We start from the raw sequence: 952,063 nt of genomic DNA, 5'->3' as shown, positions 1-952,063 counted from the left end.
CATTCCTCCAGGACCGAGGGTGCTACATGGACAGCATAAACTACACAGTTGTACATGACATAAACTGCATAAGAAGGGCAATAAACGCAGGTTACAGTGTAGTAGAAGAATGATAAATAATGGGCATTTTTCTAGCAGCAAATTGAAGTCGTGCAAAGAATTTCAGATGGGAAAGAGTCCGATTAAACTATGTCAAGGAGCCTGATGGCTTGGGGGAAGAAACTGTTGCACAATCTGATTGACATTTCAAGTGGACTCTCACAGGGGATTGTGCTTGGGTCTTAGCTTTGTACAATTTACATCAATGACTTAGCACAGTCTCAGACAGCACAAAGATGGGCAAGAAAGTTTGTTGTGAAAAGGTCAAGGAGTTTGGAAATAGATGTATTGGATGAGTGGGCAAAAAATCTGGCAGATGAAATGTGGGAAAATGTGAAGCTGTTTACTTGGACAGAGTATTACTTAACTGGAGAATGACTGCTGAAATCTGAGGTGCAGAGGGACTTAGATGTTCTAAAAGTCACTAAAAGTTAGCATGCAGATGCAGCACATAATCAAGAAATGATAATGACATGGTCTCCTTTATTTTAAGAGGAATTGAACAAAAAAAAGCATGTAATACTTCAGTTATATCAGGACATTGGTGAGAGCGCACCTCAAATATTACATGCGGTTTGTCTCATTGTTTAAGGAAGGATGTAATCATATTGGATGTGATTCAGATGGGGTTTATTAGTTCGAAACCTGGAATGAGCAGGTTTTCTCAAGAGGAAAGATTGAACAGAAATGATTTGTTTCCACCATGGTTTAGAAGTGTAAGGAGTGATTCAATTGAAGTACATAAGATCCGGAATTGTGTTGACAAAGTGGATGTGAGAAGGATGTTACCTCTTGTGGATCAGTCCAGGACTAGGAACATTATTTTGAAATTAGGGGTTGCCCTTTTAAACAGATATGAGGAGCTTTTCTTTCTCAGACGATTGTGCTTCTTTCGATCTCTCTGTCCCAGATCATGGTGGAAGCAAGATTATTGAATATTTGTAAAGTAAAGGTAGATAGAATTGTTGGGCAAAGGAATCAAAGTGTATTGGAGGTAGTTGGAAATGTGGAATTCAAAACACAAACAGATCAATCATGATCTTATAGAATGGTAGAATGTGGTCCAAGGGGCCAAAAGATCTACTTCTGCTCCTATTTGAAAAGTTGTATGTTTATATGAACTGATATAAATTCAAAATTGGACCAGCTCATGTAACTTATCAGTGACCAGCAGGCAATTGCACCCATCAACCTGCTGACTGTGATACTTAATGCCCTTTTTATTGATACTAGCATTTTCACATTAGCTTTGGCTATACTTTCTTATTTCCCTTCCTAAACTTCCCTGCATTTTGACTTCTCTTTTCACTTTAAATAAGAACTTCTATAAGGATAAGTGCATTATTGATTGTCAATAGATTAAAATACACTTCAGAAAAACTCAGGTTTATGAGACAGGCCTATAGCACAGCATGGGGTTTGGGAAGGGTGTTGGAGAGTGTGAAGAAGGAATTTCAGTTGTGGAATAACCTCATGTAGAGACCTTTCTGCCTCATGAGACAATAGTTTGTGCCTTGGTGGTTGACTATATATTAAGTAAAGTCTAGTCTGGCTGACAAAACGCCACACTAGCATTGCAGTTGTTGTGGTTTTGTTCGCCAAGCTGGGAATTTGTGTTGCAGACATTTCGTCCCCTGTCTAGGTGACATCCTCAGTGCTTGGGAGCCTCCTGTGAAGCACTTCTGTGTTGTTTCCTCTGGCATTTATAGTGGTTTGTCTCTGCCACTTCCGGTTGTCTGTTCCAGCTGTCCGCTGCAGTGGCTGGTACATTGGGTCCAGGTCGATGTGTTTGTTGATAGAATCTGTGGATAAGTGCCATGCCTCTAGGAATTCCCTGGCTGTTCTCTGTTTGGCTTGTCCTAAATAGTAGTGTTGTCCCAGTCGAACTCATGTGGCTTGTCATCTGCGTGTGTGGCTACTAAGGATAGCTGGTCATGCTGTTTCATGGCTAGTTGGTGTTCATGGATACGGATCGTTAGCTGTCTTCCTGTTTGTCCTATGTAGTGTTTTGTGCAGTCCTTGCATGGGATTTTTGTACACTACGTTGAAAACAACACAGAAGCGCTTCACAGGAGGCTCCCAAGCACTGAGGATGTCACCTAGACAGGGGATGAAATGTCTGCAATACAAATTCCCAGTTCAGCGACTAGAAGCACAACAACAAGCACCCGAGCTACAAATCTTCTCACAAACTTTGAGCATAGCAGTCTCTATGACATTTTTTGCAGATAAAGACTGTGGACTAAGGAGATGCAGGATTTTCTCATGTCTCTTTACTCTAGACCCTCTTCTTAGCTAGCTGAATTTCACTTTTGCTTTGCCTCTTTTAGGCAGGCAGTCTTCCAAGATCACAACATTGGCAATTGTCTTCTGTTTTCTGTGCCAAGGTCCATATTTAAGTATAGCAACTTGTGGCCAACGGTTGGTTCACCACTCTGAAGGTTTAGAGCCAATCTGCCACAGATTCTGTTGGCTTAGCAATGCTGTAATGAATGCACTCCAAGTTGATGACTTTATCCTGTCAAGAGATGTCAAGAATATGGCTAAGGCCGTAAAGCTATAATGTGTTCAACCTTTCCATCTGCTTGGCACGTGATGTTTTGGCTACACTATTGTAAGGGAGGAAACCAAGGACATAAGCTTCATAGAGCCATCAATTAATGAGAAATATATCTAAGAAGACCTGAAAAACTGAGTTAAATGAAACAGTCATTGGACTGAAAACTTTAATATTGTCTGTGTGCTTGCCTGCCTGTCTGTCTGTCTGTCTGTCTCTCTCTCTCTCTCTTTCTGTGTCTCTCTCTCTCCACTGATGCTGACAGACCTGCTGAGTTACCCCTGTCTTTGTTTCAGCACTTTGGTATTAATTGCTTTAAAGTAGTTCTGAATTAAAATTATTTATTTATATATTAAAGTCTGGTAGCCTTGTGCAGTTTTATTCACACAGCTGGAAAGGGAGTTATTATAAAAATAATCAATGTGTAGACCAAGGCCTATAATTAGACTATTTCAATGAACTGAAAATGATTTTTAAAACCCTGTACAGAACCACTTCTGAGTTTTTGAGCATTCAATAGTCAGTTTCATTGAAAATGTTAAAAGAAGTTTGAGGCTTTTAAAATACTGACTATTAGTGGCCCTGAACCAAAAATAAAGGTTATTTATAAAAACCCTCTCCTTGAAGGGTTGTAATCGGCACAATTAGTGGGACTTCAATATGATGTTTAATTCATTCTGGAACATGGTAGCTTTGTGTGTGAGGTGGACATCTAGCACAATGCTTTTTTTCAACCAGCACAAAGAATTTCAAAAATGTAATTAGTCCTTAAATATTTATTATAGTTTGATGCTAGTGTTTCTGATTAGAGTAAACTACGCTTAAAAGGAAATTCAAGCCAATAGGAGCACACAGCCTTTATTCTATTAACCCTAAGCAAGTCATTTAAAAGATTTCATGTAAATAATGACAAATGAAATAACTAGATCCTGTACAACAATTGTCTGTATTGTTTCCAATGATTAACAAATGACAAAAGTATGTATTTGGCAACAAGATGGAAGTATTGTTTGTTTTGTGTTGTTGAAACTGCGTTGTTAAGATGCAATATCATTACAGCCAGGGCAAGATGGTTCTAGCTACAATGCACTGAGTCACACTTGCCTACATTAGAGCTGATTTGTCAGCTCATGTACATAAATATACAAGAACATTGTCACGGGAAACCAACAAGTACACATAGATTATATAGTGTTAAGATTGCTGAGAATGAGTGCAAGAACATGTGAACTAGGAGCAGGAATAAGCAATTCAGCCACTCGAGCATGTTCCACTATTCAATACTAATCATGGCTGATCTCATCTCAACCTAAACTACACTTTCCTGCCCTTTCCCCTTAACCCTTTACTAATTAAAAATCAACTATCTCCTCTTTACATTTACTAAATTCCCTGGCATCTATCACACTTTGGGGGAGTGAATTCCACAGATTCACAACTCTTTGAGAGAAGTATTTTCCCTTCATCTCTGTTTTAAATCTGCAACCCACCTCTGTACCCTAAAAGTATGACCTCTCATTCTGGATTGCCCAGATGAAGAAACATCTTTTCTATTTCTACTTTGTCAATACCCTTTAACATCATATATGCCACGTATTTGATATATTATATATTGTGATATATAGTCATAGAGATGTACAGCATGTAAATAGATCCTCGGTCCAACTCGTCTACATTAACCAGATATCCCAATCTGACCTAGTCCTATGTGCCAGCATTTGGCCTGTATCCCTCTAAACCCTTCCTATACATATACCCATTCAGATGCCTTTTAAATATTGTAATTGTACCAGCCTCCACCACTTCCTCTGGCAAGTCATTCCACATGTGGATCACCCTCTGCATGAACAGGTTGCCCTTAGATCTTTTTAAAATCTTTTCCCTCTCACCTTAAACCTATGGCCTCTAATTTTGGACTCCCCCACCCTGGAAGACGACCTTGGCTATTCACCCTTTCCATGCCCCTCAAGATTTAATAAACCTCTATAAGGCCACCCCTCAGTCTCCGACGCTCCAGGGAAAATAGCCCCAGCTTATTCAGCCTCTCCCTACAGCTCAAACCCTCCAAACTCTGGCAACATCCTTGTAAATCTTTTCTGACCCTTTCAGGTTTAACAACATCTTTCCAATAGGAGGGACACTAGAATTGAACGCAATTTCCAAAAGTGACCTAACCACTGTCCTCTACAGCTGCAACATGACCGCCCAAGTCTTATACTCAATGCAATGACCAATAAAGGCAAGCATACCAAACAGCTTCTTCAGACCTGTCAATCTGTGGCTCTACTTGCAAAGAATTATGAACCTGCACTCCAGGGTCTCTTTGTTTGGCAAAACTCCCCAGGACGTTACCATTGAGTGTATAAGTCCTGTCCTGATTTGCTCTACCAAAATACAGCACGTCACATTTATCTAGGTTAAACTCTATCTGATTCTCCTCAGTCCATTGGCCCATCTGATCAAGATCCTGTTGTACACTGAGGTAACCTTCTTCACTGTCCACTACACCCTAATTTGTAAATTTCTTTTTGTCCTTCCTTTTAAGCTGTGTTCATGTGTAGAATCAAGCTCATTGCTATAATTTGTTTCAATAATATATATCTTTATGACAAACTAAAAGTATTGGTTGGTCTTTGTCTGGATAGTCATAATTATAGTTCATAGTATTTTCTTCCAAGTGGGTTTTGTAAGGAATGTAATGCTTATTTCTTTTTTCTAACTTATACCTCAAATTTTATACCAAACATGTTGTTGAAAATGGTGACTTTGTTCACTTCTTGCTGTACTCATGTATCCCTGTACTTGAGAACATATGACAATAAACCTGATGCTAATTCTAAACAAATTGTTGTCCCTTTTGCCAGTCATGGGATGCGGTAATGTTGATATCAGTCTTGACTTTGTGGTGGCCTTCTTACCTCTTAAAATAATGATGCATAATGAAGCCATGTGGCAATTTTATTCACAGAAAGGGTTAGAACTGATGGCCAGACCTTGGTTCTTCCAGAAGGCCTCACTATGAATATTGAGGGTAAGAAGAGCTTAACAACAAAGGACTGGACTGAAGGCCCAGAGAACTGAAGTCATCCTTCTAACCAGGTCACCTAGACCCATGGCCACACTGTACTGCTTCAGAGGTGTGGCAGACTCAAATCTTGCTCACCCACTTCTCTCAGTGCTGAAAATTCTGTGGGAATGGGAGGAGAGGACACGTCTGGGATCAAAAAGTTGGGAATTCACTGGACTAACAGATCCTAAATTAAAGTGAAAGCTCTAGAGGACAGTTGGGTGTGAGGAACTCAGGTAGAGCTTTAACAGCAGCATAGATTCTATACAAATTAGGTACATTTCTATATTGGGTACAATTCTCAAATCATAACTGAATACAGAAAATATATTATGGCCACAGATGAAAAAAAATATTTTTCAAGGTGATATTAATGATGTAACCTTGATGCCATAATAGATAAGCAATAAGGAAACATGCAAAATAAAAAAAAATGTTAATTTGAATGTAAAGTATTTCGAAGCATCCTGAATCTCTGAAGGTACTATATAAAACAAATTATTTATTATTTTAAACAGCTGAGAATAAAGGATTTTTTTGGGGAAGGAATATGAACAAAAGTAATAAGAGTCATTTATAGTTAACAACTCAAAATTTAAGTATTGTTGCAAATCTATACATTTTATTGAGGCTTTTCATTTTGCAGTAATCAGGACAATTTATAAGAAATAATATCTTTGCAAAATAATCTTAAATGTACAAAGAATTATGCTGACAACCCATCTTAGGATGGGCAGTTCACTGTCAATCATCATTAATTTATGCATTCTCTATGGCAACTCTGTCACCGAGCAAAGTCTACTTGCCAATCAATCAACTTTCTTCTCTCTCTAATAGTTGTAAATGTTGCTTTCTCTTTACCTTGTTATTTCTTGCAAATTGTCCTGATGAGTGCAAGATGAAGAACTTCAATAAATTTTGTCTTTTTTCTGCAATACTCAGACAAAATCAGAAATTGGCTATCCAAAAGATGACAGAGGATGGTGGTTGATAGGAAATGTTCATTCTGGAGTTCAGTTACTAGTGGTGTACCGCAAGAATCTGTTTTGGGTCCACTGCTGTTAGTCATTTTTATAAATGACCTGGATGAGGGTGTAGAAGGATGGGATAGTAAAATTACAGATGACACTAAGGTCAATAGAGTTGTGGATACTGCAAAAGGTTGGTTACAGAGGGACATGGATAAGCAGCATAGCTGGGCTGAGAAATGGAGTTTAATGTAGAAAAATGTGAGGTGATTCACTTTGGAAGGAGTAACAGGAATGCAGAGTACTGGGCTAATGGTAAGATTCTTGGTACTGTAGATGTGTAGAAAGATCTCAGTGTCCATGTACATAGATCCTGGAAAGTTGCCACCCAGATTGATAGGGTTGGTAAGACGGTATACGGTCTGTTAGCTTTTATTAGTAGAGGGATTGAGTTTCAGAACCATGCAGTCATGCTAGGCTGTACAAAACTATGGTGCGGCCGCACTTGACGTATTGTATACAGTTCAGGTCACTGCATTATAGGAAGAATGTGAAAGCTTTGGAAGGATTCAGAGGAGATTTAATAGGATGTTGCCTAGTATGGGAGGAAGGTCTTACGAGGAAAGGTTGATGGACTTGAGGATGTTTCCGTTAGAGACAGGAAAGTTAAGAGGTGACTTAGTTGAGACATACAAGATAATCAGAGGGTAAGCTAGGGTGGACAGTGAAAGCCTTTTTCCTTGGATATATCTTTAAATTGGGTGATAGATGTAAGAGGTAGTTTCTTTACTCAGAGAGTAGTAGGGGCGTGGAACATACTGCTTGCAACAATTGTAGACTTGCCAACTTTAAGGGCATTTAAATGGCCATTGAATAAACCTATGGATGAAAATGGAGTAGTGTAGGATAAATGAGCATCAGATTGGTTTCACAGGTCAACACAACATCGAGGGCCGAAGGGCGTCTAATGTGCAGTAATGATCTATGCTCTATGTTAAAATGATTGCAGTTTGACCAAATTTTATGAGGTTGAGGGGAACTAGTACTACAATGATTATATCTGTGAATCTCTCAATCTTTTGCTATCAGTAGCACATCAATAATTTTATCTTGACAGCTGTGTGATGTCTTGTTTCAGTAATTTAGCTATATTGGTGTGAGAATTAAACTGCTGTTGTATTTAAGATGCAGTGAAAGAAGAGGATCTATACTCCAACCCTGAATTAGTCTGCAGATGAAGTGAATTTATATTTTAGTTGGTGGAAGTTTTAAGGTTTGCGTTAACCATGGAGTTCTGGTTTGTGTACACTTATAGTTAAATTGAACATTAAATGTTAGGAGGCAGTAACTCTCGTGCCAGATTCAGATATCATCATAAAGCTCAGTGGAGATGCTTTGATGATTTATGAATGTAATATGAACCCTAAGATGGAATTACTACCTTTAATTCATTTCCTGGTATTTGGACCAGTGTAAGATATGCATAATTTACTCATTTGATTTTCCTCACATAATGTTTTAACAGTAAACAGATGTGATATTATTAAAATTTTTAACAACAGATAATGCTGCAAACAGACAGATTAGGCAGCTTTTCAGATTGGCCCAAAAAATTCTGCCCCAATAATGATTGAATTCAGGCACAGAACCCTGAAACATTTTAAGATTTGATATCACCATAATCCTAATGAATACGAATAAACTTTACTTGGCATTAAGCAATATGTAAAAATAAATACGTCCTGGTATCCTGTTTATTTAGTTCATGATAAAAGTAAAAGAACTTAAACTTGTGCTATTTAAATCAGTATCAAGGCAGCGTTCAGAGTTGGTATTAGCAAAAAGACCTAATCAATGTTCTTCTTGGAATAACCATCAATAAGGATTCCAATGTTTATTCAAATAGTTTAATACTGTTTAAGCAATAGTAGAAATAATGGAAATATAAAATCAAGCAGTGAATTTGGCGTCTCCAACTGTCTCTCAATGATCACTTGATAGACATCATTTCTGCAGGACCTATGATATTTTATTTCAAATCATCGAACTTGCAGTAAGATAATATTTGTTAGATCTGAGTCATATCACGAGAGTATTCAAGTATCATCTGGACAGGGCATAGAAAGAAATGTCAGGCTTGGGGGGATTACACACACAAAACAGAGCCCACCCAGATTTCCTTCCATTAAAATTATTGTTAAAAACTCAAAGCAGTCTTTGAAATAGTCATAAAACTCTTATCATTCAGTTTTCTTCATTATGTTTTGGCAAGGTGATCCTTTCTCAGCCAGGTAGCTGTAACAAAAATCTATTTTCATAACACTGAAATGTGACAGGCACTGTATACTATTACTTCAGTTTGAATTACAGCAGCACACTATTACTGAAATGACCTTACCACTCTAAGTATTTATTTTCACAATAGATTTCCCCATAAAGTTTAAAGAGATAGGAATTAGTTAAATTTTCATATGTTATGAGGTGAATCATTTTACCAAATGCGTTTATATCCCATTGTTTGTATGGACATTCATGAATGTCTCCATCTTCTATTTTCATGGATTGAAAATATCATCTCAACCCCTCAATATGCATTTCATATTTAAAACCTTATTAGAGAATATAGCCAAATATGTGATGCCACCTCAGTTACTGTCACACAGACTTTACAGTAGAAATTTACAAATGCTAATGCTTAGTAATCTGCCTTATTGAAAAGTAACTGATCCATTCAAATATAAATGGCACATTATAAACGTTGCAGAACGTAAGTCTGTTATTCAGATTGTCCAGATGATTTTGAGCAGACCCAAGCAATACATGGTACTACTTTAGTGCAGTACATTGGAAGTGGAAACATGGATGATATAGTATTTGGATGAGTAAAGTTGTCCAGTAACCAGAGTTGTGTTGAAATTGTTTTTAATTGCCATAATCTTATGAGTGGTGGAATGGACTTGAGAGAATGAGTGGTCTTTTCCTGATTATTCTTCTTTTTTTTTCATTAACCCATTTTCTAATCAACCTGTTCAGAGATGTTATTACACATCTCTGGAGCAGATGGGAATTGAACTCAAGCCTCCTGATCCAAAGGCAGGGACACTACTGCTGCACCATAAAACCATTGCTGACACTCATTTCTAAATCTACGTCACTATTTTATGCTTCAGGTAAATACATATTTTTATGATGTTTGTCCTTTGGCAGTCCAATGCCATTGTATAATCAATAAAAGGAGAAAGTGAGGACTGCAGGTGCTGGAGACCAGAGTCGAGAGGGTGGTGCTGGAAAAGCATAGCAGATCAGGCAGCATCCAAGAAGCTGTAGAATCAACATTTCAGGCATTAGCCAATCTCCAGCATCTGCAGTCCTAAGAGTGACTGATGATATTTCTTGCTATGGAGAGGTCTTGTGTATTTTTCTTTATAGTTCGGTTGCCATGGATTGTTACCTGGAAACTATGTAGTGTGGTTGAATTGTGGTATGGTTTCAGCATGGAAGAAGTCCATTCAACCTTTTGTATCTGTACTAGCTCTCTGCAAAAGCAAATCAATTAATCCACTTCATTGACGTAAACCCTGCAACCCTTCCCTACTGTGAATGGCTCCTATGCACTGAGAACAGCAGCAATTCAATGTTGCAGCTCTACACAACCTTCTTCAGAATAATCAGAAATGAATAATAAATGCTGGAATAGACAGCAACATCAAAATCCAATTGTGAACAAAATTTTAAAAATACACTCTGGTGTGCTGCCACTAATTTAATTATTAATTTTTAATAGAAATATTTAAGTAGGATGAATCATTCAGTATATAGCATATAAATTGTGAAGTTAATTTTCAATATTTAGTTGCATTCTTTCACAAGCTTGATACATTTTAAGAGTTATCAACAACTTAATATAAGTACACAAATATTTGTTCATGACTTATAGGATTGTCACTAAAGTTGATAAAATACCTTTCAAATTGATCAGCCGCACATTTCATGTAAAGTCAGTGTGAGCTTTGTTTTCCAAACTCAGGAATAAGCAAATATTTGCATAATTGCGAAATGCAAATCTGATCTGACAAATATGGTTACACAAAGAAAAATTAACAATCAAACATCAAAGTGCCAGCTGTCCTGTCTCAATTCCCACCTCCAATGTTAATCCTGTTACAAAACATCCATTTTTAATATCCCATTGATGGATTAATAACAAATTCGGAAGCCAGTCTTATAATTTGCATGTGCTTATTCAAAGTAGTAATTGGAAAGCTACTTGTTTTGCATCAGAGTTACAGAAACTGAGTTGTCCTCTGGGACTATGGTGACTTTACTTTTGCCTTCATAATCAAAACAGATGTAAACATTGTACAAAACAGTTTATAACCAGCATGCTGATTTCAATTACTAACCTATTTAATTAATATTCTTACATTACTTCCTTAATAATCAGGATATTAGATATATAACTTACCATCATGTTTATGATCAAAACTTAATGTTTTAGAACATTATATGTATGCAAAATTGAAATAGTTATCTTTACTTTTGTATAACTGCTTTGTAAAGTGTGGTCAGAAGGATATGAAGTAGCACAATTAATCAGTAAAAATAGGCTCAGTGAAACTAGAACAAAGCAACAATCAGGCTGGGAGATATTGTCAATTGGATCAGAAATCAAGGTGTTTCGTGGCAGTGTGATAAAAATAAAAATTGCTGGAAATACTCTGCAGTAGCAATTGGCAATTGAGGAGGTAGAAACACAACTAATAAGTGGAGTTCAATGGCCTCCCTGGTGTGACTTTAGTTGCATGGGAGTCTTTAACAGGACAGAAGGGTGTGGGTGAGGATCCTGTTACTTCCTTAGATTAGATGTGAGACAGGACCTGATTAGATGTGAGGCATGAGCTTTCCTGACCCACTACAATAAATGGGATATCATCCTGCGACCACTGGTATCCGATCAATGACAATGGTGGACTTGTCATACAGGAAGCCTGAAAAGCTGTAGGCACTGGAGGAATTCTTTCAGATGAAAATCAGTAAAGTAGCATTGAATGAAAATTCCAGTAGGTCGGATGAAATGACTACCTCTGTCTCAGAGCTCAATGCTGAGGCAACCATATCAAAAAAGGTGCTTGCAGTATTCCAAACAGTTTGATTTTGATAGACACCAGTTACTCTCAATTTGATAAAAAAAAAGTGTGATTGAATCATGAATCTTTTATGAAAGGACAGATTCTTTGAGATATTATGACATCTTTTGTTTGATGACCAAGCCCTCTGTCAGTCACCATATAGCTTGAAGAAAGCATAGAACTGAATGTAAGGGTGCTCAATTGGGATTACCGGGATGGTAGCAAACTGAAAATATGTCTGGCCATTAATGACTCCATTTTCATAATCTTTCAAAATCTTGAGATGGGGTGCTGGAGTGTTTGCCTAGGCTACTTGGAGCAATCACTTTGGCTCCTATGATGTACGTAACTCAACCTTGGGTATCCATTAACAGGAGCAATATTATATTCAACCATTTGTAACTCATGGCCCACTTAAACCCTACTCAAACATTATTTTCAAGCCAGGGCATCAACCTTGGTTCAATGAAAAATGCAGGAGGGTATATGTGGAGCAGTACCTGGCATACATAAAAATGAGGAGTCAACACGATGAAGCCACCAAACAGGAATCGTTGCATGTCAAACAGTAGAAGCAGCGAGTGATAGAAAGTACAAAGTGATCCATATCACTGGATCAGATCTAGCTCTGCAGTCCAGTCATATCCATTTGTGAGTAGTAGTGGACAGCGAAACAATTAATGGGAAGCAGAGGTTTCACAACTATCCCAGTCCTCAGTGATGGGGGTAACCAGCGTATTAGGACAAAAAGCCTTAGTGAAGCATTTGCACCCACTTTCAGCCTAAAGGGTTGAAAGAATAATCCATCTCAAGCTTTGCCTGAGGTCCTCAATGTCACAGATGACAGACAGCCTTCAACCAATTTGATTCATTCCACATAATGGTAAATAAATGGCTGAATTCAATCATTACAGCAAAAGCTGTGGACCCTGACATCATTTCCAGTAATAGTACTGAAGGATGCTGTAGAACTAACTGCAGCTCAAGTCAGACTGTCCAGCCTGACATCTAGGAGGCTGGAAGAACACTTCAAAATGGACATTCTTTGAAGAGTCTTCGCAGTGATACAAACTCTTCAAGTCTCGCCAAAGGATGCCCAGTCTGACATCTAGCTTACAATGTGAAAAACTGCCTGTGTATTTTCTGTCCACATAAAGCAAGAGAAATCCAACACAGTCAGTTACTGCCACAATAATCCACCTTCGATTATCAGCAAAGTGTTTGGAGGAGCTGTCACACTGACCATCAAGACGCACTTGCTCAGAAATAAATAATCTGCTCATTGATACTCAGTTTGAGCTTGAAATTCAGCTCCTGAATTTATTACAGGCTTTGTCCTAACAAAGAAAAAATATTTGAACTCCGGAGGCAAGTGACTACCCTCGACATCAAAGCAGACCATGAGTATTTTGGACATGAAGGAACACAGCAAGAATGGAGTCAAAGGAATTCAGAGGGAAATCTTTGCTGGTTGGCATCATACTCGAAGCATAGGGAAATGGTTGTGGTTGTCAGAGAACAAACATCTCTATTCCAGGATATCATTGGAAGAGTTCCTCAGAGTAGTGTCTTAGGCCTAAAAATCTTCAGCTTGTTTTATCAATGACCTTCCCTCTAACACAAGATGAGAAGAGGGAGTGTTCCCTGATGATTGCTCTATTCAATACTGTTCACAAATCATCTAATACTGAAGCACTCTATGTTCATATATTGCAAGAACTTGACAAAAATCATTCAGTTTCGACTGAAAAGTAACATTTGCTTATTGACATTTATAGCATAGAAGGAGGTCATTCAGCCCATTGTGTCCTTGTTGATCAACAAAAGTCTGACCATACTACACTAATTCCATTTTCCTGAAGTCTATGGTAATATCAGTGAATGTCTAAGACTGTTTAAATGTTACAAGAGTTTTTGATTCAATTACCCTTCCAAGCAGTGAATTCCAGACTCCCAACCCTTCTGGGTGAAAATAATCTCCTCAGCTCTCCTTTTAGCTTCTAACTCTTATCCTAAACTCATACCTCACTTATTGACCCCTTTACAAATAGAAAGAGTGCTGTTCTATCCATTTGATCAATGCTCCTCATAATGTTCCACACCTCTGCCAGGTCCCCTCCCAACCTTCGTTCTCCCAAGACAATAACCCCGTCTTCATATCTCAGGCCCACCAGCCCAAGCTACATCCTGGTAAAGTGTCTCTGTGCCCTCTTTGGTATAATCACATTCTTCATGTAACTGTGTTCCTAATTAACCTGTTCAGAGATAGAACAAAGAACAAATAAAATTACAGCACAGGAACAGGTCCTTCGCACCTCCAAGCCTGCTTCAATCCAGATCCTCTATCTAAACTTGTCGCCTATTTTCTAAGAGTCTGTATCTCTTTGATCCCTGCCCATTCACTTTCTGTCTAGATACATCTTAAATGACACTATCGTGTCTGCCTCCACTTGCAATGCATTCCAGGCACCCACCACCTTCTGCATGAAGAACTTTCCATGCATATCTTTCCCCTAAATCTTTCCCTTCTCACTTTGAACTCATGATCCCTAGTAATTGAGTCCCCAAACTCTGGGAAAAATCTTCTTGCTATCCACCCTGTCCATACCTCTCATGATTTTGTAGACCTCAATCAGGTCCCCGCTCAATCTTCATCTTTCTAATGAAAATAATCCTATTCCAGATATTATAACACACCTCTGGAGCAAGGGACATGATGGCCTAGTGGTATTATTACTCGACTATTAGACCAGAATAATGTTCTGGGGACCTGGGTTCAAATCCCACCAAGGCAGATGGTGGAATTTGAATTCAATAAGTAAAAGTCTGGAATTAAGAGTCAACTGCAATTGTTGGAAAAACCCATCTGGTTCACTCATGTCCTTTAAGGAAGGAAACTGTCATCCTTACCTGTTCTGGCCTACATGTGACTCCAGAGCCACAGCAATGTGGTTGACTCTCACCTGCAGTCTGTATCGGCTGAGCAAGCCACTCAGTTGTATCAATCGCTGGAAAGTCACAACAAAGAAATGAAACCAGACGGACTACTTGGCATCGACCTTGAAACCAGAAAAGACAACGGTAAAAACACAAACAGCCCTCCTCTCAACCATGTGAAGATCTCCTTGGGCGGCACGGTGGCACAGTGGTGGGCGGCACGGTGGCACAGTTTGGGCGGCACGGTGGCACAGTGGTTAGCACTGCTGCCTCACAGTGCCTGAGGTCCGGGTTCAATTCCCGACTCAGGCGACAGACTGTGTGGAGTTTGCACGTTCTCCCCGTGTCTGCGTGGGTTTCCTCCGGGTGCTCCGGTTTCCTCCCACAGTCCAAAGATGTGCGGGTCAGGTGAATTGGCCATGCTAAATTGCCCGTAGTGTTAGGTAAGGGGTAAATGTAGGGGTATGGGTGGGTTTCGCTTCGGCGGGTCGGTGTGGACTTGTTGGGCCGAAGGGCCTGTTTCCACACTGTAAGTCTAATCTAAAAAAAACATCTGGGGGCTAGTGCCGAAATTGGGAGAGCTCTCTTACAGACTAGTCAAACAGCAGCCTGATATAGTAATTCTTACAGAATCATACAGATAACACCATTATCATCCATGGATATGGCCTGTCCCACAGGCAGGACAGACCCAGCAGACGTGGTGGCACAGTGATATACAGTTGGGAGGGAGTTGCCCTCAGAGTCCTTGACATCGACTCCAGACCCCATGAAGTCTCATGGCCTCAGCTTAAACATGGGCAAGGAAACCTCTTACTGATTACCACGTACTTGGCTGATGTTAAACAACACTTGGAGGAAGCACTGAGGGTGGCAAGAATGTAAAATGTACTCTAGGTGGGGTATTTCAATGTCCACCCCAAGAGTGGCTCAGCAGCAGCATTACTGATCGAGCTGGGTGGGGTCCTAAAGGACATAATTGCTGGACTGGGTCTACAGCAGGTGGTGAAGGAACCAACAAGAGGAAAAAGATACTTGACCTCATCCTTACTAATCTTTCAGCTACGGAAGCATCTGTCCATGACAGTATAGGTAAAAGTGATCACCGCACTGTCCTTGAGACAAGGTCCCACCTCCACATTGAGAGTACCCTCCATCGTGTTGTGTGGCACTATCACCATGTTAAATGGGACAGACTTCAATCCAATCTAGCAGCTCAAGACTGGGCATCCATGAGGCACTGTGGGCCATCAACAGCAGCAGAATTGTACTCCAGTACAATCTACAACCTCATGGCTTGGCATATCCCCCCATCAACCATTACCATCAAGCGAGGGGATCAACCTTGGTTCAATGGAGAGTGCAGGAGGGCATGCAGCATCAGGCATATCTAAAAATGAGCTGACAGCCTGGTGAAGCTACCAAACAGAACTACTTGCATGTCACACATCATAAGAGGCAAGTGATAGAGCTAAGCGATTCCACAACCAATGCATCACGTCTAAGCTCTGCAGTCCTTCCACATCCAGTCATGAATGTTGGTGGACAATTCACCAATTCTCTGGAGGAGGAGCCTCCACAAATATCCCCAACCTCAATGATGGAGGAGCCCAGCATATCAGTGCAAAAGATAAAGCTGATGCATTCACAACAATCTTTAGTCAACAAAGCTGAGTGGATGATCCATCTGGGGCTTCTCCAGTGATCCCCAGCATCAAAGATATCTGTCTCCAGCCAATTTGATTCACTCCATGTGATAACAAGAAACGGCTCGAGGAACTGAATACTACAAAGGTAACGGGCCCTGATAACATTCCAGCAATAATACTAAAGATATGTGCTCCAGAACTTGCCTTTCCCCTAGCCAAGCTCTTCCAGTATAGTTATAACACTGGCATCTACCCAACAATGTGGAAAACTGCCCAGGTATGTCCTGTATACAAAAAGCAGGACAAATCCAACCTGGCCAATTATCACCCAATCAGTCTACTCTCCAACATCGGTAACGTGATAGAAGTGGTCATCAACAGTGCCTCCAAGTAGCACCTGGTCAGCAACAACCTGCTTAGTGATGCCAGTTTGGGTTTTGCTAGGGTCACTCAGCTCCTGATCTCATTACAACATGGACAAAAAGGCTGAATTCCACAGGTGAGGTGAGAGTGACAGCCTTTGATATCAAGGCCGTACTTGACTGAGTATGGCATCAAGGAGCCCTGACAAAACTAGAATCAATGGGTATCAGGGGGCAAACATCTGTGTCATATCAAACACAAAGAAAGATGGTTGTGGTTGTGAAGACTCAGTCATCTCAGCTCCAGGACATCTCTACAGGAATCCCTTAGGGTGTCCTAGGCCCATCAATCTTCAGCTGCTTCATCAATGACCTTCTCTCTGTCATAAGATCAGAAGTGGGAATATTCGCCGATGATTGCACAGTGTTCAGCATGATTAGCAACTCCTCAGATACTGAAGCAGTCTGTGCTCAAATGCAACAAGATCTGGACAATATCCAGGCTTGGGCCAACAAGTGGCAAGTAACATTTATGCCACATAACTGCCAGACAATGGCCATCACCAATAGAAGACATTCTAACCACTGCCCTTTGCCATTCAATGGTATTACCATCACTGAATTTCCCCACTGTCAACATCCTTGGGGTTACTATTGACCAGAAACTCTGGACTCACCACATAAACACAGTGCCTACAAGAAGAGGTCAGAGACTAGGGATACTGCAACGAGTAAATCACCTCCTGACACCCCAAATTCTATCCACCATCTACAAGGCACAAGTCAGGAGTGTGATGGAATATTTCCTACTTGCCTGGGTGGGTGCAGCTCCAACAACACTCAAGAAGCTTGACACCATCCAGGACAAAGCAACCCACTTGAGTGGCACTACATCTACAAACATTCAATCCCTCCACCACCAACGCTCAGTAGCAGCAGTGTGTAATGTCTACAAGGTGCACTGTAGAAATTCACCAAAGATCCTTAGACAGCACCTTCCAAATCCATGACCACTTCTATCTAGGAGGACAAGAGCAGCAGGTACTTGAGAACACCACAAGTTGAGAACCTGCAAGTTCTCCTCCAAGTCACTCACCACCCTGACTTGGAAATGTATTTTAGTTCCTTCACAGCTGTTGGGTCAAAATCCTGGAATTCCCTCCCTACAGTCATTGTGGGTTAACCCACACAAAGTAGACTGCAGTGTTTCAAGAAAGCAGCTCACCACCACCTTCTCAGGGGCAAATAGGGATGGGCTATCAATGCTGGCCAGCCAGTGAGGTCCAAGTCCCACAAATGAATTTTAAAAAACTTGAACAAGGGTGTCTTGGTTCAGGAGTAGGAACACTACCACTGCATCACAAGAGAACCCCACATCCTTCATAGAATGTGGTAACCAGAACTACATGCAGCTGTGTCCTACCTCACATTTTATAAAGTTCCAGCATAACCTCCCTGCTCTTGTATGCTATGCCTTTACAAATAAAAACATGTATCCCATATTTCTTCTTAACCAGCTTATCTACCTACCCTGTTACCTTCAGGGATTTGTGAAACGCATACCAAAAATGCTTCTGATCTTCAGTACTCCATTTACAGTGTAATCCCTTGCCTTGTCTCCTCAAGTGCATTATCTTGCCCATTTCTGATTGAATTCCATTTGTCACTGCTCTGCCTACCTGATCACTCCATCGATATCTTGCAGTTTATGTCAATTGTCCTAATTTCCACTCAACCAATCTTTGTGTCAGCCACAAACTTCTTGATCATATTCCCTATATAGAGTCATAGAGTCATAGAGATGTACAACATGGAAACAGAACTTTCAGTTCAACTCATCCATGCCGATCAGCTATCCCAACCCAATCTAGTCCCACTTGCCAGCACCCAGCCCATATCCCTCCAAAGCCTTCCTAAGTCTACATCCCAGGGTACTGAAGGAGGTGGCTCGAAAAATCATGGATGCGTTGGTGATTATTTTCCAGAGTTCGATAGATTTGGAGTCAGTTCCTGCGGATTGGAGGGTGGCTAATGTTGTTCCACTTTTTAAGAAAGGTGGGAGAGAGAAAACAGGAAATTATAGACCAGTTAGTCTGACCTCGGTGGTGGGAAAGATGCTGGAGTCTATTATAAAGGATGAAATTACGACACATCAGTAACAGGATAGGTCAGAGTCAGCATGGATTTATGAAGGGGAAATCATGCTTGACTAATCGTTTTTGAGGATGTAACTCTGAAGATGGACAAGGGAGATCCAGTAGATGTAGTGTACCTAGACTTTCAGAAAGCTTTTGATAAAGTTCCACATAGGCGGTTAATCAGCAAAATTAGGGTGCATGGTATTGGGGGCAAAGTACTAACTTGGATTGAAAGTTGGTTGGCTGATAGGAAACAAAGAGTAGTGATAAACGGCTCCATTTCGGAATGGCAGGCAGTAACCAGTGGGGTACCGCAGGGATCCGTACTGGGACCGCAGCTTTTTGCAATATATGTTAATGATATAGAAGATGGTATTAGCAATAACATTAGCAAATTTGCTGATGATACTAAGCTGGGTGGCAGGGTGAAATGTGATGAGGATGTTAGGAGATTACAGGGTGACCTGGACAGGTTAGGTGAATGGTCAGATGCATGGCAGATGCAGTTTAATGTGGATAAATGTATGGTTATCCACTTTGGTGGCAAGAACAGGAAGGCAGACTACTACCTAAATGGAATCAATTTAGGTAAAGGGGCAGTACAATGAGATCTGGGTGTTCTTGTACACCAGTCAATGCAGGTAAGCATGCAGGTACAGCAGGTAGTGAAGAAGGCTAATAGCATGCTGGCCTTCATAACAAGAGGGATTGAGTATAGAAGCAAAGAAGTTCTTCTGCAGCTGTATAGGGCCCTGGTGAGACCACACCTGCAGTACTCTGTGCAGGTCTGGTCTCCAAATTTGAGGAAAGACATTCTGGCTATTGAGAGAATGCAGCGTAGGTTCACGAGGTCGATTCCTGGAATGGCGGGACTACCTTACGCTGAAAGATTGGAGTGACTGGGCTTGTATACCCTTGAGTTTAGAAGACTGAGAGGGGATCTGACTGAGACATATAAGATTATTAAAGGATTGGACACTCTGGAGGCAGGAAACATGTTTCCGCTGATGGGTGAGTGCTGAACCAGAGGACACAGCTTAAAAATACGGGGTAGACCATTTAGGATAGAGATGATGAGAAACTTCTTCACCCAGAGAGTGGTGGGTGTGTGGAATGCTCTGCCCCAGAGGGCAGTGGAGGCCCAGTCTCTGGATTCATTTAAGAAAGAGTTGGATAGAGCTCTCAAGGATAGTGGAATAAAGGATTCTGGAGATAAGGCAGGAACAGGATACTGATTAAGGATGATCAGCCATGATCATATTGAATGGTGGTGCAGGCTCGAAGGGCAGAATGGCCTACTCCTGTACCTATTGTCTATTGTCTATTCATAAACCTATCAAAGCATCATCGAGGTCCAAATTATTGTTCTACATCATAAATAGCAGTAGCACTGACATCTGAGCTACCTCACAACAGACTTTCAATCACAAAACTATCCCTCTGCTTCCTATCTCTCAGCCAATTTTGGATCAAATGTGCCACTTTGCCTTGGATCCCATGTGCTCTTAATTTCTTGACCAGTTGGCCCTTACCAAAAGTCTTGTTAAAGTCCATTTAGAATGATATCAAATGCATTACTATTATCACCAATCCTGCTTACTTCATCAAAAAAAAGATCAAATTAATCAAATATGACCTTCCCTTAACAAATCTATGCTGACTGTCCCTGATTATTCTTGGCTCTTCAAATGCAGTCATATTCTGTCCCTTAAAAATCCTTTGAATAACCTTCCCACTACTGAGTTAGACACACAGGAACCTGCAAGTTCCCCTCCAAGCCACTCGCCATCCTGACTTGGGAAATAAAAATCACCATTCTTTCACTGTCACTGTGGAAACTCCTGGAACTCTCTTCTTTATGGAATTACGGGTCAACCCACAACAGATGGACTATGGCAGTTCAAGAAGGCTGCTCACCAACACCTTCTCAGGAGTAACTAGGGACAGGCAGTAAATGCTGGCCAGTCAGTGACGCCCTCATCCCATGAATAAATATATCAAAGAATTATGGGCAATGAACTGTAGTGGCTTGCCATTTCCTTCTGCTGGCTGCCTGACCTGTTCTCATTGACTGCCATTAGGTGTTTTGGAATGGGTTGAGAGGGTTTTGGGGCAGAGTTTGTAATTTACAACTATGCCATAAGATCTTCTACGGGATTTGTTACATGCTTCCAATTCTGACCCTTTCCATATCTCTTCTTTGCCTTTCACTCTACTGTCGGCTGCTATACTTTCTAATGCCTAAATTCCAGAACTTCCTCCCTAAACGTTTGCTTTCTCTCTTCTTTTTACATCAGTTCTTAAAACCTTTGATCAAGCATTTGATCAGCTCCTAATTTTTATTAATGCTGAATCTGTGGACACCCAGAACATCAATTCCAGAGATGAAAGGCTTGTCTTATAAAGAGAGATTGAGCAGCTCAGGGCTATACTCAGTGGAGTTATAAGGATGAGAGAAGATCTAGTGGAAGTATAGAAGATTCTAAAGGGGATCGATAAAGAGAACATGGAATGGATGTTTCCCCTTGTATGTCAGTCTAGAATAAGAAGTCATAGCTTTAGGCTAAACGGTGACAGAGATGAAAAGGAATTATTTTTATCAAGGCATTGTGAGTCTGTGAAACTCACTACCCCAGAATACAGTGGACACTAGGACACTGAATTAACTTAAGGAGGAGAGAGATAGACAGATTTTCCAACAATCTTTAAATGCTTCATTATTGACCTTCCTTTCATCTTAAGGTTAGGACAGGGATTATTCACCCATATTTGCATAGTGTTCAGCGTCATCTCAACTCCTTAGATACCAAAGCAACCCATGCCCATATGCAGCACGACCTGGACAATATTTAGGCTTGAACTGAGAAGTGGTGAGTAACATTTGCACTGCACAAGTATGAGATACCACCAAATGCAAGTTCCTTTCCTCGCCACTCATCATCCTGACTTGGAGATACATCGCTGTTCCTCCACTGTTATTGGGTCAAAATCCTGGAATTCCCTCCCTAACAGCATTGTGGATTAGCAGTTCAAGGAAGCACCACCTTCTGAAGAGGGACTAGGGGCAGTCAATAAACGCTGGCCCAGATAGCAACTAGCACATCCCATGTGAGAATAAAAAGAAAGAAGTTTTAAAATTCCTTCACTGCATCAAAATCCTGCAATTTCCTTCCTTACAGCACTGTAGGTATATTTATGTTGGGCGGATTTGTATAGAATGTGAATGTGGCTCACCACCACTTTCTCAAGGGCAGTTGGGGATGGGCAATGCTTCTTAGACTTTGCAGCAACACTCAAATCCCATTAAATAGAAAATAAAAAATTCTGATCCATCAGCAAATGTGACTATGGCACTTTATTTATGAGGCATCATCTTATTAACAAAAAGACCTTATAACAAAGCCTCTAGGGAAGCTACTTAAGCAGAATTGAATCCAATCCAAAGTTGGTCACTTGTTATACAATTTCCACTATTTTCTCACTATTTATGTGTATCATGTACAACTTGAGAACATTACACATGGATATTGCTTTGTCATTTCCTTAATTGATATGAACATTAAGTAAGTTAGTTCTTGTTATTAACACTTAGCTTATTTCTGTCTGCTCTGAGTATAAGCCGAGCTCACTAATTTGTATGGGGTAATCATCCTTTAAGTAATTGATTAAGGCCAATAGAACACATAAATTCAAGATTGCATTTTGTACCACTAAGCGCACTGAAGCTATTTGTTTTATAGTTATTTTTATTCTCATTCCTGATCATAATAAAAGAAATTGCATCAGTAAATCTTATTTCCTTTCCTTTAACAGGCGGCATCACTGCCCACATATGCCAACAGGATTCCACGACAAAACTCTGCAGCCTTGTCTGCTGACTGAATACAATGAAAAATACCCTTTATATGGAGATATCAAGCCCAGGGAAAACTACAAACCAAAACCTGAAACTTTGTCTAAACGTGGCAAAATGGACGGAACATCAACATTTAGGTAAATGTCTTTAGACAATGGCTAAGTGGAAGACATTCATTAATAGATCAATGAAGCTGTTTATTTAATCAGATTAAAAGCACAAATTATATCACTGCTGTTTATGTACATTATATTTATGGCATTTCATGCTTTATTCTTGGCACTGTGATATTAAGTTGAAATTAAGTTTATTGAGCCAATTTTTAAACGTACGCAAGAAATGTCCCCGGAGGATAGCATTTTTACCAGTGCTAAAATATAACCAATGAAATAGGGCATTCATAGTGTCCACTCATTTTGTGAATACTCATATTGTGGTTTTGTCAATCTAAATGCAAGACTTCTCACAGATTTGAATTTAGAAGGATACAAGTTTATTTTGTGCTAAATTATTTCAAAATTTAAATCTATAAAATATAAAGTATAAATTAATTACCTTGACAGTGTAAATTAAATTTAAGAAAGCGAAATGGCTCCAGAGTGCAAGCAAGTCTCAACCGAGTTCAATGGTGCTCTGAAAATGGATTGGTAAACACTGGCAAAATCCATGAGAAAGAGGCCTATTTTATTTCTTAAAACTTCATTACAAATTATTAGTGATGAACTTGTGTCGCACATTACAACTATGCAATTAACTCAAAGGAAATACATCTGATGATGGAGGTGGGAATGCAAAAAGTTTAAAATCTTTGGATTTATTTGAAATTTGCAGTGCTGTCAGAATGTTGCACTGTTTTGATTAGATTAGATTACTTACAGTGTGGAAACAGGCCCTTCGGCCCAACAAGTCCACACTGACCCGCCGAAGCGCAACCCACCCATACCCCTACCCCTACATTATCCCTTAGCCCTTACCCCTTACCACTATGGGCAATTTAGAATGGCCAATTCACCTGACCCACACATCTTTGGACTGTGGGAGGAAACCGGAGCACCCGGAGGAAACCCACGCAGACACGGGGAGAACGTGCAAACTCCACACAGTCAGTCGCCTGAGTCGGGAATTGAACCAGTGTCTCCAGGCGCTGTGAGGCAGCAGTGCTAACCACTGTGCCACCGTGCCGCCCATGGCCTTTTTGCAGGTAAGGATGGCTTTAAGTCGTGACCTCACACACTCCTCTTCTAAGGCTAAGGTCACCATTGTAAACCCTTTCTGGAAATGTTAATCTTCTCTCTTCATGCTATTTTAATGTGAGTTTGAAAAGTCCTATGAATAACTGTCCCAATGGGCAGTTGGTGCCAGCTGAGGAGCAGCATGCCAGCTGAGGAGTCAGGAACAGTTAAGTATCAAATGTTTTGACAAATTTGATTGTCATTATTTGTTGTTGTATTGTATTGTATTGTGGACAATGTTATAACAGCAGTGGTTCACCAAAGGGTTCTGCCATTACATTTACCATAATTATTTAGGTTTTATGATACATGACGTTTCTTACTTCTGGTGGGAGGGGTGAGTTTTATTGGGCAGAGAAGAGGTAGGCTGCAGTCCTTGAGAATATCCAATCTCTACTCAATCTAGTTTCCTCAATTTCTCCTCATAAAACAATCCTGTCATCCAAAGGATTAATCTGGTGAATTCTAATGTTTCTCCCTTGAGGGCAATTATATCCTCCCTTTGATACACAATACCCCAAATGAGATCATAGAGTCATAGAGATGAACAGCAGGGAAGCAGACGTTTCGGTCCAACTCATCCATGATAGCTATCCTAAATTAATCTTGTCCTATTTGCCAGCACTTGGCCCAAAACCTTCTATACCCTTCCTATTCATGTGCTCATCCAGATGTCTTTCAAATGTCGTAATTGCACCAGCCTCCGCCACTTCCTCTGGCAGCTCATTCCATACATACAGCACCCTTTGTGGGAAAATGTTGCCCCTTAGATTGCTTTTAAATCTTTCTCATCTCATCCTAAACCATGCCCTCTAGTTCTGGACTCGCCCAACCCAGGGAAAAGAGCTTGTCTATTCACACTATCCACTATCACTCATGATTTTATAAACCTCTGTAAGGTCACCCATCAGCCTTCAATACTCCAGGGAAAACAGCCTCAGCTTATTCAGTCCCTCCCTGTAGTTCAAACCCTCCAACCCTGACAACATCCTTTTAAATCTTTTCTGAACTCTTTAAAGTTTCACAAGATCGTTCCTCTAGGAGAGAAACCAGAATTGCACACAATATTCCAAAAGTGGCCTAACCAATGTATCATACAGCTGCAACCTCCCAACTCCTGTACTCAATCCTCTGACCAATAAAGGAAAGCATACTAAATGTCTTCTTCACTATCCTATCTGCCTGAGACTCCACTTTCAGGGAACTACGAACTTGCACCGCTGCAAATATGTTGCTGGTCAAAGCACAGCAGGCCAGGCAGCATCTCAGGAATAGAGAATTCGACGTTTCGAGCATAAGCCCTTCATCAGGAATAAGAGAGAGAGAGCCAAGCAGGCTAAGATAAAAGGTAAGGAGGAGGGACTAGGGGGAGGGGCGATGGAGGTGGGATAGGTGGAAGGAGGTCAAGGTGAGGGTGATAGGCCGGAGTGGGGTGGGGGCGGAGAGGTCAGGAAGAGGATTGCAGGTTAGGAGGGCGGTGCTGAGTTGAGGGAACCGACTGAGACAAGGTGGGGGGAGGGGAAATGAGGAAACTGGAGAAATCTGAATTCATACCTTGTGGTTGGAGGGTTCCCAGGCGGAAGATGAGGCGCCATGGGCACCCGCATGGGCCCCAGCTATGCCTGCCTCTTCGTAGGATATGTGGAACAGTCCATCTTCCGCAACTACACTGGCACCACCCCCCACCTTTTCCTCCGCTACATCGATGACTGTATCGGCGCTGCCTCGTGCTCCCACGAGGAGGTTGAACAGTTCATCAACTTTACTAACACCTTCCACCCCGACCTGAAATTCACCTGGACTGTCTCAGACTCCTCCCTCCCCTTCCTAGACTTTTCCATTTCTATCTCGGGCGACCGACTCAACACAGACATCTATTATAAACCGACTGACTCCCACAGCTACCTGGACTACACCTCCTCCCACCCTGCCCCCTGTAAAAACGCCATCCCATATTCCCAATTCCTTCGTCTCCGCCGCATCTGCTCCCAGGAGGACCAATTCCAACACCGCACAGCCCAGATGGCCTCCTTCTTCAAGGACCGCAGATTCCCCCCAGACGTGATCGACGATGCCCTCCACCGCATCTCCTCCACTTCCCGCTCCTCCGCCCTTGAGCCCCGCTCCTCCAACCGCCACCAAGACAGAACCCCACTGGTTCTCACCTACCACCCCACCAACCTCCGCATACAACGTATCATCCACCGCCATTTCCGCCACCTCCAAACGGACCCCACCACCAAGGATATATTTCCCTCCCCTCCCCTATCAGCGTTCCGCAAGGACCACTCCCTTCGTGACTCCCTCGTCAGATCCACACCCCCCACCAACCCAACCTCCACCCCCGGCACCTTCCCCTGCAACCGCAGGAAATGTAAAACTTGCGCCCACACCTCCACACTCACTTCCCTCCAAGGCCCCAAGGGATCCTTCCATATCCACCACAAGTTCACCTGTACCTCCACACACATCATCTATTGCATCCGCTGCACCCGATGTGGCCTCCTCTATATTGGTGAGACAGGCTGCTTACTTGCGGAACGCTTCAGAGAACACCTCCGGGCCGCCCGAACCAACCAACCCAATCACCCCGTGGCTCAACACTTTAACTCTCCCTCCCACTCCACCGAGGACATGCAGGTCCTTGGACTCCTCCACCGGCAGAACACAACTACACGACGGCTGGAGGAGGAGCGCCTCATCTTCCACCTGGGAACCCTCCAACCACAAGGTATGAATTCAGATTTCTCCAGTTTCCTCATTTCCCCTCCCCCCACCTTGCCTCAGTCGGTTCCCTCAACTCAGCACCGCCCTCCTAACCTGCAATCCTCTTCCTGACCTCTCCGCCCCCACCCCACTCCGGCCTATCATCCTCACCTTGACCTCCTTCCACCTATCCCACCTCCATCGCCCCTCCCCCTAGTCCCTCCTCCCTACCTTTTATCTTAGCCTGCTTGGCTCTCTCTCTCTTATTCCTGATGAAGGGCTTATGCTCGAAACGTCGAATTCTCTATTCCTGAGATGCTGCCTGGCCTGCTGTGCTTTGACCAGCAACACATTTGCAGCTGTGATCTCCAGCATCTGCAGACCTTATTTTTTACTATGAACTTGCACCCACAGGTCTCTGTTCAGCAAACCTCCCCAGGACCTTACTGTTAAATGAGATCTCGCCAAGTCTCTATTCAATTGCAGAAAATCATCTTTACTCCAGGATTTAAATCCCTTTGCCATGCAGTGCAATATAACAATTGTCTGCCTAATTGCTTGATGCATCTGCATGCTGACTTTTAGTGACTCATGAACAAGGATACCCTTTGAAAACGTGCACTTCCCAATCTCTCGCTATTAAAGAAATATTCTGTTGTTCTTTTTTCTCTAGCCAAGTAAATAACTCAAGTATTTAACCACATTATATTCCATTTGCTATGTTCTAGCCTATTCACTTAGCCTTTGTAAGACCTCTTGAACCTTCCTTGCATTTTCCTTACAACATATACAATATTCTCATCCGGTTTTGATGTCTTTGATGAATTCGGAAATATTATAATTGGACCAAACATTCAAATCAATTAATGGATTGTAAACAGCTGTAAACATAGCACTGGCCCTTATAGCATCCATGAGAAAAAGCCACCCATTCTGAAAATGATCCACTTATTAATACTTTCTGTCTTTAACCAATTGCACCTAATCCCATACAATCTCATTATTTGATACCTTCATGTGTAGGGACCTATCAATAACCTTCTAAAAATCTGAATGCACCACTGGTTCTCCTTTATCTGTGCTATAATCACCATCCTCAAAAACTCTAGCAAGTTGTCAAACATGACTTCTATTTCACTAATCCATACTAATTCAACCAAAGTTTGCCAGTTTCTGCTAATTGTTCAATCATCATATTGTCTATATATGTCAATCTTTTCTATATTACTGTAGTTTTCTATTTTCCCTCACCCTTCCTGCTTAACTAGCAGAATTACATTAACTACTTTACAGTCTGCAAGAACTTTTCCAGGATTCATAGAACTATGAAAGATACCACTAATGCATCCACAATCTCTTGACCCAATTCTGCCATCACGCTGGGGTGAAGCTCATCTTCTCCATCAATCTTCAATTCAGTTAACCTTTGAAGCACCAGCTCCACACTAATTATGTTTAGTACCTCAGTTTCCCAAGAACTTTGGATTTTTTGGGAGATTTTCTATATCACTTTCTGTGAAGACAGTGATTGTTCAGTTTCTCAGCCATTCTCAGCCACCCAGTCTTTCATTATAAATTTTCTGGCCTGCACCTTTAATGGGCCATATTTATCCTTCCTGATGAAGGGCTTATGCCCGAAACGTCGAATTTCCTATTCCTTGGATGCTGCCTGACCTGCTGTGCTTTAACCAGCAACGCATTTTCAACTGTGATCTCCAGCATCTGCAGACCTCATTTTTTACCCATATTTATCCAGAATAATCTTTTTCTTTTGTAGTCTGCTTTTGTAGTTCACTCTTATGATTCTCTCTGGTTTGCATTCATGTTCATGTTTATTAAAGTTATGTTTATGTTTATTAAAGTCCTCTCAGATCCACTTCTTTCTCCCTCAAACTGAATGTAAATTTAATAATTTTATCTTTACTACCTTAAGGTTCCTTTAGTTTGAGATCATAAATTAGTACTTTCTCATTGCACAATAACCTGCAATTGTGTTAGTTTCAAAATATGTTGTTTTAAGAGATCATCCCAAAAACATTCTTTGAACTCCTTACCTGGCTATCTTTGCCTGTCTGACTTTTCCAGTCTATGTAAATTAAAAGCCCTCCTTCCATGAATAGTTTCCAATACCATGGTGCCATGGCCAATTAGTTCATCCATCTCAAACTGTCATTCAAACAAGCTGAAAGAAACCTGTTGTTACAAAATCTGAGGCTGCTGTGTTCCTACCATTTAGGTCCCCAAACCTGAGTCACATAGGCATAATCTGCTATACACTGACAAAATCAGAAGGTCCTGTTCTAAGAGATGAGACTGCCTCGCTACAAATAAGTAACAGTAATACACAACACTGAATTGATATGATCAAGGCAAATTCCTGTCTTGTAAGGATACAATGCTAAAGATCATATACATTTGTGGGGTGAAATAAAATCTACAGGTGCAATGCAAGTGCTGAGAGGAGGTCAGCCACGTGTAGGAACAATAGAAAGGTAAAGAAACTGATTTGATAAAACTACAATTCAGCCTCTGACATGTGGCTAGCAATTAGCACATCTGATGCTGAATTTAGGGTTTGAAGGAATTTAAGGGTTTTAAAAGAAAAGTGAGTCAGAAAAAGAAGCATTTATTTGAATAACAATATTAGATAAACTCAAATGGACAATCTGTATTAGCTATTCTCAGTAGAAGATAACAGAGGCAATGAGGATATTCCATAAGGGCCTAGTGGATGATAAAGACTGGACCGCTGATCATCCTTATGATCAGGCCTTCAATGCAAAAAAATGATGAAGACAAATAATTTAGTTTCACACTGAGTATAGATTACTGTTGGGGACAGGGAGATGAAAATAACTTGTATATGTTACACTGTAGATTAATCATTTACATTTGTGATGACGCCTGATGAACCAGTATTCATGATAGGAGTGTGCTGTAGGACTCGGTGCATTCGTCCTCTGACTTATATCACTATTCTCCAAAACTAGGTCAAACAGCCCATATATGTATTGAATCTATTAACGCTTCATAGTAGCCCTAGAATTCATCTCAAGAAGAAAATGATCATATTCATCAAATGGGATGTTTGGTGGGATTCTGATGCATACATAAGTTGATCTGGTCTCAGAAGGTTCTGCTGAAAGTAAGTAAGGATATTGCAGCAGACTACCTTTTAGGTAATTCAGTGGCTAGGATTTTCTCTTGTTTCTCTTCTCTGTCTGTCATATGTGCTTGCTTTCTAAGGAGGCTGCACTGATCTTTCAGTTGGTTGTGCCAGATGCAGAGCTCTCAGGACACAAAATTGATACCAGTGTCGAGAGTGTGGTGCTGGAAAAGCACAGCAAGTGAGGCAGCATCCTGAGGAAGGGCTAATGCCCAAAACGTCGATTCTCCTACTCTTCGGATGCTGCCTGACCTGCTGTGCTTTTCCAGCACCACACTCTCCACTCTGATCTCCAGCATCTGCAGTCCTCACTTTCCTCTATGAAATTGATACCAAACCTGCTAATTGAAACCTTCAGAATGATTTAAAGCCCTTCTTTGACTGTCAAGATAGCGTACCACTGATTCAGGCTCTCCATAGCAAGCAAATGTCAATCATTCTGGCTGCAAAACCAAACCCATTCAGTTATGATTCTGGTTCTGTTTCTACAGATGCTGCCAGACCTGCTGAGTTTCCCTGGCGCTTTGTGTTTTTATTCCCAGTTTCCAGAATCTGCAGTACTTTGCTTTTATTTCAGTGTTTAATTCATTGCCACTTCTCTTCCAGGTATGTCCATCATGAAGAAGTTCTGAGCTTCTCTCCAATGGGATTACTATTGAATCTTTCAGCTTGGCTCTCCTTCATTGCTTTTTATTTCCCTCCTAATGCTTGATAAAGTGTTTACCAAAACTTATTTTCACACCAACATCTCCTCCCTCGTTGACTGTCTTCAGCTCCAACATAACCCATATGGATTGCAACTGAAGTTCCATCCTTCATGTTTTGAATTCACCCAGGATTACAGGTATCTCCAAGTTCATGTACTATTCTTTAGACAACTGTTCTTGCCACACCCTGAGATCCAAAGTCAGTGCTATGCATTACCACATGCACACTTTTCATAAGATGGTAAGATCACAAAATGAAGAAGCAGAAGTAAGCCATTCAGCCCAGCAAGACTACTCTGCCATTCAATGAAGTCATGGTTGATCTGACAAGCCTCAACTCCATTTTCCCTCTCTTTCCATACAGGCCTTAATTCACTAACTGTTTAAATATCTGCCTATATCAGCCTTGAATACATTTAATGCCTAGCCATTACAGCCCTCTGCTGTAAATGATTCCACAGATTTAATACCCTCTCAGAGAGAAAGATTCTCCACTCTTAAAGGTGAAGTCCCAATTTCTGAGATTATGCCCTCTGGTCCTAGACTATTGCATGAGGAGAAACACCCATCTGTGTCTACCCTTCCAAGTCTCCTAAGAATCTTGTGTGCTTCAATAAAGTCCCCTCTGATTCTTTTAAATCCAATGAGCACAACCACAAACTATTCAACCACTCCTGATAACACAGTCCCTCCGTTCTTGCTATCAGTCTAGTGAACCGTCTCTTGTTTGACTCCAAAGCCAGTCTATCTTTCCTGAGATAAAGGGCCCAAAAATTGTTCACATAATGCCAGCTATAGTCTGACAAATGTCTTGTATAGTTTTATCAAAACCTTCCTATTTTTATACTGCATTCCATTTGAAATACAGGCTAACATTTTATTTGCCTTGTCTATTACCTGATGCATTTAGATACTAGTTTTTTGTGGATTAATGGATGAGGACACCCAAATCCTTCTCTTCTGTAGCCTTCTGTCATCTTCTCTGGTCTTTCTCTATTGAAACAATACTCAGCTCCTCTATTCTTCCTGAAAAGTGGCAGGCCATCAAGTTGGCATTGCCATTAATGAGATTATGGTTGATCTGATAATCCTCAAGCCCAGGTTGTCTTGAGTTCTTTCTTCATCAGAAATGCCTCATATAACCACAAAGCTGTCCTGGTCCCTAGTTCCATGTCATTGTTCATCAAATTTGGTGCCTTAATAAGAAACATTGTCTCTTTGTGTCTGGTGTAAAAAATTGCAAACTCCAGCAACTCACTGGTACCAACACCCCTCTGTGTCATTTGTCTATGCCCATTCCCACTGACTCAATCCTTTCTTCTAATGCACATCTTGTCATGTATTTACTATACCCTCCGACCTTCTGCTGTCTGATGTTGAGCAATCTGTGATCAGTAAAGGTAGAGGGCATAGGTTTAGGCGGGAGGGAATGATTTAAAAGGGAACAGAGGGGCAACGTTTACACACAGAGGGTGGTGCATGTATGGAATGAACTGCTAGAGAAAGTGGTAAAGCTGGGTACAATTACAACACCTAAAATACATTTGGGCAGGTGCAGGAGGGATCTAGGCTAAACTCAGGCAAGTGGGACTAGCTCAGTTTAAAATACCTGGTCAGCATGGATGAGTTGGACTGAAGGACCTATTTTTCCGTGGTGTATGAATCTTTGACTTTAGCACTCTGTTTTATTCCTTTATTCCCTCACTTTATTGCATAATCAGGCACGAAATATCATTGAACATTACTTTAATTGCTTTGGCATCTGTGCCCACATCTTAGACAGGGGTTCTCTGTCTGCTCTACTGACCTTTTCATCCACCTCCAATACTTTTCCTCCACCTGGGCCCTCCCTTTGCTATCGTACCTGACTTTGATTTCTTCATCTGTGGCATCAGTCTCCTTAGTTTCTGTGCTGTCCTCACCCACTCTAACCTGTCTCTCTCTGAATTTGTTGCACTCTGTTCTCTCAGGTCTAAGCCTGACTTTGTTCTCAAGCCTGCTAACGGTGATGGTGGTGGTGGGGTGGGCGGGGGGTGGGGGGGGGGGTGCAGGTTGCTGTTGTCACCTGGTGTACCCAACTGGGTTCTAATGCCTGTCTGTCTCTGTGGGGAGTGGCAAACATTACTGTTTCAGTCTGACTTGGACCCCTTCCGATTACCTCTTCTTCTGATATAATGATGATATCATCATTACTGCTTCGTGCTCTCCTCTAGAACAGGAAAAATTAATCAATTTAGCTTTCAATTTTCATTCTTCTCTCACCTTCATCTGGTCCATCTCTGACTCTTCCATTCCCTTCTTTGTTCTCACATTCTGGGATAGGCTTTCCAGCAAGTTCCAATACAAACCCAACAACTCCAACAGTTACCTTGACTGTACTTCCTAACATCCTTTTTCCTGAAAAGATTCCATTCCATTATCTCAGTTCCTCTATTTCCATTGTATTTATTCCAATGGTGTCACCTCTCATAGGGGTGCTTCTGACATGTCCTCCTTCAACCTCAACCCAGGATTCTTCCCCTCCTCACTGTTGTGGGGGCCCTGCGCTGTGTCCAAACCATTTCCACACTTCTTCCCTCATCTATTATTTTCCTTCGCAGAAGAATGATAGGGTTCTCATGTCCTTACATTCCACCCATCAGTGCCTGCATTGAAAGGATCCTCCACCAATTCCTCCACCTGCAGCAGGATGCCAATACCAAACACATCTTCCCTTCCCTCCTCTTCCATGTCAACACTCTCAGGAAATGTTCACCCTGCAATGTTTACTCCTCTGTCACTTTGTATACCTCTTCATCATCCCCCTCCCCCATCCCTCCTCACCAGAGCTCCTTCCCATGCAAATGCCATTTTACCTCCTCCATCTTCACTATCCAAGACCTCCAAACGCTATTTACATAATCTTGCTGTGGACCAGGCTAAATCCCCTCAAAATATTTCAAGCAGGTAGCCTAGACCCTAAGATTTTCTTATTTTGAAGGTGGATGTGAAGTGGATGTTCCAGTTGTGATGCAGCTGGTCAAACCACTTGGCTTTAAACAAAACAGAACGTGTTAAAACATGAACAAAGGAAAACAGAATTTAGAATAACAACTATTTGAAAACTCAATCGACTTCATATCGCAACTTAACTAAGGAGTTGTTCCAATCCCTAAACATTCCACAACCACACTCCTTGCAAAAGGTAAATTCAGGCACAGCTTCTTACAGGCAGGGAGATTTCAGAGAGAGAAGCCAGTCAAGAACCACCTGCTGAAGGATGGAATCTTTTTTGCACTGCAGAAGCTTCTGACTGCCTGCTAAAACAAGCAAGAAAATCCTGAACTGGGATAACTAACCACTCCCCTGCTGTTTTTAAAGTAGACATTTCGGCACCTCTGCCATTAAGATGTCTTTGAAGAAATGGACAAAATAACCTTAACAGCATTGTCACATACCCATTCCTGATGAAGGGTTTTACCCGAAACGTCAATTTTCCTGCTTCTCGGATGTCGCCTGACCTGCTGTGTTTTTCCAGTACCACTCTGATCTTGACTCTAATCTCCAGTATCTGCAGTACACACGTTCGCCTACATACTTCCAACAGTCTAGTCTACTCTATTCACTGCCCATTATATATTCTCCTATACACCATGGAGACCAAACTAGACTGGGTCACCACATCCACTCTGTCCATAAGTATGACCCCAACTTTCTAGTTGCTTGCAATTTTATTCACCATTTTGCTCTCATGCTAACACTTGATGCTGACCTGCTGTAACATTTCAGTGATGCCAACATAAGAGGAAGAAACAGTACCTTACTTTCTCCTTGGGCAGTCTGCACCTTTAAAGACTCAAAATTGAATTCAAAAACATTTTTATAAAATTCATTCCCTAATTGCTGCTTGAACTGATCAGCTTGAAAGGACCATTTCAGAAGGCAGTTAATTAAGAGTCAACCACATTGCTGTGTGTCTGGAGCCATGTGTCTGCCAGACCAAGAAAGGACAGCAGATTTCGGTCACAAATAAAAACATTAACGATTCAGGTCTGTCTTTACAATAATCAACAATGGTTACACGGTTGCCAGTTTGGTAGCTTTCAATTCCAGATTATAATTGACTCAAATTTTGCCACGTGTCATGATAGGATTCGAATCCAGAGCATTAGAATGAATCTCTGCATTACTAGTCCAGTCACAATACCAAAAAGTCACCACCCCTACTTTATTCAGACCATGAACTCTTTCCTTTATTTTGATTACATTCTGTTCTCTGCACCCCTGTACCTTGCTTCAATGGGTTTGCTCTCAGCAGAGTTCATTTATTCTTGCAATTAACACCTATTAACAACTATTCTCCATTTATGTCTCCCTTCTACTACCGTTAGCACTCACTTGCTTAAGCTCTAAGCACACTCATTTGCTGTTCCATTTGCTTTGCCTCCCCTTTCTCAACAACTAAAAACAAACATTGCTTTCCAACACCTTTCATTTCTAAAAAAGAGTAAAAAGCTGAAAATGTGTTGCTGGTCAAAGCACAGCAGGCCAGGCAGCATCTCAGGAATAGAGAATTCGACGTTTCGAGCATAAGCCCTTCATCAGGAATCAAGAGCCATACTGGATTCAAAATGTTAACTCTATTTCTCTATTCATAGATGCTTGAAAATTTAATGAACTTTGCCAGCATTTTCTGTTTTCATTTCAGTTGTGATTGTTTCAGTCTTGTTTGGGTGGTTAGCTCAGGTCACCACCTCATTGTTTGGTATTCTGTCTGCCATCTGATCATCAGAGACTTCCAAAGGCAGCTCACATGAAAGCGGGTGATTATTTTGGCTTGAGGCTGGTATTTATTTCATGTGTAGAACAGATTGGGAAGAAATAATGTCCAGTTTGATGCACATCTTTCAAATGTTCCAAAGACGATAATTGCTTTGGTAATTCTCACCATCTCTCTCTCACCATCAATTTATACGGCTTTAGTGGCATGTGTAGCTCTTCAGTGCTGACAGTAAAATTCAGTATTCACAATAAGGAGGCTAAAAACTGCTACATTTTTCTGAGGACCATTGTTGAGAGAACACTTGATCAATGATATGCAGATCATAGGTGACAAAGGGCCAAATGTAAAGGCATAGGAAGGATGTGTCTCATTAGAATAACTAGGAAAAGGTGGGTGATTCAAAAGTATGAACAGGTAAATGCAAAGTAACTTGGTCTTGCAAATACTGTTATCCAAGTATAACCTTGCAGAGAGAGCTCTAGCATAGGGACAGTCACCACAGGTGAAGTATCTGTCAACAGTGCTACCACTGCTGTTGGGTGGTGTGAACCAAAACCTAATGTGCAATTAAGGTTAGCTTTGACTTAGAAGCACAATTGAGACCACTAGCACTGTGTAATTTACCTAAATCTATTCAGGGATATTGGTCATCTTCTGAAATCCACTAGCTGCAGAGAGAAAGGCATAATCAGATGGTGGATGGTGACTCACTAATGTTAGCAGATCTAAAAGGTTTTTCAGATTAACGCTAGCATGCATCTACGATTCTTCTTTGGAATTACCGAAAAAGACAAGAACTATTCTATTTTCGAATGCTGTTTTACTTGTTTATCCATCAGATTTTCACAAGATGCCACCAGATTGATCAATTCTCTCAAGCAGTAGAAAATACAATATAAAAAGCCATTACTAAAGATATTGGACAGAATAATTATTTATAAGTAAAATTATCCATAAAAGCATTTTGCCTGATGGAAGGGGCAACACTCCAAAAGCTTGTGATTTCAACTAAACCTGTGGGACTATAATCTAGAAAGGATTGCAAGGGTGATTCTGGATAGGAACAAGAGTAACAGGATATTGTTATGTGGGACTTTAACTTTCCAAATATTGATTGGAAACACTATAGTACAAGTACCATAGATGGGTCAGTTTTGGCCAATGTGCGCAGGGTTTCCTGACACAGCACGTAGACAGGCCAACAAGGGGCGAGGCCACATCGGATTTGATACTGGGTGATAAAACAGACCAGGTGTTAGATTTGGAGGTAGGTGAACACTTTGATGATAGTGACCACAATTCGATTGTGTTTACTTTAGTGATGGAAAGGGATACGTATATACCGCAGGGCAAGAGTTATAGCTGGGGGAAAGGCAATTATGATGCAATTAGGCAAGATTTAGGATGCATAGGATGAGGAAGGAATCTGCAGGGGATGGACAGAATTGAAATGTGGAGCTTATTCGAGGAACAGCTACTGCGTGTCCTTGATAAGTATGTACTTGTCAAGCAGAGAGGAAGTGGTCGAGTGAAGGAACCATGGTTTACTAAAGAAGTTCAATCTCTTGTCAAGAGAAGGAAGGAGGCATATATAAAGATGAGATGTGAAGGTTCAGTTACAGTACTTGAGTGTTACAAGTTAGCCAGGAAGGATGTAAAGAGAGAGCTAAAAAGAGCCAGGAGGGGACATGAGAAGTTGTTGCCACATAGGATCAAGGAAAACCCTAAAGCTTTCTACAGCTATGTCAGGAATAAAAGAATGACTAAAGTAAGATTAGGGCCTGTCAGGGACAGTAGTGGGAAGTTGTGCATGGAGTCCGAAGAGATAGGAGAGGTGCTAAACGAATATTTTTGTCAGTATTAACCTTTTTCTTTCTAATGAAAACAGCCTCACGTCACTCACAAAGGAAAAAGACAATGTTTTCAAGAAGAATACTGAGATACAGGCTATTAGACTAGATGGGATTGAGATTCATAAGGAGGAGGTGTTAGCAATTCTGGAAAGTATGAAAATAATTAAGACCCCTGGGCTGGATGGGATTTATCCTAGGATTCTCTGGGAAGCCAGAGAGGAGGTTGCAGAGCCTTTAGCTTTGACATTTATATCGTCACTGTCTACTGGAATATTGCCAGAAGACTGGAGGATGGAAAATGTTGCTCCCTTGTTCAGGAAAGGGAGAAGAGACAACCCTGGTAATTATACACCAGTGAGCCTTACTTTGGTTGTGAGTAAAGGATTATAAGAGATAAAATTTTTAATCATCTAGAATGGAATAATTTGATTAGTGACAGTCAACACAGCTTTGTGAAGGGTAGTTAGTGCCTCACAAACCTTACTGAGTTCTTTGAGAAGGTGATCAAACAGGTGGATGAGGGTAAAGCAGTTGTTGTGGTGTATTTGGATTTCAGTAAAGCCAATCATAAGGTTCCCCATGGTAGGCTATTGCAGAAAGTACGGAGGCATGGGATTGAGGTTGACTTTAGCGGTATGGATCAGGAATTGGCTAGCTGAAGGAAGACAGAGGATAATGGTTGATGGGAAATGTTCATTCTGGAGTTCAGTTACTAGTAGTGTCCTGCAAGGATCTGTTTTGGGGCCACTGCTGTTTGTCATTTTTATAAATGACCTGGATGAAGACATAGAAAGATGGGTTAATAAGTTTGCAGATGACACTAAAGTTGGTGGAGTTGTGGACAGTGCGGAAGGATGTTGTAGGTTACAGAGAGACATAAATAAGCTGCAGAGCTGGGCTGAGAGGTGGCAAATGGAGTTTAGTGCAGAAAAGTGTGAGGTGATTCACTTTGGAAGGACGAACAGGAATACAGAGTATTCAGCTAATGGTAAGATTCTTGGTAGTGTAGATAAGCAGGAGATCTCAGTGTCCATGTGCATAGATCCCTGAAAGTTGCCACCCTGACTTCTGACCTTAACCATAAGAACAGAAAGAGATGCATGTTTCTCGGCCGTGCCTTCCTGACATAATGTATGTGAACTGAAACCACAAAGCTTTAATAATAACTATGCAGGTCGTTCTGCTATAACACATATTTCGTTAACACAAATTCACTGTCACATGATTGGTGAATTGGGGGCAAACTTTCTCAAGTGGCAACTTTTGTAATGTGTGTTGGCTGTAATGCAATTTCTTCACCAAAACTTTAAGCACTGTTTCTAAAGCACAGTCATTCAAACAATTCAGGGTTGCACAAGATTGCAACCATCATGTTATAGGAGAACCACCTGTATGTTATTCTGATGAAGTCACAGATCTGAACTGGGATGATTCACGAAATCTTTAAAACTGACAAATGGGCTTGAGGTACAGTAGTCACACCTCCATTTTTGGCATATTCCATTTTGTTTAGGCAGGGAGAAGAGGGTGGATGTGAATCACACAGGAATAAAGCCCAAAATCTGTGAGGCCATTTGATTTGACTACTGAGGAAAAAGATACTCGATGTTGTTGTTCCAGCCTTAATCCACAATGTGGGAACCGTAATTTTATAGGGAAGGTATAAACATTTGCAAAGGGCTTGGGAAGTTTGGATTTAAAATCCCTAACCCTTTAAATTCCCTTCAGAAGTGCGTTGATTGACAAACTATCTGGTGCAGCTCAGAAAAATTCCATTAGCCACCTGCTTTTACAATTTCAATAGGCTCCAGTGTTTAAATATGAATACAGGTATAACATTGAAAAGATTTTTGATAAGCACGTGAATAAGAACTGTTTGGAGGGATATGGACGAAGTGCACACAGATGGGACTAGTCTAGTTTGAGATTTTAGTTGGCATGAACTGGTTGGACCGAAGGGTCTCCGCGCTGTATGACTCTATTACTCTCTGACTATGAGGGGATGTGCGGATATGAGAGTAATGAAGATGGCATGAGGGCATGGGGGTACATGGGGGCAGGAAGGATGCACAAGAAACATGGAGGGATGAAAGTAAACGCACTATTGCTGCAATCAGAAGCTGGCACATGTGTTTCTCAGAACCACTAGAGGGAGAGGTGGCTGCTGCCAACAATGCTGCAACCAGAGGCCCAAGATCAATGAGGAATTCTGGCTACAAGTGAGTGATGGTAGGGTCAAGGTTGCAGGATGCAACCATGGTGGACAGGGGCTCAATGGCAAAGGCTCTCAGTAGTCAACCCCCTTGCTGATTCTAGGTCCATCGATGAGCAAGTGTTCCTCAACATCTACAATCCATCTTGATTGGATTAACTTAATGTGTTTCCCACATGGAGAGCCCCCCCCCCCCCCCGCCTGCCATTGAGAGCAGAGGATTTTAAATTTCACCTGCAAAAGGGCAAATCTTCATTAGGACTGAACCAATATTTGTTTTGCACGAGGCCAGACCACTCAAAACATTCTTAAGCAGGCAGCCCATACCATAACTTTGCTATTTGTTTTGGTAAGTGTATGGTGAAAATTGCCTAGAGTAAGTTAGCGAGTTTGACTGCCAGGTTTTCAAACAGACAAAACTTTATTCACAAAATTACGGAATGAAACACAAAAAACAGAATATAGATTACCCACAGAATTCAGTCCATCCAAACTAGACTTAATTATGTTGTTCTGAATATACACAACAGTCCCAATAAACAAACCCCTTAAACTTAGAGTAAAACTGAAACAGAGGTTTACAGGTCGAAGTTAGAAGGGCAGAAGGAGAGAGAGTTCAGTGGCATGTTTCATACATCCCCTGCTGCAACTGAACTGACTAACAACAAGAATTTAGCTTCCAGTACTGACCACTCCCCTTTCATTATACAAGTTACTTCTAAAACATGAAAGCTGTGGCCTAAAAGTCTCATCATATAAACAAAAAGGTCTCCCAATACCCTTTTCCTCTCTGTGTCAACCCGGCCAATTTGGAGCCTGGACTGTTTTATGATCCCTCTGAAAACATCAAGGACACAGTATCCTTGCGAAAAGGAACAGCTTTTAGAAAAAGGACCAGTTTTGTAACATATTCACATTTGAATTCTTTGAAAACCATACTGTCAATCACTTTCAAAACATGAAAATAGTCCCTTGCATGTAGATCATCCAGAATCTCAAACCCCTGCTAAAGCCACCTCCTCTGTGCAACACAATTAAAACAATACAGTTAACTTACTTCAGTTTCAGACCTGCAATCTTACAAAATGAATGGATTTCCTTGCCTGTATTTTGACAAAGAGTGAGAACAAGGAGGGAAATAAAAATTTTAATCATAGTTACTTCAAACCCAACTGATTGGCAAAAAATCCAGTTCTCATCAATTTCATCTGCAGAAAGTATCCCATATCTTACACAAACCAACATTCACATTGCTTTCAACCTGGAAAACATGGAATGTTTTAACTGCAAAGAAAATTAGTCTCCTGAACATTTCACAGGAACCTCCATAAACACGTAGCTTTGGTCACATGCCATCCACATGTCCATGTAGCATGAACTTTTTTCAATTGATTAAAGGGAGAGAAATGCCTATAAAAACATCATGAGTTATTTCACTGCAATCAGTAGAGGCCGGTAATAGAAATGTGGCACATTTAAAACAAATTGAGTCTGCCTTGCGATGTGTCTCTACATTCCGTCATACTTTGTGCATCAGCTGCATGTTGAAACGGACCATATGTTACCCCTGTACTGTACTTGTAAACTGCATTCTAAATTACTCCAATGATGTGTCCTACTGCATGTAAGAATTCAGTGGTGTAAACTTTTAATGCACTTTTCATTGATCTTCCAGTGCTTTGTGCTAGATGTTACACCTTGACCACACAGGTGGAATTCCAAAGAATGTCCCATTATTTCAGAGTATACTTTGTATGCAACCTTGAGGCTACTGTGCAGAATAACTATGCATGAAAAGCCTTCAATTCCATGTTCAATCTTCTGACAACTGATGGCTGCTTTCACTGTTCAATACTTGGTTTTCAAGCAGTCATCTTAGTGCCATAATCTTGATAAAATCCCTTGTGCCTGGACTGAAAACAATCAGAAAACAAGCCCTTCATCAAGAATAGAGGCAGGGTACCTGCAGAGTGGAGAGATAAATGAGAGGGGGATTGGAGGTGGGGAGAAAGTAGCATAGAGTATAATAGGTGAATGGGAGTGGGGATGGAGGTGATAGGTCAGAGAGGAGGGTGGAGGAAGGTAGCAAAGAATACAATGGGTGAATGGGGGTGGGGATGAAGGTGATAGGTCAAAGACGAGGGTGGAGTGGATAGGTGGAAAGGAAGACAGGCAGGTAGGATAGGTCATGGGGACAATGTTGGAACTGGGGTGAGGTGGGGCAAGGGGAAATGAGGAAACTGGTGAAGTCCACATTGATACCCTGGGGTTTAAGTGTTCCAAGGCAGAAGATGAGGCGCTCTTCCTCCAGGCATCAGGTGGTGAGGGAGCAGCGGTGGAGGAGGCCCAGGACCTGCATGTCCTCGGCAGAGTGGGAGGGGGATTTGACACGTTGGGCCACAGAGCAGTGGGGTTGGTTGGTGTGGGTGTCCCGGAGATGTTCCCTAAAGCACTCTGCTACGAGGCGTCCAGTCGCCCCAATGTAGAGGAGGCCGCATCGGGAGCAACGGATACAATAAATGATATTGGATATGCAGGTAAAACTTTGACGGATGTGGAAGGCTCCTTTGGGGCCTTGGATGGCGGTGAGGGAAGAGGTGTGGGTACAGGTTTTGCAATTCCTACGATGGCAGGGGAGGGTGCCAGGAAGGGAGGGTGGGTTGTTGGTGGGGGGGGGTATGGACCTGAGCAGGTAGTCACGGAGGGAACGGTCTTTGCAGAAAGTGGAAAGGGGTGGGGAGGGAAATATATACCTGGTGGTGGGGTCCGTTTGTAGGTGGCAGAAATGTTGTTGGATGATGTGGTTTATGTGAAGGTTGGTAGGGTGGAAGGTGAGCACCAGGGAGGTTCTGTCCTTGTTGCGGTTGGAGGGGTGGGGTCTGAGGGCGGAGGTGCGGGATGTGGACGAGATGCATTGGAGGGCATTTTTAACCACGTGGGAAGGGAAATTGTGGTCTCTAAAGAAGGAGGCCCTCTGGTGTGTTCTGTGGTGGAACTGGTCCTCCTGGGAGCAGACACGGCGGAGGCAGAGGAATTGGGAATATGGGATGGCATTTTTGCAGGAAGTAGGGTGGGAGAGGTGAAACATGGCTTTGAAGGACCCATTGACACACTCTTTACCTTCTCTCATGTCAGCTATGAATAATAATAGAACAAAGGCACAGGCAAGGTTCATAGAGCTTCTGGGATGGCTGTCAGCCATACCAGACATTTTGCAGCAACATTTCCAGATCAAGACAACAAATCTTCAACAATATTAATCTGCCATGGTTTTGAAGAGGCTGGAAAGGAGGTAACCTTCCTCCCCATCCCCTGACTCCCTTTCCAGGCCTCCCCCTGCTTCCACTCCTCCCTGCCACTAATCGGATTAATTCCTCCTATTGACCAATCAGGTCGTACCCTCTACCTGTTTTCACCTCACCCCATTTCACCACCTGCAACTGTCACCCCCTTTACCTGCAGCTCCCCCACACCCACACCCAGTCCTGAAGAAGGGTTACACCTGAAACTTCGACTTCTCCACCTTCTGACGCTGCCTGGCTTGCTATGTTCATCCAGTCTCCTGCCTGTCTTCTTTGGATTCCGGCATCAGTAGTTTTTTTGTCTCTAACCATAGATTTGAAGAGCTTCACAACTTTGTCATCAAATGTCAGCTGGGAATAAACCAGATTGAGGAACAGTGAATTTATTCACACCTTAAAACAGACCAAGACTGTAGACAGAAGATATCTACACTGAGATGAGTTTCAAACAACTAGAGCTAAATGGCTTTTTTTTTAACACAGGGAATGTGTAGCTAAGTACCACAATAGCCTGAAGTGCTCTGCTGAAGAGTCATCTAGACTCAAAGCATTAACTTGGTCTGTCTCTCCACAGATGCTGCCTGACCTGCAATGATCTCCATAATTTTTTGTTTTCACTCCAAATTCCAGGATCTGTAATAATTTGGTCCAGCTGCCACATCAGCTGAACAGCACGGGAGTACACTTTGTACATTCCCAAAGCATTCTCATCAACATTATCCTCAACACCAAATCAACTCAGATATCAATTCATTCATCTACTGATGACATAATCATTTAGAAAGAAACTGTCCATATGTAGTTTGAAGAGAAAGGGAGGTCTGCAGATGCTGGAGATCAGAGCTGAAAATGTGTTGCTGGAAAAGCGCAGCAGGTCAGGCAGCATCCAAGGAGCAGATATGTAGTTTGAATACAATATAACTAATTTAATTAGAATATTTAGTTAAAGGTTATCCACAAGACTTTCCCTTTATGTTGATATTTGTTTATGTTATGTTGAAAAACATCTAAGAACCATAAACAAAAAAACCCCAAGAATTGCAGATCTGGAAATCAGAAACAGAAACATAAATTGCTGGAAAAACGTTGCATGTCTGACAGCAGCTGTGGAGAAAAGGAAGAGTTAACAATAATATTTCTGTTTTTGTTTCTAAAAGCAGTATTAGTGACAAGAGTATGTCATGTTCCTGCTTGTATGTTGTAAATCCCTTTTAGGATCCAGTTAACTCTGCAACTGGCACCCTGACATCTGTTGCTGATTCTTTGAGTTTGGTTATAGAAACGAAGAGGAATAAATGTTATAATCTAGTTGCAAGGCAGCCTTTTAAATTTGGAGGTTATATAGTTAGTAATGTGTCATATAATGTGCTCATGCGTGTGTATGAGTAGCAAAGAATAATAGGAAAAGGACTGTCCCCAGCCCCTTAACCTTTTCAGAATGCTCCAGTCACACTTGTCCATTGTTCCCCGTCCCTGGCAAGAAGTCCTGAAAGTATTAAGAGGAAAATAGGTTATTTATCCTTGCTAGCTTTTTTATTATACTTTAAGCATTACAGCAATAGTGTCTCAACAACTAGAGGGATAGAGTCATAGTCACACAGCATTGAAACAGATCCTTCGATCCAACTCATCCATGCTGACCAGTAATCTCAAACTGAACTAGTCCCATTTTCCTGAACTATTTGTCTGAAAAAAACATATTATATTTTCCCAGCTCATTTGAATCATCAAAAATCCAAATTGTCTTTTATCAAATTAATTTACAGGATGTTAACATCGTTGGCTGTGGCAGTATTTATTATCTATCCCTTTTTGCCCTTGAGAGGGTGGTGTTGAGCTGCCTTCTTGAACCACTCCATTTTGAGAGGTTGACTCACAATGTTGTTAGGGAGGGTGTTCCAATATTTTGACTCAGCCACAGTAAAGGAACAGTGATATATTTCCAAGTCAAGATGGTTAGTGGTTTGTATATCATAGTGTTCTCATGTGTATGCTGCCCTTGTCCTTCTGGACAGTAATGGTTTGGAAGGTTCTGTCTAAGTATTTCTGCAGTGCATCTTGTAGATAGTACACACTTCTGCTTCTGAGCAAGATTGTGAAGGGAGTGAGTATTTGTGGGTGTGGTGCCAAGCAAACCGCTGCTGGTCCTGGATGGTGTCCAGCTTGTTGAGTGTTGATGTAGCTGCACTCAATCAGGCAAATAGAGTCTGCTATCACACTCCTAACTTCTAGTTAGTAAATGGTGGACAGACCTTTGGGAGAAAAGAGGCAACTTACTCACCTATTCCTAGCCTCTGACCTGCTCTTGTAACCACAGTATTTATTAGATTAGATTACGTACAGTGCGGAAGCAAATCCACACCGACCCTTCGAAGAGCAACCCACCCAGACCCAATCTCCTATATTTACCCTTTCACCTAACACTATGGTGTAGTTTAGCATGGCCAATTCACCTAACCTGCACATTCTTTTTGGATTGTGGGAGGAAACCAGAGCACTCGGAGGAAACCCCCACACAGACATGAGGAGAATGTGCAAACTCCACACAGTTGCCTGAGGTGGGAATTGAACCCGGGTCTTTGGCGCTGTGAGGCAGCAGTGCTGACCACTGTGCCACCGTGCCACCCCTTTTTTTAAGAGTTAACTTTAAAGTTAGCCCCATGTTCACGAGGTTTCCTACTGTGACTGTGACTATATGACTGTCCATTTCAGTTTCTGCTTAATGCTAAAGACCAGGATGTTAATAGTGGGAGTTTCAACAATGGCAATGCTAAGAATCTCAATGGGTGATAGTTAGATTTTTCTCTTAGAGATGACTATTGCCTGCATGAATGTTAAATATCACTTATCAGTCCAAACCTGGGCTTTCAAGAATGGGAGTTTTTTTTTACATAATGAAGGCTGTAACAGATATCTAAAATGAATTTTGTTTCACCTTAAAGAATGAGTTGATATGGAGTACGTCAGGGAAAAATATTGGTGGGTTGGCACGTTAAGTTAACGTGAGATGTAAGGGGCCATGGGATGAGTTTGAGGAAGGTGGAAGGTATGAGGAGCCATTGGGAATGGATGGAGCAGCATGAGCCAACATAGTGGGTATAAAGGACCATATTGTTTTATGGAGGACATGAGTTGGCATTGGTTGACATGGATTAGGTATGGGGATTGGGCAGAGGTTGTGTGGTATTGAGTACCTAAGGATGACCCTAAAGAAAAGGTCCTTGTAAACTGAGGTGGGCCTTTTAACTAACCTGCCTTGGCACTCAGCAGCCTCAGTTGTCACCTCCAATCTGTGTCTCGGGTGATCGGTTCAATTTCACTCCTATCAGGAAAGGAGATCCTACAATGTGAAGGGAGTTTGCCAGATGTATGTGGTGACAGGGGAAACTTTTATGCTGCTGTCTTGCAAATGATGATCCAGGACATTATTTTCTCCCCAGACCTCTACTTTAAACCTACAAAGTACTTTTTTGGACCAATACAAAAGAGGAAGATATGAGATAGGATTTAATCATTCTTTTTGCTTGTTTCTTGTTGTTCCTGAAATACATGTAAACTTGAAAGCCAGAGCCAAGAGAATGTTTTTTTTCAAAAGGAAGAATAACTCATTTGATTAATAAACAAATTAACCTTAAAGTGTTAAAATGAGTGAATTTGCCAGAATTTTAAAGTATTTTTAGGGTAGCGTGGATAGATTCTTAGTTAGCACAGGGATGAAAGATCATTAGAGGATGTGGGAATATGGACTTGAGGTTATAGTCAGATCAACTATGAACTTAGTAAATGGCAGGGCAAGATCAAGGGGCCAAATGACCTATTCCTGCTCCTTGTTCACATGTTCATATGTCACACCCTCCTTCTCTCTTGCCTTCAGATGTTTCCTTCTCAACCCAATGTCTCCTGTCTTTCTTCAATGTCTCACTCTCGCTTTCATCTCCTCCATCCCTCTCACATTCCATCTCTCTCACAGATGTCGCTGGAGCCACTTGTATTTCACCTGCTGCCATCTTGACCTACCTCTCTAAACCTGTTGATGGCAGTGTCAGCCTAGTTCGCTTCCGTTCTTTGTTTTTCACATTAAAGTAAGAGATTTGCTGAAGCTGAGAGAGAGGTGACACTACAGAGAGACTGAATGTTTAAAAATAATTTTAAAGAAACACATCTCAGTGCGTCCTCTGCTGACCACCAGAGAAACCATTCTGTTTTCGGTAAACAACCATGCCCCAGCATGGATTTCTTTGGATATCTCCTCTCCTTTCTGTTAGGCTTTTCATTAAAAAAGCTTATTAAAAAGTTGATTAATTGCTGGGAAAGTGTGAAATAAATGCAGAAACCATGACCTGAGGGAGGTCACAGAATTTAGGAAATATGGACCCAGTTTGAAGGACATAAGTTAATGCATTTGGATTGCCAAGTGTTATTCAATTTCAATATTTTCTCTTAAATGAGGCAATATTTATCAAGGTGAATTTGTGCATCATATTCTCTGTCCATCATGTATAAAATCATTTGTATATCTTGTTATTTTCATTTTAAATGATTTCGTAGCATTTCTTTGTGTAATTACAAAGCATAAGGCATTTGTATAATTTCCTGTCATCCAAATTTACAATTTATTATGCTGATATATATTATAGCATAATAAATAAGTCAAGGTTGTACAAGTCCTTGCATTTTTACTAATTAATCATCTTGGTTTTTTTTCCTGAGCATCCTACCGCATCCTCTGTGTAGTAGAGGCGAGTGTTGGTAGATTCTGCCGTGCATAGCAATGTAAAATGGCTTATTTTGCTTGACTTCCTCTGCAATTTTGAAAGTGCCAGGCATTTCAATTCTTTTGCTGAAGAAATAATCAAGAGATTAATACAATAAAGATACTATTTTAAAGTGACATTTGATTTTTCCTTCCCTATCTGCAGAACAGATTATATACCTCATGAAATTACACAGCGACCACAGCCAATGCAGCATGACTACAGACCAAAATCTGGTGAGATGGATCACCATACAACCTATAAGGTAGACTTCAGTCCTCACAAGATTAAACCTGCAAAAAGTATGCGTCCTCCACCACCAAAACCTGGGAAAGGAGGAAGAATAGACACTGTACCAACATACAAAGGTGAACTATAAAATTTTTGAAAGTGTTATGTTTAATTGCATTCATAGTGTCTGCAGCTCAAAACAACAGTAAGTCAAAAAGATAGAGATGTACAGGATGGGGACACAGCCTTGGCCTATTCAGCCTCCCCCTATAGCTCAAACCCTCCAACCCTGGCAACATGCTTGTAAATTTTCTCTGAACCCGTTCACGTTTCACAATATCCTTCCAAAAGGAGGGGGACCAGAATTGCACTCAATATTCCAAAAGTAGCCAAACCAATGTCCTGTACAGCTGCAAGATGACCTCCCAACTCCTAAACTCAATGCTCTGACTAATAAAGGAAAGCATACCGCACGTCTCCTTCACTTTCCTAACTACCTGCGACTCCACTTTCAAGGAGCTATGAACCTGCACTCCAAGGTCTCTTCATTCAACAACACTCCCCAGGACCTTACCATTAAGTGTATAAGTCCTGCTCTGATTTGACTTTCCAAAATGCAGCACCTCACATGTATCTAAATTAAACTCCATCTGCCACTCCTTGGCCCTTTGGTCCATCTGGTCAACATCCCTTCGTACTCAGGTAACCTTCTTTGCTGTCCACTACACCTCCAATTTTGGTGACATCTGCAAACTTACTAACTGAACCTCCTATATTTACATCCAAAGCATCCATATAAATGACAAAAAAAGTAGTGGACGCAGCATTGATCCTTGTGACACAGGCCTTCAGTCTGAATAGCAACCCTCCACTATCAACCTCTATCTTTGAGCCAGCTCTGTATCAAATGGCTAGTTCTCCCTGTATCCCATGTGATCTAACCTTACTAATCAGTCTACAATGAGGAAGCTTGTTGAACGCCTTACTAAATGTAAAAGGTATATAAAAATATAGCAAACAGACAAATATGTTGTACAGTGTATGTAACTTGATTCAAAGGTAAAGTTAGAAATATGATCATCTCAAAGTTGTCTTGCTTTTATGAATGAATTTGCCACTACTACTGTACGTATAGCAGTTATAGTAATGAAAGTTGGATGCTTTATATTTCTGACTTTACCTTTGAATCAAGTTACATTAACTGTCTGTTTGCCATATATTTATATACCTTTTACATTCAGACTGCTCCCTGTGATAATGTAAAGTAGATAACTCTTCAGCATTGTGATCAAGTAAGCCATTTCTGCCCCTTTAGTTTCTTTCAACAATGGTACAAAAATATTGGGATGTGTATATCATTTTTATTTTTCTCAGAGTTACAGTAATGCCACATCCAATAGCTTAAAAGAATTGTGCAATATATTTATGAAGCCAAAGACTAATATACTAGTGCTTTTTTTCTCAAAAAAGATGATTACCGACTCTGGGACATTCCCAAAAGGAAGCCTAAAGCTGCAGAACCTTACTGCCCACCTACATCACGGTTTGGAAATCCATCTACATTTCAAGATGACTTTGGTCCCAAAGGATATGCACTAAGGGAGAGTTTCAAACCACCTGATGCACCTAGGGTATCTGATGTTCCCTTTGATGGTCTAACAAATCACAAAATTGCTTATATTCCTCATCCACTGGGGGATCGATACATTAAGCCACCAGATGAATACAAACCAAGTGATATACCTTTTGACAGCATCACCACTCACCGTCGTGATTTTAGGGGATTGCATGGAGATCCAACTAAAAGCTTCAAACCTGATCCTGGAAAGATAGGATCAGATGCTCCCTTTGATGGCAACTCAGAATTCCATGATCGTTTTCAGGCATGGCCTATCACCTTGCCATATGTCCACAAGCATCCAGATTATGTGCAACCAGAAGGTCCAATGGATTTGAATAGCACTTCCCACCTTGATTATGTTGGGCATAAAGTCAAGCCACCAGCTCCATTTAAACCTGCATTGACAAGAAGGGTCCATGCTCCCTTCCAAGGGAGTACCACAATGAAAGATGACTTCAAAACATGGGATATAAAGAAGCCAGAGATAATCAAAAGGGTTGAAGAAATGGGAATACCAGATGCAAAATTTGATGGATTAACAACCTTTAAAGCTAATTATGTTCCTCATCCAATTAAACCAACTCATAGCTTCAAACCATCAGATACCCCTCTACATAGCTCAATACCATTCGACGCTGGAACCTTGTATCGTACTGAGTATACACCAAAGAGGCTAGAAATCTGTCCTGCCAGCTATCCAACTCCACCAGGTTATGTCTATGAAAGCACTGATGCACGTGGTCATAAATTCTTCCACAAGATGACCCCATCAGAAGAAAAGCTGGCAGTGCCAAATGAAATGCATCTTCCAAAGGAAGTAGCTGTAGCATCCTAAAATCTTCAGATGTAACTTCTGATCTTAAATTACGTTGTTTTCCTAAGTTAGTTCCAAACATTTTACTCATTGTGTAATACAAATTGCAATTCCTTTGTGTTACTCTGAAAAAAAGCAGTGACATTGAATTTTGTCACCCTCTAATCACAACTCATTATGTTAACAGCTTGGCTTATTATTACATTTATAAACATTATCAATGAAAGAAGTTTACACTAAAAATATCAGAAGCAACATCTTTCTCACCTCAAATATTGCTGGAAAAATTGGATTATTAGTGTGTATAAAACAGCTTCAAGGTGTCTCAGATGTGGCTGATTTTGTACAATGTCTGTCATTGAGTATATTTCATTATACTATCCATTCAGTGTCAGAACCACCAAGCACCTATTTTAGAATTCTGAAAATTGCCTTGTTTATACCTAGGTAAATTAGGAATTTTGTAACTTTATAATGAACAAATTAAGGCTCCTCTCATTAGTACAGAACTCATAATGAAAAATCTAATCGAAATATAGTACATCCCAGAACACTCTGTGCAGTAATCATCAACTTAATGTTTTAGATGCTTCATATTAATCTCAGCACACTCTTTTGAATTTCCACGAATTCTTAGTCTAATTAACATCAACTAAAATGACTTTGTGCCTTCCTGCATTATTCACAGTGAAAAATGAATTTCATGCTTTCAGATAATTATTGGAAAGCATTATAATCGATCCACCTTTTTAATCTTTTATCAAATCCGAAGTTTTACTCTTTATGATACCACATAATTTTCTAGGCAGAATAATATTCAAAATTTTATCTTTGTATTTGCACTTAAAATGCACTAACATGAAAATATGTTAGTAAATGACATAATGATTCTGTATCATTTTCCAAATTGGTCAGGATTTTCTTGTTTATTAAAGTGCTGTGAGTATTTTCTGTGTTATTTTTAATAGGCATTTTTTTTAAATACAAAATGCTATGTTGGATGTAATGACCAGGGACTGTACTTTGATTGACTATTTTACATACATCTGGAGTCATCAGTGATGGTACTATTACCTTTCCTCTCTTCACTTAAATCTCCTCAGGGAAGGATGTTGTTGAGATAATGAAAAAACCTTGTTCCAGGTACATCTTTAGGAGAACAGTTTAGAATGTGATTTTACCTTTCCCCTCCCCCCAGTTGTCATCCTCCCCTTAATCAATAACTTGCAAAACAGTAAACCATACTGAGTGAGAATGTTTTGCTTTGTGTTGGAAGTCAAATGATAAGTGATGGCGTGTAGAAAACACCAAAAGTTTCATCGATCCTGTTCAGCCCATTCAAAAAAAAGTCATTGCAAAAAACTATAAATAGTATGAAATTGAACTATATTTAGAGATAAACAGAATAGAGTGTATGCTAATCCACATGTGCTAGTGTAATAAAGAGCTTAAACAGAAAATAGCCAATTTTCCTTCCCTGGATAAACTAATCTAATTTTCACAAGGAGGATTACAGACAGAATAGGAAGTATAACTGTTCTGTACATGGTCATAATGTTCTATATCAATACTTAACAAAATACATTTAATTATATAATCATGCCTAAACCTAATCATCAACAGAATACATCATAGGAATTAGAAACCATTAAGTTGTCCCTGCTAATTGATTAAAGTGGGCACCGCAATTTCCCTTCCCACGTGGTTAAAGATGCCCTCCAAAGCATCTCGTCCACATCCCGTACCTCCGCCCTCAGACCCCACCCCTCCAACCGTAACGAGGACAGAACGCCCTGGTGCTCACCATCCACCCTACAACCTTCGCATAAACCAAATCATCCGCCAACATTTCCAAAAAGAACCCACCACCAGGGATATATTTCCCTCCCCATCCCTTTCCGCCTTCAGCAAAGACTGTTCCCTCCGTGACTACCTGGTCAGGTCCACGCCCCCTCCCCCCCCCCCCCCCCCCCCCCCCCCCCCCCCCCCACATCCCACCCTCCCATCCAGGCACCTTACCTTGCCACCGCAGGAACTGCAAAACCTGCGCCCTCACCTCCATCCAAGGCCCGAAAGGAGTTTTCCACATCCATCAAAGTTTTATTTGCACATCCACTAATATCATTTATTGTATCCATTGCTCCCGATGTGGTCTCCTGTACATTGCGGAGACTGAGCACCTCCTAGCAGAGAGCTTTAGGGAACATCTCCGGGACACCCACACCAATCAACCACACCACCCCATGGCTCAACATTTCAACTCCCCCTCCCACTCTGCCGAGGACATGGAGGTCCTGGGCCTCCTTCACCGCCACTCCCTCACCACCAGACGCCTGGAGGAAGAACGCCTCATCTTTTGCCTCGGAATACTTCAACCCCAGGGCACCAATGTGGACAGGTTTCTCATTTCCCCTTCCCCCACCTCACCCTAGTTCCAAACTTCCAGGTCAGCTCTGTCCCCATGACTAGTCCGGACTTGTCCTACCTGCCTATCTCCTTTTCCACCTATCCACTCCACCCTCTCCTCCCTGACCTATCACCTTCATCCACTCCCCCACTTACCTATTGTACTCTATGCTAATTTCTCCCACCCCACCTCCCTCTAGCTTATCTCTCCACGCTTCAGGCTCTCTGCCCCTATTCCTGATGAAGGGCTTTTGCCCGAAACGTCGATTTCGCTGCTCCTTGGATGCTGCCTGAACTGCTGTGCTCTCCCAGCACCACTAATCCAGAATCTGGTTTCCAGCATCTGCAGTCATTGTTTTTACCTTATTTCACCAATCTTGTTTATGTCTCCTCTGCTGTCCAAATAATTGTACTTAATCAAAGGAAGATTTGTAATAATTAACAACTCCATACACATTAGTTGTGTTGCTAAACATTTTTATTCAAACATAATCCCTGGAGAGTGGCATGGGAAGAGTAGACCTATAACTGTTTTGCTGTTCCACAAGCCATTACAAAATGTTTAAATGTATAAAATTTCAATCAGACTACCAAAATAATTATTTTGTCAGACTGACTAGGGAAGTGATTGCTGGGCCTCTTGCTGAGATATTTGTATCATCGACAGTCATAGGTGAGGTGCCAGAAGACTGGAGGTTGGCTAATGTGGTGCCACTGTTTAAGAAGGATGGTAACGACAAGCCAGAGAACTATAGATCAGTGAGCCTGACATTGGTGGTGGACAAGTTGTTGGAGGGAATCCTGAGGGACAGGGGAACCTCAATTACCCTAACGAGATGGGTGGGCACTATTTCGTTCAGATAATTGATTATTCGGTTAATCGATTCAATGCCTTTCCTCTGGGGTTCGGAGTTTTCCATTAAGTCTGCTCTCCCATTCAGGAGACTAGCAGCAGCAGAGCGCACACGAGACCTTGCCCACGACCCCCCCCAAATCCACCCCCAAACCCCATCCCCCGCCTGCTCCCAAACCCCGTCCAAATACCACCCTCTGCCTGCCCCCAAATCCCATCCAAAATCGCCCCACTGCCCGGTCCCAAAATCCGTCCAATACTGCCCCATCGCCCTTGCCTCCAAATGTCATCCAACACCACTCCTGTCCGCCCACCATACCCATCCAAACCCTCCCCCACCTGTGCCCCCAAACCCTATCCAACACCGTTCCCCCATCCGCCCCCAACCCCACTCCCCTCATGACCCCAATCCACCCTCACCCTGACCCCCTTCCGCAACCCCCCCACCCCTCTCCGGAACAGCTGGACTGAACATCAACAATAAGATTGCTGCTGCTGCTGTCTTTTGGGAGTGAGTCTCCAAAGAGCGCGCACACACACACACACACACACACACACATAACTTTTTACTGCAACTTTTTGACAGGTTCCACCCTTGCCCTGTACAGGATAATGTTAGATTAACTGAAGTGGGGTTTAGTGTACACACCTGTTTGGAACTCCACCGAAAGTGTGGGAAGAGAGAGAGAGAGGGTGGGAGGTCAGTCATTTAGAGACAGTGCCTGTGCTCCCATCAGTCCAGGACTGTTCTTGGCAGCACTCTTTAATCACTGAACAAAACATGTGATCAGTGTTTTACACACATCTTTGATGTAATGTTTCTGTCGAGACTTCAAGATCTCCTTCAGATAATCCAATTTTTGGATAATTGGTATTTGGATAATTGAGGTTCCTCTGTATTTGGAAAGGCAAGAACTAATTAGGGATAGTCAACACGGCTTTGTGCATGGGAAATCATGTCTCACAAACTGAGTTTTTTGAAGAAGCAACAAAGAGGATTGATGAGGGCATACCGGTAGACATGATCTATATGGACTTCAGTAAGACATTCGACAAGGTTCCCCATGGGTTAGCAAGGTTAGATTTCACAGAATACAGGGAAAACAAGCCATTTGGATACAGAGCTGGCTCAAAGGTACAAGACAGAGGATGGTGGTGGAGAGATGTTTTTCAGACTGGAGGCTTGTGACGAGTGGAGTGCCACAAGGATCGGTGCTGGGTCCTCTACTTTTCATCATTTTTATAAATGATTTGGATATGAGCATAAGAGGTACAGTTAGTAAGTTTGCAGATGACACCAAAATTGGAGATGTAGTGGACAGCAAAGAAGATTACCTCAGATTATAACAGGATCTTAATCAGATGGGCCAATGGGCTGAGGAGGGGCAGATGTAGTTAATCTAGATAAATGCAAGGTGATGTATTTTGGGAAAGAAAATCTTAGCAGGACTTACACACTTAATGGTAAGGTCCTAGGGAGTGTTACTAAACAAAGAGACCTTGGAATGCAAGTTCATAACTCTTTGAAAGTGGAGTCGCGGGTAGATAGGATAGTGAAGAAGGTGTTTGGTATGCTTTCCTTTATTAGTCAAAGTATTGAGTACAGGAGTTGGGAGGTCATGTTGCAGCTGTACAGGACACTGGTTAGGCCACTGTTGGAATACTGCATGCAATTTTGGTCTCCTTCCTATCGGAAAGGTGTTGTGAAACTTGAAAGGGTTCAGAAAAGATTTACAAGGATGTTGCCAGGGTTGGACGGTTTGAGCTATAGGGAGAGGCTGAATAGGCTGGGTCTGTTTTCCCTGGAGCATCAGAGGTTGAGGGATGACCTTCTGGAGGTTTATAAATGATGGGCATGGATAGGGTAAACAGACATGGTCTTTTCCCTGGGGTGGGGAGTACAGAACTAGAGGGCATAGGTTTAGGGTGAGAGTGGAAAGATTTAAAAGAGACCTAAGGGCAACTTATTCGTGCAGAGGTTGATCCACTTGTGGAATGACCTGCCAGAGGAAGTGGTGAAGGCTGGTACAATTACAATATTAAAAGGCATTTGGATGGGTATATGAATAGGACAGGTTTGGAGGAATATGTTCTATGTAAAAAATGAGGTCTGCAGATGCTGGAGATCACAGTTGAAATTCCTGATGAAGGGCTTATGCCCGAAACGTCGAATTTCCTATTCCTTGGATGCTGCCTAACCTGCTGTGCTTTAACCAGCAACACATTTTCAACTATGTTCTATGTACTCAGGCCAAGAGCAACTCACATCAGGTTTCATCAGTAACAGAAAAGAAACTCCTATTTATTGTAACACATTTAACCTTAACAAAAATAGACAAAATAATAGATTTCTGTTCTATGACAATGCAACGTGCACAATTTCCTTCAAATCACAAATACACACTCAATCACAAATAAGACACTATCGAACAATTCATCAGTAACAGAAATTAACTATTTATTTTAACACAACTTTAACATGAGAAGAAAAAAGGAAGAATTTCTAATATATGATTCTCATCTATATTTCTTCAAAACCCAAATACACATACACAATTCAAATTAAGACAAAAGTCAAATGGTTTAACCCATAAGCTATGGATGAAATAAGAATACTGATAGGGGAAACAAAAATTCCAAAGATCAAAAGTTTAGACAATAAAGTGAGAAATTATTTTCTCACAGTACTTTTACATTTGCAGTTATGACATAACATTGCCTGTACAATACTGTTTATTCTTCAGTGCAATGATTTTTCAGGTAGACCACCACATGATCTTTATTTCTATAAATAATTTTTTAGTTTCCTTGTTTTTCTAGTACTTTCCCCTGAGGAAGATAGATGGAGAGAGGGAGAGATAGATGCTTTTTGTCTGCAGACTCGAGATGTTTGTTCTATTCTGCTATTCTGGGCTCTTATCACCTTATTTACAGGCTGCATTCTAACTATTCAGAGAGCTATTATCCGTGTTTCTTCAACTCCATCAACTCTCAGTATCGCTCAGTCTCGAATACTCCCCCTTACTGCTTCAAAAAGCAACATTTCATTGTATTGATCAACAATTAGCAGTAGTTGATTTTCCAGATGCAAAATTCTCATTCCTTTTCAGTTCTTGCAGTCCAATTTACATTTCAGTTTAAAAAGAAAATATATGGTTTCTTACAATAGCAACAAAACCATCCCCCAACATTTAGTTTAAGTAGACTTTATACAGATTGGGAGTTTTAAATATCTACTCAATAGGAAATAGAGCATACAAACATCAAAAATATGCTCTTTCTACCTTCTGGTTGTCATTTTGTTTCAGATTTCTATGGCTGTTAAATAAATCAGCCCTCACACTACACCATGGTGAGATTGACAATCTTTGTTAGCCTTCTTTAAGATTTTCCATACCAATCTGTGAGAATCCAGATCATTTTGAAACAGATGTCTCATAATATGCCTTGTTAGATATTTTTCCTGCACCTTTCAGCTCAAACATTTTGCCTTCCAACTGGTTTGAAATAAGGCTGGTGAATAATGGGACAACTCCCTATCAATGAGACCAATGAGATTTAAAGGTTGGAAAGAGACAGACAGAACAAGAGAAACTCCTATTTATTGTAACACATAAAGAGAAATAGAAAATGAAGAAAGACTGGTGAGGCAGAGAAAGAGATAGAGGAAAGAAGCAAAGTAAACAACATATAGAAATTAACACTTTAACTATTTTGAACTGTTTGTTAATAAGACTCAACAGTTCAAAGTGGTCTATTTCTGCACTGAGAAGGCTGTTTGCCATTTCAATAACAATTATCACATTATTACAAATGCACTTATTCTATTAATAATCACTTCTGAGGAAACTGATAATAAAGTAGGGTTAATTGACCTACAAGCTCTGGAAATCCACAATTCACAAATGCATGTGTTAATTCCCTGAAATTGCAGATTAATTTGTCATTAATAATGGTGTTTTTTTTTCAAGGAACAAATTATCCATTTTTTTAACATTTAATATATTTTTAAAAACTTTTTTTAACATTACCCTACAAATATATCTTTTTCATGTTGCATCCAATTCCCTTTGCAGTCAACTGGATCTGCTTCCACCACACTTCCAGACAGCACATAATTAGTAACAAGTTACTGCATGAAAATGAAGTGTTCTTTCTGCCAATTGCCTTCAATCCATGCCTGGTTATTGACCCTTCTGCACGTGAAAACAGTTTCACTCTTTGTGCTCAGTCAAAACCACTGGGATACAATAGATAAGTTCTAATTTTAACACTTATCTTGCAAAAATGAAAACCCATTTACTTTCAGCAAATGCACCAGACACTTGGACATTAGTAGCAATGCTAATATTATTGACGATGCTGGATGTCGTTCCTGATAGTTTTAATATGAATGAGTGTCTTCATAGGCCTCTTCAGATGAAAATTACTACTCAATCTTGCTGGAAAGAACAACATTTTTGTCTAAAAAGAACCACTTCTTAAAATGACAATTTGACACCTGTATGATTACTTCCACTGATAGTGAAATCTTTTTCAATTTCCAGATTTTTAATAACCTCAGTTCAAATCCTCAACTGTCATGGCATGGTTTGAAATGGGATGGTGATGCCGTTACATCATACAATATGGAAACAATATTGTAACAATAACATTGGAAAGCTTGGAAGCAATTAAATTTCTTCAATAGATTTGAAATTGCTAAGACCAGAAAGGAAAGCATTTTGCAATCGTGCAAAATTACTTAATCAATCTTTCTTCAAAGAATGTTTTCTTTTAAACTCAGTCAGTCGCAGTAGTTTATCAAAGAATGAAGTTATATAGTACTTGTGGTAAAATATTACATATCTTTACATTTTATTCATCCCAGCACTATGAAATCTATGTGACAGTACTACACAAAGATATGCAAATGCACTTTTACCCAACGATAATAAAGTTGTAAGCCTAGTGTTTGGACGTACAGAGTTGTGAAACTTTCAGAATGCCACAGTCATAGCTGTGAGCAAACCAGGCGGAATAAAAGAAAATTGGTGCTTTAAAATAAAATGTGTGTGTATTATAGGATCACAGACTCCCTACAGTGGGAAGCAGGCCATTCAGCCCATTGAGCCCATACCAACCCTCTGAAGAGCATCCAATCCAAACTCACAACCTTGCATTTCCCAAGCCTAACCCACCTAGCCTGCACATCCCTGGACAATATGGGCAATTTAGCATGGCCAATCTACCTAACCTGAACATCTTTGGACTTCAGGAGGAAATTGGAGCACATGGAGGAAAACCACACAGACATCGGCAGAATGAGCAAAGTTCACACAGACAGTTGCTCAGGTTCACGATGCTGTGAGGCAGCAGTGTTAACCACTGAGTCACTGTGTTGTTTTAAAAAATAAATCTTCCACTTTTTATTCTAAATATATTAAAATTAAGATGAAGGACTGTTTGACTGGACAAATGATAAACTTGGTGGCAAGAGGGGAGGTGCCAGAGGAGGGGGACACCTGAGATGGTTCCACTTTTCAAGAAGGGCAATAGAGATAAACCAAGGGTTAATGGATGAGTAGGTGCCACATCAGTGGTAGGGAAATGATTGGAGAAAATTTGGAAGGAAAGAATTAATTGCCACTTGTAGAGATAAAGTTTGGTCAGGGATAGTTAGCATGGTTTTATCAGAGGGAGGTCATGCCTAACAAATTTGATTGAATGTTTTGTGAAGGTGACCAGGTGTAGAGATAAGTTAGTGTATATGATATAGATTTCAGCAAAGCCTTTGACATGGGAGGCTGATAAAGAAGGTAAAACCACATAGGACCCAGGGCAAGTTGGATCCAAAATTGGCTTAGTGGCAGGAGACAGAGGTTGGTGGTCAAAGACTACTTTTGTGATTGGAGTCTGATGTCCAATGGTGTACCACAGGGATTAGTGCTGGGCCATTTATTGCTCTTGATGTATACATAAACACTATAGCTAAAATGTAGTAAGATGATAAGTAAGTTTACAGATGACACCAAGAATGGTTAGGCAGTTGACAGTGAGGAAGAAGGTCTTAGGTTTCAGGAAGCTGTAGACGAACTGGTCAGATGGACAGATCAGCAGCAGATGGAATTTAACTCTGAAAAGTGTGAGGTATTGCACTTTGGGAGAGGTAACAAGACATGGGAGTGCTCAATGAATGGCAGGACACTAGAAAGTTCAAAGCTAAAAAAGGATCCTGGTGTGGTTGTCCACAAATCTCTGAAGGTAGGAGGAGAGGTCAATAGGTAGTTAAAAAGGTATATGAGACAGTAGCCTTTTTCAGCCATGGCACTGATTATGAAATGAGAAAGATTATATTGGAACTTTGGTTAGGCCACCACTGGATTTTTGTGTGCAGTTCTGGTCACCACAGTATAGAAAGGATGTGATTGCACTAGAGGGGCTGCAATGGAAATTCACCAGGATGTTGCCTGGTATAGAGCAATTTACCTATGAGGAGAGACTGGAAAAGCTCAGATTGTTTTCTTTAGAGACGAAAAGGCTGATGAGATCTGATTGAGGTGTATACAATTCTGAAGGGCATGACAAACTGGATAGAGAGCAGCTATTCTCCTTAGTTTAAGGGTCAACAATAAAGGGAATAATTTTAAAGTGAAACAAGAAGTAACAAGAGTAACAAGAAGATGGGGGACTGGGCTAATGGTTGGATACTTCGTAGTGTGGATGAGCAGAGGGATCTTGGTGTCCATATACACAGATCTCTGAAAGTTGCCACCCAGGTGAATGGTGCTGTGAAGAAGACATATGGTGTACTGGCTTTTATTGGTAGAGGAATTGAGTTCCGGAGTCCTGAGGTCATGTTGCAGTTGTATAAGACTCTGGTGCGGCCGCATCTGGAGTATTGTGTGCAGTTTTGGTCGCCATACTATAGGAAGGTTGTGGAGGCACTGGAACGGGTGCAGAGGAGGTTTACCAGGATGTTGCCCGGTATGGTAGGAAGATCATATGAGGAAAGGCTGAGGCACTTGGGGCTGTTTTCATTGGAGAAAAGAAGGTTTAGGAGTGACTTGATAGAGGTGTACAAGATGATTAGGGGTTTAGATAGGGTTGACCATGAGAACCTTTTTCCACGTATGGAGTCAGCTATTACGAGGGGGCATAGTTTTAAATTAAGGGGAGGTAGGTATAGGACAGATGTTAGGGGTAGATTCTTTACTCAGCGAGTCGTGATTTCATGGAATGCCCTGCCAGTAGCAGTGGTGGACTCTCCCTCTTTATGGGCATTTCAACAGGCATTGGATAGGCATATGGAGGATAGTGGGCTAGTGTAGGTTAGGTGGGCTTGGATCGGCTTGGAGGGTAGTGGGAATCTGGAATTAACTCGCAACCTGTAAAAAGTACTAGAATGAGCACTTGAAAAGTCATAACATTCAAGACTATGGGCCAACTGCTGCAAGTGTAGATTTAGAATATAAAACAGAAATTGCTGCCAAAACTCAACACAGAAGAACGTGTTTAGGCTCTAAATTTATTGAACTCGATGTTGAGACCTGGAGGCTGCGGAGTCGCCAAGTGGAAGATGAGATGTTCTTCGAGCTTGTGCTGAGGCTCACTGGAATACTGCAACAGACCTGAGACAGACATGTTGGCATGGGAACATAATGTTGTGTTGATGTCGCAGGCAATTGAAAGCTCGGGGTCAATTCTGTGGGCAGCACATAAGTGTTGTGCAAAGCAATCACCCAGTCTGCATTTCATCTGAATGAACCAGCAACAGAGATGTCGAGGAAGGGAAGGAAGGAGTCAGAGATGGACCAGGTGAAGGTGAGAATAAAGTAGAAATTGGAATCAAAATTTATAAATTTTTCCGATGCTGAATGAAAGAGGGAAGCAGCACCGATGATGTCATCCATGTAATGGAGAAAGATTTGTGAGGAGGGACCTGAGCAGGACAAAGAATATTGTCCTACATGTACCCCACAAAGGGACAGGCATAATTCGGACCTTGTAGGTACCAACAGCTATTCATTTAACCTGAAGAAAATGAGAGGAGTTAAAGGAAAAGTTGTTCTGTGTTGAGTAGAAAAGTAGAAAGAAATAAGTTCCATGGAGTAGGAACTGACAGAAAGAATGGATCTGCCTGGGCAGTCCTGTTTGTGGATATTAGGGAGATGGTAGAGGTGGGCTGAACTGGTTTGGGAGCCTATGAGCTGGGAAGCTGTCAGGGGGAGATCCTCAGACAAGATGGTATTGATGACATTCGTGGACACAATGGCCTGATGCTCAATGGTCATGGTCCAGGGGAGTTAGGAGGAGGTATCTGAGAGCTGGTGCTCAGTCTCGACAATGTAGAGGTCAGTACACCAAACAACAACAGCACCTTGTCAGTAGCCTAGATGACAAAGTCAGGATTGGCTCTGAGATCATGGAGTGCTCTCAGTTCAGAGACCGCTATGTTTGAATGGTGAGGGGGGAGCAGAGAAATTAAGGTAACTGATGTCATGTCAACAGTTCTTACTGAACAAGTAAATGATCAAAGAGAGATTTCCAGATGGAGGGAGAGTGTTTGAAATGGTGAAGCTGTCTATGGGATGGGCAGAGGACCCCTATCCAAAGAAATGTGCATGGAGATTGAGGTAATGGAAAAAATATTCATTGAGATGGGGGTGCACAGGAATAAAACGAAGTCACTAGTCTTGGAATATTAACTCTGCTTTCTTCCCACACATGCTGCTAGACCTGCTGTGCTTCTCTAGCAATTTCTGTTTTTGTTTCAGATCTCCATCATCCACAGTTATTTGTTTTATTCTAGTGTAGATTTATAATAGTTTCTGAAGATGGAGCTGACCTTCATGACTCTGCTGCTGGGCAGTACTTTGCTTTAGTCATCTTCGTCTGAATGCATCCACTATTTTTTTTATTTCAAAAATACACTTTATTCATAAAATTATTTTGATATCTATACAATTGGTCATGTCATACATACGTTTACACTCCATTTCTTTACATACAGAGATCGGAATTAATCATTCGTATATACAGGTCTGTACATTTACCATCCATATATTTAGCAGAGGCTTCAGCGGAGCCCACTTACTGCGTGGGCCCCCTGTTCTTCTTTGGCAGCAGACGTTACATGGTGGTCTTTCCCCACCGCGCCTTGGCGGCAGCTTACCCAAGCTTGATCGTGTCCCTCAACACATAGTCCTGGACCTTGGAATATGCCAGTCTGCAACACTCAGTCGGGGTCAGCTCCTTCAGCTGGAAGATCAACAGGTTTTGGACAGATCAAAGAGCGTCTTTTACCAAATTGATGATCCTCCAGGCACAGTTGATGTTGGTCTCGGTTGCGTCCCGGGGAACAGACCGTAGAGCACGGAGTCCTGTGTCACGGAGCTGCTCAGGACGAACTTCGACAAACACCACTGCATTCCTCTCCAGACTTCCTTCGTGTAGGCACATTCCAGAAGGAGGTGTGTGACAGTTGCGACCCCCCACGCAGCCGCTTCGAGGGCAGCGTGCGGTGCGGCAGAGAGTCCGACGTGTATAAAGGATCTCATTTGCAGAGCCCTCCTCACTACCAGCCAAGCCCTGTCTTGGTGCTTGTTGGAAAGTTCTGGCAATGAGGCATCCTGCCAAATGGCTTTGACAGTCTGCTCAAAGGATAGGATCCGCCCTCTCCTTTTCATGAAGTGCTGACCACTTCCGGATGGACTTGTGGTCAAAGGTGTTTTTCTGAATGCATCCACATTTTTTTTTAATTTCAAAAATATACTTTATTCATAAAATAATTTGATGGTCTGTACAGTTGGTCATGCCATACATATGTAAACATTTACATACAGAGATCAGAATTTATTTTTATATACAGGTCTGTACATTTATCAATCATATGCCCATATATTTAGCTGAGGCTTCAGCAGAGCCCAAATGACTGCGTGGGTCCCCTGTTCTTCTTAGACAGGCAGATGTTAAACGGTGGTCTTTCCCCACCGCGCCTTGGCGGCAGCTGCCCCAAGCTTCAGCGCGTCCCTCAATACGTAGTCCTGGACCTTGGAATGTGCCAGTCTGCAACACTCAGTCGGGGTCAACTCCTTCAGCTGGAAGATCAACAGTTTTTGGACCACCCAGAGAGCATCCTTCACTGAGTTGATGATCCTCCAGGCGCAGTTGATTCTCGTATTGGTGTGTGTCCCAGGGAACAGGCCAGCGTCATGGTGCTGCTTGGGACGAACCTCGAGAAACACTATTGCATTCCCCTCCAGACTTCTGCGTAGGCACATTCCAGAAGGAGGTGTGTGACAGTCTCAGCAGCCCCCACAGCCGCTTCGAGGGCAGCGTGCGGTGCGGCTGTGAGTCTGGGTGTGCATAAAGGATCTCACAGGTAGAGCCCTTCTCACCACCAGCCAAGCCATGCCCACTAGCTTGTGACAGACAAAAGGTTGCTGTTTTCCTTATAAAAAGTCTCTGACTTATCAGATAAAAGTCATAGCTTACTTTTATTAGATAAAAGTCATAGTTTTATTCAAACTGACTGCAAAGAATGATAAGATTGCTCCTGTGCTGGGAAAAGTACTGAACACTTCTCTCTCTCCCTTTGTAACTTGTTCCCAGCTCCAAGTTGTTCAGTTCTTTGAGAACCAAGTCATAGTTGTTGGCAAGTCTCATCAGGAACTAGTCATTACCAGTCGGCCAATCAACTTCTTGTTGTCAGCAGAAGTCACATTTGCATACTCGTTTGACTATAAAATCATTTACAATCAAAACCCATTCCTTCTCATTCAAATAGTTTACACAATACCTGCAACAGGACCTCCAACCAGCACTATACACCAGATATATTGCTGACATTTTCTACATCTGGACCCATGGCAAGGAGTCACTGAAACAACTACACAGTGATATCAACAAGTTCCATCCCACCATCAGACTTACGATGAACAACGCTGTCTCATTCTTGGACACACTCATCTCCATCAAAGACGGGCACCTCAGTAGCTCACTCTACCACAAGCCCACGGATAACCTCACAATGCTGCACTTCTCCAGCTTCCACCCTACACATATTAAACCATCCCCTACGGACAGGCCCTATGTATTATAGTGGAATATGAAAAGACTTCAGTTCATTTTTGTATCTTCTGCATGGTGTCTTGAACAAAAGTGTTTCTATTGGATAAATCTAACACATTTATGACATTTTGAGATCAATTTATGGGAATTTTCTTTTTTAGTAATAGAATAATTATAAAACTCCGACATGTTTGTTTTAGTTAATTTGAATTTTGATCTCCTTCTTCACTTTATAGTTTATTAGTATTGGGAAAGTTCTCATTTGCATGGTTAACATATGCCACATAATCATCAATTTTCTCTTAATTTTGTCATAATGCGCATCATGTTTCCTTATCTGTTTTATGAGTAGTTAAATATCGTGCCATTAAGATGTTATGGTACATTATGGCATAACTTGCAATATAACAGATATTTCAAATTCCTTGTAAGTTTTTTTTGGGTTGTTGCAAACTGATATTTCTGCTACACTCACAAGGTCAGGCCGTTAACTCCTTACAGCAGCTGATGCAGTACAGAGTAGGGAACTGGGTAAGGGTGAACTATCCAAAATCATTTTAACTGTTCAACACAATTCTCCTGACAAAATGATCGATAATTTGCTTTTCAAATTGGACAAATTAAATCGCATCTTGCATACGTTTTAATTTCTTTGGCTGATGTAAAATTTGAATTTAGTCTATTTAATGGCACAAGATATTGGCATTTTAACAATTTACAAACACACAAGTTGGAATTGTACAAATAAAATAATTCTAATCTTTTCAAAGAATAGTTTGCACTTTGACTAGCCTTCAGATTAAGTAACTTCCTTCTAATATTTTGACAACTGGAATCTATCCTTACAGGCAACACAGGAAGCTGCATTTCTGGTTATTTCTTTACAAATGCTGATCTTGTATGTTGTCAGAAAGTGGCGATTCCGTGATATTAACTAAAACTCTTTAACCTGCAGTTCATATGAACACAACCTCCCACTGTAATCACGGACTCACATCTTTAATTCAGAAGACTTTGCAAATTGTCAAATTGGCTCAGTGATGACCAGTTAGTATGACATTTAAACTTGAGAAAATTCTGGAAAATATCTTATGAGATAACATCAAAGTGTGTTGAGATCATAAGGGAAAGACAGAGGTATACGCCGCACATGACGATTATGCTTGAAATATATAGAGGATGAGAAATATCGAATAGGTTTAATCTTCATGGGCTTTCAGAACCTTTTTATGATGGTCTGCACTGTGATTTTTTAAATGCATTGCATCACTGATAAAAGAACTGGATAATTAGTAGACTGGCTAAGCCTCAAAAGCAGGATAAGCTGATGAATGGAGAGAGTTTGTAAGGAGTTTCTCAAATGACCTGTTTTAGTCCTGTTTCCATATTATAAAGTGAGGGAGATTCCAGAAATAACACAACCATGTATGTAGTCAGGTTCCTATTGTACAGAATATGGAAAATATGGAACTTGCTGGGTAAATGAAATTTTAAAGTGCACCCTATCACTAGAAAGTGTTTAAATATCCAACAATTTATGGTGAGAAAGAGATAAGTTGTGTGTTTCAAACTGCAAAACATTTCTGGATGAGTTGTGAAGTTAGCCTTGCAAAAACAGCAGTACATCTTCAGCCTCCCCATAAGTTTCAGACAATTGCTGCATTATTCGTTGGAATGAATTAAACTCACTGCAGAAAATTAGGATTTATGCTTAATGATCCATAGAGCATACTCCTGTTTGAAATGTCACTCAACAGCTCCAGCTCAGAAATGTTACATTGAAAATGTGGAGTCTCATTCCTGTTGGAAATAAACTGTCCCTTGAGGCGTTTAAACTGTGAAGACCTAATTGCTTCGTTTTGATTGCTTTCTTTTTTGGTGCAATGTACCCAAACTTGCAAACGTTTTAGCATAAATCACTTTCAGCACAATTTGAATTTCCATGATCTCTGCTCCACTTTGAGAAAATCGTTGTAAGATGCAGAACCCGCCCACAAAACTGGCTGTACCCCTTAGTGAACAGATCATCTCCCATGTGTCCATTAAATGTACTGGTTTGCAGGTGTTCAAGGGGGCTCCAGAATTTAAGTTAGAATTCTTGGGCAGTGACATCAATGGCTACATATTAAAAGCTTCTGAATTTAAATTCACTATGAAAGTGACTACGCTTCTCCAAAGCACAAGCAAATACAGTAAATTTTGTTTTAACTGTCACCGCATGAACTGGCATTCTTGGTAAACTGGGAAAAATTATATACCACAAATACTGTGAAATTTACTGTATTATTCCGCATAACTATTATAGTTTTAAAAACTTTTTTACTTCTGTGAAAATATACTTGCTGTTCAATTGAATGGCCACATGAACTATCAACAGTTGATTCAATTTCAAGTCAATTTCTCCTCAAATACTGTGAGCTACCAAGAGGTCCGAGGGGTCAGTTGAGAGTGTGAATAAGAAGGCTCTCTGCTGGTAAGTTTCATTGAAAACAAAGTTGTTTTATTATTTCAGTGATTTATGCCATAAATAAAGTATAACAGTGATGTGTATACGCTTTGCATTATATTTCTATTACTTAGTGTGTGTTTTTACATTGATTATGTAGATCGTTTGATTAGAGTCAGACAGTCATAGAGTCCTACAGCATGTAGACATGTCCTTTGGCCCAAACTGGTCCATGACGACCAAAATGTCCACCCGCATTAACCCCATTTCCCTGCAAATGGCCCACATCCTTTTAATCCTTTCCTATCCATGTATTTGTCGAAATGCCTTTTAAATGTTGTTAACGTACCTACTTCAACCACTTCTGCTGGCAGCTCATTCATATCTATACCACCCTCTGTGTGAAGAAGTTGCCCTTCAGGTTCCCTTTTATTCTTTCCTCTCTAACCTTAACCTTTTGTCCTTGATTCCCCCAACCCCAGGAAAGAGACTGAGTGCATTCACCCAATCCATGCCTCACATGATCTTATTTAACTATGTAAGGTCCCCCCTCAGTCTCCTATGCTCTAAAGAAAAAAGCCCTACCTTGTCCAATGCATCCCTATAACTCAGACCATTGAGTCCTGGCAACATCCTTATAAATGTCTTCTGCACTCGTTCCAGTTTAATAGCATCCTCCCTATAACAAGGTGACCGAACTGAACACATTACTCTAAGTGTGGTCTCACCAATGTCCTGTGTAACTGCAACTTAACTTCCTAACTTCTATATTCAATGCCCTGACCGACGAAGACAAGCGTGTCAAAGCCTTCTTAACTGCACCGGGCAGAAGTGGTTACTGCAGATGCTGGAGATCAGAGTCAAGATTAGTGTGGTGCTGGAAAAGCACAGCAAGTCAGGCAGCACCCAAGGAGCAGGAAATTTGACATTTCGGGCAAAAACCCTTCATCAGGAAATGAAGGGCTTTTGCCTGAGGAAGAGCTTTTGCCCGAAACGTCAATTTTCCTGCTTCTCAGATGCTGCCTGGCCTGCTGTGCTTTTCCAATATCACTCTAATCTTGACTTCTTAACCACACCGTCTACCTGTGGCTCCACTTTCAGAGAACTGTGAACCTGAACTCCAAGATCCCCTGTCCCACTACACTCCTTCAGGTCCTACCATTCACCATGAAACTCTTACTTTGATTTGACTTCCCAAAATGCAAGATCTCACACTTAACTATATTAAACTCCATTTGCCACTTCTCAGCCCACTTTCCCAACTGATCAAGGTCCTGCTGCAATTCCTGATACCCTTCCTCACTGTCCATGATATCTCCTATTTTAGTGTCATCTGCAAACTTATTAATCATGCCTTGTACATTCTCATCCAAATCATTGATATAGAAAACAAACAGTAATGGGCCCAGCACCGACCCCTGAGGTACTCCACTGGTACAGGCCTCCAGTCCGACAAGTATCCCTCCACAATTATCCTCTGCTTCCTACCATCAAGTCAATTTTGTATCCAATTTGCCAGCTCCCCCTGAATTCCATGCAATCTAACCTTCCAGAGCAGCGTACCATGTGGAACCTTATCAAAGGCCTTACTGAAATCCATATAGACAACATCTACCATCCTGCCCTCATCAACCTTCCTGATCACTTCTTAAAAGAACTCTAACACAAGTGTGAGGCACAACCTCCCACTCACAAAGCCATGCTAACTGCTCTTAATCAAACCCTGTCTTTCCAAATGTGTGTATATCTTATCCTTCAGAATCCTCTCAAGTAACAACCATCACAGATGTTGGGCTTACTGGTATACAGTTCCCAGGTTTTTCTTTTCAGTCCTTCTTGAATAATGGCACAACATTGGCTGCCCTCCAGTCTTCCAGGATCTCACCATGGTTAATGATGATGAAAACCTATCAGCCAATTATCAGGAATATCTGATCAATCAGCACATTCCTGGTCCCATAGATGCCAGATAATAAAATTTACTGTAGTCCATATAATTCTTTAAAAGACATTTTCAATTACGTTTGGAGCCTGAATGGATCTATCTTTGATTCATCTTAATTTCCAACATATATGCTGTCACTCAGCAATGTCATCAGAAAGCACAGGGTTATTTCACACATATTGACAACACACAGTTCAACAGCACCTCAGCAGACTCAGCCACTGTCTCAGAATTGTCAGATTGTTTTTTTTTAATATCCAATACCAATTGAGCAGGCATTTCCTCCAAACAGATGTTGGGAAGCTGCCTCAAGCTGCTTTCATGAATTACCGTCTCTACCCCACTCCTTGACAAATTGTTGACGATAAGCTGAACTGTTTGCAGTGTTGTGTCACACTTGTCCCCAAGGTAGGCATCTGATTACATATTCATGCCATTAAATATTTCCATCCTCATGGCATTGCCATTGCTTGGCCCACTTCCCCAGCTGATCAAGGTTCTGCTGCAATTTCTGATAACTTTCCTCACTGTCCGTGATACCACCTATTTTAGTGTCGTCTGCAAACTTACTAGTCATGCCTTGCACATTCTAATTCAAATCATAGATGTAGATGACAAATAGTAATGGGTCCAACATTGATCCTTGAGGCACTCCACTACTACAGGCCTCCAGTCTGCCTCAGCTGTCAAAGTATAGTTTTGTACCTTTATGGATTTGAGACCTGATGATTCCAATATAATGCTGGCCAGTCCTCCATGTTCTAATCACCGTAAATCCGAAGTCACCCAAAACACTCCACCCCATGTACAAGCTTTGTTAGATCATAATGACCTCAAACCCCTTTTCTTACTGACCTACCTTAGTTCCTAGTTAAACAATATCTCAATTTGAATAGTTTCACCCTCACTTTCAAAACCGTCTATGGCCTTGCTCTTCCCCATCCCTGTAATCTCCTCCAACCCCACAGACCTCTGAGATACAACAGATTCTCCAATTCTGAGGCATCCTAGTTTTACTCATTCTACCACTGGTGTCTTTGCTTTCAAGTGAAATACCCTTCCTCAGCATTTCTGACCCGATAAGAAGGCTCTTAAAAATGTCTCCTTTGTCCAAACTCTTGGTCAGCTGTCTTAATATTTCCTTCTCTGATTTGCTGTTAAAAATGTATTAACTGGTAATGCCACCTTTACATCGCTTGGGGCGTTCTGTTATAATAAAGTTCAACATACATGCAACTTGTGTTGCACTGTTGATTAGTTTCATAGCCAAAGCAATGAATGTGATTCTGTCCTTAATGAAGCAACTCAGGTGCCATAATGCACCTTATTCCATATCAACAGGAGATATTTAACTTTCCACACCTTATCAATTTTGGTTACCTTATACTCAGTTTAAGTGGTTAAAACTCTATCTAAATAGCTGAGCAAGAAAGTATCAGATGAGCTCAGCACAAACTCACTATCATTGAGACGTTTGCTCAATCTGTCCATTTTGTTCACATTAAACTGTTGAAAGTAAAGGTTTCTCTCAGCAAACTGATGTTTAGCCACAGCTGGTAAGGCTGCAATGCCTAAAAATTATAAAATGAGTTGTGTAAAATTAGAAAATAACATGAACATGAAAACAGAATGATGATTACAATGTAGCGAAAAAAAACCCTAAAATATAATTAGAATCTAAATATCGCTAGGAAATACTTGCAGTAAAAGCAATGCTATGGAACACTTTTAAATAAGAAAGCAATCTCTTAACCTGTGAAGATTTAATGTCTGGATGTAAAATATTGAAACATCTGATGCATTACCATCAGTAGGTACTGCAAGATGCAGGCTATATCTTTTATAAATCACAGTCCCATTGTTTGTTTAGATACCTGTGATGAGCTTGATTAGTATTTGTCTTTTTGATAATTTGTTATTCATCTTTTGGTTACTGCTGCCATGAAAACAAAGAAAACCAAAAATGGAAAAACTCTAATAAAAGATATAACAAATATGCATGGAATTACCCTCAAGAATTTCATATTTAGTGTTCTATATCATTGAATTAATAGTATAATTTAAGTTACTATGTTTCTATGCACATTTGGTGTAATTTGCTATCTATGGGACCTTACTATGTGATCATTGATATTCTTCATTATTTATGAACAAAGGCCAAAATGATTGGTTTTGAAGCTGTTTGGAATGTGCTGTGAAAATTAAATATTCTGCACAAATACAATTTCTTTCTTAACTTTCTTAACTTTCTTAACTCTATCAAAGCTCTTGCACACAATAATGAATAGACTATCTGATCTGATACATTACTTTGGGCTAACAAGTTAATTTCATAATGAGTTTTGAGAAGATTTGTAGCTCAGGTTGGGGTTTTGGATGTAGGTTTGCTCACTGACCCACAAGGTTAATCTCCAGATGTTTCGTTACCTTACTAGGTAACATCTTCAGTGGGCCTCAGGTGAAGCAATGCTGACAATTTCTGCTTTCTATTTATATGTTTGGGTTTCTTTGAGTTGGTGATGTCATCTCCTGTTCTTTTTCTCAGGGTGTGGTAGATGGGGTCTAACTCGATGTGTTTGTTGATATCAGGTCACAATACAAAAGTATAGCAGGAAAAGGTGATGCTGATTGGTTATACTGTGGTTACATTTATTCACACACAGGGCCCTCTTCTTTGCATGCAAAAGTAATGTGTGCACACATTGGGGGAAAGGCTTGCGAAGACAGCCAATTCCTGCTCCATTCCCATGACAACATCCTGAGCAGAGTCAGCCACCTGGTTTGAATTTAATCAGTTCACAGTTCCTGTTGTATCTCCAAGCCAAACACATTCCAACCAGTATATCAGTATTTGTTAATCTCTGCAAAACTCTCGAAAAGTGTGTCATTATGGTTAGTCAAATCATTGCTTATTTTTCCCAAACATTTGACACATTTGTTCATTAATGCTATCTTGAAAAGCTGTATGATGTTATAAATAAAAGTCAAATAACAAATGGATCAACATCCTGGTTTATATTTCAAAGTGATCATTCATTCTTACAACAAAGATCAGATTTTGGATGAGATGCTCAAATTCATGAAGCGTTTTGATAGACTTAATAAGGAGAACTGTAATAGTGACAGAGGGACCAGGAACCAGAGGACACAGATTTAAGGTAATTGGCAAAGGAACCAGAAGGGTGCACTTGAAATTATTCTTTACATCGCAAGCTGTCATGCTATGCAATGCACTGAGAGGTTGCTGGAAGCAGATCCAATGGTAACAATCTGAAATAATTGGATAAATATTTTAAGGAATTGAAAAAAACACAGGCTGTAAGGAAATGTTATGGGAATGGGATTAGTTTGATAACCCAGCAAAGAACAGGCAGAGTCAAAATGGGCCAAATGATTCTGACACAAGAGACACAAGTTTGCGTGAGAGATGCTGGATTCCAGCTGTAACACCAGAGGGGGCTGTTGGGCAGAATGTGAGACTGTATCAAGAAGAATCATCTTGGGGTTTCTCCAACTCACCACAGCCGTAATGAGCAAAAGCTGGGAACAGGACTGATTGTTTATTAGCCCCAGTACAGATGAGAAGCAGAGAAGAAAAGGAAAATGACAAGGTTTATTAATTATGCTGAGAAGTATTCATCAATTTTGACAGTGAGACAGATTAATCTCAATTAGAAATACAGAATTGTCAAAGCTGGTTAGACTTAGTCCTCGAGGCTTCATCACATGACATTAAATCACTGTGACATTGTCAAGACTCTCTCCTGAAGATCAGATACTTACAATGGGTGGTGTCTACAGAAACATTTCCCTGGCCCGGTATCAGAGGAAATGTCAGTGCCAAGGGAACTATACCCCATAGAGTCAGTGTCAAGGGAACTATACCCCACAGAGTCAGTGTCAAGGGAACTATACCCCATAGAGTCAGTGTCAAGGGAACTAAACCCCATAGAGTCAGTGTCAAGGGAACTATACCCCACAGAGACAGTGCCAGGGAACTAAACTCCATAGAGTCAATGCCAAAGGAACTATAACCCCATAGAGTCAGTGTCAAGGGAACTAAACCTCATAGAGTCAGTGTCAAGGGAACTATACCCCACAGAGACTGTGCCAAGGGAACTATACTACACTTATAGAGTCTCTACCAGAAACAAATATACCTGATTTTGAGGGGATGAAGTGGAAGTTCACAAAGTTGATACCAGGGATGGCAGGACTGTCCTATGAGGGGAGATTAGTTTGACTGGGTCTGCCTTCTGATTGAAATGCATGACATTCCAATAGGGCTGACAGATTAGATGCAGGAAGGATGTTTTCCATGTTTGGGCAGTCTAGAATCAGGAGTCATAATCTCAGAATGGGAGTAGGCCATTTCTGAACGGGATGATGAAAAATTCCTTTATTCAAAAGGTGGTGTGCCTGTAGAATGCTCTACTCCAGGAGGCTGTGGCAGCCAAGTAACTGAATATATTTAAGATGTTCAGTTTTTTAGATATTAAAAACTTCATGAAGCATAGAGAAAGGGGCAGCATGTTGGCTCAGTGGTTAGCACTGCTGCCTCACTGATAAGGACTTGGGTTTAATTCCAGCCTTGGGCAACTGTCTGTCATAAACCCAAACCAAACTGGTCCCACCTGCCTGTTCCTGGCCCATATCCCTCCAAACCTTTCCTATTCATGTATCCATCTAAATGTCTTTTAAATGTTGTAATTGGACCTGCATCCACCACTTCTTCATTCCACACACGAACCACCCACTGTGTAAAACATTTGCCTCATGCCATTTTTACACTTCTCTCCTCTCACCTTAAAAATGTGCTCCCTTGTCTTAAAATTCCTCATCTTAGGAGAAAGACAACTACCATTAACCTTATCTATACCTCATTATTTTAAAAACTTCTATCAGGTCTCCTGTCAACCTCCTAAGCTCCAGTTGAAAAAGTCCAAGCCTATTTTTATAACTCAGACCTTCCATACCAGGCAATATCCTGGTGAATATCTTCTGAACCCTCTACAACTTAATAATATCCTTCCTATAACAGGGCGACCAGAACTGGACACAGAACACCAGAACAGGCCTCACCAATGTCCTGTATAATCTCAACATAATGTCCCAACTCCTATACTCAAAGAACTGAGCAATGAAGGCAAGCATGCCAAATGCCTTTTACCTTGCATTTACCTGGATTGCACTCCATCTAAAAATTTTCATTCCACTGACCCATTTGATGAAGATGCTTTGTAATCTGAGGAAACCTTTTTCATGTTCTACTATAGCAGGGCAGAGTTAAAGGGTACACTGCCTGATCTTGCTCCTAGTTTTAAATTTTTTTTACACTAAGCAAAGTTAAGGAAGGCAGATAAACAAACTTCAGCACCCTGAGAGAAGCAGGGTCCATGCATCAGCTGGAACATCCACTTCTGGCTGAAAGTGTGTGAAGAGGACAGGCCAAGACATGATATTCACAGGATTCCAGTCAAATTCTCAGGCCCTTTACAGTATTCCTGTGTATAGACCTACACAGGAGAATCTGTAGATTTTAAGCACACAAATGTCTGTGACTAGCAGGAATGCTTCCATACTTTGTGAATCTTACTTCGAGGTGCTGTAAAGGAATGTTCAAACATCATTAGACAATGAGTTGATTTCTGCTTTACCTTTATGTCTACTCCAGCCCATTAACTCCATTTCTCATCAAATCTGGGACTCTGGAGCAGCTCTAATATTAAATTGTTCCACAATTGGTGGCTCTGCTTTTAGCTTCCTCAGTCCCAAAGGCCTGGACTTTCCTCCTTTAAGTTAGTCTCTAAAACCTAACCCTTTGACCAAACATTTATCTCTAGGTTTCGTGGTGTTGTATTTTGACTAGCATGTGAGCACATTGGGATGTTTTATGATAGTAAAATGGTTATAATTTATTGTTTGCTTGGAGCTGAATTAAAAATCTGACCTTACGTTACAGCAAATTGCATGATAATAAACTTCTCAATCTATCCCTTAGGCCTGGATTCAGGTGAAAATGTTACTGCACCAGAGGCTCCAGGCTAATGCTCTGAGGACATGGGTTTAAAACCCACCAAAACAATTGGTAGAATTTTGTGCTGCAGAATTATTAATTTGATTTTAGTACAGACACTCATAAAGATGCTGTTAAAATTTAACCAAGTTCACAAATATCCTTTAGGGAAGGAAATCTACTATCTTTACCTTGTCTTGCCTACATGTGACTCTAGAAAATGTACAATAAATGCCGACTTTGCCATCATTGCCACGTCCCACGAAAGAAAAATATCTAGTATTATCAGCTCTGATGGGACATTTTCTTGGAAGTGGTATTAATGTTCCTACCTCGAAGCCAGGAGGCCTAAAGTCAAGTCCCATCTGCTCCAGAGGTGCGTAATAACATCTCTGAACAGATCGATTAAAAAATATATGAAACTTGCGGCATCCATGAAGATGGTTGGGGCATGGCTGACCAATGATAAATCCACTGATATGGAGTAAGATCTACCAATAAGAATTCTTCAGGATTCATGAAAACGATTTAATTATGAGGGGGTACCATGCATTGAAATGTGTGAGCAATGTCCATCATGTCTAAAGGAATAAAACTTCACCACCGAAAATAACATTTTTGAAATTAACTAGGAATTGATATTTGTGGTTAAAAATTCAATTTTATTAAACTGCAGTTAAAAAAAATCACACAACAAATTTGGATAACATACACAGCACAAATATTGTTTTCATGATTATATATCTGCAATACAATGTGGGTTTATTGAAATTCTTTAAGCAGAGGCAAGTTTAACAAAATATATGAATATTGCCTCTGGCATCACAACAAACTGTAAGGGGCTGTGCAATGTTGGAAACATTAGACACAAACCACCAAAAGTTGCTCCATGTTATTACCAGGGGTGTCCAAACATCTCGTCATTTATACTGTGAAGCTTTGAAGCTAAACATTTGAGTCCACCAGGAGGCACTGGCTTAAAATTAGAGACTGCCATTTTACAACACAGATGAGGGGCAATATTTTTTCTTTCAAAGGCTTGTGTGACATTGGAACTCTCTGTAGCTGAAGGCAGTGGAAGTGGAGTGACATTTAAGGCAGAGGTAGACAAAAAATAATCGAAGTTATCTGGAAAGGTGGAATTTAAGATACAATCAAATCAGCCATGATTGTACTACTTTGGATGTAATTTTGTATGTTTGCACATAAAATAACAAAATAGCTTGCATTGATATAGTGCCTTTGAAGTGGAAAGGTGAGTTGTAGAGGTGTAGCAAAAACAGGATGGACAAAGTAAGGTTCTTAACACAAGGAAGAACATCTAAATTTGTGCACTAGGAATCAGTGAAGAGCAGAAGAATATGTGCAGCCGTGTCAAGAGCAGAGACTGTCAGATGGGGGTGTCCTAATCCAGAACTATTACATCTCTAGATCTAATCATTTTCAAATCCCCAGGACCACAGAATTCTAACCAGATAAACTTACAAGTAAGATATATAAGTGCAAATAGAACTGAGTCAACTAGTCTTTGCAGGCCTGTTTTCCAATACAGTTTGGACACCCCTACATTATAGCGCAACTATAAGTAAATAGGCATAAAGCCTGATCTTGGGATAATTCAAGCAACATGCATTTCTATGTCTGAAGGAGGAGGAAGCAACTTAGACAAAATTGGCAAGTGCTTGATGAAGCTATAAGCATTTTAAGTATAAATAGAAAGTGAAAAGCAATTCATAACCAAAGTTTGGTCGTAAAAAATAAAAGTCCCAACAAAAATATTCTTTATGACACACAATATACAGCATTCAGTATTGCACTTGACAGGAAATAAATATGTACAAGTAAATATGTTACAATTATTTTTCTTTAATTTACGCACAACCTTTTGCAAAAGGCCAAGACCCATTAATGATCAGACAATGTAAAATTAGAGGCTATCACTCCAGGTACTGAGTATCATATTTATGATAAAGACCAACTTAAAACAGCTGTATACAGGAACATAGTTGGAGCACTCATCAATGCACAACAGCATGCGAACAGACAATAAATGTTTTCCATCGCCTATAATACTGTTAAAATCAACACAAAGATATGTTATTGCTGAACACATACTTTAATTATTTGTTACTGTTACAGGAATCTTTCAGTACTGACATTCTAATTTATCATAAATGTTTAAATTAACACCCTTTATGATTACTTTGTAACCATGCATTTACTACATAGTAATGTAAATCCCTTTTTATATATTTCCTCCCCACTTATGCAGATTTTACATTATTTTAGTAACTAACAACAAAATCCCAAATTGTACAAACCTATTTTGGAATATTGCGATAATTACTGCTTTATAAATTGGAAAATCCAGATTTGGGATTATGCTTCAAATTTTATTCATAATAGTAAATGGGACTTCTTACAAGACTCAGAAATTACTCCTGACATCCTGGTTTTGCAAAGCCTTCATGATAGTAACGCTATGCGATATTGAAATGTATACATGGCTCTTCAAGACTGACTACTAATATTAGGAAACATAAGTCTAGCAATATTTTACGCTGCTACGTTATTTAAAAATTTCCATTTCACACTTGACTCGAATGGAGAATAAAAATAAATATTCTGTCATCTTTATTGTAGCCAGAGTAGGCATTTTAATAAAGCCCCAACAGCTGCACATGAGCTGTATATGAATCAATGCTCAGGGCTTAAATTAAGGAGCATATAGTCTTATTATTAATGATACAAATGTACTTGACTATTTCAGCTCTATATTATGCACAACGACACACAGCATTGGTGCACCAATATGTGCTAAAGAGATAAGGGAGATCAGAACCTGTACTTCATGCAGCAAGTATCTGAACACTCAAATCAAAGCAAAACGCAGTGGATGCTGGAAACTGAAAGAAAAACAAAAAATGGAGATACTCAGCGAATCTGGCAGCATCTGTGGAAACAGACTGAACAGTTATGACCCTTTTTCGGAACTGACTCTGAAGAAGTCATATTTGACTCAAAACATTAACCTTGTTTCTCTCTTCAAAGATGCTGTCAGACCTGCTGAGTTTCTCCAGTACTTTCTGTAAGCATCCGAGCATTGCTAGGTGGCGGTGGCAGGCTGACAGATGAGGAGTGAAATTCCAAAAATTATCAGGAAAGACCAAAGAATAACAGAATATTTCTTAGAAAAGCAAAATACTGTGGATGCTGGAAATCTGAAATAAAAATACAGAATGCTGGAGAAACTCAGCAGGTCTGCCGCATCTGTGGGGACAGAAACAGAGTTATCATTTTATGAATTCTTCAGAAATTCATGTTGGACCTTCATTTCACTTTTGAGAATTGCTCCCTTAACTGAAGAATTGTTCTGAACTAAGAAAGCTTTTGAAAACAGAAGATGAAAATGCTTGAAAATTGGGATATGGAAAGTGAAAAAAGTTACAGACCATTGCAAATATCACTGTAATTTGAACTTTTTTGAGAGTTCATCACTCATGCTGTTGCCAAAAACTATTTTCAGCAATACTCGAAGGACAAATGGGTAAGGTGACAGAAATTCCATCTATTTAAAATGGTAATTTATGAAGAGTTAATAAGAAATCTCAATTGCTTTTTCAGGTGATCCCTGAATTTTAACTGTAATACAGACAGAAACTGAAGTGTCTGAGTACAATGAATTCAATCATATTAGTCACTTCTTCAGGAGACTTTGGAAAGTAGGAACACAGCATTTTTGGTTACTATTTGGAGCTTACAATGAATGAGTCACTGTATAGTAACTTTTTATATGTAAATACTCATCATAAATATTCTATACTGAAATTGTCAGAAATACAGTGCACAGCTTGCCCTTCTAGTGACGAGAATCATTTCTGCATGTGCTTTTTATAATGAACTACCATAAAAAAATTTCCCACACACTGATTCTAACCTGTTTTAGCCCTGGGAATTATATGAATTACATATCTGTGCAAAGTGGAGGCCTCAAGTCTCTGCAGCAATATTAAGTTAACAGCAAAAGGTCAACCATTAGCAGTATATCTGAAAGTGGTTGAGACTCTCCAGAGGCAGGGAGGTTTTTGCATTTTTTGAATATTTCCTTCTATATATGAAGTGCAATGTAAAATGCACTTGTGCCACTAATTACATATTACAACTAACCATTACTAAATATTTTACTAATGGCATTTTCCTACTTTTCCATCAAAGGAGCATCTTGAGACAATGCATACCACATTATAACTCAGTCATCGCAGCAGGAGACACCTTCCAGATAAATGACTTGCCTGAAATAAGAATAGAATACTGCAGCCAAAGACACTCAGTGAGATCAGCCTTTAAGTGTATGCTCCAAGCATGCTATATCTGTAGGTGAATATGATATTTCTTTACAATGATAGAGTAAATTCTATGTTTTCATTGTGAGGAAAATGCATTCTTAAAAGGAGTAAGGATGGATAAACTATAACATGATAAGTCAATTCTCTAACTGCATTTCCAACAAGTGGGGAATTCCTGCTGGGAAGACAGTTTTCTTAATTTCCTCTAATGTTCACACAGTCAGAAATTCACTACTGATCCTAGCATCTACAAGTTAAAAGATTAAACGACTGGATACTCCATGTTTTTGTCTAAGTATCTGAGCTGCAAATAAAAACTATTTTGCCCAATGTGAATTGAAAATGAGTTACTGTAATTAAAAGGGATATACACTGATTAATAATTCACTTGGTTTGAAAGCTTTCCCTGATCTGCACTGTGAAAATGCAAAACTTCAGTTCACTCAGACATTCAGAGAAAGTTCTGGCTCCAAGTAAATAATTCCCATATTAACTCCTGTGATGTAACATAAGCAGATATCTCATAACTTGGGAGAAAAACACAAACAGTAAAACACAACAAATCCACAAAAGCAGAACTGCTGAGTAGCTCTTGCTTTAAAATTCAACCAGTACACATTTGACTAATATAACAAATATCAAGGACACACTTTGTGAATTTCTGTATGTACAAGCAGATTTACAACAATATTAAAAATATCCTTCTCGTTCAACTTGCACCATGTTCAACTGCAGTCAGTTCACCAACATGAAGTTCTGTATAAATCCCTTCACAGTCTATGACAGATTGATTATGATCCATTGGAGGGTGGTTTACATTACTTAAAGCATTCTGCAGGATTCGCAGCATCTCTGCTTGTAGGTGTTCAGATGGCACAGCCTCAGTCTTTTGACAAGTGCACAGTAGCGTGTTGTATCCAGACATCCTCCTTCTGAAGCTGCAAGCAACATATCCAAAACCAAACATTACCACGGTGAAGATTGGAAACATGATTCACTTACTCAGTTCCCACAGTTTTATCACACAAGAAATTTAGAATGCGATCCCAACAAATGTGTACCCAATGCTATTCGACGCTAAAACAGATGAGGTCTTTCTGTGAAATGCCTGAAGCGACCAAACATATTCAGGTAATAGTTGATCTCACGTACAAGTCAATCCCCTATTTTTGGCCAATTAACCTGGAATTTTCCATATATCTTGTGTAAAGGTCAACCCTAGTTCTTCACAGGTAACAGATCAACGTTTATGAGTCAGTGTGGTGGCTGTCACTTTCCACTCTAGCATTCCAGTCTGCCGGTTGTTCTACTCTGCTCCTAGTCTTCCCAATCCGCTGATTTAATCTTTTAATCTGTGCTTCAGATTTTCAGAATTACCATAATTCATGTTTTTTTTTCTCTCTTTATTCATTTAGAGATCACTTGGGCTTCTGCTAATAATACAGTATGAATTTTGATGGGCATTAATTTCAGCCCCTCAAAAGTAGTATCCATGCAATAACTTTAACCTTAAAAAGTAGCCGAAAAAAATTGGTTATTACACGAGTATATATGGTAAATTTTATTGCAAGATATTGTTTTTATTTTAAGCAGATAGAAATGTACTCACTGTCACAAGAGGTTAGATTACAACGTTGCCATGTAGTTGGTCGTTTCCTCCATCCACAATACTGATCAGCCACAGTCTCATTACTTCTCTTGTGGATGCAAGTGACACGGCGAGACTGGAAACCAATTCCACATGTTGCTGCACACTGTCTCCACGGTCCCACTCTCCACTCCACGTTGCATTTACTTGACTTACATTTTCTGGCAGAGGCAGGTCTGTGGATTGCAACACATTATTACTAATCATTGGGACAGGAATAGACAGAGAGTTGGGATCATTTGAGAAGGTGAGTGGAACCGTTTACAGGACTTCAAGACTTTGGAAGGTTTCCTCACGGTCAGTGCCATTGCTGCTTTTGTAAGAAAAGAGAGAGTTATAGTGCATGTTCTCTGCAACACCAGCAAAATTTACAAGGAAACTTGATCATCCAGGAATTCCATTAGATCAAAGAAAGTTACAGCTACAGTCGGTTCCGACATAACGCGATAGTTCTGCGTTAAAAGAAAATTGCACAATAGCAGCATCATTTAAACAAAAGGAGCTGGAATCACATTATGGCCAATAACAGTAAGGAAAGTTCTGTTCTACAAATAACAGCTTAAATTCTTCAATCGCTTTAAAGCCAAATCGCTTTGAAGAAACACGTGTTATAGCAGAACCGACCATGTTTTGTCATAAAGCCTAACCGATTAGCCAATGCAATTCTTGAATAAAAGCCCATCAAAGATCGACACAACAAAGGAGGAGATTGCTTTACTCAGTCACCATAAAAAAAAGGGGCCTGGGTTAATATCAGGGGCAAACAACAGTTTCTAAAATTATACAATCGTTCTGTTATTCTGCATGGAGACAGACTCTTTACTCCAACTTGTCCATGCCGGCCAAGCTTCCCAAATTAATGTAGTCCCACTTGCCTGCATTTTGCCCACTTTAACCTTTCCTATTCATATACCTGTCCAAATCTCTTTTAAATATTGTCACTGTTTCTGTATCTATCACTTCCTCTGGCAGTTCATTCCATATATGAATACTTTGTGTGTTAAGAAGTTTCCCCTTCGTCCCTTTTAAATCTTTCTCCTCTCACCTTCGAAACATGTCCCCTAGTTTTGCACTCCCAGATCCTGGTGAAAAGACCTTTGCTATTCACCTTATCTACACCCTTCATGATTTTATAAACCTTAATAAGGTCATTCATTAACCTCCTATGTCCCAGTATAAAATATCCCAGCCCATCCAGTCTCTCCTTATAACACAAACCCTGCATCCCTGGCAACATCTGGGTACATCGTTTCTGAACCCTCCCCAATTTAATAATAATATCCTTTCTCCCAATACCTTTAACCCAATAAACTGTCTCAAGGTTTTTCAATCAAAAATGATAACAAAGGGCTTGGTCAAAGATGTAGGTTTTAAGCCATATCTCAAAAGACAAAAGTGAAATAAAGATGCAAAAATGTGTAAACAGGGGTGCAGAGTTTAGAGCTAACAAAACTAAAAGCATGGCTACCAGTGTTGGGACAATTAAAGCTGGCGTTGCTCTAAAGACCAGAATTTGGTGAGCATAGATACCTTGCATGATTGTGAGGCTGATGAGATGGGGGAGGAGCAAGACCCTGCATGGATTTGAAAACTAAGATGAGAGCAGATCAATGCTGCAGATGGGGTCTCACCCAGGCCCTGTCGAATTGCAGCAAGACATCAGTGCTTCTGTACTTGAAACCTCTCGCTATAAGAGGCCAATATACCATTTGCTTTCTTTACTTGTATGCTTTCTTTCAAATGTCTGATGTACAAGGGCACCCCAGGTCTTGTTGCACCCCATCGTTTCCAATGAATCACCATTCAGACAACAAGCTGCCTTCCTGTTTTTGCTACCAAAGTGGCTAATCTCAGTTATCCACATTTGCCCACGCAGAAAACTTGTCTAATTTCAAAGAAGTACTGAAAATAATTTTCTACAGTTGAAACCATCAACTCAACTCCTGTAGGAAGTTCTATTTCAAATACTTCCCTGAAATTAAACTACTGGAAGTCATTACCATTCACAAATAGTTTTCAATAACCTGGTCATATAAATGATAGGATCACAAAGGTCAAAAATGAAACTTAGTTGCTTAGTACCTCTTCGCTTTGTCACAGGCAACTTCTGTGGCTGAAGCTCCATTTGTATATTGACATACAATTTGACGATGTTGTACTGCAATATTGTGACCCACACAACGACCAGAGCACTGTCAAACAAAACGAAAGTGTTTATTGCTAGTGGTATTGAAAATATTATGCGCTTAAAGAATGTGATTTTTGACAGTGTGATGAGATTCATTAATAAATTTATTAGCAGGAATAAGTATATTGATCCATAGTATTTGTGACTTAGAACATAGAACATTACAGCGCAGTACAGGCCCTTTGGCCCTCGGTGTTGCGCCAATGTGTGAAACCGATCTGAAGCTCATCTAACCTACACTATTCCATTATCATTTTTATGTTTATCCAATGGCCACTTAAATACTCTTAAAGTAGGATAGTCTACCACTGCAACAGGCAGGGCATTCCACACACTACTACTCTCTGAGTAAAAACATACCTCTGACATTTGTCCTATATCTATCACCCCTTAGTTTAAAGTTATGTCCCCTAGTGCTAGCCATCACCATCCGAGGAAAAAGGATCTCACTGTTCCACCCTATCTCAGCCTCAAGTCCCTCAGCCTTTCCTCATAAGTCCTTCCCTCCAAACCAGGCAACATCCTGGTAAATCACCTCTGCACCCTCTCCAATGCTATTATGTGGCAACCAGAACTGCATGCAATACTCCAAGTGTGTTTGTACAGCTGCACCAGAGTTTTGTTAAGCTGCAACGTGACCTCATGGCTCTGCAACTCAATCCCACTATCAATAAAAGCTAACACACAGTATGCCTTCTTAACAACTCTATCAACCTGGGTGGCAACTTTCAGGGATCTATGCACATGGACACCAATATCTCTCTGCTCATCTACTCCACCAACAATCTTACCATTAGCCCAGTACACTGTATACCTGTTGCTTCTTCCAAAATGAATCCTCACATTTTTCTGCATTAAAATCCATTTGCCACCTCTCAGCCCAGCTCTGCAGCTTATCTATGTCCCTCTGTAACCTGCAACATCCTCCTGCACTGTCCACAACTCCACCGACTTTAGTGTCATTCGCAACTTTACTAACCCATTCTTCCATGCCCTCATCCAGGTCATTTATAAAAATGAAAAACAGTAGTGGCCACAAAACAGATCCCTGCGGTACACCACTAGTAACTGAACTCCAGGATGAACATTTCCCAACAACCACCACCTTGTCTTCTTTCAGCTAGCCAATTTCTGATCCAAACCGCTAAATCACCCTCAATCCCATACCTCTGTATTTTGTGCAATAGTCTACTATGGGGAACCTTATCAAACACCTTACTGAAATCCATATACACCACATCAACAGTTTTACCCTCATCCATTGTTTGGTCACCTTCTCAAAGAACTCTAAGTTTTGTGAGGTATAACCTACCCTTCACAAGACTGTGTTGACTATCCCTAATTAACTTATTTCCCTCTAGATGATTAAAGATCCTCTTATAATCCTTTCCAACACTTTACCCACAACTGAAGGCAGGGTTGTCTCTACTCCTCTTTTTGAACAAGAGGACAACATTTCTATCTTCCAGTCTTATGGCAATTTCTAGTCGACAATGACGACATAAAGATCAAAGCCAAAGGCTCTGCAATCTCCTCCCTGGCTTCCCAGAGAATCCTAGGATAAATCCCATCTGGCCCAGGGGACTTATCTATTTTCACACTTTCCAGAATTGCTGACACCTCCTCCTAGTAAACCTCAATCCCATCTGGTCTAATAGCCTGTATCCCAGTATTCTCCTCGACAACATTGTCTTTTTTCCTATGTGAAAAATATTCATTTAGCACCTCTCCTAGCTCTTTGTGCTCAATGCACAACTTCCCACTACTGTCCCCAACAGGCCCTAATCTTACTCATCATTCTTTTATTCCTGACATAGCTGTAGAAAGCTTTAGGGTTTTCCTTGATCCTACGTGGCAACGACTTCTCATGTCCCCTTTCTGGCTCTTCTTAGCTCTCTCTTTACATCCTTCCTGGCTAACTTGCAACTCTCAAGCACCGTAACTGAGCCTTCACATCTCATCTTTACATACACGTCCTTCTTCCTCTTGACAAGAGATTGAACTTCTTTAGTAAACCACTGCTCCCTCAATTGGCCACTTCCTCCCTGCCTGACAGGTACATATGTATCAAGGACACCCAGTAGCTGTTCTTTGAATAAGCTCCACATTTCAATTGTGCCCGACCTTTGCAGTCTCCTTTCTCATCTCATGCATCCTAAATCTTGTTGAATCACATCATAATTGCCTTTCCCCCAGCTATAATTCTTGCCCTGCAATATATACCTATCCCTATCCATGGATAAAGTAAACTTAACCGAATTGTGGTCACTATCATTCTTAAATTAGAAATACCAAGCTAAAGCTTAGTAGTTTATTTGGTCACCATAAAACAGAAGCTCAGCCTATGTCAAAGGTTAACAGCTATTTCTATCATTATGGGCCTTTATTTTAATAAACTGCCCCAGGGCACTCCAATCAAAAAAGACAACCAAAATGGGGGCAATGGGGGCAGAAACAGTGGTTCTTCTTCATCATTGAATCAAAATAGGTGTAGGCTTCAGGATGTCTTTTTGACAATTTGTCAGAATTGGCATCACTCACTTCATATTTTCCAGAGATCCATTCTTTTTTCCCGTGCTTGTCGTGTATTTGTTATGTGTTCCAAAGAATTTATAGCAAGGTCTTTAAACTTTTGAGCTACCTTCAGGTCAAATATTTTTGCTAACCTCAGATCAATGCAATGCCATGAGAATGCATATCCTCTGGCAATTGAATGTCTGAGATCCGAGAAAACAGTTTGAAAAAATACGTGCAAAGATAATGCTCAGATATTGTTTGTGTGGATAAACTTTTTAATAAACAGTTCACTGCACTTAGACTAAATTCCAGTAAACTGCACTACGTAACATTTGACAATCTCAGCCCTGTTTTCACAGACAGTCATGATAGCAAGGAATTAAATGCAGCAAGGTGTTAAGCAGTCAAAACAATCAGTACCCAGTATTCTGTAGAAGAATTCTGTCGATTACCAATATTTTAATGCCCACTTATTTGCACTTTACTAATCAAATGCCAACTGCAGGAGAGTTGCACAAGCTACTGAGTGCATTAATTGATATACTGCACAGCAATGAGATTAAAGTTTGGTGCCATTTGATACCATCAGAAGATCATGTTTGATTTTAATACATTAACTGGAGAAAAACTCCCTCTTTGACCATTTTTTTGCCTATGAAATCACAGATTATGAATATAAACAGATCAGAATTTATACATTAATATTATAGACAGGCCAGTTGCTGAATTCAGAGACTCACTTTGTGGTTTTCAGCAAAATAAAGACCAGGGGGTGACATACAATCTAACACCACATCAACAATATCCCAAAGGAGATGGACTGTGTGCCTCTCATACCAATAATTTAACATTGGATATCTTAGCCAACAGCCACTTACTTTCAGCAAAATCAGAGTCAACTTATTCCCTTCTCTTACATATTTTAAAACCCTAAAGAATGCTTGTATTTCAATTCAACACCTTCCAAACCCATGACCAATGACGATGGCAGCATATTTTTGGGAAAACCACCACTTCATGATCCCCTCCAAAACACACATTATCCAGACAGGTTTATAGCCCATTCCTACTAAGGTGTTCCTACACCACGAGAAGTTAGTTAACCACCACTTTTTCAAGGACAATTAGGGATGACCAATAAATACTAAATTAATCAAATCTTTTCATACATTGGCAGGAGATTTTTTGACTTTAGTTCACTGGTAATTCTGGCTCAGCTGCCATTGGGAGAGAATCTATGCTGCCAAGTTACAATGCATTGCTGCCCAAAGGCACAATTACAACCAGAGATGATTAGTCCATAGTGGAGCAAACCCAAAGACAATTATTGGGAAAATGGCACCATTAACTGGATAATGGAATAAATTTCCAACCTCACTTTCTCAGCTGTATGCATGGCCTGTATGGACTGAAGAAGCAAAAACACGCCAGAAAGGGTTGTAGGCCATTAACAGAATCGGTTTGATTCTCCCTCTGATTAAATTAATGCACTAGCTGGGTTGTGTAACAGCTGTAAAATCGCCTCCCCTTGATAGTTTCCTGTGAATCGCTCCCAGGCTGTCTGTTACCCAGATGGTAAAGACAAAGATTGAAATGTATCTTAGAATCCCTGCAATGTGGAAGCAAACCGTTTGGCCCATCGAATCTACATCAATCCCCTGCAGAGCATCCCACTCAGATCTACTACCACCGCACCCCCGCTCCCCCACCCTATCCCTGTTACCCTGCATTTCCCATGGCCAATCCACCAAACCTACATATCTTTAGCTGGAGCATCCCGAGGAAACCCATGTAGACATGGGAACAATGTGCAAACTGCACACAGTTGCATTACGTGCAATTGATCAACTGCCGGGAGGCAGGGGCTGGAGTTTACAAACCTGCAAGCGATGCAGGAAATATGACCGAAGTTGCCTTATATTTGACCAAGATTTGTTTCGCATGGTTTAGTTAAGTCATTAAAACTACATTTAAAAAATTCCTTTGGCTTGCAGGTCTGCTATTTTTCACTCCGTGTTGAGCCATTTGAGTAAAATTCTTAGGAGAGTTTTTGTACAGGAGAGTGAAATGGGGTCAGTATAGGAATTTCACACAACAGCTTTCACAATTGTGCTAATAAATTGGCCTCAGCAAAACTCCGAACTCTTTCATTTTTCATCATGATCATCATTGCTATTGAAAAGAACTAAATAATTCTTAGCAGAGATCTATATCATTACCTGTCCCCACGCTGGACTGCTCCACCCTACACAAGGCTGCATTAAGCAATCCTCTATTTCAGCGGGCTGTTCTGTGCTGTCTGAACAATACACTGGAGATAATGTTTTTACTGTTCCAGTTGCCGTTAATTGCTCACATGTCACTCGTCGTTGGCGGATTCCTTTCCCGCACAAGACTGAACAGTCTGACGTTGTCGTCGCAACCCACCTAAAGGGCACAAAATAGCTTAATAAAGAGATAATTTTGTCTATTATGAAATGAATTCGGTTAATGCAAAATAATTTCTTTGTGATGACAAAAATGGATTAAGGAAGGCAGGGTGACTTTGCTATCATGCTAAAATTAAACATTCAGTGGGGACCATTTTTGCTGAACTCATTCATTCTGTTTACAAAGATGTTAACTTGTTTTATAAATAGGGCAGTCAGGAATATATTTTAAGTGCAGAAGATAGAGCTAGCGATACTGCTGACTCAAATTAAAATGCCATCTGCAGTGACAAGATCATATTCATCAGAGTCAATAAATCAAAACCCCATATGTAGGGAAGAGGTGTTGGAAATTCTGGAAAGGGTGAAAATAGATAAGTCCCCTGGGCCTGATGGCATTTATCCTAGGATTCTCTGGGAAGCAAGGGAGGAGATTGCACAGCCATTGGCCTTGATTTTTATGTCCTCATTGTCTACAGGAATAGTGCCAGAAGACTGGAGGATAGCAAATGTGGTTCCCTTGTTCAAGAAGGGGAGTAGGGATAACCCTAGTAACTATAGGCCGGTGAGTCTCACTTCTGTTGTGGGCAACGTCTTAGAGAGAATTGTAAGGGATAGGATTTATGAACATCTGGATAGGAATAATGTGATCAAGGATAGTCAGTATGGTTTTGTGAAGGGCAGGTCATGCCTCACAAACCTTATTGAATTCTTTGAGAAGGTGACTAAGGAGGTGGACGAGGGTAAAGCGGTAGATGAGGTGTATATGGATTTTAGTAAGGCGTTTGATAAGGTTCCCCATGGTAGGCTACTGCAAAAAATACGGAGGTATGGCATTGAGGGTGCGTTAGAGATTTGGATTAGGAATTGGCTGGCTGGAAGAAGACAGAGGGTAGTAGTTGATGGTAAAAGTTCATCTTGGAGTGCAGTTACTAGCGGTGTTCCACAAGGATCTGTTTTGGGACCATTACTATTTGTCATTTTTATAGAAGGTTGGGTGAGCAAGTTTGCGGATGATACGAAAGTCAGTGGAGTTGTTGACAGTGAGGAAGGATGTGGCAGCGGGATATAGATAAGCTGCAGATCTGGCCAGAAAGATGGCAAATGGAGTTCAATGTAGGTAAGTGCGAAGTGATTCATTTTGGTAAGAGTAACAAGAAGATGGAGTACTGGGCTAATGTTCGGATACTTGGTAATATGGATGAGCAGAGGGATTTTGGTGTCCATGTACACAGATCTCTGAAAGTTGCCACTCAGGTAAAGAAGAAGGCATATGGCGTACTGGCTTTTATTGGTAGAGGAATTGAGTTCCGGAGTCTTGAGGTCATGTTGCAGTTGTATACGACTCTAGTGCGGCCGCATCTGGAGTATTGTGTGCAGTTTTGGTCGCCATACTATAGGAAGGATGTGGAGACACTAGAACGGGTGCAGAGGAGGTTTTCCAGGATGTTGCCTGGTATGGTAGGAAGATCATATGAGGAAAGGCTGAAGCACTTGGGGCTGTTTTCATTGGAGAAAAGAAGGTTTAGGGGTGACTTGATAGAGGTGTACAAGATGATTAGGGTTTAGATAGGGGTGACAATGAGAACCTTTTTCCATGTATGGAGTCAGCTATTATGAGGGGGCATAGCTTTAAATTAAGGGGTGGTAGGTATAGGACAGATGTTAGGGGTAGATTCTTTACTCAGCGAGTCATGAGTTCATGGAATGCCCTGCCAGTAACAGTGGTGGACTCTCCCTCTTTATGGGCATTTCAACAGGCATTGGATAGGCATATGGAGGATAGTGGGCTAGTGTAGGTTAGGTGGGCTTGGGTCAGCACAAGATTGAGGGACGAAGGGCCTGTACTACGCTGTATTTTTCTATGTTCTATATTTTCATTCTGTTCATCTTCAAAAGCTCCTGCACAAACCCGTCATGGTGTCAATCAGATCAGTTTGATGGTTGAATGCAGCACATGGACATTAGGTAATGTGCTTATGGATGAAACATCCTTTGTCCGTGGGTTGTGTTGTCATGAGATACTTGGACTGGACCAAAACTTGAGGTAAGAAATCTAGGCTGATATTCCTCTGCAGTACTAAGGGAATGTGGTGCTGTGGAGGTGAGGTTGTTTGGTTCAGATGGTAAGGTAGGACTTGCATTGATATAATATACTTCATGGCCTCAGAAGGTTGCAAAATGCTGTACACCCAATGAGATGCTATTAAAGTTTAGGAGTTGTGGCAATCCAGAAAGTATGGCAGTCAATTTGTAAGCAGCAAACTACCACAAACAACAATATGATAATGACCCAACAAACTGTTTATATGATGCTGACTAAGGGACAATTATTAGTTGGGACACTAGGGATTAACTTCTCTGCTGCTCTATGAGAGAGTGTCAGATATTTTACATCCACCTGACAGAGTCTCAACTTAATCATAACATCTCATCTAAGAGGCATTACATCAGAGAGTGTGTCACTTCTCCTGTACCTCACTGGAGTGTTAACCTAGATTTTTGTGCTCAACTCCTGAAGTGGAACTTGAACCTTCAACCTTCTCACTCCTGATGTGAGAATGCTACTAACTGATATAATCTAGGCTAAATTCTCACCAGCTTCCTCAGATGGCCTTAAAAGATCAGAGTTCACTATTTGCGAGTAGAATAGGAGAATTTGCTGGTGTCTAGACCAACAACAGTTAATCCTCACTCAACACCCAAAGCAGATTATCCGTCATGATCATATCATTTCTTGTGCGGTATTGTGTGCAAATTGTCTTCCTACATTACAGTACTGCAAAAGTATTTCATTTGTAGAATGTTATGTGACATCATAAGGTTGCAAAAATCCATATATGAATGTGACTCTCTCTTCCTTCACTTTTATCATTGTCACTAAGTTTGAAATTATCATACATGATGTCAATATATAAAAAAGCTTAATGCAATCACATATTTCGACAACTAATATGAACAACTCATTTCTCAATTTTAAGGAAAGTTCATCAATCTGAAAGGTCAACTCTGCTTTTCTCTCCACTGATCCTGCCAGATCTGCTGAGTTTCTCCAACAGTTACAATTGTAAGATTTCCAGAAGCTCCAGTATTTTGCTTTTCCATTAAGTTTTCAAATTGGAAATTGACCAATGTAGAAATTGCATGGTGAAGCTTATTTTGTTCCTGACGATCATGAAAAGCAATATGGGGCCAATATTCTTCTAATGGAGGAGAAAGTGAGGTCTGCAGATGCTGGAGATCAGAGCTGAAAATGTATTGCTGGAAAAGCGCAGCAGGTCAGGCAGCATCCAAGGAAGAGGAAATTCGACGTTTCGGGCATAAGCCTGATGAAGGGCTTATGCCTGAAACATTGAATTTCCTATTCCTTGGATGCTGCCTGACCTGCTGTGCTTTTCCAGCAACACATTTTCAGCAATATTCATCTAATGCCAATGCAGAGGTAAATTGATGGATATTCATTTATTGTATTCCACATAGCCCCAAACAATGCCAGCAAGTGAGCACTGCAGATGCTGGAGTATCAGTGTTGAAAAGTATGTTCCTGATGAAGGGCTTATGCCCAAAACATCAACTCTCCTGCTCCTCAGATGCTGCCTGACCTCCTGTGCTTTTCCAGCACCACGCTTTGTAACTCCTAAACAATACAGCAGCCAGATCAGCAAATCATCGAGAAACTATTGTCATATAGCAATTCTAATGTTTATGATAAATAACTATTCAAAAATCATTGAATGTTAGGGATTATAGTTTGATAACGAGAAAACTATTGGATTTCAGGCTGGCCCATGTTTAAGGGCTGAAGCAGGTGATATTGTTTTATTAGAAATGGTTAAATGCACCAAATGTTCAGAAATTTTGCCTTAAAAACTTGATTGCACCAATTCCTGCAGCATTCAATTACATGGGAGTAAAAGGACATCAGCTTTGCAGAGCAGATATCCCTTAAAGGTGGCAGTACAGCTTCTAATGCCAAGAGGAACTGCTCTCGTTTTAACTCTGGCTCTTAGATAAAACAGCCTTGGGTTTGGACAATGAAATTGAGAATGTGAATTTCTGTTTTGTTTCTTTGCCAACTTGGCAAGCAAACAATAACTTGTTGAGATTGAGATCACTTAACAGCTTCTTGCTCTTTATTCTTTTAAACAGTTTTGACATAATTGGCAGGAGAGATTCTGGGACACAGTTATCAGAATCTGACCTTGACTCCTTATTGCAGTTGCACATGAGGTTTGTAGCTTTTTACTGATTTGGGAAACCATTTGGCAGCATTAGTTGAAATAGATGAGCAAAAGAGCAGCTGGTTACACAAAGAGTGTTTGGACAGACCAACAACCTGTGCCTTTGGGGTTAGTAATTTTTCTGGGATCCAGGTTTTCAACACGATGATCTTTCATGAGCGTGATTCTTCACTTGGCTGGTGGAGTTACTGGGGTTTAATGAAATATTTGGTACTAGATCTTCAATTTTGGGTGACAGACTTGATTTAGCAACATCCATAAAAATGAGGCATGGGACATCACCTTCGCAGAATGAGAGAGAGGTCTATCAGGTCCTTATGTTGGAAACATATTTTTGCAATCTTCCACCATTCCTTGGAGTCTATCTAATAATCCTGCAGTTTGGAATGGATCTTTGACTTTGTATCTTTGATGAACTGACAATAGAGCCTTTTCATATTGGGAATGGTTTGACAATATGTTTCTCAGTGTTTTGATTGCCTGATGTTTCTCATTTATCAACACATTTTTTTTGGCTAACAGACAACTTTTATAAAATCAGCATTCTGTGCCAACCTTTAGGAGAATGAGATTCAACTCTAACAATAAATACAACCTTTTGGTCTGTATTTGACAAAGTTTCAAACAATCACATGTTCATTAGGATGACAGAAATTATGGCTTGAATTTCTTTTTGTTTTGATTCTGAAGCATTTTGGGACAATTTTTGATGTATGAGTTGCAATATAAATGTTGTTTAGCTTACTCAATTTTTTTTAATTTGAAGGATTACTGGTTTGGCAGACATTTATTGCCCATTCCGAATTAGCCTTTGGAAGATAATAGTGAGCTGCTCTCTTCAACCATTGATGTCCACTGACAATGCTGTCAATAAAGTTTCAAATCAAAGACTTGGAGGAGAAGTTGCAGGTAGCGTTCCTATGTATTTGCCGCCTTAGTCTCTCTAGGTGAGAGAGAGCATTCTAGCATTCTCTTGCTGGAGATCATCATTCCTTGGCACTTCTGTGGCTTGAACACTATTTGACACTTGTCAGACCAAGCCCAGATGTCATACCCAACTTGATGCTGAGGAATGTGGATATCTTCAATTTCTGAGGAGCTGATTGCCTGGTTACAGAAACATTCAATACATGGTAAAATCCAAGAACTCCAGTTCTGAAGGAGGGGTCACTAGACTTGAAACGTTAACACTGCTTTCTTTCCATAGATGCTGCCAGACCTGCTGGATTTCTCCAGCAATTTCTGCTTTTGTCAATGATATCTCTTGTATATAGTTGAACGTCACTGCTGGTAGTGAAATGGAAGCTAAGAATATAGCTTGGACAATTTTGTCCTTCAACTTTAACTCGTTCAAATAAACTTAAATGCAAAAAAACGAAAACACAATAAAGGCAGAAAGAAGCAAAAATTGTCATTCATGAAGTGTCCTCTAGAATTTCCCAAATTGCTTCCTGATCAATGGAGCATTCAGAAACATTTCACAGTTTGTATAGGGACAGCCAATTTACACATAGTGAGATCCTGCAAACTCTGTGGTCTAAGTTATTCTTTAGCTCAGTTTCCTTTTCTTCTCTCATACTCTCCAAATGTCTCTTACTTGGTTTCAATCTTCCTCCATAGCTTTCTTCTGACCCTTTCTTACCCTCTCACATTTCAGACTCAATGCGCCAAAAAGTAGGAGGAAGCATTGGCCTATTGGTGTTATCACTGGACTATTAAGCCAGAGACCCGGGGGGGGGGCCTAGGTTCGAGTCCTGCCATGGTAGATGGTGGAATCTGCATTTAATTTTTTAAAAATCTGGAATTAAAATGATGACCATGAATCCATTGTTGATTGTTAGAAAAACCCATCTGCTTCACTAATGCCTTTTAGGGAAGGAAACTGCTACCTTTACCTGGTGTGGCCTACATGCGATTCCGGACCCACAGCAGTGTGGTTGGCTTTTAACTGCACTCTGGGCAATTAGGGATTGGCAATAAATGTTGGCTTAGTCAGTGGCACCCTCATCCTGTGAATGAATAATTTAAAAAAAAACCTTCCTGGCCTTCAATGCTCTGGCTGCTCACATCTGCATGGATCTGCTCATCAGAAATCCAGCAGATCAAGCATTAGTCTCAGACAGCACCAACACTCTGAGAATGTTTGCAGTTATACTTAAAGCATCTTTAAAAGAAAGTGGTTACTCTGATAACTGCAGTGTTCCACTCACTGATAAGAAAACAGAAAACAGGTAATTAAAGCTCTGAGAGTTGCAATTCTTGTAACTGAATCCACTTACATTACAGACATGTACTGCTACCAGATTTCACTTAAGAGAATCTTCATTCCATTTAAATGGCAAATTAAATGTTACAATTTTTAAAAAACACACAACCATGCAGCTTTCTGTGTTAAATAAAGCAGATGGCCTGAAATTAGGCTGCACTGCAGTAAAACCAGCAGGTTGTCAAGACGATGACATGACTTCTTCTGAGTTTCACTTCCAATTTAATTTCACTCACATCCTAAAAAGCACCCATACCATGGTGTTCATATTAGAGTCACAGCAAATTTGGAGGTTGCACTGGAAGTTTGAACCTGGGTTGGAACCAATAGCTCATTACAGCTGGAGTTCAGATTATTACACAAGGCAAGCATGAAAGAACACATTGTGCAGTAGAATCTCGAGGGGTATTCAAGGCATGCTGACAATTTAACATATTAAATTAGCACTGCAAGTGAAGTTCAGAAGAAATACACATGGGTAAAATTAGAAGCAAGTGTTTGGCATAAGAATTTATGACAGCAGAAAACCATTTTATGCAGATTCTCCAAACCCAGAGAACCAAACAGAATAAACATTTGTGAATTCTTTCTCTTCTACTTTAAAGATACATATAGTAGAAGTAATGATTTCTATGCACATTACACAGTGCTTTATCAAGTGAAAACATTGGAGGTGACAGATATTCACCGGCTGTGCAAGTTCAATTTCGAAAATATATTGCACCAAGACTGAACTTAAAATAAAATAGAATAGAATTGCTACAGTGTGGAAACAGGCCCTTCGGCCCAACAAGTCCACACCGACCCTCTGAAGAGGAAGTCACCCAGATCCATTCCCCAACCCTATTACTCTACATTTACCCCTGACTAACACACCTAACTTACATATCCCTGAACACTATGGGCAATTTAGCATGGCCAATTCACAAAAAATAGGTAACTAAAACTCTTGAGAGTTGTAATTCTTGTGACCAAGTCGACTTACTTTAGAGACATGTATTGCGACCAGATTTCACTTAAGAGAATCTTCATTCCTGCACACCTTCAAACTGTGGGAGGAATCCCACCCAGACATGGGGAGAATGTGCAAATTCCACACAGCCAGTCACCTGAGGCTGGAATCAAACCCGAGTCCCTACCGCTGGAAGGACAGCTGTGCTAACCACTGAGGCACTGCGCTCAGGACTTGAATTTGACAATACTCTACAACAAATCAATAAGATAATAAAACTGAGATCTCTCAATTCGTGGGCATCTTCTTCTTTTTGGTTTTCTACCCAAAGGCAGATCCCATTCTCAACCACACGTAGGGCAAGGAGGCAGGTCCGAAACACATACCAGCCAGAACGGGTTTGGAAAGAGGTGGCTCTGGAGATAGTGGATGCATTAATGATCATCTTTCAAAATTTATTAGATTCTGGAACGCTCTTGCAGATTAAAGGATGCAAATATTTAAGAGGGTGGGGCAGAAAACTGGAAACTGCAGGCCTCCTAGTCTTTACAACAAAAATACTGGAATCTATAAAATAAGGAGTGATAAACAGACATTTGGGTAATAATGATCCCATTGGGCATAGTCAACGTTGACTTGTGAATGGGAAATTGTGTTTGATGAAGCAGTTGAAGTTTTTTGGGAAGCTACTAACAGGATTAATTAATGGGAGTCGTGAATTTTTAGAAGGCTTTTCACAAGGAGCCTGATGGATGTTGGTTAGCAAAGTTAAAGCACATGTGATAGGAGAAACATTCTGGTATGAATGAGGAAATGGCAAACAGACAGATAGCACAGATTAATAATAAATGAGTTGATTTCATGTTGGGAGGCAGTGCTTGGTGGGGTACTGTAAGGATCAGTATTTTCACCCCAGTCATTCACAATATGAATCAACAATTTTATTGTGGGAATCAATGCAATGTAAGTTATGGTAAATGTAATAAATTAAGTTTGTAGTTGACACAAAGCTAGGTAGGAAGGTGTGGTGAGGAAGTCTTGAAGTTGTTTTTTTCAATCTATCTGGGCAGACTTTTCCAGAGGAAGCAGGAATTAGCTGTATCTCAGGTTTGAGGGAAATGGAGAAATGGCTGAAAGTGACAGTCACAGTGTTACTGCAATTATTGCCCACTTATAATTACCCTTGAAAAGGTGGTGCTGAACTGCCTTCTTGAACCACTGCAGTCTATGACGCTGCAGCTACCCCCACTAAGCTGTTTAAGTTCTGGGATTGTGATTCCCAGGGACAGTGAAGGAGCAATGGCTTAGTTTGAGGTCAAGGGAACTTGCAGATGATCGTGTTCTACCCCCTTGGGTCTTTCACAGGGTGGAGATGGGGGTTTGGAAGATGTTGTCAAAGTGGCCAAGGTGAGTTGCTGTAGTTCATGAACTATCAAACAAAAAGGTTGAGTAAATCAAAAACAAAATGCTGAATATACTCAGCAGGTCAGACATCTCCTGAGGAGAGAAACAGGTCATGATGATCGCTCTTCAAAAGGATAGACTTAGTGGCCAGCCACTTCATTGTTTTTCCCAAGACCGCAAAATAGACTGGATGTTCATTCACAATGCATAAATGAAGCTGCGAGGAACACTTAGTTGAGTATAAAGAATGAATCATATGGTTAACAGCAGTCATAAGGCACAATTGATAAACCTGGTATTCATTCGATGATCAGGCAAGTCTATTTCTTTAAATTCATTTTCAAGACCTGGGCATTACTGGAAAGACCAACGACATTTATTGCCCATGCTGAAATGCCCTTGATAAGGTGACAGACGGCCACTTTCTTCAATTACCGCAAACACCAATGGAGGTAAAGGTACTCCTAATTAGGGAAGAATTCTAGGAATGTGTGTTTTTTAGGGGAAAAAAATCACTAAACCGATGAACGCGTTTTGGGAAAATGTAATAAAATGTTAGATTCACACCTGGTCATTATGTGTGATTGCAACCTTCTGTATCGATACAGCTCCTGCTTGTCAATTTACATTGAAATTGTAGTTTTAGAGAAAAACACAGCAATCAGTCCTTTGTAACCAGCATGCTGAAACCTAAAGAGTCAATTCTAATAAGCCAAGGTGGAAGGCTTCTCTTGTATGGTTCTCTTCTTTATTTCACAGCTAACAATTCAATCACACTTCATTAATTTCCATTGCTCTGGTTGCTGGAAGTGAAGAGCCAATTATTTCATACAGTAAATTCCACTTAAGCACATATGTATTTTGACAGGTAAGAGTATGCACTCAACCTTGCCTTACTTGTGGCAGATCTATATTGAACCCTTTAATGTCACCCAGTTTACTTCATCATAAAAGGAATTTTACTGCCTCTCACTTTCACCTGATCCATCTCTGATCCTCCCTTCCCTTCCTCTCCTCGATGTGGAGGAGCCGGTGCTGGACAGATGTGACCGAAGCCACGAGAATGGGATGGAGTCTATACAGGAAGTAGGGTGTGAGCATGTACAGTGAAGGTAATTGGGAGTCAATGGGTTGGTAGTGTATATCAATGGCCAGCCTTTCTCTAGAAATGGAAACAGATGTCAAAGTGGGGTGGTCAAAGTTAAAAATCACACACCAGGTTGTAATCCTACCTGACAAATGAGCAGTGCTCTGAAAGCTTGTACTTTTAAATAAACCTGTTGGAGTATAACCTGGTGTTGTGTGATTTTTAACTTTGTCTTCCCTTCCTCGACATCTGGTTCCATTTCTAGAGATAGGCTGGCCACTGATATACACTATAAATCCATTGACTCCCAGTTACTTTGACTATACATCTTCACACCCTGCTTCTTGTATAGACTCCTCCCATTCTCATGGTTTCTGCTACATCTGTTCTGACAATACTATCTTCCGAAGGGAGGGCCCTGAGAAATGTCCACCTCTTTCCTCAACCAAAGAATCATGTTCAACCCATCTCCTGCATTTCTGCCCTCACCCCTTCCCCATCCTCCTACAACAATACCAGCGTCCCTCTGGTCCTCAGTTACCACCTCACCCGCCTCCTCATCCAAAGAATTGTAAGACACCATTTCCATCACTTCCAGCAGCGTGCCACACCCAGACACATATATTCCCCATCCCCCCTTCCTTGTCAACATTCCGCAGGGATTGTTTTCCCTTGGACACCTTGATCCACTCCACTTCCATTCCCAACATGTCCTCTGAAGGCCCCTCCCAATGTAATCGCAGAAGGCGTAACACTTTCCCATTTACTTCCTCCCTCCTCAGTGTTCAAAGCCCCAGATGTACTTCCAAGGTCACTCTAGTCTACTGTTTTGCTGCACACAATGTGATCTCCATTGCAGACTGGGTGACCACTTTGCAAAACACCTATCCTCTCTTTGGAAAAATAACCCTGAGCTTCTCGCTGCCTGCCACTTCTACACAGCACTGTGTTCCCATGGCAACATTTCTGTCTTGGGCCTGATGTAATGTTTCAGTGAGTCTTAGCGCAAGCTCAAAGAACAACATATCATTTTTCACTTGGGGAACCTGCAGCCTCTAGCACTCAGCATCAAGTTCAGTACCTTTTGAGTCGAAGTCCTTCCTTCCCTGCTTTTTCCATTAACCCCACAGCTGGTCCTGTTGTGACACTGGTTGCTTTTAGGAGGGTCACCAATTCCCACATACTCCTACGACCATTATCGCATTATATGGGTTGCATTCAGCACAGCTGACCCATTTTCTCACTCTTAGCTTTTATTATCTCTTATTCAGCTTTTCTTCTGTCCTGACCTGATTCCCTAATCTCCTTGTTTATCTTCTCTTTTCACCTCTCACTCTCTCTGGGCTCCATCTCTACCTATTCACTCACCTCTCCCTTTCTCCATTCTAGAATGGCAGAGCAGACTCAATGGACCAAATGGCCTAATTCTGTTCCTATATTTTAAGGACTTATGGCTCTAAGATGTCAGCATTTCTCCAATTCTGAAAAGTCAATTCTCTAAGTCTATAAAGAACCTAGGGATATATTATATGTTAAAGGTGCTATGTAAATCAGTTTTCACTGTTGCTGATGGTAATGCTGACTTCACATTTTGTTCTTGACTTGCTCCATATTTTTAATTTATTTCCGTCACAATATAATATAAAGACTCTGGAAGATTTAAAAATCAGCGTGGCAGTGGTTCTTGATAAGTGAAAAGGGATTCAAACTAGTCAATAAAACCAAACAGATGGAATATTTGAGAAGTCTAATGGAAAACAGGATGATAATTTGTTGAGCAATAACTGACAGCAAAAAGGAATTTACAACGCTGGCAAGATTCCACAGCTGGAAACAACAGGTTTCAGGCAGATGGCGAAGCTGATCTATGGAAGAACAGGTCTCGAGTATTACTGATAAAAGACATGGTGTGCCAATGCCTTTTATTGTGCTCAGGACAATACACAAGAACACCAATTTCAGGGGAAAACTAACATCTTCACCAACATACTGTCCAAGAGGAAAATGCTGTTTGGGTAACAAATAAACTCTGATTGGTGCATGCATTGTCCTGAAGAATGTACCAGTTAATGATGACTGGCAGTTAACTACTATGCTCTGTTTAAATTGCAAACCATGCCGGTTGATGCTAAATGGTCAAGACAACACCGTGAGAAATGCTCATCAGCCAAACATCAGGAACAAGAATAACAGAAAAGGGCAGCTTTTCAGGAGGAAAGATCCTTGCAAATAAACCTACTTGACTTCTTTGAGGATGTCTCTCATAATGTAGACAGTAGAGTTTCTTATGAACTTCAAATGATTAGAACAGCAAGACTTGAGAACAGAAATTGACCTTGAACCCTTGCAACTCACTCCACTTACCTTCCTGGATTCCCTTAAGCTAACAGAGTCTTGAAAATTTCAATATGTTTTGCAACCACCCCTGTGCCTGCAAACAAAATGCACTGTATCCACAATTGACTAAAAATCAGACACTGGGATCCTTTATAAAGACCCACTCAAATCTTTTCTTCTATTGGAGTTCTCCTCCCTTCACATGAGTTCATTCTACTGGGTGGAGAAGATCAAAATCCACCGCCTGTGCATTTTGACAAATTTAACTTGCATGTGCCATTGTGCGCATATCTCACACTAACACCTTGATGTTACATATTAGCACTTGGTGTAGCTCATCTGATTCCCTACCACTTGCTGAGCATGGACTCAGCCAAATTAATTGCAGGAAACTTATGCAGAAGTCCTTTCACCAAAGGAACAAAAAGTGACACTCTTACCTGGCTGGACAATCCTGAGTGTTGCATGGTTCAGTCAGCAAGGGAGGTTTGGGAAGTTCATAACATGCTGACTCATTCACCTCAATTCCATTTGTATTCAGGCAGAGCAGTTTCTGTTGTTGGACTCCTGCGTTGCCACAGGTTGCAGTGCAGGCACCCCAGTTGCCGAGCACCCACATGAAATCTGATTCAGAAAAGAAGTCAACAATAACTTGAGAGAATTAGAATGCTGCCACAGAAATAATAATAATAATTCCTTTGGACAGTTTCTTCTGTCTTTTGGAGCATAAAACGCTAGTTCAAAGTTAAAAATGCAAGATTATAAACACAAGATAAAAAAACAGATATTGTTGACAATGTAGAAACATAAACGTAAGTTTTATGATGTGAAACAGAGAAATGGTTCAATTCAAGGTAAACTTTATTTTGGTAAAATGTGAAAAAAATCATAAGCAAAACCTATATTCAGTGAATTTTCATAGTTTATGACTCAGAATAAGTTCAGTTGTGTTTGCATTAATCACAATAGTATCTTAAGCTGTGGGTTGTGCATGGGGAAATAGGGATGTAACCTGTAAGGTGGTTGGGTGAAAATGCCCTTCCTTGGTTTAGTTTATTAAGTAGAACCAGGTTGTTCAGCTGTCTATAAACTTGGCCCGAGTATTGATCTAAACATATATCTTCCTCAGATGGCAGGTGTTGGAATTACTGATGCGAAATGATTCTGACATTTGCTGTCCTGCAGTGTAATTAGGCTGGGAATAACAGTGAAATCGCTAAAACATTTTGTAATTTGAAACCATTCACATTGATTATGGATTCCCCTGAGACTGGGGAGAAACATATAACTTTAGAGTAGAGTTTAAGGAGTTTAGACTATTTGTGACACACTTGACATCTAGCTTGGTAACCCTCAAATATCAAAAACATCCCTAATCTGATAACCTAAAAAGTGATATAAAATGAGATGGTAAGAAACTCTGAGTGATGAGAGGAGATTTTACTGTGAGTGCAGTTAAGAGACAATAACATGGCCCTATAATATCATGGGTGATTTTCATACTTTCACCCAAAAGACTCCACAGGGTAGAGTTTTCCACCTTTACTATGTGGTCATGATGACTCTTCCAGGCACATCATAGTATGAAAGGGAAGGATCATACGTCCCTAATTGAATCAATTAAGTTCAACAAAGGGAAATTAAGTTGAGCTTTATTACTGGAGTGAAACCCTCACAGCCAATTCTTCCCTCTGTGTCACAATGCACATCATTGAGGCAGTGAAGACAAAATGTTGGCCCTTGTATCACTTTGCAAATGCAAAAAGCAAGTAGTATAGGAGTCTTAAAGGTGGCATGATAAGGTCATTTCCCTCAATGTTTGCTGTGTACAAATCTCTTGGAGCAGATATAAATTAAAGCCTCTATCTCTATTAATTGTTGATGTCTCAAGTTGCAAATAAAACTTAAAAGCTAATGTAAGTTAGTGAGTTTAATGTAACATTGATGCAAATTCACCAAGACCATCCTTTCTCAAACACAAACAAATTAAATCAACAAATAAGGTGAATCAGATGGAGCAGGTCAGAGTTGCTTGGATTTTTTGGAGAATACTACCAATACTTGAGGTAACCATCAGATCGTAAGTTGTAACTCGGTCACATTTTATGAAAGACTCATGGAATCATACAGTATTGAATCGGACCTTTCGGTCCAACTAGTCCACACTGACCAGGTTTCCCAAATTAAACTAGTCCCACTTGCCTGCAATTGGCCTATATCTCTCCAAATGAGTCCTATTCATGTACCTGTCCAAATATCTTTTGTAGCTGTACCTGCATCCACCAATTCCTCTGGCAGTTCATTCCACACGCAAACTGCTCTCTGTGTAAAGAAATTGCACCTCATGTCCTTTTAAATCTTTCTCCTCTCACCTTAAACCTGCCCCCTAGTTTTGTACTCGCCCACCTTAGGGTTAGTCCCCTTATCTATGACCCTCATGATTTGAGAAACCTTGGTAAGGTGACTGCTTGATCTGCGCTCCAGTGAAAAAACATGTGAGCCTGTCCAGCTTAACTCAAACCGCCCATTCCCAGCAACATCCTGGTAAATCTTTTCTGAACCCTCTCCAATTTACTAATATCTTTCATATAGCAGTACTCCAGGAGGGGCCTCACCAACATCCTGTACAACCTCAACATGGCCTACCAACTTCCATACGCAAGGGTCTCCAGTGTGGCAATTAGGTGTGATGTTGATTTATTTTTGTTCAAAGTCCCTGTGGCACAAAATTTTCAGAAAAATATGGCAATTTTTAGCCACTTACAGCTGTGAAAATTGTATGTGGTTACTAGAATAACTGAATGTCACTAAAGTATTTGACAGGCCATTAAAAAAAAAGCAAAAGCAGAAAAAGAGCTGCAAAGGTTCAGTCACAAAAATAATTACTTCAGCATGAGTAAGTATCACCTTCTCCTGACCCATAGTTTCCTGCTTTGGACCTTTTTATTTGGATCTGTCTTACTTAACAGAGTTAAGCATTCAATTTAGCTTGCTGATCAACTTTGGCTCAATACTTATCACCCCACAATAATACATTCCAAAGAACTGCAGATAGTAGAGATCTGAAACAAACAGAAACAGAAATTGCTGGAGAAACTCAGTAGGTCTGGCAGCATCTGTGGAGAGAAACAGTTCATGTTTCGAGTCTAGTCACCCTTCTTCAAAACGTTAACTCCCACAACTACCGTCGTAACAGCATTGGCAATATTCCAAAAGTAAATAAATTTGTTTGAAATGAAAGGATATTTCCTGAAAATATACAAAGCTCTATATCATTGGAAGTATCTTCCTTTTGGGGCGATAGCCTGATTTACATAGAATTTACCTTGCTTTCGGGATTATGATATGACTTAGATAGAATTTCATGGTATTTAATTCATAGAAACAGATTGTTTGGCTAAGCAAAACAATATCAGTTCATGCTTTATCGATCTTATTTCATCTTACTCAATCAGGATATTCTTCTCATCCTTTCTCTCCCTTGTGTGTTGACCTAGCCTGCTATTAAATGTATCTGTACTATTTACCACAATGGCTGTTTGTGGTAGCGAGCTTCACATCCCAAAATTCTTTGGGTTTTATTAGCCAGTAATTTTTCTAAGATTACTATGTGATATCAATACCTGGTGTTCCTCACAAGTGGGAACATCTTCCCTGCACTTACCTGCTCAAACCCTTTCATCACCTTAGAGACCTTGATCATCCTTCAGCCTTCATTGCTTAAAGGCAGTTTTCTTGATAGCTATAACCCCTCATTGTCTTCTATCATTCTAGTGCATCTTCAAGGTCTCGGTTTTATAATATGAACAACAGGGCTCAGCACAATGCTTCAGATATAACCTGAGCAAGATGTCTCAGATGTTTTACAAAAGTTTTCCACTTTTCAAATTCCTCCAGAAATGACCCTGATTGTTGTTTCGAATCATAGTGCCATAAAGGTGTACGACATGGACGTAGACACTTCGGTCCAACTCGTCCATGCCGACAAGATATCCTAAAATAATCTAATCCTATTTGCCAACATTTAGTCTATATCCCTTTAAACCCTTCCTATTCATGTTGCCATGCAAATGTGTTTTAAATGTTCTAATTGTATCAGCCTTTAGCATCGTCACTGGCAGCTCATTCCATACGTACACCTTCCGTGTAAAAACGCTATTCCTTAGGTCCCTTCTAAATCTCTCCTCAAATTCTGCACTCCTCTGCCTCAGGAAAAAAAGCCTTGACAATTCATTCTATCCATGCTCATGATTTTATAAACCTCTATAAGGTCATCCTTCAGCCTCTGACACTCCAGGGAAAATAGCCTCTGTCTCTCCTTATTGCCCAAACCCTCCATCCCCGGCAACATTCTTGTAAATCTTTTGTGCATCCCTTGAAGTTTAACAACATCCTTCATACAGCAGGGAGATCAGAATTGAACACAGTATTCCAAAAGTGGCCTAACCAATATCCCAACTCCTTTATGCAATGCACTGACTTCTTCACTATCCTGTCTACCTGTGACTCCATTTCAAGAAACTATGAACTTGCATCCAAGATCTCTTTGTTTGGTAATACTCCCCAGGACCTTCCCATTAAGCATATAAGTCCTGTGCTGATTTGGTCATGGATTCCTGTATAATTCAGTTCATATTTTTCAAGGAAGATGTGTCCTCCTTATTCTTTACATCACAATGCAAACCTCAGTTTATACTGAAATTAATATGCCAATTACATACTCAGAGCACAGGTCGATCAATGCCTTCTTGTATTTTAATCACAACCTTTTACTGAATAAACTGCACTACAATTTGTTGTCCTTTCCACAGTTTGAAATTGTACTTCCAATCTCACAACCCACAATGTTTATGTAAATTGCAAACCACAGTGGTTCTAGCAGAAATTCTTGTGGAGCACCACTTTCCACGTGCAGTAGCATGGGGAGTTGCCTTTATCTCACCATTTTCCCTTTTGTAGCCAGTTTAGCTTCCATTCTGTGACAAAAACAGAAGGTGCTGGAAAACCTCAGCAGGACATAGAGTCATAGAGATGTACAGCATCTGGCAGCATCCACAGAGGGAAAGCAGAGTTAATACTTCGGGTCCAGGAAGTCTTCTTCTGAATTTCCATTCTGTTAATTGTTTGCCTCCTCCACAAAATCTGACATCAATCATGAGTTTACTACATGGGACTTTGTCATGGGCTTTTTGAAAGTTCAAATGTAGCATTGCCATTTCATTACTATTGCTTAAGTTCTCTGTTAATACCTTCAGAAAAGTCAATGAGCTTAGTGAACATGATAGCACATTTCTAATGGTTAACCATTTCTGATTATACTTTCAGTTTAAGTGTCTCCGCTTCCTCTTCCTTAGCTGCCTTTAATCTGTATGGATGCTGTTTATGAAAGCTGTAGTTTTATTCCCCTAGAAGTTTGATAAATTTATCAATTACCTCCTCTCTTTCCACCTTAGATATTTTTCTTTTTTAAATGTCTTCAGCTGACATGGTACTTATTATATTAGACACACAGTAAACACTGCGGCAATCTAATGATTTAATAGTTTTGGCATGCCATTGCTATTACCAATGATTATATTATGTGTACCCTTTAGTGATCCATTTCTCATCCTGACTTTTCTTTTATTTATGTGCATGTGGAATACTTTGCTCTTTCCTTTCATGTTTGATGTTGATCTATGAACATGATATTTAATAAAGTTACTGCAGTGTCTGAAATGAGGACCAGGTGGGTCTTATTGACTTTGAGATCCTTCATTGGTGTTGTAAACCTGAGCCAATCAGGGAGCCCTGGCTGACACATATAAACAGAAGATTCAGAGAGTCTCCTCAGTCTAGGGACTAGCTCTGGCCCATGTACTGTGCACATGTACATAAAGGGTGACTTGGTGATGGGATACCGGCCTCTGTGCAGTTATTCCAGTTATGAAAAATGTAATATAAATACTGCAGAAAGTAGCATGCCCATGTCAGCCTTATTTCAAGCCAAACTTACCACAAAGCATTTACACCTATTACATTATGGAATCAGTTCAGTAGGTGCACAGTAAGATGGGTGGAGATTGACAAATATCAGGCATGATATTTGTCAACAAGATTGACATGTATCAGGCATGACCTGATTCCAGGATTCTCACATTCATTCTTGTTGTGTGGGTCTTTATATGAGCAGGATAGGAGTTTGGATAGCGAACCAGAGTACAGTAAACATGTCCTTTCCTATTCCATTGTGGGGTTGGGCAAACACCCTTGATATTTCCACACAATTGGGTCCATCTTGGGTTAAGCTGTGACTTACAGCATCTCAGAAGAGCCATTTGGGAAGCCCAGTCTGGATTCAGGAATTTATTAAAAAAGATGTTGACAAGGTGTTGATAATTTTGCCTGTTCAAATGTAATAGTGTATGTTAAGTTAAATAGAGTGATTAATCATTGGGTTTTGATCTGGCTTTGTAAGTAACTATTAAATGAACAGCATTGAAGTGTCTAGTACTAACGGGCATGCAGTTAAGGTAAGGGGGGAGCATTCAAAGGAAATGGGAGAGGCAAGCTTTTTACACAGAGTGATAGGTGCCTGGAATACACAACTCAGGATAGTGGGGAAGGCAGCTTTAATAGGGGCGTTTAGATAAGCATGTAAATAAGCAAGGAATGGAGGGATATAGACCATGGGCAGGCAGAAGGGATCAGTTTAATTTGGTATCATGTTTGGCAGAATATCATGGGCCAAAGTTTACTGGGCCAAAGTTTATCGTGTACTGTCCTAAGTCTATATTTTATTATGGAACAGTTCTGACAAATTAGAGTAGTTCATTTTATGGATTTTCCTTTACATTTAACCGGACTGACATTCACATTTTTATGTCTTAGCTTACCTCTGATTTTATATTTTCCTTAATCAGCAGTTTAACCTTTGGATCATTACAAAAGATGGCTATCTGTTCCCTTATTTCAACTGCCTTAATGTAGTTAGCTCTAGGGGTTGTTTGGCAGAGATGTGCAACAAAATCTTACTGTCAATGTTTGGCTGAGCTTTAAACTCTGTTATTGGATTCAGCTCAGCAGGAATTGCTAAACGAACTGTCAAGAAAACTGTGAACAATTTTACACAGGTTTCTTGAAGTTTAGAAAATTATGTTTTTGAAGAGGTTTTTTGGTGGCTGTTTATGCATCACGAAGACCTGCCAATCAGCCTATAGTAGATACCAATTGAATAATGACTGTACTGGGGATATGGATAGGCCATGAGGATACAAGGAGGAGATGGAGGGGGGTGAGGGTGGGATGATGGGTGAGGACCAGGATACAAGGCATACATGTGCAGAACTGTGCTGATTTCCCAGTAAATTGTGGCAGGCCTTCTTACCTGCCTGCCTCAGCATTAGCTTGAATCCATTCGTACCATGGGATCCACACCATGTAAATAGTGTGTGCAGGAGTACCTGACAGGAGGCAGGATTGTGACATTAAGAACAGTCTGACTGATAATCCATGCACCATGGATGAAAATTTGGGCTAACATCTGTGGAACGCGCAGTGAATGGGAAATGTACAAAAAAAAATGTAAACGCAAAAGACTGACTTACAAAAAGTAGACGAAAATTATAGATTGTCACTGGTGAACATAAGAAAAATAATATTGCAGCATAACTACATTGTATTACATGTAGTATCATTAATGAACACTAGAATAATCGATATATCAGGTTTGAATGCCTTCTTACATAGACTTCACCTTCATAATTCATAAAGTTTCACTTTGCTAACACAAATACTATATTAGTTGATGAATGATAAATGGTACAAAAAAGTAAATGAATTCTTGGCTTACCTATGAAGCTCACATTCACTGAGGCAGAAAGCAACTGTGTATCATTGGATGCCAGACATTTGTACTGCCCTGCCAACCTCTTAAAGGCTGTGTTCACTTCAAGGACACGCCCCCGAGCCAACACTTTATATTCAAGTCCCAGGACTGTATGAATGGATTGATTCCCAAAATACCAGCTGATGGTCATTTTGTGTTTAGCAGACACTGGACAACCTAGGAAACATATATGGAGGACTAACTTGAGACAAAAAACATACTTAGTACATCCAAAAATAGTGTGATGGTAATTCTCATGAAGGAAACTATAGCATTGTACCAAAAAAGAAAAAATAATCTTCTAACTATGAAATATAAATCTCTAATAATATTTAAATACTTAGCAATACAAGTAACATGAAAGTTAAGGTAATGAGATTGTGAATTACAAGTAATAAAGGAAAAGGTATTGTTAAAAATGGACACTACCCGGAGAAACCCTTGCAGAGATATCCCGGGGCTGAAATGATTGGTCTCCAATAACCTTAAGCATCTACTGCTCATTGAGGAATGACTCTAATCAATTTTTGTGATCAATTTGTAATGCCATACTCTGTCAAATGCTACCTTGGCGTTACTTCACACTTAGGGTTTAGCTAATTATCATTCAGCCTCAACATGCAGTGGTGCTTAGCTATTTAAAACTAATCTATATCAGAATTGGTCTTAGTGTTACAAATGGTGAAATTTTTCCAGATATTTTCAGCCATTTATTTCTAGAGAGCTATAAAGCTATAGAAGTGGGCACTTTAAAAACAGTATAATTAGTAGGCAGAAAGGCCAAATTAATTATTTCCACGTACTATTATGACAAATATAATATTTCTATGTCATTGAAAGAGGTTTAATTGTAGCCAAATATTAGTGATTTATATGCTAGAGAGAGAGAGAGAGAGAGAGAGAGCGTGAGTGCGAGAGATAGAGAGAGCGAGCGAGCGAGCGAAACTCACCTACACGGAATACATCACATACTCACCTACACGGAATACATCTCCTTGTTTAACTGTAATTGGAGAGCCAGCTTGTGATGCCATTAAGACACGCTTCCTTTCTTTAAGTTGATGGTTTGCTACAATCGGAAGAGCAGTTCTTGGCTCTAAAGGAAAACGTTGAGAAAGAACCTGTTCAGAGCTTTTTATTTTTTGCTAAATTTAATTTGCAACTCTCACTCATACCTCATGACAATTTCCACTTTTCGCATAGGTTTGTAAGAGCAATAATCTTTTGCATTGTTTATTCTTGACAACAGTTCCCTGATTGGCTCCTTGGAGGATCATATTAGCAAAAACAAAATCAAACTGTCCCAGATACTTTTCTTGGTAACTTGGATGGAAGAACGGACTTTTGCGAACTAAGTAATTTAGTAAGCCAGCTAAGAGTGGACATTGAATGAGTGGACATAGAACAAGGTGACATTAGCAAACTGAAACATGCAGTTAAGTACTCAATGTCAGCATCCAGGTTCCTTCCATTTTAGTTTTGCCATTCTGGTCTTTGTTAATTGCATGGGATATAAATGTGCAACACTCTCTGACAAGATATTCAATACAAAAAGTTAGTTCAGAATCATTTGGTCTAACAGAACAGCATGTAGTTGAACTGTAAAAACACTGAGGCCAAACAAAAGCAAAACAAAAATTGCAGATGCTGCAAATTTAAAGTAAAAATGGAAAACATTGGAGAAACTCAGCAGGTAGAGCAGCATCTCTGGAGTTAGAAACAGAATTGATGCTCTCAGTCCAACCTGCCTCTTTTCCTTAGATAATGAGGTCAATTTTCCTCATTGCAGAAAATGGACTGTACTTGTCCAATTTCTAGACAAGTAATGTTTAATGGATGAAGTCATTTTCTTGGCTTGGACATGCTCCCTTGCACAAGGCCTACAGCTGCAATCCTTTCTTACATTAGGGTTTTACGTAGCAGCTATAAGGAAAAGATGTACTTGTCTTTCACACTCTCCTGCAAGAAGGCCGTGCCCATGTAAGTTGCTACCACTACCATAGACCTCACAGATCCATCAATCTGGGAGCAGAGTAGTTGTAGGTCAGAAGCTACCTTGATTATGATGCCCTTGTGTCTGAATATGCAACTGGCAGAACCAGAGAGATCTGGAAAAGCTCATCACTAATTGCCTGGGAGAAGATGGTGATGAACTAACTTCTTGAATTGGGGGAGAAAGTGAAGACTGCAGATGCTGGAGATCAGAGCTGAAAATGTGTTGCTGGAAAAGCGCAGCAGGTCAGGCAGCATCCAAGGAGCAGGAGAATCGACGTTTCGGGCATGAGTCCATTCCTGAAGAAGGGCTCATGCCCGAAACGTCAATTCTCCTGCTCCTTGGATGCTGCCTGATCTGCTGTGCTTTTCCAGCAACACATTTTCAGCTACCTTCTTGAATTGCTCTAGTCATTAGGGAGTAGGAATGTCTTCTCATTTTAATGAGAATCCAGATCTACACAACAGGGGATAGAATCAATATCACATGAATCGTATCTGATAATAATTATGCAGTTACAAATGTTACATTGTGAATTTAGTGATTTTTTTCAGGATCAGGTAATCTAATTTTTTAAAAATTTAAGCTGTCTCCTGGATTTCTCGTTTGTTCTGCACACAGAGTCTGTGGATAAATCAGCATGTTACTGCTTCGAGTGCCAGCTCTGCCACAAGTTTCTGCAAACTACATTTCATAACCGGTTACAGTTATCTAAGATGACCCTTTGTTAAACTATATTCTTTTACTTCAAGGTAAAATAGAGTCTGTGATCTTCCATTTGCTCTACCTGACAATACGCCAATAGTTTTATTATTTAGTTTTTAAAAGGGATGTGGTGTTGCTGACTGAGCCAGCATTTACTGCTTATTCCCAATTGCATGGGAGGTGGGGGTGGTGGTCAACTGCCTTCTTGAACTGCAGCAATCCTTGGGGTATAGGGACACCCACAGTGCTACTCGGAAGGGAGTCTTTACAGAAAACTGGACTGGCTGAGCCAGATAAATATAACTGTCACATAAGCAGCTGAAGCTGGGAAGTCTGTGGTGAACTCACATCCTAATTCCCTAAAGTCTACCCACCACCAACAATGCTCAAGTCAGATTTGAAATACAACATCCTCCATTTGCCTGGATGAGTGTAGCTCCAGCAATGCTCAAAAAGCTCGATACCATCCAGGTCAAAGCAACCCACTGGATTGGCAACCAAACCACCATCTCCAACATCACTCATTCTACCACTGACTTGCAGTAGCTGTTGTGCTTACCATCCACAAGATGCATTACAACACACCAATCACACATTCTAATCCCACCTTTATTATCGAGAAGGACAAGAGCAGCAAATCAATGGGAACACCACAAGCTCACCACCAAGTCTCACACCGTCCTAGGAAACCAGATCATCGACCCTTCACAGTTGCTGGACCAAAATCTTCTCTTACTAGCAACACTGAGAGAATATGGACACCATTTAGACTGCAGCTGTTAAAGAAAACAGCTTAGCAGTAGCTTCACAAGGGCAATTATAGATGGGAAATAAATATTGGCCTAGCCAGTGCCATCTACATCTCATGAAAAAAAAACAAAATAATGGAAACAAAAGTGGGTTATTGCTGGGCAGAATGAAAGGGATATGAAATGCTAGATTTTACCTTCAATTAAAAGAACAAATAAAAATCTACAATTCTGTGGAGATGTGGTGTAACATAAATGCAGAAATGAATTTTCAGTTGTTTTGGGAAGGTAAGGGGGATATTTTTTCTGGAGTTTGTTTTCAATCTTACATGGGATATGTGTATCACTGACTAGGCAAACAGCCATCCCTAATTATTCTTGGCTTGCTCGACTTCCAGAAGACATTTTTGCTCTGGATCAGGAGTGACATGTAGCACATTAGTGAACAGAGCATAGGATTTGAAGCACAAAGCGATACCTTGGATTTGCTGGCTCAGTGACATTGCTATAATACTACTAGCTCCCCCTCTAAATATGTTTTGTGTTTTCATTACTAAACACTGTTTAGTCAATGTGGATTTCAATGCCTTTTTCAGTAACAGTCCTAAAACATGAAATCTTAGTGTATGATCCTTCGCGTCTGTGATGTTTGGGGTATGCAGACCTCTTTGTAAAGGTTATTGGTCTCTGAGGGCATCACTACCCTCTGGCTATTGTGAAGCATGTATGACTAGCATGGGGATAACTTCCCTTTCCCTTTGATCCAGTGATAATGGACACTCACTGATAATTGTTACGTAATAAATACTGCTCCTTGTAAACCATGCCACCCTGTGATAAATGACAGCATACAAGACCTACCAGCTAGTTTCAGAAACGTGGATGCAGTGGCTTGTCCAATTTCATTTGTGGCAATACAATCATAAGTTCCACGATTTGCAAGTGTCACATTCTTCAGCACCAGAGAGCCGTTCTGAAGGAGAACAGAATTGCCACCCAACAAGCCATCCCTCATTCGCCATATAACCTTTGGTTCAGGCATACCTGTTGGAAAAGGAACACATCATTGATCTGCTAAATAATCTCAATGCTGCCATGTAATATTTATTGGCCTGAAACATTGGGTGGAACTTAATGTCAGCCCTTAACCTCTGGAGGTGGGTTTGCAGGAAGTGGATGCATTGCTTTGGGGGAGAGGGTAAGGTGGGGATCCCACCATCTTCACCCCTCCGCCTGATTAAGTCTAGGGTCAGAATGCAGTTCAGCCATCAATCATGGTCCTTCAGAGGGCAATTAGGGGCCACATGGCACTTCCACTGGCATTTTAACATGCAGGCAGACGGAGGGAATTTGCCAAGCAGGAAGGGTGGGGTGAGGGGTCACAGTTGGAGGGAGGGGATGTTTGCCAGGCTGTTGAAAGTGCTCCATGGAGGGACTCACCAGCTGGAAATGGAAAGGGGTAATACTAGAAAAGACACATCTCTGCTCTTACCTTTGAACACCTTTGTGGGCGGCACGGTGGCACAGTGGTTAGCACTGCTGCCTCACAGCGCCAGAGACCCAGGTTCAATTCCCGACTCAGGTGACTGACTGTGTGGAGTTTGCACGTTCTCCCCGTGTCTGCGTGGGTTTCCTCCGGGTGCTCCGGTTTCCTCCCACAGTCCAAAGATGTGTGGGTCAGGTGAATTGGCCATGCTAAATTGCCCGTAGTGTTAGGTAAGGGATAAATGTAGGGGTAAGGGTGGGTTGCGCTTTGGCGGGTCGGTGTGGACTTGTTGGGCCGAAGGGCCTGTTTCCACACTGTAAGTCTAATCTAATCTAATCTAAAAAAAACCCTTCACTCATGTTACCCCTTCCATCTGACCCACATTCAATTTAACCTGAGATCCCTTGTTAACCCTGGGCTTCTGGAGGTGCATTACCAACAACAGCCACCATACCCAGTGGCACTATTTGTAATAACCAGCTTCCAACTTCTGTCTGCTCTGTAGTGTTTTTTGGGTGGATGGGAACGGTATTGTGGGGTGGGGTTTCTGTCCCGACACTGCTCAGTCAACTGCCTGATGGTGGGTTTTTGCCTGAGACAACACTGGATTCCATCTGCTGGCTCAGACTCTGTCGCAAAACCTAAACTCTGCTCATTAGCTTGGTTGTCTGTTTTACTTTACATAAGATTCATATTTACAAACATATGCATCAAATTTGGCACTATCATTCACATATCACATTAACAGGATGGATTATGGCATAAATTCAATTCTCGTTCTCCAATGGGCTTGGAATATTATTCAAAGCATTAAATCATAACCATATTATTTCTAGCGGTGATATTAGCAGTCTATGTCTTCATGATAATTATAGGCAAACAATGTTAATCAAACATTGTAAGCATCAAAAGCCTTGTAATTATATAGTTTTTTCACAACTTTGGGATGTCACAAAGGGAGTACATTTGAAATGAAGTCAATATTATAATCTGGGTTAATCATGAATTTTACAGATATGATAGAGTATATCACAAACATAAGGGATTTTAGAAAAAGAAATTAATAGACATCTGTCAATCTGGGAGAAGATGGTGCATGGGGTGTATGTCACTTTGAGATTTAATATCATTGTTGGGACAGTAGAGGTTATAGAGTCATAGAGATTTACAGCATGGAAACAGCCCCTTCAGTCCAACCTGTCCATGCCGATCAGATATCTCCACCCAATCTAGTCCCACCAGCCAGCACCCAGCCCATATCCCTCCAAACCCTTCTTATTCATATACCCATCCAAATGCCTTTTAAATGTTGCAATTGTACCAGCCTCCACCACATCCTCTGGCAGCTCATTCAATACACGTACCACCCTCTGCGTGAAAACGTTGCCCCTTAAGTCTCTTTTATATCTTTCCTCTCTCACCTTAAACCTATGCCCTCTAGTTCTGGACTCCCCAACCCCAGGGAAAAGACTTTGTCTATTTATCCTATCCATGCCCCTCATAATTTTGTAAACCTCTATAAGGTCACCCCTTAGCCTCCGACACTCTAGGGAAAACAGCCCCATCCTGTTCTGCCTCTCCCTGTAGCTCAGATCCTCCAACCCTGGTGACATCCTTGTAAATCTTATCTGAACCCTTTCAAGTTTCACAATATCTTTCCGGTAGGAAGGAGACCAGAATTGCACGCAATATTCCAACAGCGGCCTAACCTATGTCCTGTACAGCCGCAACATGACCTCCCAACTCCTGTACTCAATACTCTGACCAATAAAGGTAAGCATACCAAAAGCCTTCTTCACTATCCTATCTACCTGTGACTCCACTTTCAGGGAGCTATGAAACTGCACTCTAGGGCCTCTTTGCTCAGCAACACTCCCTAGGACCTTACCATTAAATGTATAAGTCCTGCTAAGATTTCCTTTCCCAAAATGCAGCACCTCGCATTTATCTGAATTAAACTTCATCTGTCCCTCCTCAGCCCATTGGCCCATCTGATCAAAATCCTATTGTAATGTGAGGTAATCTTTGCTGTCCACTACACCTCCAATTTTGACGTCATCTGCAAACTTACTAACTGTACCTTTTATGTTTTCTTCCAAATCATTTATGTAAATGACAAAAACTAGAGGGCCCAGCACTGTTCCTTGTGGCACTCCACTGGTCACAGGCCTCCAGTCTGAAAAACAACCCTCCACTACTACCCGCTGTCTTCTACCTTTGAGCCAGTTCTGTATCCAAATGGCTAGTTCGCCCTGTATTCCATGAGATCTAACCTTGCTAATCAGTCTCCCATGGGGAACCTTGTCGAACGCCTTGCGTCAGTTTTCACAGTGGAAGACATGAGTAATTTCCCAAAAATTAAAGGGAGTCACGGGGCTGAGTTCAGTATGGTTGCCATTATGAAAGAGATAGTGCTAGAAAAGTTATTAAGTCTTAAAATTGATAAATCTCCTGGCCCCGATGGGATACACCCTAGAGTTCTGAGAGAGGTGGCTGAGGAAATAGCAGACGCATTGGTTGAGATCTTTCAAGAGTCACTGGAGTCAGGAAAGGTCCCGGATGATTGGAAGATGGCTGTTGTAACCCCCTTGTTCAAGAAAGGATCAAGAGAAAAGATGGAAAATTATAGGCCAATCAGCTTAACCTCGGTTGTTGGTAAAATTCTAGAATCCATCATTAAGGATGAGGTTTCTAAATTCTTGGAAGAGCAGAGTCTGATTAGAACAAGTCAACATGGATTTAGTAAGGGGAGGTCATGCCTGAAAAACCTGTTGGAAATTTTTGAAGAGGTAACAAATAGGTTAGACCAGGGAAACCCAGTGGATGTTGTCTATCTAGACTTTCAAAAGGCTGCTTGAGCAAGGTGAGGGCCCATGGTGTTCGAGGTGAGCTGCTGGGATGGATTGAGGATTGGCTGTCTAACAGAAGGCAGAGAGTTGGGATAAAAGGTTCTTTTTCAGAATGGCAGCCGGTGACAAGCGGTGTTCCGCAGGGTTCAGTGTTGGGGCCACAGCTATTCGCATTATGTATTAATGATTTGGATGAGGGGACTGGGGGCATTCTAGTGAAGTTTGCCGATGATACAAAGTTAGGTGGACAGGCAGGTAGTACTGAGGAAGTGGGGAGGCTACAGAAGGATCTAGACAGGTTGGGAGAGTGGTCCAGGAAATGGCTGATGGAATTTAACGTGAGCAAGTGCGAGGTCTTGCACTTTGGCAAAAAGAATAAAAGCATAGACTACTTTCTAAATGGTGAGAAAATTAGTAAAGCCAAAGTACAAAGGGATCTGGGAGTGCTAGTCGAGGTTTCTCTAAAGGTAAACATGCAGGTTGAGTCCGTGATTAAGTAAGCGAATGCAATGTTGTCTCTTATCTCAAGAGTAAAAAATGAGGTCTGCAGATGCTGGAGATCACAGTTGAAAATGTGTTGCTAGTTAAAGCACAGCAGGTCAGGCAGCATCCAAGGGATAGGAAATTCGACGTTTCGGGCATAAGCCCTTCATCAGGAATGAGGAGAGGGTGCCAGGCAGGCTAAGATAAAAGGTAGGGAGGAGGGACTTGGGGGAGGGGCGATGGAGATGTGATAGGTGGAAGGAGGTCAAGGTGAGGGTGATTGGCCGGAGTGGGGTGGGGGCGGAGAGGTTAGGAAGAAGATTGCAGGTTAGGAGGGCGGTGCTGAGTTGAGGGAACCGACTGAGACATGGTGGGGGGGAGGGGAAATGAGGAAACTGGAGAAATCTGAGTTCACTCAGAACTCAGATTTCTCCAGTTTCCTCATTTCCCCTCCCCCCACCATGTCTCAGTCGGTTCCCTCAACTCAGCACCGCCCTCCTAACCTGCAATCTTCTTCCTAACCTCTCCGCCCCCACCCCACTCCGGCCTATCACCCTCACCTTGACCTCCTTCCACCTATCACATCTCCATCGCCCCTCCCCCAAGTCCCTCCTCCCTACCTTTTATCTTAGCCTGCCTGGCACCCTCTCCTCATTCCTGATGAAGGGCTTATGCCCAAAACGTCGAATTTCCTATTCCTTGGATGCTGCCTGACCTGCTGTGCTTTAACCAGCAACACATTTTCAACTCTTATCTCAAGAGGGTTGGAATATAAAAGCAGAGATGTGCTACTGAGACTTTATAAAGCTCTGGTTAGGCCCCATTTGGAGTACTGTGTCCAGTTTTGGTCCCCACACCTCAGGAAGGACATACTGGCACTGGAACGTGTCCAGCGGAGATTCACACGGATGATCCCTGGAATGGTTGGTCTAACATATGAGGAACGTCTGAGGATCCTGGGATTGTATTCGTTGGCGTTTAGAAGATTGAGGGGAGACTTAATAGGGACGTACAAGATAATACATGGCTTGGAAAGAGTGGACGCTAGGAAATTGTTTCCGTTAGGCAAGGAAACTAGGACCCGTGGACACAGCCTTAGAATTAGAGGGGGTCAATTCAGAACAGAAATGCGGAGACATTTCTTCAGCCAGAGAGTGATGGGCCTGTGGAATTCATTGCCATGGAGTGCAGTGGAGGCCGGGACGCTAAATGTCTTCAAGGCCGAGATTGATAGATTCTTGATGTCACGAGGAATTAAGGGCTACGGGGAGAACGCTGGTAAGTGGAGTTGAAATGCCCATCAGCCATGATTGAATGGCGGAGTGGACTCGATGGGCTGAATGGTCTTACTTCCACTCCTATGTCTTATGGTCTTACTGAAGTCCATATAGATCATATCTACTGCTCTGCCCTCATCAATCTTCTTTGTTATTTTTTCAAAAAACTCAATCAAGTTTGTGAGACATGATTTCCCACGCACAAAGCCATGTTGACTATCCTGAATCAGTCCTTGCCTTTCCAAATACATGTACATCCTGCCCCTCAGGATTCCCTCCAACAACTTGCCCATCATAGAGGTTGATTCATGAGTGGCTGTCCCTCCCTTAGCTAACGCTGATGATTAACATTGGCTGAGTTAGACTGTTGTTTTTACCCTTCTCCTTCCCATCAGCTAGCTAGTTATTTTGCCCTTGGCTTTTCCCATGCCCTTTCTGACTACTTGCTTCCAAGCACTCTGGCAGCAGTGAGAATTTACTATTCATCAACTCTCACTCTGGTCAATGTGAGCTCTTGCTTGCTTATAGAGGTGAGTCATCCTGATATGATAGACGTAAGTGACCCGTGGATCTTAGGTGCTCACCATGGAACATTACCCGGCCAATGGAGTTATCACTGACTCAAGAGGGTAAATGTGCTGGGCATCCTGCACACAGGCTAATCTTCATGAGTGGTAGTCGGTCTTGAAGGGAGATCCTCAATATTCATCTCAGGCAGCACAGGTGAAACAAAATGAAACAATTTCTATTGGTTGGTGAATCAATAACTAAAGGGAATAAGTTAAAATCAACCTCAGAATAACTCTTATAAGGCAGAATTAATCTTCCTCAAAGGATTGTCAGGGAGAGAGAGCCCTCTCACTTGGGGAGACCACATTCATAACAGTTGCTGAAAGGAAAGTGATTTAATATTTGAGGATTTGTTTTACATAATACTGGAATGGTGAACGATGAATTAGCTGCTTTAGAGAATTGGCACAAGGTTTAATAGTTTTCCCTCTGAGATGTAAAAGGTTTTCAATAACTGAAACATATAATGCAATGACCGCCAATAAGCTCATCTGTTTCACTCACCTACAACGGGACAAATAATGGTGATCGTTGCCCCAAGTCTGACAAATAAAGCACTCCCGACAACTGCAGTTAGATGCCATGTTGCAAGATTTGTGACATTTTTGCTAGACGATCCAATAACTGGGGCTTCTGGTAACACATCAAAAAAAAATTATCTTGTGAAAACAACAAAGCTGAAACATTATAAGTAAAGACTGTGAATATTCCCTAAATTATACATAGGGCTGAATTTAATGCAATGCTTGGTAACCATGGAAGTCAGGCCCTGTAATTAAATCTTCCTGCAGAAGGAATGATTTGGGATTCAGGCCATTGGTAGAGGGCTATCAATCGAGCTCTTTAATGACATCCATTTAACCTGAGCCACCACCATTCAGTGGTCTCTTAAGGAGCTGCATGGGTCTCTTTAGCACTCTTGGAATATTTCTCTTCTCATTGGGGCTTCCTCATGTCTTAGACACTTTGCGCCAATTGAGGGACCTGGCTTCAGGGAGGGAGGGCGGCTGCTGAAAGACCTCCTCCTTCTCCTTACTTGTTCCTCCATCAAATGACACCTCCTTCCACCTTCACTCTCCTGTGGTCTGGAATTGCTCTACGATTCCCTGAGCTGTGGCACAGGTGGGTAGCGAGGTACCAGCAGACCAGGCGTGTGCAGAGGTACCAGCAGACCAGGCGTGTGCAGAGGTACCAGCAGACACTGCTCTCACTGGTGCGAGTGGCATGAGAATGCACCAGCTTTTGAGTGGCCAGTAACTGTCGGTAGCCAGGATTTATACCAAATCCTCAATCACAGATAGCTGCTAATGAAATGGCAGAAGGACCTCCTCAGTGGAACGGATAGGATGGCCCTGCCGGTCCCCTAACCAGTGCCCAATCCCAGTCGAAATGTGGCAAGTTCAAACTTATCTAGGCTGAGTTAACTAAAAGCAGAAGGACAGGGCAAACCTTTGCAGGACAAAGGACTACTTTAAATTGCCTGGCTCTGCAGTCAAGGGTGGCCATTTGGAGAAAAATGAACCTATTTAGGAACACACAAAGAGGCTGCTACTTCTAAATGCCCATTCCTGCATTACGTTCCGAGACACTGAAGTATCACCAACAAGATGCATTCAACAAGACACCAACAAGTGTCTTCAACATGATAAAACTGCCCAGGCACTTATTAATACAGAGAATTAGTTTAGGACACCAACTAGGAGTCACATCAATGTGATGAATTGCACTGGACAAAGTAAATTGCTTTGGTGGCACGGTGGATCAGTGGTTAGCACTACTGCCTCATAATGCCAGGGACCTGGGTTCAATTCTCCCCGCGGGTGACTGTCTGTGTGGAGTTTGCATTCTCCCGTGTCTGCGTCGGTTTCTGCCGGGTGAACTGGTTTCCTCACTCAGTACTGGGATGTACAGGCCAAGTGGATGAGCCATGGTAAATGCAGGGTTACAGGGATACAGGGGTAGGTCTGGGTGGAATGTTCTTTGGAAGGATGGCATGGACTCAATGCGCTGAATGGCCTGCTTCTAAACTATGAATATTCTATAATTCAATGAAGTAAGTTGAAAGAAAATATTCCCACTTCAAAGAATTGCAAACATGAAAGCATTGAATCAAAGTAATGAGTAAAAGATATAAAAGTGATAGGAGATAAAACACTGATGAGTGGTTAGAGTTGGGTATGCACTGTCGGAGAATGTGGTGGAGGCAGGTGCAATCCAGGTACCAAAAGGGAATTATATGATTTGAAAAGGGGAGAAGGCAGGCGGATGGGATACTCATTTGGCCAGCCAGAGACCACAGACTGATCAACCACTTTCTGCACTCTAACAATTCTGTGAGTTAGTTAGTGAGCCGGTTTGATTCATTTTCTGGCGGAATGTGGATACTTTGCCACATACTGGGACTATCTGTGTTTGGCAAAACATGAAAATTCATCACAGACTGAGTCACCAAGAGTTATTGGTGATATTCTTGTAGTCACAATGGAACTAGGCATTCCAAAATACTGAACTTTTATCTTTATTTTTCCACTTAATATTAGGAAGGACTGTAATGTTAATTTTTAATTTTATTTCTTTAGCTTTCTACTTATACCAAGATCAACAGCAATGCTTTACTTTTATCTTTGTTTCTCTATTATTATTTGTAGCTAAGCTTTGGACTGAAGTATCTTCTTACCTAAGATGGCACCATGTGTGGCAATACTGTACAATTTTCACTGTACTCCTGTACTTGAATACATGGTGACCATAAAACTTAAATCAGATCAAATAAATCAAGAAATCAAAATACCAGCTCCATGCTCTGACCTTGACTGACCAGAAAGAACACTCAGAGGAGCTTGCAAATACTAATACACCAGGCCGGATAGACTTTACAAAAAGTCCTTTCTTCATATTCCAAGCTTTTCTTGTTACTAAATAAGAACTGAAGACTCCGATTTCTCTCCACAGATGCTGCAGACCTGCTGAGCTTTTCCAGCAATTTCTATCCATCATGGTGGAGACTTAAATGCTCCTCACAAAAATTCAGGCAAAAGCAAAACACTGCAAATGCTGGAAATCTGAAACCAAAGCAGAACATTTCCAATCCCCCCGAAATAGTCCAGCTCCAAGCAGAAAGCGGAAAGACCAAATATGCTGGCAAAGTTTATCAGGTCAGGTAGAATTTGTGGAAAGATGGAAAAACTGTGAACTAAACAAAATATTAATTCTGTTTCACTTTACATAGGCGTTGCTTAGTTTCCTGTGTGTTTGCAGCATTTTCTTTTATATCAGCCAACCTTGTAATGTTTTTGACACAGTCCACTTGTGAATTTTGAAATCAAATCGTGTGCAAATTGACATGCTATTGGACTAAGCCAGTCAGAGCGAAGGTGATTTTGCCAAAGGGAGACTGAGACAGAGTGAGTCAGTGGAAGTTTGAGACAAAGGATGAATTTGAGGCAGAGGAAGAAAGAGATGCCTAATTAACGTTTACTTACATAAATAAAGTCTCCTGCGGAAGAGATGAAAGGTGAAATAAGGTGCAATTGAGAAGCACTGAATCCAACAGCAGTATGACGTCACGAGTGCAGGGAAAGCAGCTGATTTGTGTTAAACCCTACTTTGGGAATCAGAGGGAGCAGCAGGTGCTGAGTTCAAAACCAAATGTAAATGAAAGAGTTCGCAAAGAAATGAAATTCATTGATTGGTAAGAAACTGCTGTTAAGGATTGCCTACAAATTGCTATAATTTAGAAGGGCATTCATTTTTAAACAGTAGCTGTACTTGGATTAAACTGAGGAAGCTAGAGCTGACAAAATAAGTAGTAAAAGTAGCATAAGGGATATTAAGCTAAAGCAAGGACTTTGCATTACAGTGGGACTGTTCAGAGTGAAGCAAAATTCGCCCATAATTCATATTCTTTCAAGGTGCAGTGCTGGGAATGCGGTCAGCCAGATGGATACCACAGAACATGAGTTCCCTGGTTGGGGTTGTCCAGTTGCAGCTTCCTGCTGGGTGGACACACTGCAGAGCATCTGTTATGCTGACATTATTGTTGACAGCACGTTCTGTGAGACAGTTACATTGCACAGAAGGACTATACAGGCAGAAAAGGATGGGTGACCACCAGGCAGAGAAGAGGAAGGCAGATAGTGCAGGCTGTGGCTGTGGCACAAAGGCAGGCAGATGAATAGCAGCACTATAGTGATAGGGGATTCAATAGTAGAGAGAATAGTCTGGACCCCTGCAGGGACAAATCGGGAAATATCACTAAAAGGGTTGACAGTGGCTTGTCACTGGTCAACATTTAAAGAATATGTGCATGAATTGCAATAATTGTTCATTCCCGACTGGCCCAAAGGCGCCTCAACCAGGGCTTATAAAAGAAATATTAGACAGTATTAGACCCAAAAAGGAGACATATAAAATCACCAGAAAAAGCTGAGGATAGGAAGCAGATTAAAATTCAGCAAAACAGACAAAAAGCTTGGTCATAAGAGAGAAAATAGAGTATGAGAGTAAAATTGCAGTCAATGTCAGAATAACTGTCAAAGCTTCCATAAACATGTGAAGAGTAAAATGTGGGTGCTTACAGTCAGAAAGCAGGGAAATCACAATGTGGAAGAAAGATGTAACAGAAGTATTGAAGACACACGTTGGTTCTCCTCAAATGTGAGCAAAAATAATCTCCCAGAAATGTTCTAGAACCAAGGGTCCAGTGAGTTGGAGGAATTGAAAGTAATCAGTATCAGTAAGATCTGGGATTAGCCTCAAATTCTTTTCCCCAGTGTGTAACATTTCCAATGCCAATATCCCTTTCTTCATTCAAGTGGAACACTCAAGTTGAAGCCAGTGTTTGTCTGTATCCTTCTGCCTTTTTCATAGCTGTGCATGTCATATATTTGCATTGGTCTTTTGACAACCAAAGGGTCAAAAAATTGTTTCGGGGTGGGAGCCAGGAATGTGAAGTTCAGACGAAGATTTCACTGCACGGTAGAGCAGGCTTAAAGGGCCAAATGGCCTACTCCTGATCCTAATATGAATGTAGGCATATCAGAATTTAGATTATGGACTTTTTTCCATTGTGATTGTGGGAAAAACTCTAGCTGCTAATGAATTTTGTTGAGTCCTCCTGTAGACAATAAATTAGATTGCGTCAGTTGGCAAGATTCCTGGTCCTATTATCCATCATCATAAGTGACATAAGATTACAATTTATTGCAGTTAATAATCCGCAGTGGGAGAACAGTTTTCTGCTATGATTGCTATCACAAACCATGCTCAAACTTTAAGCCAAGATTACGTACAGTTGTATATATAGAGCACTGCAAATATAACTGTATGCATTCTTTCCATCAACAAGACAGCTTGTTTCATCCTCAATAACAATCCCACTCTTACTGCAACACTTCTCCATGGCTTTGCTGCTATACTATTCCTATCTTCCACCTGATGGAATGCTGTGGCCTGTATTGCATGAATTGCATCCTTTCCAACACTAAGTCTCATTTCCCCATATTAAATGTTTGCACCCTGGTCTTTACTGTAACTTGATTCAACCAAGGATAAATGTCTGTATGGCTGGACATTTAATGAAGAAATACCTCCAAGAATAAATCATTCCAAAAATAATTGAACACTGTCCCTTTCAGTTGTTATATGGGTGCATTGGAAGCTACTGATGTTTAGTTTGTTCTTGATAATCTTCACTGACTTTCTGCCTGCCCATATATCAATTTCACATCTTTGGTGGGAGGGAAGGGGGGGGGGGTGTGCACAGTGGCTCAGTGGTTAGCTCTGCTGCCTTACAGCATCAAGGTTCGATTCCAGCCTCGGGCAACTCTCTGTGGGGAATTTGCATGAGTTTGCTCCAGGTGCTCTGGACCTCCCACAGTTCAAAGATGCACAGGTTAGGATGGATTGGCCATGCTAAATCACCCATAATGTCCAGCGATGTGCAGGCTAGGTGGGTTAACAGGATTACAGAGATGGGATGACTCTGGTTGGGATGCTCTTTGGATGGTTGGTGAGACTCGATGGGCCGAATGGCCTGCTTCACTCTGTAGGGATTCTAATGATTATCGTCATCTACAAGTCTCTTCCTCATTTTGTTTCACCTGAATTCTGTCAACGTATTCAGGCCTATGTTACTCTTCTCTGATTCAGGCCTTCTTTGCATCTCTAAGAACTTTACACTCTCTGTGGAGGTGGGGAGCTGAGGGGAGGGGTATCAAATTGGGCTAACCCCAGCATTAAGAAAGCTTCCCCTCACACTGCTGGGAGTCACCATCGTGTCATGCAAGGTAGTAGCAACTGCCCAGTAAAACCTAGGGGTAGCCTTGGAGCGAGGCTAGAGGCAGTGACTCATCTTTGGGTTCAATACCCTGTGACCAGAAATCCCAGACCAAAGTGCTGAATGTCACTTCACATTTAGCCACACTGTACTGCATCTGCTATGTGTTTGGCCATCCTGAATCACCTTGAGGTCCACCCTCGTCTTGTCAATACAGGCTGCCGGAACCTCTCACAGGACAAACATGCCTAACTCTGGAGACACAAAAAAAAATCCAAAGACTGCGGATGCTGGAAATCAGAAACCAAAACAGAAATTGTTGGAAAAATTCAGCAGCTCTGGCGGTATCTGTGGAGAGAAAGCAGAGTTAACATTTTGGGTCCAGCGACCCTTTTTCAGAACTGATTGGAACTGGGAAAAGGTAGGTATACATGCTGAAGGTGAGGTGTGTGGGCAGATGCAGAATGAGTAAACAAGTTGGAGATGGAGCCCAGAGAGATAGTTGGACAAACAAAGGAATGGGTAAAGCTGGGAGAATCAATAGCTGCTAATAGGGACAAATAGTAGCTGACAATGGGATGGTTGTGGTAGTGACCCATGTGATGACAAGGCCCAGTGTGGGGGTTGGGGTAAGGATGTGGGAGAAGGTGTCTCAAGCCCTAAAGGTGTTGAACTTGATATTGAGTCTAGAAGGCTCCCAAGTGAAAAAGGAGGAGCTGTTCTTCCAGTTTGTTCAGAGCTTCACTGGATCATCGCAGCACACCTGAGACAGAGATGTTGGCCAGGGAACTCAGTGGTGTGCTGAAGTGACAAGCAACAGGAAGCTCAGGGTCTTTTTGTTGAACAAAATGTAGATGTTCTTCAGAGGGACCGCTTAGTCTGCGCTTCGTCTCCCCAGCATAGGGATGACCACATTGTGAGCAGCGATACAGAAGACTAGATTAAGCGAAATGCAGGTAAATTGCTGCTTCATGTGGAAGGTGTGTGTGTGTGGGGCCTTGGTGAGGAGGGAGGATGTGAATAGGCGGGTGTTACATCTTCTGTGATTGCATGGGAGGGTGTTGCAAGTGGAGGAGAAGTGGGCAAGGGTGTCCCAGAGGAAATGGTCTATATGGAAGGCTGACAAGGGAGGGGAGGGGAATATATGCCTAGTGGTGGCATTCCACTGGAGGTGGCTGAAATGGCAGCTTACAACCCTTTGGAGTGGCTGCTTGCGGGGTGGTAAGTGAAGACCAAGGGCACCTAAACATCGCTGTGGGAGAAAAGAAGTGGATGAAGGCTGAAGTGCAGGAGATGGGTTGGACATGGTTGAGAACTCCATCAGCTACAATGATGGGGACTCCTTGGTTGAGGAAGTTGGGGAACATATAGAAGCTGGCATTTGGAACAAAAGCAGTGGAGATAGAGAAACTGAGAGAATGAAGTCTTCACAGGAAACAGGATGAGGTAACTGTGGGTGTCAGTGGCTTCATAGTGGATATTGGTGGCCAGCCTATCCCCAGAAATGGAAACAGTAATGTCAAGGAAGGGAAGGGAAGAGTCAGACATGAAGGTGAGAGTAGGGTGGAAATTGGAAGTGAAATTGTTAAACGTCTCCAATTCCAAACAAGAGGGGGAAGCAGCACTGATAACATCATCGATACACCAGAAAAGGAGTTGTGGGTGTGGGGCAGGGGAGGAGGGAGGGGGCAGTTACAGTACGACTGGAACAAGGGGAGAGTTCCATGTACCCCAAAAGGAGACAGGGCATCACTGGGACCCATGCAGGTGCCCATGGCCACATATGAAGAAAGTAGGATGAGTTAAAGGAGAAGTTGTTCAAAGTGAGGATGAGCTTGGTCAGGTGGAGGAGGGAGGTGATGGATGGGGACGGTTCAGGCCTTTATTCCAGGAAGAAGCAGAGAGCCCTTAGACCACCCTGTTAGGGTGCAATCCCTTCACACGTCCATGGTAAAGAGGAGACAGCTGGAGCACTCAAACGGGAAATTCCAAAACTGATGTAAAGCATCACAAGAACTGTGGATGTAAGTGGGCAGGGACTGAACAGGAGAGAACACAAAATGGAGTCAAGGTAGAAAATGAGGAGTTCTGTGGGGCAGTATCAGGCAGAAACAATGGGTCTGCCTGGGCGGTTCTGTTTGTGGATTTTGGGAAGGAGGTAGACACAGACTGCGTCAGGTTGTGGGATAATGCACTTGAAGGCAGTGGCGAGGGGAGAACACCAAATGAAATGAAACCAATGATTGTTGTGGACCAGCCAAATGTTACTTTGAATTAGTCATTGGGGACTCCATAGTAAGGGGAACAGATAGGAGGTTCTGTGGGAACAAGAGAGACTCACAGTTAGTGTGTTGCCTCCCAGGTGCCAGGGTGTGTAATGTCTCTGATCGTGTTTTCGGTATCCTTGAGGGGGAGGGGGAGCAGCCCCAAGTCATGGCCCACATAGGCACCAACGACATAGGTAGGAAGAGAGATGGGAATTTAAGGCCGAAATTCAGGGAGCTAGGGAGGAAGTTTAGAGCTCAAACAGAGTTGTTATCTCTGGTTTGTTGCCTGTACCACTTGCTAGCGAGGCAAGGAATAGGGAGAGGGAGGAGTTAAACATGTGACCACAGGGATGGTGCAGAAGGGAGGGTTTCAGATACCTGGATAATTGGGGCTCTTTCTGGGGTAGATGGAACCTCTACAAACAGGATGATCTTCACCTGAACCAGAGGGGTACCAATATCCTGGGGGGTGGGGGGGGGGGGTGGAGTTTGCTAATGCTCTTTGGGAGGGTTTAAACTAATTCAGCCGGGGGATGGGAACCAAACTTGTAGTTTGCGTATACAGGAGGTTTGCGTATACAGGAGGTTTGCGTATACAGGAGGTTGAGAGTAGTGGGGTCAGAATGAGGTTTTAAGGTTGCAATAGGTCTCCAGCAACCAAGAAGGTGGTTTGTAGTGTGTCTACTTCAACGCCAGGAACATCCGGAATAAGGTGGATGAACTTGCATCCCAGGTTGGTACCTGGGATTTTGATGTTGTGGCCACTTAAGAGACCTGGATAGAGCAGGGACAGGAATGGTTGTTGCAGGTTCCGGGCTTTAGATGTTTCAGGAAGAACTGGGATGTTGGTAAAAGAGAGGGGGTGCTGGTGTGGCATTGTTAGTCAAGGACAGTATTATTGTTGCAGAAAGGACTTTTGAGGACCCATCTACTGAGGCAGTATGGGTTAAGATTAGAAGCAGGAAAGGAGATGTCACACTGTTGGCGGTTTTCTATAGGCCTCTGAATTGTTCCAGAGATGTAGAGGAAAGAATAGCAAAGATGATTCTCTATAGGAGCAAGAGTGACAAGGTAGTTGTTATGGGGGACTTTAACTTCCCAATCTTGACTGGGAATACTATAGGTCAAGTACTTTAGATGGGTCAGTTTTTGTTCAATGCGTGTAGGAGGACTTCCTTACGCAGTATATAGACAGTAAAAAATGAGGTCTGCAGATGCTGGAGATCACAGCTGCAAATGTGTTGCTGGTCAAAGCACAGCAGGTTAGGCAGCATCTCAGGAATAGAGAATTCAACGTTTCGAGCATAAGCCCTTCATCAGGAATAAGAGAGAGAGAGCCAAGCAGGCTGAGATAAAAGGTAGGGAGGAGGGACTAGGGGGAGGGGCGATGGAGGTGGGATAGGTGGAAGGAGGTCAAGGTGAGGGTGATAGGCCGGAGTGGGGTGGGGGCGGAGAGGTCAGGAAGAGGATTGCAGGTTAGGAGGGCGGTGCTGAGTTGAGGGAACCGACTGAGACAAGGTGGGGGGAGGGGAAATGAGGAAGCTGGAGAAATCTGAATTCATACCTTGTGGTTGGAGGGTTCCCAGGCGGAAGATGAGGCGCTCCTCCTCCAGCCGTCGTGTAGTTGTGTTCTGCCGGTGGAGGAGTCCGAGGACCTGCATGTCCTCGGTGGAGTGGGAGGGGGAGTTAAAGTGTTGAGCCACGGGGTGATTGGGTTGGTTGGTTCGGGCGGCCCAGAGGTGTTCTCTGAAGCGTTCCGCAAGTAAGCGGCCTGTCTCACCAATATAGAGGAGGCCACATCGGGTGCAGCGGATGCAATAGATCACCAATATAGAGGAGGCCACATCGGGTGCAGCGTACCAATATAGAGGAGGCCACATCGGGTGCAGCGCACCAATATAGAGGAGGCCACATCGGGTGCAGCGCACCAATATAGAGGAGGCCCAGGCCAACAAGGGGCAAGGCCACATTAGATTTGGATATGATGAGCACTTCGGTGATAGTGACCACAATGGAACTGACAACCGGAAGCGGCAGAGACAAACCACTATAAATGCCGGAGGAAACATCACAGAAGCACTTCACAGGAGGCTCCCAAGCACCTAGACAGGGGACGAAACGTTTTGCAACACAAATTCCCAGCTCGGCGAATAGAACCACAACAATTCGGTTTTGTTCACTTTAGCGATGGAAAGGGATAGGTATATACTACAGGGTAAGAGTTATAACTGGAGGAAAGGCAATTACGATGCGATTAGGCAAGATTTAGGATGCATAGGATGGGGAAGGAAACTGAAGGGGATGGGCACTATTGAAATGTGGAGCTTATTCAAGGAACAGCTACTGCATGTCCTTGATAAGTATGTACCTGTCAGGCAGGGCAGAAGTGGTCGAGCGCGGGAAGGTGGTTTACGAAGGAAGGTGAATCTCTTGTCACGAGGAAGAAGGTGACTTATGTTAGGATGAGATGTGAAGGCTCAGTTGGGGCGCTTGAGAGTTACAAGTTAGCCAGGAAAGATCTAAAGAGAGAGCTATGAAGAGCCAGGAGGGGACATGAGAAGTCGTTGGTGGATAGGATCAAGGGAAACCCTAAGGCTTTCTATAGGTATATCAGGAATAAAAGAATGACAAGAGTGAGATTAGGGCTGAAAATGTGTTGCTGGAAAGCCGCAGCAGGTCAGGCAGCATCCAAGGAGCAGGAGAATCAATGTTTCAGGCATGATACCTTCTTCAACCCTCCAGCAACACATTTCCAGCTCTGATCTCCAACATCTGCAGTCCTCACTTTCTCCTAGAAGAGTAAGATTAGGGCCAATCAAGGATAGTAGTGGTAAGTTCTGCATGGAGTCGGAGGAGATAGGGGAAGTGCTAAATGAATATTTTTCATTAGCATTCACATTAGAAAAAGACAATGTTGTTGAGGAGAATATTGAGATATAGACAACTAGACTAGATGGGATTGACATTCAAAAGGAGGAGGTGTTAGCAATTCTGGAAAGTGTGAAAATAGCTAAGTCCCTGGGCCAGATGGGATTTATCCTAGGATTCTCCAGGAAGCCAGGGAGGAGATAGCAGAACCTTTGACTTTCATCTTTACTTCGTCATTGTCTACAGGAAGTGGGCCAGAAGACTGGAGGAAAGCAAATGTTGTTCCCTTGGTCAAGAAAGGGAGTAGAGACAACCCTGGTAAATATAGACCAGTGAGCCTTACTTCGGTTGTGGGTAAAGTGTTAGAAAAGGTTATAAGAGATAGGATTTATAATCATCTAGAAAAGAATAAGTTGTTCAGGAATAGTCAACACGGTTTTGTGAAGGGTAGGTCATGCCTCACAAACCTTATTCAGTTCTTTGAGAAGATGATCAAACAGGTTGATGAGGGTAAAGTGGTTGATGATGTGTATATGGATTTCAGCAAGATGTTTGATGAGGTTCCCCACGGTAGACTATTGCACAAAATAAGGAGGCATGTGATTGAGGGTGATTTAGTGGCTTGTATCAGTAATTGGCTAGGTGAAAGACAGCAGAGGGTGGTGGTTAATGGGAAATGTTCATCCTGGAGTTCAGTTACCAGTGGAGTACTGCAAGGATCTGTTTTGGTCCACTGCTACTTGTCATTTGTATAAATAACCTGGATGAGGGTATAGAAGGATGGGTTACTCCATTTACGAATATCATGCCGGTCGGTGGAATCATGGATTGTGCTGAAGGATGTTGCAGGTTACAAAGTGACATAGATAAGCTGCAGAGCTGAGCTGAGAGGTGGCAAATGGAGTTTAATGCAGAAATGTGTGAGGTGATTCACATTGGAAGGAGTAACAGGAATGCAGAGTAGATTAGATTCCCTACAGTGTGGAAACAGGCCCTTCGGCCCAACAAGTCCACACTGACCCTCCGAAGAGGAACCCACCCAGACCCATTTCCCTCTGACTAATGCACCTAGCACTATGGGCAATTTAGCATGGCCAATCCACCTAACCTGCACATCTTTGGACTGTGAGAGGAAACCAGAGCAGCCGGAGGAAACCCACACAGACATGGAGAGAATGTGCAAACTCCACACAGACAGTCTGCCCGAGGCTGGAATTGAACCTGGGACCCTGGTGCTGTGAGGCAGTAGTGCTAACCACTGAGCCACTGTGCCACCCCAGTGTACTGGACTTATGGTAAGATTCTTACGAGTGTAGATGAGCAGAGAGATCTCGGTGTCCATCCCTGAAAGTTGCCACCCAGGTTGATTGGGTTGTTAAGAAGGCATATGGTGTGTTAGCTTTTACTAGTAGACGGATTGTGTTTCAGAACCATTAGGTTATGCTGCAGCTGTACAAAACGCTGGTGTGGCCACACTTGGAGACTTGCATAAAGTTCTTGTCACATTATAGGAAGCATGTGGAAACTTTGGAAAGGGTGCAGAGGAGATTTACGAGAATGTTGCCTAGTATGCAGGGAAGGTCTTATGAGGAAAGGCTGAGGGACTTCATTAGAGTGAAGGTTGAGAGGTGACATATAATTGAGACATATAAGATAATCAGAGGGTTAGATATGGTGAACAGTGAGAGTCTTTTTACTCAGATTGTGATGGCTAGCACGAGGGGACATAGCCTTAAATTGAGGGGTGATAGATATAGGACAGATGTCAGAGGTAGTTTCTTTACCCATAGAGTAGTAGGGGCATGGAACGCACTGCCTGCAACAGTGGCTCGGTGATTAGCACTGCTGCCTCACAGCGCCAGAGACCCAGGTTCAATTCCAGTCTTGGGCGACTGTGTGCGCGGAGTTTGCACATTCTCCCCGTGTCTGCACGGGTTTTCTCAGAGTGCTCCGGTTTCCTCCCACAGTCCAAAGATGTGCAGCTCAGGCGAATTGGCCATGCTAAATTGCCCACAGTGTTAGGTACATTAGTCAGAGGGAAGGGGGTCTGGGTGAGTTGCTCTTATGAAGGTTGGTGTGGACTTGTTGGGCCGAAGGGCCTGTTTCCACACTGTAGGGAATCTAATCTAATTTAATCTAGCAGACTCGCTAACTTTAAATGGTCACCAGATAGGCATATGGACGAGAATAGTGTCAGTTAGATGGGCTTCAGATTGGTTTCACAGGTCGGCGCAGCATCGAGGGCCTGTACGACGCTGTAATGTTCTATGTTCAAATGTAGGCAGGATTGTCATTGACTTTCACATTGGGGACCCAGCTTCAGCATAAAATGTAACCCTTTGCTCCATTTTTGGCTACAAGTTGTTGTTAAAAGAAGTGTTCATGGCATGTGAATGTCGCTAGTGAGGCCAACATTTATTGCCCATCCTTAATTGTCCTCTGAGCAGGTGGTGATGAGTTGCCTTTCTGGGGAGGGGATACACCTGCAGTGCTGTGAGGAATGAAGCTCTGGATCAATGTCAGAAACCTGCCTCCCTCTTGTCAAAACTTTCCTTTTAAATACAGATAGTGATTCCTTTCCCAACATTCCTTTCTCTTGAAAGAACTTGGGAGATGTTCCATTCACAATTTACAAAACTAAAATACATTGAATAAGTCAGAAAAAGTGACGTGTTTTTACTAGATAAGTGATTTTTGTTTACGTCTGTACTAGTTTAAAAAAAAATCACGATTTCACTATCGCACGCAGAAAAAAAAATGAAAGTAACTACTCGTCTGATCAAGCCGCTGTAATATTAGCATATGCAAATTTTGTTTTCATGACTTAGAAACAAATTATAGAATTTCTAGTTCTGTAACATTTATTTTTAGATTGAATTTCAATTCACACCTACCTGAATACAGTAGTAACGAGGTTTCAGTATCTGTTCCAAGTTCATTGCTCACTGTACATCCATAAAGACCAGCATCCTGGCTTGTGACATTCTGGATCTGAAGTCTTCCAGAATCAAGCAGCAACGTCCTGTAAGATCATAAATGGAAGTCCAAATGATGGCGACCATTCAAGTTATTTGGCATATCCTACGAAGTTTGACATAACAGACACACAAAAAAAAATCAAATAATCTCCTCGTCCCACAGATTGTGACACATCTCACACACCTTTCTGTGAAGCTAAAGTGGTGCAATTCTGAACTATCATCCAGAAAAGCTAGTGAGTCTGTCAACAGAATTATCCAGTCACTGCCCCAAACCATTTGACCAAACTAGCACACACTTCCAAAAACCCTTCCTCACACCTATGTCACATATCCTGAAAGATGAACTTTGAAACTCTTCGTTTCACAGCATCCATCTGCCTCTCAACCGAGTTGTTGCCTTCACAATCCAAGGTAGTCCTCAATCCCTGGTCTTAATCAATCTTCCTGTTCCTTGACGGATCCAGAATTGGTTTTCAGCATTGTTATTTCTGTCGCTCTGTGGCTGAGTTGCAGTCTGACTTGAAGAATTTCACTGAAGTCTGCATTACATTTCGCAACACATATTCCACACAATTTCTCTCATTAATTCAAGTCTAAATACGTAAACATAAATTGGGCTAAAGATTTGAACTCATCCGGTCCATTAATGCCCTTCAGGGAAGGAAACTGCTACCCTTACCTAATCTGGCCTACATGTCATTCTGTTTGCCTTCATAGCAATCGGGTTGACACTTAACTGTCCTTGGGGCAATTTGGGATGGGCAATAAATACGACCTGTCCAGTGAGGCCCACATCCCCTGAATTAATTTTAAAAAACTTTTTCTGACCTTTTCTAATAATTGAATTTACCGGTGCTAGTTTTCAGCCTTGATGTGATACATGTTTAGACATGACAATTTTAAAACTGTTTTCAAAAATTTAAATAATAATTGAATATATTTATGATGTCGGTGTATGATTAACAACTGTGAAGAGATCTACAAAACTAAAACAAATATAGAGCTATGTGAGGTCACACTCAATCTGCATAAATAATGGATTTTAGTTATATTCCTGGTATGAACCTGAAAAGAAAACACGAGTGGATTTTCATTTATGGAAGCATCTGAATGCGGTGTGTCCTTATAAGGATGTGAGACTGCCCTCCAGTTGCTGATAATGCCTGAAAAAAAAATTGGGTTTTTTCTATGTTGTGCTTACATAGCTCCACTTCCTCAAGTTAGAGAGAGTCAGTTTAGGACAGAGACTAACAGAGAAGAAACACGTGGTGAAAATAAAATCAGAATAAGACCGGAGAAGAACAGGAAGTGACAGAAGCCTCTGAAAACAGAATCAGGGGAAAAGAAAACAAGAAAAAAAGGAATGTTTAATGAACAGGACTTGCAGAGTGTGGACAAACTGGTGAGGGAGTTGCAAAACAGGGAAAGGGGTGGGGAAGAGAGAGAGAGAGAGAGAGAGAGAGAGTAAATAATCAGTGAAGGATCAATAAGTGTAGGAAATTAATAACCCTGGGAGATTAAAGTTGAGAGAACAGAACCAAACCACAAATAAAATACATCCCAGATTGGATGAATTTTTCATTACCAAGGATGGGGAAAAGTTTTGGCTGTAAGAGCTGCTCCTTTTTTGAGGTATTCTAGGTGTTGGAGGCGATTTCCTTGAATTCCAGGTGCAGCAATTACTGTTTTATATCTAAGCTGTTGCGTTGTTTTGGAACTTTGGGGTAAGAAGATCACAACAGTTGCACTTTTAAAGGAGGTAGACAAAAGGCAGTGTCCATATGGTCAGTGAGGGAGAGAAAGAAACCTACACTGCTAACTGACACAGCTGTGAATCTACACAGTTACTGCCTTTGCTGTTTGAGTTCATGTATCTCTGGACATTGGAGTGCATCTAGGAAATATTAAGCAAAAAATTCACAGTTGGCCTTGGAGAAACCAGTGTGGGCAAGTGCACAGCACAGGAACAGATAAGTGCATAGTTTTTAACGTGTAACCTTGCCGTAAGTCTACAGTAGTGCATAGAGTGGATTCTTTCTTTATTATATGTTTTATTGAGATTGGTCTCTTGATTAATCTTTTTAAAATATAAACCATAAATACTAAGTTACCCTGGAGCACTGCTTTTTTAGAGCTGCATATAGTGAAGGAGTAAAAATGGCCTTTAGTGGAGTGATATGCTCTTCTTGTCAGATGTGGGAGTTTAGGGAGAGTTCCATGTTACTGATAATTATGTCTGCAGGAAGTGCCTTTGGTTGCGAATCCTATCAGATTGCATGGATCAGTTGGAGTGGCGGTTTGAGGTAATAAGGAATTTACAAGAGCTGGGGGTGTGACAGATGGCAGATATAGCAAGGGAGAAAAGCTGCAGATAGAGTCAGATAGATGAGTTAACTCCAGGAAAGGTAGGAGGGGTAGGCAGGTAACATAGGAGTCTTCTGTGGCTATCACCATTTCAAACAAATATGCTGTTTTGGAAAATGTAGGGGGTGAAAGATCTCAGGGGAATGTAGCATGAACAACCAAGTTTCTGGTATTGAGACCAGCTCTAACATAATGAGGGGTATGTTGGGTTCCAAGTAATTGTGACAGGGGACTCTCTAGCAGAAGCACAGACACACGGTTCTGCAACTAGCAGCGAAAAATCAGAATGGTGTGTTGCCTTTCTGGTGCCAGGATCAAGGATGTTTCAGAGTCGGTGCAGAATGTTTTCAAAGGGGAGAGGGACCAGCAATAGATTGTTGTACACATTGGAACCAACGACAAAGGAAGGGAAAAGGATGAGATTCTTAAGGGAGAACATAGCAAATTAGGCAGCAAATTAGAAAGCAGGTCCTCGAGAGTAGTAATAATACCTGGATTACTCCCAGTGCTACGAGCTAGTGAGGGTAGGAGTAGGATGATAGAACAGATGAATGTGTGACTCAGGAACTGGTGTATGGGAGAAGGATTCACATTTTTGGATCAATGGAATCTCTTCTGGCATAGAAGTAACCCGTACAAGAAGGATGGATTGCACCTGAATTGGAAGGGGATAAATATACTGGCAGGGAGGTTTGCTAGATTTGCTCGGGATGATTTAAACTAATAAGGTGGAGGTGTGGGACCCAGGAAAATAGTGAGGAATGAGATCAATCTGATACTGGTACAGTTGGGAAAAGTTGCGAGTCAAACAGTCAGAGCAGGTAGGAACAAAACAGAGAACAAGGTAGGATAGATAAATTAAACTGCATTTACTTCAATGCAAGAGGCCTAACAAAGAAGGCAGATCACGCCCTGAGTGTGTGACGCCCATGGGTCTGGGATATCATAACAATTACAGAAACATGGCTCAGAGACGGACAGGACTGGCAGCTTAATATTTCAGGATAGAAATACTATAGGAAGGATAGAAAGGGAGGCAAGAGAAGAGTGGAATGGCATTTTTGATAAGGGATAGCGTTACAGCTGCACTTAGGGAGGATATTCCTGGGAATACATACATACATATATGGGAATATTTGGGTTGAACTGAGAAATAGGAAAGGGATGATCACCTTATTGGGATTGTATTATAGACTCCCTAATAGCCAGCAGGAAATTGAGAAATGTGTAAGGAGATTTCAATTATCTATTTGTATCATTGATAGTCACAGGTGAGGTGCTAGAAGACTGGAGGTTGGCTAACATGGTGCCCCTGTTTAAGAAGGGTGGTAAGGACTAGCCAGGGAACTATAGACCAGTGAGCCTGACCTCAGTGGTGGGCAAGTTGTTGGAGGGAATCCTGAGGGACAGGATGTACATGCATTTGGGAAGGCAAGGACTGATTAGGGATAGTCAACATGGCTTTGTGTGTGGGAAATCATGTCTCTCAAACTTGATTGCGTTTTTTGAAGAAGTAACAAAGAGGATTGATGAGGGCAGAGCGGTAGATGTCATCTATATGGACTTCAGTTAGGCATTCGACAAGGTTCCCCATGGGAGACTGATTTGCAAGGTTAGATCTCATGGAATACAGGGAGAACTAACCATTTGGACACAGAACTGGCTCAAAGGTAGAAGACAAAGGGTGGTGGTGGAGGGTTGTTTTTCAGACTGGAGGCCTGTGACCAGCGGAGTGCCACAATGCTCGGTGCTGGGTCCTCTACATTTTGTCATTTACGTAAATGATTTGGATGTGAACATAAGAGGTACAGTTAGTAAGTTTGTAGATGACGCCAAAATTGGAGGTGTAGTGGACAGCAAAGAGGGTTACCTCAGATTACAACAGGATCTTGACCAAATGGGCTGAGAAGTGGCAAATGGAGCTTAATTCAGATAAATGCAAGGAGCTGCATTTTGGGAAAGCAAATCTTAGCAGGACTTATACACTTAATGGTAAGGTCCTAGGGAGTGTTGCTGAACAAAGAGACCTTGGGAATGCAGGTTTATAGCTCCTCGAAAGTGGAGTCACAGGTAGATAGGATAGTGAAGGCGGCGTTTGGAATGCTTTCTTTTATTGGTCAGAGTATTGAGTACAGGAGTTGGGAGGTCATGTTGTGGCTGTGCAGAACATTGGTTAGGCCACTATTGGAATATTGCGTGCAATTCTGGTCTCCTTCCCATCGGAAAGATGTTGTAAAACTTGAAAGGGTTCAGAAAAGATTTACAAGGATGTTGCCAGGATTGAAGGATTTGAGCTATAAAGAGACCTGAACAGGCTGGGGCTGTTTTCCCTGCAGTATCGGAGGCTGAGGGGTGACCTTATAGAGGTTTACAAAATTATGAGGGGCATGGATAGGGTAAATAGACAAAGTCTTTTCCCTGGGTGGGAATTTGGATGGATATATGAATAGGAAGGGTTTGGAGGGATAGGAGCTGGGTGCTTGCAGGTGGGACTAGATTGGGTTGGGATATCTGATCGGCATGGACAGGTTGGATAAAAGGGTCTGTCTCTATGTTGTACATCTCTGTGACTCTATCTGTAAGAATAGGTAGGCTGGTTGTGATAGGGGATTTTAACTTTCCAAACATAGACTGGGATTGCCATAGTCTTAAGGGTTTAGATGGAGAGAAATTTGTTAAACGGTTACAAAAAAATTTTCTGATTTAGTATGTGGATGAACCTACTAGAGAAGAAGCAAAAATTGACCTACTCTTGGGAAATAAGGCAGGGCAGGTTACTAAGATGTCCGTGCGGGAGTACTTTGAGGCCAGCGATATAATTCTATTAGTTTTAAAATAGTGATGAAAAAGGATAGACCGGATCTAAAAACTGAAGTTCTAAATTGGAAGAAGGCTAATTTTGTTGGTATTAGGCAAGAACTTCAAAAACTGATTAGAGGTAGATGTTCACAGGTAAAAGGACAGCTAGAAAATGGGAAGCCTTCAGAAATGAAATAACCAGAGTCCAGAGACAGTATAGCCCTGTTAGGGTGAAAGGAAAGGCTGGTAGGAGTAGGAAATGCTGGATGACTAGAGAAATTGAGGTTTTGATTAAGAAAAAGAAGGAAGTATATGAGATTGAGTGAATCCTAAGAGGTGTATAAAGGCAGTGGGAGTAATACTTAAGAGCGAAATCAGGACGCCAAAAAGGAGACATGAGATAGCTTAGTCACATTGGGTTAAGGCGAATCCAAAGAGATGTTATAAACACATTAAGGACAAAAGGGAACCTGGGAGAGAATATGGCCCTTCAAAGATCAGCAAGGCAACCTATGTGTTGAGCTGCAGAAGTGGGGAAGATACTAAATGAGTATTTTGCATCAATCTTTACTGTGGAGAAGGACATGGAAGATATAGAATATGGGGAAATATTTGGTGAGGGAAATATTTGGTGACATCTTGAAAAATGTCCGTATTACAGAAGAGGTGGTGCTAGATGTTTTGAAACACATAAAAGGTGGAGAAATCCCCAGGACCTGATCAAATGTTCTCTAGAAGTCTGAGAGATGTAAGGGAAGTTAATTGCTGGGCCTCTTGCTGAGATATTTGTTTCATCGATAGTTACAGGTGAGGTGCCAGAAGACTGGAGACTGGCCAATGTGCTGCCGCTATTTAAGAAAGGTGGTAAGGAAAACGAGCTATAAACCGGTGAGCCTGATGCCGGTGGTGGACAAGTTGTTGGAGGAAATCTTGAAGGATAGGATTTATACATATTTGGAAAGGCAAGGACTGATTAGGGATAGTCAGTATGGCTTTGTGCATTAGAAATCACGTCTCATAAACATGTTTGAGTTTTTTGAAGAAGTAACAAAGAGGATTGATGAGGGCAGAGCAGTGGATGTGATCTATGTGGACTTCAGTAAGGCATTTGACAAGGTTCCTCTTGGTAGACTGGTTAGAAAGGTTAGATCTCATGGAATACTGGGAGAACTAGCCATTTGGATACAGAACTGGCTCAAAGGTAGAAAACAGAGGGTGGTGGTGGAGGGTTACTTTTCAGACTGGAGGCCTGTGACCAGTGGAGTGCCACAAGGATCGGTGCTGGGTCGGCTGCTTTTTATCATTTTTAATAAATTATTTGGATGTGAACATAGGAGACATAGTAGTAAGTTTGCAGATGGCACCAAAATTGAAGGTGTAGTCAACAGCGAAATAGATTACCTCAGAGTACAACTGGATCTTGATCAGATGGCCAATGGACTGAGGAGTTTAATTAAGATAAATGCAAGGTGCTGCACTTTGGAAAAGCAAATCAGAGCAGGACATATACACTTAATGCTCAAGTCTTGCAAGTGTTGCTGAACAACGAGACTTTACAGTGCAGGTTCATAGTTCCTTGAAAGTAGAGCACAGGTAGATAGGATAGTGAAGAAGGCATTTGGCATGCTTTCCTTTATTGGTCAGAGCATTGAGTATAGGCATTGGATGGCCACTTTTGAAATACTGCGTGCAATTCTCGTCTCTTTCCTTTGGTAAGGATGTTGTGAAACTTAAAAGAGTTCAGAAAAGATTTACAAGCATGTTGCCAGGGTTGGAGGATTTGAGCTATCGGAAGAGGCTGAATAAGCTGAGAGGAGTGTTGAAGGCTGAGAGGTGACCTTATAGAGGTGTATAAAATCATGAAGGGCATGGATAAGATAAATAGACAAGGTCTTTTTCCTGGGGTGGAGGCGTCCAGAACTAGAGGGCATAGGTTTAGGATAAGAGAGGAAAGATTTAAAAGGGACCTGAGGGGCAGCTTTTTCACACAGAGGGTGGTGCGTGTATGGAATGAGCTGCCAGAGGAAATAGTGGAGGCTGGTACAATTACAACATTTAAAAGGCATCTGGATGGGTTTATGAATAGGAAGAGTTGAAAGGCATATGGACCAAGTACTGGCAGGTGGGACTAGATTGGGTTGGGATATCTGGTCAGCACGGATGAGTTGGACCTAAGGGTCTGTTTCCATGCTTACATCTCTATGACTCTAAGTGGGATACATGGTTTCAGACACTGTTCAATCATGGTGTAATTTAATTTTTTATACATTTCGTTGATTTACTTTCTGTATATATTTCAGGATTGAATTTTTTTTATTTTCTGTGTGTGTAAAAAGAGATTAAACCATTTAAAATAACATGCATTGGTTTTGCAAACACACCATTAAAGAAACCCAACTTTATTTTCAAACATAATCAGACTCCACAGTCAAGTGAATTTTTTGTGACTAAAAAAATTTCAAGGGAATCAACAACCATGGTGTTTAACTTGATTTTTCACAAAATAAACACACCTCTTATTGGTAAGAATCAAATATAAAGCTGTACTCTCAATGCTGTTCTGAAACTTCAATAAAGCCAAAATAAAATCCACATTGTTGAGTTTGGCACCTATTTGCTGGAACAGGCTCAATAATCATAACACAGATTACTATTTGCATAATACATCCACAACTAGGTTTAGGAATACAAGAATAATAAGCCTGTCAAATCAGGTCACACAGGGAACAAAAATAAGTGCAGGCATTGTGATAGAAGCAGGGACTTGTCATTTTTATAATGCAGAATCAGAGTCCCTACAGTACAGAAGCAGACCATTTGGCTCATCAAGTCTGTACCAACTATCCCAACCACGTAACCCTGCAAGTGTTTTTGTTTAAAACCATGGATAATCCACCTTGCCTACTTGTCCCTGGACACTACTGGGTTATTTTTTACCTTGGTAAATTCACTTAACCTGCACATCTTTGGACTGTGGGAAGAAACCAGAGCACCCAGAGGAATCCACGCAGACACTGGGAGAACCTGCCAACTCCACATGGACTGTTGCCCAAGGCTGGTATCATGGTGCAGTGAGGCAGCAGTGGTAACCACTGTGGCACCAAGTCATCTGCTTAACTTAATAACGTATAACTTAATATGCAAAATGTTAGATATTTCACAGAATGCTGTAGGAACACTGCTACAAAGGGCAAATTTTGCTGCATATTAATGTGAAATGCGCAGCATTAGCAGGATTTCAAAAATGCTTTACCTTAAATAGAAGTATCACATAGCTTGGTGAAATGCCAGACTGTCAGATGTGTATTTGGCTCCAGTTTGGAAGAGCAGCAATGCTTGAACAGTGTGGAAGAGCAAGAGTGAGGGCCAGAGTTTTACATTTCACTTCCTTCTGACTTGCGAAAGCACAGCATCTCAAATTGATTCACTGAAGTGTTAACGTAAACACTGTCACTCTTTTATTAATTGCTATTAACATGAAAACTTGCACCACACAGGAGCCAGGCAATGTCCATTTTGAACAAAAAGAATCCAACAATCTCCACTTGAACCTCCGTGGAATTTCCATAGCTAGCAACATTTCAATATTAATTCCCCATTATGTGGGGTTACTGCTGACCACAAACTGAACTGGACCAATCACATAAATACTGTGGGTAAGACAGGAGGTCAGAGGCTGGGAATCCTGCAGTGAGTAGGTGATGGGGGAAAAGAGTACAATTACAACATTTAAAAGGCATCTGGATGGGTTTGTGGATAAGAACGGTTTAGAGGGATAATGGCCAAATGCTGGAAAATGGGATTAGATTAGATTTGGATGTCTAGATGGTGTGGATGAATTGCACCAAAGGGTCTGTTTCCGTGCTGTACAATTCTATGAGTAATTCACTTCCAGACATCCCCCCCAAGGCCTGTCCACCATCTGCAAGGCACAAGTGTGATGGAAAACTCACCACTTTTCTGGATGAGTACAGCTCCAACTTGACAAGAAACTTGACACCAGCCCATTTGGTTACAACTCAGTCCACCAATTTGAACATTCACTCCCTCACTGCTGAAAGACAGTGGCAACTGATTTACTGTATAACAACTCACCAAGGCTCCTGGCAGCTCCTTCCTGAACTGTGACCTCTATCACTTAAAATGGCAGCAGATGCACAGTGACAGTGTTTGCTGTATTTGTTTCTGCCACTGCATGGATTTCCGAGGTCTGTGAGTGGCAGTACTTTCCAGAAGTAGAAGCTGTGCTTTGGCATGACACGGCACATGTGGAGATCCTCCTAGTGGTTACACTGCCATGAAGTGCTCCATTGGCAACAAGATCAGCTGCAAGTTCCCCTCCAAACCATTCCTCAACATCCTGACTTGGAAATGCATCACTGTTCTTTCAGTAAAACTGGTGCAAATCCTAAAATTCCCTCTGTATTGGAATTGCAAGTTCCTACACTTCAAGGGCTCCAGCACTTAAGGAGGTGCTCACTACCACATTCTTGAGGGCAACTGGGAATGAACAACAAATATTGGCTGAACCAGCCACTCCCACATCATACGGAAGGAGAAAATAAAATTTTGCACAACAATCTCATAAAATAAAATGCACACAGTTTCTAATGGATTCAAGTGGTGTAGGTTTTCAAAAAGATCTATTGGGTCTCTTGGCTTTAAAAAACTGAGAGATGTAAGTAAATTAAAGAACCAGAAATGGAAATTTTCCTTTTCTGGGATATTTTAAATCTCACTTGAGAATTTTGGTCCTTAGATTGCTGATAAAAATCCTTCTATTCGAACCAACACAAAATGCTGTTTTGGTTTTGTCTTATGCAATTTGTACTGTCCATTGTATTGAGCAGAAAGAAGTGATTTGCAGAAAAGTAACTGAGCAACAAAACTAATACTTCTCGTCTATCATTTTTCAAGGGAATCTTAACCCAATTACAGAATGGTAAAAATGATTAGTTGTTCCTGGGAATGTACTGAAATGCAAATAGTTGTTTATTAGTTTAGTAAAATGTAAATGGGTTCTGAATTAATTTAGCTTTAAACATCTCATTCAGGACAGTGAAGAAAAAAATCCTAAAATACTAAATGTTAACAGCTGCAAAGATCAGTCAACAACTGAGTCAAACAACATTCATGTCCCAAAAGTGTTTCAGTGAGAAGTAAACAAACATTTTTTATTCACTCATGGAATGTGGGCATTGGTGGCAAGGTAGACAATTGTTGTAGAGATCAGAGTGGTGCTGGAAAAGCACAGCAGGTCAGGAGCATCCAAGGAGCAGGAAAATCGACATTTCGGGCAAAAGCCTTTCATGAGGAATGGAGGACTGGAGCCTCCAGGGTGGAGAGATAAATGGTGACAAGGTAAGCAATTGTTGCCTATTTCTAATTGGCCTCGCGAGTAGCTAAGAGTCACCCACATTCTTACAGATCTGGAGACACATATAGGCCAGGCTAAGTGAGAAGGGCAAATTTCCTTCCGTAAAGGACATTAGTAAACCAGATAGACCCTACATGGTCAGCTTTCACAACTCTTTCTCCAATACATTATTGATGTTATCGGTGCTGCTTCCCTTTCTTGTCTGGAACTGGAAAAATCTACCAATTTTGCTTCCGATTTGAAATCTGCTATCATCTTCACCCGGTCCATCTCTAACTCCTCTTGCTGTCTGTGTCCACCCCATTTTCTGCACCTCTGCCCTCACCCCTTCTCTTCCCCCACACAACAACAAAAGGGCCCCCTTGGTCCTCACTTTGCACAGCACCAACATCTGGATCATAAGCTACAATTTCCACCATCTCCAGAGGGATGCCACCACCAGGCACATATTCCCCTCCCTTGTCAACCTTCTGCAAAGACTGTTGCCTCCTGGACACCTTCCACTCCCAACACCTCCTCACACTGCCATAGCACCTTCTCATCCAATCGCAGAAGGTGTAACCTGCTGGTTTGCCTTCTCCCTTCTCACAATCCAAGGTTCCAGAAACAACTTCCAAGACAAGCAGTAATTTACTTGCACTTCATTAAATCCAATCTATCGTATTCGCTGCTTACAATGTGGTCTCCACTGCACTGAGGAGACAAAAAACACACTGGGCTACTGTTTCGCAGAACACCTACATTCGGTCCACAAATATAACCCGAGCTTCAAGCTGCCTGCCATTTCAACACACCACAGTGTTTCCACGCCAACATTTCTGTCTCAGGATTGCTGCAGTGTTCCAGTGAGCCTCAGCACAAGTTGGAGGAATAATATCTCATTTTCCCCTTTGGGACCTTGCAGCCCTCAGGGCTCAACATCAAATTCAATAACTTCAGAACCTGAATATCTTCCATGTTCTTCACCCACCGCTAACCCTAGGGTCTGTCATCAAATAGGGCTACTTTCAGCACAGTCAACCTATTTTTATCTGCTTATGGTCCCCATGGCACAATGGCTCAGTGGTCAGCACTGCTGACCCACACTGCCAGTTTCGATTCCAACCTCGGGCGATTGTCTGTGTGGAGTTTGCACATTCTCCCTACGCCTGCGTGGATGTCCTTCGGGTGCTCCGGATTCCTCCCACAATCCAAAGATGTGCAGTTTAAGTGAATTGGCCATGCTAAATTGCCCATAATGATCAGGGATGTGTAGGTTCGGTGCATTAGTCGAGGTAAATGTTAAAAAAAAAGTAACAGGGTAGGGGAGCAGGTCTGGGTGGGATACTCCTCGGAGAGACACAGCGAGAACATGCAAATTCGACACAGACAATCGCCTGAAGCTGGAATTGAACCTGCGTCTCTGGTACTGTGAGGCAGCAGTGCTTACCACTGTTTTTCTCTCTCTCTGGACTCTACTTTCTCTCCACAGTTGCTGCCAGACCCACTAAGTTTCTCCAGCAATTTCTGTTTTTATTTCTGTTTTCCAGGATTCGTAGTTCTTTGTTATAGGTTTTTAAGATAATTGGCAACAGCTTAATCGTACCCATGAAACTGGTGCTTAATTACATAAACATAAAACAGTACAGCACAGTACAAGCCCTTCATTCCTCGATGTTGAGCCAACCTTTTATCCTATTCTAAGACCGGATTAACCAACATAGCCTTTGTTGTACTATCTTCCATGTGCCTATCCAAGACTTGCTTAAATGCCTCTAATGTATCTGACTCTACCACCACTGCTGGCAGTGCATTCCACTTACCACCACTTTCTGTGGAAAGAACCTACCTCTGACATTTCCCATAACCTTTCTTCAATCACCTTAAAGTTATGCGCCTCTTTTATGTCAATTTAATTTAAAACTACTGACATAGTAGGATTCAAATCCATGTTTACAGACGTCTGGATTACATGTCACTAAATACCTTTCTCCACAAGTGGGGTGAACATGAAAATTCAGAGTAAATGATAATATCAGTTGCAATTCTCTCTGCATTTCATCCCATTTATTAGTTATCTGCTTTTTAATAACCAAGTATTTTCATGAATGCACCATTTGAATCTATCGGGCAAATGCACTAGTCCCTCTCTGCCAGTGATTATCCAAGTTTAAAGGAATGGAGGTTGAGGAGAGCATGGTAGCACCAGTTCTCTGATACTTCAAACACAAGTTTCTGCAGGATCTTTACTGATATCAGTTATTACTAATGCACCTAACCCACACACTCCTGAACATTATGGGCAATTTAGCATGGCCAATTCTCATAAGCTGCACGTCTTTGGATTGTGGGAGGAAACTGGAGCACCCGGAGGAAACCCATGCTAACACAGGGAGAATGTGCAAACTGCACACAAACATACGCCTGAGGACGGAATCCTGGTGCTGTGAGGTAGCAATGCTAACCACTCCTGCCTTTTCCCCGCAACCCTTGTAACCTTACTTCTCAAGAGACTATCTATCTCTGTCTTAAAGACACTCTACAGCCTTCTACAATAATGAGTTTCACAGATTCACCACACTCTGACTGAAGAAATTTCTCTTCATCTCACTTCTAAAGGATCATCTCTACACGCTGAGGCTGTGGCCTCGGGTCCGAATTTCTCCGATGAGAGGAAATATCTTCTCCACGTCCACTCTATCCAGGGCATTCAGTATCCTTCAGTAAACTTTCATCAGATCTCCCCTCATCCTTTTGAACTCCATCGAGTACAGACCTGAAATTCTCAACTGCTCCTCATCTGACAAGCCCATAATTCCCAGGATCATTTTTGTAAACCTCCTCTGGAACCCCCTCTACAACTAGCATGTCTTTCCTTAGATACAGGGTCCAAAACTGCTCTCAATATTCCAAATGCAATCTGACCAGGAGCTTTTACAGCCTCAGCAGTATATTTCTATCTATGCTAACATTACATTTGCCTTCCCAACTACCAACTGAACCTGCATGTTAACTTTACGACATTCCTGAACTCAAGAGTCCCAAGTCCCTTTGTGCTTCAAATTTCTGAAGCCTTTCCCATTTAGAAAATAGTCTACTTCTCTATTCTTCCTCAAAGTTCACAACTTCACTTTCCTACATTGTATTCCAGCTGCCACTACTTTACCCACTCTCCTCGCCTGTCCAAGTCCTTCTGCAGCCTCCCCACGTCCTCAACCTATCTTCGAGTATTGAATCATGGAATCCCTACAGTGTGGAAGCAGGCCAGTCAGCCCATTGGGTCCACAGCAATCTTCTGAATAGTTTCCTACCCAGGTGCACCCCCTACCCTGTCCCTGTATTCCTGCATTTCTCCTGGCTAATCCACCTAACCCACATCCCTGTACACTCTGGGCCATTTAGCACGGCCAATCCACCTCATTTGCACAACTCTGGACTGTGGGAGGAAAGCAGAGCACCCGGAGGAAACCCAACAGACTCCATGCAATCATCAGAAGAAGCAATCAAACCCGATAGGTCCACAGTGCTAACCACTCTGCCGCCCCTTCAAAAGTAATTCACTTTATGTACGTTACTTTGGAATATTCTGTTTTATTACAATGAGGTAGGTCTTAATAATATTTATAATATATTGAGAAGGAAACAAACTAAAGGGGAATTTCGAGGGTCTGATCTGACTGATATTCCATTTCATTGCAGGACACAGAATTGCTGGGGAAATGACATCAAATTAAGAGTAAAACCTCCTGCTCAACTGCTACTGGGAAAAGTCAATAGTAATTATTGAGAAGTTGCAGAATCAAAAATAATGATGCAACAGAGGATATAAGATGTTTAATGAAAGTATTCAACTGTCATGCCATTTATCTATTACTAGTTACTCCTCATTAACAAGGTCAGTTACATGACAGATAATAATATCAATTGATACCAAGTAAGAGTTAGACAGTCGGATGGGGACAGACTTAGACAGATCATATTTTTTCCTATTGATTTCCTATCGTAATATTGTAGCTTTCTCAGACAATGCTTGTGTATGTACATGTCAAACGTCAAAAAGATCTAGCAATCTGCCATAACTTATCAAATGAGACCATCAGTTCACTTGAGACCTTTCAGACATTTACAACTAGTTCATTCTTTGGTCCACTGGATCAAAGTCGAGGTATTGATTTTTACAGTGAAGGGGAATTATTAGTACAATTTATCAGACGGATGTCAGAGGTCACTTGGTGGGATCATCATTCAGTGATGCTCCATTGAAAGCTGCCCTCATGATGGCCTCAGTAAAGTACAGGTCAGTTAAAAAATGCGACATGGTCCACAGATGTGACAGGTATCTCAGTTTGTTGCTGCAGTCCCATGGTGTTGTCAGATATTCATTCACCTTCTTCACCATAATCCAAGGCTGTCTGGAAGAAGATATCAAGTATGCTCCATTTTCATGAAACGATGCATTCCTTTCCCAGGTTTCTGACTTCAATAATTTCAAAATTGATTGATTTTTGCTCCCTATACCATGCCTGAACGTGGCCGAGTGGACTACTGTAATAGCTAATACCGTGCTAAGAAACTGACCCCAAAGGATTAACTTTAAATGGAGGATTAATGTATTTTATTGGTACAATCAATGTTGGAGCTCCTGGCCATTAATCTGGTGTATATCTCTCTCTCCCCTCTGTCAGGCCCCTGTACTCACACACCAAAATGATTTTGTTGTCACGTTACTGAGAATATTATGGCAACTGAATTTCAATTAACCTAATCAATTTAGGAGGTAACAATGATCATTTTCAGAAAGTGAGGACAATCATCTTGGTGTATGAGATTCCACATCAGAAAGTTCCATGAGGGCTCCTGAAAAATATGCCCCACAAAACCTGCCCACTGACAGTGAAGATATTTGAAGGAACTGATACGAAGAAACCATTTGCAAGCAAATGGGTAAAAGACAGCCTGAAATCCAACAAATTATGAGGTGGAGTTGATTTAAGGAAGTTTAAGAAAGCATCTATGGAAAGGTACTAGTCTCTTCTCAGGAAGGAGTTTTTCAACAATGAGAGAGCTAAAAAAAACTGAAACCCCGGGTCAGAGGCCTAGCTCAGGGTACATAATGAGTTACATGTCAATTTTCACAGGCTGCAGCTGTCCGAAAATATAGCTTCACTGCTGAAGGCAAAGGATCATTGTGGGAAGGTGGTGGTAGAGTGGGGATGTCACTGGGCTGGTAATCCAGAACTCCAGGCTAATGTCCTCACTCAATGGGCTCAAATCCCACCACAGCAGGATGCCACTTGAAATCAATAAAAAACATTTGGGATAAAAAGCTAGCCCTAATGGTGATTGTCAATTGAAAAAAAAACCTATCTGGCTCACTGATATACTTGAGAGAAGGGCATCTGCGGTTCTTACAAGGCCTGGCCGACATGTGACTGCAGACCCAGAGCAACGTGGTTGTCACTGATCTGCCCTATGGGCAGGCCAACTATACCCACATCCCATAAACCAGTTTATTAAAAGAAATTGTGTAGGGATGTGGGTGTGTGTGTACATCACAAATGTAATGGGACATTTTTTTCTTTATTCAATCATGGGATGGGGTAATCACTGGCTAGGCAGCATTTATTGCCCATCCCTAATTGCCTCAGGGTTTTTTTCCAACAACTGGGGACAACGGATTCGTGGTCATCATTAAACTCTTAATTCCAGATTTCCTTTTTATTAAATTCAATTCTACAATTTGCCACGGCAGGATGCGAACTCGGATCTCCAGAACATTTTCTGGGTCTCTGGATTAAAAGTTTAGCGATGATATCACAAGGCCATCACCTCTCTGCAAAGTTATGCACTCGAGAAGTGAATTGTGTCATCACTCATGTTAAATCCCATTCATTCCTTTATCTCCAAAAGTAACAGGTAGGCATACTTGGCAATGTATTACAACTCCTCTCCTACAGGTACACTGCAACTACTTTAGGCCATTCAACCCCTCAAGCCTGTTCCACCACTGAATAATCTACATCTCAACCCCATTTATCTCGCATGGCTGTGATTCCCTTCGTGTTCCTACTTAACAAAATCCTACCATCCCAACTGTGAATGTTTCAGCTAAACCCCGGTCTCCATGCACTTTGTTGTTGGGAGAAAGTTTCAGATATGCACCACTCTGTGGGAACAGATACTTGCTGACATCATTCCTGAACAATGCAGTTCTAATTCTAAGGGAAAATTATTTTGTTCAGGTCTGCCCCCTCCCAAACAAGTTTTCCATATTTTCCTTGCAAATTCTTTTTTCAAAATGACATCATCCCTCAACCTCCTGAATATCTGCATATTTTCTTTTGGATGAGATTTGTATTGAGATCCTGTCTGTCCCCTGCAGACATACGCAAACAATACAATTGTATGTTGTGGTTCTGTTCGCCGAACTGGGAGTTTTTATTGCAAACGTTTCATCCCCTTTCTAGGTGACATCTTCAGTGCTTGGGAGCCTCCTGTGAAGCGCTTCTGTGCAGATTCCTCCGGCATTTATAGTGGTTTGAATCTGCCGCTTCCGGTTGTCAGTTGCTGTCCGCTGCAGTGGCCGGTACGTAGGGTCTAAGTCGATGTGTCTGTTGATAGAATTTGTGGATGAGTGCCATGCCTCTAGGAATTCCCTGGCTGTTCTCTGTTTGGCCTGACCTATAATAGTGGTGTTGTCCCAATCGAATTCGTGTTGTTTGTCATCTGAGTGTATGGCTACTAGGGATAGCTGGTCGTGTCGTTTCGTGGCTAGTTGGTGTTCATGGATGCGGGTTGTTAGCTGTCTTCCTGTTTGTCCTATGTGGTGTTTTGTACAGTCCTTGCATGGGAATTTGTACACTACGTTGGTTTTGCTCATGCTGGGTATCGGGTCCTTTGTCCTGGTGAGTTGTTGTTCGAGAGTGGCTGTTGGTTTGTGTGCTGTTATGAGTCCTAGTGGTCGCAGCAGTCTGGCTGTCAGTTCAGAAATGCTCCTGATGTATGGGAGTGTGGCCAGTCCTTTGGGTTGTGGCATGTCCTCATTTTGTTGTCTTTCCTTTAGGCATCTGTTGATGAAATTGCGCAGATATCCGTTTTTGGTGAATACTTTGTATAGGTATAAGCGCTTCACAGGAGGCTCCCAAGCACTGAAGATGTCACCTAGAAAGGGGACAAAACGTTTGCAACAAAAACTCCCAGCTCGGTGAACAGAACCACAACAACGAGCACCCGAGCTACAAATCTTCTCACAAACTTTGAATACAATTGTATTATTTGAAAAAAAAAGCAGGGAAACTGTACCCAAAGATCTGATCAATAATTATTTCTCAAACAAGAACACAGATTTTCATTAGCACGTGGTGAGATTTGCTGTGCACAAATTGGCTGTCACCTTTCCTACAACACTGACTACCCTATAAAAAAAGTATTTAATCTTCAAAAATGAACAGTTATTGGAGAACTGCAGAGAAACACCTACAAGTAAGCAACACAAACAGACCACATACTCAACTACAGGAGCAATCATCCTAATTCCCACAAACAGAGCTGCATCAGGACATTATTTAAATGGGCCACAGCACACTGCAGCGCCTAGGAACTACAAGCAGCCGAAGAAAAATACCTATACAGGATATTCAAGAACAACGGGTATCTGATAACGGGTGCATCAATTCTCAAACAACAAATCCAAACAAGACGACACAATATGGCCAGAGACTCCAGCCACATTACCATACATCAAAGACATCTTGGAAACGACTACCAGACTAGTCTGAGCCTTGGCATCATGGGAGCACACAAACCTCCAACAACTGAAACAGCTACTGATGAACCTAAAGGACCCTATACTAACAGTCAGCAAAACAAATGTCATTTACAAAATGCCATGTGAGGACTGCAACAAACACTGCATTGGACAGACAGGCAGGAATCTAGCCACCCGGATACACAAACTCCAACTAACCACCAGAAGACATGACCAGAATTGAATTGAATTGAATTTATTGTCACGTGTACCGAAGCACAGTGAAAATCTTTGCTTGCGAGCAATACAGGCAGATCACAGAGTTAAGTAGCACAGATAAGTAAATAATAGATAAACATTGGCAAAAACACAGGTATAGGTGAATGTTAAGAATTCGAGAGTCCTTCAGTATTCTAAAAACAGTAGGGTAGAAACTGTTTCAAAACCAGCTGGTGCATGTGTTCAGGCTTCTGTACCTTCTCCCCCGATGGTAGAGGTTGTAGAAAAGCATTGCCAGAGTGGGTTGGATCTTTGACAATGCTGGTGGCCTTTCCTTGGCAGTGGGCCTGGTAGATGGATTCTATAGATAGGAAGTTGACCTTTGTAATTGTCCGGGCCGAGTTCACCACTCTCCGTAACTGTCTCCGATCTTGAATGGTACAGTTGCCATAACAGATAGTAATACATCCAGAGAGAATGCTCTCGATGGCACGCCTATAAAAGTTGGCAAGGGTATTCATCGCCATGCCAAATTTTCTCAGCTGCCCGAGGAAGAAGAGATGTTGTTGGGTCTTTGTAGCCTGCACGTCCACATGAAGCTGTGCTGTTAATATGTAGGGATGGATGGGGAGTGGTTGGGGGATGAGTAACATCCTGCCAAACGTCAATAATGAGTTCCTTGATTTTGCCAGCATTGAGAGCTAGGTTGTTCTCAGTGCACTATTTTCCCAGGTCTTCCACCTCCCGTCTGCAGTCTGTTTCATCGACATCTGAGATTCGACTGACTATGGTGGTCATCAGCAAACTTGTAATGGCATTAGTCTGGTATTTGGTGACACAGTCATGGGTATATGGTGAGTACAGTAGGGGGCCGAGTACGCTCTCCTGGGGGAGCTCCAGTGTTGAGCGTGAATAAAGATGAAATATTATCCCCAATCTTCACTGATTGTGGCCTATAGGTCAGGAAAATGAGGATCCAGTTACAGAGAGTGGGGCTTAGTCCAAGTCACTAAGTTTAGTAAACAGTCTTGTGGGGATAATAGTGATAAAAGTATCACTGGTATCCTTATACACAGATGAAGGAGGACACTGCTTCAACTGGGAAAACACATTCATCCTAGAACAGGCTAAACAGGGAAACACAAGGGATTCCTAGAGGCCTAGCATTCAAACCGGAGCTCTATCAATAATCACTTCAATTTGGACCTCATTTACCAATCTCTGAGACAAAGAACCGGACATGATATCACCCACCTTAACAGACCAAGACATATAAATAGAAAGCGAGACAGAACACCAGTGCTTTATCAGAGGCTCACTGATGAAGTTACCTAGCACGCTAATGAAACGTTTGAGAACAAACCTAATAGTTCAGCGAGCAAACGCACAACCTGAACTACAAATCTTCTCAAAAATTGCCAAGTATTTAATTGGCTGCATGGCAGCATGAGACGTCCAGTGGTTGTGAAACGCACAATTGCAAATACAAGTCTTTCTTTCCTTCTATACTTAAGGGAGTATACTGATGAAATCATCCCACTGTGAAGGACATCGACACAAATCTCAATTCACTGTGCAGCCAAATGCCATGATGTCATATTAATAAAATCCTATTTATTAACATCTATAGATACGATATATGAGCCTTGTGAAAGTCTGGTTTATGTAACCCTGAACAGAATGCTGCCACACATGACTGAACTTATAACTGAGGGCTGCAACTTGGGAATCAAATAAAATTACAAACAGTACTTACTGAACAGCAGGGCTGCTAGTGAGAAACAGAAACCAAATAAGTGTAATAAGATTAGTCAAGAAGATACTTAAAATTGAAATAAGATGCAGAGCATATCTAAAAAAATGGTAGATTTTGACTCAGTGGTGCATTTTTCAACTATATTGAAAACGTTAAAATAAGTTTGTTGAAATATGATTTATAGATTGTCATCTTGCTGAGCTTGTGCATGCTTATTCAAACAATTCCCATGGGTGGCATCGGATTGAACTTCAAATTGAAGACAGCACTTTGTTTAGTTTCTGTACTTCAGGTTATTACTGAAAATCCATAAACTAGTCATACAGTACAGCTACCCTACATATTAATCTGTTCTTTACTTCTCTAATTTAAACATATAGAATGAAGACAGAAGATACTTCAGTCAACATGTGACAAGAACATGGGTTTAAAGGCAACCATATCTGCTTCCTCCGAATGTATTAAAAAAGGCACTATTCAACAGAGTTACAATTATTATACAGAATATGATTATGAACAGAGAGTATTCTCGGTCAGCACTGAAATGAATTCTAAAAATCACTTGCATCTCATCATCTGACTTAGCTTGGTCTTTGTGAACTAATTTGCTGAACTCGCAATGTATTTGGCATTTGTTGAACTGGGACATAGAAATTAAGAGGAGAAGGACATTCGACCCTTTGAGTGCACATTGCCATTCAACATGATCCTGGCTGATGCTACACAATAGCTTTGCTGGTTTGATTTGTCCAATTTATACAGTACATAGATCAAACTCACGCATGATTATATCTGTACACTTATTGAATGCATCACTGGTTTCTTGTTTAATGCCTTCCCTTACTGTTTGTGGGTCCACAGTCAACCACAACATTTTATGCTCCATGGTGTTTCTCACCTTGACTCGCACATCATGATTTTCTGTGCCAATATCCTTCCTGATTACTGAATTTATTTACACTTTTTCTAAAGATGCTACATTACCTCCTTCACCCTTCTCCCTGTCTTTCCTGAATATCGAATACTCCTGAATGTTTGGTTTCCATCTTTGGTCAACCTGCAGCTATACATCTGTAATCATAACCATTTATATCTTTTTGCATTGCTAACTTATCTACCTCATTGGGAATGTTCAATATATTAAGATACAAAGCATTCAGGCTTGCCTTTGCAACCTTGTTTATCAGCATAACAGTATAGTCTTATTTGTTTTTCTGCCATTGAATTTTCTAAATTCCACTTTTGCTTAACTTGCCATCTTTGGTTTCTGTCCGCGTTTTTTCCTCCTCTGTTTCCCTGCTCAGGTCCCCATCCCTCTGCCAGTCTAGTTTAAAATGGCTATACCAGCAATCACCAATTGCCCTCCCCCCTCCACCCCACAAAAGGACATAGGTTGCAGTCCATTAAAGATGGAGACGGACTAGGGTTTCTGAGCCTTGTGCTAGTCCACTCTGTCCACTTCTCTTTTTCTTTCACTCTTTCCTCATTTTTTTTTTCTCTTGTATATCACGTACCTCTAGTGGAAGAGTTTGGTTGCAGCGCTGGAATCGATAGTAGTGAGTGGGCTCAGCGCAGACTTGTGGTGGTGATAGTGGAGATTTTGACGTTCCAGTGGCTTCTAGGTAGGTCCTAGTGCTGACTCATGGCTGCTGTGGAAGAGGCGAGTTGGAGTTCCCTGTGGCATCTGCATCTGGCACAGGTTCAAGGAGTTGGTGGTGCAGGTGAGTTTGGGCCCAGTACGGGACAGGGTGGTATCGGCAGCGGCTGCATTGGTGAGGTGGTGGCGGAGTTCGGGCCAGTGCTGTGCCCAGCTGGATTGGTGACAATTGGTGTCCTCACTAGGATTGATGTGATCTGAGTGAGGACACACAGTGCCGAGGACATTGTTGGAGGTGAGAGATGCCTTCTTAAAAATCGCTAAGTGATGACTTTTATTCCAGCGATGGTGGTGCAAAGAAAAGGGACCATGTCGGAGCATTTAACAAGAAGAATTGTAAAGTTGAACACTTTTTCTTTATTTTATTGTCTTTATATTCCATGTTTTGGTTGATTTTTATGTGTTTTAAGATTGTGCCAGAGAGTGGAGACACTATATAAGTATAATAAATTACATGTGACAATAACTAAATAAAATCAGGTACACCCATCATGCATGCAACAGTCCCAGTTTCCCCAGAGCTGGTCCCAATATCTTAGGCCACTGAATCCCTCCTTCCTGCACTATTTCTCCAGTCACATTTTCATCGGGAATATCCTGCTATTTCTACTCTTACGAGTTGGTGGCACTAGTAATAGTCCAGGGATTCTCTAAGGATTAGAACCTTTGAGGTCCTACCTTCTAATTTCTGTCCTAATTTCCTATATTCTGCTTGTTGGACCTCATCCCTTTTTTTAAACCTCTACCTGTTTGCCCTCCCTCTTCAGAGAGCCCTGCATCTGCCCTGAGACATCAATGACCCTGGTACCAGGAAAGCTACATACTATCCTGGAGTCTCTTTCACAGCTGCAGATACCTGGCAAAAGTCAATGCCAGGCACTGCACCAACCTTAGCTAATATTAAGGTTAATATTTCTAACAAACTTTGCACCAGTGAACTTTAGACTTGGTTTAAGAAACTGGATGTGTTAGCCGGCAGGATCTAGTGAACGAGATTCCATGTCTGATTCCTTTATCCCTCCCATCACTAGCAGGACCAGTATTTCAATTTGGAAAATCAATAAACATGGTTATCGGCATTGTATATGGATGGGGACTGCGTAAAATACAGAGTAATTAAAACAAATTGCAAATGAGAATCAAACAGTGAGCTAAACTTTGAGGTCACATCATGGGTGGGAACTGCCCAAAAATATTGTGCCACTGACCTTCTAGTCTCCTGCTGCCAGACATTTCTGCCACACAGGGTTGGAGACCTGCGTTCTTCCCAGCACCTCCATCGACAGCGAGGACATAATTAAGATGAATTAAAGGAGGCTGCCTGGGATTTTGCAGTCTCCTGGACTTCCTACACTGGTTGGTGCAATTTAGACTCCATATCGCTAGATCAAGTCTAGAGATCAACTCTTCTGCAGGAACAGCCACAGGTTGTTATGGAGGGAGGGTTCTTTTGTAACCGGAGAGGTTGAGGCTCTGTAACTATTTTTAAAGAAGATTTTAAATAGTTGGAGGGAGAGAAGCAGCTCCAAGTGGCAATGCTCCTGATGCCCATTACAGTCGGCATCTCCCCTCCTTCTGGCAAGCCCCTGATTGGCCCTGCAGCTCACCCATAACCCTTACCTGGACACAGTACCTGTTTTCACTCCAATCAAAGCTGGCACCCCTTTGAAGATCCCAATGAGTCATTGTTTCTTCATGCAGCTGGCTCAGGACCTAGAAAGAGTCCTAAATTCTGGTTCCTGCCACTAGCAAGAAAATCCAGCCCATTGTGTTAGCCTGTCTATAGGCAGGTTAATAACAGAACAGGGAGAAGCTCGTCTTAGCAATCTTGATGTACAGCGTTCTGATGCCAGTAGCACATACTTGGATTGAAGGCACCACATGCTACTGATTTTCCCCTCATTTAAAAGTGAGCTGCCTGGATTCCTGACTATCACGACGCATCACCTGATGCTCTGCAAAGAGAAAGACCTGTAATTCTCATTCCAAAGCTTTATTGTGTCTCTAGCACCTGCAAGAGATTTCTGAGGCTCCCTTCACTTTTGATTGGCATTGAATAACATAGAAGTCGCAGAGTTTGTTGTTGCATCTGTCCTTGGGATTTCTGGTGTTGTCGTTTCAGATAGGTTCGCAGTTTAGTCTGAAATTTATGACGCAAGTTTAATGAATGGGATTTTTGCTGAGATGGAACTGACATTACTGGAACAGAGCGTAACAGAAGTTGAAATGGAGTAACTCCACAATATCTACGCTGAGCTCAAGGCGGGTTGCTTATTCTGTTACATGTATTTCCAACTGGGATAAGAGTACCAGTTTCAAAAGAAGCAAAACTAAGAAAAACATCAGATCTGATGAAGAGTCAACAAACTTGAAAAGTTAACTCTGCTTTCTTCTCATGGGTGCTGTCAGACCTGTTGAGTTTCTCCAGTACTGTGCTTTTATGTTCAAAAGAAAGTTTCTCTTGCAGACTGCCTTCTCCTTCAAATTTATCAAATGTAGTTTATAGCAACCACCTAAAGCTGTTGGCACTTTTGTCATCACAAAACGGAATAAATTGGAGGAAACATACAACATTATCAACAACATTCTAACTGGCATAAATTTCATAAAAGAGAATAGCAGACTCCCCTTCCGATGTCACAGTGGAATGAACAGATAATGGAGATCTGCAGACCAGTGTCTATAGGAAAGCAACACACACAGACCGGTTACTTAACTACAGAAGCAATCATCCCAACACTCACGAACAGAGCTGCATCAGGACATTATTTAAGTGGGCCACAACACACTGCAGCATCCAGAAACTATGTGCAGCAGAAGAAAAATACCTATACAGCGCATTCAAGAAGAATGGGTACCCGATAGACACAGTCCACCAATTCTTAAACAACAAACCTAAACAAGTAGACACAACACACACAGAGACTCTAGCCACACTACCATACATCAAAAACAGCTCAGAGATGACTATGAGACTACTCCAACCCCTTGGCATCATGGTAGCCCACGTATCTACCAACATGCTGAAACAACTACTGATGAACCCAAAGGTCCCTACAATAACAACCAGCAAAACGAATGACATTTACAAAGCACCATGCAAGAACTATAACAAACACTACATCAGACAGATAGGCAGAAAACTAGCCATCAGGAACACCAACTAGCCACCAAAAAATATGACCCACTATCACTAGTACCCTTACATACAGACAAAGGAGGAAACCACTTCGACTGGGACAACACATCCATCCTACGAAAGGCTAAACAGAGACATGCATGGGAATTTCTAGAGGCCTGACACTCAAACCAGAACTCCATCAATAAACACATCAGTTTGGACCCCATTTACCAACCTCTGAATAAAAAAATCGGATATGATATCACCCACCTTAAGAGACCAAGACTCATAAATAGAAAGTGGATAGAACATCAGTGCTTCAAGCTCACTGATGATGTTATCTAGCATGGTGACACGACATGTAAGGAAAAACCTGCCAGCTCAGCGAGCAATCTTACACCTGAACCCCAACCTGAGGTACAAATCTTCTCCAAATTTGCACACAACCTAAAGCAGCAAGTTATCTGGCCTCAAAAGTTACAACAAAGTGAAATTAGATCAGATCTTCTGTTTGCTTCTTCCTTTGCCAACTTTGTAAGACCCTTTCTCAGGGCAGAGAATCCTTCAGCAGAAAAGCAGCTTCAATCATCGCAATCATCAGTGATTTCCCATTAACTGCACACACATATGCTGCCACCATGATCAAAGTGGAGCCCTGCTAACTCTCTTGGGGCCCTTCCAGCGAAATGTAGTGTCTGTACTTTGGAACCAGGAGACCTGGATTCAAGCCCACTACATCAGACAGATAGGCTCTACAGGTGTGTAACAATATTGCTGAACAGTTTGATTAGAAAAATATCCCTGCTGACTCTCTGATCGAATGATGGCTTTGCTGTTCATTCAATGAAAACCACCTGATTTCTCTTTAAGCTTTTTCTTATTAATTCACAGGATGAGGGTGTGCTGGCTCGGCCAACATTTACTGCCCATCCTTAATTATCCAACGGGCAGTCAGGCTCGACCAGATAAGGATGGCAATTTCCTTCCCTAAAGGATATTCGTGAACTGGATGGGTTTTTCTGACAATCGACAATGGATTCATGTCATTATTAGACTCTTAAGTCCAGAGTTTTTAAAAAGTGATTTCAAATTCCACCATCTGCCCAGGCAAAATTCAAACTTGGGACTTCAGAACACTAGCTGGGTCTCTGGATGAACAATTCAGTGATAATACCAAGTCATTGCCTCCTGTTAAATGCAACATTAGATTTCAGAAACATGCTAGTTCTACAATTTTATGAGGTCTATTTTATATTGACAAAACAGAGCCATGGTTATGAATGCTTCTTCCAAGAAACTGCTCCAAAAGTTGTTGGGGTGAAGCAAGGCTGAAGACTAAAACAGCTGGCCTGGCAGAAGCCAGTCTTTTTTGGTCTCTGCAGACATTTTGCTCTTTGAGGTCATCACAGCAGAAAACGGGGTGACTTCACCAACAGCATATGCTCCTTTCAGTTCTGGCTCTGTTTTACAAACACAACACGAGACTCAATTTATTCCCATTCACTTCTCTGGAAGCCTGTCTTGATAAAGAAACCATGGGACTTCCATTACATAATTCAGATCAAAAAACAAACTAGATTAATGGTCGTCTTTTGCACAATTTCGTTTCTCCTTTAAGAACTTAAAAATCTGTTCTTGCTTATCACTAAAATCCCTGACAGGGTTGTTGCTGGACTTGTTACAACATTCCCTACATCTTTAAAGTGAATGTGTTCCCACGGTGGTGTCAGGGAATTCTTGGATATTGATCCGATATGAAAGAACAGTGAGATATTTCTAAGTCAGAGTGCTAGGTTATTTGGAGTGTACTCCAGAGACAGTGATGTTTACTGGTATGAAAAGCATCTGGAAGTGCCATACCTGAGGGAGCAAGTCTATCCGAGTGCAATCAGTTCCTGCCAGTGCAAAATTTAAAGGAACGATGAACTGATTAGATAAGCGATTAAACCTTTCTTCCCTTATGAACAATGACACAATGCTGTAACTAGGTCTATAAATAAAGCACAACAATAACTGAATGTCACTGTAAAAATGTGACAGCAGTTCCATCTGTCTCCATTTGACAGAAGATTATATTGAAACCTTTGGAAAGGACAGTGTGACTTATAAAGCTGGGAGGCTATTTGAGGGTTGATAGACTTCTGTCGAGATGATGGATCAGAGGGTGAAGCCCACGAAGAAATGGGTCAGATTGTCAAGCTCCAGAGGCCCCAGAGGCTGGTGTATGGATGGGAAAGGGATGGGTCATAGTGGTAGATGGAGGAGGGGGGCGGTGGAATTTGAGGTTCGCAATGGACAGGAGGGAAATCAGGAGGGTTGGGAGGGAGGGATGCCTGATGATAGAGAGGAGGAAACAATGTAGAATGCAGCACGCAGGAGTAAAGGCATCTGCCTAACTTGTGAATTCAAATAGCTCTTTGCAGTTCATTGTTTTCACAATGTTCAGGAAACCTAACCATCCAGATTTAACTTTAAATACTCCATTTAAAAAAACGTGCACGGGTTCTTTATAATAAATTGCCAAAATGCATTCAGCTGATAGCCAACCAACTAACCAACCAAACATTCAATCTTGACCTCACCCCGGATCCCCCGCAGTCCTGTCTCACCACCATTAACACTGCAGTTATGGTGCAGTGGTAGCATCTCCACACACACATCATTTACTGCATCCGTTGCACCCGATGTGGCCTCCTCTATATTGGGGAGACAGGCCGCCTACTTGCGGAATGTTTCAGAGAACACCTCTGGGACACCCGGACCAACCAACCCAACCACCCTGTGGCTCAACACTTCAACTCCCCCTCCCACTCCACTAAGGACATGCAGGTCCTTGGACTCCTCCATCGCCAGACCAAAGCAACACAACGACTGGAAGAAGAGCGCCTCATCTTCCACCTTGGAACCCTCCAACCACAAGGGATGAACTCAGATTTCTCCAGTTTCCTCATTTCCCCTCCCCCCACCTTGAGTCAGTCCCAACCCTCGAACTCAGCACCACCTTCCTAACCTTCAATCTTCTCCCTGACCTCTCTGCCCCCACTCTGACCTATCACCCTCACCTTAACCTCCTTCCACCTATCGCATTTCCAATGCCCCTCCCCCAAGTCCCTCCTCCCTTCCTTTTATCTTAGCCTGCATGGCACACTTTCCTCATTCCTGAAGAAGGGCTCATGCCCAAAACGTCGATTCTCTTGCTCCTTGGATGCTGCCTGACCTGCTGCGCTTTTCCGGCAACACATTTTTAGCTCTGTAGCGGTAGTATCCCTACCTCTGACACAGGAGGTCCAGTTTCAAGACCCACCTACTCCAGAATTGGGCAAGGACATCTCTGAACAGGTTGATCAGAAAATAAAGCATGAAAGTGAAACCGCAATTGGGGGCATGTTCCAATGGGCTGAATTTGGGATCCTGATTTCTAACACACTGATTTCCCATCCAAACCAAACTTACCCCATTCTGAGGATTAAAACTTCTGCCTTTGTCTGTTCCAAAGTCTACCTCCATTGAAACTTACACACCTTCTTTACAGCACTCACTTTCATGGCTATTCCTTAACAGTTAGATTCTACACTACAAAGTGTCCAAATATCCTAACATCCATACAAATCATTTCAATCCCTTTTTCCCAATTTGAGGACAGGCCAACATTTGCAGAGAGACCCAAATATTCAGTGAATAATTCCCAGGATAGCGTATAAGTTACTGGTGTGTGGGCTGCGGTTTGCTGTTTTAGGCAAAAGAGCCATTGAGTGCAGCTCCCTTATTGACCTTGTCCATTGTATCACTTGGAACTATTCGGATTCAAATGAATTATGGCGGACATATAAAAGACAAGACAAATAAACATTTAAGACAAGTTTCCAAAAAAAAGTTTGAAGTCATAGTTCACGCAAATTCACATTCATAAACTAAACTTTCTGCAATCCTGTCTATGATTCATTTACTGTAGTTACAAAGGATTGATGACTCACGCGCGACACATTTTACTTTAAATGGGCAAGTTGTGAGAGTGAGTGAGAGTGTGTGTGCGTGAGAGAGAGTGTGTGTGTGTGTGTGTGCGCGTGCGTGAGAGAGAGTGAGTGAGAGTGTGTGTGTGTGTGTGTGTGTGTGTGTGTGTGTGTGTGTGTGTGTGTGTGTGAGAGAGAGAGAGAGAGAGAGAGAGAGAGAGAGAGAGAGAGAGAGAGAGAGTGTGTGTGAGTGTGAGAGAGAGAGTGAGAGCAGGGTGTGCTTGTTGTGGAACCCCATTAAATGGGTTTTAAATCCTTTAAAATGTGAAAACTTCTGATGTGGAATGTGATGCACCAAAATAATTGGCATGGCCTCTCGAGTTGATTAGGCTAATTCACATTCCGCTACCGTAACCCTCCAAACAAAGGCACAGCAAAAACTATTTAGATACAAGAATGCAGGGCTTCATTGGGGCAGCTGAAAGGGGAAAGCAATACACCAAATTGATCACCATGAGTTACTACATTATTTAGATAAATAAAAATCTAGCCACCTTAATCTGCCGAATTAAAAAGATTTTTCTTTGCTTCAATTTCCTAGCACTGCATTAGCTTTTTCATTTTTTCTTATGTGTTTTTATTTATTTTTTTCTTATTTGTGCGTTATTATTAATTTCGGCACTGTGGTAGGGCAACTTAAACACTTTTCACTTTTTTTTGTACAGGAAAGGACTAGAATAGTCATTTATTGTTAGTTTTTTTTTGTAAACCATACTTGGTACAGTGGAGAAAGTGAGGACTGCAGATGCTGGAGATCAGAGCCGAAAATGTGTTGCTGGAAAAGCGCAACAGGTCAGGCAGCATCAAAGGAGCAGGAGGATCGACGCCTCGGGCATGAGCCCTTCAGGCATTCCTAAAGAAGGGCTCATGCCTGAAACGTCGATTCTCCTACTCCTTTGATGCTGCCTGACCTACTGCACTTTTCCAGCAACACATTTTGGACATATTTGGTACAGTACCAATTATACGAATCATTTAGAGGAGCAAACATCAAACTGTTGTGAAGTTATTGAAGTGCAGAAAGTTGGGAAGGAAGCACAAACAGAAAATGCTGATGAAACTCAGCACGTCTGGCATCATTTGTGAAGAGAAAACAGAGTGAATGTTTCCAGTCCAACAACCCTTCTTCAGAACTGACAACAGCTAGGAAAAGGTAGCATTTATGCTGAGGGTGGGAGAGGAAGTGAGTGGGTAGGTAGAGAAGGAGGTCGGAGAATGAGAGAAAAGAGGGCAGGCAGACAAAGGGATTGTCAATACAAAGCCAGAGAAGAGAAGTGAAAATAAAACAAGACTGGAGATATTGGAGACCTGAATCAAAAATGGAAATTACTGGCAAGAACTCAACTCTTATTGGACGTTCTCACAAAGAGACAGCATCATTTCTGGTCTCTTTGGGCTCCCTCTCCACTTGTTCTGATGAAGAGTCACTGGACTCGAAACATTAACTCTGTTTTCTGCCCACAGATGTTGTTAGACCTGCTGAGTTTTGCCAAGTAAGAGAATACTTAAGAAATTCAGCAGGTTTGGCAGTATTGGTGGAGACAGGAACAGAATTAACATTTCAAGTCTGGTATGGCTCTCCTTCAGAACTGAAAAGGTGTTGGAACAAGTTTGTTTTAATACTTTTGGCAGAGGTGGAGGAGGAACAAGGAGGCAGATAGTAGGATGTCCAGTGCAGACAACAAAGGGGTTGTTAACCACGGAGAAAGAGGAAAATAAATGTAAAATGGGTGTGATTTCAGGTTAGAAATGAAAAGAATGTCCCTTTCTATTAAGAGTGAAATAAACAAGACAAGTGTATTGGGGTGGTGGAGGTGGGGCTGGAGATGCTGGTGTAAGAAAAATGGATAACTGACTTGTAGTCACGTAGTTAATGGAATTCAACATTGAGACCTCATGACTGTAAAGTAGCTATATGAAAAATTAACTTGCACTGTGTTTGATTGAAACATTGCAGCAGTTTCAGGACAGAAATGTGAACTTGAGAGCAAAGTGGCTTATTGAAATGATACAATGACTGAGTAAACTTTAATTGGCGTCTGGCAATAGGCCTCAATAAATCTTTAAAGATGCTTTCTCAACTACCTGTCACTTACGGATGTTCAGCTCTGTTACCTATGCTGAAAATGAGTTGCTGGAAACGCACAGCAGGTCAGGCAGCATCCAAGGAACAGGAAATTCAACGTTTCGGGCATAAGCCCTTCATCAGGAATGCCTCATTCCTGAAGAAGGGCTTATGCCCGAAACGTTGAATTTCCTGTTCCTTGGATGCTGTCTGACCTGCTGCGCTTTTCCAGCAACACATTTTCAGCTCTGATCTCCAGCATCTGCAGACCTCACTTTCTCCTCTATGTTACCTATGCACCCATCCCATCTCAGAAAACGGTCTGAGGAAGGACTGGTGCTTGCAAACTAGCAAGCCAAATGGCGGTGTAAATTGTTCTATTTGCCCACCTCCGTGTTTGCCCCCAGCAGGGCTAAAAATCTAATCCTACTGTTTACATTCTGGAATGGGCCTTGGGAACATAAAACTGGCTGTTCAGTTGAGGAGAATGCTACCAATTGTGACAAAATTATGGATGCAAATTCTTGTTGTAAGGTAATGATTCTGAAAGAGATAATGTTCAAGTTGCATTGGGTCCACCCAACCTGATGATGTCACACAATCTTTGGGTGAAGAAACAGTTAGTCTTGCATGAGGTCCTGATGGAGCTAGAAGAAATATACCTGTCTCCTGATTGTTGTAATTATGGCTTAATAGCTCATGTCAGTTGTACTATTGGTGTCATGGAATAGATATTTTCTAATCAACCGATTCAGAGATGTTACTATACACCTCTGGAGCAGATGGGACGCAGGCCTCCTGCCTCAGAGATAGGGATTCTACCACTGCATTACAAGATGTATCACAAGAGCGTCTTTTTGCTAAGACTCTCACATGGTTTATCCTCTACCAGAGATTGTCAGAGCTGAAAGGAGGGTTGGGGCATCAATCTACCCCAATTATAAGCATACAGTTGTTCGTAATCAGAGCCTAATATTATAACATTGACTGTGGGTTTTCATCACTGAAAAATGAGAATTCTTTTCCTTTTTATTTTTGATATAAGACATTAACCTGCATTCTTCAGCTGTATTGGAATTACACTGGAAACAAATTGAAGAACAGGAGCTGGGAGACGGTTATGCATTTAATTGGGGGGAATCACACATTAGGTCAACAGTACGCCAACCAGTCAAGACTGTCAGTCTCACTCCCAAAGTCAGGAACACTCCTAACTTGAGGCACATTGAATTAAGTTGGTGAGGATTAAACAAAGACATTTTTAAAAATATTGTGCTTATATTGATGGATGTTAATTATAATTTCCAGATGAATTTCTTCACAGCTGCAAACATCATACATACACATTACAGTCTTTCTATGCGAGATCTGAATGTTTACAAATAATTCTCTTATGAAATAATTTTCTTGCTCCTCATTTCTTATTAAACATTCTCACAAAGAGACACCAGATTTCTTCTTGCCTCAATTATGCAACACATTTGAAGAATCAATTTCCATTTGCCTTAAAAAAAAGTATGCCAAAGACAAAGTAACCAAAATATAGGCAATAAATGAGTAATCATTTACAACAAACAACACTTTTCCCTCACAAAACATCTGGGAAGTAGTGTAGCAAAATAAACAGTGAGATAACAGCTTGAATTATGATCTGTAAACACTGATAAAGGAACTGTGACTGTGTAACATTAGAAGCTGGGTTTCATTACATGTAGATCAGACCACTTACGAAAGGAATGCTTTATCAAGCCTCACTATTCCTCAAATAAAGTTCGCAAGAGGTTTTAAAGTAGTCTATATTTAAAAATCTAAATGTGTGCTGATTAAGCAGAATTTGTATAGGGCTTTAGCTAGACCAGACTTGGAGTAATGAATACAGTTCTGGCCACATTACAGAAAGAATTTAATAAAGTCAATAAAGATTTTCGATGTTGATCCCAGGAACAGGAGGCTGTAACTGTTCAGAAAGAGTCAAGAGGCTGCAAATGTGTTCACTTACAGAGAAGGCCGGGTGTCTTTAAAATGAAAACAGATAGTCTCTGGTAAATCCCATGAGGAACCCTGGATAAATGTGTTTACTCAGGGATTAGAAAATGGATAATAATACTTCATGGAATAGTGGAGGTGAAAAGCAAATATAGTCAATGGGAACCTCAATGAAATCAATTTGAAGAAAGCAATAGTAAGTTATACGGATAGCATTTAATGAAGTTGAATAGGAGGGGATTTCTATCCAGTATAAACACCAGCAAGGATGAGTTGCTCAAATTTTTTTTACTTTGCAATATTTTGCTATGGAATCTAGTCACACTTCATAAGAACCAGATGTTCTCCATTTTGTGTCTAAGACTTGTAGCTAGGTACTTCATACCTAAGTTGACGCTGTGTGTGGTGACATTGTAAACTTTTCACTGAACTCCTGCACTTGAGTACATGTGATAATAAACCTAATTCTAAAGTTAAGCGCTGTGTTTTTACTGAACAAACAATACATTCACTCTATCTCACATGCTAGAGTTTGCACAGTAAATAGGTAGCTCCATGACAGGATTTAGACAGTTAATAACAGGGCCCTGGAGAGTGTTGATGAACAGAGAGACCAAGGCATGCAAGTACATAGTTCCTTAAAGTGGTGTCACAGGTAAATAGGGTGTTGAAGGTGGGGTTCACTTCACCTGACAAAGGAGCAGCACTCAAAGTTTGTGATTTCAGGAAAACCTGCTGGACTATAATCTTGTGTCGTGTGACTTCTGATTTTGTTCATCCCAATTCAACATTGGCACTGCCACTTTATCAGTCACAGCATTGAAAACAAGAGTTGGAATGTCATGTTGCAGCTGCTGAAGACATTGGTAAGGCCACATTTGGTGTACTGCGCACAATACTGGTCATCCTGATGGAGGAATGAGGCTATTAAACTGCAAAGGGTGCAAAAAGAATTTTCAAGGACATTACTGAGACTGGAGGGTTTGATTTCATTAGATTCCCTTCAGTGTGGAAACAGGTCCTTTGGCCCAACAAGTCCACATCAACCCATCGAAGAGTAACCCACCCAGACCCATTTCTTTCTCGTTAATCCACCTAACACTATGGGCAATTTAGCATGGCCAATCCACCTAATCCGCACATCTTTGGACTGTGGGATGAATCGCATGCAGACATGGGGAGAACTTGCAAACTCTACACAGACAGTTGCTTGAGGCTGGAATCCAACCTGGGTCCCTGACGTTGTGAGGCAGCAGTGCTAACCACTGAGCCACTGTGCTGCCCGTTTAAGTTCGGAGAGGCTAGATAGGCTGGGACATTTTTGCCTGGAGTGTAGGAGACTGAGGTAAATGAGGGCAGAGATAAGGTGAATAGCCAAGGCTTTTTCCCCAGGGTAGTGAAGTTGGAAACTAGCCAGCATAGGTTTCGGAGTGGGGGGAGGGCACATAAAAAGGGATCTGTGTGGCAAGCTTTTTCACATAGAGGGTGGTGTGTATACGGAATGAGCTGCCACAGGAACTGGTAGAGGTGGGTACAATTACAACATTTAAAAGACATTTGAACAGGAGCACAGATAGAGGGAAATGGGCCAGAGTCAAGCATGTGGTGCTGGAAAAGCACAGTAGGTCAGGCAGCATCGGAGGAGCAGGAAAATCAACGTTTCGGGCAAAAGCCCCTTATCAGGAATGATATGGGCCAGACACAGGCAAATGAGATTGGTTCAGTATAGGAAACCTGGCTGGCATGGATAAGTTAGACTGAAGGGTCGGTTTCTGTGTTGTTTGCCTCTATGATCAAGGAGTCCTTTACAGGATAGTCTTAGACAATTCAGCTCTGGAACTCAGGCTGACAGAGAGGGGAGTGATCAGTAATATGGAGATCACCTTATCTGTGATCATTTAGCATGTGTGAATTGATTCTAAGTTAAATTCAGCCTCCAAGTGGGGAAAATGGTAGCGTAGTTGTAAAGCCACTGGACTCGTAATCCAGAACTTGAGGCTAATATTCGGGGTAAGGGCTTGAATCCCATAATGACATGTGTTGAAATTTGAATTAAAAGCCAATAATGTGGGTGACTTTTAATTGGCCAAGCAATCTATTCAGTTCCTGGCTAATTATTGATAGGCAATACAGGTTTTCCCAGACTATGACACCCATATCCTGTAAATGAATAAAAAATGTTGAAACACTTCCAATTGGAAAAACCCATCTGGTTCACTAGTGCTTAGGGAAGGAAACTGCCATTCTTATCTGGTCAGGCCTACATGTGACTCCAGACCTGCAGCAATGTGGTTGACTTTTAACTGGCCTCTGGGCAATTAGGGGTGGGCAATAAATGCTGGCCCAGCCAGTGATACCCTCATCCTGTTATCATGCTAATCACCCAGGACATAGTGCAAACACATTATTGGTGAAAGTCAACCACTTTCAAAGTTTCTCACCCAGCAAAAGGGCTTGTTGTGTACTCCTTTTTTTTGTTTTCACCAACAGCAACATTTTATAACTGGATTAAAGTTACACAGCAATCAGACACTATAGCTGATAACGCCTCTCAAATGCAACTAGGGATAGGGAACAACCACACCTCATGAACTAATTTATAACAAAAAAAGCACCTATAACGGAGGGAAATACATGAACAATGATCACAATCTGTAAAGATCACGGATGCAAAATTAGACATGGCCTGATAATGGGCAGATTTGCTAAGCAAGGTTACCTCATAGCTAGTCTTCCAGCTGTAGGCAGCACACATGTCTCATAATACTGATCATTTATTTAATCATAGTGCACAGCCTGTTTTAAATTGGCTGCTGGAAGACAACACGCCTTAACCAAGAGGAGTGCAGTTTTGAGAAGTTTGCAGGAATTACTCCATAAAGGAGAGACATTCAGGTTGATACCAGAGTTGGGAGTCATTCTACAAGATCACTCTGGCATGGAAAAGACACAGGAATACACAAAGTGGAGGTGAGCAGGCTCCAAAGTCTTTCAACACTGCACTGATGTAGGAATCGAAGAGAAGAAATGTCAGTGATCAAAAGGCAGCCAGGTAATCATTGGGACAAACTTACAAAAGGCAGTGGGAGCAGGTAATCATGGCGATCAATGCCAGCAGTCTCCTCCCAAGGATCTGGAAGCAATGCTGCAAAAACAAAATGACCTCACACAAGTAGTCAAGGTTAGTGAATTCACTGAACTGTCACATGGCAGAGTGAAGTTATATGGCTGTACCTATGCTCTGAGCCTTTTAACTTAGTGCCATACTCCTGCCTTTTCCCCATAATCCTGCACATATACTTCACATTACCAAACGGATGTGAATGCTTTGGAGAAGGTTCACCAGGATATTGCCTGGTATGGAGGGTGCTAGCCATAAAGAGACATTGAGTAGATTAGGATTATTGTTTATTAGAAGGACGGGGGGACCTGATTAAGGTCTACAAAATCATGGGAGGTATAGACAGAGTGGATAGGAAGAAGTTTTTTCGCCAGAGTGGGGGACACCGTTGTGGGTGGCACGGTGGCACAGTGGTGAGCACTGCTGCCTCACAGCGCCAGAGACCTGGGTTCAATTCCCGCCTCAGGCGACTGACTGTGGAGTTTGCACGTTCTCCCTGCATCTGCGTGGGTTTCCTCCGGGTGCTCCGGTTTCCTCCCACAGCCCAAAGGTGTGCAGGTCAGGTGAGTGGATAGGAAGAAGCTTTTTAGCATGAATTGACCATGCTAAATTGCCCGCAGTGTTAGGTAAAAGGGGTAAATGTAGGGGTATGGGTGGGTTGCGCTTCGGCGGGTCGGTGTGGACTTGTTGGGCCGAAGGGCCTGTTTCCACACTGCAAGTAATCTAATCTAATCTAATCTAATTACTAGGGACACAAGTTCAAAGTGAGAGGGGAAAAGTTTAGGGGAGATATGTGTGTAAAGTTCTTTACGCAAGGGTGCTGGGTGCCAGGTGCCTGGAACGCATTGTCCCAGGCACCCGGGGAGGTGGTAGGGGTGGACACAATGTATCTGGATTCAAGATGTATCTCGAAAGATACATGAATGGGCAGGGAGCAGAGGGATACAGATCCTTAGAAAATAGGCGACAGGTTGAGATAGAGGATCTGGATCGGGGCACATTTGGAGGTACAAAGGGCCTGTTTCTGTGCTATAATGTTCTTTGTTCTATTTCTATTTAAATAATCATCCATGGCCCTCTGGAATGCCGCAATGGAACCTGGTTTCACCACATGACTAGGATTTGCATCCCATGCGTAACTATTCATTGTATTAAAAAAGGTTTTTCCTCAGCAGACATTTGCTTCTTTCGCAAACCATTTTCAAACTGTGCCCTCTGGTTCTTGATCCAATTATGAGTTGGTATTAGTTTCTCCCTGTTCACTATGTGGTGACCCTTCCTGATTTTCAAAACTCCTATCGGGATCTTCTCTTCGAGTCTCAACTTTCTTCAAATCTATCTAAATAACTGAAGTGTCTCACCCCTGGAAAACATTCCTATAAATCTGTTTGCGCACTCTCTCCAATCAATGCACCTTTTCCTACAGCACTGTCAGCTACGTCTTTCTGTGACTGGCCAATTGTCAGTGGTCTTCAGATGCTGTCATCCATTGCAAGATGGTGAGCATCAAAATCCCGAGCTACTCAATGTATACAGTCTAACAAGACAGCAGTCTGCCCCTGTGAATATCAACAGCTTTTCCCTGGCTATTCTGCAGCTACTTTGGTAAAACTGTATTGTCACATGTGGAAAGACAAAGGCACACTGTATACAGACCCTAAGGAAATGCGTAATGGTGAGGAATTGATCTGCATATGTGAAAAAGCAGGGTTTCTTTGATAAAGTTAGTTTGGAATGCTTAATTTGCTCTGTGTAATATTTCATCCACTGTGGACAAATGTGCACTTGACTGGTCAGTACTATTGTATCCAGGGCCTGGAAAAGGGACAACATTAAAAGGGTTTTGGAGCCCTGCTGTGGTCAGGCCAGGGTCCATGCCAGGAACACTTGAGACTGTGATTTCTGTCTCTTCTTCTGGTTTATGCAGAATCCTTGGAAGAGAGAAAAGGCATTTTGTAGAGTGAGACAGCACAGAAGAGTCCCTTTGACCCATTGAATCTGCACTCATCTATCTACACTAATCATACTTTCTAGCACTTGGCCCCCAGTCTTGAATATTATGACATTTCAAGTGCTCATATATGTTACAGGTTGTGAAGATTCCTGCCTCTACTACCTTATCAGGCAGTGTATTCCAGACCCCCACCACCCTGTAGGTGAAAACCCCTTTTCCTCAAGTTCTCTCCAACCCCCTTCTCTTCACCTTAAAATTATGACCTCTCATTATTGACCCTTCAATTAAATTATTTACCATCCACCCTGTACATGCCCTTCATAACCCTATATATTTCAATCAGGTTGCCTTCAGTCTCCTCTGCTTTAAAGAAAACAACCTCAGCTTATCCAGAATCTATTCAGAGCAAAACTGTTCTATCCCAGGCAACATCCAGGTGAATCACCTCTGCATCTTATCTTTCCTACAGTGAGGTGACCAGAACAGCACACCACATTCCAGCCATGGCCTGTGCAAAGTCCTCACAAGCTCCAACATAACCTCCTTGCTCTAATAATCAATGTCATGATCGATAAAGGCCAGTGTCCCATATGTCTTCTTAACTACCTATTAACCTGTCTTGCCACCTCCAGAGATCTGTGCACAAGCACCCCGGCATCCCTCCTGTTCCTCTGAACTTTCTAGTGAGCTGCCATTCATTGAGCACTCCCTTGTCTTGTTTCTTCTTCCAAAATGCATCACCTCACACTTTTCAGGATTAAATTCCATCTGCCACTGATCTGCCTATCTGACCAACCCACCCCCCTATACCCTAAGACCTTCTTCCTCCATATTAACAACCTAGCAAGTCTTTGCATCATCTACAAACTTACTCTCATTTCATGTCCACCCCCCACAAACCTGGGTTGAGGGTATTTTTTCTGATGAGGAAAGGTTGGGAAGTTGGGAAGAATAGAATGGTTATATTGAAATGCATTGGATCCTGAGGGGATATTCTTTAACCATGGCAATGGCTGCAGGTAGCAGTTGGGTTCCTACCTTCTGCTGGATGTTCTGATATTTTATAGGTTACAGATACAAATGATTTGGAGTTGGGGATCATGTGTAGTGTATCAAAGTTTGCAGATGTCACTAAGATAAGTGGCAGAGCAAAGTGTGCAGAGGACTGTGAAACTTTAGAGAAGAACATAAATACTTTAAGTGAGTGGGCAAAGGTCTGGCAGATGGAATACAATGTTAATAAACGTGAAGTCAACCATTGTGGTAGGAGTAACATTAAAAAGGATAATTACTTGAATTTGCTGTGCAGAGGGACCTGAGTGTCTTTGTGCATGAATCACAAAAGGTTGGTCTGCAGGTACAACAAGTAATTAGGAAGAAAAATGGAATTTTGTCCTCGAGTGCGAAAGGGATTGCGTTTGAAACCAGGGAGATTCTGTTACAGCTGTACAGGGTGCTTTTGGGGTCAGAGCTGGAGTACTGTGTACAGTTTGGTCTCCTTACTTGAGAAAGGATATACTGACACTGGAGGGAGTGCAGAGGAGGTTCACTGGGCTGATTCCAGAGTTGAGGGGGTTGGCTTATGAGGAGAGGCTGAGCAGACTGGGATTATATTCATTGGAGTTTAGAAAAATGGGGGGGGGGGGGGGGGGGGGGGGGGGGAGATCTTATAGAAACACAAAATTATGAAGGGAATAGATAAAATAGAAGTAGAGAGGATGTTTCCACTGGCAGGTGGAACGAGGAAAAGAGGGTATAGCCTTAAAGTTAGGGGGAGCAGACTTAAGATTGAAATGAGAAGAAACTTTCTCACTCAAAGGGTTGTAAATCTATGGAATTCCTTGCCCAGTGAAGCAGTTGACACTAATTCAGTTAACGATTTTAAAGCAAAGATAAAGTTTCTTTAAATAAAGGGATATGGTGAGAGGACGGTTAAGTGGAGTTGAGTCCATGAAAAGATCAGCCATATTGCATGGTGAAACAGGCTCGAGGGGCCAGATGGCCGACTCCTGCTCCAAGTTCTTATGTACTTGCTGATGTTGATCTGTCTTTAGAAAGCTTTCAATGGACATTAGATTAATTTGCACTAATGCTCTCAGCAGAATGGTGGCACTGCATCTAGCACCAGAAATGTCCAATCATTCAGCAGTCGTAATTATGGAGTAAAATAGAATTCAATGTTTAGAACACTGGGCACTAAAGAACCATAATTAATGTCTTTATGAAATAAAAGAGGGCCTTAACTGGAAGGAAATAAACTTTCTCAGGTGGAGATATTAAGATAACTGCAAACAAGATTGAAACAATCTTCCAGGTTGAAAAGGATAGGAAATACATTCAAACAAATTATTTTAAATTCCAATGCATGAAAGTGGAACAGGCTGTGGTGAACTGATCAACAATGGCCACTAGAGGGTAGGCCAGTACCTTAAAGCTGTACACTTCATCTGGGAAGGCTGTCAAGCTCCTCAACCTGGATTCGAAATGGAAAGGAGTGAAATCCAGAAGGGCTGTGTACTTCACATTACTTTCTGTACAGTTTGCATTTCATTCTTTTTGAACAATAACCACTTCCTAAACAATGCTCCCCAGGGACAATTTTCTGAGTTAACAGAGTGGAGCTGAACCTTTGCAAAAATATGTCCTGCATGCATTCACGTACATGGGCTCATGGTTTGTGAGGTTCCATTGCTTTTCACAATAACCTTATAATATTTCATGAATCCAATGCAAACTGACAACTTATAAGACAGGATTAAAACAACAATAAATGCCTATAGTCTCAAAGAAGGGCTTGAAAGAAGTGGGGTGTTTATGCTGGAAAATCTAAGCATGTTTGTTTGGAGAAAATACATTCGCAAAATCTACTGATCTTGGTCTCTAACTCCAATTGTCCAAACATGCACTGATATTTACAAAGACTCCTAGTTTCCCATGACAAAATAGACTAGGAATAGCTACTTATGAGAAATCACAGCAGGACAGTGGGAAGCATTCTGAAAAATACTGAGGTTAGTATATATTCCCTTTTTGGTGAAATGTAGAAGCAACAAGCCCAGAGAACCTTGGATATCTAGGAATATTTGTCCGTATAGAGATACAGCAACTTGTCAGTGTAGCTTCGTTCTACAGTAAACTGAGCGTCATTGTGGATGGATGCATATTTTATGTTATAAATATATGCTTGTTGCCTGATATCTGCATTTGAGTCAACATTTTGCATGAATGATTGTTGGTTTTATATATATTTCAGATGTGATACCTGATTTGACATTGCTTGTTGCAACATATTAGGATTGGGATGAACACAATATCATGATATCATTCCAAATATTCATGCAAAGTTTTTAAAATCTGATGCTTTGTACTGGTTTAATTTGGGATAACTCTCTGTATTTTTGCTAATCATGCTCTTAAATCATTTGCCTCTTTCTTTCCAATAATGTACCATGTACCTGAATATCTTTGTTCTTGGCAGAGTATGGACGTTGGTTTAGAGCACCAGAAACACACATCTGGGATCGTTTCAGCTGATTGCTGGTGTATCACATGAACTCAAGCCTGTATATCCTAAAATAGACCTTCTACAAAAATTGGAAAATCTTGCCTGGGTCTTTGTGGTTATCAATTGAAATAAGGGCAGCACAGTAGCTCAACGGTTAGCCTGGCTGCATCACAGCACCAGGAACCCCAGGTTCAATTCCAGCCTCGGACGACTGTTTGTTTGGAGTTAGCACATTCTCTCATGTCTATGTGGGTTTCCTCTGGGTACTCCTGTTTCCTCCCACAATTCAAAAATATGCAGATTAGGTGAACTGGCAATGCTAAAGTGCCCATAGTGTTCGGGGATGTGTAGGTGAGGTGCATTAGTCTGGGGTAAACATAAGGTAATAGGATAGGGGAATGGGTCTGGGTGGGTTACTCTTCAGAGGGTCAGTGTGGACATGTTGAGCCGAAGGGCCTGTTTCCATAGGAATTCTATGAAATAATCATAATGCTTCATTCCCAAAGCATAAGACATCTGATTGCCAGTCTCTATTTATACACCAGCTTATAGTGGACAAAGTGAAGATTCATTCTTTGTTTAAATAATTAGAATTCTGGAAGACTATCCATGGTACCAATCCAAGTTTAGATACTTGTTTTCCATCCTTACTGTGTCACTCTACGCTCTTTAAAGATTGGAACTAAACTTGTAATGATCAGTAATTCAGCATCATAACTGTTTAACTGTGTTGGTTTCTTATTTTTTCCTCCTCCTTGTTGCCGCTTCCGAAATTAAACATTTGAAAACAAATCACAGAGCAGTGCTTTTCGGTGTTCACATCAAAAAAGCATCAAAGTGATGTTACACTTTCATGCCTTTTCTCAAGAAACAACATGGCAGGATCAATTATGACTAGGAATAGCTAAGTTTCTTTGAAGTATAAAAATATTTTCTTCCTCAGTTCTTTAGTTTGAATTTTGCTATACTTCTTAGCTGAAAGCTGCCCTTCAGCACCTTTAAAACTACCATTAAAAAAAAATCAGGTCAGCTGTGGCCTTCTGTTAAATGAGGGAAGGTACTTGCAAATGTTTCTTGCATCGGTAAAGTTGCAGCCTTCAGTCTTGGTGGTAGTTGTAACTTTGACTCTGGACTCAGACAAGTGATGGATGACTCCAAACGAAATAATAGAGTCATAGAGATTACAGCATGGAAACAGACCCTTCAGTCCAACACGTCCATGCCAACCAGATATCCCAACCCAATCTAGTCCCACCTGCCAACACCCGGCCCATATTCCTCCAAACCCTTCCTATTCATATACCCATCCAAATGCCTCTTAAATGTTGCAATTGTACCAGCCTCCATCACATCCACTGGCAGCTCATTCCATACACGTACCACCCTCTGCGTGAAAACGTTGCCCTTTAGGTCTCTTTTATATCTTTCCCCTCTCACCCTAAACCTATGCCCTCTAGTTGAGGACTCCCCGGCACCAGGGAAAAGACTTTGCCTATTTATCCTATCCACGCCCCTCATAATTGTGTAAACCTCTATAAAGTCACCCCTCAGCCTCCAATGCTCCAGGGAAAACGCCCCAGCCTATTCTGCCTCTCCCTGTAGCTCAGATCCTCCAACCCTGGCGACATCCTTGTAAATCTTTTCTGAACCCTTTCAAGTTTCACAACTTCTTTCTGATAGGAAGGAGACCAGAATTGCACACAATATTCCAACAGCGGCCTAACCAATGTCGTGTACAGTCGCAACATGACCTCCCAACCCCTGCACTCAATACCCTGACCAATAAAGGTAAGCATACCAAACGCCTCCTTCATTATGCTATCTACCTGCGACTCCACTTTCAAGGAGCTATGAACCTGCACTCCAAGGTCTCTTTGTTCAACAACACTCCCTAGGACCTTACCATTAAGTGTATAAGTACTGCTAAGATTTGCTTTCCCAAAATGCAGCACCTCGCATTTATCTGAATTAAACTCCATCTGCCAGTTCTCAGCCCATTTGCCCATCTGGTCAAGATCCTGTTGTAATCTGAGCTGTCCACTACACCTCCAATTTTGGTGTCATCTGCAAACTTAGTAACTGTACCTCTTATGCTCGCATCCAAATCATTTATGTAAATGACAAAAAGTAGAGGGCACAGCACCGATCCTGTGGCACTCCACTGGTTACAGGCCTCCAGTCTGCAAAATAACTCTACACCACCACCCTCTGTCTTCTACCTTTGAGCCAGTTTTGCATCCAAATGGCTAGTTCTCCCTGTATTCCATGAGATCTAACCTTGCCAATCAGTTTCCCATGGAGAACCTTGTCGAACGCCTTACTGAAGTCCATATAGATCACATCTACTGCTCTGCCCTCATCAATCTTTGTTACTTCTTCAAAAAACCTAATAAAGTTTGTGAGACATGATTTCAATCAGTCCTTGCCTTTCCAAATACATGTACATCCTGTCCCTCAGGATTCCCTTCAACAACTTGCCCACTACCGAGGTCAGGCTCACCGGTGTATAGTTCCCTGGCTTCTTAAACAGTGGCACCACGTTTGCCAACCTCCAGTCTTCTGCCACCTCACCTGTGACTATCGATGATACAAATATCTCAGCAAGTGGTCCAGCAATCACTTCTCTGGCTTCCCACAGGTACACCTAATCAGGTTCTGGGGATTTATCCACTTTTAACCGTTTCAAGACATCCAGCACTTCCTCCTCTGTAATCTGGACATTTTGCAAGATGTCACCATCTATTTCCCAACAGTTTATATCTTCCATATCCTTTTCCACAATAAATACTGATGCAAAATATTCATTTAGTATCTACACCATTTTCTGTGGCTCCACAAAAAGACTGCCTTGCTGATCTTTGAGGGGCCCTATTCTCTCCCGAGTTACCCTTTTGTCCTTAATATATTTGTAAAAACCATTTGGATTCTCCTTAATTCTATTTGCCAAAGCTATCTCATGTCCCCATTTTGCCCTCCTGACTTCCCTCTTAAGTATACTCCTACTTTCTTTATACTCTCCTAAGGATTCCCTCGATCTATCCTGTCTGTACCTGACATATGCTTCCTTCTTTTTCTGAACCAAACCCTCAATTTCTTTAGTCATCCAGCGTTCTCTATACCTACCAGCCTTTCCTTTCACTCTGACAGGAATATACTTTCTCTGGATTCTTGTTATCTCATTTCTGAAGGCTTCCCATTTTCCAGCCGTCCCTTTACCTGCGAACATCGTCTCTCCAATCAGCTTTCGAAAGTTCTTGGCTAATACCGTCAAAATTGGCCCTTCTCCAATTTCGAACTTCAACTTTTAGATCTGGTCTATCCTTTTCCATCACAATTTAAAATCAAATAGAATTATGGTCGCTGGCCCCAAAGTGCTCCCCCACTGACACCTCAGTCACCTGCCCTGCCTTATTTCCCAAGAGTAGGTCAGATTTTGCACCTTCTGTAGTAGGTACATCCACATACTGAATCAGAAAATTGTCTTGTATGCACTTAACAAAATCCTCTCCATCTAAACCTTTAACACTATGGCAGTCCCAGTCGATGTTTGGAAAGTTAAAATCCCCTATCATAACTACTCTATTATTCTTACAGATAGCTGAGATCTCCTTACAAGTTTGTTTCTCAATTTCCCTCTGACTATTAGAGGGTCTATAACACAATCCCAATAAGGTGATCATCCCTTTCTTATTTCTCAGTTCCACCCAAATAACTTCCCTGGATGTATTTGCGGGAATAACCACTCTCAGCACAGCTGTAATGCTATCCCTTATCAAAAATGCCACTTCCCCCTCCTCTCTTGCCTCCCTTTCTATCCTTCCTGTAGCATTTGTATCCTGGAACATTAAGCTGCCAGTCCTGCCCATCCCTGAGCCATGTTTCTGTAATTGCTATGATATCCCAGTCCCATGTTCCTAATAATGTCTCACACCTGTCACTATAGAAATCTTGCCAGCATTTTGTAACCATTTACTGTCATCAGACTCGAGTGTCCATTTGCTGCTACCATGATGCAGGGTAATGACGATGTAACATCTTAAAAATCACACAACACCAAGTTATAGTCCAACAGGTTTATTTGGAAGCACTAGTTTTTGGAGTGCTGCTCCTTCATCAGGTTGTCATGGTGTACAAGATCGTATGACTCAGAATTTACAGCAAATGTTTACATTTACACACACACGTAAGTTTGTTGGGTGAATTTGTAATTGCAGAGTTACATCTGAAATTATATATTGAAAAAGACCTAGATTGTTTGTTAAGTCTCTCATCGTTTAGAATGACCATGTTGGTTTCAATTCTTTCAAATGTAAATCCAGAACAATCTGAAGTGAACTTGAACAATAGGTGCCATGTTGGCTCAAATAATGCACTGAAGGTGTGAGGTACCCCTTTGCGAGGCTGTCTGTGTCCCAATGTTCAGGCCGATTCTAATCTAAAAAGCGATTAACTGAATCTTACATGAATTCATGCAGTTTTGAGCAAAATAAAATATAATTCTGCAAGTACAAATTCACTCCACAAACTTGTGTGTGTGCATGTGTGCCCGACTGGATAGGTGTGCACGGTGGGGGTGGGGGGATGGGTTATGAGTGTCTGTAAGAGAGTATGTGTATGACTGAGCGTCTAAAGAAGCATAAGTCTGTGAGAGGGTGTGTGCGAGTGTCGGAGTGTATGTGTAAGTGTATGAGAGAGATCTTGTGTATGAGATAGGGTCTGCAGGAGTGTGTGTGTCTGTGTATGTGTGAGAGAGAGTATGTGTGTGTGTGTGTGAGAGAGAGAGAGAATGTAATGCAGTGGGTGTGACATGAACCCAAGGTCCCTATTGAGACCACCCCCATGGGTACCAAAGTGGCTGACAGAGGCTGATAGCTGGGTTCAGTACCCATGGGAGTGGCCTCAACTGCACTGCACACTGTCTCTCTCTCTCGCACACACACATACACACCCCTACGGACCCATACACTCACAAAGACCCTCTCTCATATACAAGCTCTCTCTCTCTCTCACACACACACCCTCTCACAAACTAATAGCCCTTTACATGCACACTCCCACACAGACACACAATCTTACAGACACTGATCCCCACACCCCCACCCCGCGCGCACACACACACACACACACACACACACGTACGTTTGTTGGGTGAATTTGTAATTGCAGAGTTACATTTTATTTTGCATGAATCCATGTAAGATTCTGTGAATCCCTTTTTTAGAAATAGAATCAGTCTGAACATTGGGGCACAGACAGTCTCACACAATGCATCACCTGAGCCGACATGGCACCTATTGTTAAAGTTCACTTGAGAATGTAACTTTTTAAAAAAGTTCCGGATTTACATATGAAAGAACTGAAACCAACATGGTCATCCTAAAAGATGACAGACTTAACAAACATTCCAGGTCTTTTTTAATATATAATTTCAGTCGCATCAAACTTAATTTTTGCTATAAATTCTGTGTCTTACGATCATATACGCCACAACCACCTGTTGAAGGAGTAGTTAGGGCTTCCAAATAAACCTGTTGGACTATAACCTGGGTGTTGTGCGATTTTTAACTTTGTACACCCCAGTCCAACACCGGCATCTCCACCTCCACCAGCACCTCCACCTCCAAATCATGTAACATGTATCACTGAGATTAGGTTCTTGTGGAAACAGAGTTCTTGAAGTTTATTAACAATATTAATGGCATACAATGATACAACATTTCTGACTTAAATATATAGTCTGTGTGCACTACTCACTCAGATTACCAATACTTTATATACACAGCTGACTAGCTTTCTAAGTAATAGATATACTTCACTGAACTGTATTGACTGATCATATTAACTGCTGTAAGTTGTAGAATATTTACACTCTAGTGTCATAAGTGATGTGGTCATCTAGCTGTCTTAAAGGTACAGTACTTTGCCAGTTCTCCACAATGAAACAATAAGAATATGCACAATTCAGCTCAATAAGCTTCCACTTCCAGGATCTGGAACTACTCCAGACAATATTTTGAAATAATGCACTCTTACGGTCATGCCCACTCTTGCTCCTATTTCCTATGTTTCCTGAACAATATTCAACTGTGCCAGCATACAAAGTTAGAAATGTTATGATCCTTATAGAGATCAATAACTTTTAAAGAAGAAATTTGAGTTTCTGGTTAGTAGCTCGAAGAATGATACATCAATACTTCATGTATTAACTGTTCGCTGTAAATAAAAAGACTAATTGTCAGAGCTTAGGAGCATGAGTTGGATCCTGCATTCATTTAGAAAGTGAACATTAATTCTAAACATAAATACTTATCTTTAAAATCCTCAGAATGCAAAACTTGTTTAAATAATATATTTAATAATATTAAAAGTGCTGCATCCATCATCAACTGCATGATGGGATGAACAATTGTGATTTGCTGAACATCACTGGTAGCTAAATACAGTTTTTGTAGACAATGTATACTTCAAACCACATAGGATGGAATAACCCCCATTTTAGATTTTGCCCAACTGAAAGAAAAAACAATTCACAGTATACCTTACATTATTCTTTACACAGACATCCCAAAATTAACCCAAAGCGAGTCTTAGCTTCTGAGGACTTCTTCATTCCCCTCCCCCCACCCCCCCATCTTGGTAACTCAACATTTTTGAACTCCCTTCTTCAGTGAGATTTTCTTTTCAGAGTCAGACGGCATGGAAACAGACCCTTTGCTCCCAATAGTTCACATCGACCATGTTCCCAAACTAAACCAGTTTCACTTCCCTGCACTTAGCCCATATCCCTCTAAACCTTGCCTATCTATGTACTTATCCAAATGTCTTTTACATGTGGGCGGCACAGTGGTTAGCACTGCTGCCTCACAGCGCCAGAGACCCGGGTTCATTTCCCGACTCAGGCGACTGACTGTGTGGAGTTTGCATGTTCTCCCCGTGTCTGCGTGGGTTTCCTCCGGGTGCTCCGGTTTCCTCCCACAGTCCAAAGATGTGCGGGTCAGGTGAATTGACCATGCTAAATTGCCCGTAGTGTTAGGTAAGGGGTAAATGTAGGGGTATGGGTATGTTGCGCTTCGGCGGGTCGGTGTGGACTTGTTGGGCCGAAGGGCCTGTTTCCACACTGTAAGTAATCTAATCTAATCATGTTGTCACTGTACCTGCATCCACCACTTCCTCTGGAAATGCATTTACCCCACATCCCTGCTGCTGTGAGGAAGCAGTGCTAACTATTCCTGACACGTACTTGACATTTTCATACTGTTGTGAAGGTGTAAAGGGTACTGTAACTTTGAGAGAGTTAAAAGCTAGCAGAACTACCTGATACATCACCAAGCGTCCTGAATAAGGTAAGAATGTAACATTTGGTTGAACAGCTGGGTTGCCTGGAGACAATAAAACAAATTCAAATTCGGCCAATCGGTTTACATTATACCCCAAAATATCAACCTCGAATAAAGTTTGAATTTAGTATATTGACAATATTAAAAGCCAATGACACAATCTGATGCTTTGGGGTATAAGACCGGGAAAAATTGAACAGTTGGGAGAGAACTGCCAAGCCACCAGCGTGTACAACTGCTTGAAAAATAGCTCTCTTAAAGGTACCTTTATTGATCAGTGACCTGTAAACAGAAATCTTTAAGAAGAAGAAAATAAGACAGAAGAAGATTATAAAGAGAAGATTCGGCAGCTGGCTGGTTTTGAAATTTGAATTTTGGTTAATCTTAATCAGGGGTTTTAATTGGACAAGTATTAAAGAAGGGGAAGGTAAAAGATAGGTTAGAGGAAGGAGTTGCAAATAGTTTTAGCTAGCTAATCTCTGTTATACTTTAAGAAATAAAGTTGTTACTTTTACCTTAAATAGTTCTTGGTCTCTTGAATTTTCACAGACCAGTGCACGGGATAAATCTTTTCTGTGTTGCAAGAGGTTTTACCTGTGTCGTAACAATACTTTTGTGGGACTTTGGATAATCTCAGTCTCCACTGATAACACAAAGGCTGCTCTCATTATCTCGATGCATACATACCTTTGTACCTTTATCCCAATAAGAGATTTAAGCATTCCTTTAATCTCTACCAATCAGAATATCTGGGCTAACTATCAGGAAAACTAACTGAACTTAAAAGTAAAAGTATAGCACTGCTGCCTCACAGCTTCTGGGACCCAGGTTCAATTCCAGCCTTGGGTAACTGCCTTTGTGGAGTTTGCACATCATCCCTATGCCTCTATGGGCTTTTGCTGCATGTTCTGGTTTCCTCTCACAGTCCAAAGATTTGCAGGCTAGATGGATTAGTGATGGTAAATGTGGGGTTACGAGGGTAAGGTGGGATGATCTTCAGAGTGCCAGAGCAGATTCAATGGGCCAAATGGCCTCTCTGCACCGTAGGGAATCTATGATATAGTCCTCAAACTTAATGATATTATAAACATGTCATGATGAGATATAATTTGGACTTCTGACCTTTGATTTCCTTGATACTTAGAACTGTTATGGACTGAAATGGTTTTAAGAAAGGAACCAAAAACACTGACTTAAAATGGCCGTAGTCATCACCTGACCCACACAACTTGGCTAAGTTCAATGGAGAATGCAAGAGGACATGTTAAGTGCCACAACAGGCACATCTAAAAAAAAATGAGGTGTCAATCTGGTGAAGCTGCCAAACAGCATAAGCAGCAAGTGATACACAGACTAATGGATCAGATCTAAGCTCAGCAGTCCTTCCATATCCAGCTGTGCATGGTGGTGGGCAACTAAAAACCTCACTGGAGGGGCGGGTCCACAAATAGCCCCATCTCAGTGATGGAAAACCCCTCCACATCAACCCTAAGATAAGAAGCATTTACAGCAATCTTCAGGATCACTGAAGCCAGTCTCCAGCCATTTCAATTCAGTCCACATGATATCAAAAAATGGTTGGAAAAACTGAATAATGCATAGGCTCTGGGTCCTGATGACATTCCAGTCATAGTACTGAAGACTTGCTGCTCCCCTAGCCAAACCTTTCCAGTGCAAGTATAACACTGGCCATTCCTGAAGAAGGGCTTATGCCCGAAACGTCGAATCTCCTGTTCCTTGGATGCTGCCTGACCTGCTGCGCTTTTCCAGCAACACATTTTCAGCTCTGATCTCCAGCATCTGCAGACCTCACTTTCTCCTCCAACACTGGCATCTACCAATAATGTGGAAACTTGCTTGGGTATGTTGTGTACACAAAAACACTCTTGGTTTAAACATGGACAGAAGATCTGAATTCCCAAAGTGAGTAAGAGTGACAGCCCTCAACATTAAGACTGCATCTGATCAAATGTGGCATCAAGAAGTGCTCACCATGGTTAGCACTGCTGCCTCACAGCGCCAGAGACCTACCTCGGGCAACCGTTTGTGTGGAGTTTGTACATTTTCCCTGTGTCTGCGTGGGTTTCCTCCGGGTGCTCTGGTTTTCCCCCACAGTCCAAAAATGTGCAGGTTGGATGAATTGGTCATGCTAAATTGCCCGTAGTGTTCGGTGCATTCGTCCGAGGGAAATGGGTCTGGGTGGGTTGCTCTTCGGAGGGTCGGTGCGGACTTGTTGGGTCGAAGGACCTGTTTCCACAGTGTAAGTAAACTAATCTAATCTAATCTAATCAAAACCGGAATCACTAGGAATCAGACTGCATACTCTCCACTGGTTGGATATCTGGCACAAGATGACGGTTGTGATTGCTGGAGGTCAGTCATTTCAGTAATGTTCCTCACAGTAATGTTCTAGGTCAAACCATCTTCAGCTGCTTCATCAATAATCTTCCCTCTACCATAAGGTCAGAAATGGGAATAATCACTGATGATTACACAATGTTCAGCACCATCTGTGACTCCTCAGATACTGAACCAGTCCATGTTCAAATGCAATAAGATCTGGACAATATTCAGGCTTGGTGTGACAAGTGGCAACTAACATTCGTACTACACAATAGTCAGGGAATGACCATATCCAGTTAAAGACAATCTAACTACCGCCTTTGACATTCAATGGTGTTACCACTACTGAATCCCCCAGCCCCATCATTATCCTGGTATTATCATTGACCAGGAACTAAACTGGACTCTCCATATAAATACAATGACTACAAGAGCAGGTCAGAGTTTTGGAATACTGCAGTTAGTAACTCACCTCCCTGACTGCCCAAAGCCTGTCCAACTATCTACAAGGCATAAGTCAGGGGTGTGATGGAATCTTCCCCACTTGCTTGGATGGGTGCAGCCCAACAACACTCAAGACGCTTTACACCATCCAGGACAAAGCAGCTGATTGGATTGGCATCACATCCACAAATATTCACTGCTTCCACCACTGATACTCAGCAGCAGCACAGTGTGCACCACCTACAAGATGCATTAAAGAAATCCACCAAAGGTCCTTAGATGACAACTTCCAAATCCATGACCACTTCCATCTAGAAGGACAAGGGCAGTAGATGTATTCAAACATTACCATCATTAAGTTCCCCTCCAAGCCACTCACCATCCTGACTTGCAAATATATCATCATTCCTTCACTGTCACTGGGTCAAAATCCTGGAATTCTCTCCCTAAGGGGAGCAGATGGACTGCAGCGGTTCAAGAAGGCAGCTCAACACCACCTTCTCAAGTATAACAAGGGACAGACAAATAATTCTGGTCAGCTAGGGACAAGAGAATAACAAATGTTCAATGAACCCAACATGAAATAAAAGCAAGTCTGAACATTTTACACAAAGACACTGAAAGCTGTCAGTGACCTGTGGGAGGTGTTAAAGATCCTCAATTCCTTTGTTGGAAAAAAATCCTAACTCCTACAACAATATTCACATTTTGGAGAAGGAATCTTGCCTAGTATAATCAAACTTGAAAATATAAGTTCCACAGCTATGAAATATATAATCAGCTTATATTTCTAAGAGCTTAATAGGCAGATTAGGGGAAACAGATTTTTGACTGATGAACTGAACTTAGGTTGGGAGAAAGTGAGGACTGCAGATGCTGAAGATCAGAGTCGAGAGTGGGTGCTGGAAAAGCATAGCAAGTCAGACAGCATCCAAGAAGCAGAAGAATTGACAATGCAGGCATAAGCCCTTCATGAGTAAACATAAGTTGGAGAAGGCCGGAAAAGAATAAAAGCATACACTTACAGCTCTGACCAGAAAGAAACATCACTAAGTTGAAAACTTCAAGAGCTAACTGCAATATTCAACCATGGTCTAAGTAATCAATGAATCAGCCAAGGTGTCCCGTTCAAACCTTACACCTTAAGGACACCCAAAGGTCTCTAAAGCGTATTTCCTCCTTTGTATTGGACACCAGACAGAGAGAAAAAATGTGGGAGGCAGTGAGATTGTGAGAGTGAGACTAGAGGTATCCAGACACTTTTGCTTCCCCTCCACAAAGCAGCCCGGGAGAGGTTGAAAGGTAACTAGTTTCTGATCCCCAATTCCTCTCAAATTTTGCCAAGGTCTGTGCTAATTAAACTCAACTCAACTCCTTCACTTAAAAGGATGGAGGTATGGGTGCAGGAATGGGGTTGGCTTTCAGAGGCCATACCTCTGATTGTTCCCAGAGGCTATTAAGTGATTGTGTGCCAGTCAGTCGTTCTTTCTCTGTCTAATCACCAACCTGAAATCATAATAGTGACATGTGACATTTCACTAAATTAACAGAAAATCTTTTCAAAGCTAAAGAGACTAGTGAAAGTAATGATGAAATCTGGGCCAACTTCTCACTATCCGTTTAATTGAGGGGGTGGGAATCATGTCATCTTGTTAAATACAATTATTTAGTAGCATGGATTTTTCAGTTGAAATCCAGGTCACATTTTACTCAATAAGGTGCAATATTTTTCAAGGAATTTTACGAGAAATCTATTATCTTAAAAAAGGAAATCAACATAATATCAAAATTTTCATCAGCAGGACTTCCAACTTTTAACCCCATGGAGAGAAGCAGCTATTCACTGTGAGAAATATTTGGATTTCCATATTTGAATGCATACAAGTTCTTTCTAGATGCTGTCATAATAATAATAATAATAATAATAATGTGAGAACGGCATCACAACTTCAACATTGCATAAATCAGGCTATATTATTGGGATAGGTAAACTGCAGTCAAGGAAATGTGGCACACATCCCAAACATCACTAAAGGTGCACTGCTGCCAATGAGAAATGCCACAGAACATTGACTCATTGTCATGAATAATTCTGGGCAGTGTTGTCTATGGCTATGGAAATACTAACTAAAGTAACTCAAGCTACGCAACAATGTAAACAATGTTGTAGAATCTCACTGAAATAACTCTTAAGTGTATGTTTTTAACAGGCTATTGTTGCAAAAATATTTATAAATTTACTTATGAATAAATTGCTTATTTCATAACTGATCTCAAAATAAGCTCATCACTGGAATTCAGTTTTGTAAACAAACAAGAGGTCATATTGGAAAAATCATTTAATCTATCTGATCCAGATGAAGCACAACTTTTCAAGGGAACATTTGAATTTTCCAGATGTAGTCTAATTAGTGCATCCTATACTTTTAACAAGGTCTCAATATTGTTCACTTCATTTCCTTTGAAATGAAGGCCAGCTTTCCATTTGCCTTCCCTGCTACCTACTAAATTCAGATGCTAGCTTTCTGTGATTTATGTACAAAGACCCCCAAATCTTGCTGTGCTGCTGCTTTCTGCATCTTTCTCCATTTAGATAAAATCCAGCTCCTCTATTCTTCTTACCAAAGTGTTTAACCTCATATTGATCCACATTATACTCCATCCACCACATAATTAACTTGTTTACACTCCTTTGCAGACTCTGTCATCTTCACCACTTACCTTCCCACCTATTCGTGTCATTTGCACACTTGAATTTGATTTGTTGTTGTCAGATGTACTGAAATACAGTGAAAAGTGCTGTTTACTGTACATTAGAGGCAGATTGTACCATACAAAGTGCATTGGGATAGCAGAACAGAGTGCAGAACACAATGTTGCAGCAGCAAAGAAGGTGCAGAGAGAGAGATCAACATTAAAATTTGAAATGTTTCTTCAAAAGTTTGATAACAGTGGCGAGGAAGCTGTTCTTGAATCTGCTGGTACATGTTTTTAACCATTTGCGCCTTCTGCCCTTTGGAAAAGGGTTGAAGAGAGTATGACTGGGGAGAGAGGGGTCTCTAATTGTTTTGGTTACTTTCCCGAGGCAGAGGAAAGTATTGATAGAGTCAATGGAAGGAAGGCTAACTTTTATGACAGACAATGTAGAGTTCACAACTCTCTGTAAATCTCTATAATCCCATCAAGTCCATATCGATCCCGGAACAGCATCTCACCCAGAGATGGCTGCCTACCCTAGCCCGGCAAACACACATTTATCATGGCTAATCCACCTAGCTTGCACATCCCAAGATACTCTAGGCAATTTCTTGCGGTCTTGGGTCGAGCAGTTGCCAAACCATGCTATGAGTATCCAGACAGGATGCTTTCTATGGTGCATCTATAAAAATTACTAGGAGCTCTTGTGGACATACTGAATTTTGTCAGCCTCCTAAGGAATTAGAGACGTTGTTGTGCTTTCTTGATTGTTGCGTTGACGTGGGTGGATCAGGACAGATTGGCAGGGATCATCACTCCCAGGACGTTGAAGCTCTCATCCACCCCCACCTCAGCACCAGTGATGCAGACAGGGACATGCCCTCCATTCCTCTTCCTGAAGTTAATGACCAGCTGATGACAATGGAGAGATTGTTGTCTTTACACCATGCTGCTAAGCATTCAATCTCTTTCCTGTACATTGTCTCATTGTTCTTTGAGATCTAACCTACTATGATGGTGTTGACAGAAAACTTGTAAGTGGAGTTGGGCCACACGGACATGACTGCATGAGGCGTAAAGTAGCGGGCTGAGTATGCAGCTTTTCAGAGCACCAGAGTTAAGGATTACGGTGCAGAAGATGTCTTTTGTTACTGATTGCAGTCTATGGATCAGGAAGTTGAAGATCCAGTTACAGAGGGGGAAGCAGAGACCCAGGTCTTGCAGTTTAGAGATGAGTTTCTTTGTAATTATGGTGTTGAAGGCAGAATTGTGATCAATAAATAGGAGCCTGACAAGATATCCTTGTTATCCAGGTGCTCCAGGGAGATGATGACTGCTGTGAACCTGCTGTGCCAGTAGGTGAATTGCAAAGGATAGAAGCAATATAGCAGGAAAGAGTTGATTTGAGCTCTGACTAACCTCTCAAAGCACTTCTTTCCTCCTCCAAAGTCGCAATGTGTACTAACAATAACTGTGGTACTACAACTGATCCCTATGGTACTTCAACAGTTGCAGGTTATCATCCTGAAAATGCACCTCTCCCTTCACCCCCCAATCCCAACGTGCTGTCTCCCGTAGTTTGCCAATCCTGTCTCCATATCCTATGGCCAACACCAGGGCCTCTCTTTTTATAAAACGTGGCACCTTAAATGCTTTTTTGAATCTAAATATATGACATCTATAGTTATCCTTTGTCAATCCTGTCTATTTCCTTCTCAAAGAACTTTAATAAATTTGTCAGGCACGAATTCCCCTTTGTGATGTCTTGTTGATTTTGCTTGATTATGTGTATTTCTAAATACTCTGCTGTTACATTCTTTGAAGTAAATTTGATTGAAGCCAACTGGTCGATAATGATTTGTTTTTGTCTCCTTCCCTTTTTATATAAACATACAATAGTGGAAGTTTTCCCATCCTCTTTGATTTTTCAAGAATCTAAGGATTCTTGGAAGATTACTATCAGTAATTGACAATCTGTGTAGCTACTTCTTTCATGTCTTAGGATGAATCCCATCAGGTCCAGGGAACTTGTCAGTATTTAGCCTCATTTTTCTTGTGATAGTCATAGTATTTATATTCCTCTCTTCCTTTTGTCTTTTGATTTTTTAGTATTTGTGGAATACTAGAACTTGGTGGGTGGCACGGTGGCACAGTGGTTAGCACTGCTGCCTCACAGCCCCAGAGACACGGGTTCAATTCCCGCCTCAGGCGACTGACTGTGTGGAGTTGCACATTCTCCCCGTGTCTGCGTAGGTTTCCTCCGTGTGCTCCGGTTTCCTCCCACAGTCCAAAAATGTGCGGGTCAGGTGAATTGCCCATGCTAAATTGCCGTAGTGTTAGGCAAGGGGTAAATGTAGGGGTATAGGTGAGTTGCGCTTTGGCGGGTCAGTGTGGATTTGCCCTCCATTCCTCTTCCTGAAGTCAATGACCAGCTGGTGTCAATGGAGAGATTGTTGTCTTTACACCATGCTGCTAAGCATTCAATCTCTTTCCTGAAGGGCCTGTTTCCACATTGTAAGTAATCTAATCTAAAAAAAACTGTCTTCTAGAGTGAAGACTGATGCAAAGTACTTATTGAACTCTTCTGCCATTTGCCCAGTCACTCTTCACCAAAGGACCTCTGATAACCTTGGCCTAGAACTTTCTTTTCATATATCTAAAGAAGCTCTTCCTGTTTGTCTTGTTATAACTTGTAAATTTGCTCTCAAAGTTTACCTTCTCTCTTCATTTTTTTTTGATCATCTTTTGTGAATCTTTTTTAAAACTTCGTGAATCTTCTTACTATTAATCTTTGCCACTTTGCATGATTTTTCTTTCAATTTGATTGTATCGTTAACTTCCCTAATTAAACAATGTTGGCTTAGTCCCTTCCTAGAATTCTTTACTGAATATCTTTGTTATGAGCCAAAAACTATTTTGTTAAACATTTACTAGTGTTCCTTAACCCATCTTTGCTGTTCAACTCCTTTCCAGTCCATCCCAGATAGCTCATTCCTTTGTAATTATCCTTATTTAAGTGTAGCACAGTTGTTTTCAATCCAAATTTCTTCCTTTCGAACTGAACCCTAAATTCTACCATTTTATGGTCAGTGCTTCTCAGGGGATATTTTAGTCCGAGATCATTTATTAAAGCTACTTCATTATACAACACCAGATCCAAAATGGTCTGATCCCTGGTTTTATCTACAACACATTGTTTGGGGAAATCTTTCTGAATACATTCTATTCATTCTTCCTCATGGCTTCCTCTACCAACCTGACATTCCCAATCTACCTAAAGATTAAAGTCACCCATGATAAATCATAGAATCATAGTATCCTCACAGTGCAGAATTAGATCATTTGGCCCATTAAGTTCGAAGAGCATCCCGCTAAGACCCACCCCATTCCTATGACTCTGTATTTCCCATGGCTAGTGCACCTAGCCTGTACATCCTTGGATGCTACTTGGCAATTTACCTAACCTACACATCTTTAGGCTGTGGGAGGAAACTGGAGCATCCAGATGAAATCCATGCAAACATGGGGAGAATGTGCCAAGTTGTGGGAGAAAATACGGGCCAGGCCTCCCCATGACATGGCCACAAGACAGACAACACAAAATGTCTGCACTTAGCCACTAAGCCTACCCACAACGTCTCAAATTGGCCAAACTAGCCGCCCCAGACATCACACTGAGCTCAAAACATGACTCATCAAGCCCCAGACCAAGGGAACATACTTCTTCAGATTAACTGACAATGCACCACCCATTTCACAATAGCCCAGCACCTCTGATGTCCTGAGGGCACAGCCGCTCCCACGAGGAGTCAAATCTTCACAAAGGTGACCCAGACAAGGAAGCACCAAAGGGACTTAGTTTGCTCCCTCAACAATACAAACACATCGATACCAGAATGAAACCCACCAACACCTACTCCAGCCAAGGATCAGAGCCTCCTGAGTAGATTAAGAAAATCATAAGACACCAGACACTTGAATCTCTTCAATGAATAGACTTTATTTATCTTGGTTGTACAACTCACACCATTGTCTCATAACTACACTTCTTTGTTGTCAGGGTATAAAGCTCCACTGTATTCTCTGTTCGGGGAAGAAGCTGTGGTTCCTTCTGAACAGCCTGTCAGTGACTGGACAGTGGGCAAACGTGAGGCCTGCAGATGCTGGAAACCAGAGTTTAGATCAGGGTGGTGCTGAAAAAGCACAGCAGGTCAGGCAGCATCTGAGGAGCAGGAAAATAGACGATTCGGGCAAAAGCCATTCATCAGGAATAGAGGAGATATAAATGGTGGCACGGGTCAAGTCTCTTCTGCGATATCGCTGTTTGTTGAATATATCCTTGCCAGTTCTCAGTCCGATCTGTGTGTCTGTGATCTCCGATTAATTGGGCTAAATTCGCTGACAAACGTTCACACAGACATTTGCCTGAGGGTGGAATCGAACTCGGGTCCCTGGAGGTGTGAGGCAGCAGTAGTGCTAACCACTGAGCCACCATGAGCCAATATACTGGAGTTTTTTTTTACATGCCCTCATTATCTCTTGATTTATTTATTCTCTATCCTACAGTAAAGTTACTGTTAGGGGCCTACAGACTATTGCTTTCAGTGTCTTCTTCCCTTATTTCTTATCTCCACCCATTTGAGTTCTACATCTTCCAGTGCAAGATAGTTTCTTGATATCATACTTATTCCATTCCACACTAACAAACTTATCTCCCCACACTTCCTGCCTGTCCTTTTGAAAATCACATATCTCTGAATATTTAGTTCCCAGCTTTGATCTCCTTGGAACTATATCCCCATAATGGCTACAAAGTCATACCTATTAACCTTATTTGGCCTGATTAACTCATTTATATTATATATAAACATTGAATATTCAAGTAAAGAGCCATTAATTTTGCCTTTTCACGTTTCTCTTCCCCCTTAACCCTGTTTACTGCTTTTTTTCTAAGTTTGTACATGTTGGTTCTTCCAGTCCCACCCTGGGTTTTGTTACCCAGATAGCTGCCCTGTAATACGAGGCAAAAGTGAGGTCTGCAGATGCTGATGAAGGGCTTTTGCCCGAAACGTCAATTGTCCTGCTTGTCGGATGCTACCTGACCTGCCGTGCTTTTCCAGCACTACACTCGCTGCCCTATAATACTGTCATATCCTCTTGCTTTGGAAACCTACATTTCCCTTCTCCCAAACATTCCCACCTTAAGTTAATTTAAGTTAATTTAAAGCACTCTCTACAGCCCTAGTTATTCAAGACTCAGATCCCAGCATGAGTTACATCAAACCTGTCTCACTGGTTTAGGGGGATTCCCAGCTCGATTGAATGAAGTACATTTACCTTCCCCTCCCCCCAGTTGCTGCATCGCCTGTTTCCTGTACCACAGGATTGTATCGGCTACATGGCAAAGAGTGGATAGATTAGATTAGATTAAATTCCCTACAATATGGAAACAGGCCCTTCAGCCTAACAAGTACACATTGGCCCTCCAAAGAGTCCACGCAGACCCTGACTAATGCACCCAACACCATGGGCAATGTAACATGGCTAATTCACCTGACCCGCACATCTTTGGATGGAGAGGGGAAACCAGAGCATCCGGAGGAAACCCACGCAGACACGGGGAGAATGTACATACTCCACATAGACAGTCACCCGAGGCAGGAATCGAACCTGGATCCCTGGCACGGTGAGGCTAACCACTGAGCCACCATGCTGCCCCTAAGTGGAGAGAGTGGGAAGGATAAACATTCTTTATTTCCTCCAAGTCCCAGTAGGTTTTCCAGGTAGTATCTTGTCAGGTTGTGGAGGTTAATGTGTAATTGCTGAGATCAGGGGGTAAAGCTGCTTAAATCAGTGAAGAAACATCTCTTCATATTAATACAAACCATGAAATAGGAGAAAAATTTGAGAATTTGCAGAAAGTTTTATAACTGTTCTGATGCACCCACTGAAATTTCTCAAACAGCAAAATCATGTCCAAAGGAAGACAATCGATTGCAGAAGTTTTATATTGGCAGTCAGCTGAGAATTCAACCTTACAATGAAATTGTATGCAGCAGCTTTTCTAACGACACTTGGCAACATGCTAGAGATGTAAAACCTTTCTCAGAGAAAACCAGCTGATCCTAGTCGGACTAGACTTTAATATCTTTTGGCACTCTCAATCTTCTCCAATGTTCCACCTCACATCCGAAGTTCAAAGTATAATATCCTCCACTTGAACTCAGTGCTAACAGTTTATTAACATCAATCGGAAAAAAAACCCACAAATCTAAAAAATGATCAACAGTTGGTTGCCTTCAAATGTACAACTAAAATGATCGATGACACCTGCACCTTTGCATCAAAAACGATTCATTACTTCAGAGCAATGTTGTAAAAATTCAATCTTTAGTTTAAGCATTCCAAGTTTTCTCTGAATGGCCCCCACAAAATGCGCTAGAACAATGACTTTGCAAATACACACAGACGAGAAACAACAGGATGCTTAATCTAAAAATAGATCCTGGTACCAGTTTTGCATAAGTTGAAGATGGGAAAATAAATATTTTGTTGGTGAATTCAATACGCATTACAATATCTTTAGGAAACTTGTAGATGGGGAACTGAAATATTATAACTGAAATTTGTAAAATAAATTACTGAACAGTCTGATTCAACATTTACATCATAAGCTGTCATTTAACTAATCATCTGACCACAGAGATAATAATTTCCATCAAATTAATAAAAGCGCATTCTCGTCTGTCAGAAGAAAGAACTCGACAGCGTAATGAATGGTATGGATGGAGTACAAGGTCACCGATGAATGAAATGCATGTATGAAAACAGATGCTCACCTCTTAAAATAGAAAATACATTTTCCAAAATATTAATATCCATTTGCCATACCTTTTAGTAAATTTTACTGGTACTCCATCCTTCATCCAAGTGACCTCTGGCTCAGGAACTCCAACAGCTTCACAAACCAGTGTTACACTGGAAATATTTTCTGCCAGATATGCCAGTGTTCCGATTGCTATAGTGACATCTCTCTGAGGCAGCACAGGAGCTTGCTTCTTTCTCACAATAATAGGAGGCTTCTGTTTCTCCCTCTGTTGATGGGTATCTTTATTGATGGATGTTTCTGATGTGTTACGGGTTTTGTCTAAAAATTTTGAGTTTGTTGCATTATCATCAAGAGGTGCCTTCCATTTCTCCAGAGTTGCCTGTGGTCTGGACACCTCAGCTGCTAATTGGTACATGAGCTGTGACGCAAAAGCTTCAGGTAGTTCACCGGATTCAATCCACAGGCTTATATTTCGTAAGATCTCTTCGAACTGTGCAGTATCCATGCTGTAGGCTCCTTGGAAAATGGAACTTTCAACATGCTTATCATAAAGCTCCTGAGAATCATACAACTCCGCAAAGTTAATCTTTCCTCGAGAAATCAGATGATTTCCAAGTAGACGCAGGAAAACATTATCTTCCATTTGGCTACCATCCACATAAAATTCATTTTTTTTGCTCCAACTTCGCCACATCTTGCTCATTTGACTCCATTTATCTTCCAGTCTGTTAGATTCATTGTGATTCATCTTCTCTGGCCCAATATTTTGTCTCATTTTTGCTTTAGTGGAGGAGGGTGGTTCAACTAATCTATTGTCATTGCCAATCAACTTGAGGACAAATGTGTCTTGAATAGGCCCTGCAATACAACTGTACACGCCAATATCTCTTGCTTCAAGGTTATGAATCTTTAATGATCCTGATTTTGTGATTCCAATCCGTTTTGCATTTTGTAGACGGTATCCATCTTTTTCCCATCTGATCAATGATTTCTGGAATCTCCTTACAGGGCACCTAATCACAACTGAGGTTTTTGGAAGCAAATAGGCCCGACCACCTATAGTAAAGTGAATCCGCTTTTCTTGTCTGGTTTGAATATAGACTCTGTGCACACTGAGAATTTGAGGGTTACGGATAGCTTGCTTTGGTGGCATCTTTGTTTTTGCATTCTTTTTGAGCTCTGGAAAATACGTGAATAAACATTAACAAAATTGTGCAGAACAGGAAATAGCATCTGCTAATATTTAGGGGAGATTGTGTTGGTGTAAGGGTGTTACTGGACAAGGAATCGGGAAGCTCATATTCAAGGGATTATAAATTCAAGATCCACCACAGCAGATGGTAAACTTTGAATCCATTAAAACCTGAACTTCAAAAAAATAGACTAAAGGCAAACATGGTCAATTTTTATAAATATTCATCGGTTCACAAACCCCTTTTAGGGAAGGGAATCTGCCTTGCTTACCCAGTCTGGCCTACATGAGACTTCAGACTCACAGCAATGACTACTATTTGCCCTCTGTGCATTGATCGTAACAAGGTCAGCCAGGTGGACCTGATAGAAGACAAGTTCCTTGATTGGGGCTGTTAACCTGGTCAAATCAGGGAGCCCTGGCTGACAGGTTTAAACAGGAGTATCAGGATTTGAGTTTCCTCATTTCCCTTAAAACTGGTTGAATGGTAGGGTTTGGGGCTTGGCTTTGCTGCTCCTCGCCCTTGTAAAATTGCTGTTTTTCTGTATACAGCTGTTAATGTTAATTGTTTTGCAAACTGTGAATTGTTTAATAAAATTTTTAAAAAAAGGAGTATCAGGTGTTCTGTTCATTGTAGGAACTGGCTCTGAGCTAGCTGGGTCAGTGTCATGTACTATGCACTCATAAGTAAGGGGTGACTTGGTGGCAGGATACTGGTCTTTGTGGAGTTATCTTACTCTCAACTACAAAACGTAGTTCAATTTTATTGGCAAAAACTCATCTTGTATTAGATGAAGAATGTTGATTACCACAATTATGGATAAATTTAATGCCCACAGCCACTTTTTTGTGGCACTTTAAAGATGACTATTAGTGTAGAATATGTGGATAGTTGGCAGCACATTACTTGACCATACTCCCAACCATAACAATGGGGAAAAAAATAACAGTAGGAAGGATGGGATAAGTGGAAAATTAATCCATTTTCACTCCTGAGGAGAGAGACACAAAGAAAATTCAAGCTGGATATTGGACCAAATACAGTAGCCTTGATTCTCTGAGATGGCAGCACAGTTTGAGTTAATTTAGCATTAAAATGCATCAGCTTCTGTTGAGTTTGGCTGTGTTCAGGCAACTAATTTCATTAAGGAATAAAAGACATAGTATTACCTCTGTGATTGCTCTGGGGTCAGGTAAAAGACAGAAATGAAAATGATATTTTACCTTTTTTCTTCAAATAATAAACACTGACTAAAATTGGTATGGCAATAGCATATTTAAAAGAAAATGTTGGTACTGATAGTATAGAAAATGTGGCTGAAATTCTGACTCAACTACACATTGTGCTGGGTGGAAAATGGAGAGAAGAATGCATTTCCGGAGAATGATAAAGGTCATCTTGATAAGCACGAGTTACACGAAAAAGTTGGAAAGTATCAAATATGTATGTCTGGAATCTACACATATGAAGTTATTCATGTGTTTTTTTAAAATAATGTAAGCAATAGCTCTTAAAATCTACTGGACTTGCTTCAAGAGTTGGAGCTGCAGACGTTTGGCACATGAAAGCCGGTTATCTTCCAGGAAAATAATTGTCAAGCAACACAAGGCTGTTTTACTTAATGAAAAGAACATTTTCATAAATGTGCATGTTTTAACATCTGCACATGATTCTTATAATGAACAAATGGGGGGAAACTATGAAACAAAACCATCCTTCTCTAGGAATATGCTGAAAATGTGTTGCTGGAAAAGCCCAGCAGGTCAGGCAGCAACCAAGGAGCAGAAGAGTCGACATTTCAGGCAAGAGCCCTTCTTCAGGAACCTTCCTGAAGAAGGGCTCATGCCCGAAACGTCGATTCTCCTGCTCCTTGGATGCTGCCTGACCTGCTGCGCTTTTCCAGCAACACATTTTCAGCTCTGATCTCCAGCATCTGCAGTCCTCACTTTCTCCTTCTCTAGGAATATATCAAGCTCTAAAAGTTTTACTCCTCAGAAAAATGACATTGTTGCGATCAGAAAAGGCCAGGACCTTAGAGTGGGCCAGAACACCATAGTCACCACATCAGTTATTTCTGCTGCTTGTTTATTTGTTATACATTTCATCTACAATTCGTGCAGGGTGTTTATTTGGGCATAGATCACTTCAGTTGTCAAGTGTTAAAGTAAATCACTTACCTTTACAATTAGGCATTTTGCAGACCTGGATCACTGGTGGTTTGGAGAGACCATTGCATAAATTATGGTCCACTGTGACTAGCTGGCCAGTTGTTGACAGCTTACGACAGACCCATTCTCTGCTCTGGATTCCTTCACCACAGCTCACAGAGCACTAAAACCAAATGACAATATTCCAACAGTTTCAACTGAATTATCATTCATCTACATTTCTGCTGCCAGCAATGTCAGACAGAGTATTTAAATTATATACAACTAAACAGGGTTCAATTAATGTATAAAAGGTTAATTCAAATGAAACAGATATGCTCCTCATCATTAACTTAAAGTGTTGATCTTATGAGAGAAGTACCATACATTGATGCATCTGAATGAAGACTTTCTTTCCACTGCTTTCACAGTGTCCTCATTTCAATTCATACCAACCTTCTCCTTACCCCAGCCATGACCAAACACTGCAATCATTTTCTGGTCATCAAAAGATCCATCTCTTCCACATTTCTCACTCTATGACCAGTAAACACAAAGGGCTGAATGACCACCACCTGTGCTGTAACCATTCTACTATTGTATTAAGCCCACTCCTCTCTTGACGCATTCTTGACTGTCTCAGGTCAAATATGCTTGACCTTACTGAGAGATTTCTTCTTTCACTCACCACTCCCTGGTTAGGTGGAGGCAGTAGCGTAGTGATAATGTCACTGAATTAATATTTCAGAATCCCAGACTAATGTTCTGGGGATATGGGCTTGAATCCCACCATGTTAAGATGGTAAAATTTGAATTTAATAAAAATCTGGAATTTAAAATAAACTATCCTAATAATGAGCATGTAACTGTCATCAACTGCTGTAAAAACCTATCTGGTTCATGAATGTTCTTTAGGAAAGGAAATCTGTTACTCATATCTGGTCTGACCTACATGCGACTTTAGATCAGTGGCTGACTCTTAGTTGTTCCCTAGGTAGTTAGGAATGGACTATAATTGCTGGTTTAGCCAGCATTGTCCACATCTCATAAAAATTAAATGAGGTCTATCACCCTTTTTGTAAAAAAAATGCCAAACCAAGATCTTCATTTCCATTAAATGTTGTGAAAAACAGATGTTGGTGGTTTATGAAGCTATAGTACTATCGATACAGAAGTATCCGAAATAAGGTAGGTGAGCTTGCAGCATGGATAGGTACCTGGGACTTCGATGTTGTGGCCAATTCGGAGACATGGATAAAGCAGGGTGAGGAATGAATGTCGTAGGTTCCAGGGTTTAGATCTTTAATTAAAGACGCGGGTAAAAGAGGCGGGAGGCGTGGCCTTGTTAGTCAAAGATAGTATAACGGTGGCCAAGAGAATTTTTGATGAGGACTTGTTCACTGAGGTAGTGTGGGCAGAGGTTAGAAACAGGAGAGGAGAGGTCACACTGCTTGGAGTTTTTTTTATAGGCTTCTGCAGAGTTCCAGGGAGGTGGAAGAGAGGATTAATAAAATTATTCTGAGTAGGAGTGAAAGGAACAGGGTGGTCATTATGGGGGACTTTAACTTCCCCAACATTGACTGGAAATGTTATAGCTCTAATACATCAGATGGATCAGTTTTTGTCCAATGTGTACAGGAGGGTTTCCTCACACAGTATGTCGAAGGGCCGAAAGAAGGGAGGCCACTGGTGCTTGTTAATGAACCAGGTCAGGTGTTTGATTTAGTTGTGGGTGAACGCTTTGGAGAGAGTGACCATAATTCAGTTACATTTAGTTGAGTGATGGAAAGGGACAGGTACATGCCACATGTCAAGAGTAATCGATGAGGCAAGGGCAATTTAATGTGATTAGACAAGAATTAGGATGCGTAGAAAGGGGTAGCAAAATGCAGGGGATGCAGACAATCGAAATGTGGAGCTGGTTTAAGGAACTGATATTGCGTGACCTTGATAGGTAATTCCCTGTCAGGCAGGGAGGAAGTGATAAGATAAGGGAACCGTGATTTACTACAGAAATTGCATCTCATTAAGAAGAAGGACGCTTATGTGTTGATGAGGCAAGATGGTACAGATGAGGCAATGGAGAGTTACAGATCAGCTAGGAAGGATTTAAGGAGAGAGTTAAGAAGATCAAAGAGAAGACACGAGCAGTCTTTAGCAAATAGAATAAAGGAGAACCCTAAAGCTTTCTATCGGTAAGTGAGGAATAAAAGGATGATTAGGGTAGGAATAGGGCCAGTCAAAGACAGAAGTGGGAAGTTGAGTGTGGACCCCGTGGAGATCGTAGAGGTGCTAAATGAACATTTCTCATCAGTATTCATTTAGGGAAAAGATAATATTGTAGAGGAGAAGAATGAGGTACGAGTATTAGACTAGGAAGGATCGAGATTAGTTACACACAGATGTTATCATTTCTAGAAGGAGTGAAAGTAGACAAGTCCCCTGGGCCAGATGGGATTTATCCGAGGATTCTCTAGGAAGCTAGGGAGGAGATAGTAGAGCTGTTGGCTTTGATATTTGAGTCATCATTGTCTACAGGTTTAGTACCTGAAGACTGCAAATGTTGTGCCCTTGTTCAAGAAGGACAGCAGAGATGACCCAGGTAATTATAGACCAGTGAGCCTTACTTCTGTTGTAGGAAAGGTTTTGGAAAGTATTATAAGAGATAAGATTTATAATATCCCAGCAAGCAACAATCTGATTTCAGATAGTCAACATGGTTTTGTCAAGGGCAGGTCATGTCTTACAAACCTCACTGAGTTTTTTGAGAGGGTGACCAAGCATGTAGATGAGGGTAAGGCAGTTGACGTGGTATAAATTGACTTCAGTAAAGCTTTTGATAAGGTTCCACATGATTGGCTGATGGAGAAAATGCAGAAGCATGGAATTGAGGGTGAATTAACAGTTTGGATTAGAAACTGGCTTTCTGAAAGCGAGTGGTGGTTGATGGAAAATATTCAGTCTAGAGTCCTGTTACTAGTGGTGTGCCACAGCATCTGTTTTGGGACCACTGCCGTTTTTCATTTTTATAAATGACTTAGACGCAGGCATAGGTGGATGGATTAGTAAATTTGCAGACGACACTAAAGTCGGTGGAGTAGTGGACAGTTTGGAAAAATGTTACAGTTTGCAGGGGGACTTGGATAAACTGCAGAATTGGGCTGAAAGGTGGCAAATGGAGTTCAATGCAGCTAAATGTGAGGTGATGCACTTTGGGAAGAATGACAGGAAGGTAGAGTGCTGGGTCAATGGAGAGATTCGTGTAGTGTGGATGTGCAGAGGGATCTTGGAGTCCATGTGCATAGATCCCTGAAAGTTGCCACAGGTGGATAGTGCTGTTAAGAAGGCATACGATGTGTTAGGTCTCATTCGTAGAGGGATTGAGTTCCGGAGCCACAATATCATGCTGCAACTATACAAAACGCTGGTGTGGCCACACTTGGAATATTCTGTACAGTTCTGGTTGCCCCATTATAGAAAGGATGTAGAAGCATTGGAAAAGGAGCAGAGGAGATTTACCAGGATGTTGCCTGGTCTGGAGGAAAGGTCTTCTGAGGAAAGGCTGAGAGACTTGGGTATGTTCTCATTGGAAAGAAGGCGGCTAATGGGAGATTTGATTGAGACATACAAGATGCTCAGAGGATTAGATAGGGTAGACAGTGAAATACTTTTTACTAGGATGATGACGTCAGCATGTATGAGAGGGCATAACTACAAATTGAGGGGTGATAGATTTAAGACAGATGTCAGAGGAAAGTTCTTTACGCAGAGAGTGGTAAGGGCATGGAATGCTCTACCTGCTAATGAGTCATCTCAGCCACAATAGGGAGATTTAAACAATCCTTAGATAAGCACATGGATGATTTTGGGATAGTGTAGGGGGACGAGCTGAGAATAGTTCACAGGTCAGCGCAACATCGAGGGCCGAAGGGCCTGTTCTGCACTGTATTGTTCTATGTTCTATTAGATCAGAGGTTGGCGGCATGATTGCCAGAGTTTCTTGGTTCTAAAGTTACAGGTTGACTCTCTGATTTGAAAACTTTCTTATCTCCATGTTACCTCTCGGCAACATCAACAGTTGATGTTGAGTCAAATTCCACCCATAGCTTGATGCTGCCAGCTCAACCTTTGTTCCAAAGCCATGCCAAAGCTATTGGGATGATTTTCTGGCTGTACATCATGGATGGAATCATCGAATCCCTACAGAATGGAAACAGGCCATTTGGCTCAACATGTTCACACAGACCCTCCAAGAGTATCCCACCCTAGACCTTATTACTCTACGCTTACCCCTGACTAATGCACCTAGCCTACATATCCCTGAATACTATGTGCAATTTAGCACAGCCAATTCACCTAACCTGCACATCTTTGGACTGAGAGAAGAAACCGGAGCTCTGAAAGGAAACCCACACAGACACAGGGAGAATGTGCAAATCCCACACAGACAGTCGCCCGAGCTGGAATCAAACCCAGGTCCCTGACGCTGTGAGGCAGTGAGCCACCACTGAGCCACTGTGCCACCCAGGGATGAGTTCGACATTTCTCCATATTATAGATTAAAGCTGTCTTCTGGATTTTCTCCTGGATATTTACTCAGGCTGCATCCAATTGGACACACTTTGAACTGATAAATCCTCTTCATTACCAAAACTATCTACTTCCATATCCATAACATTACTCGTTTCTACCTCAACTCATATGGAAAATACTCAATCAAGCTAAATTGCCATTATGGATAAAGTCTTCACAGTCTCCCACATAGATCTCAGCATATCAACTTTCCCAATCCTACAATTGCCTCCCATTGCTCCCTGCTCCCCTTAGGCAAAGGTCAATGATTTCCCTTCAACTGAAGCACTGAAAGCAATACCTTCACTTTTTAAAAGAAAAGTCAATCTCTGCAGGCTCACTGCATCTCATTCTGTAAGATTCTCCAGCCTCAGGGACTAGTTACAGCCAACTTTGGCATCTCTACTGTTTCCCTCCTGGGGAGATGCCTTCAAGGCATCATGGTCCTGCTCTGCAACTTTCCCCAAAAAAGGTGTAAGTTATCTATATCACATCCCACAGTCAAAGACCTCTAAAGACAGTTTTAAGGTGGCATGGTGGGTCAGTGGTTAGCACTGCTGTCTCACAGCACCAGAATCCCAGGTTCAATTCCAGCCTTGGGTGACTGCCTGTGTGGAGTTTGCACATTCTCCCAGTGTCTGTGTGGGTTTCCTCCAGGTGCTCCAGTTTCCTCCCACACTCCAAAGACGTGCAGTGTTAGGTGCATTAGTCAGAGGGAAATGGGTCCGGGTGGGTTACCGTTCAGAGGGTTGGTGTGGACTTGTTGGGCCGAAGGGCCTGTTGTTACACTGTAGGGAATTTAATCTAAAAATCTCACCCCTTTGAATGTGGAGCCTCCAATAAATATTCTCCAAAATTTTGTTTTGCCTCGTTTATTGTATCAGACTAACTGTGTGCTAAAGAAGTTAATATTAATGCAGATTCAATAGATAAAGGCAAAATACATTTTTTCTACAATCCAAGTCGACAGCAATGGATTATAAAGATTAACAAACAGCGACACCAAGCATAAGCAGAACCCGAGCACGCTCTGTGGCAATTCATTCATTGTCACCTAGAAATATTCTGCAAGACATAAACATGCTGAACTAAGCAAGAGGTGTGAGCTCACACAAAAATCACAGGCCAAACAAAAGGCAGGTGTACATAGAGACACAATAAGCAGGCATATATCTTTGTTGAGTTACTTCAATGCTATTTACCTTGGACCATTTCCCTAATGCTAGGTGTGGTGGACAATCAGCGTTCACACAAGGCTGCTGCACCTGTGGCTTGTGATCAAGGCAGAGCTCATCGGCAACAGTAAGAAAACTACCATCAGTCAAAAGCTGTTTGCACATGACTTTACGAGATTGCACCCCTCTTCCACATATTTGTGAACACTGCAACAAAAGATTTCATAAGAGAACACAAACAAATCAGAAGGGTTGCATTAATATGTTTGAATTTGCTTGCTGTGCGTTTATACTAGGGATCTTTGAGGTCACACCTGGAGATCAGTAAATTAGACAAAGATTCATTAATTAATTTAACAGCCTGTAGTCTTACTCACAAAACTGAGATTTTCCCATCTAATAATTAATTATGACATTGTAGACTTCCAGACTGGCAAAGAGGGTGTAAATGGACTAAATATTTCATGATCTGGTCAGCTACACTATTCAATGAATCTCATGCCAAACTTGTCAACACTCAGTAAGGCATCTTACATAACTTATTCAACTCTCGTGTAGAGTATGCTGTATTGAGCACAAAAGCCTTCTGATGGCTTCAAACATTTTTTCCTGGCTTCATTTCATATCATAGTATTCACAATATTCTCTCAGGAACACTTCAGAAGTTCCACTTGCATGGTCTTTCAGGGTAATTCCTCTCTGAAATGATACCTTGTAATCAGCTTTTCGTTTTTTCCCAATTCCATTTTAAATTTATGTTCATTCTAAATCTGCAGCTGCTTCATATGTCAGTACTTACACTGGAAAGGCAGTGGACTTATTTACTCGAAGATTAGTTTGGAGTAGCTATCACCTCCTAATGCTGGCTGTGAACCAGTGTAATTTAAATCAGATTGGTGTAAACAGTCTGAATCAAATCCCGAACCATTTCTTCCCAGCAGAAAACCTCTGCATTTGCAACCTGATACAGTGTCTGGCAAATGTGCTTGGTTACAGCAGAGTTGATTGCTTATTGCAAAGATCCCGCATTCAGCTTGGATCAACTTGATCCAACTAGAAATGATCTTGTGTAAAATGGACTCTTTCTGGCACCTGAGGTTTTGGGTGTAACTGTGACTTAACTCACTTGGGGATGCTTCCTCAGAAATGGGTGGACCGTTGGTTGAAATTGTGCCCAATATTATTTTCTGTTACCTTCAATGGGGTGTAGGTTGGGAAACCAGCAGTGCAACTCGTCCCCAACTGACTCCATCAAGAGTTAGAACAATTTTAACTCAGCAACCTCTCTACTCTGTAGGCTTATTGCATAAAATACTGTCCACAGTCTGCAACTTGGGGGAGTCCAGAATCTGAGTGCTTAACTTTAGGGTGAGAGGGGTAAGGTTTAAAAGGGAACTAAGGGGCAACTTTTTCACTTAAAGGATGGTGTGTGCATGGAATGAGCTGCCAGAGGAAGTGGTGGAGGCTGATACAATTACAACATTTAAAAGGCATCGGTGTGGGTATATGAATAGGAAGGGTTGAGAGGAATATGGGTCAAGTGTGACAAATGGGACTAGATTCATTTCGGATATCTGTTCAGCATGGACAGGTTGGTCTGAAGGGTCTGTTTCTGTGCTGACATCTCTATGACTCTATGACCTGTGGAAAAAAGCTGAAAGTATTTCAATTGACTCAGAAAATGAGTTTTGTTCGAGTAGTCCAATGGAATTTCACATACCAGCTGCCATTCTCCTGTATGCCATGATGGAGGGCAGTTAAACTGGTTGCAGGCCTGTAATTCAGGTGGTTTTGGATCAGAACACTCCTCATCTGCAACTTTGATGGAGTCCTCAGTGGTGTGTGCCACCATACGTTTACAATAAACTTCTCTTGTCTGTATGCCAACTCCACAAGTGGCACTGCATTGTCTCCAGGGTCTTGTGGCCCAGCTGATGACATGAAAAAAAAAACTGCACATTAAAGGGATGGAAAAAATTTCGAAGGACATTATTTCTGGCTTTATTTGGAACATGATAGCAACACATGAATTTAGTTAATGCAGTTTCCATTTACTCTAATTTATTTTACTAAATTACCGATAATTGACGATGGAAGCTCTAATTAGCAACAGTCCTGAATGGAATGAAAATCTGGGTGGTGTTGTTGGCCATCAATCTACAAGCACTACAAACCAGAGGCCTCCGTTCCCATTCACCGATGGGGAAAAAACAAACAAAGGTCAGGTCTGACCTTACATTTGGTCATTGAAGAGCAACCCAATTCCTTTTAAAAAACAAACAACACATTTCTCATAACTTGTGAAAAGAATCTCCTGCGTGCTGTTCCAAACTGCATGCAGCTGTGCTGAGGAGGAACCAAGCAGTGTTTGAAGATATTATGAGAAAGGAGTGATATCCTGACTTCTGTGCTGTTTGTTAAGTTATTCTCAATTGTTCAGTTTTGTAAAATTTGACCCCCCCCCCCCCCCCCCCCGCCCCGACAAGATAGATTAATTAAATAAAACCAAAACATGACTATGTGCAAATCAGAGCATTACAACATCCAAATCTACTTAATCTTCTAACAATAACATTTCCTAAATATCTGGTGGTTCAAATTGCTTTATGTCAGAAAATGCTAGCTTTTAAGTACTAACCTCTCAGGGTCATTATCATCAAGCATTTTAATTGTATTATGCCTACATTTTCATCCAAAAACTTTAACATTAAAATTGATGTTGACTGCGTTTTCGAGTATACATGAACTCACACGATATATACCACAAACTGTTAGAAGGTAATGAAGCTGTGGAATTCTTTACCACAGGGGGCTGTTGAGGCTGGATCATTAACTATGTTCAAGACTGACATGAACTGAATTATTTTCACTCAGGGAATTAAGCTTTAAGCGAATAGGCAAGAAAGTGGAGTTGAGGGTTATCAGATCATCCATGATCTCATTGAATGGTGAAGCAAACTCAATGGGCTGAATGTATTGTGCACATGTGGTTGGTAAGAGCGCAGCAGAGAAGAACTGTATGGATCGGTCTCCATAAGATCTGGTAGTGGGCATAAGCCGACTATGTTACTTCATAAATTACAATAATATGTAGATTCATGTATACCTGAGTAATAGCATGTAAATTCAGCACAGCTATCTGAAAATCTTGGCAAACCTCTTTGCATTTACTGATCATGCATTTTATATTGTGCTCTGCAAGCCCATTCAACAGGGTAATGGGGAGACAAGGCAATATGTTAAATATTTAATTTCCATCATATTTTGGAATAGTGTATTAGTGTAGTGCAGACCATTGTCAGACACAGAACATGCTGAACATTGTGGCTCGTGTGTCAACAATTATTACCCTGATGGTGTCTTTTACTTGTCACACAAAAGGGAATTTTGTGAAATACTCAGTGTCAAGAATGGACTCATGTCCTTGGACATGGAAAATATCAGTCACAACCTGTCAGTGTTGAGGTTAATGGAGTAGATTGGTTGCACATGATTTGATTAGTTACTTGGCATCCTTATTAATACTGGACCAATATATGGATTCACATATCAAATCTCTAGCTCTTTTTCTGCACCTATGACCGGGATATATGTAGTCTAGCATGTCTTGACTTCAACCGTAAAGGAATTACAATGCATTTGGCTTAGAAGATTATATTCTTGAAGAGTCCCAGTTCAGCTCTAATGGCCCAGTGATGTACCAGCTCGGGGACCCATTGGATGCTTTCAGGCTACCCACTGATGATCATCTTGAGCTTTTGCAGACGATCATCATCAGACGAGTCTTGGTAAATCTGCTCCGCTTTGCTGCAACTGTCTAAGAGATCAATGTTACAGTCTGGACTCTCTGTTGCAGCAACTGGCAGATTTGTTACTTCATAAATTACAATAATATGTAGATTCATGTATCCTAGCAGACCAATAATAAGCAATGTTTCAACTATGTAAATGTATCAGGGGTCCATCCTGAAGATTTGTACTGGGAGTGGCATTCTCCATCTTAAACACATGGGATGCCATACTCATTTTAAACATCAATTGATATTCTGTCAGAACTTCAGTTATCTAAAGAAAACATCGGTCTTTCTTATGGATCAACAGATAATTGACAAGGATTGATAGGTAGTCAAACTTCTGTTTATATCATGTGGACAGGACCATGCTGTGCCAGATGAATAGAGGAATATATATTGACTATGTCAGTTTTGGTATACCGAGCATGCTGTACACTCCTTTTGGGGCATATTACTTGGATGGATATAAAAACTTTTCTGACAATATTCATGCAGCATATAACATATACTGTCTGACTGGGACCTACACGTTGTGACATTGTGGTTACTTTCTGGTCTTTGTTGACATCTTTACAAACTGTCTCTCAAACATTGGAAGCTCTTTGGCTTTGTTCCCTGATTGGCTTTTCCTCATGTGCTACATTGACTTGTACTTTGGTTTACTGTGGGCAACTGGATTTTCTACATATTTTAGCCATGCGTCCTCTTGTCGAACAGAGCTTGCATATGAGACAAAGCACTGGACTTGATGTATGTGACAAACTACATCTCATACCAGGTTAAGACAGTCCCTGAACACATTAGTGGGTTCAACAGCAAAAACAGAAACTGTTGGAAAAACTTAGCAGGGCTGGCAACATCTGCAGAGAGAAATCAGTGTTGACGTCTTGGGTACAGTGACACTTTTTTCAGAACTGATGGTTTTTATGCAAAAGATAGGATGTGGGAAGGGGGTAGGAAGTAAACGACAGATCGGGATAGAGCCCAAAGGGACAGAAAAACAGTTGCACACACAAAGGAATGGATAACTGTCAGCCTAGGAGAATAATTAGAAGCTCACAATTGATAGTGTGCAGTAGTAGACCATGTGATAACAAGGCAAAAGTGAAGACTGCAGATGCTGGAGATCAGAGTCAAAATTCGAGTGATGCTGGAAAAGCACAGCAGGTCAGGCAGCGTCAGAGAAGGAGGAAAATCAATGTTTTGGGCAAATGCCCTTTATCAGGGGCTGATAACAAGGCCTGGTGTGTTGAGGCTGGGGGTGAGGACATGGGAGAAGGCATCTCGATTCCTAAAATTATTGAACTTGATATTGAGTAAGAAAATTATAGAGTTCCCAAGTGGAAAAGGAGGTGCTGTTCATCCAGCTTGTGCTGCACTTCACTGGATCACTGCAACAAGCCTGAGGCAGAGCTGTTGGCTAGGGAACAGGGTGGGGTGTTGAAGGGGCAGACAATTGGAAGCTCAGGGTCTTTTTTGTGAAGAGATCATGGGTGTTCTGCAAAGCTATCACACAGTCTATGTTTCATTTCCCTAATGTAGAGGAGACTACATTGTGTGCAGCAAATGCAGTAAACTAGATTGCGTGAAGTGCAAGCAAAGGCATTATTTCACCTGGAAGGTGTGCCTGGGCCAGTGAATACAGAGGACGAAGGAAGTAAATGGGCAGCGTTACATCTTGTGTGGCTGCAGAGGAAGGCCCGATGGGCCTTTGGGGGTGGGGTGGGGTGGGGGGGTTCAGTGAATGAAAGGGGAGTGGACCAGGCTGTCCCAGAGGTAACAGTCTTTGTGGAAGGCTGACAAGGGAGGGAAGGGGAATACAAGTCTGTGTTGGTTCAACTGCTGTTCTGGAGTAAAGTTCCTGTAGACGCTGTTAATAATGCTTTATACCTTGCTCCTTCTTCCCACGGAGTATCAATGGTATATCCCTTTGGCTTGTCCTTTCAGAATGATTTGATAGGCGTAGAAGCAATGACAAGGTTCATAAACTTTCAGCTAAGTTTGCTTCAGTGAAATCACAGTCCGTACCTGCCTGTTAATTGGTTGATCATTTGAAACTGCTGCTGCTGGTATGAAACAAACTCATGTATATGCATCCTGAAATTCTCAAACTTAGTACTGATCTTTTAAAATTTGGAACTGTCAGGACCTTTGCAGTCATCATCAGAAGATTTTGTTCTTCATAACCCTCAGTTCAAAAAGCAGAAGTGTGACTTCCTTTCATTCACTTATCTGCTAATCCATAAGGAAAACTGGGTATTTTCTTTACATAACTGAAGTTCTGACAGAATATCAATGGATTGTCAATCCATTGTAGTTTTTTTCTTTCTAGTATCTTTTTCCCCTCCTTAAAATACCCAAGTAAGAATTTGTATTGCAGTGTATTACTTTTCGATATTGTGCTTCTGTGCTCTTTATTTTGGAAGGAGAATGTAGTGCCTTTTTTATTTCTTGTTCAATTATGTTTCGCTTGCCTTGCTTTTCTCATTTTCTGCTTTTAATTCTTTATACTTTTCCCTGGTGTTGCTCCATAAATGCAGCAGGCTGGACACTTTGCATGGTGCTGGCACCAAAAGGAGATTGCAGTGACGTTATCTGTGCCTCGATTGAAGTCCTGGTATGGTTCTTTAAAACAAAGTGGCAGAACTAAGTGATGTCTGTGCAGAGGTGGATCTGGACAGAGAGAGCAAGTACAGACCTGCCTAATTTGTGATCTGTGCGATAATTCAACACTGTTTAGTTAATTTGGGGAATCAATCACAGATATTGTGTGCTGCATTGATATGTGCGTTCAACAATACGATGTGGTTCAGTTTTATGACATTTGAAGAAAGTGTGAATACACATTTTGCTATAAAATTAATTTTATCAAGTGAAAACAGTTCAGTGATCCTAGCAATGTTAGGAATCAAAAATCAGGCAACAGAACAATTTAATCACCTTCATTTGACATTACTTTAGCTCTGTTTGATTACCCTTTGAATCATCTGATTTTCCACACTGTTTCACAAAGTCAAAATATTTCTATTTGTTTGACAACTCTTGCAACTAAAGGACATTATAAATACAGTGATTTTTTTTATGGGTAGCCATCATTTTTAGGAAATATTAGGCAACAAGCTCTTACATACAGCAATGTGATAATGAGCAGATAACCTGTTCAGAGGTTTCTAAGTGTTTGTTAAGAAATAACCACCACACCAAGGAACATAATTGTTCCTCTTCAAATACTGTCATGATCTTCCATACATGTATCCTAGGTCAGCAGGCAGCACCTCAGTTTAATGTCTCATCTGAAAGACACTCAAGCACTTTCTCAGTACTGCATCAAGTTTCAGCCGAGGTTTTATGCTCAAAAGTGTGAATGCATAACCCTCTGACTCAGAGGTGAAATTGCTTGCAATGACAGCTGACAAAAGCAGGAAAGCTATTGGCTTCAAAAATTAAATATTTCCACTTATAATGGGAGAAGCATTCCAAGTTAGATATGTCTCCAGCTGTAGGAGCATGTACTAGTTGTGGGATAAAGACTGAGGTTATATTTTCCACTTGTTATTAAGGCAAGTGGGTGCTCAATATCACCAACATGGGAGCGTACATTGAGAGCCAGACATCCCATCATTCGAACTTCATTAAAAAAAAACTAAGAAGCATTCTTGAAGCAATTTATTACACGCAAAACAGCACACAATTCCTGTGATTAATTTTCCTAATTAACTAAACATGTCAACAAAGTTCAAAAGATAATAGCAATGTTCCAGTACACAAACACTAATCAACAGTATATGTGGTAAACTTGGCACAGAATATGATCGCCATCAGAAAGCTGAAGCATTTAGTTCTACTGAAGTGATACACCCCAAACGGAATGGGCAACATGCACTATATGGTAAAATGCACTGGAGTGGACTATCTTACACAGATTGGGAATCGCATTGGTTTGGTTATAACTGTTCCAATGTGAAACCAGGCTTAGAAAGTGCACGGATATTGTTGAATTTTCTGTGCACGCTACAACTTTAAGATACTAAGATACAGGAGCAGAATTAGCCATTTGGCCCATCAAATCTGCTCTGCCATTCGATCATGGCTGATCTCAATCCCTTTCTCCTACTGTCTCCCCATAATTCTTGATTCTCTTACTAATCAAGAACTTAGTCATCTCCATCTTAAAGACATTCAATGATTGGAATCAACGATATAGGAAGGGAAAAGGTTGTGATTCTGAAGGGAGATTACAGAGGAGTTAGGCAGGAGTTTTAAAAGGACGTCCTCGAGGGTAGTAATATCTGGATTACTCCCAGTGTTACGAGCTAGTGGGGGCAGGAACAGGAGGATAGAGCAGATAAATGCATGGCTGAGGAGCTGGTGTATGGGAGAAGGATTCACATTTTTGGATCATTGGAATCGCCTTTGGGGAAGAAGTGACCTGTACAAGAAGGACGGATTGCACCTAAATTGGAAGGGGACTAATATACTGGCAGGGAGATTTGCTAGAGCAGCTCAGGAGGATTAAACTAGTAAGGTGGGGAGGGGGGGTGGGACCCAGGGAGATAGTGAGGAAAGAGACCATCAATCTGAGACTGGTACAGTTGAGAACAGAAGAGAGTCAAACAGGCAGGGACAAGGTAGGACTAATAAATTAAACTGCATTTATTTCAATGCAAGGGGACTAACGGGGAAGGCAGACGAACTCAGGGCACGGTTAGGAACATGGGACTGGGATATCATAGCAATTACAGAAACATAGCTTAGGGATGGGCAGGACTGGCAGCTTAATGTTCCAGGATACAAATGCTCCAGGAAAGATAGAAAGGGAGGCAAGAGAGGAGGGGGAGTGGCATGTTTGATAAGGGATAGCATTACAGCTGTGCTGAGGGAAGATATTCCCGCAAATACATCCAGGGAAGTCATTTGGGTGGAACTGAGAAATAAGAAAGGGATGATCACCTTATTGGGATTGTATTCTAGACCCTTTAATAGTCAGAGGGAAATTGAGAAACAAACTTGTAAGGAGATCTCAGCTATCTGCAAGAATAATAACTCTATTATTCTTACAGATAGTCGATGTTTGGAAAATTAAAATCCCCTACCATAACTACTCAGTTATGGGAGAGGATTTTAACTTTCCAAACATCGACTGAGACTGCCATAGTGTTAAAGGTTTAGATGGAGAGGAATTTGTTAAGTGCATACAAGACAATATGCTGATTCAGTATGTGGGTGTACCTACTAGAGAAGGTGCAAAATCTGACCTACTCTTGGGAAATAAGGCAGGACAGGTGACTGAGGTGTCAGTGGGGGAGCACTTTGGGGCCAGCGACCATAATTCTATTAGATTTTAAATCGAGATGGAAACGCACAGACCAGATCTAAAAGTTGAAGTTCTAAATTGGAGAAAGGCCAGTTTTTACGGTATTAGGCAAGAACTTTTGAAAGCTGATTGGGGCAGATGTTCACAAGTAAAGGGACGGCTAGAAAATGGGAAGCCTTCAGAAATGAGATAACAAGAATTCAGAGAAAGTATATTCCTGTCAGGGTGAAAGGAAAGGCTGGTAGGTATAGGGAATACTGGATGACTAAAGAAATTGAGGGTTTGGTTAAGAAAAAGAAGTTGCATATGTCAAGTATAGACAGGATAGATCGAGTGAATCCTTAGAAGAGTATAAAGGAAGTAAGAATATACTTAAGAGGGAAGTCAGGAGGGCAAAAAGGGGGCATGAGATAACTTTAGCAAATAGAATTAAGGAGAATCCAAAGGGTTTTTACAAATATATTAAGGACAAAAGGGTAACTAGGGAGAGTATAGGGCCCCACAAAGATCAGCAAGGCGGCCTTTGTGTGGAGCCACAGAAAATGGGATAGATACTAAATGAATATTTTGCATCAGTATTTACTGTGGATAAAAATATGGAAGATATAGACCGTAGGGAAATAGATGGTGCCATCTGGCAAAATGTTCAGATTAGAGGAGGAAGTGCTGGATGTCTTGAAATGCATAAAAGTGGATAAATCCCCAGAACGTGATCAGGTGTACCTTAGAACTCTGTACAAAGCTAGTGAAGTGATTGCTGGGCCGCTTGCTGAGATATTTGTATCATCGATAGTCACAGGTGAGGTGACTGAAGACTGGAGGTTGGTAAACATGGTGCCACTGTTTAAGAAGGGCGGTAAAGACAAGCCAGGGAACTATAGACCAGTGAGCCTGACCTCGGTGGTGGGCAAGTTGTTGGAGGGACTCCTGAGGGACAGGATGTACATGTATTTGGAAAGGCAAGGACTGATTCGGGATAATCAATGGCTTTATGCGTGGGAAATCATGTCTCACAAACTTGATTGAGTTTTTTGAAGAAGTAACAAAGAGGATTGATGAGGGCAGAGCAGTAGATGTGATCAATATGGACTTCAGTAAGGAGTTCAACAAGGTTCCCCATGGGAGACTGATTCGCAAGGTTAGATTTCACAGAATACAGGGAGAACTATCCATTTGGATACAGAACTGGCTCAAAGGTAGAAGACAGAGGGTGGTGGTGGAGGGTTGTCTTGCAGGCTGGAGGCCTGTGACCAGTGGAGTGCCACAAGGATTGGTGCTGGGTCCTCTACGTTTTGTCATTTATGTAAATGATTTGTATGTGAGCCTAAGAGAACAGTTAATAAGGATGCCGATTACACCAAACTTGGAGGTGTAGTGGACAGCGAAGAAGGTTCCCTCAGATTACAACGGAATCTTGACCAGGTGGGCCAATGGGCTGAGAAGTAGCAGATGGAGTTTAATTTAGATAAATGCAAAGTGCTGCATTTTGGGAAAGCAAATCTGAGCAGGACACATATACTTACTGGTAACATCCTCGGGTGTGTTGCTGAACAAAGAGACCTGGAGTGCAGATTCATAGTTCCTTGAAAGTGGAGTCGCAGCTAGATAGTATAGTGAAGGCGGTGTATGGTATGCTTTCCTTTATTGGTCAGAGTATTGAGTACAGGAGTTGGGAGGTCATGTTGCAGCTGTACAGGACATTGGTTAGGCCACTGTTGGAGTATTGTGTGCAATTCTGGTCTCCTTCCTATGGGAGGGATGTTGTGAAACTTGAAAGGGTTCAGAAATGATTTACAAGGACCTTGTCTGGGTTGGAGGATTTAAGCTACAGAGTGAGGTTGAATGGACTGGGGCTGTTTTCCCTGGAGCATTAGAGGCTGGGAGGTGACCTTATAGTGGTTTACAAAATTATGAGGGGCATGGATAGGATAAACAGACAAGGTCTTTTCCCTGGGGTGGAGGAGTCCAGAACTCAATGCCGTAGAGGTTTAGGGTGAAAGGGGAAAGATATAAAAGAGACCTAAGGGGCAACTTTTTTCCATGCAGAGCGTGGTACGTGTATGGAATGAGCTGTCAGAGAGCATGGTGGAGGCTAGAGCAATTGCAACATTTAAGAGGCATTTGGATGGGTATATGAATAGGAAGTGCTTGGAGTGATATGGGCCGGGTGCTGACAGGTGGGACTAGACTGGGTTGGGATATCTGGTTGGCATGGATGATTTGGACCGAAGGGTCTGTTTCCATGGTGTATATGACTTTTTGACTGTATGTAACATTTGTCATCCTCCAATCTGATGTACATCAATAACAACAGGGTTATAGGAAGAGATCATCATGAGCCATTCCACCTTTCCCAGACAGCAAACTTGTACATTCACGTAATTCAACCTACCAATCCAACCAGGCCCAGATTTTGTGGTAAGCAGTGAGGTTCAGATTTAAGCTTCACCTCACCATTATGCTGACCACAAAATTCATCTCATGGCCCTGGATTTTCCCTATGGGCTTCAGAAGCCTAAAATGTATAGGAGACAGTCACTTGATCTGATCATTGAAAGAAGCCAATTAAAAGCAGGCTTGCCATCCAGCTAAGGACACTGGGCAGGCTCATGTAAATAGGAGATTGTCTAATTCTCCTTTACACGTGTTGAATGAACACTTATGCATCAACCTTGCAAGGCAATGTGTTAAGGCTCTCAAACACTCCAGGGCAATTAGGGGTTAGGAATAAATGCTGGCCTAGTCAGTGACCCCCACATTCTGTAAAAACATAAATTAAAATAAATACCATGATTAAACAGTGATTAGTAATATGTGTTCATGAGGATAAATGCTGCTGAGGTTGATGGACTGCTCCTGACCAGTTGAGGTTCTGGAAACATCGATCTGAGAATTGCAATCTTCACTTTCTGGGAGGGCACTGAGAATTTTGAGAAGATTTGTAGCTCAGGTTGAGGTTCTGGATGTAGGTTTGCTCACTGAGCTGGAAGGTTCATTTTCAGATGTTTCGTCACCATACTAGGTATCATCGATGAGCCTCTGAACGAAAGCTTCGTCCGGAGGCTCATTGACGATGTTACCTAGTATGGTGACGCAACGTCTGAAAATGAACCTTCCAGCTCAGCAAGCAAACCTAGTTCCAGGGCACTGAAAATGTTTAGAGAATTATTGCTCAAGACATCAGATGAGTTGGAGAATTTCTATTGGACTCACTGTCATAAGTGACAAATAACAAAAGATCAACCTTTTCATATTATTCAAAGCAGATGACATCCTTGGAGAAGATGATCAAAAACAATGTTTGCAGATGCCTGCTACCCCCAGTGTCCCCAACCCCCCAAATGAGAGTTTGGGGCTCGGGGGTGAGGAGTTTGGAATTCAACCCAATGATTGCTTGCTGTTACCAGAAAAAAAACACATGCACCCTTTCATAAACATAAGATCGTTGCTGCGCTCTGAAGTACAGCTGAACTTTTAAATCATACAAGGTAGACATCAAAAGCGATTAAAAGTAGTGGAGGAGCTTCTGGGTTGTTGAAAAGTCAATGTGACTCGCTTTTCCGTTTTAGACTTGTCAGATTGATGTTGCTTGTTTATCTGACCTTTCAGAAGCTTTCGACAATAAGAGCTTTCATCATTTACCGAACAACCAAAGGGAACTTTGTGCTTTGAAGCTGCCTATTACTGTAAATAGAAATGACTTCATAATGAGAACAAATTTCACTTTATGAAACGATCCTGAGATTTGGATTGAGATAAACTGTGTTCTGGGACAAATGAATTTTGAATCTTGGTATCTGAAAAACTCAAGCTCTACTGAAGTCTACGAATGTTCATCAGTAACTGATTATCGGTCGAGAATGATTCAGCTAGTTTTACTAGTTGAATTAAAGGTACAAAAATGATTAATTTTGCATACAAAGCAAATTAATACAACTATTACAAATGGATACTTTCAATTCTTATTGTCCCACATTACAACAAGGTTTGCAGTTTGAAAGTACTTGATTGATTACACAGCACTTTAGGATATCATGAAATGTGCTATGTAAATGCAAGGCTTTCTTTACAATCAGATTGAACCCAACGCTGAGATTTTTAAAAATTTACACATGGGATATGGTCATTGTTGGCTATGACACCATTTATTGCTCATCTCTAACTGCCCGTAGAAAATGCAGGTGAGCTGCCTTCTTGCATTTATGCAGTCTGTGCGCTGTGGCTACATTCACAGCATTCGAAGGAGGGACGTCACGATTTTGACCCAGTGAAAATGATGCAATGGTAACATGATTCCAAATCAGGATGGAGTGTAGCTCACAGGGGCAAGTGCTGAACTACCATGTATGTACTGTCCTTTTCCATCTGGATGGTCAAGATTGCAGGTTTAGAAGGTGCTGTTGAAGGAGGTTTGGCAAGAAGTGCATCTTGTAGATGGGAGAAACTGAGGACAGCAGATGCTGGAGGTCAGAGTTAAGGGTGTGGTGCTGGAAAAGCACAGCCAGTCAGGCAGCATCTGAGGAGCAAGAGAATCAGGCATAAGCCTTTCGGGCATCAGGCATTTCCTGATGAAGGGCTTATGCCTGAAACGTTAATTCTCCTGCTCCTCAGATGCTGCCTGACTGGCTGTGCTTTTCCAGCACCACACTCTCGTACCTTGGAGAAGGTCCACACAGCTGTCACTGTGCATTGGTGGAGAAGGGAGTGAATGTTGAAGGGGTTAGTCTGTGTGCCGGTCAAGAAGGCTGCTTTGCCTTGGTGTTGTCATAAGTTCTAACTGTATCTATACAAGAGTAGAATATTCCACAACATTCCTGACTTGTGCCTTCAGACTCACTTTGAGATACTAACATCATGGGCAATGGCTGTTGTTTCTCCTGGCCTATAAGCAGTGATATAAGACAAGGGGCTTCTAAATCTGCCTAGCGCATCAATGGCTCCCCTCAAAATGTAGCTCTACATCCCAGTCTTCTACCTGAAGGCCACCTCCAGTATGCTATGCTGTTCCCCTCAGCCCTGCCACCACAAGTCTTTCTTTCTCTCTCCCAGCTACATCCAGGACAATGGTTGGGAGAGTGAGATGGAGACAGGAAATGCCTTTATTCCTGATGAAGGGCTTTTGTCCGAAACGTCGATTTCACTGCTCCTTGGATGCTGCCTGAACTGCTGTGCTCTTCCAGCACCACTAATCCAGGAAATGCAGCAGACTGACAATGTCAACCCCCACATCCGTGCTCACTGGTTCCATTCCTGGCTCATAAGACCATAAAATACAGGAGCAGGATTAGACCATTCAGCCATAGACCATTCAGATCGAGTCTGCTCCGTAACGGCTGATAGTTTCTCAACCCCTGTCTTCTTCCCATAACCCATGTTCCTCTTATCAATCAAGAGCCTATCAATCAAAAGCCTGTCTTAAATACTACAGACTTGGCCTACCCACCCTTCTGCAGCAATGAGTTCCATACAGTCACCACCCTCTGGATGAAAAAATCCCTCCTCATCTCAGTTTGAAAGGGTTGTCCCTTCACTCCGATGCTGCGCTGTCTGGTCTTGTTCTCGCCTACTAATGGAAACATCTTCTCCACATCCATTCTATCCAGGTCTCTCTGTATCCGGTGAATTTCAATCAAATCCCCTCTCATCCTTCTAAACTTCGCAGAGTACAGATCCAGAGTCCTCAACTGCTCCTCATATGACAAGCTCTTGCCTTCTGGGATCTTTCTTGCAAACCTCCTCTGGAATCCTCCAAGGCCAGCATGTCTTTCTGTAAATATGGGGTGCAAAACTGCTGCCAACATTTCAAATGGGTCTGACCATAGCCTTATGCAGCCTCAGCAGTACATTCTGCTCTTATATTTTAGCCCTGGTGAAATGAATGCAATAATTACATTTGCATTCCTAACTGTCCACTGAACCTGCATATTAACCTTGACAGAATCCTGACCTCTGACTCCTAAGTCCTTTTGTGCTACAGATTTCTGCAGTTTTCAACCATTTAGAAAATAGTCTATGCCTCTATTCTTCCTATCAAAGTGCACAAACCTAAAACTTTCCTACGTTGCATTTCATCTGTAATTTCTTGACCCACTCCTCGGTTTGTCCTAGTCCTTTGCCTTCCCACTTCCTCAATGCTACCTATCCCTTGATCTATCACCTGCAAACATAACAATAATACCTTCATTCAGATTGTTAATGTATAACAGGAATAGCTGTGGCCCCAACACAGAGTCCTGCAGAGTTCCATGAGTCGCCCGTGGACATCTTGAAAAAGACGCCATTATCCCCACTCTCTGCCTTCTCCCAGTCAGGTAATCCTCTATCCCTGCCAGTATCTTGCCCCAAACACCATGTGCTCTTATTTAGCAGCCTCCTGTGTGGCACCTTTCCCTCCTGGAAATTCTAGAACACATTCATTGGTTCTCCTTTATTGAACTTGCTCATTACTTCCACAAAGAATTCCAATAGATTTGTCAGGCATGATGAAACCATGCTGACTCAGCCCTATTTTACCACGCACATTCAAGTTCTCAGTAATCTCAACCTCTATAATGGACTCTAAAATCTTACCAATGATGCAGCGAGGACTTAACTTCCAATTTAAGATAAAATTTCCAGAAGCAAACAAAGAAAGTACAAATTTAACAAGACTAAAACAGATGGATTCTAGTGAAAAATTATTGAGGACACAAGAATGACTTAAGATTCAATCATGAGCAAAGATACCAATAACAGAAAGGAAAAGATCAACCTATAAATTCTTTCCCCCCTTTTTAAAAAGAATCCTTATTTTTGCAGTTTTAAACTTTCAAGCGGTTGTGGGTTTGTTCGCCGAGCTGTCGGGTTGTCATGCAAATGGTTTGTTGCCATGTTAGGAAACATCAGTGTGACTCCCATGAAGCATTGCTGTTCTACTCGGCTTGATATTTATATGGTCTGGTCTGTTAAGGTGCATTGCGTCATTTCTGCTTTATCGCTGCTGTGGTTTGTATATGGGGTCTACTTCTACATGCTTGTTGATGGCATTTTGGGTGGAAAACCAGGTCTCTAGGAATTCCTGTGTCTCTGGTTAGCTTGTATGATCACACTGCCCCAGTCAAATTGATGGTCCTCCTTGCCTGTGTGTACTCAGATGAGGGAGAGTTGGTCATGACATTTTGCTGCTGGTTGGTGTTAATGTATCTGGATTGTTAGTTTTCTCCCAGTCTCCTCAATGTAGTGTTTATGGCAGTTGTTAGATGGGATTTTGTATATTACGTTGGTGCTGCATGTTGTGGGGCACAGGGTCTTTTGTCATTGTGAGTAGTAGAACAACAATGCTTCGCGGGAGTTACACTGATGATGTTATCTAACATGGTGACGAAACAGCTGCATGAAAACCTGCCAGCTCAGCGAGCAAACCAATAACCGAGTCCACAGCCTGAGCTACAAACCTTCGCAAAAGCCTTGACAAACTCTCAAGGCCTGTGAAATGTAGTGTTATTAATAACAATCATAACATGTTATAGATATTAAAAACATGACCAAGCATTTTTTCCCCAGGGACATCATTGTCATTTTAAAAAGCAGGAAGCACTGGAGAATCTCAGCTACGACAGCACTGTTACAGTCCAATATAACTCTTCTGCAGAACCCATCATTCTGTCAACTGAGAAGACAGCAACTGCAACTCCCGGCAAATCCAGATGCATCACAGCATGGCTTGGCAAATGCTCTGCCCAGGACCAAAAGTACTGCAGGGAGTTGTGAACACAGCCCAGTCCATCACACAAGCCATCCTCCCATCCGTTGACTCCATCTATACTTTTCGCTGTCCTGGAAACGCAGCCAACATTATCAAAGACTACTCCCACCCTGGTTATAATCTCTTGCAACCTCTTCCATCAGGCAAAATAAACATTAGCTTATACACACGTACCAATAGGTTCAAGAGCAGCTTCTTCCCAGTTATTAGACTCCTGAATGGACTTCTCAAATTTTAAATTTAATGCTAATCTCACTTTTTGGGTATCCTTCCTGCATCTGTAACATTGTATTTCTTGCTCTGTTCTATTATCCTAATACACTTTGTATGGTCTGATCTACTTGTACTGCACGCAAAACAAAACTTTTCACTGCACCTCGGGTTCATGTGACAATAATAAATCAAATTAAATCAAAAGCAGAAAGTCTATAATTTTCAGTGAGTGTGAAGGAAATGTCTAGTATATATCAGTGTGCTTCTCTGCAAATGAGGGGTGAAGGCAGCTTGCGCAGGTTTATAATAGCTTCATGTTGTATCATTCTGTGCTCATTTCTTCTTGAACTGAGGAATCTGGTCATCTAAATAGCTACCTATGTCATCAGCAAGGTCCCAGTTCACTGAAATATTGCAAAATTTAGCTTTGATTAAACTGGTAAGTACAGAGTACCGGGATTAACAAAGGCAGTTATTCTGCTCTCAGTGAGAGGTTTCTTTCCTCCTTAGTCAGATTGACAGAGGCAGAAAGTCATCATTTTGAAACATTGGATGAAAGCACACTTTCTAATATCCCTTATACTGTACAATGGTACATCCCAAGTCATTTTAATGAATGCCATTGGTTCAATCAGCTGCATTCAATTATGTCTCATGTTGCAATCCCTGTGCCATTTACAGATTGTTTCAAGAACACAAACTGAGTGCCAATAATTTGTTACATTTGGTTGAATCAAGGACTTGGAAGTAATTGGTTACACTGTCTAAAAATTAAAAAAAAATTGAGAGAAACTTCACGGTGGCACAGTGGTTAACACTGCTGCCTCACAGCGCCAGACACCCGGGTTCAATTCCCATGTCAGACAACTGACTGTGTGGAGTTTGCACGTTCTCCCTGTGTCTGCGTGGGTTTCCTCCGGATGCTCCGGTTTCCTCCTACAGTCCAAAGATGTGCAGGTCAGGTGAATTGGCCATGCTAAATTGCTTGTAGTGTTAGGTGAAGGGGTATGGGTGGGTTTCGCTTCAGCGGGTTGGTGTGGACTTGTTGGGCCAAATGGCCTGTTTCCTCAGTGTAAGTAATCTAATCAGAAACCTGGTGCAGGTGATAGGGAAGTAGGAATATTCTTTATTACTATTTTTGATTGCCTAAATCTGGTAAACGATCGGTGTTGTGCTTGATTAGTTAAGCCTTGATTTGCACTTCGAGAAAAGTAAACAAAGCTGTAAAACCGACCTGGTAGATTGAGCTTAAATCATGAGAGCAGATATTTTGTGACTGCAGAGATTATTTCATAGCATTATACATTAAGTGTACACTTAAAAATAATGCAATCGCTGTACTGCTCTAACGGAAATCAAATGTAAAATACACAACAAACCAATAACTACTGAAAATAACAAACGCTGGAGATCACAGTGGGTCAGGCAGCATTAAATGGGGAGAGAACCAGCTAACATTTCGAGTCTAGATGACGCTCCATCAGAGCTGACATGAAGCTCCGATGAACAATCATCCTGATTCGAAACGTTAGCTTGTTCTCTCCCTGGATACTACCTGACCCGTTGTGATCTCTAGCATTAGTTGCTTTCAGAACCGATTCCCTCATCTGCAGTAATTTGCTCCTAAACCAGTAACTACTGTAGTGAGGCGAGGAGAAAAGGGAAGAAGTTTAGTTTGGGTGCTCCAACCATAGTAATAAATCAACACGTGGGTGAATGAGAGACAAACTAAAATAAAAACATTCATCAAGATCATTAAGAAAAAATCAGAATGCTATGTGCCAAATCATTAGGAAAAAATACACATTATTTGTTCTTAGATACTCGTTAACACTGACAAACTCTCACATCTCGGTTTTGCATGTGGAATGAACTTCCTGAGGAAGTGGAGGACGCGGGCAAAGCGACAACATTTAAAAGAAATTTGTGCAAGTACCTGATTGGGAAAGGTTTGAAGGGATATGGGCCAGGAGTAGGCAGGGTTGGGACTATTTTAGTTTGGGATTATGGTCGACATGGACTGTTTGAACCAAAGGATCTGTTTCTGTGCTGTATGACTTTACGAATCTATGTCTCAACACATCTCTTATTGCCCTATTAAGAGGGTTAAAGGAACCAAACTTGTCCAATGAAAAACCGAAGGAATCAGATCAGTTACAGAATTGCACTCATGTCACTGCCTGAATTAATTTCAGGGGAATACATTGATAACCAATCTGATCATGTCAGTGACTCACTGGGAGTATTGGATTAAAATTGCCCCCTAAACTCCAAAGCATGGTGTGGAACTAGAGTCACAAACAGGACAGAGTAGGGTTAGGGTTAGTCATTAATAGTTGCAGGTTCTTTATTTGTGAAGAATATCAATGGTTTCAGATTTTTAATGATTAAAAATTGGTTTATTTAAAACAATTGGCCACAGCAGGATTCGAAGTCATAACCTCTAAGTGCAACAACAATCAGGATCTAAACTGTCTATATTTTGTGATGCTTTTTACTTGGTTAAAATGGAAGCTTTGTGTTTATAAAGTGGCCTTGATGACATTGCATCCCAAGAACTCCACAACCAATGAAGTAATGTATGATATGTAGTTACTGTTGTCAGTCATTTTCAGAAGCTGCCTCCCTTTATTTCATGTTGGGACTGGAAATAATTATTTATATTTGTGACTGCATTTACCCAGCTACCTACGGCATGCAATTCAGATCTGCAAATTGGAATTTATCCATATCATTTAATTTCTTCTGGGTTATTAGACTAATTCCTCATTATATCTCTCAGTTCTTTTAACTCACGGCATATTAAATTATACCTGTATGCCTACAATTCTTATCAGCTAGATTCTCCTAAAATCTTTTTTAATCCTACATGCTGCTTGCCAAACTTTCTACTTTTGTGTTCCCATATAATTTCCAAGATTTCCCGATACCTAAATCTTCTAAGCACACCGGAACAAAAGTGCACAAGATTCTGAATTCTGGGGGGCACAGCCTCTAGCCCTTATTCAACCTGAGCAACACCAGTTTATCTTGATATTTAATATCCTGACTGACCGCTAACGTCCTGGCTACAACGTTGTGCTTTGGCTTGCACATATTTGAATTTTGCTAATATGCTTCTTGAAAAACATCTTGTTGAAAATGGATACAAACTACATCAAACACTTTTCTCGCCTCCTCGAGCAATGGAATGACAGCAGCTACTCCCCAATTAAATTGAAACAAAAATCATATATTTGTCAAGGTTTGAAAGGCAAGTGAGCTAAGACAAGTATAAGAGAATGGTGGGCTAATTAGAGTACAAAAAGGAAAACATCTGGTCAAGGCAGAGGACAAGACGGAAGCAAAATAAAATTAGTACATTTCAATGGTCTTCAGTCAAGGGTTTGGGATTATGTTTGGCATGGACTGGTCAGATTGACAGGTCTGTTTCAAGACTGGAAAACTCTATCACTTTAAGGAGAGAGTGTTGTCCATGCCACATAGGAAATGTAGAAAAGTAGTGGATGCAATGAATATAACGAGGAGACGGCTGATGGTTGGTAGCACTCAAAGTGGAAAGATCATTTACCCCTGTTAGATATGTTTTTGGCTGTTGGGGGTAGTGAAGGTGAAAACATTGGTATTATCAGCCAGAATCTTTCAATCTTCCCTTATTGTGGGACTGGTGCCAGAGGACAGAATGGTGGAAAATGTTACAGAAGTGGTGAAAGTAGTAAACTTGGTTTGTTAGCCACAGATCAGCTCTTCAGCTGTCAACCTGAACCACAAGTATTCCACCAATAATAGCGGAATAGAACCAATCAATATTATTCCACTACAAATTTAGAAAAATCACAGGAATAGTTCGGAAAGAATGGTTTCCATCTTGACACGTGCATATAATAAGTTAAAGCTATCATTAATATAGTAAAGAGATGAGTGTAATCTAAACTCCCTCCCCCGTCTTTCAGTTGCACTCCAAAAACAAGGTTTTATTTGGCTAACTGGGAACTTGATATGCATTACATAATTGTAACTATGTGTTAAATTATTAAATGAATTCCAGACGAGGGCCTGAAATCCAGTTCTTTGTGTTTACGCCAAGGATTCAAGTGAATTTATTGTTCCCCAAACAGCTCGATAGCTTCATATTAAACTACCATTGCTCTGGCATAACTTCAATACTTCAATGCACATTTACAGTAATTACACAATAATGTCTTTGCAATGTTTCCATATAGACCTGTACCTTGATGTGCAGGGATGTTTTAAATCTAATTGTTTCTCGTCTGATAACTATAATAATGATTTGGTGCTCAAATGTAAGATTGATATACAGGAGAGAAGTAGTGAGTTCATTCATTATGATGCAAAGTGGGGATTGTGCTACAGAGGGATTTCAATTGTGTTGATTTGTATCAGTGAATACTGAACAGACCTCTAAAACACTGGCTGTCAGCACAGGTTAGTGGTTGACGTATATTCAAACACTCACCTTAAATGTTATGCATGCAACAATTACATCAAAGTCACAATTTTATTACTCTATATGTATGGCTGAGAAATTAGTAAAATAGTGATGGTGTCAACAGTGTCATTCTGCCTCCCTGCAGAAATAGATAATGGGAAGTCAAAGCAATCATTTGAGATTTGGCAGAAAATGAGGGATTATAAAAATCTCTGCTTTCTTAGTCCTTTATAAAGTAACTGTACATATTGCTCAAAATATTTAGCAGATTAGAAACACTAAGACACTGACAGCAATTATTAATTATAACTTCTATGGAAAAATATGTTCAAACCGAATAGAATTATGTATTAACTTAAATTTCATAACCCTTGAAAAGTTTTGTGAAAGTTTTACACAAATTCAGAATACGCTGTGCTATAAACATTTCTGAAATATTTTATTCCTATGTTTGACTTGACTTCAATATAGAATAGGATAGAATCCCTACAGTATGGAAACAGGCTATTTGGCCCAACAACTCCACACTGACCCTGCAAAGTGGGTCCTATAAATTCAAATTAAAACAAACAACCTTCTGTCACGAGGGAGGAATTTTAACTTTACTTGCCCAGTGGAAACCCAATGTCAGCAGTTTCAGTCTGTCCAATGTTCATCTCCATTGGAGTCACTGGACACTGACATTGAGTGGAATGCAAAGCCAGCATACCATCTGTACCTGTGGGATTCCTGCCTAGCAAGCTGGGCTGCGATGCGATTATATCTTTACTACCTAGATCCTTGGTTGGTGTCCAGAAGGAAGCTAACAGCCATATTATCACGTACTTTTCCATGTCAGCATCTATACTGTTAGTTAAGGTGAATAGCAGGTGTCCTTTTCCTAGGGTTGGAGATTTCAAGACGAGGGGGCATATTTTTAAGGTGACATGAGAAAAATTTTGAAAAGACATAGAGACAACTTCTTTTTTACACAAAGAGTGGTTTGTATGTGGAAAGAACTTTCAGAAGGAAGTGGTAGATGCGGGTACAGTTAGAACATTTAAGACATTTGTACAAGTACATGAATAAAAAATATTTAGAAGAATATGGGCCAAGTGCAGGAAAGTGGGACGAGTTTAGTTTGGGATTATAGTCAGCATGGACTGGTTGCACCGATGGGTCTATTTCCATGCTGTATGATTCTATGACAACCAGCAAGATTCAAAGAGATAGAGAAAGTAATGAAAATATTTAACGAGGATGAAGCAAAAACAGCGATACCTCCAATCTTTTGTTCACAAATATTTTTGTAAATGTATATGAGGTTAAGCACCAGAGGCAAAAAAGAGGACATGCAGTAGAGGGTTAACACAATATCGCATACAAGTAACAAAGTGTGTGGTCTCAGGAGTGAGGAATCCGACTGTTAATGTCTTCACAGTATTTTATAAAGAGCAGGACAGAAAATAGCAAATGACAGACTCTTCCAAATTTACAGAATTATTACTACAGGACTCTCCCAGTTTAAATGTTCAATGTGAAATTCCTATGAAAATAAAGAATAATAAATTGAAGATAAATGTTTGTGTAAAGATTAGGTTACTCTCAGGTATCACACCTGCATTGTTTTATGAATGCCATAATTGAGCCAATGATACTACACAACTGACAAGATAGATACTAGAGAAAGCACATAGATAAAGGTGCAATGAGATAGCAAACTTGTATCAAAACAAGGAATCCAAAAAATACCACAATTAAAAACAGAAAGCTGGGGAAACTCATCAGGCCTGGCAGGATCTATGGAGAGAGAAACATAGCTAACATTGAGTTAATTGACTATTCAGATTTGTTTTAGATTTCTAATATCCACAGAATTACCAGTCAGCTGTAAAACAAAATAATCAAATTGTCAAATGTTTTTAAAATTCCTTTTAGCCATACTTTCATTTCTCATCAAACATAAAGCTTGCATGTTGGGATGGTACTAGCCAATTCAAGTATTCTTAATCTCATCACCCACAATTTTCAATAGTGTGGAGTAAAGTTATGAATAATGTGATACTAATGATGATGGTTTCATGTTTAGGGAGGAGCAGGGAGGTTACTGGTTTTTGAAGATACACAGGTCACATCTCTTCAGGCATTGTGAACAATGGGAGATTTCTTATGTCGAGTCAGGAACTACTAGATTACCAAGTTCAAAAGGTCTTTGCAACTTCATTTGTCACAAAGAAATGGTGTATGGTACATTGCATATGTTTCTTATGCAGTGACTGATGAGAGGACTTTGTTCATTAAAGGTTAGTGGACCAGTAAATTGACCAGAATTGGGAAAGTGAAAGTCTTCAGGAGCAATAGCAAATATCAAATTATATCTAAATTCAGAGTTGACGAAACTAAGGCTTTAAGTCTAAAACCTTCAATTGACTTTCAGTCATTATCTCAATGCTCGGTTAAATTGTTGAGCTCTAAATTTCATCAAAATTTTTATGTATTTAGCTCTGGAGAATATAAAATGGAGTCTCACTATGAATGCTTCAGTGAATTCCAAACTCATTAATGGATTCAGCTTAGCAAGGATTGTTGATTCAGCTACCAAAGGGGATTGTGAATTTGCTTCATGTGACAGTTTTAGGAGTTCATAGATAATGAGCTGGATTTTATGACGGGTGGGGGGGGGGGGGGGGGGGGGGGGGGGGGTTGGGGAAGAGATTCCTGGTCTGGATAGAACATTGGACAACGTGCCTCACCACCATATTGATGACTACTCCTTATTCCTTTAATAATGGAATCAGTGTTAATCACTTTCAGATAATACTTCCAAAATTACCTTGACATCAATTCCAGTCTTTGAGAACTTCTAACAATTTAGCTGGAACAACAGCCAGTCTTGATGAAGTTAATTCCAAGATGTCTGTATTGTCAGGATGGTCAAGGTCAGGGGTGGGGCTGATTTTGAGGGTCCATGAAGGACTGCAAGATTGGAAATATTAACTCAGTGTTGGTGGTGGCTTCTGATGGGTAAAGGTGTAGATAAAGGATGTACCCACTCTTCCGTGATAACAGGTTGTCTGCTTGGTACAGGTAGTCCCTGCTACAGATGAAATAGCGGTGGGGTGAGATTAATTGACCAATTAAAAGCCTCAAAATAACCAAGGATGGGTGGGCCACCTAGTGCCTCCATTGCTCCTTCATCCATCTGAATGGTTGGAGACAGGTCATCTGCTTCATGCATCTCCCCACCACCCCACTCCGACCACCACCATCTTCAAACCAGTGTGTGTGTACGTATGCATGCACATGTGTCTGTGTGTGTGCATGCGCAAGCCTGTGCCTATGTGGGGTTTTTAGTGAGCCGCTCAACATCAACAGAACTGGGTCACTGTCCCAGTCTTTCAACCTGATCACCTCACTCCTTGACCCATTTTCACCTTGGGCCTGCCTCAAGAGACAGGAAGCCAAAACTCCAACCCATCCTGGTCACCTCACCCATGCAGGTAGAACAAAATAGGAGGTAGGATTGTGATTAGGAACTGCTGACCCTCTCCTCAAAGAGGTGCCCATAATGATGCTTCCACACAAAAGGTGGTGAGAAGTTTACAGCATAGCAAGAGGTCATTTAACCTATCAGGGCTTTGCTGATCAAAGAAGAGTTATCGATCGAAATCTCACTTTCCGACTTTTAGTCTACAGCCCTGTAGTTTGGAAAACTGCAAGTACAAAGACAGTGTTTGCCAATACTATTCTTACAGGAGATGAATTCCTGATCATCACAACCTTGTGGAAGAAACAAATTCTCAATTCCTCTCCAATCCTTTGTCAATGAGCTTAATGATCTCTGATTATTAACCTCACTGTCCCTAGAGGGAAAATCCAGTTAAAAATCAGCATTACAGATATATGATGGGATGGAGCAGTACAGATTCACAAATTACTTTAAGTAGTAATGCATATTAAAAAAAATATATAAAGTACAAACAGAACACTGCAGTTCACTTCTAGAAATTCAACACCACAGATTATTGGAACCTTAGTTACATCACATTTGGAGTCCTGTATGCTGTTCTTGTCTTAATAATGCCAAACAAATATAGAAACCAGTGGCTAAGATCCAGAAAACGCTAATAAGAATGATATCAGACTCGCACTGAATGCTATTAATCAACTCTGGACATTGATTATCACAATTCAGAGTCACGAGCTGATGTCAGAAGAAAATGAGACATCCTGTGAGCTGGTGTTCATCACCATGTTGACCACTGACAAGGAAAAACATGTCTACATTGAAAGCAACAACCGACATGACACTGCCTCTTCATGTGTGCTATTTGTGGCAGAATGTCCTCGTAAGGATCAGCCCCTTTAACCATCAACAAGATGTGTGGCACAAGACGACATATCAATTCATTTGTTTGCTGAGTGGGAATCTTCTTCAGAAGATGTGAGAATTCTAGGAATCATTTTAAAATAAAAATCTAGAAAAATAATCAATGTATTTTAAAACCTTTCTAACAGTTCAGTGGTAAATGAAATGGCATTGACCTATCCAAATCACGGTCCCAGATCGTTTCGCTGATGAAGCTGTGATAGTGGTATTAAAATTTATCTTAGCACCCCTGAACTAAGGCTGGAAAGCTGAATCAGTCAAAGCTTCTCATTTCTACATAGCATCAACTGAACCTGTTACAAAGAACACAGATAGGGCTTCGCTGAAATTCTCCCATGGTTGAGAGGTCCTTGGCATTCACCACCGTGGCTCACCAATGAAGGTGAGTCAGTGCCAACACACCATGCTAAGTTCCACACCTGGGAAGACTTTGTATGGCACAATCTACCTGCAAGGCATGCAAAACACTTTTCACTGTATCTTAATGCACGTGACTACAATAAATCAAACTCAAACTCATAATTCCCCATCCATGTGGCACGTGATTCGGAGAGGATTTTGTAAATGGCAGTGTTACTTGTTTCCCTGTGCTTCCATGTGGTAGAGGCCATGGTTTTGGCAGGAGCCTTCTGTATTACTGTAGAATATAATGTAATGATCAATGAACATCCCAAACTTCTGATCTTATGACAGAAGAAAGGTCTGACTGAGATGTCATATAGCTGAAGAAGGTTTTCTGTTTACAATGAGCATGCTGACTGATAATTCTTGCAATTAAGGATGAGAAAATTGCAACGGACAACTGAATGGACCAGCTTCTGCCAAAGTCAACACAGACAGAAGTCACATCTTGTGAACACAGCACCATCCAGGACAAAGCAATCCACCTGATTAGTATCCCAACCACCACATTCAACAGGGATTCCCTTCACCTCCATGTGCACTGGAGCAGAGTGCTCTTTCTGGCTTTGTGGGTAGAAAGTGCTACAAAAATTCCAGGGAAGGACAGAATGTTATGTGGCTATGACTTTACAATGTAACAAAGACTGCCAAGAGGAAATTGAAACCGACAGTGATTACAAATATTCTTGTTGAAATTCAGTGGCAATGGATATTACTGCAAAAGTGCTACTAGATTCTGTTGTCTTTGTATCAATTCTCACATCATCCATTTCCAAACTTATAACTATCATCTGTTTCTATTTTGCTCTTCAAAAGAATTTTTTTCATGTCTCAGCATTACAATATCAATTTATCACCAGGCTACTGTACCCTGATCAAAGTTTCAGGAAAGGAAATGAAACTCTGGAAAATATTATTTGCAGAGGTGGCTGCAAATCAACAAACCAAAATCCACACTTTATCAAAGACAATCAAATACATAAAAGTTAAAGTACACATAAAGCTGGAGGGATCCAGGATTTTTCTTTGGCGCCGTAGTGGGGGGGGAGGCGTGGAGCGGGGAGGGAGGTGGAGGTGGAGTGGTTGGTGGACCTGGTCAATATGTATCCCTTGATCAATATTATTTTAAAAGATGGTATACTAGTTGTTATCACACTGCTACTTATAGGATCTTGAGTGCAATGAACTGCTCTACTTTCCACCTCATAACTATGACTACAAGTGGAAAATAGTTGGGCAGAGAGCGAGAAAGGAACTAGAGCACTGCAAGCATTTTTATTTTTCCCAAAGTGCATTCCCACTTGTTTTCATTCATTTTTATCCTCAATGCTCAATTAACAATTAACCATTCTCAAGATGAAATATGATATCCAAGGAAGCTAGCCATTTTCTGGCTATCCAAAGTTCCAACATGGATTTGAATTTCTGACATGGCAAGCTCCCAGTCAACAGAGCAAAATGGGAAAATTACGCCCTTCATCTGTTTGTTCTGCTGATTTATAGGAACATTAAAAAGATGCCATGGAATTTTTCACAAGTCAAAAGTTCACTGGTACCTGGCCAACATTTCTCCTTCAACCAACACCACAAATAAAATAGACTAATTCATTTCCAGAGGTGTTTGTGGGACATTGCTGCTGTGCTTGGCTACCCAGCAGGAATGGGAGCCTCAAAATAATTCCTTGTGTGAAGTACTCAGACACTCTAATGCAATAAGACTGTATAAGCACAATCTTTAGTTATTATAGGAATTGACAAATCTATACACAACCAAAAAAATGTTATGAGGACCACTCATGGAAGTCAAAATTACTTCCACCATGGACCAAAGGGTCTGTTTCCATGCTGTACATCTCTATGACTTGAAGTATAATTCTGTATTGCATTAGGGGTAGAAAAGATAACCTGATTAAAGTAAACGAAGGACAACCATGGAATGATGACTGTGTGCATTGAGCAGAATGCAATAAATTAAAGTTGCTGGAAAATCAATTTGTGGAAAATCAAGAAGCACTACAAAAGAGGAACAAAAGGAGGAGAGAGCGCGAAAAAAGAGCAATTTTTAAAATCATGAGGGGCATAGAAAAGTTGAATGACTGGTGTCATTTTCCTAGGGTGGGGGATTTCAAGAATGTTTTTTTTAAGGTGAGAAGAGAAAGATTTACAAAGGATATAAGGGGCAATCTTTCTTTAACACAGAGCGTGGCTCGTGTGGAATGATCTTCCAGAGGAAGTGGTGGATGCAGGTACAGTTGCAACGTTGAAAAGACATTTGAATAAGTACATGAATAAGAAAGATTTGTAGAGATATGGGCAGATACGACTAGTTTCGTTTGGAATTATGGTTGGCATTGACTGGTTTGCACCAATGGGTCTGGCTCTGTGCTGTGCGAAGCTGAGTCTGAGCAGTGAGGTAAGAGAGAAGTAAAGGTAGAAGAAGACATGAATTTGGTGAGAGGGATGTAAACTCCATTGAGCAAATATTAAAGTGCTGTGATACATGCAGAATCAATAAGCAGGCTATGCTTCCAAACAGAGGTATCAATGAGTCAGTGACAGAGGCCCTTCAGCTCATTGTCTTCATGCAAGTCATTGGGTACCTCTTCATTCTAATCCCAATTTCCACATTTGGTCTGGTACCTCATATGGTATCACATGTGAAGTGATCATCTAAATACTTATTAAATGTTGTGCTGGCTCCTACATCTACTACCATTTCAGGTAGTGAATTTGAAATCCACCATCCTAGGAGTGCAAAAAATCATCTCTAAGGCTCGACCAAACTTTCTGCCCAATACTTTCAAACTATACCCCTGGGTTAGTTTTCCTCTTCTAAGGGGAAAAGTTTATTTCCATCTATCTGTGCACTTCATAATTTTAATCAGTTTTCCCCACAACCTTATCTGCTATAAGCAAAGCAGCCCCATCCTCCTTAGTCTCTCTTCACAACAGAATCACTCCAGTGCAGGCAACATCCTGTTCAATCTACTCTCCAAAGCAATCATAATTCTCCTGTAGTGTGCAGATCAGAAGTACACACAGTACACAAGCTGCAGCTTCTACAATGGCCTGTACAGGTCAATCCTAACCTCCCAACTCTTGTATTTTATGCCTAGACGAATAAAAGCAAAGTTGCCTTAACCACTTTACCTACCTGCCCTATTGCCTTGTGAACATGCATACTAAGGTTGCTCTGGTCCTTTGGAAATATGGAAGGGCGCAACATACAGGAGATACATTTGGTGATTAGGTAGATAGTGGTGGCACAGAAGAAAAGCACCAAACAGTGAAGAACTGGATACCAAGAATGACCTAAAGATCAGAAGAAGCCATTTAGAGTCAGAGGACTGGGAGTAGGCCATTCAGCCCATTTCCAACATTATGGGCGGCACGGTGGCACAGTGGTTAGCACTGCTGCCTCACAGTGCCAGAGACCCAGGTTCAATTCCCGCCTCAGGCGACTGACTGTGTGGAGTTTGCATGTTCTCCCCGTGTCTGCGTGGGTTTCCTCCAGATGCTGTGGTTTCCTCCCACAATCCAAAGATGTGCGGGTCCATAGTGTTAGGTAAGGGGTAAATGTAGGGGTATTGTGGGTTGCGCTTCGGTGGGTTGGTGTGGACTTGTTGGGCTGAAGGACCTGTTTCCACACTGTAAGTAATCTAATCTAATCCCCATATTCCTTCATAGCAGTTTCTAGAAACGTAATTCTGTCAGAGACTGAGCTTCCACAGTCCTCTGGGCTCAAGAATTCCACAGATTCATCATGCTACGAGTAAAGGAATTCCTTCTCATCTTGGTCTTAAATAGCCTACCCATTACTCCAGGTCATGTTGCCTGGTTTAAGACTCATCAGCCAATGGAAACATCCCAACAATATCCACCCTGTCATACTTGTGAGAATACTGTAAACTTCAATGAGGCCATCTCTCACTCATCAGCAAAAGAGTAAAATAGGCCCCTTACTTTATTCACTCTTTTCAAAAGTCAAAGGTTGGTTTCACACAAAAAGAACATAATTCGATTCAAATAGCTCCAAATCTACAAAATGGTGCTTTAAAAACCACAATTGGCAGTTTAGTTTATCAGATTGGACAAAGTTGTTGCTCCATTTAATTTGCCTTATTTTTCCACTTTCCAGAGATAGATTAACCATTACACGCAACTCAAGCTCAGTTGTAATTTGTGATAGCTGTAAATAAGGCTGGTGAGTTGTTCACTTGAAAATTGTTGTCCTACACACGGGGAGGTCTTGGACGGATTGTTCTCTTAATCACAATAATCATTTGTGACTATCTAATAGTCATGCTACAGTAATTAGGCCAACAATAAATTCATAATTTAAGCACAAATACTTTTAACAATGCAATGAATTATTGTAATGACAAAGGAACTAAATGTCAACATCATAACGGAGGTTGATGACAAAATGAAACACAATCAAAGGCACCGAAATTCAACCTTCACAATCAGAGCGATTTCACACTGCAGATTCCAATACTTTAAACATGCAAGAAACTCCGAGTTCTCTGTTGTAGACTGCAAGGCCAGACAAATCTTGCAAGCTCCAGGCTCTAGTTCAGTGAAACAAAAAGTGCGATTTAACTTCCGGTTTGCTGTGTTTCGGATCCCTGCTGTCTATGTACGACCGAGTAAGTATGCATGCAAGAGAAGGAAGGTTACATGCTGCAAATAATTACCACTATGAATATATATCCCTCAACCAACATTGATAAAATCCAATTATACACTGCCTTGTGGGGTCTTGCGGTGTACAATTTGGTTGCCGTGTTTCTTACCTTAAAGCGCAGTGACTACACTTTGGAATTTCTGGAAATTTCTACCAGAGGGACATGGAGGCTTAGTTGTTTATATGCTCAAACCAGATTGATCAATATTAAAGATGTCAAGGAACATAGAACATAGAACATTACAGCGCAGTACCGGCCCATTGGCCCTCGATGTTGTGCCAACCTGTGAAACCAAACTGAAGCTCATCTAACCTCCACTGTTCCATTATCATCTATATTTTTATCCAATGACCATTTAAATGCCCTTAATGTTGGTGAGTCCACTATTGTTGCAGGCAGGACATTCCACGCGCTTACTACTCTCTGAGTAAAGAACCTATCTCTGAAATCTCTCCTACATCTAACATCCCTCAACTTAAAGCTATGTCCCTTCTTGCGAGCCATTGCCATCTGAGGAAAAGGGCTCTCACTCTCCATCCTATCTAATCCTCTTAAGTCACCTCTTAAACTTCTTCTCTCTAACGAAAAAAGCCTTAAGTCCCTCAGCCTTTCCTCATAACACCTTCCCTTCATGCCAGGCAACATCCTGATAAATCTCCTCTGAACCTTTCCAATGCTTCCACATCCGTCCTATAATGCAAACAGAACTGTACGCAATATTTCAAGTGAGGCCGCACTAGAGTTTTGTACTGCTGCAACATGATCTCATGACTCTGAAACGCAATCCCTCTACCAATAAAAGCTAACACACTGTATTTCTTCTTAACAACCCTATCAATCTGGGTAGCAGCTTTCAGGGATTTATGCAATTGAACACAGAGATCTCTCTGCTCATCTACACTACCACGAATTTTACTATTTGCCCAGTACTCTGAATCCTATTACTCCTTCCAAAGTGAACCACCTCTCATTTTTCCACATTAAGGAAATTTTGCCATCTCTCAGCCCAGCTCTGCAGCTTATCTATGTCCCTCTGTAACCTGCAGAGCCTTTAGCACTGTCCAAAGCTCCACCGACTTTAGTGCCATCTGCAAACTTATAAAACCATCCTTGTCCGCCCTCACCCAGGTCATTTATCAAAATGACAAACAGCAGTAGCCACAAAACAGATCCTTGGAGTACACTGCTAGTAACTGATGAACATTCACATCAACCACCACCTTTTGGATAGCTGTGAGAAGACAATCTCTGATCCAAATCGCTAAATCACCCTCAATCCCATGCCTTTGTATGTTCTGCAATAGCCTACCATGGGGAACCCTCTTAAACACTTTACTGAAATCCATATACACCACAACAACTGCTTTACCCTCATCCACCTGTTTGGTCACCTTCTCAAAGAACTCAATAAGGTTTGTGAGGCACAACCTACCCTTCACAAAACCGTGTTGGCTGTCCCTAATCAAATTATTCCTTTCTAGATGATTATAAATCCTATCTATTATAATCCTTTCCAAAACTTTTCCCATAACCGAAGGAAGGCTCACTGGTCTATAATTACCAGGGTTGTCTCTACTCCCTTTCTTGAACAAGGGAACAACATTTGCTATCCTCCAGTCTTCTGGCACTATTCCTGTAGACAATGACGACATAAGATAGAAGCCAAAGGTTCTGCAAATTTCCTATCTAGCTTCCCAGAGAATCCTAGGATAAATCCCATCCAGCCCAGGGCATTTATCTATTTTCACACTTTCCAGAATTGTTAACATCTCCTCCTATGAACCTTCTTATGAATACAGCAATAGAGTAGGAAAATGGTGATGAGGTGGAAGGTTAGCCATGAGGTATGAAATGTAGAAGAGACACAAGGGGCTGAATAGCCTACTCCTGCTCTTATTTTCCATGTTCCTAGATTTCTAACTGGCTCAATTTCTAATTAGGTTGATTGACTGTAATGCATTTTGTAACAACCTGAAACTATTAAGCACTGGTCCTGCCTTTTGGAGTTCCACATTTCCTCATATCAAAATGGATTGCGTCTTTCTGAGCAACACTGACAACTTTCTGCTGTAACGCAGTTGAATAATTTTTAAAATGAATGATTTTAAGAATTTTCTTTCTCAGAACTGGTTTCTGGTTGAATGTACGGACTCCAGATAAACTGTAGACAGCAGACATTGGCGCTGTCTTAACAAGACCAATATGGAATGATGTTTTCAATTATGTACTGAGCTAACGTAAATTATATATGTTGGCTGTCAATAACATAATAAAGAGAGACTACGAATCAACTTAGCAGACACAGAAAAGTCAGACTTTTGGAATTCTCTCCGTATTTTAAAAAATGTTTCCAGTAGCTCCTGTGTTTTCATGAGGTTTATTTAAGAGTTGATAATTTCTCTGTAGTATTCCCTGGATGCAATCATTGGTGAATGTTCCTTTTTTCTAGAGTGAAATGTTAATTATCCACCACAATGGCACAGACATTTTTGGCTAGTAGTGGAAGTGAGATGGCTAAAGGCAGCCCTATATTTGTCAATCAAACGATGATGTTTACCTGACTGCTGACATCTTGCTCCTGGTGGGAAAGGTCTAGAGTTTTCTATGCATTGAGTAAGAAACTGCAGTGCAAATTGGTTTCTTGAGAAGAAATAATAAAGATCTCATTGATCGGGAAGGCCATATCACATAGACTGGAGATATTTGAAAAAATATCCACTCGGAGTACATTTATTTACCAGCTAATTTACTTCAACAAAATATAGCACAAGAGGATAACATTTGTCTGGATCTTGTTGAATGCTGGAAAATGTTGGAAGAGCTGAGGGGCCTACTCTTTCCTTATTTGTATGTACATATGTCCCATCCTCTAGCATCTGCACTATCCTGATTCTGTACCACAAGTGAGAGTTAAGGCAGAGTTTATGTCACTGACAGTTAGTTGAGGAGATGAACCTCTTTAATGCTTTAAATATTCTGTCCAATTACTGAAGATAACGTTGAATCAACATTTCATTCCATGTGTTAGTGACCCAAAAACACGCTTCCCTCATTGCATTTCCTGTGTTGGCCATAAGGGATATTTATCTGAACTACAAGGAGATCATCAAACGTGGCAACACAAGTGTACAGCTGAAAATGTGTTGCTGTAAAAGTGCAGCAGGTCAGGCAGCATCCAAGGAGCAGGAGAATTGACGTTTCGGTCATGAGCTCTTCTTTAGGAATGAGGATAGTGTGTCCAGCAGGCTAAGATAAAAGGTAGGGAGGAGGGACTTGAGGGAGGGGCATTGGAAATGCGATAGGTGGAAGGAGGTCAAGGCAAGGGTGATAGGCTGGAGTGGGTATGGGGAGGCGGAGAGGTCAGGAAGAAGATTGCAGGTTAGGAAGGCGGTGCTGAGTTCGAGGGATTTGACTGAGACAAGGTGGGTGGAGGGGAAATGAGGAAACTGGAGAAATCTGAGTTCATTCCTTGTGGTTGGAGAGTTCCTAGGCAGAAGATGAGGCGCTCTTCCTCCAGCCGTCATATTAATCAGGTCCACACCCCCCACTAACCCAACAAGTGGCAGTAATGGTCACAGAAAATTGCACCAATTTAAGCATCAAGTTAAGGAGCTGCTAGAACTTGCACTGATGACGAAGAGAAAAAATGTTCTGAATAATACCTCTTCTTGGTGAAAGGTCAAATCTTACAACTCTTTAAATTGTTGGGACTGAAGTTCTATTCAAAGGCCAAAGCAGATATCAAGTCATTTGTACGGCACATTTGGGGTGCACTTGGAACAGAGAAGGGATTTCAGTGGGCGTTCTCAAAGTGCATTAAGCTGGCATTATAATGTGCAACCAAAGAGGTGGAAGGACCAGGACTGCATCAATACTTTTGTCTTCAGAAGATTCTCTGAGTCATTTTTTTTTGCAAGCTGTGGCAAAATAGATCATAAATCTGTATTTTCCCAGGCAGAAGGAAGGATAGCTGCCTTTTCCAAGAAATCACGCTGACAGTTTTCATTGAAACAAATCATTGCAATGAGGACTGTCAATTTTGCTTTGGAGTAACAGCCCAATTAAGCAGCTATCAGGACTACATCAACTGAAACTGCCAAGCAGATGATGGCACTTTTGACTGTAAAGATGGACAAAATTAAGCTCCTTAAAATTTGCACCAAGAAACTGTTTGTTAAACTTACAGATATTCAATTATATTGCATTCCTCTATCACAATGGTTCCCAACCTTCTCAGTATCAAGGCACACTTCAAACAATTCCATGGCATACCCACTTTTTAATAGGTGAACCAATTGCTCATAAACTTCACATTTCCTTGCATTCACTATGGTAACAGCCATACTGGAGAGGATTGCGTACACAATGCATACAAAAAGCCAAAGGGTCTAAAGCATTACTGTTTCAAAATACCAGGTTAAAAAAAGAATTGACGGCAAGCAGAGACATATTTTGAAACTCTGCTCAACTCAACCAACTCCAACTATTCATGAACAACGTATCAGACAAAAAGCAAAGTTGATTAAATTTCAGTTCACTGGGTTAGTGGGAAACCTGGGACTGCCAGTGTGCACAGTATGCCAAGTGAATACATGCACAGCTCTGGAAGCTTATGCAGACAGATCTCATGTCAGCAGATCCTGCCTTCAATTACAGATACCAAGACCCTGAAGATCAGAATCACAAACATCACAGTATCTATGCTCAGGGAAAGTGTCACTGCTGCCTGAAAACTTTGCACCACATTTCGCAGATTGCCGAGACACACCAGTTGAGAAAAACTGCACCATTGAACACCTTGGCCGGAATTAACCTCTCCAAGATAGAGCTGTAGCACACAAGGACCATCCTGGATTTTTAAAATAAATTAATTCATGGAATATGATATGACCATTCCTGCTAAGGCAGCATTTGTTCTCCATCGCTACACTAAGCAGTGTTTTGATAGCAGCCCATGATGGCATTCTGTATCCCACAGATGGCAGAAATTTGGGAAAGTCAGAGACAGACAAAGTTCAGGTAGGACCATGGTGAAGAATCTCATCCACAGACATACTCATTTCATCAGCTGCTAACTCATACAAGATGCAACAATGTTTGCACACATTCTCTTGACATTTGTAAAATTTTTCATCCACAGAATCAGGACATCACTTGTAAGTCCAGTTTCTACTGGCCAACCCTACGTACCATTGCATAAACTAAATGCTTAAACTTCTAATGTCCCTGTCATGCTGGGAAGGGGGTTCCAGATTTTTGACCTAGCAACACTAAAGGAACAGTGATACATTTCCAAGTCAGGATGAGGAATAGTTTGGGTAGAAATTTGCAGTTGGTGTTCCCATGTATCTGTTGCTCTTGCCCTTCTTGATGGTAGAAATTGTGGGCTTGGAAAGTGCTGTTGGAGGACACATAATGAATTACTTCAGGTGTCTCTTGTAAATGGCACACATTGCTGTTACTGTGCATCAGTAGTTAAGGGATGAAAAGTGTAGAAGATGGCGGAGACAGTGCCTATCAAGTGGGCTGCTTTTTCCTGGATGGTATCAGATTCTTGAGTGTTGTTGGAGATGCACCCATACAGGCAAACGGTTAGTATTCCACCATGCTCCTGACTTACACTTTGAGAATGGTAAACAGGATTTTCAGGGAGTCAAGAAATGAATTATTCCCTGCAGAATTTCCAGCCTTTGTTACTTTATTTTTAATGGCTGGTCCAGTTCAGTTTCTGGTCGACAGTGCACGGACACCCACCCTCACCACCCCAAAACCCCTCATTATAGATGGAGGGGGATTCAATAATTGTAATATGACAATGCCAAATGCAGATATTCATGTTCTCATTTATTATACGTCGTCATTTCTTGTGCAGTTTGAATGTTACTTGCCACCTATCAGCCTTAGCCTGAATACTCCCCAGGTCTTCTTTCATTGGAGACAGTATCTGAGGAGCAGTAGTGGTTAAAAAATAGCAGGTCAGAGGCTGGGAATTCTGCAGTGAATAATTCATTTCTTGACTCCCTGAAAAGCCTGTTCACCATTTCCAACAACACTTAAGAATCTGATACTAAGCAAGACAAAGCAGCCCACTTGATAGGCACTGTCTCCAACATCTCCTACACTTTTCATCCCTTGACCACTGAGATGGATAAATCCCCTGGGCCAGATGGGATATACCCAAGATTTCTACAGGAAGTGAGGGAAGAGATTGCAGTGCCTTTGGTAATGATCTTTGCATCCTCACTGTCCACTGGAGCAGTGCGAGATGATTGGAGGGTGGCAAATGTTATTGCTTTGTTCAAGAAAGAGAATAGGGATAATCCTGGGAATTACTGACCAGTCAGTCTTATGTCAGTGGTGGGCAAAATATTGGAAAGGATTCTGAGAGACAGGATTTATGATTACTTGGAAAACCAAGTAACCATAGTTTGAATAGATAGTCAGCATGGCTTTGGGAGGGGCAGGTCGTGCCTCACAAATCTTATTGAATTCTTTGAGGGTGTGATAAAACACATTGATGAAGGTAGAGTAGTGGATGTGGTGTACATGGATATTAGCAAGGCATTTTTTAAGGTTCCCCATGGTAGGCTCATGCAGAAAGTAAAGAGGCATGATATACAGGAAAACCTGGCTATCTGGATACAGAATTGGCTACCCCCTAGAAGATAGAGGTGGAGGTAAATGGAGCTCAGTGACCATTGATGTTCCACAGGGATCTGTTCTGGGACCTCTGCTCTTTGTAATTTTTATAAATGACTTGGATGAGGAAGTGGGAAGATTGGTTAGTAAGATGGCCAATGACACAAAGGTTAGTGGAGTTGTGGATGATGTGGAGGGCTGTTGTAGGTTGCAGTGAAACATTGACAGGATACAGGTTTGGGCTGAAAAGTAGCAGAGGGAGTTCGACCTGGAAAAGTGTGAAGTCATTCACTTTGGAAAATTGAATTTGAATACAGAACACAGGGTTAAAGGCAGGATTCTTGGCAGTGTGGGGTCCATATCCATACATCACTCAAAGTTGCCACCCATGTTGATAGGGTTGTTAAGAAGGCGTATGGTGTATTGGCCTTCATTAGCAGGGGGCTTGAGTTTAAGAGGCATGAGGTTATGTTGCAGCTGTAAAGTGCCCTTGTTAGACCACATTTGGAATATTGCATTCAATTCTAGTCATCTCATTATAAGAAAACCATGGAAGCTTTAGAGAGGATGCAGAGGAAATTTGCATGGACTGGAGGGCATGTCTTATGAAGAAAGGGTGAGGGATCTAGGGCTTTTTCTCATTGGAGCAAAGAAGGATGAAAGGTGTACAAGATGTTGAGAGGCATAGATAGAATGAATAGTCAAATACTTTTTCCCAGGGCAGTAATGTCTATCGTGAGGGGGCATAATTTTAAGGTGATTGGAGGATGGTTTAGGGGAGATTTCAAAGGTAGGTTCTTTACACAGTGTGTGCTGGGTGTGAAATGCACTACCAGCAGTGGTAGTAGCGTCAGATACATTGCGGACATTTAAGCAACTCTTGGATAAGCACATGGAAGACAGTACAATGCAGGGTATGTAGGTAATTCTGATCTTAGAGTAGGATAAAAGGCTGGCAGAACATTGAGGACTGAAGGGACTGTGCCGTACTGTACTGTTCTATGTTCCATGTTCCAGTTGCGAATTTTGTTGAATATTGTGTCAACATCAGCATATATCCCCACTTCTGACCTTACAATGGAGGAAAGGGCACTGATGAAGTAGTTGGAGAAGATTGGGTTTGGAACAGAACTCTGAGGAGCACTTGCAAAGCTGTCCTGGAGCTGAGTCTGTGTTGCAGTTCAACTACAAGCTCTTCTTTTCCATGGTATATGTCTAATTGATCACAAGGTTACATGTGGCATCATGACACACTCCCCAAACTCATGCTGTAAGTGCACCCTCAAAGTATCATATACATGAAGCCAAAATCCATTTTTTATATCCAAATACGGAAACAAGATTCTTGAACTTCCTTTCTGCATTTCACAGGAAGTAGAAATGTAGGAATCATACAAATCCAGACAGTGGCCAACATCCAAATTGCTTGGATCATTGATGCAAACTCTCATGCTCACTAGAAATTGTTTTCCTGTTTAGGCATGCTCTTTGGAACATGCCAATGACATGCATTTCCTCAGCCAAATGATGTAGGTCACAAAACACTACCTGCTGGCAGATACACAAGTATTTGCAAAGTAACCTCCTTTCACCTTACAAACATCAGAGAACATTGCATTTCTCCAAGTCTGACCACATGTCCACCTCCTTCCATCTAGCAGTTGTGCCTTCAGCTATTGAGGCTGGAATTCTCTTGTTCAAATCTGTCTGTTCACCTCCTCTGCCTTGTTTAGGATTCTGTTCAAAGCTTACCTCCTTTGACTAAACTTTACGTCCCCTGTTTTTTGATGCAGTGTCATTTGTTGCCAGGTTACCCTCCTTTTCAATGAATATAAACTGCTGCTATATTATTACAAGTTTTAGTTCACATGACTGATGCCACGAATTCAGCAGCTATGCCCACTTCCGTAACGTTTGACTCTCCTGCACTCTCTGACAGGGATTCTTCAATGTTCAAAAAATAAACAAAATGCTGCAGATGCAGGAAATCTGGAGTGTTGGAAACACTCAGCAGGTCTTGCAGCACCTGTGGACAAAGTTCACATTTCCCACCAGATTCTAATTCAATGGTGGTCAGGAATACTTCCATTTCCCAGAGTCCACCTATCAACCAATCCACATTCTTTACTCCATGAGACCATGGCATACTTGAAGAGAACTAGGCCAATCAGCCTATTACGTCTGCTCCACCATTCAATAATGGCTGATGCATTTTTGAACTCCATCCTCCTGTTTTCTCCCCATAATCTCCCTTCCAGTCAAGAACTTTTCTCTGTCTTAAAGATACTCAATGACTTGGCCTCCACAGTCCTCTACAGCAATGAGTCCCACAGATTAACCACCTACTATCTGAAGAAATGTCTAATCTCAGTTCTAAAGGGTAGTCTCTTCACTGAGGCTGTACTCTTAGGTTCAAGTCTCTCCCATTAATGGAAACATCTTCTTCAAGTCCATTCTATCTAGGCCTCTCAGGATACTATAAGTTTCAATGAGATCCCACCACATCTATAAACTCCATTAAGTACAGATCCAGAGTCCTCAACCTCTCATCATATGACAAGCCCTTCATTCCTGGGATCATTCTTCTTCACCTTCTCTAGACCCCCCTCCACAATATTCCAAATGCATCTAACCAGAGCTCTTGGTCAGCCTCAGATGCACATCCCTGCTCTTGCATTTTATTCGATCTCAAAATGAACGCTAACATTGCATTTGCTTTGCTAACTGCTAACTGAACCTGCATATCAACCTTACAAGAATCCTAAAATAGGACTTCCAAGTCCATCTGTGCTTCTTTCTCCATTTAGAAAATAGTCTACATCTCTATTCTTCCTACCAAAGTGTATAACCTTTCAGTTCCCTACATTGTGTCCCATCTGCCACTTCTTTGACCACTCTCCTGGTTGTCCAAGTGTTTCTGAGGCCTCCCTGCCTTCTCAACACCACCTGTCCCTCCACCTACCTTTGTGTCACCTGCAAAATGAACATGCCCTCACTTCCTTCAGATTGTTAATGTATAATGTGAATAGTGATAGTTCCAAACTCTGACCCTTGTGGAGCTCCATTTGTCATTGGGTGCCATCCGGAAAAAGACTTCTTTATCCCTACTCCCTGCCTTCTGCCAGATAGTCAACACTCTAATAATCCCAGTACCTTGCCCCTAACACCACAGGCTCTCATCTTATTTCACAGCCTTGTGCACGGCACCTTGTCAAAGGCCTTCTGTAACTCCAAACATCACATCCACTGGCTCTCCCTTATTGAGCTTGCTAGTTTTCTCCTCAAAGAACTCAAACAAACTTGTCGGGTACAACCTCCCTTGACAATGCTGCACTGACTCAGCCCTATTTTACCATGCACTTCCAAGTACTCTGTATTCTCATTCTTAGTAATGTACTCTGAAATCTTACCAACGACGAGATAAGGCTAACCGGCCTATAATTTCCTGTTTTCTGCATCCCTCTCTTTTTAAACAGGCCTGCTGTATTAGCTATTTTCCAGTCATCTGGGACCCTCCCTGACACAAGTGATTTTTGAAAAACCATGCAATATCAATTTTGGTTTTCCCTTTGAATTAGTATTCTTGCAAATCATCCTGACGAGTGCAAACTCCAACAAAATGTGGCTTTTCACATTTGTATCTTTCCCAATACAAAACTCTATCCAAGTTTCTCACGGAGGAAGTGTCAGAGTGAGTTAAAAAGAAGCTCATTATCAGTTACTATTGGTGAGACCTCCCTGTTTGCTCATATAATTCAAAAGTGACTCCTGAAAGTGAATTGCATTGAGATATACCAGTGTGATCAGTTGCTGCACAGATTTTATTTTAATAAACGCACAGGAGGAAAATTCCCTGCAGGACAACTGAAAATTGTAACCACAATTTCAAGAATATTTCCAACAGGTTTGCATTCCGAGGCAAATCAGTAGAAAAATTAAACAATCATAAAAATTAGTAAGAATACTGTTCTGCAGCTCATACCACAGACACGTTTCTGGTTATTTGAAAGGTTATGAAATCCCAAGAGTGTTTGTAATTTTACAGAAATGAGTTCTAAAGGAAACCAACTTCCAATTTCTTCTGTTTACTTAGTTCAACTGCACCATGGCCTCAATGATAGAGTAAGCAAGAAATCTGCTCTCAGACCCTTTATAATCCTGATATATAACGGACTAATGACTAGGAGGTACAAGAGTATTACATAGGAGAACACAACATTCCCTCAGGGAAATGGCTGGTGTGCGCACACAGGGGCTTCCCCAGGGATGGAGCAGATCCACCATTTTGGGAATTAAGGGGGTCTGGAGCTTAGGTCAATGTCTTAAATCACGTTATAACACATCAGTGAACATTCTGTGCAATCTGCAGCTCAAACCGTCTATCCCAAACTTTGGCAGGCATTTTGATAGCTCGATCTGCAACTTCCAAACATGAACAGCTGATTATTTAAGCAATTGATGAATCATGAATTTAAAGGATAGATTTATGTATTTTAATTTAAAGTCTTAGTTTTTTATAAGCATGTAGCCCAGTCACTATTTGACTAGACTAGTAACACAGAAATTCTGCATGGCTGAATTTGCCCTATATTTTACTGTATCACCCAATAATCCTGAAGGTTATGAATATGAAGTGTGACTGGTTCACCTATAAAACAGTTTTAGACTTCAAATTAGTGCTTGGAAAAGACTAGGCTGCATTTGCCTCTCGTTCTGCTGGGTCTTCTTTACCAAGCCAGGGTGGACCTCACTGAAGCTGAAATCATCCTACAGACCCCATACTTAGGTACAGAATTAGGTGGGAATGCTGCGTTGCTGTCCATCTTTGTTAAGCATAATACAGCATTTGTCCAAATAGTATGCTCAGTTGAACCATAAACAACAATCTTGCCAGACGTTAAATGCTGTACTACCTGTCATTGTCAGTTCAATGATGCTGGATGCAAAGCATTCCATCACAGTCGAGCAGAGTGTGATGTCAAGCAGAAGTTAAAGGGACAATGCAAGTCAAATTAGTGGATATTTTTAAATTGTTTTGCTACCTGGTCCTTTAAGCTACTCGAACTGCATGATTCAGAGTTCACGAGCAGCAGCAGTCACTTGGCTCCCTCATAGCGATCCTGCCACCCACTTCCCCACCTTTACCTTTTGTCATTTCTGTGATGACAAAATTTCAGACCAATAAACGAAGCAGATTAATTTGACATTGGATACATGACTGAGGTTGGCTATGCATCTGTCAGAAGGGCACTCTTACACTCTAATGTGCCAGGATGAATTGTGCAAGGAAATATCCCAGGTCAATGATTTTTGCATCACATTGACATCAGATGAATTGTAAGCTATACGGAGCTTCACAAAACATCCCCTTCCCTCCTTAAAACTACAGTTCAACACAGGAATGAAAGACATGAATAGATTTCTACACATTTCCCTTCACAACACTCTAGGCTCATCTCATTTAATTGAATATACTCCTCATTGTGATATTCAACTCATGCTGTAAATTAAAAGTGCAAAATATCTTTGAAGGCTGGTGCCCAGAAATGATACATACCTGGGAGGACAAGGGTCAGTCCCACAAGTTCGGACCATGTGTGGAGGCCGTTTGAAATTGTCACACAAAGAGTCATCCACATTTTCCTGTGTTTGTTTGTTTCGACACACAACTATAGTTTCCTGTTTCCCTGGAAGTAAAAATACACACAGAATTATCAAAGGATTTGGATACGTTGCATATATCACACTAATTTATTCATCGAAAGGCAATATTAAAAAAAATTGCTGGTGAGTACTTGTAGCGTTCTGTAAAAACTTTCAGAATACATTGAAAATACAAATCACAACCGCCACAGTAGATTCTGTAATAAACAGTGCAAAAAAATGCACCTTTGTATGCCCGTTTTATTTACTTAAACCCATGGGCACAAGTTCTGAAAAAAACTGAATTGTTTCCTATTTTAAAATCAGAAAAATGTTCTCCAATATGAGTTAACTTTTCTCCAGGATGATTTAACAAGACATAATGGGAACATGGTGTAATCAGAATGTAGAACATGCTTTATTCACGTAGCTGATAATTTTTCACCGAAGTTGGGTAGGAAACATTTCAATTGTTCTCTCATGCATGACAGCCAATGAGCAGATGAAGTTTACCACAGCAGGAAACACACATTTAAAGAAATTAATTACAAGGCAACAAATTGATAAATGAACAATTTGAGTGAGGAATCAATAAAAATAACCACAAAAATGTCAAGCAGCAGAGCTAAAAAATAAAACTTTTTTGTTTGCTGATTTGGTTAAGATGCTGAGTTAGAGAGAGAATAAGACCAGATCCAAATCCTGAACATTAGTGAAGATCATAAAATCATTGAATCCTTACTGTGTGGAAGCAGGCCACACCACCCCTCTGAACAGCATCCCACCCAGAGAAACACCCTCCATCCAATTCCTGTAATCCCACATTTCCCATGGCTAATGCACCTCCCCTGCACACCACGGGAAATTTAGCATGGCCAATCCATCTGATCTGAACTTCTTCATATCGAGGCCCCTGAGGCTGTGAGGCAACAGTGCTAACCATGGAGACACCATGGAGGGACAGAGTCGAGCTAAGGCACTGAGTTTAGCTAACTCTGGCCTTGGTTCAGCTCTGGAGGAACACACTCCGAGCTTGCCTTTGCAGAATTTTCATGCAAGTGGAATTTGGAAGTGGGCTGCCTTTCAACTTCAGTTTCATTCCGTTTCCAGCTTGCCTTAGATATAAGCTACTGGGGAAATATGGTGGTGGATGTATGTATATGTGCGCATGAGTGAGAGCGTAAGAGTGACAGATAGATAGACACATTTACCCAGCCACTCCCACACACAACCCGCTAACCTTCCTGATTCCACTTATCCTCACTGACCTAGTCACCTACATTCATTCATTCAAACACACTTACCCACCCATTCACCTCTCTCCCCCTTTCTCCCTCCCTCCCTTGCCCACACTTTACTCACCCACTCAACCTCAATACCTCACCCAGTTTCAAACACTCACCCACATTCTCACCTTCCCCAGACTTTTGCTGATTACTATCGCATAGGAGTATAGAATATCCTGGGAGCTACCAACATGTTTATGGTCTAACATGCCAGCAGGGTCTTTTCCCTCAGCAACGTTGCATTCTTTAGCAATATGTAATTATTTAGCAGCATTGCTCAGTAAACAGGTATTGAAGGTGCAACAATCAAACTTTCATAGAAGCAAAATATTGCAGATGATGGAGATGTGTAATAAAAACAGAAAATATGAGAAAAACTCAGCAGCTCTGGCAGCATTAGTGGAGTGGGGAAATAGTTAATGTTGTAGGCGAAAGTGAGGACTGCAGATTCTGGAGATTAGAGTCAAAATTAAAGAGGTGCGGGAACAGCACAGCAGGTCAGGCAGCATCCGAGGAGCAGGAAAATCGACGTTTTGGGCAGGAGCCCTTCAACAGGAAACATCCCGATGAAGGGCTCCTGCCCGAAATGTCGATTTTCCTGCTCCTCAGATGCTGTCTGACCTGCTGTGCATTTCCAGCACCACTCTAATCTTGAAACAGTTAATGCTTGGCATCTCATGACTCTTCTTCGGAATTTGGAATTAGGCTCACTAATGGAGCTAATCGATATTTCTCTGGCAGAGGCAGGGGTTCCTGTATGAGCTCCTTCCTGTGATTAACTGGTCCTGGTCTCCATGGTTCATGTTATCTCGGGCTGCATAAAATCCAGACCAATTTCCAATCCAGCTCCAAATTACAGTAAGATTGGAGCACAGTGACGTCCAAAAACAATAAGAAATGTTCTGTTAACTTGTTAATCACTGGGAAATAAAACATCTTTCAGGCGATAGTCTCTGTGGATAACATACACCATCAGATACATAGGCAAAATGTACCTACTCGTTATTTTGATATTTATGGCAGCTTGCCACCATCTTCTCCAGGGCAACTAGGGACTGGCAATAAATGCTGGCCCAGCCAGTGATGCCTATGTCCCACATGAGAATTAAAAAAAGTATCCTTAAGATGTTTTGAAACTATGTCCCAAAAAATATTACATTTGATCTTGCATTCTATTTTAATTTTTGTTAACTCATCATGAAATAGTGAGCATGTTATTCGATTTCCTTAACTAAATAAGGAACCAATATCCACAGTTCATAACAACTATTAATTTAAATAGAAAGCTAAGGGAATATGAGGACTAAAGTTTATTGTTATGGACCAGACCAAATACCCTCAGAATATATTGAGGTGGTAGCCTGGATCTTAACTTTTTCTTTTTTATAAGTGTCAGATGTTGCGATGGGCTGAATGGCCTTACTTCCACTCCTATGTCTCATGGTCTTATGGTCTGGATGCAATTCAATTGGTTAAACCACCAGATTTGAAGTAAAACACACTTTATTCGTACTCTATAGTTAAAAGACAACAAAGAAAGAAAGAAATTGGAATAATTTAACTCTATTGGAAAACTTAACAGAATAATAGTTAACTACTAAACAGTAACTGCTCCAATATTGTAACATCCCATAAACACACCCTTGACAAAGGCAAATTCAGTAATACAGATCGTCTCCCATGCAATTCTAGCAGCAGGAAGAGAACCAGTCACTTTAACTGTAACCAAGAGAGAAAAAACAGCTTCCACATCCAGCTTCAACACCCCTTACATCTCCTACTGAAAACTAAAACTAAAAAGCTCGATTCTGTGGGAGCGTTAGGCTGCTTCTAGTGTTTCAACTTTAACACGGAAACTCCCTATGTCTCAATACAGATGCACATTGCACAATTAAAAAAATTGCTGGTGATACAAAACCTGGAAATGTAGTGAACTATAGGAGGAGGATAATGGAAGTTATTTAAACAACACTGGTGAATGGAAAGATGCAGAAAAGTGTCAAGTAGCTCATTTTAGTTTTAAAAAAAGGGACAGTATAAAACAAAGGTTACAATTCTAAAGTGAATGCAGGACCAGAAGTATCTGGATGTAGGTATGCATTAATCATTGAAGGTAGGGTTTAAGACAGCATGAAAGCAAGAAAGCTATGCTAAATCTGCATTAAAATAAGATTTGGTCTAACTGGAATACGGTGTCTCATTCTGCCAAGACAATTTAGGAAGGAAGTGAAGGCATTAGATAGAATGCAGAAAATAAATCATGAGAATGGTACAAGGGATGAGGAACTTCAGTTATGAAAATAAATTGGAAAAGCTTGGGATGTACTCCTTGCAGATGAAGAAGTTGATTGAACTTTTGGTTGCGGTGTTTAAAATCAATCTGGACAATGTACAAATCACAGGATTGTCTTGCCATTCGGCCCATCAAGTTTTCACATGGCAAGAAATGGATCCTAATGGATGGATCGAGAAGAGGAGGACACAGGTTTGAGGTAATTTGCAAAAGAAGCAACAGCGGTGCGAGGAAAACTCTTTTTAACGCAGTTAAAATTTGCATTTCACTGAGTGTGATCCAGGCAGGTTCAGCAAGTTTTGAGAAGATTTATAGGTTCAGGTTCAGAAGAGGCAGGTTCAGTTGAAGCTTTCATAAGGGAATTGGATTATTCCTGAAAAGGAAAATAAAATTGCAAGGCTACAGGTGAAAAGGCAGGGAAATGGCACTAGGGAAATGTTCTATCAGAAATCAGCACATATATAATGGACTGAATACACTCTTTCATTGTAATAATTCTATGATTCTATTGTAATCATTCTTTGATTCTATGAAAGAAAATGTAGCTGGGACTCATGGTCCTAATCAATTCCTGAAAATAGACAGCTATGAAATTCAGCTTATATTGCAATACTTTTTGTAATCAAATAACTTGTTGACACTAATTTGTGTCAATGTTCCTGCCATGTAATGGAAAGACACAATAATTATGCAGCAGACTCATCTGCAAAGATCCAGAGCCAAATTCAGCTAAGGAAGTCAACTGTGTAATATCTATATAAAAAGTACCTCTTAAACAGGAAGCTGAGCATGGGGTGAAACCTTCATATTCCCAGTCAAATTGTTCTTCCATCTCATTGTCATCCCAACCATAGGAAGCCACCTCCAAATCATACGTTGCAGTACCACCTTCACATGGAGCAGAGAAACACGTTCGCTCAGTGGGTGGCTTTTCTTCTTCACATTCCTCATCGGGAAGCTCCTCCACCGTTTGGGAGAATGTAAGCAGGACACGGCACCTGACCATCCGTACTTGTTCACCAACTCCGCAAGAAGTACTGCATTGTGACCAGGGCTCAGGAATGAATCTGTGAAGAAACAAGAAAATAATGGTCAATAATATCCATAGTGCAACATAAGACTTGATAATCCAGATATGTGACTGTTACCTTCCACAAGAGGTTACCAAAATGCACAACATTTCGACAAGTAATATTCTGATGCGAGCAACGTTACTCTTTTTTTGTTGGTAGTAACAGTTCAATCACCTCATTGTACCCTTTCCGTGTTCCGAAAGGTTGCAGCTGATTCATCTTCAGCATGATAATGCCACAATTTCTGATATTCGCAATGAGTTTATTGCCTATGGTAGTCAATGTTCATCAAAGATCAGTTAAGAAATGAGAAATTAGGATCAAGTCAAACTCAAGGTAATAGCTTCAGAGTGAAGGATTTGATGAGAGGTTATGATAACAAAAACCCTCATCTGCTCTCTGCTCAATACGCAACTATTTTAGGCACAATTTCCCAGCTGTTTGCTTCACAGAACTAAAATCCCACTGAACAATCTGGTTTCTCTACTCCAGGTGATGGTGCTACTGCAACAAGGTGGCTTCCTATGATTGGGATGTTAGCGAGATGAGTCAACAATTTGTCTGGGAACATGAAGGTTTCACTCCATGCTCAGATTTTGCTGGAAAAGGAACGGTGAGATCAGCAGCCCCCATCGTTATTCAAGTACAAATCAGACAGCAACTTTTAGACAGGTGCACAGAAATCCAAAAGTTGCTATCTGAGATATCCTGCTCATCCAAAAGTTACTTGCAAAAGGCATCTCATTGACTGTCAGGTTGATGTTGGGACTCTTGCTTTTCCTGATAGATTCTTAGTGATCTGGATCTTAATGTGCAGGAGATAATTTCAAAGCTTGCAGATGACACAAAACTTGGGAGAATTATAAACTGTGGAGGAGCGTAGACTTCACAAGGCCATTGACTGGTTGATGGGGTGGGCGGATTGGTGGTAGGTGAGGCTCAATGCAGAGGAGTCTGAGGTGATGTGCCTGGGTAGGAAGAACACTGAAATACTACCCAAATTATGCGGTGCAATTCAAAAGAAAGTGAAAGATCTGAGGGACCTGGGGTATATGTGCACTGATCATTAAAGATGGCAGAACAGGTAAGCAGAACAGTTAATAAAGTATCCTTAGTTTTATTAATAGGGCCATAAAGTACAAGAACAAGGAAACAATATGCTAAATTTGTGTATGACACTTGCTAGCCCTCAGCTGGGGTACTGCGTGTAGTTGTGGATCCCACATTATAGGAAAGATGTGAATGCTTGGAGAGAAGTAATTTACAAGAATGGTACCAGGAATTAGAAGCTTCAGTTATGAGGATAGGATGAAGAAGTTGGAACTGATCTTCTTGGATAGAAGAAAGCTGAGAGGAGATCTGACAGATGTTTTCAAAAGCATGAGGGGGCCAGAAAGGAATAGATAAGGAGGGACTGTTCCGATTCGTAAAAATAAAAACTAATGATGGCGGGGGGGGGGGGGGGGGGGGGTGGTGCAGGGGCAGGGGCATAGATTTATAGTGATGCACAAACAAAGCAAAGGGCTACGTGAGAAGAAGTGTCATCACACATTAAGTAGGATCTGAAATGCATTATCCAGAATTACGGAGAAGGCAGGGTCAATTGTATACAAGAGGGCATTGGATAAGTATTTGGATATAAATAGAGTGCAGGGGTATGGGGGAGAGGCAGGAGATTGATGCTCATTTGAAGAGCCTGTACAGGCACTTTGGGCTGAATGACCTCCTTCCATGTTGCAGCACTTCTGCAATTCTGTGGTTGCCCCATCACTTATACTGAATGTTGTGAAGTCCCTGTATTAATGTCATTGATAGGGACTAAGATCACACAGAAAGTTAGACTTTGTCCATTTCAGTCTAAGTACTTGTTTAATGGCATGGCAAATCCTATTAATGTGAAACAACCGCTTTGGCATTGCAAATTAACTTTGAGAAGTGTGCAATCGCATTCCTTCAGTTTTTAGTCATTGTTGGCGATTTAACCTTCATTTAAAAAAGCAAAATATATTCTTAAACTTGCTTTTCAACTACTCTTTATCATGTTCTGTTAATCCAGTCTTTTATTATGTATTTTTTAAATTCATCACTGAATTCATTATTTTAATGCACACTTTCCAGGTCAGACTTGGTGCTATTCATGAACTGGTTCTTTAATCTACTGGTTAAAGAGGGAACAGTTTCTTGCTTTGTTCTGTGCTGTTTTAGCTTTGTGTTAGGTTGGGCCTCCCTTTAAATGTGTACTCTTGCCTCTGTGCTGACCCCTTTACAGGATAACATGCATCACTACAGTTTCCTCCATAAACTACTGAAACCTTGGAATTAAGATTCTGTTCTGCAAAAGCAAGACTTAATTCTTGAAAAGGAATTACCCAGTACGATAGGTCAAATTCACAACACATCTTCAGTCTCCAAGTCCTCCTCTATGAACAAGTTTTTTTTTTCTCTCATCACATTCAATTGTTCAACTAAAGCACATTTTTAATAAGGTGACCCATTAAGTCCAAAATGAAAATTATGAAATTCAAGTTTCTGATAGTAAAGTATCATCAATGTTCTACATGCAAATCTTCAAAATTGAGACAAATGGATCTGGATTAGCTCTGCTGCAGTTTAAACAACTCACCAAAATTCTCAGGAACGCATTCTTTATACTTCTAAGCTCAGCTCATATTAGCATCACTCACTCTTATTCATTATGGCTTTACTTCAATCCGTCAATGACTGTTCTTAATATTTAACTTACTTTGATATATGGTGAAGGTTTACTGGCACATTAAGCCCATTCACTATAAGATCTCTAGATGATGGAATAGCTATGCTACTGAACTGCTTGTCATTTCTACTGTACAGACATTATTTCCCATGGGAGTTACAAACTGATGCACAATTCAGTGCCAACTGCCTATAATAATGTTGTTAGCAGATTTTTAGACAACATTCCCATACTTAAAAAAATTAAATGCAGTGGGCCAAGATTTCCTTTCTGGATCGCTGCTGGCTACATGGAAGGAACAGTGTACGGGCAGAACCTTGCACTGGGATTGAGGTGCGCAAACATGAGGGGCCTGGAAGTGAAACTTGGAAGTTTTTATGCTGTGCCTGAGCCAAGAGACAACTACACTGGAAGCAAAGATCAAGCAAGTGTTCAAAGTCATGCTTTGACATTGAGGAGGACAAAGGTTATCAAAAAGATTGTAAATGTATTTGGTTTCAGCTGCTTAGCCATTGAACTATTTCTTTTGCCAAGACACCCTTGCATCTGGCATTGACTTTTTAATGGCCTTTATTCCACCTCAGTCAACTATCAAGAAAGAAGTGTCAGGATAACCAACTGCACTCTTGTGAGCAAGACCATCAATTATATGTCTATCTGTTTATAGAACCATTAATGAGTTTGAAGCAGGACGTTTCAAAACATGTATAGAGGATGAAATTCAGGTCTATGTAAATTCACAATGAGTATATAGAACACCCATTAACAAGATATAAATCAGAAATAATCATTTATCTCAATCTTCCTCAGCAACACCAGGCTCTCCTAATTGTGTTCCTGAGCCTTCAGTGCTGCTGGCTCTCCAACTGGGTCAACAGCATCAGGTTCCAACCTGATACTCTCAATTGGGTGGCAAGTGTAGGGGGGCTCTGCCAGGCAGATTTCACCCTTAGGCAGTCTGCAATTCGGTAACTGCCAATTAACACTTGGTGCCAACATCAGGGTCCCAAAGCTCGTGGGAAAATACAATTTAGTGTTCAGTCCTCAGCCATTAGAATCCAACTGGACAAACTGCAGACCACTAAAATGTGCTGTGCAAACTGACTCACTATTAAATAAACACTGCATGAAGCATAATGTGAAAATTAAAACCCATGAACTCACGTTGGCTCCTCAGATGCAGCTTTTGGTTCCTGCAGTTCCTGTGCTTGCTTAATCCAAGGTACCTTAGCTTCCACAGGAAGTTTTTCTGGAAATACCATACATATATCAAACCCATGGGTCCCCAGACACATTCAAAACAATAATTACATTGTACTATTCAATTAAGAATTCTTTCCTGCTGAGTTAATCATATTAGCTTCTGAACTGAAGTCCTCAAAATATTGTAGAGTATTTAAATTAAACAGATATATAATCCATGGATCTATTTTCTAGAATAATGAGGTACTATTCCCATGGCACACATATCGTCTACAGAACAAGGAGCCCTGAGACATTTTCTCTCTCCATTTGAACTTGCCATTTTTTGGAGCAGTCCTCTGGGCTCACTATTCATTATAGTCCATTCAGAGAATCTTAAAAGCAGTTCAGTAAGATACCAATGGCATATTTAGTCTGCCACACAGGTAACACCAGAGACTTTGTAAGTTCACTGCACAATTTTCATACTAATTCATTGTACAACTTATTAAATTCCTTCTTTCAGTAAAGAACAAGAATTCTGCCTTGAATATTAGAGAAGTGGGCGGCACGGTGGCACAGTGGTTAGCACTGCTGTCTCACAGCGCCTGAGACCCAGGTTCAATTCCCGACTCAGGCGACTGTGTGGAGTTTGCACGTTCTCTCCGTGTTTGCGTGGGTTTCCTCCGGGTGCTCCGGTTTCCTCCCACAGTCCAAAGATGTGTGGGTCAGGTGAATTGGCCATGCTAAATTGCCCATAGTGTTAGGTAAGGGGTAAATGCAGGGGTATGGGTGGGTTGCGCTTCGGCAGATCGGTGTGGACTTGTTGGGCCGAAGGGCCTGTTTCCACACTAAGTAATCTAATCTAATTGTGAATGTTACTTTATCACAATAAGGGGGAAGAAAACCAATGGTTGGATTATATTTCCTTCTGCCACCTCCCTACACTGTTTGCAATGTTTTCAGTGGGGGATTTCTCAGACCCATGCCTAACCTGGGCCCATGATGTGATAAATGGGTGGCAGCTGAAACTGTAATGACCCACCCACCATTGTAATGATCATTAAAACCAAATTCAGTTTTTTAATTGGATATTATGCTGACCAAAACACGTGGGCACATGGCAGACAGTGGGAGCGTTCTTTTCCTTGAAAGAAAATCTGTCGAAAAGGTGGGTATGAAGCAGTGCGCAGCATTTGGAGGGTGTTGTGTCTGCACGGGGCAATCTCTCCCCAGAAGGTGTTAAGCCCCCACACCTGGCCTCTAAAACCCAATCCCCTTCCTGCACTCTCACTGCCTGTCTCCCTGAGCTCCCAATCTCTCTACTTACAAAACCCCAGACGACTCTCTCTCCGTGCCCTCATCTTTGCTGTGCTCACTAGAGAGTTCTGGTACAGATGGGACTGCTAGAGCAACAGTTAATGTGATGATCTCCACACACTGAGAAGGCACCGGCTCCACACTCTGCTCATCAAGGTTGCCAGCAGCATGTTACAGATGCAGGGGGACATTTTTTAAAACTGTTCTGCTTGTAGCCCAGACAGATTAGCATCAATTGCAGGAACTCTACTGAAATCAATCATTAACCAGACCCCTTCCAACGTTTTTTAAAAAGGTAGCCTGCAACCTAACTTTTTCTCAGTTCAAAGGCAAATGTGAAGTGGATATTCCAGGTGTGATGCAAACCACTTGCTTTAAACAAAACAAATTTTAGATACAACTTCAGCTGAAACACACAAAAAAAGCAAAATTTAGAATAACAACTGTTGGAAAACCTAACTGACCTGATACAGTACCTATTACTAATTAACTGTTCCAATATAGTAACATCCCATAAGCATCCATTGGCAAAAATGTAGATTCAAACACAGATTCTTACAAGCAGGAGGGAATAGCATCCGGAGAGAGATTTCAGAGTACTTCAGAGCAATTCTTTACTGAAGCTTGCAATTCTCCTGGAATCTGACATCTTGTGATTGCTACAGCTTAAAACATTGGGAAAAACTGGAAATGGGAGAACTAGCCACCCCCCTTCCATTGTTCAACTATACTCTTTGGCACCTCTGCCTTTACAACCTCTCTTAAAAAAAAGGACAAAATAACTTTTTTAAAGTAACAATATTGTCAAAATAAAATAACCTACAACACGTGGACAATGATCTAATCAAAGATAGCCAGCACGGACTTCTGCAGAGTAGAAAAATCCTGATTAAATAAACTGACTCTTTAAGGAAGTCACCAGGTGTCAGAACAGTGCCTCATTATGCCTGTTTACAAAATACTGGAAATACCCAACAAGTTTAGCAGCATCTCTCAAGACAGAAACATTTGATGTTGATGACAAAGGAGGCAATAGCTTTGTGGTATTATTGCTAGACTATTAATCCAAAAAAAAACAGGTAATTTTCTGGAGATCCAAGTTTGAATCCCACTGTAACAGATGGTGGAATTTGAATTCAATAAAAATCTGAATTAAGAGTCTAATGATGAGCACAACTCCATTGTCCACATCTGGTTTATTAATGTCCTTTAGTGAAGGAGCTCTGCCATGGAAATCTGCCTAGTTTGGCCAACATGTGACTCCAGATCTGCAGCAATCTAGTTGTCTCTTAACAGCCAATTAGAGATGGGCAATAAATGATGGCCCAGCCAGTGACACCCTCATTCCGTGAATGAATAAGAAAAAGTTGTGTCAGAAATCAAACTGTGACCAGAAAGGAATAGGTTGAGTCCCAGCTTTCCAATGTTGAGACAGCGTGAATTGGTAAATCAGTAGTAGTGTAGGAGAGATTAGATTAGATTACTTACAGTGTGGAAACAGGCCCTTCGGCCCAACAAGTCCACACTGATCCACCGAAGCGCAATCCACCCATACCCCTACATTTACCCCTTACCTAACACTACGGGCAATTTATCATGGCCAATTCACCTGGCCTGCACATCTTTGGACTGTGGGAGAAAACCAGAACACCCGGAGGAAACCCACGCAGACACGGAGAGAACGTGCAAACTCCACACAGTCAGTCGTCTGAGTCAGGAATTGAACCCGGTCTCAGGCGCTGTGAGGCAGCAGTGCTAACCACTGTGCCACCGTGCCGCCCACAAATGGTAAGGTGATAATGACATGCTACGGAAGCTAACTGTATATGTGCAGAACTTGTTGCAAAGGGATGTTTGCATGTGGATAATGTCTCTGACAGCAACTCATGAATGAGATGAAGCACCAAAGGACGCAATTAACAAACAATAATAGGAGTGGAAGCAGAAAGATTATAAAAGGTGCAGTATGTTTCAGAAATTATGGTATGGACATTACTGAAAATGGATAACTAAAGCAAAATCCAAACTCCAACTCTCCTATAAACAGATCTAATAAATGCATTACTGAACCTTTAGAATTTAATTTTTGCAAGTTTGCTCTATCTTATGAATCCCAACAATAGAAGATCATTGTTTCCTTTTAGCAGATGAAGGAACAGGATTGTCATAAATTGTTATAAAATCACCTTTTGTTTTATAACATGGAATTGGCACAGTGCACTCCTCCTTTATGTGAGGTTTGAGTTGTGAACTACATCCACCAGTGTGTTGCCCTCGGTAGTCTATGCACAGCACAACTCGATATCGCAGACCTCGGCCACATGTGACAGTGCACTGTGAGAAAACAGATTCTTATTGGCTTTATGTTCAAAAAGAGCATTCATCAGTTATTCAAACAATCTAATTAATGACACTCTTACAGTTGTTCATTTACACTCCAAAAAATCAATACTAGTTTATAATCAACACTAAAACAAGTTTACATATCCTATACTTCATAATATTTATATCAACATTCTACAAAACTCATTTTATTGGCTGTCTATTCTTAAAGTTATCAAATTATTCCACGAAAATGACACTGTATCGGTTTTCATTATTCAAAGTATTTCCCTATTGAAGAGCTTTACTATTGACAGGAAACCAAGTGAAATATCACTGGCAAATACAACAGTGTGGAGCTGAGCTGTTACCTGACTTGATTATACAGGGTAACCAATTAACCATCAAAACTATAGAAGAAAGAGATTTTGTTAAAAAGGAAATAGCATGTCTCACTGGTGACCATTCCATGGCAATCCATTTCGGGCAGTCAAAAAGGTTGCAGTTCTGAATCATTACTGGTTTAAAGGCATACATGCACTTCCATTCCTCCACTGGAATAATTTCCCCATACATGTTCTCTTCGACACAAGGCACACTTCGAGTTTGTATTCCACCTCCACAGAAAACTGAACACGCAGTCCAAGGGTTGCTTTCCCAACTGGCAAAATAAAACACGGTGAGAAAAATATCACTGGAATAAATCTCTACATATTGAAAGATCTTTCCTGGTGTTGCTCACTGGGAGTGAAAACCTGGAGTTAATTTTCTGATTTTCACTGTAGACTTGGGAGAAACTGAATGCAATGGTTTAACCATTGCTTTTATAAAGCAGATTCGGTAAGACTCTTCATCATATAACTGAGAGAAGGTATTAAATATTTACTGTTCCTTAAATAGCTTGAGCTTTTTAGTGAGAATATTGGCAAAACCATTAACACTCATTAAGTCGCTTTATTTCTTCAAAGTTTCTCCAAAGATGCTGTTTCCACAAAAGCATGTTGTCCAATGGGAGTGCAAGTTATAACTATGACACTATCAGGCATTCCCTATCTCTGATCCTGTCCCTTGAAACTCTACCTTTTTGCTTATTGCTTCTTTCACAAATATACCGCAACTGATACAGGATCCATTACCTCACATTAAACAAACACTGGACTACCAGTTGGTGAACATTCTATAAGCAATGATCAACACAAGTTAAAATGATCCTCACAAAATTATTCATGGAGATAAAAGCTTAACTTAGTTTATTTCAAAAAGCTATAAAACAATATTTATTTTGTTGCACCTGTATTGAGAAGCTCCTATCCACCCTTTTACAGTGTTTTTTCATTGCTTCAGGCCAACTGGAAGTGGAAACAACGAATTACATTTGATGTGCAGTTGATGTTACCTTGTTAAACATAACAGAGCTGAAAATGTGTTGCTGGTTAAAGCGCAGCAGGTCAGGCAGCATCCAAGGAACAGGAAATTCGACGTTTCGGGCACAAGCCTAAACATAACAGCCAATGTGCTAATAGCAAAATCCCAAACATCTTTTTTCATTTCTGTGCTTTGCTAATGTGGGATGGAATGAGGAAAGAACCAGGGACTACAAGAACTACAATGACTTGAAAGCAAGAAATTTGATACGCTTTGTAAAAACTGTTGGCATAACCGTGTGTTTCAGCTAGTGATTGCAGACGAACTAGAGTCAAAGGTTGTACAGATGGGACTTTGGTTGTCAACAAACTGCAGATTGCCATTGTTCACTGGTCACTCGCAAAGGTCTTCTGCTCTTCAACAATCATGTGATTGATTCTCAGGTACTTGAACAGCTTGGGATTATGAGCAAGATATAGAGAAGCCTCTGGACATGATCAGTTTAAGAGCTCACGCTATCTGTTCTCCACAATAAGCCACTAGAAGCCTGAAGGAATCCAGTTTATCCTTCCTTCAGCAGTTAATAATAACCCATGACTTTTCATTAATAAATCAGAGATCTTTAATAAGTGAATCAAGCGTGCCTCTTGCAAACCACTGGAAGCAATGGAGAAGGACAACTGAAAAGTCATGTTCTAAACAATCCAAGAATCATCAGAATAATCTGAACAGATCATATGAACAAATATTACTGAACTGCTGTCCCAGTGTTCCCTCAGACCATAATCAATGTTTTGTTTAACTCTGTGCGCGTGTGCATGTACAGGATAGTTCGTAAGGGGATTAGAATTTTGATTGTAGCATTACATATCAAGTGTTTATCTGTAGCTAGAGGCTGAATACTTGAAATAAAAAATAGTAAATAACAATCTGGTTCATGCCTTCTGTCAGCCTGGGGTCAAGATGACAGGTAAATTAGGGAATTTCCATTTTTTTTTAACCCATACGATGATACTGCATGGTGGCTCAGTTGTTTGCATTGCTGCCTCAAAGCATTAGGGACCTGGGTTTGATTCCAGCCTCGAGCAACAGTCTGTGTGGAGTTTGCACATTCTCCCTGTGTCTGCATGGGTTTCCTCCCACAATCCAAAGATGTGCAGGTTCGGTGAACTGGCCATGCTAAATTGCCAACAGAGTTCAGGGATGTGTTGTCTAGGTATATGGGTCAGGGGTAAATACAGGATAATAGGGAATGGGAATGGGTCTGGGTGGGTTACTCTTTGGAGGGTTGGTGTGGACCTGTTGGGCTGAAGGGCCTGTTTCCATACTGTTGGGATTCTATGACTCTGGGAAAATGAGATTTCCATCGTGATACAACTATCAAGTGGATGAGCCACCACATATCTGGTCATTATTGGTGAACAAATGTTACAAGATGAAGAGCCCAAATCTCATTCTGTGGATCATCAGAGCCTGGTTGTGTATTCGGACTCCACCGAACTGCTGACACACCAAACTGTGGGATTTGCTTGGAAAGTGGCTAGTGCTACAGCCTCACAGCACTACAGACCCAGATTCAATTCCAGCTTCGGGCGAATGCCTGTGTGGAATTTGCACATTCTTCCCGTTTCTGCACAGGTTTCTTCCTGATGCTCTGTTTTCCTTCCACACTCCACAGATGTGTAGGTTAGATGGATTATCCATTGGAAGTGCAAGGTTACAGGAATAGGGTAGGGAGGAGAGTCTGGATGGGATGCTCTTTGGAGAGTTGGTGTGGACTTGTTGGGCTGAATGGCCTGTTTCCATACAGCAGGGATTCTATTTTAACTGCTCTCTGGGTAACTAGGGACAGGAAATAAATGCCTGTCTAGCCAGTGAGGCACTCATGCTGTGAATGATTTTAAAAACTTCTCCATGTGGAGAAACATCCATGTGATCACAATTTGCCAGGGGGAATAAAACTTTAATAGAATTGCATTAAGCAGTTTTATCAACGTTTCACAGGAACTCAATAAAACAGAAGAAAGATTGCTACAGTGATGCAGGCAACACAAAGAGCAAAAGCCTCTGCTGTGGAGCAGCAAGGAAAACTATATTAAATGGCAATGCTTTTAAGTCTTCAGTTACTGTACGAAAGAAATGAAACAGAATTGATGCAACTGCTCAAGACTGAGAGAACAGGGATTTGCCAAGATGTTCCTTACAGGTGACAATCAGATTTGGAAAAATTAGACATGGTGGAGCAACTGCTGATGTTGGAGCTGAAAATGTATTGCTGGAAAAGCGCAGATCAGGTCAGGCAGCATCCAAGGAGCAGGAGAATCGACATTTCGGGCATGAGCCCTTCGTCAGGAATGAGGAGTGTGCACCAAGCAGGCTAAGATAAAAGGCAGGGAGGAGAGACTTGGAGGAGGGGCGTTGGAAATGCGATAGGTGGAAGGAGGTTAAGGTGACGGTGATAAGCCAGAGTAGGGGTGGGAGCGGAGAGGTCAGGAAGAAGATTGCAGGTTAGGAAGGTGGTGCTGAGTTCGAGGGTTGGGACTGAGACAAGGTGGGGGGAGGGGAAATGAGGAAACTGGAGAAATCTGAGTTCATCCCTTGTGGTTGGAGGGTTCCTAGGCGGAAAATGAGGCGTTCTTCCTCCAGCCATCGTGTTCCTATGATCTGGCGATGGAGGAGTCCAAGGACCTGCATGTCCTTGGTGGAGTGGGAGGGGGAGTTGAAGTGTTGAGTCACAGGGTGGTTGGGTTGGTTGTCCAGGTGTCCCAGAGGTGTTCTCTGAAATATTCTGCAAGTAGGTGGCCTGTTTCCCCAATATAGAGAAGGCCCCATTGAGTGCAGCGGATGCAGTAAACGATGTGTGTGGAGGTGCAGGTGAATTTGTGGCAGATATGGAAGGATCCCTTGGGGCCTTGGAGGGAAGTAAGGGGGGAGGTGTGGGCGCAAGTTTTGCATTTCTTGCGGTTGCAGGGGAAGGTGCCGGGAGTGGAGGTTGGGTTGGTGGGGGGTGTGGACCTGACAAGGGAATCACAGAGGGAGTGGTCTTTTCGGAACATTGATAGGGGAGGGAAGGGAAATATATCCCTGGTGGTGGGGTCCGTTTGGAGGTGGCGGAAATGACGGTGGATGATATGATGTATATGGAGGTTGGTGGGGTGGTAGGTGAGGACCAGTGAGGTTCAGTCCTGGTGGCGATTGGAGGGGCGGGGCTCAGGGCAGAGGAGCAGGAAGTGGAGGAGATGCGCTGGAGAGCATCTTCAATCACGTCTGGGGGGAAATTGCGGTCTTTGAAGCAAGAGGTCATCTGGGTTGTTCAGTTTCGGAACTGGTCCTCCTGGGAGCAGATGCGGCGGAGACGAAGGAATTGGGAATATGGGATGGCATTTTTACAGGGAGCAGGGTGGGAGGAGGTATAGTCTAGGTAGCTGCGGGAGTCGGTCGGTTTATAGTAAGTGTCCGTGTTGATTCGGTCGTCTGAGATAGAAATGGAGAGATCTAGGGAGGGGGAGGGAGGAGTCTGAGACAGTCCAGGTAAATTTGAGGTCGGGGTGGAAGGTGTTAGTAAAGTGGATGAACTGTTCAACCTCCTCGTGGGAGCACGAGGCAGCGCTGATACAGTCAACAATGTAGCGGAGGAAAAGGTGGGGGGTGGTGCCAGTGTAGCTGCGGAAGATGGACTGTTCCACATATACTACGAAGAGGCAGGCATAGCTGGGGCCCATGCAGGTGCCCTTGGCTACTCAGTTGGTTTGGAGGAAGTGGGAGGATTGGAAAGAGAAGTTGTTCAGAGTGAAGACCAGTTCAGTCAGTTGAAGGAGGGTGTCAGTGGAAGGGTACTGGTTGGTACGGCGGGAAAGGAAGAAGCGGAGGGCATTGAGTCCTTCATGATGGGGAATGGAGGTGTACAGGGACTGGATGTCCATGGTGAAGATAAGGCATTGGTCCTTTCAAGTCAAGTATCTGCCAGAAGTATTGCGTACAGTATAAACCTTGTTACGGGTGTATTCGCTAGCTAACCTGTACCTTGTTTTAATTTGACATAATCAAGCAGTTTGTTAATTGACATTTGATCGATATTGATTTAGGTTGTTTGCCACAGTAAAAAAAAGATTTCAGTTATCTTTATGAATAATAGAGTGGGTTGTGGTAGGGGATTTTCCTCAACTTTCCAAATATAGACTGTGACTGCCATAGTGTTAAGGGTTTAGATGAAGAGGAATTTGATAAGTGTGTACAAGAAAATTTTCTGAGTCAGTATGTGGATGTATCTACTACAGAAGATGCAAAACTTGACCTACACTTAGGAAATAAGGCAGGGCAGGTGACCGAGGTGGCGGAGCACTTGGGGTCAGCGACCAAAGTTAAGACCATATGACATAGGAGTGGATGTAAGGCCATTTGGCCCATCGAGTCCACTCCGCCATTCAATCATGGCTGATGGGCATTTCATCTCCACTACCCGCATTCTCCCCGTAGCCCTTAATTCCTCGAGACATCAAGAATCTATCAATCTCTGCCTTGAAGACATTTAGCATCCCGGCCTCCACTGCACTCTGCGGCAATGAATTCCACAGGCCCACAACTCTCTGGCTGAAGAAATGTCTCCACATTTCTGTTCTGAATTTACCCTCTCTAATTCTAAGGCTGTGTCCACAGGTCCTAGTCTCCTCGCCTAACGGAAACAATTTCCTAGCATCCACCCTTTCCAAGCCATGTATTATCTTGTACATCGCTATTCAGTCTTCTCTTAATCTTCTAAACTCCAATGAATACAATCCCAGGATCTTCAGCCATTCCTCATATGTTAGGCCAACCATTCCAGGGATCATCCGTGTGAATCTCCACTGGACACGTTCCAGTGCCAGTATGTCCTTCTTGAGGTGTGGGGACCAAAACTGGACACAGTACTCCAAATGGGGCCTAACCAGAGCTTTATGAAGTCTCAGTAGCACAACGGTGCTTTTATATTCCAACCCTCTTGAGATAAGTGACAACATTGCATTTGCTTTCTTAATCATGGACTCAATCTGCAATCCCCTCCCCTATCAGTGTTCCGCAAAGACCACTCCCTTCGTGACTCCCTCATCAGGTCCACACCCCCCACCAACCCAACCTCCACTCCCGGTAGCTTCCCCTGCAACCGCAGGAAATGTAAAACTTGCGCCCACACCTCCTCCCTCACTTCCCTCCAAGGCCCCAAGGGATCCTTCCAAATCCGCCACAAGTTCACCTGTACCTCCACACACATCATCTATTGCATCCGCTGCACCCGATGTGGCCTCCTCTACATTGGGGAGATGGGCTGCTTACTTGCGGAACGCTTCAGAGAACACCTCAGGGACGCCCGGACCAACCAACCCAACCACCCCGTGGCTCAACACTTTAACTCTCCCTCCCACTCCACTGAGGACATGCAGGTCCTTGGACTCCTCCACCGGCAAAACATAACAACACGACGGTTGAAGGAAGAACGCCTCATCTTCCGCCTGGGAACCCTCCAACCACAAGGGATGAACTCAGATTTCTCCAGTTTCCTCATTTCCCCTCCCCCCCACCTTGTCTCAGTCGGTTCCCTCAACTCAGCACCGCCCTCCTAACCTGCAATCTTCTTCCTGACCTCTCCGCCCCCACCCCACTCCGGCCTATCACCCTCACCTTGACCTCCTTCCACCTATCACATCTCCATCGCCCCTCCCCCAAGTCCCTCCTCCCTACCTTTTATCTTAGCCTGCCTGGCACCCTCTCCTCATTCCTGATGAAGGGCTTATGCCCAAAACGTCGAATTTCCTATTCCTTGGATGCTGCCTAACCTGCTGTGCTTTAACCAGCAACACATTTTCAACTCAATCTGCATGTTTACTTTTAGAGAATCCTCGATTAGCACTCCCAGATCCTTTTGTACTTTGGCTTTACGAATTTTCTCACCATTTAGAAAGTAGTCTATGCTTTTATTCTTTTTGCCAAAGTGCAAGACCTCGCATTTGCTCACATTGAATTCCATCAGCCATTTCCTGGACCACTCTCCCAAACTGTCTAGATCCTTCTGCAGTTCTATTAGTTTTAAAATCGTGATGGAAAAGGATAGACCCGATCTAAAAGTTGAAGTTCTAAATTGGAGGAAGGCTAATTTTGATGGTATTACGCAAGAACATTCAAAAGCTGACTGGGGACAGATGTTCACAGGTAAAGTGATGGTTAGAAAATGGGAAGCCTTCAAAAATGGGATAAAAGGAGTCGAGAGACAGTATATTCCTGTTAGGGTGAAAGGCATGGTTGGTAGGTATAGGGAATACTGGATGACTACAGAAATTTAGGTTTTGGTTAAGAAAAATAAAGAACCATATGTCAGGTCCAGACAGCAGAGATAGAGTGAATCTTTAGAAGAATATAAAGGCGTAGGTGTAGATTTAAGAGGGAAATCAGGAGGGCAAAAAGGGGACATGAGATAGCTTTGGGAAATAGAGTTAAGGAAAATCCAAAGGGATTTTATAAACACATTAAGGACAAGAGGGTAACTAGGGAAAGAATAGAGCCCCTCAAAAATCAGCAAGACAGCCTACGTGTGAAGCCACAGGAGATGGGAGAGATACTAAATGAGTATTTTGCATCAGTGTTTATTGTGGAGAAGGACATGGAAGAAATAGAATGTGGGGAAATAGATGGTGACATCTTGAAAAATGTCCATATTACAGAGGTAGTGGTGCTGGATGTCTTGAAATGCATAAAAGCGGATAAATCCCCAGGACCTGATCAGGTGTACCCGAAAAGTCAATGGAAAGTGAGGGAAGTGATTGCTGGGCACTTTGCTGAGATACTTGTATCATCAATAGTCACACGTGAGGTGCCAGAAGACTGGATGCTGGCTAACATGGTGCCACCATTTAAGAAAGGTGGTAAGGAAAAGCCAGGGAACTTATAGGCCATTGAGCCAGACATCGGTGGGGAGCAAGTTGTTGGAGGGAAACCTGAGGAACAAGATGTACATGTATTTGGAAAGGCAAGGACTGATTAGGGAGAGTCAGTACGGTTTTGTGTGTGTGTGTGAAATCATATCTCACAAATTTGATTGAGTTTTTTAACGACATAACAAAGAGGAATGATGAGGGCAGAGGGGTGGATGTCATCTATGTGGACTTCAGAAAGGCATTTGACAAGGTACCTCATGGGAGACTGGTTAGCAAGGTTATATCTCATAGAATACAGGGAGAACTAGCCATTTGGATACAGAACTGACTCAAACGTAGAAGACAGAGGGTGGTGGTGGACGGTTGTTTTTCAGACTGGAGGCCTGTGACCAGTGGAGTGCCACAAAGATCGATGCTGGGTCCTCTACTTTTTGTTATTGATATGAACAATTTGGATGCGAGCATAAGAGGTACAGTTAGTACGTTTGCAGATGACACCAAAATTGGAGGTGTAGTGGACAGCGAAAGTTACCTCAGATTAAAACAGGATCTTGATCAGATGAGCCAATGAGCTGAGAAGTGGCAGATGGAGTTTAATTCAGGTAAATACAAGGTGCTGGATTTTGGGAAAGCAAATCTTAGCAGAACATATATACTTAATGATAAGGTCCTAGGGAGTGTTGCTGAACAAAGACATCTTGGAGTGCAGGTTCATAGCTCCTTGAAAGTGGAGTCACAGGTAGATGGGATCATGAAGAAGGGATTTGGTATGCTTTTTTATATTGGTCAGAGTATTGAGTACAGGAGTTGGGAAGTCATGTTGGGGTTGTACAGGACATTAGTTAGGTCACTGTTGGAATATTGTGTGCAATTCTGTTCTCCTTCCTATTGGAAAGATATTGTGAAACTTGAAAGATTCAGAAAAGATTTACAAGGATATTGCCAGGGTTGGAGGATTTGAGCTATAGGGAGAGGCAGAACCGGCTGGGGCTGTTTTCCCTGGCATGTTGGAGGCTGAGCGGTGACCTAATGATGAGGTTTGCCTAATTATGAGGAGCATGGACAGGATAAATAGATAAAGTCTTTTTCCTGGGATCAGGGAGTCTAGAACTAGAGGGCATAGATTTAGAGTGAGAGGGGAAAGATATAAAAGAGACCCAAGAGGCAACTTTTTCATGCAGAGGGTGGTATGTGTATGGAATGAGCTGCCAGAGGAAGTAGTGGAGGCTGGTACAATTGCAACATTTAAAAGGCATTTGGATGGTATATGAATAGGAAAGGTTTGGAGGGAAATGGGCTAGGTGCTGTCAGGTGGGACTAGATTGGGTTGGGATATCTAGTCGGCATGGACGAGTTGGACCAAAGGGTCTATTTCCATGCTATACATCTCTATGACTCTAAGTTAGCCCATACCCTTCGGGTTCCTTTCATATTATGTTGTGGGGATTTCTTTCTTTCAAAATGTTATCTGTATTTATGTGGACCATTATGATGTCCTTGTATATCAATTAATTAAAGTAGACAGATAAGTGCAGCAGGGCGAAAGTGAGCACTGCAGATGCTGGAGATTAGAGTCAAGTGTGTGGTGCTGGAAAAGCACAGCAGGTCAGGCAGCATCCGAGGGCAGGAAAATTGACATTTCGTGCATAAGCCTTTCATCAGGATTCCTGCTGCTCGGATGCTGCCTGACCTGCTGTACTTTTCCAGCACCACACTCTCGACAGATAAGTGCAGCAAGCCGTTGGGAAGCCAGGTGGTACACTGACCTTCATTACAAGATGCTTTGAGATCAGATGTTGGAATATCTTGCTGCAATTGTACAGGGCCTTGTGGAGACCATGTCTGGAGTTATTGCTGGCAGGTCTGGTCTCCCTATCTATGCTCTCCACAGAAGGTTCACTAGGCAGTTACCAGGGATGGTAGGACTATCCTAAGAGAAGAGATTGGTTCAACTGGGCCTGCATTCATCAGAATTTAGAAGACCGAGACGGGATATGATTGAAATGTATGAAGCTCTAATAGGGTTGGTCAGATGTGATGCAAGGAGGATGTTTTCCCTGTTTGGAGCATCTAGAACCAGCAGCCATGGTCTCAGAATATGGTATAAACCATTTAAGATTGAGATGAAGAGAAAGGTAGTGAACTGTGAAATTCTCAACCACAGAAGGCTGTGGAGAACAAGTTTCAAGTGGAGAATATATTCAAGGGACAGAGATTTATTTTTACATTTTATAGGAATCAAGGGGATCGAAAGAAAGCAGGAAAATGGCATAAGATAAAGGATGTACCGTGATCATATTGAAGAGTGGAGGAGGCACTCGTCCACATCCATAACAATGTCCAACACAGAAGTAAAGCGTAACAAATGCTTGACATTTGAAATATAAACAATGTGTAAAAGGTGTCGATTAGTAGGCAGCTGTGGGGACAGAAGCAGAGTTAACCTGTTCACCTGGTGATCTATCATCAGATTAGGAAGGTATTACAGAGGAACAGATTTTACAGAAGCACAGAGGTAGGGAAAGTGTGACGGGAGCCAAAAACAAAGCACTGTGATACCGTGGACAGGGGTAGAGACTAAATTACGAAAGAGATGGTAATCGGACAAGGAAAATATCAAACCATAATCCCAGAGCATAGGGATTGCAAAATCATTGCCAGCAGTTGCTGTCAGAAGAACTGATGGCTGTGGTTCTATTCAAAATTGTTGAACTAAACATTTAACTTGGAAGGCTGTGAAGTGTCTAACAATGAGATTCCAATGAGTTTCAATGGGCCATTATAGATGGCCAAGAACTGAGAGATCACGTCTGAAATTAAAAGGATAGAAGTGCACTGAAGCTTGGATTTACACTTGTGGATTGAGTGGAGGTGCTCAATAAAAGAGTCACCAATCTACATTTCGTCTCCCCAATACACAGATGATGTATTGAGCAGCTAAATTGAAAGATATATTAATATAAGTTGCTGCCTCACCTGGAAGAAATATTTTGGATGCCTGGAAGGAAAGGTTTTCTTGCTCAGACCTACCTGACCGGCGTGGCACAGTGGTCTCTCCTGCACCAAGGACTTTGCATTCAATTCTACCATCTGGTGACTGTGTGGAGTTTGCACATTCTCTCCATGTCTGCATGGTTTTCTCTGTGTGCTCCAGTTTTCTCCCACAGTCCTATGATGTGCAGGTTAAGTGGTTTGGCCATGCTAAATTGCCCACAGGGTTCAGGAGTGTGAAAGGCTTGGTGGATTAGCCATGGAAAATGCAGAGCTCTAAGGATAGGGTGCAATGTCTGGGTGGGGTGCTCCTCAGAGGATTGATGTGAGCTTAATGGGTCGAATGGTCTCCTATCGTACTGCAGAGATTCTAAGATTCCAACTGAACTGAGACCCAGTTGTTAGCAACTGTAATAATTAGGGAGCAGCGATCTTTAATCTTTGCAAAGTAGAGTTTTGTTTCATTATTTACAAGGAAGTCCCTTCCAATCACAATCAGTATAAATGCTTGAGACAGAACCATAAAACAAGGTGCAAATAACAAAATACAATTATTTAGTTACAACTGATCCCTTCTCATGAAACACAGTACAAAGCCAGCAAAGATTATTTGAAATAAACGTAACTGTTGATTACGAGGGTGAATATTGGTTAAAGTAGCAAGATAAATAGGTAGCAGAGTAGCTGCCTTCACTGCCATATGTTCTGAGTTTCAGCTACAGGACTGCTGCCATTTGAATGTGTCTGTCACTGTGGGGAATGTTTCTGGTTAATTTTCTGTTTGGACACTATTTGGGATGCCAAGGAACATCTGGAAACTTAACTTCACAGTCAGGGAAATCTAACATAATCATATCCTTCTGTCAGCCAATCATAGTGATACTGATATAGTCACAGCTTATAGAACCTGTGTTCCAGATTGTCTTGTCCTGTCTACTGCAGGGTTCCTCCTGTTAAAAAATGATCTTCTTAAAGTAGAGAACTTATTTAAAGCCAAAACCTTCTTGTAAACGAAAGCTATTATTTTACATCGTATTTTCCACAAAATTGTAGACTACAGTTCTGTTTTATGGTCTGGCTACGAAAACTTCCTGACCAAGATCGATTATCTGGTCGATAATTATACTGCGCTTTATAGGCCTCACTGTGCACAAATTGGTTGCTGTGCTTTTTACAATATAAACAGTGAGTACACTTCAAGTAAGTACTTCATTAGCGGTAAAGCATTTAGGAATGTCCTAAGGTCATAAACACATGCTTTCCTTTCCCTTCCTGAGCAGAATTAGAGCGTACCTTGTTTACAGATGAACAGAGACCACACAAGTCATGAAAACTATAAATATCTGAACAAACTGGAAGCAAATTCCACTCTGCAAAGTAAGCAGTTTAACACCTCAATTTTAATGGCAGAGGGAAAAAAATGTGATCCAAATAATAATGCAATCAGTATTTATAAAATCGCTCAAAGTAATTTCCAGACAATGCTCTGTATTAGGTAGGCTTGTTGCATGTTACTAATTCTTTCCTACTTTTGAGTTCAGTGAATTGGGACTCATTAACTTGCAAAAATGTTTAAACAACATTGCACAATTATTTCCTTTGTAAATGGGTTCACTTGCTTAAGTACATTTACTCACACAAACTAGCAGATTGATTCCCATCGTCACATATTTTATTACAATTTGGACTTATTACCTAACCAGCACCAATTAAAATACCAGATAAATACTTGTGCAATTTTTAAAAGGGAAAAATCCAAAGAATGCAATGAATGATAAAATCAAACACAAAATGAATATGAATGTTTCCATCAGTTGAGTAGAAATTTTATTTCAAAGATAATGGATTATAGAAATGCAAATATTTGTTTCGAGATATTTTGGTTTGGGTTAGATTGATCTGTTTTGATTCAGCCTTGGCATTAATATCAGTGAGAATGAGATGGGAAATAGAGCAAATAATGCAAGTGAGAAAAAAGCAAATGGCTTCTTCTGTTGGGGGTGGATAGATAACATTGCGGTGGAGCACACAACAGGAGCTTTCATATCAGCTAAAAACAGAAGTGCTGGAGAAATGTAGCTGGGTTAGCAGTATCAGATGACATAGAACAAAGCTAACATTTTGAATCCAGTATGGCTTCTCATGAACCACAATTTTGAAACTTAGTTCGAAGTTCAGCCAAAGGGAGACCAAATTGAACTATACAAAATGATGAGGATTCTAGATAGACTGGACAGGAATGCCCGATTCCCATTAATTGCAAGGTCAACATATTTATGATAAAAGTTAGAAGGCTTGAATAGGATTCCAGGAGAAATTCTCTCACACTAAGACTCGTTTAGTTCTGGAACTCATTGTCTTCAAGGACGGTAGAGGCAAAACAACCCTAATAATATTTCAAACATATATAGATGTGTTAAAATCAATGAGGTAAAAACAATGACTGCAGATGCTGGAAACCAGATTCTGGATTAGTGGTGCTGGAAGAGCACAGCAGTTCAGGTAGCATCCAAGATGCATACATAGATGTGTACTTTACAGTTCCATAACATACAGAACTATGCACCAAGAGCAGGAATGTATTATTGAGCTGGATGGATACTTGTTAGACCATGGGACCACAAGACATAGGAGTGGAAGAAAGGTCATTCAGCCCATCGAGTTCACTCCGCCATCTAATCATGGCTGATGGGTGTTTCAATTCCACTTACCCGCACTCTTCCAGTATTTCTTAATTCCTTGCAAGATCAAGAATTTATCAATCTCTGCCTTGAAGACACCCAACATCCCGGCCTCCACTGCACTTTGTGGCAATGAATTCCACAGGCCCACCACTCTCTGGCTAAAGAAATGTCTCCTCATTTCCATTCTAAATTGACCCCCTCTAATTTTAAGGCTATGCCCATGTCTCCCCGCATCACGGAAAAAACTTCCCAACTTCCAACCTTTCTAAGCCATGCATTACCTTGTACATTTCTATGAGATCTCCCCTCAACCTTCTAAACTCTAATTAATACAATCCCAAGATTCTCAGCCGATCATTCCAGGGATCATCCGTGAGAATCTCTGCTGGACACGCTCCAGTGCCAGTGTGTCCTTCCTACGTGTGGGACCCAAAATTGGACTAAATATTCAAAATGGGGTCTAACTAGAGTTTTATAACGTCTCAGAAGCACCTCACTGCTTTTATATTCCAACCCTCTTGAGATAAGTGACAACATTACATTTATTTTCTTCATCACGGACTCAACCTGCAAATCAACCTTTAGAGAATCCTGCACTAGCATTCCCAGATCCCTTTGTGCTTTGGCTTTCTGAATTTTCTCACCGTTTTAAAAAAAAAGTCCATGCCTGTATTCTTTTTTCCAAAGTGCAAGACCTCGCACTTGCTCAAGTTGAATTTCATCAGCCATTTCCTGGACCACTCTCCTAAACTGTCTAAATCTTTCTGCATTACCAGACCCTGGAGGAAGAACGCCTCATCTTCTGCCTCGGAACACTTCAACCCCAGGGCATCAATGTGGACCTCAACAATTTCTTCATTTCCCCTTCCCCCACCTCACCCAGTTCCAAACTTCCAGCTCAGCATTGTCCCATGATTTGTCCTACCTGCCTATCTCCTTTCCTCCCTGACCTATCACCTTCATCCTCTCCTTCCTGACCTATCACCTTCATCCACTCCCCCACTCACCTACTGTACTCTATGCTACTTTCTTCCTAACCCCACCCTCCTCTAGCTTATCTCTCCACCCTTCAGGCTCTCTGCCTTTATTCATGATGAAGGGCTTTTGCCCGAAACGTCAATTTTACTGCTCCTTGGATGCTACCTGAACTGCTGTGCTCTTGCAGCACCACTAATCCAGAATCTGGTTTCCAGCATCTGCAGTCATTGTTTTTACCTAAATCTTTCTGCAGCCTCCCCACCTCCTCAGGACTGCCTGCCTGTCTGCTCAACCTTGTATCATCGGTGAACTTCACCAGAATGCCCCCTGTCCCTTCATCCTGGTCATTAACATATAAAGTGAACAGCTGCGACCACAACACTGAACCCTGAGACACCCCACTGGTCACCAGCTGCCATTCCAAAAAAGAGCCTTTTATCCACATCTCTGCCTTCTGTCAGACAGCCAATCCCCAATCCATGCCAGTAGCTCCCCTTGAACACCATGGGCCCTCACCTTATTCAGCAGCCTCTCATGAGGCACCTTATCAAAGGTCTTTTGCAAGTCTAGATAGATGACATCCACTGGGTTTGCTAGTCTAACTTACTTGTTATCTTTTCAAAGAATTCTAACAGGTTTGTCAGACACAACTTCCCCTTATTCAATCCATGCAGACTTTTTCTCATCTGACCCTGCACTTTCAAGAATTTAGAAATTTCATCTTTAATGATGGATTCTAGAATTTGACCTACAACCGAGATTAAGCTAATCAGCCTATAATTTTCCATCTTTTGTCTTGATCCTTTCTTGAACAAAGGGGTTACAGCAGCAATTTTCAAATCATCTGGGACTTTGCCTGACTCCAGTGATTTTTGACAGATCACAGTCAGCACCTTCACTACTTCATCAGCCACCTCCCTCAGAACTCTCAACTTGTGACTAGCATGGACATGCTGAGCTGAATGGCATCCTGCCTTGCTATAAATTTCTATTATTCTCTGATAAATATTCACTGGTTGAAATAGAGTCATTCATGAACGACTCTGTTCCTGCATCTAATTATCAATTGTTTGACTGCAATATTTTAATCACACATCAAGCAGCTGCTGTTTCCACATTAATAAATGAAGAAATGGTTGAACTAACAAAAATGCAAAGGTCATAGGGTCTATTTCAATGCTGTATGACTTTTTGCTCCAAGTCATCCATACTAACCAGATATCCTAAAATAATCTAATCCCATTTGCCAGCATTTAGGCCATATGCTTGTCCACTGCCTAATGAACAATCCTCAGTATAGACCACTGTCCTGCAGTATTGCTCACAATGCCTGCTGCTACTATCCACTTTTAGGATCGGGATGTACATGAACTGATCCGGCGTGGGTGGAGGAAAACACTTGATAGTCCACCAAGAAGACAATGTTGCTTATTAGCAACTAATCACCAGTTATATTGTTATGACTAACATTGTAAAAGAGGACCTGGGTGGTAGCTCTTACTCTCTTCGAAATGTTGAGCTGTTTTCCCACCAAATCTGTACGAGCAGGGACTGGGACAGACATCATGCTGCTCTTGGCTTGGGCCCCAACTCTCAATCTAATCACAGTGGCCCCACCACAGTGAGAACAGTGGGTCCCCAAGAGCCCCAGGTCTCAGTTATTGATCCCTGATATAATGTCCCTGCTCCAGGCATTATATGACACCACAGTAGGCAGTGCTTAAAGCACTCCTTGGTATTAACCTTTTCAGAGATTTGTGACCTGAAACAACTATATAAGTCCAATTTTAAATATAAATAAAATTGAGGATTGTTAAATATTATTGAGTGTACGCCATCATTTGTTTTAATGTTAAATGATCTCACAACATTTGTGTGAGCCTAACATCAACTGATGAAAACATGAAAGTATAAAATGTTTTTACCAGCTATAACAAACGAAATACAAGACTGAAAGCCATCTGATTCCTGGGACAGCACATTAGCAATCTGCTTCATTTTTCACATACTCAAGACAGACCACAAAAAACCATTATACGGAAATAAACTCAAACCATTAGATTTGATACTGGTGAATTTGTCCAATAACTGAAGCTGTGAAGACAGGGGAATGAAGAATGCTTTCAAACATCAGATAAAAAAGAAACAAATGAAAAAGAAAGTAGTTAGCAGCACTTGAAAGGGTTTCAACCCATTGTAACAAGCATGTCAGCTCTTAGGAACTGGCAAAGTAATCACAAAGCAAACTGCCACGTTAGTTCAGGCCACTAATGAAATAAAGAAATATAAACAAATACAGCACTAAATTAACTCCTTTTTTTCTTTCTTCAATAATTCATGAGCTGTGCTATCACTGGCTTGTCTAGCAGTGATTGCCTATCCCTGATTTGATTTGAGTTATTATTGTCACATGTACCTTGGTACAGTAAAAAATATTTCACTTGCAGCACAGGCAGATGATATCATACAAAGTGCATTAGGGTAACAGAATAGAGTGAGGAATACAATGTTATGGCTGCAGAGAAGGTGCGCAGAAAGCGAGATCAACATTAAATCTAAAATCTGGGAGATCTGTTCAGAAGTCTGATAACAGTGGGGAAGAAGTTGTTCATGAATCTCTTCGTAGGTGTGTCCAAACTTTTATATCTCCTGCGCAATGGCAGAATATGGAAGAGAATATGAGGGGGTGTGAGGAGTTGCCTTCCTGAAGCAACAGAAAGTATAGGTGGAATTAATACATGGAAGGCATATTAGTTTTCCTGACAGCATTGTAGGTGTACCTGCAGTCATTCAAGAAAATGGCCCACCATCACCTTCACGTGGACAATCAACCCAGTCCACTGCAGAAAGTCGCAAACACAGCCCAGTCATAGAGTCAAAGAGATGTACAGCATGGAAACAGACCCTTCGGTCCAACCCGTCCATGCCGACCAGACATCCCAACCCAATCTATTCCCACCTGCCGGCACCCGGCCCATATCCCTCCAAACCCTTCCTATTCATATACCCATCCAAAAGTCTTTTAAATGGTGCAATTGTATCAGCCTCCACCACTTCCTCTGGCAGCTCATTCCATACACGTACCACTCCCTGTGTGAAAAAGTTGCCCCTTAGGTCTCTTTTATATCTTTCCTCTTTCACCCGACACCTATGCTCTCTAATTCTGGACTCCCCAAAGCCAGGGTAAAGACTTTGTCTATTTATCCTATCCATGCCCCTCATACCTTTGTAGACCTCTATAAGGTCATCCCTCAGCCTCCGACGCTACAGGGAAAACAGCCCCAGCCTGTTCTGCCTCTCCCTATAGCCCAAATCCTCCAACCTTGGCAACATCCGTGTAAATCTTTTCTGAACCTTTTCAGGTTTCACAACATCTTTCTGATAGGAAGGAGACTAGAATTGCTCGCAATATTCCAACAGTGGCCTAACCAATGTCCTGTACAGCCGCAACGTGACCTCCCAACTCCTGTACTCAATACTCTGACCAATAAAGGAAAGCATACCAAACACTTTCTTCACTATCCTATCTACCTGTGATTCCACTTTCAAGGAGCTATGAACCTGCACAGCAACACTACCTATGACCTTTCCACTAAGTGTATAAGTCCTGCTAAGATTTGCTGTCCCAAAATGCAGCACCTCGCATTTATCTGAATTAAACTCCATCTCCACTTCTCGGCCCATTGGCCCATCTGATCAAGATCCTGTTGTAATCTGAGGTAACCTTCTTCGCTGTCCACTACACTTCTAATTTTGGTGTCATCTGCAAATTTACTAACTGTTCCTCTTATGCTCGCATCCAAATCATTTATATAAATGACAAAAAGTAGAGGACCCAACAGAGAGAGTCCTGGTAGAAGGTAGAAAGCAGAAATCATGTACAGTGCTTCACCTGAGGCCCATTGAAGACGTTACCTAGTAGGGTGATGAAGTGTCTGAAAATGAACTGTGCAGCTCAGTGAGCAAACCTACATCCAGAACCTCAACCTGAGCTACAAATCTTCCCAAAACTCGTTAAGATCAGGGTACTGTCTAAGCATTCACTCTGAGAAACACCTTGTCTGTTAATAGTTCATGCAATGACAGGCAAGATCTGGAAAGAACAATTTCTTCACTTGTATGGAATTGGAAATAAGTGGAGGGGAAAATTTCATGTCAATCCTAAAAGCAATTCAATACTTATGATACAAGTAAGAATACTTCCAAACTAAGAAAATGCAGAACACAAACATTGCACTTCCAAATCCACAATTTTCTGCTCAATAGTTTGGCTAATGGAACAAGATTTCAATCAAATGATACTCTGAACATAAACCACAACACCTACTATACAGCCAACTGCATAGAACACCATTCAACAAACATTCCTAATTAATTGTTTGAATCATTTGGGAACTAATGTCAAGGAATTAGTGTCATTGGTGTAATAACCACAGAAATTCCAGGGCTAGAACATTTTTTGAAGCTGCTCCATCTCGGAAGATTGCCAAAGCTCCCAGTTCACATGCTCAGATGAGTTTCTGCTGCATGTGCAGTAAAGAAGAGGTTCATCACCAGCAGGAAATCCTACAGAATCAATCACCAATAATGTGCTTAAGTGTTGTCTGGCAAGCTTCTTGGTCTTTCAGGTGCCACACTGCTGAAGCCTCACTCTGCCCGAAGCTGCCCAGTCACTGGGTGCTGGAGAGCATTAATGGAGGCAGAGTCAGCACAACCACAAAGAGATGCACCAGTGTGCTTTTTTGTTGGAGATCATGGGATAGGCTGTAGTGATGAGGGGTGGGTGGGGGACAAGGGCAGGGGGGTTGGTATTTTTAGCCACCATCCTCTTCTCCCAATTATTCCTAAATTCAAAAGGATGCCCCCTAACCATATCACTTGTTTTTAGCTGTTAACAGTTCTGAAGAAGTGTCACCGGATTCAAAATGTTAACCCTGCTTTCTCCCACAGATACTACCAGACCTGCTGAGTTTCTGTTTTAGTTTCAGATCTCCAGCATTCAGTTTTAGGTGTTATTTTACTGTTTTACTTTAGTTTAATTGTCATATGGATCTTGGCTCAAATCTCATTACAGCAGATGTGGTGAAGTGAAATAAAAGTCTAATGATGACCAAGAAATCACTGCTGATTGTTGTATAACCCCAATCTGACATTTTTCTTTCCTGCTTTGTCCTACATGTGACTCAAGACCCACTCCAATGTAGTTGACTTTTAACTACCTCCTGAGCAATTGGAGAGGGAGAATAAATGCAGGCCCAGCCAGTGATACCCATATCCAATGAACAATTCTTTTTAAAAAACTGCATTGCATTCAATAAACGTATCAAAAGGTTTAGAAACAAAACACATATCTTTGCAATACTTTCTGGTAATAATAATGTAAAATATCAACTGATTTGTTTTGAGTCTGAAAATTACCAAGTTCTTTAAATTACTTGTTAACAATTGACTTGAGTGTGTTTGGTAGATTGCAATTTGATAGGAGTTGTACATACCGAGGAAGTGGCTGAAAATGGTCATAAATTGCAAGTTGCTTGAAGCCATCACTGTAGGAGAGACAGCATTAGTTTAGCTAAAAGAAATAGTGATCCCGATATTATTACATAAACAAGTTGCAAAAATAAAATTCCATATGTCAAAAAAAGACTTCGCACATACTGTTTATGGTACCCGTAACAGTCACTGTACTTGGTAGGGTAAAAGCACACTGCAACTAAGGAAATTATATCATAAAGTAGAATAAGCCAAACTGACATACAAGAGACAATACTTGCAGCATTTTGGACATCATGTACTGTGACATTACCCAATGCACTGTGATGCACATTGTATTATATCTGACATAATAATCAATTCGTAGGATAATTCTATTGTTAAAAATCACAACACCAGGTTATAGTCCAACTGGTTTATATGGAAGCACTAGCTTTCAGAGCGCTGCTCCTTCATCAGGTGGTTGTGGAGTATATCCTGATGAACCACCTGATGAAGGAGCAGCGCTCTGAAAGCTAGTGCTTCCAAATAAACCTGTTGGACTATAACCTGGCTTTTTTTTTTGCCATTTTTAACTTTGTACACCCCATTCCAAGACTTGCATCTCCAAATCATAATTATATTACGTAAGGTCATTTTAGTCTGACTTAAACCATCCTGAAAACTTGGTGGTCACCCCGATTAAACTAGGCAATGTTTCATAATTTCAGGATTTCCACTTCCACCACACTGTCTGTGACTTGAGTCCAACGATTGGTCCTATTTCTGTGAAGGAGGTACGTATCTGGTTTTACCTCGTTATAGACAAGGGCGAAAGATGAACTGAATTATTTTATTTTTCTCTGCCTCACTCTTTAAGCAGATGGTTTCAAAAAAAAATTCTTATTTCTTTTCCCTTTTGAAATGGGCTGTCTATTGCCCTCAAACTCTGAGGTTGTGAAATGCACGATAAAAATAATCCACAGAAGACATTTTAAGACTAAAATCAAAGTACAGCTCAATCATTTATTCAATTCTGGAGGGTTGTTGCTGCAATACATATACAGAAGCAGACAAAGATATCTAAAGGAGGAAAGATACTATAATTCAGAATTATTTCAAAATAAAGCTATGGACATTAATTCATGTGATTTTTGACCAAGTTCTGAAAGTCAATGTTCAGTGGATATTCTTTTCCATTGTAACGTGCCTGTAGATAGGTGCAGTTGACTGAAGGTAGAAATTCTTTTTGTTATGGTTGAAGGCATAGCAATGTCAAGTTAGTCCACTTTTTCACCAAATACAAAATTTCTTTCAAAGACCAAGTTTCATAGTGGTTCAGACTTCAGGCTTAGCTCACCCTGGAATGTGGCTGTGATGCTGGTGGGCCCTAAAATCTTAACAGACTCACGTTAACAGTTACTAAATCATTGCCAGAGTGAAGCAAGACTTCAGAAAATGTTCAATTAAACATTTCCTTTCAGATACCTGCTGTTGTGTTTATGGCTTGGGGCTCCTGGATGAATAATTTCAAATTAACAGAGACAGTTGATTGAATTTATTTAATGCCATGTGTACTTTGTTCGAAAATACAGGGAAAGGTGTTGTTTAATGTTGCCATTCTTTGGTGCCATCTTAAAACACAGAAAAATAACCCAAAACATCAAATATAAAGACAGAAGGATAAAGAAATAAAGAGGAAGTGCTCAGCTTTACAGTCCCTCTTGTTAAGTGCTCTGCAATGGGCCATGGGTCTGGTGGTTAGGATCCCTTCACCATTGGAATGAAAGTCACCCACTCTTCAGTACTGTCTGGCCGCCACTGAAGCCCTGCTGGACCTTACAAATGCAGATGCTGCCAATGCTGTTACTCAAACTCAATTCCTCTACCATCATGAGTCTGCTTCAGGCTCACTGCCGATACTCTCGGGTCTTGCACTGGAGCCCAAACTCTGCTAGACACAGACACTGCAGAAAACCAAAATTCACCTTCGCGTCGCAACCGTGAGTCAGTACTAGACCACCTTATCAGTGCAGAAGCTGCTGGGAACCCAAACTCATCTCCAATGCTACTGCCACGGGTCAGCACTGGGCCCGTTCATGTCCACGCTGAGCTCACTTGCCAGTAATGCCATTACCGTGACCAAGCTCGTCAACAGGAGGTAAGTAAAAAAAAGTGCAAAAAAAGAGAAATACAAAGAAAGGAAAAGTGGGAGGCGGCTGGAGCCCTACTCTACTGTCATCTTATCACCATTGTTTCTATGTAACAATTGTTTACAACCTCTCTGGTTGGGACCATTGTTCATTCCTGCAAAATTATGTGTAAGCCCTTTGTGCCACTCAGGCATAATGATTTTCATTAGCTCCTCTTTCTTCTGAAGTGGCTGGGGATGGCATCTCGCCTGCTGGTCTTTTTGTGTTTGTGGACAGCCAGGTCAACACCATGATAGAATGTGATATGCCAGGTGGCTGATGTCCACGTTCTGTCCTGATAACTGCTGACTGGAATCCTTCCAGAAATTTTGGTCAATTTGTATCACATGATTAGCATCCACCCTGTTTTAGTCCAGCAATGTTCATTCTAGAATCTAAACAAGCAAGTATAGCTTTTGAAACAATTTATGTTGTCTCTTCATGTCTTCTGGACAGGATGACCTTTTTGATATCTTTAAAACTATTCTGTGCCTCATAACATCTACTCTCTGGAAATAAATTTTGTCCCATTATCTTTAATTTGTGCTATAACTCTCTGCTAGCAGTGCTATCTAATGATGCAAAGCCAGGGAAATGCTCAACAGCACTTTATTGCTTTGAGAATAGTAATGCTCACCGTAATTGTAATAAATTTGACAACAGCCCTTGCAGTTTGAAAAATGTGTTGCTGGAAAACCGCAGCAGGTCAGGCAGCATCCAAGGAGCAGGAGAATCCACGTTTCGGGCATAAGCCCTTCTTCAGGCTTATGCCCGAAACGTCAATTCTCCTGCTCCTTGGATGCTGCCTGACCTGCTGCGCTTTTCCAGCAACACATTTTTCAGCTCTGATCTCCAGCATCTGCAGTCCTCACTTTCTCCTAGCCCTCGCAGTTTGCACAGTTAAGAGTAGAAATTAGGAAGTTGCTATCTAAATTACACAGCTTTACTCCATGCTGCACTATAAGATTACCCCTTCGATAGATTTGGCACTGAAATAGATGCAGGGCATGAAATTGCTCTGTGTATCTATAGTTACTCACTTGACATGGCAGGAAGTGTTATAGCTGGCACATTTTGCTGCAGTGTGTACTTGCATTTAATGCCATCTGCCATGTTGAAATTTGAATCCGTGTCACCAGAATATTAGGCAGGGATTCTGGATGACTAGTCTAAAGACATTATCACCATGCCACCAATGCTTCGGTGCAGTGATAGTGTCCTTATGTTTGGGCCAGAAGGTCCAGGGTGCAGTCCCACATGGCATGGAGGTCTGTCTTTAAATATCCAACCATTTGGAATAACTTAAAAGATAGACTAAAACCACAGTTGTTAGGTGTGGAGGCATTTGTTTATGATTTGTAACTCTACAAATAAATCCCTATAAAATGTTATTGGCTCCAATTCTACCCTCTACCATGCAATTTTCTTGAATATAACAGCAGCATCCAAGGACTATTCTATCTCACCTTAGCAGAGGTGGAGAGAGTTAATCTTCCAACGTTGTTTGACATAGCAACAGGGATTAATACTCCTGCCTGGTCAACCAGCCTTCTCCACGTCCTTCTCATCAGCACATGCATAGATATTCATGATATGTTCGAATATTACAGACCCTCATAAACAAGGCAGAGAATTTTAAATGCTTTCCTACCTGTTATCTTGGAGCTATGATTTTAGCTGAAAATGTGTTGCTGGTTAAAGCACAGCAGGTTAGGCAGCATCCAAGGAACAGGAAATTCGACGTTTTGGGCATAAGCCCTTCATCAGAAATGAGGAGAGTGTGCCAAGCAGGCTAAGATAAAAGGTAGGGAGGAGGGACTTGGGGGAGGGGCGATAGAGATGTGATAGGTGGCTGTGCAAAGGAGATGACCTGGGGGGTGCAGTGAGAGAGAGACTCACTGAAATCCTTGTAGAGGGAGGAAGAGAGCTTCTTCAAGGAAGGCAGCCTTGCAAGAGGATTCGCAGTAAGTTAAAATCTTTGGGTAAAAAATGAGGTCTGCAGATGCTGGAGATCAGAGCTGAAAATGTGTTGCTGGTTAAAGCACAGCAGGTTAGGCAGCATCCAAGGAACAGGAAATTCGACGTTTTGGGCATAAGCCCTTCATCAGGAATGAGGAGAGTGTGCCAAGCAGGCTAAGATAAAAGGTAGAGAGGAGGGACTTGGGGGAGGGGCGATAGAGATGTGATAGGTGGCTGATTTTATCTGACTGGTATCTGTCTTTTTGTTGTGATATTTGTGGTGCTATTTAAGAAGGTGGAAAGAGGTAACCTGGCCACAGCGGAAAAGGAACTCCTCGTTTGGTGTCTTGGTCTCTGCCAATTTTAAGATTGGCTCTGCTTAAGATGGGGATCGATGCCAGTGCAGCATCCATTTGCACTTACGTGATTCAGCCTCTTACACTAATGGTGGACTCATGTAGTGTTCTATTTTGTGGTGAGACAGTTTTAAAGGAATCTGATTTAGTAGTTTATAAACTAGGCGCCAGTCTCCTGGACTCTGAACTAAAATGGTACCATTATAAAAGCCAGCTTACATATGTAGAATTTTGATTTATTTTACATCGTGTGTTCCTGTACTTTATCTTGGAATTCTAAATGTACTTACTCAGCATTTCTCCGACTTGTGCCATAGCCTTCATTCTAACCTCTTGCATTTTAAACTGTCGCTAGCAATTAGAGAAATAATTTCATTCCTGGCAGGCTATAAAAGTCAGTACAGAGCAGAAACCATGAGGATCCAACACTGACAACGAGCTTTACTAGCTGTAAGCCGGGGTGCAAAATCCACTCGAGACAGAGCCATAGCTCTGACTTCAAGCTGCTTACAATGAGCAAATCTCTGCACAGTCAATACATTCTCACTCTTCCTGTCCTTAGACATAAACCCACCTGGATGGACAATCATCCATATTGCACTCCTGCAGTTTGGGCTTGGGCTTTTTATTTTCCGGATAGTAATTGCAGGAATGCTCAGGAACAACACGACCTGAACGTATGTCCACACACTCTGCAGAGCTAAGCTGATAGCCTAAAAAGAGAGAGATTTACAAACAATATGGGAAACAACACACTCAGATGGTTTCTAACTGTTAACCGAGGTTTATAATAGATTTCAAAAAGGGCGGGCCATTTATATTTTTTAAGGGAGCCATCCACCACATTCCTAGTTTGGCACAGATGGCTCAAGCAACTGAGAGCAAAAACAGTCCCAGATTCTTCAGAAAACTTTTAGATTCAGTCAACTGGTTGCACTGAGTTACCAAAACCAGTAAATGGCTGGTTACCAAACATCACATCAGCATACCTTAGTTAGGACAGGGCGATTAAGGCAGTCTCTCCATTTCTGATCATTACTCCTATTGCTGCGAGTATGTGAGAACCTGTATCTGATGTGGACAGGACCATGCGTGGCTACAGCTGAGGTAATTTTGACTTAACTTGCTGGAGTAAAATCTATTGTCACACCCAAGCCTGAAGATTTCCCAAATGACTGGTTTGGTTCAAATTGCCACCTAAATGTGCTGTCCCCTGGTCAATATGGCAGCTACAATTTACTTTCAATAAAGGGCTGTTTTTGCAATGACTAGGAGCCAAGGGCCAAAGGATCAACTTTCAGAAGAGGAAAGGCAAGAGGGATAACATCAAGGGCAACAAGGGACAGGCAATAAATGCTGGCCAGCCAGTGAAACTCAAATGCCATGAGTGATTAAATTTTTTAAAAATGTTTTAGGCACAAATTCACTTGTTTTGGGCAATAATTTCAGGGTAGATTAAATTAAAACATATATTAAAACACAGAAAATGTCTAAAATGATCTGTTACCTCCACCACACGTTGCAGTGCATGGATAGAAATCAGTCTCTCTCCATTGGTGGCTGATTGGTTGATAGAACATGAACTGGACTACACTGTCCCTCGAAGAAACATATCTGGTCTACAATAAAATTAAAGAAAGAAGGAAATGTTGGTTAACTACATTCACTCATTCAAAGCATGTCAGATACTCACCAAGTTCTTTAGACAGCAAAGGATACTTTAAAGTGATCCATCGCAGTCAGTGGTTTTGAATTCTGCAATGGGGAAGTCAGGACGTGGAGTTACTAGCTTGGTGCTTCTTTTTTTTAAAAAGAAGACAGATTTTCCAAATTATGAGGGGCATAGGTAAGATAAATAGGAGAAAGTTTTCCGCTTCAGAGAGCAATCAATAACCAGGAGCATGGATTTAAGGAAAAGGCACAAGGCTTAGAGGGATGTATGGAAGAATTCTGGAGTTTGCAGCCTGAAAGGATGGCAGAGGTGGGAACTATTTAGATGGTCACGGTAGACTACAATGTTATGCTGAAAACTAGGGAATAGGACCAGTGTAGATAGTTTGTTGACTGGCATAGGCAGAATGGGCTGAAGGACCTCATTCTGTGTTGTCAAACTCTATGACCCTAAAAATAAGCCATCAAAATGCAAAAGATTTCACACACACAAAAAATGGCCAAGTTTTCTCAATTTTTTGCTAGTTTAGAAATCATACTGACAAATGGCTCCAGCAACAAAACAGACAGCGTCTCTAGAATGAATGAATTTGGATTGGAAGGTTCTACTACTCAGAAATCCTTCAAATACATTCAAAATTAAGCTTTGTGTTAGAGGTGCAGGAAAACCAACATGAATGTTTTGCTGTTACAATTTTTTTTCAACTGAGTGGTGAATTGATTAGAATGCACCAACATAATTCATAGCTGCTTTAAATCACCATACAGAACCAATTTAATCACAAGTGTAGGATAAAAAAAGACCAGTTAAAAATAGTTAAATTTTGTGATAAACTGATTCTCAGTTAAACTAGCAAGACTGCATCAGGTTACATCTTTAAGTCAATTTCTTTTAAAAACTGGCGGCTCAATTGTGTTTGCCTATGGCAAGTTTTGGTTTTAGCAATCTCCAGCTGAATTTGAGTTGAGAGTTGAGCCAAAACAAACCTCTCTGTAAAATAGTGCAAATTTGAGCACACTGCACTCCTGCAATTGCTGATTACAACCAAATTAGAAATTAAAACCTTGGCAACTAATTCAGTAATCATTCTGTAAATGGTTCCTTCAAAACAGAGATCTGCAATTCAATAGACATCAACCTTAAATGTTAAGGTTCTCTCCATAGATGCTGCATTACCTACTGAGTATTTCTAGTATTTTCTTTGGTTTTTTTTGAATGTACACTTAACTATCCTTCATATAAATTTTCTGCGAGGGAATGGTTAAGGAACAAGTTGCTGGAATGAGAAACTCAGCTCCTCAAAAATCATTCACCATCTACAAGACACAGGTCAGGGATATGGTGAAGAGCTCTCCATTTGTCTTGGAGGGGTGCAGCCCTCACAGTATTCTATCCAGAATATCATCCAGGAGAAAGCATCCCACTGTACCGGTACTCCACTCAACATCTCAAATATTTATTCCTTCCTCCACCACCACCACTAAACAGTGGCAGCAGTGAACCATCCACGGCATCAACTTACCAAGGTTCCTTAAACCCCAGCTTCCAAACCACCTGAACAATCACCTAGAAGGATGAAGTCTATATTAGGTTAGATATTAGATTCCCTACAGTGTGGAAACAGGCCCTTCAGCCCAACCAGTCCACACCGATCCTCCGAACAGTAACCCACCCAGACCCATTTCCCTCTGACTAATGCACCTAACACTATGGGCAATTTAGCATGGCCAATTTTTGGTCTGTGGGAGGAAACCTACGCAGACACGGGGAGAATATGCAAACTCCACACAGACAGTCACCCGAGGCTGGAATTGAACCTGGGACCCTGGTGCTGTGAAGCAGCAGTGCTAACTGCTGAGCCACCTTATCTGCAGATCTATGGGAGCATCACTACCTGCACATTTCCCTTCAAGTCACACACTACCCAGAACTGGAAGTATAACACCATTCCTTCACTGTGGTTGGGGCAGATTTCTGGAATTCCCACCCTAACAACAACATGGATGTCTATACACCCCAAGGAATGCAGCAGTTCAAGGTGGTACAGTGGCTCAGTGGTTAGCAAGGTTGCCTCACAGCACCTAAGGTGACTGTTTTGAGTTTGCACATTCTCCCCATGTCTGGGTGGGTTTTTTTCCCGTGTGCTCTGGTTTCCTCCCACAGTCCAAAGATGTGCAGTTTGCGTGGATTGGCCATGCTAACTTACCCATCATGTTCAGGGATGTGCAGGCTGGAAGGATTAGCCACGGGAGACGGAGGTTGCAGGGATAGGGTAGAGCGAGTGGGTCTTGGTGGGATGCTTCCACACTGTGGGAATTCAACAATTCTATGAAGGCAGTGCTCCACCACCTTCTCAAGTGAAATGAAGATAGGCAAAAAATCAACAACACCCATATCCCCATAGAGAAAAAAAATCACCCGGCTTTACTTAGTGAACATATTGCCAAATATCGTAAATGGAAAATTCTGAAAATGATGCCTTTTAGCATCATAAGCAATATTGTTTTTGTTTCCTGTGAGGCCAGGGATATTTAAGAAAGTTTGCTTTGCCATATATCATCGACCAAAGGGATGGAGGCAAGGTCCTTTAAGATTCAGGAAAGGGTTGGCAGCTTTAGGTCTCTGACTCAAATGAAGCCAAGTACAATTAAGGATCTGAGATCTTTTAAGAGGGAAACAGTGTCAACTAATGGACCCTCTCCTCATAAAAGCAACATCAGCTATTGTTCTACTGCCCTCCCTCTTCTCGTGACCTCTGTGATCAGAGCACACACATCTAAAGGCATGTCAGGTTCCTGCTCCTACTGCCATTTTTATTAGTGGGTTGGATGCCCCTCTGGGGTAAGAAATAAAGATCACATCTAGAAAATCAGAGTGCCAAATTTTTCCTCCGTTAACCTGTCTTTCTTCAGACAGGTATAATGCAGAAAATTCGAACTCAATGAATCATCAGCTTTCCTGCTTAGTTCAACCATATACCATCGTCTTTTATATTCTCATGTTTCCATCGCTTTGATGTCAGAACCTAAAAGCTGCAGTTGATCTGAAGTATTAAGCAGCAGTATTAACTAGCAACCAGAATCAGAGGGGATTCTGGGAGATTTGCAAGCTTCCAGTATCCTTGCCATTACTTTTACCATTGTTCTTTGGCATGAAAACTGAAGGACATGAAGGCCACAGTTCGCAGGGAAGGCTTTCCCTCCAGGTTTTGGGAGCCTGACAACAGGGTCAAATGGGGGACTTGCCATGGACTATGAATGGTGAGCTAAGAGACTGCTTAAACTGACCAGTTAATAGTGGAATCGCCTGTTAATACAGGTTCACTCACCTGTAGGAGGACCTGCAGAACAGCAGCAGTCATTTGAGTTTCCAGGTAAGGAAAAGGTGCAGGTGACTCATGTTACCAAACTTTTTCCAACTTTGATAAAGAAAAGCCCCCTCAGTAGCCAGGCAACCGAATTGGAAGGATAAATCACTCCCAGAACATCCTGCAGCTGAGGTCAAGGCAGGTGGGAAAGGTTTCCAAGTTTGCCTGATGTCCTCGTCTGCAGTTGGGCAGTACGGTGCTTTCAGGCTGTCTCTGCAGCCCCTCCTGGATCTTGGAGACTGCCTGGAAAATCCCAGCAGACCTCTGGCATTAAAACTTTAAATGAGCCTACACAAGCATTATTGCAACCCCCTCCTCAAAATTGGCCACTCATGTTCTCGAGACCTACTCAGCGCCACAAAAATGGACTGGGAGTCAGACGGAGCTATAGGTAAGTCAGCAGCACTAATCACATGGGTGGGACACTGCTGCCTCACAGTGCTAGGGACCTGGGTTCAATTCTAGCCTCGCATGACTGTCTGCGTGGAGTTTGCATATTCTCCCTTGTCTGCATGGGTTCCCCCGGATGCTCTGATTTCCTCCCAGAGTTCAAAGATGTACAGGTTAGATGGATTGGCCATGTTAAATTGCCCATAGTGTCCAGGGATGCGTAGGTGTGTTACCCACGTGAAATGTGGGGTTACAGGAAAAGGGTAGCTTGTGGGTCTGGTTGGGATGCTGTTCAGAGGGTCGGTGTTGACTCGGTCAGCCAAATAACCTGTTAACACACTGTAGAGATTCTATGATTCTCTTTTTATGGAGCAAAAGTCTGACAATTGCTGGATGTCTGAAATAAAAACAGAAAATGGTGGGACTACTCAGTAGGTCAAGTTTCATCCAAAACAATGACACTGCTTCTCTCAGCAGACATTGCCTGGTCCGCTGTGTGTCTCTAGTATTTTCTGCCTTGATATATTTCACACATGCTCTGACATTTTGGGATCTACAGTATCAGACAGCAGAGCCAATCCATTTTTTGCATGTCGTGTTGCAGGTAGCAGGTGATAAGGAGGAAGAGAACAAAAAAGGGTGTGAAGTGTGCTAATGGCACCAGATATTGACATTTTGCAGCAAAAGGTATGGCAACCCATTGTGGTTAGAGGCCAAAGCATTGCATTCGCTGGAGGGTCATGTTCAGCAAGGATGCAGCTACAGAACCATGTCATTCACACTGAGCAGACCTGAAGCCAACTTTAGTTACAGCTGCCAATAGCTATTGGCCATGTGAGTGTGACCCTGAATTTTCATGCCCCTAGCTCCTTCCAAGTTAGAGCATGGAACATCAGTAAGGCTAGCCAGTTTGCTGTCCAAAATATATGGAAAAGTTGACAAATGTATTCCCAATGAACAGCAACAGAATCATAACAAGGCTGCCCAATTTCATGTGACTGTTTGATTTCCAAAATATACAGAGAGTGATTGATGTTTCTTCTACAAATGTCAGTGCCTTTAAAGCATGACACAATGGCCCACATGAACACAGCGTGGATGTGTTCAAATCCATGACTAAATCGCTATGGCTGGTGTTTTACATTCCTCTCGGGTATGGACTCAGAAACATTTTGGGAAGGTGGACAGGTTCGCAGTGTAAAATCAGTTGGGTTGGCGATAAAACCTGCTGGCTTCTCTATGGGCTCAGGGAGTGAGCTACATGTGCAGTAGCCCTGTGACTCATGGAGAATCGCCCCCAAGTCACAAAGACTATGGAAAGATGCACTTCCATCCTCATGAATGGATGCACCCACCCCCTGTATTATGGGGGAGATGTGGTTTAATGGTCAGGTTAAGGTTATCATTCAGTTTCAATTAGCAGTTAGGAAGGCAAACACATTTTGTTTCAAGAGGGCTAGAATACAAGAGCAGAGATGTACTTCTGAGACTAAATAAGGCTCTAGTCAGACCACATTTGCAATCTGCTGAGCAGCTTTGGCACCCATATCTATGGAAGGATTCCTCAAGAAGGGCTTATGCCCGAAACGTGGAATCTCCTGTTCCTTGGATGCTGCCTGACCTGCTGCGCTTTTCCAGCAACACATTTTCAGCTCTGATCTCCAGCATCTGCAGACCTCACTCTCTCCTATGGAAGGATGGGCTTGCCTTGGACAGCATCCAGATGAGATTCACAAGAATGATTCCAGGAATAAAGGGCTTGCCAATATGAAGAGTGCTTGAGAACTCTGGGTCTCCATTCGATGGAGTATAAAAGAATGTGGGGGGATCTCATTGGAATTTACTGAGACTCCTGGAGTGGACGGGGAGATGATGTTTCCCACTGGTAGTAGAAACTAGCACTCGAGGGCAAAACCTCAGAGTGAAAGGGCAACCCTTTAAAACTAAGATGAAGAGGAATTTCTTCAGCCAGAGGGTGGTGTACCCATAGAACTCAGCCTCCACAGCCCTCTGTGGCAATAATTCTTTCAGTGTCTTTATGGCAGAGATAGATAGGTCTTTTTTTAGGAAGGAGAATCATAGAATTAAAGGGAGAAGGTAGTAGAATGGGGTTGAGAAACTATCAGTCATTATCGAATGGCAGAGCAGACTCAATGAGCCAAATTGCTCAATTCTGCTCCTTTTCTTACGGTCTTGTACGTGAACAATACTTAGGGAGTAGCAGCTATTTCCAAATGATGACCTTATGAGCAATCTCAAGTTTTAAATGTAGATTTGGGTCAGCAACAAGTTACAATCTAACATTAATGACTTAGCCAAAGGGACCAACTATATTGTAGCCAAATTTTCTGGTGATACAAAGATAGATAGAAAAACAAGTTGTGAGGAAACAAAAAAGCTTCAAAGGAATATAAATAGGCGAAGCAAATTGGCAAAATGTTAGAAGATGAAACATAACGCGAGAAACAAGAGTGTCCATTTTGTTAATAAGAACAGAGCGCACGGTGGCACAGTGGTTAGCACTGCTGCCTCACAGCACCAGGAACCTGGGTTCAATTCCCGCCTCAGGCGACTGACTGTGTGGAGTTTGCACGTTCTCCCTGTGTCTGTGTGGGTTTCCTCCAGGTGCTCCGGTTTCCTCCCACAGTCCAAAGATGTGCGGGTCAGGTGAATTGGCCATGCTAAATTGCCCGTAGTATTAGGTAAGGGGTATTTGTAGGGGTATGGGTGGGTTGCGCTTCGGCGGGTCGGTGTGGACTTGTTGGGTCGAAGGGCCTGTTTCCACACTGTAAGTAATCTAAGTAATCTAATCTAATCTAATCAGAAAAAGAGTTTTATTTGGGTAGCGAGATGATAGAATACTCTGGTACAGAGGAATCTTTGTATCCTCATACGTGAAACACAAAAAGTTAGCATACAGTTACAGTAAGAAAGCAGAAATGCAAATGAACGCTATCATTATTGGAAACGTGGTGAAGTATATAAGTAAGGATGTCTTAGTAAGGTGCTGATACTAAACCTAAACCAGGTTAGGTTTATGACCTTATGAGCAATCTCAAGTTTTAAATAGGGACGTATCTGCATTGGAGGTAGTTCAGAGCAGGTTAATTTGACAGATTCTTGGGATGAAGGTTTGTCTGATAACTAACAGTTAATCAGGGTGGTTCAACATTAACTAGAGTTTAGATGAATGAGGTGATCTGATTGAAACAAATAAAGTTCAGAGGGAGTTTTAACAATGCCAAGCAAATGTCTTCCCTTGAAATGTAATCTGGAATAGGTGACATCGTTTCAGAAGAAAGGATCTCTCTCTCAGTTAAGATGAAAATGATGATGATGCATTTCTTCCTTAGAGGACAATATATTTTATTTGTTCATGGGATGTAGGTGTCACTGGCTGGGCCAGCATTTATTACCTAGTCTTAATTGCCCTTAAATGGAATGCCTTGCTCAGCCATTTCAGAGGGTAATTAAGACTCAACCAGAAACTGTGATTCTCGAGTTACATTTGGGCCAGACTGAGCAAGAACCATTAACATCCTTCACTACAGGATATTAATGCTACAGTCATAGAGATGTACAGCACGGTAACAGACCATTCGGCCCAACTCATCTATGCCAACCAGACATCCTAACCTAATGTAGTCCCATTTTCAGCACTTCACTCATATCCCTCTAAACCTTTCCTAGTCATATACCCATCCAGATGCCGTTTAAATGCTGTAATTGTACCAGCCTACACCATTTCCTCTGGCAGCTCATTCCATACATGCACCACCCTCTGTGTGAAAATGTTGTCCTTAGGTCCCCTTTATATCTTTCCCCTTCCATGCTTTTATAAAAATGATGATATGGTTCCCATTAGGCTAGGTTTTAGAATTCAGATCTTAAATGAATTCAGTTTACTATCTGACATGGTGGGAATTGAATTCATGTCCACAGAACATTAGACAAGAGGTCTGGATGACTGCTACTGTCTCACGAATTAATTGCAGCAACTCTCTTGCCCAGAGGGCACCAAAGCCTAGGCTGTTGAATATTTTCATGACAGTGAGATCATTGCAGGATAACTGAGGGTTACGAGGGCAAGCAGAAAAGTGGAGTTGAGGGCTTCATCACATCAATCATGAGCTTGCTGATGTGTGGATCAGGCTCAAGGTGCTGAAAACTCCTATTTCTTATGTTTTTGCAATAAATAATACCATAACTCATAAGTTAAAAAGTGTGGCGCTGGAAAGGCATAGCAGGTCAGGCAGCAGCTGAGGAGCAGTAGAGTCGACGTTTCGGGCATAAGCCCTTCATCAGGAATGCACCATAACTCATAAGACCAACCAGTACAGAAATTGCACAACTGCTTTTTCTGACAGTTCATTTTCCTTTATCCCTTTAAATTTAACTCATATCTAAGCAATTAACACATGAAGTGAATTTCTTATCCATTCTGCAGATAGTTGGGACATTCAATTTAAAATCATTTTCGCTCTGTCCCCTCACCCTTAAGGGCAACATGACGGGCCCTCCCTTCACTTTGCACATTCTACTTTGCTCTGCTATATCCCCACTTCAATCTCGAGTTCAGTTCAAGTTTTGCTTCATGTATATTTACATCATTGCGGATGTATATGCTAAATTCCATTTAATACCACTTTGCAACATTACTTGATTTATATCCTGTAAAATATAGCCTGATATTGTCAGGAGGGAAAATTTAAACCTGTAAGTTTAGATGCCAATTTAAAAACAGGAATGAAAGTTCACAAGAGTTTATTCAAGCAGAACTGTCCCAGCTTTGCTGTTAATGCAATTTCCTACTGGTGTTATGTTCCCAAATGTAAGCACAGGATATTTGTAACGATGGTTTTATGGCTGGATCCTGGATCAGGTTCCTTGCTTTTAGTGTGTGAATAACGATAGTGCTTGCTGCATTCATTAGAATCTTATGAGAAGCACACTTTTAAAGGGTGGGGGAACTGGCAATATTATCCATTTTAACAAATAGAATACTGAAAGAGCTTGATTGTCACAGAGATATACAGCACAGAAACAAACTCTTCGGTCCAACTCGTCCATGCCAACCAGATATCCTAATTTAATCTAGTTCCATTACCCAGCATGTGGCCACTATCCCTCTAAACCCTTCCTATTCATGTACCTGCCCAGATGCTTTTTAAGTGTTGTAATTGTACAACACTCCAACAACTCCTTTGGCATGCTTCTCTAGGATTGTACCAAACTAACAGACTGTAAAACGGTGACAGAATCCAGTTTGATGGATGATTCTCTGAAGCTGGATGAGACATAATTCTGTACAAGCTGCACTAGAAATTGTTTGACTTTTCAGCACGGCGCTAATTTGCTTTTTTTTCCCCTACTTCAAACAACTCGATTTCACCCGGTCAAAATTATTCCTTTTAACAAAAATTGTGTCTCACTAACTGAATTGAGTTTTTGAAGAGGTGACAAAGAAGATTAATGAAGACAGCAGTAAATGCTGTCCATATGGACAGCAAGGCATTCGACAAGGTTCCATGTGATGGTCTGGTTAGAAAGTTTAGATAACAGGGATCCAATGAGAACTAGCCAGTTGGGTACAAAATTGGCTTGAAAGTAGGAGACAGAGGGTGGTGGTACGGGGTTGTTTTTCAGGCTGGAGGCTTGTGACCAGTAGTGTGCCACAAGGATTGGTGCTGGGTCCACTGTTTTTTATCATTTATATAAATGATTTGTATTTGAATATAGGAGGTATAGTTAGTTTGCAGACGACACCAAAATTGGTGGTGTAGTGGACTGTAAAAAGATTATCTCAGAGTACAGTGGGATCTTGATCAGATGGGCCAATGAGCTGAGGAGTGGCAGATGGAGTTTAATTTAGATAAATGCGAGGTGCTGCATTTTGCTAAGACAAACCTGGCAGGACCTTTTGGAGTGTTGGAGATAGTGAGGGCTGCAGGTGCTGGTAGATCAGAGTTGATAATGTGTGGAGCTGGAAAAAGCACAGCAGGTCAAGCAGCATCAGAGGAGCAGGGGAATCAACAGTTCAGGTTAGAACCTTTCATCAGGCTTCGTGATGAGTTTTGATGAAAGGTTCTGATCTGAAACATTGATGCTCTTGCTCCTCTGATGCTGCTCAACAAGCTCTGCTTTTTCCAACTCCACACTTTAATCAACCCTGGGGAATGATGCCAAATAAAGAAATCTCGGGAGGCAGGTGCATAATTCCTTGAAAGTGGAGGTGCAGTTAGACAGGGTGGTGTGGAAGGTGTTTGGCATGCTTGCCTTCATTGGCAGTGCATTGAACATAGGAAATAAAAACCAAAAGAACCGCGGATGCTGTAAATCAGATACAAAAACAGAAGTTGCTGGAAAAGCTCAGTAGGTCTGGCAGCATCTGTAAATAGAAATGAGAATCAAACTTCCAGGTACAGTGACACTTCCCCAGAACCGATTTGAAACGTTAACTCTGGTTTCTCTTCACAGATGCTGCCAGACCTGCTGAGCTTTTCCAGCAATTTCTGCTCTTGTCATTTGAACATAGGTATTGGGATGTCATGTTGCGGCTGTATAGGAAATTGGTGAGGCTGCTTTGAGAATACTGCGTGCAGTTCTGGTCTTTTGGAGAATGATGCGAGTGGTGCAGCTTTCCAGCTTACTATAGACTGCTACACAGAATTACATAGTAGACAGGCATGAGGCTGGAGGAACACAACAAGCCAGGCAGCATCAGGAGGTGGAGAAGACTTCTCTGCCTCCTGATGTTGCCTGGCTTGCTACATTGCTCCAGCCTCCTGCTCATCTTCAACGCCACACTCACAGGAATCCGATTCACTAGAGGGGAAGAAAAGGACAACCAACTCCCATTCCTAGAGATGATGGTACAGAGAACATCTATCGGAGAATTCATCACAAAGGTATACAGGAAAGTCACAGACACAGACCAAGTCCTGAATTATGAAAGCAACCACCCCAACACACACAAAAGAAGTTGCATCAAGACACTATTCAAAAGGGCCACAACACACTGCAATGCACCAGAACTGCAAAAAGAGGAAGAAGAACACCTATACAATGTATTCACCAAAAACAGATACCCGCGCAATTTCATCAACAGATGCCCAAGTGAAAGACAACGGAACGAGGACATGCCGCAACCCAAAGGATTAGCCACACTACCATACATCAGGAGCATTTCCAAACTGACAGCCAGACTGCTGCGACCACTAGGACTCATAACAGCACACAAACCAACAGCCACTCTCAGACAACAACTCACCAGAACAAAAGACCCGATACCCAGCATGAGCAAAACCAATGTAGTGTATAAAATCCCATGCAAGGACTGCACAAAACACTACATAGGACAAACAGGAAGACAGCTAACGATCCGCATCCATGAACACCAACTAGCCAGGAAACGACATGACTAGCTATCCTTAGTAGCCACACACACACAGATGACAAGCAACATGAATTCGACTGGGACAACACTACTATTATAGGACAAGCCAAACAGAGAACAGCCAGGGAATTCCTAGAGGCATGGCACTCATCCACAGATTCAATCAATAAGCACATCGACCTGGACCCAATATACCGGCCACTGCAGCAGACAGCTGGAACTGACAACCGGAAGTGGCAGATTCAAACCACTACAAATGCTGGAGAAAAGATCACAGAAGTGCTTCCCAGGAGGCTCCCAAGCACTGAGGATTTCACCTAGACAAGGGACGAAACGTCTGCAACACAAATTCCCAGCTCGGCGAACAGAACCACAACAACGAGCACCCGAGCTACAAATCTTTTCACAAACTTTCCCACTATTATCCTTGATTGGCCCTAATTTAACTCTCGTTATTCTTTTATTCCTGACATACCTATGGAAAGCCTTAGGGTTAACCCTGATCTTATCTGCCAACGACTTCTCATGTCTCCTCCTTGCTCTTCTGAGCTCTTTTTTTAGGTCTTTCCTGACCTTCTTGTAACCCTCAAGCATTTTCACATTTTGTCCTAACATAAGCCGCCGCCGCCTTCTTGACCAGGGATTCTACTTCCTTAGTAAACCACAGCTTAGGCGTTCTATGTCTTCCACCCTGCCTGACAGGTACACACTTATTCCTTGAATAAGCTCCTTATTTTTAATGTGCTCATCCCCTGCAGTTTCCTTCCCCATTCTACACTTCCTAATTGCATTGTAATTTCCCTTCCCCCAGCTGTAGTTGAGGAGGTAAGCCTCATGACCTTTAAAAATTACTTGGATGAGCATTTGAAATGTTTAACATTTATGGCTATGGACCAACTACTGGATTGTGGGATTTGTGTAGATGTGTTGCTGGAAGCTCGATACACTGAACAGCCTCTCTGTGCTATATGCCACTAATGAATATATTGTATGTACAAGTGTAGGAAAAAAAATGGAACATACCAACCTTTGGAAGGAACACTGAATAGCACAGGGTCATAAAAGACTTGGAAGTATAACTGGTTATTCCAAATCACATATCAAGGAGTGCTTTTTGAGTCGATGTCCTAAAACCAAGCCATAATCCTTTATTCTTTGAAAGCTAGTTATTGAAGTCAGCAAGAGTCACTCAAAAATACCCACAAGAAACTGAAACAGTACAATTTTCTATTCATATGATCCCGACTGATATAGAAAAACATCCCTTTGAACTTCAGACTTAGAGAACAAAAGAAACTGGGGAGGTGGCTGAATCTTGGCTCAAAAATCTTTTATGCATAATGTCAAAAAGGTTGGAATGCTTATGGAAGGGCCTTCCAATGAAGAGGCTAAGGCCAGAACAGATTTGCCAGCATTTACATTTTAAAAAACAAACTGGACTAAATTTATTTCTTTAGCAATCCGGCATAATGCTGACAACATCCTGAAGCACAGCACTAAGACTTGTGATTATGATTAGTGATGTAAGCAAAGCTTTGCAGTTAAACACTTTCATTGTATTAGAGAACAACGAAGTAATTCAAAACTCTGCCATTATTGCTTTCCAATTTTCAGAGAATTCTTACATTCAAAACCTGTTAAAATCCAAGGAGGTTACAATAGTAAACATCATCACTTTGTTAACGTTCATGAAAACGTAGGGCAACACAAATCCATTGGCTTTCACAGAGACAGTATCATCAATGACATCAATGACACCAAGCTGCTGATTGTCCTCCTGTACACAACTTGTGCTCCACATACACTAAAACCTACGGCAAGTGCACCCACCCCTGTCCTTTATTTGGAATTCTACAAAAGCCCCATCAAGACACATGTTGTTATCACTTCGTGAGCAGTAATCTGTTCTATCCTTCTCTCGTCAACCTTCCCACTCAAATCACCCAGTAAGAGGTGATTCCAAAAACAAATTTAATTTCCCATTTAACACACTTTATAAATGCTCTCTATGCTTTCCTTCAGAATGTCCCTTCACTTACAAACAAGTACTTTGTTATTTCTATTCTTATTTGGACAACTGCATTGTCATGTCAGCTTTCACGGACACTTGGCTCACCAATATCAACATGCTCTCTTTTATGGAGATCTCTTCAGCTCTCATTATTTTCCAGTCATCACATTATGGCCCTTTGACTTATAGAAAAGCATTAATTCCATACTTCATCTAAAGAGTAGCACAGCAACATTAATGACTAATGTGGAAAACCATATTCCACTAAACAACTGTGGCTGAATAATCTTGTCCGATGTTTACATACTCAATTCTTCAAATACAGTTTATCATTCTTTACCCCAGTTCTTGCTGCACATTTTTTGAATCAGATGACAAAGAAATGCACAATATAATTTGACATTCAAAGCTTTTATTTATTCTATTACGTAATTGTGAATGTTGGCCATTTGAGTTGGCACAAATTAACCCACCATGTTTGTGCATGGCTTTAGATATATGGCATTGAAATTCTCACTCCCCTTGACCGATTTCTGTGTGGAAGGCGTAAGTACATTGTCTGCTGCAATTGCTATACCTTTGATTTCTCTCTGCTGTGTGTTGAGGTCCTGAACATGAACCAGCTACAAGCACAAACATGGAAGTCAACCCACACTGTGCGCTTTCAGCCAATTCCTCCCATGTTTCCTGGTGCATTTGCTGCTCCTGAAGATAGAGGACAGGATAATCACTGATTACCAAACACTAATTCAGTACGTTTTGCGCTGGTGTAAGTTATGTGCTGATGCAGTGCAATGTTGGCAATGTTGAGGTGTGCTGTCAGAACAATGTATAATGTTTAAAATATAGCTCGGGTTCTGGCACAGTGCAAACCTTTACTAAATATGGGCCACAGTCTTTGTAGAATTAATAACAGAATTACATTCCAAGCAGACTGCAATACATGTTACTGCACTGCTAATAAAAATGTTACAGTTTCCATTAAGTAAAATCTAATACTCTTGAAAATGGTTGTGTGTTAATCATTTAGCCTGTGACTTCACAAGTGTGGAAATCAAAAGGAGAAAGGGGGTTTGATTAACATAGTCAAAATAAAATATACTGGACAATTATTTAATACAACTCACACTTGTGTATACAGGAGCCAATTTACAAATGACCTTAAAATGAAATAAAGAACCACAAATACTGAAGATTTGAAACAAAGACAGAAATTGCTGAAGATTCCTGAATCCAACTCTAAAGTAGGATCACTCTGCTCAAAGTTTGACTCTGTTTTCTCTCCACAGATGCTTTCAGACCTGCTGAGTTTCTCCAGCAATTTCTCTTCTTCTTATAAATAACCTTGTTGACCGAAATACATAAAAGGTGCAAGAGCATGGAAGCTCTGCTGATTAAAGCCTACCACGCCCTCCCACAGATGATCAACAGTGCTCCTCCATGTTATAGAGTGCAGAGGGCAGCACAGACACAATATATAATGCTCACTCTGGGCAAAGGACATAATGTCATCACCAAGAGTGACTGAATCATGCTACCACTGAATGAGCCATCCAAGTACAGAAGAACAAGGCTTTCAGCTGCTTTTTAAGAATGTTGCTCTGGGAGAAGGCAAAATTCATTTTATAAAGGATAAAATATGGGACTCCAGTTGGGCAACAGAACCCAGCAACTTTTGGAAAGATGGTAAAGGTTCAATGGGCTGAAAGGCCATTTTCTGTGCTGTAAAATTGAATTATTTATTGTTATTGCTTAACTAAATTCCAGCATGCAGTCCAATATTGCTATTTGTATGTCTGTCTTGTACTGGTTGAAAACAAATCCTTCCAATTATTTATCGACTATGCCTTTGAAAACTGCCTTGTGATGCTTAGCTATGCGAACATTGCTATGTAAATACTAGTTGATAATGTAGATTTTGTCCACCAAGCCAGTCCTCCTTTGTTGGGAGAGTACTGGTAGAACACATATCCGTGATGTAGTAAAAGGACCCTTTCCTTTTACTTAGTACAGGGCAGTACACAAGTCCCTTGGGAGGATTTCATTCACTGGCCAATCTAGTCAAAACGGGTGAAGCATGTTTATTGGAAAGAATAAGTGACAAGAAGAATCAGGTGTCAGTTCTCTTTAAGGTGTGAAGCAGGCCACAACAAATAACTACTTCAGTGCAATTTAAATTGTGGTCTAAACATTACTCTGTCTCCCACCTGTGCAATATTCAGCTTCCAGCTGCTGAGGACAGAAAAGTGAAGTGATGGCTCCCTGGGCAGGATTTTCAAAATGTGTGCGTGCAGAATTTTGTGCCTCCAGCCTTGCCAATCCATTGCCACATCATCCTCCTAATCCCAAGCCACTTTCAATGAGGATGGCTCAGGAATGGAATGTCTCTTCACCATTTCCTGAAGGGTAGCCAACCACTTGTGACTACTCATCTAGACTTGGAAATACTAGCTTGCTTCACCTCCATGGATGCCACCTGACCCGCTGTGATCTCCGATATTTTTTGTTTTTAGTACAGCATCCAGCTTCTGCAGTAATTTGCTCCTACGTGTGACTATTAGATCAATTAAGGCTCAGTTCTTCAGTTTTTTCAGTTGACACTGAGGGTAGGAAACCAGCTCAGAGAGCATTGGGTTCAGAGCATGAAGAGGAATGAAAGCAAATGGGAAAGCTCCCACACCATCCATCCCAGACCCATGACAGCTACTGGGATACACCTGTGGCTCATTGGGAATCACAGCTGCTCTGGTAAAAAGAAAGTAAACTGAATGGTATTGGCCTTCTGCCTGGCAGTCACTATGCCCAGATTGGCAGCTTCATGTTTCTCCCTTTGGGATTTTTGACCAGAGTGCAGCAGGGTTTCCCACTGGGTCTCCAGCATCAACAGGCCACCAGCCATTCCTGATTCCATGCAATCCCACTTTCAGCCTTTCGCTGGCTTGAGATTTGAAATGTGCCTGTAGCAGACTATGTGGGTGTCCAGCTCCCATTCCCAGTTCATGCCCCTGATTGAATATCAACCCCTTCCCTCATGCCAGTTAAAGCTGGCTTTTCCAATCTTCATCAAAATGAGGATCTTGACCTTTCACACCTAGTGAGACACCAAACAAGGGGATCTGGAGATGAGGCAGGTGTGAAAATTTATTTTGCCTGCTAACACACTGCACCCATTTTGGGGAAGTGATGTTAATCATCAGATCAAATGGTCAAAGGCAGCCAAGTGAGGGAGGCCCAGCGGGGTGAGTCAAGCCTTTTTTTTGTCACAACCTCCTTTTCACCAATTGGAAACAAGAAGGTCACCAGGCCATAGCTCTTCTTGATGCTACAGTCCTCTACAATCTGCAGCTCCGAGGATGAAGTCTTTCGGCCCTACTTGGAAAAGGGTCTGCTCTGGGGGTGGGACAAAACCATGAACATGATCTAACCCACAAACTTTAGACACTCAGAGGCAAATGTTTGAGCACAGTTCAGGCATACTGAGTCTTTCCTGAACCTGGGCCAAGAAGGGAGAGGAATATCAAGGCCAATTTGTTTTTCTAATGTGGGCACATTAACTGATTTGAAAAATTAAATCAAGATTTGCCTTTGGGTGCAACAATTTTCCAGTAAAGTACACAGCCAAGTCTTAGCTGTTCTGAGAGGTCAACTATTCAGGTACATTGAGAACAGAATTACAGGAAAGTTTGAAAGGGGTCCAGAGAATGCAGTCATCATTCTTTTGCAAGTATTATGCTTGCCAGTGTTGCCAAATGAAACGATCAGTGTCTGGGATTTGAGAGTTCACTTCAGTTCAAATTATCATTTGACTTAACATATTTGAAACATGCCAGTCTTCTACACTGCCACACTGTTTGCCAATGGCTCAAAACCATGGCATTGTCTGAGCTTTGCATTCGGAAACTAAGTGACTGTGACCGTCCACCTGTCACTGGTACTTAGAGGAGAATATATCCTGCTATAGTTTAAAGATGCTCAGAAAGCTCACTTTCCAGTTTATCTAATGTTATTAAAGCTTATGGCAACCTATTGTACGCTAACAATTTCAAATTGAGCGTGAGTACATTTATCCTCACAGAACACATGGGTATTTTACCTACTGCCTGTTTAAAGTGTTCAAGCCGCATTAACATAATAAATTATGTACCAAACCACTTTCTACTTTCTCCCACTAGGGTCCAGTGCCCAAATCCTGACCAGCAAGGGGTATTTGATATATCCTAGTTAAATCAGAGACTCCCCCACACTGCCACTCCTCTCTCACTTTCTTTACTAATCAGGATTTGGAGAAGCCGGTGTTGGACTGGGATGGGCAAAGTTAAAAATCACACAGGACCAGGTTAAAGTCTAAAACGTTTAATAAACCTGTTAGACTATAATCAGGTGTTGTGTGATTTTTAACTTCACTAATCAGCCCAGTCCCAAATTTCCCCGATACAGATTTTCCAAATTGCAGAGTTGTGAATGCAGTCCAGTCCATTATGCAAACCCAACCTTCTCAACTCCAGCGGATATAAGCCCAGTTAAACCAACCTTTCCTCACAATACATCCGCCAACCCCACATTCCAGCCTAGCATAGCCTCTCTGAACTGTTTGCAACACATCTATATCTTTATTTGGATAAAGAGACCAATATTGTGCACAATTCTCCAAATGCGATCTTAACAGTGCCCTTTATGAGACCGTAAGGCCATAAGACATAGAAGTGGAAGCAAGGCCATTTGGCCCATCGAGTCCACTCCGCCATTTAATCACGGCTGATGGGTGTTTGAATTCCACTTACCCGCACTCTCCCCATAGCCCTTAATTCTTTGTGAAATCAAGAATTTATCAATTTCTGCCTTGAAGACACCCAACGTCCTGGCCTCCACCGCACTCTGTTGCAATGAATTCCACAGGCTCGCCACTCTCTGGCTGAAGAAATATCTTCTCATTTCTATTCTAAATTGACCCCGTTTAATTTTAGGGCTTTGCCCACGGGTCCTAGTCCCCGACCTAACAGAAACAACTTCCCCAACGTCCACCCTTTCTAAGCCTTGCATTATCTTCTAAGTTTCTATTAAATCTCCCTTCAATCTTCTAAACTCCAATGAATACAATTCCAGGATCCTCAGCCGATCATCATATTTTAGGCTTACCATTCCAGGGAACATATGGATCTCCACTGGACACACTCCAGTGCCAGGATGTCCTGCCTGAGGTGTGGGGCCCAACATTGGTCACAGTATTCTAAATGGGGCCTAACTGGAGCTTTATAAAGTCTCAGAAGCACATCGCTGCTTTTATATTCCAACCCTCTTGAGATAAATGACAACATTACATTTGCTTTCTTAATCATGAACTCAACCTGTAAATCAACCTTTCGAGAATCCTGTACTAGTATTTCCAGATTCCTTTGTACTTTGGCATCATGAATTTTCTCACTGTTTAAAAAATAGTCCATGCCTGTATTCTTTTTTCCAAAGTACAAGACCTCGCACTTGTTCACGTTGAATTTCATCAGCCATTTCCTGGACCACTCTCCTAAACTGTCTAAATCTTTCTGCAGCATCCCCACCTCCTCAGTACTAGCTGCCTATCCACCCAACACCGTATTATCGGTGAACTTCACCAGAATGCCCCCGTCCCTTCATTCAGATCATTAATGTATAAAGTGAACTGAAGCATAACCTTCCTTTTTTTGTATTCAACTTGTACTCTAGTATAACAATAACATTCCAGTAGCTTTCCTGATTAATTGTTTTACCGGCATACCCATGTTTGGTAAATTATTAAGATTCCTCTGCATTCCAGGCTCCATAATCTCTCGCCGTTAAAATAATATGTTTCATTTTATTTTGCATTCAAATGGACAGTTATAAATTTTCCACATTATACTCAATTTGCTAGATCTTTTCTTACTCACTGAACTTCTACACCCCTCTATAGTCTCTGTACATTCCCTTCACAATTTACTTTCTACCTATCTTTGTGGCATCAGCAAATTCTACAACCAAAATGTTAGTTCCTTCATCCTAGTCAATGACCAATTTATAAAAAGTTGAGGCCTTAGCACTGATCCCTCTGGTATATCACTTGTTCTGTCTTGCCAACCAGAAAACAAAAAAATCAATCTAAGTCTGTAATTTCTACTTTCTGTTTCTAGCCAATCATTTTCCTATACCAATATGTTTCCGCTTACAAAACGAACCGTTGCTTTCTGTAATAAGCTTGGTTGTGGTACCTTACCAAATATCTTGTAGAAACCCAAGTACAGTATAGCCACTTTTATCCACACCACATTTGGGCGGCACGGTGGCACAGTGGTTAGCATTGCTGCCTCACAGCGCCAGGGACCTGGGTTCAATTCCCGACTCAGGCAACTGACTGTGTGGAGTTTGCACGTTCTCCCCGTGTCTGCGTGGGTTTCCTCCGGGTGCTCCGGTTTCCTCCCACAGTCACAAAGATGTGCGGGTCAGGTGAATTGGCCATGCTAAATTGCCCATAGTGTTAGGTAAGGGGTAAATGTAGGGGTATGGGTGGATTGCGCTTCGGCGGGTCGGTGTGGACTTGTTGGGCCGAAGGGCCTGTTTCCACACTGTAAGTAATCTAATCTAATCTAATGTCACTTCCTGGAAGAATTCAATGAAATAGGTATTTCCCTTTCACATAGCCAAGTTAACAACGCTTGATTATATTGAACTTTTCCAAGTGCCTTAATGTCTTTAGTAATAGCTTCTAGCACTTTCACTCTTACATAGGGTAAGAAATGAAAAGGAGGGCTCAGAGATTGTTACCAGCACCTAAATGAGCATGGAACAGCTACTAATAAGTTCAGACTTATACGACGGGCATAAAACCTTTGTTCTAAGTTACTGGATAGCATGGTCTGTTCCTGAGCCTGGCCAGACTAGCTATAAACAGGTCCAGACAGTGAAGGGCTCATATCTTCCGACTGTCTACCCCTCTTCACGGTTACATTTGAGCCCGGGTGTCCACAAATGCTCTCACTGCCTTTAGAGAGAGATGGACACTCTGGGGAATACATTACTATTCATGACATGGATGAGGTCCTGAAGGCAGATTTCAGGGGATACAATGCTTTCTTTCACCTTCCATGTCCAATTTAATGTAGCTCCTTGTATGTCCCCATCCCCAATTCTTGATGGTTTGCATGACACATAATTGGCTTTGTCTGTAAATATTCAATTGGCTAAATGAATGTTTTTACTGATGATGGATAGTAGTTTAAAACAAAATGCAAGAAGAGTCTCGATTTTGATAGCGGGAATGTCGCTCAATTGTATGTAATTGTACTTTGGACTATTAAAGAAAGGAGAGAGAGAGAAATCGCAGCAGACCCAGAGGTAGGGCTCTTTTGGTATATTGGTAGTTCAAATACCACTTTGCTCCAAGATGTTTAAAACACCACTGAACAGGTTGATTAGATAAGAATATAAAACAGACCCAGTTGGGCATCTGTTGGAGGATAGGTGAATCTCATCGTGGGTCTGCTCCTGGGTTAGGCCAGACTGGCTAGAAACAGGTCCAGGTGAAAGCCAGGACTGCAGATGCTGGAGATTAGAGTTGAGAGCATGGTACTGGAAAAGCATAGCAGGTCAGGCAGCATCTGAGGAGCAGGACTATCAACATTTTGGACAAAAGCCCTTCAATTCCTGATGAAGGGCTTCTGCCCAAAACGTCGATTTTCCTGCTCCTCGGAAGCTGCCTGACCTGCTGTGCTTTTCCAGCACCACAGTCTTGACCATAAACAGGCCTAGGCATTGGACTGTGGAGGCGGTAATCTCTGCTGATTATCTGTCCTCTTCCATGGTTATGTACGTGCCCCGGTGTCATTGGAGAGGAAGTACACGTGTCCATCATTGCTCACAGTTCCCATCACTACTTTAGAGAATGCTTTATAGAGCTTTATTTCTCCCCAACTCAATTTGATTTAGTCCCTTTCTGCTGTCCATACCACTGTCTTCTGATGATGCACATTGTCCATAATGGGCTTTGCATGTAAATATCTAACAAGCTGCAGTTGATTACTGTTGGGGATTTGTAATTAAAAATAAAGGATTTCACAGTGATTTGGTAATGGAGGAAAAAACAGTTGCGTGTGAGTATATGTCTGGATCAGAATAAAGCAGACCCAGGGATGGGTCTATTTCACTGTCTCTCCCAGGCTAGGACTAGCTTATTTATGCCATGGGTAGTGGCTCTGTTTTGATAATCAACAATGAAGGATGTTTTTTTCTAGAGTTATTCCAAACATACCAGTGGGCGGCACGTGGCTCAGTGGTTAGCACTGCAGCCTCACAGCATCAGGGTCCCAGGTTCGATTCCAGCCCAAGGCAACTGTCTGTGTGGAGTTTGCACATTCTCCCCGTGTCTGCATGGGTTTCCTCTGGGTGCTCCGGTTTCCTCCCACAGTCCAAAGATGTGCAGGTTAGGTGAATTGGCCATGCTAAATTGCCCGTAGTGTTAGGTGCATTAGTCAGAGGGAGATGGGTTGGGGTAGTTTACTCTTCGGAGAGTCGGTGTGGACTAGTTGGACTGAAGGGCCTGTTTCCACACTGTAGGGAATCTAATCTAATATGTTGTGAACATCTTGGCCCAAATAATGTGGTAGCCCACTCATCACAGTCTGCCAACATGCAAATGACTTATTATTCCTACTCGGTTTTCTGTCTGGTTAGCCAATCCTGAATCAATCCCAAAATGTTATCTCCTATCACTTGTGCTTTATTTTTTTTTAAAACAACCTGATCACGTCGCACAAACTTGATTGAGTTTTTCGAACAAATAACAAAGAGGATTGATGAGGGCAGAACAGTGGACATGATCTATGTGGACTTCAGTAAGGCATTGGACAAATCTCCCCATGGGAGACTGGTTAGCAAAGCTAGATCTCATGCAAAACAGAACTAGCTTTTCGGATACAGAACTAGAGGGATGCTTTTCAGACTGGAGGCCTGTGACCAGTGGAGTGCCACAAGGATCAGTGCTGGGTCCACTACTTTTCGTCATTTATATACATGATTTGGATGAGAGCTTAAGCAGTATAGTTAATACGTTTGCAGATGACACCAAAATTGGAGGATGTAGTGGACAGCAAAGGAGGTTATCTCGGATTACAACAGGATCTGGACTAGATGGGCCAATGGGCGGAGAAGTGGCAGCTGGAATTTAATTCAGATAAATGCGAGGTGCTACATTTTGGGAAAGCAGATCTTAGCAGGACTTATACACTTAATGGTAAGGTCCTAGGGAGTGTTGCTGAACAAAGAGACCTTAGAGTGCAGGTTCATAGCTCCTTGAAAGTGGAGTCGCAGGTAGATAGGATAGTGTAGGCGGCGTTTGGTAGGATTTCCTTTATTGGTCAGAGTATTGAGTACAGGAGTTGGGAGGTCATGTTGCGACTGAACAAGACATTGGTTAGGCCACTGTTGGAATATTGCGTGCAATTCTGGTCTCCTCCCTATTGGAAGGATGTTGCTCATTACCAAGGGAACTCATACTCAGTGAGCACTATGAGTAGATTAATTAGTGATTCCTCATAGCCCCTATAGAGCCAATCACAACATCAATGATTTAACTGTGGGGACCAAGTGTAATATTTCCAGATTTGCCAATGAAACTATGCAAAATGGGAATCTGTGTTGTGAAGAAGATATAAAGCAACTCCAGATGGGCTTGGATAGACTTAGTGAGTGGGCAAGAACAAGACAGATTCAATATGATATGGAAAAATATGAGGCTACCCACTTTGATCAGAGACCAGATGTGCAGAAAATGTCTTAAATGATAAGATGTTGTACAGTATAGATGTACAAAGAAACCTAGATGGCCTTGACAAAAAAAATTACTGAAGGTTAACATGGAGGTGCAAAGTTCACCAGGCTTGCTCCCAACCTGGCAGCACTGTTCTATGAAGAGGAGATTGCGAAACTGAACTGTATTCCTCAGAATTTTGAAGAATGAGAGGTGGAAGCATTTGAAACTTGCAAATATTTAAAGGGATAGACAGATTAGATGTAAGAAAGATGTTTCCCCACAGAGGGGAATTTAGAACCAGGGCACAGTTTAAAAATAAGGCCAAATGTCATTTAGGTACGAGATATGGCAAAATGTGTCTTTTTGAGGCTGATGAATCTTTAGAATTCTCCATCCAAGAGGATCGTGGAAACTCTATCTTTGAATATGTTTAACATAGACATTGATAGATTTCTGGTTACCATTGGAGTAAAGGGTTATGGGGATGGTGCGAGTGTAAGAAATTGAAGCGTTTGATCAGCTACGATCATAATAATTGGAGGAGCAGGCTCAATGAACTGATGGTTTACTCCTGTCTCCATGTTCTTAACTATTTCATGAGTCATCAGGACCTGAGGACTTGTCAGCACAAAGCTCACACAATTTGCTCACTATTATATTCTTAGTGACTATTTTCTTTGGTTCCTTCCTCACTTCTATTTCCTGATTTATAGCTACTTCTGGGATATCACTTGTACCATCTACAATGCAGACTGATTTGAAGGATCTGTTTAATTCATCCCCTTATTTTCCATTACTAATTCCCTGGGCTCATTCTCTATCAGGCCAACGTTCCTTAACTTTTTAAAAACATTATCTGTCGGAACTTTTACTATTTGTTTTCATTATGCTTTATCTCACATTCTATGTTTTTTCCCCTCTTACTATTCTATTAGTCATTGTTTTTATATGCTGTTCAAACTTTTGATCTGCCACCCATCTTTGTGTAATTATCTCCTTTCTCTATGTTTGATACTATCCAACATGTTCATTGAATGATGAGTGGTAGCCTCCCCTTGGATTTGTACTCTCTCTTTGGAATGTAACTATTCATTATATTTCAAAATATCCCCTGACAAAAAGAGTGCCACTATTTCCATTGAGCACATTGTTAGGAATAAGCCTCAAACCAATTTCACTTCAAGTCAATGTGAAGATATCAATAATGAAAACTAAACATTGAAAGTTCATCAAAATATTATCACAACAGAGCGATTCATTTAACTTGCTTCAACCACTTCATTCTACAACAGTATTTAGTAACATGAATTAAAGCTTTTTAAAGTTTATAGAAGAAATAGCAAAGATCTTTTGAGCACATCATTGTCACAAATATATTATTTTTAAAATATTCACTTGGAGATTGACTCAAACATTTCATTCTCTTACTATGGGATTAGCTCTTGTTCAGTTCTGCTAAAGTACACACTAAATAATGTTTACTAGTTATGATCCAACTTTTCAAACATGAATTTATGGTATTGATAACTTCTTAGTAAATCTTGCTTGATTTTTGTTCCAACAATTCCTAGGGACCACTTTCCTCTCCAGCCAAGATTCATTCAACTTGCAGATCCCCAAAAGAATTGAGGCATCTGTTCCTGCATGCACGCATGAAAATATTTAGCTTAAATTGCTGGGAGACAATATGTAGACCAAATTTCATTTTTCGAGAGCTAATGTTAAATAAGCCACTGTCCAATATGCTGCCTACTAAATTCAAGTAGATTGCATGATTGGCACACGACCTTATAAATAAACCATTCTTGCTATTCTTTTTCAATAGATGTTGGATTCTATTATGGGCGTTATACCCTTTCATATATAAAATGCCAAAATGCAAGCAGTGAGGAATGTACAAGTCTTATTCTCTGTTGTGAAGAAGATTCATAATACATTATTATCATTTGAACCCATGGGATCCATACTGAAGCACAATGCTTAAGTGTGTTTCTATGTTATGTATGTGAAAGGAGGAATTGGTTGGGATGAAGATACGGGGCTTAATCTTGTGTTGTTTGGGCTAGGTTAGAGCTCATAGAATCCCTACAGTGTGGAAGCTGGCCATTCGGCCTATCGAGTAAAAAATTTGGTCTGCAGATGCTGGAGATCACAGTTGAAAATGTGTTGCTGGTTAAAGCACAGCAGGTTAGGCAGCATCCAAGGAATAGGAAATTCGACGTTTCGGGCATAAGCCCTTCATCACGAATGATGAAGGGCTTATGCCCGAAACGTCGAATTTCCTATTCCTTGGATGCTGCCTGACCTGCTGTGCTTTAACCAGCAACACATTTTCAACATTCGGCCTATCGAGTCCACACCAACCCTCCGAAGAGCATCCCCCGATCTTACGACTTTAACTCTGCATTTCCCATGGCCAATCCACCTAACCTGCACACCTTTGGACTGTAGGATTGCATCATGTTTTTTGAAGGGTTTCTCAACTCAAGGCTTTGTGAGTTTTCTGTCTGTAACCCACACTCCAGATTACACAGACACAGACTCCCTGACTGTAGCTCATCTCCTGAAGAGGTACTGAGTCTGCCCTGACTTACTGGGCCTGGGCTCCCTGACTGATGTGTCTCCATGGACTTCAGTGACGACTGTATCCCTAAGAGTTAGAAACATAGCTGCCTGCTTACTAAGACAATAAAAATAGGAGTAGGCTGTTTGGCTCCTCGAGTCTACTCCAACATTCAATCGGAATATTGGCTGATCCTACATTCCTCACATCTGCTTTCCTGCCTTTTCCCTGTAATGCTTCATTCCATTACTGATCAAGAATCTGTCTCATCCCTAAATATACACAAAGACTTTGTCCCCATCTCTCTGTGGCAAGGATTTCCAAAGACACTCAATCCTCTGAGAGATGAAATTCCTCATCTCAATCTTAAATTGGTGCCCCTTTATTTTCAGGCCATGCCCCCTGGTCTTTGACTCTCAGATGAAGGGAAACATCCTCTCACAGTATTTACTCTGTCAAGCCCCTTAAGAAAATCACCTCAGGGGATCTCCCATCCACCGCCTCCAACCTCATAGTCCCACAACCTCGCACCACCCGTTTCTACCTCCTGCCCAAAATCCACAAACCTGAATGCCCCGGCCGACCCATTGTCTCAGCCTGCTCCTGCCCCACCGAACTCATCTCCGCGTACCTCGACACGGTTCTGTCCCCTTTAGTCCAGGAACTCCCCACCTACGTTCGGGACACCACCCACGCCCTCCGCCTCCTCCAGGATTTTCGCTTCCCCGGTCCCCAGCGCCTTATCTTCATGATGGACATCCAGTCCCTGTACACCTCCATCTCCCATCACGAATGACTCAAAGCCCTCCGCTTCTTCCTTTCCCGCCGCACCAACCAGTACCCTTCCACTGACACCCTCCTTTGACTGACTGAACTGGTCCTCACCCTGAATAACTTCTCTTTCCAATCCTCCCACTTCCTCCAAACTAAAGGAGTTGCCATGGGCACCCGCATGGGCCCCAGCTATGCCTGTCCCTTTGTAGGATATGTGGAACAGTTCATCTTCCGCAACTAGACTGGCACCACCCCCCACCTTTTCCTCCGCTACATCGATGACTGTATCGGCGCTGCCTCGTGCTCCCACGAGGAGGTCGAACAGTTCATCAACTTTACCAACACCTTCCATCCCGACCTCAAATTCACCTGGACTGTCTCAGACTCCTCCCTCCCCTTCCTAGACCTTTCCATTTCTATCTCGACTCAACACAGACATCTACTATAAACCGACTGACTCCCACAGCTACCTGGACTACACCTCCTCCCACCCTGCCCCCTGTAAAAATTCCATCCCATATTCCCAATTACTTCGACTCCACCGCATCTGCTCCCAGGAGGACCAGTTCCAATACCGTACAGCCCAGTTGGCCTCCTCCTTCAAGGAACACAGATTTCCCCCCAGACGTGATCGACGATGCCCTCCACTGCATCTCCTCCACTTCCCGCTCCTCCGCCCTTGAGCCCCGCTCCTCCAACCGCCACCAAGACAGAACCCCACTGGTTCTCACCTACCACCCCACCAACCTCCGTATACAGCATATCATCCGCCGTCATTTCCGCCAACTCCAAACGGACCCCACCACCAGGGATATATTTCCCTCCCCTCCCCTATCAGCGTTCCGCAAAGACCACTCCCTTCGTGACTCCCTCGTCAGGTCCACACCCCCCACCAACCCAACCTCCACTCCTGGCACCTTCCCCTGCAACCGCAGGAAATGCAAAACTTGCGCCCACACCCCCTCCCTTACCTCTCTCCAAGGCCCCAAGGGATCCTTCCATATCCGCCACAAGTTCACCTGCACCTCCACACACATCATCTATTGCATCCGCTGCACCCGACGTGGCCTCCTCTATATTGGGGAGACGGGCTGCCTACTTGCGGAACGCTTCAGGGAACACCTCTGGGACGCCTGGACCAACCAACCCAACCACCACGTGGCTCAACACTTGAACTCTCCCTCCCACTCCACTGAAGACATGCAGGTCCTTGGACTTCTCCATCGCCAGAACATAACAACACGACGGTTGGAGGAAGAGCGCCTCATCTTTCGCCTGGGAACCCTCCAACCACAAGGGATGAACTCAGATTTCTCCAGTTTCCTCATTTTCCCCACCTTGTCTCAGTCGATTCCCTTGAACTCAGCACCGCCCTCCTAACCTGCAATCTTCTTCCTGACCTCTCCGCCCCCACCCCACTCCGACCTATCACCCTCACCTTGACCTCCTTCCACCTTTAACATCTCCATCGCTCCCCCCCCCAACCAAGTCCCTCCTCCCTACCTTTTATCTTAGCCTGTCTGGCACCCTCTCCTCATCCCTGGTGAAGGGCTCTGGCCCGAAACATCGAATTTCCTGTTCCTTGGATGCTGCCTGACCTGCTGTGCTTTAACCAGCAACACATTTTCAGCTGCAAGCCCCTTAAGAATCCTATATATTTCAATGAGCTCACCTCTCATTATTCTAAACTCCAGTGAGTAGAATCCCAACCTATTTAGCCTTTGCTCTAAACCAGGGATCATCCTCGGGAATCTTCTCTTAACTAACTCCAATGAAACGATATATTTCCTCAAATAAGCAGTCCAAAACTGCTCACGGTACTACAGATGTGGTCTCACCAGCACATGTACTGTTGCAATCGGACTTCTCTAATCTTATACTCTAAGCCACCTTCTTTATTATCTGCAAGCTATCTTTGTTTCATGCATAAACCCCCCAAATTGCTTTTTGTTGCAGCTTTCTCTATTTAAACAATATTTTTTGTTCCCCCTTCCAAAATTAACATTTTCCTACATTATATCCCATTTGCAAACATTTTGCTCAGCTACTTAAACTCTCAATATTTCTTTGTAAAATATGAGTCTCTCTCTTGCAACTTGCCTTTCTCCTATTTTTATGTCGTCTGCAAATTTGGTAACAGTATATTTGCTTTTTTCCTCGAAGCCATTATACTGTGAACAGTTGCAATCCCAGCACTGATCCCTGTGGTCACCCACAGGTCATGGATTGCTAACCTGAGAAAGAACCCCTTGTCCGCATTCACTGCTTTCTGCTCATTAACCAATTCTCTCTCCATACCAACATACCAGCTCCAACACTGTGCGCTCTTACTTTATGACTTAACATTTTGTGAAGTACCTTGCTGAACCCCTTCTAGAAATACAAACCGGCAACATGTCACTTGGTTCCCCATTATCCATTATGGTTGAGACTTCCTCAAAATATCTAATAAATTTGCCAGACATGATTTCCCTTTCATGAAGCCAAGCTGACTCTGCTTGATCAGATTATGATTTTCTGTATGTGCATATTATTTCCTTAATAGTCAATTACAACATTTTTCCAACAATAGGTTAATCAGTCAATAGTTATTCACTTTTTGACTAGGTGCGTCACATTAGCAGGTTTCCAATTCTCTGGTACTTCTCCAGAATCCAATCATTTTGGAAAAATTACAACTGATGCATCCGTTATCTCTGTCACTACTTCTAGGATCTAAGGATGCAAGCCATCATGGCCAACGGACTTATCTGTCTTTAGTCCCATTAGTTTGTCTAATACTATTTTCTCTAATGGTGATGGTGCTCAATTCCTCCCCCATATTCTTTAGTATCAATGAAATATTCGAAATATCTTCCAAGTAGACTGTAAAAACTGATGCAAAATATCTGTCTCACTCCTGTGCCACTTGCTTGTTTCCCATAACTATCGCCCCAGATTCACTTTTGTATGGAGCACATATTCACTGTGACCTCTCTTTTCCTTTTTATATATTTAAAGATGTTCCTACCGACGTGTATTTTCTGAGTCTGCTATTGACACATGGAGAAGGTGAGAGACTGACAGAGCAAACGATTGTATAGCAAGATGAGCTCCCCACTGTCATCATCACACCCCCTTCCCCATACCGAAGAACGCTTAGCAGCAATGCCAGCCGTTGACTGTGAGACTGCAGATAGGCACTATGGTAGAGAGTACTAAGAGAGCAGGAAAGCATCACTAAGGTACATTCTGGTCCAGTCTGTGAGCTGGGTGTCTGTCCCTGTTCCCAACATATCCCTGATGCTGCTGATTAATGTGCTGGTTGCTGGTGTATTCTACAATGCAAATTTGTGTTTCCAAAGCACACAGCTAGTACACAGAGGTGATGCCAGAATGATTGGGATGCATGGCTGGTTCCAGATGCCAATGCCCATAGAAGGGGTGTGCATTTAGCTGGTGCCCACTGTTCATGCCCCATGATATTTTTGCCCGGTGTCCAACATGAAGGTTTCTCAGCCCGAACAGCGAGCTGAATCAGCCAATACATGTTCTGGTTTCCTTGGCAGGATATCCCAGATTCCAGCTTCTCAGTGTGTTGAATAGACAGAAATAGGAATGCTGTTGAGACAAGGTGTAACACTAACAAGGTATTTAACAAACAATAATGACCATCATCTGGCACCCTGCTACTGCCTCGGGAGAATCTCACCACGCTACTTGTAAAAAGCATAAAAGATGGAGTGAGATTGTCTTGATGTAGAGATGGCCTCACTGCACTTGTCATCTGATTCTGGCACACATCCAATGATAACCCACAACACTCAGACCCATCATAAAGATTCAGTCCAAAATGTTATTTTCATTTTGAGTTTTGAGAGTGGTAGAAGGGTGCCTGGACATTTGTTCATATGCATTTCAATGTAGTTATTAAATGCTAGATGTGAACAGTTCAGTGTATTATGGAAAAATGTGTAGAAGAGAAAGAAAAACTGGTTTTGCTTCATAACAGGATTCCTGTATGACCGAACCATCTAAGAAAAGAAAAGTTCTCTCTTTTGTGCAGTTTTTAAGTTAGAGAGAACAGGTTAGTAGCAACAAATAGTTCGCTTGGCAATCACTAAAGCTGTCAGAGCTGGGAAAAAGTCATGTGGCTTAAAGGTCAGCAAGCGAAAAGCTCTAGAAATAAATTGCTGTGCTTAAAGAAACCATGTTAAGAAATATGTGAGCTGTGTTAGCAGCTTGCTTAAGAGCTTTAGGGATATACATTTAATGAATGAAGTAGCATGGGGTGGATGCAGAAACCTGCCTGGAAGAAACCAATTATAGACATGCCAACAGAAGCAGAAACTTTAATTTGGAGGTAGGACAATCAATCACTGAGTTTTGAGTACCCTGGAAGGTAGTTGTTGTGGGGTAAAATCTTTATTTCTGACTTTTCTAATAAGAGTATTTAAAATGATTCTTTTGTAGTTTAATACTTTGTGTTTCATAACCTCTTGTGAATATGTTCAGTAACTGACCTTCACAGAAGACAGAAAGCAAAATAAAACTTCTGGTCTATCAAGCCAGGTCTCACTCTGGGAATTGATTTGTCTAGTATTATCATCAGCTGGAATCATAACAATATGAGTTCATTAGAAAGTTGGCAAAGTGTGTAAAATGGTTGTGACACCGTGAAGCATTTCTAATCGCGTTGAAGAGTAGAAGCCAAGCATGACTGGTTTATCCAGACACAGGAGTCCTGAGACTGCATTTGAGCCTTCACATAAATGTAGCCAACTATTACTATATGTAACATATATTCAAAAGCGTGAGCTATTTTGAACTTTGTTGGCTGGCTGACAAAGAGGAATAGGCATCCAAAGGGTGCATGTACCAAAGGGTATTTTCTGTTTCTGAATTTATCTTTTCTTTCTGCTCCCCTAACAGAGAATCCTATCTCCACGCACCTCAAGCGTCATTTCCAAGATTCTGTTGTTGCTGTTCAAAAGTGCTGAAGAGTGATGTTTCTCATCGATTGTCCCTGCTGAAGTATTGAGAGGAAGGAATTTGATTATTGTTCAGAGTTGTGGTTGTGGGAAATTGAGTCACATGTTAAAAATTTCTTACAAACGATTTGGATTTACTGGCTGGATTTGCCCTAAGTGTCCTTGAGAAGGTGTTGGTGAGTCTTCTTCTTGATCCCATTTCTTCTGTGCAGTGTAGGTACACCCGTAATGCTGTTAGAGAGAGAGTTCCTAAGGAATCGTTTCTGATCTGTCAATCTCACCGTTCAATATTTTAAGTTAATTGCTTGGCTGTCACTGCAGGATGTTCCCTCCTCTAGACAACTGTGTCTTTTGATACATTGACTTCTCTGCGCTTCTTCCTTGATCTACATCTGAGCTATTGTCCTGTTACAGTTGCAATCTTAATTATCACAATCCAAACAACAGAGCTCCTGCGAGGCAAACTCCACACATATCAAATTCATCGCCGATGTGCTTCAAGGTTCTTTTATCATTACTAGCCTTTCTTCATCTATATTCATCTGCTCTTTCCCAATATCGAAGATAAAATGGGATCAGCTTGCATACACATGCAATATCTAGTTTTATCTCTAGAACACTGCTCTAATAAATGCTGTGCACTTGAATTTTCTGAATAATGTCAAACTATGGATAGTGCAGCAGTTTACCAGCATAACATTGGTTCAATGCTCAAAATGGATGAATATCTCTTTTAAAATAATGAAGAGAAATATTTAATATTGGCGCATGTTAATGCTCAAACAATATCACTGACAGACATTTTACCCAAGTTGCTTTTACGAACCATCTGTTGTTGAAATTCAAACTTAAGTTCTGATACAAGTATCGAGTGCTCTGCCCATCTAACTCATTCCACCACAGAACAGGTTAAGCTTATCATATTGTAGATTTTAGCCCACCCTTGTCCTCTGCTTAATTAAAGTGCTTCTTAGAATGTTCACTACATTACAACAATGATTAAATTTCTCAAGTACTTCACTGCTGTAAAGTATTTTAGGGCATCCTGAGGTCACATAAAAGGCAAACCTCATTTACTTTATAAATATTTCCTGATGTCCAAAATGGTAATAAAGGCGGCGTTTGGTCCACTGCCTTTATTGATCAGTGCATTGAGTATAGGAGTTTAGAGGTCATACTGCAGTTGTACAGGACATTGGTTCTGGTCTCCCCGCCTGAAGAAAAACGTTGCCAAACTGAAAAGGTGCAGAAAAGATTTGCAAGGATGTTGCTGGGGTTGGAGAGTTTGAGCTACAGGGAGAGGTTGAGTAAGCTGGGACTGTTTTCCCTGGAGCAGTGGAGGCACAGGGTGAGCTTATAGAGTTTTATAAAACCATGAGGGATATGGATAGGATAAATAGCCAAGGTCTTTTCCCCAGGTTTGTGGAGTCCAAAACTATAGAGCATAGGTTTAAGATGGAAGGGGAAAGATTAAAAGGGACGTAAGGGCAACTTTTTTTATTTAGAGGGTGGTGTGTATGGAATTAGGTTTCAGAGGAAATAGTGGAGGCTGGTACAGTTACAACATTTAAAAGGCATCTAGATGGGTACACAGATAGGAAGGGTTTAGAAGAATATGGGCCAAATGCTGAAAAATGAGACTGGAAAATTTTAGGATAGCTGGTTGGCATAGAAAAGTTGGTTCGAAGGGTCTGTTTCAGTGCTATACAAATCTAAGTCAGGTGAGCAAATGGTCAGAGTGTTCTTCCTTGCAGTTCACAATTTGGTTTCAGTTCACTGGTCTCCAAGGACATGATTCATTTCCCATCTGACATAATGCAGTCAGTTATGGCCAGCTATTGTTCTTTGGAGTTTCTAACTCCGTCCCATATGTCTGGAGGTTTTGTGGCACAGTGGTAGCGCTATTGCTTCTGAGGCTTAAGTTCTAAGATCAAGTCCCACTCCAGAACTGAATGCAAGAACAGTGAATTTATAATGCTGCCAACCACGTTGATCATTAACTTGTAAATGTTTCCAAAATAAACCAATAAGCAGGTTTGTTTGGGAGAGAGTCCTCATCAGCCATGAAATGGAACAAAATTGGAGTCTCTCCTGTCAATATCCTTAGCGCCAGATGATAATATAAAGCATATCTTGTCACAGGAACACAGACTCCTTTGGGGTGGAGAGGATCTGCACAATAACTGTGAAATAAACAGCTGTTTCTTGCAATCAACATTCTGAGCCCAAGTTTGTTAATCTTAATTGTGAGTTCTGATTGTAAAAAAAATTATCCTGTTTGTGTTCAGATCATCTGTTTCTCTTAGCATGCCACTGACAAATTGAGTTTTTCTTCAACTTTTCTCTCCTTTATTATGAAGGTGTGTGTGTACTGTACCTTTAAGAGAGTTAAAAGTTGGTAGAACTACCTGACGGCACCAAGTGTTCTCAATAAGACACAATGCAACACTTGGTCAAAAGCTAAATTAGCTGATTGCCTGGAAATGACAAAAGAGTTTCAAATTAGGCCAATCAGTTTAAATTATACCCTGAAAAATACCAAACTCCAATCCTGTTTGAATCTTAAAAACCAATGACACAATCCAATGCTTTGGAGGGGTATAAGACGAGAGAAGAACGAACCGTTGAGAGGAGAACTGCCAAGCCAAAGACATCTGCACACTGCCCAGAAGTAACAGATCTCTTAAAAGGTACCTTTGTCAATCAATAAATTGTGAAGCAGTATCCCCAAGGAGAACAAAAGATCAACACAGACAGAACAAAAGCTGCCAGTTTTAAGATAAGTTTTGTCTTTTGTAAATCTTAATTAGTGGTGGTGGGGGGGTTAATCGGATTAGTATTGTAGAGAGGCAATTAAAAGGTAGGTTGGAGGAAGAAACTGTAAATAGTTGTTAGTTATATATTCCCTCTTATACTTTAAGAAATAAAGCTGTTAATTTTTACTTTAAATAGTCCTTGGCGCCTCAAACATTCACAGATTACTGCATGGGATAAATCTTTTCTGTGTTCTGGCTTACATTAAGCAGGAGAGTTTACCCATGTCATAACACTTTGAACGAAAGCAATTTCAACTTGCTTTGACTCTTTGCTTTAGGCTTGAACACAAATCCTAGTCTCACATCTGTCACTATTCTGAACTCCTCAATATCCTTCTTTAGGTCAGATACCAAAACTTCTCATAAAATTCCAAATATAGTCTTATGCTTAATCAGTATGAGGACAGTAAATTTTCTTGATTCTCTTTTATGATAATAATCAAACTTTTGGTAAGTGATTAATAGTCAGAAGTAAGAGAGAGAAAGGACATTTCATGCCCTGCAACATTCTAAGATGCTTGATATTTTTGAAATTTAGTTTATGTAGATTTATAATAAATTAGCAGATAATTTCCTACTAACCAGTAATACAGGTAAATAAGGAATTAATGTTGTCATCAGAGGAATGTTGCTAAGATATTAAGTAAACTTTCAATATACCATAATATCTTTTATATCTACTGATCAAATAGACAACACTAACTGCAATTTCCCCTCCAAGCCACTTACTATCCTGACATGGAAATATAGCTCTGTTCCTTACAGTGTCAAAATCCTGGAAGTTCCTGCTTAAGGACATTGTGGGTTAACCTCCATCAAACAGATGGTCCAAGAATGCAGCTCACCACCACCTTCCCAAAGACAGCTAGCAAAGGGCAATAAATGTTGAACCAGTCAGTGTCGTCCACATCCCACAACTGAATAAAAAAAATCTTCAAGTCTCATCTGACAATGGAATGCCACTGTGGTACCTCCTACTTCAAACCACTATCAAGGCTGAAATGTTTGTGACCATCTAAATTATAGGGAACAATGCTACAACTAAGCAAGGCTGAACACAACACCACTTTCTTCTCCACCTCTACACTGTGTGAAAAGTTGTTGTGTTCTCTTCCCATGTACATTAGATTACACCAATATTATTCTAAGATTCTTCTCTCAATTCTAACTTGATTGGTCCAGATAAATCTGGAATGTTAATTATCTAATTTATTGTTGATGCCTGGCCAGTTTGATATCATCAGTAATTGATTTTGATTATTACCAGCAGTTTTCTCCCCCATATCATTTAGAAATGTTTCAACAACAGGGTATCAGGAATGAATCGCCCCACTCCCTTCAACACCTAATCACTGTCCTTCCAACAAGGCTGTGATCAAATTCCATATATTCTCTTTTCTTTTGCCAACTCAGTTTTGAATCCAGCTAACTAATTTTCCGTTAACATCACAAACTTTAGTTTTTTTGACTCACGGTCACAGAATTCTGTCAATGCCTGGTAAAACTCAATAAATTTATCAACAATATATAACCTTCAATATCTGGCTTGCTTATCTCTGGCAAGAACTGCACAATATGGGGGCATATGACCCATTCCAATTAAATCTTGCTGAGTACTCTATGATTTCTGTATTCTTTATATTGATAGTGATTACATAACTTTGAAAATAGGGTTAGTTGCATTCTTCATCATCATACATAAGTTTAAGAACAATCAAAACGTCCATAATTACCTTGATAATAAAATCAGCACCAAGTGGGCCCTGTATCTTCAGAACTTCTTTATCAGAGTTTTTCTGAAACTCAATGGTTGTATTCTCAATGACTGATGCTCCTGAAGCATTTAGTTTGTGGTCTCCTTTATGTCCTTGTAGTGTTTTTGATTCTATATCTGAAATAAATTTGATTCAGGTGGTTATACCTTTCAAACTGACAGACATTTTTTCATTTAAAAAGTACACAAATTATTTTGTGCAATAAATTCACTCCAAGCAATGTTTTTAAATGTATTCAGAGAGAAATGCATTCAGATCATCATCAAAATTGACAAAAGATCAAGTACAGCATTTGTAGAATGTTGGAATACTGACAATAGCTTTAGTTTTCTTCATTCTTTCTGTAAGATATACAGACACCTCATTTGCAATAGAAACTATAAAGTCTAAGTTTGGACTACCGTGCTGGGTCTCAATGAACTTATTTTAAAAAAGATGCAATGCACAAGTATAACTGTATTGTGTTCGTTCCCTGTTTATGTAGGACATGTAACTTTTAGAGGAGGTAGATTTGATACTTTTGAGAGAATGCTGGCACCAAGTGTCTTTGGAGTTGAAAAACAAACTTTTAGCAACAACTTTTCAAATGCTTCGAAGTAGCAGCTTATCACAAATTGGAGAAGAGAGCAGAGGGACTCAAAGCTCCAAAAACCTGCAAGCAGTGTTCTCTCTCTGCGAGTGTGGAAGAAAACCAGCACTAAAAGACTCTGAAAAGAACTACTCCAGAGTTAACAAATATCGTGACCCAACTGTCCAGCTATGAAATTGGGGAACACCAGTCACAACAAAATGATACAATTACCAGAAACCAAACAAGCAACAAGAAAGTCACCTCATTACCCCTTGTGATGTGGACCTAGTTTCCTTCTGCCTATATTTTTCCACATATTTCTGCAAAGTTTGACTCATATGCCCTATTTGAGACTGAACATGCATATGTTTCGATTTTAAAGAAGGTATTGTCTACATTTGCTTATGAATAATTCATAATTAATGGTGCTACCTGTTAAAGGACAAGTTTGCTATCATCAATAAGTTTTGTTTTCTTATTAAGAGTGAATAAAATTGCATTGTGTGCTTATTTTATCTTGGATGGAAGTCAAAATCAGTCTAATCAATCAAACCAGTGATTAATTTGACCATTTTCACATTTGTGGTGACTGTTGGAGAGGTGCAGCTTGAGGTCCCAGCTTGTGATTTTTGAAAGTTTAATTAAACAATTAAAACAATATCATTAGTTCACAAGAGGAAAGTTCTCATTCAAACACATTGTTGTTCCGAGCAATTCACTGTGTAGCTGTTCCATTTTGATTCATTTTGTGAAAGGACTCAGAATATAATTTGTAGTTTTGATCACTCAAACATTAAGAATGTGAGGGTGCTACACACAAATTAAGGGAGAACTAACTCAGAAATAAAGGATGCATGGCTAGATTGAGTGTCGGCTTTGGGTGTAGATATTTTACCATCTTTCAAGGAACATGTGCAAAAGCGACACAGTGTAAAATTCATGTGGTCTAACACATAAAAAGATCAGGTGACGCTGGTAAATCAAAGGTCTAGTTAACTCACTGCATTTCATGGTAGGAATCAAATGAAAACATGCCTCAGGGTATTCTGTAAATAGTCGAGGTTTAGAGCCCCTCTACGTTTGATTATTTGCATTGTAAGCACTGAAGAAAAAAAAAGTACTTCAAGCATATCCCCATATCCAGAATCAACTCACTGAACATTCCCTGGCCTGCCTCCAATGCCGGTATACCTTTCTTTAAACACAAAATTGGACACAATATTCCAAACGTGGAGTGCCTCTTTAGTTTTAGCCAGACCTTCCTACTTTTATACTTCATTCCCTTTAAAATGAAGACCAGCAGCACATTTGTCTCACCTGTTACTCACTGTAGGTGATTCATACATGAGGACTCCCAAATCATAATGTGTTGCAGCATTCTATAGTCTTTCCTTTTTGATTCCTCTCTTCTTTCTACCAAACTGTATACCCTCACATTTTCCCATACTAAAGTGCATCTGCCAAATTTTTACCCAGTCACTTAACCCAGTCTACATCCTTCTGAAAACCGTGTTTCACTCCCACTCCTTGCATTCTCACATTTTTTTTGTGTTATCCACAAACTTGATGATAATACATTTACGTCTCTCATCCAAGCTGTTAGTATATATTATAAATAAATGTGGCCTCAACGCAGATCCCTGTGGCACTCCATAGGTTGCTATCCTCAAAATGTTCCCTTTATCCCAAATCTGTACCTTTTATTCTTCATTCATGCCAATATACTGCCTCTAAAATCATGGGCTCTTATCTTATTGAGTAGCCTAACGTGGTACCTTATTAAATGCATATTAGCAATTTAAATATATTATGTTATGCTGCCAAACCTCAAACAGATCACTGTTCATAGCAAGCTGCCCGGCTGTCAGGACAACTCCATATAACCCTGTCATGGTAGGCGCTCCAAGACGTGTCAGAGTGTGGACATAGATACTACCATTACACGTGGGGACACCTCTCACCTTGTACATGGCAGGTACTCATGTGACTCAGCCAACGTTGTCTATCTTAGACGTTGCAGGCAAGGATGCCCTGAGGCATGGTACATTGGGGAAACTGAGCAAAAGCTACGACAACGGATGAATGGGCACCGCACAACAATCAACAGACAGGAGTGTTCCCTCCAAGTTGGGGAACACTTCAGTGGTCCAGGACATTCGACTTCGGAACCTTCGGGTAACCATCCTCCAAGGCGGACTTCGGGACAGGCTGCAGCGAAAAGTGACCGAGCAGAGGCTGATAGCTAAGTTCGGTACCCATAGGGAGGGCCTCAACCGGGACCTTGGGTTCATGTCACATTACAGGTGACCATCATTGCACTATACACACCCACACACACAGGCACTCCTACACACACGGACACACACTCTCCCACACTCACCCCCTCACAGACTGAAGACACTCTACACTCACTACACACACTCACATATACTTTCCCACACTCACAACCCCAACCCAGACAGACATACACACAGACAGACAAAGACCCACATGCACACATATATTTTGTGGGTGAATTTGTACTTGCAGGGTACACTGTACTTTACTCAAAAAATGCATGCATTCATATAGAACTCTGAGCTCAAAAACTGCATGAATTGAAGTAAAACTCCATTATCTCACTTTTTAGATTAGAATCAATCTAAACATCAGGTCATAGACAGGGAACACAGGGGGCTAACACCTTCAACATATTGTCTAGCTATCACCATTGTTAACAGCTAATCCGAGAATGCAACTTTTAAATAAAGGGTTTTGTGATTTACACATGAAAGAAGTGAAACTATCACTGTATTCTAACAGATGAAAGGCTTAACAGACCATCAATTTTTCAATGTATAATTTCAGTTACATCACACTGCAAATTTTTGCTATAAATTCTGTATGTTAGGATGAAGCCCTCCACTATCACCTGATGAAGGAGCGATGCTCCGAAAGCTAGTGTACTTCCAATTAAACCTGTTGGACTATAACTTGGTATTGTGAGATGTTTAACTTTGTACTCCCCAGTCCAATACTGGCATCTCCAAATCAATATATTAATACTCCTCATTCCCCTTTCTCGATCCCACTTGTTACCTCCTCAAAGAATATATTTGTCCAGTGTGATAAATTTGTCAGAGTGGTAATTTGGCGACCGACCTCGATCACCATCAAACCCACAGACAAGGAAGGGCTCAGTGGTAGTTTGGTGCACTGACCTCCAGTGACATGGACCACCTCAACCTGTCCACCTACTTCACCCACTCCAACTTCCTGCCCTCACAGCACACAGCCCTCCACTCCAACCCCAACCTCACCATCAAACCCGCGGGGGAGGTGGGGGAAGGGCGAGGTGGTGGGGGGGAGGTGGTGTGGTGGTAGTTTGGCACACTGACCTCCCACACTCTCAACTCTGATCTCCAGCATCTGCAGTCTTCACTTCCGCCTCCGTGATAAATTTGTCAGCCATGCTGACTCTGCTTGACATTAGGTATTTCGAAATGGTCTACTATTACATCCTTTATAATAGATTCTAACATTTCCCAATGATCACTGCTTAACTCTAGTTGTCTTATTATTACCTACATTTTGTATCTTTCCTTTTTTGAAAAATTGGCAATTTACAAGATCTGAGACTTTCCAGAATTTAGGGATTCTTGGAGGATTATTCGCGAATCCATTATCTCTGCAGCTAGTTCCTTTAAAATCCTAGGATGCAACCCAGGGAATGAAATGAATCAGACTTCAGCTCCATTAAATTTCCCTCTCAAGTGATAGTTGCTGTGTTCATTTCCTCCCACTTTATTAATTCCTCCTCAATTACTTAGTATTTTTAGAATGCTGTTAATGTCCACTACTGTGAAGATTGATGCATAGTACTTATTCAACATCTCTGTCATTTTCTGGTTCCTCATTATTATTTCCCCAACCTCATTCTCTGAGGGACTGATGTTCACTTTAGCATCTGTGTTCTTTTGGATTTTTAAAATTAAGCCCTTGTGGTTGACCTTTATATTACTTACTATTTTGCCCTCAGTTTACATTTTCCTTTTTTGGGGTCATCTTTCAATGGCTTACCAGTAACCTTTGCCAAATTTATGTTTTCTTTTCAATTTGATGCTGACCTTAACTTCATCGGTTAACCATTGTCAGCTTATCCAGTTCTTGGAATCCTTGTTTCTCATTTGGCCAGATTTTGTCTTTGAGTTTAGAACTATTTTCTTAAATGTCTGCCATTGTTCCTTAATTATCCTTTCTGCTAAAATCCTGTCCCAGTCAATTCCAGCCAAGCCTGTCCATATACTTATGTAACTGCCCTTATTTAAGTTTAGCACAGTCGTTTCTAGCCCAAATATTTCACTCTCAAACTTAATGCTAAATTATGATCACTGTTCCTTCGGACTATTTAATTCTGTGATTATTTATTAGATCTGTCTGATTACATACTATGAGATCCAAAGTAGCCTGACTCCTGGTTGGATCCACAACATAAGGTTCATGGAAACTGTCAAGCCCCAGCTATGATCTCTTCTTCTTGACCACATCTGGCAATTTCATTTTCTCATTCTATGTGAAGATTAAAGTTACCCATGATTAATGCACTGCCTTCTATTTTACATATTCTCGTTTTCTCCTGCTTTATTCTTTATTCTACTCCATAGCTTAGGTGGTTAGGTGGCCATTTTGAAATAGAGAAGGAATTCCTCCAGATTTGACTCTCTGTAAAGTGATTCATGATTGGGAACAGATTGAAACTGTATTTTTCTGGTTGTTTTAAGACTGTAACTAGACAAATTGTTTTCCTTTGTCTTTTGTGTAATAAACTTATATTCTGTTGTTAAACAAACTCTACTGTCACATGTGACTATGTTTTAGTGAATGATTACCATGTTAAATAAAACAAAATCTGTATTCTGGAATCTGACTTGTGCAGTAGTCCCATTATTTGTTTTCATAACTATGTATTTGTGGTAATTCAGATAGGTACCTTGTAAATAAATGTAAGGGTGGCCCTGTGTATATTAACTCAAGAGATAGATAATACACAAACAGAATATGCAATTACCTATAAATTTAGGGAAGGAGTTACACAAAGCAAGCATTCTACTTCTCCAATCCTCAAATGTGTGTTTAGTGATGGATTAAGCAAAAGATTATCCTTCATGGGAAATTGATATTCTAAATAGTTTTTTTTTCAGTTTCCTTTGGGAATCCTGGAGGAAAAATGCAAACGTTTTCCTTCAAGAGATTAGGTGGTGTAGAAAGACTAACTTGGTTAATTATCTTATCCCATGCCTAGTGATTAAAGTTAACCCAGCCGGCCTCATGGGAAAGGGATGGGATCAATTTGCTCCCACCATTCCTTGTACCTGTTCACTCCACCACCGTCGCCCCCGCCCCATCTTCATGTAAAATGGATGGTCAATCCTATCCTGTGTGCTTCTGATGGGGAAAGCTTAACTTAAAATTTACACCGTTTTCTTATTTTAGATCTGAATTATATATTTTTACAGAACAAAACACTCTACATGAGGTGATGGCAAAACCTCATTTCGATGTGCTCTCTCTCTCATTATGAAACACAAGATTGCACAGAAAACTTTAGGATTACCTGAGATAAGTGATAAAACCCATGAATCATGTTTGGAAGAGCAATGACTGAATTTCGAAGTCCAATTCTTTGCCCCATCAACAGCAGCAATAACTTGCTTTCTGTAGCATCCTCAACATAAAAAACAAATCAGGTTGTCCTACCGAGCGTTGGAACAACTTCTGACATAAGGGGTTTTTACAACAGTTAGCCAAAGCCTGTAGGTTTTAATGACAATCTTCAAGTGTGAAAGATGTAGAAATAGGGATAGGTTTGGGGGAAGGGAAGGTATTCTGAAATTTCAGATCCCGGTAGCTGTAGACAATGATAAATGAAAATTCTACAACCACAGAATTCCCCACAGCAGCTATTCAGCCCATTGAGTCTGCACTGACCATCTGAACAGCATCCCACCCAGACCGCAGCCTCAAAAAGCTGCATTTTTTACCATGGCTAATCCACTAAGTCTGCATATCCTTAGTCACAATGGACAATTCAACATGGATAATCTACCGCTCCACTGCGTGAAGCAGCAGTGCGAAGCACTGAGCCACCACCGTGATTTACATAATATTGTCATAATTTTGTTTTCTTTACTCATTCATGGGATGAGATTGTCGCTGACTAGGCAGTGTTTATTGCCCATCTCAGAAGGCAGTTAAGATTCACATTGTTGAAAGTCTGGAGTCACATGTAGGCCAGTTGAGGTAAGGATGGCAGTTTCATAATAAACTATATTTTTTATATACCCATTGCACACAATTGAAAATCCAGTGTAAACATTTCCTTTGGGTTTTGTAAAGTTAAAACATCTAGTAAACTGTCAGCATTCTCTATCATGCCAGTGGGTTATGCTTTGAACAGGAGATCTTTATTTATGTCAATAAGTTAGAACATAGAACAGTACAGCACAGAACAGGCCCTTCAGCCCACGATGATGTGCCAACCACTGATCTTCATGTATGCACCTCAAATTTCTGTGACCATCTGCATGTCCAGTAATCTCTTAAATGTTCCCAATGACCTTGCTTCCACAACTGCTGCTGGCAACGCATTCCATGCTCTCACAACTCTCTGTGTAAAGAACCCGTCTCTGACATCCCCTCTATACTTTACTCCAACCAACTGAAAACTATGACCCCTCGTGTTAATCATTTCTGCTCTAGGAAATAGTCTCTGGCTATTGACTTTATCTATGCCTCTCATTATCTTGTATACCTCAATTAGGTCCCCTCTCCTCCTTTTCTCCAATGAAAAAAGTCCGAGCTCAGTCAACCTCTCCTCATAAGATAAGCCCTCCAGTCCAGACAACATCCTGGTAAAACTCCTCTGAACCCTCTCCAAAGCATGCACATCTTTCCTATAATAGGGCGACCAGAACTGGACGCAGTATTCCAAGTGCGGTCTAACCAAAGTTTTATAGAGCTGCAACAAGATCTCACGACTCTTGAACTCAATCCCCTTGTTAATGAAAGCCAAAACACCATATGCTTTCTTAACAACCCTGTCCGCTTGACTGGCCATTTTAAGGGATCTATGTACCTGCACACCAAGATCCCTCTCTGTTCCTCCACACTGCCAAGAATCCTATCCTTATTCCTGTACTCATCTTTCAAATTCGACCTTCCAAAATGCATCACCTCGCATTCATCCAGGTTGAGCTCCATCTGCCACCTCTCAGCCCATCTCTGCATCCTGTCAATGTCCTGCTGCAGCCTACAACAGCCCTCTATACAGTCAACGACACCGCCAACCTTTGTGTTGTCTGCAAACTTGCTGACCCATCCTTCAATCCCCTCATCCAAGTCATGAATAAAAATTCCAAACAGTAGAGGTCCAAGGACAGAGCCCTGTGGAACACCACTCACCACAGACTTTCAGGCAGAATATTTTCCTTCTACTACTACTTGCTGTCTTCTGTTGGCCAGCCAATTCTGTATCTAGACAGCTAAGTTCCCCTGTATCCCATTCGTCCAGACCTTCTGAATGAGCCTACCATGGGGAACCTTATCAAATGCCTTGCTGAAATCCATATATACCATATCCACAGCTTGACACTCATCAATTTTTCTAGTCACATCCTCAAAGAACTCAATAACGTTTGTGAGGCATGACCTGCCCGTCACAAAGCCGTGTTGACTGCATTTAATCAAGCCACGCTCTTCCAGATGGTCATAAATCCTCTCCCTCAGAATCCTTTTCTAACACCTTGCAGACGACAGACGTGAGACTTACTGGTCTGTAATTGCCAGGGATTTCCCTATTTCCTTTCTTGAAGAGAGGAATTACATTTGCCTCTCTCCAGTCCTCAGGTACAACTCCCGTGGAGAGCGAGGATGCAAAGATCTCCGCAAATGGCGAAGCAATTGCATTTCGCGTTTTCCAAAGCAGCCGAGGACAAATCTGGTCTGGGCCTGGCGACTTGTCAATTTTAATAATTTGACAAAATTTTCAGCACATCAGCTTTCTCTATCTCTATCCATTCCAGCATGCACACTTGCTCTTCAAAGATTTCATTCACTACAAAGTTTGTTTCTTTCGTAAAGGCAGAAGCAAAAAAACTCATTTAGGGCTCCCCTACCTCCTCAGACTCCACACACAAATTGCCTATGCTATCCCTGATCGACCCTACTCTTTCTTTGACCATTCTCTTATTCCTCACATAAGTGTAAAATGCCTTTGTATTCTCCCTAATCCGTTCTGCCAAGCCTTTCTCGTGCCCCCTCCTGACTCTCCTCGGACCATTTCTGAGCTCCTTCCTCGTCTGCCTGTAATCCTCTAGAGCCGAGCTTGACCCTAGCTTCCTCCACCTTATCTCAGCTACCTTTTTCCTTTTGACGAGAAGCTCCACCGCTCTCGTCATCCAAGGTTCCTTTATCTTAGCACTTCTTGCCTGTCTCAGAGGGACATATTTATTCATCACTTGCAACAACTGTTCCTTAAACAGTCTCCACATGTCTATAGTGCCTTTACCATAGAATAATTGCTCCCAATCCATGCTTCCTAACTCATGTCTAATCGCATCATAGTTTCGTCTTCCCCAATTAAATATCCTCAGATTTTGCATAAGCTATGTAGAATGTGAGGCAGTTGTGGTCACCATCTCCAAAATGCTCTCCCACCACAAGATCTGATACCTGGCCTGGCTCGTTTCTAAGCACCAAGTCTAGAATGGCCTCTCCCCTCGTCGGCCTGTCAACATACTGAGTTAGGAAACCCTCCTGAACACACCTTACAAAAACAGGTGCATTCAAATCTTCTGCTCAAAGGAGGTTCCAAACAATATTGGGAAAGTTAAAGTCACCCATTACAACAACCCTACTACGTCCACACTTTTCCAAAATCTGCCGACCTATGCTTTCTTCTGCAGTTGTCATGCAGGTACAGGGCTAAAGTTAAGTGATCAAAAACTGCTTCCCTTAGGTACAATGTCTTTCATTTGAAGTAAAACACTTTTGCATTTTTAAGCAGTTCAAGCATTTTATTGATAACTGCCTCAGGTTTTTCATTCAACACACTTGAAGTGGCCATAGCATGGGAGAAAGTGAGGACTGGGTTTAAGCCTGAAACGTCGGTTCTTCTGCTCCTCGAATGTTGTCTGACCAGCGATGCTTTTCTCGCTCCACACTCGTAGCCATAGCGTTGCAATGGACAGCTCACTCAATGTTAGCGAAGGGGCTGATGTTTATTATTGCAGCGCTGTAGAGATGAGGTGGTAGCAGGGTGAGAATAATGCAAGGTTCTCATCATCACTTTTCACCATTACACAAGTTGCTGTCATACTAAGCCAGGTCCTGAGAATAGCAGCTGGAACACTTGCCTGTTTCAGGCAGTACACCATTTTTAACATGCAAGTTTGAGTTTAAACTACAACTTTCATTGCTGATATTGCAAGATATATTTGGTGCTCAGATCTTTTCGGCCACAGTGATTATGCGCACTTATCCAGTTTCCGGAATATTTGATCTTAGAACATAGAACCTGGGCAGCATGGTGGCTCAGTAGTTAGCACTGCTGCCTCAAAGCGCCAGGGACCTGGGTTCGATACCAGCCTCGGGTGACTGACTGTGTGGAGTTTGCACATTCTCCCCGTGTCTGCGTGGGTTTCATCCGGTGCTCCGGTTTCCTCCCACAGTCCAAAGATGTGCAGGTCAGATGAATTGGCCATGCTAAATTGCCCATAGTGTTAGGTGAAACGGATCTGGGTGGGTTACTCTTCAGAGGGTTGGTGTGGACTGGTTGGGCCGAAGGGCCTGTTTGAACATTGTAGGTGATCTAATCTAATTAAAAATTTGATTACCATCTGACCATGAAAAATGTCACAAGCAATTATGTAGCAAAAATCTCTGATTTTATTTGCCAGAACAATGCAAGAAATTTTGAATTATACACTGATAAAAGGACTGATAAAAGATCTGTTAAAAAATAATAACTCTCAAATCCAGAGTCAGCCTTACTTCCCAGATAACTTGGAGGAATTTGGAATCTCTAGGGTTTTCCCAACTAACAAATCTGTCAAATAACAAGCAACAAGCAGAAATTACAACAATGTGAAATCTCAGACAGGCAAGTGAAAGCCCCGATACAATGATTCTAATTGGTCAAAAATCACCAGCTGACGCAGAGACGATTAGCATGGCCCCTGCACAAGAAAGATATGCAAATTTATTAAACGTTCCTCTTGTGGCAGTGGTAGCATCCCTACCCCTGGAACGGGTAGAGCTCAAAGAGAAAGAAAAAGTCTGACAAAGGCATGGATAATGGTCTACCGAGGAGAATGAATAGCTGCTCATGGGGACTATTAGTAGTTAATAATCCTCAAGCATCTCCCCACCCCCCCCCCCCCCATGCTTTCCCCCACCCCCATACACCAGGCCTTGTTATCATATGACCAGGTATTACACACAACCCATTGTCAGCTACTTTTTTCTTGCACATGACTTACCAAAATGCATTGCCTCACACTTATCTGGATTAAACGCCATTTACTATTTCTCTGTCCAACTTACCAACTGATGTACATTCTGCTGCATGCTTTGATATCCTTCTCCACTATCCATAACTCCAACAATGTTCATGTCACCTCCAAACATACTGATCAGTCGACCTACATTTTTGCCCAAATCATTCGTGTAAATATTAGAAACAACAGATGCGCCATCGCTAATCCTTGCAGACCACCACTGGTCTCAGAACGCTAGTGAGGAAAACACCCCTCCACAACTACCATCTGTCAACCAGCAAACCAAGTTTGAACCCAACTTGCCCAGCTCACCATAGATTCCATACCATTTGATGTTCTGGACCAGCTTATCATGAGGGACTTTGTCAAAAACATTCGTAATGTCCACGCAGACAACATCCACTGCCTTCCCCTCATCAATCATCTTTGTCACTTCAGCAAAAAACTCAACCATGTTTGTGGAGACAAGATGTATAAAGCCCCTACCTGCCCCTAATAAGTCTATTCTTCTCCAAACACAAGTAAATCTTATCCCGAAGAATCTTCTCCAATAGTTTCCCCACCACTGATGTAAGCCTCATCAGTCCATAATTTCCTGGATTATCCCTGTTGCCCTTTTTAAATGAAGGAACAACATTTGCTGCTCTTCAGTCTTCTGGGAGCTCACTGGTGCTAAAGAAGATACAAAGATCATTATCAAAACCTTAGCAATCTTCTCCTTTGCCTCCTTCAGTCTCCTGGATAGACCCCATCACGCCCTAGGGACTTATCAATCTTTTTCACAACACTCAACACCTCCTCCTCCTTAATATCGGCATGCCACCAAGTATCAACTTCTCCCTCTCAAAACTTAGTATCAATGCCTTTCTTCTTGGTGAATGATGCTAAATATTCATTGAGGATGTCATTCTCTTCCTCTAGCTCCATGCATAAATTCCCCCTTTTGTCCTTGAATGGACCTACCCTTTCCCCGGTTCCTCTTGAGGTAATGTTGCTAGATGTGAAAGGAAGTGTACAGATATTGAATGCAGTGCATGTAACAATGTATTGAGTGAAAATAGACCTCATTTATGTCTTACCAACTGAAGAGGACAGCTCAATAATTAAACCTATGCTGCTAGGAAGGAACTTACACTAGTGAACCAGAGCAAAGCTGTTGTGCGAGTTCAGAGGGTTTCATGTCTGCTTAAAAAATTGCAAATACTAGTTATGGATCAATGGGAAGACTGAATACAAGCACCGTATTTAGGAAGTGAAAGCCCAAATCTTTTAAAGCAGAATTAAAAAAAACCTTGGTCTATTCAACATGTTTTTATCTTCTGTTCACAGCTTATCTGCCAAACAGACATTGTCAGTGATAGGATAAACAGACTTCATGTGAACTACTGTGTTTAGTTCTTCTCACTGACTAAGGAAGGAATACAATACTGCAATACAAAAACACCAAACTCTGGAAGGCACATAGGACCAAATGTAGGCCAGATGAGGCAAAAAGAAATGAAGAGAGGACAAAAAAAATTAGGCACCACATAGGGTGAAAAGGGCTTTAAATTAAGACAAAAAAAATCAACGAAAGCAGAACTTCAATCGGAATACAGGAAATTAAAACTGCAACTAGAACTTTAAAGAAGTTACAATAGAACATGGTCTATCTAAAATGCCTTTGGAATAGATTAAAAAAACAGCATTTATGTGCAAGGATTAAAGACTAATCAGAACATGATTTAAATGAGGCTTTATTTTGGGATTCTATCAATTGTGGCCGAATTTAATTTTGTGAAAAATAATTATTGAAACTGCAACTTCAACAATAATTCTTTGCATAAACATGTTCCTACAGATGCTAAGGTATGAGCAATACTATGATAGATACACACTGATTCTAATAACACAGCACTCATGGAATGAACTATAAATTTAGTGCTTTTCATTTTCTCCCCCAATGGTACAAACCCCAAAACAGTGTAAAACTTTGTTGTAAAATCTGGCAGTGCTATTTCACCCTGGCTGCATTATAAAACTCTCACCATATTTACAAACATGTTCTTGAAAAAAATTGCTTCCATACATTTTTTTGCCCACATTTGCCAGATTAAGTTGTACAAGCATGGCCAAGAAGTTACAGAAACCAGATGATTATATTATAGCATTTACAGATAGTTTGTAGAAGTCTATTAAGCAAGCGTAATATCAAAACTAGCCCTGATCTGTCTGTTTATCCAACACAATCCTATCATCTATTAGAGTTATGTGGCTAGCAATTACTCTTTGATGCTTTCCTCAAATCCTCCTCAGCACTCATAATTCTCTTTGCCTCAACATTGGTGACCATGCATTCATCTCTTTTTTATTCATTCAGAGTGGGTGGGCATCACTGGCCAGGCGAGCATTCATTGCCCACACAGAATGGGAGAGTCAAACACTTTGCTGTGGGTCTGGAGTCATGCGTAGGCCAGATCAGGTAATGATAGCAGTAGTGAAACAAATCAGTTTTTCCTGACCATCCACAATGATTTCAGTCATTATTAGACTCATAATTCCAGACTTTTTATTGAATTCAAATTACAACATTTGCTTTGGTGGAATTTGAACCCAGGTTCCCCAGAACATTACCTGGGTCCTCAGATTAGTCTCATGAGAATACCATTAGGCCATTGCCTCTCCTCATCTGCTGAAACCCTGTCTTACGGAACTTTCTCTGTAAATCTCTCCATTCATTTTTTCTACTTCTAAGTCACTCCTTTAACTTGCAGTTCTGAGATCATGCTTTAAAATCTCTTTGTGGTTCGATTTCAAACAATCTTGAGGTAACTTGGGACATCCAACTATAAGACAGGTACATGGCGTTTCGTTGCTTTCATTGGAATGCACACTCTTCTTTCACTTCCACAGTGCAGCACTCATTCCTTGCAAGAGCATCATATCTGATATATTTTTATCAACATCATGGGAACATTGTTTTAAAAATGTCCTTCTGCACCTATTTTCAATTTGCCATCGACATGCTTCCTCTGCCACTTTTTCAATCACTAATAATATTTTAAAATTCATAGCTTTGCAAGTATCATTATTGTGTAAGAGCTCAGTTCAATCTGTTTTCAATTAACTATCAGCCACCAAATTAAATATACCAATCTCAAATGAGGTTGCCCACATAATAAAAAATAATCAAATTGCATATTCAACATATCAGCTACCCATATGGTTTACCTTTTCAGTGCTACAACCATCTCAATGTATTTTACAGAGCTTCCTTCAGAAACGTTGGACTGTAGTTGGCTCTTATATGAAAATTATTCATACAATCATATCTTAATCTCAAATAAACAGTTCCAATAATACAGAGCCTTTCATGATTACAGGATGCCCAAAGTGTATTGCAGCCAATAAATCACCATTTTAGTGTCGTACATGTGGTGGCCAATGTGTGTGCAGCAAGATCCCACAAACCTGATTACAATAGTGACTTGGTAATCTGTTTTAATGTTGTTAATTGAGTGATAAGTATTAGCCAAGACAATGGAAAACTCCACTACTCTCCTTCAAATGGGTGCCACCGAATCTTTTACGAGTTGAGTGAACAAAGTCAACACACTTTCCACCTTTATTCTTCTTCTGGAGTCCTGGAGTGGGACTTGAAGCCTTAGGCAAGAATACGCACCAACTGAGTTACAGCTGACACACCAATCATGTGAAATCATTATGGCTCCCAGTCATGTTACACCCAATGTGAAATGTACATGATTCAAAAATCCCATAGATAATGGAACATATAACCTATAATTTAGGTGCATATCAATAGATCGCAAGTGAGAATAAAAATCATTAAATGTGAAAGCCAGACATTTCAATCCAGAGTCACCAAACATCGAACAACAAAAGACAGGTGGGAAACAAATAAAATTGTTCTAAATATCTTATGGAAATTGTTCTGCTAACACCTACATGGAGTGCTTGCAAAACTCAGAAAAAGTGTCAATAATCTGTAGCCTGTGTTTCCCCTCAGTGTGAAGGAATTCGTGTTAAAGAATCCAGCTCGAATAAGGCTGAAAGAGTTAACCCAACGCAACAACTACTTCATAATCTTAATTCACAGCCACTTAACTAAAGAAAACTGACCACCACAATCCGAGATACAATCTCAATGAGAGATTGCAAAGACTAGTAGGGTAGGCCTTCGAACGTGACTTTCACAGCCTGGTAACATTCAAATCCAGGAGAAAGTGAGGACTGCAAATGCTGGAGCCAGAGTTGAAAAGTGTGATGCTGGAAAAGCGCAGCAAGTCAGGCAGCATCCAAGGAGCAGGAGATCGATGTTTCGGGCATGAGCCTTCTTCAGGAATGAGGAGGGTGTGCCAAGCAGGCTAAGATAAAAGATAGGGAGGAGGGACTTGGGGGAGGGGCGTTGGAAATGCGATAGGTGGAAATAGGTTAAGGGGAGGTGATAGACCGGAGTGGGGGTGGGGGCGGAGAGGTCAGGAAGAAGATTGCAGGTTAGGAAGGTGGTGCTGAGTTTGAGGGTTGGGACTGAGACAAGGTGCAGGGAGGGGAAATGAGGAAACTGGCGAGATCGGAGTTCATCCTTTGTGGTTGGAGGGTTGTGGAGGTGCAGGTGAATTTGTGGCGGATATGGAAGGATCCCTTGGGGCCTTGGAGGGAGGGGGAGGTGGGGGAAGGAAGGTGTGGATGCAAGTTTTGCATTTCTTGCGGTTGCAGGGGATGCAGGAGTTGCGCCCACATCTCCCCCTTTACTTCCCTCCAAGGCCCCAAGGGATCCTTCCATATCCGCCACAAATTCACCTGCACCTCCACACACATCATTTACTGCATCCACTGCACCCGATGTGGCCTCCTCTATATTGGGGAGACAGGCCACCTACTTGCAGAACGTTTCAGAGAACACCTCTGGGACACCCGGACCAACCAACCCAACCACCCCGTGGCTCAACACTTTAACTCCCCCTCCCACTCCACAAAAGACATGCAGGTCCTTGGAGGATGATTGGAGGAAGAGCGCCTCATCTTCCGCCTAGGAACCCTCCAACCATAAGGGATGAACTCAGATTTCTCCAGTTTCCTCATTTCCCCTCCCCCACCTTGTCTCAGTCCCAACCCTTGAACCCAGCACCACCTTCCTAACCTGCAATCTTCTTCCTGACCTCTCACCCTCACCTTAATCTCCTTCCACCTATTGCATTTCCAACGCCCCTCCCCCAAGTCCCTCTTCCCTACCTTTTATCTTAGCCTGCTTGACACACTCTCCTCATTCCTGAAGAAGGACTTATGCCCGAAACGTTGATTCTCCTGCTCCTTGGATGCTGCCTGACCTGCTGCGCTTTTCCAGCAACACATTTTCAGCTCTGGTATATATGAGCACAAGCTAAAAGCATTCTCTAATAGAGTTGAAACTTTTTAAAAAAATTCCTGCCATTGTGTAGTCTTCTGAGAGGAAAGTACAAAATATGTCCACAGTTTGTGATGTATTCTTGCAAGATATGGTTTGCTATTGAATAGGAGATCATCAGCCACTCATTATCTTTATAGTTAAAGGGAAATCTTAGTCCTGTCTGATTTAACTTGCTTCTTCATCTCTTTGAAAAAAATGTTGTTCAATCTTTTCTTCACATCAGTGAGTATGATATTCCACAGGAGTCTGTCTCCAGACTGCAACTTAATTTACATTTATAGCCATTCTTGACTGTATCTGCCCAACTTGAAGGACACATTTTGGAAATACAAGTCATAAATGTCCACAAGATTTAAAGTTCTGATTCATGATAATGATACAGCTGTACCTACCTATGCTTCAACTTTCAAATCCCCTTTGACTTCTGAATTTTGTCACTTGTACATCATCAAATCTCCTGCAATGGTACAGCTTTGATTTCTCTGAATTTTTCCAAAGATATGTCACCCCTAGTATTCTAAACTGCAAACCGATCAGCACGAGTCACTGACTTGGAGAGAGGCCTCTGCGCCACACAAATCCCTCTCCTGTCCTGTTTGATGGTCACCTATTCTCTGACCTCCCGCACCTTTTATGGCAGTGGGGCAATATGAAACTCAGATTCCCAGACACACTGCAGCAGCTCTAGCTACTCCTCAAGCTCCATAACATACAGTCTGAGTTTGAGTGGCTTTTCATACTTCCCGTACACATGACGTACAAGGCAGAAACATTTGCTGCCTTAGTGTCTGTCATTTGACACACTGAGCCCTTGCTAACTGAAATTAGGCAGATTGCTTGTAAAGCAGGAAAAGAAAGAAAAGTACTGACATTTTTGTTTGAGTCATCATATTCATTTTCTCTATATCTTCCTCCCCAGTAAGATTCTTAATCTTCTGTTGCAGTAATTTAATCAAACAATTTACAAAATACCATGTGCTTGGGCAGTCACTATGTATCATTCGTTACCTAGAGTAGCTTTGATAGTTTAAGAGTTACACTGCAAATCACGACAAAGCAAATCTATAACATTTCTACTCAATCCAACACCTCATGAAAGTTAGTCTGAAGGAGATTGAAGAAACGCTGTAAAATGTATGTCATTTATGACCAGTTGTATTCCACAGGTAAAACTGCCTACAGAGACAGGGATTTGTTCCATCGGTATATCTATAATGTGATCTTATTTACTTAACTTTCCCAATGTGCCTGATGAGCTATTTTGTGTTCGCACAATCGCAGAACCTAGGATAATGTTGAAATAACTTGCCAAGACAAAGATTGAATTAGCTCATCACAGACATGGCTATGTGAGCCTGCTTCTCCTCAGGCTCTAATGCTTAGAAAAGGAAGCGTTTGACAATGTTTTGTAGCCAATAAAGTCTACTTTCTTGGGCATGGCTCTGATTCTCAAAATGCACAGTTGGATCTTATCCAGAAAAACAAGACTTAAAACATTTTTGTTTTGCAAAAAAATGGGTTTATTTTACAAATGTGTGGATATCCTGGGTTTTCAAAATGCTTTATGGCTGTAATATTGAAGCTTATATCACTGTTGCAATATGACAGAAGATAAGGGTAACTTTCATTTTCACTTCTGCTGAAGTGTAACCTTTACTGATTGGCTCACATACCCCTACCATACAAACTGCTCAACTTCCATGTTTATTGATTTTTAATGGAAATGATACTCTCAAGTTGTTTTAGCCATGAGAGTGTACGATCTGTTTGCTCATTTTCAAACAGTGAAGAAAAAAATTACTCTCGAAAAAGCTTTAAAAAGACATTTAAAAGTGAGAAACAGAACTGATCCGAGATGTTGTTAGACTAAAATACATCCTCTATCTTTGACATAGCTTTTCAGATTGCCACTGAGAGTTCTGATTCTCACAATTAAAATGGGAAACAATTTTGTGCCCAGCTTTTTTCACTGGGTGACCATCACCTCCAAATTGGTCGTGGGAGCAGGTCTACTCTTTAACTTCAAAGTTCATTTGTCATTTCTTTTCAAGTTCGACTTGAGAACTAGCCATTTGGATACAGAACTGGCTCAAAGGTATAAGACAGAGGGTGGTGGTGGAGGTTTGTTTTTCAGACTGGAGGCCTGTGACCAATGGAGTGCCACAAGGATCGGTGCTGGATCCTCTACTTTTTGTCATTTACATAAACGATTTGGATGCAAGCATAAGAGGTACAGTTAGTAAGTTTGCAGATGACACCAAAATTGGAGGTGTAGTGGACAGCGAAGAGGGTTACCTCAGATTATAACAGGATCTGGACCAGACGTGCCAATGGGCTGAGAAGTGGCAGATGGAGTTTAATTCAGATAAATGTGAGGTGCTGCATTTTGGGAAACCAAATCTTAGTAGGACTTATACACTTAATGGTAAGGTCCTAGGGAGTGTCGCTGAACAAAGAGACCTTGGAGTGTAGGTTCATAGCTCCTTGAAAGTGGAGTCGCAGGTTGATAGGATAGTGAAGGCAGCATTGGTATGCTTTCCTTTATTGGTCAGAATATTGAGTACAGGAGTTGAGGGGTCATGCTGCGGCTGTACAGGACATTGGTTAGGCCACTGTTGGAATATTGCATTCAATTCTGGTCTCCTTCCTATTGGAAAGATGTTGTGAAACTTGAAAGGGTTCAGAAAAGATTTACAAGGATGTTGCCAGGGTTGGAGGATCTGAGCTACAGGGAGAGGCTGCACAGGCTGGGGATGTTTTTCCTGGAGCGTCAGAGGCTGAGGGGTGACCTTATAAAGGTTTACAAAATTATAAGAGGCATGGATAGGATAAATAGACAAAGTCTTTTCCCTGGGGTCGGGCAGTCCAGAACTAGAGGGCATAGGTTTTGGGTGAGAAGGGAAAGATATAAAAGAGACCTAAGGGGCAACTTTTTCACACAGAGGGTGGTACGTGTATGGAATGAGCTGCCAGAGGATGTGATGGAGGCTGGTACAATTGCAACACTTAAGAGGCATTTGGATGGGTATAAGAATAGGAAGGGTTTGGAGGGATATTGGCCGGGCTCTGACAGGTGGGACTAGATTGGTTTGGGATATCTGGTCGGCTTGGACAAGTTGGACCGAAGGGTCAGTTTCCATGCTGTACATCTCTATGATTCTATGACTTAGATAGTCATTGGGAAATGCAGTTAATGAGAAGAAAATGTTTGAATTGAACCCAGAAAAGGCTGATATAAGCTCACAACATAACACAGCACTATCTTCTTGGATAAAATTAATATTTGGATGCGTTAATATAAAAGCACTTGCAATGCTCATTTCTTTTATGATAGAGCTTGTGTTTTCACACATAAATAAATCATATATAATGTCTCAGGTGGTGGAGGTATGTCCCATCCAGCACCTTAAATATTCAGTCTTTCCACTCAAAGATGACCAGGGAAACTTTTGAGGGTGCCCAGACCATTACTTAGCTCTCAATCGATGTTACAAAAAACAGATCACCGAGTCATTTGTTTCAATGTTTGTGCACTGAGTATATTTCTTAGAGGTATGACTAACTCTCAAAAGTACTTCACTGACTCTGATGGGGTTGGCAATGCTCTTGTGAACATCATGGTGTCAATACAAAGGTTTTGTGCTTTTAACTCGTGGATCCTACACAGAAAGAATTGTTTAAAGGAAACCTGGATAATTTTTCAGTCAAATACTTTGCAATCTTAAAACATGCACTAGAAGTGCTGCAACATCCCACATAAACCATCTGTTGTACATATCCAGCAGTGAATGCAATCTGGAAGCAAACTCATTGCTTACCCTCTGAAATCTTCAGGCATTCCAGGCTTTATAAAGGTTCCTGCAATATCAATTTCCTCAGCACAGTCAAGAGGAAAAAGACACTTGCATTTACACAGGGTCTGTCACAACCTCGAGACATCCCTAAGTGTTTTACAGCCAAAGACATACTTTTAAACTCTAGTCACTGTCAAAACATTAGAATCGGATCCATGTTTAAGAGGTTATACTTGATACAGGGGCAATGGAACTGTACCCCCAATTTACACTGAGGTCAATGCTGTGCATAATCATGTAGTGACAATGTTACCTTGATACCAAAGGCAACTTATGAATTTTTGCCACTTGGTAATTATCACCAATGATGTGTTATTAAAGCCTAGGACTAAGGAATTACTATAACTAATCACAATCAATACAGCACGCTGGAGCTGAAGTCTATCTTTCTGTTGGGAAAAGCAAAAAAATGGAATTTTCAAAGTAAGTTAGTTAGGTTCTCAACACTTACATAGATAAAATTCTGAATGGCTTTTGAATGTCACACCTCTTAAAAGCATCATATGAAATTATAAAAGATTAATCATACTGATTGACTCATGAGCTCAATGTCAGCTTGATAACTTCCATTCTCCAATGTTCCTTCAGTAGCATTTTTGAAGCCCACGACCATGACTGTCTAGAAAGACAAGGGGAATAGGTACATAGAAAAATCACCACCTGTAAATTCCCCTCCAAAACGCTCACCACCCTGACTTGGAAATATGCCACAGTTCCTTCAATGTCACTGAGTGACAACCCTGGCAGTCCCTCTCTAACAGCTTATGGATCTACCTACAAATGAAATATTTTAGTTCAAAAAGGCAGCTCACCATGACCTTTACAAGATTAACTAGAGATGGGCAATAAATGTTGGCCTAGTGAGCAATTCATAGAATTATAAAATCTCTACTGTGTTGAAACAGGCCCTTCGGCCCAACAAGTCCACACCAACCCTCCAAAGAGTAACCCACCCAGGCCCATTCCCCTACTACTCTATATTTAGTCTCAACTCTAATGTGCTAATGCACCTAACTTATACATCCCTGAACACCAAGGACAATTTAGCATGGTCAACTACCAAACTTACACATCTTTGGACTGTGGGAGGAGCCCAAAGCACCTGGAGGAAACCCATGCAGCCACAAGGAAAATGTGCAAACGGAATCGAACCCAGGTCCCTGGCGCTGTGAGACAGTAGTGCTAACCACTGAGCCAGTGTGCCACCCAAAGGCATCATCATATTCCATGAATGAATAATATTTTTCAAATCGGCTAACAGGATGGAGAACACTATGAATTAAGACATACTAATCTCACAGAATAAACTAAAGAAACTGTTTTGGTTTTCAAAGCTACCAAAGCAAACATCATGGTAGCCACACAAAAAAAACAAAGCCCTTTGGATATTAAACGAGCTTTGCAACATGCTGGATAAGCAATACTGAAATACAAAAATCTTTTCCTACCAATCAATCAATCGTGTAAAAACGTTTGATGGGAAAAATAGTAACTTCAGTTGCACGACCATAGTAAACATGAGAAAATCCTCTTCAAATGCTCACAATGCATTGGCAACATCGCATTATACCTACAAGTTTAAATATTTATTACATTACTGTAGGGAGCACATTTCAAAATTACTTAATTATATTTCAAGTACTTTGGTACTTAAGGTTGCTAAAGATGTTATGCAAGGTTAATTTTATTTAAAAATGCGTACACCATGCTACTCCTCTAAACAACAACTTGGGAGCTTCATTGTGTCTTTAATGCAATAAGACATTCAAGGTGCTTTAAGGGAGCATCAGAAAACAAGATATGATGCCAACCCATACAAGGAAACCTTAGGTCAGATGACCAAAACCAATATGAGGGATAAATGTTTTCGTAAAGGATCTTAAAGGAGGAAAGTGAGTTTAAAAAGCTGTAAGGAAGAAAATTCAGAGTTTGAAGCCAAGGCAACTGAGGACATATCCATCAATAATGGAGCAATTAAAAATGTGGATGCACACGTGATTAATTAGAAAAGTAGAGACGACTCACTACTGTGGCACCACCGAAGTTAGGGAGGGATGAGGTCAGGGACAGATTTGAAAGCAATGATGAGATTTTTGAAATTTTATAAAGCCATGATACTGCTTCATAATCTCAAAACATAAATTAAAAATCATGCAAATTGCACAACAGAATCCCACAACACAAAACAATGTCAGTCAGCCCATCATGCAAGAGTTACATTATCATTTCCGATTAGTTTATTTAGTCATATTTCCTTGTGAACTTACCCACATTGATATGAGCAAACATCTAAAGACTAAAAATGTAATTGTAATTAGGTTATGAATTAGAGAGAAGCTAAAATTCACAAACCATCACCAACTAGGCTGTGAATGCAAGGCTCTTGCACTAAGCGCATTCTATACAACTAACATTCCTAAATCAGGTAAATAAAAACAAAAGAATTTCAATTACTCAAATTCGAACACTATGTTTGAAATACTTCCAAAATTCTTCCACCTGCTTGCCTTTCAACTCCCATGTAGACCTGCACCTTTTAATGGAACCTCAGCTATGAACTCGTTTGTAACCATGGACCTTCTACTCCTGTACTTGGCATGAATGTGGAGACTCAAGCAGCTGACAATGACAAATGTCAGCTTGTACGTAGCACTCAGTTAAGATTATTGAGAGATCTATTCATCTGGTTACATCTGTCATTGTCTGAATTAACCTTCATTTTTCTGAAACTAGTGCACTTTAAATGCACTTCACATTTTAAATGTTTTTTCAAGCTCACTAAATACAGATTTTAAAACTATTTAGTGTGTCAAGCTTGAAACTTGATATTTATTAGGGTTGCCTGCAGGTGTTAGATTCAGAGCTCTGGATATCAGCTTCAGGGTAACTTGTCCACTGACAACCAATCAGTAGTTTATTGCTCACTTGTCAATTTGGATAGTCATAGTATACTACTTCGACATGGTCTGGTTCATATATTACTGGAACAGTGCCAAATGTTAAACTATAGCCATGCTTTCAAATACTTAGTTCACCTGAAGATGCTCAAAATAAACATATTGGGCTTGCATCAAACTTAAAAATTTGAATTCCCAACTTAACTCACTCAAAGCAATGAAAGTAACAAGTAGTTTTGGATTCATCAAATTTCAATTAGTGCTTCAATTAACTGTATTTATGAAAAACAATTACCGGTCTCTGTGGCTTTGTCCTGTTTTGAATCATTATATGAAAAAAAAAGCTACCTTTCAGCCAACCTTATAGCCATCGTGTGCAGCTATATAAAGATGATGTTTATTTGTTGATGGCACAAAGTTTTTGAAGAAACTCTACTTTGCCTCAATAGATTAATGCAAATTACAGCTATTTTTGATCAATCCCGGATTTGAGCTTTCACCACAAAAGGGAACTTGAACAACGAGGCTGTCTGCTGTGGAGACCCAGAGGTTGACAAATGAGTAGCATCAAGAATTGAGAGATTTCTTGGCTTGTTGTAGCATCAATTTAAAGGTTTAAATCAAACAATAGCAACTCAGGTGGGGTTTATCTCAGTGATTCTAGTGCAAAACATAAACAGCTAGGTTACATTTCTACTATGAAACAAATAATTTACATTCATTCCACAGATCTCCAAGACAGTAAGCATAGTCCAAGAGATCGTTCTATCAGGAAATTTGCCAAGCAGCACCCACTTAAAAAAAAGATCAGACAGGAAGATTAACTCATTCGGTGTATCTGATCCTTTCTTCCTACATTAATGGGGGAGGAGATATTTCAAATCGGCTAGAATGGGTAGTTTGGGAACAAATGCTGAGTTACTTTTCTGTAGGTGAGAAAGTTCTAGCTGCAATGTGCTAATTCCTGGCTTTTACTGAAGCATGTTTGGCTGCTTGCAAGAGACACGTTCTATGAAATCAACCGATTGACTGCCAGATAACGAGACATAACTTAAAGAAAGATTTGCATTTATACTTCTCAAAGGACTTCATGTGCAAAGTACCACCTTTGAAATGTAGTCACTGTTATAATGTAGGAAATGTGGAAACCAATTAGCCGATCTCAAAGTGCCTCCATTATAAAGCTAAATGATGATAAACAATATCGAGATTAATCACACTGGACTCAAAACACTAATTTTGTTTCTCTCTTTACAGATTTTTCCAGACCTGCTGAGTTTCTCCAGCCTTTTCTGTTTATCTCCTATCATCTGAAATATGCTAGTATCTGAGAATCCAATTTTACGATGTTAACTGAGGCACTAACATTGACAAGGGCACTGAGAATAATTCCCCTCCTCTTCTTCAAAATGTGTATTCTTGGAACATTTGATAGCTGCCCAAGCAGTTTAATGTCTCATCTGCAAGACAGCACTTCCAACACGCTCTGAACTGCGCTCAAGCTTCAGCCAAGATCTTGGAAACGACCTGGAAACGGATTAAATCAGAACCTTGAGACTCTGAAATGTTACCAGCTGAACAATGGCTGATAATTATTGTTAATCAACCTGCTCAGGCATATAACAATACACCTCTGGAAATCGTGACACAAATCGGGACCCTTTGGTCCAAAGGTAAGGATAGTACCATGGTCAGGATGCTAACTAAATGTAAAGTATGATCCTTTTACAGCAATTAACCTTTAGAATCAGATGGAAACAGGCCCTTCAGTCCAACTCATCCATGCTGAACAGATATCCTAAACTAAACCAGTCCCATTTGCCAGTAGTTGGCTAATATCCCTCTAAAACCTTCCTATTCATAGAGCCAGATGCTTTTCAAAAGATGTAATTGTATCAGCCTTCGTTACTTCCTTTGGCAGCTCATTCCATGCACACACTGTCCTTTGCATGAAAGGTTGCCCCCTAGGTATTTTCTCCAGATTTAAATCCTTATGCACCGGTTTCTCAGGGCTCAGAAAACTGACTGGTTTAAAAGGAAGTGAGTTTCAGCTATAAGTTGTGGGAGTCCATCAATTTTGGATAGCCTGAACTTAATGAATGCTCAGTTCTCTCTGGCAATATTTAGCATAGCGTTCACATCACTCCTACATATTTTAAGAGCATTCGAAAGGCATTCCAAGAAACAAAATTAGTCTAAGACATGGATTGTATGTTTCTGATGGTACATTACAAAAAGGAAGATAATTACAAGCCACTGTGGTGACAACATGCTGCACAAGAGGAATTGGCAAGAGAGAGGTTGTGGTCACAGGAGGTCATGTCAGTGTAACTTATTGTATGATGGGGTCTTTGCTTTCTTGACACTTTGGAAAAATGCCTCATCATAAGTAGAGATGTTCTTTTGTAATGTTTCTGTGAAATAAATCCAAATAAAGCTCCGGGTCCAGATGAAAGTCTCTCCGATTGTAAAGCTCGACACGAATGAACTGGCTCCCAGACTGACCAAATAGTCACTCAGCACTCCCGGCTTACCAGATTTAGTTGAGACAAGCTCGACTGAATAACATATTAAACAAAATGAGAAAAGACAATCAAAAAAACAACAGATCAATACATCTCACTGACCTCGTCTACAATTGCTTGAACATAGTGTCATTCCCAGGGTGGCACAATGGCTCAGTGGTTAGCACTGCTGCCTCACAGTGTCAGGGACCCGTGTTTGATTCCAGCCTCAGGCGACTGTCTGTGTGGAGTTTGCCCATTCTCCATGTCTGCGTGGGTTTCCTCTGGGTGCTCTGGTGTCCTCCCACAATTCTAAGATGAGCAGGTTAGGTGACCTGGCCATGCTAAGTTGCTCAGAGTGTTCAAGGATGTGTAGGTTAGGTGCATTAATTGGGGTAAATATAGGACAGTAAGGGAATGGGTCTGGGTGGGTTACTCTTCGGAGGATTGGTGTGGACTTGTTGGGCCGAAGGGCAAATTTCCACACTGTAGGGATTCTGTGATTGATGTCATGAAATGCTTTGAAGCTCACAGTCTCCTGATGGATAAAAACCAAAAAAAAGTTGCAGATGTTGTAAATCATAATTGCTGGAAAATTTCAGTGACTCTGGCAGCATCTGTGGAGAGAGATCAGAGTTAACATTTTAAGTGCAGTGACACTTCTTCAGAACTTAAGAAGGGTCACTGGACCTGAAACATTAACTCTGATTTCATTCCGCAGATGCCGCCAGACCTGCTACACTTTTTCAGCGATTTCCATTTTTGTTTCCTGATAGATAGTCAGTATGGTTTTCAGTCAAATGTAGCTTTTGTAGATTGTGGGTGACCTAACCTCTGGTTGTAAAAGAAATAAAATTCCTCACAGGGCAATATGAGATTCCACATAAATGCCTCATGAAAAGCTCATGCTGAAACTTTACCATGCTGGAACTGAGGGCTATTTTTAAATTTGATGCAATACTTCTTCATCAATAAGATCAAAGAGTGATACATGATAGGGAATCAACCTCCCCTAGAGATGTCTTCTCCCAGACCATCTCAGTGATCTGCACTAAGGCTTTGACAAATATTAACAACTTTTCCATCAGGTTTAATAACAGGAGTAAACATGCCATTAAGCATCAGAGACAACTCAAGGTCATATCACAGAAAGATGACCCTCTGGAGTTCCAGAAATAGGAGGGCCAATAGGTTTTCTTTGGCGTTCAATGCCAAACACATGATATGTCCTGTGTGGTATCAAAAATAAAGGAGCCACCAATAGATAGCTTTAAATTCAGTCATCAAATTGTCCAATAGGTTGATATACAAACAAAAATGGGCTTTCATCTTAAATTGAACGTTCAATGGAGGTTTCACATTCAGCAGATGACCTCCAAAGCAAACATGATTCTTGGATTTCTGAGGACGAATCCTTAGTATTACTACAAAAATATCAGAGTTGTAGCCTCCCAAATGTTTGTCCATTCATTCTTGGAACACACAGATTAGGTGTGAGATCCATATAAAGTGAGACAAACAGGAAAGATTGAAGTCACCCACAGACATGCAGCATGATTCAGTATGAATCACGATGGGAAATGACACACAACAGTGTCACAACCTTGATCAAAGATATAGACTGGAAATCACCACAGCAAAGGAGGGAAACGATATAGGGACCACATTTCTTTTTCATTTGAACTATTAGCTGGAAAATGGAAGTCAGAAACTGCCAAAAGCTAAAAGGAGTCTTTAAAGCTTGAGAGTTAAGTGGGGTTGCTTGGTGCATACTTGAGCCACACAAGACTTTGGGACTTTGTGGAGCATTGTATCAGCAATCACGTTAAAACAAAATCAAAACAACATAGAGAAATAGTCATCCCACCCTTGTGGTCTGGGCTCTTAAATGTTAGAATTTGTTTTCCCTGTCTATATTTTACATCCTAATATTTATGTCAAACCATCTGCCTGTGTGTCTCATTTCTGAATAAATGTGTATGGGGTTTTAAAGGGACATGGGGTGGAATACATTTGTCCTAAGTAACAGAACTTTAGGCAAATTGACCAAGTCATAGTTTAACTGGGTAGTTATACTTTATTGATGGCTCGTGGAATAGTGGGGGTCAATTACTGACAGTAAAAAATGAGGTCTGCAGATGCTGGAGATCACAGCTGAAAATGTGTTGCTGGTCAAAGCACAGCAGGCCAGGCAGCATCTCAGGAATAGAGAATTCGACGTTTTGAGCATAAGTCCTTCATCAGGAATGAGAGAGAGTAGCCAAGCAGGCTAAGATAAAAGGTAGGGAGGAGGGACTTGGGGGAGGGGCGATGGAGGTGGGATAGGTGGAAGGAGGTCAAGGTGAGGGTGATAGGCCGGAGTGGGGTGGGGGCGGAGAGGTCAGGAAGAGGATTGCAGGTTAGGAGGGCGGTGCTGAGTTGAGGGAACCGACTGAGACAAGGTGGGGGGAGGGGAAATGAGGAAACTGGAGAAATCTGAATTCATACCTTGTGGTTGGAGGGTTCCCAGGCGGAAGATGAGGCGCTCCTCCTCCAGCCGTCGTGTTGTTATGTTCTGCCGGTGGAGGAGTCCAAGGACCTGCATGTCCTCGGTGGAGTGGGAGGGAGAGTTAAAGTGTTGAGCCAAGGGGTGGTTGGGTTGGTTGGTCCAGGCGTCCCTGAGGTGTTCTCTGAAGCGTTCCGCAAGTAAGCGGCCTGTCTCACCAATATAGAGGAGGCCACATCGGGTGCAGCGGATGCAATAGATGATGTGTGTGGAGGTACAGGTGAACTTGTGGCGGATATGGAAGGATCCCTTGGGGCCTTGGAGGGAAGTGAGTGTGGAGGTGTGGACGCAAGTTTTACATTTCCTGAGGTTGCAGGGGAAGGTGCCGGGGGTGGAGGTTGGGTTGGTGGGGGGTGTGGATCTGACGAGGGAGTCACGAAGGGAGTGGTCCTTGCGGAACGCTGATAGGGGAGGGAAATATATCCTTGGTGGTGGGGTCCGTTTGGAGGTGGCGGAAATGACGGCGGATGATACGTTGTATGCGGAGGTTGGTGGGGTGGTAGGTGAGAACCAGTGGGGTTTTGTCTTGGTGGCGGTTGGAGGAGCGGGGCTCAAGGGCGGAGGAGCGGGAAGTGGAGGAGATGCGGTGGAGGGCATCGTCGATCACGTCTGGGGGGAATCTGCGGTCCTTGAAGAAGGAGGCCATCTGGGCTGTGCGGTGTTGGAACTGGTCCTCCTGGGAGCAGATGCGGCGGAGACGAAGGAATTGGGAATATGGGATGCCGTTTTTGCAGGGGGCAGGGTGGGAGGAGGTGTAGTCCAGGTAGCTGTGGGAGTCAGTCGGTTTATAATAGATGTCTGTGTTGAGTCGGTCGCCCGAGATAGAGATGGAAAGGTCTAGGAAGGGGAGGGAGGAGTCTGAGACAGTCCAGGGGAATTTCAGGTCGGGATGGAAGGTGTTAGTAAAGTTGATGAACTGTTCAATCTCCTCGTGGGAGCACGAGGCAGCGCCGATACAGTCATCGATGTAGCGGAGGAAAAGGTGGGGGGTGGTGCCAGTGTAGTTGCGGAAGATGGACTGTTCCACATATCCTACGAAGAGGCAGGCATAGCTGGAGCCCATGCGGGTGCCCATGGCAACTCCTTTAGTTTGGAGGAAGTGGGAGGATTGAAAAGAGAAGTTAGGAAGTGGGAGGATTGAAAATTGAGTAATAAACAGACTGACCTCGTTCTATGAGAAATGGAATTGACAGAAACAAGGAGCTGATGCCCTCCAGCAATGATAAAACATGATAATCCCAGTAGCGCAGCTGAGCAGTCTAAGGTGCTGGATTAAGACTCTGGAAAGGGTTCTTGTGGCACAGTGGGTCATGTCCCTACTCCTGGATTAGGAGGCTTGGATTCAAGTCTGACTTGCACCAGAGGTGTCTAGTAACATTGCTGAACAGGTTGATTAGAAAAATGGGTTAATTTTAAAAAAAATTATTACCCACAAACTACGAACAGCCATCTGCTTCCATGACAGTGTCAAATGTCTTTCCTTTCAGAGTCAAACCCTCAATGGAACACACTATCAAAAGAAATAATTACAGTCCCATCTCTTGGGATCTTCAAGATCCATCTTCAGTTTAATTCCATTTACAAGTATTCACTTGCGGGCCCACCATCTCAGTAGGTCAAGCCTCGTGTAGCTAGTGCTGCTTGTACAACAGCCGGGTGATGATGAGAATATGAGTTTGTGACACAAATAAAACAGAAGCAGAGCAGGGGTGCAGCCTGAGTTTGTCATTTCAGATGTCAGTGACCATCTGAAACGTCTACCTGCTCCCTGCTGGATCTGGCAGCTTTTTGTTTTAAGTGGCTGTGAAAAGTCCTCCTTTCCTTTCAACATGTGTGCTTCTGGTTCCTTCCAGGGTGCTAACAAAGACATATTGAGAATTGCTCGGTCTGCTGCACATACAAAGGCAGGTGACAACACAGGAGTTGGGAGTTCTTTTTATGAGCATTTGTTGACAAAAAACAGAATTAGTGAGCGCTCACAATCACTGCTTTGACTGGATTTCCACTCACAGGAGTTATAGGGTGCCATTGATTATACACATATGGCAATCTGAGCACCATTAATGTAATCAGGAGGTTTTAATCAACCACAAAGGATATTATTTTATCAGTGCACAGCTGGTGTGCAACCACAAGAAAAGATTCATGCAGATGTGAGCCAGATTCCCTGGGAGTTTTCCTAATGCAGCAAGCCAATGTTCCAGACCGCTTAGTTCCAAGGAACAGAGTAAGGGACCAGCTGATAGAAGATGAGGGGTGCTGTCTGCAAAATAGACATCCGAAATTCTAAAAATATATGTTTTCGGTACCTCAAAAGGTATGGAGACTCCCTTTGTTTTGTGTGTACCTTGCCTTTAAGAAAATTCATGGTATGGAGGCTCCCTCTGTTACCTTGTCTTTAGGGGAATTCAACTTTAAAGGCTCCAAATGCCATATGCAAACAATATTATGACTTTGCCTGGTGTGTGATCTGCAAGTTTCATACACAGAAATCAGCTACATGCTGTAATGCCTGCTTCATAACTTACAATGTGAGTTACTGTTGTAAATAAACTACCCCACAGAGTTAAACAACCTTGGACAAGTGACTAATTATTAGCCTATTATCAAGACATCATTATTCAATGCGCACCATGAGGGAACCAGAATTATACAATATTGTGCGGTGACATTTACAAGTGGAGGAAGATGAAGATGATCATCAATCACCTTCAGATGAGGTGGTCTTGGAGGATGAGGATAAGGACAACGGGTACTAGAAGGAGGATGATTTAAACAGGCTGGGGCGGTTTTCCCTGGAGCGTCGGGGACTGAGGGGTGACCTTATAAAGGTTTACAAAATTATGAGGGACATGGATAGGATAAATAGACAAAGTCTTTTCGCTGAGGTCGGGGAGTCCAGAACTAGAGGGCATAGGTTTAGGGTGAGAGGGGAAAGATATAAAAGAGACCAAAGGGGCAACTTTTTCACGCAGAGGGTGGTACTTGTATGGAATGAACTGCCAGAGGATGTTGAAGGCTGGTATAATTGCAACTTTTAAAAGGCATTTGGATGGGTATACGAATAGGAAGGGTTTGGAGGGATATGGGCCAGGTGCTGGCAGGTGGGACTAGATAGGGTTGGGATATCTGGATGGCATGGACAGATTGGACTGAAGGGTCTGTTTCCATGCTGTACATCTCTATGACTCTGTGAAAGATGAAGTCACGTCCTGCTGCGGTTTTTCAGCGCATCCCATACAACATCAGCACAAGTAAAGGCAGAGTGCTCTGTCCCACACTGACTTTTGGCCTAGTCCTCCAGATTTCAGACACCAAAAACTGCACCGGGTATATGAACAAGAAGGGTTTAGAGGGATACGGGTCAAGATTAGAGTGGTGCTGGAAAAGCACAGCGGGTCAGGCAGCATCCAAGGAGCAGGAAAATCGACGTTTCAGGCAAAAGCCTTTCATCAGGAATTTTGCCCGAAACGTTGATTTTCCTGCTCCTCAGATGCTGCCTGACCTGCTTTTCTTTTCCAGCACCACACTAATCTTGACTCTAATCTCCAACATCTACAGTACCCACTCTTGTCTTAGAGGGATATGGGCCAAGTGCTGACAAATGGGACTAGATGAAGTTAGGGTATCTGGTCAGCATGGATAAGTTGAACCGAAGGGTCTGTTCTGAGGTGTACATATCTATGACTCTATGGACATGTTCAGAGGCAGACTTAACCATTAAGAAACATGGCAGCAAACTAAGTCCTGGTTGAGGGTAGTAGGTGGGTCAAAGAGGTGAATAGTGGGGGTGCTTTGATTGGAATCCTCCCTTGCATTTCCATTCTGCTGTCAACCTTCTCCTGAGCCAGCACCATAGCACCTTAACCCTATCACCTTAGCCAGTCAACTAAGACGAGCTTCATAATGATCAATGACTTGTTGTTAAGACATGGAAAAGGAAGTTGCCATCCTGTTCAGATCAGTAAACCCATTGGTAGCCAAACCCTGCACTCATTTGATAGTCATGCTTTAAAGCTCTACAGAAGTGGCAGATATTAAGACAATTACCTGCACCACTTGTGTTCAATTTGCATTTCACAGCTTCCCTACCAAATGTCACCTACAAGATGCTCAGGTGCACATTCAACTGCAGAACAACCGGGGATCACTGTGGGAAGCAAACAGCCCACGCATACATAACACTCCCCTGAAAATGTCAAATGCTTAGCTCTGCATTCTCCTTAAAAGGCACCACACAGTGCCGTTGGCCAGCTGTGAGTGGTGGTTTAGACAAAATGTTTCTCTCTGGTATGGCCAAAATTATACGTAGAATGTCTGTTAGTCCTTGGCTAAGTTGCTGATGTACCTCTCAATGATGACTGCCAGGGTTTGGCTTCTGTCTCCAGCTGAGCAGATCTTGATAACAAGGCTCTTACCTTTGATCTCTCTCCATAACCCAACTCTGGGGGAATTTGCCATCACACACTTAAGGCTTCAATCCATCTTCATCCTTCATTACAAAGTGGCAAAATATTGTCTCTGCCTTCTGTTTGAATTCTACAAAAGAGGTCCATGAAATAATACTGCAAGGAAGATCTTCCAGTATTATTCCTTTCAAGATGAATACAAAATTGGCTTAACAGCAGGAGACAGAGAGTAGTAATGGAAGGTTGTTTTCAGACTGGAAGCTTGTGACTAGCAGGGCTGGGTTGGTGCTGGGTCCACGTTTATTTGTCATTTATATAAATTATTCAGATGAACATATAGAAGGCATGATTAGTAAGTTTGCAGATGACACCAGGATTTGTGGTACAGTGGACAGTGATGAAAGTTATCTAAGATTACAAAGGAATCTTGATCAATTGGGTTAATGGGCTGAAGAGCAGCAGATGGAATTAATTTGGATAAGTGTGAGGTATTACAAGGGTGGGACTTATACAATTAAAAGTACGACCTTGTGTAGTGATGTAGAAGACCAGAGAGACCTAGGGATTCAGACACATAATTCCTTGAAATTGGCATCACACATTGACAGGGTAATTAAGGAAGCAGTTAGCATGCTTGCCTTCATTGCTCAGACCTTTGAGTACAGGGCTTGAACGTTATGTTGAGGTTATACAGAATATTGGTGAGGCTTCTTCTTAAATACTGTTCAGTTTTGGTCACCCTGCCATGGGAAGGATATTATTAAACTGGAAAGGCTTCAGAAAAAAAATTATCAGAATGATACTGGGAATGGAGGGTTTGAGTTATGGGGAGGGGCTGGATAGGCTGGGACTTATTTCACTGGAGCACAGGAGGTTAAGACGTGATCTTTTAGAGAATTATAAAATCATGAGGGGCATGGGTAGAGGGAATAGCCAACATCTTTTCCCCATGGTAGGAGACTTCAAAACTAGAGGGTATAAGTATAAGTTGAAAGGGAAAAGATTTGAAAGGGATCTGACGGGCAATGTTTTCATCAATAGGTTGGTGCATGTATAGAAAGAGGTGCCAGAGGAAGTAGTGGAGGCTGGTACAATTACAACATTTAAAGGCCTCTGGATTGGGAAATGAATAGGAAGGGTTTAGAGGAATATGGGACAAATGCTGGCAATTGTGATTAGATTTGGTTAGGTTAGAGTATCTGGTTGGCATGGACGGGTTAGACTGAAGGGTCTGTTCCTGTGCTGTTTAACTCTATGACTCTGTATTAGTGTAATGATAACACTACCAGGCCATTGTCTCCCTTCCTGAACATAATCAAATAGGCTTGCAGAAGTAAGGTAATGCCTAGCTATTCTTTGGTCTTCACTCTCCACAATTTCATGGAGAATTCATCATCTCTAGCAGGTGGCTTGGTGGTTAACCTGAAAAGTTATTTTCTTCTGTGTGGTATGTCAGTATTTGTTGCACATATACTTCCCTCAACCGTTCTGTCTGACCTTGAGTCAGAGTCTGTGTGCACCCAGGTGTTAAAACTGGTACCTGACTTTCAATATATTTTGATTTGAGCTTCTATTTACATTACAAGCAGATCAGATGGGTTATCTTTAGATTAGATTAGACTTACAGTGTGGAAACAGGCCCTTCGGCCCAACAAGTCCACACTGACCCGCCGAAGCGCAACCCACCCATACCCCTACATTTACCCCTTACCTAACACTATGGGCAATTTAGCTTGGCCAATTCACCTGACCCGCACATCTTTGGACTGTGGGAGGAAACCGGAGCACCCGGAGGAAACCCACGCAGACACGGGGAGAACGTGCAAACTCCACACAGTCAGTCGCCTGAGTCGGGAATTGAACCCGGGTCTACAGGCGCTGTGAGGCAGCAGTGCTAACCACTGTGCCACCGTGCCGCCCACTAAAGACAGATTTAATTTGAGTTCACTGGCAAAAATTAATAAGTAACATCTCCCACTCTAAACCATTCCAGTTAACTTTGAATTAAAAGGAGAAAGTTTAAAATAGCTATTTTATAAAGGACCTTGCTTGTGCACATTGAAAGCAGTAATGCCATTTCAATGACACGCTGAGGAGATTTATCCATATATTTATCCAGTGAATAACTATCAAAAGAAAGGCTGGTGCACTGGATAAAGAAAGTAGCTTTCCATTCAGCCAATGCACAAAGCATTCTAAATAGTCCCATAATGGTGATTTTCTATTTTAATCAGTTTCAGATATAGAAAAATAGTGATCACAAAGTGATGCTGTGATAATGTCCTATTTACTAAGATTATAATTGGATTTAACAGGAGATTGCATCAGCCAATACTTTGCCCTAACCATGCAGCTGTCCAATATCAAGCACCAAAAATTGATGTGAAACAATATTAGACACGACAGCAGTGTCCAGATATATAATTAGAAAGAGACTGTAGAATCAACGATGAGCTCAATATCCTTATTTAGGTCAAACATGCGGATTTCTCTGTTATACTAACTTGAGCCTTATTAAAAGGATGGCATGGTGGCTCAGTGGTTAGCACTGCTGCCTCACAGCACCAGGGTCCCAGGTCCGATTCCAGCCTTGGTGACTGTCTGTGTGGAGTTTACACATTCTGTGTCTGTGTGGGTTTCTTCCGGTTGCTCCGGTTTCCTCCCACAGTCCAAAGATGCGCAGGTCAGGTAAATTGGCTATGCTAAATTGCCCATAGCGATAGGTGCATTAGTCAGAGGGTAGTGGATCTGGGTGGGTTACTCTTCAGAGGGTCAGTGTGGACTGGTTGGGCAGAAGGGTCTGTTTCCATGCTGTCGGGAATCTAATCTAAAAGATTCATATTATGACTTGAATTATTTGTGTACTTTCCTTCTATTTCTCCTGGTGTGACCTGTATTTTCCGACAGTTGAAATGTTTTCAGTCCTTTACCAGCTGGCTTACCCACTTACCGAGTTAACCTGCAGTTAACTGAAGTACCTAACAAACTGGTTAATCAGTAGTTTACTACTAAACTCAACTTCTAATCAATAATTAGCTTAAAGTCTGGTTGAAGATTTGTAGCTCGGGTGTCCATTGTTGTGGTTCTGCTTGCCGAGCTGGAAGTTTTTGCTGCAAACGTTTCGTTCCCTGGCTAGGGAACATCATCACTGCTATTGGAGCCTCCTGTGAAGCGCAGCTTTGATGTTTCTTCCGGTATTTATAGCGGTTTGTTCTTGCCGCTTCCGGGTGTCAGTTTCAGCTGTAGTAGTTTGTATGTGGGGTCCAGGTCAATGTGTCTGTTGATGGATGTTCTTGCCGCTTCCGGGTGTCAGTTTCAGCTGTAGTGGTTTGTATATGGGGTCCAGGTCCATGTGTCTGTTAATGGAGTTTGTGGATGAATGCCATGCCTCTAGGAATTCCCTGGCTGTTCTCTGTCTGGCTTGTCCTATGATGGTAGTGTTTTCCCAGTCAAATTCATGTTCCTGGTTATCTGAGTGTATGGCTACTAGGGATAGCTGGTCGTGTCGTTTTGTGGCTAGCTGATGTTCATGGATGCGGATTGTTAGCTGTCTTCCTGTTTGTCCTATATAGTGTTTTGTGCAGTCCTTGCATGGTATTTTGTAAACTACGTTAGTTTGGCTCGTGCTGGCTATTGGGTCCTTTGTTCTAGTGAGTTGTTGTCTGAGTGTGGAAGTTGGCTTGTGTGTTGTTATGAGTCCTAAGGGTCGCAGTAGTCTGGCTGTCAGTTCTGAGACGCTCCTGACGTATGGTAGTGTGGCTAGTCCTTTTGGTTGTGGCATGTCCTCGTTCCGTGGTCTATCTCTTAGGCATCTGGTGATAAAGTTGTGTGGGTATCCGTTTTTGGCGAATACCTTGTATAGGTGTTCCTCTTCCTCTTTTCGCAGTTCTGGTGTACTGCAGTGTGTTGTGGCTCTTTTGAATAGTGTCCTGATGCAGCTTCGTTTGTGTGTGTTGGATAATTAGCTATTATCCAATTTCCTGGTAAGTGTCTCTAGATAAAATTCATACTTGCCAATTTCTCATGCTGCTCATTAGCTGCCTGAATTTGGATTCCCACAAGATAGTGAACACAATACACACTCAAGGTTATGCCCACAAAATTGTCCTCATATTTAATACCATATATAGTCAGGAAAAATGCATTTGCACTAAATTATATTGAGGTTAATCAGTAGAGTTGAAATCAAAAACAGACCTTGTGAAAAGTTAGGAATGAGATGGGAGAAGAGTGAGTAGTTCAGACAGAGTGTGGCAGTACTGTATCCAATATTTCCTGATTTTACATTGAAATACTCTAATATACTCAATGTCTTGCCTGCCTTTCCCTTGAAAACATTACATATGATTCATAAATCTTCCAGCTGAAAACAGTGTTGAAGCTAAATCAAAATATACAAGCTATTCAACTCCAATGAGATTTCAGTACATCAAAAATATCATAGATGCAATAGAATAAGATGGTTAATCGTGACCTCACCTGTAGAACACGTGCCTCTGAGTGAGAAGGTGGGGAGTTCAGCTCCACATCAAAGAATTAAGCACATAATCTGGGGTAACACTCAAGGACAGGCGAGAGGTTATATTAAAGAGCTGGCAACTGTTCCAGATGAGCATAAACAATACCTTATCATTCATTCAAAGAAAAGAAAGAGGTTTATTCCCAGGGTTCTGGCTAAATCTTTCCCTCAGCCAATTCTAAAACAGATTACTTCACCATCACCACATGGCAGCTGGAAGGGCCTAGGTGTGCTCCAATTGACTGATGTATTTTCTACATCACATATGAACAAAAACCTCAAAGATACATATTCAGCGACAAAGTCTTTTGGAAGGCATTGATAAGAAAGTATGATTTAAAATAATCATGGAGTCACAGGTAAACAGGATAGTGAAGAAAGCATTTGATACATTTGCCTTCATTCTCAATACATTGAATATAGGAGTTGGGATGTCATGCTGTAGCCCTACAGGACACTGGTTAGGCCACATTTTGAACACCGCATTCAATTCTAGTCTCCCTGCTATAGGAAAGATGCTGTTAAACTTGAAAAGGTGCAGAAAAGATTTACAAAGATGTTGCCAGGGTTGGAGGTCTTGATCTGTATGGAGAGGCTGAATAGGCTAGAGCTGTTTTCCTTGGAGAAAAGGCAAAGCGAATTTATAAAACCATGAGGGGCATAGATGGAGTGAATAGCCAAGATCTTTTTCCCAGAATAGGAAAATCAAAAACTAAAGGGTATGGGTTTAACATGAGAAGGGAAGGATATAAAAGGGACCTCTCACAGATTGTGTGTTGTGTATGGAATGAGTTGCTGGAGGAAGGGGTGGAGGATAGTACAATTACTACATTCAAAAGGTTTTCTGGATGGGTACGTGAACAGGAAGGGTTTAGAGGGATTTGGGACTAGGTTAATTCAGAAAATTTGGCTGGCATGAATGTGTTGAACTGAAGCATCTGTTTTTGTGCTGCACAACTCTTTGACTTGAACATAACAGCTTTGTTTGAACTTGGAAATGATAATGCGCGCCCAATCTGACAAACTAATTCAAGAATACATCACATAATAAGATAGAAACTCATCACATTATTTCTGCTAAATGTACATGCCAAGGTAACTCAAAAAATACTATTCTTTGCCAATCGACACAGTATATGCATGGAAAGAGTAATTCCTGAACCTGCCTTTTCAATGCACTTGTTAAGAGTGAAATTCGGACTTACCCGACAGTGTCAAACTGATGGAGATATCCTCAAATGTTTGCAATATGACAAAACAAAAAAGTTACGGGTTGTTAATGTCATCTAACTTGTGAAGATAACTATGTATTGGTAAATGGCTGCTTGCTGCCACTGTCTTGTGTTGTGAACTCACTGGTGGCAATGAAGTTCAAAGCCATGAGGAGAAATAAAATACATGAAGACACCATAAAAGTGAGATACAGAGCATATGTAGAGGGAAAGAAACAGATTTGAAAGCAGAGAGTGAGGTCATTTATTTCAGATAAAGATTTGATGGAATTAAGTCAGATCAGCTGGGGTAAGAAAGGCAGGGGAAACACTTCTCACTGATTCCCAGAGGCACTTCAGTTGCCAGCAGTGTACAGGATCAGTAGTTCAAATACCCCCAGGTATGAGTCCCATCCTGCGAGAGCTGCCAGAGGTCAGCAGCTGTCCACTGCAGACAACAATTACCAGAGGTTCAGGATCAACAAGGGACCCAGACCACAGATGAGTGCAGGTGCGGTTGTGGTCTCGAGGAAGAGGGTTGACAGCAAAGGGTAGTTTGCAGCAATCCCTCCAGCCCATTATTTCATGCTACGCTCCTCAAACAGGTATTGATTGCCTGACAATGAGTTAAATTCCTCCCATTTTTCCCTCACCCCCAAAGGGGTAATGAGGCAAAGGTATAGTGGTATTGCCGCTCGACTGTTAATCCAGAGACCCACGTACGTTCTGGGGATCCAGGTTCGAATTCTGCCAGTAGCAGATGGTGGAATTTGAATTCAATAAAAAACTGGAATTAAGAGGCTAATGACGACCATAATCGATTGTCAGGAAAAACTCATCTGGTTCATTAATATTCTTTAGGGAAGGAAATGGTCACCCTTACCTGGTCTGGTCTAAATGTGGCTCCAGGCCGACAGCAATGCAGTCAACTCTTTAACTGCCATCTGGGCAATTAGGGGAGGGCAATAAATGCTGGTCCAGCCAGTGACGAACTCATCCCATGAATGATTTTTTTTTAAAAAACAGCCACAGACAAACCAGTCTGAATTTACTCTTTGGGTTTCCACCTTTGGTAAGAAGACTACCAACCTTCAGCAGGAACAGAATGAGTCCACTAAGTGACTTTGAGCTGTCCACTGACAGGCCTCAATTGGCAGAAGTCTGCAAAGGCCACGCAGAAGCGAGGGACGATGATGGCATTGTGGCACTATTACTGGATGATTAATCCAGAGACCCAAGCTATGGTTTAAGTATCACTGGCAATATAAAGCTAGTCTTAGTAATGGTGACTAAAAAACTGTCATTGATTGTTGTAAAAAAAAACCCATAAGGTTTATTAATGCCCTTCAAGAAAGAAAATCTGCTTTTTGGTCTGGCTTAACCTTAAGTCTGGATTCTCAGCAAATGTGGTTGACTCTTAACCAACCTCTGAAACAGCCTAACAAGTTACTCAGTTCAGAGACAACTGAGAATAAATAGGTTTTGCCAGTGACGTTGACATTTCATGGAAAACAAATTGAGTCTTTCTGCCCTGAACTTAATCAGGAAAGAGTCTGAAATCTTTACCGTCTTTGCTGATTAAATACCCACATCAGGGGAGGGGTATCAAACTCTTTTCGAGTCAACTTTACCAAGGTGGGAGAGGATTGGAACACCCAGAATGAAATATTTCATTCAGATTGAAGGCAACATGGCAAGGGAGAGAATTCAAAGAAGCCCATACTCAAGGCTGATACTACAACTGGGAAGGGTTATAGCAATCAGGAAGGGATGAACAGCTTGGAGTTAATTTCATCAGAATAGAGAAAGCTGAGGGATAATCTAATGAAAGTCTTTAAAATTATTGGTGAGTTGGATAGTGTAGACCTAGGGGAAATGTTTTTGCTTGTGGGAACATCAGACTAGACAGACATAACAAATCCAGGATGGAATTCAGGAGAGGCTTCTTTGGCCAAAGGGTGCAAAAATCATAAAGCACAAGTGAAGTGAGGAACGAAAGGATATGGTAGATGAAGGAGAGTGGGTGAAGGCAGGTGATGTGGAACATGAACATCAGCATAGAACAGTTGGGTCAGAATGCAAAGGGTGATTTAAAATCTATATAATTCTTTCTAAAACTTTATTAAGCACGTACGAGAGTAAAAGGCATTTTCAATGTTCACAATTAGCCTGGAATTCCTCAGATCCAGATGAGAACACCAACAAATTATACTTGCACAGCACTTTTAACTTATAGCTACATCCTAAGGGGCTTCCCAGAAATGCTGTACTAAATGCATGACACATAAGGAGATAACTTACTGTATAATTGAAAGTTCTATCAAAGATGTAGATTTTAAGAAGCTGCTTAAAGGAGGGAAGTGAGGTAGCGAGGCAGAGGGGTTCAGGAAGGGAATTTTGGGAGCAAGGATATCAAAAGAATGAGCACCAAGCAGGATTGGGCCTGTTGTTCCTGCTTGCATGATCCTAGTGAAGTTTGCAAGATAGACTGGAAAGCATTAACATGCATAAGGCAGCTAAGCACACACAACACATCCGGTCCATATTTGTGCAAGTCTCAAGTGGCCCAGAAATTTCAACCTTTACCTGCCAGTATCAAAGGTACCTAATGTCAGACACCCCCTTCAGGGCTGCAAGACGACTGGGATACTGGATTCTAATCAGCCTACCAAAATCTATTGCTACTGCAGGTACCAGTCCAGTGTAAGACTCAGAATGCCTGGAAAAGAACTCTAGCTCCACTCCTTTCTCCTTTTACATAGCTCAGGTTAAACAGAGGTTCGAACCCTTACAAGACTAGGAAGCTCTGAATAAGGCCCAGGGATTTAGCACAACCAGTCTCCTCCATTTTCTTGCATGTTTGCCAATCTCTGGTCAAAGTTGAAGTCTGTAACTGATCAGGGATTCAAGATATTTTTGTTCATTATTCTATCATCACAGATATTCAGAATGCTTTTATATTTTCCACATTAGTACTATTTGCAAAGGAAAAATATGGAATTTTCATTATACCTAAGGGAGGAACCATCAGGAAAAAGCTATATCATCCTCTTTGAAACTTACTCCATGACCAGGTTAAAATAACAGCAATTTTTTTTTTGCTCCGGTTTGACACATCCAATCCCTTTCCACATTCAGCTTAAGTGGTGGCTTCCACAAGTAACCCTCCGCTAGTTTCATTTAGCAACCTACACTAATTAACCACAATTGCCAATGATTTTCTGTATTCAATTTCTAACTACCTAATGAAAGCAAACAAAAATTTCTGACCTGATTGTGGTTAATTCCTTTTTTAAGCATATAGGTTGTTGCAAGCTGCTTTCTTTAGTTTAATTGATCCTTTCAGTAGGGCATATAACCAATGGTTTAAGAGAAAATTGTGTAATTCCCATTTGAATCATAAAAACACTTTAAGGAATCATTCACTGTACAATGATAACTGCAACACATTCTACAATTCAACAGGAGAAAGAAAAGACTTTTGATTCATTCAGATCCAGTATCCCTTCCTTCCCACGGCTGGTAATCATCTGAGTTAATCAGTAGATTAACAATTGAGAATGATTTTAGATAAATGAGATGAAAGCGCCTCCAATGGTGGTTGGCAGAATCAGGTAAGAAGATTGTAACATATGATTACTACATGTGGTACTTGACATTAATTCAAGATTAGCATCGTCTGCAGTTAATTGCCCCATGCCTATTTAGAATGTTGTCTTGCATTGTAATCTGTTGCTATGGTTGCCTAAGATAAGCATCGTATGCACATAGGCTTAGTTTGATATGATGAAACATATAACCTAGATTTTTTTTGGCTTTGTTACTTTTCTTTGCAAAGTAGTAATAAGTAATTGCTGCATTGTATTTGTTACAACTGTCAAAAATTACAAAATGAAAGTTATCAAAGTCAGAAGTACAGGGTGAACCTCAACCAAATAGAAGTCGAGGTTGTTTGTAATTTTTTTTTAAATGCCATCCCCTTCTTTCTCTGGTTCCTTATTAAAGATCATATGAAAGCCTTTTAGACAAACATGTAAAAGAGAAGCCGCATTCTCTAGGTTTCTTACTCTATTTGTAATAAAACGGCTGAATATTATTGAAAAAGAGATCAGTCGAGCTTATAATGTGGCTCATTTATGTGCAGTTGTACAGAGGTATAAACACAAGGAATATGCTCAAGCATTGCAGGCTTTTTTACATTACCACAAGGATAGAAAGCCTTTGCTTACTGTAGGGCAACACCTTGGCCAATCAGACTTGACTTGTCAACCAATTAGTACCATTCTGACCTGCAGCATAAATTGCGATCATCAGAAATTTGACATTCTTGTATTTGGCCTGATGAGCATTAAATAAAAAGTTTCAACATTCCCTTCATTGCTCGGTCCTTTGAGTATAGGTGTTGGAAAATCATGTTGAGATTGTATAGGTACAAACCCTGCAACTCCCATAGCTACCTGGATTACACCTCTTCCCACCCTACCCCCTGTAAAAATGCCATCCCATATTCCCAATTCCTCCATCTCTGCCGTTACTGCTCCCAGGGGGACCAGTTCCACCACAGAACATACCAGATGGCCTCCTTCTTTAGAAACCGCAATTTCCCTTCCCACATGGTTAAAGATGCACTTCAATGCATCTCGTCCACATCCCACACCTCCGCCCACAGACCCCACCCCTCCAACCATAACAGGGACGGAACCCCCCCCCCCCCCCCCCCCCGGTGCTCACCTTCCACACTACCAACCTTCACATAAACCAAATCATCTGCCGACATTTCCGCCACCTCCAAACAGACCCCATCATTAGGAATATATTTCCCTCCCCACCCCTTTCCGCCTTCCGCAAAGACCACTCACTCCGTGACTACATGCTCAGGTCCACAACCCCCAACAATCCACCCTCCCATCCTGGCATTGCAGGAATTGCAAAACCTGCGCCCACACCTCCTCCCTCACCTCCATTCAAGGCTCTAAAGGAGCCTTCCACATCTAAAGCTTTACCTGCACATCCACCAATATCACTTATTGTATCCTTTGCTCCCAATGCGGTCTCCTCTACATTGGGGAGACTGGACACCTCCTAGCAGAGCGCTTTAGGGAACATCTCTGGGACAACCGCACCAATCAACTACACTGCCCCGTGGCCCAACATTTCAACTCCCCCTCCCACTCATCTGAGGATATGGAGGTCCTGGGCTTCCTTCACCGCCGCTCAATCACCACCCAACGCCTGGAGGAAGAATGCCTCATCTTCTGCTTTGGAACACTTCAACTCCAGAGAATCAATGTGAACTTCACCAGTTTCCTCATTTCCTCTTTCCCCACCTCACCCTAGGTCCAAATTTCCAGCTCAGCACCATACCCCTGACCTGTCCTACCTGCCTATCTTCTTTTTCACCTATCCACTCCACACTCCACCCTCCTCCCTGACCTATCACCTCCATCCCCACCCCCACACACCTATTGTACTCTATGCTACTTTCTCCCCACCACCACCCTTCTCTCATTTACCTCTCCACCTTTCAGGCACTCTGCCTCTACTCCTGATGAAGGGCTTTTGCCCGAAACGTTGATTTTACTGCTCCTTGGATGCTGCCTGAATTGCTGTGCTTTTCCAGCACCACTCTACTCCATAACCAGGACATTGGCAAGGACTCAGCTGGAATACTGTGTCCAGTTCTGGTCACGTAGTTATATGAAGCATTTTAAGCTGGAGAGTTTTCAGAAGAGGTTTACCATGATGCTGCTGGGTATGGAAGATTTGACTTATTAAAAAAAAAGGCTGGATAAACTGGGACTTTTTTTTAAACTGGAGGGTAGGAGGTTGAAAGGAGACCTTCTAGAAGTTCATAAAATAATGAGGCTTATTTATGGGGTTAATGGTAGTTGTCATTTCCCTTGGATGGGGGATTTCGAGACAAGGGTCACAATTTTAAGGTGAGAGGAGAGAGATTTAAAAAAAAGATATGAGGGACAATTGTTTGTACACAGAGGATGGCTCATGTGTGGAATGAACGTCCTGAGGAAGTGGTAGATGTGGGTACAATTACAGCATTCAAAAAACATTTGGATAAGTGAATGAAAAGGAAAGGTTTGGAGGGAAATGATCCAGGAGCAGGGGGTGGGACTAGTTTAGTTTGGGATTATGTTCTGCACAGACCCAGTTGGATGGAAGGGTCTGTTTCCATGCTGTATGACTCTATGATTCTATTACATATTTCTCTTTTCAATATTCAAGCAACTGAAAAAACTTTTTCCAAGTTTCGTAACAATTGTGAGATTGAAATTTCAACCACAGCATTTAATCTTGAAGATGATTCTTCTGGACAATTTGAACTCCCTGCTACCCAGTTAGCTCAAGTAAACGTGGGAATGCATGTTACGTCTCCTTCAAATTGCAAATTCCTATTTTTTTTGCCTAAAATAAAAGTTTGCTGCGTACATTGGAAATCTGACTTGAAAGTCATCAGCCTGAAACATTAACTTCGTTTCTGTTTATGTCATTCCTGGCAAAACTACGGAATGGTTTCCATCCTTTTCTGCCTTGTTTTTGGCCTGTCCAGGAGAGTTGCGTAGATGGAGAAATATGTTCTGACACAATTCAGGGCTTATCTTCAACAAGCTACCATAAATGTTGCCAGGATCCTGGTGACAGGTTCCGGCAGTTGCTTTCTGAATAGTTTATGATGTGAGCCGGAAAGAATGGGGAGAAGTTTATATTGGACAGTGGTCCGAAAATTTAAAGTTCAGATCATAATGGTTGAATTCTTGACTAAATTAAACGTAAATAATTTTAGAAAGATATTTCTGCGCAAGAATTAATTTAAGTAGAAATTGCAGTTGTTGGGAATTTGGTTTTAAGGAGACAACAATCACTTTGGTGGCAAACTATTGTTTTTTCACTCATTCGGCAAAATAATATGCAATTGTGATGTTGACAATTTCTATGAGTTTTATAGGAAACTTATCAGAATGACAATGATATGACCAAAATAAAAGTGAAATTGTTAATTGTTGCTAACAGGCATCCCAGGATTAACATGTTTCAATTAATGTTAGCACCAAGTATTATTGCACTAATTTAGAGTTCAGAAAACACTGTTACATTTGATAAATACTTTGTCTAAATACTCACATGGTTTCCATTATTTGTAAAGATACAAATACCCAATTCAGTGGAAGTGAATAAAGATATTTCTTAATCAAAAATTGAGTGATAACATAAAAGTCAGCATATCTTCAGAGTTAAGAAGATGCAACGTGCAGATTTGATTTTTCTCCCTTTATACTGTATGTATTAATGAATGCTAACATTTTGTTTACATTTCTTTTTCTTAAAATGGTGAATGAAAAGCATTCTAAAATTGAGCTTACGAAGATGAGCAGGCCCTTTCACTGTGATTTTCACGTGGCGACTCCCATATGGAACTGCAATCACTGTGTCTTCCACTGAAAGGTTACAGAAACAGCAATCAATTGAGAGTCTGAAATGCACCAACTAGCAGTTAACATTTATTAAACCATTACACAGAACTTTTTTGAGCCCTGGATACTCACATGACACTTAGTTTTGCTCACGAGCTGTCAAAAGTGTCAAAAGGTTTCATTGCACACCATATGACACTGAAACAGATTCTAGCTCCTGCCCAAACTCAAGGGATCAATCTAGCCAGAGCTTGTCTGTGGCTTTGCTGTATAGTTTATGTGCCTACTGAATTCAATAGTTACTGCATGAATTGCAATTACTCATTACCAATGATTGCTTTGCCTTACGGTTAACAGATAAGGAGCATCAAAGTAAGATGACATCATGCATATGATCAGCACATTTTAACAATTACATTCAGCAATGCTCAAAGATCAAATGTTTTCCAGCTTGATTCTTAGAAAATATTGTTGTCTTCTACTTGCCAGGGTGGGATGGTAACATTTTCATGAAAACAATTTTGCCTATTTTGTTTTGGACTATAACATGTGGTAACTCGATTATGTGCTTATGATAAAATCCCAAATGCTGGAACCAGGTCAGGTAATTGCATCACTTTATTTGCTTAAATTTTGGAAAAAAACATAAATCTAGTTTTGTTTCCTACAATTTTGAACATGAAAAAATGTTGTCAAATTCTTATGGCTCCTGTTAGTTATTACCTTTGACATTAAGTGTTGAGGTTGCCATTGCTGTTTTCACTCATCGTAGCACTTAGTGAGGTTGAGATTGTGCCAAGTTCCATCCAGGAGGATGGATGCACATGGCACAATTCTATGGCAATGAAGTTTTGTTACACTGCATCGTGAAAGCAATTTAAAAAACTTTAGGGGTTTACATATCCAAAAATTCACTCTAAATGTGTTAAGATGTTTCAAAATTGTCAATTTTTGTATGATTAAAATGTATTAGAAATGAATCAAATTTCAATGCACGTTCAGATACACAGATTATAAATCATTTTATAAATGTCACTTAAACATCACACTATATTTTCATCTTAAATGTTTGCTAAAGTAATATAACACTTGTCACTGAGCCAATTAATGCGAAGGTATAGCAAAATTGCACTGGAAATTTAGAACAGCTTGAAAATCATTCTTGGGTTGGCATTTTTGGAACCAATGGTTCCTTGCTTTTGATTGCTTTCTCGTGACTGTTGAAGTAGCATTTAGGATTGAAATGGTACAACCTGTCACCTCATACAGAGTGCAAAAAGGATTGACATGACTATGATAAATGGGCAGAAATAGACTCTGCAATCTATTTACAATTATATTAGACAATCTGTGGATAAAATGAAATGTCTGAATTATCACAAACACCAGGTAGTATTTAACCAGCGGGCTCTTGTTAATCATCTGGACAGTTCCAGAAGTCAGAAAATCTATTGCAATGTTACAGCAGGATTGCCTTAGGCTAAATTTCAGCCTGATGTGGCATAAGGAGTATTTTTAGTGATCTCATGAATGAAAAATGTTGATCTTTGTCAAGACTGAAAACAGTCTTGTGTCTTCCATGCCCTTGACAACTTTCATCACGGTTCCACAATGCATGGCTCATCTGTCCACCTACACAATCAAATTGATTGGAACATTATGTCACCTGGCAGTCTTCACTTTTAGGCTACTTTTTAAAAATATATAAACAGCTCCAGTCACATCATATTTGGCTGGAAATAACACTACAGAATAACAGACACAAACACTTGCTAACTTGAAATTATTCCTCTCTCTCTCTCATTTTAGTAGAGGCAGTAAGCAGTTTTTGAACATTTGAAAAATGTTTCTCAGCATAACACGTCAAATGTTTTATCTATTTTCTTCAGAATATAATTTCAAGACTTCAACGTAGTCACTTGTGCATCTATGCTGTTTTGATATTTTCTAGTTCTAACTTTACTATAGTTCCCTTCTGAAGGCATCAGTATGTTGCTTGGTTCCAGGATTGCAGTATTTGTCCGTGTGGCTGTACATGACATTGGTTAGGCCACTGTTGGAATATTGCGTGCAATTCTGATCTCCTTCCTATCAGAAAGATGTTGTGAAACTTGAAAGGGTTCAGAAAAGATTTACAAGGATGTTGCCAGGGTTGGAGGATTTGAGCTATAGGGAGAGGCTGAACAGGCTGGGGCTGTTTGCCCTGGAGTGTCAGAGGCTGAGTGGTGACCTTATAGAGGTTTATAAAATCATGAGGAGCGTGGATAGGATAAATAGACCAAGTCTTTTCCCTGCGGTGGGAAGTCCAGAATTAGAGGGTGGGAGGTGAAAGATATAAAAGAGAACTGAGAGGCAACGTTTTCACTCAGACAGTGATGCATGTATGGAATGAGCTGCCAGAGGATGTGGTGGAGGCTGGTACAAATGCAACATTTAAGAGGCATCTGGATGGGTATATGAATAGGAAGGGTTTGGAGGGATATTGGCCGGGTGCTGGCAGGTGGGACTGGATTGGTGTGGGATATCTGGTCGGCATGGACGAGTTGGACCAAAGGGTCTGTTTCTGTGCAGTACGTCTCTATGACTTTATGACTCTGTGCACTTGCACCAGGAGGTCCTGAAGAAAGCTCAGAAGTAAACACCTTGAGTTTGTCGACATTTCCTCTGCTGTTCCTGCAAAACTTGGAAACAACAGTACATTGTACCATTAATGCTGTCAACTGAACTAAAATTCAGTAACTCAGAATAGGAATCAAACCTGGGATCTGACCAGTTTGGATAGTTCAACAACTTAACATATAAAACTGTTGTTGTAGTTGAGTCCCTTGGCCAGTATAGTTCTTTCCATGTCTGTGAGCTGTCAACCACAGGGATACCAAGACAGCAGACTTCCTAGCAGCACTAGAATGCACACTCAGGAACAATGGACTGACAGAAGAGACACAACAGTGAGACAAACGGTCATACCTATGATGATAAGAAAAAGACAAACACATAACCTCAACACCAAGGAGAGGGAAGCACTGAAAGCACTAAGAAACGATAAGAACATAATCATATTACCAGCAGATAAAGGCAGAATGACGGTCATCCTAGATAAATCAGATTACATCAAAAAAGCACAACAACTACTCGCAGATACCAACACCTACCAAATGAAGGATTCTGACCCCACACCACAACTCACCAATAGAATAAATAACACACTAAGGAATCTACAAAAAAACGGACAGATAACCAAAGCTGACCTACAAAGAATGAAACCGGAAAGCAACAACACCCCCAGATTCTATGGACTACCCAAAGTACACAAACCAGACATCCCACTCAGACCCATAGTATCACTACCAGGGACACCAGCATACAAACTGGCCAAAGAACTACAACAGAAACTGAAACACCTCGTCAGCGGATCCAAACACTCCATACAATCAACACAGGAATTCTTGGACGTCATCAGGAATACACACATAGACAAAGAAGAAACCATGATCTCATTCGATGTGACGGCACTGTTCACTTCGATTGACAAAACCCTAGCCAGAGAAACAATAGCCAACCTACTGGACATACAGAACTGAAAACAGGAGGCGGAACCTATCAACAAAGACGGCATACTTAAACTACTGGACTTATGCCTCACTACACACTTTACATTCAACAATCAGATATACGAACAAATCAACGGAACACCCATGGGATCACCAATCTCGGGACTCATAGCAGAGGCAGTTATGCAAAGGTTAGAACAAACAGCCCTACCACAAATTCAACCCAAACTCTGGGTCAGATATGTCGATGACACGTTTGTAATCGTCAAAAACACGGAAATAGAAAAAACACACCGGATCATCAACGCCACACTCACAGGAATCCGATTCACGAGAGAAGAAGAAAAGGATAGCCAACTCCCATTCCTAGACGTGATGGTACAGAGAACACCGAACGGAGAATTCACCACAAGGGTACACAGGAAAACAACACACACAGACCAAGTCCTAAACTATGAAAGTAACCACCCCAACACACACAAACGAAGCTGCATCAGGACACTATTCAAAAGAGCCACAACACACTGCAGTACACCAGAACTGCGAAAAGAGGAAGAGGAACACCTATACAAGGTATTCGCCAAAAACGGATACCCGCGCAACTTTATCAACAGATGCCTAAGAGATAGACCATGGAACGAGGACATGCCACAACCAAAAGGACTAGCCACACTACCATACATCAAAAACATTTCTGAACTGACAGCCAGACTACTGCGACCCTTAGGACTCATAACGGCACACAAACCAACAGCCACGCTCAGACAACAACTCACCAGGACAAAGGACCCGATACCCAACATGAGCAAAACTAATGTAGTTTACAAAATACAAGGACTGCACAAAACACTATATAGGACAAACTGGAAGACAGCTAACAATCCGCATCCATGAACATCAACTAGCCACGAAACGACACGACCAGCTATCCCTAGTAGCCACACACTCAGACAACAAGCAACATGAATTCGACTGGAAAACACTACTATCATAGGGCAAGCCAGACAGAGAACAGCCAGGGAATTCCTAGAGGCGTGGCATTCATCCACAAACTCCATCAACAAACACATCGACCTGGACCCAATATACCAACCACTACAGCGGACAGCTGAAACTGACACACGGAAGCGGCAAGGACAGACCACTATAAATACCGGAAGAAACATCAAAGAAGCGCTTCGCAGGAGGCTCCAGAGCACTAATGATGTCGCCTAGCCAGGGGACGAAACGTTTGCAACAAAAACTTCCAGCTTGGCGAACAGAACCACAACAACGAGCACCTGAGCTACAAATCTTCGCACAAACCTTGAAGAAGTAGGTTTGCAAGAAAGTTACAACAAGGTGACCAACTGTTCTGGATTTTTTGAGACTTTTCTGGAATTTGTCTTCCTGTCCTGCCTCCTGGCTTCCCAGGTTGATATTTGTTCTGGAATATTCTGCCTGATCATGGTTGGTGTCTGCCCATGTTCACTGTGCTGTCCAGTGGCTGGTGCAGAAAGCATGAGCAGACAGAAGCAGAAGGGAGCCGCACTGTGACAGTGACTGGCACCAATCTGCTAGGTGGAGATAATTGCCCACATCAAGCGAATTTGGAGCTGGGGAGGAGGGTTCCAGTCTGACTCTACCTGGAAATTGTCTAGGGTGACAGTGGCAGCAGTGGTACCCTTGACCACTTGGGATGGGAGGTTGATGGATGGGAGAAGTGTGTGGAGTGCTCCAAAAATTCTCCCAGGTGTGACACCAGTACTCAAGCCCAATGTGGCCCAAAATCTTCAATTCAAAGTCAAGTTGCCAGGTGTCTCTGGCTTGAATCCTTGATGTGGGGGGGGGGGGGGGGGGATCTGGTCCAAACAAGCCCAGGGAGATGTTTGACAGGCTTGAGGGCAGAGGGAATGGGTGTGGAGGGGGAAGATGCAGGCTCAAGGAGGCCCAGGGGGTCAGGAAGGGTCTGGACAGGGATAGGGATACTCTGAAGGGAGTCAACAAGCAGGCTGGTTCTCTTCTGTCTGTACTCCTCATATCTTGGCAGCACTAATCTCACCCTTCCTCAAACTACTCCTTCAGCAAAGCATCGCTCATTGTTTTGCTACCCTGAAATACTGAGAGGTACAAAAACTGCAGACTACTTGCAATGATGGTACGTTTCAGAACATAGACTGGAATAGCAATAAAGGATAGAGGGAGAAATGTTTCTGAACTGCATTCAGGATAGTTTCCTTGATAAGCATGCTTCCAGTTCAATCGGGAAATAGGCAAATTGGATCTGGTTCCAGGGAGTGATGTGGGTCAAGTGCCATTAGGAGAAAACTTAGGAAAAAGTGATCATAGTATCATATGTATTAGGTCAGCTAGAGGAAAGAAAATGTAATTCAGTATAATAACAATGAATTGATTAGCGATCAATTTTAGCTGGGTGCATGTAAAATGGAACCAAAGATTAGAAGGATCCCCTCAATGAGATCATGGATAACCTTTACAGAAGAGACGGCTTGGGCACTGTTCCAAAGTGGACTCACACCAGACAAGGAACATTAACCTGGTTTGTCTCTTCACTGGAGACTAGATAGATACGTATAATCACAGTAAACACTAAGTGAAGCTTCGAGACATCAACATCCGTCAAAAGTTCGAAGCAAAAACATCAACACATCTCGTAAAATCAATGCAAAAACACACAGTGATAGAAATGCAACACAGAGGATACACACATCACTATTATACTTTATTTATAGAATAAATACTCAAATTGTGGTAGATTGCAGTATTTGAGGTACAGCAAACTTTGTTTTAACCAGCACTCTTCATAAACCGGCAAACATTATATATTTCGACGACCACAAAGTTTACTGTTCAATTGCAATCACCACTATGTCCAAGTAGTCAGTTGAGGGTGTAAGTGAGAAGACTCTCTGCCAATAAGTTTTATTTAAGGCAAAGTTGCATGTTATTTAAATGAATTATGCTGTAAATATGATAATTATAGTGATGTGTATACACACTGCATTACCTTTCTATTACTTATGTGTATTTTTACATTGATTATGTGGATCTCTTGCTCAGCTGGAATATTTGATCCATTGGAACACTCCTGGTCCCACAGGTGCTGAATATAGTATTTGTTGGTTTATGAAGAGTGCTTGCCGAAAAGGTGCCAGTTAAAAAAAAGTTTGGTATTACACTCTTGTTTGAAAAAGTGTTTAAAGGAGCAACCCAGCAAATATGGGCCAGTCAAGACTCGCTAACTTGTCAGTTAAACTTGGCAAAGAAAGCTTGCAGAAATAATCAGTCATTCAGGACAAAACTAACATGCACTTATATAGTCACAGAGATGTATAGCAAAGAAACAGACTCTTCGGTCCAACTCTAACATATAGATTCTTTAAGGAGAGTGAGCACGGATTTGTTAACAGTAAATAATGTTTAACTAATCTGATTGAGCCTTCTTCATGAGGCATCAGAGAGATTTGATGAGGGCAATATAGTTGATGATGTGCATATATATATATATATATATATATATATAAGTGCCATGTAACAGGCTTTCCAGAAATGCTAAACACATGGAACATAAAATAAAAGTGGCAGTATGGATACAAAGTTGATCGGGTGACAAGAAACAAAATTATTAATGAATGTCTTTTTTCTCTCCAGACTGGAGGAAGATTTAAAGTGGAATTGATCAGAACCACAACTTCTCTTTATTTACATTAATGGCCCAGACTTGGAGAGTTGTGCGCACTTCCAAAATCTGTCAATTACACAAACATTTGAATAATTGCAAGGGAGGTAATGGCAAATTTCAAGAAAACACTAGATTGGAATTTAATGCAGAGAAGTATGAAGGGAAGAAAAATGGGCAGGATAATGTTAAATAAAGGATACAAAGGGAATGCATGATCAGAGGTACCTGGAGGAGAGTACACAAATCACTCAAGGTGGCAGTGGCAGGAAAGGTTGAGAAAGTAGTTAGCAAAGTATATGGGATTAGACCATAAAACATAGGAGTCAAATAGACTATTAAATGCATTGAGTCTGCTGCACCATTCAATGAGATCATGGCTGCATTGATAATCCTCAATTCCACTTTGCTGCCTTCTCCCCATAATTTCCCCTCGATTCCCCTGACAGATTAAAAATCCATCTCAGCCTTGAATATACTTGATGGCCCAGCCTCAACAGCTCTCTGTGGTAAAGAACTACTCAGATTCACCAACCTTTGAGGAAAAGAAATCCTCCTCATCTTGGTCTTAAATGTGCAACTCCTTATTCTGCAAACATAATACTAAGACCCAGAACACAAAAGGCAAGAACTAATGAAACGTTTCAAAAACCTTGGTTTGCCCACAGCTGGAGTACTGTATCCAGTTCTGGATATGGAACTTTAGGAATAATGTGAAGACTTCAGAGAAACTGTAGAAATTATTTGAGAAGAATACTTTCAGGGATGGCAGTTTTCGGAAAGTGAATAGATTAGGAGGCTGATCTAGTAGAGGTTTATAAAATCATGAGGGTAACAGATAGGGTGAATAGCAAAGATGCTTTCTCCAGGTTAGGCGAGTCCAAAACTAGAGGGCATAGGTTTAAGGCAAGAGGGGAAAGATTTAAAAAGGGATCTGAGGGGCAACCTTTGACACACAGAGGGTGGTGCATGTTTCGAACAAGCTGCTAGAAGGTGGTGGCAGAGGCAGCTACAATTACAACACATAAAAGGCATCTGGATGGGTACATGGATAGGAAGGTTTTAAAGTGAAATGGACCAAATGTTGGCAAATAGGACCAAATCAGTTTAGGATATCTAGTCAGCATGGATGAGTTGGACCGAAGGGTCTGTTTCCGTGCTGTACAACTCTATAAATCTATTAAAGAATATGGGGCTGTTCTCTTTACAGAATGTTAAACAGAGATTTGATGGAGGTGCTAAAAATCTTCAAGGTCTGGATGGAGCAGATTAAGAGAGACCGTTGCCATTAGTGAAAGGACTGAGAACCATGGGTCACCAACTTTACGTTATGCAGAGAACAATGAAAGGCAACACGAGGTATACGCTGGACAATATTAAGGTATTGTGTCCAAACGATTTGACATTAAATTCTCAGTCTGATCACTACAAAAGCATTAGTTCAGAATTTAAAACTTTCAAACTGACAAAAGTCTGATGCTGAACAGGAGCGACTGGAAATGGCTGTCTGGAAGTCTGCAATTGTAATGACACATACAGGGTCTTAGACCTAATACTTAAGAAGTGCATTTCAAAGGGAAATTGGCACATAGTATGGATAAATTTGTTAGAATTTTAAAGCTTATTTGTACTTGGCTCGCTGGATAAAACACCAGCTGTAAGGACTTTGAGATTCCCTTGTGCTAACTACACTGTTTTCCATTCTTATTTGCTTCTAATATATTGTTACTATGCCAATCTGTTGACTTGTAATTTGTTTACTTTACAGACATTATTTTTGAGTTAGTACCACACTGCAGTTTGTCTGAAGTCGGTGTGATGAACAATACAGACTGGTTTGTAATATATTTTAAAGTAATTTCCCTGGTGCCGAACATTGACATTTGGGAACTATACTGATTCTTACTTGGCCCAGATGACTTTGTGTTGATCTTTCTTCCTCCCTCTCTTCTCTTCTGCTATTTTTCTCAATTTATTTTTGTTTCCAATTTTTCCTCTTCTGCTTCTCTGTTTATTTGCCTCAAAGGGGAATATTTAAAATCCCTTACAGAGCATTGCTTTCAAGGTTGGCATCACTAATTGCCTACCTTTTTGAACCACAGCCATCTGTGTGGTGCTGGGACAACCACAGCATTGATAAGTAAGGGGACTTCCAGCATTTTGAAGAATGGCAAATTATTTCCAAGTAAAAAGTGAAGTCTGCAGATGCTGGAGATCAGAGCTGAAAATGTGTTGCTGGTTAAAGCACAGCAGGTCAGGCAGCATCCAAGGAACAGGAAATTCGACGTTTCGGGCCAGAGCCCTTCATCAGGAATTCGACGTTTCGGACCAGAGCCCTTCATCAGGATGAAGGGCTCTGGTCCGAAATGTCGAATTTCCTGTTCCTTGGATGCTGCCTGACCTGCTGTGCTTTAACCAAATTATTTCCAAGCCAGGTTGGTATGCGACCTGAAGGGGAGCTAGAAGGTGGTGGTGTTTTCATATGTCTGCCAATAGTTAAACTCAGTTTTTGGATGTGCTATCAAAGGAGCTTTCACAAGTTGCTGAAGGGCATCTTGTGGATAGTGGAAATGCAGCCATTGGTGAAGACAGGCAATATTTAACGTGGTTGATAGCGTGCCAGTGAAGGCCGGTCATCAACATCCTGTGAATCACTATTGATTATAGACATAGCTGCACCAGCAACATAAACAAAATGGCCACAACAGCAGCTCAACATAGGATGTTCTCATTGGTTAACTCAATTTCTAACTTCTGAAATCTTTTCCATCACTATTCCGGATGTCCTGATGAATGACAAAGAAACCTCAAGTTTTTTTGTGTCTACAGAGCTGATGCATGTCAATTCTTATTCCTTTTCTTATCTTATAGACACACAACATCTTTTCAAAGGAACTGATGAATAGGAAGGGACTCTGGCATGTCAAGGACAATGTAAATCGATCATTTCACACAAACCTAATCATTCCCTGCTTTCCAGAGAGATATTAATACATACATAAAACCAATATCAGGAGCTGCTATTTTGTACTGTTTAATGTTACCAGCACTCAAACCTGGTAGAATACTTGCCTGGATGAGTGCAACTCCAATCCTACTCTGGAGGTTCAACAGCATTAAGGAGAATACAGGGCTATCAAAGGCCATTCAAGATGGGCGGCACGGTGGCACAGTGGTTAGCACTGCTGCCTCACAGCGCCTGAAGACCCGGGTTCAATTCCCGACTCAGGCGACTGACTGTGTGGAGTTTGCACATTCTCCCCGTGTCTGCGTGGGTTTCCTCCGGGTGCTCCGGTTTCCTCCCACAGTCCAAAGATGTGCGGGTCAGGTGAATTGGCCATGCTAAATTGCCCGTAGTGTTAGGTAAGGGGTAAATGTAAGGGTATGGGTATGGGTGGGTTGCGCTTCGGCGGGTCGGTGTGGACTTGTTGGGCCGAAGGGCCTGTTTCCACACTGTAAGTAATCTAATCTAATCTAAGATGATTAATCAATGCTATCCTTGCCAATGACAGACATGTCCCATGAAAAATATTTAATAATGTTTTCTTTACTTCTTTCTTCTACTACTTACCTCAAAATTAAATCATCCATTCTCCCCTCCCAACCCTCCAATTCTATCTTTCTACAATTTAGAGTGGGTAGCGAGAGGCCCGAGACAGTCGCACACCCCTATATGGTTCACCTTTTTCTGTCTCTTACCTACGCTTTGTTACATTCCTGCTTTCCTCAGAGTCTCCGTTTGAAAATTTGAAGTAACTTTTGTGGAGAAATCCATTGAGAGTGGAAAGTAAAACTACCTGTACAATGTACTCTCAGCCATCTCTTTCTCTGTGCCTCAGAAATTGGAACCTTTCACAGATTAGGCAATGAGCATTCCTCTTTGGTAATACTCAGCCAAGCAAAGGTGAGTGATAGCTGTCTTCACCTGAAACACTTACTAAAGTTTATAGAAGACAAAAAACAGAACAACAGGTATGTTATCAGAAATTTGTTCTCTTTCTCTTCAATATTTAATCATAGTAAAACAAACAGACTGTGCGTGCATTTTGTCAAATCTATTCCAAGGGCAGGTTAAGAGTGCTTGAAGAGAGTGTGTTTGATGTCCTTTCCATTTAGTTCCAAATATAAAAATGCTCCAAAATATTTTGGCTTGAAAAATCATCAGAGGTAGCCCCATGCTCTCTCACTTCCCATACCCGTGTTCAAACAAACAAACAGGAGAGTCTTTAAGGATAAGAAAAGCAGTCGCTCCCAGTGTATGGAGTCCCTCCAATCTTCAGAGTGTTGTAGGAATACCTCACTCCTTACACAGCTGACAACAATTTCCTAACTAGGATTGGGACACAACATTTTCAAGTCGCAGCCTTTTTCAGAGCAGTTGCACTGGACTCCAGCCATAACTTCAGCAGGAATGCAGTGGAAATTTTGTTCCACTGTTTAGCCATTTCACTGCGGACATTTGCTAAACACTGTATGTGTATTATCTCATAAAAATGCAGGAGCTAACAAACTTTGAGCCACTGTTCCCCTTCATCTTCCCCCACAGGGACGGACTTTTCCTGGTGTCCAGTTGAATGACAAAGAAACCCCAAGGTTTCTTGCATCTACAGAGATGACGCATGTCAATTCGTCTTTATCTTTTTCTTACCTTGTAGACACACAATATCTTTTAGAAGGAACTGATGAATAGGAAGGGATTCCGGATGTCAAGGCCAATTTAATCGACTTGCCAATCACTTCACACAAACCTAATCATTCCCTCTTCCCCAGAGAGATGTTAACACACACAGAAAACCAGTATTAGGACTTTCTATTTTACTGCTTAATGTTACCCCTGTTAGCACTCTTACCCACGAGGCTTTTGGAGGGGATTGAGAGAAACCCTGAGATGCACACAAGCTGAAAGTGCACCAAAATAATTCTCTTTAAAATAAATCTCACGTTAACTGTGTTACAGAATAAATGTTCTGCTCACACACAGGTGACTTAAAAATGTTAAACAATATAAAATAGGAGACGCACATTTTTCAGGAGACACGTGTGACTTGGACTGTCCTCGTACAAGTCTGCATGTTGAACCAGTGCCTGCACAAACTCCACAGTTGTCTTCCTTGGCTTTACTCCCAAGTTGCCGATCACAGCCCACCACCTGCCAACAACAACATCACAGTCAAGAAAAGGCTGAAGCCGACAGTACACAAGCTCAGGTTTCAGCAACTCTGTTTATTTTTACGTTACCCTTTACATTTCGAAGCTGGCCTCATTCTGTCACGGCGCAGCTCACTTTATCTGACTCTTAATTTGTTTGGAATGTTTGAACTATGGTTTAATTTCTGGAGAATTTCACAGCATTACAAAAAAAGTTGAAGAATCTGTATCAAATATGTGAATTAACTTATTCTGCTGCATGGCCCTTCAAGTATGTCTTCACCTTATATTCGGTTACACATTTTTATGGTGTGGTGCAAGGCAAACCCAATTGCCAACTACTTGTAAGTCAGTTTTGATAAGTGTGATTTCCAGCCCACTTCCAGGACCTGAGCTCATAAGCTGGACTGATGTTCCAGTGCAGTACTGAGGGAGTGCTGCACTGGCAGAGGTGCCACTTACTTGGAAACATTTTCTGGATCAGTGGTGCTGGAAGACCACAGCAGTTCAGGCAGCATCCAACGAGCAGTGAAATCAATGTTTCAGGCAAAAGCCCTTCATCAGGAATAAAAATAAGCGACTAACTCAAAGCTCCCACCTGCTTACTTAGGTGGATGTGGAAGATCCCATGGTTCTATTCAAGCTAGCAGGGAGTTTCCCCAGCACTCTTGTCTGCATTCCTCCCTCAACCAAAACCAGATGAGCTGGTTATTAATCTCTGGATTTGTGTAGCACAATTTGGCTGCAGCACTTGTGGATAGAACAATTTCAAAACCCAAAGTAACTCACCTGATGCAAATGAAACACTTATGCATACTGAGGATTTCATAGTGTCCTGTAAACAAGTTTGTTCTTTATAAACTATACAGATTTAACAAAATAATGGAATGCTTTGAAGCCTTGTACAGCTCAATAAAACACTAAGCGTCATGTATAAACCCGAAAATTACTCGAAGAGACATCACAGTCTGAGCACCGAGGGTGTTTGTATGAAATTTCTTTGATGGAGGCTCTAATTCATTTTCGTTTCCCAATACAGTGGGGGAAAGAATTTAAAGCAAACATAATACCATAACATCACTTACTGCAATTTCCAGCTTTAGGTGTTAAGTGATAAGTATAACAACACTGCTCAGAGTAATTTACAAGCTATAAAAACATGGTTAACATTGCAGCTAAGACTAACAAAAATGAAGAGAGAGAGATTCTAACAAGAGCATGCTGTTACAGTTCAGGGTTTTGACAGAGACCTTATTCCTCATGTAAACAGCTTGAAAATAAATTCCAAAAGCTAACTGTCACTTACTAACATATGCATCATTTAAACACTACTGTACTGAACTAGTACAACACTGGTCCAACAAGAAACCTTTATAAAAATTACAAACTACAGCTGCATTGTTAAAGGTGTCATTTTGTCTGCCTGTCACAATGAATGCACAAAAACCCTGAATCATTACTGGAAGAAGAGTTCCCCATTCAGTAATTCAACCATTCATTGATTTACTGGTGGTGGCATATCAATGCACATACATTTGTTGCATTTTTGTCTCCACCCTGAATGCCTTTGAAGGAAATAAAATGGTCTTCAGCCTTTTTGGGAGGCTGTGATTGGATTTATTTACAACAAAACGGAAGTTTGGAAGAAAAAGCACAACACATATTATTGAACAGAACAATAAATACATGATCGCTGAGAACGAGTGGGTCAAGGTTGCTTAGTTGAGGAACTCCTGCAGTGAGTGTCAGAATGATGCATGATAACATTTTAGAAGCGTTGACCTACCTTTAACCCAGAGCTGAAAATGTGTTGCTGGAAAAGCGCAGCAGGTCAGGCAGCATCCAAGGAGCAGGAGAATCGACGTTTCGGGCATGAGCCCTTTTTCAGGAATGCCCAAAATGTCGATTCTCCTGCTCCTTGGATGCTGCCTGACCTGCTGCGCTTTTCCATAACATATTTTCAGCTCTGATCTCCAGCATCTGCAGTCCTCACTTTCTCCTCCCTACCTTTAACCCATCAAGTTTTTTTTTTAAGATTTGCATCCAAATAGCAAAACAATTACTGGTTACCGCTCTGCTTTTTGTTCTGGACTGGAAGAACATATTTTTTTCCCTCAGAGGTGTGTGTTGAGAAATGTTATTTCACCTTAACAAGTCTATCAGCATATTACCACTATTGTACAACCTCTTTAGCAATTTATCTATCGGTTTTGCAAATCTGTGGGCTGTACATCACTGGAGAGAAATAATAAATGCCGATGGCACAAAACTAGTTAAAAGATTAGCTTGTATCCAGGGGAGGCAAGATAGGCATCTGAAGTTGAAGTTAATTTGGAACATAAAATGCTGTTTTTTTTCCCCCTGTATAGCACTGACTGTAATGTTCGCACTAAAAGCCATTGACTTACTATTACTGAGCATGGCCCTTACAGTGATTATAAATTGAATCGGTTTTTTTTGTAATTTACTTGTAGGAAGTGGGCTCTCCTGGCTGGCCAGCATTTGTTGACCATCCCTAGTTGTCTTTGAGAAGGAGAGCTGCCTTCTTGAACTGCTGCAGTCTATATGCTGTCAGCTGACCCACAATGCTCTTCAGGAGTTAATTTCAGTCATTTGACCCAGCAACATTGAACGAATCGTGATGTATTTTCAAGTCAATCAAAATGATTAGTGGCTTGGATGGGAACTTGCAGGTGAATGAATTCCTATGAGTTTGCTGCCCTGAATGCTGTACAAATTTCAAAGTTGCTGTCTAAGGAACGTTGGTAAATTTCTGCAGTGCATCTTGTAGATAGTACACACTGCTGCTCCTGAGCGTCGGTGGTGTTGGAGGGAGTGGATGCTTCTGTATATGATGCCAATCAAGTGGTCTACTTTGTCCTGATTGAAGTTGAGTTTCTTGAGCAAGTGGGAAGTATTCCACTACACTCCTGACTTGTGCCTTGCAGATTTGAGGAGTCAGGAGGTGAGTTACTTACCACAGTATTCCAAGCCTCTAATCTACTCTTGTAGCCACTGTCTTTACATGGTGATTCCATTTGAGTTTCTGGTCAATGATAAATCCAAGAATACTGATAGTGGGGGATTCAGAGATAGTAACACCAGTGAATGTAAAAGACTAGTGGTTAGATTATCTCTTCTTGGAGATGGACATAGCTTGGCATTTGTGTGGCACATATGTTACTTGCCCCTTGCCAGCTCAACGAAGTAAAACAATGACTGCAGATGCTGGAAGCCAGATTCTGGATTAGTGGCGCTGGAAGAGCACAGCAGTTCAGGCAGCATCCAAAGTGCAGCAAAATCGACGTTTCGGGCAAAAGACCTTCCTGATGAAAGTCTTTGTGGGCGGCACGGTGGCACAGTGGTTAGCACTGCTGCCTCACAGCGCCAGTGACCCGGGTTCAATTCCCGACTCAGGCGACTGACTGTGTGGAGTTTGCACGTTCTCCCTGTGTCTGCGTGGGTTTCCTCCGGGTGCTCCGGTTTCCTCCCACAGTCCAAAGATGTGCGGGTCAGGTGAATTGGCCATGCTAAATTGCCCATAGTGTTAGGTAAGGGGTAAATGTAAGGGTATGGGTGGGTTGCGCTTCGGCGGGTCGGTGTGGACTTGTTGGGCCGAAGGGCCTGTTTCCACACTGTAAGTAATCTAATCTAAACTACCTCAACTACTGTGCTCTTCCAGCACCACTAATCCAGAACCTTGCCAGCTCAAGTCTGGATATTGTCCAGATCTTGTTGCATTTAAACGTGGAATGTTTCAGAATCTGAGGAGCTGTGAATAGTATTGAACAATATGGAATCATCAGCGAACATTCCCACATGAAACCTTATGATGGAGGGAAGCAGCTGACGATGGTTGGGCCTAGGACATCACCTTGAGGAACTCCTGCAGAGATGTCCTGGAGCTGAGATGACTGACCTCGAATAACCACAATCACTTCATAATATGAGTGAAGACTTTGCCCATAGATGGCAGTTTTGCTAGGTTCCTTGGTGCCACACTATTTATAATGCTTCTTGGATCTGAAACTATTTTTGTCCTGTGACTTTTGTCTGGATTGTGGAATTTGACAGTTTCACATAATCAGGTTTTACTTCCCTTAAAGAACAGCTGTGCAATTAAAATAAAGCTATCTTATATTTTTCCAAATAAAAGTTATCCTTCTCTCCCTCACTTTATTTCCCTTTCTTGAGCCTCTCTCACATGTGTAACGGCATTTTCCAAGCTGCAAGTAATCTGCGCAGATCGCCCAACAGTCTGACATGGATGGAATGCAAGACAGAACAGTATAGAAAAAAGAACAGTAAATGTCCAATATTACTGCTAGACTTGTGGATCAAACAGAATATAAATTGGACAACACCAAATTGCAAATTCTATGTAACGTAGTTGAATATTTAAATAAATCAAAACACATTAAATTCAAGATCAAGGAATATTCTGACCATATTTTGAATGCAGAATGCTAAAAGACTGAGGTACATATTCAAGTTTCATCTTCCTTTCTTACCACTGGACTTTGGGTTGAAATTTATCTGCCCAGTGAAAGCAGCGAGAGTTTGATGTAGAATGCTTATGTGTGGATTGTTTGATTTTGTAGTTGTTTACATCCCTTCAGCTAACTCAGAGACACTCAAGTGATCTTTAAAACACAGTTGAATACAGTAATCATCTTTATAATTAAGCACTACAGAAACTTTTGTTATAATGTTGACATAAATTAAAGGTGGCATGGTTTTAGGAAGGCAGAACAGCATAAACACAAGTTAGATGTCTGTGCCTTTAAGATTAGAAGACATGACTGCTCTACATTCTTGAAATGTATAGTGAGCTCATTGAAGGGATTCACAGCAAATAATAATGCTGAACTCTTTGACTGTCAGGTCAATTGAGAAAAATGGAGGCAAGTGAGGCAAAACTGGTACTTTATATTTACTGAACGACATCACAGGAGGCAAGATACTTAGGGAGCTGCAGCAATATATGCTGTGCTCATACATGCTGCAGATTATATATACAGCAGACATTAGTGGGAAGGATGGATATTAACAGACCGTCAATGAAACTCATCAAGAAAACTACTACTTTGTAAATAGTGACGTCACCCCTATGTTTCACTGTGGCAGTATTGAACCTGGCAACTAAGCATTCAAACACACACCTGGGCAGTGGTGATGTGGTGTTAATCTCTGACAAATATTCTGGTAGTTGATAGAATTTAAATTCAATTAATAAAATCTGTAATATAAGGCTGGCTTCAGTGATGGTGACCAGACAACTATTATTGTTTGTTTAAAACCCATCTGTCTCACAAACATGCTTTAGAAAAAGGAATCTGCCATCCTGAGCTTATCTGGCCGATATGTGACTCCAGATCCTAAGCAAGGTAGTTGACTCTTAACTGCCCTGTGAAAAGTCTGAGTAAGCCACACATTTTCAAGGGTAATCAGGGATGGCAGCAAACGGTGGACTTTCCAGCAATACTCTCACTCCATGCAAGAAGGAGAAAAGTTAACTCTTTATTTGCATTGTGTTGTTAGAAATGAGGGAGTAGTCACAACTTACTCAGTCTCGGTCTTGCTATTGCAATTCTGGTATTGATACTAAACCAGTTAAATTTCTACTAACTGCAACGTGGCACCTAACTTGTTCATGGTGGAAGATTCAGCAATGTTGGCCTTGTTGTGGACTGAAGAGCTAATGTGGCTTTGTCTTGATGGAGGCAAACACCTGTTAGTATGGTGCAAGTATTACTCAATGCTGTCAACAAGTCTGAATTTGTTCATTTTTACTGTAGGTTGGCATGGACTATCTTATTAAAGAAATTGCAAATGGACATGAACACTGGCCTCACAAACACATAGTTCCATTTCATTTTCCCTAATGATGGAGGTTTATTATTGGAACAGCAAAGAACGGATGAGCGAAGGCTCCTTAGTTGGGGGACTCTTACTGTGATGGCTGAGGCTGCAGTGATTAAACTCTGACAAACACAACAGCCTCCAATTTCTTTTTCAGTAGAGTTAACAGTAGTGATTAGACGGGTCTTCTTTTGAACCTCATTGATGTCAACTTTGTACATCTTCCATCAGTTCACACCTACACCAGAGGGTTACACATATATACCAGCGAGTGATGATTCAGCGCAGAACTTGGGACATGTTACTTTTGCTCTTTGAGGAGACATTTTTTCTTCACCCAGAGAGTGGTGAGCATATGGAGTTCTGTTACAGAAAGGCCAAAACATTGAATGTTTTCAATGAGTTAGATATCGTTCTTAGGATTAAAAGGGAGAAAATAAGAACAGGGCACTGAGTCACATGATTAGTCATGATCATATTGAATCATGGAGCAGACTGGAAGGGTCAAATGGCCTACTCCTGCCAATATTTTTTGCGTTTCTTATTCAGTCATGGGATGTGACTTCATTGTCTAGGCTGGTTTATTCTTCAACGATCTCAGTGCTTTGGTTTTTGTCCCGTCGTGTTGGTCTCACCGTGGATCAGCTTTGTTTGAGACCAGGGGCCTTTAAATGGACTCTGATGAACCTTGCCGCATATTTACTTAATTTTATAACTTACAATTTTACCGTGACATCAGTTATTATAGGCACCATAATATTTATTTATGACAGTAAATTCAAGATAGTTGAAAGCAGTAGCCGTGAACTGCTGCAGTCCTTGGGTGTATGGACACTCAGTACTGTTGGGTAGGGAGCTCCAGGATTTTGGCCCAATGACAGTGAAAGAGCAGGGATGTTGATCCAAGTCAGCGTGGAGTGTAGCTTGAAGCGAAGACTGGAGGTCATGGTGTCCCCTTGCATCTGCTTCCCTTAACCTCCTAGTGATTGAGGACATGGGCTTGGAAAGTACTGTTGAAGGATCCTTGCTAAGTTATTACAGTGCATCTTGTAGACCATATGCAGTCCTGTCAACTGCGCTGTTGCAGAAAGTTATATTTCAAAGTTATGACACCACAAGGTCCCACGTGCCCTCTCAGGTAGATGTAAAATATCCCTCAGCAGTACAAAGAGCAGAGCTTGTGTGTCCTGGCCAACATGTGCCTCCCAACAAATACGTAACTCCATGATCTGTTCATTTATTTTGGATCAAGAATAGCTGTTCTCATTTTCCTTTTGGCATCCTGCTTTTATGTCATGTCTGGTTTAAAGTGGTGACGAGGTATTTAGGTGAGTTATCCTGACAGAACCCAAACTCAGCATCAATAAACAGGTTATTGGTGGATAAATGTCACTGGAACACTCATCCAATTATTTGGTTGATGCTGATTCAGCCCCTCAAGCCAGTTTCACCATTCAGCTGGATCATAGCAAATTCATACCTTAAATTCATTCAATCAACTTTGCTCCATATCCTTAGCCAACATAAAAATATTGATCTCAAACTTGAACAATTCAGTCAAAACAGCATCCAGAGCTCTTTTGCGTGTGTGTGTGTTTCAGATTTTCACTGTCTTAGTTGACTTCACTATAAAATGATGTTGCTGTAATTTTTAAATTGTAATTTCCTGTTTTGGATTCTCCAATCAGGGGAAATTGTTGTTTCGTGTCCATTATTTATCATTCAAACAACTCTATTAGATCACCCCACAATCTTCCAAAAATACTGAGGATAAAAGCCAAGTTTATGACACCCTTTAAGTCCTGGTATAATTTTGCAAAATTGTTTGGTTCGGTGACTCCACCAAGGACAGTTGATGTTTTCTATTGGAGATTGACTGCTCACATCTAAAAGCATAACTCCAGATGGTGTCTGGTCAGAGCAACGTACAATTAAGACATGATTTCCCCAGTTTGAAGTGTGTCTTTTACAGTCCATGAAATCATTTATTATTCAAACACAGTAGGGCTAAGAGGCAGACGTTTGGCCTGTCACATTGTTCCACCATAACCTTGGCTGATTCTTCCCATACCCCCCTTCAAAATCCAAATCATTATCTCTTTCTTGAAACATTCATCGACTTGGCATCCACAGCCTTCTGTGGTAGAGAATTCCAGATTCACTGCTGTGATTCTTCAACACAGTCCTAAATGATCTACCCCATATCTGAGATAGTGACCCCTGGTTCTGGATGCCTCAATCAGGGAAAACACCAACCCTGCATCTAATCTGTCTAATACCATTAACATTTTTTATGCTTCAATCACTCCCCTCTCATTCTTCTACACACAAGCCCAGTCGAACCAAAGTCTCCTCAAAGGACTGATCTCTGGTATCAGTTTGATGAACCTCTGCTGCACTGCCTTTACAGCAAGTAGGAACATATTTATTGAATTGAATTGAATTTATTGTCATGTGTACAGAGGCACAGTGAAAAGCTTTGTCTTGTGAGCAAAACAGGCAGATCACATAGTTAAATAGCATAGATAAATAAATAACAGGTAAACAGCAGCAAAAGCCAAAACACAGGTACCGGCGAATGCTAAGATTTGAGTGCCCATTCAGTATTAGATTAGATTACTAACAGTGTGGAAACAGGCCCTTCGGCCCAACAAGTCCACACCGACCCTCCGAAGAGCAATCCACCCCGACCCATTCTCCTATATTTACCCCTTCACCTAACACTACCGGCAATTTAGCATGGCCAATTCACCTAACCTGCACATTTTTGGACTGTGGGAGGAAACCCTCGCAGACACAGGAGAATGTGCAAACTTCACACAGACAGTTGCCTGAGGGAGGAATTGAAACTGGGTCTCTGGCGCTGTGAGGCAGCAGTGCTAACTACTGTGCCATTGTGCCGGCCATATTCTAACAACAGTAGGGTAAGTAACTGTTTTGAAACCAGCTGGTACATGTGTTCAGGCTTCTGTACATTTAGGTAGGAAGACCAGAACTGCATGCAGTACTCCAGGTGTGGTCTCCACAAGGTCTTGTAGAACTGTACTAAGACATCTGTACTTCTGGACTCGAATCTTCTTGTAAAGAAGACACTTGCTGCATCTGCCTATCTACTTTCATTGACTGGTGTACAAGGACAACTGATCCTTTTGTATATCCACACTTCCCAATATATTACCACTTAAACAATCATCTTTTTTTTTACACTGAAGCATATAACTTCACATTTAGCCTTGTTGCACTGCATTTGCCCACACACTCAACTTGTCTACATCACCCTAAAGCCTCTGTGCATCTTCCTCTTAATTCTTAATCTCATCAGCAAACTTGGAAATGTTGCATTTGGTTCCCTCATCCAAGTCATTTATAACATATACTGTGGCCAGCTGGACCCAAGCCTTGATCCTTGTGGTTCACCCTAGTTTGTCACTTGAAAGAAATATCCATTTATTCCATATTTTTACTCTGTCAACTAATTTTCACTCCATACCAACATGCTTTAACTTTTCTCACTGACCTCGAGGTCTCTTATCAAAGAGTCGTGTGAAAATCTAAATACAAACATCCATCGGCTCTCTTTCATCTATTCTACTAGTTATATCTTCAAGAAACTCCAGTAGATTTGTTAATCATGATTGCCTTACATAAACCCACGCTGGCATTGTCTTATCCCATTAATGCTTTCTAAATATTCTGGTACCACATATTTTATAATGGACACAAGCACTTTCCACACCATGTTAGGTTAACTGATCTGTAATTCACATTATTTCCACCCCCTCACTTTTAAAATTAGTGGGGTTGTATTTTTCACCCTCCAATCTATAGGAACTGTTCCAAAGTCCACAGAACAGCACACTGTGAATGACAATTGCTCTTTGTGAAAAATGGCACCTCTCATAATGTGTATTTAGCAAAAAATACTGAATACTAAAACTATCAATTCAAACAGAATAGTTACAAAATTCATTGCAGGTTTTGAAAAGGAAGATTTGTTTCAATCAAGAAAAGCTAGAATAACAATAACAGAAATTTGTGACAATGCTGTGGCTTTAAAAGGTTATTTTGTCCAATTTTGTTTACAGAGAGGTTTTAAGACAATCTGAGCTATCTATTTGGCAAGCAAGTAACGTAACAACTTGAGAGGCCTTGGGATTTCTTCTTAAAAAAAAGGTTGGAAAAATAGAAGCAGCCTTGATAGGTGTGGCCAGCTTTCACAGACCAGAGGTTTAGCTTTAAGCTGTTGGAGTCTCAAAAGGGCAGAAGCTGCTGGGGTCTTAAACAAGCAGAAACTATCATTTCCCTCTCTTAGTTACAGCTAGAAGCTGGGGTTTCCCTTGCTGCTGGGTTATCTATGAGAGAAATCTTTTTTTCTGAATTGGCCTTCTTGCCAAATGGTGAGTTTATGGGAAGTCACTATATTGGAAGTTACTTCATTACTATTCTATTAGATTTTCCAACAGAGTTAAGTTTTTCTTTCTACAGTTGTATTTTAACTATAGTGTTCAAATAAATTATATTTTGCTTAATTTTGAGTCATTTGACCAGTCGAATTGCATCTGGAGCACAGCCCATTCCTTTTGCCTTTAAAATAAGAAAAAGTTGAAGTCTCGGCTACCTTCTTAAAATATTTTGGAGGTGGGGGGGGGGGGATATGGGCCATAATAAACTTCTAAAAAATGTGACAAGGCAATAACCAAATTATTTAGCCTTTGCCATATAAACAATTTCACAGAATCTCAAAGTTACGGTACAGAGGATGGCCAGTTGGCTCAATGTGTTTATACGAACACTCCTAAGGAGTGATTCACCCAAAGTCATTCCTGTGCCTTCTCCACATAACTCTGCACATTCTTCCTTCTCAAATAATTATCTAATACCCTACTGAATATCTCAATGGAACCTCCCTCCATGAGCGCCTTATCATGGACCTTAACCATCTGAAAACAATTCTCCTTATATCTTGTAATAATTAATTTACATTTGCACCTTTCATGTGTTTTCTCCCTGTTGAGTCCGTCTAGATCCACAGCCAATTCCAGACACTCACCACACTCTGCTTAAAAAAAAGCTTCTGCAATCTACGCTTAAATTTAAATTCTATGAAATTCCTCAACACTGGAATCTCATGAACCTCTTCTGCACTCTCTCCAAGAGCTTCACATTCTTCCTAAAGGGCAGTGCCCTGAACAGAATCCAATATTCCTGCTGAACCCGGAATATATTTCTCTCTCTTTGGTTAGAAAAACAATTAAATAACCCATCACAACCAGTTAAATTCCTTTAACTTTATTCCCTTTAATTATTAATTTTAACTTAATGATCAAAATATTAGGCCTACTAAACTTTAGTCAGTTGAGGAGTGTTCCTAATGTGATTGTTAAGTATATCCAAAATAATTTGAGCAATTGCATTTATAAAATAGGGGAGACAGGAATTTGATCAAACATTCCTACAATAAGTGGATTGGCATCTGTCTATCGCAGGAAACAACTGACTATGTACAAAGAGAATGGAGATTAGAGTGTTGCTGGAAAAGGACAGATCAAGCAGCATCCGAGGAGCAGGAAAATCAATGTTTCAGGCAGGAGCCCTTCATCAGGAATTGCCTGATGAAGGGCTCCTGCCCGAAACATCAATCTTCCTGCTCCTCAGATGTTGCCTGACCTGTGCTTTTCCAGCAATACTCTAATCTCCAGCATCTGCAGAACACACTTTCGACAGGGTGAATGAAGCTGAATCAGGAGTGGATGAGCCTTCTGTGGCTGGTACATATGAACAGTGTTATTCTGATACTGATTGATGTTTATCCCATTGGGATGGATCTCTTTTCTCCCAACTGCTCTTTACACAGAACAGTGTAGCACAGTACAAGCCTTTGGGCCACAATGCTGTGTGAGCGTTTATCTTACTCTAAGGTAACCTAACCTGCATACCCCTCAATTTACTGCCGTCCATGTCCAGCAGTCACCTAAATGTCCCTAATGTATCTGACTCTACTACCACCACTGGCAGTGCATTCCAAGTAGCCACCACTCTCTGCATAAAGAACCTACCTCTGAGATCTCTTCTAAACCTTCCTCCAGTTACCTCAATACTATGACCCCTCATGACAGCCATTTCTGCCCTGGGGAAAAGTCTCTGGCTATTTACTCTCTCTATGCTTTGTATTACCTTGTACACCTCTGTCAAGTCATCTCTCTTCATTCTTCCCTCCAGTGTGAAAAGTCCTAGCTTTAACCTCTCTTCATAACAGAAGCCCTCCAATCCAGACAGCATCCTGGTAAGTCTCCTCTGCACCCTCTCTAAAGCATCTTCACCTTTCCTATAATGGGGGGACCAGAACTGGACACAACATTCCAAGTGCGATCAAACCAGGGTTTTATAGAGCTGCAGCAAAACCTCATGACACTTAAACTCAGTTCCCCTGTTAATGAAAGGCAAAACACCATATGCCTTCTTAACAACCCTGTCAACTTGGGTGGCAGCTTTCAGGGCTCTATGTACGTGGACACCAAGATCCCACTGTTCCTCCATCAACAAACACATGGACTTGGACCCCATTTACCACCTCCTGAGAAAAAGAACAGGAAATTACATCACCGACCCAAAGAAACCCAGACATATAAATAGGAAACAGGAATCATCAGCAATGCATCATCTGGAGGCTCACTGAAGATGTTACCTAGTATGGTGATGAAACAGCTGAAAATGAACCATGCAGCTCAGTGGGCAAACCTACATCCAAAACCTCAATCTAAGCTTCAAATCTTCTCAAAATTTGCTAATCCTGTCTACATTCAACATTCAAATTCAACCTTCCAAAATGAATCACTTTGCATTTATCCAGCTTGAAAGCCATCTGCCACTTCTTAGCCCACGTCTGCATCCTGTCAATGTTTTGTGGGAGCTTGCAATAGCCCTCAGTGCTGTCTACAACACCAATGACCTTTACGTCATCGGCAAACCTACTAACCCACCCTTCCACTTCTTCGCCAGGTTATTTATAAAAATTACAAAGAACAGTGGCCCAGGAACAGATCGCTGTGGGACACGACTGGTCACCAACCTCCAAGCAGAATACTTTCCATCCACTACTACTTGCTGTCTTCTTTTGGCCAGCCAAGTCTGCATCCAGAAGCCAAATTTCCCTGTATCCCATACCTCCTAACTTTCTAAATGAGCCTACCGTGGGGAACCTTATCAAATGCTTTACTGAAATCCAGATACACCACATCCACTGCTTGACCTTTGTCAACTGGTCTTGTCACATACTCAAATAACTCAATTAGGATTGTGAGGTATGCCCTACCCCTCACAAATCAGTGCTGACCATCTTAAATTAATTTGTATTGCAGACGTTTTGTCCCGTCTAGGTGACATCCTTAGTGCTTGGGAGCCTCCTGTGATGCACTTCTGTGAGGTTTCCAGCTGTCCGCTGCAGTGGCCGGTATATTGGGTCAACAGTCAACACAGGAATTCTTGGACATCATCAGAAATATACACATAGACAAGGAAGAAACTATGGTCTCATTCGATGTAACGGCACTGTTCACCTCTACTGACAAAACAATAGCCAGAGAAACAATAGCCAACCTGCTGGACATACAGAACAATCAACAAAACGGGGAACCTATCAACAAAGACTGCATACTCAAACTACTGGACCCCCCGTGCCTCACAAACACTTTACATTCAACAACCAAATATATGAACAAATCAACAGCACACACATGGGCTCACCCATTTCTGGACTCATAACAGAAGCGGTAATGCAAAGATTAGAACAAACAGTCTTACCGCAAATTCAACCAAAACTTTGGGTCAGATATGTAGATGATACCTTTGTAATCATTAAAAACACAGAAATAGAGAACACACACCGGACCTTCAACGCCACACTCACAGGAATCTGATTCACTCGAGAGGAAGAAAAGGACAACCAACTCCCATTCCTAGACGTGATGGTACAGAGAACACCGAATGGAGAATTCACCACAAAGGTATACAGGAAAGCCACACACACAGACCAAGTCCTAAACTACGAAAGCAACCACCCCAACGCACACAAAAGAAGTTGCATCAAGACACTGTTCAAAAGGGCCACAACACACTAGAGTACACCAGAACTGCAAAAAAGAGGAAGAACACCACCTATACAACGTATTCGCTAAAAACAGATACGCCCACAATTTCATCAACAGATGCCCAAGGGAAAGACAATAGAATGAGGACATGCCACAACCCAAAGGACTAGCCACACTACCATACATCAAAAACATTTCTGAACTGACAGCCAGACTACTACGACCACTAGGACTCATAACAGCACACAAACCAACAGCTACTCTCAGACAACAACTCACCAGCACAAAGGACCCGATACCCAGCATGAGCAAAACAAATGTAGTGTACAAAATCCCTTTCAAGGATTGCACAAAACAGTACATAGGACAAACAGGAAGACAGCTAACGATCCGCATCCATGAACACCAACTAGCCACGAAACAACACGACCAGCTATCCTTACTGGCCACACACTCGGATGACAAGCAACATGAGTTCGACTGGGACAACACTACTATTACAGGACAAGCCAAACAGAGAACAGCCAGGGAATTCCTAGAGGCATGGTACTCATCCACAGATTCAAATCAATAAGCACATCGACCTGGACCCAATATACCGGCCACTGCAATGGACAGCTGGTACTGACAACCGAAAGCGGCAGATACAAATCACTATAAATGCCGGAGGAAACATCACAGAAGTGCTTCACAGGAGGCTCCCAAGCACTGAGGATGTGACCTAGACAGGGGACGAAACATCTGCAACACAAATTCCCAGCTCGGTGAACAGAACCACAACAACAACGAGCACCTGAGCTACAAATCTCCTCCCAAACTTTGAAAATCTTAAATTAAACTATGTTTTTCCAAATAGTCATAAATCCTATTGCTTAGAATCCTTTCCAGTATCTTGCTTACCATAGAGGTAAGACTGACTGGTTTGTAATTCCCAGGGACTTCCCTCTTCTCTTTCCTTGAACAAAGGAACATTTGCCTCCCTCCAATCATTTGGTACTACTTCCATGGAGAGTGACGATGCGAAGATCATCACCAGAGGCACAGCAACCTCATTCCTTGCTTCCTGTAGAAACCTTGGATAAATCTATCTTGATGCTTCCCAGATTTTCCAGCACATCTACCGCCTTAATATCAATTTGTTCAAGCCTATTAACCTCGTCCACTGTGTTCTCACTATTAATAAGGTCCCTCTCTCGTGAATGCTGAAGCAAAAACTCATTTAGGGCCTCCCCTACCTCTTCAGACTCCAAGCACAAGTCCTTCTGACCTCTGTTTTTGTCACACCCTTTCCTGACTGCTCACCACTCCAAACACTAGTCAGCAGCCTAGACTTCCTGAGCAGTGAGTCTGATCCCAGACAACGTGAGCTCTCACTTGCAAACATCTTTGTATCACAGCTATGATTCATCTGTTCATCATCTGCTGAGAGCAAACTCCCCACGGAGCATACATTTGAGGATGCGGCGATCATCATCATCATCACGTGGCTCAAGTGACTCAGCCAACAGAATCACTGCCAACTCAAGGGAGTAAATGGGCTGTAGGCCCCTGCACATTGGTGTGACTTCCAAATTCAGCCCCAGATAATGCCCAATATTCATCTGAGACAGCAGAGGTGGAAGCTGCTCAGCTTTTTTTTTGGTTTGTAGAAGTGGTTTCGCTACTGTAATGAAGGGTGCTGAGATCACAAGCCTGGTACAGATGATGCTCTGTGTTTTCTTGCTGTTTGTCTGCTCTCAATTTTGCCACAACAGCTGCAGCCTTTGGCAATCCTGGTGCTGATTTTGGCATCAAGCATCGGCTTCCTAGAATAATGCACGCTACACGTTCCAAGCTCTGGACACTCGGAAGGACAACGACAACTGAAGAAACCTGAAACACAGATCTGAACTGAACTTTAAATGTAGGCATTAACTGAGTGAGTTGTGAAGTAAATATTATTTTAAGGCATTTGAGATCCCTTAGCGCCATTTCTTGGAGTAGAATCATACTCAGGGTGACGAATATGGAAGGTTTCATTTTGCTTATGATTTTTAACCATGCCAGCAATTCTATTAATTACACAGGAATGCTCTGTTGCTGGCTAGTGGGATGCAGGCTTGTGTCTCTGATTTCTGAATCAAGACTTGTGTCTCTGATTTTTGAGACTTCCTGCTCATCCCCACTGCCTCTTGATGCTCTTACTTAGGTGTCACATGACATTGAAAATGAGCACATCCATACAGTACTAACAGACAGCTGCATTTTCAGATGGGCCATCTTTTGCGTGTGATGTTAACCCAATAGACTTTGCCATTGAAATGAAGAGTTATTGTAAACAGATGACAGAAACAAGTAATTTGATCTCTTTCCTGCTATTTATCCTATGGCAATATCTGAAAACAGGAGAGTCTTAATAGCTGCTGTTACCTGATTATGTTAGGTGGATTTAAAGTTGAAATGACTTACTGCATCTTTCATAAATCAGTCCTCACAATGGTCATTAATATACTATAAATGTCTTTGAGGCTTGATTCACTTTATTCTAATGGACTCTTTGCCAGAGACTTATGGACTTTCCAACCTGTGGCAACTGAACTGTAGGTGAAGAAATCAGGGATAAGCCCCAATTCTGCTTTAGTGGAAAACCTCACCTCTCTTTGCTCTCAACTACACTGCTAGAACCAACGTGAATATATATATAAAACAAAGTATGCAGTATATTGTTAGAACACTGGCTATGCCCTTACTGCTGGAGAATAATAAATGGAGACAAGCCAGCCTGTGTTAAATGCTGTCCAATCGATGATATGCAAGGATTGTTAAGCAAGTCTGGAAATAATTCACAAGTACACCATCTTAAGAAAGAGGGAGTCACAATAACTGGAGGCTTGAAAGAAACAATGGGCGGAGGGTATCTACTTAATTATGAACTTCTATCTGGTCTTGCTGTAGGGTTTAAATACTTACAAGCCATGGCAAAATGTCTGATGTGTCTGAAAAGGTACAAACAGATTCTGTTTAACACAGACTACATAATTATCAAACAAAAACTATTTCAACACTTAAAGTCTATTTCATTTTTGAGAAAATCCTTTTTTACAAAACAAGCTTAACATATGCTGTCGCTCAAAATAAAAGGAGCAGTTTTTGTATAACATAATATTTAGCCACTTTGCCCAACACCATCAGTTCATATCAAGAACTCCTGAAAATTGAATATTAAAACTTAAGGCTGCTTATTCTTTGAATGTCTGCCCATTTCAAAACTTTCTCAGTCCTAAAATACCTGTTTTTTTTGGTAATAAAAAGGTTTCTTTTTTTCCCCACTGGCGAGACTTCAAGGGGACAATTTTAATCTAACTCACATGCAATTCTGGTTTTACACAGTGTCCAACTTTACTTGCTATTAATACTAAAGAATAGGTACATTTTGGGGAGACAGTGGCAGAGTAGCAATGTCAGTTGATTAGTAATCCAGATTCCATGTTAATGTTCTTCCAGCATTCATACATCTGGAACTGAAAGATGGTGTCAATAATGGTTTGAAACTACTACTGACTGTAACATAAATCTATTTAATTTGCTCATGTCCTTACCTGGTCTGACCTACAGGCAACCAAGACACAATGGTGTTGACCCTTATCTACCCTCCGAAACTGCCGGGCAAATCACTGAATTCAAGGGCAATTAGGGATGGCTGGCAAGTGTTGACCTAGGCCAGTGGTACCCCCATCCCATGAAAGAATAAACAATAAAAGTACGTACATACTCACGGCATTGTATTATATCACAGTCATCAACTGACTCTTGAAGCAAAATGGTGGCATCTTCTCAGATGGGAAGGGAGGGGAAATGAAGAGGGGTAACAAGAGGGAGACTGCAAGTAGGAACAGAAGGAGGACCATTTAAATCCTATGGTGTCTAAGAAAGTAATGCTTTGTGTTTTGTAACTTTAAGTGTAATGGAGGAGGTATGGTTACAAAAGACATTGATGAATCGTTCTTATTCTGCTCTACTCTAAATATTCCATCTCATAGAATCCCTACAGTGTGGGATCAGACCATTCAGCCCATTGAGTCAACACAGACCTTCCAAAGAGTATACCACCCAGATCTTAACCTTACAACCCTGTATTTCACATAGCTAATCCACCTAACCTGCCCATCTTTGGAATGTGGGAGGAAACCAGGGCACTCAGACAGCATCTGCACAGACACAGGGAAAACGTGCAAACTCCACACAGACAGACAGTCACCCGAGGCTGGAGTCGAACTTGGAGCCTTGGTACTATGAGGTAGCAGTGCTAACCAATGAGCCACCATGCCACCCAAACAACCAAATGCAATAGTCATCCCATCCCATTAAAATAGAGACATTAGTGTTGCTATTGAACAGCATCACCTAATAAAGCAGTTAGTGACAATTTGAAAACGTAATGTACCTCCCTGAAAACCAAAAGGTCACCTTCAATAAAACTCAAGAACAGCTCTGAGAAAAATGAAAATTATTTCGACCATCTCTTTCCCCATTCTAAGCTAAGAGAGGGCCTTGAAAGGGGCACGATTTTGACAGGGTGGATAAGGTAGATATTGAGCAACTGTTTTCCCTAAGGACACTGTTTCAGGATAAGGAGCCTTTTATATTCACTCACAAGATGTTGGCAGCCCTACCTCGACCAGGCATTTACTATCCATCCCTAGGAAGATGACGTTCAGCCATCTTCTTGAATTTCCATTATTCATGCAAACTGGTGCACCCACAGTCATTGACGAAAGAGTGTTCCACAAGTTGAACCCAGCAATATCTATTTGGAACATGGTGAAGATGGACGATCTCTATTTAACTTTTATCAATTGGCATTAATATCCAAGACATTCCTGGACTAAATGTTTTTATTTTAAATAAATGATCTAAGATAATTGTCATGATCACCTGACAGTCCAGGCAAACCATACAGACTATACTATTAAAAAAAGGTTGCCTCAGAATTACCAGTTTTAATCAAAAAGTGTTGAAACACAGTGAGGTGTCAAGAAATCTGCACTTCCCGTTTTACTCACATTTGTATGTTAAATTTAAGATATTGAAAGGTAAAAAGGTTACACGCAGAGTGTTCAGTTTGGAAAAGGCATTGGAACATTCCACCTGAAATATACAAACAATCTATATTGTAGGAGATTACTTTGCAAAAAGTGAAAAAAAAATGGATTAAACACAGCAAAGATATGGAAACTCCTCACTGAAATTCAATCTCAGTAATCCTGGGCTAGTGCAAAGAAACTTGGAAAGTGGATTGAGAAATGAAAGATATCTGCAAACTCTGTCACTCCTGAAGACACAGAACATTGGCAAACCAGCTGGGACTCAAGAACTCTTAAATTTATAAAACAAACTGTCTTTACATTTCTATCTGTACCTCTCCTTCCCCACCTACTTTGTGTTTGCTGTCACATGTCTTTTTGCCAATTAAAAAGCCACTCTGTCTCAAACAAACCAGGGAATTGGTTCTCCTTCATTTTTGATCTGGTTAACTCAGTTTAATTGGAAGTGTGGCAGCAATGTGCTTAACTAGAAATTAAAAAGATTTATGTTGCAACTGATCATGATTAACTTAAAAATAAAAGAGGGGACTGTGGTAGTGCCCCTACCTCTGAGCCATGAGGCCGGTGTTTAAGTCCCACCTACTCCAGAGACGTGTAATAGCAATTCTGTACAGATTGATTCGGAAAATATCAATGGTAATTTTGGAGGTCTTATGGCACAGTGGCAGAGTCTGTAAAAACGATGAAGATGGTGAGCTCTCCTAGTCTGAGCATACCTCAGTGAAGGAACGCCAAATAGTTGCAAGTCAGGAATGTGAGACTTTCCAGGAAAATTGCATGATGTCGAGGTGCCAGGTATTGGAGTGGGGTGGATAAAGTGCAAAGCTAATTGCAGATAGTAGTGTTCCCATGCATGGGATGCCCTTGTTCTTCGACATGTTGGAGGTTGTGGTTTTCCAAGTTTATACAAAGCATGTTCCCACTTGGAATTAAGGCAGGAATGTTGCCATGGTCATACTGAATGCCAGAGCAGGATTGAAGTATCTCACAGTCTGCTCCATGTTTCACACTTTTATGCGAGGTGATGAAAGCAACGCAAACCAGCTAATAAAGATTGATGATAAACGCAAACTGGATAGCAACTTTTTGATTGAACTGCACGGGATCATCATTATTGATCCTGCTGTTTATCTAACAGGAATACTAAGATTTATCTCATAACTATTTGTGGTACATTGCAGTATATTCTCCATTACATCAATAACTACATTGCAAAAATGCTTCATTGGCTGTGAAACATTTTGGGATTTTGTGATGATTTTGTGAAATTTACCTCAGAAATTCATATCCTTCCTTTGAACAGTTGGGGGTATTTGAATGGATAGCTGATCAACAGTACAGCTTCCTCTTCCAAAATTCGGGGTTAAATATTTAGAATCTAAGATTATATACTTCAAAACATATGGACAGCATTCACTTTAATCATCCAGTCTCCAGTAAATATTTTCCAAGACACTCAGAGATTACTTTGGCAAAATTCATATTGGGCCTCTCCAGCCCCTTGGTGTTTGTCCTCACTTACCCAGATGTGTGGATTGATAGAAAGAGAGACAAAACAGAAAATTGCAGACCAAGGTGGGGCCTTGGGACTTGTACATTTTTTTTAAAAATGCATTCATAGTATGTGGGCATTAATAGCTGGGGGAAACATTTATTGCCTATCCCTAACTGCCTAGAAGGCAATTAAGGTTCAACCACATGATTGTGGATCTAGGTTCGCGTATAGGCCAAATCTGGTAAGGACATCAGGTTTCCTTCCCTAAAACCAGATAGACTTTGATGGCAATCAACGGGAATTATAAGGTTACCATTAGGCTAGCTCTTTACTCCATGTTTATATTTAGGTTTCACTGTGTCTCATGGTAGGATGTGAACTCATGTTCTAGAATACTGAAAATAAGTATGATAGATTTCTTTTACTGAATAGAAACCAGCTGGGTTTGTGAATCAAGGAGACATATCCAGGATCGTTCTGTAAATTATTGCATTTTTAACAAAATCATTCTTGAAGTGTGGGCCAGCACTTATGGTCCATCCTCAGTTGTTACTGAGAAGCTGTAAACCTTCTTCCTGAATTGTTACAGTTCATGTGATGCAAGTATTCTTAAACTGTCGTGAGGCGGAGAGCTCCAGGATATTTCACCGCAACATTGAAATATTTGTGATTTCTGCCTACATCTAGATGGTGAGAGACATGGAAAAGAACCTGATGATAGTGGTGCTCCCATATAATTACCTGGGAGGCTGAAGGGTGTTTCTAGTCCTGGGTTTGGGACATGCCAATGAAGAAGCATTGGGCAAGTTGCTTTGGTGCAACCAGTAGGTTGGATATACTGCAGCCACAGAAAATAGCAATGGAGAGAGTGAAAGCTTGATGTGTTTAAGAAGCTGCCAATCAAACAGACCAGCTCACCTGGCCATTTAGAATAACAAATAACCAATGGAGATCTCAGCTGGCAATGTGGGAAAGATGGCATTAGTGTTAGTTGGTGTAGAGTAAATGGTTAATTATATCTTTGTTCGAGAAGAGCTGATGCAAAAGAAATACAATGCCCAGAACCAGAGTCTGAACCTGAAAAGCTTCAGTTCCATTTCTTCGTTAACCATGCTTTGTAAATGTTATATTTAGTAAAGACTATTTATATTCATTCACAAGATTGTAGACTTTGATTTCCACAATCAGGAAGAGATGAGAACTTCTGGAGAAATTGAGCCAGGTAATGGAGTGTGTGATGAGAGGGGACAGTGAGCCCCAGGCAGGCCATTCAAAATAATAAACTTAAGATGGAAAATGATGAACTTATCATGAAGTTACAAAAGATGGACAATGACTAGAGCATGCTGGGAAATGGAACCCAGCCTTGACTAAAGTGACTCTACGAATAAACATACTGCAGAATCCAGACAGGCGGCAGCCACCAACAGATTGCAACAGACCTGGTAGCTACACAGACCTTACAATACACATCTGAATTTGGGTTTGAATAGAGGCAATGGACATTGTCCTCAGGGTGATCAGAAACATTGGGGTGTGTACCAGACACACCCTTATCTACGTGCACCAAGCACCTCCAGGATCGGAGGCCTAAGGACCACCATGCCATCACCATGCCGATGCCTGGTTGGGTTCAATCAATCAGGATGATTGAGCCTGATCGATCTGTTGGAGGACACTCATGAACCTTCCAAAAAGGCTGGAAGACTTTGAAATATAAAAATCACTGCTTCACCACCCTCAGGAGAAGTAACTCAAGTGGTAACTGGAGAGCAATAACTTGAGAACAACAAAAGAGAAGACACCTCTGAAACCATCGGAAGAATAGCAGGCGACATCAGCACAAGGAGCCCAGCCAAGTTCTAGCGTGGTGATGGTATGAGATCATCCAAAGTTAAGTTAAACCATAAGATAGATTGGTCGTGTTTATTGTTAGTTCATAGTGTATTTGTTGTTCTAATACTAATTATGTCAAATAAATGATTATTATTACTACTAATATTAAGAGGTAACTCTCAGTTCTTTTGCTAGATATGAGAGTTCAAACACATGTGGCAGGTGCAGCAGAGATATCAGGGCTCCTGTTTTAACTCCACATCATTGACAGATCCCCTATCTAGAACATGAAATGCATCTCACAAAATGTTGCATGGAAGGAAGAAGCCAGAAAATACAAGACTGAAGGAATAAAATAAACTTGAAAAAGGCAATTTTATGCTGGTTCGCCCTACATAGCTTACTGTCGAAGAAAGCTTACATCCACAAATATCCTGCAGAATCAAATAATACCACATGTACCTTCTAATCGGATGGGTCAGTGGCTGCAGGACATGGCACATTTGAGGCGGTCTTTACTAGAATAATAGGTTGGTCAGGGAGTGGGGATAATTAAGTCGGAATGGTTAGGTTGGGAGTGGAGAGCTATCTGATCGCAAGGAGTTGACAAGACTGTTACAGAGAATCCAGCAGGTCATCACTTTCCTTAAAGTCTTGGACTAGCCAAGACTTGAATTTGGAGTGCTTAAGTAAAGTGCTTTGGTATTGATGATGATCAGCTGAAGAGAATTTTGGATTGCATGAAGTGATGTCAGGCAAGCAGTTAGACAACCGAGTGACATGATTAATGCAGTGGCAGAGAGATGGAGCTGATGAAGATCAGCATTGAATGGATGGGGGTCTCAGAGTGTCTCTCAAAGGTTTTGCAATGGATGCTGGCTACATTCAGGAAATTTCAGACCAAACTTCAGCCAAAAAGACACACATCCATTAAGTGTCATGCTTGTGCTGTTATGATAGCAACAAGACATGGGTGAAGCCTCTTCTGGAGTACTGTGTCCAGTTCTGGTTGTCCAGTTATAGGAAGGATATTATTAATCTGAAGATGGTTCAGAAGAGATTTACCAGGATATCACTGGGTATAGAGAGTCTGACTTATAATGAATAGGCTGGGGGCGTGGGAGATTGAGAGGCGACCTTATAGAAGTTTATAAAATAATGAGTGTTAACAATATTGTCTTTTCCTTAGTATGAGGGATTTCAAGGTGAGGGAACACTTTTTAAGTTGAGACGACAAAGATTTAAAGACGACATGAAGGGCAAATCTTTTACATGGAGGGTGGTTCACGTGTGAAATGAACTTCCTGAGGAAGTGATGGATGCGGATACAATTACAATGTTTAAAAGACATTTGGATAAGTACATGAATAGAAAAGGTCTGGAGGGATACAGATGGGGAGCCCTTCCTGATGAAGGGCTTTTGCCCGAAACGTCGATTTCGTTGCTCATTGGATGCTGCCTGAACTGCTGTGCTCTTCCAGCACCACTGATCCAGAAGGTGGGGAGCAGGTAGGTGGGTCTAGTTCAGTTTGGGATTACGTTCGGCAGGGTCCATTTCCGTGCTGTTATGACTATGTAGCTGATTAGTCGCCTTGGTATTTCACACTTAGTCGCCTTGCACCATCCTTGCACATGACTGTAACTTGTTTACAGCCATCATTGAATTACACCCAAGTTGATTCCTCTTTCTGCTGTCCTCCGCTGGGCCTCAAGAAGAGATCTTTGTGGTTTTTAGTTCTGATCAAATGGACAAAATACTGGTGTCACTTTGCTCTAGAAATTTCAAGCAGGTCTTCATTTGTCTATTGGTTCACTTAGGGAGAGTTACAGAGTCCTAGATGTCTCGAGCACAAACAAAAACTGTTTGACCCATTGTATCTACACTGGTCAAAAACTACTACCTGACAATTCTAATCCCATTTTCCAACACTTGACCATTTATGACATTTTATGACTTGGAATCACAAGTGCACATCAAAATGCTTCTCAAAGGCTATGAGAGTTTCTGCCTCTACCACCCAACAGGCAGTGACTTCCAGATTCTCACCACTCTCTGATGAATATATTTTCTTCGTATCCCCTCTCGACCTCCTGATTCTTTCGTTAAATCTATGTCTCCTGGTCACTAATCCCCTCCATCAAAAGGTGAAACGTTTACCATCTACCCTATGTATGTCCCTCCTAATTGCATACACCTCAGTAAGGCCCTGGGGGCGGGGGGTTTGGGGGTGGTGGTGTTACTGAACAAAGAGACCTGAGAGTGCAGTTCCTTGAAAGTAACAGGTTGATAGGATAGTGAAGGTGGCATTTGGTATGCTTGCCTTTGCAGATCAGTGCACTGAGTAGAGGAGTTGGGAGGTCATGTTATGGCTGTATAGGACATTGGTTCAGCCACTTTCATATAATTCTGGTCTCCCTCCTATAGGAAGGATGCTGTGAAACTTATTATTTGAACCCTTTCAAGGCTGTTGCCAGGGTTGAAGAGTTTGAGCTATAGGGAGAGGCTGAATAGGTTGGGATTGTTTTCCCTGGAGCGTTGGAGGCTGAGGGGCGACTGCATAGAGATTTTTAAAAATCATGAGGGGCATGGATAGGGTGCATGGACAAGGTCTTTTCCCAGGGATGAGGGAGTTCAAACCTAGAAGGCATAGGTTTAAGATGAGGAGGAAAAGATATTAAGGGACCTAAGAGGCAATTTTTTCTCGCAGAGGGTGGTGTGCATATGGAATGAGCTGTTAGAGGAACTGGTGGAGACTGGTACAATTATAACATTTAAAAGGCATCTGGATGGGTATATGAATAGGAAGAGTTTAGAGGGAAATAGGCCAAGTACTGGCAAATGGGACTAAATTAGTTTAGGATATCTGGTTGGCATGGATGAGTTAGACCGAAGGGTCTGTTTCCATGCTGTATACCTTTATGACTTTCTGTGCCTCCCTCAGCCTTCTCTGCTCCAAGAAAAATAATTCTAGTCTGTCCAATCTTGCTTCATAACCAAAATTCTCCAGCCAAGGCAAAACCCTGGTAATTCTCCTCTGCACCCTGTCCAATGCAATCACATCCCTCTTATACTGTGGATTCCAGAACTGAATTCAATACTCTAGCTGTGACTTAACCAATGCTTTACATAGTTCCAGCATCACCTTCCTGCTTTTAAACTTAAAACTATATTTTAAGCACACACCTTTGCAGCCACAATTTGAAACTATAAAATATGCAATAAGAAATTATTGAAAATGCATGGAAATAAATTAAGTTTCCAGGGCATACCAACTTCAAATGGGTTTTCAAAGAAAGTATTTTCTTGCTCAAATCCAATGTGTTCTGATTTCTTCACTACATGAAACATTTTGTGACAGTCATTTTATTCTCCAAGAGCAATCGGTGATGATATTTCACAGAACAATGCTATTTGTCTCCTGTTTTCTGCTCAGAACAATGAAAATGTCTGGATAATTTCAGAGGTGAAAACACAATTCCTGGGAATGAGGGAGATCTAAAATCTGTACAGAACTGTGTATGCCTAACCAATAATTACCACACATATATATGCTCTGTCATTCAAATAAAATGACTCCATTCCGGAATGAAGTAACAATTGCAGGACAACATCACGATTAATGATTCCATTGCCACTTGTCAGTTACTGAATTACTGGGTCAGTGGCAGTGTTGAACAAAAGACTAAACTCTTGTCCCTTCACTTACAGCTGAATAGGGTCATTTAAATACTAAGAAGAACATCTAGCCAAATGCACGCTTAATCAAAACTAAATGTTACACTGTGGAAAAGTGTTGCCAAGTGAATGCTGAGAGTGCAAACTGGCTGCTAGCATTCAGAACAAAACATTAAATACCATGTGAAAAATGACTGTCTTCTGTCAGTAAGTTGATGACCCTTATTTTCTTATCCAAAGCTCCACCAATTAAGATAGATTCTTAGTAAAATATTATACTGAAGATTAAGATTCACACTTATACTCTCTTTCTCAAGCTGAAGCTCTACACAGGTTTAGAACAAGCCTCATGTTGAAAACAGTGTTTTAGCTTTACAGGGGAACCTCTTTTATCCAAATGAGATGGGCGGGCACTATTCGCTTGGATAATTGATTATTTGGTTAATCTATGAAATGACTTTCCTCTGGGGCTCGGAGTTTTTAAAGTCTGCTCCCTGTTCAGGAGACTGCAGAAGCACACGGCGTGTGAGCCCCCACCCCCAATACCACCCCCGCCTGCCCCTGACACCTCCCCCCTCCAACCCTGTCCAACACCGTCCCCCCTCACCCCCAGTGCTCCCCCGCCCCCATTCAACACTGTCCCCCCACCTCCCAACCCTGCCCCCTCTCCGGGTTGGGTGGGGTGGAGTGGGGATTTATGGTACACCCCTCTGTAGAACTCCAGGGAAGGTGTGGGGAGACAGAGGGTGCAGGAGGTTAGTCATTTGGAGACAGTGCCTGTTTAATCGATGTAAACAAAGCACGTGATCAGTGTTGGAAACACGTCTTTGATGTAATGTTTCTAACATGACCTCAAGATCTCCTTCGGACAATCTGATTTTCAGATAATTGATAGTGAAGAATTCAAGTTCCTCTCATGTTAAATGGATTGAATCCTCAAACTGTTAATTTTATTTTATTTATAGAGTGTTCATATTAAGCGTATATCAAAATGGAAATGGTTGGGCAAACAGTATTTTTTAAAAAAAATCTGAAGATGGAAGTGTCACTCTCCGACTGCTTTTTGGGGCAATAGCTCCTTAAAGGCAGGAACCTGGAGATAATCCATGGAATGCTTTTTCGCTCCACTAGGCTTGGGAATGTTCTGCCTTGGAGGATAATCAAAGTAAATTAAACAATGACATTCAAAAAGGAATTGGATAAAATCTATAAAAAGAAACATTTGCAGGACTTTGGAGAAAATAACAGGGAAGTGGGACTGATTGGCGATCTCTCTCATAGTGCTGGCACAGACATGATGGGCTGACTGGTCTCCTTCCATGTTGTCCATTTCTATGAACACATCACTAATTCTCATCACAATTTTATCTTTATCTTTTGTTGCCATCATGTTTTTATTGTGTTTTAATATTTTGAGTAGGATGCATCATGATCAATGTTCATAACTAACATATAATGTGGATAAACATGAGATTATCCACTTTGGTAGCAAAAACAGATAAATATCTGAGAGGTGATTGATTAGGAAAGGGGGAGATGCACCAAGATCTGGGCATCCTTATTTATCACCCACTGAAAATAAGCATGAAGGCATCCCAGGCAGGAAAGGTAGTACATGGTATGTTGGCTTGCTTAGTGAGAGATGAAGGGATGCTTTCCTGCAATTTTACAGGGCCTTGGTGAGACCATATCTGGAGTATTGTGTGCAATTTTGGTCTCCATATCTGAGGAAGGATGCTCTGGCAATGAAGGGAGTGCAGTGAAGAGTTACCAGACTGATTCCCAGAATGAGCAGGAGTGACACATAAAGAGTGTCTAGATCAGCTGAGTCGATAGTGGCTGATAGACAAATAAAATGGGTGGGACGGGGGAAGACAGGGAAAAGAGAAGGTATTTACAGGAAGCTAGTTTCCAATGATCATAGAGTCCAGAACCACAAGTCAAAGCTTAAGTTATGGAGTAGGTAATTAAGACGAAGATGAGGTGAAATTACTTTACTCAGAATGGTGAATCTATAGAATTCTCTGCCACAGAAAGTAGTTGAGGCCAAAGCATTGAATGTCCTTGAGAAGGAGATCAATATAGTTGTTGGACGAAAGGGATAAAAGGGTATGGGGTGAAAGTAGAACAGGGTAAGGAGTTGAATGGCATAATCCCCATGGCAGACCAGGCCTGAACAATCAATGATCCATTCCCGTTTCTACTTTCCATGTTTCTATGTTTATAAAGACAGTGTACCGGACAGACGATGGGTTTAGTGATCACTCTATCTGCCTGATGATGTTAACAAGAGGCCCAAGCCTTTTTCATGTAGTAAACTTGATACACCATGGAAGACTATTCTTAAGAGGAGTTTATTTTGGAGAAAGCATTGTTAACCCTTAAACCATACTTTTGGCATTGACGATAAGGATGCGTTGGCTTGGACATCTAAAAAGCTCTGATGTCAGGCAATACTAAACAAATCATTTTTGCACAGCATCCTAACAAACTTACGTTCATGGCTGTTTGGTTCTAAAATTACTCCACCTGTGCAACAGTTCAAGGCTCCTCCACTGAATCTTATTGGAGTAACTCAAGGTTTTGCTCCAGGCTAAGCTTTATTCTCTGTTCCACTGTATTCCTACAAGTTAATGGTGGCCTCCACTTAACTTCTAACTTCACCCACTCTTGTACTGATGTGCATTCTACAGTTGTCCCCTTGTTAAGACTGTGTGCCCTAAAACACAATCTTCAAATCTCTTGCAGGACAGCAGCTGAATTTCTACAGCTCTTCCATGTCCTTCAATTAAGCAAAGAAAACTTTGCTTCTTTATAGCCTACAAAGACACAAGGGTCAATTTTCCACTTGTAAGCTCCTGGCACGGCGCATTGTCCATTGGGAGCCTGCAGCAGTAAATCGTGTAGACAACCCATGATTTTACATCCATTTAAAATTATTGGAAAGAAAATTGTGAACTGTGTATGCACAATTTCCTGATTTGCATTCCCACTAGGCTTCATGCCAACGCGTGCAAATGGAAAATTTGCTTCATTTCTTCATGTTTTTCATGAGTCTAATCTAGAGGTACAGCTTCTTACCTCTTATGACTCCACCCTTAATCCTTCATTTTTCAATATTCTTGGCCTCAATGTTTACTGACCTGTGGTTTCCCTTTTTAAGCCAAACATTTTTAAACACTCAGTCACTATTTGCTCTTTATAAAACCTAAATCTATTCAAGGCTTAAGTACTGCTTCCCCTCCAAAAGGACTCTGAGTATCTCTCTCATGCTTCTAAACAAGATGAGCAATCCTTTCTTAACTAACAATCTTTTGGCTTCAAAACCATGACCTCAAATAAGCATCACTTCCTGACTCATGCAAGCATAGTTCCTATACAATGGGCTTTGATCATTCAGTTTGGCTGTATTTATAAAAAAATACAGAATTACATCCACAAATTTCCTTGAGTTATTTTTCTAAAATTAGTCACATAGGTACAATGAGCTATTGAAGAGAGACTAATCACTCTGCTGCAGAGATTAAGGGAAGAATCATGATTAAATATCCTAGACTTTGTCATATTTACACCTGGAGTATTGTAGGACATTGGTTAGGCCGCTGTTGGAATATTGCGTGCAATTCTGGTCTCCTTCCTGTCGGTAAGATATTGTGAAACTTGAAAGGGTTCAGAAAAGATTTACAAGGATGTTGCCAGGATTGGAGGATTTGAGCTATAGGGAGAGGCTGTATAGGCTGGGACTGTTTACCCTGGAGCATCAGAGGGTGAGGGGTGACCTTATAGAGGTTTACAAAATTATGAGGGGTATGGGTAGGGTAAATAGGCAAAGACTTTTTCCCTGAGGTCAGGGAGTCCAGAACTAGAGGGCATAGGTTTAGGGTGAGAGGGGCAAGATATAAAAGAGTCCCAAGGGGCATCTTTTTCACACAGAGGGTGGTACGTGTATGGAATGAGCTGCCAGAGGAAGTGGTGGAGGCTGGTATAATTGCAACATTTAAGAGGCATTTGGATGGGTATATGAATAGGAAGGATCTGGAGGGGTATGGGCCGGGTGCTGGCAGGTGGGACTAGATTGGGTTGGGATATCTGATCGGCATGGATGGGTTGGACTGAAGGGTCTGTTTCCATGCTGTACATCTCTATGACACTACAGGTTTGGTCTTCTTCCTCTCACTAGAATGCAACAAAGCATTGTTAACTAGGATGAGGGGTTGGAAGCAGAATTTGAGAAAACAAGGCCTACATTCCAAACAATTTATAAAGACTGAGAGGTGATCTTACTGAAACTTGTATAATTCTGAAGAGCCTCAATGGGGTAGATGGAAAGATGTTTCTACAGCTTGGGGATTACAGAACAGGGAGTTACTTTCTCACAATAAGTGGTTACCAGTTAAGGAGAAAATTCTTCAATCAATAAACTGTGAACCTTTCTAAATTCTCTACTCCAGGAAGCTATGGATATGGATACTCAGTCATTTGAGTTTATTCAAGATATAGAGCAAACAGACTTCGAAGTACATCAAGGGATATAGGGATAGTGCAGAATGGTGGATTTGGAGTAAAACATTATCAATGGTCTTAACCAAATGACAGAGCAAGCTTGAAAGAGTAAATGGCTGACCCCTGTTCTTATTTCTCATCTGCTTATGACCATGTAGCACTTTTGATCTAGAAATAAATTGCCGAGCTATCCCATTTGTTTTGGCAAAATGGAGGAAAAGTAACACTCAAGAACAGGCAGTGATTGTATAATAATTTAGATCATATGATCATATGTCAGAAGCTGAAACAAAGTTTTATATTGTAAAATTTCAGTGGTTTGCTATTACAGAGCTTGAGCTTTACTGAGGAAAGGCTCATACTGCAAGTTTTGTTTTAACTTTAAACTCAATGAGACAGTAAGGGTTCATTTAGGTATACTACTGAGTTTCATTTGGAGGGCCCAGCTCTCTGCAGACAAAGAAAATTTGTCGAGGAATTGTGCCTTTCAATTAAGTAAAAGGGGAGGCAATGGCCTGATGGTATTATCACTGGACTGTTAAGCCAGAGAACCAATGTTAAGGGGACGTGCCACAGCAAAGCATGCAATTTGACTTCAATAAAAACCTAAACTATCCCAATTGTTGGGAAAACCCATCTGGTTCAGTATAGTTCTTCAGGAAAGGATATAACTGCCATCATTACCTGACCTGGTCTGACCTACATGTGAGGCCAGACCCACAGCAATGTGTCTGAGTCTTAACTTTCCTTTGGGATGGGCAATAAATACTGTCCTAGCCTGTGACTACCTCATTCCACAAATTAAAGAAACGAAAGCTTGAGAAACACTGTTCCCCGATGCATTCCTCACAGCAATACTTTGCCAAACAAAGTCTTTTCTTAATACTTAAACAAAAGTTTTAGATTACTTGTCTCCTAGTGCATTTTTCATGGCAATACTTTGACCACCCAGACTTTACTTGAGAACCAATCAGCACCTTGTGCCTCATGCAGTATAAACTGTTGTTTCATTCAAGATTTGATATTCTTGCAATTGTCCTGATGAGTGTAAAAGATGGGATCTTTGACAAAATCTCTCTTCTTTCAACAATATTCTTGTAGCAATGTCTTTGAAAGCGACAGCCATTTACTCTTCATAGCAAAACACTGCTGATGCTGGAAATCTTAAACAAACATTAGAAAATGCTGGAGAAACTCAGCAAGTCTGGCAACTTCTACGGAGACAAAAACAGCTAATGTTTCAAGTCTGGTATAAAAAGTGTCTCTCCACTGCCAGATCATAGAATCCCTACAATGTGGAAGTAGGCCATTCAGCCCATCAGGTCTACACCTACCCTCCGAAGAACATCCCACTCAGACCAACCCCCTATTCTATTCCTGTAATCCTTCATTTCCAATGCTTAATCCACATAGCCTGCACATCCCTAGACACTATGGGCAATTTAGCATGGTCCTCCACCTAAGCTGCACATCTTTGGAAGGTAGGAAGAAAGCGGAACAGCCAAAAGAAACCCATGCATACACTGGGAGAACGTGCAAACTCCACATAGACAGTCGCCTGTGGCTGAATTCAAATCCAGGTGCCTGGCACTGAGATATAGCACTGCTAACCACTGAGCCATCATGCTGCCTGCTGAGTTCCTCCAGCATTGTGTGTTTGATCCACTTTTTCTCCACAGCCTTTGCTGTCGTATCCAAACATCTTGAGAATATACGAGTCGCAAGAGCATATGCTTTGCCAGAGAAATGGGTAAAGGCTGAGGAAACGCATTATTTCTACACTTACCAGGAACAAATAGTTTATTTTTAATGCACACTTTTCTCATTCTTGGCTGACCCTAATAGAAATGTACTGTGTAAGCACAGATGCACCACAGGGAATTACACAAGAGTAAGTAAAGTTACCTGGCAAATTCCACTGATGCACATGTTCAAGGATTCAGTGTTACATCGGGTACCATCCAGAACTTTTGGTGATAACTCCACAATCAAAGATGTCCCTCTAGCCTGACATTTCAGTGCACATGGAGCTTCGTGGTCATTGTAGAGGGGAATCCACTCATAATACTGTCCTTGGTATTTCACATCATTGTGCGCGGAGCACTGCTGATGTCTGAAGTCACCCGCTTCAGGGGGGCAATCCTGAAAAAGAGTTGAAACAAAACATGAAGTTGAGAAAAAAAAATCAAAGTGTTTAGGCACTGTACTTTAGTGTGTTTTTTTTACTGCATGTGAAAATAAACAAAATGTTGGCCCTGAACTGACATTGCAGGAGGTTACAGTACAAATGCTTCATGTATTATTGAGAAACCTAGGCCAAGGCCCATATTGGAACTTCCCTCTAAGTGGAGGTATACCAGAAAAGCTGTGATTTAATGGTGTATAAATAAACTAAGTATGTCGGGCAGAAACTTTCTTTATGCACAGTGCAAAAATGCAGCATTGGCAAGAACTACTGCTTTTGACAGATGTAGAATTATAGGAGGACATATTTCTGGACTGCTAAGAGACCTCACAAGCCTGTTTGAACAGTAGTATCTGCAGCTATGAAGCAACAAGCTGAGCTTCCACTATAGAACATGGATGGTAGGCACCTTCTGCTTGCAATGCAATGAATGCGGAGACATTGGTGCTACATCATAATTGGGTCTACAAGGTTTTTCATGCTGCTGGCTATCAGTTTCACATTGAAGACAATGCACTCCTAGTTCTACACAAAGTCCTGTATTAAAGTAGCGCCTTACTCCTCCCTGCTCTAAGGCAACAGCCTGAGGTCTATATGGCCTGGTCCAACATCAGTCTTTGTTGTTTCTGCTCAGAATGCCTTTCCATACCATTGCCAACACTTGCTCCAGCCAAATGATACTTTCTCCTTAAAAGCAAGCTCAGCAGTGGGCAAACTGACATCTATATTATGATTACAGGCAACAGGCCAGTGGTACCCATTGTTCACAGTGTGAAGGCCCCTCTGAAGTAAATGCAGCAGTGTCTGAACTTATAGTAGAGAGTTTAACACCAAATGATAGTGTTTCATTACTACTATTATGGCATGGAGGTGAGCCCCTCTCTGAAATAAACCAAACACCCAGGAAAGCTCACCTCGCCTCATAACTTGGTAAAATACAAGTGACAGAGAACTCACAAATTCCACTATTTAAAGAAAATAACATCAATTTATTTTTTTAACTCAAAGTGAACGTTAAACAATTATTCACAATTCTAAGTCCCCCTTTCTCTTAACTGCTTATCATCTGCCTCCAATCCTACAACAATATGCTGTCCCAATAAGACATTTATTAAAATTACATCAACTTAATTTTAAAACCATACAACCACAGTCATCTTCTGTACCTTTCTTCTGCGAATATCTCCCTGGGCCATCTTCTTTCTTTTTACTGCAAATATGTTTCATATGAAAATGTTCCTTTCATACAGAGTGTTTCCTAATTTCTGAGAGAGCAAGATGTTAGCTCTCCATACATTTCTGTCTCGATAGTTGTTGCTCTCTGATCAACTTTCAAAAGCTCTGCATTTTATAACCCCCAACCTTGGATCTTCTCATTGGTTCAATGTTGGCAAAACAGTAAATTCAAATTCTATTGGGTTTTAGTATCTTGGGGCACAATTTAAACTGATTGGTTAAATTTGAATTGTCAAAACAGCAACCAAAACTCGGGTATCCATTTCACAGCCAAATGTTACAAATTTTCAATTATCCAATACACTGAGACTGCTATCTAGGTGCTTGTAATCTCTCAGTTCAGAATAGCATTCACTCTCTCTTAAAGGTACAATACATGCCTTCAATTTGAAGACACTTGCTTTTTGCTTTTCAACCTCTGCTCCTGAACCACTGCCTGGCCAGGTGACAACTCATTGCTATCAAAAAGGAGAAAAGAATAAGGACAGGCTCAGAGAAGATGGATGAATGGGTGCAGTGGGAGAGGGGAGAGTGAGAGTGAAGAGCTAGAGAGAGAAGCTTAAGTCACCTGCATTTTAATGATCTGAGATTTCAGGATAAAGGATATGGAAGAAGAACAAGATATTAGCATGCAGCTAGCTTCAATGGTTTCAGCCCCACCACTGGCACGAACCTCTGTCATGGTTATTCCAATTACATTGCATTGCCTCGCCCAAGGAGGTAATCGCTCCAATCCCCCAGTGGGTTGGTTCTATTGCCTCTGATTGTCTGGCAAGGAGGAGGAAACTGTGCGAGTGTGGCGTGGGGTAACTGGCTTTGTGTCTACCATACGTCTGAAAAGCTGGTTTTATAACTTGCAAAATATTTCAAGCAGTCGACACAGTAAAACATTAGAGAGTCTAATTTTGTTTTAAAACTTCGTGTGGTATATCTTCGAAATTCTCGACCACAGAGGACTGAGGAATCTCAGTCTTTGAAAATATATTTAAAGTCAAAATTAGGGGGATATTTTTAAAGTGAGAGGAGAAAGATTTAAAAAGGACACGGGGACACAACCTTGGTTTTAAATACATATGGTTCTTATGTGGAATGAACTGCCACAGAAAGTGGTAGATGCAGGTACAGTTAAAACATTTAAAAAGCATCTGTGTAAGTTCATGAATAGGAAAGGCTTGGAGGCATATAGACCAAGCACAGGCAAGTGGGACTAGTTCAGTTTCAAAATATGGCATACACTGGTTGGGCCCAAGAGTCTGTTTCTGTGCTGTATGGCTCTCTGACTCTAGAGATTGAACATCAAAACTTTATCAATCACGTGAAGGGTTATGGGGATGGGGTGGATAAATTGTTTGATTAGCCATGATCATATTAAAGGGTGCAGCAGGCTCAATGGCCTACTCCTGTTCCTATATTCCTAATATACGAAAAAAGAGGGGACAGCTGAGAAGATTGCAGCAGGGTTGAGTGTGAGACAGTAAGAGGAAACACGATGTGTATCCTATTCAATCATTCGTCACAGCTGCTCATGCTCAGAATGCCTTCCCAACCACATGCAGCACTTGCTCCAGCCAGAATGCATTTCACTTTTAAGATTGTTGACCAACGATAAATTATTGTACTCTCAAATGAACTCACGACCCCATGATGAAGGATCCAGCCACTTAATAGCCTGTTTAGCATTGTGCCATATGTAGCTATCATGTTAACCAGCAGGTAGCATCAGAAGAAACAAGCTTGGGTTAATTGCCTAAACAGGGGCCTTTCCAATTTTGCCTCCAATTTGCCCAACTATTGTTGAGCAACAATCAAACACACCAAAAGTACATTGAATGTCATGGCCAAAACTGTAAAATACAATCAGAAGATTTCATGACCAAACAGCAGTGTGTTCTGGTCAGACGTTGAGAGTATTACTGGTACAAATAAGGGATGATTGTGATGTATTTACTCCAGATATGAACCAAAGGTGGTGCTCGCTAAGAACTGTACATGCTGATTTCCCAATTTAAACAGATTCATTCCTCCATACCCCTGTGAACGATGAAATTAGCCAGTGCAGAGCTCGTTAAAAAGGTTAAAAATCACGCATGTGCAATTTTTGTCCGCAGATGTTTATTTCTGTTGTTATGTACTTTATGGCATGGAAAGGAGAATTCATCATTTCACAGATGCAGACGATTTTCTGTATCCTACATTCAATCCTATCACATGGAGCCTGAAGATACCTACCAATTTATTTGCAAATAACAAAACTTACATGAACATATTGTGTATATATACATTGCTTTCTGTGGCTCTATTAGGTGTCAGTTATGATTCAGTGATTACACCCAATCACCTCTGTGATTGAGTGTGAATACCCAATACAGATGTGCAAAATCTGAGCTGACACTAAAACTCAGAAGTATGGAGTGTTGAACATTCTGGCTTGCTTCATATGGATGAAATACTGAATGCCCTCCCAGGATAACATACATGCTCTCATGGCAATACTGCAAAAGAAAACACAGGCAAATTCGCACTGATGGGCTAAACAATAGTTATCCTTCAAATATCAGGAGAAAATGTAATTTTATTTTCATTATTCTTTCATGGAACATGGTGCATTACTGGCAAGGCCAGGATTTGCCATGCATTTCCAATTGCCCTTGGACTAGATGGTTCACTAGGCCATTGTGGAGGGCAGCTAAGATCTAGGTTAATGTGGATCTGGAGGCACATGTAGAGCAGACCAGGTACGGATGTTCGATATTCTACCCTCAAGAGTAAATGGGTGTACACAACGATCAATGGCAGCTTCCTGTTACTATAACTGAGACCAGCATTCAATTCCAAATTCATTAACTAAATTCAGAATCTGCCAAAAACAGAAATTGCTGGAAAAGCTCAGTAGGTCTGGCAGCACCTGTGGAGAGAAATCAGAGTTAATGTTCCAAAACATTAACTCTGATTTTTCTCCACAGATGCTGCCAGACTTGCTGAGCTTTTCTAGCAATTCCTGTTTTGGTTTGAGTTACAGCATTCAGAGTTCTTCTGGTTGTTATTCAGAAGCTACCAGCTGCTCTGATGGGATTTCAATCCAAGGCCAAGGCATCAGCCCAGCAGATTACTGGCCTTAATGACATTGCTACTTTGTCATCCTTATCCAGCCTTCATCACCATCATTATGGAAGTTTGTGGGATCTTGCTGTGCAGAAATGGCAACCTTTGTTCCTGCATCAAAATGATATTATCATCATAAATGTACTTCACTGGCGGTAAAGTGCTTGCAATGTCTTCTAATCATGACAAGTGTCATAGAAAGACACATTTTTCCTTCTTTCTCATACTACTGGAAGGAGACAGTGCTGGATTTGATTGTGGTAATCAAAACTTGAATTTGCTAAATTAATAAATTCTTCCCCTTCATGATACAAAACAAAAATCATTAAAATTAGCCAAAGATTAATATGGTTTTTATAATTTGGTGACAAATCTCCTTGGAGGGGCAATAGAACAATGAGTTGCAGGTGCTGAATAAAATGTAAACCAACACACATAGGCTACAACACAATTGAAACAGATAAGCTGATGTCTTACAATGTGCTCTCCTGTAGTTCATTTACTGACTCCATCTGTGAAAGAAATGATTCAACGAATAATGGGCCACACTGGATCCAGAGACTATTGTTACAAACTGGTTTCGGACTGCTAAGATTTAAATATAAATCCTAACAACTCATTTGAACCACCAAACCAAACCACAAATCCCAGTTTTATAAAAAAAACACAAACTTTATTGTGCACAGAACAAACTAAACAAAGTCTAAACGATAAAGGTATTGCTTGAGTTTATAATTATCTATGTTACACTCTGAGGTTCACTTCATACTTCCTCCAAGAATTCTAATATAAGACACATTAATCTTCAAGCTATTTACTTCTGTCAGGACCAGCTGTAGGTATACCACAGCCTCCTCTTCACTCCAGCTATCCTCAGAGGTAAAACTTTCAATGTTCATGTAACGTTTCAGTTTACAAATTTTATGAATAACATATATCTTTGGAAAAAAAATTCAAATATCATCTCTTGACCTCAGTCCCTTGTTCCACTTACTTTTTAAAAATTATTTCTCAGTTAATATATTCTATAATTAACACATCAAGTATTTTTCAATTACTCTACAAGGGATAGACTGACTATTTGACTTCTTCTAGGTTAAAAAAAAAGCAAGCATTATTGCTTGACACTACTGTACAATCCAATTGCCCAATGCAAAGAGACTGCAAAACTGTAGAGAGATGTCTGTGCATTCCACCCATTTCTATTAAAAATGTCCTGTGTACAACACATGTATATTGGACAAATGTGCACATCCTATACTGTTTACGTGGTAATCTGATTATGCAGATGGAATTTTTTTTTTCAGAAAGGACACTGGTGTTGCATTAGCTCCGGAAAATACACATGAATGCCAAGTTTAAGCAAGCGTACAAGTTGTGAATCCTTGGTTTGGAAAAAGAACAATTGGCAAATGTTAAATGATTAACCACTATTTAATGTACTGTGTGCAAGAAGGAAATCCAACCCACAAACTAAGCAGCCCAAGATAGTGCATGACTTCCAATCTAGATATCATTCAACAAGAATGCATATAAAATTGGCACTAATAATATTAAAAGATTAATGTTAAATGTCGACATAGAAGTTATCTGATTGAAAGCAGCATATTGTGAACTTAAGGGAGATGTCCTACAGTTACTTGTTAAGTCAATAAATCACTCCACACAGCAATATTAATCTAATAATTTCTGTTACAATTCACTATTGTTAATGTATTTGGAGCTCACAAAGAATCAGAGGCATTTCAACCAAGTTGTCTCCAATGGAATCCCATGCTATGCTAACCACTATTTATCTATGAAAGTCTGTACATATGCATACTTTACTTGATTTCAACCAAGAATTGTCCACAGGTGCATTTTTTTCCCCTAAGTTGCAGAATGATTATATTCACTGACATTTAGGGCAGAATATAATGCTTAGACCCATAGCGCTGGGGATATTTAATCATGCAGGACAGCAGTTAGCACTGACTGCCATTGTCTCATCTCAATCCTGATTCAGCCTGTGGCAAGAAAGCTTCAGAACTGCCTTCCCAATGAATGAGGCCATTACGTGAATAATTACCCACTGAATAACCTCAGACTGCCATATTCATCCGGGTTTGCATATTTTCAGGGAAGGTGGTGGCAGAACATCAGGACAGTCCTTATTTAAAGAACATCTGGAAGAGGATCCTGTCAACTGCCACCCTTCCCTGTCCTTACTGGTGATTATCCTCATTCTCACTCACCAATGAACCCCTGGTCTGGGATGCAATAACAATACTAAATCTTTGGTAGGTGTTTCATGATAGCAGTCAAACCTCTTTGGTTCGGTGCCTTCCATAGAGCAGCCAGTCGATAGTTGCTGGGACCCTGAAGTCTTTTACCCTGGAGAACCCCTAATGTTGTTAAGTACCCAAGTGGCCCTTGATTTAGTGAAACCTTCCTTAGGAAAGCAAACATGAAGCTTTTTGCCAATTGTCCAGCCAAACGCAAGTCCCCCTCCATCTCCATTAAGGACCACCTTCTAATCAAAATTCGCACCAAACTATCATTCTCAGCAGTATTCTCCTTTTGAATGCTTGGTCACTCTTTTCATTTAGGAATAAAAAAAATCTATTCCTAGCAGTGCTTTTCTCTGTCTCTACCCATCTGCTCATTCCTTTCCCATTCACCCCATACACAGACACAGACAGACAGACGCACGCACACACGCGCTCTTTACCTAGATACTACTGTTTCTGAAGGAGGATTACTGGACCCAAAATGTTAACAGTTTCCTCTCCATATATACTGTCAGACCTGCTGAGTTTCTCCAGCAATTGATGTTTGTGTTCATAATCCAAGCAGTTCTGGTTTCAATAAGGTTACGTGAGAATCGAAGAGCTCATCCAGAATCTAGATTTTGCAATTCTGTGTGCCCAAGTCATTACAATTATTTTAACCAAAGCAGATGGCAGCCATTGCTAATTTTTGGCTTCAGTTTTATCACACGTGACAGTAAAAGGGACAGACATGACAAAGATGTTAATTCCGCTCTAACAAGTTGGAAAAATAAGGTAAAGTTTCACATAAATTTAAAGTCGAACCATGGTTCTTGGACTGTGAGTAAGTCAGTTATCTGGTTGCATCTTATATATTTGGTAAACTAAATATGTTCTGCACTGATGTTCCTCAAGGAAAGGAATCACTTCATGGCCACATCTTGAATGCTGCTCAAGAGAGTCTCTTAATATAGAATCATCCAACTTTGATCAGCTGGTTAGTAGAATGAGAGAACTTGCCATTATATTGCAACTTGCATGACTTCAGGACCGGACTTTACAGACATGTGTGATGGCCTATCACTCCTGTAATTTAGGAAAATGTGCCTGCCAATGTGCACAGCAAGCTGCCATAAACAGAATTGAAGTAATGACCATAAATTAATTGAAAGGAAGCAACTCTGACAGTGCAGGACTGCGTTGATTTATCAGTTTGTATATGTATTGAGGTCTTTGGAGTGGAACTTGAACCCTCTGACCCAAAGTTGGATGTATGATAAATTACCCCACAGCTGACTCTCCTCACAAGTAGGGAAATATGGTGACTCAGTGGTTAACACTACTGTCTCTCAGTGCCAAAAACCTGGGTTTGATTTCATCCACATGCAACTGTCTGTGTGGAGGTTGCACATTCTCCCTATGTCTGCATAGATTTCCTCCATGTGTTCTTTTCCCTCCCACATTCCAAAGATGTACAGGTTAGGTGGATTGGCCATGCTAAATTGTCCATAGTGTCCAGGGTTATGTAGGCTAGGTAGATTAGCCATGGGAAATGCAGGGTTATAGGGATAGTGTGACAGGGGTCTGGATGGGATAGTCTTTGGAGGGTAGGTGTGAACTCAAAGGGCCGAATGGACTGCTTCCATTGAGATTGTATGACTAAGTTCATAGAGTTTTGAGCCTCTCTCATTGAACTAAATGTTCCACTCTTAAATGTTCTCAATTCAATAATAAATTCAAACCCCAATAGTCTACTCAGTTGGATATAAATCCATGCAAAGCATTATTCATTTAAGAGTAGAATGAACTGGCCAATATTTTTCTCTAAACTACAACCTGATGAATTTATCACTTCATTCTCTTTTTGGCAGGTTAACTTGCTTATGTAATAATAATGACTGCATTTTGAATCTAATCCATTTTTGGGAACTTCTATTCTGTGTTGCAGTCAGTTTGAACTCTGAGGGACAGATTTTGGTTTATACGGGAAATTTGGAGAGATGAAGGGGTTCTGCTCATGTTGCTGTGCCATCACTTCCCAGATCCCTCAAAGAAGGCAGCACTCCCCTAGGTGTTTCTCTTCACTTCTTGCCCGATGAATAGGTCCCAGAAGTCAGTCAGTGAATCTTGACATTCACACATAGAAAAGTTATTTTATCCTCAATCTGAAATATTCTGTGCATAAACCTATTGCACAAAACTCCTGAAATGATAAACTGGGGTAAGAACAAATTAAGAAAATAAGATGCAGAACAGCTCAATGCTGGATCTCGACTGGGGATGTGCGGGTTAGCCATCGGAAATGCAGGATTACAGAGATAGGGCAGGACCATGGGTCTGAGTGGGCTACTCATCGAGGGTCAGTGTGGACTCATTGGGCTGAATGGCCTGATTCCAAACTGTAGGGATTCTATGATTTTCAGTTATACTTTCTCAAACCAGGCGTCAGATAAGGAGATGTAAACAATGTCAGAGACTTGACAAAAGTGTTGTAAAGGGTTAATATAATGATTTGTTTTTATAAGTGACTTGAGTCACTGACTAAGCAGCATTTATTACCAGTCTCGAGGTACCTTTGACATGATGGTGGTGGTGAGCTGCCATCTTGACCCATTCCGTATCAAGTAAACAGACCCACAATGTCCTTTGGAATAGCATTCCAGCATTTTGACCCAGTGACTGTAAAGGAATGTGAGAAAGTTTCAAGCCAGGGTGGTAAGTGGCTTGGATGGGAACTTGCAGGTAGTAGTGTTCTCATGTATCTGCTGCCCTTGTCCATCCAGATGGAAGAGTTTGCGTCTTTGGAAGGTGCTGTCTAACAATCTTTGGTGAATTTCTGCAGTTTATCTTGTAGATTGCACACAATGCCATCAGTGAACATCAGTGATGGAGGGACTGAATGTGATTTTTTTTTTAGATTAGACTTACAGTGTGGAAACAGGCCCTTCGGCCCAACAAGTCCACACCGACCCGCCGAAGCGCAACCCACCCATACCCCTACATTTACCCCTTACCTAACACTACGGGCAATTTAGCTTGGCCAATTCACCTGACCCGCACATCTTTGTGATTGTGGGAGGAAACCGGAGCACCCGGAGGAAACCCACGCAGACACGGGGAGAACGTGCAAACTCCACACAGCCAGTCGCCTGAGTCGGGAATTGAACCCGGGTCTACAGGCGCTGTGAGGCAGCAGTGCTAACCACTGTGCCACCGTGCCGCCCACAATCAAGGCAGCTGTTTTGCCCTGGGTGGTCTCAAGGTTTATTTTTGTGTTGTTGGAGCTGCATCCATCCAGGCATGTGGTGAGAATTCCATCACACTCCTGACTTGTGCCTTGTAAATGATGAATTTGAAGTGTCAACAGATGAGTTACTTGCTGTAGTATTCTCAGCCTCTGATGTGTTCTTGTACCCACTTCGGTTAGAAGATGAATCCATTTGGGTTTCTGGTCAATGATAACCCCCAGGATATTGACAATAATGGTGTTACCATCACTGTATCCTCCAAGTGTCAAGTATTGAATGGTCTGTTATTGGAGATGCTCACAGCTTGGCAGTCGTGCATCACAAACATTCCTTGCCTGCTATCAGCCCAGGCTTGGATATACATTGTCCATGTCTTACTGCATCTGGACAAGGATTCCTTCAGTATCTGAGGATTCATGAATGGTGCTGAAATTGTGCAGTAATTGATGAGCATTCCCACTCTGACTCTATGAAGGGAAGGTCATTGATGAAGCAACTGAAGATGTTTGGGCTGAGGAAACTACCCAAAGGAACCCGTGCTGAGATGCCCGAGAGGTGGCCTACAACAACTTCAACTAACTTCCTAAGTGCCAGGTATGACTCTGGTGAATAGTATGCCCTGATTTCCAGTGATTCATTTTGCTAGGGTTATTTGATGCCATACTTGATTAAGTGCAGCTTTGATGTCAAAGGCTGTTACTTTCCCCTCACTTCTGGAGCTCAGCTTTTTTTTTCCATGTTTGAACCAAGACTGTCACGGTTTCAGGAACTGAGTGACTCTGGCAGAATCCAAACTGGGCATCACTGAGCAAGTTATTGCTGAGCAGATGCTGCTTGATAGCACTGCTCATGACAACTTCCATCGTGTTACTGATGATCAAGACAAGACTGGTGAAGTAGTAATTGGCTGGGTTAGACTTGTCCTGCTTTACGTGTACAGGACATAAATGAGCCATTTTCCAGGGGGTAGCTGCCAGTGTTGTAATTGTACTGGCTCAGGGAGTGGCAAGTTCTGGAGCACAAGTCTATTGCTGGAATGTTATCAGGGTCCATAGCCTTTGCAACATCTAGAGCCTCCTACCATTTCTTGATATCTTGTGGAATGAATGAAATTAGTTGAAGACTGGTATCTGTAACGTTGGGGACCACTGGAAGACGTTGCGATCAATCATCTACTCAAGACTTCTGGCTGAGGACTGCTGTAAATGCCTCAGCCTTATCTTTTGAACTTGTGTGGTGGGCTCTTCTATATGATGGGCATATTTGTGGAGTCTTCTCCTCCAGTGAGTTGTTTAACTGTCCACCACCATTCCCAACTGGATGTGGTAAGACTGCAGAGCTTGCTGCTCATGGTGCTTGGCATGCAAGTAGTCCTTTTCCATGGGTTCACTGTCGATACCTCTTTTTTTGTTTTTAGGTATCCCTGGTACTGTTCCTGCCATGCCCCCCTGCAATCTCCATTGAACAAGCGTTGATCCCCGGGTCAGATGGTAATGTTTGAGTGGTGGATATGCTTGTTGCAGATTGGGCTGGAGTACAATTTTATCAATGGTCCACAGCTCCTCATCGATGCCCAGTCTTGCATTGCTAAATCTGTTCAAAGTCTGTCCCATTTAGCATGACGATAGTGCCACACAATATGATGGAGGGCTTTCGCAATGTGAAGCCATAACTTCATCTCCACAAGGACTGAGTGGTGGCAGCCAACAGATTGATAACAAAGAGGTCAAATTTTTTTTTCCCTCTGGTTGGTTCCCTCACCAGCTGCCCTCAACCCAGTCTAGCAGCCATTTCAGTTAGGACCTAACCACTGCCTAGACACTGTTGGTGGTGGACATTGAAATCCCCCACCCAGAGTATATTCTGTGCCCTTACCTCCGTCAGTGTTTCCTCCAAGTGTTGTTCAACATGGAGGACTACTGATTCATCAGCCGAGGGAGACAGTATGTGGTAAACAGCAGCAGGTTTTCTTGCCCCTGTTTACCTGATGCCATTAGGCTTGATGGGGTCCAGAGTCAATGTTAAGGCATTCCAGGGCAACTTACTCCCAACTGTGCTGCCACCTCTACTGGGCTTGTCCTGTCAATGGGATAGGACAGGGATGGTGATTGTGGTGTCTGTGACATTGTCGGTCAGGTAGGACTCCTTGAGTGTGACTATGTCAGGTTGTTGTCAAGAGTGTGGTACTGGAAAAGCACAGCAGGTCAGGCAGCATCCGAGGTGTAGGAGAAACGACACTTTGGGAATAAGCCCTTCACCAGGTTGCGTCAATCATTACTCTCAGCTGCAGACAGAGGTTCCAGGTTCAATTTTGTTTCTATCCTTTTCTCACCATGTAAGCAAAGACATGCTAGTACCAGACAAGGGTTTGAAATGGAAGAGACTATTATTACCTAGAAGGAGCCCAGTTTGTGTCACTGCTTACAAAGGGAACTTTATGATGTAATTTACATATATCTCAAGGTCAAATTTGTCTTGGATACAAACACATTTGTTAGAATGGAGAGATGTGGATTAATTGAATTTAGGGTCTTATCCAAAGCACTGAAGTTTTTCAGTTCCTCTAATTTCTTTTCTGATTTTCCTCCATCTATTCTTTGCTTCCTTACTCCTTCCTCTTGCATTTTGGTGGTGGGTGATGTAATTTGTCAGGCTGACAAAAGGCCATGGAGATGGTTTAAGGTGGATAAATCCCCAGACCCAATCAGGTATATCCTAGAACTTTGTAGGAAGCTGGGGAAGTGATTGCTGAGATATCTGTATCATCGATAGTCACAGGTGAGGTGTCGGAAGACTGGCCAACGGGGTGCCACTATTTAAGAAAAGTGGTAAGGAAAAGCCAGGGAACTACAGACCACTGAGCCTGACATCGATGGTGGGATGAAGGCTGACATAGGTTGTTGAAGGGGATCCTGAGGGAGAGGATTTACATGTATTTGGAAAGGCAAGGACTAATTAGTGATAGCCAACATGGTTTTGTGCATGGAAAATATAGTGTCTCAGTCAAGTGATTGAGTTTTTTGAAGAAGTAACAACAAGATTGATGAAGGCAGTGTGGTGGACATCAGCTTTATGGACTTTAGCAAGGTGTTTGATAAGGCTGTTCATGGTAGACTGGTTAGCAAGGTTAGATCACATGTAATACAGGAAGAACTAGCCATTTGTTTCACAGAATTGACTTGAAGGTAGAAGAGAGGGTAATAGTGGAGGGTTGCCTTTCAGACTGGAGACCTGTGACCAGTGGTGTGCCACAAGGATCAGTACTGGATTCACTGCTTTTTGTCATTTGTATAAATGACTTGGATGTGAACATAGTACACTTGCAGATGACACCAAAATTGGAGATGGGCCAATGGGCTGAGGTTGACAGATGGAGTTTAATTTAGGTAGGTGAGAGGTGCTGCATTTTGGAAAGGCAAATTAGGACAGGACTTACACAGTTAATGCTAAAGTCATTGAGAGTGTTACTGAACCAAGAGATTTTGGAGTGCAGGTTCATAGTTTCTTGAAAGTGGAATCACAGGTAGATAGGATAGGAAAGACAACTTTTGGTATGCTTCCTGTATTGGTTAGTGCATTGAGTATAGCAGTTGGGAGGTCATATTGCAGCTAGACAGGACGTCGGTCAGACCAATTTTGGACTACTGCATTTAATTCTGATCTCCCTATTATAGGAACAATGTTGTGAAATTTGAAAGGGTTCAGAAAAGATTTACAAGGATGTTGTTAGAGTTGGAGGGTTTGGACTATAGGGAGAAGTTGAATAGGCTGGGGATATTTTCCCTAGAGCACCAGAGACTGAGACGTGACATTACCAAAGTTTATAAAATCATGAGGGTGTAGATAGGGTGAGCTGCCAAGGTCTCTTCCCCCAGGGTAGGGGAACCCAAAACTAAAGGTCCTTTATGGTGAAAAGGGACAGATTCCAAAGCGACCTAAGTGGCAACTTTTCACGCAGCGGGTGGTACATGCATGGAACAAGCGGCCAGAGGAATTGGTGGAGGCTCGTACAATTACAGCATTTAAAAGGCATCTGGATGGGTATATGAATAGGAAGGGTTTAGAGGGATACGAACCAAATACTGGTAAATGGAACTAGATTCCTTTAGAATACCTGGTTGGTATGGATGATTTGGACCAAAGGGTCTGTTTCCATGCTGTACAGCTCTATGACTCTTTAATGGTTGAGAGGGGAACAGAGTGTGTGACTTCAACTGTGATCCAAGACTCAAGCTGAATCTTCTGCTCTCATTCTGTGGTGACTTGGGAGGCAGAAAGAGGATTTACCTGGGTGGGACAGTGGTGGATCCAAACCCGACTGCTCTTCCATCTCTGCCAAAATTAAGTTAAGGAGGTTATGGGGAAATGGCAAGAAAGTAAAGCTCAGGATTATCTGATTAACCATGACCTCATTGAATAGTGGGAAATCTCTGAAATAACTCCACACAGAGTCTCCCTTTAGTTACACATGGAAAGCCCTCGACTCTGGCATAACCTCGTTAGAGTCAGCACCCAAAGAATCTCTGGCACTCCTGTTTATATCTGTCAAAGTCAAAAATCACTCAACACCAACTGTCGACCTGATGAAAGAGCAGTGCTCCGAAAGCCAGTCCTTCTAAATAAACCTGTTGAACTATAATCTAGTGTCAAGTGATTTTTAACTTTGCCCTCCCCAGTCCAACACCGGCTCCTCCACATCATGGCTATATCTGTCAGCCAGGACTTCCTAAACTGACCAGATTAACAACTCCAATCAGGGAACTCAGTTTATGAAGTTCACCTAGCTGACCTTGTTACAATCACGGAAGACTTGATGGGTTCAGTGGCCTAATTCTGCTCCTATGTCTAATGGAGGTTTTCGGCAGGAAGTTGAACATTACCAAGGCCTCGTCCTGCTCCCACTGAGATGATCAGTGGCCAGTGGTTCTGTTGCCACAGGGAATGCATGCCAGTTGCAGCTACGTTGCCAGCTCATCACCTTCATGGAGATCCCTCAACCTGAGGTAATCTGTGCCTGGTTGAGGCAGGGGGCCTGATAAGACATATCTCATTGCCGTTGCTGCCAACCCTCTGACCCTCTGTCCTCCAACTCCCACCCCTGATGCTGTGTTTCTGGTGTCTGTCCTTCTCTCAGTCGATATGGCCTCACCCTGTGGCACTGCACAAGAGTTGCCAACCTCTGACTGGATGGCAGCTCCTGCCTTCCAACCCTGGGGTTTAGATTCCAAGAGATGATCATTTGCTCGCCAATGCAATTGCCTGATTGGCATGTTCCCTTAGACAGACCATACAGGTCCCTGGTTTGCTCTCCAGGAGGCTGAAGCCTCACAAGGCCTTAACCAGAATCTGTGCTGTCCACCAAAATAAAAACACTATACAAAGGTAAACAGCAGATTAAGAAACTTATTATCATATCATTGTGATTGGCAATGCAGTTACTGCCATTTGAATTGAGGAAACTATTAGTTGACATCTTAAATTTTCCACAACTGTAGATTAAAAGGCACTTTGCTAAGGCAGGTGCGCATCTCAACGTTTAAGTCAACTTTATAAACCAGTCCAGTATGTTTATAAGAGTGAGCAGTGTCTTGAGATGTGATGGTGGTGTCCTTACCTCGAAATCAGGAGGCCTCGGTTCAGATCCTACCTTAGAATCATAGAACCCACTACAATGTGGAAGTGGAGCATTTAACTCTGCAAGTCCATACCGACCCTCCAAAGTACATCTCGTCCAGACCCACACTCCTATCCCATCCCTGTACCCTTGCATGTCCCGTGGCTAACCCACCTAGCATGCACATCCCTGAACACTATGGGCAATTTAGCACTGCCAATCCACCTAACCTGCACATCTTTGGACACGTTCTCCACACGTATGGAATAACATTTGTGAACAGTTTGATCATGAAAAATATCCTCTAGTATAGACACAATACCATCTCTCTTGGCTAGAGGTTTGGGTCCAGGTCTCACCTGTCCTGGAGTTGCATCACAATATATTTGAACAAGTTGATTTAATTACTTGTTTTATCCCCCTGTAAGAGCAGCTACTAACTGAATTACTGCTTTGAATACAAACCAAGGTTAAATGCTGAAAATGTGTTGCTGGTTAAAGCACAGCAGGTTAGGCAACATCCAAGGAACAGGAAATTCGACGTTTCGGGCCAGAGCCCTTCATCAGGAATGAGGAGAGGGTGCCAGGCGGGCTAAGATAAAAGGTAGGGAGGAGGGACTTGGGGGAGGGGTCCGCCTGGGAACCCTCCAGCCACAAGGGATGAACTCAGATTTCTCCAGTTTCCTCATTTCCCCTCCCCCCCACCTTGTCTCAGTTGATTCCCTTGAACTCAGCACCGCCCTTCTAACCTGCAATCCTCTTCCTGACCTCTCCGCCCCCACCCCACTCCAGCCTATCACCCTCACCTTGACCTCCTTCCACCTATCACATCTCCATCGCCCCTCCCCCAAGTCCCTCCTCCCTACCTTTTATCTTAGCCTGGCTGGCACCCTCTCCTCATTCCTGATGAAGGGCTCTGGCCCGAAACGTCAAATTTCCTGTTCCTTGGATGCTGCCTAACCTGCTATGCTTTAACCAGCAACACATTTTCAGCTCTGATCTCCAGCATCTGCAGACCTCACTTTTTACTCCAAGGTTAAATGCTGTCCTTTGTATAACAGATAACTTGTATGCCATGCTCGGCAGCATGCAGAGAAATGAAAATCCAATTTGGGCATATCCTGACTGTACACTCCCACTTGGGAGCTTCAGCCTGCACCATTTATACAGCAAGCATGGATGGAAAATTTGGCAATGTTATGAGTAGTTGCTCCCCGCTTTCTGGTATACATTTTTGGTGGATAACACTTGCTGATGATCACATTGGCTAACAGTTCTTCAGATCAAACCATATGATTTAACAATGGGGGTGCCATTCATCAGTGTCAATGCAACACCCTCTGCTAGCAATTAAACAAAACTTGCCAGAAGTGGAATAAAGCAGCCACCATGAACTCCAACTGTGTATACATTACACACAAGCAAAGAAAAAAGGCAGGCTGGAGTTCACTTCTAGGGCAGACTACATCTCTGAATTCACAAGACAATGATAAACTACTTGAACTCATTTCTTTAAAGCAATGGGGTTATTTAAACATCTTGATATATTTCCACCTTATGATGCACTCCAGTCTACCTTTGTTTGATGGACAAAGTAAATTCTAGCAGACAGGCAAGGGACTCGATCTTCTCAAAAGGAAATATGTAATTCAGTCATTACACAAGCAACACAAATACATTTGCTGAACTAACTTTAGCAGCCGCACATTAGAAACTCCATGCTGCTTACATTTTGACCACACAATTACTTGTTAAGCCAACCAATCGGATCATTAATCAATCACATAATGATACATACTGCTTCAATTTCATATTAGTTATATGAAAAGAAAAATTTTGAAAGAAGACATCTTTGCATTCTAGGTTGAAAGACGTTTGTGTAACGTATAAACATATAGTCCTGATCTCTTAGGCTGAATCGTCTGTCTCCGAACATTGCTCAATGTGAATAAAAGTCCACCAGCTCTTTAGCAAAGTAAATAAAAATGGTGAATAGAGTTTGCACGTACCACAGCCTGGACCAGCGCAACAAAACAAGCTCCTCCCCTTTCTCATCCAACATGCAAAATTTGAAGGCAATTGCATTTCTGAACATGAAATTAGTTGGTGCCACAGAATGGACCCGGCATTTGGTGAAGCCTCTATGACAGATAATACCTATACACATCCTTCAAACATCATGAAAAAAACTATACGTGCAATGCAACAGCTTTCAGTAACTCTTGAAGAATGACAATCATTGGAACACTTTGCATATTCATAATCATTTAGTAGGACAAAACCTGAGCAAGCGTTTCATCTTGCATTCATCAGTTCTTCATTCCCTTCAGGTAAAATTTTTTATTAAATTTAGGAAGGTGTTATCATAGAGTCATACAATGTGGAAACAGACCCCTTGGTCCAACTCATTCATACCATCCAAGTTTCCCAAACTAAACTAGTACCACTTCCTGCATTTGTTCAGCTATGTATCAGCACAGGCTTGGTGGGGCAAACAGCCTGTTCCTCGGGAAGGCTCATCAAACCCGAAATGTCAATTCTGATTTCTCTTCACAGATGCTACCAGACCTGCTGACCTTTTCCAGCAATTCATGTTTTTCAGTCTGTTCCTGTGTTGTATTAATCTTTGTTCTTTGTTCTAACAATTCAAATTGCCCTGAGTGCAAAATTTATCATGAAAATTAGAGAGTTAAAAGTATTGTAAAGTGCTATTGGAGTTTAGGAGAATAAGAGGAGACCTCAGCGAAACAGGGAAGATTCTCAGGGAGCTTGATGAGTAGATTCTAAGAGATTGTTTCCTCATGTTGAATGGCCTCGGAACTGAGGGCACAATCTTAGAGGAAGGGATCACTGAGTTTGGGCAGAGAAAAGGAGAAGAATAATGTATCTCTGGAATTCTTTACCACAGAGGGCTTTCAAGCCTGGGTTGTTAAGTATATTTAAGGCTGAGAGTACAAATTTTTAATCAGTAATGGAATCAAAGGGTATAGGGAAAAGGCAGGAAAACAGATCTGAGGATTACAAATTTAGCCATGATCTCACCAAATGACATAGCAGACTTGATGGGCCAAATGGTCTACTTCTGATCATACACCTAACGGTCTTATAAAGTAATTAAATAGCAATCTATTAAAATACTATTTTTAAAAGTACATACTTTTCCTCTGACTAATCTGCAAAGTAGTCAAAGTTTGGAAAATAGATTTTCTGATTAGATGTGAAGCATTCAAAGCACAAATCACAACTCTCAACCTTGTGAGCTCTAAGCCAGCTCTAGTTTCCAGGCTGAGTCTCATTAAAATATCTTGGATAAGCTCGAAGTGTTATAAACGCCTTTGATTAGGAGCCTGCCTGTCGAGCAACCGGGAATACCATGCAGCTGCAGTATTATAGATGCTAAGCAGCTTTTAAAGAACCAGGCTTCGTGAGTGACCACTCTGCAGTTTAGAACAAGTGTTTTTCCAATAATGTCTATCAGAACAGCAAGAGGCCAGTGTGCTCTCTGTGACAGTTCTGGAACTGCTTCACAGCAGGCAGATCCTGTTTGGCACAAAGAATACACTTCAAGAATAGCTGCCCATAGACGCAAGAATAAATTTAACCATTCTGCATGGAACAACTGATTCCAGGAAAACATTTTAAATGTCCTTACTAGTTCAGGCAATAAATGTAAGAGACAGTCAACAATGAACCAATTGAGTTCACCCCTTACAATCAATTATTCCTCATACTCTAAGTACTTCAAATGCTTAAACTAATGCTCATAAGATAGTGTACCTTCTGTGTTTCTACCCTTCACCTGCAACAGAAAATCAGTGAAATTTCTGGGCAAAAGTCAAAGCTGATCAATCTGATTCACCTTCTACTATCCTGATAGCTGTGTAATGTACTACAATGAAAGAGTGCTATCCATGGGAGTCAACTGGAACAATGACTCGACCATAGATACACCACTTAACCAGAGTGACCTCTCACCCCACCCTCCTCCCCCTATGGACAGCTTCCGGAACCAGTACTTCAAAGTCATCCTTTTTCTCATCATGCTACACATATACCCCAATCCTGTCAAAAATATAATTTTACAGAACAAAGTTTATTTGAATTTTAGTGGATAAATGTTGCACAGTTTTAATGTCTCCCCTATAAACCTGCTCCAGAAATTAGCCATTTGTTCACTGACATTTCTTTGATAAGGCAAAATTACCTGTTAAATGCACACTTGACATCCCTTATGGGTTGCATGCTGCAGACTGTATTTTACACTACACTATGGGAAATAATGTTAACTTGCCCCATTTGCTTACTCGTGAGAATAACATACCCCTCAAATAGCTAGCATCCTTTTTTTGGATAAAGCTCTCCTTGAAGCAGAAGAGTGTTAATGTTAATGACAGGGAGGAACTTATTAACCATCATTCAAAATGGCAATAACTTGTTCATTGCCACACTTTGGGGCCAAAAGCTTTAATGATGAGGCAGGGTAGGAAAGGAAAGAGACTGAAGTAAATCCTGCTCTCGTGATCACATGACCATGTGGGACATCCTGCCCCATGTGCCCAAAGATCTGCAGATTGAGAATTGACCTAGAGGTCAATGCAAAAGTTGTGTTCCTCTGCAAACTCACAAAGATCGTGCTGTAGAAGAGCGCTAATAGAAAATTGCTACACCCATTCAGTAGAAAATTTGCATTATCCGAACAAGGTCCGCAATTCGTCAAACACGTTGTAGCCAATTCACACTTATGAAATGTGTGTTATAGCAAAATGCATTCAGTGACACGAAGACCGACAGAACAAACTCGTGATCATGAACAGGCATCAGGTACAAATCAGGTGACCCCTTACAACATTTAAACGAAGAAAAATCAATTCTGATTTTTTTGGGGGGGGGGGCAGCTGCAGGAGGGAACAGAGAAGGAAGCAGCTATGGGGAACTATAACAGCTCAACAAATCCAATATGGGTGTGTTACGTGACATTTGGATAGTACGAAATGAGAGAGGAGCAAAACAACTTGGCCTTCCTTTGCTGTGGTTCCTGGTGCTAATCTATGTCCTTTCCTTTCCCTACTCTCCGCACATTAACTGTCAAAAACCTAGATCATCTCTCCATGTCTTCCCCTGAGTCAAACTACTTGCAATTTGATATTATTTTTGATTCGATTTGAGTTTCCAACACCACACCAATGATATGTCAAAGACTACCTATTTCCAACTGTGAAACATTGCCTTACTCCACTCCTGCCTCAGCTGATCTCCTGCTGAGACCTTCATCCGAAATGGATGTGTTCTACCTCCATAGTTGGCAATCAGTGATTGGTCTTCTCCACTGAACCTATTAACTTGACACCATCCAAAATTCCAAACCTTACTTACATAGTCATTTTCTATATTGTCTCAACTACACTGGGTACACTTAAATAATTCCCTGGCTTTAAAATTCTCAAATGAATTTCAAATCCCTCCATGGCCTCACCCCTCCCTATCGATGTAACCTCCTTCTGTTAGAAAACCTTCCAAGATATAGCACTCAAATTTAAGCCTCTTCAGCATCCAGGTTTCAAATTACTCCAATATTACTGTTGCACCACAAGCCAAGGAAGAAGATACAGACCCAGAGGAAAAACAACATTCCAGCACCAGGGGACACAATCTAGGGATGGGGGTAGCCCCTTTAGAACTGAAACGAGGAAAGATTTCTTCGCCCAGAGAGATTGGTGAGTTTGTGGAATCCTCTGCCACAGAAAGTGGTTGAGGCCAAAACACTGGATGTTTTCAGGAGGAGTTAGATACAGTTATTGAGGAGAAAGGAATCAGAGTGTCTGGGGAGAAAGTGGGAACAGAGGATTCAGTTTGATGATCAGACATGACGATATTCAATACCAGAGCAGTCACAAATGGTTAAATGGCCTCCTCCTGTTCTTATATTCAGTGTTCGCGTATTTCAGACAAATACTGCGTATATCATTATCAGCTTTAGAATGGTTCCGGCTGATTGGAAGACAGGAAATGTAATGCAGCTATTCAGAAAAGGAGGAACTCAGAAAGCAGGGAACAACAGGCCAGTTAGCCTGTCAGGAAAATGCTGGAATCTATTATTATAACCTTGAAAATTGTACTATGATCAGACAGAATAAATATGGCTTTCCGAAAGAAAGATTAATGTTTAACAAATCAGTTAGAATTCTTTTAAGGGAGTATATAATTGTCACCGTCCTTTTGGCCTGTAAGACTGCTCTGAGACACATAACTGGCAGTGGTTTAATCTGTTTCTTGTCTATTAACCAATCAATGAGATGACAATAACCACAACTCCATGATCCTTTCTCTCATATTCATCTTTCATGTGGCACCTAGAATCATAGAGCAGAAATAGACTTTCAGGTCCAACTCGGGCAAGGTCGGAAGGTGAGTACAAGGGACTTTCATGGTAACTTCAGCCATAGAGTTATTGAGTCCTACTGCAGGAGACAGGCCCTTTCAACTTGTCTGTGTTGATCAAAATGCCCATCTATTCTAATGCCATTTCCCTCCACTTGGCCCATATTCTTCTAAACTTTTTTTACCCACATATTTGCCCAAATCCCCTTTAAATGTTAATATACCCCCAACTTCCACTGGCAGCTTATTCCACATACGTACTACCCTCTGTGTAAAGACATTGCCCCTCAGGTTGCCTTTTATTCTAATCTTAAACTAATGCCCTCTAGTCCTCTGTTCCCACCCTATCCATTCCCCTTATGATCTTATACACTTCTATAAAGATCCCCCCTCAGTGTCCTACACACTGAAGAAAAATGTCCTAGCTTGTCCAACCTTTCCCTTCAACTCAGACCATTGTATCCTGGCAATATCCTTATAAATGTCTTTGGCACTCTTTCTAGTTTAATAACATCCTTCCTCTAGCAAGGTGACCAAAACTGAACACAATACTTCAAGTACAGCCTCACCAACACCCTGTATAACTGCTACATACCTTCCCAACTTCTACATTGAATGCCCTGACCGATGAAGGTCAGTGTGCCAAAAGCCTTCTTCACTGCCCTGTCTACCTATGACTCCACTTTCAGAAAACTATGAACCTGAACTCCAAGGTCCCTCTACTCCACTATACTCATTAAGACCCTACCATTTACCATCAAACTCCTGCCTTGATTTGACTTGCCAAAATGCAAGACCTCACATTTAACTATATTGAATTTCATTTGTTATTTCTCAGCCCACTTCACCAGCTGATCAAGGTCCCACTGAAATTTCTGATAACCTTCCTCCTGCCCACGATATTGCCTATTTTAGTGCCATCTGCAAACTAATTAATCATGCCCTGTACATTCTCATTCAAATCATTGATATAGATAACAAACAGCAACGGACCCAGCATCAACTCCTGAGGCACTCCACTAGTCACAGACCTCTAGTCTGACAAGCATCCTTCCACTGCTTCCTACCATCAAGCAACTGTGTATCCAATTTGCCAGTTCCCCCGGATTCCATGTGATCTCACCTTCCAGAGCAGCCTACCATGTGGAACCTTATCAAAGGCCTTATTGAAATCCAAATTGACCACATCTACTGCCCCGCCCTCGCTAACCTTCCTGGTCATTTCATCAAAAAACTCTTAAGAAATTTGTGAGGTATGATCTCCCATGCACAAAGTCACGCTACTAACTACCCGTAGTCAAACCCTGTCTTTCCAAATGCATGGATACCGTATCTCTCAAAATCTTCTCAAATAACTTTGTGAGGTTTACTGGTCGATAGCACCAGGTTATTTTTTTGCAGCCCTTCTTGAATAAGAGCACAATATTCATTAACCTCTACACTTCTCGGACCTCACCTGCGGCTAACGATGACGCAAAAATTTCAGCCAGGCCCTCCGCAATTTTTTCTCGAGTCTCTTGCTGTGTTTGTAGATAAATCTGGAAAGGACCGGGAGATTTATCCACCGTCATACTTTCTAATATATCCAACACCACCCCTGCTGTGATATAGATTGTCCTCAAGATATGACCACTAACTTCGTCAAGTCTTCATGTCTTTCTCCACGGTAAACAGAGGAGAAATATTCATTGAGGACCCCACCCATCTCCTGCAATTCCACACCTACATGTCTACTTTAGTCCTTGAAGGGTCCTATTCTGTCTCAAGTTATTGTTTTTCCTTTAATATATTTTAATTCTTTTTGGATTCACCATAATCTTCTCAGCCAAGGCTATCTTGTGCCCCCTTTTCACCATCCTGATTTCCTTCTTCAGTAAACTCCTGTAACCCCTATATACTTCCAAGGGATTCCCTTGATCTGATACAGGAATTGAACCTACACTATTGGCATCACTCTGCATTGCAAACCTGCCATCCAGCCAAGTGAGGCTACTAACCCCACTTTTTAAACTTTTTTTTAAAATGATGAAAATAGTCATGTTAGTGGTGGGATGGCAAGAAACAGGTATACTTGGATCTTCTGTAGTCGAGTGGACAATGAAGGAGGTTATCTAAGACTACAACAGGATTCTCATTCACTCGACCAATGGACTGAGGAATGGTAGATAGAGTTTAATTTGGATAAATGCGAGGTATTGCATTTTAGTCGGACAAATCAGGGCAGGGATTACACAGTTAATGGCAGGGCGTATGCCAAACACAGAGATATAATGGTTCACATTTCCTAGTTGCTTGTGCATAGTTCATTGAAAGTGGCATCACAGGTAGACAGGGCAGTAAAGAAGGCATTTGGCATGCTTGCTTTCATTGGTCACAGCACCGAGTACAGGAGTTGGGACATCATGTTGCAGCTGTACCGGTCAGTGATGAGGCTGCTTTTGGAATACACTGTACAGTTCTGGAATTGGAAGGACGCTCTTCGATTGGAAAGGGAGCAGAAAAGATTTACAAGGATGGATAGCCGGAGTCATTTTGTCCCTAGAGCATAGGAGGTTGAGGGGTGACCTTATGGAAGTTTACACAATCATGAGAAGCAAAATAATGTCTTTTCCCCAGGGTAGCTAAGATCAAAACCAAAGGGTATAAGATGAGAGGAGAAAAAATTAAAAGGCACCCGAGGACCAACTGTTTCACACAGATTCTGGATGAGTGGTGCTGGAAAAGCACAGCAGTTCAGGCAGCATCCGAGGAGCATCTTCCAGCACCACTCATCCAGAATCTGGTTTCCAGCATCTGCAGTCACTGTTTTTACCCTGTTTCAAACAGAGAGTGACGTCCATATGAAATAAACTGGATGAAGTGGTAAAGACAAACACAGTTACAACATTTAAAAGAAATTTGGACAGGTACATGAATAGGAAAAGGTTTAGAGAGATTTGGGTCAAAAAGAGTAAATGGGACTAGTTTAGTTTGGACTCGTCACCATGGATGAGTTGGGCCGAAAGGACTGTTACTGTGCTTTATGATTCTGTGACTCAAAATGCCATACAAAAGATCAACGTGAGATAAAGGCTCATGGAGTTGTTGTTAGTGTAGCCTCATTGATTGGTTAATGAACAAGAAACAGTGAGTCAGGAGAAATGTGGCATCATCATCATTTTGGCCAACTATAACTAGCAGACAACAGCAAGGATCAATATGAAGACCTGAGAGATTTAAAATCTTTTTTATTGACAAAAAAAAACAAGAGTAACAAATCCAGGTTTGCTGACAATCAAAGTTGGTTGAAATGTACCTTCAGTGCACACACAAAGAGGTTAAGCAAACAGCAACCAAGTAGTCAATGAATAATAATATAAGAGAGTGTGAATTCATCTTGGGCACATGAATATGAAAAGCAAAATATTTTCCAGGAGATGCCACACTGTTCAATATTGAGCTTCAGGGAGGCTAACTGTAGAAATTGCCCATATTGTATGGTACTGAAACATGGGACAACATTAAGAAGAGGGCAACAATAACTGGATGCAAGTGGAATACCGATGTTATTGTGTGGAGTGATGAGAATGGATGCTACCAGGAGCCAACATAGCAAGAGGTCAGTCCCAAAATTACACAAGTACGCAACCATTGGGATTGGGTTGAATCTGGCAGGAGTGTTGGCTCAGTAGGGGGCCACTGATGATAGTTCAGGGGGCCAGTTATGGTCAGTCAAGTCAGGCTGGAAGTTGTGTTTCAGGGTGTTTGGGATATGACCCAACAGGGGGATGAATGTCAGCAAAGATCCGGGAATGGAGAGGAACTCCCTTCCACGTTTTTCAGAATTTGTTTCAAGCCAACTTGTTGACTTGACCAGAAAGCTATTTACATCCTTCAAAAAGTTCCAGAAACTCCAGAATTCGAACGTAAGATCGTGTGCACTTTCAAGAGGACTTGTCAGTCACATAAAGATTGCACTAATCACTCAAAAGCTGCCAGAGATTCTTAAATCAAATTGCCAAAGTGTTATGACTGGATTTCAAGAAACAGGTGCTAAAACAGTTCACCCTCAATTTTGATTGCAACGAATTTTCAGGATTGTTCCAGACAGATACACTAAAAAGAGCCAACAGTATTTTTGTGGAGAGGGGGGTACAATTAATAGTTCATATGTTGGTCAGTTATGTTCATCGAGTGAAGGTTCATGTACAAAAATAGGACAAAAAGTTGGATGCAGTATCTTCTCTTGATTTTCAGGCTAGTTTTGCTTCTCTTCCTGATCCCTTTCTCTTTCTGGGAATTTTCTCCTTAAAATATTCACAATTATGTTTCGTTTTAAGGCAACGTTGTGTACAATGCAACACTCATTGCCCTAAAGAATGAAGCAGAACTTTCCAATCAAAATGTTTTTCCAAGTTTCAATAGCTCTCACCACAAGTGAACTTGACTATCTTTGAAAGTGGATTTGACATTCCCCCATTGAATAACTGTGTTATGATCCTACAATTCTCGAAGTAAAAGTGGCATTTAATGGGAGCGATGGGCACTTTTCCCATTGCTGGGAAGAGTCTTCCATGGTCTCTTTTAGAAAAGACCCAAGGATTTTAGTGCCCCTCAGAAACTTGACAGCCAGCCATTCTCTGGAATCAAAGATGTCATGGGTGGAACTTCCTCCAATCCATAGCTTCTGGCCAATCAGTTATCAGATCTACAGCAGCACCAAGGAGTCAATGGCAACTATTATAAAAACAGAAAACGCTGGAGAAACTTAACAGGTCCAGCAGCATCTGGGAAGACAGAAACAGAATTAATGTTTTCAGTCCAATGACTCTTGTTCAGAACACTGGATCCAATCATCAACTTGGTTTCTCTCTCCACAAATGTGGAGTTTCTCTCGCACATTCTACTTTTGTTTCATATCTCCACCATCCTCAATATTTTACTTCAAGCTAGTCAGTGGCTAGTGCCTTAAACGCCTATCCAAGGCCTGATATTTTGGATAGACCTAGGGCAAAGATAAATGAATTGGCAGCGGGGGGGGGGGTTCCTAGCTTCGAGGTCCTCTTCTGTCAGGAAGATATAAAAGTGTGTATACATGTACAAACAGGTTCAGTGCTTTCCCCACTGTTATTAGATTTCTGAACTGACTTCTCATTTTTTTTTAAAAATTGAATAAAGTCTTTATAGAATTCATAGAGCATGGAAACAGGCCATTCGGCCCAAGGAGTCCACACCGACCCGCTGAAGAGTAACCAACCCAGACCCATTCTCCTACTCCATTACTCTACATTTACCCTTGCCTAATGCACCTAACCCACACATCCCTGAACATTATGAGCAATTTAGCATGGCCAATTCACCTAAACTGCACATCTTTGGATTGTGGGGGAAAACCCATGCAAACATGGGGAGAATGTGTAAACTCCACACAAACAGTCGCCCAGGGGTGGAATTGAACCCAGATCTCTGGTGTTGAGAGGCAGTAGTGCTAACCATGGAGCCACTATGCAACCCCAATTTAACGCAGGTCTGTGTGTGTGCGTGTGGGGGTGGGGGGGGGGGGGTGGGGTGGGGGCAGGGGCGTGGTGAAAGCTGGATGCAAAGAAACATTTTCAAACATTAAAAAAATCAAATTACCAAATTTAAATGACAAAAAATAAGTTTTGAAATAATTTACTCAGACATGTTATGGTGCATCTTCACAGAAGGTGGAACATTAACCCAAACCCATTCTAGACCAAGAGTTGGGAGACTACCATTGAGCCACAATGTTACACTGGCAATTTGCTCATTCTACTTGTTAAAGGGATTCAGGATAAGATGCATATATGCTTGATGAGGAGCATGAGACTGTAACAGAGAGGGTTAATGAAAAATGTGAAATCTGTAAGTAGTATTAGAGGACACTAGTGCATCCTATTGGAAGGTTTTCACTGATCTGTGATTTTAAAAAGACGACAAAAATGTTAGCATTTTACATTTTATTGACATGGTGACCAGATAACATTTAAGGACAAAAGGCTTATTATAAAATATGGAGAAAGGGATAGGCAACAGATGGGGACACCAGCACAGTTTCTGATTGATAAGGCAGGAGAGCTTTCCAGTGAAAACTTTAGAAATGAGTGAAAATGTGAACATCAACGGAAAAAAACGCTGCAGGTAAAACTCTTCAGTGACAGAAACTATGAAAGAAGTCACGTAGTAGCTGATAAGATGCTGCATAAAAGTATAAAATATTGGTAAGGTCCTCGGGAGTGTTGCTGAACAAAGAGACCTTGGAATGCAGGGTCATAGCTCCTTGAAAGTGGAGTCACAGGTAGATAGGATAGTGAAGGCGGTGTTTGGTATGCTTTCCTTTATTGGTCAGAGTCTTGAGAACAGGAGATGGGAAGTCATGTTGCAACAGTACAGGACATTGGTTAGGCCACTGTTGGAATATTGCGTGCTATTCTGGTCTCCTTCCTATCAGAAAGATGTTGTGAAACTTGAAAGGGCTCAGAAAAGATTTACAAGGATGTTGCCAGGGTTGGAGCCATAAGGAGAGGCTAAACAGGTTAGAGTTGTTTTTCCTGGAATGTCGGAGGCTGAGGGTTGACCTTATATAGGTTTACAAAATCATGAGGGTTATGGATAGGATAAATAGACAAAGTCTTTTTCTCTGGGGTGGGGGAGTCCAGAACTAGAGGGCATAGGTTCAGGGTGAGAGGGGAAAGATATAAAAGAGACCTAAGCGGCAATTTTTCACGCAGAGCGTGGTACATAAGCTGCCAGAGCAAGTGGTGAAGGCTGGTACAATTGTAACATTTAAAAGGCATTGGGATAGGCATATGAATAGAAAGGATTTGGAGGATATGGGGCGGGTGGGACTAGATTGGGTTGGGTATTCTGCTTGGCACGGATGGGCTGGACTCTATATAATCCTAATCTATTGTTTGGGACAAGTCCCAAACTGCCTTCTGTGCAGTGTGGCATTGTGTATGTTAGTCCTCCTGTTCTAGAAGGTATGACAAATAATACAATTTTTGCAGAAAGTTTGATATGCAGAAAACCATGCTTTCAAAGGCCGACGTCTTAGAAAAATTTGGAAAGCACTGGGACAATGTATGAGACCAGTGGAGACAGAATTTAATTCAGAAAGTGTCTCAGAAAAGATTGGGCTATAACAATTAGAAAATAACTGGTAAGGTAATATCTTATGATGATATGACAGGACTTACCAAATTGTTGATTAGTTCATGATCAGTCAGAATTAATGACAAAATCTAGAGCTCTGAGTAACTGACAGAAGTAAATTGATTCACTGTATTGCAAATGCTCATGTGTTTTGTGATGCAGGTCCTGAGGAACTGACAACAGTGATGTTGGATAAAATACACAGAATAATAAGTGACTAAGAAAAAGTTATGGATTGACCTCATTAGCTTGAATCAAATTCTGAACGATGCAGAAATTTCTAAAATCAAATGGAATGATACAAGTGTCTGATTTTATATATTCCTTTTTGTGAAATAAACATCATGGAACTGGGGGACATCACAACTTAATTTATTGCACCAAAAATGGAGATATTTCATTTAATTTATTTGAAATTTTGTTTGAACATTATTTTTATGTAAAGAAAGGGGAATCTTGCATCATAATTGTGTTTAATTGTTTAGAACTTATTCATCTGTGATGCTTAAATAAACATATGAAACTGTGGCTGTTGAATATGGAGATGTATGATTGCAATGTATTACTGTAAAAATAAATATTTACAAAAACAAGATGATAAAAACCATGAACCTTTTTTCCTAGAATACTATTGTGAATTATCATTTGATATTCTCACCTTTGGTTAGTGAATTGAATAAACATTCTCTTATGTCAAAGCTCAAATTACAAATCAATAGATTATTTTATTCCATGTTAAAAGACCTTAAGTAGCATTTATCCATTTCTTGTAGCCAAATGTTTTGAATGATGAGAGAACATTCACTTTACAGGAAATATATAAGAATTATCCCTCTCTAATAGTCCGACTTGATTGAAGTCCCTCACCCATTGTACAGCTTCGGTAAAATTCTTTTGCACTTTTTCGGAGGCTTCACATGTTTTTGATAAGGTAGCAAAGTGATGATGATGCAAAGTTAAAGGTGCAAAGACGGTAGTTAATCTGGATTTTTCAAAAGATCTTTGATGAGGTGCCCCACAAAATCGGTGAATGTAAAGGCAAGGAACAAGTGGATGGATTCAACAGAGGATTCAGAAGAAAACTTTTCACCCAAAGAGTGTCGAGAATAGATAATCCACTCTGACAGGGAGCAACTGAAGCAATTAGTCAAGCTACTGTCAAAGGTGCAAATATGAAGCAGAAGGTTATGATCATAGATTTAAAAAGACAGAACCCCTACAGTGTGGAAACAGACCATTTGGCCCATCCAGTCTACACGCCCTCCAAAGAGGAACCACCCTGACCCATTCCCCTATCCTATTACTCTACATTTCTCCTGACTAATGCACCTAATCTACACATCCCTGGACACTATGGGCAATTTAGCAGTCAATTCACCTAACCTGCACATCTTTGGACTATGGGAGGAAACCCACGCAAACACAGGTAGAATGTGCAAACTCCACACAGACAATCACCCGAGGCTTGAATCAAAACTGGGTCCCTGATGTTGTGAGGCAGCAATGCTTAACAGATTGAGATCGACAGAGATGAGAAGAGGGTCAAGCAGAGCATAAACTCTAGCATCGACTGGTTTAGCTGAGTGCAACGGGTTAGCACCACACTGTTTTGGAATGAAAGCTGGAAATATCAAAGTTTCGAGCAACGCATGAGGTGCAGACAGTTTACCACGTGACATTTTTGTAAATCAAAGGTCAAAAGTAAAACTATGTTCTGCTTTTTTTAAAACAGAAGGTCAAACAGCTTTTGGAAAAATAAAGCTGTTTTGAGAGAAAGATTTGTTTCTTTTTTTGGGCAAATTGGTGGAAGGAGCTTTGAACTGAAGGTCACCTAGCAACAGTTTTTGACTATTAGTTTTCTGTGGTGCCACAGACTTGGAAGTGGAGTTATCAAAAAGCGACCTCCAAAATAACAGCAACAAAGACAAGTTTCTCTCTATCTCTCTTTTCTGGAAACGAAAAACCCTTAGGAGCTGTGGAGAGGTTTGCATGGAAGCAGTGCTTGGTCTTTCTCTCCCATTCTGGCTCGCTCTTTCAGAGTGAAATTCAACAATTCTGAACAGCTCACTAAAGACCCAAGTCGAGTTAAACAACTGACCAAATTGAGGATTCTCTGTGGTCCTGCATCCAACGGTAATCTGATCTCACTAACAGAAACTGAAAGAACTGTGAGAAAGCCATTTCATGTCACCTTTATGGTCTGGACTTTTTTTTGCCTGTTATTTTTCTAACATATGTAATATTTCTGTGGAATTCTATTTCCACCTTGCTCTGTCTGTGAATGAATATGTGTATATTGGAGTTGAAAGGCTGATAGTTTAACTATGCATAATAGTAGTTAAGAACTGATTCACCACTTGTTCGAAAATAGAATTGTATGTTTATTGCTGCAACGTGGTGGGAATCTCTTTTTTTATACTCGGTAACATCCTGGTGATACAACTGGATACATAGTTCTGGCTCATCACATGGGCTCGTAGGGCTTGGTTACCAGCACACTCCTTCCATCTGAGTCATGATACTTATATCTGCATTGCATAGCTCATGAATCATGCTCCATGTAACACTGGTCTTAAAGTGTGGTATCTAGAATTGAAAGGTATCTTCAGTTTCTTGTAAATTAAGGTTTGCCACTTTGTTCTTGCTTTTGTACTCTCCACCTCTCAAATTTATAAACCTGAGAACTCTGCATGCTTTTTAAAATAGCATCAATTTGTTCTGTAGTTTTCAAGGAATTATCAGAGAATCATAGATTGTTTATAACACAGGAGGTGGCTGCTTATGCCTCATCATTTCTTAGACCTTTCCCATCAGTGAGCCTTCCTATCACTAGGCTGATCCTTGTATGTTTTTGAAGGTGGGTGCAATATTTCCAAATTCTCCAGAGTTCTAGCGTTATCATTTAATAAAGTCGAAAGGGACGCCTGAAACTTAATGGAACAATGAAAAGGATGATGAACATATTAATTAAGAATTAACTGGATAAGAATTGATTGTACAAATATGGGGAGCTATTAATCAGCAGGGTATACATTTTATGGAGTGTGCTTAACAGAAATAAAGCCTACACCAAAAGTGTAGACATGGACTCTACTTAAACAGTTATCTTCTCATATATAACATCTGATAATACCTCTATATTTATAAAGTATTGGAAAATTATGACAATTTCAACTCACACTCACCCCAGCAACCACAGCACATCCCTGCTAGTTTTGTTGACTACCAATTGCTAAATATGCGGGTAATACAAAAACAGGTAGAAAAGTATGCCATGATGATGATTTAAGGAGATTGCAGACTGAGATAGATAGGTGGAGTGAGTAGCCAAAAGTCTAGATGTTGGATAGCTTGGAGAAAACTGAAATCGTTCACTTTGGCAGAAAGAATTTTTTTTTACAAATGCAGATTATATGCAGATTATTACATAAATGGAGAATGACTGCAGAATTCCAAGATGCAGAGTGATTTAGGCATTCTACTAGGTGAGTCATAGATGAATGTACTGCAAGTGGTTAAGCAAGCTAATGGAATGTTATCTTCTAGTACTAGAGGAATTAAACATAAGACCAGACATTTTATGCTTCCATTATATAAATCATTAGGGAGACTGCATCTCAAATACTGTGTGGAATTTTGGTCATGATTTGGAGACACCGGTGTCGGACTGGGGTGTACAAAGCTAAAAATCTCAACACCAGGTTATAGTCCAGTAGGTTTAATTGGAATCTAGTGCTTCCAGTTAAACCTATGGGCTATAACCTGGTGTTGTGGGATTTTTAACTTGAAAATTTTGGTCTCCTTATTTCATTGTGGATGTAAAGATGTGAAGAGATGGTTCAGAGGAGAGTTATCAGATTGATACCTGAAAGGAGTAACTTGGCTTAGGAGGACAGGTTGGAATTACTGGACCTGCTTTCACTGTTCACCGTGAACAGTGATTTGATTGAAGTTTAAGATCCTGAATGGTACTGACAAGTTCAATGTGGAAATGGGTGAGTCCAAAACTAGGTATAGATGTATACGGTTTTAAAATTAGGGACCACCCGCTTGGAACAGAGATACAGTCATAGTGTCATGTAAATGTACAGCACAAAAACAATCAGTCTAACTCGTCCATGCCGACCAGATATCCTAAATTAATCTAGTCCCATTTGCTGGCACTTGGTCCATATCCCTCTGAACACTTCGTATTCATGAACCCTTCCAGATGCCTTTTAAATGCTGTAATTGTACCAGCCGTCACCACTTCCTCTGGCAGCTCATTCCATACATGCGCCACCCTCTGCATGAAAAAGTTACCCCTTAGGTCGCTTTTATATCCTTCCCTTCTCACCTTAAATGTATCCCCCCTAGTTTTGGACTCCCCTACACTGGGGATTCATCCTATCCATGCTTCTCAATGATTTTATTAACCTCTGTAAGAGCCTCTGATGCTCTAGATGAAAACAGCCCCAGCCTATTCAGCCTCTCCCTATAGCTCAAACACTTCAAACCCGGCAACATCCTTGTAAATTTTTTCTGAACCCTTTCAAGTTTCACAACATCCTTCCTATAGCAGGGAAACCAGGCTTAAACACAATTTTCCATAAGTGGCCTAACCAATGACCTGTACAGCAACATGACCTCTCAACCTCAAACTTAATGCATTGACCAATTGGACCTTCCTGCTACAGAACACGGTGAAGGTGGGATATTTGAAATTTTTGCAGGTGGTGGAGGCGAGGCCACACACCCTTTGGTCCACCAGTCCTTGCTGAACATAATCCCAAATTAAACCAGTCTCGCCTGCCTGCTCCTGGCCCATATCCCTCCAAACCTTTGCTATTCACGTACTTATCCAAATGTCTTTTAAATGTTTTAATTGTACCCACAGGCATCACTTTCTCAAGAAGTTCATTGCATACACGAACCATCCACTGTGTAAATATTTTGCCCCTCACGTCTCTTTCAAAGCTTTCTCCTCTCACCTTAAAAATGTAGCCCCGAGTCTTGAAATCCCAGGGAAAAGACAACTACCATTAACTCAAACTATATCCCTCATTATTTTATACGGTCACCTCTCAACCTCCTACGCTCCGGTAAAAAAAAGTCCCAACCTATCTAGCCTTTCTTTAAACATTCCACATTCGGCAACATTCTGATCAATATTTTTAAGACAGAAGTAAATTGATATTTGTTATGCAGGGGATCCAAAGGCTATTGGGAGGAGATGGATGAATGGAATTTGAAACAAAAAAAAAACCAAGATTCTGTTGAATAATAGAAAAAGCTTGAGGGGCCAAATTGCCTATTTCTGCACCTAGGTCATTTGTTAAATATAGTAATGTTCAATGTTCAACCAATCCTACGTTTAAATTACCTCATTTACTACAACATTATCCACCTTTATATTGAAAATGCTACCAATGTATTGATAATCTTTATTTCTATTCCATATGGACGAGATCCCTCTTCAATTCACTAAAATTAAACCTCCACTCGTCATGTAAATTCACCTTTAAATTGTTCATCAAGTTTTTCCATGACCTCTTTAAAACTAAATCATATTGAAAGCTCTCCCCAAACTCTCTTGCTGAAAAAATGTCTTCTGTCCTATTTTGTTCCCAGAACTAAATCCTGCTGGTTATCTCCTTATGTGGCTAGTAGCGCACTGATTAATAACATTCTCCTGTACATACTTCAGGAACTCCTTTTCACTGTTTAACCCAATATTAGGACAACTGAAGTTCTGCATTATTACTAAACTAACACCCTTCTGCTCAGCAAGAAAGAATTCTATGAATAATCTGACAAAAACACTTGATTTTAATTACATATTGATTTACCAAAGTATTTCTTCAGAGCATCAATAATGTGCTGAATTACTGTTCTGAGTGCAAGTTATATGGGCTTTGTTATAGTGGTGATAAGTTGATATCCTGAGAAACCACATAAATGTCATCACAGCTGCAGGATACAATGGTGATCACTCCCAGAGGTCACCCAGAGAATTGGGTTTCTGAATCAAAACATGCTGAAACTGGAGACTGCTGTATGAAATAAGTACTGCAGTAATCCCACCCAGGAAAGTGGCATCGTGCATGTAGTTCCATTCACAAAAGTTGCACATTGAAGGAGTGGATTGCTTTCTTGTCAGCATTCACAGTACCATTGACAAGTTCAGTACACAGAGCCAATCCATTTGCAACCTGTGACTCCCTACATCCTTTAAAATTTGCAGAGTTTACACTATATACAGTTCATTCGTAAATGATGCAAACAGTATCATGGTTTTCCATGTACCAACTGTAACAAGCTAAAGCAGGCTTCAGGTCTGGTGGTCAGTTAGATAAGATTAAAACAAGAAAATTTTATTTCGCCACAGTACAGAGACAACAAAGGCACAAGTGGAAACTGCTATCTCACTAACATTTTCTCAAAGTCAATTCTTTCCTTTCCCCAATCAAATTATTTCCCTATAACTTACAGGCTAGGTATTCCTAACTAATATCACCTTACAGTTATGCCATCTTACCTTCATCCTCTAACATTTTAAGTCATTTCTTAAATTTGGACACCCATTGCAGATTCAGAGTACTTCTAAATTTATGGTTCGTTTATCAGCCCTCTTCCATGGTGTTACATTTGCCAAGTGATATTTTCTTCTTTCAGATTGTTGATTGTCATGGTCTCCACCTCTGGCTCTCCTGTACTGCCCTTACACATTCCACACAGGTCAAATAGATCCAGCCCATGTTATCTGTCATTCATTTTCCCTCTGACATTTTCCATTGATCTTCCCTCCAATAATTGTGCCTGCCCACTCTAATGATGCGGGCAAAGTCTTGCATCTTTTCTCTCTGATGTTATGTATTAATTTCTTCCTTTCTCCAGTCATTTCTAGCATTTATTCATCAGTCTTTCCGACTACGTAAGATAGCAGAACATCCTCCTATATGCCACATCTGTTACACCAGGCAGTTAAAGCTTGCTCAATTTGTTCAGGAATCTGCCCTGGCTGTCTGGAAGATCTGAAAACATCCCTTAAAATTTAATAGGTATAAACATTTGTGCCCCTATCTGTGATTGAAGCAGGTTGTCTGTCTACTTGCCATGAATACACGTTACACAATAAAAACAAAACCGAGCTAGAAATAAAAGAGAGCATATGGTATTACTTTTATTCATTTGAACACAATCAACTTAAAATGTGCTGTTGCTTGCTGTAAATGCCAGATATGAACCAGCAAATAGAGGAAAGATCTAGTGTTTTGGAACTGCTTTTCAAATTATTTGATTATTCTAAATTTATCATGCCTAAACATCCAAATTATCACCAAATACATCAGTTTGAAATTGGAAAAATGCTTCATTCCTATTATCACAGAAATGAAACACACATCAAAGCAAACATGCCACTGAGTGCATTTTCCCATCCACAACAAAAAAGAATGTGGTAATTCATAATAATTACTAATCAGATGCATTTTATTCAGCACTTACCACATTGCTGCAGGTTTTGTATCTAATGTTCCGCCCTTCACAGCGCCTGAGAGACAGGAAATAAAAAAAAGACATAGAGAAAACAGTCTTTCAAAGCATTAAACAAACATATGTCAAGCACTTTACAAAAGCTTCCATTATAAACTAGTTTAAACGTATGCATATGACTCAACAAAGGAAGGCTCCATGGTTAAAATCCACTAATCCCTGATAATTTTTAATGCTCTACACTACTAATAAATTTGGGTCTTTAGCCAAGAACGTAAGCCTGGTGCAGCAAATGAAATCATTCTTGACAACAGCTTTTGCTCTGGTTCTGAATCAGGCTAAATTTTGCTTCACCTGTCAAAACATTAGTAGAAAATACCTGCCAGGGTTTATGTATAATGAAACCAGTCATTGACTGAAATCCCACTGAGCGTGAACAAACATAGTCAATCCTGAAAGGCTAAGCTTATAAAACATTTTTTTCAAACATTTCCTACAACTATCATGATCAAATGTTCACTGGCCAAATAAAATTCTCGTCTCTACTGACTGTTTTTTCAATAAATCTTTTATGCATAGATAACCATTATTAAGGGACATGCAACAGAATATATTAGTTTCCATTTTATCTTGTGTACCCATCACAATTATGCCTTTCAACATGAACTTGTTTTGGAAAATAATCGAAGTCTGTCCAAGATTACAGTGAATAATCAGTTTATTTCTGTCAAACAGTCTATTGTACAAGAAACTGCTGTCCTTATTATTCATTATGCGAGCAGTTTTTAATGCAAAATTATCTAAGCACATTCCCTGTTTTACAAAATTAGGTGTTGTAGAGCCAGTCATTAATGCCAACATCACAAGTACAATGATGCACTGCAAACTTACAGCCACAAATGCAAACCAACGTAAACACAGGGGCAGTTTCTTATCTAGTAATATGCTTTAAATAAAACAAAGAGGAAAGTAGCTTGTTTCATTGATGGAGGTGCCACGAGAAGAACTATCGCTAAAAGAATGTGGTGAATGTGGCACCATACTCATTCTTGGAATGAGCAACTGTCCCTCTCAATTTCTTGCATAGAGCGTGTGTAATCTGGTTGAGTTGTCAGGAGTCTTACCTGCTGATTAAAGAACCAAAGGTAGACTCCTGCTGCCTCTTTTCAGGAAGATCCCCTGACCCAGAAGCCAATCAGACAATGCCAAATCCACCAACTGGCCTTCCCCTGGAATTAAGGACTCGGGGACCGATCTCTTTCTAACCGAGATAGCCAGCAGCATTTTTTTCAATTATGCCTAGGGGAGACATAGCTGCTGCAGGAAAGAGCATGCACTAAAGTCCCAAGATGACAGGGCAACTCAGATCACAGGCAAGTATTATGGCTGGGACTATTTTTTAAAAATTTGTTCATGGAATGTGGACATTATTGACTGGGCCAGCATTTGTTGCCTTTGCTAATTTCCCAGAGTCAAGTCAGTCATGAGTTAACCACATTGCTGAGGGTCTGGAGTCACTTAAAGGCCAGACCAGGTAAGGATGGCAGATTTACTTCCCGAAAAAGGACATTGATGAAACAGATGAGTTTTCTCACGACAATCAACAGGAGTTGCAGAACTGCCATGAGGCTACTATTGTAATTCCAGATTTTGTGTTTATTATTGAAGTTAATTTCACGACCTGCAATGGTAGGATTATTTCCCCCAGGTTATTAGTCTGGCATCTTGGATTCCTACTCCATTACAGCTACACCTCTATCGCCTGCTTTGCAGGGTGTATATTGCACGGGTCAGCAACAAGAAGAGGAGTTAACTTGCAGAGAGCTCCTCATCCCCATTGCCTTTTGATTCTTTTATCTAATTTAAAGTGGTGACAACCTGGCGCAGAGGTTTACCTGTAGAGCACACCACATGGCCACAGATCCACCTGCAACTGGGCTAAACCCAGTGATGGTGGAATGGGACCTGAAGTGATCATTAATTGGATCTTATGGGGGCCTCAGTTGGTGACAGGGCAGTAAGGTGGCAGGGTCAACTCATTGGCCTTCAGACCCAGAACCTGGTGCCCGTGAACAGGTTCAGGTATGTCCACATTTTGCAGAATTAAATGTTTTTTTGTTTTCAGGTTTACCATCAGAAAGTGCAGAAAGTTCCACCACATGGGTGCTTGTCATCTTGTAAACATTGGTGGAAACCTGTAATTTTGCAGTGCGCACATATCAATGACAATCACACTTTCATATCCATGTGAAAGACAGATCCATCAAGGTGTAAACTTAAATTTTACATGCATAATCTTCTACCATAACATCTCACAAAATCAGTGTTAAAGACACATTCACACAAATATTCTGTAAATATTTAATATTTACATCATTCCATCAAAGTGGGCAGCATTAGCTCTTATAAACAATTTAACAGTTTTGGAGAGGATACCTTTCTCCCAGCTTAGCCCACCATTTTAAATCTATAATATGTCCATTTTATAGTTTAATCTTTGATATTAGAAAATTGTTTTTATAAGTTGCTTCCCTGACCAAACTTCTGCTTCCTGTTGAGATTACCCTTGGTCAAGCCCACCCCATTTAAAGCCTGGCAACACCTGATCAGTGGACATGCTCAATCTGGGACAGTGGCTGCTATGTCCCAAGGTCTCCTGATGGAGAAAGGCGAGAATGGGCTGCACAGTTATGACCTAGTAAACCTGCTAGTTTTTCACATATGTATGCCTCAACATCAATGTTAAAATTACATTCAAATTATGTTCATTTTACATATTCCCCAAAGCAATGAATTGTACATGCTTGATTAATGTTTCACACACCGTGCTTTCATTTAGCAAGTTATTTATGATGTCTGCCCTCTAATCCCATCTAGCAGGCCTTCAAAGTGATACTTCACCAGGAGGAACATGTATGTTAAGCAGCCTGTCGTTCAACAAAGATGCATGTGCCTCATACTTCCTGGTGCTCAGTCTTTACATGATCCTACAGCTGCTGACAGTTTGCTTGAAAGTTACGCTGAACTGCCTCATCTTTCTCACAATTTGCAATTGTTTCAGGTCTGATAGAGGATTCAGCTGGGATGGGCAGGTGGGGCACAAGCAGACATTTCACGCTTCTCTCTGCCAAACGTAACCCACATGTTCAGCTGTCCTGAAGCACATCTAGCTTATTGCATTGGACTGGACCACAAGATATCTGTCAACCAAATCTCAAACCTGCAATCAATGTTGTCTCATGCTGATCTATGTTAAGTGTATCAACTGTGCATTTAACAAAATCAGATACTGGATATTAATTGAGGAACTCATCTGAGATCATATAGAAACAGTGGATTTATGGTGAAGTGGCAGTGTCCCAACTCTGGACCAGGGGCCTATGTTAAAATTTCACCTTCCATTGGAGGTGGGTCATGTCTGAATAATTATGTATATTCACAGGCTGAAACTGAGGCTGCTGGATGATCTGTAAAATGCGTTGTTGTATTTAAAAACTTGTATGCACATATCGAATAAAATCCAGTTTGACCCCTCACTACCTCCCTGTCCGAGATGTAACGATAGCCCAGCAGTCTGTCTCCTGCCCAAGAGAAACTGGACAGTAGCCAATGGCTTGGTGAGTCCATTGCTCCGTAACAGAAGCCTCTTCTGGCTTCTGTGAATCTGCCTCCAGGACGTCCAGTCCAAAGTGCCTGCACACACTACACAGTGTCCTGTAGGTTTATATGTCCATTGTGCGTCAGTTATTCTGACATTGATTAAATTGATCATCTAAGACCCGTCAGAGCTTCAAGAAATGCTTTAGGCTTATTAGCAAGATCCCTTCTACAGTCACCTAGTAGATTAGCTCCATGAATTCTGCAGCAAACAAAAATATAAAGTTCTCTCTCATTTGGTTTTCTCAGCTACAGCTTCAATTTTCTCTCTTTTTGGCTTGTGCTGTGTGCATCACCTCCCCCTGTCTTCCACAGTTTTCAAATTTAACGGTTCTGTCTTTATGTTCGTAAGCTGCGACTATCACTGGCAATGTCAGCATTTGCTGTCCATCCCTCACTCCCCTCAAGTAGATGGTGATGAACTACCTCCTTGAAACACTGCAGTCTACATGGTGTAGTCAGATATGCCCATTGTACTGATGGGAGGTTTGTCTCTTTCTAAACTGGTGTGCAAGATGAAGTAAATGGCATGATTGCTTTGATTCTTTAAGATTCTGGGGAGTGTTGCTGAACAAAGAGACCTTGGAGTGCAGGTTTATAGCTCCTTGAAAGTGGAGTCGCAGGTAGATGGGATATTGAAGGCAGCGTTGATATACTTTCTTTTATTTGTCAGAGTATAGAGTACAGGAGTTGGGAGGTCATGTTGCAGCTGTGCAGGACATTGGTTAGGCCACTGTTGGAATATTGCGTGCAGTTCTGGTCTCCTTCCTATCGGAAAGATGTTGTGAAACTTGAAAAGGGTTCAGAAAAGATTTACAAGGATGTTGCCAAGGTTGGAGGATTTGAGCTTATAGGGAGAGATTAAACATGCTGGGGCTGCTTTCCCTCGAGCATTAGAGGCTGAGGGGTGACCTTATATAGGTTGATAAAATCATGAGGGGCATGGATAGGATAAACAGACAAAGTCTTTTTCTCTGGGGCAGGGGAGTCCAGAAATAGAGGGCATAGGTTTAGGGTGAGAGGGGAAAGATATAAAAGGGATCTAAGGGGCAACTTTTTCACACAGAGGATGGTACATGTATGGATTGAACTGCCAGAGGAAGTGGTGGAGGCTGGTACAATTGCAACATTTAAAAGGCATCTGAGTGGGTATAGGAATAGGAGGGGTTTGGTGGGATATGTGCCGGATGCTGGCAGGTGGCACTAGATTAGGTAGGGATATCTGGTTGGCATGGGCTGGACCAAAGGGTCTGTTTCAGTGCTGTACATCTCTATGACTCTATGACCTGGTAAGTGCCTTGCATTATATTGGCTAAGATATGAAAAGTGGTTCAATGAAGGTCAAGAGATTGTGAAAACTTAGCATGACACAATGATGAGTTGTACTCTACGCCAGAAAATTAGTGAGGTTGCAGTGCAAGCTACAAAACCAAGTGACAAATGTCACAAACTTTGCAGTCACACAGACACCAGGTTCTCCTTACCTTCTCCCTTCAGTGGACTTAAGAAGGGGTAGGGTACCAGTTGAGCAAGAGGGTAGGTGCCAGCTAAGCTTGCAGCTAAGTGGGTGAGTGCTTTAGGTAGGTCTGGGGATTGAAAGTTGGTAGGTCAAATCAAGGCAATTGGTCCATGGGATATCAGAAGCAGGAGGAGACAGCTGGTGATTGAGGGAGTATGACAGGGGACTGCTAGTGGCATGGGGTATGCGGTTTGTTTTGGGGCTGGGGGGGTGGTGTCAGGTCTCCACTGGGTTTCAAAAGGGGGAAGGATCAGTGGTCATTGAGGGAGGGGAAGTCAACTTAATAGTTAGTAACTATTGAACCAAGTCCATTCTGAACTCTCATCTCTAAGGTTTGGAAAATTTTTCAAAGGACTTCAGTGTCAGCTAATTGCCTACTGGAAATTTCAAATTACCAGACAACTCCATTGCAGCTTCAGAATTCAAATCCAGCCTTCATTGCTGTGATGACTACTTTCTGATTGTAAGATCTTAGCCATGATCCTTATGGGCAAACCATTTCTACAAACAGACACGACACATTCTCAGGAAGGATAGTGTCTGCTGTGCCAGAGACTACTGTTTATCCCACCCTGTATGGATGTAGAGTCAGAGCAGTTTTTAATTGTTGATTCCTTTGATGTCTGTCGGAACATTATTGTCCTGATATTAATCATTAAGAAAACTAGTAACATGCCAACACTGAATGGCCTGATCATGCTGTTTTTCCAGGATCAACAGCAACACTTGGCAAGTTTGAATATCACAAAAGAGCTTCACAGAACACTCGCTCGAGTAAATTCAGTTATGAGCCAAATAAGGAGATTTTAAAACTGTTCAAGAAGGTAGCTTTAAAGGAATGGCTTCAAGAAGATCAACACAGCAGAAAGACTGAGGTTTAGGAAGGTAAATGCAGACCGTGGGACCTGGCAAGCTGAAGGAACATCTGTTGATGTTGGAACAATAAAAATTGGGGCATGCATTAAACTAATTCATGCATTGAGTATAAGAGTCAGGAAGTCATGTTGCAGCTTTATAAAACTTTGGTTAGGCCGCCCTTAGAGAGTATTGCGTTCAATTCTGGTTCCCACATTAGAGAAAGGATGCAAAGGCTTTGGAGAGGGTGTGGAATAGGTTTACCAGGAGGCTGCCTGGATTAGAGGGTATGAACTATAAAAATTTGCTGGACAAATTAGAGCTGTTTTCTCTGGAGTGGCAGAGGCTAGTGGGAAACCTGAAAGAAGTTTATGAAGTTGCGAGAAGAGTAGACAGAGTTGACAGTCAGAATCTTTTTCCTAGAGTTGTAATGTCTAATACTGGAAGGCATGAGTGTAAGGTGAGAGGGAGAACGTTCAAAAGATATGTAAAGGACAACTTTTTTTTAAAAAACAGAGTGGTACGTTCCTGGAGTGCGCTGCAGGGTGGTGGTAGAGGCAGATACAATAGGGGTGTTTAAGGGACTTTTAGATAAGCACATGAATATGCAAGAACTGGAGAGACGTGGGCCATAGGCAAACAGAAGGGATTAGTTTAATTTGGCATTCTGCAGGGTTACATGGACGGGGAGAGGAATGTGTCTGGGTGGGATGCTCTTTGTAGGCTCAGCATAGACTTGCTGGGCAGAATGGCCTGTTTCCACACTGGAGGAATTCCATGGTTTGGCACAACATTGTGAGCCAAAAGGCCTGTTCCTGTGCTATTATGTTCAATCTCAAATGAAGCATGTCTGCCAGGTGGATCTGCAGAGTTAAGAAGAATAATCTGAAGCGTATGAACAAAAGTGGGGCAAAGTCTCCATAAAGCTCCATTATATAAATCATTTGAATGACTTGGAGGTGCAGAAAGATCACTAAATTGTGCTCTATGTTAGCTCATATTTCTAAATTTTTCTTGTCAGTAATTGCTTACCATTGTGTACAGTTCCACTGTTGAAATGTGAGCGAGTTTATAAGATCAACCTCTCCAAATCTGCTGTCATCGCTGCTCTCCAAACAAGCAACAAATTCTCAACCAATACAGCTAAACTCAAACAGCATGACTCTGGGATTCGGTTCAGAATCTACTGTAGTTAAACAATCAATACAAGACAAGCTTTATAAGAAAAGGTTTGAATAGATTCAAATTAATAAGGTACTCACAACACCAGGTTATAGTCCAGCAAGTTGATTTGGAAACGCAAATAAACGTGGTATTGTTTGATTTTTAACTTGCTCACTCCAGGCCAACACTGGCACCTCCAAGTCAAGTATAAGGAGCTAAGTTTTCATTGAATGTGGTACTAACAAAGCTGCCATTTATTGTTCATCTGAAACTGCAGGTTCTTTGAGCAGGTTCTGGTGAGACACAGACAAGTGGCTGGATATATCATTTCAAAGTACCACTAAAGAGTCAACAGAATTATTACAGGTTTAATATCACATGAAAACTACACAGGATGAGGATGGCAGATTTTCTTACCCCAAAGGTTTTGAAATAACGCCACAGAGACCAATATCCCAACAACAAATCACTTTTATTTACAATAGAGAGCCCAGGACACTGATCCACCTCCCTCAGAGCTAGCTCTTGAAGTGAACAGAACCTCTGACACTGTTTATTTTTTCTTAATTTTATTAATCAATACAAAACAATTAATATTAACAGCCGCATACAGAGAAACAGCAATTTTACAAGGGAGAGGAGTGGTAAAGCCAGATCCCAAACCCTCCCATTCAACCAGTTTTCAGGGAAATGAGGACAAACTTCAAATCCCACTTTCATCATCACAAAACATGAACAATACATATAAGACAGTCCAATTAGATAAAAGACTGCATAGAATACAAATGCCCCCCAGCAACCCACTCATCCCTCCCACCTTCCAGCCACTCCAAAACAGTCAGTCCTGACACCTCACCCTAACACACCTTCCGGCTACCTCTAGGACAATCCACCCCAGTGCCTGCCCGAGGTGACAGTGCTGAGGACAGTCCACTGGCCTTCCGACTCTTGGTCTGCCCCTACGTAATGTCGGGTTCTCACACACCCCAATGCGCCATCCAGCCTGTGGATTGCACTGACAGACCTTCCGGCCACCTCGAGGACACCCCATCCTGATTACCCTTTCTCAGGGGACAGTGCTTAGAACAGCCTATGCACTTTCCAGCTCTCAAGGCAACTGGCATTGGGGTGGCCTATGCACCTTCCAGTTCATTGCATGGTCTACCCACCCTCTGGGTCTCTGGGTGACAGCTTTCAGTATGACCTATGAGCCTTACCGTAAGGCCTGCCAGACCCATGGACACACAAGACAGTGCAGGTGATAAACTCAACAAGCATCTGCAGTCCTCACTTTCTCCTAAGCAACAAGACAGAGTCAATTATCAACAAACGGAGTCATTTCTAGTACATAGTCCATGATCATGAACAGTTCTGTTCAGAATTGCAGAGTCCATTCCGAGAAACAGAGTCCACTCCAGTATGCGGAACACATTGTCAGAGATAGAGACCACAACCAAAGGTAGAATCCATTCCTGAAGGCAGCAAATACACAGCCCAAAGCACACCCACAGGTGTTCAGTTTCCATAGAGGCCTGGTTTATCCATAAAGAACCAGGCCCACTCATAGGGACACAGTACACTGTGAAGGTACACTTAACTCACAGAGGTTTGGTCTACTCCTGGAGGCAGAGTCCATTCCCGAACACCAGGACTCAGCAAATACTCACCTCCCAGCACACACACAGGTGTTCAGTCTTTATAGAGGCCTAGTCCATCAAAAAAGGGCCAGGCTTACCCACAGGAACAGCTCATCTGGAAGTGTATTTTCTCACAAGGGCTCAGTCCAAACACCAAAGAAACGAAAACACGTGTAAAACAAAGAAACTAGAGTGCAAAGGCTACGGCCTGTCACAAAATCAATGTAGTCCTTTTCTCAAAGGACAAGAGAAAAGAGTAACACAGGCTGTAACCAGCCAGTGAAACAGTTCCCTCATGAGAACTGAGTTACACCTGTAACAAATTGACTGTCCTACACAGTCAACGTAAAAATCAGTCCTCAATTAAAAAAAAGGAAGACCAGTTAACAAACTGGCGATATAATTCAGCCAGTTCAGGAATCAGGTTCCCTCCCACCCCAAAAAAGGCAGAAAACCAACTGCAGCAGTAACACAATGACTGTGGCCCAGCCAGCACAGAGTCAATCCCTTAAACTAAGGACATACAAATTTTTAAAAGTTTTATTAAAACAATACACAGTTTACAAAACAATTAACATTAACAGCTGCATACAGAGAAACAGTAATTTACAAGGGAGAAGAGCAGCAAAACCAGGGGCCAAACTACCATTCAACCAGTTTTCAGGGAATGAGGACAAACCTCAAATCCTAATTCCAATCATCACAGAACCGTTTCAAATTCATATAAGATGGTCCAATTACATTTAAAAAGTGCACTCCCCACCCCCCCACCACCTCCTGCAACCTAGCAAGCCACCTGTCCCTCCCACCTTTAGTCCCCCTCTGGCCCTCTGCCTGCCCCACACCCATTCCAACCATCTCTAGGACAGCTCGCCCTGTTTTCCCAATCCCTGGAGGACAACAGCGATCAGGGCAGCCTACCCACCTTCCAACTTCCCTAACTACCCTTCCTCACCTTCGGGCCACCTCTTGGACAGCCTGACCTGGTACGTGCCCGGGGTGACAGCGCTGAGGATGGCCTACCCACCTTCTGGCTCTCGGGCTGTCCTAAGTACCATCTGACTCTCGACCACCCCAAAATGCCATCCAGCCTGTGGATTGCCCAGAAACACCTTCCGGCCCTCTCTAAGATAGCCTGCCCTAATTATCCCTTCTCAGGATGACAGTACTCAGAACAGCCTACCCACCTTCGGCTCTCAGAACAACTGGCATTGGGGTGGCCTACCCGCTATCAGGTTCACAGGACTACCTACCCATCCTGCAGCTCTCAGGTGGCAACTTTTGGGATGACTTATGAGCCTCCCAGATCCAGGGAAACTCAAGACAGTGCAGGTGATAAACCCAACAAGCAACAAGACAAGTGTCAGTTACAAACTAACAGTCCTTTCTGGTACACAGTCCATTACCATAAACAGTTCTCTTCAAAATGTAGAGTCCATTCCCAGGAATGGAGTAGAGACCAGTATACAAAGTGCATTGTCAGAAATGGAGTCCACTGCTAAAAACAGAGTCCATAACAGAGGGCAGAGTCCATTCCTGAAGACAGCAAATGCACACCCCACAGGTGTTCAGTTTTCAGAGAGTCCTAGCCCATTCATACAGAACCAGGCCCACTCACAGGAACACAGTACATTGTAAATGTGCAGTTAATTCACAGGGGTTTGTGGCTCCCGAACTCCAGGATGTAACAAATGCTCACATCCCAGCACACACAGGTGTTCAGTCTTTACAGAGGCCGAGTCCCAAGGACAGGCCTACCCACAAGTCGACTCCCACACATTTACTATAAACCAACCGACTCCCACAGCAACCTAGATTACACCTCCTCCCGCCGCGCCCCCTGTAAAAACGCCATCCCATATTCTCAATTCCTTCGCCTCCGCCGCATCTGCTCTCAGGAGGACCAATTCCAATACCGAACAACCCACATGGCCTCCTTCTTCAAAGACCGCAAATTCCCCTCAGACATGATGGACGATGCTCTCCACTGCATCTCCTACACTTCCCGCTCCTCTGCCCTTGAACCCTGCCCCTCCAATCGCCATCAGGACAGAACCTCACTGGTCCTCACCTACCATCCCACCAACCTCCACATACATCGTATCATCCTTCGTCATTTCCGCCACCTCCAAACAGACCCCACCACCAAGGATACATTTCCCTCCCCTCCCCTATCAGCGTTCCAGAAAGACCACTCCCTCTGCGACTCCCTTGTCAGGTCCATACCCCTCACCAACCCAACCTCCACTCCCGGCACCTTCCCCTGCAACCGCAAGAAATGCAAAACTTGCGCTCACCGCCGCCCCCCCACCCCCCCGCCCCTCACCCCCCCACTTCCCTCCAAGACCCCAAGGGATCCTTCCATATCTGTCACAAATTCACATGCACCTCCACACACATCATTTACTGCATCCGCTGCACCCGATGTGACCTCCTCTACATTAGGGAGATAGGCCACCTACTTGCGGAATGTTTCAGAAAACACCTCTGGGACATCCGCACCAACCGACCCAACCGCCCTGTGGCTGAACACTAACTCCCCCTCCCACTCCACCAAAGACATGCAGGTCCTTAGCCTCTTCCATCGCCAGACCATGGCAACATGACGCCTAGAGGCGGCTCATCTTCCACCTAGGAACCCTCCAACCACAAGGGATGAATGCAGATTTCTCCAGCTTCCTCATTTCCCCTCCCCCCCACCTTAACTCAGTCTCAACCTTCAGACTCAGCACCACCTTCTTGACCTGCAATCTTATTCCAGACCTCTCTGCCCCCACCCTCTCTCCGGCCTATCACCCTCACCTTAACCTCCTTCCATCTATGGAATTCCCAACGCCCCTCCCCCAAGACCCTCCTCCCTACCTTTTATCTTAGCCTGCTTGGCACACCTTCCTCATGCCCGAAACGTCGGTTCTCCTGCACCTTGGATGCTGCCTGACCTGCTGCTCTTTTCCAGCAACACATTTTTCAGCTCTGATCTGTAGTCCTCACTTCCACCTGGCTGACCTTATTACAGTCAGGACCATTGTAAAACTCATGAGTTTCACAATGATCAAGAAGTTTCAGGATTACTATTACTCATAACAGCAGTTTAATTCCAGAATTGTGTAATTAGTCTAACTCACAATTCCAGCTACCTTGTTGTGATTTGAACCATGTCTTCAGATCATTAGGCCATTGATGCGATCACAATGCTATCAAACAATATTTAGACTTTAAGTTACATTTTGCTGAATCAATCAACAAGCCAAGTTATAAAAAGTGACTTTGAATGCTTAAGCAAACTCACTTCATACAATGTTTAATACCTTTAGTTTATTGTGATGCAATGGTGGTGTTCATAACTCTGGGCCAGGAGGTCCATGTTCAAGTCCTCCCACCTGCTCCAACTATGTAATAACTACTCTAAACAGGTGGAGTAGAAAAATAAACAGGCATAAATCAGATTGCATTTATAAAGTCTCTGTTACCTCCATTTGGAGCTTAAAGACTCACATTCCAACCCAGGTTAATGGCCCACTTGTTCCAAAGGTGTAAAAGATCACACCTCTGAACAAGTTAATTAGAACAAATCTACAATTGACCGATTCAGCAAAAAGTCTGATGGCAGCCGCGGCAAGGCAGAAAGTGTTCAGGCTCTGTGCCCGTACACTCCCGCTCACCGAGCCAGCCACATTCTTCTTGGCTTTTTTTTTAAAGTTTTGTTCCTTCATTTCTCTTTTGATTCAAAGTCCAGTTTTTCTTCTTTCCTGTGGCTGTGGTGGAGGAAGGCAGTTGCGAGGACTTGCTGCAGTGGCAGCATTATGGTGAATTTGGATGTCCATTCCTCATGGCCAACCTTATTAAAGACTTCATTGTTGGTGGGTCTGGTCTGATCCTCCTGTCAGTGGTTTTAGTGGTGGTAGCCTGGGTGTTCTGGTTCATTCCTCATGGTTATGGTGACAATGTGGCGGATTCGGGCAGCGACTGAACTGGCAAAGGTTTGAGCAACAGCTTCAGCAACGGCAACTTGGTGGGTCCACTCTGTCCCTCCTTATTATGGCAGCAATGCAATGGCTGGGGGTGTTGGCTTCAGTGATGGCAGCTTGGTGGGTCCAGTCCGGGAATCCTTGCTTGGGCAACATGGGCAGCGGCATCCCATTGACAATCCAGAAACCCAGGAGCCATGAAGAGAACAAAAGGATGAACTTTGTCCTAACCTTGTCTCAATTATTTCCGTTTTTAATTTCTGTAACGAAAATGGTGCCGAATTGTGGCGACTTATGAACATCTCATTGTATCTTCATAAAAACAAGCAACAATTAATTGCAATTCTATTCTATTCTATTCTGACATATCATGCCCAGTTTATTGGTACGGTGGAGCATAGACTGGGAGTCAGGTTGGAAAAGGAAGAGAGAACCCATGATGATCAAATATTCATACATGCAGAGTTACATGGGGGCTAATGGATCTAAGTATGTCACTTTCACACCACCTTTAATATTCTTTTCTTCCGACTGGATAACTGAGAAGATGAACTGCTGTGCTGGAGCATCTGGTAGCAAGTTGACAGCATTTGTGTTCTGAACATAACAAAATGCACGAACTTAACAGACGTAAATGCTCAGTTTGGATCAAGGGTTATAGAAAATGTGAGCAATGGAACATGTATTTGGATCAGGCGTGTATTTATCTGCAGCTGATGTTAACTGAAGGCAAAATTTATAACTGCTCTAATTATTAGGTTACTTCCTTACTTTCAAGTTCAAGTATGTTTAAAAAAAAATCATTGGCTTTGGACTGGATTGATTTCTTCCTTTCTCATACTTTTGTAACACATGCCTTTTCTACCAGAATTCTGGGATTTACAACAGTTACAAATGCTTTTTCTTTGTGAAATGAAGAAATGCTGGAAATTCACAATCCCCAGATTCCATTCCATAAAAACCGACAGGTGGAAGAGATGGAACCATTTAGAACCATTGAGTTCCAATGTCATGCTGAGTTCACAATTGGATTGTACTACTTGGCAAGTCAAGTCGTACAAATATCTTGTTCAATGTTTATTGCAAGCAAAATATTAAATTCCAAAAACTGATTATAACATATACAGGCCTATAGCTTTTGGTCATTGTTGATTCTATCAGGATTAGACTTTTGGCTACGCTCCTATAATATACAATAGCAGGGGAAGGGCTGTAAAGAGTACTTTTGTTTCATCTTTGAAGCAAGCCACGTTTGAATTAAGAAACAAGGAAATAAAGACTTTCAATTATATTCTGCCTTTCACACTCTTGGAATATTCTCAATAGCAAAATGACTATTGTCGTAGGGTTTGAAGGTTAAGCAGGTAGACCTCTTCAGGTAGGCAGTGATACCGCTGTGACCTCAGTGGTGAAATGTCAGGATTCAATGAAAGCTCTTCCTCCATGGCCTGACCATTACATTCTCTCTAAACTGTGTGACCACTAGCCTCTTGGAAGTTCCATGCCCATCAATTGCATGAGGAGTGACTCCTGATCCCGGAAGCTTCTGCCACACACAGACCTCAGACATTCAAGCAATAGCAAAAACAAAATTAGAGGGAACATTGCTTACTATCACTTACAGTGCAACAATCAATGTAGATGAACACTTAGTAAGAAATCAATACCTGAAAATCCATGATCAAACAATTATTAATACATATTGGAAGCACAACTACTAAAGCAAGCCAGTGAGGTCCCATAAACAGCAAGGCCATAGTGACAAGAATGTATGGTTTAGTGATGCTTATTGAGAGGTAGCTATTGGGAAGATTGGGAATGGTGGGGTTCGAGAGTGGAATAGGAGGAGAAGGATGAGGAGAAAAAGCCTGGAGGAAATCCATGGAGACAAGGAAAGAACATGTAAACTCTATACAGGCTGTCAGCCAAGGCTGGAATCAAATCAGGGTGCCTGGTATTGTGAGGCAGCACAGTTATCTGTACATCACCGTTCCTTCAGTGTTGCTGGGTAAACTCCTGGAACTCCCTCCCTAATGGCATTGAGAGTCTACCTACAGCACATGGGCTGCAGCGATCAAGAAAGCAGCTCACTACCACCTTCTCAAGAGAAACTAGAGATGAACAATAAGTATGGGAAGGCCAGGAATGGGCACATCCAATGAGTGAATAAAAATAAGTCCTGCACGGAGGTCTGAAATCATAAAAGCACAACAGGGATCTGACTCAAACAGCAATCACTGACAAAGAGAAGGTGAGGACTGCAGATGTAATAGATCAGAGTCAGTGTGGCACTAGAAAAGCACAGCAGGTCGAGCAGCAATCAAGGAGCAGGACAGTCAACATTTTGGGCATAAGCCCATCATCAATAACGTCCTGCTCCTCGGATGCTGCCTGACCTACAGTGCATTTCCAGTGCCATACTTTTCAACAGTAATCACTGACTGTTAGTTTCAATATTATTGGGAGATTGATTTGCGCTTGTCTAGTAACTATTTCAGCCTAGATTAGATTAGATTCGATTTCCTACAGTATGGAAACAGGCCCTTCCACCGAACAAGTCTACACCAACCCTCTGAAGAGTAACCCACCCAGACCAATTCCCCTACCTTTACCCCTGACCAATGCACCTATCACTACGGGCAATTTAGCCTGGCCAATTCACCTGACTTGCATACCTTTGGATTGTGGGAGGAAACCGGATCACCCAGAGGAAACCGCAGACACAGGGAGAATGTACAAACTCCACACAGACAGTTGCCCAAGGTGGGACCCGAACCTGGGTCCCTGATGCTGTGAGGCAGCAGTGCTAACCACTGAGTCACCGTGATGCCAGCCACCCCCCCCCCCCCCCCCCCCCCAACCCCAACCCCACTTCCTCAAGTATTTTCATCTCATCTTTCAATATGGATACAAAAAACTTACAACTGGAATTTGGTGACCAGATTCATTTTACGTAATGCAATGTGTTGTCTGATACATCTGCAGCCAGGTAGAAGTGATCATGACTTGAGGACTGACCAACGAGTGAGCTGAAAGGGTCAATGTGGGGCATTGGTAGCTGAAGTTAGAGTGGAAGGCAGGTGTATGTCAATGAGGTACTTTGCTTTCCTTTGTGTTTCAAGTGGCAGTGACAGCAAGAGCGGAAATTACTGCGACAATCTGGCAGATTGGGATGTCTAATGAAGAAAATCAGAACCCAACACCAATACCATGCATTTGCACAATCTGGATTTGTATATTTTTTGTTCTAAAACTGAAACAACGGCCTGCTGAGCAGATGGGTAGAACTCAGTGAGATCTAGCAACATACTCAGATTTTGGCTTTCCTTCTCTTGGCTGATGATTAAACATCCTGATTTGCAGTCTGGTGTAACCAATCATTCTTTCCCCTTCTGAGTAAACCACAGAGTAGTCTCAGTTCATGACCTTATCCAAACAAATAAACTAGAAACATTTGCACAGTTAAAGCTACTTTGTATGCACTTTGTAAAGATTTAAACTTTTATAGGAATTCATTCTCCCAGGCCATAATCAATCAACTTGATGCTTTTCTGCAGAATCTCCTTTCACAAGCCAATAGTACAACCTTGCATTATTTTGTAGGTTTACATTGTCACATCGCACAATGATTACTATCCCTCAGGTTAAGTAGAGGTCAATAAGGAAGTAGTATGATTACTGCCGACATATCACCCATCTATAACAGAAAAACAGCAAACAGGGGTTTTGTGGTACGGTGGTACTGTTCCCACCTCTGAGCCAGGTGGTCTAGAATCAAGCCTTACCTGCCTTGGAGATGTGCTACCAAATCTCTGAACGGGTTGATTATAAAGTACTATTTTCTAAAATAATGGTAACATGGCAAAATAAGTGCAATTGTTTTAATTCATTGTTATTTCATGCACTAAGCTGGACAATTCAATTAGCAATCATGTATAAGAATGAATGCTCTCTTCAATCATGTTTTCATATATATTTATAATCTACCTGTTCAGATGTTGGAGGGCACACTTCTTGTGAAGCACATGAGACTTGAACCCAGTCCTTTGAGCCCACAGCTAGGGATGCTTCCACTGCACAACAAGAGATCCCAATAATGTTTCCAGATGAACTAGGAACAGGGAGAGGCCCCTTGAGTATGCTCCACCATTCACAATAAGGCTGGTGCTGACCTCATTATGGCCTCAATTCGACTTTCCGGCTTACCCCAACAGATTCCCTTGGACTCCACTGTAAGTAATGAATCTATGTACATCTGCTTCTGGGTCCAGGCTCTATTGCTCTTGGGGGAGGATAGTTCTACAGATATATGACCCTCAAAAGAAAAAAAAACTCATGTTTTCATTAAATGGGAGATCCTTATTTTTAAACAATTTCCTAGTTTTAGTTTCAAACACAACCTTTTAGTGTCTAGCCAATAAAGTCGCCTCAGAATTTTACATGCTTTAACTTGTCCAATCTTTCCTCACATGGTAAACTCCTCATCCCAGCTACAAGTTCAATGATAATTTTGAGTTTCAATTTATGTTCAATTAGATACTTCAATTATTCTATGTGCCACAACCTGACATTACCACACATCACTGTGCACAGACAGAAGCACAATTACTTAGTTTGAGGAAGCAACATTCTGAGAATCTTAGCACAAGGAGAAGAACAAGTGATGATGGCAGTGTGGATGTTCAGATGGTATTGTCTAAAAAGTAATTCAGTTTCTACATCATCTGAACTGAGAAATATCTGACCTACTTATAAAAACGGCTATGTTGACCAATTCCAAATGGTTATTTAGTATCACCAAAATAGAATGAAAAGCCTGGTTTGTAGAATTAAGCTGTACCCATACATCATTAGCTGTATCCATGTATCAGATCAGAAGGCTTGACCAGGTTGCTGTCAAATACCATGTTGGTGATCGCTCCAGGACACATTGTAGCCAACAGCTCCATGATAAGATTGCTTCAGAACACCAATACAATAGTGGCCCAAGTCCTCATCCGTGAGAGGCTTTATCGCCTCTTTAAAGAAAGGCACTGCTGCCTGATTTTAGCACAACTTTGAGCAGAACCTTCCAGCAACAACACACACACTTCAGTATCATCCAGATCAATTGATAAGCTGAAGGAATGTACAGAGAGAGAGCTGGAACAAGATGGAGCCACAGGATATTGCCAAATTTCAATGCAATATTGAACTTCACTAAACCAGTTAGTTTAACACTGGCCCCACGCAAAAATGACACAGTGCATTATGAAGGATATAATAGCAGAGCACCCAAAATGCAGAGTGTAATTGGTAAGAGTCAACATGCCTTCATGAAGGGGAAATCATACCTGAAAAACATATTGGATTTCTTTGAAAAGGTAACAAGCAGGATAGGTAAAGAGGAACCACTGGATACAATATACCGTGGTGCCTCAGAATCCAACTTTAATTCATTCCAGGAGGCTGTTCCGATGGCAAAATGTTTGGATTCCAAAACTACTTGCCACATAAGAAAGAATGAAAGTGAATTAATCTATTTCTGGACCCCAAAAAAACATTTTCAAGACACTTAACTGCAAATACACATGGTTAAGGTAAAATAAGATGAGTAAATGGCCTAAATATCAAGTAATAATAATAAAAACAAGAAATAAATGTACTAACATGAAAATAACTTCATTCACCTTAGTGTGGAGTGCTAATGGTGCATGTGGAAGCTGGAGAGGAGGAAGGAGGGAGAGGGTTTACTGCTTGGAAGGTGAGTAACTTTCCACAATAACATCAGGTAACTGTACTTCTGGTGTTTGCTGTCTTTGTCTCTTCATTCTCATAACACTAAGACCAGTTGTAAAGGGCTGGGGCTCACTGGACTGGCTTTCTATAGAGAACCACCTTTCCAAAGTTGTCTGGTATTGGCGACTTGCCTGAATTTTTCTGAAATGGTCAATCACATGGTCATTGAACAGGTTTATGCTCCTGCTGACCACTGCCTTGTTAGGATGCCACTTTTCAACAATGGCCTGTGTTTTAGACCACAGGAAGCACAGTTCCTTAATTTCAGCACTGGAAATGTTCCCACCAGCTCCCTCTCCCTCCTCTGAAGAAATTTCCTCTGCCACCACTTCTTGCTGCATCTTGAGAAGGTGCTGAAGTTCTTCTGTGGTGAGTTCATTCTTGTGATCCTCCACTAAATCCTCCACATCCTCTTCACTCACCTCCAAGCCCATGGACTTGCCCAGAGACACAATAACAGGCACAACAGGTGGTTCTTCGAAGCCTACAAAGTCTCTCCTTGCAACACATTTAGGCCAGAGTTTCTTCCAGGCAGAGTTTATTGTCCTCAGAGACACTTCCCTCCATGCTTTGTCTATGATTCTTAAGCAATGGAGAATATTATAATGATCTTTTCAAAACTCTGAGGGTCAGTTTGTCTCGTTTGTCACCTCAAAGCATCTCTGGAACATAGTCTTGGTGTACAGTTTTTTGAAATTTGAGATAACTTGCTGGTCCATGGGCTGGATGAGAGGAGTGGTAATTGGGGCAAGAACTTCACCTTGATGAAGCTATATTTGCCCACCAAATCTTCCATTGCCTGGAGGATGAGCAGGAGTGTTGCCCATCACAAGAGTAGCCTTCAGGGGTAGATTCTTTTCCTCAAGATAAACCTTCACACAAGAGGCAAACTCCTCATGAATCTACTCAGTGAAGAACTGCCTGGTAACTTAGGCTTTCATATTTGCCCTCCACATAACATTAAGCTTGCTCTTCATAACATTGTTCTTTTTGAATACACATGGATTCTCTGAGTGGTACACAAGCAAAGGCTTTATCTTGCAGTCTCCACTAGCATTACCACACTACAAGAGAGTAAGCCTGTCTTTCATTGGCTTATGGCCTGGTAAAGACTTCTCTTCCTTAGTTTTATAGGTCCTCCTTGGCATCTTTTTCCAGAAGAGGCCTGTCTCATCACAATTGAACACCTGTTGTGCCACATACCCCTCAGTGTTCACAAACTCACTAAATTTCTTCACAAACTTTGCCGCTGCATCCACATTCGAACTAGCAGCCTCTCCATGCATAACACTGTGGATCCCAATTCTTTTCTTAAAGTTTTCAAACCACGCCCTACTAGCCTTAAACTCACCATTATCAGCACTACTTTCAGGCATATCTTATTTTAAGGTCAGCAGACAGGACGCTGGCTCTCTCACAAAGTATGCCCTCAGAGATGAGATCACCAACCAACTGTTTTTGTTTATCCACACTAAGAGGAGTTTTTCTACCTCCTCTATAAACTTCGATCTCTTAGAGGTCAGAGTCGTAACACCTTTTGCCACATCAGCTGCTTTTATCACTTCTTTATTTTTCAGAATCGTACACAGGGTCGTTTTCGGCATCTCAAATATGCAACGAGATCAGACACACGCGTACCGCTCTCATTCTTAGCGATAAGTTCTTTCTTCAACTCAATTGTCGTTCTCACGGACTTCCTCTTACTTGCTTCACTGCTCTTCTTGAGTGCCATGGTGAATGCACAAGGGTGAAATCAAGGTGAAAACACGAGGTAAACTAGCGATGGACACACGAGAGATGCTTTCACAACTATTTCCCAGGATGAACTAAACAAACAATGTGCGACCTGAACGGTACATGGTGTTCAGATTCTGAATATGTGTTCGGATTTTAGGGCAAAATTTTCTCAAAATAACTGTCTGGATTCCAATTTGTTCGAACAATAGGGCGTTCGGATTCTGGGGTCAGCACTGTATTTAAATTTTCCTATATGGTACAGCATGTAATGCTACCTAACAAGAAAAGAACCCACCTGTTGGAGGTCACATATTAGCAGAAATAGAGGATTGGCTAACTAATAGAAGACAGAGTCAAGATAAGGGGGCATTTTTAGGATGGCAACCTGTAAATAATGAGTGTCACAAAGATCAGTGTTAGGCCCATAATTATTTGCAAGATATGTCAATGAATTGTATGGAGGAAGTGAATGTACCATCATTTAGTCACAGATAACAAAAACAAATGCAACATGAGGAAGACACTAAGTCTGTAATGAGATACAGACAGATTACACGTGGGCAAAAACGAAACAGATGGCACATAATGATGGAAAATGTGAAATTATGCAATCTGACAGGACGAATAGAAGAGATGAATATTATTTAAATGGAGAATGTGCTGCAGCTTTCAGAGGGCTTTGAGTGATTTCACTCATAAATCCAAAAAAGCTAGCTTACAAGTTCAGCAGGTAAGAAGGAAGGCAAATGGAATACTGACCTGGATTTCAAAGGGCGGAATGGAGCATAAAATAAAGGAGGTCTTGTTCAAACCATAGAAGGTACCAGTTAGACTGTACACAGAGTATGATGAATGATTTTAGTTCCCGTATCTCAGGAAAAATATACTGGCATTGCAGGCAGTCCAGACAAGATTCACCAGGTTGATCCCAATATGAAGAGGTTGAGGAGGTTGGACTTGTGGTCATCGAAGGTTTAGAGGAACAACTTTATTGAACTTTACAATATCCTTAGGGGGCTTGATAGGATGAAGATAAAAAGGTTGTTTGCCCCTGTGGGAGAGTCAAGGACCTCCTCAGGGCGTTATTTCACAGGAAGGGGTTGCCCATTTAAGACAGCTGTCAGGAGAAATTCCTCCTCTTAGATGTAGTGAACCTGTGAAACTCTACTGCAGAGGACTGTTGAGGCGAGGACATTAAGAATGTTCTAAGATAGCGATGTTTCATCAGTAAGGGAATCAACAATTATGGGATAAAGGCAGGAAAGTGGAGCTGAATACTCTCAGAGCCAATTGGCTAAGTGATCTATTCCTGCTCCTTAATCTTATGGTCTCACAAGGAATTACGAAGTCAAGAGTATAACATCATTAAGAAAAAAAAAGACATGAATCTAAAGAGATGGAATATGAAAAATTTGGAAATAGAAAGAATAGGATGAATGTTTACACCATGAATTAAACTATTATGAGCTAAGGGCTGAGTGGCCTCCATTTGAGACATAAAATTAAAAAAGGAATCAAGACTATGCCGTAAAAGTGGAGTTGGGATTATCAGATCAACCATGATCACATTGAATGGCAGAACAGACTCAATGGGCCGAATAGTCTACTTCGGCTCTACCATCTTACGGTCTTATTTTGTTGCTCTATGTCCGCCTGAGAAAGTGACAATTAAATTTTCCAGAAATCAGGTGAACGCAGCCGGCCACAGCAGCTATCCATACTCCAGAATAAATAGATGATCTCTCTCAGGAGCCTACTGCAAAGTTGGCATAGTAAGATGCAATCTAGGCTATTGTCTCTGTCCCAGGTTTTTGAAAGAGTTATCCAACTCGCCTCATATTCATACAAATATTTTCCCACTCACACATAATTCCTTTTAAAGTTACAACTGAATCACCAATTACTATCTTTTCAGTCCATCGTGTGCTATGGCCAGCCGCATTCTAGCTGGCTCCCACTGAAATCCAGTAACACAATAACATATGTATCTCACTGTGGAACCGATTTGAAGATTTCAGGTGAAGATCAAGAAGAATTACTGTATATCCTTGAACGATATTCAATCCTACATTAAAAAACGTCCCCAACATTTTGCCAAAAATCCGAACTCCTCATACCTACTTCCCACTGAAATCAAACATAGCCCTGGTGCAAGCTACCTTGGTGGAACCATAGAACAGTACACCAAGCAAAATGAACATAAAGCTCCTCATGTCTACACACGATGTCGAAGTTGCCCGATCATTGGTGCATACTGCGTTCCTAACAGTCCCACCTTCTAATAAAGTTAGATCACACAGGATTCAGAGGAAGCGTGTCAAATGCATACAAACTGGCTTGACGATAGGAGGCAGAGAGTTGTTTTTTGAACCAGAGGCCTGTGACCAGTGGTGTTCCACAGGGATCAATGCTGGGTCCATTGTTGCTTATATAAATGATTGTGATGTGTATCTTGAAAGCATGGTTTGCAAGTTTGTGGATGACACCAAAATTGGTGGTAGAGACCACAGTGAGGAAGATTATCAAAGATTACAAAGGGTCAATTGGGCCAATTGCAGAACAAGGGTAGGTCTTACACAGTTAATGGTAAGGCCCTCGTAGTGGTGTCAAACAGATCTAGGAGTTCAAGTACAAAATTAATTGAAAGCTGCCGCCCAAGTAGAGTGGTAAAAAAGACATTTGGCATGCTTGTCTTTACTGCTCAAATCATTGTGTATAGGACATGGGATGTCATGTTGTGGTTGTACAGGATATTGGTGAAGCCACTTTTGGACTACTATATACCCTTCTGGTCACCCTATTATAGGAAGTATATTATTAAACTGAAGAAGGAGCAGAAAAGATTTACAAGTTTGTTAGCCAGGACTGGAGGATGAGAGTTATAAGCAGAGGCTGGATAAACTGGGATCTTTTTCACCACAGCATAAGAGGTTGAGGGGTGACCTCATAGAGGTTTATAAAATCACGAGGGGTAAAGGTAAGATGAATAGCAAAAGTCTTTTCCCTCAGGTATGGGAGTCCAAAAGCAGAGGACCTATTTTTAAGGTAAGAGGATAAACATTTAAAAGGGACATGAAGGATAATGTTTTCACACAAACAGCAGTTGGTATTTGGAATGAACTGCCAGAGAAAGTGGTAGATACTGGTATAGTTAGAATATTTAAAAGACAGTTGAACACTATATACTAGGTGGCACTGTGTTTAGCACTGCTGTCTCACAATGCCAGAGACCTGGGTTTGATTCCAGCTTTGGTTGACTGACTGTGTGGAGTTTGCACCAAAAATGGTAATGGTATGCCATCAACGAGTTTTTAAAGCAGCTCTGTTTTTACAGTTTGAATTATACCGTAATAGTTGATGTACAGCATGGAAGGAGACTCTTCAGTCCAACTTGTCTATGCTGACCAGATATCCTAAATTAATCTACTTCCATTTGCGATCATTTGGCCCATATCCTTCGAATCCCTTCCTATTCAAATGTCCATCCAGCTGCCTTTTAAATGTTGGAATTGTAGCAGCCTCACCCACTTCCTCTGGCAGCTCATTCCATACATACGCAATCCTCTTCATCAAAAGGTTGCTCCTTAGGTCCCTTTTAAATCTTTCCCCTCTAACCTTAATCCTATGCCCGGTGGTTTCAGACATCCCCACCCTGGGGGAAAAGACCTTGACTATTTACCCTATCCATACCTAACCTGAGTTTATAAACATCTATAAAATTCCCCCTCAGCCTCCAAAGTTCCTGGGAAAATAGCCCCACTTGCAGTTTTCGGTAATGGAATCAAGGTGGTGCTAATCTTTTATGAAAGTAAGTGTTATAAAGGTTCCTAACTCAGCAACAATGGATGTATCTTTGAATTGGTTAACATTCTTGCTTCAATGAACTCTAAGATTAGGTAGTTGTTCACCAATATGCTACTTGCGGAATCTTGTGTACATTAAGTGGATGCCTATTTGCTGCAGAATGCATATTGCTTTCAAAGCAAATCAAAGCTTGAGAAACATTAAGTAATGTCTGTAAGATACATAAACTAAATTCAATTGAACAGTTTTGCACTCACCTGCCATTTAAGCACCGTCTCAAAGAGTAGGAGGCTCCCCCACCACAAGTTCTTGAACAGTCGCTCCAAGATCCCCATGCATCCCAGCCAGAATCTTTGTCTTCATCTGAACGTGTGATTCTTGACGTCTAAGGAAAAAAAAATCGAGAGTCTGAAATAACACTGAATAAGCCCTCAAACATATTCAACAAGGGGGGAATCCCTCTAGTGGTGTGTCAGGCAGCTATGAGACAACACACTCAAAATTTCATTAATTTTGCATTTTGGTTTGAAGGGTAGACCCTCCACATCTTTACCCATGTCAAGGTACTTGGCTCACAAGGGCCTGGTTTGAAAAGTTGCTGGCATGCTGCCTGCCACTTTCTGTTCCACAGTTGCAACAAGCCAGGTAACTCCCATGGGCGAGCGCTCAAACATTCCCTTATATGTCAATGCCATAAATTTTCCACTCAAACAACTTCTCAGTGAGGAATAACCTGATCCAGTTCATATGGTCTTACTCAAAATCACTGAATCCCAAAAGGTAAAACTCAAAATATCTATCCTTGCGGCCCACCTTATTCACCATTGACATTTCTAGGCTCACCATGACCAATGTTTCAAATTTTCAAATAAAGTCAGGACTGATTTTTTAGGACAGCATTGAATAATTTGAAATATAATTGTAATCAGCCTGCTGCTGATACTCTTTAAAAAGTCTAAATGATCTCAATCTCTTCAATTTGCAAGTGTACACTGAAAAATTAACACGTCATCGAAGTGAATGCTGAATTAAGTTTTACTTGCAAGTTTGGGTACATGGTTTCCTGCATGCATGCAGATTTCTCCTTTTAACACATTCATCTACAGATGCTCCCAGACCTGCTGAGTTTCTCCAGCATATTCCACTCTTGATTCAAAATTGTCATGCTGTGCAAAGCATTTATCTCTTCCTCTTACTTTCATAATCCAATCTACATTTCCTTCTCTTTAATTTGAATTCTATACTCATTCCAACAGTAAATTCACCATTCTAACTGATACCTCCTGAATCAGAGTCTGCTTTGCTCATGAATAATTCTTCAACATGATTGTTTAAAAAGATGCACTGTATATACAGCTACCAGATTTTTCATAATATGATACATGTTTTATTCAAGTTGGTGATGGTATAATGCATAGTGTCTAACGCAAATGCAACCAATGTGCCTGCCAGTTATTCAACACTTACTGGGAAATAAGTTGTTAAAATAGCAGTTACTTTCTTCAAAGCCAAGAAAAATGCTCAATGTCAGAACTTATAATTTCTTTTGTCGCTAAAACTTGCCTTTGCATATTGTCAATCATGAAATGTGTATAACTTTGTAATTCTGGGAATCAAAGTAAATTTAACACTGTCCATTACAATGTATCTACATATGAAGACCTTTTAATAATCAATGATTTGATTATTTTATTGTGTCTACAAAAGAAATACGTTTTGCCGACTGCACTTCAATAGAAACTCCCAATACAGTCAGTTCTGCTACAAGGCAGTAGGTCTATTCTCGGGCGACCCTGTGTCCTAAGAAAATCGCATAACGGCACCATTTAGATTAATGGGGCTGGAACCACATTACAACCAATACATGCTTTAAAAGTTCGCCCTTTAGAAACAGTGTCTCCAATTTGTCAATCATTTCATAGCGAATTTGCATTAACAAAACACGCACTATAGCGGAATGACCTGTATTAGCAACAAGAAGCAAAAGTCACCATAGAGCTATTGGATCGTAGGGCTGCTCCCTCAATAGAGAGAGAGATGACTAAGTGGTGATTTAAACTGAGGGTCACCATGACTCAGGTGAACAGAGAGGTTAAGAAGAAATGTCCTTCATGGTAACATCAGCTGGTACAGGAATTGAACCCATGCTGTTGGCATTAGTCTGCATCGCCAACTAGCCATACAGCAATGATAACAGTAAACATATGTTATCGACATTCAACTTCCAGCATCTGATATTAATACCTGATACTGTCATAGACTAATTTTTTTTCAAAGGGCAAATGAATACTGACCTTCAGTGGCAGCTGTGATCATCTGACCATAGACTGAGGCATGTTTAGGAAATGCATGCAGAATACACTAAACCTACCAAGTTATCTTAAATAAATTTACTTCTCCTCTTCAATTCACACTTGAACAAGGAGGTCACATATTGGGAGATAAAAGGTTGACTGGGAAGAATTTAGTTCGGAAATACAATGAAGCTAGACTTGAGAACAAACAAATGAAGCTTTTTCCAGCAGCTTGCTTGGCAGAGCACAAGAGTAGGAAAAATGGATTGATAACAACAAAACCTCTGTACTAACACAATGCCAACTGAGCCAGTTTCAAAACGGGACAATCTCTCAAGCTATTTGTGGGTGAAATAAAATAATTGTCAAAAAATCCATGAGTTCTCACTCTATGTACTTTATAAGCTAAAACTTATAAATCCAAAATGGTGAATCTCAAAAATTCAAACACCACGTTAACAGTTAAATCTTTATTAGACACTAAGCCCTCCCTCAAATTGTAGACTCAAAGCCTTGTCAAGAAAATAGTCAACAAAGCTTGTATCATCACATAGTAATATTCCTTCAGGAAAATGGCAAAAAACACTGCATGAACAGATGGTAAACCAGCTGGCTTATCAAACAACACAATCCAGTACAATAATTTCTAACAACTACAGACTCCTGCAGTATGATTGTTCTTAATTAAATTACTCCAGGGCATCTCTACAGGAGTTCTTCAGGGCAGTCTTCTAGGCCAAACCATTCACAGTTGCTTCATCAATGGCCTTCCCTCAATCGTAAAATCAGAAGTTTGCTGATCATGGCACAATGTTTAGCACCATTTAGGAAGCCTCAGATACCTAAGCAGTCTGCACCCAAATACAACAAAACCTGCTCAATATCGAAGTTTGGGTTGACAAGTGACAAGTAACATCTATGCCAGACAGCCTCAAAACATACTAAGCCTAGACCCTAAAGTTTTCATATTTCAGATGTAAACATCAGATGCTGTGTTCCAGATACAATTCGATTGGTCAAACTATCAGAACGATGTTGTGAAACTTGAAAGGATTCAGAAAAGATTTACAAGGATGTTGCTGGGGTTGGAAGATTTCAGTTACAGGGAGAGGCTGAATACGCTGGGGCTGTTTTTCCTGGAGCATCGGAGGCCAAGGGGTGACCTTATAGAGGTTTATAAAATCATGAGGGGCATGGATAGGATAAATAGACAAGGCCTTTCCCCTGGGGTGGGGGAGTCCAGAACTAGAGGGCATAGGTTTAGAGTGAGAGAGGAAAGATTTAAAAGAGATCTAAGGGGCACCTTTTTCAAGCAGAGGGTGGTGCATGTATGGAATGAGCTGCCAGAGGAAGTGGAAGAGGCTGGTACAATTACAACATTTAAAAGGCATCTGGATGTGTATAAATAGGAGGATTTAGAGGGATACGGGCCAAGTGCTGGTAAATGGGACTAGATTGGTTTGGGATATCTGATCGGCATGGGCAATTTGACCGAAGTATCTTGTTTCCTTGCTGTATATCTCTATCACTCTAAACTACTTGACGTTAAGCAAAACACAATTTACTCAAATACTATAGTTAACATACAACAAAAGAAAAAGAGGAACTTGTAATAATTTAACTCTACTGGAAAACTTAACAGAATAATAGATAATGTTACTACAAAAACACTGACTGTTCCAATGTAGTAACATCCAATAAACACACCCTTGGCAAAAGGCAAATTCAGAAATCAGAATTGTTACACATGCAATGCTAGCAGCCCATGAGTAAAAACCAGAGAAAGCAGCCAGGAGAGATGATTCATTGCCTTCCAACTCTGCTGAGCAACAACCACTGCAGCTAAACCTAAAATCCCTGGTTCTATGGTTGGGAGATTGACCTGACCCATTCAGGCTGCTTCTATTGTTCCAGCTTTAAATAGAACACCCATGGCTTCACAAGTTGTTTGCCTTCTCAAAGATTGCTCAGACTTGCCCCTCAATCTCTCTCGACAAAAACAAAAAGGACAAAATAACCTTTCAAAACCACAGCATCATCACACAGGTAATGACTATTTCCAATAAGAGAGAATCCAACCATGAACCCATTGACAGTCAATGGTATTACCATTGCTGAATTCCTAACTATCAACATCCTGAGGTACCATTAACCTGAAACTCAATTAGACTCATTGTACAAGTACAGTGGCTATAATAGCAGGCCAGAGACTAGTAATATTACATTGATTAGCTCACTTCCTGACTCCCTGAAGCCTGTCCACAAATCAGGAGTGTGATCAAATACTCCCCACTTGCCTGGATAGATGCAACCCCAACACTCAAGTAGCTTGACACAATACACTACAAAGCAGCCTTCTTGGTGATCGCCACATTCACAAACATCCCCTACCTCCCCCATCAATGATGAGTAGCAGCAGTGTCTGTATCAGTTACAAGATGAAGTGCAGAAATTCACCGTTAATTTGGTTACACCTTTCAAACCCACAAGCCCCTCCATTTAGAAGGAAGGATAACAGACATGTGGTAATATGACCAGCTACAAGTCCCCTATCCTGACTTGGAAATATATCACCATTCCTTCAGGGTCATTGGGGGAAAATCTTGGAGTTCCCTCTCCAACAGCATTGTGAGGGTACCTACAATGAAGGGACTATAGCAATTCAGGATGGCAGCTCATCACCATCTTCTCAAGGGTGAGCTGAGGATGGACAATGAATGCTGGCCTAATGACTTTCCATGGAAACATTTAAACAAATTTCAAATTATGATAATAAAATTGACCTCACTGTCCTTCAAGAGGATGCATAGCAGCTCTATGATTTACTAACGACCAGATTAAGGGCTCGTCCTTTCTGACAACACTCGGTCCAGGTTTTCCCTCATGTTCGGATCACACCACTTCCCCTTTCACTACCGGTACAAATGGGATCTTTTGGAACTGGGTCAAATAACTGCACCCAGATCCCACTTGTTCTTTATAATGGCCCATGGCCATTCCTTTGTCTTTAATCTACAAAATGGCTCCTCTAAATGTAAATTCTGTTGGAGACTCACTCACTTAAGCCTTCAATGTTTCATTAATACACAGATGACTTGCTCAAAGCCACCTTTTCAGGAGAACAAAGCTTTTCAGCAAATTACAACCTATATCCTATTTATATTAAAGAGCAGTCTCTCGGGACAGCCTTGCTGTTAAATTTATGAGACAGCATTGACAATTCCTGAGGAAGAAATATTATCTCACAACATTGCTTTGTTTATTGCCTCTAGAGAGAAAACATCACAAGGAGCAAGATAAATAGAAGTTAGCCATGATCTTTGCCAATAAAACTGCCACTCTGTTGTGTCACTGACAGACAGATTTTAGCTCACCAAGTGAAAGATTTATACTGCTGGCCAGCAAAGAGCTTCATTTGATATTACTGAAAGTCTATGTCAAGAATGGGAAAAATTATGAACTTCAATAAACTACAACAAATCCAGTGATACTGGAAGAGAAACCCTTGGTCATACTGCAGATTAGTTTCTGCATCAGAAATGAATGATCAGGCAGCAGTTGGATTTAACTCAAGCTTGTGGATAATTTCTAAATCCGTTTCAACTCTCAGAGCAAAAAAAAACACATCCCTTCCACTATTAATGGTTGAAAGAAGCTTTGCCTCAGGAAAAGGGTTGCTGTTCCTGTTAAGGTCACAAGCGTAGTCTCTCAAACTCTTGCCACGTAATTTAACTTTTGAAGACAGACGTTTGGCAATCACCGATTGCAGTCTGAAAATTAAAATCGATCACAGCTTTCCCTTCCTTCATTTCAAAATTTGCATATACGTTTGGGTGTTGACATTTTGATTTGCACAAAATCGTTAGGTTTTATAAACAGCTATAAGTCTTGAGCATTTAATTTAAAAAGCTCTCAATTCTACTGGTTGTGTTTCTCAGCAAGCCACAGCACCTGCACACCATCAAAAGGTCTCGAGAGACACCACTTTTCACAGGCGGCATGACAATCAGGACCAGCGTGCATACTGTACTGATGAAATGATGTAGGGGCTGAAACAGCTGGTAAATAAGCACTAAAATAAAATGGTTATAGCTGCAAACGTGGTGATAAATGACATGCATAGACTTTTGGTGGGAGGCAAATGTTACATTTCTAATGGAGGTTCACGTCAATTCATGATGATTTACTTTGGTTCTCCCAAATACGTAACAGTTTTAAGATCCAAGAGATCTCACTTAACAAAGATATTATTTCTGTTCATACTACTTTCTGTACTCCATTGTTCCAAGCTTTCAAATTGCAAATTACTACATACTTTACTACCTCTTTAATGACATACTAATCCCTCCATTTGTATAATACATTCCATACACAGCCTCCAGCGTTGCAGCAGGTTAAAAAAATTGCGCTTACTTACAATATACACGACATGATGAAGAAGTTGAATAAATTAGCCCTGTAATTTGCTTTCATGTTGGAGTAAGCGAAAATTAGGAATCATATACCCTGTCCCTTGCTGATGGTTTGGTTACATTGTCAAAAGCCTGAAATTATGTTCCCTGTGTTCTCAAGTTAGAGACTATTCATTGTCTTCAATGCCCAGGAAAACTAATTTTTTTTTAAAAAAAGGTGGGGGTTGAAGGTTTAAGGCTGTAAATTTCATTCTTTCAAACCTCCTTTTCTTCAACATGTCTTGTAAAGTCTTTAACTCAGGAGGCAAAATTAATAATTGGAACAGAGGAACAGCAGTAGGCCATTCAGCCTGTCAATCCTACCCCAACATTTAATATGATCATGGATAATTGAACACTTCAATACCTTTTACTCATCCCATCTCCATAACCCTGTATGCCACTGGTAACCAGAAATCTATGAACCTTGACCTTAAACATACTCAAAGGCTGAGACTCCACAGTCCTCTCTGGTAGAGAATTCTGAAGGTTCGTACCCTCTGAGTAACATTAATTTCTTCTTTGGAAATCAAACACCTTTCATGCATTTTGTGTCACCAAAGTCAAGAGCTTCCAGATGCAATGATCAGGGATAGATCATCAGTCCTGTGATGAAGTATCTGAGCTTCCAAATCCAGAAGGGCACCTTCATCAGCAGTCTCATCAACTGAAACTCAAAATTTCGCCTCGAATCATAGCCTTTGAATAAAGAGGATGAAAAAGAGGGGGGGTGGGGGGGGTGGGGGGTGAGAAAGGGTTGCTTAGTGTCAGAGATCACAGAGGGGACAGAAAGGACCAGGATAGCCATCACTAAGGGGCATTGTTGGGTCTCGGGGATGGAATTTGGGTCAGTTGGAAATGTTGGCGTAGTACGAGGTTGGTAAAAAAATATGGGTACATGAGTGCTCTGGCAAAGTGGCTGCTCACCAGTCAGAGGTCAGTGCTTTGAAATGCAGGAATTCCCAGTAACCTACAAGGGATTTTTTGATCATTCAATTAATTGCACTCAATATTCACTTATGCCAAGGTGTTTACAAATTGGACAATACATGAAGTGAGATATGAAGTGGGCAGCACGGTGGCACAGTGGTTAGCACTGTTGCCTCACAGCGCCTGAGACCCGGGTTCAATTCCCGACTCGGGCGACTGACTGTGTGGAGTTTGCACGTTCTCCCCGTGTCTGCGTGGGTTTCCTCCGGGTGCTCCGGTTTCTTCCCATAGTCCAAAGATGTGTGGGTCAGGTAAATTGGCCAAGCTAAATTGCCCGTAGTGTTAGGTAAAGGGGTAAATGCAGGGGAATGGGTCTGGGTGGGTTGCGCTTCGGCGGGTCGGTGTGGACTTGTTGGGCCGAAGGGCCTGTTTCCACACTGTATCTAATCTAATCTAATCTAAAACAAACAAGTGCAGTTCGAAGAAATTCATTGGCTGTAAAACCCTTTGAGCGTCCCCAAAGGTACAAGGTGGTGCCATACAAATACAGCCTCTCTCTTATTCATGTGTTGTACAGATCCGAACTGAAATTGCGACTAAGGATTTTTATGAATAAAGAAAGATTCTTAAATTACAAAATATGATCCTAAACCATGTCACCAAAAAAATTATTCAAATGTTCTTATTGCATGACGTTTACCAAAATTTACAAAACCCACTGCGAATCCTCTTGCAAGGATGCCTGCCTTGAAGAAGTTTTCCTCCGCTCTCGACAAGAATCTCAGGGAATCCCTCTCCCACTGCAACTCCCAGGTCATTTCCTATGCTACTCTCTCCCCACCCCCACACTCCCCTAGCTTATCTCTCCACGCTTCAGATCACTGCCTTTATTCCTGATGAAGGGCTTTTGCCCAAAACGTCAATTTCGCTGCTCGTTGGATGCTGCCTGAACTGCTGTGCTCTTCCAGCACCACTAATCCAAAATTTACAAAACAATGTGTTGCATACAGCATTCTTATGCAAAATAGATCCAGTATCATCCTTGAAGATTGAAGGTCTGCTAATTGATGCAATCAGCACAAACTCTCAAACATGATTAATCCACCATTGGTTTATACCAGTTTCTCTGGGAATAACTGAAATCTGCTGGTATAATTTCTACAACAGGACAACTTGAAGAGGGGGTCAGGACTCCACTGGGGTCCATGTGGTAGAACTTTAGGGTCATGTGCTCCAAAGCAGCAATGGACAACTCCCCTATCCCCACTATTACAATCACTTCTGAGGAAGGATCACCGAATCCAAAACATTAACTTCGATTTCTCTGCAAAGTTGCTGCCAGACCTGCTGAGCTTTTCCAACAACTTCTGTTTTTGTTTCTGATTTACATCATCAGCAGTTCTTTCAGATTTTATCCCCTATCCCCTGCTCTAATAGGGCATCTACCCCTCCCCCATCACTCACCAAGTGAATTGCAGTCACAAATGAAGAAAGGTTTGGGAAGGTCGGGCCTACCAAAACAATGAAAAGACTGTGGAAACATAAGTGGTGCTAAAAGCAATCAGAGACTAAAATTCTGCAATCTTATGAGTCCGTTATACCAATGATCGGGGAAACAGCCCCAAAACCAGGTGGAAACTCCAGGACAATTATGTTTCCTTTGCTGATTTGTATATACATATGCCTTCAAAGCCCCAGGAAACAATGAAGAGAAACCACATCCATCCCTTATTGTAACATGCTGTGTTCGCTCGTAGACTCCTGTTATCACTTTTTAACCATTCCACTTTTCAAATCACCAAACAAAAAAATAATGGATACAACACCACAATCTTTTTTATTTCTGTACTTGCTGTCAGCTGAATGCTAAAGGGACTGGGTACTCAACATTGCTTATTGGCTGCTGTTCTAAATCCTCCTTTGATTTGTTGGACTCTCCAATGCTCCCCTTCATCAAGAGGAGTAGATCTGGAAGAATTGCTGTGATTTTATGCAATGTGTTAACAATGATAAGTTCTGCCACATCAAACAAGTTTTCATTTACAAAAGCAGGAATTCCTGCAAAGACACAGCAGGTCTGCCAGCATATATGGAGAGAAATCAGAGTTAACGTTTTGGGTCCACTGACCCTTCCTCAGCTTTCATTTACATGTTATATTTTTGAGGATTGCATTTTGAAAGAAAACACCCAAGAAAATCCTTGGTTTGAATGACATAGTCAGTATTGATCTGGTATTTATATTCTTTACAGTTACTGCTATAAAATCTACTAATGACTATTGCCAATTGTTGGGAAAGCTCACTAATGTCCTTCTGGGAAAGGAAATCTCCCATCCTCACCTGGTCTGGCCTACATGTAGTTCCAGACCCACAATTTTGTGGTTGACTCTCAAACGCCCCATGAAATGGACAAGCAAGCCATCCAGTTGTACCAATTGCTACAAGGTCTCAAAGAAATCCCCTAGCATCTACCTTTGCACCAGAAGAGACAATGGCAGAAACATCACTAGGCGTACTGCAGATGCTGGAGATTAGAGCCAAGAGTGTGGTGCTGGAAAAGCACAGCCAGTCAGGCAGCATCCAAGGAAAATCAACATTTCGGACAAAAGCCCTTGATCAGGAATCCTGACGAAGGGTTTTTACCCAAAATGTTGATTTTCCTGCTCCTCGGATGCTGCCTGACTGGCTGTGCTTTTCCAGCACCACACTCTTGGCAGAAGCATCACTGTCAATCCTATAAAGTCCTCCTTACTAACATCTAGGGGCCAGTGTCAAAATTGGGAGAGCTGTCTCACAGCCTAATCAAGCAACAGCCTGACATAGTTACACTCATAGAACCATTACTGACAATGTCCCAGACACCACCATTACCATGTCTGGATATGTCCTTCCTCCAGGACAGACCCAGCAGAGGTGGTGGCACGGTGGTGTACATTTGGGAGTGAGTTGCCCCGGGAGTCCTCAACATTGGCTTCAGACCCCATGAAGTCTCAGGGCTTCAGGTTAAACAGGGGCAAGGAAACCATCTGCTGATTACCACGTACCGTCCTCCCTCAGCTGATGAATCAGTACTTCCCCATGTTGAACAACACTTAGAGGAAGCACCAAGGGTAGCAAGGCACAAACTGTGCTCCGTGTGGGGGATGTCAATGTCCACCACCAAGAGTGTAATGGCAACAGTATTACTGATTGAGCTGGTTGGGTCCTAAAGGACATTGCTGCCAGACTGGGTCAGCAGCAGGTGGTGAGGGAACAAACTAGAGGAAAACATATACTTGACCTCATCCCAACCAATTTGCCAGCTGCAGAAACGTATGTCCATGACAGTATCAGTAACAGTGATCAGCACACAGTCCCAGTGGTAAGAGTCAAGGTTAGAGTGGTACTGGAAAAGCACAGATCAGGCAGCATCTGAGGAGCAGGAAAAACAAAGTTTCGGGCAGGAGCTCTTCATCACCCGAAACATTGATTTTCCTGCTCCTCGGATGCTGCCTGACCTGCTATGTTTTTCCAGCACCACTCTAACCTTGATTCTAATCACCAGCATCTGCAGTCCTCACTTATGTCCAGTGGTAAGAGTCATACAAAGGAAGATGGTCATGGTTGTTAGAGGTCAGCCATCTCAGCTCCAGGACATCTCTCAGTGTTCGTCAGGGTAGTGCCCTTGGCCTAATCATCTCCAGCTGTTTCATCAATGACCTTCCCTCCATCATAAGGTCAGAAGTGGGATATCCATGATTGCACAATGCTTGGCACCATTCTCAACTCCTCAGAGACCAAAGCAGTCCATGTTTAAATGCAACAAGATCTGGACAATATCCATATTCTGCTGACAAATGGCATGTAACATTCACAAGTAGTACTAATGCCAGGCAATGATCATCACCAAAAACAGACAATCTAATCACCGGCCCTTGACATTCAATGGTGGTACCATCACTGAATCCCCAACCATCATCCTGGCAGTAATCATTAGTCAGAAACTCAACTGGACTCAGCACATAAGCACAGCCTCCAAGAGCAGATCAGAGGCCAGAAATACTGCTAGGAGAAAGTGAGGACTGCAGATGCTAGAGATCAAAGCTGAAAAATGCGTTGCTGGAAAAGCGCAGGCCAGGCAGCATCAAAGCAGCAGGAGAATCGATGTTTTGGGCATAAGCCCTTCTTCAGGAATGAGGAGGGTGTGCCAAGCAGGCTAAGATAAAAGGTAGGGAGGAGGGACTTGGGGGAGGGGAGTTGGGAAAGCGATAGGTGGAAGGAGGTGAAGGTGATAGGGGTAGGGGGCAGAGGGGTCAGGAAGAAGATTGCAGGTCAAGAAGGTGGTGCTGAGTCCAAGGGTTGGGACTGAGATAAGGTGGGGGGAGGGGAAATGAGGAAGCTGGAGAAATCGGAATTCATCACTTGTGGTTGGAGGGTTCCTAGGTGGAAGATGAGGCACTGTTCCTCCAGGCGTCGTGTTGCTATGTTCTGGTGATGGAGGAGGCCAAGGACCTGTATGTACTTGACAGAGTGGGAGGTGGGAGTGGGGGGGTGGGGAGTTAAAGTGTTCAGCCACGGGGCGGTTGGGTTGGTTGGTGCGGGTGTTCTCTGAAACGTTCCGCAAGTAGGCAGCCTGTCTCCCCAATGCATAGGAAGCCACATTGGGTGCAGCGGATGCAGTAAATGATGTGCGTGGGGGTGCAGGTGAATTTTTGACAGATATGGAAGGATCCCTTGGGGCCTTGGAGGGAAGTGAGGGGGGTGGTGTGGGCGCACGTTTTGCATTTCTTGCGGTTGCAGGGGAAAGTGCCGGGAGTGGAGGTCGAGTTGGTGGGGGGTGTGGACCTAACGAGGGAGTCGCGAAGGAAGTGGTCTTTCTGGAACGCTGATAGTGGAGGGGAGGGAAATATATCCCTGGTGATTGGGTCTGTTTGGAGATGGCGGCAATGACGAAGGATGATACGATGGAGTTAGTGGGGTGGTAGATCGATGACTGTATTGGCGCTACCTCGTGCTCCCACGAGGAGGTTGAACAGTTCATCCACTTTACTAACACCTTCCATCCCGACCACAAATTTACCTGGACCGTCTCAGACTCCTCCCTCCCCTTACTAGACCTCTCCATTTCTATTTCGGATGACCGACTGAACACGGACGTTTATTATAAACTGATTGACTCCCACAGCTACCTAGATTACACTTCCTCCCACCCTGCCCCCTGTCAAAACACCATATGATATTCCCAAGTCCTTTGCCTCCGCCGCATCTGCTCCCAGGAGAACCAATTCCAATACCAAACAACCCAGATGGCCTCCTTCTTCAAAGACCGCAATTTCCCTTCAGACATGGTTGATGATGCTATCCACCGCATCTCCTCCACTTCCCGCTCCTCCGCCCTTGAAACCCGCCCCTCGGACAGAACCCCACTAGTCCTCACCTACCATCCCATCAGACTCCAGATACATCGGATCATCCTCTGTCATTTCCGCCATCAATTTCCGTCACAAATTCACCTGTATCTCCACACACATCATTTACTGCATCAACTACACCCAATGTGGCCTCCTATACATTGGGGAGACAGGCCGCCTACTTGCAGAATGTTTAAGAGAAACCTCTGGGACATCATCACCAATCAATCCAACCGCCCCATGGCTGAACACTTTAACTCCCCCCTCCCCCCCCCGCCAAAGACATGCAGGTCCTTGGCGTCCGCCATCGCTAGACCATAGCAACACGGCGCCTGAAGGAACAACTCATCTCCTGCTTAGGAGCCCTCCAACCACAAGGGATGAATGCAGATTTCTCCAGCTTCCTCATTTCCCCTCCCCCCACCTTTTCTCAGTCCCATCCCTCAGACTCAGCACTGCCTTCTTGACCTGCAATCTTCTTCCCGACCTCTCCGTCCCTACCCCCTCTCCGGCTTATCACACTCACCTTAACCTCCTTTCACCTATCACATTCCCAACGCCCCTCCCCCAAGTCCCTCCTCCCTACCTTTTATCTTAGCCTGCTTGGTACACCCTCCTCATTCCTGAAGAAGGGATTATGCCTGAAACGTCGATTCTCCTGCTCCTTTGATGCTGCTAGAAATACTACAGCAAGTACCTCACCACCTGACTCCTGAACACTCCCACCATCTACCAAGCACAAGTCAGGACTGTGGTGAATACTCCATACTTGCCTGGGTGAGTGCAGTCCCAACAACACTCAAGAAGCTTGACACCAACCAGGACAAAGCAGTCCGCTTGATTGGCACTGCATCCACAAGCATTCACTCCCCTCACCATTGATGCTCAGTACTAGCAGTGTGCACTCTCTGCAAGACACACTGCAGAAATTCACCAAAGATCCTCCGACAGCATCTTCCAAACCCAAGACCACTTTCACCTAGTACAACAAGGGCAGCAGACATATGGGAACACCAACACCTTCAGGTTCTGCTCCAAGTCACTCACCATTCTGACTTGGAAATATATCACAATTGCTCCACTATCACTGGGTGAAAATGCTGGAATTCCCTCGATGGCATTGTGGGACAATCTACAGCAGGTGGATTCAGCCAATCAAGAAGGCAGCTCATCACCACCTTCTCAAGGGCAACTCGGGATAGGCAATAAAGGCTGGGCTCAGCCAGCGATGCCCACATCCCATAAAAAAACAACTTTTCACTATGTAATTCAGGCAACTTGCTTTCATTAACTATCTGTCTGAAACCATCCTTGAATTTTTCAGTGCTTAAAATAGCTCCTGCCAATAAAAGCTCCAAGTGTTTACATCATTTAAATACTCTGAATTGCATAAATATCACTTTCATCACAGCTTTCCATGGCAACTGCCCAGGACTGCTAAACATTACAGGGTATTGTGAAGACAACACAGTCCATCATGAAAACCAGCCTTCTATCTATTGACTCTGCCTACATTCCGGGAGAAAGTGAGGACTGCAGATACTGGAGCTCAGAGTCGAGAAAAGAACAACAGGTCAGGCAGCATCCGAGGAGAGTCAACATTTTGGGCATAAGTCCTTCATCAGGAATGAGACTTGTGGGTCGGGGTTGAGAGATAATTGGGAGGGGGTGGGGGGGAATGAGGAAGCTGTTGAAATCCACATTTATCCCATGTGGTTGCAGGATCCCAAGGCGGAATATGAGGTGTTCCTCCTCCAGGCGTCACATGGTAATGGTTTGGTGATGGAGGAGGCCCAGGACCTGCATGTTCTTGACAGAGTGGGAGGTGGAGTTAAAGTGTTCAGGCACAGGGAAGTGGGGTTGGTGGGATTGGATGTCCCAACGATGCTGTCTGAAATGATCCACAAGAAGGCGTCCTGTCTCCTCGATGTACAGAAGATCACACCAGTTGCAATGGATGCAGTAGGTGACATTGGTAGAGGTACAGGTAAATTTCTTACTGATGTGGAAGGATCCCTTGGGGCCTTGGACGGAGGTGAGGGGAGTGGTGTGGGCACAGGTTTTGCCCTTCCTGCAGTGGCAAGAGCGGGGTGTGGACAAATTCACCTGGACCACCTCTGAAACCTCCCTCCCCTTCCTGGACCGGTCCATCACCATCTCTGGTGACCTACTAACCACAGACATATACTACAAGCCCACCGACTCCCACAGCTACCTAGACTACACCTCCTCCCACCCTACATTCTGTAAAAACGCCATCCCTTATTCCCAATTCCTCCACCTCCATTGCATCTGTTCTCAGGATGACCAATTCCACCTCAAATTCCCAGATGGCCTCCTTCTTCCATGATCACAACTTCCGTTCCCACGTGGTTGACGATGCCCTCTAGCACATCTCCTCCATTTCACACACCACTGCTGGTGAACCCCAACTGGAAGGCCCAAACTCCCCTAGTCCTTACTTTCTACCCCACCAACTTATGTATACAACGCATCATCCTCCACCACTTCCAAACAGACCCCGATACCAGAGATACATTTCCCTCTCCACCCCATTCAGCATTCCAAAAAGACCATTCCCTCCGCAAATCCTGCATCAGGTCCACACCCCTCACCAGCCCTCAGCCCACTCCTGACACCTTTCCCTGCCACTGCAGGAAGGGCAAAACCTGCACCCACACCACTCCCCTCACCTCTGTCCAAGGCCCCAAGGGATCCTTCCACATCCATCAGAAATTTACCTGTACCTCTATCAATGTTCATCTCCTGCATCTGTTGCAGCTGATGTGGTCTCCTCTACACCAGGGTGACTGGATGCCTTCTTGCGGATCGTTTCAGAGAACAGCTCTGGGACACCCACACCTACTAACCTCAGCGGCCCGTGGCTAAACACTTCAACACCCCCTCCTACTCCATCAAAGACATGCAGGTCCTGGGCCTCCTCCACCACCAAACCATTACCACTTGATGTCTGGAGGAGGAACGCCTCATATTCCACCTTTGGACCCTGCAACTACATGGGATAAATGTCGATTTCAACAGCTTCCTCATTTCCCCTGACCCCACATTATCCCAGTCCCAAGTCTCCAACTCGGCACCGCCCTTCGGACCCATCCATCATTCCCCCCTCTGACCTATCGCCTTCTCCCTCACCTTCATCCACCTATTACTTTCTCAGTTACCTTTCCCCAACCCGACGCCCCTCCCAATTATCTCTCAGCACCAACCCACAAGCCTCATTCCCGATAAAGGGCTTATGCCCAAAATGTCGATTCTCCTGCTCCTCGGATGCTGTCTGACCTGCTGTGCTTTTCCAGCACTACACTCTCGACTCTGTCTACATTCCCACTGTCTTAGGAAAGAAGCAAACAAACAATCAAAAATCTCTCACACCCCAAAGATACTCTTTTCTACACTCTTCCATCAGGTGTTATGAAAACATACATCAACAGATTCAAAAACAGCTTTTTCCATGCTGTTATCAGATTTACGAATGGACTTCTCATATAATAGAGTTGATCTTTTGCAGCACCTTCTCTGTAGCTGTAACACTATATCCTGCATTCTGTTCTGATACCCTGATGAACTAATGTAGCATATAATTTGTTGGGATAGCATGTAAAATAGTACTTTTTACCGTAGTTTGGTACATATGACAATAATAAATCAAATTTTAAAAATTAATACTGTCTTTTTGGTTCTCTCCCTTACACTAATAATTCTTTTTCAAGACTTCAATAATTTAATCAATCCTGTGGTAATATATGAATAAAGCTGCTCTGATGGCCAGTAACCCCAATAGCCCAATCCCATTTACCTTACAGCATTTGGTTTGATGACAGACTAATCACCCTTTTCCAGATCTGGGAGACTTTATAATCCATCAAATCCTTCTATCACAAAAGCACCACTAACATTACCAGTGAACAATGAATCATGAGACCTCCAAAAGCAGGGAGAATAAATCCTGTTTACCCTGAGTTAGCATTAAAATATTAATATAAATCTTTCAGCCATGTGGTGTCCGCATTCTCGACGAGTGCAAGCGTTGCCAAAATATATTATACAACTTTTTCCTATCCACACAATAAGGTGAAGAAAAACCCAGTGGGTTACCACTAAGTCAGTACTGAAAACAGATATAATTGTCAACAATTCACATACAGTTGAAAGTAATATGTTCCAGCACTTCCTCATCTAAACAGAATTCAGTGTTGTGTCTGTCAACAATAATGTACAAGGTCCTAACATTAGTTACTCTGTGGAGAAGGGCCATCAACTACCTGGTGTTAATCATTTCATGATATTGTGAACCCCTCTCAATTGCTAATACGAGCAAAAAGGTTCCCATTGTCAGAAAATTACACCAAAAAAATGACGGTCACTTAAGATATTACTTAGTCCAAATTGAAATCAAGACAAGACAAAACATGACATACAGAAGGTTCTTTACAACTATTATTGTACAAAATGATTGCAAGTTTCAAATCAAATCTGGTCAATTTTGCCTGAAGCAAATGTTTTTCTGTAAGGAGTTTCAAATGTGAATTATTAATAAAGATAGTTATGACCAAATGTTTACAGAACAGACCCTGATCAAGTTACATGCTTATGGAAACTACAATGTGTTTTGAGAGAGTAAGGTCCACTACTATTGAAAACAAAAGGTGCTGGAAATCACAATGGGTCAGGCATCATCCATGAAGAGATAACAAGCTAACATTTGAAGTCTGGATGACTCGCTGGTGAAGAGTCATTTAGACTTGAAACGTTAGCTTGCCTTCTCTCCATGGATGCTGCCTGACCTGCTGTGATTTCCAGCACTTTTTTTGTATTCAGTAAATATTCCAGCTACTGCAGTAATTTCGTTTTGCACCATGTTTTAGTACTCTCTTGTTCATGCTCTCAAACAACTCATCTTTGTGGATTCAGAGTAATTGCCTTTTATATGGCAAACCACAGAAAAATAGATATAGTCTTTAAATTTGTTGTGATAAAATCTGTCCCTCTGCCAAGCAAGGGGAGATAACAGCCAAATGGTATTATTGCAGGACTGGTATTCCAGAGAACTGGGTTTTGCTATGGGGACCAGGGTTCAAATCCTGCCGTGGCAGATGATTGAATTTAAATTCAATATATACCTGGAATTAAGAATGTAATGATGACCATGAATCTATTGTCTATTGTCAGGAAAATTCATGTGGTTCGTTAATACTGTCATCCTTACCTGGTCTAGTCTACATATGACTTCAAACCCACAGCAATGTGGTTGACTCTCAACTGACCTCTAGGCAATTACAGATGCTAGCTGAGCTAGTGATGATCTCATCCCATAAATTAATTTTAAAAAATATAAAGACCCAGAAAGTCAAATATTTTCTAATCAACCTATTCAGATATGTATTACACACCTCTGGAATAGGTCAGGTTTGAAGCCAGGTTTCTCATCTTAGAGGCAGGACACTAACATTGAGCCACAAGAGCCTCGAAAGTCATCCTTCAGCTGATCAGCTGGAATGAAGTGCAAACGATGTGCATTAAGAAAAAGTCATCTAAAATATTGATCATTTCTGTCTCAAAACGCAGTCATTAGACAACCTGACAGGAGCAGAAAATTGATTTCCAAATGTTAATGGACAATGACATAAATTTAAAAAGGGGCGGTACGGTGGCTCAGTGGTTAGCACTGTTGCCTCACGGCTCCAGGGACCCGGGTTCGGGCGACTGTGTGGAATTTGCACATTCTCTCTGTGTCTGCATGGGTTTCCTTCAGGTGTTCCGGTTTCCTCCCACAGTCCAAAGATGGGCAGCTCAGGTGAACTGGTCATGCCAAATTGCCAAGGTGTTACATGAATTAGTCAGGGGTAAATATAGGGTAGGGGACTGGGTCTGGGTGGGTTACTTTTTGGAGGGTCGGTATGGACTTGTTAGGCTGACGGGCCTGTTTCCATACTTTAGGGAATCTAATCTAATCTAATCATGACAACTAACTGCTTAACATTATTAAACGGGAACTATAAAGAAATGTTAAGGATCCACATGTGACTCCAAAGTTTACCAACAGTGGTATTCACAGATCAGTGATTGCCATCTGTTTGGTTGCTCAGTATGCTTTTAGTCGTGCCTGTGGTGTGATTAGAGGAAAACTGAAATAAAATTGAAGCAAGAAACTGTAAATCTGAAGCATCCAATTTAACAGCATTGTGAAAAAGCTCTTGTTCAACCTGTTTATATTGATGAGAATCTTCTCCACATGCTACTTCGGCATTATAAAAAAATCACTGATGCCAAGTGTGGATAGCTGAAGACACAGAAATACCAGTGATAGCAAAAAGAAAATCAGCCAAATTGGAGGAGCGCAAAGAAATGAGGGATTGTAGGTCTGGAGGAATTTATGATGCAAGGAAGAATTCAGAAAACAATTCGGAAACTTAAATTCAAGGCATTACCAGACTAGAGGTTGATGTAGATCACTGAGTACTAAAAAGATCGCTAAAAACTGTTACCTGTTAGTTAACTATGCAAACAAACTAAACCAACCTTAGTCTCCTACAGCTTCTACTCTACAACACTGAAGTCCTGTAATTTCACACCTGAGCAAAAGAATTGTACATTATTGTTCAGGTACATTGCAGCATCTTGTCTGTATAGACAGAAACATTACCCGATTTATTTTGAGAAATGCAATGGGATATGTTAGCAATGTTTAAACTGTGTGTATTTCCTGCCCATCATATTGCATTCCCTGTGTCACCCATTTGCAGCCTAAGTCTTATACAAGCACGATGATTATGTGCAAATATCTTGCAAAAATCTTTTGAGAAATAAAGTAAAAATAATCCATTCTGTGGTACATTCCAGTCTTTAAACACAAAATATCATTTAAAATTTTTAATCAGCTGCAAATCATTTGACATATATGTTTAATAGGTCACATATGAAAGATTCTGCAACTGTACAGCCAGCCTATTGTGTATGTTATGGACTAGGCCAGGCCACTCAAAACATTCTTAAGCAGGCAGCCCCAGACCATAACTTTGCAAATTGTTTCAATGAGTGTACAGTAAAAATCACCCAGAATAAGATAGCTAGGTTGACGACTAGGTTTAAAACAGACAAAAATTTATTCACAAAATTACACAATGAAACACAAAGAACAGAATAAAGAACCCCTATAGAATTCAGTCTAGCCAAACTAGACTTAATTATGCTGTTCTGAATATACACAACATTCCCAATAAGCAAACTCCCTTTATAAACCAGAATAAATGGAACACAAGCTTCAGGTTGAAGTTAAAGGGCAGAAAAGAGAGAGAGAGAGAGAGAGTGAGTGAGTTTCCACGCAGCTCCCTGTTGAATTCCTCACCAGTTCAAGACTGAACTAAACTGCTCAACTAATGAGCTGATCCCTCCCCTTTCATTTTTCAGGTCACTTCGGAAACATGGCCACTTTGGCCTGAAGTCTCATCTGTCTACATATAAACAAAAGGCCTCTCAAAATCCTTTTCATCTCTGTACCAAACCAGATTGATTGGAGCTCAGCTCAGTTTATTACCCCTCAGAAGAAAATCAAGGACAGGGTCTCTTTGACCTAAGGAACAGCTTTCAGGTTGATAAAAAGGAACTAGCTTTGTGACATATAATTCTGACTTCACACATCATCATATATCTACCAATGCAGTTCCTTAATGGTTCAAAAAATGAAAAAAAGTTGGTTCATAAATGGGGCAGTACAGAGTTAGAAAATACAAGGGAACCTCGATTCTCCGAAGGACACGGGCAGGGAATATTTTGTTCAGATAAGTGAATGCCGGATAACATAGTTTAACCGAGCATCGGCACCTGGGGGTCTTGCCAGGTAATTCCAAATTCGGATAATCCAGTTTCCGTTGTATATGAATCAAAAATGGGGAAACTGCTAATAGTTCAGGAAAACTATCAATCCTCAATAATAAACAACTGAGAGGCACCATCAATAAAGAGAAAAACAGTAACCATTTAAATTTCTCAAGGTACTTAGAACAAAATGCAACCAATACATTACTCAGAAGCTGTCATTTCTTATGTCAAGAATAAGATTTGTAACTTAAAGGATATTTTAGGAATTGCCAGTTTCAGGGACATTACAAGGTTACCTACCTGTAAATATTTGGTATCTACCTTACTGAAATGGTTACTTCCAGTTCTGCACATTTTTGTATTGAAAGAAAACAACATTTATAGGTTTTTTAAATATCCAAGGACCAATGCAATAGCTGTTGGTAGTATGATAGACAAACTAAAACTAACATGGTCACACTCAGAGCAAGGTAATCACAATTAGATTTTGTGTCACCCCTCACTAACGTGAAAGCACCAAGACTGTTAATCATGATTGCTATTAACAACCAAGTCAGTGATACATAGTCCTGCAATCTTAGTGACCAACCGCAGTGGTAAGGCTTCAATACTTTAAGCAATTTGTCAAAACGGCACATCGATCATGTGCACGTGACACTTGTGTTAGGTGTTGTGGGACAACAGCAACCTGCAAGATTGAACGATAAAATGACGACACTCTCTGAGAAAAAAAAAGAGTTAATATGTCAACACCAAAAAAAAATGAGAAATAGTGAAAAATAATTTGATCATTGAAGTGTACCATTAATTCAATGTCAGTAAAATGGGAGTCACTATGGGATACCACTTTGAATCTTTTAGGTGATGCAGCTTTTGATGACTGGCCTTCCAAAATCTCAACTTCTTGATTTAGAATTGCATTTCCACTTGGCACATGATAGAATATTCAACTGTTTCCTTTATTGATAAAAGCTAGTTTTAGTAATTCCAAAAGAAAATTGCAAAGATCAAAGTTGGATTTTTCCACTAATCCTTGCCAAAGTTCCTTCACAATTGCATTGTACAATATCTAAACAACTTGCTCCAAAGCTTATTGATTCAAACTAGGAGAAAAATAATTTAATTGGTTCAGAATAAAAGTTTGCATTTACAGTATCAGTCATAATTTAAAGAAATAACTTACATATATACAAAGCTTGTGGCACCAAATCTGCACAGGGTATCTCTATTTAAACAGGAATTATCATTTAAAATTTTTAATCAGCTGTAAATCATTTGAAAATGGCACAATGTGTTGGAGGGCACTATATAAATGCAGCTATTTTTGTTTAGAAATCCTCTAAATTAAGCTGCAATATTCCTGCACAATAACAGTTCTAACGTACGTCATTTCGGTTTTCTAATTGTTCACCATATATCTGTAAAAATATACCATACATAAGCAGTTTTCTGGTTGTATGTCAAAACCTTATGTTACTTACACCAGCAGCTCTCCTAATCGTTCAGCCTCTCAGCTATTGGAAAGCACTTAGCCAGACAGGAAGAATTTGTATTTTTTAAATTGCCTTATCTGGTCTCTCAGGACATTCCAAAGTGCTTCATCGCCAACTCGACTGCTCTTTGAAGTGTAGTCGCTTTCATGTGGACCAACACAGCAGACAACTGGTGCTCAATACAGTGCTACAAATAGCAACAATTTCCAATTACATAGCATCTTCAACATCTCTCAAGTAACTTCACAGGATTTTCAAGATGTTTCTCAGTTCTCGTTTGCCCGTGATTGAGCTGACGTGGTGTACTTCAAGGCAGAGTTGGTCAAGGAGAAATGTGATACATGTACGATTTTAAAGACACTGCAGGAAGAGGGAGATCTGGGAGTGTTTACACACAAATAGAGTTAGAGAGTCAGATAGATGCACTGCACGGAAACAGACCCTTCGGTCCAACTCATCCATGCCAACCAGACATTCTAAATTAATCTAGTCCTATTTGCTAGCACATGGCCCATATCCCTCTAAACCCTTTTCATATACCCACGCAGGTGCCTTTTAAATTTTGTAATTGTACTAGCCTCCACCACTTCCACTGGCAGCTCATTCCATACATACACCACCCTCTGCAAGGAAATGTTGCCCTTTAGGTGCCTTGTGTATTTTTCTCCTCTCACTTTAAATCTATTCCTTCCAGCTCTGGACTCCCCCACCCGAGGAAAAGACCATGTCTCCTTACCCTATCCATATCCTTCATGATTTTATAAGCCTCTATAAGATCACCCTTCAGCCTCTGACATTCCAGATATAAGAGCCTATTCAGCCTCTCCCTATTGTTCAAACCCTCTAAACCTGGCAACATACTTGTAACTCTTTATCTGAACCCTTTCAAATTTCACAACATCCCACCTATGGGAGGGAGACCAGAATTGCACACAATATTCCAAAAGTGGCCAAACCAATGTCCTGTACAGCCACAATATGACCTCCAAATTCCTATACTCAATGCTCTGACCAATAAAGGAAAGCACACCAAAACATCATCTTCACGGTCCTATCTACCTGTGACTCCACTTCCAAGGAAATATAAACCTACACTCCAAGGTTTCTTTGTACAATCTTTAGCAAGCTAGGTTTAAAAGGCTGCTGGAACAGCCTATGACACCTTGGCCTTACTTGCAGAGGGAATGATGCTAACCTTTATGACACACTGAATAGCCTCACATCTTTGACAGATCCATGAGAAGTTGTCGAGGAGAATGGCACCAATGATACAGAACTTCAATTTTGTGGAGAAGGTTAAAATGTGATTTAATAAAGATTCTTCAAAATCTGCAACATTTCCTTGCAGAGGGTGGTGTATGTATGGAATGAGCTGCCAGTGGAAGTGGTGGAGGCTAGTACAACTACAAAATTTAAAAGGCACCTGCGTGGGTATATGAAAAGAAAGGGTTTAGAGGGATATGGGCCATGTGCTAGCAAATAGGACTAGATTAATTTAGAATGTCTGGTTGGCATGGATGAGTTGGATCGAAGGGTCTGTTTCCGTGCAGTGCATCTATCTGACTCTCTAACTCTATTTGTATGTAAACATCCCCAGATCTCCCTCTTCCTGCCGTGTCTTTAAAATTGTACATGTATCACATTTCTCCTTGACCAACTCTGCCTTGAGGTACACTACTTCAGCTCAATCACGAGCAAATGAGAACTAAGAAACACCTTGAAAATCACAAAGTGTTAATAAAAATTAAGAAAGAAAAGCCGCTCTCAATGGCAGAGGACACAGGCTTAACATGACTAGCAAAAATATCACAGTCATAGAAAGAAAATCATTTTCTTCCATAACACACTGTGACCTTCAATCTACCTTATCCCGTGAGAGTCAGAGGCTGAAGAGTGACCTATAGGAGTTTATAAAATCATGACGGGACAGACATAAGTTGAATAGCCAATGTCTTCTCCCCAGGGGAGGGGAGTCCAAAACCAGACTTGAAGGTGAGAGGGGAAGGTCTGAGGAGGGCACCTTTTTCACAAACAGGGTGACATGTGTATGGAATGAGCTGCCAGAGGTGGTCGCGGAGGCAGGTACAATAACAAAATTTCACAGAATCCAAGAGTCATATAGCATAGAAATAGACCCTTTGGTCCAGCTCATCCATGCTGACCAGGTTTCCCAAACTAAACTAGCCCCATTTGCCTGTGTTTACTCCATCTTCCTTTAAACCTTTCCTTTCCATATTTAAGACCTTTGGACAGATACAGTTCAGTTTAGGAAATTGGATCAGTATTGACGAGTTGGGCTGAAGGGCCTATTTCCATTGTTTGTATGCCTCTGCACTGCTGAAAGGATGGACAAAACAAATTCTAGAGTAACATTAAACACTTTCATGGAAAGCACCATTATAGCGTTAAGAGTAATGGATAATGGATAAGGGAGTGGAAAAGGTAGCACAGCAATAATTTTTGACAGGATGGATAATCCAGAAGCCCAGACCAATCTGAATTCAAAACCTATCTCAGCAGTTGGTTTCAAAAATACTTGAGTAAAAAGCTGGTCTCCATAAAAGCAACCATGGAGATACTAGATGATTGGATCACTAATGTCCTTGTGGGAAGGAAATCAGACAAACTTAGGGTCTGGCCAACACATGAACTGGAGCTAAAACACTGTGGTTGACTGTTAACTTCCCTCTGACATGGACTACTGAGTCACTTGGTTGATTGTATCAAACTGCTACTAAGACCTGAAATAAGAATAATCAGTACATGTGTACACACGTCTTTGAAGGTGGCATGAGAAACTGATAAGATTGCCAAAGAAAAAATAGGATCTTTGGTTTTCTAAACACACAAAATGCGTAAGTAACTACATCATGCTAAGCCTAAATGTGATGGCATCACCTTAATCATCGTGTACAAAAATGGCACATGTTGCCGATTAAACCCTGCGAATTCCTCTTCAGTAACATATGGGGACTTGTGTTAAAGCTGAGAGAGCTGACCTACTGACAGTCAAATAATAGCCTGATACCAGTCACACAAGTTAAATCAGACTGAACAACCTGAAAGCCAGACTTCTCCACTAACATCTGTGAACACATCCTGTGTCACCAACAGGACAGACCCTGTAGAAATGGCAGCACCATGGGATACAGTTGACAGGAAGTAGCTTTAAGAACCATGTCGGCTCAATGAATCATGTTAAACATAGGCAAGGGAAATATCATCTAGTGGCTTCCTTCAACTGGTGAATCTGTGCATCACCATGCTGAATACAGGAGGGGCTGAGAGTAACAAGTTCATGAAATGACTGTTTAAAAATTGTGGATAGGGTGTGATTCAGTCCCCAACATCTGTGCACAATAGCAGCAATGAATATCATCTATGAGTTGCATTGTAGCAACTCACTAAGGCTTCATCATGAACAATACTCCTGACTTCTGCCATTTAGTAGGACAGGGGCAGCAGATGGATGGAAAGTCACCATCTGCAAGTTCCCTTCTAAAGCCACACAGCATGCTGACTTGGAAATGTACCACCATTCCTTTACTGTCACTGCATCAAAATCCTCAAACTCCCCTCTTAACATGTACTCACACCATATGGACTGCAGAGATTTAAGAAGGAATCTCACCAATTACATGGCTTAGGTGGCTTCTGGAGCCTTTTGGCGTATTCCTACAGTTTTCTCTTGAGTTATTACATACACAGCATATACGGAGGTCAACTTGCATGATGTTTCAAGGAAGAGTTGGCCCTGTATATCCTTGGAGTCAGAAACGTCTAGACATGAGTATGTGCCTCAGCGCTTGCAGAAAACAATAGGTCCTTATTATTGCTTCTGGTTTAAAAAAAGCGCACAACATACCTGGGTTCAATTATTCACACAGGAACCTACGGTTAGAGGAATGTGTCCAATTAATGTATTGCGAATATAAATTGGTTCAGAGAACTAATTCTGTGGTTCAGAGAAAACAGTTGATGTTCTCTTCATAAACCTTAGAGAACTGTTAAAGTAACCAATATGAACATTAAACCATATGCAAGTTCCCAAAATTAAAGGCATATACTTCAATAATTCACCAAACAGTTGCCTAACATAACTCAGTAAAACCGTGTAAGGAAATAAAAAGCCCCTGAGAGCCAAAGCAAATGGTTGGAATCACGCAAGATTAGGTGGTAATGACTGGTTCTGGTTAACAGCGACATCCAGGAAAACAAGTGAAAGGTTTTATTGAAAAGGCAGCAGTAATCTTAGTAGGCCAAGAAGACCACAGAAAAACAGGGCTGCACCGCTGAAAACTGGAATGAGACCATTGCAGGAGAGACCCATTAGGGAACAGGCTGGACAATGGCCTGTCTGGGAAAGTACCTCTAGTTTGCTTCACTTCAGATGGAGATGGAGGGATTCCATGGCCACTGCAGCTGCTACTTATGAGATCTAAAATGGTGTATTAAGACACAAAGTGTGAGTGTTGCAACCCTGGTTACCAACTCTGCTTTGCTTTCAACAAAGCAGCAGAACAAACCCTAGTTGAGCCGAAATATTGTGTTACAAGTTTGATTATTCCTTAATATTCTGCATATAAATGATTCTGGACAATACAGTAACACAAAAACCAGAAATCGCTGGAGAAACTCAGCTAATCTGGCAGCAACTGAAGGAGGGTCACTGGACCCAAACCATTAACTCTGATTTCTCTCCACAGATGGTGAGTTTCTCCAGTAATTTATATTTTCATTTCAGACTTCTGCAGTCTTTTCTTTACAATAACTCACCAGATACAACCATTAATCATACACCTTTTAAAAATACTGGCCAGACTTTAAAATTCACTGTTCACTCGAGCTCCCGCTTCAACATAGCACCTCATTTATTACCCACCGAGGTTGTTCTGAAGGGAATATGATGGGAATTGCATCTGAGTGCTAGACATTTCACCAATGTTTCACCTAGAAGATCTGTTCATTCCGCACAGCTCACAAAACAAGGGGGGCTCCACCAACACAACTCTGGATTGGGAGAAGCATTCTCCCAATTCAATGTTGGATCCAAAACGAAACCAGTTCAGAGTTCAGAATTATCTCAAAGGCTCTGTTCGCCTTATTTATGCACAGAGATTTATTCTTAATCTTGGAAAGAAGTTAGCTAAATAGAAATGCCAGTACATAATCTTATGATAAATGTTAACACTTCTCTGACATGCTGCTATTACAGCGATCGTGTTAATCTGTAAAGTGTGGTAACCTCTCCATTATTAAAATATTTGTGTATATGTTATTCCCTTACCAAAGTAACAAAAAGTTTAGTTGCTGATTTTACCTCTATTGTGGAGCCTAATACTCTGCAAGTTATATTACTCCCACCTAAAACTGCAATCACTGGGAGGTCGATGCTTTCAGTCTGTAGCAGATATTATCTGATGCTTTCATCTCTGGAATGACTGGTCTGCAAGTATCTGTATGCAACTACAAAATTAGCTTTATAATTGTGGTAATTAATTCAATCTATATTAGGGAAATAAATGTTTCAGCAAGAAAATAATCTTTCCTCAGCAGATATGACCTACATGTAACAACTTGACACCAACTGCCTTGTGTTTGACTCTAAACTACAAATTGATCTGGCAAGCCACACAGTTCTATCAAACGGCTATCGAAATATTAGCAATGTGGGTGTACCTACAGCATATGGACAACAATTCTTCAAGAAGGTTGCTCATCACTATCTTCTCAAGGACATTAGAGTTGGGCATCAAATTCTGACAGAGCCAGCAATTTCTGTATACTACACCATAATGAATAAAAACCGGTGTCAGGCAGAATCTTCTGTTCTCTCTTGTGGCAAGCTTGGAAGTGAGAAGAGCATTTAATTACATCCATCTCTGTCCAAATTATCAGACCTGGAAAGCTAATGTTAGACATTCCTGCTCCACCAACGGAGGCAATTAATTACCATAGAAAGGCCACATTCCACCACCGCTGGCATTAACCCACACCAAATGCTGATTTATGAAAATGCACATCATGTAAAATTGTGAGACCAGTTTTTCATCTCTCGGGAAGGGGGACTGTTTCACTGAAAGGCACTCAGAGCATGACTGATGAGCTTGATGTTGGGTGGGAGTCTGCGAGCCAAGAGCTACTCACCCATCTTTTTCCTGGCTCCCCTTTACCCCTCTCAGTACAATCCCATCCCAACATCTCCTACCTGTGGTCTGATAAGTCTAACTTTGAAAGGAACAAAATAGTGATTGAAAACAAAATGGAAAAACACTACACTTGGATGAAAGCAGCAAGTTGGATATAGCTTTGAATTTTTATCAACGCATGTGGTGCTAATCGGGAAAGCTAGAAAATAACAGATATTGGCAGATGTTACAATTTAACACCAAAAGAATTTGCTTTTGCCAGCAGAACGTAATAAGCTTCCTTAACGTTGTTGAAACATATATTTCATGTACCAGCAAGTGCTACAAAACCAAACAAATCACTTTGCTTTGGCCAGATTTTCAGAGGAAAAGTTTTAGCCAAAGCTCTTTCCAAGTTTGTGGTTTCAGTTGCTAAAGCCCAAGGTTCTGGTACTTCCTCCCCAAACTTCTATGCACCCTCTACCCCCATGGCTCACTGTCAAACTGGATTCGGATACATTCCAGAATAGCACTTCAGGTGATTTATGATGATAAAGGTCCAATATAAATGCAAATTGCCATTGCTTTCTATCTTGGATACATGGTGTCGTATTTTGGTGGGTAATCACTTGCAACTTTGCAGCCAAGTGAAAGGTCCTTACAAAAGGGCAAGTATTTGTTACCAATCTAAGCTGGTACTCAGAATGATAGCCTACTATGGTCACGGTCACATAGGATCTCATTTGAGAAGATGACTAGGACCTTTCAGCACTGTGGGCAGATCCAGAAACCCAATTGGAGGGATCCAAACATGAACTGCAGAAAAGATGGCCACAAATTTCAAAAATAACAGGTTCAAGGACAGTTAAAACTGTTACACCCAACAAAGCTTTCATATTTTGTTTGGAAGTATCATCTGAAATCCATGAGATTTGTTAATTATTTCATAGGATATGGCAAAAGTCTGAAGAACCTCACCCACTCTCAATTAACTCGGAAGGTGATAGTTGAGCTTCCAAGAGGTCTACATTTCTAACTCTGACACCCATGATATAATCTGGGGGACTTTTAAACCTGTAAACGTCTATCAGAGAAAACAGCTCTGTTGAAACAAAAATGTTCTTCTTTGCAGTATCCTGCATTGCCTTTCTGGCAATGTCTTTATAACTGGATGAGATAATTTCATTTTCACAACTTTTTGGTTGCTTAGATCAAGTAATTCATTCTCCTTGATCAAGTCCCGCATCTGCAAGCATTGGGCGTAGCTCACATGGCATTGTAAGCAGTTCACCTTCCTCAATTTGTGGATCAGTTTCAATGTCTGGTTGCTTTGTGACTTTTCATGTGTAAGTAGCATCATCTCATTAGTGCAAGATAACTGTGCATTCTAAAACAGATGCCAGAGGCAAACAATTTAAAGGCAGAGTATTGCACAAATGTATTAGGAACAGGAGTAGGTCTTCAATAAAACTTTAATTGTAATATGGGCTTTTCTGGGTTGATTTCCTGCTTTAAGAATCCTGCTGTGAAGAAGGGTCATACTGGACTTAAAATATAAATTCTGTTTCTCTTTCCACAGAAGTCACACTTAAAGTCACACAGAAACATACTCCTCAGTCCAACTCGTCCGCACTGACCAGACATCCCAATCAGTTCTAGTCCCATTTGTCAGCATTTGGCCCATTCCTGATGAAGGGCTCTGGCCCGAAACGTCGAATTTCCTGTTCCTTGGATGCTGCCTAACCTGCTGTGCTTTAACCAGCAACACATTTTCACCCCATATCCCACTAAACCCTTCCTACTCATATATCCATCCAGGTGCCTTTTAAATGTCATAATTGTACCAGCCTCCATCACTTCTTCTGGCAGCGTCCAACATGCACCACCCTCTGTGTGAAAAGGTTACCCCCAAGGTCCTTTTGAAATCTTTTCTGTCTCACCTTAAATCTCATTTCTTTAGCACTCTGTGCTGGTTTCAAACTTCTGTTCCTTGACAACGGATTTCCCTGTCTTTCTTAACTCTCAAGATGGTAGATTCCTTGATTGCTCATGGTTTTCCAATGCTGCTCAGCCAAGATAGGTTACCCATTTCTTCCTAAGCAAGACAGATATTTTCCTTTCAATTTAAACAATACACACCTTCTTCTGCATAAATTTTCAAATACCTTTCTCTGGCTGCATCCCTTGTAAGTCAACCTGACAAAGTCATTTAATTTTAGAGTCCCTGTTGCTTCAAATCTTCAATACCTCCTGAATTTTCTTCTTCTGCAAGCCTTTTTTAAGTAGATTTCTCTAAATTGACTCTTTTGCAGCTGAGATAATTCACAAAGCTTTCCTGATTCTGCAACCCCGAGTGTAAATTAAATGTCTGGTCCCCACAATGACCCTTGCAGCCACGCTTCACAAAGCCTAAACTCAATGGGGGAGGAAAGCTCATTGTGACAGCTCTCTTTCACAGTCCCTTTCCTAGCCATTGCACTGCTTTTGTAAAGTTATCCCCTTTTCCATTAGGGAAATCAAACTTTATTCTTGAAGTCTTCTCTTGATATTTTCAGAGCCTTCTTCACCAAAACTTTGTTTTTTTCCTCAAAACACAGCTGGTTTTTCTCATTTTTTTTCTCTAGTCCACATTCTTCTCCCTCAGCTTCTTAGAATCCTGTTTTTACTCGGAGATGTTCCCAGGCTGCTGCAGTCCCTCTCTGCGAATAATCATGTTTCAGCTGCTGGCTATCTGTCTCTTCTTAAAATGACAATGCCTCAATGTTTTTCTTCAGTTATACTTTCTTCTGGTCCTTCAGGAGTTTTCTCCTTGAGGGGTGAGTCAGGTGTCTCTACAAGGAATTCAAATCACATGGTAGCAACCATACAGATATTTCCTGGATTCCAACCATTGGCACATGGTGAGCACAGAGCTTTTGAAGTAGCTTGCTGCCATCAATCCTCCTTGGTCTATACGTTGTTGAAGGACTATCTAAAGATTAGTAGTAGAGGATAAATCCTTGTACAGCCGGAGTTAGACATGACCATAATAGGTATAAAAACATTACCGACCAGGTATAATATCTAGGATTTTTGGTGGCTGTACAGAGTACATCTGCTCATGACAAAGGCAGGTGAAAAAGTCATTGGTTCCATCCAAAAAAAAAGAAGATATTATTAGATTAGGTGGATCTAATAGAAAATCAACATCTTTCAGCATGCAAGTTAGGATTGTATTAACTGCAATTTAGAAGGATGAAAGGGAAATCACATAGAACCCTATGAAATTCTAACAGGACCAGACAGGGTAAACACAGGAAGGATATTCCCATTGACGTGGGAGTGTAGAGCTAGGGCTCATAGTCTAAGGACATGGATAAGCCATTTAGGAACCAATGGAGGAGACATTTCTTCACCCAAAGTATGGTGAGCTTGTGGAATTTTCTGTTATAGAAAGTGGCAGAGGCCAAAACACTGAATGCTTTCAACAAGGAGATAGATATAGTTTTGAGGACTAAAGGGATCAAAGGTGAATGGAAGAAAGTGAAAACAGTACTGAGTTGGATGATTAGCCATGATCATACTGAAGGGTGGAGCAGGCTCAAAGGACCAAATGGTCTAATGCCTTCATTATTTTCTATGTTTCTATATTCCTATGATCTCATATACAGTCAGTTCTGCTATAATGTGATAATTGCATTCTCATGAAATCCCAGGTTTTATGAAAATTGTGTAATAGCAGCACCATTTAAATGAATGAGGCCGGAATCATGTTATAACCAATACATACTTTAAAAGCTCCCATTTTAGAAACAATGCCCCAATGCATTATAGTGAATTTACATTAATAAGATGCTCGTAATAGCAGAACGGTTTGTAATAGGCGTCACTGACAAAGACCAGCATTTATTTTTCCATAATAGGTATTTCAGGAGGTGGTTAAGAGCTAACCACATATTACTGCACATCTGGAGTCAAATGCAGGCCAGAAAGGAAAGGTCTCCTTCTCTACAGCATATTAGAGAATCAGATGAGGTTTTAGAAAAATTGATGATTGTTGCACAGTCACTATTGCTGATACCAGTTCAAAACCTCAGAATTATTATTTGAATTTCAATTCCATCAACTTCCACTGTTGGTATTGGACCCAAGCATTAATCCAGAGCATTAATCTGGGCCTCTGGATTACTAATCCAGTGACATCATGACTACATTCAGATCATGACCTCATTACAGCCTTGATTTAAAGATGGAAAGAAAATCTGATAGAAGGGAAGGAAATGTGACTGCCCTTGATATCAAGGCTGCATTTGACAGAGTGTGACATCAAGTCACCCAAGCAAGACTGAGTAAATAAGAATCAGTCAATAGACACTACATCTAGTCTTTCCACCACTGACAATCAGTGGCAGCAGTGCATACCATCTGCAGATGGCACTGCAGAAATGATAGATTCCTGAGACAATACCTTCCAAACCTATGACTAGTATACACGGACAAGGGCAGCAGATATATAGGAAAGCATGACTTGTAAGTGCACCTCCAAGCTACTCACCATCTTTGACTTGGAAATATGTCAGTGTTCCTTCAGTCTGGCTGGATCAAAATGCTGGAATGTGATCCCTAACAGCATTGTGGGTCTACCTGCAGCATTAGGACTACAGCAATTCAAAGATGACAGTTCACACCACCTCCTCAAGGGTAACTAAGGATGGGCAATAAATGTTGGTTCAGCCAATTATGCACATTTTCTACTCATGAATAAAAAAAACTACCACCTTTCCCTAATCACTGCTTTTCAATGACTTATCATAAACCTATTACAATTTTGTCACTAAGTCAATTAGCTCCAAAACTGCCTTTTAGTACAACAGTATCTGGAGCTTTCAGCATCTTGTTGTTTACATAAGCAAGCATGACTTCTTTGCCAATTAAATGATCAAAGATGATCTTGCAGAACATCACCAGAGTCAAAACAACACGAGAAAGACCAAGAAAAATGGAGAATTCATGACTATCAAGTACCAAACTTGGATATTAGTTGCACCCAAATCAACCATTGAGATAAAATCAGGAATAGATTACATCCTTTGTTTTGAGAGTGACAAAACTGCTTTTTGCAAGTTTCATGATAGTTTTTAAATATCCAAATTGATGGCTTTAAAAATAATCTGACATCTGATATTATTGCCTTCTGAGTGAATTGACCCTTAAACCATCAGCACAGAGTGAAAAATAATACTGCCAAATATCTTAATCACCGGTAATACCACAAGTGACATCATTGGCTTGACAAATCATCAGAGTGAGGATAGAAACTGATTTCTCAGGCTATAACACCACCTGTTCAGCACTGGATTATTTGTGGATTGAAGACTTCCTAAATATAGAATAGGAAGCACCTTTAATCCCACCTGTAGAAAACACAGTCCACAATCAGACATGGAAGACACAATCTTATGTGAACAGTTTGTGATACTGAGAGCATCACTGGGCAATCCCAGTGATTATGATTTTTGCTTTTAAACAGAGAGGGCTGAATGCAGCATGTATGCACTCTGAATAAAGAATAAATGCTTGTTAAATGACCCTCAATATCCATTACCTGGATAGGAATGTGTAAAACCACAACAAAAAGTAGAAGAAAGCCTGCTCATGAATTTAGATCTGACCAATGATCAAGATTCTATTTCGGAATATTATTGTAAATTTAATCGGCTGTAGAATTTATTGAAGGTAACGTGAGTGGACAGCCAGTGGGACTACAGCTTCGCCTACTTCAGGGAAGGCCAGGTGGATTAACGGTCATTCAGGCACAGAGGGTCAGCAGCAGGTGATCCCTGAGAGAGGGTAGGGGGTCAGTGTGAAAACTCCGCCTATTGAAAGCAGCAGGCCAGTCAGTGGCTGGCAGCTGTCCATGGCAGGCAGCAGCAATGGGATCAGCAGCAGCCTCTGGTACTGCAGCTACTCAAGGGCCCAGGATCAGTGAGGCACCCAGGCCAGAGGTGAGTGAGGGCAAGATGGACGATCAATGTCTTCCAACTTTCCAATGGTGATTTCTAATGAGACAGTGTCTGATAACAAGTAAACCTCACCCCCATGGAGCCTACAAGCAAGCCTGATGGGGCTTTTCTTTACAGACTCCCCAGAGAAATAGCTGTGGCAGTGAGAGGGGCCCTCAAATGGTAATTAATTTCAAACAGTGGGGCAGGAAGGTTGGCCAGGGCTGTTACTGAGCCTTGGACACATTTGGGGCGGAGACAGGAAGGAACTGGACTTCCCCTTCTTCCCACCTGACTTTATGCTCCCTCACCTCAAAAACCACCTTAAGAAACAGCATTAAATTCCATCCACATTCTGCTGAACGTGAGGTTCTTCAATTGGAAGGCTAACAAAGTAAAACTACTCTTAATACAATTCTCAATACCGATCAAAACTTTAATTAAACTAAGTGTTGGCAGGACAAACCAAAATATTTATTTACTTAAACATAAATTATCCTTAAGATTTTTTAAAATAAAAACTTGTCTAAACAGTGTAGAAATACATTGAAAACACTAAACATGAAGCACAGTGTGCTAAACTGGGCGATCAATTGGACCCATCAGTTTTACATTTATTATAGTGAAACCTCAGAGCCTACCCAGAGTTATTTCAGTGTTTGTGGCCTCTTCTTCCTTCTGCTTAACATAATAGACATTGCTAAGATGGAAACAGAGTTGCCAATGCACTAATGTTTGGACTGCCTATTCATTGGGCGGCACGGTGACAGTGATTAGCACTGCTGCCTCACAGCGCCAGAGACCCGGGTTCAATTCCCGCCTTAGGCGACTGACTGTGTGGAGTTTGCACATTCTCCCCGTGTCTGCATGGGTTTCCTCCAGGTGCTCCGGTTTCCTCCTGCAGTCCAAAGTCCTAGTGTTAGTTAAGGGGTAAATCTAGGGGTATGGGTGGGTTACGCTTCGGCGGGTCGGTGTGGACTTGTTGGGCCAAAGGGCCTGTTTCCACACTGTAATGTAATGTAATCTAATCTAATATGTTGATGGCATCTGTGACTCTACCTTACCACAATTAACTTCTCAATCTAAACTAACTGCAATGACCAATGACAAAGAGCAACGCCACTCACTTCTAGTGAATGCATGAAAACCACAGATAAATGCCCACGATTTTTCACAATTTACAATAGTAAGCCAGGCAAAAAGACAGCAGTACTTCAGTGGAAAACTAACAGGAAAAAAAACCTAAAAACTCGTGAATGACAGACTGATCTTGTATACCGTAATATGAAGCTTCAGCACAACCAGTACATTCTTTTCCAAGTTCACTGTCTTTCTTTTAAAAAAGTGTTTTTCCGCTCATAAATCAGATCTTTCCACCTACTATAAAAGCTACAATAGCCTGCAGAATGGACTTGCAATAATGAAAGACCAGTTGAACCAAATGATCTATTTATATGCCATTGATCCTATCACTCTTTTGTATAAAGCAGGAACAAATGAACAAGCTTCAGAAACTGACCAATTATTTGGAGCACTTCACAAAGAATGGCTTGATGGCGTTGTATAACATTCAGCGAAGTAACTACATAAATTAGCCCGATGTCACTCTTCGAGACAGTAACCCAGAATTACAGGGACATCGGGGGTTTACAGAGGACTTACACAATGTTAGCACTCTTGCTTTGTGAACAAAACCTCAAGGGTTCAAGCCCCACTCATGGGGTGAACTGAGAAAAATAATTAGAATGTATGTGTTTGCGGGTTGATCTGTGTTCTTTTCAAATCATTTGATAGCACATTTGAGAGACACTTCAGTCAAGATAGTTTTGCAGTGCTTGCCATTCCACGAAATGAAGCTTGTCCACAAGGCAAGGTCTTCTCAATGCTTATTTAGAGAAGGCTCTCAGTTTAAGTCTGCAAGGCAGCTGAGATAACAAACGGCTGCAATGCTCAGATATACAGTGAACTTAACGATCTAGCTGTAAACTCTGTCCCTATTCAGCTCCAACAAAACGTGACAAGCAGAGAAATTAGAGCATTTTAACTCCATCACACAATTTCTGTATTCTGTAGCTGATATTGTGCAGTTTCTCAATGCAAACAGCAGTAATTCTGCACCCTATATGGAATGAGTAAGAGCTGGGCTATCAGTATTAGATCACTGGATTCTCACCTCACTCTCAAACAATTCAGTGTTCCAGTCTTTCATGTTCCATGCAAAAGTTTCCCTTTGTTACTGGTCATAGAAATTGTAGAACAACAAGTTCATTATCTCTGATGTTCTGACAGCAAATGTGTTGGCTTCTCAGCCTGAGGGCCAAGCTGAACTTTGAACAGGTAAATTTTTAAATCTTGAAATTTAAGAGATCAAATATTTGGTTTACTTTGATGGTTGGGACTGCTAGATTTTGACTACAGTCATTTGACGAGCTGGCATTAGAATGTGGCAGCTTCCCAGTTGAAGGAGGAAGTAAAAGGGAAATGGAAGACTTGTTTTCCTGTTCCAGGAGTGGGCTTCCTATACCTGGCCTTATAAAAGAGTAAACGTGCAGACCCACCCAAGTACCTAATACGTGGGCAAGCCTGAGGGAACTGCTGTTGCAAGCCTCCTTTCACCAGTTCACCAGTGATACAAAGGAAAAAAGCGTCAACTGTAGGAATGTAGTCCACAGACTATATCGTCCACAGAGGCAGCACTGTGGACCACGATTCTAGGTCTACTACACATTATCCAAAAAAAGCCAGAACAAATAATCATTGCATCAAGTTGGTAACCTACAAGAGCTAAAAGCACAATTATTTTCCCTCATTAGCCAACCATCAAAGAGGCAGTTGGCTGTTCTCTAAGTCTTATATACTGGCTATTATTCAAATCTCCATCACCAAATACTCCTGTTCATTTTTGCATTGTGATGCACTCTTTTCAAACTATTCCTGTCGTGGAACCTAAGTGTTGGGGCCTGGATATGGGCTGTTAGCTTGTTCCATTTATGTGGCAGGTTTGGTAATTGTTTTTGAGTGTTGCTGACAGAAACAGAAGGAAAACATATGTCAGAGAGTTATCTGGAAGACATTCTTTCAGATGGTGATTGTTACACATCATGGTGCAAAGCTTGAATGTACTGTGCTGATTTTTAAGAAAATATTCAGATTTTCGTTTGTGGAATGTAGGCACAGCCAGCATCTACTGCCCATTTCTAAGTGCTCTTGAGAAGGTGCTGGTGAGGCACTTTCTTGCAGCAATGTTGTCCACAGCCTTTTTCATTGCTTGAAATGTGGTGGAGTTCCAGGATTTTGAGTCAACATCAGTTACAGAAAGCTAATTTGCCAAATCAGGATGGTCGGTGACTTGCAAGTGGTGGTACTCCCATGCATTTGTTGACCTTGTTCTCTGGAGGTTGCAGTTTTATCAATAAGCTCTTGTTGCACTGCTTCCTCGAAGAAGTACCCATTATTACCACTACATATCAGTAATGAAAACAGCGCATAGTGAGAAACTGGATGGTATCAAGTTTCTTGAATGCTGTTGGAACTGCAGTCAACGAGACAAGTGAAGATATTCTGTCATATTTCTGACAAATGCATTATAGATGGTGGAAAGATTTTGTAGAGTGAAACATTGGGTCACTCACCACAGAATTCTGAGACTCTGCCCTGTTCTTGTAACCACAAATATTTATACTGACAGTTTAGTTCAGTTTCTGGTTAATGGTAACCCTGGAGGATTTTGATGTTGCTGGAATGAACAATGATAAAAGTGTTGAATCAAAAGATGATGAGATTCTCAGTTGTTGTCAGGCATTCACGTGAGATGAACGGTACTCATCACTTATTAGCTCACATTGTCCAGAAATTGTTGAACATGAGAAAGGACTGCTTCAGTCTCTGGGGAGACTGAAGTGGTACTGAACATAAAGCATACATCAGGGCATATCCATAATTCTGAATTTGTGTAGGAGACAGGAGTTCTTTTTTTTTAAAAAGATGACTTACAGTGTGGAAACAGGCCCTTCGTCCCAACAAGTCCACACCGACCCGTCGAAGCGCAACCCACCCAGACCCATTCCCCTACAATTGTCCCTAACACTACGGGCAATTTAACATGGCCAATTCACCTAACCTGCACTCTTTTGGACTATGGGAGGAAACCGGAGCACCCGGAGGAAACCCACGCAGACACGGGAAGAATGTGCAAACTCCACACAGTCAGTCGTCTTATGAAGTAACTGAAGATACTTAGGCCTAGGAATAACTCTTGCAATGGTCTACTGATCCTGAAGACTAAACGAGTGAAGACAGAACTAGCTGGTTTAAATAATATTACAAAGATAGAAGGAGTAAAGAACATAGGGTTTTTAATACAGGGTGAGAATTTTAATAAACAAGACACTACTTGACTGGAAGCAATGGGGTTTAGTGAGCATATGGTCAAACACAGAAATCAAATCTGATACAATTTACAACATAGTGTGCAAAATGAAACGTGGCCGCAAGTTTATAGACTAGAGAACGTGGGAGGCCAGCCAAGGGGGCATTGGAATTGTCAAGTCGAGAAGGAATGTGGGTTTCAAAAGTGGAAGAGCTGAGGCGGGGATAATGTTCAAATAATGGAATGCGTGTGTCAATAAATGAACCTCCCTTACACGATTATATTTTATCAGAAACTCGTTTTCGTGGGCTTGTGCTTAGAAATATTAAGATAACACTCATTCCAATTGTCATTTGTTTTTTGACGATTTTTAGTGAAGAAGCCGGTATCATAAGCCCTGAGGGGACAGTAAAGTACAGTTTCAGCACCAGCCAGGGTATAAAAAGTGGAGTGTAAACTCTTATAAACTAACTATTCTAACTCTGACATGAATACCTTTTCTCATTGGTTGGTTCTGGGGAAATACCATATAGACTTGACCATGATGGATTTTCTGTCTTTCCACTGGCAAATTATACTCACAGTGAAAATATGCATATTCCAAATCAGGTAAGTAAACCTCCATGCTGTCAACTGTGAGCTCAGTGATCACTTCTTACCTTCGAATCAGAAGACTGCAAGTTCAAGACTTAGTCCTGAAACACAAGCACAAAATCTAGGCTGACACTCCAGATCACTGTTAGAGGTGGGGAGTTTTGTTGGAGTCATTAAAACCAAGACGCAATTTACCTACTGGCTGTAAATATTCCAAAAAGGAACAAGGGAAATTTCCTGACTGCCCTGTTATCCCTCAATCAACATTATTAAAACAAATCATCTGCTCATTCTCACATTGCCAACTGTCAGAGTTTAGTGTTTCTCTCAACTGGCTGCCACATTACTTTCATGACACCAGTGATTACACTTAAAAAAAAATGCTATTGGCTGTAAAATACACCGGAATGCCCAAAGGTTGTGAAAAGAGACACGTTAATGCAAGTACACTTAAGTTTTTTTTCCAAATGTAACAGTGCTCCAGTTGACAGAAAAGTGCATATCTGTTTGAGTAAATAAATGTTTTGGGGAATTTTGGCACATTTATAGCAAATGAATTAAATTTTCAAATGAAAACAAAGCATGCCCTGATTCTTCAGTCAGATCACCCATCTTGCCAACAATCAATTTTAATTTTGCTTTAATAGTGCACATCCAATTTAATATCAAGAACAATAAATTTGGACCTAATTTATGATGTCAACATGAATCTGTCTGGAAAAAGCTATACAAGTGATGTATTATACTAAACTAGTGGCACCACAGTTGAATGACCTTCAGGCGAACAAAGAGGAGGGAATCTCATCTCAATAAGAAGTTGTGTGTAACTCATGCTGAAATTTGCCTTATTGTGATTTGATGATTTTTAATGTGCTGCACTTTGCACTCAGATCCTGCACATAAAACAGCTGATTGGCATGAGACATTGATTTTTGAGGGCAAATGTGAACTTCAATCTTGTTTTTGTGACAACTCAATGCTGTGTTTTTTTCTTATTCTCTTTGACAATGTGCCTATTTTCAGGAAATATTTCACTTAAATTTTTGACACGAAGATCCATCATCAGTAAAAATTAAAATTCTGTTCATACAAACTGTATTGAAGGTTCCTTTTTGTTATTTCATAGAGGAACAGAATGAAAGAAAAAAATACAATCAACTTTATAGAATTCAGTTCAACAAGAAGGCAGTGAAAAGAACTGTCCCAATACTGTAGAACTTTAAATTTAAAGAAATGAAAAATGTAGGAGTTAGTTCATTTATCAAAGTAGGAATTTAGCCATTTAAAGTTCAGATGGTACTGTGTGACAACTTAGAGAATATACTTAGAATTTTTCCTGCTTCACAGAACCTCTACGTTAGGTTTAACATCGATTTCTACAGAAATCAATGCTTCATTTATAGACTTTTCACTTAAAGTTATGGTTTTCAGAAACACAAGTCATTCTTTAAATGAGATAACCATGTATTTCAAATTATATCTCTAGACAACTAGTACCAAAGGGATCAATGAAGTCAAACACCAGTGCAGAGATGCATCAGTTACTGAGGAACTATCCATCAAATTCAATTTCTACCCCTGCAGTTTTTGTGTCCTGCAGGTTTAACCAGAGACTAGAGCTTAATAGATGGTCTCTACTCATTAAATTATCTGTTTTCCCAGTGATGAATATATTTGGCTAGTTAAATGAGGAATGACAAGGGTTGGGTGCTATACAGGACTAGTTTATTAATGCCAATTGCTTGGGTTAAAAATAAACTTCTGAAGTGCATAAGAAGCATTTGGAAGGGGATAAGCTGAATAGGAAAGGAGGTGGTGATTTCTAAGTGATGAGACATGCTAAAGTAACAATGACATTTTTAAGGAACTCATATGGTGGGTACACAAGAAAATTTGTGAAAATGTATAGAGCCTCAGAAGCCTTTTTGTAACATGCCACATTGTTAAAAGGGTGTGTAACAGAATCAGGAAGTAGGTGCACAGATCAGGAGTTGTTGAGGCAATAAAATCAGGGAGCATGGCAAAATAAGCATTCAGGAGACTGATGGAAATTTAAAGATAACAAGTTAACACAGCATGCAGGCCGAAGACATTGCAACTTCTTCAGAAAACTGTGAATGAGTACATTTGGAGAATCTAGAACAGGAATGTGAAGAAACAAAAAGGGTCAGGAGCTCATGGATACATGAACGTTGGAACAGACAAAAAAAATTAAGGGATAAGGGTTTAGGGTTCTCTGCACAGGAATATGGAATATAAAAGCAATAAAATTGCTATTGTAAAAGAAATGCAGTGAGACAAACAATGCATACCATTGAAGAAATCACATTATTGAAAGGAGATTAAAGCAGTGGAACAGTGCATTGGAAAATCAGTTAACTTGTACAGGGGTTAGCGATGCAACTATGAGTATTTCAAAAAATTGGACTTAGTCACTAGAACAGAAAAAAGATTACAATGAAAATGCATGAGATTCTAAAAGTCAATTCAAAGTTTTGAGAAACATGAGCAGTGTAGTGATTCCATTAGTTGATAAAAGAGGAATGCATTGAGGATTCTCACTATCTGGAAAAACTAAATACGAAGTTGGAAAAAATATTGTGAACAAAGGTAATTATTAATTTTAAAATGGAGAAAGACTGAAGAAAGCTACATCATGGAGAAATGAGATTAAATGTAATGTTAACATCAAACTTTAGCAGGTAATAGGATAGGCAAACAGAAAGCTGGCCTCCATTTCAAAAGGGAGTGGAATATAAAAATAAGGATGTCTTGCCAAAATGAGACAAGGCATGAATTAAACTACACCTGGACTCCTTATCCAAAGAAAGGTACTGGAAGCAATCCAGTGAAAGTTCACAAGGTTAATCCCAAGTATGGTTGGATTTCTGTATGAAGAGAGGCTAAGGAAGATAGTGCTGTACTCAGAGTTTAGAATAATGTGAGGTCACTTTATTGAAATATACAAGGGGCTAACAGAATAGATTTGGAGATGCTGTTTTCCTTTGTGGGAGAGGTTAGAATGAGAGGGTATAATCTCAAAGAAGTGGTCACCCATTTAAATTTGAGATGAGGACAAATTTCTTCTCTTAGAGGGTGATGAATCTGAGAGATTCTTTACTTCGGATGGTTGTTGAGGCTGAGTCATTAAGACCATTCAAGGATGAGATAGACAGATTTTATCAGTAAGAAATTAGAGGATTATGGGAAAAAGGCAGTAAAGTGGAGTTGAGGATAATCAGATCAGCCACGATCTCACTGAATGGCAGAGCAAACTCAATGGGCCAAGGATTTTGAAATGGTATCTTATAGTCTCAAAAGCAAGTACCAAGTTCAAGGGTATAACATCATCGAGAAAGATGTGAATCTAAAATGAAGAAATTTAAAAGAATGTGGGAAGCGCAAGGGATGGGATGATTAGTTCACTTAATGCTGGAAACAATCTCAGCAAAGGACTGAGTCACCTCCTTCTGAGATACAATTTCTATGGCTTGACCCTGAAGTTAAAAGTGCTGACAGCAAATGTAAAACTTTCTATATCTTTAAATATAAACACTGTGTTTACGAAATCCTTTTTAGTAAAGGATTTTCAACTTTAAAGCTACAACTTCTAAACAATAAATTGGTCAAGGAAACTAAGTATACTAGTTAAATCAACATAAAAATTGTTTTATAATTAATTCTTATTATTAGATGACAATTTCTTTGATTGTTAAACAGTAGTCAAGGAAATCAGATCATACAAGCAGAAGTTTAAATTTGAAACTTTTTCTGTATTTCCCATGAGCAGATAAACAGACACTGATCATGTTAAACTTATTGTTGTTACTGAAAAGGAAATGGGCAGGATTTTTCTTCAGTTGCATTGCAGTCAAATCATGTCAGAGCAACAGATGTTTGACACTGACACTATTTAGCGGCCCACATAAGAAAAACAGCAGCATAGTTTGCCTCCAATGCCCATCAATGGTTACTCTTCAAGTGTAAGAGTGACAGGAAATAAATCCATTTCATTCTGCAAATAATGAAGTAGTATTATATACACTAATCAATCTAAAAGATTGCTAGGGTTATCTGTTATAGAGTCATAGAATCATACAGCATGGAAACAGCTCTTTGGTCCAACTGGCCATGCCAACCAGATATTGTAGATATCTTGTCCTGTTTGCCAACATTTCACCCATATACCTCTAAACCCTTCCTATTCACGTGCCCATCCAAATGCCTTTTAAATGTTGTAATTGTACGAGACCCTACCACTTCCATTGACAGCTCATTCAACCCTCTGAGCAAAACACTTTCCTCTTAGGTCCCTTTTAAATCTTTGCCCTCTCACATTAAAACTATGCCCTCCAGTTTTGAATCTGTTATTCATTGTCAGGCAATTATGGATGAATGTGTACCCTAATTTCTGATATTCAAGATCACTCTGTCTTGTTTTTGTTCATTGATAAGGCTAAACCAGCATTTATTGTCCATCCCTAAATGCCCTCAATAACTTTGTGCTGAGTTGCTTCTTGAACTGACACAGCCCTTGGGATGCAAGAACACTCAAAATGCAGTTAGGAAAAGAGTTCCAGGATTTTGACCCAGTGACTGTGCCAGTACAAATTTTTAAACTACCTTTCTCATTTTTTCTTTGCTCTGCTATGGATAATCTAAAATGCCAAAGATTTAATTTGTGATGAGATAATGCACAAACCATCAGATGATGCCGAATCCCATAGGCCCATGGATTTGTTAATAACATACTCAGAGTTGCGGCAACAATCAGATAACATAGCCACTGACTACCATGAACAGAAAGCAAAATATCGTGGATGCTGGAAATCTAAAACAAACAGAGAAGAGTCATACCATGCTTGATACGTTAATTGTTTCTGCTTGTCTATCCACTGATGCTGCCAGACCTCCTGAATTTCTTTATTACATGTTTTAATTTCAGATTCCCAAGTAGTACAATTTGGTGCTCAAGAATCCCATTCTTTATTAGTCAAGGATTCTGGCAGTATGAAAATATCTCCACACATTTGTCGTCCAAATTAGGTGCTATGCATTCAAGGGATTGTTTTCCTCACTGATCCCTCCAAGTGAAGGAAGAGTGAGGCAAAAATTGGTGCAGCAACTTACTGTTCCAGCTTTCCAGCAGAATGCGATGGGACTTTCCACTGGAGGCAAGCAAAGGCTAAACGATGAAGTCAAGATGGCAAGCCTTATTCTGCATTGCTACCAATGAGTGCAAACCTATCCACAAACCTTGGGTGGTATACATTGTAACGCAGGCATCCCAAACAACATTCAGTGGCTCATTGCCTGCCCTCAACCAATCAAAATATTAGAAACATTGGAAGACAATTTGGGCCCACTAAGATTTTGACATTCACATGCCTACTCTTCTGCACAATACGGATTGCACACCGATTCTCTGACAGCAAATCTAATGTTCACTTCTGAGGTTTTGAAAAAAAAAGTGTCTTGCTTCCTGAAGTGTATACTGGGCAGAAAATGCAGAAGTCAGTTCCTGGGACATTCTGTGGAAAAACATTCCCTGTGAATGGTACAACTTCACTGTATTATACTCCAGGTCTTTCTGCATTTTAAAGTAGATTAAAATGCAGACGGTGGCCACATAATGCCTGAATTATGAAGAAGCATTATTTTCTTCATGGTCCTTCTGCAATGCATTTTTTAACTAGTTGAGGAGATATAAACACAGCCAATCATACACACAAACTGGATGCAACATTTTCTGCTTTAAAATATGGTTTACACTCACCAGTATGAAGTGTTCATGTGGTGTCAAGAACGTAACAGGTGCCATATAAGTGCAATGAGAGGCAATAGCCTAGTGGTATTATCACTAGACTATAAATGCAGAGACCCAGACAATATTCTGTGGACCTAGGTTTGAATAACACCACAGCAAATAGTGGAATTTGAATTCAATAATAAAAAAAATCTGGAATTAAGGATCTAGTGATGAGTGTGAAACCATTGGTGATTGTCGGAAAAACCCATCTGGCTCACGGATGTCTTACAGGGAAAAGAAATCTGCCATCCTTACCTGGTCTGGCCAAGATGTGACTCACAGCAAAGTGGTTGACTCTCAATTGCCCTTTGAAATGGTCGAGAAAGCCACTCAGTTGTACCAATTGCTATAAAGTCTCAAATCACACAGATCACCTGGCATAGGTACTGGAAATGACAACTGCAGAAACATCACTGTCAACCCTGTAAAGTCCTCCTCACTAACATCTGGGGGCTAGTGCCAAAATTGGGAGGGCTGTCTCACAGACTAGTCACTCATGGAATCATACCTGACAATGTTCCAGATGCCACCATCACCATCCCTAGATATGTCCTGTCTCACCTGCTAGACAGAGATGGCAGCACAGTGGTATACAATTGGGGCAGTTGCTCTGGGAGTCCTCAACATGGACTCCAAACCCCATGAAGTCTCATGGCTTCAGGTTAAACATAGGCAAGGGAACCACCTGCTGATTACCACATACTGTCCTCCCTCAGCTGGTGAATCAGTACCCCATGTTGAACAACATTTAGAGGAAACACTATGGATGGCAAGGCACAAAATGTACTCTATGTCTTCATAGGAAATCCCCACAAAGTCACGCTTTCACATTGAAAATAATCTCCATGATCTTGTGTGGCACTCTCACTGTGCTAAATGGGACAGACTGGGCATCCATGAGACGTGTGGTCATCAACAGCAGAACGGTTCTCCAGCACAATCTGTAACATCACGGCCCAACATAACGCACACTCAACCATTACCATCAAGCCAGGGGATCAACCCTGGTCCAGTGGAGAATTCAGGAGATCATGCCAGGAGCAGAATCAGATATACCTGAAGATGAGATGTCAACCTGGTGAAGCCACCAAACAGGACTACTCGCATTCCAAACAGAATAAGCAACAAGTGATAGACAGACTTAAGCGATCCCACAAAGAATAGACCAGATCTAAGCTCTGCAGTCCTTCCATATCCAGTCATGAATGGTGGTGGATGATTAGACACCTCATTGAAAGAGAAGGCTCCACAAATATCCCCAACCTCATCAGTGCAAAAGATAAGGCTGAAGCTTTCACAGCAACCTTCAGCCAGATCGATCCAACTTGGCCTTGCCCAGTGGTCCCCAGCATTACAGATGACAATCTTCAGCCAATTCAATTCACTCGACATGATATCAAGAAACAGTTGAAGGTACTGGACACTGCAAAGGCTGTGGTGGTCCGTGACAACATTCTGATGATAGTACTGAAGGCATCTGCTCCAGAACTTGCCGCTCCCCTAGCCAAGCTGTTCCAATGCAGTTACAATACTAGCATCTACCAGACAATGTGGAAAATTGCCCAGGTATGTCCTGGATGTAAAAAACAGACAAATCCAACCCAGCCAATTACTGCTCCATCAGTCTACTATCAATCATCAGTAAAGTAATGGAAGGTGTCACAAAGTGTTATCAAGCAGCACGAGCGCAGTAATAACATGCTGTTACACCCAGTTTGTGTTCTGCCAGGACCACTCAGCTCCTGATCTCATTAACATCTTGGTTCAAACATGGACAAAAGAGCCTAATTCCAGAGGTGAGGTGAGAGTGACAACCCATGACATCAAGGCTGCATTCAACCTAGTGTGGCATCAAGGGGACCCAGCAAATCTGGAATCAATGGGTATCAAGGGAGTCATACCTGACACCGAGGAAGATGGTTGGGGTTTTTGGAGGTCAGTCATCTCAGCTCCAGGACATATCTGTCGGAATTCCTCAGGGTAGTGCCCTAGGCCCAACCATCTTCAGCTGCTTCACCAATGACCTTCCCTCCATCATAAGGTCAGACATGGGGATGTTTGCCAATGATTGCACAATGTTAAGCAGCATACATGAATCCTCAGACACTGAAACAGCCCATGTCCAAATGCAACAAGATCTGGACAATATCCAGGCTTTGGCTGACAAGTGGCAAGTGACAATCGCGCCACACAAATGACCATCACCAACGAGACGATCTAACCACCACTCCTTGACATTCACTGGGGCTACCATCACCAAATCCCCAACCATCAACATCCTGGGAGTTATCGTTGATCAGAAACCAGACTGGATTCAGAACGTAAATGTAGTGGCTACAAGAGCAGGTCAAAGGCGAGGAATACTGCGACAAATAACTCACCTCCTGATTCCCAAAAGCTTGTCCACTATCTACAAGGCACAAGTCAGGAGTGTGATGAAATACGCCCCACTTGCCTGGATGAGTGCAGCCCCAACACCACTCAAGAAGCTTGACACCATCGAGGACAAAACAATACGTTTGATTAGTGCAGCATCCACAAGCATCCCCTCCCTCTGCCACTGATGCTCAGCAGTACCTGTCTGTACTACCTACAAGATGCACTGCAGATATTCACCAAAGATTCTCAGTCAGCATCTTCCAAACCCACGACCAGTTCCATCGAGAAGGACAAGGGCAGCAGATATATGGGAATATCACCATCTTCAAGTTCCCCTTCAAGCCCCTCACCATCCTTATTTGCAAATATATTGCCTTTCTTTCAAAATCGCTGGGTCATCAACCTGGGAATTCCCTCCTTAATGGAACTCAGAGTAAACCCACAGTAGGTGGACTGCAGCATTTCAAGGCAGCAGCTCATCACCACCTTCTCAAAGGCAACTAGGGAGGGGTAATAAATACTGGCCCACACAGTAATATCCACAACCCACAAATAATGTATGAGAAAAACTACTTCTTGCTTTTGTGTCAAACAAAAAAAGCCACATTGACAGGTTTAGTCAAAGACCTATGCAATTTTCAGGGGCGGTGACAAGAGCAGCTTCCCTATGGGAGATGTAACAGAGTTGTGTCACTTCATAACCTGCTTACTAGCGACCATCTCTCACCAACTGCCTGTTGCGATCGAGGTGAAACCTGGAGTTACGTTGCCTTGGATCAGCCAGGTGGACCTCATAGAATACATGCTCCCTAACTGAGGCTATTAATCTGTTTTAATCAACGAGCCCTGGCTGACACATAAGGGCAGGATTGTCTAGTGGTGCAATGGTAGTGTCCCTACCCTTGAACTGAGACACTTAGGTTCAAGTCCCAACTGCTCCAGAGGTGTGTAGTAACAAATCTGAATAGGTTAATTAGGAAAATAGGTTAAATAAATAATAAAAGGAACAGGACATCTGGACAGTCTGAGCGCTGGCACTGACGGAGCTGAATCAGTGCCGATGTTTCTCCATGTAAAAATAAAAGTGTGATGGGATACTGGTCTCCAGAACATAGAAGAGTACAGCACAATACAGGCCCTTCGGCCCTTGATGTTGTGTCAACCTTTTGGTCTATTCTAAGACCAAACTAACCTACATTCCCTTCAATTTACTATCTTCCATATGCCTATCCAAGTGTCATTTAAATGTAGATGACTCACTACCAACGCTGGCAGTGCATTTCACACAACCCACCATTCTCTATGTAAGGAACCTACCTCTGACAACTCCACTAAACCTTCCTCCAATCACCTTAAAATTATGACCCACTGTGATAGCCATTTCTGCCCAGGGCAAAAGTTTGTGAGTATTCACTCTCTCCATGCCTCTCATCACCTTGAATACCTTTATCAAGTCACCTCTCATCCTTCTTCACTCCAATGAGAAAAGCCTCAACCTTTCTTCGTAAGATGTACCCCAAGCAGTATCCTGGGGAATCTCCTCTGCACCCTCTCTCAAGCTTCCACATTCTTCCTATAATGAGGTGACCAGAACTGAACACAATATTCCAAGTGCGGTTTAACCAGGAATCTACAGAGCTGCAGTATAACCTCACTGCTCTTAAACTCAATCCCCCATATACCATATGCCTTCTTCACAACCCTATCAATTCTTTGGAGTTATTTCACTTCCAAGTTATGACCAGAGTTATCAGAGGCATGTATCAATCTGCAGCCCATTTTTTTTTAAAATCAGAGCTCTGATGGCAAATTGGCTAAACCAAACATTGAAAATATTTTGCCTATGGCATTGGGGATTCCCACGACTTTAAGAATTGTTCCAAGTCCATGGTATCAATAACTGCATCTACATTGACCCCACTGATTCCCTCATCCAACCTCCATGAATCACAGACCCTTCCACTACAAAAATGTGCAATTGGAACATAATAACGAGCTGTGCGTCAAGCAGAGCTGTGTCCAAAATGCCATGATACTTGCATTTGATGCCTGTCTTTAAACCCCACTTCTAACAACTTCACAACAAATGAAAGGGTGGTGGCTACATTCTGCACACTTGTCTCATGACCTCTCTCAGGAAGGATCCATTGGCAACTGACCTGTATTGCAACCAGATTGCACCCAAGCCTTGCCTGAGCAGATGATTGGAGCTCTCAACTCTCTGCCTCAATGGATTTGGAATTTCACAAGTCATGGGGATCAGTGTCCTACACGGTCATTTTGAGATGCTGTACAATATTCTCTAGCTAGAAGAACAAAACTTGTAGGTACTATCAGACAAGGAAGAGAACACTTGACTTTGAGCACATAGGAGAACTCCCATTTGCATTCAGAGTTCTCCAACAGCACTTCAACAAATTGCTTTGACTGATAACAGTCATTGCTGAAAAATGTGTTGCTGGAAAAGCGCAGCAGGTCAGGCAGCATCCAAGGAGCAGGAGAATCGACGTTTTGGGCATAAGCCCTTCTTTCTTCAGGACCTGCTGCGCTTTTCCAGCAATGCATTTTTCAGCTCTGACAACAGTCATTGGCAAACAACGGTCTCAGAATATCCACTTTCCAATAAACTATATGGTCCATTTGAAAAATACTGACATTTGTATCAACTAACATTGCACAGGCATCAGCTAATAACAAGAACACTCCATGCATGCACCTACTTCAAGAAGTACAGTCATTCTACTGGCTAACTACAATAGACTGGAATGTCAGAGCTGGCAGGAGGGATCACTGAGTTCATGCCCACTCTTATGTTGAGGTTTGCCAACATGGATTTGGGGGACATGTTTAGCGTGGATGAAACTGTCCCAATCCAGCCTGTAGATCTGCACCATTCCCAGTTTGGATCATTGAGATCAGCAATTTGGCTATACATAGAATTCCCTAATTTTAAAAATTAATTTATGGGAGGTGAGCTTCACTGATTGGGAAAGCAATTATAATTACCTATTCTTAATTGCCCTTGAACTGAGTACCTTGTTAGGCTATTTCTGAGAGTGGTAAAAATCAACCATATTGCTGTACACGTGGTTCTTCTGACAAAGGAGCAGCACTCCAAAAGCTTGTGATTTCAAATAAGCCTGTTGGACCATATAACTTGGTGTCATGTGACTTCTCACATTGCTGTAGGTCTGTACTCACATGTAGACCAGATGAGGATAATAGATTCCCTTCTCTAAATAATATTAGTGAACCAGATGGGCATCTATGATAATGGGCTAACTTTTAATTAACAACGAACAAAGAAAATTTACAGCCCAGGAACAGGCCCTTCGGCCCTCCAAGCCTGAGCCGATCTAAATCCACTGTGTAAACCTGTCACCCAATTCTTAAGCATCTGTATCCTTCTGTTCCCCACCTACTCATGCATCTGCCCAGACTCATCTTAAATGAATCTACTGTGCCTGCCTCTACTATCTCTGCTGGCAAAGTGTTCCAAGGACCTACAACCGTCTGTGTAAAGTATTTGCCACGTATATCCCCCTTAAACTTTTCATCTCTCACCTTGAAAGCGTGACCTCTCGTTATTGAATCCTTCACCCTGGAAAAAGTTTATCTCTATCCACCCTGTCTATACCCTTAATGATTTTTTAGACCTCAATCTCCTTTTTTCTAATGAAAACAATCTTAACCTACTCAACCTCTATTCGTAGCTAGCACCTTCCAGACCAGGCAACATCTTTGTAAACCTTTTCTGCACTGTCTCCAAAGCATCCACATCCTTTTGGTAATGTGGTGACCAGAACTGTACATAGTATTCTAAATGTGGTCGAACCAATGTCTTGTACAACTTTAACATGACCTGCCAGCTCTTGTACTCAATACCCCAGTCGAAGAAGTCAAGCATACCATATGCCTTCTTGACCACTCTATCCACCTGTGCAGCAACCTTCAGGGTACAATGGACCCAAACTCTCAGATCTCTCTGCTCATCAACTTTTCCCAAGGCTCCTTTGTTTACTGTATAATTCACTCTAGAATTAGGCCTCCCAAAATGCATCACCTCAAATTTTCCCAGATTGAACTCCATCTGCCACTTCTCTGCCCAACTGTCCTGTCTATCTATATTGTCCTTTATTCTTTGACAGTCTCACATGCTTTCGGCTACTCCACCAATCTTCGTGTCATCTGCAAACTTGATGATCATACCAATAATACCCTCTTCCAGATCATTTACGTATATCACAAACAGTGGCCCAGCACTGACCCCTGTGGAACACCACTGGTCACCTTTCTCCATTTCAAGAAACACCCTTAAACTACTACTCTGTCTCCCATTGCTTAACCAGTTCTTTATCCATCTCACTAGAACACCCTGCACACCATGTGACTTCATTTTCTCCATTAGTTTACCATGGGGAACCTTATCAAATGCTGAAAAATATGCTGGAAAAACACAGCAGGCCAGGCAGCATCTGAGGAGTAGGAGAATCGATATTTCAGGCATAAGGCCTTCTTCAGGAATGAAGCTGATGTGCCAAGCGGGCTGAGATAAAAGGTGGGGGGGGGGGGGGGGGGGGGAGGGAATACGATAGGTGGAAGGAGGTGAGGGTGATAGGCCGGAGAGGGGATGGGGGCGGAGTGGTCGGGAAGAAGATTGCAGGTCAGGGGGGTGGTGCTGAATCCGAGGGTTGGGACTGAGACAAGGTGGGGGGAGGGGAAATGAGGAAGCTGAAGAAATCTACATTCATTCCGTGTGGTTGAAGGGTTCCTAGGTGGAAGATGAGGCGCTCTTCCTCCAGCCGTCGTGTGGCCAGGGTCTGGTGATGGAGCCGGCCAAGGACCTGCATGTCGTTGGCGAAGTGGGAGGGGGAGTTAAAGTGTTCAGCCATGGGGTGGTTGAGTTGGTTGGTCCGGGTGTCCCAGAGGTGTTCCCTGAAACGTTCCGCAAGTAGGCGGCCTGTCTCCCCAATGTAGAGGAGACCACACCGGGTGCAGCGGATACAGTAAATGATGTGTGTGGAGGTGCAGGTGAATTTGCGATGGATATAGGAGGATCCATTGGGTCCTTGGAGGGAGGTGAGGGGGGAGGTGTGGGCGCAGGTTTCGCACTTCTTGTGGTTGCAGGGGAAGGTGCCGGGAGTGGAGGTTGGGTTGGTGGGAGGTGTGGACCTGATGAGGTAGTTGGGGAGGGAGTGGTCTCTCCTGAATGCTGATAGGGGTGGAGAGGGATATATAATCGCTGGTGGTGGGGTCTGTCTGGAGGTGGTGGAAATGACAGAGGATGTTACGATGTATCCGGAGGTTGGTGGGGTGGAAGGGGAAGACCAGTGGGGTTCTGTCCTGGTGGCGATTGGATGGGTGGGGTTCAAGGGCAGAGAAGCGGGAAGTGGAGGAGATGCGGCAGAAAGCGTCGTCGACCACGTCAGAGGGGAAATTGTGGTCTTTGAAGGAGGAGACAATTTGAGTTGTTTGGTTGTGGAATTGGTCCTCCTGGGAGCAGATGCGGTGGAGGCAGAGGAATTGGGAATATGGGATGGCGTTTTTACAGGGGGCAGGGTGGGAGCAGGTGGAATCTAGGTAGCTGTGGGAGTCGGTCAGTTTGTAGTAAATGTCTGTGTTGAGTCGGTAGCCCGAGATAGAAATGGAGGGGGCTAGGAAGTGGAGGGAGGAGTCTGAGACAGTCCAGGTAAATTTGAGGTCGGGGTGGAGGGTGTTAGTAAAGTGGATGAACTGTTCAACCTCCTCGTGGGAGCACGAGGTAGCGCCAATACAATCGTCGATGTAGCGGAGGAAAAGGTGGGGGGTGGTGCCAGTTTAGCTGCAGAAGATGAACTGTTCCACATATCCGACAAAGAGGCAGGCATAGCTGGGGCCCATGCGGGTGACTATGGCTACTCCTTTGATTTGGAGGAAGTGGGAGGATTGGAAGGAGAAGTTGTTAAGAGTGAGGACCAGTTCAGTCAGTCGAAGGAGGGTGTCAGTGGGAGGGTACTGGTTGGGTCGGCGGGAAAGGAAGAAGCGGAGGGCATGGAAGCCTTCGTGATGGGGGATGGAGGTGTATAGGAACTGGATGTCCATCGTGAAGATAAGGCGTTGGGGGCCGGGGAAGTGAAAATCATGGAGGTGGTGGAGGGCATGGGCGGGGTCCTGAATGTAGGTGGGGAGTTCTTGGACTAAGGGGGAACAGAAGTGTCGAGGTATGCAGAGATGAATTCGGTGGGGCAGGAGCAGGCTGAGACAATGGATCGGCCGGGACAGTCGGGTTTGTGGATTTTGGGTAGGAGGTAGAAACGGGCGGTGCGGGGTTGTGGGACTATGAGGTTGGAGGCAGTGGATGGGAGATCTCCGGAGGTGAATAGGTTATGGATGGTCTGGTGGTGGGAGGTGGGGTCATGGGTCTAGGGAGCAATAGAAGGAGGTGTCCGCAAGTTGGCATCTAGCATCAGCGGTGTAAAGATCAATGCAGCAAACTATCACTGCGCCTCCCTTGTCTACCGGTTTGATGGTGAGGTTGAGGTTGGAACGGAGGGAGTGGTGGGCTGCGTGTTGTGAGGGTGAGAGGGGTGGACAGGTTTGAGGCGGTCAATACCGCGGCGGCAGTTGGATATGAAGAGATCGAGGGTGGGTAAGAGGCTAGCACGGGGTGTCCAGGTGGGTGGGGTGTGTTGGAGGTGGGAGAAGTGGTCGTCAGAGGCTGGGCGAGAGTCCTTGTTGAAGAAGTAGGCACAGAAGCGAAGGCGGCAGAAGAAATGCGCGATATCTAGCCGCATGTCGAACTCATTGATCTGGGAGCATAGGGCGATGAAGGTGAGGCCTGTACTGAGGACTGATTTTTCATCCTCAGAGAGGGAGAGGTCTGGAGGGATAGTGAAAATATATCAGGGCTGGGAGCTAGGACCTGGTGTGGGGCTGGACCGAGGAGTGGGGGCGGAGTTAGTCGTGGGGCACGGAGATTGACGTGGGGCAGCATGGTCCTTGAGCAGGTGAGTGACGTCACTGGGGGCAGAAGTGGCATACTGAGCAAAAACGGCGCTGGTCCCGGCGGCAATGGATCCCGCGTATCTGTCGGCGATGGTCTTCCTGGCAATCGTGGAGGCGGTTGTGTGGGCGGCGATCGCGGAGGCTGTTGTCCGTGCAATGGTGGGGGCAGAAGTGACGTCACCGTTCGCCGCGGCAGTGGTGGCTGCAGCGGCCGCGTGTGCAATGGCGCCCGAGCAGTTCCGGAAGTCGTGAGAAGGTTCTGGAACGGTCGAGAAATTTGGAGTGTGGGGGTGAGTACATGAAAGTTTTTTGTATTTACTTTCAGGTTCGATATGGCGAGGAAAAGGCTTGTTCAGTGTATGAATCCTTCTGAGAACGAAGAACAGCAAAGGTCCTTTGCAGGTCTGGGAGAGTGTTGTCCTGAGCTGGGGCAGGGCTGACTGCAGGGAGTGTAGGTGGCTGCGCATGGCTTGAAGCGTGGAGCAGAGGATCCGGAGGGAGGTCTGGTATTGGAGGCTTCGGATTTGTTGCAGGTACAGGTTGTCCTGGTTTGGTCCGAATTGTGTTTGTTTGAATGTAGTCCAGAGTCCATGCGGGCTCAGTCGGTTCCGTAGGCGGGTGCTGAGGAAAGAGACGTGGCTGTAGTAGCGAGTTTATCTCAGGATGTGGCTGAAGAGCTTCAGGGCTCTTGATGCCTTGGAGGGAGGTGCCTTACTTAAGTCCACGTATATGACATCTACAGCCTTTCCTTCATCTATCAACTTGTCTCTTCCTCAAAGAACTCTATTAAGTTGTTAAGGCACAATCTCCCCCGCACAAAACCATGTTGCCTATCACCGATAAGCCCATTGTTTTCCAAATATAAATAGATTCTATCCCTCAGTATCTTTTCCTGCAACTTTCCCACCACTGACATCAGGTTCACTGGTTTGTAGTTATCCGGAATATCCCTATGACCCTTCCTGTACAGGGGGACAACATGAGCAACCCTCCAGTCCTCCGGTACCTCACCTGTGTTTAAGGATGCTACAAAGATATCTGTCAGGGCCCCAGCTATTTCCTCTCTCACCTCCCTCAGCAACCTGGGATAGATCCCATCCGGTCCTGGGGATTTGTCTACCTTAATGACCTATAGCCTACCCAACATGTATTCCCTACTTATGTCAACGTGATCCAGTGTAATCAAACTTCTATCTCTAATCTCGACATTCATCATGTCCCTCTCCTCAGTGAACACTGATGCAAAATAATCATTCAGAATCTCACGCATTCTCTCAGGTTCGACACACAGCCTTCCTTCCTTATCCTGAATGGAACAATCCTTTCTCTCGTCACTCGCTTGCTTCTAACATAAGAATTAAAGTTGTTGGGATTCTCCTAAATTCTGCTCACTAAAGCTATTTCTTGACCCCTTTCAGCCTGCTGGATTCCTCATTTAAGATGGATCCTACTCTTCCGATATTCCTCCAGGACTTGTTATGTACTTCACGGCCTGGACCTTACGTAGGCTTCCCTTTTCATCTTGGCTAGTCATACGATTTCTCCTGTCAACCACAGTTACGAATCTTCGATTTTTATTTTATGGTGGGAGTAAATCTCATGCCCCCAGCCTGGGGCTCTGGATTACTGGGCTAGAAACATTACCATTACATCACCATCTGGGTTTATGGGTATAGTCCTCAACTGCATTTCATATTTGGCCTTGTTAACCTTCCTCTCACTGACTATTTCACTTTAACAAAAAGCTTGTTTTCTTTTATATTGGACTTTTCTTCCCCAGATCAAGCGCTTATTTTTTCAGTTATTGAATGTGACACATCTCATTCCCCATAAATTTGACTACAATCCTTTTGTGAACAGCATAATTGAATCGCTTTCAGCAGTTTGAAAACAATAAGTATTAGGATATGCAAATAATATCAACATAGGAGTCTTGAGTCAGAAATTGGAATGAAAGTCCCGTTTTGTGGAAAATTAATATCTTGGTTAACATTACATCCTTTTAACTGTCACATTTGCCCTCAAAGTGCAAAAAGCAAAATAGGCAAAAAAAATTCTCCATGCTGACATGTGTATATATACCTCATCACAATTGCTCATGAACAGGATATATAACTTTGTGAATGGTATTATTGAGGTAAAACCACTGTGAAATTAATGTGGCGAAGGTCAATGAAAGTGCACCACACAAACTTGGCAAAAGATGAAATTTCCCACTGCTAGAAATAACCCAAATCAAAGCCACATATAAGCTGGAGATTTTTTTAATTCCAGAAATGAATATCAAAACTGCCAGCAAGTTAACAATTCGCAATCCTAGTTTAAAGGTCCCGGTGACTGATCGCCTATATGGCAGCCCCTTGACTGCATCAGTGAAAAAGGCTCAAAATCTAGTCAGGTGAAAACTATTACTTCCAGCGAGCTGTCCACCATCACAATTTAATACAACTGCAGCAACATCTGCCAATTGCAGGAGTTATTTTAGAGGAGAATTTGGTGCGAGTTGGAAGCTCTTATTAAATAGATTTGAAATATCTTCAATGAAAATCAAGGTCACACCCTGTGCAGACACGCCTATTCTAGCTCAGAATCCAAAACTCATGTTGTGAAGAGATAAATTACTTCTCCCCGAATCCTGCCTTTTAATTTTCTTCCTAACACTCAAATCTTCTTTCAGGACCTCATCTCTCTTCCTATCCACATCAGTCAATTGCATAGCTTCTACTGATAACAACAATGAGGAGTCATTAGTACCGATGTAAACCATAACTTCTGGCTGATCCATCACCTCCAGAAGGATATCCTGGAGCCGTTTTGTGACATCCTCAATCCTGGCACCAGGGAGGTAATGCTGGAGTCACGTTTAAAGAAACGTTTGTTGGATTGCCTAACTATCACTATTGCCCTTCCAGTCTTCCTTCTCCTGACTTGTTTCAAATGTTTGAAACACCCTCAATGTCTGGTACTATTACACCCTGCACAGAAATTCCTACCTCCTACTTTGAACAGAAATCTATGCTCACCTGCATTTTGGCCCCATTACCTTAATCTTCCATGAAGCTGAGCAAAAGAAAACAGAGCAGCCTCAGCCATGCCCGAAACCAGAGAGACCACCTTGAGTAGACTCTGGACTCAGTGGATGGGTGGATATTAAACTGACAGTGCAGCATTCTCCACCATCTGACCAGCCACTTCCCAACATCACTGCCATTTCCACAGACCTAGCCTCACAACAAAGGTCGGGGCTGAGGCCTCCACAGAAGACCCTGGGACTAATATAGACTTTGAGAAAGGATATCCATTGGAAGTACAAAGCAGGTCAGCAGTCAACATGTTTCACTTGGTACATGTGACAGCAACATGATTGGGGTTCATAGAATCCCTGTAGTATGGAAGCAGGCCATTTGGCCAACCGAGTCCACAGTGACCTGCCGAACAATATCCCACCCAGACCCAACCCCCTACCCTGAATTTCCTATGGCTCACCCACTTGACGTACACATCCAAAAACACAATGGGCAATTTAGCTCTACCAATCCTCCTAACCTGCACATCTTTGGGCTGTGGGAGGAAATTAGACCACCTGGAAGAAACCCATGCAGACTCGGGGAAAATGTGCAAACTCCACAGACAGTTGCCCAAGGGATTCTTGAAGCAAGGCATTTGTTCAGATGGTCGAGCAAGCCTGATCAGTTCAAAGACAATTCAGAAAGCCAGCTTAATCACAAACATCTACAACCTGCAAAGGGATAAACAGGAGAGCTCTATACACTCTCAAAGCTTGGATGTGTTTGATTCAATTCCTAGTAGATTGTTGATCATGAAAGTGTGTTCTCTTCCATGTCGTGAACTTACAGACTTTAAATCCCAGCACACCTGTCACCTTGACCAGGATGGCAGAGATGTTATCTAAGCCTTTGATCAAACCAGTCTGCAGCAGAGTGAGAGGTGATAATGTGGCATAAAGGAGGGAGATGAGAATGCAAAGGAACACAGAAGAGGAACTCTCCTCAAAGTATTCCCACTTCTCACCCACCAACACCTTTGAACTGTTCCTGAGAAGATTCCATGTTGCGCCCCTGCATAAGTGAGAGTGCAGCTGTCTATTCTAAATATCCCTCCCAAGGCTCTAAGACTCCAAAACCCAGTGATCCATGGCCAAAAACATCTCAACAGTCGCAATAGAGATCTAAGCAATCTGACTCTACTGTCCTGAAACCACATGGACTATACCAATGAAAAGCAGCAAGAAGCACAAGTTGAAGTAATTTCAATTCATCAAGGGTGTCAACAAGGTGAAAATGCTTTGTTGCAAAACTTCCTTTGAACAAAGGATTGAGATAGAATGACCATCACCCATTTCATAACTCACCTATTATTGCAAGTGGCAATTCACACTTTACATGTTTAATGATGAATGCTAAATATGCAATGGATGGATGAGTGGTTAAAGGCAGACATAGGTGCTGGGTAATAGGAGTAGTTTTTTTTAATGCTTCACTCAAGAGAGAGTCTTCATAATATTAGGATCGTTGATAGCACAATAAGTTCTCCATCTTCATCTTCCTTGAATGATAAGAGCTCTTTTGTCCTCCTCCACCTGGAAATCTCTCCTCATACAGGGAAAGTGCAAGAACATAACGCTGAGGTGGACAGTCAGATATGAACTAATTGAACGGCAGTGCAGACTCTATGAGCTCAATGGCCTACTCCTGCTCCTATTTCTTATGGTCTGAATCAAATCCAAGGTGCCTCCCATCTCAGCTTGTCGTTGGAAATGGTCAAAATATTGAAACACACCCACTCACAGTTGACAATATCAGACACTGGACATAAAGAGCTAGCAAAACTGAAACAGCTGGCGGTGATTGAGGCGAGGGGAAACTAAATGGTCGTCAAAAACAGAATTGAAATCTTTTTGGACCCGGAGAGGCCAGATCACCATATAAGATTGCATTGTATTCTGGGGAGCAAACATGATTGCCCTGAGCAGTAAAAGTCGCTGCCAGATTGTGGCTGAATTCCATGAGGGTCATCTAAAGGGCTTCAAATGTAGATGTTGACGAGAAGTGATGCTGGTGGCCAGGACTGGATGTAGACATAGCTGTGTTGGTGGGCCAGTGCCCAGAGTACCAGCAAGGACTAAAATTACAACCAGCAGCTCCCCCACATTCATGGGAATGGCTGGGTAAACCCGAGACTCAATCGACTATAAAAGTCCTTTCATGGGCTTAATGCTTTTAGTCATTATGGACCCCACTCAAAGTGGCTGGATGTGCTCAGAGTTAATTTGGCAAACACAGAGATGATGATAGAAAAACTGGTGTAGGAACCATGGGAATGGCCTTGTATGGCTAAGAAGCATGGTTGACATGAGGTCAAGTCCAGTGACATATAAGGTTCGGGTAGGTGTGACAATCCTGAACAAACAAGTGGGCCATATGAGAACTGAAAAGTTTCAAATGGGGTGGCTCCTTGGAACAGACAGAAAAGCTGGCGGAACCCATAGGTTCTCCCCCTCTGTCAAGCGTTGAAGATACCAGGAATCTGAGATGGACACGGCAGATGTCACCATCTCGACACAGTAGCCACCTAAAGATGAGAATGAATTTCTTCTGAGACGCTCAGGGTGCAACAGGTAAGTTACAGTGTATAACACACTGTCCGTATCTGAAGCAGAGTCAGAGGAACCTGACCCAGTGCTAAAATGCCCCAGGAGGAACTACAAAAAGAGAAGCTGCCGCCTATGTTCTTGGACTCAGAGAGGGAGGGAAATAGTGATTGTAATGAGTTCAGCCAAGTGGACTTCACAGAATGAGTTCCCTGATTGGGGTTGGTCATCCGGTCTAATCAGGGAGCCCTGGCTGACAGATCTAAACAAGAGTGTCAGAGGTTCTGTTCATTCTGAACGCTGGCTCTGAGGGAGCTGGATCAGTGTCAAGGACTTTCCATGTGTAAATAAATGGCGACTTAGTGATGGGACACCAGCCTCTTTGGAGTTCATTGTAACATATTGATGTTAGTTCAATTTGATGAATGCATCAACTTACATCGAGCAATGCTTCAGTCAAGACTTTAAGTGAGAGAAACATTAAGTATCCAACTTAATTTGCTTTCTAATTTAATCAGTAAACGAATCATTCATAGGAAAGTGGAAATCCTGCAAGTGTTTTTTCATGTATATTTAGCACAATGGGACATCTAAAATATTTCCAGTTTAACTTTAAATAGTTTAGATTACCTCATAAAATGATGCAAACATTTAGATAAATGGATTGAGTTATGATCAGCTAGGTTTCTGTATTAAAACAACCCAAGAGCACAATTTGGTCTTCCACATTTTGGCTCAGACATCAAAGTTGTTTATAAATTCCCATTGCAAACTGACTGGAACAACATCAAACACCAAGTTATTGCTAATCTTCTTCTAATACTGTAAGCTTGTTGAAATAGTTAGCGATATGGCAAAGCACATGAGGAAGTGTACTGACATATGCAATAACGTAATAGCTATTTGGTTTATTTATCTATTATTATCTCTGAAGCATTTTTAACGCACGAAAATAGAGTATGCCTGTGGCTCACAGGAGTTTGGAAGTTTCAAAAATAGGTTGGAAGCAAACAAGTACTCAATGTTAACCAGTTCTTTAGTGACATTTGATGACAAATAGATCTGATCCAGGTCTTAGTCCCAGAACAAATCCTAGAAACAGCAGCACAAACTCCACTCATTTGTAGTATCTGTCCCACAAATGTGCAAGGGAAGGAAAGCTGAGGGAGAAAGATAAATGACAAGGAAATCATTTTAAATTGCCCTTCATTGATTACAGCAGTGCATTTTTTTAATGAAGTTTTCTGCTTGACATTATACGACAGAGGATATACGATGTGGAATAAATGCAGATTTCTTTAGAGCATTTTATAGAAACATCTAATTTTAAACTAGTGAGGGCATGGCTGGCAATGAGAAAGGGAGAGGTGTGCACCCAATTATTACACAGGTTCTTTTAACTCCTTTTCAAACTGCAAAACATCCAACGAATTAAGAAAATGAGCACTTAGAAATAATGTTCATCAATCCAAGCCGGCTGTAGTGTACAACCATGAAAAGCTTATTTCTCCAAGTACATAACCATATCAACTACATGATGAGAAAACACCTCTTACATGACAGAAGCCTGTCAAATATGCTACAGAAACAGCAAACCTAAAACAGAAATTTAATCCTGGATGACCGGCCAAACCATGTGAAAACAATTTTTTTTTATGAACAGAACTCCAAGGCTAAGACAAGGTACAGAAGCCAAAGGAAAATCAAAATTATTAAGGCTCGATCCAGAAAACATGATGTGGATGCAGAGAAATGTTTTGCAAGGAATTGCTAACTTACAGTTATGTATTTTTTAGTGCAATGCAGTTAATAGTGAAAATTCCCAATATACTTTGCAAACACCAGAGAGAAATAACATAAAATGGCAAAGCAATTACAATATGGAACTAATCAATTTATATTGGTGTTTATCCATTTTAGCACTAGTTCAAGACTATTCTATCCTGCCTTTTATCAAATTATTTTTATCCACTATTCTTTCAATCAGCCTTGCAATACACAGTTACTATGCATGTGGCATTTATCTTAAGCATTAACTCAATTAGAGCATTCGACAAATTTCCATCCAACAAGGAAAACAAATTCCGCCACCCACCAGTCTGAATTAAATCTCTCATATCTATGTTACTTTTTTTCCCAAACACTTCAGCCATTGGAAACAATTTGCTTTATTTTCTCTGTACTAACCATTCAAAATTTTTAGTACCTCTGTCAAATTCCCCAGTTGTCAACTCCATTTTAACAAATGTAATCCCAATTTTAAAACAACTTGCCTTTGCATTGTGTCATTGATATTGTAAAGCCTTGCAACACTCTTCACAAAGATGTTATAAACCAAGTTTTGACACCAAACTATACATGGAGACCTCGGGACATATCAGGGATAAAGAGGTAATTTTGAAAGAGCATCTTAAAGAAGGAGATGGACACAAAGAGATAGAGAGGCTCAGAGAAGGAATGGCCAATACTTTGCAGCTGAAATAACATCTCCCAATGTTAAAATTGAGGATGCCCAACTATCCAGAGTTAAAGCAACACCAGATATCTTAGAGGTTTATGGGGCTAGAGGAGATTGCAAGAGACAACAAGTGGTGAGGCCATAGGGGATTTGAAAACAAGGTTGAGGAGTTTAAGGGCTTAAATGAATCTGGAGCCAGGCTTTGGTGTATCCAAAGTTTACAGAAGATGGGATGTAGGACACAGGCCAACAATCACACTTACAGATGAGAAAGGCATGAATGATTATTTCAAAGGCATATAAGCTGGGATGGTGCCGGAATTGTTCTGTTACAGAGATAGAAATAACCAGTCTCAGCATTCGCACGTCTTTCAGTCAAATACACCACCGAGGTTATGAATAGCCTGGTTCAGCAATGGACAGTTGCCAGGGAAAGGAATGGAACTGATGGCTCAGGAGGAGATGCTTCCAAAGCTATTTCCTAATATGATCCCATTGCCTGGTTTGAAAACAATTGCAACTACTTGTTGAGAACTGAGAGAGTAATGATCTGTCATAGGAAAAGTTTGGCTGTCCCAGTTCCACTAAGCCACTGCCTGGAATTTTGCGATCACAGAAGTTTACCCATGATCATACATGGGAAAGCCCTTCTCAAAGCAACAGGTTATTGGCAAACCTTTTTCTTTGCAGGAATACAAGCAAGGTAGAGTGACGTCAGAAGAGAAAACTGGAGTGATGGTCTATAAATGATGCATGATGAAGGACGGTGGGGTTGTAGTACTGAATCAGAAGTGCAGATGGTAAAATTTGGTTCATTTAGCTGCAAAATCAGAAGTTGCTGGAAAAACTCAACAGGTCTGGCAGCACCAGTGGAGAGAAATCAAAGTTAATATTTTAGGTCCAGTGACCTTTCGTCAGAACTGATGGTAGCTGGAAAATGTTGGTTTATATGCAGAAGATAGGAGCGGGGGAGGGGGTAAAGGGAAAGAGCCCAGAGAGAAGAACAGTTGGACAGGCAAAGGAATCAGTAAGAAGCTGGCTTGGAGGGGTAAATAGCTGTTAATGGAGACAATTAGTGGCTAACAATAATTAGTGTGTAATGGCAGACGGCATGATAATAAGGCCTGGTGTGTATGGTAGGGGGCTAGGGCATGGGGGGAGTTCAAGCTGTCAACTTATGCAATTCGATATTGAGTCCAGAGGGCTACAGAGTCCCCAAGTGGAAAATGAGGTGTTGTTCTTCCAGCTTGCTCTGAACTTTGCTGGTGCACTTCTAATTTACAGCATCCACTGTTCTTTCAGTTCATTGAACTGGATGGATTGATACAAACAGGTTGCACAGAAATATCAGTCACAGTGGATGGGAGCCTGGGAGTTTCATAGGTATTCTTCACAGGTGAGAGTGGTAGGAAACCATAGGAGGAATAAGCAAAATGTAATTGTAATGCCATACAAATGCATTTTGTTTTAACTTCTAAAGACAATGCTCACAATTTAAAAAAATAACTTGTATTGCTTGCAGCAAACAAGATGCTGAAAACAGAAATTCCTCTTAGAATTCCTAAACAGCTGCACAACAGATGAACAAGATGGGTTCATGAGAGGACAGGCATTACAACATCTCGGGGCTATTTTTACTTGTCAATACCCTCAGATCCAGCATGACAGCTTTGCCGCCATTATCTAGTCAGAGAAGTCAGTCCTATCTTCGCTGTCTGTGCTTCACATGTATGTATCTCAATGCATGAAATCACCACTTGACAAAAATGCAGCCCAATGTAATAGCATATTAGAACAGAACACAAAGTCTCTCGCATAACATTCAGAATGAAATTTCGAAAGATGAATTAAAAATGAGGCTCTCTCTTTCATACTCATGTATGGAAAACATCTGAAACCACTGCTGCTCATTCTAAGTAATAAAAATTACAAGATTACAGATTACAACAGCAGTTAACATGCCAAGTTTTTGAAGAGGCATGCCAAATCAGCCAGTCTACTGTGCACAGGTTCATTGAAGAGAGAGGTGCGCTACTTACAAGTATAAAATCACTACAAAATGCTCCGAAAGCTAGCGTGCTTCCAATTAAACCTGTTGGACTATAACCTGGTGTTGTGAGATTTTTAACTTTGTACACCCTAGTCCAACACTGGCATCTCCAAATCATACTTACAAGTACGTACACTACTTTAACTTTGACTTGGAGGTGCAGGTGTTGACTGGGGTGGACAAAGTTAAAAATCACACAATACCAGGCTATAGGTCTACAAGTTTATTTGGAAGCACTAGCTTTCAGAGCGCCAGGGTGGTTGTGAAGGTTGAGATCATGCTCACAGAATTTATACCAAAGGAGTCCTGTCTCAAGGAGATATGATACAGTAAACTTAGATTAAAGCTTTCATCTTTTATAATGGGATATACTGGTTTCTGCTCTTTGATATGTAAATCCCAGAACTTCTTTTAAATTACATTCTCAAGATAGCTCAGCTTTTTACACAATAGGTGTGAAGTCTGTCTGTGTCCCAATGCTATGTCAGACTGACAAAACCTCGGTGTATTTTTAGAGTTTTACATGGATTAATACAGGTTTTGAGCAAAGTAAAATGTAATGTAATTTTGCAAAAACAAAGTCACCCCATAAGCTAATATATGTGCGCATGTTGGAGCAACAGATTGCGCATGTGAGAGAGAGTGTGTGAGTGTGAGTGTGTGTGTGTGTGTGTGTGTGTGGGGGGGGGTGAGTGCATGTGATCATGTGTCTATGTATGTTTGTCTGTAAGCTTGGTTAAGTGTGTTTGAGAGTGTGATGGGGTATGTATGAGAGGGTATGTGTATTGGCCTGAGTGTGTGGGGTCACCTGTAGTGTGGACATGAACCCAAGTTCCTGGCTGAGGCCATTCGCATGGATACCAAACTTTGCTATCAGCGTTTGCTCAGCCACTCTGTTGTTGCTTGTCCCTAACTTCCCCCTGGAGGAAGTTCACCCGAAGGTCTGAGGCCGATTGTCCCGGACCGGTGAAGTGTTGCCCGACCAGGAAGGAACACTCCTGGCTGGTGATTGTTGTGTGGTGTCCATTCATCCGTTGCCGTAGAGTCTGCTTGATCTCACCAATGTACCATGTCTCAGGGCATCCTTGCCTGCAGCATAAGAGAGAGACAATGTTGGCCAAGTCACATGAGTACTTGCTGTTTACATGGTGGGATACTCTGACACGTCTTGCAGCGGCTGCTGTGGCGGGTTGAATGGTGGACTGGGCATTTGCTATGAATCATGATCCGTTTAAGGTTTGGCAATTGTTTAAAGGCAAGAAGTGGTGGCACGGGGAAGGTTTTGGCGAGGTGCCCATCCTCACCAATAATGTGTTGCAAGCTGTGAAGAACATGACCCAACATGATCAACAGACATCATTTCAGTGATGCAAAGAAACCAAGTAACTAGTGGCTGGTAAAATAATCATTTTATATAATGGTCTGATATCTAGAAACCGTGCCAAATTATGTAAAATTGCAGAGAATTATATAAAGGCTAGTCTATTCAGATGGCCCATAGTAGAGCCAAGTTATTCTTTATATATCAGCCAACTGATTCCAGCTACATGTAACAGCCGTTCTGTTTGGAAAACATGATGACATTGAGGTACAGGTTCAACCAGACCGAAACTAACAGGTTACTGCCTTGGCCATTCAGGGGTTGTGCTTCTGAGACCAACAGCAGGGTCCAAACCAGCAATGACCCTTTTCATCATTTTCTAATAATTAAGAACAAGCCTGTACATCACCCAGTAAGTTAGGGCCTTTTGATCTTTCTTTGATCTTTGTTCAGACTTTACCTAAGTCAAAGGCCCTCTGCTGATGAAAAGCATTGCAGCTTCATTATTTCCAGATCCTAAAAGATTCAGCCCAGACCATCACCTTCCCTTGATATTGCACTTTGAGAACTGGAACTGCCAATTGCCAGACTATTTTTTAAAAAACTGGGCCAAAAAAACACTTTTGCAGTATTTATTTCTGTCACCACAATGATGATATTTTGAAATATTTGTTTTCTTTACAATCACTGTCTCTAAATGTGAGCGGAGACAAATAAATACCTTTTTATTGGCTTATTGAATAATCCTTGAAAGGTTTCATTATTGGTATTTAACAAATTAACTCAGTCTTTGTAAAAACATCAGTAGACATGATTGGTTCTTAGCCTCATGACCCTATGCTTCCCTCTTCAGCTGTTTGCGACAGCCTCTCATTTTCAACATCAATAAGTAATATGACTAAAGAAAAGAATACATGAGGTGGTTTCCTGCTGCAGTCCATGACTACTAATGGTGAATGCTGTAACTGGAATTACAACCCTGCCCCAAACAACACAAAGATCTCAAATAACACTGTCATCCTGAACATGTACAATTAGTTCTCTGCTTACACACATCTTTATTTTCCTATTGCTGAAGTAAACAGTGTAAGTTCTTTACCACAGCATTCTTTACTCATGAGCACAGGGCACAGCAGGTTTATAGCACACTTGAGTATTGCCTTAAAGCTGATGCAGCTTTCAAAATGCAGCTGGTTTCTACTGCTCTCTCTTAAAAACAGCCTCATTCTGCAACTTTTACTATGTCCTAGTGTAATCTCCAGTTTTTTTTGCATTATGCCTCAGCAAAATGCCTTGGGATATTTTTCCAATACATTAAAAGCGATGCAAATGCAAATTGTTATCGTTAAGTATATTTTTGCAATCAATTTATTTACTTAAGTTCTCAAGCAGAGTTGATTATAAATGGTGGGAGGAATGTAGCTGAACGGAAGCAAGCAAGGACAGACTGAAGGAATAGATAGCCAACCTTGATGATTAAAAGACACTGCTATCTCGAGCAAATGCATGGTGAAAGCGATTGATTTTGTTCCAGACCAGTTTTGCTTTTAGACTAAAACACTTGATGGTAAACCGTAACAACTGTTTGTGCTGCCCACCAAGGCTCGGATTTATCTACTTGCATTGTCTTGAGCTTCATCAACTCTATGCTCGGAAATTGAGATCTTGCCCTCTAGGCACAACAGTCAGAAGCCAAAGTCACTGATACTCATTTTTAGGTGCAGCTTTCGCACAGAAATGAAGTTGTTCAGTGGTCACTAATTACTCCCCATTTTCACGTTCATGGCAAACCTGGTATAATGGGAATGGGATCAGAATATTTTCAAAAGTTATCTGAACAATTTCCTGCGTACATATTTTGTTTACAATTGATTAACCCACGGTCATCCTTTCGTTTATTTGCAGCAAATACCTACTCAGTTTACTATGCATTATTTAGATTTAATGGTCTGAAAATAACAGAGGTTAAGTGTGTTCCCCATTATTACAGAATGAATTGGGTAACAACCGTGGAGGACATATAATGTTTCGTACCTTCAGAACACAAGCAAAATAAATTATTTTCTTCTTTTCCCCCTTGCTCTTAATGCCATTTACCTTTTTCTTATTTTAATTTTCATTCACTGTGTGATCTGAATCTACTTTATCCTTCCTGGCTTTGACTTTCCTGGTTTTGTACCTCATACAAGAGTACTTATGTAGGAGGGAGGGCACAAGAATTCACTCCAATGACAATAATGCGCTAATTTATCAGCACCATCCAACTACTTGTGCCATTTGTCCACCCCAATATCCCCACTCCAGGTGGCCGTCACAGCAGACTGATTATCTAACATTCCAGACCAACTTTGAGGGTCCTTCCTCAAATGTCACTGCAGACTGCCCCAAGATAAGGCTCTCCTCCCACCAAGGTGACCCAGCTGTGGAGGCCAGTTTTACGCAGTGGTCAATATTGGGAGCACGTTTAACTCTCTCTTACCTGGACTGCAGTCTTCAGGCCATTTTCCCAGAACTACGGTGTTGTGATCTTCATTCAACCCTCCCCCACATCAGAGGCCGGACTCAAAAGGTCAAGTCCTGCCCTGCATGTAAAGAGGTGGATTCTTCAATTTGATTAGCTAAAGAAGTTGAGTGTTGTCTGCTTTAATAAACCTGCAAGATTCCTTGTAGGGGCGACTACCCTGGGCCAGCTGCCCAAACATAAGCATTCACCAAAAATAGGATCATAGCCTAAAAGGGGAGGTCCCAGAAAAGTGGGGGAGGGTGGGGTGGTGGGTAGGATGCAGGGTCTTGCCTCACCACTATGACACAGGTTTTTGAGGAAGTGACAAAGATGACTGATGAGGTTAGGATAGTGAATGTTGTTGACATGGACTTTAATTTGAGAAGGCATCTCATGGTAGGCTGATCTATAAAAGTAGGTCCCACTGGACCCATGGTGAGTTGGTCAGCTGGATCCAAAATTGTTCTACAAGACAATTGTGGAGAGGTATTTTTCTGCTTGAAGATTTGTGACCAGTGGTGTTCCAAAAGGCTTTGGAGAAGGTGCAGAAGAGGTTTAACAGGATGATGCCTGGATTGGAGTGTACAAGCTAAAAAGAGAGATTGACACAATCCAAATTTGGCCAATGAGTGCATCAGAAGCTGAGGAGTGAACTGATGGAAGCCTGCCATCTCAGCCTTCTTTAGAGCTTTCCAGCTTAACAGATACCAGCTTTCAGGCAATTCAATTCACTCCACGTGATATCAAGAAATATCTGGAGTCAGCGCACACTGCAAAGGCTATGGGCCCTGACAACATTCTAGCAATAGTACTGAAGACTTGCGCACCAGAACTTGCTGCTCCCAGAGCCAAGTTGTCCCATGATGTGGAGGTGCCAGTTTTGGACTATGGTGGACAAAGTCAGAAGTCGCATGACACCCGGTTAAAGTCCAATACATTTATTTCACTTCACCTGAAGAAGGAGCAGTGCTCCAAAAGCTCATGATTTCAATTGTTGGTAACCTTGAATCACCTAATGTTGTGTGACTTCTAACGAAGTTGCTCTAATAAAATAACAACACTGATGTCTACCTGACAATGTGGAAAATTGCCCAGGTATATCCTGAACAAAAGAATGGAATTTCAGAGGTGAGGTGAGGTGGGAGTGACATGGTTGAAATCAAGGCTACATTTGACCAAGTGTGGCATCAAACAGCCCTAGCAAAACTCGAATCAATGGGTATCAGGGGCAAACCTTCCAATGGTTAGAGTCATATCTGACACTTAGGAAGATGGTTGTGGTTGTTGGAGGTCAGTCATCTCAGCTCCAGGACATCTCTGCCTGAGTTCCTCAGGGTAGAGTCCTAGGCCAAGGCATCTTCAGCTGCTTCATCAATGACTTTCTCTCCATCATAAGGTCAGGTGTGGAGAGATTGCTGATGATTGCACAATGTTCGATACCATTTACGATTCCTCAGATACCGAAGTAGTCCATGTTCAAATGCAACAAGATCTGGTCAATTTCCAAATTTGGGTGGACAAGTGGCATGTACCAGTCATGCCAGAAAAAGACCATTTCCAATAAGAGACAATCTAACCACCACTCCTTGACACTAAATCCCATATGATTAACATCCTGGGAGTTACCATTGACCAGAAACTCAAGTGGACTCACCACTTAAATACAGTGGCCACAGAAGCAGATCAGAGGGCTAGAAATAGTAACTCATCTCTTGCTTCCCCAAAGCCTGTGCACCATCTGTAAGGCACAAATCAGCAGTGTGCTGAAATAGTCCCCACTTGCCTGGATGGGCACAGCTCCAACAACACTGAAGCAGCTTGACACCATGTTTAACATAATGCATAGATTTGTCCATTTGGATTGGTTTCTGAATATATCTCATATACATACTTTACGATGAGTGACCCTCTCAGAACCGAACCCTTAGCATCCCACTCAGTGCTGTGCTCTTGCAGCTCTTCCCTTCCCTCATTGCCAATCCTTTAGATGAGTTTCTGACCAAATTATCCTGAATCATCGTAGCTTTGAATTAATGAATAGCAGATGTAAGGATATGATACAGGTTTTGGGAAGGGTAAAGGTTTACTTCAGGCTGTCATTTCCTTTAAAAAAAATGAATGCTTGCATTTTTGTACCAATTTGCACAACCACTGGATGACTCAAAGCCAATAAATTTCTGAAGTGTAGTCACTGTTGTGATGTAGGAAATATGGCAGCAATCTGACCACATCAAACTCATACAAAGTACTCTGCTAATTAGCAGATCTTTTGCTTCTATAATATTGATTGTGAGTGAAATCTATTGGCAGGGATATTGGTCATAATGCCTCTCTTCTGCTTCAGAATTCTGCCACGGATGCTTTCTATCCTCCTGAAAGATCAAATGAGACCTTGGTTTAACACCATATCCAAAAAGCAGCACCTCCAACCAACCAATCCTCCCTCTAGTCTTGCACTGAAGAGTCAACCTTAACTTTTCTGTTCAAGTCCTGGAGTTGAGGTAAGAAAGCTACCAACTAAGGCATAGTTGACATGTAAATGATGTTGAAGCTTTGTCAAGTAAGACCTTTCCCTTCAAAATCCATTTGAATTAATAACTAGATTACTGCTCTACAGATAATCAACAACGGTGAGAATTCCATTATTTTACACGAAATGGCATAAAAGTGCATGGTTGGCTTCATCCTTATGTACCTTTAAGAATGGCTGTCCCATTAGCTTAATGAAGTTTATAAATAACTCAACAAATTGCTATACCTATGCCTTTGAGGAGGAGGTTACTGATCTCCTCAATGCAGTCAGTAAGCCTTTGCATTCCTGACGATAAATTATGAAAAGGAGTGTCATAATCAATAGCATTCCTTCCTTTGAATGCTATTCCTCTATTACCGATTATCACACCTATGCTGTGAACAGCCAGCTGATCACATTACCAGCATTGCTAACAGTTACTGTATTCTTCACACATTATTTCTAAGACGTTAGGCCAGACTTAGAGGTAGTAGCCAAGGAACAGTAACCAGTATTCACATTATTTTGTTGAGTGACTGTTGAAGAGAAAATACTTTTGAGAGAGACCCATCCCTTCAAATCATGCATTTCGAAGTGCTACCTTTTTGAGTTACAACTGCATATCTTTACAATGAGAAATCTGTGATGAAATACCACCTAAATGTTTATTGAATGATAACTCTTTCATTCATAAAGGCGACAGCATGGATACGAGGAGCTCTAATGCCCATAACGGTATCATCTTTGATCTCTAAACAAAGCAGATTTGCCAGTGAATAGCAGTTCTGCTTGATGCCTCCTCTAAACAGGTAATTAAAGAGTTTTCCCTTAATGTTGCAGCTGCCATTTCCCAATACATATTTTTGTGTTATGCCTTGCTCAGTACATCAACATAACTTTAAGACACAGGCTGTACCCTGTGCTCATGAACTGAGGGTATAAAGGTCTCATAATCCAGCTAATCCCAGGATTACTTGAACCATGAAATGCTACAAGAAACATGCACTTCTACTGCAACTAATCAGTTAATATTAACCCAAATGCTTAGGTACCTGTAAATGTAATATCCATATACAATATCTAACTGTAATCAATGTCTGAAACAAAAACAGAAGTTGTTAATGTTAACTCTGCATCTTCCTGCAGATTCTGCGAGACCTGCTGAGTTTCTCCAGCAATTTGTTTTCGTTTCAAATTTCCAGCATCTGTAATCCTTTGCTTTATTTTAATACCACAATATCCACATACAGTTCATTATGTTACAAAAGAGTAAATAAACATTACTGCATCAGGTTAAATAACCTGTTAGAGGCAAAAATCACATTATGGATGTAGGCTGTGAACTGTCTTTGTGAAAGTAATCTGGTCAGGTAGCCTAGAACATTGCATTATTTTCCTGACGCCTTCACACTAAAGGAAAAACCTAAGATGTTCCAAAGTGGTTACATTGAATGAAAGTGTAGTCACTGCTACATCAGTGGAAATTTGTGTTACAATCTTAACTTCTAAAAGCCAACCTATTCGTAATCACCAAGTTATATGAAGCTCACTGCATAAAATGATTCCTGGGTTTTTTGCCACACAAAGGCAGCTTAATTCCTTGGCAGAGACAGACACCCTCTGCTTTTGTCCAGGCTACAGATCCTCAATCAAATGCTGATGTCGGCAGAATGCATCAAGGATCACTACATTAAGTTTACAGCCCCAACACAAGCTACCCTCATCTCCATCCTTCATATATTCTGAATCTCCAAAACCAATAGCCAATGCACATCTTTACGTCAAGTGCCAAAACCACTTATTATGAAAAATAAATCAAAATAGAGGGAATGCCAAAATAGAAACCAATAATGCATTCAATTATTTGCAAAGGTAATTATGTTTGGAAATAGAATACAAAGGCATGTCCTTGTTTAAGCGGGCTTGTTAGTTTCTAAGGACTCCAGGGTATTTTCCTGTTTTTCCATACAGGTGAAGCTCAGTTTGGAAACAGCATCAGCCAAAATTTAACATTCATTAGCAACAATTGTACACTGGCATGTTAATATATAAATGGAATCATATATTTGATCATGGCATTATGATGATCTCATAACGGTGTCATCATTCAGGCTTGCACATCTGTGACTAACGTGTGCCCTGTCTTTGCAATCATGTTTCATGTTCATATCACTGATCGGGTAAACATTTATTGCATATCCCTAATTACCCTTGAGAAATTGCTGGTCAGTTGCCTTCTTGAAATACTGCTTTCTATGTGCTACTGCCAAGGCAAACTCAATTGGCTGAATGGTCTTTTTTGATGCAGTAACTTTTCTGAGGTTCTAAGATCAATTAATTTGAGAATGATGAGTCACAACTTCACCAATCAATTGTCTTCACCTGCTTGCCACTCATGCGTTCCTCTCATGCTGTAATGAATTGCTTCATTATCTTATGATCAAGATCCAGAAACAAGGACAATGCCTTTCCAGATCCAGATAGCATTAAAACCAGAATAAGATGTGGGTGGAAGAGTTAGGGGTGAATAGGACTTGATTGGCTGCAGTCAGTGGCTGTTGTGGGAATGGATTTGAACCTGAAGAGGCCAAAGATTTGAATGAGAATTTACAAGATGAGACCTTGAGGTGTGCGCTAATTGGCAATGGATGGTCTTCTTGATAGAATGGGTGATAGAGTTGGAATGTCAGCTGACAGCAAGGAAGCAATGTTGAACACTGTTGGGTTCAGTCTGAGCAAAAAGCCAGAGAGTGGATGGCATCACAGCCCAAAATGGAGGGTTTCTGACAAGGAAAGAAATACAGCTTTCATTCTTCCAGCGTTAACTTAAAGGAAATTTTGCTTTAAATATGATAAAATTTGTAGTTAGATAGCACTACATCATGAGATCAAGACTGACAATAAAGAGATAATTCTGATTATCAACAGCAGTGACATCGAAGCTGTGCCTATGGTTACAAGTGATATAGCTGAGGAGTCATAAATATAATTTGAAAAAATAGAGTAAAGTATAAAGTTTGGGGTGGCTTAGTGTGACATCGGATGGAATAAGATTTAGGAGATAGATTTTTTTAATAGTTGTTACAGAAGTTGGCGGAGAGTAGACAATGATGTGACTGAGCAGTTTATCAGCAAAAGCACACTAGGAAAGGTGAAAGCATGAACATCACACTCTGAAGATATCCTCAAAATAAAATGGGTTTTCTTTATGGGAAAAGAAAGCAATCACAAGAAGCAAGGGCACATTACTTTTGCAATTGTCAAGTTAGGTTATTATGCAGTATTAAGTCTTTTTAATTGTATTAGTTGGGGTTAGTTTACAGTGTAAGTAAGGTTACAAAAGCAGTGCAGCCCAGGAAGACAAAAAATATTCCCTGAGCCACCAGTAATTGAAGAGTTAATTTAACAAGGAACAGCCTTTGCTATATAATTTAGTCTGGAGCATTAATTGAAGTCCAACCTTCTTCCATGCATCGTAGGTTTTTGTCTACTTCTTAATTATACTGATGAATGACACAAACAAAATCAACACTCTCAAAATGACAGGTCTGTCATTCAAGAGAAGACTGTTATTTTCATTGGCACGTGCAAATGAAATTCTGCTTAAACAGGTCTTTCAGTGTTACATGTTCCGCAGTACATTGATTGACAGGAACATTACCCTGCTATTTTTACTCAGCTATACAGCCTGTAGTGTACAAATAGAGCTACTTACTGAAATATTTGAAAGCTGGTTCAGCCATGGCTCATTTATAGAACTGCTGCTTCTGAATCAGAAGGTTGTGGGTTCAGTCTCACTGCAAAGACATGAGAAGCAAACGCAGACAAACTCCAGCTGCAATACCACTCAGAGCCTCCGTGAGTTGCTCGGTGGTCCATGTGCCCTCTCAAAAAGTGAAAAAAGATTTTCTGGCATTTTATCGCGCAAGAGCAGGGACATCCTCCCTGGTCTCTTGCCCAATATCTCTCAATATTCAAGTGAGCAAATTAGCATCTTTTTTGTGCAGAAACCTTTCCCTACATACATCACTTTGAAGTACATCATTGGTTTTCAAGTGCTTTAGGATGCCCTGGGATTATAAAAGGTGCTACATAAATTCAAGTCTTTAGCAACATGTCAAACAAATTACTTAGCAATTGTGTTAATCCAAGTTTAGACAATGAAGTATTTTAAGATCAATATACAAGAATTACTAGCTAATATAAGTCAGTACAATTCTTAATCTAGCATCACTGCACAAGTTGACACTAATTGATGTCCAGATTTCCAAGCCATTACACTATTTAGTAAAGGACATTAATTTCAACTGAGCCAATAGTGTCATTGATGAACTAAAGCCACAATGACAAGAATAAATCAACACAGTGGAATTGAAAGTACTCCACAGTATTCACCTTTATCAGATCTGAACTGCAAGGATTTGTACATTCATCAATTCAAAATGAATTCCTTTCATCACGCTGTTTTCAACATTTTAATTCTTAAAGTATTAAATGATCCGCATAAAGTTTCCATCTCTTGGACTTGTTCGATCACCATCAGGAACAGGTATGTTGGTGAGTTTCCAGTAGTCGTGAGTACAAACGGTTTTTCATTGCTTCAGAAATACTATGGTATTCACATAATTTTGCTACCAATTCTCTTTGGTCCACACAACTGGAAATTTACAGCAAGTGAGTTCACTCACTGATTACTCATCATGAAAGGAAGGTGTGGGCACTTGTTTAAAATTTTTTATTTTATTATCTAAACTTCTTCATGATGTGGTACATCACAGCTCGCAGACATTGGAAACAAAAAAAAAGTAGCTTTCACAACAAACAATGGAAAATCCACTCATTTCATTAATAATCATCTCTTCAATGTCAACTCCATAATTGGTAGTTTGATGCATATTCTATACATAAGCTGCCTAGATTTCTAGTTGACCTAAAGGGTCTTTAAATCAAACCCTTTGCCTTAAAAAAGCATGTTTAATCATCATTTTGTGCAGAAAGCACAAGAAGCTGACATTTCTTGCTTTTGAAAATGAAGCTTACCACAGTTCACTAAAATATATTATATAAGTTATGTAATAGTTAATATCTTAAAGTGGCATTACATAAATTTGTAGTTTCAAAGTAAAAGTGCAGGTACACAAAGAAAACATCAGGCTCCATAGAAGTGTGACTATCTATAATGTTTCATCAATTCAGTTCTTTTCCCACTGAGCAGATAGAATTTTCAAAAAAGGTCAGAAATATATTCTGAAAAGTTAGTTTATTAATTTTCCTAAACCTCTACTTTGACAGCTATTAAACAAAAACTAGAATAGCAGCTCCCAAGTCAATGACATCCCGTAGCCAGACAGAGGAAAAAACATAACACAAATAAAATCCCATATTATTGCTTTGAAGTTCAACCCTGAATGCACATTACTAATCCTCCAGTGGTCGCCATGTTACAACTAACTGGGAGTACTGCCTATACATGGACTACAATGATTTGACAGGACATCTGACCACATCCTTGCATTTTATCATGGTTCACTTTTAATTGGACGTCCGTTTTCTACCTCAGAACATGACCCCAGGCAAATTGTCAAATAATTGCAATGTTGAGTAAAAGGAACTTTGTAAACTTTGAAATTAAAGATATGAAGTCATGATGGTCACACAGAGCCAGACAAACCCATTTTTTTAAAACCACAGAGGCATTAGACAGAGAACTCCTGTAGTTCTGAACAGACCTGTGAAAAAGTCCATGTGACTAGGATCATTTATGCCAGTTCTTTGAAATGAGATGGTGTTGCTGAGGACCTGGAGAAATTGTGGATGAGATGTTCTCACATTTAATAACAGCTGAAGCAATAAATCAAGGGAGACTAAGCAATCCTGGAGATTAGAATATAAAGTGGCAGAAGCTGTGCGTCAAATTATACAACACCTTGGTCAGATTGCATCTGACAGACTGGATTTGATTCTTAGCATAACACCTTTGAAAGGATGTACTGGCTGAAGTGAGGGCACATCATTAATTTGCTCAAGTGACACCAGGTGGGAGTTTAGGACAGGTTGAATAACATCAATTTGTATTACCTGGAGTTTAGGAAGTAGAGCAATGATCTAATGAAGGCACTTAATTTGAAAGGAGAGAGTAACATAACTAGACCAGAGTTTCTCTCCTCTCAAGCAGGGAATAAAACAAAACTTAAAGATCCTGAGTGACCCTGACAGGACTGAAAGAATGTTTTCCCCTGTGAAAGAGACACTAGAATAAGGAGACAGTTTAAAATGGTAGATCACCCTTTGAGATGCAGGTAAAGGGAATTTGTTTTTCACCAGAGATTTGAAAATCTTTGGAATTTTCTTTCCCAGAGAGAAACAAAGACGGGGTCATTGAGTATTTTAAAGACGGAGACTAACAAGCAAGTGAGAGAGAAAGTGGCAACATGGAGCTAAGTTAACAATCAGATCAGCCATGACCCTCATCAGATGACAGAACAGGCTTGGTGTGGTTGAATGGACTCCAAATTTGTATGTTTGGAAATGGCAGAATCTTAAGAACACTTAGGAGGGCAACTGGAAGCAATCTTTCATCTACAAGATATGGAGATCTGATACTGTCCCTCAAAAGGCTGTGCATCCCTGAGATTAAAATATTTTCTCTCAATAAGAGCATCAATGGATATTAATTTCAGGCAGATAAATGTGACTGAAATATTGATCAGCTGACTGAATGCGTAAACAGATTTGACAGACTGAATAAACAACACCTATTAAAATGTTCTTAATATCAGGTACTTTCTAATCAATCTGTCAGAGACATTATTACACACTTTTGAGGCAGGTCAGACTTGAACCCACTTTGCCACAAGAGCTTCTAATGTCATTAGTGAAAATGTACCACAGCTGGGCTTTTTAAACAAAAAGATTGAGAGTCACACTCTATGAAGATCCTGGAGCCACTTGATAATATCACATGACTATTCACCTTTCATTGTTAAGTGATGAAAATGAACTGCGGTTCCCTATTTCTGAAAGTTGAAATTGAACTATACTATGTTTAGAATCTGAGCTGCAGAGTGGAGCTTACAAAGCTGTGCTGGCTAGCCACAATGCTGATACAAACAATCAATGACTATACTTACACTACAAGCTTGCAAGTAAGGTCCTGTGGGGCAAAATAATCAACTTCCCAACTGAACAGCTTTTTTTTTAAATAAATACTCCTAATGCTAATGTATTTCCACAATCAAGTATTTTTGCTCAGTAGGTTTCAAGGTTATAGAAAGCGGAAATTTCTCTACCTCCTTTTCACCTGAGAGGTCTTTTCTATATCCATATTTAAATTGTTCAACTTACATCACAGATAGAGTGCCGAATAAATGAGCAATCTCATAAGCTGAAACTAAGCAATTATATCAAGACTATCAATCTGCTCACAACACTACATCTGTACACCATTTGCCTATATTTATAGCCAGTGGCTGAAAGCAGACTCCAGACTGCATGCAACAAGATGTGTGGTTTCATATAACATTACTTACAATAGGCAGACAATAATCTCATTTATTACCTCAGAAGTTATTGCGCACAACATGTAGAACATACATCAGTAAAAAAACCTCCTCATTGCCAATTTTCTTTTACAATCAAAGCCAACAATCTAACATCACCACTCTCCATGAAGCACAACAATTGTTATTTACATCTTAGGATGTTAATATACTCACATTACTTTGTTTTAAAAGATTCTAAGTACATCTGTAATGCAGCTGCCTAAAGGCATACTGATACATAAAACATTACCCATCTTGGTTTAATAACTAAGAAAGATGCTTCAATTTTTTCTGCGAATAAAAATTAGGATAGAAAATTGAAATTCACAGTATTGGCATCATAAATATTATTTTTAAAAGACAGCATTTCTAGTGCCAAAAATGAAATGCATCACACTGTTATGATCCATTAGTCCTCTGAGGGGGGAGAAAACTATCTACATCCAGGTTTAGTTCCTCACACACACTGTACAAGGTCCAACATCTCAAACAATGGTGGCAACATATGCTGGAATCCTCCCAATATTTGATGTTGGCAGAACCAATATACTGCAACTTGAAGTTACAATATTACAAAATCACACTTTCAGCAAAGTTTTTTGTTGCCAGAGTTCAAAAAAAAGTGCTTAGACTCCCTGATGTTCCAATCCTTGGAAGAGATTTTTTTTAAAATCACGTGAAGTTCAGACTGAAATTTCTAACATTACAACAACAAAGTGGTTGAGAAGCAAACAGTCATATTTGGAAATTGATGTACTGGTCTTAACATTCAAAATGGAGGCCCAGTACAAGTTGAGTCAGACCATTATCTCTCATTTGCTAGGTTTACTGGCTTTTCTTTTTGGAAAGCAAGCTTCCAATGGATGCCCGGGTCTGTTAGATTACCAGTATGGACAATCAAATGGAGACCAGTGATCTTGGGTAACTACTCAAAGAGTAGCTTGAGTTATTTGGTATCTCAAGGGGACATGAACACACCTAAACAGATGAACACTGTTATTGAACTTGGGGTCATGAAGTGAATGGCTAACCAGCTGAAATTTATGTGCAAAGGTAGACAGTTGCAAGGAAATCAGTAACTGTTCCTAAAAAGTTCAGATCCCTTGAAACTTACTAAAAGCTGTTCCTGTTTGGAAATAAAATAAATCTGCCAATGAGTTGAAAGGCTCACATAATGGCTGCCTTGGCAACCTCCTTAGGTAATGTTTAAGTGAGCCTATCCACTCAATAAAGGGAGACAAGCTGTTCCTGCTGATGAAAAGAAATTGTGAAATCTGGGAGCAAACTGATTGCAGAAGCATGTAATGTGACAGCGCAGCTCTGTCACCACGGAAACACCCAGTCCTTGTGGAAATATTGCCTTCCATTAACCTGGAGAATGTACAATGTAAAAGCCCAAGGCTTTTGGCCAATACCTCAGGATAATTTTCTATATTCAAACTGATGGAATTGGATCTCATGTGATAAATATGCGGTTACAGTTGGACTGTAATGAATTCATTCACAGACCAAACTGCACGTGGTGACAGTTACATTGGAAATCTCCTTACATGTCACGGTCCAGAAAGAAACTGGTTGGCCCATCATGTCCACATCAGCTCACTGGAAGAGAAGCAGCACAGGGCTACAGTAATGTTTTCTTCTCAGGTCATCATCACTTTCATGGGATCTGACTTGTCAACATAGAAATGGCAATTTTACAGATTCATACATAATGTACAATTCCACCTGCAAAGGCTGTTGAAAAATTAGGAATGTGGTGGAAATTTTGGATCCACTTTCATCAATTTTTAATGACATCCTGTCATGCAAAGGGCCTCTAAAAGTGAGAATTCTCAGGTGTGTGTCGACACACAGATTCTCTCCACCCTGCGGGCACTCTGCCTCTATTCCTGATGAAGGGTTTTTGCCCGAAACGTCGACTTTTCTGCTCCTCGGACGCTGCCTGATCTGCTGTGCTTTTCCAGCACCACTCTAATCTAGAATCTGGTTTCCAGCATCTGCAGTCTTAGTTTTTACCTATACAAAGATATGCACACAGTCATAGAGATGTACAGCACAGAAACAGACCCTTCAATCCAACTCATCCATGCCAACCAGATATCACAAATCAATCTAGTCCCATTTGCCAGTATTTGACCCACATCCCTCCAAACCTTTCCTATTCAGATACCCATCTAACTGCCTTTTAAATGTTGTAATTATACCAGCCTTCCCCACTTCCTCTGGCAGCTCATTCCATACACGCACCGCCTGCTCCCTGAAAATGCTATGCTTAGGTCCCATTCAAATCTTTCCCCTCTCACCCGAAACCTATACCCTCTAGTTCTGGACTCCTCCACCCCAGGGAAAATACCTTGTCTATTTATCCTATCCATGACCCTCACGATTTTATCAACCTCTACAAACCTCTATAAGGTCACCCCTCAGCCTCCGATACTCCAGAGAAAACAGCCCCAGCCTATTCAGCCACTCCCTATAACTCAAACCCTCCAACATCCTTGTAAATCTTTTCTGAACCCTTTCAAGTTTCATAACATACTTCCTACAGACCAGAAGTGCAGACAATATTCCAAAAGTGGCCTAACCAACATCCATGCAGCTGTATATTACCTTAAAAGGCAGGGCTGGATATAACACCCACCCCCATCATTCTCGATCCTAATGGATAGGTTTTCAGTTGGCGGTGGGGGGGGGGGCAACATGAAACAGAAAAGGTTATGAACCTTCCACCCGCCCATTCAATCCCTGAGCTGTCTACCACAATGCAGTAGTGAGGAGATGCCAGAATTGGCAGCAGGGCTATCATTTATAAATAAATGAGTAGCAAGTCAATTGAGTGTGTGTTGAACTTTTCAGCAAGTTAGTTGATGACTGAAAACATTCTGCTGCCTGTGCCATAATTCAGTTGGCGCTTAAAAAAAAGGGAAAGGAGGAGGGTACTCATGACACGCAATGCACACATTATGGGCATTTCCCTTTCTCCAATCTCCTCCAAACTCTGGACCACAAACCCCTTGTCCCTCTACCTAGGCTGTCTGATCATTCCCTTCCCCAAAACCTCTCACTTTCCTGGCCCCAGAAAGTATGAAATTTCTTCACCAGGAACTCCCTGCAGATCCTGACTACACCCACTACCAACACGCCACACAATGAAATCCGGTCCAAAGCACACAGCATATAAAATGTCACAACATGAAAATAAACCCATTTGCCTAACCAGTGGCTTAAATCCATGTTAAGATTCTTGAAGAAGGGCTCATGCCCAAAACGCCAATTCTCCTGCTCGTTGGATGCTGCCTGACCTGCTGCGCTTTTCCAGCAACACATTTTCAGCTTAAATCCATGTTAGCAGTCTTCAGCATGCTATCCATTTTTTTCCCATCACTTCATCTTTTCCCTCATCTGGTTAGCAAATCCAATCGTTAATTCAACAGTTTCTGCATCAACCACTAACAAATGGAATGGAATTAACAGTGTGTGGCAAAGTAATTGTTTTGAATTTTCTAAAAAGGGTTATTTTTAAACCTTTTTAGTGCCATAATATTTTCTCAACCTCACCTCTTTCTGGGCATAGTGGAGTAATGCAACCATCTGTGACTTCCAAGTAAAGGAGTTCAATTTTTCTGTTTGGAATGCAATCACTAAGATTCTGGTTGAACATTATTTTTGAAAGGTTTCTTTCACAGCATGCAGGCATCGCTAGCTTGACTGTTTGTTGCCCTATTTGGTCTTGAAATGGTCTCTTCTTGAAGCTCTGCATTCCATCTCAGGTGCTTGTGCTCCCACAATACAGTTAGGATTTTGCTATATTCAAGATGTGTGTAAAGATTTGTAGTTCAGGTGCCAATTGCATTTGTTGTGATTTGGAGGTGCCAGTATTGGACTAGGGTGTATGAAGTTAAAAATCACACAACACCAGGCTATAGTCCAAATTGGAAACACTAGTGTTTATCAGGTGATGAAGGAGCAGCGCTCCGAAAGCTAGTGCTTCCAACTAAACCTGTTGGACTATGACCCGATGTTGTGTGATGTTTAGCAGTTGTTGTGGGTATGTTCGCCGAACTGGAAGCTTGGTTTGCAGATGTTTTGTCCCCTGTCTAGTTGACATCTATAGTGCTATGCAACGCACACATTACAGACATTTCCCCTTCTCCAACCTCCTCCAAAACCTGGACCACAAACCCAGTGTCCCTCTACCTAGGCTGCCTGATCATTCCCTTCCCCGAAACCTCACACCTTCCTGGCTCCAGAAGCTATGAAATTTCTTCACCAGGAATTCCCTGCAGATCCTGACTACACCCATGACCAACATGCCGCACAATGAAATCCAGCCCATAGCATACAGCATGTACACATCTCCTGTGAAGAGCTGCTGTACTGTGTCAGTTGGAATTTATTTGGTTTTATTCCCGCTGGTGTTTCTTAATCCCGTGTTTACATTGGACATGAGTAGCCCAGCTGCTCCCTCAGGTGAACTGCCATGTTACCAACAAACCGCCACAATGTTTTATCAAGCTAGACTTCATCTGAATTTCCCTGAATGAAGCTGGATTTAATTTCTCAGCACAATGACAGACTTAAGTAAATCAATCCCACAATGACCATCGAACAAAATATCTATTTTGCTGCATCAGAAATACAACTGAATGCTTGTTGCATTCTGATCAGAACATTTGCTGGGCAACTTAATCTAGCAATAACTTTTATATCCACATTAGATGTAGGTAGGCAATGGGAATTTGTGAAAGTAATAGAATTTCAAAATTGGATGCATGTTGTCTTTTTTTTAAAAATGTGGACTTCCTAAATTGGAAGGTGGCAAGATTAATCGATTCAGTTGCATTTGGCTTCCTTCTCTCTATTTTAATGTTTTCATTTTGAAGGGAAAATGGGAAAGAAATGTGAAAGGACAATGAAAATACAAATTTGCTCCAGATGGATTATATACACAACATGCAACTTGATGTCAACGCCAATAATATCAGTGTCAAAAGAAAGGGATATATGTTTTCCTAAAGAAGAGTTGCACTCAGTACTTGATTTCTCATTTACATTAGCTGTGTCTGATCTAAACCAGCTTAATATGAAGTGACAACATCAATGCTGCATATTTTTTCCATCATTCTGTAGCAAAATATTCCTGAAAGTTCAGTCATTCAAGCAAAAATAAAGAAACTAGGAGTAATCACGGCAACAGTGTGGATCCTGGGAGTCCAGTTTCAAGATGAGATAACTTGAGAAAAGAAAGAACGTGCCATTGCATTACTTGCTTCATTTGAGTTCTGTAGCAATAATGAAGGATAATCTGCACAACACCACACCACTTCTAATATCATAACGTTTCCTTCAAATATTCCCTTGACAGAACAACACCCATTGCAAATTCAGTTTCATATTTCTCAGTGTTTATCTCCATTGTTTCTCAGATGAAATGGACTAGGTCTATATACTCGTGTGCTGTAGGCTTCAAACAGAATCAATCCAACCTGCTGTTATCCTTCAGATTTTCAGATCAGGGCCAGAAGCCTTATTTCTGACCCCGATGGACAAGACAACAAAATTGATCAGTTGTACCTCCAAATCTCTTGGACTGGAGCCTCCTGTTAAATAGCCAGAGGCCAATCTAAGAATGCTCTCAGCAAGAAAATATCGAGCCCCTTATTGTTTTAGCAGTGAGCGCATCGATGGGGAATATTTGACTCAGGGTTAATGGGTGTGTGTGCGCGCGCACGAAAGAGAGGGTGAAGGAGTGTTGGGTCCAGGGGTCTGCGTTTGGTTGGGGTCATTCTGACAGGAATTGAGGGGAGCTGTCAGATTAGTTGTGGAAGAAGGAAATGTCAACTCTTGCAGGGGTCTTGGATCTGAAAGGAGGGATGTGGATTTAGGTATTGTCAGGGTCAGAATGGGTGTAGTTGGCTACAGTCAGTAGTGAGTTGGGGGTTCAGTTTAATATTTCCCAGGAGTTAGGGTAGGTTTTAATCTCCCAACTTTTACAGCTTAACTAACAACCTCAAAATTAGTAAGAACCCTCCAAATTTCAGACTTCAAGCTTCTTCAGAGTAATTTGCATATAGGTTAAGTACCCACCCCAAAGAAATTTAAACTTTTCTGCCAATTTCGTTAAGTCTAATTTGCCTTGTCAGGAGGATATTAAAGATTCAACAGCAGTATTCAAAGAACAGCATTCAGGCTGGATCATGAAAAACACGTGCAAAATGCAGCGGATGCAAAAAACCTGAAATAAAAACAGGAAGTGCTGAAATATTCAAGCAGGTCTGGCAACATCTGTAAAGAGAGAGAGAAAAACAGAGTTAACATCCTGAGACGAATACAAGTCTTCTGAAGTTGTACTTGCTGTGAACCAGTAACACGCTCTGTATCTTTATCCACATGCTGCCAGACCTGCTGAGTATTTCCAACACTTTGGTTTTAACATGAGAAATAGATTATGTGGCCATTATCTTATTGTACCTGGAATCTTGCAAATTGTTTAGAATCTTAGAGATGTACAGCATGGAAACAGACCCTTCGTTCCAACCAGTCCATGCTGACCAGATATCCCAACCAATCTAGTCTCACCTGCCATCCCTCCAAACCCTTTCTATTCATATACCCAATCAAATGCCTCTTAAATGTTGCAATTGTACCAGCCTCCACCACTTCTTCTGGCAGCTCATTCCATACATGTACCACCCTCTGTGTGAAAAAGCTGCCCCTCAAATCTCTTTTATAACTTTCCCTCTCACCCTAAACCTGTGCCCTCTAGTTCTGGACTCCCCGACCCCAGGGAAAAGACTTTGTCTATTTACCCTATCCATGTCCCTCATAATTTTGTAAACCTCTATAAGGTCACCCCTCAGCCTCCGACACGCCAAAGAAAACAGCCACAGCCTGTTCAGCCTCTCCCTATAGCTCAAATCCTCCAACCCTGGCAACATCCTAGTAAATCTTTTCTGAACCTTTTCAAGCCTCACAACATCTTTCCAGTAGGAAGGAAACAAAACTGCACGCAATATTCCAACAGTGGCCTAATCAATGTCTTGTACAGCCACAACATGACCTCCCAACTCCTGTACTCAATACTCTGACCAATAAAGGAAAGCATACCAAATGCCTTCTTCACTATCCTATCTACCTGCGACTCCACTTTCAAGGGACTATGAACCTGCACTCCAAGCTCTCTGTTCAGCAATACCCCTGAGGACCTTACCATTAAGTGTATAAGGCTGCTAAGATTTCCTTTCCCAAAACTGCAGCTCCTCACATTTATCTGAATGAAACTCCATCTGCCACTTCTCAGCCCATTGGCCCATCTGGTTCAGATCCTGTTGTGATCTAAGGTAACCCTCTTTGCTATCCACTACACCTCCAATTTTGGTGTCATCTGCAAACTTACTAACTGTACCTCTTATGCTCGCATCCAAATCATTTATGTAAATGACAAAAAGTAGAGGACCCAGCACCGATCCTTGTGGCACTCCATTGGTCTGAAAAACAACCACCTTCTGTCTTCTACCTTTGAGCCAGTTCTATATCCAAATGGTTAGTTCTCCCTGTATTCCACGAGATCTAACCTTTATAATCAGTCTCCCATGAGGAACCTTGTCGAATGCCTTACTGAAGTCCATCTCAATCACATCTACCACTCTGCCCTCATCAATCCTCTTTATTACTTCCTCAAAAAGTGCAATCAAGTGTGAGAGACATGATTCGCAACACACAAAGCAATGTTGACTATCCCTGATCAGTCCTTGCTTTTCCAAATACAAGTACATCCTGTCCCTCAGGATTCCCTCCAACAACTTGCCCACTTCCAACGTCAGGCTCACTGGTCTATAATTCCCTAGCTTGTCCATACCACCCTTTTTAAACAATGGCATCATGTTAGCCAACCTCCAGTCTTCCGGCACCTCACCTTGACTATCAACGATACAAATATCTCAGCAGTCACTTCTCTAGCTTCCCAGAGAGTTCTAGGGTACACCTGATCAGTTGCTGGGGATTTATCCACCTTTGCCAGTTTCAAGATATCCATCAATTCCTCCTCTGTAATATGGACATTTTGCAAGATGTCACCATCTATTTCCCTACAGTCTATATCTTCCATATCCTTTCCACAGTAAATACAGATGCAAAATATTCATTTAGTTGCTTTATTTACTAAATTATAACATTGATGACACCTTCAAAAGTACTTAGGCTGCGAAGGGATTTTAGGATGCTCTGTGACCATGAACAGTGCTCCAGAGTCACAAGAGCTTCACTCGTTCACAAAAAGCTCATGAAACTTCAGTGCAAAACAAGTTTCATCTATCTGTGATGTTGCCTTTAAACCTAGTTGATGTGCATGTTTTGTAATAATCTCAAATTTCTTCCAAAATATGAGTTTGTTTTATTGAAAAGGAAGATCCTGTACTTTTACCCACTATTTTGTTTTTCTGAAATGATTGCCCTCAAGCACCACAAAACATATCTGTTCCTTAACAGGATTTGGTGCATCATTGGCAACATCAGACAAAGCTTGTAAATAATGGACAAAACTTCCATTGTGAAGTTTTCTATCTCAAGTCATTTACCTGCGGTGTCTGCTCACAAAAATGGGAGCAGCAGTTTTTGCAATCAGTAGGTAAATAGCATTTGTGTATTGTTCATCTTTGCATGCTTCACCTCTTCCCTGTTCTCAATTCTAACCAGTTATCGTCTGCTGAAGTAGCTTTGATGGTTGAATTCGCTGTCTTAGATTAGATTACCTATAGTATGGAAACAGGCCCTTTGGCCCAACAAATCCACACCGACTATCCGAAGAGTAACCCGGCCCAGACCTATTCCCCTAACCTATATTTACGCTGACTATGGGCTATTTAGCATGGCCAATTCACCAATGCACATCTTTGGATTGTGGGAAGAAAGCAGAGCACCCAGAGGAAACCCACACAGACACGGGGAGAGCGTACAAACTCCACACAGACAGTCACCCGAGGTGGGAATCAAACCCAAGTCCCTGGCGCTGTGAGGCAGCAGTGTTAACCACTGAGCCACCGTGTTGCCATTTAAGTCAGGAAAACAGAAGAAAGAAAATGAAAATGAGACCCAGCATACTTCAACAATTAACAGACATAGTTTCTTTCCAGAACTATGAGATTTTTCATTTATGAGCTCGTTTTCATTATTGCTATGACCCAATGAATACATCTTGGCAGCAAACTCTTGTTTTCTTCAGCTCTCCAATGCTTTCATTGCTCAGGCCTTTGATTATAGGAATTGGGATGCCATGTTGAGGTTGTATAAGGTGTTGGTGAGGCCTCTTCTGTGTTCAATTCTAGTCACCCTGTTCTGGGAAGGACATTATTAAGCTGGGGAAATTTATCACAATGTTGCAAGATATGGAGGGTTTGAGTTATAAAGGAGAGGGTGGATAAGCTGGGGCTTTTTCATTGGACCATAGGAGTTGAGAGATGATCTTATAGGTGGTTTATAAAATCATGTGGGTCATAGATAAGGTGAATGGCAGGTGCCTTTTCCCTAGGGTGGAATATTTCAAGACCAGAGTACATATTTTTTAAGGTGAGAGAAGGATTTTAAAAAGACAAGAGGCATTTTTTTCTTTACACACAGAGTGGTTCATGTGCAGAGTAAAGTTCCAGAGAAAGTGGTAGATCTGGATACAGTTACATTTCAAAGACATTTACATAAATACATGAATAAAACAATGTTTGGAGAGATACAGGCCAAGTGCAGGCAGGTGGGACTAGTTAAGTTTGGAATTATGGTCAGCACAGACTGGTTGGTCAGAAGGGTCTGTTTCTGTGATATATAACACCATGAGCAGAGGTTGGAATTCCTGCCCATATCGTGTTCTGGAGATAATGGCAATTGATGTTCTCTGTAAACATTAAAGTGCCAACTGTTCTCGAAGGACATCCTTTGGCACTGTTTGAAATGAGCAGGCACGTTCTCCCACATATCACCATTATATTTACCCCTCAACACTATCAAAACAGCCTGCTGCTTGGAGAGCTTGCTGTGCACAAATTGGCTGCCACATTTCCCATAATGCAACAACGACTATAATTTGAAAATTATCTCATCCGCTGCAAAGTCTTTTGGGACATACTGTGCCAAATGATAGGCACATTATAAATGCATACCTTCTTTTTAAAACATATCATAGTTGGTGTATTAATGGTGGATTGAACTAAGATTTTTTTGATAGTTTTTGACAGTAATTTTGAAAAAGTGGATGCCTAAAACATGTACTAAAACAGTACATAACAGTGAGCCAGTCAATGAAGGGGAACACTCAACTTCAGTTTTGAACCACAATTAGCAGGCATTTAAACAGCTGAAATAGCAGTGTGGAAGGAGGTCAGCTGTTAAACTGACTACTGTGAAATGTAGCACACCAGGGTTAGAAAAGTGGAATCGCAGAGTAGGCACTGGAGGTCTGCTGGAAGCATGCACACGGTAGATTGCTCCCCTGATGTAGTACATAGGGGAACGTAACCGCAGAAAGTGTGAATCCTGTCTCCTGCACCTGCAGGAGTTGGAAGGACATCAAGGAGGTGTCAGAGTTCAGGAATTCTGCTCTCCAAAACAAACACTTCCCGAGTAACCAAGTAAAAAGGAGGCCCTCTTAGCAAACAGCTTAATTCTTTAAAGCCAGTAGAAAACAGACAGCCAGAGTGGGTTGCTATATGGATGTTTTAGAACAAGTAAAGCCCGTGGGATTAGAAAGGAAGTGGCAGCATGGCTAAGTAACAGAAAGCAGAGAATGTATGTTTCTTGGAATGAAACAAAGCATACTGTGGTTCTCCCTAGGATCAGTTTGAGGTCCACTGCTTCTTTTGGTCTACACTAATAACTTTGCCTCTGGTATACAAGGCATAATATCACAGTTTGCAGACATCACAAAATTCAATCATGGGATCTACTGCACAGAAAAAGGCACTTCAGCCCAGCAAGTCTACCAACTATTCTAACCCAATTTTCCATCACTTTGCCCGTATCTGTGTGTGCCCTCAGATCGCTAGTAAAACGTGAAAGTCTAACTTGGAAACATAAAGATGGTCATAACAGATAGCAGGAAGTCATTGACAGATTGATGTGAGCAGACATGAAATAGATTCTGTTTAGAAACACAACTGTGAAACATATTTGGTAGGAAAAGAGGAGGAGAGGCAATGCTAAGTAAGTGGTATGGCTTTAAATGGGGGTCAGACAAGGAGGCAACTGCGTGTTCTCATACATAAATCCTCTTGGTGGTGGGGGGGTCAGAGTCAAGAACATGGTGCTGGAAAAGCGCAGCATCAGAGGAGCAGGAGAATTGACATTTTGGGCAAAATGGGGGGGTGGGGAGGGGGAAGGTGGTGAGGGCAGCTCAGTGTGAGGAGGCTATTCAAAACATATGGAATCCTTGGCATTATTAATCGTGGAATATAGCAAAAGGCAAGGATATTATGATGTTAAATGTTTATAAAACATAGGTTGGAACTCGGCCAGAGATGACTATTCACTTCATTAAGCAGAACCAGAAGTTGGTGGGAGCTGTGCGGTCACCTTCCATCTCACTAAATGCTCTTCCATCATCTAAGTCGCCTTGGAGGAGACCCATAAAGTCCAACCAAAGAAGCCCATTTCTTTCTGGCGCAAGTTGATTCAATGGCAACATTCTAAAGTGAACGGGATCAACGTGTGAATGGAAGAAAAATACCCAGAGTTTTCGGAAGACAATAGTGAGCGGGACTGATCAGATAGTTCAATCAAAGTGCTTCTTTTATGCTGCATTATTCTCTGATGGGACAGTGGATCGAATGGATTCTACAACAGCAAAGGGAAAGGAGCGACAACCTCAGATGACAACATCTAGCTGGTGGCAGACAGGGGATTCTCCGGAAAGAGTCTCTATTCTCTTCAAACACATATGAGGAAGCCAATGGGAAAATACTTCTCTTTAATCTTGTCTAATACGGTCAATACAAACAATACCTATCAAGGCAATATCAAGGAATGGGGTTGACACCACTTGAGAAAACTTCACTTGCCGTGGATGCACATTGAAAACTGTCTTAAGCAGAACCCATCAATGACGTTATGTACTGTTGCTATGTTTAGAATGTTTGAAAGACCATGGTCACCTACATCACCCAAAAAGAGAAGCTCATGTACCAGAATGGCAGATAACAAATTCAGGGATATATGCTCCATTCAACTCCTTCTATCCTGAGAAATTCCACACTGGAAACATTAATTTCCAGAACGGATGCATTGTTCTTACCTAACTGCTGAGACACGCAACTGTAACTTCACACAGAATATACCACAGTGATGGTAAATCCAAACATTACTGTGGAAGGGCAAAGTTTTGGCAAAGATTAAATTTTGCTGTGTGTGTATATTTTTTCATGAAAGGAGAAACAGCTACAGCCAGCGAACCCAAGCTAGCCAGGGAGCAATCAGACCGATTCACAAACAACTGATTCACATCTGAGGCCAGAAAGTAATACATACGTATTAGCGGAACTGATCAGAGTGTCCAGGATTGAGCCACATCGGACATATAAAAGGAGTAAAGGAGCTTAGTTATTGAAGTCCATTCTCCTCTCCATAAAATAGGAATTTTAGTCGGAAGAATGCAGAGAGATAATCATAAAAGGGGACAATGCTTTGGGATACAGGAGCAAAAACACTAGGATGCATATGTCAAAATGTCATTGGAAATGGCTGACAAGTTGAGAGAGAGTGATTAATAAATCAGATGGCATCCTGGGCTTTGAGAAGAGGGGAGAAGAGCAATGAAGTCATACTGAACGTGCATACAACATTAGTTTTGTTTGAGCTGGAGTACTGTCAGTCAGTTCTGGACACAACAATTTGGGAAAGAGGTGAAGGGATTGGAAAAAGTGTGCAAATGCGATTCACGAGAATGATATTTACAGACGAGATACTTCAGTTATGGTAATAGATTGGCGAAGTTAGGACTCTGTTCCTAGAAGAAAAAGTTAAGAGATCTGACTATGGTACTCAAAATCTTTGTCTGGCTCGAGAGGACAGGGAGAAACTGGTGATTCATGTGAAAGAGTCAGGAACAGGAGGGCATAGATTTAAAATAATTGGCAGAAGAAGAAAATGCCTCATGTAGACAAACATGTTTCAAGTATTGGTCCAACATATCTGGAATGATCAAGTTTCACTTTTCCAAGCCACCTCAAAATCTATAAGCACTCAAATGGACCAATAATATGGTTAATTTGCCTAACTGATTGCTATTCAGGACAGAATCAATTCACACCAGGTTTTATCATTAACAAAAAATAATTATTTATTGTGGCACATTGAAATTTAACAAACATTCGAGAAAAGAAAGGGTTTCTAATTTACTATTATGGAACTTAAACTTTACCCTTCAAAGACACACTCTTATTCACAATTATGACAGTCAAAAGGCACAGTTTGACACTAAAACTAAAAAGTAGCAGAGAGAAAAACAAAATTTCAAAGTCTAGATTTCAAGAGTTAAATTGTCTCACATGCTTTTGTGATTTTTAGCACAGATGTGACGCTGCTGTCTCCAAGGTAATGCTCATTCTTTGATTTGATAGTTCTTTTTTGGGTAGACCCAGTCCTTTCATTTTAGAACTTAAAGCCTTGTTTTGCTATTTCCCTCTACAAAGAGGGAGGGGGAGGGATATGGATGCTTTCCAATTGCAGGCTCCAGATGTTTCTCTCTCTGCTGTCCTGGCACTTCCTACTTCGAACGCTATTCAGTTCAATCCAGAGGATTGTCATCAGGCAAAATTTCCTCGATTCAAAAGACTCTGTACCACTCCATTCCGAGTTCCCCCTCATATTGCTTTGACACCCCCTTACACAACTGGAAACCACACAGCACTTATTTTCAAGTTGCAAAACCTTCCTGGTACTTAAATGACAAAGCAAGCTAACTTCCACTTCAAAGCATAGGCCCAAAAAGTAAAAATGTGATTGCTTGCAGCACGAAAGATATTGCCTGAGAATGCAATAGAGGCAAGTTCAATTGAAGCATTCAGAAGGGAAGTAAACAATTATCTGAAGAGGGAGAACGTGCACAGTTAAGAGGGAAAGGCATGTGAGAGGCAGAAAGTCATGATGAACATTCTGACAGCCAGTTTGTTTTTGAGTCATAGAGACATAAAACAGACCCTTCAGTCCAACCAGACCATGGCGACCAAGTTCACCAAAATAAAATTAGTCCAACCTGCCTGCTCCTGGCCCACATCCCTCCAAACCTTTCCTATTCATGTACTTATTCCAAATGTGTTTTAAGCATTGTAATTGTGTTCATATTCACCACTTCTTCATGAAGTCCATTCAACATTCAAACAACTCATTGTGTAAAACATTTGTCTCTCATGTCTGTTTTAAATCTCTCTCCTCTCACCTTAAAAATGTGTCCTCTCATCTTGAAATCATCTGAGGGAAAAGATAACCCCCAAAGTGGGTGACACAGTGGCCCAGTGGTTAGCACTACTGCTTCACAGCGCCAAGGACCAGTGTTCAATTCTAGCCTTGGGCAACTGTCTGTGTGGAGTTTGCACATTAGCCCGTGTCTGTGTGGGTTTCCTCCCACAATACAAAGATGTACAGGTGAACTAAATTGCCCATAGTGTAGGTTATTAGTCAGAGGTAAATATAGGTTAGGAGAATGGGTCTGGGGTGGGTTGCTCTTCGGAGGGTCGGTGTGGACTTGTTGTGCTGAAGGGCCTGTTTCTAAACTGTAGGGATTGTAAATTCCATTAACTCTATCTATACCCCTCATGATTTTATAAAACCTCGACAAGGTCACTTCTCAACCTCCTACGCTCCACTGATAAAAGTCCCAGATAATCCAGCCTTTCTTTACAACTCAAACCTTCCATACCCAGCAACATCCTGGTGAGTCTCTTTTGCATGCTGGCCAGCTTAATAATATCCTTCATCTAAGTGGGTGACCAGATCTGGATACAGTACTCCAGAAGAGACCTCACCAAAGTCCTATATAATCTCAACACGACTTCCCAACCTGTTCAGGCAAATATCCTCCCTCAGTGTTGCTAGAATTCTATGGTTCTCCAGCAGCACTAAAAGATTTAGTCCTGTTGTGACCAGTTTAAAACAGGGCATACCTTCTAAACACTTTCACCTGTGCAATCTGTTCTCAGTCTGGACATCTGGGAGAGATGGTCATATCATAGGAATCTCACTCTATTAGTAATGCACAGGTCAAGGCTCATGGTCTCGTGACTTAGAGTCAAACCCAACCATGACAACAGGTGAAATTTAAATTCTATGAGTAAAATCTGGAATTAAACTTAGTCTCCCTAATGGTTACCATGAAACTATTATGAACCCATCTCATTCAATTATGTCCTGGAGAGGGAATACTGCCATCTTTACCTGGTCTGGACTACACATGACTCCAGAAGTGGCTGACTTTTAGATGCTTTCTGAAATGGCTGAGCAGACCTTTCTATTCAAGGGCTTTTCAGCAAGGGGAATAAATACTGGCTTTGCCAATGACACCCATATCTCAAAGAATAAAGAAAGGGATTTAGTGCCAATATTTATGCAGAAATGTTCAATTCATGGCTAACTGCAATGGCATGAGAGACAGTTTCTGTTCAGACATCTACTGCAGATTGTTCCACAGCTTGCGCCTCAGGCATGTTAGGGATATCAGTATCTAGAGAGGGTATCAACACCCTTCTGTAAATATTGAAAATATCTGAGGAACTATGCTTGAACATATCACAAGAACATAGATTATGGAAGGTTATTTCATGAATGTATGTTGCGACATTAAGAAGCGGTGCAGTTCTGGCATTCACTGAAAGACACCTTGAACCAATATCCAGTGCATTTGATCCTTACGATTCATAGTCCAGCAGCTAACTCCTGCATCGCTTTTATCACTGCACTCCACTATGGCTTTGGCATCTTGCTTTTGATCTTGCAAAGTAATGTCTCTTGGCAGAGCAAACATAACTCATCAGACAGCAGACGAAAGCAATTTATTAAGCACTGGAAGTATTGCTCCTGTACGGTTTCCCTGACCATTCAAGTTTTTAACAGACTAATGTCGTGTGCAATAATGGCTCTAGATACAGCTGCCCCTGTAATGACGCCATAAGCCCATCTGTCCAAGTAGCTCTTCCTCCACCTATACTATTTATATGTAAGAGCAGCATTTTCAAATTTAATATGTTGCTCATTTTCAGGAGATAAGTGACTGGCCAAACAACTGGTGTCCAGATTACAAACTAATTAGAATAGATTCATGAGAATGTGAAAAGAAAATCCTTATTCATTTGAGTCAAAAAACAGCAATGTGCATGTCTCTGATTAATAATACGTATGTAGTCAATTATTTCATGGAGTAAGAGACAGCCAGACCTCTATCATTTCATCCTGGTGGTACTGATCATGAGGAAGTTTATTGGCCCTACATGCTAATATATCCATACAGAGAAAAGGAGAATTTGTATCTGCAGAACTCTCTTCCTCAAGAGGAAGCAGTGTTTTTGAATATTTTTATAGGCAAGGCAGACAAGGACAAAATAATTTTTCGGTGTGTGGGATTCATCACATCAATGTTCTATTAAATGGCAGAGCAGAGGTCAAATAGCCTGCTTCTGCTCCTAACTCATGTTCATACAGAGAGGAAATTTGGACAACACTGCACACATTCCCAGTGTAAACTAGGTAGTGTCTAACTGATGCTCACTGGCAATGTCAGACAGATGATATATCTTATTAATGCCTTTCTGAAGTAGGTGACAGCTCACTCACATTTATACTAAAAAGTTGGTCTCCTTAGATACACCTCCTTGATCATCCTTGGATAGTTCTGCCTGGTCGGGAAATGGGGCATCGTCACATTGCCTAACAATGGTGCTTCTTGTACAACCTGTATTTCATTTGACTGTTTTTGTTGCTTCTCAATTGACAATTTCAGTGCAGAGCAAGTATTAATTCCAACAATTAGACTACAATAAAAGCCCTAAAGCTTACAATTTGATGACAAAGTCATTTTCATCATACTGTCAAGATATCACCTGCAGCATGTCAGTTCAGTTATGAAGGATAGCTATGTCACTGCACATGCAGTGTATCATAAAATCTTAGAGCACAAATGAAGCTTATCATGAATGTGCTGGCTCTTTGAAACAAGAATTCATCTCTTTCCCTGGTGTTTCCTCACAATCCTATGTTACTTTATCCAGCATCCATCTCAGCTGGAGTACAGGTAGTTCTCCTGTAATGCCATTGTTGTATTTCAGCAAAACCTCGCTTAATAGAAATAATGGGACCTATGGGAAAGGTGGGGTTAGGGGCAGACCAGCAGAAAATATCACTCACAAATCACTCAAACATCAGCTAAAAGCCTAACGCAAAGTATAGCACTGCCAGAATGAGGGTTTAAACTATACTTATTAGTGAAACAAAAATAAATTTAGCACATTATAATGAAAAAATATTGTTAATGCAGGGACAGAGGGTCATCATCACCACCTTCAGGTGCAGTTGTGGTTGCAGAAGTGGATGGCTGTGGTTGATTGTCTTCTGACTGTTTCTTGGGGATTGGTATATAAAAAAAGGACATCCAGTTTTTGCTCCTGTGCTGTTTTGCTTCTTTCCGACAGAAGTTATTCATAGGGTTCCAGATGATATCTTATTGAATGAACTGCTACTCTACTGTGTTCTGCGTTGTAATCATTGTCATCTAAGAGCTACAACTGCGCCTCAATTTCCCTCAGGATACAAATTAGAGAGCAAAAGGTATGTGTAAAAGTAATGCAGTCCTGTAGGAATTGTACATGAACAACATCATCCCAGAGGGAGAGCAATGAACGTTGATTAGTTTAGTTTTTGAGATCAAACTGCTCAATGTACAGTCCCGGACCCTTCTCATGCTCTGATGGTAGCTGGCATTGAGCATGAGCAGAACAAAGCATGCAAAACATACGCTGCTGGAGTCGTGCTATTCCAGAGATAAGCTTCTCGAAAATACTGTTTCCCAAATTCTTCAGTGATGTTATAGGCAAATCGCGCTGCTGGAACACATGCTATACAAGTACCACCTGTATGGTGTACATTTGTGGATGCCATATGATAGGCAGGATTTAAAGCATGCAGAAGAGATTTATGGAAACGGTTCCAGAGATGGGAAACTTCATTATGAGGATAGATTGGAAGAGTCAGAGCTGGTCTCTTTGGTAAGAAGTCAGCTGAGAAGGAATCTGAGTGTTTTCAAAATCTTTGCCAGTTGGATAGAGCACAAAAGGGAGAAACTGCTCCCTGTCATTAGATTAGATTACTTACAGTGTGGAAACAGGCCCTTCAGCCCAACAAGTCCACACCGACCCGCCGAAGAGCAACCCACCCACACCCATTCCCCTACATTTACCCTTTCACCTAACACTATGGGCAATTTAGCACGGCCAATTCACATTTTTGGACTGTGGGAGGAAACCAGAGAACCCGGAGGAAACCCACGCAGACACGGGGAGAATGTGCAAACTTACACAGACAGTTTCCTGAGGTGGGATTTGAACCCGGATCTCTGGTGCTATGAGGCAGCAGTGCTAACCACTGTCACCAGTATAAGTGGCGGGAGTGAGAGGGCATACATGGTAAGTGATTTGCAAAAACAAAACAAATGCGAGGTGAAAAAAAAGTTTCTACACAGTGCATAGTTAAGATAAGAATACACTGACTGAAACTCTGGTGGACAGACAGGAGGCTGGAAGAACACAGCAAGCGAGGCAGCATCAGGAGGTTCAAAGGTCGATGTTTTGTGTGTAACCGTTCTTCAGGGTTACACTCCAAAACGTCGACTTCTGCACCTCCTGATGCTTCCTGTCTTGCTGTGTTCTTCCAGCGTCCTGTCTGCCTGCTTTGGATTCCAGCATCTGCATCTTTTTTGTTTCAAAGTCTGATGGAGGCAGGTTCAACTGAGACAGAGGGCATTGGATGATTATTTGGATAGAAATTGCATGCAAGAGTATGAGGAAAAGGCAGGAGATTGGCAGTAGATAACAATGCTCAGTTGAAGAGTTAAAATTAGGTTTATTGTTATGTGTAAAAACAATGACTGCCGATGCTGGAAACCAGATTCTGGACTAGTGGTGCTGGAAGAGCACAGCAGTTCAAGCAGCATCCGAGGAGCAGCGAAATCGACATTTTGGGCAAAAGCCCTTCATCAGGAATAAAGGCAGTGAGTCTAAAGCATAGAGAGATAAGCTAGAGGAGGGTGGGGGTGGGGAGAAAGTAGCATAGAGTACAATAGGTGAGTGGGGGAGGGGATAAAGGTGATTGGTGAGGAAGGAGAGGGTGGAGTAGATAGGTAGAAAAGGAGATAGGCAGGTAGGACAAGTCATGGGGACAGTGCTGAGCTGGAAGTCTGGAACTAGGGTGAGGTGGGGGAAGGGGAAAATGAGGAAACTGTTGAAGTCCACATTGATGCCCTGGGGTTGAAGTGTTCGGAGGCGGAAGATGAGGCGTTCTTCCTCCACGTGTCTGGAGGTGAGGGAGCAGCGGTGAAGGCCCAGGACCTCCATGTCCTCGGCAGAGTGGGAGGGGGAGTTGAAATGTTGGGCCACAGGCAGTGTGGTTGATTGGTGCGGGTGTCCCGGAGATGTTCCCTAAAGCGCTCTGCTAGGAGGCGCCCAGTCTCCCCAATGTAGAGGAGACCGCATCGGAAGCACCGGATACAATAAATGATATTAGTGGATGTGCAGGTAAAACTTTGATGGATGTGGAAGGCTCCTTTAGGGCCTTGGATAGAGGTGAGGGAAGTGGTGTGGGCGCAGGATGGGAGGGTGGATTGTAGGGGGGGGTGGCGTGGACCTGATAAGGTAGTCTCGGAGGGAACGGTCTTTGCGGAAGGCGGAAAAGGGATGGGGAGGGAAATAGTGAAGTTTCACTCCACACTTATTGTTCCTGAGGTCCAATTAATACAGATCAACCATCTCAGGAAAATTCAAGGAGATTATGCTGAAGTACCACAATGCAAAATCCAAGATGTAATAAATGCAAACTTTGATCAGAGCTTCCATGAAATTGGTATTGTTTGGTCTCACAGCAAAAACAGGATCAGAAATTAGTGATCTGCACCACAATATGATCTCCAGCAATTACAAGTCCAAACAGCACAGGAACACATGTACAGCTTGCACAGTACTGCTAACAAATTATCAGCAGTGTCCGAGACAGAACATCAGGGGCTCACAGAGATCCAGGAATTCTGTTTGAATAGAGTCATGGGTGAAGCCACTATGCTTGGGTCAGCGGCAAGGGGATCTGGACCAGAGGTCCCCAAGGGCAGTGGTCTCAAACTCTGCCTCTGCTTATCAGTACATGGAATTTAGCAACTGATAGAGAAACAGCATGTCCGAGTATATGACCTCCCCAGCCAGAACACATTGATATGAAGGTAAAGCCAGTTAATTGCAACATGTAAAGAAAGGAAATGCAATCTGTTGCTCATTGACCTCTCAGAAGTTATGCACACAACTCCTTCTAGAAGGTATCACTTCTAATAGGTGATGCATATATCATGGTGCTCATGCAGTAAGGTATCATTACTATAGTAGGTCACAATGCAAATTCAAAAAGTTTCTAGTACTGAATAGAAAACTGATCAAGTCCTACTTGTTGGGTTGTTATTAAGTGCAAACATATTAATATATAGCATTGTTAGAACATACAGCCATACCACAAATCCAACCCAAACTCTGGATCAGATATGTTGATGACACCTTTGTAATCATCAAAAACACAGATATAGAAAAAACACACCGAATCATCAACGCCACACTCACAGGAATCCGATTCACACGAGAAGAGGAAAAGGATAGCCAACTCCCATTCCTAGACGTGTTAGTAGAGAGAACACCCAACGGAGAATTCACCACAAGGGTACACAGGAAACCAACACACACAGACCAAGTCTTAAACTATGAAAGTAACCACCCCAACACACACAAACGAAGCTGCATTAGGACACTATTCAAAAGGGCCACAACACACTGCAGTACACCAGAACTGCGAAAAGAGGAAGAGGAACATCTATACAAGGTATTCGCCAAAAACGGATACCCACGCAACTTTATCACCAGATACCTAAGAGATAGACCGAGGAACGAGGACATGCCACAACCAAAAGGACTAGCCACACTACCATACGTCAGGAGCGTCTCAGAACTGACAGCCAGACTACTGCGACCCTTAGGACTCATAACAGCACACAAGCCAACATCCACGCTCAGACAACAACTCACTAGAACAAAGGACCCAATACCCAGCATGAGCCAAACTAACGTAGTTTACAAAATACCATGCAAGGACTGCACAAAACACTATATAGGACAAACAGGAAGACAGCTAACAATCCGCATCCATGAACATCAGCTAGCCACAAAACGACATGACCAGCTATCTCTAGTAGCCATACACTCAGACAACCAGCAACATGAATTTGACTGGGAAAACACCACTATCATAGGACAAGCCAGACAGAGAACAGCCAGAGAATTCCTAGAAGCATGGCATTCATCCCCAAACTCCATTAACAGACACATTGACCTGGACACCATATATAAACCACTACAACTGAAACTGACACCCGGAAACGGCAAGAACATCCATCAACAGACACATCGACCTGGACCCCACATACAAATCACTGCAGCTGAAACTGACACCCGGAAGCGGCAAGAACATCCATCAACAGACACATCGACCTGGACCCCACATACAAATCACTGCAGCTGAAACTGACACCCGGAAGCGGCAAGAACAAACCACTATAAATATCGGAAGAAACATCAAAGCAGCGCTTCACACGAGGCTCCAACAGCACTGATGATGTTCCCTAGCCAGGGAACGAAACGTTTGCAGCAAAAACTTCCAGCTCGGCGAACAGAACCACAACAATGACAATGGTAGACAAAGCCATGCCAACATTGTAAATTCTTCCTTACTAAAAACTAGACACCTGTGCCAGAATCAAACAACAGCCTGACACAATCATACTCCCAAATTCATACTTTTCAGATAGCAGCTTAGATAGCACCATCACAGAGCAGTCAGCACAGTGGCCTTTTGAGTCCTCAACAATGCCTCAGGACCTTGTACTCTTGTAGCACCAAGTCAAACTTGGCCAAGGAAATCTATTGATTACCACTAGTGCCCTCCAACTTCTGGCTGATCAATCAGTACTTCTCCACGTTGAACATCACTTGGAAGGAACATTGAAGTGTTGCAAGTTCTGTGAGGTCTCAATGTTCAACAAGAATAGCTTGGTAGCACTGCTACAGACTGAGCTGGTCAAGTCCATGGCTACTAACTTGGATCTGCAGCAGGTGGGTAGGGGAGACAACAAGATGGAAGGTAGTAACTGAGTTTATTCTCACCAACCTACATGTCACAGACGTCTCTGTCCATGACAGTACCAGTATAACTGATCACAATGAAGTCAGGTTGGAGACAAACCCAATCTTCATTTTGAGGATTCCTCCAGTGTGTTGTTTGGAGCTACCGTACTAAATGGTAGAGTAATTGAACAGATCTAGCAACTCAAACATGAGCATTGAATAGATACTGTGGGGCATTAGATCATCAATTACAGAACCCCTACAGTGTAGAAGCAGGCCATTTGGCCCATTGAGTCTACACCGACCCTCTGAACAGCACCCCAGCCAGACCAAACCCCTACCCCATCTCCCCTACCTCTCATTCCTCCATGGCTTAGCCACCAGCCTCACACCCCTGGACACCGTGGGCAATTTACCATTGCCAATGCATCTAATGTGCACATCCTTGGACCATGGAAGGAAACTGGAGCTCCCAGAGGAAACCCACACAGACACGCGTGTGTGTGCAAACCCCAAACAGACAGTCGAGGGTGGAATTGAAGCTAGGTCTCTGGTGCTGTGGGACAGCAGTGCTAACCACTGAGCCATCATGCCACATTAGATTAGATTACTTACAGTGTGGAAACAGGCCCTTCGGCCCAACAAGTCCACACCGACCCATACCCCTACATTTACCTCTTACCTAACACTACGGGCAATTTAGCATGGCCAATTCACCTGACCCGCACATCTTTGGTCTGTGGGAGGAAACTGGAGCACCCGGAGGAGTTACAGCAGAATTGTATTTAACCACAATCTGTAATCTCATGGCACAGCACATTTTACCCATTACCATCAAGCCAGGCAACAAAACCTCGTACTATGAAGAGTGCAGGTCAGCCTGCTAGGAGCAGCATTAGGAATACCAAAAAGTGATTCTACAACAGGCGACTGTGTGCATGCCAAACAGTGCAAGCTGGATGAAATACACAGGACTAAGTGGTCCCACAACTAGCCAATCAGATTTAAGCTCTGCATTCCACCACATCCAGTCACGAATGGTGGTTGACAGTGAAACAAGTCATTGGTGAAACAGGTTCTGCGTGCGTGTGTATATCCTCAATGATGGGAGTGCTCAGCAGAAGGTAAGGCTTATGCATTTACAACTACTTTCAAGCCAGAAGTCCTGAATGTATGATGCATATTAGTCTCCCCCAGCATCACAGGTGCCAGCCTTCAACTAATTCACTCCATGAGATATTAAGACACCACATGCTGCAAAGGCTATGAGCCCTGACAACATTCCAGCAAAGAGCTCAAGACTTGGTCTCCAGAACTAGACACACTCATAGCTAAGCTGTTCCAATATAGTTCCAACACCTGCATCTATCCAACAATGTGGAAAATTGCCCAGATATGTCCTTTCCACAAAAAGATAGGAAAAAATTGAACCAGTCAATTGCAGCTAAAGTAGTTTACTCTCAATCATCAGCCAAGTGATAGATTTGATTGTTTGCAGTGCTAGCAGCAGGAGCTCAGCAACAACCCACTCACTGCACTCTGTTTGAGTTCTGCTAGAGACACTCAAATCCAAACCTCAATTACAGCCTTGAGTCAAGTACGGACAAAAAAGCTGAAATCTAGAGGTGACCGGAGACCAGTCGACAGCATTTGGCATCAGAAGCTCTAATAAAACTAAAGTAAATGAAAACTGGGGAAAAACTCTCCATTGGTGGAGAGTTATATTCAGCACAATGATGGTTGTGGCTGATGGAAGTCAATAATCTGAACCCCAGGATATCTTTTCAGGTATTCTTTGGGATAATGTATTAGGCCCAAAGAGCTTCAGTTGCTTCATCAACATCCACCCCTTCTTCATAAAGGGCAAAATTGGGAACGTTCACAGGTGACTGCACAAAGTTCAAAACCATTCACTACGCCTTAGGTACAGCTTTTGTTCATTTGCAGTAAGACGTGGACAACATTCAGGCTTGGGCTGACAAGTAGCAAATAAAATTTGTGTCATACAAGTGCCAGGCAATGACCATCTCAAGCAAGGTGTAATTACCCCTTAGATTGCAATGACATTTAGCATCACTGAATCCCCCATTAATCAACATCCTGAGGGTTGCTCCTGACTAGCCCAATACATACTGTGCCTATAACAGCAAGTCAGAGGCTGGGGATTTTACCACAAGAAACTCATCTCTGGATTCCCCAGTACCTATCAGCATCATCTATAGGACAGAAGTATCAATGAATCCTCTCCATTTGCCTGGATGAGTATAGTTTCAACAACACAAAGAAGCTTAACACATCCAGGACAAAGCATCCTGGTTGAAGGGGACTCTGTCCACTTTCAACATTTACTTTCTCCACCACCAAGGCATAGCAACTACAGAGTATACGATTTGCAAGATAAACTGCAGCAAGTCACCAGACCTGCTTTGAAAGCACTTTCCAAATCTATGACCTCTACCGGCTTGAAGGATAAGGGTTGCAGATGCATGTGATTGCCACCAGCTGCAAGTTTCCCTCCAAGCCTTTCATCATCCTGACTTGGAAACATATGGCCATTCCTTGAACATGACTGGGCCAGAATGCTATAAGTCTCTCCCTAATAGCACTGAGAGTGTACCTACTCCAAATACACTGCTGTACTTTAAAAAGGCAGGTCACCATCATATTCTCACAAAAGATTAAAGAAAGCCAACAAATGCTGACTTAGCCTGTAATGCTAACATCTCCTGAATGAATGAAAAATAAACAGGATATGGAGGCATGGCCTGTGGAGTGGTGCCCTTCACATATATGAACAATGGTCTTTCTAACAGAAGGAGGTGCCTCCATTCTTTCACAAACTATAGCTTATTAACTTACTTTACCTAATCAGTAAACTGTGGCCTCATCAACAAAGCAATGGATGTCAACTTTTAATTACCAGCTAGCTGATCAACTAGAACTGAGGCAAATTGCACCCCCTCCATAAGTCTCCAAAAAGACACAATCCATTAATAAAACAAGCTTGAGAAAGTTGCATGCTCAGTTGAAGCATCTCAGCAGATATGCTACAATAAAGGTAATTTCTTCACTGGATCAGGCAATAAGAAGAAATACCAAGTAATGGCAAGAGTTACTGATTGTTTTATCGAAAATCAAAAATGTCAGTGCATTTCTGGAGATCTGTCAAGAACTGCACAGTTTGTGCCTATTTTTATCTTCATTGACTAGATTATTCTATTGTAAATCAAATATTGTCCTGGCCCTAGATTTCAAAGTAATTATGGCTCAAAGTTATTCTCAAGGCCACATTCTACCCTTCGTTGGATATATATATCTTCATGATAACTCTGCCAATAATCCTCCAATTTCCAACCCATCACAATCATGTAGCTACCAAGAGGAAGTGGCTCAAAGCAGAAAATTCACTTTCTCTGGATAACTAACCACGTTCAACAAATGTGGTCTTGCTAGGTTTGTCCTTATCCTCTGAACAAAATGTTTCGATGTAATGTTTTTTGTTTTCTCACCTAAGAAGGGATTTTTCATCTAAGCTATAATCATCCCCTTCGGGGGTCTCCTATTCCCAGTAGGTAATTGGAATATTTGAAGGGAAAGAATACACTTTGTGACTCTACTCTGCCATCCCCTTAAGTATGAATAACTCTTACAGACACCACAATACCTCAGACAGTTTTCTCCATGGAGACAAATTAGTTTACTAACAGGCTTGATGGATTCCCAGGCAAAATCTTCAGGCACATCTTTGTACTCTCAAATGTGGAAAATCTATGCCATTGGTTTATAAGGTGCAATCTGCACTAAGAACAACGTATTGGAAAAGCTTAACCAGGTCATAACCAGCCCCACACGGAGCTACTTCTTTGGATGATAATTCCGAAGAGTCCTGATGTCTATGGAGATCATTTTTTTAATTGGCTACCTTTGAGGAGCTATAGGTTGACGCTCACTCATGATGATACAAATCATGAGATTGCAACCAAGTATTACACATCACTAAGATCTGAGCTACCAATTTGAAGATACCCTCCATTGCTGTACCAATGTCTACCCTTCCTGGAGAAACTGGATGCTTTCAGTTTATTATTTTACGTGGAATTCAGCGTCAATGGGCCATATGTGCCTTGCGCCAGTTTTTTCAATATCAATGGAATCAGATAATTCTCAAACTTAGGAATGTAAAAAATTCCTCAGTGCCAATTGCTGTTTACATTATGCAAAAGTTCATGAACCACTCCCAGCCTCTCACAACTGAATCTGTTTAATTCTTGGCACGGTCTCCTCAGCTCCAGAAATGCATGTGCAGCCAATTTGGCTGCATAGCTCGCGATCACTGTGTCAACCCTGGCTCCAAGGTAACACTCTTTTGAGTCTGAAGTTCATGGGTTCAAGTCCCACACCAACATTTGAGTACATAACCTATGCTAGGACTTCAGTGCAGCATTAAAAGAATGTGGCATTTGAAGAGGTGCTGTCATTTCAAGGATGCATTAAATTGAGACTGTCTCTGCTTGCACAGGTAGATGTGAAAGTTTCAACAATACTATTTATCACATCATCACACAGCCAAGTCCCACAAGCAGCTGTCAGATAAAATAATTCATTTATCATGGTTGATGGGCAAATGTAGAAAATAGGATCAGGAGTATGCCATTCAGCCCTTCAAGCCTGGTCCATCATTCAATATGACTGTGGCCGATCCTCCAACACAATACTCTCTTATCCCTTTCATCCCAGACCTTTTGATCCCTTTAGCTTCAAGGACAATATCTATTTCCTTCATGAAAACGTTCACCATTTTGGCCTCTATCACTTTCAGTGGCAGAGAATTCCACAAGCAAATGTTGATCAAGAAGCAAGGAGAAATTTGCACTGCTCTTTAAATAGTCCATTTCAATTACAGAAAGGTGTCTCAATTTAAGATTCCTGCAGGAATCCAGTACTTCTATTAGTCTTCACTGAAGTGTGAGGCTAGATCATGTGTCGAAATCTTGAAGTGGAAAGTTAATTCATAGCCTTCTGACTCAAAGACAATAATACAAAGTCTGAGCCAAGCTAATATCAACAGCGGCCTTCAAAGCAAAATGTTTTGTTACCTTGGGCAATATGGAAAGAATCACTGTAAAGGGGTTATACTTGGAAGTTAGTGAATTTCTGCGAGTTGAAGATAAATGTTTAATTTTGTCAATAGCATATGGCAGAGAGGTGGAAAGGGAATCATCAACAGATGGTTGACTCTAGACTATTGCCAAAAGAATCTTGCTGTCCTTGCTGTCCTTATCCTGCCAAAAACATTTGAAGCAATTTCATTTCTAAACCTTATATGTGCTACTAACTCACCAATTGATATGGGATACATAAAGATTTAGTAAAGTAAAACAGAAAATGCTAATAATGCTCAGAAAGTCAGACAGCATCTGCGGAAAGGTAAGTGAGCAAATATCTCAAATTGACAAACTTGATCAGAACAATACACAGTCTGAATTTTCAGTATTAATAAAGGAGAAACTGTCTAAACTATTTACTCCACTGAAATTGGCAGCAACCTCAGGAATTTGCGATATATGCAGAACAACATGGAGAAAACCATAAGTTGCGATCAGTGGTTCCTCTTCAAAATGGAGAATGTGCTGTTAGTCATCCCATACTGCAACATCCTTCAAACCCACAGCCACTTAAATCTAGAAGGCGACCCTCTGCAAGTCACTTATCATCCTGACTTGGAAACATATCAATATTCCTTTAGTGCCACTGGGTCAAAATCCTGCAATTCCTTCCGGAACAGCACTGCAGACAACACATGGCTGCAGTAGTTGAAGGCAGCAGCTCATGACCTCTAGGATAATGAGGGACACCAGCTAGCAACACCCACATCCCATGAATCAATTAAAAAAAGCAAATTGACATAAGCGTCTACTTCCATTTCACTTCAGGGGAGATTAGAGAGTGTTGCCATCATCAGTAAACACTGATTAATGAGTATGATTTTCCACCTAGGAAATTCCATGTCACTGGTTATGGGTTTGGTGTGGGTCTTTGCATGGCTAATGAGCCCAGTCTTATAACCAAATCTCCAACCACACGTTTGGCCGGGATCTCGGGAGGTGGAATTAGGCTTTGGCCTCGAGAACATTGGCATTTGTTTCTCCTGTTCCTTTTTCATACTGCCTGTTACTGATAGATGTTCTCGAAGAATTAAGTCTCTTCACATTGGAGCTTCCTCCAAGAGAGTTTCTTTTGGATGAGGGTGTCCCACACATTAACAACTATATGCATTTCCCAAGGGTAGCTTTAAAGGAATTATAGAGATGTACAGCACAGAAACAGACAGTTCAGTCCAATCGAACAGATTTCCTAAATTGATCTAGCCCCATTTGCCAGCATTTGACACATATCCCTCTAAACCCTTCCTATTCAAATACCCATCCAGATGACTTTCAAATGTTGTAATTGTATCAGCCTCTACCATTTCCTCTGGCAGCTCATTCCATACATGCACCACCCTCTGCATGAAAAGATTGCCCCTTAGGTCTCTTTTAAATCTTTCCCCCATCACCCTAAATCTATGCCCTCCAGTTCTGGACTTAGCCCACACAAGGAAAAAGACCTTGACTATTTACCCAATCCATGCCCCTTATGATTTTATAAACCTCTAAGTATTTGAAATGGTTCATCTGTTTTCCTATCATTCAGGTGCCTTTTTGAGCTGGGCGAAGATTGTTTACTTGGCAATTGGAACTCAGGCATCCTTAATACAAGACAGCAGATTTGGTCTTGGATGATAAAAGCCTCGATGTTGGTGCTATTGGCTGCTTCAAGGGCACTAATGTTAGTATGTCTGTCCTCCAAGTTGATGCAGAGAATCCTCTCAAGCACCATTGATGGTATTCTCTCACAGATCTGGAGGTGGTGTCAGAGCCATATGGAAAACAGATGAGGGTATATGATAATATCACAAGATTAATTATCTAGAGGTGAAAATATGTTGCTGGAAAAAGCGCAGCAGGTCAGGCAGCATCCAAGGAGCAGGAGAATGCTGCCTGACCTGCTGCGCTTTTCCAGCAACACATTTTCAGCTCTAATCTCCAGCATCTGCAGTCTCCACTTTCTCCTAATTATCCAGAGGCCCTCAAGACTGACACTATATTATTCATCAACTGTTGTGTAAAAAAAAACCAATCTATGAATAGGAAGCGTTTGGTGGGATATTGGCCAGGTGCTAGCAGTGGGACAAGATTGGGTTGGGATATCTGGTCGGCATGGACGGGTTGGACCGAAGGGTTTGTTTCCGTACTGTACATCTCTATGACTCTATGATTCAATTATGTTCTTTACAGCAGGAAGTCTGACATCTTTCTCAATTCTGGCTGATATGCAGGTCAAATTGACTTGTTAACTAAACTCTCAAATTACTTAGCAAGCTTGGTCAGTTCAAGGGCAGTTAGGGATGGGCAGCAAATGCTAGTCGTGTCAGGACACCCATATCCCTTTAAACAACAAAATAGATAAATTAATCTCTGCGTTAAAACCATTGAGAAAGTCAAACCATGTAAATTGAGGTGTACCAGGATTTCCAGCATTAAATTTGAGCTCCCAATCCTCACCAGCCCGACAAAGTTATTTTTTTTTACTTATTACACATGCAGTTTTATTTGTCTTATGACAAATACATCAAACATATTTAAATTCTTGTGGCAGTTTGGGATTAACTTTCCACTAGAGTTGGTTACTTCCAGCCCCCAACTCCCTCAGGTAAAGGTTAGGGGCAATTTCACTTGCTCTTTATTATCTTATTTTGCAGATACATAATGACTGTCAAATCTTTGGCTGAATTAATGGAGGCTACCTATCCATGTCAAAAAACAAGTCCTTCCTCCAAGAGTTGTAGACTTATTATAAAACAGCAGTTCTTTTGCCTCAAAGGCACCACCAGGAATGGTGGCCCCTGATGAGCTTGTAGCGAGTCCCCTAGAGCAATCAAGGTGAATCTAGGGTCTCACTGGAGGGAGTGCTGGCAAACCCCTGTGAGGAAGGGAAGAGTTCAGAGTTGGCAGGGTTGGCAAGTCAAGGAAATGCAGGATTTCAGAAAACCTTGAGGGGGCCAAACAGAAGGCACACTCTCCTCCGTATCCCCAATCCCCTTCCCCACTGCCCACAGTCTGGTCCCTGGGCCAATAGCTTTTACTGGGTGCTCTGGACACTTGGTATGGACATCCCCTTGTCACCTGGAAAAATCCCTGAGGCAATGGGAAGGTGCCTTTTAGTAGCCATTCATACCTCATAGTTCAATGCCCCACAGCTGCACAGCACTTTCCGCATGTTGTGGTCACAATCTACTGGGAAATGGGCACAGCACCATTGCAATGATTTCTCTCCAGTCCTTCTGCCTCATTCTACCTCCCACCCCCCACCCAAGAACTTGAAAAGTTAGTTTCCTTTGCTTCATTTTTGCTTCTAAATCCATTCATTACTTATTTTGAAAACTCAAACTGAAGTGGTGATTCATTTTTTCACTCGCTGTGGCTTCCTTTGAGTGGGAATACTTCACAGTGATTACAGCGCTCACTGACATAATTGTTCCTGGATGCTTAGTGATTTCCTTGATGTTGTGCCAGATGTAAACTGGTGTTGGGAAAGGATAGATCTGTGGCACCGAGATAGCTACAGAGAGGCCATTGATGTAGTCAACATGAAAACACCAAACGATAGTAACATCTTTGGGAAGATGTCCTTGACACAGACAGCTCAGTGTTCAGCAGACAGCACACCATCATGGCGACCTGTCTGGTGTGAAGCAGAGGTATTGACAGGGTAAAAAAGAAAGACTCATCATGTCAAGCGGAGGCAGTGGCCGGGTGGTATTATTGCTGGACAGCCGTGGGGAAGAGTGTTCAAATCCTGCCAAATATCTAGAATTAGGGTGTCTGTTTGCTAGCTGAGCTGTAGGTTTGATATCCAACCTAATGGGCGGCACGGTGGCACAGTGGTTATCACTGCTGTCTCACAGCGCCTGAGACCCGGGTTCAATTCCCGACTCAGGCAACTGACTGTGTGGAGTTCTCCCCGTGTCTGCGTGGGTTTCCTCGGGTGCTCCGGTTTCCTCCAACAGTCCAAAGATGTGCGGGTCAGGTGAATTGGCCATGCTAAATTGCTCGTAGTGTTAGGTTAGGGGTATGGGTGGGTGGCAGGTCGGTGTGGACTTGTTGGGCCGAAGGGCCTGTTTCCACACTGTAAGTAATCTAATCTAATCTTATCTAATCTAAACCTACAGCTCAGCGAGCAAACCTACACCCTAAACCTCAACCTGAGCTACAAACCTTGCATCTAAAATTAGGATTATGAATCCATTGTCAATGGTTTATAAGAACCCATCTGGTTCATTAGAGCACTTGAGGGAAGGAAACTGCCATCCTTACCTAGTCTGGCCTACATGTGACTCCAGACCCACAGCAAAATGGTTGGCTCTTGACTGTCCTCTGGGCAATTATGGAAATAGACAATAAATATTGGCCTAGCCAGTGATGTCGATGTCACAGGAATGAATAATAAAAAAAGTAGCTGAACCATTTCTTTAATGGGTTTCACATCCAGCAAACTGTGCTCAGATCACTACAAATTCCATTATTGCACAAACTGCTTGTTAGTCTGGCTCACAACTCCCTTCCTGGACAACTGGGATAAGGGGGCTGGGAAGAGAGGCAGGAGTATGTAATGGAGTGGAGGGGATTAAAGTCGTCTATGGCTAACCCCTCCATTTCCATTAACACAAATATTCCATTGGAAGTCAATGGAACATTCAGAGCACTAACACTCATCACTGCTTCCCTATCTCTTTGCATGGTGTATTTCTCAAAATAAAGTTTTGGTAGCTAATATGAATAATAATAGAAAGAATTAGGAATAAAGAAAAAGCCCTTTGCCAAAGTCATCTTGCAACCTGCATGATTCTTCCGTTTCGCCCTGCTTCTTTTCTGACAGGCAATTACTGTCTCTGTTCAAACAAAGCTGACCTTTACCACATACCAAGCGCCACTAGCTCTAATCTCTGTTTGCATCACACAAGAAAAATCTTCCTCAGTTGCTTCATTCCATTTGACCTGGTGACCAACTTTGAAACTGATCCGGTCAGGCAACCTTTTGCACTCCTGTGAAACTCTGATCCTGACAGTTCATTCCTCACGTGGTATTGAAGATGTATGCATCCAGATTACTTTTTTTTAAATAAGAAAAATATATACAATCTCCAGTGCTTCACAGACTTCCTGCTCCCAATGTTGCACAGTTTGACTCCAAGTCTATTTTTGCCAAGATTTCTGAAGTATGAAAATCCTTACACCTCTTTTTGTCTTTCCTACAGTCATCGGAATTTTATAACTTGAACTTGGCATGCTCTAGTCACCACTTCCTGATTTCTCTCATATTTCCAGCAAGACTCAAAGGGACCCTCAGCTGCGGTCAGGTAAAGTTGAATGGAACTTTTAGAGTCACTTGTGAGATGTTTATCTTCATAAATATGAAAGCTTTGCTTTCCTTTGTGCAATTTCACAATATTCTTTGCAGCAACCCAAATTTAAGAGGTTCAACGTTAAGAAACGATTTCCTGACAGGACAGATGACCAGTTGTTAATCATTATATTCTATGGGCTTGGTGAACACACAGTGGGATTCACAAGTTTAAAAATAGGGATCTTGTCAGAGTGCAGTTATATTTAACATCAAAGATTTTCCATATTTGCTGCAGCAACAGCTTACCCTCGAAAGATAGGTCACCACAGCCCAAACCTAGATATGGCACAGATGGACTGCATGAGTATCTGAAGAGACACAAATAGTGCTAAATATTGTGCAATCGCCACCAAATCTCTGACTTTGTGATGAAGGGAAGGTCACTAATGAATCGGCTCGGCTTGAGACATTACCCTGAGGAACTCCTGCAGAGGTGTCCTGGAGCTGAGATGACTGACCTGCAACAAACACAACTGTATTCCCATATGCCAGATATGACTCCAAACAGCAGAAAGTTGTGTTCCCAATTTACATTGATTCTGTATTTGCCATAGCTCCTTTGGTCAATTACAGCTTTGATGTCAAGGGCAGTCACTCTCATCACACCTAAGGTATTCAGTTCTTTGTCCACGTTTGAACCAAGGCTGCAATGAGGTCAGGAGTGGAGTGGCCTTATTAGAACCCAACTTGAGTGTCTATGAGCAGAGGATTGATGATAATACTCAATAGCATTACTGATGACCCCTTCCAGAGTATTAAGAGTAGACTGATGGGTGTTAATTGGCTGGGTTGGTTTTGTCCTGCTTTTTGTACGTAGGACATACCTGGGCAATTTTCCACATTGTTGGGTAGATGCCAGTGTTGTAACTGTACTGGAATAGCTTGGTTAGTGGAGCAGCAGGTTCTGGAACACAAGCCTTCAGGCACTATTGCCGAATGTTGTTAGGGCCCATAACCTTTATTTGTTAACTTATTTACTTAAAATTTCCATTAGTATCTTGCACAAGTGTGCCATACATATAATCTCCCAACTGTTAATCTGTAGTTTGATCTTCACAAAATGTCCATCGCTATCTGATTCATGTGACAAAAGACATGCAGAGAGTCAATTATGGCATGTCCCTAAAAAAAATCTAAGCTTCACTCCTAAATATGTACAAGCATAATCATATCATCACATCTTAATATTTGCAATGAAACAGTGGAATGGTTTAAACATTTCAGATTTTAACAAACATGTTGAACAGGAAATATTTGTCTGGTAACTCACTCCGAATGTTGAATCCTGACCGAATTTCCAACACCTTGTGCTCAGACTTACAATGTTGACTGAACAGGCTTTCCATGAAGCAAGCTAAGTTGGCACAGGTTAATTGATCTCAAAAAGTTCATGTCCTTAGTGAGTTGACTTTCCAGGAGCCAATTAATGTTCATTTTAAAAACATGTTAACTTGTTAAGCTCATACGTTGTTGTTATTTCAGTGGTTCAGTGGTTAGCACTGCTGCCTCACAGCACCAGGGTCCCAGTTTTGACTCCAGCCTCGGGTGACTGTCTGCGTGGGTTTACTTCAGGTGCTCCAGTTTCCTCCCACAATCCAAAGATGTGCAGGTCAGGGGAATTGGCCATGCTAAATTGCCCATAGTGTTATGTGCACTAGTCAGAGGGAAATAGGTCTGGGTGGATTACTCTTCAGGGGGTCAGTATGGACTTGTTGGGCCGAAGGGCCTGATTCCACACTGTAGGGAATCTAACCTAATCTCTTAGTTCCATTGAGTAGATAGCCTATCTTCCAGAAGAATTAAGTATGCACTGTCCTGTACTCATCATCATATTCTTGATGTTCATCCATTTAACTGAAGTTAAAAATGATGTGACATGAAGTTATAGTCCAACAGGTTTATTTATTTAAAAGTACAAGCTTTCGCAGCACTTCTCCTTTGTCAGATAGCTAATGGGGCAGGATGCATAGAAAACATAATTTATAAATAAAATATCAAAGTGTTATACAACTGATGTAATGTATTAGAGAAACCCAGATGGCTATTAAGTCTTTTATCATTTAAACTGGCGGTGCAAGTTTTGATTGATTAATATGCATCCCAGAATTTCCTTCAAGTCACAGCCCTGAGATAACTTAAGGTTTTATCAGTATATTAAAAAAAGTGACATATCAGCTCAGACAATGCATTAAGGGTGTGAGGTTCGAGTCTGTCTGTATCCCAACCTGGAGTCAGACTAGTTTTATTTCCAAAGTAGGAATTTATAAAATGCCACATTGACTGACTGCCTTTGAACAAAACAGAATGTATCTGCAAACTCACCCCACAGATTTATGTATATGTGCGCGCACATGAGGGAGAGAGAGAAAGAGAGAGAGAGAGAGAGAGAGAGAGAGAGAGAGAGAGAGAGAGAGAGAGAGTGTGAGAGTGTGTGTGTGTGCGCGCGTGCGCGCACAAGGTAGGGGCACCTATGGTGTGACATTAACCCAAGATCACGGTTGAGGCCATCCTCATGGGCACTGAATTTGGCTATCAACCTCTGCTTGGCAACTCTGCGTTGTTGCGTTTCCTGAAGTACGCTTCGGAGGTCATTCACCTAACGATCCAAGGTTGAATTTCCTTGACCACTGAAGTGCTGCCCCACCAGGACGGAACATCTATGTCTAACTGAAATAACACTTACTGGAGGTCTCAAACCTAGATCCTTTCAGGAAATGTGTGCATAGTGGGAAGATCATCTTGAGGCAGACAACAGCTTTTAATACCTAATCAATCATGATTTTTATTTTATGTTCTCTTGTTATGATTTGAGATACTACACATTGCATATAAACAGCTTTAATCATCACTAGTTACACTGTGTGCCAACTTCCCACAAAAAATAATGTATTATCAGTCTTTAATCATCCAACTGGTGCCAGATGTGGTCTGATCACAGCATTCTCATATCAGTTTCAAATCCCTCTCAAAGGACAAAATACAGGCTGACATTTCAGTCAAGTGCTGATGAAATCCTACACAGTTGGAGGTGTCATCTTTTTTGGCAAGATTTCTACCATCAAAAGGATATGTAGGGGAATTCTCCTGGAGTCATAGGCAGTATTTATCCCTAAACTGAAGCCATTCAAACAGATTATTTGGTGCTTTATCTCAACGCTGTTTGTAGAACTTAGCTGTAGTAAAAGCCAGCAGCCAACCCTCCCAGAATAAGGCGCCACTGGATTCGCTGTCAATCTTCCAGCAGCTCTACAAACAATGGGGAGAACTTTGAACTGATAATTCTCTAATTCCATTTTGTAATTCACTGACCCTGGTCAGCCATAGTCTACTCATGAAACATGATGACCACCTTCCTGCGTGACTGCTGGAAACACAGAGCGCACGATGACAAAGAACATGACCAATGGACTGCGTATATGAGCTCTGTGCTCAAGAACAGCACTGCTATTGCATGTCTTTTTCCTCACTGCTGGACTATAAATCAACATTGAGAGAGACCGTGAGAACTAAGGAGCAGACAGGAAGTAAAGGGACATGTAATTGAGCACACTTTGGATTGCCCAAGTCTGAAAAATTCATTGCACCAATAGCCAATCAAGAAAGCTTTATGCATGGCTCGAAGTCAGTCCTGTGACTTGAAGGAGATCAATGTAACTGCTGGCTTTGCTGTTGATAATTTCAAACCAACCTGTTCAGAGATGTTATAATACACTGCTGGACCAGGTGGAACTTGAACCTTGCTCAGAGGTAGGGACATCATTACTGCATCATGAGAGCCCCTTTTCTGCTGTGCTAGCTAAACTATACCGATTAAAAAACCCCAAAAGGGACACTTTTTTTTCAGACTGCCTAATCAGCAAACCTGCTAATTCAATAACCTTCTACTGGTAGAATCACAAGCATCTTGTTCAAAAAAAAGTTCAACTCAGTAACTTACTGGATGCTAGGATCCCTTGGTGAAATAGCAGGGTGAGTGTGGGAAGGTCCTACATTATCAGTCCTCCAGACTAATACCAGCAATATGTGGGGGCAGTGAATCAACCAAGTCAACCCAGATCAAAATCGACATTAAATGATCATTAACGAAAGTGGGATAACCTCTCAGAAGAATGAACACCACTTGAAGGGAATGCTCTTTTATCAACTGAAGTTTGTGTAGAATTACCTCAGGCTGCAAATTCCAGTCTGTTTGGGAAGACAGATAGTTCACATATATGTTTCCAAATTCCCAGTGCTGGAAGCAAACACTTTCTCCATCATATTCCTCTTCAAACAACTAAACAGTTCATTTTTCTTTCTATATGGTCATAGTCATAGTCATACAATGCAGAAACAGACCCTTTTGTCCAACCAGTCCATGCCAACCGTGATCCCAAACTAGCCAAGTCCCACCTACCTCTGTTTGGCCTATATCCTTTTAAGTCATTCACTCAACCAATTGTCTTTTAAATGTTATAACTGTACCTGCAGCCCCCACTTTCTCTGGCAATTCATTCCACACACCAACCATGTCTGTCATTTCCTCATTTAACTATGACTATTCTGTCATCAACAGTCATGTTAGCAGCTCCATATTTTTACACTTCACTTTTCGTTAAGTCCTGAACATGCAGATCCACACTCCGATACCTGCAGCCGTAACTCACATCTGAGCATAAAACTTACTTCATCCTGAATTTCCATCACCACAGATGCAATGAGCAAGAAATAAATAAAACAAACCCAGGTTAACCCAGGAGTAGACAAGATAGTTTTCAAGTTCCAAATCTGGGCTGAAGCTCCATTTATGCAGAGCACAAAATAGAACTGAAAACTCAACACTTGGCACAATGAGAATTCATTTCTGGCTCATTGCATTATTGCATCCAATGAATTTACTCAATAGAAAATTGTGCAGGGAAAACCTCTCTGCACCTGAGTTTTCTGTACATGTTTTTGTTACACAGAGCATCCAGAGTGCTAATACTGAAAACATTATTATTCCATAAGGCATCAGGTTCTAAGAATGAACATCCATGCAACTAATGTTCTAGAATTTTTTTTTAAACAAGGAATATATAGAGGCAGCTTATTTGTTGTTAATATCAGATTTCTGCTTCCTACTTGGTAGTTTCATATTTAGTCCAAACATGTCACCCAGTGCTATATATAAAAGCATTTAATCACATGCCAATATCACAATGTATTTTAGAAAAAGCATTTTCTTTCCTCGATATCGAATGAACCTACAGAAATCTGCACCACTAAAAGATGTCAGTGCAAACTTTAAATTATACCTTTTCAAATGTTTTTCTTTGGTTGTTTTATTAAGCCTTTGGAAGACATACCATGTTAAAAGGTTTCAAATGGTCTGACATCAGGCATATCATAAACAGCAAGTATTTCACTAGGTTAAAAATCTCAACACCAGGTTATAGTCATAACATAACCAGGTGTCGTGTGATTTTTAACTTTGTACACCCTAGTCCAACACCAGAATCTCCTAATCAGTATTTTACTAGATTGCATCCAAAAAAACAAGTTACTTTATAGTATGAAATTTGGAAGCGATCTCTTAAGGTCATGCCCAAAATGTGTTTGTATTTTACTTTAGTCGATGGATTGAACACCATGTTCAGCAATAAAATGCCACATTCTTTTGACTAACAAATCTGTAATCTTTCCAAAGTAGGCATGCTTATTTCATTATCAGTGAAATAGACCTAATGCAACAGAGTGGAGTGCCTGTTGTAAAGGTGAGAAACAAAGACAGAGAAGAGCGAATGAAGGGAGAGAAGGAGAAAGAGGTTATGGGTAAGAAGGGAAAAGAGTTGGGTCAGGCAAAGTACTGCAAACAAGAACAAATGAAAGACAAGGAAGCAGCAGGAGGAAATAAAGAAAACTCATAATTTTGCACCTTTTCAGCAACAGATAAATAGCCCTCAGGCATTACGTTCAGCACTAAAAGATAACCTCTGTCTCCATTCTTTGGGCAACAGAAGGCAGATAGTTGCCAGTTACAGCTTGTCAAGTCACGCTTGCTGCATGTATCATTTCAATCACTTACCTTGAACTATCATCCCTTAAAGGTTATTTAATCACTCCTGCTCTCAAGAACCAACAGATTGTCCCCCTCTGAAATAGCTGAATGAAACTGTAGCTTTTTATCTTAAAGGTTGTAAACTGCCTCAAGAATGAGGAACCCATTTCAAAGTTTACACAGTGATAACACTAGTCCAAATAGTACATTTTCATACAAAGGAATTCCTGAAGAAGGGCTTATGCCCGAAACGTCGAATCTCCTGTTCCTTGGATGCTGCCTGACCTGCTGTGCTTTTCCAGCAACACATTTTCAGCTCTGATCTCCAGCATCTGCAGACCTCACTTTCTCCTCCACTTTCATACAAATCCAACATCAGTCCTATAGGCAACATATCAACATTCCATGTAAATGTTTAATTTTGAATTATTACTTTCAAACTAGCAATATGCATAAGATGCACAGGTGATCACAAATCCAACTGGAGCCTTAACTTCCATCTGTCTTATGATTTTCCATAACTTAACCAGGCTCTGCGCTCAGGAATTCTCTAGTTTGAATCCAGCAAACACATTTACCTGCTTATCATGAACAGAAAACACAGTACTTAAATGTCTGCTTTCAGTTCATTGACTGCATCACTCTTAAAAGGAGCTACCACTCTCCCTCACTATACTCACCGACCCCGTCGCTGCTCCCAACCCGACTTTATACACCATTCCCATTGCTCCCTACCCTGACCATATACACCATTCCCATCATCACACCCTTCCACCCCAACTATATACACCATTCCTGTCGCTCCCCACCCCGTCCTGACAATACAACCTCTCCCCACCACCCCCTCCCCTGACAGTATCCACCCTCCCCATTGCCACCCTGCAGCCCCCCACCACTGATGATACATCCTTTCCCCACGACCTCTGCTGTATACATATCCAGTGTTTTACACAAAACTCCTGTATTCTGGTTCTCGGATAACATTCTCATAGGGAACCAATGTTACAGAAAAATTGATATTCAAACATTTAAACTGCCATGTAAATGTCAGGACTTGCTCAGGATCCAAGGGTGCATCAGCAACTGGAAATTATAACATTTGCCACGCCACACCTTTGAAGATTCTGACCATTACTATGACATTGACATTTGCAGCCAGATTTCGAAGGTATAACACGTGAAACTCCGCATTGATAATCAAGCGCAGGACATTTCCTTGGTGCTGGAAACATATTCAAATGGCATAATACAAGTATAGCATATTTCTTCCATTCTTGTTAGAATCAGGAATGTTTACTGACGTTTGACTAAAAGCATTGCCTATGATAATTTAGAAAATACTCTGCTTCATATAGAAATGAGAAACTGGAAACAAGATAAGCAGTGTATTATTCTCACTGACCTTCAGCAGTGCCCCTTTAAAGAGCACAGGGACTGTTTAATTCAATATTCAAAGCAATGACAGATATTTTCCATGAAGCAACATCCTATGATCACTGAAAGGGTTTCCTTCTCCACAGCCATGTAAATGATGATAAATTCCTAGCTTTGCCAAAAGATCAGAAAAAAATCAGTGGGAATGGCATTTGAGAAAAAATTCAAGTGTGACATGTAACATTATCACACTGTGTTCCATTAGCCTAATGCACTTGGTATAGTATGATACGCCTGTACTGCACGCAGAAGAAAACCAATCAATGTACCTGGATGCATATGACAATAATAAATCAAATATAAAACATGACATTTAGATCGTGATAGATCTGAATCTGGAGGCAACAATGTATATCGAGTCATGGTCTAAAGTCGATCAGAAAATACATGATTTTACAGATTTAAAACATTACACATTGTAACAAATCACAGAACTGTTATGGTAAAGGAATGATGTTGAGGTGCTGGTGTTGGACTGAGGGGGACAAAGTTAAAAAATCACACATCATCAGGTTTATTTTGAAGTACAAGATTTTAGAGCGCTACTTCTTCATCAGGTAGTTAGTGAGGCAAGATCGTTGGACACAGAATTTATAATAAAAGATCCAAGTTTTTTTAAAATGTATCATCTGACCCTTTACTATAAATTCTGTGACCTATAATCTTACCCTACTAGTTACCTGACGAAAGCTTTTCTTCCAAATAAACCTGTTGGACTATAACCTGGTGTTGTGTGATTTTTAACATAGTAAAGGAAGTTATTGGGGCCCTTGTGACTCTGAGCATTTTGACTTAGATTCAGTCTCTTGCCTTTTCCCTGTAGATCAGCACATTATTTCTATCAAAAGCCATCTTAAATGCCTCAATTGAATCAGCCTCCACCTGATTTCCAAACTTCTCTTCTCACCTCGTATATGTATCTTCAGCAAAACACGAAAACTGTGCCACTTCAGTTCTCGAACATTTTATTAGGGGGAACAGTTCCTCCTGATCTACTTAGTCCAGACCCCTCATGATACTGAGAACTTCAATCAGATCTCTTGTCAGCGTTCTCCTCATCAATGAAGGTTTGCATTGTTAGAACTTGTTCTCCTTTCTCCCCAAGTATTCACATCCTTCCAAAAGTATGATGCCCTGAACTATATACCAAACTCTAGCTGAGCTCTAACTATTGACAAGTATAAAGCTTCAGCATAGAGACTCTACTGTTGTACTGTATACTCTTACTAATGAAATCTAGAATACTGTTAGCATCATTAATTGCTCTCTCTACCGGTCCTATTTATGCATACATTATTCAGCTAAGAATGAAGTCTATTCCTTTAAGGGCACAAAGTCTAATGCTTAGTGTGTTGCACAGAACCACCATTTAATTGGAATTTGAAGACTTATTGAGGAACTGTAGTAGCTGCAAAGTAGGGAACTTTTGAAGCAGATGTGTCAGGTTGCATGGTCCATAGGCATTGGGTTATTTAGAGAGCAGGCAGAGAGTCAATGGGTTTGGTAGGCACAGACGTAGATGAGTTTGTCATAATTTCTCTAAACTCTCTTTACTTAAACTCATCCCTGGTGATGTGGGCACTTAAGTCAGTGGTCATTCACTTTCTTGAACTGCTGCAGTCTATGTGGGAAAACACTCCCACAGCCCTGAGAAAGAGAGTTCTAAAATTTTAATCCAACAATGAGGAAGGGACAGCAATAACTTTCCAAGTTGGCATGTTGTGGAGAGGAACTTATTGCTGTTGTTACTTCTAGGCATCTGCTGCCCTTGCCCTTCCTTCAGCATTCCATCTTTATGACGTGCTATCAAGGAATCCCTGGTGAGTTGCAATGCATTATATAGATGGTACACACTTCTGTGACTAAGTGTGTCAGTGATGCAGGAATGAACAATTTAAAAATTGGATTGGGTATCAGTCAAGCAGGGCACTCTGTCCTGGATGTTGTCAAGTTGTTTTTTGCTGGAGTTGCACTCATTCAGACAAGCATGGATTATCCTCATCTGTATCATGTAGATAGCAGACAGACTATGGGGAGTCAGAAGACTTTGCACTCTCTATACAATATGCAGCCTCTGATCCATTCCTTTAGCATGGCTGGTTCAAATAAAGGGCTAGGAAATTCGACGTTTCGGGCATAAGCCCTTCATCAGGAATGAAGGGCTTATGCCCGAAACGTCGAATTTCCTATTCCTTGGATGCTGCCTAACCTGCTGTGCTTTAACCAGCAACACATTTTCAGCTGTGATCTCCAGCATCTGCAGACCTCATTTTTTACCCAAATAAAGGGCTGGTCAATGATGACCTTCAGGAAATGTGATTGTAAGAGATTCTATTATGGTAATGCCAAAAGGAGATGTCAATAAGCAATCAATGTTTACAGAATCATAGAATTCCTACAGCGTGCTGAAGTCCACACCAACCATCCAAACAGTAACCCATCCAGACCCACTCCCCAACCCTATTACTCTACATTTACGCATAACTAATGTACCTAACCTACACATACATCCCTGAAAGCTATGGATAATTTAGCATGGCCAATTCACCTAACCTGAACATCTTTGGACTGTGGGGGGAAACTAGAGCACCCAGAGGAAAACCACACAGACACAGGGAGATTTCACATGGACAGTCGCCTGAGGATGGAATCGAACCTGGATCCCTGGCGCTGTGAAGCAGCGGTGCTAACCACTGAGCCACTTGCATGGCACAAATACTGCATGCCGAATAACAGAATGCTGTCTCATTTCGGAGCTGACAATCACAAGGTGAGTTTTCATTATTCTCTATTAAAGGGCACGTAACTTCATGTTGTGGTCACCTCAGGGTTATAGGTTAAGTGTCGAAATCCTGGAATATGAAAGAACTGGGAGAGTGGGGTCTCAGAGTGGGGGGTCTCAGAGTGGGGGGCCTCAGAGTGGGGGGCCTCAGAGTGGGGGGCACAGTGGTTAGCACTGCTGCCTCACAGCGCCTGAGACCCGGGTTCATTTCCCGCCTCAGGCGACTGACTGTGTGGAGTTTGCACGTTCTCCCAGTGTCTGCGTGGGTTTCCTCCGGGTGCTCCGGTTTCCTCCCACAGTCACAAAGATGTGTGGGTCAGGTGAATTGGCCATGCTAAATTGTAAATTAGGTAAGGGGTAAATGTAGGGGTATGGGTGGGTTGCGCTTCGGCAGGTCGGTGTGGACTTGTTGGGCCGAAGGGCCTGTTTCCACACTGTACGTAATCTAAATCTAATCTAAGTAAGACTGGACTATCTTCTTTACAGCATTGTAGATGTGTCTGAATAAGGACCACTGGAAGAAAACAAAGCCTGGGCAAGTAATTGAGGAATCTAAAACACCAGTAGAGTTAGCAGGATGTTCAACTGGAGAGAACAAATGGAAATTACACAAACAGGAACATGTCTTCACTGAATCAAGTGAAATAGTGGATTATAATGCACCAATGAAAATCAAACAGGTTTATGAGCATAAGGCGGTGAACACTTCTAAGAATGCATGAGGCCTAGAACAGGATTAAGATGTAAGGCAACACCAAAGTTCAACGAAGCTTCAAGCATCAAAGGGCTGAGACACAGAAGAAGGAATTTTATGAAACCTCACAACAGCAGGAAATGTGGCCTCCAGGGTCAGGATGCAAATTTTGATTTCCCAATGGTGGCCAATACGCAGCAATAAAGTCAGCTACAGGTCAAAAATTAGGTTTGCCCATGCCAGTTCATTCTCCGAAGATATTTGCAGGTTTCAAGAGAGTCATAATGAAGTCAGTGGCACACAAGAATATCATAACACCCAGCTGATGACCATTTCAACATTGTGTGTACTTGTCAGCTTTGTGCTCTGGGTCCAAGTTCATGGTTTTACTTGCTGAACTCTATGGCATTAGGAAGGGGAGGAGTAGGATGACATGGGGGCACAGGACAGCCAAGGCTGAGATATTGTTGAGGGGTTTGTAGACTGCTGTACAGGACATGGAATATTGGAAGGAGGATCCAGAGGAGGGCAGAAGCTGCGATTGGATTAAGGCCTAATATCCTGGGTGCAAGTGGTGAGAAAATGAGAGGCCAAAAGAGTGGTTTCATCCTGTCAACACAGGTCTCCATTTCAGGTTGTTTGTGAAGAAAGTCCTGACATAGTTTTGAGTTCACCCAGAACACATCAATTACTTCATCAGGGGCTGCTCTAAGACAACGTGCTTCACAATACATAGAAGCTTGGATCAGCTGAGCTGACAATTTCAGACGTGTCTCAGAGTGGAGTACAACCATGGAAAGTAATACGAACATTCAAGAAGAAAAAAAACTAAAAAGCACAATGTCTCTTCCACAATTTCTGCAACTCCATCACATACCCAACCATAAGTCATGCTAAGACATGCTCTGACTAAGCTAGTCTCAACAATTAACAAAAATGATGCAAATATAAAGAAATTGAAATCAATGGAACGTTAAGTATTTGTAAATGAAATTTGAAACAACCACAAGTTCGTGCCATCAACTTTTACATTAATGGCAATAGAATTGGACAGGAAAGTTGTGATGGTGATGCAGAGCCTCTCTGTTTGACCTGGTGGTTCTTCAGTAGGCCACCTGTCAGCAATGTCAGCTAAAGGCAGGTTTCATCAAGGGGAAGATTCCTTAACTGCTGAATGGAATCTGTTTGTATGCATTCCACTGACACTTAAAAAATTTTAGCTTTAAACCGTTGACGGACAAAACAAAGAGAAGGAAAGCAGAGGTGGCACACAGCCCAGTTGTAACATCAGGAAAGACAGGTAGTTCCAGGCCCAGCCCAGAGGGTTCAGCAGACCTGAAAGCTACTCCCTTGGACAGAATTAGAAATAGGCCCAAACATTGTTTTAATCATTCACAGGACCTGAGTATATTAATTACAATTATATTCAAGAGTATAGATTGCAATTTATTTTCCTTAAAGGATCTACTGAGGATTATGATTTTTTGGGGGAAGTGAAATTGCCTGTAACAACAGTGGGTTGCAAGATTGCTAAACGGCTCCTGATCTATTTGGTGAGGTATAAACCTTGTTAGTGCATGCAATGGCTGAAAAACAAACTGAGAAAGCAGCAGAGAGAATCATCATCATTTTCTGGGCTTTTAAAGCTCCCATGAACCCCCTTCTTAAAACACTGAAGAGTTTCCATGGGAGAACCAGTGACCTAACGACACAAAGGAGAATGATTAAATGTCATCTCCTCACATTCAATGAACATGACTTTGTTACTCATGCCACACCACCTCATTCCCCTCCCAATCCCCCACACTCAGTTAACCAGTTTACAACACTCAAGACTCTTGCCCTCACACTCTAAAAATTCAAAATACTAGCTACATAAAGGGTCACTTGGCCAGAAATGTTAACTCTGACTTTTCGTCTGATATGTTGCCAGTCCTGCTGAGCTTTTCCAGCAACTAACTTTTGTTCCCAAGGGCACGATGTCCCATAAGCTGACATCAAAGAACTATATTACCTGAAGTACTGTATTATCAAGGCAGTGTTTAAGAAATTAAAGTTTTGTCCCTAAAGGCAATGAAAATTAATCTGTACAAGAGGATAGGCAAGTGGGGAACAATGTCCTGATGTTTTGAATAGCTATCCCATCTCCACTAGCTAGAAAGTTTCAAATGGACGACTGTCACAGTTGTGAATCACCAGCCCCCAGAAACAGAGGAGTACTCAAAATGCTCAGGATTAGAGGGCAGTCATCATCGGGGAGTTAGCTTCCTCGGATGGAAAATGGACCAAGAGGAATAATTCATTACAATTTTTCACCAAATGCAGATTAGGGTAACTAAAGAAGTCACTTATGAAACTACATTTTGGTTTACTGGCTGTTCTTGAACTTTTTTTTATTTGACGGCTTTAGATTATTTTGTTATTCAAATTTCATATAACTGTTTGCTTTGAACAAGGCAAATTCCATTAAACTTTTGCCTTAAATTTTGCCAATAAAATTACACAATTTCAATACTGTTCCTAAAACCTGGGGTTAAGAATTTCAGGATCCAAAAACAGTTTAGAGAGCTTTGATGGTTTTTGCAAGTGACTTGATAGGTCCTATTAGGAGTTAAGATAATTCATTGTGTATTGCAAGGTATTAAGATGATAATTCCCTTCGATGCATCTCCCACTTCATTCTTTGAACAAAACCAGAACAGGCAGCAAATCCTTAAGTGGATCACATAATCAAGAACATTTGAATAAGTCATATTGCATTTTCAATGCCAAGACGATGCAGAATAGGTTTAACTGCACTTATCATAATTATCTCAGGGACTTGCGTCAGAAATTAAAGGCTTCTTCACCTTTATTGATTGTGCAAACAACAATGGAACATGACTAAACTGAAATGACTCACCCACTTGGCAAAACTCCCTGGATATTCCTGGATGAATAGCTTTGCAGAATCTTTAATGAAGGAGCTTCAGACATCCTAATCAAATGATGTCTGTTAGTTGTTATTCTTTAGAATGCAATAAGTTGTTGCATTTGGTCCACTAAATGTTGATGTTGCAATGGAAATAAATATCTCAATCACCATAAAAATCTGTTTTATGGCAATATTTAAAATATTTTCAAACTATTCTTGATAAACAACAGTTTTGAATGAATTCACTTAATTATATTTACATTCCAATGAGTAACATATATTCTTTCACAGGATGTGAAGCCAGCATTTGTTACTCATGACTAACTACCCTTGTGAAGGTGATCATGAGCCTTCTGAACAGCTGCAGGCCATCTGCAATGCCCCAAACTTTCTTCTTAGCCAAGGCATCTCACTACTCTTTACCAACTTATGATCCCAGAACAGGAACTTCTAAATTACTACGGAAGTCATCCTCCTCCTCCTCCTTCTTAGACAGTTCTGTAGAATCAAAAATGAATGGACTCCAACACTGGTTCAATGGCTCGGAGATGGCTGATAAGATGGCCACATGCAGTGTCAGATAGGCGAGTTGCTGAGAGTTGTGTGTGCTCTCTCTGATGCTTTGATTTTGTCCTTCCCAATGAAGTCTCTCAATGTGCTGAGCGCTCCCTGGAAGGTAGTTTCTCTGCTTTCGAGCAGTAAGTAGCCAGGATTGCCCATGACTCTGGGGGATGTTTGACTTCTTCAGTGATGTTTCGAGGACATCCCTAACAGCCATTTCATTACAGAACCTTGGGTTCTGGCGATTTGCCTACCCTTTTAAGATATCTAGCATAACATACCACGTAGATGACTAAGATTTTTTTGTTGAAAATATACATGTCATGGAAGATATGAAACACAAAATGGGACAAAGAGATCTAATGGCTACAAGTTATATAATCACTTAGTAGCAGAATTCCAGCAAATTAATTGACAATTTTAGAAACATCTGGGTACAAAAATGAGTGCTAAATAGTTGGCAACTTATCTTTGACATTTGGTGCAATGGCCTTTGGTTGTTTTAGGATCTCACAGGAAAGAATCAGGATGGGGAATAAAAATGTGTTGCCAAGGAAGAGGCAGAGTGCCAATGGCATCAGTTTTTAATTAAGGATGTTTTGCCGAAAGACTATCCAAGATGTGGTGATGTACTGGAACCACAAGGTCACTATGCTCAGCCCTCTTATTCAATTTTAGTCAGCTGGAGTATAAATTATCCATGATGGAGGATTCAAATATTTGACTTCTCAAATATAAAACAGATATACACCTAATTTTAGGTTTATTATGCAATTAATTTCAAAATACCGATAGCAAAATCACAAAAAGTCATTAAAAGGAAGTTACAAGTCCGCATTCTAGAGATGTCTAAAAGGTTAGTAGAGTAAAACAGAAGCCTCAATTAAATTCTTGGCTCAAATCTGGTCTGCTGTAAAATAATGGAACTTCTCATTACAAATGACAGTTTTTAAAAGGACAAAGATATTTAATAAAGAACATACACATACTTTGCACCAATGCGAAGGTTGCAAGATTCCCAGAAGTCAGATACCGATCTGAATTTAGAGGGAGCATAACTGTCGTCCCTAGAGAAGAGAATGGGTTTCACAGCATGAAGTATCATACACAACATTATCAAAGCTTCTGCTCATTTTGTAAATGTATGTAGAACTTACTCAAAAGTATCAAGTGTGTGCTCTCTCTTGATCATACTTTGCATAGATATGAACACATAATCCCCTAGATCCAACACACTCAATTGCAACCATGCAATGAAAACAAAGTGAATTTGAGAACTGTGGTATCAGTATCGATGCACCTTACATTAAATTGACCTATCTCTGCCAATACCAAATATCCTGGCAGCATATAACTTGCTGGCTTGTGAAACACAGACATAGGACATTAAAGGAAGGGTAAATCTACTTCTCATGGAAAAATACTGAATAATTATTGTTGGGTCTTATTTCTAAATCAAGTTCATTTTGGCATTAGGAAAAAACACAACGGAAGGAACACATATGTTTCCTGGATAATCTACTTATTAAACAACAGTTTATCAATTTAGCAAACAATTTAATGATGCTATTTATCATTTTATTTCTGAAGAATGCACTCTACTTCCTCAGCATTTATCTTCTTTGGAGCTACATAATGCATGGCAACATTATTTATGGCAAACAGGAAACTTGCAATTATTTTCACTTTTGCTCTTCTCTCCTCAAAACAATGAATACTACTTCAATTACAGTTCACATATGCTGTTTGCCCCAGGGTACCTTGCCCAGGATTGAACTAAAGAACATCTTGGTTGACCTAGTTCAGCAATTCATTGCAAAGGTCACTCAGCCATCAGGGGGCCATAGGAATTTTACTGGTCGTTATTTGTTGAAACCATAAATAATAGTTTTTAAAGTCACACCCGTAGAGGTTTGCTGCTTTATTGAATTTAAACACGAGTGATGGCAGTACATTGGCATCCCTTGTGGCCTCCCGTTCCTGTGCCCATTCCTCCCATGGTCACAACTCCTCCCTTTTTTAAAAAAAAACACTGCTATAGTCACCTCCTATCCCATTTGCAGAAATTCAAATTCCACATTCTAATAGATTTCATAATGCTGTAAGGATACTGCAACCATTTACATCATGGTGTGCAGCTTATTTGAAGGATTATAATTTCCTCCAGATAGCTGAACTAAAATACTATAAAACCACCTATAGAGTCTTAGAGATGTACAGCTTGGAAACAGGCCCTGCCCATGCCGATTCCAACCCAATCTAGTCCCACCTGCCAGCACCTGGCTCATATCCCTCCAAACCCTTCCTATTCATATACCCATTCAAATGTCTCCTAAATGTTGCAATTGTACCAGCTTCCACCACATCCTCTGGCAGCTCATTCCATACACGTACCACCCTCTGTGTGAAAAAGTTGCCCGATAGGTCGATTTTGAATCTTTCCCCTCTCACCCTAAACCTATGCCCTCTAGTTCTGGACTCCCCCACCCCAGGGAAAAGACTTGGCCCATTTACCCTACCCATGCCCCCCAATTTCGTAAATCTCTACTAGGTCACCTCTCAGCCCCCGACACTCCAGGGAAAACAACCCCAGCCTGTTCAGCCTCTCCCTATAGCTGAAATCCTCTAAACCTGGCAACATCCTTACAGACATTAAATGTGTAGACTAATTCAGCGATACCCTGAAGCAAAGGAGGTCATCTCTGACAGATTCAGCTTCACATTGTCTGAACAATAACTGGAGCATCAGGCAAAGCTATCACTAAGAAGTTGTCACCTCGTCTAGTGGACCACGCAGGAACCTTTAAAAGCACTAAAGACTGAGTTTCAACGAGAGATGGGATGGGATAGTGCTAAGTTGATCTCTTATTTAGTCATCAATAAATATAATTTCACACTTGCGCAGCTGCAGACCTAAAGCAAAACTCAACTGCTGAAGGACTAAAAGCAGAACTCTAGTGCTAAAGCAAAACAGTACATTAAAGTTTTAAAGCTGAAAATAAAAATTGCTGGAAAAACTCAGCAGGTCTGGTCGCACCCATGAAGAGAAATTAGCGTTAACATTTTGGGTCCAGTGAACCTTTTTCACAAGTTTTATCTGATCAACATACCATGAATGCATGCACATTTCTCGGTGGCCACCTAGTGGGGAATCTCACCTGGACCCGCAACACCAACTCCATAGCCAAGAAAGCCCAGCAGCGTCCCTACTTTCTGTGTAGGCGGAAGAAAGCCCACCTCCCATTGCTGCCTGGTTCAGGAATTGCACCGTCTTGGATTGTAAGAACCTCCAATGGATATTGGGGACAGCTGAAAGGGTCATCGGGGTCTCTCTTCCCTCCATTACAGACATTTTCACCACATGCTGCATCCAAAAGGCCAAGAACATTGTGGAAGACCCCACACATCCCTCACTCAAACCTTTCTCCCTCCTACCATCTGGCAGAAGATACTGGAGCATTCAGTCTCTCACAGCCAGGCTGTGTAACAGTTTAGTCCCCCAAGCCATCAGGCTCCTTAACGCAGTATGATTGGATGCTCTCCCATCTGGAATTCTTCGCACAACTTTGGATTGCTGCTAGAAAAATGTATCTTATTTATCATTCTTTTATTACACTGTAACTTGAGTGTTTTGCACTTCTTATGCACTTTATGCTGCCCTGTGTACGTTTGTGCAGTTTGTGCTGACCATGTAGCACCTCGGTCCTGGAGGAACGCAGTCTCGTTTTTACTGTAACAGTTGTACATGGTGGAAATGACAAATAAAAGCTATTTTACTCTCAGCAAATGCAAGCCCTATGTCAGATTCCTAATATGTAAGTATATCCATCAGTGACAATAAATGATGACATGGAATCATACAATACACAAGAGGCTCCTTGACTCATCAAATTTATACCATCCACTGTCATAGAAAAGCGTAAGACATGTTTCAACCATCACTGTTACGGTTACAAACACTGAAATGAATAGCCATTAAAATATCTGACCATGTTTTAATCCACAAAAATCTCTGAACAAAGAATGACATGCTAAGGCACTATTGCCTACACTTTGAAATACGAAGTTACATTTCCTAGCCTTAACAGGATATTAGTACCCTAGCTTAATTACACATTAAATGGTAGGTCACACATATCCTGCACAAACAGCACAGCATCCAATTTGCTGTGAGAACTGACAGAATTGCGGTAAAGTAGTGCTGACAAAAGGTCATCAGTTCATGGCCGTTAATACTTCTTTTTAAAATATTCTATAAGCTCTAACAGTTGCAGTTATCCACAGTGATTTTGGGAAAATTCTCAGCTGCAAGTTCTTTAGGATGGGTATGCAGCTGTTCCACTAGGTTTGTGAAACACTAAATGCAGAAGCCAAGGGCCATACCTCCCGAACAACTATAAACCTTTTAACCACTGCCTCTTGATGATCTTTTCACACAATAAGTTTGCCCTTCTGATTAATCACAAGGACAAAGAATTTGACAAATAAAAACTTTGCTGCTTATTCATTTTATCCCTGAGATGTCCACTGTTCCCTACATTTAATGGGTATATTACAATCATTTTATTTCAAATATCCACAAGTACTTTTCAAAAAGAATTACACAATCAATACTTAACCTTAGTGTAAATTCACAAAGTTAAAATTGCTTAAGTGCTAAATCAATACAGATACAAAAACTTAAACCAATATTAAAAATTATCAATCATCAGGAGACTGGAGGATAGCAAATGTGGTTCCCTTGTTCAAGAAGGGGAGTAGGGATAACCCTAGTAACTATAGGCCGGTGAGTCTCACTTCTGTTGTGGGCAAAGTCTTAGAGAGAATTGTAAGAGATAGGATTTATGAACATCTGGATAGGAATAATGTGATCAAGGATAGTCAGCATGGTTTTGTGAAGGGCAGGTCGTGCCTCACAAACCTTATTGAATTCTTTGAGAAGGTGACTAAGGAGGTGGACGAGGGTAAAGTGGTAGATGTGGCGTATATGGATTTTAGTAAGGTGTTTGATAAGGTTCCCCATGATAGGCTACTGCAAAAAAAATACAGAGGTATGGCATTGAGGGTGCGTTAGAGGTTTGGATTAGGAATTGGCTGGCTGGAAGAAGACAGAGGGTAGTAGTTGATGGTAAAGGTTCATCTTGGAGTACAGTTACCAGCGGTGTTCCACAAGGATCTGTTTTGGGACCATTGCTGTTTGTCATTTTTATAAATGACCTGGAGGAGGGGCTAGAAGGTTGGGTGAGCAAGTTTGCGGATGATACGAAAGTCGGTGGAGTTGATGACAGTGAGGAAGGATATGACAGGTTACAGCGGGATATAGATAAGCCGCATAGCTGGGCAGAAAGGTGACAAATGGAGTTCAATGTAGCTAAGTGTGAAGTGATTCACTTTGGTAAGAGTAACAAGAAGATGGGGTACTGGGCTAATGGTCGGATACTTGGTAATGTGGATGAGCAGAGGGATCTTGGTGTCCATGTACACAGATCTCTGAAAGTCGTCACCCAGGTAAATAGTGCTGTGAAGGCGACATATGGCATACTGGCTTTTATTGGTAGAGGAATTGAGTTCCGGAGTCCTGAGGTCATGTTGCAGTTGTATAAGACTCTGGTGCGGCCGCATCTGGAGTATTGTGTGCAGTTTTGGTCGCCATACTATAGGAAGGATGTGGAGGCACTGGAACGGGTGCAGAGGAGGTTTACCAGGATGTTGCCTGGTATGGTAGGAAGATCGTATGAGGAAAGGCTGAAGCACTTGGGGCTGTTTTCATTGGAGAAAATAAGGTTTAGGGGTGACTTGATAGAGGTGTACAAGATGATTAGGGGTTTAGATGGGGTTGACCAGGAGAACCTTTTTCCACGTATGGAGTCAGATATTACGAGGGGGCATAGCTTTAAATTAAGGGGAGGTAGGTATAGGACAGATGTTAGGGGTAGATTCTTTACCCAGCGGGTCAGGAGTTCATGGAATGCCCTGCCAGTAACAGTGGTGGACTCTCCCTCTTTATGGGCATTTAAACGGGCATTGGATAGGCATATGGAGGATAGTGGGCTAGTGTAGGTTAGGTGGGCTTGGATCGGCTCAACATCGAGGGCCAAAGGGCCTGTACTGCGCTGTATTTTTCTATGTTCTACGTTCTTATTCTTACCAGCAGTAACAAATAAGCCTTTCTTAAGATCAACTCACATTAATAGTGGCAGCATATAGCCAGTCTCTTGTTAAAAGAACAAATTACACAAATAGTAGGCCACCTCAAATACTGCCAATGGCTAGAAAACACATTCACTAATATTCTTGAACTAATCCTTCCTTCAGCAGTTTAAAAATATACTTTCCATAACTTTATATTTCCATTCATTACTGCAGCACAATAATCACTACAGGTTCTCTTTTCAAGAGTCTAAATGCTTTGATTTAACGTAGTTATGGGGATTACACAGGCATTTTCAGAAATGCTCTGGATACTGAAAGTATCGAGTCTTGTTTGCAACTTGGCTGACAATTTAAAAATAATTGTGATAAAAATGCTTTTGGCATTCTTTGGCTCAAATGGTTTGGAAGAACCATGAATAAGTTGTCAAGACTACCTCATGAGCTATAAAATAGCTCAGTCAACACCTGGCAGCTCTGCTGTGATGAAAGAGTGAGTCAAATATATACAAACAATCTGAAAACATGAATTTAGTCACCTCCAATTTTCATTCCTCTGCCTCCCAAACAATTGTTCTAAAATTACCGCAACATCTCAAGTATAATTTGCAATTCCACTACAAGTGTCTTTTCAGCCTTTGAAAAGATTCATTGTTTGGAAGGAAGCCGTCAAAGAATTCCTTCTCTGCCTCTCCTTTCATGCCACCTCATAATCCGTTGAGCAGCCTATGCCCATCTCTCATGATTCCTTACATCGTGTATTCCCCCAATTACTCTTATGATCTTTCACAGCCCCTGTGTCAATTGAGTGCCGACTCAGCCTACTACTTGGTTCTTTTTCCATACCGCTCCATGTCTATGCATCTATGATCAAGGATGGGCATTAGTCAGGAGGCATCACGACAGATCTAAGTGGGGCAATCTAATAGAGGCTTGTAATAACATGGGCTCCAATGAGAATCAAATAAGAAGTCAGGCAAGGCATTTCTTGACTTAGAGTGCAGCTTGCTGCTTTTGCAAACATAGTTCAAGGTATTGAGACAGGATTCATAACTAGTCAGCAGCAAGATGTTAACTAACTGGAATTGCTGCTTATTAACATAATCTTAAACTGCAAATCTCATTTCATTAATATGCAGCTTCCATTGTACCACCTGCTGTGAAGTATATATTGACAATACCTGCTGTGACCTGGAAAGTTCTACTCTTAAGTGCATCAGCAATTGGCATTGCAATATTGCTGCATGTACACTTTGTGCACAGGGACAGGTACCCAACTCAGACTGGACCAGACTGCATCTCACAGCTTTCCTCGTTATTTCTTATCACTCACTCACTTCCTGTCTACCTGGCTGTTCACAGTATCCCCACACTGCCTGCCTTTTTGCGCTTTACACCCTCCTACCAGAACTACCAGACTAACATTCCTTCCTTTTGGCTTGCCCTTTAGCACAACCACAAAGTCAGGTTGTTCACCACAGCTGTCAACAGTCTTCGGTCAAGGGAGACAGCTTTCAGTCAGGTCGGCCCAGGCACAGCAAGTCAAGGGCCACCTTCAACATCTGTCCAAAGGCTTGGCAAAAGTCAATCACTTAAGGCGGTCGGTTCAGGCATTTCTCTTCAGAGGGGTGAGAACCAAATGCCAGGCAGCCATCAACCGAGAGCTGTTTTAGCTCTTTCTGCCCTATTGTGGGCTGCTCTCTCCTGCAATGACAAAAATGAGCAATGTGAGATGAAAGTGGACATCACAGCTGTTAGTGCTTGTGAGGAAGTAGTGGTGAGGTAGCCCTAGCAAGGGTGTAGGCAGAACAGAGAGCATGCAGGGCTGGTGAGGGGAAAAACCGGAATGAGGGTGAGCAAGTGAGTGTTGGAGAAATTACATGTAAATCATGGCAGTGGTAGAGTATGACTTGGTGGGATAATACCAGAGATGGAGTGAGTGTACGATAGCAGAGAAAAGACAGTTGCCCTTCTCCTGGCTGAACGGTGGTCATTGACCTTCTTGTGGCACTGCAAGGCATTTGTTCAGGTGGCCAAGACTGCATTGATTCCAGTGGCAACCTTGGACTAGGCTGGCAGTGTCTGACGATATCGCACCCCATGCTGACCCTGCTCTGCAACATCTCATTCACCAGGAACTCCTTAACATAGCAGATCACCAAGTAAAGGCAACAGTTAGGAACCATGCAGAGCAGCTCCAAATTAGCAGTGCTTCTCCGAGCACATCAGCCCTACAAACATTTCTTTTTATTTGAAAAATATACTTAGTTCATAAAAATCTTTATATGTGTAGTCATTAAAGCAGTTCAATTCTGGACTAAGTTTACATATGGGGAATCAAGCATCTCTTACTTATACAAGACAACATTTACACACATTTGAGGTATCAGGAGGGTCCAATAATTGAACAGACCTCCATTTACCTTTGGCAGGGAGACCTCAGTTCTGTTTCCCCACTGCGCCTTGGCGGCTCCAAGCTTCAGTGCGCCCCTCGTAGGCACGTAGTCCTGGACCTTGGAACTTGCCATTCTACAACACTCGATCAAGGGGAACTCCTTGTTCTGGGGGGCCAACAATGCTCAGGCTAACCAAAGAGCATCTTTTATGGAGTTGATGGTCCTCCAGCTGCACTCGATGTTTGTCACGGTGTGTCTCCCAGGGAGCAGGCCATAGAGCACAGAATGCTGCATCACGGAGCTGCTCAGGACAAAACTTGACAAAAAACACTACATCTTTCTCCAGACTTCCTTTGCAAAGGCACATTCCAGAAAGGGATGTGTGACTGTCTCTACCACGTGCCTCCGCACTCCACAGCTGATTTAAGGGCAGCATGTGGTGGTACGGACCTACTGGGCACATACATGAAGGATCTCATAGGTAATGCCCTTCTCATCACCAGTCAAGCGGTGTCTTGGTAATGGTTGCAAAGTTCTGATGATGTGCCATTCTGCCAAATGACTTTGATAGTTTGCTCTGGGAACAACTCAATGGGATCACCCTTTACTTTTCCCAGAGGGTCTTGAGGATGCTGTGTGCTGACCACTTCCTGATATTCTTGAGGTCAAAGGTGTTTGCCTTTGCAAATTTTTGCACTGAGGACAGATGATTCAGAATGGTGCAACTAACTGGAGCATTCTGCAGTACCGAGACCCAGCCAATTCTTTGCAACACCCGGGACAAGTAGAACCTCAGTACATAGTAACACTTGGTGATTGCATAACAAGGGTCTACGCACAGCTTGATGCAGCCACGCACAAAGGTGGCCATCAGGGTGAGGGTGGCATTGGCACAGTATTCTTGCCCCTATCCAGAGTTTTGTACATGGTGTCCCCGCAGATATGGCTCATCTTATAGCCCGAGATGACGTGGGAGCATGCTTGGGTCACTGCAGCAATGCAGGTTCAGGAATGGGCCAGATCTGTACCACCAGTGCCTCACACCTGGTGACCAAGTTATTACCCACAAAAAGGGTGCTCCCAAAAGCTCAGTTTCTCATCACCTTGGCAACACGCTCCTCCTGTGATTATTCACATGACCCAGCCCCTCTGAACCACATTCCTAGCTCCTTCAGGTAATCTGTCCTGACGGTGAAGGGGATAAAGGATTGGTCAGCCTAATCCCCAAGAACATGGCCTCACTTTTGCCTCAATTTACCTTGGTTCCTGAGGCCAATTCCAACTGGTCATAGGTGCTCATCAGTTTGCACACTGACAGCAGATCAAAGTAAAAAAGCGACATAATTTGTGCACTATGAGGCTCTAACCTGCAAGCCTCTGCTGCCTGGAATAGTCACCCCTCTCAGGCTCACCTCCTTCCTAATGGATTCAGCAAACTAGGCAGAAGAGTATGGGCTGCCCTGCCTGACTCCAGATCTGATCAGGAAACTTTCTGATTCCCACCCATTGATTGAGACTGCACTAAATGTTGGTGTTAAGCAGTCAGATCCAATTGCAGATTCCCTCCCTAAAGCCCATCCCTCACATAGGTGTGCGATATCCTGTCAAAGGCCTTCTCCTGGTCCAGGCTGATGGGGCAGGTGCCCAACCGCTGTCCTGCACGTAGGTGAACATATGAGGTGCACGAGGCGGTCAGTCAGAGATCACCCTACCTGCTACAGCACAGGTTTGCTCAGGGAAAAATCACCCATCCCAGAGCAAACCTGACCCGGCTGACAATGACCTTAGACAGGATTTTGTAATCTGCATTCAGCAGTGAAATTGGTCGCCAATTTCTGATTTCCTCCCACTCCCCCTCCTGCTTGGTGATGAGGGTGACAATACCTTTCCTCATGGATTTGCACATGTTACTTGGCAGAAGCATATTGTTGTACACCTCAAGCTGGTCCTGACCAATCACGTCCCACAGAGTTGAATACAACTCTGCCAGTAAGCCTTCACTTACAGGAGTTTTATTCTTTTCTAAGGACTCAAAGGCCATGGTCAGCTCATCCTGAGGTGACAGCTGATCCAGCCTCTCCCACGTGTTGTTGTCTAAGTCCTCCGTAATGGAGGACAGGGATGACTGGGAGACTGCGCTGTGGGCTAGGTGTCATAGTCTGGCATAAAAGGATATGTTGTTCCTCAGAATGTCAGACAGAGATGCTGCTACTGAGCCAATTTCTGTATTCAAGCTGCTGAACACAGCTCTCCATCTGCACCTTCTGCAGGAAGAAATGAGAGAGCATCGCATCCTACACAATGGTGTGCAATCTGGACTGGAAGATTACCTCCGAGGCTTCCAAGATAAAGAGTGAGGAGAGATCTTTTTAACTTAATCCTCAGCAATCTACCTGTTGCAACTGCATCTGTCCATCACACTATCAATAGGAGTGAGCACCACACAGTCCCTGCGGACATGAAACTCTATTTCAATTGAGAATACACTCCATTGTATTTTATGACATGAACAACATGTTAAATAGGGCATGGATCAAATAGATCGAGCAAATCAAAGCTGGGAATCCATGAGGTTCTACAGGCTATCAGCAAACAGAGTGGGAGGAGAGAAGGCTGGACGAGAGATTAACAGGACTACAATAATATATTAAAAAATTATATAATAGTGACTAATTTTGGTAATTATAGTAATTAGATAAACCAACACTAATAGTGCTGCAATGAGCGAGGTAGTGTTTTTTTTTCAAAATTGGTTCAGGGAATGGGCTCCTCACTGGCTGGATTGCATTTACTGTATATCCCAAATTACCCTTAAGGTGGTGGTGGTGATGATGACCTGCCCTCTTGAACTGCAGCAATCGTTGTGATGTAGGGACACCCACAGCGCTGTTAGAGATGGAGTTCCAAGATTCTGACCCAGCGACAGTGAAGGAACAATGATACAGTTCCAAGTCAGGGTGGTGTGTGGTTGGATCTTGCAGTTGGTGGGGTTCCTACGTATTTGCTGTCCGTGTCTTTCTCAGTGGAGATCACTGGTCTAATAGTTGCTGTCTGAAGAACCTTGCTGAGTTACTTCAGTTTATTTTGTAGATGGTAAACACTGCTGCCACTGTGTTGATAATCCAGAGAGTCAACGTTGAATGCGTTAAATGGAATGCCAATCAAGCAGGCTTCTGCCGTTTTAGATGGTGTCAAGCTTCTTGAGTGTTGTTGGAGCTGAACATTACTTTACGTAGTTGAGAGCATGGTGTTGGAAAAGGACAGGTCAGGCAGCATCCAAGGAGCAGGAGAATCAGTGTTTCAGGCAGAAGCCCTTCATCAGGAACAAGGCTTGAGGGCTGGGGGTCTGCGAGATAAATGGTAGCTGAAACATCTGAAAAGTGGATGATGAGTCAAAACGAAGGAAGAGGGTTAAAAGATATTTTTGCTGCTGAATCTGGTGCCAGTGTGCAAATCACACACCCACCTTCACTGGAGTTTTACCAGTGGGTGCAGGAGTTACATGGCTCACCAAACCTGCGATCAATTGAAGTCTTAAAACATCCACCTAATCTCAATATTTGAGCACTTCAGGCCTCCCATCTCTGGATGTAACCAGCAGCAGGAGGCACCCACAGCAAATGGTAAGGCTGAGTGAAATATAGACAGTGTTGTGCAGGTCGAGGAGGGGACCCTTAGTTCATGCTCCATGTGCCCAAAGGGCCCCTCCACCTGGTCACCAGTGAACCAACTCCCACCCCATCTCCCCCCCCGCCAAGTCACACCCTGTTAAACACAGGGCACAACTCCTGACAAACTTGGAACCTGCCTGTCAGACTGACCTGCACATGAAAGAACAGGAGTCCTTTACGGTGGGGACAGCCCGTATACCCTACAATGGCCCCCACACCCAAGAGATTGGAGACCTGCTGTCCCCTTGATTGAGTGGCAATTCTAGCAACAGGAATTCCTCTCTAAAGGTGGAGGGATAATATCCTGAGCTAATTAGTAGCGATGGTTATGAAATCACTGCAAATGATTCACCTCCAACTTTTCAGCTGACAGGGTCAGGGCACCTGTGTATAAAATCCCAAACTAAAAATTAATTGTCACAAAATAATTCAAGCCTGAGGTAACAATGCTCTAACATCTGCTATAGTTAATTTTCAGTGTTAGAGAGGTTGATTGGCAGTCCAAAACACACAATAACATTGTTTAAAATGCCAAGATTTAGCTTACTGTGATGAACATAATGGATACTAACATGCAAATGCAGCAACTCACTTAAAAAAAAATCTGGTCGAAAGGACAATGGCATTTTTACAAAACTGAAGGGGGGAATTGTGCAATTTTTGGATTCTCTGAAACAGCATATTTATTTAACTACATATCTATTCCATCTGAATTTCCAAGATCATTTTCCCATAAATAACCTTTTCAACAAAATCTGCTGCACTTGTGAATGCTGCCTAGTTGCAGACATTAAAATAAAATCACAAAAGTTATGGTTTCAAGCCTTCAGTTCAGTATTGGAGTCGACAACCTCAGCTGACACTTCAGTGCAGCTTGGAAAGTCTACAAAATCATGCAGATATTTTTGGATGAAATGATCAAAGATGTCATGGCTTCCTAATCATTAATTTTTTTTTTAAAAAAAAGTGCCATGACAACACTTGAAGATCTAATTTTGAAGATCTAATTAATTCACCCCCCCACACATCCCTTTCCGAAGGATCTCCAGATCTGAAACATTAGCTCTGATTTCTCTCCACAGATGGTGCCAGACCTGTTGAACTTTCCCAACAATTTCTGATTCCCAGCAACCAAACCTAGATTCAGTTTTTAACCTGGTCAAATGTTTGCATTATTTGTGTGGGATTGCTGTATATATTGACATTTCTACTAATATGTCAGGATAATGATATCTCTATAAGATAGTTTAAATGAATAAAGTTCTTAAAATGAAGCAACTTTAGAAATCTTAACTGAAATAACTGCACAGAGACTGGTATTCTGTCACCAAGTCACCCATGTTACCCTTTACTTACTTGTGCACAGTACACTGTCTGTGCTCAACAGAGAGAAAGTGAGGACTACAAATTGCTGGAGAGTCACAGCAGGTCAGGCAGCATCCGAGGAGCAAGAGAGTCGATGTTTCAGGCATTTCATCAGGAAATTCCTAATGAAGGGCTTATACCTGAAACGTCGACTCTCCTGCTTCTCGGATGCTGCCTGACCTGCTGTGCTTTCCCAGCGCTACTCTTTGGCACTGGCTGTGACCAGCCAGCTCAGTCAGTCCACTCAACTGAGCAGATTCTAAAACCTCCTGTCATTTACATTTTATGAAATGGTACAAAATACAGTTAGCAATAAACAATAAGCAGCAGTTCACGAAAAAAAAACATGACTTACAGGGGAAGGAGCAGCAAGGCCAAACCCCAAAGTGCAAATAGGGAAACGAGAACCTCAGATCCTACCTCAAGTCAAAGAAGAAACAGTAACAAACTCATACAAGACAGTCCAGTCGAACAAATAAACCAGCGCATTAGCACAAACACCCATCAACCCAGCAAACCACCTGTCCCTCCAACCTTCCAGCCAGTCAAAGGCAGTCTGCCCCATTCCCCTTCCAGCTTGACTCCCCCCTACACACCAGCCGGCCTGTGGGCTGCCCCGACACACCTTCCAGCACCTCTAGGACAGCCCATCCCACCCTTTCCTCATGACAACAGTGCTCAGCACGGTCTACCCACCCTCTGGCTCTTGGGGTGACACCTTTGAGGACGACCTAGGAGCCTCCTGGCTCACAGTAAGGCCTGCCAGAACCAGGGACACACACGACAGTGCAGACAGGCAGCATGGCCTAAGGTGTTCAGTCTTTACAGAGGCCTAGTCCACCCTCAGAGGGCCAGGCCTACGCACAGAGAAACAGATCATTTGGCAAGGTGCAATTGACTCACAGATGCTCAGTCCAAACATCAAAAAGTGAAAACACATGCAAAAAAATGCAGACACTAAAAAACAAAGTGCAAGGGCTAAGTATGCCACAAAATCAGCATATCCTTTTCTCAAAGCAAGGAAAATGTAACAGGCTGCAACCAGCCAGTGAAACAACAGTTCCCTAATGAGAACTTAAATCCATCGAAAACACATTGACTGTGTAAATCGACCAGTTCAGAAATCAGTCCTCAGTAAAAAAAAATACCAGGACTACATCAGTTGCATTTAGGCCAATTCAGCTCCTTCCAGAGGTCTCCAGCCAATTCAATTCATTTTACATGATATCAACGTAGAAAAGACACTCAAAGGCAATGGGTTGCAATATTCCAGCAACATTACTGGAAAGATTGCAATTCTCCAAGCCAAACTGTTTCAGGATACCTACAACAGTGACATTAAGAGGACTCTGAACTGCCCTCTGCTCGGTTAAGGTTAATCAATAAATGATGCCTGAGCCAGCCACGCCCACATTCCATGAATGAATTATAACTTGACCAATTTAATGAAGTTCTTTTTATGTGGACAACTCAGTCTTTTTCCCAGAGTTGGGGAATCGCGGACTAGAGAGCATCAATTTAAGGTTAGATGGAAAGAATAAAAGGGAGCCTGAGGGGCAACTTGTTTACACTGAGGGTGGTATACATATGGAATGAGCTGCCAGGACCTCACCCATGGCTCAGGATGATGCAAAATATCAGCCAGCACCCCGGCAATTTCTTCTCTAGCCTCTTGCAGTGCTCTTGGATATCTCTGATCAGATTTACACACCTTCACACATGCTAATATATCCAACACCTCCTAGACTGTCCCCAAGATATAACCACAAACTTTCTCAAGTCTTCATGTTTTTCTCCATGGTAAACACGGAGAAGAAATATTCATTGAGGACCCTGCCCATTTCCTGCGGTTCTACACCTCCATGTCCACTTGGATCCTTGAGGGGTCCTATTCTCTCTCTAGTTATTCTTTTTCCTTTAATATACTTAAAGAATCTCTTTGGATTCACCCTAATCTTCTCAATCAAGGTTTTCTCATGCCCCCTTTTCACCTACCTGATTTTCTTCTTCAGTAAGCTCCTGTATCCCCAAGATATCTCCAGGATTGCCTTGATCCCTGCTGCCTGTACCTGAGCCATACCTCCCCTTATGTTGCTGGTCAAAGCCTCAAAATCTCATCATCCAGGTTTCCCTATTCCTGTCAACATGCCTTTGACACTCAGAGGAACATATAGATCTTGAACTCCAGCTAACACACTTTTAATGGCCTCCCATTTGCTGGGGTAACTTTGCCTGCAAACAGACTACTCCAATCAACCCTTGCAAGCTCCTGTCTTATTCCAACAAAATTTGCCTTACTCTAATTTAGAACATGAACCTGTGGACCAGTTTTGTCCCTCTCCATAACTATTTTAAAATTTCTAGAACTATGGTCACTAGCTCAAAGTGCTCCCCCACTGTCCCCCACTCATTGAGACGAAGAAATATGTCTTCACTGAAAGGGTAGTGGACCTGTGGAATTCTCTACCACAGAAGGTTGTGGAGACCAGGTCATTCAAAGTAGTCATGAGTGAGACTGTCTTTTTTAGATATTAAAGGCACCAAGGGCATATGAAATAGTGGGAGTATGGCTTTCAGATAGAGGATCAATCAAGATCGCATTGACTGGTGGAACAGGCTTGAAGGGCCGAAAAGCCTACTGTTGTTCCTGGTTTCCATGTTTCACTTTCAGCACCAGACTCCTTACTGTCACATTTCCTTATGTATAAAGAATTTCAGGGGAATGTAGGGAAATAATGGAAATATTAATGGATCAGTGAATGCAAATTAGGTATAAATCCCACCAGTTTATTTTCAATTTGTAACCCTAGAATTAAAAACATGACTCAGTGATCATGACCATAACAACTCCCATTGATTGCTGTAAAAACCCTAATTCTAGATGCCCAGCAATTGTATTCACTCCTAACTACTCAGTGAAATGGCCCAAGCAAACCACACAATTCAACTGCAGGTAAGGATCAACAAAAATGCTAGTTCAGCTAGCAATACTCACATCCCATGAAACAAAGTTTAAAAAACAAATGGTGTCTTTCTCGTGTTTAGTGGAATTTATGCCACTGTCTTCCCATTGGTTGCGAGACATATGCATTTATTAATTGCCATCATAGAAAAGACATTTCTTGATCATTGATTCAAGACAACAAGAGGTCATCCAAAATAGCTTCTTTAAAATTTCAACCGTCTTTTCTAAAGCATTGGTCTCAGGTACAATATAAGGTTTCAGGATTTCTCAAAATCATAGTCCCATGTTTGAACTGAAACAAAGTGGATTTTTGCCAGCATTTGCTGTTAAGTGGAAGTAGCAATCTCTCTTCAAGCTCAAGTTTAAAGTCTTGAAATGTTGACACGCACCATCAACCTAGCTGCAATGTAATCATCGACTCAAATGTCTCTCGTTCGCACAATTTCCCACATAAATCAGCAACATTTTTGTTTCTGCTACATTTCCATATGTGTGAAGAATAGAGAATTGGTGAAGAGCAATCAAAACAGCTCAGAGATCAAGCACCCTCCTCTCCCCTCCACTTCCTTTCCTTTATCTCTGGATTCCAAAGCAATCAAGTTTTCCCTGGAAAAGAACAATCATGATTTTATACATCAAAATATTTTCCAAGAAATTTCAATATAAAGGAAACAAATTTAAAATTTGTCTTTTAATTCTGCTAATCTCTTACATTTATTCAGGTTTATAAAATCATGAGGGACTTAGATAAGGTGAATAATAGGTTTTTTCCCTAGGGTGGGGGAGTTCAAAACTAGGGGCATATTGTTAAGGTGAGACGAGAAAGATTTAGAAAGGACATGGGGCCAACTTTTTTTTATAACAGAGAGTGGTCTGTGTGTGAAATGAACTGCAGAGAAAGTCATGGACACAGGTACAGTCTCAACACTTGAAAGGTATTTGGATAAGTTCATGAACAGGAAAGGTTTTGAGGGACACCAGCCAAATGAAGGCAAGTGGAATTAGCTTAGTTTGGGAACATGGTCAGTGTGGACTAGATTCCATCCTGTGTGATTCGATGACTCTTTCACAAGAAGCTCAGAGTGACAGAGGTGACAGAGAAAGGCAAAGAGAGAGAGGATGAAAAATTCAGGGAGAGAGCGAGTGAGAGAGGGGCAGGGAGAAAGAAAGAGAGAGAAGGGATCAGAGGGAGAGAAAGAGGTGGAGGAGCAAAAAAGAGATGTGCAGAGAATGTGAGGAGAATGTGGGAAATGGAGGTGGCGGGGGATGAGAAAAAAAAAGCGCACATCTGTCTCTCTCCACATTTCCCATCTCTCTCTCTCACCTTGCTTTCCCCAACACAATCACTTCTTGCACATGCCAATTTTCATTGTCTTGTGGATGCTCCCTAGTGTCCTCCTCTCTCTCCATAGTGCCCTCCCTACTGTGTGCCATACTCTCTGCCTCCCTGACATCGTACTCAGTCTATGCCCTTGCTTTCTCCCTTGCATGCCCTCCCCCCCCGACCCATTTTGTCAATAGTTCCTCTATGTTTCTTACTCTCAGAACCTGTTAAAAAAAAACTGTTTTAAAATTAGTTAAGGTATCCATTTTCATCACTTCTTCAGGCAAAGTGCCCCATATCCTGACAATGAGGCAAGAATTTCCTCATCTCCACACATTTGGCAATAATTTGATATCTATGAATTCTAGTTGTTAGGTTGATAGTGATAATTAGAATACGAAGAGTAAGATATTTGGCCCATCAAGTCTATGTGGGCACTGTCTGTGGTAAAAGTTTTTCTCATTAATTTTAAAAACTCCACTGGGTAACCTTTGTTCCAAATAAAACAGTTCTAACTTTTCCAACATGTTCTCATAACCAAACACCTTCATCCATAACATCCTGGTAAACCGTGCCTATACTGTTCCTAAGGTCTTTACTTCTTTCCTGAAGTGTGCTGTTGTTCGCAATATCCCAGCTGAAGCCTGCCTTGTGATTTATAAAGTTTGAACATCATCCTTTTGCTTTTATATTCCATGCTTCGACTTACCGGTGCCTTTTGTTACATGTCACTGAGGTATTTCTACAATCATCCTGCCATATTTCCCCTAATTTCATGAATACACCCTTTTTAGCAAACATCTCAGGTACTTCATTAATGCCTTCCAAAACTCCACGTGTTGAAGTAATCAACCATCTCAGTAACCAAATAAGTCCATGAAATCTGTCAAATTAGCCTTGAACAAACCCATGCTGGCTATTCTTGATTAATCCATTCCTTTCTGAAACCAAGTTTATTTCGGTCTTCTGAATAGTTTCTAACAATATTCCCACCTCCAACATTGGGCTGCATGGACAATATTTTCCTGCCTTATCTCTCTCCCTTTCTAATCTGCAGAGATATAATTTTAGTAAACATTAGTCCTCAAGCACCAATCCTGTGTTATATAAACACTGAAAAACAATGACCAAAGCTGAAAGAAACAAAAGTAAAAACAAAACATAATGGGTATTTCATTGGCACAAGTTAACTCATCAACTTCTGGTAACGATCATCTTTGAGTGCATCTTCTCTACCTATTATCCTGTCCATATTTTGCCTATTTTATTTTAGTTTAATCTTCCTATCATCAGCCCTGCTTATTCTCCTAACAAGTTTTCTTAATATAAACTTAACTTCAGTTATCTCCCCTCTTTCCCCATTCCTGTTTATTGTCTTAAATTCTTGCCCTCCTGCAAAATAACATGGAATTTTTAATTCCATTAGCATAATTTTGCTCCTTGTCTATTAGCCTTCATTGATGGATTGACAGAGACTGCAGGAGTCTCGGTTTCCCATAAACTTGATCTTTGTTAAACCTATAGTTACGCACGGGTCGAGGCAGAGCACGAGGCTACACATGGAATGAACACTGTGCTGCCATGTGATTTTACATCAGTAATGATGTGGACTGTCTAATGGCATATTTAACATTAACCCTTTACATTAGGTTTCCCCAAGAGCCCCACTCTATTGAATACATTGTTCACATTATCCTACATTGTACAAGTACACACTTATCTGCCTATGGCAGCTGTCGAGGTCAAGTTAATTATTTGTCTAAATCATGAATTCATGATAAAACCTGCTTCCTAAGCATGATCCAACTGTCATTTCATTTTGGTGCTCAGAAAATGTCATGACCCACATCTAAAAGAATGATCGGGTGCAGTGAATCCGGGAGAGGGTAAGTATAGAAGAGTGACCGGCAAAGGTTGAGGGGGAGGGGGGAGAGGGGGAGGATCTTGGGGATTGAGGTGGGGCAACAAATCTGGTACGGCAAGGATGATAGATCTGAGAAGAGTTACTTAAGAGTAGAGAACTCTTAAAAGAAGAGTTGCTGTCCAACCCACAGTTTGAGTTAAAAATACTTATTTTCCCCTCACTGTACTGCCAAAGCTACAGGCCCTGACAAAGTTCCAGCAATTGGCCTGAAGATTTGTGCTCCAGAATGTGCCACTCTCTCACCCATGCTGCTCCAGTACAGTGGCATCCACCCAATAATGTGACAATTTGTCCAGGTAGGTCCTGTACACAAAAAGCAGGACAAATCCAAACAGGCCAGTTATTGTGTCATCAGTCTACTCTTGAACATCAGTAAAGTGATGGAAGGGATCAACAGTGCTATCAAGCAACACCTTCTCAGTAATCAACTGTTTACTGATAGTCAGTTTAGTTCTGCCCAGGGCTACTTATTGCTTGACCTCAATACAGCCTGCCTTAGTTTAACATGCACAAAAGAGCTGAATTTCCCAGGTGAGGTGGAAGTAGCTACTCTTGACACCAAGGTTTCATTTGACTAAATGCAATGTCAAGGAATCCTAGCAAAACTATAATCAATGGGAATCAGGGGAAAACTCCCTGCTGGTTGGAGTCACATCTGGCACAAAGGAAGATGGTTATGGTTTTTGAAGTTCAGTCATCTCAGCTCCAGGACATCTCTGCACGAGTTCCTCATGGGGGACTATCACCACCCCAACCATTCCCTCCATCACAAGGTTAGATGTGGGAATGTTTGCCAATGATTGCACAATGTTCAGCACTTTTCACAACTCCACAGTTACTGAAACAGTCCATGTTCAAAGATCTGGACAATGCCCAGTCTTGCGCTGAAAAGTGGCAAAAATATACATGCCACCTAAATGTAAGGCGATAACCGTCTTCAATGAGAGAGAATCTAACCATCATTCTTGACATTCAAAGGCATTAACAGCACTCAATCCCCCATTATCAGCAGCCTGGAGGTTATCTCTGACAAGAAACTGAACTGGATGAACCAACTAAACACCGACTTCAAGAGCATGTCAGAGACTCTGAATCATACATTTCTTGAGTCTCCAAAACCTGTCCACCATCTACAAAAGGTACAAGCCAGAAGCATGATGGAATACTTTCCGCTAATCTGGATGAGTGCAGCCCCAATAACATTAAAGAGGCTTGACACCAACCCAGGAGAAAGCAGTATGCTTGATTGGCACCACATCCACAAACATTCATTCCCTCTATCACTGACACTCAATAGCAGCAGCATGCATTTTCTACAAGACGCACTGGAGAAATTCACCAAGATTCTTTCAACAACACCTTCCAAATCCATGACCACTTCCATCTGGAAGAACAATGATAGTAAGTATATTGAAACATTGCCTCTTGCAAGGTCCCCTTCAAACCATACACCAGCCTGACTTGGAAATACATTATTGTTCAGTGTCACTGAGTCAGCATTCTGGAACTCCCCCCACCCACCCCTCCCCCGCAAACAGCATTGTGGGTCTCCCTACAACAAAGATTGTTGCAATTCAAGAAGGCAGCCCATCACCACCTTCTCTAGGGGTTGTAGGGATGGCAATAAATGCTAGCTCAGTCTGAAATACACACATCTGAGGAATGAGTCTTGGTTTTTAAATTACACTTGGCTCCTAACATTTAATCATAAACTTCTTTTCTCGCCTGTGTTTAAACTTTTATTTCCAACGTCATCCAGAGTGAATTAGTTTTGAATGCAATACGTATTCCCCTCAAAGGGATTTATCTGGTTTGCACCTGGGCTTTCTCTTCTCCAAAGACCGCTGTTGCTGCAGAACAATGCAATGATGCAATCACTGTATCCAATTTTCCTTATAGCTCCTCTTGAATCATTGGAATTAGTTCTTCTTCACTCTGGCATTTTTAAACTTCAATACTTTTTTGGTCTCTGTCCACAATTACTCTGAATGAAATTGTGTTGTGACCACTGTCAGCCAGACTGTTTTCTACCGTATCACACTTCATCTCACAGAACCAGATGCAACACTGCCTTGTTCCTTGTTACCCTGGAAACATACTGATCAAGAACTTGTGTACACAGCAAAAATCTCCCTCTGATCCTCACCACTTTTTCTGCCACACTCCCTCCCCCAAAACCCAGTCTATATTTTGGTTATGCTTTCCTTTGAACAAACAAAATGAGTGGAAGAAAGTTCCTGCATTAACTCTAACTATCACTCCCATAATGCAAAATAATAAATCACATCATTGTCACTATTCAGGATGGAAATTCACTTACAAGTTAACTTCACCTAAAATAACAATATTATATTCCCATATGTACGGGAGCTTAAGAGGTAATCTAATTTAGATGATTAAGATGATTACAGAATTTGATAGGGTAAATCGAAAAACCTATTTCCAGTGGTGCAGAGTTCTGAACAACGGGTAATGATCTTAAAGTTAGGTCTTTGAGTTGAAGAGTAACATTATTTTTCATGTAATAATTACTGGAAATTTTAATCACTTTACCCAAAAAGTTATTGGGGTTAAGCGTCAATTAAAATATTCGAAACGGATTTAGATGTGTTTGGCAAGAGCACCAGGGGAGATGAACAGCAGCTGGTAAATAGAGCCAACAGATTGGTCAGCCATGATATAACTGAATAACAAAATAGGCTCAAAGAGCTGAATGGCCGACACATTAACACATAACGGGCACTAACTCTCAGCATTGCAGGGTCACACTGCCATTTTCTAAGCAAATTTTACAGGGATTTTGCTGGGACTGGAGGGTTTGAGTTATAGGGAGAGACTAAATAGGCTGTGGCTTTTCTCACTGGAGCATCAGAGGCTGAGGAGCAACCTTACAGGATTTTATGACATCATGAGGGGCGTGGATAGGGTGCGTAGCCAAGGTTTTTTCTCCCTAGGGTGGGGGATTCCAAAACTAGAGGACATAGATTGAAGGTGAAAGTGGGAAAATCTAAAAAGGACCCGAGGGGCAACTTTACCACACAGAGGGTGGTGAATGAGTGGAACAAGCTCCCGGAGGAAGTGGTGGAGGCTGGTACAACTACAACAATAAAAAAGGCATTTGGTGGATATATGAAGAGGAGGGGTTTAGAGGAATGTGGGCCAAATGCTGGTAAGTGGTATTAGATCAGATTGGGATGTTTGGTCAGCATGAATGAGTTGAACCAAAAGATCGGTTTCCATGCTTTATGACTTGGTCAGTTTTACTCTGCCACCTCACAGGGAGAGAGAAAATAAGGAATTGGAGTATCGAGGATTATCAGCTGACAAGCCAATTGCTGACAAGATTGCAATTTTCTGTTATTCTAAACAAAGTTGTTCTACTTAAAATATCTTGTGCACGAATGCTGAATATCAACTTCAGAATGATGACTTGCATTGCCCAATTGTAATTTGGTCATGTGCAAAATTCTTTGAAGAATAAAACCAAAAAAAATCAATTAATTACTCATTCAGAAAAGGCTGTTCCTTTTTATACTGCTGACTTTAGTCTCAAACCATAGTTCATTAAATCCTTGTAAATCTTATCTATAGTGCTTCAGTATTCTTTTATAAGAGTGAAATAATACTTCCTTTCTTCTCTGAACTTGATGACTTTTATTGTTGACATTTCTCGTTGCACCTCTTCGGGGAGCAATGTGCTTGTTAAGTAACATCACTGTTTTATTTCTCTTGTTCATCCACTTGCAACTGAGATAAGTATTGGCCAGGACAGGGAGAAATTCACTGCTCTTCAGATAGTATTACAACAACATCCTTTATACCTATCAAAACAAGCTGACTTGATTTTCATTCATGCTGTGTTTCACTCTCTCTCCGTGTTCTGTGCACACTTACCCCTCTGCCTTACTTACACACAGACACAAGATCTGGTGACAGAGATTTTAAACTCACTTCTGATGCAATATTCTACCACACAGCACCATGACCTAAAATTTGCAGGAGTAACAGCAGTGAAATTGGCAACTCTGCTTTTATTACTCCTCTGAAATTGAACAATTTCTGCAGTCTGCACGTGCAGTTAAATGCAAGAATACAAAATCTATTATGTACAGTATATATAGTGCACTGTACAAGTCATCAAACACTAGGATCAAATAGAAATCACACAACAGACTAAAACTTCCTCTTTCGTGCTGTAAAAGTGCTGTTAAAACTTATCAATGTTACACCTAATAATTTATACAAGAATTTTGAACATCTTCAGTCATAGCTATTGCAAAAACTAGTCTTGAAAAACTAATTATGTATTGTATTTATGTAAATAAAATATTTACATTTTGAAAAAATTCAAATTTTCAATAATTCGTTTTGAAGTTTGCTCACAGCATTTCAACTTCTCATGATCAACACCCAATTGTCTATTCACTCATCCTTCATTTTTGAGGATGTAGCTCTGAAGATGGACGAGGGAGATCCAGAAGATGTACTGTACCTGGACTTTCAGAAAGCTTTTGATAAAGTCCCACATAGAAGGTTAGTTAGCAAAATTAGGGCGCATGGTATTGGGGACAAAGTACTAACTTGGATTGAAAGTTGGTTGGCTGGTAGGAAACAAAGAGTAGTGATAAACGGCTCCATTTTGGAATGGCAGGCAGTGACCAGTGGGGTACCGCAGCGATCAGTGCTGTGACCGCAGCTTTTTACAATATATGTTAATGATATAGAAGATGGTATTAGTATTAACATTAGCAAATTTGCTGATGATACTAAGCTGGATGAAATGTGAGAAGGATGTTAGGAGATTACAGGGTGACCTGGACAAGTTAGATGAGTGGTCAGATGCAGTTTAATGTGGATAAATGTATGGTTATCCACTTTGGTGGCAAGAACAGGAAGGAAGATTACCTAAATTGATTCCATTTAGGTGGTAAAGGGGCAGTACAGAGAGATCTGGGTGTTCTTGTACACCAGTCAGTGAAGGTAAGCATGCAGGTACAGCAGGTAGTGAAGAAGGTTAATAACATGCTGGCCTTCATAACAAGAGAGATTGAGTATAGAAGCAAAGAGGTTCTTCTGCAGCTGTACAGGGCCCTGGTGAGACCACACCTGGAGTACTGTGTGCAGTTCTTGTCTCTAAATTTGAGGAAAGACATTCTGGCTATTGAGGGAGTGCTGCGTAGGTTCACGAGGTCAATTCCTGGAATGGCGGGATTACCTTACACTGAAAGACTGGAGCGACTATGCTTGTATACCCTTGAGTTTAGAAGACTGAGAGGGGATCTGATTGAGGCATATAAGATTATTAAAGGATTGGACACTCTGGAGGCAGGAAACATGTTTCCGCTGATGGGCGAGTGCCCAACCAGAGAACACAGCTTAAAAATATGGGGTAGACCATTTAGGACAGAGATGAGGAGAAACTTCTTCACCCAGAGAGTGGTGGCTGTGTGGAATGCTCTGCCCCAGGGGGCAGTGGAGGCCCAGTCTCTGGATTCATTTAAGAAAGAGTTGGATAGAGCTCTCAAGGATAGTCGAATAAAGGGTTATGGAGATAAGGCAGGAACAGGATACTGATTAAGGATGATCAGCCATAATCATATTGAATGGTGGTGCAGGCTTGAAGGGCAGAATGGCCTACTCCTGCACCTATTGTCTATAAATTTTATAGTTAGTGCATTTTACTTCTCAATGTGCTATCTCTGGGAACACTTCAATGTGCAAACCCTGCCTAATGGCAATGTTGTTAATACTAGGAGATCCCTTCAACTTAGTGCCAGACTCATGTCAACAGCAAGAAAGGTGCAAACTTCATCACCGATCACTTGATCTTCCTGGCATCATTCTTCAAGGTCAATGACAAGTGCCTCAGATTAGTTGTTAACTGCAAAATCTGGGCCTTCAGAGAATTGAAAAGAGCTAAAGCCTTCATTGCAGTAGAAAAGAGAACAGGAACTTTACATTCAGAGAAAAATTAATTATCCACTTTTCTGTGCATACATGACAGAACGGGCAGCCAACGTCGTCCAGTCTCCCTCTCTCCCACTAAAAGTTTTGGTAGTTTCATTTAGCAGTTTATAAATGGTCCCAGCTGATGTTATGACTAGATAAGTCAGATCCCAGTCTAAAATCTGATTTGATAGCTTTTTAATTTACTGAAGTGGTCTTTCACTGAAACACGAGACCATAATACCAGAGGAGCTGGTCTTTTAGCCATATAGCCTAATGAGTCTGCTCCACCATTCAATCAAATCAAGGTTGATTTGATAAATCTCAACTCCATTTTCCTACCTTCTCCACATTTTTCCTTGACTCTCTTACTGATTAAAAATCCCAGTCTTCAATCTACTTAACAACCCAGCCTCTACAGCCCTCTGCAGTAAAGAATTCCACAGATTCACTACACTCTGAGAAAAAAAATCCTTGTCATCTGTTTTATACTGACAATCCCTTACTCACACTATGCCCTCTGGTCCTAGACTATCACACAAGCGGAAACATTTCTACATCTATCACGTCAAGCCCCTAAGAATCTTTTGTGTTCAATATGGTCACCTCTCATTCTTCTACATTCCAATGAATACACACCCAACCTGCTCAACCTCTCATAAGAAAATCTGTCCAAACTCAGGATCAACCTTGTGAAATCTTCTCTGGACTGCTCCAATGCCAGACAAGGAGCCAAAAACTATTTACAGTAGTCCAATTATGGGTCTAAGTAGTGCCTTTTAAAGTTTTAGTAAGATCTCCCTATTTTTATTCTCCATTTCCTTTGAAATCTAGGCTATAATTTTATTTGTTTGTTAACCTGAAGTTGTGTGTTAGCTTGTTGTATTTATGGACAAGGACTTCTCAAATCCCTGTGCGCAACATTCTGCAAACTTTCTCCATAACAATATTCAGCTCCTCTATTCTTCCAGTCAAAATGCATAACCTCACATTTTCCAACACCATATTCTGCCAAGTTTTTGCCCACTTGCTTGACCTGTCTATATCCTTCCATCGACCCTGTCACCCCCACCACTTGTCTTCCCAGTTACTTAAGTAAAATCTACAAACTTGGTGACATTACATTCTCATTCTCCAGTAATATATACCGTAAATAATTGTGGCCCTAGCACCGACTCCTGTGGCACTCCCCCAGCTCCAAGTCCCCATCCTCAAAATGCTACCTTTACCCCAACTCTGTCTTCTATTAGTTAGCTAATCATTTATCGGTGGTAATTACTCCAAACACCATGACGGCTTCTCTTATTAAGTAACTTTGTGTTCAGTACCTTACCAAATGCCGTTTGGAAATCCACAGTCAGTTCTTCGATAATGCAATGGTGGTATTGTTGTGCAACACCACATCATAGAAAAATCACACTTTAGAAACGTCTAGAGTGTTGGCGTTGTAATTGCGCTACATCAACACACATTTTAAAAGATCACGCTTTAGAAACAGCTTCACCAATCATGTGACAGCAAATTCACATTGACGAAATGCACATTTGTGGGCGACACGGTGGCACAGTGGTTAGCACTGTTGCCTCACAGCGCCTGAGACCCGGGTTCAATTCCCGACTCAGGCAACTGACTGTGTGGAGTTTGCACATTCTCCCAGTGTCTGCGTGGGTTTCCTTTGGGTGCTCCGGTTTCCTCCCACAGTCCAAAGATGTGCGGGTAAGGTGAATTGGCCATGCTAAATTGCCCATAGTGTTAGGTAAGGGGTAAATGTAGAGGTATGAGTGGGTTGTGCTTCGGCGGGTCGGTGTGGACTTGTTGGGCCGAAGGGCCTGTTTCCACACTGTAAGTGATCTAATCTAATCTAATCTAAAAATTATAGCAAAATCACCTGTATATTACAACCGCTGGTTCCTCTACATTTATCCTGCTTGTTACCTCCTCAAAGAATATGAATAAGTTTGTCAGGCATGACTACCCCTTCATGAAGCCATGCTGACTCTGCTTGATTATATTCTGTATTTCAAAACAAACAATCTGCTACTAAATCCTTTATAATAGACTCTATCGTTTTCTCAGTGACCAAAGTAAGAGATTTAGCTTTAACTAATAAAGAGAAGTTAATATGTAAAAAAAGGATAAACCAAGATATTTATATGTAATACAATTTGAAAGATTTTCAAATACATAGTAAAAGTACAATCCCATGTATCACAACACCATCATTTTGTAGTACTCAAACATAATGCATTCTCTTTTCTATTACATTTTCAAGTTTAATTGAATGGCTTATTTGAACTCCCAGTCTTGAAAGTTTGTCAGCCTCTTCCTTGATTAGACACACAACTGAGTTTAAACTTTCTCAATTTTGAATAATCCCATTGGACTTCTAAACAAAGACTTGTCCCAAACCTATATATTAAAATCCTTACACTGAGGTAACCTCGTTCCTAACAGTTCTAAATTAGCTCCTTCCTCTAGGAAAAACTGTTTCATACATTCAACTTGAACAAGAACATCTGTGACTGCCAAAAACAAAATTCCTTTACAAGCTGAGTTTTAGCAAAAATAATTTTCTGATCCTTCCAAACAGAAAGTAAGCTGATGCTCCTCAATGTTTACTCACAGCACTCTCAAAACTCTCCCAATGCACACAAATCCCTCTTTTCAACCAAGGGTCTCCCTCTCTCATACTGCTTTTTAAGATCATGGGACCAGAAATACTGACAAGTTAATCACCCTCATACACATGAACCAAAACCCACATGCCACCAGTTCAAAATCTAAAACAAAATAAATTATACTAATGGATGTAAATCTCAGACCCCACGTCATGCAAATATTGCATGAAGGAAAATATTGAAAGCTTGTTGCCCAGTCCATTTTTAAGATCATTTACAAGAAAACAAATCAGTAATCCTGTCACAAGACAAACAGCTGTTTAACTATAACAAGAAAGTTGTGATGTCGTCGGTGGGAAACTATGTACCACTAACATTCAAACTGAAGTGTCTCCAGTGTAGAATGATTGCCATGAATCAAAACATCAGCGTCAAATTCACATTTACACACTGTCAGAATCTAAAATTGAAACACGAATGAAGTTACTCATGTACACGAGGTAAATTTATATTGAAACATTTATTTTTTTCACATTTATATTACTTTGTACATCAAAAATGCTCAACTATTATGATAAATGTTGGCAAACAGAAAAGGAGTTCTTTTTCCCCTGAAGTCATTTGACTGGCTTCTAAAATAGAACTTCTGCTTTATCTCATCACGGTTGAATTTGTGTTTGTCAAAGCTTGCTATTTGCACACTGGCTCCTGTTTTTCATACATTGTAACAGTGATTATACCCTGACAAGTATTTCATTTGCTGTAATGTGCTTTGGGACATGATGAGGTCATGAAAAGGTGCTATTTAAATGGAAGCCTGTTTTCTGTTCATATCTTCAAATGAATTTGCAAATCGCCAACTGGATGGAAAGGATTTCCATTGGAATCCATTTATATATCATCAAATCAGTTGAGTGGAGTATGGGAACATTTCTTAAAACTCTTTTGCATAAACTTATGAAATAATACATTTAGCCAAATATCATTTGTACATATCACTGCAAACATATAGCAATGCACAATGAAATCAGTAGATAAAAAACTACTCATAGCACATGAGCCATTTCTCAACATGTTTCATCCAAGAACAGCTCTACCTACTATTCAATCCGCTGCTGCACACAGCAGACAACAGGCTTAGGAATGCTTCAGGAGAAGCCCAAACATTCCCTGCAGAAAAGCTCCAGTAAACTCCAGAGACAACGTGTGTGCAACTGAAACAACTTATTCACATGCACTGTCAGATATGATATCATTCTGTGTGGTGTATGAATAGATACTGACCAGGATTACTTTGCTCGAACATACGGTTCAGTTCCTTCACCAGCTGCAGGTGTGTGGGGTACAACTCTGAACAGCTATGCGGAGGATCCATTTGGCGTATATTAAAAGCCTGGATTGGGTATAAAGCTATTTGTCCTAGTTTCCATACATAATAGCTCCCTTTCTGCTCCAGTGGAAAGAATCTCCCCAAGGTGAAAGCAAGCCCTAGAGGTTTGTTTGATAAAATGAGATAGAGAATATGATTCCACATGTGCCCGTGGTATCATCAAATCATGGGATCTAAACATCCCAAGCAGAATCCCCTGACAAGAGCAGGCAAGCCAAAGACACAACTGTCCTTTCCAGATAGTTTGCTTTGTGAGCAGATTCTGTCATTTCACTCATGCCATTACTGTGCTCCAGGCTCAAACACTGAATTGTTATTACTGTGCAGCTAAGAACAGATCCAACTGCATTTCAGATGCCAGATGTTGCATTAACTAACATTGTAGCTGGCCCAGAGGCAGATCTCCCAGCCGCTTTACAGTGATGGGGAGGCACATATCCAAAATTGATGAAAGCATTTAAAAACAGATGTCAGGGCACATTAAAGCCCTGAACTAGCAATCAATTTCACATGCATACTTCAAGTAGAATTAATACAAATTTTTTAACACTGTTGAGAAAAACTGTTTTTAAATACCAATATCCTATTAAGCTATGGTTCAAGTGTTTGTTATTTCCCGCAATGATTATTATTTCTACAAAATAACATGGCCATTTTTTAATCTTAACACCTAAAATGCATTAAAATGTGTTTATTCATATTCATTTTAAACAATAATATTAGGTGGAATGGATCGTATATCAAGACAGAATACTCAGTCATTTAGAACACACACTAGAGATGGAAATATCAAATCACGAATACATAATAATTCATGTTCCTAAACATGCAACACCCTTCCACCCTCCCCTGGGGAAGCACACATACATATGTACAAACAGTGCAATGTAATTCCCTGCCCTGTGACAAATTTTGGCGAGGGTTCAGATTTTGGAAAGTCCACTACCTTCCCACTTCCACCTCTATACAATCTGTGACAGGAAGGCTAATTGACAGCTCACCACACCAACTTAAGCCAAGAGGCAGGCAATTAATGCCTAACCAAGTGCCTCTTTCCAACACCACTGACACCATGCAGCGAGAACATGAACAACCTTGTGCAGGTTGCCTGGGCTCTTCCATGAGGCTCCCTCATTCAAATGTTCTTAATCCTCCATGAAACTCCACCAAAAGAATTCCCAACAGTGCTCACCACCCACCCCTAGGATTGTCATCATGCATGACAAAATAAACCAACCACCACCACATTGAGTTCTCCTTAAATATTAGGTTCAATACCCCATTCTCCTTTTCCTCAATTCAGCTTTGGTCTTCAGCAGACAAGCAATCAGGAATTTCAAATCATCCAGTCCTGGGTTTGGATGCCTGAAACAGGGCTCAGCTGGGAGCTTTGCTAACCCTCTAAGCAGCCCATGTCAAACAATGGGACAGATATTACAAAACGAAAAGAAGTAGCCTGACTCAAATGGTTTGTCTTGATATTTAACCTTGATGCAAGCAGCCTTTCTAATCCCAAGTTCCCCTTCATTTTCCAAACCCCATTATTCAGTTTTCCACATACGCACAGGGAGTAGAAATCAGAGAATGATTACTGTTCTCTTGCTCATTAAAATTACTGATGGAAAATCACGCACCATAACATCTTTCAAGGAAGGCCTAGTAGAAGTTCGGTAATAAAATACTGTGGGCTATATAATTTCACTGTCATTAGCGGGCAATACAGGACTACCTAATACCTTACACCTGACCTGATGCACAAAAATAAACTACAGAACAGTAAATATTAAACAGTGTCTTCATGCATTTGCTTGAGTAGACATAGATATATTTGTAGTAATGTTACAAAGTGCTGACACACCTCAGAATTACTATCATGAAACATCTGTTCAGAAATGTATAACGCTGACATAGATCCTGTGGCTTTCATCAAGCAACAGGAACAGAGAGAGATGATTCTAACCGAACACTCAATTGATTTGAAGGCCAGCTTTATTCTCTATCCAATACTGTTATCCATTGAATGTAAGAAAATAAATTTACGCAGGGTATCCAACTGGTGCGCTCGCTGTATAAGGGATTGGCTCTGAAAGGGTTAATGGTGGAGACAGCAGTCCATTGAAATGCTGATATCTCACTGTTTTGGATGGAAGTGTGTGTCTATCTGGAGATCCTGAAGGAGAGATGGTGTCATCAGACGTCTCCTCGTAGTTATGTCTAACTATGACTAAGACCATGTAATTTGTACCTATTGCTACCATACAATTACATACACTTTGTTCAGACAAGAGTCTCCCCTCTTCATGATTCATGGTCCTAAACAGGCTTTGAGACCCAGTGCAGGAAGGAGGCTTGGTGGCAGCACTCTGGTTCTGCAGCATATGTTGTTATTGTATGAAACATCCTACTGGTATTTTGGGTTCTGACTGCCCTTTATGTTACTTATCATTTCTCTGAAATGACAGCAATGCTGCCCATTAGACAAGTGGTTATTTTGTGATCAGCAACTGTACCAAAACCCATTCTTTCCTCAAGAACACATTTGCAATCTATTTAAACATTCTTTTGAATAAAAAAAATTAACAATTCACATTATGAACAGTCAAAAATGATACACACACCACCATCTGGTTCATCCATTAGTCAAGTAATTTCATGGGAGAGTTAAAAAAAAACACAAAAAGTCAAAGCCAATTTGTTGGATGAGAATAGAAAGAAAATCAGAAAAATCAGAAATCAAAAAATCAGCTCTCTGTACTCTGCCATTAACTCAGACTTACAGTACCATGCATTTTGCTTAATATTTATAATTGATATTTAAACCTTCACATCAATATTCCAGGACAGACTTTAAACAGAATGTAATGGTTACTTCATTGGGCCTCCCACTAGCTGGAGAACCAGCGGCAACCCAACAGTGTCCATTGCCATGAGCCCCCTCAACCACTTCCAATCCACGACAGCCTTTGACAACTCACACAGCAGTAGCCACTATTGATCCTGAGGAGGGGTCCAACTAGAAGGATTCTGAATTCTGTCCCATGATGAAACCATTCAACACAAACATACTTAAACGGACATGCCAGCTCACTGCATTGCATTAAGTGCTGCTCATGATTAAAATTGCTGCTGCCATCTTCTTCAGGAAAACACACTGTCTGCCTCTTCATTCCCCGAACCTCTCCCTGGAACCACTGTCCTCGACTCCTTCCCAGGCAACAGCAGCTCTGCTTAACAAGGAGGTTCCGTATCTTCCTCCCATTATCTGTGTCAAAGTTGTACAGCACAGAAACAGCCCCTTCGGGGATATCCTAGGTTAATCTACTCCTATTTGTCAGCACTTGGCCCATATTCTTTTAAAGCCTTCCTTGCCTTGTAAAAGTTGCAATTGTACTAGCTACACCAATTCCGTTGACAGCTCATTCCATACACACACCACCCTGTGCATGAGAAAGTTGCTCCTTAGGTTCCTTTCAAATCTTTCCCCGCTCACCTAAAATCTATGCCATCTAGTTTTGGACTCCCCTAGGGAAAAGACCTTGACTATTCACTATAACCACGCCCTTCATGATTTTATAAGTCTCTATAAGGCCAATCCTCGGCCTCCAACGCTCCAAGGAAAACAGCCCCAGCCTATGCAGCTTCTCTCTATAACTCAAACCCTTCAACCCCAGCAACATCCTTGTGAATCTTTTCTGCACCCTTTCAAATTTAACAACATCTTTCCTATGTCAGAGGAGCAGAATTGGATGCAGTATTCCTTGCAACTGCTCTTCAGTCACTGCACAAATGCCAAGTGACCTATTGGAAACACTTAAATATATCCAGCTGCAATGGCAGGATAGAACTGAATGTGGCTACCCAGCAACAGTTAATCTAAGTGTGCCATAAATGTTAAATTACGGAGAGACCATCGTCTTCCCTGGTATAACTAGACACACAAAGAAATGGATTTCACCACACTCTGATGAACTGTAGTTAATTAATGTAGATGACTATATTTAAACACATCTTGAAATACATAGAGCATGTATTGTATAAGTGCACAATCAGAACTGTGAACAAAGGACTCAAATAGGAAGTTCAGAAATGACAGTAGGCTATATACATGTAAACATTTTTCAAGTTGGAAAACTTTCACAAGATTGACTATTATACATTAAAGTCAAGCAGAAACAGAATCTCAAATTTAATAATTTTAGAGTTCTCTTTTAACTCCGATGTAATTGTGACTTACGAAGCCAACAAAAACTTTCAGTCATGTTCCAACATCTTAACACATTCCCTGTGAGCTACTATTTGTTTGGTTTTCCTGTTATTCTACCCACTTTTAGAACTTTATTCAAACTGTTGCTATAATGTTTTTACCAGATTTCTGTTCTGCTGCATTCTAAATGAAAACTTTGAGTATATGGAAACAAACGTAGGTAGGGCAGACCAATCACAGTATTGATTCTATGTGTTCATATGTCACATATGAAAAGCATAGATATCCTGGTCCATTTAAAACTTGGTGTCAAACCTTGGAGACTTTGTGTGAACCCAATTATTGCTCAGGGGTCAACAAATGAACTCTTACCTTTCTCCAGGACTGGTTATTTTCATTGTGATTTGAGTGAGTGTAACATTTAAAGTTATTACAGTATAAAATTCAAGTCATATGAAGTTTTGCTACTAAAAGAGTGATTTTCATACATATAATTGATTGGTACCTTAGTTACCATTGACAGTAGCAATATGTACCGTCTGCAAGACCCACTGCACTAAATCACCAAAGCTCCTTTGAAAATATCTTCCAAACCCACAACCACTACCACCTAGAAGGACAACTGCAGAAGATTCATGAATTCACTCCCACCTTTAGGTTCTCCACCAAGCTTTACAGTACGCTGATTCAGAAGAATATCACTGTAGCTTCACTACCTGAGACAAAATGATGAAGCTACACCCTAAGCACTATTGCAATTTAAAAAGGCAGCTCACCATCAAAATTTCAACGGTAATTAGGGATTGGCAATAAAAGGTTGACCTAGCCAGCAATGCCCATATCTCATGGACGAATAACAAAACATACACAAGACAAGCAGTGAGCAAAGTCTACATGCTACAAATCCAAAAAGAATCCCTCTCATTTCAGTCTATGGACACAAAATGCACACCAACAAATGGCTCAGTGAACACAGAAATGTAGAAAATAGGAGCAGGAAGAGGCCATTCAGCCAGTGGAGCTTCCCCATGATACAATACCATCATGACTGATCATCCAATTCAGGACCCTGCTCCTGCCTTCTACACCATACCCTGTGATCCTTCCAGCCCTCGGAACTCGAACTCCTTCTTGAAACTCACCTTCCACAGGCTCACCACTTCCGATAAGATGGAGGAGGAGTGGGGCTTCTGAGCCTGGGCTCAACCAGTCAGCTTTACATTTCTTTTCTTCCTCTCTTTTCTCAGCACTTTTTTCTGCTTTTCTTCTATTGTACTTACCTCTTGTTGAGTAACTCCCTCACAGGAATTTAGGGCGGCACAGTAGCAGCCTCTGCTACCTCATAGTGCCAGAAACCCGGGTTCAATTCCCACCTCGGGCAACTGTCTGTGTGGAGTTTGCACATTCTCCCAGTGTCTGCGTGGTTTTCCTCCGGGTGCTTCGGTTTCCTCCCACAGTCCAAAAATGTGCAGGTTAGGTGAGTTGGCCATGCTAAATTGCCCGTAGTGTTCAGTGAAGGGGTAAATGTAGCGGAATGGGTTTGGGTGGGTTGCTTGCTCTTCGGAGGGTCAGTATGGACTTGTTGGGCCGAAGGGCCTGTTTCCACGCTGTAAGTAATCTAATCTAATCAGGAATGGCTTAAGTGCTGGCACGTGGGCCCAGCATGGACTAGTGGCAGTCAGAACATGGGCCCGGCCTGGACTGGTGGCTGAGTGTGTTTGGGTTCCCAACAGCTTCCGCATCAATAATTCAGTCCTAGTGGCTACAGTGGCAGAGGCAAGTTTTGGTTCCTGCACCCAGCACAGATTCATGGAGATGGAGGCAAGTTTGAGACCAGTACGAGACCCAACGTTGATGAGGTATGCCCAAAGCAGACTCATGGCAGCAACTGTTTCGAGTTTGGGCTAGTGCGCATGTGCATTGGTGAGGATCAGTAAGTACGCATAAAAGTGAGGGCATCAGTGAAAGCAAGTTGGTACCAAAGAATGGGCGACTTTAACGCCAGTGGTGGCACAGCTAAGGAAACCTGTGCCTAGCCACCAGGCCCATGGTCCACAGCAGAACACTTAATGAGGTCAGAAAAGTTGAACACTTTTTGAATTCTTCTGACTTTATATTCTATATTTTGGTTCATTTTTCTGCATTTCAAGTTGGTGCCAGAGAATGGCAAAACCATACAATATTTTTCATTGTATTTTGAAACAAAATACATGATTAGAATAAATAAATCAAATCATTTCTGGGTAAAGACACATCTCCCCATCTCAATGGATTTAAATGGTCTACCCTGTTTCCCTAAACCATAACCCCTGGTAATCACTTCATCAGGAAACTCCGTCCTGCATTTGCTTTGTCTGGTACTGGTGGAATGTTAAAGGTTTCTGCAGTTGGTGCAATCTCATCCAAGGATTCAGTCTGATAAACCTTCATTACACTTCCTCCATCACTAGTACATCCTTCCTCCATCACTAGAACATGCTTCCTCAGATAAGGAGACCAAAACCACACACAATATTCCAAGTGTGATCTCACCAAGGCCTCGTACAATTACAACAAGACATCGCAGCTCCTGCAGTCAAATCCTTTCTCTATGAAGGCTAACATACTATTTATCTTCTTCACTGCCTGCTACGCCTACTTTCAGCAACTGATGTACAAGGACACTCAGGTCTCGTTGAACATACCCCTTTCCCCATCTATCGCCATTCAGACAAATTCCACTTTAATGTTTTTTTTCTCTCTAAGAACTTCACATTGAGCCACATTGTACTTAATCTGTCACTTTTTTGCCCACTCACTCAACTTGCTAAGAATCACACTGAGGCATCTCTGCACCCTCTCACCCAGAAGGAACAGAAGCAGGTCACTCAGCCAAACAACCACTATGTAAGGTAGCTTTAAAAGAAAGTCATTTTACATTGTGTCCTTAAATTATACAGCAGCAGGCATCATGACATACATCAGGCCACAAGTATAATGGTGAATATGATCACTGAACATGCAAGGGATCAGAAAGTACAGCCTCCTCCACCCAGATGGGAAATAGACGTCAAGAGAAGTTAGTCACCAGACAGGGTGAAAGATGGCAGACAAGTATTGGCACAACCAGGATCTTCTCAATTTGTAGAAACAAAAATTGTGGTGAATTGAAAACAGTAACTGCGTACTGAATTTGCAAATATAAATATTTTGCTCAAATGTCAATTTCAAGTTTGTATTTGCAAATTTGTCAGCTTAAGGCATTTGGAGGAGATTAAACGATGGATAATGGGACATTTCCAGTATTATTTTAACATCTTGGTGAGTGTACCAAGGAACAGAAGAAGGGGAGTGGGGTGTGGGGCAGGAAAGGATGGGGTTGCAAGAGACCAAAAGGCAGGTGCAAAGGAGAATGGGTGAGTGGGGTGTGAGACACACAATTACAGAGAATGACACCAAAACGTGTAACACTCAGGTTTACTAACTATTCTCATATAATCAGTTCCCCCGGCAAGAAAATACTGAAAAGCATTATATTCAAGAAAGGCACGTACAATACTAAAAGTAACAATAATTACTGATTCAAAATGTAAGCTGCACATTTTCCCACATGACCAAGTACACGGATTCGGAAAGTAATACGTTTGCTGTGTTTCTCCTCATTTCCAGCCAACAATAAGGTCTCACAGCATTCGTGACATGTGCATCGAGTACAACACTGCATGCCAGAGACATTTTGCAATAAATCCTGAAGAGCTTTCATTGTGCTGATTCCAATCCCTAACTATCCAATATAAACAAAGTGATACACACCCTCGGAACAAGATTTAGACAAGGAATTAGTGTGGCTATCAAATTCCTGTGGCACAGGAAAAATGGTTTCATCCTGAGTTTGTAAATCAAGATCAAAATGTAAAGAAATTATGAAAAGCAATTTAGACTAAAAAAGGTCAAATATTCTTGGTAAAGAAAAATACTGTACTAATAGACTCCTTTCAGAACTGTAATATACAAAAGTAACCTAACCCGTATTAGCACCAAATTTAACAATGATGAAAATGGGCAAGTTTTCATTCTGAGGGTGGAAAAGGTCAAAATATCACTCACTTTCCTTTGTGTCAATGCCAATGAGCTTGCACATATGATATATAAGTACATTTTTCTATTGCATCAATGATCTCATTTAATAATGAAACTCCAGTTTAGTGATGCTGCAGTCAGATTAGTAACCAATATTATAGGAAGCCTGTTTGAGTTCCTGATGAGGCAAAGTTAACTAATTAAAGCCCTAGGGTTTCATATGACATTGAGGTGGGAAGCATGATGTGACTTTACCCAACATGACGACATAATGATCAGCTTTGTTTTTGGGGGGGGGGGGGGGGGGGCGGGGGGAAATGTTTAACATGTGATAGTTCAATTGTACTTGCTTCACATATTCAATGTTTGAAAATAATGAACTGTTGAATTACTCCTAGTTGGATTTCCAGTCCATTCAATGCAGAGTTCCTATTTTGGGTATGAAAGCTCTCTTATTTCCTCTCAGCCTGATCTTTATTCCACCCACACTACTGGACTGATGGCTCAGTCTATTCTATCATGATACGGTACAAAGTGTGAAAGGTGCGGCACTGGCAAAACACAGCAGGCCAGGCAGCATCAACGAAGCAGCAGAATCAACATTTCGGGCTCTCTCCTGCTCCACAAGGGCTGCCCGACCTTCTGTGCTTTTCCAAAGCTACACCTTGACTCTGACCTTCAGGATCTGCAGTCCTCAGTTTTTCCTAGTCATGGTAGAAAATTTACCAAAGTTGCTGCTTGCCAGGACACATCATGATTTGATTTGATTGCTTATTGTCATATATACCTAGGTACAGTGAACGGTTTGCTTTGCATGCAGTACAGGCAGATCATACCACACAAAGTGCAATAGGGTAATAGAACAGAACAAACAATGTTATGGCTGCAGAGAGGTGCACAAGGAGTGAGGCCAACATTAAATTTAAAAATTTGAGACGTCCATTCAGAAGTCTAACAACAGCGGGGAAGAAGCTGTTCTTGAATCTGTTGGTACATGAGTATAAGCTTTTGTATCGTCTGCCTAATGGAAGAGGTTGAAAGAGATTGTAACAGAGAGAGGTCTTTGATTATGTTGGCTGCCTTTCTGAGTCAGCAAGAAGCGAAGACGGAATCAATGGATGGAAGGTTGACTTGCGTGATGGATTTGGTTGTGTTCACAACTCCCTGTAGTTTCTTACGGTCCTGAGCACAGCAGTTGTCATACCAAGCCGTGATGCACCCGGATAGAAAGCTTTCTGTAGTCCATCTATAAAAATTGGTAAGTGTCTTTATGGACATGCTGAATTTTCCTTAGCCTCCTGATCAAGTGGTGGTATTGTGCTTTCCTGACCATAGTATCAATGTAGGTGGGCCAGGACAGATGGTTGGTCATCATCACTCCAAGGAACATGTTGTTCTCAACCACTCCAGAGATGGAAAGCATTCCACACCAAACAAAACAGAGATGAAGACAAAGCAAACAAGTGGGAGTGGACAATTTGACGAGGGAGAGGAAATGAATTGGAGCTCAACGCAAAGGTGAAAACAGACAATTCATTCAAAGTTTAAAAGGTGTTCAAGGACTAAAATGTGTTCAATATTTCTAGAACTCCAGGTACTAAGTTACTATAACTACGCACCGACAACCATAAGTATTCATATCATGGTCCAAATAATTTGATTTTTTTTGTAAAACAAATCCTTCTGGGAACATATTAGCAAGTGATCGACTCTGTTGACTATATTTTTTTAAAAAAAGGTATTTTAACAAGATTTATGAAACTTCATGTACTGTGGAGGTCCTATTTTGAAGAGGTAACACATTGAATAGATAAAGACAATGCAGTCCGTGTAATGTATATTCGTTTTCAGTACTGTGTTTCTTGAGAGGTTTGTTGGAAAGATTTTAGACATGCGCTGTCAGAACTTTGTTTGGCTGACAGAAAACAAAGAGCTGGTCATGAGCTCTGTTGTGAAGATTCACTTTGCACCAAAAGCCTAGATCTGTTCTTAGTTCAGTTATCAAAGTTGAGCACTGATCTGCAAATAAAAACTCACTCACCATGCACCTATACTGTGAATGATTTTATGGAACTACAAAGAGAACTGTAAGAAACTTATGGCAGGTTAATGAGTAAATAGCAGATATAATTTAACATTAAAAAGTACAGCTACCATATTTTGGAAGAAATAATAAATTATTCACTCATTGCAAGGATGCTTAAGACTCACAAGCAATGAAATACAACAATTCAATTGTAGAAATGTTTGAAATTATTAAAGGCAGTCAGATACAGTTACTAACAAGTGACATGTAAATGAATGGGTAAAATGTAATTCAAGACAGAAATCACTGGTACAACTACAAAATGGATTGTACATGAGGTAGACCTACACATGTAGTTCACATGCACAAGAAGAGGGTCCTTCTCTGGTGTTGGTCTTGTCTTGACTATCCTTGGCAATAGCTATATCCAGTTCTTTAACATGATGAGAGGGTTAAGAGGACAGAACTGACAATATTAAAACATATTCATGCACTGATCCAAAACATCCCTGCACAGAACTTCATTAAAAGACCATGTATCAACCTAGCCTTTTCAATGCTCTTTTTTTAAGGAAGAGGATATTTACTCAGTCTCATGTAGCCTTCTGGCTACTGTTTAATTCATGCAGTCAAAACAATTACTATGCAACACAGCTTACACATACAGTTCAAATAGTCTTCAGCTACTTGGCCAAACTCATCTGTCCAGATTTATATTCCACACAAGCCTCTTCTTAATTAATTCATCCCACTTTGCCTCCTTTCTACGGTCTGCCCTTCTCTGTCATGCATGCACCAAGCCTATCTTCTTTCCTTAAATGGATTGTGGCTCTGCACTTCAACCACTTTATGGGGTATATTCACCATGTCTCATCAAGAAAGCCTCCAAAATCGATTTAATTAATCTCTTAACATCTACCTTCTATTAATGCTGTCTTGAATTGGATTCACCCCATATGGAAACAATTTTCTGCATAGCCACTTTATCAATCGCACATAAAATACTAACTTCTAAAGTTTCAAAATCTTCACTTCGCCACTTCTTTTATTTGTCTTCCTATATACATAGCTGACCTTTCTGATTAGTTGAAAATGAATAATGAGTAAGTGGGAATTGCTTTCACGTTTAGAAGCTGCAAGATTAATTTGAGATAGACACAAATGACCAGTCACATCTGTCAAAAACCCTGCACCATAATCCCTGCTTTTGGCTGTGGGATACCATCTTTAATGAAATCTGGACTAATTCATGGTGTCCAGCATGGTACACTCAAATTTGTTAGGTTAGGAAAAAAAACTATATTTTCAAAAATAATTTGTCAAATGTCAAAATTATCTATTATGTAAGAATTATCAATTGTACTCTAGCACCTTTTTTCATTCATCAATGGCAGAAGAGATTTCTGCTCATAGTGCTTCTTTCCATTTCCCATAATGGAAAACAAGAATTTCCAAAAGGCCTCACCATTACTCCTGAAATACCCCAATTCAACTCTCAAAGATTACACTTGTGGTATTTACACCCAGTTAAAGGACTAAGACAATTTTTTTTCAGTGCATACTTGGGTTTTCCGTCACATCATTAGGGAATAAATATTGGGCAAGACACTGCAGATGCATCTACATCTCCTGCGCTGTTTCAAAATAGTACACTGTCGGTGATCTCTGAAGTTCTGAATAAACAACATCTTATTGAAATGCACAAGACTCTGTAGGAGATATGCTAAAAGATGGTTTCCACTGGTCAATAAAACAGACCTATGGGAGCAGTATCTCAGGATAAAAGGCCAATCACTGACTGAGATGAAGGGAAATCTCTTCATCCAAAGGGTTTAGAATCTTTGGAATTCTGTTTTGCAGGGGACTGTTTAGTCACCACCCTTTAAGGCTGAGATAGAAAAATGTTTGGTCACTCAGAATCAGGGAGTGGGCAGTAAAATGAAGCTAAAGCCCAAAATCAGCTACAATTGCCTTAAATGCAAAACAGCTTGACAAGCCACACAGCCTTCCCCTGCTATTATTTCTTGGGAAGAGAGAAATAAACTTAAGAAATACCACAGAAGCTAAATCAGCTCTCTCACCACACCGTTTCCCTGGAACACTAAGCAGCCAGAACAGCAACCTGAAGTTTTCTTGACCGATGTCCCCACAACAATCTACCAAGAAGAATCCCATATTTTCAATATGGCAAAGCAACACAAAGGAAATTTCATATCCTTTGCACTCAGGCCATGACCTTTCCTTTTAAAAAGTCACTTAGCATTCAAAAGCACAGTGAACTGTAAGTACATGCATTTAGCATTTTATGAACAGTCCACTTGGTCCATCATCAGTTTAGAGTTTAAAGGCATTTCATGTCAACAGGAATTCAGACAAGAATTAGGTGTCTGGAAGATCCGGTTTGGACTAACATAGGTACCATTTTAATTCTAGCATTGATCACTGGGAACTAAAGCAAAGTGAAGAAGGGCTCATGCCCGAAACGTTGATTCTCCTGCTCCATGGATGCTGCCTGACCTGCTGCGCTTTTCCAGCAACACATTTTTCAGCTGAGCTCCAGCATCTGCAGTCCTCACTTTCTCCTAGGTACTAAAGCAACCCAAGTGCATCACAGAGCAGCAATGAGGTACTAATCATTCACAGGAAATGAGTAATTAAATACTTGCACTGAATCAGAATAATACAGCTGTCATGACTATGCTGAATCAACTCACAGATGCATCTAGTCAAACATCACCCTATGTCAAAGTAAGCAGCTTCATTCAGATGAGATGGAGGTTTTGCTCTCAATGGGAGTCTGGCACCAGTTAAGTGATGGAAGCATCAGAAGCTGGACATCAGTCCATTCCACCAGGGGAAGATAAATACAGTGAACTAACCTTAGGATTCTTTCGACAACATACAACAACCACAAAAGCTGATTTTATTCAAGAACATTTATTTTTCGACAATGGAATATTTGCGTTTAGCTATTTCTTTAAACAATGAGCGACCAACCCCACGAAAGATACAAAAATGGAATCTGGCTGAAATGGGTGAAAATTAATTGCTGAATTAATTTCCAAAGAGAGCACGAACTATAAATTTAAGAAATACTCCTTGATTTGATTCAATTCCCTAACTCCCTCAGCAGGATCTGAAACCATAATAGGCACATGCTGTTAAATAAATCAATTACAGATGTGGATTGTTCTCTTTTTGGGTTGCTGCTCTACAATTTCACAGTAAGGTTCTGGAGGTCGACAGCCACTAAAATACAGAAATCCTCATCACAGTAAGAGACCTTTGGAATGGTGGAGTCATGCAAAAATCATTTCAATCATAGCAACAGCCCTTTCAAGCAGTCACAGGTCTGGATTCTATGCCTCACCCCCACCAGGATTGTTTTCATGGTACATATGTCAAATCTGACAAATGGGTAGCTCATCTCATTTCCACCCCATAATACAGTTGGTGGATAAGACATCCAGTAGCCTGCCTGTATTAGTCTCATTAAGGCCATTAAGGAACCAAAGGTCATTTGTGGGGGTGGAATTGAAGGAAATCAATTAGCAGGCAAATGATCCTGGGGAAATTAATGGGGTTAAAGGTCAACAGGGAGATCTCTTGTGATGCAGTGGCAATGTACCTAACTCTGAGGCAGGACTGTCGAGAAGAAGGGTCCCTGGACCTGAATGTCAACAGTTTTCTTTCCACAGATGCTGCCAGACCTGCTATGTTTCTCCAGCAATTTCTGTTTTTGCTTCAGATTTCCAGCATCGGTAGTTCTTTATTTTATGTATCTCAGATAGAAGATCAAGTCCCACCTGCTCCAGTGGTGTGTTGTAATGTCTCTGAACAGGTTGATTTAAAAATATCGACCAATCACTAAGACTTAATAACCTACGCCCCAGAGTACTAAAGATAGTAGCCCTGAAAAATTGGACCCATTGGTGGTCATCTCCAAAATTCTAAAGACTCTGGAATAGTTTCTACAGATTGGAGGGTAGCAAATATATCTCCACTAGTTAAAATAGGAGGCACAAGGGAAAGAACAGAATTACAAACCAGTTAGCTTAACATCAGTAGTGTGGAAAACTCTGGAGTCAAATATAAAAGATAACAGAACATACAGAAAGTATTAATGGTGATTGTACAAAGCCAGCAGGTGTTTGTGATATCATGCTTGACAAATCATTGGAGTCTTTCTTTGAGAATGCAACTAGTAGAATAGATAAGGCAAAATCAGTGGATATGCTGCATTTGGATTTTCAGCAGACTTTTGTTAAGGTCACTTATAAGAGGCTAGTGGGCAAAATTAAAGCAAACGGAATGGGGTATATATATATATTGGCATTGAGAACTGGCTGTCAAATAGGAATAGAGAATGGGAATAAATGGGTCTTTGTCCAAGTGACAGGTCGTGACCAACTATGCACTTCAAAGGTGTGTGTTTGCACCCCAGCTAGTCACAATATCCATGACCTGAGTGAGGTGACCTAACTCAACATTTCCAAGCTTGGTGACACTAAACCAGGCGGGGTTATGAGCAGCTTGCAAGGAGGCTTCCAGGTGATGTAGACAAGATGAGTAAGTGAGACCCCACCACCAGGGATATATTTCCCTCCCCACCACTTTCCACCTTCCGCAAAGACCGTTCCCTCCGTGACTACCTGGTCAGGTCCATACCCCCCTAGAACCCATCCTCTCACCCTGGCACTTTCCCCTGCCACCGCAGAAACTGTAAAACCTGTGCCCATAACTCCTCCCTCACCTCTATCCAAGGCCCTAAAGGAGCCTTCCACATCCAAAGTTTTACCTGCACATCCACCAATATCATTTATTGTATCCGTTGCTCCCGATGCAGTCTCCTCTACATTGGGGAGACTGGGCGCCTCCTAGCAGAGCGCTTTAGGGAACATCTCCGAGATACCCGCACCAATCAACTACACTGCCCCGTGGCCCAACATTTCAACTCCCCCTCCCACTCTGCCGAGGACATGGAGGTCCTGGGCCTCCTTCACTGCCGCTCCCTCACCACCAGACGCCTGGAGGAAGAACGCCTCATCTTCCACCTCGGAACACTTCAAACCTCAGGGCATCAATGTGGACTTCAACAGTTTCCTCATTTCCCCTTCCCCCACCTCATCCTAGTTTCAAACTTCCAGCTCAGCACTGTCACCATGACTTGTCCGGACTGGTCCAACCTGCCTATCTTCTTTTCCACTCCATCCTCTCCTCCCTGACCTATCACCTTCCTCTCCTCCCCCACTCACCCATTGTACCCTATGCTACTCTCTCCCCACCCCACCCCTCCTCTGGCTTATCTCTCCATGCTTCCAGCTCACCGCCTTTATTCCTGATAAAGGGCTTTTGCCCGAAACGTCGATTTCACTGCTCGTTGGATGCTGCCTGAACTGCTGTGCTCTTCCAGCACCACTGATCCAGAACATGGCAGGTGCAATTTAACATGGTTAAAAGGCAGTAGGTTTGCCAACAACGTTTCTTCTAGGTGGCAGGGATGGACAGTGAGCAATACATCCTTCCCCCCCAGTAAAACTCAGTAAGCTTCATTTTGCTACTCTTCAGCATACTCTTGAGCATGTTACACAGAAAATAGGAGTAGACCATTTGGCCCTTTGAGCCTACTCCCCCATTCAGTATGATTATGGATAATCATCCAACTCAGTACGCTGCTCCCCCTTTCACCCCATACCCTCTGATCCCTACAGCCCAAAGACATTTAGCTCCTTGAAAACATCCAAAGTTTTAGCCGCAACCATTTTCTGTGGCAGGAAATCCTACAGGCTCACCACTCTCTGGGTGAAGAAACATCTGCATCTGAGACCTAAATGGCTATTCCATATCACTAAGCTATAACCCCGGTACTGGAATCTTCACGACATAAGTCACACTGGAGTTCTATTTAATCCAATTGATAGTAACATTTTGTATTCATGGGAATCCAAGCCCAAAGAAATGAATTATTTTTCTTCAACATTAATGAACACATCTGTCAAGCAAGCTTTTTCTAGTGAAACATCATGCAGTTTTCTCCAAACAACATTGTTATTCCATGTTTTAGATACACAATTGAAGAAGGCAAGTGATTACAATTCCTTTTAGAGTATCCCTATTCTTCATCCAAAGGTAAGTATCTGACCATTCACCAGCAGCTTATCTTTATATAAAACCCCCCCAAAATAAGAGTCCTGAGATGCTTCAGGAATGGATATTGAAAGGGAAACAAGATCTCAAAATACAGAAGGAATCAAGAGATATGATCAAGTCAGTCTGGCCAAAATTATGGTTTTAAAAGGGTTTCAATAAGATCAAATGCATAACAAATAAATAAAACCCCAATTTATAACTGTTGAAAAGAATTGCATGGCTGATGCCAGACAAAGATTTCTTGTAATAGAATAATCAACAAGACCACAAGTAATGCTGCTGAAATTGAAGAACAAGCATGGGCTAAACTGAACCATTGATTTCAACAGAACCAGGGTACACAATATTATACACACCAAACAATACCCTCACTGTTGGGCACAATTCAGTTATCAAGGAAGCAAACAGCAACATGTTGAATAAAAGACTAAGTATTGTAAGGCTTGAATATTGCCCTTGTGGTCTTTCAATTTTTTTTAAAATCAATACAGAAAACAGTTAAAAACGCTACAGTTAAAAAGCTACCTGTTATTAAAGTTTTTTTTTAAAAGGTATGCCGAAATTCATGCAACTTTAGTGGAAAGAGCAACTTGTGCATTCACATTGCCTTAGTTTAGTTCTACATCTCAACTTTGGATCTAATGACTCTCAAGGTTTCAGAATGGTCACTCGCGCAATCCCCTTGAAAAGTGGATTTGATGTCAAGCACAATCACCTATAACCTGAGCAAATAAACCAGATCAACAGGAAGTAACTTTGACTTCACTAAGATACATGGCCCAATAGCACGAGTCTTTAAACAATTTTACTTCGGAAATCAGATTTAATACATTAGTATTGTTCTACTCACACAACAGATACACCCAGACATTTGGATTAATCAGACACGACTTTGATAAACTACTTCACAATGTTGATTGCTGAAGACAAGCACATGACTATGCTGAATGAAAATTTAACTTACACCAAGTCTATCATGTCAACAATATTATCTATTCTATTTACTGCTCATTATGTTGACATCTCTAATGCTCCCCTTCCACCATCATTTCTGTCTTTGACTTTTGCACTAGACACCTCATTTTCTGCTCTGTTACCCTCTTTGCCTACACCCTAAAAAATACCATTTTCCAGCTCATTTCAGTTGTCATACTGATCATAAAACATTGTCTTGGTTTCTCTTTCCATAGAACCACCCAAAGTTGCTGAGCTTCTCCAGCACTTTTTTTTAAAATTTCAGATTTCCAGCATCTGCAGTATTAAACTTTCATTTACTTACAGTTAGTGCTGCCTTTGGCAAGCTGTAACAAGCTTTCTGGGAGTGTAAAGTACGTAGTCTCTGAATAAAAGTGGATTAGAATAGATTAGATTACTTACAGTGAGAAAACAGGCCCTTCGGCCCAACAAGTCCACACCGACCCATATACCACCCAGACCCATACAGATACACAGAGCAGACGTCCTTTGAAGTCTCTCGTGTGCTTATAATGTATGGACAGCTGGTTTTGTCCAGACAACCTACATGAATTTTACATGATCTGCTTACAGACTCTATTCAATATCAGGTGGCAAATTCAGGTCTCCAGGACTGAGTTTTCTCTGCCTGACATCCACACACTGCTGAAGAGAGCTCAGAAAAGATGGGTAGGATATGTCAGAAAAGCTGACACCATAAAACTCTTGATGAAGATTTTCAACATTGTCCCTCAGACACTGGAGTAGTTCACTCAGGATCATCATTATGGCACAGTCTCATGAGCAAATGTGCTACCTGCTATGAAGAGCGCAACCTCTAATTGATGAGCAGGAAATGTCCATAGTTCCACAAACCTCGACAAAATGTTCAAAACAAGTGTGTCCAAAATGCATCAGATCTTTATGTGCTGCAAGTGGACTGATCTTTCATCTTCCAACACACCACACCTGAAACATAAACTCCAAAACATAAACATAAACTCCTAAAATTCTGATTGGTGTCTTGGTCAGCTTCAAAAATAAAGGATGAACACAATGTAAATCACAAGCCCATGCCAACATCTTCACCCCCGGTAAAAGGCTCTGGATATTAAGACAATTTAAACTTTCAAGCCTGAGAAACTTAAATTTTTGTTTAATCCATTACTTTAATTTCCTGAACCAACACGGATGAACAGCTCAGCTGTTATCTGATTGAATTGTCAAACTGTCCCAAGGAACTTAAATGGCCTACCATTCCTGAATTCCATATACATTTCTTTATTCTGTTTGAGCACCATCAAGACTAAGACTGGGGTGGGGGGGGGGGGGGGGGGGGGGGGGGGGGGGGGGGGAAGAGAGGCAGGTGTGGTCAATCTTTCACAGTTTTCCTCTCAAGGCCACCCAAGACTTGTATGTTGTGTTCATGCTACAGCAACCAGAAACAATGATACAGTTCAATTTCTTAAGTTTAAATCAATTAATGCTTTCTGCAAAATCAGAGAACATCTTTAAAATAAAAGCAGTGAATCAACGCCAAAATATTAGTTTAGAAATGTTTCGTGCAATCTGAAATCTGTTCCACACTATTTCAGTAGGTTTGTCTACTTATAATATAATGATGACACTTTTGTATAAACCTAATAGGGAGGGGAAGTTCAAGCATTAAGGTTTCACAAATAACAATGTGGATCTACACAGCTTTTGTAATGTAGCAAAATAACTTAAAGCATTTCACTTTACTAGTTACGTGGTTTAATGTGTTTTAATACACTAGCTTTGCCCTCTGGATCTGAATGGGTAATTACCATTGCTATCTTACACCAATGAAACGCTGATAGATGCTGGATTCACTCAATACAATTTTATATTGAATCTTGTTTGGAATTACGAAGCTTTATCTTCCATTGCCCAATGTCAAGTGTATTTACTGAATACTAATACAGACTGACACCTACAGGCATAGAGCCTAATGCTGATGAATCACCTCAGCTCATTCCAGATAGGTGCAGGACCCCTCATCCTTATGCCTCGATTTGGATTCAAAAAGCCTTACCAGCCAAACACTTACAGATTTGAAAAGAGCAACAGGCTTGCATTTTCACTGAGTGAAGCTTTGTTCCAAAGCAATGGTATGATCTTCATTTCTGTTGCATTTTAACAAAATTCATTTGGGTTATCATTTGCCAAAAATGTTGCAAAAATAGAAATTGCTTAGAGTATGGTATGACAAGCAACAATTCAAACACTGCTTTCTCTTCTTCCAAACAAGTAGCAATCAATGCAAAATATCTCAAGAATCTGCATCAATGAGCGAAAGAGATTTATGGGTGAAGATTTAATGTGTACTCTGACAACTCTGAAAGCTCAAGCAGGAAATGTAAAATCACCCATGGACTTGACATCATGTCCACAGGGTTGTACAGTAAATACTTCAACTCTTTCAGCACTTGTCACTTTCTATATCTAACAGAAACTTATCAATGTCACCACTGTAGCCTTTAACAATGGCATACTGTCTGTCACACCATGCAGGCAGAATAAACTGCAAGCAACATGCAAGATTTGCATTCTTTTCACTCACAACAAGACGTTCAGTGTCGACTTCTGTGTGTATTTTCTGATGAACTATGCGTGTGTCAATATATATGTATACAACCATGAAATTCATTTTTATGTTTAATTTGCTGGTGCCTTTTGGATTTATTCTCAAACTCAAATTTAAGTAGTTACACCTTCAGCTGTTCTGAAGTCAATTTGAAGAACTCTTTGGATTGCAAATGGACTTGTCTTACACAATCCATGCTCTGCTCAAAGGCATTTTTTTTCTTTCCTGCAACATTGATAGTAAATGGGAATTGTACATGTTTGGTAAAAACATGCTGGTTTTTGAAAAACATATTCTGTACAAACCATCTGAACAGAATATAAAAGGGCGGGGGTGCAAAATTTCCCATTTTATTCCATTGTGTAAGACAATAACAAGCAGTGTGGTGGCTGAGAGTGGGTAGGTTGGTGGGGGTGATATTTGCAGAAACACAGAAGGTATCAAACACCTTATTCTGTAAATAGGAACTGCTCCCACTCATGAAAGGACACCAAGCATTTGCAATAGTTATGAGCCAGAAGTGAATGATCTATCTCAGCCACCTCCTTGGCTCCAGCATAACAGATGCCAGTCTTCAGTCAACTCAACTCACTCCACGTGATGTCAAGAAATGGTATGCCCCCTAACATTCTGGTAATAATGCTCCAGAATTGGCCATGCCTTTAGATAAGTTGCTGACTACTATCCAATGTGGAAAATTGCCCAAGTATGTCCTGTGAACAAAAAGCACAGCAAATTCAGCTACCCCATTAGCCACCTCTCAATCATCAATAAAGTGATGGAAGGTATCAGTAACTGCTTGGTCAAGCAACAGTTGCTTTGCTCATCACCAATGTTTGGATTCTTCTGGGCCACTCAGTTTCCAATCTCATTAGAGCTTTGATTCAAACATGGACAAAAGAGCTGAATTCCAGGAGGTGAGGTTATGAGAGAATAACTGTCCTAGACATCAAGGTTACATTTGACTGAAGTAGCCCACGTCCAAATGCAGCAAGACCTGGAAAAAAATCCGGGCTCTGTCTGACAAGTGGCAACTAACATTTGCGACACACATGCCAGGCAACGTCCATCTCAAAGTAGAAGGAACCTAACTATTTCCCCTTAACAATCGATCAACGGCGTTGCTATCATCGAAACCTGAACATCCTGGGGTTACTATTAACAAGAAACTGAACTGGACCAGCATGTCAACACTATGATGACAAGGTCAGGTTAATGACTAGGAATCCTGAGTGACTAACTCACCTCCTGATTCCCCAAGGCCTGTCCACCATCAAAAAGGTACATGTCAGAACTGTGACAGAATATTCTGTTAAGGGTAAAAAGTGAGGTCTGCAGATGCTGGAGATCACAGTTGAAAATGTGTTGCTGGTTAAAGCACAGCAGGTTAGGCAGCATCCAAGGAATATGAAATTCGACGTTTCGGGCAAAAGCCCTTCTGTACTTGCCAGGATAGATGTAGTTCTGACAGCACTCAAGGAGCTTGACACCATCCTGGACAAAACAGCCTCCTTGACTGACACCACATCCATAAACACGCTCACTCACACTCGCTCTCTCTAGCGCTGATACTCAGGAGCAGCAGGATGCACCATCTACCTGCCAGCACCCGGCCCATATCCCTCCAAACCCTTCCTGTTCATATACCCATCCAAATGCCTCTTAAATGTTGCAATTGTACCAGCCTCCTCCACTTCCTCTGGCAGCTCATTCCATACACGTACCACCCATTGCGTGAAAATGTTGCCCCTTAGGTCTCTTTTATATCTTTCTCCTCTCACCCTAAACTATGCCCTCTAGTTCTGGACTCCCTGACCCCAGGGAAAAGATTTTATCTATTTATCCTATCCATGCCCCGCATAATTTTGTAAACCTCTATAAGGTCACCCCTCAGCCTCCAACTCAGGGAAAACAGCCCCAGCTTGTTCAGCCTCTCCCTATAGCTCAGATCCTCCAACCTTGGCAACATCTTTGTAAATCTTTTCTGAACCCTTTCAAGTTTCACAACATCTTTCTGATAGGAAGGAGACCAGAATTGCACGCAATATTCCAACAGTGGCCTAACCAATGTCCTTTACAGCCGCAACATGACCTCCCAACTCCTGTACTGAATACTCTGACCAATAAAGGAAAGCATACCAAACGCCACCTTCACTATCCTATTTACCTGTGACGCCACTTTCAAGGAGCTATGAGCCTGCACTCCAAGGTCTCTTTATTCAGCAACACTCTCTAGGAGCTTACCATTAGGTGTATAAGTCACGCTAAGATTTGCTTTCACAAAATGCAGCTCCTCGCATTTATCTGAATTAAACTCCATCTGCCACTTCTCAGCCCATTGGCACGTCTGGTCCAGATCCTGTTATAATCTGAGGTAATCCTCTTCGCTGTCCACTACACCTTCAATTTTGGTGTCATCTGCAAACTTACTAATTGTACTTCTTATGCTCGCATCCAAATCATTTATCTAAATGATAAAAAGTAGTGGACCCAGCATCAATCCTTGTGGTACTCCACTGTTCACAGGCCTCTAGTCTGAAAAACAACCCTCCACCAACACCCTGTCATCTACCTTTGAGCCAGTTCTGTATCCAAATGGCTACTTTTCTCTGTATTCCAAGAGATCTAACCTTGCTAATCAGGGGAAAGACAATGCAACAGAACACCACCACCTGCAAGTTCCCCACCAAGCCATTTTTCATCCCCAACTTCTACTTCACTGGTATTGGGTCAAAGTCCTGGAACGCCCACCTTAATGGCATTGTGGGTCTAAATACAGCACATGGAATAGCTTGTTCACACAATCTCAAGGGCTCTAGGGATGGGCAATGAATACTGGCCCAGTCAGTGACACCCACATTCCATGAACAGATATCAAAAAAAAGCCCAGTTCAGCAAAACCCCACTCAAGCCACCACTGAATGATCAGCAAACTGATGGAAATTGTCATTGATACTGGGATCATGTGGCAATTATACAGCAATAACTTGCTGAATGCTCAATTTGAGTTCTGCTAAGGCCACAGCTCAGTTTTTATTAGATCCTTAGTTGAAGCCTGGCACCTTCTGGTCATTCAAGGCAAAAGCTACTTTGAGGTTCAGTAACTCAACAGCAAGATGAAGTGGCAGCAGCAGAGGCAGAACAAGGAAACCAAGCCAAAGCTAAAACGTCCAGTTCCCCATGCAACATCTTCCCACTGTGCAAAAACACGTGGATCCAAAACTGATGATCTGAGTCATCGAAAGACATGCCTGGTGTTACAACAGGAGGTCCCTTCTGTTAATTAAACCAAACACAGAGAAAAGTTCACCTCACCTCGTAATCTGTTAAAGTATGAGTGACAGAGAGCTACTGAAATGCTACTATTTAAAGAAAAAAATAACAATTTTATTCTTTAACTCCAAGAAAGAACATTAAAGAATCACTATTTACAACTCTAATCTTCCTTTCTCTCCCACTCTATAAACAGTGTACTGATCCGATAAAGGCCCTATTAAATTTACAGCAAACTAATTTTCAAAACCAAACCAGCTGTCGTCTCCGGTGTCAATCTTCCTGGGTCATTATCAGTCTTCTGCTGCAAAGATGTTTCACATGAAAAAGGTATCTTTTAGAGAGGAGGTTTGTGGGCTGTCAATGGCAGAAGATACTCTTTTGCTCACTAACTGTCCAAAATGCCTGCTTTTTAAACCCCAAAACATCAGATTGCATCATTGGTTCCATGTTGTCAAAACTGTAAAATTCAAATTCAATTGTGCTTTAGTATCCTGGGGCATAATTTAAACTGATTGGTTAAATTCGAACTGCTGTGAAAACAACTCAGTTTTTATGTTACAGCCTGAATTGTCCAGTACAGTCTGTGACACCACAGATGTTTGCCAGCTTTCAGTCTCTCTTAAAGCTACAGTACACACATTCAACTTCATAACACTGGCCTGACAAAAGATATCCTTAATCCCAAGGCACACCTGCTGCTCACGATGACCAAGTCCAAACAAGTACAAAAAAACTTGAATTTTGAAGGTGAGGTGATTACTGTTGACATCAATTTGACTAAGTGTGGCATCAGGGTGCCTTCGAAAAACTGAAGTTTGGAATCACACCTACACAAGGAGGATGGCTTGGTTGTTGAAAGTCAATCATCCAGCCACAGGAATCACTGAAGGACAACCATCTTCAGTTGCTTCAATGAACGTTCTTCCATCAGAAGGTCAGAAATGGAGATGTTTGCTGAGGAGTTCTAAACGTTCCATCCCATTTACAACTCTTCAGACCCTGGATATAAGACTGGATATCATTAATATTTGGGCTGACAAATGACAACTAATGTTTGCATCAAAAGAATGCTCGGTAGTGACCATCTCCAGTAAGAACTGAACAAACTCCTCTTGCCTAGAGATTACCACCTCCAAATTCCTTACTGGAAACTGAACTCGTTACAACAGCAAGTCAGAGGTTGGGAATCCTGCAGTGAATAGATCATCTCCTTACTACTGGCATGTAACAGAACTCATCAGATATGCAAATTAGAAGGTTGCCAATGAGCACATGTCTATCATGTCTAAAGTCTAAACATAGAAAGCAAATGAGGATTTTAAATATTGAAGTGCAGAAAGGAATAATGTTGATGCAGGTATATATCATTATGGTATAAAATAGTTGGTTCATAGAATCGTAGAATCCTGACAGTGTGGAAACAGGCCATTTGGCCCAACAAGTATCCCACCCAGACCCATTCCCCTAATCTATTACTCTACATTTCCCATGACTAATGCAGCTAACCTATACATCCCTAAACACGATTGGCAATTTAGCATGGACAATTCACCTAACATGAACATCTTTGGATTGTGGGAGGAAACTGGAGCATCTGGAGGAAACCCACGCAGACACCGAGAGAACGAGCAAACTTCATTCAGTCATGCAAGGCTGGAATCAAACCCGGGTCCTTGGTGCTGTGCTAACTACTGAGCCAACATACCTCCCCCACTCTTCATTAGATGCTTACATACACAAGAGGCAATTACACAAATAAATGGGAGCTGTCCTGAAATACAGAGAAGTCTAAAATCAACATGCAAAGTGCACATAGAAAAGTTTAATAAGATAGGTTGCACATCAAAATTTGGACTTTACGTTCCACAATGTTAAAATCGGCCTGATCACTGAATATACCAATATCACGATACTACTCAAATGATTATTTGAGTATGTTGCCTCTACGTCCAAACATCTAAAATGTTTGGACTCAATAAGTGAGTCAAGGGTAATTAAACTATTAAACTTGTCTGAAAGAGAAGCAGTCATATGGGCAGCAGAAAGGGCATAACACTGAGGATAGCATGGAGAAGGGCATTGCAATGGTCTGTACTGGGACCCTTCATGTCTTTTGTGCCCCAGTTAAATTACTTGGTGAACAATATAATGTCAATGTCACATCACTACATTTACAGCTAACACCAAGTTTAGGGGGAGTTGTTGACTCTGAGCAGGCATTCATAGCCTTAATGGAGTGCACATCAGAGCTAATAAAATTGAATTCCAGAATCATCATCGGATCCCTACAATGTGGAAGCAGGCCATTCAGCCCTTCGAGTCTGCACTGACTCTCCAAACAGCATCCCACCTATCTTGAGTCCAACAGTAACAACACAAAGAGTGGACCTTGTGGTACAGTAGCAGTGACCCTACCTCTGAGCCAGAAGGCTTGGGTTCAAATCCCGTTGCTCCAGAGGTGTGTATTACCCTCTCTGAACATACTGATTAGAAAACATCTAGAGACAATTCAAAATGATGTTCAGAAATGTAGGCATTTGCACATTCTGCCAATGGAACAGAGGTTCACAAGAAGGTTGTTAACAGACTCTTACTACCAGAGCTCAATATTGTAAGGTGACTATAAGTAAAAATGCAGAAATTATCTACAGTATCCATGATCTCCGTTCTGACAGTTGTAATAATTTTTCAAGATGGAGGTGGAGTAGCAGCGCAACGTGCCATCTCCCCAGCCAGATGTCCGAAGCTCATCAACTCCATCGACTTTACATGAAAAAAAGCATAGAAAAAATAATGTTTCCAGTCTTTTTTTTAAATTGGAACTTACCTTCTTTCAACAACTTCAGCAGAAGACAACTTTTGACCCAGCGAGATGGCTTTCAACAGCTTGGAATGGCAGTCACAGTGTGGCGATCTTGACCTGGTGTGGCATCTTGTCTGGGTATGGAGATCTTGATTGGCAGCTTCCAGATATTCCAGCAGCCCAGTGTGAAACTGTAGCCCCAGTGCAGAGGGACCAGTGTGGCGATTTGAGCCCAGATTTCCAGTGTACCATGAACCCAGGTGCCTTTAAGTGAACTGTGATAAACTTTTCCTTTCATTTTGTTATTGATGACTTCTGTCCTTAATTTAGGCACTATGGCATGGCAACTTACAAATATGTTCACAGTACTGCTTTTATAAAAATACACGCGACAATAAATTTCTATTCTAACTTTGAATCTTGCCTCTGCCAGTTAACATATAAAACACAATCATTTAATACAAACAACATATATTCACTGATTACATTACACACACAGTCCTAACATGCTTTGTGTCATTATTCAATTCTTGGGCAAAGCCCCACATGCCTCCTCCAGATTTCCAACTCCATCCCTGATTGTACACAGATTACGTAACTCCTCCCTCAGCAATCGTCTCAAAGAGGACAACTATTACAACGATGTGTTAAGATGACAGGTTGATGAATTAAATCCAGACCAATTCATCTCAGGACCTTGAGGGTTGGGAGTCTTTTAGAATTCTGCAAAGAATCACCAAAACATTTAAAAAAGGGAAAACATGAACCTGAGAATAAGCAGAATAAACAGACTGTAAAACTTCAATAGGTATGTTAAAAAAATTAGTAAAACCAAATATCAGTGAATAATAATAAGTGGAGTCAGAAGAATTTATCAAGGGATAAGGATAGGTAGAGAAGCTCAACAAATTCTTTAGTCTTTCAGTTCAGAAGGAAACTCTAATATTCTCCAAAAAATAATGGAACATCAAAGGATTTGTGGAACAATTAACTGCAAGATATTAATATTGGTAAAAAAAAACTAATGGGACTCAAAGTAGGTAAATTCTCTGGACCTGATGGAAGAAATGGCATCGAGGTGGAAGATGCATTTGGCTTTAGCTTCAAAATCCTGCAGACTCGAGAATGGTTCCTGCAAATTGCAAGTCAGCAAATCTAACTCCATGACTTTAGGAGGAGGAGAAAAATGGAAAATTACAGACCTCACAAGTTGAAAGGAAGGTGGGCTAATATTTTAATAAAAGATACCTAGACAATAATAGTATGATTGGGCAGAGTTAATGTGGATTTTTGCAAGGGAAGTAATGTTTGATAAATCTATTTGATTATTCTGAAGCCATAACGAGCTGAAAAGATAAGGTGGAACTGATAGTTGTGGCATATTTAGATATTCAGAAAGCTTTTAGATATTCAGAAAGCTGCACGAAAAGTTAGAAAACAAAATTAGAGTATGTGAAACTGGGGAAATATCTTGGCATGGATTGAGAACCGGTTAACAGAAAAGAGTAGGAAAGGTGCATTATTTTCAGTTCAGCAGGCTACAGGGAGACCTGCACGTATCAGTCCTTGAACCCCAGCTAATCCGAGCATTAAGTGTAATATTTCAAAGTTTGCAGATGGCACAAAACTAGGCAGAAGTGAGAGATGTGAGGAGGATATAAGGATGCATTAAGGAGATTTGGAGATGTCAAGTGAGTGGATAATAAAAAGGCAGACAGAATACAATGTGGAGAATAAGGAGGTTTTTCATATTGATAGGCAAAATAGGAATACACAGACATTTTGAATTTCAAAGGAATCTGGGATGTGCTTGTTCACAGGTCACTGTAAGTTAACCTGCAAATGCAATAAGCAATTACAATGAAAATGACGTGTTGCCCTCTACTACAAGAGGAGTTGAATACTGAAGTAAAGATACTTTCTTGCAATTATATAGAGCCTTGGTGTTACCGTACCTGGAGTATTTTGGGCTGTTTCGTTCTATCTACCCATAGGAAAACATACTTGTCATAGAGAGAGAGTGCAACAAGGTTCACCAAACTAATTCCTGGAATGGAGGGGCTGTCCGAAGAGAAAGGACAAGCTACACTGGATCTACATTCTCTTCAGTTAAGAGGAATGAGGTAGGCCATACACAAAAAGGAAGATCATCACTCATACAGTGGTAAATCTTTGGAATTCTCTGGCCAAGAGTATATTCAAGACTGAAATCAGTTCATTTCTAGATATTAGAAACATCAAGGAAAATGGGGGAGGAGGGTGTTGTACTGCAGAATAAATGATAATGAAATAGATGATCAGCCATGATCTCTATAAATGGCAGAGCAGGATCAAAGCACTGAATAACTTACTCCTACAGCTATTTCTCATGTTCCTTTGTCCCACATCTTGTTTTTGCTTATCGAATTCTAAAAAGTTGCTTAAGTTATCACAGGAAAATGATTCGTTACACATGCATCAACAACCAGTGGTGAATAGTATGAAACAGTCCATTGTCATTCAGTAATTGCACACCTCCCTTCAGCCTTACTCAAAATGTGTGAAGTATATATAATGGTTTGTTATCAAACGAATGAGGTACAATGTAATGCACCAGAAAGCTGAATGAAAACTGCAAAGCATGCTCCGCTTTTACCCTGTAGCCACTAAAACATCACTCCAGCAGCAACTTGATCACTTACTGATTGACCCACAAACAGGCAAGATGGGCTGATATCAGATTTCATTTGCATTATACTATACATGTAATACTATTTTCATGATGGCATGCACTGGCAATAAAGTTTTAATTACACTATGCATGATCAACATATGCTCTTCCTCAAATTTGATTTGGACACGAACAACCACTACCTGAGTTTGTGGCACTTTTTAAATAGAGTTAGAAATCACTTTCTGTTACCATCACTGAACACTTTTGGGATCTTGTTTCAAAAATCGCTTCTTTATGAACCCTACTCAAATGTCAAAAACAAAATTCTTTCAAGACATGGTCAGTTAGCCATGTTCCAACTTGCAAATGTGAAGTTTTAAGTGCTTTCCAAACATCTATATACACCATGAACTATTGTAATGACTTTGTAATTTATTAAGTTAATAAAATGAAAATGTAGTTAATTAATATTAAAATGTAATTTATTTAAAAGTATTAAATGGCTTTGTACTTTGCTTTTGAAGTTAATTCCTTCTCTCAAGTGACAAAAAAAAACCAGTTGGATCATGAGTACCATATTTATACAGTCAACTCAGTTGACAAATTAAAAAAAAACAATATTTTTCCTTTAACATGCACATTTTCAGTACATATTTTACTTATTCTGATACTAAATATCTGAACCAAAGACATTGTTTTGTTACACTGACTAGCAAGAATGCATTCAATCATTCCTGTGAAAAGGAAATGGTTTAATGTTGTTATGCCTCAGCGAGGTAGTACACTGGAAGTCAAACCCCTGCTAGACCTGGAATTGCAACAAAAATTGCAAATTTTTTATAGAAATACACAAACTCTCCAGTTTTCCTGTCTTATCAACCCAGAATGACAAAGCACAGACAAGATTTCTGTACTTACTAAGAATTATCATTATGAACAACAGATTCCAACTGCAGAGTATGAATTATGAACAGTGTAACTATTACTTAAAACTCCATTGCCTTATAGAAATCCCCCTACATATACACATACCAACAAACACATTAAAAAAAAAGGGTGTCACGGGCAGAGGGAAAGGCTGGGAAGACAATTCAATGCTATTTGCCTACAAGGTTCACCGAGATGTGCCTTTTGGCTTCTGAGGAATTGCTATTGCTCAGTTTTACTTTTCCAAGTACAGTTTACTGTCACTTGCTTGCAGAGGCAGAGAGTGACTGGTTCACACTTGGAAAGTTTCAACCTTGGGTAGTTAAAAACCCACAGCTTACAGTAACCATGAAGATAAATAAAAACCAAACTTACTAGAGAAACTCAGCAGCTCTGGCAGTTTCTGTGGAGAGATAGCAGGGTTAACTCAAGACCTGACAAAAGAGTCACTGGATCCAAAACATTAATCAAGCTATCTTGCCACAAGCTGTTGAGCTGACTGAGAACCAATCACATTGCTGTTGGTGGGCAGAAAGCTTTTGTCATTGACAAATGGTCACTGTTCCACAGAACAATCAGCAACTTATTGCCAGCTGAATTTCAGGTTGATCGCATTGCCTTGTTTCAGCTCATCTGCAACCAAACCTCCCCCACTGCTTGAGCAAACAGCAATATAAACACACTTACAATGAGTACCAGTAAACTGCTTTAAAAAATACAACCATCCTTTCCACAAACTTTAGTTTTTGGAACAGTCTTTTTCTCATTTCAGTCCACAATCAAAAATACATGACAATAAGTCTTTACAATGCAGAACTGACAATGAGTACTTTGCATTTCATACTTGAACTAATGTACCTTTTAACTTTGTTTCTTTCTTTTACTAGCTTGTACTAAAGTTTTGGATCCAGTGACTCTTTGTCAGGTCTTGAGTTAACCCTGCTTGTACCTAGGTACTTTGTACCTAAGATGGCACTGTATATGGTGACATTGTACACTTTTCATTGCACTTCTGTACCTCAGCAGTAAAATCTCAATCTCAAGTATAACGGGGTTGAATTGTCAAGGAAGTTTATTTGGCACGTGGTCATACCATTCTACAGGATTAAGATTTGGGTGACACTGTCTTCATAAACAATCAATCTCAATCTATCCACTCACAGAAAGGAACCCAGTGTCTTTGTCAACATCAGAAAATTTCTCACAGAAGCTAGCTGTAACATAAGATGCAATGGGATTGCAGTCTACAAGCATGGAGATTTGTTTCCCTTGAACCAAATGACTGTGCCAACTAAAAGATTCCCTTCGCCTACACCTCCTGAACATTTCACGATTTTTTTTTACTGCATGGCTAGAATGATGTTATTCTTGGATAAAGGTTTTATTTATTATTGATCTGTTAGCTGATAATTGTGATCCAAGGCACATTAATCAAAGTGGTAGTACATTAAGCATGTATCCCAGCAGAATTATTTATTACCTTAGATCTTTCTAACCAGTTTTCATCATTTATTTTGGCACAATTTAGCTCATCTTCTGAAGGAAACAAAACACTCAAGTACCACCATTGCTGGTGGATTCTACACCATAAATCTCATTACATGTAATCAATTTCGATCACACAATCATGGTTTGAAAGCATGCATTGACATGTTTAAAAGTTTGAATCTGTTCTACAGCTCTCTCTGCTTTTATTTCTGATGTGAAAAATGTTTCCAACAGAAGCGCCACAAATAAAAGAATGAAATCAACGATCAAAAACACTGAAAATTCAGGGATATAGTTGGAATCATTTGCATTAGTAGACTGTAGAAAAGATTTGTAAAATCTCTGCCACACTGTGGAAAGGTATTTCACAAATCCTCGAATTTCATCGACTGCCCACATATGTCTCCATTTTCACAAGAGCCAGTCAATGATCCACTTTCTATTTAAAGAAATCTATATGCAGCACACAACAGATTCATGAGCACATAAAACTATCTTGCAAATTTACTGATCCCACCATGCTCCCAATGGGAGCAGACCTGACTCCAGTCCAACACCATAGTTTATGTTCCCAGTGCAGAGGCCAAACAAATTGCTCAGATGGTGCGGCAAGAGGCCCACACCACCTCCCAAAGCAACTGGAGATGAGCAGCCTGAACTGTCCTGCCAACATCCAGAGAACAAAACAACACACCAACCACAATGTTAAAAATAATTCTTGGCTAAGTTGCTGTACTAACATCAAATGCGCTTGTATCTAAATTTCACACTCCTCTATTTTAAATATATCTTTTATGTTAATTAAGTTAATACCCCTGTTAAAACAAAAGGAATTTGATGAAAGTAAATCCAGCCTCTGGATAGCTCTATTCCAAGATGATTAACCCTGTCCAGGAACACTTAAGAATACAATTATTTTTAAAGGACTTCGGAGGGTCAGTGTTAGCATTGTTGGGACACAGTGCTAGGGACCCAGATTCAATCTTAGCTGTGAGTTACTGTCGGTGTGAAGTTTGCACTTTGTCTCTGTTGGTTTTCCTTCAGGAGCTCTGGTTTCCTCCCACAGTCCAAAGAGATCTGAATTGAATTGGATCATTTGTTGTCACATGTATTCAATATAAAATACAGTGAAATGGTTATATCATCACGATGAATCGACACCATTCTTATTAACATAAAATAAAATTAAAAATAACGAAAGATAACTTAAACAGAGCCCAACTTTTCCTTCTCCATCACTACTGTCCCACTGCAGGCTTCACCAGCCTATGCCAGGTACAGGTTAGGTGGATTGGCCATGCTAAATCACCTCACGTTGTGCAGGCAAGGGGTTAGTCATGGTAAATGCAGGGTTACCAGGGGTGGGATGCTCTCCAGAGGGTCGGTGAAGACTCGATGAGCCAAATGGCTACTTTCCACACTTTACGGATTCTATGATAAATTGCACCATTTCTGTAAACTCAATATCATTTTGCTGCTGGCATTCCATACTGGCGTAACAACCCATTAAAGCAAAATGGTAAGGCCAACCTCAAATCATATTTTGCCCTAATACTGAAATATTAAATAATTTCAACTTTTCCATTCTGAATCAACATGTCCACACACACAATTGAAAACTGTCAAAATAAACCGGTCACACAGCTTCTCACCAATAATAGCTCTGAGGTGCCTCAGCTTGGAATCACACAGTATCACAACTTGCACTAAAGAGAAACTTGTGCATCTGAAGAAATACTTGCTCCAAAATTACTGACTATTTTCCTCTTGAACTAGATGGTAAAAATTTAAATTATTAAATAAAAGCAAAGTTAAAATATAAACTTTCCAAAGTGGCAACTGAATTTAGATCTGCAATTACGCTTCATTTTGAGAATCACACAAAGTTTCCAGATTCCAAATGCAGCTCCACATGAAGGTGGAACTGCACTGAAAGGTAATAAACTGCTAAAATGTCTTCATAGAATGGAATCATTTGGCCCAGGTCCACACTGGCCCCCAAACAGCATCCCACCCAGACCCACCTTATAAATGTAACCCTGTATTCTCCTAATCCATCTAACTTGCATTTCCTTGGGACACTGCACATCTTTGGACTGTGGGAGGAAACCAGAGCAGTTGGAAGAAACCCACTCAGACATGGAGAGAATGGCCAAACTTCACACGGACAGTCGCCTGAGGGTGGAATCAAACCCGGGTCCCTGCCGCTGAGGCAGCAGTACGAACCACTGTTGCTCATACAAATTTACTGATAGTACTTTCAGAATGAATATTTTATTTCATGATCACAGTTCGTGCATTCTCCCCCAACTGTTTTTCTAAAATAACATCAAGCATGTAACTTGGCTTCTTAGTGCCCTCTAAGTGTCATAAAAAAAATTAATGGGCTAGATTTCAGATGGCGATTAAAGGTCCTACAATTCTGGGTTTGCAGGTAACTCCTTTTATAAAATCATGAATGAGGAGGCAATTCAAAAGCATTTACCCACATTGTGCATGGTGATGGGAGTGCACAGCTGTGGTCGTTTTGTTGGGCTCCTATAAATAGCAAAGCCAAGTCCATACAGATAGCATCACGCACAACTGAGGATTGATTCCTCAATTATAATTGCATGGAAGCCATATTGTTGCAATATTGTCATACATTTTTGTTTGTGAAAAGCCAACTCACATCAGGCCAACACATGCTGGTTGCTTTTGGCTCTCCAAACCACTGATTCAACTGGTGAACGTAAAATAGCTAATGCAATTACAAGCATTAAACCTGACCTTTCATTGCTGTTAGCTCCAGATTCAGCACTTTTGCAGCCTCCCCCAAAAGAATGGGTCACTTAAAAAGTGGTGACAGAACAGTGAAGCTTGACCAATCTGTACCTACCTCCACCTTTCAAAGAGGAATCACAGGATAACATTCCTGGTATCCCAGTTGCAGCTTTGTAAACGATACTTAGTCTACATCAAGAAAGTTAAAAGGCCACACAACACCAGGTGATAGTCCAACAAGTTTATTTGGAATTACTAGCTTTTGAAGCACTGCTCTTTTGTCAGGTAGAAGCAGTGCTCCGAAAGCTAGTACTTCCAAATAAACCTGTTGGACTATAACCTGGCGTTGCGTGATTTTGAACTTTGGACACCCCAGTCCAACACCAGCACCTCCTCATCATAGATCACAAGGTAAGGAGTACTGGTATGCTGCATTGCTCAGTGATAAACTGGATATTTGTCATCATTTACCAGGCAATCTGGGCTTGTGTGATTATTCTGCTCAGATTTAGGGTCAAAGCTAAACATACATCATCAGATGCTTCTCAATACAAGTGCAACAATCAACACTTCAAAAATGTCTGAAAATTGCAAAATCATGCCATCTAATTCAAAAACAACATCATAGAATCCCTCCAGTGTGGAAACAGGCCATTAGACCCTACAAGTCCACACCGATCCTTTAAAGAGTAACCCTCCCAGACCCATTCCCCTACCCTATTACTCTACATTTACCCCTGACTAATGCAACTAACGTACATATCTTTGAATTCTATGGGCAATTTAGCATGGCCAATTCACCTAATCTGCACATCTTTGGACTGTAGGAGGAAACCAGAGCACCCGGAGGAAACCCACACAGACACTGGGAGAATGTGCAAACACCACACAGACAGTCGCCCAAGGCTGGAATTGAACTTGGATCTCTGGCGCTGTGAGGCAGTAGTGTTAACCACTGAGCCACCGTCCTGCCCTTCGACGTTGTGACTTAGCAATACAAACCTTGAATACTGAAGAGGGAGGCCAACAGCAAGAATGCCAAATTTCAAACGATCACTACAATACCTAATTGAGAACAGAAGACTTGTTGACCAATTATTATCCATGTTTTGAAAAATGTGGTGCTGGAAAAACACAGCAGACCAGACAGCATCCGAGGAGCAGGAGAATCGATGTTTCGGGCATAAGCCCTTCTTCAGGAATTATAATCCATGCCTACTTCTCAGGCAAGAAGCACCACATTCAGGCCTCATGCAATGACTCATTGGAAGATGCATTCATTGAAGTCAAACAGATTGATTACAAACCTGCAAATCCTTCCCATACACCCAGAGACAAGTGATAAGAGCAAGAAAGAGTTTCCTAGTCTGCCATCCTTTAGACATAAGCAGAAATTTACTGCAGTGCTTTACCCATCAATGAAATCGATAGTCCAAGCATCAAAAATAAGTGTTGGAGAAAAGATGGACTATAGATACTGTCTACAAGGCAGCTCTCATGCAATATTGGAAATTGTGAATATTGGACTGAAGTTAAAATAATCTCCTGAGATATTCAATTGTAGGCATGAGTGAGGCAAAGGGAAAATGTTGGAATGACAACTTCCTTAAGCAGGTTTGTTAATGAAAGATAAACTAATATTGACAGACATTTCTTGACTCTAATTTTGGAAGTAAAATAACTAAATTAATTCAGTACTTCTGTCACCAAAAACAAAGCTTAGAGAATGAATTGCCTCCTTCTTAGTCACAACATTTACTATGAAACACCATTTCAACAAAATCAAATATTTTTGGCCTGGACTTAAATTAAACCAACTTCAGCATTTTCAAGTCATTTTTAAACCTGCCACATATATTTAGTACCAGATTGCCCAATGCAAATCTTTCTAATACCAGAACTATTAGAATGCAGCGATCATTTCAAAGTATGAATAATATTCAAGCTTTTGTTAAACATATTGTTTTGTAAATTATCAGCAGTCTCCAGTCACAATATAATAGTCTGGCACTTGTATCTAGCTCTACATGAATGTCTGAAGATATCCGTTAAGAAGGGATTCCAAACGGAGCTTTGTACCATTATTTGAACATTCATTGGATTTTGTGGATGCAAGCTGCATTGCTTCACTAAAGATCGAGTCTCAAATAACAAAATGTACACTTAAGGACCAAACTCTTGATTTGCTCAATTGTCAGCCCCTTACATGTTTAACAAATTTCACTAGAAAGATAACCATTTACTGTAAGGAGACTCAATTATTTCATGCAGATCACAAGAAAAGGAATTCTTTAGGAAATTTTTATTTATTGATGATTTTAAATAAAAGCTGTTGATAATCAATATCACTCACTTTGCAAATAAATAAATGTTTTAGTCAACATTTACTTAAGGTCTTTCATGTCTGTTTTCTTTATTTCAATTAATTTTTCAACCCCATGCTGAATGTTTTTGGGAAGGCCCACCACACTGGGGTGGGAAGGGAGGTCAGCAACAAGTCTTCATCCCCTCCTTCCCTTCCCACTACCTGCTAACTCACTTCTCAGTGAGGGATCCTGATTTGGCAACCTACAAACACCTCTGACAGACATTCGATTGCCAGGCGACAGATATGGCAAGGCTCTGCCCCCATCCCTTCCCCTGATCTCTGCTGAGTGATTGCTATTGGCAACGGGATGAGACCAGAATATGGATCTTAATTCCAAAGCCTGGAATTAAGAATATAATGACCATGAAACCATGATCGATTGTCAGAAAAACAGGTACCCCTTAGGAAAGGTAATTGCTGTCCTTACCTGGTCTAGCCTACATGTGACCCACAGCAGTGTTATTCTCTCTTGACTGTCATCTGGGCAATTAGGCATGAATAATAAATGCTAGATACCCACATCTCAGACATGAATAAGGCGGCCCAACGTTGGCAATAACTACCCAATTTAATGCTCCTTCCACGAAACTGCTGCAGCAGAAAATTACACCCCTTATGGTGTCAATGTATTGTAGTTAAAACCCATGTGATTCACTCTTGGTTGTAACATAAGCTAGCAAGCAATTCAGCCAATGGAACATAGAGATGGACAATAAATGCTCAATAGTGAAGCCAGCATCCCATCTTAACACAATTAAAAATAAAAACAATGTGACCCAACATGAGTAGAGTGACAAGTTGAACTCCAACACAGTTCTCACTCTGTTCAATGACACATTTTGAATGAGTAAGTTGAAAGGGAGGTGATACACATTCGTTTTCTAATAACAGAAAAAGCAATAGGTTTGTAAAACTAATGATCAGAGATGTTGCTAAAGACCAATAATGAGTTTAAAAGGCAACCAGATATAATTTGAGAGAAAATGAGTTGAGGGACATGTTGAAGAAATCACACGAATAAAAAAAAGCCTATAATTCTGTTGTCTACATTTATGGCCTATTCCCAGAAAGCTGTTTTAATCCTTAACACAAATTTTGTAATGATGATATTTCCTATCAATGAATCAGTTTACGCAGTGATCAAGTACTTCTTTCTGAAAAAGAGAACTTTCGGTGAACATTAATTCAACACATTCAAATTGTGCAAAACCACACACATGCCTATGATTGGCTAAGTCCTTTGAGGAATTCACGGCATCCCTGATTTTAGATCGTCTGGCTTTTGTCAAATCGCGCGCCATTCAAAAACGGTCCCATTTCAGTAAACTTTGCACCGACCTGATCATCATAGCGGTAAGTCAAGACTTGCTCTCCTGTTGTGTCTTCCAGAAAACTCCCCTGTGGAGAAAGTGCAAATTCGGGAAGGAAGTAGACAGTCTGTGATTGTTCTCCATTTCCCTGGAAAGAAAAAATGAATGAATGAATGGCTAAAATTTTCCTTTCCCTCCATTACAGAAACTAAATATCAACAAAGACTTTTAAAGTGATTTTATTCTAATAGCTCCAATTTTCCAGTCAATTCAACCCATTTCCCCGAATATCATCCATCATTATTAGCATGATTTCCTCTGTGAAATTATTCTCAAGGCATATGGTACAAAAAAGTAGTTAAAACTCACAGGACCTCACCAATGAAAAACAGGTCATGTGCACATAATTTGAGAAATAATTAAACACGATTGCTCCTAAATGACTGTTTCCAGTTTTCATCTCCAAACACTTACTGAGCTTACACTTAGCCATGTCAACCTTGGCTCAGTGGTGACACTCTCACCTTGAGTGAAAAAGGCAAGGATTTCAATCCCCGTTCTGAAACAGAAACTAGAGCACAAAATCTAGGTTGATACTTCAATTTAGTACTCACAAACTACTACATTGTCAGAGATGCCACCATTTGGGATGAAATGTTAAACAAAGTCATGAATCAGATCCTACCGTATCACATTGAAAGAGTGTAGGGCTGCTCCCCCCTGGTACCCCTATCAATATCACTGAATAGAAAACCTATTATCTGGTCATTATCACAATTCAAACCTTCCAAAACTTTCATGTCTCCTCCATTACAATTTTTTCAAGTTTCTGCGCTACAGAAATGCGACTTCTTTCTTGCTGATAATGACAATTCTATTTGAATGGAGGAGTATATGTTCTAAAAAATCAAATGTTCGTGTCAGAGCAGCTGATGAGCTCCTATACAACATAGACAATTCCTCTATTAAGTGTCATTATGCACCACAAGCTACCAGCTTGTGTGTTTGGGTTCATTTATGGTCTGTATTTCCGTTGTTCTTTGATCTAATGACCTATTTAGTTTTGAGTAGTAGAGGAACAACCAATTGGGAAACTTAGCAATTAAGGACATATTCCATTAAGAAGTTAGGCATTGATCAAGGTTGAGGGAGAACTAGTCATGTTATTTTGTTGAGTCAAGGTAATATACATTATGATTTGGAATAGATAACAAAGCAAGCAACATTGAACAAATACCAAAAAAGGAGAAAAGTGAACCTTGACAAAGAGACACTGGATGGAACACAGCAAACAATCATCACAACTCATCTGGGAAATAAAAATTCCTGGAGCAAACTTCCAACCAAGTTTCCAACTGGAGAGAGATTTGTATCAGAAAGAGCCAGGAGAGACACTGTGTGGGAGGACTGGGATCTGGCAACATGGTGGGATTAATATCTAGAGCACAATGACTTTTGCGATTGTCACAGCTCCTTCTTTACTTTCCTCGCTCACACATCCACATTTTTGTTCTCTTTTATGCTTCTCCTTCTCAGTCCCTTTCACCTCCCCATCAGCTATCCATCATCCTATAATTCCGCTTCTAGATAGGCTAATAAACTCTCAGGTTAGCATCTTAAACAGGGAGCACACAAGCTGGGGAGTGGAATAAACAGCATGACTGAAAAGAATGAGGTAGAATAAGTTAGCAGGAAGCACTTGAACTGAAAAGAAAAAGCATGCCAGCCTACGGGAGGCATTCAATATCACAAAGCGACTGAACAGCGTAGTTTGCCAACAGCCTCTGAGGGAATCACAGTCAGCAGGCAGATAAGGAAACAGGCAGAAGGCAGAGAAGTAGGCAGGTTTAACGTGCCCCAATTCCTTTATATAACTGCTGGTTGTGGAAGATGTCAAATTCACCATGCTTAATAGAGGACAATACAGCCAGAAACAGGGAAAACTGGCAGATAGGAACTGCTGTGACTCCAATGACACCGGATAAGAAGCGGTTGCTTGTGGAGTGCCAAGCTATAAAGGACTAACGCAGATCAGATTTGGCTGTTGAATTGGATCAGATACAAATGGAAGCACGGAGAGCAGCCAGAGACAGGGTGATTTCAACTTCAGTACAATCTGTGATGCCAAACAGATGTAGGCACTTGCTGCAATTGGTATTGATAACCACCAATCAGGAGAGACCAAATCATCAGAAGAAAAGCTAATGGGCAATAAAAACAACAGACCAAATTCCAACCACATATTCCAATTGAATCCTACATTGCTGACATGAAGAAACCACAGCAATAAAATGTTTCCTAGGGATTTACATCAACAGACATAAAAACTATATGGCTAAATCGTTGCACTTGGTTGTAATTATTGGAGTTTTCTGGGTTTATATTATTTGCATGAGTAGATTTTCAGCTGGCTGATAAACTAAGACAGCAGCTCTAGTCAAGTTCATCTTTATTTTTGGGTCATTTGCCTGGTTGGGTTGTGTTATTTTTCACATTGGGATTAATACCTTTGGAAAAATGTTCAGTTTTAGAGTATTTGCACTCATTTGTTATTAAAAAATGCACAATTAAATAAAATCATCTTCTGTTATAAAATAGAAATCACCTTTCCAATGGGTGGCTTTGCAAGGAAGGCAGTATTTCCTCGTTCAGGAGAGAGTCATAGCAGACTCAAAATATCACTCCCTCTACCACAATCCTCCCACCACCAGCTGCTGTCAGTCCTGTTGTGTTTCTCCAGCACACTGTTTATTTCAGAGTTTGCACTGAAACACCATAGGCATTTCAAAAACTTGCGATTCTGCTCTTTTAACAAGGTTATGTTGACCTTAGTTTTTTTTCTTCAGGTGGTTATAAAAGCACAGGTTCTGAAAAGTCTGGGGTTGAAGGGTTTTAGGTCCAATTTGGTTATAGCTAGCAAATGACGTTCAAGTTTATAAAAACTCTTGTACAATGAAAAAGGAGTGGCCAGTTCTCACAGCTCAGTTTTCCCTGGTTTAGTTTGGAATAGCTATTCACAAAAAGCAGTCAGGCAGTTTTGAAGCTGCTAGATCCAAAGACACAGGTCCATGCTGATCCTCCTCTCTCTCTGACATCTCTCCTTTAAGACCCTGTGCTTGATTTTACCTTTTGTGCCAAGGGTTGTTTATATGGGTCTTGCAAGTCTTGGGAACAGCAGCATTAAGTTGGGATAATCTGTTGGGTTTTGAGATCAGTTAAGTTATTCAGTATTCTGTTCTCTTTTACGTTTCATTCAGGGGGAATCTTGTAAATAAATTCTGTTTAGTTTTAAGCAAAGTGGGTTGACCAGCTGCATCTCTCCTGGAATATCCACTGTACACCTGCAAGCCAAGTTCAGCTCTGGGCTACTTTCTTGAAATGTTTTGAGTGGATTTAGCCTGGTCCATAACAAACTTCAGGTTGAGATTATAATTAGAGAATTATAGAGATGTACAACACGGAAACAGACCCTTCGGCCCAACTTGTCCATGCCGACCAGATATCCAACTCAATCTAGCTCCACTTGCCAGCACTCAGCCCATATCCCTCCAAACTCTTCCTATTCATAAACCCATGCAGATGCCTTTTAAATGCTGCAATTGTACTAGCCTCTATCACTTCCTCTGGCAACTCATTCCATAAACGTACCACTGTGTGTGTGAAAAGATTGCCCCTCAAGTCTCTTTTATAATCTTTCCCCTCTCACCCTAAACCTATGCCCTCTAGTTCTGGACTCCCAACCCCAGGGAAAAGACTTTGTCTATTTATCCTATCCATGCCCCTCAGTGTTTTACAAACCTCAATAAGGTCACCCCCTACCTCTGACACTCCAGGGAAAACAGCCCCAGCCTGTTCAACCTCTCCCTATAGCTCAAATCCTCCAACCCTGGCAACATCCTTGTAAATCTTTTCTGAATCCTTTCAAGTTTCACAACATCCTTCTGTTAGGAAGGAGACCAGAATTGCACACAATATTCCAAACATGGCCTAGCCAATGTTCTGTACAGCCGCAACATGACCTCTCAACTCCTATATGGAATACTCTGACCAATAAAGGAAAACATACCAAACATTATCATTATCCTATCTACCTGTGACTCTACTTTCAAGGAACTATGTGTGAAAGCACCTCTGGATATAGTACATAAAAGGGGAAACAGAACAAGGCAAGCAGCTTGTCATGGAAGGGATTGTAGTTTCTGACTGACTGCCTCTCTTCTGTAGTTATGTTCATGCCTGGGTGTTCTTAGAGAGGAAGGATGTAGTGCCACCAACACCCTTCAGGTATTGAGAGGAAAGTGGGCACTACAGACACTGGAGTGCCTTATTTCCCCTTCCAGTTTCATTTTAATTTAGACCCCTCCTTCTCTTCCCACCCTCTCCTATTTTGTTGTTGTTGTACTGCCCCTGGTGGGCAGTGCTGGTTTACTGGTACTTTATAGTGACATAAGTTATTTGGTGATAGTTTTAAAAATTAAACTATAAAAAAAGGCAGAACAAGTGGGACTGGTGTGTAGGCAGCCATTGAAGACTTGCACATAACAAAAATGTGTCCACAAGAATAGTGGCTTCACTGACTTACTAGAATCTGGATGGACAGACCAAACAAATATACCAAAAATGAAATATGAAACTGCTTGGAGAATTTAAAAATACTTTACTAAAAATTTTAGAACTCAAATGTTTTACTTATGATAGATTCTGTTCTTGCTCAGGTTACTTTCAATTCCTTGGTATCAAAATGTGTATCCAAGAAGTCTTTCCCACTCGGACCTCTCTTTGGAATTTGATAGTGTTTTTTTTACACAATTCGTTAAAGTTTCAATAAGATTTGAACCAATTATCCCAGTCTTGACTTCGCCTGAAGTAGAAACCTCCAGAGCAAATTGCGCAAATCCCAATGTCAGATGACTCTGAAAAGTAATATGGCAACTTGTCTCTGGTGTTATCCCCTTCATCCTAGGCTTGGTTCTGACACTGGTGCCTAATTTCCTTCTCAATTTTGAGATGTATTTATTTACTCTAAACATAAGCAGACTAAAATTTCAATAAAATATGGTGTTATTGTAGAAGTGCTGAAACAGCATTTTTTTCAAGTAATCTGGTTTGCATTTTCCAGTGGTTCAGGTGCATATTAAAAATCTCCTGCACCTATCAAAGGCCATTTAGTCCTCCCAGTATCCTGGCTAACATCTTTCGCAAAACCACAAATTAACTGGCAATCCAACTCATTGCTGCAAAGAAGATCAGTGTATACATAATGGCAGTTGAAATTCCGATATAACATTTCAAAGTTTCACTACGTAGGCGAGTGTTCTAAGTGCAGTAACTATAATTCAAGGTAATTTATTTTTAGTCAGTCTTGACAAGTGAGCTTCGCTGACTGAGTTAGCATTTGTTGCCCATTTTGGTTTACCCTCAAGGAAGCGGTTGTGAGTTGTCTGCTTGAACCTCTGCAGTCCATCTGATATAGTTGCCCCCATATAGTGTTATCAGGGAGGGAGTTTCAGGATTTTGATCCAGTGGCACTGAAGGAATAGCTATATTATTCCAAGGCAGGATAGTGAGTGACTTTGAGGGGAATTTGCAGATGGTGGTGTCCCCATATGCGTCTGCCTTTCCTTCCAGATGGCAACGGTCACGAGTGTTGGTGGTGGACGGAGTGAATATTTGTGCATGTGGTGCTAATCAAGTGGGCTGCTTTGTCCTGCATGGTGTCAAGCTTCTTTAGTATTGTTGAGAGTTGCGCATTTATTCACACGTGCAGAATATTCCATCACACTCCTGACTTGAGCCTTGTGGAAGGTGGACAGGCATTGGGGTGTTTAGGAAATGAGTTACACACTGAAAGATTGCTAACCTCTGACTTGGTCTTATAGCCATAGGATTTATATGGGTAGTTTAATTCAGTTTCTGGTAAAGGGAAAACCTCCAGGATGTTGATAGTAGTTTCATCAATGATAGTTCTGTTAAATTTCAAGGGGTGATGGTTAAATTCTGTTAAGAGTTAGTAATTTGTGTAATGCTACTTGCCATTTGTCAGCCTAAACCTGAATGTTGAACTTGCCACTTTTGGGCATTGACTGCTTCAGTAACTGCAGAGTCTCAAATGGTACTGAATGTTATATGATTATCAGCGAACATCCTCATTTCTCATCTTATGGTGAAAGCAGGGCAATTGAAGCAACTGAAGATGGGTACACCAAGGAAACTACCCTAAAGAACTTACACAGCGATATCCTGGAGCTGAGATCATCGAATCCCTGTAAGTGCAGATAGAGGCCATTGCCCCCAACAACCACATCCAATCTTCCATTATGCTAACTTGGGATCTATTTAAATATGATGGATGGATCTCAATTCAGTCCAGTTTTTGCTGGTGAGTGTAAGAGTCTAAGGGTTTCCCTTCTGACCTAGCCCTTCCATTTCAGGGATCCACACCTCATATCCTCTGAAAGATTTTCAGTAGCAATTTCTCCATAATGCTTGGTTCATGGTTCTTCAGAGGAGTCATATACCCATGTCCCCAGGCCCCTTCTTATCAATTCAGTGCTAACTTGAGCCCCTCGGCCCTCCTAACGCAAATCCCTTCCAAGCACAGTCATCTAATATTCACTATTTGCTTGATATTGTGTGGCTCAGTGTTTAAGTAAAGTGTGGAAATCTTTGGCAAAACACACATTCAAAAATCTACCTTGAAAATCCTTTAAATATACCAATCTGACAGATTAATAAAGTCTCAGTAAGAGACGATAAACAGTTGCCACACCTTAATCATGTTCAAATAAATATTGTTTTGATGTCTCTGTTCATCACAGAAAGAACCACAGCCACTTAAATATGCCAATCAGGCAAAGTCAGAAACTCTACTGTGCTAAAAGGTTTTCACTGGTCTCATCAACACTAAAGTTCGGTCCAATGTTTCATCTCTGTTCAAAAAAGTTTCAATGAATAGATTCCCCAGCGACCTAAGTGAATATCACATCACCCTGGCACTTAAGTCAACCAGATAGTAAAAAGGGTTGAGATTCCAAAGAACATTTTGCAAATTTGATTATCAACTGGGAAATTTTCAATCTTCAATTTAAGCTTCCTTCAAATTTCTTGCCCTCTACAACATCTACATCAGTACAATATAGTTGTGAAAATCCTTCTTGCCAAATATCACATTTTAACATAACATTATAGATCATTGTTATAATGCACGTTTCATTGATGCAAATTTGCTACAACACTATTGACAAATTGGGGACACTTTCTATAGCATGAAGTTTTAAAGCATGTAATGGTTATAATCAGATTCTGGTCCCATTAGTTTAAATGGGGCTGCTATTACACAATTTTCTTAGAACACTGGGTAGCACCAGAACAGAACTACCGTGTTATAGCAGAACCAAATGTATTTTGCAATTTTTAGGATAGACAAGAGAGACTTAGTTGAAGGCTGTGTACAAATCTCTAACCTCAGAATCCAGGGAGGAGAATTCTGAATCGGCTCTGACTGGATTATAATGAAAGGGAATGTCAAAGCCTCTTATATTTTTCGATGCAGAAAAAACACAATTATTCTGAGGACAAAATAGGCCGCAACTTCTTGACAATAACCACCCTTTAATCTGCTTTCAGTCAGGAGACGGATAGTGGAGTTGGAGGGGGGAGATGGAGGCTGACCTTTAGTTCAATCAATAGGGGATGCCCCATTCAACCATTTCTACATCTTTGGCATTGTATGTTATGGAAAGTCATGTCATTAAACAAACTGTTTTCTGAACCTCCAAAGCTGAACATCTGGAAAATCATTTTAAAGAAACATTTGGCTCAGCAACTCATCATGAGACTTAGTCTACGTAGGATGGTTATAGTAGGTTGGAAAGCTTGGTGGAAATCTACTATATTCATTGGAAGGAGCAGAAATACTCTCACCCTTCGAAAATCTTTTTGACTATATACAACAAATCAGAACATTGCCTGCCTGCAGCACATACTAGAAATCCAGATTGCATTACACATGATTTTCCACTCACTGACAGCAAAAAAATTTATACACAACCAAACCCTCAATTTGTAAAAAAAAATGCATTTTTCATGAACATGCTCCAATGGAATCACAATGGCAGAAATTCATGATACCAGTTTCACACCTGGACTTTGACTTAAATAAGCAGGTAATATAGCAATGTGCCAGAAACTGCCAATCCTGAAAATGCTTGAACGTGACTTTTAACAAATTAGTGTCACATCATATGAAAGGTTAAAAACGGACATGAAATTTCACCTTAACAGCTATGCCACAGAACAAGTCTGAACGAGCTATTGCAGACAGGACGTCAACAAGGATTTTGATGTTGGGAGGATAAAGCAATCAGAGGTTAGTTTGCTAAATGCTAGGTCCACTGCAGCATTCATCTGAATTATAAACAGGGACAGGACATAAATGTATATGCTTAAGATATTTTATCAATATCCTGTCCCTTTATGTGCTTAAACTGATGAAGGAACAATGCTCCAAAAGCTTGTGATTGCAAATAAACCTGTTGGACTATAACCTGGTGCCATGTGACTTCTAACTTTGTCCACCCTAATCCAACACCAGCACCTTCCCATCCCCATCAGACATACATTTACTGCTAAAACAGGCTCACTCTAGATTTGTTCTTCACCTGGCTTGGAATCCTAGCAACGTATCAATAAGAGAAATGTTTTCTCTCAAAATCCATCATATTGATTTCCTGATGGCAATTTTGCATGAAACCTGTCTAAGTGTCTTAATAAAGTATCAACATATGTCAGTGATGAGACTTTTTTCTCATATCTCTGTGGTTTGTATTGTAGACTTTGCATTAATGTCTGCAAAATATTTATATCCTTAAGCTTAACTTTAATCTGTCAGCCTGGTAAACAGAAAGTGGGTGAGGCCGAATCATTCTGCTTTCAACTCTTGCGGCAAAAGAGATCAAGGCATGTGGGAAAGGCCAGGATTGGTCTACTGAGCTCAATGGTCAGCCAGGTGTATCTTCCATCTGAAATTCCAGTATGCCACTATCTTCACAGAGAATACCCTCTATCATGTTGTGTACTTTGTTAAATGAAAGGGATTTCAAACAGATCTAGCAGCTCCACGAGGTACTGTAAGCAATCAGCATTGAACCACAATCTGCAACCTCATGGCCTGGCATGCTCTCCAAATCCAGCATTACAACCAAGTCAGGGGATCAATGCTGATTCACTAGAGAGTGTATAACTAAAAAGATGATGTCAATCCAGTGAAGCTATCAACCAGGATCACTTGCTTGACAAACAGCAGAAATTGCAAAAAACCAACAGAGCTAAGCAACTTCTCAAGCCAACCGTTTCGATCAAACCTTTGCAATCCTGCCATATCCATTCATGGATAATTTAACAGTTCACTGGAGGAGGAGGATCCACAAATGCCCTCATCATTAATGACTGGGAACTCAGCACTTCAGTGCCAAAGATAAGGCTGAAACATTCACAAGAATGTTTAGCCAGAAGTGCCAAGTGGATGATGCGTACTGGGTCTTCTGTGCAGATCTCCAGCTTCACATACCAAATCAATTTGCTGCATGTGATAGTGAGACAAGGCACTGAAAACTGTAAAGGTACAGAACCTGACAACATTCTAGCTCATTAATATTGAAGACTTTCCACACCCCTATACAAGTTGTTCCAGTGCAGTAACAACACTGCCATTTACCCAATGCAAAAAACTACCCTGTACACAAACAGCAGTATGTACTATCTATAAGATGTACTGCAGAGATTTAGCAAGGCTCCTTAGCGGCTTCCAAACCTATGACTACAACCAACTCGAGAGAGAAAGGCAGTAGATACATGAAAACATCACCATTTGCAAGATCCCATCCAAACTACACACCATCCCAACTTGGAAATATATTGTTGTTGCTGAATCAAAATTCTATAATGTGACACAAGATAAATTAATAAGCTGAGAATTAAGGCATCCTTAGGTTGCAGTAGTGATTTGTTCTTAAGTTTGAAAGAAAGATCAAGTCCAAGCTTCGTATTTTTAAATTTAATAAGGACAACGATGAGGACTTGAGAACTGAGTTAGCTAAGGTGACCCAGCATATTAGGCTCAGGGACAGATCAATAAACACACCATGGCTGACACTTGCAGAATATTCAAAATAAGCATATTCTTATTATAGATCAAAACACTAAATGGAGGCCCTACCACCCACGATTAACTAAAGAAATCAGGAAAAGCATGGAAATAAAAGGAAAAAGTTTTTAAATCAAGAACATAAGAAATAGAAGTGGAAGTAAGGTCATTCAGCCGCTCAAGCCTACTCCACCATTCAATCATGATACCTATCCGCACTCTCCCTGTATCCCTTAATTCCTTGCCAGATTAAGAATTTATCAATCTCTGCCTTAAAAGTATTTAGACGTCCCGACCTCCACTGTGCTCCGTGGCAATGGATTCCAAAGGCCTACCACTCTCTGGAAATTGTGGAATGATGAGTGACAAACAAGCTGATTAATCAGAATGGCAGACAATGGCTAAGGGGTGAATCAGGAGCAAGAAGATAGAGTATGAGAGAAAACTAGTCAGGAATGTAAAATGGACGACAAGAGTTTCTACAGGTAGATAAAAAGGAAAAAAAGTAAACAGAGAGACTGTTGGTCCTCTACAGAGTGGAGTGTCAATAATAAGGAAATGGCAAATGAAGCATATGTTCTGTTTCAATTTTCAATACAGAGTTCCAAAAAAACTCCAGTAAAGCTGTAAGTCATAAAGTAGCAGCAAGTCAGGAACTTAAAACTATAATCATGACAGAGGTGCTACTTCGTAAACTAATGGACCTATAGACTGACAGGTTTTTGGGTCCAGATAGACTTCATCTTAGGATCTTAAAAAGGGGTGGCTAATGAGCTGACGGGCAGATTAAATCTTCCAAAACACCGTCGATTCAGGAAGGGATTCATCAGACTGACAAAGGAACAAACATTAATCCCTCTGTTTAAGAAGAAAAGGAGACAAAACAAAACATGAAACTATAATTTAATTAACTTGATGTCTGTCATGGGGAAGGTGCTGGAATCAATATAAAAGAGATTACAACTGTGTGCTTAGAAAAACGCAAGATAATCAGCAAGGGTCAACATGGTGTGTGAAAGAGAAATCATGCTTGATTAATGTTTGGGAGTCCTTTCAAGGAATAACATGCTTATGAACAAAAGTGAGTACACTTAAATTTCCAAAATTAATTTGATAACATACATCAAAAGATATTGTAGAAAATAAAACTCAAAAAGTGTAGGGATAATATATGTGCATGGATAGAAGATTGCTTTTTTGCCAACCAGATAAAGAGAATACATGAACTTTGCTGATTTACAGGGTGTGATGAACAGAGTCCAACAGGAGTGCATACTCAGGCCCCAACCTTTCACAAATTACCTCAATAACTTAGACAACACGAGCGAAGGTACGGTACTTAAATTCATAGATAGCTACATGTACTTAGGCAATCTTGTTAGGAAGAAGGGACAGAGAAGCTGCAGGCTTAAATCGATTGCAAGTGCACAAAAACTTGACAGATGGATATCATGTGGGAAAATGCAAAGTTGTTCACTCTGATAGGGGAAAAAAACAAAAAGCAGAGTATTATTGAAAGATAATATTTTTAAGGCAGAGGTGGAAAGATTTGTGTTGGGCAGGTGAGTCGAGGGTTAATGATGAGTAATTGGGAATTTGTGTTGGGCAGGTGAACCATGGGTTAATGATGAGTAGTTGGGAATTTGAAACACAAACAAAATCAGCCACAATCTTATTCAATGGTGAAGCAGGCTTGATGGGGTGAATGATCTACTTCTGCAATTATAGAATCATAGATGTCTACAAGCACAGAAAGAGGCCCTTTGGCCCATTGAGTTGGTGATGTGAAAAACAAGCACCTATCTGTTATAATCCCATTTTCCAGCACTTTGGCCTTGTATGCCTTGGCATCACACGTGTGAAACTAAATACTGTTTCAATGTCATTTGGGTTTCTGCTTCTATCACCTTTCAAAGACAGTGAATTCTCGACTTCAACCATCATAAGTGGAATAATTCTTCCTCACATCCCATCCAAATCTTCTGCCCGTTATCTAAAGCCAATGCCCCCTTGTTATTGACTCTTCTTGCAAGGGGAAGAAGTTCCTTTCTGTCTATAGCCCTTATAATCCTATACATCTCAATTACATCCCCTCTCAATCTCCTTTATTCCAAGGAAAGTCAACCCCAGTCTATCCAATCTCAGTGCAGAACTGAAGCTCTCCAGCCCAGGCAACATGCTGATAAATCGCCATCATGCTCTTCCCAGTGATCATGCCCTTCTGAGAACAGTGGATTCTCAAACTGCACACAATCCTCTAGCCATGGCCTAACCAACACTTTATACTGTTCCAGCATAATCTCCCTACTCAAACTCTAGGCCTCAACTAAAAAAAGGCAAATATCCATATGCCTTCGTAACCACTTTATCTGCCTAACTTTAGGGACTGGTGGCCATCCATATGAAAATGAACCTTCCAGCTTAGTGAGCAAACCTACATCCAGAACCTCAACCTGAGCTACAAATCTTCTCAAAACTCGCACAGACATCAAAGTTTCTCTGATCCTCAGGGCTTCCCAGGGCTCTACATTAATTGTGTATTCACTAGCCTCTTTGTTCTGCCCAAGAGCATCACCACACACATAGTCACAGAGATATCCAGCACAGAAACAGACCCTTCAGTCCAACTCATCCATGTCGACCAGATTTCCTCACTTATCCAGACTGAATTCCATTTGCCAATGATCAGACCACCTGAACAGCCGAAATATACCTTCCTTTAATCTATGGCTATCCTCCTCACTATTTACCACCCCACCAAATAATGTTACATTGTAACTGGGGAGGTCTGACTTACATCTAAAAGATGCACTTTTCATGCTGATTATCCGTGCAAAATGTGAACTTATGGGGAAGATACAACTTTGGCTGATTCTCAATCTGCTTGGAAGTACCATGTACAAACTGGTGTTGCCTGAAAATCAAAACAGGTCTGTCAGCTTTGAAAGTCATCGAGCTTTCCTCAATTTTAAAAGAAACACATGTCAGGTAAACTGGCTGCCCAGTTATTGCACACCACTTGGCTTGAATACTAAAACACATTATCCTTTGAAGCAGGGAACAAAGCCAAGCTACAGTCAGGACCAAACTGTTGCATGACTCTCAGGTTGAATCAGACTTTGCAGCATCTGTTCAGTGACCAGTCAGAAAGAATGAGGTCTCACCGAACATGGGGTTGAATGGGAAAGACTGCACTCTGCACCTGAGCCAACAATAATAGCACAAGCACAGCAGCAAGAAAATGCTGTTATGTTGCCTCAACAGATAACCATTCTGTAGGCACATAAAACAGGCCTGCACTGTAAACTCATTTCAGGAAAGCACTTTCATACCAATTATTTCACCACCAAATATGTAATCAATCGGCCAGATTATGCTCCCTTCAAAGGCAACGTATTTGAACTTGTGCATGGCTTCACAATTTTTCATGTTTTGATATCTTTTCCTCTATCATTTGAGAAAAAGAGTCTGATTTTGTGAATTCTCAACAGTACCATCTCAACATGGAGTCCAGTGAAAATATGAAGTTATTGTTTGTCTGCCAAGCTGCTCCAATGTAGGCACATCACGTCAGACCCAGATTCATGCACGGCACAAACATTTGGTGGCATTGCGAGGCTTTGAGGTCAACCTGGGCATTCTTATCTGCAAGGCTGACAAACGGATTTGAATAGTCACCTTCACAGCCAACTATATTGGCAAAATGAAGGCTAATATTAATAACAGATCCAAATTCCTATCCATTGGATCCACTGTCAAGTATGACACCTCTCCCCAGAGCCCTGCCCAAAAAAACCATACCAAAGCATTTGCTAAACTTGTATAAGCGTAATGGTCTGCCTTGTGGTGTATATGATGGGATTCATCATGCTTCATTGTGCCCACCTATGAGCCCACCAAAGACACAAAAATGATGTCTCTATGTTCCATCTCATCCATAACTGATTCTGGACAACATTGACCAGTTGTTTGATCAAGTTGCCACAACCACTTTGGAGTGAACTGTCCATGTACTTGGTAAAAGAATGCTTCACCTCATGAAGACTATATGGAACCAAATACAAGTTATGAGCTCATTCAACATTGATGGTCTATTCAATGAGGTGCCATTCTAGGAAACCATTTCCAATCTAGATGTAAATCACATGTTCTCAATCTGAATTTGTGAACTTAACTCTGGAAAAAGTGAGGACTCTAGATGCTGGACATCAGAGTCAAGTGTGGGATGCTGGAAAAGCACAGCCAGTCAGGCAGCATCCAAACAGTAGGAGAATCGATGTTTCAGGCATAAGCCCTTCATTAATTTATCCCCAAAACATCAGTTCTCCTGCTTTTCGCATGCTGCTGACCGTCTGTGCTTTTCCAGCACTCTACACTCTTGACAACTTAGCAACTCTCTCAGTTGAGATCATCTTTAATGACAGTACACGAGTCTGAATTGACTATGTTTCCTTGGGATCCCCTCTAGAGCTAGTTCTCAATAACATATGTATTTCCATGAACCAACATAATTTTGACGGATTTAGCACTAACCACCTAGCTCTTGCACACTTGCAGTTCATGTATGACACACTTGATATACTTGAATCTGTAACGTTTTTAAGGATTACTTTATGCACCTTAATGCCCTCCATCTGTCATTCAAATTCATTTCTGAAATGGTGCAGTGCGATGCATTCCCTTGTCTTAATATGCTGTTAGAGAAATCTGCTGATAAGTTCTCTGCTACTGTCCTTCACAACCACCTTCACTGGCCAATCTACACATTGGTACTCCTAATGCTCCAAGTGCACTAAGATCACCCTTATCAGCAACATCTGGGGAGGTAATGGTATTGTTACTACACTGCTAATCCAGAGATAAAAGTAATACTCTGGGGCCTTGAATCTTAATCCCATCATTTGAACTTAAACAACTCGAAGATAAAAAGTCAAATGACGACCTGGAAATGAGCGTTCATTGTGCTAAAAATCCATCTGGGTGTCATTATGGGAAGAAAATCAGTCTTTACTTGGTTTTGCCTACATGTAACGACAGACGCACAGCCCTCTGAAATGGACTAGCAAGTCACTCAGTTGTACCTAGCTGCTAAAATGTCTTAAAAAGAAATGAAACAGGGCAGACCTAGGCCTAGGAACCTCAGCCTTGTCAATCCTGGTACTAGTGCAGAAATTGGGATAGCCGTCTCTTAAACTAATCAACAAAGAGCCTGACAACACCAAACTCATGGAATTCAAACGCACAGACATTGTCCCAGACAATGCTGTCAACATCCCTGGCATTACGAAAATGTGGGTATACTTTGAGAGAGTTAAAAGCAACAGAACTACCAGTCACAGCACCAAATGTTCTCAATAAGGCAACAATGTAACTCTTGGTCGAACAACATGATTAGTTCGTTGCCTGGAGACATAAACAAATTTGAAGTCGGCCAATCAGTTTAAATTAAACCCCAAAAAACATCAAACTCCAATCAGTTTGAATTGAGTATATTGACAATCTTAAAAACGAATGACACAATCCAATGCTTTGGGGGTATAAGACCATGGAAAATTGAACAGTTGAGAGGAGAACTGACAAGCCTAGCATGTAAACAGACTGCCTGAAAATAACTCTTTAAAATAGATTAGTAACCTATGACGAAGAAATTCCTAAGAAGAAGAAAAGACACAGGAAGATCCGAATGGAAGAACGAAAACTGCCCGAGATAAGAAATGTGGTTAGTAAATCTTAATTGGGAGTTTTATCGGACTAGTATTACAGAAGGGAAGGTAAAAGATAGGTTAGAGGAAGAAATTGTAAATAGTGGTTAATTAATTCTTCTCTGTTTTACTTTAAGTAATAAAGATGTCAATTTTTTACTTTAAATAGTCCTTGGCCACTCGAAGTTTTACAGATTACTGTACATAAATCTTTTCTGTGTTGCTGGTTTTAAATTGAGCAGGAGGGTTTACCCAGTGTCGTAACACCTGGGTATGCCCTCTCACATTTGCAGGCACAGTGGCATACAGGTGGGAAACAACTGCCCTAGGAGCCTTCAACATTGACTCCCAATCCCTTGAAGTCTAATGGCATTAGGTGAAATGTGGGCAAGTGCTGCATAGCCCCATTCCCTTACTGACGAATCAGTGATCCTCCATGTTGAACGCCACTTTCGAGAAGGACTGAGGCTGGCAACAGTGCAGAACGTACTTTGGGGTGGGGACCTTCAATGTCCATCACCAAGACTGGCTCAGCAGCAACATTCCTAACCAACCTGATTGAGTCTTATAAGGACATAGCTACTAAACTGGGTCTGTAGCATGTGGTGAGGAAACCAAGAGGGAAAAACATACTTCACCTCATTCTTATTAATCTGCTGGCTGCAGCTGCATCAGTCCATGACTGTATTAGTAAGAATAGCCTCCACATAAATCAACTGAAAATAAAATCTCATCTTCATAGTGAGAATAACCTCTATTGAGTTGTTTAGCACTACCATCCATTTGGAACAGGCAGAGCATCTCAAGGCTGGATATCCGTGAGGCACTGGAGGACATCAACAGATTTGCACACAAACATGCTCTGCAATCTCATGAGCCAGTTTACTCCAACTGCATCATTACCATCAAGCCAGGGGACCCACCCCTGTTCAATGAAGTGCAGAAGAGCGTGACAAGGGCAGCACCAAGAATACATAAAAATGAAAAGATGAGACAACACAGGGCAAGGTGTGTGCTATGCAGCATAAACAGTAAGTGACACATATGACTAAGCGATTCTATTACCAATGTCTCAGATTGCTACTTTGCAGGTCTGCCATACTGAGCTGTGAATGGTGATGGACAATAAAAACAACAACATTGTGAAGACTAGAAAAGAGGTTCAACTCAAAGACGTTGAACTAAATTAGAACTGGGCTCTGGATTACTATCTGAGCCATAGGAAAAATGTTATAGGGTAAATAAAGTCAGGGTATTAACTGCACAGCCCTCAGTTGGTGTGAGTGAAATGGGGTTCAGTTCATGGGGCATTGGCACCAACAATGGGCTCTAAGGGAGCTGTTCTTAGGAAAAGTGTTTTTTTTAAACTATGCTGGGACCAGTGTCTGAGCAAACCAAATAACTGGGGCTGTGGAGAGTGCTGCGAGCAATTAAGGAAGGGGAGGGAGTGTTTGGGAGAAGAAAAATGTAGGCCTATAAAGCAAGAGGATATGGCAATGTTACAGGGCAGTTACTTGAATAGCACGATTTGGATAAAGATGTGAGAGTGATCACAAGTCCAACCTTTACTCATTGGAGGGGGATAGGAGCGGACAGTATGGCAAAGTACTCAGCTAGGAGAGGGAGAATTATAATAGTATTAAGCAGGATCTGTGGAGCATAAATTGGGAACAGACATCACAGAACTGCATGACAGAAATGTGGAGGGGTTGTTTAGAGAGCACTCACTACGAATACTTAGATGGCATGGTCCCATTGAGGCAAGAAAGGGATGGTAGGGTGAAGGAACCTTGGATGACAAGAGATAAGCTAAATCTAGTCAAGAGGAAGAATGAAGCTTAGAAGGGGGCATGAAAAAGCTTGGTGGGTAAGATTAAGGAAACCCTCAAGGCATTCTACACTTAACTGAGGAACAAGGGGATGACCAGAGGGAGGGTAGGGCTGATCAGGGATAGTGGAGGGAATTGGTGCCTGGAGTCTGAGGAGGTAAATAAGGTCCTTAATGAATACTTTGCTTCAGTATTCATTAGTGAGAGGGACATTATCAATTATGAGGACAGCGTGAAACAGCTGATATGCTTGAACAGATTGATGTTGAGGACGACGATATGCTGGAAAGTTTGAAAAACGCAAAAGATGCTCAAGTCCCCCTCGGCCAGACGGGATGTACCCAAGGTTACTACAGGAAGAGATTGCTGCACCTTTCACAATGATTTTGCATCTTCACTGTCTACTGGAGTAGTATCAGATGATTGGAGAGTGACAAATGCTTTTCTCTTGTTCAAGAAAGGGAATAGGGAGAACCCTAGGAATTACAGACCAGTCGGTCTTACGTCGGTGGTGGTCAAATTATTGGAGAGGATTCTGAGAGACAGGATTTATGATTACTTGGAAAACCATAGTTTGGATTAGAGGTAGTGAGCATGGCTTTGTGACGGGCATGTCATGCCTCGCAAGACTTAGTGAATTCTTTGAGGATGTGACAAAACACATTGAGGAAGGTAAAGCCATGGATGTGGTGTACATGGATTTTAGCAAGGCTTTTGATAAGGTTCCCCACGATAGGCTCATTCAGAAAGTAAGGATGCATGCAATACTGGGAAATCTGGCTGTCTGGATACACAATTGGCTGGCCCATAGAAGACAGAGGGTGGTGGTAGATGGAAAGTATACAGCCTGGAGCTCTGTGACCAATGGTGTTCCTCAGGGATTGGTTCTGGGAGCTCTGCCCTTTTGTGATTTTTATAAATGACTTGGATGAGGGTGGAAGGGTGGATTAGTATGTTTGCAGATGACACAAATGTTGATGGAGTGCTAGATAGTGTGGAGGGTTGTTGTAGGTTGCAACCAGACATTGTTAGAATGCAGAGCTGGGTTGAGAAGTGGCAGATGGAGTTCAACCTAAAAGAAGTGAAGTGATTCGTTTTGGAAGATCAAATTTGAATGCAGAGTACAAGGTTAAAGGCAGGATTGTTGGCAGTGTGGAGAAACAGAGGGATGTTGGGGGCCACATCCATAGATCCCTCAAAATTGCCACCCAAGTTGATCGGATTGTTGAGAAGGTGTACAATGTGTTGGCTTTCATTCACAGGGAGATTAAGTTTAACAACCATGAGGTTATGCTGCAGCTCTATAGAGCCCTGGTTAGACCACACTAGGAATATTGTCTTCAGTTCTGGGTTAACACATTTTGAGAGGGTATGGAAGCTTTAGAGAGGATGCAGAGGAGATTTCCCAAGGTGTGCCTGGACTGGAGGGATATGTCTTATGAAGAAAGGTTGAGGGAGCTACGGCTTTTCTCACTGGAGCGAAGAAGGGTGAGAGGTGACTTGATAGAGACATACAAGGTGATGAGAGGAATAGATAGTGGACATCCAGAGACAGAAATAGCTATCACAAGGGGGTATAAGTTTAAGGTGATTGGAGGAAGGTTTTGGGGAGATGTCAGAGGTAGGTTCTTCACAGAGTGGTGCATGTGCGGATTGCACTGTCAGAAGTGGTAATGGATTCAGATACATTCAAGACATTTAAATGACACTTGGATAGGCACATGGCTGATAGTATAATGAAGGGTATGTAGTTCAGCTTGATCTTAGAATAGCATAAAAGGTTGGCACAACATCAAGGGCTGAAGGGCCTGTACTGTAATGTACTGTTCCATGTTCTACAATATAGAGTCAAATGCAACCAATGACTAAGCAATACAAGACAAAGTTGGGATAAATGGGGCACTTTCAGAATGGCAACCTGTACCTAACGGAGTGCCACAGGGATTAGTGCTACGGCCACAATAATTTACAAAATCTATTAATGATTTGGATGACGTAAGTGAATGCACTATCACCAAGTTTTGCAGATGATAAAGATAGATGGAAAGCAGACGCTAAGTAGGACAGAGTCTAAAGAGGGTTTAGTGAGTGGGCATAAGTTTGGCAGATGGAATAAATGAGATTATCCAAATGGTAGCAAGAATAAGGGGGCTGATTATTATTTAAATCAGCAAAGACAACTGAAGGCTGCAGAAGAGAGAAATTTGGAGCTGTGCATATATGCATGTTAAAAAATGAACATACAAGTTCAACAGCCAGGAAAGGAGGCAAATGGAATGCTGGCCTTCATTGCAAAAGGAATGAAGCAGGGAAAAAAAGGGAAGTGTTGCTAAAATATGAAAGACCCTAGATAATCTACATACAGAATAATGTGAACAGTTTTAGTCCCCTAAATATATACTGACATTGGAGACAGTCCAGAGGAGATTGAAAAGAACGATTCTAGATATGGAGGATTTTCTTGTTCGGAGAGGTTGAGTAGGATGGGCTGGTGCTTATTGGAATTGAATAGAATGAAGGGCAACATTAGTAAAAATGAGATTCTTAGGCAGCTTAACAGAAACACGCTGGCAGGTTGTTTCCTTTTGTGGGGAGAGTAGGGCCAGATGGCATAATTTCAGACTAAGGAGTCACCCATTTAAGACAGAAGTGAGGAGGAATTTTCCCTCTCAGCAGATAGTCAGTCTGTGTAATTCTTTACCACAAAGGGCTGTTCAGGCTCACTCATTAAGGCAGAGCAAATTCAATGGGCTGAATGGTGTATTTTTTTTAATGATTTTATATTATTGAGTAGGGGGTGGGTGAGATTGAGAGAGGAGAGGAAAAAGAGAGGGAATTACAGACTGACAGACAAAAACAGACATTCACACTTTAAACTCTTTGTTGCAAATGCATTTTTTCTTCTCTCTGCTCGACAGATCAATCTACTCTGTCAGGATTCTAAAATAACTGAAATATGATTAATTTGTGTACGTCCACGTTTGGCTCCATTGTTTTACCAAGTTAAGCCTTTAATGTCCAGTACAGGACTTATAAATGTCAGAATTATGAACATTTGGACTTACAAACAATCCCATTCAGGGGTATAATTTTAAAGACCTAATATGCACACTTTTCCTGTACTTATGAATGACTACTTTTCATTCCACTTAAATATAAGTCGACTTTTGAATGGATTCAAGAATGGAACCTATTCCCAATCCGAAGACTGCCTGTATGTGCATTTTTCATACAGGTGTGAATTGAAAACAGAAAATGCAAACATGTTGACACTGACTCAGTTGCCCATATTCATTGTTTTTAGATCAAATAGTAATTTCAGTGCATATGCTTTTGTTTATTTTATATTGGTCTCCTGGAGTTGCCTCCATCTGTAGTCAGGTGATTACGGGAATCATTTTAAGCCTGGAATTACCTTTCTCAGTGAAGGGTGAGTTTATGGGTAACACCACTACTAAAACTCAAGCACAGATCCAGCGTCTAATTGCAAGACTTCTCTGAAAACAGGCGCAAGTATCCAAAATGAAGGGACCTAAACTATTTTTGCAGCAAATCTCCAAACACTATGCTTTTGAAAGTAATTTGCAATCTTGCTCACAACAATTATGAGCTTGCTCCAATTGCAAAAGAACTGGTTTGCTTATGTTACTGAGAGTTATCTAACAAAGAAAGGGAAGGGAAACCTGTACGTATGTTACAAAAATGAGCATTTCAGATTGGCAGATTTGTCTCTCTATACTTTCAGTCCATGAAAATAACAGATACATTGCAAGTGGATCTGTGTATGCATAACTTGATCACAACAGTCATTGTTAATGGTGGCATCTATCCTCTGCACTAACATGCTTCATTTTTGAAAACACTTTTGTCCATAAAATCCCAGGTAAAACAATCAGATGCTGGACATTAAAACTTGAGAGCCCATATTTCCCACTATGATAACAAATCATCTAAGGCAATGCTCCCAATTGGCAGAAACGAACAATAAAATTACACACAAGTATTTGGTGGACAAAAACACCGATCTTTTGACCTGAGTGGTCTGTTTCTGTTTTGCACAGTCTTTGATTCTGTGGATGGAATTATGGGACTCAAACAGAATTATGCTGCTCAGGCAGAGATAACAATAATAAAACACATATGATCCTCAAAACTGAAAAACATGTCAATTACTCAAGGAAAGCATTAACTCTAGCTAAGTACAATGCTAAATTACCATGTTAACCATTTAATTCCCTCTTGGAAAGAAAAAAATTCTCACTTCTTGTTTTTGTTAAGACTCAGAACTATCAAAGTTGTGTGCACGGTCCAGGCCATCATGGAAGCCAACCTCCTATCTATAGACTCCATTTACACATCCTGTTGCTGCATAAAGGTTGCTATCATTATCAAAGACCCATCTCACTCCAGTAATGGTCTCCTACAGCCTCTTCCATCAGGCAGAAGATACTGAAGCTTAACCACACATACCAGCAGATTAAGGAACAGCTTCTTCCCAGCCATTATTAGACTGATGAATGGGATCTCTAATTTCAAATAACGCTGCTTGTTAATGTTGGTCTTGCCTAACACATGTCCTGTGATTAGATAGATTAGATTCCCTACAGTGTGAAAACAGGCCCTTCGACCCAACAAGTCCACACCGACCCTCCGAAGAGTAACTCACCCAGACTGATTTCCCTATATTTCCCACTGACTAATGCACCTAACACTATTATTGGCAATTTAGCATGGCCAATTCACCTGACCAGCACGTCTTTTGGAATGTGGGAGGAAACCGGAGTAAACGAGTGAGAGACTATCACACATCTGCTGAAATGTGCCTTTGCAAAGGAAGTCTGGAGAAAGACGGAGTGGTTTTTTTTGTCACATTTAGACCCGAGCAACACCATGACGTGCAACGCTGTACTCTATGACCTGTTCCTAGAGATGCGCACCAAGGCAAACATTGACTACGCCTGGAGGACGACCAACTATTTGGTCTGCCTAAAGTTTATTGGTCTTCCAGAGCAAGGAGTTGACCTCGACTGAGTGTTGCGGACTGGCACATTCCTCGGTCCAGGACTACGTGCGGTGGGATGCACTAAAGCTTAGGGCAGTTGCCAAAAAGAGACAGTGGGGAAAGACCACTGCCTGAGGTCTGTCTCCTGAAGTTAAATGGAGGTCCATTCAGTTATTGAACCCTCCTATTGACTATATTTGCATAGCTTTGAGGCTTGTACAAGTAATACCTATGGTTTCTTTGTCAGATTGAGTCATACTCCGATATTTGTTTGTTCTTTCCCATTCTATTATACACAACCGAATCGAATTGTAGGCAGAGGGAAAGCTGCTGGGCTGGGTTCTTTGCATGGACCTCTTCCACCTACAGTTCTAAGGGTGGGTCACTGGACCCAAATCATTAACACTGGTTTCTCTTCACAGGTGCTGCTACACTTGCTCAGTTTTTTTTTTAGAAACTTCTGGTTTTCTTTCAGATTTACACCATCTGCACTTTGTTAAAAACTGTGTTTAATTCAATCCAGTGGTGGTGGAACAAGCAGGTGGAGGTCCTTAACTGGGCACTAATTACCTATTTAAAGGCCTCAATTGGCCTGTAGTTGGGCAAAATGCCCAATCACCAGCCTATTGCTGATAACAACGTGGACAGCACAATAATATCACAGAATCCCTACAGTGTGAAAACAGGCCATTTGGCCCAACAAGTCCATACCAACCCTCTGAAGAATAACCCAGCAAGACCCATTCCCCAACCCTATTAATTTACATTACCCCTGACTAATATACCTAATCTACACATTCCCGAACACGATGGACAATTTAGCATGGCCAATTCACCTAACCTGCACATCTTGGGATTATGGGAGGAAACCTATGCAGACATGGAGAGAATGTGCAAACTCCACACAGTCACCAGAGGATGGCATCGAACCCAGGTCCCTGGTGCTATAAGGCAGCAGTGCTAATCATTGAGCCGCCGTGCAATCCCATCTTAAGGGTCAGTGCAAGAAGGAATACTACCTGCTTTTGCCCATCTGTCTACCCACTCCTGTGACTATATTGACTATAATCTACAGAATGGCTCCTTGGCCATCTGTCATGTGCATTGAAAAGCTATGATAGGTGTTCAATAGTAATACAGAGTTACATAGCCAGCAATGTTCGGAGTAAAATATTGGGTGGGGATCATGGTGGCACAGTGATAACGTCGCTGCCACATTCCCAACTCCAAGAAGCCCACTTCTATTGGGAAGCTAAATTCTATGTATAATGATGGACAGGACTCTGATTTTTCTACTGAATGGTTGACAGTATCCGTGTAGAGAAAGCAGAGTCAATGATTCTGGCCTAGTGATCCTTCAGAACTGATTGCAGCTTAGAAAGGCTGGTATTTATACTGAAGACCATGGGGGAGTGTGGGGGTGGTGACTGATAAGGACTGAATGATAGGTGGAGAAGGAGTCCAGAGAGAACAACTATTGCATAAAGAAATGGATAATAGTGAGTTGGAGAGAAAGAAAAGCTGATATTAGGACCATTAGTGGGTGAAAATGGATTGACTTTGCTGAAAACAGCGCATGTGATGACAAGGCTTGGGATGTGGTGTTGGGTAAGGACATGACAGAAGGTGCTCAAGCCTTAAAGTTGTTGAACTCTATATTATATAGTGTACTGAAGGCTGCAGGATCCCCAAGTGGAAAATGAGATGCTATTCTTTCAATCTGTGCTGATCCTCACTGAGATGATGCCCACTGGTCCTAGACTGTTACACAAAGGGAAACAACCTCTTCACGTATACTCTGTCAGGTTCCCTTCCAGTCTTATATTTTCACTAAGTTTTCCTCTTAGTCCACTAAACCCCAGTGAGTACATGCCAAACCTACTGTCTTAGTCCTCATAAGAAAATCCCTCTATTTGGAATCAACTTAATAAACATTTTTTGCTCCATCCTCAATGTCAGTGTATCTTTCCCTAGGTAAGGAAACCAAAAACTGTTCCCAATCATCCAACTACTGCCTTATATAGTTTTAGCAAAATCTCTCTATTTTTATATTCCAGTCCCTTTTGAAATAAAGACCTGTACTCCATGTACCTTCCCAACTAAATTCCTATACTGACTTATGATTCATGCATGAGAACCTTCAAGTCCCTTTCTACTGCAGCTCTTTCTCCATTTAAATAGTGTTCAGCTCTTCTATACTTTGTACCAATGTGCATAACCTCTCATTTTCCCATGTTATAGCCCATCTGTCAAGTGGTTTCCCCACTCATTTAGCTGGTGTATACCCATACGTAGACTCCGTAGGTCATCCTTGCTACTTGTCTTCATACATAGCAACGGCACAGTGGTTATGGGTGACACGGTGGCTTAGTGGTTAGCACTGCTGTCTCACAGCACTAAGAACCAGGGTTCGATTCCAGCCTCAGGCAACTGTCTGTGCAAAGTTTGCACATTCTCCCAGTGTCTGCGTGGATTTTCTCCGGGTGCTCTGGTTTCCTCCCACAATTCAAAGATCTTAATTGCCCATTTAGTGTTCAGGGATATGTAGGTTAGGTAAATTAGTCATGGGAAATGTAGAGTCATACGGTAGAAAAATGGGTGTAGGTGGGATACTCTGAAGGTTGAGCTAAATGGCTTATTTGCACACTGTAGGGATTCTATGAACTCTATGCTGCGCTCTCCTTTGCGAAGAAGCAAAAGGACCAGGCAACCAGTAGGATATCCAATGTGGGCATGAGGAATTAATTTAATACTCCCATAAAGTAGAATTCAAATCATTAATATTCCCACCTCTCAAATTACATGCATACAGAATTTGAACCACAACCAAAATCTAAACCTAAGAAAATCAGAGCGATGCACAAAATAGAAATTGTGAACAATTTACAGCGTCAGTCAACACGTGAAGGTACTAATGGAGCTGAACTTTAGAAATACTCCCACTGAAATGGCTCACCAATCCTTTTCTCAAGACTCATCAGCACAAGTGAAAACTGGAATAATGCAATCTGGATCATGGAGACAAATGGTTCTCTCAATAAAACCTAAATCAACACTTGTTTTCTCAATTCGCACTGGCACAAACAGCAAACTGAACCTTTAAGATAACCTCTAATCATTGAAAAATATTGTTATGATTGTTCTTACTTTTGGAGTGAATATACATTTGATTAATTCCATTTTATATAACTACTTAAAAGACAAAATTGAACCCAAAAAAATCCATGTCCATTTCATTTTGAATGTCATTTGACATGCTAATTTCAAACTTGAAGAAATTAATCTTCAGAATACTCCACCTTTCCATGAGCAATCAATTCTCTAATCAGAATTCCCAGAGTAAACTCGGCAGTTTGGGTTTGAGCTTTATTCCCCCCAAAAGTTGGCAAAAACTCTTGTATGCATGGCCAAAATCCTGGAGATTTTGGAACAACTAGATCACAGAATGATGTAAATAGTGGAAAGGTAATACAAATGTTGAAAGTTTTGCTTTAGAAAAAAGAAGAGATTAATCACAGAATTGACGGAACAAATGTTGCACTTGCAAGGGAGAGCAACCCAGCCTGAGTAATCAATGAATGTCACACCTGTAGGGGAAACATAGATCATGTGTTTTATCTGGGGCCTGCAATGGAGATCTACAATAAAATATACAGATGGCAATTCCCTTGACATTTTTAATATTCTTCTGAACAATAAATTTTAAGCATTCCTCATCTGTGGTGACCGGAACAAACTTCCTTCTTTTAAATGCAAAAGACATTTGCTTCTTTTCCAGCTCTTGCTGCATATGTACGTCTAGGGTTTATTAACATCTTGTGCTTGGATTCGAGATTAAGAGAAGCATGTTGGCTGCCTTTTTCTCTACAGCTGTATGAAAGCTTTGGTCCTAGAAATATCTAAATGATAAAATCCCAAGAGGCCCCTCCTTTAAATTAGCATCAATTTGAAATGCATTAAATCAATACCATGATTCAAAAAGCTATTTGCATGAAAATCTGCAAAACAATTTCCACTCCAGATAAAGCTGCATACAATAGGGCTGGTCATCCATTGTACCAGGAAATTATTCATTTCAAATTACCACGTACAGATAACATGATTTTTGCTGCAAAATGGCTTTGCCATTTGGCTATGTAAACCTTTACATTAAATACAGATCAACTGTAGAAAGATTTTATTGGAGCTCCTCCAGATTATTTTCATAAAAAGATGTAAATGTTTCATATTTTGTAGAAAGAGGAAGTGTATAACTGATTAAAACTAACAATAAACATTTTGTTCATTGCAAACATGCAAAATCACTTCAGTTTTTCTTAAATCAAATTATTCAAGATAAAAGTGTAACATTATACTAGCAAAATCCTTTGAGTATTTTTTTAAAACAACAAATGAGGTTTCAGAGGTTTTGTACATGGGGTGATTAAAAAAAATTTAGGAGCGATTAAGCCACATTGAAAATATTTTACCAAAATAGAACATAGAACAGTACAGCACAGTACAGGCTCTACAGCCCTCGTTGTTGTGCCAACCTTTTATCCTATTCTAAGATCAAGCTAACCTACATACCCTTCATTTTACTGTCTTCCATGCGCCTATCCAAGTGTCGCTTAAATGTCCCTAATATATCTGACTCTTTTACCACCGCTGGTAGTGCATTCCATGCACCCACCACACTGTGTAAAGAATCTACCTCTGACATCTCCCCAAACCTTCCTCCAATCATCTTAAAATTATACACCCTCATGATGGCCATTTCTATACTGGGAAAAAGTTTCTGGCTATCCACTCACTCTATGCCTCTCATCATCTTGTACACCTTTATCAAGTCACCTCTCATCCTTCTTCACTCCAATGAGAAAAGCCCAAGCTCCCTCACAACCTTTCTTCATAAGACATGCCCCTCCAGTCCAGACAGAATCCTGGTAAATCTCCTATGCATCCTCTCTAAAGCTTTCACATCCTTCCTATCCTGAGGTGATCAGAACTGAACACAATATTCCAAGTATGGTCTAACATGGATTTTATAGAGCTCCAGCATACCCCACCCTCTTCCCTCCCAGCTCTTAAACCTAATCCTCCCACTAATGAAAGCCAACACACCATATGCCTTCTTAACAACCCTATCAACTTGGGTGACAACTTTGAGGGATCTTGGATCTGGACCCCAAGATCCCTCTGTTCCTCCACACTGCCAACAATCCTGCCTTTAATCCTGGAATCTGCATGCAAATTTGATCTTCCAAAATCAAATGGAAGAAGATCACACTTCACACTCTTCCAGATTGAACTCCATCTGCCACCTCCCAGTTCAGAAAATGTCCCATTGCAACCTACAACCACCTCCACACAAATCCACAACCTTTGTGTCATTGGTAACCCACCCTTCCACTTCCTTGTCCAAGTCGAGAAGGTGTTGCTGGGAAAGCACAGCAGGTCAGGCAGCATCCGAGGAGCAGGAGAATCGACATTTTGGGCGTAAGCCCTTCATCAGGAATGAGGCTTTTGGGCCGGGACGGAGAGATAAATGGAAAGGGGTGGGCCTGGCCGGGGGTGGGGTGGGTAGGTAGCTGAGAAAGCAATAAGTGAAGGAAGGTGAGGGAGAAGGTGATAGGTCAGAGAGTTGTGTGATGGAGGGGTTCAGAGGGCAGTGCTGAGTTGGAGGTTTGGGACTGGGATAATGTGGGGGGAGGGGAGATGAGGAAGTTGCTGAAATTCACATTTATCCCGTGTGGTTGCAGGTTCCCAAGGCGGAATATGAGACAGGTGTCGGGTGGTAACGGTTTGGCAGTGGAGGGGGCCCAGGACCTGCATGTCCTTGACGGAGTGGGAGGGGGAGTTGAAGGGTTCAAACATGGGGCAGTCGGGGGATCCAAGATGGCGGCGACCCAGCAAGACTGAGTCCACAGTGCTCTACCCAAAACTTGGGAAAAGTGGGCTATCCACCCCCACCACACTCACTAAACCATTTATAATAGTTGTTAACCTTAAATAGTTACCTATTAGTACATTTAAATAGTCTAATACTAGCTGGAAAATGAATAAAGGGAAGGGAACAGGCGGCTCTAAGAAAGCAGGGACCCCTCCCCCACCCTCTCCCTCTTCAGCTGCAACAAAGGTGTCTTCAGCTGCTTCAGGAGATTTACCAATGAAGATGAGCTTTGAGGAGATGTTTGCCAGGTGGGAGGCGAAGATTGATGCTTTTATCGATGAGTCTCGGCAGAGCAGAGAAGCACTATCAGCCGAGCTGCAGAAGCAGGGCAGAGACATTCAGGAACTGGAGTGCCGAGTCAGAGAGGTGGAGTCGAAGGCCGCAGCCTCAGAGACTGCGATAAAATCAACAGCCGACCACATCTGTTTTCTCGAGAATCGAGTCCAGAACCTAGAAAACCACATTGATGACCTCAAAAATCGATGTCGTAGAAAAAAATATTCGGTTGTTGGGCCTTCCCGAGCAGGAAGAGGGAGGCCAGCTGACAGCATTCTTAGAGCATTGGCTGCCACAACTTTTAAATCTGCAGGCTGGATCAGGCCAGGTAAGGGTAGAATGGGCCTACCGGGTCACAGTACGTGGGCCCGGCTCAACCCAGCGCCCACGCCCGGTCCTGTTCCAGCTGCAGAGCTATAGGGAGAGGCAGATGCTCCTGGAAGCCTCAAGAAATCTGGGAAAAGATCCCCAAGCTATGACCCACAAAGGATCCAGGATCATGCTGTTCCAGGACTTCTCCCCAGCTTTGGTCCGAAAGAGGAAGGCATTCGATGAGGCGAAGAAGCGTTTAACGGACTTAAATATCCAGTACTCCTTACGATATCCAGCGACGCTACGCCTTAGCCACGAAGGATCCATATATAACTTCGGATCACCGGAGAAGGCTAAGGAATTCTTGGACTCTCTTAAATAAGCTGTAAGAGATTGTGGACGCTGGTCTGCCTTTCCCATTATTTTGGTTTACATCCCTTCATCTTTTCTTATCTTTCCCCCTATGCGTGTATGTATATATATATGTTGGGGCGTTTGGTTAATGTTGATGGGGGGAGGTGGTTACCTTATTCTATTTTACTTCTGTTTTTAGGAGCGGGGTTGTTTTTCTTTCCCCTGTTATTTTGTGGTATTATATTTAAGTATTACGTGTTGAGATTGTAATCTTACAGTTATATATGGTATTAATATTCCCAAATATATTTAGATGTGGGTGTGGGTGGGGGTGGGGTGTTCATTGTTAACTCTAGCTTTATATTATATTTGAATTCTCCTCATTTTATTGAGGAACACCTGGGTCAAGGGTGGGGCACTGGTTGGAAGAGGGTAAGATGGACTGTAGGAGAGGAAGTGACGCTCCCTGGGAACAAGGGAGAAAATCTCCAATTCGGAATGTTTTATATCTTTTATACTTAGAAATTTTGTTATATTGTTTTGAGTGTATCAGAGAATCTTTACTTTTGTAAATCTTGTATGCTCCATGCTCGGGATGTTCTAGTTAGGGTTTCCCCTCCAGAGGGGTCTCGGATCTGTCCAGATGATTATGGCTGAACAGTCGGTTAAGTGGTGCACCTGGAATGTCAGGGGGAGTAATTCGCCAGTTAAAAGGAAGAAAATATTATCAAATCTTAAGAAGGAGAGAGTTGATATAGCTCTCCTACAGGAGACACACCTGTCGGATAAAGAACACTTAAAATTACGACAGGGCGGATTTGATCAGGCCTTTTTTTCCTCTTTTAATTCAAAAAGCAGGGGAGTGGTTATCCTTGTCCGGAAGAACTTCCCTTTGAAAATTCTAAATCAGATAAAAGACGAATCTGGACGATATATTTTGATTAAAGCCCTCATAAATGGAGAGGAATATGGGATCTTAAGTGTATACTGCCCCCCGGCACACCCCTTTAAATTCATAACGGAAGCTTTTTCAAAACTGATGGCCTTTGGTGCCCGTCATACAATTATAGGGGGAGACTTTAATTGTATTATGGATCCGGAAATAGACAGGATTCCCAAGAGTGCCGCTGGAGTATCTCCCAGATCTAGACAACTGGCGGACCTGAATAAAGAATTAGGATTGGTAGATGTATGGAGATGTCTCCATCCACAGGGTAGAGATTTTTCTTTCTACTCTAATCCACATAAATGTCACACAAGAATTGATATGTTTTTTGCCCCATCGATTTTTCTAAACTCTATAGCAACCTGTAAAATAGGTACTATAGCAATCTCTGACCATGCCGCTGTATACATGGAAACTAAGGTAAAGAACAATGGGACATCTGCTCGGCATTGGCGTATGGACCCCTTCCTGATAAAAGATAGCAAATTTTTAAAGTACTTCTCCCAAGAACTTAAAACTTTTTTAGAAATTAATACTGGTACGGCTAGCAATCCGTCAATGATGTGGGAGACCATCAAAGCTTATGCACGAGGTTTGATCATCTCCTATTCAGCGACCCAGAGGAAAATGAAGGGAGAGCAACAGCGTCTGCTCAAAGCTCGCCTAAAAGCAGCCGAAACAGCATACGCTGATAGACCTTCTATCACAAAATTGCAGAGGATTACAGCTCTTAGGACAGCTTTAAACACCGCGCTTACTCAAACGGCTAAAAGGGAAATATTATTTGCGAAACAAAGATTATATGAATATGGCGACAAACCGGGTAGATACTTAGCATTTCTTGCAAAGAAAAAGAAAGCCCATCAAACTATTCCAACCATCAAGGAAAGTGCAGGTACCCTGACTCATGATCATAAAAAGATCAATGCGACCTTTAAAGAATTTTATTCTGAACTATATAGATCGCAGGATTGTGAAGATAGGATTAGGAGGATGCAGTCATTTTTTAAAAATTTGACCTTCCCGGGCCTGACTCCGGAACAGGTGTCGGCCCTAAATACCCCTTTAACAGTCCAAGAAATACTTGAGGCAATTAGGCAACTTCAGAGCGGAAAAGCACCGGGCCCGGATGGTTTTCAAGCTGAATTCTATAAAGAATTTACAGGAATATTGGTTGACCCACTTATCGATATGTATAATTTTGCGCATAGTCAGGTCTGTCTCCCGCCCACGCTGAAAGAAGCAAATATTTCTCTTATCCTCAAAAAAGGAAAAGACCCAGAAGATTGTGCATCTTACAGACCAATATCCTTACTAAATGTAGACTTTAAAATTCTCTCAAAAATGTTAGCACTAAGACTAGAAAGGGTACTGCCATATATTATAAAGGAGGACCAGACGGGATTTATTAAGGGCCGCAGATCATCCAATAATATCAGAAGGGTCTTGAATATGATCCAAGCCTGTCATCAGGGAAAGATACCAGGAGTAGTAATTTCATTGGATGCGGAAAAGGCATTTGATAGGGTTGAATGGTCATATTTATTTTACACATTGGAAAGGTTTGGCGTTGGACAGGTGTTTACCAAATGGGTTTCATCATTGTATAATGACCCCAAAGCAGCTGTTATTACTAATGGGTTAAGATCGGATGGCTTCAGTGTGGGTAGGGGCTGCCGTCAAGGATGTCCTCTCTCACCATTGTTGTTTACACTGATAATCGAACCATTAGCAGAAGCCATCCGGACTGATCCTAATATAACGGCCCCGAGGATTGGTACAGGTAAACACAAAATTACCCTCTATACAGATGACGTTCTCTTATTCCTCAGTAATCCTTTAATGTCAGTGCCTCGTCTAATTCAAGTTATTAATACATTTAGTGCATTCTCAGGCTATAAAATTAATTTTTCAAAATCGGAAGCCATGCCAATGGGTGGTCTGGCTATGATACCCCACTTAATGGACGGATCCCCTTTTCCCTTCCGTTGGTCCCTGGAGGGCTTCTTATATTTAGGTATTTTTATCACGCCAGTATTTGATCAGCTGTATAGGGCTAATTTTGTACAATTAATGGAAAGGATAAGGCAGGACCTCCAGCGATGGAGAGACCTTCCGACTTCCTGGCTAGGGAGAATAGCATTAATTAAAATGAATGTTCTGCCCCGTCTCTTATATCCTATGAGAATGCTCCCGCTGATGCTGCCAAGGCTAGCCCTACGTAAATTACATGGCTGGTTGGGCTCCTTTATTTGGAACCATAGACGGCCCCTTATTTGGAACCATAGACGGCCCCTTATTAAGCTGAAGAAGCTACAGCTTCCACAGGCAAGGGGAGGACTGGACTTCCCAGACTTTAGGAAATATCAGTTAAGCTCCCTACTAAGTTACATAGCTGATTGGGTTTCATCTGATCCACAATCAATTTGGCTGGATATCAAAGCCTCCCAAGTAAAATACCCACTTATTAACCTTTTATTTTCAGATAAGAGGAAAATCATTACAGACCACTGTAAAATTCCCATAATATTAAACGCAATTAAGGCCTGGAATATAATGCGGCAAAATGAGGGTAACTCACATAAAACATCCCCCCATGCACCAATAGTAGGCGCATGGGGATTCCAACCGGGGATTACAGATGCCACCTTTAAACTCTGGAGATCCAGGGGCATCTCATGCTTAGGGGACCTATTTAAAGATGGGATCCTGATGTCCTTTGAGCAGCTGCGTCTGAAATTCGGAATACCTAATGGGGATCTCTTTCGATACTTCCAAGTTCGAGATTATATACAGAGGAAGACTACATTAATAGATAGTCTTTATAAATCAGACAGAGAACGTAATGTCTTACGACCAGCGGGGGCATCCTCCGTTAGTACTATATACCATTTGCTACATGATGGAGTCTCAGGAGACATGGATGACCTGCTTAAAACATGGGAGCAGGACTTGGGGCTAGAAATCTCTGAGGATATGTGGAATGACATTTGGGAAAATGCTAGAAGAATTGCTATCTGTAACAGAACTCAGGCTATCCAACTAAAGATACTTCATAGGGCCCATATGGCTCTGGCTCGACTGGCAAAATTTAAGGCAGGAGCATCTCCAATGTGTCCCAAATGCAAAATAGAGGTGGGCACTCTTGCACATTGTCTGTGGACTTGTCAGAAAATCCGCAGATACTGGACTAAAGTGGCAAATGCCCTGACAGAAATTTTAGGAACGGAAATTAGGGTGGACCCTGTATCTCTCCTTTTGGGCTTTTCGAACCTCTCATCTCTGGATATGCATGGGAAGAGACTATTTTCTATTCTCTCTTTCTGTGCAAGGAAAGATATTTTGGTGAACTGGGTGGCTGAGGGCCCCCCTGGACTTTCAAATTGGCACAGATTAATTATGGAATATATCCCCCTTGACTTCCTCACAAATATGGTGCTCCGAAAGACTGAATTATTTTATCAAATATGGCAGCCCTTTTTGAATTATATAAATGCAGATATTTCGGCTATCCTAACAAGGGCTTTTATTTAGTGAAGATTTCAGACCGGGCTGCTCCGGGGCCCCTTGGGAGAGGAATCCTGCGCGAATACGGGTTTTATTATATTTGATGTTTATACATTCCGAGCATGTAAGAGACTTAGGTATACACTCTGGTTAGTTATAGGTTAGATTAGTAGAAAGTTGAGGTTTTTTTTTCTTTCTTTTTTTTTCTCTTTTAGTTTTCTTTCTTTCTCTTTTCTCTGTTAAATTATGACTATTGTATATATGATTTAATTGTACATCAATGTTTGTATTTGAGAGTTTTGTTTATTTTTGTAAATTTGCAAAAATGTTAAATTTCAATAAAAATATCTACAAAAAAAAACATGGGGCAGTCTGTGCGGGTGCCCCAGAAATGTTCTCTGGAATGATCTGCAAGGCGGCGTCCTGTCTCCCCGATGTAGAACAAAGCAGCAAATACAATACACAAGATTGGAGGAAGTACAGATGAAACGATGCTTCAACTGGAAAGGCTGTTTAGGCCCTTGGATGAGGAGGAGGCAGGAGGTGAAGGGGAGTGAAGGAAAGATGTGTTTGATGGTGGCATTCAGCTGGAGTTGTCAGAAATTTGGTGGCAAACGATCCTTGAACGTGGAGTTGGTACGATGAAAAGTGAGGACAAAAGGGACCCAATCACATCACAGAGTGATGTGAAGGGGCAAGGGTGGAAGCATGGGTGACAGATCTCCAATCAGCTCCAACAGAATGCCACCACCAAACAACCTCCCCTCACACTCCCTCATCTGCATTTCACAGGGATTATTCCCTTTGGAAGACCCTAGTCCATTCCACGATCACCAACACCAACCCCCCCTTTCCCATGGCACCTTCCCATCTAACCACAGACAGTGCAACACCGCCCCTTCCCCTCCTCCCTGCTCACCATCTAAGGGCCTAAACAGTCTTTCCAAGTGTACCTCCTCCAATCTTGAGTACAGTATTCTCTGCACCATGTGGCCTACTCTACATTAGAGAAACCAAACGCAGACTAAGTGACCGCTTTGCAGAATACCTTCAGTCTGTGCAAAAGCATAACCCTGACCTTTCTGTACCACATCATTTCAACACAGTGTCCTGCTCGTATGCCCGTATGCCTGTCCTTGGCATGCTGCAGTGTTCCAGTGAATCCAGCGCAAACTGGAGAAACAACAGCTCATCTTCAGACTGGGCACTTCACAGCCTTCTGGGTTTAATATTGAGTTCAACACCTTCAAATTGTGAACCAACTCCCTTTCTTCTTTCTTTTAGCTTCCTTTGTTACATTCTCTGTCACCATGTCCTCTCTCCCCTCTTCCCATCGCAACAGGACTGTCTTCTCCTTTCAGTCTGGCAGTCAGACTCACCATTCTTCTGCCATATTTATATTACGATTATTTAGTCTAAACTACCAAAATCTTTTCTCCACCAGCACGCTACACTCCATCACCCCAACTTCAGCATAAATGCTGCGTCCTCCAAACTTCACTTCAGCTCATCTGGACTCAAAACATTAGATTGCTCTCTCTCCATGGAGGCTATCTGGCCCACAGTTATCTCCAGCATTCGTTGTTTTCAGTACAGGTCCCAGCATCTGCAGTAATTTGCTGCTACCTGTATTGTAAGGGAATGCCAGCTCACTGCAACATACAAATTGCTGCTCATGATCTTGAGGTCATAATTCATGAAGAATGATCAATGTGCTGCTGTTAACTTTGCCATTGAGTAAATAACTCAAATGTTTAACTCACTGTTAGAAGTCTTAGCTGTGCCTAACTAGCCAGCTGTGTAGCTTTTTGGACAAAAATAAAAAAACTTCTATATCTCATCCTTCAAGGAATCAAGTTGGCTTTTGGTGTGTGTGGTAAGTGGCCCCTGTTCTTGTCAAATTCAGATTTTTGCCCTTCAGCTGCTAGGAGCATTTACTGTTCTCACTGTTTGAAAGGCTTATTGCACCTTATACTAGCTGTAAAAGGCTTTTTTTTTTGAGATTGCGTTCTGGCAATTTCCCTGCAGAAGTTTCTATTCCAAGATGTTTTCTTCACAGTCACTGTTCAACTCAGAAGCCTTTTAGGTTGTTGTTTCATCTTAAAGTTGCATTGGTGATACTTTTAACAATGTAATTATTGTCTTCTCTAGATGACTTCAGACACGTGTTTTGATCTTCACTGCTGCCACAATTTCTAGACAATGTACCTTATAGCTCCACCAACTTTTATCATGTGCTGCAGTGTCACACTGAGTTTGGGCTCTTCACAGACTTGTCAAGAAAAAAAATCAAACTCAACTGTTGTCAGCTTTAACCCTTCAAGGCAGCATTATTTATCATGCATCAATACTAAATAGTGCTGCGTACATAATGATAGATATGCTAAACTCTGACTTATGGTTACAACAGGGAAATACTAACCTTTTTTTCTTTGGTATTAATTTGTGACATGTGGGAGTCACTGGCTGGGCCAGTATTTATTACCCTCAATATTTATTGCCTAGTTAGTCTCAAGCTCGTGGTGGGGGGCTGCCCTCTTGAGCTATTGCAGTCCCGATGGTGTAGGATACACCCACAATGCCATTAGGGAGGTATTTCAGAATTTTGACAATGAAGGAACAGTGGCTCCGTGGTTAGCACTACCACCTCATAGCACCAGAAACCCGGGTTCGATTCCAGCCACAGGTGGCTGTCTGTGTGGAGATTACACACTCTCCCAGTTTCTGGATGTGGTGCTGGAAGAGCACAGCAGTTCAGGCAGCATCCAAAGTGCAGCGAAATCGACGTTTCGGGCAAAAGCCCACTCTCCCAGCGTCTGCCTGGGTTTAGTAGAGGAATGGGTCTGGGTGGGTCACTCTTTGGAGGGTCAGTGTGGACTTGATGGGCCAAAGGGCCCGTTTCCATATTGCACAGAATCTAATCAAAGGAACGACGATATATTTCCAAGCCAGGATGGTAAGTGGCTTGGAGAGGAACTTGCAGGTGGTGGCACTCCCAAGTACCTGTTTTTCTAGATAGAAGTGGTCACGGGTTTAGAATGTGCAGTCTAAGGAGCCATAGAGAATTGCTGCAATGCATTTTGTAGATGATACACACTGCTGATGCTGACCATTTGTGGAGGAACTGAATGTTTGTGGAAGAGATCCCAATCAAGCAGGCTGCTTTGGCCTGAATGGTGTCAAGCTTCTTGAGTGTTGTTGGAGATGCACCCACCCAGGCAAATGGGGAGTATTCCATCACATTCCTGACTTGTACCTTGTAGATTATAGAGGGGCTTTGGGGAGTCAGGAGGTGAGCTAATCATTCCAGGATTCCTAGCCACTGACCTGCTATTGCAGCCAAATTTTTACATAGTCAGCCCAGTTCAGTTTCTGGTCAATGGTAACCCCTAAGACATTGATAGTGGGGGAATTATTGATAATAATGCCAACGAATGTTAAGCTGCCCTGCTTGAGATGGTCATTAGATGTTGGAGAGTCAGAGTCGTGAAGTGTAGTGCTGGGAAAAGCACAGCAGGTCAGGTAGCATCTGAGCAGCAAGAGTGTTGATGTTTTGGGCAGAAGCCCTTCATCAGGAATGAGGTGGTCATTGCCCAATGAGACAAATCACCAGTCAGCCTAACCTGAGTATTGCCTGGATCTTGCTGCACTTGGACATTGAACCAGACAATACCCGAATCATGAATGCAGCTGGACACTGCACAGTCAGTCATCAGCAAACAACCCCACTTCTGATCTTAGGAAGGAGAGAAGGTCATTGATGAAGCAGCTGATAATGGATGGACCAAGGACACTACTCTGAGGAACTCTTGCTGACATGTCTTGGAATGTGGGTGATTGGCCTTCAACAATCACAATCATTTTCCTTTATGTCAGGTATGACACTAACCAGTGGAGAGTTTCCCCTCAATTCCCATTGACTCCAGTTTTGGTAGGGTTCCTTGATGCCAGACTCAGGCAAATGCAGCCTAGATGTCAAGGGCAGTCACCCTCACCTCACCTCTGCAATTAAGCTCCTTTGGAATTTGGATTCAGGCTTTAAAGAATTCAGGAGCTGAGTGGGACTCCATACTTTACTTGTTCATGTCAATGTGCTTCTGAGTGTCTTCAAGTCTAGAATCTTGTAGTCCAGCAATTATCTGCAACAGTACATAGAACTCCAGCCTTGATAGTGTTCCCAGTCTGCTCATTTATACACAGTGAAGTGCAATATGTGGAGCCAATGGCTGAGTGGTATTATGACTGGACTGTTAATCCAGACACGCAGCAATGTTATGGGAACCCAGGTTCAAATCACAACAGATTGTAGAAATAGAATTCAATGAAAAGCAATCTGCAATTAAGAGACTAATGATGACCATGAATCCATTGTTGATTGTCTGGGGAAAAACTCATCTGGTTCACTTCAGGGAAGGAAACTGCCATCCTTACCTGGTCTGGCCAATATGAGACTCCAGACCAGGTAGGGATGGGCAATGAATACTGGCCTAGCCAGTGATGTCCTCATCCCATGAATGAATTTAAAAATGCATGACACCACCACAGCACTGCTCCAAGGGCCGAACATAGGCCCTATTTTGTTGAATTGCAAAATCCATGAAAGCTGCTCCTGGAAGAGTTTTTATGAACTGCAATCCTCAGAAACATTTATGACTAGAGCAGACTCAGGCTTTCAAACCACAAACAAAAATGACATTATTTGGAGAAGTTAAGTACTTGCTGAATATCATTTGGAACTGTGACCCTTCTGTCTGCTATCATGGAGCAAGAAGCACACAAACATTTGAGAGACAATGATTAAGAGGCAGAGATCTTTGCTGCAGTGTGGGAAAGAATACTAAATTCCACGTCAATGTTTCATAAAATCCCTGCAGTGCAGAAAGAGGCTATTCGGCCCATTGAGCCTGAATTGACCCTTTCAAGAGCATCCCCGCCACCTCATCCTCATAACCCCATATTTACCAAGGTCAATCCACCTGAACGGAACAGGTTTGGATTTTGGGATGAAACTGCAGCACGCAGAGGAAACCCACGCTGACATGGGGAGAATGTCTGTGTTGAGTTTGCAGAGTCACCCAAGGGTGGAATTGAACCCAGGTCCCCGATGCCATGAGGCAGCACTGCTAACCACTGTGCCCCTGCTTTATTTTGATTTACAAGTTAACTTGCTGGGATCCTGCAGGACTTTAGGATTCTATCAGGCAATGCCAATCGTATCTGTAGCACAGGAAAAGTAGGAACGATTGTTCCCAATGCCACCTCAGAAAGACAATGCAACTGAAAGATCCAACATTTCAGATTTGCTGAGAGGTATCCAACACTTCAAGTTTATTTGCAACATGAATCTAATTATTATTAAACAAGATTTCTGAACTTACTTAAAATTAGCTTTTTCTTCCCATTATGCTGCCAGAATGCATAAGCTTCCTGTACAGGCCTGTATTTATAACAGTATTATGCTGGTTTGCACCTTTAAACTCAAATTTTAAACGTGGCCTGTAGCTTTTGGCACAGCATCAGATATTCCTGTTACTCTCAGGAAAGGTTTTCTAGCACAACATACCATGCAACTTAAATAAGTCTCGATATACGAATGTTTCAGAGAATCTGGTTTTACATTCTGCGAACATAATATTATGTAAATTCTGCAATCACTAAATGTATTCATTCCCATAATGGTCTTAAACTTTAAGAAATATATTAAAACCAATGTTGTGTGCTGGGAAGGAGAACACAAACCACATGAAAATATTTCATATCTAAACACTTAGACGCTCTACTCTAATAGCTTGAAGCACAAAATCACCTCAAGTTCTTTCCCTAAGAAGTTTAAAAAAAACACAAGCAGCTGTTAAAATATGTTAGTACACTTTTACATTCCCTCTTTACATAATAGTAGTGAGTGCAGTCTTACAGCAGACACAAACATGCACGTGCATCACACACTCATTCTTCATGGGCTGTCCCATGGTTCGACTGAGGCTTCATCACTGGCTCAAAAGAAGAATAAGTAGACATATTTCATGATTCATTGCTGATTTTATGCGCCTTTAACTACAGTGCAAGTACAGTACTTTGCCATGCCACGGGAATATTTTTTAACATATTAAGAATAAGCTGTCAATAAGTTGATGCTGCTTTCCTGCTACATCTGATGCAACTCAGCTGTAAGAAAATATCTTTTCCAGTCAGTTTTAAAACGCCAAGTTTGCTCAGGCTTTGACTAATAGTTTGTCCTGTAAAACGCATGGAGGAATACAGGAACATAATTCATAGTTAGAGAACTCTTGGTCTTAAACACTGAAAACTATTAAAATATTTTACAAACATTGGCCTGTCAAAAATGAGAACTTTTAATAAATTACATAAACTATTCACTTTGTTCATGGTAACTAATGTATCAGTAAGAGAATGTAGCCTTGTCAGACTTTGCCTTGATATAGTCCATTCCTCAATGATGACATATAGCCTTCAAAAATATATATTCTATAGTTGACAGCCTCCATCTACCACATTATCCAATCTTAGATTTGATGAGGCTTCAACTTACACCAATTTAATACAAGGACATGTAGTAAATAAGGTCATTGCTAAGGAAACCAAAATAATCGCTGACGAAAAAAAAAATCAACCGCAAAGACCATTTGTTTTCTGCAGTTATGCTGTAATGACAACCAGAAAATGCTGTTACTAACATTGAAGCTGAAATTGAATTGATGACTAGTTAGACATAGTACCTTATTCCATTTCCCGTTTGAAAAGCGGCTTACTAAGACCTAAATATTGCTCCGACATTTGCAGGCAAAAACGTCAACTGATCCGAAAATGATTTCTTTTACACCTAATCTAGTAATGGAATTAATCTCTTTCAAATGAACATTATCACACCTCCACTAAAGCAGAGACAGGAAAACTGTCAATACAAACAGAAAAAATACTCATGTGCTAATCCAACAATAATGTGCACCAAAGACAGACACCACTAACCTGTTAGATTTATGAATTATTGGGTCATAGTTTGTATTTGTTGGGCTCATGAGTTAACACATTGTGAGCGAGACAAGGTAGTGAGACACAGGTGCAGCCAGCAGGAAAAGGTTCCTTACAGGGGACTTTCTTGACACCACTGCGTTGGGGGGGGGGGGGGGGGGGGGAGGAGAAGGAAGAGGGTGGGAGGCGAAGAGGGTGAGGGGGGGTGGGGGGAGTCGAAGAGGGTGGGGGGGGGAGGCGAAGAGGATGGGGTGGAAGAGGATGGGAGGAAAAGGGTGGTAACAGTGGTGCAGAGGTAGGGAAGGGGAGAAGATGATGGGTTGTGGAAGTAAGAGAAGAGGGAGGCAGTTGGTAGATGAAGGTGGGAGTTGATGGTGATAGGTTGGAGTTAATATGTGGGAAGGAAGATGGATTGTTCAAGAGGGCAGTGCTGAGTTGGAGTGAGGATAAGGTGGGTGAAGGGGAGATAAGGAAACTGGTGAAAACGGCATTGACGCCATGTGGTTGGAGGGTCCCAAGGCAGAAGATGAGGCATTCTTCCTCCAGGCATCAGGTGGCTTGAATTTGGTAGTGGAGGTGACCCAGGATTTACATGTCCTTGGCGGAGTGGGAAGGGGAGTTGAAGTGATCAGTCACAGGGCAGTGGGGTTGTTAGGTGAGTGTGTCTCAGATATGTTCCCTATAATGTTCTGTGGGTTTATGTCCTGTCTTCCCAGTGCAGAGGAGACCACAGAGAGCAACAGAGACAGTAAATGAGGTGTTTGGATGTGCAGGAAAATGGCTGCTGGATGTGGAAGGATCCTTTGAGGCTTTAGACATAGGGGAGAGGGGAGTTGTGGGCATTGGTTTTACACAGTGACAGAAAGGTGCTGGGAATGGAAGGTGGGTAATTAGGGTTGTGGACCTAACAAGGGAGCTGCAGAGGGAATGGTCTCTGCTGAATGGGGTGGTTTGAAATATATCTCTGGTGGTGGGGTCTGACTGTTGGTGTCTGAAATGGTGGAGGATGATGCGTTGCATTTGGAGAGTGGTGAGGTGGAAGATGAGGACCAGGGGTTCTATATTTGTTGTGGTTGGAGGGGTGGGGTTCAAGGGCGGAGCTGCAGCAAGTGGAGGAGATGCGCTCGGGTGTATTGTTGACCACATGGGAGAGGAAATTGTGGTCCTTGAAGTAGGATGTCATCTGGGATGTTCTGGAGTGGAACTACTCTTCCTGGGAGCAGATGCGGCGGAGGAATTGGGAGTAAAGGATAGCATATTTACAAGGGGAGGGATGGGAGAAGGTGAAGTCCAGGTAGCTGTGGGAGTCGGTGGTTTTGAAATAGATGTCTGATAGTCGGTCACTGGAAATAGAGTTAAGTCAGCTCCCCGGGTGTTGTCCTAGGGAAGTAGATCACAGTCGTGCCATAGCAGATAATGGAATTTGAATTCAATTTTTTTTAAATCTGGAATAAAGAGTCTAATGATGACTATGAAACCATTGTCAATTGACGGAAAAACCCATCTGGTTCACTAGTGTTCTTTAAGGAAGCAAACTGCCATCCTTATCTGATCTGGCCTGTGTGACTCCAGACCCACAGCAATGTGATTGTCTCTTAAAGGCTCTCCGGGCAATTAGAGCTGGGTAATAATTACTCGTCTAGCCAGAGACACCCTTTTCCCATGATTTAATTTTTAAAAATGTAAATAAAGGGTGACTTGGCTCTGTACAGTTATTTCAATGTTGTAACACTTTTTAATGTCACTACAATATTAATGGAGTATTCTGGGTCACCTATTGCTCTAAGGAGGGGTAGTGCCATGTTTCAAAAGCCCAATTTAAGTCACTGGTCAAAGATGGGCAAGAGGAGATGTCAGAATCAAGTATAAACATGGTTCTGACTGGCCATTAAACAGCTGGAATTGCAAACTTCTGAACACAGAGGGGTAAGTGAAATGGATAGCATAATAGAGATTCCTTCCAAATAATACAGCCACAGTGATCAAATTATTTGTAGTGAAGCTAGACGGGAGAGAAAAAAAATTAAGGAACATCAGCCTGGATTTTCCACGTCCCGACACAAAGGGTGGGAAGCAATACAGGGAAAGGCAAAATTAGGAAGATATGAGAGAGTTACTCTGAGCAACTTCCCCAGCCAAGCTGGTAGCAGGATTGCCTACCTGCTCCTCAGGTAAGCAGCCAATTTTGGAGGGGGGATCTTTGTCAAAATTTTCAGTGGTTGAGCACATCCACCCACTGTTCCCATCCTCGCTTTCCTCCCCCCACCCCCACCCCACCCCCAAACAGCCTGCTGAGTGTGGAGCCAACTACTCAGTGGAGCAGCCTCAGCAGCCAGCCAAGGGGGCAAGCTGAGCAGGAGTCTCTGTGCCCTGTAGAGGGGGCCAGAACTGCAACCATGTTTGAACTTACAGACTCCAAGAGAAGCCAGCAGTATCTGAAAGTGAATGCAGTACTTGTATTGGACTCTCATCCAAGAGAATACTTCACACATCAGAACAGTTTATCTCATTCAACTGTAATATTGTGTTTTTCTTTCTGGGGAGGAATTCCCTCCACTCTCACATCACTACCAGCTTCAGGAGTCATCAGAACAGCCCATCATGTCAGTCAGTGAGGGTGCTAACATGTCTCAGACCTGCCTCCACAGTATCAACCTCACCCAATGGTGCTGGCAAGACTTAAGAGCTAAGTGGGCCTTTGGTGAAGAAATGTTTGTTAGGTGAGATGATAATTCAGTTGTTCCACATGTTTAACCCGATATGCAGGAACAGTCAAAACAGAAATGCAGTGTTCAATCATGCTCACTTACATGAGTATTATAGTAAAGGTTACTGATCACTTCAGGGTGTCATAAGTGTAGAAATCCCAGTTGTTTTGCCCTCAACCACTATTACATTAGTAGCTGAAACAATTTTATCAACCTTCCCATCTAATCACCTCCAGCAACCAGGAAGTGAACAAGTTCCTGCTGCTTAACATCAAGTTCTCATATCTCCACAATGTTTCCTTTCCCTCATCACCAAAGCCATGCATTCATTACAGATACATGAACACCAATCAAGTCAATCTCACCACTTTAACCAGGAGTTAAAACACAAAACTGTCAGGCACAAGTCGAGTGTGTGATGCAATACTCCCCATTTGCCTGTTGGGTGCAGCTCGAACAACACTCAAGAGACGCAATACCATCCAGGACAAAGCAGCCTGCTTGATAGGTACCACATTCACAGACTTTCCTTCCCTCCAACACCCACACTCAATAGCAGCAATGTGCATCGTATACAAGACGTACTGCAGAAATTCACCAAGATTCAACGGACACCATCTTACAAACCCACAATAATTACCATCTGGAAGGACAAGGACAGCAGATACTTAGGAAAATCACCATCGACAAGTCCCCCCTTCAAGTCACTCACCATCTCAACTTCAAGAGATCATTCTTTCACTGTCACGGAGTCAAAATCCGAAACTCTTCCCTCTATTGGTGTTGTGGGCTTACCTGAAGCTAATGGACTGCAGCGGTTCAAAAAAAGCAGTTCACCATCACCTTCTCAAGTGGGAAGTAGGGATGGGCAATAAATGCTGGCCTTGCCAGCGATGCCCACGTCCCATGCGCAACTTTTTTAAAAAAGTTCCTTGAATTCCAAAGAACTCCTTAACACCTCATTTCTTCAGCTTAGAAAGTGGTGGCATTTTATTCAGTCTCCAGCTCAATCCACATTAAGTCTTCTTTATTGTCATACTTTGCCTTCAAGAGGCTCAGTGAAATGTTTTATCTGTGCCTTCCAACTCTTACTGAGACAATCTCCATTTTCCCATCTGTTTTGAATCTATAGTTTCTCTTCCCACTTAATATACAAAACACTTTGAAGAATCTTTCTATATATGTTTTAGAGAGTACACCTTGACATGTGTAAAAAGTGTTTCTGTCCCTGCAAAGCAGAGAGCAATGTCAATGAGGATACAATTCTTATAGGACCAAGCAAGTATGAAAGAGGGGAAAATGGATGTGCAGGTTTGGAACAAGAAGTTCAGGTCACAGTCCCAAGTTAAACCAGAGATGGAGTTGGATCATTAACCTGTTATGAAGCAACTTTGAAACTATGAAGCAATATCTGGCTTCAAAAGCTTCCTTGAATTTACTTGCATTCCATGAACATTTAAAACTGAACTAGATTATGCACCAGACACTCCAAGGGATACGCTAAAATATTCTGCATTAGTTCCCATTTTTACTTAATTTGGTTATGTGCTCATTCTAACGTCTTTGTAACACAAAGTACATTTTTGTATAGGTGTCTGTAATTATCCATATTACTAATTCTCCCCCAAAAATTTCAGTATTCCTTCAATATATCCCAAGTGACTTAAGATTTATGCAAATGAACAAAATCTCACTGCCAATCCCAATATTTATGAATACTTCTAAATTTGTGTCACGTTTCAATCGAGGGAATTTTTCAGTCCCAATTTTGAACCAGTGAGTTTGTCGAGCAGCGAACTTAGTACTTGCCAACATGGTACAGGGCCGAACTCATGAGATTTCCCCAAGTTGGCCTTAACCAGGCAAGTCAAGGTCCCAGACTGGTTGTGGTGCTAAGAGCTCTCCAAAGGGAGGGGCAGTAAATTATACAACTGATCAGCCCTTTCAAAACTCCAGGCAACATTGTTAAAAAATGCAGTCAATTAAAGGTAAGTGGACACATATGGGGAAAAAGATATTTCCAAGTAAGCTAAACTAATTTTTCAGCTTTTTCCAAAGGTTACATTGGGAATAGAAATGTCTGGCAAGAAACAAGGCAAGGTAACATAAATGTAAAGGAAAGAAACATAGTTTGTTCACAAGTAATGAAATAGTGCTGTGTTTCCATCTTGTGTCTGGTGATAATGTGCTATGACTGGATCTACCCCACAAATTACTGTGGCAAGAAGTGGCCTTCTATGCTTCATGTCACAAGAAACTACAAATGGTACACCTTAAGAAACCAAAATGACAAGACTGGCATTTCCCAGTTGCATGCAATGGAATTTGGCTTGCTAAACTTCTCCAGTGGAATATCAAGCCTGCATACAAGACTATACATAGTGGGGTTTCCTCCAAGTCGATGTTGAAATGGCTGTGTTTACTGTTCTACATTAAATACCTCAACCTTGGCGTAAGGGGCATTAGTTTAAAACTTGTAGATGTCATAAAATTTGCAAGTATTGTTAACTATAAAGAGGATAGTGTTAAACTTGAAGAGAACTCATATTGGTGGAATTGGTGGACTAATGGGCCGGTGAAATTTAATGCAAGGCCATGTGAAGTGATTCATTTTGGAAGGAGAATGTGAAGAGCTAATATAAAATAAAGAGGGACTTGGGGGAGTAGTAAGGGTATGGAATGCTTTGCCTGCATCGGTAGTAGATACGCCAAGTTTAAGTGCATTTAAGTCATCATTGGACAGACAAATGAATGTACATGGAATAGTGTAGGTGGGATGGACTTCAGATTAGTATGGCAGGGCAGCACAACATTGAGGGCTGAAGGTCCTGTACTCCACTGTAATGTTCTATGTTCTATATGACAACAAAGTATGCAAAAGGTGGTACGGCACACTGATAAAGTGGTTAATAAAGCATGCAGGATCTTGCATTTTATAAACAGGGGCATAGAGTACAGGAGCAAATAAAAGCAAGACAACTGATTCAACCTCAACGGAGTACTGTATCCAACTCAGGGCACAACACTAAGAAGACTATAAAGAGTTTAGAAATTAGTTCCAGGGATTGAATAGATGGTGAAGATGTGGCTGTTCTTCCGAAAGAAATTTGCAAGTAGATTTGTCAGAAGTGATTAAGAATCACTAGAGGTCTGTACAGAGAACATGTATCTACAGAGAAACAGTTCCCATTGATAGATGGGTAGAGAACCAGAGGACACCAATTTGAGGTATTTGGAAAAGAACAAATAGTGACATGAGGCTTTTATTTTTAAAAGCCCAGCATGAATTTAGAATCTAAAATGCTCTGAGAGATGATACGTTCAACCAAAGCTTTCAAAAAGGATGTTGGGTAATTATCCAAAAAGAATATATCTGCAAGGCTATGAAACAAAAGACAAGGAATAGCACGACGTCAGCTGTTCTTACAGACAGCCAGCTCAAATATAATAGGCCAGATGATCGCCTTCTGGACTGTAACCATTCTGTGATTACCGTAGCCACTTCATTACATACAATGAACACTCATTTTAGCAGGACATGCATTCAAGATACAACTTACAATTGAAAGCCTTTGTGCAAAGCTTTCATCTTAAAAGCATTTAGACTGAGAGTTTGGGGGCGAGGGGGTGTATAACTGATTTGTCAAATTACATTTGTAGACCATTTGTCTATTTGCATGACTTGATGGTACATTATACAAAGAAACAGACCAGAAGTTACAGAAACCAGAATTGTTACGGTGTAGGAGGCCACCGTTCAGCCCATTGTGTCTGCACTTCCTCTTTAAGCATTTTGATTTCATGCCAACCTCCTGTCTTGCAACCCCAGACATGTTGTTTCTATTTAAGTGTTCAGTCAATGCCCTCTTGAGTGACGCAGTTGAACCTGCCTCCACCACATTTCCAAGAATTGCATTCCAAACCCAGATCGCTCACAATATGAAAATGTTTTCCCACCTTGCATTTGCTTCTTTTGCAAATACTTCCAAACTGTTCATCTGGTTCTCAATTCCTTTTCACGAGTGGAAATATTTTATTAGATTAGATTAGATTAGATTACTTACAGTGTGGAAACAGGCCCTTCGGCCCCACAAGTCCACACCGACCCGCCAAAGCGCAACCCACCCATACCCCTACATTTACCCCTCACCTAACACTACGGGCAATTTAGCATGGCCAATTCACCTGACCCGCACATCTTTGGACTGTGGGAGGAAACCGGAGCACCCGGAGGAAACCCACACAGACACAGGGAGAATGTGCAAACTCCACACAGTCAGTCGCCTGAGTCGGGAATTGAACCCGGGTCTCAGGCGCTGTGAGACAGCAGTGCTAACCGCTGTGCCACCGTGCTGCCCAGCTATTCTGTCCAGAGCCCTCAATTTTGAAAATCTCGATCAACTTACCCCTCAGCCTTTTCTTCTCCAAAGGGGGAAAAAAAAAGTCTCAACTTCTCCAACCTTTCCACACAACAGAAGTTTCTCATCCTTGGATCATTTCTGTAATTCTCTACTGCACTCTATGCAATGCTTTCTCATCCTTCCTAAAGTGCCAATCAACAGTCTAATCAGTGTCCTGTACAGGTTTAAAAAAAACCCCCTGCACTTGTACTCTACACCCTTCTGAGAGTAATGTATGCTTTATTAAACAACTCACTTTTCTTGGGGGTGGGGATACAGTGGCAGTGATTAGTTCTGCTGCCTCACACTGCCAGGGAACTGGGTTCGATTCCACCCTCAGGCAACTGTCTGTGTTGAGTTTGCGGTCTCCCTGTGTCTGTATGGGTTTTCAGAGTGCTCCAGTTTCATCCCACAATCCAAAGACGCTCAGTTTCAGAGGTTTAGCCATGTTAAATTGCCCATAGTGTCCAAGGATGTGCAGACTTGGTGGATTTGCAATGGGAAATGCAGGGTTATAGGGGAGGGGAATGGGTCTGGATGGGATGCTTTTTGGAGAATCAGTGTAAAAACTTGGTGGGCCAAATGTTGTGCTTCCGCACTGTAAAGAGTCTACGATTTTGCTCTGCCAACTTTAATGACCGATGCATATTTACGCACCCAGATTTCTGCTCCTGCACATCCTTCAGAACAGCACCATTTATTTCACACAATCTCTTGATGTTCTTTGTATCAAAACATGTCATCTCACACTTCTCTGCATTGAGCTTATCCCACCATCCACCCATTCCACCAACTTGTGCTTTTTAAGTTGGGCAACCTCCTCTTCCATTTACAATTCCACAAAATTTGAGTCATGTGCAAACTTTGACATTGTCCCCTGCACACTAAAGACTACAAATGGCAAAATATTCATCTTGATTTGCTTCGGAGAGCCAATCATGAACAGTAACACATGGAAGTGTAAAGGTGGAAAAGAGTGAAGTGAAGCCACACACTTCCCCAAATCAAAGTTTGGGAGAAAATTTGTAGCTCGGGTGCTCGTTGTTGTGGTTCTGTTCGCCGAGCTGGGAATTTGTGTCGCAGATGTTACGTCCCCTGTCTAGGTGATATCCTCAGTGCTTGGGAGCCTCCTGTGAAGCGCTTCTGTGATCTTTCCTCTGGCGTTTGTAGTGGTTTGAATCTGCCGCTTCCTGTTGTCAGTTCCAGCTGTCCGCTGCAGTGGTTGATATATTGGGTCCAGGTCGATGTGCTCATTGATTGAATCTGTGGATGAGTGCCATGCCTCTAGGAATTGCCTGGCTGTTCTTTGTTTAGCTTGTCCTATAATAGTAGTGTTGTCCCAGTCGATTTCATGTTGCTTATCATCTGCGTGTGTGGCTGCTAAGGATAGCTGGCCGTGTCGTTTCGTGGCTAGTTGGTGTTCATGGACACGGATCGTTAGCTGTCTTCCTGTTTGTGCTATGTAGTGTTTTGTGCAGTCCTTGCATGGGATTTTGTACATTACATTGGTTTTGCTCATGCTGGGTATTGGGTCCTTCGTTCTGGTGAGTTGTTGTCTGAGAGTGGCTGTTGGTTTGTGTGCTGTTATGAGTCCTAGTGGTCGCAGTAGTCTGGCTGTCAGTTCAGAAATGCTCTTGATGTATGGGAGTGTGGCCAGTCCTTGTTCCGTTGTCTTTCCCTCAGGCATCTGTTGATGAAATTGCGGGGGTATCCGTTTTTGGCGAATACATTGTATAGGTGTTCTTCCTCTTTTTGCAGTTCTGGTGTACTGCAGTGTGTTGTGGCCCTTTTGAATAGTGTCTTGATGCAACTTCTTTTGTGTGTGTTGGGGTGGTTGCTTTCGTAGCCAGCATGAGCAAAACCAATGTAGTGTACAAAATCCCATGCAAGGACTGCACAAAACATTACATAGGACAAACAGGAAGACAGCTAACGATCCGTATCCATGAACACCAACTAGACATGAAACGACACGACCAGCTATCCTTAGTAGCCACACAAGCAGATGACAAGCAACATGAATTCGACTGGGACAACACTACTATTATAGGACAAGCTAAACAGAGAACAGCCAGGCAATTCCTAGAGGCATGGCACTCATCCACAGATTCAATCAATAAGCACATCGACCTGGACCCAATATATCAACCTCAGCAACGGACAGCTGGAACTGACAACCGGAAGCGGCAGATTCAAACCACTACAAATGCCGGAGGAAAGATCATAAAAGAGCATCACAGGAGGCTCCCAAGCACTGAGGATGTCACGTAGAAACATTTGCAACACAAATTCCCAGCTCGGCAAACAGAACCACAACAACTTCTCCAAATCTGAGCTCAACCAACCAATTTTATAGTTGATTGCCCTCTCTCTCACTCCTTTCCACCACTTTCATCAATGCTCATCCTGCCTCTATTCAAGTTTACAAACAGTTACACAAATGTGAATAATTAACAATTTATGATCTATTTAGAAGGATCCTGTAATCACTTCTTTGAGATCTGAATGTTTCACATGCATTTTATCTGACTTGCAAAACTTAAGTTAATCAGCTTTTCATTGTATTAGTAAATTAAGAAAATTGATAACAAACAATATGTTTTATCACAGAAATAAATGGAAAACATATTTGTCAAGAGTACTAATGACTGCAGTCATTAGAAAGGAAAAAGAAGCTGAAAATAGACTGCAAATTTAAGTTTTAAGGGCAAAAGACTAATCCTTTATGAGTTCCTCTGCATTTGTAGTTTCTCCCTCTGAACACTATCCCTATTAGGTCAGCAAGAAAAGTGTGCACCATGTTAGAACTGGTACAGAAAATATGCTATGCCTCATTTAAAAACCATTATCATTATAAACAGTGGTTCATGCAAAGAAACAAAGCACAACATACACATGGTGATGTGGTGATTTTTCAAATACTTAACTTCAACCTCATACTGCTGGTTCTGCCTCGCCTTAAGCTTTAAACATTGCCTTATGAACGTAAAGCAGCAGGTGACATTGACATGACATTTACAAGTCCAAAGGGAGTCACAATATAAATTAAGGATTAACTAGGGCCATAACCTTGACTTAATTTTCCTATTCAATTTCAACATGCATAAAATTCCTTTTGAAGTGCCAAAAATCTGAAATTTTTGGGTATGTATCTGTTACTGTTATTATAAAATAATCACATTGCATTATAGAATTTTCCTTCTATGAACCAACTCTATTCAAACTACTGGCAATTGAGCTCTGACTGTCTGGAGGAATTGGTTTAAAAGGACAATGTGTGTGCAGGAAATTAATTAAATAGACTTTCAACCTTAAAATGTAATATCCCTCCAAAGTTTAATAAAAGCGAATCAAATAACATGCTACAGATTTTTTTGGATGGGGCTTGTTTCAGTGCTCCTTTTCATTCAGAGGTTAGCTATTTGTCAGATGATGCACTTGTATTAAACAAATTTTAATTCTGAACAATTAACTCCTGTTCCTGTGCAACACAGTTGTCCTTTTTGGGACAATTTAAACCAATGAAGCCCTGTTCAAAATACAGTCAGTGTCTGATGAATGGACACTGAGAGAGATAAACTAATGACTGATCGATATTTTTGATTTGGCCACATCAGTGATGCATGACGTTTGCTGACACCAAATATCTGCATGAATGTCAAAAAGTCTACAATTCCACAGTCACAAACTATTTTTTTTAACAGATGTTTTTATAACATATTCTCACATCATTTTTACTTTGTAAAATTTTAGCTGGTGAAAAGTATTTACTTCGTTGTTTTTAAGAAATCTCTCCTGAACTACTACTTGAATGCTTTCAGAAGTCAAATATAGGTTGCCCTTCCCTATATAACAGTACCTTCATGCAACAATGTAATCACTTATTCACCATGGCAGGCCTATTTGCATTCATCTAATAAATGCCTCTGTTCCCCCTTCCAAGTCGTTGCATTTTGAATATTCTCTACAATCTCAATGATTGCTCATTTTAACACTAACAAGTCTTAAATGAGGAATGTGATAATGTTTTAAGAGTCCAAGGATCATATAAGGTATTCCAGCAGTACATAAGGAATACCAAGAACATCAAGGTCAACTATAGGGGTTGAATTTAGCTGTCAAAATCATGGTGAGGCTAACATTGCTCAAAATGTGACAGTGTAAATTGATTAGCAATTTCCAGCGATTGCAAATGTACAACCATATGCAGGGATCAGGAAGCTGCTGTTGGATTTGTTCCAGCCTTCCAGAGGCTATAAGAGAGTCGTCAAGAAGCATGGCTGTGAAATACTTGGGAGAGTGAAAAGTTTTGTTTAAAACTTATGAAACAGATGTAAATATATTTTAAAAAGCTGTCAGAAATTGCTGGAAAAGCAAAACCAAAGTTCAAGTCTCAGGTCCAGTGACCCTTCCTCAGAACATTGATAGTGCTTGTCCATTCCAATGCTAGGTAAAAACAATGACTGCAGATGCTGGAAACCAGATTCTAGATTAGAGTGGTGCTGGAAAAGCACAGCAATTCAGGCAGCATCCGAGGAGCAGGAAAATCGACGTTTCAGGCAAAAGCCCTTCATCAGGGCTTTTGCCCAAAACGTCGATTTTACTGCTCCTCAGATGCTGCCTGAACTGCTGTGCTTTTCCAGCACCACTCTAATCTACATTCCAATGCAAGTATATTTTTAATGGCATTTGTCTTAAATACTCCAAACAATCTCACTGACAATGAAATATTAGCTTTTATAAACGGGGACTCAATCCTTCAGGTCTAAAAAGATTTTTACAATGGAGAAGTCTGCTGTAATGTCACAACTGTCTTCCATTTCCTTTGTTGCAATACTGCATCTCTCTGCCAACAGTTTACCCACAGGCATAGAGATATGCTTCAGAACAGATGGGAAACTTTTCAACCTACAGTACCTTCAATTCGAAACCAAAATCACTGAGTTTCAGTGTATTGATGACACTTGTGAGAGATCAGGCAGAAGCTAGGTTTCAGGTCATTGTCAACTCTTTCTCAGAAGCACAAAGAAACTGAACCTTTCATATCTCCAAACAGCTCCAGGAGGAAAACAGCTTACCTCCCTTGCTTAACACCAACTGCAACATCTAGTAAAATGTGGACTGATATCTTGCAAGCCTCCCGAGAACAGAGACAGATGAAAGCCATCATCACCTGCAATGTTACCAGCTCAAGATTCAGCCGATTGAGAAAAGCAGTACATAGGGAGCAGGATCTCAATCTTGAGACAAAGGTCTCAATTTACAGTGTAGCAGTGATTCCCCCATCCACCTATATGCTTCGGAGACTCTGTCAAGATACTACAAAGTGCTGAAGTACCATCAGCTGTATCTTTCCAAGATGCTCCAAATCCTGTAACAAGAAAGGCAGGCCAACAGCAGCATGGTCATATGCCAGCATTCACAGACTCAAGGAGCAACGCTATGAAAGAATTAATACTGAGACTTGCCTTAAGCACCACCCACTATGATAATTTAATATGAACTTGTGCAGAGCAGTTTAATACCGCAATGGACTAAGATCGATAATCCAAGTCTTCGTAGAATCATGCAGTACAGAAGAGGCCCTTTGGCCCATCAACTCTGTACCATCAATAACATACTACCACATACACTAGACAAAAGTGAGGACTGCAGATGTTGGAGATTCGAGTCGAGAGTGTGGTGCTGGACAAGTACAGGTCAGGCAGCATCCGATGAGCAGGAAAATCGACGTTTCAGGCTTTTGCTGCTCTTTGGATGCTACCACGTACACTTGTCTCATTTTTCTGCACTAGACCTATATTCTTGGATATTTGCGACACTTCAAGTGCTCATCTGAGTACTTTTTAAAAGATTGAGAGGTTTCCCACTCAAAGTGTCTCTCCTCTAAGGATCTGTAACAATGTGTATCATATTGCTCTAACCTGTAATTGGTTACCAATATGCAATGAAATCCCTCTTGTTTAATACAAGAACCACCTCTAGTTCGACTGATAAATGGGGTTCCTCTATATATTAAACCATACATGCCCTGTAGATCCCCACACTAAGAGAATGGTGACACCAAAACTACTGCATGGTAAGATGCAGACTCTGTCTCATGCACACAGAACAAACACTACTTCCATTGGGCATGATAAATTGTTCACATATCTGATGCTAAACACCAAAGCTACCTCTCTATTTGGGTAGCTGAAAAGTGTTGCTGGAAAAGCGCAGCAGGTCAGGCAGCATCCAAAGAGCAGGAGAATCGACGTTTCGGGCACGAGCCCTTCTTGAGGAATCATCCTGCTTTTCCAGCAACACATTTTCAGCTCTGATCTCCAGCATCTACAGTGCTCACTTTCTCCTCTCTATTTGGGTACCCAATCTCGCAGGAGATTCCCAAAATGCTTTTAAATACTTTTAGCAATCTCCTAAAAACATCACAGAAAAAGGTCAAAAATACCTTGTCATTGGTCAAAATGATAAAGATTTATTCAAAAAACTCCAGAAAGAGAACAAAGAAGCAACAGTGGTGTCAGAGAGAGCGCACAATCCTCCCAGTTACTCATCCCCCCCATTAAGAATGACTGCTTCAAACCAGGCAGTTTTTGCAATACTGCGCAATTAATGTACCGGCCATTTCAGAACCTTTCGCACTGGAGGGGAAGCAATTCATCCTGCATGCTGAGGAACTGCCTCAGTGTAGGACAATAAAGATGATTTTCTTTTCAATTATTTCATTAGGAAGAGTTTAGAGGCATACGGGTCAAATGCTGGCAAGCTGGACCAGATTAATTTAAGATATCTAATTGGCATGGACAAATTGGGCTGAAGGCTCTGTCTCCATGCTGTATGACTATGACTGTGAACCTCAATTCGGACATCATTCTTAGCTCATTATTTTGTCTTCTGTACCAGGTTTGACACTCAATTAAATATTCTAATGACCATTTTCACATTCAGACTCTTGTGCCAGTCTTGGTGGCACAGTGGTTAACACTGCTGCCTCACAGCGCCAGGGACCTGGGTTCAATTCCCGACTCAGGCGACTGACTGTGTGGAGTTTGCACGTTCTCCCCGTGTCTGCGTGGGTTTCCTCCGGGTGCTCCGGTTTCCTCCCACAGTCCAAAGATGTGCGGGTCAGGTGAATTGGCCATGCTTAATTGCCCGTAGTGTTAGGTAAGGGGTATATGTAGGGGTATGGGTGGGTTGCGCTTCGGCGGGTCGGTGTGGACTTGTTGGGCCGAAGGGCCTGTTTCCACACTGTAAGTAATCTAATCTAATTGAAAAAAAATTGTTTTTAAATTGGATTGATTAATTGTTGCTTGTGTTGTTAGGGAAGTTCCTGGATCCCCAGTAGAGGGTGCTGCACTGTTCTGCTGCTTCACTTGGGCCAAAACCCCATCTTCTAAGTATCGCACCAAATTTGGAAACTGACAGCAGTGTCATCAGCAGCTGACATTCACTCACTACAAAAGGGACAAGATCTAGCCCTTAACAATGATTGCTCCAAAACAACCATACAGAATTACAATGGTAGAGATACCTAAAACGGAAACTCAAAGAGAACTTAAATACTTTTACTGACTTAATAAAGAACATCTGAAGTGCTGTAGAATTTTGTTTTTGTATGGCAAATTAAAAATTCCTGACAACTTTGTGAAAGAAATAACTAAACCCTTTACACAATAACATGGTAGCTCCAATATAGGTTTAAAGTATGTTGACAAGCTTACTAAGTGATTAAGCAGGCACGAGGGGCTGAATGGTCTACTCCTGCTCCTCATTTGCATACGGATATGTTCGAATATGCATCTTATGTTCCTTTCTTTTGTTAGGCTGTACAGCAAAGAAATCTGCACAATCTGTTCGGATATAACGAGACAGCTCCCTTCCCATGCATTCCCACACTAAGAAAATCATGTAGGAGCAGCACCATTTAAACCAATAGGACCAGAATTGTGTTGTAGCTAATACAGCTAAGAAAAGTTCGCATTCTACAAATAATGGTCTAAATTCTTCAATCAGGATATAGCCAATTTGAAAAAATGTGCATTATAGCAGAACCGATTGTAATATTACACTTGAAATGCAGTTGTATCTGTGACTTGAGACATCTAATATTCTAATAAAAAACCAAGAGAACTGCAGATGCTGCAAATCAGAAACAAAAACAGAAGTTGCTGGAAAAGCTCAGCAGGTCTGGAAGCATCTGTGAAAATAAATTTGAGTTAACGTTTTGGGTCTGGTAACCCTCCCTCAGAACTAAGCTTTGCCAGGAATTTTGGTTTTTGTTTTGCATCTACTATTCTGTTTTGCTACCGAACCTCTTGTGCTGATACCTTTTTAAAAACACTAAATTTGCAAGGAAGGTCTGTCAGTGAGAGTAAAGAGATATGCATAACACCACAAACAGTAATGAAATACTGACGGTTTCATTTTAGCCAGACCAATTCAGGACCATGAATCCATCTATTATTGATTCCGAAGAATATACAAGTGTCACGCATTCAACATCCCTCAAAAGGAAGTAGCCATCGGACAACAAGGTTTTCAGAAAAATATGGAGCCTCTCTAGAAGAGTGGAATTTATGGGGCGGAAGTTGGTACTGTGCTGAGGATCCCTCCCTCTTCCCCAAGGATGACAAACTATTGGAGTAAGACAGTTCTTGCTCTGCTAAGTTGCCCACACCTATTATTTCTGGGTAGTACGTTAATTGCTGAGCAGGTTTTCTGCCACGAACAACCACCTACCACCCCTCCCACTGGCACCCCACCCTCTACAAGACATCATACCTCCAAGAATAGCCACCAAATTTAATGTCTGGCACCTCTCTGCTCCCAAGAGAGAAACTGCTACCTGTTCCCAAGGCTGGATAGGGGGGTAGGTGAGGGAGTATTTTGGTTAAGAGATGCTGACAGAAGGGTAGGGGCACCAGGCAGGAGAAACCCAGGAAGAGGTAATGGAAAGGGAAGAAGCTTTGATGTCCACATTGGGCATAAACCAAGGTGGTTGCCATCTTGCCTAGCCAAGCAGTGAACCCAGTCAAATTTCGCACTTAAGACCATAAAGACATAGGAGTGGAAGTAAGGCCATTTGGCCCGTCGAATCCACTTCACCATTCAATCATGGCTGATGGGCATTTCAACTCCACTTACCCGCATTCTCCCCGTAGCCCTTAATTCCTTGTGATATCAAGAATTTATCAATCTCTGCCTTGAAGACATTTAGCGTCCCGGCCTCCACTGCACTCTGCGGCAATGAATTCCACAGGCCCACCACTCTCTGGCCGAAGAAATGTCTCCGCATTTCTGTTCTGAATTTACCCCCTCTAATTCTAAGGCTGTGTCCACGGGTCCTAGTCTCCTTGCCTAACGGAAACAACTTCCTAGTGTCCACCCTTTCCAAGCCATGTATTACCTTGTAAGTTTCTATCAGATCTCCCCTTGATCATCTAAACTCCAATCAATACAATCCCAGGATCCTCAGCCGTTCTTCATATGTTAGACCTACCATTCCAGGGATCATCCGTGTGAATCTCCACTGGACACGCTCCAGTGCCAGTATGTCCACTTAGCACCAACCTCCTCTCAACATGGGAATAATTGCAGCTGGGCCAAAATGAGCCTCATATGTCGACTATGTAAAGGCCTCAACTGGTCCACAGGGAGATGCCATGCTTCTAATGGTCCCCTTTGTCTTGTGCATTGGTGTGGTGGAATTGGGCGAGTAGACACTACAAGTTCTGATGTTATGCTGAAATTTGTCTACCAATACCCAAGCATTCTTGGTGAGAGCAAACAATTCCAGCCATGGTGAGACAAAAGACTTCTAGTTTCCATTTAAGTTATTTTCATTGTCAAAGGAAAAACAACTTGGTGACAAACTTACAAACTTCAGACCTCACACTGATCTTTCTAATCTTCATCTCACTTCATCCAGCCCACTTACAACAAATATTTCTCCTCCAAGACCAAGTGATGGCCCATCACTCTTCACCTCACCCAAGCACATACCCATCAGTTTTTAATTCACAGTTTGAATGTCTTGCCAAATTTCCTACTGGCATACCTTGCCCTGACCAATTTCCTTAATGTTTGACAATGTCCATTCCCTCACTGTTCCTTCAAATTATCACTCAAACTCACCTCTCTTCACAAGTGACTGAATGAAGATTCAGGCCCATAAAGGTGACCTCATTTGACTTCTCTTAAAATAAGTTTTGAATTGACTTGATGGGCAATGTAATCATCTGTCTCAAAAAAAGCAAAACTAGTTCTTAAAAATGAAAGGCAGCACCAATGCATATAAAAGATGTAACTTAAACCTAGACTATCTTTGCAGTGCTAACTAGCCTATTGTTCTCCATTATGCTAATATCTTGACTATGCCGTTGAATTCTAACCATTGTGTTGTACGTTATGTTTTATAATCTTTTTACTGAACTGTTTTTAGAATACCTTGCCCAAATGACATTGGCCCTACAAGGATCATTACGAACATTTACCATTCAAATTGTTTTTTTTTGTAGATATTTTTATTGAAATTTAACATTTTTGCAAATTTACAAAAATAAACAAAACTCTCAAATACAAACATTGATGTACAATTAAATCATATATACAATAGTCATAATTTAACAAAGAAAAGAGAAAGAAAGAAAACAAAAAGAGAAAAAAAAAGAAACGAAAAAAGAAAGAAAAAAAACCTCAACTTTCTACTAATCTAACCTATAACTAACCAGAGTGTATACCTAAGTCTCTTACATGCTCGGAATGTATAAACATCAAATATAATAAAACCCGTATTCGCGCAGGATTCCTCTCCCAAGGGGCCCCGGAGCAGCCCGGTCTGAAATCTTCACTAAATAAAAGCCCTTGTTAGGATAACCGAAATATCTGCATTTATATAATTCAAAAAGGGCTGCCATATTTTATAAAATAATTCAGTCTTTCGGAGCACCATATTTGTGAGGAAGTCAAGGGGGATATATTCCATAATTAATCTGTGCCAATTTGAAAGTCCAGGGGGGCCCTCAGCCACCCAGTTCACCAAAATATCTTTCCTTGCACAGAAAGAGAGAATAGAAAATAGTCTCTTCCCATGCATATCCAGAGATGAGAGGTTCGAAAAGCCCAAAAGGAGAGATACAGGGTCCACCCTAATTTCCGTTCCTAAAATTTCTGTCAGGGCATTTGCCACTTTAGTCCAGTATCTGCGGATTTTCTGACAAGCCCACAGACAATGTGCAAGAGTACCCACCTCTATTTTGCATTTGGGACACATTGGAGATGCTCCTGCCTTAAATTTTGCCAGTCGAGCCGGAGCCATATGGGCCCTATGAAGTATCTTTAGTTGGATAGCCTGAGTTCTGTTACAGATAGCAATTCTTCTAGCATTTTCCCAAATGTCATTCCACATATCCTCAGAGATTTCTAGCCCCAAGTCCTGCTCCCATGTTTTAAGCAGGTCATCCATGTCTCCTGAGACTCCATCATGTAGCAAATGGTATATAGTACTAACGGAGGATGCCCCCGCTGGTCGTAAGACATTACGTTCTCTGTCTGATTTATAAAGACTATCTATTAATGTAGTCTTCCTCTGTATATAATCTCGAACTTGGAAGTATCGAAAGAGATCCCCATTAGGTATTCCGAATTTCAGACGCAGCTGCTCAAAGGACATCAGGATCCCATCTTTAAATAGGTCCCCTAAGCATGAGATGCCCCTGGATCTCCAGAGTTTAAAGGTGGCATCTGTAATCCCCGGTTGGAATCCCCATGCGCCTACTATTGGTGCATGGGGGGATGTTTTATGTGAGTTACCCTCATTTTGCCGCATTATATTCCAGGCCTTAATTGCGTTTAATATTATGGGATTTTTACAGTGGTCTGTAATGATTTTCCTCTTATCTGAAAATAAAAGGTTAATAAGTGGGTATTTTACTTGGGAGGCTTTGATATCCAGCCAAATTGATTGTGGATCAGATGAAACCCAATCAGCTATGTAACTTAGTAGGGAGCTTAACTGATATTTCCTAAAGTCTGGGAAGTCCAGTCCTCCCCTTGCCTGTGGAAGCTGTAGCTTCTTCAGCTTAATAAGGGGCCGTCTATGGTTCCAAATAAAGGAGCCCAACCAGCCATATAATTTACGTAGGGCTAGCCTTGGCAGCATCAGCGGGAGCATTCTCATAGGATATAAGAGACGGGGCAGAACATTCATTTTAATTAATGCTATTCTCCCTAGCCAGGAAGTCGGAAGGTCTCTCCATCGCTGGAGGTCCTGCCTTATCCTTTCCATTAATTGTACAAAATTAGCCCTATACAGCTGATCAAATACTGGCGTGATAAAAATACCTAAATATAAGAAGCCCTCCAGGGACCAACGGAAGGGAAAAGGGGATCCGTCCATTAAGTGGGGTATCATAGCCAGACCACCCATTGGCATGGCTTCCGATTTTGAAAAATTAATTTTATAGCCTGAGAATGCACTAAATGTATTAATAACTTGAATTAGACGAGGCACTGACATTAAAGGATTACCGAGGAATAAGAGAACATCATCTGTATAGAGGGTAATTTTGTGTTTACCTGTACCAATCCTCGGGGCCGTTATATTAGGATCAGTCCGGATGGCTTCTGCTAATGGTTCGATTATCAGTGTAAACAACAATGGTGAGAGAGGACATCCTTGACGGCAGCCCCTACCCACACTGAAGCCATCCGATCTTAACCCATTAGTAATAACAGCTGCTTTGGGGTCATTATACAATGTTGAAACCCATTTGGTAAACACCTGTCCAACGCCAAACCTTTCCAATGTGTAAAATAAATATGACCATTCAACCCTGTCAAATGCCTTTTCCGCATCCAATGAAATTACTACTCCTGGTATCTTTCCCTGACAGGCTTGGATCATATTCAAGACCCTTCTGATATTATTGGATGATCTGCGGCCCTTAATAAATCCCGTCTGGTCCTCCTTTATAATATATGGCAGTACCCTTTCTAGTCTTAGTGCTAACATTTTTGAGAGAATTTTAAAGTCTACATTTAGTAAGGATATTGGTCTGTAAGATGCACAATCTTCTGGGTCTTTTCCTTTTTTGAGGATAAGAGAAATATTTGCTTCTTTCAGCGTGGGTGGGAGACAGACCTGACTATGCGCAAAATTATACATATCCATAAGTGGGTCAACCAATATTCCTGTAAATTCTTTATAGAATTCAGCTTGAAAACCATCCGGGCCCGGTGCTTTTCCGCTCTGAAGTTGCCTAATTGCCTCAAGTATTTCTTGGACTGTTAAAGGGGTATTTAGGGCCGACACTTGTTCCGAAGTCAGGTCCGGGAAGGTCAAATTTTTAAAAAATGACTGCATCCTCCTAATCCTATCTTCACAATCCTGCGATCTATATAGTTCAGAATAAAATTCTTTAAAGGTCGCATTGATCTTTTTATGATCATGAGTCAGGGTACCTGTACTTTCCTTGATGGTCGGAATAGTTTGAGGGGCTTTCTTTTTCTTTGCAAGAAATGCTAAGTATCTACCCGGTTTGTCGCCATATTCATATAATCTTTGTTTCGCAAATAATATTTCCCTTTTAGCCGTTTGAGTAAGCGCGGTGTTTAAAGCTGTCCTAAGAGCTGTAATCCTCTGCAATTTTGTGATAGAAGGTCTATCAGCGTATGCTGTTTCGGCTGCTTTTAGGCGAGCTTTGAGCAGACGCTGTTGCTCTCCCTTCATTTTCCTCTGGGTCGCTGAATAGGAGATGATCAAACCTCGTGCATAAGCTTTGATGGTCTCCCACATCATTGACGGATTGCTAGCCGTACCAGTATTAATTTCTAAAAAAGTTTTAAGTTCTTGGGAGAAGTACTTTAAAAATTTGCTATCTTTTATCAGGAAGGGGTCCATACGCCAATGCCGAGCGGATGTCCCATTGTTCTTTACCTTAGTTTCCATGTATACAGCGGCATGGTCAGAGATTGCTATAGTACCTATTTTACAGGTTGCTATAGAATTTAGAAAAATCGATGGGGCAAAAAACATATCAATTCTTGTGTGACATTTATGTGGATTAGAGTAGAAAGAAAAATCTCTACCCTGTGGATGGAGACATCTCCATACATCTACCAATCCTAATTCTTTATTCAGGTCCGCCAGTTGTCTAGATCTGGGAGATACTCCAGCGGCACTCTTGGGAATCCTGTCTATTTCCGGATCCATAATACAATTAAAGTCTCCCCCTATAATTGTATGACGGGCACCAAAGGCCATCAGTTTTGAAAAAGCTTCCGTTATGAATTTAAAGGGGTGTGCCGGGGGGCAGTACACATTTAAGATCCCATATTCCTCTCCATTTATGAGGGCTTTAATCAAAATATATCGTCCAGATTCGTCTTTTATCTGATTTAGAATTTTCAAAGGGAAGTTCTTCCGGACAAGGATAACAACTCCCCTGCTTTTTGAATTAAAAGAGGAAAAAAAGGCCTGATCAAATCCGCCCTGTCGTAATTTTAAGTGTTCTTTATCCGACAGGTGTGTCTCCTGTAGGAGAGCTATATCAACTCTCTCCTTCTTAAGATTTGATAATATTTTCTTCCTTTTAACTGGCGAATTACTCCCCCTGACATTCCAGGTGCACCACTTAACCGACTGTTCAGCCATAATCGTCTGGACAGATCCGAGACCCCTCGGGAGGGGAAACCCTATCTAGAACATCCCGAGCATGGAGCATACAAGATTTACAAAAGTAAAGACTCTCTGATACACTCAAAACAATATAACAAAAAACTCTTTCTAAGTATAAAAGATATAAAACATTCCGAATTGGAGATTTTCTCCCTTGTTCCCAGAGAGCGTCCCTTCCTCTCCCACAGTCCATCTTACCCTCTTCCAATCAGTGCCCCACCCTTGACCCAGGTGTTCCTCAATAAAATGAGGAGAATTCAAATATAATATAAAGCTAGAGTTAACAGTGAACACCCCACCCCCACCCACGCCCACAGCTAAATATATTTGGGAATATTAATACCATATATAACTATAAGATTACAATCTCAACATGTAATACTTAAATATAATACCACAAAATAACAGGGGAAAGAAAAACAACCCCGCTCCTAAAAACAGAAGTAAAATAGAATAAGGTAACCACCTCTCCCCATCAACATTAACCAAACGCCCCAACATATATATATATACATACACACACAGGGGGAAAGATAGGAAAAGATGAAGGGATGTAAACCAAAATAATGGGAAAGGCAGACCAACGTCCACAATCTCTTACAGTTTATTTAAGAGAGTCCAAGAATTCCTTAGCCTTCTCCGGTGATCCAAAGTTATATATGGATCCTTTGTGGCTAAGGCGTAGCGTCGCTGGATATCGTAAGGAGTACTGGATATTTAAGTCCGTTAAACGCTTCTTCGCCTCATCGAATGCCTTCCTCTTTCGGACCAAAGCTGGGGAGAAGTCCTGGAACAGCATGATCCTGGATCCTTTGTGGGTCATAGCTTGGGGATCTTTTCCCAGATTTCTTGAGGCTTCCAGGAGCATCTGCCTCTCCCTATAGCTCTGCAGCTGGAACAGGACCGGGCGTGGGCGCTGGGTTGAGCCGGGCCCACGTACTGTGACCCGGTAGGCCCATTCTACCCTTACCTGGCCTGATCCAGCAGGCAGATTTAAAAGTTGTGGCAGCCAATGCTCTAAGAATGCTGTGAGCTTGCCTCCTTCTTCCTGCTCGGGCAGGCCCAACAACCGAATATTTTTCCTACGACATCGATTTTCGAGGTCATCAATGTGGTTTTCTAGGTTCTGGACTCGATTCTCGAGAAAACGGATGTGGTCGGCTGCCGATTTTATCACAGTCTCTGAGGCTGCGGCGTTCGACTCCACCTCTCTGACTCGGCACTCCAGTTCCTGAATGTCTCTGCCCTGCTTCTGCAGCTCGGCTGATTGAGTCTCGGCAGAGCAGAGAAGCACTTCGATAAAAGCATCAATCTTCGCCTCCCACCTGGCAAACATCTCCTCAAAGCTCATCTTCATTGGTAAATCCCCTGAAGTAGCTGAAGACACCTTTGATGCAGCTGAAGAGGGAGAGGGTGGGGGAGGGGTCCCTGCTTTCTTAGAGCCGCCTGTTCCCTTCCCTTTACTCATTTTCCAGCTAGTATTAGACTATTTAAATGTACTAATATGTAACTATTTAAGGTTAACAACTATTATAAATGGTTTAGTGAGTGTGGTGGGGGTGGGTGATCCACTTTGCCCAAGTTTTGGGTAGAGCACTGTGGACTCAGTCTTGCTGGGTCGCCGCCATCTTGGATCCCCCACCATTCAAATTGTTAAGGATGGCATACTGTATTAATGTTAAAAAGTGCTCTGCAACTGAAAGATGTTTATGATAAAACAAAAATCAATGGATGCTGCAGATATGAAACAAGCAGAAATTGCTGGAGAAACTCAGCAGGACTGACAGCATCTGTGGAGAGAAAACAAGAATTAACATCTTGAGTCCAGTGACTATTCCCAACAGTTCTGGGGGAGGATCACTAGACTCAAAACTCTTGTTTCTCTTTCCATAGATGCTACAAGAGGGAAAGAGCAAGGGAGGAGAGTGCAGAGCCATTGGCCTGGATTTTTATGTCCTCGTTGTCTACAGGAATAGTGCCAGAAGACTGGAAGATAGCAAATGTGGCTCCCTTGTTCAAAAAGGGGAGTAGGGATAACCCTAGTAACTATAGGCCGGTCAGTCTTACCTCTGTTGTGGGCAAAGTCTTAGAGAGAATTGTAAGGGATAGGATTTATGAACATCTGGATAGGAATAACGTGATCAAGGATAGTCAGCATGGTTTTGTGAAGGGCAGGTCGTGCCTCACAAACCTTATTGAATTCTTTGAGAAGGTGACTAAGGAGGTGGACGAGGGTAAAGCGGTAGATGTGGTGTATATGGATTTTAGTAAGGCGTTTGATAAGGTTCCCCATGGTAGGCTACTGCAAAAAATACGGAGGTATGGCTTTGAGGGTGCGTTAGAGGTTTGGATTAGGAATTGGCTGGCTGGAAGAAAACAGAAGGTAATGGTTGATGGTAAAGGTTCATCTTGGAGTGCAGTTACCAGCGGTGTTCTGCAAGGATCTGGTTTGGGACCATTGCTGTTTGTCATTTTTATAAATGACCTGGAGGAGGGGCTAGAAGGTTGGGTGAGCAAGTTTGCGGATGACACGAAAGTCGGTGGAGTTGTTGACAGTGAGGAAGGATGTGGCAGGTTACAGCGGGATATAGAAAAGCTGCAGAGCTGGGCAGAAAGGTGGCAAATGGAGTTCAATGTCGCTAAGTGTGAAGTAATTCACTTTGGTAAGAGAGTACCAAGAAAATGGGGTACTGGGCTAATGGTAGGCTACTTGGTAGTGTGGATGAGCAGAGGGATCTTGGTGTCCATGTACACAGATCTCTGAAAGTTGCCACCCAGGTAAATAGTGCTGTGAAGAAGGCTTTTGGTGTACTGGCTTTTATTGGTAGAGGAATTGAGTTCCGGAGTCCTGAGGTCATGTTGCAGTTGTATAAGACTCTGGTGCGGCCGCATCTGGAGTATTGTGTGCAGTTTTGGTCACCATACTATAGGAAGGATGTGGAGGCACTGGAACCGGTGCAAAGGTTTACCAGATGTTGCCTGGTATGGTAGGAAGATCGTATGAGGAAAGGCTGAGGCACTTGGGGCTATTTTCATTGGAGAAAAGAAGGTTTAGGGGTGACTTGATAGAGGTGTACAAGATGATTAGGGGTTTAGATGTGTTGACCATGAGAACCTTTTTCCACGTATGGAGTCATATATTACAAGGGGGCATGGCTTTAAATTAAGGGGTGGTAGGTATAGGACTGATGTTAGGGGTAGATTCTTTACTCAGCGAGTCATGAGTTCATGGAATGCCCTGCCAGTAGCAGTGGTGAAGTCTCCCTCTTTATGGGCTTTTAAACAGGCATTGGATAGGCATATGGAGGATAGTGGGCTAGGATCGGTGCAACATCGAGGGCCGAAGGGCCTGTACTGCGCTGTATTTTTCTATGTTCTAGTTTCTAAATCAGGAGGGCAAAAAGGGGACACGAGCTAGCTTTGGCAAATAGAATGAATGAGAATCCAAAGGATCTTTGCAAATACATTAAGGACAAAAAGGTAACCAGGGAGAGAGCAGGGCCCCTAGAAGATCAGCAAGGCGGCCTTTGTGTGGAGCCGCAGAAGATGGGGGAAATACTAAATGAGTACTTTGCATCAGTGTTTACTGTGTACAAGGACATGGAAGGTATAGAATGTAAGGAAATAGATGGTGACATTTTGAAAAAATGCCCATATTACGGAGATGGTGGTGCTGGATGCCTTGAAATGCATAAAAGAGGATAAATCCCCAGGACCTAATCAGGTGTATCCTCGAACACTGTGGGAAGCTAGGGAAGTGATTGCCGGGCCCCTTGCTGAGATATTTGTATCATCAATAGTCACAGGTGAGGTGCTGGAAGACTGGAGGTTGGCTAACGTGGTGCCACTGTTTAAGAAAAGATGGTAAGAACAAGCCAGGGACCTATAGACCAGCAAGCCTGACCTCGGTGGTGGGCATGTTGTTGGAGGGAATCCTGAGGGACAGGATGTACATGTATTTAGGAAAGTAAGGACTGATTAGGGATAGTCAACATGGCTTTGTGCATGGGAAATCGTGTCTCACAAGTTTTATTGAGTTATTTGAAGTAACGAAGAGGATTGAATGAGGTCAAAGCAGTTGACATGTTTTATGTGGACGTCAATAAGGCATTTGACAAGGTTCCCCATGGGAGACTGGTTAATGAGGTTAGATAAATGGAATGCAGGGAGAACTAGCCATTTGAATACAGAACTGGCTCAAAAGGTAGAAGACAGAGGGTGGTGGTGGAGGGTTGTTTTTCAGATTCAAAGCCTGTGACCAGTGGAGTGCCACAAGGATCGATGCTGGCTCCACTCTTCAACATTTATTTAAATTATTTGGATGTGAGCATAAGAGGTACAGTTAGTAAGTTTGCAGATGACACCAAAATTGGAGGTGTAGTGGACAGCCAAGGTGGTTACCTCAGATTACAACAGGATCTTCATCAGATGGGCTGAGGAGTGGCAGATGGAGTTTAAATTGGTTAAATGTGAGGTGCTGCATTTTGAGAAAGCAAATCTTAGCAGGACATACATATTTAAAGGTAAGGTCAGAGGGAGTTGGTGCTGAACAGAGACCTTGGAGTGCAGGTTCATAGCTCCTTGAAAGTAGAATCGCAGGTAGATATCCTTTATTGGTCAAAGAATTGATTACAGGATTTGGGAGGTCATGTTGCAGCTTTACAGGACATTGGTTAGGCCACTTTTGGAATATTGCTTTCCTATTGGAAAGATGTTGAGAAACTTGAAAGGGTTCAGAAAGGATTTATAAAGATATTGCCAGGGTTGGAGGAGTTGAGCTATAGGTAGAGGTTTAACAGCCTAGGGCTATTTTCCCTGGAGCATCGGAGGCTGAGGGGTGACCTGATAGAGGTTTATAAAATTATGGAGGGGCATGGATAGGATAAATAGACAAAGTCTTTTCCCTGGGGTGGATGAGTCCAGAACTAGAGGGCATAGGTTTATGGTGAGAGGGGAAAAATATAAAGGAGACCTAAGGGGCAACTTTTTCACGCAGAGATTTGTACGAGTATGGAATGAGCTGCTGGAGAAAGTGATGGAGGCTGGTACAATTATGCATTTAAAAATGCATCTGGATGGATATATGAATAGGAAGGGTTTGGAGAGATATGGGCCAGCTGCTGGTAGGTGGGACTTGATTGGGTTGGGATACCTGGTTGGCATGGACCAGCTGGACCACAGGGTCTGTTTCTGTGCTGTACATCTCTCGGACTCTAATACAGTCTGGAAATTGGAATAAGCTCACTATCATTGAGATGTCAAACTCATAAGAGATTGGTTTTGTTCTTTCATGCGATGTGCACATCACCGGCTGAGGATAAAGTGAGGACTGCAGATGCTGGACAGTCAGAGTTGAAAAGTGTGGCACTGAAAAAGCACACCAGGTCAGGTCGCATCCAACAATCAGAAGACTCCACATTTTGGGCATAAGCCCTTCATCATGAATATCTGATGAAGGGCTTATGCCCAGAAAGTCAATTCTCCTCCTCCGTCGATGCTTTTCCAGAGCCACACATCACTAGCTGAGCCAGTATTTGTTGCCCATCCCTAATTGCCCTTGAAAAGATGATGAGCTAGCTTCTTGAAACACTGCGGTCTACAAGGTGTATTTAGAATTACTCTCAATGCTGTCAAGAAGATGTCATGACATCAAGATGGTGGCACAATCGGGCTCTTGAGCTGGGGATCATCCGTTCCAACAATTTTTCTTTTTTTAAATCTCTCGGTTTTTTTTCCTTCTTTCTTTTCCTTACCTCTTGCTCCAAACCTGAATGTAAGTTTTTCACTTTATTTTATTTTCTCACTAAAAATGCACGTAACTACTAAAACAAAATCATCTATCTGGAAGGGTGTTCCAGGATTTTAATCTAGCAACACAGTAGAGAATGATATTATGGTTCCAAGCCAGGATGGTGTGCTACTTAGAGAGGAACTAATAGGTGACTGTGTTCCTGTGCTTCTGCTGCCCTTGAAATTGGACTGGTCCAAGTCACAGGATTGGAATGTGCTGTCCATTGAGCTGTGGTGGTGAGTTGCTGCAATGCATCTTGTAGATGATGCGCACTGCTGCCACTGTGTGGTGGTGAAGGGAGTAAATATTGAAGCAATGGATAGGCTTCAACCCAAGCAGACTGCTTTGTCCTGGATGATGTTGAGCTTTTCAGTGTTGTTGGAACTGCACTCTTCCAGGAAAGTGCTGAGTATTCCATTCCTGATTTGTGCCTTGAAGAGGATAGGCAGGATTTGGGGAGTCAGGTGGTGAGTTACTTCCCTCAGAGTCTCTGATCTGCTCTTGTAGCTACAACATAGCTGGTCCAGTTTAGTTTCTGGTCAATGATAACCCCCAGGAAGTTGATATTTGCGGAATCAGCAATGGCAATGCCACTGAATGTCACGGGGATTTGATTCCCTGTTGTGGTTCTGTTCGCCGAGCTGGGAGTTTGTGTTGCAAACGTTTCGTCCCCTGTCTAGGTGACATCCTCAGTGCTTGGGAGCCTCCTGTGAAGCGCTTCTGTGATGTTTGCTCCGGCATTTATAAATTATTTATAAATGCCGGAGGAAAGATCACAGAAGCGCTTCACAGGAGGCTCCCAAGCACTGAGGATGTCACCTAGGCAGGGGACGAAACGTTTGCAACACAAACTCCCAGCTCGGCGAATAGAACCACAACAACGAGCACCCGAGCTACAAATCTTCTCACAAACTTTGAATTTGATTCCCTCCTGTTGAGATGGCCATTACCTGGCACGAACATTGGTTGCCACTTTGCAGCCCAAACCTGAAGGTAATCAAGATCTTTCTGGACTCGTATAGCATCTGAGGAGTTGCAAATGGTACTGATATTGCGCCAATGTAAAATTCCCCTGACACTATTACGTCTGCCTCAGGCATGCACATTTTAAACACGATGAACAGTTGGAAGTGAATTGAAAATCTATGTTACAACTTGAATTTCATCTCAATGCCACTTCAATAAAGACCAAATTTTTAACACTGAACAAAAGAACCGCTGAAATCTGTAGTTTTAAGTGATGCATATGAGGTCCAACATACATTAATTTCAATGGGTTCCTGCTGTGACTTGGAATTTACAAGCAACAAGCCAATAACCCAACAGGATTTTGCTTCAACAAGCTTTCTCCACAAAGAAATATTTAAGATAAACCATATATAATCAATTTAACAAGACTGCTACTGCACTGAATGAAATTTAATGCAGTATTCCCATTTAATGTTCAAATGGCATTTCATCGAAAATAACAACATCTTGTAAATTAAGAAAAGGTAACTTCGAGAATAACCAACTACAGTAATATTGCATGCTTCAAAACAGCTGTAAATTATTATAATTTTTGAAGGTATACTTATTGAAACAGGATGCGATGACATCAGAAAACTAACTTGGAACAGTTACTAAGATTAATGATGTGAAAAAGCTGGATGAATGCAAGAAGAGTCACTCAGGTGCTGTTGAAGTCACATCATGTGTATCTGTTTATTCAGCTCCATTACTGTCAGACCTTCTGAACAAAGCCTCCTTAAAATCAATAGGTCTCACATGCATGGCATGTTTACCGCAACTTCAATGTAGCTTAATCATGACAGCTATTTTTACAATTAGGGGTATTTTTCCTGTTTACTTTCCATTACTTTCACTATATGGATTTATAGCAATTAATGAAACAGTCATTGGTTTCATGGTAAGAAGTTCTGACCTACTTTTGAGCTTCCAGTGAGTAGCAGTGGAATAAATCACCAATTATTCAGGGTCAGAACCCAATTCATACTGTCCCTACAGTATAGAAGCAATCCATTCAGCCCATCGAGTCCACACAGGCCCTCCAAAGAGCATCCTACCCAGATCCAACCCTTTACCCTATCCCTGTAGCGCTGCATTTCCCATAGCTAATTCATCGAGCACATCCCTGGACATTCATGGGCAAATTTACCTTGGGCAATCTACCTAACCAACATATCTTTGGACTGACAGAGGAGAATGTCTGTGGAGTTTGCACAGTCACTTGAGGGTGGAATCGAACCTGGTGCTGTGAGGAAGCAGTGCTATCCCACTGAGCCACCACTCCACCACAAACTGAAAGATTGACTTGAGCCTTAACAACCAATCTCAGGGGAACACATCAAAAATAGCCTGCTCTGGTCCTAGAACAAAAATCAGCTTCAACCCAAAATAGAAACATAAAAAACTGCAACTGGGGAAATAGGCCATTCCATCAATTCAAAGTTGCTGAACCATTCATTATCATCATGGCTGATGAATTGAACAGTATGGCTTTTCCCCAAAAGCTCCAAGTGTCTATCTAATTCCTTCCTGAAAGCATACAATGTTTTGGCCTTGACTGTTTTCTTTGGTAGTGGCTCACCACACTCTGGGTGAAGAAATTTCTCATCTCAGTTCGAAATAGCTTACGTGGACCGTCACCCCTAGTTCTGGACTCCACTATAATCTTCAGTTAAATAGCTTCAAGATTTCAAGACCATGGATTTAAAACCAACAGAGACTTGTAGTTGCTGCTGTAATGTTGGATATGCCTCAATCATTTGTACACAGCAAGGTTTCACAAACAGTAATGTGATATCTACCAGATAATCTTTTTAATGATGTTGATGCAAGGTTATTAGGTACAGTTACAAAATTTAAAAGACAGCCAGATAAGTACCTGAATAGGAAAGGTTTAGAAAGATATGGGCCAAATGCAGACAAGTGGGATTACTTTCACTTAGGAACATGGTCAGCATGGATGAGTTGGACTGAAGGGTCTGTTTCCATGCTGTATGAGTCTATGACTCTGTGGCTCTATCCAGGACTCCCTTGCTCTTCTTCAAAATGGTGCGTAGGATCTCACATCCACTTGAAACAGCAGGCATGCCATTGATTTAACTTGGAAGGCAGCAACAGCACTGAAAGTAGACCTCCATCAACATTAATGTCAACCTTGATTTTTTTTTGTTCAGGTTCTGATGAGGGACCAGAATTGAGGGCAGCTCAGTGGTTAGCCTTGCTGCCTCACAATGCCAAGGATCCGGTTTCAATTCTTCCCTCGGGCAACTGTCTGTGTGGAGTTTGCACATTCTCCCTGTGTCTGTGTGGGTTTCCTCCAGGTGCTCCAGTTTCCTCCCACAGTCCAAAAGATATGCAAATTAGGTGGATTGGCCATGCTAAATTAACCATAGTGTCTAGGTATGAATAGGTTAGCTAGATTAGCCATGGAAAATGCAAGGTTACAGGGATGGGGGTCAGGGTCATCTGGGTCAGATGCTCTTCGGAGAATCTACGTGGACTTCTTAGACCAAATGGCCTGTTTCCAGTGTTGGGATTCAACTCTCTTCTAGAATTCTCATTATTTTAACAGAGACAAGAGAGCTTCCAACTGTGTCAAATGTAACATGAGGTTATTGAGAATGTTGTGTTATCACAATATATTTCTTGATTTCTTATTAAAAAGACAGGTAGCTGTCTCTCCCTCATGCACATTTGTCAATAGGATGTAGGACCCACTTGTTCTTTCAATCAATTGCCATGTGGAATATTCCACAGCAAAAAGGGTAAAATCTGCAAAGTCAATGATAACCAACACATGTACCAAAATTTTATGGTGACTGGAAGTCCTAGAGACCCTGAACTGGGGCAAATTTCCAACTAAAGCTCTCAATTCTCGACAGCATCACTGACCCACATAAAAAAAAATCCTCTCAGGAATTCTCATGTTAAAGAAGAACTTTATCAATGAATACAATACATGCAAAATGTGTGTGTCACCCATGTTTCAGTTGTATAAACCAAGGTTTTTGCTCCATCGGCTTCATCCCATCCCTCTTCATCAAACCTTGTCAGCAAAAGTTTAAGTATGATTTGGAGGTGCCGGTGTAGGACTGGGTGGACAAAGTTAAAAGTCACAACATCAGATTACAGTCCAACAGGTTTATTTGGAAGCACGAGCTTTCGGAGTGCTGACAAAGCTTGTACTTTCAAATAAACCTGTTGGACTATAACCTGGTGTTATGTGATTTTTAACAAAGTTTAAATAGATGTCTCTCAAATGTTTATTGAATTTCTCCTGAAATTTGTCTCTGGTACTTGCCTCTAAACATTCTCTGTCTTGAGAAGTCAATAGGCTTTTTGCATTTTGCATCTATGCACTCTTTACAGAACATTAATTTGAGTGGGTAATTTTACAGGTTTACAGCTTTAAAGTAGTCAAGTCAAGGCATTACTTGCTCAGCTTTCTGCTATCTATTCCTGTTTGGCAATTTCTGATACTTTACAGAATGTGATCATTTTAATTATTTAATTGTGGTAACACAGCACTCACAGCAGGCAGTTAACATTTGAAGGACCCAAGACTGAACAAACCAGAATTACAATGCTTCCTGTGTCCTAGGCATATCCACTGAACACAGATCTTGTCATTAATGCAGAATCACAGAATTATCCCTGTTCATCTGCAAAAGTGACAAACTGAGAATCTGAGAAAGGGCTAGATAAATTCAGAAGATCTGACAGCATATGTACAGGGGGTTTAGTCTTTTTCAGAACATCATCTGGAACTCGAAACATGAACTCTTTTTCTCTCTCCATAGATGCTGCCAAAGTTCTGAGTTTCTCTGCACTGTTTTTGATTCAGATCTTCAGCATCTGCAGTACTTTGCTATTATTCAACTAAAAAAAAGGCAGAGCCACTGCAGTTTCAGCAATAACGTGTTGAGGGCTTGGAAACACGCTTGTGTGTTAAGTGTTCAATTCTAGTCGCTTATCAACGCCACGAATGTTAGGAAATACTACAAGCATACTTCATAAAAGGCAGCTTTGCACTCACTTAAGCTTTCACATCAATTAGAGAGTCATAGAAATGTACAGTAAGGAAACAGACCCTTCTGGTCAATATGGACATGCTGGACCAATCTCCAAAATTGATCCAGTCCCATTTGCCAGCACTTGGACCTCTAAAACCTTCCTGATGCCTTTTACATGTTGTAATTGTACCAGCCTCCTCCACTTCCTGTGGCATCTCATTCCATTCATGCAGCACCCTCTGCATGAGAAAGTTGCCTCTTAGGTCCATTTTATATTTTTCTCCTCTCACCTTAAACCTATCCCCTCTAGTTTTGGACTCCCCTACAATTGCAGGGGGGGGGGGGGGGGGGGGGGGGGGGGGGGAGTTGACCCTCCATTACAATACTAAATGACGCCAGGCCAGACCAATATTTTAAAACTGCCAAGCTGACTAATCTGATCTTCATTGATGTTAATATGCAGATATTAATTTCTCAGTTAGCATTATTAAAAAAAGTTGCCAGCCAGTAATAGCTCTAAGTCAGAAAGTCCTGGGTTCAAGCCTGACCCCAGAGACTTAAGCAGATGAATTAGGCAGGCACTCCAGGGAAGTGCTAGGAAAGGCTGCACTATGTTCGAGATGCTCTCTCTCAGATGTGACATTTAAACGCAACATTGAAAGTCATACAACTCACAGTCAATGAGCTTTTTTCTTTTACGTGCCAATTGTGACCTCAGGACAAGTCAGACCTCTAAGTAAATAGGTCTTTCTTGAGAAAAAGAAACTGCCAAGTCTGAAACCCTGCACATCAACTGAAATACGTGTAGGGAAAGCTCCACTGCACACAAGCCTAAAACAGGATGCAGCCAAAAGTATAACTGCTTCGGTCAGCTCAAACCTTTCAAAAGGTAGAGGTCCTGGAGTACTTTTGGATGAAAGAAATGGCACTGCTCTCTGCAGAGATTATCATATTTAATTTTATCCAAATAGAATGTAATACTATCATACTGAGCTAAGGAAACAGCCGGTCAAGGTCACTCAGTTCACCTGTGCATTAAAGACAATCTAAGCTTCAGTAGCATGTCTTAAACTGAACATCTATTATAACAGGCACCTTCTCAAATTTACCTTTCCAAATAGATGAATTGAGACTGCCAATTGTTCATACCGATTCAAGGATAATCAAATATCCATCTAATTTCCCTGCAGCTTAACTAAGAGATTATGATTTGTTGACACCACTGCAATTTATTTGGAAATTAACTTGTGTTTTAAAAGTCCAAAATTCAACAGCAGTTCGGCACAACCAACTCTGAAGCTTCTGTGTAGTTGGTGAATAATCATATCAAAACTGACAAGTTTTGCAATCACAAAACAAAATTTTCAATCCTGATTAAAAACTATATCGATAAAGATCCGATTTAAAACAGTAAAACTGAAAAGCAGTTATTGCATGCGAAAATAAAACAGACATAAGCCCCCATAAAAAGGAGGGGAAAGAGGAAAATAAGCGGAAAATTCTTCTTACCTGTACTGACAGAAGCACCCACAAAAGTGCAGATATGGGTATGTGCCCGGTTATCCTCATATCCAGAACTTCCACTTAACAACTGTCTTCAGCCTGTGTTTCAATTTGGTTTTTTTTAAGAAAAGAGAGAACAATTCAGCAAAGCTCAGTCGCTCTCACTTCGACTTCATTTTCTGACTGAGGTGCAAATTTTTTTAAAAATGTGAAAAAATAATCAAGTCATACATCGAAATTAGTGCACCCCCTAACAGCAGCTAGACACATTTAAATAAAATGACAGATGTGATTAAAAAAAAACAAAGTCACGAGCGCTCCCTCTCGCTCTAAGAAGGTGTCCGGTCCTGAAGAATTCTGAGAGACTTGTAAACTCCTCGCAAACCATCAGCGCCCTCAAACTTTCCGGTTTATTTTCCATTTAAAGCTGCCTCTAACTTACAAAACTCCGCTCTGGCAATTAATCTCATGTCAATCGTCCGCCGCTAGTGCGTCAATTCAATTCAAAGCGTGTGTGACACACACAAAAAAATAAGAAAAAAGCTGGGTTTGGAGGGTGGGTGGGTCACGTCTAATAAATCACCAACTCTTACCTTGCACTGGAGTGTGAGGAGGCTTCCCCACTGACTAAGACATTGATTTGTGAGGGTGTGGGCTTCAGAGCGCAGCTAGCGAGCTCCCTCAGGCTGCAGACACATCTGAAGCGCTGGGTTCAGTGCAATTCGAATTGTTCCCACTGCACCCTCACTTGTCACACTGCTCCATCCCCCTCAGCCAAAGCGCGCCCCCGGAGCGGCGAGCGAGCCCGCGCACACGCTGCAGCGCGCCCCGGCTCACACCCACGCACCCCCGCCAGACTCGCTCCCACCCCCCCACCCTCAATCAGAGCTGACACCGAGGAGAAATGGGTCGCCGCTGCGTTGGAAACTCACATCCACGAGCTCCTCTTCTTAACTTCACTTCCACCCCAAACTCAGGAACAGCCTCCAAAATAAAAATCTCTAAGGTTACTGGCACATGAAGGACCTGGACTCTCCAAAACAAACCCCAATTCAAATTCGATTGACTTTAAAACCAACCTGAGTCCTACCCGACTATTGTTATGTTTGCTAGGAGACACCCCAAGAACCTGCTCAATAAATAACTCACTCCTTAGGGACTGAATGCCAGTGAACTTAACAATTGCAAACACATAAATCTTTTAAACTCTTATTTGCCCTAATCTACCCCCTGGGATAACTCTGACCCAATTGCAAAAACACTCCATCCAAGAGTTTGCCAGGAGTTGTGAATACCAGGCTATTCCTTTCTATCTGTTGTACAACCATCACAGCTGAGCAGTGGGGCACCACCTTATAATAAAACCAGAAAATGCTGGGAATAGATTAGATTAGATTAGATATACTCAGCAGATTGTACGGAACTCACGTCACACTGTCCTTGTGGATACAAAGTCTCATCTTCTGACTGAGGATAGCTTCCATCATATTGTTCAGCGCTATTACCATCGTGCTAACGGATTGATTTTGGACAACATCCGAGCCGCAGGAGAATTGACGTTTCGGGCACAAGCCCTTCATCAAGGATGCTCCCTGACTTGCTGTGCTTTTCCAGCATCTGCAGTCCTCACTTTCTCCTAGTTGATTTCAAACCGACTGCAAAGCCTCTTCCAAGGACGCCTACCTTGAAGAAGGTCTCCTCCTCCCTCTACAAGGATTGATTTTGAACAATCAGGACTGGACATCCATGAGGTGTTGTGGGCCACCAACAGTAACAGAATTGTATTCAACCTCAGCTCTGCATAGCCCCAATTATTTTCTCTAAGCTAGAGGATCAACTTTCCTTCAATGAAGTGTGCACGAGGACATACCAGGAGCAGCACCAGGCATACCTAAAAATGAGATGTCAACCTGGTGAAACTACAAACCATATGACTGGATGACTCACATGCCAAGCATCATAAGCAGTAAGTAATAGACTGAGCTAAGCGATCCCACAACCAATGGACCAGATTTAAGCTCTACAGTTTTCCCACATCAAGTTGTGAATGATGGTGGACAATTAAAACAACTCAGTCGAAAAGTGTGGTGCTGGAAAAGCATAGCTGATCACGCAGCATCCAATGAGTAGGAGAGTCGACATTTCGAGCATGGGGACTGGGAGGAGGAAGAGGAGAAGGATAGATCAAGAGAAAGAGAGTGGAACTGACAGGTGGGAAGAAAGATGGACAGGTACAACAGTGCAAGAGGGCAGTGCTGACATGGAGAATTGGATCTGGGATAAGGTAGGAGGAAGGGGAATGAGGAAACTGGTGAAATCCACATTGATCCTGTGTGGTTGCAGGGTCCCAAGGCAGAAGATGAGATGTTCTTCCTGTAGACATCGGGTGGCTAGGGTTTGGCGGTGGAGGAGGCCTAGAACTTGCATATCCTTGGTGGAGCGGGAGGGAGAGTTAAAGTGTTCGGCCACAGGGAGGTAAGGGTGTTTAGTGTGTCTGTCCCAGAGATGTTGTCTGAAATGTACCGCATGTTGGCATCCTGTCTCTCCCCAGTGTAAAGGAGTAGGACTTGCATGTCTTTGGCAGAGCGGGAGGGGGAGTTAAAGGGTTCGTTCACAGGGAAAATAAAACAACTCACTTGAGAAGGAGAATCCACAATGGAGGCGGCCAGCACATGAGCGCAAAAGAAAAACTGATACCATCTTCAATCAGAAATGCCGACCAGATGATTCATCTCAGCCCCCTCCTGATGTGCCCAGCAAAACAAATTTGATTCACTCTGTGATATCAAGAAATAGCTGAAGCCAATGTACACTGCAGGGGCAAGGAGCCCTGACAAAATTCTGGCAATACTACTGAACACTTGTGCTCCAAAACTGGCTACACCCCAAATCAAGCTGTTCAGTACAACGACAACATTGGCATTTATCTGACAATGTAGAAAGCTACCCAGGTTTACAAAAAAGTAGAACAAATCCAACCCAGCCAATTACTGCCCCGACAGTCTACTCTCAACGTGCAGCAAATTGGAAGGTGTTGTTAATGGTGCTATCACATGGAACTTAGTCAACAACAACCTGTGCACTGAAGCTCAGGTTAAGTTCTACCAGGGACATTCAGCTCCTGACCTAAATACAGGCTTGGTCCAAACATATCAAAAGAGCTGAAATAAACACAGAAAGTCAAAGTGACAGCACTTGACATAATGGCCGCATTTGACTGAGTATGGCATCAAGAAGCCCAAGCAAGATGAACCTGTGCTCATTTTTCACCTTACTGTTGAATCCAGTGCTTGGGTACACGTGACAATAAACTTAAACTTCGAGCTCAGTGAGCAAACCTACACCCTAAACCTCAACCTGAGCTACAAACCTCCACAAAGCTTGCAACAAACTTAAAATGAATCTAAATCTAAAAGCGAAACTGGAATTGATGGGAATCAGCAGGAAAGCTCTCCACTAGCTGGAAGCAAACTCACATGAACAGAGATGGTTGTGGTTGTTCCATGTCAATCCTCTCAGGATAGTACAAAACATTAATGCAGGAATTCCTCAGGATAGTGGCCTAAGCCAAACTACCTTCAGCTTTTTCATCACTGACTTCCCTTCCATCATACGGTCAGAAGTGGGTATGTTGTCTGATGATTGCGCAATGCTCAACAACATTCATGAGTTCTCAGACACTGAAGCAATCCACGTCCACATGTAAGAAATCCTATCCAACATTTAGTCTTGAGCTGTTAAGTGGCAAGCAACATTCATGCCTCACAAATGAGAGGCAATGACCATTTACAGTGAGGAAAAATCAAACTATTACCCCATGTCATTCCAGATATCAGCATGCTGGCTGTTACCAATGACCAGAAACTGGACTGAACCTGCCATATACATACTGTGGCGATGAGATCAGGTCAGGAACTGGGAATTCTGTATTGAGTATATCATCCCTTTCCTCCCTAACACCTGTCCATCGTGTACAAGGCTCAAGTAAGGAATGTGATGGAGTACTCTCCACTTGAATGGAACTCCAACTCTCAAGAGGGTTGGCATCATCCTGGACAAAGCAGCCCACTTGGTTAGCACCTTCAACATTCACTTCAATCACCACAATGCAGAAATGTGTACCATCTACAAAATGCTCTTTTAACAGCACTTTCAAAAGCCACCACCACAAACATCTAAGAAGACGAGGGCATCAAATAAATGCGAACAGAACCACTTGCAAGATTTTCTTGAAGACACGCCATCCAGACTTGCCATTCCTTGCAAGAGTTGATGTCACTATGCGTATTAAATTCGTTGATGCGTGGACGGAGGAGGATAAAGGTAAGCCGTTGGCTGAGGACTGATCGTTCATGGATTTGCCTCACTAACAGTATTGCGGATGTACCAACACCAAAATGACTATAGCGGTTCGAGAAGGCAATTCTCCACCACCAAGTACAATTGGGGGGAGGGTAGGACAAAAATACCTGACTTGTACAGTGACTTCCAATGCTCCAAGAATGAATAAAGGCTCACATTGCAATATACATACCCATGGATATGTGAATCTGACTGATAATGAAATATGAACACAGTAACACCACTGCTAATCTTAGCACCTCTTGTCGCTACCCCAGAGCTCAACAAATTGCCTTGTCTAAGAATTCAGCTATGTTTATCCAGGTCAAGGTGCATACTTGCTCAGTCACATCAGGGGTGTCTAAATTCTACTTTTTTAAATAGCCCAATCATAAACAAGCAATAATCAGAGAGGAATTTAAATTTAAATCTTGACACTGTATAAAAAGCTAACATCATTCACATTTCTGCAATTCATGTCAACTGTATGATTAACTCCTTCAAAACACTGAACCACCTATGAAAAAAGTGAAGCAACTTTAATTGAAATATTGGTTGCCATGGCAATCAATGTTAAAACTGGAGTTAGGTTCCTTGAGTCATTTTGTGCTTAAAAACACAAATGTCCAAATACATGTTAGTACTATGTATTCCTTTCTGAAATAACTTGCAAACTAAAATATATTATTGAATATATAAGAAACACTGCAGTCAGGAAAAGAGGATCTTTCTCCACAATGATTGTCATGAAAATGTGACATACTGTCCAAGTCTTTGTCTTGCAATCATCAGTACAGAACCTCAAGCATACCAAACCTCAAAGGGAACAACAACTTCTGCTAAATGAGAATCTTCTTTCAGCAATACTCTCTAAAAACATTAGTTTCAATGCACAATCACTGTACAGCACAGGCCCTTTGGTTTTATTGAGTCTGTACACCAAAACTACAAGGCACAAGCAGTTCACATAAATTAAATTATTTATTTTGAATGTTGATTTTTTTTTTCAAAAAGCAATTTCAGTTTTTAACTATCCTTCCTGCTTTCTTAATAACATGGGATTCTGAGAATGAAAAGTGGATCCATCATCTGGACAGAACTCAGAGAAAAATCTTCCTTTGGTTATACTTCTGCCTAGAGGTCAATAGGGAGATTGGGGGGAGGGAGGGGGAAATGTGATGGCCTATTGGCATGTACCAAATGCTTTTTGATTTTAATTCACTTTTTCAGCACTTAAGTTATTTTCATATCTTTTTGGTTCATTGTTTTACTGAAATGGGCTGCAGGCAACCTGTTTCCAAACTTTCAATGAAACCAATTTAAACCGTTATCTCTCTTTTCTACACAACTTTTTGATTGGCTCAACAGTCAGCCAAAAGTCCTATATGCAATCAATACATTCATTAAACTTGTCTACTGCTTTACCTTCTCAATCAGGAGCTCACGAGGAAGTTATTTTTAGATTTTGGAATTTTCTGAATCTTGATTAGAATATCTAACAACAAGTATGTGTACAAGAAAACACCATAATTATATCTTACCCAAGACATAAAGCAGAGATAAATTATGAAGCAGAAACGGGCAGCACGGTGGCTCAGTGGTTCGCACTGTTAACTCACAGCGCCAGGGTCACAGGTTCGATTCCAGTCTCAGGTGACTGTCTGTGTGGAATTTGCATGTTCTCCCCATGTCTGTGTGGATTTCCTCTGGGTACTCTGGTTTCCTCCCACATTCCATAGATGTACAGGCCAGGTGAATTGGTCATGCTACATTGTCCATAGCTGTTAGGAGCATTAGTCAGAGGGGGGTGGGTTACTCTTCGGAGGGTCGGTGTGGACTTGTTGGGCCGAAGGGCCTGTTTCCACAGTGTAGAGAATCTAATCTAATACAAAGACTGGTTCTTCCAATATTTTAATGCTGCTTCTTGACATCATGTACTTTTAAGAGACCCACATCTCACACCTCACATAAATGTTTTCATTGAAGAATCTTTACTGAGTTCATGATTACCATTTCCTCCAAACTATTCACTGAGAATTCTGGGATTTGCTTCAACACACCAATGCAAAAGGAAGAGTTAAGGTGTTGGGGGATGAAGAGGGAGTATTGACAAAGACAGACAGAAATATGGAGAGACAATGAAGGACCACTATCTAATAGCATGGAGAGAGAAATCAAGTGGGTTTGTGACTTTCATGTGCTGGACAGTCAGTGAAATGGTGCTTTCGCAATTTACTGCATCATCCAAACCTTGAAGTTGTGAATCATGTTTCAGAAAATAAATCTGCTCACAAAACGTTTAGGACAATGGGTGTTTCTGGGCTTTGCCTTCCGAGAGTGGAAAGGTTTTGCTGTACATTTAAATTTTGCTTGCCAGATGACTTGCAAAGTAACGCGACTGGTAGATAAATCCCAGATCATGCAAATTAGAGTTCTGAGGAAGGGTCACTTGACCTGAAACATTAACTTTGATTTCTCTCCACAGATGTTGCCAGACCTGCTGAGCATTTCCAGCAATTTCTGTTTTTGTTTTTGAATTACAGCATCTGCAGTTCTTTCATTTTTTAAACATGTAAAGTACACTATTTCTGAGTGGGCTGTGAGACACAAGGGTTCATGTCCACAAATATTTGAATGTGACTGTCAAGTTGATAAGCCTATTATGAAACCATTTGAGATACTTGGCTTTGTGTAGCAAAAGGGACAACATTTATAATGAACTTTTACGAACCTTCTGATTAGATCTTGTTATTATATACAGTTATGGTTGCTACATTTTTGGATGAATTTCATAGAAGGTACAGATGAGATTTACAATAATGATATCAGGAATGATGGAGCTCAGTGACATGGAGAGATATTGGAGAAGCCCAGGTTTGACTTCTGAGAGCAGATGTGGTTAAGAGAGACCTAACAGTGGTATTTTTAAAAAATGAAAGGATTTGACAGGGCATGGAGTGAGAAATTATTTATTCTGGCAAGTAAGATAACTGGAGCTAATAAATTTAAAATTAATTGGCAAAAGAACTAGGAGGAAAATGCAAATAAATTTATTCACACGTAGTTAAAATCTGGAACACACTACTGAAAGGTTAGTGGAAACAGATTCCATAAAAAGCTTTTTCCTCTAACAGTTTCTATAAGCATTTTCTTTGAATTTATCTTTTCACAGACCTGCATTTAGTGACCAACTCTAATTGCCCTTAAGAAAGTGGTACAGGAGCAGCTTTCTTGAAATGCAGTAGTATAGGGACACTCAGAATATTGTTAGGGAGGAAGTTCCAGCATTTTGACTCAGCGACAGCAACAGAACAGCCATTTCAGGGTTGGTGTGTGGCTGGGAAGGGAAATTACATGTGGTGATGTTCTCACACATCTGCTGCCCTTACCCTTAATCTTTTAGCAATTCTACACAATGTACTTGAAAACGTATTTGAAGATAACTAAATTATAGGGTTCTAGAGAAAATACTGAGGTGTGGTATTAAGTTGGAAATCTCTCTCCAAGAGTTAGCAGAGGTAAGACAGCACAAATAGCCTCCTTAACTACAAGGTTCCCAGTTGAATTTTGATCTGTTGGTATTTATAACTTTAAATATATCAATTAATAAAACATGTAAACATCATCTATCTTTGCAAGCAGTATTGACAAAATCAAACAGATATTTCTAATGTAGGATAGCTGTGCTTTTTCTTCAAGATTTCAATTCCTAGTCTTCCATAAATAATAATTCCAAAATTGTATGTCAACTAAAAATGTACCCATTGCATCTATAAACATACATGCAAGATCCTAGAGAGAGGTCTATGGCACATATACACAATAGTTAAGTGATTATTGGTTCACAGAGTAATGTGATGCCAACAGCATGGGTTCAATTCCCATCATCGGTTTGAGGTTACCCTGAAGGACTCTCCTTCTCAATCCCTTCCTTTCCCTTGCCTGAGGTTTGGTGGCCCCCAGGTTAAATAACCACCAGTGGCTTCTCTCTGATAAGATAGCAACCCCTACGGTCTGGTAAGACTATGGCGACACGTACATAATGTGATGTGATTATCATCGATCAAATAATTTGACGACAGCTATTACCCTGGAATGTTTAATTAAGAAATAAAGATTGATTGGCGCCACAGAAGTGTTTTGGATACAATATCGCGCTAAAATAACACAATGAGGAAAACATATAATTGTGTGGAATGTTTACTAACATGATTCCTGTCTGACAACGTGGGCCAATACTATAGGTGGCTGTGAACTTGTTCAAAGAGAACAGCAATTGACTACATAGAAATTTAGCTAATTGTTAAAGTTAATGGTGCCCAAAACGCGGTTATCTAAAAAAATCAACACCAAAAGGGTTAATAGACTTCAACTAATCTACTTTAGCCGGACCTGTCACGCGAAGTCGCTGCAAAGTTGTGAATGCAAATCTTTACAAACAAAGGCTGGCGTTATTTCTCTATAACTGCATGTGTAAATGTTATCCTCTTCTACAACAGAAACCATAACGGGCAGGAATTAGTGAACAGTGCAAACTATTTTCTAAATGCAGGAGTCCAAACCGGGGGAAAACAAAATAAACTTTACCTCGTGGTTTCAAATATTGTAGAAATCTTGGCAAAAAAAAAGTGACCAAAAGGAGGAAAGGGGAATTTGAAGGGTGTTTGACAGGGCTTTACGATTATTGGGCTGGTTAAAACAGAAAAAAAATCCTATAACTTTATTTAAAATAAGATGCTCACAAAACAAAAGCCACTTAAAATGCCAGAGGAAAAAGTTGGGGATAATCAGTTCCAATTTACACCAGTTACTGCACTCAGTGTAAACAGTACCAGTGCGCTGTCTGTCACACCTTTTCATGTCATCATTGCTGATTATTAAACTCGCCTTTACCTTCACATTGGATCAGGAAGGTCTACAATATTCGGATCAGGGTGTTTTTTATTTTTAATTCACTTGTTTCTTTTCAGTTCCATTCTCTGGTCAGAAGTTGCTCCCAAACCCATGCGCGCCCCCTGCTGATGAAATCGTGCAGGAACGAAGCTGCAAATTCTCTCCAGGCCTCTGCTTAATAGTTTGAAATCATACAACACCAACAGGTTTATGTGGAAGCACTAGCTTTCAGAGCGCAGCTCCTTCATCAGCTGGCTATGGAGAATAAGATTGTAAGTCTTCCAGATAAACCTGGAAGAAGGACTCATGCCCGAAACGTTGATTCTCCTGCTCCTTGGATGCTGCCTGACCTGCTGCGCTTTTCCAGCAACACATTTTCAGTTCAGATAAACCTGTTGGACTATAACCTGGTGTTGTGTGATTTTTAACTTTGTACACCCCAGTCCAACACGGGCATCTCCAAATCATGTCTGCTTAATAGATTCACATTCCAGTTCGTAGACAGTGAGTCTTACCTGACAGGGAACAATCCCACAGCTCTCAGTGCACACCAGGTCAATATCTGACTGCTAGGCCCATTCAGCCACCTCCATGATACTTCCAGATGCTTCAGCAAAGGTCCCTGTCATGCTCATGAATATAGATCACATTGGCTGCGAGATATTTGATGCCAGTTCACTTCACTATGATAAGTGAGGGTCTCCGTATGTACTGTGTCCAGCAATTATCACTCTGCCCAAGTGGGTTGAGCTACAACAATGGCAAGATGGATGGTAATACGTTACAAGGACCTTTAAAGAAGGATAATCCGCCAAACCTTGAACACCGAACATCACTGAAGTATCAGGATGATAAGTAAAAGCTTGGTGAAAGAGGAATTGAATTAGGTTTATTGTCACATGTACTGATATGAGTACAGTGAAGTGTTTACAAGTTGCCACTCACTGCACCATTTAAGCTACAAAGGTACCTCGTATGGAATCTTAGGAAAGATATAGAAATTAAGGAATTTCTTTAAGAAAGTGAAAAGGAGGAAGAAATTCAGGGAGGAAATTCCTAAGACCAGGGTTTCAGGGAGCTGAAAACATAGCCACCAAAGGTGATGTGATTACAATAGGAGATATGCATGTTAATGTCTCAGATGAGATACAGCCAAAACTACAATTCATTTTTAACTTCTTATGTGACGTCTTGCCTACAAATATGGCATTTGTCAGTATTGTCAACCTGGCTCATTAGCCTAGAGTTGGAAAGAATATTTTATTCATTCATGGGAATGTGTGGTTTCCTGGCTAGGTCAGCATTTATTGTCCATCCTCATTGCCCTTGTGATGATGGTGAATTGCCTTCTTGAACCACTGCATAGGTAAACCACAATGCTCTTAGGAGGGAGTTCCAGAATTTTGACCCAGTGAGACTGAAGAAATGATGATATATTTCAGTTAAGGATGGTGAGAGTCTTGGAGGGTAATATGAAAGTTGTGGTGGTCCCATGTATCTGTTGCCCTTATCCTTCAAGATGTTAGTGGTGTGGGTTTAGAAAGTGCTGTCTCAGGAGCCTTGGTGAATTTCTGCAGTGTATCTTATAGATGGCATGCACTGCTCCTACTGAGCATCGGTGGTTGAAGGACTGAATGTTTGTGGCTTCTTGAGTGTTATTGGAGTTGCACTCATCCAGTTACGGGGAGGATTAATCCATCATGTCCCCTGCTTCTGTCTTCTAAATCGTAGATGGTCTTCAAAGTGTCAGAAGTTGAGCTACTCTTGACAGGAGTCCTAGCCTCTGATCTGATCTTATAACTACAATACTTATCTGATTAGATCAGTTCAGTTTCTGGTCTAACAAGACTGGGAAGGATAGATACAAGAACTATTTCCCAATGGCGGGGGAATCCAGAACAAGCGGGTCAGAATCTAAGGATCTGGGCTAAACCAATCAGGGCTGAGATGAGTGTGAGAGAGTAGTGAGCCTGTGGAATTTGTTACCACAGAAAGCAATCAAGGCCAAAGCATTTTATGGTTTCAAGAAGGAGTTGTATATACCACTTGAGGTTAAAGCAGGAACAGGCTGTTGATTTGGATGATCAGCCATGATCATAATGAATGGCAGAACAGCCTCAAAGGGATGAATGCCTTAATCCAGTTCCTATATTTCTATGTAACCACAAGGATGTTGATAGTGGGGAATTCAGTGATAATAATGACCAGGTGCAACAATTAGATTCGATTGCTGAAGTTGGTCATTGCCTGGCACATGTATGGTGCAAATATATTTGTCACTTGTCAGTCCAAGCCTGGATGATATCCAGATGTTTTTGCATTTGGATGTGAACGTCTTTAGAATCTGAGGAATGGTGCTGAACATTGTGCCATCATCAGCAAATATCCCACTTCTGACTGAGGTCAGATGGATTGTTCTCGTATTTTTTTCTCCTCTCACCAATTGCTTTGGGCTTCTATTTTTCCTCTTCCTCAAAAGTGTTCAGAAAGAGGTGGTTGCTGATTCATTCATGCTAGTAAGAGTAAACGTTTCTCTTTTAGAAAGAATGCAAATGAGATCCTATGACATCTCTGGTGACACTTTATATTGAACACAATCTTCACAATGAATGGGATTATCTCAGGTTGAAGACAAGCATTGGTACATCTCTGTCTTTAAATTCAATTGTTGCTGACCAACATGTTATTAATACCAAATGAAAAATTCATGTTAAATCTGTGAGGTAACCTGTAATAAACTACCTTACTCACTGGAGGAAGTTTAGGAATATGGGCATTAAAAAATAATAATTTACTGCTGACAAATAACATTGCATTTTGCATAATTCATAAGTGAAATGGAGAACATATTAGGCCAAGTTTGGATTCACTACTAGTTTACTCCTTCCCCTTTCTTCACAATTTTTGTTCCACATTGAAGGTGTGAGCCTCAGCAGTGCAGTGATGCAAATGGGCAAATACCAAGATTTCTCCTTAACCAAGAACTGGGAAGAGGGAGAACAGAAACGATGTGAGAATTAAAGGCAATGGATTCAAGTCAACTCAAGTCACAGAATAAGAATTAAATGTATGGGAGAGAAAGTATGGGAAGAAATAAAGTAATGGAAGATTCTACCTGGGATGGCAGCTGGACTATTTAAAATCAGAGATGGTTACAAGAGAGTGGTGAACTGGGCCCAGACAATCACAAAGGCCAATTTCCCATCTACAGAATCCATCTACCAGGCTCGCTGTCAAGGAAAGGCCGCCAGCATTCTTAAAGATCCATCCCACCCTGGCAATGTTTTTCTACAACCTCTACCATCAGGGAGAAAGTACAGAAGCCTGAACACACGCACAGCTGGCTTCATAACAGTTTGTACCCTATTGTTGTTAGAATACTGAATGGACTCATAAACTCTGAGGGTCATAGAGTCATAGAGATGTACAGCATGAAAACAGACCCTTTGGTCCAACCTGCCCATGCCAACCAGATATCCCAATCCAATTTAGTCCCACCTGCCAGCTCCCACTCCATATCCCTCCAAAGCATTCCTTAAAATTTGCCTGTACTTGTGTTTTTGTTTTTGCCACTGTTTACCTATTATTTACTATCTGTGCGACTTAACTCTGTGATCTGCCTGTATTGCTCGCAAGACAAAGCCTTTCACTGTGCCTCAGTACACGTGACAATAAATTCAATTTAATTCAGCTCAATTCAATTCAGAAATGTTATATAAAGTGAATAAAGGGAAAGGAAAAAAAAAACTAAAACAACTCCAAACTTGAAGGAATAAGACTCTGCGCATCATTTGTGAATGAATAACATACACTCAGAGTTATAGAGATGGACAGCACAAAAACAGACCCTTCGGTCCAACTCATCCATGCCAACCAGATGTCCTAAATTAATCTAGTCCCATTTGCCAACATTTGGCCCAAATCCCTCTAAACCCGTCCTATTCATATTCCCATCCAGTTGTCTTTTAAATGTTGTAATTGTACCAACCTCCACCGCTTCATCTGGAATACTCACCTAAAGTAGCTCCTTGGGTCCCTTTTAAATCTTTCCCCTCTCACCCTCAACCTATGCCCGCTATGGACTCCCCCACCCCGGGGAAAAGACCTTGTCTATTTACCCTATCCATGATTTTATTAACCTCTAAAAGGTCACCCTTCAACCTCCGATGCTCCAGGGAAAGCAGCTCCAGCCTATTCAACCTTTCTCTATCGCGCAAACCCTCCAACCCTGGCAACATCCTTGTAAATCTTCTCTGAATCCTTTCAAGTTTCACAACATCCTTCCAAAAGGAGGGAGACCAGAATTGCACAACATATTCCAAAAGTGGCCTAACCAATTTCCTGTACAGCCACAACATGACCTCCCAACCACTATCCTCAATGCCTGTGGAAAATTTGACTCAACATTTTGAATTTGTTTTCAGGATGTGGAAAAGATGTTATTTATTGTTGGGATGGTCCCTTCTTTTTGGGTAAGCTTTTACAACTGAATACACCCCATGCCAACTCAAAGAATATTAAGAGTCAACCATGAGATCTGTTAAGATTAGAGAGGTGCTGGAAAAGCACAGCAGGTCAGGCAGAATCCAAGGAGCAGGAAAATAAGCATTCCTGATGTAGGGCTTTTGCCCATAATGTCGATTTTCCTGCTCCTTGGATGCTGCCTGGCCTGCTGTGCTTTTCCAGCACCACTCATAGCTTGACTCTGATCTCCAACATCTGCGGTCCTCACTTTTTGCCATGTCATCTGTTAAGTCTAGGTGACACTGATTAAGAGTGATTAGGTTCAGCCAATATTTTATAACTTTTTTCTTCAAGCTGAAAAGAAAGGAGTGAAAATTTTAGGCTTTTTTGAATCTTGAAAAATATACTCCATCTTACTAATCTACTCCAAATGAGCTGCCAAACAAAGTTGGGATAGATCTTCATTTCGGAAGATGAAGACAACCCGGTAAAGATTTGCTTCCCCCCACCACCCCCCCACCGATGTTGGAGTTAATTCAGTGATGGAACAGCCAAATGTCCTGGCAAAGTGACTGTTCAATGTGAATTTTGTAATATTAATGATGGTTTGGTACCACAGGCGGAGAGATGTCACCAGTCCTGGTTTTTATAATAGTCTAGGGGATTTCTAGTAGTCTGGGAAAGGATGAACCAGAAATAAGTAAAGGCAGAAATGCATATAGATAAGATGATAATTTTTATTCATTTGGTACTGTAGAAATTGAATGTTGTGGAAAAAGACACATTTTGTCAAAGTTTTTCACCTTGCACTCATCAATTCACAATAAATGGAAAATAATATTGTTACTGTACAAGGGGACTGCTAAGCAATCAGCACTCTCCTCTCATACAGTAGATATTCTTTTCCCTTCACATTGGTATTTCTTGTGAATTGTCCTGATGAACATCTTTGACAGACTATGTCTTATTCAGCAATACACAAGATTTATGGTTCACTAGGAAATATAGATATTCTCAAAACAACCCATGCAGAGAAGTTATTTCACACCTCTGGAGTGGTGAACCTGGGCCTCCTGGTGCAGAGGAACAGTACCAGATGAGCCCTCATATTAGTAATTGTGTATAAGTTACATTGTACTGATAGTGGTATGCTGAATAGGAGATGTGACTGTCTCCAACTATAACTGCCGAGGCCTGCCTCAGATGTCCCAATGCTCAACTCAGTGGTTATATAATATATCAAAGTAAGCGGAGGTTCAGCCTAGCCCAGATTAACCGTTTCATATCCAATACATTATAAAATAGATTTTAATACTTATTTTACATTCATCAGTGAAGTGTTGCTGTTGGCAAGAAAGGTTTGCCAGAGAATGCAAGCTTTATAAATAAGGAGAACCCCACCCCACCAATTTACATTGATATTCTCAGCAACTTTTACCATGGAGCGAAACAGTTTCAGACAAATAACATTTTAAACAGATCAAGAGTAAATTACTGAAAGCCTCCATGATATATCTCAGCTGCAAATTTTGTTCTGCCTCATAGAAGTCTGAAAATCTCATTGTTTGGAGAATTAAAATATGTCAAGCAGAAAAATAGCTGGAACTAATCAACAAGTTAATGTGAATGTATTTTATAACGCAGACATAATTTAAAATATTGTTTATAGTTTATATTTTATTTGATTTAAAAACTGATTATATCCAAAAAAAGATGATGAAGGGCTTATGCCCGAAACGTCGATTCTCCTGCTCCTCGGATGCTGCCTGACCTGCTGTGCTTTTCCAGCACCACACTCTCAACTATATACAAAAAAAGTAAATACTTTAGTTCAAATGTTTGAATCTACAAATTAGCTTGGGGGTCAATTAGCTCAATTGGATGGTTGATCAATTTGCAAATGCAGAGTGATGCTTACAGCATGGGTTCAATTCCGCGCTACCTAAGGATACCATGAATGACTCTCCCTTGATCAATTTGCAATGCAGAGAGATGCCAACAGCATGGGTTCAATTCCACACTGCCTAAGGATATCATGAAGGACTCTCCCTTTTAATCTCTCCCCTTGCCTGAGACGTGGCGACATTCAGGTTAACCTCCCACCAGTTGTCTGTCTCTAATGAGCCTATGTTCCAGTAGGACTATGGTGATTCTGATCAAGATTTAGTAATGTCCATGTCAGTGGATTCAGAACTTCGTATTGTTTGATATAATTTCCTATTTTGCTGAGCTAGGTTACTCCTTGTGTGTTTATTGATTGGATGAATTGCTATTTAGGCATTTGGGAGGCAAAAATTAAGCATATTGCATACAATTATTTTTATAAGCAAAGTATCACAGGTGGAGATCTAAAATAAAAATAGAAAGTACTGGAAAAACTTAGCACATAACTCTTTTTCACCTGCAGGTTGTCCACAGATGCAGCCAGACATTGCAGACGTATATTGCTCGGCCAACTTTCCGACATTCTGACTTACAAGATTCTGCAAGTTACTTCATCCACTCTCAAACTTAGCATGTCTACCTGGTTATTATTAATTCGACGTTTAAAAAAAATGACTGGCTCCGTACAGGATGCAAAAGGGCATAAAACCCGTCCCTATTGAAGGAATGTCTGGGCAAAACAGGTGCTCCCAGTATTGGGGAGGAGCCAGGAGATTCCTGCTGCTTGTTGCAAATAACATACACCTTCCCCGTGCAGATCAGACACCATCCTCTGACCTCCCAGGCTTCAGATGGGCCAGTGCCCGAACACATGGTTGGCATTATCTTGGTACGGTTATTATGGGAGTTTTATCCCATGAACTTTCAGGAGCAGTGTTTTTTAACAGCAGAAACATTGTTTTGGCTTTGAGATTGTGGGATTGATATACTGCAAGCTTTGCCATTCTACGAGGTTGACATGGCCAATTCCAGTGAATCCACCAGAGCTGACCTTTCTCTTTATGGTCAACATGAATTCAGCATGGGTCATGACTCACTTGCCGAAGGAGCTGAAAATGTGTTGCTGGGAGAGCGCAGCAGGTCAGGCAGCATCCAAGGAGCAGGAGAATGGACGTTTCGGGCATGAGCCCTTCTTCAGGAATGAATAAGGGCTCATGCCCGAAACGTCGATTCTCCTGCTCCTTGGATGCTGCCTGACCTGCTGTGCTTTCCCAGCAACACATTTTCACTCTGATCTCCAGCATCTTCAGTCCTCACTTTCTCCTCACTTGTTGAAGGGGTATTGTACATTCTGAGCTGGCAGCCTTCAAAGTTCTGAAAGGAGACAGAAAGGAATAAAGTCTCTTAAATCTGTTGATGACACTTCCAAAAATGTGGCTGACAAAGTCCAGCAGAAGGGGGGAAAGAGCATAAACAGGAAGTGGAATTTATAGACAATTGTCAAAACTATCTCCAGTAGCAGCAGGCCCTGGGAACAAATGTGCAACAAGGTAATGGAGTTCATAAAGACTGCCATATAGCACGTCTAAGGCCCCTATGCAAGTGGTGCTGCAGGTGGGCCCTTTGCTGTTGCTCCAGTATGATGCCCAACAAAAGAAGCCTGAGTTGCCAAATTCTGAGTGGGTGAATAGAGATCAATTCAGACAGCTATGGTTTTCATTCTGATTACAGAATCACAATATCTAGTCTGATAACTCAAACAACATGACAACCCTCCAAGAGAGTTTGGGCGGCACGGTGGCACAGTGGTTAGCACTGCTGCCTCACAGCGTCTGTAGATCCAGGTTCAATTCCCGACTCAGGCGACTGACTGTGTGGAGTTTGCACGTTCTCCCCGTGTCTGCGTGGGTTTCCTCCGGGTGCTCCGGTTTCCTCCCACAGTCCAAAGATGTGCGGGTCAGGTGAATTGGCCAAGCTAAATTGCCCGTAGTGTTAGGGAAGGGGTAAATGTAGGGGTATGGGTGGGTGGCGGGTCGGTGTGGACTTGTTGGGCCGAAGGGCCTGTTTCCACACTGTAAGTCTAATCTAATCTAAAAAGCAACTGAGAGTCACAAGCATAATCAACAGATTTATTCGCTCTCATGTTTTAGTCAATAAAAAATGTTTTAAGTTTTGGTTAGGCTCACATTCACACTTGAGCCGGAGGGAAACGTTTGAGATGCCTTGGTGTTGAATTTGGACTATCAATTGCAAGACCATAGCAAATGACCAATGCCTGTTACTGGAGCGATTGTAATGAGGTCAGCCAGGTATGAGTTCCCTGATTAAGGCTGTTAATCTGGCCTAATCAGTAAGCCCTGGCTGACAGATATAAACAGGAGTGTTACGTAGCAGGCATTATCAATAAATACTAGGTTAATTTAATTATAATGCCTAAATGTAATTACGTTAAATGCATAGAATATTGACTTGTAAATTATGCTTTTAATGTTTAAAACGTTACTTGATTTCTGCAAAGATCATTAATGTAAAAACAAATGGAAAAAGTTTTGCACATTTTCAGAAACATTAAATACTTTATTTGACTGTATAAGTAAACATGGGCACATTTATGTATGCAGAGCTTTTCTCTAGTCTACAGAATTTGAAAGGAGATTGCTGTAGACGTGTACCTTATTCAAAGTTTGGGAGAAGATTTGTAGCTCAGGTGCTCGTTGTTGTGGTTCTGTTCGCCGAGCTGGGAATTTGTGTTGCAGACGTTTCGTCCCCTGTCTAGGTGACATCCTCAGTGCTTGGGAGCCTCCTGTGAAGCTTCACTGAGGATGTCACCTAGACAGGGGACGAAACGTTTGCAACTCAAATTCCCAGCTCGGCGAACAGAACCACAACACCGATACCTTATTTTTATAGAATGAAAATGGACACCGGGTATGTCTAAATATGAGTTCATTTGTTAAAACTGTGGTGATTACTTTGTTAGACTTTTTTTTTGTCTGCATGTGGTCATACACTTTTTACAGAAAATTTTAAAAAATGAACAGGACTGTCTACCTCGGTTAGGTGGTAGTGGGGGGGAAAGAGAAAAATACATAAATAAGTAAACAGGAGTGTCAAATATCCTGTTCACTCTGACAGCTACCTCTGAGGGAGCTGGATCAGTGTGTGAAGGACTCTCCACTTTGTGTAAGTAGAGGGAAACTGACCTCTGAACTGCCTGGACCACAGTGCGTTCATTACCGCTGTTGGGTTTCCTACTGAGGAGGAGAGTTTTCCTTTTTGTCTCTCCCCTTGTTTCAGGTATGATTTGGAGATGCCAGTGTTGGACTACCGTGTACAAAGTTAAAAAATCACACAACACCAGGTTATAGTCCAACAGGTTTAATTGGAAGCAAACTGGCTTTCGGAGCGTCGCTCTTCATCAGGTGGTAGTGGAGGGCTCGATCCTAACACACAGAATTTCTAGCAATAATTTCCACTGTGATGTAACTGAAATTGTACATTGGAAAATTGATTGTCTGTTAAGCCTTTCATCTGTTAGAATACAGTGATAGTTTCACTTCTTTCATGTGTAAATCACAAAACCTTTTTTTAAAAAGTTGCATTCTCAGGTTAGCTGTTGAGAATGGTGATAGCTAGACAATATGTTGAGGGTGTTGGCCCCCTGTGTTCTCTGTCTATGCCATGATGTTTAGATTGATTCTAATCTAAAAAGTGAGATAACAGAGTTTTACATAAATTCATGCAGTTTTTGAGCTCAGAGTTCTACATCAATGTAGATGGCAGGTACTCATGTGACTCAGCCAATGTTGTCTATCTTAAATGTTGCAGGCAAGGATGCACGGAGGCATGGTACATGGGGAAACCGAGCAAAGGCTATGACTACGGATGAATGGGCACCGCACAACAATCAACAGACAGGAGGGTTCCCTCCCAGTTGGGGAACACTTCAGTGGTTCAGGCCATTCGACTTCGGACCTTCGGGTGACCATCCTCCAAGACGAACTTCGGGACAGGCAGCAGAGGCTGATAACTAATTTCGGTACCCATAGGGAGGGCCTCAACCAGGACCTTGGGTTCATGTCACATTACAGGTGACCACCATTACACACACACACACACACACACACACACACTCTCACAAACACCGTAACTCCGATACACACATATACACGGATACACATATACACAGACGGGCACACAGACATCCACACACATCCTTACAGACACACACTCACACATGCACCCCCTCACAGACTTAAGGCGCTCTGCACTCAACATATACACACACACACACACACACACACACAGACAAAGACCCACATGCACACATATATTTTGTGGGGTGAATTTGTACTTGCAGGGTTACATTGTACTTTATGCAAAAACTGCATGAATTCATGTAAAACTCCGTTATCTCACTTTTTAGATTAGATTCAATCTAAACATCATTGCATAGACAGAGAACACTAAACATATTGTCCAGCTATCACCATTGTTAACAGCTAACCCGAGAATGCAACATTAAAAAAAAGGTTTTGTGATTTACACATGAAAGGAGTGAAACTATCATGATATTCTAACAGATGAAAGGCTTACCAGGCAATCAATTTTTCAATTATAATTTCAGTTATATCACACTGTAAATTTTTGCTATAAATTCTATGTGTTAGGATTGAGCCCTCCACTATCACCTGACGAAGGAGCGACGCTCCGATAACTAGTGTGCTTCCAATTAAACCTGTTGGACTATAACCTGGTGTTGTGTGATTTTTAACTTTGTTTCAGGTAGACTTTGTTTAGATTTTTTGTTTTCCTTTATTGTTTGTTGTGTTTTCTCCCTCCATTTTCTGTCTATTTCTTAAAAGAAAGAAAATAAACAGATAAACAAACAGGAGTGTCAGAGATTCTGCTCACTCAGAGCTGGATGAGTGTCAAGGACTCTTGTGTAAATAAAAGGTGACTTGGTGATGGAATACCAGCTTCTACAAAGATATTTTAATGGTGGTGAGGGAGTAAAATACACTCCTGAAAAATATTGCTTGCAACAATAGTCTTTGAGTTGGGCTAAGCACTTCTGGCATCATGTTGTAATTTGGAAACTTGATTCATTTGATCCTGCTGTTGAAGACTGGCCCAGTAATTGGAAAGCATGTGTTATTTTTTACCAGGCAAATGACATTGGGGCAGATGTAAAGCAATGAATAATTGTCCTGACAGCTTGCGGACCCACAGTTTTTTCAGTTATTAGGAGCCTAACTTTCCCTGAGGCACCAGCTGCTAAAACCTTTCAAGAGTTGATGGACTTAGTTAAGGAATATTATGACCGAAGCCTCCTCTAATTCTAAGGTTCTATTGGTTTTACTTGTCAATTTGGGAATTTGTGTTGGATGTTTTGACTTGGTTAAGGTGACTGGCAGAAGCATGTGACTTTGGTTTAGTTCTTAATGAGATGCCGAGGGACTGTTGGCATTTGGGATTAATGGTGTAACACATTAATGATTAGAAGAACACCATGGTTTGAACAGACTGATATTAAGAAAGTGGATGTGCTGGGAATTCTGAGAAGCATCAAGATAGATAAGTCCCCAGGGCTGAACCAGATATATCCAAGGTTACTATGGGAAGCAAGAATAAGATTGCTGCACCTCTGGTGATGATCTTTGCATCTTCATTCTCCATGGAGGTAGTATCGGATGATTGGAGGGAGGTGAATGTTATTGCTCTGTTCAAAAAAAGGGAATAGGGAAATGCCTGGGACTTACAGACCAGTCAGTCTTACATCTTTAGTAAGCAAGGTACTGGAAAGGATTCTGAGAGATCGGATTTATGACTACTTGGGAAAACATAGTTTGATTAAAAACAGTCAGCATGGCTTTGTGAGGGGTAAGTCATGCCTCACAATCCTGATTGACTTCTTTGAGGATGTGACGAGACAAGTTGATGATGGTCGAGCAGTGGATGTGGTGTATATGGAGGTATGGGATACAAGGAAATTTGGCTGTCTGGGTACCAAATTGGCTGGCTGAAAGAAGACAGCGAGTGGTAGTCAATGGAAAATATTCTGCCTGGAGGTCAGTGACCAGTGGTGTCCTGCAGGAATCTATTCTTGGGCCTCTGCTCTTTGTAGTTTTTATAGGTAACCTGGCTGAAGATGTGGAAGGGTGGGTTAGTAAGTTTGCTGATGACACAAAGGTCTGTGGTGTTGTAGATAGTGTCGAGGGCTGTTGCAGGCTGCAACAAGACATTGACAGGATGCAGAGCTGAGCTGAGAAGTGGCAGATGGAGTTCAACCTGGATAAATGTGAAGTGATTCATTTTGGAAGACCGAATTTGAATGCTGAATACAAGGTTAAAGATAGGATTCTTGGCAGTGTGGAGGACCAGCAGGATCTTGGGGTCCACGTACATAGATCTCACAAAGTTGTCACCCGAGTTGATAAGGTTGGTAGGAAGGCATATAATGTATTGGCCTTCATTAACAGTTTAAATGCCATGAGGTTTTGCTGCAAGTCTACAAAACCCTGGTTACTCCACACTTGGAATATTGTGTCCAGTTCTGACTGCCTCATGAGAGGAAGGATGTGGATGCTTTAGAGAAGTTGGAGAGGAGATTTACCAGGATACTGCCTGGATTGGAGGGCATGTCTTATGAAGAAAGGTGAGTGAGCTCGGGTTTTTCACACTGGAGAGAAGAAACAAAAGGCATGACTTGATAGAGGTGTACAAGGTAATGAGAGATATAGATAGAGTAGATAGCCTGAGACTTTTCCCCAGGACAGAAATGGCTGTCATGAGGGGGTATAATTTTAAGGTTACTAGAGGAAGGTTTAGGGGAAATGTCAGAGTTAGGTTCTTTACGCAGAGAGTGATTGGTGTGTGGAATGCACTGCCAGTGGTGTTAGAGTCAGGGACATCAGGGACTTTTAAGTGACTGCTGGATAAACACATGGATGGCAGGAACTTGAGGGGTGTGTAAGTTAGGTTGATCTTAGATTAAGATCAACGCTTAGCACAGCATCGTAGGCTGAAGAACAATATAGCGATAGTACACACCCGATGGTTCTATGTAACCATGCAAAAGTGCCTAATTGGGGCTGTTAATCTAGTCCCATCAGGGAGCACTGGCTAACAAATAAGGAGTGACTGAAGTGTCTGAGATGGTTCATTCTGAGAGCTGGCTCAGTGTGTGAAGGACTCTCCTTTTTGTGTCAGAGAAGGAGACTAACTCTGAGCTACTGAGCCTACAGCCAGTGTAAAAAGAAAAAGGAAGTGTGAGCCATCCTGTTCACTCTGAGAGCTGGCTCTGAGGGAGCTGGAACAATGTCCAGGACTCTCCATTTGTGTCAGGGAGAGGACTGACTCTGAGCTGTCTGCCCACATCCAGTGCAGACTGTGAAGAGGAGGAAGAAGAAGAGGAGGAAGAGAATTTTCTTTTCTCCCCTTTTTCCAGGGAAGACTTTTGCCTTCCATTTTTCTTTTTTGTTTTGTGTGCTTTTTCATTTTCTTTTTCCTAAAAAAAATGAGTGCCAGACTTTCTGTTCACTGTAAGAGGTGGCTGAGGGAGCTGGATCAGTGTCAATTACTCTTCACATGTAAATAAAAGGCGACTTGGTGACAGGATACTGGTCTCTGGAGTTATTTCAGCTCTAAATGTCAATCATTGGAGACTTTACCGCATTGAAATCTCCAGCTTAATCCGACATCAACAGTTCATCAAAAACAATAAATCCACCATAAAATAGGAATAGTTTTGACCATTTAGAAACCAAGTATCATGTCTTTGATGCCTTGAGAGTAAAAACAATTATATCAGTTGCATTTTAAACCAGTACTCTGCTTATATGAACACATTTTAGTGATTACGGACAAATATTTAGGCAATTGTGGGATCAGAGATTATCAGAAAGCATTCTCCAGATCTCAGAGTAGCTATAAGCATCTCTATTGAGAGATTTCCAACAATGACATTTTTGCCATTTACATTTATGAATTTTTCACTTTTCTTTAAAACATAACAAATTTATTATACTTTACTATGGGCTCTAAACCTCCAGATCATCATTTTATGTTTCTGCTATCTCACCATCATGATTTATTTACTTGATGTGAATACCATATTGCTGAAGTGCATTTCCAAAATCTTGTGAACGTTTAGTAGATTCAGAAACTTAATGCATGTAGCGTTTCTTGCAATTAGCAGCACTGCAGGTCCAAACTTTTATTTGTCTCTTCTAATTGCTGGGAAATATACATTTTAAATGTTTAGCATGCCAACTTCATGAAAAACAATTGAAGAATTACAGAAAAACTCTTAGTTATCAACAATGCTACAAGTAACTGAACTGGTATTCGTATGCAAATTCTAATGTAACATGTTGATAAACATGTTATGACAGCCCCTTACTTCAGCAATTATTCCAATTAGTGCTCAGTGCAATACAACATTTACTTTTAAATTACTGCTGCACAATGGTAAGATATTTAAACTGATGTGTTTCAGGTGGAAAATGGAAAACTAATTGAATAAGACAACCCAAAGTTGATATTTTATAACAAATGCGAGGAACAGAAAAGAACAGTGGTATTTCATAACAGTTGTGTAGGTCAAAGGCTATTGTTACAAAATTCTCTGTGAATGTCTGGATAAATTTGAAATAAGTATAGCAACTGGCTACGGATGATGAAAAGAATGCTTTTTTGACATCTGCATTGTCATTGCAAACTGCACAGAGAAAGCCTGTACACATGACATTAGCATTCTACAGATGAAATTCATTTTGTACAATCAACTTTGATAGATCGTTTTATCTCTTCTCTACTTAGCCTAAGTCTGAAATAACTGAAAATTTATAGATCAATTGTGCGCAGATCCTTTTAACAGTAGCTACCTTAATACAGAAGGCCTGGTGTTGTTGTTGTTCAGTTTGCCAAGTTTGGCTGGAGAAATATTTTATAAAGCCCAAGCATACTTATTGTAATGACTCATCCATTTCTTGTTCCTGAGCTACTTCAATTGTAGTGCACAAAGTGATTGAAGCAAGAATAGAATTCGCTGCCCAAGGAGGTACAAAGCCAATGACTGATATTTACACACAATATCAGTAGACAAATTCAGTTTTTCCAACGTCTCCACTTCGGAATGTCTTCCAACCCATTTTGAAGTGTCATTGTTAACAGTGATTGCACCATTACAATGCCTCATAGAGAATGGAAACAGACTCTTCAGTTCAACCAGTCCAGATTGACCATGTTTCCAAACTCAACTAGTCTCATCTGCTTGTGCTTGGATTCTATTCCTCCAAATCTTTCCTTGTCATGAATCAATCCAAATGTCTTTTAAACACTAACTGTACCTGCATCCATCACTTTCTCTGGCAGTTCAGTCCACACACAGACCACTCTGTATAAAAACATTGTCCCTTCTGTCCTTTTCAAATCTTTCTCTCCTCATTTTTAAAATTATGCCCCTTCGTTTTGATCTTCCACATCCTAGAGAAAAGAACACCTTATGTATATCGCTCATGATTTTATAACCTTCTATAAGGTTGCCCCTCAATCTCCTACACTCTAGTGAAAAAAAGTGTCTTTCCAACCAATGTTTATACCTCAAACCCAACATCCTGGCAAATCTTTTCTGAATCTTCTCCAGTTTAATAATGAATTGACCATGCTAAATTGCCCATAATGTTAGGTTCATTAGTCAGAGGGAAATGGATCTGGGTGGGTTGCTCTTTGGGGGTTGGTGTGGACTTGTAGGGATGACACTGTAGGAAATCTAATCTAATCTAATTTAAACAGGGCAACTAGAGCTGCATACAATACTCCAGAAAAGGCCTCACCAACGTCCTGTGCAATTTCAACATGACATCCCAACTCCGATACTCAAAGTTATGAGCAGCGAAGGCAAGTGTGCTACTGATTCCTTAATCACCCTGTCTACCTGTGACGCAACTTTCAAGGAATTATGTATGTGAACCCCATGTCTCTCTGTTCTACAACTACGGGTAAAAAATGAGGTTTGCAGATGCTGGAGATCACAGCTGAAAATGTGTTGCTGGTTAAAGCACAGCAGGTTAGGCAGCATCCAAGGAATAGGAAATTCGACGTTTCAGGCATAAGCCCTTCATCAGGAATTCCTGATGAAGGGCTTATGCCCGAAACGTCGAATTTCCTATTCCTTGGATGCTGCCTAACCTGCTGTGCTTTAACCAGCAACACATTTTCAGCTGTACTACAAACTAACCAGGACCTACCATGAATTTGTAAGCCCTGTCCTTGTTTGTATTACCAAAATGCAATACTTCATGTAAACACATCTTTCTGGGCATGGAGTTGAGGAAAACATCTTCAGCAATGACAACCTGCATTTTTATAGTACATTTAACACAGAAAAGCATCCTAAGGCACTTCACAAGAGATTTAACAGATGGAACTCGTGCTCAGTCAGATGAATAAAGATTGGTCAAGGTAATAGAACATAAAACAGTACAACACAGGATCAGGCCCTTTAACCCACAATGTTGTGCCAAACATGATGCCAAATTACACTAATCCCTTCTGCCTGCCTATTGTCCATATCCCATTATTCCTTGCATATTCATGTGTTTATCTAAAAGCCCACATTGCATCTGCCTCCACCACCACTCCTGGCATTGTGGTGAAGGCACCTCGCACTTTTAAAACAAAAACTTGCCCTTCATATCTCTTTTGAACTTTTCCCCTCTCTCCTTAAATGCATAGTAGACTTTTCAACTTGGGAAAAAAAATTCTGACAGTCAACCCTATCTCTGCATCTCATAATTTTATCGACTTCTGTCAAGTTTCCCCTCAGCCTCTGCCATGCCAGAGAACACAACCCAAGTTTTTCTACCGTCGCCTTATTGCTCATACCCTCTGATCCAGGCAGCATCCCAGTCAACTTCTTCTGCACCCTCTCCAAAACCTCCTCATCCTTTCTGTAATGTGGCCACCAAAATTGAGAGCAGTACTCTATGTGTGGCCTAATCAAAATCTTATAAAACTGCAACGTGACATCCTGACTCTTGTACTCAATGCCTTAACCAACTAAACACAAGTTTGCCATATGCCTTCTTTACCACCCAATCTATTGTGTGGCCACCTTCAGGGAGTAATGAACTTGAATCTCAAGTTACCTCTGTACATCAGTGCTGTTCAGGGTCCCGCCATTGACTGCTATTGAATAGGTTTTGCATCTAAAGGGAGGTAAGATGGGTGAAAAGGTGGAGACGTTTAGGGGAAAATTTCAGAGTTGGAGCTGAGGTATGAGAGTGCCAGGCTGTTAGTGGTGGGGAAAGGCAAATGTATGATGCATGAGAGACCAGAGTTCGAGGTACAGAGTTCTGAGAGTAGTAGAACTGGAGAGGGTTTAGAGATCTGGGAAAACAAGGCCACAGAAGAATCTGTGAATTTTAAAACAGAGGCAAATTCTAATTCAATATTTAAAATTAAACTTCACTTAGCAGTGTGCATTGTTTGTTTTGCTTAACTTCATTTAAAATTAAGTTGTGGATAATTTGCAGCAAGGTAATTTCATGAAACTCTGCAATTTAAACATAGACAAGAGAGTCTGATTGCAATCTTATATGCACATCCACATTAAACATCAATGCTTAAAAAACACCCAGAGGCCAGTTCTATTGAAACCTCAATATAGGAATGTGTAATCAGAAGCCAAAAATGTGGGCAGCCACAAACCATAAACAAATGTAAATCCTCTGACCCACAAAAACCAATAACGTTCCGACTTCAGTGGAGCTGGAAGCAAGCCCCAGTGCTAACAAGGACACGGCTAAGTTGTTATTAACCTTCTGATACTTTACAAGGTTTTAAGATTCATTTTATAAAGTCCAAGAACATGGTGTGCATATAAATGAAATGAAGCAGTGCTCAATATTTATGGATGAAATTTACCACGGTCCACATTTTAAAAACAAAATGGAATTTCAGTTCAAGCTCGTACATCGTCTTCGTCCCTGGGTTCTGGAATATATTTGTGCGAGTAGGAAGCTGAAATTGTGAAGCATTTGATTCGGATAATAATGGAAAAGTGGTGTGCCATGCTCTGATTCTATTGTCCCTTCATGCTCAGTTAATTTGTGCTCTGACCAGTGGCCATTCTCTGATGTTTTGCCTCTGCCACGACAGCAGTGCTGATACTGTGAGAAACAATTCAGTAGTTGTGAAATGCTGAAGGTATCAACAAGCAATATAAATGTGAACTTTTTTTCTGTCTAGCAAAGCACCTGATTGAATGTATATGGAAACATATGATTTAGGAGCAGGAGCAGACTGTCTGGCCCCTCAAGCACCCTCCACCAAGACCATGGTCAATCTGATTATTCCACAATCCTGACTACCCCGCATAATCTTTCATCTCCTTTGCCTGCCAAGAATCTATCTAACTCTGCCCTAAAAGTATTCAAATGCTCTGCTACCACCATGTTTGGGCAGGAAAGTTCCAAAGATTCACTGCTGTCTGTGACAGAGAAATAAATCTCCTCGACTCTGTCTTAAATGGGCTACTCCATATTGTTAAATAATGACCTCTGTTCTAAAATGAGGAGGAGATGACCTGCATTTTACAGGCCTGTGGTCCAGCTGGTGTTACCTGAAAAGGGTCCCACGCTCAGGTTTGAGGAACATGTAAATCTGGAAGATCCTATGTTGGAGGAACTAAGATCTCTGAGGACAAGGTTGGCTCGCTCTAAGTGGAGAATCTAGTGAGGAACAGGGTTTGTGTTCACCACAGACACAAAAGAAAAACGACAGGAAAGCAGCAAGCTACATACAATCAGTACAAATAATTCATATCAAGGTAAGTGTGAATGCGGTTGGTGTGACGTGTCATCACCTCAGTCAGTACTGGCTCACTCAGTAGGAAGTACAGATGGACTCTGACCATCATCATGTGTGTTTAACCAGAATTCGAACAACAAAGTCATCCACTGTTGCTAGAATTGCAATATTTAGAAGTCTAAGCTGTTTATCATGGCACTTAAATGATGCTTTATATTTAAGGGTCTTCAATTTGCAGGAATAAAGCTTTATCCTGTTAACAGTCTTCTATTGTTCTGTTTAAAGTTTGTCCTTCATCATACTTTTCTCCTTTCTTCCCTTTCAATATATATTCAATTTCACTGATAATATACTTAGTGTCCATAAATCAGCAAATGCCTTTGAGATTCCTTATCACAGTCTCCTGCTGCTTCATTTCATCAAATTCTCCTTCATCAATGGTCAGTTGAACACCTCCCATGGTGCTCATAGTGAGTTGGTCACAACATTCAGCTGTGGAAGAATACTGGGACATACGAGCAGGAATAGATCATTGAGCCTGCTTTAAATCAAAGCTGATAATCTACGTCAGTGACACTTCACCAGACGATCTCCATATTCCATAATGCCATTCCCAGCAGGTTTTCCAAGTTCTGCACACCGCGATTGACATGCTGGTGCAGATCACAGCATTGACTTCCGGTTCTGGAAGTCATTATGGCATATCGACATTGGATGATTTGTACAGAAGGAAGACAGAATACTGTAAAGGGAAAACTGGTCAGTACTATCCAAAAATCCCTCAAAATCTGTCCCTAACCCTGGGCTCAATGATTGAACCTGCACAACCTCCTGGGGTAGAGATTTCCAAAGACTCACCATCCTCTAAATGAAGAAATTCTACCTCAGCTCAGTCTTTATTCTGAGATTGCCCCTTGGTCCTAGAGTGATCAGCCAGGGCAAAACTTTGTCTCTACATCCACCCTGACACACACTGTAAGAAGTTTGTAAATTTTCGTGATGCACATATTCCCTTGTGCAGCCAGTGTATCTCACTGCAGGTTAAATGCATCCACAGAGCGAGAGAGAGAGTGATGAAAACAGAAACTGAGAAAGAAACATACACACAAAAAAAGAAAAAAGGTGAATGGAAGTCTCCAGTGGCTCTACTGAGTCTGGGTTTTTTCAAATCTACACGGGTAGCTTAGATCAGCAGCAATTGAAATTCCAGCTTACAACGTTGCCTTAGGGACAAAACAAAAGTTGACACAACCTTATTTTACATTTGGTCTGGTCCATCATATTACAATAAAGACTGGATTGCTACAAAGCTGATGCTTTCTCTTACCTGAGACCCCAGTAAGATGGGGACTGGCTGCATGTCAGATCCTCACCTTTTGGCACCTTTAGCTCCTCCAAAGAAAGTTCAAATCTGGATTCTACCTGGCCGTCATTCCAATTGGTCAACAACTCCCTGGGCTATCCAATGATTCGCTAGATCAAATGCAAAGCTTTTAAAACCTTATTGCAAGAATTGAAGGCCATTTCACCTTCACCTGGCTATAGCAGCACTGAATTCTGCAAAGACATCAACATTTGAAGGAAGGGAACAGCATAAACTTGGGGTTTACATTGGGTTGAGCAATTCTTTGTTTATCAGGTTCCCTCCTGTACTCCTTCCTCCAAACACTTTTGTTTTCCAGAGACGGTCCATGCAATTGCTCTCGCTGCCCTCCCTCACCATTGTCCCCTGCTAGAGGTTCCATGTAGACTGAGTGCTTGAAACCTACCATCCCAGCAACTACACAAAGCACACTATGACAGTTTTGCCCAGCAAATACATGATTTAAAAAGGTTCAATTGTACCACAATGGCTAAAACGTTTGGGTCCACATCAGCAGCAGCATTCTCTTCTGGCATCACTAATCTGTGAAGGTAGTGAGGTTTGGAATGATACCAAACATTTAGTCAAGAATTCCTTCTCAGCGTCTTACCTGTCAAGGGATCCAGTTTCTGTGCTGGATCATCCACTTTGAGGCCTAGGTCAGTCAGGTCTCCAGGAGCCAGACAATCGATGGTGCTTGTGGTTCTGTCTCCCAGCAGGTCCTTCTTGTGGCATTGTCCACAATGGGAGCAGGCCTCCTCACACTGGACCTATCCCATGGATTCCCAACAAACAGCTCATTCCAGGATTCCACATCTCTATCCAATCCCACTTCACTCAAGCCAACACACACTGAGCCTTCAGGTTCTGCAGTTCCATTGGGTAAGCTGGTTGCCCCCACATCATTCACCTTTAACCTGAAGTAACTTCACTCTGCAAACTGTTTTCTGAGGCTCCTCTCCCTGCTATCACTTCAGCCCTGTAATTGCAGCAACTTGTGTGCAGCTGCTGTGACGCTTAGAGTCCAACACTTCCTATATTATATTCCAACCCCCAAGAGTCTGATTTTGGAGAAATATCCTTGCACTGATTACAAGGTGAGTTCAATCTTCCTTGCAATTCATCAATGTTTATCTTAGCACTTCTCGCTTGAACGTCACCTTGAATATCTGGCTTCGCCTCATATGATGCTCCACTCTCCACTCATTGACCTGGCCAACCCCATCAGAATGGTGGGCCGAAGAAAATGGTCCATAGCAAGGACCTGGTCTCTTCCAAAGAAGAACGAGTGGAGAGAAGAGCCTGTGGATGAGTGCACGATACTATTCTCAGCATAAACCAGCTTCAGAAGATGCTCAGAAACAGAAATAGAAATTGCGGGAAAGGCTCAACAGGTCTGGCAGCATCTGTGGAGAGAAATCAGAGTTAGTATTTCAAGTACAGTGACCCTTCCTCAGAACTGGTACACGGGTCACTTTCAATTATACTCATGAAGCAAGATGATAGAGAATATGGTTGAATCATTCACACTATCCAAAACCCTCTGGATGATATGAGAGGGAGGAGATGGTGAGAATCATGGCAATGCCATAGACCTTCAAAAGCTCTTGTCGGATCCTGCTCTCAAAGTTGCTCTCCTGATCATTATGAATCCGTCGGGGAATACCAAACCAAAAATAAAACAATCAACAGGCTATAATGGAGGACATTTGGTCACAGGTTGTAATGTTATGGATGAACTTGGTGAAGACATCCATCAGAGTTAGACTGTGCTGAGTCCCCACTGGGGTCAAGGACTGAAGACTGCACAGTTGGAATTTCTAGTGATCACTTGGGGACCAGAGATCCCATGTTGGGGTAAAGTCACTTTTCTCTGTGACTTTTCTCACAATTTCATAAGTAGTCACCAAAGTCAGCTGCCATCCCGGGCCAGTAAGACCATTGTCTGGTCAGGGCAGTCATCCTTCCCATCATTTGGTGACTCGCTTGTTCATGAATTGCTTCCAACTCTTGACTCCTGAGGCCATTGGGTAGTAATGTCTTGGATGAACTTGGTGAAGACATCTGTGAGAGTTAGAGTGTGCTCAGTCCCAGTACTATTGGGGTCAAAGACTGAAGACTGTGCTGCTAGAACCTCCCGCTTTGTTCATGCATTGCTCCCAACTCTTGACTCCTGAGGCCATTGGAAAGGAAGAGTTGCTTCACCTCTCTCTCCTTGTCATAAAGTAGCCAATCGTGAACTTCCAACATTTTTTCCGATCCTCTTCCAACAATGTCCAGTTTCCATGCTGTTTGGCTTCTCTTATCTACCCTGGTTTGGTAGATGTTATGCCTTTTAGTAGTGGTGCTGCCAAGTGATGCCTATGTCAGCTGAAGCTGTCTGGGGACCTCTTTCGAGACAAAGGTGTAGACCTGGTTTGGATCTCACTCACAAATGTATCAGGGACAATCTTCATCCAATTGTCACAGGCAACCAGGATCAGGATGCTGCCTTGGATTTGGGGCATGGGCACAAGCATGGATTCAGACACAGTGTCCTCCAGCTAGGCAGGGGTTAGGTCCCTTCTTGCAGTCAGTGTTCTGACTGACGACATCAGCATTCGCGTTACTTTTGTCTGGTCTGGAATTGAAACTGTGTGTTCAGCAGTCCCTTGGGTCACTGCTGTTCCCAGTTTGATTGATAGTTGATGATAGCTGAGTGGGTCATTGTCTGTAAACACTTCAAATTCTACACCAATTTCTAAACTTCTGGAAAATAGCACACCTCAAAGCTAGCAGTTTGTTTCAGACTGGAGTAATTCTTCATGTTCATCTTGTTTGGCTTGAGACTCTGACTTGCATAAATGATAGCCACTCTGTTCTTCAACCTGTAACAGCAACACAAGGCATTGTTTCGAATGTGAAAGGGAGTTGGAAATCAGGATCACCAAGAAAGGCTGATGTATGAGTCTTCACTGGTTGGGGGCCAACTCCCTGGAATGCCTCATGAAGTATAACACCTTGAAACTCTTTCCTCAGCAAATCATGGATAGGGGTGTCAACTGTCCATAGTCTCACCCAAATCTTTGATAGTAACCTACTAGAGCAAGGAATCTGTGCAGTTTTGTCCCCACTTTAGACCCAAACTGCTCCCTTACCCCACAAATTCCTTGGTAACAGAGTGCTCAGGGTTCCATACTTTTTTTCTTGAAAGGTTAGCACTTCTCTGGTTTGACAAGCGGGCGAAGATAGTGTTTAGTCTTGCCATGTGTCTCCTCAGATGTGGAACCAAAGATAAATATGTCATCCAGATACACCAGTGAGGGACTGGAATTTAACGTCACAAAAACTTTATCCACTGCACACATGAAAGTGATGGATGTATCACAGACCACAAACTACATTCTTGTGTATTCATAAAGTGCCAGTGTCTGTTGGAAAAGCAGTCTTTTCAATTTCTTGTTCAGTGGTAGGTAATTAGTTATAATCAAATTCAAACTGCAGAAGTACTTTGCAACTTTGAGATCTTGCGTTGCTTCTTCAATCCTAGATAGAGGGCAGCATCCTTATGAATGCCTGGTAATCAATACAAATCCTCAGTTTTCTATCTTTCTTCCTCACAAGGAGTCATATGGATTTAATAACTCTTGGCTAACACTTCACTCCAAACACTCTTGCAGGTAGTTCCAGTTTTCCTTCCAATGATGGGGTTGAATCCAATGGGAAGAACTTTTACTGACTGGTCATCTTTCATCACAATCCTGTGGCTCACCAAGTCAAAATACCCAATGTTGTCACCTGAAAGTTGGTGAGAGTCAAAACAAGCAGACTCCCATGGATCTTCCCAAACTTGTCAATGTTCATCTTTCAAATGTGGTTCAATGTGTTCACTCTAGTTGGTCTTGTTTAAGGACACCTAAGGACAGTACTTTGGCTGGAGGTTTAGATTTGTGATCTGACTGGTACCTACCCTTTCCTCCTACATAAAGAGGGTGGCTCTCCTACCACATTGGAGCCCTGCTACATGTGACACATGATGCACTAGCAAGGCCTAATGTTGTCTATTCAGAGATGGCAAGCATGAGCCTTCAAGAACAGTGATGGTGTGTGTGGGTAAGAGAGCAGCCCAATTCCCTGCTACTCAAACAGCTCTGGGGTCTCCTATAATCTCATATTCGTTGAGTTCATGCAGCAAGGTCAAAGACTCCTGTGCCTCATCTGCTGGCCTTGTAATCTGCTGATCATAATCAGCACTGAATATGCTTTCCAAGGATGCCAAGATATCTCTTAACACATTCAAGAGCGACACCACAGACATTATCCACTTCGTTACTTCCAGTGGGTTCATGAACTGTCAGAAATCCCAGGCTATGAAAGGTGGGAGAACTTGATGTAGCCACCAGAGAGGGAAGTCTTAATCAGTAACCTGGATGACAGAAGAGACATCAATCAGTTGACACTCTTCAGTAAGATGGTCACGAGATAACTGGTAACAGATGTCACCTCCATTCCTGTGTCAATTAGACACGATGCTTCACCCTAATCAAATTTCATACTCATTTTACAGTAAGCTCCTATTGCTTTACCTAAGACTGAGCCTCTTCCTGAAGGAACCTCCATGTGCTTCCTGCCAGGCTCATGGTTTTGTGTTTGACATCTGGTGAAGAGGGAAGGCCATTGCATGATATGGGGGTCACTGTACCTGATGGCAGCAATGGCTTTGGTTGCTGAGGGCAGACTCATTTGAAGAGCCCTGTCACAATTCCAACACCTCTTTGGAGCATCTCTTGGGTAGGATCAGCTGTAAGGATTAACCAGTGAAAAAACGGTGAGCTCTGAATCTGCACTTGCTGTGCCACAGACTGAGATTCCCATCAATGCTGACAAACATTCCCCCCGCCTCAAGACAGTAGCCTCTTCCCCAGTTTTGTCAGAGTCCAATCTTTCCCATGATCTGGATGATGTGATCTTATCAAAGAAAGACAATTTAGGTTTGTCAATACAAAATCTCCTCAACTCCATCTGGATGTTCCCATCTCTCACTGCTTCTTCCAAGTGGTCCTTCAACTCTAAGGTTGATATGAAAGGGGGATTCAGGAGGACAATCCAATTGAATAACCTATCCAGGAATATTCAGACCATATCCTCCTCTTTAGCTAGTACTCATTGAATCTCTGCTGTAGGTGCAAAAATCTACTACTGTCCCCAAAATCATTTATCAATACCTCAAAGATCTGCAGTGGACTTCTTTCAATATCTCTACCTCTTGCCAGTATCTGCAACTGAGATTTCTTGTACAGATGATCAAACACTGCCTGCTCACCCTGGAATACTAAAACCAGCTGTGTATCCTGACTCCAGTTTTCAATCACAGATCTTCAGGTGGTTCTTATCTTCTCATAAATCTGTCCAGCTTCCTGCTTATCGGCAAGTAGAATACCCAATCAGGGGAACTGTTTCCTTTTTCTGTGGCATCAAGGGAATGCACATGAGCAGTATGTGCCTGGGTTTGTTCTAAAGGTCTGTTTCTCTCAGCCAGTTCCAACCCCCATATCATGCAATGGCCTTCCCTCTTCACCAGATGTCAATAACCCTGGAGCAGCTTCAGACTCCATCACCCCTTCCACTATCCGCTCCAATCTCAGCCTCACCTTCATCTGGCATGACTTGATTCCTGATGAAGGGCTCCTGCCCGAAACGTCGATTTTCCTGCTCCTCAGATGCTGCCTGACCTGCTGTGCTTTTCCAGCACCACTCTAATTTTGACTGTGATCTCCAGCATCTGCAGTCCTCACTTTCACCTCGTTGATTTTAAACTTACTGCGAATCCTCTTGCAAGGATGCTTACTTTAAGGAAGTTCTCCTCCTCTCTCTACAAAGATGTCAGTGAGTCTCTCTTTAAAAAATAATTCCTGATGAAGGCTCCTGCTCGAAACATCGATTTTCCTGCTCCTCAGATGCTGCCTGACCTGCTGTGCTTTTCCAGCACCACTCTAATCTTGACTCTAATCTCCAGAATCTGCAGTCCTCACTTTCACCTGTGCTGTGCAATCTAACTGACAACACCAGAAGCATGATATCAAATTTGAGCACAAGGAAATATCATGAAGCAGGGATTGTTTATTCCACTAGCAACAAATTATTATAAACACAAAGGGAAATTAAGGTGAAATAAAAGACTATTTATGTAAAATGAAGTTTGAGGTTGAAAAATACTATTTGCATAAAATAAACTCTGTGGTTGATATTGGACTGATGAATTATTTGTCCAGCTGTGCCTTCCTATCAGTCCTCCTTCACTCTCAACCACCCTTTTACCCCCAAGGTTGTCTACTCATCTGCTCCAGCTGTCTTCGCTCACTGTTGCCACCTGCTGTTGGAAGGCCCAAAACAACTACTTGAGTTTCCTTACACAGCACTCTCCCTCAGTGTCGCCGTCTGCGTCTGGAGTTTCCCTCACACTTTCGTTGACTGAAGTGAATATTCATATAATCTACTACATTATAGCCCATTCAGATAGTCCATCTGAGTTCTTCCTCAATTCTTTTCTCCTCACAACTTACATTTCCATCAAGTTTGTTGTGATCACAAAATGATGAAATATTATTATTTCTCACGTTCAAATAATTTTATCAAATATCAACAAATGTCGACCCTTGTTCTAACCTACAATTACATTGTGACATCCTGAGAATGATGTGTTCATTCCTAATCTCTGTTCCCTGTCTATTAACAATTTCATGTCAGTATATTTCCCACATCCCATGCATTCTAATTTTATATTTGAACCTCCTGTGTGGGACGTTATCAAAAGCCTTTTGAAAATCTCAATATTGCACGTCCATTGTTACACCTTTATCATTATTACAAGTAACAGTCACAAAATAAGTCTATCAGCCATGATTTCCTTTAAAAAGTAAATTTGTGGTGCAGTTGCTTGGCTCCAGCTACATTCCGAGGCGATAAAGTGCGGTGCTGGGAAAGGCACAGCAGGTCAGGCATCATCTCCGGAGCAAGAGAGTCAATGTTTCGAACATAACCTGACATTAAGACTGGGGAGGGCGAAGGGGACTGAGGAATACTTAGGGTGAGGGAGGAAGTGTGCAGCTAGGGGAGAGGTAGGTGGGATGTCAATAGGTGGGAGAGGATAGGAGGTGATTCTGATAGGTTGATGGGGAGATTTGGAAACGAGTGAATTCAATGTTTAGGTGGTATGGTTGTAGGCTCCTGAATCAGAAGATGGGGTGTTCTTCCTCCAGTTTGCAGGTGGCCTAGTTTAGGTGGTGAAGGAGGCCCGAGAGTCATAGATGGAGTGGGAGGAGGAGTTGAGATGATTGACTACCAGACATTGGAGTTGGTTGGGACGTACTGACCAGAGATGTTCCCTGAACTGTTCTGTGAGATTGCGCTCGGTGTCTCTGATGTAGAGGAGACCACATTGAGCAGAATGGATGCAGCGAATGTGGTCTGACGATATGTCAATAAATGTCTGCCAGATTTGGAATGATCCTTTGGGGCCTTGGACGGAGGTGGGGGAGGTAAGTGTGAGCACAGGCTTTACAGCCCTTACGGAGGCAGGAGAAGGTGCCAGGTATAGTGAATGGGGTTGGTGGGTAGTTTGGACCTAACGAGGAAGTCACAGAGGGAAGAGTCCCTGTGGAATGAGGGTAGGGATGGGAAGGGAAATTCATTTTAGTTGGTGGGGTCTGACTGTAGGTGACGAAAATGGTGAAGGATGATACGCTGGATTTGGAAATTAGTGGGGTGGAAGGTGAGGACCAGGGGGATTCTATCCTTGTTGTGGTTGTGGGGGTTGGAGTTCGATGCAAGAAATGGAGTAGATTCGATTGAGGGCGTTGTTGATTACATGGGAAGGGAAATTGCAGTCTTTGAGCTAGGAAGACATCTGGGAAGTCCTGGAGTAGATACAGCAGAGGTGGAGGATTTGGGAGTAAGGGATCACATTTTTTACGGGGAGGTGGGAGGGATTGTGGTGGTGGTGGGAGGAGATGTAGTCAAGGTAGCTGTGAAAGTCGGTGGGTTTTGAAGTCGATGTCAGTGTTGAGTCAGTTGCTGGAGATGGAGGTGGAGAGGTTCGGGAAAGGGAGGGAGGTATTGGAGATAGCCCAGGTAAACTTGACAATGGAAGATATTGGTGTAGTAAATGAACTGTTCCTTGTGGAAACACAAGGTGGCACCAATACAATCATGGATGGAGTGGAGGAAAAGGTTGAGGGATAGTGCCGGTGTAGCTGCAGAAGACAGCCTTTTCCACATATCCTACAAAGAGGCAGGCATAGCTGAGGCCGATGCATGTACCCATAGTTATCCCTCTGGTTTGTAGGAAGTGAGAGTATCGAAAGGCGAAGTTGTTTAGGGTGAGGACCAATTCTGCCAATCGAATGAGAGTGGCAGTGGAGGGGGATTGGCTGGGTCATAAGAGAGGAAGAAACAGAGGGCTTGAACCCTCCTCATGGCGGATATAGGTGTAGAGTGATTGGATATCCACGATGAAGATGAGGTTTTGGGGACTGGGAAATTGGAAATCATCGAGGAGGTGGAGAGCACACATGGTGTCTCAAATGTAAGTGGGGAGTTCCTGGACCAAGGGCAACAGGACAGAGTCAAGATACGAGGAGGTGAGTTCAGTAGGGCAGGGCAGGCAAGAGACAATCGGTTGACTGGGACAGTCAGACTTGTGGATTTTAGGTAAGAGATAGAACTGGGCAATGCCGGGTTGAGGAACTCGGAGGTTGGAGGCTGAGAATGGGAGATCACTTGAGATGATGAGATTGTGGATGGTCTTGAAACCCAGTCCTAATGAATGGTTAAGCGCAAAACATCAACTGTCTTGCTCCTCAGATGCTGGGTGGCCATCAATTTCAACTCTCCCTCCCCTTCCTCCCAAAACATGTCCACTCTGGCCTTCCTCCACTGCCTAAATAATTCCACCCACAAACTGGATGAAGAACACCTCATCTTCTTCCTTGGAATCCTCCAACCACATGGCCTCAACTTTGAATTCACTAGTTTCCAAATTTGCCAACCCTCAACCCCTTACCCTGCTCCAACCCTCTGACTCAGCACCATTCACTTGACCTGACTTCCTGTCCATCTTCTCTCCCAACTATCTGCTCGACACTTCCCAACGACCTATCCTAATCTCCTCCTAACTTCACCCACCTATCGCCATCCCACCTACCTTTCCCCTAGACGCCACCATCCCTCCCCCATTTATTTCTCAGCCCCCTTTCCCCCTCCCCATTCCAAATGAAGGGCTTATGCCCGAAATATCAATTCTCCTGCTCCTCAGATGCTGCCTGACCTGCTGTGCTTTTCCAGCACCACATTCTCATCTCTGATCTCCAGCATCTGCAGTCCTCTTTGTTGCTATCCTGTGGCATATGATATATGTATGATACATGCTATACACATAGTTCTCAGCTTTGCATATGCACCGCAGTGACTGCAGCTACTGCTTGAGTTCTGAAACTTGTATTCATCCGACAGGAATAAGTTAGTCAGCACAAATAGTCATATACTCATTTCTAGGCTAGAAATATTTGTAATTTCAGTGCTAAGATGGATAATACTTGTTTTATTGTATTAGACTAGCAAAATAGATGTGTTGAGTTCAAATATCACTGCCAACAGTCCTAAAATTGAAATCACTATATTTGTTACTTTATTGGCCATTAAAAAAAGAAATTATTGTAAAAGGCTGCTGCACTGTTGTAGACACCTAACTCATTTAGAATGTCCATTGTGCACTAACACACACACAGCACAGGTGCTGTGGGGAAAAATAAGCACCACTATTGTGTAGCCGTAGTGTGGAAAAGAGAAAAGAGAAAATCTTCATATGTAAAAAGGCGATTTAGAATCTTTTCAGTTCAGGGGATTGAGTCTGAGCTGGCTGGCCACAGCCAGTACACTGTGCACACATTAAAAAGAACCAATGTCCCCTTGGGAAAGAGACCCTGATCACATCTCATCTATGAGATTCCAGATTCATGCTGTATGTTTACTCTAAGTGGCCTTTAACTCTAGAAATTGACAATCAACGGCATTTTATCCAGGTTACACATAGCCTAAGAAAAAAAATAAATTTAACAATAAAATAGACATCAGGAAACATTTCTTCACAGAATGAGTAATTAATACCTGAATGACAACAAAATATAATGGGAATACTCAACAGGTTAGACAGCACATGTGGAGGGTGAAACAGAGTTAATATTTTATTAGGACTGGAGATAAGAGCAGACCATTTCAGAGATGGCTTTCTAGGAAGAGAGGTGTCATTGAATAAGACACGTGCAGAAGAACAAAGTACTACAGATGCTTAAATATTTGGTAATACATTTACCACCCTGTCATAGGATCTCTCCAGTGTGGAAGCAGGCCACACAGACCCTCTAAAAAAAGTATCCCACCCAGACCCACCATTTCCCATAGCTAATCCACCTAGCTTACACAGCCCTGGACACTCTGAGCTATTTAGCATAACTAATCCACCTAACCTGCACATTTTTGGACTGTAGGAGGAAACCCAGGCAGACATAAGGCGAATATACAAACTCCACAGTAACTGAAGACCAGCTCCCTAGTGCTGCGAGGCAGCAATGCTAACCACTGAGCCACCATGCCACCCTTACTGTCATGGTGGAGAGGTTTGTATGGTCCAATGGTCCTTTGAAGGATGCATTGCGGAGTTTCTTGCTCCTGGTAGGACCACTCAAGGTGAAGGGAGATGTGTGGAAGGTGACAGCACTAGGAAAAATATTTTCAACAATTCTGTAATTGTGAATCTATAGTGGTGTCTGATCCTGTCTCAGTACTGTCTGTTTTTTAGAATCCGTGTGTGAACCACTGTTGATGATGGATGGTCTGTGAAAAGCAAAAGAAGACATGCAATACAAGGAAGCCTGTTGACCTAATGCTATTCCAACTGAGGTCGTCAAAACTGGTTGGGTTTTGCTCACAACAAGACTCTCCATTCACTCACCCTATAGATTTGGAAGGCAAAAGTACATCCCCACAATTCAGCAATTGGGCCATTGAACTATGTTCAAGAAGAGACCAGTTATCCTTTGGAAACTATTTCCCTCCTGTACCTAACAGGTAAAGCCTTGACATGCATTCTCCTGAATCACTTAATTTCTGCAGTTGAGGTAATCCTCCCAGAGTTTGGCTTTAGACCTTTCAGAGGACCAACAAAGATGGTCTTTGTTGACAGAAATAGCCAAGAAGGAACAGCAGCAGGAATTCTTCATTGCAGTCATCAGCCTGATGGTGGCTTAGTGGCTAGTGCTGCTGCCTCACAGCATCAGGGACCTGGGTTCAATTCCCACCTTGAGCAACTGTCTGTGTGGAGTTTGTACATTCTCCCCATGTCTGCATGGGTTTGCTCTGGTTTCCTTGTGCAGGCTAGGTGAATTGGCCATGCTAAATTGCCCATAGTGTTAGGGGGATGGGTTACTCTTTGGAAGGTTGATTTGGGCTGAAGGGCCTGTTTCCATGCTGTAGGGGAATCTAATCTAAGCATTTAATTGAAAATTGTGCTCTTAAGATTTGTTTGTTCAAGAAACTTCATCACAATCATGCAAAGGTTTTTTTTGTTGATATGACTGCAATAGCCTTGAAAGGGATATTTGAAAGATACCTTTAAAATTTGGACTAGAGTCAAATAAGGCTAAGTTTTAGCCTCCATCCTTTTGATAATCTTCCTAAAAGTGGTGATTCACCTCATCAAAGATAAACTGCCCTCTGATGTCAGTACTAAAGGCTGCCTAGCTGGAAAATTCCTTTAAACTCAGTTGCTTCTGTGCCAAGACTCAACAGGCATATATTATCTGCAGCTCACGAAGTGTTGTTGCCCACTCTGAATAAGATTTGAAAGTCACTTTTGATCTATTCACTTTTGCATGCGAGAAACTCAGCCTGTCCTTAAATGTTGCCAAAACAAAATTCATTTATCATACTTGGTCAGCCAAATATTCCACCTTCCATATGTGTAGCAGGAGAGGCACTGGAATATGTTGAGTACTTCCCACTGGGAGACAGTTCGAAGGTCTCACTTTTCAGACAGACGTGAGGAGAATTTTTTTCTTTCCAAGAGTTGGTCGTGTGTTGAAGTCTCTTCCCCAGAAAACATAGCAGGCTGGGTCATTAATTTATTGAAGACTGAGTAACATAGGTTTTTGATAGACGAGGGAATCAAAGGTAATGGGGGACAGGAACATGGAGTTGAGAGCATAACCAGATCAGCTATGATCTTATTGAATGGTTGAGCAGGCTTGGAGGGCAAATTAGCCTACTTCTGCCCCTTTTTGATTTGATTTATTATTGTCATGAGTACCTAGGTACAGTGAAAAGTTTTGTTTTGCATGCTTTACGGGCAGATCACACTATGCAAGATGCAATAGAATAATAGAACAGAGAAAAGAACACAGAACAATCTGCGTTATCTGAATGAGACAGGTAGGGAGTACTTTGTTTGGATAACTGATTGTTCAGATAACTGATCTGATCGTAAACAAAGGAAGCATTTACAGCACCTTGAGATCTTGTTCAGATAATCCAAAATTCAAACAATTGATGTTCGGAGTACCAAGGTTATTCTATGCAATGTTACAGAAGCAGAGAAGGTGGACAAAGAATGAGATCAACATTACGTTTAACGTTTGAGAGGCCCATTCAGAAATCTAACCTTGTAAACCATCTTTCTCAGCTGCTGAGATCTATTGTTATATTGTTAGTCATCCATTTACAAAAGCAGGAAACAGAAATCAGTTTATCTTTTATTTGCTTTTCATTATTCAATACAAACTCCAATCTGCCTTCTCCCCTTCCTGACCAACTCCTTTTACTGGAAAAACCATCCCTTAAATATATGCTTCATTAGATGCTCTCTAATACCTTAGGAGAACAACCTGATTCAGTCATAAAGGGGCTGTCATTTCTAATATTGTCACAGTTCAGCTTTAAGCTATAGCAGTGAGTGTTAGAAAACCAACAAACACCCTATAGTTATTATTGCTACAGTGAGACATGGATTCTGTATGAACATAACGGTGTGTTAGGTTTTATTGGTAGAGGGATTGATTTCGGAGCTATGAGGTCATGTTGCAGCTGTACACAACTCTGGTAAGACAGCACTTGTGTACAGTTCTGGTCACCCCATTATAGGAAGGATGTGGAAGCTCTGTAAAAGGTTCAGAGGAGATTTACTAAGATGTTGTCTATATGGAAGGAAGATCTTATGAGAAAGTTTGAGGGACTTGGGGCTGTTTTTGTTAGAGAGAAGAAGATTGAGAGATGACTTAATTGAGACATATAAGATGGTCAGAGGGTTAAATAGGGTGAACAGTGAAAGCCTTTTTCCTTGGATGTTCATGGCTAGCATGAGGGGGCATAGCTTTAAACTGAGGATAGATGTCAAAGGTAGTTTCTTTGCTCGGAGACTAGTAGGGGGGTGTAACGCCCTGCCTGCAACAGATGTAGACTCACCAACTTTAAGGGTATTTAAATGGTCATTGGATAAACATATGGATGAAAATGGAATAGTGTAGATTAGATGGACTTCAGGTTGGTTCCACAGGTTTTTGCAACATCGAGGGCCAAAGAGTCTGTACTGCGCTGTAGTAGAGTCATAGAGATGTACAGCACGGAAACAGACCCTTCGGTCCAACCCATCCATGCTGACCAGATATCCCAACCCAATCTAATCCCACCTGCCAGCACCCAGCCCATTTCCCAACTAACCTGTTCAGGGATCTTTATAGAACACCTCTGGAGCACAAGTGAGATTCTGTCTTCTAGCACAGAGGGAGGGACACTACCCTTTGGGAGGGACACTACCCCTTGCACCCATAAGAGCAGTTCCAATTTTGGAAAGGCAAATCAGGGCAGGACTTATAAACTCAATGTTAGGGTCCTGGGGAGTGTTGCTGAACAAAGAGACCTTGGAGTGTAGGTTCATAGCTCCTTGAAAGTAGAGTCGCAGGATAGTGAAGAAAGTGTTTGGCATGCCCTCCTCCACCGTATGTTCTATAATCTATGTTCTAACATACATCAAAGCATTATAGAGCTTCATCAGTATTACTCTGCTGCCTCCTCCATATTCAATGGGAGCACTGTGAGAAAAGGTTGCTAATATTTAGCTAGCAGGTAGATCCATAAACATTCAGACCAAATCTCCTGCAAAACCAACTTTGATGGAGGAAACCCTTTGTTGGTATGACTGTAAAATATCTCCCAAAAGGGTTTTCTTGGGAAGTTTTTCTTAAACAGATGTAGCATTGATTTTTTAAAGAATTCATTTGTGGGATGTGGGATGTGGGGGTCGCTGGATGGTCAGCATTTATTGCTCATTCCTAGCTGCCCTTGAGGAGGTGGTGGTGGTGAGTTGCCTACTTGAACAGCTGCAGCTTGCATACTGTGGCTTAACTCATAATACCCTTAGAGAGGGAATTCCAGGATTTTGACCCCGTAATAGTGAAGGAACTGTAATATATTCCAAGTCAGGATGGTCAGTGGTTTGGAATAGAACTTGCAGGTGGTGGTGTTCCCATGTATCTGGTGCCCTTGTCCTTCTAGATGGAATGGTTGTAAAATTGTAAAATGGTGTTTAAGGATCTTTGGTGAATTTCTGCATCTTGTAGATCGTACACATTGCTGCTACTGAGCACCAGTGATGAAGGGAGTGGATGTTTGTAGATGTAGTGCCATTCAAGTGGACTGCTTTTTCCTGGATGGTGTCAAGCTTTCTGAGTGTTATTGGAGGTGCACCCATCCAGGCAAGTGGGAAGTTGTCCATCACACTTCTGAATTGTGCCTTGTAGATGGTGGACAGGGGGAGTCAGGAGGTGAGTTACTTGCCGCAATATTCCTAGCTTCTGACCTGCTCTTGTAGGCCTGTTTTTATGTGGTGAGCCCAGTTGAGTTTCTCATCAATGGTAACCTCCAAGGTGTTGATAGTGGAGAACTCAGTAATGGTAGCATCACTGAATGTCAAAAGGTGGTGGTTAAATTGGCTTTTATTGGTGATGGTCATAGCCTGACATCTGAATGGCATGAATGTTACTTGCCACTTGTCAGCCCAAATCTGGATATTGTCCAGATCTTGTTGCATCTGTACATGTGCTGCTTCAGTATCTGAAAAGCCATTAATGGTGCTGAACATTGTGCAGTTATCGGTGAATATCCCCACTTCTGATCTTATGATGAAAAGAAAGTCATTGATGAAACAGCTGAAGATGGTTGGGCTGAGGACACTACCTTGAAGAACTTCTATAGAGATGTCCTGGAGCTGAGATGACTGACATCCAACAACTACGACCATCTTCCAATGTGCCAGATATGACTCCAACCAATGGAGAGTTTGCCCTCTGATACCCATTGATTCCTGTTTTGCTGGGGCTCCCTGATGCCACATTTAGTCAAATACAACCTTGATGTCAAGGGCTGTTACTCTCACGTCCCCTCTGGAATTCAGCTCTTTTGTCCATGTTTGAACCAAGGCTGTAATTAGGTCAGGAGCTGAGTGGCCCTGGCCGAACCCAAACTGAGCGCCACTGAACAGGTTATTGCAGCCTTTCATCACTTTACTGATGATGGAGAGTAGACTGATAGGGTAGTAATTGGCCAGGTTGGATATGTCCTCTTTTTTGTGTACAGGACATACCTGGGCAGTTTTCCACATTGTCGGGTAGATGCCAGTGTTCTAACTGTACTGCAAGAGCTTGGCTAGGGGAGAGGCAAGTTCTGGAGCAGAAACCTTCAGTGCTATTGTTGGAATGTTGTCAGGGCCCTTTGGCTTTGTAGTGGAATTTGACTCCATGTTTCCAGAGCCTGGTGTTCTGGATTACTGACTTAGTGACATTACCACTTAGCCGCCACCTCCCACGTTGAGATGATGGGAGTGGATATTAGGTCTGGAGCAAGGAAGGGTGTTGGTGCCAGTGAAGGGAGGATGACAGGGAGTTTTGGAGCTGATGGGGCATGGGGGGGTTGACTGGATTAACGGGTTAATGGGTGTTGGGATGGCTGGGCTAAGGAGTGTATTGTGGCCAGCAGTGGGCGTCAGAAGGAAGTCAGAACGAGTGGAGAAGAGTGACAGAACTGTTGGGGGAGGGTGTGACTAGCTTTTTAATTGTCTTACATTTCCTGGGTAACTAACCTAACTATTGAATTAACTTTCAAATTCTCTCCTTTTGATGAACATTTTTGAAAGGTTTCCAGACACAGAAGAAATGCCAATCAGAATCCTCGATTTTCCAGGCAATTCACACAGAGTCACTTGTACCTGGGATTTTGCATGGTCCTGGTGAACAATTCAAGTCTACCCTGCTCCAATGACAATTTGGCCATTGGAGTACCACCATGACTTTTCAGGCTGAGAAAATGGGGTCACTTTTTACACCATGATCTATGGTATATTCAAGCCTCTAAATAATTCTTCCAGCAAATTCACTTAAATTCGATGAAACTGACTGAAATATTTTCTTTTATTTTGAAAACTTCTTTTTGGAGAGGGCTTTGGTATTAGCTGCGTAATTTATATATATTTTAATATTATTAGTTTTAGATTTTTGAATTTTGAACTTGTAGCATATGGGTTGGCTGTGTGTCTGATGAACTCCTGCATCGCCCCTCCCCCAAGTCCCTCCTCCCTACCTTTTATCTTAGCCTGCTGGACACACTTTTGTCATTCCTGAAGAAGGGCTTATGCCCGAAACGTCGAATCTCCTGTTCCTTGGATGCTGCCTGACCTGCTGCGCTTTTCCAGCAACACATTTTCAGCTCAGTGTCTGATTAACTTGTAAATATTTCTGTAGCCATGATGATTTCTTTTAAAACAGAATATTAGAGAAATTTCCTGGGGTGTAATGAACTTTTGTTAAACACTGGGGAGTTTATGAGCAAGTACAATAATCTGTATAGTGGATTACATTTCCTTTTAGAAGGTTATGAAGCAGTTTTCTTTTAGTTCTCAGGGAAATACTCATAGTTTGGACAAAAAATTCTGTTTGGCAGAAATCCTAGCTCAAATGGATTTGTAAAACAGTTAGTCCTGAGAAATAAAAGTAATTTAGGATTGTTAAAAAATAATTTATACAGTATAAGGACTTTCATATAAAAATTCTAGGACAAAAGTATTTGGTTAACATTTTGAAGCTGTTATTGGGAACTCAGTTGTATGAAGGCCCGAGGAACAGGCCAAAAATTCTCAAGATGTGGCACTGAAGCCACAGTTAAAGCAAGTCTTATGATCTAAAATGGAAGGGAATTGTCTCTGGTATGAGTATTGTTAAGGTAAGGTTTTTGAGATTAATTAGACTGCATTTCACTGTGTTTTCTTAAATTTTTAAATGTGTGTTATATGTTAATAGTTTGACTTATTCGACTTTATAGCAATTTCTTTTGCATAAGAAGTTTTTGTTTTATTGCTTAGAACAAAATCTGGAGCATTGAATTTCATCTGAATTTCAGTGAGTGACCACCTGTATATAATCTATCAGTTTTCGGCATGGCATCTGACTTATTCAGTTTTAACATCAGCTAGAAAAAGGATGATTGGACTTATTTTATTAATATCTTTTTTTATTGTCATTGGCACCAATAGTTTTGTGTTGTAGGAAACCAAAAAAAAACGTCGGTTTCGGAAGAAACCAGAAGTAATCGATGTAGTAGTCATTATTTGAATTGAATTGATTTGAATTAGCTTTATTGTCGCACGTCCTCAAATGAGTAAAGTGAAAAGTTTACAAGTGGCCATTTATGGTGCCATCTTTGGTACAAGATACCTAGATACAGATTATTCAGTACACGTTCTTAGGGAGAAAAATTGGGGAAAAAAATAGAAATAAAAAATCCAGCATGACAAATCATAGGAATAAATGAGAAAATAGCGAGATAAAAAGTTTAGAACAACAAACTTTCCAAAAATAGGAAAAAGAAATGGATGGAGCAGACAAGCTTCAGCTGAAGCATCCTATTCTGCCACCATTTTGGATATTAGATAGAAGTGGAATAAAAAGTTTGAATTATTTCTTTCACAAGATGATGCTTTTTGTCTGTTATCATTCACACATCTGACTGACTTGAGGTCTTATTTCACAGCTTTACCTGAAATTGGAGGAAGGCCAATTTTTATGGCATTCAACAAGAGCTTTCAAAAGTTGATTGGAAGCAGATGTTTGCAAATAAAGGGTCAGTTGGAAAATGGGAAGCTTTCAAGAATGAAATAACGAAGATTCAGAGACAGTATGTTCCTATTAGGGTGAAAGGCGAGTATCATAGGTGCATGAAATGCTGGATGACTGGAAAAATGGAAGTTTTGGTCAAGAGTAAGAAGGAAGCACATATCAGGTACAGACAGCTGAGATCACCTGAATCCTGAGAGGAGTACAAAGGCAATAGTTAAGAGACAAAAAGGGGACATGAGATAGCTGTGGCAAATAGGGTTAAGGAGAATCCAAAGGGATCCTACAAATACATTAAGGACAAAAGGTTTACTAGGGAGAGAATAGACTCCCTTAAAGATCAGCAAGGCTGTTATGTGGGGCACTGCAGGAGATGGCAGAGATATTAAATGAGTATTTTGAAGCAATGTTTACTGTGGAAAAAAATATGGATGACATGAACAAGGGGAAATAAATAGCGACATCTTACAGACGTCCATATTACAGATGAAGAGGTGTTTGATATCTTAAAATGCATAAAGATGGATAAATCCCCACGACCTGATCAGATGTAACCTAGAACTCTGTGGGAAGCTAGGGAAGTGATTGCTGGGCCTGTTGCTGAGATATTTGTATCATCGATTGTCACAGGTGAGGTTGGATAACATGGTGCCACTATTTAAAAAAGGTGGTAAGGACAAGCCAGGGAACTATAAACCAGTGAGCCTGACATCGGTGATGGGAAAGTTGTTGGAGTGAATCCTGAAGGACAGGATTTGTATGCATTTGGAAAAGCAAGGACTGATTAGGGATAGGGATTAGGCTTTGTGTATGGGAAATCATGTATCACACACTTGATTGAGTTTTTTGAAGAAGTAACAAAGAGGATTGATGAGGGTAGAGTGATGGATGTGATCTATATGGGCTTCAGTCAGGTGTTCGACAAGGTTCCTCATGGAAGACTGGTTAGCAAGGTTAGATCACATGGAATACAGGGAGAACTAGCCATTTGGATACAGAACTGGCTCAAAGGTAGAAGACAGAGAGTGGTGGTGGAAGGTTGCTTTTCAGAAAGGAGGTCTGTGACCAGTAGTGTGCCACAAGGATTTGTGCTGAGTCCATTTCTTTTCACCATTTATATAAATGATTTGAATGTGAACATAGGAGGTATAGTTAGCAAGTTTGCAGATGACACCAAAATTTGAGGTGCAGTGGACCGTGAAAGAGGTTACCTTAGAGTACAATGGGATCTTGATCAGATGGACCAATGGGCTGAGGAGTGGCAGATAGAGTTTAATTTAGATAAATGTAAGATTCTTATTTTGGAAAGGCAAGTCAGGATGGGATTTATACAGTTAATGGTAAGAACTTGGGGAGTGTTGCTGAACAAAGAGACCTTGGAGTACAAATTCATAGCTCCTTGAAAGTGGAATCGCAGGTAGATAGGATAGTGAAGAAGGCGTTTGGTATGCCTGCCTTTACTGGTCAGAGTATTGAGTTGGGAGGTCATGTTGTGACTGTACAGGACATTGATTTGGCCACTTGTGGAATGTTCTGTGCAATTCTGATCTCCCTGCTATAGGAAGGATATTGTGAAACTTGAAAGGGTTCAGAGTAGGCTGTGGTTGTTCACCCTGGAGCATTGGAGGCGGAGGGGTGACCTTATATATGTTTGTAAAATCATGAGGGGCATGGAGAAGGTAAATCGACAAAGTCTTTTCCACAGGGTGGGGAGTCCAAAACTGGAGGACATAGCTTAAGGTGAGAGAGGAAAGATATAAAAGGGACCTAAGGGGCAATTTTTTCACACAGAGGGTGGTATGTGTCTGGAATAAGTTGCTAGAGGAAGTGGTGGAGGTTGGTGCAATTACAACATGTAAAAGGCATTTGGATGGGAAATGAATAGGAAGGGTTTGCAGGGATATGGGGCAAATGCTGGCAAATAGGACTAGGTTTATTCAGGATATCTAGTCAGCATGGACAATTTGAACTGAAGGATCTGTTTCCATGCTGTACATCTCTATGACTCCAATGAGGCAGTGCTGCTTAAAAACCTGTGAAATTAATGTCATGCTTCTAAAGTCATAGAAAGTTATATACGAACATGCACTTCAGCACCTTGAAATTGAAAGGCAAAGGAAAAAAATACTGGCGTAACTTTGCGAGAAAACAAAGCTCCTGCATTTACCCACCACAAACCTGAAATTATTAAAAATTCTAATTGTCTTTATTTGTACCAAGTTCCTCTTACCCATCACCCTTCTGTTTGCTGACCTGCATGGTTCCCATTAAGCCAGACTTATTGATTAAAATTGTACTCCTTGTTTCCCAATCCCTCCATGGTCTCAATCCTCCTTATCCATGTAATGTTTTACACCCAATGACCTTACGATACAGTTCCATTCCATAATTCTTTCTTTTTATTCATTCTTGAGATGAAGGTGTCACTGGCTCGGTCAGCATTTATTGCCCATCCCTAACTGCACAGAGAGCAGTTAAGAGCCAACCACATCGCTGTGAGTCTGGAGTCACATGTACACCAGACAGGTAAAGATGGCAGATTTCTTTTCCTGAACGATATTAGTGAACCAGGTGGTTTTTCCAACATTTAACAATTGATTTATGGTCATCGTTCGCCTCTTAATTCCAGATTTACTTTTGGTTTCCTGAATATTCCTGGTATTCATCGCTCCATGATTGGCGACCATGCTTTCAACTACCTGCGTCCTAAGCACTGGAATAAACCTCTCCATCTCTTTATGTTCCTTTCTTCCTTTCTTATAACCTACCTCGTGAACCAAGCATTTAAGCATCTGCCTTAAAGCCTCCATACATGTTTCAGTGTCAAACTTTGTTTTATAAGACTCGGTGGTTTTATTATGTTAAAGGTGATATATCAGGTCTTCTTCCCAAAATCAGGGTTGGGTTCCTCAGTAGGGTTGTGAGCTCCAAGGGCAGCAGTGCTCCTGGCCTATAGAGTGCCAGCTCTCACAGTTCTCCCTGAGGCATCGTGACGATTTTCAAGACTTGAAATGGCATCACCTCACCTCACGAGTTCAGTTCTTGATTCCATGCTTGGATCGAGTCATGATGTCAGCAACCAAGTGGTCCTGCCAGAAACCAAATGGAGTATCAGTGATCAGCTAACTGCTGCATATGTGTCACTTGATAGCCCTGTCAATGATAAGTGTCATCACGTTGCTGATAATTGCACTCACAGCCCAGGTTGGGTTTTACAAGTTACTGTGGTCCCCTCTCACTTACCTACAAAGTGGAGTGTGTCTATGATCCCGCAATTTAATGTAGGGAGCAGAGTTAACGTGTGACTACCACTCCTTTTTCAGGAGGAAGTCCTACCCTAGAGAGATGTTGGTTACTTGGATCTATCAGTACCAGCCGCAATGGTAGATTCTGCTGGCAGTACAGGCAGTGCCATCACACAGAGGAGCCGAGGTAAGTCTGTGAATAGGTGGGATCTCAGAAAGACAGGGTGAGAGGTATGCATGACCATGTTCACAAGGTAAGTCATGTGTACAAAAGTGGAGACAAAGGGTGAGGGGTTATCTTTGATGGACCCAAGGGGCACATACAGGATGCTATATGTTCCCACATCCACTGTCTGGCACTGCACAGCCCTGGATACCAACTACAGCTTCCCCTTGCTATGGGTAAAATATTGGTAATGACAGGCTGAATTGGCCACTCAAGGCCCTTGTTAGGTCCAGAGGCATGTGGCTCATGCTCAGTCCATATAAAATTTCAGATACATCTGGGTTGGAAGGCCACCTACTGAACTTTACATATCCTTTTCACCTTCAAACCTGTAGCTGGGGAGCATAAAATTCAGACCTGGATGAAAGAATTCACAAAAAATGTGAAGCGGGATAAACTGAATAATAGAATTTTAAAAGGTTTGCTAGAACTTAAAAGATTAGGGGTGGCGGGGTGGGGTCACATGAACAAATTTTTGAAGGTGGCAAGTTGATGAGACTGACATAAAGCTTACAGAATCATGCCTGTATAAATAACGCTTCAAAGTAGAAAAGCAAGACATGCTCAAGAACTTTGATAAACTACTAATTAGGTATCAATTAAAATACTACACAGAGCATCACAAGAAAACAAGAATAAGAGCAGCAGTATATCATCTAACCAATAGAGCCTGTTCCACTATTCAGAACACTCAGGACTGACCTTGGGACACAATTCAACTTTGCTGCCTGCTCCAAAGCTAAATGTTAGTTCGGCCAAGCCTTAAATGTATTCGATGGCAGACCATCCACAACCCTCTGAGGAAAAGAATTCCAAAGATTCACGACCCTCTGAATGAAATAATTCCACCCCAGTCCTAAGTGATCGTCCTCTATCCCAACACCTCCCCCATACTTTAGTTTCCCTGACCTATGGAAGTCATCTTTCAGCATCCACTCTATGAAGTCCGACAGAAGTTTGTGTAATTTGATGAGATCACCTCTCACTTCTTTCAACTTCAAGGAACAAATCATTCAGCCTCTCAGCAAAGCACAGCACTCTCATGTCCCAGGGATGTGTCCAGTGAACTTTTTCTGCACTGTCGCCTTTACAAGCATATCCTTTTTAAATATGCAGATCAGAATTGCACACTGTGTTCTAGATATGGTCTCCTAGAGTATCTGCATAGTATCACTGCTTTGGAGATGGTACAGAGGTGATTTACTAGAATGGTTTCAAGGATGAGGAGCTTAAGTTACCCAGAGAGAAACTGAGACTGTTCCATCACAGAATGCAACTATCTTTTATTCAGTTGTACATTGAAAACCATTCAAAAGGAACTGCAATGCACAAATTTAAGCAGAAAAGGAAAATGCACATCTTTTTTACCATTACTGCATACTGGGTAAACACGTTGTGTGAATCCTTAAACTATGTTCTTGACATCCATTCAGAGGTGAATGGATGAAAAGGGCAGCTCCTCTCTGAGTGCATTAGGGTTACTTACTGAACCTGGATTAATACAGCAGAGTTACGATGTGTAAAACTGAGAAAGATTCATTAAAGTTTCTCTACTTGCAGGTTTCTGCCTGTTGACAGGGAATAGCATTTACCAGCTGTAAGGATAATTGTAAAGAACTCAATTCCCTGTATGTTGGCGTGCATCAATTGCTATAATGAGTTGAAGCAATGTGTGGGGGAGGGGAGGTGACGACCAGGAGATGGAGTGTAGCTGAGAAATCCCATTACTTGTATCTAACACAGAAAGAAAAAGTAGTGACTGGGAAACAATGGTCAGTGAGACCAAACTGAATTCATCTGGGATCAGAGATCAGATACTAAGCGAAAGACAAAGCAAAAACTAAGCAACATAATGGCAAATATGGGTGAAAACTGAAGTAACCTCAGGGATTGTGATTTTCCAAGTGGTATGGTTTGGACTGGAAAATCTCATATCATTTTGTCCATGGTGGATCAAGAAATACAAGGTTTCTGAAGGTTTGTCGCTCAGGTTGAGGTTTAGGGTGTAGGTTTGCTCGCTGAGCAGTAGGTTTGATATCCAGATGTTTCATTACATGGCTAGGTAACATCATCAGTGGCAACCTCCAAGTCAAGCTCCTACATCAAAGACATCTCGGAAATGACTGCCAGACTACTCAGACCCCTTGGCATAATGGTAGCCCACAAACCCACCAACACACCAAAACAGCAGCTAATGAACTTGAAAGACCCTATACAGACAATGAGCAAAACTAACGTCATTTACAAAATACCGTGCAAGTACTGTAACAAACAATACATTGGTCAAACAGGCAGAAAACTAGGATATATGAACACCAACTAGCCATAAAAAGACTAATCTCTCACTAGTATCCTCACATACTGATGAGGAAGGTCACCACTTCGACTGAGACAACGCATCTATCCTAGGACAAGCCAAACAAAGACATGCACGAGAATTCCTAAAAGCATGGCATTCCAACCAGAACTCTATAGCTTCACTTGGAGGTCGCCACTGATGATGTTACCGAGCCAGGTAATGAAACATCTGGATATCAAACCTACACCTCAGCGAGCAAACCTACACCTTAAAGGATCAAAAAATAGTTATAGAAATGGTGTGGATATACAATATCTTGTGGATTTTTTCTGGTTCAAAGTGATGCTCCATCCCTTTTCCAGTATCTTTGTTTTCTTGGCATATCCTTTACAATAGAGCTTATTTTGATTTTAGGTAGTAGCCATGATGTGGAGGTGCCCGTTTGGTACTGGTGTGGATAGCTAGCTAGTTACCTGAAGAAGGAGCAGAGCTCCGAAATTTCGTGGTTTCAAATAAACCTGTTGGACTATAACTCAGCGTCTTGTGATTTTTGACTTTGATTTTAGATGATAATGCAAAAGGCTCCATGTTAATGCTGCCACTCATTAAAAATATTGCCTGATTTTTCATTTCAGTTAAGTGCAGCTTTCATTTCTGCACAGGTTGTTCTATTCTTAGTGTCAGCATCCTTCCATTTCCATATTAAACTTTCCTTCACTCTTTCTTTATCATTCTGATTCATTCTGTCTATTCCCTGCCCTGTAAATTCCCCAACTTTCCCTTACTTATGCCTTAACTCTTCACCTTTGTTTAGGATATTTTGAAAGAAAGAACATGAATTTGTGTAATATATTTCATTCGCTCAAGTTGTATCAAAACACTTTTCAGGCAATGATGTCCTTTTGAATCATAGCCATTGATATAGCGTCAGCCAAAATAGCAGCCAATTTGTGCACAATAAGGTTCGTCCAACAACAATGAAGAAAATGACCTGATATTGTGTTTTAATGTTGAAGTATTCTACTCTGTAAAAGGATCTTTCTAGCAAACTCTGTAGGCAGGGATGACTGAACTACTGTTTTATTCTTTCCTTCCACACATAACAATCACATGTTTTTTGTCAAGAGCTCAGAAGTGGGCTGCAATCATATCCATAATCGTTCATCCGTAGTTAGAATCTACTTATTTGTAATAAGTCAACTTGGGTCTGAAGGACAGTGTAAGTTTGGAGTTCTGTAGGCTTTTTAAAAATATTTTTGTGATGACTCCAGGAAGGGTGAGCTTGATTTCAAGTGCATTACCTCAGTGCGATGTGACAATGTCCAACAACAAGACATTGCATTGAAAAAACAAAAGCTCAGCAAGAAGGTTACATTTCTGCCTTGTTATGGAGTAAAAAGAAAGCATGAGATCAGAAGAAAAGGCTTACAATGCCGACAATTAGGCATGATTTAGAAATCAGCAAAGGGTTCCAACCATACACGAGATATTTCCTGAAAATGATCCATAAATAATGAATTTGACAAACTTGGATACCTTCTCCTTTTAATTATTGTTCTCATTTAAAAGTTTAAGGGCAGTTCAGCTTTATACTGTAATCTATGTTGAAAGTTACTTATTTCTGAAGTGCTGAAGTAAACAGGTTGAAAGGTGAATTTGGGTCCAGCAGCTCAATAGTTTCTGCTTGAGCCATTAGGGGGTTGATTCCATTGAAGATAGACTCAAACAAAAGAACAGATCATGGCAGTGAATGGAGACTCGTTTACCTTATTTTTACAGCACAGTAAGTGTTGGGGTTTAGTCAGCCATTACAACACCGCAACTCCTTTAACTTTTCCTTTTGTCTTTGATGCTTTCCTCTATTTTCCCTGTTAAGAAGCCACTTCTGTTTCAAGATGTGCCTCTCATTCTACTCAGATGGTTCTCCTGCTCAAAATTGCTGTTTCCAACCCTCTTTTAATACAATAAAAATACTTCAAATATTAATTTTGAAAAATCATAACCCCATACAGAAAAGTCAATGATGCAGGAATTCATTTTGATGATCTTCCTCCCATTTTCTGTGCAACATGGCAGAAACCTTGAGTCTTCCCACCTTTTGAGGATTCAGTGGGCAGTCCTGGAATCCTTGAATTATTTATTGATCCTTTACGATTGTTTCCTAAGATTCTTAAGTCTGCTTGTCTGTTTCCACTGCAGTTGGATCCTCAAGAAAACTCATTGGTGCAGCATTCTTTGCATTTCTAGGGAAAAGCTGCCTGAACCCTGGACCCTCTGGAACAGCAACGACCTGAAACCACAAGACACTTTTGGTCCTTAAGTTTTCAAAGGGCTGTGGCAGTTTCAAGCACCTTTTGAGTCTTAGGCTCAGCCATTACGGGTATTATTTTGCAACATATGCTGGGAAATATACTTGATAAAAGTCCATCAAGATCTCTCCCTGATACAAATTTATGGTCTTAATTCTCGCATGTCATCACAATGTTTTGCAGTTTAATTGTCATTTATTATCTTAATACTTTTATTACATATCGTTATGCAGTAAACATGCTGGGTAGATGACCTTTTCACCTTGTCATTAGCTTCAGGCTAATCATGATTTATCACCATGAGTTTAACAATATCTCCTCTGGTATTTCATTTTCACCTGTGACTGTTGATTCCAGCTGTAAAGGTTTTTTAAGTTTTGCAACATACATTCTTAACGAGGATTTGACACATGTCCCATTGTGCTTCAAATAAGGTGCTCACAGTTACAGTTGACTTTACTAAGGCTATTAGTGAGCATTTAAATATCAATCTTAATAAATTGTCTCACCTCATGAGGTTCAACTCAGCCATTCACCACTCAACGTCTCTTTAAGAAATTGTCGATTAATAGCTGGAAACATAAATTCTCAAGTGAAAACAGGGATCGTAGCATTAAGAAGAAATTGTAGATAGCGTTTCTAGATTTCTTGAAACACTTTCCATGAACGCTGTTTCAATAAATGTCCATAGATTATATAGAATTGGGAGTTCATGTGGAGCTGGATAATAGAAAGAAAACATAAGCTTTTGCCTTGTGAGGTATTTTATAAACAGTAGACGGCTGTATTTTGAAAGCTCAACCCTTTTATATTGGAAACTGCAATGAGCTACCATGCTGTGCTTTACTTGTTTCAGCAGCTGGTCTTTGACCCTTCAGTGACACTTTCTGTCCTTCCTAACACCATCCTGCATTGTCGGACAATGGGTGCTTCCCCACACCTCCCCCCCGCCCCCCCCCCCCCCCCCCCCCCCCCCCATCATTATCACAACCATTATGGCCTTCAAGTTCCAGAAAGAGAAAACTACTTCTCTGCTATGAAACTGATCCTTCTATAGGAACACAAGCAGTAATAGGGTGAGAAGAGAATGAGCTAGGTTCATTAGCTGAAATACAGGGGACACATGATGTCACATGGTGCTTATGGTGTCTGCACCAGCAAAACTACACAGTGCTGCTGGTATCAAACAGTCCTGGTTTGGATGTCTGTCAATTGCTGTCCAATTCTCAACACCTTGCCAACTCATTCGCCACCTCCTTGGTTTCCTTAATAAATTCACTTGCTTTTATACTTTATGTCCCTATTAGATTAGATTAGATTACTTACAGTGTGGAAACAGGCCCTTCGGCCCAACAAGTCCACACCGACCCGCTGAAGCATATACAACCCAGACTCATACTCCTACATTTACCCCTTCACCTAACACTACGAGCAATTTAGCATGGCCAATTCACCTAACCTGCACATTTTTGGACTGTGGGAGGAAACCGGAGCACCTGGAGGAAACCCACGCAGAATGTGCAAACTCCACACAGAGAGTCGCCTCAGGCGGGAATTGAACCCGGGTCTCTGGTGCTGTGAGGCAGCAATGCTAACCACTATGCCACCGTGCAGTAAAGCTTAGGGTGACTAAACTGACTGGCCTGTGGATTCTGGCCATAATCCATGCACCATTTTGCTTCTCTTGCTGCCCCAATCACATTCTACTCATTGCCTCATTGATCCTCCCGACAACTCATTCATTTCTTGAACGAAGTGAGGAGGACAGAGAGGGGATCCAGAAGGAGAAAATGGATGAGAGGACACCAGCAATGTCCACAGGCACACAAAGATGGCACCAGCAATTCCAACTTCCTGTTCTAGTGTGGCAACTTCCCGCTCCAGCGCAGTGGTAGGAAATACAGTTAGGTATCATCAAAAATAGATTCCCACATGGAGTCAGATGGCATGACTGAGGAATTAAATGAATTCTTTGCATCTGACTTTACTAAGGAACAAGATGCTGTATGACCTTTGAAATAGGCTGCATGAAGGGTATAAAATTAATGAGGAGTTGTTAGACAGACTGTCTGTGTTTGGTGTGAGGACAAAATCAGACACATTCCAGGAAGTTGAGGGAAGAGAAAGTAGAAATTATGGAGGAACTGACCATAATTTTCCAGCTTTGCTTCCACATAAGAGTGGTACTTGAGGACTGGAGAATTGAACATGTTGCATGCTTGTTCAAAAAATGGTATATGAATTATACCTAGCCCCTTGATCGTGCTAAGATGGACAGGTCTGTGTTACAGGTGAATCTGCGAGGGGAGTGGTGGTTTTCTTTTGTAAAAGTAAGTACAACTACACTTTACCTGTGCCAGATTTGTGGTGGTCGATGTATGATCACCTTTGTAACAAACAGCTCATCTGGCTTTAAAAAGTTGACTTGAGTCCGAGACATCAGCCTGCCTTCTCAACAGTGCCATGGAGTTTGGTTGGTTCAGCTGGAAGGCAGTCTGGCAAAGTGACATCAAATGACAACCAAGATAAGGGGGACAATGAGCACATTGTACATATCTGCGGAATGTAATAACGGATTAGACAGAATGCTTGACTTGAGGATAATTGCCAAAGAAAACCATTCTTGTTACTATGATTTAATTGCAGTCTTATACTTGGAAATGAAAAGGGAACATTTGTTTGAAAAATGTGACTAAATTACTTTTAGAAAGAAAATTGACTTCAAGTTAATTAGAACTTAAATAACAACAGTGATAAATAAGTTTTATTACACAAGGCATTTAAAAACAATTCTGAGATTGCAGAAATTGAAAGCTTTGACAGTAGAGTCTTTGCAGTCAACAGAGTTTCTGAATTACAGCTCAGAGGATAATTATCTGGAACCGAGTATGGTGTGGTGGTGACATTTTGTTGACAGTTACATTGCCACTAAAAGGCACCTTTGTTCACTTCACTGCATACTTCTATCATCCACAAGAGTTTATTGCCTTCAATTGGCAAGACTAGGAGCAACAGAGGAAGCAGCATATTCATTCCAAACATGAGATTTATTGCCAATTTTAGGGATTTGGGGCAAGGCAGAATCACGGTTTGTCTGCAAAGTCAGGGTGTGGAATATCAAACTAAAATCAAACTCATGTTCCAAATATGCTGCTTCAAATTATGTGTCATCATACTTTTGACTTTTGCAGAAAGGCTTCAGGGTTGTTGTTAGTTTCTGCATGAACTCCTTGCAGCACATTGCAGTCTGCATCTCCTGCTCAGTAAGCATGCACTGCAAAATATCATAGTATAATGCTTTGAAAAAGAAATGCAGAAGGAGAGATAAAACATGACCAAGGAAAGACAAGTGTCTTTGACTACATCATTGCAAGCCAGTACTGTGGAGAGACCCGCCGAGCAGAGCAGCTACAATCCCTCTGTATCCAAGGACAGGAGAAAGTGAGAACTACAGATGCTGGAGATCAGAGTCAAAGAGTGTGGTGCTGGAAAAGCACAGCAGGTCAGGCAGCATTAAGGAGCATAATTGCCATTTCAGGCATAAGCCCTTCATCAGGAATGAGGCGTGTGGGCCAAGGAGGCTGAGAGATAAATGAGAAGGGGTGGGACTGGGGAGAAGCAGCTGGGAATGGAATAGTAGATGAAGATGGGGGTGAAAGTGATAGATCAGAGACGGAGGTGGTAGGACAGTCAAGACAGCGGTGCCAAGTTGAAATCCACATTGTGTTGGAGGGGCCCAAGGTAGAAGATGAGCCGTTCATCCTCCAGGTGTCGGGTGGTTAGGGTTTGGTGATGCAGGAGGCCCAGGACCTGCATGTCCTTAGCAAAGTGGGAGGGCAAGTTAAAGTGTTCAGCCACTGCACAGCAAGGCAATGCAAAATCTGAACCCACATCTCCCCCCTCACCTCTGTACAAGGCCCCAAAGGATCCTTCTACTTGCACAGAGATTTACCTGTACTTGAACACACGTCATCTACTGCATCCGTTGCATCTGATGTGGTCTCTTCTACATTGGAGAGGCAGGATGACAACTTGCAGATTGTTTCAGAGAACATCTCTGGGACACCTGCACTGACCAACCCCATTGTCCTGTGGCTGAACACTTTAACTCCCCCTCCCACTCTGCCAAGGACATGGAGGTCCTGGGCCTCCTCCATCACTAAACTTTTAACCACCCAATGCCTGGAGGAAGAATGCCCCTTTTTCTACCTTGGGACCCTCCAACCACATGGGATCAATGTAGATTTCACCAGTTTCTCCATTTTCCCTCCCCCCACCTTATCTCAGTACCAACCTTCCAACTTGGCACCGCCCTCTTGACCGGTCCATTCTGCCCATTTTCCTTCCCACCTATCTGCTCACCTCCCTCTCCAACTTATGACTTTTGTGGGATATAGGTAAAGTAGTGTTACTTCTGCATTTATAATTACTTATGCAAGGTAAATGAACTCACACCAGTGTGTAATTGTTTCAACTAAGAGCTGAGTCAACTAGAATGCAAACTATGTGGAGGAAATACATAATTGTTTTTGTATTAGCTAAAATTGTATGCAAGAATGAAATGTGACTGCAAAACAATGGTAGATGTTACAGACAAATAGATAAGGTGCTGTGAGGATGTAGGTTAAGCCAGATATGCTTGCACAAGCAGTATTTATAAGCATCTGTTTCCCACTTTTACAGAAACACAGGAACAAACCCCAATTAGAAGGTCATAAGGATCGGTATGATTGGGGAAAGCACAGATGGAGGGAGTAGATAATACCTAACAATGGGCCACAGCAGGATGTGGTCAAACGGCCTTTTGAGGCCAGAAATAAGCATTTTGTCACAGACAAGGCCGGATACGGCAAGAGATAAGCAGGAGTAATGGGTGCCGGTCTTAGAGAAGGGGAAGATGTAAACAGGGGAGGAGCAATGGGATACAAAAAAAGGAACCAAATTACATAAATATCATGTATTCATTGAATTCAGGGTGTGTGTGTGTGTCCCTGCCTTGTAGACAGTGGACATCGCACCCTCTTGCAATGACACTATTGATTCAGATTTTGTCTCGGACTGAAATTATTGAAGTGAGTGAGCTTTGTTTCTCACACTTTCATGTCCACTTTCATCCACCTATCACATTCCCAGCTCCCTTAGCCCCCAGCTCCACCTCCTCCCATTTATCTCTCAGCCCCCCAGCACATAAGCCTTATTCCTGATGAAGGGCTTATGCCTGAAACGTAGATCCTAGTGATCCTCGGATGCTGCCTGAGTGGCTTTGCTTTTCTAGCACCACCTTTTTCGACTGTATCCAAGGACAGGGAGGCCTGGACAAATGAAACCTCAGCAGGAGTCTTTCCAGATCCGATAGTCTTACAAGAGCATTAGGGTCAACATTAGGAGTGGTTCAGTAGAATTGGTGGATCTCTCAGAGGTAATTCACAATAAATTTGCCTTTGGATGGAAGTGCAAAATCAATAAATAAATCAATTCAGCCACTGGTTATATATCTCTCCAATTGAAAATCAGGAGTGATGTATAAAGATTGCCCAGACTGATATTACTTAATGAGCACATCACTCTCAAGCTTAGTTTCAGAGAGTCAGCTGGTGTCTTGCCCTGCTGTAAAGTTAAAGGCTTATGTTCCAGTCAAAATAGCGGAAATGAGTGGATTTCTTCCTCATCCCACTCCTCCACTGGTCACAACAATGCTTGAATTTAAAAAAGGAAGTAATATTTTCAATTTTCTAACTCAGGATCAGAAATAAAGCAGCCAGGTTCCTTAAGTAAGAAATAAAGAACACATATATTGCCAACAAACTTTTGTCAAGCAAAGGTGTAGAGGTTCTTAAAAAAAAGTTTTAATGACAAATATATTCAAGATCACCTATTGAGGAATAACACACATATACACAACGTTCAAGTCTGGGAAAAATATAAAAGCTCTGCAGTGTTATCTTAAATGCCCATTGGCCACTTAAGTTAACTTAGAGTCATAGAGATCTATAGCATGGAAACAGACCCTTCAGTCCAATTCGTCCATGCCGACCAGTTATCCCAATCTAGTCCCCTTTAGAAGGAAAAAAGAATTATCCACTTGTCCAAATGATAGTATGTAGTTAGAGTTGCATTACAGGCTGATGGCACTGGAGTGTCCTTCTGCATCAGTTATGCCAAGCTGGTTCTACTTTTCTGGAGACAGTGGCATTGGTTCAAAATTGGTTTTTAAAAATTCTTGACTTGTGGTGACTAGGTTTTCCAATGGTTTTGCAACTCACGTGGACTTGGTAAGAGGGGTTTCAGATCAGAGAAAGAGAGAGAGACACACAAAGGGAGAGTGTGTTTATCCAGGAAAGTTATTTCTCTGACTGCCTGTGTTCAATTCCAATGTCTTTTTTCTCACCTGCAAACTGGGTCATGTGACATTTCTTTGAAATTTTAGAGACGTGACATCTCCAATCAGCAAGCTTGTGTTCTTTGCAAATGCAACATTTCTAGTCCTGTAGATGTTGACCTTGGATTTGCAAAGTGTTCTTTCTAAAAGGTTGAGGAAGCTACGGATGTCCAATGGATGATATTAGAGATCTAATCATCTTCATCTTCATAACACGTTCAATTAAAGTCTTCTGGAAATCTAAAAACCATAATAAGCAGAAGCCGATATTTAAGGAGCATTTTTTTTCTGTAATCTTGATAATCAGAATTCAGACTGACAGCATATAAATCTGCCCTGCATAACAGCTAATTTGTGAGGGAATGTATTGGTCAATTAGTCTAAATTACTGCCACTAAAAGACATGCTTCATATTTATCTCAGGATTTTAGTCATTGAGGCTTTGCACATGAGCCTCCTTTACTGCAGTCCAACTCAAGCGACTGGTGGCTCACTGGTACTAACTTGTCCCCACTCAAGTGTCAAGCTTTGAAGGAGATTGTTAGCATCTTCCAAGATGTGACTTTTTTATAATAACTTTGGAAAATGTATAGAGACACCTCAAAATATTACCAGTGACAAAGTGGCAGCCTAAAGCCTTCTCCTAAACTAACATGCCAGAATTGAGATACTAATCACTCAAAACCAGCCTTGCTGGGTGAGGCATGTTGTTTCTATGGCTGACAGTAGACTCCCAAAGCAACTGCATTACTCAAAACTTGATTGAAATAGGAGATTTCAGGAGGACAGTGGAAACACATTAGGAATATTCTGAAAGTGTCCATGAAGGTGTCCAACATACCCATGCTGATCTTCATTCAGGAACATGCAGAAGCAAAGTTGTGCATCGAAGGGACAAACTTTCCATCTATTTAACCCTTCACGCACCACCTGACTAACAAGCTATAGAGTCTGCAAATTGCATATTGGACTACCTATCATTGCAAAACCCACAAAACAGGCGTGGAAACAACTCATCCTTGATCTTAGGGATCTGTTAAAAAAAAGATATATTATTGAGAACACAGCACTCTATGGGTATCCCAAAGACTCTCATAAAGTTTGCTTTAGTTGGTCTAACCATGTGTGAAGGCCAATATCTACTCAGTGACCAGGAAGACATTTGCTGTGTTCTTATGATATTTTATTGGGTTATGGAATATGACAAAAGCAGGTGATTAGGTAGGGTGTTGACTATGTACTTGGTCTCCCAGATTTTAAGTCTCTCACTGTTTTCATTCTTAAACTGTTACAGAAAGACTTATTGCTGACAATATGTAATGTATACTCCCAGGAAAATTGGCACTTGCATAATTCTATAATGGCCACACCACATTCTTGAATCTATCAAGTAAATCAGATAATGTAGATTTTGTCCCTGAGTAGACACATATTTGTATCTCCTGGAAAACTTGGTATATGTCTACTTCTCGTCAGTTTCTTTGAACTGTTGATACAGCAACAAATAAAAGTCCTGCTTTTGTTATAATTCTGATGCTACAACTAACTGAACAGATACAACAACATCAAGCTTGAAGGGTTTAACAGGGAGTGGAGGGTTGATCTGTGAATGTATCTGTGGCCTGTTCTGGTCTTGAGTTTCAAACATGATATTCGAAACATCAATAAAATCAGTTACATCCAGTTACATCATTTGTCTTTACCTTTACTCATCTGACAAATTATTTAATGATTCTTAACTCCACTTTTATTACCTCCTTACTCAACTTCATCAATGTCCTCTTCATTGGTCTCCCCGCCAAACCGAAAATCAAGGACTCACGTTCTCTCTTCATAATAAGTTTCATTCCTCATCGTCCTCACACACATCAAACTGGACTGACTTTCTTTCCTCTGATGTATTAAATTCAGGAACTTTGGTTTTATGTCCTCCCATAACCTTGTTATTCCATATAGCAGTGAGAGTAAGCTCCTTCACTCATAGTTTAGAAAGGCTGTCATGTGTCAGCACTTGATTGGTGTGCTGAAGGGCCTGTTCCTGTGCTGTACTGTTCAGTGTAAAAAATGAGGTCTGCAGATGCTGGAGATCACAGCTGCAAATGTGTTGCTGGTCAAAGCACAGCAGGCCAGGCAGCATCTCAGGAATAGAGAATTCGACGTTTCGAGCATAAGCCCTTCATCAGGAATGAGAGAGAGAGAGAGCCAAGCAGGCTAAGATAAAGGGTAGGGAGGAGGGACTAGGGGGAGGGGCGATGGAGGTGGGATAGGTGGAAGGAGGGACTCACTGAAATCCTTGTAGATGGAGGAAGAGAGCTTCTTCAAGGAAGGCATCCTTGTAAGAGGATTCGCAGTAGGTTAAAATCTTCGAGTAAAAAATGAGGTCTGCAGATGCTGGAGATCACAGCTGCAAATGTGTTGCTGGTCAAAGCACAGCAGGCCAGGCAGCATCTCAGGAATAGAGAATTCGACGTTTCGAGCATAAGCCCTTCATCAGGAATGAGAGAGAGAGAGAGCCAAGGATGCCTTCCTTGAAGAAGCTCTCTTCCTCCAAATCCTCTTACAAGGATGCCTTCCTTGAAGAAGCTCTCTTCCTCCATCTACAAGGATTTCAGTGAGTCCCTCCTTCCACCTATCCCACCTCCATCGCCCCTCCCCCTAGTCCCTCCTCCCTACCCTTTATCTTAGCCTGCTTGGCTCTCTCTCTCTCTCATTCCTGATGAAGGGCTTATGCTCGAAACGTCGAATTCTCTATTCCTGAGATGCTGCCTGGCCTGCTGTGCTTTGACCAGCAACACATTTGCAGCTGTGATCTCCAGCATCTGCAGACCTCATTTTTTACTCGAAGATTTTAACCTACTGCGAATCCTCTTACAAGGATGCCTTCCTTGAAGAAGCTCTCTTCCTCCATCTACAAGGATTTCAGTGAGTCCCTCCTTCCACCTATCCCACCTCCATCGCCCCTCCCCCTAGTCCCTCCTCCCTACCCTTTATCTTAGCCTGCTTGGCTCTCTCTCTCTCTCATTCCTGATGAAGGGCTTATGCTCGAAACGTCGAATTCTCTATTCCTGAGATGCTGCCTGGCCTGCTGTGCTTTGACCAGCAACACATTTGCAGCTGTGATCTCCAGCATCTGCAGACCTCATTTTTTACTCGAAGATTTTAACCTACTGTGAATCCTCTTACAAGGATGCCTTCCTTGAAGAAGCTCTCTTCCTCCATCTACAAGGATTTCAGTGAGTCCCTCCTTCCACCTATCCCACCTCCATCGCCCCTCCCCCTAGTCCCTCCTCCCTACCCTTTATCTTAGCCTGCTTGGCTCTCTCTCTCTCTCATTCCTGATGAAGGGCTTATGCTCGAAACGTCGAATTCTCTATTCCTGAGATGCTGCCTGGCCTGCTGTGCTTTGACCAGCAACACATTTGCAGCTGTACTGTTCAGTTCCTATATCTGAACCCTAATGCCAGCAATTAGCACTGCTACCTCACAGCAGCAAAGATTCAGGTTCAATTCCAGCCTTGGGTTACTGTCTGTGTGGAATGTGTACATTCTCCTTATTGACTGCGTGAGTTTCCATTGGGTACTCCAGTTTCCTCCCATAGTCCAATGATATGTAGGTTAGGTGGATTGCCCATTCTAAATTGCCTTGTAGTGTCCAGGCAAGGTAAAATGGCTATGATAAATGCGAGTGGGTATGAGTGGCATGTTTTTCAGAGGTTCAGTACAAACTTGCTGGAGCAAAGGAACCCTTTTCAACACTGTAGTGATTCTATGATTCTAAAGTGTAGTTAAAGTTAAAAATCACACAACACCAGTTTATAGTCCAATAAGTTTACTTGGAAGCACTAGCTTTCGAAGTGCTGTTTCTTCATCAGGTAGCTGTGGGGTAGAATCATAAGACACAGAGTGGCTTGTAACATACAATCAATATTTGAATTTCTTTTAACATGTTCAGGCTTATGGTAAATCTTAATGATGACTTCTCGATGCAGGATCCACTAGTTTACTAACCAAAATGTATTATGGTAATGTCAAGCCCAATTAAAATAAGTTCTATGCACATGACTTAGAAATTACTGCATTCCTTAGCTGCATCATTGAGCAGTTGAATCTTAGGAATTGCAAATGGATTATCATAAATTAAGATCAATGGGAGAAATGGATGACCAGAGTACAAGTGCCAAAGGCCTTAGAAGATTGATTAGTTTGTGAGAGCCAATATATATGGATCAATATAGAGCCATACAGCATGGATACAGACCCTTTGATCTAACCAGTCCATGCCAAACTTAATCTCAAACTAAACTAGTCCCGCCTGCCTGCATTTGGACTATATCCCTACAAACACTTCTTATTTTAGTACTTGGCAAATGTCTTTAAAATGTTGTAACTGTACCCACATCCATCATTTCCTCTGGAAGTTCATTCTGTACACAATTCACTTGCTGTGTTAAAAATTTGCCCCTCATGTCTTTTTTAAAACTTTCTCCTCTCACTTCAAAAGTACCTAGCCTTAAAACCCCTCGTCCTAGGGAAAATACACCAGCCATGCATCTTATCTATACCTCCCATGTTTTTATAAAGCTCTACAAGGTCACCTTTCAATCTCCTACACTCGGGTGAAAAAAGTCCCAGCCTATCAAACCTCTCCTTACAACTCTCCTTATAACAGACTAACATCACTTACAGGAGAAACTGGTTCAATTGGAAGAGGGTTGATCTGTCTGAACCTAACCCCAGCTCCAAGATCAGTGGCAGATCTTGTAGTTGTTGCAAGCTGAATCTGTCGAATATTATCCCTAAACCTCTGCGTACCTACTTTTCCCTCAGAATAAAATACCTCTTTCTAACCTCTGTTCAAACTTACCCTTCTCATTCTTTGGCATCAATTTATTTTCAATGCAGTGCCTTTGGATGTTTACCATGTTTCAGATTGCAATAATGCAAATTGTTCTGACAGAACAACTCCCTCCCAGTTGAAAGAGTGTCTTATTCGGTCGAGCCATATATATTTGCTCTCGCAATGTAGTCAATATCCTCAGGCCTTTTGGCTCCTGTGTTATCTCTTATATTTCTCCCATTGATCCTTCTTTATGATAATCCAATGGAAATCAGATATTCTGATGATAAACTACTCAACTATGCAGCTAAGGAATGCAGTGATCTCTGTATCCTGTTCATAGAATTTATTTCAATTGGTCTTGACATACCCATAATACACACTGATAGTTAAACTAATGGATTCTGTATCAGGAAGTCATCTATTGAGATTCTACCAAAAGACAGAACGTACTACAAAAATTAACATATCGATTATGTGCTATGAACAACAGCAGAAGCCATAGCAAAGAGGGATTTAATGGAAGTGTCAAAATGATTCTTGCTGCACACAGTTAAAATTCCTTGCAATTCTGTGATTGACGGTTGGAATGAGGATGATACCTATTGTGGCAAGAAACTATGAGTTGAGACTTTAAACATGTGGAGGCTGATGTTCTGCATCCACTACATGGTTCTGGCTGACCAGGAAACTCCCCCATTTTTGCTATCTTCTTGAGGTGCAGCAGAAGAATTTAGAGATGGATAATTAACCTGTTTGGAGGTATTATACTATAAATGCTGCCTGCATTCCATGAATTAATATCTGAAAACCTTCTGTGATCACTACATCCTGAGGTGGGATTTGAACCTGGAGTTTCTGGCCCAGAGGTTGGGACATTACCCATTGTACCACAAGACGTTCTGATTGCTAATGTTTCCTTTTACTCATAAAGTAGTGAATTGGCTATGCTAAGTTGCCCATAGTGTTCAAGGATGTGCAGGTTAGGTGCATTAGTCAGGGATAAATGTAGAGTAATAGGGTAGGGGAATGGGTCTGGGTAGGATACTCTTCAGGGGGTTGGTGTAGACTTGTTAGACTGAATGGCCTGTTTGCACACTGTCAGGATTCTATGAATCTATAACAAGCAGAGGGATTTGTTGGCCTGTGTATAATGTGTTCTCTGATGTTATAAGCCAGCTTAAAGATACTCACCAGCCACCTTATCATCCAGCAGTGAGAGCAATCGTGATTACGTATCAATATATTTCAGTATCAATGATGCTGTTTAACAAAATCTGGGGTTTTCTTACATTGTGTAGAACCTGAAAGGATTGGAAAAGTTTTCACTTTTGAGTGCACAAGTACATTTTCAAGAATTAAAATTTCCGTTTATTCCAACCATGCAGTTTACAAATCAAGACAAAAATAAGTAAGGGTAGACAGTGCCAGTATCCTCATTAAAAATGGCACAGGCAAATCAGATGAATCATCCACAAAGGATAAAGGAAGATTTGTCAGGGATGGTGTACACTCAGTTTTTCTTTCTGGGCTTTCCCCCAGCAATTCCTCGCTCTCTTTTGCTCACATATGGTGTTTGTGCCTAATTTCCTGAGTATATTTCCAACATTTATTGTTTCAGTCTGGCTTATTTTCTAAGAACTGGAATGTGTGACTTTTAGCCAAGCATTCCTACTTACTTTTATTGCATTCTTCCAAACAGAATTCATAATTTGTGGTGCAAAACCTATTTTGAACTATTCCGTGAAGACATTCTTAGTCATTTTAAAGGTCCTGACTGATGCTGTGGTATTTCCTATTTTGAAGTTTTCTTTGCCCTGGTATTGCGAATAAAGTATTTGCCACATTTAACACAAAATAAGAACTTGCGCATTTTAAAATAACTACCCTGAAGAAGAAGTAGCATTCATGCAGTGATTTATGGGTTGTGAAACTCAAAGGGTTTGACTTAGTTTCAGTGTTGCAGGGTACATTGGCAGGTCCAGATGTTGTTGTGGATCTGGAATGGGTCTGCAGTGGTCAACTGAACACACCTACATAGTGGCAAAGTCACCCATATGGCTTCCTGGTGGATTTTGTGACAGAAAGGGTCCAGAGGTCAGGAAGCCCGCATTAACTGATGGCCATGCTGGAACAAGTTCTGTCAGTGTTTGAAATGCAGATCCCTTTAAGGGTCAACCCTAAAAGCTCCAGATTTGATAAAGAGTGGGGCGATGCTCACTGGACTTTGTGGGGTTATCTCCACTGGAGAGTTGGCTTCTTACAATCATAGAATCGCTACAGTGAGGAAACAGACCCTTCGGCCCTACAAGTCCACATTGACCTTCCGATGAGGCCCTGAACACTATGGGCAATTTAGCATGGTCAATTCATCTAACCTGCACATCTTTGGATTGTGGGATGAAACTGGAGCACCCGGAGGAAACCATGCAGACATGGGGAGAATGTGCAAACTCCACACAGACAGTCATCTGAGGCTGGAATCAAAGCCAGGTCCCTCGTGCTGTGAGGCAGCAGTGCTAACCACTGAGCCACTGTACCACCCTCTGGGTAGAAGATCCAGAAGGGAATTGTGGAAACGGGTGTTTGTACTAAACTACAGATTTACATTTCTGTAAATTTCTGAAAGTCTTTTACTGCCTAACTCAACATATGGACATCAACATGTTAAACAGGCACCATATTTAAAGGACAGCCCAGTCCTGGGTAAGAGCTGGAAATAGGCTTTCTAGAGTTTTTTCAAGACTGCTTCGCAATTTCAACAAAAACACATCCCAAGAGCCAGTGAGTAGTTTCTTCCTGTCATATCAACTCAGTCAGTGGCAATATTGGGTTGAGCTGAGGTTTGACATGTCACATTGAATCCCTTCCCCACTCAAGGATGGAGTACAGGGTGGGTAATGCCTGCAATGTCACTACCTCTCCCACTCCTTTTAGGTAGCTGCTTCAGTATCCTCCCCTTAGGGGCTCAGACCCATGTTGCTGGTAATGCAGTTGTATGCTGTCATTTTACATATTGGACCAAGTGGGTCCAGTTTTGGCACTTCCTGCCTAATCCTTGTTTGTCTCTTAGATTGTAAACTCAGATGCTTTCTTTTCCCCACAGAGACATCTCCCAGATCAAACCCGTGCCTGTGACTTTGCCATTTGCAAGTCAGAAGGACTTGAATGGTAAGCCAAGGAATCCCACAAATGAGTTTCCACTGAGTAGGTTACTGAGGATGCTAGGGACACATGTGAGTTTCACCAAACACAGGACGCTAATTCAATTATTCAATTGTATTTAAACCATACACAAATGACCAATGAAGCATGCCAATCAGCTTCATACTACTAATGGGTGAGTTTTCCATTTTGTTACCTTCCTGCTGCTGACTTTGTTGTTGACAGTTTTCCCACTAGTGGGAGCCTGGTCCACAATCTCCTGCCCAATTCTCTAAGCCCATCTGCCATTCCACTCACTCCAGTGAGCTCCTGAATTTGTAGGAGATCACTTTTGGGTTGTTGTCACTACTGTGACGAAGGGAAACATGGCAGCCATATTTGTTTTATTTGTTCATGGGAAGTGGGCATTATTCACTCACTCCCAAATGCTCTTAGGTGGGTGGTGGTGAGCTGCCATTTTGAATAGCTGTGGACCCTGGCCTGTAGATACACTCACAGTGCCGTCAGTAAGAGAGGTGAGGCCCCACAACAACACTGATGATAAATGACCAGATCTTCTGTTTTACTAATATTAATTGAGGAATAAATATTCACCAGGATATTGGGAGAACTTCATATTCTCTTTGAATATTGCCACAGGACATTTTATCTACTAATGAATAAGAACATAAGAGTCTAAGGAATAGCAGTAGGCCATTTGGCTCTTCAAGTCAGCCTCACCAATCAACAAGATCATGGATGATCTGCCCCATGTTTCAACTCCTCTTTCATGCATCCTAACCTTCAAATCCCTGATATTCCAAAAATTCTACCAACTTCATCTTTAAATACTTTAAATATTATCCTCCAGAACTCTCTGGGGTAGAAAGTTCCAGATATTCACTAGGTTCTGGAAGAAATTCCTTTGCATCTCAGTTTTAAATGAGTGTCCTCTTATTAACAGAATCATAGAATAGAGTCTCTGCAGTGTGGAAGCAGACCATTTGGCTCTCAGAAGAGTATCCCACCTAGACCAAACCCCGCCCCCCTCCCCCCACCACTACCTTATCCCTGTAACCCTGCATTTCCTGTGGCTAATCTACCCAGCCTGCACATCCTGGGCACTATAGGTAATATAGCATGGAAAATCCACCTAACATATGCATCTTTGGACTGTGGGAGGAAACTGGAGCACCCAGAGGAAGCCCACACAGACACGGGGAGAATATGCAAACTCCACACAGTCACAGATACCTAGCTCTGTGAGGCAGCAATGCTAACCATTGAACCACCATGCATGTAGTTATTCTGTAACTACGTTCCCTAATTTGAGATTCAATCACTAGTGGAAACATTTTTTTATATAGATATTTTTATTAGAAATTTAACATTTTTACAAGTTTACAAAAATGAACAAAACTGTCAAGTACAAACATTGATATACAATTAAATTTTAAATAAGTAATGACCAAAATTTAACAAAAGAAAAATACCGAGAAAGAAAACAAAACAAAACTCAACTAACTACTAATCTAACCTACAACTAACCAGAGTGTGTAATTAAGTCTCTTACATTATTCAAATAAGAGAAAGAAAAAAAACCAACGGATAACACAGAAATTGGATAGTGAGATACATGCTCGGAATGTGTTAACATCAAATGTAACAAAACCCGTATTCGTGCGGAATTCCTCTCCCAAGGGGCCCCAGACCAGCCAGGTTCGTAATCTCAATTAAATAAAAACCCTTGTTAGGATAGCCGAAATATCTGTATTTATATAATTCAAGAAGGGCTGCCATATTTTATGAAATAATTCGGTCTTTCGGTGCACCATATTTGTAAGGAAGTCAAGGGGAATACATTCCATCATTAATCTGTGCAAATTTGAAAGTCCGGGGGGCCCTCAGCCACCCAGTTCACCAAAATATTTTTCCTTGCAGAGAAAGAGAGAATAGAAAATCATCTCTTCCCGTGCATATCCAGGGTGGGAAAGTTCGAAAAGCCCAAAAGGAGAGATACAGGGTCCGCTTTAATTTCCGTTCCTAAAATTTCAGGGTACGTGCTACTTTAGTCCAGTATCTACAGATCTTATGACAAGTCCATAGGCAATGTACAAGTGTGCCCACCTCTATTTTACATTTGGGACACATTGGAGATGCTCCTGCCTTAAATTTTGCCAATCGATCCGGTGCTATATGGCCCTATGAAGTATCGTCAGCTGGGTAGCCTGGGTTCTGTTGCAGATGGTGTTTCTTCTGGCGTTTTCCCAAATCTCATTCCACGTTTCTATAGAGATTTCTAGTCCCAAATTCTGATCCCATGTTTGAAGCAGATTGTCCATATCTCCCGATACTTCATCATGTAGTAAATGATAAATAGTACTGACGGAAGATACCCCCATTGGTCGTAGCACTCTACATTCTCTATCTGATTTATAAAGACTATCTAATAACGTAGTCTTCTTCTGTATATAATCTCGAATTTGGAAGTATCGAAAGAGGTCTCCATTAGGTAATCCAAATTTCTGATGCAGGTGTTCAAAACACATCAGGACCCCTTCTTTAAATAGGTCCCCTAGACATGAGATACCCCTGGATCTCCAGAGTTTAAAAGTGGCATCTGTAAACCCCGGTGGAAATCCCCATGCTCCCACTATCGGCGCAAAGGGGGATGTTTTATGAGAATTGCCCTCATTTTGCCACATTATATTCCAAGCTTTAATTGTGTTTAGTATTATAGGGTTTTTACAGTGATCCATATTGATTTTCCTCTTGTCTGAATATAAAAGGTTAATAAGTGGGCATTTTACTTGAGAAGCCTCATGTCCAGCCAGATTGATTGCAGATCAGACAAGACCCAATCAGCTATGTCACTTAATAGGGAACTTAACTGATATTTCCTAAAATCTGGGAAGTCCAGTCCTCCCCTTGCCTGTGGAAGCTGGAGCTTCTTCAGCTTAAAGAGGGTGCATCTATGATTCCAGATAAAGGAACCTAACCAGCCATATAATTTACGTAGTGCCAGCCTCGGCAGCATCACCGGAAGCATTGTCATAGGGTATAAGAGACAGGGCAGGACATTCATTTTAATTATGCTATTCTACCCAGCCAGGAAATTGGAAGGTCTCCCCATCGCTGGAGGTCCTGCCTTATCCTTTCCAATAAATGCACAAAGTTAGCTTTGTATAACTGACCAAATACTGGGGTAATAAAAATGTCTAAATATAAGAAACCCTCCAGGGACCACCGAAAGGGAAAGTGGGATCTGTCCAATAAGTGGGGTATCATAGCAAGGCCACCCATTGGCATAGCCTCTGATTTTGAGAAATTAATTTTATAGCCTGAGAATGTGCTAAATGTATTAATAACTTGGATTAAGCGAGGTACGGACCTCAGAGGATTACTGAGGAATAGAAGAACATCATCTGCATAAAGGGTAAATTTATGTTTACCTGTACCAATCCTCGGGGCCGTTATATTAGGATCAACCCGTATAGCTTCTGCTAGTGGTTCAATTATTAGTGTAAATAACAATGGTAAGAGAGGACATCCCTGACGGCAGCCTCTATCCACACTGAAGCTATCCGAACCTAATCCATTGGTAACCACAACTACTTTTTTAAGGATAAGAGAGATATTTGCCTCTTTCAACAAAGGCGGGAGACAGCCCTGACTGTATGTGTAGTTATACATGTCCATAAGTGGACCAACCAATATTCCTGTAAATTCTTTATGGAATTCAGCTTGAAAGCCATCTGGGCCAGGTGCCTTACCGTTCTGAAGTTGCCTGATTGCATCAAGTATTTCTTGGACTGTTAGGGGAGCATTCAAGACCGATACCTGTTAGGTCCGGAAAGGTCAAATTTTAAAAAAATGATTGCATCCTCCTCGTCCTGTCTTCACAATCCTGCGATTTATATAAAATCAGAATAAAATTTTCTAAAGATTGCATTAATCCTTTTATGATCATGAGTCAAAATACCCGTACTTTCCTTGATAGACGTGATAGTTTGAGGGGCCTTTTTTCACTTCGCAAGAAATGCTAAGTATCTACCCGGTTTGTCGCCAAATTCATAGAACCTTTGTTTTGCAAATAATATTTCACTCTTAGCTGTTTGGGTAAGCATGGCGTTTAGAGCTGTCCTAAGGGCCGAAATCCTTTGATAATAGAAGGTCTATCAGTGTATGCTGTTTCAGCGAGCTTCGAGCAGACGCTGTTGTTCTCCCTTTAATTTTTTCTGGGTCGCTGAGTAGGAGATGATCAAACCTTGCGCGTAAGCTTTGATGGTCTCCTTCATCATTGATGGGTTGCTAGCCGTACCTGAATTAATTTCTAAAAAAGTTTTAAATTCTTGAGAGAAGTACTTTACAAATTTACTATCTTTCATCAGGAAAGGGTCCATACGCCAATGCCGAGGGGATGTCCCGTTGTTCCTCGCCTTGATTTCCATATGTACAGCAGCGCGATCGGAAATTGCTATACTATTTTACAGGATGACATAGAATTTTAAAAAATCGAGGGGGCAAAAAACCTATCATTTCTGGTATGACATTTATGTGGATTGGAGTAAAAAGAAAAATCTCTGCCCTGTGGAAGAAGACATCTCCATACAGCTACTAATCCTAATTCTTTGTTCAGATCCACCAATTGTCTAGATCTGGGAGATACTCCTGCAGTAATGTTGGGAGTCCTATCTATTTCCGGATCCATAATACAATTAAAGTCTCCCCCTATAATTGTATGACGGGTACCAAGAGCCATCAGTTTTGAGAAGGCTTCCGTTATAAATTTAAAGGGGTGTGCCGGGGGGCAGTACAAATTTAAAATCCCATATTCCTCTCCATTTATAAGGGTTTTAATCAGAATATATTGTCCAGATTCGTCTTTTATCTGATTTAAAATTTTGAAAGGGAAATTCTTCCGAATAAAATAACAACTCCCCTGCTTTTTGAGCTAAAAGAAGAAAAAAAGGCCTGATCAAATCCACCCCGTCATAATTTCAAGTGTTCTTTATCCAACAGGTGTGTCTCCCATAGGAGAGCTATATCAACTCTTTCTTTCTTGAGATTTGATAATATTTTCTTCCTTTTGACTGGTGAATTACTCCCCTTGACATTCCAGGTGCACTACTTAACCAACTGATTAACCATAATCATCCGGGCAAATCCGAGACCCCTCAGGAGGGGAAACCCTATCCAGAACATCCCGAGCATAGAGCATATAAAATTCACAAACATAAAGGCTCTCTAATACACCCACAACAGTATAATAAAAAACTATTGCTAAATAAAAAAAATATAAAATGTATTTCAATGGAGATTTTCCCCCTTGTTCCCAAGGAGTATCACTTCCTTTCCAAAGGTCCATTGTATCCTCTCCCAACCAGTGCCCCACCCTTGACCCAGGCACTCCTCAATAGGATGAGGAGAATTCAAATATACTACAGAGCTAGAGTTAACAGTGAGCACCCTACCCCCATTCCCCCCACCCCCCCCCCCCCCCCCACGCACACCAACACCTGGATATATTTGGTAATGTTAATACCATGTATAAACATATATAACTATAAAATTACACCCTCAACAAGTAATAATTAAATATAATAATACAAAATAACAAGGGAAAACAACCCCACTCCTAGAGACAGAGATAAAATAGAATAAGGTAACCACCTCCCCCCACCAACATTAACTAGACCCCCGGCTTAGTAGAGAACAAATAAGTAAACCCCTTTTCCCACCCCCCAAGATAATATTAAACAGTAAGGTAAACAAAAAGAAAAGGGGGGATATAAACCGGAGTGGGGGGAAGGCAAACCAACATCCATTATCTCTTACAATTTATCTAAGAGAGTCCAAAAATTCCTTAGCCTTTTTCGGCAATCCGAAGTTATACATGGATCCTTCATGGTTAAAGTGTAGTGTCGCTGGGTAGCGTAAGGAGTACTGAATATTTAAGTACCTTAACCACTTCTTCGCCTCATCGAATGTCTTCCTCTTTCGGACTAGAGCTGGGGAAAAGTCTTGGAATAACATGATCTTGGATCCTTTATAGATCATGGCTTGGGAATCTTTTCCAAGATCTCTAGAGGCTTCTAGGAGTATCTGCCTCTCCTTATAGCTCTGCAGTCGGAACAGGATCAGGTGCAACCCGGCAGGCCCATTCTACCCTTACCTGGCTTGATCCAGCCTCCAGATTTAAAAGTTGTGGAAGCCACCGTTCGAGGAACGCTGTAAGTTGGCCTTTCTCTTCCCGTTTGGGAAGGCCCAGCAAACGAATATTTTTTCGACGACCTCGATTATCGAGGTCATCAATGTGATTTTGTAAGGTCCGGACTCGCTGTTCGAGAGTCCGGACCCGATCCACGGCTGATTGCGCTGTAGTTTCAGAGGTCGCGATCTTTAGCTCTGCCCCTCCAACTTGGAGCTCGATTTCCTTAATGTCTCGGTCGTGCTTTTGCAGCACGGCCTAGAGTGAGTCCCATCCGCTTCGGGACTCTTCAATGAAGTCGTCGATCTTCGCATCCAGTTTGGAGATGATTTACACAAGGCTCGCCACCGTAGGCAAGTCCCCCGGGGTGGCCGCGGACACCTCTGCTGCAGCTGGAGAGGGTGGGGGAGGGGTTCCTGCTTGCTGAGAGCTGCGGGTTCCCTTCCCTTTAGTCATTTTTACTGAAGATTAGATTGTTTAAATTTAATACTAAGCAACTAATTAAATTTAACAGCTATTTTAAATGATTTGGTGAATGTAGTGGGGGTGGGTGACCCACTTTGCCCAAGTCTTGAGAGGAGCACTGTAGACTCAGACTTGCTGGGTCGCCGCCATCTTGGATCCCCCCCGGAAACATCTTCTTAACATTTACCCTGCTAATCCCCCACAGAATGCTGTATGTTTCAATAAGATCACCCCTCACACTTCTAAACCCTCATGAATAAAAGCTGTTAGCCTGTTTAGCCATTCTTGATAAGTCAAGTCCTTCAGTCTAGGAGTCAGTCAATACATCTCTGCGAAGATGTGAACAAAAACTGCGCAGACTGCCCCAGGCATGGCCTCACCAAAGTCCTGTACAATTGTAATAAAACCTTACTGTTTTTAAAGCCAACCACTTTAACAATAAGGAGCAAAATTCCATTTACCTTCTTAATTACTTGCTGCATCTGCATGTTAACATTTTACGTTTCAGGCACAAGAGCACCCTGATCTTTTTGAATAGGGTGGCAGGATCTTGGTTTAACTTCCCAGTGAAGAATCAGTCCAAAGTATCTTTCTGATTGCACTAAGATACCACTTCAGACTTTGAAATCAAGTTCAGGAGGAAGGCTTGAACCCACAGTCTTCTGACACAGAGGGGAGTGTGAGAACAAATTAACTAAATCCTTACTTGCAGAAAGGTTAAGTAACTTTAAGATTTCTTAAAAATAGTTCTTTGTATGTCTATTAATCTGCATATTTTAAAAATTTTGTTTGCATCTTTCGTAAAATCAATGCCAAGCACAGTTGAAAACGTTTCTACCCTTCACCACATGCTATGAATTATACTTTTCATTGACCTGGGTGGCTTAGAAGCACAGGAAAGTATTAACAAGATACACATAAATTCACCAATATACAAATAAAGCAGACCTGGAAAAATTCCACCCACCAAGTGGTCAAGGACAGAGATTTTCCAGATTTACTGAACTGGAAAACAAAACATCTCAGGAGATTAAAAGTAACTTTAATCTATTTTGAAAGCATTGTTATTTCTGTCAATGGTTTGTTTTTGAAACTGATCTTTTGTGCCCTGTTACAGCTGTTCTTTATATCACTGATTAGATTTTCAGCGATGTTCGCAGTTAATTTTGTTTCTATTGGTGGAGGGATTTACTCCTGTTAAATTTAAGTAATTAATTTTAAGTAAGGGACAGGTTAATTGAAAGTTTTGCAAGTGAAAATACATCCCAGTTACTTTAAAGTATTTTGAAGGCTACTTGTGTTATTTTAAATGATGTTATGCTAAGCAATTCTATACCATTTTAAACACAAAGGCTGGAATCATTATGCCTGCAGTAATGTTAACAAAGTTAGTGCTCATTGCAGAATGATTCCTCCAGCAGTAACATTACTTAGAATGCAATTAACTCCAGTCTACATTTTCCATATTGTACGAGACTCAGCTGTAATCCATTAGCGCACAATGACTCAAAAGCTAGTTATTCCAGGTGGTCCAGCTAATAATAAAACAAGCTGCCAATTTCTCAATATTTACCATGTATATTATCGTCCTGGTACTGGTGAGCACAAAAGGAAGAACTGAATGTACAGATCTGGGCACTTGATTCACAGTGTTCCCAATTTTCTGACCATTAATTTCATTCTATTTACTTTATACTAAATCAATAACATTTCTCATATATAATTAAATAAATATAAATAACCTGTTTTGTTTCTCTTTAGGGAGTTAACAATAAATTTCATGCCATTTTAAGGTTTGTAAGCAATGCATAATTTCTATAAATTATTTGGAATAATAACTTGTAATGGAGAAGTTGTAAATTACCATATTAAAATGTAAACTATTGTTTGTGTAGCTCCTTTTAAAGTATAGCTGGGCATGAAGAAAGCCACCGACTACCTGTGTATGCTGTGGAAACAAGGAGCTGAAGCATTGCCCATAAACAGAACATGTAGGACAAAGGGTAAAAGCAAATTACTGCGGATTTGGAATCTGAAACCAAAAGAGAAAATGCTGGAAAATCTCAGCAGGTCTGGCAGCATCTGTAAGGAGAGAAAAGAGCTGACGTTTTGAGTCCAACTGACCCTTTGTCCAAGCTGGTGACAAAGAGTCAGCTAGACTCGAAACGTCAGCTCTTTTCTCTCCTTACAGATGCTGCCAGACCTGCTGAGATTTTCCAGCATTTTCTCTTTTTGATGTAGGACAAAAGGTTGGATCAGTGTGCTTTATTTAATCATTTTCAATTTTAGTTTTAAATCATGAGCATTTTTCCAATGGAAAGGAACTGCAAGCAGCTGTGAAAAGGAACTGCTTCAGTGCAGATAATGGAATTCAATGATGAATCGAAGAAAAGGGAACTGAAGTGGCTCAGGGAAAGTGAAGGAACAACAATATGGGCGGCATGGTGGCACAGTGGTTAGCACTGCTGCCTCACAGTGCTTGAGACCCGGGTTCAATTCCTGACTCAGGCGACAGACTGTGTGGAGTTTGCACGTTCTCCCCGTGTCTGTATGGGTTTCCTCCAGGTGCTCTGATTTCCTCCCACAGTTCAAAGATATGTGGGCCAGGTGAATTGGCCATGCTAAATTGCCCGTAGTGTTAGGTAATGGGGCAAATGTAGGGGTATGGGTGGGTTGCGGGTCGGTGTGGACTTGTTGGGTCGAAGGGCCTGTTTCCACACTGTAAGTCTAGTCTAATCTAATATCCTTCATTTATATAGCACAATTTTAACTGGAAGATTTTTTATGCTTCTAAACAGGAGTGTAATCGGATAAAACTGACAAAAGCTTAATAAGGAAATATAAATATAGTGACAGAAAATTTTGTTGAAGAGGACTGCCTCCTTTGAGATGCTTCTCCCTAAAACCTATTTATTTGATCAAACTGTTGTCCTAATGAGCCAGATCAGATTGAAACGGGAAGCAGACATGTGGTTGCTCAATTTACAAATATGTCACTTAATTTCTTTTGACATTTGCGCTGGAATTTACTGCAGATCCAAGATCCTCCTAGGGTATTTCGGGGCTGGATGAACAGAACAGGCAACTTCATCTCCTTAATGAGTAAGATAAATTGAGAAATTAGCAGTGCACAGTTTGGACAAATGTACGTTTACAATGGTGAATGAAATGGCATGTCATGCACAGACTGAAAACTAAAGATACAAGAAAGGGTTAAGTTAAGAGAGAGAGAAAATTTCCCAGAAAGAAATAGAAAATATGAATGATCCTTTTTAACATCTGCAATAGCAATTAGAATCATATGAATCATGCAATTCCAGCCTTATAAAATTAAATGTTCTGTGCAGTTGTTTAATATTAATTTAGCGTTGTAACATAGCTAAAAAAAGGACTGAAATGGATACATCCTCACTTTCTGTGGCAAACTTAGTCTATAGCTAAATACAAATCCAAGGAGTGCCTGTCACTCAATACTTTTAAACTGGACGCCACATGGAAAGATAATATTTCTGAAGAGTTAAAGAAGATGAAATGACTTCTGCATTTTCATGTTTAATTCCACATCTCCACTTGCCTTTAGTTTCTGTCACATTTGCACATAAAATATGCACCGTCAACTCAACCATAATTTTCACTGCTAATTCTGGTCAGCTATATCTTTTGTCTCTATAGTGAATATAACAAAGTCAGCCAGGTGGACCTGATAGGATACGAATTCCCTGATTGGGGCTGTTAACCTAGTGCAATCAGGGAAATTTAGAATCCCCTCAATTTAGGGACCTGACTCTCTGGGCCACAGTCAGTGTGTTACTGTTAACCTGGGACAATCAGGAAAGTCCTAGAGGACCAATATAACCAGGAGATTTAGAATCTCCTCAGCTTAGGGGACTGACTGTTGGCTGGGCTACAGTCAGTGTGTTACTGCTGCTGTTGGTTTCTGCTTTTTTTGGGGTGGGGGGAACCTGATTCCTGATTCCTGATTTGTGATCCCTGATCCCTGATCAGGCTGGATTATATAGCCAGTTTGTTAACTGGTATTCCTTTTTTTTATTGAGGACTGATTTTTTAAAAATTCCCTGATCTACCCAGTCAATGTGTTTCAGTTCTCATGAGGGAACTGTTGTTTCACTGGCTGGGTACAGCCTGTGTTACCCTTTTACTTTGAAAAAAGGACAATGCTGGTTTTGCCCTTGCACTCCGATTTTCTTTGCTCTTTGCATATATCTTCACTCTTTGGCGTTTGGACTGTGTCCCTGTGAGAAAATGCACCTTTCCAGATGAGCTGTTCCTGGTAGGCCTGGCCCACAACCCCCTGGCCCTTTGTTGGTCGACTTGGCCTCTGTAAAGACTGAACACCTGTGTGTATGTGCTGGGAATTGAGCATTTGCTGTGTCCTGGTGTTTGGAAGTGGACTTTGCCTTTGGGAGTGGACCAAACTTCTGTGAGTTAACTGCACCTTTACAATATACTATGTTCCTGTGAGTGAGCCCAGTTGTCTATGGGTGGGCCAGGCCTCTCTGGAGACTGAACACGTATGTGCTGTGGGGTATGCATTTGCTGCTTTCAGGAGTGGACTCTGCCCTTGGCTGTGGATCCTGTTTTTGGCAATGGATTCTGCAGTTTAGAATGGACTCCATTTCTGTCAATGAACTTTGTATACTGGAGTGGAGTCTATTCTTGGGAATGGACTATACATTTTGAAGAGAACTTCAGGTGTAGGTTTGATATCCAGATGTTTCATTACCTGGCTAAGTAACATAATCAGTGGCGACCTCCAAGTTAAGCGAAGATGTTGTCTCCTGCTTTCTATTTATATGTTTGTCCTGGATGGGGTTCCTGGGGTTTGTGGCGATGTCATTTCCTGTTTGTTTTCTGAGGGGTTGATAGATGGCATCTAGATCTATGCGTTTGTTTATGGCATTGTGGTTGGAGTGCCAGGCCTCTAGGAGTTCTCTGGCATGTCTTTGCTTAGCCTGTCCCAGGATAGATGTGTAGTCCCAGTCGAAATGGTGGGTTTTTTTTCATCCGTGTGTAGGACTACAAGGGAAAGTGGTTCGTGTCTTTCTGTGGCTAGCTGATGTTTGTGTATCCTGGTGGCTAATTTTCTTCCTGTTTGTCCTACATAGTGTTTGTGGCAGTCCTTGCATGGAATTTTGTAGACGACGTTGGTTTTGTCCATGGGTTGTACTGGGTCTTCTAAGTATTCAAGAAGAACCGATACTCAAAAAAAAATACATTCTGCAGATTCCTCAGGAACAAACCACGCCAAGCAGACCAAACACAGCCAGAAACCCTAACCACCTTACCGTACATCAAAGAAGTTTCAGAAATGACAGCCAGACTACTAAGACCCCTCGGAATCCTAGTAGCACACAAACCCACCAACACTCTCAAACAAAAACTAACAAACTTAAAAGACCCAGTACAAAACCAACGTCACCTAAAAAATTCCATGCAAGGACTGCCACAAACACTATGTAGGACAAACAGGAAGAAAGTTAGCCATCAAGATACATGAACACCAGCTAGCCACAAAAAGACATGACCCTCTCTCCCTCGTAGCCCTACACACAGATGAAAAAAACCCACCAATTTGACTGGGACAACACATCTATCCTGGGACAGGCTAAGCAAAGACATGCCAGAGAATTCCCAGAGGTCTGGCATTCCAAACACAATGCCATAAACAAGCACATAGATTTAGATGCCATCTATCAACGCCTCAGAAAATGAACAGGAAATGACATCACCACAAACCCCAGGAACCACATCCAGGACAAACATATAAATAGAAAGCAGGAGACAACAGCTTCGCTTGACTTGGAGGTCGCCACTGATGATGTTACCTAGCCAGGTAATGAAACGTCTGGATATCAAACCTACAGCTCAGCGAGCAAACCTACACCCTAAACCTCAACCTGAGCTACAAACCTTCACAAACTTTGAAGAGAACTGTTTATGGTAATGGACTCTGTACCAGAAAGGACTCAGCTTGTTGATAATTGACTCTGTCTCGTTGCTTGTGGGTTATCACCTGCACTGTCTGGTGTGTCCCTGTCTCTGGCAGGCCTTACTGTGAGCTGGGAAGCTCGAAGGTCATCCTGAGAACCAAAGGGTGGTTGGGCCATTCTATGAACCTGAATGTGGACCCTGATACTGGTCGCCCTGAGAGCCAGATGGTGGATTGGCCATTCTGAGCGCTGTTGTCCCAAGAAGGGGTCATCGGGATGGGCTGTCCTAAAGGTGGCTGGAAGGTGTGTCAGGGCAATCCACAGGCTGGATGATGCATCTGGGTGGGTGAGAGCCAGATGGAACGTAGAGACAGACCGAGAACTGGAAGATGGGTAGGCTGCCCTCAGTGCTGTCACCCCAGGCAGGTACTGGGGCAGGCTGTCCTAGAGGTGGTCGGAAGGCGCAGAAGAGCGGTTAGGGAAGCTGTCCTGGCCGCTGTTGTCCTGGGATGGTTGAGGAAACAGGATGAGCTGTCCTCGTGGTGGCCGGAAGGTGTGCAGGGTGGACTGAGAACTGGAAGGGGCATGGGGCAGGCCGAGACTCGGTAGGGTTGTGAGGCAGACTACCTTAGAGTAGCCGGAAGTTGGGAGGGACTGGTGGCTTGCTGGGTTGCTGGAAGGGTCTGTATTCTAGGCACTGTTTCTTGTCTAATTGGACTGTCTTGTATGTATTTGTTATTGTTACTTTTGTGATGACTGAAACTGGGATTTGAAGTTTGTCCTCATTTCCCTGAAAACTGGTTGAATGGTGTGGTTTGGGGTCTGGCTTTGCCACTCTCTCCCTTGTAAAATTACTGTTTCTCTGTATACAGTTGTTAGTGTTTAATGGTTTGTAAACTGTACTGTTTAATTTAAAAAAAGGAGATTTAGAATCCCCTCAGTCTAGGGGGCTGATTCTGTGTGTCACTGTTGCTATTGGTTTCTGCTATTTGGAGAGCGTGATTCCTGAATGTACTGAAAAATATAGCCAGTTTGTTGCCTGGTATTCCTTTTTATTGAGGACTGAATTTGAAACTGTCTGATTTACACAGTCAATGTGTTTCAAGTGTAACTCAGTTCTCATTAAGGAACTGTTGTTTCAATGGCTGGTTGTAGCTGTGTGTTACTCTTGTCTCTTTTACTTTAAGAAAGGACAACGTTGATTTTTTTTGCAGCAGGGCTTAGCCCTTGCATTCTGTTTTTTTTTGTTTTTATTGAATGTGTTTTCACCTTTTTTGTGTTTGGGCTGAGCCCCTTGTGAGAAAGTGCACCTTTTCAGATGAGCTGTTCCTAAAGGTAGGCTTGGCCCTTTGTCGGTGGACTAGACTTCTATAAAGACTGAACGTGTGTGTGCACTGGGAGGTGAGCATTTGCTGCATCCTGGAGCCTGTGGCCCACGTAGGCTGCAGTGTGGGCTGCAATCGTTGTATAGCGCTCAGTCATCGAGCGGTGGAAGGGAGGAAGGTGTTACCCTTACTCCTCCATCCCACACTGTTTTTCCAGGAGCCTTGGACCTGAGGGAGGACCTTTGTCCCATTGAGTCGGGCGTCCCAGTGTCAGGAGAGGAGTGGGGCCCTGAGCCTCTGCCGCCTGATGTCTCAACCTCAGGGCATTCTGGGAAGGGTTGCACTGAGGAAATTACCACCGGTGACCTTGGGACTGGGATCTGAGGCCTGTTAGTGATGTCAGACCATCCCCCACTCTCTCAGTGGCGGAGGGACCATGAGCGAGGGTGACTTCGCTGGGGAGGGTTCGGGTTTTGGTTCGGTGATTGACACTGGGGATTATGCGGAGTCCATCTCCAGCAAGGTTTTTGAGTCCAGATGCTCCCCACAGAATTCCCCCTCTGGGAACTCTGGTATTTTGTGGAGGAAATTTGCAGTCGCTGGGTTCGAGTCCAACTGGTACTCAACCACTCGCACTCTTTTGAGCAAGTGTACTGGTTGGCCCAGGCTGCTCACCAAGCAGCTGGGCTGGACATAGGAGAGCAAAAGTATGTCAGGAATTTCCTTGGTGCACTCCTGGTGAGGTCAAGGGATGTTTGTGCCCCTCCCTCATCCTCCTACTGTTTTAGTCGTATCGGTGGTGGTTGCACAATATTATATAAATAGGCGATTTTCGTGGAGAGGTTGGCACCGTGGGGTGTGGAGTGTTGTATTTCCCCCTCCCACTCCATTTTGATTTAAGTCTCTGCCCTCCCCATTCACCTTTTGATCACGCAGCATTGTCCTTTTGATGTGAAGGGCACTGCTTCTCAATGGCCACTCTGTTGTTTGCTTTCTTCCTGGTGGTGGAAAATGAATAAAGATTTATGCATATGTTGTCTTTTACTGTGCCTCACACCTGTGCACACACATCATGGATGTTGGGTGAAAATATGAGCACTACTGCTGTTCGTAGTTGGGGAATTAAAAAACTTTTAAGAAAAATAACCAGGAGATTACAATTGAGGATTGGTCCTGAGCTGGCTGGTCAAAACCAGTGTACTATGTCCTAATAAATAAAGGGTGACTTGTTTGTGGGACTGGGCCTCTGTGCAGTTGTTTCAGGAAAGAAACTAAATATATCTATAAACAGAGGGGACTAACTCTATGCTGCTTGGCTACAGTCAATGTTTACTGCTGATGTTGGTTTCTGCCTTTTTTTTTGGAGAATCTGATTCCTAAACTGACTGGTTTACAAAGTCAGTTTACTGGTATTCCTTTTTCACTGGGGACTTATTTTTTAAACATCATGATCTACACAGTCAATGTGTTTCAGGTGTAATTTAGCCCTTGTGAGGGAACCGTTGTTTAACTGGCTGGTTATCGCCTGTGTGTTCGTCTTTTCTCTTTTAATTTGAGAAAAGGATTACGCTGATTTTGTGGCAGGGCTGAGCCCTTGCATTCTGGTTTTCTTTTTGTTTTGCATGTGTTTTCACTTTTTTGGTGTTTGGACGGAGCCCCTGTGAGAAAATGCACCTTTCCAGATGTGCAGTTCCTGTGAGCAAGCCTGGCCCTTTGTCAGTGGATGAGGTCTCTGTAAAAACTGAACAGCTGTGAGTGTGCTGGGAGGTGAGCATTTATATTTATAGAGATGTACAGCACAGAAACCGACCCATCAGTCCAACTTGTCCACGCCGACCAGATATCCCAACCCAATCTGGTCCATCCTCCCAGCACCCGGCCCATAATGCTCCAAGTCCTTCCTATTCATATACCCATCCAGATGCCTTTTTAAATGTTGCAATTGTACCAGCCTCCACAACTTCTGCTGGCAGCTCATTCTGTATGCGTACTGCCATCTGCTGTCCTGTGAACCGGAGGGTGCCCTGAAAGCCAGAAGGTGGGTAGACCACCCCGTTGCCAGTCACCCTGAGAGCCGAAAGGTGGATAGGCTGTTCTGGGTGCTGTCATCGCAGAAGGGGTAATTGGGACGGGCTGTTCTAGAGGTGGCCGGAAAGTGTGTCAGAGAGGCCGCAAGACAGAAGGCGTGTAGGGGCAGGCTGAGATCTGGAAGGCTAGTAGGGTTCCCTGTGCACTGTTGCCCCAGGGGAAGGGGATGGGCTGTCCAAGAGGTGGCCGGAAAGTGCGTGAAGGTGGGTGAGAGCCAGATGGTACGTAGGAGCAGACAGAGAGCTGGAAGGCAAGTAGGCTATCCTCTGAGTTGTCACCCCGGGCAGGTACCAGGGTAGCTGCCCTAGAGGCGGCCAGAAGACGCAAGAAGACAGTTAGGGACTCCAGAAGGTGGGTAGACTGTCCTGATTGCTATTGTACTTGGAAGGGTGGGGAAGGCTGTCCTAGAGGTGGCCGGAGGGTATGTCAGGGTGAACCCAGAGCCAAACGGGACGTAGGGGCAGGTTGTCTTTGAGTAGCCAGAAGGTGGGAGGACTGGTGGCTTGCTGGGTTGCCAGAAGTGCCTATGATATGTGCACTGTTGTATTGTTTGGTTTATCGGACTGTCTGTATGTGATTGTGAATACCGTTTCCTTCTTGCTTGTACGGTGTGATTCAAGGTCTGTTCCTGTTTTTTCTGTGAACTGATTGTACTGTGGGGTTTGGGGTCGAGCTTTGCTGCTCCTTTCCTCTGTAAATTTCTGTTTCTTGTGTACAGCTGTTAATGTTAACTGTTTGTTTGTAATGTTTACTGGTTAATAAAATCAGATGTTTCAGGATTTCAGTTCATCTGACAGCTGGCTCTGACAGAATTCTGGCCCTCTGCGGAGGTATTTCAGTGGAGATGATAGAAGAAATTCACTTGCAATAGTCACTTCAGGATTGGGTTAAGCATTTCTGGCATCATGCCATTACTTGGGAAACTTGACTCATTCAAGACTCTGTTGAAGACTGGGCCTAGTATGGGCAAATGACATGGGGCTAGATGAAAAGCAACAAGTAATTCTGACAGCTTGTGGACCTGCAGCTTTTTCAGTTGTTAGGAACCTTTACTTTTCCTGAGGCACCAGGTACTACAACCTTTCCAGAGTTGGCAGATTAACTTAAGGAATATTAGGATCCTAAGCCACCTCTAATTCTGAGACACGATCGGTTTTACTTGGCAATTCGAGAACTGTGGAATCCATATTGGGATTTTTGACTAGGTTAAGACAATTAGCAGAGGCATGTGACTTTGGCTTGATGCTTAATGAGATGCTGAGAGACCGGTGTTTGGTTATATCTTTAATCACAATCAAAAGTGCTTCCTAGCTGAAGCCCAATTGGACTTCAAACAGCCATTGCAACTAGCTTTATCATTGGACAATGCAGCAAGTGGAACATGAGTTACTGGGTATTGCAGTGGAAGTGGACACCCTCGCCAGTCTGACTGAGCTTGGGGAATACCACTGCAGTGAAAGCAATTGCATAGGGTTACTCAGGATATATTCTGAACTAGGGTCTCTCAGTCAGCCCACAGTAAAATCCCAAAAGAAAGCCAAGCTTTTGCCAAATGGTTAAAATTTTCTTCAGGATCTGGGCCAGCAGGCCTTTGTAGTTGCTAACAGTATGTGGACTCAAGAATGCAGAAGAGTCCAACTGGACCTAAATGGAGTAAGAGAATTTACAGGCCAGAATCCAGGAGTGCACACACCCTGGAAAGTCCATCTACATCTGGTTTGGAGGCGCTAAGCTTTTTGTGTCAGGCCTGGGTTAGAATGGAAACCTTTACAAATTAAGGACACCACTTCAGTTCCAGTCTATTATGAGAAGCAGCTGGCTCAATTCCCACTGATGGTAGTAAAATGCTCAGGCCCAAGTTTGATAGGGTGGATATGGTTGAGAAATATTCACCTCGATTGACTCAGCACTTTTCGAAAATGGCTGACTGAGTGAAGTCTAATTAAATACCCAAAGATTATTCAGGAATGTCTCGGGACTATCCAAGCTGCCAAGCTTGCATGTTGACCAAGAAGCAATTCCATGATTCTGCAAAGCCAATCCAGTGCCGTTAGAAGCAGAAATCAGAAGGCTGGAAAGCGAAGGAATCATCAAACCAGTCCAGTTTATGGAATGGGCAGCACCAGCCATACTGATTGTGAAGCCTTTCTCGCCATTGTTAACAAATGGTAAACCGCTTTTCATAGCTGGATTACTACCCAATTCCTCGCACAGATAATTTATACCAAGGCTGATAGTGCGGCTGTCCTTCATGAATTTGGACTTGAGCCAAGGCCAACTGCAATTGTGGTGAGATAAGGATTCCCAGAAATGTGCTACAATTAATCCCCATAAAGATTTGTATCGATATCCGAGACTGACAGTTGGGCTATTGTCAACAGGTGTGATTTTTCAGTGGACAATGGAGAATATTTTGGGAGGCCCACCCCAGGGTGCAGATTTTATCTAATGTCATGATAATAAGAGGAAAGACCATTACAGAGTACTTGAAGAACTTGGACATAATTGTTAGATGTCTCCCCCAAGAGGGAGTATGCCTTAGAAAGGAAAAGTATGTTTTCCTGGCTCCCAAAGTGACCGTGGGCTACAGGGTTGACAAGACCGGGTTACTCCCGTTGGAAGATAAAGTGAGGGTGATTAGAAGTGCCCCAGCTCCCACATCCATACCGGGGTTGGCGATTTTATTTTGGGAAGTTTATACACAACCTGGCCTCTATCCTGGCACCTTTGCAAAGGTGCCAAGATGGAGGCCAGGTTGTGTATGAACTTCTCAGCCTTGGAAATGGTTGTGTAGCTAAATCATCACCATAAGTAAAGAAACAGCTATCGTCCTCTAATGTGTTGGCACACTATGATCTCCAGTGAGATCTAGTACTGACATGCAATGCCTCCCTGTTTGGCATTGGGGGTAGTATTCGCTCATAGCTGATCTAATGGAGAGGAGCACCCAACAGTGAATGCTTACAGGACTAATCCAGGCTAATGCAGAGCATAAATGTGCCCAGAAAGAGAAGGAAGGTCTGGTGGTCATATTTGGAGTGAGGAAGTTCCACCAATACCTTTCACCATGTAGATTTGTAGCAATGAAAGACTCCAACCCCAGCTCGGTCTATTTTAGGAGGACAAGGTAGTGCCGCCCATAGCTTCAGGCCAAATTTGGCCATGGACTCGAATACTAACAATGTATAATTACAAGTTGGAACACAGTCCAGGAGGCCAAGTAGTAAATTCAGACTGATTTGAGACACCTCCCACTGACAGATACACCACCGGTGATACTGGAAGAGACCGTCATGGTTTTTAATTTTCTCAGGATACACTTTCAATCACAGCTTCCATGAGAGCTTGGATGTTGAAAGATCTGGTCCTGACCAAATTGAAACCATTGGTGATGATGGGGGAAACCAAAGGGTTGTCACAATCAGAATTGAATCCTTTTTTGAACCTGGAGAGTCCAGCTCACAGTAGATGATGGTATATTATTCTGGGGAGCAAGAGTGATTGGCCTGAGCAAAGGTCACTGCCAGCTACTGACTGAACTCCTCCAGGGTCATCCAGGAGTTTCCAAAATGAATTTATTGGTGAATTGCTATGACTGGTGGCCAGGATTGAATGCAGCTATAGCTGCATTGGTGGGGCAGTGCCCAGAGTGCCAACAAGGACAGAAATTACTGCAAACAGTTCCCCACATTTATAGGAATGACTGGGCAACCTCTGGACTCAGTTAAACATCGATGCAGATCCTTTCATTGACTCAATGTTCTTAGGATCATGGATGTCAAGGCCAACCACAAGACTGCTAAGCGAGAGGGGCAGTTTATTTTTGGGGACTAAGTTTGGTGTAGGAACTCTGGGAATGGCCCTGCATGGGTAAGAGGCATGGTTGCCGTGAGGACATCCAGTGACGTATAAACACTGGGTAGGTGTGACAGTCACCAACAAGTATATGGACCACGTGGAAGCTGCAAACTCTCTAATGGTGCGGGACCAAAATGTGCCCGCCTCCTCGACTGCATCTCTGACGGACTGTTCCAGAACCACGGGTTTTCCCTCTCTGTCAAGTATTCAGGATTCCTCGGGTCTGAGCTGGACACAGTGAGTATCGCCAATTTGGACCTTTGCAGCATGAAAAGGAGAATAGACTAGATCATAGAATCCCTATAATGTGGAAACGGGCCCTTTGGCCCAACAGGTCCACAGTGACCTTCTGAAGAATGACCCACCCAGACCCATTCCCCTTCTCGATTATTCAAAGTTTATCCTTGCCTAATGCACCTAACTTACATATCCCTGAACACTATGGACAATTTTAGCATGGCCGATCCACCTAACTTGCATATCTTTGGATTGTTGTGGTTCTGCTCGCCGAGCTGGAAGTTTTTGCTGCAAACGTTTCGTTCCCTGGCTAGGGAACATCATCAGTGCTGTTGGAGCCTCGTGTGAAGCGCTGCTTTGATGTTTCTTCCGGTATTTATATTGATATTTATATAAATACCGGAAGAAACATCAAAGCAGCGCTTCACACGAGGCTCCAACAGCACTGATGATGTTCCCTAGCCAGGGAACGAAACGTTTGCAGCAAAAACTTCCAGCTCGGCAAGCAGAACCACAACAACGGATACCCGAGCTACAAATCTTCAATCAGATTTTAAATATCTTTGGATTGTGTGGGAGGAAACCAGAACACACTGAGGAAACCCACGCTGACACGGGGAGAATGTGCAAACTCCACACAGACAGTCACCCAAGGTGGGAATCGAACCTGGGTACCTGACACTGTGAGGCAATAGTGCTAACCACTGAGCCACCATGTCACTCCATAGAAGAATGAGCTTCTTCCAAGACACTCTGGATGCATGAGGCAAGCTACTGTGCGATACACACTGCCCATTATCGGGGGCAGAGTTGGAGGAACCTGACGTGGTGTTAAAAGGAGAAGCTACAAAAAAAGGGAAGGATAGAGTGATTGAAACACGGTCAGTCAGGTGGATATCATAGAATATGAGTTCCCTGATTGGGGCTGTTTAATCTGTTCAATCAATCTGGCTAGCAGATATAAATAAGTATGGGAGCATCCGAGGAGTAGGAAAATCGCCGTTTCGAGCAAAAATCCTTCATTAGGAAAGGGCTGATGAAGGGCTTTTGCCCGAAACGTTAATTCTCCTGCTCCTTGGATGCTGCCTGACCTGCTGTGCTTTTCCAGCACCACTCTGATCTAAACTCTGGTTTCTAGCACCTGCAGTCCTCACTTTTGCCTAAATATAAATAGGTATGTCAGGGGTTCTGAGAGCTGGCTCTAAAGGAGCTGGATCAGTGTAAACCACTCTCCACAGGTAAATAAAGGGTGTCTTGGTGAAGGGGTACCAGTTCTGTGGAGTTATTTCAATCTCATTATTTACGTTTGACTGATTTCATTCCTGTCAATTGTTTTAGAATGTTTTACACCATTTGGATGAAAGTTATTATTGTTTGTTTTGCACAGGATTTTGGAGGACAACGATTCAGGACCTAGATGGTTGGACGCATGGCCACCAATAGTGGTATGAATGAAATGGACACTATACAAAATGCCAGAGTTGGAGGAATACGGTTGTCGGAGAAAAATAGTGCTGAAAATATTTTTTCAGCGGGGCAGTTAAGAAGCAATCACTGCACCTTTTTTAGTGTGGAGTCACATGTAGGCCAGTAAAAGCTGCAAACTCTCTAATGGTACGGGACCAAAATGTGCCCTCTTCCTCGACTGCATCTCTGACGGACTGTTCCAGAACCATGGGTTTTCCCTCTCTGTCAAGTATTGAGGATTCCTCGGGTCTGAGCAGGACACAGTGAGTGTCGCCAATTTGGACCTTTGCCGCATGAAAGAAGAATAGACGAGATCATAGGATCCCTATAGTGTGGAAACGGGCCCTTTGGCCCAACAAGTCCACACTGACCCTCTGAAGAGTAACCCACCCAGACCCATTCCCCTTCTCTATTATTCAAAGTTTGTCTATTTATCCATTCCACGCCCCTTATGATTTTATAAATCTCTATAAGGTCACTCTTCAGCTTCCAAACCTCCAGGGAAAACAGCCCCAGCCTGTTCAGCCTCTCCCTGTAGCTCAAATCCTCCAACCCTGGCAACATCCTTGTAAATCTTTTATGAACCCTTTCAAGTTTCACAACATCTTTCCGATAGGAAGGAGACCAGAACTGCACGCAATATTCCAACAGTGGCCTAACCAATGTCCTGTACAGCTGCAACATGACCTCCCAACTCCTGTACTCAATACTCTGACCAATAAAAGAAAGCATACCAAACACCTTCTTCACTATCCTATCTACTTGCACTCCACTTTCAAGGAGCTATGAACCTGCACTCCAAGGTCTCTTTGTTCAGCAATACTCCCTAGAACCTTACTATTAAGTATATATGTCCTGGTAAGATTTGCTTTCCCAAAATGCAGCACCTCACATTTAACTAAATTAAACTTCATCTGTCATTCCTCAGCCCGTTGGCCCATCTGATCAAGATCCCATTGTAATCTGAGGTAACCTTCTTTGCTGTCCACTACAGCTCCAATTTTGGTGTAATCTGCAAACTTACTAACTACACCTCTTATGCTCACATCCAAATCATTGATATATATATGATGAAAAGAAGTGGACCCAGCACTGATCCTTGTGGCACTCCACTGGTCACAGGACTCCTTTCTGAAAAACAACCTGCCGCCACCACCCTCTGTCTTCTACCTTTGAGCCAGTTCTATATCCAAATGGCTAGTTCTCCCTGTATTCCATGAGATCTATCCTTGCTAACCAGTCTCCCATGGGGAACCTTGTTGAATGCCTTACTGAAGTCCATATCGATCATATCTACCGCTCTGCCCTCATCCATCCTCTTTACTTCTTCAAGAAACCTCAATCAAGTTTGTGAGACATGATTTCTCATGCACAAATCCATGTTGACTACCCCTAATTAGTCCTTTCCAAATATATGTACATCCTGTCCCTCCGGATTCCCTCCAACAACTTGCCCACCACTGATGTCAAACTCACTGGTCTATAGTTCGTTGGCTTGTCCTTACCACCTTTCTTAAACAGTGGCACCACGTTAGTCTTCCAGCACCTCACCTGTGACTATTGATGATACAAATATCTCAGTAAGAGGCCCAGCAATCACTTCCCTAGCTTCCCACAGAGTTCTAGGGCACACCTGATCAGGTCCTGGGATTTATCCACTTTTACATGTTTCAAGATATCCAGCACTTCCTCCTCTGTAATATGGACATGTTTAAAGATGTCACCATCTATTTGCTTACATTCCATATCTTCCATGTCCTTTTCCACAGTAAATACTGATGCAAAATACTTGTTTAGTATCTTCCCCATCTCCTGCAGCTCCACACAAAGGCCACCTTGCTGATCTTTGAGGGGCCCTATTCTCTCTCTAGTTACCCTTTTATCTTTAATGTATTTGTAAAAACCCTTTGGATTCTCCTTAATTCTATTTGCCAAAGCTGTCTCATGTCCCCTTGTTGCCCTCCTGATTTCCCTCTTAAGTATACTCCTACTTCGTTTATACTCTCCTAAGGATTCACTCGATCTATCCTGTCTGTACCTGACATATGCTCCCTTCTTTTTCTGAACCAAACCCTCAATTTCTTTAGTCATCCAGCATTCCCTATACCTACCAGCCTTCCCTTTCACCCGAACTGGAATGTACTTTCTCTGGATTCTTGTTATCTCATTTCTGAAGGCTTCCCATTTTCCAGCCGTCCCTTTACTTGCGAACATCTGCCCCAATCGGCTTTTGAAAGTTCTTGCCCAATACCATCAAAATTGGCCTTTCTCCAAGTTAGAACTTCAACTTTTAGATCTGGTCTATCCTTTTCCATCACGATTTTAAAACTAATAGAATTATGGTTGTTGACCCCAAAGTGCTCCCCTACTGTCACCTCAGTCATCTGCCCTGCCTTATTTCCCAAGTGTTGGTCTAGTTTTGCACCTTCTCTAGGTAGTACATCCACATACTGAATCAAAAAATGTTCTTGTACACATTTGACAAATTCCTCTCCATCTAAACCCTTAACTCTATAGGAGTCCCAGTCTATGTTTGGAAAGTTATAATCCCTTACCATAACCATCCTATTATTCTTACTGATAACTGAGATCTCCTTACAAATTTGTTTCTTAATTTCCCTCTGACTATTAGAGGGTATATAATACAATCCCAATAAGGTGATCATCCCTTTCTTATTTCTCAGTTCCACCCAAATAATGTCCTGGATGTATTTCTGGGAAAATCCTCCCTCAGTACATCTGTAATGCTATCCCTTATCAAAAACGCCACTCCCCCTCGTTTCTTGTCTCCCTTTCTATCCTTCCTGTAGCATTTGTGTCCTGGAACATTAAGCTGCCATCCTGAGCCATATTTCTGTAATTGTTATGACCTCCCAGTTCCATATTCCTGAGTTCATCTGCCTTCCCTGTTAGGCTCCTTGCATTGAATAAATGCAGTTTAATGTATCAGTCCTACCTTGTTCTCTGTTTTGTCCCTGCCTGCCCTGACTGTTTGACTTGCTTCTGTTCTCAACTGTACCAGTCTCCAATTGATCCCTTTCCTCACTATCTCCCTGAGTCCCATCTCCACCCCCCACCTTACTAGTTTAAATCCTCCCAAGCAGCTCTAGCAAATTTCCCTGCCAGTGTATTAGTCCTCTTCCAATTTAAATGTAATCTGTCCTTCTTTTACAGGTCACTTTTTACAGATTCAAAAATGTGAATCCTTCTCCCACACACCAGCTCCTCAGCCATGCATTCATCTGCTCTATCCTCCTTTTCTTGCCCTCACTAGCTCATAGCACTGTGAGTAATCCAGATATTACTATTCTCATGGACCTCCTTTTTAAAATTCCTGCCTAACTCTCTGTAATCTCCCTTCAGAATCTCAACCTTTTCCCTTCCTGTGTCGTTGGTTCCAATGTGTACAATGACCTCCTGCTGGTCCCACTCTCCCTTGAGAACATTCTGCACCCTCTCTGAGACATCCTTGATCCAGGCACCACACCATTCTGATTTTTCGCTGCTGGCCACAGAAACGTGCGTCTGTGGCTCTGAGTAGAGAGTCCCCTAACACAATTGATCTCTTGGAACCCAACATACCCATCATTTCTTTAGAGCCAGTCTCAATACCAGAAACTTGGCTGTTTGTGCTACGTTCCCCTGAGAATCCATCACCCCCTACATTTTCCAAAGCAACATACTTGTTTGAAATGGGGATAGTCACAGAAGACTCCTGCACCAGCTGCCTCCCTCTCTTATTTTTCCTGGAGTTAACCCAGCTATGTTACTGTATCTGCGACTTTTCCCCTTTCCTATAACTGCCATCCATCACATCCCCTTACTCTTTCAAATTCCTTTTTGCCTCTAACTGTCTCTCCAACCGGTCCATTCAATCTGATACAATTCACAAGCATCGGCTTCTATTGCAGATATAATCCTCAGTAAACCGTAAACTGTCCCAAAATTCCAACAATCTGTTGGAATTATCAGTAGGAAACAAGTCACACAGAGTACAGTATACTGGAAGTGTCTATTCAATAGTGAACCTGGTTTGAAGAACGTATGTTGAAAATTCATTGGCCCCATTTTCTGCAATATGGCTACGATTGTCATATTGCCGATCTCCTTGAAACGTTGTCACTTCACCTCTCCCCACCCCCAAACCTCTAAAACTGTTTCAGATTTCTGGGTGGAACCAGCTTCTTCAGAAACACAACACACACTGTCAATCAAGATGCACCAGCTCAGTGCTATCCTACCAAGGTAATCTGGAAACTCCTTTTGTTTTACAGCACTAGTTGCTGCTTAACTGTCTCGTGTGAATGTTCATGAGTGGACAGATGAGTGAATGAGTAGACTAGGAAGTGGATAGGCTGATACATGGGTGAAATGCCAGGTAGATTGGATGGTCAGTAGGGCTGGCAGGTTCAGAACTGGTTGGATTGGTGAGGAAGATCTTTGCATGGGAGGGGTAGTCAGGTTTGTTTGAGTTGGTAGTCTAGTGGTGGGGGAAGAGGTTGGATATTTTGTGGGGTGTTTGTGTTAGGTCAGGGGTCAACTGGAGAGTATCAGATGGGATATTTGCGTGTTCAGCGCTAATGGTTGGGAAGGAGAAGTGGGTGGGGTGGGGGGAGTCACTTTCAGTGAGCAGGACTGTTACTTAGACATTATATGAGGAATTTTCTAACTAAGTCTTTCTCAATAATTACCCAGGTAAACATAATGGATCTGTGCAGTCTCTTACTGTGGCTCAGACTCGGTGAATTAGGATCCCAAGAAAAGATCTTGTCTGTTAGAAGGTTAAACTCCCTGGGCAACTCTCACAGAAGTCAACTCCAAGACTTCCTTGGAGTTTCAGTAGTTCCTTGGGTCATCAGATTTGGTCCCAGATAATCCAGAGACCAGATGACCTGGGCTATTATAAATATTTAGATTATCTGTCCCTCCTGTAATTGGCATTGGACTAGGCACCTTCACTATAAAAGGTCATACACTGTGTGGTGGGGGAGGGGCACTATAACCTCTTTTACCTGGCAAATATATATATATATACACACACAGAGCAGCAAAAACTAGCCCCCTCACTGTTGCACCCTTGGTTCAGGAATCTGTTGAGGTCAGTGCATATCAAAGTAAGATAGCAGCAGATTTTGGAAAGAAACAGCTTTTGTTGAGTGAGAATTCCTGAACACTGCATAATTAACACCAGAGAAACAGCTCTGTATCAATCCCAGCATAGTGTAGTTTTTCTCCACAATGAATTTTGGGCAAACATTTCCTCATTCCACAATGCTGTCTCTTTCCTTTCAAAGCCCATGACCACCTTCAGACCTGTTGTTTGGAACAGTGACAATCTCGTGTATTGCACACAATTTACTAATTTGATAGGATATGTGCTATCAGAATGTTTTGTCGAGATTTTATCACTAGCTATTTGGGTTTGTTGATCAGTGTCCATTATTTTGCAGATGTGCATGTTTTTCAGGGTTTTCTGGACGCACTGGTTACAAAGACCCAACAACGTCTCTTCTTCCTCAGGCAGCTGAGGAAATTTGGCATGATGGCGAATGCCCTTGCCAATTTATATAGGTGAACCATCGAGAGCATTCTGTCTGGATGTATCACTATCTGGTCTGGCAACTGTACCACTCAAGATCGGAGACGGCTACAGAGAGTGGTGAATGTGGCCTGGACAATCACAAAGGCCAACCTCCCATCTACAGAATCAATCTATCAGGCCCGTTGTCAAGGAAAGGCCGCCAGCATTCTTAAAGATCCATTCCACCCTGGCAATGTTTTTCGACAACCTCTACCATAGGGGAGAAGGTACAGAAGCCTGAACCAACCGGTTTCAAAACTGTTCTACCCTACCGTTGTTAGGATTCTCAAACTCTTAGTGTTCGCCTATACCTGTGTTTTTGTTTTTGCTGTTGTTTACCTATTATTTATTTATCTGTGCTACTTGTAATCTGTCTGTATTGCTCACAAGACAAACCTTTTCACTGTGCCTCGGTACATGTGACAATAAATTCAACTCAATTCAGGTGATAATGCTTCAAGACATCTTTCACTGTCACAAAATCAGGGGATGCTGGAAATATCCAGTGGGGTGGACATTAGCTGTGGAAGAGAAACACCGCTCATGTTTCAGGTCGGTGATCTTCGATCAAAACTGAGGAAAAACAGAAATGGGATTTTTTTTACCAAATGAAAATGGGGAGTGGGGAGAAACAATAATGGGAGGGTCTATGATTGGAGGCAATTATGAATAGTCACTGATCAAACAGGAGAATGGACATAGAGAGTGATGAAGACAAACAAAGTGAGAGAGAGAAATGAACACCCTGTCAGGAAGAAGGGCAGGACTTCTCCAAAATTAGCATTCCCAGAAGACAGATGGCAGCTAATTAAACACGGATACAACAGTAAAAGATGATGGATGCTTGGATATGAACTGAAAACTCTCAAATTCACACTATCTATGGACATTGTTAATCAATATTTGCTTATTATGTGGCTTCATTAAACTGTCAACACCAAACTCTACAAGTAGGGAGCTCCACATTGGAACAGGAAGTGATTAAATACAATTATGATTAGAATAATGAAAAAAAACAAACATTGCTGTCTCTCCCAGCCTAATCCAGGCGTCTCTCTGTAAAGAGAGTGGGAGTGGGTTTGAATGTAGGCTGTGAAAATCTTATGAAGAAGAGTGAGGTAGCTTCGGATAATATAGCAAGAAGCAGCAAGTCTGTGTGATGGAGTAAGTTGCGGGATAGAAGGAAGTGTGTTGGATTTTAGTAGACCTGTGAGAATGAATCCAAGTGCAAACAAAATAAAATTAGCATGTTGTTTGCCAGTTTTGAGGGTAATAGCAGACACTGAAGGAGTGAGTGTGAACAGAAGGGTCTGTAGCAAACTGTTATATAATTGGAAAAGGAGGTTTTGTAATGGCAGAGGAAGCAATGGTACTGCTAGTGGGAGAAGTGTCATTATGCTGGGTCAGCTTTGGTGTAAGGTAGTTATGAAGAGGAGCCTTACATTCCCAGGCCTCCTGAGGCATATCATCCTTTTATGACACTGCAGCCAGATCCTCAGAGTAATGTTTCTGGCTCTGACTTGTCCAGCCATCTCCCCAATCATGCTGACTTGTTTGTCATGGTTCTTCTTTGCTATTTGGGGGAGAATAGGAACCGCTTCCTGATCCTGATGCCCTTGTTCTTCAAGTCCTTCCATTACAGAATCCGAAAATTCAGGTCACCTGACATGGATAATGTGCCTGCTGCTTTACAGATACACCTCCCTCTTTGAGAGATGCAAGTTGGCATTAAGAAATGGATTTCCTGCTTTCCTAAAGTGGTGCTCTGACTAAAATCAGAACAATTGGAACTTGCAGCTTGCCTGTCATATTTAATTGAGTCCTGGTCAACAATATTGATCAAGTGTGGTACCTGTCCTGTCTGCACCTTAAAATAAATAGATTGCATTCGAACATAGAAAAGTACAGCACAGAACAAGCCCTTGGGCCCACAATGTTGTGCCAAGGATTATTCTTAATCTAAAATAAAATAACCTAACCTACACACCTCTCAATTCACTGCTGTCCATGTGCATGTCCAGCAGTCATTTAAATGTCCCTGATGACTCTGCTTCCACCATCACCACTGGCAACACATTCCATCCATTCACAACTCTCTGCGTAAATAATCTACCTCTGACATCTCCTCTATATCTTCCTCCTAATATTTTAAAAATATGATCCCTCATGCCAGTCATCCTGCCCTGGGGAAAAGTCTCTGGCTATTGACTCTATCCATGCCTCTCATTAGCTTGTATACCTCGATCAGGTCACCTCTCTTCCTCCTTCTCTCCAGCGAGAAACATCCGAGCTTAGTGAACCTCTCTTTGTAAAACATGCCCTCCAGTCCAGGCAGCATCCTGTTAACCTCCTTTGCACCCTTTCCAAAGCCTCCGTATCTTTTCTCTAATAGGGTGATCACAGCTGGACACAATAGTCCAAGTGTGCTCTCACCAGGGTCTCATAGAGCTGCAGCAAAACCTCACAGCTCTTAAACTTGATCCCCCTGTTAATGAAATCCAAAACACTATATGCTTTCTTAACAACCTTGTCCACTTGGGTGGCAACTTTGAGAGATCTATGCACTTGAACACCAAGATCCCTCTGTTCCTCAACACAGCCAAGAACCCCGTCTTTAATCCTAAATTCAGCATTCAAGTTCGACCTTCCAAAATGTATCACTTCGTATTTATCCAGGTTGAACTCCATCTGCCATTTCTCAGCCCAGCTCTGCATCCTGTCTATGTTGTGCTGCAGCCTGCAATAGCCATCAATACTATCAACAGCACCTCCAACCTTTGTGTTATCGGCAAAGTTAGTAACCCACCCCTTAACTTCCTCATCCAAGTCATTTATAAAAACTACAAAGAGCAGAGGCCCAAGAACAGAGCTCTGCAGGACACCACACGTCATTGACCTCCAGGCAGAATACTTTCCATTTACAACCACTCTCTGCCTTCTGTCAGCCAACCAATTCCGAATCCAGACAGCCAAATCTCCCTGTTTCCCACACCTCCTGACTTTAGGAATGAACCTACCATGGGGAACCTTATCAAATGCCTTGCTGACATCCATATATACCACATCCACCCTCGACCTTATTGACCTGTCTCATCACCGCCTCAAAGAACTCAATAGGATTTATAAGGCATGACCTGCCCTTCACAAAGCCATGCTGACTGCCTTTAATCACGCTAGCTTTTCCAAATAGTCATAACTCCTATCCCTCAGAAATCTTTCCAAAACCTTGCTGACCACAGATGTAAGACTGACTGGTCTGTAATTGCCAGGGTTTTCCCTATTCCCCTTCTTGAAAAGAGAAACAACATTCGTCTCCCTCCAATCTTCCGGTACGACTCCCGTGTAGAGTGAGTAAGCAAAGCGGCTTAGCAACCTCTTTTCTCGCTTCCCGGAGCACCCTAGGATAAATCTGGTTGGCCCTGGGGACTTGCCAATCTTAATGTTTGCCAAAATTTTCAACATTTCAACTTCATCAATCTTGATCTGTTCAAGCTTGTTTCCCAGCTCTTCAAAGTTCTCATTCACAGCAAGGTCCCTTTCCTTAGTGAAAACCAAAGCAAAAAACTAATTTAGGGCTTCCCCTATCTGCTCAGACTCTAGGCACAAGTTCCCTATGCTATCCGTGATCGGCCCTACCTTCTCCCTGATCATTCTCTTATTCCTCACGTATGAGTAAAATGCCTTTGGGTTCTCCCTAATCCTTCCTGCCAAGCCTTTTTTGTGCCCCCTCCTGGTTCTTCTCGGTCCATTTCTGAGCTCCTTTCTAGGAAACCTGTTATCCTCTAAAGCTGTGTTAGATCCTTGCTTCCTCCACCTTACATAAGCTGCCTTCTTTCTTTTGATGAGAAGCTCCTCTGTTCTTGTCATCCAATGTTCCTTAATCTTACCCATTCTTGCCTGTCTCAGAGGAACAAATTTCTGCATCACTTGCAACAACTGCTCCTTAAACAGTCTCTACATATCTGTTGTGCCCTTTCTATGGAACAATTGCTCCTTATCTGTACTTCCCAACTCCTGTATGATAGTGTCATAATTTCCTTTTCCACAATTAAATATCTTCCCTTGGTAACTACTCTTTTCCCTCTCCAAGGTTATGGTAAATGTGAGGCAGTTGTGATTACTGTCACCAAAGTGTTCTCCCAATGTGAGGTCTGACACATGTCCTGGCTCATTGCTGAGCACCAAATCCAAAATGGCCTCTTCCCTTGGCAGCCTGTCTACCTACTGAGTAAGGAAACCCTACTGAACACACTGACAAAAATGGCTCCATCCAAACCATCTATACTAAGGAGGTTCCAGTCAATATTGGGAAAGTTGAAGTCACCCAAAACAACAACCCTGCTACATCTGCATTTTCCCAAAATCTGCCGGCCTATGAGTTCTTCAATTTCCCAGAGCTATTAGGGATTCTTTAAAAAAAAACAATGAGGTGGCTGCTCCCTTGCTGTTCCTAACCTCCACCCATACTAACTCAGTAGACAAACCTTCCTCAACAACCTTCGTTTCTGTAGCTGTGATGCATTCTCTGACGAGCAATGTTACACTCCCTCCTCTTTTTCCATCCTCCCTGTTCTTTTTAAATGTTATAAACCCTAGAACATCTAGCAACCATTCCTGTGCCTGTGAAACCCATGTCTCCGTTATGGCCACAACATCATAGTCCCAAGGACTGATCCATGCTCTAAGTTAATCACTCTTATTTCTGACACTCCTTGCGGTAAAGCAGACACACTTTAACCAATCCCTTTGTTCCATCACATAAATAACCTTCCTGATAGATTCACTGTATCCTGTCACTTTTCCATATCTAACTACCCCCCTTTCAGACATGTAGCTCTGATTCCCACCCCTCTGTCAAACTAGTTTAAACCCTTCCGAACCACACGAGCAAATCTCCTACCCAGGACAGGTGCAACCCATCCTTCATGGACAGGTCCCACTTTCCCCAGAAGACTTCTCAATGGTCTAGGTATCTGACGCCCTCCCTCCTGCACCAGCTGTGCAGCGACGTGTTAAGCTGCACTCGCTGCCTGTTCCTTATTTCACTATCTCATGGCACCGGTAGCAAACCTGAGAACATTACTCTACTTGTCCTGCTCTTCAGCTTCCAACCTAGCTCTCTGTAGTCACTTTGAAGATCTTCAATCCCTTTCCTGGCTATATCATTGGTACAAATATGCACCATGATTTCTGGCTGCTCACCCTCCCCTTTCAGATTCCTGTAAACCCGATCAGCAACATCCCGGACCCTGGCACCCGGGGGGCAACATACCTTCCGGGAGTCCTGTTCCGGACCACAAAATCTCCTGTCAATCCGTCTAACTATTGAGTCCCCTACCACTAGCGCTTTTCTATTCTCCCCCCTTCCCTTCTGAGCCTCAGTGCCAGAGACCTGATAAGTATGGCTTTCCCCTGGTAGGCCGTGCCCATCAGCAGTTTCCAAAACGGTATACTTATTGCTGAGGGGAATGGCCACAGGGAATTCCTGCATTGTTTTCTGCTTGGGAATATAATGCAGATATGACTTGTTTGTTCAGGTGTAATGATCTGGCTAACACTCTACACTCCACCAACATCAATTTCTCTGCTCACTCATTGATTTTTCTGGCTGTGAAGCACTTGAGGGACATCATGAGAATGCAATGAACGCTATCCAGATTGATGATTCTCCTTTTTCTTAAATCAAGCACTTTCTCTGCCATTATAGAATCATAGAACCCAACAGTGTGGAAGCAGGCCATTTGGCCCATCAAGTCCACATTGAACCACTCAGACCCAGCTCCCTCCCCCATTCCTGTAACCCTGTATTTCCCATGGTTATTGCAATTAACCCACCCATTCCAGGATACAATGGGCAATTTAACATGACCAAACCACCTAACCTGCACAACTTTGGCCAATTAGTCTTAAAGGCTTTCTGCCCATGTTTGAGCATATTCTGAAGTTAAACAGCAATCATTTTATTCACTCCTAAACATTTGTTGGCAAGGACTTACAAACTTTTCATGTGAGTACTCACAGCAGAATCAGAATATGGAAAGTTTCTTGTATTTTGCATTTTCAGATGTTCTACAAACATTTCAAACAAAAAATCAATATAGGTGCATTTCTGTAGAAGTGCTGCTTAAAGGATCAGCAGATAATTTGTTCAGAGGGTTGACTCCCAGATTCAAGATGGCAGCAGTCTGAGTGGTCTGCTGTGCTGGGCTCTGTGCCATACCCTCTGGCAAGGTGGGCCTTTACCCCGCACCCTCCCCCCCCCCCTTACCAACCACCCCCAGGAGAAAAACGTACTAATTTAAACTTGTTGACCATTTGGAGCTGCTGAAGTTGTGCATGTTAGATTTTAGGCCAGGATGAAATTGAATAAAGGAATGGGGCCTAAAGGAACACAGTAGACAGTGAATTCCTCTACTGTACCGGAGGTGCATGCAGTCAGCGCTCAAACTGCCCAGGGTGGTCCCTTTGGATCCAACAGGACAGCAGCATTTACTCTCGGAGTTTGCCAAACTCCAAGAGTGGATTCAAGCAACAGTACAGCCACAATCCGCCATGCCGAATAAACATGAGCAGGAAATCCAGCTGCTGGATCGAAGATTGGAGGTAGTGAAGGAGAGGGTCGTGGCTTCAGACACCATGGCTGAGGTCTCAGGAGGAAGGATCCGAAAGCAGGAAGACCACGTTCGGGTCCTTCAGGAACAAGTCAACAACCTGGAAAATAAAAATAGAAGGAAAAACCTATGGCTCGTGGGTCTTCCAGAACGCGAGTAAGGCGAGGACCTCGTCGGCTTCTTGCGGGGTGGCTCCCGAAGTTCCTGGAGTTGGAGTCGGGCCTGATAAGTGTGGAGCAGGCCCACCAGATTGCAATGCACAGGTCCGGGCCAGACCCACGCCCCCACATGGTCCTACTGCAGCTCCTGCATTAGAAAGAAAAACAATTAATAGTTGAGTGTCAGATTTCACCTGGAGTATTTCTGATGAAGTTTCTTGATATGTTCATTGTCTTCCTATATGAACTGTTTCTATTTTTGGTCAGTGTTAATACAGTGATTCCCAAAGAAGGAGAGGGCATTTTCAACAGACATGTTTAACTAAGACTCAAAGCAGTTTCATTGTCTTTCTGGCAATCATCTCCAGGTCTCAAGTTTGTGTGGAGCTCTGGGGAAGTCAGATATCAGGCATACCTGATGTCCAGCTAGTGGAACTCACATTCTCTGCACCTTCTCTGTAGCTGTAACATTATATCCTGCATTCTGTTCTATTACCCTGATGTAATTACTTATAGTATGATTTGCCAGGGTAGCACGCAAAACAATACTTTTCACTTTACGGCATTATATGTGACAATAATCCAATCAAATCAAATTTAACTGGTTTTGAGTGATGACTGGGAAAGTTGGCTTGTGAGAGAACACTTTGGTTAGATAATCATTCTTGACACCAGATGTGGCGAATCTTAAAAAGGCAGCATTGGTTGTGCCTTCTCCTATGATTTAAGGGTCGCCTGATACAGATCCAAGTCTTTAAAGTATAGAAGGGTGCAGGGTTCATGGCAACACAGTAAACACCCAGCCTTGTCTCATGTTTGAGATCCCAGTCTTCAAACATGTTCTTCCTTAGTCTAAGCTGGTATATTGGAAGCAAAGAGGAACTCCATCTATCTACAGCAGATCCCAAGATATGGAAAATGGTCCACATGGTACGTGATCCATTCCACATTAAATCGTTGATCCCTGAATCAGCTGGGGATGGAGCTTCCATTCAATAAAGGAACCTTCAGAATTTTGTTTTTATACATTTATGGGATCTGGGCACTACCAACTGGGCTGGCATTTATTCCCCATTCCTAGTTGTCCTTGAGAAAGTAGTGGCGAGCTGCCTTATTGAACCTCCAGTGTATTATAAGTAGACACACAAAGCCATTAGGGAGGAAATTCCAGGATTTTGAACCAGTGACACTGAAGGAACAGCTAAGCAATTAATTTCCTGGTGTTGCAAAGGTTCAGCTGCTTGAGTGCTTGCTTTTGCTACACATTTAAAGATGCATGACTCTAGAGTATTAGCCAAGTTCTTTTCAAAATAAACCCACCTGGATTTTTTTTTGCACATCAAATTCCGTTTAATTACTGAGCTATAGTTAAGTAAACTTCATCGTATTTGCTTACATTTTGGTCTGTCAATCAACTGCGTGGATGTGAGCTAACCACCTCAGCCTCCAAACTGAGAAATACAAAGAAAGAAAAATATGTGTCCCATCAAATTTAAATGGACAGACCGCAAATGTCGACGGCTTAGACTATTTAGCTAAAAGGATCACATCTGGAGTAAGATTCAAAAATACAGCTGCACTTGCTTGACCATAATTAAATATTCTAATAATTTTCAAATGTATTCTCTTAAAAGTTTTCTCCTTCACTCTTCATCTCTCACAACTCATGATTCCTGTTGCGATATCCAATAGTCATTTGATGACCACTGTGCTCAAGAGTGGCTAATGAATGGCAGAAATCTACATTACTACCACACTTGAGGTCAGAGATAAAGATTGAGAGAGTGTAGCCTACATTTAAGATTAGTGAAAAGAACATGTAACAGGTCCACCTGTTCCCTGCAAATCACGATTTGAAGGAGTCGGTGTTGGACACGGATGGACAAAGTTAAAAATCACACAACACCAAATTATACTCCAATAGGTTTCTTTGCAAGCACTACTCCTTCGTCAGAGTTAAGCCTCACACCTTTAATTAGATTAGATTATTTACAGTGTGGAAACAGCCCTTTGGCCCAACAAGTCCACACCGATCCTCCGAAGTGCAACCCATCCCTACACATTTACCCCTTCACCTAACACTATGAGCAATTTAGCATGGCCAATTCACCTAACCTGCACATCTTTGGATTGTGGGAGGAAACCGGAGCACCCGGAGGAAACCCACGCAGACACGGGGAGAATGTGCAAACTCCACACAGACAGTTGCCTGAGGCAGAAATTGAACCCAGGTCTCTGGCGCTGTGAGGCAGCATCGCTAACCACTGTGCCACCGTGCATTGTCTAAGCTGAGATGGCACATTTGTTAGAAAACCTGAAGTTGGCTTCAGAATGTCACTTTAAAGAAATTCTGGGATTTACATAAAGAACAGAAACAAGCAAACCCATTCTAAAAGATGAAAGACTGATTCTAGGTTTATCATTTCAGTTGCATGACACTGTAATCTTTTGCTATAAATTTTGTGTCTTATGATCTTATGCTCCACAACCACCTGATGGAGAAGCAGCGCTCTGAAAGCTAGTGCCTCCAAATAAACCTTTTGGATTGTCACCTGGCACTGTGTGATTTTTAACCTCGTAAGTTCAGTGTATACTTTAGGTGGAGCTGCAGAATATTCAGCATCATTGGCGCCTCCTCAGGTACTGAAGTAGTTTATATCCATATGTAGTTTGGACAACTATGTGGTTGATAACTGATAAATGGGAGGTAATATTTACATCACATAAGTGCAATGCAAGTCCATCTCCAACGAAAGAGAATTTAATCATAGTCCCTCTACAGTCAATGAATGACATTACCATCGTTGAATACCCCACTGTCAACATCCTGTGGACAAGGAGAAAGTGAGGACTGTAGATGCTGGAGATCAGAGTCAAGAGTGTGGTGCTAGCAAAGCACAGCAAGTCAGGCAGCATCTGAGGAGCAGGAGATGCTGCCTGACATGCTGTGCTTATCCAGTGCCACATTTTTTTGATCCAATGGACTACCATTGACCAGAAACTGAAGGGCACCAGCCACATAAATACTGTGGTTGCAAGAGCAGGTCAGAGGCTAGAAAATCCCCCCATGAGTAACTCAACTCCTGTCTCCACAAATCCTGTCCATCATCTACAGCACATGAGTCTGGAGGGCAATGGAATATTCTACAGTTCCCTGAATGAGTGCAGCTCCAACAACAGTAAAGAAGCTTAGCACAGTCCAGGTTATTTACCAAATGATTTCCAAGAGCAGAATAACAGCTAATAGTGGATAGACCTTTCTGAGGCGAGTACAGGTTGTTTAGCATGATTGGCACGCCACCCAAATTACAGTGGGAAACCATTTAATATAATTAGTCAGTCTTGAAGTATGATGCAATGTCATGTGGTGTATTAATGCACAGGAACCATATTCTATGAAGGCAAAAGGAATTTGTATGCCTTTCTCATGAAAACAAAAGGAGGTCATGGAGACTGCCAAACACTGCTGAATTTCTATGACAGCACCTTGACCAACCAGTCTACCTGCATGGTCTGAGAATTCAAATCAATAATGGTGGCCCAAATAATTAGCATCATCTTCTCATATTGTGTTTAGTAGAATTAGCATCTCTTACTTGTGTTTTAGTTCTGATGAGCGCAAGAAGAAAAAATTAATGTGTTCAATACACCTGACATAAATAGATGCTTCATGGAAGAGAATTCCACATTTTCCCTTCCTTCCGCATATGAAAGGAAATCCAGAAGATGGTCAACTTGTGTTCCGGGAAAGTTTCTTGTTGAACACCACTTGGAGAAAGCACTGAAGGTTACTGGGCATAGAATATACTCAGAGCATGGCCTTCAATACCTATCATCAAGAGTGACTTGGCAGCACCACTACTGATCAAGCTGGTTGGCTGCTAGATTGGGTCTGTGGTAGGTGTTGAGGAAACTAACAAAAGGAACAAAACATGTCTGACCTCATCATCATCAATCTAAATGTCGCTGATGCATCTGTCCATGACAGTAATGGTAACAGCATTGACTGCACAGTCCTTACAGAGATAATATCTTGACTTCACATTGAAGACATCCTCCACTGTATTGTGTGCTACTTTCACTATGCTAAACTAAATACACTTTCAACAGATCTAGCAACTCAAAACATGGTATCCATGTAGGCCTGTGGCCATCAGCAGAACTGTATTCAAACATAATCTGCACCCTCATGGCCTGGCATATACCCCATTTCTAGCATTACCATTGAATCAAGGAATCAACACTAATTCATTGAACAATGCAGGAAGACATGTTAGGAGCAGCACCAGGCACACTTAGAAATGAAGGATCAACCTGGTGAAGCTACAAAATATGGCCATTTGTATGTCAAGTCAATTAAGAAGCAAGAGATAGACAGCACTAAGCGATTTCATATCTAACGGATCAGATCTAAGCTCTGCAGTCCTTTCACATCCAGTCACGAATGGTGATGGAGGAGGTGAATCCATGTTTACCTTCATCTTCAATGATGGGGCAGCCCAGCACATCAGCACAAATGATAAGGCTGAAGCATTTACAACAACCTTCAGCCAGAAGTGCTGACTACAAGATTAATCTCAGCCTCCTCTAGAGGACCCGAAAGATGCCAGACTTCAGCCAATCAAGTCATGCCATGTAATAGCAAGAAATGCTTGGAGAAGGCTAAAGGCCCAAACATACTTCTGGTCCAGAACTTGCCATTCCCTAGCCAAGCTGTTCCAGTACAGTTACATCATTGACATCTAACCAACAATCTGGAAAACTGTCGTGCACACAACTAGCCAGATGAATCCAATCTAGCCAATAACTGTTCTATCATTCTATTCTTAATCATCAGTAAAGTGATGGAAGGGGTCATCAACAGGTCTATCAAGTAGCTCTTTTCTAACAATAACCAGCTTACTGATGGCAAGTTTGGGCTCCATACCTGACTTTATTACAGCCTTGATTCAAGCAGGAACAAAACAGCTGAATTCCAGGGGTGAGGTGAGAGTGATAGTCCTTGATATCAAAACTGCATTTGATTTAGTGCAGCATCAAGGAGCCCGAACAAAACTAAAGTCAATGAGAATCGGGGGCAAACTATCCACTGGCTGGATTCATACCTGGCACATAGGAAGACCGTTGTTGCTGTTGGAGGTGTTGTGGCTTTAAGAGGTATATTTTGTCCTGGTTTCTTTTAAGAGAGAGATTGAACAAGAGGTAGAAAGCTGTCTGTGGTAAAATAAACAGCACGTGAGGCCTTGGGATGTTGCAGAACACAACTACACGACGGCTGGAGGAGGAGCGCCTCATCTTCCGCCTGGGAACCCTCCAACCACAAGGTATGAATTCAGATTTCTCCAGCTTCCTCATTTCCCCTCCCCCCACCTTGTCTCAGTCGGTTCCCTCAACTCAGCACCGCCCTCCTAACCTGCAATCCTCTTCCTGACCTCTCCGCCCCCACCCCACTCCGGCCTATCACCCTCACCTTGACCTCCTTCCACCTATCCCACCTCCATCGCCCCTCCCCCTAGTCCCTCCTCCCTACCTTTTATCTCAGCCTGCTTGGCTCTCTCTCTCTTATTCCTGATGAAGGGCTTATGCTCGAAACGTCGAATTCTCTATTCCTGAGATGCTGCCTAACCTGCTGTGCTTTGACCAGCAACACATTTGCAGCTGTGATCTCCAGCATCTGCAGACCTCATTTTTTACTCTTACAATAGAAGCAGCCTGGATGGGTATGGCCAGGTCTCACAGACCAGGGTTTTTTTTAGCATTTAAGTTCAGCAGAAGTTTCTGGAGTCTTGAAGAAATAGAAGCTATTTTTCCCCTCTCTCCATTGCAGCTAGGAACATCTCTTCCTACTAGGCATTGAATGTGAGAAAACCTGTTTTGTGAATTTGCCCTTTTGTCCATGTGTTTATGAGTTGTTCCTATATTGGAACAGTTAATTAGTCATAGTTACTGTATTCATTATTCAGTTACATTTTCCAATACAGTTCAGTTATTCTAAATTCTTCTTTCTTTTGTTTTACATTTACTATAGTGTTGAATAAATGATGTTTTCCTTAACATTGAGTGGTTTTTCCAACTGAATTGCATCTGGAACACAGCACGTTACATTTGCCTTTAGAATAAGAAAAGGAAAATATATGGAGAAAAAGTTAGGATCTAGGCTACCTTCATAAAATCTTTTGGGGGGGGGGGGGGTCTGGTCTGGTCCACAACAGAGGTCAGTCATCTCACTCCAAAACATCTCTGCAGGAGTTTCTCAGGGAAATTTCCTACACCCAAGCAACGTCAGATGCTGCATCAATGGCCTTCTCTACATTATAAGATGAGAAATGACTGCATTTGATAGTGGTTACACAAATTTCTCCACCAATCATAGCTTCTCAGATACTGAATCAGTCCATGTTCAAATGCAGGCTTAGGTTGATAGAGGTAGATATTTTCATGGCCACAAGTGCCAGGCAATAACTGTTTCTAACAAGAGAGAATCTAACCATTTTTCCTTGACATTCAATGACTACTAGCATCAACTGAATCCCATTATTGAAAACCAATCCAAGCCACACTCTCCATCCTTGAAACTGTATTGCTATTCATTCAGTGTCATTTGGTCAAAATCTTGGAACACCCTCCCAAACAGCTTTGTGGGTCTATCTACAGAACATGGACTGCAGTGCTTCAAGCGGGTAGCTCATCACCACCTCACCAAGTGCTGGTCCTGTCAGCAATGTGCACATCCTTTATAATAAAATAAAAAGGCCTGTATGAATGACAAAAGCCAGACAATCAGTTATGCATAAATCAAGGGTGACCACTCCATCAGCAATGAGGTAACCCATGATGTCAGTCCCATTCTTTATAACTAGATATAACCCCAACTCAGTTAAGCAACACCTTTACCTCCCTATACCTTCTGATACACCATCACTATCAGATTTATCTCGAATGCCTGATAATATTGGTTTCACAACATAGCGAGGTTCACATCTTATAAAAGGTTCATGAATAAAGATGGGGTGAAGCCATTCAGCCCATCAAGCTTAATGACGTGAAATTGGAGGTGCCAGAATGTTACTTACATATATTCAAGCCTATAGGCAGAGCAATTCACTAGTGGGATTGTCAATAACCTGAAAATACCTGACCAGTCGGTCATTAATCAATGAAATGTGAATGCTGGCATATGTGGAAACTTCAAATGCTATGATTTTTGACAGGTAAACTCTGAAACTGAAAGAGTGTTTAGACTGCAATGTTAAGCAATTACACTTTGTACCAACCTTGCAATTAAAGTGTAAATGAAGCCGGAAATCTGTGTCAGAGCCTGAGGTGACACAGCGAGAGCAGAACGAGACTTGGTCTCTTTGAGAGATTCAGTGCAAAGATGGCATTTGATGGCAATGCTAGTTTTTTTATTCTTAGCCAGAATTTGAGTGAGGTATTTAATACAGTTATAGTGTAGGTGCAGGAGCTGACTGGCGACCTCTGGGGGAAGGGGAATGGCTCTGAGAGACTCCAGCCGGCAGCGGCCGGGCTCCTCTAAGGGAGCTAGCCCCTTGGGTAAGGGGAGACGGGTGCGCCTGGACTTGCATAACGAGAAGGAGGAGCTGCAGGAGCTCAATGACCGGCTTGCCACTTACATCGGGCGGAACCACTCCCGGGAGGATGAGGAGGCGGCGCAGCTGGCCAGGCTCAGAGAGCAGCAGGAGGCAGACAGCTCCCATCACCGCAGCATCAGCGCCCGCTTGGGGTCTGAGCTGAGCGAAGCCCGGTGCCGGCTGAACCGCACGGCCAAAGAGCAGGCTCGGCTGGAGCTGGAGGTAACCCGGCTCGCTGAGGAGCTCCGCGACCTGCGGGAGAGGTGAGGCTCGCACCGCACGGCAGGGAACACCCTCACCCCACCTACGCTTCCTTCCCCCAATTCCACCCCTATCCCGACACCACCCAAACTGCCCGGCTTCCTCCATATCTCCCACCCCCCCCCCCCCTTCCATATCTCCCACCCCCCCCCCCTTCCATATCTCCCACCCCCCCCCCTTCCATATCTCCCACCCCCCCCCTTCCATATCTCCCACCCACCCCCCTTCCATATCTCCCACCCCCCCCTTCCATATCTCCCACCCCCCCCTTCCATATCTCCCACCCCCCCCCCTATATCTCCCACCCCCCCCCTTCCATATCTCCCACCCCCCCCCCTTCCATATCTCCCACCCCCCCCTTCCATATCTCCCACCCCCCCCTTCCATATCTCCCACCCCCCCCTTCCATATCTCTCCTCCCCCCCTTCCATATCTCTCTTCTCCCCCCCCTTCCATATCTCTCTTCTCCCCCCCCTTCCATATCTCTCTTCTCCCCCCCCTTCCATATCTCTCTTCTCCCCCCCCTTCCATATCTCTCTTCCCCCCCTTCCATATCTCTCTCCCCCCCCTCATCGCTCCCCCCCTCCACATCTCCCCCCCCCCCTTCCACATCTCCCCCTCCCCCCCCTTCCACATCTCCCCCTCCCCCCCCTTCCACATCTCCCCCTCCCCCCCCTTCCACATCTCTTCCTCCCCCCCCTTCCACATCTCTTCCTCCCCCCCCCTTCCACATCTCTTCCTCCCCCCCCTTCCACATCTCTTCCTCCCCCCCTTCCACATCTCTTCCTCCCCCCCTTCCACATCTCTTCCTCCCCCCCATTCTCTCCCCCCCCTCTCCCACATTCTCTCCCCCCTCTCCCACATTCTCTCCCCCCTCTCCCACATTCTCTCTCCCCCCCCTCCCACATTCTCCCCCCCCTCTCCCACATTCTCCCCCCCCCCCCCCTCTCCCACATTCTCCCCCCCCCCCCCCCCTCTCCCACATTCTCCCCCCCCCCCCCCCCTCTCCCACATTCCATCCTAGGACAATCCAGTGCTTCGCTTGGAGGCCCACTGAAGACCTTACCTAGCATGGTGACGAGATGTCTGAAAATGAACCTTCCAACTCAGCCAGCAAACCTATATCTAGATCTCTTGTATTGCAATTATATACTTTATTCATATATTTATCTGTATTGCTAAGTTATTTATAAGTACAAATTTCCAACAGTTGCATCCAAATTTTGCAACTAGAATGGCTCGCTAAGGTCACTTTAGTGGACAGTTAAAAGTCAACCACTTTATTATGGGTTTCTCAGCACGTAGGACGGAATGGCAGAATTTCTTCCCTAAAGGACTGGATAAGTTGTTGACAATGATTGATAGTTGTCATGGTCACCATAACTGAGCAAGCCTTAATGCCACACCTATTGATTGTATTTACAGTCCACCAGGAAACATGCTGCTCTTGGATTCGCTGGGGCCTCAGAATTTCTAGTCTACAGAGATTAACCACTGAATTCTGATTATAAATGGTACAGGCTTGATATAAATTGGCAATGTATCTGGAGAGGTGAAAGTGAGTACTGTAGATACTGGAGATCAGAGTCCAGAGTGTGTTGGTGGAAAAACGCAGCAGGTCAGGCACCATCCAAACAGCAGGAGAATCGATGATTTAAGTAAAAGCCCTTCAGGCCGATGAAGGGCTTTTGCCCAAAACGCAGATTTTCCTCCTTCAATTCTGCCTGACCTGCTATGCTTTTCCAGCACCACACGCTCGCATTTATCTGGAGAACCTAACTATTGTTGCTACTATCAGAAGTGGTACCTCGGGGTGCTGTGTGGCACAGTAGTAATGTCCCTAGCCTTGGATTGGGAGGCCCAGATTCAAATCCACTAGTTCCAGAGAGGTGTAGTAATATCTCCAAACAGGTTAAGCTTTTCAAAAAAAATGGATAGGCACTCACACCTCAAAACTACCGAGAAAGAAACAGCAGCCTTAATACCGCACACAGTTCATTTGTAGCTGAACTGTTGGTTCAAAGGAACAACAAAAACTGTTCAATTATATGTACTCATCATTAAGTTTACTTTCTAAATTTCAGATGAAATTACGTATGGTTACTACAGCCAATTGACATGCAGAAAATGAATGCTAAATATCAATAAGTTCACAGACAGTGGTTTTGTGTAAAGATTCTCTGTAGAAAGTGTCTCGAAGTCAAGAATATTCTGTTTTAGTTTGGATTGTTTCCTTAATGTTTGGTAGATTTTTTGATGAAGTAACATCAATCCTTGAAGCCATTTATCTCCATATTAAATTGACTTTTAAGAGTTTCCTCTCCTAGAACCACTGTTCGTGCTCAAAGAATATCAGCAAGTCTGTTGTTTGTGCACATTTTGGATTACAGTAAATGACACATTCTCTCCCTAATGGCATTCTGGGTCAGCTCACAGCAGGTGGGCAGCAGCGTTTCAAAAGGCAGTTCACCAAACCCCCCCCCCCCCCCCCCACCTTCTCAAGGGCAACTAGGGATGGGCAATAAAATGCTGGCCCAGCCAATGACTCCTGCATCCCACAAATGAATCTCAAATTCTTTGTCCCGTTTTTATTTCACTAAAATAACATTAGATTTGAATTAATGTATCTGATATCAATTTGGAGTTATCGTTGGTTATAGCTAAGAACTAGTTAAGATAGAAGATATTTGTTGTACTTGAAAATTCTTTGTGATCTTTTATCACAAAGGCATGACAATATAATAGTCAGTTTGAATGGCCCTATTAAATTCTTTAGAACTAGTATAAAACATCTTGTCAAGTCAGCCTCTATTTGCTCCCTTCAAGATGGTCCATTACATTCCTTGCAGAGATTATGGGTGATGTCTGTAACCTTTATTTCTGTAGCTCTTGGTAAGGATGCGAAAAGGCCAGAAGTTAATTATTTCATGCCGATAGGATGTCTACCTGCCCTCCTTTTCGGAAACTATCATTCTTTTTTTGAACAAATGGCTATGTTCAGTACTTGTGGGGATTATTTGCAAATTTTGACAAATAACTATCTCCTCTGCCATTGTTTAGGTCATAACCACGTTATGCTGGTAGGCTCAGTTGATTGCACAGTTAGTTAGCTGGATACTTTAGAGTGAGAAACTAGAAATTTCTAAACCAGTGGTGAATTAACAGGTGTGAACATTGAGTCATGAAGTAGTTGTCCCTTCCCCTCGGTGTAGATTGAGAGAAATTTGGGAGAATTAGCAAGCAGCAGTTTCCTGCTTTTGAAAGCACAATGGCCCATTTTCCAACAGAGTTGAATGGTGAGACGAGATTCTTTTGTGTGTGTTTGGCGAGAGGTATATTTGCATCTTGCCTCATTGCAATTTTCTATTCTTCCAATTGCCAGACAGAAAATAGATGGTGACAGTTCCTGACCTGTGAGTCCGAGCTGGTGACTCCAGCACATGGCTTGCTCCCTTTGGACTTCCATCAGTAAATAGCATCTCAGGTCATGCTCCACATGCAACAGCCTCCCATATAGCCTCATTCAACAGAATTTTCAGGAGCCACGTCAGCAACATAAGGGTGATAACTACCCTCCATCTGACATGCCCAAGGCAAATAATACCAACCATTAAAGATGGCACTGGTGCCAGGAGCCCTGAGGGGTTCCAGCTGTGGGCAGAGCTTCTGCCAATGTTGAGTGGGAGACTTTATTAAACAAGGTTCCACAAAGAAGTGGGGAGCATACTTAATGAGTTTGGGAAGATAGTGTAGCAAAACTCAAGAGTACTCTCAGAAGGAAACTCTCCACGATACTTGGCAAACAACTTGGCCAATTTCTGGTAAGATTCAGCTGTGCTTTTTTTTTTGCTGTGCCTTCTGAGCTCTTCCTGTACTTTCTAATTTTAATTTTGATCTCCAACACCTGTTGTACTATGATTTATTACACCAGTAATCAGCTTTATAATGCAAGAAAGAGATCTATTTAATTGTCCACATGTTCAAATAAAATTGTTAGATTATATTACGGATGTACAAACAATTTGGACATGGGCTGAGGGAAAATAATACTGAGATTTACTGATCCCAAATGATAGGGTTGGCAGACCCTGAAGATAATGCACATGGATGTAAGCATATTCCGAGAATGGACCGACTTGGTGGCAAGTTCTATTTTATGCAGAGTAACCTGATATAATTACTTACCTTGATATATGGAAACGTAAGTTACAGACATAGACAAGTAAAATTCTTTATTCCATACCAAGTATGGGATACAAACAAAAAGCAGTATAGAACTTGTAAAAGATATTAGTTGGGGAAAATTGAAATATTCCATGGAAGTGAATAGAATACAGGTATTGTTCTCACCTAACTAAATTGATTGTCTCATAGGGTTAAAGTTGGCATTCTATATGCTTATACAAATAAAAGACTTTGTGTTTAAATAATGCATTTCACTATTTCACAAGGTTGCCCCTTGTGCTCATATTCCCGGATTGGGGCTTGAATCAACAGTTTTCTAACTTGGGTATGAAGACTATGGTTGAGCCGCAGCTAAACTGATTTTTTTGTTAGGGATGGATTCCATTAATGTCACTTGGGTTTCAACTAAAGTGTTTTGTTAGCTCATGAAATTTTCATGCCATTGCTTGTGAACACAAGGGAGTGCAGCCAATAGCTTTTGTCTTGAGTTGTACTTGGATTATTGCTGCATGCAACATTTTGATGGTTGCTGGTCTGACTCCAGAGATGTGAGCAATTTTAGATGATCAGTTTCTCACCTGGCTGTACTTCGTGGACTTAAACCAAGTAATTGTTTCCGTCTTGAACTTGCATCATTCCCAGTGGAAGCACAGCTGTTCCAAAGAAAGCTTACCAAAGCACTTCAGCCAATAGAATGTAATCAAATGCACAGTGGTTTGACAAAACCATACACACCAAGATTCAAATGGAATGATTAATTTGGATACCTTTTTGTTATTTCATTATCTACAATTTCTGTAGACTGAAGTGTCATACTAGTGTGCTCATGGAGTACAACTGGTTCTGTGATTTTTTATTCCCACAAATAAAGGTACAACACCAAAACCAGCAAAGTCACTTTAATTATCAATGTTTATGGTGCAGTTACTGTCATCTGTTCAGTTGGCTGCAGACTTCGAAAGATGAGATATCCGCCTACAAAAAAAGCCCAAAAGTACTTCCCTCTCATGACCAAGTTGTGACACCAGAGCTGATTAGCCATTTATTGTATTGCTTAAGCTGAAGATATCACCACTGTGTTTTATGGTCATCCTCTAACTTTCATTTTTTAATTTTCTGGCTTTATCTCATTTGTTAATCAGTAGTAACCAATTCTGCAAACTGAATTAAGTCTGTGTGGTGCTCCGCTGATGTTTTTTAAAAACAAATATTCCTCCCTATTTCTTGATGCAGGGTGTACGTGCCACATTGTATTCACATTATCCTGTCTCGGGTATTGTTGCAGCACTTCCTTTTTTAGGTAGTGTGTGGAATCTAATGCCCTTCACTGAAGAGAGTTTGTGAGGGTATTTGATCAGGCAGGAGGGTGACTTGGACCCTACTTCCTCCCTGATTCTGTCTCCATATTTGAGCAGCAAGGTTCGTGCATGGGCTTTCTGCCTCCCTGTGAATTGAAACTTTTGATTTGAAGAATTGGTGTCCCATTTATAGGCTTCATCTTGACACTGCTAATATTGATCCAGGCCTAAGCATTCACCATGCTGGAAACTCCAAGCTACTCCTTGCTTGTGGCCCTCTGTTGCATTGGGGAGTATGGGGAGTCATTCACTCGAAATCAGACAGTGGCTGATCAAGGGATCCAACATTGAGAAAGAGATTGGCCACCAACTTGCAGCACCAGATTGCTGTTCAGGTGAGTGCCTGATTTGGGAAGGCATATTGTATTAAGTGCCAAAGGTCCAACCTGACACAATTAAATATCTCCTAATCTATAACTGTCAGCACAACCTCCATAGGCAGTTTCGAGTATAAATAAGGATTTGGCAATTGATGATGTTGGGGAGTTGACAGCAATTGCAAGTGGACATCATACTATTAACCTGTTTATGAACTTCCAAATCTCAACATGTACTGGGTTTGCCAACTTCAAGTTACAGTTGCTAATGGGATTTTGTCACCTTTTATGACTGATTGCTATAAAACATATTTAAATCCACTGCAAATGATGAACAAGGACATTGATAAGTTGGTTGCTTGGATGGTTAGTGGGCAGATAGGGCTTAATGCTGAGAAGTATGAGGTGATCCACTTTGGTCAGAAGTACTTTGAAAGGCAATATAAAATAGGGGTTCCAATTCTGAAGAGGGTGCAGGAACAGGTGGAAGTGTGTATGTTATGTGAACATATCTTTTGAAGGTGGAAATGGCAGGTAAGAAAACATGCAATGGTCTCTGCTTTAATAGAGTACTAGCGCTGGAATTGATGCTGAACTGGTGCAAATCATTTGTTAGACTTTTAGCTGGAGTATTGTGTACAGTTGTGAGCATGATATTATAGGAGAGATACAAATGCGTTGGAGAAGGTATAAAAGTAATTTGCAAGATTCTTTCCAGGAATGAGAACCTTCAGTTATGAGATCTAATTGAAGGAATTAGGACTGTTCTCCTTGGCGAAAAGAAGGCTGAGGGGAAATTTGATGGAGGTTTTTAAGATCCAGTGGGTTCGGTTTAGTAGGTGGAAACAAGCTGTTCCTGCTTGTCAAAGATAAATGACTGAGAGGAAGTAGATTTGAAGTGACCTGACTGAAAATGTTTTCACTAAGCAAGTAGTTGAGATGTGGGACACACTACCTGAAAATGTGGTGGAAGTAGGTTCAATTGAGGCATTCAAGAGGAGCGTGAATGATTATTTGAAAAGAAGTGTACAGGTATATGGGGGAAAGGCAGGTGATTGACACTTGGTAATAGAACTGGGGGAAGCATGTGGGAAACATGACCTCCTCCTATGCTCTGATAGTTCTGTGACCTGCATTGTACAGCTCCCCAAGCAAACCCACTATTTCCTCCGGTCTCTAGTTGGTTAACATGCACCACAATTTCAAGTGGTGTTTCATCAGTATGGATGCTTTCAAGTATCTTTGCTGGAAAGGTAATAGAAATGATCTCTTGATCTAGCTGCTGTGTTAAACATTTGTTTTCAGATGAATTACATTTGTCTGAGCATCAATGCGAATTGCTGAACTTCTCAATAAAAGCATCTTGCATATCTTTTTGAATCACATTTGTGTTTTTCATGTGGTATAATGGCATTGATATGTTAAACATGTTAACATGCAGTAGCAATGAGCAGAAGGTATCAGATGGCACCGAGTAAGAGTTCAAAACTGAGGGGTAAACCTGACTTTTTATGGAGTACTTGTTTGACTGTATTCAAAGTACAGTCCTGACTGTCACAATGCAGTAGGAGGGTATAACAGCTATTGAGTGGATAGGGTATAGCACAGCTTCCCAAAAACACAGCTTCATTTTCCCAAAAATTGTAAAACCCTGGAATAAAAGGTAAAGTTGCCAAAGACCATAAGGCTGCTCTGTCATTACAGAGAGAGATGACTGGTGGTTTAGTCTGAGGGTCACGATACCCTCAGAGAGGGGAGGAGAGTCCTTCATGGGAGCCTCAACTGGTGCTGGAATTGAACCTTCTCACGTAATCATAAACCAGCCACCCAGTCAACAAAGAAACCGAAGTAATGGATGGGAGTATGGGTCAGGTAATTTTTCTTTTTGATCACTTTCTGTCTGGAAAAGCAAGGTTGCAAATTGCCCATCGTGACTGTTGATGGGATTCTAAATGAACCGGACCTGGGTAAACTACTCAGTCTTGCCCTGAGTAGTAGATACCAAGAATATTTGGAGGGGTAAAAATTCAGAACTAATGTACATAAACGACATTGCAGTATTCAAATACATAATCCCTAGGGAGATGGTGGAAATATCTGTGTTTCTTTGTTTTTTTTAAAAAAAGTGAGTTTTATTTCTTTATTTGCCTTCTCCCTTTTCCCCACCTGGCGTAAATCCAACTAAAAGCAGGAAGTTGCTTCTGATGCAAAGTTTAGAACCAATCAGGGAAATCCTAATTGAAGTGAAAATCAATTGAACAATTAACCATTTTTTTTTAATATTCCTTCAGAAATGGGAAAAAGGAATTCGAGTTGAAAGGTGCTTTGGCCCGAGTGACTGTTTTGGAAACTTGCCTGAAGTCCAAAGAAGTTCAACTGGCGACAACGCTAAGCGAGAATGCAACCTTGGAGAATGAGCTCACCGAAGTCAAAGCTGAGCTCACAAACGTAAGCATGGCACTGTCAGCAACATTCCCCCCCACCCAACCTCAAAAACAAAATAATGGTGTTCTCCGCTTCATTTTCCTTTAGGTTAAGTCAATTGCCAGCGACGCTAAAGCACAGCTCCAAGATGAAAAGTTACAAAACTGGGACTTGGCGCACAGAGCACGGACATTGCAGGAAAAGCTGGATTTTCAGAAAAGCTTACGTGAGAAGGTAAGCATCTTTGAGATACAACCGTGTTCCATTCCCTGACAGAATGAACCTGCATTAATCACTGTGTTTAAAGACCTCGATGTGGAACTAAATTCCTAGAGTAGCTTAGTTAGCTAGAGTCTCCCCCCTCATTTATGTTATGGGAATATGATATCCAGATTTCGTTTATGTCCATTTTATATTAGACATACAAAACCAGTACAAAAGTGAACATTAAGATTTTTTTTCACCAGGTGGGTCTTTCCCAGTGACACATGGCTGTTTTGTGCAGGCTAATGCTACTGAATGCCTGATGACAAAACTGTGGCCATCCCAGGGAAAGCACAAGTAAAACTTACAAATAATGCTCTGACTCATCTTGTGTACCTTTTTAAAATAGACTCCTTTCCAAGTGGTAAAAAATGAGGTCTGCAGATGCTGGAGATCACAGTTGAAAATGTGTTGCTGGTTAAAGCACAGCAGGTTAGGCAGCATCCAAGGATTAGGAAATTCGACGTTTCGGGCATAAACCCTTCATCATTGCTCTTGGTCATGCATTTCCCACCCTCTCTCCACCAAGCCTCATCACTGCGTCCCTTTGATTAGATTCCCTGCAGTGAGGAAATTGGCCCTTTGGCCCAACCAGTCCACACCGACCCTCTGAAGAGTAACCCACCCAGACCCATTTTCCTCTAATGCACCTAACACTATGGGCAACTTAGCATGGCCAATTCACGTGACCTGCACATCTTTGAATTGTGGGAGGAAACCGGAGCACCTGGAGAAAACCCATGCAGACACGGGGAGAATGTGCAACCTCCACACCGACAGTTGCCTGATGTTGGAATCGAACCTGGATCCCTGGTGCTGTGAGGCAGCAGTGCTAACCACTGAGCCACTGTGCCACTCCTTTAAGCAATTTTACTGTTTCTGCTGAATTATCTTCTATATTACATATGATCCAACTTATTGGATATTGCAATTAGATTCTAATTTGGCATGGATATCTTTTTCACCATAGAGGGTTACATGGGATATTAAGAATCCAACTAGCAATGCCAGGCACTGGAAACCTCTTCGAGATAAGGGCTTCACTAGATGTTTTGAACAGCTGAATGCTGATGACAGAGAAACAGATGGTGATGAAAATATGTAATATATAGAAAAATGAAATAAAGTTTACTTCCTCATATATCCCAGAGAGGAAAGAAAAAGTAGTTTAAAGAAAACAATACCACTTGGTGAAATTGCTGGGCCTGTCTCAGAGCAGTTGCCAACTCGGCTTTGGAGGCAGACTGATGGCCACAAGCTTGGCTGCAGAGTCTTAGTGATGACAAGCCGAGCATCAAGGGATTGGTTGCATTGACGTAGGTTCTGCTATTGTGCATCTGCACAATGTCCCTCCTGACCGAGACTACTGGGTCATCTCCCAGAATTTGAGCAGGCGCCTGGTCTCCAACAGTGCTCAGTGTTAATGGCCTGGGGCATCTCTTACTCACCCATCTGCAGAGCTGTCGTGAAACTCACTGTGTATCCTACTGAGAAGTCTAGGAAGCAATTTTTAAAATCATGAGGATGCATTGGAGGGATCATCATTTGGGGAGGTTGAGAAAGTCCCTTTATAGGAGATGGGCTGATCCTTAGGTGGGTGAGTGAACCTGTAAAACACAAGAGACAGAAGGCATTGCAGCTGCTGGTTAGTCATGGTTAGCCTGATGTCTTGTTAACATGACTGGTGCAGGGAGATGACAAGTCTTCTTGCTGACAGCTTCAACATTTGTGACTGCCAGTAGCTTTGCTTCGCTATCATGGGTATCCAGTCTGAGATTCCATTGGGTGCAGGGTGGTCGAGTCCTCTATCCCAGAGCTGCGAATGGTCTAATTTCTCTTGTTTTTGTTTTCATTTTTTTAAAAAATTTGATTTATTGTACTATTGTGGAAGGACAGTTATTCTGATGGTGCTGTAAGTGGCAACTTGTTAACACTTCACTGTACTCATGAGTACATGACGAACCTGATTCAATTCAATTAATTTGGGGCATAGATGTCTCCGTAGCCCCCCAGGAACAGCCCTGCCTTTTCCTGCAAGGGTGAGTATCCTTCACTCTGAGGGAGTGAGGGCACAGAAATCTGGCACTCTGCCATCTGTCCAATGTCACTGTGCCATGTCACAGGATGTCTTCTCCTGTATGTGCACTTTCACGTCTAATGTGTAAAGTAGAAATGAGTGACACAGGTGTTGGGGGTGTACGTTGAACAAAGCTATGTAATGGATCCTGAAGGAGATAGGAGGCAGCACAAGGGTGTGTGGGTGTTACTTGTATAGGAGAGGAGGGGATGATGAGAGCAAGTGAGGGAAGGTGTTTTATCAGAGGGTAAACATTGAGAGATGGGTAGTGTGGCACAGATATGTATGAGGTACCAGAGTGCAGATCCCTGGCAGAGGGAAGATGATTACTGGCCACCTTCCTGCACTGTTTCCACTCCTCCTGACCCCTGGAGATGGCACTGACCTGGGTGGTCATCCCTGACTAGAATGGCATGGCGCAGCCTCCAAGAAGAGTACTCCTCTCTGCTGCCCCATACACAAGGACTGTGCAGGACCCTCTTGGAGAAGTGAGATGCCAGCCTCCTTCCACACACCCACCCCCCACACACTCCTTTCTCCATCTCTCCTCACTCTTTCCACAGCCAATCAGCACAGCTTGCAGATGGCAGCAGGTCTGCCACTGTGCAGTGGGCTACAGGAGTTGGCATAACTGCAAGGGTTGCTGGTCTGAGCAGCAGGTAAGACAGGCAGGGAATTCGATGCGAGTCTTGCCACGAGGACTGAAATACCATTTGATGCAATGAAATGCAAAAGATACAATAAAAAGACTCAATCAGCTGTGTGGCTGAAATTATTCTGCAGTACTCCATACAGATCACACCTTGCCAAAAACCTAGAAGATTCAATCCTAAGCTTGCAAAGTAAATGTAACATGTATTCCTGGACAGAACTCAGGACTACAAACAACAACAAAATACCTCTATTTAAAAAGAATGAGCCAATGCTGTCAACTTTGTAAAAGAATAAATTGCTGTGTAATGGTGAAACAGCCTCCAAAATGTAACAGCGAGGGAAAGCAATGACTAAAATGGAGTTCTGCACTGAGAGGGATCTGATTGAGCCCATTAATATTATGAAATGATTTGACAAGGCAGAGGTTGGAGGGATTTAATGTAGGTGATGGGGGTTTGAGGCCAGTACGTCATTGTATGAGAAGACAGCCTTAGTGTTGAGTTCTTAATGGGGCAGTGTTGGCTCAACTCTGGGTCAAGGATCCTGAGTGGCAGCTCCACCTGCTAAGATCTGCCAACACTGAGGTCTTCATTGTTAATGCACCTGCCTAAGGTCTAGGGTTAACCTGCCTCATGGACACAGAAGGAAGGTGAAAGATGCCATGGAGGCACCCAAAAGAAGCCCTGCTGGGTTTGCTTATGACCTCCACTCGTTGCTATGTGAATACCAACGGTAGCAGGTGAGGCTCTTAAGAACCCAGTTCCCACCGCAGACTTCATCAGGGCAGAGTCTCCTAGGCAGCAAGGCTCCTACCCCTCCACTTCCCCACGCGGAGTAGGGTGTTGAATACTACTTGATATTTCTACTTAATGTTGAGGTCACTATTCACATTTACTTGCCAACCAACTCTTGTTTTCCCTATTTGAGGTAGTTGAGTTGAACATAGAAACACAGATGAATAGGAGCAGGAATAGGCTATTTGGCCCTCCGAGCCTGCCCTGCCATCAATATGAATATGGCTGATCATCCAACTCTGGCCCCTGTTTCTGCTTTCTCCCCAAACCCTTTGATCACTTTAGCCCTAAGAACTATATCAAACTCATTCAGGAAAACAGTCCCAACTGCTTTCTGTGTTAGAGGATCTTGCACTGGCTTAACCACTCTATGGGTGAAGAAATTTCACCTCATCTCAGTCCTAAATGTTGAAAGAATGAAATTTGAATGCCATTATCAAGGCTTTTATTTTGTTCACTTCTCTGATAAGTAAGCATTCCAAGAAGCACTTTTATTTTCTGTCAATAAACTGTGTTCATCCCTACTCCCTACATATCAATCCTTCTGCCAGCAAAATAATAGATATGTGCAGCTAATTTTCTTTATTGCTTTAAAATATGGCAATTCAGTACAGTGGACAATGTAATTGGCATCTCCTATCCCATGGTTCCTGGCATTGGTGATCCAATATCATGTGCCAGCATGCTCCATTTGTAGTAGAAAATTCTGGAAATTGGTTAAAACTAATCAAAACCTTACAGAACAGAAGATTTTCCTGTTACTTTGGACAGTTCCTTGTACAGTTCTTAATGTTCTGCATATTTGGAAATATTTGAGTTGTCTTTTTTTTTTGAAACTGCGTTAACGTTTATTCACACAGGAAATCATGGGAATCAAGAGGCATTATGAAATTAAACTCAAAGAAATCGAGGCTGGTAGTCAAAAGGAATGTGGGAGCAAACTCGCTGAGGCACTTCAGCAGCTAAGGCATGATCAATATGAACAGATTAAACAGTACAAGGAGCAACTGGAAGGGAACTTTGATGCCAAGGTAACATTTACTGTCTGAAACGTTCTGTGAAATATTCTAGCTCTCAATATTGGTCTTATTTTTTCTATGATGCTATTACTTAGAGAAAATGAGATAATTGTATGATGAAGCAAAAGTCGATACCATTTTCATTCTTGCGATATGCCGGCATTTCTTAAACAGTCATTATTGCATTTAAGAATATAAGGGTGATAACTGAGTGAGTTGCTGATTTATAGCCACTGTGCTGTGAGTTTGAGTCATGTAGCGTGCAAGTAATTATGCAAAATATGTCAAAATAAACTGCGATAAGTGTGTGTGTATTTAGGGGAGTTTCCTTTCAAATGAGTTGATATGTTTATACTCGATTCTGACAAATTAACCTTTAAACATTAAGTATGCTCTTTCCCACTTGGCAGATAGAGCTGAGCTCAGAACAAAAAGTATGCAAATAGATTTGGACAAAATAGCTACCTTTGATTGTAAACTAATGGATAAGTCGTTCTCATACAGTATTCAGTAGCTTCTGCTAAATATTTACCCACTGTAGATTAGCTTGTTTTCCCCACTCTGGAGATCCTGAGCTGGCTTGATGACAAAAAAGGGCTCGTAATTTAATTTTTACATTAATTTTAACTAAGTTTTGGACAGACAAGTGGCCTTGTACTAGAGCCACAGAAAATTAACATGCTGGCACAGCAGGTAATTTGGAAGGCAGAAGAAAAGTAGCCTTTGTTGAAAGGAAGATGGAGTATAAAAGTAGGTGCAATGGTGAGTCCACATCAGGAATACTGTGTACAGTTTGGGACCCCCGTCCTTAAGGTAGGCAATATGTTTGCTTTGAAAGTAGGCCTGAGTGTGTTCACTGGGATGAAGGGGTTGCCTTGTGAGCAAATGTTAAGCAGGGTGGACTTGTATGCATTGGAATTCAGAAGAATGAGAGGTGATCCTATTGATACATGAGATTCTAAGGGAGCTTGAGAGCAGTGGATGCTGGGAGAACGAGAACTCGGGAGCACTGTTTATATGAAGGGTTTATGGTGATGCATAAGAATGAAAACTCCTGTGGTAGCTGGATTATTGATTTAGCCTGATCGACTGATTTGGTAGAGGGCACTGGGGAGCAGGCAGAAAGTGGATTAACTAGCATCTGTCCAGCTGTGATATCAATGGGAGACTGGCTTGATGGACCAAATGACCACCACCTGGTCCAATTATGATCATACAGGAGTCTCTGCACTATGTGGCGAGAGGTTGCTTAAAAAAAAATGATGTGCTTCTTTGGGATCAGTTGTTCAGGTCAGCTGAGAGGGAGGTGCACTTTGACTCGCTAGTTTGAGAGGAGAGGTCATGCTGCAGTCTGATTCTGCGATGGAGCTCAGCCAAATGAAAGTTATATCACCAGAGTGAACCTATTTGTGAGTGGCTAGAGAAACAGGAAATCATTGAAATGAGATGAGATTTACTACAAACGTTACTTGCACAAACTGTAAAGGAAGAATCTTTACAATCCTTTTATAATTTAGTAACTGGTCTAAGTAAATATCAGAACAAAACTCAATGAGGGTAAAATGTGGTCAGCAATCTCAGTTACATGGAACGGTGGGCCATCAGTTAATACAAAGCAAGGCCAACCTTATGGATGGGTGGGTAACCAGCTGAATGGATGCCACAGTCAGGAGTAAATGACCTCATCTTTTTTTTTTCTCACCAACTCCCCACTGTGCTACCCCTCCTACCTCTCTGTGGTTTCCCATCTCCAGCTAAGGATAGGTAGGCTATAAAGGCACATCCATATCTCTTGTATCTGTGCGTAAGTACCTGTTGTCCCAAAAAACAGCATTAAAACAAATTTTACGTTCAGCTCTTTCATATGAGTTTTTTGTAATTTAAATGCATCGGGTCCCTTCTTTGAGGGAGTGAATCTCTGGAATTCTTTAACACTGCTATTTCATTTGGATGTGGAGTAATTGATGTTTATAGTTGTTGTAATATGAATCCTCCCCATGCCATTGCATATCATTTGAGCTGTCAGATTCACAGTCACAATCCTCTTCCTGGTATGGATCTATTGTGGGAGATGAAAACCAAAAGGTAGCCAAATGAGGAGAGTCTATTGTCTTAAACTGCATAATGTTGATTATAGGATACTCCGCTAGATATGCGTCATGGTCTCCATCAGGATGTCTATGAGGAAGACCCAGTTAGTAGGATTTACTCCTTCGAGATCTGAAGCTGATCCTCTATCAAGTCTGTCTGACATGATCATGCTTCAGGCACTCCTCTGTACTAACCTATTAGGATCCTTACATTCTAATACATTTCCTCCCATGCTTATTTTTCCATTGTCAATGTTTATACATTTGCATATGTAATTATTGTTTTCAACTTCACAGTCCGTCCCAAGTCTTTTCCTATGTTCGGGGCCTCTAAAACTAGAGGCCATAAGGTTAAGGTGAGAGGGGAAAGATATAAATGGGACCTAAGGGGCAACATTTTCACAGTGGTGCGTGTAAGGAATGAGCTGCCAGAGGATGTAGAGGAGGCTGGTACAAATATAACATTAAGAGGCATCTGGGTGACTATGAATAGGAAGGGTTCAGAGGGATATGGGCCAAATACTGACAAATGGGACTAGATTAATTTAGGATAGCTAGGACTGCAGATACTGGAGATTAGAGTTGTGTGGTGCTGGAAAAGCACGGCCGGTCAGGCAGCATCCGAGGAGCAGGTCTTTTCCAGTACCACACTCTCAACTCTAATTTAGGATATCTGGTCTGTGTGGACAAACTGGACCAAAGGGATTGTTTCTATGTTGTACGTTGATATCACTCTGTCTCTTGCTTCAAAATTTTGGTGTCATGCAGTTTCATGACCCTCCAAGGATGCTTTTCAAAGTGGAGGTCTATGACCAATGGTGTACCACAAAGATGGGTGTTGACTCCACTGCTTTTTGTCGTTTGGATGTGAACGTAGGAGGTACAGCTACAAGTGACTCCAAACCTACAGTAGTTGACTCTTCACTGTTCTCTGAAATTGCTGAGCACTGTCCAAGCAATGGAACGCTTGTACATAGCAGTTCGTTGTAATAAATGCCTGGTTTTCTCAGTACCATGATATCTGCCTCCCTCTGTCCCTCTGCCCCTTGTGTTACAGCTCAAGAATGCCCAGCTGGCTGCTGCAAAAAGCAATGAATTTGCTAAAGCTGCAAAGGAAGAATTGGCAGAAGCAAAAATGAGGATAGACGATATAACATCAGAGCTTCTTCAATGTCGCAATAAGGTAAAATCTCACTTTATTCCATAGATTGGTTACTTGACATCTTTGAAAACAAAGCTGCTGGAGGGAGAATCTTTGCTCAAAAGTTGTGGCTATAGAATCATATGGAATGGAAAGAAGCCATTTCACCCACTGTGCCTATGTCTGCTTTTTGGTAACCGCTCTCCTGTTAGTTTAACGCCCCTGCTCTTCCCCATATTCCTGCAAAGTTTCTCCTTTTTTAAATAAACAGTCTACCTTCAGTTTCTTTCTGACCATTAATATTAAAGTTGCTTCTGCCACCCTTCAATGCATTGCTTTCTGGTTCATTAATTGTTGCTTAAATTGTTTCTTTAGTCTGCACTTGGGTTAGTTGTGGCAACTATCTCAAATATGCATCATTACCTTCTATTTGTAAGAAACAACTGCTCTAATTGTCTATGTATATAATGTTGGCTAAGGGTTATGATGTTTCTGTTATTTTAGTGAAGTGTGCCATTAAAGTTGATGTTGTCCAGGAGTTCTCATCTGGGGGGTCACAACTGTCTAGTAGCCCATTAGAAGGTTTAAAACAGGCTGTCAGGGAAAGAAAACCAATTAACACATTTGCTCTAATCAGTTGTGTCAACTGGCAACCAATCTGTCAAGTAATTTTTAACCAAACTTGAGCTCTTGACTTCGATCTGGTCAATCTTTGTTGATCTATAAGTACTTTGGGAGGCTGCTACATAACAGCCCAGCTCCGTGTCAGCATGGTGAAGCAAGGTGACCCTAAGCATGGATTGATTCCAAAGGCTTACATTGAGGTTCCCGTCAAGCATTCTAAAGATAACCAAAGAATTTTCTCCACGGCATGGGGAGGAATGAAAGAACTGACAGTAACAAAAGGCGAATGATCTTTTCAAACCCCTTCCTCTTTCGAGTGCCTGTAAGTCTGGTTTAGCTTATGTCACAGTGTCATAGATAGTCATTGAAATTTTACAGCATGGAAAGAGACCCTCTGTTGCATTGTGCTGTTGCCTGTTATCAAGCACCTATCTGTTGTAATTCCCCTTTCCAGCCCTTGGCCCAAAGTCTGGTTTGCTATGGTGTTTCAATTGCTCATCCTTTTAAAAATCTTGAGGTTCCTGCCTCTACCAGATTTTTATGCTGTGGATTCCAGATGGCCGCTGCACATTTTCCTCAAATTCCCTCTCAACCTCCTGTACCTTGCCTCTGGAACTGGTTATTTACTACGGGGAAAACACACTTCCTGTCTGCGCCTCTCCTAACTCTGTGCATTTCAGTTAGTAATCCTCTCAGCTTTCTCTGCTCTAAGTAATACAATCCAGCATGTTTAATCTCTCTTCATAGTTCAGACTACATCCTGGTGAATATCCTCTTCGCCCTCTAGTGCAATCTTACCTTCCTTTTAGTGAGGTGTACTCCAACCATGACCTAACTAACATTACATACAATCTATCATGATCTCCTCGGTATTTGTGGCCTTGACTAATAAAGGTAATTATCCCATATGCCATCTTAACCACCTTTATCTACCTGCCCTGTTGCCTTCCAGGATCTATGGGAGTGAGAGTCAGAGTGTGGTGCTGGAAAAGCACAGCTGATCAGGCAGCATCAGAGGAGCAGGAGAGTCAATGTTTCGGGCATAAGCTCTCCACATCTGCAATGCTCATTTTTTTTCTTCTGATCTTTGGGCATCCCAACATGGTCCCTTTGTTTCCCTCACATATTTTGAATAGTAGAACCCAAGTATATTTCCTCACCTTGTTATCCTCCCAAATGCATCAGCACATACTTTTCACGATTAAATTCTGTTTGTCATTGTTCAGCTCATCTGTGTCATCCTATAGGCTTTCCTCCTTGCTATTTGTCACATCACCAAATTTTTTAATGTGATAATTGAGACATCAACATTGAGGTATAATCATTAATATACAGTACAAACAGTAAGGAACTAGCACTGAACAGCACTGGTGACTCAATTATTAGCAATTTAGGGCGTAAGGGGTAAATGTAGGGGTATGGGTGGGTTGCGCTTCGGCGGGTCGGTGTGGACTTGTTGGGCCGAAGGGCCTGTTTCCACACTGTAAGTAATCTAATCTAATCTAATTCAAGCACTGCTGCCTCACAGCGCCATGGATCTTGGTTCAATTCCATCCTGTTTGCGTGGAGTTTATGTATTTTCCCTGTGTCTGTGGGTTTCTGCCAGGTGCTGTGGTTTTCTCCACAATCCAAAGATGTACATGTTAGGTGGATTGGCTATGCTAAATTGACCATCATGTCCAGGGATGTGTAGGCTAGGTGGATTTGCCATGGTTAATGTGGGGTTCCAGGGATAGGGTAGGGGTTTGGGTTGGATGGGAAACTCCTTGGAGGATCAATGTGCTGAATGGCCTGCTTCCAACTGCAGTGATTCTATGAGCCCTGCAGTCTGCCATGGAACAGGCCTGCAGTGACTAAAACACTCATCATCCTCTGCTTCCTGCCATTCAGCTAGTTTTGGATCTAGTTTGCCAAATTGCCCTGTATCCCATGGGCACTTAGCTTCCTAACCAGTTTGCAATGCAAGACCTTCACAACAGCCTTGCTGAAGTTCATACAGGTTATCTCAACTGCACTACCCTCATTTACATGCATAGTTACACACATTATGAAATAGTCAAGGGGAGGTCATACTGTACAAAGTCAGGCTGACTATCCTTGAATAATCCTCCAAGTGGAAATTAATTCTGTCCCTCAGAATTTTGTTTTTTGGTTTTCTCACCACTACTATTGCACTGCTTTGTCGGCTAATTTATCTTTTGCTTGTTGCTGATGGGGAAAATGAAGTAGTGTTCTATTTCCAGTTGTGAATTCAAAGGGGATGATGTCAGTGATTTTATTTTTAAACTGTTTCTATAATAAATTGATGCAAGATTGTTCATGTTAGAATAGAGTTACTCCTTCAATGATTTTAGAAGATATGTAAAGTTCTTTCACAGCCTCATTCTCACATATAAAATGCATATGTATTGCCCAAAACCACTGCATTTACGCAGGTAAAGTTGTCATGTCAGGTTATTGGCCAAGTGTTAGGGTCTAATTAGAATGACTTTTGCTTCGACGTATTCTTCACAAAATTGGTATAACACAAAAGGAAGCTATCCAGCCCATGATTTCAACACTGGCTCTCCAAATGAGCAGCTAACTCAGTGCCACTCTTCCAGCTTTTCACCATTACCTTGACAGTTCTTCCTCTTAATAAGAGTAGCTTTAATTCCTCTTCGAATGCTGTGATTGGACCTTTCTCCACCACTAATAGGATTAGATGGATTGACCATCCTAAATTGCCCATAGTATCGAGGGGTTGTGTAGGTTAGGTTGATTAGCCATGGTTATAAGGGTAGATTAGATCCCCTACAGTGTGGAAACAGGCCCTTTGGCCCAACCAGTCCACACTGACCCTCCGAAGAGTGGAGAGGAAGGGGGTCTGGAAGGGATGCTCTTTGGAGGGTCAGTGTGGACTCAATGAGCCAAATGGCCAAATTCTCCATTTTGAAAATGCATTCCAGATATTAATGGTTACTGTGCAATAATTTTTTTCTTTATTGTTTGTTTCTTTTGTCAATTACTGTAACTTATTTTCTGACAACTTATTTGGGGGCTCAGGAACTCTGGTTGAAGAGGAACTTTGTTCTTGCAGACTAACTTTTTTTAAGAAAGTGTCCCTCCTTCATTCTTCAATTTTTTTCTCTCACAGATTTCTACTCTGAGCGCTAAGAATCAGGATTTGGAGAAAGCATTAGATCGTGAGAAGACAGTTAGCCAGCATCAGCTGGCGCTCAAGGAGCAAGAAGTTGCTGAAATTCGTGAGAAATTGCAGGTTCAGATGGAGGAATTAGGTGAATGTTTGGGTTTGAAATTGCCTTTGGACATGGAAATAAATGCTTATAGGAAGATGCTGGAGGGAGAGGAGCGAAGGTGAGCTCTTTGTATGTGGTCCTTTGTTTACTGGCTCTGTTCTGGCCTCAAAAATCATGTTTTTTTTCATTACTTTGCAAATAAATCAGCCCCTCCCTTTTAATGTGGATTAGTGGAAAGCCTCCACTTTAAGCCTGTCTGTACATTGGTACCTTTCTAACTAGGCATAAGAATCCAATATGTGATGTGGGGGTATATTGCAAAGATGCATTGGAGTTAAAGACGTGTATGTTCTTTGCATTAGAAACCAATTTCAAAATGGTGACTACTCACAACCGCAGAGTACTCTTATCTTTAGCATGTGTCAACACCCCATGGAGGGACTTTTTGAAGGTCCGAAGTTGATTTCTAGACTGACCACAACACTAATTGATATCAGTAACATTTTATTGCTTTGAAATCTGTCTAAAACGATGGTTTTGTTGTTTTCTGTTGAGCATTGCATGACCATCAGTTGCTTTTTACAGGCTTCATGTGAATCTACATTGCTGGAATTTCCTTAAAAGTACAATATTTTATTATGTCATAGAGTCATTGAGATGTACAGCATGGAAACAGACCCTCGGTCCATGCTGACCAGATATCCCAACCCAATCTAGTCCCACCTGCCAGCACCTGGCCCATATCCCTCCAAACCCTTCCTAGTCATATACCCATTCATATGCCTTTTAAATGTTGCAATTGTACCAGCCTCCTCCACTTCCTCTGGCAGCTCATTCCATACACGAACCAACCTCTGTGTGAAAATATTACCCCTGAGGTCTCTTTTACATCTTCCCCTCTCACACTAAACTTATGCCCTCTCGTCCCGACCCCAGGGAAAAGACTTTGCTTATTTACCTTATCCATGCCCCTCAATTTTGTAAACCTCTATAAAGTCACCCCTCAGCCTCCGCTCCAGGGAAAACAGCCCCAGCCTATTCAACTGCTCCCTATAGCTCAAATCCTCCAATCCTGCCAATATTCTTGTAAATCTTTTCTGAACCCTTTCAAGTTTCACAACATCTTTCCGATAGGAAGGAGACCAGAATAGCACACAATATTCCAACAGTGGCCTAACCAATGTCCTGTACAGCCGCTACATGACCTCCCAACTACTGTATTCCATACACTGACCAATAAAGGAAAGCATACCAAACGCCGCCTTCACTATCCTATCTACCTGCAACTCCACTTTCAAGGAACTATGAACCTGCACTCCAAGGTCTCTTTGTTCAGCAACACTCCCTAGGACCTTACCATTAAGAGTATAAGTCCTGCTAAGATTTGCTTTCCCAAAATGCAGCATCTCACATTTATCTGAATTAAACTCCATCCACCACTTCTCAGCCCATTGGCCCATCTGGTCCAGATCCTGTTGTAATCTGAGGTAACCCTCTTCACTGTTAGCAACATCACCAGTTTTGGTGTCATCTGCAAACTTATTAACTGTACCTCTTATGCTCTCATCCAAATCATTTATGTAAATGACAAAAAGTAGAGGGCACGGCACCGATCCTTGTGGCACTCCACTGGTCACAGGCCTCCAGTCTGAAAAACAACCCTCCACCACCACCCTCTGTCTTCTACCTTTGAGCCAGTTCTGTATCCAAACGGCTAGTTCTTCCTGTAATCCAGGAGACCTAACCTTGCTAACCAGTCTCCCATGGGGAACCTTGTCGAACACCTTACTAAAGTCCATGTAGATCACATCTACCACTCTGCTCTCATCAATCCTCTTTGTTACTTCAAAACATTCAATCAAGTTTGAGAGACATGATTTCCCATGCACAAAGCCATGTTGACTATCCCTAATCAGTCCTGGCCTTTCCAAATATATGTACATCCTGTCCCTCAGGATTCCCTCCAACAACTTTGGGCGGCACAGTGGTTAGCACTGCTGCCTCACGTGGCCAGAGACCCGGGTTCAATTCCCACCTCGGGCAACTGTCTGTGTGGCGTTTGCACATTCTCCCCGTGTCTGCGTGGGTTTCCTCTGGGTGCTCCGGTTCCTCCCACAGTCCAAACAAAAATGTGCAGGTTAGGTGAATTGGCCATGCTAAATTGCCCATGGTGTTAGGTGAAGGGGTAAATGTAGGGGAATAGGTGTGGCTGGGTTGCTCTTCGGAGGGTCGAAGTGGACTTGTTGGGCCAAAGGGCCTGTTTCCACACTAAGTAATCTAAACTTGCCCACACCGTCAGGCTAACTGGTCTATAGTTCCCTGGCTTGTCCTTGCCACCCTTCTTTAAATAGTGGCACCACATTAGCCAATCTTCCGGCACCTCACCTGTGACTATCGATGATACAAATATCTCAGCAAGAGGCCTAGCAATTGCTTCTCTAGCTTCCCGCAAAGTTCTAGGGTGCACCTGTTGGAGGTCCTGGGGATTTATCCACCTTTATACATTTCAGGACATCCAGCACTTCCTCTGTAATATGGACACTTTGCAAGGTGTCACCGTTTATTTCCCTACAGCCTATATCTTCCATATCCTTTTTCCACAGTAAATACTGATGCAAAATACTGATTTAGTATCTCCTCCATTTTCTGCGGCTGCACACAAAGGCCACCTTGCTGATCTTTGAGGGGCCCTATTCTCTCCCCAGTTACCCTTTTGTCCTTTAATGTATTTGTAAAAATTCTTTGGATTCTCCTTAATTCTATTTGCCAAAGCTATCTCATGTCCACTCTTTGTCCTCCTGATTTCCCTCTTAAGTATACTCCTTTATACTCTTCTAAGGATTCACTTGATCTATCCTGTCTGTACCTGACATATGCTTCCTTTTTCTTAACCAAACCTTCAATTTCTTTAGTCATCCAGCATTCCCTATACCTACCAGCCTTCCCTTTCACCCTGACAGGAATATACTTTCTCTGAATTCTCATTATCTCATTTCTGAAGGCTTCCCATTTTCCAGCCGTCCCTATTTCCATGAACATATACCCCCAATCAGCTTTTGAAAGTTGTAACCTAATACCGTCAAAATTGGCCTTTCTCCAATTTAGAACTTCAACTTTTAGATTTGGTCTATCCTTTTCCATCATGATTTTAAAACTAATAGAATTATGGTCACTGGTCCCAAAGTACTCCCCCACTGACACCTCAGTCACCTGCCCTGCCTTATTTCCCTAGAGTAGGTCAAGTCTTGCACCTTCTGTAGTAGGTACATCACATACTGAATCAGCAAATGCTCTTGTACACACTTGACACATTCCTCTCCATCTAAATCCTTAACACTATAGCAGTCCCAGTCTGTGTTTGGAAAGTTATAATCCCTTACCATAACCAGCCTATTATTCTTACAGATAACTGCGATCTCCTTACAAATTTGTTTCTTAATTTCCCTCTGACTATTAGAGGGTATATAATACAATCCCAATAATGTGATCATCCCTTTCTTATTTCTCCTCAGTTCCACCCAAATAACGTCCTGGATGTATTTCTGGGAAAATCCTCCCTCAGTACAGCTGTAATGGTATCTCTTAACAAAAATGCCAGTCCCCCTCCTTTCTTGCCTCCCTTTTCTATCCTTCCTGTAGCATGTGTGTCTGGAACATTAAGCTGCCAGTCCTGTCCATCCCTGAGCCATGTTTCTGTAATTGCTATGATTTCCCAGTTCCATTTTTCCTAACCATGCCCTGAGTTCATCTGTCTTCCCTCTTGCATTGAAATAAATGCAGTTTAATTTATCAGTCCTGCCTTGTTCTCTGCTTTGTCCCTGCTTGCCCTGACTGTTTGACTCACTTCTGTTCTCAACTGTATCAGTCTCTGATCTCTTTCCTCATCATCTCCCTGGGTCCCACCACCCCCCTCACCACCCCCCCCCCCCCCCCCCCCCCCCCCCCCCGCCCTCCCAAGCAGCTCTAGCAAATTTCCCTGCAAGTATATTAGTCCTCTTCCAATTTAGATGCAATCCATCCTTCTTTGACAGGTCACTTTCTACACCAAACCACTCTATTATTCTTATAGATAGCTGAGATCTCCTTACAAGTTTGTTTCTCAATTTCCCTCTGACTATTAGGAGGTCTATAATTAAACCCCAATTAAGATATGCATTTATTTTCATGTTGTGTATTGGTTTTTCTTATCTATGTGCAAATCTATTGTAAGTGGCTTCAGTCCTGACTCCCCAACTCCTATTGGGTACGTCAGGAATCTGATGAAATTTCTCCACGTGCTGTTTGAATGCAGTTTCAAAATTATTCCGAACAAAACAACAATCCAATTCTCCAAATTATCCCATTTGATGGCTTAATCACCTAATTCCTGTACCGTCATTTTGATCGTTGGCTACATTGTGTGCTGTTTACAGCAGGAAAGTTGCCATCTTTAACAGCACCTCACATGTTTGTGATCCCATTTTGTTTAGGAACAGAAGGGCAACAAGTGCTCGAGAGCCACCAAGTTGTACACCGTCCCGATTTTGGTCAAAATCATCAGCCCCCGCCGCCCCCCCCCCCCTTTCCAGAATATAGCAGGAGTCCCTTCATCACATGGGCTGCCTCTGCTGACGATAAAATCTAAATTATTGACCAGAAGATGTAAGAGCAGAAGTAGTAGGTCCCTCAGCCTACCTAGTCTGCTTCACTGTTCAATGAGATCACTGTTGACTTGATAGATCCCACCCCACTTTCCTGCCTTTTCCCCACAACTCCTGATTGCCTGATGGATGAAAGATCTATCTCAGCCTTGAATATACTTAAAAATTACACAACACCAGGTTATAGTCCAACAGGTTTAATTGGAAGCACACTAGCTTTCGGAACGACGCTCCTTCATCAGGTGATAGTGGAGGGTTCGATCGTAACACAGAATTTACAGTAATTAACAGCTAACCTGAGAATGCAACTTTAAAAAGTGTTTTGTGATTTCCACATGAAAGAAGTGAAACTATCACTGTATTCTAACAGATGAAAGGCTTAACAGACAATCAATTTTTCAATGTACAATTTCAGTTACATCACACTGCAAATCTTTGCTCTAAATTCTGTGTTACGATCGAGCCCTCCACAATCACCTGATGAAGGAGCGTCGCTCTAAAAACTAGTGTGCTTCCAATTAAACCTGTTGGACTATGACCTGGTGTTGTGACTTTTAACTTGGTACACCTCAGTCCAACACCAGCATCTCCAAATCTTAGCCTCAACAGCCCTGTGCAGTAAAGAATTCCACAAACTCACTAACCTCAGAGAAGAAATTCCTCCTCATCTCTCTCATGAATGAGTGACCCCTTAGTCTGCAATGATGTCCTTTTTGGCTCCTGACTCTCCCACAAGGGGAAACAAGCTTTCTATTATCTGCCCCCTCAAGTCATCTAAGAATCTTGTATGTTTCAGTAAGGCTACCTCTCATTCTTTGTTCCGCTGAGTACATACCCCACCTACTCGATCTCTCCTCCAGTGACAGTCCTGCCATTCCTGGTAACTGTTAACTAAACATTCTGTTGACTGTCTCCACTGTCTGTGTATCTTTCCATAGACATGTAGCCCAAAACTATTCACAGCATTCTAGCTGTGATCTCTGACTGACTAGTACTTTGTATCTTTATAGCAAAATCATCCTACTTTTATACTACATCTCCCTTTGAAATAAAGGCCAATATTCCATTAGTCTTCCCTGTTACTCGTTGAACTTTGGATGCTTGTTATTTGTGGACGAGCACGCCCATACCCTCCTGTTCTATGGTTTCCTGCAGTCTTTTTCTCCATATAAATAATCAGTTTCTCTATTCTTCCTGCCAAACTGCATAACCTCACATTTGCCTACATTATGTTCCATCTGCCACTTGCTTAACCTTTATCATCCCTGTGTCATCTCCCACAGGGGTCATAGAAGTCAGAAGCTTTTGCTTAGATTAGAGCAAAGTGCAAGTCAGACAACAGCTAGAATACAGTGAACAATTTGGCACTCTCATCTAAGGAAAAATATACTGGCTCGAGAGGCAGATCAGAGAAGATTCACCATATTGACAGATATGGAATTGGAAATGCTGAAGAGGTCAGAATTGGCAGTGTAACAGTCTCAGTAGGAGATGGATTAGGCAGCATGTGGTTGCTGCATTAGTTGGAAAGAGATCATGAAAATGAGGATGAGCCTTTTAAAATCAAGCCAATTATTGACTTGGGAATCAATGTCTTTAAATTAATGCTGGAGAGGTTGGATTCAGAAATTAGTGCAACTGAGGATTTATGTAGCAGAGTTTGAATGGCCCCAAGTTTGCAGAGGCTTGATCGAGATAGGTTAGCCAGAATGAGGAGAATGCTCGAGTCTGGTTGAGGGTTTCCGTAGCGCAGAAGCTGGATGGTTTTGCAGTGTTGGAAATAAATGGTTGTGATGCTGTAGATGTGGTAGGGACCTCACTGGAGTTGCATACAATGACAAGGTTGTGTACAAGTTATTGGGGGTGTGGTGAGGTCAGTGCAAGGGAACGACATTGAAATGTGGCCACAAACTGTGGCATCTGTGTTTCTTGTATTTAATTGATTTGAAATTTCTACCGATCCTATATTGCTTAAAGTCTCATATTTTAGCTGTAGATCCTCTGGACATACATGGAATTTATGAATGCATGACCATTTAGAATGACTTAAAGGGACCATATTGGATCTTCAATCTAAGTAATCTAATCTAATCTCCAACCCAGGTACTTGGATCATGCTGCCTTTCTACTGATGGAGAGTTTTTTGACCATTTGTTTTCTTTTATTTAAATTAACACTGAACTGTTGTGAAATCCAAGCCCTTTATATCTATTACAAGTGAGGCAGAATGTCCAATTAAGGTGTAACCTTTGTGACATAACAGAGGCATGACATACTTTTTCTGTTGGTTAATTGCTGTATCCCTACAATGTAGAAACACTGTCAGCTGAAGAATGCCAAACATTCAACAAGTAGGTAATTGCACCAATCAGTAAATCAGCAATCAATTTTGAGTTATCAGTGCAATGTTGTGATCAAAATATAAAATGATTCACAAAATCAGCTGTTGCATGAAGTGAAATTAATTCCCATTCAATATTGTGTGCAATTCTGATCTCCTTCCTAGCGGAAGGATGTTGTGAAACTTGAAAGGGTTAAGAAAAGATTTACAAGGATATTGCCAGGGTTGGAGGGTTTGAGATATAAGGAGACGGTCAATAGGCTGGGGCTGTTTTCCCTGGAGCATTGGAGACTGTGGGGTGACCTTGTAGAAGTTTTTATAAAATCGAGGGGCATGGATAGGGTACATAGACAAAGTCTATTCCCTAGCGTTGGGGGGGTGGGGGCATAGGTTTAGGGTGAGAGGGGAAAGATATAAAAGGGATCTAAGTGGCAACTTTTTCACACAGAGGATGGTACATGTATGGTATGAGCTGCCAGAGGAAGTCGTTGAAGCTGGTACAATTGTAACACTTAAAAAGGTATCTGGATGGGTATATGAATAGGAAGGTTTGAGAGAGATATGGGCCAAATGCTAGCAAATGAGACTAGATTAGGTTAGGATATCTGGTCAGCATGGACGAGCATAACCAAAGGGGCTGTTTCCGTGCTGTACATCTCTATGATTCTAAATGGAAATAAGGAAAATGTGACAATGATTAAATAGTTGGAGGAAAATAGGATTGGAGATACAGTTCCAACTTGAGCAAATATGGCTGAATATCCTTGGGCTGTACCAAAATGTTGTTCTAAATAAGAATTAGAAAGTGTAACAATTCCTTTGGTATTAAATAATGCCACTGAACTAGGAATCCAGAGGCTTAGATAGTGTTCAAAAGACATGAGTTCATTTCCCAAAATTGCAATGATTCTACAGTGACCTTTGCCAAATCATTTCATATTTTGATCATTCCTTGCATTAAAAATATCTCACGATTGCAGATGATGGAATTCAACCTCTTATTAATAAGTCTGGGAAAAAAACCCAGCTCATCTCCATAATGCTGTCTTCAGGCTACTTTCCGTTATCACAAACCCCATCTGGTTCCCTAATTCTGCTTACGTCTCCTGGCCCTACATATGACTTCAGATCTTTGGCAATAGGGTTGACTCTTAACTGGCTTGGCAAGCCATTCATGTCAAGAGCGATTAGGGATAAGAATTGGCCTTGCTGATGTGACGCCCATGTCTAATGAAAGAGCAAAGAGAAACTACAAGGAAGGTTGTTCACTGTAACTGTGGCTTCACTTAAAGTGAGCAGTTGTGCGTAAATTGCCAGTGAAGATAGGTAGCCTACAGAGTGAAATTGCAAAGTCTCCATGCAACAAATATTTCCTAACCTCTGAAATATCATCCAATGTTACAGATTTGATATGACTCCTACTCCAGTTTCACGTAGACTGGTCCTCACCTCAGGTGACCCAAAATTCCGAGGAACAAAGCGAAGATTGATCGAACCAAAGGTTGCTAGCCGTCTTTACGGAACACGTGAACATGTGTTTTCCACCGGGCAACTTATCTTAGAAGAAATTGACAATGAAGGAAAATTTATCAAAATAAAGAATATTTCTGATAAGGTAAAGATCCATTTAGAGTTTGTTGCCTTTATCTTGTAGCAGCAAAATGCAATTGTTGATTTACTAACTAAAAACCTTGGAGCAGAGTCATCTATTCAGGCCTGCTCCAATATTCTATAAGTAGTTTCCCACTCATTATAGTTCTAAAAGGGTTCCCTTTTATTCAAACACTATACCCTGGTTCTAGATCCCACAGTGAGGACAAACGACTTTTCTGCACCTACCTTGTCCATCCCTTTTTAATTTTATAAGTCTCTGTGAGATCCCCCTCATTCTTTGAAACTCTGTAGAATAGGGACACTTGGACACTTGGATGTGTCTGGAGAACCTCCCCTACACTCTATAGTAAGTCTATTCTTCTCAAGATAAAAGGCATCAGAATTGTATGTAATGTTCCAAATGTGGACTCACTATTGAAGCAAAACTTCTTTGCTCTTTTATTCAAATATTGTGATAAAGGCCAACGTAGCATTTGCTTTTTGCACCTGCATGCTAACTTTCAGTGACTTATGAAAGACAATCACATTTCTTTGGATATTAATACTTTGTAATCTCTCTGCATCTTCCTTCCTCCTACCAAAGTCGGCAACTTCACACTTATTTGTTTATTATGTTACATCTGCCATGCTCTTGCCATTCATTCAGCCAGTATCCATCCTTTGAAATTGGTTGTTCAAGTGTAAGATCCATAAGTGGTGAATACAACCTTGCCCTCTCACTAAATTAGTTTTCTGACATCATTCGAACTTGTTACTCACTTTGACGAATAGCTGTTTTATTGTTTCTTTACTCATTGAAGATGAAAATAGCAAAGCCAAATTGCTTGTAAGACAAAACAATTTTTCAAAAATGTTCTGGTTCAGTGCTAGGAGTCAATACTTCTGACTCTTAAGAGAATTCTAGATACAAAAACTACTGCTTTGTTGATCCAGGAATGCATTCCATTATTTTTCATTGCATGAGGGTTGAACAGGAAGTTTCAATTCATTTAGATCTTTTGCATGAGGAACAGGTTGAGATTTGATAGCAAGGAGCTCACCAGTTAGATTTGACCTCTGTTGAATCTTAGTCACTGTTGCTTATGACATATTAGAGTACCTTTTTTAAAATAAGTTTTGAGCATCCTTGCAGGTAATTGCAAAGTAACACTTGAATATTTTTGGGTGTGAATTATAGGACGTTTTATGCCTGAAACAATTAGAAATATCTTTTTAGACAAAAATGTATCCCCATAGGGGTTCAGTGTTTCCACTAGTGAGTAAACCTCAAATTAGGGGACATATTTACAGAATAACTACATGCACAGTGGCTCAGTGGTTAGCACTGCTGCCTCACAGTGCCAGGGATCCACTTTTGATTCCAACCTTGGATGACTGTGGATTTGCACATTCTCCCCACGTCTGCGTAGGTTTCCTCCGGGTGTTTTGGTTTCCTCCCACAGTCCAAAGACATGTGCAGGTTAGGAGGTTTGGCCTGGAGGAATTCAGGGTTACAGGGACAGCACGGAAGGGGGCTGGGTCTGGGTGTGATGCTTTTCCGAGGCTTGGTGTGGGTTTGATGGCCTGCTGCCACAATGTAGGGATTCTATGATTCTAATCTATGGACGGGTGACTATTTAAATGAAATTTTCGAAAACACCCCACAAAAAAAATCAATTTTGAACAAAATTGTTACTTAAAAATTTTGACAGTACAATATTTGCCATTTTTTTTGTAGGATCAGCCATTAGGTGGATGGACAATAAGGAGAGAATTTCCGAATTTGACCCAGCTTACTTACAAATTTCCTGCACGTTTTACACTTAAATCTAAGCAAGTTGTAACAGTAAGTATTTATCTAGAGCTTTAGTACTTTCCGTGTAAAAATATCCAGGTAAAAGGAAGTTAATGCTGCAGAAAAATGAGGTTTATTCTTTTGTACATAATATTTCATTGTAATTTTGTTTGTATTTAAGACTGATTTTCCATCTTTAATTACAGTGTACTAAATAATGTCCTCAACAATTTTTTTAAAAGCATTTATATAACATATTTCATGGAAACAGAGTGCTTTGCTTTGATTAACATAGGTATCAGGATCACTGATTCAATTCTTCATGTTTCCAACTGTCATCTGAACTTTGGGGGTGGGCCACGATGGCTCAGTGGTTAGCATTGCTGCCTCACAGTGCCAGGGACGTGGGTTTGATTCCACCCTTGGGCAACTGTGTGGAGTTTGCACAATCCCCCGTGTGGGTTTCCAAAGATGTGCAGGTTAGGTAAATTAGCCATACTAAATTGCTCATAGTGTTTAGGGATGTGTAGGTTTGGTGCATTAGTCAGGGGTAAATGTAGAATAAGGGGGAATGGGTTTGGGTGAGATGGTTGGTGTGGTCTTGTTGGGCCAAAGGGCCTGTATCCACACTGTAGGAATTCTAATTCCATGTATCTGTTGTCGGTTGTTTTTTTTAAGGGGACATTAAATGTTTGTAGCATCTGAAAATAGCTTGTAAAGCTTGGGCATTTAATCAAACCCAGTCATCATTTCCAAAAGATTAATTGTCAAATCAGGCATGTCAACAGACTGATGCTCGGTTTTTGAGACCCAAAATGGCGTCCATGGTGCCCATTCATGTTCACTGCTGTTGCTAAGGATTGTAGGGTGAATATGTGCCAAGCCTATACAAAAGGAAACTCTCCAGTGTCTGAAGCATGCTGATTCCTTTTGATCAAATGGACTACTGTTTTCAAACCAGAGTTTTGGAGTTCCATGCTGTCCTAAACTTCGTGCAGCTGAACACACATTTAGCAGCAGGATGGGAACGCCTCCATTGCTATTTAAAGGGATTATTACATGCTACCTACATGCTTGTGGCTGGTTGATTTATTTTGGTCGACGATTCTGCGAGCACTTGATATTTTTTTCTAGCTCCATGATGTTGCAAAAATCCACAGGGAGTAGTGTGGCAGGTGCTGAAGGAGTTTTATTTTGACATCAAAGCTTCTGCATAAGCCAGTTACTCCCGGGTATGGGTGCACTAAGGCTATGCTATGAAACAGCAGAAGTACTAGAGGATTATCAAATATGTAAGAGGAAACTTAAAAGGGAGATTAGGATAGCTAAAAGGGGATACTAACAGATAATCTGGAGTCAAATCCTAAAAATGTTTTACAGGTATATTAAGGATAAAATGATAACTGGTGAAAGAGAAGGGCTAGAAAGGACCAGTGTCATAATTTGTGTGTGGAGCTAGAGAATGTATGTAGGATTCTAAGTGGATTCATGATGATTATTAATTCCATATTTTTATTGAATTCAAATTCCACCATCTGCCACTGAGATTCAAACCCAGGTCCACAGAACATTTCCTGGGACTCTTGATGAATAGTCCAGTCATAATACCACTTCACCTGAGGGACATAGAGAGGACAAAGAGATCCCTTTGACAAAGGAATCAATGATTAGCGGGCATGTGATTTAAGGTGAAGACCAGGAGGTTTCGAGGGGATGAGGGAAAACCTTTTCACCTGGAGGGTGGTGGGAATCTGGAACTCGCTATGTACAAGGGTGGTCGAGGCAGAAACCCTCATCACATTTGAGACGCATTTAGATGTGCATTTGAGATACCAAGGCATACAAGCCGAGGGCCAAGAGTTCGAAAATGGGATTAGATTTGTTAGGTTGTTTTTGATCAGCATTGATGCAATAGGCTGAAGAGCCTTTTCTCCTATGCTGTACAGATCTCTATGACTGAGTAGCATGCAGAGTAGGCCTAACTGCTGAATGAGGGAACATTCTCAATATCTTTCTGCCTCCACTGTTTTGGTGCATGAGTGACTATTTTAACTTGCGAACTGATCTGAATGTATTAAGCTCTATTAAGTTAGTGTACTTTTAAGCCACCTGATACAAGTGGATACTTTTTTATGATGTATTAATTTTTTTATATAGGAAGACCATCTAAAAGTACAATGTGTTTATCACCTTTACTGTCCTGTGGAGCTCTTGATGATGGTTTAGGGAATCCAATGAATTTTGCTGGAATTAATTTTACACTAATGGAACAATGCAGTTGTGCAAATTTTTTTTTGCGTGAATCCTAAAGTATTTAATTTTACTTGTGCCTTCGTTTTTGCGTTAGATCTGGGCTGAAGGTTCTGATGTCGTCCTGGTGTGGAGGGGCCAGAAATCGTGGGGAACAAGAGATGATAAAGAGGTAGTTCTCCTCAATGCTAATGGAGAGGTATGTATGCTCAACTTTTTCATAATTACACTTATCTTTGTGCTTGCATTGTATTTATCGCTGTATTTTGGGCGCAGTTAACAAATAACTCAGGTTAAATAGTTTTTTCATCTAATTTTGGCAATTTGCTTTACTAATCTGTGATGTTAAGGTAACACAGTACTTATTTTCCATCCAGTCTTATTTTGCTACTGCAGCCCATAGAAATAGTGGTGGCATTTTGCAAAAGAAATACTTTTTGACCGTGTGCGCAAAAATCCTTTTAGCGAATGCAGTCTACACCAAGAAATGAAAATGCTTGAAGGTTTTTCTGAATTGACTCCTGTTGTGGTGCTTTTGAGTTAAGAAATTGTAATTTAAAAATATAGTTGTCATATTTTTTGGTGGGCGGCATAGTGGTTAGTGCTGCTGCCTCACAGCGCCAGAGACCCGGGTTCAATTCCCGACTCAGGCGACTACACTGGGTGGAGTTTGTGCATTCTCCCCGTGTCTGCGTGGGTTTCCTCCGGGTGCTCCGGTTTTCTCCCACAGTCCAAAGATGTGCAGGTCAGGTGAATTGGCCATGCTAAATTGCCCGTAGTGCTAGGTAAAGGGGTAAATGTAAGGGAATGGGTGGGTTGCACTTCGGCGGGTCGGTGTGGACTTGTTGGGCCGAAGGGCCTGTTTCCACACTGTAAGTAATCTAATCTAAAATTTTTCTAATCTTTTCCTAATTAGTGAAATAGTGCAAAATTTGCAAATGCATTTGAAAAATTATCACTTGCAAATTCATAAAAAATATATAACTGAGTAAAACTTGTATTTTCATAATAATTTTGTTGTTTCTAGTTTCAACGACTTCCTAATCAATTTCTCAATTAGTATAAACCCTGTGTGCCTGGTATATCTGATTTAATGTAGAAACCAGTTTCTACTGAAATGGAAATATTTCCATCATGTCATCTATTCAGTCATTGACTTAAATTTGGACTTCTGTGATGATTTCCTCCAATCAGTGCACTACTTTCCTGATTCTCATAAATGCTTTCACAGAACTTGTATTTTTCACTTAGCAATATCCAAAGCACTTGGCATGAACAAATCAAATAAATCCTTGAACTGAAAACTTGATCAAAAATGTAGGCAGAAATTATTCACTTGAGATAAATATATAATTGAATGGAGAGATTTACAGAGACCTGTATAATTCACCGTGACATTGCATCATTTTAAAATTCCTTGTGAAATTTTCAAATTTCACGTATAAGAAGGAACTGTTTTAACCTTGTGCCTTTTAATGTTTTTGACATAATTTGATGTCGGCGGGGGGGGGGGGGGGGGGGGGGGGTGTTAATTGCAAAATGAGAGTTAATTGCTCAAGGCTGACCTTTAAATTTTAAAAAGCTAAATAATATCCTATTAAAAATCTAGGGTGGCTGGAGTCAGGGTGGTGCTGAAACCCATTTATGGGCTTGGGTAAGCCGCCAGTCCCTTTTCAGATATAAAACAGGCAGGAATTCCTTTAGGATAACTTAACAAGATGTCATAATCTTACATAATAATATCTTTAAGGAAGCCCTTTTAGCCTGTTTTGTTCTGTGGAATGTGAGACCTTTTTGGTCAACTAACCATACCGATTTCACAGGAGATGGCTTCATGGGCTAGTGTGCAAATACCTGGAATATTGGGAAGTGAATCTAGAGACCAGGATGATGAAGATGGCGTTGAGGGCAGCAGGCAAACTGAATATTATCCAAAGGTATGAATGTTCAAAAGAATGTTACTTTTTATTATTGGATCTGCAAAATGCAATCTAAAGCATCCTGGTGACTTTACTTTGGTAGAAAACCAATATGGTAATATGAATCAGTTAGAATATCTGAGAAAATGGAACAGATTTACTTGTCCCCACTAGTATCTGTCATAGTAATGTGCGCATCATGTAGAATAAAAAGGACGTGTTTGGAAAAGTGCTTCAATTGGACAATGGAATGTTATTGTCAATAAGAATGGTATCTGGAAGACTGCCATAAAACATTAGCTATCATACAGGGTACCCAAGGAAAAACTCTTAAGCATGCCATTTTCAGGAGAATATTGAGACTTTGGAGAGGATGCAGAGAGAATTTCCTGGAATTAAATGTGGAATGGGAACTTTGGTTATGTGCAGATATCAGAGAACATATGATTGCTGCTCTTAGAGACAGTTTGGGCAAACTTTTTTTTATTTATAATATTTTTATTAAGTTAAAAAATAAAATTTTAAATAATGCGACAAATACATAACAATGCAATTCAAAACAGTACAAAACTAAACCCAAATAATAAAAAAATTCCCCAACCCACCCTCCTATGCGAATGTATAAACATATATAGAGAAGTATAAAATTTAAAAAAACCCTAAACTAGCTATTTAACTAACTAAATAAATACCTAACAACAAACAAATAAAAAGTAATAACTCAGCCCAGCCAAACAAAACACTCTCACATTCACAGTTCCTCCTCCCTGGATATTGGACTCGTGAAACACAATCATTATGGCTATATAAAAGCCCTTGTTAGTGTGGCAGATAAATCTGGTATCCAGGTATTTCAAAAAGGGTTGCCATGTCTTGTAGCTGAAAATGTGTTGCTGGTTAAAGCACAGCAGGTTAGGCAGCATCTCAGGAATAGGGAATTCGACGTTTCGAGCATAAGCCCTTCATCAGGAATGAGAGAGAGTAGCCAAGCAGGCTAAGATAAAAGGTAGGGAGGAGGGACTTGGGGGAGGGGCGATGGAGGTGGGATAGGTGGAAGGAGGTGAAGGTGAGGTTGATAGGCCGGACTGGGGTGGGGGCGGAGAGGTCAGTAAGGAGATTGCAGGTTAGGAGGGCGGTGCTGAGTTGAGGGAACCGACTGAGACAAGGTGGGGGGGCGAGGAAATGAGGAAACTGGAGAAATCTGAATTCATACCTTGTGGTTGGAGGGTTCCCAGGCGGAAGATGAAGCGCTCCTCCTCCAGCTGTCGTGTTATGTTCTGCCGGTGGAGGAGTCCAAGGACCTGCATGTCCTCGGTGGAGTGGGAGGGAGAGTTAAAGTGTTGAGCCACGGGGTGGTTGGGTTGGTTGGTCCGGGCGGCCCAGAGGTGTTCTCTGAAGCGTTCCGCAAGTAAGCGGCCTGTCTCCCCAATATAGAGGAGGCCACATCGGGTGCAGCGGATGCAATAGATGATGTGTGTGGAGGTACAGGTGAACTTGTGGCGGATATGGAAGGATCCCTTGGGGCCTTGGAGGGAAGTGAGTGTGGAGGTGTGGGCGCAAGTTTTACATTTCCTGCGGTTGCAGGGGAAGGTGCCGGGGGTGGAGGTTGGGTTGGTGGGGGGTGTGGATCTGACGAGGGAGTCACGAAGGGAGTGGTCCTTGCGGAACGCTGATAGGGGAGGGGAGGGAAATATATCCTTGGTGGTGGGGTCCGTTTGGAGGTGGCGGAAATGACGGCGGATGATACGTTGTATGCGGAGGTTGGTGGGGTGGTAGGTGAGAACCAGTGGGGTTCTGTCTTGGTGGCGGTTGGAGGAGCGGGGCTCAAGGGCGGAGGAGCGGGAAGTGGAGGAGATGCGGTGGAGGGCATCGTCGATCACGTCTGGGGGGAGTCTGCGGTCCTTGAAGAAGGAGGCCATCTGGGCTGCGCGGTGTTGGAACTGGTCCTCCTGGGAGCAGTTGCGGCGGAGACGAAGGAATTGGGAATATGGGATGGAGTTTTTGCAGGGGGCAGGGTGGGAGGAGGTGTAGTCCAGGTAGCTGTGGGAGTCAGTCGGTTTATAGTAGATGTCTGTGTTGAGTCGGTCGCCCGAGATAGAGATGGAAAGGTCTAGGAAGGGGAGGGAGGACTCTGAGACAGTTCAGGTCGGGATAGAAGGTGTTAGTAAAGTTGATGAACTGTTCAACCTCCTCGTGGGAGCACGAGGCAGCGCCGATACAGTCATCGTCTTGTAAAAATTCTCAGTTTTGTGGTGTACAATATTTGTGAGAAAATCCACGGGAATATGTTCCATAACTATCTTCTGCCAACGCAACAGGCCTGGGGTGTTTTCTGATATCCAACCTAACAAGATATTCTTCCTTGTACAGAATGTTAGAAATTGAAAAGTTTTTCCTTGTGCGAGTCTGCTGGTAGGCTCAAAAGGAGCGAAATAGGATCCTTCTCCACCCCTGCACCTACAATCCTCTCCACTGCACCCACCACAGCGCTCCAATATGTTTGAAGCCTGTCACAAGACCAAAGACAATGGGTAAGAGTACCCGTACAGACCTTACACTTGGGACATGCTGAAGATACCCCTGGTTTAAATTTTGACAAACTGTCTGGGGCTAAGTGGACCCTGTGGAGAATCTTCAACTGTAAAGCATGGGTCCTATTGCACATTGATTATCTTCCTTGCATTCTCCCAAATATCCTCCCATGCCTCTGAAGAAACTTCAACACCCAGCTCTCTTTCCCACATCTTGCAGAGTTGATCAGACTCTTATGAGGTGGCACCCCCCAATTGGTGATATAGAGTACACTCTCTGTCAGTACTCTTAGCCCTTAGTACCCCTTTTTCTATGTCAGATTTGTAGGGATCAGTCAAAAGTGTGGTCTTTTTTTTTGAATAAAATCCCTAACTTGAAAAAAACGAAAGAGGTCTCTAGGTAACTCGTACTTCCGTACCAACTGATCGAAGGACATCATTACATCTCCCTCAAATAAATCACCATGCAAGATATACCCTTAGCTGCCCAACATTTAAATCCTGAATCTATCATACCTGGTTGAAAACTCGGCATACCCAGTAATGGTGAAATAAAGATGTTTTGCCAATATTACCTTCCCTCTGCTGAATTGCCCTCCATGCTTCCTCACCTTGTCCAAAAACACACCACTGGTAAGGGGGCACCTTGCCTGGGAGTCTTCGATATCTAGCCATATTGAAAGAGGGTCCCCACAAACCCAATCACTTACGTAGGTCAAAAGTGAGCTTAATTGGTAATTTTTAATGTCCGGAAGGTCTACTACCCCCAATCTGTGAGGCAACTGCAGTTTGGTTAACTTAATGAGGGGCAGTTTACGGTGCCAGATAAAGGAGCTGAACCAACCATTCAGTCTCCTGAGTGTTTGTTTATTGAAAATCAGGGGGAGCATCTGTATAGGGTATAGCAAACGAGGGAGAATATTCATCTTAAGTGCTATCCGACCCAACCATGAGACTGGAAGTGCCTCCCATCTTTGGAGATCTTGTTTAATTTTTCAAATAATTGAGTAAAATTGGTTTTGAACAGCCAATCCAGAACGGGAGTAATGAATATGCCCAAATACACCAGCGGGGTACATTGTAGAGAACCTTTACCCATCTTATGTAAACTTCGCCCAAACCAAACTGGTCTCGAGTATAGAAAAGGTACGGCCACTCAACTCGGTCAAATGCCTTCTCTGCATCTAAAGAAATCACAATCCCTGTATTGACTGCTGTTGGCATGCTTGAATTACGTTAAGCAGCCTCCTAACGTTATTGGAGGATCTGTGACCCTTCATGAAGTCCGTCTGATCCTCTTGAATAGGCAACACAGTCTCCAGCCTTAACGCAAGAGCCTTGGAGAGGATCTTAAAGTCCACATTAAAGAGCGAGATGGGCCTGTATGAAGCACAGTCTTCCGGATCTTTCCCTTTTTTAAGAATAAGTGAAATATTGGCCCCTCTGAGATTGTGGGGGACAAACATGACTGTGTGAATCATTAAACATATTCAGCATCAGGCCTGACCGTATACTTATAAATTCCTTATAGAATTCACTGGGAAGTCCATGCAGACTGGGCGCCTTTCCACTCTGAAGCTGCCTCACAGCTTCCTGCACTTCTTGCTCTGATAATGGGGCATTGAGAAAGGACTGTTGTTCGGGAGTCATACCCAGGAGCTTCAGATCTCTTTTTAAAAAAAAGGATTCCATTTTGGCCTGCCCCTCCTCACAATTCTCAGACTGATATAACTTAGAGTAGAATCTCTGGAACACCACATTAATCTTTTTAGAATCGCATGTTAGGTTCCCAGACCCTTCCCTAATCTCTGTAATGGTTTGTGGGGCACTCCTCTTTCTGGCAAGGTATGCTCAGTATTTGCCTGGCTTGTCACCATGCTCGTATAAACTTTGCTTTGCAAAATCCAGCTCCTTCTTTGTCATCTATGTGAGCACGGAATGTAGTGTAGACTGCAGTGCCGTAATCCTCTGTAGTTTGACCAATGAGAGTCTGCCTTCACGGCGGCATTCAACCGTGTTTTAAGGAGACGTTGCTGCTCACCCTTCTGCTGCTTCCTACTTGTGGAATATGAAATAACTAACCCCCTGGCATAAGCTTTGGCAGTTTCCCAGAGAACAGATGAGCTATCAACCGAGCCTATGTTGATGTCTAGGAATGCCAGAAATTCCCTCAATGCTCCACAAACATGCTGGCCATGAGAATAAAGGGGTCCATTCGCCAGTATCTTGAATCCACTGTAACATCCTTAATTTTAACCATGAGGTACACTCTAGCATGATCAGAGATGGCAATATTACCAATCGTACAGGATGCCACCAGATCCAGGGTTACTGCAGGGGTCAGAAAAAAATCCATCCTTGTGTGACATCTGTGTGGATTGGAGAAAAACATAAAATCCCTACCTGTAGGGTGGAGACACGTCCAGACGTCCATCAATCCTAATTCCCCACACAAACCCAATAATTGTTTAGTTTGTGCAGATGGTGTCGAGGGATCTTTAGGCAACCTGCCTACTGTGGGGTCCATGAGGCAGCTAAAATCTGCCCCTATAATGATGTGCCAAGACTTGAGACTAATCAGTTTAGAAAAAGCATCTACCAAGAATTTGAGGATGTGCTGGGGGACAATAAACATTCAAAATGCCATATTCTTCCCCATTTATCAAGGCTTTAAGAATTACAAACCTCCCGTTTGTATCTTGAACACATTCCAACAATTTAAATGAGAGATTTTATTTCTAACCAATATAACCACTCTCCTTCTGGTATTAAATGATGAAAAGTAAACTTGGTCAAAGCCATTCTGCTGTAATTTCAGATGCTCCTTGTCATCCAAATGTGTCTCCTGTAACAAAGCAATATCTACCTTCTCCTTTCTAAGACTCAAGAGTACCTTCTTCCTCTTAATTGGTGAGTGACTTCCCTTGATATTCCAGGTACACCATATAATCGAATCGTTGGCCATAATCTTCTGCAATTACATTTAAATTTCAGAGAGGAGGAACCCGAACCACAAATTGCTGAGTCTTAGTGTCACATGGTCCACCAAATATAAAAACTATATAAACTAAAACCACTACATTTAACAAACATACAAAATTATTAAAAATAAAAAACAACAAAAACCAGAAAACAAACCAACATGTAAAGCGCCAATAGTGCGGAGTAGGGGAACTCGCCCCCTGCCCGGAGGGGGCAACTACCCATCCCGAACTGCCCATAAATATGCATCTAACCATCTCAACCACCTTCACTTCTCCCAGCTAGAGCCGCATCGCAAGCACAAGCTAAAAAGAATAAACACCCCATAGAATATCAATATGAATAAAAAAAATTATTTTATATATTAAAAAAAGGAAATAAATACCCCACCCATCCTTTGGCATGTCCTAACTTAGAAATTTAAAATGTACATCTTAACCACCGCCAGACATAGTTTGAACCAAATTATTATCAATAGAGGGGAAAAAAGGGAAAAACAAAGCTCCAACCGGATTTCCTCCATTTCATTTACAGAATGATAAACGCACACCCAAGCAACAATATTTATACATATTACAATTGTTTAAATTAGTTTAGTTTGTCCACAAAGTCTCTTGCCTTCTCCAATGTGTCAGAGATGCACGGATCCATCTAAGGTGATCCGAAGCACTGCCGGATATCTCGGAGTACTGAATCCCAAGCTCCTTCAATTTTCTCTTGACACCATCATACGATTTTTGTTTCTGGATCACCGATGCTGAAAAGTCCTGAAAAAAACATGATCTTAGACCTCTTGTAAATTAGGGCCTTTGGATCCTTCCTCTGGAGTCTGGAAGCCTCCATGACACTCTCTCTCCTTATCCCGGTAATGATGGAACCGCACCAGGAAAGGATGAGGGCGTTGACCCAGACCCGACCTCCGTGCTACAACCCAGTGAGCCCTCTCTATCTTCAATCCTCTCATGGCAGTCTCCAAGTCAAGGAATTTCAGAAGCCAATCTTCAACAAATTCCGCAGGCCGCTCACCTTCCTTACCCTCAGATGAAGGGCTTTTGCCCGAAACGTCGATTTCACTGCTCCTTGGATGCTGCCTGAACTGCTGTGCTCTTCCAGCACCACTAATCCAGAATCTGGTTTCCAGCATCTGCAGTCATTGTTTTTACTTCCTTACCCTCAGGCAGACCGATGATCTGAATGTTTTTTCTCCTGCCCCCATTTTCAAGATCATCCCCTGGGTCACGTAAATTACGAACCTGCATCTTCAGGGCTTGGATCCCTTCCTTGAATGAACTGGCATCAGCTTCCATCACTGTGACCCTGTGCTCCACCTCATCTGTCCTCTTCTCATCTCCCAGCTGCTGCTCATGCTTCTGCAGCATGAGACTCTGGAGTCAGCTTCTCTTCAATCTGTTTCCCCGAGATTTCGAGAGCTGGTTCACCAGGTCCTGGAGAGTAATCGGCTCCGAGACTGCTGCAGGCCCGGCCTCAGATGCTCCTCCTCCCTTTTTAGGCATTTCTGGACAGCTGAAGATACAGTTAAGTTAATTTTTAAATGTTTCTTGGGGAGTTGGAAAGATGGTGTAACCCAAGAAATCCTGATGACCTGCGTAGGGTGGGTTAAAGGACCGTCCTGCTCTTACTGTGATGCGAAGCTCTACAGTGTGATCGTCTCAGATTGCCGCCATCTTAGATCCCCTGGGCAAACTTTTAATGAAGGTTTTCAAAACCATGGAGACTCTTGAGAAATCATTTCTATTTTACAAAGGGTAAGTAGCCATTGGACAAGGAGTTAACATAATTGGCAAAAGAGTCAGAGATAGGTGAACTATTTTGTGGAGTAATGATTTTAAATATGTAGTTTGGAAAGGTAGTGGAAAACATTTTTCAAAATGGAATTGAATATATGTAGTTTGAAATGGTGTATTTCCTTTTATTTCCTCTTCGACCAGAAAACACTCTGGTCTTTTTCTTATGTTTATTCATGCATACATGGCAGATGTACACATCAAGACAAAAATGGTGTACAGCTCAAATTTTATTATAAAAACAAAGATTTTAATGCAATTTTTATAAGTAAGAAGTTTCCAATCAACTATTCTTATAGGGAGTGAGTTTTAAGAAGATTTGTAGCTGAGGTTGAGGTTCTGGATGTAATTTAGCTCACTGAGCTGTAAGGCTCGTTTTTAGATGTTTCATCACCATACTAGGTAGCATCATCAGTGAGCCTCCTGTGAAGCACTGGTGGTATGGCCCACTTTAATTTGTGCTTAGGTTTCTTTGGGTAAGTGATGCCATTACATCACCATAGGAAATTTCCTGTTCTTTTTCTCAGGGGTGGTAAATGGGATCCATGTCGATGTGTGTGTTGATAGAGTTTTGGTTGGAATGCCTTGCTTCTAGGAATTCTTGCGCATGACTCTGTTTGGCTTGTCCTAGGATGGTTATGTTGTCCCAGTCGAAGTGGTGTCCTTCCTCATCTGTATGTAAAGATACTAGTGCGATTGGGTCATGTCTTTTTGTGGTTAGTTGGTGTTCATGTATCCTGGTGGCTAGTTTTCTGCCTGTTTGTCCAATACCTTTTGTAAAATACCTTATAAGATCTTTAACAAACACTACATTGGACAAACAGAAGCCGTAGTGTATACCATTTATAAAATCATCAAGGCTTCTTCTGAAAGACTTTCCAACCCTGCAACCTCTTTTATTGAAGAATAGGAGCATCAGTATAAATGTTTTTCACAAAGTTCTATAACATCCTGACTTGTGTATATATATTGCTGTTCTTTCATAGTTGCTGTGTCAAAGGTCTAGAACATTTGATACTCCATGGACATTCTTGCATTACGTGAACTGCAGCAGTTCAAGAAAGCAGTTCCACACCACTTTCCCTAGCACAATAAACATTGGGCTCACCAATGCATCCCACCTCCTGTAAATGAATTAAGATTTTGAACTCCTATCTTCTCTGCAGAGCAATGTCTAGATCAGTCTTTCAGGTGGGACATGAGACGTTCGGTGCACTTGGTGTGAAGTGACCTGTTGTAGCCACTGTTTGAAAATGAGGGGAGATTTTCCTGGTCAATTTTCATTGCTCTTTGCAACACTGTGCCTGGATTAATTACTTTTTGCTTATATGACATGCGATCAAAGTACGAAATTGGCACTTTAGCCTATGTGGATATGTAGAGTATATACTGTGAATAAAAACTGACTTTCCCTTTCGTTCTTGGTATTATCCTATGTTTTGTTTTGCAACCAGAATTGTCATTTTTAAAACAAAAATCTCTCCCACTATTTGTGAATAATGCTTATACTTTGTGAATCAGGACCAAGTTATACTTTAATTGATCTCAACAATTATGATCATGAAATCAAAAAAAAAAGCCAGATGGTAGTTATGTCACAGTCATGTCAATAACTGATTATGATCAAGCAATTCTCCATGTAGTCATCAATTTATTTATATGGTCCTCCATAAAATTAGCTAATGTTTTTGTTGATTCCTTTCCAACAGCACGAGGTAGTGGTTTAAAGTCAATATTTTGAATACACGATTAAAAGCAAAGTTCCGGAGAAGCTCAGCGGGTTTGTCAGCAATTGGTAGAGAGAAGAGAATTCTCATTGCGATTCCGTATTTCTTCACACACACACACACACACACACACACACACACACACACACACACACACACTTGAAAGATACTGCCAGCTTTTTGGAATGTTGATCCAATTAGCTTATCTTGAAGGTTTATTGTTCACTGTGTTGAAGAATCATGGTCCCATTGCCCTGGGACAGACTCTAACCAAGAAGTGAGATTAAGAAAATAAACTGGGAGGACTGACACGGAGATTAGAAATCAAAATGTCTGGAGAGAGTGAAACTAGTTGAAAGATATAAAAGGTTCTTGAGTTGCGGTAGAAGACATGAGGATTCAGAAACTGAGATTAGACAAAGATCAAGTTGTTTCTGTTCCTTGAAAACAACAGTGAGTCCATGCTGTCCAGGCAATGTAATCCAGACAGTGAACCAGGTTTATTCCACCCTCTGGGAGCTGTGTGGTGTTCCCCATGTCTGCGTGGGTTTCCTCCAGGTGCTCTGATTTCCTCCCACAGTCCAAAGAGGTACAGGTTAGGGTGCATTGGTCATGCTAAATTGCTTAATGTGTGCAGGCTAAGTGAATTAGCCATGGAGTTGTAGGGTAGAGTAGGAGGATGGATTTGGGTGGGATGCTCTTCGGATGGGTGGTGTGGACTCTATTAGCCAAATGGCCTACTTTCACACTGGAGGGATTCTATGATTTTAATCAGAATAGAAAACAATCTGCCAACATGCACCGTTTTCAGTGATTACTATATCTGTTGAACTCTGGTTGTGTATGGTTGTTGGCAGGGGATCCTGGAAGAACTGGAGCATTGATTCTGGGTTTTAAATTATTGGCAGCTAAGATATCAGCTTTGTCTGACTCTCGTTTTTTTTTAAACAAAAAGGTAATTTTGTTTGAAATCATGGAAGCTTCTAACTTTATTTTTTCAGGAAAAACTGAATTTTGGATCTTTTATTAAATAAAATTTACTGGCCTGTACCAAATTTTTATAACCACAAAAACCGAAAGAACTACTGATGCAGAAACAAAACCAGAAGTTGCTGTCAGCATCTGTGTCTGAGGAAGGGTCACTGGACTCGATGGTAACGTTAACTTGATTTCTCTGCACAGATGCTGCCAGACTTGCTGAGCTTTTTCAGCAACTTCTGTTTTTGTTTTAAAACCTTGTTTTGCTAATGTGGTATGGAAACTGTGTTCAGTTTCTTAGGTTAGCATGGTAATTTACCAAACTCAGAGGGGAAAGTGCAGGAGTTACTTGCACAGTGTGTACTTTGTTCATTTTAAGTTAACAATCTCGCAACACCAGGTTATAGTCCAACAGGTTTATTTGGAAACACTAGCTTTCATCCTTAGTTGTGCTCCAAGAAGTGGCAGTCCAAAAGCTAGTGCTTCCAAATAAACCAGTTGGACTATAATCTGGTGTTGAGTGATTTTTAACTTTGTCCATCCCAGTCCAACACTGGCACCTCCGAATCATTTGTTCATTAAAATGGTGAATGTTTTTGTTTGTATGTCTACCTTGTGAAGAGTAAAGTCAGAAGGTATTGAATATATATGGCATCTGCATGAATTAGATTTATTTTGAACCCATATTTGCTAGGCCCAAGATTGCTGAGTTTCTATTTGGAAACATTTGGATGTAACCTTCAGACCATAGTGCGCACAGCAAATTTTTAGGTGTTTTGTTTTGTTTTTCAAGGACAGATGCATTTTTTATACTCAAAGAGAAAAAAAAATATTTTTCTGTACATAAAGGGTGCATAAAAATACCGCTGTACATTATCAAGCGATCACAGACAAATTATATCTTAAGTCACAGGAACTGATCAGCGCATGTTTCTATCAGTGGCATTCTGGGTTTTGTTTTTTTGCTTTTTTTAACATTCCAGCTTTGAAAAAAAAGACAGTTTCCTGCTCTTTGTTCATAATTGGAATCACCATTAAGCATTTCTTTGCTTAAAAAAAGTGTGTAAAAGTACCAGCATATTTATGATGTCAAAATTTATTATTTACAAGGAAAAGATGAATTTCAGATATGTGTACAGAGACTTTGATAGATCACAGAGCATGAAAAACATACCTTTCTGTTCAACTTGCCCATGTCGATCAGATATCCTAGATTAATCTAGTCTTGTATGCCTCTAAACTCTATCTATTCGTATACCCATCCAGAAACCCCTCACATGCGTGTATAACTTGAGTTGCACTGATGTTTTTTAGATTTTTATCAAAGCATTACGAATGGGAAACTGATTCCTGGAAATGTATTTATATTTGGTAATTCTTGCGTGGAACTGGACATTGTTTTTGAGTTAGTGAATTTACACTCTTGTATTTGTTCCTGATCAATGTAACGGTGTTCTCTAATCTCCACTGTGTATGGTTCCTGTGTACCTTTCTTCCAATCAGAAATATAAGTTGAATGCTTTCCAGCAAGGATAACCAAAGCCTGAATCTTCATGTGATTTATTCCACCTGCTTCCTTCCTTCACTTATCCACCGAATAATTGATCCTATATTTCACCCCTGCTCTGATTGCTAACTCAATGCAGAAATTAAACCTGGTTTTTCGTAGCATGCAGGGTATTATACAGACTGTCATAATTACCAGTGGTCTTACCTCTTGTTTAATTTATTTCATCATAATATATGGGTGTCTCTCTTGTTTTGCAGGGCCGTGCTGAGAATGAAGATCCAAGTTGCAGTTTAATGTAAGAGTAAAAGCCTCCATTGGTCAAAGCTGAATCCTTCAGTTTATTTCTGAGTAGCCTTCTTTTGTATACTGAATGTAAATGCTGCTTTTGGAACACAGTTAGTGTCTGTTTCAGAGGAATATTTAACTTTTTGTTTTAAAAGTGACTGTTTAATGAGAGCACTTCATTGAGTAAAGTTAACAGAAACATATCGTTTGAGATTATTAAGTACTGCACTGATAATAAAACGTTATCATGTACTGAGACATTCAGAAAGTGCAATTGTATTAATTTAGTTATTTTTAGCAAAATGTTACCTAAAAATCTGCTTAAACAATTATACTTGCAGTTTGAAAAAATTTGCAAAGTACTTATTTATTCTTGAGGATAACAGCAGTCATTTTTGAATACCGCAATTGATATTTAAACATTTTGCTTTGCATAGAATGTAATCCAACATTGAATGAATTAGTCGGGCTCGGAATATAGCCAACTCTCACTTAACTCTAACAGATTTCTGTTTAATGTTTCCATTTTTAGATCCAAGAGAAATGGATTCTTCTAAATAACTGTTCCTTCTGAGAGATGCTCTCTGTAATTGTATGTTTTTGCCAAATTGCTGATTTGTAATGATCAAAGGTTTTTTAAATCACCTTAATTTTATGGTTCATTCAGACACTTTTTAAATGAAAATGATGCACAAATGTCATGAAATGTTCGTTGCTGCAAATTGTGACGACTGACACACTGAAATGATCTTTTAAGTGTGACTCAATTTAGGAATGATTTGGGTCTATTTCATTTGATCAGTGTCTCTCACCTTTTCATCCTCAATCAATCCCGTATGCACAATTTAAAATCTATCAACATTGTGTTTAAATGTTTTGTTGCTTTGTTCCTTAATTCCTGACAAAATGGTTAAATCTTGAGCATTCTCCAGAAATTAGATATTTAATTTCACCCAGCTCTTTGTTTGTTTGCTTGTCCACTTTGTATCTATTACCCACAAAACTCTCAATTTTATTCTTAAATTCCGTTCCTTCCTATCTTGTCTATTGTCCTCCCTCCCCTCATTATCCAAGGGGAAAGGAACAGCATTGATTGCACAAATTCACTTTAAACAGACTTGTGATTTAGTATATCATATTTCTACATTCTTTATCTATGAACAAATTACATATTTGAGAATTTTCTAGAGTATTCAAATTATTTATGAATCAATATTAACTTGGAAGATTAAAATTGATTTAATAAATATCTTTTCATAGTTCTGTTGTGATGTTTCACTTTAATTATTTTCCAAACATAGTACAAACTTGGTGAAAACTTAAAAGGATCTATTGTTATGTAATGAATGTCTTGCCAATCTCTCTTCATCCAGTAAAGTACACTGATGTGATAAAGGCCAATCTCCTTGTGGCCAGAGTGGAAGCCAATGAGTTATCACTGTCCCGATTGGAAGTTGGTTTAGCTCATTGGCTGATTTGCAATGCAGAGTGGTGCCAACAATTTGGGTTCAATTCCTGCACTGGCTGAGGCTACCATGAAAACTTCTTCTCTTGCCTGAGGTTAGACTACCACCATCCAATGAGAGAGCAGCCTTGTGGCCTGGTGTGACTATGGTGACGCTACTGTCCCTAGTCTACATGTAGTCTGAAGAGGCAAACTTCTTCCTTTACATGCAAAATCTCGACACACATTTGATCCTTTAAGATGGTGTGCCAAGCTTCGACTAATCCAGAAATTCAATCCCCACCATTAGCTGAAGTGCAGGTTACAGTTAAATAATGGGTTTCATAATATCTTGGAGAAAACATTGTCAAGTTTTCATTGTTCTGTTGGAGCTGTAGTCAAATGATAACCAAACATTAGTCCCAATACCTATGCTAGAGGGTGTTTAGTTTAAGGCGAGAAGGAAAAGATTTAAAAAGGACCTAAGGGGCAACTTTTCCGTACACAGGGCAGTATGGATATGGAATGAGCTGCCAGAGGAAGTGGTAGAGGTTAGTACAATTGCAACATTTTAAGGCATTTGGATGGGTATATGAATAGGAAGGAAATAGAGGGATATTGGCCAAATGCAGGAAAATGGGGCAAGATTCACTTAGGATATCTGGTCAACGTGGATGATTTGGATTGAAGGTCTGTTCCCATGCTGTACTCGAACTATGTTGTCAGTAAAAGCAGCCAATGGTGCCCGCTAGTCTTTGATTCATCTAGCTGGGCCAGATTCATTTACTCCCACTCACATTAAGTATCATACTCTAAATTTCTCCTCCATTCTTTTTCATGGCTATGTTGACTTATTTTCAAGTTAACATTCATCTGTACAACAATCCACTTCCATACCACTTTTATTCTTAAACCACTGTCCATATTTATTTTAAAAGCAATACAATGCAATTATTTAATGCCTATTGGGTATTCCTTTGTCACTTCTGTTACATGTCCACTTTAGCCACCGTGGCTTTGCAATCATTCACGATAAGGTTCACTGTCCAGAATCTGACTGAAGTGGCAAAATCGAGCAATATGAATCACATTACTATTTTTAAAAACAAATAATTGCTTAGATCAACAGCCAGCAGGACCCAAAATAATCCTTGTTTTTGCCACTAAAATAAATTTGAAACCAGGGTTAAAGTGAAAGATGAATAGGGTCAACAAATCCTTGGATAATTCATAAATGTGTTATTTTGAAATTTCTTCAAATTTGGCTTCCCCTGGGTTTTGAAGTTTATTCAGACAAGCAACGTTTTCATTTTGCAGGAGAATACCATATTGTGTACTGGATCTTGTTTTTTGGTTTCTGTACCAATGTGTGACACAATAAATGTACAAGGTTTTGAGGATAGTTGTGGATGGATAATAAGGATCCAAATGGAGCATTGTGTTTGCTGATAGCACATGCTCATCACTGAAACCTAAGCCAGAGAGGGGTCAGTTGCAACAAAAGCCATTGAGTAAGTACCATGCCACTGGGTTTTAGCAGCTCCATATCTAAATGAAGAGGAGCTCAGTGAGTCTGCTACTTCCTTGTAATTTTAATTTTCTCAAGGAGGAACTTGCATCTCCCCAAAAACACACACACACACACACACACAAGCTTTTTTTTTCCATGTAACACAAGAACTCTCAAAGTTATAAAGAATTACATGGCCATTTTTGGTAGGTGGAAAACAGGGATTCACACAACAGTGGAAAAAGAACTTTCACTTTCGTCTTTCCTGCTCTTTAGAAAGCTAATCGTAAACAGTTCCCAGTACAAATACCACAGAAGGAATGGTTGGTTGAGAATTAACATTGTTCATAGAAAAGTCACAGTCAACAGCTTACATTTCTCACCCGTCTACGCATTACCAGAACATACATCCTTCTCAGTTTCCACAACAATTCAGAACATTGGTCCCTCCTGCCAACATTGTACATCTCAGCATTTAAGGCAATTCTTTTAGAAAGTTAGACAATAGTCTCTTTAGAAACAATTATGCTCGTGTTTTGAGCTAGGAGATGGGTTTTTTTGCCTAGTAACACTTGTGATTTTGGAATGAGCAGTTTCACATTCTGGTTGGTCCGTCTCCATTCTTTGAGCAGTCGAATGTGATATCGAAAAGAAGCCTGCAGCCAAAAGTAAGTAAGGTACATTAGGTTTAAAATCGGTTTCAGACTCGGAAGTGGAGTTAGATTTTAATAAACATGAGCAGTGTCCTCTTGACTTCTACTTTGCTGAATTTAGTGTCTTCCCCAATCTCAAAACTTGATAGTGGCATAAAGACATTATGTTCTAGATCCAATGTACTGTCTGCATAAAAGTGCCTCTTTATGAATTTCACATGGTACATGTGTTTACAAAAGATACTCACCGTGGTCCAAAGTAGGTAGATTGTAATTAGAACAGCTGAAAGGATAAGCAGACCAATGGCTTCCACGCTACTACTGAAGTAAAAATGGTCAACGGTTCCTTGAACACACAGCCAGCCAGACAAAATGGCCAATGGCGTAATGAAAAGAAAACAGATGATGTCTCCACACAGCATTCTCCTCTTTTGTTGTAGAGCAGGATCCTTTAGCCACTGGCGAAATGAGAAATGTGCATGTAGGTTACAATTGCTGACATCAAGGACCATGCTCAAAAATAGTTACAAATATTTACAAAAAAACCCAAACCATAGCAAAATAATGAGGCCTCTTCTGGACTGCTTTGCCCAGTTCTGATCTCACTATAGGAAGGATATTATTAAGCTGGAGTGGGTTCAGAAGAGCTTTACCAGGATGTTGCTGGGTACTGAAGGTTTGAGTTGCTGGAATCCTTTTTCACTGGAATGTAGGACATTAACAGGTGACTTTATAGAGGTTTATAAAATAATGCGGGGTTTAGATAAGGTGAATGGCAGGTGCCTTCCCCTTAGGATGGGGGATTTCAAGACCAGAGACACACATTTTTCAAGGTGCGAGGAGAAAGATTTAAAAATGACAGGAGGGAGAACTTTTTTAAAATCTGTGATTTGTATGTGGAATGCACTTTGAGGAAGTGGTGGATGTGGGTCCAGTTACAACATTTAAAATACATTTGGATAAATACATTAATAAATGCTTGGAGGGATATGGGCTAAGCGCAGGCAGGTGGGACTAGTTTAATTTGGGATTATGGTCAGCATAACTGGTTGGAATGAAGGGTCTGTTTCTGTATTGTATGACTCTTTGACTCTAGCAGTATTTCTGTAACTCAATACACTAAAGTACATCTTAATTATGAAAAAGGCGTAATATTGTGTGCACAAGCGTCATTGGTGTCAACTAACATTCATAAAAAGAGCTGTATTTTGCTCAGGCCAGTGTGTTTATGATATTATGTGAAAGGTTCTATGTGGATTGTTTGGTGCAATTTTCAGATCAGAATAAGTTCTCAACTGTCAGCATGTTGCCCAATAGTTAGGCAAAACAAGTGCCCTCCTATGCCACAGCTCTCATTACTGCAAACAGTGAATTATTTCATGCAATGAGGAGAACTCTAACATGCTGCTCCAGATTGGTTGTGTGCCCTTTAAGATAACAAGGCACAAGTTGTCACTGGTTGAGTATATTGAGTAGTTCATTGGCAGAGGCTAGAATATCAAATTTGATATTCTTGCCTCAATGGTGGAAATAACTTTTAGCTGTTGTAGCTGAGCTACACTATGCATGGAACAATTATCGATTTGTTCAAAATTAGATGAACGCAGGCAGTTGCAAGATGGGATACAGACTTTACATGTGTAAATATGATGTCTGAAATGTAGCAGATACACACATGACAGACTGGCAAGGTTAGCAAAGTGATTGTTATTTATAGAAGCTAATATTGACTTCAACAGTTCCAATTGCAATGGAGGCAGCTGTTTTCTGCTAGTCTACAGAGAACAGATTTATCAGCATGAACCCTGATAGCTGACTCAATGTGCTAGGCTTTCAGAATATGTTCTAAAATAAAGAACTTCAACCTAAATGTCTCGCTTCTATTTTTACAGAGATTCAAAAAATTGAATGATTACGTTAATTGAAAAGATGTCATTGGAGAATGAATTCATAATTTAAAAAATTACATTTTCACAATCAGTTAAGGTCAATTATTTGTAGAGCAAGGTGAGCCAATTATATTGTCTGAAAACTTTTGCCCTTCGTAACTTTTTTTTTAAAGTCAGGAGTCCAAACTAGATATCCTGCGACGTATCATGGAGGACATGTCTTGCTGCTAATCAGTTTAATGAGGTCAGTCTCACCTATTACTCTGTCATTCCCTGTGGAGAAGGGGACACCTCCGCTTTGCTGAAACAATTTCAATAGGAGCACAACTGTATCTAAATATTTCACACTGACACTGGGACAATGCCAGACTATTATCAGTCAATGAAGGTCATTCATTGAAGCTTATCATCTTAAATTACATATTTGATTTGAGGCCTGTGAGGAGTGAATGGATGCAACACAAAACTATTCATTAGCAAAATGTAAAATCACAGAAACCTGCAGTACAGAATGAAGTCATTTGGCCTGTTCTGACTTTAAAATAGTAGCCATGCTTAACCTCACACTCCATCTTTGATCATAAATCTACAAGATGCTCAAGGCCCTGCCCAAATATCCTTTAAAGACATTTATATATGACTGCACTATATTTTTACATATTCCTTGAAGGAATCGCAAACTGCTTGGTTAGCCCATGCCTTTCCAAATATCAGACTTATACTGCTATTAATGATTTCCATAACTTTCCCACCACTGATAGGGACTGGCTGGCCAGTATTTTCCTGACTTAGCCCGCTCCCTTTTCTTTGTACATTAGTCAAATATTAGCATCCCTCCAGGCCTAGGCTGTATCCAATGAGGATTAAATTGCCTCTGCTTTCAGTAGGCTGTGTTCCATCTGGACCCAATGATTTACCAACTTACAGCAATGCTAATCCCTTTAGTAAGTATTACTCTGTCCATGACTTCTCTGTTCTTTTGTGAAGATGAAGACAGATGCAAAGTACTTTAGCCATGCCTACTGCCTCTGCATGGGACAATTTTGCCTGGGGCCTTCAATGGGCTTTAGCTAACCATTTATATTTCAGACTTAGACATCATTTCAAGCTTCAATTTAGTTTTACCTGCTGATCTTTCTCTCAACTTCTGTGTATCTGATATTCAAACATTCCATTCCCTCCTATACTTTGCATATCTACAGATGCGTATTGTAACACCCCTGAACAGATTGATTACAAATACCTATTTCTATTGTTCAATGCATTCCTTTCATTTTGTTATTTGGAAGACAACAGTGTTAAATTTAAACATTAAAAATTCACTGATACATAATGTATTTATATTACAAAGGAATAGCAAAAGTCAATTCTTTGAGAAATGGAATTTACTAAAAATATTTCATTTTAAATATCATATTGTTTCCTTGTTTAGTTTTTCTAGCTTTTATTAAACTTTTTGCTTCTGTTAAGTCTCCTTGAATGCATTGTAAGTCATAAATATCCTGAAGATCACCATTGCTCTGTAACTGGTTAAAAGTCAGAGGCAATCATTGTGGGAAATGTCCAGACTTTCACATCCCTTTTAAACATTTTATTTTCTCATCCATTCATGGGATTTGGGTGTCACTGGCTAAGCCTAATTGCCCCAGAGGGCAGTTAAGATTCAACCACATGGGTCTGGAGTCACTTGTTGGCCAGTCCAGATAAGCAAGGCAGATTTCCTTCCCTGAAGGGCATTAGAGAACCAGTTGGATTTTTACTGACAATTGACGATGGTTTTATCATCATCATTATTGGATTTTTATTGGATTCAGTTTTCACCCTCTGCCATGGCAGAATTTGAACCTGTGCTTGCAAACAGTCTCTGGGTTAATAGTTCAGTGATAATACCACCAGACCATCACCTCCCCAAATACCCTTATGTACTCATGAGCAGAATTCTTTTGCTTTGATTCCAGTTAACAATTGGTAAACCTTCAGACAATGTTGATAAACATACTTAAGGTTCAGGTAGCCACTAGCCACCAAGTTGTGCAGTTTAAAATGTTACCAAGCTGGCTGAGCCAGTAATCTTACATCTCACAGCCTTCCTTCCATTTCCCATTAAGCAAGAGGGCGACATTTACCTCAGTCAGGGGCCTTGGCATTCTCTCCAAAGCAAATTCAAAGTGACATACTTCACAGTGATTGGAACAGGAAGCTGCAAGCCATTGCTCCAGACAACTGCGATGAACTGTCCCCAGAGTCCCAGCACACTCGCATGGTGAGAGAAGGTTCTCTTTATCACTCGGTTCATGGCAAATTCTACAGATTGGAATATCACTGTGGAAAGTGGAAGGATGAAAATGTGACATTTTATTCAAGACTTCAGTTTTACGGTCTATTTGTTAAGAGCATTGAATAAGAACCCAGGGGGCAAAAAGAAACCGAGTCAATATTGTGAGCCATTCACATTGGCCGCCATCTCTTGTCTACTTCAAAATGGAGGGCCAATGTGAACAGTACATTCAATTCAGAGTATTAATGCTTTCCACTAGTCTTTCCTATTCTGTATGGGAAGACATCTTTTCCGCTAACTGCTCAACTACCTTCAAGGGCGAAGTCATTCTAGAGCAAAACAGGAGTTCATGACTGTAAAACTGGCTGCACGCTACTCCCACTTTAACGACAAAGCTCATGGATCATTACGTAAAACTAGCTGTCTATTCATTAGAACCTTTTCTATGCTACTGTCCAGGAACAATTTCCTTCCCCGTCAAAAAGAACGTTTATAATGTGATGAATTTCCATTCATTTGAAACCGTACTAAAATCATAACTTTGAATCTCTTTATAAAATAATGGATTAGGCTTCAAGTGGGGAACTGCATTCAATTCTGGACGGCATACCTTAGGAAGAATGTTAAGGCTATTGAGTCGAGGCACAGGAGATTTACTGGAACAGCACTAGGGATAAGGAACCTCACTTATAAGGAGACAGGCAAACCTGGATCATTCTCTGTTGAGGAGAGAAGGCTAGGGGAAGATTTAATAAGGGCTTCAAAGTTAGAGAAGTTTGTTCTTGCAGGAAGGTTGAATCTGTTTCCATTGCAGAAAATGGGGGGAAAAAAAAGAGAGGAAGATATAATCTGGAATGGATTTTCTGTAAGGGAAATGGAAGCAGATTCAATACAATTTTCAAAATGGCACTGGACATATATTTTCAAGGGGGAAAACAACAGCCAGTTTCTGCACAGGTAAGTGAGACCAACTGATAGTCTTCCTGCTACAGGAAAGTTGTGGTTAAACTTCAGAGGGTTTAGAAAAGATTGACAAGGATTTTACCAGGGTGGGGGAAGCTGAATAAGGCTGGGGCTCTTTTCTCTAGAGCGTTGTAGGCTGTAGGGTGACCTTATAGAAGTTCATAAAACCACAAGGGACATGGATGGGATAAATAGACAAGGCTTTTCCCCAGGGTAGAGGTGTCCAAAACTAGTCAGCATAAATTTAAATAGATAAAAACAATGACTGCAGATGCTGGAAACCAGGTTCTGGATTAGAGTGGTGCTGGAAAAGCACAGCAGTTCAGACAGCATCCAAGGAGCTGTGCTTTTCCAGCACCACTCTAATCCAGCATAGATTTAAGGTGAGAGGGAAAAGATTCAAAAGGGATTGAAGGGGCATCTGTTTTACGCAGAGGGTGGTGTGTGTATGGAAAGAGCTGCCAGAGGAGGTGGAGGAGGCTGGTACAATTATAACATTTAAAAGGCATCTGGACAAGTATATGAATAGGAAGGATTTAGAGGAATATGGGCCAACTGCTGACAAATGGGACTAGATTAAATTTAGGATATCTGGTTGGCATGGATGAATTAGACCGAAGGGTCTGTTTCCGTGCTGTAAAACTCTAAGATTCTACGATAGATTGTTTTAAATGCTGATACATACACAATGGGCCAAATGGTCTCCATCTCATGCGGGGATTCACTGATGTCAAATGGTTTTGCAAAATACCTAGGGAATAGAGATTATCCAGTTTCATGGGATCTTTAAACTAAACACTTAGCATAGGGGGCTCAATGGGTTTTTGCATTAACTGCTCATGCTGGATCTAATGTCATTCTTTGGGGATGTAGTTGGGTAAGCACAAAAATGGACTTGAGGTCACGGTCAAAGAATGAGCAACAAACTTGTCAGTGATGCCCACATCCCACCAATAGATTTTAAGGAAGTGAGGGAGGGGTTGTAGGTGAATGTTGGTAGATTATCTGAACATAGGCTTACTTCGCTGAAACCTCTCCTTTTCTCAGCCAACATCAGATGCTTTCACTTGACAGCAATCAGGAACATTTGATTTCTTAAAAACCATTGCCTCTGAAAGGATCAGTTAATGCAGCACAGAGCAGTGAGGTGACACTGAGGTTAAGAATTTGTTTTGGGTTCAGTGTCACCAACCACTCTGTGACAGGCCTCACACCGCTTCTGCTGCCAAGTGAACCTTGTTTTAATCAAATAAGAGTCTGAGAGACTGGAATGAGGATGTCAACTCGCTGCACTGGCTACTGGAATGTGCCCTTCCAGCATTCGCTACTCTTCAGTTTAATGGAAATACATTCTGGGGGCAGAGTGAGTGGCTTAATCCATAAATGGGTTTTATTCATTTAAAACAGGTGAATAAACAATAGCAACCAGTATTATTCACTCCAGTATTGCAGAAAAAAGTTTCATTGTTATTTTTCAAGTATAGGAGCTCCAGGATAACTTTGGACACAAAGCATGCATGTCGGAAGCTAGCTCTCCCTTTAAAACAGTCAGGCCTTGCTTTGATCTAATTGATTAACCGCCCTCTTAATTATTTTATTTTCTTGGCATCTTGTCGAGATGGCATCAGCTAAATGTGGCATAACCCCGGAGGCATACTTTTTACAAGGTTACATGTTCTGCCCCCTGTCTCTCCTCAGGAAAAAGTAGGGGAAGTTTGAAGGACACAATAAATCAAAAGACACCAATAGACAATTCAAAAACTTCCCCTCAAAATTCTACAGGAGAAGTGAAGGGGAGCAACCCTTCGCAAAACCCAACCAGGGCATCTCCAAGACCAGAACGGAGCACACTCAGACAGAGGTGACAGAGCATTGCCAACATTACTCCCATGGGGTCAGTTGTACACCACAGAGACTTGGGTCCAACTCGTCCACGCTGACCAAATAACCAAAATTAATCTAGTCCTATTTGCCAGAATTTGGCCCATATCCCTTTAAACACTTGCTGTTTATATTCCCATCCAGATGCCTTTTGTAATTGTACAAGCCTCCACCACTTCTTCTGACAGCTCCTTCCATATATGTGCCACTCTCTGCGTGAAAATGCTGCCCATTAGGTCCCTCTTAAATCTTCCCCCTCCCCTCCTCAACACTTTAAACTGATGCCCTCTAGTTTTGGACTCCCGCATTCTGGGGAAAAAGACCTTGGCTATTCACCATATTCATGCTCCTCATGATTTTATAAACTTGTATAAGGTTACCCCTCAGCCTCCAATGCTCCAGGATCGATTCCACTCTCAGGTGACTGTCTGTGTGGAGTTTGTACATTCTCCTTGTGGCCCTACATGGGTGTACTCCAGGTACTCTGGTTTATCCCACAGTCCAAAGATGTGCAGGTTAGGTGGAATGGCCATGCTAAATTGCCCATAGTGTTAGCAATGGGAAATAAAGGGAGAGGGTAGGGAGCTGGTGTCAATGGAATGCTCTTTGAAGGGTTGGTGTAGACTTGATGGGCCAAATGGCCTGCTTCCACACAGTACGGATTCTGTGAAATTGGTAGGCATTTTCCACTTGCTCAGTCTGAGCGTACATAGTGGTAGGAACTAACCTAGGAGTACTGTTAGCTGTGACCACTGATGACAGCAGATGTCCATCACTGCCTGAACCCTCCATCACATATTGTGGCTTCTGTACATTCTCTGTCAGCAGGTTGATAGATCAGGCATTCAGCAAATTGTAACATGCATTGTTCAACTGACATTCTGTGGCCTGTAAGTTATGAGCCTTCATGGTAACTGGGTGCCAAAAGCATTTGTCCAATTTGTAACACTTCCTTCTATTCCAAATGGAGACACTGAAGTCATCAATGTAGTATCCACCTTAAAGGGGGAGAAAACACAAATCATTTGTTTTGGTGTATATAAAGCCAAACATGCATATGCACATTCTATTCAACAAAATAGAACATTAGGAACCACTTACATAGCTCTTCCTTTCAGCTGTAAAATGTCCCAAGCCTTCACAGACATGAAAAATTGCTACTAGGCCAAAGATGGATATAATGGCAGATCAACAAAACCTTGGTCAAAGAGATACATTTTAAGGGTCTTCTTAAACAATTTGAGAGACGTGGCGAGATGGAAAAGTTTAGAGGAGAATTTCAGAGTTAGAGCTTAAATCAGTTAAATAAATGGCTGCAAACAATGGGGGGAGGGGTCGGGTGAAAGATGTGGAGGATGCACGAGAGGCTAGAATAGGAACTGCACAGAGATCTCAAAAAGTTAAGAGCAGAGAAGGTTCCAGAGAGGTGGTGAGGGATGAAGCCACAGACAGATTGGAGGCTATGATGATAAGGAGCTTTAAAGCACAAAGTGCTGATGGATGGGGAGCCAAATGTAGGTCAGCAAGTGAAGTGGGGATGGGTTAAGTAGAGTTAGTTAGGATATTAGCTGGGGAGAATTGGAATGAGCATATGTTTATGGAGCATAAGTGAGAGGCGGATCAGGATGACAATGGAACGGTACAGTCAAAAGAATAGCAAACATATGGAAGAAAGAAGGCAAGGACTGATTAGGGATAGTCAACATGGCTTTGTGCATGAGAAGTCTTGTCTCACTAACTTGATTCAGTTTTTTGAAGAAGTAACAAAGGGGATTGATGAGGGCAGAGTGGTTGATATGATCTATATGGACTTCAGTAAGGCATTCAACAAGGTTCCTCATGGTAGACTGGTTAGCAAGGTTACGTCACGCAGAATACAGGAAGAGCTAGCCATGTGGATACAGAACTAGCTTGAAGGTAGAAGACAGAGGGTGGTGGTAGAGGGTTACTTTTCAGATTGGAGGCCTGTGACCAGCGGTGTGCCACAAGGATCAGTGCTGGGTCCACTGCTTTTTGTCATTTATATAAATGATTTGGATGTGAGCATAGGACATTTGATTAGTAAGTTGGCAGACAACAATAAAATTGGAGGTGTAGTGGACAGCAACTAAGGTTACTTCTGGGTACAATGGGAACTTGATCAAATAGGCCAATGGACAAAGGAATGACAGATGAGTTTAATCATATAAGTGTTAAGTGCTGCATTTAGGGAAAGCAAATCTTACCAGGATTTGTACATTTAATGGTAAGGTCCTAGGGAGTGTTGCTGAACAAAGAGACTTTGGAATGCAAGTTCATAGCTTCTTGAAAATAGATTCACAGGTAGATAGGATAGTGAAGAAGGCATTTGGTATGCTTTCCTTTATTGATCAGAGTATTGAGTATAGAAGTTGGGAGGACATGTTGCGCTGTACAGGACATTGGTTAGGCCACTGTTGGAATACTGTGTGCAATTGTGCTTCCCCTGCTATAGGAAGGAAGTTGTGAAACTTGAAAGGGTTCAGAAAAGATTTACAAAGCTGTTGCCAGGGTTTGGGGATTTGAGCTATAGGGAGAGGCTGAATAGGCTGGAGCTGTTTTCCTTGGAGTGTTGAAGGTTGAGGGGTGATCTTATAGAGGTAGATTAAATCATGAGGGGCATGGATAGGATAAATAGACACAGTCTTTTTCTGGGGTGGGAGAGTCCAGAACTAGAGGGCACAGGTTTAGGGTGAGAGGGGAAAGATATAAAAGGGACCTAAGGGGCAAACCTTTCACACAGACAGTGATGCGTTCAGGGAACAAGCTGCCAGAGGAAGTGGTGGAAGCTGGTATGATTACAACATTTAAAAGGCATCTAGATGGGTTGATGAGGTTTTAGAGGGATATGGGCCAATTGCTGGCAAATGGGATGAGATTAGGTTAGGACATCTTAGTCAGCATAGACAAGTTGGACCAAAGGATGTGTTTCCATGCTGTATATCTTTATGAGTTTAAAGCTTCAGTAACCAGAGACAGAGGCAGAACCTGTCTTGGAAGTGGACAGTGTTGGTGATGGAGATGGCTGAGAGTTGGAAGCTCAGTTCAGTGTCAACTCTGATTATTCTGGTTTAAGTAAGACAGCATGTCAGTTAAAGAGAATGCTTTTGATTTTGCCAATGATTGATTTAGTCTGGAGTCATATACAGGCCAGACCTGGTAAGGATGGCTGTTTCCTTCCTTTTTCCAACAATCAACATTAGACTTTTGATTCCAGATTTTATTTTTATTGAATTTAAATTCCACCGTTTGCCATGGCAGGATTTGAACTTGGGTCCCTGAACATTACTAGGTCTATGGATTAACAGTCTAGCAATATTACCACTCAGCCATTGCTGCCCCTTATTTCAGCTCACTCATGACTTGATATCAGGCAGGCAGTACACTAAGATTGTAAGAGGTGGTTATGAGGCAGGGCTGTGTCTCTTTAGTATAACTATGTAAATTGCAGTGATTTTTTCCAAAATGTGAATAAGGAGCTATTTAAGGAAAGGTCAGAGGTACATTATTGGGAGATTCCAGAAACAGTGCTGATAGTCACTCAGGAAGGAAAACAAAAGGAATCTGTACTATATCAGAAAGCATCATGTGCACAAAGGCAAACTGTGTGGGCAGCAGTTTAGTGGGAATGGGATTGAGATAAAGCAAGCATATTTAAGCAAGACAATCTTTGACACTTGCAAATTGAATGAAGAAGCCATCATCATGGTATGTCCTCTTAATTTTGTGGATTGTGGTGTGAATCACACATCTTCAGCTTCACTTAGCATTGCCTTTGGGTGAAAATATATCGTGGATAATTTGCCAAACCAACAAGTGAAATGGCCACGGTAAAATAGGAAGGTGGCAAGAGTTGTCTGACCTCATCCAGAGTAAATATACAATAACTGGCAACTCTGCCTTCTCCTGAACACAATGCAGTGACGCCCAAACTAGACTTAGCAAGTTTGGATAGATTTGAGTTCAGATGCGTTACCTTCACAAATTTGCTGCATTCACAGTTAAGACTCACTTGAGCAATTGCACTGGGTTCCCAAGACTCAATGAGAGATAATATTAAGACAAATGCACGGAGAATTTTGAAAATTGCACCAAAATGAACCAGATGCTTGATTGGTACCAAATCCACCATAATCCATCTTGGTGTTCTGTCGCAGCAATGTCTACTATCTGAAAGATGCACTACAGAAATTCGCTAAGACAGCTCCTTCCCATCGCAGGACTACTACTAGCTAGAATGACAAAGGCAGCAGATACATTGGGAGCACCACGACCTGCAAGCTCCCCTTCAAGCCACCAAACATCCTGGCTCAGAAATATGTCACTGTTCCTTCATTGTTGCTGGGTAATAAATCCTGGAACTCCCTCCCTAAAGGCATTGCAGTTCAAGAAGGAAGCTCACACCACCTTCTCAAAGGCAACTAGAGATGGGCAATAAATACTGCCCTAGCAGTGATACCCATGGCCCACAGATGAACAAAAAAGTCAATTGTTCAATTTCTAGCCTACATAACAATTCTCCAAACGTTCAAGAAATATTCAATTAACCAGAATGCAACATTTTGGATCAAAACTGAACATTTTTGATAGAAATATATTCAGAAATATACTGTAATATGCATGGTGACAGAATAAAGGATGATCTAATAATTATTACTGACAGTGTGATCTCATCACCTCTTAGGCATTGTTACTGATTGATCCTTGGATGCTGTGTTTTCACAAGCACAAAAAAAAGGCAATTTTCTCCGCCCAAGTAGTGTTTTGGATAGCAAAGGGACTATAGAGCTATTTTTCTTTAAGCAATTCTAAAAGTGAAGTATAATCATTGCCAACACAGTAAGGTGCTCCAGAAATGTTAATCTTGACTTTATATTCCACTTGTTGTTCGAGTACTATCTTCCAGCTGGAACCGTGAACACTGTCTCACCTCTCGATACCTAGTACAGCTCCAAGATTAATCACACAGCTCTGTATCTGCCAAAGCGCTCCCTATCAGTTCCAGCTATGCTTCAGGGCTTGAGCTCCTCATTTCCAAGATTACGATAACTGCTCTTTCCCATCAATGAGTCTCCAGACAATACCAGATCTATTCCAACTTTCCTTGCTACCAATTTCTTGTCAAAATAAATAATACAATAAAAAGAGAAGAATTTGAGGCCTGGAGAAGGGGCAGCCCGACTGTTCTGCCAGAAAAAAAATTTTGAGGCTTTGTCCTAAATCTTCCGCTGCTTGTCCAGTCAAAATTGAAACTTCAGCTGGGAGATGCACATCAGGATACTGTGGAACTCGTGATGCAGAGATGTGCATTGTAATTGTCCAGGAAGTATAAACTTCCAATAGGCTTATATCTGTTGCCTGGCACCCTCTGAAAATCTCCTTGACACTGAACTCAAAGCTGAGGTTTGGTGTAACTCGAGAGATTAGCTAACTTAAATCAAACTGGGCACCACAGCAGACCATCGCAATCATACCATCAACCCCCCCACCCCCAGAAACCAAGCCTGATTCTAATCTTCCATCATCACTAAGTTCTGGGGTTGGGCTTGAACCCAGAGAGTTCCCCGCTTCAGAGACAAAAAGGCTAGCTACTTTGCCAAAGTTTGAAGATTATAATAGCTGGCACCAAATCGAGCTAGAAGGGATTATATTTATGAATTATTGAAACATTTTGTAGGGACTAATAATGCATTACTCTCTACCATTTTCAAAATGCTGACAATCCTAATTATAAAACTTTCCAACAAAAGTTTTATCTGTGGCAGTAAAAAGTGCTAACAGTGCTTGCTACGTTTTGGCCTGTATGGTATTTCTTTATTGGAATTGGTTCCGACATGTCAGGCATTATTTCAAGGAACAGCGGGGGTATTCTAACCTGGCCATTACCTCTCCCTCTCCACCACTCCTTAAACAGTATATTAACAATATCGGAGTTCTGCTGCCAGGAACCCTCCATAAATATCTCTGAGACTTGGGAGAGATGTGCAGGTCACATTATTTTGTTATATGCAAAATTTCTCTATTTTTTTTACAGTCACATCAAGAAAAGCACCTTGGAGCATTCCAAGATTGTGAAAGCTGCCAAAATACAAACCTTTCTTTCTTTCCTGCAAAACAGATTCATAGTACCAGTCAAGGCAATGGGCGGTAAAGTGCACTCTCACTATACGCTTAATTTCTGTCTAAGCAGGTCCCACATATCTTATTGAATCAGGGAATTAAACAGCATGGAAAGAGGTAATTTCCTGCTCTGCTTCCATTGCTCACCACATACCTTCCTTCAAATATTTATCCAATTCCCTTCAGAAAATCATTATTGAATCTGCTTCTACTATCCAATTAAGGTAACGCAATCCAGTCTTGGAAACATTGGCATGTTATCTCTGGTTCCTTTGCCAATTCTCTTAAATCCTTTTTCTGCCACTGGGAAAGGGGTTTGCTGCATTTATTCTATCAAAACCCTTCATGATTTTTAAACACCATTTTTAATCCCATCCTTAATCTTCTCTGCTCCAAGAACAACCTCAGCTTCATCACTTTAGTTTAGATTAGATTCCCTACAGTGTGGAAACAAGCCCTTCGGCCCACCAAGTCCACACCGACCCTCCGAAGAGTAACCCACCTTACATTTGCCCCTGCACCTAACACTATGGGCAATTTAGCCTGGCTAATTCACCTAACCTGCACATTTTTGGACTGTGGGAGGAAACTGGAGCACCCAGAGGAGACCCACGCAAACACAGGGAGAACATGCAAACTCCACACAGGGAGTTGCCCGAGGTGGGAATTGAACCCAGGTCCCTGTTGCTGTGAGGCAGCAGTGCTAACCATTGAGCCACCTTGCCGCACTTTGCTACACAACTATTTCCACGCATGATAAACATACTGACAACGGCATCTGTGCTGAATAAACGTCATTCCTTAAAATTTATTGATTAATACAGTACCAGAGACATTAACAGCTCAAGAAACCTGATATTGCACCTAAGGCAATGAAAAATTGTCAGTGATCTATATTTGATAATCTCACTATAGAAAATCCAGTTATATCCAAATTGTATGGAATGTGGCTGCAAATATTTAATCTAGAGTATGCTTTTGTTATCAGTATAACAATCACTAAACATCAGAATCCTTGATGCACACTGGCAAATACTGTTTGTTATTGTTAAGGCATCAATTTCAGACACCTACCTTTGGCAAAATCTCTTTTCTCCAATAAATTTTGATAATTCACAGAGAGAAAAAAAAATCGCAGTTGCACACTACTTCATATGACACATCATCTGGTAGGACCCAAAATAATTATTACATTATTCTGTGTACAGGTCTCTCCTGTAACACATGTTTTGTCAACACGATTTGGCTGTAATGCGATTGGTGAATTGGGGAATGTTTTTTAAAAACACTAACTCCCATTGGCTATTAAGCAATTCCATCCCCGGTTACCTTTAGTCCACTCTCGGTGTTTACAGGTTGGATGACAGGGAATGTTCTTTTCTGACCTTATTGTTGATGTTTTTGAGGATGCTTTTAGAAATTATTGCAGGAGAAAAGATTTGGATTTCAAGATTCGTCTCATTCTGAAAGTTTTCTGAAAGCATCAAAGTGCTATTTCTACCTCCAACCTCTCTCAGACCAGGGTACAATGGCAGCTTTTAAAGCTTATTATTTAAGGCGCACATTTAGGAAGCTGATTGCAGCTACTGACGGGGATAATGAGGACGATGTTCTTCAATTTTGGAAGAGCTTTAACATTAAGAATCTGACTGATGTCATTGTAGAGGCCTGGGGTGATGTCAGTAAGGACTGGCTGGCATGCAGTTTGGCAGTAGCTGCTCCGAGATTTTCTTCATGATTTTAAAGGCGTTGAACTGTCAAAGGAGCTCCTAGCAATCAATAAACATTGTGTCGCTCTTGCAAAGCAAGTTGGATTTGAAGTAGAGACTGACCTACAACAACTTGTTACTGCGAGGGAAATTGAAGTGCAAGATGAAGATGAAGAAGTCCTTGATGCAGCACCATGAGAGCTTTCCACTTGCCTTTTGTCTTCTATCCTGAGGGAAGCTGAGAAGCAGTTGCAGCTCTTAGAAGGCAATGACTAATGTGGCAAGGGACTGGGAACCAGAAGAGAAGGCTAGTAGATTGTGAGGTGGAAACAAGAGACTGTAAGGATCATGAATTTAGCATTTCCAAGGTAGGTAGAGAGCAGATGAACGCAAAGGAACTGGTGATCTGAAGTGCATATACTTTAATGCAAGGATAAGGCAGATGGACTTAGGGCTTGGGTTGGTGCCTGGGAGTATATTGCAATCACAGGTACTTGGTTGAAGGAAGGGTATGATTGGCAACTAAATGTTCTAAGATATAGATGCTTCATTCAGGACACAGAGGGAAGTAAAGCAGGGGAAGGAGTTGCTTTGCTGGTCAGGGATGATATCACAGCTGTGCTAAAGGAGGACACTTATAGAGGACTTGAGCAGTGAGGCATTATGGGTAGAGCTGAGAAATAAGAAGGGTGCAGTTACATTGTGGGGGCTGTATTACAGGTTTCCCAACAGTGAGCATGAGGTAGAAGAACAAATAGATAAACAGATTATGGAAAGATGTAGAGGCAACAGGGTGGTGGTGATGGAAGATTTTAATTTTTCCAACATTTACTGGGATACACTTTGCATCAGAGGTCCAGATGCAGCAGAACTTGTATGAAGCAGCCAGGAAAGTTTTCTAGAGCAGTATGTCATTAGTCCAACTCAGGAGAGGGCCATATTGAACCTGGTGTTGGGGAATGAGCCAGGCCAGGTGGTAGAAGTTGCAGTGGGGGATTTCTGACGAGAATAGTGATCAAAATTCTATAAGTTTTAGAATACTCAGACAATACTGAGAGTTGTCCTCAGGGAAGAATACTAAACTGGGCCAAGACCAATTATATCAAAATTTGGCAGAGCTGGGAAGCGTGGATTGGGGCAGCTATTTGAAGGGAAGTCCAAATTTCATATGTGGGAGGCTTTCAAAGATAGATTGAAAATAATGCAGGATAGGTATGTCCCTTTGAAAACAAGGGATAGGAAAGGCAAGATTCATGAACCATGGATGACAGGAGAAATCACATGATGAGCCAAGAGGAAAAGGGAAGCATACATAAGGTCCAGGCAGCTAAGAACTGAATGGGTCTTGGAGGAATATCGGGAGAATAGGACCAATCTTTAATGAGGAATCAAGCGAGCTAAAAGGGGTCATACAATAACTTTTATTTCATTAAGGAGAATCCAAAGGCCTTTTATTCATTCATAAGAAGCAAGAGGGTAACTAGACAAAGGGTTGTCCACTAAAGGCTAAGGAAGGAAGGTTGTGTGTCGAACCTGAGATAATGGGTGAAATTCTCAGTGATTAATTTGCATCAATGTTCACTGAGGAGACGGACATGATGAATATTGAAATTAGAGGTAGAAGTTTGATTATTCTGGATCACATTGACAGAAGGAGGAAAGATGTGTTGGGTAGGCTAAAGGATATTAAGGTGGACAAATCCCCAGGACTGGATGGGATCTCTCCTAGGTTGCTGAGGAAGGCGAGAGAGAAAATAGCTGGGGCACTGACAGGTATCTGTGTAGCATCCTTAAACACAGGTGAAGTGCCAGAGGACTGGAGAGTTGCTAATGTTGTCCCCCTGTACAAGAAGGTATTAGGGATATTCCAGGTAACTACAGACCAGTGAGCCTGATGTTAGTAGTGGGAAAGTTGCTGGAGAATGTACTGAGGGATAGAGTCTATTTATATTTGAAAAAGAATGGTCTTATCAGTGATAGACAACATGGTTTTGTACGGGGGAGATCGTGCATTACCAACTTAACAAAGTTCTTTGAGGAAGTGACCAAGTTGATAGATGGAGGAAGGGCTGTAGATATCATATACATGGACTTAGTAAAGCATTTGATAAGGTTCCCCATGGTAGACTAATGGAAAAAGTGAAGTCACATGGTGTACAGGGTGTTCTATCTAGGTAGATAAAGAACTGGTTGAGCAACAGGAGACAGAGAGTAGTAGTTGAAGGGAGTTTCTCGAAGTGGAGAAAAGTGACCAGTGGTGTTCCACAGGGGTCAGTGCTGGGACCACTGTTGTTTGTGATATACATAAATGATCGGGAAGAGGGCATTGGTGGTCTGATCAGTAAGTTTGCAGATGACACGAAGATTGATGGAGGAGCCGAATGCCTGTGGGACTGTTAAAGAATACAGGAGAATATAGATAGAGTGGAGAGGTGGGCAGAGAAGTGGCAGATGGAGTTCAATCCAGGCAAATGTGAGGTGATGCATTTTGGGAGGTCTAATTGTAGAGCAAGCTATACTGTAAATGGAAGAGCCTTGGAAAAAGTTGATGAGCAGAGAAATCTGGGAGTTCAGGTCCATTGTACCCTGAAGGTGTCTGCACAGTTGGATAGAGGCATATAGTATGCTTGCCTTCATCGGACAGGTTATTAAGTATAAAAACTGGCAGGTCATATTAAAATCGTACAAGACTTTGGTTTGGCCGCATTTAAGAATACTGTGTATAGTTCTGGTTGCCACATTACCAAAAGGGTGTGGATGCTTTGGACAGTGTGCAGAAGCGGTTTACGAGGATATTGCCTGGTATGGAAGTTGCTAGCAATGAGAAGAGGTTGAGTAGGTTAGGATTGTTTTCATTAGAAAAAAGGAGATGGGGGGTGGGGGATCTGATTGAGGTCTACAAAATAATGAAGGGTATAGAAAGGGTGGATAGAGACAAGTTTTTTTTCCCCAGGGTGATGGATTCAATAACAAGAGGTCATGTGTTCAAGGTGAGGGGAGACTAGCTTAATGGGGATACATGCGGAAAATACTTTACACAGAGGGTGGCAGGTGACTGGAAGGTGTTGCCAGCAGAAGTAATAGAGGCAGGCACAGTGGATTCATTTAAGGTGTATCTGGACAGATGCATGAGTAGATGGGAAGCAGGGGGATACAGATGCTTAGGAGTTGGGCAATAGGTTCAGTTAGTGGATTTGGATTGGCACAGGCTTGGAGGGCCAAAGGGCCTGTTCCTGGGCTGTAAATGTTTTTTGTTCTTCTTTGTTCTTTGACTACAAAGCAGAATGCAGCAGGATAGCGGCAAAAAACATGATGCCCATCTTAAGCCAATCCCCAAGAAACAGTCTGAGGCCAATGAACTAGGAGAACGTGAGGACGGCAGATGCTGGAGACCCGAGTTGAAAAGTGTGGTGCTGGAAAAGCGCAACAGGCCAGGCAGCATCCGAGGAGCAGGAGAATCGACCTTTTGGGCACAAGCCCTTCTTCAGGAATGGTGGGCCAAGCAGGCAAAGATAAAGGGGGGGGTGGGGGGAATACGATAGGTGGAAGGAGGTGAGGGTGAGGGTGATAGGCCGGAGAAGGAGTTGGGGCGGAGAGGTCGGGAAGAAGATTGCAGGTCAAGAGGGCGGTGCTGAATCCGGGGTTTGGGATTGAGATAAGGTGGGGGGAGGGGAAATGAGGAAGCTGGAGAAATCGACATTCATCCCTTGTGGTTGGAGGGTTCCTAGGTGGAAGATGAGGCACTCTTCCTCCATTCCTGAAAATTGTCAAAGAAGATAATTATTTCAGAATATGCTACTTGAAATTTCAGGCTAAAATGAAGACTGGAAATCGGACTCAAGATTAAAGTGGTGCTGGAAAAGCACAGCAGGTCAGGCAGCATCCGAGGAGCAGGAAAAGCGACGTTTCAGGCAAAAGCCCTTCATCAGGAATGAGGCTGGGAGCCTCCGGGATGGAGAGACAAGTCTATTTCAGTTTTCAGTTGGAGCAACCACCAACACACAAACAACAAAAATATATGTAACTATCTAATATCTAATTCAGAAAGTCAATGATTTTGTTTCAAAATACATAGTTACAATGTAACTAATTTTTAAATAGAGCTTATAGTTTAACATGAATATGTGCATATGTATTAGTGTATGCATGTGTATGTGACTGTGTGCAATTCTAAATGTTGCATATGAATACCTAGTAGAGTGTCATGGTGATCAGTGCTGGGCTTACTTAAGAGTATATATTAATGTCTTGGATGAATAAAGTGCATGTACTAAGTTTGCGGATGACAAAAATAAATAGAAAGGCAAGTGCTGAGGATGATACAGAAGAGTCTGCAAAGGGATATAGACAGGTTAAGTGAATGAGCTAAAACTTGGCAGATGGAATATAATGTGGGAAAATATTGCAGGAAGTCTGGAGGAAGTGGTGATTTAAATGAGGAAAGACTGCAGAAAATTGCAGCACAGAGCGATTTCGATGTCCCTGTGCATAAATCACAAAAGCAGTGATTGTAATGAGGTCAGCCAGATAGACCTCATAAAACAGGAGTTCCTTGACTGGGGTTGTTAACCTGATCCAATCTGAGAGTCCCGGCTGATAGATATAAACAGGAGAGTTACCACTGCTAGGCCGTAGTGTTAGGGAAATTATAAACAAAACACAAAAAAAGGGAAAAAATAAATAAATAAAGGGAGAGTCAGATTTTCTGCTCTCTTCTGGATTTGAGAGAGCTCGATCAATGTTAAATACTGTTCAAGTGTAATTAAAGGGTGACTTGATGATGGGATACGGGCCTCTGTGGAGTCATTTCAGCTAACCTCCTAGTTCAGCAGGTAATAGGGAAAGCAAATAGAATATTGGCCATTATTTCAAAGGAAATGGGGCATAAAAAATAGAAGTCTTACTAAAACAATACAAGGCACTAATCAGACCAAACCTGGAATACTAGAAAGAGTTTTGGCCCCTGATTCAAGGTAAGATATACTGATATTGGAGACAGTCCAGACAAGGTTCACAAGGTTGATCTGGGATATGGAGGGACTTTCTTATGAGAGGTTGAATATGTTGGGCTTGTACTCATGAGAGTTTAGAAAAATGAGGAGAGCCGTTATTGAAATATAAAAGATTCTTAGAGGATGTGGTAGGGTAGATGCAGAAAGGTTGGTCCTGTCCCCTTGTGGGAGAGTGTAGACCCAGAGGGCAATCTCAAAGTAAAGGGTTGCCCATTTAAGCCAGAGGTGAAGAGGAATTTCTTCTTTTAGAGAGAGTAGTGAATCTGTGCAATTCTTTAGCACAGAGGGATTTAGAGACTGTATTGTTAAGTAAATTCATGGCTGAAGTAGGCAGATTTTTAATGAGTAAGGGAATCAAGGGTTAGGAGAAAAGGCAGGAAGTGGAGTTATGGATTATTAGATCAGCCATAGTCTCATTGAATGGGAGAGCAGACTTAATGGGCTCAATAGCCTGCTTCTGCTCTGACATCTTATGGTCTTATAATAGGAGTCAGTCAGACAAACTCTTAACACTATTCAGCCGTTCTATTAAATTAGACTACTGCTGATCTTTTACATCAATTCCATTTTCTTACCCTGTCCCATGTTCCTGAAGTTCCATAGTGGTATGAATTATGATGAATGAACTACTGGGCCTGAACATTCCTAGGCCTTGATACTGACCCTGTTCTTGTATAGTTTGGGAGATATAAAATTATTTAAAGTCTGGTTGAAGATTTGTAGCTGTGAAGCCACAGGAGGCTCCAATAGCACTGATGATGTTCCCTAGCCAGGGAACGAAACGTTTGCAGCAAAAACTTCCAGCTCGACAAACAGAACCACAACATATAAAATTATAATGCCCCGAGTGTTATACAGCGGAAGTTGACCACTCTGAGAACTAAAACTGAAACGCCCAAACAGAGTGCCTCACCCTATAATCTGTATAACGAGTGTGAAAAGTGTGCAGTCTGCTTTCATGCAACTTCTAGTAATTAAAAAAAAACCCTTGGCACTCCCTTTAAAATCACCAGTAACAACCTATTTATCTAACTCTAACCGTGAACAAATTAACTATTAACAAACTGAATAAAATCCTTCTAACGACTCTATGATAAACTATTCCCAAATTTAAAAAAATAGAATTTAGTCCCTCAAAATTACCACCAGGTTACCTGTTTTTCAGAATATTCTGTATCTTCTCCGTCAATTCTTCTGTCAGGAATTCTAACTAGTTGTGCTATTGGTATCATTGTTATTGAGAAGGTAGTTTTTCTAAGACATAGAGGAGGCTGAGAAAGCCAGCAAGTCTCTCTCAAGGGCTGAGGGCCTTTAGCTCTGGTAGATTGTTCTGGAGTCTTTGTCCAATTGCCCACTTCTTTTATACACTTGATGACATATCAATATTTCTTACAATAGGATTGGTCTTATGTTGTCAAACCTGTCAGATTTAAATTTAATAGACTACTAGTTACCTAGTTGCCTTAATTTTTACTTAGACAACTAAGCCTGTTGTCTTAGTAAAAAATGCTGCTTGACCTGCTAATTGTATGGCCTTTCGATACAAATATTTCAATTTGCGTGCTCTCTATGTACTAGTAAACTTTCAAGCTGCAGCTCACAGACACCCATTTTAAATTGCTATGCACAGAAAAAGCACATGATCTTTTAAAGTGACCACGCAATGCCTTCCCCCAGCATTTTACTAAACACCAAATTCTAACTCCCTGCCTCCCAATCTACAAGTACTCTACCCAACTTTGCAACATTAGTTTGAAGTGGACAATCAATCACACCTCTGATATCATAGAATCCCTACTGTGCAGAAAGAGGCCATTTAGCCCATCGAGCGTGCCCCAAGACTCCAGAGAACATCCCGCCACCATAGCTTATCCACCTAGCCTGTATATTTTTGGATAGTGGGAGGAAGCCGAAGCAACTGGCAGAAACCCATACATACAGAGGGAGAACATGTCAACTTCACACAATCAACTAGGTAGGAATCAAACCCAGTCCCGTGCGCTATGAGGCAACAGTGCAAACCATTATAGCACCGTGCTGCCCATATAGCATTTCTTCTTGATTTGCAAACCTTATCCTGAAAGATCATCTGATGGAAATTGTACTGTTTTAGAAAATGACATGGTTCAGTCTGAGCGACTAATATGGAAGTTTGGATTAATAATCTAGAAACAACAAAGACAAATTCAGCTCTTTGCACGTCTACAAAGTGCTTTGGACAGTGTTATCAATTCGCACCTATTCATCAATAACTTGCTCACAATGTTTGGTGTAGCTTCTCCCAGGTCCACTTGGCTCCAGGTCTCATTAAAGCCTTGGTCCAAAGATGAGGAAAAAGTGTTAATGTTAAACTGCCATTGATATCAGGGTAGCATTTGACAAGAACAGGAATCTGTAGCATAATAGAGTTCCCCATAACGGGTTAACTGTATTAGTCCATGAGAAGAAAATGGAGGATTTGAGCTATAGGGAGAGGCTGAACAGGCTGGGGCTGTTTTCCCTGCATTGTTGGAGGCTGAGGGGTGACTTTATAGAGGTTTATAAAATCATGAGGGGCATGGGTAAGGTAAATAGACAAAGTCTTTTCCCTGGGGTGGGGTAGTCCAGAACGAGAGGGCATAGGTTTAGGGTGAGACAGAAAAATATAAGAGACCTGAGGGGCAACTTTTTCACACAGAGGGTGGCGTGTGTGTGTGTGTGTGTGTGGAATGGGCTAGTACAATTGCAACATTTAATAGGCATCTGGATGGGTATATGAATGGGAAGGGTTTGGGTGCCGGCAGGTGGGATTAGATTGGCTTGGGATATCTGGTCGGCATGGACGAGTTGGACCGAAGGGCCCGTTTCCGTGCTATTCATCTCCATGAGTCTATGATTGGATAGGCTACGAGAAAGTTACACACAGGAAAGTTGGTATGAAAGTGTTCTTATAAATTTAAGTATTTTAGAATAAAGTAAGAGCATCTAGTGGCTAGCCTAGAGTTATTGAAATTACTCCAACTCAACAATATATAATCAAATGACAAAGCAGGTTCAAGGGTCTATTTAGCCTTCTGCTCTCACCTCATAAGTTTATTCACAATGTATCAACTCACTTCTCAAGACAAGCAATAAATATCTTCCCAGTTAAAACCGGCTAAATTAGGATCTTAGACTCTGATTTATCCTGCTCAATATTCCATATGTAGCTTTATTTCAGCCTGGTACATCATTTAGCCTACTCATACTGAGACTCAATATAAGAATATCCCGTCCGATACTGAAACATTCAAGGTCATTACAGGTAAGGATTGAATTGCTGGATCTATGAAATTCTCACCACATACTTCTGTGCAGTGGTGAGGAGATCCAACTGAAGTTGTCAAAGTTCCAGGTTCCAGGCCATATTTGCACTCTCCTAAATATTTGTGCCACTAAACATAGTCGATTTTTTTAAATGAAAAAAAAACATCTATGGTACTGAGTTGGCACAATCTAACTCATTCTGTTAAATCATTTACAAAGCCGTATAAAACTTAAACTAGAATTAATAGATGATCAAATCGTTGGAAAAAGCACGACCCAACCACATTAAATGGTGAAACACCCCATTCACAGAACATTATTGCAAAAAGTTAAAAACACAAACATGATTAATGTCTCTGGAGTTCTTAATACTGTTGAACAATTGCAGGGCTGTTTTTTCACAACACGTTTCAAAATATGAATGAATCCAACGAAAGATACATTCTTCCAAATAAAGAAGCCTGAAATGGCTATATTCTACGTACTGTATAAAATCATCAAAATGAAGTGAAAACACTCCCCACTCATTCTCGCAGAAATTTCACTTAGATTTTTAAAATTTCACGTGATTGAATATCGTAATCGCAAGATTCGGTCTTTAAATAAAAAAAAACTTTTTTTAACATCGAGGAGTTAACTTTAACTGACCTGGAGAAAGAGGTTTATAATCAGTTCACTGCAGCTTCCCACCCAGCGGCTGGTAACATCAGGGGGCTGTTAGGCCAGTCTCTGAGTCGGATGATGAGCATTAAAGTGGAAACAAAATGAAAACCTTTCTGTTATTATCTCCCGCTCGCCGCAATTCACGCTCATTCCACGTCCCAACAATACTGTTCCCACAACTTTTCCTCAGCCCTCTCACACACAGCCCGATTCCAAGCTGATCGCTCAACCAGCACCGGTTAATAATTCACTGCGGAGACAAAATAGATTGTACAAGGAAACCAATCAATCACAGAATTCAAAAGATCCAAATTCACATTCATATATATATATAATATCTCTTCACGGAGAAATGTTTCAGATTAATGGACTATAATTGTGGGATAGATATCCAGTAATGAATACCGCACAAGTGCCCAGTCATCATAAAAACTAGGTCAGGATAATCCACCATTCTGGATTAGTGGTACTAGAAGAGCATAGCAGTTCAGGCAGCATCTGAGGAGCAGCAAAATCGACGTTTTTACTGTTCCTCGGATGCTACCTGAACTGCTGTGCTCTTCAAGCACCACGAATCCAGAATCTGGTTTCCAGCATCTGCAGTCATTGTTTTTACCAGGATAATCCACCAGCTGGACCCACCCCTCCTGACGTGCAGTGAGAGCAGCACAATGCCCGTTCCATGCCTGCTCTGTGTACCTGATTATAATGTGTAGTGCTGGGAAAGTCAAGTGCTAAACTCTATTAGGTTAATGTTACAAGTAGTTCTTCTGTAATACAATGGTTGTGTTCTTGTGCAGCTTTGCATTATAGATAAATTGTGCTTTAGAAAGAGCGCTTAAAGTATTGGCATGTAATCACATCACAGCCAACACATGTTTTAAATGTTTGTGCTTTAGAAAGTGTCACCAACTCGTCATTCACATTACAGTGAATTTGGGTTAGCGAAACCTGCATTATAGCAAAATGACCTGCACTGTTTTGTAACCCCGGGAATTCTTGCCAGCCCATAGGGGAGTGATGGCCTATTATCAGCAGACTGTTAATCCAGCAACTCAGGGAATGTTCTGTGGACAAAAGCAGAAATTGCTGGAAAAGCTCAGCAGGTCTGGCAGCATCTGTGCAGAGAAATCAGAGTTAACGTTTCAGGTCCAGTGACCCTTCCAGTCCTTTTGGTTTCTATGTAATGTTCTGGGGACCTGGGTTCAAATCCTTTATGGCAGATGATGAAATCTGAATTTGATAAATATCTGGAATTAAGAGTCTAATGACGACAATGAATTGATTGCCAGGAAGAACGCACCTGTCCTTTCTGGAAGGAAATCTGCCATCCTTACCTGGTCTTGCTAACATGGGACTCCAGATCCATTAACGAACTTTTAAAATTCATTTGCATTAATATTCAGCATCAAGAATGATGCATTCATAATGTGGTTTTCATGGAGTGCTGGTGTCAACAGAGTTCAGTCATGCACTGACTGTCGCAGCAACAGAAAGCAATTGCATTTACGTAGCCCCAGTGATGCAAGTAAAATCACCCGAAGACCCTTCACAGGAATGTTATGACATCAAACTCCCATAAAGTCATATGTGACAATATTATGGCTTTAATAGATATATTTTGCCCTGGGTTTTTTTGGAAGAGAGGTTTTAAGGCAAAGGCATAGAGCAGGCTGCCAGAGCCACTAACTTAAACTGTTTGTGAGGCTTTTTTTAAAGTTAGAACAATAGAAGCAGCCTGAATGGGTGTGGTCAAACTCCAGCAGAACAAGGATTTTTAGTTTTTTTTAGTTTTCAGTTGTAGCAGGTGTTGTTGGAGTCTCAGCAGAGTTGGAAGCTGTAGTACATTTCTCGCCGCTGCTACTCTCCCTCAGTTCTCTTGATGTTTTTTCCTCCCAAGCTGCTGGAGTTGCATGTGAGACAAGCTGTTTTCTGAATTTTTGCCTTTTGCTGCGGGGTGTGTTTATGGGATGTTACTATAATGGAACAGTTACTCTTTAATAGCCAACCAATCTACTATTCTGTTAAGTTTTGTAATAGAGTTAGAGCTAAGCTAATTATTTTCTTTATTCTTTCTTTTGATGTATTTTAACCAGAATGTATGAATTTATGTTTTGATCAACGCTGAGTAGTTTCACCAACTGAATTGCAGCTGGAATACAACACCTTACTTTTACTTTCAAAATAAGAAAAAGTTAGTGTCTCCTTCTAAATATATTTTGAGGGGGTTTGGTGTGGTCCATAACAAATAGAAGACCACAAGCTTACAAAAGGTATACCCCAGAGCATTGTAATGAAAAGAGAGATTGGGAAATGTGGAGGTTGGGGCAGAGAATTCCAAAAGGTGGTGAGGTCTTTGGAACTCTCTTGCTGAAAAAAAAGTGATGGAAGCAGAGTCCTTGAATTTTTTTTAAGGCAGAGATAGATTTCTGGTAAACAAGGGGGTGAAAGGTTATCAGGGATAGGTGGGAGTGTGGATTTGAGGTTGCAATCAGATCAGGCATTATAGTATTAAATGGTTGAGCAAGCTTGAAGGGCTGAATGGCCTACGCCTTTTTCATACATTTGTAATGTAGGTTGAAGTGATTGTTATAAGGTGAGCCAACTGGACATCATAGAACATGGAAGTGATGGCCTAGTGGTATTGTCACTAAATTAGTAATCCACAAACCAAGGTAATGACCTGAGGGCCAAGGTTCAATGCCCACTGTGGCAGATGATGGAAATTGAAGTCTATGACTCGATGAGTTCCCTGATTGGGGCTGTTAACCTGGTCCAATCAGGGAGCACTGGCTGACATAAATAGGTTGCATAGCAGAGATACTGACACTCTTGTCCCTAACTCTGTAAGGTTCATAACTTCATAAGATTAAGGAGCAGAATTAGGCCATTCAGCCCATCGATTCAGCTCCACCATTCGAGAATGCCTGATATGCTCCTCACCCCCATTTTCCTGCCTTCTCTCCAAACCTTTCGACCCATTAACAATTAAAAATCTGTCTAACTCCTCCTTAAACTTATTCACTGTCCCAGCATCCACCGCACTTTGGGGTAGCAAATTCCACAGATTCACAATCCTTTAGGAGAAATAGTTTCTCCTCAACTCTGTTTTAAATTTGCTGCCCTTTATCCTCAGACTATGCCCTCTCATCCTAGAATGCCCCACAAGAGGAAGCATCCGCTTCAGCTCCATTTTATCCATATCTTTTCTCATTTTGAATATCTCAATTTGATCTCCCCTTATTCTTCTAAATTCCAGAGAGTATAGGTGCAGCAAGATAGTCAAAGATTGTTCACATATAAAGAAAAGGTGACTTGCTGATGGCATATCTGTCTCTATGGAGTTATAGCATAGGTTTTCAACAGCAGGAGACAGTTTAGTTCAATAATGTCCTCAAAAGAAAGAAATCTGCCATCCTTACCTAGCCTGGCTTACATGTGACTCCGGACCCACAATAATGGGATTGGCTGAGATTGTCTATATCAAATTTTCCAACAAACTTGAATAAAATTGAACCGGAGGGACCACCCTATCAGTGCAGACACGTCCACCAGACTTAAAAATCACATCAACATCAGTGGGTCAAAATCCTGGACCACTCAACCAAAAAAGCACAGTGACTCTGGAAAAAAAAACTGCAGGCATGGTGTGATTCAAATCAGGATTGTACTAGAGGCCATAATTGCTGATTTCAGAGGGTACGGAGACAGGAAAGGACCAAATTGATATATAGATTAGATTGATTTGGAAACAAAGGTAGTTCCTGGACTGGCAATGCAACAACACTGGTCAGAACAGGGTAGTGGGTGATTGGGATCTGATGTAGGCAGCAGGGTATCTGAGCTGATGTATACAGAGGACAGAAGGTGCAAAACCAGGCAGAATTACATTAGAATAGAGTCTAATACCTAAAGGACATAGATTCATAGAGTCATTTGGCAGGGAAACAGCCCCTTCAGTCCAACCAGTCCATGCCAACCATGTTCCAAAACCAAAATAGTCCAAATTCCTGCATTTGGCCAATATCCCTCCAAATCTTTCCTATTCATGAACTTATCCAACTATCTTTTAAACGTTGTATTTGTACCTGCATCTAACATGTCCACTTCACTTTGCAGACTCGTCATCCTCACCACTTGTCTTTCCACCTACTTTTGTGTCATCCACAAACTTGGTAAGAGTACTTCCATTTTATTAATGCATATTGTAAATAACTGGGCCCAGCAATAATCCCTGTGGCACTAATCCACTATTTACAAGCATGGTTGAGGGTTTCAGCTGCAGATCAACTGAGGCCAGGTAAACAGGCAATGTTTTGAGGTGTAAGAAGGAAACATTGGTTCAGGATTACATGGAAAGCCAAGGTTGTGATTGGAGTTGGGAGGTCATGTTGTGGCTATACAAGACATTGGTTAGACCACTTCTGGAATACTGCGTGCAATTCTGGTCTCCCTCCTGTAGGAAGGATGTTGTGAAACTTGAAAGGGTTCAGAAAAGACTTACGAGGCTGAATAGGCTGGGGCTGTTTTCCCTGCAGCATCGGAGGCTGAGGGGTGACTTTATAGAAGTTTATAAAATCATGAGGAGCATGGATAGGGTAAATGGACAAAGTATTTTTCTCAGGGTGGGGGAGTCCAGAACTTGAGGGCATAGGTTTAAGGTGAGAGTGGAAAGATATAAAAGGGACCTAATGGGCAACCTTTTCATGCAGAGGGTGGTACGTGTATGGAATGATTTGCCAGAGGAAGGGGTATAGGCTGGTACAATTACAACATTTCAAAGGCACCTGGATGGGTGCATGAACAGGAAGGATTTAGAGGGATATGGACCAAATGCTGACAAATGGGACTAGATTTATTTAGGATATCTGGTCGGCATGGACAAGTTAGACTGAAGGGTCTGTTTCCATGCTGTATATCTCTGCGACTTTGCATTTCCACTGGGATGGTGTGTTCAACTCTATCAAAGTCAGTCGGCAGCTTGAGAAGAAGTGGAGGCGATCATTCACCGTGGTCACCGTCACACAAGTTGTCATTTGCGACTTTGATGCATACTGTTTCATTGCAGTGTTGGGTGGCAATCTGAATGGAGAGATTCACACATGGTATTGAGCAAAACATAGGCATGCATCCGTTACTGCTTCTCAGACAGAACATATTTATGTGGCACCTTTCACATTCTGACCATATTCCAAAACTGCGTCACAGCCAATCGTCTTTTTAAGTTTTGTTTTAATGGGATATGGTGCTATTGGCAAGGCCAGGCATTTGATGTCCTTCTCTAATCAGTGTTGAAAGGAGTGGCTTGCCAGGCCATTCTGGAAGGCAGTCAAGAATCAACCACATTACAGTGTGTCTATAGTCACATGTCAGTCAGACCAGGTAAAGGTCCTCCTCTAAAGGACATGACTCACCAGAGGAGATTTTATAACCATCAATGACAGTGTCATGTCACCATCCCGGAGAGAAGCTTTTAAATTCCAGCAGCTGCTGTAACAGGGTTTGAACATATGTCACTAGAACTTTGGCCTGGGAGTCTCAAATACTCGACAAAAGTAAGGACTGCAGATGCTGGAGATCAGAGCAGTGCTGGAAAAGCACAGCAGGTCAGGCAGCATCTGAGAAGCAGAAAAATCGACGTTTCAGGCAGGAGACCTTCATCAGGCCCTTGCCTGAAATGTCGATTTTCCTGCTCCTCGGATGCTGCCTGACCTGCTGTGCTTTTCCAGCACCGCTCTAATCCAGTCTCAAATACCCGTCAAGTGAAATGCTACAATGCCACCATCTTCCCCCAATTGTTTTTGGAGGTATTTAGACAATAGTAGAAACCCAATTTATATCCAACAAACAGGACTGAAAATAACCATTGTTTTGGCAATATCGATCCTGGAAATAATACGAGTCAGGCACCAGCAGACCTCATCTGCCCTTCTTCACTGATTGTCATGGAATGTTTCCATCCATTTGCTTCAGTATGTAAGAGCTCCATTAACCATGCTGTCTAAAAGGTGGCGCCTCCAACTGTGCAGCACTCCCTCAGCGTGGCACCAATGTTTCAGCTTCGCTTTGGCTTGATGAGGTTTGAACCCACAAGTATCTGAGCATTAGCTGCTGACAGAAGCTGTCACATAACTGAAAACAAATTGCCCTTTGAGTTCCCAAAGTAAAAACAGTAAGTACATCATAATTTGACAAAGTGGTCATTAGAAATTTAACAGATAATTGTAAATTTGTATTCCAGGTTGTGAGATCACCTGAGTACCCTGATGAGATTGTCTCTCTGTATTAGCGAGCTTTTCCTCTCCTGCCGGTTGATAGGTCCATGTTGCTATAGCACCGATGAAATGATGTCACAGATATGTGAGTTCTATGTCACTATTATGCCTCGTGCACTTGCACCTGTCACATTGCCTTGACTTTGTACAATGTGCTCACAATACAATAACAACAGTTTCTCAAAATTCTCTTAGAAGATAAATACAGAACAACCTCAATTATCCAAACGAGATGGGTGGGGAGTATAACTGATTGTTCAGATAATTTGTTAAGGGACATTGAGATCTTGTTCGGATAATCTGAAATACAGATAATTGACGTTCGGATAACTGAGGTTGTTCTGGTAAATGTTTGTGTCTGCAATTCAATCCTTGGGTCTTTTTAACAGTGTGAGATGACAACTTGTTAGGCTGTCAGAGTTGTACTATAATGTTCAAAATGAACCATGTACTTTTACAGCACAGCAAACTATATATTTTCTTAACCTATTTCTGCCAGCACTTCAATCACAAAAAAACAATTCCACTATCCACACTTTCTCCATAGGTTTGTGCCTTCCTCCCCTTCAAGTATTTATTTAGTCTAGGAAATGAGTCTGTTTTATTTGATTCCCAAGCTGTCTGTATGTACCCAGTCACTAACATATTTTCAATCTGCTTTATCTCTGCCTTGATGTATTATCTTCTTCTACCCATAAATACAACAGTTATCTACCTGCTGGCTCTGCCAATTTCTCTCCGTCTTGCTGAAGTCCTTTTCTGTCAAACCTGTTGATATTCTATGGCATTGCAACAGTCAAGGATAAGCATTGGCACTTCCCTGTAGGATGGGCTGAGGAGCTGGAACATCCCACTACAACACCTTCACTGACAGGGAGGTGTAATTACCTTCACAAATTTACCTCAGTGTAAGTAGGAGTCCTGTGGAGCAGTGATAGAGTCCCTGCCTCTGAGCCAGGAGGCCTGGGCTCAAGTCCCTCTTGTTCTAGATGTGTGTCATAACACATTTGATCAGTTTGATTTAAAGGGGGAAAATAAAACTAATATAAATAGGTATTCAAATGGTGAAAATATTGGCGGTCCGGGACATTCAACCTCGGACCTTCCTCCAAGGCGAACTTTGGGACGGGCAACAACAAAATGTGGCCGAGCAGAGGCTGATAGCCAAGTTCGATACCCATGGGGATGGCCTCAACCAGGACCTTGGGTTCATGTCACACGACAGGTGACCCCACTGCACTATACACACACACACACACACACACACACACACACACACACACACACACACACACACACACACACACACACACACACACACTCCAACAGACACATGCACACTCCTACAGAGTCATACACTTACGCAGACCCTCTCTCAAACGTTCACACATACAGGGACAAAACGTTTGCAACAAAACTTCCAGCTCGGCGAACAGAACCACTACAACAAGCACCCGAGCTACAAATCTTCGCACAAACTTTGTTCACACATACACTCCGACACTCACACATGCATTCTCTCAGAGACTTATACCCCTTTACACTCACACTCACACACCCTCTTACAGACACCCATAATCCCCACCACCTCTCCCCACACACACACCCACTTGCACACATACACATATAAGTTTGTGGGGTGAATTTGTACTTGCAGAATTAAATTTTATTTTTCTCAGAAACTGCATGAATCCATGTAAGATTCTGTAAAACTGTTTTTTAGATTAGAATCAGTCTGACCACTGAGGCACAGACAGTCTCACACAGGACAGCTCACACCCTCAATACATTATCTGGGCCGACATGACACCAATTATTAAAGTTCACTTGAGAATGTAACTTTTAAAAAAGTTCTGTGATTTGCTGAAAACAACATGTTCATTCTAAAAGATGAGAGATTTAACAAACAATCCAGGTCTTTTACAATATATAATTTAAGTTACATCACATTGTAAACTTATGCTATTAAATTCTGTGTCTTACGATCTTATACTCCACAACCACCTGTTGAAGGAGCAGCGCTCTGAAAGCTAGAGATTCCAAATAAACCTGTTGGGCTATAATCTGGTGTTGTGTGATTTTTAATTTTGTACATCCCAGTCCAACACCGGCACTTCCAAATCATGATTAACAAATCTATTTCATTAAGTACCCACCCCAGCACTATGATGTCTCCCACATCTGATTCTAGCTCTATTTTAGCATGCACCACTCCCACAAGAACATTTCTACTGTATTTCCACCGAAAGACTAGCATAACTGGCACCGAAGGTGATTATTTAAAAGGCTGCAATATACCTTGTCAAACAATGACATTTGAAGCTGCCTTGTTCCTTGATGCACTCAGTGCAAAGATGGTCCTGTGATTCTCTTACAGGAAACTGGAATTGCTCTTCCCAGCATGGAATCATTGAAAGCAGACCAGGCAGTTTGATCTGAGGTTCTCATCTAGCTCACTACTAACTCCACGCAATGGAAGAACAGTCAGCAGTGCCTCAGTGAGCTCAATTGCCTGCTCCATTCCACCAGGGGATAAGTGTCACACTGTTCAGTCTGCTACCTCAGACTCACTATGCCTCTGCTACTGCATCCACCTTCTACCAAGTCTTATGCTCTGCCGATCATAGTATCACCTGTAACATCTTCCCTCACTAGTTCTCATCCACCCCAACCCACCCCTGACACTACTTCACGGTCACTGTGTTGTTGACTACACTCTGTCACCAACTTTTACACAGCTCTAATAGCTATGCCACCCAATTTCATCTCATTTAATCCTTCTCTTTCTCTCATTTCAGGCCACAATTGGGTAGAGGGCGTCCACAGAGGTCAGGGTGTCCAAAATTATATTCTTCAGTCCTACTGGGACTGCTTTTGCAATGATGTCGAGCTATCCATGATCCACCGACAACAACTAAGTACTCCTCATTCTACTGCATCTCTCACAGTAACCCCACTGTAGAGTCATTCATTGCACTCCATCTCTACTACACTCTCTCTTGTCTTGCACATACCAGAAAGATGTGCACCTGCTTCACCAGAAACCACTTTGTTGACCTCTGAGGACTGACCTTGGACAAACCCCATTCCTATTCCCATAGATAGTTTGCTGTATCCCCCACCCTCTTGCAAATACAGTTGCTCACCTTTATAAGTGCCATCCCCCTGCCTCCCGGTCCACAGCCCCTAATTCCCAACGAGTAGATTCTAGACAGAAAACAAAAAGTGCTGGAGATCGCAGTGAGTTCAGTACAGATTCCAGCATCAACAGTAATTCGCTCCTACATTGAATAGGTTCCAGAGTCTCTTTCCCATGATAGTGCCCCCACCTTGCCCAAGCACGCCTCCCCAACCCCTTTATTTGTGGATGAACCCTTTGGACGGATCATGGCCCACTCGCTCCCCACCTCTTCACACCCCCTTGACTGACCTAACCAGATGGCAAAGGTGCACCCAGGCCCATGATTGGTGACTATAGATCTCCCTACTTCACTAGCCTTACCTCCGGCACTGGTCAATATGGAGCTACAGGACAGACAGTAATCTCTGATCCAGACTGCAGAGGCATGGACCCCCAGATGAAGAGAGCACCCTGACTGGATGCCTCACCGTGACCAATCACCTTGAGCGATATTAGAGGCTGCCCTTGCCTTACTACATTGGGAGCCTCAGATTAACAGGTTACTCCGTGGACTTCAGTGAGGACTCCACACCGGGACTTTGAGGCCTGGCTGCCTGCCTACTGCCCATGCCTTGTGTTGACTGTGTAAGCTGCTGGCACATGGTGTTGCTGTGAGATTGACATAACACACTGCCGTCCAGCAAGATAATGCACTCCCATTGACTGAGAGCTTCTGGGTGGCAAAGCGAGCTGCCTGGTTCTGTGAATGTGCTGATTGACACAGCATGGCGAAACAAGGCAAGGACACAGAGAATATGCAGGGAGGTTCAAATAAATGTGTGCAAGAGAGTAGCGCTGAGAAGCAGCCTGGGGAAAGTTGCTTTTCAGTGCCAGTTGCTGGTATGCTCTGCGATACAAGTCTGTGCTTTATAAGTGTACTGCCGTTGGATCACAGAGGTGCTATGATGGTTGTAAGGAGTTGGCAAATGTCCATGATTTAGAGATGCCGGTGTTGGACTGGGGTGCACAAAGTTAAAGATCACACAACACCAGATTATAGTCCAACAGGTTTAATTGGAAGCACACTAGCTTTTGGAGCACTGCTCCTTCACCAGGGTACTCCACAACTTAGCAAATGTCCATGATTGAGGGGTGGGTATGATTGGTGCCAAGCTTTGGCTGTTCCTGAGCAACAGGAAGTACCTCAGAGGCAGTGGTGAGCTAAAATCACCAGGTACCTGCTCTGATTTCCTCGAGAAATCCTGACCTTTGGCTTATTTGGCAAGACAGGAAGCTGAATATTCATGTGCGGCAGGGTTAATAAAGTGCTTAACAAACTATCAAGTCAAACCACCATTGTCAACCAGACCATTGGGCTGCTCTGTCATTAGAGAGTGAGGACTGGTGGCGGTTTGACCTGAGGACCACCATACCTCTGGCAAGGGGAGAGGTTGAGTTCTTTGTGATGCTGTCAGTATCACATTGCTTTGCAAACCAACCATCCAGCCAACTGAGCTAAACATTGACCTTTTAACTTAATCCTTTACTTTCCTAGTTTAAACTACAAAAGCTTTAATGTAAAGTGTTCCCTATTACTTTATTTTACTACAATTCTACGAAGTAATGCTTAACGTTTTAACTCTTGTTTCACTTATTACTTTATTTGTTTGTACCTAGGTACCTTGGTGACTAAGATGGTGCCATGGGTGCCATTTTTCATTGTACTTCTATAATTCTGTACTTGAGTATGTGTGACAATAAAATCTAAAATCTAAATCTAAAAATAAGTTGTAATTTCAGAAAGCAAGAGCAAAATATTGAAAGAGTGATTTGTTTGTTGCTGATTGTGGTCCAGTTCACTCAGGAAGCTTGGGTTGAATGTTGTAGTCTGAGGTAATAAATAGCAATGGTAGAGTCTCCAATATAATTGACTGGCCAGGTGTCATTGGCGTATATTAGAAGGAATTTCTGATCGATATCCAAACAATTTGGCAACATTATGGTGGTCATTAAGTCCTGGAAATTTTAGCTCTGCAAAAGGGACACTAGCATCTGCATCATGTTGACAAAGCAGTGTATACAAAAATTGTGACAAACTGGAAGTATATATCTTTTGCAAGGTCTTTAATTGCAGATGTAGTTAGGAATGAGATTTTCTTCAGTACTGAAGTGTACTCATAATGACCAGTCCCCACAGAGTTACACATTGATATTGTGCAGATATTGCGGAAGTAAGGATATAGAACCTGTCAGTGGTCATTATTGCTACACCACTGAAGTTAGCAGCGATTTCTGGACTCCGTTCATTAGCGCAATAAAGAGAAACTCAAAAAGCTGTTCCCAGTGATTCAATACTTATCCAAAATGTATGCTGTTGCGTTTCTGCTCCCAGAGACTGAAATCAATGTGAAATCTATCAACTGCTGAGATTTTCTATTCTAAAACTATTAGCCCCAGTGTTGAAACAATTGGGAGAAAAAAAAGCTACTCCATGTTAACTGACATATAGCTAGGTTTTTAACAGCAATCTAACATAATAAGTATTGCTCAGCATCCTTACGGTCCTGAAAAGCTAATTCTAATTTCTGAAATGTCAAACTTTTTGCATAATAATAGGAAAAACTTTAGATATTTCATTCTTTAAGCATGCAAGTGCAGCAAGTAATTAAGAAAGCAAATGGAATTTTGTTGCCAAGGATTTGGAGTTTAAGAAAAGGGAAGTCTCGTTAAAACTGTACAGCCTTTTGGTGAGCCTGTATATGAATTATTGTGAGGTTTTTGTCTCCATATTAAAGAAAAGTTATACTGGCATTGGAGGATATGCAGTAGGCTTATTCCTGGGCTGAAGGGGTTGATTAATGAAGAGTGGCTAAACAGGATAGGCCTTTATTCATTGGTGTTTAGAAGAATGAGAGATGATTTTAGTAAAAATTACAAGATTCTGAGGAATAAAAGCAAAATACTATGGATGCCAGAAATCTGAAAGAAATACAGAGAATACTGGAGAAGTTCAGCAGGTCTGTGGAGAGAGAAAAACAGAGTTTTGAGTCCAATAATATTCTTCTTGCAGGGTGGTACCACTTTCCCAAGAGGTGTTGTTTAACTCAGGAAAGCTGAAGGAAAAATGGTCATTGTCTCATTCCCAAGTTCCACTTTCTCTTCCCCTAGTATTGTTGGATACATCTCAGTCAGTCGCATTAGATTAGATTAGATTAGAGTAGATTAGATTAGATTAGATACAGTGTGGAAACAGGCCCTTCAGCCCAACAAGTCCACACCGGCCCACCGAAGCACAACCCACCCAGACTCCATTCTCCTACATTTACCCCTTCACCTAACACTTTGGGCGGCACGGTGGCACAGTGGTTAGCACTGCTGCCTCACAGCGCCTGTAGACCCGGGTTCAATTCCCGCCTCAGGCGACTGACTGTGTGGAGTTTGCACGTTCTCCCCGTGTCTGCGTGGGTTTCCTCCGGGTGCTCCGGTTTCATCCCACAGTCCAAAGATGTGCGGGTCAGGTGAATTGGCCAAGCTAAATTGCCCGTGGTGTTAGGTAAGGGGTAAATGTAGGGGTATGGGTGGGTTGCGCTTCGGCGGGTCGGTGTGGACTTGTTGGGCCGAAGGGCCTGTTTCCACACTGTAAGTCTAGTCTAGTCACTACATGCAATTTAGCATGGCCAATTCACCTAATCTGCACATTTTTGGACTGTGGGAGGAAACCGGAGCACCCGGAGGAAACCCATGCAAACACGAGGAGATTGTGCAAACCCCACAAAGTCAGTTGTCTGAGTCGGGAATTGTCTTAGCAACATTGAGTCCAGTCTATCCAATATTTAATTAATTTCAATTATAAGCCCTCTGTCTCTACAGTGTGTGCAGCATTTACTCCCTTGATAAAGACAGATGCTAATCATTCATTTAATACCACAGCTAACATGAAGATGTAATCACGCTCGGTTCCCTAACACTGAGGCAGCAGTGTTATTACACTGTGCCAGTGTGCTGCCCCTGTCATAAAGCTAGTACCTTTTTTTTCTAAGAGCCTTTTCTTGGATCAAGGGGACTCTGTCCTTGATTTTTTCTCAGAGGGTCAATAAGCCAGGTCGGGCTCTGATCAGTTTGGTTTGGTACAAAGATGAAAAGGATTTTGAGGGCCCTTTGTTTATTTGTAAACAGATGAGAGTTCAGGCTAAAGTGGTCATGTTTCAGAAGTGACCTGTATAATGAAATGTAAGTTGTCAGCTCTTTAGCTGGGCTGAGCAGTTTTAGTTCAGATTTGAACTGGTTGGAAGTTTAACAGGGAGCTGTGTGGAAACTCTCTCTCTCTCTCTCTTTCTGCCCTTCAAAGCATGTGTTCAATTTATACTGGCTTATAAAGGGAGTTTACTTATCGGAACTGTCGTGTATATTTGGAACAGCATAATTAAGTCTAGTTGGATAGGTTGAGTTCTGAAGGGGTTCTTTATTCTGTTCTTTGTGTTTCATTGTGTAATTTTCTGAATAAACTTTTGTCTGTTTTAAAATCTAGCAGTCAACCTAGCTATCTTACTCCGGGTAATGTTCACTGTACACTCACTGAAACAAATTGCAAAGTTATAATCTGGGGCAGATTGCTTAAGAATGTTTTGAGTGGTCTGGCCAAGTCCGCAACACCCCATAGGTCCGACAGCTTCAGGAGCTATCCATCATTTTTAATTGGATCGCACACAACACTTTGCTCATCACCAGTTGACAAATCCAGAGGAAGTCACTGCTGGGTGATTGTTCCTGATGCGGTGCTGAGCTCAGGTCACGTCCCCTGTCTCAGGAAACTCTACCTCTTCATTGTGGGAAAGGTATGGCTGCTTCTGCACATTGTTGAAGTACCTGCTAGTTTGAAGGGAATGCAAAGAAATGGTCGATATTTCTCCAAATCCAAACAACCCAATCCAGTGAGGGATTGTACCATGATTAAGGAGACTGATGTTCAATTAAAAAAGATAAATCATTTGAGAAGGAAGCAAGAACACTCCAAAGATTATCTTTAATGCAAACAAATGTATTTGTCAACAATGCAAATTTCTGCTGCTATTAAATTGCACTTTGAAAGACAACTTTAATATTTTGAGAAAGTTGCAAATATACACGATTCGATTTTGGTTGCCCTCCTAGAGGTTGAGAGAATTTACAAGAAAAGACTTACAAAGATGTTGCCATGTCTGGATAGTTTGAGCTAAATTGAGAGGCTGAATAGGCTGGAGCTTCTGTCCCTGGAGCGTCAGAGGCTGAGGAGTGACCTTATACAGGTTTATAAAATCATGAGGGCATGGATAGGGTGAATAACAAGATGTTGTGGTTCTGTTCACCGAGCTGGAAGTTCTTGTTGCAAACGTTTCATCCCCTGGCTAGGCGACATCATCAGTGCTCTGGAGCCTCCTGCGAAGCGCTTCTTTGATGTTTCTTCTGGTATTTATAGTGGTCTGTCCTTGCCGCTTCCGGGTGTCAGTTTCAGCTGTCCGCTGTAATGGTTGGTATATTGGGTCCAGGTCGATGTGTTTGTTGATGGAGTTTGTGGATGAATGCCATGCCTCTAGGAATTCCCTGGCTGTTCTCTGTCTGGCTTGCCCTATGATAGTAGTGTTTTCCCAGTCGAATTCATGTTGCTTGTTGTCTGCGTGTGTGGCTACTAGGGATAGCTGGTCGTGTTGTTTCGTGGCTAGTTGATGTTCATGTATGCGGATTGTTAGCTGTCTTCCTGTTTGTCCTATATAGTGTTTTGTGCAGTCCTTGCATGGTATTTTGTAAACTACATTAGTTTTGCTCATGTTGGGTATCGGGTCCTTTGTTCTGGTGAGTTGTTGTCTGAGCGTGGCTGTTGGTTTGTGTGCCGTTATGAGTCCTAAGGGTCGCAGTAGTCTGGCTGTCAGTTCTGAAATGCTCCTGATGTATGGTAGTGTGGCTAGTCCTTTTGGCTGTGGCATGTCCTCGTTCCGTGGTCTGTCTCTTAGGCATCTGTTGATAAAGTTGCGCGGGTATCCGTTTTTGGCGAATACCTTGTATAGGTGTTCCTCTTCCTCTTTTTGCAGTTCTGGTGTACTGCAGTGTGTTGTGGCTCTTTTGAATAGTGTCCTGATGCAGCTTCGTTTGTGTGTGTTGGGGTGGTTACTTTCATAGTTTAGGACTTGGTCTGTGTGTGTTGTTTTCCTGTGTACCCTTGTGGTGAATTCTCCCTTCGGTGTTCTCTGTACTATCACGTCTAGGAATGGGAGTTGGCTATCCTTTTCTTCTTCTCTCGTGAATCGGATTTCTGTGAGTGTGGCATTGATGATCCGGTGTGTTTTTTCTATTTCCGTGTTTTTGATGATTACAAATGTGTCATCGACATATCTGACCCAGAGTTTGGGTTGAATTTGTGGTAGGGCTGTTTGTTCTAACCTTTGCATAACTGCCTCTGCTATGAGTCCCGAAATTGGTGATCCCATGGGTGTTCCGTTGATTTGTTCGTATATCTGATTGTTGAATGTAAAGTGTGTAGTGAGGCACAAGTCCAGTAGTTTGTCCACAAGCCACAACACACTGCAGTACACCAGAACTGCAAAAAGAGGAAGAGGAACACCTATACAAGGTATTCGCCAAAAACGGATACCCGCGCAACTTTATCAATAGATGCCTAAGAGACAGACCACGGAACGAGGACATGCCACAACCAAAAGGACTAGCCACACTACCATACATCAGGAGCGTTTCAGAACTGACAGCCAGACTACTGCGACCCTTAGGACTCATAACGGCACACAAACCAACAGCCACGCTCAGACAACAACTTACTAGAACAAAGGGCCCGATACCCAACATGAGCAAAACTAATGTAGTTTACAAAATACCATGCAAGGACTGCACAAAACACTATATAGGACAAACAGGAAGACAGTTAACAATCCGCATACATGAACATCAACTAGCCACGAAACAACACGACCAGCTATCCCTAGTAGCCACACACGCAGACAACAAACAACATGAATTCGACTGGGAAAACACTACTATCATAGGGCAAGCCAGACAGAGAACAGACAGGGAATTCCTAGAGGCATGGCATTCATCCACAAACTCCATCAACAAACACATCGACCTGGACCCAATATACCAACCACTACAGCGGACAGCTGAAACTGACACCCGGAAGCGGCAAGGACAGACCACTATAAATACCGGAAGAAACATCAAAGAAGTGCTTCGCAGGAGGCTCCAGAGCACTGATGATGTCGCCTAGCCAGGGGACGAAACGTTTGCAACAAGAACTTCCAGCTCGGCGAACAGAACCACAACAACGAGCACCCGAGCTACAAATCTTCGCACAAACCTTGAATAACAAGATCTTTTCCCCAGAGTAGGATAATCCACACCTTGACAGCATAGGGTTAAGATGATAGGGGAATGATTTATAAATGACCTGGAGGTAAATTTTTCACACAAAGGGTGGTGTGTGTATGGAATGAGCTGCCAGAGGAAGTGGTGGAGCCTGGTACAATTACAACATTTAAAGGCATCTGGATGGGCACATAAATAAGAAGAGTTTGGAGGAATAGTTTTTTAAATCATTCACAGGATGAGGGTGTCACTGGTCAAGCCAGCATTTATTGCCCATCCCTAATTGCTGAGGGCAATTAAGAGTCAACCACATGGCTGGGGGTCTGGACTCACACGTAGGCCGAATGAGTAAGGATGGCAGCTTCCTTGGTTAGGTTGGATGGGTTAGTGTGGGCCAAATACTGGTAAATGAGACTAGGTCAGATTGGGGTGTCTGGTCAGCACAGCTAAGTTGGACGAAGGGTCCGTGCTGTATGACTCTATAACTCTACATGGGTCGCTATCATTATAAATGTGGCATCAACACACTAGATCAACCAGAATTATCTGTATAATATGGGGAAGAATGTTGATCACAAGTGTATTGACACATTAGATGCAGGTACAATGCACCCCAACTCAGTCAAATCGTATATGGTCATCAAAAAAACAATTATTCCTACACAAATAGCCAATACCATCAAATATTTAAACTCTCCTTGGAATCCACCTCTGTGACCAAGCTTCTACCAGCCTAATATCTTCTTTGTTCACGTCCATTATTGTGTGATTATGCTTCTGTGAAGAATTTTGGGAATCTTCCCTCCTTTAAAGTTGCTGGAAAAATGCAATTACTCTTTAGCTACTGCTCAGTTGAAATGGAAGGTATTTAAGTAAATAAAGAACATTGAAATAAACTGTCTGAGGAAAGAGCAGCTCTTTGAGAATGTGAGCATCATGAGACCAATGGGGATAAATGTCTTTGCGAATTACAAACATCATGCCACAGTGTTCAGTAATCAGCACCCAGATGCATTCACTGTTGCTGTTGCCAGCAAAGCAATATAGTGGGGGCTGTAATGATGCAATGCTGCTGTACTCACCTCAGAACCTGGGTTCAGGTCCCACCTGCTCCAAAGGTGTGTTCTAACATTTTAAAAATATCTACTGCATAAAATTGAAAATGACAGAGAGGACAACAATGGCAACTCAATTGACTGAATTACAACAGTTAAGAGTAGCAATTATAACAAAAATAATAAGATAAATAGGAGTTGGGAGGTCATGTCATGGCTGTACAGGAGAATGGCTTTAGAAGACTGCATTCAATTCTGCCATAGGAAGGATGTTGTGAAACTTGAAAGGGTGCAGAAAAGATTTACAAGGGTATTGCCAGGATGAGAGGGTTTGAGCTACAGGGAGATGCTGAATAGGCTGGTCCTACTTTCCCTGGAGCGTCGGAGGCTGAGGTTGAGGGAATGACCTTAGAGAAGTTTATAAAATCATGAGGGGCATGGACAGGGTGAATAGCTAAGGTTTTTTCCGCAGTGTAGGGGAGTCCAAAACGAGAAGACACAGCTTTAAGGTAAGATTTAATAGGGATCCGAGGAACAACACAGAGCTTAGTGCATGTATGGAACAAGCTCCCAGAGGAAGTAGTGGAGGTTGGTACAATTATATTTAAAAGGCATCTAGATGGATACATGAATAGGAAAGGCTTAGAGGCATATTAATTTAGAATAGGACAAAATTAATTTAGAATATCTGGCCGGCATGGACGAGTTGGACTGAAGGGTCTATTTCTGGGCTGTACATATCTATGACTCTATAACTTGCTTCAAAATGGGGATAATTTAATAATCCAAATGTATTGTGTATGCGTTGTTGGAGATAAGTAAATGACAAGATGATGATAATAAAACAATAATCCAGACAACCTTATACATGCCTGGTATGCTGTTACAAAACACACAAAAAAATAACGGTTGCTTAAAAGCAGAAAAATGAGCATTGTCCAATTGGCTGCAATGTCAGTGAACTAGTGTTGATAAAAATGTTCATATTTCACAAAGGAAGAAAGGACAGATACAGTGAACATTTTATTAAGGTTGCACATTCCTCCTAGTATGCTCAATTACTTAGGAATAAAACTGAGACAATTCTTAACATGCAATACACTTTGCCATGAACAAATTCTCATTTCTCAAAGAGTGGCAAAAGTATCTTCTCTGTAATATTATTCTTCTGAAAACAGACATTCCTAGTCCAAACATTACACAGCATTTCCAGTGAATGTACTTTTACTGGCCAACAGATCAAACAAAATTTGGAATTTGGTAATTGGACTCTGAAATGATCTACAGGTTCATTGTTTTGAGTGTTTAGAACTACCCCTTCCTAAAAGAATACAAAACTTGGTTTATTTTATTTGAACCACATCACATTTTTGCAACAGAATACATGCCAAGAAGAAAAGAACATTTTAAAAAAATTACATTCTGTAAAATCATTTATAAAATTACAGATCACGTTTACCTTGCACAGACGTTGCATTGTATAAGCCAAGGAATATTACAAGAAAATGGAAAAATGATGACAAGATGATTATGTGTAACCCAGAACACCTGGTTTTGAAAAATGGCTTCATATGTTCCTGACTTAGCGGAACACATTTAATTTACCCTCAAGCTAAAATTCGAGACACAAAGTTCTTTTTATAAATAACCTCTAAGGTTCATTCTGGAAAATATTGATAAATTGCCTTCCATTTTTATACTTTCACTGATAAAAGTGATGCTGAATAAGAATTTTCCTACGCTTCTTTTGGTTAATGCCAAATGGAATCATGGGATGTTGGTTTAGTTCCTGAGTTCCTGACCTCTGAAATTTGAGAACTGTGTGTGGGAGGGCGTAAGATTAAGCTGAGTCCTCTTACCAGCCTGAAGCCACTCTGTTTCTGCCCAGCACTATTTTACCTTTGCCAATTTTCATGTGGAGTGAGTTTCCATCGATAGCCAAGTGCATACTTCTTTTTTTTAACAAAGTCATGGCCTAATGTCATCATTGGTATTATGTTTTCACATTCACTTAAAGTCAAGAGAAGCTCTACAGTTTAGCAGCAGAACTAAAGCCAGAGATAACTTGGCCACATTTGGCCAGATCTAAGTGCTATCAGACCTCCTCAGGAGCCAAAACGAACAGGGGGAGTAGGCCTCATGTGGGAAAGGGCAACTGGTGAACGTAGTAGTACATTTTTGGCAACACAACTTTGATGGCTGAAGGGCCTGTACTGCACTGCATGATTTCTTGGTTCTAAGCATGTTTTCTCCATGCTTTGCAATCAATCCTTAGCCACCCCAGTCCCTGTTGAGAAAGAAAACGGTGGACGGCCCGGTTGGAGCACTGCTGCCTCACAGTGCCAGAGACCTGGGTTCAATTCCCACCTCAGGCGACTGACTGTGTGGAGTGTGCACATTCTCCCCGTGTCTGCGTGGGTTTCCTCCGGGTGCTCCGGTTTCCTCCCATAGTCCAAAAATGTGCAGGTTAGGTGAATTGGCCATGCTAAATTGCCAGTAGTGTTAGGTGAAGGGGGGAATGGGTCTGGGTGGGTTGCACTTCGGTGGGTCGGTGTGGACTTGTTGGGCCGAAGGGCCTGTTTCCACATTGTAAGTAATCTAATCTAAAAACAGTAAATCTTGCAAAGGACACAAACTGGTCCCCACCAGTTCAGAGGAGAAAGTGAGGACTGCAAATGCTGGAGATCAGAGTCAAGAGTTTATTGCTGGGAAAGCACAGCAGATCAGGCTGCATCCGAGGAGCAGGAGAATCGACATTTGGGCCAGGGGCTGAGAGATAAAAGGGAGGGGTGGGGTTTGGGAGGAAGGTAGCTGAGAAAGCGATAGGTGGATGAAGGTGAGGGAGAAGGTGATAGGTCAAACCAGTTAAGGCCTAGTATGTTCATTTCCGAGTATGACTATTTTTTCCCTTTGGGTGATCCCTTGCAGAATCCTCCTCTCAATGACTATCCCAAAATGACTTGGCCTTCTGCTTTCTGCTGCTAGGTTCCTACTCCCAGCCAGGTAGCAGGGTAACATTCAGGGAGATGTCTGAATGCACCTTCAGGAGCATCTGCTTTACAGGAGTTGCTACTATCCTCGTCCCCAAACCATCCATGTGCTGCACCCACACTGGCGTTTGTGTGTGTAGTTCCCAACTCTCTCGCTCACTCTTTAAGATTAGTGCCAGAGATTTCTGCCCAAGCTTGTGCCAATTGAACTCTTTAAAAATGGTGGTCAGCAGCTGGCTGGGATTTGGGATTCCTGCCCCTGATCCCAGTGCTGAAATCTTTATGGGATAAGGATGTGGGAAGTTAGCCTGCATTCTACACCTTAAATCTCATAGATAGGATTTGACATTTTCTTTTATCTCCTCCTCTCTGCCATTATCACTGCATTGGGCCTGTTTCTCAGATTGTAGTTCACAGTCCCTCAGAGTCATGAAACACTGTCTAGATTTTGGAATGTTTTTGAAAAGTATGTTCAAATGGTCTTTAATTTGTCCCTATAACCCCACTAATTCTACTCATGTCAACCCAGGACCCCCATCAACCGCTTGAGCATGGCTATTCATACTATCAATGCCAACATAAGCTCCACTAACTATTTGTTCAGTTTGTAATAAAAAGTTAAAGTCAACTTAGTCCCACTTGCGCACTGGAGATAACTGGTGGCATGCGGGTCAGCACATCTCAGTTGAGGGGTGAGGTTGAAAAGACAGGACATTCATGGTGACCTCAGTCAATTTTTAACTTTGCCCACCCCAGTCCAACACCAGCACTTCCAAGTCAAGTCAGTCAGTCTGGACATCGACTTGGAGCCTTTGTAAGCCAGCCGACTGACCTCTCTGATGAAGGTAACCATTGGACTTTATAACTAAGGCAAGTACAGAATTGCCGACACAATAAATAAACACTCATTTACAAATCTTTTTTTAAAAAGACTTGCATTTTAATAGGGCTGAAGGAACAGCAAACATACATACTATTAAAGTATCAATAACAGAGCATTCAAATACTCCAAACTTCTAAATCATGGCTAGGTCTGCATTTAGGAGGAGAAAGTGAGGACTGCAGATGTTGGAGATCAGAGCTGAAAATGTGTTGCTGGAAAAGGACAGCAGATTAGGCAGCATCCAAAGTCCTTCCTGAAGAAGGGCTCGTGCCCGAAACGTCAATTCTCCTGCTCCTTGGATGCTGACCTGCTGCGCTTTTCCAGCAACACATTTTTCAGCTAGGTATGCATTTATCTGATTAGGTTTTTCTTAGAATCCCTACAGTGTGGAAATAGGCCCTTCAGTCCAACACGTCCACACCGACCCTCCGAAGGGAACCCGACCCAAACCCATTCCCTATTATCCTACATTTACCCCAGACTAATGCACCTAATTTACACATCCCTGACCACTATGGGCAATTTAGTATGGCCAATTCACCTAACCTGCACCTCTTTGGACTGTGGGGGGAAACTGGAGCACCTGGAGGAAATCCATGCAGACATGGGGAGAATGTGTAAAGTCTATGCAGACAGTTGCCCTAGGCTGGAATCAAACCCAGGTCCCTGGTACTGTGAGGCAGCTGTGCTAACCACTGCGCCACCGTGCTGCCATTTTTCTATGAGCCTAGGACAATAAAAGCATTACTCAGCTGAAGGATTAGTTTTGAGAATTGATGTGAATTACTGACCTTGCCTGACATCTTTAAGAGGCTATATTATGTTGTTCTTTCTGTAACTTATTTTGTCAATGACTCAATATTCATTTGGATTAAGAGATGTGAAGTGTTTAACATTTCTGTTATTGATTGTTTAATGGTCTGTCTGATTGACCCCTTTAATGTCATTTAGGTAAGATCGCTTTTTGCTTTTCAAAACATGATTTATGTTTACTTTTTCTCTGAGCAGGTCCACATTTACCGTTGGTATCGCTTATCGATTGTGTAAGTCGTGCATTCTATGAGAGTCAAAGGGGCATGAGTTGGCATGGACAATGAGGGACCTTGGGAAGTGGTTGGAGTGATTGAGTTGCATGGAGGACAGAAGAGACCTTTCAGATAGTTGAGGCCGTGAATAAGCATAGATGGTATAAGGCGCCATGAGCAGCCTGGGTGGGCGCGTGGGAAGAGGAGCATGGGTGCACATGTGCTCAGGATCTAAAATCTTCTAAGAGAACTGGGATAAAGTTCTAGAGAACTAAGGCAGGTCTTCTAAACTGTCCACTTCAGCAATTATCCACTTGGAGGTGCTAACATTCTGCTTCTGACATTGGTGGGTCTGAATCCTCCCTAAAGAAAAGATTGTGTTTGGGCATGTTTTTTCCCACAATCCTCCCAATGGGACATTTGAACTGCTAAATAGTTGTCGCTGGAACAGTAAAGGTGCCAATGATTATTGTGGCACTGTCGGAAACCCAAACATAACTCCGCACATTTGGCTAGTGGAAGTGGGATGCATGGTCATCGCTTGCACAGAATTGAAACAGATCCATGCAACAATGCCGGACTACAACTCAAAGTCAAGGGAATGCCATTGAGCTTGCTGGGTCGGAGTAGGAACTGCAATTTTGACTAACATGCTAGAGACTTCTCAAAGAATTTTAGTATTGTAAAGAGGAAGGTCTCCAAATTGACACAGATACTAGAAGGGAGAAGAATTGACTTCTGCTTGGGAGAAGATCCAAAAATTAATTCAGGCCTGGATTTCTATTTGTTCTAACCCATAAAGAAATAATAAAGGAAATATAAACTTTAAAAAAATAACTCATCTTGGTTCTCAAGCAGCTACTCTGGTATGTACAATTAGATTTTGCTGCTAACCTTCATCCAGCTCCTGATTTTCCTGGTTAGAAATCAGTTGCGGCATTGATGACATCATTTGAATGTTAATTAGACAAACAGTGGATTCCATAACCATTTCCCCCTACACACACTTGAAGTATTCATCGGATGGATTAAAATGGCACCTAATAGCAGTGCAATATGAACCCTACTCAAACTGTTAGCTAATCTCAGTCATGCGGAGAGAGAAGGCCTAAAAGTTTTGGCTCAGGACCTCTGTTCATCCATCAGAAGAGGGCATTGTGGCTACCTGTTCGCAACTCACTTAGGGGCATGGTAATGTCACTAGGTTAGAAATCCCCAACTCAAGGCTAATGTTTCAGGGACATGGTTCAAATCCCACAATAGCAGATGGTGAAACATGGGTTCAACAAAACTCTGGGATTAAAAAAACTAGCCTACTAGCAACCATGTAAACATTGCCAACTGTCATTAAACAAAAACCCATCTGGTTCATTAATGTCCTTTAGAATAGAAATTACGTTAATCCTTACCTGCTCTGGTCTATACGTGACTCCAAATGTGAGCAATGCAGTTGACTCTTAGCTACTCCCTGGGAAATTGTGGGCAGGCAATAAATCCAAACTTGCCTAGTGATACCCATCTTGCATGGACAAATATATATATAAAAAAGCAATTGCGCCACTGAAGTTCCAAATAGCAATAAGGGTAACTGCTGCTGTTGTTGTTTCTAGAATTAGTTTTTAAAAATCCCCCATCCCCAATAAATTCCTCAATAATATTCCTGCCTTCCATGCAAAACCAAACAATACTGAGAAAATCCAGTCAGTGGAATGTATCTTCTACTTCTGATCTATACAACTGTAATTTCTTAGAATTCAGAGAAATAAATTTTCTTTGAAATCTCTCAAATGTGTGTGAACATTGGTAGCATATCAAAAAATATAGCAGTGAACTGGGTGGACAAATAAAGACTGAGACATCAGAAGCTCTGGATGCTGCACTAACAATTTAACAGGGAGCAGTTTAGGCCCAAAAGGAATTAATAGCAGTCCATTCAATTTAACTCAAAATTTCACTAAGTTTTCCCCCCGTGTGTGAACTTTCCAAAGCTATTTTCATCAGACAAGGCAAAAAAGGAGTTTCAGCAATGACCTTTCTTCTCCAAAACAGTGGCAAGCAGCTACCTCAAGTTCTAAAACAGAACACTAGGAAGCTAAAAGCTTTAGTCATACAGCATAGAAACAGGCCCTTTGACCCACCATGTCCATGCCTATCAACGTTAATCCCCTTTACTTGCACTTGCTTTATAGGCTATGCTTTGCCATTTTACGTGCACTTCCAGACACTTCTTGCATGTTTCGAGAGTACCTGCCTCCACTTCCATTTTTATTTAATTGGATTGAGGGATGTGGGTGTTACTGGCTGAAGTATTTATTGCCCATCCCTAGTTGGCCTTGAGATGTTGGTGGTGAGCTGCCTTCTTGCACTGCTACAGTTCATCACCTGCTGTGGGTTGACCCACAATACCCTT

The 952,063-nt window shown here is 41.6% G+C and overlaps 4 protein-coding genes across 5 annotated transcripts; 2 read left to right on the top strand and 2 right to left on the bottom strand.

Moving 5' to 3' along the window:
• The first annotated feature begins 16,879 nt into the window (after window positions 1-16,879).
• On the top strand, window positions 16,880-50,143 carry saxo2 (stabilizer of axonemal microtubules 2). Its single transcript, XM_060852888.1, has 4 exons — window positions 16,880-16,905; window positions 22,720-22,899; window positions 47,622-47,824; window positions 49,158-50,143. The coding sequence occupies exons 1-4, from the start codon at window positions 16,880-16,882 to the stop codon at window positions 50,141-50,143; spliced, it is 1,395 nt and encodes a 464-aa protein (XP_060708871.1).
• A 29,640-nt stretch (window positions 50,144-79,783) lies between these two features.
• On the bottom strand, window positions 79,784-741,473 carry adamtsl3 (ADAMTS-like 3). Of its 2 annotated transcripts, none has more exons than XM_060852820.1 (31): window positions 741,388-741,473; window positions 740,801-740,893; window positions 665,729-665,848; window positions 472,679-472,806; window positions 448,315-448,360; window positions 411,568-411,804; window positions 378,994-379,120; window positions 366,691-366,765; window positions 320,821-320,978; window positions 284,879-284,990; window positions 283,946-284,084; window positions 278,888-278,938; window positions 258,926-259,130; window positions 258,334-258,481; window positions 254,810-254,894; window positions 250,628-250,926; window positions 246,195-246,324; window positions 204,745-204,955; window positions 203,052-203,231; window positions 197,308-197,461; window positions 194,000-195,116; window positions 132,541-132,668; window positions 118,739-118,867; window positions 112,431-112,613; window positions 109,099-109,218; window positions 108,087-108,299; window positions 100,696-100,879; window positions 87,759-87,966; window positions 82,917-83,026; window positions 80,796-81,010; window positions 79,784-80,124 (listed from the first exon to the last, which is right to left on the bottom strand). In XM_060852820.1, the coding sequence occupies exons 2-31, from the start codon at window positions 740,858-740,860 to the stop codon at window positions 80,009-80,011; spliced, it is 5,388 nt and encodes a 1,795-aa protein (XP_060708803.1). In that variant the 5' UTR covers window positions 740,861-740,893; window positions 741,388-741,473; the 3' UTR covers window positions 79,784-80,008. The 2 variants fall into 2 exon arrangements, with proteins under 2 accessions (XP_060708803.1, XP_060708801.1); XM_060852818.1 differs by lacking the exon at window positions 741,388-741,473 and adding an exon at window positions 741,237-741,260.
• A 111,154-nt stretch (window positions 741,474-852,627) lies between these two features.
• On the top strand, window positions 852,628-900,147 carry LOC132834223 (lamin-L(III)-like). Its single transcript, XM_060852887.1, has 12 exons — window positions 852,628-852,989; window positions 861,139-861,295; window positions 861,380-861,505; window positions 865,921-866,091; window positions 869,227-869,352; window positions 873,071-873,291; window positions 881,559-881,769; window positions 883,486-883,593; window positions 885,890-885,991; window positions 887,616-887,729; window positions 899,502-899,539; window positions 900,062-900,147. The coding sequence occupies exons 1-12, from the start codon at window positions 852,628-852,630 to the stop codon at window positions 900,084-900,086; spliced, it is 1,761 nt and encodes a 586-aa protein (XP_060708870.1). The 3' UTR covers window positions 900,087-900,147.
• A 1,755-nt stretch (window positions 900,148-901,902) lies between these two features.
• Window positions 901,903-910,984, bottom strand: zgc:158785 (uncharacterized protein LOC791214 homolog; the record flags this gene model as incomplete). Its single annotated transcript, XM_060853015.1, has 4 exons — window positions 901,903-903,139; window positions 903,385-903,594; window positions 907,152-907,347; window positions 910,875-910,984. Coding segments are annotated over 4 exons (675 nt in total), but the record flags the coding sequence as incomplete, so codon positions are not given.
• Between the last annotated feature and the right edge of the window lie 41,079 nt (window positions 910,985-952,063).

The sequence above is a fragment of the Hemiscyllium ocellatum genome, chromosome 39, assembly GCF_020745735.1.
Source record: "Hemiscyllium ocellatum isolate sHemOce1 chromosome 39, sHemOce1.pat.X.cur, whole genome shotgun sequence".
Taxonomy (NCBI): domain Eukaryota; kingdom Metazoa; phylum Chordata; class Chondrichthyes; order Orectolobiformes; family Hemiscylliidae; genus Hemiscyllium; species Hemiscyllium ocellatum.
Note: the sequence above shows the minus strand (reverse complement) of the source record. Positions and strands in the feature narration are given on the sequence as shown.

Bases quoted from the DNA above. Each gene is read 5' to 3' on its own strand.
- saxo2 (XM_060852888.1), top strand. From the start codon at position 16,880: ATGGACAAAAAGGCTGAATTCCACAG. The intron at 16,906-22,719 runs GTGAGGTGAGAG...TTCCTTTAACAG, and splicing joins AAAAAGGCTGAATTCCACAG to GCGGCATCACTGCCCACATA. The intron at 22,900-47,621 runs GTAAATGTCTTT...CCCTATCTGCAG, and splicing joins GACGGAACATCAACATTTAG to AACAGATTATATACCTCATG.
- LOC132834223 (XM_060852887.1), top strand. From the start codon at position 852,628: ATGGCTCTGAGAGACTCCAGCCGGCAGCGGCCGGGCTCCTCTAAGGGA. The intron at 873,292-881,558 runs GTGAGCTCTTTG...CCAATGTTACAG, and splicing joins CTGGAGGGAGAGGAGCGAAG to ATTTGATATGACTCCTACTC. The intron at 885,992-887,615 runs GTATGTATGCTC...CCGATTTCACAG, and splicing joins TCCTCAATGCTAATGGAGAG to GAGATGGCTTCATGGGCTAG.
- adamtsl3 (XM_060852820.1), bottom strand. From the start codon at position 740,860: ATGAGGATAACCGGGCACATACCCATATCTGCACTTTTGTGGGTGCTT. The intron at 411,805-448,314 runs GTAAGTGCTGAA...ACTCTTTTTCAG, and splicing joins ACAAAACCTGCAGCAATGTG to GATTGCCCCCCTGAAGCGGG. The intron at 80,125-80,795 runs GTGAGTACATTT...TGTTGCTTGCAG, and splicing joins TAATCTAACCTCTTGTGACA to CTTCAGAAGGAGGATGTCTG.